The sequence below is a fragment of the Triturus cristatus genome, chromosome 9, assembly GCF_964204655.1.
Source record: "Triturus cristatus chromosome 9, aTriCri1.1, whole genome shotgun sequence".
NCBI classification, from domain to species: Eukaryota; Metazoa; Chordata; class Amphibia; order Caudata; family Salamandridae; genus Triturus; species Triturus cristatus.
This window is the reverse complement of record NC_140592.1, coordinates 226,447,462-227,600,894: the sequence shown is the minus strand read 5'-3', so window position 1 is coordinate 227,600,894 and position 1,153,433 is coordinate 226,447,462. Positions and strand designations below refer to the sequence as shown.

The 1,153,433-nt window shown below is 44.5% G+C and overlaps 1 protein-coding gene across 1 annotated transcript; it reads left to right on the top strand.

Annotated features, from left to right (window-relative positions):
- The first annotated feature begins 239,421 nt into the window (after window positions 1-239,421).
- TAFA4 (TAFA chemokine like family member 4) lies at window positions 239,422-1,054,790 on the top strand. The gene is made up of 6 exons (XM_085627579.1): window positions 239,422-240,090; window positions 482,181-482,316; window positions 490,637-490,752; window positions 868,817-868,972; window positions 947,756-947,880; window positions 1,052,666-1,054,790. The coding sequence occupies exons 2-6, from the start codon at window positions 482,237-482,239 to the stop codon at window positions 1,052,675-1,052,677; spliced, it is 489 nt and encodes a 162-aa protein (XP_085483705.1). The 5' UTR covers window positions 239,422-240,090; window positions 482,181-482,236; the 3' UTR covers window positions 1,052,678-1,054,790.
- The last annotated feature ends 98,643 nt before the right edge of the window (window positions 1,054,791-1,153,433 follow it).

Sequence of the window (1,153,433 nt, the reverse complement as noted above, 5' to 3'; positions counted from 1 at the left end):
CCTTTTGAAGTCCTACAGATGGATTATATCCAGATGGAACGATGTCGAGGATTCAAATATGTTCTCGTAGTTGTCTGCGCTTTGTCCCGTTGGACAGAGGCGTACCCGGTTTCAGATTACACTGCCCCGACTACTGCCAAACAGTTGGTTCGAGAATTCTTCCCACGATACGGTTTACCACGTGTTGTCTACTCAGATAACGGCCAGCCGTTCTCATCCGAATTAATGAAACACGTTTCACTCCTGCTAGGATATCAGTGGAAATTCCACTGTGTCCGACATCCCGAGGCAGCAGGTCTCGTAGAAAGACATAATCAGACACTGAAAATCAGACTGTCCAAAATATGCAGAGAGAAAGGGGTCGACTGGATAGTAGCATTACCAGTTGCACCTTTTTACATGAGAATGGTAGCACACTCTAGAACAGGGCTATCCCCGTATGAGGTGATCTTCGGCAGACCACCGAATATGTGGGGGACGCCTATACCACGCAAAATAACTGATATTGACTGTAATATACTGACAGATTACTTGGCTTCCTTGATGTCTGCACTACAATCTTCTCGTTCACAGGTAGCTGCAGCCTTTCCCGACAACAATGAGGTGAAACCCCATGACGTGGTTCCGGGGGATCTTGTCCTTGTGAGAAATTTCGACCGAAAGACTCAACTGGAGCCCAGGTGGAAAGCACCCAAGTTGGTCCTGTTGACCACAAGAACAGCCGTGAAGATCGAGGGCCGCAAGGGCTGGATTCATTCAAGCCACATCAAGAAATTTCATGGACTATCTTCGGATATAGACATTGTGCCCTGCACTCCCTCACAGACTGATACAAAGCTTCCTTTTGTTGAACCGAACAAATCTGAAAATTACAAACTAAAGCTTAGGCCCACCAAGTCGAGCAATTTGATTGTTTAAGTCCTCTCCAAGGTGAAGCGGTTGAATTGTCTCTGACATGTATCCCTTGGACCTGAGTAGAGAAAATACCCGAAAAATGTTGAAACGACAAGCGTATTGTAAATCACTGCGTAGCCACTGCATAGTGACATTATTAATTCTGTTTTTATTGAGTCTTTTAATAATTATTACAAGTATGTTGTTGCACATATATTACCCTATTTCTAGACATGTTTATAATGTTGCTGCTGAACATTCTTTTAGTGACTTACCTCCGCATGAATTGTCTTATAGACTTGCGCTGCGCAATAACACTTTCATTAGTATGTTACATCATTCCCATCAGACTAGTAACGCCACCAATTGTTGGGTGTGTGGCCGACTCCCTCCCTACCAGAATTATGAAGGAGTCCTGCCTTTCTTCCCACATCCATTTACACATAATGGCTCCTGTGGAGCATGGTTTAGTTTAATCAATTCCATAGACTCAGACACAGCAGTTTACCAAGACCATTGGATATGGGGAAACCTGAACCTAGTTTTACTCAAAGTCTGCTACCCTGACAAGGAGGGTCGCCCCAAAAGAACAGGAACTGATCTAGAAAATGAAGTGTATGGATTAGGTAATTTTACACCTAATCTCATGATTCTAAATGTCGTATCCGAAGTTGAGCTAGTCTTACCCACCATGTCAGTATTCCCAGCAAAAGGTGAATTATGTGTAAGAAAGGTTGGTTCCATACATATGGGCCACAGTCAATGCACTACTACCGTAGAATTCAGTGACCAAGGCAAAGCTTCATTCAGAGCTTCTCGCCACTCCTACTTTATATGTGGTCAGACTGCATATATGCGTCTACCCCTAGATTGGGATGGTACCTGCTACATTGCATTCCTTTTGCCACCTGTTTTCCTAGCTCCTCCTGATTATTACAGAAATATTCATTTAGTACACAACAGAAAACGGAGAGATCTCCCCATTGTCGATTACACTGAGACGGCATGGGACAAGTATGTAGATTTTAATAAAGGCATCTTTCCCTATATAGGTACTGTTACTAATAGTAAGCTGATACGTAGATTAACTAGAACCCTTGAAGCAGTAGTGAATGAGACTATTTCCGCCTTAGGCAATTTAACGGAAGAGCAGTCTGCTATGCGGATTGTTGTGCTTCAAAATCGTCTTGTCCTTGACGTCATCCTGGCTGATAGGGGCGGAGCTTGTAGGGTCATCGGATCAAGCTGTTGCGTATTCATACCAGAAAATTCGCCATCTGTATATAAAGCCATCACTCGCCTCCATAAGATTGTAAGCCAGATACACCAGAACCCAGGCACTTGGACTTGGTCCAGTTGGTTTTGGAATGCGGTATCAGCCTGGGGATGGAGAGTTCTATCCTTCCTAGGTATTGGCCTTCTCATACTATTCAGTTGCTGTCTATGTCTACAATGTGGACCAGCGATTTGTGGTCTGTGTGCCACATCGTGTATCCCACATCAAGATTTTCATTCAAGATCCCGGAAGAAGAAAGAAGAACAAATGATGCTATATGAACAGATCAATGGATTGATGAAGATTGATATCTCTTGAAGGGCAAGTAGGGGACAAGGAGGGAATGTGGAAATATGGATTTTCCTGGTCAGTTATGTCCCCTATCTTGGACCCCAACGGTTCTATGTGCATGTCGCAAGTACATGTATGTTCCCTCCAGTTCCAGTATTGATGACGCAAACACATGCGTGTCCACCGTCAACATGTCCTCTGTCAGATCCGCCATGAACAGGCCGGATATTCCATTCCTAAATATGAAAGGCCACCGGCTTTATATGGTTCACTTATGCCACTTTTCAGTCCAGGCAAGTAGGCCCTGATTCTGCCATCGAAACTCCTCTTGCCTTCTGCCTCTGAAAGCTCCAGCTCGAGCCTGCATCTGTGACCATGAACTTTGTCTCATTCTCTGCGCTGCTCACGAAGCCTGACATCAGCTTACTCTCTGCCAAGAACTGTATTTCACCTTCGAATTATCTGCTTCCCCCTCAGCCGATGCATTCCTGCCTAGTAGTTTAAGTAAACATTCTTCCAGTTACCAAGCAAAAGGCCCGGCTTCTCTGTCTTCATGCAAGTAATTCATAGCCCCGTTACCATGGAATATTCCTACCCCCTCGCATTCAGTGTAGACACTTAGACGCTTGTACACGCACAGTCAGTATAGAATAGATTCTGTCCGAGAGTCCTCCTTTTTGGATAACATAGTTCTTTAAACATAGGATGTTAGATATGATTTGGGATTAGGTTGACTTGACCTCCCAGACTTCTCGTCTCCACATATAGAACTAAATGTCAAGTCCCCGTCACCCCCTAGTTACACGTCAAACTACACGTCATACTGCTGCGCGCGCATCCATGCCAAGTATTATCTTATAGATCCACCTATACATGACATCACAACCAATCATGTTCCTTTTTTACTCATTATTACACCCATTTTCGGTTACGCAAGCCAAACGTCAATGTCCTTATCAATTGTTACGCCTACTGTATTCACTTCATTACAATGTATGTATTATAAAGGTTACTGCTTGTCAATAAAGTATGTACTTCACTTCCTGAACCCCCGTGGTGATGGAACTTGAGGCATCCGATTATAATCGCTTATTGGAATAAAGCCCATTCCGAAACTCTAATATCACGGATTCTGCCTCTCATTTTACTGAGCTATTTTATAATGTTTCTGTACCAAATTCAGTCCCGGTAAAGGAGAAATATTTACCACAACACACATGCTATGTACTGTAGGGGGGGTCCCGGGGGGGGGGGATGCCTGATGTCTCCCAGCCAGTGCATGCTGTGGTGCATGTCTGCCGTCCTCACTTGCATTGTGTTTACTGTGACAATCACTGCATGGTGCATGCCACATTCTGCCTGTCTTGTCCTCCTGGGAATGTAGCCTCTACAGTCCTCATTTTATTATGTGGTCAGCCCAGTGTGACAGGTGACTGTACCCACAGATGTGTGTTAGTTCTGTGTACCTGTGCTGAGAGTGTCCACATGATGTGTTCGTACCCTGGACATCGGTGTGTGTGTAAGTCCCCTGTCATGTGGGTGGGTGCATATGTGGAGTGTGGCACCCGGGCTGCATGAGGGATGGATATACCCTGCCCATGTGATGTGAGCAGGGAGCAGTGCTGTGTGTCTGACGTGCAGAGCCAGCCCCAGACCTGTGAGCCCCCCCCCGTCTAGTGGCACATGTGCAGAGTGAGGTTTGTCGCTGCATTTGGCAATGGCAGGTGAATGTCCTGTGCCTGTGTGTGTCTGTGTACTCTGCTGCAGTAGCGTCAGTGGCCTGTGGCATGTGACTGCTTAGAGGTGCTGCACATTATCCTGGTGTGCCTTCTGATGCACAGTGTGAGCCTGGATCATTGCCCTCATTCCACCTGTGTACTTTCAATGGCACGTACTGCTTTTGCCCTTCCCCAGAGGATCATGTCCCTATGACAAAGGTGCAATGCGTTGGATGCATACTATGCCTTGTTGTAAACAGCAAATTTGTTCTAATATGTGTCTCTGTGACATGTGCCAGGTGTATTGATGTAGTGTCACTTGTTCATCCTCACAGGTAGGCGCCTCTGCCAAGAAGCAGATATGGATGAACGCCGTCAGTGCCGTGAGGAGGACGGAGGGTCGCAAGCGGCGCCTGGCCCAGGTGAGGAAACGCTGGCAGGATATCCAGTGCTGGACGCGGAGGATCGCACGGGTCCTGCTGGGGGACTCACCTGAGACCCATAAGAACCGCGGGTGCCGCCGTCTGACCCACATCCACAAGCGCGTGCTGGTGGTGGTATTTCCAGACTTGGACAGGCGCTTAAAGGAGAAGCAGCAGCAGGAAGGGGGTAGGTACATGTGTGTTTGTTGTGTGTCACCAGCATATGTAAGTGCACAGTTGGATACACTGCCAGGGTTTAAAGGTGCTGTGCAGATTCAGTTACCCACATTATAGCGGTGCTCTCCTGCCTCCCTTCCCCTCCTTGCAATGTGTTCCCTGGTCTGTTTGTAGTCACTCCTTCACAAGGTTATCTAGGCTGGCACTTTCTCCACGTGAACTATGCCTGTAGCATCATGTGTGGGGGTGGTGTGCAACAGGTTTTGGGACCTTGCCTGTGCCCTGTCCAGTTCAGTACTTGTGGGTTCCATGTCAGTTGGCACTGATGCTGAGTCCAGACATGGGAGTTAGTCTCTCAAGTGTCATGAATTACAGCACGCATGTCCTATGTTGTGGCCTGTGACATGATGTGCATGAGTGTGCGATACACATAGTGCAGGGATGGTGGCGTGTGTTGCAGTCATTCCCATTCAGGACCATGGAGTTGTGTGGCCACTACTGTCCCCTGGGGCATATTTTCCTAGGTGTCATGTGTGTCATCACAAAATGTGGACACTCTCAGTGTCTACAGCATAGGTTGTGCTCTGTGCCATTGTCCCCTGGCACCATGTATATTGACGTAAAATGTAGTACAAGTGTCCACTGTACAGCCTGACCTGATTTTCCTTGTTCATACTCACGGTGGCCAGTGCCTGTGTGTCTTGTTACAATCATCTGATGATGCCCATTTGTACATGATTATTTGGACAGGCGCACCTTGGGTATTTGGTGTCCAATCTTGCATTCATCCAGCCCATGTGTATTTCACCCAGACTAAGAGATGTAAGTGCTTCCTGTGTCTCAACAAATTGTCTCATGTAGGGGGTGGTTGGTGCGGGCAAAGCCTACATGTCAAAACCTGATATCTCCTTGCTAGGTCTGGCCAGTGTGTGATGTTTGTCTGCACATGCACTCAAGGTGCAGTGAGCCAGTCATGGTGGGCATGTTTTCAGTATTACCTATGTAGCATGTGCCTCAAGTTCATGGATATGGTCCCTGCTCATCCCTATTTTTGGCAACGCTGTGTGGTGCAGATGCAGTGCTGGATTGTCCCCAGGGCCTGGCTCCTCTGTCAAACTCCATTTCATGTCATTTGCTATTGTGTCATGCTCTCAATAGTTTTTCAGTGGCATGGTGGGTCAACCAACTGTGTGTTGCTTGCCCTATATCTGTACCTTGTTTTGTAGATGTTACTGATCTTTCTTTTCAGGCTATGCACTGTAACCTATGTAGATTGGACTCATGTGACATATGTATACAGGTGTATGATTAATTGCTGTCTCTTCACCTTGCCCACAGCATCGTCGGGGGACACGGAGGGAGACATGAGCACAGACGGAGCGGAGGGACCGAGCACCAGTGCCAGCGGTGACATCGTGCCTGGCACCTCGAGTGGAACTGAGGCGGAGGAGAGTGAGGACCTGTCCACTGGCACGACAGCATATGAAGCTGACGGGTCCGAGGATGATCTCTCCGAGTGGGCGGAGGCTGCACCAGCAGCTGACAGCAGCACAACATCTCTCCCCGCCCCCTCCATTGCCATCAGTCGCCTCCCACTTGCTCGTGTCCCTTCCCAGCGTGCCCAGTCACCACATGTCTCCTTCCTGCCAGGCACCGCACCCCCTGCCCCTGTCTCCACTGCTGCCGCCAATGCCGAGTCTGTGGACATCCAGCGGCAGTTGCAGGTTGGTCAGGCTGCGATGCTTAATGTCCTCCATGGCCACAGCCAAGTGCTGCACGACATGGAGGCATACTTGGAGGGCATTTTCTCATCGCAGGCTGACCAACGCAACTTGCTGTGGTCCATTGACTCGACACTGACTGAAGCAGTGGGTCTCCTGCAGCGCTACGTCCAACCCCCTACCCCTGACCCATCCACACTTCCCACTCCCATGCCTGTCCCACGTACACCCAGACGTCAGCATGCACCCACCACAACAGACACAGGCACCACACCAGCAGGGAAGGTCAAACGCACACCTCCTGGCACACACACACAGGGTGAAGTAGGCACACCCACTGGGTCGGGGGGCAAACGTAAGACACGCAGCCAGAGTGGGAGTCCGCATTCCACCCAATCCACTCCCTCCAAATCCCCTCCCCTCAGCTCTCCTGGCCACATATCCGGCAAAGACTCCTTCATGGCCGCTCTGTCCCTGAGCCCCACAGTGACACCACCCCGCAAGCGGTCAAGGGAGTCCCCGGTCAGGGTGGTTGAGTCCCCCCCCCTGTCCACACCCTCCCCCAGTGGCGCTGCGACCCATCCCTCCGCCCCCCCCCCCTCCTTGGGGCCTGTGGTTCCTTCGGGTGCAGGGGAGTCGCTGGAGGACCTTGCTAAGGTGTGCAGCGCCATCCTGGCCTCCGCCTTTGGCCCTGACCCACCTCCTGTGGTGGAGTCCTCAATCCCTGCACCCACGACGCCTACCCTTCGCCTTCATGTCCCTGCGGTGCCTGGTCCTTCCCCCCCACATGATGCCCTCCCCGCTCTGGAAGACGAAGGAGTCTGATGTGAACTTTGGATTGCCCTATGGGCATTGTACATTTTGAACTTTCAAGGGACAAACACATTTTTTTGATGCTGAATAAAGCAATTTATTTTTCCTTAGTACACTACTGTCTGTCTGGTATTGCCTTTGGTGGACCTACCCCATTATTTTGGGTGGTGATAATGTGTTGGGTGAGTGGGAATTGTAGTCTTGTGCTGGTCATAGGGTGGATCCTGGTATCTGTGTGCCAGCACAAGCTGTTGACTACATAACTTTGTTCATGTACGCAGTTACTGCATGGTGTCATCGTCCCAAGGTGTGTTCCTTCCTCTGTGTAACCTGACATCTTCCCTGCAGGGTCTTTACAATATGTGGTGCTGAGCTGTGTCTACATTGGCTGGGTGTGTGACGGACTCGTTAGACTTGGGCCATGCATGCTGAGCGATGTCTCCACCTGCATCATTCGTGGCGTCCTTGGTGGTCACTGTACTTGTGTATGTAGACTGTTGCCATGACTTCATGTGTACATGTTTTCTTTTTGGCGCTATGCATGTGTATACTCCCAGCCTCGCGCACATGTGGTACATGTACTGCAGGATCTTTGTGCACCTGACTGACATTTGTGGGCATTGGATCTGTGGGTACGCCACCCTTTTCTTTGCAGGGGCACTGCTGTGAGTGTTAGGCACCCACCCCTCCTGTGTCTGGGCACTGCTGGGAGGACTCTGCACACACCCCTCTTGTGACTGGGCACTGCTGGGAGGACTCTGCACCCACCCCTCCTGTGTCTGGGCACTGCTGGGAGTGATAGGCACCCACCCCTCCTATGTCTGGGCACTGCTGGGAGGACTCTGAACCCACCCCTCCTGTGACTGGGCATTGCTGGGAGGACTCTGCACCTACCCCTCCTGTGTCTGGGCACTGCTGGGAGTGATAGGCACCCACCCCTCCTATGTCTGGGCACTGCTGGGAGGACTCTGCTCCCACCCCTCCTGTGACTGGGCACTGCTGGGAGGACTCTGCACCCACCCCTCCTATGTCTGGGCACTGCTGGGAGGACTCTGCACCCACCCCTCCTGTGACTGGGCACTGCTGGGAGGACTCTGCACTCACCCCTCCTGTGTCTGGGCACTGCTGGGAGTGATAGGCACCCACCCCTCCTATGTCTGGGCACTGCTGGGAGGACTCTGCACACACCCCTCCTGTGACTGGGCACTGCTGGGAGTGATAGGCACCCACCCCTCCTATGTCTGGGCACTGCTGGGAGGACTCTGCACCCACCCCTCCTATGTCTGGGCACTGCTGGGAGGACTCTGCACCCACCCCTCCTGTGACTGGGCACTGCTGGGAGGACTCTGCACCCACCCCTCCAGTGTCTGGGCACTGCTGGGAGTGATAGGCACCCACCCCTCCTATGTCTGGGCACTGCTGGGAGGACTCTGCACCCACCCCTCCTGTGTCTGGGCACTGCTGGGAGTGATAGGCACCCACCCCTCCTATGTCTGGGCACTGCTGGGAGGACTCTGCACCCACCCCTCCTATGTCTGGGCACTGCTGGGAAGACTCTGCACCCACCCCTCCTGTGACTGGGCACTGCTGGGAGGACTCTGCACCCACCCTCCTGTGTCTGGGCACTGCTGGGAGTGATAGGCACCCACCCCTCCTATGTCTGGGCACTGCTGGGAGGACTCTGCACCCACCCCTCCTGTGACTGGGCACTGCTGGGAGGACTCTGCACCCACCCCTCCTATGTCTGGGCACTGCTGGGAGGACTCTGCACCCACCCCTCCTGTGACTGGGCACTGCTGGGAGGACTCTGCACCCACCCCTCCTGTGTCTGGGCACTGCTGGGAGTGATAGGCACCCACCCCTCCTATGTCTGGGTACTGTTGGGAGGACTCTGCACCCACCCCTCCTGTGACTGGGCACTGCTGGGAGGACTCTCCACCCACCCCTCCTGTGTCTGGGCACTGCTGGGAGTGATAGGCACCCACCCCTCCTATTTCAGGATATGTGCGCTTAGAACATACACAGGTGTGGGTTCGCTCCATGCATACGAGGTGGGGGTACGGGTCGTACTTACACTGATGGGGTGGGGGTACGCTCCATGCATACGCGGGTGAGGGTACGGGTCGTACTTACACTGTTGGGGTGGGGGGTATGCTCCATACGTACGCGGGTGAGGGTACGGGCCGTACATACACGGTTGGGGTGGGGGTACGCTCCATGCATACGCGGGTGAGGGTACGGGTCGTACATACACGGTTGGGGTGGGGGTACGCTCCATACGTACGCGGGTGAGGGTACGGGTCGTACTTACACTGTTGGGGTGGGACGTATACGTACGCGGGTGAGGGTACGGGTCGTACTTACACTGTTGGGGTGGGGGTACGCTCCATGCATACGCGGGTGAGGGTATGGGTCGTACTTACACTGTTGGGGTGGGACGTATACGTACGCGGGTGAGGGTGCGGGTCGTACTTACACTGTTGGGGTGGGGGTACGCTCCATACATACGCGGGTGAGGGTACGGGTCGTACATACACGGTTGGGGTGGGGGTACGCTCCATACGTACGCAGGTGAGGGTACGGGTCGTACTTACACTGTTGGGGTGGGACGTATACGTATGCGGGTGAGGGTACGGGTTGTACTTACACTGTTGGGGTGGGGGTATGCTCCATACGTACGCGGGTGAGGGTACGGGTCGTACTTACACTGTTGAGGTGGGGGGTACGCTCCATGCATACGCGGGTGAGGGTACGGGTCGTACTTACACTGTTGGGGTGGGGGTACGCTCCATACGTACGCGGGTGAGGGTACAGGTCGTACTTACACTGTTGGGGTGGGACGTATACGTACGCGGGTGAGGGTACGGGTCGTACTTACACTGTTGGGGTGGGGGGTACGCTCCATAAGTACGCGGGTGAGGGTACGGGTCGTACATACACGGTTGGGGTGGGGGTACGCTCCATGCATACGCGGGTGAGAGTACGGGTCGTACTTACACTGTTGGGGTGGGGGGTACGCTCCATACGTACGCGGGTGAGGGTACGGGTCGTACTTACACTGTTGGGGTGGGACGTATACGTACGCGGGTGAGGGTGCGGTCGTACTTACACTGTTGGGGTGGGGGTACGCTCCATACGTACGCGGGTGAGGGTACGGGTCGTACATACACGGTTGGGGTGGGGGTATGCTCCATACGTACGCGGGTGAGGGTACGGGTCGTACTTACACTGTTGGGGTGGGATGTATACGTATGCGGGTGAGGGTACGGGTCGTACTTACACTGTTGGGGTGGGGGTATGCTCCATACGTACGCGGGTGAGGGTACGGGTCGTACTTACACTGTTGAGGTGGGGGTACGCTCCATGCATACGTGGGTGAGGGTACGGGTCGTACTTACACTGTTGGGGTGGGGGTACGCTCCATACGTACGCGGGTGAGGGTACGGGTCGTACTTACACTGTTGGGGTGGGACGTATACGTACGCGGGTGAGGGTACGGGTCGTACTTACACTGTTAGGGTGGGGGGTACGCTCCATACGTACGCGGGTGAGGGTACGGGTCGTACTTACACTGTTGGGGTGGGGGTACGCTCCATGCATACGCGGGTGAGGGTACGGGTCGTACTTACACTGTTGGGGTGGGGGGTACGCTCCATACGTACGCGGGTGAGGGTACGGGTCGTACATATCCGTACCCACGCTATGGAATGCTTGTGCGGGCCGTACCCAGGCCTTTGCCACGTGGGTACAGCCGTCCCGCCATTGTTGGGGTGACGTAGGTGTGGGCGTGGTACGACTCGTACCCACGCTCTTAAGGCGTGGGTACGGGACGTACCTGTATTTTTTTTTTTTGTAAAAACCTTTATTGACATTTCAACCAAAGACAAGTATGGGCCTACAACCCCCGGGGCCGGCCGCTAAGCAGTTGGATTAACAGAAAACAAATTTTAACCACAGGAAGCACCTCGGGGAGCAAAATCTCCATGCTAGTATACTCTTGGCCACTTAGCAGCCCAAGTAGGAAACCAGGATATAAAAGGTTTTCATTTTATAATAGAGAATGGAAGGATCAGGTGCCAAACAATTTCCCAGTAGCGAAAAATGGCGGGCAGAATAGTAAACGTCAACAGTAAACAGCAATCTATCAAGTCAATGGCGCTGAAACAGGAGGTTCAGGATGTGGAAGAATATCACGAGCCATTTGCGCCTGCAGTCCCCTACCCTAAGACCCAGAAAACACCCCGGAAATTGAGGCACAAATGAAAAAGCAGTGATTGACAGCGAAGGAAACCTACCGTACTGACCCCAGAAAAGAGAGACAAAGAAAGATAAGAGAAGAGAAAAGAGGCCATAGAAACAAAGTAAAAAACTAAAAAATCTCTTTCCCCAGCCCCCCACCCTGCACCTCTGCAGATGACTACGGCCCCCCCCCCCAGCAGTGTGCCTGTCGCCCCAGAACCAGACCCGAAATATAGAAGAAACAGAGAAAAAGGAGAAAGAAAAGAAACCCCACCTAACGGGGGAGTGGAGAGAGTATTAATATACTGGAGGAGGGCCTTCATATATGCCCCCGGCTTCTCCCTCCCGCACAATGTGTTCCTCCCCAAAGCAAACAGTAATCAACAGAAATGTTCCCATGTCAAAGAAAAATGGGGAGCGATATGCACCTATTACACTATTAGTTATGCCATGAGAGCACGCAACCCCTGTGCCCGCCCGCCTATTAGATGACAACCTCTGAAGGATCAGTCTTATCCTTGGCCTCTCTTTGCGAATCCACCGATGCATACCCATCGACCCAGTGCCATGTCCAATGTTACAAGGAAAGGGAGCGTCCAAAAAGGAACCGGAAGCGACACACACATGTAGGGTGGACGTCTCTGAATACCAACACAGTCATCATTATGGAGGATCATCTTTCCCATTACTGCCCCAGGACATGCCCTGCACACAAGGTCCAGGATGTGGGAATCAGCCAGAGCAGGCGACCATTGCTTGATTATTGCCTGGGTCGCCGGAGGCTGTACGTGGGACAAGGCCCTCACCCTCTGCTCAAATCTAAGACCTCCGGAACAGACCCGACCTACAGCCAGCCGACCACACGTTGGCACGTTGTCAGGAATTTCCAGCTTTCCCCTATTCACAGGGGCGGCCACGACACTGTCCTCCTGTGTGAAGTAAAACAAGTCCCTGGTTACCTGGGGACAGGCAGATCGCAACTGTTCCGACGCTGACGCAACACCATCAAGCTTTCGCCCCAGTACCCAGGCGCCGTGAACCAGGGTGCAACGAAGGGCACCGAGAGCTTCGAGAAGGTCACCGTACCCCAGCACAGCACCTCGCGCCCGCTGTGCTACGCTCCTCTTAGCCACACACTCCCGATCTTGCTGCGACCCAGTGTACAGGATGATAGAATCCATCCTATCAAGATGGCCGCAGGGTAGTTCCACCCCAGATTGGGACCGGGACTCAGGCACAAGCGCATCAAGTTCCATGGTACTGCAAACAGGGTTTCGGGGGCAGGCAAAATATGTATCCGGTGTATGGTCACAGGTAACAGTTGTCCTCACCCTGGACGAGCGCCCACAAAAATCCGGGAGCAGCCCGCGAAAATCGGGACGAGTTACAGGCAACGTCCGAGCAGCACACTGGCGAGGGCTGAGGCAATTACCAAAGAATCTTGGAATTGCCACCTCGGGCATGCACTCGTTCCGCTACGCCCAGTGGTAGGAATGACCACGGCGAGATTCAGGCCAATATCAGCACCGCTCCGGTATTCCGACTCCACCCAGTCACCAATGGCCGCTGTTGTTGAACTGCCGCCCGGCCATGTCGTCCACTCGAGGTCCCGGTTCCAGGGTTGTACAGGCCGCAAACTTCAGGTGAACATTTCTCCGGCGGTACCGCCGCCAGAAACTTCAGAATCACGCGATCGGTTGCCGCTCTCAATCACCAACACGGGCATGTAGTGCGGGCTAAGGATCTCATGCAGGATATCTGTGCGGGATGCGGAGGTTCACGGAGCCGGGAGCCTACGCTGCCGTCCCGATCGCCATCTTGGCTCCTCCCCGGACGTACCTGTATTGTTGTGTTGCCGGTTCGCGTCGTCAAGCACTTCCGTTGTGGCGGACGCTGGCTTTGCTGGACACGCCCCCACCCCCTCGTAGTGACCAGGGCCTGGGGGTCAGGTATGTCCACGGCATGTGTGCTGTGTGACTTTGGTGGGGGTTTTGTGGCCTGCCCCTGCTCCTGCCCCCCCCCCCCCTTTCCCCCCTCCCTTTGTTGTTCTGACCTTCTGCGGCGTCTGCGTCGTAACCTGTAGAGGAGGTCGACTGCTATGAGGGCCGGGATGACACGTAGGTTCGGGTCCATGTCTGTCCGTCGCTTACAGGTACTCCTTGTTCGCGTCGTCCTGATTTCCCGGCAGTTTTTGGCTGCCGGAAAATATTGTCCGTGCGGGATGACGTCGGTGCGAATCGTACTTCCTGGTTCGTGAATGGCAGGCTGCGTGCGTCCCGACGTCACATCGGTGCTTTCCCGGATCACATTTGTATGATTATTTTCGTCGGTCGGGGTTTTGTACGATTCGTACGGAAATTGTATTGCCGTGCGAATCGTACTTCCATGTTTGTATATTGTTACGACCGGGTACGCGTTGGACGGAGAATATGCTCCGTCCGACGGTTCGGAACCCGGTTTTTACAGGATCGTGATCGGCACCAGTGTGTCTGCTTTGTGTGCATGGACATCGTTGTTCCACTGTAGTCTGTGTCAGGCGAGTTCTGTTGTGGGAGGTAAAAGGTAAAAGGAAAGAGGTGTGCGGTACCGTGTTTCTTTGTGCTGTCGTGTGTGTAAGGACAAAGATGTGCGATATTCGGGTTTGGGGTTCACTGCGGTCGCCAGGACATGGGTGGTTCAGTGACGTGAACCAGTGTTTTCATTTCGGTAAGGCCTAAAAACACCAATTTGCCTCTTGATAATAGTGCCTAGTCATCTTATGTTTTGTATTTTAAAGCGCCATATGAATGTATTGATGAAATGAGTGAGCGATAATATTGTGAGCTTTGTGCTCTACAACGTGGTGTGGGTGAATGTTATCTGTGCTTTGTAGTTGCTTTGTCGTTGCTGGCAGTTGGAGCTGTGCCCGGAGAGAGAGAAAGAGAGTGAGAGAGAAAGGATCTGAGCTCCTGGTGGGCATCACTAGTGATAATGTATTTGTAACTTAGAACTAGAATAAAAACAAAAACATATTTTTAAATCAACTCATTCCATTGGTCACATTAGCTTCTGAAAAAATGCGTGAGGGGAGAGGAGGTGGTTATATGGGCGGTGACCTGGAGGGAGCCAGTGTTTGGAAGTTGTCAGGAGACAGGAAGGAAAGATGTTAGTGAGTGGCCGCTTTTATATTAGAGGATAAAGGTTACAAATAACAGATGAAAATAATATCTGAGGTTTTAGAGTTGTGTGTATAGAATTGCACTGCCTGGAATATCAATCTCTCCTTTCAGCCATACATGGAAAGGAGAGAAACACCGGCCAGACAGCGTTCCTACATCCCAATAGATAAGCTGGCCCGTATCATCTTATATTTTTATAAAAATCAATCTTTGATCGCGCGAGTAACCATTTGCTTCCCCAATAGCCCCTGTAAGAGTTTCTGTATTAGTGAGCCAGGGCCTGCTTCCTACTTTCAAAGAGTTACCAGAATTCCATATCTTGCAACACAAAAGCACAATTAAAAAAGCTGTCACTTTTTGATGGTCAGCGCAAATTGCTTCCGAACTGAAATTAGCTCTAATGCTAGTTTCACTTTTTCATTTTCAAAAGCAAAGAGCCGATGCCGTTCAAAACGCTTCCTGTGGCTCCTCGAATCATACACAGGTTTTAAAATTCATAGCTTCCTAAATTGTAGTATTAAGGGGAATCAATACGAAATAAAAAAAACAATAAAGCACACATGTAAGAGCTTCTGAGGGTGTTTGTCGCTCGAGAAGTAGCGATCAACGCATCCGGAAGCCTTCCCTGTGCCCCCAGCTCAGTGGACGGGAGTGCAAACCACAAGGAGGGGGCATAACTGGACACAGAGCCGCTGACACGTCATCACACCTCACCCCCCACCCACTGCCATTACTGCTCGTCTTCCTCTGTCCACCTCTGCTCATACCTTCTTCCTTTTCAACCACTGGCAATCATTGCTGCGAAGCAAAGTGGAAATAATTCCACAGGAATATTATGTCAAAATACTGTCTCGAACAGTACTTGTAAAATGTACTCAAGTGAAACACAGACTCTGAACATCTTTCAACAAAGTTTCTGCCACTGTGTTTTTCTACAACTGATGACATGTAAGCAGATGGGGACTGCATCCACATAACACTACTCTTAAAAAAAACACTCTATATATCAGAACTGTAGTTCTTAACCAATTTACATCTCTGGACCACCAATGAATCACACCTGGAAGCCGATGTAATTTCTACAATGTAAATACCAAACAATGCAGAAAGGTACAAAGCATAAATCAAACAAATACCCAAAGTATTAAATATTATATTTAATTAGAATTTCCCCCCAAAAAAATCTAAATTTAAATTAAATGCATGGATTGGTGCCTTTGACAATGTATATTTATGTCTAAACGATGGGTGGGATATGCTAGACTCTTGCATATCACTTTGTCTTTTTTGCTTCTAACACATTCTCGCTTTTTATCGGTATACACCAATGGTTCAATTGAGGCCACCAATCATCCATACTAGATTCCATTTGCTGAACTAGGCTGCAACCAACTTCGGGCTCATTTACAAGCCCCTTGTGCTGCTGGTGCATCACTTTTAATATGGGAAAATGTGACGCACCGTCGGCGCAAAGAGCTTGTAAATAGGCCCCCTTCATTTTTAGCCTTTAATTTCAACTTTCTTCGCAGTTACATAGCATTTTTAAAAATTGCTTTTACATGACTTTATACTTTATTAATCGGCTAGTATTATTTAATTTTCTAAACAGTCTCCTACCCCCCGGAGTAGGAGTTATGTACCCCAAGGGTCTGTGTACCCCAGGTTAGGAACTGACGTATTAGACTTGTTGCAAGTGTTCATTGCTTTTACAGAGTACTCAACAGCTCCCAATAGTCCTTATTAGATGTATTAGGTGAGTGTTTTATTATGTACAGCACTGTTTCCCAAACTGTGTGTCTCAGAGCCGAGTTTAGGTGGGTTGCGAAAATCCAAGCAGTAAATAAAGATGCATTTAAATTCTGTATTTATCTTGATAAGTTTGTTGGCTTCGAGATAGAGGTCAAATGTCAGGCTATATCTTCTGACAAATTGCTGCTTATTTTTTTTAACATGGGGATTGGTGTTTACAAACTCCTCTCACTTTGCAGAGGAAAAAGAAAAGCAAAGTGAAAAAAGTGATAATCGTGAAGGGGTACTAAAAGTGTGAAAGGAAAGGTTATAGGATGTCATTTTTTGTAACTCACAACAAATTGTAAATCCCTGTAAATTAAATATGCACATGCAGCAGTTAAGAAATCAAAAAGGAATCATATTTTTTTGTAATTCTGAAGTGTATTGGAAGCAACAATTTTAATTGGATCAAAACAAATCAAGACACTTTACTTGGTGTTGCACAAATGATACTTATTAACAGAAACACAATGTCCACACACACATTATCATTTGTGTGCAGAATAGGTATATCAGTAAAACTGTATGTCTGTGCAAATTTAGTGGCCATTTCAATTGAAAATTCGCTGTGTGTAAATGACAGTGTGCTACCACACAATGCTTTAGTTACATTAAAAAAAATCACCTGCCCATGTCCATTAGAGTTAGGTGGGTCACGAAAGTTTGTCATTCTAAAAATTGGGTTGCGGTTCTAAAAGGTTTGGGAAGCACTGATATACAGTATTGTAGATCTGCCTTGCCCTTTTTCATTCACTCATTCTTTCTTCCCACTTCATTTTGTGTTTTCCTCTCTCACCTTTATCCATGTCTCTACACCTCTCTTCATCATGCTATTGTGTCACCTACTTTCTCCACTCTTCTCCCTTTTGTTACAAATTGGGTTGTTGGTTGACTGGGGTGTGACCCCTGGTCAAGCAACTGTGGAAATGTTCCCAAAAGTGAGCACACTGGTGCAGGGTCACCCTCTCGTCCACGGGTTCAAAGAGTAACAAAAAGAGCTCGGCACTGGAGTTGAAATAAAACAAGTTTATTAATCACTCATGAGTGGGACCACGTCCACACAACACTCTCAAGTGTTGCAGGAGGAGGTACACTGAACTCACAAACCATCGTCCTTATATACAACTTTGTTGCAATGTAAGCATATGGACAGAAATGGAAAGAACAAGTTTAGAAATAGCTATCAGCAAAAAAGGGCAGATAGATGACTATGTGGTCAGCAAATTGGGAGGGGGAGCAGGAATGCTTGTGACAGCAGTAAACAGTCAACAGATAACATCTAAGACCAGGTGCACTGGCAGCTACAAACCCCCAGCACGTACATTGCTTAGCCTTGTCAGGAGGTCAACTAAAATAGATGGCGCAAGCAGAGTGAAAAGGCTAACAGCAGAAGACGAAAGAATTACGAAGGAAACTAAATGGACACCACAGCCAAAATGGCTGTTGCTTATGCTAATGAAAATATGACATGTTTCCAGACAACAGCCACAATCCCTTGCAGGGTGAACCACAAAAAGTCACTAAACTAACTAGTGCTTAACCCTTGGTATTCTGGCACAAAAGAAGTCAGGCTTAACTTAGACGCACTGTGTAAATTATTTTTGCAGCTCAAAAACAGTAATAAAGTGAAAACACAACACAAGAAAAATCCCAATTCAATTTTGAAAAAATAGAGTAAATTATGATGAATGTTTTGACACCAAAATGATCAAAATCCAAATCGCAGAACCAGAGTTATCGATATTTAAAGCTTTTTGTAAAAACTAGCGAATAAAAAAGATCAAAGCACCAACTGCAGACAGCAAGTCGCGTGAGACCGAGTCAAAATCGAAAAATATAGCTGACTGTGATATAGTACGGTTTGGAGATAAGAAGTGGATTGGGCACGGTAAGCGCTTACTTTCAGACTTAGAAGAAATTCTGACCAAAGAATCTGAGAAGGTAATGTTCAGTGGGGCAAGGCTGCTGGAAGTGTCCGAGGAGGGAGCTTCGTTGTTGGATGGCCTTGGGTTGATGCCGCAGTGAAGATTTCTACGTTTGGATTTAGTCACCGAAATGAAAGTAAAAAATCTCCAGCTGGACGAGGCAGAGGCATGTAGCCGAATAAAGTTCTAGAAGGTTGGATTCCCTTTTGGCAAAGGACTGCTGAAAAGGGTTCGCTGCTGAGGAGGAGAACATAGCTGAATAAGCCGCAAATTCAATCTAACTGTAATGGACCTCTGGCAGATAGGTGAACAGGTTGGTCCCGGTCTTCTCCTTGTTCTCAGAGCACTTTCGGGCCAACGTTTGTTTAAGTCCTCAGCTTTGTTTTTTGGCCACCTGGGCACCTTTAGCACCATAACCAAAGATCCAGGACTCACTCAGGCTGGGTCCAGGTGCAGGTTTAAAATGGTGGCAGTGTTTTGTGTCCCTGCGGCTCTGAACAGGAGGCCAGAAAACCAGCCCTTGGGGTCGCTTCTGGTAGTCTTGGATGCAGGTGAAGTTGCAGGGCTCAACAGCAGGGCTGGCCTCTGAGGGTTCAAGGCAGGCTCCAGACAGCAAAGCAGTCCTTCCAGATAGCTCAGAAGTCTGGCACAGAGCACAGTAACAGCAGTCACCGGGTCTGAAGGTCCTATTTTTATACCATGGTGCCGTACTTCCGGAATGTGGGAGAAGCTTCTGGAAAGGATCTTTGAAGTGCATGTAGTTCCCTAACTCCCATTCCCTAGCTCCAAGCTGGCTGCAGTGACAATGCAGGGCTGTTAGGCCCTTTGTGTGAAGGCATAGGACAGACTATTCAGGTGTAAGTGGGGCTGTGCTCAGCTCCGCCCCACTCCTGACAGCACATGGCCTATGGAGGCACACCTACTACCTCTATTGCATGACTGTCTGAGTAGGAATTCACAAAGTCTAACTGTCAGCTACACTCAGTCATGTGACCAAAGACAGACTGCAGGCACAAAGGGCAGGAAAACGGCAATTTTCTCAAAGTTACCGCAAACAAATGATGGATGGAATGCTAAACAAATCAAACATTCACCCCCAGTCACAGATCTGGATTAAATGTATCGTTTTTTTGCTCGCCATACCATCCCCTTTTTAGACCCAGCCATATGCCAATCAGTCTTGAACCTGCTCCCTGTGGGAACACTCCAGCTCGAAGTGCCAGGTCTGTGCCACTGGATTCAAGTTAGCTTGGCTGATGAGGGGTGACACCCCGAAGCCAGTCCCAGGATGCTTGTTTCTGGTCCAGGGATGACCTGACTTGGCAGGTTGATAAGGACTGTTCCAATGAGGAGGAGAGTCAAGACTGGTTTGCATATGGCTGACTCCAAACTGGGGTGGCATGGTGAGGAAAAGAGCAATGGATTTAACCCAGATTTCTTGACTGGGGTAAATGTTTGATTGGTTCAGCATTCTGTCCATCATTTGTTTGTGCAGCAACTTTCTAAAAGTGGCCTTTTCAAAATTGCAGTGAAAAATCTGACTTTACCATTAAAAAGGGTTTATCATTATTATGTTATGGGCACCAAACATGAGATATCTACCTACTCCCAATTAGGAATTACAGTTTGTTAAATGAAATAAGGAATCACCAATGCTATTTATTGGGATAGGTAGGCCTCCAGTGGTGAAACACAAAATTAGGAGTATTTGACTACCAAGACATGTAAAACATAAAAGTACATGCCCAACCTTTTAATTACATAGCACTCTGCCCTATGAGTTACACAGGGCCTACCTTAGGGATGACTTATATATAATAAAAGGGGAGTTTAAGGCTTGGCAAGTGGGTTTAAATGTCAAGTCAATATGGCAGTTTAAAACTGCACGAAGGCTGCAATGGCAGATCTGGTATATGTTTAGGGTGCTACTTAAGTGGGTGGCACAATAAGTGCTGCAGACGTTTAAATGTCAGGTGCTGGGTATAGGGTATAAAACTCTAAAAGGGAACTATAAGTACAATAAATATGCCAATTAGGTATATGCTAATCAAACCATGTTTAGGGGAGTGAGTACTCTAGCACTTGTTAGCAGTGTTAAAGTGCACAATAAAAACGAATGTCAACAAAAATTGGAGGTGAGTAAGCAAAATGTTTGGTGTAAGAACACCCTAAGGCTGACAGGCCTATCACCCTTCCTCGAAACAATTTTCACACTCATCCTCATCTTCTAATGGCCTCTGGTTTCACCACTTGACTCTTTTAACACCATCTCCTAAACCACTGAATTCATCACAGTTTAAAAAGTGGTGATGTGATACAGAATGAAGTGTGGTTTACAATCACTCCATTGACTTACACTGACGGAATGCATTTTCATTGTTAGACGAGTACCATTACTAATTCGTAATTATGGCTCCATAATCCAATTTTTCACATTTTTGTGTCACTTTGCTAATTGATTTATTTTTCCCCTTTCTAAATTGGTTTAGCAATGTGATTGTGTCGTTTCCTGACTTGAGTGTTGTCGGGATATCATGAACAAAACACCACAAATTTATTGGGGCAGGCCCAGCACTGCATGTGGCACAATAGAAGACATTGTACAGTGCAACGAGCAGTGCTAAGCGGAATTTTGCACTTCTTTTTGATCTTCATAATTTAAGGCAACGGTCACATAATTTGAGCGAAAAAGAAAAAGCTGCCTTTTTTGCGTAATCTCTGTGTTGAATGAGAATAACCCAACATCTCACAATTTTGCAGAAACTATGGGGCATGTTTACAAGCCCCTAATGCCACTGGAGCATAACTTTTTCAGACGCTCCAGTGGCCTTGAACCATTTTACATGTTTAGAAGATGTCGCTAAGTCACTTAACGTGGTTTAACACCTCCTTGTAAATATGTCCCTTTCCGCTGCAGTCCGCTGTGGCAAAGAGGCCGTAAATGGGTGTTGCTGTGGGTATTCCACCACAACACCCATTGGTTTTTGACGCTGCCCCAGATTTACAAGGCTGGGGCAGCTCCAAAAACTAAGTCCAGGTAATACCTGGTCTTAGGATGGCGATATGAGACAAAATTATACATTTCTCCTAGTTCTTTTCTCTTTCTATGTATGCTGCATTGTGCAGCACACTTAGAAAGAGCAAATGGCCATTATTGATTGTTTATGTGCAGGAAGGTGTCCCTTTCTGCACATAAACAATCGCTCCTGCAGCACAGGCACCCTTGCAACATGGCACAAGGGTGCCTGCATTGGCGCTAGGCAGTTTTTTTAGCACAAGTGTTAGGGGAAACACAGGGGTGCGCTGTATTTTTGTAAATATGGCGCAACCCTGTGTTAAAAAATTTCGGAGCACGGCATTGCCAAATTTGCCGTAACACCGCGCTCTGGCATGTTTTTGTAAATATGCCCCTATGGTTGAAACAGACAGAGTAAAAGACGTGACATTATATTTAAACACTGTACCATTTGCTTTAGAAGTTACATATTGTTGAAAGGAATGCTGCAATATTTATTGAACTGCAAAGGTGGATTCTGTCTAGTAAGGTCTTTATAATTACAGCACACAGGGACTTTGAATATTGGGGCAGATTTATGACGGACTTGCGGCACTTTTACGCCACCGTTGCGTCACTTTTGTGACGCAGTGGCGGCGTAAACCCTGCGCCATGTTGCGCCCCATTTACAATGTGACGCATCTAGGGAGATGCGTCACGTTGTAAAGCTTGCGCCACATGTGGGCGTACCTGCACAGGGGGGGGCATTCCGGCGCGGGAACGCCTCCGAAAAGTGGCTGAGTGAAATCTACAAGATTTCACTCAGTCACTTTTCCGGCCATGCTGCGTCAAAACCCTGCGCCTGCTTGAAGCAGGCGTAAGGATTGACGCAGCATTGTCACGATAGGGCACCCCCGAGCCTTGCTGGAGCTGCGTCGCGCTTGCGACGCAACTCCAGCAATGCGCCAACCTTCCGCCATCAGATGCGTCACGCATCTGTTTATCCTTGCGCCACGATGCGCTGCATTGTAAATGCGGCGCATCTATTGTGGCGCAAGGGTAAACTTTCGGGACGCATCTTCCCTGGCGCATCTACTCTGATTTGCAGGGATGCGCCAGGGAACATAAATCTGCCCCATTGTATTTGCAACTAGCGTCGTATCTGTCTTGCTACTATATGAAATGGTGTGGAAATTACTTGCATGTCAGTAAACAAATCAATTGCAAGCTTGGATCTTAAATTAATGACCTATATTAATTTTCCACGAAAAGAAAAGCACAAAACAAACTTGAGGAAGGTAAGGAGTTGGGTCACATTCACGAATCATCGTCTCATGGGATCCATTTGTTGATGTATCTCTTTGGGCGCGAGTCTAATGAAGTTCAAGATCCTGCAGTAATTAAACTGTTTTGTCTACACGCAGCTACAAAGTACAGGTATTATTATATATATCCCCTGCTTTGCAATGAATCTCTCTTTCTTGTAGGCTAATTGTCAAACTTTTCATGAGTGTCCCAGTCTTCTTTGGACTTTATTTGAACTTGTTCTCTGTTGCTCTGATTTCCATTCCTTTTCTTTTAACACAAAGTCACATTTGACATTGTTCTTGTTGTCAGGGCTCTTGTCTGCATTCAAAAGAACGGTCTTGGCATGCCTACTCTCATTGAAATGCACAAGAGGAAGAGACACCTCCATATAAATTCAGGCCATGACCTGGATGTTGTGTGATATCATTGCGTTTGGGGCAACAATGGCATTCCTTTACTATGGTTCATTGTAACTCGCCGCCATATTTGTTGGCTAGAATTTCTACTGTGTTGGCAGATGGGGGTGTGTGTTTCGACAGTCTGCTTTAGTAAGATTTCTTTGAGGTCCCCATTCCCATTGATTCAACTTTCCTAAGGGTTATGGTTGGCAGATTTGCCTGTGTGGTGGGGTTGGGGGGTGCACTACTGGGCGCAGAAGGTCACCAGAGGACAAGTGCAGTGGGCACTGCATATGGCTGAAGGCCATGTGCATCAAGTTTGGGTCATGAGAACCAACCAATGGTCACTGAGTAGGGCCAAATGCAGTGTTCACTTGGTTCAGGGCACAAGAACTGTCACATCTGAGCGTGTGAGTATCGAAATCGTTTATCTCAAGGTATACTAGATAGGAGAAAATGATCAATTCTTAGTAACTGACCAGCAATGACGGGGTTACCTTGGGTTTTAGTTTAGGGCGAAACATATGTATAAATAAATAGAGCACCAAATGCATTTCTGATGAATGTATACATCCAGTATTTGTACAAAGAAATGGAAGAGAACAACAGAGGAAGACACACAGAGCCGCATGTAGTTTACACACTGAAGAGGCTGATGTGTTGTCATGTGTTCTTTTCCATTATTTTAGATAAAAGGAATATTTTTTCTAAATGACTCTGTCTTTCATAGTGATGACTGTATGATTCCTTTGCATTTAAAATACTCTAACCTGACATTTCCAGTACTCAAAATAAATAGAAGTTTCTACCGTTCCTGCAATATGAAGAAAGCCACTTCACGCGTTTCCATTTGTCATCGGTCCCCTGGTGCTCCATGAAATAAGATGAAACCCAAGGATGTGGTCCTGGAGTCAAGGGGAATGGGGTTGGTTATTAACCTTTATGATATCTCATTCATAACCCAGGGCAGGCTTTACTCACTATGGTTATTGCCTGGAAACTGTTATGATGCTGGCTGGTGCTACAAAAGGAGGGCCAACCTGTTCAGGCTGAACGAGAAACATTCAAAACATGCATTTTTTAATAAGTATCGATTTAAAAAAATGATCACCAATTTGCACACTATGAAAATTACAAATTATGAATGAGGGGGGCTTCATCAGTTCCATATTTATGTCGGGGGGGGGAGAGATGGATTCAGGCAACAATTAATTGTAGGCATTTCAAGTATTCTTTTCAATTAATATATGATTTTTTTAAAGCTCTATTTTGGGACGGGGATGAGCACAAGCTGTTTCAACAGGCAAAACAACAAGCAGTGCCAGGAGAGAATTTCTGCTATATAAAGCCTTGCCAGGAACACTTAAAGAAATTCAGAGGATCAAATCCTTATTCCCACGTGCCCCGCCCAGTTGACTATATGGCAACTCATGTTGGCCCTCTAATGTAGGTGGGTTGTTTGGTACACTTGCCTTACTTTTCGTACATCTTATACTTCTTGAGACAACCCTCAACAGATGTGCCCTCTTAAGGGTAATACAGCTGTGCTGAGCATGAAACTCCATCCGGCAGGGTAAGGAGGTGGGCTCATCAAAGACCTGCGGTGACTAAGATCATTCTCACCTAACCTGGTCAGGGGTCGCAGAAATAAATCAATCTTTAAGCCTGGGGTATTCTTTGTTACCCTACTTTTAGGGATTTATAGCTCGGCCGAGCATAAAAGCTACAATTTAAACAACAACACAGCCAATAGTTTCAAATGTGATGGGCTAAGTCAGATTTTAATAAAATACATTACAACTAAACCACAAATATAGAAAGTATGAATTAAAAGATTCCAAAAAAGAAGCATTTCCGTGTGACGCAATGGAAACAATTGTTTATATAGAAGTCAATGGAAGAAGGCACGGGTTGCAGAAAAATTACATAAGGCTTCATTTAGGGGTTTGGCAAATATGGGACATTTGCAAAACCTAGAGGATGCTCCACCTGCCTTGGTTACCCTGCTTCATTTAGAGGTGGGGAACCACTAGACTCTCTAAGGTGAGTCCCAGCTTAGTCTAGGAATTCTTTGCCAGCAGCCCATCTACCACAGTGCACCTGGCTTAAGACCTGCGATATTTAGGGAGGATCTTCCAATGCTCTTTTTCCCTGTTTACAATAAGGGTGGGCGTAGTTCACGAAGTAGCACTTCGCGAAGCTACGCAAAGTGAAGATCGCACTACGCGAGCTACGCGTAGCACTTCGCGAACTGCGTAGTAACATGTTCGCACTGTGCAAGATTTTGTTTTCAACGATTGCACAGTGCGGACAAGCAACCGGCACTGTGCAATCATTGAAAATGGCATCTTGCACAGTGCGAGCTGTAGTTTTCTGCTGCTCGAGTAGATTTTTACTCGAGCGGCAGCTTTCTCAACGCTAACTGGTAGTTTCTCATCGCGAGCGGTCGCGAGCATACGCGACCCCTCGCAATGAGAAACCTGACCTCCTCGCGTTGGGAATCTCGCCGGAAGGTTTATTTTCCATGCTCGCGATCGCCAACTTGATGTTGCTGATCGCGAACAAGGAAAAAGTCTCGCCGGGATGTCATTTTGCTTGCTCACGGTCGCCAACTTGATGTTGAGGATTGCGAGCAAGCAAAAAATGACCGCAGCACTACGCAACACTACGCTACGCGTGTTCGCACTGTGCTACGTGCAGTTCGCGTAGTGCGAAGTAGCGCGAACTTCGCAAACTACGCGAGCGTAGCGTAGTGCTTCGCCCAGGCTTAGTTTACAACCACCATATAAACCATGGTGTTCATAAACGGGGACAAAAGCAATGAGCTATATGTGCTGCGAGAAAATTCTGAGCATATCATGATAAATACTGACTTAATTTTCAAAAACCAACCGCCACATTGGGGTTTTAATTATTTGGTGGTTTGAGTCGGAAGTTTAAAAAAATCATTGCAATCATTGCAATCATGACATGGCTAGGAGTATCCTGAAATTTCCATGACACATAGTGACATAACATGATCATTTTCAAAATGACATTACTTTTACAGTATGCTTTTATTAGCCTAGTGTGAAAGCATGTGATCAAACAAAAAAATCAATAACACAGGCTTGAGACACACCAATAAGTTCAGGGAGCTGGGAATAGCAATGTAAAGGTAAGTTTCCAAGTGTGCTAAAGATGGACATCCCAGATATACATGTACTGTCCCCAAAGCTTCCCTAAAAGTCTTTTTTTTAACATGAGCAAGTGTTGTCAGCTTTTAGGTAAAGAACGCACATTTAAAGTCACTGTTTCATTTTCATCCTAATGAGAAACAAAAGGTGAAACGTCCAGTTGCGGCTCCTCGAGGAAGTGCTGCCGGGCGGTGGGGCGGGGGAGTGGCAGGGTAGTAAACTCTGGCCTGCGCCCGTATGGAATTAAATAAATAAATAAAACAAATTACATTGCGTGTGCTACAACGCCAAATGGCGATGCAGTGTGCGCAATGTAATTTGTTTTATTTATTTATTTAATTCCATACGGGCGCAGGCCAGAGTTTACTACCCCCACCCTGCCACTCCCACGCCCCGCCCACCACCCGGCAGCACTTCCTCAAGGAGCCGCCACTGGAAACGTCAGCTTAAAAGTTTGCTCTTGAGCTCAAACATTAATAAAGAGAAAATGTATTGTAACTGTAATCATCAGAGTATTCTCTTGTGAGGTTACCAGCCCTCCTTAAGGCTCTTCCCAAAATCTACCATCATGTTTGAAAAACCAACACTTTTAATAACTGAAGCATTTACTGCTCTGACTACAAATACTTGTAGGATGTAATAATACGTGGAAAAGACGTTTGACACTTAGGGCCTTATTTACCACATTTTCACACAGTGCAACGCAGCAAGACACCTTGCTGTGCTGCACAGCATGAAAGAGGCAGTGCAGGAATGCACCATATCTATAAAGATATGGCACTTATCCGTCCTCTGCCTTAGCTGGTGAAAAAGAAGCCTCTAGCGCCAAAGCAGGAACCCTTGAATCATTGTGCAAGGGTGCCTATGTCCCTTCCTGCACAAAACAGTCCTCTGAGGCATTTTCCTCTTTCTATGTGTGTTGCAGAATGCCTCACACATAGAAAGAAGAAACAATGAGGAGAAATACAGATATTTCTCTTTGTTACTCCTTACCTGAGGAAGCTTGGCATTTTGAAGCATTCCCAGGTCCAGCAATGGTAACTCCGGGAATGCTCCAAAATCCATAGGTGGATGCGTAGGAGTATCCATGCTCCACCCATGGAATGCCTTCCCAGGACAGAGTAATGCAATGCAGCAATTTGCACCGCATTGTGTTACTCTAGCTTTATCAAGCCACACAGGGCCATGCAAGGTGGCTTTGCATGGCATGATAAATCTTACTTAGTAGTTGCATTGACCTTGCTTCCCCATTGCATGACGCAGGTGCGACTCAACTCTTGATAAATTTGTCCCTGAATATCCTATACTTAGCATTGAACAAACCCTATACTGTGTTTTTGCTATGTTTTTTTACTTTGCCAAATGCCATTCATGTATCTAGGACTGCGTTGATTACTACTCACCTTCTGCTTTTTATGCATAGGCTATAGGAAGACAATCAATTAACTTCAATTTATAAATGTACTTTAGCTACTACCAAAAACATTTGTTTACCTTTTGAAAGCAAAAATAAAACAATTTGGGGGCGTGCATATACTGGAGTTCTACTATTCTCCCATTTTGGCACTCTTTCTTTTAATATACAAACATTTATGTACAGATATGTATCAATTGCTACCAAATGTTATCTTTAAAAAGTTTCCAACTCCCTTAAAATATTAGCGGAATACTGTAATTATTCTGACTTCTGCGCAAATACTTCACTTACCCATCATTCTTATGGTACTTAATGTTGCTTAAAGGGCCAGAATTGCCTCCTCTTTGATTAATGGTTTATCAAAAAACTTTGCACATGATATCACCTACTTGCGATACATTGATTGGTGGACTAGTAGTTATGAATGGTTTCACCATTTCTCTAGAACACCTCTGTGCGGAAACAAGATGGCGGTCCCGCTTTAGCTCCGCTCGATCGCGGAGCGTTCTTTCATCAAAGCGCCTCTTTTCGGACTCAAAACGGTCCTATGTTTTCTGTCCCGCCGGAATGAAGTGGCGGTGATTGTGGAACGCTGTTTTGCAAACTCATATCATCTTCCTGGAACCCTGGAGCCGCGGCGGTCATTCTCTTCACATCAAATCGTGAACGGCTGCCATTTTGTTTTCGCAGCGTTCGCAATCTGTTTTTTTCTTCGTGGTCGCGCTCCTGTTGAGGTTTCCAGCTACAATGTAAGGAATTCTGCATAATTACTTCACAAAATACTTGTTGGAGTTCTATAACAAGCCCCATGTGTGTTATTAGCAAATTGAACATTTTTTATGGACTTCCATGCTTATATTCCTGAAATTCTCTTAGGCACTATCTTTTATAATACCAACCACTCCCTTGTTAATGCTTTTTGCCACAGTATTCCTGTCATGCTCATATTTTAAATGAGAGATCTTGGTAAATATGATGCTGACAACTTACTATAGTGGTTGGTTCCCAGAACTCCGCTGAAATGTTTGTCTCAATGACTGCTTCTATTTCATGGTATATTGCACAGTGCCTGGATTTGTGATCTTCCTCATATAGGCTGGCTGAAATAATATACTCCTAGTGGTATTGCTCTACTCTTCATTGGGATATATATATATATATATATATATATATATATATATATATATATATATATATGCTACTTTCTAGTGATTTTTACGCGTCCTCCGTCTGGTAATCACATTAAGGAACATCTCTTGCTCCTGCAATCCTTCTAGTGGATGGGCCGACTTCGCCCTGCCCTATTTACGACGCATCGACTTATCCAACAACCTAAAATGGCCACTGACCATCCTAAAGCAGCCTCAACAGGTGCAAAACCAAATAGACACAAAAATGACCCACCTTCTCCTATTCTATCCTCACAAAACCCAGTTCTAGACACTATTCTAGATGAGGTTCGTGGTCTACAACCTTTCATGTCCACTACAAATGAAACATTAAAACAAATAGAGGACCGATGGATTATTATGGAGGGAAAGGTGTTAGAACTTGAGCAACGTGTGGGAGATCTTCAGGATATCTCTGTTAAAATTCCTGTATTAGAGCAAGAAATCTACAAGTTGAAACTCCACACAGAAGATCTCGAAAATCGTAATCGAAGGAACAACCTACGTCTTTATGGTCTTCCGGAAAATATTGAAGGGCCAGACATGGTATCTTTTTTGCAGAAATTCCTTCCAAAACTTTTAGGTGTTCAATCTTCTTCACCTCTAAATATACAATGTGCGCATCGTCTGGGTCGCATTCATCCTAATTCCAACGATCCACGTGGTATTATAATGCTCTTCCTGGAATTTACTGAACTCATGCATGTTTTGAAGGCTTTAAAACTTAAACGTCGTCTTACTTGGTCGGGCCATAATATCTTTATCTCCCAAGATGTCTCCAATGCAACAAACACTCGCCGTAAAGAATTCCTGGCTCTACGTCCACAGATTAGACACATAAACATCCAATATGGCATTCTCCACCCTTGCCTATGCAAAATTACGCATGAAGGAAGCTCACGCTCATTCGACGATCCTGAGAATCTCAGACTTTTTCTAAATAACGTTTCTTCTCGTAACATGAATACTAATTTTTAACTTTTCTCTTCCGTAACAAATTGATATCTATTGTTCTAAAGGTTTATATATTCTATTAGTCTGCTATTCTGTCTATCTTTTTTACCTTTCTAATTTCCCTTCACCCTTTATTCTATTTAATACTTTGATTTTCTACATTATTCTGTTCTTTTTACTATTTTTCTCCACTTTTATTCTCTTTTCTTCGTTATTTATTTTTTCTTTAGGAGGCCCTTTCTTACCTAATCTCTCCGTCTGTTGTTTCTTGTTGTTAGCATCACCATGCTCCTCTCTTGCCGATTGCTGTTCTCTCTTCAGATCTGGATTCTTTTCCTTGATCTGTTTACTCTTTCTGTATATCTATCTCTTCCTTCATCTCTCTTACTCTTTCTCTTTCCTCTATGTTTGTCTTTTCCCACATTTTCTTCTTTTTACATCTTTTTTACTTCTATGAGTGTGTTGTTGAAATTATATGATAATTATTGTTTCTTTGTCTTTAATATTTATCTTGCAGCTTATCGTTCCCGTTCCCTCATGTTCCTCCCTACCCACCATCATGTTTAATATTGTCTTGTGGAATGTGCGTGGATTGGGTCATCCTGTCAAGCGTCAAAAGGTATTGTCTCACCTATCCAAACTTAATACCCATGTTGCCTTTCTACAAGAAACTCACTGTAATGATTTGGAATCTCTTAAACTTAAACGCCAATGGGTTAATCAAGCTGTTTTCTCTCCTGCCATTGATCGCCATGGTGGTGTTGCTATTTTATTTCATAAATCGATTAATGCACAAATTGTATTGACAGAATGTGACGCAAATGGACGATGGGTTATGGTGGATGCTATAACTGATAAAACGCAACTTACTTTTAAAAATATTTATGGTCCAGTTAAACCTGACCCACAATTTTGGAACAATATCAAATTGGAAATTTCCTCCATTTCTAATCCCAATATAATTATTGGTGGTAACTTTAATAATTGGCTTGATCCCTTCTCTGATAGGAAAACTAAATGTAAATTAAAACCTGACAAAACTCATAAAGCGTTTCAATCTGCCACCACGTCTCGTCCTTTTTATGATGTTTGGAAAACTCGTACTCCCGACACTGCTAAGTTTACCTTCTTTTCCCATGTTCACCATACTATGTCCCATATTGATTACATTCTGGTTTCGAAATCACTACTTCCCTGCATTCATACATCCGAAATTGGTTCTATTTTTATTTCCGACCACGCCCCTATTTTGACCTCTTTTGATCTATTACTTACTCCCTGCAAACAAGGTCGGTGGTGTTTTAATAATCACCTACTCTCAGATCCAATTTTTATGTCAGAAGCAACCAAATTTATTAATGAATTTTTTCAATTTAACAATCCTTCAGACACCTCATTTCATAATAATTGGGATTCCTTTAAAGCATCATTAAGAGCATTTACCATTGCTTATTCTGCAAAGAAAAGAAAATCACTCAAATCCAAATATAAGGAAGCTCCTTTAAATATTAAAACCCTGGAACAGAGTTTTTTTTTATTTTTTATTTATTTACTTGAGTTTTATATAGCGCTGGCTAGACCCGGAGGTATCAGAGCGCTTTACATGAGGAGAGTTACATAGGTTACAAATTACACATTGTTACAAAAGGTAAACAGTTACAAGTTACATTCTTAGGTTAATGGCGTGTGGAGGGGTAAGGGGTAATGTAAAAGGGTGAGGGGAGGGAGAATTAAACGGAGCATAGGCATAAGGATAGACAAAGCAGGCAGGTGGAGAGGGATTCAGGGAAGAGAGGAAGGGAAAAGGGGAGGTAGCCAAAGAATGAAGGAGGGAAGCGGCGGTGGAGGGGGTAGGGGACACAGAGTGGAGACGGGGAATTAATGGTGTCTGACATCCGGCTAGGTGGGACAGGGATCATTCTCAGTCCTCAGTTATGTGTGATTCCCATTTTCACGGTGGACTCTCTCAGCGGGGTCGCTGAGACTCCAGGGCATAAGATGCTGGATCCTTCCCCAACAAGTGGAGAGGAGTGCTTTGGTCACAGGCACACTCTGAGGAATGATGGAGAGAAGAGGTGGGAGAGGGGGTAGGAAACCCAGCAGGAACACAGTGTCCGACGTCCGTCAGGGTAGGAGACTGCTCCCAGTGGTAAGGGGATCAGTCCCAGTCCTCCACTATGTGTGACACTCTTGTCACTGTGGACTCTCTCAGAGGGGTCTCTGAGACTCAAGGGCAAAGATGCTGGATCTATCCCCAACAAGGGGAGTCGGAGTGATTTGGACAAGGGCATAGTTATGGGGGCTATTTAAGGGAGTCTAGCTGGTAGAGAAAGGCAATCCCTGTAAAAGGAAGCAATCTGCACAAGATGGCGGACCAGGGCACCACCGCACAGACCACCGCAGTGTCGCATCCGGCTTCTACAAATCAGCAGCGGCCGGAGAACAATGCGAAGAGCACGCACACCCCAGGGAAGAGCCATCAACGACATAGCCCCTGTCCGTCTGGCAGTGGGGGGAAGCAGCTCGCTCATTTCAGTGGGTGCAAACCTGGCAGGGAGAAGAGCAACAGACGTGCAAACGGAAAACACGCTCACCCCAGAAACAAGTACAGTTCGGCAGTGGAGCAGCGAGTCCGATGGTGAGCCACCGATGGAGTAGTGACACAGCGGCGGTCTGTTTGGAGGTGGAGGAGTTGGAGCTCGTCCCCTTAGGCGGGCTTGGTCCTGGTGATTAGCGGAGAAGCAAGCGACGAGTTCCTGGAGTCCCTGAAGAACATCCCCTCAGGTAAGTGGGAGATCTGGTGGAACATGTAGGCTAGGTGGTTACAAACCGGGTGGAGGGTGGAAGGCCGGGCAAACAGGGGGATAGCTACAGGTTTGGTAATCCCCAGCCCGGGAGCTCTGGCGTAATGCTCCTACTCAGCGGCCATCTTGTTGATGGCCCCCGGGGCCCCTAGGGTTTTACCGCTGCATTCTTCAGGTGTCCACGCATGGAGTCTCCGTACTCGGCGGAGAGTTTGGATCAAGCAGTCATCTCCCACTTCGCCACCAGAGACCTACCAGGCGGGGGGAAGAGTCGAAGCGACCGTGGATCTCACCTTGCGGCTGACCCATACTGCTGTCAAATTTGCTGCTTATGTCTGGTGCGGCAGTGGTGCTGCCACCGGGATGCTCCTCGCCTTGCATGGGGGCAATCATCGGTGTTGTCAGCAGCTACAAGATCCAAGTTGCTGCATTTTGGCTGCTATCCTAACATCAGGCACACCTGACTGCCGTGTGCACGCCACTTTCCTCAGCGCAGACTAGCCGGGCCCCCCCGCCATGCACCGTCGCTCCAGTGAGGGCCGCAAGCGTAGTGGGGCAGCTGCACGCCCGCCGTGGCAGGAAGTGTCCCTGTGTCCGCTAGTCTCCCACAAGGGGGGGGGGAGGGGTCCGTGCTGTTTACGGGCTTCAACGGCGATTACCGTGGGGCTAATCTCCTATGCTCACTCCTCATCGGTCTTCCCTCAGCCGCGGACCAATCTACCCATGAGGGGGTGTCCGTCGCAGGACCAGAGATTCGATTAATGGATTTGCCGGGCGAGCTTCAGACCCGAGGTCCGGTGGCCGCCATGTTGGTTACCGGGCCGTCGCGGCTCCGGGTCAGTTTTCTCGGCTTTTCACGATGTTTGATCGGCTCAGAGCCTGGCAACGATCTCCTGCTCTGTTCAGACCAGTGCTGAGTTGTTTTTTACGCTGTTAGGCACGGCGTAGCAGGCGAGATTCGCGCCCGCTGGCGGAGTCTCAACCTAAACACGCCCGCCATGCTGGTGCAGGCGCAAACATTTCCTCTAACTCCCCCTCCGTTCTACAAGAGCTAATTAAAGCCAAATCTACACTAAATAAAATTTCTACTATTGATGCCTGTAATATCCTTCTTAAGATTAAATTTCATAGAGGCCAAAATAAAGCAGGAAAAATGTTAACAAACTACTTAAAAACTAAGGCTGAACGCTAAAATATTGGCCCTATATACTCGGAAAAATCCAACAAACTTCTTTATTCTAATGCTGACATTGTTGATACCTTCCAATCCTACTATGAACTCCTATATACAGACGATACTAATCCTTGAATTTTTTTTCCAAGATATCCCCAAACCTCATACCCCTTCTGATATTCTTCTATTCCTTGAAAATGATCTTTTCCTTCAAGACATAACCAATGCTCTTAAATCTTTAAAAAAGATCAAAGTTCCGGGGCCAGATGGTTTTTCAATTGAGTTATTCCTAGAGTTCTCCTCAACTTTTGCTCCAATATTATTACATCTTTTTAACTCAAAGTCAAAGTCAAAACAAGCTTTATTCGGTATATAAAAAATATCCATAAAAGCATTCTACATAATAAAACATTTCTTCATATTACGATCCCCTTTTTCCCCCTCATAAAAAGATTTATTAAAAAGGATACATATTTCTTTTTTGATGTATAAACACAATATTAGTCAGTAACATTTCGTGGGGTACATAGAATTACGATGATCTTAAAAAGGTACTTGAAATAAAATCCAAACATTTGATCAACCAATCAGTCTCATAGACAAGTGATTCCAAATATGAAAGCATTTTCCTTCGCTTAATTGCTAATTGAGTGAAGGAAATTACCGCATTACACATCGTAACATGATCCAATTTACATATAAAATAAAAAGCGGTTTTATAGGAGTACAACTTATTGGAAAAACAAAGTGGGGGCAGTATTGATTTCCTAAGATCCCTGTAAAAGTTGCAAAACAGTTTAAAGTGCAATGTGCTTTGGGCAGATTTACCATCGCAGGGGCACATTGGAAGGTTTGCACTCCAGTTGCCCATCTTAGGAAATGCTATCTGAAAATGCAATGTTCGTAGCCTTAGTCTAGTCAGATAAAATCTGTGTTGGGTATTCCTAATAAATATAAGATAGGATTGGGTGCCTAATGAAAAGGGCCCTTCACAGTATGATCTGACATTTGATTTAGTACATAGCCCTGCTTCACTTTTTATCTTCCTAGACCCGAGGAGTCTCTTTTTAAGCTCACCCTTACTAAAGTTCTCAATAATCAATGGGTCTTTAAAAACAGGATTCACGTCACACTCAATCAGTAGATCATGGACTTATTATAACCATGGTATCTTCTTCGAATGATCAAGACTAAGACAATCATATATTATTTCCTTGGTAAAATGGGTTTCTTCCTTCGTCCAAATTCGATGCCATAAATTAATGGTGGATACGCTAATCAAATCGCTTAAAAAGGGAACATCTGTTTCTCTATGGACAATATAAGTAGCAGTGGAATTAGGGACTGATAACACTCTACGCTAACATTTATTTTCCATTCTTTGCAATATAGAGGTATCTGCCATTCCCCAGAGGGCACCACCATAGCATACCCCAGATACACATTTACTCTCATAAAGTTTTAAAATCTCTCTCACAGGCTTATTACCTATTTTCTGTGAGAATCTAAAAATAGCCTCACTTGTCCTTAAAAATTTAAATTTGCTTAGATTAATTTGTGCATTCCAAGTACCATTACAATTAAAAAGTAATCCTAAATAAGAAAAGGTTGAAGTCCTCTCAATGGGTGCACCTTTTATGAAGTGGGTACTACTTTTAGTTTTACATTTCCCGCAGGTCATGACAAGGGTTTTAGATAGATTAATTGCTAGGTCTTTATCAGTCATAAACTCGGTAAAGTTATCAATCAAAAGCTGAAGACCATTTGCAGTCCTGGAAATCAGGACTGCATCATCTGCATATAATAAAATAGGCATTACGCATTTACCTACAATAGGGGCATCAGCTTTAAGACCCTGCAGCAAAAAATCAACTCCATTAATATATAATGAAAATAAAAGTGGTGCGAGAACGCAACCTTGTCTAATCCCTCGGGTAACTTTAAAGTGCGTTGTGCATTCCCCTGTTGGTCCGTATCGTATCTTTGATGTTAAATGGACATAAATTTGAGACAAGAGACTAATGATATTAGTTGGAGCACCCATCCCTTCCAGCGTTTGCCATAACATAGTATGGTTTACTAAGTCGAACGCGCTGGAAAGATCAACGAAGCAAAGGTGGAGAGAACCCTCCTTTGCACGTGTGTATTTTCGTATGAGTAGCTCCAAGTTTATACATTGTTCAACCGTTCTGATTCCCTTTCTGAAACCATATTGTGTTTCAGTTACTATGTTACCCTCCTTCACCCAACACTCCAACCTAGCAAGTAAAATTCTGCCCATGAGTTTGAATGTGGAATCAAGGAGGGAAATCGGTCGATAACATTTAGCACTAGCTCTATTGCCCTTTTTAAAAATTGGGATGATCACACTTTCAACTCATGTTGCAGGCAACGCCCCATTAGTAACAGCATTTAAAAAATTTAATAAAATGAGGTACCAGAAATCAATGTTATATTTAAAAATGTCTATCGGGACCCCGTCGGGGCCTGCCGCCTTCCCACTTGCACTATCGTGTAGGGCGGTTCTAATCTCATCTTTAGTAATTATATCAATCTTGCCAAAAGTTAGTAAGATTACGTTACCGTCCTTGTCCTTATTATTGCAACATTATGTGGGGTGAAAAATTCCCTCAAAGTACAACAGCCAGTCCTCTGGAGACACTACAGTATCAATCCCTGCCGAATAATCATCTTTAAAAAGGGGTTGATCGATGGTTTTCCAGAAGAGAGTAGAATTTTTAGTTTCAAACTCATTTTTATCAAACTCCAAAGCTTGTGGTTCTTTTTTAGAGGCCCTTATTATTGTCATTCCAAAACCAGCCAAGGATTCCTCCTTTTGTAAAAACGTCCGACCCATTTCCCTCATTAATTACGATTGTAAAATGTTTGCAAAAATTCTAGCTTTACGATTAGAAAACATCATCCCAGTTCTTATTAAACCAGACCAGTCTGGCTTTGTTAAAGGCAGACTTGCTTCTGACAATGCTAGAATGTTCTCAAACATTGTAGCTCTTGGTAGGAAGTACTCTTCTCCTTTAGCTGCCTTATCACTTGATGCTGAAAAGGCTTTTGACCGAATCAATTGGCAATTTATGCTTTATACTCTTAAATGGTTTGGCTTTGGTCCTAGAATTATTTCCTATATTAAATTGTTGTATACTGATCCCTGTGCCTGTGTTTTTGTTAATGTTTTTTTCTCCCCTTAGTTTCACTTGCAACGAGGTACCCGATGGAATGTCCTCTCTCCCCATTGCTGTTTCTCCTTTGTTTGGAACCCTTTCTTGAACGTATTAGAAATAATCCTAATATTACTGGTTTCACTCTCAAGTCACATCAAATAAAATTATCTGGCTATGCAGATGATATTCTTATTTATATGTCTAACCCATGCGAATCTCTTCCACCGGTTTTACAAGAGATTGCTTCATTTTCTAATGTTTCTGGATACAAACTTAATTTTACCTTTAAACCCAACATGTTATCAATATATTTTTTGATATTTTTGATACTAACAATTTTACTTGGTGTCCTCAAAAGATTAAATATTTAGGAACATGGTTTTCCTCAAATATTTCGGATACTCTAACCCATAATTTTTCAGCATTAAATCTCATGATTACTAATTTGCTTTCTTCCTGGTCCCCATTATTTTTATCCTGGTGGGGTCGTCTTGATACGATTAAAATGATGATTGTTCCCCAAAAACTTTTTCTACTCTCAATGTTACTTTTTAAAATTCCTAAATATTATTTTTCTCAAATCAATTCTATTTGCACCAAATTCCTATGGAATAATAAGCGAGCCCGTATTGGTCTGTCTAGATTAATTTGCCCTAAAACAGAGAGTGGTGTTGGATTTCCTGATTTTAAATTATATCACACTGCTTTTTTAATTCGTCAATTTTGTGCTATGTCCAAAGATTATCTAGCGTTACCGATTCCAAATTGGGTTACTGTTGAACGCTCCCTGTTACAGGACTTTTCCTTTCAAGATATTATGTTTATGTCAAATTGTACTTTTATTTCCAAGTATCCTATTTTAAAATACTCTCACCACCTAATACATACACTATTTTTTCAAAATGTTGACCCTTATCACTCTTTTCTTTCATCGTCCATATGGTTTAATAAGCACATTAAATTTCGCCACAAATCTTTTTACTACAAACATTGGAAAGAAAAGGGCATTTTTTACATACACCAATTGCTAAATAATAATTCGATAATGCCTTTCCTCCAACTCCAAGAGAAATGCAATCTTCCTGACTCTTGTATTCAACAATACAATAAATGATCTTCTATTATTCAAACTTGTTTACAAGGTTTCACCTCCACCCTTCTCCCTATTTCGTTTACTTCCAATACACCATTGTTCCATGTTCCTCATGACCCAATTCCCAATGCTTCCTTTATATATAAAACCCTGTCCTCACACACCAATACTTGCAGTAAATCCCATATTGAATTATCTTGGGAACTAGACTTATCTCAACAATTCTCTACTCTTCAATGGGATCGTTTTTGGCAAAAGATTTTCAAGACTTCGAAAGCTGCCAACATTACACAATCATTATATTTTATTTTTAATAGAGTTGTAATTACTCCTCTTTTTCTCCATAAAATTGACCATTCTATTTCACAGTTTTGTTGGTCATGTCTTTCCTTTGAAGGTTCACTGATACATTTGCTTTATTAATGTCCTAAGGTATTTAACTTTTGGAAAGTTATTTGGTCAAAATGTTGTTTGATTTTATCATGTGATGTTCCTTTTGCTATTCATAATGTCTTTTTAGGTACTATGTCTTCCGATTTTGACCAATGTTCGTCTAAAATTATCTTATTTGACCTCTTTATTGCAGTTGCTTTTAAAGTTATATTAACAAATTGGAAAGACAACTCCAAAATATCGCACATGCTTTGGTGGAATCTAATATGTGATGAACATAGAATTGCATCAGTTTCCCATTGTTCTATTCTCCAAAAGATTAAGCTAGATTTATTATGGTTACCCTTTACAACATTCCTGTCCTCACACTTTTCTTTCTTATAATGCTCATTCTGCTTCCTTTTTAGGTTTTACCCCATCTAATTCTCTCTTCTTCACGCCTTTCTTCTTCTTTCCTCTTCTTTTTCTTTTCTTTTTTTCTTTTCTTTCTCCCTCTATATCACAAAATTACACTGACGATATAACTTTTTATTTTCTAGAACACACATTTTAGTAAGATATTATAAATATTATACTACTCTTCTTCTTCACTTCATGTAATTATAATATTTTCTTATAATAGTTGTAAATGTGAATGTGCAGTTCTATTCATTTTAAATGGACTTAACCAATGTGTGCTTATTCCTGTTTCGATTTTTCGTCATGCTTATGTAATGTTTTACCTGTTGTGTTCATTCTTTCAAATAAACAGTATTTAACTAAAAAAAAAAGAACACCTCTGTACACCTTTCTTTTACCTGCAAGTGTGGGAGTGATGTGTTATATTTAGCGCAATTACTCAGAGGGAAATAAACTTGAAAAAAACAGAAACATTTGAAAAAAAACAGAATACCTCAAGGTAAGGATTCAGGTCTAAAGGTAAGGGTAAACATTAGTGAACCCAGGATTATTATTAAAGTCATTAATGAGCCCAAAAATAACCCTATTGGAGACTGGTGCACAGATTCGTGCCTCTTCTCTTCTTTGAAACTGAGCTCCTTGAGAAAAAATGCCTCCATACCCAATTGCTTCCCCACCGAATTGTTTCACATCACAGACTGGCTGTGCCTTTCGAGTAACACCCAAGAGTTAATATCAGGTCAGGTCTTGTGTCTTGTCCCCTGGTGTAACAATCATCATTGCGTACCCCAAACAAGCAAATAAGATGACTACTTTCTAAATCAGCCCTAACATTAATCCATTACATGAAGTGAATCTATGCACAGGAGGTGTATCTCACTCCCTACACGGATCCTAGGCAGCCCAACTTACAAATACGTCTCATAGTATCAGTGCGACATTTGGACAATATGTGGATTGGCATCTGATAGGTCGTCACTGGTGATGTGGACGAGAAGTTAAGGGGCAATTTTATAAAAATATTCCCAATGAGATCTCTAACCCCGCTAAGGTTGAAAAATGGTTTGATCAAGCATGTAAAGTAGCGAAGTTATCTCTGAGGAAGGCTTTAATAGAAGGTGATTGTGCTAATATTAACGGAGCAAGAATTACATACAAGACAACCTTGACCAAAGCAAAAAAGAAGTGGGATAACAACTTATGGCAAGACATCTTGGATGCCAGTTAAATTAATCATACGAGGTTGGTTTGGCGTCTTGTGGCCCAAACAAAGCCGGAAAAGTCTAAAGCACATCATTACAATATCCCCCCGACAAATGGGTGGTACATTTCTCTGCTTTTTATGCTCCAGGACCTTAAATGTAGTGACCATTTTAATGAACCGATAGCTTTGCATCTCACTTCTCCTGTTGTGTTTAGCTTGGAAGAAACTATTAGAGCGATTGATTTGCTGAAATCGGCCAAAGCCCCGGGCCTGGACAAAATTCTAGGAGACCTGTACAAATCTGAACCCTTGATCTGGTCCATATATATAAATGTATTGTCAAATGCCATAGCAGCTTGTGGTAAGGTACCAGACTCCTGCCTCAGGCCAAAATTATAGCAATTTATAAAAAGGTGATGCAGGTGACCCATCGAATTATAGACCCATTAGCCTCATTGATAACGCCCAAAAAATCTCTGCCAAGAAAATTTTAGAAAGACTTCTCGATTGGGCAAGAACCAATGAAATTTTGTCTCTTCCCTCCAAGCTGGTTTTAGAGAAAAGATTAGCACTACAGATCAGATTTTTAGATTTGTCGTTATATATTGGAAATATGTTTCATTACAGAATCTAAAACTTTATGTGGCTTTTACTGGTCTTAGAGCAGCGTTTGATCTTATACCACGTTCTACTCTATGGCAAGCCCTGGCAAACATGAGGGTCCCAAGGAATTTGGTACATTTAATTAACAAATTGCATGCAAACAACTTTGCCCAAGTTCGTTGGGGTCCCAATGGCAAATTAACAGATTATATGCCCATTGAGAGAGGAGTTCACCAGGGCTGGGTCCTAGCACCTACTTTATTTTCCTGGTACATTAATGACGTTGTGTAAGTCCTAGAGCACTATAGAAATGATTCCCCAGTTCTGAACAATAGAAAGATTCCAATTTTGTTTTTTGCAGACGACTCCCTTCTTATATCTAAAAAACCTATGTTTCTCGAAATTTTAATGGATGCATTTTTAAACTTCTGTATATCTAGAGGCCTAGAATTAAATATAAGTAAAACTAAGTATATGGTGTTTGAGAAGATGAAAAAGAAAAGTTGTACTATCTATATAGGTAGCGAGGCTCTTGATAGAGTGCATAATTTTGATTACCTAGGTGTTAGACTCATGGACAACCTGAGATGGACAAGTCCATTAGAAAAATGTACATTAACAATTGAACATAGATCTAATGCCATTTTGTGGTTTTAAAACCAAACTACGTCGCGTGCAATCTCTCCTGCCCTAGAAACTTATCATGCTATTGCACAGGGAGCGGCAGTCTATGGGGCAGAGTTTTGGGGCTGTGCCAACCCACATTTGCTGAAAATAATTTCATTAGGAAACTATTTGGTTTACCATCCAGCTCACCTCTCACCCCTATGTTTCTTGATGCTGGGATGAAAAGAGTAGCTAACCTGGCTGCATTAAAAACCTAAACATATTGGATCCGACTATGGACTATACCTGAACTTGGAGTTTTTAAAGATTCTTTGATAGAACTATTAAAACTCCCAGGAGCTAGGAATACCCCATGGGTTAGATCTGTTTAAAGCTGGCTCTGTAAACTTGCAATGCAGAACTTATGGGATGATCCTACTACCATTACTAAAAACGACCATAAATTGATAAAAGATCATTAATGGGCCCACATAAATGACCGCTATGTAATGAACAGCTCAAGTGGGACTGCAATCCCTACGTTTTTTAATTTTAAGCAATTTCCAAAGGTTGAAGAGTTCCTAGATTTAGTGTTCCCATCACAAACTAGGAATATGCATATACGATTTTGTTATGGAATTCTTCCGTTAAGGTTCTTTACATGTAAATAGTGCACAAATCGAGATCTTATAATCTGTCCTGCATGTGGCCTGAGTAATGAAGATGAGAAACATATGTTTTTTTGTACAGAGTATTGTATTTTACATCGCAAATGGTTAGCTCCTATTTGCCGCGGAATGGGCACTCTTTGCCATTTAGAAGCCTTCAGGATTTTAAAACGTGACACATCGTTAAAAATAGTATTTGCTGTTAGCACATTTTTACAAGCAAGTGGTTCAAGAGAACAACAATTTTAAACACTATTGGCTAATGTTTTTGCTAACAAAATATGTCCCTCCCATTGAAATGCTATGTGCACATTTGTCTATATGCACTATGCACGGTCACTTTATGATTCCATTGCACTGCCTCTAATGTCTATATGAGGATATTAACTAGTAAAATTGCACAGGCTATCTGTAGTCTGCAGTTGATAAGTTTCTACGCAAGAGGTTAAGCGAACCATAAGACCCATAGTTAATTGTTTTTATTGTTGGTTTTTTAACAAAACATATATCTTAAACTTTTTGCACATTAGTACTTGTTGCTCTTTGCACAGCCACTTTATGAATATATTTTACCGCCTGGAGAAATGTCTAATTACGTGAGGTGATCAAAATAGTTATTTAAAGATACGCTGATGAACTGTAATTTTAAATAGGAAGTTGTGATGATATGTTTCTTTTTGTGTACACAAATCTTTTAATCAATGAGTTTAATATGTATTATTATTTTATGTATTAAGTGTTAGTGTTTATGTTATTATATTTGGTCATGTATACTTTGATGATTATTCATAATCGAATAAAGTTTATTTCTGCTTAGGGGCACCTACTTTCTCGATGCTCTTGCTCAGGAATGGTAACTCAGCTCTTCAGCTGTGCATTTCTATGTTGCTGGGGTCAAGGTTAGACCTATTGAGAATGGAACACATTTGGTCAACTTTGAGTGACGATAGAAATATGCCATCATCTCGCGAGGATGTTATGATTTTGAGAAGTAGAAGAGCGATCTCCTCTTTTTATATTTTGATGAGCATGTCTAGAAACTGATCTTTGACATAATATAACGGTTTGGTTGAAGATATGATTTGTGCGACACATTGTATGTAAAGTTGTTTGAGTAAAGATATTTCTTTAATCTGACATATTGTAGGGCATGTCAGGAGAGATGACAATTTGTTGATGTGATATTGGTTCTGCAAATATTTAATGCTTTGAAAAAGAGACCTTGGTCAGTTGATGGTTTCTTTGATCTTACTCTTGAAGTAGCTTGATTTTGTTTGTTAGGGTGTGGTCTTTATGTACAATATTTTGAGCCTTTAGGGCTATGGGTCCGGTTTTTGCTTTCCTCCAGGTTTTTCTCTATTTTCTGTCTCTGATGGATTTATGGATGAGAGGAGTACATTTGTTTGTGATGTCTTAGGTGGGTTCACTGTAGAAATCAGAATCTCAAGCACAAGGTTTTATATTTTAGTTTGATTGATAATAAGGATTGTTCAAATGAGGGGTGTGGGTGTATTAATAGTGAAGCAGTCCAAGCAGGTTTATGTAGGGTTGAAGAAACCCCTCCATTATGTTTCTCTCTGTCTATGTGAAGGATTCATCAGACGTAAGAATGTTAATGTGTAAGAATGTCAAAGGAGGTAAGCGTGAACCAGGTGTTTGTTATGAAAATCATATCTAGATCGTGATGTGAGTAGTGCTATACTTTCAAAGGCTTGTGCTTGAACTGATGTTGGGTAGATTAGAAAACATTTTAAGTTGGGTATATCATGGGGTGATCTAGAGTTGACTCTAGAGGTACTGATTTGCATCAAGTATTCAAGGTGTGCACCATGCTAGGTTTCTTTGAAGAAGTTTTTAGTGTGCATTTGAGAATGCTTCTGAGTGCTGCAAAGATTTGGATAGGTATATTTTAAGACACATTATGAGCTAGAATCAACTGACATTATTCTGCGAAAAGGCAGGTATTTCCTGTCCTCAAAAATGAAATTGTATCTAAGTATTAAGCTATCCATTAAGCTGTTCTGTTTTACTCTTTTCTTTTGCTGTTTTGCAGCAGCCAAAATCAATGTTCTTTTATTTTTCAATGACAAAAGATAAATACAGACATTGATTTTAGCTACTGCAAAACATAACTGACAACTGCAGAGAGAAATGGATTAAGCACACACTAACCATATGGAAGACTGCACTATGTATCACCTCAATATAAACTGTCCCACCTCGGGTGGCAGAGAAGGTTGAGCAAATGTATTGAAGGCTGGGGTCTCTTTCTGCGCTTACTCACTAAAAAATATAGAATTATAGATGGTAGCCTTGAATTATGGGAATGATTTTCACAGTAGGGCTCTGAGTGACCTCAAATAGACAATGAGAGCAAAGCTGGAGTTGTCTATGACGTTACTCGGAACCCCAAGGTGAAAAATATCCTTGTAATTCACGTTTTACCTATGTATAATTTTATGTATGGCCCTTAAAATCATCTGCTTTCAACTGCTTCACAGGGTCAGAGGAATAACGAGGGAGCTGCACATAAAATGGCCTCTCCTCTCTTTAGCACATTAATGACTACAAAGAAATGACTACATATTTAGAAATCAACATATTTGAGCACATTAGAAATGCAATTTAGAACATGTTTAAATACAAATGAAATGCACGTTATAGAAATGACTTACAATATGTGTGAATACCTTTTAGTAGAACAAATAAATAAAACCAAAATATATTGTAAAGTGACAAATGTAGATGTGAAAGGTGTTATTAGAAATGCTTCATTTATAATTGCATGTATTTTATAAAAGAATTTGCACCAGGCTAGTATACTTTAGCCTGTGAAGGGTCTAGACCTGAGGCTTTCTGTTCGACCTTTGCTCATAGTAAAGTACTCTGTGCAACAGCTTAGCACTGATATCATCCTAGAGATGTGCTGGCTTTAATATTATGTTCATTTAGTTTCTGTTGCCCCAAGTTAGATAATTTCCACTAGGAATAATAGACTTATCGAAACTGTAAAGAACAAATGGATGATGTGGACTTATGATTGTTGCTTCAAATTATCTTGATATATGTTTGCATATTTGCTATCCTTTGTTTCTGTGCGGAAACTCATAGTGCGTCTTTAGCGTAGGTAAGAGGGTTCTCATGGGAACCTTCCCTCATGTAACAATTATAATAGAAGACTGTATCAGTCCAGATGATGAGAGTACAGACTGTGGGAATCGGAAGAAGATGCATCGTATGACTAACAACAGCACCGTACGAGCTGTTCTTATTGGACATCAAGTTATTGTGTCTTTGAAGAATTGATACATGCATTGAAAGGTTATAATAATGAGTGTCCCTAGCTAGTTAGTAGCAACACCTCTACTTTCCCTTACCCTTCTGGTAGTCTTGCTGCTGGATTTTTCCTCTGTTCAAGACTCTTCTTCATGGAGAGTTGATTCCTTTAGATCTCTTGATGTGATTCCTTTCTAATTTTTGATCGATGCCACTGCACAGATCGCCACTCTAAACAGTTGTTACTGCAATTGTGGCTGAGTCTTCCAGAGCTAATCTTCATAAGATGTTAGCCCTTTATTTTCAGTTCTTTTGCAATGGAAATCTTTATGGGTTTTTATGTAGAATAGGTCCCTTAGCTATCTTATTGGGTTTCTCTATGAAACATATCTTGATTTCTGATTTTTAATCTCTTTTATTATTTCTGTAAATTACTAAACTGAATAAAGATATTTGAGATTCTAACCTCATAGATAAAAATAAAGCATTTAAAACTATTCTAACCTCTCGTCATTGACTCATCCTAAATTCTAAAAGACCAAGATGTTTTGATGACTTTATTCTACAGGGAGTTCTAATTCTGAGCCCGGTGGAAAAGGTCAAGCGACCTCATTGGAGCCTGGAGGATTTCCCATAGTGCCATTTGTAAGTGGGTGTATGTAAAGGTTTGAACTATCGAGGAGAGTCCTTTTGAGCTCCAGCAGTTTGTGGTAGCAGATTTATGGTTTTACACCCAGAATAGAGCTTTAAAATTAACACCAAACGTATATGTTTTAATAGTCCCAATTCCTGTTTCCAGTGCCCGAATCAGGATGGAGTGATGAGCGGTTATGGTCTTGGCGATTGTGGTATTTGGAGTTGTGAGTATCAATAGGGAGAATCATTTTGTGATTGTGGTTGTGAGAGTAGAGGGAATGTGTAATATTTGGACGAATTCATATTTACAGGAACAGTATTAAAAGATGTTGTTTTGAAGAAGTTGATTTCAGGCTCTAAGAGTCAAAAGATCCTGGGAAGAATGCCCACTAAACGTGAGCAAATGCCATTCTGGATGGCAACAGGAATTTGAAAAACCTGTTGTTCAAATGCCACACCTGCCTAGAAATGCCATAGGCCTTTGAATCTCTCCTGCTTCAACTACCCTTCAGACTGCTCTGATACTGGATCATCTCTCTTCCTCCGGTAAAAGATCCTTAGAATTAAGATCTTGGCACCTTCTAATATAAAATCATGGACTTTGATTTCAGGCTGCAGAATCAATACTCCACCATATATTTACCTCATTTCCAACTCCGAACGAATTTGTGGATTTATACTACGGACATTTAAAGCCCTACTATTATGTACTTCATCTGTTGTTGCTAATTTCCCATTCCTGCAAAATTCTATGTAAAGCACTGTCACCCTTGGGGTCTTTTCTGCACTATACAACTGTTAAAATAAATCAATAGACTAACACTCCCAATAGCAGTGATATGGAAGTTTAAAGCTCAGAGCTGAAAATAGTGCCTTTGATAATATAGTGTGAGATCCCCATCCTAGATTTGGGGTAGGGCTATAATTAAGTTGAGGGTTAAGGTTACTGTTACAATTATGGTTAGGGTTAAGAGACCTAGGGCCAGATGTACGACCTGCAAAATAGCGCATCGCAAATTGGGAGGCGCTATTTTGCATGTACAACAGTGTGTTTAACACTGTTTGCGATTCCCAATGGTGTCGCAAATTGCGAGACTCATGAATATTAATGAGCCTCTCGCAATTTGCGAGCCCATTGGGAATGACAGGCCCTCCCAGGAATGGTGGCCTGCTGGGTTCAGCAGACCACCATGTCTGGGACTGCTTTTGTTAATAAAGCAGTTTTTTTTTTTTTAATGCAGCCCGTTTTCCTTAAAGGAAAACAGGATGCATTTAAAAAAGAAAAATGAAACTTTTCAGTTTCATTTTTTTAAGGGCAGGCAGTGGTCTCTGGGACCACTGCCTGCTTTAAAAATATTTTCCAACATACTCTGGGGACCCCTTCCCCTTTGCGAGTGGTTTACCACCTACTTAAAGTAGGTGGTAAACTGCGAGTGTTTTGCGGCTGCAAATGATGGTCGCAAAACACTAGTACATAGCATGTTGACTCGCTATTAGGAAGTGCCGCCCCTTCCTAATAGCGAGAGTCGCAATTGCTATTTTGCGAGTCAGTGACTCGCAAAATAGCATTTGTACATGCTATTACCCTTTTTTGCGGCCGCAAACGGGAGGTTTTCCCGTTTGCGGCCGCAAAAAAGGGTCGTACATCTGTCTCTAAGTGAGGTACAAAAAATGAAAACACAAAAATATAGCCTCTCCTAACATTACAAGACAAAAGCTCAACAGTAACAACACATAACAGCAAAACACAACAGAACATACCGCATGTAAATAACCATAACAGAAAATAATTCAACTATTACACAAAGCCAAATACTCTATAATAATACTACAAAAACATTATAGCAATATTGCATCACAATGCACTACAAAAATACTACACCACAATACAACACAGCAACACAAAAACACATTACACTAACAACAAAACACAATAACAGACAGCATACACACAGTGGCTGAGAATAATTCAAGCATTGCTTGCATCACTTAGTTATTCTTGGTGCCCTAAGGGTGATAGGTCTGCCCAGATCTGGGTGGGTCACATGCTCATTATGCTACAGGACTCAAGCTATACCTTACTGAAGAAGCCTAAGGAGGCCGAAACCAGTCTGAGGTAGGTTGTGTACCTGTCTAAAAGTGATGTGTGTAAATTAAAAGAAAACAAAAACTGAGAATCCACATTGGGGGAAACCAATCCATGGAAAACCAATCTTTAGGAAAGACAATTTTCAAGAAATACAAAAAAATCAAAAATTAAAGGAAACATTTTAAAGGAAAGATAATTTCAAGGAAAAATCAAAAATTACATGAAACTTAGGTGAAGTTTAAGACTACTGTAGGGGTCTTTGGGTTCAAGGATGGGTAATGTTTAGGGTGGTGAGGGATTCTTAGGGGTCAGGAATAACTTGAGTTTGAGCATAGAAAGGGGTATTTAGGGTTCAGGTATGGGTGGAGTGTGAGGATGGGGAGGGCTTTTTACAGTTCATGGATGAGTGGTGTTTAGGTGTGTGAGGTGTTTTTAATTTCCACGGATATTTGGAGGGTTTTACGCTTCATGGATGGGAAGAGTTTAGGGCTGATGAGGATTTTTAAGGTTCAAGTATGGGTAGCGGCTGGGGTGGTGAAGACTGTTTAGGGTTCAGGATGTGATGGAGTTTATGGTGGTGAGGGGTTTTAGGGATTGAGGGGGTCAATGGAATTTAGATGTAAAAAGGGATTTGTATAGTTCAAGGATGAGCAGTTTAGGGTAATGAGGAGTTCTTATGGGTCAGGGATGGCTAGGGTTTAAGGGCGGTAAGGGTTTTTTAGGGTTCAGGTGGGGTTTTGGTGTTCTGAGGTGCTTTAAGGGGTATGGGATGGGCAGCGTTTAGGCATAGAAAAGGGGTTTTAGGATTCAGGAATGGGTGGACTTAGGGGTAGTGAGCGATTTTATGGTTCGAGGATGGTGGATTTCTGGGGTAGAAAGAGCTTTTAGGGTTCAGGAATGAGTTTAGTTTAGGTGTGGTGTTTTAGGGGTCCGGGAATGATGATGTTATGGGGTTGTGAGGGTCAGTGATGGATGATGTTTACGGGTGTTGATAGGAAAGGGAATTAAAAGCATCCGAAGTAATTGTCTGACAATGTAAAAGATGGAAATGTGAAATAATGTCCCCTGAAGCAAAGCATTGAAATAAATATCTCATACAAAGCTGTTACTGAAAGTAAGACATGCAACTATTGCATTTACACTTAAAAAATAAGCATTAAAAAGCCAATTTAGACCAAAAAGACTTTCTATGAATTGGTTTCCACGAAAAGGTAAATGCCATTCATTCTGAAAATTTCCATGAAGCAGTTTAAATGAAATGGTTTCTCATTAATGGCATTCCATGACATAATAATATTTCTATGAAATCATGTACAACCGTCTGAAAGAGATCTAGCCTGGCAGTTCAGGCTGTACTGTTTCTATTGAAGTAGGGCCAAGATTGCTTTGCATATGGTTGATCTCTACCTAGAATGGCATAAGGGTCAAAATATGATGGTTTGGAATGTGGACTGAGTGAATGCTAGTGGCTAAAATTAATTCAAGCACTCTTTCGATCACTTTGTTGCTAAAAATGCAATTACAACACAATAACAACATAAAATAACTTAGCACAGGAAAACAAAAGAAAACAAAATCTCAACCCAACCCAACGAAACAACAGAATGAAAAACAAAGCACAATTGCATTTTTGCAATGTTACAGGGTTATCTGTTGAAGAATTTTTGTGTGATGCTGCTGTTGAGACATGTTTTTGCATTGTTGTTATATTTTGTTGTTGTGCTATGTTGGCCTACATTTGTAGTGTTATGAATTTGTTGTGTTTTGTTATGGATGTCTTTCTGTTGGTTTGCTCTGTTGCATTAATGTTTTTTGTTTGGTTTTTTACAAATCATTGTGTTCTTTTTTATAAAATTTTATTGAGTTTTCCGCAAAAATCAGAATACAAAATAATTAAATAACAGTGGGCAATCTAAGAATGTCATCAGAGAGGAAGTGCAATGACAATTAGCAAGATGGTGTGTAAGTTATTTCATATCCATGGCATGCAGAAAGCAATACTCAGCTGGGGCAGTTTGGTGATATAGGAAAAGCTGTGGAACAGTGATATGTGTTGGAGCTCCAAAACTAATGACACCTATCCCCTCAGACCCTTCAGGTTCCAGCAAATACTGAGAGATACTTTGAACCCATATTTTGTTTACATTTCCTAGGTGTGGGAAAATACACCTTTTTGCATGATCACTCCCATTTTATGTAATGAGGCTACTGTTTTTTTGACTCTAGAACTCAGCTAACCAGACTCCAGTGCATGTGTTCTGACCCATAAAGCATGTGATAATTGGCTATTCCCCGAATTGGCATTTTTAACTTACCTATATGTTCACAATTTGTAGTACAAAGTATACCCAGTGTCTGTAAGTTAAACATCACTAGTGGACTGCCAACCCCTTTTGACAGGCCTAAACCTTCCTTTCAAATATTAATAAGTCAACCCTGAGTAGGCCTTAAAGTCCAATAAGGCAGTGTGCATGATACATAAAACTAAGACATGTAAACGTTTAGTATAAAATACGCCCTTACAGTGATAAGGCCCGAAAAGATATTTTCACTTTAGCAGGGTTTGCTGTTTCATAGGAAAGAATCGACATAATATTAAAAGTAAATAATGTTATCTCCAATCCAGAAAGAGCTACTAACTTAATTTGTGGACTTTTTGAAATAGTTATCACAAGTCCAATTCATTGGTAAAGTCAGATTTGTAAATTATTTTGCAAAAGGTATTTTTTTAAAGCCACCTTTTACCTGCCTAAAGCCTTCAGAAACCCACTTGCATGAACTTACAGCTGTCACCCAGGAGCTTATCAGCCTGTGTGATGAAGCAGGGACTTTCTTCAATAGCTGAGACAAAGGCCATGGGTGTGGGGAAGTGTTCTATTCCTCTGACAGGATGACCACCTGGGCATTGCCCAGGAACTTACTTAACTTCAAATAGACCTTCCCTGCCACAGAACAGGCACTTCCTGTCCCCTCCTTTGTCCCTCTAGCCAGCCCAATACCAATCCCAATGGGATACAAGCTGTCCCAGAACTACCTTTGAGTGAACAGAGTGGAGTGGTGGCCCATTGTCTTGGCTAGTCCTCCGGAGTGTGCACAGGAGCTCTGTGCAGGGGGGGAAAGGTTATGCCTTGTTGGATTAAGGTATAGAAGAGCACTGTGGCATTGTTTGCAGTAGGACACACAGGAACTGGTGCAAGAGTGGGTAGGGTTACTGCTGGGAACTTTTTTCCTGTTGGTTGGGGAGAGGGCAGGAGTCACCCCATCCACAGGACAGCAAAAGGAATAAATGTGGCACCCCTTGGAACCCTCTTCGGAACACTATTCTACCTGTGGAAGACAAAATAAAGATTGCACCTGCTGCTGAGACCTGTGAAGAGACCTGAAAGGCTGGATCTGCTCCCACTTGTACCCAAGAAGTGGTCTCCATGGGTCAGTTGGCTAGAAACTTGTTAAGCTACTGGGACTTAACAAGCTTCTAGAAGTCCCATTTACTGGAAAGCCTAGCTGACCAGTTCTGACTAGACCTGCTGTGGACCCTACTGGTGGCTTCTGCTGGAATACGTCTTGACCCCAAATGCTGTCCCTAAGGTCCTGGTAACTTTGGCTGTGTCAAAGTGTACTCCTTCTAACATCCAGAAAAACCTGAGACTTAGAAACTTGTTGGCTCCACAGTCCTCCAAAGGACTGGGCAAACCTGTCAAGTCAATCCGATGAAGTTGTGTTGCCGCTTGGTCAAAGATTAAGGTTGCTCTATCTCAGAGCTTTTCTGCAGCAGCAAATCCATTTCAACGCAATGTCAAGAAGAAGGTATCTGGACTAGTGGAACCCTCTTCAGCTACAGCTTTCAGCCTTGCTCCACTGGAGGAATCTGAGCTCCAAAAAAGTGAATTATGGGCTAATTTAGAATTTGGCAGCCTGGATTTTATTTAGTCAGGGGAATGGAGTAAAGTACTCCGTCACCCTGACAGACTGCTCGCCTGCCAAATTTAGAGATGCCTGCCGGCCTAGTGGACATCTCTAGCACTGGGTGCATTGTACATTTGGCAGATGGCTCTGTTAACATGATGGAGCTGCATGGTAAGCTTACAATGTTTTTTTGATTTTTCAAAACAAAAACCCAATGTGGGATTTTGTTTTCTTTAAAAAAAAAAAAAAACTGCCCACTTCACCATGTGAGTTTTCTCACATCACGTGGGAGGCATTTTACAGTTTTCACTGCCTCTTACCTCCAGGGTTTACCTGGGGTGAAGGACAGTGTAAACTGACCATGTGTTTGCCCACTCTAAATTAGGGGGGCGGACACATGGGAAAACCCTCAGACAGCCCTAACTCCATCGAGCCGTCAAAGGTTTATGTCAGTGGTGGAGACGAGTTGTCTCTGACGTAGACATAATCAAGGTCCGCCCAACTCTAAATAAGACACCAGACCTTCAGTTTGGTGGAGAGGGTATTTCTTCACAGTTGTGATGGGCTACCCTCTCTGCCAAAGTCTAAATTGGCCTGTAAATCTGAAGGTAGAACTCATCACTGGGTAACAACAGCAAAAGTGTCAGGCCGGCAAGGGCGCAAATTTAGAATTCCTCCCAACAAAAGTCAATAGCTTTATGGGGAGCTTGTCCGATGATTATCCAGTCTCATAGAGCCCTTCTCAGTCACAGCCTGCTGCCTTGCCTATTGAGGATTTTTGACTTCTGTTTCAGAGACTAAGGGCCTTATTCCGATGTCGGTGGCCGATAGTGGCGGGACAACTGCCATCCGCAGAAGCAATCTGACTGCCGGATTATGATCCGGCGGTTGGAGCCATCAGCCAAAGGGACCGACTGCTGCTTTTCCAACGGGCTCAAGGAGCAGCGGTGGGACCGTAATCCCCACAGTAGGGGCAGTGCCTGCTCAGGCACCGCTGTAGGGATTACGATGTCTGTTTCCCTCAGCCTGTACATGGTGGTACGACCGCCATGTATAGGTAGATGGAAAGGGACATTGGGGGCCGGTTGGAAGGTAAAACTTCCTACCGGGATAAACTTGTTTTCTGCATTCGACCTGTGCTTCTTTGCAATTGAACTTAAATCGTGGCTATGTACCAGTCAAGCACAACCAGAGGGCGCGGTTGGCTTTTAACAACTTTTGGCGCTATGTATATTTTAAACTTTAAAAATGTATATCTCCAGTTCTCCTTATTAGATTTGTGCTTTTGGTGTCGTTTTGTTCAGTAAACTATTATCTATTTTTATAGAATAGAGTGGGATTTGTATTGTGTTGTATGTTGGCCTTTTGAACCCTTTGGATACCTCTAAATGCTTTACAAATTTTCCTAAGTTATGCCTGTCTGTTATGTGCCATAGCTGCCAAAGTCTGAGCTCAAGTGTAAATTACTGAATCTTTGCTGGACCTAACAAGAATAGAAACATTATTATTTGTGGTGGACAAACATTCTCTCCAACTAATAATACACCTTCTAACACTAGGTCAGCCCCTATTAGTGTATATCAATATTTCCATGACAAGCACCAGTCCTTATTAGAGTGGCAGGAATGCACTTTTGGTATGTCCCTGGTTCCCAAAACCCTGGCAATGTCTCTTCGGGTCACCAAAAATCCCAGGTTGCACCAGAATCTGACCTATTTTCGGTGGGTGATGCTCCCCATATGCCCAGCTGTCTGAGTGCGCCTCCAGTGGAACATATGACCCAGTGGCCTTAATCCGCTGGGAATAATACCCTTGAACCAGTATCGGAGATTCTGGAGACTATTCGTAATTTGGGCACAGCAATCATTTAATAGAAGGTTGACCTATTGAGTAAGAAGAGAGGAAGTCTTCACCAGTGTTTTATTTCCTACAGTAATTTTCTAAGCAGGTGCTGTTGATTTTTTTCTATGAGGCTGACACTATGCTGTTTAAGTATACTTGTTGGTGTTTAAATCTCTACAGTTAAATAAAGGGCCTTTATCCAGCAGGCCCAGTCCAAACCGGTTATTGAGAACAGGACAGGTTTTTCCTAGTTTATGCGAAGGCCAGATTATGACTTGTGTATCCTAATGATGCCCGGTAATCTATTAGAAAAAAGTTTCAGTTTCAGCTACGTACAATAGTATGTTATCAGCAAACAGAGCTATTAGGTTGCCCCAATCACTGAACCATCAGTGCCTCTCACCTAGGAATGTCTACTGATCCAGCAAAAAATAATGTAGTTAGGGGACACCATTATTGTGTGCCTCAATGGAATGGCAAGGTTTGGGACAAGACACATTTTATTTTAACTCATGACACTGGGTTCTTTTCTTATACAATACTTGTAATCATGATCGAATGTTTAGTCCCATACCCATATTGGTCAGTATGGCCATTAAAAGGGCCATGCCACATATTCATTGTGCATAGACAGCACTACCAAAGGCTCGCCAGCCCCAATGGCCCATTCAAATTCAGTATGGAGTCTTCTAAGAGGCAGTCTGCTGGATCTTTGCTGGTCAGACCACGTTTGGTCAGGGTGAATCAATTTATTTATTATCCTATATAATCTATTGACCAGTACTTTAGCTAGAAGCTTGGGCTCAATATTTAAAAATCCTTAACTAGTTTATGTATCGCTATTATTGTGGGTGTTGTAAGGCCTAGAGCAAGTGTCTCCTCCAGTTTAGCAGCCGAGAACTTGTGAAAGATGTGGCCTGACACTCTTAATGATAAACTTTAGTAGAATTCAGCTGCAAATCTATTGGGCTGTAGCCATTGACCGCATTACAACTGTGCTGTGTTGTTTATTTCTTCTGTGATGTTGCGGTCTAGATGGATCAATGGTTTGTTACCGACTCAAGGACAGGACTCTAGGCTCTGGCACAAAGCCTTGGAGGATTTAATTGTGCTTACATAAACTGGATTTATATAAAGACCTATAGCTCAAAGGGAAATTCCTCTGCTATGTTATTGCTAGAAGTTGATATTTGTCCTGCAGAATTCCATATGCACTGCACTCTCTTGACCTCCCGATCCTTCCTACTCAGTCTAGTTATCAGTTTTCCCACTATACTCCTGTTTCGTACAGCCTTAGGTGTACACTCCAGTACTGTATATTTGTCGCATTAGCACCCATGCTTGTAAGTTCATTCTGAGACACCTTTATGCATCTGCCCAGCTCCAGTTCACCTTCATGTAGCTTTTATTCTCTAAGTCTGGTAGGCATACCTCCATTTCCTTCATCATTTTATTAGTTTCCCTATCCTTGCCACTGGCGTTAGAAATCACGATTCTTTTAGCACAGTCTAGTATCTTCCCACTGAAGTACCCTTGGATCAACAGTGCCTTTATGTTCCTGGAAGTACCAGTCTGTTGCCTCTGTCAGTCATGTGACTTGTCTTTTAGCTCCCAATTGTTGGGTTTCCATCCCCTGTTCTAGCAATATTTGGGGAAAGCAAAGTGGTCTCTTCGGGAGAGTGGTCAGAGATACTCTTGGCTTGTATAGGTCATCTTTAAACCAGTTTCTGATGTTGGGGTGCAATACTTTTGTTTTTATGTAGAATGGCTGCGCTATATTTTGCAGATGTTTCATTAGTTTGTTGTGTTGTCCATTTGTTGCATTGTTCTATTTGTTGTTACAATGTTGGGCTGGCATGCTTTGTGGTATTTTGTTTGTTGATATATATTGCGTTCTTGTGTACCTCACCTGCAGCTTATTTTTGTGTGTATGCACAGTAATGTCATATTTTACCACCACCACAAACCAACTTTAACGCTAGAATTGTAAAAGGTGTTTCTGCCAGGTTATTTACCACAAAGCACACGTCAAAGCTGTACCCAAATTCTTTAGTACCCCACATGATGCGCTCCACTGGTGTACTCTAATCTAACTATAAAGATGTTAATTGCAAATAGGACTAACAGATATATCGTTATTTCATTTGAAGCAGAATGCACGTAAATTCAATTATTTTGTGAAGCCTACAAGAAAAGGTAAACTAATAACGCCGTTGACATTTGCACCAACACTAGTTGTAAAATATTTTTTGGTAATAATGGCCTTTCGGCTTCTTTTTTTATTGATTGTGTCTTTCTTTTTTTCTCAAAACAACGTTTTTGAATTTGTGTGACTTTTCAATGGAAAGAGATCAGTTCTCATCTGTTTTACTCATAGCGGAATATATTCACTTTCACCGAGCAAGACTATAAACCCATGGCTACTCAAACTGTTACGTTCTCTTTCAGGTAAAGTAGATTGATTTTCATACGCGCCTTAGTGGCCAGTAGTCAATACGAGATTTGGAAGATTCATTTTCATATTCATATACTGCAGATATTCTAAAACGTCATCCAGGAACTTCTTAAGGATTTTGGGGGCCCTGGGCCAAATTTATTTTTGGGGCCCCTGTTTGGAACAGTGTTAAGATCCAGACAAAATCCACTGTAGACTTGTAGGTTAAAATGATCTTCTTTTCAATCAGATCCAAGAATACAGAGACCCCATCGACAGCATCCACTAGCCAACCAACCCATGTACAATTCTATCCCCACATTCCAGAGATGATATGTTGATTACAGATAACACATCATCATATGGTTACAAAACACAAGGATGTTCTTGGTAACCGTGTACTCAGTTACAGAATACCACATCAGTTCCCCCACTTTATCTAATGAAAGTTTTCCCTCTCAAATAGGGCCTCCATTTCAATGGCGAAATAATTGATTTCAGAACCTCTCAAAGCACGTGAAATAAATAAAACAGTTCTATACACCCCCCCAGACCTTTGCAATAGAACAGCACCAAACCTTCGGAGCTGGCATCAGTCATGAGAACAGTCTCATCCTTCGTTTCGATACTACCTAGATCTGCAGCATTTTCTAAACTGCATTTGATATCATCAAATTCTTTCTGACATGTCCCACACCATACAAACTCCTTGCCCTTCTTCAGCAGTAGTCTCATACATTCAGTCCATTCCTTTCAGCAAATTTTGGAACAAATTTACAGTAAAATTCAGCCATCCTGTGGAATTTTACCAACTCCTCTTTACCTTCTGGTGATGATAAGTTCTTAATTGCTTCAAGCAAACTACATTTGTGCCGAATACCAATGCCAGTTATCAAATGCCCCAAATATTCTATTTCTCGGACATTAAACTTGGATTTTTCACACTTTAATGTCAAACTGGCTTTCTGCAATCTCCCTAATATATCACGCAACCTTCCGTTGTGTTCACCTATATTAGATCCAAACACCAGCACATCGTCCTGATACACCTTCACCCCTTCTACTCCCTCTAACACTCTTTCCATAGCTCTCTGAAACACAGAGGCTGCAGATAAGAGTCCAAATGGCATCCTTAAATATTTATACGTAGCAAAGAGAGTATAAACGTTGTTAAATCTTGTGAGGCTTGATCAAGCTTAATTTGATGGTGCGCCAAACTCAAATCCAAAGATGAAAAATGTTTAGCACCGTTGAGAGAACTCAACATTCAATTGATGTTGGGCAGTGGGTAGTGGTCCACCAACACTGCCTTGTTGAGTTCCCTCAAGTCAGCACACAACCTGGCCTCCCCATTGGGCACAAGCCATTCATAAGCTTCCACCTCTTGTATAATGCCATTGTCTATCAACTTCTTTCGTTCCTTCCTCATGCTCTCTTTGACCGACAAAGGTACATTTCTTACTTTGGCAATTTTTGGTTGAGCACCTTCTTTAAGCTTAATTGCATGCACATAATTCTTGGGACAACCCAAGTCCCCTTTAAACACATCATGAAATTCATTCAGTAATTCATCACAGCCATCGGAGATAATCCTTACCACAGGCATATCTCTCACTCTGACCCCTGGGCTATGATTAGGATCAAGATAGACATGAAGATCCCTTTTGTGAAACCAGCTTTTATGGGAATCACCTTTGATTGATACATAGATTTTCCCTGGAACTCAATGGTGCGCCAAAAGTAACCTAACAATTTTAATGGCTCACCTCTATATCCTTTGGGTTTGATATCTGGCTTCAACACCTTCATTTTCCTTTGCAGTTTTTGATCATAGAAAGTTTTGGGTATCAAAATAACCTTGGCCACAGAGTCTAACAGAATTCTTACAGATTCACCATTGACCTGCACAATTTCAGTGGGGGGGCCTCAGATGTATGCTCGTTAGTTTGCATGACTACTACTTCGACTACATCGCCCTCTTCATCTACGTTTATCTTGCTGACTTTCTTCATGCTGCGGGATGACATACAGCATTTAGAAAAATTACCCTTCTTGTCACAGTTCATACACACTGTTTCCAGCCTGGGAACTCCTTATAATTTGACATCTGACCCAAATTGCCACATCAAAAACACCTACTGGAAAACAAGTTAGCGGGCTTGCTGTGTACCGTCTCTACCGTTAAATACCTTCCCGGTCCATGTTTTGTCTTGCTCTGTCTTGCCAGCATTTGACATATCTTGTACCAGTTAAACTTCTACCTCTTCACTTCTGGTCACCCGTGATAAGTTGTTGCGAATGATTTCTACAGACGCACTGGAATGCTCATGGGTCTTTGCCATAGTCAATACTTCTTGCAAATAAGGCTTATCTTTTGAACACATAGATTCTTTGGCTTTCTCTGGTATACAATCTAACATAAACTGATCCCTAAGGCGTTCTTCACTGGTTCCGCCAAATCCAAAGGTTGAAGCTAACCTGCGTAATTCAGTTATGTATTTCTCAAACGTTTCTCCTTGACATTGCATCCTCTTCTCAAAGTGATAACGTTCAAAACTGTGCTCATTTTAGGGAAATATTTCAAGTCAAGTCTCTTCAGGCATATTTCATACTCATTAAGTTTTGCTGCATCAGCCTCTGACAAGTCTGGTAGATGTTCAAAAACATCTTGAACCTCAGAACCAAGACAGTGAAGCAACAACAACATTTTCCATTCAGCACTAAGTTATGTGCCACACACTTTCGCATTATGCATGAAAACTTTTTTCCATTTAATCCATAGTATGGGCGGATCACCAGGTGATACCAGAAAGAATGTAGGAGCAGTGACATTCTGCATGACTAAGAGCTCTTTTGTTCTCTACTTATGTATTACTTGTACTTGGAAGAAAATTCTACTGATGAGGCCCGTCAAATAAGGATACAAAGAATAGCCAGTTAGTCAGTATGAAAACAGACCCTGTAAACACAACACATGTATAAACGTTACTCTACACAAATTGCCACATATTCCTAAAACCTCGCCGTTCTACAGTATTTGGCAGTCAAATAGTGTGCATGCCACAGCATAATGTGACTATAAGGATTTGCAAGTTTACATTTCAAAGACCGCAAATGATTCCTTTGCAGTCTGAGACATAGCTGCTTGTCACCAATGTTATGATCCAGATAAAATCCACTATTGACTTGTGAGTTAAAATGATCTTCTTTTTAATAAGATCTACGAATACAGAGACCCCATCCACAGCATCTGCTCAGGGTTGAATCCACTAGCCAACTGACCTGTATACAATTCCATTCCTCACATTCCAGTGATAATGTGTTGGTTACAGATACCACATCATCACATGGTTACAGAACACAAGGATGCTCTTGGTAACCCTGTACTCAGTTGCAGAATACCACTAACAACTTTGAATTTATGATGCAATTTCAATTCTTTCATGCAATCTTTGGCCAGTCATTGACCATACACGGGGACGCTCGTCCAAATTCTAAATGTGTTTACATCTAATATTCAGGGATAGTGACGTGTGTTTTCAATATTTTGACACAGCAGCAGCTCACTAATATTACTTCAAATAGTATTTGTGACACCCTCCCATTTCTCATATGCGAAGTCCTGTTTTGATCTAAAAGAAACTGTTTTTGGATGTTACATGAAACATAAACACACATTTCTCTGCAAAATGTCTGTTATAAACTCTCACACATCACCCACATTAAAAATACATTAAAGGGGGCGTGGCTTGCAGCCGAGTGTGATGGCCGCAGCTTAGAGAAGCTCCGGGGCTGGCGCGAGTTCCCCCATCAATCCGCCACATAATCCGTGAAGAAATCCGGCCTCATAGACACACAGGTATCGGAGTATACGGGGCACCTTCCGACCCCGCTTCTGGCCAGAAAACTGCGCTCTACACGAAACCTGGGCCGAAGTACCAGAAGTGGCCTGCTTGCGTGCTTGACGCTGGAGCCTCGATTAGTGTGGAGACCCGGCGTGAGCGCACGCAGATCGGTGAGAACGCATCTTCAAGGGCGAGCGCTACAGACATCGCAGAGCACACAAGATCAAGGACGACTGCCCGGCTGGACCACCCTGCCATTGTTGGAGGAAAGAACAGCAGTGCAAGGTCCCAACGAGGGACGGGGACAACGGACTGCACTCCGCGAGCAGCTCGCTGGGCCAGTCCAAGCCGGAGGGCACCCGTGACTGCTGCCTGCTGATCAGTTCTCCAAGACACCACAGGTGAGTGAGGGGAGGCGATACCCTTTCCCCGCGGGCCTGATCTCCGGCACGTTCATCGGCAGGCACAGTGGGAACACCCTATTGTACGCAGGGAAGCGGGCGGCCCAGAGACTCACAGACAAAGGCCTTGGGAGCCGGATACAGTCCCGGTGGCAGGCATAAACAGTAACAACCCCAGTCTCGCCCCGCATCAGACCTGTTTGTCCTGGACGCTGCCTTCCTCCAGGTGCGACACATACTGAGATGCCGGATTACCATCGCCGTGCCAACCCCAAACTTATTGCGTGGGGGGAAAACCGACAGGCCGCGCGTGGCATGTTGACACGCGGCAGGCAGCAGCGAGTACCGTCCATTGCTTAGATCGGGCACGAGGGTGCCCCAACAACCAGCCACAGATGGGGGGTAGGGGGCAACGCTCGGCCCCACAGCTTAAGCTGGAGAAATACGCATACTCCAAGGACTTTCCGGCTTTGCCTGAATGGAGGGCCTCCATAGAAAAGGCCCCAACACCTGAGGGACCTTCCAAGGTCACACTGGAGGATATCATGTCTGCCCTCAACAACGTACAAACAACGGTAGGATCGATCTCGTCCAATGTCTCCTTCCTGAGGGCAGACTTTCAGAAGATGGCCACCAGAGTCACGGAAGTGGAGAAGGTGACGATGACCCACATTAAAGACACCACTGCCCTGCAACGGAAGGTCAGTTAGTTGGAAGCCGAAAACAAGCTTATGGCGGCCAAGCTGGACGATCAGGAAGGGCGCTCCCGGCGCAACAATGTCAGAATTACGGGTGTTCCAGAGAGCGAAGGGGCCCAGCAATGGATCTCTATGTAGAAGACCTCATAAAAACCCGGCTTCAACCCAGGGGGCTCTCCAGTTTTTTCTCAGTGGAAAGGGCACACAGAGTACCAGGGGGCAGGCCCAAGCCAGGGGCTCCCCCCAGACCCATTCTGGCTTTATCTTTAATTTCCGAGACCGGGACGCCATATTGCAGACAGCACGGTTGGCTCCACCACTGCGTATAGAGAACTCTGTGGTCTCGTTCTTAATGGATTACACTGCGGCAGTCACAAAGCGAAGAAGGAGTTTTCTCGAAGTAAAAAAGGAACTCATAAGTAGAGAGCTGGCCTACTCAATGCTATTCCCTGCCAAACTTCGGGTGGTGGCAAACGGGAAAACCTGGTTCTTTGATACACCCGAGGAGGCCCACGACTGGCTTGAGGGCTGGCGGCAGGTGGGAGGACACCGATGGACAGGGAGACACCAACAGCGACTCCAGGAGGGAGACGACCCCCATGTTCACAGGGACGAGGATGGTGAGGTGGACTCCTCACTGACAGAGGCCGGGGTGTGACGGCAGGCAACATCCCATGGTCAGGCCCCACCATATTCCGGGGCCCCGCCCGTCACCGGCAACGAACCATGTCTGAACAATTAACTGACATTGAGTGGCGGGACCGGACTGGTAATTTCCGACAGCGAGCTGGGACAACACACTGGGACTACGATGATGCATTTAATGCTACGACCTAAAGCTGAATAAATGTCTTTGAGCAGGGGGATGCCCAAGGCGCCTCTTGGACTTCCTCCCCCTGCACGCAAGTACTGTTTAATGGGATTGAAGCACTCTGCACTGTTGGGGTGGCGGGTAGTTGGGAATCCGTATGGCAGGGGAGCACGGAAGGGGAGATGGGGGGGGGTTGTTCTTTGTTTTTGTTGTTTTTTTCACATTACACATACAAGCTTATGCACAGTTGATAGAGTTAGCCACACAAACGTTGCTAGACAGACTTAGTATACCACTGGATAGGACCCACTATCGAATTGTCGCCAACACACTCTAAGGACTATGGCATCTGCTACTCCACGCACGCAGCTAGATAACACACATACCCTGGACCCTGACCGTGATATCCTGGAATGTGAACGGGCTAGGCAACAAGATAAAGAGGGGACTAGTGTTGCAGTACCTCAAGAGACAGGCCCCATCAGTCACCCTCATACAAGAAACTCACCTGGTTGGCACTGCCATCAAAGCACTGGACAGATGGGGTTTTAAAATGGTAGTCCACTCTGAATTTACATCTGGTTCTAGGGGGGTCGGGATCTTGATCCAGAAGAGCTGCCCTCTGGTGGTGACTGGGACATGGTCGGACGATCAGGGGCGCTTTGCAGCTACCTCCTGTCGCTGGGAGGGGCGCATATATAACTTTGTCTCAGTATGCATCCCTCCGGCGCTACACATGCTCGCCTTCCCGGCCCTGGGTAGGTTCCTGCTCGCTCTGCCCCCGGGGAACTCTTCATTGGAGGTGACTTTAACACCATACTGAATGCTGCATGGGATAGACAATCCCCGAGGGTTCAGGGAGCGGGTTCATCGCCCTTGCAGGACTTCATCGGCGCACTTGGGTTAGTGGACGTTTGGCGCATGCGCTACCCCACAGAACGTCAGTACATGCATCACTCTGGCGCCCACAACAGTCTTTCCCGAATAGATTATCTTCTTGCCTCACCAACGGGTTTTGAAAAAATACTGGAGATCAAACACCTCTTTAGAGGCATCTCTGATCATTCTCCATTATTATTAACATATACATCACACCCCACGGGACGGAGACGTATTTTCCCCATTCACCCTGGGTACCTTAAAGTACCACACATAGGGAAAGCCATGCATAGGACCTCGGAACAATATTTTCAAGAAAACACGCATTCAGTGGCCTCTCCACTCGTTCTCTGGGAGGCCTACAAAACGGTCCTCCGAGGTCAAGCCATCTCTGTGATCTCTGCCCACAAACTAGACATAGCACAACAGGTATTGGAGCTGGAACGGGTGGTTGGCCAGGCGGAGGGCCAGCACGCAACAGACCCCAATGATGCAAATACCCATGCACTTAACCTTGCTAAACAGGCATACAGGGACCATGTATGGGAGGCTGCCAGGGCACGAATCGCGAAAATGCAGCACACGATTTATGAAGTGGGGGACAAGGCTGGCAAACTGCTGGTGTGGTTAGATAAAAAGGAAAGGGCCAGCCGATGGGTAGCACAACTCAGATTGCCTAATGGGGAGACAATAGCGGACCCCGACGATATCGTCATGGCATTCGCACGCCACTACGAAACTGTATACGCTCCCATCGCAACGTCAACAGTTGAGGAAAACTTAGCATTCCTAAGAGACATACTCCTTCCAAGACTGACACCACAAGACGTACAACCACTGGAGGCAGACCTCACGATAAACAAAGTCACTGCAGCCATTAAGGGATTCCAGCCAGGGGGGGGCGTGGCTTGGCTGCCGACTGGCATGGACGTGTGAGCAGAGAGCTCCGCATCCAGCCCAGCCAAAAATCCTGTACAACCTGCAGCCCCGGTGTTCCAAGACACCTGGAGGGCAGCCTCGAGTGCTCCGGTCCCTGTCCACGGAGCGGCGGAGCGGAGCGCGGCGCTGAGGACTGGCACCGCGGTGAGAGTAGCGGCGGACGCGAGCCGCCGCCGGCCATCTTGGGCGGCCTGAGAACAGCGTAACAGCCGGGGCCCACAGTTTCGTGAGGACCGCCCGGAAGTGCAGCGCGACCGGCCGAGGACGCCGGAAGTGGCGGCTCCAGCGAGGCGGCGGCCGGACCGGGTCGGAACCCACCCAAGGGGAGAGGCCTGCTGCTGCTAGCCCTTGCACAGCCGGACCCGGGCGCGTCAGCTGTCTGGAGGAGGAGGTGTGATCCGAGGAGCTGAGTGTGGCCTGAGGTGGGGCGGCGAACCTGGTGACGGTGAGGCTCTGGAACCCCCGGAGGAGCTGATAGCGGGCCAGGAGAGGGACGGCCGGCGCTACGCGGGCCATAGTGGAGGTGGTCTGCCGGGACCTGGACTGCAGACCGGGCCGAACGGTTGGACGGACTTTGCCTCGGGGGTGCAGTGAGGAGGTAGGACGGCGAACGACGGGGGTGCCTGCGGCTGTTACACCGCACTGCAGGGACGACAGGCTTCGTGGAGTGGAGCGGGTCCTCCTCGCTGGGGCCCCTCAGGGAGCACGTCATTGACGGTCAGAGGCAGGAGTGAGCGGCGCCTCGTAGCCGGAGAAGAGACCTGCCGTGACCACTGTACTGAGGCCTTGCTCTAGTTGGATAGCCTCGCGGCCTCCTGGTGGGCTCCCTGACCTGGGAGCATGGGCAAACCAAGGTCCAAGCCGGGAGCGAATCCGGCGGACTCTGTGGGCGACTCGGCCGGTGGCCGGGATGCCGGGACTCACGTGGACTCTGCGGTGGGGCTCCAGCAGCGTCAGATGGAACAAATCCTGCAGGCCATAGCGGATACCCGAACGGCGCTGCAGACGGACATTGCGCAGGTGTCATCCGATCTGGGATTGCTACGCACGGACCACAGGAAGCTGGTGGACAGGGTCAAGCAAACGGAGGACGCGTTGGACTTGGCAGCTCCGGCGCAGAAGGCATTGGAGGCCCAGTCGGCGGACCTTCTAAGGAGGGTGGCGGTCCTAGAGAAGAGGGCAGAGGATGCGGAGGGACGTAATCGCCGCAACAACATCCGTGTGGTGGGCCTGCCCGAAAAGATTGAAGGGGGAGACATGCTGGCTTACCTGGAGACCTGGCTGAAGGAGGTGGTGGCGCCGGGAGGACTGACGCAGTTTTACACCCTGGAGAGGGCGCACAGGGTCCCGGCCCGGCCTCCGGATCCGGGCCGTCCTCCCAGGCCGGTGGTGGCTCGGCTGCTGCACTACAGGGACCGCGATATCATTCTCCAGAAGGCAAGATCCATGGGCCCCTATCAAGTGGAGAATGTCCCGGTATCAATCTATCCGGATTATCCCATGGAGGTCCAGCGCAGGCGCTCCTCCTTTCAGGCGGTGAAAAAGGCGCTACGGGACGAGGGCCTGCAGTACTCCTTACTGTTCCCGGCTCGCCTCAGAGTGGTATTGGACGGAAAGACATCCTTCTTTACGGACCCCGCGGCGGCCTGGAGCTGGTTCGAATCGGCCCGCACGGGAGCAGCAGCACATGTGGACGAGGAGGGGCCGTCGGGGACCCGAACGAGGGCCCGCCGCAGCAGGCGCAACAGGACACGGACAACAGGGGTCCGATCACCGGGAGCATCCCAGACGGTGCTGGAGCGGCGGGCTGAGTTGCGGGTGGTCTCTGTGATATCGGGGGCCGCGGCCTCCCAGCCCAGTGAAGACTCGGGCTCCAAGAGGGGCTCGGAGGCCTCCCTGTCGGATGGCCCTGGAGAGGATGCGGAGCTGCTACCGGACGTGACCCTAGGGACGGCGGATGAACTGCTGGACGCTTGAAGGAACTGGGACTCCCCAGGGTGCAGTAAGAGGCGCAGAGCGGGAGTTGTATGTATGTGGGGAGGAGGGCCCTGACCTGGCTTTGCGGGGTTGGGAGTGTGATCGGTAACTGATGACGCCTTGCGGACCGGGGATTGTTGCTGGGGGGCCCTGGAGTGGAGAGCGGGAGATTTGAAGGGGCAAGGAACACCGGGGGGGGGATTTGCAGAGACTGGGCGCGGATGCACAGCAGGGGACAGTCGACCGGCCCGTCTGGTGCGGAGCCACCACCTCACCCTCACGGACATTGTGAGACGCTGGTGGCTACCAGAGTGTTAGATATTGTTTGGGGTGGTATTTGGATGGGTAACTGCAGTTTAGCACCTGTTCTGGGGAGGGGAGGGCGTGTGGGGAGTTGGGGAGTTGTGGGGCTTCAGGGGAATGTCAGTGTGCCTCGGAGGGCTGGGAAAGTGTGGCTGGTAAGGCGATGGGATGGGGACCCCACCTGAACTGCGAGTCCTGACCTGGAATGTGAGGGGGCTCACCTCTATGGGGAAGAGATATAAAGTGCATGCCTACCTGGTGCGGAGAGGGATCCAGGTAGCCTTCCTCCAAGAAACCCACTTAGATCGCGAGGAGGGGAAGGCGTTGCAGCGGCGCTGGCGAGGCCAATTATTCTATACTACCTTCTCGAAGTTTGCCCGAGGGGCCCTGATATGGGTTAGGGCGGGAGTTCCTTTCCAGCCGCTGGCGACACTGGTGGACCCGGAGGGCAGGTTTGTAGCAGTGCAGGGGCGACTAGATGGGAGGGACATGGCCTTCTGTAGTGTGTATGCCCCTAATGTAGACCAGGCCGCCTTCTTCTCCAGACTTTCGGGGCAGCTCGCGGCCTATTTGACGGGGACGGTGGTGTTGGGAGGGGATTTTAATTCAGTGGCTGATGTTGAGCTGGATAGGTCCCACCCGCCCCTTGCACAATCGGTGGTCCGTAGGGTGGCCAATAGTAGGCGCGCTTGGCAGGACACCTTGGGGTTGGTAGACACGTGGCGGACGCATCACCCGATGGATAGGGATTACTCCTTCTACTCAGTCCCCCACGAGTTGTATGTCCGTTTGGACAGTATATTGTGTTCCCCGGATGCCCAGACTCTGATGCGGCATAGTGAGTATTTGGCTAAAACCATCTCGGACCATAACCCTTGCATGGGGGTGCTGCAGTGGTCTAGACAGCGGCAGGCGATACCCACATGGCGCTTAAACCCCTTGTTGCTGGAGGACCCGGTTTTCCGGGCGGAGGTTAGCGGCTGCATAGAGCAGTACTTTAGGACTAACTCGGATACGGCATCGACCCGGGCGACGGAATGGGATGCGTTCAAGGCGGTGGTTCGGGGAGTTTGTATATCGTCCACCGCTGGCGTGCGGAAGACTTTGCTGAAGGAGGTAGCGGGGGCGGAGGCCCGACTGCGGACGGCTGAGCGCGCGCATCAGGCGGGGGAGGGCGAGCTGCCTGCGGTCGTGGAGGTGCGTGAGGGCGTGGCGGTGTGTGTAGAGAAGCTTCGCTGCTTTGATCATAAGGATTACCTTACCCGGGCGCATGCGGAACGGGATAAGGTGGGGTCTCTTCTGGCATGGTTGGTGTCCCCGACGGCCCGCGGTACCCCTATATTATCTCTGGTCGAGGCAGGGGGGGTCCCGGTCTATTCTCAGACGGGGATCAATAAGCAGTTTGCCAGTTATGCAGGGCTCTATGACAGCACCATGCAGGGGGAACCTGAAGGCTTGGCCGAGTTTCTGGTGGCGGCTCGCCTACCCCGGCTGGACCCGGAGAGGGAGAAGGACCTCAGGGGTGCTATATCCCTGGGCGAGATTCGTGCAGCGATTAAGCATATGGCCAGGCGAAAGACCCCGGGAGTGGACGGTTTGCCCATTGAGTTCTATGCGGCTTGCCCGGATCTGCTAGCGCCACAGCTGCAAGTCCTTTACGGCGAGGCTTGGCGACTTGGGCGCTTACCGGCCTCCGCTCGAGAGGCAATTGTGGTGCCCCTGTTGAAGCCGGGAGGGGAGGCTGGCGCACGCACGGCATACCGCCCGCTCTCCATGTTGACGGTGGACTACAAAATCCTGAGTAAAATCTTGGCGTCGCGCCTGTTGACTCATATGACCGCCTTGATCCACCCGGATCAGGCGGGCTTTATCCCTCGGCGTAACACGGCCACGTCGGTGCGACGTTTGTTGCGGGTGATGGAGCTGGACCGGGACATATATCCGGAAGCCTGCACACTGTCGGTTGATATCAAAAAGGCCTTCGATAGTGTAGAGTGGCCCTATTTATACCGAGTGTTGCGGGCTTTTGGCCTGGGGGACGGCTTTGTGCGCTGGACCACCTTGCTCTATAACGAGGCCACGGCCTGGGTGAAGACGGGGGCCACCATTTCGGCCTCCTACCCGGTGCGGAGGGGGACGAGGCAGGGTTGCTCGCTCTCCCCCTTGTTGTTCGCCCTGGCTATTGAACCACTGGTGGCGCATGCCCGACTGGGGCGTTCTTATGCAGGCGTTCACTTGAGGGGGAGGCCCACTATATCTCTCTGTATGCTGATGATCTGCTGATGTATTTGGCGGATGCCGAGGGTGCACTGCGTGGGGCGACTGCCTTGTTGGAGGCCTTTGGACGCCTATCTGGGCTCAAGGTCAACTGGGGCAAGACATGCCTGTTCCCGCTGGGGCCGGGCGGCCGGGCCCCCCAGTCACTGGGACTGGTCCGATGGGAGGGGGGCTGCCTGCGATATTTGGGGGTTAATATCTACCACACCCAGCCGGACTTGCTGGAGGGGAATATTGGCAGAGCCATTCGCGGCTTGCGGGGTAGCATGAGTTTCTGGAGTACGCTCCCACTTTCGTGCGCCGGGAGGGTGGCGCTGTTGAAGATGGTGGCGTTGCCACGACTCCTCTATTTCTTTCGCACCCTACCTATATGGGTACCTGCGTCGTACTTCCAACGGCTCAGGGCAATGTCCACGGGCTTCATTTGGGGCTCAGGGAGAAGGCGGGTGGCTTTGACCACCCTGCGGTGGCCGAGAGCAGAAGGGGGACTGGCAGTCCCGGACTTCGAGTGGTACTATCTGGCGGCCCAACTCCAGTGGCTTACGCAGGCGGTTGCCAGGGAATACAGGGGCCCGGAGGGCCCACAGGGCAGGTTGATTCCGCGGCATGTGCTAGCCTTCATAGTCTTGCAGCAGAGGCTGGACCTTGCCCTGCTTACGATGGAGGAGCGTACACTCCGGCTGTGTTGGAACCGGTGCCAGAGGAGGGCGGAGATAACTCGCCCCTATGCCCCGGAGATTCCTTTGGGAATGTGTACGGCGTTCCCGCATGGAGGCGACTGGTCTGGGCTGGCTGTTTGGGAGGAGTTGGGCGTGCAGATGGTGGGCGACTTATTCCGGGAGGGGGTGCTGCTGCCTTTCCAGGAGTTGCAGGACTCCTATGGGCTCCCACGTGGGGACTTTTTACTTCACGCGGCCCTGGTAGCGAGCCTTCAGCGGCACTGGAATGATGGGCTCTCGGAGCCACCGGTCGCTGCAGGTTGCCAATATGTAGTGATGGCGGCGGGGACGTCCAAGGCCATTACTTGTCTCTACCGCAGACTGTCGTCGGAAGGCCTACCGCCCCTTGCCGCCTTGAGGGGCAAGTGGGAATTGGACCTTGAGAAACCGATCCCCGAGACTACCTGGATCACGCTGGTGCGGCGGGCCTGGAAGGGAACGCGCAATGCCCGGTTCCAGTTGGTTCAATTTTTTACGTTGCACAGGGCATATTTGACGCCGGTTAAAATATTGCAATATTTTGGGGGTGCGCACTCGCAATGCCCGCGGTGCGGAAGAGAGGGTGCTGATTTTCGTCACATGTTTTGGTCCTGCGTTCAGTTGGGTGATTATTGGGCAGAGGTTATGGATTGCCTAAATCAGGTGACGGACCGTGTTATTGACCCGGACCTGGGGGCCTGTTTACTGCTTTGGTTCCCACACACCCGCCGGACGAAGGTCACTAGCAAGTTTTATGACTTAGGATTGATAATGGCCAAGAGGGAACTGACTATGCACTGGAAGTCCAGGACGGGGCCTAGCTTCTTGCGGTGGAGGGCGGCCTTTGCGCGTTGGGCGGGGGCTGAGGGTGCGCTCCGGTTGCAATTAGCTCTTCGGAGGGATGACGAAAAGGCGCTGGCGACGGCCCGTGCATGGGAGGCGCTGGTGGTGGAACTTCAGGGGCTGATGTCTAACAACGGGACAGAGGGGGACACATCTGGCGGGCAGGAGAAGGCGGTGAACGGGGAGTAGAAGGGGAGGAGTAGCGAGCGCTGGAAACAAGGGTGTGGCTAGGCGCGAGGGAAAGCCATGGTTCTCTAGTGGAGGTTGGGCACCCATGTCTGATTTATGGCAGGGAGGGGGCACATCAGGAGCGAGGAGAAAGACAGGAGGCACACTGACATGGGGTGGGGAGGGAGGGGGGAGGGCCCGTATGGGCTGGAAGCTTATTCTCCCGGATATTGGCTGGTAACTCTGTATGTGCAATACATTCTTTGACCGGGGAGGAAGCGGGGTTTGTACTGAGTTGTTGCTATGAAAACAATAAAAAATGTTTCAACAAAAAAAAAAGGGATTCCAGCCAGGGAAGGCAGTGGGCCCTAACGGTGTCCCAGTGGAACTGTTAAAAAAGGAGGCAGACACGCTTGTGCCACACCTGCTGAGAATGTATCAAGCCAGCCTGAAGTCCGGAACACTCCCCCGGGATCAAAGGGTGGCGACACTCATAGCGATACTCAAACCCGGTAAACCCCTCAGGAGTGTACCTCCTACCGACCGATCTCGCTCCTAAATGCGGAAGCAAAAATACTGGCGAAAGCACTGGCGGCCAGGCTGCAGCCCCATCTCCCGACACTCGTACACCCAGACCAATCCGGCTTTATGCCGGGCAGAAACACGGCAATGAACCTTCGAAGACTGCATGGTGTACTGGCTCGAGGGCGCTTTATCCAGGAAGAGGCGGTCATCCTCTCGATGGATGTCAGTATGGCCTTTGACTGAGTGGAGTGGCCATTTCTCTTTGCGGTGCTGCGACATTTTTGTTTCGGACCCAGATTCTGTGCCTGGATACAGCTGCTATACACACAGCCGCTGGCACAGTTGGTGGTCAATGGGCAATTGTCGGAGGACTTTCTTCTGGGGCGAGGGACTAGACAGGGCTGCCCCCTCTCCCCACTACTGTTTGCCTTGGTACTAGAGGCATTAGCGGTGTGGATACGGAGAGACTCAGTGATACAGGGACTGAGGTGAGCAGACGGTTGGGAGGACCGTATCTCTCTTTATGCAGACGACATATTACTATACATGTCGCACCCTGGACGGTCCATTAATTGTCTGCTCGACATTTGTGAATCTTATGGTAGGGTCTCCGGCTACTCAATCAATTGGGCCAAATCGGTGCTATATATACTTAAAGCTCCTCCCCCACGCCTGCCCCGGGATGCTGCGATACAGATCGCAGAGGACGGTTCTAAATATCCCGGTATAAACATTACGACCCACCCTATGCAATTCCTTGAACGTAATTTACTCCCGCCTTTGAGGAGGCTACAGAGTGGCGTTAAAAGCTGGCACTCCCTGCCATTAACTCTGCTGGGGAGGGCAGCGTTGTTTAAAATGATGGCTCTCCCTTGGTTTCTGTACGCACTCCAAAACACACCCATGCCAGTTCCCCACTCCTATTTTAAATCCATCAAGGCGGAGGTAGGCTACCTCCTTTGGGAAGGAAAGCTTTCCCGTATTGCTATGTGTAAATTAATACGGAGCTGGTATGATGGCGGAATTGCCCTGCCTGATGTTTAATTCTACTATTGGGCCTCCAGCTCATTGTGATTAATCAATGGCTCCATGCCCCACAGGACGAACCAGCTCTACGTATGGACAGACACATTCTTGGCACGAATGGGATCCTGGGCGCCTTATATGACAAATCAAAGAAAAACCCACTGATCGGCCCCATGGCCCACACCATGCATGTGTGGTTCACGGCACAGCGTGCGCTAGGCTGGGATGGGGAAATAACTCAACATATGCCACTTTGGGACTCTCCCAGGTTTGGCAAGCTGCGCACAAGCAAGGTTTCACAAAATGGGATCTCATAGGCATCTCCAGGGTTGGAGACCTGTAGAAAAAGGGCAGGGTGGTTCCCTTTGCTCAACTGCAGGCAACGTATCAGACTGCAGGGACGGAACAATACCGGTACATGCAAATACAGCATGCACTGACGAAGGCCATACTTCCGGACACTGGTCTCCCTGAGTCCTCACCACTCGAGGATCGTTTGCTGACGGACTTCCTCACTAAAAAAGCAATCTCATTAACATATCGTAAGTTGGTCAACAACCAGAAGGATCCCACACATAACCTTAGGGAGAGATGGCAGGGGGTGGTGGGAGAGATGGATGAACAGGACTGGCAGGAGGCGCTGGCGTCCCCGCGGGAGGTGGCGATTCCCTCCAGATTAAAACTCGTGCAACTTAAAATACTGCACAGAACTTACTACAATAGAACTACACTACATAAAATAGGGAGGGCTGATACACCACTCTGCCTCCGGGGTTGTGGGCTCAAGGGTACTTTTTACCACACAATATTGGACTGTCCCCATGTCACACAATATTGGAGGGCAGTTTTGGCCACGGTCACTCAGGTACGTGGCTTCGCTGTCCCCCCCCCCCGAACCACGGAGATACCAGCAGTGGTGTTGGGACCTAGACAGCGCCATGGTTGCGGAAAAGGCAGTCTTTATTAATAGGGGATGCCCCCGCAAATGGATGCGAGTATGGGGGAAGTGGAAAACATTTCGGGGAAACATATGCACCCCTCCACCCGAAGACTTAGATCCCGATTTGAGTGACTGATACACTGACAGAATGCTCTCCTGGGGTAGTCCTCCATGTAGGGTGGTGGAGGATCCTCTGATGGGGTGGGGGGCACAAATGTACTTATACTTCTACTTCTTTGGTATTGTGGTGTTGCTTTATTTGTCATGTCAACGAATAACTGTAACAGTAAGTGATAGTGACCGGCTGTACACGATGTATATATCAATAATAAAATGTTCCCAAAAAAACAAAAAACATTAAAGTAAAATGGTATTTTTGAACAATCTATTTAAGAATTATTAAACGTCATCAGGGCAAGACTGCAGAACAGAGCTGGCTCTATTAGGGGGACCCCTAAATGGCAGGGACCCTGGGCCAGAGCCCACTGTGCCCATGCCTTAAAACGTCTCTGGCTTCATCAGGTAATGGTTACTGCTTTTTTTTAATAGTGGAAGACAGCTTTTCAAAAGGATCACCAGGCACCTGCATGGCATGAATTTGGGTCCACATTTATTACAGTTTACAGGAGAGCTTGCGCGAAGCAAAACAATTTAGCAATTTTTGACATCATGTTGCATTGCGTGAGCACTAGCACAAACATTTGGGCCAAAAAATGCTAAATAACATTTAATAACGAAACATCAGTTTCAAGGAAGCGCCATTACATTAAGTCCAGTTGAAAGTTCATCCTACTAATTAATTTAAAATTATTGTAACAGTCTTTTGAGCATAATTTGTACAAACATTCAGCATTCATGAATGTTAAATTCACGTTTTATACAAAATTATGTTGAATGCTTTGATAAAAATACACATAATCTGAGGATTATTAATACTGCTTGCAAAATAGTCCAGAACTTTGTTTAAAACAGTGCACAGAACATATTTAAACACACAAATATGTGTATAAAAAGTTTTAAAGAACATTTCAAAAAGTGAACTCTAAGGAACAGATTCACATAAAAAGTTTTGGATGCCGATGTATGCTGACACATTACAGAAATGTATGACCTTCTATTCATACAGATCCCAGACCTCCACCAGAAAAAGCTATGATGTGGGTACATACTTATTTGTGAGTCTGTTTTCCATATCCCTACTTCTTTTGATTGTCTACAGAATGAACAATCCACTGGTGGATAGACAATCTTTACTTGTGGGTTAGGAAATATGTCCATTTATTTGTTTCTATTATTTTTTCATATTTTTCCCATCTGAATAAATACCTTGCACTTAGTAAAGGGATGGGGTGATAGCAATACATTCTCACACTTAAGGAAACACTACCACCTACTTTTATTTGGAGTAAGTTTAGAAGTGGAGGAGGCATGGGCATGTCATCACACATGTGTTTTTAAGATAGAGATTACAAAAACTACAAAACCGAACAAAGAAGAGTATACGGAGCATATCTTACGCTGCACAAGTATTACATGTTACTTGGTAGGTGTTTTGAAAGAATAGCAATAAAAGCAAAGAACAGTAAGGAATATAATGATATACAAACATATCTTTATTGGCATTTAAAACATTGCAACATGTTTGCACTACAATGATAGTCTCAGTATCCAAGCCCACACATCTTTGCAAATATCAACAGTATGTAGGAACCGATTGCGCTAAATTTTGTCCAAGATCGCCTACTTCCATTTAACCCATGTACTTCTGGTTCTAGCAGCTATGTTATTAAATGAAGCTGGTCGCTAATTTGAGTGTGTGTTTCTCTTTGGTCCATGTCAATTCAGGCTTTTGTGGTATGCTATGTGGTTTCTAAGCCGGGAGCGTATGTCCTAGGTTTAAGAGACTCTGAGTTAGCGCCAAGGGTAGGAGGGATTCGGGGAAAGAAAATTAATGACTAACAAACACGTGTAAACAAACATAACAAACAAAACGTTTTCAGGAGCTGGACCCTGGGTGCCTCAACGTAGTACGCCAAGAGGGAGAGCAATCGACAGACACTGGCCTCTGAAAATCCCCGTCCAGCCTAGGTGTTTGTGCGTCAGAGCTATGTGAGGGAGCAATAGTACATCCAATACCACAATCTATGTCACGTCCAGGGACAGTTTACAGTTTATAACTTTCTATGTAAGGCAGGAGCAACCCGTGCAGCTAAGAGCAGCTGGGTGGGGGAAGTCTACAGAAAACGAAGAGGGAAAATAAAATTTCAAGAAAAGAAAATCGCTTACCTTGCGCTCACCACATCGCTGACTCGGCAATGCAGCGAGTGCAAAGTAAGTGGTTTTCTTTTTTTTCTATCTTATTTTTCCTCGTCGTCATCTTTCGACTCCCCCTCCACCCCACCCCACCGTTCTTACCTGCATGGGCCGCTCCTGATGTAAGTTAGGAGTACTCATCCCCTCGAGTAGTTAGCCGCAGTCCTGTGGGGTGCTGTTCCTGAGTCCACCCAACCCCACATCGCTCCCTTCACCTTCCAAGTCCTCGTCCTTTTAATTATTATTCTCAGAGACCATGTGCTCATCTTGGTTTTCCCAGCTCCCAAGTATCTCCACCCACAGTCCTGCTATAAGACATCTCAGGATGCCCCGAGCCTCCTCTCGCCGGAGTGTGCTTTCCTCAACCCTAGCCAAAGTGGTAAAATTCTTTGCCCATACTTCCAACACTGGTCCTATCTTTGATTTCCACGTAAGCACAATTCTGTGCCTGGCTAATGCAAGGACCAAATCTAAAAATGTTGTGCTTACTTTGTGTGCTTTGGGTTGAGAAATCTCCTCAAGACGCATGTTTCTATTGTGCTGGGCAAGGCATGCCCGACAGCAGTTGGAGGTAAACAGAACCGCCTTCCAATAAATCTGAAGGGATGGGCATCCCGATGTCATGTGGTGAAAATCGGTGGCAGGTGATTGGCACCTCGGGCACTCCTGGACTTTCCCACCGTAGATAACCCTCAGCCTGTGTGGAGTAATATAAGTCATGTGTAGGAGATTGAATTGTATGTATTTCAATCTACTGTTGCAAGAATTTTTCTTGGGGTATACTAAGATTCTGTCCCATTATCTATAAGTAATTCATGACCCAGGATGCCTACCCATCGGTCCCTAAGAACCACCAGTAGTCTCTGTCCCATGCAATTCAGTGCTCTGTATTACCATGTCCCCTGAGGCTGCTTCGAGCCAAGGAAGAGTAGTAGCTGAAGTACAGAGTGTTGCAGGGACTCCTCCTTTACCAAATCCAATAAGCCTGTGTAAGACCACACCAGTGCCTCATGCATGAGAAATTGACCACTGGGCAGTGCATGTTGCTCAAAAAACTCCTGCAACTGAATAAGAGCACCCATCTCACTGCAATGCCCTACTGTTGTCACGCCGGCTGAAGTCCAGGACGGAAGATGGGCCATGGTGAAGCAACAGACCAGGGTCCCATGGGACAGCTCCACCAGCGGTATTGCCGGTGCATACAATGGTGCCCTGTGGGTTCTTACAGTGCCACAGCATCAGCTATGTAAGGCTACCTTCAACAAACTTCTTGGCTGAGATATCAGCACATCAGGGCGTATTAATTTAGCTAGTTATAGCCACTGATGCGGCGTCGGTCCTAGAAGGTCCAAGGCGGCCTGGTGAATGCCATCAAGCCATTTGGCCACCCATTGCAGCTGTACTGCTCTATAGTACAGTTTGAAGTCCGGAACCCCAAGCCCACCGTGTGTAGGCGGACGCCTCAACACTTCAAGTTACACCCTATGGCGGCCCCTGTTCAACACCAGCTGTCAGAGCAGGACGTCCAGCCGTCGGAACCACACCCAGAAATCTTAACTGGGAGATTAGCAAAAAAATACACAACCGTGGGAGCATCATCATCTTGGAGATTGAAACACGAGCCATAAGTGGTAAGCACAGAGATTTCCAGAAAGTGACACAGGGCCGTAGGTATCGCAATGCTCTGACAGGGTTGCCTTCACTCATATCATCTAGATGATGATACACCTGGACACCCAGGTATTTGAATGTCACTGGAGACCAAGTAAGCCCTGCTGGGAGACCCATCAGTGCAGGAGTTTCTTGATTACAGGGTAACAGGCATGTTTTGGGTCAATTGACCTTCAGCCTCGCTATTACCCCAAAGTCGTTCAGGTGCCTGATTGCCTCTCTGGCTCCCATGGAGCCTCTGGACAGGTAAAGGAGGCAGTCATCCGCATATATAGAAATAACGTGTTCATGGCCATCTGCCAGGTTACTACTACTCTTCCCTCCCTCTGAAAAATATCTGCCAATGGCTCAATGGCCTGGGCAAAGAGTCGGGCGACAGTGGACAGCCTTGTCTTGTGCCTAGGGAGACAGCATCGTAAGTGGAAATGATATGTTAGTCTTAACCCATGCAGTCAGTCCCAAAAATGGCAGGGAGATCCACTTGATCCGGTCCTCACCCATACCCAACTTGTGCATAAGCTCCTTCAAGTGATCCCATCTCACTGAGTCGAAGGCCTTTTAGAGGTCTACCGACATAAGCATTGCCTCTGGTAGGGTTTGGACCTCAGGGTGGTAGAGGATGTGGTAGAGGCTCCTGAGATTAAGGGATGTGCTACGGAGCGGGATGAAGCTATTCTGGTCCCCATTTACCAGGACCAGCATATAGGGGAGCAATCTAGTGGGTAGGGTCTTACTCAGGATTTTGAAGTCCATGTTGAGCATGGACAGCAGCCAAAAGCAGAGACTTGACACCCAGGGATTTCAGTTTGGGGGAGCGGGGTGACAGCCTCATTTTGTGTAGTATCTTGTAGGTAGCCCTCCATCAAGGACTCAGCATATAGCACCTCCAACCTAGAGGCCAGCAGGCCCACGTAAGTCACATATAACTCCACTGGTAATCTGTAGGGGCCAGGGGTCTTGCCTGTGGCTATTACCTTAATGGCCTGTCTAATCTCATGGGCAGTCACTGGGCCCCCTATGCTTTTTCTCTTCTCAGGCATCAATGTTGGAAGAGGGAGTTGATCAAAAAACACAGCTTACAAATTGTCTGGGAGGGCTTCAGGGCTGCAATACAAGGTCTCACAATATTGTCTGAACTCACCATTTATACCCATGGGGAATAAATATGTGTCCCCATGGCTGAGGTCAGGTGTGTGATGGGTGCACCTTGCAATTCGGGGTGAATCAGCCACACTAAAAGACTCCCTGATTTGCCTTCCTCATTATGGGCCTTATGTAGGTGGGCTTGCATTTACCACTTCATAAATACCGAATCATACCGATTTGGTATTTATGAAGTGGTAAATGCTATGTAGGTAATTGGTCGGTAAATATTACTGAATCAGAATAATTCGGTAATTACCGAATCGGTATTTACCGAATCGGTAATGAGGCATACCTTCCCATTGATGGGAAGGTATGCCTCATTACCGAATCGGTAAATACCGATTCGGTAATGGGGGAGCACATGCAAGGGTGGCAGGGTGTCACATTGACACCCTGTTGCACCCCTGATTCGGCCATGTGTGCACATGTGGCACACATACATGCCCTGAGGGCATGTGTGTCTGCCACATTGCACACATCTACGGGCAAAATAATGCATTTACACACATATTCGTCATTTACCACCAACTATTAGTTGGTGGTAAATAACGAATCCCCACACACACCACACAGTCCCCCTACATCTGATTTCTGTATTCGGAATTTACCGAAGCGGTAAAATTACCGAATCGGTAATTTTACCGAATCGGTAATTTTACCGAATCGGTATATTCCGAATACAGAAATACTCCCCCTACATACCAAAAGCCAAAATACCGGTCGGTAACGGTATAATTACCGAAAATCGGCCGTTACCGACCGGTATTTGGCTACCTACATGAGTCCCTATGTGTTTTCTCTACATAGGTTTTGCAGTCATGGCATCGCAATCTTTCTAAAATGGTGTGATAGCGTTCCTTTGTGTTAAGTAAAAGCTGGTGATTGATGGGGTCTGGCCCCAAGGTGTTGCCAAATGTGTGGAGTGTAGTGTCCAGTGTGCATAGTTCTGAATTAAGTTATTTGCTGACACCTACATATTGCCCCATGCAATGGCCTCGGTCTACAACTTTAAAGGCTTCTCAATCCAAGAGGGTTGATGATGCCGTAACCTGGATTTTTTCAAAATACTTTACAATGTTTGTTTGTAATGTTTCCCCCATAGCATGGGTCTTCTAGTGCCATCGGTTGAAGGCGCCATGCCGGGATAGCTGGCCTATCACCTAACAGCATGAGCCCCAGGAGTAAGGGGCCGTGGTCAGATAGGGTGCGCCCTAGGTACTCTGTGAAGATGGTGTCGGGACACAATCTCCTAGAGCATAGCAACTGGTCCAGTCATGTATATAGGGAATATATGTGGGACTAGAAAGAGTAATCTCGCTACCAACCATGTTGTGAATGCCAGACATCTGTCAACTCCCGATGCTGGAGCCACTCCCAGAAGTCAGTCATTATCTTATGGGCAGCTGTTCCTGGCACAGGGGGCATGGAGCGGTCTAGGAGCACGTCGGTAGCACAGTTATAATCCCCACCTGCCAGCAGGTCTCCATCCACCGGTTGTCCCAGTTGCAAGGGATCATGGCTAGGTGTGCATATGCTTCCCAGTGTCACTTCGTTCCCCAGTAACCTGTCCTTCGCCAGCACATATTGCCCCTTCACGTCCACCAGCATTTGCAGGGGTTCAAAGCGGGTCCTAGCTCTCAACCATATCAGTTCACCCTGGGCATATGCAGAATAAGAGGTGGCGTATGGCTGTCTGTGCCATCTACGGCGGCCATAAGGTGTGTCTCCTGCAGCTTGGCTATATGTACACCTCTGTGTCTCAGATATCTATGGCTGTTGTGTCACTTGGCTGCAGATCCCATTCCCCTCACTTTCCAGAGCATACACCACAGCTGTGTGTTCTTCTTGCCCCATGGGCATGTGTGTCGTCGGTAGTCATGAACAAAGCGCAGTGTAAACCATAAACAGCGTCCCCACTTTGCACTCCTTAGGGTTGACAACCCTTCCTGTAAAGTTACAAAATAATTCAATCCTTCCAATAAAAGATATTCGTTGTCAGTAAATCTTTTTTTATTGATCACAATGTTGCATTTCAAGTGTGAACTTGTATAATGGTGCAATTGGCTTCAAAACAATTCTCCTTATGAAACTTTCTCCATTCGTTTAATGAGCAATAGTCCCATAATCCCGATGCATTTCGGGTAGAAAGCCTTCTTCCAGGGAATCGTTTTCTAAACATTAACAAGAAGAATCAATGTTTCGAGGCATAGAAACAACCTCCAACATAATCGCCTCACTATCGATGAGGTGACCATATTTATGAAGCGAAGAAAATGTCATGCTTCTAAAATAACTAAACCTAAGAAAGAAGTGAACAGGAAGAGTAAAGCTGATCAAACGATGAGTGAATCCCTCATGCCCGACGTAAACCCACGGAGTGAAACGAAAAATGTGAAAAGCCAGATGTCCAAAGTAAGAGGTGAACAGGGAGAGTATAACTGATCAAAAGTGGGTGAATCCCTCATGCCCGACGTAAACGCACGGAGTGAACAGAACAAAGTGAAAGAGCAGATGTCACAGAATAGAAAAAAGTGAAACGGTTGATTCCGACACGATTCGATATTACATTCCCAGCACAATAATCCAGCGTGTGTAGTCAACCAGAAGGTGAAACTAAGATTTTAACACGGTTATCCAGCTAATGTAGTCAACCAAATGGTGCTGTGAAACAGACCTAAAACATGCCGCCATGTGAATGACGTAGAGTATCTGACGCTACAAACCGCGTCTTAGTCAAATATGGAATCTGTGAAAAAATGTAAACTATCAGAGCCCCGAGCCGGCACGACAATAAATCAGCGAAAATCCGCTGCCAGTAAATTTATGAAGGCTTAACTCCAGCCATTACATGTGGTCAATCGAGCATCCTTAATGCATCCGAGCGTTCGAGTGCTTCTAGGGTCATATTCTTGTCCAGGACCCACTGCTCATTGATCTAGCACTATTCGCAATGGTGGGGAGGCATTTCATCATCGAGCAGACACCAGGATTAAACAGGGATGTATTCATTGGGGGTGGGATAGGAAGAAAGTCTGCTTTAGTGGGCTAGGTTTCAGGTGGAGTATTCTCATCCAGGAATGGATGTCAGCTACAGCATGGGCTGATATTTCAGTGTTTCTAGGAGAGGCAATTTTAAAATAGACCTCACTAGCATCCACCTTAAAATAGCATGCAATGTTTTAGTATTTGAGGGATGGTGCAGGTGGGTACATATACAGATTAAAGAGAGTCTGAGACAGAATGGACCCTTCTGAGACACCTCTTCGGACTGCTAGAGTACTCAGGTAATGGAGTGTTTCACAATTTTTGTGTTGAGGTATAAAAAGAACCATCCGATGGCTGCTTTCCTCAATCCCTTTCCAGCATTAACAATTATAGGAAAAGTGGAGTGATCTACGCTGTAAAAACCTCCTGGCAGAACCAGAGGGGTGAGAAACCAGAGGTCACCCTTATTTAGAATGCTGAGTGCATCACCTGCTATTTTAACATTGCTGTTTTTGTTCTGGATTCTGATTTGCAGACAGATTTAAATTCTTCAAGCAAGTTCTTCTAGCTTTGAGTTTGAGTTCTACGTATCTCTCAAGGCCTCTTCAAAGGACTGGTGGACTGGAAACTGGGCAGAAATTGTTTAAATACTCACAGTCTGGTCCTGGTCTAAGGGGCAGACCTAGCATATTTTTAGGCAATCTGGGACTGATTCTTGTGACAATAGGTTCTTGCTTAAGTTGGTTTAATATGATGAGACTGCAATGCAATCCCATTGAGAAACATATAGGGTATGTGTTCCCAAAAATCAGAAGATGCTTTTTTCTTGGCTATTGTGGATACAATTTTTGATTGGAGCAGGATATTACTCTGAATGATGATCACTTTACCTTGGATTTCGGGGTGATATCAATTAACTATTTGTCTTCTGAAGGGGGTGTTAGGGAGGGTTATACTTTTTCATCCTTCCTTATGGAAGGTATTTTAACACAGTATTTGGTGAGGCTCTCATGGGGATATTGTGTATTTGTTTTTTTACTATCACAAAAGTCTTTCTAGTTTTGCTATTGTTGGAGGGAGACCAGGGGAATTACATTGCCATATGTGTTTTGTTGCTCCAGCAACCATTCTTTCTTTGTTCAATTCCCTTGTGTATCATTGTGCCAATGCTTTAGACTTTCTATTTTTAGTTTTTAAGGATTGCTGTGTCCATGATCTCTTTCATGATATATGAGAATTGATTTTCGGGCCTATTGCCTTCTTGGGGGCATATCATCAACGATGCGATAAAAAATGTATCGCTGCTTTTGCGTCCGTTTTCGGATGAAAAGCGGCGATAATTTTAACGCCCTATTAGCAAGGACACGCTAACGCATGAATCCATGCTTCTTCGCCCTTTCCCTTAATGCCCAGCTTTGCATCTCTAATGAGATGCAAAGTGGGCATTCCTCCTCTAAATAACGGGAGAAATGTCGCTAAGCGACATTTCTCCTATTATCAAGCCTCACGCTAAGAAGCATAGCGACAAGAAAAGTAGCGATAACCTCTGTTATCGCTACTTTCCTTACGCCTGCTTTGAAACTGACTTAGCCATGATATCCTATGTAAGGTGGATATCACGGCTAAGTATGCCTTGCCCTATCAGCAAGCTATCACCAAACCCTGTGCGATTATCGCTGTATTTCCAGCGATAATCGCACAGTTGGCAGCTTGCGTTCTGAATTGTATCGCTTTGGAGATAAGCGTTGCTGATAGCAGGCTATCTCCGCGATAAAATTCAGAGTTGGCCAGTGATAATTATGCTCGCGCTAAGAGCGCTGAGCGATAATTATCGCCTGGCCTTGATAATATGCCCCTTGGTTTGGTAGGATGAACCCCAGGGATGGGGCTATATCAATGTTTTGGGTCGCCAACTCAATGTTAGACTGTGATCCCCTGTTTTGGTCCGAAGTTAGGATGTTTGAGAAAGGGGATAATGAACTGATCTGCACAATCAACAAAGATAAGTTCATTCTTAATTTTCCCTTCTGTAGCAATCAGGCGGTCTAGATTCGAAACACTTGGGGGCTGATTCACAAAAGCATTTATGAGTAGGGAAAGCACTACAACAGCAGAAGTACTCTTTTAGTTAATCTTACATGCCTTTGTGAATCAACCGCCAATATCCAACTACCTATTGGAAAAAGGGCATAGAGGCCACTGTCCTTTCTATTTGTTCTCATTTTAAAATAATTTTCCCTAAATATTCTCATTTTACTCCTAAAACCCTTGCATCTATTCAGCTCCCTGCAATCATCGGAGGAATGTGGGGAGCTGAATAGGTGTAAGGGAGGAAAATGTCCCTTGGTATAACTGTGACAGCAGGGATCGCCCCACCACCACTACCTAATGCAGCCTGAATTTTTAGGAGTCATGGACCATTAGAGGGAAAATGTCCTATATGGTCTGTAAGACTGCATGCTCCATGTTTAGCGTACTGTGTAAACCAGCATTAGGAGTTGGTATTTTACACAATCTGTAGAAAATCTATAGATTTAGTTTCTCCTGAAGAAAACCTGCTGACACTGAGTGGCACTTGTAACAGGCTGAAACATGTTGACCTTACTGAGCTGAAGATGTTAGGGGTCATTGCACTCATAGAACATCACACTGTTTCTATCCTGGCTACAGGACCATATTAATAAACAAGAATTAGAATCGTGAAGGGTTTTTTAACTTGCACTTAGGTTTTAGCAAGCGTTCGTTTACAAACCATGTTGAGCCCACCCACTCGCAGTGGGTGAGGATCCGATGATGAAACATGCCACTGGTGGTACTAGCGGGTGAGGATCCTACTAATTTATCCATGTCATGCAAGGGTCCCGCCGATACACCTGGGTGACAATCCCTTTCCACTTTGATATATATTGACACCAGTTAATTTGACCTCTTAAAATGTTAGGAGTTCATCAGTTATGAAGATTTCCATCTTTTGTATACTGGTTAAGCTGTGGAAGCTATTTTTTTGTGGGAATGCAGTCACTCATTTTGTTCTCAACTAAAATACTTTTATTTTCCAATCAATTTATCATTTTTATATTCTTGCATTTAATATGTTCTTTGGGGGAATTGTAAACCACTCCATGGTTGATGGATGATGTGGTACTCTGGTGGAATGAGTAGATTTAGCTTTGATAAGATAATTTATGTGGTTGTATGGCACATCAACAACAAAAATATTGTGATACAAAAATATTGTTTCATACACACAGACTACAAAAATGTGTATTTTTTAAGCACATTAAATTGCATTAATATTAACAACAAATATATTTACATACACAATATTTTTCAAAATACAGAAAAATTTAATTTACAAATATCAAGAAAAGTTAAAATAAATGAAAATAGCCAAAGTTTCGATGACACACATATTACTAAGAAAATATAGATAAATGTTAGAAAAAACTAAAACACACAACTAAGCACACAATATCCCTCCAGAAAAGAGTCATACAAGCAAGCTATTTCTCTTAAATTTACAACATTCACCGATCCTGTAATATCTAACTAAGCAACCTATGCAACATCCCAAACCTCATTAAAGTATGTGGAATATACCTACTCAAAGTAATGCACAACAAATGTGTACAGCTATGCTAAATGTATAAAACATTACTCAAATGGTTGCTGTTGTCATGCCACGAAAATAAACAACAATGTGATACATATAATAGACCACAACCACCCGGCCTTCAGTGATTGAAACTGAAATTACAAACATAGCATAAGACATAAAGGAGGCATCCACAAGTTCTGCAGTACCTACTGGGACAATAATGAAAGATTACGCCCCAAATGTGCCATTACAAGTTGTAAAACAGATGCCTTCAATCCCAAAATTATAGAAGCAATAAGAAGGACATTGGAGCTGAGAGGCAAGTTGTGCATCACATAGAACATTTTTAGATATAGATATTCCCCCTCACCTTTGCGAAACATAGTTAAAAGATGAATTTAATTGTTATGAAAGTCTTAATCATGCCAGAAGAATAATTGTATTCTGAACAACTAACAATTTATTAACCATGACACAATGTACCATTTGGCTAATGGGAGGTACATTTAAATCATGCCCATCACCCTTCAGCCAAATATATACATTCTATGGCCAGTACAAAAAAATAATGATATCCATTTATTGTTTGCTCTCTCATTTAGTAAGCACACTAGCACTTATCACAAATTTATATGTATAGTGCATCAAAACCTCATAATGGACTTTTAACTGTCAATGTTACTTACTATTTTAAAAATGTACCCAGAAACACAGTTTTGTTTTAATCAGACAGGATGGAGACATCTACAAAAATCTACTCTAATCATAGATCATGCAACAAATAGCTAATAAGAGTTGAGAATTAAAAAAAATATATATTCCTAGTCTTCATACCGCCTAATGGGCTAACTAGACACCAGGACCGACTATTTGACTGCTAATTCTACAAAATTAATAAAGAAAACATAAGCTCTTTCTAGACTAGTTCAAAGACACCTGGGTTGGATGCAATGCGCTAGCCAGGGCACAGGTGCCAACCCAGTTTCCACATAAGATAGTGGAATGTCACACTGAAGCAAGAGGCAAAACAAATAATGCAATGGAAGGGTAACATAACTCCTTCTAAGGTACATGTGAAAAGCACTAACATACTGGTACTAATTAAAAGAGATTCTTAAAGGAACACAGCTACCACTATTTATGTAAAAACAATCTATTGCCCATAAATTACATCCTAAATATTGTAAGCAAATGAAACAAATGCAAGAAATCCTATCAAACAAAGTTAACCTATTCACAAACATCCACATTTGGATTATTTGAAATCGATTTCACACAGATTAATCTAATTTACACTACAAATCACATGTCCCCACTTCCACCCTCCCTCCATATAGTTACCTGCATATTTACTTTTGTAACTCCATTTCCATAAATATAATTGCATATATTGTGTGGGGGTAAGATTTACTATTGTGACATCAGTCCCACAAACATTATGATAATTAGATATATTCGGTGGGGTCTAAATGAATTAACATAGTGAATTAAATAGCTTGAACATACTAATAGAATTATACCAAAATTAATGAAGAAAAGGTCATTAATATATAATAAGGTACATTACACTACCCACCCAATCTCACAATAATAGAAAAATAGAAATATTAATTATTTACTGAGTTATATACCAAAATTATTTAAAGGAATACACCAACGACACAATCATTCAATAAATCCAACAACAATCCCATGACCGAAAATTACTTATTTTTAAAAAACTTAACACTTACCTATAAACACATGTATACACATTTTCTATGCATCAAAAATATTTTATAGAATTTTTTGAATTCTTAACATAGATATCACTGTCAAACATGGCAAAAACTGACCTTCAACATTATTAACCACAATATGTTGACAGTACAGGTAGTTTGACCATACCAATTCACTTTGTGAGGAAATGGATGGCTAAGACAATGTAGATGATGAGAGCCCTGATGATAATCTTGTGCTTTACGGTTGATCGACAACTAAAATAGTCAGTTAAGGCAACATTTTATAGTCTTGATCACAGTTGTTTTTGCTGCTTTCATGTCTTCTATGTTATTGTGGTTGACACATTTTCTGGTATAGGATGTAGTTCTTTTACTCTTAATGAGTGGAATGAAGTCTACCCTTTCAGATTTCATGAAGGGTATTTCTTTGTCACAGGGCTTGATTTCGATATCGGCAGTCTGTCCGCCTGACCGTGATGCCGCATTCGGGAGAACACTGCAAAGCCTGCAGTGTTAAGACTGCCGTATTACGAGTGGACCAACAGGTCGGCGGTCCCATGGCGACAGCATGGCTCAGCCATTGAGAAGGACATGCTGCTGTGGTGTAGCACCTTCTGCACATCTGTGCACTGTGTCATGCACTGTCGTGCATAGCACACAGTGCATGCACGACAGTGCATGGAGAGGGGGGCACGACATGTGCCCCAATGCACTACTCCCACTGGCCAAATCGCCCGGGGGTCTTATTTGGGGACCCTCCCTTCCCTTTCTCCCATCCTTTACATGGTGGGTTTCCCACCATGAAACATCTGTGGGAAAAGGAAGGAAGTCGTAATCCCGACGGTGGTACCTGCCTCGGCACCGCCGCCATTTACTTCTGCCTTCACCTTTGCTGCACAATTGGCTCCAAGATCCTGGCAGTGTCTGCGGTGTTTGCGCCGGTCGGACCCCCAACGTAGGTACGCACTCATAATAAGGCCCATGGTCTTGAACTAGGTCCTCAGCAGGTCATTAGGATGGTGGAAGGACCGCCACCGCAGGCCCGGCGGTGGCGGTCCTTCGGCCATCACACAGGATATTCCCACTGCCGAATTGGGATGGCGGTGGGAATCCTAATCTGTCCCCGGCGGACGGAAAGTCCATCTGCCACGGTTCCGCAAGGCGGTCCTTTTCCGCCCGCTTTGCGGAACTAAAACACAGGCCAGCATTGCGGTGGTGGCACCGCCTTAGGGATTAGGATATCCCTTTCTGCCTGTCTTTTTGCAGCAGCCATCCCACCGTGAAAACACAGGCAGAGGCTGGATTCGGGGGCCCGTTGCGGGCCCACCCTGTGTTGGCAGGGGGGGTGCACTAGGGGGGTACCCATGGTACCCCCTTGCATTTCCCTGCACTGTAAAATTGCGGACGGTGCTGCAGCCAGCAGCACCGTCCGCAATGTTAAATGCCCTGGATGTGCCCGCCGTTATGGTGGGCGCATACTAATTGCAGTGGTGGGACCGCCGCACGTCTGGCGGGTGGTCCCAGCACCGCAACGATGGCGGGCGGACTGATGTCCGCCCACAATCATAATGAGCCCCTCAGTGTCTTTTTTTAGTGAGAGTGGTTGTGGTTTTGCAAGCGCAATGTTCTATGTTACTCAGAGATCTAGAAGTCTTTGCATAGGATGAATAAATAACTGTTCCCTGTGTCCCTGAGAGATGCTACTGTGGAACAAGTGTTTTTGTAGCACAGGTGAGTGATCTTACTTCTCGGAGGAGGGCCTCCAGTTTGGCTGTCAGGATGCTGACTGCAGGGGGCAGTTCTGTGTTGCCTATGTCTGGGACTAACTAGGTTATTGCATCTTGTATTGAAGGAAGATCTGTTTGAGTTGCACACTTCCACGGTACTCCTATAGGTCAACCCATTTCCCCACCCTCCTTCACAAATACTTATGTTTACAAATATGGATATCCAGAACAATTTCTGCACCAGTAAATGCAATTGCTACAAGGAAATATCCCCGGATCCTGATTTTTGAACCAGGGTCTGGGATTTACAAGCAGATTCAACTTTTGCACACATAAGTTAAACTTACAAGGAAATTTGTGAACCGAGCCCACAATTTGCACAAGAGGATGTGCTGTTGTTTCCTGGATATCCACTTATGTTAAAAAGATTGGACCCCATCCATAAAACAAAGTTGTACACCTACAGCCTCACCTTTATTAGATTGCACAGGTGTTGATGTATGAGTTTTGGGAATTTACAATTATTTCCAGTAGGGAAAGCTCTGTCAGTTGCAGCTGTGCTAGCTACTGGGACTTCTTTAGCTGTTAGTATTCCTACAATGCGGAATTACATGCGCAGTACAAATGCACACTGGGGTAAGCGAAAGCCTAAGGTCAGTGGCACATTTTTTTCTCCACAAGACAATATGCTGCCTTTGAAAACAAACTGTTTCACTGCAACCTATGAAGTTTGGGGGGGGGGGATCTTCCATTTTACTCCAGCCATTTGTATAGGCAAATTACTGTCAGGTTCCATGATAGAAAACGGTCACCGAGCTGTTTGAGAATGATTATAAACTGATGCCATTGTAGACATTCACAACCTCAAAATGATAACCACCTAATGTCACATCCACCGCTCACATTTTGTGATGGAGTTACTTCAGCATAAATGTGTACAGTTATGGCATGGAATTTTACAGGAGGAAATTGATTTACACCAGATGAATACCCTTTTATGAATACCACTCACAGTACAATTGCACACTCTGGGCAGTTGATTTGTATTTATTTTTTTCTCCATTAGGAAAATATTTTCCCAGTGAAGCAACCTGTTTCATTACAGCCCCATGGAGTTGTGGGTGTTCCATTTTACTCTAGTCCTTAAAAGCTAATCACTGACCAATTCCATGGTAGGAAAGGTTTACAGAGCAGTTTGGGAATGTTAGAAACTATTGTGAATGCAGACATTCACAAACTCACAATATGTTATGTTAATAAAATGTGTTAAGCGCACAAATACCCAGAGGTGTCAAGATGCTAGCTCTGGAAGTAAAAGCAAAGGTCAACATAAAGATTAGACAAAGAGCCATGTTTTGAGTGCCCTTTCTAAAAGCTAATAAGTTAGGCATGGCTCTGATATTTAGGGGCAGTTTGTTTCACAGTTTGGCTGTTCCCAATAAAAAACTTCTGCCTCCCCAATTGCCTCTATATATCCTAGGGATAACCAGATGAGCGCAGGTATCTAGCTGACTCATATTTCTTTAAAAATTCTTTCAGGCAGGCTGGTCCTTCCCTCAGAGCCTTATAGGCAATTCACAAGGCTTATACATTTACTGTGCTGTCTAATGGGGAACCAGTGTAGATTGCGCAGAGCTTGTCTGGCTGTGTGAAATTTAGGGATTTTGGTATGCAGGCTGGCTGTGGCGTTCTGAAGAACTTGCAATTTATTCAATTATTGGTTCTGCATGTTAAGATAAAGACCATTCCAGTAGTCCTTTTTAGATAGCATAAGAGCAGAGACTACTGTCTTCTTAGAGTCTCCTTGAATAAATGAGAGGACTTTCTTACTTGTCTTCAAAATGTGAAATGCTGATGAAGTCACTGCACTGACTTGTTCTTTAAAGGTAAGCTCATTGCCCACCACGACTCCCAAATCTTTTGCTTTCCTAACCAGAACTGGGAGCATACCCGGCTCTTCTGGCCACCATGACAGGGCACAAAACATGGGGTGGTTCCCGAACAGGATGACATCCATCTTATCAGAATTAAGTCACAAGCAATCATTATTTATCTAGTTGCTGATTGTTAGCATGCAGCTTTGATATCTTTCACCCATGTTGGAATCCTTTGCTGGCACCGGGTTGGGCTGATGGACGAGCCCTGTGGAACCCCACATGGGAGAGAAAAGGTGTCAGAGACATAGAGATCTGGGGCCAATGTCTGAGTTCTCACTAATAGAAAGGATTTTATTAGCAAGAGTGCTTAACCTTATATCCCTATCGCTAGGAGATCAGCAAATTATGGTTGACTGTGTCAAATGCGTCCAATAAGTCAAAAAGCACAAGGGTTGCCTATCCTCCATTATCAATGGTCATCCTGATTTCTTCTATTAATTTGATTAAAGCAGTCTCGGTGCTATGGCCTGATCTAAAGCCAGATTGAGAATCATCAAATAGCTGATTATTATGGATGAATAATAACATCTCTTATAACATCCACTTCCCATCTATTCAGAGGGTGTTACTACAGCATCGTTTTACACCGCAACAGCATACAATTACACAGAAAAAGGGATTTACACCGGTCGGGTACCCTTTTATGAATATTAAGCAAGCTTTAATCAAAACACATTTGGGTTAAAAGAACATTGTTTTTTTGCGAAACGGTCCCATTGACTTTGACAGGTGGAAAATATGGTTTGTGTGGTTTATGTGAAAACATTGAATTAAAAAAACACACATACTGAAAAACACAAAATGCCATAATAGCACCCTTGCGTAAGCATCTCCATAAAAATATTTTGATTTGTTTTTGAGTCCTAATTCAAGCCTAATGTACTTAACATCTGTTATAAGCCAGGGTTAATTTATTATTCTAAATTCAGCTCTAACAGATATTGGATAAGTGCTTATAGAGCGTTTTTGGTAAACATTAAGCTTAGACAGAGTCTGAAATTGAACTGTAATGACTGTGGGCCCTTTTGTTTATAATTTCAATTTCATTTAGGTATTATAACAATTTTGCGTACAAGCTGTAGTATGGGATATCGTAGTGTGTGTATAAATCCTTTAGTACATGCATTCTCTTTTAACAGTAAACAGAAAAGGAAAGTCAAAGTCTGCATTTGTTGTAGATTCATATCATAAGCCTTTTGCACAAGCACCAACCCCTACAGTCAGCCTGCGAAGTCGAAATGCAGGAAAGGAAATCTGAGACATCAATGATTGATGAAAGATAAGATCTACAATTGCAACAGTAGTATAGTATAGATTTGTAACTTGACCATGGCCAGTGCAAAACATGAAGAATAATGACTATAGAATTTGACATTTGTAAAATTAAGTACCCAGTTAGTTCTGCATTATACTACAGGAAAACAACAATGCAAATCATTCTTTTATTTGCACGATGCGTGTTTTAACCGATATAGAAATTGCTTTGAAAATAGACACTGCATGTTTAAAACCATCTCTGCTCTCTGAAACAAAACAGAAAGAAAGGTTTTTAAATGGCAAGCATCTTTTAATTCATTGTATTGGATTTAAATGCATAGAATGGAAGCCTAAAATCCAGGTATAAAAAAAAACCTGTCTCTAATTCCTTTATTGTAGTCCAATTGTGACGTCTCTGAACACTGGTAAAAGAGCTGTTCAGATGTAACAGCTTACTAACACTGAGTGAAATCAGAATACCTTCTGCAATAATGAGCAGCCAACGTTGAAAAGCAAGTCAGGATTAAAATGAGAACTTACTTTTCATTCTTGTGTTCTGCTTTTGTAAAATGAACAATGAACAGCAGAAAGGAGAGATTTATGGCAACATGTTTATTTTTTTTAACAGATCATTACAGGAAAGAAAATATTTGTGTTACTACTCATTTTAAGCTACAGCACTTTTTAACATCTCATTCATTATAGACTCATTCTAATATGTGTTGAAAGAAATTAGTGCTTACTTTTATGCTACAGTCTGCAGCCATGCCTTTCAGTATTCCACCAAAATCTTGTGGAAAAAATATTAAAATATAGGAATCTTGTGTTAAAAATATTGTCAAAACAAAAAGGAAATAATTTAGAAGGTAAGAATATAATTTTTGAATTATATAATACTGTCATTTAAATATTGTATATAATATGATTTTCTTTAATATAGTTGTCTAAATATTGTTTTTGATTAATTTAATATATTAGGTGTTACATTAATAAAAGGTACTAGTGTAATAATAATTGTATTTTTAGTACAGTTGTGTTATAAATATGCCATTGTGAGTTTCAGTGATGAGCTTGTGCTTAGGTTCTTGGGTGGAATGTTGAGGGATGGTGTTTGGAGGTTCCAGACACTAGGGAGAGGAAAACGGAATCAAGTCTCAGAGGACGTTTTCTACCTTCCTCTTTTTCTATGATTGCTTCCTTCCACATAAACTTGAGCTTTCTACCAAATAAACTTCAGGTTGGACTCCAACCTGTGTCTGCGTACTTGCTTCGTTATCACAAGTTTGTAACTTTTAATGTAAAATATTTATTATTTTAAATGTATTTAGGAATGTTTAATTTAGTTGCAAATTATCGGAATTGTAGGGATTAGGTGGGGAAGTTATTTCAAATATAAATGATTGTTTTTATGCTTTAATAATTATATTTGTATTAACTTATTTGAAAATAATGTGAATTAGTTAATTGGTTAATTTCCATTTAAATTATTTGTTGTTTTTGATTAGTTGTTGATCTGCTTATTCATTTACAAATTTTTAAAATGAATTTTATATTCATTAATTACTTTATTGTAATTGTTCTATTCAATAATTAATTCTATATTAATGATGTTTCATATTTATATATTTTTTAATTAATTTCAATGGTTTGTTTTTTGGCGTGGAAGGGAGAGGAACGTATTAAAATAATTTTAGTTTTCTATATTTGTTTTATTTTTAATATGACATTTGCATTTTTTCAATTTAATTTCTCTTTAATGAATATATGTTTTTATTTTAAATATGTTTAAATACTTTATTTTGTTATATTTCAATGTTTTTTTTTTAAAGTTCAAAACATTTGCTACTGTTGGTTATGATGTAGTGGGAATAGTAAATATGACTCCTCCAAAGTCCCACATGTTCCCTACTGTTGCACAGTTTGGAATGGGAATACTATAGCTATCCCCTTGAAAGTCCCAAACTTTCCCTACTGTTGCTCAGATTGGAGTAGCAATAGTACATTTAACCCCCTCAAAGTCCAACACTTTCCCTAATGTTGCTTAGAAGGGAGTGAGAGTAGTAAATCTAACCCCTCCAAAGTGCAAAGCTTTGCCTGCTTTTGCATACTTTATAGTGGGAAGAGTAAATCTGACCATGCCAAAAACTAACACTTTGCTATTGTTACTCACATTGGAATCGGAATAGTAAATCTAACCCCTCCAAAGTCTAACACTTTCCCTACTATTATTTAGTTTGGATTGTTAATAATTATTTATTTTATATAAGAAATACTTTAAAAAATGTATCTGTAATTTTATTTTTCAATTTGATTAATATTGGTTTTGTATTCAATATAGATTGCTATTTAAATTTGATATTGTAAGCAAAGCTTTGCAAAAAGCTGAAATGCGTTGGGTTTGGTTAGAGTGCTGGCCATTCTTTCTGGAGGGAGGTAAGAGAACAGGGAATGTAGTAACTAGGATGGTGAACCTCATCCATAGCCAAGCATTACTGTCTGTTGGGCGCTTCATGGCAGTCCACCATCAATAGGAGAAGCAAAATATAGATAGATGGATAGATAGTTAGCTAGATAAATAGATAGAAGGATAGATCATATTTTTCCCCCAATATTTTGTAATACAACCTCTCTTTCATATGAAGGAGCAAAACCCCAAGGATTTAAGAGGTTTATGGGAAGATTGATGGTGTGACCTTGATGGTGTGACTATGTATGATGAGGATTGAAATACTCTCTGTGCTACAAATCACGGATATTGCGATCAGCTCGGAGTTTCATGACTTTATAAAGTAGCTCGGCCTTTAACCTCATTCTTCTACATGGTCATGGAGCTCTACAGTGACTTGCAATATATTTATAATGTATGACAAGCTGTAATTTATCCCATATGTAAAGCATTTTTGCCAACGAGCTGAACAATATAATACAGCACAAAAACAATTGTATAGTAGTTTACCACCAACTAAGGGCGCAATGTTGGAGCAAAATGATTCTCCTTCATTTAGAAGGCAGTGATAGAAATTTAAACTTTGTGTAGAACAGACAGAGTGGGAAAGCGGTCTAATGCCTTGGGTTCGGTGTGAGAAAGAGGTACTGGTTTTAAGGACTGTAAGGAAAAACAGGGTGGAGTTGGGCAGCAGTGGAAAAACAGACAAGACTGAAACGAAGGACCCTGAAGAATAGCGAGTGATGAAAATTGAGTGTCAATAAGCAAAGAGAAGAGGAATGGCTGAATTAATGATAGCCTTCAGATAAATTAGAGAGGTTATAGGAAGTCCAGCAAATAGAGAAGAGCAGCAGCCTAAATGAGAGATATGTAGATATAAGGAGATGGATCATAAAACATATTTTATTGGCTTTAACATATGTCGTTGGTACAGAGTGCAGCGATTGATGCAAGCACTTTTTACACCTGTATCATGAAAGCCAATTTGTTGTGGTACTAATGTGTGTCAAGAAGGATTTGGTATATTTAAGCGGTATGGGAGCTGAAATATAACTACCCCAAATCCCACAGAAGCAGCAAAACAACACAAGCAGCAACAAAACAATGCAACAAAAAAGGCAGGACAAATCACAGATCAGCAAGCAATAGAAATCAAACATTCACGACAGACAAACCAATGTGGTAATAACACAGATGCATACCAGCACAACAGTGCAACAAAATAATACAACGAAAGCAAAATAACAGAGCATAACACAAAACAAAACAACAAAACAAAAAATGGCATTGCGTTGTGTTAGGCTATACTTTCTAGTGTTTCATTTGCTTTTGTTTGCACAGGTTGTTGTTTTATGTTGTTACTGTGCTGTGTTTGTCTTGTACCTCTTCTGCTTTGTTGTATTGATATGCTGTTTTGAAGTTGTGATGTGTTAAAATCTTGAGCTGTGATTGTTTTTAGTTGTACTGTGTTCTTGTTTTGTTTTCTCATTAAGCTTTTGTGGTTACTGTGTTGCTGTTATGTTGTTTTGCATTTGGTTGTTTTTGTGTTGTTACTGTGTTCTGTTTTTTTCTCTATACTCCTATACAATGATTAGGGGTTAGACAATTGCCTTTAATTGGGCTTTCGCAATGGGGATCTGATTTATTTTTTTCAGTTTTTGGCAGGCTCGCTTATTGCCCTGAATTCTTTCGAACAACTCCCTAATTCTGAAGGTGTTGATGCGTTTCGAACCCAACGACTAAGGGTTCTCCTCAGGACCCTGGACTGGTTGACATTAATTTTCAACGTGCACTTGCATTGCCATTTTACTTTTTGGGATTTTGAATGATTCGATAGTTGAAGAGAAGCTCTTGTCATTTACTTTTCATTTGGAATAGTTCGACTGCATTTCCTGAGTGATGGTTTAACCTTCTCTTATCGAATTTCTGTTTTGTAGACTCTAAAAAACGCTGCTAGGGTTCCAAATGAAGGCAGCACATTCCATTCATCGAGAAGTGAAAATTAACCATTTACAACTGTCACGGGTGATAACTTAGCACCTTACCAGCTCTTCAACTACTTAGAAACTAATCGGCCCCAAACTCTGGCACAGACCACACATTGAATTGTCACTTCTCAGCTTGACAATCTTTGAGGGGCGGGAAGTCAGGAATGGGCAAATCCTGCAGATTCTGCAGTACTAAAATGATCGGATATGAGTGATGACAGTAATCTGAGATTATAAGGATGCTGAGGAGTAAAATATCACCCTTAAAGCTAATAGAGTGACACTGATGTGCATGCTCAAGCTTCTTGCACTTCTTACCACTTTTGAATTATTCCCATTTAGATATTATTTGCTGAGAATGGCCAACCTCCATTGATTGGCATGTCACAGCAAGTTGACCTTCTGTTTAATATTTCCTCTTTTGTAAAATGAAAAATGTGCAGCCAATGGCTACCAAGATCCTATGTGGACCTCTTGATGGCTAAACAAAAAAGCATGTTCACAAAATTTGCCATTTTGTATTTTTGAACTTTTTGATGCATTTCATGACCTACATAAGAGTATAACAAGATTGCTGTTTATGGGATGAAGGTTGATTATAGAGAAGATCCCAGTATTCACATTTTCACACAACATTGCCATATACACAAAAAATGATTTGTGTGCTGTTGGAGTAGAAATTGAAAATCATGTAACACTGCATGATGCAAAACGTATAGAGCTCTCCAAGGCTTGCATGGTTTAGTTTTGACCTTTGTCAGCCTTGCACCTTCTCCACTTTTACTACACCTGGTCAGACCAGGCACTAGTGAACAATGGACCTGGTTGAGTGACTCTAGACAAACATTGTCAGACAGTTAAGTTCCCCAAGACCACGATAGGGGAAAAATGACTCAGGCCATTACTGAGAGCACAGGGAGTGCAATCAATTTCCCCAATTTGTATGGTGCTCCCCCTCAATATGGAAAGGCCCCTTCTTTGGTACTACCAAGGAGTAATGCCCTAGATTCTAAAATCCAAGAAGATGAGAACCCTTCCAGCATTCACATGATAGTTAGCCACATTACTTTGTTTTTAGGCAGTCATAGTCATGCAGGGGTCTACTCGCAGAACTAAGCATGGCAGTATCTTTACTGCCATGCTAATGCATGCCAACACACTGCAATAGCATGTTCCTTCCTAACATATGAGGTTGCACCACTGTGGGCTATTAAAATTAGTGACTTTCCATCTGCATCGGCCAATAAATGAATGCACGTGAAGAAGTTTAATACTATGATTAAGTGATCCTAAGGCAAGCCTGCTTGAGTCTGTCCGGGTCATTGAAGGGGTTTTCAGGCCACAATTCTGGTTTTGGCCAATATGACATCATATCTGTGTTCTTATATGCCAATTAATAATGCTGCTGTACCCCTTTCTAATTTCTATTCCTAATACTACCTGCACTCTCACTGTGACCAGGAAAGCAAAGGAGAACCAAGGAACAAATGAGGGATAGTACGTGACCGTGGCTACTCATAAATAATGTCCATGCTTTGTGGTCTGCAGATCTTTGATCTACAGATCTTTGGGAACATCACAAAAAATGTTTGAACCTGATTAGTCTGACTATTTTTCTGCAGACCTCTCTGTTGTAAATAAAATGTAAGAGCTGTAGTGATGAAGCAGGGTGTTAATTCAGGAAACAACCCTGTGATGTCCTCGGCAGACAGTCAGCAGATCTGACAATTTTAACATTCCCACACATACAGTGCACACACCATGAAATGCATAAACATCCCAAGCTTCCTTAAAGCCACAACACATCCTTTCCCTTCAACAAATTATTTAAATGCACATTAATGAAGAAAATACAGCCAAGGCATGTGTAGCCCCTCACAGCCTCAAAATTCTAAGCAATGGCTTGTGATCAGTTTTCAAAAGAATTTTGACTCCCCGCAGACATACGTATGAAGTTACTCTTTGCCCCACACCACCGCTATAGCCTCCCTTTCAAGGACAGAATACTTCCCCTCTGAATTGTAGAAGGAACAAGAGGTAAATGCTACTGTCTTCTCCTTGCCCCCTGACTCTGTAAAAGCTCTGTACCTAACCAATGGCACTTGCATCAACAATGACAGTTGTTTTTGTCCTTATGGCAATGAGGTCAAAATCAGAGCTTTATTATGCTGTCAAAAGATTTTACTTGAGGCTCCTTGCACACAATGCTTTACCTTTTCTCAACAGTGCATGTAAATCTTCTGTTCTGTCTTCAAAGTCATGAAAAAACAATATAATATTGTTCAACTAAGCTCGTAAACGAGTGAAGCTGATCTTTGTCACTAGGCACTGCATCTTTAAGAATGGCATTCACTAGGTATACCTTTGACTTAACCCCTTCACCCGAAACGATGTATCCCAGATACCCCAACTGTTGATCCAGGAATACATTTCCTTCTTTATAGTTATTCTGACTGCTGGTAACCTGTCCAAAACTTGCTTCAGCATCACATTATGCTTCTCAATAGTGTTGCCAAAGACCAAATTGTTATCTTGCAAAATGATATGCTTGCCCAGAATGTCTGCCATTATTCTCTGGAACACACTAGGGACTGAAAACAAGCACAAAGGCAGGCAATGAACTGAAGCAATGAATACTCTTAGTGTCTTTGAATCTTTTAGAAAATTAATCAGATGATAAGCACTCCTCAAATCTAACTTTCAGAATTAATTACCATTGTTGAGCAAAAATCCTATTTCTTTAAACTTCAAGGGGGGCGGGGGGGTAGTCCATGAGAATATTTTGGTTCAAGCACTGGAGGACCTTACTAAACCTGATGCTCCCATCTGACTTCTTTGTGGAGACAATACTGGTTATCAGCTCAAAATTGATGGTTGCTCATATCTATGTAGACATTCCCTTTGACCATCCTATCACCGAACTTAATGTCATCCCACATGTTGCTCTCAACATCAATGCTGTTTTCTTGATACTGGTTGGGGGTTATATCTTTTGTACCTCGTTTTTCCTCAGGCCACGTGGACTTGGGTTTCGATTGTATACAATGACCTAGAGGCCACCATGAGAGCTGCCTCACAACCTCTCATATTGAATACAACCTTAGGTCTGATCCATCTTCCAAAGTCCTCTACAGAGTCTTTCACTCTCAGAAGTTTTGGAATTGTCTCCCCTCCTGCATCCTCTATTGCTGCAATCCTGCTCTTATTATTATCCATATATATGCAAGCAAAATTACAAAGGGGGCTGTGTTTCATCTCTTGCTGTTTTAATTTTGGGGCCAAGACTTAGCCTGCCAACACTGTGGTGATCCATGCTGCCCTGCCGCTTCAAAGCCGCTCAGAGGGCAGCCGCTGCAGTCTATGTCGCTGGGGACTCAGAATCGCACAACTACCTCTGGCTCTCTCCTGTGCTTCATCTCACTAGTGTAAAAGACACGCTTTACTTTTCCAGCCCCTGACACGCACAGTCTATGCCTGGGTGAAGCCGAGGCCAAGGGCGGGCGTGTCTGCGCCCATTTGCGGCCATATGAGGCTGTGCTGAACCCCCCCAACCTTTTCTATTTGGAGTAAGACTATGCAGACTGGTACCTTTGTCCTAGGGAAGGTGTTTTGTTTTCCTGTAATTTGTGTATGTGTTTTTTTATACTGGGGCTTTGTGCATATAAGTATTCCGAGCCTCTTGTAGCCTACAAGATAATATGGGGTAAAGAAGGATAATGGGGGTTACACATGCTCAGGGCCCTGTGGTCTAAAATACTGCGATTGATCGAATGTTAGAGAGGATGAATGCAGAGATAAATTTGAATGAAAAAAGGCTTACACCAGGCCTTGGTATGGCTCGTTTGGTTGCTCACCCAGAGGAACAAAATTCACCAAGAGATCTAGCCCCTACTCACTAAATGTTGGAGGCCATGAGATCTCAGGAGCTTGATTCAGATGTAAGTCCACCTAAGAGTAAAAAAGCCAGGAGTACTAATAAAGCTAAAATTAAGGCTAAGCCCAACTGACCTCAGAAAGCCATCTGGCAGTCTTAAGACACAGTAGCGGACGGAAGCAGGGAGTCATCTACTCCCGCAGTACACCAATTCAATGCTATTACTGAGGGACTATATGGCTTTACAAAATAAATTGGTGCACTGGCTGAAACTAAACTCTGGATGGATAGTGGATTTGTCCCGAGAGGTGGTACATATAATGAGAATGCCATGGGTGGGAATTCACCCTAAAGGAAATTCAGGAGACAGTATCATTATGAATTTTCACAGACCATATATTGTTGGAAAATTATTACAGTGCCTGGCACAAAGGACCCTTTGTACAAGTATAATTGAAGCCCTCCCTCTAGTCTACTTTTTTAGACCTTTTAGATACAGTAGACCCAACTCACTTGTTATAGAATCCCGTAGCTTTTATCGGAGGATTGAATACTTGGCAGAAAGACATCAGGACAATCAACAGGTCTTTAAATAGTGTATCTCCTCTTCCTATTGCCACAACAAATAGACATGACCCTAAACCCCATTTAGATGTTCAGGATTGACATGATCCGACCATGGAGTTTGCTAGTGGGGACAAAGGCATAGAGACACAGACCCTAAAAGTGCAAGAGAACTGTAGCCAGTAGAAAGGCCTCAACGTGGGTAATTTGAATGATTCATTGAAAATTGAGAGCTGTAATGTAGGGGTGGTAAAATCAAAACCAAACACCCCGGATTGGCTAAGTATCAGTAAATCTGGCCTTATTATATGTCTACAGGAAACTTGGGCTATGGATGATTTCCATATCAATGGTTATTTTTCTATTTAAACTCTAGCTATACTCTCTGTAAATGGGCGAGCCAAAGGGGGTTTGGCAATGCTCATTCCAAATTTACTTCCCATTAATGTTAAGAAAACCATGACTAAATACCCTCATTATCAATTGGTGCATTTCTTAACTGACCAAAAATATGAGGTGATTTTAATACATTTTTACAATAAATTTTTTTACAATACACGCAGTAGGGTTATTTCTGAATTAGGAAAGGACATAGACATAATTTTAAACAGGATAGGTTCAAATCATATACACGTTTGGGCAGGAGATTTTAACATAAAACAAATGTCAGAACAAAAGTAGTGCAGTTTGCGGTTATTTAGATTGTTTTGGGTTAGACCAACCCCACCTTCCACACAACCTTTATGGAGAATCATTAAATGAATTGTTATATAACTACAACATAGAAATAACTGATCAGTAACTAGAGGAAAAGGGTTCTGTAATACCTACATTTTTTGGTAATAGACATTTTTCCATTATTGATCACAATGATTTCAGTCAAAGATACAAAGTGAATTAAAAGGCTAAAAATATAAATTACCATGCTCAGCGATCATGATGTGCTTGCCCTGACCTTAACCGTCCCCTATAATAGAGGCCCTAGAAATAGTAAAATGGGGTTCCAGTTAATTGGGCTGGTGTAAATGAACCCAAATTACTCACATTTATTATGCTGGAGGAATGGGACACCTTTTTTTACTTATACAGAATGAGGGGAGGATCATAATAAATTGGTGGAAGCTTTTTGTAACATAACAACAAGTATTTCCAATAAACTTCATAGACTGGCCAAAAATACTGGGAAGAGATCAATTAATCCAGGGTGGGTTAACTCCTACTGTACAAGAGCAAACCAGACATTAAGAAAGGCCCTCCAAGAAACCCCAAGAAATAGGGAAAAAACTTAGGTTATTAAGAGCAAAATATAGGATAGCGTTAGACGCAAGCAAGAAGGAACCCCAGGAACAGGCATGGACAGATCTGGATCGGGAGGGGGGGGGAATGGTGATAATATTCTATTCTGAAAAATTGTAAAGTCATCATCATGTCTAAAAGAGAGTTCCTCACCAACCCTTGAGGTCTCCGGTCTGGAATACTCATTTTGGAACCATTTTCATCCCGGACACTGTTGCTATTAAAGCACCACTGGATGCTTTTAGTAAAATTAACTTTGAGCCCTTAAAGTTAATCACTATGGAGGAAGTTAGTGCAGCTTTAAAAAATAGCTCTCAAGGAAAAGCCCTGGAGCCCGATGGAGACCTTGTGGATGCCTTTTGACTGGGTGTGAGTGTTTGATTGGTTCTAATGCTCCGTCCATCACCACCCCTTTTGTACCTCTTTGTTCGCCATAAGTTGGCAGGGTATGCTCAGACGTGAGTCCCTTGCTCACTTTGCCACTGGATTCAAGCAAGCCTGGCTGAAGACGGCTGAAATGCCAGAAACCGGTCCTAGGAAGCTTGTTTCCGGTCCAGGGAAGGCATGGCTTGACAGTTCGGGCTGGACTGTTCCCATGAGGCACAGGGTCAGACTGATTTGCATATGGCCATGTCTGAACTGGGATGGCAGAGTGGGCTAAAGAACGGTGATGGATCAAACCCAGATCTGTTGACTGGGTGTGAGTGTTTGATTGGTTCTAATGCTCCGTCCATCACCACCCCTTTTGTACCTCTTTGTTCGCCATAAGTTGGCAGGGTATGCTCAGACGTGAGTCCCTTGCTCACTTTGCCACTGGATTCAAGCAAGCCTGGCTGAAGACGGCTGAAATGCCAGAAACCGGTCCTAGGAAGCTTGTTTCCGGTCCAGGGAAGGCATGGCTTGACAGTTCGGGCTGGACTGTTCCCATGAGGCACAGGGTCAGACTGATTTGCATATGGCCATGTCTGAACTGGGATGGCAGAGTGGGCTAAAGAACGGTGATGGATCAAACCCAGATCTGTTGACTGGGTGTGAGTGTTTGATTGGTTCTAATGCTCCGTCCATCACCACCCCTTTTGTACCTCTTTGTTCGCCATAAGTTGGCAGGGTATGCTCAGACGTGAGTCCCTTGCTCACTTTGCCACTGGATTCAAGCAAGCCTGGCTGAAGACGGCTGAAATGCCAGAAACCGGTCCTAGGAAGCTTGTTTCCGGTCCAGGGAAGGCATGGCTTGACAGTTCGGGCTGGACTGTTCCCATGAGGCACAGGGTCAGACTGATTTGCATATGGCCATGTCTGAACTGGGATGGCAGAGTGGGCTAAAGAACGGTGATGGATCAAACCCAGATCTGTTGACTGGGTGTGAGTGTTTGATTGGTTCTAATGCTCCGTCCATCACCACCCCTTTTGTACCTCTTTGTTCGCCATAAGTTGGCAGGGTATGCTCAGACGTGAGTCCCTTGCTCACTTTGCCACTGGATTCAAGCAAGCCTGGCTGAAGACGGCTGAAATGCCAGAAACCGGTCCTAGGAAGCTTGTTTCCGGTCCAGGGAAGGCATGGCTTGACAGTTCGGGCTGGACTGTTCCCATGAGGCACAGGGTCAGACTGATTTGCATATGGCCATGTCTGAACTGGGATGGCAGAGTGGGCTAAAGAACGGTGATGGATCAAACCCAGATCTGTTGACTGGGTGTGAGTGTTTGATTGGTTCTAATGCTCCGTCCATCACCACCCCTTTTGTACCTCTTTGTTCGCCATAAGTTGGCAGGGTATGCTCAGACGTGAGTTCCTTGCTCACTTTGCCACTGGATTCAAGCAAGCCTGGCTGAAGACGGCTGAAATGCCAGAAACCGGTCCTAGGAAGCTTGTTTCCGGTCCAGGGAAGGCATGGCTTGACAGTTCGGGCTGGACTGTTCCCATGAGGCACAGGGTCAGACTGATTTGCATATGGCCATGTCTGAACTGGGATGGCAGAGTGGGCTAAAGAACGGTGATGGATCAAACCCAGATCTGTTGACTGGGTGTGAGTGTTTGATTGGTTCTAATGCTCCGTCCATCACCACCCCTTTTGTACTTCTTGTGGATGCCTTTAAGCAGTAGTTCCCAAACTATGCGCCGTGGCTCCCTGGGGATATAACAAGGAACAGATGCCTCCTGTACCATAGATTCTTTCAATTGTGATCAACTACAGAATACTTCCTTTATCTGTAGGAGAAATTCCTTCACTTATTTCATTTTATGCATTTGATTTAGCAGTACCACTATTTTGAGCCCATCTCTTTACAAACACCAGAACTCACAATATGCATTTGACCATGTCATTGATATACTACTCACTTTCCGTTGTTTTCAAAGGAAACAAAGTTGCACAGTCTCAATGGCAATTTTTCTTAGAACACAACACAAATCGATATGTGCAATACATTTATATACAGTGTTGCGGGAGCAAAACATATAAAGCATGAACTTTTATCATCTCATTCACAATCTTTTGAGCAGTCCTACTAAAATCGTGTGGTATGGGGTCTCTGGGATGGCTAAGACCTCCATACAAACTCATTTAAGGTCCAAGGTGAAGAGGTCAGGGAAGGCCTGTGAAAAATCTATACAATATAGGCTGTCGCAATCCAGCCCATGTGTCTGTCCTTTTGATGTCTTTGATTCTTCAGTATAGGGGTTCCCTTGGCCTCTGTGTGGGGGGTGCCGACGCGTTTCGACCTTCATGTGTGGGACCATGAGGATTTTCAGAAGGTCTTCCTCAGGGCTGGGTGTTTAGGGTGCAGGACTCTGTGATGAAGTGTGTCATCAATTTTCTAGAACCTGGTTCTCGGTCCTGGATGTGTAGAACGTCTCGGTGAAGCGGCGAGCTTCTCTTCTTTGTTTAAGTTTGAGTTTCCTTGCAGCATGCAAGACCGGCAGTGTGTCCTCGGTCCTGTGCTACTCCTCCGCTTCCTCGCATTCTACTTTCTCTTCGAAAGCAGAGTTTGTGACCTGCTGGAGCTGTCAAACCTAGCCAGGGGAGCTGAGCACCATGCACTTTAATGAATTTAATGTAGAAGGGTCTGTTGGCTTCAGTTAAACTAATTAGACTTAAACGCATGATGCTGAAGATTTGTAGGTGACATGCCTAAAGCTGTAAATGTAGTGCTTAATTGATGGCATGTCGATGGAGATGACCTCCATATTTCACTGGATCTCCATGTTCCAACACTCCCAACGTAAGCAGGAGATGCCTGATTTATTTTGTTAGACTCGTAAATAATTTCGTTTTTTCCCAAATGCATTTTACACCAATGCAAGTTATCAGAAAAGTACATTTGTCCTGTCTATTAAACACACTAAGTATTATTAAGTATTGACATTTGTACGTGAACCATAGGTACTTCCAATACACATTTCTTTCAGTACACGCACATTTCAAGACAGGCCTGCTCTCTCCTTGAGCACAGGGTAGTAAAACACCATAGACAACATAATGCCAACATTTGGAAGCAAGAGAGAGGGACGTTTAAAAAAACAAATCAGAGGAATTTATTTGGCTTGCATTGATTTGGAGGCAATTTTAGGGAGAAGACAGCAAAAATAAAGCTGAATGTGGTTTAAAAAATTGTGAGTCACCCTGCTGAGACAGGTGTGTTCGCACGTACGACATGGGTAGAAATGGAAGTGCATGCAAATATTCTTCAAGCGCAGAAACATTTTGGCAATGGGGCCTACATGCATAGGGGTGCTATCTAGCACTGTAAGTGGGATACAAAAGTTTGAGAGGTACTCTAAAAAAGGCATGGGCAAAGAAGTGTAACTATGAATATTTTATTAGAGACGCCGCCTTAGTAATACTAAACACCCTGCGTATATAATTATAATACCTTCGTCAGCTTCATCCCAACCATTTTCTGGGAGAAAAATGCAAATACTCCAGAGGCCGTGCTTACATCCTCCCACCCTCCAATAAAAGTAACAGTGGGGAGCCACGGACAATGGCCAGTGGGTCAAGGGAGCCACGGGTTGAAAAAGTTTGGGAACCACTGCCTTTAAATCCTATCCTTCCCTCTCGGCTCCAATCTTAACCCACATTTTGAATGCAGTGGCAAATGGCCATTTCCCAAAAACCTGGGCTGAAAGCACGATAGTGCCCATTTTTTTCAGAAGGGGACAGAGGCGATGCTAGGTGTTATCGGTCTATATCGCTTTTTAGACTCTTTGGTGAAAACTATGGGTAGAGTGATCCTTGCAAGACTGGAAAACTGGGCCCAGGAAAAGGATAGCCTGATGGAGTCACAAGTCTGGTTCAGGAAGGAAAAGGACACAGTGGCACAGGGAATTAATCTGCATCTTATTTTTCGTAAATATACCCTAGCAAGGGACAGGCATATACATCTGTGTTTTGCAGACCTGTCCAGGCCTTCAATCTTGTGAATTTTGCCAAATTATGGCAGGTTCTAACAGACATGGGCACCCCAAACTATTTTGTTTGTCACCTCTCCCAGCTGTACGCCTCTTTAACTTCATCCCTGCGTTTTGGCAAAAATAGGGAATGAATGAAGACATTTTGAGTGACCCGCAGAATTCGGCAGGGATGGGTGCTTGCACTACTATTATTTTCATTATATATAAATGGGTTGGAGCAATTTGTGCAGAACTTGAAAGCTGGTGCCCCTAGGGTGGGTTCTCGCTTTACCCCAATTTTATTTTAATTTTGATAGATAATTTTGTTAATTTTCTGAAGAGTAGGGATTCTAAATTGAATTTAACTAAGACATATATGATGGTATGCAGGAAAAAGCTCAGACCAGGGAACAGCCATTATGCTCAGGACCAAAATATTTAAGAATTAAAATATTCAATTATTTGGGCATTGCCTTCTCACAAAAAGGTGATTGGCTATCTCCCCTGGAAATCACTAAACTAAAATTCATAAGGGATATTGCTGGTGTTTTTAGGTTTGATTAAAAATAGGAAGCAAGCCAATAAGAGAAATCACTAAACTGTATGGAAAGAAAATGCCGCCTCGTCGCTTTGTATGGTTATCCGTTTTGGGGTAGGAAAAAGCGTAACTAACTTCAGGTCCAAGAAAATATTTTCCTACGTAGACTTTTGGCAGTGCCAAGTTCGACTCCTGCTTTTATAGTACACAAAGAACTTGGCATTGAGTACCTAGGGGATACTATCCACCTCAATACTCTGATAAAGTGGCATACTATCTGGTCAAAGCAAGGTAGCAAGTTTACCATGGAGATTAGAAGGGACTGTCTGGGCATGGACAATTTTGATAAAATACCCTGGTTCCAGTATGTAAATACCCTATTACATAAACTAGGGGAAGATCTTAATCCTTTAGAACCTCACAGCATCCTGTAATTTAGTAAAAAGGAAATTAAATCTATCCTGGCGGGAAAAAGAGATCTGCGTAGAGAACACCAGCAAATAATAAAACCTATGATTAATGGGTACTGTATGGGACAATCTGAACAGGGGATACAAGGCTACTTGGTAGATGTGAAAAATGCTTATGACAGATTTTTGTTTACTAGGTTATGCCTAGAGGTGATTCACCATCTAGTGGTCATACCAAAAACCGATCTGTGGCCCCGGAATCTGCCGAGATGCCTGTGTGATGGACAAGCAATACAGTTGACCACTCATGTTATGTTATTTAGTACGTTTTATAGCGATATTCGATCTTTATCTTATTTTACGACCCGTTTTTCTGTCACAGGTCGCTATTTATCACCAGCAGGCACTTAATTTTTATAAACAAAACTGTCAAATATGCATAGGTGTTGTACGATCCTTGGCTAAATTAAAATGGTTCTTTGTAGGCATAAATCATTAATTCACTTAGACGGTTTACGCTAAAAAACAAATGAAATGGGTGCTGAGATATGTTAATTTTTAGGAAGTTAAACATAAGGATGGCTGAGGTATATTTTATTTTTGCTCCTTGCATAGTGCTAAAATCTCCCTGGAATTTAATAGGAAAAATTCATCCGTTAATGTATATAAATAACTTTTTGCAAGCACTTAAACTTTGGTAATTGTATTTTGCACTATTCCCTGATCAGTTTAGAACTTTTATTGTAAATATTTTACTTTTTAAAATATTGATTGGTATATTTGGTTTTATCTGAAAGTATGTGGATTATATATGCCAAATCTTTTATTATTGATCTTTGACTCTTTTGTGGATTTGAATATAAATCCGAATAAATATTGATTTAATTTGATTTGCCATAACAAATTTGCATAAGTGTGTTTGTAGAAATAAAAAAAAATAAAGAAATAAAAATTTGATTTGACCACACTTTCTGCATTTCTTTCCTAAGGCAAAGCAATTTTATGAGTTTGCACTATGATAATGGCTACCACATCTATGCCACTGTCTTACATCGCCTTTAACAGAAACTCTAGTGGTACGTATTCCATTCTTGGTCTCCTTGGTCATAATCCTGCTGTTCAAACCATTATTTTTAGTTTTTGCATTCACATTACTGTTAAATTCCTCTGCAGCAGCTACTTCAGTCTTCTTACCCTCCATCCTTTGCACTTCCATCAGGCAGATCTCTGATTATTCAGCCACCTTCGTAATTGCAATGGCCTCCTTCAAGGACAGGTTACGTAGGTCCCATAAATGCACCAGTATTTTTTGCTGACACACTGAACAATCTACAACAGGCTCTGAATTAACTTGTCTGTAATGGGCCCAAACTGGCATTTAGTTGCAAGCTTTCGTAATCATGCCACAAACTCATCTGCTGTCTCTCCAAGACTTTGCAGTTGAGTGTAAAACGTAAGCCTAGACATGACTACATTTACTGATTTCAACAATCCCAGCTCTAACCATATCTTTGCTTCGTTGTACACATCTGGAATTATAACTTCTTGTTCGCTTATTGCTATTGGCACATATATGAGCACATGCTGCCCTTTCTTCCCTGAAGCGGTCAACAAAAAAAGTATTTTTTCTGCGTCAGGAAAATGTTTGTTCACCTAATGCGTTCATGTGATTGTATAATAACTCAATCCAATCTTCCCACTCATGGGATGGTGGGCCAGGTTGAAGGAGGAAACATGGCGGTGTACACAACTGCTCGAGAAACATCCATTTTAGCAGTATGAAAAGTTTGAAAATCAGTGGAATTTCAACTGGTAAGGAATGTGGCAAGGAGAAATCTATAATGAGTTTGGCTTGTGAAATGTAGTAGTTGTGATTGTGCACAGATCCCTGAGAGATTAAATAGGCATACGTTTTCATGAGGAATCCCTGTAATGGACTGCAGGAGGTGGCCAATTTTGCCCAAAAAAATCCTATCTTTTCTGTTAGATCTGGCATCCTTGGTGTGGTTCCCCTATCTGTTTGCCTTTACCTCGTGTATTTTTGACTGTGTGCTGAACTTCGTTTTTACTGGTTTAGGTACTCTGGGCACTTTACCACTGCTGATCAGTGCTAAACTGCAAGTGCTCCTTGTGTACATTGCATTTCTGATTGGTTCTCCATGATTGGCACATTTGATTTACCTGCAAGCCCCTAGTAAAGTGTACTATGCGTGCCTAGGGCCTGTAAATCAAATGCTACTAGTAGGCCTGCCGCACTGGTTGTGCCACCCACACGAGTAGCCCTGTAAACTTGTCTCAGGCCTCCAGTTACAGTATCTGTGAGTGCAGTTTTAAACTGCCATGTCGACCTGGCAAGTGCTCCCACTTGCCAGGCCCTCACCTTCCCTTCTACTATATGTAAGACACATAAGGTGTGCTCAAGCTACCCCCATGGGCAGGGGGCAGTGTATGTGAAAGGTAGGGCATGTACTGGTGTGTTTTACATTTCCTGACAGTGAAATACTGCCAGTTTCGTTTTTCACCATTGCAAGGATTAGCTCTCCTATAGGTTATCATTAGAGCTGGCTTGTAACATTTTACAAGTGTAACTTTCAATTGGGAACAGCTAGAGATTTGGAGTTTGGGCTCTCTGAGCTTAGGATTTAATAACACACCTTTAGTGAAGGTGGTTTTTAAATTGTGTGTTTGAAAATGCCACTTTTAAAAAGTGTGGAACACAAAGGGGGCCTGGTACTCTTCAATTTTTTATGCCATCTATTTTTGGCAAGGATCAAAAGAGCAAAACTCCATCTGATCTGGTTATTTATTAAACATTTTTTTTTACTTTTTTAGAACACTTTTCATGTATTTATGTACATTCATAAACATGTGAATAGGGACATCTCCTATTCATTCCAGAATAACATACAAAAATCAAACTTGCCGAAAATAGATGGCATACAAAATTGAAGAGTACCAGGTCCCCTTTGTGTTCCACGTATATTACGGCCCTTCCTGGTATTTGTCCTGTTGGGCCTAACCCCCCTTTGATAGCATACTTTTAGAAAGTGGGCATTTTCTTGTTTATTCATCCTGTGCCTCTGCGTGCCTGTGGAATCAACATCTGGTTTAGACTGACAGGGGCCTGTTTGTGCATTCACTCCAGACAGTCACACAAAGAGAGTTGAGGTGTGCCCTTCATATCCTGATGGCCCATCACCAGGCTGATGGGCCTTCCTGCGCTAGAGTGGTGGGAGGAGCTGTTACCTGCACCCTTAAAAGAGCTGTCCCTGAACTCTCTCAATGCGGCCTCCACGTCTCCTCCACCCCCTCCCCGGAGTGTGTCTGGAGCCAAGATCAGACAGGACAAGGAGCTTGTGCACTACAAAGACAATGTTTTGAAGAATGCCTACTTCAAAGGCCAAAAGGGGTATAAGTACTGGACCTGAAACCCCAAACTTTTAGAACACTTCTGGAACTGAACAAGGAGAAGAGCTGAAGAGCTGTCAGGAGGAGTACTACCTCTTTGCTGTGATGTTTTGCTGTGTTGCTTTTCTGGGTTGGCCTGCAGTTGCTGCTCCTGTTTGTGGGCAGTGAAAGGACTGGACTTTGCTTTGTGTCCTGCTTTTCCAAGTTTCTCCATGGGCTTGTGTGTGCTTACCTCTTGTTGGAGGTCTCAGGGCCATCAAAGACGTAATCTGCTGCATCTCTATGCACCAAGTTTTTCTCTGATGCATCACTCGAATACCAGAACCGTCTTGGATTTCTACACATCATTTCTCCCTAAAGTCCAGATTCGACCTAACACTTCTTCTGAGTACAGCAGAACTGACATATCTCCTTCCTGTGGACTCAGGAACAAACACATCCTTGTGCTTCTGATGCTTCCCTCCTCTGTGGCTGTTTTGCCTTGTGGATTTTGACGCATCTGAGGTACTTTGTGTAAAATCACCGCATCCATAAAGTTCTATGGACAGAATTGCTTGAAACCATCAAAAAGTCATATTTTGAGTTCTGTATGTTGGATTTTGTCGTTTTGGTCTTGTTTGGTTCAGATAAAGATACTTTCTTTTGCTAAACTGGTGTGGTGTCCCTTTGGAGTGCTTTCACTGTGTGTGTTTTATGCAAATACTTTACACATTGCCTCTGAGATAAGCCTGACTGCTCGTGCCAAGCTACCAAGGGGGTGAGCAGGGGTTATCTGGGTGTGTATCCTGACTAGAAGGAAGCACCCCTACTTGGACAGGGTGCAAGCCACTGCCAACTAGAGATACCAATTTCTAACATTGTACTTGTCAACAGAGGGCATATCAGTTTCCATGTGTGCATGTTCGCATGCCATGCACCTTGAAAAGGACAGTAGTGTGACTGATATGTCAGGTGGACAGCAATGGCGGGTCCCTGACTTTGCTGCTTCTGGTATTGTGCCGTCCTGTTGCGGTGAGAATTGGTGGAGAACTCAGTATAGGTTTAATGGAGTGTGTGCTTACAGGGACATACCCAGAATTCTTCCTCAGCGAGAGCGCAATGCCTTTCTTAGCATCCATTGTGAAGGTGACACGTGATACATTAAACAGGGTCTCTCAAACATGGATTTTGTAGTGTGCACAGAAAGGGCAATACTTAAATCATTTCAGCTGTACCCACCTCATTTGGTCCTTAATAAGGTGTTGATGAGGGCAAAGGTGAAATAGGGAGTCTCATATTGTCGTGCCATCATGGGTTCATATCACCACCATCAGGTTGTATCCCACCGAGTTGCAGGCTGAATCAATCATTGCCAAGTTGTTGTAAATGAAAGTCTAAGAGCTGCAGGGATGAAGCAGGAGTTTTATTCAGGAGACAACCCTGTGGTGTTTTCCATCAGCCAGCAGAGCTCCAACCTTCCCGAAGAGACAGTGCACACAGCTTGAAATGCATGAACATGCCTAGCTGTTTTAAAGCTACAACACTCTCAATCACTCATCTCTAGTCCTGCCAACTTGAGAACCGACTGGCACCCATTGTTTTCAGCAATTAAAGACCGAGGGTAATATTATGTCTTTAAGTTAAAAACACGGATCTCAGAATCCTTGTAGGGCTTGTACTCCTGTTACTGACCTCCTCAGATAGTCAGTGAAACCCAAAATGGATGCCCATATATTACAAAGTGCTACAAGTCAGGGTATGAATGACCAAGTAGCACTGAAGTAACAATGTGAATGAGCAGGCCAAATTATGGTCATTGCCTATTGTTGAGCTCTCTGCAGTGAAAACTGTCTTCACTCTTACAACCAATTCCATCCACAATGCAAAATTTCAAGTGGACCAATAAAATAAGGAGAATTGAATAAGAAGACATATATCGTGGTCATAGCAAGACCAGCCATACATCTTAAAATAGTATTTACACTTGATTAACGACTCTCAAAATGCAAAAAAAGAAACAGTAGTTTAAAGCAACCCTGGAAATGTACATTTTGCTTATACTAACCTGAAAAGAATAGGTTAGCATCTGGAACATCTGCAATATACATGTGATCCTGCATGATAGTGCATATACCATGGCAATAATATCAATTAAACTACTAACCAGTCATCTGATTATTTTTTCCCCCAGGAATTGACAATACTGTGACCTTTAAAATTCCTTTATCTGCTGCACAAAAATATTGTACACATCTATTGCAGTTTTTCTTCCTCTAACTCCACCGGTTGTGAACAAAGAAGTGAAATTAGACAAACTCTCCGATATGCAATATAATTGTTTCTCAGAGTCATGTATGCAGTTCTTCCCAAACCATGTTCATGACATCACTCATTTCTTGAACGTACCTATACTATAAGGAACATTTCCAGCTTCAAGACCCATACAATTTTCACCCACTACTAAAGAAACTCATTATTTATTTCAAAGATTAGTGTCTTTTAGGAAACCATGGGCAATCTACACAAATTACCCTTTGCTGAATTCAGGATTTCTTCTAATTTTCAGAAATGTATATCTTTCTGGTATCACCAATGGATATTACACCTGTTTCCAGCATAAACCTCAAGAACGCTGGAGCCGCCAGCAATAGGAAAAATGAACTACCAGTTAGAAAAATACTAAAGCTATTGTAAAATATTGTTTTCTTTTACAGCCCGAGCTTGTTCATGAAAGCTGAGAAGATATTAGTTCAGCCTTTTGCTGATGCCATTTTTATGAATAAATACTCCTTCTTTCACAGCACTTGTTTGCCATTTTTTCCACACAAAAAAAAACTTTTGCTATATTTTGGATACGTTCTCCTTTCTCTCAAACTCTTGGGGAATCCACATAACCGTGATTACCTTTAGTATCCACTAGATGTGGGCAACAAATTACACACATTTAGCCAGGACCCCTTTTGTAGGAAAAAAGTTAGAAAGGATTAGGCACAAACTTCCCCAAAAACAAATGATCTTAGTGGTGGTGGGGGGGGGGGAGGACTGGAGAAGACCTAGCAGTCTAGTGGCTTAAAGACAAGGCAGAACTGCAGTCTGCGTCTATGGCAGGTTTCACTTTGAAGAATCTACATACTGATCGCTTAGTTAACCAAATCCGGTATTTTGACTGTATCATAGACATAAATAAAGTTGGTACTCACGCAGTGCTAAATTAGACTGTTTCCTTGACATTGTATAATATCATTCCTGCTCATAAACTAACTGCTCGATGTTTCTATCCATAAAAACCCTAAGTAAAGCTAATAAAATATAGACCAACCAGGCCCTCCCTGCAGGGTCAGCCCCAAACCTTTTGCCTTTTTCCCTCCACTTTTTTCTGAATTTGTTTTTGTTGGACTTAGGACTCTGTGCACTTTACAACTGCTAACCAGTACTAATGTGTTTGTGCTTACTCCCCTAGAAATTGTTAAATTGGCTTATACCCAATTGGCAAATTTTATTTTTTATAAGTCTCTTGTAGAGTAGTGTACCATATACCCAGGGCCTGTAAATTAAACTCTCTCAGTGGGCCTGCAGCACTTAATGTTCCACCCACTTCAGTAGCACCTTAAAACATGACCCAGGCCTGCTACTGCAGCCTGAATGCAGTTTTAAACAAAAAAGAAAAACCCCTTGCCAAGCCTTAAACTACCTCTATTCCAGGATGATATATCAAATTAGTCCTTCTATAGATACTGGATGAGACATGGCATATAGCTGTTGAAGCACAGATTCTTTTAGAACCTGTCGATTGCTTTTGACACCACTAATCATATTGCCATTTTGTTCTGTTGGTGCCAGACAGATATACAAGGGAATGTTTTATATTGGATAAAGTCAATCCTTATGGTCAGGCATTGCCATGATTATGGGAAAAATATAACTCATAACATGCATCATTCCCATGAATTCTGCAGTGTTTCGTCCCTTCTGTTAAGGTTTATTTTAACCCCTGACTAGACTATTTATGCCGAACTTCCTTAGCTGGTCTGATAGGTAATTATTTGGTTGAATCACAATTCAGTAGATAACTCTGCATTTCCATTTGTTATAGTAATGCACTTTGGGGGTGAATAAACCCACTTGAAATGTAATCCATTGAATATAGCTCTGAGCAAAATAGGAGCTCATATGTGTTGGAAGCTTGTTCTCCAGTTCTAAACCATCCAAACTGGTTACATGTCTTTGGGCCTTAGTATTTGGGAGATGCAGAACATCCTCCACATGTCCAGCTCCACCACATTCTAAAAAAGCTCTTATAGTCTTCTTTCATTCTACATTTTTATGAGCATCGAGAACTCAAGTTGCATTACGCCTGGCATTCACCATTTAAAAGGCATGAGAGGAATAGTTGTGTGCCTGGCCTAGCCACAAGTTCATTGTGGTATTGGGCCAATCAAGTCTAGACTGCTCAGGTGGTCTATTTTTAGGACTACCAAGATGGAAGAGGACTCGAGCATCTTCAAAGAGCTGTTGCACGAGCACTAAGCAGGACTTCTCGATTCAACCACATCTTTCTTGGACGCCTGCGATGGCTATCAGTACTTAAGAATACAATTCAAGCTCCGATTGGCCCAAAACATCTCTGTAGGACCACTGACCATCAGTATGCAATGCATTGTGTAATAATATGCTCACACTTTACCAACTGGCTGGACCTCTCCTGCCGACCAATGGGTTGGTTTTGAAAGTTCTGTGCTTTTCACTATAGAGAAAGGGTGTGCAAATGTTTTTGGGATCATGACTCCAAATTGTGAGATAACTCACCTTGTAGCCTGACTAATCTTTCTAAAGCCACCGGACCTAGCTGCTCTAGTGCATTTTTTTTGTGGCTTGTCAGGACAATATTTATGCTAACCAGCTGTTTACCTGAGCCCTCCTGAGTGCGATTGTGCTTTACAAGCATAGATTGACATTGGGATGTTTTATTAAGAAGGTTCATGGCAGCACGTTGAGTTCTCAAGATGTGTGGGCTACGAACTGAATGGTTTATTGAGGACATTCTTTCCAACCCTACAATTTGCAAACATGAATACATTCATTTTAAACCATCTATGTATTCTTGCCAGTTGCTATAAATGTATTTGACCATATCTTAGTTGGGTATTTCACTTCTAACTATGCGGCTTTTCAGTCGTGTTACCATGCCTTTTTGTTCCTGTTAACATAATTTGTCTCCTGTTTTGGGACACAGTCAACATTTTAAAGTTATGTACTGTGGGCACAGTCCAGTGCTTGCCAACACACTTAAGGCACTCAGAGGTGAGACAACACATATTTTAAGCAATGCACCCATTCTAAAGCCATATTTAGAATATTACACACAATATAGGGATGCTTTTGCATTGTAACATTTTCTAAGTGTTTACCAAGATGTTTTTTTCTTTGATAGAAACCATCAGAATAAAAAACACAGCACGTCTGATCAACTCTGAAAAATAACCACGAATAACAGATGGTCCAAACCTCCTTCCCATGCCCTTGTTTTCAATATTGCCTTTGATATTATATTTTCAGTATTTTTAACATTTCAACTCCCAGGCATTTTTGGAACACTAAACCATTAAAATCAGCATTCAAAGAAAACATTTGTTAAGGTTGTGTAATCAATCAATAATTGCCTACTTTATAAACTTATTGCTTTCCTTTCAAGTCAGACATTCATGGAAAAAAGTATAGATCATTTTTTAAATTGACTGCATTTTGGTCATTTGATGCACATTGTGTCTTATTGATTAGACTTGAAACAGTGTTTGATATTAGTTGCATGAAAATACATCAGTTCAGAATAATATTCTCTCTTTGGGAACAATAATAGAAAATAGTAAATCCCACCGGTCCCTGAAGCTGAGAAGCAACTAATGCTGGCATTTGAGCCTGGCTCAGATTCCACTGACTAAGCAACCGGCCAGACAACATGTCTTTGCTTTGGAGTTTTCTAAAATGCAAACATTAGATAGTGATTTAACAAGAGTTTTGTGGTTTGGCCTTTTTGATATGAACTATACGTATGCGTTCCGTCCTTTTTCGATGTAACATATTTATTGCTCAGTTAAACTGTGACTAAAGAAATACAATTTGCACGTTGTAAGCGTCTTATGAATACAAGTCGCGGCTCTGTGTGTATGCACAGATAAACGTAATCTCTTGGATGCACAGTGGAAGGCAGGGGGCTGCAATTGGTGAAAGCAACCCAAGCACAAAGGAATGCGCATAATGCGAGAATAAGATTTCAATGTGTTATGCAGGAAACGATTTCATCCCAGGTCACTGAGGGCCTGCCTGTCAGATCACATTCACTTGCAGGCACTAAGATGTCACTACAATTGACAACCCGATTGATCGGTTACAGAGACCTCATGTGAGTTAAGGAATGATGCAAAATCGTTTACTTTATATAATGGCCTTCTGCGAAAGCCATATGCAAAATACACTATTGGACACTGCCTGCTGTCACTCAGGGGATGCATTTCTGCTGTGGTTCTATGTGACATTTCAGATAACCGCAGAGATGCTGTTTAGATGCCAGTGTTGAAACTGATGTGAAAAGCATTCCCCTTGTTGAAAGTTAATCATCATTCATTTTAGGACATGTACTCCTAACCTAGGAACATAGGGCCTGTCCTGATTCCATCGACCAGCTTTGATGAAGGACTCAAGCAAAATATGGTCATTTCTCACTTCGGACAATCTCCTTACCTCTTGCCACACTGGGTGCATGTCTGGCATCCTGTCACTTCCCTCAGTGCCCCCTTCCCTAGCTCATATGCTTGAAAATTATTTTGACTGAAATACCTGGTGTCTTACTGCTCTCTATCATATGTCTTTGGCATTCTCATTACCCTTCACATATAGGCTTCCTGAAAACCTTGACCTCCTTCATTTGGGTTTCCCTCTCCCTCCCTCCTTGAATTCTACAGCAGGTTTCTACTGCCCCTGTTAAGGCTCAGAAGAAGCCTGAAAGACAGCAGAAGGTGATGCAAAAAGTGGCATTCCATTCCACACATGAGTCTTTTGAATACTAGGAGTGGCTGTGCAAAATGAGACAGATGGTGGATCATCCCAGGGATGGCAGTGCAACATGAAAGAGATTGTGGATCATCCCAGGGATGGCAGTGCAAAATGAAAGAGATGGTGGATCATCCCAGGGATGGCAGTGCAAAATGAGAGAGATTGTGGATCACCCCCGGGATGGCAGTACAAAATGAAAGAGATGGTGGATTACCCCAGAGATGGCTGTGCAAAATGCGAGAGATCGTGGATAACCCCAGGGATGGCAGTGAAAAATGAGAGAGGGTGGATCACCCCAGGGATGGCAGTGCAAAATGAGAGAGATGGTGGATCATCCCATGGATGACAGTGCAAACTGAGAGAGATGGTGGATCATTCCAGGGATGACAGGGCAAAATGAGAGAGATGGTGAATCACCCCAGGGATGGATGTGCAAAATGAGAGAGAAAGTGGATAATCATTTGCTATTCCACTACTTTTCTCAGATAGTTCTCCAAAATCCTAGTGGCGGCAGAGTAAAATAAGTGAGATAGTGGGCCACTTTTGTGATCTCAGGAGACACATGAGGGGGTAGTGGAACAGCTTCTCACCTCCTACTGCTTCCTTGGGATCTGGATTGTTTGGGGAGGTAGTGGAAGCAGCTGCTTCTCAGTGCTATGACAAAAGAGAAGAGTACATTATTTTAATTGTTCATTGTTATGCCACAGCAGTGAAAATGTTCCTTTTGGTTCTTGTGGTGTGTCACACTGACAGTGTCATCTCACAGAGAGTGGCATTTCTTGGAGGGGCTAGAGTCTCTTCATCTGGGCTCTTCTGGTACTACTCTATCCCTCCTCAGGGAAAAAGTCACCAAACCCGGGCTTGGCACCTCAAGCAACCATCAAATATTTTGATATAGAGGTGGCCAGAGGCATAGATTAAAACTCTTGTTACTCTGTATTCTGTTGCTATTCTCTGGGAAGGTTCTAACAGCATCTTCCTTGAAGAACACAAATAACTTTCTCTGTATTAAACTTTTGGCTTAGCAGGTTATTGCAGTAAAGTTACAAGTTCATATCAGTTCAACTCCCTTTTTATTCCCAGTAAAGCCTTTTCCCCTGCTAATCAATATGGATTCAGGTTTGTAAATAAGAGGATCATATGTGCATTGAACCTTACATTCTTCTGGTGCTGTCATCTCCTACCACCCCAAAGTTAACAATAGTTGTGCCTCTTCCGGTCGAGCCTCCTGTTGGAATATCTCCAATCACTCCGACTGCTCATTATGACCCTGCAGTCCCTCGTGACCACTGATGATGTTCCCAACCGCTGATTGCTAAGTATCATCCATCGCTGAAGTAGGGGCCCTAGTTGTGATCTATTTTTAAATTCAAATGTATCATGCCTACACCACACAGCCCAGAAATGTATTGCAATGTTGCAGAGAAGAGCCCACTGAACCCTTGTGGTGCTCCAGGACCCTGACCCTTATCTCCAGAATTGTTTGGGCCTCCAACATCCCAGCCACTCTTGCAGAAACCCCCTGCAGCATATTTTCACTGATCTTGATAGCTCCCTGCAATTTGATGTCTTCTTTGACCATGTGTCCTGGTCAATAGCATTCAGTGACTGCAAAAGCACTCTTTCCCTATTTGTATATTTGTCCGAGTTTCTCACAAAAGCACACTTGTCTTTTGTGGACTCATGCTTTGAATGAGTTGAGGGATTACATTTTTTTACCTAACCCCTTGAATCTTCCCTTTTCAGTGGCTGGTAGTGTCAGGAGTGTGAGGGATATTCAGTTGCAGGGAATCTCAAATTATATAAAATTGTATAAAATTATATCCACAAAGGTATGCACATCATTCACAGATCACGTGCCTTACTGCCACGGTCAAGGATGCTCACCCCACCAGATGTCCGATAGAGTCCCTGGTACTGGTGTGGACTAAGTTAATTTCCTTGCTAGTTTCCCACCTAATCAACTGCACCAAAGACGGCTCAATTCATGCACTTGAAGCCAATGGTGTGTCCCCCAGGGATCTGATGGATCCTTTTCAGTATAGAAGCCCAGAAAAATTCCAACAGCCCAATTTCAACTAAATTCAAAGCTTCTCTCGGTAAGCACCACCATAGCCTCAACTTGAAGTATAGTCAAGGGTCACATGCACAGCGATCTAAAACATCAACTTTTTTCAATTAACAATCTCAACAGTTCGGTATAGGAATGAAAGATTGTGGGTACGAAAGTTGAGGAGTTACCGCCGGTCTTAAAAAATCTGTGGATTTTATACATGGGTGGCAAACCATCTTACTGTAAAGTGATCTTGTGGTCAACTGTGTTGCGGGCACCTAACAGGTTGTATCAGACCAGAAGGCAGATGTTATCTAGTTTAGAATGTATCAATGTTACTAGCGGTTTTGGAGCAGTGGATATGGAGAAGATGTCGAGGGGTTGATGCAGTGCTTTATGTTGGTGAAAAGTGATCTCAAATGGTGGCCTGCATCCTATATTTGTGTTACAAAGTAGATGGTTTCATGCCCAGTGCAAGACTTTTGTGAGTTTCCCTCTCCGTTTTAGAGTGAACACATTTTCTGGGTTCTTTGGATTGCACCATTTTTACAGATTGCTTAGAATTCTTTTGTTGATAATAACCCCCCCCCCACACACACACACACCTCTCAAGAATTCAGTTCTTTCAGCAATTAAAGACCGAGGGTAATATTATGTCTTTAAGTTAAAAACACAGATTTTAGCATCCTTGTAGGGCTTGCACTCCTGTTACCGACCTCCTCAGATAGTCAGTGAAACCCAAAATGGATGCCCATATATTACAAAGTGCTACAAGTCAGGGTATGAATGACCAAGTAGCACTGAAGTAACAATGTGAATGAGCAGGCCAAATTATGGTCATTGCCTATTGTTGAGCTCTCTGCAGTGAAAACTGTCTTCACTCTTACAACCAATTCCATCCACAATGCAAAATTTCAAGTGGACCAATAAAATAAGGAGAATTGAATAAGAAGACCTATATCGTGGTCATAGCAAGACCAGCCATACATCTTAAAATAATATTAACACTTGATTAACGACTCTCAAAATGCAAAAAAAGAAACAGTAGTTTAAAGCAACCCTGGAAATATACATTTTGCTTATACTAACCTGAAAAGAATAGGTTAGCATCTGAAACATCTGCAAAATACATGTGATCCTGCATGATAGTGCATATACAATGGCAATAATATCAATTAAACTACTAACCAGTCATCTGATTATTATTTTTTTCCAGGAATTGACAATACTGTGACCTTTAAAATTCCCTTATCTTCTGCACAAAAATATTGTACACATCTATTCCAGTTTTTCTTCCTCTAACTCCACCGGTTGTGAACAAAGAAGTGAAATTAGACAAACTCTCCGATATGCAAGATAATTGTTTCTCAGAGTCATGTATGCAGTTCTTCCCAAACCATGTTCATGACATCACTCATTTCTTGAACGTACCTATACTAAAAGGAACATTTCCAGCTTCAGGACCCATACAATTTTCTCCCACTACTAAAGAAACTCATTCCATACCCCCAAAGAGACCGCAAACTACTGGTACATTTCTAGCCTGCTGTAGTCCAGGAAAGGGAAGTTCCAGACAATTTTAGAACTATAAAATAAAATTGAAAGTTTTACAAACCATGCATAGGGCATCTGGTGCAATGGGCCCAGGTACTTGAAGAGCTACATTTTCCCACTGCCAAAATTCTCAGATTGAGCAACACTTTGGCAGGTTCCACAATGTACAGTTCCCCGAGTTTGAGAAGGCATTCCGTTCATGTTCTTCAGATATCACCTGAAAAATAATTTGCCCAAACAGGCTTTCTATTGTTAACTGAAGTCGCAAGATGCATTAATCTGGTAACTGTGGAGAAAATAATTCTTCTGGGTGCCATAATGTATACACTTTTTTCGGTTACCTTAGTAACTATACAATTTCTTATTGTTTTTTTGGACCCGTCTTGGTTTTAACCTATAATAGCTATTCTGCCCACCTACTCCTACTTACATCAGGCCCAATCCACAATTAATTTTGCATACCAATCTGCAACTTATGTACATAATTTATTTTGGGAAAAAGGCAGAACCTTTCATAGAAACAAGAACGATGGAATTTTGCCCTTGCAGATGGGATTTTATCTGGTGCTATTGTGGAAGGATTTCTATGTAAGTAAATCTTCCATGAAATGTAGATTTGTGGGCATTCATGTGTCCTCCAACACCTGATAAAGTTGGTGAACTCCTGCAAACCTATATGTTTGTGGGGATTTATCAACAATTTGATGTCGTTTCCTACCATGAAACTCCAAAATTTAGTTGTAGCACTGGTGGGAGTAAATTTGTGTTGAAAGTGGAAACAAAGAGGGGACACCCCTGTGGTTGGAAAAGGGCATGGCATAAGATAAGGATTTGCCGCTATTCATAAAGAGATGAGAGAGAAGATGGGAAGTCACAGGCACAAACTGAACTCCAACAACAGAGAGGTCTTCATAGTGGAAGGAAGTACTGATCTGTGGCTGCCATCCTACTGACCTCATACTGTGGGAGCATATCCCTGGTAACAGCAGTGAGAATAATTGGCTTCTGGTTAGTTACAGCCTAATACTGATGCTTGCATAGCTACCGCACGGTCTTAATTGGCCACGGCAGCGTGGATCCCAAAATATGTTTTCAAAGAATTTGCCTCTTTCAAAGCACTGCAATATGTGGTGATGGAACGAGGGGTCCTGATGGTGCCGCACCGCGCCTGAAAACCTTGAAAGACTTCAGACGCAGAACAACAAATAAAGAGGCACATACAATGCTTTTCTTCTGGAAGCATTACCTTGTTTGCAAAGAGAAAATATGAAATATTAGACAACTTCTTTTGTCAACCCCCGTTAACTATGTGGATTCCTATCTTTTATGTTTTTTTTGCTCCAACTGCAAATTGATGAAATTGTGTACTTGAAAATGGTGCCTCTGTCCTTGAGGTACTGGGTGTATGGATGGAGGTTATAGTAGGACAGATTTTTTAAGACTGATGGTAACTAAAACATTTGTTACACAACTAAACATTACAGGTATTTTCAGATATCCTGGTAGCATGGTAAACATATGACTCATGATCATGAAGCGAGATGGGAAAACGATGGAAGTAGGTCACCTTCAATACAAGGCTAAACTTGCTCTGATTGATTATTTCTAAATGGTAAGCGTCTCCTGCTTTATCTCTGCATTATACGCATCTGCATTGTGTGAAGGCACTGAATATGTGCTCATATTAATGATTGCACAAGCCAGGCAGGAGTTTAATTGTAAAATCACTTGAGCGATGTCCATTTACTGCATCAATGACAAGGAAATACTTCATCGCCCAATATGACTTGCAAATGCTTTAGGCAAATGTTGAGATAAAAATGTGCGCATTGGCAACCCCAGGCAAGGAACATGAGGTAGCTTAGGTCGCTGGAGCCAGCCTTTGACACAACATCTGTTTTGCAGAGACCTTGTCCAAAATTCCCGGAAGTACACATGCGTGGTGCAGTGTTGAGAGGTGTCGTCCTCTTACAGAGCAGGCAGGGCCGTTTCTAGGTGTTTTACCACCCTAGGCGAGAATTGAAAATGCCGCCCCCACCCTTTTACTTCTTCTATTTCATTTTTACTTTTCATTTTCTCCAATTTTCGCTCTTTGATTTCATTAAAAAAAAAAAAATCCCCCTTTTGCCGCCCTAGGCGGCCGCCTAGTCTTGCCTAATGGTAGATACGGCCCTAAGAGCAGGCACAATTGGATGTTATGTTTATTGCGTGCACTGTACTTCTGATGGAAGCATTTGTCTGGCACAATAGGCCTTCTTGATTTATTTTTACCTAGGCAAACACATTTTTTGATTGCCATTACTTCTACTGACAACGTATTTCTGTTGTTTCTTGATGTTTCAGAATGAGACAATTTATGTAGTTACCAAATTAGGCACAACGTATTGCTAAAAGAAATGTAAATGTTTGTGGAATTGTGGAGGAGAGCAACATCTAGGATATTGTTTGGAAATCCAAAGTAGTGAAGACTTTCCTGAGGTCACTATTAGATTGCGCTATTTTTGTCAGTTTTGTGTGTTTTGTATTCATACTAGAAAGTGGACAGACATTGAAGACTGAGAATTATCACTAATTCTCCAACAAAATGATGTTGATCTTTTCCCACAATTCCTGTGGAAAAAGCAAGTGGCATGATTTCCCCATATTGCTTTTGCTTCATACACTGAAAAAACCTTTTGAAATCCATAGCGAGAGGGAGAGAGAGAGAGAGAGAGACAGAGAGAAAGAGAGTAATGGTGAGACACGCTGGGAAAGAGAGAGAGGGACAGAGAATGACAGAGAAAGATAGGAAACTCTTATGTCAATTGCAGTATTCATAGAGTGAGCTCCCTTAGCAAGATCAAGGTGACAGATTGGACAAAAGCACCAAACTGTGTGTGGCATTTTGTTTGGACGTATGCTACGCAATCAGTGGTTCTTCATCCTGTCACATGATATTTTTCACAAATGGGGCTCCACAACAGGCACAGAGGAACAGGGTAAACATTAATACGTCTGCTATTGAGTTCAAAAGAGGACATGAAGGAAAATTAAAACAAGACCTCATATATAGAACTCCTTCATTGATTTTTACTGTGCTAAAAGAACTTTTTTTTTTTTTAAATCAAACGTAAAAACAGCACTTTTAAATCTGCATATGTTCTGTGTTTAATAAACTTTCCTAAAAATACCCTTTTCTAAGCCCAGGTTCTGATGCAATTGCACTTGCAAAGTTCAGTGCAGGTTCCATGTGCAACCAGAAGGAGCTTTGCAGCCAGACTTGACAATTACGCCACATGCCTTAAATGCCACTGGTAGTTCTGTCCACAATGGGCTCACGCACTGACTGTCTCTGTTCATTTTCAACCCCATCTCTCCGGAGTGGGTAGCTCCTGCTGAGGTACGTCACATGTGGACCAGATGCCTGCTTGGTAAACAGCACCCATTGTATGCTCAAGAAGAGCAGACTGTGTTGGTGGGATGGCTTCCATTGTCTTTTTTTGCTAACAAAACATTTCTCTATGGGCATTATTCACTGACTCCAGTTGGCTTATTCTCTTGTACAAGATTACGCTGAAGCATTCAAGAATTCGGGAAGCTATCACTCTGAATGTCCACTGCTATGAAAGGATTCTTGGCAATGTTGGTGAAGGCTGCTGTAACTTCCGGATAGGATTTCCAGGCCATCTGTCCTGATTTCTTCCCTTTTCCAAGTAATGCCGAGAAAGTGTCACATCCAGTGAAGCTGTGAAACACCAGCAAGGCAGTGGAATTCTCCTTTCCCAAGGTCTGAGCAATGACAGAGTGGATATAGATAAAGTTCCTCCCTATGCTGAATGCTACCCAGATATTGGCCTTGGGACACAAGTCTTGTAGCTGGTGAAACTTTCCTGCTAGAATCACTATGACATTGGTGCCCACAATGCGGACCAAACAAGGCACATAGCCTTGTTGCGTGGCATGTTGTTCATGTAAGACCAGTCTTGTATCTGCCTCTTCGTGGTTATAGGCTGGCATGGATAGGTTACTGCCTCTGACTAGAATGTCGTCTTCATATGTTGTCACTACTTCCTTGCCAGGGGGGACTTCGCTGCTCTTGATCTTCTCAGCCAGGAACGTGAACAACTCCTGTTTGTTGTCTGCATCACGAAGAAGTTTTGCCACTGTCCTGGAATCTTATTTTGACATGCAACCTTCTCGCTTTCCTTTTCCTCATGAGTGTTTGATTCTGCCTTCGGCATACCTGTCCCAGACAATGTACATCCTTCTTGAGCTATCAAGCTGCTGAACTGTGTAAGGTATGAAAATAGCATAGTCTTCAAAAGTCCTGATACCTACAGTTGATGAGAGAAGGTGCACCACAGCAGCACCATCAAACACCTTTACATCAAAGGAAGTTGCCACATCTGTCCCAGCTTTTTCTTCCAAAGACACCAGTTCAGGAACAAGATCCCAAATGTTCACCTCTGTTGATGGCTCTTTGTCAGAGTAAGGGGAATACACTTCTAAAATAACCCCTGCTCAGCCCCTTGGTAGTTTGACACGAGCAGACAGGCTTATCTCAGAGGCAGTGTGTAAAGCATGTGTGAACACATACAGTAATACAGTGAAAACACTACAAATGGACACCACACCAGTTTAGAAAAATAAGTAACCTTTATCTAAACCAAACAAGACCAAAATGACAAAAATCCACAATACCTTCATAAAAATATGACTTTCACATGGTAGAAATAGTTCAGTTCAAAGCAAGTTACAGATGCAACACTTTTCACACAAAGTACCTTGGATGCGTCCCGCATACATACAAAAAGGGTCGCAGAGAAGATGTTGTGTCGGTTCCTTACACTCAGGGTTGGTGTTGCATTGGTTCCTTGCTCCCGGGCAGGTGATGTGTTGGTTCCTTACTGCTGCGCAGAGGAGGTGATGCGCTGGTTCCTTACAGGAGAGGAGGTGATGTGTCGGTTTCTTACTGTGTGGGGAGGTGATGCATCGGTTTCTTACTGTGTCCCCCAACAATGCGACAGACCTGTAGCCTCGATGCAATGCGACGATCCGGGATGATGTGTGGGTTCTTGCAGCTGCACAGCGGGGCTTGCGTTGGAATCGGTGCGGTGATCTTGGACTTTTGAGATCGTTGCACCCGATGTGTCGTGTGGCGATTTCTCGACCCGCGGAAGGTGCTGCGACGATTTCTTTGGCAATGCATCGTAAACAGGTGTGGATGTGTCGCGCTTCTTGAAGTTGCGTTACTTTTCCAGCTCCCAGCGGCAAAGAGCATCCAGAGGTTAAAAACAACAGCAGGCACCTCTTAGCAGGCCGGAACTCCCAGCAAGGAAGGTCAGGGGAGCTGGTGGTGAAGTCTTTGTGTCCCTGAGACTTCAGAACAGGAGGCAAGCTCAGTTTCAAGGCCATGGAGCTCTTCCTCAAGCAGGGGACATGGCAAGCAGCAACGTCCTTTTCCTTTTCCTTGGCAGAAAGTAGCCACAGCTCTTCTTTTTGGCAAAGGTTCCTCTTGATTCCCAGAAGTGATCTAAAGTTGTGGGGTCTGGATACCAATATTTATACAGAAACTCGTGGTCGTCTCTCGAAATCCCCTCCAGCTGGCCCCACCGACTCACCGCTCTTACCTGCAGCGGCCGCGGGTACATTCAACAACATTGAAATAAGCATTTTCAATGTTGTTAGTACTAAGTTATTTTGCCAGTTTGGTGGGAAGGTGGCATCGAAGTGAAATCCATCAGATCCAAAGATGTATTCTTGAATGATATTGGCAGCTTTTGCCAATACGGCTTCATTTTTTTCATAATCTGTAAAAACATGTTTCAGCATTTCCTTCATGCCTTGGTCAAAAATAAGCATAACATGCTTTCCTTCATACTGCACTTGGCCCTGTGGAAAGTAGCCAAGAACCTTGTCCGTGAAGCGAACTTTATTGACCTCCTTCTGAACTCCAAATGCCACAAGACAATCTGCATGCTTGTGATGCAACTCAGACAGCTTGAAGCAGAAAACATCTTCTTCTATTGCATGTTCTAAGAAGTTGGTAAGTTAACTGAAAGTCTGCACCTATCTTCTTTTTTCCATCTGACCTCCATCAGCGTTTTTTCTTTTTCTCATGAGTGATCGATGACGATTCTGGAATACAGTAAGGAAATTCAGATAGTACAGGCCATCTATTGATACAACATCTCTAGCAGCTATTCTTGCCACAACAACAGTATCCTGTAGGTCAGTGGCCATGTGTCTGATATTCATATCAGCATCAAGTGTCATGAACTCATAAAGGTCACCCTCACCTGCTGTGCAGAAGATGCAGAACTTCTTTGTCTATGACAGACAATCCCTTCGTAGCTTTAGTTCTACACCTTCGTTGGATGGTCCTGCTTCTTCCAAGTCTCTTTTTTCTGAGCTCTTACCAACTTTACTGCTTGAATTTTCTGGGGCAGGATTTCTGCCAACTAGCTTGATGCTTGATTAAATCTTCAACAGATGTGGCTTCTTCAGAATAGAGTCACAGAAAGTCTGTTCAGTTTGCACAATTCACTGACTGTGTTTAGAAGGTTCTTATATGGCTGAGATTTATCTCCAGGCCCTACTGCATTCAAGAGACACTTCAGCCCTTCAGTAGTTTTGTGCTGGCAAATAAGGAAGGCTTGCCAGTCCATGTCTTCATCTATAAAAGGTCAGACCTGAAACATACAGAATGTAAAGGTAATGTCAGTTTTCTAGCAAACAACTGAAATTAAATATGAAGCAGAAGCAACAGTGACACATATATGTATATGACCAATTGATCCCATATTATGTACTTTACTTACATAACACACAAATGACACTTAAATAACATAAGAGTAGTGTTTGATCTGACACGCTTGAGGTAGTGTTTCCCAAAACTTTTTGCTTTTTTCTCATGGGTTTTGCTGATTCTCTTTTAGTGGCCTTAGGGCTCTGGGCACTTTCCCACTGTAAATGCAGTATGAAAGTGTGCACACCCACTACCACTAGGCACCTGTGGAGTACGTCTTACAGGGTGAAGGAAGTGGTAGGTGAAAGGCAGGAAAGGTACACATGTGTCCCTACCCAGTTAGTGAAGAATACCCATGAGTATTTTCATACGGGGTCCAAAAGATACCCAATGGCCCACTATATTTCAAGTATGCCTTCTGGTAACTATGAAATCAAGGGGTACATGTAAATAGGCTGTCTTAATAACAAGAATTGATCTAGGCTCCTTGACACAATCCTACATCTGCCATTTTATTTTTACACAATGTCCCCCCTACCCATGGTTCCTGCCCTGAGGAAGACATTCACTTAAAACACACAGACCCCACATGAAGGTTGCAAAATGTTAGCGCCCACTAGGCAGTTGTCAGGAGTTAACCACTTAAAATTAAAATAAAGAAAGTAAGACTTACCTAAAGGCAATTAGAGGCATGAAGCCTCTATGACCTACCGAGTATTCTCCGACCACCAAATAAGGCCATTGGGTATCTTTTGAACCCCACATTGCTTTTGAGGGCCAGAACATGTCCCCAGCTAAAAGAAATAAATAACTTTAAATGCTTAAAAACTCCGGACACTCTTTTACAAGATTGTAATCAGGTGTTTCATTAATGTAACGTTATCATGATGGAATGTGTATGTTGTGTCTACATTACGTTTATTGTGATATGTATGTAAATAATCGATTCTTTGTATGGTGTATATGTGTATTGCACATAACCAAAGATTTTGCAGATGTTAATTTGAAGTAAAATCACTGAAATCATCTTCTTTCTCTATACGTGATGCTTCGTTACCCATGTAAAATAATGGTACAGAGGCACAGATGAGTAAGGGTTGAGTGGAAACCAAGGGGCTCATTATGATGGCGGATGGGCTTCCATCTGTCTGCCATCGTGTCGGATTTGGGACCGGCCGCCCATGAGGCGGACTCCCCACAACCCAAATTACGATGCAACCTCCACCATGGTGCTCGCATCACCTATACTTTGCAATGTGGTGGGGATGCGTTCGGCAGCCCCCGCCGCAATGCAAAATGAAAGGCACTTGCATTCCCCCTGCACTACGAGGCAGGCACCATGCGGTGCAGGGATATGTAGGTTAGCACCGTAGGTGCCCCCCAGTGCCCTTGACCCAGTCCCAGGGATCAAGGGCCGCTGAATCCGTTTCCGCCTGTCTTTTCGCTGTGGGATGACTGCCGTTAAAAGACAGGTGGAAAGGTATATCGTAATCCCTTAAACGGTGCCTGCAATGTTGGCCCACAGTTCAGTTCTGTAAGGTGGGCGGTAAAGGACTGCCTTGCGGAACCGTGGCGGACAGTCTTTGCGTCCGCCACGCTTGCCTGTGGATTCCCCCCCGCCATCATAATCTGGCGGGGGGAAAATTGCTGCCAGATGGCGGAGGGCCCGCCAACGCACGGCTGTCGGTGGCGGTCCCTCCGCCATCGTAACGAGCCCCCTAGTTGTCAAATATGAGTAAAAATTGTTTTAAAAGAAATACTTGCAGCCTTAATTGACATTCATGGATACGATTAATTGATGTTTCTTGTTAAGAATCACATTGAGATCTATGGTATGGGGATTACATTCTCTTTCAGTATAGAATTACCAAACCCATCTCTCTACCATCTCAATAGAATCACACCCCGCCATGACAGACTTCTAGAAAATGGGCATTTCTCTGCTCTAAAATTCTTTGTGTGCCTTTTAGCTTGACTCCAGTCCACACTGGAGACTTGGGGAGCACATCTGTGCATTCCCCAGCGACAGCTATAAACATTGTGATATAATGGGGTAACTCACAAGAGTCCACGGACCTGGGAAGCAATCGATATGGAGTACAATGGTCCTAGACCTATTTTAAGCCACAGTTTAGTTGTGAGAACATTCATTTTGCAAAAAACACATCAGACATGTATATGTTTAGCATATGGTCATTAATGCACAATAATTTATCAAATATGCAAGTCTGTACATCTTCAAATGATACAATGGCACCAAATATATCTCCAATGGTGACTTTTTATTATATCTCAATTACTTTTATAACAGATCACCATATTAAATGCTTCAACAGAAAGGTTGCTCCAAAGGGAGTGTGAAAGGGAGAACATGCTCGTGAGTAGAACAGATATGGAAGAGGGGAATCAAATCAGAATAGAATTCACCAAACAGTCAAATTACACTTTGATATCCTAAGCAAACTTGCTCTGGTTTATACTGGCACCAGTTCACAACTAGACCTGCCCCTCATAGATTGTTCCATAATGTGGTTTTTCGATTTTCTGGAGCTGCACAGAGAGTTTATCTTCTGTGGAATGGACAGGGCTGGGGTGATATCAGGTACAGGCCCACAGGGGGAGTGTCAAAAGTGGGCCTGTACCTGATATCACCCCAGCCCTGCCCATTCCACAGAACAAGGCCGGGGTACCGACGGATAGAACGGGGCCTCACTTCCTGAGCAGTGGCCAGGTGAGGTGAGGTTCTTTACCCGCATGCTACGGGTTTAACTACACCACACTCCTTGAACTGAAACAAGTGGTGTGATAGGTTGTATTTGTTTCCTTTTTTCAGTTACATCCACGTTTGTATTTTTGTTGTCACGTATAACGCAGTAGCTTACACTTTTTAGTCCTGAGGAAGGCTAGACACTCTGTAGGGTACAATAGCTGAAACATGTAGACCAACCCTCTAAGCTACACAGTTGCAGTTTATTTTTTCCCAAAACTGCCTTAGCACTGTTTTTAACCCTGACACCAAGGGATAATAATACATCTTTTTTCTCCTGGTAGCCAGTTGTAATTCACTTTTTGTTACTCTTTTCATAGCACTGCGCCCATCACCTAGTAGTACACCTCAGCTCATCACCTTTTGGATTTTAGTATATCCTAGGAGATCCTTAAAACATCTCTGTGCTTCTCCCTCACAGTGAGGGGGTTGTAGCCCTCGGCTGTACTAGGGATTACAGCGGGGAGGAGTTCACAGATGATGAAGCATGTCAACTTGGTGAGTGATGGGACTCCGTCCCCTTATTAGGGATTCCCTTGTGAGGGCTTCACTTAGGCGCGATTAGATACAGTTGATTGGTGTAGGATGCCGTTGGGCCCCAAGTAACACCTCAGACCTACAGACAATTAAGTTTGTTTCAAAAGCAAGTTAATAAACCATAGAAAATACAAATAAACTCTAGATGAACTGTATCCCTCCCCACCACCCCCATGAAAGCGCACCCCAACAACCCCCACCCTGACCCTGCTTCACCCCCTCCCTCCCCCAATCCCCCTTCCTCCGACCCTAGTCCATCCCTTTATAGATCACCGTTACAGTCTATTATTGTTCCACCTGCGTAGGACTGGTGAGTTGTAGTATTCGTAAATATTTGGGGTATGTGTGTCCCTTGAATTCAGTTGAGAGCATCTCTATAAACTGCTTCCACAGATCAGAAAAAGATGTCCCCTTCTTAGCCAATGAATAATAAATCTGCTCCATGCCCAGAAGATTCCAAATGCACTGCAGCCAGCCCACGTGAGTTGGAAGCCCATCCGTCCCCCACATCACCAGAAAATTCTGTAGGGCCGTGCCTAAAGCAAGGCTTATCTGTCTGCCCTTCCTTGATTTAAGTAGAAACCTAAGATCATTAGGTAGACCCAGCACAACACAACTCGGGAAGCGGGGTAATTGTATGTCAAAGCACTTGTCTACATCATCTAGGACCTGCGTCCAATATTCAAAGAATTTCGAGCATTCCCACAGGATATGTGTCAGGGTACCCTGATCTCCACACCTCCTTCAACATAAGGGGTCCGGTGCAGGGTTTCCGCAATGTAATCTGACTGTGTGAGGTACCAGTAAGTGGGAATTTTTGTGGCAGTTGCTATACCAGCTACATTTCTAGCTGTGTCCCTAGCTCTGTAGTAAATATTTTCCCACTCGTGCAGTATAAGTTCTCTTCCCAGTTTGGTTTCCCATCGCCTCTGGCCAGGGGATTTAGTATTTGGGGGAGGGGGCCTTAATTGATTCTATAGTTCAGTGATAAGGCGAGAGTCAGATGACTTGGAAAAGAGACACTTTTCAAATGATGTCAGATAGCATTGTGCTTGAGGGCGAATCTTTGGTTGCATCACCCAATGCCTTATTTGGTGGTACCTAAACCTCTCAGATTCAGGCATATCTACACGCTGACGAAAGTCCTCGAATGTCAGTGGACCAGATTTTTCAAAGAAGTGCCCAATGGAGCGACTGCCCTCTCGAGTCCACCAATGGAAGGTTCTAGTATCCAATCCAGGGGTAAACTTTAAATTGTCTGCTATGGGTGTCAAAGGAGATGGGAACGTCGTTAACCTATTTTTCTCTGCCACTTTATCCCAAGCCCCAATGCTGTCTGTGTGACTTGTGAAAGATAGAGGTTTCTAGGGCAGTTCTGTTTCGAGAGGAAAGGAATCTTCCATAGGGATGTTTTGGCCAGGACCCTATCCATGAACAGCCAATGTTTTTCTGATTCAGACTGGGACCATTCCACCAAGGGTCTGATCTGCACTGCCGAATAGTAATTCTGCAAGTTAGGGTTTCCAAGACCTCCGTCCCCTGTAGGCCTATAACTAAGCTCTTGGGGCATGTGGGGTTTCTAATCTGCCCAAATAAAATGCTCCAATTCTCTTTGCAAGGTAGATATGGTGCCAGGGTGTGGGACGGGGGTGTGTGGTTCCAGCGGCAAAGTCTGAAAAAGAAATAGTATTTGGGGTAGGATTGTCATTTTGATCGCCGCCATGCGGCCCAGCAAAGACAGGGACTAAGATTACCAGTGGCTAAGGGAGGAGCGTATTTTCGTAAGCAGAGCTTTGTAATTTAGTGAGAGCTTTTGTTGCGGGATGCGGCCAGTTGTATCCCTAAATAGGGAATTGCATCAGGTGCCCAGTGCCCTGATGTCATTTTAACATGGTCGGGCCTAGTACTGCTAGTGATATTTCCAAATGTGATTTATGCCCAGAAATACATGATGGTCATGTTGTGTTTATTATGTGTGTGTTGAATACAAACTTTATTTACATACACAACGTGTTTTTGACACTCATTGTATTTATTGTGTGAGAGTGCTGTGCCAATGCTTTACACATTGACTCTGTGATTAGCCTGACTGCTCAGTGCCAAGCTACCCAAGGGTTATCGTAGGTTATACAATGAGTGTATTCACCCACACCTGATGGGAGTGGTAGGGTCTGCCTGGCTAGGGCACTGCCTCAGCCAACCTGAAAGTGCCAGTTCAAACAATCATTCTGTGGTGATCCAGGTACTGTTATTTGTGATACGGCTCTGACAGTTGTACGCTCTGTCAGCTGACACATTCACACGGACAGTAACTCATAATTCGTGAATCATGGTCTTATCGCATGGATCCTACCAAAAATGTAAGTGTTAGCAATACAGACCAAATGAAAACAATATGGTGCTTTTGTTTGACCTGTCCCAATCCTATTAAATTATTGGTCTAACAGACTGTACTAATAACCTCTCCTCAGTCAGTTAATTTTCTGTATGCTCCAATCAATTTTTGTGATGGAGTTCATCAGTAGCCAAACAGGCAAACAGGCAAAGCACACCAAACAGAAGTGGGCTTCGACCATCTGAATTATTTCACATATTTAAATGAACCATTCACCAGTGGACGATGAGGTAGAAACTGTTCTCTTGAAGATGGAAGGTGCAAAGCAAAGTGCCCATTAATGCTGGAACAACACAATTTCCCAGGTTGTCTTTTAAACAGACATGATTGCAGGTTGGGAAAGTGATTAAGGCCTAACACTTCATTAGTTGAAACAGAGTTGCAAGGCCGGTGGGTATTTCTGCTGATTTAATTGCACAAAAGTCATTATAAAGGAGCACTGTGTATCTATGAATAAACACTGTTCTGCCACACCATGATTAGCTGTGTATTTGGGAAAATGTGATCTAGAATGCACCACTTGACCCTTCAGTTTCCTCACACTCGTTCTTTAGAAGCAGTTAGATATTTCACAACCCAATTGCCTTTACTGAGATGGCATTGATAGCCAGCATCCCTGCTCTGGACTGGACATTATTCCAGACTGACTGCACTGCTCCGAAAACAAAGTGAAATTCGTTCACTGACGAAAGATTCTCTCATTCATAAGTTAATAAATGTAATCATTCATTTTGTATGCATTATGTCCATCTCACATTGTTTCTCTTATTGAGTGATTGTTTTAACCCCTTCAGTGCCACGCCCTTTCCCCCTCTTGCGCCGGGCGTTGCATTAGTGGGTGGGGTTCATGACGAGATAGTCTCATCATGGGCACAGCGCAACCGTGCTCCATGACGAGACTATCTCGTCATGGGCACTGAAGAGGTTAACTGACAGTGCCCCTTGCCTCCCCTCTTATAGTTAGTCCCAGAACAAGATTTGGGTTTGTTTCAGAAGACTGCTCTGGGCTGCACCTTCTCTTTCTTGACCATTATGTTTTGCTGCTACCCTCAACTGTTCTGTTCTTAGGACATTTATTTTTCAAAGTAAAGGTTAGGCTTTATGGCGTTGGCTAAGTTGCAAGCCACATTCAAAGGGGCTGGAGGAATTTCCATGACTTCTGGTCAACTGGAGGGATTTCATTTATCAGTCTAAGTTTTCGAATAAGTTGCTCGGGTTTTGACAGATTCGTTTTAAAACAGTTTGTGGCCATTCAGTGGCAACCCGTGGTAAGGACACAGAATACAGGATTCTGGATGAGCCTGGGCTGTGCTGGACTGAATACATGATGGACAGCCTCAAAATCAGCTGTCTGTCCTCTGCAGGCGCAGATGACAGTGACAGAGAAGAGTGAACGCAGAGAAAGACCAGGGAAGAGGGTGCATCTATATGAATTAGTTGTGGCCTTGCCCCTAGGATCTACTCTTGTCTGGCTCACCAATTCCCAGCCCTGCACAAACTGCTTGTCAAACACTCAGAGAACTGGTGCTGTCAGAAGGACCAAGTGTTGAAATCTTCCCTGGGTGTTAGGACAAAATGTACAACAACAAAGTTTACTTTCGGGATACAACAGACTCCACAGATTTCCCAGAACGTCCAATATTAAACCAAGCCCATTATAGAGAAAGGCAAGACTAGGAGGCTTCATTGGAAAACTCCAGCAGGGGGCGCCAGATGGCCCACGCATGCAGAACCTGCTGCCCCATGCCAGTTGTAGAGAGTGTCATCACTTTGCCCTCGGTGGGAAATGCCATTTGAATCGGATCCACAGAGAAATGTAGCACCTCTTGAGGAAAATATATAACATGAATCAGGCTTGCCACTGGCAATGTATACTGTAGGGATTATTTACTAATGTTTTGTGTGGGTATTCGTGTGATGCAAAGCTTTGCAAAGCACAGTGTCATTTTATGTACCACTAAAAGGTTTGATGGACGTGGTGCAAAATTTTGGCGCACATGCAACCATACTGCCCTTAGTAAATCTAGGCCTGTGTGTTGTAACAGAGAAGAACAAGCATGGGCAAATCCCAAAGGTCTAGCCTATGCAAGAGCTATTGGCTTTGTCAAAGTCTTTTAGCCATGTAGTACAGCAGTGGGGCTGTGCTGCTGGCTAAAAGAAGAGTTAATCAAAAAGCGCTGTGACGTGGCCAGCGCTATGACATGGCCAGCGCTGGCGCTGCACCATACGGCTTTTCTCCCTGTGGGATAGGGATCGGTTGGACGGCAACAAGGATGGGGGTAAGGGCAAGCGACGAGAATGTTAAAGGGTGGCAGGATGGGGCAGGAACATGAAGAAAGCAGGGGCGTAACACAGGCCCCCGCGGTGCGGGGGGCCCAGGCTCCAAGGGGCCCCCTCGGCACTGCACTCTGGCTGGAGAGCTCCTGATTGACCCGGAGGGGGCCCCTCTACGTACCGCGCAGGGAGGCTCCCTCACTTTTCGTTACGCCAGTGGAAGAAGGGATGGAAGGGAGAAGAAGAATCAATACAAAGAATGGGTGGGTGGGAGGGGTAAAAGCAACACAGAAAATAGGTGGGTGGGGTGGGAAGAAGCGATACGAAGGAGGAGTGGGTGGGAGGGGAAGAAGAAAGAATACCTCAATCACAGCGTAAGTAGCAAATGGTCACTAATCATGATGAAGCAATCTGTGCTTGGTCCATGCTCCACAAAAAGAAAATAAAATAAACTGACTCTGGCCAATTAGGATGCACCAAAGATGAGGGACAATACAGCCAATAACGGGTAAGCAATGGGTGAGCTTCAAGTCCTTTATTGTAAACAATAGCCTTCGCAGCGACTGCTCATGCGCTGTCGGCAGGCGAGAATGACTCATCTTGCAGAAGCGAAAAGAGCAGCCATACAAAGCTGGATGTAACAGTCATTTATAATTGCAGCCTTCTTATGCAAATCAGAGCGTGAAACTTATACACAGAAACGTAAACAAATACATGTATCAGTCCAGAATCTCCCATTTCCTCACACTCCGCTTTGCCCAGCAGAGGGTTAGATGATGCTTTTAGGGATCACAGATGTTGCCTGAAATATGGACGCTCTTCCGGCCTGCTTTATATTCCTCCGCCCGGCACCTGTCACAGCATGCTAATATCCCCTAAGCATCGGACAATGCACCATGTCTGATCTGCCTACTCCAGAAAAATAGAAAAGGTGTAAATAACCTCTCGAAATCACTCCAATAGGAAACCGGTGTGCCTGGCTGGCAATACATCCTTATCAAAAAACCGCACCGTATTATACTGTAAATCAGAGCGGTTTATCTGGACCTCTCGGTGTCAGGGCCATCATCTTTCAATCAAAAACGGAATTGATGCGCCTCTCGAACAAGCCTTTTGTAATAGGCAACAATGTTTGTCTTGCCTTGTCATTTGCCACGTGACCGATTTCTATCAAGTGCAGCATTTCATGCTCTCAGGGAAAGAAGTAATGGGAGATTCAGACCTCTGGCAGCCGGGCGCATCCCTCTGCATGGCAATGAAACACTGCGATGTATACAGCGGTTTGGGGAAATAAAGATGAGGCCGCGGCAATAAGGCTCGCTGGTATACAGGAGCTCTGGGAAATAACATCAGTGGACAGGGGCACATCTTTTAACCCATTCCAGCCCCCCCACCCTCCCAATCTGCGACTCAGCAAACGTAGAACGTTGTCTCCTCACCTTCTGTCGCCGCCTCCAACATGGAGCGCACATAGAGCTGCACACTGGAGAGCAGGACGTCACTAGGCCGGGGAAAAAATGTATTTACGCCAGAATAATTCCTGACATTTTTCAATACGTGAAATTCCAAGTTTACCACATTAAGCCATACCATATAATTTCATATCTGTTCGGGTGCAAACCCTATCATAGGAACACTATGAGGGACCAGAACACGAGCTTGTGTTTTTCAAAGCAACTTGGGTCTTTTGCGCTATTTTTATGTAAATGATGCCTTTCCTTTAAAAAACTTTATTTCGGCCACAAGGGCCATAAAAGCAGCAATACATTTCATCAATAATCATGTCAAAAAGCAGAACACATTTAAACCACCAAAACAGTATAAAATGATCGAATTGGGTTTAAAATAATCAAATGATTAACAATTGGTGGAAAATTTCCTACGCTGCAACCATACAGCATTTAAAAAACGTGAAACTGCGAAGACAATGGGGGGATGGGTGTCATATTTTAAAACTCGCAGGGCAGAAACACAGTCTCTAAAACCAAGATTCCTGCATATTGATTTCACCCAACGCTTCCTACGGTGTAGGTGTTAGCTGTAGACCGTTCACCGCCAGCAGCCAAAGCCACTAGAGCTGTTCCTACTGTTATGTAAATATACTGGCCACCACAGAAACAGGGCGGTCAGGTGTTCAATGACCCAATTCACTTCAAAGGTGTTTGTCTACTCCAAAATGCGATATACCAAACCAACTCTACATGCTCTTGGAATGTCTTAATGTGTCCAACATATTAGCGTGGTGCACTTCATCCGAGGACGTCCCGGCGAGAATTAGTGTACACAACTGTCATTTGTTGCCCTGGAGGGGGGATGGTTGATGGGAACAAAAGGAAATGAAGGTCTCCGGCCATACCATTCACTGGGCACTGTGCATGAGTCCTGGCAATCTTGACAGTAGAACAGGAGGGGAAAGGCTAGCTGGAGACCTAGTGACTCCACAGCCTGCACTTTTATGCAGGAGGGACAGAAAGCTCCACAAAATCACTCGCAGGACCACCATCTAGATACCCATGCTTAGCACAAGAAGCCTGCTCTGGGTCACAAACAGGATCTTCTATGGCTCAGCTCTCAAACTGTTATATCCCCCATCAAATTCTGCATGGAGTTTTTTTGCCAAAGACTTCAAACGACTATGTATGGATTATTAAAGTTCCCTTGAAATGCCATCTGAAGGACATTGTTTTCCTTTGATGACTGGGTCAGTTGCTACAAGTCTATAGAGGGAGGGCATCTACAGTTCATGAAGCCATAATGGAACTGCAGTGCCGTGCCATCAAGGTCAAACCTTAAAAGTGTGTGTTTGCTACTGCCAGGTGGGAAACACAAGAAGCACAAGTACGGACAAGATCAGTCGCGGTTTCCAAAATATTCCTTGACCCATTCAGCAGTAAATGTACTGAGACACACATAAAATAGGAGAGACTGATGGGATGTGCAAAATATCCTAAAATGACACCACAGTTGTCCGTGATGTTGGCACATGGCACACAGCACCAAAGAGGGCAGCCATGTTCACACAAGCAATGATATTCATCTCAAAAGCCATGAAGTGACTGACCAAAAGCCAAATGTGCGCTGGCAAAATGGCTGACTACACCAACATTGAAAGCTTATGCTTTCAAATGAGCTGTAGCCATATCCACATCTGCTATGCTGGTCTGTTTATTCCCCATAAGAAGAGGTGGCACTACACAGCAGCTGAAGGCGCATCTGTTCCGAAGCACACCACACTGCTGTACAGTGGCACAGCTCAAGATCAAATATTGCTCGATGTGATTGCCAGTCAAGTGGTGGCTAGTTTAGATGAGCTAAGAGAAGCTTGACCTGGACAGCCTCAAAACATTCAGCAAAACGCGAAAGGAAGGAATCCTGACAAAGCGAAAAATCAGAACAGTTACCAGGCAGATAAATAAGAACATGGTATGCACAAGAGACCAAAATGCCTAAAACCTTCACCGTACGTCTAGGAGAGTTCAACCTGATCCTACATGTATGGTTGCAATGTCACCTCCACCTTGCTTAAAGTGTATGTGACATTGTCAACTCTTGCATGCAACAAGGAAAAGCAAAGCCATTAAGGGATCACTGTAGAAGGAGGAACATCATGTAGTGTGGAATTGTGTCATGGTGTAAACCTTTTGTGCATTGGTTCATAGAAGGGATGTTTTAGCATTCCCACAAACTTGTACCTAGAACTGGTAATCCCTGGGGTTTTGAGGCCACGTGCATGAACCAATGATAATCAAATATATACGTGAATAGAAAATTAGTATGGCCAAAGTTCTCACATGCTTTGTGGGGTCATTGAGTGACATAGGAAATGTGTACCATTTGAACACGAGGGAACATGAGAGAAACGTGGTATATCAGTCACCTCAGCTGGAGATCAAAAAACAAATAGTGCCATAGAGGTGGCCATTTCTCACTCTGTACCAAAGGGAGACCAAAAACCCATAAAAATCACAAGACACAGCGGAGCATCAAAGAGTATGAGGACACAACACCAAGTGGCGGATCCTAGGGAACATAATGCCAGGATTAATTAAGAGGATAGCAATACCAGATGGATGATTCAGAAAATGATGAAAGCTGAGCACACCAGCAGAGAGAAGTCGATATGGCGAGGCATAGTTCAATCACACTTTTTCATAAAGAGAGATGCCTGAATACAGTCGGACACAGGAAATGTGTCCTACACAAGTGAACAGAGTTAAAGGGGGGGGAGGGAGGAAGCCTTAGGAGGAGTTTGCAGCACTGCACCATGAAGGGAAACTCACCTAGGTGTACAGTGCATGGGTAAAGGACATGGTGTTGGAACTCAACCGCAGTAACTAGCAATGTTATAGGCATTGTGGGGGCATCAGCAGCCTTTTGATGAGAAATCATTAGGAGTGCAATCAACTGTGGTTGCGTCTCTTCATTAGTAGACTCATCTCCTGGAAGGATGACTTGTTCCGGGGGGAGGGTGTCTGGTGGCTGATTGACACGACTTGCTCACCTCCGTCACCCCCAAAAACAGTTCCAAAAAGACTTGCCTTCCACTCCTCAGATATGCCACTGGACCTTGGCTTCACGTTTCTTGCCTAGAATCTGTAGAATGAAGATCCAGAATGGGATTATTAATAATCTCCTTAAGGGGAAGTTCATAACAGCACATCAGTATAGAGACATCTGCAAAACCTGCCGCAGGCTTTCAGATTGCTTCTGAGAACCCACCAACAATCCCACTGCTATGTTTAAAACTCTTTATTTAAACTAACCTTGCCATTAAAACATGTCGAATTATTCTAATAAAAATAAAATCTACCATAGCCTAGCAATGAATAGAACAATCAATTAAAATACCTTTTAAAATTAGAGCCTATATCTAAAACTCCTGTTAGATGTAGGCACATAGACGTCCAAATCTTTAACTGTGTCTCCTTAGTTCAGCTGATGCACCCTCAGATCAGTCACAGTCCAACAGTCTGAGTGCAGGGAGCACTAAAAGGGTGTTGCAGTTTTCCCTGGATATCAAATTGCTATTCTTTTTCAGCAGCTAAAATTAGAACTATGGAACACTGTTAAATGTTGCAATTACATTCCTTCTGGGGATCAGCCCACAGAAAGGAACGTATAATCTATGACAGCGTAACTGAGAAATTTGTCCACTGTGAGTGAACATGATGAAGTGCAAAAGCAGACTTCCAGTTATTGTTAAAAAGCAAAAAAATACACTAATGAGGTTAAACTTTGTTTTTTTCATTAAATATTGCTGCATAGCAAAACATCCGTGAGAATATGTGAGTTAAGCATATACCTTTATTGTCCACATTTCTACATTTCAATACAATATTCATAAAACCATCCGATCAAATGTAATATTTTTTTTATCACATCAGCATTTCCCATTGAGATCAGCTAAAACAAATTCATAGTCTGACCCACTCAGTCTCTTGGGTGTAGAAATTATAAAATATCCACATTATTTATTGAACGTGTTAAATGATGATGTAAATATATATTTGCCTGTTGCTTTTCTGCTGGCGAAATACATTAATATTCGGTTAAGAGTAAAAAGAGAGCGTGATAGTGGTGGATACACAGTCGCACCTCAAAGCCTCACAGAGAAATGGGCTGGTATGTACAAATCTATCTTTATAGCACAGTGTACATTTGGTGCCCCTTAGGGTCAAATACCCCACTACCCAAGGTATCAGTAATACAAGAAACAGAAGTGACTTGTATGGCGTAAATAACAAAAGAAAGACCCAGGCACTCCTACAGTTTCACGTAAACTCCAATATGGTACATTTGTTTTACACCACCAAAAACTAGGATGACGAGAGATTCTTCCTAATTCTGGAAACCATGGACGGTATTTCATAAGTGATTCATGTATACATTTATTTGTGGTAACATAGGAGCAAAAAACAAACAAGGAACTGGCGTATGTATATTGCACAATACAGTCATAAAACACATTTTTTGCGTGAAATGTATAGCAGTTCAGTCCTTGTAGTGAAGAAAACCGATCACAGCTAACGCGCGTTTCGTCACCACCGTGACTTTCTCAAGGCTGTTGGAATAATCATGAATAAAACATATAAATACATACAACAATTTAATGCCTCATAAATAGCTTCTTATATGCACATCTTACGCCCACTATCAAGGGATAGCGCACTCTGACAAGGGAAACCCGAACCCTGAGCAAAAGAACGTGTTTACACCCGGTGAATTAAACACAAAATAGAAATAGAAACAAGACATAAGAGACATAAAATGTAGAAAAATGTTGAAAACAGGAAAAAGTGATGGTAACGTCCAATTCTTAAGCTTCAGTTTGAAGAGGCCTTAGGATTAGAAAATGAAACCTCATGTGCCCAAAAGGTCAAGAATAAGTGCACTGTTATAAAAAACCATAACGAAATTATATATGCCCACTGTCCAGTTCTGTGAGCCCTTAAAAGAAGGGGAAACCGAGCATAATAGAAGAAAAGGAAGAAAGATTGTATAGACCCAAATCCTTTAGTTAAGATAAGTAAGACAGAATTCGATTATTGACCTTCTTGGTTAGTCAGATAGATACTGGAAATGTCAGCAGCTGGGTAGTCACAAAGATGAATCTTCAAAATACGAATAATGTTTTGACTACGCGAAAAAGGAATCTTTTGAATAATAATGTAAGTGTCGTATCGCACTAATTGTATATTGACGTCCAAAGGCAGCATCTGGACTGAGTGATTACAATGTTGTCTGTTTTTTGCTCCTATGTTACCACAAATAAATGTATACATGAATAACTTATGAAGTAACGTCCATGGTTTCCAGAATTAGGAAGAATCTCTCGCCATCCTAGTTTTTGGTGGTGTAAAACAAATGTACCATATTGGAGTTTACGTGAAACTTTAGGAGTGGCGGGGTCTTTCTTTTGTTAATCGGTTAAGAATATTTAAAAAGTTAATCGATGGACTCTGCAGTTGCAAAATCTTATGATTTGTCTTTCATACGATTTGTCCAAAAACTTGTCAATTTCCAAAGAAACGTGTCAGTTTGTGCCGCTAAACATACTGAAATGACCTCTTTTACTTTTCGGAGTGACAACTCCCTGAAAGCTGGTAGTAAATGTCTCCTGTAAATCATTCAAGCCTTGGCAGAGGTTTATGACGAGTCCTATAGTGTCTTTGGGATAGTTGCACGCTCTGCAGAGAGAAGAGAAGGAACTAAAGTCCCATGACCCTTCAAACTCTTCCAGGAGAATATATAGTAAGCAAAATCTTAAAACTTTGTTTTAACCTCTAAATTGGAGACAATATATTGCTAATTGTATTGGAAATACAATTCTACCAGGTGCCCAGTGTGTTTGTTGTCTGTTACTTTCAGTGGATTTCTTATTGGGTAGGACTCAGGTAGTTCTTTTCTAATGACATGTTTGTGGGTAAACTTTGGCATAGCCAGGTGATCCGTTATTGATGGTACATTATGGTCTTTGACTAAGGCGGTAATTGGAGTCTGGGAAAGGGGAAAATTGATCCAGGATTCTACAACAGCTATCAAAAGATCAAGCCTCTCAAGGTTTCTGCACTTCTGGAAGAGCAGTCACATTAAAAAAAAAGATTTTTTAAGTCACATAAACCGTCTGCATTGATGGAAGATTTAATTCAAGTCAGAACATTGCATTGTGAGTCGAACCTCGTAAGTTGAATAGAAGATGAACATTTTGGACAAAAATAGCATTTAATGTATCCAACTTCTTCTCATTTAATGTTGTTGATGCTTAGGACTAGTGGAATCAGTTTTGACTTTGCAATAGTTAAAATGGGTCTAATTGGTCATACTCCGCAGATCCGTGCAAACCTTTTTAAGGATTTTGTTGTTGTCATTACTTTTGCTTTTTATTTGCTTATGTGTTGTACCATGGAACGTTGCTTGTCCAGATAAAGTCACAGGTAAAAGTAGGAGTCTACTGGCTCCATTGTTTGATGGCCCAGTTCCCACTTAAATTTCTATACATTCTTACAAAAGGATATCATTTTCCTTTTGTTAATATTAGCGGATAGTCAGTTAATCCAATTGTATTCATTTAGTGCTGTAAATTGATGCTGTAAACCCACTGGAGTCTAATAGCAGATTACAAAATCGTTTAAATACACGGGATAACTAAGGGGAAAATTCTGAGTTTTGTTGCCATAAATTCTGCTTTTTGAATGAAATTGTCTAAATTGGAAATATATTTAGTGGGAAAAGCATTGCGACTAACTTACAGTCTTGTTTCAGGCCATTTTCAATGTAAATTGTTACGGGGACAGCCTGCTATTCTGATAACTTGACTGGCTTCCAAGAATTAGAGTTTACAGCAATGATCAAATGTAGCAAGGATTCGTCATTGCCATTCGTAATTTCAAACCGTGCGTAAAATTCTTCCGTTCATTCCTAAAAAGACCAGAAAAACAGTTTTAACTACCCTGGTTTTATCAAAGTTGGACTACTGTAATGCCTTATATATTAATTTACAGTCCAATCAACTCAGAAGATTACAATCGGTACAGAATGCCACCGCCAGATGTCCCTAAACACCAGTCCATTAGGGCTGAGATTCAAGAGATACATTGGCTGCCAGTCGGCCAGCGCATGAAATTCAAGGCACTTTGTATCGCACACAAGGCACTTTACAGAGAAGGTCCACAATTTCTTTGGTACGCTTTTAGCTGGTACTCTCCTAGCAGATCACTATGTTCGGCCAATGCTTTCCTAATGCCCACCTCCAGAGTCAAAAGGATGAACTGGGGGGGGGGAGGGGAGGAGTTTCAGACATAGTACTATCAGGATATGGAACTCTCTTCCGCTTTTTCTCAGGAAAATCACATCCCTGTTTGAAATTAGGAAGCACCTTAAGACTTAGCTTTTTAAAAATGAGTTTCCCTCTCGCAGTATGCGGACCATAAGCGCCTAGACACCGAAGGGTATTAGTGCGCTATATAAATTGTTATAACATAACAATCGTCCTGTGCTGAATGGCATGTTTTATTGGTTTCATCAGCTTTATGTTTTTTGACAGATTTCCTATCTAGTGCCTTTAATATCTTAATGACTTTAGAGTGATCAATGTTTTGTGGTGTAATGAATAATTGTCACAAAGATCTCCTAAATTTCCTCTTTAAACTTGATGTTCTACTGGATGAATTGTGGGAGAACTGATTGCCATAAGGGAGACCAATAGGTCTGCAGATTGGTGATGATAAATGATAAGTGATGGGCTTTGTTATTGTTGCCCAGATTTCCATCCACAAGTCATCCTTTTGATTGATTTTCCAGGCTTGGGTCAGCTATTCTCTGAGCTCAGGTTTATTAAACAGTGTGCTGGTCTCTCTGGGAGATTCAAGTGCCAAACTATCCTTTTATTACTGATAGCCTCTATGGCAGTGGGCATAGAAGCAAGAACTGGAATCAGGAAACCGCGTAGTTTAGAGAGATCACCTGACAACTGTGATCATTTTCTCCTCTAGGTAAGACTTCGTAATTTACACACATGAAAATTTGAGAAATGGATCATAGTGAAGTCTACTGTGGAACTTTAATTGGTAGTAAGAATCTTTTTTGACAGGTTGGTCATTTGAAAAACAGCCATTAAGACAAGGAAGATCGTATTTTTCTATGAAGTGTTTCAAGAGTTTATGGGCCAGATGTATCAACATTACATTTTGTGAGTCTATAATAGCGAATTTTACCGATTCGCTATTATAGACTCGCAAAATGCAATGTATGTAGGAAGCAGCTAATATTTTGCGATTCCTACGCATTCTTTATTTGCGACTCGCAAATTGCGAGTCGCAAATAAGGATTGGCTTCCCATTTATCTCTATGGGCCAAGAGGCCCATAGGAATGAATGTGAATTTGCAATTTGAGATTGTCCACTAGGTACTCGCAAATTGCGCATGCAATTTCAAGGATGCAAAGGTTCCAAAAGGACACCCTGTTGCACCCTTGAAATGTGCATGTGTGCACATGTGGCGCACATACATGCCCTAAGGGCATGTATGTGAGCCATGTGGCACTTTGAAAAATGCAAAAAAGTGCATTTTTCTAGGAAATCGCAAATTACCACCAACTTGAAGTTGGTGGTAATTTGCGATTCCTTAAAGCAATATCGCAATTTGCAATGGCTACTAGAAAATCATTTAGGGAATCGCAAATTGCGATCCTCTAAATGCGTGTGCAAAATAGGGAATCACAAATTTTGCGATTTTCTTATTTTGCAAGTGGGTTTTTTCTTCCCTACATTGCACACTACGATTTTGAGATAGCAAACGGTGAAATTCTGCAAATTTCACAGTATGCGATCGCAATTTTGCTTGATACATCTGGCCCTATATTTTTTAGTGCAAATTCTCACGTTTTTTCTTTGGAACTCGGGTGGAGGAATTAAGAAAGCTGCATCAGGCCATCTCCACAGTAGTGCAATTCCAAAAATACACCATAAAGGTCCTCATTAAAGTCACCAGTAAAGCTATAGGGGAGATCCTTGTATCGCTTGCTAAGAATTTCCAGCTTGTCCAATGTTCCAGATCAATCCATGAGGATGGTAGGTGAATATTTATGATAGGTAACTGTTCTTTAGCTAGATTACTCATGTTTAGGACCTAGATGTGGTTGAAAAAAGTTGCATTCTCTTTACAGGTACATAATAGAGTTTAACTGTATTTGTATGCAAACAGTATAGAGTAATAGTTAAATGATCAAGCATCCTAATACTTTTAATACTATTACAATAATTCACTTTGCATCTCAGAAGGCAAAGCCTACAGGTCAATAAACAAAAAACAATAGTGACAGTATAAATATATGAATGTTTATTTATGACTCCTCTCTATCCCACACTGTGTCTCCCAGTATGGCTTGTCAGACTATTGCCTCTATTGATGTCTCGTCAACTCGATGCTGACAATTTCCTAGTACTTTTCTTCCAAATCCTTTGTGCAGACCCTATTACCGGCTAGCAGTAGCTGTTTCCTTATGCCAGAAAGGGGCGTTTGCTGCTGATATGAGCAATTCTTCCTTAAATCGACATATTTATAGCACCACACACATCCCTGCTGTGACTGTATGGGTGCTAGTGGATCTAGTAATGTGACAATAGAGTTAAAGAACCCTCAGAATTTGCACAGCATGCTTTTGGTAACGGTTGCCAGAGAACCTCTGGCTTATTTCTTCCCTGTGCTCCTGTAACCAATGTTAAGTTCTTGTGTATGCCTTACATGCCTATATCTCAGTGACATCCTCAAACTTCTAATGCCCTTTTAAAGTGCTTGTACTTTCACAACAATGGTGGTGTTGCAGCTGCATGGAAGTTCCTTTACTAAGTGTGTGTGACGATCTCAACTCAGGTTGTTCAAGTTCATCCCAGATTGGCAGTAATTTTCTCCTCTCCATGTTGTGCTGTATAAGGAGAACATGCAGTGGGCTGTATGCCCTCAGGGGCTAAAATTGATGCCAACATATCCCATATCCCTTGATGTAGACAGAGGAAGCATTTTTGAGTACCCAGTTGTTCCCATGCTAGTATATCAGTGTAAGAAAATAGGCTATTAGTTAGGGAGGATGTGAGTCCCACCCACGTAAAAAGTCTTAAAATCCTGTCAGGTCAAACACGCAGATTCAATAGTTTAAACCTGAGCTTAACCCTTGGTATCTGTTTCACAGAGCATGTAGGCTTAACTTAGGAAAATGTGTAAAGTATATAGCAACACTAAATCAGTACAAAGGCAAAACATAAATTCCACAACCAATTTCTAAACATTGAGAAAAAAGAACACCAAAGACAACTAACATCCAGTTAGTAGTCCCGCCAAGATCTAAATCAGGCCCTTAGTGTCTCATTTAGAGCTCAAAATCTTCCAGCAGGGCAGGCCGGTAACTTTATCTGACAAAGTTCTCTTGAAATTAAACAACTTTGCCCCGAGGATCTGCTGAAGTTCCGAAGGTCTTGGAAGTCCCAAAATGTGAGGTTCCATTTGCCGGACTTTTTGGTGCAGTCCTCACTTCTAAGGCTCCCAATACTTCAGGTACAGCACTTACAAGCCAGGACACACTCTAGTAGAGGCCACCAGCAAGGTCCAGTCCAGTCCAATTGTAACTAGTCAGCTGGTCTCTCCAGGAAAAAAGCCTTTGGTAAATTTTGAGGTTCCTGAAGCCACACAGGAGATCGTCCAACTAACACATGGAATCCACTCCTTAGTTCTGGTTACAAATAGGAGCAGGTTCAGTCCTTCAGGTCTCCACACAGGTTGCAGAGAGCAAGTCTAGTCCTCTTTTCTTCTGACGTAGGTCCAAAAGCATTCTGAGGAGCTGTGGGTGAGGCGTTACTTCTGTTCAATTCACTAACCAGTGGGTGGTGGTGACTTCTGGACACTCCGTGATCAATTGGCAAAAGGTTCCCAGGGGCAAACCTTACCACTTTTGCAACACATCTTGTTGGCCTCATTGAAAATGATCCCACAGTGCACCGTTCCCAGTAATATCTAACATGACAAAATCTTTATGCCCCTGGATAGAGCTTCGGCCATACCTATGGGTCTTTCCAAGGCAATGAGTAGTCCCTTTTCACTCCACCAATCTAAACCGGTTCTGGGGCTAGCTCCGTCCTCCACTGAGACTAAACCCAAGAGGAAAAAGTGTATTTTGGGATCAAAATTCCCCTCTTTTACTGGCTTTTCTTATCACTAAACTCTAAAAGTACAGGTCTCTCCTAGCTCCCTTTTAAGTTAGGGAAGTTCCTGGACAGCGCTGCATGGGTTAACTGGGTCATATTCCTCCCCCATTCCATACTGCCAAGCCCAAGTCATTGAGAACATTGCATACAAATGTGGCTAACACTGTTGAAAGTTACGTTTACAACTTTGCACTAATTAATAGTGTTGGTTGTTGCAGTGGATTATATGGGTATTTTATGGAGAGGTATGATTTGTTGTTTTCACAATTAGTTTGTGGAAATATTTGAGTCTTTATTTTCATTTTCTCTTTAGGTATTGGGATGTCACTATACAAATGAGATGTGATCACACTAAAGGAGGACACGTATGTTTGAAAACTTCCCATTATATTTTGTGAGTACTATCTATGCTATGTTTGGATGTTGTTGAATGATATGAAAAATAATAGCAGACAATGGTATAGGATTATGTGCATTGCAGTAAAATTAATTTTATTATTCCAACTGATGGAGAAATGGGCATGTACACATTATAAATATACATTTTTATTGAATGATAATGTTCATGTTGATTATGGTCCTTCCACAAACTTTTGAATGTTCATAGTATATATGAAAGTATATGGATGATATACAGATATGAATATAAAATGGAGTTGTTGGGTAAGCATGCATATAATTCTATTGTTTATAATTAATGGGGGACACAGATGCCTTTTTCTAATATTGTATATATGTTCTTTACAGCCCTGATGAAGTCTCATGGTAAGACAAATCGCGTTGGCTGGGCTGCAGAAGGTTTGTTTTTAATGGAGCTGTAATGAGGAATAATGTTCAGAAAAGACTTTCAATTTGCGGCATCTTGGTATCCTTATTGGACATTAGTAGTGTGGACATGCTATCTTCTTGAAATAATTATTTGAACTCCATTCAAACTCATTTGAAAATGGATTTTGAATTGTATGAGTGCTTCCCTTATGAGGAATCATTTTTTCATGTGCACAGTATTCATACAGAACACAAACAGTAATAAAGTGAAAACAGAACACAAAAAAATCCCTAACCGATTTACAAAAATAGAGTACATTTTATTAAATAAAATATCAGAAAGACAAAAATACATTCAGTTGAACTGTAAATATTCAATTTTTAAATTTTGATTAAAAATAGTACCTAATTACATAAAGAACCACACTGGGCCAGGGGAAAGTCACAAGTTCAGGCCGACTGTGATGGAGACTGGTCAGAGACAGTGACCACATTAGTACCGCTGAAAAGTTACCTTCTATGGCTGGTGCAAAAGAGTTCCGTTTGCGTTAGAGAAGGCCGTGAGGGGGAGGATGAATTTTATGAATGGTAGTCGGATCATGACGATCAGGTCAAACATCGTGGACAGTTGTCGTTGTAGCACGAAGAGCCAGTCGAGCACTGTAAATGGTCATTGCTAGAGCTTCGCATTGGGGGTGTCACAGCTGTCCGTGCTATAGCGCGGAGTGCAGCTCTCACGTTGCTGGTTGTCCCTGGTACTCAATATCGGCGTGAAGAGCAGGTATCCCTGGAGCTTCGCATTGGTGGTTGTCATGGGTGACAGGATCTTTGTGTGAACATGCCAGTTCGCAGTCATGAAGCGACCAAACTTCAGGGTTTCCACCTTTACTTTAGGAGCTTGCCTCCTGTTGCTGAAGTCTCGGGGATATCAAAGACTTCACTTTCATCTTCAACCTAGTTCCTTGACTTTACTTTCTGTAAGTCTAGCTCTACCATGTGGTGCCAATATAGTCCAGGGCCCTTGAAAGTGAGTTTAAAGTGCTGCATCTGAAAGAACCTGGGCATCGACGCTGCTGCACCGATCAGAACTGACGCATTGCCTGCTATAAGATTGGGATCGATGCAATACTGCTGCCGCAGGGATTGGGACCCACGCATTGCACTTAGAACTGCTGCTTAGCCTCTGGAATCACCGATTCAGAACCAATGCATCACTGTCAGTGCATGGAGAAGTTCGATGCTTCTCCCCTCCAGCGTGGATTGCACCAGCGCATTGCATTTGAAGCTGCCACACTCCAGAATTGGCTCTTCATCCATGGAACTGACACATTGCCACTACTGCGCGGACAAAACTGGTTCAAACTCTTAACTGTGTGGGGAGCATTGACGCATCACACCCTGCATTGTGTGCTGCGACAAGGATTAAAGTACTTTGCTCACCCTGTGTAGGTCCTGTAACTGGGCAGTACTCCATTGCAGGCAGCCTGAACTCTTGACTTTGTCCCAGTCCAGCACAACCATTTTAAACTCTTAGGCGCTATTTGCTTCCAAGCGCTATTTGGACACTTATTCTTTAAAAATTCATATCTTCACTTCAACTTATTGGATTTTGGTCTTGGTTTGTTCAGAATCTAGAAATCCATTGTTCTAAATTGGTGTGGATTATTTTTGTGGTGCTTTCACCATGTTACTGTGTGTGTTGTGCACAAATACTTTACACATTGCATTTTTAGATTAGCCTAACTGCTCTGTGCCAAGCTACCAGAGAGTGCTCATAGGTAATCATTTAGTGTGTATCGGAGGAGTGTGATCCCTATTTGGACAGGGTGCATACTTCTGCCAACTAGAGACACAACTTCTAAAAGTAGCCCAGTATTAGACAAGCCTTACAACGTTCACTGACAGGACATGTAAAACTTAAGCACACATGTACTACTTTTAAATACAATGCACCCTGCCCTATGAGTCTTTAAGGCCTACTCTAGGGGTGTCTTTAAAGTATTAAACAGGAAGGTTTAGGCAAAAAGGTGTTTAATTGCCATGTCAAAATGGCAGTTTAAAACTGCACTGCAGGCTACAGTGGCTGGCCTGAGACATGTTTCAAAAAGGCTACTTTAGTGGGTGACACAATGACTGCTGCTTCCCACTAGTAGCATTTCATTTATAGGCTCTGGGTACATGTAATATAATTTACTATGGATTTACAATTAAATGTACCAATCAGGCATATGCCAATAGTACCATGTTTAAGGAAAAGCACACAAGCACTTTATCACTGGTTAGTGGGGAAAAAGTGCATAGAGTGACCCTGCAAAAAGGGCCAGGTCCAACTCCCATTGGTATATGGCGCTGTTTTGTTAAGCCTGATTACAAGTCGGGCGGGAATAGGGTTGAGAAATTACCACACGTGGTAAATACCCTTACCCAAGAGGCCATAATTCAGAGTTTGTCGCACTAGAGAAATAACAATATCCTGGGTATGTTATTTATTGATGCGATAAGTAGCATCAGTAACTAGTTTCAAGGTAATAAGATGCAGATTTTGATGGTTACTGCACCAAAATCTGCATGGTACAGAAAATACCGTACACTTTTTCTCCTTCTAAATTACGGCAGGTTTGACTTGCAGCAATTTAACAAAAGGAGAGATTTTTAACACACCTGATAATTAATGTATGTGGTAAATGCCACTCAACTCTTAATTCTGACCTCTCTACAAACAGGGGTTTACATAGGGGTCAGAAAGCGCCGAGCCACTGGTAATCAGGGTGAGGTATTTCCCACATGTGTTAAATACCTCCAGTTCCAGGTTTTCCACTTGAAAATAAGGCATAACATACAGATTAGTTTACATCAAATTCTACACATTTTTACTTTTTCAGGCCTTTTCCCCTGAAATATTCCGGCAGGTCAGAGAAAACGCCAAGAGTGTGATATTTATTACACAACTGGTAATTCCGGTCCCAGTTGTTATCACAGGGATGGTCATGTATCCCTTCACTTGTCATGAGGGCATAAATGGTAAATGAATAATATAAGCTACTAATTTAGCAGCCGTAATACAGGTCTGAGATTTTCCCTTATAGTTTAAAAAAATGCATCTATGTTATCTTAAGTCATTTTCGACGAGTATAACGGGTCATTATTGCCATATAGAGCACATCTTTCAAGCCATCCATGTAGCTATATTATCAAGGTAAGCTGACATTATCTCCCTGTTCAGTGCGACATTTTGTGCCACTCGTGAAATTTCAATAAAGAATTTTAAATTAAAATTGTATCTTGGAAATAAATTGACTCCTTTTCTTCTGTTAAAAAGACGTGAGTGAAGAGGTACGTTTTAAACCATAAGAAGGCGGTATTTGCTCATAGGAACACATTAGGTTATGCTGTTTAGGTCTCAGGCCTAGCGTTGCAGTGCGCAGCACTGCTCGCGCAGCTCAAGACCTCATGTAGGGTTTTCAGAAAGCTGAGCACACGCTTGTGCGTGTGCTTTTGCCGGCTGCAATTGGCTTTTACGTGCGTTTTTAAAAAAAAGCCAGCACGTAATTGGGCAAAGGGGGGCGCATGTCCCGCCTTTGCTCCGCCCATTTCCAATCGGGTCTGTTACGCGCAGCAGCGCGCGTTCGCCTCGCTGCCGCGCTCCCTTGCCCCTGCTCCTCTGTGGCTTTATTTCTCCTCTGCGGCAGCAGTGTATAGCCCACGACTTGGTAACTGAAGTTGTTTTAACAGTTATTTATATAGTAGGCAGTTGTTGTTGGTAGTTCTCGGTCAGTGCTGTCCTGTCCGGAAATCTCACTTCATGGGATATTGACTCCCTCTGACAGCTCCTCTTGTCCCATTCTCTTCACTGGATTATACTGTGACTAAGGTGATTTTATATTTAAACCTCATGACAACCTTATTTATTCAAGCTACATTGGGTTGGCCTTCTGTTTTGGCAACCCAGTCAGTAGTTGCTTGTGACTGCAATCTACTTTTGTTGGTCACAAGCAACTAATCTAGCCACATAATTTGTGCACAGTTGTTTATTTTTTTATTTTTTGCTTAAATAGGACGTAAGATAATTTACAGTGCTATACAACACTTTTTGTGCTGAGTTTTCCCCCTTAAAAACAGTTTGCGCAGCATGCAGATAGTATACCTGAATTGCATAAGAATGACAGAACTGAAGGACTATTTAGGCTAGGTCTGACTGAGTTTGTCTAGTGTGCATTTATATTGTGCAGGTAGTGCACCTTTTTGTAAGTTGCCCTGTCTTTAGCTGCCATGCGAGTATTGGGAGTTATTGCATCGTTCTATGCTATGAGAAGTGCTGTGCTCTTACTTGGCACTGTGCTCATCCTCATGTTCTCTTTTTTAAAAAAAGACTGATGTGTACACTTGATCTGGAAGGGCAAACAGTTGATATGACTCGGCAAAATGCCCAAGAGTCTGGGAGAAGCACAGACGTCTAGCTGCAGCCAGTCACAGATCTCTACAACACATTGTTGGTTGGCATGTGACTTGGCTTATAGTGTGTATGTTCATGTCCCTTTGCATTTTGATGTATAATTCAACTCCATTTTTCCACATGCACCAAAACCCTTTGGGGTGCGGCGTTTAGTCAACTTCAACAGTTCTTGTTTGCTGTGTACACTTTGCAATGCAGGTCAACAAAACAGGATAAGACCAGCTTCTCACCCTCTTTTTCCACGTTCATGATGCCTGCTCTAAACTAAAGTTTCATTTTTTTTAAAGGCTACATTTTAAAAAAAAAAGATGGCTTTATTTAACAGAATTCTAAATCAACCTTCCAAAATTACGTTTCAATTTGTTTCTCAAACACACCCACTGGTATATCTCTATACTAACCACAAGAAAAGCATTTACACTAGGAGTTAGTGTCACGTCCACTCTTTATGCACCTCCCTAAATTAATTCAATGAATGATGCGGCGGGGGCTGTCATCAGTTTCTTCTCACCCTATCTCTCCATCCGCCGCTGGGGGGTGCTCTTTTCTCACCATAACCTGCACTCAATAATGTCCTGTCTCTCTTTATTGTACTCTCTTGCAGGCAGTCCCTCCACTCATACCCTGTCTCTTCCACCCGGCAGACTTTCTCTATCTCGCTCGATACCCTATCAACCATGAACTCTAGGTGTCACGTCATTCTAATCATGTCATCCTGCCAAAACAGAGCCTCAGTCTCTCCTCCTCCCCCGACTCTTCATCCAACGCAACCTCCCTGTGCCCACACTCACCACATGCCCCTGCCGGTCCTCTCCTCCTGTACCTCCATCACGTTTCTACTCCTTCTCACTCTGTTGTGCGTTTTTGGTAGGCTGTCATTCTGTCCTCGCTGCCCCTTCAGTTTTCATCCTCTTTCACCATCTCCCTTTACTCTGTACATTCATTCTGTTGGTCTTTCACTGACCCTCCATTCACCAAAGGCACTCTCTGCCTTCCCTCGTCCTGTCCGCCCATTCCTTGCAAGCTCTCTTCTTCTCCTTACCCTAAGCTCCCTTAATTCACCACAAGACTTCTTTGCTTCCCTTCCCCCACCCCATCCCTCCTTTTATCTTACGTTTTCATTCTCCCCATCTTGCACTCTCCCAACTGCTCATCACAGATTGGCTGTCTTTTCGTCATTCTGTCCTTCGTTTCACCCAAGGCTCTTTGCTTCTCAAGTGCGTGCGCCATGATTCATTTGCAATGCAATAGGTCTCCCATTACTAAAAGCTTGAGCTATTGGCATTGCATTATTATTGGCAACGCCAATAGCTCAAACTTTCAGTAATGCGAGACCTATTGCATTGCAAATGCTTGTTTTAATATAGTGGAGTACATGGGCTCATGAAACGTGTCTCTCTCTCAAGCCCTGCTTTCGGCGAGCGTCATAATGTGTCTTAGTGCTGCAGGACAAGATGGCATATACAAATGCGGCAATGTGAGCATCTTCAATTAAATACTGTCTGAAATAAAAGTTGTTTATCTATGAATGGGCGATCAAGGATGTAGGGATAATTTAATAATGTGTTAATTATGTCTGCCCTATAAACGCCATAGGCATTGTTTTTGTTAAGGAAAAAGAGCTTTATGGTTGAAGGTAAAGTAAATGTACTGCAGCAATGTACAGAACGGATACATGAGTGACTGGGGGATGTGGGGTGAAAATGTGATTAAATTAAAATGACTTCCTCAAATCCTATTAACGCCTAACAGTAATAGCAGTTGTGCAAATGTGTTTTCAAAATGAGAATTGTTCCGTGTTTCCAGCCAATTAATCCTTTAAGCAATGGTCTTTCCTATTAAGGATGCAACTTCCAACACATGTCCATATCAGTGGTGTAAACGCCTGTAAGGGCCCCGGTAGATTGACATACAATATAATAATAAACCTCGTATACCATTCACACACAGAAAGGTTATTTCATGTATCTAAAGAGCAAATCACAAGTGAGGAGGTATAGACGTTCTAGGACTTCGTGAAGTTGTTGTTTTTGTGTTAGTTTTCATTAATTGGGCCAGGTGGTGCAGATCTAGTTTGCCCCCTTTTTATTTGACCATTTCCATTTATGTTCTCAATACCCTCAACATGCAGAATCCTTCCTCAAACCAGGACACAGCAAACATTGCATCTGCAGTTAGAGCTACATTCTGTCTCCTGGAAGAGCATGACCAAAATGATCTGAAAACCTTCTAGGAAATTGGGGGGCATATTTTCAAAGAATTTGTGCAACACAGATCAGCAAGTGAAGTTGATGTGTTATGTTGCGTGGAGGGGAGACAGCAGAACTGCTCCATATCTTCAAAGAACTAGCACAGTTCTGCTCTCTTCATACACTGGAGCGCGTGTGGCTGCCTAGCACCAACGCAGGCCACCTGGCGCCATAATGCAAGGGTGTCTGTGTTAAAGTTAGAATCGTTTTATATAAGAATGTGTACCTTCCCACACAAAAACTCTCATTTGAGACTTTTTTTCACTTTGTATGTGTGCTGAAGAATGCAGCACACGTGCAAAGAAGAAATAAAGAGGATAAATATTTTTCAGCCTCAGGCAGGCGCACCATTTTGGCGCAAACCCATGCCTGCAAGTCTTTGTAAATATGGACTTGTGTCAAAATCCATGCGTGTATGCATGGGAATGTCCATGCATCACTCAAGAAACAACTAAATGAAGCAAAGTAACACAAGGCAGCATAGTGCCCTCTATTACATTACTTTTTTTTTTTAAAGCACCACAAATTACTGTTTGCACTGCTTTGGAATGCCTAAAATGATATCCGATTTGTGTAAAAAAAGTGACGCTAAATCTTTGGAAATCGTGCCCTTTGTGTGAGTGGGGTTTGTTAACCATGGAGACTGAAATGGGCCCCTTATCCAGGCATAGAAAAATAATCCAATGGCAGTGCTTTCTGCATTATTTATTGCCCTCAAAAAATGGGACAAGCAGCAGCTGCATGGTGAAAACTGAAGGTTAGTGGCAGTGGAATATGAACACATGCAGTGCTTAATTTGAGCCGGAGGTTGCCGTTGGGGGTCCACCCGCACTCGTTTTTGGGGGCCGTCATTTGTTTTTCTGCATCAGAAAATTACAGAGAACAAGAGCGAGGATACCATACAAAGTGGAAAGATGGAGAAAGTGAAAGACAGAAAAACCTTCCCAAAGAGAGAAAGCAGGAACCTGCAAGAGTGACTTAAAGGGTCATGGAGTGTCTGGTAGTGGGTTAAAAAGGCATGAGGTGGGTTTAAGACTAGGGAGTCTTGGTATTTGGCACACTGTCATTTGATAGCGCAGGCTGCAGACCTCTGAGCTTCTCTTTCTTTAGAAGAGATTGCTGGTTCCAGGCCAGCTTTGATTTTTTTTGGCAATGTATTTCTTGAGGGTGATGTTTGTGTACAGGGTGAATACAAGTGACCTTGCATTAGGTGAAAGTTGGGGTTCGAAGTCATAAAGGTTCATGTCATTGAGCCAGGTTTGTACTGTATCTTGTTTGTTCTTCTTTGCAAATAACAGGAATTCTGTCTTTGTTGGGTTGAGCTTCAGGTAGGCGCTGGACATCCATGTTTTAGGTGTTGGATGTCTGATGCACAGGAGGCTTTCAAGCAGAGTCATCAGCATATTGGTGAATCTAGATGCTGTTATCTGCAAGTAGAGCAGTAAGCGGCGCCATGTAAAGGGTGAAGATGACAGGAGACAGTATCGGACAGAGAGGTACTCCACAAATGATGGGAATCATTTGTGACCTAGAGGTGACCAGTGAACAAACTGGTGCAAGTTGGAAAGGTAGAAGAAGAACCAGTAAAGGATATTGCTGGTGAATCCCTTTCAAGACTCCAGTGTGTGTACGAAGGCGGCATTGTTGACCTTGTTGAAGGCAGCTGAGAGGTTCAGCAATACCAGGTGGAAGGGGTCATCTTCATCTGTGGTCATGAGGGCATCATCTATGATGTGGAAGGCAGCGTTCTCATACTGCAGCATAATCTAAAGATGGACTGGTAGACTTGCAGGAGATGGTTAGCACTGATGTGATCTTGGATTTGAACATAGACTGATTTTTCAATGATCTTGCTGATGAATGGTAGTGAATGATAGGCCGGTAGTTGTCCAGGGCATCAGAGTCCAGAGTAGATTTCTTTAGGAGTCGTAGGATCTGGCCTGTCTTGAGAGCTTCTGGTAGAATGGCTTGAGTGAGGGAGCCATTAACAATGGTAAGTAGGGGTAAGAGAGCATCCCCAGGGAGAGCTTTGATAGAGGACAATGGTAAGGCATCATCTTCATAAGAAGTAGCTTTGAGTATGTCAGCAAGAGCTGGGCGAGATAGGGCTATGAAGGCTTACTATTGTGGGGTTCTACAGAAAGGTGTGGATGCAAGAGGAAGCAGGCTTGGTGTTGTCGCTTATGCTGTCAGATCTTCAGTTTTTTTCAGCAACAAACTGGTTAAAGGCAATACACTTTTCTGTGGTGTGAGGAATAGGTGCGTCAGGAATGTGTGCTTGATTGTCTTGAAGACTGTTCTGCTTGTTGGTGACTTCACGGATGGTGTGGATATAGTACTTTGCTTTTGTTGATGTGATGAACTGTTTGCAAGCTGCATGGAGTGACTTCAGTATGAAGAGCTCCTCTGGAGTTCTCCTTTTCTTCCATTTTTTTCCTGGTCTGCGGATGAAGCTTTTATTCTAGAAAGATCTTTAGAATACCGGGTGATGAAGGCTTTAGCTTGAACATTCATGTTGCAAATGGGGGCATGGATGTTCACATAGCATCCAAACAATTGTTGAGGTTGTTTAGAAAGGTATTGGCATTGGACATGGAGCTGATAGGCTGAGAGATGAGTTCAAACAGTAGGTTGTCTATGGAGAGGTCTTTGAAGGCTCTGAAGGTTCCGTCTTCTCTTTAATGTTTGATGGTAGGATGCTTAGCAGGGAGATAGGAATGGCAAAGTGGTTGGTCCAGCCCAGGGTTTAGTGATATTGACAAGACAGGGTCAAAGATGTGAACTTTGGAGTGTTTTGGTTGTGTGACATGCTGTACCACATTGAGTATATCAGTGAGGGTGAGAGGGTCTCTTGTTTCTTTTGAGCTTGTGTTGACGGGGAGGTCACCCAAGATGGTTGTGTGGGCATGTCAAATGGAGGAGGTAGTAATGAGATTTGAGAATTCATCAATAAAGTTAGGTAATTCCAGTGGTGAATGCGGAGCAAGGAATGAGCTGGAGCACAAGCCCTAGTCTTCCTAAAAAACATAACAGTCATCCACTGGTTCCACTGTGTTTGTTGTATCAGCTGTGTGTTCTGATGAACCCCTCTGGATGGGTGAGGTCATGGTTCAGACCTCACGTGCAGGGTGCATATAATAAATAGTGGCGAGCCCCGGACCTTGTGGTCTTTTGTTAAAACTACATTGGTGTGTGCTGTCAATTTATTTGAGTGGGAGGGAACCCCCTGCTAAAGGCCTTTCAGCAGAGCCTGGTACCACACATAACATTCGCATACATCACCACCCACACTAATCACTATACAAATGCACGCAGCATAACATAATGTCACATCACATAACATGAAAGCTATCTTGAACCACTGAATGAATGTTACTGTTAGAAATGGGGGTCTTTAGGTGGCCATGGTTTGCACCGTTGTCCAAGTAGAGACCCTTCTTCCTAGTCAGGGTAAGGGGGATGCACTTCTAAAATAACCCCTGCTCAGCACCTCAGTAACTTGGCACAAGCAGACAGCCTTATCTCAGAGGCAGTGTGTAAAGCATTTGTGAACACATACAGTAATACAGTGAAAACACTACAAATGGATACTACACCGGTTTAGAAAAATAAGTAATCTTTATCTAAACCAAACAAGACCAAAACTGCAAAAAAACACAATACAGTAGTAGAAATAGGATTCTTGAAAAGGTATAACTATTTCTGTTCCAAGAAAATGTTGGATGCAACACTTTTACACAAAGTACCTTGGATGCGTCGAAAAAAGCAAGTAAAAAGGGTCGTAGGGAAGGTGATGCATCAGATCCTTACACTCAGGGATGGTGATGAGTCGCTTCCTTGCTCCGGGGGAGGTTATGCTTTGGTTCCTTACTGCTATCCAGGGGAGGTGATGTGTTGGTTCTTTACCGAAGAGGAGGTAATGCGTCGGTTTCTTACTGCGTGGGGCGGTGATGCATCGGCTTCTTACTGTGTCCCCCAATGATGAGACAGACTTGGTGTTTCAATATGATGCGTGACAATCCGGTACAATGCAATGCGTGAAGACTTGGGATGCTCTGCAATGAGTCCAGCCGTGTCCTCTCGATGTGTCAGTTCTTTCACAGCAGGGCCTGCGTCAGAATCTGTGCAGTGATCTCGAATGTCGGAGATTGGTGCACAGGATTTGTTACACGGCAGACACTTGCGCCGCGAGCAGGCGCTACGTCGATTCTTCTGCAGTGGTGATGCATCGGAAAATTCTTCTCGCTCCGCTTTGATGCGTCGGAAACAGGTGATGCGTTGATTTTTGCACTTCTTGCAGTGTCCAGTCCTAAAACAACCTCCAGAGGTCCAGAACACTAGCAGGCACCTCTCAGTAGGTCAGGGGGGACTGGAGGTAAAGTCTTTGTGTCCCTGAGACTTCAGAACAGGAGGCAAGCTCTACTCAAACCCTTGGAGATCTTCCTCAAGCTGGGGACACAGCACACAGCAAAGTCCTTCTCCTTTCCTTGGCAGAAACAGCAACTGCAGGCCAACCCCAGAGAGCAATCAGCACAGGGGCAGTATTCCTCCCAAGTTTCTTCAGCTCTTCTCCTTGGCAAAGGTTCCTCTTGATTCCCTGTAGTGATCCAAAAGTCTGGGCCCCACTTTATATACAGTAAATCTCTTTGTTCTCTGCTGCAGAGAAGCTCTTTCCCCAGCCAAAACCAGTTATGTCCTCTCTGGTGCAGCTTCCTGGCAGGAGGTGGAGATAGCATTGTCCTTGGCAGACCAGGCCCATTCAGGTGTGAAAGAAATCTTCTCCTCCTATTCTGAATGCAGCCCAGGTCTATTCAGCCCAGCCCCGACTCACCCTGGAAAGGCAGGACACACCTCAGCCCTCCAAGAGCTGTCAGGACAGAATGCACATCACCCAGCCCCTGTCACTCCAAAGCCAGACAGTCAATACACAACCTATCAGAGGCACACTGGGTGGTTAGACAAGAAAATACCTACTTTCTGACAGTGGTATTTGCAAACTCAGAATGTAAAAATCACCCTCACTAAAAGATGCATCTTAATATTCTGAGCTCAGGCATATCAAACTTTATTTTCCAATCTTATTCCCATGGGCCGTAATGCTCATTAGATGTTATGAGCAGACTCCCCATTCTGTCCTATGGGGGCAGATAGCCTTACAATAGTGAAAAACGAAATTGGCCGTATTTCACCATCAGGACATGCCACACACATCAGGTCATGTCCCACCTTTCACATTCACTGCACCCTGCCCACAGGGATACCTTGGGCCTACCTTAGGGGAGAACTATCCCTACTGAAAAATTGAAAAACTATCAGGATGAGGAATTGTTGTTTCTCTGCAAGTGCAACGTGGAGAGCGAAAAACTTGCATGAAAGATTAGAGGAAATTGCAAACGAAATGGGAATAGATTTTGACAGAGTAAAAGCACTGCAAAAATCTTATTGAGTGGATTTCACTGAAAAGGATATAGAGAACATGAATACTACAGGAAGGATAAGTCAGATTAAGGACATAATCGGTTTATTGAGAAAATGTGGAGATGTGGACAGATGGAGAAGTAAGTGGTGTAAAAGACGCGATAATACTACAGAAAAGACAGCTTCAGCATTTCCTGTTAGAGAGAAAGAAAAGGTAACAACAGAATACCCCATGAGAGAGATTCCAGGAGGAGGGTATGTACATGTTCCATGGACAAGTCGGGACATTTTGTCTTTCACAAATGATTTCCCTCGACTACGCGAAAAGCCGGTCGAGTGGTACCGGCAGGTAGACAGATTTGTAAAATTGTCAAAGGTATTATGGATAGATTTGAATAGTCTAATTAATTGATATAATAGCACCAGCAGATTTGTGGACAGAATGCAAGCTGATGATAAATTGGCCTACTCAGGAGTATCCTAGGGACCCTAAGACAGGAGCTCCCGACCCAGAAGTAATGAAGAAATATGAGCAGGTTATGGCATTTCTGAAAAATAAGGTACCTCCTAAAGAGACCGATTGGGTAAAAATTGACAGAACCCATCAGGAAAGCAAGGAGTCAGTACATGCATATTATGAGAGGCTAATTCAGGCTTTTAAACAGTTCAGTGTAGATGAGAACCTGAGTGATAAAGATTTGAGTCATTTCGTATACAGATTTGTATATGGTTTACGCCCAGAAATTGGTGACATGATAAAGCAGCATACAGTTGATTGGCAAAATAAGAAAATAGATGAAGTTTTGAGACATGCAAAATATTTCAGCGATGAGATTGAGGCAAACCAGCGGAAACTGAAAGAAAAGGCAATGTGGGCACAAGTAAAGGTAGCAGAAAGGCAGGAAGCACAATTGGTCAAACAAGCAAATAACCCAGGAACTAAACCGAGATTTGGCTCAGGAAAAGGGAAAGGTAATATAGAAGAAGCTAAGAAGAAATTCCCATGTCACAATTGCGGCGAGTTAGGGCATTGGAAATCCGAGTGTAAAAACCCTCCAAATACTAATATTGAAAATCGATCGTTGAATCCACAGGTGCGGAAAGATGTGGGTGGTCAACTGCAGCAACAGCAGCAGGTGGTTACCTCTCAGAATCAGGTGCCAAAACCACCTTTTCCACAGAACAGAAACTCACAGAAGTATAGCAATGAATCGGGATTCTACAATGAAGAACAGGTAAATAAACCATCACGTGCTCGCACTGTTTCGCAGTATTGGCTGCAACACGATGAGAGTGATTCAGAAAGGGTTATTGACGGTGCCGAAGGGAGGAAGAAGAGTGAGTACTTGGTGCAACTCTAGAAGTAGACCAGACAGGACCATTTGTAGATGGGAAAATTAATGATGATAACATTACTTTCCTGGTGGACACTGGCGCTACTCGATCTACTGTTAGATCAGCTGATGTTAAGAATCCTCCTCTTTCAGATGAAACGATCCAAGTAGTTGGTGTATCTAACCAACAGTTAAAAACATACCTTACAGAACCTGTAACGGTTAGTATAGGGAAATTTTCTGAAATGCACCGATTTGTGGTGTGTGACACCAGTCCTGTGAACTTGCTAGGTAGGGATCTGTTGTGCAAGATGAATTGCACTATATTTTGTACTCCAGATGGAATAGCTTTTGAAACACCAGATGAGGATGCATTGTATAAAATGACCATAGCTAACAGGGAATGTGAGAATATTGGAACATATGCAGTATTTAATCCAGATGAACTGCCTAAAGAATTGAAACTGTCTGTAAAAGCAGAGGTTTGGGATTTCACCGGAGAAGATGTAGGGCTAATGAGAAATATAGACCCAGTAAAAATTACTGTGAAAGATGGAGTAAGTTATCCGAACATTCCTCAGTATAGATTGACTCCTGAGATAATTGAAGGAGTATCTCCAATAATTGAGAAAATGATTAAGCAAGGAATTCTGAGAGAAATAATGAGCAGTTTATGTAACTCACCCATAATGGGCCTGAAAAAGCCAAATGGGAAGTTCAGAATAGTGCAAGACCTGAGAAAGGTAAACAAAATCGTTGTACCATGCTGTCCCATTGTACCAAATCCATCAGTGATTTTGTATCACATTCCCCATGATGCAGAATGGTATACAGTAATTGATTTATGCCATGCGTTCTTTTCTATCCCATTGCATCACGACAGTCAGCAGATTTTTGCATTTCGGTTTGGAGACCGTATTTTGGCATGGTGCCGAATCCCACAGGGGTATACGGAAAGCCCATCAATATTTAATCAATTATTGAAAAAGTCATTGGAAAGTCTGCAAATGCCCGAGAGTTCAGTACTAGTGCAGTACATCGACGACCTCCTTGTGGCGTCGAAAACTCGTGAAGCTTGTGAAGTAGACACTATAGCCTTACTAATTCACCTGGCAGATGGAGGACTAAAAGTGTCCCCAGCCAAACTGCAGTATTGTAAGAAAGAAGTACAGTATTTGGGACATAACATTGAAAAAGGATTGAGGAAAATAACAATAGACAGAATCAGAATCATAAAAGGAATGAGAGCCCCCATGATTCAAAGAGAAGTGAGAATGTTTCTGGGAATGGTAGGTTACTGCCGCCAGTGGATCAGCAACTTTTCGCTGATTGCAAAACCTCTGGTACAGCTAACAAGGAGTGATGTAAAAGATCCCCTTGAATTGAACAAAGAAGAATTAGCAGCATTCAAACGATTGAAAGATGGATTGTGTGAAGCCCCAGCATTGGGTATGCCTGATTATGAAAAAGAATTTGAGTTATATTGCAGTGAAAGAAATGGATGTGCACTCTGTGTTAATTCAGAAGCATGGAAGATTGAGGAGACCAATTGCATATTATTCATCGATGCTTGATCCAGTAGCTGTAGGCTTACTTGGTTGTCTGAAAGCAGTAGCTGCAACATGTCGAAGTTTGGAGCAGAGTGAAGGAATCGTGATGGGATATCCTTTGAAAGTGTTTGTACCTCATGATGTGGCGATTCTTTTAAAAAGGAGTCGTACTCAGTATATGACACATAGTCGGCTGACTAAGTATGAGAAAGTCATATTAGGTGCAACGAATGTGAGCCTTGCGAGATGTGTGAATGTGAATCCAGCAACGTTGTTACCAGATGCGGAGAATGTGGAAGTGAGAGATGAAGCAGATCATGATTGTTTGGATGTGCTTGAGTATTGTACGAAACCATGACCAGACATAAAAGATGTACCTTTGGCAGAAAATGATTATGTAATGTTTGTTGATGGGTCATGTTTGAGAACAGAAGAAGGGGTGTTGAGTGCAACATATGTAGTGTTCATGGTTGCAGCAGTGATGGAAGCATCCTATCTAAAAGGAGTAAAATCTGTTTAAGTAGCAGAATTAGTGGCTCTGACTCGAGCATGCAATATTGGGAAAGGTGTGAGAGTGACTGTGATAACCGACAGCCAGTATGGCTTCGGAGTTGTTCACGATTTTGGCCAATTGTGGCTACAAAGAGGTTTCCTAACCTCAAGTGGAACTCCTATAAAGAATGCTGAAGTGGTTGGAAAGTTGATTGAGGCGATACAGCTGCCTAAACAATTGGCTGTGGTGAAATGTGCTGCTCATAACCAAGGTGAGGATTACGTTACAGTCGGCAACAGATATGCCAATGACATGGCACAGTACTGTGCCAGAAATCAGTATTCAGTCAATCGGGCGAAGGAGAAAGAAATGACTTCCTATTCCTTAATGTTTACTAACGTTGTAGGGACATGGGAAGAAGTGAGACAATTGCAGGAGGAAGCAGGAGAAGAGGAAACAAGGCAGTGGGTAAAAGCAGGATGTGCACCAAGAGAAAAGGATCATGTGTGGGTCTATCGAGATGGAAGACCAGTCATGCCTGATAGCATGTTGTCTACCATGGCACAGATGTATTATGGCCAGGGACACATAGGGAGAGATGCTATGATCAGGTTGTTTAAACAGACCTGGTACAACCCAAAATTCAGAATTATATCAGAGAGTCTATGTCAGAGATGTCTTATTTGTCAGCAATACAATCCTGGAAGAAAGACAGTGGTGAGCCTAGGAACTATAGGCCGAGAAGGAGCGCCTTTTACCAGAATGCAGATAGATTTCATTGAGATGCCAACATGTAAGAGATTGAGGTATGTTCTGGTCATAGTCTGCCTATTCTCCAGGTGGGTAGAAGCATACCCGACAAGGAGAAATGATGGATTGACAGTAGCAAAGCTGCTTTTGAGAGAATTCATCCCCAGGTTCGGGTTCCCAGTGACCCTTGAATCAGACAGAGGAGGGCATTTCTATAATGAGATTGTAAAATTGGTCAGTGAAGCATTGAATGTACAACAGAAACTGCACTGTGCCTACCGACCAGAAGCTTCTGGTGTGGTTGAGCAAATGAATGGTACAATCAAAATCAGAATTGGGAAAATGTGTTTAGCCACAGGAATGAAATGGCCTGATGTCTTGCCTCTAGTATTAATGACCATACGTGCAACCCCAGATAGAACTACAGGGTTAAGTCCTCATGAAATAATCATTGGACGTGCCATGAGGCATGCTTACATACCAGTCAACAAACTGATGACGATTTCTGATGACATGGTGTTGGAGTACTGTAAAGGCCTGGCTGACGCAGTTCATTCTGTGTTTCATCAGGTTGGAGCAGATGCCACCACCCTTGAAAAGAAGCCAGCCCATGATCTGAGCCCAGGAGATTGGGTGAGGATAAAGGCCCACAGAAGAAGAAACTGTTTGGTTCCCAGGTGGGGAAAACCAAGACAAGTCATTCTGACCACGACAACAGCTGTGAAGTGTGCTGGACTGAAAAACTGGATCCATGCCAGCCATACCTTGAGAATACCAAATCCAGTGTATTGCAAGGAGAAAGAGTACTATGACGAATCAGAATCAAGTACTGAATTAGACAACAAAGAACCAAAAACACAAGAAAATCCTGAAAGGGGGGAAAACAAACCAAAACAGATTCTAGTTCCCAGAAGTGTCTCTCTGAGAAGAAGATTGCAGATTTCTGACCGCTCAGACTCTGAAGACGAGCAAAGGAAGAAAGGTCCTAGAAAAGAACCTAAAAAGAAGGAAGGAAAAGACAAAGAAGAAGCAGTAAAAGAAAACAAATTCCAGATGAAAAATTGAGAGAAATTCCACCTGAAATAAAAGATTTGAATGAAGAAGGGACAGATACAGAGAGAGAGGGACAGATTGCGGAAGACCCCCGAGGAGGTGTAGGGAACTGCAACATCCAGCTAGGTGAAGGGACAAGTAGTCAGCAGGAAGATTGCGTGTCGGAGACACGAGGAGGGAAATAAGTAGGGAAACCAGAACAAGTGGTGGATAAAGAGACTGGTGAAAAGGAAAAGCAAGTTGGGACAGAGTCAGAAGAGAGTGAGAACGAAATACCTGAGGGTCGAGTTCTGAGAAAGAGAGCTTGGAGAGAAGAAAAGAATGTCAAAGGAAGTAAATTGAAAAGTACTGTAAAACAAGAAGTTTGGCTGAACAAAATAAAGAGACTAAGATATCGATTGTCTCAAGTGAAATCACCAAGAGCTGAACAGGTGAATGACGCCACGAGTCAGGAAAAATCAAAGGAGGAAGAAACAGTTGTAACCAAAGAGTCCGGAAGAACAAGTAAACCTAACCAGAAGTATAAGTTGCCGGAATGGACGTATGTGGCCCTGCCTAAAGAACCCTGAGAGGCAGACAGTCAAGGAAATCCAGAGGAGGCTTTACTGAAAGTGGTTAAGGAGAAGAAGAATCAGAATTCCTGAGAGTTCTCTTGTCCGACATTGGAGAAGAAGAAGCGGAGATTCAGGAAATTCTGTATCCTGATTGGGAGAAGGAGGCAAAGGACGATGAGATGCCAAACTGAATAAACAAAGAAGCTGTTGATGTGGAAAACAATAATAAAAAAGAAGAAGTAGAAAACTAGTGGAACCAAGTAGAAGCTTAGAAGCTTTGAGTAAGAAACTGGTCATAAAGTAGAAGAGGCTAAGTCAAAAGACACGGTCTATTTTAGTAAAGATGGCTAACATAGATGGTAGTAAAAGTAGATGTACATTCATGAAAAGATGCTGTAAAACATGTTGCTGTTGTACAGGATTATTAATGCTTTTATGGAGCATCCTAGCTCTTGTAATATCATTTAAAGTCACAATAGATACAATAGAAGGACATGGTCAAAACAAAACTAACATAGGTACATTTTCAAAGGTAGTACAGACTTTAGAAACAAACATTCATTTGCATAAAGATAGGTCTATTAACGATTTCTCTAATAATGTATTTTCAAAATTATTGTATGAATATGTAAAGACTATGGATGTAAGGGACTGCTACGTCTGTATGCAGTTACCTGCTTCTGTGGCAGAGGGAGTGACTTATCATTACCTTCCAGCTACTTATGGAATAACATGTAGTGTAATAGCTAGCTTATTTTATCAGATAGGGAAATTAGAGTATTATTTTTCAGATGTAGATAACATTTTTGCATTAGTGCCTGCTAATAATAAGCTAAATAAGGTAAGACCTGCTAAAGTTTTAGGTGAATTTTTCCTAGAGACTAGTGAACTAACATTAGAAGCTGTGTTTAAATATAATTTGACATGCAGTTTTCAGAAAGAAGAAAAGACATTTTTGAATATGGTTGAGGAAAGAAGGCATAAGATGCACAAAAAGGCATCAGAAGGAAAAGTTGAGAAAACGGCTTGGGATATAGAAATGGAAAAACATCTGACAAAAGGAGAGTCTACACCAACAATAGCTTTGGATAGGCCTCAGAAAGGAAAATTTTGTATAAGAAGGAATCAAACTGCATATGATAATCTTTTTGTAGGTAATAGTGAGTACCATGATACATATCGAATCATGGGTGGATGGGGATTTAAAGGTGAAAGAGATCCAGTATTCCCTGGAATATATTTTATCTGTGGGAACAGGGCATATTATCGCTTGCCAGACCATTGGTATGGCACATGTTATGTAGGCCTGGTATTTCCAAAAATCTTTCACATGGACAGAGAAGAAAGTGTAAATAGTTTAAATAGTCATTTAGTGGGTAGAAAGAGAGAATCTTGGGCAGAAATTGTAGGTGACATCTTTTGTGCATTGATACCAGCAGTGGGAATTACTCTGAATGCAAATAAAATTAGAAGATTATCTACAGTAGTGGATCGCTTGTCAACAAGCACTGCTAATGGATTCTTATTCGTTAATACGGAAATGGTTGCCATGCGTGCTATGGTAATGCAAAATCGACTTGCCCTTGACATTCTATTGGTAAAAGAGGGTGGAGTCTGTGGAATGCTGAAAGTTCAACATTGTTGCACTTACATTCCAGACGAGAGTAAAGATCTAAAGGTTTACATTAAAAATATTACTGAATTGCATGATGAACTTGTACCACTGGAGGTTGAAGATGTATGGACAAGAATGGGAAAGAAAATAGCTGCTATCAAAAATTTCTTAGCTAAAATAGGTAGCACTGTTATAGGTAAAATTTGGTTTCCATTAACATGTGTGATAGTTGCATTATTAGTGATAAGATTAGGGTGTATGTGTTGTAGAAATAAGAAAAACAAATAATAAAATAAAAAGAGATAAACTTAAGAGAAAAGGATTTTGAAGAGATAGCCTTAGATGAGTGGAAAGAAAGTATGTATAAAAAAGCAAAAAGAGATGAATATGGAGAAACTGAATTATGACCTATGAGTAAGAAGTCATTTCAAACTTCCGTAAAAGGGTGGTAAATTTTGGGTGTTTTGTGGTGATAACATCACCAAAGGGGGGATTGCTGGAGTGAGGTTTTCCTTAAAAATTCGTATACCTCTTCCATTTTATCGTGTTAAAACTAAAACGAATAACTGATTAATATTGATAGTATTAATGGTTTGCTGTGTTTGAATAATCAACATTACTCATTAGAAAATACACGTGGGAATCGCATTTGCATGGCCTGATTGATACGTAAATTAATTTTGTACGCATACTAATGTGAGATATTTAGAATTAGCATGTTATATGTTGCTTTTGTGATGTGATTTGTGAATTGTGCTTTAAAACGTGAGTGGAAAACGCAATGCGTGTTGCTTTTGGCTAGATAAATACACACACATAAAGGGTTTAGTGAGGGAAAAACATTTAATAGTCATTTCCATGTATTAATTATGTTTTGTGTTTCTTTGCTTAAGTTGACTGTTCTGGAGTGGCCACAAAATGGCTGCCATCCCTATTTTGACGGACAGACGATATAAAGAAGTCACTGGGTGAAGTGCGCCTGCACTAAAAAAGATGAGCAACAATAACCTCGTCCTGACCCCAGGCAGACTGTACCCATGTAGGTCGTACCGGGATGGGTGCCAATCTTCAGACAATGGACTTCCTTAAACTAAGAACTGTTATAATTGATGACACCATGGACACAAACCCGTGTGAGAACCAAAATGCCCTGAGCGGACAAGTAACTGTTGCAAATTATTAATAAAATAAGAATTACATCTAAAGAAACATCGAGCGCATGGGAATTAGGAAGAATGATCCTGGTTCCACCAATCAAATTTGTTTAAAACATGCATTGTAACATTTTGTTGTTAATTTTATAAAAGTAGTAGACTAGAGAGGGTCAATGTCTATCGCGCTTTACCAGATTTCCTGATGTTATGCTGACGGAGAGGACGGTGACACTGATGGACAGCTGCTTGCCAGAGACTCTGACGGACTGATCAGATGCCCAATTAATTTACGAACTGATTAATCGATTTATGGGCATAGAGACGAAAGATCTGAATTTGACATAGAGGACGCCATTTAGCCAGATTAGGTAAATATGCGAATCAAATATTGAATGCGTTATGATTTTCTTATGCTTTATTTTAGATATGTCGGGTTATTATTTAGAAGTGTATTGATGTATATTCTATAGAAGAATTAAGTGTCGCTCTACCCAGCAACTCAGCTGATCCATGGCCTATCCATGGGAGGAACTACTAGGTTAGAAGCTTTAAGACCCTGGTGAAGTAGGGAGGAATAGGTGAACTTGTTACTCATCAGGGATTTGGTGTAAAAATGTCCTCCTATTTCCAGCGCATGGAATAAAAGGATCCCCTCTCGAGTACCATAGATTTAAAAAGAAGAATGAATGATGTTATGGGCCCCACCAGTGAATGAATGAATGAAATGTGGTCGTAGAAGATCTGTGGTCTGTGACGTAGAGAGGGATTTGGGTATTCAGCGCTGGAGCACCGCCACGGGGTCAGGACAGTAACTGTTTAACTCCTGAAAAATTGTGAGCCCTCCGTTGGCTTATACTTGGCAGCATTGCAAAGGAGAGAGACGGAGGCAAAGCTCTAAGCAGAGTCACAGGTAAGAAACATGGAGTGGATGGAGTGAGAGAGAGCGGGTGGCAGTGTGCATGTCTGCTGGAGCTGTGCTGCTCCGTGCACCCTCATACGGCATGCACAACCCTGAGCACCTTCCATAGCCCTGCCTGCACCTTGCATAGCTTTGCCGACAGTCCCATGCACTTTCATATCCTGTTGCACAACTCTGTACAAATAATTTGCAGCAACTCTTCTTGTACATATTTGTTACTTTTGCTTCACCTTTTCCCCAAGCTCAGACACCCAGAAACTGGCTCATTTGTGGCTTAGGAACGGAAAGGCATGGATATGAATGCTAGGTGCAGAGTTTTTCTCACTTGTAGTGAGACTGGGGCTGCAGGAAGTTCACATGTTGTTTCACATTCTTGTTTATGCCATGTAGAGACTGGTCAGCCTGTAATTGCATTATTTTTTTGACCCAGAAATAAGTTTTCTGTCAGTCAATGCATTTAGCGATTTGTGAATTTTTTTCAACTTGCAGTATAAGTCTGTTTTAACTTGCAGCTGCCATTGTTGTATTCAGTTTGACCAATTGTCATTAGTCAGTTAGTGTTTGGTATTGCAAATTAGCAAAGTTCCTCCCAGATTCCCAGGCTTTCCAATTTCTAGTTGTTTTGCTTTCACGCTGTGGCGCTTTCAGTAACTGTTAGACCTGTCAACGTTAGGGTGGTCGACCCCAAATTTTTTGCCTTTAACCCTCCTATTTTTCTGAATTTGTTTTTGTTGGCCTTAGTACTCTGTGAACTTTACTAGTACTAAAGTGCTAGTGCTCACTCCCTAAAACAGGGTAATATTGGCTTACACCTGATTGGCATATTTAATTGACTTATAAATGCTGAAAGTGGGACTGTAGCACTTATTGTGCCACCCACTTAAGAAGACTCTTACAACATATCTCAGGCCTGCCATTGAAGCCTGTTGGCAGCCTTAAAGTGCCAATTCGACTTGGCAAAATAATCCCTTGCCAAGCCTTAAACTCCCTTTTTCATTACATACAAGTCACCCCTAAAGTAGGTCCTAGACAGCCCACATGGGAAGGTGCATTGCAATTAAAAGGTTGGACAGGTGTAGGAAAGTGGGTTATTAGTAGGTGGAGGTATTCACTCTCACCTAATAATAATACCACAATCACTAATAGATCCAGTCAAGTCTCAGTAAATTAATCCTCGCTCAACCCTCAGTAGCTTAGAAAATAAGCAGTCAGGCTTAACTTTGGTGACAGGTGTGTGTAAAGCATTTAATACCACCAAAACATTAAATAAGTAAAAGACACAACACAATAAAAATCTAACACCAATTTATAAAAATAGAGAACATTTTTATATTTAAAATTCCACCAAAAAAGACAACACTCCAATGTAGGGAACCGGAGATATGAATTCATAAAGATTGGTTCAAAAATTGTGCATTTTGGCACCAAAAAGCTTAGCACGCCACTCGCTGATATTTGGTCATGCTGGAATGGAACAAAGTCAAAGTTTTAGGCTGACTGTGATGGAGTGCGAGATGGATACGCTGAGTGCTAGGTCCTGGTTCGAAGTTTACCTTCGGACATATTTTTGTTTTTTAGCTTTTCTCTCGTTTACGGGCTTATCAGCAGGTCCTCCGGTTTCTCAGATCGGAAGTTCGATTCGACAACAGCAGCCTGCTGCTGGGGAAGTCTCTGTCCTCGACAGCAAGAAGCTCTGGAGCTTTTGGGGGGGCAAACCAGTGCAGTCAGGTCGATTCATGTGTTGGCATCGGTTGCTTGACTCTTGAAGTCGAGTTGGCCTTCTCTTGGAGTTTTTCTGCAAAACTTTGCAGAAAGTTTATTTCTTTGAAGATCTTGTAGTTTCTTGGTTCCTTTGGGGAAAATGTGTGTTCATTAGCTCAGTCCAAGGGGTCAGAGACTCTGAATTGCCTCTTGGGCCTCGGACTCAATTTCCCACAATGCACCTGCACAGTCCAAGAATTATCCAGTTGCAACTGGTCAGCTGGGGTGATTCTCTCTTTCAGGGCCGGCTTTAGCGCTGGTGGCGCCCAGTGCGACAGTGGTTGTTGGCGCCCCCCCAGTGACCACCTCTGCCATGCATTCCCTCACTACCATCCTTTAACAGTGCCCCTCAAGTCTCCATAACCACTCCATCGCTCAGATGCATTAAATTAGTTGTATAGTGCCACTTATACCAGTGTAGGGTGTCAGACCACTTTACATCACACGCACAAAATACAGAGACAATCAATCATAGGTGTGCAAATCAGTGTATAGGAAATGTTACATAAGACAGAGGACTATAAGGTGTAGGAGTCACATGTCATCCACACTGGTAGACAGTATAGTTTAATAGTGCTTGGTCTGGAGAAGCACCAACTCAGAATTTAAAACGTAACATCATAGTTGGGGGTTCTTTTTAATAATCAGAATTGATTTATATCCAAATGTATCCTTTTTCCAACATTAGAATAATGAAAGACGGGGGAAAATCATAACGCTCTCATCTATACCTTGCAGGTTGCATGCAGCTCTTTGATGACAGTTAATGGCTCACTGTTCTATGCTAGGATGTTAACTTACTAACTGCAAGTAATAAAAGGATCTCTCAGACAAAAGCAATGACCTACTGATCTATTTAAATTATATGCACTTTGTGGTCTGCTGTTACAAGTTCTTTGCAGTAGGCATATTAGGAAGAAAATTAATCACAGAGTTATCTTGACATTTTTATTGACGGTTGAAAACTGCTGGAGGCCAGAACGCTGGCAGAAGGTGCTTTTAAATCTATTATTAACTTGCAAACACGACGCCCCCACCTAAAGTCAGTGCCCGGTGCGGTCGCAACGGTCGCACCACCCTAAAGCCGGCCCTGCTCTCTTTGGGCTTGCAGGGGACTTCTTCCAGATCTGTTGTACCCGTTTCGGATCATAGAGTCCATTCTTTTCCTTTGAGTCAGGCACAGTCCTTTCTTCTGTGGAGCCTTGAGAGTGCAGCAGGTGAAATCCTTTTGAGTGCAATCCTACAGTTTTGCAGTCCAATGTTCCAGCAGGTCAGTGCTTCTTTTGTTCCAGGCAATGTTCTGAGGAGCTCCTGCAGCTCTCCCAAATGTATCCTCCATTCTGTGCTGGCAATAGGGGAGACACCCAAACCAATAGGTTAAAGCTATGACCACTCCCTGTGAAGTTGTTTGACCCAGAATGCACTGTTCTCACAAAAATCAAAATGTAGAAAATCTCACATTGGTGTGTTTGTCTGTGTAACCCAACCTAAAGGTGTGGCTAACAACTTATACACTTCCTTCCAGCCCCCCTCCAAATCTAATTAGGGGGCTCCAATCTGGCTGGGATCAAGAAAGTGGGGGCTTGCATGGGTCGCTCATAGCTTCGATCTCAGGCATTTAGCTGGCTCTGGATGTTCCTCCACCCAAGCACATGCTGAGCTGCTTCTCTAAGACAGTCCTTCCTCCTGCAGGGAGACTCCTTCCCTCTCTCACCAGGCAGGCAGGTGTATAGGCACTAGGCAGATCCTCGGCTTCTATAGCAGATGATACATACATCAGGTGATCCCCCCTCACCGCTGGTAGACTAGCTGTCATGCAGACCCCAGCACTGGCCACACAGCAGTCCCTCGAGTACTCTATGGAGCACACCGTTCCTTCGTCATGAATGACAAAATAAGCTGGTTTGACCCCTATATTTATGCCGTTTTTCTTGATTGAGGTATCTCTGTCTCATTCTTCAAAAAAGGTTTGGGATGGTTCTCTTTCAAGTGTCCTTCTCAAGCTGCCTCCAGACCCAGCATTTGTATAAAAGTGATGTCTTTCAAAGCAGGTAGCACTGGGGCTGTTTCCACAGTGAAGCACCCACAACATGGGCCCAATGAAGTGTGAGATTAATGCACTTGGCTCTCATTAGGAAGAGACAGGAGAGCATGCCTTACCTAAAAACTAGAAACTTCCTCATCTTGCAGAACAGAAGCTGCAGTCCCACTCCCACCCCTAACAACAACCAAATGGCAGTGCTCATGAAGAACTAATCGGCCCACCAGCCACAGAATGCAGGCAATACATTTCTACTATCTGGGAAAGCTGCCATCATCCTTGATCTAGTGCCATGCTGAATCCGGGATATCCAGAATGGATCCCACTGGGTTCAGTACTTCGACTCACCCCCACACAGAGCCCTACTACTGCACATTTTCTACACACACTACACATGCACATAGCATAAACAGGATATCTGCACAATGTTCTGACCATTCACATAACTTTGGAACTTTACACAAAAATAGCTTAGATGCCACACTGGCAGTAACACAAATATAAAGGTCAGGTAGCATTATCAATCTCAAAACATGAGATGCTCACACCATTGCTTTATCGGTTATACTTAGGACAGCTACAGTAGTCTTTTGACCATCGTGAGGGCAGGCTTGGTGTGCCTCTTCAGATCAAAGAGCAGGTCTGTGCCCTGCTGAGCCAGGTACAGTACTAGGCCTCTGCACTCACATTTAGTGTGACACTAGGGCCAAAATAAAAGTCTGGATGCCAGAAACACATGCAGTTGGGTTCTCAGTGTAGGAGGACGTGCCTTATACCATGCAGGGGACATCCCCCATTCCAGCAAACCTATTAAGTAATCAACCTGGTTTTAATTGATTTGATTGCCTTTATGTGTAGATTCCACATTCACTCTGGAGAGATCTTGATGGTATGAAAACATAAGATTTATTTAAAAAGAAAGAAATTGAATAAATTATAGTGAAAGACACAAATGCCTTAAAATCGCCAAAACCGCAAAAGGCTTGAGAGTTTTTTTATATCAGAGTTGTGACCTAAATACCATAATGATCAGGTGTAATCGAGATATGGAAATCTTCTAAAACGATCTTCTAAAAGGATAGAGTAATGGCCTGATGATCCTACATCATTAAAAACATTCCCTAAAGCGGCATTATCAAACCAATAGTAAACCTAATGTATAAGACGGATGGTCTTAAAATGTATCCTCTGCTTAACACGAGTGCACTGAAGTGCTTTCTGTACTGTAGAGCTATGGTAAAACATCTTTACATTTGCAACTTTCCTGATCACAACATTTTAATCCTCTGCCCTAAAGTGGGGAGTCAGGAAGTTTTAAGTAAAGACTATTCAATTCAGGAGATCACAAAGAGTACAACAACTTTATAATGGAGTTCATGATGCATGAAGTGCAGAATTATTCCTAGCAGGTAGAGCATGTGTATCTTGCTGAGAGAGAATGTATATGTCCTTTAAATTAAAATTATTGGGGGCATGGAGGGCTTAAGGGCAAACTTCCAGCAATGCTTTTTGTTTCCAGTTATAACATTTACATGTTATTAATTTATTCTAAAAGAGTCGAAGGGCTGAGTTATAAATAGATGATCTTCGGAAAATAGCTCCAAAAAAGCACCAGGAGGCAAAAGATACAACAGGATGATAATCTTTCTGAGCTCTGCTGCTTTGAATTATGGGATCACCCTTTTTATGTCGAGCCTGGGCAGCGCATGCGCTGCTCTGCGAGGCATGCTGTATTCAGGTATGGCCTTGAAGCTCTGCCCACTCTCCAACCGTCTTGTAAATTGGCTCCTGCTACTATCCTTTCTAAATGATTGAGTCTGAGTCGTTAATAGGCTTGATAGTCCTGCCTTAGTAACGCCTTGTCTGCATTTGTAACCTTCCATGAGGACTGGGCTTTTTACTTGTGTTGTTGCACAGTCTGTTTTAGCTACAGTCTGTAATCACTATTTCCTTTAATGTCTTTAATCTAGCTGCTTTAACAGTGACAACAGACTCTCCCCTAACCCACCCCGTTTTCATGAGAGCACGGCGCCCGATCATGGACGCTGAGCTTTATCTTTCAAAAATGCTCCCTGCACTATGTTGCACTTCTGTACACGCTATGCTGCTTAACCAATACTTTTTATTTTTAAAAGTGCCCCATAAGGCGCTTTTACTTTAATGGCGGCTGCACCTTTCTTTAGATGAGCCGCGTCTTAAAGAAAGGAGTGTAAATGACATTAAGCGACCCTTGACCCTGCTTCCAGGCAGGTCGCGCCCCACGCCGCGCAGCTCCACCTGACTGCGCCCATGTACTCAGCCCAGCTGCTGCCGTGTACAAGGCCCGCTGTAGGTCCTGCTCGCTTTTGCATTATTGTACTTGCACTGTGGTTGTCATTGTAATTGTGCTGTGCTTGCTTGTTTTCTGTGGTTGACTGGTTCTTATCGCTATTTTCCCCCCTGTACTTTGTTGTACCCCTCTTTGCCTTCTATTTTCCCTCGCTGTTTTTTTCTTTTCCATTCTCGTTTCCCGCTGCTGCATCCCCTGCCGCCCGCCCCCTCATCATCCATTCGCCTCCCCTGCTCCCGCCTCCCAGCTGCTCCTCCCTCCCACCTCCCCTTATATGGCGGTCGCTGCGCGGTAGTGTGAGCGACCCTTGACCCTGCTTCCAGGCAGGTCGCTCCCCACGCCGCGCAGCTCCACTTGACTGCGCTTGTGTACTCAGCCCAGCTGCTGCCGTGTCCAAGGCCCGCCGTAGGTCCTGCTCGCTTTTGCATTATTGTACTTGCACTGTGGTTGTCATTGTAATTGTGCTATGCTTGCTTGTTTTCTGTGGTTGACTGGTTCTTATCGCTTTTTTACCCCCCTGTACTTTGTTGTACCCCTCTTTGCCTTCTGTTTCCCCTTGCCGTTTTTTTCTTTTCCATTCCCGTTTTCCGCAGCTGCTTCCCCTGCGGCCCCGCCCCCTCATCATCCATTCGCCTCCCCGCTACCGCCTCTCAACTGCTCCTCCCTCCCACCTCCCCGTATATGCCTAAGGCAAGCCCGTCTGCGCCGGTCCACGTCTGGACCGCGCCCAGCGCCAGGCCCCCTGGCCCCCACAAGCACCATGACGTCTGCATCCGCTATGACTCCAGCACCCTCAATGCACTCAACACCGGACGACCACACACCTGCTGCCTAGCCGCCCCGAAACGCACCCATGGACCCTTCTCCTGCCGGAACTGCAGCTTCACCAGCATCCAGCCCGCCAAACCACCTACCAAAGAACCCAACTACCTCAGATGCATCCTCCTCAACACCTGCTCCGCATGCAAACACGCCGTGGAACTCTGGGACCTACTGGACTCCAACACCCCAGACATCACCTTCCTGATGGAGACCTGGCTGAACCCCCGACATCGCCATAGCCATCCCAGAAGGCTATAAGATCACCCGCAAGGACCGCACCAATGGAGTAGGAGGAGGAATCGCCATCGTCCACAGGAACACTCTCAAAGTCTCAACCAACACCGACGACACACTCAGCACCACCGACTGCACTTCCAGATTCACACCGATCCCAACACCACCCTCAAGGGAACCCTCGTCTACAGACCCCCTGGACCCCGAGCACAGTTCAGCGACTCCATCACCGACCTCGTCAGCACACACGCCCTCGCCTCCACGAACTACATCCTCCTCGGGGACCTGAACTTCCACCTCGAGAACAACGACGACACCAACTCCACCACCCTGATCGACAACCTCGCCAACCTCGCCCTCAGACAACTCGTCACTACACCCACCCACTCCGCTGGCCACACGCTTGACCCATCTTCTCCACAAGCTCCCACGTCTCCTTCAACCACACCACCTAGCTCCACAGGACCAATCACCGCTGCATCCACTTCACCTTCCAGAAACCCACCATGCACCACCGCACCCAACAGATGCCGCGCCGCTGCTGGAGCAAAGTCACCGAAGACCAGCTTTCCACCACCCTCGCCCGGAGCCCACCCGCAGACCCGACAGACCCCGACACCGCCGCTCGCAACCTCAGACAGTGGATCAACGACTGCGCCAACACCCTCGCCCCGCTCAAGAAGCCCACCAACGCCCACCCTAGCAAGAAAGCCAGCTGGTTCACCGAAGACCTCCAGGCCTCCAAGCGAACCTGACGAAAACTAAAAAAAAACTGGACCCGTGAATGGCCCACAAGAGCGCCACCCGCAGACACCACCACCTCATCAGATCCGCCAAAAGGACCTCCTTCAAGGACCGCCTAGACAACAACGCACACAACAGCAAAGAGCTCTTCAACATCGTGAAGGAACTCTCCAACCCCAGCTCCAACACCAACGACATCCCACCTTCACAAGACCTGTGCGACTCGCTGGCCACCTTCTTCCATCGCATGATCGCAGACATCCACGACAGCTTCAACCCCGCCACCACCCCGGCAACCACTGAGACCCCTGCTCCCACGACCACCACCTGCACCAACCGCCTGCTCGCCTGGGCCAACATCAACGACGATAACACCATCAAGATCATGAACACCATCCACTCCAGGTCCCCGGAAGACCCATGCCCACACCACATCTTCAACAAAGCCAGCAGCACCATCGCACCCCATATCCGGAAAATCATCAACATCCCCTTCGAGACAGCGACCTTCCCAGAGAGCTGGAAGCATGCAGAGATCAACGTCTTATTCAAGAAACCCAAGTTGGACCCCAAGAACCTCAAGAACTTCCGACCCATCTCCCTGCTCCCGTTACCGGCAAAGGTCATCGAAAAGACCGTCAACAAACAACTGACAGCATCCTGGACCCGTCCCAGTCTGGGTTCCGCAGCAACCACAGCACCGAAACTGCCCTCATCGCAGCCACCGATGACATCAGGACCCTGCTAGACAACGGAGAAACCGCGGACCTCATCCTCCTGGACCTGTCAGCCGCCTTCGACACGGTCTGCCACCACACATTACGAACACGCCTCCACGACGCCGGAATCCAAGAGAAGGCCCTGGACTGGACCTCTTCCTTCCTCTCCGGTAGAACACAGAGCGTCTGCCTCCCCCCCTTCCGCTCAAAAGCCACGGAGATCATCTGCGGCGAACCCCAAGGCTCATCCCTCAGCCCAACGTTGTTCAACATCTACATGGCACCACTCGCCCACGTCGCACGACGGCACGACCTCAACATCATCTCCTACGCTGACGGCACCCATCTGATCCTCTCCCTCACCAAGGACCCCCACACCACCAAAACCAACCTCCACGAAGGAATGAAGTCCGTCGCCGACTGGATGAGAAACACCCGAATGAAGCAAGACGAAGGTCCTCATCCTCGGATCCACCCCCTCGGCCTGGGGTGACTCCTGGTGGCTGACTGCACTAGGAACACCCCCAACACCCACCAACCACGCACGCAACCTAGGGCTCATCCTCGACTCTACCCTCTCCATGACGAAGCAGGTCAAGGCCGTCTCCTGCTTCAACACCCTCCACATGCTTCGCATGATCTTCAAGTGGATCCCCACCGAAACAAGGAGGATGGTCACCGAGGCCCTCGTCAGCAGTAGACTGGACTACAGAAACGCCCTCTATGCAGGAGCCTCGGCCAAACTCCTGAAATGGATCCAACGCATCCAGAACGCCTCCGTACACCTGATCCTCGACATCCCTCGCCGCAGCCACATCACACCCCACCTGAGAGACCTGCACTGGCTCCCTGTCAACAAGAGGATAACCTTCAAACTCCTCACCCACGCACACAAGGCACTCCACAACACCGAACCAGCGTACCTCAACGGCCGACTCAGCCTCTACACCCCCACCCACCAGCTCCGCTACACAGACCGCGCCTTCGCCACAGTCCCCCGCATCTGAAGAGTGACCGCCAGCAGCAGATCATTCTCCCACCCCGCCGCCAAGACATGTAACACCCTCCCCATCCACCTACGGCAGACCGAAGACCTTCTGACCTTCAGAAGACTCCTCAAGACCTGGCTCTTCGAACAGTAGCAGCCTCCCCCCCTAGCGCCTTGAGACCCTCAAGGGTATGTAGTGCACTTTACAAATGCTATGATTGATTGATTGAAGTGAAAGCATGGCATGAGGAGCTTCAGACCAGGACAAAGTCACAAGTTCAGGCAGACCGTGATGGATTGTGGTCCTTTTTTTTTTTTTTAAGTGCCCCATACTGTGCTTTTACTTTAATAGAGGCGCGCACCTTACTTTAGACACAGGTGGTCTAAAGAAAGGGTTGTGGCCATCATCAAAGTGAAAGAGCAGCATAGTGTGCTTTTACAAACAAGCATTTGGAATGCAATAGGTCTCACATTTGAGAGAGTTTAAGCTATTAGCATTGTAAATGACAATGCCTTTTATTTATGGTTTAAAAAACCAAAACATAAATTAAAGGCATTGTCATTTACAATGCCAATAGCTCAAACTTGCGTAAATGCAAGACCCATTGCATTGCAAATGCTTGTTTACTGGGCCAGCAATGACAGCACTTCAAGGGCACAATGGACGACGGACATCAGGAGTAGCTCAGACTATAGCAAAATAGCAGGACATAGTAGACTAGGAACAATGACTATTTAAAACTGTACTTACTTTTTCCTTAAACATCATAAGCAAGCTGGTGAACAGAAAAGTGTGTTCCCACTAGGTATTTATAGGGGACATTATTTCCCAGGTCCTTATGCTTTTTTAAGGCCCTGTGCTTGTAAACTGCCTGCAGCTGCCCTTCCCAACAGCGCTTTCCTCTTGATGAGATGTGAAAATTGCTCTGAGAGCAGAGACAATGGCTAGGGCCCTTTGGCAGGAAGAGTAGGTGTGAGATATGTGAATCATCTTTTCTCAGAAAGGAATGTTGGGGAGGGTTGAGGCACTTTACTCACTTGAAAGGACAAGGTTGAAGCTTGACCATTCATAGTCAAGGTGATCATAAGAGCCCTGGGGAAGAGTGACCTTTTGATCCCAGGTCAAACTGTGGCCATCCTGGTTCCATCTCCGTGGGAGGGGGAAATGGTCCCAAAATAAGTTTGGTGTGGCTGTGAAGCAGGAGACTGCTCATTTCATGAAACACATCCATGGATTGGCCACCAATCCCCTCCTGGGCCTGCCATCTTAATTGTTCCATTTTCCTTGAGAATGGATCACTGTGGGATAGTTTGCAGTAATAAAAGAAGGGTGTACTGGAAAAAGGGAGATGGTTTTCCCGCAGTAACCTTTTGTCCATTGGTTAGGGAGTCTCCAAGAGTTACCCTGCCCACTGGCTAGTGAATTGATCAAAAGTCATTCCTTACTCCCAGCTCCTCTGAACACATCTGGACCTATGGATAATCAGAAAAAGACGGGACCTGCTGCCTGTGACCCACGTGGAGACTTGAAAGTAAAGTATGGACCTGATCTTACTTGTACCCAGGACTAAGTGAACTCCAAATGTCAGTGGGCTGATGTTGGACCTGACATCCTTATCGTAAGTTTTTTTCAACCTTTTGTCTTCAATCCTCCTGTTTTAGCGGACTTCTTTTTTGCTGGACTTAGGACTCTGTGCACTTTACCACTGCTAAGCACTGCTAAAGTGCCTGTCCAATTGGGAGCAGAAAGGAAGGTCGAGTTTGGTGTCTAAAGAATTGTAATTTGATGTTCTCGTTAAGGAAAAAGTAAACTTTTAAGTCACAATTCAGAAAATGTCACTTTTATAAGTTGGCATTTTCTTGTCCCAGCTATTTGGTGCCTACCACACTTGCAAATCATAAACACTGACAAAGGATTTCACGCAAGTCTTTTGTGCCCCCAAACAAGCTGGGGCCAGGGCAGGGATGAAGGAAATTTCATACACCTCTTTAGAGGGAGTGCTCTAAAAACTTTTCCCACTTCAAAGTGGGCACCAGGTATAAATATTGAACACTCATACCCTTCTCTTCAGTACACATCTGGACCTGTGGAAGACTCAGAAGAAGGACTACTGTGCTGCTCTGCTGCAAGAAGGGCAGCTACTCTGCTGCCCTGCTGCTCTACTGCCCTGCTGCATGAGTGAGAAGGACTGGACGTGCTTCTTGAACCCAGGACCGCCAAGTGACTCCAAGGGCTAGGTGGCTGGCCTCTTGATCAGAGCTTCAGTGAGAGAAAAGGCTCCAACCACCTTGAACCCTGTGCATGATTTTGCATCGCAGCCCCGCAACTCATTGAAACTGCTGCTGCCAATTGGATATGGACCTGGACTTGACCTCTTCTGGAGTAAGTCCAGACCCCCCAGTGCTGTTCCTGAGGTCCTGTGGCCTTAGAAGTGAACAAGAGGAGCTACTCAAAAAGTTGGAAAAAGTGGTATTTAGAAAGTCTTTCGACTTCCAAGATATCTGGAGTTTCAGAGGGACTTCCCAGCAAAGGTACCTTACTTTGATGCAACTTCCCCAGAAGCATCCTGCAACCTTGTCTCACTGCAGGAAGGCAGAAATATTTAATGGACAGATATGTGAAAAGTATCTGATGAGAGAATATCATCTGGTGCAAAACAAGAATTTTCCTGTTCAGAGCTTTTCCTGTCAAAACCACGAGCTTCAGAGGGACCTTATCCCAGGGCTATCTGATCTCAAGAAGACTTTGCAAGAATACAGTCTTTAACATTGCCTCAATAGAGGACTGGATTTGAACATCCATAAAAAAGACTAAGGGTCTGGTTTAGAGTTTGGCAGGCTGAGCTTACTCTGTCGGGATGGTGGAGGATAATACCTCCGCCATCCCTAGGGACCTCCACTGGCTAAATTTAGAGTTGCCTGGCAGCCCTCTCTATGACTACATTTGTCTACATTGATTAATGTTACCGCGAGCCATCAAAGTTTTCAAATGTTTTTTTGTTTTTCAAAAATAAAAGCTCGCAATTCAGGATCTTGTTTTCTCCGAGGTTGTGAGTTGTTTTTTTCCTGGCTCTTACTGCCAGGTTTTTCCTGCTGGTGATGGACGGAAAAAAAAAGACTTTACTCCTAAAGCCAACGGTGGCTTTTTTTTTTTTTTTTATAAAACCTTTATTTCTTCAAGAATCTGGACACAGCTATTCAGCCGACAACCCGGAGGTTCGGCAGCTTCATTAGGAGAGTATAAAGAATCGTCCACAGTACATTGAAGGAGCAGTGAGAAGGTTCCATTTTTAATAATTACAACACACAACAAACCCCAGCAAGGCAACAACTCTGAATGCCCACAATGGTAGCCCCCCCAGGGGGAGCCGGACCCCAACCATCTAACGGTCCCAGTACTATGATAAGAGGAAAAAGGGGGAAAAGCAGAGGCCCAAGAGGTCAATTAACCATCACATCTACATACGGAGCTGGAAAGAAGGTCAAGAAGAAAGCTGTTCCTCGGGGGGATCCAGATCAGGGGCAAGACATATCCCCCCCTGTATTGGTTCCACCGCCCCCAGATGGCATGCCACCTCCGAGGGCGGCCTCTGGCGCAATATACTGTCTTCTCCCTGAGCATACTCCAGTCCATATTTTCTTTCCACGCAGTTAACGTGGGGGGCCCCCCGGAACCCCACAAGCGCGCGATGTCCCTCTTAGCAACCATGTTACCCAGGGTCACCCACTGGGTCTGTGCCTCATCATGGTCAGTGGGCCCCCAGACATTCAGGAGACAACACCGCACCTCCGGCTGCATGGCAATGCCCGTCACCTCCCCCATCACCGCATGAACTCGCCTCCAAAATTCCGTGATGACACCACATTCCCAGATGATATGTAGGAAAGTACCCACCATACCGCATCCCCTCCTACATAGGCCTTCCTCAGAGAATCCCATATGAACCAGTCGCGGCCCCGTCACATACACTCGATGCAGGATCTTAAGCTGCACCAGCCTCAGACGCGACGGGATCGCAACCTCCTTAGGAGAGGAAAGAGCAGACTGCCGGTCCTCATCGTCCAACTCGAGTCCGTCCCTAGTCCACTGGTCCCGCAGCCCCAGTAGCACATCAGCCCGAACATTTATCAGTTTCTTGTAGATGAGCGAGATCGTGCTCTCCGGCTCAGACGCCCCCAACTCATACTCCTTCTGCAACTCTTCAAAGGACTTCACCCTACCCTTAATCAGCATATCTCCAACCCTGGAAATGCCGATCAAATCCCATTTATCAAACCCTTTCGTATGCCAAAGCCTACCCAACCTTTCAGATTCAAACAACGGGGCAGCTAAGGTGAGCCGATCCTTCCAGCCCAGAGAGTCAGTCGCCATCTTCCATACACACACCGCCACCCCAGTGGGCCCCGTGAGGGATGAGTCGAGGGACCGCGAGTACAACGCCCTAAGATAGTTCCCACCGCGCAACAACCATCTGTCCATGGCATAACCAGGGCTGAGGGCCGGGCCATAGAAACCGTGGTTAATCGCGGACAACTGGGTGGCCCAGTAATAGCGTCGGATGTCTGGAAGCGCGATACCCCCGTCATACCATGGAAGCGTCAATTTAGCAATCGCTATCCGCGGCCTCCCATCCCACAACAGCGTCCGTTGGAGGCTTTCGACCTCCCGAAAGTACTTGGCCGGCACCCAATCTAGAGTGTTTTGCAATGCGTAGAGGAACCGAGGAAGGGACATCATTTTGAACAAGGCAGCGCGCCCGACGAGGGAGAGCGGCAGCCTCCGCCAGCCCTCAACATCCCGCCGCAGGCGCGCCAGGGGGGGGAGCAGGTTTCTCTCATACCGCAAAGCGGGGTCCATGGAGATAAAGATCCCCAGATACTCGAAGCCCTGCTGAGCAATCTGGATCGAGCAAGTTCGCGGGACCGGCGGAACCTCACCACTCAGGACGTATAAATACGATTTACTCCAGTTGATGACGAGGCCCGAATTCCTACCGAAGGATGTAAGAACGTCACAGACCACTATGAGTGAGTTCTTGGGCGAGGCAAGATACAACAAGATGTCATCAGCGTATAGCGAAATGCGGTCCTCGTGTTCGGGCGACCACCGAAGGCCACGTATATCCGGGTGCCAGCGTATCCACGCCGCCAGAGGTTCAAGAGCAAGGGCGAACAACAGAGGCGACAGGGGGCAGCCCTGCCGAGTCCCCCTCCCAAGCCGGAACGGAATCGATGCCCGGCCATTTACCACCACGCTCGCAAGGGGTCCCTCGTACAGCAACCTCACCCAGCTCACAAAACCAGGGCCAAAGCCGAACTTAGCTAGCACAGCCCACAAATACTCCCATTCCACCGTATCGAAGGCCATCGTGGCATCAAGAGACGCCACAATAGCCGGTTCTCGTAGCGTGCCAGCCCTGGCGATCACCCCATGAAGGCGCCGAAGGTTCAACGCGGTGTTGCGATGCGGAATAAAACCGGATTGATCCGGGTGAATCAAGTCTCCAAGGACCCTGACCAATCTGCCCGCCAGGATTTTAGCCAGGATCTTCGGCTCGGCGTTGAGGAGTGATATGGGCCTATATGAGGCACACTTATCTCGGGGTTTACCATCTTTGTGTATCACAACAATTGCCGCCAGCCTCTGGTCCAACGGGAGGGTCCCACTCCCCCGCGCCTCCACAAACATGGCACGCAGGTGAGGGGCTACCCTATCCGGGAACAATTTATACAGGTCAATCGGCAAGCCATTCGGGCCCGAGGCCTTGCCAGAGTTCAGCGCGCGAATAGCTCCCGCCACCTCATCGACCGTTAAGTCTCCATCAAGATCATCTCTATCTACATCAGAAAGACAGGGCAGAGCGATATCCCGCAAGAGGTCACGCGAGTCCCCGGGCGGCCTATCCGACACTGAGGCATAAACCTTACGGAAATAGTCCGAGAAACACTGGACAATCCCCTCAGGTTCCACAATCACCTCTCCCCCCTCACCCGTCAGCTCCGGCACTACTCTATTAACCCGTTCTTTTTTATCCAGCCGAGCTAGGAGCTTCCCGGCCTTGTCACCAACATCATACAGGCGGCCCTGCTGCTCCCTACTGAGGGTCTTAGCGGCATTTGTCACAAGGTCCTTATACTCGGCTTGCTTCAAGCTCAGCTCATGCAGTGAGGCCGCTGTTACCTCCTCCTCTAGCGCTCCTTCCAAAGCCATGATCTCCTCCTCCACCTGCATAACCTCGCCATCTCTCCGCCGCTTGGCCGCCACTACAAGTGAGAGGGCCTCCCCTTGCAGAACGGTCTTAAATGCTTCCCAGAGCGACACTGCCGAGTCCACGGACCCCTGATTATCCTTGAAAAAATTATCAACTGTCTTCACCAGTGCGCTGCGCATCTTGGAATCTCGAAAGTACCAGGGGTTAATAGGAGCCACCCTTCCCCCTCCCTCTCGGCCGACATCCAACCTGACCCACACTGGCGAATGGTCCGATATGCCACGCGCCATGTGCCTGGCCTCAGAAACCAAAGGGGCGTGCACAGCCAAAGTGAGCAGATAGTCAATCCTAGAAAGGCTACCATGCGCCCCAGAGTGAAAGGTGTATTGACGCTGTGTGGGGTGTCGGAGCCTCCAGCAGTCTATCAGGCCGAGTGTGTCTAGGAAGTCTGGAAGCCACTTCTGAGCCCCCCCTGTGTCTCTGGGCGGGTGCCTATCCAGCAGCCCAGAGCCGACAGCATTGAAGTCCCCCCCTACCACTAACATACCCCCCGGGAGATCCAGCAAGGCCCTACCCAAACGGTGGCTTTTTTGATAGAATACTTATGTTCTGCATGGCTCTAAATGACTAAATGAGACAGGCAGACGGAGAGTTTGGTATACAGGGTACTCAGTCACGTTTGTGATGGACTGCTGTGTGCACCCAACTCTAAATAAGGCTCAGGCCCTAATTCAGAAGGTAAACATTTTGACTGAGATGAAGTGCTTGGTGTATCCAACATTCATTCCATAGCAGTTGGCCTGAAATCATGCTTAGGCCCTGGTCAACCGTGAACAGTGACTTTTGATTAGCGTTTAGTCTTTCCTTACACGTTTTGCCCTTGCAATGTAAAAAATCATGTCTCTAGTTCTCCTGATTTGATTTTAATAATTTTTGGGCTATTTTTCTCAATAAATGTTTCTTGACTTTTAGAACTTGGTTGTGGGGTTTTTATTGTGTTGTGTTTTGACTTTTTAGATGTTTTGGTACTGCTAAATACTCAACACATCTCCTTTAAGTTAAGCTTGTCTGCTCTGTGCCATAGCTACCGGGGATTGTTGTTAATGTTATTTATCAGTTTTATAGTATACAATCTTCTATTAGCATATCACTACTGCTCCTTTCGGTAGGCTGTAATCTGGCTTCCAAAAAGTTTCCTTCACAGAGCCAATCCTCATTCGGTTTGATGCAGGTGTGTGGTCAGTGGGTGAGTATGTTAGTTTTAATAACCTATGAGTTTTTTTGGTGGGTGGGGCCACTGGGCTGCATGAAATTTGCATGAAATTTCTTGTGTCCTAAGTGGGTACAGTGATCATTGCAGGCAAATGTTCTATATATGTGTGTTAAGTGGCTGATGCTAGAAAGTGATGCTAGGAGCCAGTGAATTATAAGTCTGTACTGTTGTGTGTTTTTTGAGGATAGGTTATGAATTCGTGTTGATTAGTGGCCCAGTGGCGGTGGGACAATTGAAAGTTGAGTGTGGAAGAACTGCCTAATCGACTAACCAGTATTACACACCAGTGCGCACACCACCTAGCCCTCACCGCCTATTGAATTGAATGAGTAGTTCTCAATGTGTGCTGTTGTAAGGCGGTGCGTGGTATGGTATTGTGGTCAATACTGTTGTGAACACATTGACAACTGTTTGACATATAAGTGCAGTTCTGACTATTATGATCTATGGAAGGCTCTTGTTTTTTAGTACCATTGCAGCCACATGTCAGCCTCTCAGGGGCATTTGTAAATGATACAAAAGACAAGGAAACTCAGCATACAGGAGTGGTAGTCCAGTGGTGCTAGACATCTGGATGACTGTGTGTCATGGGTGGATGGCACATGGTGGCATGCCTCTCGGGTGACCAGGTGCATCTCCTTCCATTTTCCCATCAAACTCCTCTTGTAGTGGAACCCGTGCTTTCCACATGGATTGGCTAAGGCCTAATCAGAGAAACACACGATAGATGGACATTGTGACTGAATGCATCAAAATAGAAAGTAGGAAGTAGGGCATACGTATGCCTCAGATGACCAGATTTCTATGGAGAACTGCAGGTACTGTTCAATTAAAAGTGTTAAAACACTTTTCCTGTAAGAGCCTATATGGATTAGTGGCTCCTGTAGTCTACATTGCAAGACACACCAACATTACTTCCTTGCAATTTACAGCCAATGAATGAAAAAAACATTCACCTAAAATATCCCAGATCTATTTGCTCTGCCAATGCTTGGTACCCTGTTGTTAGGGCCACGAAGACAGAGGAAGGAACAGAAACTAAATTAGTGTCCAAGAGGCAATTTAACTTTTCATAGTCTCCATCGACTCTTTGCCATTCCCTGAGCCCCTTGGCAGTAAATAGGGGGTTATTTAAGGGCTGAGGGTGGGACAATAGGTCAGCCTTATGATGTGATCAGGGGTTAAAAGATATGTGATGTTGCCCCACTACCCCAGTCATTTTGGTGTCCATGTTCAAAGTCTTAACCAATGTTGCATACATGCTTGGGGGCTATTAGTAATAAAAGTGTTTGAGTTTGAATTAATAAATAGAATAATACATCTACTCATTTAAACCCACTCTGGTTTCATATTTTCTAATGGGTTAAACTACACGCATCCATTCAAGACATTTGTTAAACCATCACAATTCAATTGTGTCTGTGTTAAACAGTTTCATATTTAGAATCAACAAAGTGGACTGGCGGCTCCTGAAACGGAAATGAAGACTGCTCGAGATGTTTAAAAGTACAAAAAAAGCAATCTTTTATTAATCCTTGATCTTCTGTTTGTCCTCAGATTGTGAGTGTAAACTTTGTACACTCTGCAGTCTATAACAGACTGACATCTGCATCTAAAGGTTATTTTGTAAAAATAAATCTATGCCTTAAGAGGTTGTAAAACACTTGGCATGAATTTCTTGGTGAATCTAATAAATATTTTAGAGGCATAAAGTCTAACCAGACAGCACAGAAAGGATATAATGCTGTAAATAAATCTCTTTGTGGGATTTAATGTGCAAAAATGGACAGCAATCGCTTTAGAACCGTTCCATGAATGCCCGGATCCATACAGCAACACACTTTGCACGCCATATCAATATCCAGTGGTACTTTATTGTTTCTTTGAGTTTTTTGAAGAGTTACTGTACTTGCAAAAATGATATTACACCCTGAAATATAGTTTTACGAAAACTGAAGGTTGTTTGACAGATGTTCTGGGAAAGAGTTGGTTATGTACATAGAATAATACATTTGCAGTGTAACTAAAGTATTGATAATGGTTTCTAAGAGCATGCAATGACATAATTTCCAAGCAAATAACAATAAAATCATCATTTTTTCAGAAACACATAGCCACACTTCAGTTTAATGCCATTTCAAATATTTTGTAAGTATTTTAGCTGATCAGGCAAATATAAAAGGTTCCATAAGGACGCTATGTGTGCAAAGTTGTGCGCATAAAAAAGGTGCACAATTTTCACACCTACAACAATCGTCTATTTACAAAGGGTAAAAATTTCAAGATGCACTTGTGAAACTCAGTTCTCCTTTGAGTTACTTGGGCATGGGGTTGAAGCACCAGCCGCAAAATGGTGGGCAAAGACAAAAATACGAGATAATGCAATCACATGCTTGGCGCGTGTTGGAAACAACTGATACTCTGTATACAAATTAAGGATAATTCACATCACTAAGTAGTAAGCACATTTAAAATGCACTGGCATAATGCAAAAGTGAAAATGAATATTCACAAATCTGTAGGATAAAGTATTGGGCAGCATTCATCATTAGCATCCATGGGCCTCAATCACAAAATTGCCTTTGTCTGTAAACCTAATCTTACGGATGGAAATACAAAGGGTTTCTGGCAGGCGTAGATGCATTAACTACTACAGATTTCTCTGCCACAAGCGCGGAGATATCTAGATTAGTAAAGCCTAAGGAAAGGGTCAAACGTTAAAAAGCGTGGTTTGCTTTGTAAGTTTGTGAAAGACCACAAAATAATTTTTATGAACATTCACAAACGAGTCTTGATGTTGTAGGAAAGTTTCTCCAACCCAGGTTTGGAAGAACTTTCCTTCCAGGATGCGAAGGGGAACGGATCACTCTGTGGAGAGGAAAAGGGTAGGTTTGCAGATTCGGCTGCCCTTCCCTCAGGGTAGAAGTGTACACTGTGTACAAGTACACGCATGGGAATAGGCAGCCTTAAGAAAGTGCCATCACATCCTAATAGTCTGCCTAGAAACCTGCACTTGGCATGCCTTTCCACGTGTAGCATTACACCTGCTTTGTGAATCTGAAGAGGGTGCAAAGGTGCATTCAGGCTGAGCAGTGGAGCGGCAACCAAAATGTTTTAACTGTTTTTGGTGAATTAGGTCCAACACTTTCTTATGTTACATGACTATACTGACATGTGTGCAGCGTTGTGTGCTATTCTGTTGCAAAGGATGTCCGGTCAACAAAAAACACAGATGTCTGTTAAAGCAAGGACAAAAACAGTTTATTTGCAGCCACCTTGAGAAAGGCAGATTAATCGACCAATGACGTGGTGCCAAAAGGGTGGAGACTCAGTGGACTGTGGACATAGTAGAGCAGTAAACAGGAAGAGACAAAGGAAAAATGGACAGGAACCCGTTGAAAGAAAAAAGAGCAATGGTATAAAGAGTGGGATGAGGATTAAGGGATGACGGAGACCGCAATTGGATAAAATTGAATGTTGGCTACAACCATCCTAAAAATCTCATTGGTGAATATTAATGGTCTTCCTGCTTGCAAGCAGATTGTTATGCTAATATATCTGGACCAAAATAAGTCAGATATTATCCTTTTTCAGAAGAAGCACTTAACATACCAAACAAGCCAATGCTAAACAAATATGGATGGTTTTAACGGGCTTCACTTTCTATTCATACCCAATCATGACCTGGTTACTTACTGGTAATCTTCATTACTCTGAGTGTAGTCTTCCTCGCCACATGAGTACCCACCGATCCCTTCCCTGTTTGGCTATCGGCTTCATGTTGTGTGTACTCAGGCTTGGTAGGTGAACAGGAAGTGGGGTGGTGTCATTCCTCCTCTTGTACTGGGTCAGGGGTGAAGGAGGTCGGCCATGTTATGGAGGGATGGGAGGACTAGAGCGCTAATTTGCTTAGAGGGTTCTGTTGAGGAGCTGAAGCTCACTTCGCTAATCATGTTGCGAGGAAGACTTATGAGGAGGTCATTATAATCACCATTATATCCAGATTTTACATAATACTTAAAACCCAAGAGAGCATCCAAGCACCCGCTCGTGAAAGAGATGCCACAAATATACCATCGTAAAAGTTGGGTTTGCAGCATGTCTCCAACTGCAAATGTTTCAGTTGCCTGATGTGCCCTTCTGGGAAGTCATTCCAAATTGTGACCACTAGTGCCATAAGGCTTGATCTTTTCTATTGGCCACTGCCAGCTTTAGCTGTCTGTTGCAATCATTATCTGTCCGACAGAACTCAATGTGTCCAGCTAGACTCCTTTGTGTCACAGACCACTCGGGCGGATAAGGGAGTCCCGCAGGGATCCATCTTAAGTCACACCTTGTTTAACATATATTTGGCCCCCTTGGCCTCAATTATCAGAAGGTGTGGGTTTGAGACTTTATCGTATGCAGACAACACGCAGGTGATAGTCCCTATAGAGGCGGACCCTGCAGCTACCAAAATAAAGTTCAAAAACTGTATGTCGAACATAGCTATATGGATGAGGAAGAACTTTCTTCAGCTCAATTCCATCGAAACAGAGATACAGCTGTTTGGTAAAGCTGAGGAACTGTGAACCCCCCATTGGTGGCCACCAGAACTAGGAGAGGCACCCTCCCCAAAAGATTTGGCTACGAACTTAGGCATCAGAATCGATAATAAACTGTCTATGGAGGAACAGGTGAAGACATTGTCAGGCACCTGCTTCGGCACAATGCGGATGCTTAGAAAGATCTTCCCTTGGATCCTTTTACTGGCAAGAAAACCTCTCATTCAGCCGCTCTTGGTTAGTCGACTGGACTATGGCAACTCTCTGCTGGTTGGAATAAGGGAAGACCTATTATCAAAACTACTGGTGGTTCAAAATACAGCAGCCCGCCTTGCCCTCAACAAACCGGCACGCACCCCATCCTTACCTCTCCTACGCCAACTACACTGGCTTCCTTTAAGAAAACGAGCCATTTTTAAGCTTTTATGTACTGTCTTTAAGTCTCTCCAGGGGACTGGCCCTTCTTATCTTAGGAAGAAACTTGAACGGTATCTACCCGTGCGTCAGCTGAGATCGAGCAATCGCATATTGCTCTGTACGCGGAGAATCAGAAAGGCCTAAATGGGCGGGCGGGCCTTTTCTCATCTAGCCCCCAGCCATTGGAACAGTCTCCCTGAGGAGATCTGTGCCTGTTCCAACCTGTCCCGATTTAGGAAATTGCTTAAGACCTGGCTGTTTTAAGATCCCTCTGCTCATTAGGTGTTATCTTCTCAGGCGCCGAGAGATCCCCCTGGGGATGATTCGCAGCGCCTTACAAATGAGTACAATAAACGTCATCAGTACAGGGACACAACATATCATAGAGGGTTATCCACTTTGCAAGTAGTTCCTGCACTAATTTTCTATTTCACATACATGCAATAATGGTACCTGTGTTCATGCAAACATTACAATGCAAGGCATGTGTGTTGGCATTGCTACGGCTTATATAACATAACACAACATTTAACTGCCCACTCATGCAGACGTGTGCTGCATAACTTCTCTTATGTAGCAGCCTTTCTGTGGCACCAGTCAACAGATTATTACAGTAGTCAAATTTTACACACACAATGGGAGGGCTCTGATGAAATGACAATAATGCGTCTAAGCCTGGATAAAGTCAGGATGTGGGGTATCAAGAATATTAAAAAAGGGGTATAAGTTATGACCATAGCTACTTTTGCAAACCCATCTCAGTTGATCCTTGAGCAATTAAAGGTCCTATTGGTGGAGACTAAAATATTATCTCTAAAAATGTTAACAGCAAATAACATCCAGAAAGAGCATGGTTCTGCGTCACATCTGGCAGAAACTGCCATCTGATGATTTTTACCTATGCGTATATAGGTTTGTGATTTCATAGTCAGGCAATGGTAGGGGTTTTTATATCCGATTCTTTTAACCGCTCTACCACTGAGATGTTACCTGCAGTAGTTTTCGATTGTTCATTTAGCAGCTTAGTGTGTGAACTTCTGCTGGTAGATTAATGATTAATTCTAACTGAAGTAGGATCCTGGGATGAATGTCAGAAGCAGATATTGGGTGACTTCCATGAATTTAATGAAGGGTCCGTCTTTGTTGGGCTTGTCTTGAAAACCGTTGAGGCTGCTTTTGGTGTTGGGTAATTGGGTACAGGGGATCATAGGCATAGGGAAGAGCTAGATACACAACACAAACTAAAGAACCATATTTAGCCAAATAGAGAGACTGGTAAATTGCAGGATTAGATCATCTCCAGTTGTTTATGGCAGGGTGCTGTCATGGGTAATTAGGCATCAGTCAAACTATGTTCCAAACCTTTTGAAGAATTGAACAAGATAATATTTTGGCATGGTGACGCTAAAAGAAGCGAGGGCACAGAATAATGTATACAACACCATCAGTATGGAAGCTCTGTCAGGATTTGACAGAACATCTCTAGTACATCTTTAGACCTTTGGCAGAAATGATACACTGGGAAGTTGCTATGTGCCCAATATCAATATCTGACTTTTTGACCGTCACAAAAAATAATGGAGGCAAAGAGAGATCATGAACTTTTATTGACAGCGTCCAGTGAGCTGACGTCAGGGAGGTTATGGCACTCTCTCTTAACAAAAGATGGTCTTGCAGTGAGGTAAATAATGTGCTAAATATATTGACTTGTACGATCATTCATTTATTTAATAGGCTCTGGACCTGGCAACCACCATCTGCACCCTTTTTGAAAGGCCCCCTGGTTAAAAAAGGGTAAGGATAAGGGAAGCACATAGGTCTTAAATGCCCAATCTGCTTCTTAATACTGACTAGAAAATTCAATGAATATGTTGTCAGACTGTTTGGTATCAAATGTAGTTCTGAAATGTGCCTAACCAGCCAATGGGTGATTATTTTTTGCAAACAGTGACTTCTTTTTGTAAACTCTATGCAAAACAGAGGTCAATAGACCGCCTGGCTGTCGTATACAGAAAGAAGCACTGAACCTGGTTACTGGGAATCTTGATTTCAGGTAATGTATAGCATGGATTTTCCCTCCCATGTTATCTGATTGATGCTGTGGGTTTATTGAGGGCCACCTGCTGAGCTGTCATTAAATGGAAAACCAGTCATACCTAGAAGGATTGAGATGTGGATGCTTCTGGCCTTCCCCTATCTGTCTCAGTTTACTCTTTTTACTGAACCATTAGCCTGTATGATAGTTCTATACCTGGGAAGAGTGGGAAGTCACAAACAGGTGCAAATAGGTGACAAAATCAGATTACATGCAGATGGACCTGAAAGTCTGTAGTTCTTGTGCCTGCTGTTTTTTCTTTGCAGTATGGTGGGTAGTCCCAAAGGTGCATTTCAGGATTACCAAGTTGCAATAGGTGAAGGCCATAATTCAGATACCAAATCTTTATTTCTGCAGAATCCATGTTCGGCATTACTTTGGGATAAATGGTCTCCTAGACCATGGCCTGGAATAGAGTTTCCCAACTAATGGTGGAGTGAAACTACTTCTTGTTTTGCTTCCACTTGCTGGTCCAGTTTAGAGAGTGTCCAACAAATAAAAGAGGGGTGGTAGAACTGTTTGGTGCAGTGAAACATAATTCGTAAAGATCTGTTCCTCACTCCTATAATTTATCCAGCTTCCATTGTTATTGAACTGTATGTCAGAATTTTTCTGCACTTCCATTTTTTTTCTCTAATGTACTTACTTTGTCTTGAGTCTGCTTCTTTCCACTCCTTGTAACATGAATCTCTGCATCAAGAAACAACCTTCGGCATCACCAAGAAACCGAGCTCTTGACAGGGTTGCTCTGTTGCTTCTGTTGTGGGGCCAACCTTGATTGCATACTCTTGGTCAGTGTCTTGATCAATTCTATTCCATCATTTTTTGATCATCATGTGAAACCCAGTTTGATTGCCAGTGGCAGAGTTTAATTCAGTGAATCTAGCCATCAGTTTATGGGTCACCCAGTGCCCAGAAAGAGTCCCATAACACTCTGTGCCATGTGACACTTGCTGAAACATTTCTCGAGCTGCTTGTGGTGCTCGCTATGTAGAGGGGACCTGGCTAACAGTTCAGACAGAACTTTAAATTTTGGGGCGGGGACATAACTCATTTGTATAGGATTAGTTCCTTAATACAGTGGCACAGTAAGCAAAGATAATTATGGACTGGCATGCAGAACAAAGTAATCAATCATTGGGGCTGAAATTAATTCCAGCAGTGTAATCATGCCTTTTTGTTTTTCTCTGTTGTTGTACTTTCCTGCAGAGTTTTAATGGTACAGTTTTGTCAATTCATAATGCAATGAACATACTTAATCAGCAGTTTTAACAGCAGTCTGGGAATTGTTGCATCTCCTGAGAGAATCGCTGTCTAAATGCTTTATATAGTCCTAGAGGTGAAAAGTTGCCTCAGGGTTTACTACGAAGGCTGAGATTGATGTACCAAAAATAAAGCGGAGGCTTGTTCATTGGAGTTTACATCTTCTTCCATCATGGAGCGCGTGAGAGAAAGCAAAATAATTCGAATATTATTCTAGAGTTCCTTCGAGATGCCCGATGGAGACAGTGGAATTAGAGCCCATGATTTGAAACCGTCTAAGGTTGAAAGAATATATGGTTGATTTATATGTAGGCTCAGCCTAATTAAAATGATATATGCCACTTCACCCCTAGATAGGTTTGATTGGGTGTTAACCCAGCATTGCCTACGGTGATCAGCCATTCTATAAACTTATTTTTTAGATCACTCGCAGATCAATTTTGCGAGGAAACCACAATTATTTAATTTATTATTTGTATTTTGAAATAGAAGTCACACAACCAAAGGAAAGGATAAAATAGATACACCTAAAGGCAGAGGGCAGGATTGGCAACATCACCCAGCCTGTATACATGCATGAAGTCGCATGTATGAAACCGAGAGAAGTTAGCCTAGTTCAATTCGGATATGAGTAACTCCTATAGTAAAATTATGAAATGTGCAATAACTGCGAACTGGTGCTCACGAATTGTAGTCGGTATGTGGTGTATTTATTAACTGTTTCAGTATTATGGTATCTTTAACCCGTTCCATTTTCTATACAGTAGGTAATGACAATGTAATGTTTGATTTTCTTTTTCTGACACATGAAACGTCATTTCTTTCTCCATGCTGGAAAAAAGAGCCCAATCTTTTCTTAATATATAGCCCAGTATTTGGTGGTAATTAGTAACACACTAACTATACAGAACCGAATGGTCTTGTATACTTGAAGGGCCAAGAGGAAGTACACCCTCCTGATTAGAAATCAATTACAATTTATAGTACTCCACTGTTTATTCTTATCATGATATTAGAGACAAATATTGGTCGTAATTAGCCATCCTCTCACTACTGCAATTTATTGGTGTTATAATTTCACAGATTAAGAAAGTCATCTCTCCTGGCTATAACACGTGCACTGGACCCTTCAGATTGTAGGATGTTTTCGGTTGAATCCAGGACTAAAGGGGAGGAAATAATTTCACCACGTTATTGTGCCAAATATTGCGGTTTAATAGTCACTAACAAGCAAAATATAAGCAAAAAGGTTTAAATCAGTGGTGTAAAATAAAATCTCATTACACAACTATACTGTTAGGCCGATTGGAATGGACCTGGAGCTCTTCAGTGGGAATGGGCAGCTCATCTGCACAAATTTTGATAGACTGTGTATTCTTTTTATCTTTAAGACGTTGTGTTTTTAAAACCGGTCTTTGAGAAATGTGGAATTCGGTAACAAGTTGATGCATTAAGACTTGTTTCTAAAACTGATTTGTTTTGGATGTAACTTGTGCAGTGGGTAGGTTTTTATTAGCACTAAAGAAGGATGTACGATTTGAATACCTTTGTCTTTGAATGTTATGCTAAAGTTTAACAAACTGTTGGTTTAAATCACTTATTCGCTACTACTACTACAACTCAGCAGACAGGTTTGACTTGATGTTTGTGAACGGCCATTACCTTCTCATTACTTCCTCGGTCCAGTAGTTATGTCATGAGATGTGTTCACACCCTAGAGACACATCACACCGACTAAATAAAAGGATACAAATGTAGCCTCCTCCTACTCCCTGTGTGCTTACAAAGGACCACCTCTACACAGAAATCTCCTGCATTCTTTTGGATGTAGTCACACTCTGCTTCCTGTCTCTAGATTGGAGTTGCCTCTTTCCCTTTTGGCCACGTTTGTGTTTTTTCTGCTTGCCATGGATTGTGTTCATAACTTTTGCTGGCTTATTGGGCCCCTGGTGGACTTTTGGCCTGGTTTCTTCTGGCATTTGGTGTATCCATGCCTGATTGCTAGGCTGGTTTGGGGCTGCATGGCGCTAGTTCCTGTGTTTGGAACGCTGGGCTTTGGGCTGGCATTGTGGTTGCTTAACTGGGTGGTGTGGTCAACCTCAATGTATGTGAATTTCCTTTCCACCCAGGAAAGCTGGGCTGGGTGAGGGCCTTTCTCTGTGTGCACCCATTGCTGAGCTTGGGGCTGGAGTTAACTTATTTGCTGGAGGACAGGCGAGGTCCTCTCTTTTTCTTCCTGGATTATGGGCTTCCAACTATGCTCACTGCTGGATCTGTGGCTTGTTGGATATTGCTCTTTTTCCTGTGTTATCTCTAGCTTGGCTATAGTGTGTCCTGGCCTTCCTGATGGGTTTGTTGGGGCTGAATTGTATTGGTCATGTGTTTAGCTTGCCCTTTCCTGTGCTCCCTGGAGTTGCTGTGAGCCATCTTCATTGAATGTGGTCTACCCACACTAGTGGAGCTGGGTATGGGGATCCTTTGCGTGAACTCCCTTCTGGGCTTATGTGCTACAGTCCTCATTGCAGATGGACAGGGAAGTGCCTCCCCAAATTATTTCCTCAGATAGTGCGAGCTAGGCTTAGACTTGACCTTCCCCCTTTTTCTCCCTGCTGGCTTGGGGCTAGTATGCGGTTTCCTATTTTATGGCCGCTTGTTGTTTATTTTGTAGCCAAGCACGCATACTTGGCTTATTGGGGACTGTGTGATGTCTTCTAATGATCTCTGGCTTACTCTTCACTGCTCCAAAATGCGCTTGGGGACGGGTGCTGGCTTTGCTCTGTATTGCTACACTGTAGACTTCTTTGATGGCTATGGATTCCATGTCTTTCTTAGTATTGAAAGCTGGGTGTGGTCTCTCTCGCGTGCTCCCTTCTAAGATTGGGGTATGGGGTGTTCTTATGCTTTATGTTGCTCTAGGGCACTTTCACTGGTGGGCCGGTGAATGCCCGCGTTTGTCCTGTGGTATGGGCTGCTCTTGGACATCCCCAGTTTCCCCTTCCAGGCTAGGGCTTGTGGGATGTGTGCCCTGAACCCCAGACTCATGGCTGTGTGTATCCCTGGTATACTTGTTGGGGGGTGTAGTACTGGCTCTGATGTATGGCCTGCCATTCACTGGCTTCCAAGTTGCACTTGGCTTTGGATGTCCTTATTCATGGTGTGGTGCTGGTGTTCCTTCTCTAGTAGTTTACAAATGTGTGCACCCCATTTTGTTGCTGCAGTATGTGCTTGCCTCATGTTTAGTCTTTTGCTCCCTACTGGGCGAGGGGCTTGTAAAATGTTTGCTTTTTTATCCCTGGTTCATGTCTGTATTGTGTTCCCTTGTCTCCTTGTTAGGGAGCTTTGTGTTGCTGGTTCTGATGCATGACCTGCTATTCCACGTTTCCCTTATGGGCTTGGATTTGGAGTAGAGTCCTGGACTGGGAAGGAATCTAGGCTTGGTCTTTTACCTGTGCACTTGCTGCAATTAGAGTTTGTGGGAGGTGTGCCCTGGCCCAGTCCCCTGAGCCCCGTTTTCTGATTCCATCCCTCTTTTTCATGTTCATAGGGTGTGGTGTTTGTCATGGAGCAGCCCTTTGTGCCATTCAAAGCCTGTCCTTTTCTGCTCTGTGGGAGTTGCTGGTTGGCCTAGTGATACTGAAATGGAGCTTTACCTCTCTGCTCCACCTATATGCCCACCTATCTACTCTCTTTCTTTTGGAGTGGGGTTGCTTTTGGGCGGACACAGGAGCCCTATTTTGTGTTTGGATGGCGTTAAGCATCTACCACCAGTGCTGGGCCTCTGACCTTTTGGCTCTTTTGATTTCCAGGGCAATGTTTGTGATTAGTGGTCCCTTCACTGTGTGGGGTTGTGCCTCCCAATTGGGATGTTCAGCCCCCCCACCACCTGTTTCCTCCATAGTGGTGGCTGGCTAAAGGTGAGAAGTGACCTGGAGTAATCCGCTTACATTTTATCGAATGGTTGAGCTGAATAGGTTCAAACTTTATTTAACAATTCTGTATTAGGAAAGTTAGTATAAAACCACTCTTTGCATGCAACAAAAAAAGCAGTTGTGAATATTATTTCTACTGTTAAGTTGTCCTGTGTTCCAGGGTGGTATAGCCTTTCAAATGTTGTACCATTGATGGAGCAAGGATTCGAGGAAAAGAAACTTGCTCGGATCAACCTCTCGTTAACAGGTACTAACAAATAGAAATAGTAGGTAAAAGAAAATTAACACACACACGACATTCAACCATGGGGAAAGGCTTTATGCTTGCTTAAATAACAAAGAATAATTTGTTACGTAACTGAAATCCCGCTTGAAACCGAAAATAGTCTTGCTCATGTGCGAAACAGTACCGTGCAAATAACCATGTGATTAACCCGTGTGAGAGGGAAACTCTCACACATGCACAAGGAGTTACTAACTGTAGGTCTCAAGGCACCGCGTGCCTGGCATATGCTTGCCTGGATTTAAAAGGAGCTGTCGCTGCTAATGCTTTTGCTTAACAAAGACGAAAATAACCTGGGATAGAGTAGAAGTGGTTGGAACAGTGATAACATATTTGAGAAATTAACATCTGTTTATGATTCCTTTATCAATAGTGTACGTTTGGGCTTGATGTGCTAAGCCAAGGGACAAGATGGCGGTTGAAACTTAACACAAGTTGAGTCTGCGCACTGACGTTTTGAAGTGACCTGCTGACCGGATCATTGACAGGCTGCCAAGAACAGAGGACTGACTGGGAGTGCTCTTCAACAGTAGAATTATATAAAATGTGTATCTAATCTGTTTTGTGAAAGGAAATGTTTCTGAAAACTGAATAAATTAAATGGGAAGGGTTTACTAAACAAAGAATTAGTTAAGAAATCAAGAATGACAGCATGAGGTGATGACAACTCCCCTGCCCAATCACAGTCCATGATTCACGAATACTTGCAACTTTTGAGGGTGGGACATGCAGAATTAAAGAGTATAACTTGAGTGACTTAAAAAGTTAAGGAGTGACACGTCGATGCTGAGTGAGGAGTGGGCGAGAGCTGCTGCTGGAGAACAGACTGGGAAGATTCAATACTGAAAGACAGCCTGATTATATTGAAGATTTGCAGAAGAATATCGAGGAGGGAAAGAGTGTAAGAGAGGGATGCGCTCCGGTGCGTCTGGTTCTAGGGAAGTGTAGTAAGTATAATCCTATCCTGCACCTGTCCTATAGTCTTTGTCTCCTGACTCTTTATCAGGTGACCTCCACCAATCCTTTTTGCCAGAGGGTTGGGTTTCCCCATTTCACCATTCGTTATATATATTTCTGTCTTGAATTTGCATATCTTTTGCAAAGTTTGAGTTACTGTGTCTATTGTCTCTTCATCTATCACTCCTAATGCATTAAGGTTGTTGAATGCGTCTGTATATTTGAATGTAATTTGATAAATGAATTTTTCTCTCCCATGAAAGTTGGAGTTTGCACTGTGAATCTGTACAAACTGAGCGTTCCTTTTGAATGGGTTATTAGATGAAATGTATTGAATCTTACTTGGAGCCTGTGATTATTTTATTGAAAGTTATAAGATGGATTAATGAATTCATTAATATCACCATTGACTAATGGTTCATTGACCAAAAGAAGAGTGATGATCTGTGAAGGTTAGTTAGACATTGACTAACTCAGATCAAAGTGAAATAAAACTTGACTCCCAGCGAAACAGTCAGGAAACTTGAATGTGTATATGGGCCCATTTTGAGTAATTTGTTGATTGTGAAATGTTCATCCTGGCCTTTCGCTGGATCCATTTTTTCTGGTAGCAGAGTGATGGTTATCGATTAGTTTGGTGACTATTGATCATTGACTATTGTTCTGACTAATTGACGATATATTTTAACACCAAGAGTTAGTGTCGCGTTTTATGTTGTCTGGAGGCACAGGTACAGAGATAACTGGGAATCCCGGGAATGGAATTTAGAAGAGTGTGGTAAATGGAAATCACACTGCAGGAGATTACTCGTCTTTTGTCATAATACTGAGAAGCTACGCAGGGCTGGCAGTATTATATTAGGGACTATATCATATAAGAGTAGAGTGTGAATGACAGCAGAAGGCTGGCCTGTGAAACTTTGGCCTTACCTAAAGGAGGAGTATCCCTAGAGGAGTAGCAGGCCCTCCCCGAGCTTAAGTGAAGGGTAAACAGTGTTTTTTACTCGCAGTGACAGGAAGGAATGTTTTCTCTTTGTAGTGCATGGAGAAACTATCTTTGGTTTCATGGAGCAGACAGAGTAGCGCTGTTTTTACGTGGTTACTAACAAGAATTTTATAACGAAAGACGGAAAATACATTGTTGTATTATCTTATGAAGGGAGGGTCAGTAGCAGGAGCCGTAGAGATGTCACAGAGAGCTGCGCTGGTATTGGTTGAAGCAGAGGGCGTGAGAAACTGCAGATTGAAAAGGGAGGGGCAGTAGAAGGAGTAATGCTGACTTCACTAGAGCCGCGCTGGCATTGGTCAGACAAGTGGGTGTTGAAGAGCATTCTCTTCTCCACTCAACACAATCTGGATTCAGAGCTGGCCACTCCACGGAATCAGCGGTACTCTTCTCTACTGAATGTCTGAGACAACTAGTTGATGAGGGGCAGACGGCAGCATTAGTTCTATTAGATCTCAGTGCTGCCTTTGATACTGTACTGCACTCAACACTGCTGTCTCGCCTCTCAGATATGGGAGTGACGGGATCCGCACTGGAATGGATTAAATCCTTTCTAGTAAATAGGAGTTTCCAGGTGCACTGCCCCCCTTACAAATCCTCCCTCAGGAAGCTCAGACATGGAGTCCCTCAAGGCTCCAGCCTGAGCCCTACGTTGTTCAACCTTTATATGGAGCCCCTTGCCCATATTGTGGAAGCTTTTGGAGTGGATATCGTCACATATGCTGACGACACTCAATTAATAATCAAACTCACCAACAATAAGTCTGATGCTGCTACTAATTTTTCGAACTGCATGCTCTCCGTGGCTAGATGGATGAACAATAACTGTCTGCGCCTCAATGGTGATAAAACAGAACTCTTAGTGGTTGGTAAATCCCCCTCCGCTTGGTCACAGGACTGGTGGCCCACGGAACTAGGGACCACTCCTCAGCCAGTGGAGTCTGTCAAAAACCTAGGGATCATGCTGGACACTAAGTTTTCCTTTCAGCATCAGATCAACAACATCACGGGCAAATGCTTTGGAATACTTAAAACTCTCCGCAATATCCTCGATCTACTTCCCATTAGTGCCAGAAAAACTCTCATTCATGCCCTGGTAACGCCCCACTTGGACTATGGCAATGCACTCCTTCTGGGCCTTAGCAAACATGGCACTCACCGACTTCAGTGTGTCCAAAATGCGGCTGCACGTATGGTGCTTAACCTCCCACGCAGAGCATCAGGAAAAAAGGCACTTTATGAACTCCATTGGCTTCCCATCGAGGAGCGAATTAGGTTCAAGGCTCTTTGTTTTGCTCACCGTATTGCCCAGGGTAAAGGCCCGGGCTACTTGCGCAACCTTCTCACTCCCCATCGCCCCATCCGTAATCTTAGATCTGCTGGAGCTATGCTGTTCCTACCTCCCCGCGTCCACAAGTCCAAGATTGGAGGTGCTTCCTTTAGGTTCCTAGCCAGTAAACATTGGAACAGGCTCCCTCTTGATCTTCGGATGGAGCCTTCTGAAGCTAGATTCCGCTTAAAACTGAAAACTCACCTATTTCCACGCACATACTAACCTCCTGGCATGCCTCGGTTTTGGTCTTTTTGGGGAGAGACGGCACTTGTCAGCGCGGGGACACACTATGCTAGTGTAACCAGGCGCTTTAGAAATGGTTTATTATTATTATTATTATTGTTGAAAGGTCCGGTTGGTCAATAGACTGGTAGCGTGCTAGTATTGGGTGGAGAAGGAAATACGTAGTAAGCTCTGATTGGTTTGTTGGTGTGAGTCGTGCAAGCATTGGACGAGTGTTGAATAATAGGTGTGACTGAAACCCCAAAGAGAATTTCACCCATGATTGCGAGAAGAAAAGTACCAGCTGTCACTCCAGTGGCAGGAGGTTCTGCTGGATTTTCTCCTGAAGATCTGGAGGAATGGGCAAAAGGATTAGAAAATAAGAAACCCAAAACTATAAATGTAAGCAAGTTAAGGGTGGAGTTAGAAGAAATGATCAGTGGTACAATAAGTCTTGATAGACTAGGTTCATATGAAGATGAAGAATTGTTTCTGTGCAAAAGTATAACCTGGAGGACAAAGAATTTGCATGAGAAAATAGCAGAAGTAGCATTAGAATTTGGAATAGATATAGATAAGTCAAAAGTGCTACAAAAACACTATTGAGCAGAATTTACTGAAAAGGACTTAGAAAGCTTGAATGCGTCAGGAAGGAGATTGCAAAAAAAGGAATTGATACACCTTTTGAAGAAATGGGGAGATGTAGATCGACGGAGAAGAAGATGGACAAAGAAAAGAGAGGAGGCAGTTGCCAAAGAGTTATCTACATTTCCGTTGAGAGAAGTAGAGAAGGTTGAAAAGATGTGTCTGATGAGAGAAGTTCCAGGTGGTGGATATTTTCATGTTCCAACAGGATATTTTGTCTTTTACAAATGATTTCCCTAGGTTGAGAGAGAAACCCATTTAATGGTACAAGCAGGTGGAGAGATTTGTCAAGGTCTCAAAGGTTTTGTTGAAGGATTTGGATGGTCTGTTTGATGTAGTGGTACCAACAGATTTGTGGACAGAATGTAAGATTACAGTGGTTTGGCCCACCGAAGAATCTCCTAGAGATGCAAGAACAGGTGCACCTTCAGAGGAAGTAATAAAGAAATATAATCAGGTGATTACTTTTCTGAAAGGGAAAATTCCCGCAAAAAGAAACAGATTGGGTTAAAATAGACAGACCAACTCAAGAACCTAAGGAGTCAGTGCATGCATATTATGAAAGGTTACTACAGGTGTTTAAACAGAATAGTGGATTTGAAAACATTGGAGATAAAGATATGGGACATTTTGTATATAGATTTGCCAATGGACTAAGATCAGAAATTAGCCAGATGATTCAGCAGCACATGCTTTGTTGGCAAAGCAAGCCGATCGCTGATATTCTGAAGTATGCAAAATACTGCAGTGATGACATTGATGCAAAGCATAAAAAGTTAAAAGAGAAAATGATGTCGGCACAAGTGAAGATAGCAGAACGCCAAGAAGCAAATTCAGATTCTCAAATTGATAATCAGATGAATGGACAGAATCAGAATAGTCAAGTTTTGAATGAAAGCAAATGAAAAGGAAGAATGAGTTGAGAAGAAGCGAGAAAGAAATATCCTTGTCATGGGTGTGGAAAGTTTGTACATTGGAAGAACGAGTGTAGAAACATTCAACAGAATAATGGTTTAAATCAAATTTTAAATCCACAGAAGCAGAATGGGGTGGTTGTGAATCAACAGCAACAGCAGCAGCTAGTTACTCCTCAGTTACAGGTACTCAAACCCCTTTGCACAACAATGTGTATGCTCAGGTGCAGAGATATAATGTGAACACCGGATTCCGAGGAGAAAGTGGTAAGAATACATAGACTGTTCAACAATATTGGATGCAGAGTGATGCGGATGAATCAGGGATGGCACAATGACGGAGCCTGGGGGGGGGGGGGGAGGGGCGGCGTGCGTACTTGGTGCATCCTTGGTGGTAGATCAGTCAGGTCCATTTATTGATGGGAAGGTTGAAGGCAATGATATTACTTTCCTAGTGGATACTGGCGCTACCCATTCTACTGTAAGAACAGCTGAAATCCCAAACCTACCCCTCTCAAGAGAAACTGTCTAAGTTGTAGGAGTCTCAAATATGCAGATAAGGACCCCGATCACAAAACCAATAGAAGTGAATATTGGAAATTTCAGAGACACTCATCGATTTGTGGTATGCGACTCGAGTCTAGTAAACCTATTAAGTAGGGACTTGTTGTGCAAGATGAATTGCACCATCTTTTGTATGCCCGATGGCGTGGCTTTCCAAACACCGGATGAAGATGTAACTTTCAAAATGATGCTAGCTAAACAGGGAACAGAAGTGGATGAGATGTTTTCACGTCTTACTGAAAGTGATTTACCTGATGAATTAAGAGATGCAGTGAGGTCAGATGTGTGGGATTTTACAGGAAAAGAAATTGGTCTAATGGCAAAGGTAGACCCCATCAACGTTATGGTAAAGGGAGGTGCAATATGCCCAAATGCACCACAATACAGAATGAGCCCTGAAGTAAAAGCAGGAGTTGCCCTAGTAATTGACCAAATGATTGAACAGGGAATTTTAAAAGAAATTTTGGGCAGTCCTTGTAATTCACCAATTATGGGACTTAAGAAGCCTAGTTGAAAATATAGTAGTACCCTGTTGTCCTGTAGTACCAAGCCCTGCAGTGATTCTTTATCAGATACCATTGGATGCTCATTGGTATACTGCGATTGATTTGTGCCAAGCATTATTTTCAATTCCACTACATCCAGATAGCCAATATATGTTTGCTTTCCGGTTTGGAGATCGTGTTTTGGCATGGTGCAGAGTTCCTTACGGGTACATAGAAAGTCAGTCGATATTCAATCAGATTTTGAAAAATGTTTCGAGACATTAGTAATGCCAGGAAACTCAGTCTTGGTTCAGTACATTGATGACATATTGGTGGCATCAAAGACAAGAGAAGCTTGTGTCACTGACACAATAGCTTTAATGAACCATTTGGCAGAAGGAGGACACAAGGTGTCCCCAGAGAAATTACAATTTTGTAAACAAGAAGATCAATATCTTGGACATAATATAGAGAAAGGAGTCAGAAAGGTGACACCAGAAAGAATGAAAGTGACTCGACAAATGAGTAAGCCTAAAACTAAAAAGAAGTGCAAATGTTTTTGGGAGTGGTTGGATATTGTCGTCAATGGATAAGTGGATTTTCACTGCTGGCAAAATCTTTAATAAGGTTGACACAAAAAGAAATGGCAGATTGAGTGGAATGATGAAAGTGAGGAAGCATTCATAAAACAGAAAAGTTATTTGTGTGTCAGGCCCCAGCCGTAGGAATGCCAGACTATACGAAATAATTTGCATTGTTCTGTTGTGTATGATGTGCACTTTCAGTGTTAACTCAGAGACATGGATTGTCTTGACGTCCCGTAGCATACTTTTGTGCTGCTATTGATCCAGTGGCTGCAGCATTACCTGGCAGTTTAAAAGCAGTAGCTGCTACTTGTGAGAGTCTGGAGCAGAGTGAATCGATTGTGATGGGACATCCTGTCAAAGTGTATGTGCCACATTCAGTTGTGATCCTTTTAACAAGAACTCGTACTGAACATTTGACAACTAGTCATCTGACTAATTATGAAAGAGTAATCTTGGGTGCTGAGAATGTAAGTGTGACAAGATGTACCATGGTGAATCCAGCAACCTTGTTGCCCGATTTCTATTGTCAGGAAGTGAAAGAGGAAGTTGATCATGATTGTTTGGATGTGACAGAAATGTGTACAAAGCCAAGGCTTGGCTTCCTTGACGTTCCACTGGAAGAGTCAGATTTTGTACTGTTCGTTGATGGGTCATGTTTGAGAAGGGAGAATGGAGAACTCATGTCTGGCTATGCTGTATGTACTGTGTCAGATATCATAGAAGCTTTTTGTCTAAGAGTAGTCAAGTCTGCCCAAATAGCTGAATTGTTTGCATTGACGAGGGCTTGTAAATTTGGGAGAAAATTGAGGGTAACCATTTTTACGGACAGTCAATATGGTATCAGGGTTGTGCATCATTTTGGCCAATTGTAGCTACAGAGAGGATTTCTGACTTCTTCAGGATCTCCCATAAGAAATGGCAAAGGTGTTAAAGAACTATTGGAAGTATTACAATTGCCAAGAGAGATTTCAGTGGTCAAATGTGCTGCACACAAGTCAGGCAATGATTATGTGGCATTGGGTAATCGGTACGCAGACCACGTGGCACAATTTTGTGCAAGAAATACGTCTTTGAACAGAGGGATGGAAAAACAAGTTACTAATTGCCAACAAATGTTTTTCTCTGCTTTTGAAACATGGGGTGAAGTTAGGCAGTTGCAGGGTGAGGCAGACATGAAAGAAAAGGAACGCTGGATCAAAACAGGTTGCACAAGAAGGGCTGACGATGAAGTGTGGGTGTGTCCAGATGGTAGACCGATAATGCCAGGTAGCTGGTTGTCACAAATGCCTAGGGTATATCACGGAATTGCACACATCGGGCGGAATGCCATGATCAGACAGATGTGGTTGAATACCAAGTTCAGGATTGTTGCAGAGAGCCTCTGCCAAAGATGTTTGACCTGCCAACTGCAAAACCCAGGAAGGAAAACAGTGGTTAGTTGGGGAAAAATTGTAAAAGCAGAGGGACCATTCACAAGATTGCAACTAGATTTCATTGAGTTGCCACCGAGAAACGGTTTGAAGTATGTCCACGTCATTGTTTGTCTGTTTGTCTGTTTTCTCGATGGGTAGAAGCCTATCCCACAAGAAGGAATGACAGCCTCACAGTTGCTAAACTACTGTTAAGAGAGCTTATCCCGAGATTTGGATTTCCTATCACTTTGGAATCAGATAGAGGACCTCATTTTAATAATGAGATAATTAAACCAATTTGTGAAGCTTTCAAAATTGAACAGAAGTTACATTGTGCCTACCGACCAGAAGCCTCTGGAGTGGTTGAGCAGCTCAATGGCACAATAAAATCCAGTTTAGGAAAAGTGTGTGCTTCCACTTCACTGAAATGGCCTAAGGCTTTGCCTATTGTATTGATTAGCCTTAGAAGCATTTGTGATCGAAGAACAGGAGTAAGTCCACATGAAATCCTCATGGGAAGAGCAATGAGACAAGCTTTTAAACCTGGAAACAAATTGATGTATACAACGGATGATTTAATATTGGACTATTGCAAAGGGCTGGCTGATCTGGTACGTTCTGTGTCTCAACAGGTTGAAGAAGATCCAAACATAGCACAGCCAAATCAAGCTCATGATTTGTGTCCTGGAGACTGGGTCATAAGGAAGCATACGAGGAAGTCGTGCTTGGAACCCTGGTGGAAAGGACCTCATCAAGTCATATTGGTCACAACAACAGCAGTGAAGTGTGCTGGGGTTCCAAATTGGATCCACGCCAGTCATACTCAAAGAGTCCCAAGTCCACCTGATTGACCAGAGCAGCAACTGGTAGAACAAAGAAAAGAACCAGAAGCTGAGAGTTGTGAAGTTGAAGAAATCAGAGAACAAGACTCTGAAGAACGCATTGACGATGAACAACCAAGTACAAGTCAAGTAGAGTGGGCACCATTTACTGGGAATGAAGAGACTGCTATGAAGACCAGAGGAGAGCTTGATCTTGAAAGACCAGAACGAAGTAGGCAAAATCCAGAAGAATCCATTTCAGAAATCCCAGATTCAGCCCAGTCAGAAATAGAAGAAGAACTCATTGCAGAAAACTCAGATCAAATTCAGTTACAAGAAGAAGAGGAAGGGAAGTCGATTGCCAAAAGTTCAAATCCAGTTCAGTTACGAAAAGGGAAAGAATTAGCTGAAGAAAATTTAGATCAGAGGCATTCAGAAGAAGAAAAGAGAAGAGTGGAAAGTCAGGAACAAAAACAAACAACAGAAGAAGAAAAAGTAGGGTATTCAGAACAAAACTAACAAAAGGAAAGGGAAAATAAAAGAACACTTGAAATAGGTGAAGAAGGTGAAAGGGCAGTACAGACAAAAAGAGTTAGAAAGGAAGATCACTGGCCAAGTGGAGTGAAAAGACTGAGATACATTCTAAGAAGAAAAACAGGGAAAGAACTAGAGCAAGTAGATGAGGTATCAAGTCAGGCTGAACAAGAACAAACAAGAAGAAGATCATTAAGGTCGTCAAAAAGAGTGAAGGTTTCAAGTAGATAGAATAAGGCTCCAGAGTGGACATACATCATCCTTGAGGATTTTGAAAATCTTGATCTAAATGAAGAATCAAAAAGTGACACTTTTGAAGGGTCTGATGAAAGGGAATTGAAGCCACCTTAAAGAAAGACTTTTCCTTTTTGCATAAAAGGTAAATTCTATTGTCAAGATATTGAAACAAGGACTCTAAAAGAAAGGCTAACTAAAGCGGAAAAGCTTTTGAAGTGTGGGATCACACAAAGATTTTACGTATTTTATTTTTAGAAAGAAACTAAATTTAGAATTAATTTTAGAAACTAAAAATGGTAGAAAAGTGACTGAACATCCAAAATCTAACTTAAAACGACGATGTGTTAAATGTTGTCTATGTAGTACTACAATATTCATATTGATGTGGTCGTTATTAACACTTGTGATACCTGTTCTAATGATAACTAATTATCAGAATAACACAAATGTAAGTGAAAGAGTGAGTGTGGTTACAAAGAGAACTACTACTACAAAATTAACACAAGTGGATAAAAGCATGTATTATTATCATGATAAACCAAATAGTGATTCGTCAATATATGTATTCACAAGACTCATTTATCATTATGTGGAGACAATGGATGTGAGTGACTTATGTTTGCATGAAATTACCTACTTCTGGCTCTGAGGGTGTAACATATCACCACCTTCCATTAACTTATGGTGTGTCTTGTAGTGTTGTAACTAGTTTGTTTAATGTTACTGGTAAGTTGCAATATTATTATAGCAACATGGATTTAGTATTTTTAGAAATTCCTATTAGAAGAAATATGAATCCAGTACTTAGTGCTAGAAATGCAGAATTCATGGGAGAATTCTTTCGAGCAACAAATCCTATAGACATAACACATGCACATTGAAATAATCTAACATGCCTTTTGCGTGATGAAGAAAAAGATTTTTTAAATTTAGTATAAGAAAGAAGGCAGGATTTTTAAAAGAAAGCGGTTTAACAAAAGACCCATATACCTCGATGGGCTGCTTTAGAAGGGGAGTATAAGAAAGTCGAGACTCATGCTGCAATGTCCCTGGACTTGTCAAAATTGGGGAAATTCTGACTTTATAGATTAAAAACTGAATAGAATAGTATATTCATTGGTCCTAGCAAATGTGAACATACCGTCCTAATAATGGGGGGGATGGGGACTAAAAGGAGGAACTGATCCTGTATTTCTGGGAATTTATTATGTGTGCGGTAAAAATGCCTATTATAGGTTACCTGCACGATGGTATGGCAGTTGTTACATTGCCATTGAATTTCTGAAGGTATATCACATTACTAAGAACAATGAAATGAATGACATAAGCAATGGACTAATAAGAAATAGAAGAGCAAGTTTTACAGGAATAGTGGGTGATATATTTGGTGCACTGATACCTTCAGTTGGAGTCACATTAAATTCTCATAAGATACGTCTATTGTCCACTGTAGTTGACCGTTTATCAACAGATACTGCTGGAGGATTCTTAATGATCAATACTGAAATGGTTGTGATCAGATTTATGGTTTTACAAAATAGACTTGCCCTTGATATTCTTTTGGCAAAAGAGGGTGGAGTCTGTAGCATGTTGAAAGTTCAACGCTGCTGTACATATATCCAGGATAAAAGTAAAGGTATTGAGGGATATATCAAGAATATTATGAAGATTCATAATGATTTGACCCAACTGGAGGTTGACAGTGCATGGGAAAAATTTAGTAAAAGTCTTTTTAAAATAAGTAACTGGTTTTCCACTTTTGGAAGTAGTTTATTAGGAAAAATATGAATCCCTATGATTTCAATAGCATTAGTGATATTAATGATAGTAAAGACCTATAAATGTTATAAGGGAAAAATGAGAACAAGGTCAATGATTGAAATGAAGAACAAAAGAATGGGGAAAAAGAGAAAATGGGAGGAGTTAGAGGAAATGAGAGACACTCTGTATGGTAAAATGAAAGAAATGATCATAGAGAAAAATAAAGAATGTGTAAAAACCAACGTAGACACTAAGATGTAATGATAAAGTTGGCAATTTGTAATGATGGGTGTTTTATGATGGCTCTAAAATGCCATCAGAGGGGGGATTGATGGAGCAAGGATTCGAGGAAAAGAAACTTTCTCGGATCAACCTCTTGTTAACAGGTACTAACAAATAGAAATAGTAGATAAAAGAAAATTAACATACACATGAAATTCATATATGGGGAAAAGGCTTTATGTTTGCTTAAATAACAAAGAATAATTTGCTACGTAACTGAAATTCCGCTTGAAACCGAAAATCGTCTTGCACAGGTGTGAACCAGTACCACGCAAATAACCATGTGATTAACCCATGTGAGAGGGGAACTCTCACGCATGCGCAAGGAGTTACTAACTGTAGGTCTCAAGCCACCGAGCCGGGCATATGCTTGCCTGGATTTAAAAGGAGCTGTCGATGCAAGCAAAGAAGAACATAACATGGGATAGAGTAGAAGTGGTTGGTGAACAGTGATAATAACATATTTGCGAAATTAACATCTGTTTATGATTCCTTTATCAATAATGTACGTTTGGGCTTGATTATGCTAAGCCAAGGGAAAAGATGGCGGTTGAAATGTAACACAAGTTGAGTCTGCGCACTGAAGTTTTGAAGTGACCTGCTGATCATTGACAGGCTGCCAAGAACCAAGGACAGAGGCCTGGAACGCTCTTCGACGATAGAATTATATAAAAATGTTATCTAATCTGTTTTGTGAATGTGTGTGAAAGGAAATATTTCTGAAAAATTAATACATTAAATGGGAAGGGTTTACTAAACAAAGAATTAGTTAATAGATCAAGAATGACAGCATGAGGTGATGACAACGCCCCTGCCCAATCACAGTCCATGATTCATAAATACTTGCAACTTTTGAGGGTGGTACATGCAGAATTAAAGCGTATAACTTGAGTGACTTAAAAGTTAAGGAGAGAGACGTCGATGCGGAGTGAGGAGTGGGTGAGTGATGCTGCTGGACAAGAACAGACTGGGAAGATTCAATACTGAAAGACAGCCTGATTAGATTGAAGATTTATGGAAGAATATCGTGGAGGGAGAGAGTGTAAGAGAGAGGTGCGCTCTGGTGCGTCAGGTTCTAGAGAAGTGTAGTAAGTATAATCCTATCCTGCACCTGTCCTATAGTCTTTGTCTCCTGACTCTTTATCAGGTGACCTCACCAATCCTTTTGGCCAGGGGTTGGGTTTCCCCATTTCACCATTCGGTAAATATATTTCTGTCTTAAATTTGCAGATCTTTTGCAAAGTATGAGTTACTGTGTCTATTGTCTCTTCATCTATCACTCCTAATGCATTAAGGTTGTTGAATGCGTCTGTATATTGGAATGTAATTTGATAAATGAATTTCTCTCTCCCATGAAAGTTGATGGAGTTTGCACTGTGAATCTGTACAAATGAGCGTTCATTTTGAACGAGTTATTAGATAAAATGTATTGAATTTTACTTGGAGTCTGTGATTATTTTATTGAAAGTTATAAGATGGATGAACGAATTTGTTAATATCACCATCAACTACTCGACTAATGGTTCATTGACCAAAGGAAGAGTGTTGATCTGCGAAGGTTAGTTAGACATTGACTAACTCAGATCAAAGTGAAATAAAACTTGACCCCCAGCGAAACAGTCATAAAACTTGAATGTGTATATGGGCCCATTTTGAGTAATTTTGAGTAATTTGTTGAATGTGAAATGTTCATTCTGGCCTTTTGCTGGATCACTATCATTCCTGTGTTTTGTGATGTAACTCAGATTCCTTTCCTGACTAATCCCTGCTTCTTGGAAGGGTGCGAATCTAGTTTCAGAGGGTGTTTGAACACCTACGGTAAGGCAGACCTAAGGATTACCATGGTGTCTTTGGTGTGGAGGTAGAAGATGATGTCTCCTCCATGCAACACAGGAACTCACTGTGAATTCCCTAAGCCATGTGAAGTGGGATGGAGGGAGCTATCACCAAGTCAAAGATAGCAGGCCCCTGGCACTTAACCTGCTGCAAGGTTTACACGGTGCTTAATCATCTTGAAATGCATCCTTTCATCTTGGAGGTCTCTCATGTGACTGTCTCTTAGTAAGCAGTCTATGCAACTGTGATGAAATCCCTGCTGGTGGTGCAGAGGGCCTTAGGTATCATTAGGTCTCATTACTCGTGTGTTTGCTGCAACTTCTCCCCTTGACCTCTAAAGACTGGGAATGGTCCTGGTGACCTGTGTTGGTGCTGTTAACAATTAATATGTGACACCCTAAGGTACTTTTAAATGAAAACTGTTTATGATGAATTATCATTCTTATGTTTCAACCAAAATGAATTGATGAAGAGATAGTGAGGGGATGGTACTCCATTGTTTTTCTAGTGAAGTAATCACCAGGCCAATCCAGACTGGTTATTGATTTAAAATATTTGAATATGTTCTCAGAACATTTCCTTTAGAAACGAACAATTTGCAACAAGTAATTCCACTGGTGTCTAAGGAAACTATTGAATATCAATAGACGGGCAAGCTTCATACCTACATATGCCAATCTGGAAAGATTTTCAAAAGTACCTAAGGTTCCAGCTGGAGAACAGCATTGGCAATTTAAAGTTCTCCCTTCTGGCCTCAAAGCCTCCCAAAGCGGTTTCACCAAGGTGCTGGCTCCAGTTCTGGCAATTATTTATGTACAAGTGATTCAGGTTTACCCTTATTTAGAAGACCTCCGGGTAGTATCTCAGGACTGTTTATTTCTTGAAACGCTTGGATTTGTGATCAGTACCAAAAAGCCCCACCTGGATTCAGCACAGAAACTGGAATATACAGATCCATGGTTCCAGTTACATGAAGGAGCAGTTTAGCTCCTTTTGATAAGAAGTCCGAAGCCGAGGGAGAGTTTCCAACATATGTTGCAGAAACATCAAGCCCCAGTCATAGTATCGCTTCAAAGTCAAGGGGATATGGTATTCATATCTTATTTATTAAATCTTTGTGTCAAACATGTTTTACATTTTAGGAACCTTATTGTAGGGTCTTGCAAATTTACAATGATGGAACCCTTTTGGCTGCTGATGAGCTCCGTAGAGCTACAACGAAATGAATAGAGTGTATTGTAGAGACGGCTGCTTTAGAAAGTCGAGTTCTCAGTTACACTCACACGAATAAAGACATGTATTACTAGGCTCCGTGTGTGGCATAGTCATTGGCAAGTACTGAAAAGACAATACAAATGGCGATGAGATGGGGATAATTAACCCAAAGATTGACAGTACTCTTTCAGAGAGTTTGCCGAGGTCCAGGCAAACTGCTCATGCGTGCCAGGTGTATCGTCATTGAAGTACGGAATCGAAGCTGAATGCATGTGGCGTCAAAGCGCAGATCCAGCCATTGTGCAACAGTTGAAAACGAAAGCATTTACATAGAATCTACATGTCATTGATTAAGTACATGTTGGTCAGGCCATACCTAAAGGTACTGCGCTACTACACAACATTGAGCCATACATAGTATAGAGGGATAACCCTGCGACTACGAGTAAAAAAACAGGTGTGCCGGGCACAAACATGGAAAGTGTGGCCTATTACATTGAATGCACTGCCACCAGCTGCGAAGTCGTGCTACCCTGGGGGCAGAGACTTCAAGTGAAAAATGGAGCAGCTTTGTAGGAGCAGCTCCGTGTTTTCACTGTGCAGGAGGCAACCCGTCTGCACTTTGAAAAGGAGTGAGAGATCCTTTTAAAAGGATAGTGCAGAGAGTGACTGCATGTGCCTGCAAGGGGATGTGTAGGGGGTCAATAGGACCCAATCTCCCCCTCCAGAGGGCTGTCATCAGGTGGTGCACTGACAGTGCCCTACCCTTTAGATGGTGCACTGTCAGTGCGCATCCTGATAGCTTCTTTGCCTCTGTGCCCGCATCTACAATACAGCACAGGCTCAAAGGAAACGGGATTCCCTCATTTCCACACCCCCAAGCAAATGAGGGAACACCCTCAGGTTATAGCGCTGGTGAACATATAGTGCCAGCGCTATCTATCATACAGAAAGGGCCACACAACTGTCTGCGGCCCTTTCTGTAATACCAAAGTGCCCTTGCCGGTGAGCATTGTGAGTGCACAAGCCTGTTGCGCCCCTGGGGCACTTTTCATAATACGACCCCAGGTGTCCAGAAAAGTACAAAGCAACAGACAAGTGCAAGATAACATTACAATTTTAAAGTGGTGAAGACAAAGGGCACGCATAGAGATGTCAAAGAATACGACAGTTATTCACTCACCAGAACCTGAGTAAAGTGAGCCGGTACGACCTCAGCGCCAGGTGCCGCGACGTAGGTAAAGCACAGGGATTGTGCTTATGATGCTGGTGGGTCCTGTTAGGCCCACTGAAGGGCCATGAAGGCGGTCGGAACAGGAACATAGTAGTGGGTGAAAATCAGAATGGTTGCAGATATCTATCAAATACTTAAAGGCTGCTTTTTTAATGGAGGCAAAGACTGAGGCATTCTATTTCATTTGGAATTTGCCTCAAGATTGTGAGACACATGCTGTGGCTCCTTGAAAAAAGAAATTTGTTTTCCTCTGAAGAGGCTTATCGATTGAATACCTCTGCCCCTATCTGACTACTGGAGATATCTTTTTTCGAAATCCCAGCTACCTTCCGACTTTTTGACCAAGGGGTCAAGAAATTACATAAAACTACGTTTGTCCTGAAGATGGTCTCATTGATGTGAAGCAATGGAGACTGAAAGGTCGATGCTTAATCCATTCTTCTTTCGAATGATTGTTAATTGATTTATCTCTGAGTGTAGAATCCTATGTATAGGGCAGACTCACTGTATGTTTTACTGAAGATGGAGAATTACGCATTGATAACCAGGATATTGGTATATGTTTGATTAATATGATTTCTGTTGTCAATGTTTGTTAACTTTTGTGTTTGTATTATTTCTCTACCCTTATTTCTCTTTCCTATGATATTTCAAATATATTTTTCTACTTTGGTCCACCCTTTCCTTGTAATTAATGTACTTATTTTTTTGTTCAACAGAGTTTGAGTTATTCCATTGAGTGTACTTTGATGCCACTCCAAATACACACATTCAACTATTTAAAATGTCTTTTGTGAATAAATCCCTGTAGGCATTCTTACCTTTATAGCTTTTCCAATGGAAGCAAATACTGAGATCATCCTTTCAAAATACTCAAAGAAGATCCAGACACCAGCACATCTCAAAGCCTCAGAGAAGGCTTACACAAACTGATTCAAGATGAACCACTGAGGGAGCCGAAGAGAGCTCCACCCTCAATATCAAACACTCCCAGATATGGTTACAACACTGTTGCTTTGTTGAAACCACCATCATCATTCGAGACCGCAAAAAGCTAAATATTTGTGACTGATGGACTACGTGGATAGAGACATTTGAAAAGTTAATTGATCCACTTGAAGAGACAGATGACAAAAAAACGATCAAATTCATCAAAAATCTTGCTGATGACGGCGTAAAGGAAGTCATAAAGAAAATTCCATGAACGGACGAAGAAATCACAAACCGTTAGATTTAAGTAACCATGAATCTCAAGTTCAATCCAATGCCAAATGTTGACTATAAAAGATATATTTTCAGTCAAGGACAACAGAAAGTTTGACACACCATCGATGAATTTATAGCGAGCGTGACACGCTAGTCAAACATTGCAAATTCAATTAATTTAATGATGAAGAGGTCTTATGTCTATGGATCATTGAAAGATGCATGTCTGATTCATTCAGATGGCGAATAATGAGAGAAACTTTGAGTCTAGAATGTGTATTGATGGCTGCTAGAGCTGAAGTACGTGCAGATCGACAGATTGCTGACATGGAGGCTGGAGGTGCCCAGAATGAATCAGTCATGAGTGTGAAAAGCAAGTCAAAGCAAAAGACTGGAGGACACAAGGTGATGTCTACCCGTAAAAAGAAGTTATGTTTTAGATTTGGATTTTCATTTCCACACAAAGACAAATATCCCACCATTGGACAGACATGTTAGGGCTCTGGGAAAGAGAACTATTTCATGATGGTGTGCAAAGCAAACGGAAAAACAAGTGCGTCATGGCGTGAAGATGAAATGGCCACCAGAATGTTCCAGAAGCAATGTTTGACACACACCCACAAGGCCCAGAGAAGGCATCAGGTACCACAAATTAACATTGAACGAAGTCTATTGTCCTCTAAATCAGTGTCAAACAGTTCATACATTATAGTATCAAGTGAAAGTGAAGAATATAGTTGTTAACACACAAAAAGTCTCCACTGGATCTGTGGAGGAGGGAACTAGAGGCACAGGGGTTCTAGGAGCTGGCAGCCTCCACTATAACTGTTGACCACAAGAAGCCGCTCCTAGTGTGATAACCCAAACGAGTTACAGGAACGTCGTAAGTGTGGGCATCTCACAAAAAGTTGCGGACTGGTCTCACACACCACCTGGTGTCATGCTTCATCATTGACCAGTCCTCGCCCTCTAAAACCTTCGTTTGATAGAGGGCGGGCATACACTTGACGACAAGGATGCACTTTCTAAATGGTTAAGTGGGGGCCCGTGAGATTGTGAGTGGGGTTAAAAATCATTATAGTGGTCAAGAGTGATTTTTAATGTGATTGACAACTATATGATATTAAAAATTATGTGTGACGGTGTATGGGGTATTTAGTGTCCCCTAACCGTCCTATGTGTGGTCAACATGTTTCTGCCATAATGGCCCTGTTGGGTCCGCGGCATTCATCAGGACCAAAGTATGAATGAGGGCTCCGTTCTTACCAGGTGTTGGTAAGATACTACCACTGCGTGAGTGTAGCATAGGCCACACTTCACTTCCTATGGTGCTTCCAATGGTGAAGCCTATGAAACAAAGTGAGAAAACAGGATTCATTTAAAACTTGTTGATTCGAACGTACCTGTAAACGAAAAGAGAAAAGGAATACAATGCATGCATTGAACTCTAAGAGTGAATAAAGTGTTTGTGACACTCTATTTGTGTACACTTTTGTGAGCAATTTCAGCCTGGGAGCAGTGGATACTGCTACCAAACTTACCCTAATTGGTTGGACAACTTGTCCCAAGGGGGGGAAGAGGGACGGGGGAAATCCACCGTTATGTTACTTCAGTAGAAAGAAAAGCACATAGCCTAGTTCTTAATCCAAACTTCAGGAAAAAATGACACACAGACAGAGAGGTGGTCTATCATTAGAGCGAATCCCCAACAGAATTGAAGGGAACATTGAAAGTAACTTGCTTATATAGTGAAAGTTAATCATTACTACACACGCATACTTCTTAGTCATTCGCATCGTCCACACTCTTACTGTAACACGGAGCAGAATATGCCTGTGTCCTATGCGTCCGCTCTAACCTCCCGAGTGCGAGGACTGGAGGGAGCGGGCGCCGTCTTAAATACGCGGTGTAATTGTATTAATTAGACCGGGAGCAGAAAACAGGTGCGGGGTTCCCGGTGTCAGTAGAGCACCGAGCCTGTAGTCAAGATGGCGGAGGTCGCGTGGAAGAGAGAAGGAGGCTCATTGGTGAAGAGCCTGGGGGTGTGAGTATGTCGTCCTATGAGGAACGAAGGATCGGAAAAGGACGCCGTTCATAGGGCGCGCTAAAGCCTGTCTGGCGAGGTACATGAGATAGAGGCGATTTCATTGGAGATGAGGCTGGCTCGGCGAGGGGTGTCGTAACCTTGTGTTTATTAAAACGAAAATACTCGAGGTATATGAAAACGCGTCATATATTGACATCGCGACGCCATTAATGCTTAAGTGATCTTAATTACTTGGTTGCCCTTATATTGAATACAGGTTAATAACAAATAGTAAAAGAGTGTATTCAGTAGTGCCCCGATTTTCAAGAAAAGGTGGTGGCACAAACGGGTAAATAAAAAAGGTGTATGTTATAAACCGGGCTCAAGCACTGGAGAGTTAAAAGTTTTTGAGACACGTTTTTCTTGCTACCTCAGCGTGCAATAGAGCTATGCATAGTGTCTGTTGATTACTTGATTGCTCGTGTATTGAATCTGGGTAGATAATAGATTATTTAAAGAGTGCATACGATAGTGTCCTGATTTTTTAAAAAGGACAGTTGGTGGCACATACAGGTTGATACAGAGGTGTATGTTATTAAAAGGGGCTCTAGCACTGAGGAGATCAAAAGTTTTATCTTTTTGAGACATGTCTTGCTTTCTACTTCAACGTGTAATAAAACTGTGTACAGTGTCTGTTAATGTAGCGGCAGCGTTGCTACATATGGCTATCTCCAGCCGCTTTTGAACCTATGTATGGTGATGTATCGTGATACTACAAGGCTATAGTGTCGTGATGAACTTATATATCCAAAAGGGCAGTTAGTATTTTATATTAAAACCGGATCAAGAAAGGAAATGGAGAAAGGGAACCATTGTGTATGGTTGTTCTACTGTCCGAATTATATCTCCTTTCATCAATTGGTTAACTGCAGCCATGGAATGTCATCGTTGAGACCTTTTTCATGAGAGCGTAGGCGATACACCCAACGTTGTTCCCTCACATGGAGAGCCTTTGTGAGATCAAATTTCTTTTTCTTCATGACCTCCAGGATAGTCCACTGTAGGTCTGAGTCTGTGTGGTTTTTCTCAGTGAAGTGTCGTGTTAACTTGGTGTTCGTTTTTTTGCACCTAATTGTGCTACGGTGCTCATTGATACGAATTCTTACTTTCCTTGTAGTCATCCCCACGTATTGAAGTTGGCAAGGGCATGTTAGTAAATATATCACATTATCCGTGTTACAGTTGCTGAACGATTTGAGTTGCCACGGTCTGTTGGTTCCAATGTCCACTGACTTAGTGTTCTTTGTAAGATTACATGATTGGCATCCGCCGCAGGAGAAATGGCCAACCACGGGTGGTTGATCCCAGAGTCTAAGTTGTTCTGTGTTCTCATTTGTGGTCATCTGGGCATGGACTAGTTCATCTCTGAGATTTTTATTCCGTTTGTACGCGAACAGTGGCGGTTCCCAATGTTTTCCAGCGCTGTTGAGTATGTGCCATCTTTTTTGAATGATTTTCTGAACTGAGTTTGAAATTGGGGTGAAAGTGGTGGCGCAGACTGGTCTGTTGGTTTTGTCTTTTTCCACGTTTTCCAAAAGTGCCTCCCTTGGGTTGTTTCTGGCTCTTTTGTTAGCCTTCTTCACCCGTTTTCTTGGATAATGGCGTTCAATCAGTTTCTTCTCGAGTTGTTCTGCCTGCTCTGTGTAAGTCTCTTTCTCGGAACAGTTTCTCCTGATACGGAGGAACTGACCAACTGATAAGTTCTGTTTGAGGGCTTTTGGATGATAACTCTCATACAAGAGTAGGCTATTTTTGTCGGTGGGTTTGTTATGAACCTTAGTTGTTATCCCCTCACTTGTGAGTGTTATATCCAGGTCCAGAAAGATTGCGTGGTTTTTATTGATGGTGTGAGTAAATTTAAGATGGCTATCTTGTAGGTTGACCCAATGGACGAAGGCTGTAGCGTTCTCTTCTGTTCCATTCCATACAATCAAGACGTCATCTATGTAACGTTTCCAAATCTTTATGTGGTTTTGAAATGGGTTCACTGCATTATTGATGAAATCATCTTCAAATTGCTGGACGTATAGACAGGCCAGGCTGGGAGCAAATGTGCTCCCCATCGAAGTGCCTGTTATTTGGTGGTAAATGACCTGTTCGAATTCAAAGAAGTTTTCTGTAAGGGCCAGTTCAGCGCATTCCATGATAAAGTGTTGGGGGGTAACAAAATCCCACTCCCTGCGCAAGATGATGTTTTCTACAACCTCCAAAGTTCGTCGTTGCGGAATACTGGTGTACAGGGCTTCAATGTCCATCGTTATAAGCCAGTCATTTGTGGTATCTACCTCCAGATCTCTTAGGAGGCATAGGACGTCTTTTGTGTCCTTAAGGTATGATTGTGTTTCCTTGACAATGGGCCGTAGGAACCAATCGCAAAATTGGGACAAAGGTTCTAGCACCGATCCGATGCCTGAGACGATTGGTCTGCCTGGCGGTGGCATGCGTCCCTTGTGGATCTTGGGTAGGATGTAGAAGCGCGGCATCCTAGGTTCCTCGTTAATTAAGAACTCCGCTTCTTGCTTCGTTATCCAGTTGTTACCTAGGGCTTCTTCCACCATGTTCTTGATTTTGATCTTAATTGGGCCCGTGGGGTCCCTTTGGTGTATTGCATAGCTGTTCGTATCTGCTAGCAGTCTCATACACTCATCTCGGTACGTCGTGAGGTCCATCAGGACAGTCGCGCCCCCCTTATCTGCTGGTTTGATAACGATATCCTGGTTGTTTTTAAGTGCCAGTAGAGCCATCCGTTCCTTCCCTGAGAGGATTATTAAACCCTTTGGTGTTAAGGTAGTCAATATTTTCTATGTCACTGAGCACTGCCTGTTCGAATGTCAGTATTTGGCATGAAATGTTCTGGTTTGGGGGTTGGAAGGTAGACTTTTTGCGCAACCCGGTAGATTTCCTCTTATCTTCATCAGTTTCTGTCGTGTCTCCGAAGAAGTCTCGAAGCTTAAGTTTTCGAAAAAACTGGGCCAATTCCATATTAAGAGTGAAGGGGTCATTTTTAGGAGTGGGGACGAAACCTAAATCTTTGTTAAGAATGGTTTCTTCATCAGGAGTTAGGATGTGTGTGCTGATGTTAACGATATTGGTTAATCCCTGCTTGTTGAGGGCATCTCCGTTCTCCCTCTGCTCCTGGTTGTTACTCCTTGCGGTGGTTGTTGGTCTTCCCACTGGACCCTTGTGTTTCTTCTTTTTTGTCTGCTCTGCCTCTGCCCTGGAATAAAAAAGGCGGTGGGCCTGGATGATAACCAAAGCCCGGTGGAAAATAAGGCTGTTGCCAAAAGCCAAAGGGGGGAGGTTGGGGTGGTTGTTGTTGAGGTACCTGCATCAGGGGTTGGTACCCGGACGGTTTTCCATAATGTGGTCCCGAGCCTTCATCACTGCTGGTGTCACTTCTATCTTCTCCAGAGCTGAATGTCCAGTTCTGGGGCGTCGGTCGGAAGCGTTGTTTTCAACGATGACATTCCATGGCTGCAGTTAACCAATTGATGAAAGGAGATATAATTCGGACAGTAGAACAACCATACACAATGGTTCCCTTTCTCCATTTCCTTTCTTGACCCGGTTTTAATATAAAATACTAACTGCCCTTTTGGATATATAAGTTCATCACGACACTATAGCCTTGTAGTATCACGATACATCACCATACATAGGTTCAAAAGCGGCTGGAGATAGCCATATGTAGCAACGCTGCCGCTACATTAACAGACACTGTACACAGTTTTTTTACACGTTGAAGTAGAAAGCAAGACATGTCTCAAAAAGATAAAACTTTTGATCTCCTCAGTGCTAGAGCCCCTTTTAATAACATACACCTCTGTATCAACCTGTATGTGCCACCAACTGTCCTTTTTAAAAAATCAGGACACTATCGTATGCACTCTTTAAATAATCTATTATCTACCCAGATTCAATACACGAGCAATCAAGTAATCAACAGACACTATGCATAGCTCTATTGCACGCTGAGGTAGCAAGAAAAACGTGTCTCAAAAACTTTTAACTCTCCAGTGCTTGAGCCCGGTTTATAACATACACCTTTTTTATTTACCCGTTTGTGCCACCACCTTTTCTTGAAAATCGGGGCACTACTGAATACACTCTTTTACTATTTGTTATTAACCTGTATTCAATATAAGGGCAACCAAGTAATTAAGATCACTTAAGCATTAATGGCGTCGCGATGTCAATATATGACGCGTTTTCATATACCTCGAGTATTTTCGTTTTAATAAACACAAGGTTACGACACCCCTCGCCGAGCCAGCCTCATCTCCAATGAAATCGCCTCTATCTCATGTACCTCGCCAGACAGGCTTTAGCGCGCCCTATGAACGGCGTCCTTTTCCGATCCTTCGTTCCTCATAGGACGACATACTCACACCCCCAGGCTCTTCACCAATGAGCCTCCTTCTCTCTTCCACGCGACCTCCGCCATCTTGACTACAGGCTCGGTGCTCTACTGACACCGGGAACCCCGCACCTGTTTTCTGCTCCCGGTCTAATTAATACAATTACACCGCGTATTTAAGACGGCGCCCGCTCCCTCCAGTCCTCGCACTCGGGAGGTTCGAGCGGACGCATAGGACACAGGCATATTCTGCTCCGTGTTACAGTAAGAGTGTGGATGATGCGAATGACTAAGAAGTATGCGTGTGTAGTAATGATTAACTTTCACTATATAAGCAAGTTACTTTCAATGTTCCCTTCAATTCTGTTGGGGATTCGCTCTAATGATAGACCGTCTCTCTGTCTGTGTGTCATTTTTTCCTGAAGTTTGGATTAAGAACTAGGCTATGTGCTTTTCTTTCTACAGAAGTAACATAACGGTGGATTTCCCCCGTCCCTCTTCCCCCCTTGGGACTAGTTGGCCAACCAATTAGGGTAAGTTTGGTAGCAGTATCCACTGCTCCCAGGCTGAAATTGCTCACAAAAGTGTACACAAATAGAGTGTCACAAAGTCACAAACACTTTATTCACTCTTAGAGTTCAATGCATGCATTGTATTCCTTTTCTCTTTTCGTTTACAGGTACGTTCGAATCAACAAGTTTTAAATGAATCCTGTTTTCTCACTTTGTTTCATAGGCTTCACCATTGGAAGCACCATAGGAAGTGAAGTGTGGCCTATGCTACACTCACGCAGTGGTAGTATCTTACCAACACCTGGTAAGAACGGAGCCCTCATTCATACTTTGGTCCTGATGAATGCCGCGGACCCAACAGGGCCATTATGGCAGAAACATGTTGACCACACATAGGACGGTTAGGGGACACTAAATACCCCATACACCGTCACACATAATTTTTAATATCATATAGTTGTCAATCACATTAAAAATCACTCTTGACCACTATAATGATTTTTAACCCCACTCACAATCTCACGGGCCCCCACTTAACCATTTAGAAAGTGCATCCTTGTCGTCAAGTGTATGCCCGCCCTCTATCAAACGAAGGTTTTAGAGGGCGAGGACTGGTCAATGATGAAGCATGACACCAGGTGGTGTGTGAGACCAGTCCGCAACTTTTTGTGAGATGCCCACACTTACGACGTTCCTGTAACTCGTTTGGGTTATCACACTAGGAGCGGCTTCTTGTGGTAAAAAGAATATAGTTGTGCCATGTCCATGTTTACTTCAGAAAAGTATGCACGTCAGACTGGCCGCATTTGAAGAAAAATGTCATTCAAAGAACAGTCGGCATGCCAAAGGACCAAAATCATTCAAATATTGTCCGAAAATTACACTGAAATTAAATGGTTGTTATACCTTTCATCATCGACAGTGGTGCATTAATAAACATTATGTCTGAGGAGAAATATAATGAATTGCATCCCTTACCACAACTTATGCCGTTGAAAATCAATGTGTATACAAGGGCTGCATAAAGTCAAGGTTCATTTGTAGTGATGAGCAAACACAAGAAAACAAAGGTGCAAGCACGCAATCATGTGCTTCAAGGGGCAGTGTCAAGTGCCTGTCTACTCAGTTTCACCACAGCTGCTGATACAGGACTGATTTTGATGAACTACATCATGAATGCTCACCATGAAATACTAAGTCTGTTCCTTTCGTGGTTTCGGAAAATTTAAGACTATGAAAGTAAAGTTGCATATTATTGAGTGCGTCCATCCTGTTGCTCAGAGACATAGGTGAGTTGCTTTTCATTTACAAAATGCTGTTAAAAAAAACTTGAATTGTTATTTAAGAAGATCCTTGAGTGTTCTACTAGTCCATCGCCATGGGTTTCTCTCATTGTGGTAGTGCCCAAAGGGCAGTGAAGGAGCAGTACCCATATGTGCTGACATGCATCAGGCAAATAAGACAATTGCATGAATACGAAATCCATGTACACGGATTGCTGACATGATAATGCAACAAAATGGTGCAAAGGTTATCATGAGTTGGAACTCAAAGAAGATTGCAGGTACATTACAACCTTTTCTACTTGTTGGTCTATTTTGATACAAAAGACTAAGGGCCTGATTACGAGTTTGGCGCAGTTGCGCCGGCTCTCCTCCAGCATAGCTGAGCCAAGCCTGCGCAAGGACCACCCACCGTACTACGAGTTGAACTCGGAATACTGGAACTTTGGGGGTATACATACAGGGGGGCACATGTGCCCTCTGAATGTCTCCCCATGGCGGGGGGCATGGGGGCCCTGTAGGGCCCCCTTTATTCCTCCACCGCCAGCCTTTTCATTGCGGGGTTCCCACCATGAAATGGCTGGCGGTGACAGAACTTGTAATATGCTCAGCGGGACTGCGCCAGTCCTGCTGAGCATGCTACATTGTGGTGCACCTCCGCCACCACCAGAGAGCAACTGTTCACTGGCGCAGCTGCTGGTTATCCGCCGCAACGACTTTGCAAGTCGTAATGTGACGGGCGGACCACCACCACTGCGAGTCTGGTGGTCGCAAGACTGCCAGACTGGAAATCGGGTCCTACGTTTTGGTGTGTCATACGCTGCAGAACTGTTTCAAGAGGTCATTCAACATATCATACATCCTGTCATGAAGGCGTTCAGTTACAGCAATGACATATTGGTTTTCGGAGCTACACAAAAAGAACATGATAAAGCTCTTACAGAGTATGTCGTTTACTTGCCAGAGTAGATTTGACTTTGAATGCAGACTGTGAGTTCCATAAGACAAGCTACATTTCTTTGGCCATATATTTTCTGATGAGGGCATGAAGCCAGATCCAGCTAAAGTACAAACGCTGTCAAATGCTGATCCCCTACAAGATATTTCCATGGTGCATTCATTTCTTGGCATTGGGAAGCTACTGGTCTAGATATACGCGAGACCTTGCCACTGTAATTGCTCCATTGAGAGAGTTGATGAAAAAGAATGTTTCATTTCAGTGGTCACACAAATGTGAGAACAGTTTTAAGAAAATCAAAAAGTCCATTGAAAATGCCACTGAAAAGGCTTATTTCAATCCAAAACTTCATACAAAAGTCGTCGTTGATGCTAGCGCAGTTGGGTTAAGTGCTATCCTTGCACAGCACAGTGGACACCTGAATGCTTGAAGGCATATTGTGGCGTATGCATGTAGGAGTTTGACCCAACCAAAACGTGCTTATTCACAATCTGTGAAAGAAAGACTAGCCATTGTGTGGGTGTTTGAACACTTCCATGTATTCCTGTACAGAAAGCTTTTACGCTGGTGACGGGTCATCAAGCTTTACTAACAATATTTGGTAATCCAAAGGCCAAGTGCCTCCTCGCATCGAACGCTGGGGATTACGGCTACAAGTGTATAATAATAACATCATACATCATCCAGAAAAGAATCAGAATCCTGCTGACTACTTTTCCAGAGTGCGCATTCAAGGTCATGAGAGTCCCTCCAAGTCAGTTGAAACTTATACCAATTTCATTGTAAATTCAAACACACCCGCTGTCATTTTGTTAGCCCAGATTATCACTGCTGTGAGCCACGAAAGTGACATGCTGAAGTTGAAAGATATAATTACACATCAGTCGTGGCACCAGCACACTTGACTTCTCACCAGTGAGAGTTAATATCAAAAATACAGAAATGTCAAAGATGAACTGTCCATAACTCAAGAGGGAGTTATATTGCGAGGGTCGATAATCTTGATTCCGGAGAGTCTGCAGTAGAACGTGACTGAAGTGGCTCACGAAGGACATTGGGGAATCATTGCCACAAAAGGAGCCCTCCGAGACAGAGTCTGGTTTTCACATCTCAATGAGCAAGTTGAGAAGGAATTAAAAGCCGGTCATCTATGCAACTGCCTATCTACAAAAGTTACTCAACACACTATAAACATGTCAGATCTCCCAAAGCATGCCTGGGAGGGAATAGCTATTAGCCTTTTTATTCCACTCGATAACAGACATCACCTAATGGTGATTGTGGACGAAAACTCATGATTTCTATTAATTGAGGCCTTCTCATACACCACTCAAGAACGAGTCATTGAAAGACTGAATGGCAGCTTTGCGACATTGGATGTTCCAGCTACACTAAAATCTGACAATTGCCCACCTTTAAATAGTCAGGAGTTCAAAGACTTCTTAGAGCATCCGAGTATAAAGCATCAAAAGAGCACTTCTTTGTGCCCGCAAGCCAATTGACTGGTTGAGAGATTTAGGAGTATGCTAAAGAAAGATGTAGAAATTTTATTTTAACATGTCCTTACAGTGACACACTCAAAAGTCGTTTTACACTATGGCAGGCCTACCTGTCCTTTGTAGAACACCAGAGTATAGATGAAAACTATGGCAGGTCTACTTGTCCTTTGTAGAACACCAGAGTATAGATGAAAAATCCTAATACTGTATCTCAGAAATGAGACTAGCTAGAAAAATATTTTGCAGCTATTTTAAATACTTATTAAAATTCAATTCAATGATGAAGTCTGAATTTTAATAAATATTATGGAAGCTCCACTTTTGGAAAGTTTCCTTTTCCCTGCCCGAAGTTTCTAGTGACTAATTTTCATTTGCTCTCAAACTTTTCCTAGCCACTGATTAGCATTTGAATAGGTGTGAAAAGGGTGTGAAATGCCAACAATAGGCTGTCTTGTATAGCCAGAGATTATTCTTTTGTACCTTTCAGAATATGAATGGCAAGGGCTGTGAGCATCCTTTTTGACATTATAGAATCAAATCCTGCTTGGCAGTTCTGCTGGGTATATTTATAAAATTTTGCCCCTGCCCCTACCCCTCTGAAAAGAAGGGAAACAGGTTGCCAAAACAATTCTCATGTATCTACTGTCTGGTTGTAGGAAAACCCTACATATGTTTCACCAGATGTCTATCTCAGGGTTTATTGTGGAACCAGTGAATGCCTCAAACAGGATTTTAGTTTTAGATCTGGGCGCACTAAAATTACCATAATTCACCCACCCACAAACACCCATACTTCAGAGCCTATGTTTAATGTGACAGAAGTCTTTCACCATCTTAAAAATGCCCAAAGCGGGTAAGGTTGGCCCTGGGATCCTTTGCCACATTGATTAGGGAAAGCTCAGGAGCCATTTACACCCACTAACCTGTGCAGAGCATAAATGTGGCACCTTCAGACACCCACTTCTGAACACTCCTGAATCTGAGGAAAATCAGAAGAAAACTGATCCTGCTGTCTATGACCGGAGAAGAGCCCTGAAGGACAGAATGCTTCCTGGCGCTATTCTACCTAAAACTTTAAAAAGTCATATCTCCAGTATTCTTTATTGTATTTGTGTCATTTTGTTTATTAGATCTTACTCACTTTCCAAGTTCAGTTTTTTTATTTTTTTATTTTGAATTTCGACTTTATAACTGTTTTGGTACTGCATAAATACTTTACATATTGCCCTAAATGAAGCATGTTGGCTCTGTGCCGCAGCTACCATGACACTGAGCTTAGGTTAATTTAGTGACTTTGAGAGTTCACCCTGAGAAGGGTTGTGATTAATCCTTGAGGTAGGTTGTCACCTACTCCAAATAATAATGCAATTTGTTACATTGACTTTTTGTTTTTTAAGTTCCTAACCCATGAAAAAGACCTAGGGTGGGAAGGTTGGAAAGTAAGTACTGGGATAAGGATTGAGGAATCACAATAAAGAAGATTACTTGTAAGTGATCTAAACTTTACCTGCTCGACCAGCATCCCTCGTCCCATTCCTTACTAATTACAGGTATGCAGGAGCTGGAGTGTCTTCTTCATAAAAATATTCAAAGGAAATGCACTCAGTAATATATCCCAAACAAACATTTTTAATTACTTGACATGTTCTGACTAACCCCATCAAACTTGTCTAGGTTTTCTTTTTTCTTTTGCAAGTTCGATTACTTACACTCAAAACCTTTGTATGAAACTGCATATCCACCCATAAGGCATATGCTACCAGTAATGGTTAAGAAATGTTGATGGATTTGGCCAGGTAGCTGCAGCACAAATATCCATACTAGATTCACGAGCCCACTCCTCCTACGTTGCCCCCAATCATCTTGTTGAACAGGCTTGCATTGAACCTGGTGGACAAATTACCAGATTTGTCATATGATTTATCCAATGAGTTACTTTATCCATTTACTCAGAGTGGATAAAGAATACTTACATTCTATTTTTGTTGTTCCAAAATTCACAAATATTCACAATTTCTGAACTGAGCTGTTCTGTGCAAATACATTTCCAAAGCTTTGACCTTACCCACCTTACTCAATTGAACATCCTGATCTGAAACAGCTTCAGGACACTGTACCAGTAGGACCATTTCCTGCCCCAAAATAAATGTATTCACTTTTGGACCAAACACATGATCCAGCGGTGAACCAGCAACAGATACTCCAATATCATATACTCACCTGGGCACATAAACACACGCACAGGCCAGTAAATCCGCTGGAGTCAAGGTTTGAGTTGTTTCCTACCCCAAGATTAGTTACCTGTCAATAAATCAATCAGAGTACTTGTAAAGCGCGCTACTTACCCGTGAGGGACTCAAGGCGCTGAGGGGAGTGGGGGGGGGGGGGAGTGCCGCTACTGCTTGAAGAGCCAGGTCTTGAGGAGTCTTCTGAAGACGAGTAGGTCTTGGGTCTGCTGTAGGTGGGTAGGGAGGGTGTTCCAGGTCTTAGCGGCGAGGTAGGAGAAGGATCTGCCACCAGAGGTCATTCGTTGGATGTGGGGGACAGCGGCGAGGGTGAGGCTGGCGGTGCGGAGCTGGTGGGTGGGGGTGTAGAAGCTGAGTCTGCTGTTCAGGTAGGCTGGTCCGGCATTGTGGAGTGCTTTGTGTGCATGGGTGAGGAGCTTGAAGGTGATCCTCTTGTCGACGGGGAGCCAGTGTAGGTCTCTCAGGTGGAGGGTGATGTGGCTGCGACGGGGGACGTTGACGATCAGTCGGGCGGAGGCGTTTTGGATGCGTTGTAGTCGTCGTAGATGTTTGGCTGGGATTCCTGCATAGAGTGCGTTGCCGTAGTCCAGTCTGCTGCTGACGAGGGCCTGTGTCACCGTTCTTGTTTCGGTCTGGATCCACTTGTAGATCCCGTGGGGAGGGTGTTGTAGCAGGAGGAGGAGACGGCGTTGACCTGTTTAGACATGGAGAGGGAGGAGTCGAGGATGAATCCTAGGTTGCGTGCACGGTCGGTGGGTGTCGGTGCTGTTCCCAGTGTGGTCGGCCACCAGGAGTCGTCCCAGGCTGAGGGGATGGGTCCGAGGATGAGGACCTCCGTCTTGTCCGAGTTCAGCTTCAGACGGCTGCTCCCCATCCAGTCAGCGACGGCCTTCATTCCCTCGTGGAGGTTGGTTTTGGCGGTGTGCGGGTCCTTGGTGAGGGAGAGGATGAGCTGGGTGTCGTCAGCGTAGGAGATGATGTTGAGGTCGTGATGGCGGGCCACTTGTGCGAGGGGGGCCATGTAGACATTGAACAGCATCGGGATGAGCCCTGGGGGACGCCGCAGATGATGTCAATGGCTTCAGATCGGAAGGGTGGGAGGCGAACGCTCTGGGTTCTGCCGGAGAGGAAGGACGTGGTCCAGTCAAGGGCCTGCTCTTGGATTCCGGCTTCTAGGAGGCGTGTCTTTAGAGTGCGATGGCAGACCGTGTTGAAGGCAGCTGACAGGTCCAGGAGGATGAGGGCTGATGTTTCGCCGTTGTCTAGTTGGCGCCTGATGTCGTCTGTGGCGGGGATGAGGGCTGTCTCGGTGCTGTGGTTTCGGCTGAATCCGGACTGGGATGGGTCCAAAATGTTGTTGTCTTCCAGGTGGCAGGCCAATTGCATGTTGACGATTTTCTTCATGACCTTCGCCGGGAACGGGAGCAGGGAGATGGGCCGGAAGTTCTTGAGGTCCTTGGGGTCCGCCTTGGGCTTCTTGAGGAGGGCGTCGATTTTGGCGTGCTTCCAGCTTTCCGGGAATGTTGCTGTTTCGAAGGAGATGTTGATGACCTTCCGTAGTTGGGGTGCGATGGCTACGTCTGCTTTGTTGAATACGTGGTGTGGGCACGGGTCTGACGGAGATCCTGAGTGGATGGAGTTCATGACCTTGCGTGTCTTGTCGTCGTTGACGTTGGACCAGGAGGTCAGGCGGTTGGCGCTGGTGGTGTTCGCAGGGAAGGTGGAGTCTGGCGTAGTCGGGGCGGTCGTGGTGTTGAAGCTGTCGTGGATGTCATCGATCTTGCGGTGGAAGAAGATGGCTAGTGAGTCGCACAGTTCTTGTGAGGGTGGCATGTCATTGGCGCTGGGGTTGGAGAGTTCCTTTACGATGCTGAAGAGCTCTTTGCTGTCGTGTGCGTTGTTATCCAGGCAGTCTTTGAAGGAGGATCTCTTGGCTAATCTGATGAGGTGGTGATGTCTGCGGGTGGCGTCCTTGTGGGCTGCGTGGTTGTCCGTGTGCATTCATGGAGCCACATCTTCTCGAGTTTCCGGCATGCGTGTTTGGAGGTCTGGAGCTCATCGGTGAACTAGGTGGCTCTCTTGCTGGCGTGGCTGTTGGAGGGTTTCTTGAGCGGGCGAGGGTGTTGGTGCAGTCGTCGATCCACTGTCTGAGGTTGCGGGCTGCGGCGTCTGGGTTGGTGGGGTCGGTGGATGGGTTCTGGGCGAGGGTGGTGATCAGCTGGTCTTCGGTGACTTTGCTCCAGCAATTACGGGCAAGCTGTTGGGTGCGGTTGGCGTGGTTGGTTTCTTGAAGGTGAAATGGATGCAGCGGTGGTCGGTCCAGTGGAGTTCGGTGGTGTGGTTGAAGGTGACGTAGGTGCGTGTGGAGAAGACGGGGTCCAGCTTGTGGCCGGCGGCGTGGGTGGGTGTGGTGACGAGTTGTCTGAGGCAGAGGTTGGTGAGGTTGTCGATCAGGGTGGCGGAGTTGGCGTCGTTGTTGTTCTCGTGGTGGAAGTTCAGGTCCCCGAGGAGGATGTAGTCTGTGGAGGCGAGTGCTGGCGAGGTCGGCTATGGAGTCGCTGAACTGAGCCTGGGGTCCGGGGGGTCTGTAGATGAGTGTTCCTTTGAGGGTGGTGTTGGGGTCGGTGTGAATCTGGAAGTGCAGGTGTTCGGCGGTGTTGAGAGTGTCATGCGCGTGGGTGGAGACCTTGAGGGTGGACTTGTGGACGATGGCTATTCCTCCTCCGATTCAGTTAGCGCGATCCCTGCGGGTGATCTTGTATCCGTCCGGGATGGCTATGGCGATGTCGGGTGCCGAGGAGTCGTTCCACCAGGTTTCGGTCAGGAAGGCTACATCTGGGGCGGAGGTGTCGAGCAGATCCCAGAGCTCGACGGCGTGTTTGCGTGCGGAGCGGGTGTTTAGGAGTATGCAGAGGAGGTGGTTGGGTCCGGTCCTAGGAGGTTTGTTGGCTCTGTGGCAGGTGAAACTGCAGGTGTGGCAGGAGAAGGGTACGTGGGTGCGTTTCGGGGCAGATTGGATGCAGGTGTGGTCTCGTCCGGAGTTGAGTGCGAGGAGAGTGCTGGCGTCATACTGGAGTCTGGTGTTCACGGGGTCCAGGGGTTCTGGCACTGGGCGCGGTCCCAGCTCGGACGGGCGCAGACGGGCTTGCCTCTGGCACGCATCCGGCGCGGCTGCGCAGCGGCAGCCATTTAAGACGGGGAGGGAGGGAGGATCAGCTGGGAGACAGGAGCGGGGCGGCGAGGGGGCGGGGCCACAGGGGAGCAGCGGCGGGAAACGGGCAAGGGAAACAGAAGGCAAAAAAGGGAGGGGAGGGTGGGGAAACGATGCAAAACAACGAGGACAGCAGAAAACAAAAACAGTACAATAAAATACAGAATCACAGCTTACAGGTACAAAAACTGAGACACTATACCACTGGGGCAGCAGCAGGAACGAACTCACGGGCAGGGAGACAGCGGCAGCGTGGGGGGCACTGTCGCACAGGTGGAGCTGTGTGGCAGCAGGGGAGCGACCTGGCCTGCAAGCAGGGTCAGGGGTCGCTTCAACTGCGCAGCGGCCGCCATTTAAGGGGGGGAGGGAGGGAGGATCCGCTGGGAGGCGGGAGTGGGGCTGCGAGCGGGCGGGGCCGCAGGGGAGCAGCGTCGGAAACAGGCAAGGGGAACAGAAGGCAAAAAAGGGGGGAGGGGGGGGGGAAACTATGCAAAACAACGAGGACAGCAGAAAACAAAAACAGTACAATAAAATACAGAATCACAGCTTACAGGTGCAAAAACGGAGACACTATACCACTGGGGCAGCGGCAGGAACAAACTCACGGACAGGCAGGCAGCAGCAGCGAGGGGGGCACTGGCGCACAGGTGGCGCTGTGTGGCAGCAGGGGTGCGACCTGGCCTGCAAGCAAGGTCAGGGGTCACCTGTCATTCCCAACTAATCTTTCACTGATCAAAAAGTTTTCTCCTCTGGTCAATGGATCATTAGTCGAACAAGTTGATGGTGAAATGACATGAATTATTTCTCTATATATAGTGGAATGACCACAGACTCGGGGAAAATTCAAAAAGCTTTATCTAAATTAATTTCATGTGAACCATTCAAAGTACAGCACAGTCTCCGTCACTCTCAAGAGGGAAGATTTAATTAATCAATCAATCAATCAAATATTATACACAACAATGATATTGCTCAGAAAGGAGAGGATGGAGAGAATAGCACATCTGCACGTTCATGAAAGTATAGTTACCTAGAATGGTGTTAAAACCAACCCCCTGGCCAAGGAGCTGGGAAGGGTCCTTCGAAAAAGATCAGGCGACAAAGGCTTCAGGACAGGAATCAGGACAGGATAGATGACCTCTCGTCATGACCGTCGAGATTCTTCCACGATCTTCTTCTAAGTTATTTAATTTTAGGTAGATGGTTCTGTAAACGATTCTTCATTAGCATTTGCTCGTCACTCCGACAGCATCCCGACCTCTGCAGCATTCAGCAAACCTCCGTCCGACGAACTAAGACTATCTCAATTATACCTGACAATATTCATGTACCACCCATTAATCTTGCAATGTCGTAAAATTTATAACTCTGATTGGACAGGCAAGGGGGGGTGATCATCACACCATGCTTATTTTCCAATTCATTCTTTCAGTCCATTTTTCAAAGATCCCACCCATTAATTTATATTCATAACTTTTTATTCCCACCCGTATTCACATCTTATTAGACACAAAAGTATCAACTTCATATGTTCCCATTCGTTTTCAGAGGACTTTAGTACTGCTTCCCAGGGTATGTATCATTTTCGTCCTTGGACTGTGTTCAAGAGTCACATCACTTCTTCCGGCTCACTTACACCATGCATGGGCAGGGATCAGGTGGGTTACAGACTCTGTATTCTTACAAGAGGCCCAAATGTATACTAATAGAAAAGTCAAAAACAAATATTAATTTCAAAATAAAATGGTTTCACTGTATACCACCTATCTTTACTCTAACCCGATTTACTTATAATTGCTTTCCTCGCATTAGCATTAGTAAAACAGCTTGGTTTAGTTTCAGTAGAGCAGATGCTTAGCATGTGAGCTTTCAAGCAGCCTTTTTAAAAGCGTCTGTGCAGGCGCAAGAAATTTCCACCAACCAACAGCTTGTCATACTGCGTAGATGCAGTTGACGCATGTGCAATACAGTTTCCCCCGTTAGCGGCCATTTTAGATTTTCACTCAAGTTACTTGTTAGTAAGACACGTAGGCAAGCTTCTCTGTCTTTTATGTCAAGTGTGATGCGTATTAATGTACACAATACATAGTTAATACAAGGTTATGAGTTAAATAGGAGGATTGCTTCCGAGCAAGTCTCTTTTCTACGACTCCTTGCTCCATCACACGGACCCAACTTAAGTATTATCCCATCATCAAAAATATTTAAATACGAAGGAATAAACATCAATGCACTCAACTCGCTACAAGAAGCAACAGTATGTCCCTTATTTGCTTCTCTTCAAAAGGGGAAGCTGCTGTCTTCTTGGCCAGCTTGGACAGACCAATATAATCTGTCCTTTCTCCCTTTAAATCTTGGATATTAGGCTATTAATCAGAGAAATGGGGAGAAAGGCGTATATTAGACTCTTTGGCCGCCAAATTGATTAGGCGTATCTCCTCATTGCTAAAGGATCTTGGAACCTGGAAAATTATTAGGGCAGCAGGGTTTTGTTATGCTTCGTTAATAGATCCATTTTTGGTAGCCCAAACTTGCATATCTCTAGAAATGTTTTCTTTGAGAGTGAGAGTTTCTGTGAGGAGGAAAAAATCCTGCTCAGAGAATTCACCACTACATTGAGCCTCCCCTTGATGTGAACTGTTTAAAGGGATTGTAAATTCTTCTCTGTCAAAGCCAAAAACCTTCGAACTAAAGAGTCTAGAACTGACAGTTCAGGTATGACATAGCTATGGAATTCTAGGTTCTGATGATCAATGCGGGGTTCTTTATGTCCTTTGAGAATGTCTGTGGTGCGTGCCTTAGATCATTCCATTTGAAAGAATGACCCTGCTGTTGGGTTGACCACTGACCTTGAACTGTTTTGGAACCAAGTACAGCCCAAATCCAACTTTGATTGCATCCATAGTTAGAGTCTTTGCTAGTAGAGGGTTCAATGACCCTCCTATTTCTAGACTCAATGGATTCAACCACCACTGAAGCCGGTTCCTCACCACTTGTGTCACACGAATCATAGCTTTGAAATCCTGTGACATCAGTGTCCAGTGAGGAAGTATGTGTTGTACTAGAGGACCAAGATAGAGTCTCACCCATGGAGACACAAAGAAACATGCCACCTACTAGGGATAACATGAGACTGACATAATAATGTAGCATCTTCCCAACCGGGGTAATCGCCAATGACTACACCACACACAGAGCTTAGTAATACACATCTTTATTTGTCTGCGTGGAACTGCAAATTCAACATTCTTAAGCAGCCTTCACTGCAATACACTCTCTTCATTACGTCATAGCTCTATGGAGTTAATCAGGAGCCAAAAGGGCTCCGTCATTGTTAATGCGCAAGACACTACAACTCCCCTCTGTTAAAAGAACTTGCCACTTTTACAAAAAGTTACACACATATATGTGCATTTAAATCGCTTCAATCAATCTATTTAGCACTGTGTTGGTTGAACCGGACATGATTGTGTGAAGTTGAAACCAACCACCATGATGATCCAAGATCTACTGGGATGGTGAAAAGGCAGAAGCAGTCACTGTTTCAAAATCAGTCTCTCCTTTAACATGGACATCTGCAGGGGCGGCTCCTCAGCTATGGGGGAGGAGCATCGCCCGCCCCTGCCAGCACCCTCCAAATCATGAAAAATAAAAACGATAATAAAACGGGTTTAAAACCCGTTTTATCATTGTTTTATTTTCCTTTGCCGAGTCTTGGGGGCGGTGCCACCATGATGACAGGCACTGAGGGGAGTGGTATGTGCACTCCTTTCAGGCCAGCCAAACCATCATGCGCAGTGAAAGTTCTCTCTAACCCAGCTACGCTGCTGGGTTGGAGAGAACAGGTACAGACTCACAGTCTGTCCTGGAGCGCAAATTGATGGTGCTCAGTCTCAGACCAATTCTGAAGCTACTCTCATGCGAATGCAGCTTCAGGATTGGCCGCAGGGCTGGCTGGGAGCCTGTGCCTTGGGAAGAAGAGAGGAGAAGTCAAGCGTGACGCTATGGAGTGCAGCAAGTACGTTTCTTTTTAATATTGATCTCCCTCGTCCCCCTTTCCAGCCCCCCGCACTCCCTGCACACACCCGCCCGCCTCTTTCCCGGAACACGAGCCTCGCCTGGATATCAGGTGAGCTATGAATCAAAAGCCGAAAGTGAGAAGAGTTTCAGGTAATAGACTTCCCAGGGCAGTCACCATGTGTCCTTTGGTCGACACACTCTGAAAAGTAGTGCATCAAAGGGAGCATCAAATTGTGTTCTCTGCATCTGCTGTGCAAGCACTCTGTCTCCTCTCTGGAAGATGATGTTTGTCAGCATATGTTTTCATCTTGTGTTTCTGCACCAAGTCCCTCGTACAAATGGCATCCTCATCTCTTTCTCTCTGATTGGTCCACTGGGATATCTTGGTTGTCATTGCTCTACCAAACATCAATGTTGCTGGACTTTCACCGGTGGTCGAGTGAGGTGTTGAGCAGTAAGCTTGCAATGTAGAGTTTAACACAGTTTGTAAAGTGAATTTTTCAAGTGTAGCACACTGCACTGCTTTCCTACTTGTATATATGATGCACCCTGCCTAGTGAGTGCAAGGCAGGGGTGACATTAATATTTAAAAGGGAGATTTTGACTTGCCAAAATGATTGACAGTTCGAACTGCAGTTTTTACACTACTACAGTCAGGCTACACTGGAAGGTCTGAATCCATGTTTTAGACTATCACTGTGGTGAATTGCACAATAGGTGCTGCAGTCCACTAGTGACATAATTTACAGGCTCCGGGTACATTTTGTACCGTATATTATGGACTTACAGGTAATTAGAAATATGCAGCTGTGATCATGTTTAAAGTGAAATCACAGGTACCTAACTACTGGTTAGCAGGGGGAAATGTACTTAGTTATTAAGTCAGCAAAATTATAGGGTGCGACAAAAGGTGAAAAATATGGTTTTACCACGCAGAAAGGGGGATCTCCTACAGTCAGGAAGTGTAAATGATTATTGTAAGTACGTAATCTGAACGTTACCCAATGGTCTTGCCCATAGCCGATGGCAGTGCATCCACTCCCACCTGTGTAATCCTAGTTCCCCACTTAAATAATTTCCATTTTATACAATACTCATAAATAACTCTTGTGTACGTGGGCTCTTCTAGGTACTCTAAATAATCGCAAGGTTTGCAATGATACACGGAAGTAACTCAGGCTGTGCCAGTTAATTAAAAAGTGCTCAACATCTAGACTTCTGTACATTTGTTTTAGGAGTCCTCATTTTACCAGTGATTTCACTGAAATGTGTAAGTGCATTTAGCAGTGCTTGATTTGTGCCGGTGGTAGAAGGTCAGGACCACGTAGATATACCAGTGGAGATAGAGAGAGGAGCTACTAGGTCATGTCCTCCCTAATCAAATATCAACACACGTATGGATAGCCAGGTGAAAATTGCTATTTGGTTGTCCTGTGGAAAAATCAAAAATATTTTGGAGTAATCGCCTCACCAACAACTTGTCGTGGCATGCGTTATCATTGTCGATTATCCACACCATAGTAGGTAAATACCACTATGGCGGACTCAACCGTTTCTGAGAGTGCTTAGAGGTGGGGACCAGAACTTATTTTCACCATCAGACTTTGACCTAGAGCAAGAGAGAGAAAAGCAGCAAAAACCGGGGTTGGGGGAAGGAAGAAGAGAAAGACGATAACAGTAGAAAGGGGGGGGGGGGGGGGTCAGGGGTGTAATGGAATCTACCGGCATGCGATGAAATATTGACTATGCGGCCTGGCATTCTGCAGACACATTTGACAGCCCATTTGTCGGCTTCTTAGAAACATTATTTTACAAATGAAGTACTGTTTATAAACAAGAAACAAACAACGCCAAAACTTCAACGAGATATGCGTGTCTAGCCTAGGGCCGTCGCACGCATTGTAGGACGTAGCTGCTATCCAGGTGCCCTGGTGCTGATCACGGTGACTTTGTAGTGTAAAACAAGACTCGTTCACTCGGGGGGCCGGTCACACAGGCGCCCGGAGAGGCTCTTCGTTGGTCAGTCAGATGACCTTTCAGCGGGGGAGGGAGGAGGCAGCAGATGCTCCTGGCACCTCCTCCGGGCGGACGCGCCTCGCGCCGGGGGTGGGAGGGCACAGCATCCCTCCCTCGTCCAATGGGCAGCTGAAGCCGAGTAGCATCGCCGGCGCCGCTCGCCCTCCCGAGCAGAGACTGTCAGGGCTGAGCCTGGTCTTATCGCGGACGGTGCGGGAACTGAGTGGACAGGTGCGGCAGGTGTCCGGGCGCGGATCTTAGGGGCGCCGGACGTGGCACTTGAGCAGCTAGCAAATCTGTTTATATAGGTCCCAGAAGCTGATCTCAGGGACCCTAATAGTGCGGGTACCGAGGTTCTCATGCTTACTGATTACGGTGGCAGGTGCACCGGCCGCGGGCCTCCTGGAGGTGTACCTTAAGCGCTTCTTGCCTTTGAGGCTGCAGGATCCGTGGGGGCAAAGCGCCTGGAACTAACCGTAGGGGCTCAATGAACTTCTAAGACACCGGAATTGTGGCGCAGGTGCTTGGAAACATATCACTGAGACTCCGAGACGTGAAGAGGGAGCATTTCTGTGTCCTTGCCCGGCTGCGCAACCTGTGCACTCCTTCTGACCCTCTGCACCCGGATAGCGCAAGAGCTTTGCAACTTTTCTGCACCCGTCGACCACTTTCTGCGGAGACAGGCGGAGTCTCCCACTTCGGCTGCTGGGTTTTCTTGTGATCTGTGTTGCGGTCTCACTGGTGCAAGCAGAGTCGAACCCGCAGCGCCGACTCGCGGGGCTCTTCGTGCCCTCAGCCCCCTGCTGGTCCCCGGATTGAGTGCGGGAGGCTCCTCGTTCAGATTCCTTGAGCCCTGGATGAAAAGTAATGTCCCGAGAGGGACACGCAGCTCCTCGCCCCTAGTGCCAGGTAAGGAACCCCCGCGCCTCCCAAAGTGTAGACTGTCACCGAGACCCCTGCTGCGGCGCAGTGTGTTTCTTCTAGTGAGAAGGGGCCCTTGCGATGTTGCTAGGTGGGGGCTGCACACAAATGACGCACCTGGGTGACACTTACTACTTAACTTCTTATCAGGGCGCCCCTAGAAGGGACAGAACATAACAGTCACGGGTTTAGGGACTCTCTAGCTTGGCATCAATAACAGTGTTTTCCAAAAGCGCCTCATTCTAATATTCTCCGGTTTCTAAACGCTGTGAAAACAGGTTTTATTATTAACTAGTTTAATGTTACTTAATTTCCCGGTAGCATGGGTGGGGGGGGGGGGGGGGTTGAGATGACCTTGTCAGCATTCAAATTCTGTCCAGCGGGACCACGGCATGTGTGGTGAGCGAGCGTTTAACAGTGCCTAATTTGTTAAGGACGACATTCACGGGTACACTATTTAGTACCTCGCCGCCGGCAGTAATACTAAGGTTTTGATTTCACCTCACGCCTATTTCTTCCTGCATCCTACACATTTTGACTCTTTATCTCAGTCTGACAAGTTCTTTTACACTCCCGATTTCTTCCGTTCTCGTGGTTTACTCATCTTTCCCTTCCTCTTACGTTCTCCCCCTGTGCCTCCCTCTCTTCCTTTGGGTCAAGGTATGATGATGTAAAATGCCTGGTCTGCACACACGGTGGCGGCTGCGGTGTGTTGGGGTTGTGACTGAACAGCCGTAGTCATGGTGTTGGTGATGCTAGCGTGGGGGCTCACGGGAGCTTCGGGCTGGGAAACTACTCCAGGGCCGGTGGCAGTGCTGTATTTATAGCCACGGTGCTGAAGGGGCGCCGGGGGTCCACAGTCTCTCTGCTAGGGCGACTATCGCAGGGCAGCTGCCAAGTCCAGATTTCCACCAGGGTGGCGAGCTCAGCCGCTAAGTTTCCAGGTCCACGCGTAAGTGACTGGCTGCTCGAGTCTACGTTTTTTATTTGCATTCAGGGACTATTAGTCCTGCTTTTATGACGAGATAAACAAGACTACAGGTCCCAGAATGCAAAGAAAACATGGACCGTCACAGGTATCTGGACACCTGGTAGAGATGTATTGGTTTTCTTTGTGGTTTGACTTGGCCCCTTTCGTTTTCACATCCCGGGAGACCCTGCCGGGTGATGGTGCGCTCTACAAATCTGTAGAAGACTAGTTATTCCGCTGCACGACTGGTTTAAAGCGGAACACTTTCCAAGCACCCGATCTCAGTTTCCTAAATGTGTGTCGGTTCAGTGGTAGATTCTGAGCACAGCTTCTCTGCGTGCAAGGTTGGTTCAAAACTGAGCCCAATTTTCCTGCATGGGTGGTCGGTTCAGGGGTGTCTTATAAACCTGGTGTTCCTGCGTGTGTGGTTTGTTCCGGGGTGTCTTCTAAGCCCAGTGTTCCTGCGTGTGTGACTGGTTCATGGTTCTGTTCTACCCAGTGTTTCTGCGTGTGACTGGTTCAGGGGTATGTTCTGAATTCAGTTTTCCTGGAAGTGTGGATGATTGAAGGGTAGCCGTCAGTAGTACCTTTGAAGCCACTTTTCTTGTGTGTCTGTGGTAGGCTAAGGGCTGTGTCTTCTAAACCCAGTGTTCCTGCGTGTGTGCCTCGTTCAGGGTTGTATTCTAAAGCCAGTGTTCCTGCGTGTGTGTCTGGTTCAGGGGTGCCTTCTAAACCCAGTGTTCCTGCGTGTGTGCCTGGTTCAGGGGGGCCTTCTAAACCCAGTGTTCCTGCGTGTGTGCCTGGTTCAGGGGTGCCTTCTAAGCCCAGTGTTCCTGCGTGTGTGTCTGGTTCAGGGGTGTCTTCTAAGCCCAGTGTTCCTGCATGTGTGCCTGGTTCAGGGGTGTCTTCTAAGCCCAGTGTTCCTGCATGTGTGACTGGTTCAGGGGTGTCTTCTAAGCCCAGTGTTCCTGCATGTGTGAGTTTGTGGTACCGGACAACGGCGGACACAGAGACCGCACTACCCTATGTAGTTCCCTTGATATTACCTAATAATTAGAAACAGTGAGCGTGCACAAAAACAAACTCCAGCACTTGCCGTTGAGGAGTGCCAACAGCTAAGCAGGAAACTGAAGAAACAGGTTGGTGGAGTGGTGCACCGCATATTGAAACGTCAATGACAGTCGAAGAATCAAATAAGACTTAGTAGGTGATAAGTCCCTTTTATTTTCCAAGACAAAGATTAGCCAGCCAACGCGTTTCGTTCATGTAATGAACTTCTTCAGTGCAAGTGTAGGCGCTCGTCAATTTCCAATCAAAAAAAACTAATTATAGGTAGACACAGTACAGCGCGTGGGCCACCTCGATAAGGGCCTAGGTGCGCAGTGTGCTGTGAGCCGGGATCCGAAGGACTCGTTCCTTCACGGAAAAAAGGCTGTGTCTTCTAAACCCAGTGTTCCTGCGTGTGTGCCTCGTTCAGGGTTGTATTCTAAAGCCAGTGTTCCTGCGTGTGTTCCTGGTTCAGGGTTGTATTCTAAAGCCAGTGTTCCTGCGTGTGTGCCTGGTTCAGGGGTGCCTTCTAAACCCAGTGTTCCTGCGTGTGTGCCTTGTTCAGGGGTGCCTTCTAAGCCCAGTGTTCCTGCGTGTGTGCCTGGTTCAGGGGTGTCTTCTAAGCCCAGTGTTCCTGCGTGTGTGCCTGGTTCAGGGGCGTCTTCTAAGCCCAGTGTTCCTGCGTGTGTGCCTCGTTCAGGGGTGTCTTCTAAGCCCAGTGTTCCTGCGTGTGTGCCTGGTTCAGGGGTGTCTTCTAAGCCCAGTGTTCCTGCGTGTGTGCCTGGTTCAGGGGCATCTGCTAAACCCAGTGTTCCTGCGTGCATGCCTGGTTCAGGGGCATCTTCTAAACCGAGTGTTCCTGCGTGCGTGCCTGGTTCAGGGGTGCCTTCTAAACCCAGTGGTCCTGCGTGCATGCCTGGTTTAGGGGTGCCTTCTAAACCCAGTGTTCCTGCATGCGTGCCTGGTTCAGGGGTGCCTTCTAAACCCACTGTTCCTGTCAGGGGTGTGTTCTAAACACAGTGTTCCTGTGTGTGTGCCTGGTTCAGGAGTGTCTTCTAAACCCAGTGTTCCTGGTTCAGGGGTGCCTTCTAAACCCAGTGTTCCTGAGTGCGTGCCTGGTTCAGGGGTCGTCTTCTAAACCCAGTGTTCCTGCGTGCATGACTGGTTCAGGGGCGTCTTCTAAACCCAGTGTTCCTGCGTTTGTGGCTGGTTCAGGGGTGTCTTCTAAACCCAGTGTTCCTGCGTTTGTGGCTGGTTCTAGGGTGTCTTCTAAACCCAGTGTTCCTGCGTGCATGCGTGGTTCAGGGGTGTCTTCTAAACCGAGTGTTCCTGCGTTTGTGGCTGGTTCAGGGGTGTCTTCTGAACCCAGTGTTCCTGCGTTTGTGGCTGGTTCAGGGGTGTCTTCTAAACCCAGTGTTCGTGCGTGCCTGGTTCAGGGGTGTCTTCTAAACCCAGTGTTCTTGCGTGCGTAGTTCGGGGTGCATTCTAAACCCAGTGTTCCTGCATGCGTGCCTGGTTCAGGGGTGTCTTCTGAACCCAGTGTTCCTGCGGCGTGCCTGGTTCAGGGGTGTCTTCTGAACCCAGTGTTCCTGCGTGCCTGGTTCAGAGGTGTCTTCTGAACCCAGTGTTCCTGCGTGCGTGCCTGGTTCAGGGGTGTCTTCTAAACCCAGTGTTCCTGCGTTTGTGGCTGGTTAAGGGGTGTCTTCTAAACCCAGAGTTCCTGCGTGCGTGCCTGGTTCAGGGGTATCTTTTAAACCCAGTGTTCTTGCGTGCGTGGTTCAGGGGTGCATTCTAAACCCAGTGTTCCTCCGTGCCTGGTTCAGGGGTGTCTTCTGAACCCAGTGTTCCTGCGTGCCTGTTTCAGGGGGGTCTTCTAAACCCAGTGTTCCTGCGTTTGTGGCTGGTTCAGGGGTGTCTTCTAAACCCAGTGTTCCTGCGTTTGTGGCTGGTTCAGGGGTGTCTTCTAAACCCAGTGTTCCTGCCAGGGGTGTGTTCTAAACCCAGTGTTCCTGCGTGTGTGCCTGGTTCAGGGGTATGCTCTGAATCCAGTTTTCCTGGAAGTGTGGTTGATTGATGGCTTGCAGTCAGTACCGTTTCAACCCCCTTTCCTTGCGAGTGTGGTTGCTTCAGCGCTACCTTCTCACCCTGGTTTAGCTTCACATGTGACTGGTATAGTAGAATAGTTGCTGATCCCAGTTTACCTCACGGTACTGGTTCAGAGGGTACCTTGCCGAGACCCTGTACCTGGTTCAGAGGAGACATTCAGTGCTGTTTTTCCTCAGGTGGTGCTAATTGGAGAGGGTTTTTTTTAATCACGTTTCCCTACACGCATGCTCAGTGGCGCTCTAAGGGGCATATCAACAACAACCGGCGATAATTATCGCTCAGCGCTCTTAGCGTGAGGATAATTATCGCCGGCTAGCGTGAATTTTTATCGCTGAGATAGCGTGCTATTAGCAACGCTTATCTCAATAGCGATAAAAATCTACACGCTAACAGGCTAACGTGAGATTATCGCTGGAAACCCAGCGATAATCACACGTTACCTTGTTGATAGGGACAGGCAAACTTAACCATGATATCCTCCTTCCATAGGATATCATGGCTAAGTCTGAAAATTAGCAGACGTAAAAAAGCAGCGTTAACCGCGGTTAGCGCTGCTTTTTTTGTCTCTAACAGGGTTAGCGACATTCTTGATAATAGGAGAAATGTCGCTTAGCGACATTTCTCCTATTATTTTACTCTGGAACGCCCCCTTTGCATCTCATTAGAGATGCAAGGGGAAGCGTAGAGTAAAAGGCTGCTAACATGCAAATTTGCGTGTTAGCACCCTGTTGTTGATAGGGCGCTAGTTTTATCTCTGCTTTTTTTGGCTTTTAAAGCCAAAAAAGCAGAGATAAAGCCCTTGTTGATATGCCCCTAAGCACCTGTGGTGAAAGTCCTCGTCCCATTCCCGAAAGGCCCCGAGTCCGAACATTTCCGTGAGGATTTCATTGGGCAAGGGGTTGAAATGTTATACGTATTTGCCAAAAATGAATGTGTATTCTTTCCCTAAAAGTTGTTTGCCAGACTCTATCGCAGACAGCACCCCAGTTTACCGGAGGTTTCCCTAGTGTCACGTGTGCCCAGTCCAGCCCCGTGCATGCTGGCATTATAGGAAGTTGGGAAAACAGTGTTCGTGTGTGTCAATGTGGCCAGTCCAGCCTGGAGCCCCTATGGCCGGTTTCACTGCTCGCGTGGGTGAGTCAGAGGGGGCTGCTGAACGCGTTTTCCGCCGGCTTGGAGAATTGCTGAGCCGTTTTCTTTTATTAAATGCTGCTTTGGTTATTTCAGCAACGAGACGCTGAGTCAAATTTTCGTGGCTAATTCAGAGATGCACTTGTGCGTCCATTACCCGCTCATTTGGCCAGTCCAGCCAGCACGCGCCACTCCCCATGTACCCTCGTGCGTCGTTAGACAGGAGGGGGCTCGTCCAGCTGGTTTAGTCCTTACTGTTGGAATTCGGGCAGGATCGGATGAGCCCGGAATTGATGCTGAGTTCAGTTTTCCTCCTCACGCTGTGGCTAGTTCTGCTGAGAGCTGCTTGGACCGGACGCTGTTGTGGCAAATCAGTTGTGCAGGGAGGGGCAATAGAAACCAAGCTTCCCAGGTCATGCGTGATGTGAAACTCCAGGCCAGGTTTTTAAAAATGTGAATTCTGGGACCTGTTGTCCTGTTTTATGATTGAATAAACAACACTACACGTCCCATAATTTAAAGGGAACACCTTAACTGGATCAGCATATCACGCGGGGGGGGGGCAATTGTGCAGCTAGTGCTGACACGGTAATTCAGTCAAAACCAGGGGCGCTTTCAACTGGGGGGGGGGGGGGGCTTTCAGTTCAAGGCAAATGAGTGTAAGTGAGATAGTCTCACGGGGGCGTCATTTTGTGTTATGCCGCCGGTCAGGAACAGCGCAGTCATATTTTCCTGCTTGTGTGTTTTTCTGGTTAGTTCAGAGGTTGGCTGATAAACCCAGTTTTCCTCTGGTGTAAGTTTATACGGGACTGCTGAACACATCACGGCCCGAGAAGTGAGAGCCAACAAATTAGCGGAGAGAGCCGAGCCAGAGATCGGCCAAAGGTCTGGCTTGGCTCAAAGAGCCTGTGCTCGAGCCGAGCCAGGGGGAATCCTTCCCAGCAGCTGCTTCTCTTTGCTTCAGTTCTTCCTGGCAGTGCAAAGGGTGTGTGTTTGACCAGCCAAATCTGAGAGCGGGAAAATGCACGCGTAAGTCCCTCAACGCGTCCTAGCTTTTTAATCAACAGCACTGTGATCGCAGGAGTTAACGAGATGCAGTGTTGAAAGCAAAACTACATGTCCCATAATGCAATATTATGTCGGCTAAACCGATTGATGGCGGCATCACGTATCACATGGAGGTCCCTGGGAGCTGTGATCACTTCTAGTGGACGTCTCAAGCTCAGACTTTCCACGGAAAGCTTTTTTCTCTGCCCGTGTTTAATCATCCTCAAGGGATCAGAGAGAATTTGAAATCATATCTAGGGATAAATCCCTTTCCTCTGGCCTCTCACCACCTAGGGAGGCCGGAGTGACCAAAATGGATAATACCTTATGGCACCACAGGGGGCAGTGTCTAAGGAGAAGGGACCAAAAGCTGTGTTCCAGAGTGTCTGATGGGGAGATGCCTTTTACACTTTTTTTTTATTTTAAGAGTTTTATATAGCGCGAACAAGACCGAAGATATCAGGTATCAGAGTGCTTTACATGAGCACCAGTTTCGTTATCGTTACACAAGGACACATTCATTTTTTGTTAGTCACTTGCGAGTTACATCATCACTGGACTTCATTTGGACAGAAAAGGATGTTTTTACCCAGTAATTTAATCTACAAGGATGACCAATGGATACATGTGATTCTGCGGTCACTGTTTTCCGCAACATTATGGATTTGGCACATAATACATCATCTGTCGCATAATTTGCAAGTTTTCACAAAAGGAAATTTTGTTTCTAGCTCAAAGTGAACAAAAGTTACTAAACAATTTAGTACATCCTACTGAATTATTTGATCCTCCATTTCCTCATAATTTTACTGCCACTGACTGTAGGGGAACAGTGGGGACGACAATGTCGCTCTTTTGATGAGTGACCCAGCGCAGGGAGTGATCCTCACAGTGGGGCTTATCACGTAAGCAGAAACTTACGTGTAGTAGTACTCTGGGCAACCTTTTACGTACTATTACCTGCCTTTATGAATCACCCACAAAACACCCAACTCCTTTTATATAAAAGGGCAAAGGGGCGTGTCCTTTCGGTTTGTATAAACACATATACAAATTGTGTTGCCATTTTATGTTTTTGGGGGTTAATTCACAGAGGCATGTAAGCGTACATAAAATAGTACTATCTAGTACCACTTTAGTACTGCTAAATACCTTTGTGACCAGGCCCCAGAGTGTGAGGAGGAGCAGAGGCGATCTGCAGTTCAGAATGTGAGTGCAACCAACCTTTATCAAAGAGCAGAGACGTTATATTTTTTTCCTCCCATCTAATGGCCAATTTACCTCCTCAGTGGACGTTCAACCGAGATAAATCGCCTGCCCACCTTGGAGGAAGTCTCTAAGGATATCTCTGCCCCCACGTCATGGGTTCTGCTTTCAAGCGTGACCCCTTTGACCTTAACATGAGTATTAATATCCCGGTTAGCATCGCCGACTAAACAAGGGCGGCCTAATTCTGTTTGTCAGACAAGCAGCTCCATCGTTTGTCATGCGATGTAATCAGTGCCTGTAGCGAGAGATGGATATATATTTCCGATAGCAAGGTCTCTAGGTCGCCTGTCCTTATGACCCCTGGTGTCACTGTGCGTCCAAACATACATAAATAACGCAGCAGAGGAGAAGCTCAACAAGATGGCCGCCTCCTGCGGATTGTGGAGAGTGGCCCCTGAGCCCCCCATATCTCACAGACATTCAATGGCCTCGGGTTGAATGGAGGCCTCTCGAGGGTTTGGGGACCCCCCCCCCCCCCGCCCCGCAGGGGCCTGCCTCACGCACCCGAGGCACAGGGATGTTTGCCAAAGGTTGCCATGTTCACTTTAATGCACAAACTTCTCCCTTTTATGTGCACAGTGATGTATCCCTTTAGCACGCGATTACAGTTTAATTGGAAACACAAAGCAGGATTCCATATTCAAGATTAAAAACAGTAGGGACACGTTTTAAAAGAGTTGTGATATTTGCAATGTGTCACAAGTTAATTTGCTTATGGGCATTTTGTTTTCACAGCAATATTAATTTTCTTATCCAGTAAAAGAGGCTTTGTGTGTGTAGTACATTTTTATATGTTTTAAAGATTCACTTGAATCACCAAGAATAACTTTGATAATTCGGAAACCAATTGCGTAGCTCATCCTTAAATTTGGAGTAGATTTACGACTTTTGTAAAATTGACGAATAATCTTTGGACTCCCTCTGGATGTATCCATCAGTTGTAAATGCGTAAGAGTAATTAAACTAGGCAAAATGTATTCACATGGAACTTCCACAGTGTAGAAAATTCTTCCTGAGCAAATGACGCAGCAATGCACAAGTGCACACACCTGTTTTTCTTTCTCAAATGGGAATTTAATTTTTTAGTTTTTTTTGCTTTGGAGAAAACCCTTCCTTGCAGTGACACAAAACTTGAGATAGGGCCCAAGATCAGTCTCAGCCTTTTGTGTGCTTGTTTAGGTCTGGCTGTGCGACATCTTCAGATGTTTCAAGAGCCTCATATAATAAAAAAACATATGAAATGCAAACCTATCTACATACAAAGAGGTGCTTCGTTCATGCATCTTCATCAATTGGTCTGTTAGGCTGTCATTCATGTTTCCACCCACAAGACCATTCAGAATGGGTCAGTGCGTCAGCTCACTTCCGCCATTGGCTCTCTTGAACTATGAATGACTGCATTTTTCCTGTTCACATGTACAAATCTGCACTTGAGTGCTGGGGCAAATACTTTACTTTGCCAATACTTTTTTCTTTACATTCTTTTTATTATTTTAGTCATCCTTGTGTGTTTAAACTGTGTTTTTATGGTGCAACATTTGAAAGCCAATTTTAACCTTTCTGTGCACCAATAACAATCATATTTTCCCGTGATGTGAATTAAAACCAAAAATGATTTCTATTTCATTGTTAGGTATACCTACTATGTAGGAAGCATATATAATGTTCCATTAAATTAATATCTGATCATTTTTATTTTATTTTACTTTTTTATTGCACGCACATACCATCATATTTAGCTGCCATCGTGGTAGTTTAAAAAAAAATATTCTTCCCTTGCATATGCTTGCAATAAAAAATAACCATCACACCAGCTTACGAAGGCCAGACCTATTGGCTTTGCTAATGCTTGCTTATAATTTTATGTAAACCCGTTCACCATTTAAATTAAATATCCTCCAAAGAAAAAAGCAAGAAATGTATGGATATCTAACAGGTTGGCTGGAAAGAAAGATTTAAATCTAGCAATCTGATTGGTCTGTAAGACCACATAAAACATGACATCATGAGTCATTAAAGGTTACTTGCAACTTGTGCACCCAAACCAGAAACTGGTACTTTTAACTTAGGATGACCAAAATTGCATTTTCACGTACAAGTCTGCTATTCTATTTCGCAATTCTGAAAATTAAATAGAGCAGCTAGGACTGCCACAACCTGGTCCTTATACTTGCTGGTCATGAATGTGTGGCAGTCACGGCCGGACTGGTAACCGAAACCGGCCCTGGCAAACAGTTCGTCCGGCACCGGGTGGAGAGTGGGGGGGCGGGAGGGTGGTAGTGGAAAGCACCACTTCCGTCTCACCGCTGCTACTTTTGTTACCAGTAGCCGATATTGCGCTCCCCAGTAACAAAACTGGCCACCCAGGGGTCCAAAACCGGCTGCCACTGTGGCAGCCCACAAGGGAAACACCTGGCACTCGCTACAGCCAGTCCGGCCCTGTTGGCAGTGGTCTAGAAGGGACTCTGCACTTAGTGCAGCCTTTAGCTCTCTTCTCCACCAAGAATCCAATGCCCAGTGCATTGACCTCTGGAGCTAAGGAAATCGCTCTTCGGGTACTTTCAGCATTCTTAGGTACTTTCATAATTCAAAGCGCACTTGGCGTGGGCTTCTTTCATGGCTTCCTGCTCTGGTGGTGGATAGACCGGGAACAGGATGGAACCAAAGGCCAACCCACCTCCTTCCAGTCAACCTGCAAGGCCAAAACCTGTGTTCTGAGGGCTCTGGGGTCCTGGAGACTAGGATGCAGGTCAGGCCAAAGTTTGTGTCCTCCATCTAGGGTGGTGATTTGGATCAGGGCAAGGTATATCATACCAAAAATACAATAATGTTCGATGAAAGGTTGTTCAAAATCAGTTATGACAGTTCATTCGAGTCATTAAATCATTTGCTAAAAGCAACAGAACCATGCTTTCAGCTGACGGTATGATATGGTTATAACCAAATACCTAAAACTCCATGAGATTCAGCATTATGATTAGCTAACAATCCCACTGTGGCCCATGCAATGCCCAAAATCCAATATATGGTATCAGTAACAGTAACATAACAATTAAATATTCATTGTTATAATGCACAGGATCCTGGAATTCTACTATGAAACCCTGTCTCAAATTTCATTATTATCTGCGAATTGTGATGCACCCAGTTGCCGATTATAAGGAATTTATGTCACAACTCCACTATTATAACTTATTCAAGTTGAGTTCTGACCACCGCAATGCCTGTTGACAGAGTCAACAGTGGAGGATGTGGCCTAACAGCTGGAGGGTTGACCTCGAAGCTGGGAACCGAGTTCGAGTCTCTGCATGGGCGCTCAACATCCTGTGATTCTCGGCAAATCAATTAATCTTCCCTTCCTAATAAAATGAATGTATTCGTCTGTAACGCAACTGGTGCTCATGTAAAGCGCTCTGATACCTTTGGGTTGAGTTTGCACTATAATAAAATTAAGGGTGGTTAGGAGCACAGAGTTCGGCAAAAAACTCTGATTCCGCAGGGTGGCGGAGTTTGACTCCGTCGCCCACCCCACGACCGTACCTGGATCTCGGCAATGAGAAGCCGTGGCGGTCATCAGCAGTGTTTCTTCACCTTCAACTAATGAAACCTCTTTCTTACAGAACTCACGAGGACTGCGCGCGCACGTGCTTGGAGAGTGGAGTCTGAATTAAGGTCTCCACTCTCCATGCACGCGCATCTTCAGTCCTCGCGAGTTCTGCAAGGAAGGGATTTCATAGTTACAGGTCAGCCTGTACAAGAAGCACCGCAGATCACTGCCATGGCGGCAGGAGGAGTGCCCGGTGCAAAAGAGAAGCACCTAGACCGGCTGAGAGGTAAGCCGGTGAAGGCTGCAGGCAGTCTGCTGTTGTGGACCCAGAGGGCAAACAACGACAGGGAGGTGGAGGGAGGCGGGAGAGGGAGGGAGAGAGAGGGGGCGAGGAGGAGGGAGGTTTGGAACACACAATCCAACTACCTCAGTAGGATTTCAGAGTCAAAGGCCACAGGAGCTGAGCCAGAACCCCGGAGCGGCGGTGTGGAGGGCATTCAAATCCGCCAATTCCGCCCACCCCTGATAAAAAGAAAAAAGAGAAAAAAGATGAGGAAGTCAAGTCACCTGCGTAATTTAAAGCAGCTATTTAAAGCACTAACAGCCTCATGCATCAAGCCAAAATCCAGTCGGTAAAATACCAAATCGCTAATAGCTCCCGGTATTGAGTTAAAAAAACCCAATCCCAATGCATCAACCCAAAAGCAAAAATCGCTATTTAAGGAATCCTTAAATAGCGATTCCTTAAATAGGGATTCCTTAAATAGCGATTCCTTAAATAGGGATTCCTTAAATAGCGATTCCTTAAATAGCGATTGCATTTAAGGAATCCCAAAGTGAGATTCCTTAAATGCAATGCATCAAAGTTAAAAAATTAGCGATTTCGCTAATAGGGGGAGCAAATTACCATGAAGATGAACTGCATGGTAATTTGCTAAAACTTTGAAAAATGCACTTTTGTGCATTTTTCAAAGTTTCATGTTGCGCACACACATGCCCTTAGAGCATGTGTGTGTGCAACATATGTGCACATATCAATTTCAGGGGTGCAATAGGGTGTCATTTTGACACCCTTGCACCCTTGAAATTGCATGAGCAATTTGCGAGAACCTACTGGTACTCGCTATTTGCTCATGCAATCTCCGATTCATTCCTATGGGCCTGGAGGCCCATAGGAATGATTGGGATGGCATTCCTTAATTGCTACTCGCAATTTGCTAGTAGCAATTAAGGAAAGTTAAGGAATCGCTATTTGAATAGCGATTCCTACATGCATAGCCTTTTGCTATTCCTTATTAGCGAATCCTTATTTTTCGCTAATAAGGAATCGCAAATGCCAATGTTGATGCATATGCCCCAATGTGGCTTTTCTTTCTTCTCAATTTTTCTGTGTAATGACAAGCAGAAAGGAGATATTTATGGCAACATGTTTATTTTTTGCAATCTTGAAGTAATTATAGAAAAGTTATAATCTTTCTGCATGTTTCTACATATTCCAAATTACTGCACCTTTTAAAAAAAGAAAAAACTGACATTTTAAACTGATATCATTTGTAGCAAATGTATAAAAGCTATTTAAGTGTCTAAATTTGCACTAGAGATTCGATTCTTATTTGTAATGTTTGCAAACATGCTGTCTCTTCCATATGAAAGAGCTATGTACCAAGGATTTAAGTGGTTTGTGGTAAAGGTGATGGTATGACCTTGTATTATAAAGAATAAAGTAACCCCCGCATACATAATACGGCTATTGCAAGTCACCTTGGAGTTCTAGAACCTTATAAAGGAACTCATAAGGTCATGGAACTCCTCAGTGACTTGCAATATCCTTATAATGTATGGCAGGGGGTCCTTTATCCCATATATCACTATTTACATTACACATCATCACTAATGGCAATTTCTAGAACATCACTTGCATTTTTTTCAAATATAGCAAAGACAACAGGAGCACAAAGACAGTTTAAATGTTCACTTTTCAAGAAAAATATTCACTAGTATGAATATATATATATGGAAAAAAAAACGCAAGCGCATTTGGAAGGGATACGTGAGGGATTTCTCCTTCTACGTTCGTGTATGACAATGAGGTTGTTTCAGGCACTACGAACAATTAACAGCAACATCGCCTGGCCACTCTGATTTAAATTACCACAGTGTCATTGCCAAGTAAGAACTCTCAACCTTCAGTACGGTGAATAATAACGAGATTCTTCATGACATTTACGCATATTGAATTACAATGCACTGTGGGATATGTATTTCGAGTATTTAGTCATGTGATGAACATTTTAAATAGCACGCACTGACGCACTTGCAAATTAATTGATGGTACTTCCAGCTGTGATCAAGGCAACCGCCGAAACGTTAGCGAATGGAAGTATGCTGTGCTGCTGAAGTGTCGGAATAAAGCCTTGATTCCTGCATTGGGCCTCACTTCTTGTGTCATGATGTTTTCCATGGGTTACTCCGAGCCCATTCCCGTGAGGCCGCACTGTAGGGTCGGGGACTCCAGAATCGGGGAAATGCTTCTGTTTATCCTATTGAGGAGTTTGACCCACTCATGCGCCTAGCCTACTGAGGACAGCTATTACAGCAAAAAACGCAAGCGCATTTGGAAGGGATACGTGAGGGATTTCTCCTTCTACGTTCGTGTATGACAATGAGGTTGTTTCAGGCACTACGAACAATTAACAGCAACATCGCCTGGCCACTCTGATTTAAATTACCACAGTGTCATTGCCAAGTAAGAACTCTCAACCTTCAGTACGGTGAATAATAACGAGATTCTTCATGACATTTACGCATATTGAATTACAATGCACTGTGGGATATGTATTTTGAGTATTTAGTCACGTGATGAACATTTTAAATAGCACGCACTGACGCACTTGCAAATTAATTGATGGTACTTCCAGCTGTGATCAAGGCAACTGCCGAAACGTTAGCGAATGGAAGTATGCTGTGCTGCTGAAGTGTCGGAATAAAGCCTTGTTTCCTGCATTGGGCCTCACTTCTTGTGTCATGATGTTTTCCATGGGTTACTCCGAGCCCATTCCCGTGAGGCCGCCCTGGAGGGTCGGGGACTCCAGAATCGGGGAAATGCTTCTGTTTATCCTATTGAGGAGTTTGACCCACTCATGCGCCTAGCCTACTGAGGACAGCTATTACAGCAAAAAACGCAAGCGCATTTGGAAGGGATACGTGAGGGATTTCTCATTCTACGTTCGTGTATGACAATGAGGTTGTTTCAGGCACTACGAACAATTAACAGCAACATCGCCTGGCCACTCTGATTTAAATTACCACAGTGTCATTGCCAAGTAAGAACTCTCAACCTTCAGTACGGTGAATAATAACGAGATTCTTCATGACATTTATGCATATTGAATTACAATGCACTTTGGGATATGTATTTCGAGTATTTAGTCACGTGATGAACATTTTAAATAGCACGCACTGACGCACTTGCAAATTAATTGATGGTACTTCCAGCTGTGATCAAGGCAACCGCCGAAACGTTAGCGAATGGAAGTATGCTGTGCTGCTGAAGTGTCGGAATAAAGCCTTGTTTCCTGCATTGGGCCTCACTTCTTGTGTCATGATGTTTTCCATGGGTTACTCCGAGCCCATTCCCGTGAGGCTGATGAATACAAGCCCCAGCTAGGCCCGCAAGAGACAAGGGTTCGCTCTTCTGTAACGAAATCTATAAGGAAGTTGGCACGGAAACTGCAAAGTACAAAAACAACGTTTATTAACCCTTAAGGGTGGTCCTACAATCCACACAACACTCTTCAGTATTGCAAGGAGTAGCACACAGAACCTGCGTACATTGTCCCCTTTTATACACAACAGAGGGGCTCATAAGTGGGTGGATACCACAGAGTTGAAGAACATTACCATTTAGGGTCATTCTCGATACCAAATCAATACATGGGCGGAGCTAACACACTCCTTGGGCCCGCGAAAACACATGGTCAGGCAAAGCTAATTATAACAGATGTGGTCAAGTCTGGGCATGCGCCAGACGGACAAGAGAGAGCTATTTATAAACTGTTGCTAGGCAGATTGCAAGAGCAACTAACACAGAGGTCGGACTCTCCTCGTGGTGAACACGTGGCAGCATGTCAATACAAAATGGAGTCCGGACTTCGGCCAACATAATGAGGAAAACACGATAAAAGGGAAACACTAATGTTTTCAGTAAATGCTTAATCACATTCTGCCTTAATTTACAACAGACGACCCTTTCAGCATTTACTGAAGACATCTGGCTTCCAAGAATAATCATCGTATATGTCAATTATCATCATTCCTTTAACCTCTTTAGCTAGACCCTTCTGGCGGGCAACATCGGCAATAGCTTTCTTATCTGGAATGCAGAATGAAATGCATACAGAACAGCACAATGGTCCACATTGAATACACATACAGAGAAAGAACAGAATTGCTATAATAATGCAGAGACCAGTTAAGACCTTCCATCCCCAGGCAGTAACCAACGCCCAAAACCATCCAGAAAAGGACCAAGTGCCGTTTTCTGTGTGGACTTCAGCTGCTATTTTGTGCAGTTTATTAATAGCATTATAAACAGATGGCGTATGATCAGGAATGAACACACAGCAGCTACTTCCAATAATTTTACAGGCTCCTCCTCGATCAGCTAGCATTACATCCAATACCATACGATTTTGTAATGCAACAATCCTGGTAATCTGTAATTCTTCCGTAAGATTCCCAAGAGCAGCAGCAGTCTGATTAGTCACAGCTTCTACCACTCTTGTTAATCTTCGGATCTTCCTACTATTCAGAGCGGCTCCAACAAAGAAAAACAGTCCTAAATTAAAATCAATATACTGTTGCAGGCTGGTATCTGTTTGATCCACCTCATCAATAGATAGAGTACGTTTATATCTATTTACCGTCACATTATTCAGCAATTTCAAATCCTTATGATATGACGCAGGTGCTAAGAATACAGGAGGTAATAGGAATGATACATAGCATACCCCAGACCACCCAGCCGGCAAACGGTAATAACCTTTATTTCCACATACAAAATAGGTATTATGGGATGCTAGGAAGGTGCTGTTATTTAACCCATCAATGTTTAGTACGGTTATACAATCACTGACACCCACAGGAATAAAACCCACACTCTGGACACACAGGTCCGCTTGGGCTTGTGCTACTTGGATTACAAATTTGTCCTTCCCCTCAGTGTCTCTGGTGTTTGTGAAGATATAGGGGATGGATTCATTGTCCGGTCGGTACTCTTCCCATTCCCAAATTGTCCCATTCGCTTGTGGATATCCATTCTTGTCCTGATGGCATTCTTTATTAAGTCTGAAAAGCAATCGTCCCACTGTCGGTTTCCGAGTGGCAAACAACAAAGTGTACCATGCTCTACAAGAGCCATTGTGAGAGAAAGGAAGTGGTATGAATGGCGTACCTCCTTTCTTCTGATGGGCTGGCATCATCCCACATATCCAACAGTTCGTAGCGTTCGTAGCAACGTGGGTGTGATGCAGCATCTGAATGAAAGTGTTATTCAAATAGGATTGTCGATGCTTCAACTCTTGATATGGCAATGTATAAAAGTAGTGCTCCGCAGGCACTGGAGTCGTCAACACAAGTGTCTTTCGAGCAGGAGTTGCCTCCTCCACAAACCATGTGGTTATACCAATGATAGCTACCGTTAGCATGAACCCCAACGCACAAAGAATTTTCTTCTTCTCCATGTCAAAGGAAACAATACCCTGGTATCTTCCTGAAACTAAAAAGTCTGTCAGAACTCTTCCCCTTGGGCAGCGGTTGATTTCTTCACCAGCGGGCCAAGACGGGTGTCGCTACACTAATGCAGGGCTGATCCCCCCCCCTTGCCTCATTGGCTCTCCGTTTCACTAACCCAAGGGCCGTTCTGACAGTATGTCCCGGTACTGGAAATCTCACTTCCTTGGTCGCAGATGATATCGCCTTCCTCCAGAAGTCGTGTGGTCCGAAAAGAGCTCCTCAGTGTCGTTTGGCTCTGCAGCACGGCCTGTCTCTGCTGCTAGGATGTCTTGTTGATCGGTCAGCACGGCAGACTCCACCAATCCGGGCGGTACCTTTCGACAGTGCAAGGAATGGATCCAATTCTTCCTGTTCGAGACTCGCACAGCCGTCCTCGTTGCAAGAAGGACTTGCTCAGGTCCGACCCATCTCGGCTCCAAACTGTTCGATCTGTCGAAAACCTTTATCATTACATGATCTCCAGGCCGGAGACCATGTCCTTCGCCAGTAGACCGATCAGGGAGCGCCTCTCGGACCTGTTGATGAATAGAAACCAAGTTATCCGTTAACTGTGCCAGATAATCACTCATCATCACACAAGGTACATCATACACAGCCTTAGGCCTTGGTGGACCCCAAATGTTCATTGGGCGTCCAAATACAATCTCATAGGGTGTAAGGCCGGTTCGAGAGTGTGGCACCGACCTAATTGACAATAACGCCAGTGGCAAAGCGTCTGGCCAAGTCAAAGACGTTGAAGCTTGAATTTTGGCGATCTTAAGCTTCAGTGTACCATTATATTTCTCGACTAGTCCTGCAGACTGAGGGTGGAACACGGCGTGGAACTTCTGGGTGATGCCTAGGCCCTTCAAGACATACTTTATAACATCCGCTACAAAGTGAGGGCCATTATCACTCCACAGAAGTCTACAGACGCCGTATCGGGGGAAAAACTCTTTCAGCAATAGCTTCGCTGTAGTCATTGCAGTATTGTCTTTCGCAGGGTACGCCTCAACCCATTTACTGAAGGCGCAAACCACTACTAGAACATACTTCAAATTGTTACAGCGCTCAAGCTGGATGTAATCCATCTGCAGAACCTCAAAGGGTGCAGTGGGCGTCGCAAATCCTCCTGCTGGAGTTCGCGTGCCTTTCCCTGGGTTATACTTCAGACAGATCATACAAGTCTGCACCACCCTCTTTGCTGTGCTAGCAATCTCTGGATGCTCCCAGACTTGGGTAAGCAATTTCACAATTGCGGAAGCTCCAACATGTGCTAGCCCATGTGCCATCTGGACCATAGGTTGTACAAAAGCCGTGGGTAATTTCCATCTATCCATCTGCTTATTTCTCCAGCAACCCTCGTCATCCAGTTCTCCTTCGCTAGCCCATTGTTCCCGCTCTTTGTCAGAAGCGGTCTTTTGTATTTCTCGCACTTCCTCCTTCGCATCATGCCATCTCTCCACCTGTGACTTCACTACATACATGGCAGTAGTACCGGGCTGCATCGCAGTCTCCCGTGCTACTCGATCCGCTAACGCATTCCCTTCTCCAACCTTATCAACTACTTTCCTATGGGCACTACACTTAACAATGGCAATTTTCTTTGGGTATGTCAATGCAGTTAAAAGATTGTGGACTAACTCCCCATGCATTATCTGCACCCCATGTGACGTTAGAAACCCTCTCTCCTTCCAGAGTAGGCCGAAATCGTGCGCTACTCCGAAGGCATAGCGGCTGTCTGTGTAAACATTCACACACAATCCTGTACTAAGCTCACACGCTCGTGTTAACGCTATCAGTTCCGCTGCTTGGGCTGATTTCTGTGGTATGCGTGCTGTCTCCACTATCGTCTGTAACGTGGTAATTGCATATGCTGCTGAAGTCGTACCATCTGGTAGCTTCAGGCATGATCCATCCACCCACAACTCTCCATCTACATCTGAAAAGGGCGTATCCTGGAGATCAATACGACCCTTTGTTTGTTCCTCAGTCACAAGAATACAATCATGCGCTTTCTGTGCCTCAGGCTGTGTCTCGGGGTATGGCAACAATGTGGCCGGGTTTAATGTCACGCACCTTTTTAACGTAATGTGAGGAGCTAAAAGCGTCAACTCATATCCCGTTAAACGGGCACTGGTCAAATGCTGCGTCTTTGTTTGATTAAGCAGGGCATCAACAGCGTGGGGAACTAACACCAACAGTTTATGGGACAATACAATTCCTTCACTCTGCCGTATTGACACAGCTGTCGCCGCAACCGAGCGAAAACACCCTGGCAATGCTCGGGCGACAGGATCAAGTACAGCCGAAAAGTATGCACAAGGGCGCTGCTTATCGCCGTGCATCTGCACTAAGACTGATAATGCACATCCATCTTTCTCATGCACATACAACGAAAAGGGTTTTGCATAATCAGGGGTCCCTAACACTGGTGCTGAACAAAGGGCCTGTCTCAATTGCTGAAAAGCAGCGTCACACTCATCTGACCAGGGGATCGGGATGGGCGTGTCTTTTGTCAAGAGCGCTAGTAATGGCTTAGCTATGTGCGAAAACCCCAATATCCACTGTCTACAAAAAGAAACAAGACCCAAAAATGCACGCACATCCTTCTGCGTGGATGGCCTTGGTGTGTCCAAAATTACTTGGATACGATCTGGTGTGAGTGCACGCCCCTCCTTAGACAAAAGGTGACCCAAATAAGTCACCTTTGGTCTACAGAATTGCAATTTCTTCCTAGAGACCTTGTGATTGTGGGATGCTAAAAAGGAAAGTAAGGCTATCGTACTTTTCTCGCACAACTCCAGGGTGTCAGCCGCCAACAGGATGTCATCGACATATTGAATGAGGGCGACCCCCTCAAGTAAAACAAAGGAATCCAACTGTCGCTTCAAAGCCTGACTATAAATACTAGGGCTTTCTGTATAGCCTTGGGGAATTCTACAAAAACGATAAGATCTATTGTTTAATGTAAACCCAAAAAGAAATCGGCTATCAGGGTGAATGGAGATAGAAAAGAAGGCATTTTTCAAATCAATCACTGAGAACATGGTCGCCGTAGGCGGGACCAAGGTAAGCAACGTCGTGATATCGGAAACCACCGGGTACTGAGGTATCACGATCTTGTTTACCTCCCTCAAATCAATTATGAACCGATAGACCTTTGCATCCGTGTCCTTTTTCAGAATAGGGAGAATCGGACTGTTACAGATATTATAGGGAACTTCTTCCACTACTCCTACTGCGATCAGGTCTTGCACAATCTGTATGAGAGCCTCCTCGCCCTCCTGGGAAATACGATACTGTGGGAGGCGTGGTAGTACCGCCCCCTCCTGGACACTAATGTGGACCGGAGGAATCACCATTTGTCCCACATCTGTGTCCGAAGTCGCCCATAAAGCTCGGGGGAGGGTAGCCAACAACGCATCCTCAGATATCGTACACATCCGCCCAGATCGGGGGTAGTTGTCATTTAAAATCACCCTCACACCCTCAGGGGAACAGCGGATTGTAGCCCTAAAGTACTTTAACATATCAAGGCCCATAATGTTATCCGGTGTGTACGGGGCAAGCAGAAACGGGCAAGGCGCAGAAAAACAATCAACTTTAAATGCAAGGGGCTGTGAAAGAGGGCTTCGGGAGAGTGTACCGTCAAACCCTACCGATGTAACTATTGAGCCGGATGGGGGAGCCCCCGGAACCAAGTACCTAGACAATGCACTACGTGTCGCTCCTGTATCCACTAGGAACTGATCAGTAGAACCTAAAACCTCAGCCGATACATAAGGACCCGTCTGATCGACCGGCACCTCAACTGATTCGGACCCCCATCCTACGCATTCCTATGCATGCTGAGAATCATGATATCCCGACCGATCGATGTCCGATACATGATACTGGTGCTGGCGATCGAAAACATTTGAGCTATCTCGGTGCTGTCCAGCAGTATCGAAACGGGCATTATCGTTGGAATTTCCTCTAAAGTTCGAGAAGCCCCCTCTACCTCTCGGGCCACCCGGAGTGTGCCCCTGACGCGAAGCACGCAACGCTGGGCAATCCCTGGCCCAATGGCCCAACCGCTTGCAATACGCACACTGGTTCCTATTCAAATCCGATCGGCCCGAAGGGGGACCATAAGATCCACCCCTTCCCCTACTATTATTACCCCGGCGGGGCGGGCCATATACTTGTGCTAACATCACTTTGGTTTTAAGATCTTTCGATTTCTTCTCCTCCTGGCCCTTCGCCTCGTGCTCCTGACGCTCATAATACTGAGCAATGGTCAGAAGGGCCGTCGGTGTCGCGGAGGACCAAGAACTCTCACTCGCTTTTAACCGGGCCGCAACTGCCGGCAGCAGATTAGCCACATATTTGTCCGCGAAAAGGTGGCGGCCCGTGTCGTCAGTAAGCGACTGGCCACTAAAATCATGAAACGTCTCCTCAAAGCGCGTAAAGAAGTCCGCGACTGACTCGTCAACTTTCTGTTTACATGCAGCTAACATGTTCCAGTCAATCTTTTTAGGGGGGATAATCGTCTTCAACTTAGCCACAATAGCCGCAGGGAGATCTAAAATATTCTGGGGTGGTTTCTGTGCGGGCTTCCGTTCCCTATCCTCATCCTCAAGGTCAGACCACCGGGCCTTGAAGGCAACCGCATCATCTACCTTTCGGACAGAGCGCCACGTATCCGGCGGTAGGATAAGGCCAAAGAATAGGTCTATATCCGCTAAGGTCATAATGCAAGAATTCAAGGCCCCCTCGACTTCTTCATAGAAGGCCGCTGGATTCTTGCGGGGGTCGGGCAGCGCATTCTTTAATGCCATAACATCGGCCCTATGCCATGGAGTATAAACCCAATTATATACAAAATATCCCCTTGCATCGGCGGAGTTAACATCCGAGCTAGTCCCTGCTCCCTTAGGAGGAACATACAAAGGCGCCGCCTCTCGCATTGGTTTAGCATGCACTATGTCATCCTTATCTGACTGGGAGGCGGATGGGTGGCCCCCTGCTGCAGACTAATCCGACTGCTTCTCCTCCTCCGTTTGTTGACGTGCTTTCTCTCTAAGGGCCAGCACTTCGTCCCGTAAAGCGAACAGCCGCCGAGCCGCCTCAGGAGCCTTAGGGGGAGAAAAAACACCATTACGTAATGCTCCGGCATCCGAAGACACTTCGTCAGGCTCAAGGACACTAGAATATTTTCGGAAAGCAGCAATTACTTCATCCGCGAAATGAGACAGAAAATACACCCTCTCTCTATCTTGCCACGACCCCCAAGTATGGAACAACTCATCCTTAGATATCTTGCCCTTAAGTGCACGGAGGGAAAGTTTCCGAAGATCAGCCATATGCTCGGTCGATAATATGGACCGTGTGTCGACCTTACCCGAAGCCGGGCCAGAATCTTGCGGCCGCGGAGCAGATGCGCCAACATAAGGGGGCGGAGAGCGATCTAGTAAATAAAAATCGTCATCAGGATTATTAAGGACAGGATAAAGTGGCTGACGAACAACATATTGACCCGAAACTTGTAGCCTACGCTCTTTCTCTTGTCTGTCCGTTTGCTCTTTGTCCTCCCGATGCTTCGCTTCCTGCGCTCGCATATGATCATTCTTTCGTTGCTCCTTATCAAACAGCGCTTTTTCACGTTTCTCTCGCTCACGCACTTCCTTCACCCATAATCGCACACACTCAAACATATCCTGACGAGCACGTCGCTTACACATACACTGTTCCACATACTCAATCTTACGTATATCAAACGATCCATACAAAGGCCATCGCAACTCAGGATCCTTCCTAGTATATTTCCTCCATAACGTGCTGTACATTATGGAAGAAAGACCATGCTTCACGTACATATCCCTATTAGGAGTCCCCTCTGGGGGAGCTGGAGCAGATTCCTCGAGGTTCAACCGGTTCCCAAGACAGCAGCACCACTTACGAAGTGCGCTAAAAGCAGGCATGCTAGGAATAATGCAAAATATGCAGTATTATCAAGAAAAATGGCACTTAATCGTTGCGCCGTTCAAAGTTTACACAGCTCCGGAGAAATTTCTCCACATTACCTGCCTATATGTGTTGCAACGCATATATTTTCACAAAGACAAATTCAAAATATGACTAGTCACCATCAATCAAACTCAAATAGCCAGACCAGGCTTCAAAACTCGGAGCAAGTACCGTACAACGGTTCTTACCAATCAAGAGTCCAGGTTCCAACTGCCAAGCTCCACAATCGCCCAAACGGCTCTCACGGCAGGACCGACAGAAGAGGTCTCAGTCGATGACCGGCGCCACCCAGACGGTCAGCTCGGAAGGGAAGGGAGAAAAACCTCGGGATGCCAGGGCTAAGACGCCGCTGGCAGTGATCACGTCCCCGGCCAAACTCCTCACCTTCGTCGCGACCAGTCCTTCGGGCATCCGAGTCGCCGATGAGCCCCACGTGACGGGCGCCAATTGATGAATACAAGCCCCAGCTAGGCCCGCAAGAGACAAGGGTTCGCTCTTCTGTAACGAAATCTATAAGGAAGTTGGCACGGAAACTGCAAAGTACAAAAACAACGTTTATTAACCCTTAAGGGTGGTCCTACAATCCACACAACACTCTTCAGTATTGCAAGGAGTAGCACACAGAACCTGCGTACATTGTCCCCTTTTATACACAACAGAGGGGCTCATAAGTGGGTGGATACCACAGAGTTGAAGAACATTACCATTTAGGGTCATTCTCGATACCAAATCAATACATGGGCGGAGCTAACACACTCCTTGGGCCCGCGAAAACACATGGTCAGGCAAAGCTAATTATAACAGATGTGGTCAAGTCTGGGCATGCGCCAGACGGGCAAGAGAGAGCTATTTATAAACTGTTGCTAGGCAGATTGCAAGAGCAACTAACACAGAGGTCGGACTCTCCTCGTGGTGAACACGTGGCAGCATGTCAATACAAAATGGAGTCCGGACTTCGGCCAACATAATGAGGAAAACACGATAAAAGGGAAACACTAATGTTTTCAGTAAATGCTTAATCACATTCTGCCTTAATTTACAACAAGGCCGCCCTGTAGGGTCGGGGACTCCAGAATCTGGGAAATGCTTCTGTTTATATATATTCCAGCTCCCAGTACACCAGCCTGCTGCACTCATAAACAGGTGCATGTCGGGCGGGGGGGCTCCCGCCTCTATATGACGCTACCAACTCCACCGGGTAATCGTACCCTCCCAAGGATGACAGCACTCACGGGGTCAAGTTCCAAAGATTTATTCACCAAATGAACTCGGGGCGCACAGACGCGTTTCGGCAATCCGCCTTTGTCGACAAAGGCAGATTGCCGAAACGCGTCTGTGCGCCCTGTGTTCATTTGGTGAATAAATCTTTGGAACTCACCCCGTGAGTGCTGTCATCCTTGAAGGGTACGATTACCCGGTGCAGTTGGTAGCGTGTTATATATGTTCCTGTCACACCGTTTACCACAACTTCCTATCCTCAGGAACAAACGGAGACGAACCCAAACTTCGTGCAAGTATTTTCGTTTATTCGTCCTTCACCACAACCGCCATGACTCGTTTCGGCCTCACTCGGCCTTGATCACATGACGCACTCAAGGAGTTACATCATTTCTTTTAAAGTGCTAAGTGCCTCACTCGTGCATAGAAAAATAGGATAAACATAGAGAAAATACTTTCATATGTATCCTACATAGGATCTGTGAAAATTCAGCAAATAATGATATTATGTTAAGAAACATTATAAGGGATTGCATCTTGTAATGATGTTCATGCTAAAACCAATATATATAAATATAAAATACATAAAAAGGTATAGTGTAGATAATTTCAACAATAATAAAAGACATATTAAACATTTTAAATCCTGTAAAAAAGCCAATAATTATACTAGTAAAATACGTAGCTCATATCAAAAATATAATATTTATTTCTTAGAAAAGCCGTATCCCTTTTGCTGATTATGACGATTAATATTCTGGTCTAATTCATTTACCTTTGGGCAGTTAATATTTCCTCAAAGTTTATTCTGAAAAGTGCTTGAGTGCTTAACTAAAATTAATGTATTTTACCAGGAACAGCCCCTGTCCCAAGGTTTATTATTAACCAACTGTGTTAAAATCAACATATACCAAGTTTTTAATATAACTCCAGTTTTCCTTCAATTTATAGCATACATGCTGATAGGCAGATGGATAAATGTTTATAATGATAATTCGAATCAGGGTGGTTTATAAAGAGTTCAAATATAAAGGAGAGAGAGCATGTACAGGTGAACAAACATAGGGAGCCTCAGATACATTGGCTATATTATAGGTATCTAATTTAATATAGCCAGGTATGGAAATCCTCATTCGAGTTGTGTCCATTAGGAGTCTTGGTATCCAGTTCTAAAATATACTGGGTTTCCAAGCGTCTTAATTTGGCTTCCCTATTTCCACCTCTTCTTAACACTGGGATCAAGTCAATCAAGAAGTATGATATATGTTCCAAATTGCTGGCATGTTTCTCTTTAAAATGCCATGCAATGGGGTATGTGTGGTTATTGTTAGTGATTCATCTCATGTGCTGCAGTATGCGTTTATGGGCCCTTTAATTTTGTACTGCCCACATGCTGCAGCCCACAAGAGCCAGCCAACACACACCACATATTCTGTACGGCAAGTCAAGAACTTTGTAATTTTCTTAGGGACATTCGAAAATGGAGTTGTGTACATTGTTTTGTCCTGTAAATATATATATGTATGTGTGTGAGTGTGTGTGTGTGTGTGTGTGTGTGTGTGTGTGTGTGTATATATATATATATATATATATATATATATATATATATATATATTCTTTCAGTTGTTTTTACTGATTATTTGGTTAGCCCTTTCAGATTGAGAGGAATAAAGCAGCTGCTAACCCTTGTTTCGTCCTTAGGATCTCATCAAAGGCTGTTATACGGTGGTAATGCTTTGTGTCCATGAGAATATACCATAAAATGGCAGAGTTTATGTCAGTTGAGAATAGTGATGCAAGTGCATTAAGTATTAAGTTTAGTGGAGAGCGAGTATCAGTATTTAAACGTATGTTGGTTCGAATGAGATTTGGTATGAATGACTAGGAAATCGATCATGAGGGCATTATCTTGGACTTAGATTATTTGAGATATTTACATAAACAGTCTAAAATAAAATAAGTGTTAATCTGCAGATGTTCTGGGGGATTAATTTAAACACAGACTAGTCTAGCTATTTGCATAAAGTAAATAAAATAGGTGCTAATCTACACATGTTTTTTGATGCAGCAATAAATTATCCAAAGGGTCTTTTGGACACTAGTCAAAATGGCTAGTTAGAATCTGGGCAATGCTGGAGATGTTAAGAAACCCAGGCGAACTACTTTCACAAGTTCTTAAAGTGTCCAATATTATCGGACTAGTAGAAAGAAGATAACATCAGGGTACATTTTATGATGGTCATCATAGATCTGACATTGTCAAACATCTAAGTTTGATGACACAGAAGAGTAGGCACAACTAGCAAAGGAAAAACAACCATGGCTAAAATGAGGTCTTATGGTGGGATAAAGTACCCTGAGAAATTGCAAGTCCACTTACAAGCCACACATTGACACCTGAATTCAGGCCATGGTTAATTTTGTGCGAGTAGAAAAAGTTTGATTCATGATCAGAAATGAATTGGAATAACTTAATCTAATAGGGCAAGAGTTCTTGCAGGGCTGGCTCAAAGACTCGATGGAGTTACTTTTAAATTATTTGTGTAAAATCAGTTTGCAACTCGTATTCACTAGCACATAACTGATTTATTTACTTTTGGTATGTTGCCAAATTTATGCCGCACTCTTGTCCACACTGTTAGGGATGCCTCTTTTTTTAATTTTTTTTATTAAATGTTGCTTCTTTAACACATCAATCGGTCAGTTATCCCTTAAACCAGCTCACAGGAACATGAAAACTTGACGGATATGTTGCTTTGTTGTCCTTCTTTCATTTTAGCTGGTTTATTTAATGTATTAGTGAGAGTTAAAGGTACTAAGAAAAAAGACTGCGTGAGGTTATGTCAGTCTGATATTGACTGAGAGATGAGATTGGGAGAGGCTGGAGAGGCGAGTGAGAGCATGTGTCTGAGCTTAACAGTCAGGAGAGAGTCTGAATAAACGTTCAAGAGTTTTGATCTGGCGCTTTATTGCTGCACTAATAGCAGTCTGTGCGCTATATAAGTACTTCTGAAATAACATATTGTGGCATACCATGCTTATTTTATAACGGCATCCTTCACGCTGTGATGAATCAAGGATGCAGTGAGTTGAATTAGGACAAGGAAGTAATAGTGGCAAGGACCCCATGAGATGAATTTAGGAACTGAAGTGTTAAGGATGAAGACTGCTTTGTTCTTGGCCTGCTTAGAGGAAACATCTGTATAAGAGGGCATATCAAGATTCATCATAGATCATTTATTAAGTCACAGAACAGAATAACAACACAATACAGAATAAAGATAACAAGAAATAGAGTAGCCCAATAAATCTACTACTATAGAATGCAACGTAGCCAAATAAAAAACAATTACAATACAATCGTTGTATACACAATACAACAAAATAATAATGCAACACAAAAGCGGCAACATATTTAAAAACGCTACACACAACAATCGCCAAAAATGTAACCCATCCACAACACATTATGAACGTAATAAAAATGCATCAGAAAACACAACCTGACAACACAGAAACGTACGCAAAGAATCAGCACAAACAAAATACGTAATACAAGCAACACAAACCTAATTCAGTAGAACTCAACACAAAAATATAACCAGAACACAAAACATAACTAAGACTCTTATAATACAACAGTACAATAACAGAACCAAAAAATCGAATATCACCATACAACAACGCAGCAACACAGTCGCAATTTTAACAAAACGCAGACACAAAATAATACAAAATAACATTACACTTACACAACCACACAACTTTACAACAAAAACGTAACTGCACCAGTACACAACACACATTCATTGTTGTGTCGTTATATTGTTGATTTGAGTTACTGTGTTTTTATTCTGTTTTGCTAATGTGTTGAGGCCTGGCTGTAGCCAAGACCTTTTGAGTTTACTAAATTTATATGAATAATATACAACCATTCAAATGTATTAATGAATAGTTAATTAAAACCTTTACATAAATAGCATCATAAAAAAATAATCATTAAACATTGATCTGTGATATATTTAAAATTGGTTTAGGTTTGTGAGTAACAATGCAATGTGTTGTTTCATTTATTTCTGTCACATTAAGTCTTTATCTTTAAAAATATAGTGTGAAATTTCTTATGAACTTGATGGGTTTGATTTTATTTTCTTCTCAGCAAGGTTGGAAAATCTGCCAGTTTGTTCAATGAGTCTTACGTTATACAATGTAACAATGGGGATGATGGTGCGGTGGCAGTTTCGTACTTAAGTATTAAAGTGTTGGCCTAGTAGGAGGCGTCGTTCAGGAAGAAGTGACGAACATATGCAGTGATATGCACCATGGTTTGTTGAGCTTGATGACACCATCTGCAGATTCTGTTGTGCTCTCCAACTATTCATTTTGGGCAGAGGTCTAAGGTTGGAAGGCCACCTAAACGTTGACTCATAAATGACAATTCCTCAGTGTTGGTGTAGCAAGGGCTATATTATGACTGTTGCCCAAGAGCTTTGCAAGAGTTAATGACATTCATGCTAAGACATTTGTATCTTCAAGTAAAGACATCTTGAACGTGGTGCCATTAATGTGCTTCTTAAAGAATGTGAACAATATCGACTGGGCCTGCGGTTGGTTGACTTGTAAGTTACTTATGTACCTCGGTAAATAATCACTGTGTTGAATTCCTGGAACCGTTTGCCATTTCGAGCCAAAGTAAGTGGTCGAGCGAACCCCACCTTGCAGCTCTTAACTTGAAACAACATTTTAAATAAAGCCATGTCTTGATGGATTCCTTGACTCGACTAAATTCCAGCTCGACTTGAGCCGGGGAAGTGTTGTGTGAATGTGTAAGAGCTGCCTTTAGGATTTGAGTTTCTAGTAACTTTGTATCTTGACTGCAGAGGGGTTTGCACCCACACCAAACTGGAAGGATCTTTGCACCAATGACCTTCAGTAGAGGCAACCAGGTTGGGACCGTCGGGGCCTTTTGGAGTGAAACGAAGGCTACAATATACTTATATAGTATAGTTATAGAGGCTTTCAACCAATCTTGTTCATCCATTGATCTGTTATTTGGTCATTCAGATTTATTTCCTTCCACTATGTCCTATAGCATGGGGCAATGAGTCAGCCCACTTCAGACATTGGCTAACTTCAATGTGAGTGATGGCTTTCTGTACATCCACACACACAGTAGTTCAGAGAACCACTATGGTAATGTATGCTTTTTGACGCCTAAAAGGTTTTGCATTTAGCCAATATATATATTTTTTAGATTGACGAGGGTTCAGCAGCTTCACCAACATTTTGCAGGACTCATGAAAAAACATAACAGGCATTGACAAAGCTAAAAGGCCGGCAGATAACACCAGACCTATTGGTTTTGACAGTGTCATTTTATTTTGTTGGTGTTTTGTGGTTTGGTTACTGCGTTTTTGTGCTGAGGTAATATGATGTGTTGTTCACTGCATTACCATTGAGTTATCGGAACACATTAGGCCTGCCACAATGCCACGTTCATGATATTGGAAAGGGTGATGGTGCCAATCACTATGCTATTGTTACTAAGGACATATATTAGTGCTAATCAAAATATTTCATGATCTGGCCCCATTTAGAGTGCTGGGGTAACTACAATGAAGTGTGTTAGCTGTATCATTGTAAAAACTGTAATTACTATAGATTTAGATTCACGTTCCAATTCCGACTTGCAGATGCAATAATTCTGCGTCAGAGAATGGCAAATTATGACAGGTTACCAACAGAACCAAACAGGTCTTAACTCTGTGCATAATTGCACTGAAACTTGTGATAACATTACTTCTCAATATTAACTATTGGTGGCCCAACCGGCCACATCCAGGAATGGTATGCACCAAGAGGAGTCTGTTAAAAGAAGAGGGAATGCCTGTAGAAGGGAAGTGGGGACTAGAGAAGGGAAGTAAATACATTGGGAAGTATAGTGGTGGTAGCATGTGGGAAAGTGAAAGCCTGATTGGGGTTAGTGAGAACACATAGAAGGAAAGTGAGAGACAGTAAAAGAAGACCGACTCTGGAGAAGGAAAGCAAGAGGCTGGAAAAAGAGAGTAGGAGTCTAAACAAAAGGGCTCAGCACATTGCAGAGGACAACGAACGTATGGAGATGAATAGTGATAGTCATGAAAAGAATATGAGAATCTAGAGAAGGAGAGTGAGAGTCTGTAGAAGCAATTTGAACACACTGTGAAGGAGAAAGCATTCCTGGAGCAGGAATACTGGAAGTCTGGTCAAGGAAAGTGAGTGTGTTATTTATAGGTGATTAAGAGTATTTGAAGGAAATTGATACTGTGAGATCATGGAAAGAGAATTTGCAGAAGAGTGAGAGTTTGGAGAATTGATATTAGCTGAGAACTGATATTAGGCGATTTGAAGTGTCGATATTGGGCAAGTGAAAGTTTGGAGACTAAAACTGGGGAATTAGAATGTGAACGTGAAATAAAAATGAAAACTTGAGGAGTGAGTGTTTGACTTTGAAGAAGGAAACTTCAACTGCGATAAATGTGAGTGGGGGCCTGGAGAAAGATATAAGTCTGAAGAAGTAGCTTAAGAGTGCGGAAGTAAAATAGTTTCTTGGAGAAGAGTAGGAGTCTCTAGGGGGAAATTGACAATCTATTTAAAGAGAAGGAATATGAAGTACAGCGACAGCTTACAGAAGGAGGGTCAGGGCGTCGGTTATAAATACCTGGAGAAGAAGAGCTTTGAAGTAGAGTAAGAACCAATAGAAGAGATGGAGGAAAGGTGAGATGGAGCCTGAGGAAGAGAAGGGCAGGTCAAGCCTACAGAAGCAGAAACGGAGCATGGAGAAGGGAGTTGAGAGCCCTGCAAAGAAGAGTTAGCACTTTAGGAGAAAATAAAAGTTTGGAAAAAGAGAGAAAGAAACTAGAAAAAGTGTATAACCGCATGGAAGGAGAGCTTTGGAAGGAGAGTAATGGTCTAGATGAGGGAAGGAGGGGGAGGTTCTGGAGCAGATAGTGAAAGGAAAAAGCTGGAATCACAGCACAATCCTATTGAAGAGAAGCTGAGTGGGGTTGTGCAAAAAGGACACATTTGCATTTCTTGCTTTGAGTTGTGCCCTCAGGACAACAGTGGGAGTAGCAGACACTGGGAGTTCAAATTTACGTTTCCAACTCCAATTGCAGAATATTTAGGGAAACTGCAGATCTCCCACCAAGGAGAGAAAGAGAGTAAGAGCTGATAGAATGGGTGTGACATTCCAGTGAAGGGAAAGAGATTACGCTTGCAAAAAAGGGTAATGCATGTAGGGGGAGAATGAAATCCTTCACAAGTGGGGTAAGGGTCTCGAAGAGAATATCAAGAACCTGGAGGTGAGTGAGCGGCAGCAGATGGCGGTGCAGAGTCTTGGCAGGAAGACAAACGTAATATTCTGAAGAAGAATTGCAAGAGGTAGGAGAGTTAGACCGAGAGATTGGAGAATGATTATGAGGGCTTTAAGAAATAGAATTTGATGATGGATAAGAAAAGCGAAAGTCCAGAGAAGAAGGATGGCGAGACCGTAGGCCAAGATACTGAGCCACAGCTATTTTGAGATTACCATTCCGTGGGGAAATAAAATAACACTGGGGAGGAGAATTTGAATCCGAAGTGGTGGGAAAATGTGGAAAAGGATGTAGGAGGACAGCGAAATAAATAATGCTGAATGACTATCAGAAACAAATGTGTTAATATTATATTAGTCTAGGTTTTCAAAGAGCATTTTGAGAAAAAACTATTTTATGGGTGGCAGAGTGAAGTCTCTGAGAGAGGGCTTTGAGGAAGAAAGGGGTTGGGATGTTGTGGGGTAACAATAATAAAAAAACAATAAATTATATAATTAGTGGCCTTGTTCCTGAGGATCAAACCAGCCAAACTTCAACTAGATGACTAGTGAACCTAGGGACTGCAATGCCAAGCTCTTGACTTGGAATAGAAATGGTCTAAATGATAGCTCTAAATGGTGGGAGGATATGGAAAGGCTAGCTCAACTGAAACCTGACATTGCTTGGTGGACATCTATACATTGGTACAGCATTATTCAGATCTGCGGCAATTAGGTGATCAGGTTCTCACAACTACTGCAAACGTCCTTTCCTTAAAAGCTGTTGCCATACCTTTTACGACAGACACTTTGAAATGTCTGTGTATTAAGACAGATGGTAAAGGTCGCTGGGATGTGGTTAGGATGCCGCAGGATAAAAGGTAACCAAAAAGTTCATTGTAAAGTCCAAATGCAAATGATCTATTTGTGCTTATACAATTGATTTTGGAATGGAATGGCCCATTTATTATCTGCAGTGATAACAACATTCCATAAAATCCCATGATCGACAACTTTAGTAATTGGGTCATCCTCCGATGTGTAAAGTACAGGCTGGTGTTAAGCTCAATATTGAGTCTTTAGGATTGAGTGAATGTTAGTCTATAATTGGCAGTTGTGAACCAGGATATACTAGTTTTCTACAAAAACACTACTCCTGATTAATGTTTTCTGTTGCACTAAAAGTTTAATACTAGATTTAGCACAAATCCAGTTTCACCCACAGATATTATCCAATAACGATCCTGTTCTATTGGTACAGTCTTTTTTTCACAGACATATACGCAGCTCAAGAGGCGGACGCGTGATTGATCATCAGCGTTTAAAAAAAGTAAGCATGGATCACTTGTTTGTCTTGACCTGACTTCTGAAGAGGCGGCAGGGACCTATAAGCAATTGATGGCTGAGAAATTAGGTGCCTTAAAGTCCTACCTGGGTTTGCGCTGGTGACTCTTCTCTCTTCCCGCTGTGCCTGGTCCCGTGCTCGTCCGGTCTCCCGCCGCCGCCCTGACATCCTGAGCGGCCACGGAGCGGAGACCGGACCACATCCCCCAGTGACCCCTGCGGCCGGAAGCCGCCGTTGACGCCGTGCAGCGCGCCAGGAGGCGCATAAGAACTCGGGCAGTCTCCAGTGGAGCGGTGCCTTAAAGTCCTACCTGGGTTTGCGCTGGTGACTCTTCTCTCTTCCCGCTGTGCCTGGTCCCGTGCTCGTCCGGTCTCCCGCCGCCGCCCTGACATCCTGAGCGGCCACGGAGCGGAGACCGGACCACATCCCCCAGTGACCCCTGCGGCCGGAAGCCGCCGTTGACGCCGTGCAGCGCGCCAGGAGGCGCATAAGAACTCGGGCAGTCTCCAGTGGAGCGGTGCCTTAAAGTCCTACCTGGGTTTGCGCTGGTGACTCTTCTCTCTTCCCGCTGTGCCTGGTCCCGTGCTCGTCCGGTCTCCCGCCGCCGCCCTGACATCCTGAGCGGCCACGGAGCGGAGACCAGACCACATCCCCCAGTGACCCCTGCGGCCGGAAGCCGCCGTTGACGCCGTGCAGCGCGCCAGGAGGCGCATAAGAACTCGGGCATTCTCCAGTGGAGCGGTGCCTTAAAGTCCTACCTGGGTTTGCGCTGGTGACTCTTCTCTCTTCCCGCTGTGCCTGGTCCCGTGCTCGTCCGGTCTCCCGCCGCCGCCCTGACATCCTGAGCGGCCACGGAGCGGAGACCGGACCACATCCCCCAGTGACCCCTGCGGCCGGAAGCCGCCGTTGACGCCGTGCAGCGCGCCAGGAGGCGCATAAGAACTCGGGCAGTCTCCAGTGGAGCGGTGCCTTAAAGTCCTACCTGGGTTTGCGCTGGTGACTCTTCTCTCTTCCCGCTGTGCCTGGTCCCATGCTCGTCCGGTCTCCCGCCGCCGCCCTGACATCCTGAGCGACCACGGAGCGGAGACCGGACCACATCCCCCAGTGACCCCTGCGGCCGGAAGCCGCCGTTGACGCCGTGCAGCGCGCCAGGAGGCGCATAAAAACTCGGGCAGACTCCCGCGTCGCGGGACGCGCGCGGGCGGCGCCGGGAGAAGCCCGGGACAAGGGCGGGACCGTCTGTGGCCGTCCGGGGCCGAAGGAGGCCGGGCTGGGCCATATCTTGTGGTTGCGGACACTGTGCTAGTTTGGACTTCTAATCCATACAGGTTATTATATTCTTGTTTTTATATGTAGTTCTCAGCCATAAGCTGTGCATAGTGTCCTATCTTTTAACAAACACTGTTCGTTCTTAGTTAATTGTTGCATAGGGGTTTCTACCTGCACTACACTAGTCTGTTAGTCTGCACCTGAACTATGGGGAAAAATTCTAAACCTTCATCGAGTCGCCCTATGACTAGACAACATGCCAATTCAAATCCCCCGCTCCCAAGTCTTACAGCTATAGATAAAATGCTGCAGAAAACAATTGGGGTGGTCGCTACAGCCATTGAAAACATGGAAAGACGGCTGTCCATTACCCCTGCATTTACTATGGCACCCCCTTCAGATGGTTTGGCTGATTTGTCTTCATATCAGGTGGACCTGGAAGCTATGTCATCTATGTTGCCCTCCTTTACCCAGCTACCTTGTGCACAGGCGATAATAGACGAGTCTGAGCAAGCGGAAGTTGGCCCACTATCATCATCCTTTGTTTCTATAGTGGCCCCCAAGAAGCAGGTAAAGCCAAGGAAAAAAAAAACGAAAACAAAAAAAGGAGCCTACATCCCGCCCCCCCTGTAGCTGGGTCTGCCCTTCCAGTTCTGGCCCAACACCCTTCCTTTTTTAACCCACCAGTTTGGGCTTCTAATTTAGTAATAGATCTTCAGTCGTATATAGACCACTCCCTAAACCTTCTTCTAAAAACCCTGTCATCCAAAATTGACAGGTTGGTATCCTTAATCAATACCAAAGGTATTGGGAAAAAGCAGCCAAATCATGATCTTCTGCATAATTCCGGTAGTATGGAGGGTGCTGGTACCCAAGCCACGATTAACAATGCTACTTTACAAGGTCAGTCTACTTTCCCCTCGCACCCTACCCCTTCTGATTCAGCGCAGCCACCCTCGGCGCTGTTAACTGCCCCTCCGCTCGCTGCTGGTCCCCCCCACGCCCCGATCATTCCCCGAGCTCCCACTGTTTCATCTGCAGGTGTTCACTCCCACAGTAATAAGGATTATATTCCTTGGAGCCCTGGTGGGGGTAGGCCTCTTCCTAATACGGGTGGGAATTCAGCTCCTCGGAACCTGGCCGACTCCTCTCCCCTTGTTCAGCTCCCTCCCGAGGCAGCCCCCTATGTGATCGTGCTCACAGGTGTTCCTCCTCTATCAAATGCTAAGGGGGAATCATACCATGAACTAAAAAATAAAGTCATCCACTGGTTGTCTAAAAATAGACCTTTGAATGGAGTTGGGAGAGGGGAGATCCTCTTTGTTCGCAGGGTTACCTGGCTAGGGACTCGACCAAAGGATATTGGTGGGGATTGTGTTCTGATTAATTTTAGGGATCCCAGAGTAGTCGGACATATATTGGATCTGGGTGGGAAGTTTAAACTAGGATCTATTGACACTTCTCATTTGGGGTATTTCTATCCCCATTCCAAAGATCCGAACTATGTGGAACTTCCCTACCCCTACCAAGCCTCTTATAATTCCTACTTCAACATCCCGGTTGTCAACCGCTTTGATGTGCTGTGGTCTGTGGATTGACCATCATCCCCGAGGCATAGCAAGGGAAGGCATAGGCACACGGGGGGGAGTTCGGGTAGGGATGGCTATGGTGTGGAGATGGATCTCTCCTTGGCTGTACCTGGTACCGGGAGAGGACTCACTTCCACTTCTTCTTTGCTTCTGCATAACAGCTTTACGGAAGGGTGCCCTGAGTTGGCCCCCCGTGAGCACATTGCTCCGCATGGTTCCCTCACCTCTCTTCCCCTGGCGGCTAGTTCCCTCCGCACACCTACACGTAGACCTTTAGTAGGGTCTTGGAATGTGGCTGGATTGGAGTCCAAACTCTCCGACCCTGAGTGGGGAGAGTTAATGGACAATTATGATATTTGTCTATTCCAAGAAACATGGCTACGGCACATTCCAATGAGGGCGGGCTACGCATCTTTTTTTGTTCCTGCGGTCCAAGGTCCAAGGGGCAGACCCTCGGGGGGGTTAGTTGTTTGGGTTGCAACCCACCTAGGTTGCTCTGTAAAACCCATAGATTCAAAGTCCCCTGATATCTTGTGTCTGTTACTCACCTTCCCTACCGGTTATTCGCTGGCAGTACTAAATGTCTACCTGCGTCCCTATCCGGTACAGCTGGGTCTGTCGATTCTGGGTGCCCTAGATGATGTATTACATTCCCTTCCCCCTGCGTGTCATAAACTAATAGGTGCGGATTTTAACTGTCACTTTGAACCCCTCCCTGGGATCCCCTCTCCTACTTGTGATGAGGACGAAGACTATAAAATCCCAGATCCCACTATCTATCCTGCCAAACGTCTTCTCCCACTAGCCCTTGAGATCAACAAGCTTGCCATTGCGCATTCCTTGAGGGCTTGCAATGGTAGACTTTGTCCTGATGTACCGGGTTCCTTCACCTTTAATAGACCTGGGAGTTGTTCGACTATCGACTACATTCTGGTGAACGTGGAATTTTGGGGCTATTTAGTAGCTTTTTCTGTTATTCCACGGGTCGATAGTGATCATAACCTACTGTCATTAGAACTGGTAAATAATATTGGTGGCAGTGGAGTCCCACGGGGCCTAACACCATCAAATAGTGAGAACCTGGTGCTAGTTGCAGGAGGTAGACGGATTAGGTGGGCAAGGGTTGTGACTGACGAGATAAAGCTTGCAGCATTATATAGTAGTGTCACTCGTTCCCTGGAGGCGGTTTCCCACCTTTTGAGCCCCAATGGGGATATCCGGCAGAACCATCTCCCAGATTTTCAGAATATTCACAAGGAACTCCTCGGCGGCCTGGTTGGCTTTTTCTACAGCTCTACTGTCCCAAGGCCAAGGGCTTCAAGGCCTGAGCATTGGTATAATGGTTCTTGTAGGCTGGCCAAGGCTGCCCTGATTAAAGAGGTAAAAAAGGGCACACAGTCTAGTATCCAGGCTGCGAGGGCCTTTTACAAAAATCTGATTAAGGAGGCAAAATCTGAGTGGGAGGACTTAAGGTGGCAAAATATGAAGCAAGCATTAGCAGTTCGTGATTCGAGGGCTTTTTGGATCCTCGTTCGAACTGGTACGGCAGCATGCACCCCCGCTATTATTCTCAATCTCAGCGAGGAGGTTTGGCTTGCCCATTTTAAACCCCTTTACTCTTTTAGTAATTCTAGGGGAGGTTTTGACCTGGTAACCCCGCCTAATGATACTGTAATGAATCAAATGGACCAGGAAGATTCAGTGAGTCGATCCCTCTCCCTTCCAGAAATAGAGTTGGCCCTTAGTACCCTATCAGCAGGGAAAGCCCCGGGGCTCGATAGGATCCCTGGTGATCTGTATAGAAGCGAATTAAAAATTTGGGCCCCTTACATTCGGGTATACTTTAATGCCATTCTGCAGGGCCTTGAGATCCCGGATACCTGGTTGGGAGCAGAAATTATACCCATCCATAAAAAATCTTCCCCTTTGGATCCAGCCAACTATCGCCCTATAAGTTTGATTGATGTCCTACAGAAGCTGTTTGCCCGAGTCCTTTTAACAAGACTGCAGACCTGGATGGAGGACCATCAAATCCTAACCTCCCTCCAGGCGGGGTTTCGAGCAAAGGTTTCCACTACTGATCAATTGTTTAGAGTACAGTTGATTTATTGGAAGACAGTCAGTATGGGTGCTGGCAATCTTTACTTGATTTTTGTGGACCTTCGGTCCGCATTTGATATGGTCCAAAGGGAAAAACTATGGGTCCTATTACTAGAGATGGGTGCTCCCCCCTACCTTTGCCATTTATTCAAACGTCTGCATGAAGGCACTTATACAAGGGTGAGATTTGGGAGATGCGGGGAAATTTCAGGGCCATTTCCGGTTGAAAAGGGTGTGAGGCAGGGCTGTGTCCTGGCCCCCACTCTCTTCTCCCTCTTTATTAATGGGTTGATTGAGCATCTCTTGTGCGCCGCCAATCTGGATTCCCCTATCCTAGCGGGGCGTAAGATACCGGCCCTAATGTTCGCGGATGACACGCTCCTGTTGTCTAAATCCTACATGGGCATCCAGCGCACATTAGAGGCCTTTTGCTCTTTCTGTAAAATAAGGGATCTGGAACTGAACCTATCTAAAACAAAATTTATGGTTTTCAGCTCTAATTCAACCAACTGTCCCCACCCTAAGATGGGAGATGTTGAGCTGGACAGGGTCTCTACTTTTGATTATTTGGGGGTGACCCTAAATGACAAAATGACATGGGGGTCTCACATGGCGAAGGCAAATTTGAAGCTAGCACAATCAGTGGGGGGTATCCTGAAGGTTTTTAATAACACCTCTTCTAAACCTCTGGGCCCCCCTATGGAAATTTACAAATCCCAAGCAAGAGGGGGTGCGCTTTACGGCGCTGAACTCTGGGGACATTGTACTTGCGCTACCTTATCGTCAATTGAGAATTCCTTTATTAGGCGATTGCTAAAACTACCTGCAAGTACCCCTTTAATTCCCTTGAGATGGGATCTAGGTTTAGTTCCTATAGAAGAGATTGCCCTGAATCGCCCTCTCCTGTTCTGGAGACGACTCTGGTCAACACCCGAGCTTGCAAGCTATAGGCATGATCTCGGTGATTTACTGTCAAGGGGAAAACTGGAAAAAATTCCTTGGTTTACATATGTAAAGAACCTCTGTTATTCCATAGGGATGGGGGACCTATGGTCCGCACCGGAAGCGACTAGTCGCTCCCCATCTAAGAAATCACTTCGGGAGGCTCTCCAATCGTATCGGATGGAAATTTTACTGCATTCCTCTCTGGGTAGGCTTACTGACACCTTTCTGGACATTAAGATTAGTCCCCAGTTCGAAGTTTTCTTGGATGTTATCCAACCCCCTCTGGCAAAGAAACTTTACATTCAGTTTAGACACGGTTCGTTACCACTGAGGGCCTTTACTTACAGATGGTCTAATGCATCTGATCCCTTAAGCACGTGTCCTGTATGTATTGATATCTGTGAAACAGAGCTCCATGCTGTTCTTTTCTGCCCCCTATATAATAAGGCAAGGAAGAAGTGGATTATCCAGCTCTGCAAGTCTAGGGGTTTTAGGGACTATCAGGAGGTGTTTAGAATCCTGAAGTATGACACTACCCCATTGATAGTGTTTGCGATGGCCAAATATCTTCTCTCTATGTGGTTCACCCGGTCCAAAAAACTGCAATCTGCCACATAACTCCCTCGATCCTAGTATTGCTATTACTACAGAAGCTGTGGTGTAGCGAGAACACCTTGGGCCTTGGATACAGTTTTAACAATTTGTTTTTATGCTGAAAAATTTTGTTCTCATTTGTTCGTGTAATCTTTTTATCACAAAATTTTTTAATGTTCTGATGGATTATACTCTATGCAATGTCTATTTAATCATGTTTTATTGTACATAATTATTTATGTCTTTTTATGGTATTTTACCGAAATAAAAGCTTTGACTTAAATTAGGGCTAAGGTTGCTAAAATAAGTCATCAAGATCGTTAAAGATCTTTGAACATATTGAGTCTATGGGCTAGATGTTGGCTCCTAATTTAAAAGAGCAGTAATCAATGTTGGTAATATCTGCAGATCTGAACAGACAAGGGGATGATGTATGGGAACCTTCCTCTATCTTGGATCTTTTTTGTCAATAATATCCTGAATTGTCATGCATGTGAACTTAATTTATGTTTCATTCCATTATATACCTGGATTTTGGAGTTTATCAATTCTCTTTTTGTACCTCCTTTAATCACAAAAAGAAAAAAAAATCAATTTGAGTTGTAGTGGACCCTCCGAGTAGCTAACCATACCACCCGGTGTGATTCCCACTGGGTAGGTGCGAAGGCCAATGGTGTTTAACAGGTATGGGGAATGGAACTGCTGGAGATCTCATGCAAAGCAGACATCCTTCGCAAGTCAATTTCCATAGAAATTCTTTTCTCTGCTGGCTGCATGATTGCTTGTTGACTCATGCGCACGTGGCCGGGCCCTTGACTGTAGGTTATGGTGGCGCAGTTCACCCAAACCCTGAAAGAATGAGGCTATATTGAAGATGAAATGTGTGTTTATTCTAACATATGTTGCCCTAAATACAAAAGCGAAGGTGCACTCCATAATCGTTCTCCTGGTGTGCCAGAAATAGACAATTCTTGTTTTCAGGTTTGTTTCGCTTGGTGAATAGGGTTCACGTTTTAATGAAACCAATGTGTCACACGAGCAATATGAAAGGAATATTTAAGAACCCCTTGTGAGTTAAGGTCACGTGCCTCCTAAGATTGCCTTTTCAGCCACCAAGTAGCGCCTGTCAGCTGGGACCACCTGCAAGCCGCTGATTAAGACTGCCAGCAGGAAAACAATGCCGGAAGTATTTAATGTCACTGCTGCTTGCTTGCCAATCAAGGCCACGGTGCAAGGGGCGCTCTTTGCGTCTTATTTGGGACAGCAATGAATTCAGCCATTAGTCACTAAAATGCTACGCAAATTTATTCTGCATAAAAGATGCGTGGGCAGTGTCTTGCCTGCAGTAAACAAAGCCAGCAATTCAGCCTGCAATATAAACGACACTTTATTATGGTAATGCCAATGTATACCTGCTACTTCCATTTCAGCAAACCTGCGTGGGTGTGTCAGGGAAGGGAGGCCTACCTAAGTAGGTGAACACCTACAAACCTTGGAGCTTGTGATTTTTCACCAAGTTTTGACTGGCTCATTCACACCCTGGATGCATCCCGGGGGCGTAACACAAACCCCTGCAGCCCCTGGGGCGCGGAAGGGGGTGAGGGGGGGGGGCACTCCTTCAGGGGGCATGCTGTTGGGTTTTTATTACTGTCAAAAAGAGGGGTAACCTCTAGACAGGGAGAGGCCGAACACGGAACACTACAACACCGGTGAGGCTGTATTATATTTTACCCATTTTGGTAAAAAAGGTTTCAAAGTGCAAATTCACTTGTGTAGGTACTGTCAGGCCTACACAGATGTACTCTTACCGTATTTAAGCATGCATACATGGCTAAACATGGGGTATTATGAAATTCACAAAGAAATACAAACATTTCCGGGATATCTGCAACTGCGATTTGGGAACCAAGTCCCAAGTAGTAGTTGTAGCCAATTTTACCAGCCAGAATAAACGTTCTTCTCATCCCTGAGCATGGAATGTGTGCATCATCTACATGCACGTCTGTGTCACACAAATTACATTGCAAAAGAAGCTTTTAAGATGCACTGACAGAAACTTGCAACATTTGTCAAAACATACTCTGGTTCTTTTTTCTAACCAACAACACCATGTCTTGCTTTTTATAGTTTAAATTCCCACACTTTAAGGAGCATCTATTCGTAGTGCCACATTGAGAGGTAATGGGAGCATTACATTCATATTAGAGTATCCCATAAAAACACACATAAGTCTTCAGAAATTTCTAAAACAGCTGAACTCCACGCCAGAGCTTAATTTGTAAAAGAGTATGTGCTGGTGCCCAAAGATTTGGTCAGAAGCAGTGGCTAATTTGTAAAATTGAAGTGCTAGGACCCTTCTTGGAAGACCACTGCAGCCTGCACCACCTATGGCAGTACCAACATAACACCTAACCATCGCACTCCTACAAGTGTGACAATTCAGACTATTTCAGGGCACACATAGCTATAATAATGGCATGAGAGGTTTGTATTATTCATTTTCACTGTATATTGACAATAATCACGGTGGTTGTCTCATTTTAAAATTAAAAAGACAGCACCACCATGTGGTGGATTGCCAGTAGAGCTGATGCTGACCAGAAGTGCCAGTGCTGAGCCCCGGAAACCGCTGGCACAAATTAAGCACTGGTGAGATGCCTGCAATCCCGTGACTATCTCAATCAAATGTCAGGGGTGCTGAATTGAGAAGGCGGAAAAGTCTAGATTGCACCTCATGCCTATTTCGTCCACCACCACCACACTCACTGCCCTTTTGTCTCACAATTTCTGGCACTTTTTCATGCTTGGTTTTTTTCTTTGTCACAGTTTTTCAACCTTCCTCCTTTTGAATTTCTCTCTCTCCCTGGGTCAAAGTCTGATGAGGAAAAATTAATGCTGGTCCACAAAAATGAATGCTGTGGGCCCACCTACAACCACCAGCTCAAATTAAGCACTGCTCTGTGGAACTGAAGGCTGTGATTGTGCAATATCTGAAACCGGCACTTGCCCTATCCAATTGAGCTCATACTTCCTTGGTTGCTCTCATCTAACTGTACCCTCATAAATAAATTATGGAGATCATTGCAAAGTTTCTTTCTGCATCCAGTTCACAATATTAATACTTGTGTTGTTCCTGAATGTGTAAATGCACATGGGCATCTGAGACTGCTCTCTTCTTGGCAGTATTCTCAGCTTCAGTGCTTTAAGTGTGATGAGAAAGCTGGGATGGGGGGGCTCTAAAAGGGGCAGGGCCAAAGAAGCATAGCTAGGAATCCTTTCCAAGAAGCGTGTCCTGTGTAATTAGGTGTGTGGTTTCAAACATGTAAACCAAAATCCTGTGTTTCACAGAGCATGCCACTTGACCAGTATTAGGGTGCCTTTCTATGAGTCTTCTTTTATTGCATCCAAACATACCACATATACCTAACACAAGCCAGGCATATTAAGTTTGTCTATTGTTAGCAGTGGCAGGTGATGATGATGATCAAGATATATAAAGCTTGCAGCTACTCTGAGGAGTGTTCTGGAGCTCCTGTTACTAGGAATGCGCTTAAGCCTGAGTAAAGAGCCAAATCTGCTCCCGGCTTGTGAAACGAAGGCCCAGAAGAAGTTAGTTCCACTCCGAGGTACCAAGAAAAGAGAAGGAACGCATACCTGCCCTTGCCCGGTAATTTGATGGGACGGAAGCTTGGGCCTTCTTGGAAGACTGGAGCTTCAATCCAAATGTGAATTCTGATGGCCAGATATCCTGGGCTGATCTGATGGCCGGCTCTGTAGATCAGAACTAGCACCTTGAACACAAATTGTAGCCTCACAGGAAGCCAGTGCAGTGCATGAAGGTGAGTCCAGTGCAGTGCATGAAGGTGAGTCCAGTGCAGTGCATGAAGGTGAGTCCAGTGCAGTGCATGAAGGTGAGTAGAAACCCTTGTTGTCAAAGTCATATTGAGACGTAGCCGTGCCGCAGCATTCTGGACCACCTGGAGTCTCTAGGTAGCATAATCCAGGTAAATAGATAAAGGAAAATCAATAAATATTATGTTGTGAATAATTAAAATTGAAAATGTTTTAATTCTGAAATGATAAGACTGTGAATTAAACATTTATAAGTTCTGTGTAAGGGTTGAGGCCTTTGGTGTATCACAGTCCTTCCTGTTCTCTCCCTCGCACACCTGCCGTCCTTGACACTGTTAGACACTTGGCCCTTTTCTCCCCATATTTTTCTGAAAACCTCCATCTGCACATTTCACCCACATTTTCTTTCCTCATCAGCACCATTTTGTTGTCTGGCTTCATAGCACTGCTGTCAGCAAACAATTATGTAATCATTACTAGAGAGGGGCTTTGGCTCCATCCACATGTTGGGAGCCAGGAGTCCATGTTTTGATTGAGCAGAAGTTGTGGTCTTCCACAACAAGTACTTCCCTCCATGCAGCTGTGATCATTATGTTTATTTATCTAGCTACATAGGTTTAACGTTTCTGGGGCACATACATGACATTGGAATTCTTTTAAAATGTCTTGGATAATTAGATAATTTATGTTTTTCTTTGGTGGCAATGCAGCTCTTTCCTTTAAAGCATTGCCAATGCTTGTTTACGCTGTACTTCTGCATGTACTTGTGTTCTTCTCCTCCACTTCTTCATCCCCTTACTCAACCCATAAATCACACCCACCCACTCACCTTCAAGCACTGCTTTTTCTTTTTTTGTTGGTGTTTTCCATATTTTGACAGTTGTGCACCTTCTTCACACACTTCCTCCAAGAATTAGAAGTGGCAATCATGTGACTATCATTCTGTTTGCCCTGTGAAGAGGCTATGCATTGGATGAGCGGTAGACTGCACACATTTATGACCCACTTATAGGCATTGGGAGGAACTTGCACCATCTTCAGCCTCAATGTAAGCGTTCTCAATTGAGCACTTTTGAAAAACCCACAAACAATTTTGGGAAATTGAAACGACCATTAAGTCCCATTTTTAAAGTTGTTTTTGAATTACTGATGGATATGAGACCAAGCAGGGCCAGCTCCACTGAAAGCCCGGCTCAGCTTATAGGATTAGCAAAACTACCCATGCATCAATAACCGGTTCACTGTCTCCTGATTTCATTTCTTTAGGTTTAGCTGAGGAGTGTATATAGATCTTGAAGAGGCTGAATCTCAAGGTATGGGGTCGTGGAAGACTCTGTGCTGTGAAATTAGCGCCAAAGAAATAATTTATGCGAACTAGGACCCAAAATTGAGACAAAAACATTTTCATTGGATTTTCAGTGCACCATGTTGGTTCAAAGTTGGGTCTGTGCATCCCTTTACCAGGAAGAGTGCAAGGATAGTAAGCATCACAATCCTCAGCTCCAAGGATGCAAGTCCTAAGACACGCACATCAATGACAGCGGGGTGCGGCACAGGTCAACGCGGGGGCGGAGGTGGGGCGGGGTGGGAAGTGGGGGAAGTCGACAGACGACGGAATAAGTATAATTAAATAAATAATATCTATTCCGTCATCTGTCGACTTCTCCCTCGCTGCGTCCTGCCCCGCCCCACTGCGCTTAGCTGTGCCGGCAAGCCGCTGATCCCTGACCTGATGCATATTTACTTCTGGCTAGGGTGCGGAAGGTAGGCATTTATGGAACTTTAGTTGTGCAACTAGGATAGAACTGTGGTATTAATGCTGCTTGCCTCTCCTTAGGTCTATCAGAAACCTTTTATTGAGTATTTAATCTGAAAAATTCAAAGTTTTGGGAGCTCTTTCTACTACTGTCTCTGGTCCGCAGCAGAAGTTAAACAGCCTATCTGGAGACTACACGACACTGTGGCATGTTTCCCTTCTCTGGATTACAGAAAGAGCAGGAGTGCAGAGTGATAAGCTTCAATTTGATGGCCCTCCCTTGGACCCTACATTTTTATGTTCCACACCAGAATGAGCTGGAGATACTGGCGAGGCTGGAGTCTGTGCAGGGAGATCACCCCATGTTGGCTTTCACTCTGAGCTGGTGGCAAGAGAACAAGTGTGCTGGGAGATTGGGAAGTTTTCTAGATTTTCCAGGAACACAGAGGTCCGTTTTTCTAGACCCCATAGCATCAAGGACTTAGTCAATGTGCCAGTCAAATTAGAAAACCAGTTGTACTGCAACAATTTCACAACCCACTGGAAAATATCTGAGCAAGAGGTGTTTCAGGTAAGGTTTATAGCAATCCTACCCTCATTCTGCCACCTCTAAGCCCTAATCAAATCCTAGCACAGCAGAAAATAAAACCTATTTAGAGTTTCAGAGATGGTACACATTCGAATACTTGTTTTTACAATAGGTCTTATGTTTAGCACAGTCACGAGGTCTGATTTTCTCATCTCATGAAGCCAGCTGCACTGATAGGTCAGTGAGCGAAGGCTTAAATGCACCCAGTCCTGGCAGCCTTTCTTTGAGACTGGAGGTATGATTGTATGCGACCTGTCCAAGTGCCGCCTGGCATGAAGATTCATCTCAGCCCTTCTGTCTCCATCCTCAGCCTTTGTAACATAATCTTATTGCTGGAAACTCTCAGCAAAAACAATTAACCAAATGTGGCCTGATGCCCCTTCAATTAATTTCATTACATGATATTGTATTTTTTTTATAAATAACAACAGTAAACAAGACACACAGTTGTCCAACTTTCTAGAAACGTATAGAAACCAATAACATGCCAATGTAAAATTAAGCAATCGTTGAAAGTAAAAAACTGCAACTATATACATGTAAGCTTGATTATCACATTGCAGAACATAAAAATATAAATTAAATGTGTGTCATAGGAATTGAGCTTTTTACTGATCCTACGTATTCACTTTTTGATTCTTTGACTGCCACATGTAACTCAAGCTGGGGGATACCTGGAATAGAAAATACTTATTATTATTTTTAATACGATAGTTGGTATTTCAAGATCCTTTGCTTGAAATCCCAGTCACCTGCCCGAGTGCAGCAGGTGGTACTCACCAAAGTAGTGGCCTGCATGGAAAGTGAGAGGTCCTTCCTGGCATATGAACCTCCCTGCCACACCTATTCCAGGCCACAGGACAGGAGGTTGGTGAAGCACAAGAGGGGATCTGAAAGAGCCTGAGGCTGTGAATAGGATCCTGGACCTATCGCACAATGGCAGCACTAAGGCATGGAAGGCTCTACCTGGACCTGTGTAACTGCACTTGGACATTCAGGCTGTACCTGTTTAACTAACAGCAGTAGCTGGGTGTGAGTAATTCCATCAGTCCTCCTGTAAGTCTCCACACTTTTTGCCTTTTCTGCACCCTGAAATATTGACTTTACAGAGCACTGGAGCCTGTAGACATCCTTCAACCCTCAGTTTCATCTATTTGAGTATTCATATGCCCAGAGGACTGTTAGTAGACTACGAGGCACATTCTGAGCTGGGTGGAGCTGCGTGACTCAGTGGGATACCTTATTATACCTGTCTCGGTGTTTCTGCATTTCATTTACAGGATCTAGAATCACTGGGCCTAATATTGTCAGCCAGAAAAGAAAGGCAGTAATATCGAATGTAGCTCAGGTTGCACACACCACCCAGCCTGAGCTCCCACCCGACCCTCTACCACAGCATGCATAGGAGGGGCACAGAACACCCCTGCCTCACAAAGGCCTCTCCTGCCATCTGACATACCTCCACCCCTGCACAGGCTCTAAGCAGGTGACAAATGGGAGATTTCATCTTCATGAAAAAGGGAATCCCGTGTAGAATTTAACCCAGGACAATCTGGCCTACATGGTTATTTCCCATTGCTTGGGGGGTTAACTTGCATTTGCAAAGTAATGGAAGGGTGTTACTGCACTGTACCGGCGTTAAAGATGTGGAGTTTGCACCCCTCCAATTTCGTGCAACTCTAATTGGGATCTAGGTGAAAATCTATTTCTTTATTAAATGCCCACATGATTATTATGATCGGTTGAATTAAATGTCCAATGGTAATAGTGATTAGTTTACAAATTACAAAGGCTATGTAATTAGAAGTGAAATAATTATTTTGATCATGTTTTAACTTTATGCTTGTAACTCATAATTTTATATGACAAATCACACAAACCATTCTTTTGTTAATAGTACATCAGCATCTATCTATGCTGTTTCGACCATTAACTGAGCCAAGTATGTTTCACTTTAGGAAAATGCTCCTTTTTAAGGGTTCCATCCACATTTTGTACTAGATTTTTCTGCTAGTTTTTGGATTCTGCACACCTAGACACCTCTGAGCAGTGAATGTGCCCTGACCCCTAAGACATGTTGAAATTGGCTGCACTACTATATGGTACAAAAATGTGCACAGGTCCTGTAAAGTAAATGTCACTAGTGAACTGCAGCACATATCGTGTCACCACTAAAGTGAAAATGCAAAGAATGTCTTCAGGCCAACCACTGTAGCCTGTGTATGCAGTTTTAAAATTGGCAATGAAACCTGGCAAAATAAACCTTTAGGCAGGCCTATACGTTCCTTTTTAATGCTTATAAGTAATCTCTAAAGTAGGTCCTAAAAGCCTATAAGGCAGGGTGCATGTTATTGAAAAAGAAGGGAATGTGCACTTATCTCTTACATGTACTGCTAGTGAAAAACTTCCCAAGTCATTTATCATTGTGGGAAGGTTAACTCTCCCTTAGAAGAGCACTGGGTTACATTATAACACCTTACCAAGCATACTTTCAGATTTGGAATAGCTAGATAAAAATGATTTAAGGTCTCATTTTAATAGTGATTTAAAATCCAATTGCTCAAGTCAGATTTTCTATTACAATTTTGAAAATCACACTTATAGAAAGTTGTAATTTTCCCGCCTAAGCCAAATGTACCTCTCTGCCAGTGTTCAGTGTCACCTGACCGTTAATGGCTCTCTTGTACTGAGATCAGTATTGCTCCCTGACAGTGGACACAGGGATTGGGTGTAGGGAGATGTTTTCACCCTGACTGGATGGCTATCTGGGCTGTGCTCAGGAACTTAATTAGCCTCAGATGGTGCATTTACTGTCACAGGCAGATGTAGCTCACACCTGGGCCTGCCTCTGTATTGTCCTGCTAGCCAGACAGGCACCAATTCTAGAACCAGTTTTTTGTGACCACAAGGTAGTGTTTGGCCATTATCATATCCACACTTGTGGGTGTGCACAGGAGCCCTGCTCGGGGGATGAAATGTTCAGCCGTGTTAGATTTAGACAGAAAGAGACACTGTGGGCTAATTTATAGTAAAACCCCCTATTAGTTTATACAAAAGTGGTTAGGGTCACCTCTGGGAATTTCTACTTCAATGATTAGAAAGTGGGTGGGAGTTTTCCCCACCCACATGCTGGCACCCCACTGCCCTCTTTAGAAAACCTCTGGGCATGTGGAAGACAGAAGAAATACTGCACCTGCTGTTGTCTTTTGTGAGGGGACCCCTAAGGGGTAGAACTGCTCCAGAGAAGTGGACTCCAAGGGTCAGTTGGTTGATATTCTGTTAAGTTACAGGGACATAAAAGCTAACAGAAGCCCACTTAAAGGCAAGTTCCAATTGGACCATGCTGGTGGCTTCCTCTGGAGTAAGCCTGCTGAGGATTCTTTTTACTTCCATTTGAGAGAAGGTAAATCATCTGACCATAACAAACTGTTCTCTGTGTCGAACCCACACTCCACTGTAGTCAGCTTTAAATCTTTCCCTTGTCCCAGTCTAGATCAACCATTTGCCCGCGGAGGCGATTTGTGGTGCTATTTATATCTAAAAATCAAAAAAATTATATCTCCAGTTCTTCCTATTGGATTTTTGATGGTTCGGGTCATGTAGTTCATTAAAATATTGCCCATTCTTATAATTTGGAGTAGGATTTGTATTGTTGTGTTTTTTGACTTTTTATCTGTTTTGGTTCTTCTAAATGCTTTACACATTCACTTAAATTAAGCCCTTCTGCTCTCTGACACAGATATTATTTTTATCTCTAGTTTAAATTAATGTAACCTTTACTAGACCTAACAAGAATTGTGACATTGTTTCCTGTGGTGGGCTACCATCCTTACCAACCAATAATCCACTTTCTCACATTGGTATACAGCGGTGGGATCCAGAACTTATATTTAGTAGTATCACTCCGCTATTAAGTTGGAAATTAAAACTCCCTAAATTGATCAGAAAAAAATATATATATATTTTTAATTGGCGTCAGGTCTTTGATGGGGCCATTTAAAAATTTCTAAATAATTTGTGACTCCATTTTTCACCTTTTAACAATCTAAGAAAGCATGGAGGTGGATCTTTCTAACCTGGAAACTATCACAGAGGTGGAATTTAACCCGTTAGCAGAGACAAGAAATTGAAGTTGGGCCAGAAACTCATGCAAAGGGACTATGTGAAGGCCCTCACGGCCTGAGAGGTGTTCCAAAAGTTACAGGTCACCTCAGATTGGAATGATGAAAAGGCTGATGAATCCCCAGGAGGGGTAGAAGCCAAGGATGTTCTGTCGTAAAGAAGATTCTCATGTGCACTTTCTAGTTCGGAAAATGAAGGCCTGAATGCTCTTACAGGGGACAAGAAGCGCTCTACAAATCTACCGATTGATCGATTGACCGTACCAACAGGGTAAAGTGCTCGCAACTGGCAGCTTGCCAATTTGAGGTTCAGGAAAACCAGGCAGAGAGGCACCTTCAAGCCCAGTTGGTTGCCCTAGCCCAGGAGAAGAAGATGATTATGATGGAGGAGAAGAAACGTCCTTAGAAGAGAAGATGACCATACTGGGCCTGATGTCCTATGAAGATGGTGGCAACAATGATGAAGTGTCTACGGTGCAGGTGGAGCACAAACCACTCACTTGCTCAAAATATTGTGCCTAGCTTTGTGGTAAGGGATGACATTGATAAATGATATGCCTCCCATGAATGGGCATTGAAAATGTGCATGGTGGGTCAACAGCATTGGAGAGACTTACTGGGGCAGTAAGTACCAACACTGGGGAGGATACACTCCCGACTCTAGAAGAGGGGGCAGTTGACTCGTACACCTACATGAAAGATGCACTAGTGCACATATTTGGTCTCCCACCCAGCTCATATTTTTGCTCTGAGATGACACCATCACCATCCAGACAAACTTCAAATAATGCATGACCAGCGTGGCTAACTAGATTAAAAAAAAAACGGCCTCAAGTTCAATACCGACAAAATTAAAGTGCTGATCTTCAGGAATAAGAGCTGACTTTGGTGGCCCGCTGAGCCTGGACCCACACCCACCCCAACTGACCAAGCTAGAACCCTAGACCTCAACCTGGTTACCAACATCATTATGAAGTCCCACCTCTTCATGCATCCACACCCCCGCATGTTACATAAGATCTTCAAGTGGTTCCCACTGGACACCAGACATACTATCGCACAGCCCTTAATCGCAAGCAGGTAGGACTACGGCAACACACTCTACGCCGCCATCCCAATTCATCTTGCTCACAGACTTTAAACCATCCAAAATGCCACTGCCAAACTCATCCTCGACCTCCCGCGCCAAACCCACACTTCTCCTCCAAGAGTGCCACAGGCTCCCCAACCAGATGCACTGCCAGTTCAAACTTCTCACACATGCATTCAAGTCACTACACCACATGGAACCCGCATAACTCAATCACTGGCTTAACTTCCACAAACCCATCAGACAACTTTGCTCAGCATCACTCTCACTTGCACACACACACACACCGCATGTACAGAAGCAGAACAGGAGGTCAATCATTCATCTACCAAGTCGCTAAATCCTGCACGATCGCCCCCAACACATCTCGGCCTCCTCCTTCTTGAATTCTGCAAGAAGCTGAAGACCTGGCGTTTCAATTAGGCTTCTTTGCGGACCATCGAGACTGCCTGTACTCCGGCACAGTCTCACCACATGCCTCCTTACATAGCAACTGGATACCCTCACAGATGACAAGCAGTGCTCTACAATCCACCTTACATTACATTACATTTGAAGAGTATAGGAAACAATTCTGGGATACACACAAAGAGTCACAACAAACTTAGGCATTTTTTGTGGACATTGCCATAAAAGCACTGAAGGGCTGGGTGAAAGGCAACACAGTTGAGACATGATGGGCTGTGTAATTTGATTATATCCGAGCACAACTTGAGTAATTGCTCTGCAGAGTTACACCAGCATCTAGTGGACTCCAAGGTGACTGACCCCAGAAAACGTAGAAGGGCAGCTGTTGAGTGGGTATTCATAAGTGTTATCAAAAGATCCCAGGGGTGATCCCAACAAGGGTGGGGCAGCCCACATATGCTAAAGGAGGGGAGCAACAAGCCTCAAAAAGAAAACTCTTTAGGACCCTAAACATCTGACAAAGGGAAAGAGTCCCAAGCCACTCTCAAGCAGCATGAATGTGGGAACACCTAGAGAGAGAAACCCTTAGAGAAGGGTAAGTGCCTTGACTGTCAGCAGCCAGGAAACAAAATGGGAGATGCCTCATGCCTAGCCCAGATTTAAAGCTAACACGGATGGGCACTCCTCAAGACCGACTAGTATAGCTTTGGGGAGGATTGCCCAGAGGAGGTCTTATTATCCTTTATGTGGGATGTGGACCAGAGGCTGGTGATCTCTGAGGATGGTGGTAATTATTTCCACAGGATCACAGTGAATGGGGTCCCTTTCACTGCCCTGATGGATACAGGTGATAGTAAGACCATGGTGTTGGACAGGCTGGTTTCCTCAGATCAGTATAGACCTGGGGAGGTTTGCAGGATGAGGAACACCCATGGTTGGGAATCTGCCAGTTCTGTGGCCCAGGTATGCTTAGAATGGCAAGGGTTATTAGACTAGAGGAGGGTAGTTTTTAGTCTTGACCTACCCCTAGACTGCACCCTTGGCAATGAGCTCCCAGAGGTGACAGAGGAGCTAGAAAGAGGACAGGCACACAGGGTTTCTCAAAAATCTAGATTTTTAAGGGTGCTGTCCCTAAGTGAAGGGTACAGAGGCCATGGAGAAGAAGAATGGAGAAGAACAGGAGGCCACCCATATGGGAGGACTGGAGAGACAGGAGTTACCTGCTCTGGGATTAGAGGACCACGGGACTGACACTGGTGAGGCACATACTGACCTAGAGGTGCTGCCTGAACTGTTCCAGCAACTGAGATCATAAGAACCAGGTCAGGTAGACTCCATGAAGACACTTCCAGACTGTGTCACCCTTGAGGGGGACTGTGTGTCCACCACGGAAGTCCAGGATTTCCAGGCATCTTCTCATTCTCAGGGTACAGACCCTAAGAAGACAGATGTGAGCATGAAAGGAGGGTGTCTTCAATGTAAGCCTGTAGTCCCCCCACTCTGAAAGACCTAAGAAGTGAAAGGGATCTCACAAGCAAACGGGTGACTTCTTGCCAGCACCAAGGCTAGAAGTGAGGTCTACCCCCAGCACCAGATTTAAGCTTCCACTTGTCAGTGGAGGGCTAGGAGCCTGGTTCCTGATAGCTGTCAGTGGGCTTCAAAGGTTACTTGCCTTAGGGACAGCTCTAGCCCTCACTTGGGGGATGAAAGCCTGACTTGGAGGCAGGATGGACCACATCTCCTTGTTGGCCATGTTGGTGCTATTTAGCTGTTGAGTTGCCTCTGTGGGTAGGCAAGGGATAGCTCTATCCCAAATTGAGTCAGAAGATAAGTGTTCCCCAAGTGGCAGGGTTGCAGTACTGTTGAAGGGAGACTTTGGGGGGTATGCCAAAAACTGTTGATGAGGTCCAATGTGCCATGGGGAGTGGACCTGACAAGAGGAGGTGAGGATGGAACTAACCCTACCATACAGAGAGCTTTCCCACATCCTCTCTGCTGAAAATCAAGAACTTCCAAGGGAATGGCTGTTGCCTTTTTTAGCTCAGATGCCTGTGTAGGTAAAAGCCCCCTTTTGCATGGTCATCTCCATTTTTTGCTAGATTTTTCTGGTGTGTGCACTGGGATACTGCAGCACAGAGCCAATTTCATGATCTCCAACCCTTAAAACATGTTGAAATTGGCTACACTCCTAATTTGGCATGTTTAACATACCTATAAGTCCCTAGTATATGGTACAAAAGGGTTCCCAGGGCAGGTAAGTTAAATCTCATTAGTGGACTGCAGCACATATTGTGCCATGGCTAAAGTGACAATGGAATGCATGTCTACAGGTCTGCCCCTGCAGCCTAGCCATACAGTTTTAAAAAACCCTTTGTCTTCTGTAACAACACATTCTAAGGAAATCAGTAGGCCAGAGGTCTCACAATCTACCAGGCACCAGAAAACCTTTACAGCCTCGGCTTCAGCCATCTCCCACATTTTTGCCCAGTTAATTTGAAAATATATATATATTTATTTTCCTTCCGAAAAGATTTGTATTGCCTTTTTAGATCTTTGTATCATGTATTATAAGCAGATCACGACTGATTCCCCACAACCATTCTACTTTCTGCCATTTTTACTGCATAGTGAAACACATCAAACCAGCTCTGCCTCAGCTAATCAGCTGATGTAAGCTGTGTTGATTATAAGGACTCTCTGCATTACTACTAAACAAGATACCGTTACAGAAATCAACCGTCAAGCCAATCAAACATCTCCAGAGGAGAACCAAAGTCTAGACCTGAAGTCACATTAAATTGATATTTTTTAATTTTCATCAAACCTGGTATGAAGTTGTTGGTAATTTTCTACTGGGATCACTACAACTTTATCCTATTCAGTAGGCTGAAACCCAATAATAATTAGATGCAAAGGCCAATGGCCTCTACCTTCTGTTGCTTTTATTTTAAAATCAGGGCAATAGAAGAAATGGGATGCAAATGCAAAATATAATCAGTAGGAGAAACCTGAGATCTATATTTAAAAGTACATTCATTAGAACATTCGTCCTTGAATACATCAAACCAGCTCTGCCTCAGCTTATTCAGGTGATGTAAGATGTTTTGATTATAAGGACGCTCTGCATTTTGTAGATCTTGCAAACTTAGGGTCACAGCTTAACTTACTCACCTGCTCCTGCAGTCCCACAATGCTTCCAACGGTGCTCATGTCCTCCTGGGGCCATCACCGGCACAATTCTATATGTAGAAGAGGTCCCGCAGGGAATTATGGGGTGCTCCCGGTCCGGGAGAGAAGAAGAATATTAATGAGCGGCTCTCCAGCTGCAGTGGGGAGAGCTGCTTTTTCCTTTTTTGGCAAGAGGCCTGACACCACTTTTCTCCTTTTGTTTTTATCTGCTTTTGGTATGTGGCCGTACCCACCCATCATCAGATTCATTGGTGCCACGTGGGGCGCCCACTCGCACATGGCCTGGCCTGCTCACCACATGACTGGCTCTGTCCTTCCTGGCACAGGAGTTGTCCTTCTTAATAACCCTGCCCGCTCCATGCTGGCCGGGTGCCTAGATTGCAATGGCTGTCCTTCCCTCCAGACACAGGCACGAAGGGTGGGAGATGGGGGTCACAGGCCCCTTCTCCTTGCTGGAGGTGGCCACTGCGCCTTCCTGCATCAGCCGCTGGGGAGATGGGGCTGTGAAGATGCCGGGAGGGGGGCCCATGCACACCCCCTCCACTGAACAAATAAATCATTCTTGTGCTGTCTCCTGGGGATTGTGCCATTCCAGGGGGAAATTTTAAAGATGTGGCAGAGCCTGACACGCTTTGCTTCTTGAAGAGTGTCAAAGAGCTTCAAAAGGTCGTAACTCAGGCCCGTTGGGCCAATTTGGACGATCTTGGGCTAATTTTTCTCCAGGTGGCTCTGGTGCACCTCTCTTCCTCCTGTGGCACAGAAACACTGATCTCCCCCAACTGGTCCTCTGGATGTAAGGGGCCAGCCTCATTGGCCCTTGGTGTTACCCACTGGTCCTGGGGTCAACTGGGGGTGGAATCCTTAGTCCTTTAGGGCATCAGGGGATTTGGCCTTTGTGTTTTGGCTGCTGGCACAGTCGCAGCCCCAGTGTCCAGAGTTCTAAAGCAAAATGCACTCTCTCCCCGTTGTGCAAAAGTTGTAAATGGTGTAGAAGGTTCTAGCAGGCAGTCATCCCTGGCCAATCCTAGGGTGCCACATCACCTCTTCAACCTGTCCCACCCTCCTGCACAGCATGCTGGGACAATTTTAGATGGTGCCATCCTGAAGTTACTGATCACATTTCCTCTGGGAGCCTCCGCACCACCCCTTACTGACATTACTGCCAGAGCCTTTCCTACCAAAACTTCAAAAAGGAGCCTCCTCCTCTGTTGGCTCCAGTTGTTTGGGCATCGCCCTTTGATCAGTGAGCCTGGGCTGTCCCAGTCCTGGTACAGTGTAACAGATAATTAATAGATGAAGATTTTCTTCAGCGCTCCTTCCTTTCTCAGGAGCTTAGAAAAGCACTGTTAATTACTCCTTTTGTGTGAGGAGGTCTTTGTTCCTTCTGTTGTGGAGCAATCTAATCAACTTGGCCCAGCAGGGTGACAAAAGACCTAGGCTATGATCACGGGCCAGAGAAATCTGAAAATTACGGGTGGACCCATAAGATGTACATATCTCTCCTATGGTACTTGCATAATCATTCTTGGTGCACACTTGTCACTCCAGTTTGATATCTTGCTGGACTTTGTAAGCCAAAGGAGAGAAACTGCACTCTAAAGCAGATTTCCCCCTATGTATACAATAAAGAATCACTGCAGACAAAACAGTAAACCATACTGACTTTATCTATGAGTTCCTGCTAAAATTATAAGGCCTACCTCAGGCCAATAGCTAACCCTGCAGAGTCCCCTTTGTGCTAGGCTACCTGTGCACAGTTACCAGGCTGCGCACAATGGTACTCTCACACGTGCAGCCCACATACATATGCACACGTGTTCACGTGTAACAAGCCAGGTGCCCCTTACTCTTGCTGCATCGAAGTGTCCTTATCTTAAAAGGCGGACATTGGCAGTAAACATGCGCAGTCCATTTATCAATTGATTGTCAAATGTGAGACACACCCAGAGTAATACGTTTAAAACGCCTTGATCAAAAAGCAAAAAAATCTGGGCATACTAAATGGGTGGAATCAATTTAGCAACAATTAATAATTATTAAAAGTGATGTATAAATAAAGAGTAACTTATTTATATTTTAATTCAAAATTCATTAAAGGTACATACATTTTCAAATAAAATAAGTTCTTCAAATATGTTCTAATTAAATAATAAATGTACTATTTATTTTAAGCATTAAATGATATTTAGTTATATTTTTAACTATCTTAAATAATGTAATTTAATTAAATATTATTTACTATGAGGTATTATTTTAAGCCCCTACTTCCATTATTTTCTAAGGGAAAGTGCTGCAGTATCAGTGGTTGGCCATGTGTGGTTCTGGTCTTATTACTGTTTCGTTTTGGCAGCAGTAACTTACACTCGTAAATTTGGCTCCACTCCTTTTTCGGGTCCAGACTTTAAACACAGAATCGATTTATAGCCAAAAAGTAGCAAAACTACTCAAAATAGTGAGAGTAAATTACACCTGTAAATTACTCACAAGTGTAATTTATCTTTGTGGATAGCTCAGATTAAGCTCAACCTGAACATAACATCAGCAATTATCAAGAAAGAGCTCAAACCGAGTGATGAAGAAAACTGGGCTTCTGGTAGCAAATATGAGGTTAATAAGCCTTGCAAACTCGAATCATAAACCAAAGGGTAAATCTGAAATGAGTTCTCCTGCCACCATAAATAGCAGTTTAGGGTAAGTAAGAGTTAAACCTAACACATCTAGTAAGTAAGTAAGTAACAAAACTATTTCCAACTGTTGTGCTTGCTCAGAGGCCAAAGCAACACTTTTGGAGGGATGTAGATTTTAAAATGAAGCATCTGTATGGAATGAATACACTTTTTGCTAGAATCTGTGTTCAGTAAAAAGGCCAAACACTGGCTTCCTACTAAATGATTGAAGTATCAGACTTTTAGCCTGGTTTAGAGTTTAGCGGACAGGGTACTCCATCACAAATGTGATGAAGTACCCAGTCTGCCAAACCAGCCAAGCCGTCTGCTCAGTATATTAATCAGGTGGGCTGTCGGTTTTCCAATGGTGGTGCCACTGGCACTGCTGTCAGAAAACGTACTCCAACAGCCAGTGGAATAGGAGCTATTGGAACCACCTCGCCTTTTAAAAGCGGATGGTCATCTTCTTTTTGTGTACATCAACACCAGCTAAACCCAGCAGTCACAGAGAGGAAAATAAACAATGACCTCCCCACTCCTGGAATAAAACTCCTATGGTTTGGGGGCCATTTTTTGTTTTTTGTTTTTCATGAACAAACTCCTGCTTTGGGAAGACAAAAGTTTGGTGCATGACACCTAAAAGACAGGAGGCGCACACCAAACTTTGAGTGTTTTTACCAGCGGTGGCTCCTTTGTTAAGGCAGAGGAGCATCGCCCCACTGCTCTCTCAGCACTGCAAAAAGGAAAAATAAAATGATAATAGCACAATGTTATTTTCATTTTATTTTTCAGAAGAGCCAGTCTAGGGCAGAGCGGGCTGGGCTAACTGACAGAGCAGGGAGGAGGAGTGGTGGGCACCAGAAGTGCGCATGTCGGCTTGGCCAGCCGCCTTAGAAGGGCCAAACTGACATGCACTTTGCATTTCTCCTCCTGGCTGTGTTGCACAGCTGGGTGGAGAACAGTCCCAGCCTCCCAGGCACTGTCTGAGCGGCAAACCAGGCCCCTCAAACCAATCACGATGCTGATCTCATGCTGGTATTACGGATGTATGACGTAACAACGCGAGTCATTACAACGCGTGCAGTTACATCGCGGTCGTTACAACGGACGCATGTAACCACACGATGCCATTACAACGCAAGTCTTTACATCGACTTGCGCTAGATGGCGTGCTAACATTAGAAAAGCGTAATTTACTATTTCAACTCCAGTCCACTTAACAGTAGGGAAGGTGTTGGGATAGTAAACTACACTATTTGTAATGTTAGCACGCCATCTAGCGCAAGTCGATGTAAAGACTTGCGTTGTAATGGCATCGCGTGGTTACATGCGTTCGTTGTAACGACCACGATGTAACAGCATCGCGTTGTACTGAATGCGATGTAAACGATGTTTCCCTGGTATTACTATTACCTGCATGCCAGCAGCATTGGGATTTGATTAGGGGTGTCTGGGAGCCTGTGTGCTGCCAGGAGTTAGGAACAGAAGAAGACAGAAGAGAGACAGTGGCCGGCAGGGAAGTCATAGTTTCTTTTTTTCCTCCATCCCTCTCTCCCTCCACCCCACTAATTCTGTCCTAAGCAGCCACCAATGTTCTTCACAGAAGCTGCCATGGCAGTTCCTGCAAATGCACAGAAATGACTGCTGGGCTCGTGGTGGTCTGTAAATATGGTGGCCCTCTGTCCATTGGGTTAGTTGACATAGTGTCATCCACCACCCTGACAGACAGAGGTATAAGTGCCTCACTTTAAATCAGGCCCTTAGTTCTTTTTGCTGAAACAAGTGTTAGTAGACCACAAAATGGAGGGTTACATCCATTACAACGCATGCGTTAGGTCGCATGCGTTTACGTCACAAGCGTTACAATGCATGCGACGTTAGGACGCAGACAATTACGCCGCGCACTAGTACATCGCAAGCGCATTTACCACGCATACGCTTTTAGATCATATGTGGTGTAATAGACGCGCGGCGGGCGGCACGGATAAGCACCGGGGAAGAGGCGGAGGAGCACTGGACCGACGCGAGGAGAAAGAGGTAAGGGGGCTTAAAGTTTAGGGTTTAGGGCAGTGTGTGGAGATTAGGGTTTAGGGCAGTGTATGGAGATTAGCAGTGTCTGGAGATTAGGGTTTAGGGCAGTGTCTGGAGATTAGGGTTTAGGGCAGTGTCTGGAGATTGTGTGGACAGTGTAGTGTTTAGGGTTTAGGGCAGTGGCTGGGGATTGTGATGACAGTGTAGTGTTTAGGGTTTAGGGCAGTGTCTGGAGATTAGTGTTTAGGGTTTAGGGCAGTGGCAAGGGATTGTGCTGACAGTGTAGTGATTAGGGTTTAGGGCAGTGTGTTTAGCGTAGTGTATTAGGGGTTAGGGCTTAGGGTTTAGGGAAGTGTAGGGTACTTTTTTAGGCTTTAGGCAAGTGTGTGTTATGTAGGGGGTATTTCGGAAAAAATTGGGATGTTAAACCATGCGGGGTGTTTGTGTGCATTGTAAATGTGTTTTGCATGTGTTTGAATGCGTAAGCTAAGTAATGGTTTGCGTGGTGAAAGATTGCGTTGTACATGTGCATGCGATGTGAAGATGCGATGTAAAGGGATGCGATGTAAACGTTTGCGATGTCGCATCATACATCCAAAATGGAAAGCCTTGGGACTTATGTATTGCAAGCTTGTCGGCCAAGACAAAACCCAAAATAGAGGGGCATTCCCTTGGCCATGCCTCCTTCAACAACAGACTATCATAATGTTGAAAAACTCCATCTAAATGAGTATAATTGATACAATGAGCTTCATGAACATTTCGAGATAGAATATCAGGGTTGTAAGAGAGCCCAGAATGTTCAGAAACATCAGTTAAACCACTGTATTCATCACTCCCAAATGGAATGAGGGCATTTAATATATTATTGCTCAAACACCTTTCACTACTATTATAATGTTAGTGATTTCTCCCTTTGGAATCTGTGTTCAAAATGATCACTCAAAGGTGTCATTTTGGTAGAGGCACCACCTACATCACCCCCTTATTATTGATATAGTTACTCAACTCAAGCAAAGTCACCTACATTTGCACCGATCCCCCATGGTTAGTGAAACAAATTGGAGTCACTTGGCAAAATATTCATGATACAATTCTCTGTGATCAAGGTAAGCCGTTCTAACTTTAATTCAGAGTCATCTTCTACACAGACTTAATCAGGAAGGGAAAAACTTTGGTGAAGTCACCTCAAACCCATACTCTCTATCAACAATTCCCACAGGATCCAAGTCTGAAGATTATATAGAAGTTAGTTCTGGAATATTATCAATAATAGATCATTCATTTGACCAATTGATAGGGTGAATTATTTGCTTTCTTACCAACTAAATTACCATCAATATAAATTGATAAGCTAGGATTAGCTGTCCGTGCTGGAGCTGCATGGAAAACGGGGCCCAATCGAGTGGTTATTCAACAACTCGCTGCAGAATCAGTGCTCTCAACTTCAATACTGCCTTGCTTATATTTACCGACAGTGTTAATATTTTGTTGTTTTCTCCTATTTGTTCAATACTGCTGTACTGAGGATTTGTTGGGGTATTAAGCAATGATATTTTAGAGGCAATCATGGATGAACTTTTCCTTGGTTCTACTTATGAAGAAACTCAGTTCAAATTTTCTCTTGTCCAATATGCGCAGACAATGTTACCATGTTGATATCTGCGAAAGCTAGCAAAAAAGAATGGTTCCCTCATGGAGACAGATGTTTCAATTAGCATGCTGGACTTTTATTTCTCAAGTGGATGAGAAAGATATTTGAGACTTTATAGAAACTGACTTCTTATTTTATGTTTTTGGAATACTAACAAGTATTTCAATGACAAAATTAAGCCCCTCATTTTGGTAGTTTTCTGCAGTATCTTTCATTGGTAATGCTTTCAACTCAGCAGCATCTGTTTCAGCAGCATTGTGTTCAGGCATGGGTCATATTTTTCATGAATGTGGAATGTTAGCACTCTAGCTCTTCATTAGTTCCTTATCACAAGGTTTCAGTAAACATATTCAACTGACAGGCTGCTGCATCTGTTGGAAGTGTGTTCTACTCACCATATGGAACCTTTTTCTAACATGGGTGAGCAATGTACCTGTGAATTCATAGACAATGAGCCTAATTCACAAAGGGCCTCTGTACTCGTGGTGGAGGCCCCACAGTAGTGTGGGAGTCTCCGCTCTCAGACGGAATCTCCACAATGAAAATTTCATCACAGAGATTATGCCCCGAATGTGGAGACTCCCCCACGACTGCTGGCCCCCCACCACGAGAGCGCAGCCAACACTTTTTTTCCCTTCTTATGGTAGGTGGGGAGGACAAAAAGCATAATGGGAAGGAGGATGGGAGGGAACTGCGATGTTTAGAAGCAACGTGTTGGCCATCTTGCAGCAATACAAACAAAGATACACTGTGAAGAATACTATTCTATGATGGCCGCTGAGTTAACTACACTCTGGAGAGTCATCTTTCAATGCTAAAGTATATAATGTATCACAGTTGTACTGCTGCATGGTGGCTAAACTACTGCTTCTAAAAATTATAGCAATCTTGAAACAGTAAAAACTATGATGCACTACTTACTATACCATCCCAAGACGACCACCAAGTTTAGTAATAGTAACAGCACCATGAAAAAAGGCAGCACACTGCAGATGAAATAAATGGCAAGTGTGCATACCATCTGAGGAGCATTACAAAATAATGTGTGGGACCATAAAAGTAAAACATGGAAATTCATAGAACTGGTCAACAGTCCAGGCACTGAAGCACACTTATTTTCAGACACATATACACATGTGACCAGGCTAAATGCCATTACTCACAAGGCAATATAGCAAATGGCAGGAATGGTTCATTCATTGCCCGATGCAGTAGACCAATGGTTCCCAACCGATGGTACAGGGACCCCATGGAGTCCGCAACGCCTATGCAGGGTTTCTGCGGCACCGTAGAACATGAAATAATATTGTCAGACTGCTACAGTGTACATAAATAGAGAAGTAAAATGTAAAATTGAAACATTTTAAATGTTCTATAAATGTGATAAGAATTTGAGACTGGAGGCTAAAAAAAAAGTTGATATTCCCAGATGATTTGTGGGAGTAAGGCTAGTGTACTGAACAGAATGTAGTATGAATGATGGATGATTTTTGTGCATTGTTTTGCCTTTCAAGTCATCAAAATTGCCTACGTTGTGGTCTCGGGATTCCAATAATGACTCAGTGGTGTCCCTGAATTCCAATAATGATTCAGTGGGGGTTCCCAGACTACAGTAATGATTCAATGTAGATCCACAGAAGTCAAAAGTTTAAGAACTAGTGCAGTAGTCTGTTAGGGGGCGAAGCCGAATGTGACTGACGTACAACCAGACTGATGATGGCAGACCCCAAAACTCTCTATGAAGGTCTATGCATGGTGATGTTATTATGCTTGTGTGTATGTTTTCAATATAAGAACCATGCAGACAACAACCCTGTCAGGCCTTCTTAATAGGCTATAGGAAGGAGGATTACAGTGCAAATCTTCTACCCTTGGGGTTTGTCAAAGGAAGTAAGTAACACCAAGCTATGTGACTACTTCACTAATCTGTGATTCTCAATGTAACTAAATGCCTGCTTACATGCCCTGCAATAACAATCCACCTTTAAAGGCCTATTGACTTTCACATATGCTTTTCACAATAAATAAGTCAGGCCTTCTGACTTTGTTGTCATTTTCAATAATAAACAGATTATGCCTATTATACCGCATTTAGTTTCTAACTAACTATTTGGACATCGTGATTAAGATTCATATGTCAATTGCGCCCTGAGGAAGGAGCTCATTGCAAATATTTTTGGGATCTCCGAAACGCGCGTCGGCGCTTTTTTGTTTGATCTATTGTGTTTTATGTATGCTATATTGTATTGTGCCTTGTTGTTTATTATGGTCTTTACATGTATGAATTTGATATATGTATTGTATTTTATAGTATTTTGTGTTGGGCATATGATTGTGTTCTCCAAATCACTTATTATGTCATGATTGAATCTACAATGTTTGGTTTTATATGTATTTAATTAGTAGTGATTCTTCTATTATGTATAGTATCATTTTAGATAAATAAATGAAAATGAAAGAAAAATAATCTAACTATTTCTCTCGGTCTGTGGGCATATTTATATTTATGGATTTATTGCCTATTTAGATTATATTAGTGGGGGGAATGTGCTTCTGTTTTTTGTATTTATTATACCGATGACATCTGATATAACTGTCCCTAATGAACCAATCAAACCTTTTGACGTTCTCATTAGCTTATTACCATAACCAACTCAGTTTACCATATTGAACATAAGGTTTCCTATTTTAGAGTTGGTGAAACAATAATAAGCTGTACCACGAGTTAACCATCAAGCATAAAGTAATATAATTGCAAGTATTTACAGAAACATAGTAGTTAAAAAAAGAAATACAACCTCTCCTAAAGAGGCCTAACCTGGATTATCCCAGTACAATTCTTCTACCGCCAGGATTTGTAAAAGAGGGTAAGCAACATCAAATCCTTGACTATTACAGTAATCTACAAGATTCCTTGTAACAAATGACTTACCTACAGGTTTTTACACAGTTTAATAACAATCCCCTCTTGAAGGCCTTTTGGATTTAACATATGCTTTTCACAATAAACATGCCAAGCATACAGCTTTTGTCATAGATGTTCCAAATATACAGATCAGAACTATGGCATTCAACATAGCATTTCACAATAAGCCTATCAGGCATATACCATTCATCACTGGCCTGTCACCTCAATAATCTCAGGCCTCCTGCTTTCAGCAAAAGCTTTGCCAAAAAGCAACAGTTAGTATACAGTCATAAAATTACAAATATGTACAAAATTACAGTTAGGAAAAATAATGTACAGCCCCTCTTAAAACAGCAAAACAAGGATCCTCAAAGTACAAAACTTCTACTCCTAGAGTTTGTCACAAGGGATAAGCAAAACCCTTTCCTACTATGGTACTCTGTAAGATTTCATTAAATAAAATACCGGTCTACAAGTTTCAACATAGTAATAACAATCAACCCTTTAAGGGCTATTGGCTTTAACATTTACTTTTCACACAAAAAAAGTCAGACCTAACGCCTTTTTTGTAACTTTTCATAATAAAAAAAACTCAGGCCTAAAGCCTTGGTCAATGGTTTGTCACCATACCCATTGCTACTGTGATAAGCATAAATACAATACAATCACTATTTTTCAGCAGAAGCACACAACTTCTGCCCAATCAAAATCAGGGCCCAGGGGCTCAAAACCGACCCCCACCCGTGCGGCGCACCGGGGTATTGCCCGGTGCCCGCTACGGCCAGTCCGGCCCTGATCAAAATCTGTACTAAGGTAATCAACATTTAATCAACATTTGGGTGGAGCCAAAGCCCTTCTCCAGCAGTGATTCTCAAAGCTCACATTCTGATGATCACAGAAGTTCTGCTGACAATTGCACTCTCAAGCTAAACGTAAAAACTGGAAGAGTGTAATACTCATGTATGCTGAGACAAGTTTTGATTGACAGTATCTTGAGCCAATGGCTGAAGGTCCCGGAGAAAAAGAAGCCAATGACTAAAGGAGACTGACACAAAGTCCCTTAAGGTATATACTGAATTCAATATATTTACTATCAATGGCGCAAGTGCCATACATGTGAAACCTAGAAATATATTGCCATTACCTCCTGTCTTGTGAAAAAAGTTTAGTATTTTCAGCATCTCTTTTCCTTGGTAAACCATACTTATATTAAATTATACTGGTCACCATGTCTCTTGTCCAGTCATAAAAATCTATTGATATAAATATATATCACGTGTAATTCCAGATAACCCTGAATTAAAGGACTTCTTCTCCTTAACTTTCCCTCACCTCTCCAGGAACATCACCTGTCCCTACTCTTTCCATTTGCCTCTTTACTTCTGATGCTAATGGCTAGAGCAGTCGACCTCAAAGCCGGGGAACCGGGTCCGAGTCTCGGCAATGACGCTCAACATCCTGTGATGCTGGGCAAATCACTTAGGGCCTCATGTAGGTAGCTAAATACCGGTCGGTAACGGCCGAAATTTGGTAAATATCCCGTTACCGACCGGTATTTAGCTATTTGAGATGTAGGAGGCATATTTCAGGATTCTGTAAATTACCGAATCGGTAATATACCGATTCGGTAAATACCGAATCCTGAATGTAGGGAGCACTCTCAAGAGTGAAAAATAGTTTTAAGAATTCGTTATTCACCACCAAATACAGGTTGGTGATAAATAACGAATACCTTGCAAAAAGCAATATTTTGCAGATTTAAGAGTGCCATGTGGCAGACATACATGCCCTTAGGGCATATATGTGCGCCACATGTGCACATATGCAAGATTCAGGGGTGCAACAGGGTGTCAATGTGACACCCTGCCACCCTTGAATATGCTCCCCCCATTACCGAATCGGTATTTACCGTTTCGGTAATGAGGCATACCTTCCCATTGATTCCTATGGGCCTCCAGGCCCATAGGAATCAATGGGAAGGTATGCCTCATTACCGAATCGGTAAATACTGATTCATAATTACCGAATTTTTCCGATTCGGTAAAAATTACCGAATTATTACCTACATCACATTTACCGATTCATAAATACCGAATCGGTAAAATTCGGTATTTATGAGTCGGTAAATGTGATGCTACCTACATATGGCCCTTAATCTCCCCGTGCCTAAAAAAAAATGAATGTGCCCTCATGTAACGTAACTGGTGCTATGTAAAGCACCCTGAGTCAAGTTCGCGCTATATAAAACTCCACCCAAAAAATACAAAAAATACTCCCAGCCTCACAATTTAATTTACCCCCATTTCTATTGAACATCGCTCCCTTGCTAAATAGTTCGCTTTGCGCTATATAAATCAACATACACATATAATTAGAATGCTTTATACATCTAACTTCTAGTGCTAGCCATGCACTACCCATAAATGCCACCAGAATACATTTTGAGTAACTGCTTTCAAGCAGACACGTAATAACATGTTGATAGCTGCTAGATACCAATCATGTAATGTGTTGATGGATTTGTAGCTGCTCCCCTTCTGAAGGCCCTGAATATTGAGTGCCTGAGAGATTCATTTATAAAACGCCCATTGTGAGACTCACATCTCAGCTGCAGAATTAGTGGACAACCTGCATTGCTTTTATTTAATTACTGAATACACTTTAGCATTCACTGGGAATCTACATATTCACGCACTCGTGGGGATTAAAACGAAGTTACAGTTTTTAAAAGTCCATTTTCTGAAAGCGCACTGCATGGCTGCAAAGCTATAAGCGCGCACACGTCCTCCTGGCTGACAAAGAATACACAAGAGGTTCCCCCGCTGCACATGCCTTGTCAGCACTACTAATTGTAAATTGAATTTCTGTTTGCACATAACCCTCTTTTTCTCCTGGTTTTGCATGCCTAAGGTGCCGCTGAAATTAATGGAAACCAGAAATGACATTGCATGACACTGGCCTGTCATGTGCTGTCTGATTACAATGGTGATTCTTCGCGACACCGCCGTCCGCCAAGGAGGCAGAGAAAATGTGAATGAGTTCAGCAAATAGAGCAATGGTAAACTCTACGCCGGGGTGTACACAGAGACACGTCTTGTGCGATTTTGTGGGCGCATGGTTCGGAAGCAAAACATCGTAAAACCAGGCAAAGCGGTATTCTAGGGGTGGGCTTAATTTGCGTAATTTGCAGTAGCATAATTACACGAAATTACAGAAAAATTATGCAAATACACGAGGTCATTAACTGAGCCTTTATCGATATTTTCTTTGTGCAAGATACACTTTCGCTTTCAAAATGGACCCGAAGATTAATTTTGTTGTAAGAAAATAGAGCTTCGCGCAAGAACCACACTCCACGCTGTTACTTGAAGCGTAAAAGGCCATTTTATTAGGACATGGTTGCAATCATTTAGACTTTATTCGACAGTACATAAATGCAATAAATATACTTTCCCCAACCCATACCGACTCATTCTCCTTTCATCCATTCTCAAAACCATCTCACCTGTTAGACTCTTCCCCCATTCACTCGGTGACCTCCTTCCTCTCCCCATCACTTGCCCTCCAAGCATCCTCAGTGTAATTTCCTTCATTGGTCATTGCTTCCCGCGCCCGCTATCAGTCACCTGTGTACCGTTCTCCCCTCCCGAGGGGTGGATCCGCCCGTATGTGACTACCCACCCCTCCAAAGTACCGTGACGCCTCTACTCTGCAACCCTGCCCTAAACTGGCACGCTCAGCCCAAAATCTATCCCAACCCTTCGCTTAATGTCTGTAGGGTGGGTGGGCGGACAAACTTTTTTCTCCCCCCGGTGGTGCTCAGGTGTCAGGAAGAGGCCGGATACTCCTCTCCTGACACCTATATACCCTCCCAACTCCCGCCCCTCTCTTTCCTATGATCCCACCCCCACCATGTCCTTCCGGTCGTTGCGCGAATTCCCCGGGGGAAGACTGGTCTGCGACCTTCACTTCCCCCGGGGCCCGCAAAATACAACAGAACACGAACAGCAGCTGCCAGCAGCTACTCGTCTTTTTGTCTAAAATGACTCTGAATTATGCGAGTTGGTGTAATCGCATAATTTTCAGTAATATTGCGTCACAAAATTAAGCAAAATTACTAAAATTAATCTGATTACTCCGGCGTAATGACAATTTGACCCAGGCCGAGTTCTGAATGTGTCACATTAAACAAAATATTTCAGAATAAATTGAAACATCTCTTAGGTCCATGATGATGGCTGAAGTGATTCATTGGGAACTATCCAGAGCTCTGTGAGGCCTAAATACCATAAATTAAATGCGTTTATTTGAAGGACGTCTCTGAACCTCACACATCTCACCCTACAACTCCGTAGTGATCAAACTACAAACCCCAACCTTGCCACAATGGCCTCCAAAAGGGCACTAGGAACTTGATGCGAGTCAGAGCGCTTCGTGATTTTGTCAAGGAGATGAAGCACTTTATAAAATTCTGCAATACATACATGAAGCCTTTCCACCAGAAATGTTGTACATAGTGACGGGCAGCAGACTCGAACAGGGGGAACGGAATGGTTCAATAGATCAATAAGAGAGCTAATTGTAATATATGGAACTATTAAATCACATTGCATTATGCCTAATTTATATTACAAACATTTACATATTTATTTTTTATGTTACGGTACACATATTTACTGTGCGAGACAGGGGTGGCTCCTCAACGTGGCAGATGAAAATCGCCGCACTGCTTTCTCACAGTGCGAGAAGCAGAAACATAAAATGGTATGAATACCATTTTATGCTTCTGCTTCTCGCACTGTGAGAAAGCAGAAAAAGGGTTTGGTTGGGGGCGGGCGGGTGGGCGGGTCGGGGAAAAGTGGCTAGCCCAAAGTTGTGGGCGAAGACTGTTTACCAGTCATGCACACTCTCCCATTTTCTCAATGTACGGCTGCATGCAGCCTGCATGGAGAAAACGGCCTCCCCATAGATGCCTGTGTGGTCGGTGACCCAGCCAATCACAACACTGCCATTGCAGCATTGTGATTGGCTTAGAAAAATAGGGGGAGGCTGGCTGCTTCAGCTTCCTGTGAGCTGAGAGAGGAGGCGTGATGTAGGACTGGCGGCGAAGGTAAGTTTAATTTAAAAAAATATAAATTTAATTACCCCCTTCCCCCCCCGGCGCGACCCCCCGCCCTCCCACCCGCGAGTCATGCCGGCCGCGACTGGTGCCAGATTCAGAGAAATGAAGCGATTTGCCAAGTACCAAAGCCAGGATCAGAAACTAGAGGTCTGACATACAGAGTTATGTCGCAAATAGTTATAAATTGCACACCGGATATTTGATTTTGCCATGTGAACTATGTACTTGCATATTACATCACAAAATCTGAAGTTGAACGGGGACATAGAATGATTTACTCAATGAATATTAATTAGTAGATTGCTCCTTGTGACCGCCCCCGCAGGTACCTAGAAATACAGGGATAATGGCCTGTAAGGATCCGCAGCTCACCACCACTATGTGTGCATTCACCGTGAGAGACCTTTTTTCTAGCGTAGCCCATGTTCCTTAAAGGAACCAGTGCTTCTTTTGAAAAAAAATTAAGTCGTTTTCTGTTTAGCAAAACATAAGGAGCAGCGCACAGGTGCCCAGACCTCTTTCTATTCCCCCCAGATGCCAGTGACACGATTAACCAAAAGGAGGATTTTCCCGACACCTTCCCCTTGTGAATAAGCTACCACCTCAACTTGGAGGTCAGTAACTCATCAGTGGTCTATGACAGAATCAGAAATAAGGGGGGGGGGCATTCAAGCCCACTCCTATTTGCAATTTGGAAATGACAACATCTGTTGATTAATAATGCTATATCAATTAAAAATGACTATCACCGAGGGGCGTGGTCTCGCTGCACATGAGGTGAGACACACATCGCGGGGGCTCCGGTGGATCGCTACCTTTCCGAGCCATCATCGGCGGAGCTGGGGCCCATTTGCTGCCGTTTTCTGGGGTACACAGGTGGCAGACGGTCCACAGCATCTCCTGCCAAGCGGAGGACGCTGGGGCTGCGGTGGGTGCGGTGACACGGCCGTGTTACTCCGGCCTTCCATTCCGGACGCCGGCGGCCGCCATCTTGTGGCTCACGGGCCGGGGATACACTGCGGGACCGGCGGGACCTGCATTGACCCTCATCGAGCCGCATTGGTGCCGCACCCATCCTGGAAGCAGCGGCGCGGCCTCTGCGGCGGAACGTGGTGAGCTGCTGGTGGCTGGGCGGCATGGTGGTGAGTGGCGCTCCTGCTTGACGGGCGGTGGATGAGATGGGCGTGTGGAGGACTTTGGCTGCGGTGGGCCCGGCACGACTCTGCTCCCAGTGTCCTGCATTTGTGGCGCGAAGGGGCCCTAAGCCTGGGGTTGACCCGGGACTAGGCTGCTGCCCGTCTGATAAAGGCCACCAATGTGCCCGTGTGTCCTGCCCGTCTGTGTGATCGTTGTGTTCCAGTGGCTTGAGGATTCCCTTGTAGGGGAGCCCCTCAGAGGCACTCTTGACTGTCACCTGTCACTCATTGGATCGCCCTCGTGATCCGCCTGCCTCTATTGCCGCCCACCCTGCCTGATTGCCCAGCCTGCCCTTCCCATTGGCCTGAAGCTGCCCCTGCGCTGCCCCTGAGAGGACACTCTCTTGCATCGCCAGTGGGGGAAGGGCCTGCTGCTGCGCTTGTGCATCGCCCCTAGCTGTGGCCGCTTACCTTGTCGGACTGCTCATCTGCACTGGTCTGGGGACCCTCCTACGTGGGGGATCACCTTTGACATTCCGCCCTCTGTTGACAGTGATGGGACGCGACATACCGCACTGCACGTGACTGGGTCTGAGGGGAGACTGGCCTGATCCCGGTACGCTTGCTTCTACTCTTTGGAGGCGACCATTGGATATATACCTGCTGTAGGAACGGTGGAGTGGCTGAGAGACCCGGCTGGGGCATTGTGTTGTGTCTTGAGGTCCCGGCCACATACTCCTGCGGGGCTGCCGTGAGATTTGCAGGAACGCTGTGGGATCAACGGGGGATGCTGGACTCGCATGTGGCTGTGTGCTGCGGAACTGCGGCGACAGCCTGAGTGTTGGGACTTACTATTCTGAACTGCCTGGTTTGCCTGGGTCTGCGGTGGGGCCGGACACCTCTGGGGGGTCCTGTGGCAGGGGACGGTGCTCCCCCTGGGACCCGTGATTTGCAGACATTGCGGATGGTCCTTTGCTACCCTCTGGGACTAGAAACCAGCTGAACAGCGGCGGCGCAAGAATGACACGTACTAACAGAGGCAAAGACGTTTCAGGGCCAACCCCCAAAGACAATTCGGTGGCGGCCATGTGGGGCAAGGTGGGCCCTCCGCCCCCACTGAAGGGCAACCGCAGGCTGGGGGGGACTCGTCACCGGTGACACAGGCTTTTATGGCCTTCTTCATGTCCGTGTTGAAGTCTGAGATTGGCTCCCTGCGTACCAAAGTGCACTCCTGTGTTCGGGAACTCCAGAAAGAAGTCACAGATCTTGGCGAGCATGTAGACGGGCTGGAAAAGACGGTTGACGCCCGTACAGAAGACCAGGAGCAGCTTTGGCAGCGCTTGGCTGTCCTGGAAGACCAACACATAGAATTGCAACTGAAGCAGGAGGACCTGGAAAATCGAAGTCGGCGGAATAATCTCCGCATCCGGGGGGTTCCTCTCGGAGCGGAAGGGAAGGACATTATGACCTACATGGCACAGCTATTACACAAGCTGTGGGGAGATGATGACGCCTCCCCGTCGGCTTTGGATCGGGCTCACCGAGTCTCCGGGCCCGCGGGCAGGCCGGGCCTCCTTCCTGACATTTTAACCAGGGTCCACTTTTTTACAGAAAAAGAAGCTATTCTTCGGGCGGCACGAGCCAAGCAAGATCTCACATACGAGGGGAACAAGATCCAGATTTTTCAGGACCTGGCCCCCACTACCCTGCGACGCCACCGTGACTTTAAACCTGTGACGGACAAGTTGCGAAGCATGAACATCTCCTATCAGTGGGGCATCCCCTTCGCCCTTATTTTTACATGGGAGTCCAAGCGTAAGGTGATTCGGTCCTACAAAGATGCGGCACAACTACTCCGACTTCCCTCCTCACGGCCCCCCAGCCCCACTCGTCCTTCGCCTTCTGCACGGGTGCCTGCCAAGCTGACCTGGTCGACCGTGCACCGGCGCAGATGCTCACCACCCTTCAACGAACAAGAGTCCTTGCAGGCTAAACAGGACATTATGGAGCACATTAGGTCCTTGGAAGGGGACAAGTCAGAGTCTGGTCCAGATTCTCCAATCCCTTGATCAACGGCTCATACACCCGTGATGGTCCTTGGAACACTCCTCTGGAAGCATAGCTCTTTCTAGTCGGACTTGATGTTTGGTATGGGGGCCTTGACGTTACCCCAGCTCCCATTTTTTTTTTGCGGTGTAGCTGGTGCCGGAGCACTCCGCCTGAATGAACTAGAGAGCAGCGGATGACGTACCCTCCTCTGTTCCTGAGAGAGTGACGTCTCTTGGCTTATCCGAACCTTAGGGTGTAGGTTAGCCTGCGTCTGGAACAGGACAATGTGGCCCGGTTGGACAAAGTTGGTTACACATCTTTCTATTCTCCGTCTTCCTACTTGTCTGTACCTTTACTCTTCCTCTTTTTTGTTTACTAGGTATGGCGGACGGACGACCCCAAAGCTACAACGCGTGCTTGTTGACAGAGTAGGCCCACTCCTGCATCCCCCTTCCATTTCCCTGACATGCTTTATGCGGTGGCATGATGGACTAATTTGGGATCCGTTTTATTTATGGCTCTTCCCGGCCCTTTAAAGGTACTAACCCTTAATGTCAAGGGGCTCAACTCTCCCAATAAGCGGCAACAGGTGTGGCGCTACCTACGTCAACATAGCCCAGACATTATCTTTCTGCAAGAGACCCACCTGCTGCACATAGATACCACCCGCATGGCGCACCCAAACTACCCCCTCCAATTCTTGGCCACAGCAACTACCAAAACGGCTGGAGTGGCTATTCTATGCAGACCTGGCATCAGGCAGGGGGACCCCAAAGTCTTTCGCAGTCCAGATGGACATTTCATCAGGGCGGGGGTGAGGATGGGGAGACGCCTACTTACACTGTGTAATGTCTACGCACCAAACCAGATGCAGTACTCCTATCTCCGAACACTTCTGCGGGAACATGTGCCATATGGCGACCCCTCCCTAATTTTGGGGGGGAGACTTTAACCTGGTGTGGGATTCTGCGATGGACAGTAGTGAAGCTTCTTCCAATGGGACGGGGGCCATGTTCTCCACACTCCGGAAACAGGTAACAGACCTTGGCCTGCTGGACATAAGGCGAAACCACTCTCCGGAGGTGCAGGATTATTCGTACTATTCCCACGTTCACAGCTCGTACTCGCGTATTGATTCTCTTTTTATTTCACACGACATCATGAGGGACACGTTGGGGGCGTCTAAGTCTGACATATCGCTATCTGACCATGCCCACGTGGAGCTCCTTCTGCAGGATCCGGCCGCTTGCCCCACCCACTTCCCGTGGTGGCGTTTGCCGCTACATGTCTTGCGAGACCCGGCTGATGTGGAGAGCATACGGACCGCCATTGACTCTTATTTTGTGAGCAATGACCTTCCCGAGACTCCCTTTCCTGTGGTGTGGGATACCTTCAAGGCTACAATCCACGGCCACATCATATCTTTATCGATCGCACGGGCGCAGGAAGCCCGCCGCCTGGAAGATAGCCTCTCCAAGAAAATTAAGGTGTTAGAAAAGCAAGATCAGGGCCATTCTTCGATCACGGGTTGGTGGCGACTTGCTAACCTCTGGGTTCAGCTCCGCGCTCTGCGCACCAATAAAGCAGAGCGGTCCCTGTTAGCCTTAAAACAAAGATATTTTGAGGGGGGAGACAAAGTGGGCAGATTGCTGGCGAAGCGCTTGAGGGCCCATGCAGCGAAGGCTCACCTAGCGAATATTCAATCGCCGGATGGGAACAGGGCCACCACGGAGCGAGCTAAATGTGAGGCCTTTAGGGCTTATAATGCTGCCCTTTATACTGCAGAAACGCCCCCCCAAGCTCATATTGATGATATCTTGACCCAGTGCCCCTGGACTCCAATCCACCCACACCATGCCAAACAATTAGAAGATCCTCTCACAGCGGAGGTACTGATGGCAGCGTTGAAAGATCTCCCTCTCGGGAAGACGCCAGGCCAAGATGGCTTCCCACTGGTCTTCTACCGTATGTTCCTACCACAACTCCAGCCACACCTTCTGCGACTATATCATTCCTTTTCGGACATGGAAGGGCCGACGCCCTCCATGGATATGGCTGAAATAGCTCTTATCCCCAAGCCGGGAAAAGATCCCACGCTGTGTGCATCATATCGTCCCATCGCTTTGCTGAAAACGGACCTCAAAATTTACACCAAAATGCTTGCCAGACACTTGGATCCCCACATGCCTGACCTTGTGGAGCCGGATCAAGTTGGCTTCCTCCGCAATAGGCAAGGGGCGGACAATGTGTGTAGAATCGCGCATCTGATGGGGAAAGCACAGCACTGGAATATAGCAGCCTGCCTTCTCTCGCTTGACGCGGAGAAGACGTTTGATCGGGTGGACTGGGGCTTTCTTCGCGCGGCGCTGCAAAAGATCGGACTGGGACGGAATATGATCTCTATGATCATGGCCCCTTATTTATCCCCGCAAGCTAGGGTTCGGGTTAATAGACAACTTACAGACCCTTTCTCTATACATAGAGGTACACGGCATGGTTGTCCCTTGTCACCTCTGTTGTTTGCCCTGGTGGTAGAGCCCTTAGCAGAGATGATCAGGCAGAATGCGGACATACATGGGATTTCTCTTGGTGGCAGGCAGAACAAGGTAGCGCTCTTCGCGGATGATCTTATTCTCACCATATCGCGTCGGCATACATCCCTTCCGGCGCTTCAAGCCCTGTTACAGTCTTTTGAGCAAGTTTCAGGCCTTAAAATTAATCATGGCAAATCTTGGGCTCTGAACCTCATTATCCTGACAGAAGAGATACCTATCTTGAAAACGCTCGCCCCTTATCAATGGGCCACGGAACATATCAGGTACTTAGGACTTCAATTGACTCCCACCTTGGACACATGGACCCAGGTAAATTGGCGAGAATGCAGGAGAACCATTCTGGAAGACTTACGGAGATGGAAAACCCTCACGCTCTCCTGGTTGGGTAGGCTTAATGCCGTGAAAATGTCGATACTCCCTAAAATCTTAGATTTGTTTCAATGTCTCCCCACCCCTATCCCGCAGCACCAAATACAGGGCCTCCAGCGAGATCTCATTTGCTTTATCTGGGACGGACGTAGGCCGCGATTCTATCACAAGACCCTCATGTCGCCGCAAGACGGAGGGGGACTAGCGTGCCCTAACCTTTTGGATTATTATTGGGCCTCGCATCTCCGCTTTGTTTTGGAGTGGATAGCCATTGAAAGCGAAAAGATATGGTTCCATATGGACAAGACGGCAACTGGACGCTCCATCTGGGACCTTGCGTGGCACCATCGTACAGTGCGCTCACACAGTGCCTATATCACAGTACCTACTAAAACGGTTCTGGATATATGGGACAAGGTTGCAGTGCGTAAGGGACTAACGACCTTCCCCTCCCCCCATACTCCCATTGCAGGTAACCCACTATTCCCTCCAGCCCTCCATCCACAAACATTCACCAACTGGCTACAGGGGGGATGCAGAGTGATCGGAGACCTGTATGAGGGGGGAACACTTAAGACATTTGCCCAGTGTAGGGAGGACTTTTGTCTCCCGCTGAGCGCGAGACTACAATATGCACAGCTGCGGCATTGGGTGTCCTCACCTGAGATGCAACAGGCCGCTGTCCGACCATTCACCCCCTTTGAACGGCTGGTCCATTCCTTTGATGAATCTAAGGGCCTTATTTCTCGGACATACCAGATCCTACAGCACCCTCCAATACTAACCCCACACTCATATCAGCACCAATGGCAATCAACGTCAACCACGGAAATCACATCAATACAATGGAATCGCCTTTGACGAGATATCCCTAGGGTCTATCGCAGCATCCCGCAGAGGGAAAATGCATATAAAATTATGATGCAATGGTATTATACGCCTACTCGACTGCACAAAATGTTCCCTGCCGTGTCCCCATTGTGCTGGAGGTGTTCGAATGCTTCTGGGGATTTCATTCACATTTGGTGGGCGTGTCCGCTCTTGACCCTGCTCTGGAAGGAAGTCCTTAGTCATATAAAGGAGGTATTGGGCTTTCCCCTGCTTGAGTCTGCAACCACGATTCTTTTGGGCCTTAAACCTACCAACCTGAAAGCACTTACCCGCAGCGATTGGACTATAGCACTTCATATGCTTGGGGCGGCTAAACAACTTATAGCGTTGTACTGGAAAAAAACGGAACCTCCCCCAATAGCTGCTTGGTACACGCGCTTGTGGCATGTGATGACCATGGAACTTTTTACAGCGCGACTGCAATCATGTGACACCCGCTTTACTGCTGTTAGGCGACCCTTAATCCACTATCTCTGTAAAATAGAGCATGCGCGTTATCTACCCTCCAAGCTTAGAGCGTTACGACTTTTTGAGGATGCCATACTCCCGTTGGATCCCAATAGGCTCCTTGCGTAACCAGATCAGCCCTGGGCAACGCCCCCTACGGCAAGCCTCAAGATATGCAATCCTAACACCATGCTCTGCTGCGCGCGTATTCCCGTCCCCCTGCCTAGCCGCTTTTGTTGCTGTATACTTCCTTTTTCTCTTCCCCTCTCCTCTTTTGGCCCTTCTCTGTCTAGTCACTACTATCCGCTTTAGATGGGCCTCTTGCCTGTGTTCTTACTGTTCTTGTTGTTACACCGAAAAGGTCCTGAGACTTCGCACAACACTCTAATACTGCTACATATGATGTTACGCGGCCGGCCCACCAAGGATTGTAGGCGACATGCTGTGTTTTAAACTGTCTATTGATGCCTTCACATATTCTTGGAGAGCCTTGGATGAAACGCGGCCGGCCCTAAATGGGTTCTAGGCTTAACGCTGTGTCAATGTGGGCCTCTGTTCTACTTTGTTTGTAGAAAATAAAAACAGATCCTTTCAATCAATCAATCAAGCATTTATATAGCGCACTACTCACCCAGAGGGTCTCAAGGCGCTGGGGTAGGGGGGGTCCGCTACTGGTCGAACAGGCAGGTCTTGAGCTGCTTCCTGAAGGCGAGGTGGTCCTGGGTCAGGCGGAGGTGGGTCGGGAGGGAGTTCCATGTCTTGGCGGCGAGGTAGGAGAAGGACCGTCCCCCTGTGGTGGCTCTTCGGATGCGGGGGACGGCGGCAAGGGCGTGGCCGGTCGATCGAAGCTGGCGATTGGGTGCGTAGAAGTTGAGGCGGCTGTTGAGGTATCCTGGGCCTTGGTTGTGTAGGGCTTTGTGTGCGTGGGTGAGGAGTCGGAAGGTGATCCTCTTGTTGACCGGGAGCCAGTGCAGGTCTCTCAGGTGTCCGGAGATGTGGCCGCGACGGGGGATGTCCAGGATGAGTCGTGCTGAGGCGTTCTGGATCCGCTGGAGTCTCTTCTGGAGTTTGGCGGTTGTTCCGGCGTAGAGGGCGTTGCCGTAGTCCAGACGGCTGGTGACGAGGGCCTGGGTGACTGTCTTCCTGGTCTCGGTGGGGATCCACCGGAAGATCTTACGTAGCATGCGCAGGATGTTGAAGCACGACGAGGAGACGGCGTTGACTTGTCTGGTCATGGAGAGGGAGGAGTCCAGGATGAATCCCAGGTTGCGTGCGTGGTCTGTTGGTTTGGGTGCACTGCCTAGGTCGGGGGGCCACCACGAGTCGTCCCAGGCGGAGGGTGAGGATCCCAGGATGAGGACTTCCGTCTTGTCCGAGTTCAGTTTCAGGCGGCTGTTCTTCATCCATTCGGCTACCTCTTTCATCCCTTCGTGAAGGTTGGCTCTGGCGGTGGCGGGGTCGTTGGTGAGGGAGAGAATCAGCTGGGTGTCGTCGGCGTAGGAGATGATGTTGAGGTTGTGCTGGCGTGCGATGTCTGCGAGAGGGCTCATGTAGATGTTGAAGAGGGTAGGACTGAGCGAGGAGCCTTGAGGAACGCCACAGATGACTTCGGTGGCTTCAGATCTGAACGGGGGGAGGCGTACTCTCTGTGTCCTTCCTGCGAGGAAGGAGGTGATCCACTCCAATGCCTTTTCCTGGATTCCGACGTTGCTGAGACGCTGCACTAGTGTACGGTGGCAGACAGTGTCGAAGGCCGCGGAGAGGTCGAGGAGGATGAGGGCTGCTGTTTCTCCGTTGTCAAGCAGTGCTCGGATGTCATCGGTGGCTGCGATCAGGGCGGTCTCGGTGCTGTGGTTGGCCCGGAAGCCAGACTGCGAGAGGTCGAGGGAACCGTTCGTCTCGAGGAAGGTGGCCAGCTGTTTGTTGACGGTCTTCTCGATGACCTTTGCAGGAAACAGGAGCAGAGAGATGGGACGGTAGTTCTTGAGGTCGGTGGGGTTGGCTGATGGCTTCTTTAGTAGAGCTGTGAGTTCGGCGTGCTTCCAGCTCTCCGGGAAGGTGGCGGTGTCGAAGGAGGAGTTGATGATGTCCCGCAGGTGGGGTGCGATGACAGCGTCGGCCTTGTTGAAGACGTGGTGGGGGCAGGGGTCGGTAGGGGATCCGGAGTGGATGGAGTTCATCGTGCGGGCGGTGTCTTCGGTGCTGATCGGGGTCCAGGCACGGAAGGTGGTGGTGGGGGGCGGTGTTTCGGTCGTGGCGTGCATCGTTTGAGTGCTGAAGCTGTTGTGTATATCAGCGATCTTGTTGTGGAAGTAGGAGGCGAGGGAGTTGCAGAGGTCTTGCGAAGGGGTGATGTCGTTGTTTCCGGCGTTGGGGTTGGAGAGCTCTTTGACGATGGTGAAGAGTTCCTTGCTGTTGTGTGCGTTGTTGTCCAGTCGTTCCTTGAATGCGGTTTTCTTGGTGGCGTGGATGAGTTGGTGGTGTTTTCGGGTGGCGAGCTTGAGGGTGGTCATGTTGTCTGGTGTCAGGTCTCTGCGCCATGTTCTCTCGAGGGCTCGGCAGTTCTTCTTGGAGCTCTTGAGTTCGTTGGTGAACCATGGGGCTTTCTTGCTAGCGGGTCTGCTAGGCGGGGTCTTCAGAGGGGCGAGGTCGTCTGCGCAGTTGCTGATCCACTTCGCGAGGTTGATGGCCGCCTGGCTTGGGTTCGTTGCGCTGGTGGGAGGGTTCATGCTCAGGGAGGTCGCGAGCTGTTCGGCTGTGATCTTGTTCCAGCTTCTGCGTGCAGCCTGTTGCTGGTGGTGGTGGACCGTGGTCCTTCTGAAGCTGAAGTGGACGCAGCTGTGGTCCGTCCAGTGGAGTCCGGTGGCGTGGCTGAAGGCGATGTCCTTGCTGGATGAGAAGACGGGGTCGAGTGTGTGTCCGGCGTAGTGGGTGGGGGTGGTGACCAGCTGCTTGAGTCCCAGGTTTGCGAGGTTGTCCAGCAGGGTGGTGGTGTTGCGGTCGTTGTTGTTCTCCAGGTGGAAGTTGAGGTCCCCGAGGAGGATGTAGTCAGTGGAGGGGAGGGCGTGCGGGCTGATGAAGTCGGCGATGTCTTCGCTGAATTGTGTACGTGGTCCCGGGGGTCTGTAGATGAGGGTGCCTCTGAGGGTGGTCTTGGGGTTGATGTGGACCTGGAAGTGCAGGTGCTCGGCGGGTGCGAGGGTGTCATCGGTGTTGGTCGTGATGCGGATGGTGTTCCTGTGGACGATGGCGATGCCTCCTCCAGTCTGGTTGACGCGGTCCCTCCGGATGATCTTGTAGCCGTCTGGGATGGCGATGGTAATGTCGGGCACTGAAGAGGCGTTCATCCAGGTTTCCGTGAGGAAGGCGACGTCTGGTGAGGTTGTGTCGAGCAGGTTCCAGAGCTCGATGGCGTGTCTGTGGATGGAGTCGGGGGTTGAGCAGGATGCATTTCAGGTGGCTGCTGCTGTTGCTCGTCTTGGTCGGTGCTGGAGTGGTGCAGGTCCGGAAGCAGGTGAATTTGCAGGAGTGGCAGCAGAAGGGTCCGTGGGTGTGTCTCGGGGTGGCTTGGAAGCATCCCGTGAATCGGCCGGCGTTGAGTGCGTTGAGGGTGGCGGTGTCGTACGTCCGGCGGGTGGGTTGGGGTCTGCGGGGGCCAGGGGTCCTGGTGCAAGGCGCGGTCCGGCCGCGGACGGGCGCAGACAGGCTTACCTTTGGCGCACCTTCGGCGCTCAATCGGCGCGCCCGCTGCGCGTCAACGCTGCGCGTGCGCACGGTCGCCATTTATGGCAAAGTGCAGGGAGGGAGGAGCAGCTGGGAGGCGGGAGCGGGGAGGAAGGGGGCGTGTCCACACTCCCGGCGGCGGGAAGCGGGAAGCGGGAAGCGGGAAGCGGGGAGCGGGGTGGGTGGGCGCAGGGGACAGCAGCACAGGGGGGGGCAACAGTACTGGCACAGGAAAACAAGTAGTACAATACAACTAAAATTACAGCACAAAAACCGAACGAAGCAACAGAAGGCAGGGATGCGGGAGCTGCGAGCGGCGACGGGGGGGCGTGGCCCGAGGGCGGGAGGGCTCAGGAACGCCCAGGAAGGCTGAGGGCAGCGGCAGGCAGGCGGGGGGGGCACACGCGACAGCTGGTGGCCGTGCGGCGCGGGGGTGTCCTAAGAATAGGTCACACTCACCTGCGCTGCACGGTCGCCATTTATGGCCAAGTGCAGGGAGGGAGGAGCAGCTGGGAGGCGGGAGCGGGGAGGAAGGGGGCGTGTCCACACTCCCGGCGGCGGGAAGCGGGAAGCGGGGAGCGGGGTGGGTGGGCGCAGGGGACAGCAGCACAGGGGGGGGCAACAGTACTGGCACAGGAAAACAAGTAGTACAATACAACTAAAATTACAGCACAAAAACCGAACGAAGCAACAGAAGGCAGGGATGACTATCACCCAAGCCATTCTTATAGCTTTGGGGGCCTGAAATAGTCTGACTTGCCAGTTGTAGGAGTGTGATGATTAGTAGTTGTGTTGTTACTATCATTGGCAGCATAGCAGGGGAAATGTGTGGTGCAAAATGCAGTGTTCTCCTGATGAGTGCCCTGGCACTTACCTTTTTTTCAAATTAAGCACCGCCTTATTCTGTTTATCTTAGTTCCCACAGGAATTTGGTACCATTTGTTGTTTGTCTTTGGAATCCATCTTTCTGGCGATATTCCCTGGTATGGGCCATTGTCTCACAGAGGCACTCTCAGTCTTCTTTCTATTGCTGTGTCACCTTATTATCCTGTGTGTAACTCTGTGGAGAGACTGGCTTTATTTGAAGTATCTCTATGAGAAGTACTGCCTGACATCAAAATCAAAATCAAAATCAAAATCGACATTCTCACCAGAATACGAATAATAACTCACCCAGGTGCTACAACAAGGGCACTGTAGCCTACAAATGTACATTCTTCTACCATACATTTTATGAGGTGGGACCAATTCCATTTTTCCGCTTTTGCATTTAGTGCAAGACAATTATGTTTCTTCAATCTGCCCTGCAAGGCTAGAGCGAAAAATCAATTCAGGTCAGATTACATAGACAATAGCCTGTGTGTTTCCACAGCACACACTTAGTGAGCTAGCCTCCTTTAAGTAAAACAATTTTTCACACTCTTCGCTCCCTGTTGAGGCTGACTGTTAAATTCAATCTATTTAACATTTATTTTTAATGCCAGCAGCATCAAGCTGTACCCACTGTGACACTGACACTAAAGCGATCATGCCTATCTCTTTCAAACGCCTTTCCCCCAGAGAACATGTTAAAATGCCCAACAAAAAAATGCTTATTGATGTGAAACGATGGGGGATGACATGAGTAATGGCCATCAAGGATGGGTCAATTAATCACAGGAGGTACATAACGATGTGGTTTGGTGTAATGTGTGAGTTCTTTCCCAGGGAGCATGCAGCCCAGCTCAGCAGTGACAAATCATGTTTATTTCTGAACTTGCAAGCACACATATAGTCGTGATCTGCTGAGCTGAACAAGGCTACAAGGAGAGGGAAATTAAAGTCTTGGGATGTGGTAAGTCAGTTCCAGGAAAGCTGCAAGGTCACTTAGAAAGGTTTGTAAATACAGCTAAAGGTATGACCGTGTGGGTGTTCACTCATTTACTGTGGCTAGAGATTGTCCCCCTCCAAAGTATGAAAGTTCTCTGCCATAACCATATACCTAGAGCTGCAGAAAATCCTCCACTTTTGCAATTCTTAGCAAGGTTGAGAAATGTAGAAACCTGTCATCTTTTTGCCCCTAAGTTAAGTCCCCTACCTCCTGCACCCTTTTTACCCAGAGGAGGTCGAGACACTAGGTTTTGAGGGTAAGCACGTTCTTTATTTTCTATTGTTTTGTTTTGGTTGGTTACAAGTACAGAATCTTCAGGGACGGCAGGTGAAAAGGGACAAAAAGCTGGTGAAATCACGGTCTCTTTCTCCAAAACTCAAATATCTGGGCTTTCTCGGGGTTCTTTCTCCGTAGGACTGGATCCCGATCTGTTCCCTCTATGGCTGGTGTCTCTGAAATGAAGGGACAGGGCAGGGACAGCAAAACAATAAAAAGAAACAAAACTGCCTTGACTCAGCTGTTTTAATACCAAGGAAAGAGGGGGGGGGGGGGTGTTTGTGCTCCACCACCGGTGCCCTAAACGTGCGGTGCCTATGTGAGGGAGATTCAGCGTGCTGTTCTCTGGGTGGCCTGTAGACCTGCCCACCACCCCCTTATAGAGAAAGGACATGTGGTCGTCACTTGCCTGGTGCCACGACCCTCCAGGGCCGTGGTGTAGGGAGAACCCGCCTCCGTGTCCCTTTCAGGAGAGCCAGTCCTGTGGGTGTTACTCGCAACCTTGCCTCCTTCTCCCGCTCGGTCTGGTTGGGGGTCGTCTTCTTCTGTACGCCTCGTTGTTCCCTCCGTCCTGCTACACTCGGTGCCGCCTTCCTCGTCTTCTTCCTTCTCGCCAGTTTTCGGCGACTTGCCGGCGTCTCGTTCCTCCATCTCTGCCTTTTGTCCTTCCTCCGGGTTCCTGCTTCTGGCGCTGAGGGGGAGAAAGACTATACCTGCACCGCTACTTCCTGTTAACGGTGCACCGGCGGCCATGTTGGAGTTCTCGGGCGGCGAGACCGAGTCGGTGTCCTTATCACAAAACCCTAATACACTTTGCTCCTCATTGCATGAAGGATGTTAACTAGGGGACTGTGGAATGCGCGTAATTCCTTTTTGTATAATTAGGTGAAATTTCAGAAAAATTAGAGGAAATTAGGATAAATGAAATCTGGGATTTAGTGCTACGTTTTAGTGCAAAATGTGTTCTCGTGTTCATTTTGAATGCAGAGATGCATTTCTGGCAAAACAAAACTAGCTCAAAAAACACCAGTGCTATGAACAACAGCCGCATGAAGTCTGGTTATTCAAGGGGTTCCCATGCTCCTGCAATAGGATTTTTTACCTGGATAGTCTCTAAATATGCGACCAGGTGTATTGGCGTAATGTTGGTAATTTCACATTACCAGCGTAAAGTAAAAAGTCGGACATGACACATTACACTGACATAATTAAAATTTCATCCGGGCCTGGTAATAATGAGTTTGGAAGTTGCACACCTTGTAAATACAGCTACCACTGGAGACAGTAATTAGCAGGTGCAGGATTCCCTACTGATAAGGTGGGAGGGGGGTTCTGACCACTTGTACTGTGGTGCACAAAAGGCCTTGTGAATCTGTCCCATTCCTTCCTAGACTTCAAAATGCTGTAGCGGCCGGGATGGATCGGGGGTACTGGGGGGGGGGGGAACAGAGGGCGGGGAAGGTAAGGCGATATTTAAAAATCAGAAAAAATCATACCTTACCGCCGTGTCTCTCTGTCGTCCCTCCTCGCATCGGGAATGAAACGGGAAGCAGGCAGCCATGCTCCCCTGACCAATCACAACACTGCAATGCAGCTTTGTCATTATAAACCACCCAGGCTCCCCTGACCAATCACAACGCTGCAAAGCAGCTTTGTGTTTGGACTGAGCGCAGTGGTTCGGCGCTCAGCCAGGGACTGGGGGACTGGGCATGTTCTCCATGCAGGCTGTAATGCAGCCTGCATGGAGAACAGGCAAAGTGTGCATGACTGTTTGTCCAGCCCAAGAGCGCCGTCCAAACAGTCATTGCGCACTTAGGAGGGTGATACCACTCCTCACCTGCTCTGCAGCCCCGCCCCTCACATAAAGCAGCTGCAGCAGGAGGACAAAAGAAAATGATAATAACATTCCGTTATTGTCATTTTCTTTTTCCTTTCTTTTACTGCTTCAAGACAGTGGGGCGATGCTCCTCCACCTTAACGGAGGAGCCGCCACAGTCAAAATATTCGTATTCATATTCTCTTCTGTCTGCGTGATCTTGGTTGCAATGTCTATGGGCATATCTTGCCTTAGTGACCTGTTGTTGAGCCAGAAGAATATGCCACGGTGTCCCCCCTCTTCGATCTGCCTTGTTGCATTCCTCAATGGCATCCATAAAAGATGTGTGGACTGGCTGGGGTTTTATCTTCTTCACTAGAGTTTTGAATTCTGCTTAGACCAAGAAAGCACTATTTGAAATGACAACAAAAACATGAATGTGGCATCAAGGGGCATACATTATAATAAATAAAACTTAGGAGCCGGCCTAAGTCTATCCACCCAGTCTGACATTTCCTGGTGAATTAGAGTGTCCCCGAGAGGTTTTGGCGTAACTACTGCTGAACATCTCCTGGGAGACCTTGATGTTCAACCATCCCCAACGTGGCTCTCGGGGCTGGACCAGAAACCTAAACGAGACCTGGTTAAATGTTCAAACCAGCCCCATACTTCAGTCCCTTTCTCTGGCCGTCTCTTTGGAGGCTATGACAACAAGCACATTTTACACACTGTGCAATGCAACTGCAGCTGGGGCTAAAATGCATCGGACTGCAATATTCCCTAGGAGTAAAACACGTTTTGTGCAATATTTGTGATCTGGTTACTCCTATAGGACCACATCCTATTAGCATTTTCCCTCCTCTCTTCTTTGGTGTCATGAAATATTGGTAAAATATACCTAGCTAAACTCAGAGGTGGCTGCACGCACAATTTATTCGAAAAGCTTTCTGTTTATAAAGGACTCATATAATAAAGTACGTATGTAAAACTGTTTTCTCAAAACTCAATAGTAGAGCCAATTTGGCACCTAAGGGATCTAGGTAAGTGGTTTGTGGTGTGACTAGAACCCTAGCTGACTTTCTGGCTTTGCGGTTATCAATTGCACATCTTAATTTCGATTTTCCTCCTATTTCACTGATAGTATTGCTTATAATTGTACACACCCACTGGTTTCAGGCTTTGCACCCTCTCACAATCCAACTTGCTTGCCTCACCTCAGTGACTGAGCACATTGGACAGTTATCCTCAAACTCCCCCACCCTTTTCAGGTGGTACCCAGAATAAATGCATGTGGGTGATGGGGTTAGGATATGTTTCTCACTCTCTGAAAATAAAATAGAGCAGCAGATTGTGTTCCATTTTTCTCTCAGACTTGAGAAGGTGTAACCAAATTTGGTAAAAGTGAATATGTTCTATTTCTTCATATAAAGTGACAAAATTGTGTCATTTATGTTTCCACCATCTCTTCCACTGGAAGCGTTTACACAGGTTTTAAACTGTTTTGTGCTTTCCCACCACCTCCATTTGATAAACAGCAATCAGGCTTTTACAGAAACACACTAATGCACCACAACCCTAGTTTGAACCAGATATCATCACTATTGAGCCACAGACAAAACACTACTCAACAACCTCAAGGCTATGCACAAGTTAAAGCAACAGCAAACCCCGGCTCTACTAATTTAATTTAATTTGTTTTGGTAATGTTGTATTTATTATCTTTTTCTGTATTTTTCAAAATTGGTGTGGGATTTTTCTGGTTTGTGTTTTCACTTTATTACTTTTTGTGTCCCACATAAATATTTTACAAATTGCTTCTTAGCCAAGCCTGACTGTTTTTGTGCCAAGCTACCAGAGGATTAAGCACAGGTTAATTTAGTGAGTTTTGTGATTCACCCTGAAAAGGTTTGTGATTGTTGCTTGAGAAGGGCTCCCACCCATCTCAACCAATAACTCCTTTTTTTTACAGTAGTCTTTCACCCCTCCACAAACTTGAAGTTGTCTTGATGATGCTGCATTACCGAAACATGAATTTATATCTCTGAGATATAAAGACACCATACAGATCTTGGGACTACTTGATGGACGCTCGATTGTAGGGTTTTCATTTTGAAAGGTACTATATGCATCCATTGGTTCACCATCTTGAGTTCGATGATCATTTTCTAATCTCCCAACACTGCAGGGACCAGAAACAAAATGTATTGTACTTCCTGCTGCTCTATTCAAACAGGAATGACCGACTTCCTCTGTAGAAAATGATTGATTTCTATCAATCTCTTTGCTTCTTGGCAATGCCATGAATAGTTTGGTCCTGATAGTCTGGGGAAGGAGAAACATTCGATTACACGCCCCTTCTGGATGTTGCTGAGGACCCAGTAATTAAGGCTTGATAGCCACCATGCTTCTGACAAGTATTTGGGGCCCTACAATGTGGACTGGTGGTTATGTGGATGTATCATCTGGTGTATTGACATATTGGGTGGGAGGTAGGCCGCTGGTTTTGGGCACCTGCTGTTGCTGAGCCCTTCTTCCTCAGCCTGTGTGAATACTGGGAAAACTGTTTCGTTGAAAGCTGCCAAAAAGAGTCGGTTATAGTAGAGGGTCTAAACAGAGGAAGAATGTTTTTCTCCTTTTGCGTTTTAGCAAAAGGGAAGGAGGGCGAGACCATGTCAGTAAGAGGATTTCCTCCATGTTTCCTCTCAGTTGCATCTGTCCTCTAAATTGATTCCAGTGCAAATTAACATCCAGCAAATATGGACCGCTCACACACGGATTGCCTACTCTGCTGCTTACCTTCATATTGGTTTTCTGGGTTAGTGCTTGATCCCAAAAGAAGACATCTATATTTGCAATTTCCGCTGGATCTTGGCACACAGTAGCATGAGCCCCTGCCTCCTGAGGAAACGCGGGGCTGTAATCAATGAGTGCGGTGTCTTACCACATTACGGGTACCCCATCATCCGTGAATTTGTCCGCATTACCGATTCCTTCCAAATGCTGTTGGTAGACTACTCAGGCATCTGTTTCGAGGGTGCATGTTCCTCCTTAGGTCATAGGTCACATGGCCGCACAGCCTTGGGAGCCATACCCTGAAGCTTTCTAGCCAATTGTAACTCTCACACTGTGCTCCCAAATCACTGTACTCAAAAAGAGGACTCTTGCGTGACCCTAAGATGCGACATAGTGGCAAGCAGTGGCTTTGCTACTGAGGAGTCCTAACGGTTGGAATACCAGCTCCAATTATGGTGTCTGGTTAGGGTGAGTGGGGCTAGTATTCCAGCTGAAAAAATGTGAGTTTCCTGTGAGACTCATGTTCTAGGTAATGACTGGAATGAGGGGCAGAGAAGTGCAGAAGTGCTTTCTGAGGACAATGAAAATTTTTTGCTTCTTAGCTCCAATGCATTAAATACTGATGAATACAAATCTTTGTAATGAATTTAGCCACATTTTATGTTTGTTCTGTGTTTAATTAAAATGTGTGCATAAATAGACTTGTAAAGCTGCTGTAAAGATTCCTTTTAATGAAAAGCTGTAGAAATGTCTGCATAAGTAAATAAAACACCATGGTTGATAAGGCAACAGTTAGATATTAACACACTCCTGAAATATGTGCTTCTTTCACAGTGCATAATTAATTCACCCCTGCTGTGGAACATTGTTGTGCTGGTCTGCCACAGAATTCCTTGGGCCTGGAATTGAACCAGAAACACAGAGGAGCCTTTATGGACATCCAGCTGCGGCCCGTGCAGTTAAGAGTGATGGGGCCGGGTGGGGGGGATTTCGACAGACGATGATGAGGGAAATTTAATAATTTATTTAATTTTCCCTCTTGGTCGTCTGTGGAATGTCCCCCCCCCAACCCGGCCCCACCACCCCACCGCTCTTACCTGCATGGGCTGTGGATGTGGACATCCTGGATAAAAGACAGTCTGGACCACCGGCAGTGAGTGATGTGACGTCCAGGTTAGTCTGTCCACTCTGTTTTGAAGGCCCCCTAACAGCAATTGAAACTGCCATGGTAATAAAATAAATATGTATCATAGTCTATAATAATAGGACCACAGAGGAGCAATGCACAGGGCATTAATTGCGTGGGGATCCTTGAATCTCAGTCTTCGAGTGTAATCAATAAATAACCCCGCCACTGGGCGTATGGAACTTTGTTGAATGATGAGATTCGCTCCAACAGCGTTCTCTATTGTTTGTTCGCTTTATAAAAAAGAACACCGCAAGCGAGGTATAACAGTGCATACACTGTTGAATATGAAGGGAGGGTCTTCACATTAAAGAGAGAGGGTCCAAATGGGTTAGATGTAGTAGATTATTTATTCATCTTAGGTCCTACTTATTGTCTCCGTTTATATCTCCGGTCATGGCTTAAACCTCATAATAACATTTCTAACCCCACGATCGACCATGATGATTCTATTTGGAATCTCTATCCTTTTGTGTTTATAAAAACATGTCCTGCTGAAAGCACCAAACTTTAAATGGCAGTGAAAACTGTCAACCCAAATGACATTCAAGGCCTGAATGATAGCCCCACTTGGTTTTCACATTATGGGTGCAGTGGCAGGAATAAAATTTATATTTGGCTGGTAGTTCCCCCTACACACAATGGTTTTCAGTAAAAATGTTTTTAACACGCACACTGTATTCTTACACCCCTTTTCCCACTGCACAACATTCCATTCAAGCCAAACAAAGTTAAAGATGCTTCCCACATGCCATAATATGATGATGAGGATTCATCATTCTTTTACAGAAATTTCTTGAAAAGTTGTCTTTACCTATATCAGGTAAGATCCTGATACCACAAGGGCTCCAGCCCAAATTTCCTGATGAATATTAATAGGGAGGACATGCATTCTACTTCTCCTCGAAGTTAAATTGAACTCACCCAACCTTCTATGGTAGACTTCATGAATTGATGCCCTTTTACGGATTGTTGATCTTTCTCGTGTGCGTTACTGAGCTCCAATATTGGTTTTCACCCGCTGTACTGATAAGTCACAATGAACATGGCTGATATTTAACTGCCTGGCTACAGCTATTCTTTGGGAGAGAGTTGTTTGCTGTACTTCTGCAGTGCAGTCACTACTCTGTGTGTGAGAGGGTTGCATGGATGGTCCTTGTGCATCACTTGTCTTATGCCCGTCAATGGAACACTTGTACTTTAGTAAATCAGGTTGTTTGTGTGCATGAGAAGCTTGCAGTGTTCCTCTGCTGCAGTAGCAGCCCGTCCCCTGCCAAAGTGGCGAGGTGGATCGGTGGAGGGAAGTGAAGAGGGGGGACGGGTTCCGATATTTTTTTTTTAAAGAAATGACCTGATCGCCTTTTCTGCCGTCTCCCGCCACATCGTGCTCTTCCATCTTCTGGGCACAGGCTCCCAGAATGCACTGCAGCCACTCCTGATGCTGCATAAAAGCAGTGTTAGGATGGACCTGAGTGCCGGCAACTTGCGCTCCCAGGCAGACTGGGACGCCTGTGCCTGCTCTCTCCAGCCCCAGTAGTGCAGCTGGGGCTGGAGAGAGCTTCACTGCGCATGAGGGTTTGGTCGGCCTAAGACAGCCGGCCAAACCCTCATGCGCATTGCAATGAGTGCCCACCACTCCCACACCAGCAGTGTCCTCACCTGCACCCGCCCCCAAGACTCGTCAGAGTCCTGGGGGCAGGTCCAGGGGATTAAAATAAAACTATAATAAAACAGGTTTATAACACGATTTATCATCTTTTTATTTGCTGGCAGTGGCATGGGGGGGTGCGGCGGTGCTCCTCTGCTCTAATGGAGTGGCCGCCCCTGCTCTGCTGTACCTGTTATGTGTTTGTGCAAACTGACGCTCCCGCCCTTCTTGACCTACTCTGTGAGTGGGGCTGTCTTGTACTGCTGATGCCAAGGCAGTGCGGATTCTGTGTATGAGGGCAGTTTGCACTGCTGCCGCACAAGCTGGACATGTTCATTATGCGAGTGTGGCCTGTGTTGTATTTCCGTCTATGCCATGCCTGGTCTTCCTGTAGGAGGAACACTCACCCGGCCTCTGGTGCTTGACTAGTTCTGTATTTTTACAGAAGTCTGTAGTGCTGTTTTCTGTGCTGCGCCTGCACTGTGAGCAACAGCTCAAAAACCACTGCATAAGCTGTACCACTCTCTTTATGTTTCAGGCCAAACAGGCGAATTCTTAGCCTGTATTGCAGTATGTGGAATATATTACATTGCTGATGAATGTGATGTACCTGTTCGGTGTGGGAGAAGTTTGCACGTGTATGAGTTAGCATTTCTCTGGTATTGTACTCGGAGGTGTTGTATTTGTTTTCTGCGATGCAAACCCACTGCTGCTTCCTTTACGCACCAGGTTGGTTGTGAAATGCATGCTCTTTCATTGAAGTCTGGCCTCCCTACTTCTATCACTGAAACACACCCCTTTTGCTTGACTTCACCTCTTCCTCTCCACCTCCCCTACCATGCTGTCCCTCTAGCCTACTTAAAGGGATTTCCTCCTGGATCGAAGGGATGACAGAGCCAAAGAAGGACAAGTTAAAGGGGCACTTATATGAGGGGAAGGTGGCCAGTACAGCTCATCTCATCAGATAATTAAGAAATGAGGTGTCTTCTCTTATAAGTCTTACACCTCCCCTATCCCTAACTCTCTTTCCCCCAACTGTTTCCTAACTCTGTTCTCTTATTCTCTCAACCTGTCCCTTTTACCACCATCCCATTTAATGACTTCCTCTCTTACTTTTTTCCTTCTTGCTGTTTTGCCAGTCTCCCCACTCTTCATTTCTCGTTTTCCAAGTCTCCTCGCACTCACACTTCAGTGCAACTATTGGCTCATTTTCACAATCGCACAAGTTATCTGTGAAGAAACACATTCACTTATGAGTTTGCCAGACCTATTTACTTTGCTAATGCTGCCTCTGCTTGTTTATTAGGGAAACAAGAAATAAACAGTCAGGGCAAATATGGCACAAGTTTTCTGTGTATGCATAATAAAGCATAAAAAAGAAAATTCTTTCCACTTTTGTCAATCTTTGACACAAAATCAAAATTTTCCCTTTTATGATATATACCCGAAAATAGTTCTATATGAGATTGCCCTATTAAAAAATAAAATTGTTCATGAACTACAGTTTCTTTATTAAAATCTTCAGCACACATAAAATGATTTTTTAGGAGTAAAGCGCGATTATATATAGTTTGTATGCATTCCGCATTACATTTTAACAAGTTTGCACGGGTATAAAATGTTTTCTTTAATAAGGACTGGGCCAAACATGTTTAATCAAATCTATGTTACAAAAGTAGCAATACTGTGGAAATGATTTGCCCCTTTTTGGAAGCTGTGTAAATATTCTGCTACATGACTCTCGGAAGGAGGGATGAGCCAGCGCAGTAAGGAATGTGTGAATTGAACATTTCCACTAAAGCAACTAAGTATATTCTACATTAAATGATCCAGATGCATAACTAAAAATGAAACCTGCACCTGGGGTCCTGTGGTCAAGCGGCTAACATATGTTTCTGACTTTGAAATCCAGTAACTTGGGGGCAGGGTAGTAAACTTTAAGGCTGGTGGTAACTTGAGTTGTGGTACATTATTTTACGTTGGTTTTGGGGAGCAAACATTAATATTCGCATTTTGCTTTTCACGTGAAAAAATATGAACTATGATGATCGCCATAAGGGTTTGGCTCTAGGTCCTACTGTGCCAAAATAAGCTGTTGCTGTCTTTGAGGAGCTATTTAGGGCTATATGACAATTTACCACAGGGTGCTACCTTGCACCTCTTCTTTTTGTGACAGTTAAGGTTGCCTTGTGGCTGCAGAAATCAATACTTATATTTTATCGATATCAGCAAAATCTGAACAGTGGATATTGCCAAAGTTGGGTATGTTCCTCACAGCGCCTACAATTTTTAGCCTTTTGAAGATATCACCTATGAGAGAGGGAGTGATATTTCTTTGAGCCTGATTTAGAGTCTGGTGGTCTTGCGACCCCCAGACATGCAGTGGCGGTGGTCTGTCTGCTGCATTACGACTTGAAATGTCGTTGCAGCGGAGGACCACTGGCCGCGCCAGGGAACAGTCATTCCCTGGTGGTGGCGGAAGTGCGCCACAATGTAACATGCTCCGCGGGACTGGCGCTGTCCCGCTGAGCATAATACGAGTTCCTGCACCGCTAGCCATTTCATAGCAGGAGAACTGCCTTAAAAAGGCTGGTGGTGCAAGAACAAAGTGGGCCCTACAGGGGAACCCATGCTCCCCCTGCCATGGGAATACATTCAGGGGGACACGCATGTCACACCACTGATCTTAATTACTTTTTGAAGTATATCTATTTTATTTTTCTGTTTGTGGGTCCTAATTGATGTCATATTCATGAAAGAGGAGTGCGTTGTAACAAGTGAACGGACAAATGCTTGTTACTTCTGTCGGTCTAATTTATCTCCAGCAGACAAAGAGAGGGTTAACGGGAGGGGAAGAGTGACTTATTCCTTACAACCAAATTACAACCCGGTAAAGATTAGGAAAAGCTTAAGAAGCAGATTGATACAAAGTAGGCCCAGATATGCTCCAGACTTTAAATCTCTTAATCCCGGATTTAGGATCAAGAGCGCGTGATTGAACCATATACTTTTCTTCGCAATTAGAAAAGGTCCCTTTCCTGAACGGAGCCGCCTTTTCTAAAATGGGGTTGATTTACAGATCATAATGAGCTCTAACCTCCGCATGGCATGGATAATTTGTGACATCTGTTAGGGGTTCAGTCTCCTGATTGAAACTGTTGCAGGGCTTCTTAAAGGGGCACGCCCATAGTTCTGTCATTTCAAACAATTTGTTGAGTCAGATCTTGGAATCAGATCTTTTTGATCACATTCGAACGTGACTTGTAAATCCTTACATCGGGTATGAGGCCCATTATTGTAATACTTAAGTGAAAATAATAATTTGGGAAAAAAAGTTTGAGGAGCTAAAAACACAAAAACACAAATTTAGAGAGACACTTCTTGCTGAAATGTGCTGTGATGGAATTGCATCACATTTTATTGCAGTCAGAAATATAAACCAGTGCGGAAGTATCTTGTGTGTGGGGGGGCATGTGGTAGTTTCATACAAAGTAAAACCCCAATATTAACAAAACTACCTAAAAAAGAGAAGCAGACGTAAAATCAATTTCTTTTACATGTTTTTTTCTACACTTGGTAATACAGATGAACCCTCTTGCAATGCTTAATTAAAGCAAGCATTGGCAAAGTCAATAATTCTGACCTTGGCAAGATTAAGATTTTTATTTTTTATTTTGGCAAGCATATGAAATAGGCATTACAATAGTAACAGCAATAGGATGTAAAATGCTACAGTCTGAAGTTGATTTGCATATGTTTAAAAAAAGAGATAAAGAATAAAGAATACATTAAAATAAACCATGAAAATAAAGCAGGAATAAAAAACGAGATTAATCCATCAGCCCATGTCAACAAACAACCTGCTTTTTAGGCTGATATGTATATGTGCACAAACACAATGCCATTTCTCACAGTAAAGAGAATTATTGGCTAATGTGGGCTGTTTTACTGCCACCTGCTGCATGCTGTGGTGGACAGAAGCAAAATGTGAATAACACTTGAACAAACCAATGGATGATGAGGGCTGACCGAAAGCACTTGTATCTATACACATACATATGTGTTTTAATTATGAATGTTTTTGAAAACATGAGCTGGTGACACAGCTAAACCAGTAATAGACACAATTGAACACGAGTATTTGCAGCACCTTCTACCTCATGTTTTTTTTCCCATTATATACTGCTGGAAAACTTTACTGTATGTTTCCTGTAGATACAAAAAGGGGATATAATCGTATAAATTCGCAGTTTAACTACCGGTTTTCCCTTCAACCATAATAAAAGCTAGAATTTCTCATACTCTACTCTTGAAAGTTTTTTTCACTTGCTAGACTCTGTCCTTGTTATTTTAGGGAAATCCAGTGCCACACTTTACTAAGAGTCGAGTCACAAAGCTATTTGAACACCTAAATTCAACTTGGGTGAATCGAGAAATGAATTTGGAAGGGCAAAATATCAATAGGGAGTCAGGCTATCAGGATTGTTTACATTTACCCTAGAAAACGTAAGATGCGAACATTCAAAGTCATCCAGTATAGTGGAATTTTTCCATTCACAAATGTAAAATTAGAGGGTGGTTTGTTGGCGTCTAGTGAGCTCTTCTCGCAAACTACATCCACACAGGTGTGTGTGTGTGTGTGCACGTGCACCTGCGTGTGTACGCGTATTCACCACTGGCAGATAGATCAGCACCCAGAAACACATATAAATATGTTCCCATCATAAGCAGAAGTGTGTTTCCAATATGGGCATCGACAGCCATATTTAACATTGATATAATTGATATGGGTTCCTCCACAGGGGGCGGGGGGATATTTTCACTGCGTTGAAACAAAAACAATAAAATATAGTAATATTTCCTATTTATGCCACATTTTGCAAAGCAGAATTTTCCATGTGGTTGAAATTCTGCATTTTATACATGTGAATACTCTTGGAATGCTACAACTATTGTGGTTTTCTAGGCATCGTCCTGAATCGTTTCAAAATTTCTTGAATGTTGACAACAAGGGGCGGCGGCTCCTCCTAAATGGCGGAGGAGGGTCGCCCTGGCTGCTGCAAGTGCAGCAGGCCAACACTAATAAACAAAATGACATAAGAATGCCATTTTTTTGCCAACAGCTCACGCTGAGTACAGCACAAGCGTGAGGTAGGGGGGCTGGGTTGAATCCTGCTATTCCAGGATTACTGCTGCCCTTTTCACTGTGCATGTCGGGTTGGCTGGCTGGCTACCTACGGCCAGCCCCACATGTGCACTGTACACCCAGCATTCCCCTGGCTATGAAACTGCCAGGTGATTGCTTGCACAGGCCCCCATCCTCAAAATGAGCGCTGGGTTAGCCTGCTCCCACCAATCCTGGAGCTGCTCTCATGCTGAGAGCAGCTCCAGGATTGGTCAAGAGTCACGTTCCATTGGGCAGGAAGGGAAGTCCTTCTCTTTCCTGCTCATGGACATCAAGTCACACCACCATTGCTGGGAAGGTTGCACGGGGCAGGTGAGTTGGGCTCATGGCACCCGCCCATATTTTGATATTGCCAGCCGCTGCCGTTGACAACAGAAGTAATCCACCAGGAACAAATGTTAATTTTCCCACATGCCATTTGCAAAATCTTTAAAGTCAAACCTGACAATTACATACGGATAATGGACCATGAGTTGAAATAGTAATCAGAGGCTTAAATATCAGAGATCGTTTCTGCCTGGTAGAGTAGTTTTCTACCGTCCATATTGTGGCATTCCTTATTGTTAGGTGGTATTTTTTTTTGTTTATTTGCCTATGGGCATTTATTGAGTGCAAACTTGCCACACTGACAAATGAATATCGTAACATTAGGTACAGTAACCCAGATGCTGACATGAACAAAACCTATGAAACTTTTTAAAGACAAGGATACTGCTTATTGCAGTATATTTATACAAAATGAGTATAATAATATTTGGTACAGGGTCCCCTTTGATGACATGATCTGAGGATATGCGACTCTGGGGTTCATATTCGTTTGGATCAGCTACCTTGGGAAATGTAATTTAATGTGCAGTTAATTAAAATTTTCCTAATTGGGGTATTAGTTATGTTTGCTCTAATGAATCAAGGTGAATGTGTTAAGACATTACACTAGTGATTAGCAGACACATCCCGCCAACCAGAATATCACGTTTTTCAAATTATCCCACAGAATTTTGACTCAATAATATGAACTACCATTATGTAGTTAATATAGGTAAGTATAGATTCACTGTTCTTAATTCCACATCTGTTCACCTTGACGAAATGTATCACCTTTTCCAGCACTGTTTTTCACACTGTACACAAAGGCAGAGACTCATTCACCACTGTATGAAAACAGCAGTCTCCAGGATAAGGTTTTTTAGGTATTAAAATGTACACAGATATTTTAGATCTCGCCTTGCAAAGCATGAGGCACACTAACTACATCAGAGTCTAGAACATGGGAGAGTGTGGTGTACAGGCACTTTTTATGGGCATTTAGGATCACCTAATAGGGTCATGCTACTTCCCCCTTTCACCTATTTGCACGTCCCATGCATACTTTAAGACCAGTGCTGATGTCAAAGAGTATGAAAGACTCCATGCCTGATGCATGGTGACCTGCAATCTAAGGAAAATTGGAAGATCTTGTTTCTTCTTCTGTCTTGAATCTCTGCTTCTAGGTCTTGATTCTAGAACTGTGGAAGATAGTTTCTTGACCTAGACCACAAGGATATTTGGGTCTGTCTTCCTTGAAAATAGTGTCTGCTGAATGAGCCAGCCTCAGGATGTCTGGGTGCTGAGAATCTTCAAAATACCTGGAACCAGAGGGAGGTGCCAAATATAAAAACACTGAAAAAAGAGTTCAGAGTTTGTTCGAAACCAGTTCTGGAGAACTTCATCACAACAGATTTCTGGGGAAACTGATAACAGTCTTTCAAATCTTTGCATCAAGAAGAACGTTCACATTGGTCTAGTTATTGATTCAAATCCCCTCCCTCTCCTGTGAACCAGCTCTAAGCAGCGGCATCAGGAAAGCTCCTTCACCGGGCTAGGCCGAACACCTCAGTTTGGCATTCTTAAGAAGAATCTCTGGAGAAAGCAATGACTTGATTCACTTCTGGCTCCAGACTTGACTTGAAGCGCATCACAGCCGCTTCTGATTCTCTTCACCAGATGCTTCAGCCTCTTTAAGCAAGAGGATTGACATCTTCAAGCCTCAATTTCAACAGCCTGCAAACATGAGTCACCATAACTTTGAAATACATTCACAGATTTATCTACACTTCAACGATATCAACTACTATCTAGACCCACTGGATTTTGAATTGCACTGAAGGCACTGCAGAAGGTACAGTCTACCCGTACTCCTTAAAAACGTACACCCACAGATTGTGCTGTCTCCGGGTGTTTTGTGACATGATCAATTGATAAAATTTGAACTTTGTTTGCCCCATGTTTTTATTAAGATTTTAAAATGTTCCCATTTGAACCATTTGATCTCTTGACCAATTAATTTCATCCTTTGCTTTTTGTTGAAGTGTCTTACTATAAGACCAACGGGCCAAAGAGCAAGGTACAATAGAGCAAAATTAATATAAGATTCAAACTCCATTGGAGGTTGTCTTTTTCTTTTTTTTTCTCTAATTAAGATAGTGTGGACCTTCAAATTATCTATTGCTTAACTTTTGTTGTTCGGTTGTGCTATTTCACATAACAATCACACATTTCTCTGAGCACTGTTTTGATGTTCAGTCCCGGCTACCAAAAGTGAGGCTAAGAACTCTTTAGGAAAAGTGTTCATCTCTGTTTACTTGACTGCTAGGGTTACCTCAAGGCCTGTTTATACACTAATTCTGTAAATGTAGATAATATGGATTTGAGATGCCTCATTCAATAATTGATTACTCTTGCTACAGTAAAATTATTTAGCAATTTACTTTCCAATACTAACAGTAAGACAATCTTGTGATAACTGTTTCAGGATAACCCTAGATGAAGGTGGATCTGACATTTATTCTTCGACTGGGCCCAGCCTGAATTATTGGACATTTACTCCTCGTATGCATACACCCATCTGCTGTCTAGATAGCGTTTTAGAGTGCATCTGATAATGGTGGAAAAGGATTAAACTGTCTGGCTATAATGTGAGGAGGAATGCATTAATGCGCAGAGTGTGGTCTAAGGATATAGAAGTGGAGGGAATATGTGTAAGTGTTGCTCTTTAATGGATAGAGATACTATCTTAATTTCACTGGGAACGTAGAGCACACCACCTCACAATGCTTTGATGAGCGTGCTATTTGTGTGTGACACCAAAACTAGATCCCCTTCTGTGCTTAAACATTGTGCATGCATTAAAAATCTTTGCTTCTTGTAGGAAAGTAGGATCTGCTTCTATGGTTACCCCCACTTTTGCCTGGTGCTAAACTGTTACTGACTAGTCTGACAGAGATCCTACTAATCAGGACCACAGTCTATCTGCTTTCTCCCTAAATTGTAGTGTTCAGAACTTAGGTACATCCCAGATTGGATACTGGGGTACCCTTATAAGTCCCTAGTATATGGTACTAAGGTATTCAGGGCATAGGTACCTCAGAGGTCTCCCAAGGGCTGGAGCATGCATTATGCCACCCATGAGAGACCTTTCAAAATGGAACTATAAGCCTGCCATTGCAGCCTGTGTAAGTTGGTGCTAGCACCACTTACTGAAGATATAGGTTTACTATATCTAGGGTCACTGTACTTAAAAGCTATAAGCCACCCCTATAGCATGCCTTTGCAATCCTGAAGGCAGGGTGCTTGGTTCTAAGTGAGAAGGTGCCCCTGCATGAGCAGGACACCCCTACAACCTATGGAGTCCATTCTCCCAGGTGTCAGTGCAGCAGGCATATACTATATAGAGCGGCACCGTGTAATTACGCGATGACCATCTCGAAACTGGCTGCAACAAATCCCATCATGTTTAGTATCACACATGTTGGAATCATACCCCCACACCATAAACCGTGTGGGAGGTATGATTCCAAGCACTGGAAGAGCCCTCTGTTGGGCTCCCCAGGTCCCCGGTACCAGTCTTCCAGACCCGGACAGCACAAAACGGTTGCTGCCGACCAGAGACACGATTGTGTCGTTCTGCTGCTGAGCAGGGGAAGTCAGAACAACAGGCATCGTGTCACAGGGAGGTGTGACCACCTCCCAGATAGGATTTAGTGTATTGGGGCAGGATGCGTGTGCACCACTCAGTCTACATGTGGGGCACAATTGGTGTCCCCATGCATAGTCCAGTTCAAACCTGTCCTGGGAGCCATTGGCTCCCGCTCTGGCACGAAACTGGACAAAGGACATGGGAGTAACCTCCCCTCTGTCCAGGCCCTCCCCTGGCAGGGTCCCCTGAATCATCCCAACCCTTTCCCTAGGGTTTTTAAGGGCTTACCTGGGTGTAGGTCCCTAGATACGTCGTGGGATAAGATTCAGATCATACACCACTTCTTATTCTACCGTCTGGGCACTGTGGACTTCGCTGGACTTTGTTTGGGCCTGACTCGTCTCCCTTCCAGTCTGCAGCATTGTCTGTGCCTGTGCACCATACAGGAACCTTCCAAGGCCTGTGGGCATCAAAGACCCCTGAAGGAATCTCCCTTGGAGTGAAGGAGTCACTCCCCTGCATTCGCAGGCACAGCAACTAAGTCAACCGGTCTGCTGATCCTGAGCTCCTCAGGACTCCGAATGGCTCTGCAACACAGGAGGTAGTTTTCCACAGCTCCCAAGGCCTGCTCTATCCTCTCACCAAGTTTGAGGCCAGCATCCCTTGTGGGGGTTGCAATAACCGGACTCCTGTGCACCGCGTCAACTTGCAGTTGCAAAGGCTTGTTGGCTTCTCTCCAAGAAGATCTTCAGGCTCCAAGTAGCCCCAACCTCGAGCATCTCCTGTAACCAGAATCTTCAGCCACACCGCATCGTGTGCATTGTGGCCTGCATCTTTTGGTGAGCTGCTTAAGGTCCTCTCGCGACTCCAGTGCCTCCGGCTTGTGGGTCCATTTGAGGGTCACCTTTGCTTCTCTTGGGCTCCCCTGATTGCTCAGGGCCTGCCCTGACTCCCCTGCTTGTGATGAGTCCCCTGGACCTTGCTGGTCCCGACGTTGCTCCTTCTTCAGCTCCAGCATTGGTTGCATTTGCCAAGGTTTGTTGGTGCCCCCGCTGGACACCGACCTCTCAGCACTCAACATCCTTCATCGGACAGCTCGTACATGGCTCCTGGTCCTCACAGCTGCAGAGTCAAGGGCCTCATCAACTCTCCTGCAACATTCGACATCTGAGGACATTTGTCTTCCAAGTCTCCTGGTCACTCCTGAGTGACATAGTCTCTGTCCCCTCTGCTTGCAGGTACTTCTCGCCTAGAATCTATCTTCAGATTCCACCGGACATTTTCTCCTCTTCCAGCAGCGGCACTTTCCTGAAGTCCTCCATTGGAAACAACGGAGGTTTCTGACACCTCTTCACACGTATGCACCCGGCTTCCCTGGTGAAGGTAACGTGGGTACTAGTGTATCCAAGGGTGGGGTGGCTCTCCAACCTTCTGTCTTCCACAGGGTTTCTTCAGGTTCCATTGGGAAGGGTCCTTAATATTTAAATATCCAACGGCAACTTATATGTAGACTTGTAATGAGCACGCGGTCATGTACTCACACTGCACACACTCTCCGTGGGGGTCCTAGATACTCACCTTGGGTGTTTCCTTGGGGCCTCAGCACTTCTACATCCTCTCGGCACTGTCTTGACTTGAGTCGTGGTTCTTATACCACTTTCTTAGTGTATGGTTTGGTCCCCCCCTTGGGCCCACTGTGTATTTCGTGCAATTTAGTGTGAATTCTTACAAAGTATTGTGTGCATTGTGTATATCTCTGGGTAGGAGATATTGATTTGTGTTAGAGAGTATTATATAATAAATGCGTATATTTTATAAATACCTTGTGTGTTTATTTCTCACTTAATCTATACTATAAGATTGCATTCTGGTAAAACAAGCTGCTTTATACTCCTTCTGGACTAAGCCCGAAGGCTGCTCTCCACAGCAACCACTTAGAGAGCTTTCTAAGGTTGTAAAAACAATTAGGATATATAATTAAATTAACCATTTAATAGATATTTGGGTTAGGGCCTTAGATAAAAACGGATCCCTATCAGGGACCATTAAAGACTATGGAGGCAATCAAATGTGCAAGAATTTTTCTTGTTTCATTATTTTTTTTCTGCTGCTCAGAGACCCAGGGCAACATGGGAACACGCTGATATATTTTGGAGGTGTGGCAGTTGCTAAATCTTCATTCACACTTTTTCTAGTGCTCAACTGATTCAAAGAGACCTCGTACAGCACCTGATAAATAATCTAGGTCATCAAATGTACTGAATGTGTGAAGATGTTTTAGACTGAAGAAAAAGCTTGATTGAGGCATTGATTCCTCTGTTGCAGGCCATTTTCAAAACCACTTTCCCTCTAGTGGGAGCTGCTCACAAACAAGCTTCAAAGGAGGCGCAATGACCTCAATATTGTAGTGAAGAAGCCAACAAAAAGAGCTTCAGAAAACATGAGGGTAAAGGCAAAAAGTTGGGGGTGACCCTGCAGAGAGGGCCACGGCCAACATGACCCCCCTCAGCCAAAAGCCAGAGTAGACTAATAAATACTTTAATGGACTTCCCTGCTTCGTCTATAGAACGTGGACAATGGGCCTCTTCTGCAGTGGCACTTGTCAGTTCAATGCTCCCCCACTGAACTCAGTTGCATCCTTCTGTCTACATTCTCCTGAGCCAATGTATTAACCCGTTGGAACCCTTCTCCTCACTTGTAGACTCCATCTGTGAAGTACCTAACCGTAACTTGCTCATAGATGCATCCCAGTAGGCAGATAGTACCATTATGGCCAATGATGTAATGTGGCTCATTCTGCTCCTTGGATCAGACTTCTGCCCCCAACCCAAGGAAAACTCTGCCCATATGGACAGCAGCCTGCAGAGGCCACTTACGTAACGAAACTTGAGGGGGCCCCCCTGCAAAATACATGGAGGGGGCCCTCCCTCCCTGACCCACCACCTATCACTTTTTCTGAGGGAGGCCGCGTAGCCCTCCGCACCGTGGGGGCTGCAAGGACTTTTGTAACTCTACTGCTGGGAACCACCGATGGTCATTAAGTATGGGTAGTTACTTCACTTTGGTCCCGTGTGAGGACAGTGAGTGCAGTGAGAGGGTTGGAGAGTCTTTCATTAAATCACACGAAGGAGCAGTGGCGGGTCCTCTGCTATGGAGGAGGAGCGTCGCCCCACTGCCAGGAGCAGCAAAGAAAGGAAAAAATAAAATGACACTAACGGAATGTTATTATCATTTTATTTTTTCCTAATGCTGCAGCAGTGCGTGAGGAGGTGGGGCGGAGCTGCAGGGGAGGAGTGGTCGAACATTCCTGTGCGAACTGACTGTTTGGTTGGCCCTGTCTGGCCACCCAAAACAGGCATGCACACTCCCCTGTTCTCCATGCAGCCTGTATTACAGCCTGCATACAGAACATGCCCACCCCTACAGCCACTGGCTGAGTGACGTGTCACGGCGCTCAGACCAATCACAATGCTGCATTGCAGCATTGTGATGCAGCATTGTGATTGGCATAGGGGTGGGAGCCTAGCTGCCTGTTTGATGTTCCGACCTGGAGCTGGACACAGGCAGGCAGGAGAGGAGACGCGGGACCCGGCGGCAAGCTAAGTTTTTCTTTTTTTTTTAAAGCAGCCTGCGGCCCTCCCCCCCCCACCCACGAGCTGTGCTGGCTGCCACTGCGAATGAGCTATGTTGGACCTCGCCAACAGACAGCCTTACGCCTCTGAAACATCCATCATTCTAGTCAAGAGTGGGAGACCTGGGGACTGAGGGGCGGTCTTTTCCGGTTGATACCAAGTGGCCACTTTAGGACTTCTGACTCACTAACTGAAGACAGAACGAGCAGAATTCTAGGAAACAATTAAACAGATCATGACTTGCTGGGTGCTGTGTGGTGGAGGTGAGTAAGCCAACAAATTACCAAGGAGAGACGAGCCAGATTCAAGCCGAGGGTCTTGCTCGACTTTAAGAGCCCATGCATGAGCCGATCCCTGAAATTGTTTGGCATGTGAACTGTGCAACAAATACAATGTAACACCGTGCATTGCAGAAGCTTTTTAATTTAGTACATCAGATCATATCACTGCATTAAAACTCTTATTAAAAATAACCATTTTTAAACATGAAATTAAAAACATTCATACCCCTCCCACCACTCGCCATGACAACAATGCCATTAGTGAATTAAAAGGCAAGTCAGTTGTCATGTGCACATTGTATGTTTCCTAGATTTTCACACGGAGCAACCTTATAGTCTATTTAAATCAGACAGAAGAAAGGTGGTTGTAAGCGTACATCACAAAATCGCATATTTTAAAGTGCACAAACGCAAAAAGGAAGCACAGTGATTGCATAAGATATTTGCCTAAGAACACAGAGTTTGGTCAAGAAGGGAACTGGGAAAAATCCTGAGCTTTCTGATTTACATTGTGACATTTAAACTCTAAATGGGTATTTTTTCCCTCTCATGTTTCACATCAAATGTTAATGATTTTTATTAATTCTTGGTGGATTAGTTTACAGCATGGGTGGCTGGCAGACGTCACATGTAAGCTTGGCTCGTCTTGGGCGTGAGGTTCCAAGAGGATCTCGAGCTTTCCCAGAGCCAGGCTCCAGCATTCAGTGGCTCTCCCACCTCTACCGTGGAGACCCATAGGCCGGTTCTGTTTGGAGAAGCTGGAACCGACTTGGAGAGTGCCCATCAGGAGCATGTCCCTTTACTAATTTCACTCTGGTTGCAGCAAGTGAGAGTTGTCTGGTATATGTACTATGAGGCCTGGGTGAATGTATGAATTTGGCAGCCATAATTAAACTATTTCCAAATTGTGTTTTGTGTAAGATTTCTCAGAAGTTGTCAGTTTACAATTTTTTGTACTTTTTTGCACACAGGAGGCTCATTTGTGCAGGTAATGCCTCATCGGTGGACACGTTCTGATTACACCAATCTCATGCCGATGTGTTTCAAGACTTTTTATGCAAAGTGCGCTCTCGTGTGAAAAAAGAAATCTGTGTGATACCTGCAAACCACTTTTTTTTTAAAGTGCAGTTTCACAAAAGTAATGATTTAATTTCATGACATTTTGCAATGAAATGGCCCATTTTTTCACATTCCTCGTTATTACTATAAGTTCCTCTTTTGTGTGTTACAATATTTCCCTGATAGCTGTAGGATTTGTATTAGTGACAGAAGTACTTCCAAATTCCTCTGGCCCCACGAAAAGACCATTAATATTAGTCACGAACTGAAGATAGATTCAGGGGCAGCCCGCAGCCAGTGGCGTAAGGAAACTTGAGGGGCCTCCTTCCTGACTTACTCGGGATCTCTTAGGCCAGGGTCCTGCACTGAGACGGCCCACTGGATCTCGGGCCCCCCTGCACTGCGGGGGCCTTTGTTATGCCCTTGCTTACAGCTGTCAGTGTCAAGAGCCAGGCCCCGGGCCATCGAAGGTTCTCTGACCTCTGAGGTGTTGCAGAGTAGGGGGCAATGGCCCCCGGTGTTAGGCACCCTACTTTCCTGCTCCCTCCCACAAGTCCAGGGATGGTATCCTCAGATTGGCGTTTCAGCACAGGGTCTGTACCCTGAGGCTGAACTGGTGCCTGGTAAGCCAGGACCTTTAGGGGGGACCGCCACCCCTCAAGTTGACACGCACTATCTGTATCATGCATGGGCCATCCTGTTGCAGGTTTCTGGCCCTTTGTCTCAGTGACAATGCAGGAGGCACATCCAGATCAGAAGTGGCATCATCAGGGTCAGTCTTGGAGTGTTCTGTTCTCAGAGCTGGCAACCCATGACGCACTGGTCCTCCGACTGTGGAGGACACCCCTGGTAGTTTCAAAGCTACTGAGACTACCCCTTCAGGCCACAGAGCTTGTCGTTCATCCTCCCTGCACAGACTTTCTGGTGCTCATGCCGAATCCACTTGAGGATAAGGCCGCAGAGGCTGAGTTAGGGCTGGGAGGCCCGCAGCATCCTCAGTACCAGTTGCGCACTTATCCGAAAGCGCCATCCAAATATAGAGACTTTGTTATATGACAAGTCTGACCATTCAGTCAAATGTGTTTGAGTGATTGTTTTGTAGTTTGGTGTTTTGGTCGTTTATTACATGTTAGAAGGAATGTTGTACGTGACCCTGGAAGGGCCATGTAGTATTTGGGCATAGGGGCGCCTGTGTGTTCCCTTTTAGTTGGTGACCAGGGATATGGTTTGACCCAGACGTCCCCGGCTAGAGAGGCAACAGGCGGATGTTAAGTAAAAAATTACTAATATCAAGCGCACACAAATTGCGTTATTTTGTGCGGCATGAGTCCGTCAAGTAGTTCCAGCAGTCACTCAGCCCAATGACATAAAACCACCTTTCCCAGAGAGACATACTGCCCATTTGTTCACATTTTTGATTCTGCAAAGGCCCGGACATGATACATAAATAGAACTTTAGAGAAAATCATCTGTATTCATTTTGAACATGCCCTCTCTGTCTTTGTTTACTTTAATTAGCAGTCTTAGATCGTTAAGGCATCTCTGCAGCACACTTTAATTTTCTTTCTTCTTATCTTTACAGTTTAAAATAAGTACTGATAAGGGAAAGAATACTAGTTTTAGATGATTTTCCTAATGTTTGTACCCACCTAGACAGTAAAATATCGGTCATGCTGGTAAAAAACAGTTCGCTGGCAATCCTATATACAGGTAGCTGCATACAACTCAATGCAATGAAATGTAATGCACAAACCTTAAATGAAAAATGAATACAAGTAAAACTAACGTGGAAATGGAAAGCTCAGTTTGATAGCTACAGACTTCAATTGTCTATGTGTGTGTAATTGGAGGGCCACTGGCTTGGATGGATCCCGGTTGGTGCAATAGGATAATACAATGTGTATTTATAGGCTGCTGGGTCCCATCCTGTGACAGTAAGCACTGTGAATATGCAAGTTAATAGTTTAAAATGGTACTACCCACAGTGTAACATTCGCTACAATTATTTTTAAATGTATAAGCTGCACAAAGTAAAAGACAGGCTACTGCAAAGTTGCCAAAAAAAGATTTGAAATAAATCATTTTGTATTAATGTTTTGAAAGGTGTATGGTTTTTTTCTGTCCCTATAATGCACCATCCCACCCAGATTCCCTGGGGATGCCCGCACATTGATGCGGCCCTCAGGTACACCCCAGATTGTGCTTTTTACCCCCATGAAAATGTGTGTGAGAGTGCATGGTCTGAATCGGTGATTTTTAGCCTTTGATCCACGGACCCCTGGGGGTCCACAATGACAATTCAGGTGGTCCGCAGTTGTCCATAAAAGTAATAATGTTAACAGATTATAATATATATATATATATATATATATATATATATATATATATTATAAAAGAAAACTGTACTAATGTTCAGTACATGTGAAGAAATTTGAAATTGTTGTCTAAAAAATAAGTTGGTATTGTCATCTTGATTGTGAGAGCAGCACAAGGACAGCAAATCTAGTTTTGGCAAGCTAGTGTGGGCTACTGCTGGCCTCAATTGAAGCAGCAGTCCTATGCGCAGACAAAAAGTGAGCATGCTTTAGAAGCAAAAACAAACAGGGATATGCTAAAGTCTAGCACAGTGGTTCTTAGTCTGTGGTCTTGGAAACCCCTGGCTCAGCGAGACTTTCTCAGGGGGCCCGAGGCTGTGTTCCAAAATTAATTAATGCTAAAATTAATACATTAAAATGAATAAAGTATATAGAAATAAAGCAGTGATATTGAAAATGTCAAAACGTTTTCTATACTTGATTGTGAATTAAACAAACTATTCCTATATTAGAGCGTTTGGTTTTGGTATACTGGGTTTGTGTTTTTGTGTATTGTTTTGACGTTCAAATCATAGAAATTGTTTAGGCTAGGTGTCTTCATGTTCCAGTATCGACTCAGTGGGGAGTTCTTGGATCCAGTAATGATTCAGTGGGTGTCCACAGAAGTCAAAAGGTTAAGAATGTCTGGGTTGGCATTACACTTTGCATTTCAGAAAGAAAACTAGATTCTGAAAAGCTCTAATTAATAGTAAAATTTCTAATTTAAATTGAAAATGAAATAATGATTATGATTTATGTGTTGGTTTGATGTATATGAGCTTTTGTGTAGTGGCTTTGAGGTTCAAATCATAGAAATGTCTTAGTTGGGAGTCCCTGGCTTCCAGCAGTGATTGATTGGGCGTCATTGGAAGTCATAAGGTTAAGGAACACTGCTCTAAAGTAACTGTCTAAATTGCATGCAGCACACCATACAAAAACATTTCACGCATGCAAACTTAACATGTGTTTGATGAAATACCCATCAGTTATGGCTGATTCACAAGTAAACTATTTATAGCATGACTTATTAAGGTTACTTTTATGTGGCTAAATTAAATTATACATGCAGTGTCCATACTACTGACTGTATTTGCTACTGTACATGTCACCACTGAAGAGTAAACTTTAAGCTGCCAGCTCTGACTCCAGAAGGTATAGTCTGAAATATACTGACAACTGGAGAGTCACTCTGTGGGTTCCATGACTGTTTTTTCTTGTATTTACTACCAGGGACTTCTACTTTATGTATTGCCCTGGTTGGGGAGGAGGGGCCAGGAAAGTGGGGAAGGATGTTAGGGGTTCTGTATTATTTAGGGTCTCACACAAAAAGATCATTCCACAATGTATCATACACAGGAACGGGTGCAATATTTGAGGGTTGAATTCTACAATGTTTTGCTAATATGACATACATTTTTCATGGATCTATCCCGCTGGGCCACAGCTAAAGCCCTGTTCTCTTTAGACCATTAAACTAAAAGACATATTCTATTCTATTCTAATTGTTTTTTGTAGAAGACATGGCTACCATGTCAAGACTTCCCAGCACTAACTCACCAACTCGGACCAAGACAGCACAAGCGACCTATCTAGAACAGATATGGTACCAATAGTTTCCTGCGCTTTACTTCTGACTGTTCAAATTTCAGGGATATAGGGAGGCCCTTCCACACTTTAGATACACAACAAGAAAAAAAACAGCCTTATGTCTTGCTCTTCTGATCACTGGGACTTTTAAATGTCCATGAGAGAGTTAACAAAGTGGTCGACTGGGAGCATAAGGCGAGATCATTTTGAGGAAATCGGGGGGCTGTTGCCATGAATTATCTTGTGGGCTATACACAGGGCTTTGAAATGAACCCTCTTTGAATGATTTAAAACAAGGAGGAACCTTTTATATGGTGATACCTTGTTATTGTTTGGTGTTTGAAAGGAATGACTTAGGATCAATATGATTGATATTTCAATAGAGATGGCAATTGCACTTTTACATGCCTTGTTACCACTTTTTGTGGAAGTGCGCCTTTAATGTGAGCAAGGCCAATGAATCATTTTTCGGGGGTACCGGCTGTAAGTAGTATGACCTAGGCACTGCTCTTGTAATGTGACTGAACTTGAATAGGGAGCACTAAGGGAGGGTTCTGGTGGATTATTTTTGCCATAATTCCACAATTTACCTTTTTCGCTTGGTACTACCCTCTATGCCCCATTTCTGCTGAACTCACCTGCTTCTTTTTCTTTTACTAATTGTATATTTGAACAAGCAACACTGTAAATACAAATACAAAAACAAAAATAACGATCAACCTCATAAAATAAATCATGGAAAACATGAATGGATTTATTGGTGGTGAGAGAAACAACAAGATAAAAGACTGTAGGTGTTTTCATGTTGTCCTTTGTGTATCTGTCAGGGTATGTTAAATTATTCAGGCATGCCGCCTCTTTCCAGAGCTGAATTTGAAGGAGGAGATTGCAGCTGTTAGATTTATATCACATGCCACATCTCCCATGGGTTTCTTCAATTTTGAATTTCGATTGCAAGTGTTTTTTTTGCGCCCAGAACTATGATTTCTATTGGTAATCACATGGTGGCATGCGAAAACACAGGCTGGAAAAATATATTTTGCAAAACAAAACAGTTTTGAATGGAGTTATTGCAAATCCTTGGTGGTAAAACGATGCTTGGTGTAAACACCTTTTACCACAGTGATATAAAAACAGATTTTTTAAGATGATAATCTGGGACAAGAATGTTTTTACATATTTGTTATGCTGCATTTTTGCTGTGGCGGTGATGTATTTTGTGGTTGTTTGTATTGTTGTGTTTCTGTCCTGCATTATTGCATTGTGTTGTTGATGTGTTGTACTATGGTATTTGCGCTTTATTAACAATTTATGTTACATATTGTGACAAAAGCAGTGCATTCTTTATATTTCCAGTGTCATACAACCATTTACTGTTGTCTAAGGTAGTACCCACAACTCCCTTGGCTCTTCAACTTTTTAAGACACCAGGGGCCGTGTTATACACCCAGCACATTGTCATTGATTGCGCTGGGTGCACCTTTCTAAAATTGCGCCTGGCGCAATCCAGGAAAATGTGCCGAATTAGGGTGACATATCGCTCTCCATAAAGTGGAGCTGAGAGTAATCTCACTGTCAAGCACTCGTTCACCTGTATGCGATTTAGAGCGCTGGAGTTTGAATGCTAAATTAACCAAGTCGTAAAGTGTGTGGGAAGTGAGTTTTGCTGGTTTTAAGAACTATACAGAAGGCTAAGATTTTGTAGTGCTATGCTTCTGTAGGTTGGGATTTTGGAGTCTACAATTCTGCAAAATATGTTTTTATTGTCTTTTGTATTCACATGTAACAGATCCCATCCTCAGATTCAGACTCTAAACGATGGCAGTGGGATTACAAGTACTAACCACCACCACCCCTTCCTATGGCATATGCAAAATACACCCACTTTTAATTGATCTGATCTGTGCATACAAGGCCACTATGTGTGGTAAATGATGTTCAGCTAATGCAAATGTTTTGTTTTCTATGTTTGGAAAGCAACGCTTTCTAAACAGACTCAGGTTTTTTATTCGTGGATGTGCACACATTCTTCAAAAAGAATGAAATCATGCACCGTAATTCAAGCAAGTTGCAAAACATAAATACTTGGTTTGATTTTCAGGACTTTTTCCCACGAGACCTTAATTTGCAAAATGTTTGTTTGTGTTTAAAACAAATCTGTGTTGAGAGAGGGCATACATTTAATGTATCTTACTACATACTACAAAGGACATTTTCCAACACGTGAACATTTGGTTAGTCTTGTCTCAAGATAACAGCAGGTGTGATTTGAACGTGATCAGTTTCAATTTTGGGTTCATGTGTCACTTCGTATCACCAACTATCTTTGATGCTGAAAGATGCACATAAATTGCCTTCCAAGCATCTTTAAGGGCTAGAGAGCAGGACGTGGCAACAGTCTAACCAGCTGGTCAAAGCAGAGTGATTTCCTCAGCAGAATATTACAAAGCAGGAATGATGTCCTTTGTCTGAATGTCCTCTGCCTGGCAGCTTCTAAATAATTTTGCAAATGGTTCTGCCTTTTGGGGGAGCTAAAGGAGCTATTACAATTACCAAATAACTTTAATACAATAATAAAACAATTACCAAATAACTTTAATACAATAATAAAACATAGATTATCAGATAATAAATCCTGACGCAAAATTCGCGGATGGTGCCTCTCTACCATAAGAGAGCAAATAGTGTTTAATGGTGAGAAATATATAAGTTCAGTTTTGGCAGGTTTCATCACACTTCCCGAGTCTGCATTTGTGTTACCGCATTTCAGGCTCATCTACTCAGAGTGACTCGAATAGCATTTTCTGTTGCAAGTGCTGAGGTATAGCTGGATATACCTCAGTGTAGCGTCTTGGCGCATTAACGACAGACGCGGTTTATCGGTGATTACTCTCTTTATTCATTCACTTCTTACGCCTTCAGTGTCCCTACTCTATCTGCCCTCTTCCTGCCGCCGCTCCACCTCTTCCTTTTCCCTCCTAGCTCCGCCCACGCCAGCTACTATACCGCTAACACACTACATCTTCCCCGTTTTAACAAAATGAAATGAAATGACTGACTTGTTTACAGTTCTTCGATAAGTCTTCTCGGCCTGTGAATGTCCTGTCTTGGTCTCAGTGACCTGGTTCCTGTCACCACCCCTTGTTCTCCTTCCAGCCCACGCTAACACACTACACTCAGGGCCCACCATGTCTTCTGTCCCGTCTTATAAAAGGCTGTCCGTTTGGGTGAGAGGCAGGAGTCGTTGGGGATGAGTTCCTTGTCAAACAGATGGCACATTCTATTGCTGCAGCTTGAGTGTTGTTTTATTTCAGCAGATTCTATGTAAATGAAAACTTAGCTGTAAAACAGTTGAGGATGAATTTTACTTCTAGAAAATGCGATAATAACTTGCCTCTGGAGAGGCCGGGAAGACAGATTCCGCAGAAAATAAACAATATGGCTTCTCGGGTAAAGAAAAAGGAATGAATAAACGTCCCAAAGGAAGAACTTTGGTAAAATGTAAATGGTAAGAAAACAAGTATTTTCAAAGCCAAAATGATTGACGTTTGTATGGCGGGCCGATTAGATGTGCTGTAGAAAGGTTAAACCTATAGGTTTTGCTGATACGTCTCTGTACCGCAGCAGTGGGGAACAAGCTCAGACAAAAGCATCTGAAAAATGGATGCCACAGAAACTGGCATTGGCAAAGGCAATCAGTCACACTTTTCCAATGGTGCATGCTTTTAGAAAGTGCCCACGCTGGCAAAGCTAATTATGGAGACTGGCAGCCTTCATGATCTATTTCTTATACTTTCAAGATGGCCACCACAGTGGGTAACCCAACGTGGTTTGATGTGATGTGGAACCATTATTAAATATATACAAAATAATGTTTTCATGCCTTCAAGATGGCCCCACGTTATGTAACACACGGGGTTGTGATGTAAAGCAGTGGCCACCTTCAAAGTATAGCAAATAATGTTTCCATGCTTTCAAGATTGCCACAATGTTGCAGGACACAACATGATGTAACGTGGTAGCAATCTTGAAAGTATAGCTATGAACGTGTTCCTGCTTTCATGACGGCTGCTTTGATGTGTCACTTCACGTTGTATTACTCAACACAGTGGCTGCCTTAAAAGTATAAAAACATTATTTTTTATACTTTCAGGAAGAATGCTAAGTCACCTGAAAGTTGTGGTCATTTTGAAAGTTTAAGAAATAAACTTCCAAGATGGCCGGTCGTTGCTATTGATTTTGCCACTGCTGGTGTATTTTAAAAGCAGTTGTCATTAGCTAAACCAATTGCAATTACAGCCAAAGTGGGGCAGTGGGAAAAGGCTATTTTGAGGAAGTGAAGTCTGATGAACGAGGGCACAAGAAGGTACAGAAAAGTGTTGTGGGACAACATCCAATGTATTAGCAAGCCTGCCATACAGAACCCTTGGACTTTGGAGGACTCAAGTGCATCTCCGGCCTCTGAAAAGAGGCATGGAAAAGTGCTGGTGTCAGCATTCAGTGTTTCAATTCGTTTGTTACCCAGGGCATGGCATGTCATAGAGAGGTCATGGGCATCTCTGGGCTTAATCGCGGCTGGACTGGGACCAGAACCCAGCCCAGGCAATTCTGCTCGACCAGCAGTGAGGGGGTGCTACTGAGAAGTGGAGGTTGGAGGTGCTAGTGTCAAGCACCGCTGCCGCTTTTGTTACAGGGGGCTGATATTGCAGTACTGCTGCAAAACTGGCCCCCAGGAACAAACCGTCCCCCACAGGTCAAAAATCGGCCCCCACCCTTCCGGCCCACCAGAAAAACGCCTGGTGCCCCTTACAGCCAGTCCGACCCTGGGCTCAGTACTTGGTAGGAAGGGGAGGGAAGGAGGGAGACACGGTGGTGTTATGAGCCCCAGTGTACCCAATATAGACCTAGGTAGATATACAACCTTTTACCTACATGTGTCCTACGTTGCTCTACATAACGGTTCTGGCACTGAGCTTTTACCTAGTTATGTGCCGAATAAATGTCATGGTGTTTTCTTAGAAAACTAGCCCCATTCATGATGCATGAGGATTCTTAGTATCACAGCAGGATTACCATCTTCTGTATAATAACTCTGTATAAGAGTCACCGCTATTGTCATTCTTGAATGACAGGCCCACAGTACCATTCAAGGTAGACCCACTGAGGGCAACTTTTGGGTATATAAACACCACATCTTTACTGGGCAAACCAGAGGAGAATCTTCCATGCTGACACGAGACGCTGAGGTCCCTGCATGCAGACACTCCAGCACACTGTGGTCTGACATCCCTCGTGGGGTGTCCAACTCGAGATCAAGATGGTTTCCTTCATTCTCTCTCATCAGGTAATGGGGTTGGCTCTTTCGTAGGGGGATTCTTGACTATACACCTACATACATACTAGGTACATTCAGTTAGGGTTTGCATCTTAGGAGTACTCATGATTACTGCCATGTATTTATTGCCTGCATATAGTCACTGTTTTAGCACCATGGTAGAATTCTACCTTTTATTTACTCTGTTGGTGCTTATAATCGTATACATCTGTTTCTGTCTAATGGTTGTCGCAGCACACGTATTTTATACTAGTGGACGCTGGTTCAATAAATGGTTATTGAAAACGTCCCCTCCGTTTATTCTGTATATCTGTCTGGGAACGAGTGAGCACGAGTGACTGAGCGAATCCCCACGATCCCTTCGGGGTCAGGGTTGTCATGTTCGATAGTTGCCAGAAACTATTCGCTCCTTGGTAAGGTTGTGGGGCTTATAGTGTCACTGTGAGCAAGCTGGTCTACAGACTAACATATTCTTTGTGGGTGTCTGGAATCAGTCTGGACACCAAACACGTAGATCCGATATAGATTTATAGAAACTATACAACAGTGGAGGAGATTCAGGAAGTTATGGAAAGAGTCCAAACATGCTTTAAGTGCATAGATAGCAGAAAGAAGAGAAGGCCATGCAATCGCACGGAGTACTGCTTACAAATGTAAATGGGAAACAAAATGAAAAATGGTTCCATTATATTAGCAGTTGAAGTATACATCTCAGCTTATCAAAAGTGAAGGTTAAGGAGTGGGACAAAAATAAGAATAGGGAGGCAACTGAGATGGGCACAAAAGCCATCCAATCATGAGCAATGCGCTGGCCAAAGACATACTAAATGGATTATTCTATGTAATGCTCTCTGTGACAGACACATGATGCTGCCTATAGTGTGATGCAAAAATTGTTGCTTTCTTTTCTGTAGCATCAATTTTTCTGATGCTTTCATCAGTGTTCATACCCTGGTTGCTTTGGGACTATGACTGTGACAGCCATTTTTAAATTATAAAACAATAACAAAGCACATAGAATACTGTTTTCTGATGGTTGCTATAGTGTCTTGTGAGTTAGCAATGACGGAACCCTTTTGGTTCCTAATGGACTCTGTAGAACTATGACGCAAGTGTTCAGGTGTAGTGAATAGAGTCTATGTTTAAACATTGAGTTTGCAGTTATACACCGAGGAACAAAGACGTGTAATACTAAGCTCCATGTGTGGCATATTTATTTTCAAGTACCCAGGCTGGGGAAGACGCTACAACTGCCGATGAGATATGGGCTGCGTAACCCCAAAATCAACAGTGCTCTCCCAGAGAGTTTGCCGTGGTCCAGCAAACTGCTTGTGCAAGCAGTATGTGCCTCAGTCAAAGTGAAGATCGACGTTTGGCGTATGTGGAGTCGAAGCACCACTCTAGCCACTGTGAAGCATTTGATGATCATGAAAGCCTCACTGAAAAGCTTTACTCATCGTTGGCCAGACATTTGCTTCTAGGGCCGCGAAAGAGGACCTGTGACACTACGCAACATTGAGCTATAATTTTATGAAACAATAACGCTAAACAACCAGATACAGAGAAGCTTTAGAAGCAGCGGCGGAGAAGGTCAAGAAAGTGCTAGCAGTGAAAATAGCCAAATAAAGAAAAGTGCTAAAGGCATTGAAAACCAGGTTGAGAAATTGTTGTGGTACTTTCCCAAAAGTTGAGTAAAGAGAGTCATCATACCACCGCTGTGGGCCAGTGACCCAAGTAGAATGCCTGGGATTGTGAATACGGAGCTGTTGATCCCTGAAGCGGACACCGATTAGATGTGCTGTAGAAATGTTCCATACAACTCTAAAGTCCTTCAAGAGTTGACAAGCTCCGATGGCAAGGCAAAAAGAAGTTCTACCCATTCTGATTACCCATAATGACCCTAGAAGAAGCATGTCGCAAGGACTTGCCAATAGTATGAATGGTGCAAGTCCAGGTGAGCAGAATAGTGTCTTAACGTACATAAGTCCCACAACTGGTTATACAGCTGCCGCCTTCCTGAAACCACCACCTCCATTTGACACTGCTAAAAAGATGAATATTGGTGAAAGATGGACTGCCTGGATAGAAACATTTGATTTAATCACTGCACTAGATGAACCAGATAACAAAAAGATTGTCAAATATCTAAAAAATATTGCCAGTCAGGAGTAAAAGAGGTAATCAAGAAATGATCACATAGTGACGAAGTCCCATACTGTCAAATCAAAGACATGTTAAATGTAAAGTTCAATCTGATGCCAAATGTTGATCACAAAACATATATTTTCAGTCAGGAATGACCGAAAACAGGTAAAGCAATGGAAAAATGTGTTGAGAGACTTGATACGCTCATCCAACACTGTATGTTCAATAAATTCAATGATGAAGAAGCTATACATATACATATTATCGACGGATGTCTGTGAGATTCATTCAGATGACAAATGCTAAGAGATACCCTTAGTCTGGAGTGAATTTTCATGGCTATCAGAGCTGAGGAACGTGCGGATCGACATGCTGATGACGGAGGTCAGAGATGCGCAGAATGAGTCCTTCATGACCATGAAACGTAACCAGAAATACAAAGCTGAAGGATACAATATCATGTCTCTTAAAAAAAAGAAACTGTGCTTCAGATGTGGATTTTCGTTTCCACACTAAGGTAAGTATCCCACCATTGGACAAGTATGCAAAGGCTGTGGCAAGGAGAACCATTTTGTAACGGTTTGCAAGGCGAAGGAAAAGCTAAGTGCGTCACAACGAGAAAACAAATGGATGCCCGGACATTCCAAAAGCGATGTTCTAAGCACACCCAGAAGACCAAGCGGCAAATCGACACTAAACAAAGTCGATCGTCATCTAAATCTTCGCCCAAGAGTTCTTCAGTTTCAGTGTCAAGCAACAGTAAGAAAGACGGATGTGTGAAGCCGATATTTACCTCAGAAAAATGTGCGCATGTCAGACTGGCTGCATTCAGAGAAGAATGCAAGTCAAAGAAAACTAGAAAAGTCAACAAGTGAAATCACAAAAGTCATTCAAATATTGTCAGAAAATCACATTAAAAGTAAACAGTTGTTCAATACGTTTTATTATTGACAGTGGTGCATTGATAAACATCATGCCTGAGGAGAAATACAATGAACTGTCTTCATTGCCCTGTCCCACACCATCGAAGACTAAAGTGTATACATGAGCTGCATCAATGCCATTAAAAAGTCAAGGTTCATTCACAGCGTACAAAAGTACAAGCACCCATTTTTATACTTCCAGGTACTGAGTCAAGTGCCTGTTTACACAGTTTTCAAAACTGCTGCTGATATGGGACCAATATCTGTGAACTACAACATGAATGCTCATCACAAAATATTAAGTCAGTTCCTGTCGTTTCATGGATTGGGAAAACTTACGACCATGAAAGTGCAACTACATATCAATGAGAACGTTCATCCTGTTGCTCAAAGACATAGACAAATTGCATTTCACCTACAAGAAGCTGTTGAGAAAGAGCTTGAAACATTACTAAATCATGATACCATTGAGTGATCTACTGATCCAGCTCTGTGGGTTTAACCCATAGTGGTAGTGCCCAAAGAGGACAGTGAAGGAGCTGTATTTATCTGTGTTGATATGCATCAAGCCAACAAGGAAATTAAAAGAGACTGACTTACTGGTCCACACATTGCAAACATGATCACATAGTTCAATGCTGTTAAAGTCTTGTCTCACCTTATTCTGAACAAAGGGTATCATTAATTGGAACTCGAAGAAAATTGTATTGGTTTGTTCAGATATAAACGATTACGTTTTAGTGTGTCATCAGCTGCCGAACTTTCTCAAGATGTCATTTGACGTATCCTACAACCTGTCATGAATTATTTCAATTACAGTGAAGACATATTAGTTTTTGAAACTACACAAAACAAACATGATAAAGCTCTTACACAGGTTTGTTGTTTGCTTGGTGATGCAGGGTTACCATTGAATGCTGAGTAATGTGAGTTCCATAAAACAAAACTCAAATTCTTTGGGCATATGTTTTCTGATGGGGGCATGACGCTAGATCCAGCTAACGTACAAGCTTTGTCAGCCACCAATCCCTCACAAGATGTTTCTATGTTATTTTCATTCCTTGGAATGATCAGTAACTGTTCCAGATAGATACGTGATTTTGCCACAGTAAGTGCTCCCTTAAGAGACTTAACAAGAAGAAATGCTTCATTTTACTGGTCACACAAATTTAAACCAAATTTAAGAAAATCAAGCATGCAATTGAGAATGCCACTAAAATGACTTACTTTTATCTGAAAGTTCATATAGAGGTTGCTGTTGACGCAAGCCCGGTCGGGTTAGGTGTGATCCTTGCCCAACACAATGGATACCCAAATGCTAGAAGGCATATGTTTGCCAGTGAATATCAGTGAGATATGGGGGACTTGTGAACCCTTATCACATGCAGCAGGAAGGGTCATCATTTTGCATTAAACCACTTCATCTCTCTATTTGATGAAGGGTGTCAGTCATTTGCTGTTTTCCCTGAATGGAGTGTTTCTTGCTGCCGCAGTTCTGGGAGTACAGTTTGTTGTTTGGCCTCACAATTTCTACCAGATCTTCTTAATATATCTACCCATGTTTTTCTCAAATGTACAAATTGGGAAGGCATTTGCACATGTAAATTATGCAGAATGTAAATTACTTGTATGCCTGTGCAAATTATCCAGCTATATGGTTAATATTTTGCTGGTGATGCTGGTGTGGAATAGCACGCTGTAATTGTGAGACATCAGGGTTTCAGCATCCTATGACAATCAGAAGTTACAGTTTCGTTTCTGGTGTCCTGAAGCCCCAATATTCCAGGCACTCAAACTAGGGACTAAGAACTCCTTTTAGCACTCAGTGAGCAGAACAGTCCAAGGTATACTCAGGTGAGGTACTTTGAGATAGAAACTTAGAACTCAGCAATGCAGCAAATAACCCTCAATAAATCAATGTCCAGTGTATTTTTCCTACGAAAAGAAAAAAGAAAAAGTACTTCAGTACTTAATATTGTGTACAGAGTTATAAATATATACCAAATGGCCTCTCAGAATGCAAGGGTTGTGTACTAAAGGAAGGTCGCTGAAGTTAACTAACACCCTACATGGAGACTAGACCCCTAGGTCTGATGCCTCTTTCATGGATTGTGAGCCACCAAACCCTAACTCTTAAGATGTCAATACCCCCATATATATGTCTAAAGCAATAATGTGAAAAACAATTATAAACTACTTTGCCTACTTGCTTTGTCCCATGATATTTACCACACGTTCAACAACAAGCAAATTATACCTTTCATAAGGAATGAAAACTTCTATTAATTGACATTTTACAATCATAAGAATATGACAGAATTTACGTCCTCCTGTAGAAAACATTGAAATGGTTTCAAACCCCCTGATGGGCTAAGTTGGAGTACTTGCAACAGTTAAAGGCGTGTTTGTATTTATTAAACAGATTTGCAGTTTCGGAAAAGTGTTTCAAAATAAGTAAATTGCTTTAGAAATAGATTTCAAATCGCTATTTGGAAGAGGTGTGTTATGGGAGTTACTTCCACTTTACGCTTTGTATTTTGATATATCAAAGGTTTGCAACTATAATTCCGGTGATGAACCATAGGTCAGTTAAAAACTCCAACGTTGGAGCAGTAAATCATTTGGAAAAGATGAAGGTTTCCTCTTCCCCTTTGTTAATGGTGAATAAAGTTTCAAGGAAAGAGGACAATGGGCCACAGGACCACTACCAAGTCTCATTGAAATGTTGTAATAAAAGTAAACTTTTTTGTAATAAATATTTTCTGTATTTCAACACAATTAGAGACATGGAAGTATACTGACCCTTTTAGGCTACCTTCCTTATGATTGTGGCCAATTATGGGAGGTTTTAAAATGCAAGCTGTCTAATAAATATTATCAGGAAGGTTTTTCTGCAGACACTTGAGACTCTGTAATTTGTGAACTGATTTGTTAGTACTTTTGTAGTACTTCTAGATGCTGTGCCACTGGCCCTTGGCACTGCTGCCTCCTCCTTCCTAGCAGCAGTGAGGAACCTGCACCTTCAATCCTGGCCAGTCCTTTGTAGTCTCCTGACCTGTGCACCTCAAAGTCCTCAAACCAGACCACTCTCCTCGCCTGCAGTCTGAACCTACCCAAGACCTTCCTCCACTTGTATGGTGCCTGACAGTCACGGCTGCTTCCAATATGCAGTGGGGTTGGAGGGGGAGGGGGGTCAGGGCAGCAGCAGCAAGGGGGGTTTAAATTGAAATAGAAAAACTTACCTGATCCTGCACTCGCCTTGCACTTCTCCTGCTGCTCCATACAGTCCCTACAACACCCTCCCCAACCAATCCAGACATTCCCCTCATACTATGAGAACAGCGCCGGGATTAGCCTGAGTGGGCTGCTTAAATGCTCCACAGAGGCACATGGAGTCTGGCACGTTTCTGCACCTGGCTGTAGAATACAGATGGGTTGGAGAAACCTAACTGTGCATGTCTGTTTGGCCGGCCTAAGACAGCCGGCCAAACAGATATGAGCACTTAGAAGTGTAAATCTCCTCCTCACTGTGACCTCATCCCCGTCCCTCCCTACACACGCTGGCTCGGCTAGCAGCTGAAAAATAAAATTATATTAAAATATTGTTTTATTTTTCTGCTGCTGGCTCTGAGCCAGTGGAGCGACACTCATCCACCATTGTGGAGGACCCGCCGCTGCTCCCACAACAAGAATTAGTCAACAGAGGTCCAAGAAGACTACCTTTCTTCATAGTCCTCAGAAAGTCCATCCTCTACTGGCTCCAAAAGGGAGGTGGGAGATAGTAACACTAGCTCTGGAGACGCAGTCCGACCAAAGTACAAAACGTACATGGTCAGAATGTGTTTCCACTAGGCCTGGGCGGCAAATTCCGTTCCGCTCGCGGAATTTGCGGAATTTGCGGAATTTCGTGTTCCGCGGAGAACGCGAAATTGCTCAAAAGTCCGCTTTCCGCGATTTCGCGAAATTTTTGCTTGTTCGCGTTCTCAAAATGCATGTTCGCGAGATATTTCTCCTCGAGCACGCAAACAGCAATTGCGAACAGGAAAAAAGCATCGCGAACAAGCAATTCCGCGTGTTTGCGTAATTTCTGCGTGTTCGCGGAGATTTTTTACCGTTTCGCGGAGATTTGCGTAACGCGATTACGCAAATTCCGCCCACCCCTAGTTTCCACACCAGACAGTGTTTCATTTATGGTATGAATCTTTTCTTTGCCTTCTGTTTCTTCTCTTCTTCCCAGTTTTTCTTATCTGAGCAATGGCTTAAAAGTGAAGGTGGAGAGTTCAAGAAGGCGGAAATCCCAAGCCTATCCACAGATGCCATGTCACGCCTCCACCGCTGCCTGGCACTTCATTGGCTGTCCATCCCCCATGTCCCCCACACACGGTACCTGGAAAAAAGCAATATGGTGGATTAAAGAGATATTGGAACAGGAGTTTAAAAAACAAAATTTTGGTGACTGGAGCAAAAGGTCTGCCTGCCCTTTTTGTGTTCCTTGTGAGAGTCTACTGCCAGTGCTTATTAAGGAGAAAGAGTTAATTACATTATGAAGCTGTCATCCAATCTCCTTGCTGTGCTAGAAGAAGGGATGTTTCTCAGAATGGGTCTGTTATTCCGAGGAAGCTTTGAACTGCAGACTTAACAGAAAAGTAGACTCAGCAGGATAACTCAAAGTATGAAGTCCATCAATCCTAGCTCAGTAAAACATGCTCAGTTTAAAAAGTAAATAAACAATTAGACATGGGATAAAAAATATTTTTATTTGTGTCTTTTTTGTGACCTAGAAATCTATAGGGAAAGCCATATGAATGACTTTCATACCTCATGCCTATCAAATCTTATGGTTTAGGCACAGATTGTACAACTTGTAAAAACACTTCAAATGTTAACCTTCAGGCACATAGAGAGGGGATTTTGTGGGTTTCCCTATTGAATTCTAATCCCACAGCAGGCCTAAACACCTGCTATGGTACTATCTGTGCGCATATGTCAGGTTTTGTCAAAATATAGTCTTCCTTACTGTACATGTGTGCACACGTGTGTACACATATTCACATGTAACCTATGTAGAGCATCGCACCATTTTTAACAGACGCTTACAGTTGGAGACTTTCATTTATAGTACAAGTCCAAAAATAAGTGGTCCAAAAGCAAAACAACATGGGGCTTCTCACAGGTTCCAATCTAGCTCCTTACAGTTATATGTACAACTATATACACGTGTGTATAATAATTGTTGGAAGCACCTAACTAAATCTCGGAAAATAACTTAACGTTAACTTGCATTAGCACACAATTTGCAGCCTACTAGGTAAAACTAATTTTCCACTCCCAGTCTGAACTTGGGCACATCATATACATATATATATATCAAACGTACGCACATATCTTCAACATATATTTCTTTATTTGACTCATGCAAAGTTTACACATGTGCACATTGACACGCCTTCATGGTGTGAGTCTACATTACACTTGGAAACTGGTTTGTGGGGGACGCCCCGGGACACAATGCCCCAAACCCCACTCAAGTCAGTTGAGTGGAGCTTGAGTTATCTTGATTTGTTCTTTTGTGTACCATTTTTTCTGCTTGCAGCTAGTTCTCTTAGGTTGGGAACACACACTGACATCTTAAAATCTTAGCATAAATCTATGCTTCATAGTAAATCTGACCAAAGTCTCACAAGAGTGACCTTCCTGCAGGAAGTCAGTACCTTTCATCTCCTCCCAGTACGTCAGAGAGGCTCGCAGGGCTGTGAGCAAGCAGGAGAGGCTTTAGAGAACGTGCTCCATGCCAGAGAGCTAGCTTCTTTGGTCTGCGACTCCCTTGCCGCTCTTGGCTGCCTGTGCCGCCTCCAGCTGACAAGAGTACATCAATATGAAAGGAAAATGGTCATGCAGTGCACAGGGAGCGTGTAGGTGTCAAACTGGGGAATCGTGTGGTCTAGGAGGAGCTTCTGCATGGGCTGGGTGCATTGAGGGTTGGGTATTCCACAGAGAAGCCAAGGCACCAGTGAAGTCTACACAACACAGGGACATCTGGGAATATTAAAGGAAAGAAACATGCCCTTTTAGAGCTTGGCCAACCAGGTGCACACAAGCGTCAAGATTGCTGGCTGGAGTACAACCTCATGTGCAAGAAAAAAATAAGTCTGGCTAATGGTTTAGAAAGTCTCTCTTGTGAGAAACTTCATGAGGGCCTGGAAAATATATGAGCTTGGAATAATAGAATAGGGTGGAAGTTGGCCATCATGGGACACACTTTGGATAGGTTGTATATGTGAAAGTGAGGGTTTTGTGTCACTGCTTGTACTTGTGAGATGAAGGACAGGTATGAGCCAAATCTAATCCATAGGTTGCATACACTTACATGCGGGAGGATGTTCCAGTCTGGATGGCTGGGTGCAAGGGATCTCTGATGTATTTGTTGAATCTCAATTTAAAGTCTCATTTTTTTGTAGCGCTAGGGTGGTTTCTGTCTTATACTTTTGCAGCTATTAAAATCAGAGACATCGATTTGAATCTTGCCAATTGTTTGTATGTCCAGGATGAATTAGGAGCCGTCTGCATACATGTGAAAGCTGAGCTGACACGTAAATTGCTACATCCATGAGGTCAACATACATGTTGAAGAGGAGAGCTGAAAGGGCTGGTCCCTGATGTCCCGTCTAAGCGTGATTTTCTTCATAAATAACAAATGGTCGAACCTGACATGTTGTTTCCTGTTGGGCGAGAAAGGTGCGAATCCAGTTGAGGTCCTTGCCACTGATACCAGGATCCTTTTTCAATTCAGGAGCATACATTTGTATACCCCTTTCATGCCTCTTTCTATGCTGCCATCACTTACAGTTGTCATAAGGCAACACTTCTTCTGATGTTATTAGGCTCAATGTGTCGCAATATCAGTAGCGCCAAAACCATAAAAAGGCCACTAACCTCAGAAGTATGCCAGCAGGGATGATGGAGAAGAGAGAAGCCCCCCTCCTCCCCTGGGCACTAACCCCCACAGAGTGTACCAACACTACTATGCGAGACAGCACCCCGGGGAAAAGGGAAGTGGAAAAAATAACAAACTCTGCTGTCTAGAAGGGAGCTTCTGGTTCTACGTCTGGTCTACTGTTCAGTACAGCTGCAGATGACGCCCCTCGTAGGACAACTGTATATCAAAGAAATGACAAGAAACCATGAGTTAACCAGATGAATGGGGGAACGTTCATGCCTCACGTCATTTACTCCCCAAAAGAAGACCACTTACACAACAACAGAAATAAGAGACCTTAGGTTCATTGTTCTCTCTTCGTGTCTCAGAACACCCACTGCTAGTACATGAAAGAAAATCCTAGGTTCCTGTAAGTTCCACGCTACAACGGGAGACAGGCAAGGGTGCGTTGAACACAACGAATGTCTCGTGATTTAGTGGGCAGAATTGCTGTTGAACAACACAGCTGAAAACTAAACAATGCCCTGATATGGGGAAGCGCTAGGAAGTAATTGTGCCCAAAATATCTGTCATGGAGAGAGCCCACAGCCGTTGTAATGGAGAGAGCCCGAAGCCGCTGTTGAATTCACAGATCGCAAGCTTTCCCCCCAGTGCAGCGTTATCCGACAAAAGGAACTAGGAACAAAGCATTAGAAAACGGAAACGGAGTCTCTGAAACAGGGGGAGCGCTCCAGCGCTTCCGACCCCTGCAACGCTCCGAAATACCTGGAAAAACTTCCTGTTGTAGGCTCTCTACAGTCTTCTCGGGTCAAGGGGAATCTCTGTCAGGACAAAAGCGGAACGAGGAAGTACAAGAGTATCGGCGTGAGTTCCAGGGGGGAAATACCTTCTGCCACTCCGATGCTGCGAAAGTCGATGTCAAGCCCCAACCCTTGGAAGGGGAGGGGCTTTATGGTGGTGAACCGGAAGACAATGGCAGATCTGGTTTCCTGTTGATAGTCCTAGGGGCTTCTGGGAGTTGTAGTTTATTGTTCGTCCTGCACCCTTCGCTGGCACCCTACGCCCCTCAGACACAGCCACACTCATACAGGTCGAGAGGGAGAAAGGAAGGGTTACCCTATGAGCCTCGCACCCCGCTTCCTGAGGCATGACGTGACACAATGGCTATGTGATGTCACTTCCAATAAAGGTCGTTGTACTTGAGGAGGTTGAGAGCAGTTCCACAACTCCTGCATTCTAGCTAATCAAAGCCCATTCCAAAGAAAAGCAAGAAGCACCCTTGTTGCAATACATGCCTCTGAATCAAAACATTGTGTTGGGAACATTATGATTTCAACAATTAAATTGATGCCCAGTGTACAGATGGGAGTTACTGCTGAACGATAGGTATGTAACATTACCCGTGAAAAGAGAAATGGGGTGCAATATTAAGGATAGCAAAACTTTTTCATATATCTGTGTGTCTGTACTAGAACAGGCATGAGTGATTGTTTACAGGTGTTGAATGATGAACAATCATGCATTTCATTTTCCAACTTCCCACTGTAATTATAGTTCATTAAGAAACTCAGTTACCAAACCTTACTGCTCTTTAGAGAGAGTGGAAGGCTAAAGTGAGGTTTAGATGCCAAAATTTCTTGCTAGGTGTGCTCTACCTTACTGTGTGCCTCCGCCAGTCTTGAAAGTCACCAGCCAGTAGAAGTGATCCCTAATAAAAGTGCCCCATATTAGTCGTCAAGGCTACCCATGGTCTATTCTAAGACAGTCCACAACCTGTTCTCTTGATATGGACTGGAGGCAGGCGTTTTTGTAAGAAAGGAATTCCCTTTGACTATGGTTATGTGAAATTAAATTCCATTTACTGGGTCTGGGACCGGTGACTTAGTGGACTAATGGATCCAATGTACCCCCCTGTGTTCGACCTCATGGTCACAGGTTGAAATCCCAGTGGGTCCACTAAGGCCTTCATTCTTCTGAGGTCGATAACATGTAAAATAAGTACTGTTGGGTAACAATAAACATCTGTTATTCAGTGCCAACATACCCATGGGAGAAGGTGAGCTTTAAAAAAACATGTTATTGCTATTTATCATTCGTTAAAGTCTCTCTTTCTGAATAACACTCTCAAGGAAGATTTAGCACTTTGTGTGAATATCATATGGTCAATGTTCACTGAGAAATGTTTGTTGATTAGTGAAATAGCCGAAAAAAGCCACAACCGAGCTCAGAAGAAGTCTCACTGCGTAAGTTTAATTAAACTATGTATCTAGTCATGCCTTTCTATATTCATAAGATAAGAGGTGTAGACAAAAACAGCGAAACAGTTTTCTTTGAAACACGTTGTCGGTCAGTTTCTTCTGCATTAAAATAAAATCTGGAAGGGATCATAATTTGGCACTTGAACAAAGCTTGTAGAATCGCTGACCACAAGATGCAGGGAGAGAGGCGGTTTCCTTCTCCTCTTGCCAGCATGATGCTGGGACTATTTTATGCAAACCTACATGCACAACCTGAACACTGTCACTAAGGTGTTCTGAAAATAGGTCGTGGTTCGTACATACTTAGGGGCTTAGAGTTCTAATGTACATAATGTAATCATTTCTGTTAGCATTTCATTGTGCAGGCTTTTAAACCTAAGGTGTTGTCGATGACAAACATCGACAGCACCTTAGGTTTAAAAGCCTGCAACTACTTCCTACACGAGAGAAATATACACTACAGTAATCACATTGAAATGCTAACAGAAACGATGACATTATGTTTAACAAAAAATATCTTCTTATTTGGTGATCATGTTTACCGCCAAAGCAACGGAACTGCAATGGGCATCTCATTCAGTCCCAGTTATGCCTGTTTGGTAATAGTAATGTGGGAGAATGAGGTAGTGTGGCACCTAATACATGATAAATCTGTGGAAATAGTGAGTTGGACACAATTTATAGATGACCTATTGATCATCTGGGATGGCAGTGTGGATGATTTTCAGGATTATTTTGAATCCTTGAATTCCAGTATAATCAACTTAAAATTCACATATAACATCAGCAATGACAGTGTAACGTTTCTGGATACGGAAATTTATGTCAAGAATAATCAAATTGAAACCACACTCCATCTGAAAATTACGGCAACCAACGCAACTTTAGAAGCAACAAGTTTCCACCAACCATCGCTAATATCAAGCATCCCATTTGGCGAGTTTTTCCGGTTGCGCAGAATCTGCAGTGAGGAGGAAGAATGGAAGAAACACAGTGCAATCACAGCAGAAGATTCAAATGCAGGAAATATAACAAAAGCATTGTGAAAAGGTGTTGGAATAAAGCAAATGAAAAGTCAAGAAAGGAATTTCTGATGCCAAAAAAACAAGGGGAACAACTGGGACCTGAACCCATACGATTAATCATGGATTTCTCTCAAGAATCCAAAGATATCGCAAACATACTAAGAAAAAATTAGAAAATCTTGCAGCTAGATGGAACAATGGGTAAAATAATGGGAAAACATCCAACCATTACATACCGCAGAGCCAAAAATCTTAAAGATCGACTAGTTCACAGTCATCTTAAAGGAAAACAGATTAGCATTTGCAATGCAATAGGTCTCGCATTTAAGTGAGTTTGAGCTATTGGCATTGTAAATGACAATGCCTCTTTTTTATGTTTTGGGTTTTAAGACATAAACAAAAGAAATTGTCATTTACAATAGTAATAGCTTAAACTCTCGCAAATGCAAGACTGATTGCATTGCAAATTCTTGTTTCATATATCCATGTTATCAATAGAGCAAATGTAGAAATTAACATCCTGGAGCACATTAATACCTTCCTGATAGCAATCCATTGGCTCCCCATGAATATGACCTACAAGATCCTTCATTTCACTCACAAATACTTATGCATGAATTGTCTCTAACATATCAACAGTATGAATGCTATTTCCCAGATGATTACTCTAACCATAAGCTAGTCCCTCAGAACATACTACACCTACAAATTCTAGTGACGCATCACAGTTTGGAGACACGAACTACACAAAGCAAAACCCATTAACTTTCAGACAAAAAATACATAATGTTCAGAAAGAAACTGAAAAAGCATTTCTACGAATTTCGCTTACCCCTCCCCACTCAAGCAGTGCCTAGAGTTGATTCTCTTCTCAGTGCTGTGTAGTACATGGTTCAATCTCGAGCTTACTAATTGAAAGAGTTTATTGGGTCTCATCTTGTTTATTCATTGAAGTGCCCTGCAAAAGTGGGGCATTTTGAGAAGTTTGCAATTTGAAACTAAATGCAGCAATGCACGCTAAATCCACCCCCGAGAAACACTTCTAATGTCATGACATGTCTAATAAATAAACTTTTAATTATTGTTTGAATGAGCTTAACATGAAGACTGCTCATTAAAAAGTCTTAAAACGAAATGTCGGTGACCAATTTGGCATGAGTCGTATTCTTTAGAATTTTGTTTACAATTATAAAAATGCATTATTCCCAAAAACGTTGGTGCTTCATAGATGAAACTATAGATTAGTAGTGGTCCTAATATCACAGAATCCACTACCTAGTTCCTATTTTTCTGGAGCTGACATGTAACGTTTTAGGACTACCCAGCCTGGGATGTTTCCTCCTACAATGCTCCTCTTCCAGAAACACCAAACTCCGAAAGACGGTATTATAAGCTACACAGTGCAATGTGACATCTAACAAAGAATATTTATCGTCCACATCATCCCCCCGACATTTCACTCTCTGGTAGAAATAGAATTATTACCTGTAGTGAGACCGCTGTATATTGTATGCTGATAGGGTGCAATTCGCATGCTCTCAAAAATCCCACAAGCTGTCTTCCAAATTGAAACAACGCACTTCTTCCAATACTGTTTAAAGTCACAGTATTGTCCCATCGGGTACTTCCGGACGATAATAACCATCTATATTGTAACGCTCCCTTCAACACACTGAGATGTGTCGAGTTAACTCCTTATTATGATTGCCATCTATATTGTCTCAGAAAGACGTGCGATATACTTTTCGGGTAGAAACGTCACGTTGACCTTGAAACTGCTTGGAAAGAGTTCCTTTCCAAGCACACACAAGCATTGGCATAGCCAATAGGTCTCGCCTTTGGGACCTTATAAGTGTTTAGCCATGCAACAGTTGCATAACTAAATACTTATAAGATCCCAAAAGCGAGACCTATTGGCTATGCAAAGCGGCCGCGAAAGTTAAAGTGATCGCGATCTGGATCACGATCAAACATCAAAGTGGCTGTGCAGCCGCGAAAGTGAAAGTAATTGCGGTAAAGCGCGGCGCGTGCGCCCGCGCACATGCACTGTAGCTCTAGGCTGGCCTGGAAGCACTTTTTGGAGCCCTCTCAATAAGTCTCGCCAGACCAGCGCATGCGTTGGGTCAGGCGAGACCTAAAAAAGGAATCCTGGTTAAAAACGAAGGGCTTTGTGAAATGCCATTGCTGTAAAGTGTGTCAGATCGCGAAGCCAATGACAGAATGTGTAATGGCCAATGGAAAAGTATGGTAGATTCGGGAACTAATAACCTGTAGAAGCCAATACACAGTATATGTAATTGAGTGCCCATGCCAACTAAAATATGTGGGCAGCACTATTTGTGAACTCAGAAAAAGAGTACTGGAACACGTACGAGCTACAGTCAATAAGGACAAGAGCAACGCAGTGGCCAAGTATATGGAGTTATATCACAATGGAGACTGAAAGACCTTGAAGTTTTATGGTATAGAGACTGTACCCATAAACGAGCGAGGAGGAAATAGGGAGAAAATACTGCGGCAGAAATAATCACGCCACATTTTGAAACTCAGAAGTATGACTCCATACGGCTTGAATCAATCAGAAGAATTGTATATACATCTTTAAAATTGAATATGATCCCAAAATCAAGCATTAAATGTTCATAAGAATAGACAAAGAAAAAGTAAAAAACAGAATAAAAATAGAAAAAGGGAAAAAAAAATTAAATACCAAGTAATGAGTGTAAATATGAATGGGCCCCAACATGAATCTGACGGAATCACCCCACTGGAGGGTAAAGAGATAAGGAAATTTGAGAACAAACCCACTGAGGAAACACCGTATGGGACAATAAAGTCTACAAGGGGGAACAAGTAACAAAACACGGACAAAATGGGATTAGTCCGATCTTTTCAAAAGATAATTCTTTAAGATTACACTCAAATCTTGGTAATGAAGCGGTTTTAATTCACTGCACTGGTGTGTAATTTAATTTCACCGAGACAAAGTTTTGCTGAAATTTGCAGTTTTTGTAGGGGGACTACATATCCCAGAAGCTTGTGGGTTTTTGTATCTAGTTAGACAGGAAATGATGTAATATGTTTTGAACTACTAAAAAAACGAATAATTTCGTGAAAAACTCCACCGTGACCAATGTATTGTGAAATACCGAAATGCGTTGGTTATTCGCCTGTGTTCCTGCGTAGTGAACTAAATGGATTTTGAGAATAAATTAACTGTGCCTAAAGATACTGCAAGAGTGAGACCCGTTGACTTTTGTAAACAAAGGATTGTGAGGATATATATATATATATATCTCTCGCAAATATCCTCTCCAGCAGAACGGGTAAGGAAGGAGCCACTCCAGTTTAGAATACTAATAATTAATTATTTATTCGGCAGAGAAACAAGACGCATTTCGACCTCATACGGGGTCTTGGTCACATGACCTTCTGTTACAGCTGTGGTCTTTTAAACCCGTCCAACAGGACGGAATGATCAAAAGACATAGAAAAAAGTGCAATTTTGTACAGGTGATAAAGTGCAGTAGTGGAAAAAGAGCGAAAATTCAATTTTTTACATCTTTAAAAGTAAAAAAGGTTCTCATGTAACTGGAATGGCCATACATTGTATATTTATAATTAGTTGTACAACATATAGCATGTAGACTTTTGGTACAGTTCTTTAGGCTGATAATTACGTGCTCAATAATTAATTACATTACAACCGATCACATAAGTACATTTCAGATGAATTTTAAAATTTGAAAAAAGGAAAAGGTGTGCAGTAGATTGAATGAGGGCAAGTTTTGGAGCATCATGTACAAGATTGGATAATCGTTTACAGGCAGTCTAGGTATAGTACCTTTAGAAAGAAAACTTTAGTATCTTGGCTTGATTTTGATGGTGAGCCTTAAACACAGATTTAACAAGATTGCATACATTGGAATCACAAATGTGTGTGTAACCGTGATAAATTAAATAAAAAATGATGCCCTAATTTTAAGGCAATTGCGGTGTACTACCAAGGATGATCGGTTACCAAACAGAGAGTCTGTTTTGATCAAGGAGTGACGATCGTTACAAGGTAAAATCTTCGTTCTCCGGTTCTCGTATTTTAAATGTGACTTAATCAAGAATAAGTCTAAGCCATTCGAAGTGGCCTGCATAAAAATAATAATGACATGAATCAGTTATTCGTTTACATAACAGTATACATTGAAGCACACCAGAAATAACAATTTTGATCAAAGGATTGAGTTACTAACAGTGACATATACAGGTAGAGAAAGATTGAGCTTTAGTGACATGAGAACATGTTTAGAAGCTGATCTATTGGGCTGGGGGGCTAGCTGTTGATTAATGCGTTTCAGTGTCCCAAATGTGAATTAAGTTCCTTATCATTATTCATCCCTTCAGGGAAGACAGAACCTGCTCTCAAAATGAAAACTGATTCCATCTTCCTGAGGGCGGACACTTGGTTGCTGCCTCTGGTATGTTTCTGTACTGTAACAGCCCAAAAATGTGGCTTTGGTCCAGTCACTCTGATGCATTTCTTGGAAGGGTTTAGCTGTACTGTATGTACGATCATTGTTGGTGATTGCCCTCCAATGTTCAACTATGCGTTTCTTTACTGGGAATGTGGTTGGACCAATGTACCACCTGCCGGAAGGACAGATGATAGCATAAACTACAAAATCAGTGTTGCAGTTAATTAGCTTAGGGATCCGCCACTTCTGGTTCGTACGTGACAGTGTTACCTCTTTGACGTTGCTACTGTGTTTGAACGCTTTGCAACGTCTGAATGTGTAGAACCCTTTGTTTTGTCCTAACCAATTAGTCTTTTTGGGCGCAAGGTGGCTTTGTACAAGCATGTCTTTTAGGGAGATATTCTTCTGAAAAGTGATGGAGGGAGCATGACCTACCACTTCTTTCGACATGGGATCTAGTTTTAAAAGATCCCATCTTTGTTTGAGAATTCTCTTTAAGTTGCCTGCTTGGCTGTTGTACTTGGTAATGAATCTAATGGAATTTTTCCCTTGCTCCTTCTTGTTAACTTTTTTCGATGGTTTATGTAGGGCATGAGCTCTACTAATCTGGGAGACTCTCTGCTCTGCCATTCGTAGTGCTTTGGCAGGGTAGTTTCTGACTTTGAGTCGCTCAGTCATACTTTTTTTGGTCTTTTCATAGGACTCACCGGAGCTGCAGTTTCTTCTGGCCCTAAGGAATTCACTGAAAGGCATACTCCACTTGAGACTGGGTGGGTGGCAGCTTGCAGCTTGCAAGATGGAATTTCCTGCAGTGGTCTTTCTGTGTAATTCTGATGTTAGAATACCCTCATGCACAATGAGTTTAAGATCAAAGAAAACTATGCTACTCTGGCTTTTTTGTATGGTAAACCTGACGTTAAGTTTGTTCTGATTCAGTTTTTCAAAAAAGTCATCCAAATCTTTTTCTTGACCATCCCCGACAAAGAAAATGTTGTCAATATACCTTAGACATATACTGACATTATTGGTCCACTTTTCGAGTTCATTGTTCCAGAGTACTTGCTTCTCCCGCCAGCCTACCAGAAGGTTGGCATGGCTGGGGACGAAGCAAGTACCCATTGAAGGTCCTTGTATCTGTCTGTAATGTTGTTGATTAAACAAAATTACATTTTCGGTAAGGCAGATCTCAATCATATGTAAGATCATTGACATAACTGTCTCTTTGCCACAGATCAATGTTACCTCCTTTATCAGAAGGTTTGATAATGACATTGTCATCTTTTTGTAAGGCATTTACTTGTTCCCATTGTTCTTTAGACAGGTTCCTGCTTTTGCATGGTTGTTGTGATAAGGTCAGTATATCTCGTGTTACCATATCATTAAAGATGTCTATGTTGTCTCTTGCTATTTGGGGAACATATTTGCAGGGCGCCCTGAACTTGGTATCTCCCGCCTCCCCTGTGTCAATTCCCAACAGGGTTGGTATCTCCATACGGATTTGGGTGTCAAAGGGGTCCCTGCCCATATTGGGTGTATCTATCTCTACTGGTTCACACATTTCGATCAACGTGTGAAAGGTGTCTATATCTGATGTGGCCAGTGGAAATCTGGATATGTTTTGGTCAGTTGACACTGCTTGTTCTGTGTGCTTCTGGTGGAGTGCATGTACCTTATGTCGTTTTTATTTACGTACGAACTTGTACAAATCAACACGTGTTTGTGCGTAATCAAGTTTGGTTTCAGGACAGAATGTTCGACCTAATTTCAATACTTGTTCTTCAATTGGGGCAATCTCCATCAGATAGATTGATTACCGTTAGCTGTTGATTTTCATTCTTCATTATTTCTGCTTGTTTATCTGGCCTCTTGTTACCACACCAGGCTTGTTGCTTCTTTCTTCGCTCTTGCCTTCTTTTGCTTTTGCCTTGGCGCCTCTTGCGCCTCTGCCCCTTCCTCTCTGTTTGCTTTGGAAAGAATGTTCGTTGTCTGTTTGTAGGAGGTGGAACTCCTCGTAAAAAGACATCTTTTCAGTATGTGGAGCTGGAACGTTATCAAGAGATTCTTGGTCTGAACTGAGATCAGTACTGGACTCCCATCTCTCTTTATCTAGTAATCCTAGGGATTTTTCTTTTCCAAGGTCATTCCACGCTTTGTAAAATTTTCTGGCAAATGTTAGGATCCTTCCCATGTTATAATCTCGTTTGTCGTGTTTAAATTTTCTTTCTTTTCGTTCAATTATGTCTTTTCATGTTTCTTCATTGTTTCATTTACTGTCTGCAATGCCTTTTGACCTCTTCTTGGTCACTTTCCTTTTTAAGTTAATCAATGATACTATCTATTTGTACCATGAGTTCTTTATGTTGCTCCCAGGCACTGCGTATCAGGATTTGCAGCATTGTTCTTGAACACGCATTGGTGTTTTCCGTCCATTCTTTTAGTACTAGCGGTTTCGGGCTTGATAAAAATCCTTAGACCGTGTGGGATGCGGTTGACTTCCAAGTAATTTTGCAGTGATGTAGCTTCCCACCACCTGCTTACTTCTTTCTTCCTCAATCTTTCCAGTGTTAGGCTTTTTTGATTGATCGTAGTTGGTACAGCACTGTTAAGTGAGGAACTGTTAGTCACATTATCTGTTGTGCTGGAAAACGTTTTTTTGAATATTAGAGTAGCCCGTGTCTCCTGGCCCTTTAAAAATTTGTCTGCCATGTTGTTTCAAGAAAAATGTTCAAGATTAGATGATCGTTTGCAGGCAGTCTAGGTATAGTACCTTTAGAAAGAAAAGGTTAGTATCTTGGTTTGATTCTGATGGTGAGCCATACACAAATTTAACAAGATTGCACACATTGGAATCACAAATGTGTGTGTAACCGTGATAAACTAAATTAATTACATCAAAAATTATGCACTCATTTTAAGGCATTATATATATAACACCACTTAATACTTAACTAATACTTAAATAAAAAATCCATATGCCTTTACTATTTATGCCTTTACCACTGAATTCGTTGTAGGGCCATGTGTGGTAAAAGGATATGCGTTGTAAAATCCTGCGTATTAAAGGTAATTCATGGTATCGTCACTCACGTTGTTATGACCCCATTGTAAAGGTAATGCGTGGTAACTCTGGCGTTGTAATGACTGTCTCCACCCCCCAGGTTAATATATGTTAACATTTTTATTTTCTTAGAAAACGATACTTCTTTATTTAGTTGCTTTCAGTCCCACCAGCCTCACATACTTTAGTGTAATGCAAAATAGTGCTGCTTGTTCTGAGAAAAGTTCTGCGTCTCAGCTGTTTCAATTCTGTTACTTGATTTGTCCCTCTGGGCTTCTGAAGTGAAGCGTTAGGTGTAGACCGCTGGGGTGGTTTGGTAACTGAAAGTAACATTTGTCCTCCTTTGAGTTTGACAAAACATGATTTTGGTGTGAGCTGTGGTTCAGGACAAACAAACCTCCCTTCCCGAGCTCTCTGAAAGCCAACAAAAACCTCGCAGTGACCATGGAAGCTAGAGTTTTTGGTCAAAGGCACGTGCACAATCTATAGGTACGGCCAATATGGTGTTCCGAATGCTACTTATGGTTCTTGAATATTTGAGGCCATACGGTTCTCGAGCACAGAATGGGGTTCATTCTGTTTCCTGCACACATTCAATACAACAACATTACACCCACAAGTTGCTCCACAGTGGGATGCAGAATTCAGAATATGTGCAATTATCAGACCGTTTCAAGTTTTAAATTTCAGAATGGGGAATAACGTACATTGCACACTATTTCCTCTTTTGTGGTGCGCAAAATCTTTTGCATGCACGGATTGTTCAAAGATTTTCTGCTACAAATACTGCTGGTAAATCTGCCTGGGGTGCGCAGGTCACCATCTTGATTTATGTCGAAATCTGAAAATGTGCCTGACTTAGAAAGGGTCCAAAATTGTGATTTTGTTCGTACCTGCAAACTTTCTTAATCTAAGTGAGTGTCCTATTTAATTTAAGTTGAAACACTAGGTTCATTCTTTCGGGGTGGCCTGCAACATTTCCACTTTATCCCTTGATCCTTTTTCTCATATTATTTTATTATTGCTCTTCACCTGCTCATTTTCTTCTGCGACCCAGAATAGGCTACAAAAATCAATGTATTTTTTCTTTCTCAGGGGTTTCATTGTCCACGCTTCCATTACTGCTGCTTTCTTTGCCTATCATTCGATCTGTTTAATAGCACAGGTCACACTGAGAAAAAACAAAGATTTAGCCACAGTCTCTAAAATAGAGCAGATTTGTAACTTGATTACATACCGGAACATTTAAAAAGAATAATATGCAGCATATTAATTTTATGAAATGGATCTGCCCATGTAACTAATTGCTCTGCTAGTGGCAAGACCGTGTCTCCCAGCTAATGAGTGTATGTGTGTTTTTAAATGTCAGGACAATTGTGGATTCAATAAAAATGAGCATAATTATTCACGATAGCCTGTAATATGAGAAAAAGATAATTGCTTTTTTTTATGGAAAAATGCAGAATAGCTCTAGGAAACAGGTTCGCTTGGGTAACCGGATGACTGTGGGCAAAAGGTGCATCGGCGACTGAAATAAATGTTGATTTGGAATTGCCAATCACCGCACGTTCCCGTTATGTTGGTAGACTTGATAATGGCCAGGCATTTTAATCTTAATTTCTTCATACAGTATGCAGAGCGAGCCAGATGCACAAAGAGTTGTGCTTGCAATCAGACCGACGTCCTAAAAACTGAGAGCAATTTGCGAATGCACACAAAATTCACAATTCACCAACAAATAGGAAAGATGCATCTGGTGGGCTTTACATGGAATGTCCATAGTTTGCAATGTAAGTGACATTTTCGCAAAAGCATTTTGGAGTACCTAAAGTAGTACTCTTTGCACCTTCTTCCATGTCTTAGGGCCAGATGTAAGACCATTCCATTTTGCGAGTCGCAATTGCGATTTTTTTTTTTGTGACTCGCAATTTGCGACTCACAAAATGGAATGTACAACAGTGTCTGAGACACTGTTTGCGATTCCCAAATGGGTCGCAAGGGACCTGCCTCATTAATATTTATGAGACAGGTCGCAATTTGCGACCAATTGGGAATGGCCTGCACTCACAGGGATGGTGGCCTGGTGGGGTCAGCAGACAACCATATCTGTGACTTCTATGTAAATAAAGCAGATTTTTTTTTATGCAGCCCGTTTTCCTTAAAGGAAAACAGGATGCATTTAAAAAAGAAAAATTAAACGTACGCCTGCTCTTAAAAAATGTTTTCGCTGCCCAACGCAAAAGGGAAGGGGTCCCTATGACCCTTTCTCATTTGCGACTGGCTTAACACCTACTTGAAGTAGGTGGTAAGTGCAATTGTTTTGCGACTGCATATGCGGTCGCAAAACAATTGTACATACCAGTGCGACTCCTTATTAGGAAGGGATGCCCTTGCCACGTCCCTTCCTAATAGCGAGTCGCAAACCTTATTTTACAAGTCAGTAATAGGTTACCAACTCGCAAAATAGGGTTTGTACATGCTATAACTATTTTAGTAGTTGCAAACAGCCCGATTTCCCATTTGCGACCGCTAAAAACGGTTGTACATCTGGCCCTTGGTGCAGTGGCTCCAAAACGTATGACGTGGATCTATTCAAGTAATCTTCATATACAGTTAGTGCAAATAAAAAGGACTGCGCCCTCTTTGTGCTTTTACTAATAGGAAGTTGGACATTTCAGGTCTGATTCACACTTCCCCTGCTCATAAATACTTTTGGTAATCAGCCCCATTGTGCATAACATACTCTTTGTGGGCAACCTACACATCCACAAATTCTATTTAGCTGCCATAAATTGGATGTACATTGGAGAAGTAAAAAACTGCAAAATGGAAGCTTCCTAAGATTGGGGATTAGTTACGTTTTGGACCGTCCACAGTCCGTGCCAGCCACAAATGGACAACTATTCCATTCTGTGGTTTCATATATCTGGATGTCCTTTTCAAAGTCTTTCACACACAAAAAATTGATTATTTTGTATTAACAAGATGGGGGGCTATCTAGTTTGAGATCAGGCATACACAGGGCTGATTTTACCTCTGAGATCCCTTTATGTGCTCCCTCATTATTAATTCAGTATATTGTTTTATAGCATTGCCATGTTGGCAGATTAATGATATGCAGTGCTTAATTTGAGCCGGTGGTTTCCGGTGCTCGGCACCGGCACTTAATTGTGAACACAGCCCTTAGGACAGTCTGCAAACATGGTGGCGCTGCTCATTGAATTTAGAGATGAGCACAGCAACGGTTGTTTATGAATACAATATACATTAAAAATCAATCAATCAATCAAACATTTGTAGAGCGCGCTACTCACCCATGAGGGTCTCAAGGAGCTGAGTGGATGGGGGGGGAAAGGAGCAGCTACTGGTCGACCAGCCAGGTCTTGAGACGTCTCCTGAAGGTCAGCAGGTCCTGGGTCTGCTGCAGGTGGATGAGGAGGGTGTTCCATGTCTTGGCGGCGGGGTGGGAGAATGATCTTCCGCCGGTGGTCGTTCGGCTGATGGGTGGGACGGTGGCAAGTGCGAGGTCGGCGGAGCGAAGCTGGCGGTTCGGGGTGTAGAAGGACAGTCGTTCTTTGAGATATGCTGGTCTGGTGTTGTGGAGCGCTTTGTGGGCGTGGGTGAGGTGCTTGAAGGTGATCCTCCTGTTGACAGGGAGCCAATGCAGATCTCTCAGGTGGGTTGTGATGTGGCAGTGGCGAGGGAGTCTGAGGATGAGGCGTGTGGAGGCGTTTTGTATGCGTTGGAGTCTCTTCTGGAGTGGGGCCGTGGTTCCTGTGTAGAGGGTGTTGCCGTAGTCCAGCCTGCTGCTGACGAGTGCTTGAGTGACCGTTCTTCTGGTTTCGGTCGGGATCTATCTGTAGATCTTGCGGAGCATGCAGAGGGTGTTGAAGCAGGAGGATGAGACCTTGTTGACTTGCTAGGTCATAGAGAGTGTAGAGTCCAGGATGTCTCCCAGGTTGCGTGCGTGGTTGGTGGGTGTCGGGGCAGCTCCCAGCATGGCCGGCCATCAGGAGTCGTCCCATGAGGAGGGGGTGGAGCCAAGGGTGAGGACCTCCTTCTTGTCCAAGTTCAGTTTCAGCCGGCTAGTCTTCATCCACTCTGCGACGGCCTGCATTCCCTCATGTAGGTTGGATTTCGTGGTGGCCGGGTCCTTGGTGAGGGAGAGGATCAGCTGGGTGTCGTCAGCGTATGAGACGATGTTGAGGTGGTGCGCTCGGACGATGTTTGCGAGAGGTGCCATGTAGATGTTAAAAAGGGTCGGGCTGAGGGAAGATCCGTGGGGTATGCCGCAGGTGATTGTGGTGGCTTTGGACCTGTCTCCCCAGCCATTCCTTTAGCTTTGGGGACCTATAATAATCTGAACTTTCGCACTTGCAGGCGAGAGAGATGGTTAGTAGTTGTTTTCGCAGCGATGACAGGGGCGGTGGGTGGTGTAAGCTGCAGTGACCTCCTGGTCAGGGCCCTGGCACTTATTATTTTACAAATTAAGCACTGCTGATTTGTCACCTTACAGAGACTTCGATTGTAGGACCCGCCATCTTGCCTCTCTGTGAGAAAGATGGCACTGAGATAATGCAACAGAGAGAGTTGCATCAGAACTTTGGGCAATGGTAATGCTATAGCGTAATTGGATAAGCTAACCAATGGTCTCTTTGCACCTTGCTAACTTCAACGCAACGTGAAACTCTTCCCCTAGAAGTTTCTTTTTCTCGAACAGAGGCCGAAATAACAAAGTTTGTTAGCATTTCATTAACAGTGAAGCAGATTTTGCCATACAGTAAAAGACAGCAGGGAGTAGATTGCAAACCATGAAGGTTTTTTTAATCAAATTTGTAGAATATCGACTCCAATCAATACGATCAGATTAAATCAATATTTCGTGGATACAGCATGCATGAATATAATCCTAGCAGTACAATAAATAATACAGAGATTCTGAACATCAAAAGTATGATGCGCAAGGTGAAGCAACACTCGTTTCCATAAAGGAAATACCCTAATTATACACTAAGGTTGTGGGTAGGTCAAGGAATTTTTAAAGCATTTGCAGGCACATGCATCAATGTAAAAACCGGTCGCAAACGGGCAGATTCTCAGACTCTGCCCCTTTGCGACCGGTATTTTTGCATTTGGGATGCATCATCCCAAATGCAAAAATTGCAATTTAAGGAATCTCTAAATTGCGATTCCGTAAATTGCGATTGCATTTAAGGAATCCCAAATTGAGATTCCTTAAATGCAATGCATGAAAGTGAAAAAATTAGCGATTTCGCTAATAGGGGGAGCAAATTACCATGAAGTTGAACTTCATGGTAAATTGCAAAAACTTTGAAAAATGCACTTTTGTGCATTTTTCAAAGTTTCATGTTGCGCACACACATGCCCTTAGAGCATGTGTGTGTGCAACATATGTGCACAGATCAATTTCAGGGGTGCAATAGGGTGTCATTTTGACACCCTTGAAATTGCATGAGCAATTTGGGAGTACCTACTGGTACTCGCAAATTGCTCATGCAATCTCCAATTCATTCCTATGGGCCTGGAGGCCCATAGGAATGAATGGGACGGCATTCCTTAATTGCGACTCGCAATTTGCGTGTCGCAATTAAGGAATTTGTAGGAATCGCTATTTTTATAGCGATTCCTACATGCATAGGCTTTTGCAATTCCTTAATTGCGATTCCTTAAAAATCGCAATTAAGGAATCGCAAAAGTCTTTGTTGATGCATGTGCCAGTTGGTATCACAAAATATAGAATCAAACTAGGAACCAGATTAAGGTTCCAATAAGAATGAGAAGAAAGGCACTTGCGAAAATCTCAGCGGGCAGGAGAATTAGGGGCATTAATCTCAGGCTATGAGAGATGCCCACCTGCGCAGATTGACAGGGGCAAGTGATCTAGCTAGCTAACATACTTAAAACACCGGGGGCAGATTTACAAGCCCCTTGCAACACTTTTGCACCACAGTTGTGTCACTTTTGTGACACAGCGGCAGTGTAAAAAATGCAGCCAATTTACAACGTAACGCATCTATGGAGATGCGTCACGTTGTAAAGCCCTGCATCACATTATACCTGCGACAGGTATAATGCATGCAGGGTGTGTGTTCTCATGCAGGAAAGCATCGTAAAGATGACACAGTGAAATCTACAAGATTTTACTGTGTCACTTCTAGGACGCCACTCCGTCAAAACCTTACGCCTGCTTGAAGCAGACGTAAGGAGTGACGCAGTGTAGTGAGAATAGGCCTCAAAATGCTTTGTTGGAGTTTTGTGATGCTTGCGACACGACTCCAGCAATGCGTGACTTTTGCCCAAACAGATGCGTCGGAATTTCTGACGCATCTATCAATCCTTGCGCTGTGGTGCACTGTATTGTAAATACGGCGCATCCATGGTGGCGCAAGGGTTTCTCAGGGTGGTGCAGGGAAAGTGACGCATCTCTACAGATGCGTCACTTTCTTGTAAATCTCCCCCCATATTTCGTCCAAAAGTTACAATCTTCGGTTTCCCACCAAGTAATGACCACTCACAATCCTGTCTTATCTTGGTGCCTGGTGTCAACCCCCTTCTCACAGAACAGTACAATACTAACTCTTTCTCAAATTGCAACTTTCATGATATCACATAAAGGAGTATTGACTCCTTAACTTTCCCGTCTGGTGCAGGTGTTAGGGTTTTGGTCCAAACCAGCTAATCTCACGACAACGACTTTCAAAATGTAAACTAGCAAAAATAACATTTTAATGAGCACATGGTGGCTTGATATTAGAAACAGAAAAATGTTATGTACAGCAAGCAGAAGTACTACGTTTAATTTAACATTGACTGGAGCACCTAGGCCCACTCATGCCAACTTTACATGCACGTTGGCTAACTAAAATTAATCAAATACTTGCATATATATGGGACAGTCTAATAACTCTAAATGTGAATAACATGCGACTAATAAATTACATAATTTGAAAACTTTCTGAATATAGCATGAGTAAATAATGTAGGCCAATGTTAATGTGGGCGTATTAATGCATTCTTTAACCGCAAATAAACAGAATAAGTTTTATTGTCATCATATGCAGGGTCTGGCATGTGATTACGGGTGGGGGGCAGGTCCATTGTTGCAGGAGGATTGCCTTAGAATTCTCTTGGAGTGTATAGTTTCCTGAATTTCTTTGGATAGTGCATTATTTTTTGCTTGCATGACAGAGGAATATTTAGCTCAAATTTCAAATGAGAGTTGATGCCATAATCATAAATGTTCAGGCAGTTTGAGCTGGACTGCTGGCATTGAAACAGAGTGGCACGTTGGTGAAGAAGATGGTCTAAATTGGATCCCAAACGATCGCCAGTGTTTGAAATTGATTCAAGCGTTCCTTCCATTACTTTGTTGTAATAGCTATTTTAAGTGCTATGGGTATGCACAGGCGGTGGTCCAGTACGCGCTGTGTCACAGGCCACAAGCAAATACTTCACTGACAAGGCTGAAACCAGTCTGTCGTTGCTTGTGTTCCCATCTGGACAGGAACTGGCCTTATAGTACAGGCTGGATGCTAGACCAACATTGATTTGCATATGGCCGATCCCTGTCTACAGTGGCATCCCGGGTGAGAAACGATGGTCTTGAATGTGACTCCTAGAATTTGCCAGTGACTGAGATTGAATGTAGCATTCCTTTTAATCACTTTGTTGTTTGATATATTGATAACATTGGCATAATACTCAACTGCTTTCCTGCTAAATCCTGTGTAGATTCACATGGAATAAATTACACAAGCTTTATCAAGTGCAAGCCAACGAGCAAATCCAGTTACACCTTTCTTGTTTGCCACTTCTCAGTAGGAAAAGGAAAAAACAAAGTTTTTTTTTATTAGCTGAAAAAAATCAAGGAAACAGATTGTGAGAAATGAGACAAACTGATAATTTATACATGGCTAAATAGAATTCCAGAGAGGAGCAATTAGGGAAAAAAATATGAAAAGACAATCCAAACAGTGTCATACTTCCCAGGTAATTTAGTCATAAAAAAATAAAAGACTGGACTTGTTATCGGGCCCAGATCCCCAACACCATCAGCAGAGACTAAAACAACATTTTATGCAGTTTGGAAATAGCCAGGTGAACTGTGATCCAGAATTGTTTGCAGAGGGCTAACAATAAAGTCGGGTGAATCTAGTGATGAGAGAACATCAGACTGGATAAGCTTGTGGTCTATGGTTCTGCCAGCAATGCTTAAAATCATGGTGAGAGAAAAAAATCAGTGAATAAGAGTTCACACTGTCAGACATCATCAAGAACCTGAATGTCTCATATGACAACAGGCATCTAATTAGGTGTGGTGTGTCAATGGTGTAATATAAGAATGCTGCTGTTTTGATTTAAAATTATTTACACTGCAGGGCCATAATGTCTACTGTTGTTTTATCTGTGTGTCATGCTTAGGGTCACTACTGATAAATACTGTATGGTGGTAGGCCACTTTTATCTGGATTGCAGATAGTGAAGTAAGAGTGGAGAAGTTGGTGATTTAACTCTGTGTTCCTTACTAGATTTAGAAGCTTGTGTTATATAGTTGATTGCTTCACATGATGGGAAAATATTATTGATCCCTCCTTGTAATTTTGCATTCGCAAGTTTTCCACCACCTCTAAGATGATCGTCCTAATCGACAGGGACAGCCTAGAACCGAGATGGGTTGTGCTGTGTTCAGCTGTTATGTTGTGTTTTTTATTTATTTCAAAAGTGCATGATAGCTGAGCTTCTTGGTGCTAAGCTACTAAACGAGAGTGAATAAAAAAACCCTGAGAGGGAGAATAATCGACATGAGAGAAAAGAATCGTACAATGAAAGACAACCAAGGCAAAGTTGCTAGTTGGCCCAATAAACAGCAGAAGAAAAGCCTATTTATTTTTAAAACACTGGTTTTCAGGCGCTTCCTGGAAGCACTAAAATGTTGGTCATTTTGCAGATTGCTCAATAGCAAATTTCAGAGTTTAGCTGTGGCTATGTAGGAAGCACAATCTTCAAATGTCAATCTTTATATTTCAGAAATTGCGGGAGGACTTAAGGAGGGAAAGGGCCCACATTGTTATGTTATTGTTCTGTTAGATTAACTTGATAAAGTGCAGCGAACCACCCCCACAGGGACATCTTGGCACTGGAGCGCAAAACCAGGTTTGGGGGTGGGGGAGGACAAGAGGAAGTGGAGGGATTAAACTAGCTAGATTTCAAGGATTTTTTTATAAAGTGGACAAATTCAGAACAGTCACAGATATGCTGCAGAAGTTAGTTCCATAGGTGAGGGCCAAGTTAGGAGTAAGATCAGCTACCGTATTTAACCGTTTTAATGTGGCGTGGGCAGAGCAAATGCTGATCTTTTGATCTCAAATTTCTTGTGGGAAGATATTGATGAAGTTTGTTATGGAGATAAACAGGGCGCTTGAACCAAACAAAGGAGTTTAAAAGTGGCACGTTTCCTAATAGGGAGCCTGTGGAGAGATCTAAGGGTAGGCTCTGAAGGAGAGCGGGGGGGGGGGGATGCTTGCAAACTAGGCATGCAACGGTGTTCTAGGCTACCTGAAGTTTTTATAGCAGTGTTTCATTGGCTCCGACCAGTATATCGTTACCAGAATCCCGGCAGTTGACCACCAGAGCATGTCTAAGGGTTTTCCTTGTATGGAGAGGAAGCCACTGAAATGCTTTCCTAAGCATTCACATGATTCCAAAACAGGTGCCGCAAGTGGAACCGACCTGATCTTTCATGGCGAGGTTGTCATCTATTAGGATGCCCACATTTGTACTACCTTTTTAGGTTGAGGGGTGGTGCCAGTTTGGATGGCCACCTGTCGTCCAACCAGTAGGTGTGGGCATGCCGAACAGCAAGATCTCAGTCTTATCTCTGCTAAGCTGCAGACAGTTTTGGGACATCCAGTTTTCCTCATGCATTCTTGTCAATTTAGATTTTGTGGATACAACATTAGGACCCATCGATATGATCAACTGTGTGTCATCTGTGTATGAGATGACCTCCATACAGCAGGATCCAACTACTGTAGCCAAAGGGGCAACATATATGTTACAGAGTGTGGGGCTCAAGGATGAGCCCTGTGGTACCTCCTTGCCTATGGACATGACACGCGATTTAAAAGGTCCTACATTTACTGTCTGGTTTAGGTCATTTAGGAAGATTTGTATTCACCCCATGCCTTGTCAGTGATACCAATCTCAGAGAGTGTGTGAACCATGATGGTATGTGAGATGATGTCAAAGGCAGCAGACAGGTCAGGTAGCACCAACATGGTAGTGGAGCCGCCATCGAGTGAGAATCAGATGTCATCTTGCACCGCAATCAATGTGGTTTCAGTGCTATTTGAGGCTCTAAAGCCAGGCTGGGAGGTGTCTAGGATGGAGTTAGTTTCAAAATAGCGGGATAGTTGTTGATTTGCTAAATTTTCTAAAATGTTGCTGAGGTGATGGCAGAAGTGATATGGGTCTATAGTTTGTGAGGTTTAGTGGATCTGTGTTAGGTTGTTACAGAATCGGCATCACTTGTGCAATTTTCCAGACCTGGGGTACGGTCTGGTTTAAAGAGAGGTTGAGCAATGCAGTGATGCCAGGGAGCAGAGTGTTGGCTGAAGTCACCATATTGGGAGGGGCGGGGGGGAGGTCAGACGGAGGTCCTGATTTGGTTTTGTTCATTTATTCTAAAGTGAGTTCCAGCATGATGGGTTTGAACAGCTCCAGAGTGAAAGAAGGGGGCATGCCGAGGATGCGGCAGAGGCGACCAGGGAATTGGTAAGTAAGGGGTGATTGGAGAGGTTCTTGTAGATGGCTGCTATTTTTTCTTCTAAATGGTCTGGGAGGCAGGGATTGATGAAATGCAGGCAGTGGGCTTCATAAACTCATTTAGAACTTTGGATAGTTCTTTGGATGAGTTGCCTGCAGTGTCAATTCTGTTGATGAAGTGCATCTTTCGAGCAGCTTTAAGCTTTTTATGGTGTTTGTGTAGGGCTGATTTGTAGGAGTTTTTCTCAGGGAAACATTTAGAGGAGCGCCACCTTATCTCCGATTTTCTGCACGCTGCTATCTCTTGTTTTCGTTCTTCCGAAAAGGAGAATGCAATTTAGTAGAGTTACAACGGTTATGTTAGAGGGGTGCAATTTTATCTAAGGCCTTAGTGAAACATTTGTGGAAGTTCTTAAGAGCACAATTGCTTCAGTGATACAGAATAAACTTCTCGCCCAGAGAGCTAGAGGAGTTCTGATATATAGCCTTGTGCACAATAACCAACGTTTTAAGAGTGACCTTATGGTGTATAGGCAGCCAATAAGAGGCCCTTTGCACAAGAAAGATATTCTGGTTGTTATATCCTAAACACATTAGTAAAGCCTGGTGTGGTAGCACACTAACATATACAGAAAGCACATTTTCCATTAAAATGGCCTCTAAATTTGCACAGACGTAAGTTACTGATAAAACTATTTTGCACACACAGGATAATGTGTGGGAATTGGGTTTTGCGAATATTTATGATTTGTGCATCATCATTTGAAGATTCTTGATTTGTTTTGATACTTTAAAATATTTGTTTCTGTCACACTTCGAGGTTACAAAACAAAGTGCTTCATTTGTGCTTTTCCAGCTGATAATATATTTTGAAATATTTGTACAGTTCTTTTTGTTGTGATAGAAGAAAATAACATCCACCTGCATTTCATTTAACTCTCACCAAGATTGTCACATAGTTCATGTTACAAAATGCTTTAATTTTGCAGTAAGGGAAAGAAAAGTGAACAACCATTTCTATGTTAAAAGGATTTGCAGCAATCTGTCAGAGGCAGAGTCTAACATTTCACTGCTCTGACAATTATTTGCTTTTATACATGATTCTTTGAATGGCACACAGTACATACAGCCTCTGAGTCTACGCAATATAGCTCAGTGGTAACAGGTGTTGTCTGTGGTAAAGGTGCTAATTGGTAATGGCAAAATGTGAAATACCTATGGAATACCAAGGTTGATTTGATCTTTGGTCATGTAAAAGGAAAGGCTGGAAGCAAGGTGGATGCTTATGTCTCTTTGAGTGGGTGGTTTAATCACCAACTGTGTACAGTCACACACAACCTTATGTGGATCAACTGTTTATGGGGGTGAAGGACCAAAATATTATTTAAACAATATCGTGGTGCAACAATATTGTGTAAAAAAAAAAAAAGCTTCAAGTAAAAAATATAGAAGGATAGAATATAGAAGGTGAGAATATTGTTTATTGTCGTGTATATAACATTGTTTTTTAAAATATTGTTGCATGCAATATTGTTTACTTGTATGTGTGTTCTAAATATTTTTTTATTTTTTATTTATATTAGTTATTATATTATTTTACATTATACATATTGTTATAATTGTTGTGTAATATTTATTAGAACATTGGAATGTTGGAAGCTCCATTGAAAACAATGGAGTGCTCCGGGCTTATAATGGCTGGTATAAGCCCGGAGCTCCAACATTCCAATGTTTCTTTGTTCACAGCTCTGGCTGTGAACAAAGGCTTCAGGGAGCCTGAGGGGATTTGAATCCCCTCGCGCTCCCTGAAGGCTTTGTTTTATTTGCTAGAACATTCTTCCCTCTAGTGACAGAATGTTCTAATAGCCTTATAGCCCTTCGTAGCAGGGCTATATCGACTATTAAAGTCCCGCTGCTTTGTTAAAGTCCCTCGCCTTCGGCTCGGGCTTTTAACGATGCAGCGGGCCTTTAATAGCCGGTATAGCCCACTACGGCGAGCTATAAGGCTATATTATAGTTTGAAAGTTTTAATGTTTTAATAGAATGTTTTTACATTTAACCTTTAACTAATAATTACAAATTTAGTAGTAGTTGTTGGGTATGTAGGAGAATAAGCCAGGAAGTTGTTTTAAATGATAAAAAGTTTTTTAATTTAAATTAACGTTTTTGAACTAAATAATTATTTAATTAGTAATGACATAAGCAAATTATTTAATTGAGGAATTGTTATTTTATGTATGTATTGTATTTAAATGATTATTTCATTGCTAAGTGGATTTAATTGCCTTTTTAAAAATGAATTCTATATATATTTATTGTTTTCATTTTAATGACTTTATTTCATTGATTTTTTAAAATGTTTTTGGTATTTATTTGGGTAGTAGGGAGGGTTTAGTATGTATTTTAAATGTATTTATTTTATTATAAGTTAAATATTTTATTAGTAAATTTTATTTTTATTACATTTAACTATGTTGATAATGCATATAATATTTTTTCAATTTAAATATGTTTGAATATATTTTTGTTGTTAAATATGTTAGTGTTTTTTTTTTTAAATGATTAGGAATTGAAATGATGTATCTAACCCTACTGTTGCTTGGGTTGGAGTGGGAATGGTAAATGTAACTCCTCCAAATTCCAACACTTTCATTACTGTTGCTTATATTGGAGTGGGATTAGTAAATCTAACCCCTTCAAAGTCCTACATTTTTCCTAACATTTTGTTAAATTGGAGGTAGGTTAGTTAGTGTAGCTTTGTATTTGGAGAATGTTGTTTGAAAAGAAATTGTTTTTTATTTACATTGTATTCCATCCTTTATATTAAATGTGTAAATTACATGTGTTATATGTTTTTGTTATTATATGTTTTTTGGTATTGACAATATTATTAATGTTTTCTTAATACTTTTTAAATATTGTTCTTACCATATATATTATATATATAGCTATAACAATCTTTAATATTGTAAATTAGATAAATTATATAAAATATATTTAATTTATAATATTAATTGAAGTTGTTTACATCGATTTAAATATTTAATCTAAATTACATATTTTTGGGCTATATATGTTTGTTATCAGTAACATTTTTTTTCAATTATTGGTTTATATTTTCTAAATGTATATGAAAACGCTTTGGCAGACGCATTTCTAGCCGGAATGGCCGTCATCAGTGCCGGTCTCACAGGCTGGTAGATTCACCTGACACCACTTCTTAACAGCAGTCTCTCGGCTCCTACTACTTAATACAGGTGGCTATCGTTACGCTGTTGGACTCCAGGTGAACTGCATGATGATGGCACTGATGACGGCCATTCTGGCTAGAAACGCGTCTGCCAAAGCGTTTCACGGACTGTAATGCTAGCGCTGGGAATATGCTCAATAAATCCCTTTGTCTGTATCCGGAGCTGTGTCCCGCTTGCTCTTTAATTAAGGTGAGCATTGGTTGTGGATATATAGCCGGTTTCGCTGATACCGGCTTTGGACACGCCCTCTCGGTCAGGAGCACCGCGTCTTTCAGCAAATATATATATGTATATAAACTGAGCAAATTTTTAAATGGTTTTAGCACTGATGAAGGTTACATACCGAAATGCATTTGCAAGAATAAACCATTTCTTAAAGATCCCCGGAGTGCTCCGCTTCTTGAAGTTGTTGTGTAACATGACGGGTCCACCTACCGTCTACGGATGCACCCGCTTTTGTGTTCGGCCGCCTGGTGGAACTGTGTTGTGGGATATTTTAGCGTGCCTGAACCGCCGCTGCCAGCGCCTGTTGTCCTGCCAGGGCACGGACTATGGAGTTTGGGATGCCTCGACCATATGCGGAACATCCACAGATGCCTGTGCAAATTGAAAATCAGCGGCTGGCGAGGGGAAGAGCTCAGTTTCCGAAATGGTAAATAGCGGCTATCCACTTGAAACAACACCGAATTGGGCTAATGTAAAGGCCATAAAAGACTTGAATAACAGAAATGAAAAAAATTGTGAATTATGGGACATTGAGGCCCCCATCACCTGTTATTCGTGCCGATGCGAAATGGGTTGTTTCTGATTGGCTCTCGCCCCACCAATGGAGTGTTTATTAGTAAGGACTTAAAACTGAGCAAAATTTTAAATGGTTTTAGCACTGATGAAGGTTACATACCGAAATGCATTTGCAAGAATAAACCATTTCTTAAAGATCCCCGGAGTGCTCCGCTTCTTGAAGTTGTTGTGTAACATGACGGGTCCACCTACCGTCTACGGATGCACCCGCTTTTGTGTTCGGCCGCCTGGTGGAACTGTGTTGTGATATGTATATATGTATGCATATATTTTATTTACATTACTTTGTTGTACATTTGTTTACTTATATTATTAATTTGTAGTCGAATATAAAACTTGATGTTCTTACCTTTTTCTTTGGATGAAATTCTGTTGGACGATATTTTTCTCACAATATTTTGTTAGTTTATTTTGGTGGTTTACATATAAAGTCTGTAAGCTTGATATTATTGTAGACAACATTTTTGACTCATATTTCATGTCTTCAATATTATTCTTCTCAATATTCTGTGACACAACCATTGCGCCAATATATTATAGGGAATAAAATGCACTTTCCTTAATATTATGAGGATACTGCAGGCTACTTCAAAGTTCTGTGACCTTATAAAGGTGCTTGGCAATGGGGTCCATTCACATATTTGGTGACATAACTCCTAAGTGACATGCAGGGCCTTTATAAAGTTCATTGCAGCAACGACCCAAAATTTTTAGAGAAATTTATCCCAATTTGCATTCTCAGTAGAAGCTTGAGATCAAATATGGCCAACAAGATCACTCAAAACAAATTTAAGTAAGATCCCCAGAGGTAGATTAGCCCATGAAATAGGTGAACACTTATGTGATTTGCTAATTCTGAATCTTGGATATCAACCACATCTCTATTTATTAGAAGAATTATGAAGACCCTCCTTTTCAAAGAAGACCGTCCTACTGCAACAGCCAGTCTCACCATAGACATGTTTATCCTTTTAATTAGTACCAGTCGCTTACTCTGGGATGAAACCTAATACTTTTTAACTGCTATTAATAGCCCTTTCAGTGCTACAGAGTGGGTTTATATCATACACCAGCATTAGTCAAAATATGTAAATAGATCTGTAAATAGAATATATCATAATGGGTACTTTATCCCATATATAATATTTTTTTGTTTCTATGAATTGACTGTAGATCCTGAAAAGAACAGTATGGTGCCCTCTAGCTAATTAAATGATCAGTGATGTTGAACATTGTTGAAAGTGCCAACACCAAACATTGGCAAAAGTAAGTATTGGTAGCACTATAAGAGTATAACATTAAAACATTCTAATACATGGAAACTACAATCCCAATTGGAGAGGGGTCAACATGTTTCTAACTTGCTTATGGCTTTACACGGAGGTCTGGGCAATCTTAAGGACCTCTAAGTTAAGAGAACAGTCACTCTGCCAAATACTGGAGCAGAAGTGTGGTGAGACAAAATAGAAAAGTATTACCGACAGTGACCCACAATAATTGTGGTAGGTGTCCATCATTATATTTACCCACAGAGGTTGGGTACCTTTGGGTAATGTGCCTCAACTCAAGCCTACTTCCACAAACCATAAATCAAGGCTGCTACTATCCGCTGTTGCTCGAATTGTGAGGTGACGTCTCCACTCACTGTGGGTAAATATGATAGTGGACATCATTCAATAATTGCGGGGTTGGACTCTGGTGTCTGTCCCATTATACCTCTTTGGACGCACTAGACAGACTACCTATAGAATTCAATGCTGTTTATGCTTCAGTCCTTGTCCCTAAGATTTTAGCCCTTTAATGACTTGCATCAACGGGGTCTCCTTCCTTCTTCTTTGTGTGAGGACACTATCGTATCGCTTTCAAGGAAAGATAAAGACATGCTCTTCCTTGATTCCTACCGCCTGCTCTCAATGCTTAACACAGACAATATCCTGAGTTAGGGGTCGGCCACCCGTTTGCTCTCCCATATGTGTTCTCAGGTTCACTTTGACCTGGGGTGACTGTGACAAGTGATTTTTTTCTCTCCGTCTCCTGGTGAGAGCAGAGTCCATGATTCTCCCTTTTAACCCCTTCGCTGCCAGGCCTTTTCCCCTCCTGTGCCACGCCCTTTTTTGGCTATTTGGGGTAGGCGCGCTGAGGCCCCTGTAACTTTTTGACCACATAAGGTATCCATGCCAAATTTGCGTCCTTTTCTTCCAACATCATGGAGATTCTGAAGGTACTCAGGGTTTGTGGATTCCCCTGGAGGGGTCACAGAAATGAGCCAAAATACAGCAAAATTTAGGTTTTTTGGGGGAAAATTGGAAAAACGGACTGCAAATGAAAGCATCTGGGTTTTTTCCTGAAAGTGTTATCTAAAAAAGGGTTTGTGGGTCTGAAATAACAATTTTCCCAGCTTTTAGGGTATACCAGACTTTTGTCAGAAACCCAACATTTTTTACACAGTTTTGGCATTTTTCTGGGACATAGCCTATTTTTGCTATTTTTTGTGCTTTCGACCTCCTTCCAGTTAATGGTAGAAATGGGTACAAAAGCAATAATGGATCCTGGAAAGCTATACATTTTAGAGACGTAGACAAAATTCTGAATTCAGCAAGGGGTCATTTGTGTAGATCCATCAAGGTTTCTTTATAGAAACTAACAGTTAAATATAGGATAAATTGAAAATTTGTTGAAAAAAAGAGCCTTTTGTGTCAACGTTTTCACCTGTAACTTCTTCTCATTTTGACAGCTCTTTGAAAGCAATATACCATTACATCCGCTGGACATTACTGGTTGTGGGGATATAGAGGACTTGTAGGTTCACCAAGAACCTGACAAACCCAGAGCCAAAAACTGAGCAGCAACTTGCAATGGTTTTTTATTATGTACTGGGTATATAGTAATTATTCTGTAAAAATGTGTACATGGAAAAATCGGTATGAAAGACACCTATGTATTTCTGAAATGGGAACAAAATATAGAGTTTAGAAACAGTAGATATTTGCACATTTCCGAAATTGGGAATACTCATACTAGCATGAGAATTATCAGTCATTTTTTAGAATGACTTCTTTTTTACACAATGTCTTTCATTTGGAAGGCAGAAATGCATCGAAATTCAATAGGTAATAACAGTTCCTTTACAAATCTGAATTACCCTAAGTCTCCCGATAAAAATGATACCTCACTTGTAGGGGTAGGCATAGTGCCCACGACAGGAAATGGCTCAAAACCCAACGTGAACACACCACATTTTCACAATGCAAAATGACCCTTTTTTAGCAAAGTGCCTAGCTGTAGTTTTTTAGCCCTAGCTCTGCCAGCACCTAGGGAAACCTAGCAAACCTATACATTTTTAAAAACTAGACACCCAGGGGAATCCAGGATGGGGTGACTTGACTGCCTCCCACCAGGTTCTGTTACCCAGAATCCCTTGCAAACCTAAAAAATTGCTAAAAAAACCACTTTTTTTGCCCACATTTCTCTGGTGGAAAGTTCTGGAATCTGCATGGATCCACAAATTTCCACCCACCCCGCATTCCCCAAAGTCTTACGAGAAAAATGGTACCTCACTTGTGTGGGTCAGCCTAGTGCCCGCGACAGGAAACGGCGCAAAACGCATCGTGGACACACCTCAATTTCGCAGTGAAAAATGAACCTTTTTTGGCAAAGTGCCTAACTGTAGCTTTTGAACCCTAGCTCTGCCGGCACCTAGTGAAACCTACCAAACCCACACATTTCTGAAAGCTAGACAACCGGGGGATTCCAGGGAGGTATGGCCTGCATGGATCCCCCAACGTTTCCTTACACAGAATGCCCTGCAAACCTCAAATTTAGCTGAAAAAATCACCTTTTTCACACATTTTTGTGTGGGAAAGTTGTGGCATCACTGGGCTGACACAAATTTCCTACCACCCAGCCTTCCCCGTGTCTACCGATAAAAACGGTGCCTCACTCGTGTGGGAGGCCCAAGTACCCACGACAGGTAAGGGCCCAAAACGTATTGAGGGGACATGAAAATTGCCTACCTCAAAACAACCTGGTTTTGCAAGGGGGGTCACCTGGGTTTTTGGCCCGGTGCTCGGTGGCCACCTAGGGGAACCTATCAAACCCACACATTTCTGAAAACTAGACACCTGGGGGATTCCAGGGAGGTATGGTTTGCGTGGATCCCCCAACGTTTCCTTACCCAGAATGCCCTGCAAACCTCAAATTTAGCTGAAAAAATCACCTTTTTCACACATTTTTGTGCGGAAAAGTTGTGGCATCACCGGACTGACACAAATTTCCTACCACCCAGCGTTCCCCCGGGTCTCCCGATAAAAACGGTGCCTCACTCGTGTGGGAGGCCCAAGTACCCGCGACAGGTAAGGGCCCAAAACGTATTGAGGCGACATGAAAATTGCCTACATCAAAACTACCTGGTTTTGCTAGGGGGGTCACCTGGGTTTTTGGCCCAGTGCTCGGCGGCCACCTAGGGGAACCTACCAAACCCACACATTTCTGAAAACTAGACACCCGGGGGACTCCAGGGAGGTATGGCTTGCGTGGATCCCCCAACGTTTCCTTACCCAGAATGCCCTGCAAACCTCAAATTTAGCTGAAAAAAAAATCACCTTTTTCACACATTTTTGTGTGGGAAAGTTGTGGCATCACTGGGCTGACACAAATTTCCTACCACCCAGCGTTCCCCCGGATCTCCCGATAAAAACGGTGCCTCACTCGTGTAAGAGGCCCAAGTACCCGCGACAGGCAAGGGCCCAAAACGTATTGAGGCGACATGAAAATTGCCTACCTCAAAACGACCTGGTTTTGCAAGGGGGGTCACCTGGGTTTTTGGCCCGGTGCTCGGCGGCCACCTAGGGGAACCTACCAAACCCACACATTTCTGAAAACTAGACACCCGGGGAATTCCAGGGAGGTATAGCTTGCGTGGGTCCCCCAACGTTTCCTTACCCAGAATGCCCTGCAAACCTCAAATTTAGCTGAAACAATCACCTTTTTCACACATTTTTGAGTGGGAAAGTTGTGGCATCATCGGGCTGACACAAATTTCCTACCACCCAGCGTTCCCCCGGGTCTCCCGATAAAAACAGTGCCTCACTCGTGTGGGAGGCCCAAGTACCCGCAACAGGCAAGGGCCCAAAACGTATTGAGGCAACATGAAAATTGCCTACCTCAAAACGACCTGGTTTTGCAAGGGGGGTCACCTGGGTTTTTGGCCCGGTGCTCGGCGGCCACCTAGGGGAACCTACCAAACCCACACATTTCTGAAAACTAGATACCTGGGGGATTCCAGGGAGGTATGGCTTGCGTGGATCCCCCAACGTTTCCCTACCCAGAATGCCCTGCAAACCTCAAATTTAGCTGAAAAAATCACATTTTTCACACATTTTTGTGTGGGAAAGTTGTGGCATCAGCGGGCTGACACAAATTTCCTACCACCCAGTGTTCCCCCGGGTCTCCTGATAAAAACGGTGCCTCACTCCTGTGGGGGGGCCTAAGGACCCGCCACAGGCAAGGGCCCAAAACGTAGTGAGGCGCACTACGTTTAGGACCCTTGCCTGTTGAGGCGCACTACGTTTTGGACCCTTGCCTGTCGCGGGTACTTGGGCCTCCCACACGAGTGAGGCACCGTTTTTATCGGGAGACACGGGGGAACGCTGGGTGGTAGGAAATTTGTGTCAGCCCAGTGATGCCACAACTTTTCCACACAAAAATGTGTGAAAAAGGTGATTTTTTCAGCTAAATTTGAGGTTTGCAGGGCATTCTGGTTAAGGAAACGTTGGGGGATCCATGCAAGCCATACCTCCCTGGAATCCCCCGGGTGTCTAGTTTTAAGAAATGTGTGGGTTTGGTAGGTTCCCCTAGGTGGCCGCCGAGCACCGGGCCAAAAACCCAGGTGACCCCCCTTGCAAAACCAGGTCGTTTTGAGGTAGGCAATTTTCATGTCGCCTCAATACGTTTTGGGCCCTTGCCTGTCACGGGTACTTGGGCCTCCCACACGAGTGAGGCACCGTTTTTATCGGGAGACCCGGGGGAACGCTGGGTGGTAGGAAATTTGTGTCAGCCCGGTGATGCCACAACTTTACCACACAAAAATGTGTGAAAAAGGTGATTTTTTCAGCTAAATTTGAGGTTTGCAGGGCATTCTGGTTAAGGAAACGTTGGGGGATCCACGCAAGCCATACCTCCCTGGAATCCCCCGGGTGTCTAGTTTTAAGAAATGTGTGGGTTTGGTAGGTTCCCCTAGGTGGCCGCCGAGCACCGGGCCAAAAACCCAGGTGACCCCCCTTGCAAAACCAGGTCGTTTCGAGGTAGGCAATTTTCATGTCGACTCAATACGTTTTGGGCCCTTGCCTGTCGCGGGTACTTGGGCCTTCCACACGAGTGAGGCACCGTTTTTATCGGGAGACCCGGGGGAACGCTGGGTGGTAGGAAATTTGTGTCAGCCCGGTGATGCCACAACTTTCCCACACAAAAATGTGCAAAAAAGGTGATTTTTTCAGCTAAATTTGAGGTTTGCAGGGCATTCTGGGTAAGGAAACGTTGGGCGATCCACGCAAGCCATACCTCCCTGGAATCCCCCGGGTATCTAGTTTTCAGAAATGTGTGGGTTTGGTAGGTTCCTCTAGGTGGCCGCCGAGCACCGGGCCAAAAACCCAGGTGACCCCCCTTGCAAAACCAGGTCGTTTTGAGGTAGGCAATTTTCATGTCGATTCAATACGTTTTGGGCCCTTGCCTGTCGCGGGTACTTGGGCCTCCCATGCGAGTGAGGCACCGTTTTTATCGGGAGACCCGGGGGAATGCTGGGTGGTAGGAAATTTGTGTCAGCCCGGTGATGCCACAACTTTCCCACACAAAAATGTGCGAAAAAGGTGATTTTTTTCAGCTAAATTTGAGGTTTGCAGGGCATTCTGGGTAAGGAAACGTTGGGGGATCCATGCAAGCCATACCTCCCTGGAATCCCCCGGGTGTCTAGTTTTCAGAAATGTGTGGGTTTGGTAGGTTCCTCTAGGTGGCCGCCGAGCACCGGGCCAAAAACCCAGGTGACCCCCCTTGCAAAACCAGGTCGTTTTGAGGTAGGCAATTTTCATGTCGCCTCAATACGTTTTGGGCCCTTGCCTGTTGCAGGTACTTAGGCCTCTCACACGAGTGAAGCACCATTTTTATCGGGAGACCCGGCGAACGCTGGGTGGTAGGAAATTTGTGTCAGCCCAGTGATGCCACATCTTTCCCACACAAAAATGTGTGAAAAAGGTGATTTTTTCAGCTAAATTTGAGGTTTGCAGGGCATTCTGGGTAAGGAAACGTTGGGGGATCCACGCAAGCCATACCTCCCTGGAATCCCCCGGGTGTCTAGTTTTCAGAAATGTGTGGGTTTGGTAGGTTTCCCTAGGTGGCCGCCAAGCCCGGGGCCAAAAGCTCAGAGGACCCCCTTTGCAAAACCAGGTTGTTACATGATAGGTAATTTTGATGTCTCCTCAATAGGGTTTGGGCCCTTGCCGTACGCGGGCACTAGGCCTACCCACGCAAGTGAGGTACCATTTTTCTCTGAAGACTTTGGGGGACGCAGGGTGGGTGGAATTTTGTGGACCCACGCAGATTCCAGAACTTTCCACCACAGAAATGTGAGGAAAATGTGTTATTTTGGACACATTTTTAGGTTTGCAATGGATTCTGGGTAACAGAACCTGGTGAGAGCCAGTGAAGTCACTCCATCCAGGATTCCTCTCGGTGTCTAGTTTTAAAGAATGTACAGGTTTGCTAGGTTTGCCTACGTGCCAACTGCGCTAGGGCCCAAAATCCACAGGTATGCACATTGCTAAAAAAAAATCGGAGCCCAGTGGGCTTTTTGCCGCCCTGGGGGGAATCGGGGAAGGGGGTTTCATCCTGATATGCCCCTAAAGGGGCAGAAAGACTGTGGCTATTTTTTGTGGGGGTGGGGGCATTGGTATGACCATTTTGGGCAGCCCCCACCCCCACGCATTAAAAAAACCTGCGTACTCGCTGGCGCCTAGTGGGCTTTCTGCCCCCCCCAGGGGGCAGATCAGGGGCCACTGCCACCATCTGCCCTCCCGGGGGGGCAGAAAGACTGGAATTTCTCTGGGGGTGGGGTGGGGTATTGTCATGCCCATTTGGGGAGCCCCTATCCCTACACTAATAAAACAAAAAAATCCATGGTTTCTAGTGGGCATTCTGCGCCCCCAGGGGGGGCCAGATTGGGGGTTACAGCTCCCATGTGCGTCCTGGGGGGCAGAAAGACTGTCATTTTTGTGGGGAGGAGGGTGGGGGCATTGGCGTGCCCGTTTCGGGCAGCCCACACCCTAAAAACAATTGCGCAAAAAAAATCCCTGGTGTTTAGTGGGCTTTCTGCCCCACCCGAAGGGGCAGATTAGGGGCCAATGCCCCATCTGCCCCCCGGGGGGGGGCAGAAAGACTGTAATAATTGGGGGGTGGTGTGGGGGCATGGGCCTGCCCGTTTTGGGCAGCCCTACCCCTATTTTTGTATTCCCTGGTGTCTATGGTGTCTAGTGGTCTTTTTGCCCCCCCCGGGGATGCAGATTGGGGGCCAATGCCCCATCTGCCCCCCAAGGGGGCAAGGGGGGCAGATTGGGGGCTACGGCCCTTTCCAACGATACCTCTCCCGTCTTTCTACGTGCTCAGGGGGCTGAGATAGCCCCCTGAGCATGTAGAAAGTGAAACTGAAATGAGCCTCTTGGATCATTTCAGTTTCACTTTCACTGTAATGACGTCGGCGCGACGTGTGCGCCGATCGTCATTACAGTGAAAGAGGGGGGGGGGGCTCGGGAGCTGGGGAAGCTCTTCCCCAGCTCCCGAGGCTAATTTGCATGAAAGGGAATCCCTCTGGTGCCCGCACTAGAGGGATTCCCCAGGGAATGCCTCATGACGAGCTGGACTCATCATGGGCACAGCGCGACTGTGCTCCATGACGAGTCCAGCTCGTCATGGGCATACAAGGGGTTAATTACCCTGAGTACGCAAATGGCCAAAAAGCATCTGCAAGCTCTGCCTGTTTGGCCAAACTCCATTTTCCTTAGTAGTATGCAAAGGTCTTCCTGCCTTGTCCAACGTTGATGGACAGCTTAACAAAAGGCTCTCAAGTGCATTTCCCGCTGATTTTGGTGATGTGTTACTGATGCAGAGGGATGCGAGAACATCTCAACCAAACAAAAAAGCACTTACATCATTTAGTTAAGGGGAACTACCCCAGTTTGGTGGAGATTCACCTCTGTGTAGTCTCGTCATCATCACTTGACAAATCTGTTATCACAGATTTGTGGATGAAGAGGCTTGAGGAACAACAACATTGCCGAAATTACATGCACACCTCATTGGCCTTCACGCAGCTGTAATATAGAATATGTACAAGACATTTTCCCAGTGAGGTAGCACTTACTAATTAACATTACGAAAGTATTCTAGTGGGGTAGACATTTTTGGCAAAACTGGGGACTCTTCTTGAAACAAATGAGGTTCGATTCTGGCCCTGGTGCTCATGTCAAAGAAATTAAACATCAACGGGAAGCACTTACAAATATAAACATAGCAGGTGCCCCAGTTGAAGCTCCACTTCGGTAAAGCACAAATGATCCTAACTTCTTGGGATGGGCTAAGGCAAAGCAAGTGTGTTTCCTCTCATATTACATGTTGAAAAATGATAAGAAATCCTTAATGGAGGTGAATTCATTGTTGATTTATTGGAGCACAATCTGATGTGTAGTGACTATGATGAATGATTTCTTTCCTATTATCTCCTGGTGAGAGCAGAGACCATGGTTCTCCCTTTTAAATACCCTATGTATGCAAATGCCCAAAATGTATAGCACCACTTCACACACCCACTCCCTGACCCACACAGGCAGTCACAGACCCACTCAGAGACCCACACAGGCACTCACACACCCACTCAGACACTCACACTGGCACTCACAGACCCACTTACAAACCTACACAGGTATTCACAGACCCACTCACAGACCCACACAGGCACTCACACACCCACTCAGACACTCACACTGGCACTCACAGACCCACTCACAAACCTACACAGGTACTCATACACCCACTCACAGACCCATATAGAAACTCACACATCCTCTCCCACAGGCACTCACAGGCCCATTCACAGACCCACACACACTCACATATGTTACAGTTAGGATTAAAAAGTTAAAAAAACATTGAAGTTTACTGAAAAAAACAACGATTACTGGGGCATTATAGTTAGGAAATAGAATGTGAAAAAAACCTTAGACATTTACTGATAAAAACAAAGGTTACAAGGACATTATAGTTGGGCTCGGATTTCACTTGTATAAAATCATTGAAATTCAGCTGTTCTCGTTACCTGAGCTAACTATAACTTATGCCACGCAATGTACTGCTTATAACATCACATATTACATCACTCATGTCATGGTCAGTGACATCACTGATTATGTCACTTTTGACACCTCAAATGACATCACTGTTGACATAATCCAGTGATTGTGAGTGTTTTCTTAACGTTTGTGAATATCAGATATAGTCACTGAAAAAACTAAGATTACAGGGGCGCTATAGTTAAGTTCAGATTTCACATGCACTTAGATACTACAAAAGATATGTAAAGGTTTGGAGTGATCCATCAGGATGGGGCTGAGAAAAAGAGGGGGGTCAAAAAGTGTGTTTCTCATGCAATTTTCCATGGGGATTTTGAACACAACCACAGCTCGACCTGCTTGACCGATTTACACCAAACCTGGCAGAGAAGTAGCTGTTGGTCCAGAAAGAAATGTAGATATCTAGAGATGTGGTACTCCACAGATCCCTCACGGTGGACCCACAAAGTCACATGCCACGAGCCATGCCATGATTGGCTAACCACAACCTGACCGGAAGGTTGCAGCCAACATTTTAAGAAATGGAGATTGGTTCTGGTGCCTCAAAATCTTTTTGCAAAGTTATTAAAGGGGTCAGGGTAGAGGTACCCTGACCCCCTGTGTGGGTTAGAGGAGTGTCCAAGACCTATGTTGTATACAAAATTGATTTACAGCCATTTTTTTCCACTTCAAGAATCCACTGATCCCTGCAAGGTTCACGCAGCCCCCCATGTAAATCCATGATAGATTTGTGAATCGTGATTCACTTAAAAAAAAAATTCAAACCTTCTCAGACACCCACACAGGTACTCTCACACCCATTTACAGACCCACCCAGATGGTCAGACACCCACTCACAGACATATACACACACCCCACTCACAGAGCCATGCAGGCACTCTCAGACCCACTCACAGACCCAGATAGGCACTCACACGTTTATGGAAGCATTGAAGAACCCACTCACAGACCCACACAGACACGCACACATCCACTCACAGACCCACTCATACACCAACTGACAGACTCAGTCAGACACTCACACACCCACTCAAATACCCATGTAGGCACTCACACATATATGCAAGCATTGACACACCCACTCACAGGCCCACACAGACACTCACACATCCACTCACAGACACACTCATACACCAACTGACAGACTCAGTCAGACACTCACACACCCACTCAAATACCCATGTAGGCACTCACACATCCATTCACATACACAGGCATACACACACCCACTGACAGACCCACACAGGCACTTACACATCTGCTCACAGAGCAACAGAATGAAGGCATGCCCACCTGCGCAAGAATGGGACCAGGGACAAAGAACTCTGCCTCTCAAACCCCCTTTTTAAGAGGTTATCCCAGGGATGTTTTGCTTAACTTAAGAGGGGCGCTTGACAATGACTGTGGCCACTCAATAGATCTTTCCAAGGAGGACAAGACAAGACATGTAAGCATTGCTCCTACAGTTTTTCTCTCGAACCTGTGCCTAGGAATCCTCCTTTTTATGAGTCTGGAAGTAATACATTTCTTGTAAATTGTAGGTTCCTCCCCTTTCATAAGCTTGATATATTTTCCTTTTTGGAAGATAAAAAAAACCCTGACAAAGTGTCCCCAGCGGCAATGTGGCTCCACATGGAATCAGAACCTGATATTGTTCAGGCCCGCCCTCCCGACTACTACATGGTATGCAGGATACAGAAAATTGAAAGGGTTGAGAGCTTGCTAATATTTTGACGTCCGCACTCACTTAAAGCACTGATTCCATCATTCTCCCCCTCGTGTGAAAGCCTTGCATTTTCAATCTCCCTGTCCCACACATCCACTTTTTCAGGAGTTTTAGTCTACTATTCCCTAGTCCCATCAGGCCAATTCATACAGATCTTTCCTGAAGCGCTTGCAAGCTTGGCCAAGAAACAAACACATTTTACAGTTCTGGGAGACCTAAATCTTCACTTTGCTGATCCTATGACACCCAAGCAACTAGTCTTTTTACTGACCTTGCTGACATTCAACTGGAGCAAATGGTCCAGGGTCCCATCCATATTATGGGACTCATGCTAGACCCAATCTTTACTGGTAATCCTCTTCTACAGGCCCTGGATCCTGCACCATTGCCTTGGACCGATCATTTCCTGATCCCAGTGATCCTTAGGATACCCAGCCCAACTTTACCCTCTAAGTGCAAGGCAATGGAAGATCAGGGCTGGTCTCAGTTGAATTGAGGAAGCTGGAGATTCATCTTGAGGTTGACCTCACCATGTTTGGACTCCAATCAGCAAGTGGCTAACAATATGGTCTCGGAATGGCTGACCCATTCCTTAGATCAAACTATTCCCAAGAAGACAATAATTCAATAATTCAATAATAAGTCTGCCCCCTGGTACCCCCCCACCTCAGAACTCTTTAAAAAACCTGCCAGATTGAAGAAAGGATTTAGAGGAAAACATAAAAATACTATATCAGAAGAAAGTGAGGTTATACTACACAGAGATTTGACTACCTCGGGCTTCCTACTTCGAAACTAGAATTAACTCTGCCATTAATTCTCCTAGGGACATGTTTAAAATTACACAATCTTGCTGGAACCTACCACCATTGCACCATCTTTCCACTAACAGGTGCAATGCTATGGCCACTTATTTTGACACTAAAATTCTGGACATCTACCAATATTTTCAGGAGGTCTATGGAAGCAATAATCCTACCTCTTGGAACAATAGCAGGAATAAGTGCTCTCCCATCCTCTACCAATTCCCTCTCCTGTCTTTGGATGAGTTTACTACTCTTTTTAACAAAATCAAATCCGGATCTCCCCCTTGACCCAGCACCCCCTAGAATCCTTGTCCTTGAGCATGAGGTTATTTTCGCCATTCTGCTTGACATTGGTTAACCTTTCCCTTGAGAAGGGAATGGTGCCTCAGCCCTGGAAACATTCGATGGTCGGAGCAATCTTAAAGAAATCCAATCTTGACCCATCATGTCATGTCATCATTTTCATCCAATCTCTCTGCTCCTGGGTCTCAGTAAGTCACAGACAAACATGTCAACAGACACCTCTCAGATTTCTTGGTGGCCAACTCCTTCCTGCACCACACGCAAACTGGCTTCTGGCCTAAGCACAGCACTAAGACCGCCCTCTTGGTGCATGTAGAGGATGCTAAAATGAGACTAGACCATGGGGCAACAGTGGCCATTGTACTCCTGGATCTCAGTACAGCCTTTGACACTGTTGACCACCCCACACTTCTATAAAGGGTTGGCAAGGCTGGAGCTACAGAAAAATCCCAGGATTGGATTGGTTCCTTTTTGAACGAGCTTACATTCCACGTTTTTGACCAAGGCTGCTCTTAGTAAATTCTGCCTGTCACTTGTGGGATCCCACATGGGTTCCTCGCTTAGTCCTACATTATTTACCATATATCTACAGCCATTGGGATCTCCATAGTGTCCAAAGTAGTGACAGCCAGCTGTTTTTTTTCACTTGCCCTAGACTCATTTCCCTCAACATCTACCCATTGGACCTTGCCTGGAGCAGGTAGCCTGCTATCTTGAGCTCAATGGAGCTAAAACTGAATTAATGATCCTTGGGAACAATTCCTCCAATAAATGTACTGTGCACTTTGATTGTGTGTTTTTTTTGTTTTCTAAGGGCATGCATGAGTGAGATCCGAAAGGTGATGATCTGTTTCCACGGTTCCCTTGGGGACTAAAGGTTTATATTCTAGGTTTGACAAAATCACCAGCTACTCTGGGAAGGTTAGGAGTTCAGGTGAAGCACTGTGAACTAGCACTGATTTGGGCTGCCAGGTACTGATGTGGGAGAGAGACACAGTTCTGTCACCCAAAGGCACAGTTCTGCTTACCATAAGAATCCCTGTGACATGGCACCACCAACGTTTGGTCAGGTACTTATTTAATGGGTCTCCTGAGTAGTACTTGTATGTGCCCATAGTACCCTTACCCTACCTTCGGAGACATCCGTGGTGTTTGGTATTTATCCTCCACAGTATTTTAGGCAGCACCTATTTTTTGCTGTTGGTTGTTCAAGCTTGAACCTTTAAAAGGACAGTCCATATTTAGTGTTTACACTTTGTTTCCATTACTGTTTTATACATGGCACAGCCACAGCCTATCCCAATTGCTGACAATTGCAGACCTGTAGTCCATGCACATTTAAATTTACATGGCCTTGGCAATGTAGGCGTGAAATAATCTTCATGGTTGAAACCCACAATGCCTACTGTTTAGAAGTCTTTTATTTTTGGGTCAACTTTCCAGTTGTGGATGCTAACAGAGGAACATTTCATGAATTCACTAATGTTGCAGCACCACAAATATACAGAGCTTATCATGTCTTAGAAATTCTACTTTCACATTGGAAACATCAAAAGTGGTTTAGGGCCGCACAAATCCATGTACTTGCTCTTGTACTGTACGTATAGGTTCCCTTGGTAATGAAGGGGCCACCTGCCCGACGTTAGCTGGTTATACACCATTCCCTAACCTACAGGGTTTCAATATTAATGTGCTACAGCAATTATACATTGGTCTAATTAGACTATACAGATGCTTAACTCAGCATGTTTCATGCACCTTGGTGGCTGTTTCAGCAAGGCAAGGCCTGGTAGGGCAACCACAGTTGCCTGCATGACCCACAAAAAGTCCTGTAATTATACATTCAATTATGGGTAAAATACCTGCAAACTGTGCGGAAATTCCTTTTTGTGCTTACCCCATAGCATAGTTCCCCAAATAGTTGACTGTAACACTGGGGGCATAGTCTTTGCTGCTGCCTTTACCATCACACATGGTATTCCGTGTACGTCAGTCTTGCCAGAGGTATTAAAACAGATACAGAATGAACACAGTGCAGCAGCTGCTGGCCTTGATTTGGGGATGAAATTAATGGGAAACTTTCCTGTGGTCTCCTCAATGATTCTGTCTAACATTAAAGGCGAAGCAGCTTCTCTGACTATATGCCAACAGCTCACGCAGGTTGCACCAGTCAACCAGGAACGTGAGCTACCTATACTTATTGCTGAAGTATATACTGCTATAGGTCGCAATAATTGGGAACCAGACCCAGTAAACCACAATTTGGCAAACCTAGCTCCCATAAAGCCACTGCCAAGCGAAATCTGGAGTTTGTTAAAAAAAGATGGGACAAATGCAAACCTAAATAAAAGGCTAGGTCTAGAGAAGGTTCTCTGCCATCAGAGCCCTCTGGCTGATGCTGCAATTTGCGTGATTGCACACAATTGAAACGTCTGATAGGTATCAGGTTTCTGATTCCCAACCAAGACCACAGACTAACCTTAGTGATAGCATTGCATGAATGTGTTGCTTCTGCACATGCTGGCGTTCACAATGTCATTACTACAGCAACGTTATTGGTGGCATTGCTTTATATAAGCAGGCCAAAAAATACGTCCTTTGTTGTGACATTTGTCAACAAATTAAAAATTCCACTGTGGCTCGCACCCCAGAGACACACCTGTTGATTTCCAATAAACCTTTCAGCTGCATTTATCTGGAATATTGTGGTTCTCTTAATTCGGATGGTGTTTTTAAATTTATCTTCCTTGCTGTTAATTCTTGCTCCAGGTTCCTCTGGGTGTGGCCACAACGTTTATCTGATGCTCGCACTGGTGTTAAAGATTTAATGTCTTTATCTGTACACATGCATGCAATATATTCCATTCGAACGTGGGCCCTGCTTTTGCCGTTAAAGCATATGGGGATACCATGGCTTCCCTGTGTGTATGGGTGCATTACTCTTTTCTATACCGGCCCAAGGGATATTCTGTGGTGGAGAGGATGAGCTGTGGCTTAAAGCAATCCTTACCAGCTATAGTATTAGGTACTGGGCATGGTTGGATCCATAACCTATATGGGGTACAGAGAGCTCTTAATAACCTCTCAAAACGATCTCTGGGTGGCTGGGCCCCATACGAGGTCCTCTTTGGCATCAAAATGTATGTTCCAGACCATGACTGTACAGACATCGATGCGTTAACGTAAATGATCGTTGTGCTATCTTACAGGATTTAAAAAACTTCTGCAAAGGTCAATCCAGCAAGCACTTGAATACATCTTCCTCTTTCGGAATCAAGGAGCTCCGGATTTGTGGCTGAGTTCCACAAATCCGGGATCTCGTTTGTGAAAAGATTGCGATAAAGAAGGAATTTGGCCCATCATACCGTGCACCAGTACCAGTCCTTGGCATTCAAAGTCCAAGAACTATGATATTGCCACCGCTGGCGGCAGCTAAAGACAATTCTTTTGTCACCATTCATCACATCAAATTACATCATGAGGCTGATTCTAAACAGTAAGCAACAAGAAGTCCTTGACAGTTTTTTTACTCCTCTTCCTACCATACAGGAGATTCCTTTATAGCTTCTGAGCAACATCGAAGGGCAGAGAATAAACTTCAGTTACTTCCAAACACTGCTAAGAATGCCAGCCAAATGACAGAAGTGAGTATTGTACTTACTACTGCGTCTCCTGCAGATGATGTTGTTTATACCGATCCACCCCTGATTGAATCTACCAGTTCTCTTACTGCACCCGTGTCTCTTGTTTTTCAACAAATTGCTAAGTGGGATAAGATGATTTTTCATCTGCCTCTTATACCTACACACTGCCTACAAAGCCTGTGTTTTCTTTTCATGGCTGAAACACACTTATCTGGTCTCTTCTAGGATATATGTTTGGATAAAACTTTCCATGGTTTTTCTATTTATTTGGATTAAATTTGTGACTGTTTTCTTCTTGCTAATCAACGGCCTTTATCTTCCAGAATGGTCTGCCACAGAACTAGTTGATGAGGTGTTGACACCTCACTCATCTTCACATAAACGGAAAAGAGACCTATCCCTTGTGAACATTTCAGCTGTCCGAGTAACTGATGGAATTGTTTGGGATAAGGTCCCCTATGTTATCTTTGGCCCTGCAGAAATACTGCAGATTCCTTATGTCTTTAAGGTCTCTATAGGTGATGTTATTGTACCTGGGTTACATTCTGATGATTGATATGTTGATATGTAAACTCCTTGCTTTCAGAGTTGGAATATTTAACTGTTTTTGAAAGTGAGGACCTGTATCTAAATTCTGCTAATTATGGTGAAATGTTCTGTTATCATCATTATGGAATATTTTTATTTACATCTAGCCAGTGTTCAATTAACAATGGGTACATTGTCCAGCTCCCACACAAGGTAGCCCAAAAACATATATACGGGTAAATTCACATATTTTTCTGGGCATGACGCATTAGACTCAAAGATTTTAAACTGGTCCTTACACCAGCAAAGAAATACATGCTGACACAAACCAAGGTAATATAAACAGATTTGTTTGTCAACAGTTATCCTTAAAAAGCTATGAGTACTGAAAGGATACCATTGACATGAAATCAATTTGGGTTACCACACATTGGCAAGGTTAGGGAACATACACTTTATTTAGAGCCTGTTTAATTCCAACACAAATGATTTTTCTAAATGACACAGTTCAACAGACTACTTGTCTAGGATTTCCTAAAATTAAATACATGAATTCTCCCAACATTCCTTCCATTGCCAGATTTGATAATTGGCAACATTTAACAATTTACACTGGACAACAGCTCAATAGTATGGTGCAGAATGGTACATTTAACCCTGCACTTTTGGGTCCAAACGGGTGGTTATTATGGCCAGTGGATACAAATGGTTGTTATGCTCGTTTTTTGAATTCCACACAGGGTTTAAGCCAAGCAGACCCGACCCTCGTAATTCTCATCCGCAACACTCTGGGATAGTAACCACCTATTCAGTAGGGAAATTATGCCAACAATGGTTGGAACATTTCACACTGGCTGCAGTAAAACAACACCTTTCCCTCCTGGCCGAAGACATGAACCTACCTGATTTTTTGTTGGGTGCTCTAAAAGATTTATTTATGCAACTTACATTAAAATTTGGAAATTGTCACAAATGGAAGCAGCTGCATGTTTAAAGCAATTTGATCAAGATAATTTAGATAAAGTACTTCCTGTTGTTGATATTTGCATTAACATGTTGTCTTCTCGCATTTACAGTATGAATAACATTGTGTCGTCTTTTATCGATATTATGCAAAATTACCTGTTTTTATTATACCATGAGTAAAGTCAGCTTAGATCTATTATGTAGTTTAGTTGGACACTTCAGGTCCTCAAATATGGCTGCATGCCATGGCTTTACCTTAATTCAATGCAGCTATTCTTGCCTTTCAATCTAACACATAAACAGTGACTCAATCGCAAAAAAGATGCCACTTACACAATGTTACATATCGAGAGTAAGAACAATTTCCCTTTACTGTAGCTGAAACACCCTCCACTGCATGGTTAATTCACAGCCTGGTATCTTGCAAGTAAACTTTCTACGCAAACTATGGTCACTCCCTCTTGACTAGTGATGTGAACTTTTTTTATTGGAATGGAATGCGACTCATCCATCGGGCACTAAATTTGTTGTAAACACGTTACTATCCGCAGAGAATGTAACCCTTCAGTAGCGGATTTGGCCTGTTTTCAAAAAGGAATACCAACCCCTTCAATTCTCCCCCTCATTACTGTCCTTTCCAATGGAACTGATTTAATGTTAAGTGATCAAGACTCTTGTGGAATGAATGCCAGGATCCATGTTTCCCAGACAGTGACCTGCTACAATAAAGTGCTCACTGATCATTGTCATTCCAACCTGCCTGGTTTACCTGCATACAACCCGTGTTTCATCACCTAAGGTATCCCTTCAAGTGGGCACTTGACATCTGCCTTGTGCTGCAATTGCCAGTTCCTACGGACATGAACCTTTTGATGAGTCCTATAACGCCCCATTTTCAGAGTTGTCCCATGAACTTGGAGCTGCTTCAAGATGCATGGTCTGAGCTGCTCCCTACTGGGGAGATGGGTGCTTTGGCACCAGGATTTCTGAAAATCGGCTCTAACAACACGGATATGGAACTTCAGACTACTTCCTCCGTGTTAGACCTGGCATCCTTGACTTGGTCTCCCCTGACTTTTTGCCTCTACCTCATGTATTTTAGACACTGTGCTGGAATTAGTATTTGCTGGTTTAGATTCTTTGGGCACTTTGCCACTGCTGATCAGTGTCAAAGTGCAATTGCTCCCTGGTTAAATTATTATTGTGATTGGTTATCCATGATTGGCATATTTGTTTTACCAGTAGGCCCCTAGTAAAGTGCACTGAGTGTGCCAGGGCTGGTGATTGAAATGCTACTAGGGGGCCTGCAGCACTGATTGTGCCACCCACATGAGTAGCCTTAAAATGGTGTCTCAGGCCTGCCACAGAAGTGCCTGTGCGCAGTTGTGAACTGCCATGTTGTCCTGGCCAGTGTACACACTTGCCAGGCCTGACCCTTCCCTTTTCTTACACATTGGACACCCCTATGGTAGGTCTAAGGTACCCCCCTGGGCAGTGTGCAGTGTAAGTGAAAGGTAGGACATGTACTAGTGTGGGTAACATGTCCTGATAGTGAAATACTGCCAATTTAGTGTTTCACTATTGAAAGGCTATCTTGCCCATTGGATAAAATGGGGAATGCTGTGTAACATGTTTACCTGCATATCTTCCCATAGCAGCAAGATAGAAAGTTGGAATCTGGTATCCCTGAACTCAGAATTTAATAACACATCTTTTAGTGAACCTTTCAGCTGCATTTATCTGGAATATTGTGGTTCTCTTAATTCGGATGGTGTTTTTAAATTTATCTTCCTTGCTGTTAATTCTTGCTCCAGGTTCCTCTGGGTGTGGCCACAACGTTTATCTGATGCTCGCACTGGTGTTAAAGATTTAATGTCTTTATCTGTACACATGCATGCAATATATTCCATTCGAACGTGGGCCCTGCTTTTGCCGTTAAAGCATATGGGGATACCATGGCTTCCCTGTGTGTATGGGTGCATTACTCTTTTCTATACCGGCCCAAGGGATATTCTGTGGTGGAGAGGATGAGCTGTGGCTTAAAGCAATCCTTACCAGCTATAGTATTAGGTACTGGGCATGGTTGGATCCATAACCTATATGGGGTACAGAGAGCTCTTAATAACCTCTCAAAACGATCTCTGGGTGGCTGGGCCCCATACGAGGTCCTCTTTGGCATCAAAATGTATGTTCCAGACCATGACTGTACAGACATCGATGCGTTAACGTAAATGATCGTTGTGCTATCTTACAGGATTTAAAAAACTTCTGCAAAGGTCAATCCAGCAAGCACTTGAATACATCTTCCTCTTTCGGAATCAAGGAGCTCCGGATTTGTGGCTGAGTTCCACAAATCCGGGATCTCGTTTGTGAAAAGATTGCGATAAAGAAGGAATTTGGCCCATCATACCGTGCACCAGTACCAGTCCTTGGCATTCAAAGTCCAAGAACTATGATATTGCCACCGCTGGCGGCAGCTAAAGACAATTCTTTTGTCACCATTCATCACATCAAATTACATCATGAGGCTGATTCTAAACAGTAAGCAACAAGAAGTCCTTGACAGTTTTTTTACTCCTCTTCCTACCATACAGGAGATTCCTTTATAGCTTCTGAGCAACATCGAAGGGCAGAGAATAAACTTCAGTTACTTCCAAACACTGCTAAGAATGCCAGCCAAATGACAGAAGTGAGTATTGTACTTACTACTGCGTCTCCTGCAGATGATGTTGTTTATACCGATCCACCCCTGATTGAATCTACCAGTTCTCTTACTGCACCCGTGTCTCTTGTTTTTCAACAAATTGCTAAGTGGGATAAGATGATTTTTCATCTGCCTCTTATACCTACACACTGCCTACAAAGCCTGTGTTTTCTTTTCATGGCTGAAACACACTTATCTGGTCTCTTCTAGGATATATGTTTGGATAAAACTTTCCATGGTTTTTCTATTTATTTGGATTAAATTTGTGACTGTTTTCTTCTTGCTAATCAACGGCCTTTATCTTCCAGAATGGTCTGCCACAGAACTAGTTGATGAGGTGTTGACACCTCACTCATCTTCACATAAACGGAAAAGAGACCTATCCCTTGTGAACATTTCAGCTGTCCGAGTAACTGATGGAATTGTTTGGGATAAGGTCCCCTATGTTATCTTTGGCCCTGCAGAAATACTGCAGATTCCTTATGTCTTTAAGGTCTCTATAGGTGATGTTATTGTACCTGGGTTACATTCTGATGATTGATATGTTGATATGTAAACTCCTTGCTTTCAGAGTTGGAATATTTAACTGTTTTTGAAAGTGAGGACCTGTATCTAAATTCTGCTAATTATGGTGAAATGTTCTGTTATCATCATTATGGAATATTTTTATTTACATCTAGCCAGTGTTCAATTAACAATGGGTACATTGTCCAGCTCCCACACAAGGTAGCCCAAAAACATATATACGGGTAAATTCACATATTTTTCTGGGCATGACGCATTAGACTCAAAGATTTTAAACTGGTCCTTACACCAGCAAAGAAATACATGCTGACACAAACCAAGGTAATATAAACAGATTTGTTTGTCAACAGTTATCCTTAAAAAGCTATGAGTACTGAAAGGATACCATTGACATGAAATCAATTTGGGTTACCACACATTGGCAAGGTTAGGGAACATACACTTTATTTAGAGCCTGTTTAATTCCAACACAAATGATTTTTCTAAATGACACAGTTCAACAGACTACTTGTCTAGGATTTCCTAAAATTAAATACATGAATTCTCCCAACATTCCTTCCATTGCCAGATTTGATAATTGGCAACATTTAACAATTTACACTGGACAACAGCTCAATAGTATGGTGCAGAATGGTACATTTAACCCTGCACTTTTGGGTCCAAACGGGTGGTTATTATGGCCAGTGGATACAAATGGTTGTTATGCTCGTTTTTTGAATTCCACACAGGGTTTAAGCCAAGCAGACCCGACCCTCGTAATTCTCATCCGCAACACTCTGGGATAGTAACCACCTATTCAGTAGGGAAATTATGCCAACAATGGTTGGAACATTTCACACTGGCTGCAGTAAAACAACACCTTTCCCTCCTGGCCGAAGACATGAACCTACCTGATTTTTTGTTGGGTGCTCTAAAAGATTTATTTATGCAACTTACATTAAAATTTGGAAATTGTCACAAATGGAAGCAGCTGCATGTTTAAAGCAATTTGATCAAGATAATTTAGATAAAGTACTTCCTGTTGTTGATATTTGCATTAACATGTTGTCTTCTCGCATTTACAGTATGAATAACATTGTGTCGTCTTTTATCGATATTATGCAAAATTACCTGTTTTTATTATACCATGAGTAAAGTCAGCTTAGATCTATTATGTAGTTTAGTTGGACACTTCAGGTCCTCAAATATGGCTGCATGCCATGGCTTTACCTTAATTCAATGCAGCTATTCTTGCCTTTCAATCTAACACATAAACAGTGACTCAATCGCAAAAAAGATGCCACTTACACAATGTTACATATCGAGAGTAAGAACAATTTCCCTTTACTGTAGCTGAAACACCCTCCACTGCATGGTTAATTCACAGCCTGGTATCTTGCAAGTGAACTTTCTACGCAAACTATGGTCACTCCCTCTTGACTAGTGATGTGAACTTTTTTTATTGGAATGGAATGCGACTCATCCATCGGGCACTAAATTTGTTGTAAACACGTTACTATCCGCAGAGAATGTAACCCTTCAGTAGCGGATTTGGCCTGTTTTCAAAAAGGAATACCAACCCCTTCAATTCTCCCCCTCATTACTGTCCTTTCCAATGGAACTGATTTAATGTTAAGTGATCAAGACTCTTGTGGAATGAATGCCAGGATCCATGTTTCCCAGACAGTGACCTGCTACAATAAAGTGCTCACTGATCATTGTCATTCCAACCTGCCTGGTTTACCTGCATACAACCCGTGTTTCATCACCTAAGGTATCCCTTCAAGTGGGCACTTGACATCTGCCTTGTGCTGCAATTGCCAGTTCCTACGGACATGAACCTTTTGATGAGTCCTATAACGCCCCATTTTCAGAGTTGTCCCATGAACTTGGAGCTGCTTCAAGATGCATGGTCTGAGCTGCTCCCTACTGGGGAGATGGGTGCTTTGGCACCAGGATTTCTGAAAATCGGCTCTAACAACACGGATATGGAACTTCAGACTACTTCCTCCGTGTTAGACCTGGCATCCTTGACTTGGTCTCCCCTGACTTTTTGCCTCTACCTCATGTATTTTAGACACTGTGCTGGAATTAGTATTTGCTGGTTTAGATTCTTTGGGCACTTTGCCACTGCTGATCAGTGTCAAAGTGCAATTGCTCCCTGGTTAAATTATTATTGTGATTGGTTATCCATGATTGGCATATTTGTTTTACCAGTAGGCCCCTAGTAAAGTGCACTGAGTGTGCCAGGGCTGGTGATTGAAATGCTACTAGGGGGCCTGCAGCACTGATTGTGCCACCCACATGAGTAGCCTTAAAATGGTGTCTCAGGCCTGCCACAGAAGTGCCTGTGCGCAGTTGTGAACTGCCATGTTGTCCTGGCCAGTGTACACACTTGCCAGGCCTGACCCTTCCCTTTTCTTACACATTGGACACCCCTATGGTAGGTCTAAGGTACCCCCCTGGGCAGTGTGCAGTGTAAGTGAAAGGTAGGACATGTACTAGTGTGGGTAACATGTCCTGATAGTGAAATACTGCCAATTTAGTGTTTCACTATTGAAAGGCTATCTTGCCCATTGGATAAAATGGGGAATGCTGTGTAACATGTTTACCTGCATATCTTCCCATAGCAGCAAGATAGAAAGTTGGAATCTGGTATCCCTGAACTCAGAATTTAATAACACATCTTTTAGTGAAGATGGTTGTTAAATTTTACGTTTGGAAATAGCACTTTTAGAAAGTGGCTATTTTCTTGTTCAACCTTTCTGTGTGCCTCAGCCTGTTTGTGGATTGACTGTCTGGTTTGTGAGCGACAGGTGCTGGGGTGGCTCCAGGAAGCTAAGTGAGTCAGCACTAGGCTGAATAGACCTATCTGCATGTAGAGTGGTGGGAGGAGTAGCACCTGGTTCTGAATAGGGCTGTGCCTGCCTTCCACAATGCTGGCTCCACCTCCTGCAGTGCGTCTGATAGCCCTGGCCCACACTCACAAAGGAAGAAGCTGTGCATTGGCAGAGTGCACTCAGAACTGGTTTTGACTAGGTCCAGGACCCCTAACACTTGAAGAGCAAAGACTTTTGGGGTATAAATATCCAGTGCCTAATTTGAGCCGGCACCTAATCCTCGGCAATGGTGCTTATAGCATCAGTTAAGGACACACTCATTTATAAGGCCCATGATTTTCCCCAGACTCACAGGATGTTGAGCCACGCCGAGACTCGAACCGGGTTCTCCAGTGTTGAAATCGGCAGCTCTACCCATCAGGCCAAGTCCTCTCCAGAATAAGTGCCGGTGCTCTAGTCAGGAGGCAGTTTGCACCAGCGCATTTCTCCTGTTAGCACTGCCTCCTGAGGAGAGCCCCGGCACCTTTTATTTTACAAATTAACCACTGTAAATATCTGAGCTGAAACCCCTAGATTTTAGAATAGGAAAAACTTTGTGATCAAGAAGGAATCCCTGCCAAAGAAGAACAGCCAGGAAGACTGAGGAAAAGTGCTGCCATTGTCTGGGAGCTGACCTGCAGTTACTGTGATTGCTGAGGAAGAGGACTAAGGGACTTTCTGCTGTGTGATGTGTCCCCCTTGCTTGAAGCAGAGCTGTGCTGTGTGCTTTGCTCCCTCTGAAGTATACCTGTCTCCAAGGGCCTGAGAAGAGCTGGCCTCCTGTTGAAATTCAGGGATATAAAAGTTTACCAAGGACTTTTACAACTCGCCCTACATCGTGCCCCGCTGTCCCTGCTGTCTCTGGGGCTGTCTGTGTGTCCCCAGGATGTCATTTGTGCCACTGCGCAGCCCGTCTTGCTGGCACACTTGTCTGCTCTCCCCAAGTACCGAGAGCGCAACGTGCATCACCGCCGCCGGCCCATGATCAAGACAAACGCCGAAGACCGGTATCTCTTCACCACCGGCTCCTGATTGCAAGAGTTGCTGTTTGTGTGTTTAATAATCACCGCCGCCCCTCGAGCTGTGTGCCTGAGTCTGGGTCCGCCGAAGAGAAGAGCCGCGAAAACATCCGTCCGATATTCACCGCCGCTGGCCCGGAGTTCGTGACACGTCATCGCCAAGCCGCCCTGGGGTTGGCCCCAGCATCAAGAGTTGCCTAGCAACCAGGGGGCTGGTCCCGACAGAGCTACGCCGAGTCCTGCGAAGAGCGCGGCGTCCCCTAGGAACCGGGGCTTCCTCACGCTCGTCATCGAGGGCGTAGCTGCGCCTGAAGCCGGGGAGCGCCGCATCGGTGAGAGCTGCTTCTCCGGAGATCAGCGCGGACTGCAAAGCCCCCCCTTCACATTCTAAGGAAACCGGCTCCGATCCGTGACCAGAGCCTGCGGAAAGGGAAATTGTATTTCAACACGCTGCCGGCGGGCCGCCTCAGGGGTGGTTAATTCTCTTGTTGCCTGGTGCTCACCCGCACATTTGAAAGGGGGTGATTTTCCAAAAGTGAAATTGAGCAAGCCAAGGTAGCACATTCCGTGCTACAAGTACAGCGGGGGCATTTAGTGATAAGGGCACCATTTTTAAAGTGACTTTCACTACGCTAGGAGCAGGAGTCCTACAGTCATAAGGACTGAACCAATTCCATTATTCTTACAAGTACGTTTTTACAAAAGAACGTTGCTAAAGTGAACTTTTTGCAAAAGAACATTGCTACAGTGAACCGTTTACCCAAGAACCATTGCTAATATAGAGTCTATTTTTATATGTTGGATTTATATCGATTTGACTCTGCCTAATCAAGATAAAGTGATTTATATTTTTATAAATAACTTGTGTAGCGTCCATTTGTGGTGTTTCACTGTGTTACTGTGAGTGTTGGTACCAATACTTTACACATTGCCTTGGGGATAAGCCTGTCTGCTCGTGCCAAGCTTCCAATGGGGTGAGCAGGGGTTATCAACAGTGTGTTTCCCCCTTACCCTGACTAGAAGTAAGGGTCCCTATTTGGACAAAGATACTTACCTCTACCAACTAGAGACACCCAGATCTATCACTCAGAATCGGCTGATAACGAAGATCATGTCCGTTCTTTGGAGCTTTTGAATGGGGCTCTTCAGGAATCGCCTACGGAGACTGAATACATTCTGGATCCACTAAACAGTGATTTTGTGGAAGAACTCTTGGGTGCCACGACCTCAATCTAATTGACCACCTTTTCGAAATTGTCGATTTCATTTTTTTATTATACTTATTTATTTGATTATTATGCCACTTAGCCTTGTATTGAATTTGCTTAGCTTGTGACATTTAGTCATTTACTAGTCACTACGTTACTTTTCCCAACAAGGAGGTGGTATTGTGATGTCCCTTCAGAGCCCACTTTGGTTCTCCTTTGGCTTAACATAATATATGTTTTAGTCTGTTTCTGCTTGCACAGTCACACATAACACTTTTGTTTTTGTGACATTATTTTAGAAATACGCTGTACATGTTTTATTATTCAGTCACTGTAGCAAGGTGGAATATTATGTGAAATGACTGGGAAGCATTACCATGCAACGTTCTCACAATACACAGAGGTGATCCTTGGATCCAACAACAATAAAACGTAGCTCAGTCCTGGTAGTGTGGCAAAGAGCTGTCAGGTATTACTGGAGGAACATGTGTAAAGCATTTTTACAGTACCATTATGGTGCATAAGTAATTGAGGCAACTCTGAAGAAAACAGACACCATTTTTTGAAAATAGAGCTTATTTATATATAAATATTGACACAAAAACAAATTTTGTATCATACATACAACTGGAGTTTATGGATTTTTAGAGCATATAAATATAGATGCACCTTAAGTTGTCAAACTGGTCCCATTGAAATGAATGGGGGAAAACAAAGGTGACACTCGGTCATTTGCAGTGTGATTTCAAATGAAACCTCTTTTGGATAAGGTCATGTGGGTCATTAGACCAAGTTGTGTTGTCGAGCTACGCCTGGCCAACGCCACGAGACCATCGGATGACATGTGGCATGAATCTTGGATGGTGTCTGTGTGTTCTGAACCGGCAAAGTATAATACTCAAGTCTGCCGTGTATCTTTTGGACGGTGTGATCGGACTGTCACGTTGGTGATCGGGGGCAGAGATCGGGCCTCAGAGTATTTGTGACATGATTACAAACAGGGTGGAATTAAGAGTTTGCTGCTCTACTGCGTGGTATGGATTTGCCTGCAACCGTTGCTGTGCGCTTCATTTAAAAAAAATAATAACCGTAACATTCTTCCCCTGAGCGCGCACATATCTTACCTTGCTTGGAGTTCCTGTAACAGTGTGATGACGTCTGCGGTGTTCGTGACGCTGGTGTATGTTTAGCTCACGCTACGTGCCGCCATTTTACGATTGGCGGATCATCGTGTATTGCCAACCACGTCAAGTTTTTTGTCAGCGCAGTTGCCTGTCAGCACTTTTCTGCCAACCTCGAATTTTGGAGATTCTGTTGAACTATCAAGGATCCTCCTGTTTTCTTGTCGTGAAATCGATCGCTCTGTTTGCTTTCCGGTGCAGAGTTGGATGTGATGAACTGGTGTGGCGGAAGTGCTATGCGACAGTGAATTCGGGTGAGTGATCGCTCACCGGCGCAAGAGACTTCCTTTTTATTACTAGATTACTGTTGGTGGGGTGGTCACTGTTCGTGGGGCGGTTGCTCAAGTTGCGGATTTACAGGGTAATTGTTGGGTGGAGTTTTGAGCCTTAGTTTGTTTCTGTCTCGGTCAACATGTTTGGGATGGATGTATAGATTTTCTTTTTAATGTGTTTGAACCCTATTCACAAAATCCTATTTTTGTACCTTGTTATGCAAAATAGGGTGAGTTTTGTGGTGTCTCAAGAGTATGCAGTACTTTATTGCCTTGCCCTGGGAGTCCGGGTGCAGAGGTGACTTGGCTGTCCTTGGTACTGGACGGGATCCACAGGAACTGTCAGACTTGCAGCACTTAACAAAACCACACTTGGATATGAAGTTCCACTGAGAGTAGAGACCTTTGGGGTCCTAGGACCCGGGTTCAAGAGCTGGATTTCTTCGACCTTGCTCAGCAGCTCTGGGTGCAGAGGTAGCTGGCAGCTGTCACACCAAAGATGCTTTACCACACTCTCGACTACCCCAACATCAGGATACAGGAACACAGCAGCGGGGTCGTTGCTGTGAGGTGCTCTCGGGCTTGATATATTGTTCATCACCAAGCCTTGGCTGCTGCAAATGTAGTCCACGGTTACTTCGGTGGCTGGAGGTCGACAGGAGTGGAGTAGTGGCTAGCTCTTGGTGAAAGCTTAGCTACCACTCCGGGCTTGCAGGGCACCGCTTCTCTTTGGGCTCATTCTCGACAGGTTTAGTGGGTTACAATTCTTGTCATGCAGCACATTGCGTCAGTTTCTGGTGTTTACTGGAGTCCCTTTTGCTAGGAGCAATGAGCTTTCACCTCAGACAACATCAAACACACGGTTCGAGGATATGGTCTCTTCAGGGTACTTAAGTGACCTGTCTTTGCATGGCAGCAGAGTCCAAAGTCCTGTTGTCGGTGACTGTGTCTTTTTTGTGCCTCTGCTCAGTTTCAAAATCAGAACTGAGGTCCTTGTATTAGGGGAGCCCCTTAAGTCTTAGTTTAGGGGGCATTAAGGGTGTGAGGGAAGTGGTCAATGTGCTACTGGTCCCTGCAGCGAACCCACTTCTGTGGAGACAACACTATGCAGGTGTCTGTCACCTTTCTAACCAAAGTCCTCTACTGTAGGTTCTTCCAACATGGTTGAATCCTTCCTTGGCTGTACAGACCTCCTAGCCCAACCTATAGGTGTGGCTAGCCTTATGGAAGTGTATGCCTCCTAAATAACTAATTGTCCCATCTGTTGGGCTGGATAGGGCTGGAAGGGCTTGGTCCTCGAATGTTGCACAAGGAACTACACATGAAGGGCGGTGAAAGCCTTTGAGGCTCACCGCCTTGATGACTGTGAACACTAGTCATCCTGGAATGGAGGAAATATGATCTCCTTCCTGCCCAGGCCTCTGTCTCCATCCTGGGGAAGTGCTAGAACATCCCACCCTGAGGGCAGACACTTGTCTTGGTGGCAAATGGATCGGGAAGCCCTTTAAGGCACTGGATCAATCACTGTATCCTGGGGGGGGGGGGACACCCACCCAGGCTGGCACCTTCTGTGCATTCCAGCTCACCCTCAACACGAGAATTGTGGTGGGGTTAAAAAGTATGGTGGTTTGAAACCAAACATGACACAATTCAGTCATTCCATAATGCAGCTGGCTATCTCGAGTTTTGTTGGTAGGCAACCCATGTTACCCTATGGACCGCCGGTCACTTACAATAAAACCTTGCTTTGCAGGGTAACTGTATGTATATATATATATGTATAAACATATATATCCACACCTTTAGTAGAATGCACTCTACCTCCTGGGCTTAGGAGGCCCACCTTAAGAGTGACGTACATGTATTAAGGTAGTGGCGTGACTCTGCGGCATATGGTGTGTGCAGTCACTCTCAAACAGACAGGCTGCTCTTATCGGGCTGCAATGGCAGACCTGCAGATACACTTTTACTTGGGTCACACAGGGTAGCTCAATACAGTGTTGCAGCCTTGGTGACCCCTTTGCCACTCTTGCCCTGGGTACCACTGGTACCATATACTAGGAACTTATGAGGGGGCGAAGTACCTTGCCAATTGGGTGTACCGATTCACATCATTTTTAGGTCAAAGTGCACAGGCCCAAGGCCTAATGATCAGGTCTCAGTTCACAATCAGAGTCAATGACCAGCATCTAGCAGTCTAAAATGGTGCAAAAAGTTGGGGGTATTGGCAAAGAAGCCCCGTTTCCAACAGTGACTCTTCTTGAGATTCAGTCTGAACATTTTGTGCAAGGTTGCATAGAATACATAACATCATGTTGTACTGTTTTCTGCTCTGTCAGCAACAGCTCCCAACATTCTAGACATAACACAGTAGCACAGCTGCGGCTTTCTAACACAGTAGTTTTATCATATAAACTGTTTTTGTCCCTTTGTGGGCAGAGAGGAGAATTCTGTCAGAGAGACTTGTCCTGGAAGAAACAAATACCAAGTATGGGGTCTGTTGTTATTCCAAAGATCGCCCATAGATCCCTTTTGCCTACACAGTAAGGATAGGCCTAGAAAAAATAAATAATTTGCCATGGGTGGGTTGTTTACTGTATACAGTCTGCTTGTAATCTTGATTACTTTGGTTGGTTCTATTTGCCAGCTAATCGCAGCACAATTGCTTCATAATAAACTACAATAATTTCAATAAATGTATTGTAAACTTTCATTGTGTCTTTCTTTTGTTTACCAAGGGCATGCATGAGTGAGATATGATGGTTCCCGTGGGGACTAGAGGTTCGTATTCTAGGTTTGCCAAAATCACTTGCTACTTTGGGAGGTTAGGAGTTCAGGTGAGGCACTGTGAGCGAGCCTGGATTTGGGCTGCCAGGTGCTGATGTGCTAGAGACACAGTCCCTACATTCTGACGTCCTGTCATCCCAAGGCACAGTTCTGCTTGCCAGCAGAATCCTTGCGACAAAAGCAGTCCTTCCAGGAGCCACAAAGCAGTCTTGTGGAGTACACAGCAGGCCACAGCAGCAAAGCAGTCCTCTGAGAGTCCTTCCACCGGTGCAGAAAGTGAACTGAAGAGTGGGTCTGAGGGTGCTATTTTTATGCCTGGTGCCTTTTTTGAAGTAGGTGATGTTTCTAGACAAATCCCTCGTGAAGTGCTTGATGTTTCCTGCATCCACTGCTCTGGCTCCAATGCAGAGGTCCTCTGTGTGAAGGTAGAGTAAAGCCTATTAAGTAGGGCTGTGCCCAGCTCCACCCCTCATCCTGCAGTTGATGGCCCATACAGGCACATCAAATCTCTCTAATGTGTAGCTGTCTGGGCGGAATACACAAAGCCCAACTCAAAGTTGCACCCAGTCATATGATCTAGGACAGGCTGCAGGCTCCAATTTGGGCAGGGAAACGTCAACTTTCTAAAAGTGTAATTTTCAAAATTATATCTTAAAATCCGACTTTAGCATTTAAGAGGATTTTCATTACAATTTCACAGATACCAAACATGAACTGTGCACCTGAAAAGCTAGCATTTATTAACTGTAATACGGCAACCCAATGTTATCCAATGGGAGAGGTAGTCCTCACAGTAGTGAAAAACTAGTTTAGGAGTTTTTCAACACCAGGATATGTTAAACTTAAAAGTACATATCTACCCTTTTAATTACAATGCACCCTTCCCTGTGGTCTTGCTAGGGCCCACCTTAGGAGTGACTTATATGCAATAAAGGAGGAGTTTAAGGCTTGGCATATGAATTGGCAGTTTAAACCTGCATTCAGGCTTCACTCACAGGCCTGGGCATTGTTTTAAGGGCTACTTAAGTGTGTTGCACAATAAATGCTGCAGGCCATCTGGTAGCATTTAACTTTCTGGCCCTGATTATATGGTATACCACTCTACAAGGGACTTCTAAGTAGAGTAAATATGCCAATCAGGTGTAAGCCAATTTTACCATGTTTAAGGGAGAGAGCACAAGCTCTTCAACACTGGTTAGCAGTGGTAAAGTACACAGAGTCCTAGAGCCAACAAAAACACATTTCAGCAAAAAGTGGAGGGCAAGGGCAAAACGTTTGGGGGAGACCAACTTAAGCTGACAGGTCTAACAGTATTCTTAACCATTTGGGGATGGGATCCTGTCCCTCTGTCAACTTTGGCAAGGTTCTTAATTTCATTGCTTGCCTGTAGAATAAACAAACCGTCTTAAAATACATATAGGGTCTGATTCCTAAAGGGCATCAGCACTGGTGGCGGAGGCCCCACCGTTGTGGGGGAATCGTTGTGCGGTTAACTTCAGCAGGCACATGTGGGCTTCAAAAGCGAGAGAAAGAGGGGGAGGGAAGTGGAGAGAAAGCAATGAGAGAAGAAGAAGATGAAGGAAGAAGGATAGTGAGAAAGAGTGGGTGGGTCGAAAGATAGAGTGTGGTGAGTGGCGCTGGTTTGAGCATTTCTGCAAGGGCTTTTGGTTGCTGAGTTCACCCCTGTCTTTGATTTTTCTTGGAGCATAAAACAGCACTTTTGCCAGTGCAAATTTGATATATATAGACTTTCCTGAGATGACAGACTATGCATAAAGTACGTGAAAAGCCATATTCATAAATTTAGGAGTGGGAATGTGGACTTTTACGAGTGGGCTACGCTGAAGAAGTTGGTAAAACAACCACAGTCTCTGACTCACATAACTCCTGCAGATAATTTCACACCCTGGAAAAGCAAATAATTTGTCTTTTTCTAAAAGCTAGAGTAAGTCTCTTTCAAGAGGCAGAGCATTGAGCAAACACACCCATAGTAAAAGGGCGTGCAATGAAAGCGATTTTCTTTTAAGTTCAAGAAAAGGTTTATTGAAAAGATTATTATGATCATAAAAACAATACTTCATATATGCAGTTATTTGTTAATACATAAATACATGAAGGTGTAATAAAGAACAATAACGATATATAATATCCATTAAAATAGTAAAAGGATAATATAGAAGATGATATGAATACAAGCAAAGGTTCACAGAAATCGTAAATAACAGTACATGTCAAAAATACACAATTAAAATAAAAAAAATATATATAGATATATATATATATTATAGAAAATGATAAATTAAACATAATTATAAATAAACAATTGGAGGTCATGAAAGCGATTTTCTAGTTGGGAAAAATATTTTCATTTAAAACAATGTTATGTGTGCAGATGTAGGTATGAACTTCATTTACACAAGCCAAACTTAACTTACTTGTTGGAAAATGCACAATCATACATTTTCTGTACTAGAGAACTTCATAACACAGTCGTGTCACTGATTTTCTGAAGCACTACTTGAATTTTTTGTGAATCCCCAAAAAGCCAGAAATCTACTTAAAACGTAAGAGCAATCCAACAGAAGCAGGTTTACTGTTTTTGTAAACTGAGCTTTTGTTAATTGTTCCCCTTTTACCAAGCCTCATTTCAAGTGTCCCTTTAATCCCAATAGGGGATAACCTGAATTACTGGCCACATCGATTATTACAAAATTTGTAGGAACACTTCAGCTCAGGAGTTTTTCAAGCGAACACTTCCCCTGTACAAAGCAGAGGAAGTGTCAGGGCGACAAAAAGGCATAGAAATCATGCACACACAAAACAAAAAATAGGAATGAGTGTTGAAATACCAATTCATGTGATATTCCCATTACTCACAACCAAGAGTAATTTCCCAGCCGTGGAATTACTTATGCCTGCAGTATCAGTAATTCGAGAGTGTGGGACTCTTGCTTTCAACCAGGCAACTAGTAATAACCCTTTTTGAGTTTTACAGAGGCAGTGAAAGCCGTTCAACACATATGCCCAAATTATGCATTGCTACTATTGCAATTAATTGAGTTGCACTCTGGAGGCCATTTTAGTTTCATAAGTACATGGACATTTCTGCTTATTTATTGCTTTTGTGAAGTGTGCACTTAATTTAGTGTAGCTGGACAACTTGCACTGGAGCTTTGAAAGTGCTTACGCTTAATATTGTAGCATAATTTGTAAGTAATATTTACTGTGATAAAGCTATTAGAGCTCCATGCATCTCTTCTGTGTTAATCTTTTAAACATTTAAACATAATCGTGTAGATGGGGAAAAAGGTGAAGAGGTAATCTACACAAAGAAACAGGAGTCTGTGATATTCAGAATCTCTTTGAATGAGATTTAACATTGATCATCTTCACAGGGACAAGTCTGGCTTTCAGAAATTCAATGTGAGTGTAAAGTGCTCACTTAGAGGAGCACAGACTTTTTTGGAGAAAGAAGTCTGGTTATTTCCTTTTCCAGATGTGGGGCCTACCATGCAGTGGTGCTGGAACAATTTTCAGAATGGGGGTGCCGCCATCAAAGTTACATCAATGAAGTCACAGGGATTTGTGAAATGTCATGCCCATTTAGCAGGAGAGTGGTAAAGGTGTATTAAGTAGCCTATGGTACACGTTGGCTGGGTGTTAGGGTTCAGGGCTCCAGGCTAGGGTTCAGGGCTCGGTTTTAGGGTTTAGTGCTCTGGAGTAGTGTTTAAGGCTCGGTATTAGGGTTTAGGGCTAGGGTGGAGGGCGCACTGTCACAAATATATCACTAAAGGATGGTGTAGTTGCATACTATAGCTTACAGACAGCACATTATTGGCCACTAGATTTGCACAGACTTGCAGTCTTCCTGACAAACTATATAGGGCACAAAGGATAGATAATGTGTCGGGTTTCTGCGAGTATTTATCATTTTTGCATTACTGAGTAAAGTGTCTTGATTTATTTTGATCATAATAAAACCTTTGTTTGCATCACACTTCAAAATTACAAAAAAATATGCTTCATTTGTGTTTAACTACGAGTGCTGCATTTTGAAATATTCGTATTTTTAATTTACAGGTATTTACATTTTGTTGAATGTTAGAACAAAACAGAAACCGAACAGCCTTTCCTTTCACACTTCTAGTGTGCTTGGCAGATTGTCACATAAATCATAATTCACTGTACAAAATCTTTCAGAATTGCTGTCAGAGAAGGAAATGGAGAAGATAATCTAAACACCAGTCTCCATGTTAAATGAATTAGCAGTAATTTGTCAGAATACATAGCCTTACATTTGGCTTTTGCCTTTGAAAGCGGAACAAATGTGACAAAATAAAAACATAATTTTAAAGCATCTTTATTGCTCTTTCACTTTCTGAACTGAGTATGCCCGTTTTTAAGGGTGCTGCAACCCCTGCACCCCTACTTCCCGCACCTGTGCTACCATGATCTACTCTTGCACCACTGCTGAATTACAGAAGCTCACGAAACCCTTGTTTTTTATTCAATCACAGTGTCTACAGCACACACGCTCTCTTGGTGAGCCTGAAATTCATCGCATGATCACTGGACATTGCAGCTCCAACTCGAACCAGCAACCATCATTCTATTTTTCTAAGCTGTGCTTTGAAGCACATGTGTTACATCACAGAATGACTGACTTAGTGCATGCTCTGACAGCTATGTAATTTTTATCAAAAAATGGATGACATTTCTCTTCTGGGCTTCTGCTTTGGCACAGTCTGGGATAATAATATGGTCCCACAAGGGGCACAGCTTGGACTTCCATTCATCAAATTACCAGAGGCAGTGAAAGTGACATCACTCACCCCTTCATCCTTGGTTACATGACTGGGTTGACCGCTTGAACCATACTTTGCACCTGAATGGCCTCCAATTGTAGCCGTGAAGCTAAAGGAACGAGTATAAATTATTGAAAGCGAGAATGGTTGTTAGAGACACCTTTACTTGCAGTTGCAGCTGCTGTGTTCCTGCTCTCTAACATCAGGGGTAGAAAGGTCAGCACAAGGGGTATCAAAGGGCAAGCCACAAGTTGAAGCTGTTACCCTAAGCTACACCTAATTGACGTCATGCTTTGATGGTTCAAACTGGTGGCCATGCTTGGTTGGTCCTAATTGATGCCCATGCTGGGATGATCCTAATTATGGCCTATGCTTGGATGGTCTGATAATTAAGGCACGGTATCATAGACCTGAACTTGAAGTTGACGAGCAGTAGTGATATTTGTTCCAGATGAGTGATTCTTAACCTGTGGGGTCCGTGAAGATCCCTTATGGGTTCCGCAACTGCTTAGAAAATTAAAATATCTTAACAAATCAGTAAAGTGTAAATCAGTAAAGAAACAAAATGTACAACTGAACATTTTAAAAGATTCTATAAATGTGAAAACATTTGATTTGAAATTGGAGGCAAACATTTAAGTTAGTATCCTCAGATTGATTCGTGGTATCAGTGGACATGCTTCAAACAGAATAGAGTATGGGTGATGAGTGGCCTCAATTCAATTTAGAAATGCTCCAACCTTACTATTCAAATTAACATTTTGATTTTTTAAATATTTGTTTGTAAATTAAATATACTGTTTCATCATTTGTGTATTTGTTTGATAGATACTTGTTTGTGTATTTTTGTGTGTTATTTTGCAATTCAAATAATTGAAAACGCTTAGGCTGGAGTCTTCAGCTTCTATTACTCACTCAGTGGGGGTCCCTGGATTCCAATGAATTAGTGGGGGTCCTCTGCTTCCAGTGAGGATTACGCTGGGGTCCTCAGAAATTATTAGGTTGAAAGCCACTGCTCTCCTGATGACAACTAATGTAGGTGTTTCATTCCTCCTAATGAATTGGGTGTATTGTGTGCCGCTGATTTTTAGCGACTGATGTATTTATTGTTTATGCTTTTATGGTTTACAGAGTAAAATCTAATAAAGTGAATCTTGACTTGACAACTAATGTGTAAAAATCAGGGCAGCATGGTACTATGAAAGACTAGAAGAGCCTTTTAAAAATCACTTAGGGCTACTCGGAATGGGGTTTTGTTTTTTTGTTAGAGTTGGTAGCTTTGTTTTCATCTGCAATGCCTTTAGATTTGAAACTGACATTCTATCTGGAATTACTTTAGCAATGGTGCCCTCTATTGCTATCAATGAGTGACTTAAATATACATACACATTGTAAGGAAGGACAAGATCTATTCCACTCCTCCCTCTCTTGCACCAAGTATCACCTCGTTAGAGTCTTTCAATTTAAACAAGGCTTTTGGGTGCAATCTGCCTCAGTTTACATTTCGATGAGATTTGGTCATTTTGCATAAGAGAATAACAGTAGTTTTTAATATACCTATATGTGTCTTGCCATCCATGTGTCTAGTGTTTCTCTCTCACGTTCTAACCGTGCGAACGTCTCTGTTGTGCGCGTTTCTTAAAATCATCTCCACTATCAGGGTTTAGAGCGCCGCATCCTTGGTATTGCAGTTAAAACCGTAAACAATGCAAAAAAAAAAATACAATTTTAGAAGAGGAAAGATTCAAACCCTTTTGTGCTGACAAATGTATCCTCTTGCACTCGAAAGGCGCACACATTCAGCAAATCAAGGCGCAGTCCACAGGATTCTAGAGCGCCATAAAACAAAGAGTCTACAGATGTCTTACGTTTATAAATGTCTGAATATTCACAAGAATAGAACTATCTGTGGCTAGTAAAGTGCACATTCTTAATTTTAGATGAGTATAACTTTCTATTACATCTACACCTATTAGATTTTTATTGTCCGAAAATTCACCAAGTTTAGAGCCAGGACAAAATATTTAAGCCCTTGTCTCACTCCTTTCAGATCATTTTCTCTCCCTTATAACTAAATTCACAATGGCAGAAAATGTTCATCCTGGTGGATTGCCCATTATGGTAAGTGCAATTTTATGTCTACAATGCAGACTAAGATTATGCATGAATCTCTTTTAATGCAGAAACATGTTCAAAGAACCGTAGGTAATACACAATGTAGACAATCTTGCAGGACACTTCAATATCAGGGTGCATACTGCACTCCTGCTCTTAAGACTGCTGCTCTTCAGACTCTACACACTATTCTGGGCCTCATTACTATGTCGGACGGACCTGTTGTGGACTGAAACTGCCGCCCATAGGTCGGCTGTTCCACCCGCAGCATTTGGATATGACTGCCTTACGGGAAAAGTCCAACAGCACAAGCTGCCATTGAAAAATGGAAGGTTGTGAACTTCTCTGCGTTGTGTGCCTGCTACAAGGTGCAGGGATGTTTATAGCGTAGGGTCAGGGGGGCACTGCTAGGGGCCCCCAAATTCACTTTCCAACAGCCTTTCCATGTCGGACAGGCCGACATGGAAAGACTGTGGGAAAGTGACATCAAAACCCCCACCGCGAAGCCAAGGCTGGCTCTGCCGTCATTATGGGATTACGTGTCAATCCGATGCTGCATCGGGAGCGCAGCAGAATCCCCCCCGCAGGTTTCCATCAGACTAACGTCATTGCAATACGATGGTTAGAGGGAAACCATTGATCTTGGACAGAAAGCCTCCGACCAGCTGTTGGATGGCTTTACGTCCAACATCGTAATCAGGCCCCCTGTGTTTCTGTGTCACCTTGCAGTTTGGTGTGTTATATATAAACGGATGGTTTGATTTCATGTAGGGAGACCACAAAGAGGTATATTTGACCTGCATATGTCAGAAATTTATAATTATCTTAACTAATGTTCACTATCAGCTGTCCAATCATAGACCGTAGATATTTACACTATGACTACCATTGACTACTATTACTAAGTGTAATATCTCAATCTGAGAGGCTTTCATTTTGCTTCAAGGGAAATCCTCTAACCGCGGTAAAGTAGCTCTAAGGTGTTTTGAACTTTTCCCAGATCCAGGTACCTGGGTCCCCATCTAGGGAAGAAGTGGAACTTCTTCCGGAAAAGGCAATGATTAATACTAAATATGGAAAAAATAAGGTAAGAGTAGTTTTCCTTACGGCTTTCCTCTATGTTTTTACGGAACTGGTTCATGCAAATCAAGCCTTCTTTAAGCTGGATGCGGGAGTATCCCAAGCCAGACAACAGGTCCACCAGCCCTCTCAGCACTCCTCAAGTTAATTGAGCTGTGCTCATGATGCCTCCAGCTTACAGTAAAACTGTTGATCAATATTTAGTACCTCTCAGTCAGGTGTCACTGATTTAGGAATTTAATACTACAGATTCAGTCTAAAATTTTGCATGCATTCATTCTGAGTGTCTGGCAATTGGGTATTTAACACAATAACAACCCAGCCTGAAGTTTACTGGCCCTGACCTCACAGTGAAAGCATTCAACATATTAGACAGCACATATAATAGCTGGCTCCTTGTCAGCAGGACTTAGAAAGCAGCAGAGAAGCAGAGGGCCATTGCCAATCAAAGTAAAAATACTGGCTAAAAACTAAAATGTTTTCTTGTTCTCAAAAAGCACACATTGTAATGGCAGTCAGCGCTTATGAGAACTACTTTCTGTGTGAGTGTGCTCCCTGTGAAAGGGCCGAATTACATCACTCACAGTGATGTTGGACAATGGCTAAAATCTGCTGACCCACTTCCCCGTGGTTTGCTGTATGCTCCAATGAGCATAGAAATATGCAAATGGCACAATAACAGACCAGTGGTTGAAGAGGGCTGGCTGAAAGCCCATATAAGTAAGTTGTAGGAAAGTAGGATCTGCTTTTATGGTTAACCCCTTTTTTTGCCTGGTGCTATGCAGTTTCTGACTAGTCTGACTGGGATCCTGCTAATCAAGACCCCAGTCTCTCTGCTTTCTCCCCTAAATTGTTATGTTAAGCAGTAGCAGCTCGTGAAGGGAGTGCCGCGGGGCAGTGGGGTGGGATGGGGGAGGGGCAGAGTGGGGGGTAGTAAACTCCGGCTCACGACCGACCGGAGTAATGTAACAAAATAAATAAATAACACGAATGTCATTGCGCGCGATGAAACGTATTTGGCGTTTCAGCGCGAGCAATGAAATTCGTTTTATTTATTTATTTTGTTAAATTACTCCGGTCGGCCGTGAGCCGGAGTTAACTAACCCCCACCCTGTCCCTCCCCCGCCCCACAGCACTCCCTCCACAAGCCGCTACTGATGGTAAGTACTTAGGTACATCCAAGATTGGACACTGGTCTACACTTATCAGTCTCTAGTATCTGGTACTAAGGTACCCAGGACATAGGTACACCAGGGGTCCCCTATGGCCTGAAGCATGTATTATGCCACCCATGGGAGACCACTCAGTTTGCAACTACAGGCATGCAATTTCATCCTGTGTAAGCTGGTGCTAGCACCACTTACGAAAGAAATAGGTTTCCCTATATCTAGGGTGACTGCACTTAAAACCTATAAGTCACCCCTACAGCAGGCCTTTCCAATCCTGAAGGTAGGGTGCTCCGTTCTAAATGTGAGGGTGCCCCTGCATGAGAAGGACACCCCTACAGCCTTCGGAGTCCATTCTCCAGGGTTGTAAGTGATATAACATATAGAGGGGCACCACGTCATTACGCGATGACCATCTTGAAACTGGGTGTAACAAGTCATGTTTGGTTTCAAACATGTTGGAATGATTCAAAGCACTGTAAAGGCCCTCCGTTAGGCCCTCAGTGCTCCCGGTACCAATCTTCTAAATCCGGACAGCACAAACATGGCTGCTGCCGACCAGAGACACGCATCTGCCCTTCTGCTGCTGAGCCAAGCTCGAGCAGGGGAAGGTAGAACAATAGATATCCTGTCACAGGGAGGTGTGACCACTTCCCAGACAGGTTTAGTGTATTTGGGCCAGGTGGGAGTTCTTGCCAGGCCCACTCAGTCTGCTTGAAGGGCACCTTTGGTGCCTTCTTTGCATAGTCCAATTCAAACCAGCTCAGGGAGCCGTTGGCTCCTGCTCAAGCGCGAAACTGGACAAAGGACAGGGGAGTATCCTCCCCACTGTCCAACCCCTCCCCTGGAGGGAACCCTGAATCGTCCCAACCCTTTCCTTATGGTACTTAAGGGCTTACCTGAGGGTGAGTCCCTAGATTTGTCGTGGGACACTATTCAATTCAGACACCACTTCAACCGCGATCGTCTTGGCATTCTGGACTCGCTGGACTTCGCTCTGGTCATCAAGGCTGCAACCGGGAACACTCCTGCAGCTCCTGATCTCCTCGCCCTGCTCGTCTGCTGCAACGTCTGTGCCTGTGCTCCATACAGGAAACCTTCCAGTGTTAAAAATATTTTATTAGGTTTTGTTGTAGGCAAGACAAACTAAAAATGAAACAGTGTTGGTATATATAATGAAATAGTGCAACCATAATAAATATTACCATAACAGTATCAATATACCAAGAGTTTACCATTGTCATAAAAACAGTAAAATTATAAGAATTTGAAAACAAGACAAACAAGGCTACTCCTCAAAACATTAGCTAGACAATACCACTAATAAAAGCAAATCATGACATTAAATATTTTATAAATAAGTATTAATATAATCCTCAATTGGCTTCCATAACTGAAATGATGACGTATTTTTCAATGGTCCCTTGAAAGATAACTGGGCACCCGATCTAATAAAAGTGATATTGCTTCAGATGATTTACAATTGGAAGTATTGGATTTAACAGTAATAGAAATAAGAAGATTAGAAAGCTTAGACTGGGACTCCAATAAGGTGGATGATAGAACGTAAGATTTACCTATAAGTATATTGTACATGAGAGCCTCAGAAATAGGAAGTATTTTAACAATGATATCGCAAACATTCTTCCAGAATTGAAATATTACATTACATTCAAAAAGCATATGCTTCAAAGAACCATCATAACATTTGCAATTCCAGCAAAGTGGGGAGTCTATAAGTTTAGTTTTGAATAACTTATAAGTAGTCCATAGACAATTGAACAAAATAAAGGCGTTGGTTTGGGAAATATTGATGGTCCATATTTGTCTCCACTCTTTTAATGAGAAATTCAAAGGGAGTTCTGCACTCCAATAGGTAGATAAGAAGTATAAGGTTAGTAGCATTTGTACAATTAAGTTGTTTATAAAATTTGGAGACAGTATGTTGAGAATCAGAAAAAATCCTTAATACAACTTACATAACCCGGAGTTTTATATTTGGAGTAGCACATTTGGAAAGGCGTTAAGCAATGTATTACAAACAATTTCAGATTTAAGAGCTTCGGAATTGGTTAACATGAATCTGGCCTGTAATTCACAGAAGGATAATAAAGCATCATCTTAATAAATATTCTGAATAAAGAAAATGCCAGCCGATATACATAGTTTCCAGAATGCAAGTGTACGCTTAAATTTTAATGTAGGATGGTGCCAAAGGGAAATCATAGTAGAATCAGAAATACGTGAGGAAAAGGATGCATCAAAATCAGTAATAATCATTTTAGTGGAAGCAATGATGGGGGAGGATTTAAACAATTTATTTGAATTAGACATAGTCAAAAGTGATGGGAGAGGAAATGGTGACACTAAGTTCCGCTCAATCATTAACCATTTAGGAGAATAACTGGTATCCGGGCATGAGAACCAAAGTAAAGCTTGTTTTAAAATAAATGCTTTTTGGTATTTGAAAAAATCAGGTAAACCAAATCCGCCATTTAGTTCAAACAGTTTAAGTTTAGTATAAGCATTACATGGGGGTTTGTGGTTCCATATCAATTTTGAAATAAGCTTATTGATTTTTTTGTATATTGAAAGAGGTAATTGCACAGGGATCATAGACAAGGTATAGAAAATAATTGGAGTTAATACAATTTTAATGGTTTCAAGTTTCCCACACCATGATAAATGATGTAGTGTGGACCATTGATGAATTTTTTCTGTATTTTTTGTAAATAAAAAGTCACAGTTGAGAGTAACAGAGTGTTTTAAGGGAAGTGAGAATAGTATACCTAAATATTTAATTTTCTCTTTTTGCCAGATAATTTCAGTATTGTCCAATACTGAAGGTGTGTGCTGAACGCTCAGGGGAGAAAATTCAGATTTATGAGTATTCAAGGTATAACCAGAAACAGTAGAATATTTATGTATAACATCTAACACTGTGGGTAGAGATGTGGCTGGGTTGCTAAGATATAATAGGACATCATCTGCACAGGCAGACGTTTTAAGGTGAACATCAGCTAACACAATTCCTTAAATATCAACAGAATTTGGAAAGTGGGAGAGAAAAGATTCAATAGCTAATAAATAAAAGAAGAGGTGACAATGGACAACCTTGTCTGGTCCCTCTATAAAGAGACAAGGGACTTGCAAATTGGCCAATATTAAAGAGTGGGGCAGAGGGGGAACCATACAGAGTTGAAAACTTTTTTATAAACTTATTACCAAAATTAAAAGAAGATAGCGTTCGAAAGAGAAATTGCCAGTGAACTTTATTGAACGCTTACTCCGTGTCCAAAGCTAGGAGGCCAGCAGGTGAGGTAAAGGGAGAAGCCTTACCAATAACATGAAAAAGGAGTCTTGTGTTATTAACAGAGAATAATTTTGACATAAAACTAGATTTATCTATATGAATAAGGGACGACAAAACTCAAGCTAATCTGGTAGCTAGAATTTTTGCAAAAATGTTACAATCCTGGTTTATGAGAGAAATAGGCTTATAATTCGAAACTTTGGTTTGGTCTTTATCTGGTTTAGGTAAAACTATAATTCATACGCCAGCGGGAAAGAGACACAGAAATATTACCAGTATGTAAGTGGAACAAAATGATTGCATGGTCCAAAACCTCAATACTACCAATAGTAGGTTGAGTTTTAGATTTCACCAAGTCTCTAGACACCAACAAATAATCCAAGCATGAGTGAGAGTTGTGGGGATTGGAGAAAAATGTGAATTCTTTTTGGGTGCAACCTCCAGCAATAAACCAATTTAGTGTTTTTAAATAACGTTCTAAGGGAGTGAAATGCTTTGGGAGGTGAGTATTTAGTTGAGGGTAGTCTATCTAAAAGAGGGTCATTAATCAAATTAAAGTCACCCCCTAAAATTAGGGAAACTTTCCCAAGTTAAAGAATTTCAGAAGTAACATGAATCCAAAAATTAGAGTCATCTGCTGTTGGCCCATAAATATTAATTAAGTGTAAAATGTATCTCCAATTTTAACTTTGGTTAAAAGAAATCTACCTTCAGAATCAGATTGTTTGTCTAAAACTTGTAGCTGAAGATTTTTGGAAAAAAGGATAGCCTCCCTATTCTTTTTACCTTGGGCAGGGGAAGAAATAATCTGACCAACCCATTTCCTTTGCACGTGTGTTAAAATGGTGTCATCAATCTGGGTTTCTTGTAATAAACAAATATCCGCTTTTTGCCTATGTAAATAATCTAAAATCTTTATTCTTTTAACTGGATGTTGTAGACCTTTGACATTCAATGAAACATTAACTGTAAGAGAACGATTCATAGATTAGGAGGTGATAGAAGAAAGAGATTAAAGAAGAGTGGAGGAAAAATACATATGTGACAGGAGTATTCTACAAGACCAAAGAAGTAGCCAAGGGACATAGAGGTCAGAACAAAATAGAAAACAAATGTATATACAAAGTAGGAGGATCATACATAAACATTGAAGAAACACACACGCGCATCCAAGAAAAGAGAAGAGAGGAAGGATTGTACACCCATGTTAAAGGACTATCATAATAATAACAGGAATATTACTGACTTAACGTCAAAAATACCTACTAATTACCACACAGGTAATAAAATAATAAATGGTAATCCTATCTAGATAGCTTGAAGAAGGAGAATCATGTGTATCCATAGAGAGAGGAGAATGATTATCCCCAAAAACTTGGAGGTCTTCTGGCCGATTAAAGGATTTGGATATGTCGTCTTTCCAAATACGCATGGTGGAAGGATCGAATAGACCATACTTGAAGCCAGAGTTTCTCAGTCGTGGTCTCAAAGCTGTAAAATCTCGTCCCCGCGCCACCGTCTCCTTGGCAAAGTTTGGTGAATGAAAATCTTCCATCCGATATCTAGAAGAGAAGGAATTTCATGAGCTGCCTTCCTGATAAGGACAAGGTGATGATGGCATAGAACCTTGAAGATGACTTGGCTGGGTTTGGTTTGGCCTGGTTTACGGTGAGATGGATTATGATGTGCTTTATCTATCTCAAATTTTTTTGAGAACCACAAATTCCGAAAATTGTGTAACACCTTTTCTAGATATCGCCTGCAATCATTCCCTTCAATAACTTCAGGCAAATTAAAAATACGTAGGTTATATTGCCTATTTCTGTTTTCTAATTCAAGTAATCTATCACTAATGAAGGGGATTTTGTAACCATTGGTAATAGCTTCTCAGTTTTGGTTATAACATCAGGTAGTTTGATCTCGTTATCTGCAACCTTCATTGAGAGACTGGCTGTGTCTTTCTGTATATTTTTAATTTCCATGGCAATACTGCCAGTATTTGACCTAACAGCCTTTACTAGTTAGAAGGGAGGGTTCCGACGAAGCTACCACTTTTGACTTCACAGGCGGGGGAGAAAGTGTCTGTTTACGCTTATTTGCGGCAGACTTTCTTTCCATTCTCAATAGAATGATTAAACACAGGCAAAAAATGTCAGTTTTACAATAAAAATAGAGATAAATATGTCAAACCAGTGCAGCAGCTAAAACCAGCATTGGGAGGAGACCAAGGCCAAAGCTGCACCCTCTCCTAGTGTAGAACTCCGCCTCTCTGACAGGAACTGTGGAGCCAAGCTGAGGGAAGTCTCGGTGGAGAAGAGCTGGGATCCAGGCGGTCCACAAATCACCAAATGTGCCAGAAAAACATGGAAAAACAGTGCTGTAGGAGCAGGTGAGCACTTCTGCTAGCAGGAAAGAGTTAATCCTGCCTTTATCGGCATAAAATACCTCATCATAAGGATGGGTGAGCCTAAGCTGTGCTAGCGAGAGACCATCTTGGTTCGGGCGCTCCCACGTCTCCTCTACAGGACACCTTCCAAGGCCTGTGGGCATCCAAGACAAATGAAGGAATCTCCCTTAAAGTGGATGATTCCCTTCCCTGCATCTGCAGGCACTGCAACTAAGCTGACCGATCTGCTGGTCCTGGGCTCCCACATACTCCAAAAGGCCCAGCAACACACGTGGTGGTTTTTCTCATTCCTTGAGGCCTGCCTGTCCTCTTGCGAAGTTTGAGGCCAGTATCTCCCGTTGACTTGCCGTTGCGAAGGCTTGTTGGCTTTCTTCGATCAAGATCTTCGGGCTCCAAGTAGCCCCAACCTCAAGCATTTCCTGTGACCAGAATCTTCGACCACACCGCATTTCTTGCACCGCGGGCCTGTTTCTTTAGGAAGCTGCTTGAGGTCCTCTTGCGACTCCAATGCCTCCGGCCTGTGGGTCCGGTTGAGGGTCACCTTTAAATTCTTTGGGTTCCCCTGATTGCTCGGGCCCTGCCCGACTCCCCGGCTTGTGGTTAGTCTCCTGGACCTTGCTGGTCCCGACATTGTACCTTCTTCAACTTCCACATTGGTTGCAGTTGCCAAGGCTTATTGGTGCTCCCGCTGGACACGGACTCCTCAACTCTTTACATCCAACATGGGACAACTCGTGTACAGCTCCTGGTCTTCCATAGCATCGCCTGGTCCACACAGCTGCAGTTTGAAGGTCATCGTCAGATCTCCTGCAGCACCCGACCTCGGTGGGCATGTGTCTTCCTGGCCTCCTGGTCACTCCTTAGTGGCATAGTCTCTGTCTCCTCTACATGTAGGTTCTTCAAATCTTGAATCCACATTTTGGTTCCAACGGACACTTTCACCTTCTCTAGAAGTGGCATATTTCTGAAGTCCTCCATTGGATTCGACTGCAGTTTCCGACTCCACTTCACATCTATGCACCCGTTTTCCCTGGTGCAGGTATCCTGGTTCCTAAAGCATCCACGGGTGGGGTGGCTCTCCAACCTCTTGTCTTCCATGGGGTTTCTTTAGGGTCCACTGGGAAGGCTCCTCTATCTTTAAAATTGCAACCGCGACTTACATGTTGATTTGTACGAAGAACGCAGTCATGGTCCTACACTGCACACTGCCTCCATGGAGCTCCTAGATACTTACCATGGGTGATTCCTTGGGTCCTCTGCAGTTCTATGTCCTCTGAGTATTGTCTTGACTCGAGTCGTGGTTCGCATACCACTATTTTAGCATATGGTTTGGTCTCCCCCTCAGGACCACTGTGTATTCTGTGAATACTTGTGTGTTTCTATTGCGAAGTACTATGTGCATTGTGTATATCTCCGGCTAGGAGATATCTGTATGTGTTAGTGAGTGTCTTATAATAAATTTATATTTTTATAAATACACTGTGTGGTTCTTTTTCACTTAATCTATAGCTATAAGATTATGACCTGGTAAAACAAGCTGCTTTACACTCCTTCTGGACTAAGCCCAAAGGCTGCTTTCCACAGTTACCACTTAGGCAGCTATCTGGGGTTGTCTAAGACCACTAAAATAAGGGTTGCCTGGATCAGTGCCAGGTGTCAACTTACATAAGTTTACATCATATACTAACCCGGCCTCTCACATAATGATATTAATCAAATAATTTTAGTAAAATCAAAAGGTCTTGGCTAACGCCAGCCCTAAAAAAAACCCACAAAAAAACTAGGAAACAGAGTGGAAACAGAGTGCATGTGCCCAGCAGAAAAATGTTAAGAACAATGAGCTAGCTTGCTTGACATTATAATCATGCGCATTCAGAGGGTATATATTTTTCAAATAAAAACATTATAGTTTTTCTTAATTTTTAACCATTATATTACAAATGTGTGTCAATGTCAGGTTCGATATTTTAAAACATCTTCAGTAGTATCATTTCACTAAAAACTAAATGTAATTCTGCTCAGCAATTAAAAACAAAACACTCAAATATTTCAAATCACTGCTTCTATATTATCACTTCTTAAACAGTATTTACATATACGTGTGCATACACCCTTAGATTTTAATTTACAGGGTCTGAGGAGAAATCCTTTGGAGTAATTTAACTATGGATGCATCAGTTCTTCTAGATATTTAATGTTATTTAAATATGTTTTACATCCTGTAATTTATTGATATAAACATTGTGCAGTCATGAGCAGTGCATTTAGAGTGGAAGCTATGGCTGGCATGATGGAGGCATGAGTAATAGGTTGCTCAGCTAATTATAACAGATCAATTTCAGTTTAATTTTCTTTTTTCTTATAACCATTCCCTCACCTTAACGGTGCTTTTCAATGGAATTTCTGATTTGTTAAAACATATTTTAATGTCTACTGAACAAAAGAAACTAAATCTTATCATGAATAAATGCTACACAGGGAATCCTCCCTAAAAAGTGCCCAACCTCCAATCTGTTCAACCTTCTGTGTGCCCATCCACAAAGCTCACAGTTTATAGCCATGCTAATCAGAGAATGGCTACGTGGCCTGGCAAATGGTGGAGCCATACACTCAAACTCTCATGCACCCAAATACAGCTGCACAAGGCCGAAGGCCAACCCCTACACCCTACTTCTTGCACAACAAACTTGGGCTGATTATACGCTTTCACTGTATGCAGCTGGGGTTGCTGCAAGAATTTGCATATATTACCTGCGTCCAACTTCCTAGACATCCAGGGGCATATGTATCAACCGATTTTGTATTCGCAAACGCTGCGAATCGCAAAACAACAGAGTTTGCGAATACAAAATCGCTAAAGGAGATGTATGAGGCATTTCAGCCTCGCAATCTTAAGGAATCGCAAAATTTGCGATTTCTTAAGTTTGCGTAAGCATTTAAGAAATCGCAAATTGCGATTTCTTAAATGCTATGTAACACGCACCCAAGTTGTGCGATTTCTCCTTAAGAAATCGCTAATTACCACCAACTTCAAGTTGGTGGTAAATTGCGATTTCTTTGAAATATGCACTTTTTTGCATATTTCAAAGTGCCATGTGGTGCACATACATGCCCTTAGGGCATGTATGTGCGCCATATGTGCACAGATGCTGATTTCAGGGGTGCATCAGGGTGTCATCATGACACTCTTGCACCTTTGAAATTATTCTCAGTTTGCGATTAGCAAATAGCGAATCGCAAATTGAGAAGGACTTCCCATTCATTGATATGGGCCTCCTGGCCCATAGGAATGAATGGGAAGGTATTCCTTAATTGCGATTTCGCAAATTGCTAATCGCAATTAAGGATTTTAAGAAATCGCAAAAGTTTTGCAATTTTTTTAATACATCCCGTTTTGCAATTCTCAAATAGCGATTCTCAAAAAATCGCTATTTGAGAATCGCAAATGGAGATGTTGATACATATGCCCCCTAGTCTCTGCCTTTGGTTGTACATAGTGGGATTGGCCATAGGGTATGGTCCGTGTGCTAAACTTTCCATGCACCCATCCCCCACAGCACATGGTCTTTGTCCCTGCATAGTATGGTGCAGCTGCAAGCCACATGCTAAGCCTCCTGCATACGCAATCACTGCTGTGCTACATAATGGACATGTAGTGTTTGACCATTTGCAGCAAGCTCTGGGTGCAGCTACTTAAGCAGTTTCTGCACCACCAAACTAACACCAGAAGACTAGATGTGCACATTCTTTGGCCATACACTGAGGGTCTGCACAAGAGTCCTGCCTATCAAATTTCCAAGCACTGAGATGACTTCCTTGGTTCACAGTGCTCACTGTGCATGGCCTACGAAAATGGCCTGGTTGCTCATCCCACCCCGAGGCATTCTTTGGGTCCATAATGCTGAACCATGATTGTTTGTTTGTTTAACATATTTTTTGGACTTTGGAAAAAAGGATATTGATGTTTTTTTAAATGTTTATCAATCTGCAAATTTGCTGATCCATAAATGTTGAAATGTAATCCGCGCATCCCATGAGAGAAATGTGGATTTTTATTTTACCTGTTTCCTGCAGTATCTGCCTGCCAAGGACCCACACAGCATTGTTCCTGGAGTAGAGGCATGCTTCCCCAAGCTCTTTCTGTCCACTTTGTTACAGTTTTCAGGACATCGGCTTCAGTGCCTGCCATCCTGTAATTGCCACCGGAACAACAACTTTCAGCAGCTGCAAGTCACCCACATCATTGAGGAGCTGTGAACTTCCACGTGGAAAGAAGGGAAAATGCTAACTCTTCCAATTCACTTCATTTATTTTACAAATGTATTATTGTTGGAGGATTCAAGGTTCTTGAGATTAAAAAAATCTCCAAATTAAAAGTGAGGATAAAAAACGTTTCTCTCTCATTATTCCTTCGAAGTCTTCCTCGCACCTTTATCTAACACAATTTTCTCAAACCATATTCAACAAATTTACAAAGAACCAAGGGCCCCATTACCCACCCGCCCGCCACCGTAACGGTAAACGGGACCAACAGCCAGAGGTGCGTAGGTCCCGCTAGGCCCATTAGGATGCGACCGCCACCCTGGCGGTTGCATCCCGCATCTAATACATTGTGGCAGGCGGTGATGTAAGCAGCACCCGCCACAATGTAAAATCTGCATGTTGTGCATTGGCATGCACAACGTGACAGGCACCGCACGGTGCCTGCCACCTTGTGCGTGGCAATAAAGGGGGGTACCATAGGTACCCCCAAGTGCAGTCACCCACCCCCCGGGGGCCCGCAACGGGCCCCCAAAGCCATTTACCTTATGCCTTTCCATGTCGGAGTCTCCGCCATGGAAAGGCATACCCACCGCAGGCATCCTAATATAGAAGGCGGTGCCTGCAAGGCACCGCCACCATATTGTTTACCTTTACCACCCGGCTGGCAATCCAAATGGCGGAAAAGCGGGGGACGGTCTTTCCATCCACCGTGGTGCCCCTCGCAATACTAATATGGCGGGGGAAGAAACAGGTACATGTGGATTTATGCCAAGTTTAACGTCATTTCATTAAGAGGGTTTGGGTGTACTTGAAAAAATTAATCATTAGGCCTGGGTGGAACTCTCCGAGTTTTGCTTCATGGAATTCTGAGGAGTGCCAAAAACACTCTGCTAGATTCTGCAGAACTTCGCGAGCGGGTGAAAGTGCCCGTCCACCCCTTTGCTCTGCTTTTTTACATGCCGGTAGCGTGATGCACACTCCAATGCTGAAAAATCTGTGTGAACTGCACTACGCGCTTCGCATGGGCATGGTCTTTTTGTTTTACATGCTTTCTGTTCTCTGCATGGTGCCGGGCCAGATTTCAATCCTCCCCCCATCCCTCTTATCCACCCCTCATTCAGGTCTTTTGATCAGTGTGTGTCTTCATGTTTGTGTATTTTATGTTTTTGTCTTTTTTTTCTAGTGTGGCGTTTGGCACTTTTTTGTTTTGCCTTTTTACTTCCTTTAGTTCTTCCTTTCTGCTTCTGTTCCTTAATTTCTAATATTTTTCCACTCCAGCACCATGTCAAAGCACCAAGGAGAAAGCGACGGCGCCATACAAAGAACACATGCAGGCCTATGGCAAAAGCACACTGGTTGGCTACAGAAAACGGTCACCAGCCACATGGTCAAACAACAGAAGCAAGTAATTAGGCATGGCCCCCACAAAGAACACATGCAGGCCTATGGCAAAAGCTCACTGGCTGGCTAAACATAATGGTCGCTGGCCACATGGTCAAACAACAACAGCAACCAAGGAGGCATGGCCTAACAAAGAACACATGTAGGCCTATGGTAAAAGCACACAGGCTTGTCAAACAAAATGGTCGTCGGCCACATGGTCAAACAACAACAGCAAACAAAGAAGCATGGCCCTACAAAGAAGATCACATGCAGGCCTATGAACACTGACTACACAAAATGGCCCATGGCGTGGAGAACAAAGACAAATGGTGGCCTTTGGCAAACACACACACACACACTAGTCGAAGGAGGCATGGTAACAATGAAGAAAACACTACTATTTATCTGCAATTCCCAAAACGTTAACTAACTGAGCTATAAAAATTTTACAAAACACACATCCTGCAAAGGCATCAAATATTACCCCACCTTTACAGAAAAAAATGGAAATACAAAAAATAACCTCATATTTTGTATTTAATCCTATGCCATCCCTGCCCTAAATGATGTTTTAAAAGAACATATACTGCAGAAACAGTTGTTTCATGCACCCGTGATTAGTACTGGGCCTAGTGGTTGGAAGGCTCGTTGGCACATCAGGCCAAAAAGTAAAATAAATTAATGTTGCAAATTTAACAAACACAGAGAAAATGTACTGAATTGTGCCATGTTTTTCCATTACAAAAGATGAAAAATTAAATGCAAAAAAATAACTAGGTCCCTACTGAAACTGCAGGCCGACCACCACAAAAAGTATTAAAAATCGAAAACAAAGTACAAATAAATACCCTCTTTTCAAACAAACAACACCCTTATACAATATTTTTTTTAATTTACTTGTAGTATCACAAAAATAAAGTCCTTATACCCAATGGTATATACGCAGCAGACTTGGAGAGTGATCCACTTCGAAATTCAAATGGAAGGTGACCAGGAGATGGAAAAAGCACTAGTAGGTGCTTGCTGGACAGGAACAGGAATTTGGAGTCTGTGGAGTACTTTCTTCTTATTAAAATAAAAAGTAAAATTTAAAAAGGCTTCACACACTAAAAAACATATTTTTGAGTCGATTTAGCTGCTTCTTGAGTAGAGAATCTGATCGAGGTGCAGCCGCTTTCGCTGGCGCTTGCTAGAGTCATGCAAATGGTGCTGAAAGCTGTGCTAGAAGGTGGCAAATCTTGCATGCACGTGAGAATGGCCATAAGTGTAGTGTGTGTCACCGTGCATCAAAACAAGTTTTGCGTGGGCCACCACAAAAAAAATCTGCCATATGACGGATAGCGGAATTTAGTGGGAACTCTGAGTTACACTCGTAGTGCGGAGTTCCCGAATTCCGCCTACTCCACGAGTGGAATTATTTTTCCGCCCAGGCCGAGTATTCACATGGCAATTAAAATTTAAAACACAAAGAGTTTGATCCCCGACATGCTAAAAGGTAGTCACTTAAGCTACTTAATTGGAAAGTATTACGCAGATTTATCAAAAGACACAAAAGTTAGAAGCAAAGTAAAAATAGTGGCATTGGAATGGAAACTAAGTGTTAATCAGAACTAAATAGTTGATGTTCTGACAATGTAAAATGCACACAATGCACACCATAACTCACACCGTCTATCATGTTCAGCTCTTGGTATTGGTATATGCTTTTATTTACCTTGTGCCTTTGGCCAACTGATATATTGAGCATAGTGGGCGGCGTTATTTATGGCTTGAGTTGTGTGCATTGCATGCCAAATTGGACGCATATCAGGTTGTTTTACTGGTTTGCAGTCCCTTAACCATAACTAGTCTTTAACTGTTTTTACTGAATTTTTATGATGCACTTCCTTCACCTACCATGTACCAATTCAGCAGGCACACTTTGGCTACAGGGCCTGACCTTCGACTACACCCTTCGCCTAACCCACAACAAGCGCCAACCCACACTGTGCACATTGTTCGCTCATTCACAAAAGAGGTTGGCTCCATGGACTGAAGATCAACCAGGCCTGCAGCACCTGCCAATGCATCTTATGCAAGCATTTTCCCAACCATGGTCTTTTTTGGGAAAAATCAAGAATGTTATGAAAATCAAGATGCTTTTTGCAAAATGGTGTCTTTTTTTAAAAAAAATGAAATGGCGGACACATGATCGGGACTTTCTGAAAGTCTACCGTAGCAGACATTTTTTGGCGGGATGGTTTCTGGCATTTTCTATGTCACAAAGTGCCCTCCAGCGCCCACCTGTAGTCCGGCACCTTCCTAATGCGCCCACTTTTCTATGCAAATTTCACAGAACATCACAATTTTGAAGATGGTGGAAAAAATATTTTGATCCTTTTCAGCTATCAAATTTGTCAAAAATGTTAAATGTGTTGGGCAAAAATCATGATTTTCAATAGAGGGAGTTTCAAAAGTTAATATACACAAAAGAATTAAGCCTTTCAAGCCCATCCTGCATCTTTTAAAACACTAATATCTCAAAAACTACTGAACATGTTTACACCAGACCAAAAAACGCACTCTTTCTGTGTAAATTTAATGGAAAGCTTCGTGAAGATTCACTCAACCATTTTGTAGTGTAGCTGCCAACAAAATAAAATGGGAAATATCTGTAAGCCTGGCCTGGCCCCCAGATGGAATTGCACAAAATATAGCTCGCAGGATCTTCTTAACGGACTTCCCTTAGCCAACTTTTTGGTGAAAATCTGTCAATGGAGGGCAAATTTATAGACCAATCAAAAAAGGTATTGTCAGTGGAAATTGAGTCTAAACCTTTACTACGCAGTGATGGCCAACCTCCACAGTGCAAGTCTGTAGGGCATGCCCATCAGCAGTTGGTTACCACCGGGCACAGCTTCCGGATGAGTTTTGTGCTTGAGCCCAGTGTTTTCCCTCCAATCAACTGTGCATCTTTGTTGTCTGTGTACATTGTTACTGCTCCCAGACCAAGACCACATGACCCCTTACACTGGGCTCAGGGTATGGCAGACTGTCACACCTTTTAGTACCACACATTTCTCAGTGCCTAATTTTTTAAGGGAATGTACGACTCCAAACCGAGATGAGGATTTCAGATGCGCTGTCATTTTAAGATGATCAGGGTCGCCTTAAAATAGCAGCAGTCCTCGACCAAGAATCACTGCTTTTGTAAGATAATCTCCTCAGAGTGGGGCAATTTACATTCTTCATGTGCTGTTTGAGTGCTGCACTATTTCCACATTTTGCGGATTGCATTGTTCTCTCTTAGTTCACGATCACCAGGGGCATTAAAAAAATATATAATATTGTGATTTTAAAAAAGTTGCTTGCACCCCTATTTGGACGTTCACGCAGCTCACAGTGTGTGTCTTTTGCGTTTTTTAGGAGCCGGGGTGTATGTGGGAATTCCATCCCATTCCCCCATATGCCTTTTTGCATTTTCTTGTTGCGCCTTGAATGGTACACTGTGGGATGCCAAGCCCTGGCAGTGGCTACATGAGCAGCATTCGCCTAGTTGCGTAGCTATCAATAATGTGGCAAGTGCAGTTCACTGGCACCCCGAAGACAAAGGGGCCCTCTGCACCCCAATTAATGGGTGTTTTTTTACTATCAAACCTGGGCACGTGGGGCCCAATTTCCTTGATTGCTTTAGGGGCCACAGAGTTCTTGCTATGCCCCTACATTCACCTACTCCGCCCTCCTTACCTGCTGATCAGAGAGGTTTTCAGCAATGGAAAAAGTGAGCAAAGGCCCAGGGCCGCCATCGCCCATGAGACCCCCCTGGTAAAGTCATCCTCCTCTCCCTTTATCCTACTATTATTGATTTTCCATCAGAACCTCCCTACCTCTCCTTCTGACTCAGTCTCTCTTCTAAGCGCCCCCAAATATATATAAATATGTGAGTGTGCATAATAATTGACACTGAAGCAGGCGTAAATTAGCAGAAAAATAGGCAATAAAATGTAAAGTTGTTCCGAACCGCGGGCCCCAAAATCTGTTTGGCTCGAGGCCCCATAAAATCTCAAGATGTCACTGCCGCTGATGGTTTTTGAGATGGAGAACTGGGGAGTTGTCCGCTGTCCTGGTCTCCAAAAGTCTCGCCCCTTTGAAAGGGACTCAGTGACGCTTGTCAGGGGTCCTGGTCCTCCGTCTCCCACATCCATATACAGGCGAAGGAGGCCTGTGTCTTGGTCATAAGTCCAGAGCGGTTTTCATTGGCTTCTCTCCTGCCTGCCCTTGGTTGTGCTGGGCATAAACGGTACCTTCTGCCCCTTGTGCCTACGCTGTGCTGGCACATAACCGCCAGTCCATTGGGAAAGCTACTAGGTTAGGGTGCATACGTGTGGACAGAGCCAGGAATCCCCTTCTGTTTATGAAGGACGGGAAAGGAGTAGGAAATGCATATTTTCAAGTCGGAAGAATTCCCAATACCGCACCCCAAGCAGGGCTGGACTGTGTGCTTTTTTGGCCAGATGTAATGCCTTGTGCCCTGGTTCCGGTTAAATATTTTTTTTTTATATCTACTACAAATGTCCTAACTGCATGGCATATGCCATGCATGTCGATCCAGGGAGTGTAATATGCTGTTTATTTCAATTGATGGGGTGGGGAGGGCACCATGTCTCAAATCGGGGCGTTGCTTTTGTAATTCATTGCTCTCCACGCAGTAAACAATGGACATAAATCGTATTTTACGCTCTGACGCGTATCTGTGAATATACTATAGTATGAATGTGTGGATTTAGGGTTCAAAGTCTGTGAAGTTAATTGTTTATTTCTAGCAATAAAAGCAGATTTAGTACCTGAAGTGACTATATTTGGATATCGTGTAAGCAAAAAGCAGGTAATCTTGTTCAGGGCTTTCTCTATACTTTGGGGAAATCTGTGGTTGAAGTCATGGCTACCAGGCGACCATTACATCACAAATCCCTGGCCACCAGCGAATGTTTGATTACAAGCCACTTGCCACTTCGCTGCGCATGTCACATTCTCTAAACACCTCCTTTACACAGTTATGAAACGTATGTGAAGTGTCGATGTTGCTGATAAGCGGAATATTTCGTTTTAGATATAAAGGCGACCCTTTTAAATTCAAGGGCAGAAAAGAGCGATAATAATGTTTGGAAAGGGTCAGCCTAGAAATCTTTGAGTGGAAGGGGATTATTAGAGGAGTGCGTGACTGGTCAAACCTCACACCCACAGCATGGGGTGGAATCATTTACTTCACATGCCTGAAAGTGTAAATGTGCTTCAGAAAAATTGTGGCGTCTTCTTCACCTAAAACTATATTGTAACTGCACCTTCACAAAAAGCCACTAGGTGGCAACATTGTCACATCCAAAGTGTTGAGCTTCGTTGTAAATATGACGTTCCCGACTTTCGCTCAGTAAAAGCGGGCTACGAATTTCCAAGACATCTTACTGCTGAATTCTTTTTCGCTCTAGCAAAAAGAATTATGTCCGTGCCAAGGTGCCCTACTTCTTCTTCCTCTACCATTTTCACAATAAACACAATGGAACGCTATCTGGAAAATAAAAAACATGGTTAGAAAAGGAAGTTAAAGATGTACATTTCCAGTGAATCCTTTTTGACGACTTAAACAATTGCAGACAAAACCTCCACGTCCAATTAAAAGACCAGTGTAATTAAGACAAACTCAGCAGTGAGGGTAATTAGGCCATTAGAGGTTTTCAGCAAATAGCCATTAGTGTTTACCATCATGCAATCTGGCCACTGGGCGATGGCTCTGGAACAGCAGGAGACCGGGCGAACGCCAGATGCAAAATAATATTGAATGTGATAAACGTTTATTCCAATCAATAATAACATTTTTATTTTTTTTTAAACATTTTTTAGCCTACCTATTTCTATATCGGCGGCACGTTTATGGATGAGGAGCCGATGCGTATTTGTGTCATCTCTTTCAAGTGCTTAAACTGCTCCGAGTGACTTTTCCTTGTATTTTTTTTTATCTCACCTCAGCAACAACATGATGTCTGTCTGCGGCAGCAGCTGCAGGCACCGGGCAAACATCAGGGTCAAATCCTTGCAGGATCAACGCAACCTTTTATCCTCTCAAGAAAGCTTGGAGATGTTGTAATTGGAAGAAAGCGCCACACTGGGAAATCTGTACAGTCCCTTAACAATGGCGAAGTGGCGACCAGGCACTTTGTTGGGCTCGCAATTTGAAGTCTACCACCGGAACAAGTAGATAGAAAAATCACTTTCAATTATACGTGATCAGGTTAGGTCAGGAACTACATTTAAACAGACACACGCCTGCAACAGCCATCTGCACAGTGTCCAAACTCACATCATTTGATCGCCACATTCTTTCCCGAAGTGCATCTATAAGGTATGCAGTTTTGAAGGGGACGAAATACGACTTGGAGGGTTGAAAGCCCCTTGTGGCGTTTGGTGTGACTTGCGTGTCACTAGTTCAGTTCCCAGAAGTGCAAGTTCAGCCTAACATGCCTGCCGTTAGCTGAGTATTGTCATAATACGCAGTGGGAACACATGGCCCCAAGTGCTTAGAAACACCAAAACTATAACTATAAGCGCTGTATACAAAAGAGATATTACCATTTTTTAATGACTAACGTTTTTCGAATCCTACATTTCTTTGTTTATATTGTTTTTTTTCCAAAATGCTCATAGCAACACCCAAAAAACACAAGATAGAACTGTTTAGAAAATCTGATGGAGCAGATTGAAAAGAAACAAGATGAATATTTACTAATTTTCCACGCAATTCAGTATAGCAATCAATCTTGTTGCGCTGTGTTGCGCAACTGGGCAAACATATCGAGAAAGGTTGATCTCCCTCTTCTGCGGTTAAACCAACAAGGCTGCCTTGTGTGACAGACAGTCCCAGTCTCACTATGATGCAGAGTGAGTGTGTCTGTCTAGCTCAGGCTTTGTACTGGGCCCAGACCCTTCCAGTAGAAATTAAAATGCCTAGACAAAGTCAGAAAGATCCCACGCAGTGGATGTCTGCTGTCCACTTCAGCACACGTACAACACGGTTTTTTGAGAAATGGAACCATTTCTACTTTTAGAGCCTTCTTCAAGGAGGTGTTCATTTTTAGGTCTCGCTTGACCCAGCGCATGCGCTGGTCTGGCGAGACTTATTGAGAGGGCTCCAAAAAGTGCTACCAGGCCAGCCTAGAGCTACAGTGCATGTGCACGGGCGCGCGTGCTGCGCTTTACCGCGATTACTTTCACTTTCGCGGCCGCACGGCAGCTTTGATGTTTGATCGCGATCACTTTCACTTTCGCGGCCGCACGGCAGCTTTGATGTTTGATCGCGATCACTTTCACTTTCGCGGCTGCACGGCCGCTTGGCATAGCCAATAGGTCTCGCTTTTGGGACCTTATAAGTATTTAGTTATGCAACTGTTGCATGGCTAAACACTTATAAGGTCCAAAAGGCGAGACCTATTGACTATGCCAATGCTTGTTGATTTTAGTAGTTGCTGATAAATGGGAGATAAGCCTGCAGGCAAGGTTGGGCTAAGAGCTAGATTGGCTATTTTTGAATCAGAGCATTTTCAGTCTGCTTTACGTACAGCAGCGCCAGGGTACCCGTGGGGTGTTTGTTGCGCTTAATAAATACTATATACATACATACTTACATACAGTTTGCAAATTATGTTAATAAAGTTGACACAAATGTGTAAAATCAAATGTATAATGGAATTGTGTGGCATATATTTTTTGATAGATTAGATTAAAAGTGACGACTATATAAATACAGAACATGATGTACACATATAGATTAGAGAATATTTTATGAGATCAATGTACAAAGATATAGAATATCCTATGAGGTCGATGTAAAGAGTGTAAGTTCTCCCATTTCGCTTGGGATAGATAGGTGGTGATTTGCTTAGTGGTAGGATTCAATAGAAACGCGTTTTTTAAACAATCTTTTTTGAGATTGCTTTTGTTATATTTGATACAAAAGTATAAATTGAATGCAGAACGAAACTGTGTGGTATATACCTTTGAAATGAGGAGTTTGACATATATTGATTGATTATTTTTGTATTTTGTGATGAATAATAGAAACATAAGAGATGGGCCTGATGAAGCGACGAGCATCACAACACACCCATTGGCCTTTGTGTGGTCATTATTTTGGAAGTAATACATTATTCTTTACTGTGGACTGTGCCCCTCACCTGTTTGTCTGATTAAAAAAGCGGCGATATACGTTTTATTGGGGATTTGGAATGAAGTACTGAACTTCCATATCACCTCACAAGATAGAACATTGACACAACGAGCCTTATTTTTACATATTATATTATGTTAAATCTATTTTTGTAAAATGCACCATAGACCGTCGGTTAAAGGAACTAAATGTATAACTTACCGAAGCTGTCAATTTGTGAGGGTTGAGCGTCTTGCAGTATACACAGTGCTTTAAATGGGAAAAATAAGTGCAGGTACTCATTAAAATGAGCTAGAGGTGTAGTGAGGGGGCGGGGCTAAGGGCAAGACCTGATGATACTTAACTTCTATATTAGTTGCAGCACATACCAAAACACATGAGAAATGTGTTTATATAAACAAAGATGATTAACTCATTACACAAAATGAACGAGAAATTGACAATATGTTAACAGTTTCTTTTTTTGTAATAGTTGCACGTTCTTAATGTCATACTGTTAATTGCTGTTTGGCACAATACTATATATTTTTTAGCACAAGAGTAGGAAGAAACTGAAAATACCCTCACGTCGAACCAAAGCTCTTATGGCACCAAGCAAATAAAGCAACTCATCATGACCCTCCCCAGAAGCTATCTCTTGTCTCTTCCATCAATCTATCCAGTCATCTTTTCATCCTACCATTTACCTGCTGATGTCCACCATTTAACCTTTACATTCTATCGTCTATTCAGTCTTTCATCAATCATTCAGTTTTTCACCATTCCATCTATCCATCCTTCATATCCAAACCTATCTATCCATCCATCTCCAAACCTATCCATTCATCCTTTTGCTCATCCATCTCTTTATCCACCCTTTCCCTCATCCATTAATCCTTTCACTCATCCATCCATCAACCCTTTCACTCCTTTATTCTATCCACCCTTTCACTCAATCCCTCCTTTCACTCATTCATCATCCACCCCTTCATCCATCTTCCCTACCTTTCATTCATCCATCTAATCATTCACTTATCCACCCATCATCCGCCCTTTTATCCAATCATCCACCCTCTTTCACCCATGCATGCTTTCACTCATCCATCCATCTATTCATCCATCCATACATCTATACATCCACCCTTGCTCACTCATCCATCCATCCATCCACTCACTCACTCACTCACTCACTCACTCACTCACTCACTCACTCACTCACTCACTCACTCACTCACTCACCACACCCACCCTCCCTTTTACGTTATTAATGAATCTTTGTCGCCAAGCAGACATGTACAAACAAAGTGTCACCCATTTTCTTTAAAATACCTCCTGAGAGTGTCTGGATTATCTCTCTCTTTCTCTCACCTTTTTTCTTACAAAACAGGCATACACACAAACATAGCAGACACACAAAAGACTAAGGTATGGTAAAAGCCATCTATTCTCTTCACCTGCCATGGCTTCTTTAATTGCCGCCAGGGCCGGACTGGCAATAGCCTGATGGCCACTGACATGATTCCTGTGCTTGCAGGAATGCACAGGATAGTGTGAACATGATTGACAGCACAGGGCCTGAATGAACCCTGCTCTGTGAAGCACAGCGTGATGGTGAGTAGCCGGACATTATTCAAATGAGCCCTGCTGAATAGCTCAGCGGGGGATCTGATCGGGGGCTGCAGAAGCGGTGCCTTGGCTGCCAGAGACACGTTCCACGCCCACTCACCAGCACAGGCAATGAGCCTACCTTTTCATGATTCCCGGGACTCTGCACGATAGTAGAGAAGTGCCGGTACTCAGAGTGATGAATCCAAGAAGTGCCGGTACTCAGTACCGGTGAGTACCCGCCCATTTAAAGCACTGCAGTATACATATACAAAATATAACATTTCAGAACCTGTAGAAAGGGTTTAAGCTGTACTGGAGGCCTCTTAAAACAACCATGTTTTTAAATGATTTATAACTGGGGCTAGTGAGAACTGTAACTGGATTGCTAGCAGCAAAGAATTCCAGTTTTTTGCAGCTGCCACAGAAAAAGCTTTTTGACTCCAGGTAGAAGTCATAACCTTGGAGACCTCAACTAAAAACGTGTCTCAGGAGCATAAAGAACGTGAAGGGAAGTAAGGAAGAAATGTATCCACTTATGGCGGTATACAATCATGTGCATGATGACCATTGGTTTGAAAAGAACTCCAGTTCCCCAGGAAGCTAGTGGAGAGAAAAGAGGATAGTGATCTTTATGAGAACAATTGGTAAGGAGGTGGTCTGTCGCATTTTGGACTACTTCCAGTCTCCTAAAGAGTTTGTTTGGAAGGGCCAGCTAACATGAATTGGCATAGTTTAGGCCAGCTTGCATAAATGTGGTGATAACTTGTTTGTGATAAAATTTGGGTATGAACAGTAAAAGCTTCTCTAAGAGTTAAGGTGCCGAAAGAGCTTGATACCACAGCTACTTGAGGTTTCAAGGACAGATTTGCATCAATGATGAACTCCATGTCTTTTTAATGAGTCCACCGGCATCGGGGGTGATCTCTTTGATACATGCCATGGCTCTTAATTACAGTAATGTAGGCATGGGCGGAGTTCGTGGAGTTTCGCTATGTGGAACTCCCCGAAGTGACAAAAAAACTCTGCCATGCTACGCAGAGTTCTGCAAGCAGCAGAGTGTGTTACGTTGTGCTGTTCAGGCTGAATTTTAGCTCTGGGTCTTTGTCGTTCGCTGTAAAATCAGCACGTATGGCACCATGCACAGCGCACAAGGGTGTTACTTCTATCTGCCACTCGAGTAGAAGTTCTACTTGAGGGACAGCTTTCTCAACGCGAATGAAAGTTTTCTCAGCGTGAGCGTTGGTGACCATCTGTGACTGCCCGCATTGAGAAATCTTGCTGGGAGGTGGTCTAGCGTTGGATTTTCCTCGCTCCCCAACTTAACGTTGGCGAGTGTGAGCAAGGAAAAAACCCTGCTCCGCTATGCAGAGAGGAGTTTTTTGGAACTCGGACTGCTCCGCGAAGTGCGGAAAACTCCGCAAATGGAGTGGAGTTACCACCCAGGCCTAGTAATGTATTCATTCCTGGACACCAGCAGATTAATCTTTGATGCATTCAGTTCCATAGACTTTGTAGGCATCCAGGAAGACACAAAGATGAAAATGTCAGTCAGAGAGCATAGGAGTATGAGAAATCCTTGTTTTTAGTTATCAGTTTGAAGAGAAGTTGGGTGACGTCTGTGTAAATATTAAATTATGCACCCTAATTTTGAAGTGAATAAGCACGGGGGTGGGCATATAGATATTGAACAAGAGAGGGGACCGAATTGACCCCTGAGGTACATCCCACTTGCCTGGTGTTGCAAGTGAACAATATTAGCCAATTTGCATGGTTTGCTGATAGTCAGAAAGAAAGGACAGGATAAGGCTAATTGCTTTGTTACTTAGGCCTACATTTTAGTCTCTTTTCAATAGTACAGGCTGGTATACAGTGTCCAATGCTGCAGCAAGGCCCAAATAAAATCAATTCAGAGACCTCATGTTAGAAATTGGGTTACTGGTTGACTGGGGTGTGAGTCATGGTTAAGCAGCAACAATAATGCTAGTCAGGGTAAGACACAAGCAAACCCCAAATTAACCTGTGCTCACCCCCCTGGTTGCTTGACTTATAGGCAATGTGTAAAGTATTTGTGCAACACTTCAAACAGTAAAACAGTGAAAACAAACACCACACAATAAGATCCCACATCAGGATACAATATAGAGCTTCATTTAAATAATAATATAAGACTAATACAACAAAAATCCAATCAGTAGAACCAGAGCTTTGATCTTTTAAAGAACAACGTGTAAAATAGCACTTAAAAGCGCCAACTGCGGCTATCTGGTCGTGCTGGACCAGGTCAAAGTCAAAAGTTTAGGCCGACCCGAATAGAGCCAGGCTTGGATGCAGTCCTAAATTAGTCCCGTAGAAGGTTTACCCTCTCAAGTTTTGTACCAAGAGTCCTGTTTGCTTTGGAGAGGGTCGCAGGGAGCAAGGAGAGCGGGCTGTGGTCAGCGTGGCTTGAGGAGCCGGCCGGGCGTTGCTGGTGGGCGGGCTGGTGCTTTGCGTTGGCGATCCTCCGTGGGCGAACAGTGCATGCTCTGCAAAGAGACGATCTGGCTGCGGCTTCTGCTGAATTTAGGTGTGAGCAGCGCAGTTCCGGGTTGAACGTACCAGTTCACAATCACAAAGAACCCAAAGGCTTGATTTAAAGAGCCGGTAAGCCTCACCAAAGGTCCAGTGGGGTCCAGAAGTTATTCGGGAGCCTTTTATCTCCCTGAGGCTCAGATCAGGTTGCCAGCAGGCTAGCCCTTTGAGTCACTCTGGGGTTCTGGGTTTAAGATGAAGTTGCAGGTTCAAATCTTCTTCACCAGGCAAGAGGACAGCAGGCAGCAGGTCAGCACAGCAGGGCAGAGTATCGACAGGCCCAAAAGTGTGCTGAAGGGTTGGTGTCTGAGGTCCTACTTTATACCCTGGTGGCCTGGTTCTGGGAGGTGGGAGAAGCTTCTAGACAGTGGCTTGAAGTGCATGGAATTCCCGCCTCCCCTGCCCTGACTGCAAGCTGGCTGAAGTGACAATGCAGGGATGTTAGGCCCTTTGTGTGAAGGCAGAGCACAGGCTATTGAGTTGTAAGTGGGGCTGTGCTCAGCTGTGTCCCTCTATCTTTCCAGCAGATGGCCCATTCAGGCACACTTTATCCCTCTATTGTGTGGCTGTCTGGGAACAATTCACAAAGTCTGTCAGTTAGACCTAGTCATGTGAACCAGGCCAGGCTATAGGCGCAAAAGGGCTAAGGGCAGAAAAATGCCAATTTTCTAAAAGCGGCAATTTTATAATTGTGATCAAAAACCCGACTTTACCATTAAATATGGCTCTGTACCACAATTCCAAAAACACCAAACATGACATAGCTACCAGCTCTCAATTGGAAATTACAGCTTATTAAATAAAATAAGGAATCCCCAAAGTTACACTATTGGAGGAGTAGGTCTCTCAGTAGTGAAATCCAAATGTAGGAGTTTTTCACTACCAGGAGATGGAAAACCTAAAAATACATGTCCAACATTTTAATTGCACAGCACCTTACCCTATGGGCTACCTAGAGCCATCCTCAGGGGTGACATATGTAATAAAAGGGGAGTTTAAAGCTTTGCAAGGAGGTTTTAATATCAAGTCGACATGGCAGTATAGCACTGTATTCAGGCTGCATTGCCAGGTCTGGGACATGTTTTAAAGGGCTACTGAATTGGGTGGCACAATAAGTGCTGCAGGCCCATTAGTAGCATTTTATTTACTGGCCCTGGGTACATGGTATACCACTCTACAAGGGAAATACAAGAATATGAAATATACCAATCAGGTGTAAGTCAGTCAAACGATGTTTTAGGGAGAGAGTACTAGCACTTAACACTGGTTAGCAGTTGTAAAGTGCACAGAGTCCTATGGCCAACAAAAACAAACTACGCAGAAAGTGCAGGGGAAAAGGCAAATTTGGGGGGTGACCCTGCAGAAAGGGCCAGGTCCAACACTCTCCCTTATCAGATATCTGACATAAATCATACAGCACTGATATCACAACCAGCTCTATGCTCCAGTCAAACCTGCAGCATGCCTTAAGCGCATTTAGGGCTTTTAATATTCAGTAATCACCTGCAGTTGTCTAAATGCCATTCTTTAAAAAATCTTACTAAAGTATGATAGAAGACAGATTGATTGGTAGCTGGAAACATCCTCAACTTCTAGGGCATATTTTTTTGTTTAAGAGAGGTTTTATAGTAGCATATTTCCAGGAATTAGGGCCTTGCATTGAGAGAAGGAAAGATTAAATAAGCAGATCAGATCAGGGATTTAAAAGGGCCAGTGAGTTTCATGATCCAGGCCAGACAGATGTCTATAGGCGAGGCTAAGGCTGTGGACATTTCGATCACAACAGACACTTCAGCAGCGTTGGCAGGTTTATCCAGAAAGAATCAGGAGGAATGAATGATACATTTTCTATGTCATCGGTAGACCTCATGGGCGGATTAGAATGTGGGCTTCGATATCAGATCTGATGCTAGCAATTTTAGCTGAGGAATGTTTGCCTAATTTGATAACTAAAGTTTAAGGATAGTCAAAGGGATGAGGAGGCAGGGACATGGTGAGGTTGTTCATAATTGCAAAAATGTTATTTTTTACAAATTAGGGGTATTCGGAATATGTAAGTAGTAATAAGAACCTTTTCGCTCCGAACTTTTGAATTTATATTTAGATAAAGCTTACAAAAAAGTATTTTAGCTGTGGTATAGTAGTATGAATGCTAATTTGAGTGAAAAGAATGACATCAAAGCAAGTTAGATTGTTTTCCAAAATATTTAGTAATTCATTGATATCCTTAATGGGTGAAGAGTGATCAATACAGGGATCTGATGTTACATGTTAGGTTTCTGCCTAGAATTGCAGCAAATTTCATTTTTTTTTTAAATTGACCATAGTTTCCAAAAGTACTCTTGGCAAGCTGCATCTGTCACAGATTTTTTTGTGAACTCCATTTTTAATGAAAGTGAATGTAATGATGGAAGGAGATAATCTAGGTGAAAAGGAAACGGTACTGGTTGTTTAAATTAAAATACATTATCTCACTGAGCTATGATCAGTATTGTGCTGCTAATATGACAAATGATAGGTTCTGTGCTGCTTCGATTTAGTGCTACTGCAAACTTTTTTTAATGGCCACATTAGCTCATGCAAACTTTTTCTCCTAACTTCTGTGTGAGGAGGAACCCTACCCTTCCTAACCACCCAACAATGTTGCTGAGTTGCTTGCTTCTTCCCACTCTGGAAACACTTTACCCCATACCCTGCACATGAGTAATTATCTTAGCATTTTCATGGTGGGAATGTGTGAAGTAAGACTGTGTGAATATCCACAAATTCACAAGTTTGTAGGTATGCACAAACTTCCTCATCTTTGGACGCCCTCTGTCTTTCCCTAGGAGCGGGTGTGCTTTCACATAATATGAAACCATACTACTGAAATATTACATGTGGGTAAATGGATTCACCAGCGTAGGTTCACATTTTGTGAATTTACACTCATAGACCAAGGCATTTGCATGAATAGGGTGAACTTGCTCTTGTGAGTCCAATCCAATTTCTCTTGAATTAATACTTGTGCTAGTCAGTGGTATATTACACAGAGTGAGAGTCTTACACACAGGCTTTTATTGCATGCCAGATATTCCTTCACTGGCAAATAGTACTTTTCTCCTTTGACATATGCAGTTCATATTCATCCATATGCAAACATATTTGGCTTTACACAGTGATAACTTAGCACATATTTGTCATCTTGATTCTCACGTATCCTTAAGTGTGGTAATATAGATAGAACTGGAGCTTCATTTCAACACTTTCAGTCTAAGATGATTAAAATGATTTTAGATCTCAAACTTCAAGAAATAGAACTTAAAACGAACACTTCCCCAGCGGATTGATTCTTAGAGCATGCTCAACTCTGTCTGCTTCTTGATCCATCCAGATGTGCATTCTAAAATTGGGCCGTGTAGGTCAGCAATGTTTGAGGGAACTCCTCCCTTGAGATATGTTTGTTCCTGCCCTCCCAGCTGTCCTGCCTACCCATGAAACCTGATGAGGGTGGGTTTTCAACTTAGATTTGTCCATCGCAACACACTTCCCATGTGCACTATTAAGAATTGCTTAGATGTTTATCTAAAAAGGTACATTTAAGAAGAGGGGCAACAATTAATTCATATGGGGAATGTTTCCTGGATTATGGAATTCTCTCACTAAAAGTGGCTGACCTGCGTCAAGTTTGAGGGTCAGTTGTAGGATAGAATGAGAAAAAATGTGGGATAGCTCCACCCAGAGGGTAGGCAAATTGGCCTGGTATACAGGCTTGTTCCGTGAAGAATGAGAAACCCTGAGGTCCAAAATATTGCAGAAGGCCATAATATCCTTGGCCTTGGGTGAGGGATATTGAAGTATGTCAAGATCAGTTGGAATCAGATGATATGGCCTGGCATTTTAAACAGACATAATTATTTATAGACACCAGAGTTCCACTAAAACTCGAGCTGAATCTCATGAAGTTGCATCGGCATCAGAAAACTGCTTGTATCCCGGTAACACTTTGAACTTAACAACCAACTCAAGTAACTTCTGAGCTCCTATTTGTGTAATGTAGAAATGTTCTAATCAATCCTGAAATTAAAAATCTTTGATAAGGAACTGCAAGAACTGTATGTGTAGTGAGAAGATGTGCAGTGGTGGTATGATGGTGTTTATAATGCTGAAGCTGGGTTTTAAGATAGGATTCTAAATTTGTACCATTGCACCAGTTATGAGTTCCTTCATTTGGGTAGTGCCAGGCAGGCCTTTACTGGCATTCGGCAATCCCCATTGGCCAGGGGCGTGGAGGCCAGTTGAGGCCTCCATGACTGCAGTGCACAGCTGCATCCTGTGGTGGGGCTGGTCAGTGACATCTGGATGACAAGCCTGCCTCATCTGGGCCACGCCATGTAATGACATGTTGCTGATTGAGGAATGACCCTCGGCCCAGGCTGATCAGTTTAGACACAGCCTATGCTTTAGCTCGTACTTATAGTTTCATGGCACCAAAATCAAGCAGTATTTACTGAAGGGCTTGGACAGTGTTTTGTTGTAAACAAAATAAGTGCCAGGGCCAATGTAATTTTTGGGAAGCCATCGTGGCTGGCTTCACCCCTTGCCCAATCAGCGCTGCCTGAATGCCAGTTTTTTTGTTACCTACCGACATCCTATTTATACCAGAGGGAGGTTTTGGATTATCATCAATCAATCAATCAATCAATCAATCAATCAATCAATCAATCAATCAATCAATCAATCAATCAATCAGGGTTCTCTTAGAACACATCAAATCACCCATTAGGGTCTCAAGGCGCTGCAGGTCACCTTATGCTGTATTAATGGAATAGGCTTGCTGATTTTTATTATTTTTCAAAAACTGTGTTAAATTGTTATGATTATATCAATTTACTCTGTTAAAAGCTAGACAAACAGTGCCACAACTTGGAAAGCTGTCATATCTAAGTGCCGGTGTTTACATATAAGGACCTGTGCCGAGCACCGGCAAACACCGGTACAAATGAGCAGATAAGACCAGGAATTAAAAAGGCCCAGTGAACTGGTCTCGCAGGACTGCATCTATCCATGCCCATTCCCCACTCCCTAGAGTTCCCTCCCTTCGGGCCGAGTCCGTACCTAGTGTTAGCAGGTGGGGTGCCGATCTGATAAGGAAGCGGTGAGAGCACCGCCCTTGCTCTGCAGACGCTGAAGGTCAACAGCCGGAGCAGTGCAGGGTGAGAGGCGGCAGTACTCGAACCACCGAGGGAGTGCGCCTGTGGCTGCTGTACAGAAAAGCGCCTAAGACTGAGGTGTGAGTGATGAAGAATATGGGGGCATAGCAGTCCAATTCTAATTAACGTTATTAGGCTTACAAATTATGTTGCCAAAGTTAGTAAATGACATAACCAATTTGGAAAAAGACAGGATCAGCATATTATTACTGTCTATTTTCATACTAAGGTTTACACATTATTGTGGGGTGCACTATTTTATATTATATTGCATGACTGATTTGATGCACCTCTGCGAAGATGCGCTTTGTGTTAATGTGCTTCCTTTTGAAGTCCTTTCTGTTTCAGACAGCTTCATAAAGCGTGTGTCTGTGATATCCGTGTAGGGGGCAGGAGGAATGACCTCTTAGTTACTCCCCTGTTGCAATCACACTTCCCACTGACATCCGCGCTCATTTAAGCAGCTTCTAGGCAGAACTGTGGCCTACAGAGTCATGGTGGGGTCATTCTGCTTTTGGTGAAGTGATGGACTGAGCATGTTGAGGTCACATTGAGCTCCCTGAGAAAGGATGAGAATAAACAACCCTTTCAAAGACAAGCTGTGTTCGGGGATACTTGCCTGGCAGCAGCGGCTTGAACTGCCGACAGCACTGCACAGGTGTGTTCCCAGGTGAAGAGGTGTGTAGTGACGTTGTGGCTGACTCGCGTGTTCAAAAACCACTTAGTCAAGCCAAGTCATTTATAACTCATAGGATATTTTTAGTAAGAAGACATGATTTTCCTGTGATCTCCACGTCAAGTGATATGACTTCCTGTGGTGTCATCAATAGGCCAAAGGTCACAGGTCACGTGATACCCTCAAAATCCAAATGAGGGGTTTGGAAATAAAAAAATATCACATCACATTTTGGTCACATAATGCTGGCAAGTATGCTGCAGCTTCTCAGAGGGGAGCGTTGACCCCCAGTCTCCGGTGCACCCTGCTCTGAGCTCCGCTCTCCGCCCCTGATGCCCACACTGAATCCCACCACCAGCAGCAATGGAAAAGACGGCTGGCTTTGAGGGAGCAGAGACTCTTGTGGCTAGCAGCACGCATAGGAGTGACTCTGACCATTGAGGGTATATGGGGCCGACAGCTGGTCCTTAAAAGCACTGTGGTGCACCAAGCTTAACCTCTGTCCTCATGAGTGGCGGCTGCCAGCTATGGGGACTTGGTGGGCGGGCAAACCGCCGAATGGAGATTGGGAGGGTTAGAAGAGAGGGCAGGAGGAAAAGAAAAATCACTTACCTGGCTTGCACCTCCTCGCTCTTAACGATCTTCTCCACTCCAGCATGGGCCCAGTCAACTCCCGTAACCAATCCTGCCTCTGCTCACATGCTATGAGAGCAGCACCAGGATTGGATGAAGCGGGCTGGCTAGACGGGCCTGTGCTTGATCTCTACCCAGCTGCCTAAGACAGCTAGGTGGAGAGCTTAAAAGTGTGCATGTCACTTTGGCCGGTGCAAGAAAGCCGGCCAAAATGACATGCGCACTTTGGAGCATCCAGCCAGCCACTGCTCGGCCGCAGAGGATAAGCCCCCATGTCTCTGGGCTCAGGCTGCTGCAGTGCGGTGACTGTGTACGTTCGAAAAATAAAATGGCAATTATATCTTTTAATCGCCATTTTATTTTTCCTGTGAAGCTCACAGCAGGCGGTGGGGGGCGGAGATTTCAATGAAAATTGAAGGATGAAATACTCTTCCATAGAGAGGAATTTGTATTCTGCAGTATAATGTAGTTTGTACAGTTTAGAAATCCGGTCAATGAGGCAGTGTGTTCTAGAAGTTTATTAAATTGAAATATAATTTTAGAGCAGCCAGACAACCCATCCAGGGACCAGGCGACTAGAAATCTAAGTTAAGGGATCATGACACTGCTTGGTGATTTATTCCCTGCATTTAAAAGGACAGGGTATTTTAGTTGTTTCCCTCAGTCCTGGCTTTAAGGCAAACCTTGCCTGGAGGTGCTTTGGGGTGGGGGTCTGATAGCCACACACTCGGTTCCTGCAGCTGTACCAGTTCTTACTTCTTCCTCAAGAGCCACCTATGGTATTCATGCAGTTGAACCAACTCTCACATCTGGCCCACAGACAAACAGAAGTTGCTGCGGATAAGCCAGCTACAACTTCATCTTCTAGAGACATGTCTGGGGGTTCCTGCAGTGGAGCCAGCTCTCTCACTGGTGCAGAGGCACAGAGGGGGTTCCGGCAGTGTAGCCAGCTATCAATGTTTGCTATAGAGGCACAGAGGGGGTTCCTGCAATGGAGTCCGCTCTCTCTCCTGGTACAAAGGCACAGAGGGGGTTCCTGCAATGGAGCCCGCTCTCTCGCCTGATGCAGAGGCGGGGTTCCCGCAGTGGAGCCAGCTCTCAATGTCTGCTATAGAGGCACAGAGGGGGTTCCTGCAGTGGAGCCAGCTCTCTCACTGGTGCAGAGGCACAGAGGGGGTTCCCGCAGTGGAGCCAGCTCTCAATGTCTGCTATAGAGGCACAGAGGGGGTTCCTGCAGTGGAGCCAGCTCTCTCACTGGTGCAGAGGCACAGAGGGGGTTCCTGCAGTGGAGCCAGCTCTCTCTCTTGCTGCAGAGGCACAAAGGGGCTTCCTGCAGTGGAGCCAGTTCTCTCACCTGCTGCAGAGGCACAGAGGGGGTTCCTGCAGTGGAGCCAGCTCTCTCACTGGTGCAGAGGCACAGAGGGGGTTCCGGCAGTGTAGCCAGCTCTCAATGTCTGCTATAGAGGCACAGCGGGGGTTCCTGCAATGGAGCCCGCTCTCTCGCCTGATGCAGAGGTGGGGTTCCGGAAGTGGAGCCAGTCTCTCGCCTGGTGCAGAGGCACAGAGGGGGTTCCGGCAGTGGAGCCAGCTCTCTCCCCAGGTGCAGCGGCACAGAGGGGGTTCCGGCAGTGGAGCCAGCTCTCTCCCCAGGTGCAGAGGCACAGAGGGGTCCCTGCAGTGTAGCCAGCTCTCTTCCTTGTTGCAGAGGCACGGGGGTTCCGGCAGTGGAGCCATCTCTCTCCCCAGGTGCAGAGGCACAGAGGGGGTTCCGGCAGTGGAGCCAGCTCTCTCCCCTGGTGCAGAGGCACAGAGGGGGTTCCCGCAGTGTAGCCAGCTCTCAATGTCTGCTATAGAGGCACAGAGGGGGTTCTTGCAATGGAGCCAGCTCTCTCCCTTGGTGCAGAGGCACAGAGGGGTTCCTGCAGTGGATCCAGCTCTCTCGCCTGATGCAGAGGCACAGAGGGGTCCCTGCAGTGGAGCCAGCTCTCTCCCCTGGTGCAGAGGCACAGAGGGAGTTCCTGCAGTGGAGCCAGCGCTCTCCCTTGGTGCAGAGGCACAGAGGGGGTTCCCGCAGTGGAGCCAGCTCTCTCGCCTGATGCAGAGGCACAGAGGGGTCCCTGCAGTGGAGCCAGCTCTCCCCCCTGGTGCAGAGGCACAGAGGGAGTTCCTACGGTGGATCCAGCGCTCTCCCTTGGTGCAGAGGCACAGAGGGGGTGCCCGCAGTGGAGCCAGCTCTCTCGCCTGATGCAGAGGCACAGAGGGGGTTCCTGCAGTGGATCCAGCTCTCTCGCCTGATGCAGAGGCACAGAGGGGGTTCCTGCAGTTGATCCAGCTCTCTCGCCTGGTGCAGAGGCACAGAGGGGGTTCCCACAGTGGAGCCAGCTCTCTCCCCTGGTGCAGAGGCACAGAGGGGGTCCCGCAGTGGAACCAGCTCTCTCCTCTGGTGCAGAGGCACAGAGGAAGGTCCTGCAGTGGAGCCAGCTCTCTCGCCTGATGCAGAGGCACAGAGGGGGTTCCTGCATTTGATCCAGCTCTCTCGCCTGGTGCAGAGGCACAGAGGGGGTCCCGCAGTGGAACCAGCTCTCTCCTCTGGTGCAGAGGCACAGAGGAAGGTCCTGCAGTGGAGCCAGCTCTCTCCCTTGTTGCGGAGGCGGAGGGGGGGGGGGGGGTTCCTGCAGTGTAGCCAGCTCTCAGTGTCTGCTATAGAGGCGCACAAGGCAGCTCTTGTCTCTGGCTCTGTATAAGGAGCAGATCCACTGTGCTCCCTTCCTGTGGCGGTCAGTACCAGCTCTCCCTTCTGGCTGTGTATGAGGCACACAGCGTGTCTTTGTAGGCGTGTCGCCTCTTCCCCTCTCCTGCAGGGAGTCGTACAGCAGGGCCGGCTGTGTTTCCTGATACACCAGTGACAGCCACTGTGTTTGGAATTGGATATTAGAGCGCTCCCTCCTACAAAGTGTAGGAAGAAAGGAGGGCACGCCTGGTGTTTGGAGATCGGCTGTGGGTAGTGGTAGATGCCTCTGATCCTGAAGGGGAGACCAGGTGAGGGGAGGAAGGGTTTATATGTTTGAGAATCATGAAGTGGAGAATCGTGGATAAAGTATGAATAAATGCATAAAGGCGCTGCACTGTCTAGCGGGATTTCCTGGCTGGGTATGAACATACGAAGTCTTGTCTAAAGAGATAAGCTGTGACATTCCACCGGTGAGTTATAACTGGCGCCGGTCATCCCTTGTAACCTTCCCTCAGTGACTGATATCTTGTCCCTGAGATACCATGCCGCCTTCACTCAGTCAGTGCATATCATCTTGTCCCTGGAGATAGCCAGTCACATTGCTTCTGACAGTGATGTCATAGCTGAGAAAATACCATGTCATGTTCCACTGGTGGGAAATGTACTGTCCCTGGAGATGACGTGGAACATTCCCAGGGCGCGAGCCGTCTTGGCTAAAGAGATACCACGTCATTCAATACCGCTGGCCGAGCCTGACACGTATTGTTTTCCTTCTCTAAATAGTTACATTAAATTGTACCGTTTTAGTATTTCATCATGGAATCAAAAGCAAAGTACAGTTTTCAAGAAACCGTAAAATGAACCATTTTCCACATTTAAAAAAAGTGAATTCATAGCACGAGAAAGAGAACCCGGTCTTTCTAGTCCTCCTAAACAAGGTATGTGATTTTAATACTATGGTCGTATTGGATAGCATATGGTCAAAGCCTGTACTGTGGAATGCTGAGTCATAACATTTAATTGCCACTGAAAAGATATGGAAATGTAATGCTGAAAATATCGGTAAAGGTCATTTTGATCATTCAGAAGGCGACAAGCACATAATATGAGTTCTGACAAATTACATTATGTCATTTGTCTGATACTGGAAGGTCATGCCATGCCTGGAGGTAGAGGAAAAAGTAGAGATAAATAAATAATAGTGAACTAGTTACACCAGCTTTCCTCTCATTTTTTGACATCAGTAGCGAATGACTTTTTTTTGTAAATTTGTAACGAATGTAAATTTATATGTTCCTGACTTTTGCCATAACAAGAGATATGCGAAAGAAACAATGTGCAGAACTTGCAAACATTTGTTTTTCTAAGTTTTAGTATGGCACAATGTAATCTTATTGGAAAATGTTATAGAATGTAGCTACAAGAATGTTTGTATAATATAGAAATTACCTGATAAGAGCAGTTTTAATTTAATTTAATTTAATAACGATTTCTAAAGCGCCTGGTGACCAAAGGGCATCCCCGCGCTGTGAATTTGCAATCCTGTTGAGGGGAAAGGGGGGGGAGAGGGGCAAGGGAACACCTAATTAGTGTTCCCTCGCGTGGTATGAGCGCTTAAACAGGTGAGCTCCTTGTTTTAAAATACAAATTAAACAGAGTGACAAGTTTTAAAATTCAATTTCGTGAACACAGTCCTCCGGCTTCCGCCTCAGAGGATAATTTACAAATACTGAAGAGCGCTTCGTTTTCAAGCGTTTTTGTAGTCCTTGGGGGTGGGCGTGGCCTCGCAGTGGGAGTGGCTTAGGCCTTGGGCGTTCCCTGTCTCAGCGCGAACCGCTGTCTCAGGGAAGAGGAAGGAGGGCTGTGTCAGCGCGTGGTATGAGCGCTTAAACAGGTGAGCTCCTTGTTTTAAAATACAAATTAAACAGAGTGACAAGTTTTAAAATTCAATTTCGTGAACACAGTCCTCCGGCTTCCGCCTCAGAGGATAATTTACAAATACTGAAGAGCGCTTCGTTTTCAAGCGTTTTTGTAGTCCTTGGGGGTGGGCGTGGCCTCGCAGTGGGAGTGGCTTAGGCCTTGGGCGTTCCCTGTCTCAGCGCGAACCGCTGTCTCAGGGAAGAGGAAGGAGGGCTGTGTCAGCGCGTGGTATGAGCGCTTAAACAGGTGAGCTCCTTGTTTTAAAATACAAATTAAACAGAGTGACAAGTTTTAAAATTCAATTTCGTGAACACAGTCCTCCGGCTTCCGCCTCAGAGGATAATTTACAAATACTGAAGAGCGCTTCGTTTTCAAGCGTTTTTGTAGTCCTTGGGGGTGGGCGTGGCCTCGCAGTGGGAGTGGCTTAGGCCTTGGGCGTTCCCTGTCTCAGCGCGAACCGCTGTCTCAGGGAAGAGGAAGGAGGGCTGTGTCAGCGCGTGGTATGAGCGCTTAAACAGGTGAGCTCCTTGTATTAAAATACAAATTAAACAGAGTGACAAGTTTTAAAATTCAATTTCGTGAACACAGTCCTCCGGCTTCCGCCTCAGAGGATAATTTACTATGTAGCTGTTTCCAGCTACATAGTGATTTCTAGGCAAATTAAATAAGGGCAAAAGTGTCTGACCTTGGTTTGAAGTATAAATTGTGCTCCTCGAAATATTTGAAACCTATGCAAGGTCACCAAAACATCATCTGCATCTAGGGCCATATGTATCAATATTGGAAATAGAAATTGCCTATTTGCGATTTTCTGTGAGTTGCAATTGGGTCATCTCTATTGCTAATGTATGAAACTCCATGAGTTTCAATTAGCAATACCGAGGGGGTCAAATCGACCTACCTCTGAATATTAACGAGTTAGGTCGTAATTTGCGACCTATTGGGAATTGCTAAAATCACAGGGTTGGTTGCCTGCTGGGGTCAGCAGACCACCATGTCCGTGATTGCTTTTAAACAAAGCAATCTTGTATTCTTTTTTAAATGCAGCCCGTTTTCCTTAAAGGAAAACAGGTGCGTTTAAAAAAGATTTTTTTTTTAGAGCAGTTTCTGCTCTGAAAACATGTTTGTACCACCATTCACAAAGGGGAAGGGGTCGGAACCCCTTCCCATTAGTGAAGGGTTACCACCAACTTGAAGTTGGTGGTAAACTGCAAATGTTTTGCGACCGCATTTCACTCGCAAAACATTCACACATACCGCTGCGATTTGGTATTAGGAAAGGACGCCCTAAACATGCCCCTTCCTAATACCGAATCGCAAACCCTATTTGCGATTCGGTAGTAGGTTACCAAATCGCAAATAGGGTTTGGTAGATCAGAAAATGCTTTTTTTCTGGTTACAAACGGCCCAATTCTGGGGACAGGGCCGTTTGCAATCAGAAAATAGTTTCTTACATCTGTCTCGAGTGATTTTTAGGTTTGACTTCAAGGATGAGGTTCTGTAATTCTCGAGTCTGACTCCATTTTGTTCTGTGCCACCATTTTGTGTTGCCCTCACGTAGGCCTGTGAAGGTAGCCTGGCGAATAAAGTGGCCTGGCCTTCTTAGTTCATGTATACATTAACTAGGTTTCTTTTAGACTCTGAAATGAACTGTAAGAAACTGACCTCTGCACCTGAAACTGACCCCGCAAAGCCAATTTCCTTGATCGAACTTTGTCTGAGATTGCCAATCAATGTTCAGGACATCGTTAACTTTTAGTTTCTTTGCACATGCCTTATCTTGTTCAGCATCTGTTACCGTTTCTTTTTTTATGTTTCTTCATTACATGGGTTATGCTTTCAATTATAGGTTTGTCCGGCTTGTGGAGATTGAATTTGGGACATTCCTAATAATTAACTTTTGGGTTGGGATACTGTAAATTGAGTTTTTGTTATGTGACACTTTGTTTGAAAATGTACCTTATTGGCTAGAATTTTGTGCAGTGGGTGTACATTTATAATGTGAATATTGGGTATAAAAGGAGACGTCTCGCCTTAGTAAAATGAGCAGTCTCCTGAGAATTTACACCGTGATGTATTTCTAGGATCACTGTTACTAGCTGCAGCTAATAAACTTGGTCTCTGATGCCATCCAGAAGTATTCCGTGTCTCTGTATACCAAGACAGGTGAACTCGAAGATCTTAGGCGTGCCCCTGACGCCGCTGGGTTAAACCCCGGTTCTTCAAGGACTTGAGCCAGCTGTGGAAAAATATTGTATGTGAGATGCAAGAAAGGAGAAGGAGGTTAGTGTCTAGCATGCTTTGCAAACGGTTGAGAGATATGCATGCATCATAGCTTAGGACTAAAGTTCAGACTAATCATGTTATTATTTTTGTAGTTTTAATTGCTAGCCCAGTGGTACTGGTAGAAATAAAAAGCTGCTTGTACAGAGAGCCATTGGAGGCATGCATTTGTTGTGTCAGGTGTGTGCCTCATAAAATGCCTAGCTGATGATAACATACTCATTTTCAATCCAAGAGATTCTTATAAAACACTCATCATTGCATCTCAGTGATTTATTGCAAGCAAGTTGTCAACAGGGAAAACAATAGATGCACTAACTAACTAATCCGAGTAAAATTGCCAAGAACAGTATACATTGGTTGAGGTGCTACCCATTGGGAAACTTTAAAAAAAAAAAAGATTTATTTAGTGTGACCTCAAAATCACAAATACCAAACATCATAAACATCAAGTGTATATTTAGCAAAGTAAAACAGTTCACCTGGATGTGTGTAGCACAGGCTTCTCCAATGAGTAAGTAGCTCATGAGCTACTGGTAGCTCTCAAGTTATTGGTAAATAGCTCCCCTGTGTGTAGACTAGCCTACTAATTAGAAGCTTATGTTGGCTGAATTTATTATGCATTCCAAAATTAAATTATGTGTATTGAAGTTTATAATTTGTGTATTTTCAGAACGCATGGAATGCTGCTTGGAGACAAATTATTGCATTTCCAAAATACATTTAAAGCTGATAGTTGAATGAGCAATAAAGTTGTGTTAGGGAGATTTATTACAAATATTATTTCTCGACGTGCGTGGACCTCATGCTGGGCCTTCTGCTACTCATCACAGTCACCCAATAACTAATTTAATTTAAGCCATGATTCATGATTATTTGCCAAGAAGTGTCCCTGCGCTGAAGGGAAGCAGCATTCTATCCAACCGCATATAAAAACAAGCATTTGCAATACAATCGGTCTCGCCTTTGGGTCCTAATAAGTATTTAGCCATGCTGCACATTATATTGGGTGCTGCAACATCTACTGTTTTTAAAATGGAATTCTTCCCAAGGTTGGGGTTTGTATAAAGCAATACATTTAAGGGGAGAATGAAGAATGAAAAAGGTATTATTTTCTTTAATCTGTTCAAAATGTAGAGGGCCGCCAGTGATGGAAGACATCCAACAGGGCTATCAGCCGCGGTCGGTAGTAGGAGTACCTGCAGGGCGGTGACGTGGGGAGGGGGAGGGGCAGGGTGGGGGGTAGGAAACTATGGATTACGGAGGTTTACAGGTAAGAAAACATATAAATTAATGAAACAAATTTCGTTTGCGTGCACTGCATCCCCAAATGCAATGCAGTGCACGCAACGAAATTCACTTTATTAATTTATATGTTAACTTACCTGTAAACTTCCGTAATCCATAGTTTCCTACCCCCCCACCCTGCCCCTCCCCACGTCACTGCCCTGCAGGCACTCCTACTACCGACCGCGGCTGAGGGCAATCTGAGAATGTGCCTGAACGAGTTTGAGCAAGAGTGTGAGTTTGTGAGGGTGAGACTGTGTGTAGGAGAAGGGAGGGGTGTCTGAAAGCATGTGCAAGAGAAATGTGTTTGTGAGAGTATAAATTGGGTGCTTGCGTTTGAGAGAACATGTGTGCATGAGAATGTGTGCGATAGACAACTTAAGAAACAGTTATTATATAAGTCTCTTTGGAAAAGTGTGGTGTGTGTGAGAAAGAGAGAAAGTGTGTGTGAGAGAGAGTGAGAGAGGTAAAAAATTTATAGTAGTGCAGCGAAAATCGAGGCAAAAGCAAGAGAGAGCTATGCAGCAACATGGGCAATCTGAAACTTTGCAGCATTGGTGGTGGATATACCTAGCCCAAATTCTGGAACATAGGAGAGAGCACTAGATGACTCTGTGTGGTGTGCGGCAGCTTAGCTCCTTTTTGGCTTTTCAGTCAATTGCACTTTTTATGTTGGTTTTTGAGCTTTTGTTTACAATATTAAAAGGAAACCTACAAATTTCAGAATGCATCACGATGGTGGCTGAAATGAAGGACTTGCTGGTGGTGTCGAACAATACGTGTGGCCATTTAGCAGCTACGTACTATCATCTATAAACTCACTACTACCATCTGCAGCACTGTTTATTAGGTGGGGGCATTGAAAATAGTGTTTTATAGTACTGGAAATAGAAAAATCAAGCGCTTTGAAAATGAAATATAAAGGCGAGTGTCATGAAAATCAAATATAAGGGCCAGTGTTATAAAAATTATATATAAATGCGATTGCCATACATTGGTGCTTGCACAGCTTCTCCATGGGCCGTTCGGTGCAGTTCTCTTCAGTTTTGAGCTCCAGCTCAACATCCCACTTCGCGGCCATCTTTCTAGTACAAGAAATAGGATGGGCCCCTATTTAAAGTGCATTGTTACAAGACTGACGCTCATCTTTTATTTTTTATTTTTGTGAATATAGGATTTAAGGAAGGACTAGTGTGCATGTAAATATTTTGTTGAAGTTTTAAACACGAGAGAAACCATACATGTGAAAAGACGCGTCTGATTAATGGCCATCTTGAATCGTGTGGAATCGTGAGTTTCGGGTGGAGTTTTAATGAAAAAACAAAGCTGAGGTTTTAACATTCAGATAAATTACAGATTTGAGAGTGTGACGAAGGTGTGGATTGGTAGTGGAAATGAAGAAAATGTACCTCTGTGTCTGTTTTTGTTGCAGCTATTTAGAATGACCACCTGCGTTCAGGTCATTATGGGCACTATTTCCAGTCCTGTATTTTCGTTCGATATCCTGATGTGTTCTGTGTAAAGTGGCGGGGGAAAAGCAACTAATAAAAATAGCAGTAAGCAATTAATGACAGGGGTTAAAGCAACTAAAAAAACAGAACACCTACTAAAAAACAGTGATGAGCTTGGCAAAGACGGCATAGGGAATGGGAGGGGGGTTGAAGAAATAGTACCGGCATTAAAGCGGACGACCACTAATTAAAGGGAATTCATCTGAGCTCCAAATGGAGGTGATGTATTGGGAGCGCTAACCAATGAGGCGCCATCAAAGAAGAGCAACGCTGGAGTCAACATATGGTAAGTAGCAGGCGGGATTACACTCAGTATAGTGATTACAGCAGGTCTTTCAGACAACGCATGCACTCTGGCTAGGCTCGACCGAACAGGAGTCAATGAGGAGGTCAAGAAAAGAAAAGAAAAGAAAAAACCTGAGCTCAAATGACTTGCATAGACGTGAAGTCAGAAACCCATGAGTTACAATTGCAGTGAAAACCGGAGTGTCGTAATTTTCTTACTGAACGAAGGCGGGTTTGATTGTGCCCTAATGGCGGTGCCAGTGCTCAGCTGGATGACAGTCACTAAGAATTTGACGTGATTGGCCAAATTAAACTTCTTCTTTTTTAAACTTTTGATAGAGCTGCCTGACCATCCCTTTCTATTGTGGGTGTCACTGCCTTCTTCCCAGGGCACCTGCAGACAATTCTGAGATTTAGAGTAGTCGGTCCAAAGCCATGTGTTCTATGTCGGATCCCCAACGACCTTGGCCCTTCCTTCCTTGGTGCTGAGCAGGTTAGCCAGTTGCCCATCCTGGATGATGTTAAGGCGGGGCATGAGGGAATGGATTTAGTAGGCTCCTCGGGTGGCTTGGTGCCCTGGGGCTCCCCAACTAAGACCATACTCCTCCTGATGCCCATAACCCACATGAGACAGGAGAAATCCCATGTTTGGTACTAATATAGCTTGTGTCTATTTTGGGCTGGCATAATAGTAGAAGCACCCGCCTCCGAGGATTTCTCGATTAAAGGTATATATGAAGTAGATTCTCCTGAGTTGAACACTCCAGCACTGTGGCTCTTCTCCGGCACATGCTGTCAATGATATTTCAAAATGTGATTTTGTCAGACGAAACTACTTGTATACAATTTAAAGTGTAGTCACTTTAACACTGTTACCTAGTGTGTAGAAAATCTCAACTTTTCTTAGAATTCATTGCTGGTTTGTCATAGCACTGAGCAGGGACGAGTACAGAGCAGATGCTTTGTATGGTTTCTGTGTGCCATGCGCTATGATGAGCCTATACCACAAGTGACTAGTGGGCGTGAGTGTTGCAACAAAGATACACCCAACAGTCATGAGGCTGTGGACAAAGGTGCTGATACTGCAGCAGCTGTTTTTATTGTGGACAAAGTGTGCCTCTCATTTGAAGGTGGGGTTCTATTAGAGGTAGATTGGGCACAGGCCAACTAGCCCACCTGCAATGGTGCATGTTTGGTGCTTACTAAAAGTTAGTTTCATGTTCTTCTTGTTGCTTCTCCAGTTTGCACATGCAGGGCCTCAGAGGTCAGCACTGGAGAGAAACTGGAAAGCAGATGCCACTGAAGTAGTTTGCAGTGCCATCATTAAGACAGCTGGCACTGAGTTACAGGTGGAGACAGAAGTAGCCTTCAGAGATCTTTGTGTGCTCAGAATTTTTCAGTGGATATTATTAATGGCACGGCAATTCTGGTGGGGTTGCTGGAGAGAGCTGTGTCTTGTCAAATCATAGTTCTGACTTATTAAGTAACACAGATGGTTAATGTGCCTGCTGGAAAGCACAATGTGTAACAATCAGATCATAGCCTTTTCATTTTATGTAGATAGTTCAGCGGGCTACAACGTTTGTGACAGAGATTCTTTTGTTACTTGCAGTTTTTAAGTTACAATCTTTGTAAAATTGCACAGTGAGTTATGAACCATCATAAAGTAGCTGCATGCAAACTGGAAGGCATTAGTTAACAGCCTTATTGTTTTTGGTCTCCATTTTTCGTTATTCTACGGTTGCTAACAAGGTTTCCTTTGGGTAAAAAAACATTCTTATTAGTGTAAACCACAACCACTGCATTGCGTTTTAAATTCTGAGTTTGTTTCTCGAGACCAAGCACTCCTAACATATAATGCCAACCTGTATAGATTACTTATGATTCCTACCCCTTGTAGCCCCCATTATATTATGTAACATTTCTTATACAGTGATTTAAACACTTGTATAATTAATTATCTCTGTTTAATATATGTGTGATGTAAAGTGTTCTGACTTCCTATATGGGGAGGAGTAGTCCTATAAAAGAAATTAAATGTGACAGAGGGGTTATAGAGAGATAAGGGGCACAGCTGGAGGGTGGTAGCGAGGAAATGAGGTCATGGGGGGTAGGGTGAGCCAACAAATTGTAGCACCGAGTGCCACCAACTCTAATCAATCGTTCAGGATTTATGGGGCGTGACTAATCACCCGATAGGGTATCCAGGCACTTGCAGATCCCTATAGCTCATTCGAACAGCCAGGTCTTGAGGGCCCTTTGGGTTTCCGGAAGTGAGGTGATAGTTGGAGTTGCATGGGTAGCCTGTTCCAGGTCTTTACTAGGATGTGGGAGAAGTAGCATCCTCTACTTCTGCTTTGGTAGATGTGACGAGTATGGTCAAGGGACAAGGAGGCAGAGTGTAGTCTTCTCGACGGTTGGTGCAAGTTCAGGTGATGGTTAATGTAGAAGTGTCCTTGGTTGTGTAGATCCTTGTGTGCATGGGTCAGCAGCTTGAATTGTCATCTCTTCTGTATGGGGAGCCAATTAAGTTGCCTGAGGTGAGGAGTGATGTGGGTTTGTTGGAGGAGGTCGAGGATGAGTCGGGCTGTGCCATTCTGAATGGTCTGAAGTTTCTGTAGCAGGAGTGCAGCGATTCTGACGTTAAGACCGTTGCTGTAGTCCAGTCGGCTGATGATGAGGGCCTCTATCACAGTGCATCTAGTGTGCAGGGGTAGCCATTTGTCCTTTTTTGTTCTGCCATTGAGGAAGGAGATGAGCCATCTGAGCACATCTCCTTGGATGCTGATGTGGTGGAGTCTTTTGATCAACTCTAACACCCACACTGGATGTTTGTGAGGCCTGCCCTGGACTCAGAAAGTGAGACAGTGCCAGTGACCCATTCACAGTTCAGTTTCTATGGTGCACAGTCCCTGGGACTGGCTCCCATTGACAGATCTGCTCTAAACTTGACTTAACGAACAGAAAGCTAATCCTGCTAAATGTCTGCCAATATTTGTGCCGATTTTTCCAACAAAGACAAATTTATGAGTAAACAAACTCTTCATTGACCCCTTTGAATCCCTCCCAGTTTGATGGACCTGCATGAAATTGAGAAAATGAAGAGCATGCTAAACCAGCTAAGTTGATGCCAAATTTCATGCAGATGCATAAAAGGTGCCAATGGGAATAGTAAATGAAAAAAGCTTTTAACTTTAAATACCTGCACTGGATGTACCTTGCTAACTGCCTGCCTCATATGATGCCGATTTATCAAACAGTGCTAAAGTCACAAGTAAATGAAAATTCTATTGCTCCATTTTACTTTACCCTCACGGCCCCTGGTGGATTGGCACACATTGTAACATACCTGCAGAAAACAAGTCCTTCCAAGCTTGTGTAAATGCTTTGCATATTTGTTACACAGTGCCAGAGTTATTTATAAAACAAAAATGTTTTGATCACCCTCTACCTTTGCCCATCCAACTGGACCTTGAATATCTCCACTGATTGTAACTGATTGTAACTTGCTAACTGCTTAGCTTATTTAATGCAGATTCTTCAAACAGCACCAAAGTTATAAGCAAATGATGACATAGCAATAGGAAACCAACCCTTCCAAGCATTTGCTAAATCTTGCACACATTTGTCATACAGTGCCAATGTCCTTCAAAAATGAGCACTCCCCTTTTTTTAACTGGCCCCTCTTAATGGAACTGCGTGAATTTGAAAATACCTGGTAGGGTAAATATCTTACGTCTCTGACAAATTTCATGCAACTCCATCAAACAATTCCACACTCATTAGTAAATAAAACATTTTTAACTCCTCCTAACTTTGCTCCCTCATTGGATCTGCACAACACCTGAAGTATATGCCCTGGGTGTTGATTGTCTGCCACATTTTATGCAGATTCTTTAAACAGCACATATTGTTATAATTAGACAGATGACCACGAGGGAAAATTAAATAAATAATTTTCCCTTGTTGTCGTCTGTTGAAATACACCCCCTCCACCCGGCCCCATCATCTCACCGCTCTTACCTGCACAGGCCACAACTGGTTACCCAGCATAGACTGATAGAACCTCTCTCTGTCAACTACACAAACTAAAGACACTATTGACCCCTTTGGTATTATCTGCTATGTGTAGTGAGAATTTACGAGAGTGCCGGGTATCAATCTACTTTCTCCTCCTTAATGCCGTTGAAAGAAAACACTGCTTTTCAACTGCAATTGGGAGGGAATGGCAATGTCTTAATTTTAATGTTGTTGGCGATTTAGTCTGAGAAGGTTCCTTTATTACCCTTAGAGAGTATAACACTTGTGATGTTAACAACCTGTTGGTTATCTTTTTATATTATTGACTGTGGGTTGCTGACAAATAAAGCTGGCAAACATTCCTGAAATGGCCTGTTGAGAAACCCATTCTTACCGAAATGGATCAGAAAACTGAAATGGGTAAAACTGTGCTTTCGTTATTTAGAAGCCATTAGAACCTATGCTTGGATGCCCTTTGTAGACAGCGCAGGTGAGGGATGGATACTGGACAAACCAATCAATGTTAAGTGCTGGAAGTATTGTTGTACTCAAGTTGAAGATGTCTCATTTACTCATGGACATAAGTATATTCATATTATATTCATATTAATTTTCTTCCTAGGCTACACATTCACCATAGTGAACACAATAAGATGATAGATGGAGTGCTGAAACTTTTAAGACACTCACCCCCAGTCACAGATCTGGGTTTAATCCATCATCATTCTTCTGCTCACTAAGCCACCCCAGTTTGGACATAGCCATATGCAAATCAGTCTTGACCCTGTGCCTCATGGGAACAGTCCAGCTCGAACTGACAAGCCAGGTCCTCCCTGGACGGGAAACAAGCATTCTGGGACCAGTTTCAGAGTTTCAATCCTCATCAGCAAGGCTAGCTTGAATCCAGTGCAAAGTGAGCAAGGGATCCACGTCTGGGCATACCCTGGCTACTTAGGGCAAATATAGCAAACACAATAAGATGATGGACAGAGTGCTGAAACTTTTCAGACACTCACCCCCAGTCACAGATCTGGGTCAAACTGGAATGGCATGGGGACCAAAAAACGATGGATTTAGACCCAGATCTCTGTACTGGGGTGAATTTATGACATGGTTCTGCATTCTGTCCATCAATTGTTCTTTATACATTTAACCATAACATAATGTCAAATGTGCTTCTGATGGCCATAATAGATGCCAAAAATGTGCTGAAGAAATTGTGTGGTTTTTGCATCCTTCATTCAACACATAGGGAGAGAGGTACTAATGACCGATCTATACGTTCATGCTCTCTAGGTATACTTCAATCCAAAATGGAAAGAAAAGGGCCATACTTTTTTTTCATCATTATGTTTTAATATGAAGGCTTATTTTTATGTATAATGCAAGGCTCTTATAAAGTGTCATGCTTCATCATATGGCTTCCCACACCCACAGCTTTATATGTGTCTAAGTGGGTTCAACCACTTAGTGTGAAAGCAAGAGTTTTTTCCCTTTTTTCTTTGCATTTGGCCAGAGAAGGAAACTTTAAAACAATCTGGGGCTATCCATAAAGTGCTTTATTACAGGATGCACTGGCTGGATTTCAAACTACAGTTTTGTCAACGGACTAGTGATGTTATCACCTGGTCATCAGTTCTAAACGCTCATCATGTTTCGGCCAACCTCTATATGTCCTTTCAGTCAACGGCCTTTATTAGTACATTAGAGGTTTCTAGTTGTCCGTGTACAGTGTCCTTAATGGATATTAACACTTACAATATGTATACATCGTTAAAACAGGCAGCATAATGATGAGTATGACAAAGACAATAAGAACATGAAAAGCATACTGCATGAGGGTTACTTGTATCTCGTATTAATGCTTGCCACTAGATATTTTCCAGGAATTGAAGTAATTAGTCTTCACTCAGGTAATCAGGGAATGGAATTCAAGGCATTGGATGTGGCATCTTCCCCTTGACTAATGTATAACTACGAAGTGATGCTCCCCTGATTCTCAGGGTTGGGACTAAATACCTCAACTCTTAGCATTAGGTTGCATCTATTAACAATGCATACATGCTGTAAGTTTTGATACTGTTTAAGGACACCATAAACAATCATTCAGATACCTCTAACGTCCTGATGATGGCCACTGACCTAAAGGGCACATAAAGTTCAGCCGAAACATGTTAAGAGTTTAGAATAGGTGACTGGGTGATAACAACACCAGTCCTTCGAAACACTGCAGTTTTTCATCTAGCCAGGGCTTCCTGTAATTGAAACACTTTATGGATAGCCCCAATTGTCCTTCTCAGTGGCATAACGAAAGTTGAAGGGACCCCCCCTGCAAGGTACACAGGGGCGCCCCCGCTCCGGATTTAATCCAGAGCTCTCCAGTGTGAGTACAGTGCTGAGGGGGCCCCCTGCAGCTCGGCCCCCCCCGCATTGTGGGGGATGCGGGGGCCTGTGTTACGCCCCTGTTCCTTCTCTGGCCTACTGCAAAGGAAAAAAGAAAAAACCCTCACTCCCTCACAAAGTGGTTGAGCCAACCTGGATACTTATAGAGCTACGGGTGTCAGAAACCCGATAATAAAGCATGTGAGGGCCTTGCATTTCCCAGAGAAATACTCTCATGTGAAAACAGAATAATATAAAGATTTCTAGACTTATTCTTTCCATTGTATGGGTTATTGCATCCTGGCTATCTCTGTACTCATGTGAGAGTGTATCTTTGCAGATCAAGATTAATTCCTATATGTATATCTCGCTGCTGGCGGCCTTGCTGAGATATACTAAGGAGATTCTGCCAGGTACACAAAAAGTCACTTCCATTAATTTACTATTAGCCAAACAACAGTGCAATGGGTGATTGCACTTCCACTAGAACAGAAAGCGACCATTTAGCTGTTTTAAAACATTGTAGTCAAATGGTTGAAAATGTCATGGCTGTATCCAATCGTGTAGCTAAACCCTGAGATTTTTTGGACGCTCTTCCTGCCTTTATGCTGGCACTGGGAGACAGATCGAAGGCCCATAAATTAAAATGGATTGCATACATGATTTGGCGCAATGTAATTGATATATTAACATCCCATGCTCAATGAGATATACATTGTGCTGTTTTCAAAATCATATAGCATAGATGGAACTGTTCTTGCTGTATGCTCAACTCTGCAGATTGCGAATTACTGTTAAGTGCTCATTGGTGATGCTGGATTTTAGTTGTAATTGATATGAAGATCAAAATAAAGTTTAAAAGCTACTTTCAAGCCCACCTTGCATCTTTTAGAAACAAAATCTCTCAAAAACTACTGAACAATGTTACACCAACCCAGACATGGAACATAGGCCATCTGATGCCAACTAGTATTAGCTGTTTTATCTTTCTACAAACTGGACAGACTTTCTTTAAAATCTGTAAATAAAAGTGGTAACAAAAGGGCAGGGCCCTTAAAAGCGTGGGGCCTGGGGAATACAACCTCATTTTCCCCTGCCTTCTGACAGCCCTGCGTCTCAAGCTCCTGCCACTGCCGTTGTTTTCTGCTTTTTTAGGAAGAATACAGGAGGATGGAGAGGGGAATTGGGACACAATTCAATCAGGAGTGGCCAAACAAATTAGGTAAACCTGCAGCTTACGTCCCGAAGGTTACCTGGATTTTATTTAAAGATAAGATGTACATTAAAGACCTTCTCCAGGAGATCTTCCATATAAAATGCTAAAACTTCTGGGGAAAAAGTCAATCAAACTTTTAGTTTGCATTGATAGTATGGGACTCAAACTAAACCAGAACACTCAAGTTGTTGAGTAACATTGGACAGCACAAAGGAGGTAGGAGGAAGCATGATAGACGCTTGGATGATTACTGCACTTTATAAAAGTTGATTCAAATCTCAAAATCGGACCCACAGCAAGCTTATGTTTTGTTAAATGCATTTACATAGCTCAATCACTCCATTTGAATGCTGGTGCGTTGCAGCTTTAAGCCATACTTCTGGGAATGTTTATGAATTGAAATTATTTTTAGAAAGTATTGTCCGTTGAAGATGCAAATCTAAGTCCATACTATTATGTTTTTCCCTTGACTCTGGATATAATGCATAGACATTAGGTTCACTATCACTTAAGGTTGTTGTTTGTTTTAAATGGACTCTCACACAGTATCACCTTCTATGAGGTCAGCTTTATTACAAGGAAATATATAAAAACTGAAACAATGAGAGCTCAGGAAGATGTGGTTAATATTTGGGAGCAATAATTTAGAGCAAATGTTATTTCTCTTCTGTGTAAAGGAACAAAACTTCCCTTAACTTAAAGGGGCAGATTTACAAGCCCCTTGCGCCACGCCGTACATCAGTTAAGAAATGTTAAAAATGACGCAAAAGTGGCGTGAGAGTCTTGTAAATAAGACACTAAGGGGCATATTAACAAGCAGCAGCAATAATTATCGCTGGCCGCCGTTAGCGTGAGGAATTTTATCGCCGGCTAGCGCAGATAATTATCGCCATTCTAGCGCTGTATTACCAACGCATGGCGCAATGGCGATAATTATTCCTGTGATAGCGATGTTTTCCATGGAACATCGCTGGTTTTCCAGCGATGTTCCATGGAAAACGGCGATATCCTTGTTGATAGGGCTGGGTGGTCTCAGCCCTATAATCCACCACCCATTGACTAACATTGTTTAGTCAAAGGAAAAGCAGGTGTAAGGAAAGTAGCGATAACCAAGGTTAGAGCTACTTTTCTTATCGCTATGCTTGTTAGCGTGCCCATTGATAATTGGAGAAATGTCGGTTAGCGACATTTCTACAGTTATTTTGGGACGGAACGCCCACTTTGCATCTCAATAGAGATGCAAAGTTGGGAGTTACGGGAAAGGGCGCTAAGGCAAGGATTCATGCGATAGCATGACCTTGCTGATAAAGCGATAAAATTATCGCCGCTTTTCGTGGCAAAAGCGGCGATAATTTTTTATCGCCGCCTTGTTGATATGTCCCTAAGTTTTGTAATGTACTTTGGTCTCTGTTTAAAGCAATGATCTGGTGTACATAGATTTTGGCTGTGTACAGATCGTCGGGCGCAGGACGTGGCCTTTGACCACACCCGTTATCCATCCTCTATACTCACATAACTCACTGTGCATGGTCCTTGGCTTTACAAAGAAGGATCTGGCTGCAGAGTAAGCCCTTTGGCCATACCCAGTATCAAATTCACATGCTGATGTATCCTGTGGTAATGTTCCGCACCCACCACCATGCTTCCACAACCTCCTGCAAACAGCCTTTGGCTTTGCACAGTGGGTTCCATGGCAGACGTTTATTGCATTACTCCCACTTGACTTGGTGGTAGATCAGCTACCAGCCCCATCAGCGTCACGAGGGACATCACTCTTCCCCACTATTTTCTTAGAGTAAAGGGGAAAAGATTACTCGACCTGGAAACATATTTTATAGATGCAAAAGAAAAAGTTAAATATGGCAATTAACTTTTTTTGTGATACATTATTCTGCAAAATTGTCAGCTAGAAGGCAATTTACATAGAAATGTATGATTTGTAGGGATTTGCATGTATTATACTGGAGAGTTTTGTGAGTTATATGACAGCTGAAGATGTATAGGATCAGATGAGTAAACCTATATTGTACCAATTTCCAGCGTTTCCAGATTTCATTTTGACTTATTCCAACAGTTTTTAAGCGACCTAATATTTTTCTACTTTTTATCCAGATTAATGGCCAAATTACACAAAATGTTTATTTATTTAATGCGATTTTATATAGAGCGAACATTACCCGAAGGTGTCAGAGCGCTTTACAAAAGAACCAGTTGCATTACATAAGGACTTTCGATTACATGAGTTGCATAAGAGATACAAACTGAAAAAAATTGCAAATGTACAAGGTGTAAAGTCACTCAAGGAAGAGATATAAACAGGAAAAAATTGCACATGTACAAGTTGTAAAGTCACTCAGGGACACACGGATAAACTCTAAAATCACATAGGAATGGTAGTAAGTACAAAGGTCTACTACATATACTAGTGGTTAGAGTTCTATATATACAAATAGTAAATTCACTCAGGATTACATTTTAACAGCGATTAGGCTTGGACAATTATATATTACATATTTACATATATAGTAGAGTGAGGGAGGGAAGAGGTAGGGGAGGGGGTGATGAGTGATGGAAACAGGGACAGGGGAGTCAAAGAAGAAAGTCACAAAATGGCGGGGAGCATAAGAGTCCAAGTCAGAAAGTCAAGGGAGCAAGTTCCAAAAACATGAAGAGCCCATTTGTGCCCTCAGCTCTAAACCAGCCGGCGCGCTCTTTTCAGCAACACCTCTAAATCATCATCCATCTCTAAGTCCCTGCCCGCCCAGCCTGGCACCTTCCTGTTCTCTTCAGGTGGAGCAGGGACTCTTTTCTGCTCCCTCTCTGCTAGCCCAGTGAAATAGACGTGGGCCGTCGGCATTCCCGTGGCTCCTTGCCTGGCATTACTTCCCGCTTTGCTGGTCCTGAGCGCTGCGAGTGCACTCTGGTGCTGCTGTGCATTTGCAGGTGCACTCTCCTTATTATGTTACACGCACCGTAATGTACACACAAAATACACGTCCAGTGTTTGAGAAAGAATCAAATATTCTGACTCAGGAAAGATTTGCCATGTTCACTTATTCATCATGCCATGGTTGGTTTACATTCAGATTATGATATACATGGAAGGCAATGGGTAATTTAAGCCGGTGGTTGATAGTGGGTCCAACTGGTGCTGATTTGTGGAGGTGGCACGTACTGGTTTTTATCAGACTTTGACACAGAGCAAGAGAGAGAAAAATTAAAATGGGTGAAAGAAGGAGAAATAGATGGAAAAACAGTGATCAAGAAAGAAAGCAGGGATACAAAAGAACCTTCAAGAGTGAGCTAAAGGGGCCAGAAGTGTCTGGTGGTGGATTAAAGAGACATAAGGTGGAATCAAGACTACACAGCCTTGTATTCAGCATCTTGACATTTTATAATGTCAGCTGGGAGGCTTGTTAGCAAATATTTGCACCCCAGCACTTATTCTTTCACAAATTAAGCCCTAATGGATAGGCAGTGGCTGCTCCTCTGCTAAGGCGGTGGAGCATTGCCCCACTGCGCAACAAGGAAAAATAGAAAGACAATAACGTATTGTTATTGTCATTTTATTTTTCCTATTGCATGCAGTCAGTTTCCTGTGTGCAGTGTGGGACGGGGTTGGCCAGATCAGGGGAGGATGGTTTGCACTCCCAAAGTGCTCATGAACCGTTTGGCCGGCCCGCTTGGGCCGACCAAACAGTTCATGCACACTTTGCATGTTCCCCACCAGGCTGTAATGTACAGCCTGGTGGGGAACATGCACAGGCTCCCTGTTCTAGTCTGAGCGTTGATCCACGGCGCTCAGACCAATCACGACGCTGCTTGTAGTGTTGTGATTGGCTCAGGGTAGCCTGTCTGCCCGGGTGCTTCCTGCTGCTGGGCGGACTGGAGAAAGGAAAAAGGAAGAGGATGCAGGGGAGGTGGCAGCCGGTTGTTCTAAGGTAAGTGTTTTTTTCATGATTAACCCGTGTCCCTCCCCCGCATACCCCCCCCCCGCCCCAGCACCCCCGTCCGGTAGCTGTAGATAGTCTCATAGTTTTTCCACATTCATTGTCATGCTGGGTCACCTCACCTTTGTATGAGTCTTGAAAGAGAAAGATTGCCGTTTCCTTGCTCAAAAGAGGGCTTTTCTTCCCAATCTGTGCCCTTGCTGGACAGAAGACTTAAAATGTGTTAGGCTAGCCATGCCAAATAAAAAAATGAATGTATCTCCTTTTAGCATCTAGGTAATATATTTTTCTATTTCTATAGGCACTTCGCAGGCCCCAATCTGTTCTTTATATTTTGCGGATTTACTTCCCGTTTTGCTGTTGTGTTACATCTTAAAATCCCTGAAGGGGTAGGTCTTTAGAAGACTTTTGGTCTCTGTTGAATCACCTTATACCTTTGCAGTCTGAGTATTACCACATTTCAATGTCTTTGACCAGTCTTCCCTCAGCCTACCAGGTGGATTTCTTATAGTGTGCATTTTTCTAATCACCAAATTAAGGGCCTCATTACGATGCCAGTTGGACCGACTTCCGCGGTCCTGTCGGAGGCAGTCCGACCACCGCGGTCTTGTCAGAAGTGGTCAGTCCGACCACCGGATTAAGATGTATCCATCGTGCACTTCAACTAACCGCTGAAAGACCTCCAATTCTGACAGCCTTTCTCTGACCGCCGAGATGGCGGTCAGAGAAAAAAAGCATCCATAGGGCAGAACAGGGACCTCCGACCGTAATCAGGATTATGATGTAGGTTTCTGACGACCCGATTGTGGCAGTCCTACCAGATGCCTCGAGTCATCTAAAATGAAGGATTTGGGGTGCATCGTCACCCAAATCCGATTCTCTCCAGCAGTCTCCACCGTGATTCCCTTCCTCCAGGTCCCCCATACACATGGATGTGCAGCTGAACCCCGATGATTCACATCCTGTGGGTGCCGGAATCCAGGTAAGTCCCTCTGAGGTATGTATCCCCATTGACTGCCATTGACTGGACTGTGCACATTCCACCACACTCCAGCAATGGGGTACATGGTGCACAAGGCATATCCCCACATGTCATGCATGTGTGTACAATTCACGTGTTTTCTGTGATTTTGTATGCATTTGCAGCAACATATTTGGGGATATGTGCTCTGCTGTAGATGCGACGGCAGCAGTAGCAGCAGCTGCATCGTAATACAGCGAAGGCAAACTTCCTGGCTCCGGTGGTCAGAAAGGGCCCACGAAGACGATAGTCGGATGGTCAGCATTGTAATGAGGCCCTTAGTCTTCATGTTAAAAAGGATCACATCTATGATTTTCCAAGAAAACCATGTTTTTCTATCTAATCTTATAGGTCCTCGCTCATAAAGCTGCGGGATTGAGCTTTTGCCTAACACTGGTTTAAATCAAATTACAAGAAATACATTCATTGTAGATTTCATGTATTTCAATGTTGGTGTGGAAAATAATGTTGTTTATATTCATGAACAGCAAACGATAGCAAATGGTGGTTTTAAAAACCAGAAGTCTGTGACTTTAATGGGTGTCTCTTCTTATATTTGTTTTTGAATAGTTTACCTTGCTTAGTATAAGGCAATAGACAGAACTGCAAAACAAAGAGCTGCAAATACAAAATCTATTGCACATCAATATTTAAAACTCTAATTGCTGTCTCTTTTGCTTTTCTTTGCAGGGCTCTGATGGGGGAGATATTTTCTGAAATGCAGAAATGGTTGTTTGTGATTGCAAATGGGAATTTGGAGTAACTGTGAGGCACATACTGCAATAATTGTGTTTGACTGGAGAAGCATTCTTCCCAAGTCCCCAAGGTGAGACATCTCTTTTATCATTGGCGTGGGCGAGGAGGAATTTTAATTCTGTGTAGGCACAATGTTCATTTTCATTTGGCTGATAAAAAGACCGCGTATTGCATTCAAGGCCCAAAGTTTTGTTTTCATTTTGACATGTCAAGCATCTTACTACCTGTAAGCAAACATTATATTTCCCCCGCTCCCTTGTATTATTAACTATTTGGTGCAAGAGCAGAATGCAGGTCTGTGCATTTGAAGTAAACCAGTATATTTATGGGTTAAAACCAACAGAATGGATTTGCAACTCGTGTATATGACAAGCAAATCTATATGCATCCCATATGTTTCTACAGTAGGATCACACACATCTGTGTGTTAGTTTCACTGGCACACTGTTTTCCAGAACAATGCAACCGTGTTATTTGTGCTTGTTTACTTAGGTCCTCATCCCAAGTTGGTTGGCGTTTGCCGACCTCTGTCCAAACCCCCGTTTGCCCAGGTGTTGGAATTCTGAGTTGGGTGGTATTTACCACACTCTACTTACTGGGTGCCTTAAAAACATCACCCTTTATTAAAAGTATGCAGGTCAAACCTCCTCGAATTCAACAGGGGTAGACCATAATATATTTTTTTACTGTAACAGGCGGATTTTGGTGCGTTAAGTACGAAAATCCAAAAGATATTCTTCAAAAACTCGGAATAGGCCCTATTTATCATGCTTTGGATTTTATTGAGTGTGAGTTGTACATCTACACCTCTGAGACACTCGGCATAAGACAATAAATTGGCACTATCACCCAGGATAAGAGCGATATGTTGGCACCTTTGTGATGCTTTTTCTGAGAAAGAAGCAAAGGTGGTTGCCTTTGGCAACTTTTCTGCCTGATGTAGTTTATTTCCAATTTATAATGTTGCTCTCTTGATGAAGGAACAATTGTGCTTCTCTGTGGCTTCACTCAGGAATATGAAGTTGTGTTCTGCACCTTTGGAACTCACACAACCCCAAATTTCGGTTGCCTAGAGTTTGTCACTGTGGCAAATAAAAGAAAAATGGAGCGACTCCTGGTTTGTAAAAGTCAAAGTTATTTGGTAAATTAAGTGATTTTCCTGTCCTTGGCCAAGTGCCAGAGCCAGGCTGGCCACTTACCTTATTGTGCATTTCCCTGTGCATGACTATTTGCGGGCGGTGTTTGCATGTCCACAGCAGCTGCTATCACTCCCTTTCCGGAGTTTATTACAACAGCACACTAGAGGGGAGAAGGACAGAGAAATTGAGACAGCTAGAGAATCAGTAGAAAACAAACACAAACACAGATGGTTTGAAAATGTTTGCTCAGGTAGCTTTTGGTTCCTAGTCTGGCCCTGTCAAGTGCTGTCTTAAGGACACAGTTGCTACCCATAGCTTATTAAAATGTCTTATTTTGGGGCGCAAACTTTATGCAGGAAAATAACAGGGAACTGAAACAATTTAGCAACAATCTCAAGGAGTTTCCATGGTCCACAAGGGATTTGATCATTTTTCTTAGCCTCATAGTCCATTCGCTAGACCTATTGTCTTAGCTGACTTCAACACAATAAACACTGCACTGCACAACTTGCTCAGAGCCCCTGCAAGATTCTGTGCATTTTGGACGCTCTGGGATGAGGGTATGGCATATCTGTGTGATTGTGGCATTTGTGGTGGGATTTTGAGACTTCAAATGCTGAAGAATGGTGGAGATACATTAGGATATGAAAAGGGGCATGGCATTGGACGCGGAAAGAGGAAACGTGTCACACTGTGATCCTGAATGAGGGTGGGAGCTACTTTAGTAGTGCATCATGAGTAGGTGGAAATCTGGTGCTGAGCAGTGCAGTGGAGCATTGGGTATTGGTGAACTGAGTAGGTGCACTGGAGGACTGAGAGGGTTGCTTCTGGAACAGCAGGCTGCTGCCTGAAAACAGTGGAGGAAACACAAAAGTGAAGTTAATAAGGGAGCATTGGGTGTTCATAACAGGCGCAGTGATATTGGGCATTAGGAGCTGAAAGACATGTTGGAGTCACTCACAGTTTAATGAAGAAAGGACAAGGGTTATTTTAGGGGTCCCAATAAATAGTTTTCAGATACACATGACCTACTTGGTTGTGTCTAATGCGCATGATCAAAAACTGTGAGGATCCTGAAATTCAGACAAGAACAGTCAGTAGTTATTGAGCTGTGAAATATTTCTGGAATGCAGCCATCTTGGATCTATAGATCCAACACCCAACAAAAGCTAAAAAAAAAATATATATATACAAGAAGCCCACAGCACGGTATTTGGCCCAAAGTGGACAGTATCTGAATACATGAAATGAGTGTCAGTGTCTCCCTCTTCCCACTGTTTAATTATGCAGAAATGATTAAAATAAAAGTAATTGCTGGAGACTTTGCCAGGCCCAGGGTGAATACGGGCTCCAGCCAACATCACGGCAGGAGCCACGCCCTCACCTTCAGCGTGCCTTGCAGTGCATACTTTTCACCAGCTCTCTCCACAGCATGGGAGTCAATGTGGGAGACTTTTCCTGGCCCAGGGTGACTATGGGCCACAGCGTACATCACTGCAGGAGCAGCCACGCATGCACCGACAGCACAAAGCAGAGCGCATAAATTGCACTGGCTCTCCCCGCAACGTGGGAATCATTGCAAGAGAGTTTGTCTGGCCCAGAGTGACTACAGACCCCAGCATAGGAGCTGCCACGCCTGCACCTTCAGCGCACCTCGTGGTGCATAAATTGAACCGCTGCCCCTGCAATGTGGGAGTCATCACGGGAGACTTTACTTGGCCCAGGGTGACTCTGGCCCCAGCCTACATCGCGGCAGGAGCCGCTCCCGTACCTTCAGCGTGCCTCGCAGTGCAGTGATTGTACCGGCTCTCCCCACAGCGCTGGAGTTATTGCGGGAGACTTTGCCTGGACCAGGGTGACTATGGGCCCCAGCCTACGTCACTGCAGGAGCCATCACACCCACATCTTCAGTGCACCTCTTGGCGCATTAATTGCACCGGCTCTCCCTGCCGCGCGAGAGTCATTGCAGGAGACTATGCCTGGCCTAGGGTGACCACGGGCCCCAGTCTACATTGTGGCATGAGCTGCCAAGCCTGCACCTTCAGGGCACCTCATGGTGCATAAATTGCACTGGCTCTTCCTGCAGCCCAGGCCAAGGGCGGGCCCGTCCTGCTCTTGCCAGTAACAGGAACAGGTGGGGAGGGCAATCTCCCTTGGCTCCTTCAGCGGGTGAAGGGTGTTTTGCCTTCCTGGGACTGACTTGCCATCCCTGTTATCCTGCAGGTGGTTCTGACCTTGATGGATGCTGCTTTTCTCCCACTTTGGACCTGGTTAGTGGCTCACAGAGCAGGTCATTATCTTTGCCCCATGTACTTGGACTCTTTTTGAGACTGTCCTATTGGGCCTTACGAGGGATCTGTCTTGGGGGCTGTTGTTATGGAGGGTGTTGGTATTTGTTGTTTGCATTTGGCCCTGAGGGCTCACTATTTTCCTGAAAGTTGGGTAGAGTACAGTGGGACGTCCAAAAGGATCAATCTAGAATACTATCAGGTGTTAAAGAACAAGGTGGTACACTGGTTTGGCTTGCATTCCCATATTGGCCAGGGGGTATCATAATAGTCCGGAGGGTCAGCGATCCAAGAGGAGGGCGGGGATTGTGTGGTGGTAAATTTTAGCAACCCCTTTACTGTGGCTCATGTTTTATCTGCTTTACCTTTGAGGGGGTTATCTGATTTATCTGGTATAGTCGCCCTTCATTTGAGTTCCTTTTACAAGCCCGAAATGGTCCATTGTCCCCTCCTGTCTCAGGCAGCACAGGGTGAGGGCTTTTCTGGCAGTAATCACTTGGATAATCGGCAGTCCCCCTTTTTGAGTACCTCAAATAGATTTACCCCATTGAGTGGTCTTGAGTCATGTGATTGACTGCCTTTCAGGGCTCTTCTTTCCCTATACACTTAAGGTCACCCCAGATCTCTTCAAGGGTTGGAACCTACTGTCTTGGAACATGGAGGGACTTTCTGCTAAGTTCACTGACCCTAATTGGTGGCAGCTTGTTAACTCCTATCAGATAATTTGCCTTCAGGAAATGTGGGAGGTAAAGAACACCTTCTTTGAGGAAGGCTATAAGACTTATTTTCTCCCCGCAGATCCCTCAGAGGCAGGGAGGGCCTACGGGGGTTTGACTATCGTTATGGCGGAAGAACTGAGTGGGTATGTCCAAAACATGCACTGGGAAGCTCAGCTGTTGTTGGAGTTTTTGACTTCAGTATCGGGCACCCTTCCAATAGCCCTAGTGAATTTTTAGAATGCCATGGTGAGCAAGGAGGGGATTTCCAGTCTCTCACTTCTTAATTCTGCCCTGAACGCCTGGTGGGTGACCAGCATGGGGAAGGAACTGATAGTTCGTGTGGGGGACTTTAATTGTCATCTATGTCATCTATGGGATTGCCCCTTGGCAGCAGATGCTCCAAAACCAAAATATACACGCTTGGTGTGCCTCCATTCCCTCCACTCCAGGGAGGGTATAGAGCTTGGTGCCAATTTGGCCTCCCAGAATCTTGTTTTTGTTTTGGACAAACTTATAAACTCACTTAACCCCCGCATTCATCCCACTTTCAAAGGGAGGGGCTGCACGTCGATCATTGATTTTATCTTTGTCTCTGCTTCTCTGTTCCTGATCATATCCAAATTCGATATCATCGTTAGCCCGTTTAGTGGACATAATTCCTTGTCCCTAGCTCTTCATGTTCTTACCATCCCTAGTGGGCAACAGGGGGGTCTGACAGGGGAATCACCTTGGTGGACCAGGGTAGAAGACTCAAATGGGCGCAGGTGGACTCCACGCTCCTAAAGGCCTCCCTCTTTACCAAGTGTGCCCAGGAGTTTGCTACCTGCTTGGACATAGACGCTGCTGGGCAGGATCTCTTGCATGCTGCCATGGAAACTGCTCATGTAGTTCTCAACCTGCTGTTAAAGTCGATCCCTTATAAGGGGTTCCAGGATCCAAAAAGGTTTGATAGGGATTGTGCGAGGTGTCTTCGGCACTTGAAGACGGTATCAAACAATCCTATAGAGATAGAGATCTTATTGCCGTTTGTAGGCAGGCCCTTGCTAACCACAAATCTACTCTGTAGGAGATGGCTGGTGAGGATTTATGTCAGGCCACTGAGAGTGGGGATAGTTCCTTTATTTGGAAGGTGGTAAACAGTCCCTACTTTGTGGAGATGTCAGGGCCGGCAATATTCCATCATATATCCGAACAACAATGGGTTGACCACCTTAAGAGTATTTTTAATCAGTGGGTGTGTGGAGAGGGTGAGGACAGTACAGTATTGGTGCCAGGGTGCTCCCCTGGGGTTTTTGCCCTGGAGGAGGTCACCCAGGGCATCTTGGCTTTATCCAGAAACAAAGCCCTGGGCTTGAATTTCCCTAGACCTATTCCATTCCGACGTGGAGATCTGTAGACCCCTTCTGACTCAGGTTTTAAACGTGGCCACATGAGAGGAGGTGCTTCTATGGGTGGTCCACACTAGAGTTTGTGCCTGTATTTAAGAAAGGGGGACGGAAAAATCCCCAATGTTATTGTCCCATATCATTAATAGACACAGTAGTGAAGGTTATGGGGATGGTTGTCCTCAATAGGCTTTTAGAATGGTCTGACGAGAACAACATTTTGAGCTACATTCAATACACCTTCAGGCCCGGTAGGGCTGCTTCTGACCATTGTTTGAACCTCCACTTTACTATAAACAAATACAAAGTTGCCCAGTCAGTATCCCTCCACTTAGCCTTCATGGACCTTACATTCACATTTGACAGGGTCAACTGTGTTTACTTTGGGCTTTGCTCTTACGGATGAGGGTGGAGCCAAACATTGTGGCCTTCTTAACTAACCTACATGCTGATAATACTGCCTCAGTGCATTTCTCACAGGGCAAATATCGCACATGGAAATTTCTCACAAGAAGAGGTTTACATCAGGGGTTAGCCACACGCCATTTTTGTTCACCCTTTATGTGAATGGGCTTGAGCTTGCCCTTCTGTCTGCTCATGCTGATTGCCCGATGGGGGAACCAGAGCCCTCCCCGTATCGTTATATGCCGATGATGCTGTACTCATTGCTTGTACAGCTAGGGGTCTGGACCTACTTCTGGACAAGTTTGTCTCTTATATGGGGAGCTTGGACTTATCTGTTAACTTTTCAAAGTCCTATGTTATGGTTGTTGGCACGCGACCTACTAGTTCCAAGACTTTTAAAGTGGTCAATCACACCCTTGGCAAAGTCTCAGGCTTCCCGTATCTAGGGATCCTATTTGACACATAGAATAATTGGAATCCCCTTATAGAGGGAAAGAGATCTGAGTTCCTTAAATCTACTGGGGCAATTTTTAGCTTTGCACAAAGGCTTGGCTTTAGGTCTCCGAGTGTCCTCCTAAAAATGTATCAAACAAAATGTATGTGACAGATACAGTATGGAAGCGAGGTCTGGGGGTTTGTAAAGACTTAAAAACTACAAGTAGCAGAAAAACTGTTTTTATGACGTTTAGTGCACGTCCCGCAAAGCACCCCTACATTTTCAGTGCACGCGTAGCTCGGGTTTAGTCACATAGCAGACACCTTGGCTCTTAGTCCACTACTGTGCTGGATTAAGATCTGGATCCAGGGAGGCGCTGAAGCTCAATCAACTGATTCTCTCAGATTGCTTGGCCCTCAACCTGGTGCATAGAATCCCCTGGTTATCGTATGTAAAGGCATCTTTTGCCTCTCTTGGGATATTGGATATTTTACTGCTTCCCATTCTTTGTCCTCCCGAGAACTGAATTGTTTCAAAAGATTGTTCCTCGGGCATGGTCAGTTAGCAAGAGAATACCTCGAGCTGTAGAAACCCTTGGTGTGAGGTCACATGCTTCTAAAGACTGTACAGGGTATAAAGCCATATGTAGTGCAGGTGCGTCACCTGCGAGATAGGTTTTTATTGTGCATGCTTAGGTTTAATCAGTTTCACAATCTTTTGGCCTCTCCAAGTGGCTGAGCCCATTCTGAGAGCAGGGTGCCCTTTGGCTGTGGCAGTAGGTCTCTGCAGGACACCCTACATTTTGTAATGTTTTGTGACTATTTTAGTAGGCCCAGAAAGCAATTTTTAGTACCCCCGTTGAAATCCCTGAATTTTTCTCAAGTACGTCCGCCCTTGTTTATTTGCAGATGCTTCATAATGTACTCATATCATTTACTGTGATTTTTTACGAGCTGCATTGACGTCCAGGAGATGAAGACTGGGCTGATTTTCCTGCTCTGCATTTTACTATCATGGGTTTTTATATGAGATGTATTTTATGTGAAAGTGCAATACTGAGATGATTCTATATTACATTTATTGTGTTCTTTTATAGTTGTTTTTGTGAAATAAAGATTTTATGATTATGATGATGATGAAAATAAGACCTTATGGACTTAGTGAAGATTAGGGAATGCTCATTTCAGGCACACATTTCACAAGTGTTCGACAAGGTTCACATTGAGATAATATACCAAACTATATGCAGAAATGTGTCATATTGACACAAAAGAAATCTGTAGTTTTGATATGTTTTCCCATCTTTGTTAAGGGTGTGTGAAATATGTGCCACTACCTAAAAATTCTGGAAAATTACATAAAGTTATGTGAAATGTAAACTCAGCATTTTGCACAATATTTTAGCCAAAAATGCGACCTTACACCCAATTTGATCTCAAGGACACATTTTGCGCTAAAGTAATAACACCAAAAACACTTGTGCGGTGAACAACAGAAGCTCACATGCTGGTCGTTCATGTTGTTCCTGTGCTCCTGTGCTATAATTTCACCGCAAATGTGGCATAATTACACAACATGGCATAATGGCATCATTTCAGGAATTTTGCATAACAAGCATAATGCAATAGTCTCAAAATTACACAAATTACGCTGGTGTAATTTCACTTGGTCCTATAAATTTACTTATGCCGTGGAATGTATGGCTTCAAGCCAGAAAGAAAAAACATTCATGCACAGTAATATACCTACAATAACTACCACGAGACATTTTATTTTCCAATATTACGAAAATTGTAAGCTGTTCGCTTTTGAAACGCACAACACATATGCTGTGCCACTGTTTCCTGTAGCTGGGATTGCCATCAGCAATTCTGAGCCAAAATCTGATTTTGTCAATTTTCCATTGCAGTCAACCACTTAAGCTGCAGTGTAGTTTCTTTCTTCTTCACAGAATCATTTCTGTATTATTCCCTGGCCATACTGCTCTTTCACTCAAGCGCCTTCTTTTCTGCCTGCAGGATGAGATTCTGTGCCAGATCAATGGACCTATCTCACTGGCTTTTTCTGGTCTATGTGTTAATGGTGTGCTGTAAATTGTTGTCCGCCTCGAGCCACCATCCCCGGGGACATACAGGTAGGAGCTTTAAAGTCATTACACACCACTGAGACCAATTAATAACACTCACAGAACGTTAGAGTCCAGTTTTTAGCCCCTGATAATTGACGAAGCTGTTGACAGTGTGTTATAATCACTGTAAAAGGGAACAGAACACGCCGAAATGAAGAAATTATCAAGATTAAAGGTGGGTTTTTCTGTAAACCTGAAGCAATTAGCAAAGACTTCCCTTCAGAGGCACAGAACAGTTTTAATATTGCTGGGCTCTCACTTTCTTTTCTTCTTCCTCTTCTGTAAATCAATTTTATTAAATACAGCACACCTGCTAATGCAATAAAAAGTTCACACGACTGTGGAAGGTACAATCAATTGAACATGAATGGCTATTTAACATTGCCTATCAATACATTGTGTGAAAAATAAGTCTTTATTAACCCTGTCTCTATGGAAAAGTTGAAATGTAATTATTGTTTGGACATAAAGTGCTTGGCTGAATTCAACATATGTTAAACGTGGCATGACGTTTTGAGATACATAATGTAAATGTAAATGTAAGTGTTCTTGTAAAGCGCACTGCTGCCCTGAGGCGTCGTGGCGCTGTAGACCGCTGGGGAACCCGTCCTGGCTATCCCTGTGAGATGGTCCCTCCTGGGTATCTCCAAGGTGAAACCAGGCATCCCCGGCGAATGTGGGGGGCCGTTGTGGAGATGAGGCAAGCTAATGCCCAGAGTTGCCGAGTGTGATCCCTGGTTAGAGTAGCACCAAGGCGAGAATTATCGAGTCCGCTGGCCCTGGTCCATGACCCTGCCGCGTCAGGAATTGAACCCTGGTCCCGGGCCGTCCTCTGCTTCTGGGTCTGCTGCCTCTAACCAGTGAGCCACACCACTCCATAGTGTACATTCTTCTGTTGGAAGGATGTGAATGGGATTCACTCATGTGCAAGAGAGCTTGACAGGCGTGATTAAAGCTCTGTCTCAATACAGTCATAAAACAAATCACAGATCCATGAACAAAGACACATCCCAGCCGCCGAAAGTGAGACTCAGTGAGACATGTTGCAGGATGTTATTGTGTGATAGATAAATTTGGATTAGAGTTCGTGGAGATACTGATGACATAAATAATCTTAACTTGGAAGATTTTGCTTAGGGCAAGTGCAGAATGCAATACTATGCCTTAAAAAGCATTCAGGATGACAATAGGCATGTCGTTTCACAATCTCAGTATTTATCTGAACATCTTTTTGCATGGTATACTTTTCGAACGTAGAAAACTGTGACTACTGGTTGCTCATAAAACGTTCGTCTTTATGAGTACTTTCCCCTGTACGTTCTTATGTATAAATTTAATGAACAACAAGTGTGTAATCTGGTTTAAACACAAGCTAGTAATTCCCATGATGGGCAGAATTTAGCTCAGATAGATATGTACCTTAGTCTTAGAAGGTGTTTCTCTACTTTTTTTACCATCTTGAAGTCTGTTATATAAAACGTACTATTTAAGGGTCAGCCGGTAGGCTGCCTCCTTTGGTGATAGGAAGGGGTGATGGGATGTTGTGGCATCATTAGGTAGAATGGCTGCTCTACCAATCATTAAAGGTCCTCCTCCCTACTCAAGCCAAAGTACAAGCTCAGAAATTTGGAAGGGGAAGAACTAGAGAAAGACTGGCATAGCTGCTGAGCCCTAGGCCTAAACCTTTGGTGCACATCAAATTCCCACTTGTATTCTGAAAATTGTTGATTCTCTTCAAGGCTGGTGAGACACCCTCCCTGACCTTCTCCTGGCCCGTTGAGAGAAGACATGCTGGGGAACATATAAGAAGGGGCTCTCGTAGACTGCTCCTCTTCTTCTTCTTGTTACGCACAGCCATGTTGCAAGTGACACAGGGCCGTGAGGGCTAGGGAATGCAGGCAAGGAGAGTCATTTACCATGAAGGACTTTGGGAGTGATACAAGGAAGACAAGGACACCAGATTAGGCAGAGGGCAAGTCCAGACCTCAGCAGCTGAGCTACCGATAAGAAGAAAAAAGCTTGCGTGCGATGCTGTCAGAAACCTGTTGGTCAATAGACCTTTGGAGGATGGCTCGGGTGGCTGCAGCTCAGCACCTGAAGCAGAATACAACCTTAACATTCCAGCTGGGTCTGAGTTAGCATCAACTGTAGAAGCTGCTCGTACATTACTTTATTGAACTTTCAGCCGATGCGCCAGGACTGGGGGCAACCACCGCTGTAGAGAAATTGTCAGTGCTTATATATATATATTGTACATCCAGGGAGTCCTCGCTTATGTGATGACAAGCTCTTAACAGTGATACTGCCAAAACATGTTGCTCTTCTGCCTAGAGTTGGGGTGATTCTCCAGGGCAGCAATAGCATCACCTGCTTCCACCTGCTGACAGTGGAGTGTAGCAGGGAGAGATTAGGAATAGTTAGCTTTCATCCTTGGTCCAAAGAAGGAGAGTGCTGATTGGTGGGGTAGCCAGCATGGCCACGCGGCTCTGTGGAGCTTACTATGTGGTCAGTGGCATAATGAAACTTTGAGAGGGCCCCCCTGCAAGGTACAAGGATGCCCCCTCTCCGGACTCCAGGAGCTCTCAGGCAAGGGTACTGTGCTGAGGGAGCCCCCTGAAACTCGGGCCCCTCCGCACCGCATGGGCTGCGGGGGCCTATGTTACACCACTGTGTGTGGTTTCCCATTGCCCCTGGGGATAAGTAGGCAAAAGATGAGTTTGCACAGGTGCCCCTTGGATGTGAACTTCCAAAAGAAAAATGAAAGGAAAGCATGTACTGTTTCTAGAGTCCTATTTGTGAAGCAACCAGAGATGCAAGGTTCAAAAAGAGTACTGGGCATCTTGCAAGGTAACCACTGCCAACAAAGCAGAAGCTGAAGAATGATCACCACTCCCTCATTAAAATGAGTGGCTCAGGCTGGACTTTAAGAGGCTCTTAGTGGACAACCTCAGACAAATTCCAGATCCATGTTTAAACCATATGCTTGGTCTGCCTATTTGTATTTGTTGTTCTGTTTCCAGAAGGGGGCTTGGGTTAACACACTTGTACTTTAGATTTGTGGAGACCATCTATACATTATGAAGCTAAAAGTGTGATTGGATAAATGTCTTATTAAAGGCTGTAGGATTGTCTGTGAAATTGTGAACACCATGACAAAACCAAAAGTCTCTATATAAAGGTTATGATGGCTTTTTGTGTTAAGGCCTTCTGGTGTGAAAATTGCCACATGGTTCCATGCAAATAACATGAATAGACGAGCCTCATGGGGTAAGTTGTCCATTTGTGCCATTTGTTGGGCTACCTGATTTGCATCATTGTTATTTTGTGGGACAATCCGGAGAGAGAAGAGGACCAGTTTGCAACTCCACCTTAATCTTGTAAATATTTGTAATTTTGTGTGTAGTATTGAGTTAGTTATGTGTGCAATAAAAGAAAAAGCATTGGTTGGACATTGAGTTACTGAGTGTTATTGTATGCATTGTTGAGGCCTGATTTTCTAACGCACTGCAACTCCCTGAGTGCGCCTTGGACTGCTCTGCTTTATAACACTAGGAGTAACTTGCTAAACGTTGTTCTGTTTCCTAGTTTCAGTGCCAATATTACGGAGTCTCCAGTACACCAGAGGTAAAAGCTCCATTCATTCGTTTGAGGCCCAGGACCTTATAATGGTCAGGGGATCTCCCAAATGGACTTCTCACACACATACTTATGCTTTATCCCTGAACCTTAAAATATGCAGCCAGTATTAACGCATTGAAAGCTGATGAATGATGAAGCAACACAAAGGTGTCAAACAACCAAAATCACCCATAGATGCTTTTTGATGGTTTATTAATCTATTGACTCAGTACTCCTTCTGTGTTTTGGGTTCTTGAGAAGAGTAGTTTCCCAGACCTCTTTGGTTACTAATGGCTACCTATGGAAATGTTACACTGCTTACTTTGTCTCAACACTGAGAAATTTCGAATCAAAAAAGGCTAAAAGAAAGCAGAACGTTATTCGATTGCTATATTTTTATAACAATATTAGCAGACCAGTGTGGGAATAGTATGGTGACTTTGTAAAATTACTCAAAATTAAGCATGCGATTGATTCATTTTCATCTTGCAGGTTGAAATATTTTATTTCAAGTCTAACATGCTAAGAACACTACCTCACTAGTCCACTGCCTGCATTTCATCAATCATAGGGCAGCGGAAGCGATATCACACGTCATTTTACACCGGAGAAAGAAATACCTGTGACATATATATTTATTCTGACATAATTGAAAGAGGAATCACAACGCCTTTGATCCCAAAGAGATCACACGAATGGGACATAAAAATCCTGAAAGAAATGTAAAACTAATAGATAATTTTAAAAGCTCATAGAATCAGGTAAAAAGTAGGTTCCGGAGTCAGAGGGAGAAGTATTGTGTCTCACTTACGATTGCCTTGATGAATGAATGACACAGCTGCTAGCAGCTACTATGCCATGAAATGTCTGTCCATGAATTCTGTGGGGCAATAGAGCTGTCTTTACTCCAGTGAGTGCTAGAAACTGAAGAGACCATGTAGCCCAGCAGCCATAATGGTTGCACTTGTGACTCCAGGTAACCTGTAATTTATATATATAAAGTATTCTGGGCTGATTCTTGTGCGTTCTGAATAGGCACTGGAGAACCATCCAGGGGCGGCTCTTCCGTAATAGCTTCCGAGGAGCATCGCCCCACTCTTCAGAGTCAGTCACAAAAAAATAAAATGATAATAAAACAATGTATTTTATTTTTCTGTGAGTGGTTTCGGCTTAGGCATGTCTTTGGCCAGCCAAACATGCGCACTTCAATTTCTCCAACCCAGCTGTGTCGCCCATCCAGGTTAGAGAAAAGCTGCAGGCTCCCAGGCACTGTCTGAGTGGTAGACCAGGCCTCTCAGATCAATACTGGCACTGCTCTCATAGCATTAGAGCAGTGTCTGGACTGGGTGGGGAGCCTGTGCTTTCCCAAAGACTGCTGGGAAAGAAGCACCGAGGCGGCCGTCGGCGTCGGGGACAGTGGGCACGAAAAGTACGTTTTTAAAATTATTTTTTTCCCCTATAGTCCCAATTCCTTCCCCCGCCCCCTGCTTTCATTTTGTGGCTGCTGCCATTGGAACCATCCTAATTTGACTTTCCGATTCCCTCTGCTACATGTGTGCAAGTCATGAAGCATTCCCCAATCGGTATCCCTGATTATCGAATGAAGGTAAGGATCAGTCCCCAACCCTGTTAGAGTCCCTCAATCTCTGATGGAAGTGTGGGATCTAAAGCACCATAAACACAACAGGCACTGGAAGAAAGGAAGAGAAGTTGGGAAAGAGGCCAGAGTAGATCACTTCCAGTCTGCGGATAGATAACAACCATGCAGGGAAAATAAACTATAGAAAATGCATTTTATCAAACGATACCTTGTAAGCTCATCTGTCTCTGACCTTTTCTGTTCTGTTTGCAGGAAAGAGATCTCACTGATTTACTGCCTAGAGATATGTGTGGTATGGAGGTCACATTAAGGTGATGGTTGCAGATAAATAGGTCTGTAAAATACAGGCCATAGGTAGACGTCAGACTGTTGCAGTATTTTCTGCCCAAAAAATGTAGGGTCCCTTTCCCAAATCATTTTGAACAGGATATTAGCTGGGGGACCTTAAAGAGTTTTATGGTATTACTTAAGACTTCAGTGTATACCCTCTAGCCCATAAGCAGCTCTTCACCTTCACTCTCGTCCTCTCTTCTGGATTTCTTTATTCCATGCTTTTTTAGACTCCTTTCACATCTCTTATTTACCTTCCCTCTCTAGTATTCATACTTTCCCAGTCTATGTACCTCAACTATTTTCCCTGCTCCTTCATATAAACATATCCACTATCTCCTGCATGTCTGACCGATCCTGTTCCGACAAATCCTCGATTCCTCTAAACTAGCCATAAATAGTAGCATGCATGGTCAGAGAAAGCTGGTGCCCTTTCTGCCCTCAGTCCCACCTATCCATCAGCTGGGTCCACACCATTAGTGCTCCTCAATGCTGAGCAGCAGCAAACTTTTCTATTGCAATATTGAAATGTACGCAAAGCTCTATCAAATCAGATGACTTCTGATCTTGCATTTGTAGATCGGGCAGCCACACATATCTCAGCCAGTGCACCCCCATCTGCAGCATCCCGATGCAAGTCTATAAATGGGGCACATACCCAACTCTGTAATTACCCTTGAAAATTGATCTTCATCACATTGGACCCCTGAATGTCTATAATTTGATCCCCACTTGGATCAGTAAGTATGCCTGAATGCTTACTTTCACCACTCCAGCTACTGTTATACTTGGACCTACACACTCAAGGAGGTACCCCAATACTGACCTGCAGCATCTCTTACTATTCCTATATTAAATCTACATAGATTTCCTTCAATGCAACTCATTTCTGACAACCAGCCCATTGTTATTGCAGACCAGTGACCTACACACTGCACTGCCAATGTATCTAACATCTTTATTTTTTATTGAGCGTGAATAGCAGACATGATAATCGTGGTACATAAAAAAAGACAAACTTTCATAATATCCAATCTCATATTAAAATAGACAATAAATAGTGCAAATTCATATTCTTTTTTACATAATATAAAACCAGCATTCTTCGTAGTAAAACAAATAACACCCCAAAATACAAGTAAAGAAAAAAGAAGGTACATGAATAAATACTGCAGACTGGCCTCAACTTAACAGTTAAGAAACAGGCAAAATATATTTTTTAAAAACCTTCACCTTTCCTTATGCACCAAATAGCCTGCTTCACATGTAATCAAAACATAGCCCTCCCAAGTCAGCCTAAATCTATTATGCGCCCCTACCCTTTTCGCATAGGCCTCTTCAAATTGGTAGGCCTGATCCAACTGAAAAAGCCACTGTCCCAATGTAGGCACCTTCTGAGATCTCCAATTTTGGAACACCAATGATCTAGCCACTGCTATGGCAGTAAAAACAAAATGCTGCCAATATTTTGGTAATTGGCTAACTGCATAAGAAAATCTAAATAGGGCCAACGAAGTTGAGGGAAGGATTATCTTGGACACACAGTTACTGATAAACCTGAAGGCTTCCTCCCAGAAGTGTTGTAATCGAGGACATGTGAAAAATATGTGTGGTTAGTCGCCTGCTTCCGCCAAATTACATGTAAAACGTTCATTTGGGATTGATGGAAACCATTTATGTAGCCTGAGGGGAGTATAATACTCCGACCACCTTGAAAGAAAGGACATCCTTTTAAAGTTGGCCGTCTTCAGAGTCCTATACCCGAGCTCACACACCCGTTGCCATTCCTGGATATTAAACCAAAAATTAGTTTCCTGAGAAATTTCAGGGATCATTGTTTCGACAAGACTCTTATTCATATCCTGTCGCAGTAGCCGATACCAATTTCCAATACCAATTAGATTCAACTCAAAGGCTGCTACTAAGATTGTTCTTACCCTCTCGTTAATTTATTTATAATTATTTGAGAGAAAGCATGTTAAATGCCTAAAACTTAACCAGAGATCATGGCTCTGGGGTTCAAATTGCGCTGCAAAAACTTACCACATTATCAAATTAGTACCGTTGTCACCTAACTTGCGAAAACCTAGCTTGTTGTATAACTGCATTCCCTTTTGTGAGAGCTCAATCAATCAATCAATCAGGGTTTTTTTTATAGCGCGCTACTCACTCGTGAGGGTCTCAAGGCGCTGGGGTTGGGGGGGGGCGGCGGCTCTGGATCAGTTGAAGAGCCAGGTCTTGAGGTCCCTCCTGAACATCTGCAGGGTGGGGGAGCGTCTGATGTCCACATTGAGCATGTTCCAGGATTTGGCTGCGATGTGGGAGAAGGCTCTCCCGCTGGTCCTGTTTCTGCGGATGCGGGGGACCTCTGCCAGGGCGAGGTCCACGGAGCGGAGGTCCTTCTTGGGTATGTGAAAGGATACTCTCTCGTTGAGGTATTTGGGTCCGATGTTTTGGAGGGATTTGTAGGCATGGGTGAGGAGTTTGAAAGTGACCCTCTTCTCGACAGGGAGCCAGGGAAGGCCTCGTAGGTGTTGGGTCATGTGCACCTGGCGTGGTGTTCCCAGGACGAGTCTGGCTGCGACGTTCTGGATGGTCTGGAGCCTGTGCATGAGAGTTTTGTTGATTCCGGCGTAGAGGGCGTTGCTGTAGTCTAGTCTGCTGGTGATGAGTGTGTGGGTGACGGTCCTTCTGCAGTCGGGGGGATCCACTTGAAGGCTCCCAAGGGTGGAGGGCCACCAGGTGTTGTCCCAGGCGGAGGTGCAGGGGCCGAGGATTAAGACCTCAGTCTTCTTTGAGTTTAGCTTCAGGCAGCTGCTGTTCATCCAGGCTGCCACGTTCATCATGCCCTCCTGGAAACAGAGTCTGGTGTCTCCGGGATTCTTTGTGAGTGAGAGGATGAGCTGGGTGTCGTCGGCGTAGGATACAATGCTGAGCCCACGATGTCTGACGATGGCGGCGAGGGGGGCCATGTAGATGTTGAAAAGCGTGGGGCTGAGTGAAGATCCCCGACTCCGCAGTTGATTTCCGTGGGCTTGGAGAGGAAGAGGGGGGGAGTCGGATCCTCTGGGTCCTGCCAGAGAGGAAGGATTGGATCCATTTGAGGGCAGTTCCTTGAATTCCTGCGTCGTGTAGTCTGGCTGTGAGGGTGCGATGTGACACGGTGTCGATGGCTGCTGAGAGGTGAAGGAGGATGAGGTCCGCGGTGTGTCCCTGGTCGAGCAGCAAGCGGATGTCGTCAGTGGCAGCGAGGAGGGAGGTCTCGGTGCTGTGGTTGCTGTGGAATCCAGACTAGGAGGAGTCCAGGATGGAGTTTTCTTCCAGGAAGGCGGTCAGCTGGGTGTTCACTAGTCTCTCGGTGACTTTGGCTGCAAAGGGGAGGAGAGAGATGGGCCGGTAGTTCTTCAGGTCCGTTGGGTCGGCCGATGGCTTCTTGAGGAGGGGTTTAACCTCTGCTCTCTTCCAGTCGTCTGGGCAGATGCCCGAGCTGAGGGAGGCGTTGATGGTGCATTCTAGTTTAGGTGCGATGACGGTGGCGGCCCTGTGGAAGATGTGTGGTGAGCAGGGGTCCGTTGAGGCTCCGGAGTGGGTCTTCTTCATGGTAGCAGTGATGAGTTCGGTGGTGGCAGGGTCCCAGGATGTGATGGTGGGTTTATCTGTGGTGATGGGTAGGGCAGTGGTGTTTGCCTCAGGTTCACTGAAGTAGTCGTAGAGGGCCTTGATCGTCAGATGAAAGTAGGAGCTGAGTTTGTCGCAGAGTTCTTGGGAGGGTGTGATGTCCGTGGCTTCGCAGGTGGGTTTCGCGAACTGCTGTATGACGTTGAACAGTTCCTTGGCGTTGGTCTGAATTTTGTCTCCTATGAAGGTCAGTTTGGTGTCTCTGATGCGCTGGTGGTATTCCTTCAGGGCGCTCTTGTGGTTGTTCCGGCTGCCGTGGTTTTCAAGTTTCGCCAGGACTTCTCCAGGCGTCTGCAGGAGCGCCTGGCTTCTTGAAGCTCTGTGGTGAACCAGGTGGCTTTCGGCGGGCGTTGTTTTGCGGGGGGTGGAGGGGTGCAAGCTTGTCGGCGCAGAGCTGACGGCCCCATAGCTCACAGTCTTGGAGGGAGGTATATGCATGGCATGTTGGGACATTGTAACATTTGTTGAACTGCTCCGTACGATTTAGAAATATATTCATGACCTTATATCTTGTCTTTTTAGGTAATTTTGAAGTGTGCAGGATTGCTGGTAGCTTAATTGCACTTTCTGTTAACATGAGACTAAATAAAAAGTTATCAAAATTCGATGAGGGGGCCGCTGGCTGAGTTAATAAACTAAGTAGAGCAGCATGGCAATATGTAGATTTATGAGGTAGTGCAAGGCCCCCGCTCTACGTCCAACTGTAAAATGAATAGCTTAATCTGAGTTTTTTTCCCCCATACGAACTCACAAATAACTTTATCCACTTCATTAAAATATGAGATTGGTATTTTTAAAGGGAGATTTAAAAACAGAAATAACAGCAAAGGAAGAATCGACATCTTCACTAAGGAGACTCGGCAGATTATAGTTAAAGGTAGAAGCGACCATATTTCTAAAAGGTTTTTAATCCTATTAAGTGTTTTTACATAGTTTAAATGAAATAGTTGAGAGAAGTCGGCTGTAACATATAGGCCCAAACATCTAATAGGTCTTGAAGGCAGAAACTTTCACCCTTGAGGAAGATCGGCTCCTAATGAATGAAATAAAAGAAGCTCCGTTTTAGACTGATTGACCCTATAATCCCCCAGTTCTGCGAATGCCTGGATTTCTCCAAGGGCCAATTGAATATTCGCCTTATCTGGATTCAAATATAAGACTAAATAATTGGCAAACAACTTAATTTTTGCAATTCCTATTAGGGGAGCCCGAATTGATGTATTGAAATTAATCTTTATCGCCAGTGGCTCAATAGAAAGAGCAAAAAGAAGGGGGGAAAGGGGAAACCCTGCCCAGTTCCCCGCCTTATCACCACTTCCCCAGCCTGATTTGCATTTATTAATATTTTTGCAATCATTCCCCTGTAGAGTCCTTCCAACATCTCAATCAGGCGGAGTGGAAAGCCAAATTTGGCTAAAATAAAAAAAAAGGGCCTGCCAATCCACCAGATCGAATGCCTTTTCTGCATCCATCATTATAATGGCTGCACAAACCTTGCTAGCTAAAAAATAGTCGATAGCTTGAATAAAAACAAGGTATTAGCTGACATCAGTCTCCAAGGGAGAAATCCTGTTTGGTTTGCATGTATCACCTGTTGTGCACAGCCCGAGATCCTATTAGCCCAAATTTTCATGAGAAGCTTGTAATCTACAATTAATAGACTTATTGGGCAGTAGGAGCTTGAGTCTTTAGGGTCCTTATCCTTCTTCAGGATAGAGATCACAACTGATTCCTTAAATCTGTCAGAGACAGGCAACCTATCCATAATCTGATTATACAGGGGTACCAAAAAGGGAGAAAGTTAATCTAAAAACAGCTTGTAGACTTCAATCCATATCCCATTGTTATCGCGTGCCTTGGCACAAGACATTTCTTTTACAATTTCCCTTAGTTCTATAGATGTAATAGGTTCATTCAGTGCCTTACAATCCTCCTTAGAAATCGTGGGTACCTGGACTGCCATAAAATAATCCTTGAGGGCCTGAGTGCTGACTAGCGGGGTTTCCGCAGAGATCTTCCTAAAACGAGACACAAAACTTTCGGCAATTCCATCTTTATTATTAACCAAACTCGCAGTACTTGGGTCTCTTATTTGTAGGACTAATTGCTTATTCTGTTGCGTTTTTGTTGACCAGGCTAAAAATGTATCCAACATCTAATTTGAATTTCACTATCTTATTCCTGTGCTGAAATAAAGACACAGCTCTGACAATGTGCCTAAATGCTGCTCTTCAGCAACCCCTGAAGTTCCAGATCAGGGCCCACTCATAAAAATTACTGATGCCCCTCAAGCCTGTTCTGTAGCACTCCCAGCTACTCCACTGCTTTGGACCACACACCACTCTGTCAATGCTTAGAGCAATTGACGCAGAAACACAACTCTACCCATGCCTCTCAAGCATTACCTGCACCACTCCTACTAAAATAATATTGGGCCATTGAAAAGCCCCACCTGCCATTCAAGTATTACAACCCAAGAACATTAGTTCTATCAAAGCACCTAGCTTCAGTCCTAGGTGCATAATCCCTATAGTTGCAATACTGGCTGCAGGCAGTTCTAGTTATACACCACAATCATAAAATGCATCTTTTTATGCACAGCCTTATCACTGAAGCTCATTTATATCCAGTGGCATCCTCTGTTCTATCAGCACACTGACCCAAACACAGTGTTACCATTTCACCTTAATCCTGACCTCATGTGGCTTCGCAAACTCCAGTCCTGAGACATTAAAAGATTTTTGATTAATGTCTGACCAGCAGTAGCCCTTGCAATTGCATTGTTGGGATACACACAGAGCCTTGTTAATGTATCACAATACTGACCTATATCACCATTAGATAGTCACATGATTGGACCTGCACAAAACTTTATCTATGTATCTCAAATCTATCCTGCAGCATAACCTCCTGTTTTATTACTGGAGGCCACATACAGTTGACCAACAATTTCAATCTTAACTTGGCGCTCCCCTGGGATTCTAGCATTGAAACCCAGAGCACAAATTCAAATGATGCAACTATGTCCTGACCTGCAGCATAACTGCTAACACACAGATCTATCAATGCATCTCAATCATGGATTGCAGCACCTGCCCAAAAGCCATTTCTGTGATGCACATATAGCCCCATTAAAGCACCTCAGTCCTGCCCTCTAGTATTCACTGATCTTGCAGTTCAGAAATCCACACTGGACTCTGTCCAATCCTCATCTGAAGCACCTCTTGCTTTTTCAGTATTGGAACAACTGGCACTCCTGCCAATGCATCATTATTGTCACTAACCATACTAGCTGGTATTTAATTACTGAGCAAACACAAGGATATGATGGACGGAGCGCTTAGACTCTTTAGGGTCTGGGTTGAATCCATCATCGTTCTTTAGCTTACTTCGCCACCCCAGTTCAGACCCAGTCATATGCAAATCAGTCTCGACTCTGTCATTCATGGGAACAATCCAGCCTGGACTGGAAACAAGCATCCTGGGACAGAGTGCTGAAACTTTTCAGACACTCACCCCCAGTCACAGATCTGTGTTGAAATCAGTCTCAGAATGCTTGTTTACGGTCCAGGGAAGACCTAGCTTGGCAGTTTGGACTGTGGACCTTGTGGGTAAGTGTAGGTGTTAATCATAGGATTTACAGTTCATATGGAACACAGCCTGTGGACAAGATCTGGTACGTTACACATCATGATGGAATGGGCATCCTTTGAGTTTGATAGAGACTTTGGACTGGAGAGTAAAGGCTGAGACATCAGCAAAAATATTTATGGGACTATAAACCTTAAGACTGTGGAACTCTCTGCATGGTGCTGTGGTTCTACCTGAAACAATGGAATTGGTGTGCATCTCTAATAACTAGCTTAGATGCAGCATGCATTTTATACAAATAACAATGAACATAAGTTATTTTAACATGTTTCCATGAGCTGGGTTTACGAACTACTTGGAGAACCCTTTTGTTCATTCTAAAAAGGGTGCTTGGTGTAGTATAATGTGTAGTGATTATATAGAGCACAGTAGATGGATAAGATATGGAATGTAATGAATCCTATTGGAATGGGCATCCTTTGTGCTTCATTGAAATGCTTTGAGGTGGGGCAGTCTACGCTCAACTGCAAGATCAAATCAGTGCTACAAATCTCCTGCATGACGGTCTATCCAGCTTCAGACCAATCTGCAAGATGAAGACTACTACCTCACTGTTCGTAGATTACACCCCTCTGCCCACAGATGATGATGACTTCTGCTTCTTTGTATTGCTGTACTTCTGATCTGCCTTCAACATATTCGACAATCCCACCCTCATCCACAAACTGGAGTTTTGAATGGGATTCACTGACTATGTCCATCACTGACTCTCCTCCTACCTTTCCAACCAACATCGGATCATTCACATGGGCACCTCCAGGTCCCAAAATAGCCCTATCAGTTGTGGAGTCCCTGAGAGTTCTAGATTGTCCTCTGTCATCTTCAGCCTCCACATGGAGCCCCTTTGTGCTTGCCTTATATAAAACAGAATCTAGGCTCACCAATATGCCAATGATAGACAGCTCTAGTTGAAAATCTCCCCTGCTCCTGATATTAAATGCCTCATACTCTTCCATAGTCAGAGTTGGATGTCGAACGTCTACCTGTAGTTCAACCCGATCAGACAGAATTCTTGGTATTTTCTAAGAACAAAAACCAAGAAATAGTACAAACCTAACTCAATGACATAAGGTTGACAGATTCAAACCCCAACTTTAAATGAATGCCAAGCCCATTGGAGTTACTCTGGATACCAACCTCACCATCAAAGAACACATAGCCGAAAATTCTCTCTAAGGAAGCAACTTCGAAACTGCTGTTTAAACCCTCATACTCTTACACTGGATGGTGTTAATGTCCTGCTCCACAGCCTCCCAGACTCTACACTGTCCTGTCTTAAGAAAATCCTACATGCCACAGCACATCTCAACAGGGCCTGGAGATATATAACCACATCAGCCCCATCCTAATGGAACTCCATTGGCTCTCCTGGCCCGTCTGCACCATCTTCAAAACCAGCTGCATCATGTACAAAGCTGAAATGACAAAAAACCCTGCTTATCTTGCAGACATGCTCACTCCAGCTGGTGGTTGTTGGCACATACTCATCTAGGACACCATTAGACTGGAAACTAAGATTGGAAAAAAGATAAATCAAAGCAGCTTGCCTTTTGCATCTATAGAAGTAGGCTCTGCAAGAACATCCCCAAGTTTAACAGGACCGTCCCAGTCCTGCTCTCATTTAGAAAAGAGGTGAAGACTCACTTCTTTAAAGAACACTGCATCACAATGCAGTAATAAAACCCAGTTACCTCTCCCATCTCTTGTTGACTAGACGCCTGCCTTTGACCTTGTACAGTGCTCCACTGCCATTTTGCTAGGTGTGTGCTATATAAATACCAGACACACACACACACACACACTTACTTACATGGGGCACTTGCAGAAATAAACCTGGATTTGATCTCCTCACCTACTGAGTTGTATTACCTTTTTCACACATCTGTTATACATTAACAATAATATTTTAAAACCTCCCCTTTAGTTAACATAAACCTTTCTTTTAATTATCATCCATCCAACCATGGCTCTTTATTTCATACTTCCCTACCTCCTTAACCCCTTTGAATCTAGGCCTCCCCCTCCCCCCCCCCATGCTAAGCCTTTTTTGGCTATTTAGGGTAGTTTGCGCTTAGGCCCCTGTAACTTTTTGACCACATAAGGTATCCACGCCAAATTTGCATCCTTTTCTTCCCACATCATGGGGATTTTAAAGGGGACCCAGAAATTAGGCAAAATACAGCTAAATGTATTTTTTGGGGGAAAAATGGGAAAAAGTGCTGCTGATGAAGGCGTCTGTTTTTTTCCCCTGCAAATGGTATCGACAAAGGGTTTGTGGTGCTGAAATCACCATCTTTCCAGCTTTCAGGGACAGACTGACTTTTGTCAGAAAACCAAAATCTTTTACACAGTTTTGGTATTTTACTAGGCATAGCCTATTTTTGCTATTTTTTGTGCTTTCAACCTCCTTCCAGTTATTGGTAGAAATGGGTATGAAAGCAATAATGAATCCTGGAAAGCTATACATTTTGAGAAAGTAGACAAAATTCTGAATTCAGCAACGGGTCATTTGTGTAGATCCTTCAAGGTTTATTTTATAGAAACTAACAGTTGAAAATAGGAAAAATTTAAAACGAGTTGAAAAATACAGCCATTTGTACCAACATTTTCACCTCTAACTTCTTCTATGTATGACAGATTTTGTTAAAGCAATATACTGTTGCATCCGCTGGACTCTTCTGGTTGTGGGGATATATAGGACTTGTAGGTTCACCAAGAACCCGCTGAACCCGGAGCCAATAACTGAGCAGCGTCTTGCAATGGTTTTTTATTGTGTACCGGGTATATAGCAAATCATTTGGGAAAATATAACTAGCATGTGGATTATAGGACATTTTTCAAAGTGATTTATTTTTTACACATTGTCTTACATTTAGAAGGCAGAAATGCATCAAAAGTCAATAGGTAATAACAGTTGCTCTACAATTCTGTGTTCCATTAAGTCTCCTGATAAAAATGGTACCTCACTTGTGTGGGTAGGCCTAGTGCCTGCAACAGGAAACGGCCCAAAACGCAACGTGGATACACCACATTTTTACAGTGAAAACTGACCCTTTCTTGGTTCTTGGCAAAGTGCCGAGCTGTAGATTTTGAACCCTAGCTCTGCAGGCACCAAGAGAAACCTAGCTAACCTATAACTTTTTGAAAGCTAGACACCTATGGGAATCCAGGATGGGGTGACTTTTGTTGGTCTCACCAGGTTCTCTTACCCAGAATTCCTTGCAAACCTCAAACTTTGTAAAAGAAGAAAAAACACATTTTCCTCACATTTCTGTGATGGAGAGTTCTGGAATCTGCATGGATCCACAGAATTACACCCAACACGCATTCCCGCAAACCTCAAATTTTGTAAAAAGAAACACATTTTGCTCACATTTCTGTGATGGATAGTTCTGGAATCTGTATGGATCCAGAGAACTCCAACCATGCATTCCCCAAAGTCTTCCAAGAAAAATGGTACCTCACTTGTGTGGGCAGCCCTAGTGCCCACAAAAGGAAATGGCCCAAAACGCAACATGGACACACCACATATTTACAGTGAAAACTGACCCTTTTTTGAAAAGTGCCTAGCAGTAGATTTTGATCCCTAGCTCTGCCGGCACCTAGGGAAAACTAGCAAGCCTATACATTTTTGAAAATTAGACACCCAGGGCAATCCAGGATGGGGTGACCTGTGTAGCTTTTACAAGGTTCTCTTACCCAGAATCCCTTGCAAACCTCAAACGTTGTCAAACAATACACATTTTCCTCACATTTCTGTGATGGAAAGTTCTGGAATCTGCGCGGATCCACGAAATTCTACCCACCCTATATTACCCAAAGTCTTCCAATAAAAATGATACCTCACTTGTGTGGGTAGGCCTAGTGCCCGCGAAAGGAAACGGCGCAAAACGCAACATGGACACACCACATTTTTACAGTGAAAACTGACCCTTTTTTTTGCAAGGTGCCTTGCTGTAGATTTTGATCCCTAGCTCTGCCGGCACCTTGGGAAACCTAGCAACCCTATACATTTTTTAAAACTAGACACCCAGGGGAATCGAGGATGGGGTGACTTGTGTGGGTCTCACCAGGTTCTCTTACTTGGAATCCCTTGCAAACCTCAAACTTTGTAAAAAATAAACAAATTTTCCTCACATTTCTGTGATGGAAAGTTATGGAATCTGCGTGGATCCTCAGAATTCCACCCACCCCGCATTCCCCAAAGTCATCCAAGAAAAATGGTACCTCACTTGTGTGGGCAGGCCTAGTGCCCACAACAGGAAATGGCCCAAAATGCAACGTGGACACACCACATGTTTTTACAGTGAGAACTGACCCTTTTTTTGCAAGGTGCCTAGCTGTAGATTTTGATACCTAGCTCTGCCGGCACAAAGGAAAACCTAGCAAACCTATACATTTTTGGAAACTAGACACCCAGGGGAATCCAGGATAGGGTGAGCTGTGCGGCTCTCACCAGGTACTCTTACCCAGAATCCCTTGCAAACCTCAAACTTTGTCAAAGAAAACACATTTTCTTCACATTTCTGTGATGGAAAGTTTTGGGATCTACGCGGATCCACAAAATTCCACCCACCCTGTATTTCACAGTGGACACACCACATTTTTACAGTGAAAACTGACCATTTTTTTGCAAAGTGCCTAGCTGTATATTTTGAACCCTAGCTCTGCCTGCACCTAGGGAAACCTAGCAAACCTATACATTTTTTAAAACTTGACACACAGGGTAATGAAGGATGGGGTGACTTGTGTGGCTCTCACCAGGTTCTCTTACCAGATTCCCTCGAAAACCTCAACCTATGCAAAGAAAAACAATTTTCCTCACATTTCTGTGATGGAAAATTCTGGAATCTGTGTGTTGCCACAAAATTCCACCCACCTGAATCCCCCAAAGTCTTCAGATAAAAAAGATACCTCACTTGTGTGGGTAGGCCTAGTGCCCACGAAAGGCAACGACCCAAAACACAATGTGGACATACCACATTTTCACTGTGAAAACATTTTTTAAAACTAGACACCCAGGGGAATCCAGGATGGGGTGACTTGTGTGGGTCTCACCAGGTTCTCTTACTTGGAATCCCTGGCAAACCTCAAACTTTGTAAAAAATAAACACATTTTCCTCACATTTCTGTGATGGAAAGTTATGGAATCTGCGTGGATCCTCAGAATTCCACCCACCCCGCATTCCCCAAAGTCATCCAAGAAAAATGGTACCTCACTTGTGTGGGCAGGCCTAGTGCCCACAACAGGAAATGGCCCAAAATGCAACGTGGACACACCACATTTTTACAGTGAAAACTGACCCTTTTTTGCCAAGTGCCTAGCTGTATATTTTGAACCCTAGCTCTGCCTGCACCTAGGGAAACCTAGCAAACCTATACATTTTTTAAACTAGACACCCAGAGGAATCCAGGATGGGGTGACTTGTGTGGCTCTCACCAGGTTCTCTAACCCAGAATCCCTTGCAAACCTCAAACTTTGTAAAAAAACATACACATTTTTCTCACATTTCTGTGATGGAAAGTTCTGGAGTTTGCTTGGATCCACAAAATTCCACCCACCCTGTATCCCCCAAAGTCTTCCGATAAAAATGATACCTCACTTTGTTGGTAGGCCTAGTGCCTGCGACAGGAAACGACCCAAAACTCAACATGGACACACCACATTTTACCGTGAAAACAGACCCTTTTTTTGGAAAGTGCCTAGCTGTAGATTATGAACCCTAGCTCTGCTGGCACCTAGGGAAACCCAGCAAACCTATACATTTTTTAAACTAGACACCCAGAGGAATCCAGAATGGGGTGCTTGTGTGGCTCTCAACAGGTTCTCTTACCCAGAATCCCTTGCAAACCTCAAATGTTGTCAAAAACACATTTCCCTCACATATCTGTGATTGAAAGTTCTGGAATCTGTGTGGATCCACAAAATTCCACCCACCCTGCATTCCCCAAAGTCTTCTGATAAAAATTATACCTCACTTGTGTGGGTGGGTCAATTCCCCGTGACAGGCACAGGCCCAAAACGCATTGTGGAGACATCAAAATCACCTCTCACAAAACGACCTGGACTTGCAGGGGGGAGGCACCTGGGTATTGGCCCCGGGCTCACGGCCATCTAGGGAAACCTACCAAACCTACACATTTCTGAAAACTAGGTACCCTGGGGAGTTCAGTGAGGTATGGCTTGCATGGATCCTCCAACGTTCCCCACGCAAACCTCAAATTCATCTGAATGTGTCCTACGCACATGAGCACTGGTGCGTCGGGCAGCCCCTGGCCATCCGACGCACTGAAGGGGTTACAATGCTATTGGCTTTAAGTAAACCCAACATCCATTCACTTGTACCTATTCACTCCACCTATTTGTCTGGGTGATGCTCAGGCAATGGGAAATACATTAGGAGTATTTTCAGCAAAGTGCCAAAAGCCTATTTTTGTATTTTAAGGGATCAAGCGCACACTACAATGCATTACAAAGACAGTTTGCACATGTTGTTACAACGCTCTAGAACATATATAAAAGTGATCAATGGAATGCTTGAATTAATCTCAACCGCTGGTCATTATTCAGGCCACAACCCAGTCCATCATTATTTTGCACGCCATGCCACTCAGTTTGAACTCAGTCATAGGCAAATCAGTCTTGACCCTGCTTCAGTACGAACAGTCCAGTCCGAACTGCCAGGCCAGGTGCTCTCTGAATCGAAACACAAGCAACATTGAGCCGCTTTCACCCTAGTTAGGGCGCATCAGCCAGGTAAAGCTTGGTCACAGTGGCACGGTGTGCAGGGAATACTTCAGTATCAATGCTCTAGGCAGGAAAGCCACCCAAACCACCTATGCCAACTCCAGCAAAACACCTTTCTCCTTCTAAGCTGAAAACACAACATGTGATAACCAGGACCTCTCTCTCTTTTTTGGAGGCATTCATCTGCTGCTAATCTGTTGCGATGTGGGACACTGTCATGAACGGGGCCAAGAGCATAGTGTAGGACTCTGTGAAATTCATGCAATTTCCCCAAACTGTCTGAATTTTTACACAAATTCTGCGAAATGCCAGCCCAACATTTTGTGCATTTTGTGTGCAAAATATTTCCTTATGTCCATTTTCATGCTTAAAATGCAGCAAAAAACCGACTATTTTCATCTTAAAATAGAAAATAGCACAGAATCACACATGCCGCAGACAACATCAGCTCAAATTCTGTACGCTTAAGTTGTTTCTTTGCTCCTCTAATATGATTTTTACTCCTAAAAAGTCTTAAATCTCAGTCATTTCATGTAACAAGTGCTCCATGAAATGACAGAAATTACACAAGATTAGACTTGTTTAGACAACATTTTGCCAGGTTCAAATTTGTGGGGGTGTGTGGAGTGTTTAAAAAAGTTTGCATCACTTTTTGAAAAGCTGTGGTACTTTAAGAATCTCGCAGTTAGCTTCTAATTCCTTTTTCCAGAAGTACCATCCTGAGTGTTAGACCTGTCAGCCTTAGGTCGGCTTTCCCCTAAACATTTTGTATCTCCGCCTCCATTTTGCTGAACTTATTTTTGTTGGCCTTAAGACTCTGTGACCTTTATCACTGCTAAAAAGTGCTAAAGTACTTGTGGTCACTCCCCTAAAACATGGTTAACTTGGCTTATACCCTATTGACATATTTAATTTACCTATGAGAACCTTGTAGAGTGATATACCATATACTCAGGCGGTGGCGGCTGCTGAGGTTTGTTAGTGGTGGGGCTGCGTTTGGTCTGGGGAGACATGTATTAGAGGTGTCAGATGCAAGTTCAACAGAGCAATACCTATTGGGCTGTCTGGAATGCTGATCAGCTAACATTGTTGTTTTATGGCCAGAGGATCTATGCATTACAGTTGCATCTTAGCAGTAGCATTAGCATATGATGAGAAATAGTAACACATTACCCAAGAAAGACATGCATCCTCCTAGCAAGACATGGACAAGCCTATTATTCCTCAAGATCAAGGGCATTTGCACCAGAAACTCTGTACTGGATCTTAATCATGTTGTATTTTGCAAGCAATAGTAACATGTTTTCAGTATTTGGAAATGTAATTTCATTCCAGGTGATTATAAAGATTCAGTTTAGAGTGTGCAGCAACCCCTCCCCAGCCTGTAGCAGAATGACAAGACCCTCTCGAGAATCGCTTGCGAACTTGTGAGAAAACATGAATGCTTCTTAGCAACACGTGAAACATAAGCAAGAGACATGCATGCCACAAAGAACAATGTGCAAGACCTGCTCACTGTCATGCTGTGCCAAAATAACAGAAGGATAAAAAACTGCCAAGCTAATCAGGGCCATGAGTTGCACGTAGCTTATCATGTCTACATTTTAGACATGAGACTCTGAGTGCAAACAAAAGGGGAAAAATAAAAAGGAGGTATTTAAATTAGCACCATCAATTGTTCCCTGCTGTTTCAGCACTGGGACCTCCGGAGAACACAGCCACTGAAATGCCCCTGCTCTGCCCTTAAATAGGGATCACGTTGGCTCTCCAGGATGCTGTCAGAGCTCACTGCGCCCTCCTCTGCACTGCTTTCGCTCTCTAGATATGGCGAGGGTTCACTCTGGCCTCTTCTGCACCTCTAGAGCTCCCTTGATGCTGTGCTGTCTCACTGTGGTTTCCGTGCTCCTCTTGCAGTCCCTCAATTTTCCGAGGGCTCTTTGCTCCTTTTTCACCCTAAGATGCTGTGAGGGATATTGCAGATGTCCCGCTCCTCTTGGACTCACTAGGTGCTGTGGGGCCTCACTGCTCCTTTCTTTGCTCCACTTTCTGCTCCCTGGATGTTGAGAGGACTCAATGTGACCTCCAAATCCACCCCTTAAGATACTGCGAGGGCACACTGCACACTCCTCCCTGCAAAGTCAGCAGCTCTGTCCTTATGTCACATCCCCTCCCCTGAATGCAATATGCAATGCTTTATTAATCTCATCAAAGAATGAATGAGCCCTCTCTGTGTTTTTGACATGGCTGGCAGCTCAGTGTGGGTCCCACTCATTTTGTCTGACTCTCAGTCTTTGAGTCCAACGAGGAAGAATCTTATGGGTGCCTCTGAAGTCCAACGTTGCCAGTAGCAGTAGCAGAGACCTGAATATCCTGAGTCAATCCAGATGCTGTTTCATTGCTTTTCATGTTATCAAATAGCATGAAACCTAGCGTTCCTCAGGAGACCGAGGGTTTGCAGCTCCAACCTCCCCCGTCTCACTAATGTTGGGCATAGGAGAACCCTCAAGTGTTCATGTTAGGTTGGACGCAGAAAGGCACCCATCCAACCCGACATGTGCACTTTACTTCAAACCATAATGCTCTGAAGCCCCACCCACGCTTGCCGCCCTGCGCTCTTTCTCATTTTGATTGACACCTGCCTTGGAATTAAAGCATTGTGGCCACCCGGCCAGAAAAAACAACCTAAACTTTACTGCTGGAGCCGAGGTGGCGAAAAATTCAGAGGGTGGCGACACTCCAGCACTCCAATGTGGCGGTAGCACCTGTACTCAGGGCCTGTAAATGAAATGCTACCAGTGGGCCTGCAGCACCTATTGTGCCACCCACTTAACTAGCACCTAAAACTTGTCCCAAGCCTGCCACTGAAGTCTGCATGCAGTTTTAAATTGCCATGTTAACTTGGTATTTAAACCTCCTTTCAAAGCCCTAAACTCTCCTTTTATTAGATATGCCACCCCTAAAGTGGATAGCCAAAAGGGCAGAGTGGTATGTAATTAAAAGGTTGGACATGTACTTTTAAGTTTTACATGTCCTGGTAGTGAAAAACTCCTAAAATCGTTTTTCACTATTGTTGGACCTACCCCTTTCACAGGCTAACATTGGAGATTCCTTATTACATTTAATAAGCTGTCATTTGCAATTGTAGCCACTATTGGGTCACCTGACTGGGTGTAACTGCCAGTTAGACTTTGTGAATTCATCCCAGACAGTCACACAATAAAGGGATTAGGTTGCCTGCATGGACCATCTACTGGCAGGATGGGGGCGGAGCTGAGCCCAGCCCCACTTGCAACTGAATAGGGAGTGCTCTGCCTTCACACGGAGGACCCATCTCTTCCACATTTTGACTGCAGTCAACTTGGAGCCAGGGTAGGAGATGCAGGAAATTACATTCACTTCAAATCTACTGTCTAGAAGCTTCTCTCACCTTCCAGAAGGAGGACAACGGGGTATACAAGCAGGGCCTCCGACACCAACTCTTCAGAATACCTCTGGACCTGTGGAAACTCTGCAAGGAAGAAGGACTGCTGTGCTGCTGAAAGGACTACCACTCTGGTGGACTGCTGATCTGCTGCTTCCTTGCTGGGGCGGCCGCCCCATTGCTGCCTTTCTGCCCTGCTGCTGTCTTGCCTGGGGAAGAAGGACTGGACTTACAACTTGAACCCAGGACCTTCAGAGTGTCTTCAAAGGGCTAGTTTGTTGGCCTCTGATTGGAGCCTCAGGGACACATCTCAAATCCACACCTGGACCCAGTCTGAGTGAGTCCTGAATCCTGAAGTGGAGTCCCACCAGTCCTTGCACCTTGGTTGTGGTGCTAAAGGTGCTCAGATGGCCAAATCACAAAACTGAGGACATTTTTTAGCAAAAACTGCTCTGAGAACCAGGAGGAGACCTGGACCAACCTGCTCGCCAATCCACCCGAGGTGCATCACTGGTTGGATTGACTTTGTGGCTTCTCCTGCTACGTTCTTCTGCGAAGCAGTCAAACCTGTTCAGCTGTCCTTCGCCAAAGGGGTGTCCAGCCTTGTGGAACTGTCTTCGGCTACAGTCCTCTGCCTCGTCCCGCTGGAGATTTTCTACTTCCATTTCAGAGACTACGTCTGAACATAGAAATCTTCACTATGGCCTCGACCCAAGTTTAACTGACGAGGGCACTACCTCCTCGGACACCTCCTGCAGCTCCGATCCCCTGTACTTTACCTTCTCAGAAGATTTTTCTCAAAATATCTTGTAAGTCCGAAGGTAAGCGCTGACCAGGCCCAATCCACTTAATGTAACTGAACCAAGCTTCATCGCTGTCATCCATATTTTTCAATTTTGACCCAGTCGCTTGTGACTAGGAGTCCGCGGTTAGTGCTTTGATTTTTCACTTTAAAATTTAAAATCTCATACCTCTGGTTCTACTGATTGGATTTTAATTGTTTTGGTGTCAAAAATGTATTTAAGTTTAGTCTATTTTTCTAAATTGATGTAGGATTTTTCTATTGTTGTGTTTTCACTTCATTACTGTTTGTGTGCTGCACGAATAATGTACACATTGCCTCTAAGGTAAGCCTGACTGCTTCCTGTCCCAAGCTTGTCCAGGGTTACACATAGGTTAATTTAGTGACTTTTTGTGGTTCACCCTGCAAGGAACTATGGATGTTTCTTGACCAGGGCTCACCCCCCAGTCAACCCGATTTCACACAATGAGGTGCAGAAATTCTCAAACAGGGAAATCATCAGGCGCGCAATGCCCATTGGGCTCAAAGGGCTTCAGACCCCCGACCCGCCGTATGTGGCAGCCCGGGCTGAGACAGCTTCCCAGGCATACACAGAGCCACACCTGAGTACTTCACAGGTCTTTAAAAGACCATTAGCTTGTTAATGAGGCTTTGTGTAGTTTTTTTCACCCCTTCTTAGAGCCCCTGCATCTCCACTCTGCCTATTGCTGGAAGAATTAGCCCCCACTAAAATAAATTCTTAGCCCCCCCCCCCCCCCCCTCCCCCGAAATTCGGCTCTAGTTGCGCCTCTGGAAATCACCTATGTGCAGCTGATGTGTCAGTCACGGTAAGCATAGCCCTGAGCAGTAGTATGTAAAACACCACGCTACCAGCCAGTATCACCAGTCAATATATTTGCATACCCTGACCTTCAGGGGTCCCATATCCACCTGCAGTGACTCAGTGGGGGGGAAGGGAATTTTCCTTGGTAAACTTTGCCTGCCATTATGGAAGGCAGCATTTCCTAACTTTACGGGCACAAAGTGCACATTTGTAACTAAATACACCACGGAAACATCCTTAAAACAGCAAGCCATTGTGACCAAACGCTGCTGATATCAGACTGCACCTGGAACAATTAGTGCCCTGACAGATTGACAAATATGACGCTGCCCATGTTCGGGCTCGAGGCATGATGGCACAGGCCTATTAGAACAGTGTCATGTCCCTTGTGATCAAAAGATTAATTTGCCTATGGTCTTCCTCCATCAAAGGCCACCTCTATTTATGTCCCTGTCCTCCCGCTGGCACATGTAGTGCAACCCTTGCTATTGTTTATATTTTTAATTTCGAGTTAGGCTCTTAAATTTGCACCCGACGTTACCGGCGGAATGTTTCATTGTTCCCTGCAGTAGGCTGCGCTGAAAGGGGCCTGTTGAGTGACGAGGCTGATTTATCGCCTCAATTTGCTCCGAAAGGATAAGATGCCATGAGCAGAATAGCTTCATTGCAAATTGATTCATCTCTCCGCGCGAACCCACCCAGTGTACCTTAAGTTCATGCGTCTTTTCCGCGTAATTGTAATAGGGCTTTACAAACACGACATGAACGGCGCCAACACCTGCTCCGCCAGCCCGAGCATATGTTGCTGTGGGCGCGTGATGAATGGGCGCGCGCACCCGCAGCTGAGTCGAAGAGTCCTTTTCACTGCCGCCTAAATTGGACCGATAAGTACTGTTCGGTGGCGGCCCGAGACTCATTTTGGAGAGTCTAACAATTCATTCCCTTACAACTCGTAAAATAGCTAAATGAGGGGAGAACAAACAGTGGCGCACCTTCCGTCACCGAGCCGAAGGCGGGAAGGTGAGACGGTGCGTCGCGCGGCAGGCTGACGAGCTGGCTGCACGGCACTTGAGGTTGTTCTGTAAAGACACGCATGTCCTGTTATTCATCTTATTTGATGAATAGACAGCGGCAAATAATTGCTGAAGATGGCGCAGAGTAATAGCTCCGGCTGCTCATGGTTGGAGAGAGGGGTGCAGCTGTTGCTACCGGCTGGTTTCCTTGTTGCTGTGCGCATGCCATGGGGACTCTTTTCGATGTGTTTCCTAACCCTCGCTGGACTGCAAAGGCCGAGTCATTGACATTTATAGACATTTTTGTTATTCCCCCTGAAGAGTTTGAATTTCTTGGCTTTGGTTGGCTATGCCTCGCACGAAGGGCTTACCACGCTGCCTTAGAAACATGGCCACTGCCACACCGTGTAATGTGATATTTTTGTCTGTATTATGTCATCTGGAAAGCAGGTAGGGATAAGGCGTTCCATGTGACCACCACCCACCATTAAGTGCATTCTCGCATTTCCCTCAAACCCCTAACCTCGAGCAGAACTTTGAAATGTTGCGAACGCCATTGAAGACAAAACAGTGGAAGGGAGACAATGCCGGCTGCTACAGGCATCCCCCTTCACCGAACCAGTTTGTCTCTCTTGTTTCTTCCTCTTTGATTAAGAATGTTCTGCCCTCAATGGGTGGAATGTTCTAATAGCATCATACCCATCCTCTCCTATTACAGGCCCTCACCTGTGGCTCAGACCTATAATTCGAAAAAGAACCCGGGCTGGGTAGGCAAAGCCGGACCCATTAGAGGCCCGGGCAAAACGCCGTCCGGGGGCGGCGCCCCTCCCCCGTCCACCCCCCTCCTGCATTTACATAAGGGCTAGGCCGACGGGGGCCAGGATTGGCCCCCGATGGCGCGAGCAAGCCCCCCCAATCAGGGGGCGAGCACAGGGGCCAGGGGGGGGGGGAATAAAAGGGGGACACAGGGACCAGTGGAATCACAAATCCCCCCCCCCCGGGCCAAGGACAAAGAAAGAAGAAGACGTGGGCTTACCTGGAGGCGACCAGCGGCGACCATCGGCGTTTGGCGCCAAAAACCAGCGCGTCGAGAACTCGGAGGCGCCAGCGACGTTCCAGCCCACGCTTGCCAAGGGACCGCATCTTCAGGAGCAACAGAGTGATCGTGGGCGGCGGAAGGCCAGGGGGAGCCCAGGCATCGACTTTCCAGCTAAGCGCCGTCTTTACAACGCCGTCCTCGCCTTTTCCGCAGCGGAGCGTCATTCCTGCCGCCAAGGGCCACCGGACGACTCGGCACCGGAAAAGCGGAGGAGTGGAGCCGCCTCCGTTCGCAAGCAGCAGGAACCGAGAGGCGCACGTGGCGACGGCGACTGCGACTGCGGGCTTCCAGGGAAGGACAAAGCGACCAGCAGTGGCACGGTAAACGAACCCTGGAGACACCGGAGGCAGCAACAGCCTCGATATACCCACTCTCCCCAGCAGCCCCACGTGTTAGGACGGCGTCCTGAGCCCTCCTGCAGACCGGTGTTTTACGCCGGCAGCTCTCCACCCTCACGCTGTGAAACTATCTTCCCCGCCTTCGGCACTTCCGCCCAGTAGAGGGAAGCGCGCTAGCAAGTGGCGCGCCCTCTTAAAGGGACAGGACTCTTGTTGGGCTAAGGGGATTTTCGGCAAGTGAGCTACCCAGCGTGCAAGAGGGCAAAAGATCGTACAAAGGATGGCAAGCAGGAAAGGGGCAACAGGAAGGAAGAAGCAGCCCCCGGCCCGCTTCAGGGAGACGCAGGAAAAGCCAGCCACAAAGAAGACAGACCCAAGGAAGCGCAAGGAGGACGATCTGGATGACGTTCTGCTGGACATGCTGGAGCAGGCAAGGGCGCTGGTGGCGCTAAAGGGCCGGAGCTGGATGGACCAGCAAATCAAGGAAGGCCCCCCCGGGAAAGGGAAACGGCTAGGCCAGGCTTCACCACCGCCACCACCACCAAAGAAAGCAAAAAAGGGGGGGGGTCTGCAGCCAAAACGGCGCCCCCCCGCAGGAGCAGAGCAAGGACAGGTAACGAGGGAACCCCTCCCCAGGCGTCCAGGAGAAAGACCCAAACGGCGGCAGAACAGGTGTGCAGCTCGGATTCGGACGATGGCAGCGAGGGCGAGGGGTCTGTGGCCAGCACGGCGGCCCCTCATGAAGGACCCAAGAAGAGCACCCTGGGTAAGCATGGACTACCACGCAGCGCACGGGGGCGAACAGGGGGGCTGGGGCCACAGAACAGTAAGGGGCCACAGGCTGATACAGGTATAGAGCACACCACGACAGTACGGGGGCCATGGCACACGCAATCCCCCTGGCAAACAGGCGCAGGCCAAGGGGGAAGGAGCTTCCAGGGGGAGGCCTGGCCAGAGGGGGCAATGCAACCCCCACCATGGTTACCCTGGTGGCAATGGCCAGGAAGCGGGGTCCCATTCCCGGGAAATGCACCTTGGGCCACAGGGGGCCCGACAAGGAGCCTTGCGGTAGACGGAGCGGCCAACATAGGGGTACAAGCAGCCAGGATGGCGGACAAGGAGCCTCCGGGGTGCAGCCAGGGCGAGGGAACAGGTGCGGAGCCAGTGCAACAGGAGCGCGCATGGGCCACGGCGGGGGAGGGCTCAGCTACACCTGGGGCAGGCGAGGGCAAGCCAGCGAGCGAGTACATGCGCCCATCCCCAAGCGACCCTCCCACAACAACAAGGTTACTGGGTCTGGCAAACCTCATCCCACTCCCAATAAAAGAGAGAATCTGGAGGAAGGAATTTATAGACATATTTTCCCTGCTCGAAGTGAGGCAGGCAGGCTTAGATCTCACCACACAAGACAGGAAGGACGAGGACAGGAGGGGCCCCAGGAAACCCAGGGTGGACAGAAATATAGAAAACTGGTTAAAAGCCTTTAGGACACTAGCGTGCGTTTTTATTGAGAAATTCCCGCAGAGTGCAGCATCACTGATCCTGTATGAGCAGAAGGTGCACGAGGCGCAGCAGCAGTTCCAAGGGGATGCATGGCTACAGTATGATGAGGGTTTCAGGGAAAAAATGCAGGTATGGCCAACAATAGGCTGGGACTGCCAGGACATGGAAGGCTATTCCAAACACATGGTTGCAGCCAGGGAAGGGGTTGGGGCAAAAGAGAATAATTTTCGTCCCGACGGGAGTAAGGGCAAGTTTGAAGGGCACGGAAAAGATCCCAAGGGGAGGGGCAAACCAGCCACAAAATCCAACAAGGCGTGCTGGAAGTTTGACAAGGACGAGTGTGAGTGGGGGGCGGCATGCAAGTTCGAGCATGCATGCGGGTCGTGTGGGGGGAACCATCCGGCGATACGATGCCGGCGAACCACAGGGCAAGCGGCAGAGAAACCAAAGGCAGGCCCAAAGAAATGAGAAGCGGGCCCCTGCAGGTGGGGTCGGGGGGAAAGGGGGCGGAGGACAGGCGCCCCCAACACCCATGAAGCAGGCAGACTATTGCACCTGTTACACAAGTACCACAAATCAGCAGACAGGAAATTATAGTAATTTGAAGTCAGTCAAAGACAACCCCGAGGTAGCAAAACAAAAGGTGGAAAAGGAAGTTGGGTTGGGCCGGGTGGCGGGTCCTTTCCCCACCCCACCGCTAGAGGGCATGGTGATATCCCCGCTGGGCTTAGTCCCCAAGAAAGAGCCAGTCAAATTCCGTTTGATTCACCACCTTTCATACCCGGAGGGGGAGTCAGTCAACGACTGGTTGGAGCGGGGAGCATGCTCGGTGGCCTATGCATCAGTTGACGATGCAGTGGACCTGGTTAGACAGGAGGGGGCGGGGGCCCTAATGGCCAAGTCAGATAGGGAGTGCTGGGAGACTTCCAGGGCTAAAGAGGGGACAATGGGCCAGGAAAGGGGAAACCCTAGAATTCATCGACTGGGCCTTCAAGGAAGGGAAGTCAAGAACCTGGGCGCAAGCGCATTTAAGTGCAGGAGCAGTATTACACAAAAAAGGCAGGGCGCGACGACCAAACAGGGGCGTTCGAATGGCGGATGGCTATGAAAGGGTGGGGTAGGTTACAGCGGGCACCAGAGGACGTGAGGCGCCCCATCCACTTCAAATTACTTCAGCATGGGCTCATAAACTTAAGATCCCCGGGGTATCACAGGGAGGACGGAGTTCAACTCACAGGGGTGGGGGCAGATATGTTTCTGCGGAATATGGTAGGGGTACTGGAGCAGAGGGGTTTCCTATGACAGCCAGGCAAGGTAGGAGTCGGTTGGGGGGGAGCTCCCTCTGATCGAGAAACCATAGGGAGCGTGGCGGAGCTAGACGGACTAAATTAACAAACGAAAGGGGAGAACCCATTAGAAGATAAATGAGAGGCTCTTGCAGTGCCTTGGGGATGCCGCACGGCAGGGGCACTGAGGGAGCCAAAAGGGCGGCACGCCGCCAGCAAACACTAGAGACAATGCTCTCCCCATGACCCTTGGGATGCCTCACGGCAGGGGCTCAGAAGGAGACAAAAGCAAAGGACCCAGTCACAAGAAACTAGAGTAGATACGCAAGAAAGGCCCTTGGGATGCCAGCCGGCAGGGGCCTCTGGGAGAAGGGAGGGCCCACGAAAGGGCACAGGGCGAGCAGGACGGCACTTGCGGCCCAGACAGGTCCAAACGGAGACCCGCCTAATCGGTAGCAAGCTGAAGCCTAGACCCGGAAGCAGGAAACACAAAAAGGGTTCCCTCCCCTCCCAGGGGATTGATAAAGCTGGGTCAAGAATAATAATGCAACATGTACATAACCAAGAGCAATGTGATACAAATGTATAAAGTGTTAGTATGCGAATAAACTGCGACCTTTTCAGGCACCCAACAAAAGTTGTCAGTGGTGATTTGAGGTAGCAGAGCATAGCTGGATGTTACGAGGGGGGGAAGCGGGGAGGGGAGATTCGCCGCCTGGATGGGGTTAGGGTATTTAACAACTTTTCTAGTCCTCGATTGTGGGCTATAAGGCTATATTAGAACATAGAAGTGCTGCAAGATCTATTTATGACAGTGAGACAAAGGACTGCTAAATTTTTGCAATGCTTGGCTTTATTTCTCAATGTTTATGTTTGAACACTGTCCCTTCAGTGGGTGGAATGTTATAATAGCATTATAGCCCTTCTGCTTTGGGCTCTATCTGTTGTTAAAGGCCCTCTCCTACTTAGTACGCCTTTGTCTACTATTTGAGCCAATAACTTGTCGAGAAAGCCTTAACAACCGGTTGAGCCCTTGGTAGTGGGCTATACTGCCATATCAAGTCTTAATCAGCTCACTCATTCATTCGAGTCTGCAGAGTGGGGCGGTCGATTAGATTCTTTAGAATGCGTTTCATAACTTATGGTAAATGTTAAGCTCTGGAATCAGTTTCACAATATAGGTGCTTTCTTTAAGTAGAGAAAGATAGTAACTGTTTTAACAAAGGGTGTAAGGAGATGAAAGAGTTATTTATCTTACTTTCAATGGTGGCCACAACATGGAGAACATGGCCATGATTATCACTGATTGCGGAAGCAGTAAGGTGGTAGGCGCAGTTGTTTGGTGGACCTATGAACAAAATTGAAAGATGATCACAAAAATGTTCCCAGTAAAAGGCAATGAACGAGAATGCAAGCAAAGGATATGGTAGCAATTCTCAGAGGTGGGGCGGTACATGCTTACGGGGGCATTCAGCAAATGGAATAGGTAGGCACACAACATAGATTTATTTACTTACGGAGACACTTATATTACCACTATGTGGCACTTGCTCAGTTTTGTAAACTGCTAATGAATTATGGGCTATCGTGTGCTTATAACATTAGGGTGCATTGAGGATGACCATATTACTACCGCCCTGTTTCTGGGGCCTCACCTCCCTCTCATTCCAGTAACAAGTGGTATGGTCCTCCTGCATGGACCACAATTCTAAATTGTTGCACCATGCCATTGACTATTTAGTCCCCCCAATATACTTGTTACGCGTCAGTCTCTCTGGATCATCTAGTCCCTTTCTCCTTCTTTTGCAGGGCTTATAAGTTTACATCAGAATGGCATGCTGCAGAAACATTCTGAATTCCAGATGTTTTCCTCCACTGCATCCTCTCACTGTCTGTAGGCCCAGTGGCAATTTTATTTACCCTGGTTTATTCTTACATAATTTCCGGCATTTACTTTATGCTTGTTACGCCAAATGCCCACGACTGCTAAAAAAGAGCACACAATGCCAGACTAGCATTTCCCATAACAGCCCATCATTTTGAGTCATTTTTTTTTGACAGTCAACGTAAATTCTTCAAAAGAAAAGTACACAAATTTCGCCCAGGCCTAACTCTCAACAAGGGCATGGCCTTAGAGCCTCTCAATTTTATCATTTGTAACTCAAACCACTTTTTGTATTGATCAGCTGGTTTATATCATCAACTGCATGACTTTGTACTGGTCAGCTGTCATTTTCAGTTGTTACAGTCTAAACAATTTCTCAGCATTTTTAACATTCTGCTCTGTGTTGTAGGCGTCATCTACAAGCAGGTGGGTGTACATTTTCCTTTCAGCTCCTAGACATTTTTACTTATCAATTGGTCAGTTCCATGCATGGAACTGATATGTGCATTATTAGATTATTAGTAGCAGGAGGCGCCAGATCCCCAGTTTTGCATATTAAATTTCAGGACTGTAGCTTCACAGCTTTATTCTTTTGAAAAAAGAAAAATGCACAGATATGTTCAGCGTCCAGAATATTGGTCATTTTTACTTTAATGATTCATTTAAAACCAGATGTGTGCAAACTTTTGTTTCCACATACTCTAGAAAGGTCTATGGAATTCACAACAAACCTCAAGAAATATATAAAGATTCCACCTTGGACTGTAAGTGTAAGGACATTGGTTTTTGCTGGAGCTTGAATAAGCATATTTACCACTAAAATGGTGCAGTCTAAAATATATTTCAAAGGAAACTGCTAAAATGTTTTCTTATTTACAACAATAGGGTGTATAAAATTCCCTTCAAAACTTTTGGAGAATAAAATTACCAGAAACTTCTGTTTGGGTTTCCCAGTGTGACGGTGTGGGCCATACGCACGCATGTTACGGAAAGAATCTGTGCTTAATTTCTAAAACAAAATAAGTGCTAGGGCCCTCTTCAGGAGACCACTGCAGCTTGCACCACCTGTTGGCCCTTCCATAGCTGCCAAAGAGATCACCAACACACTACTAATCATCACACTCTTAAAAGTGTGACAGTTCCAGGCCCCCAAAACTATAAACACCGCCTGGGTGGTAGGTATTACTCATTTATATTGTTTCTTGAACTAATAAACAGCTGTTGTGCTCATCCTTAAAGTCGACTGGCAGCGCCACTGTGTCATAAGTGCTAGTGTTGACAATTAAATGCTGCGGCCGAGCACCAGAAACCACCGCTCAAATTAAGCACTGGACAGGATGACATAAACACTTATGTTCTGTGTATAACTAGAGTGAGGGTATGTGTGCTCAGCTACATTTTATTTCCCGCTCACCTGACCTGGTGATGCTGGTGCCGGGATTGATGTGGGGTGCAGTAAGGGACAGCCCTCTAGAAGGGGACTTCACTGTGACGTGTCCTCAGGACACTGTGTTCAGATAGAGCTCATACTCAATCAATCAATCAATCAATCAAACAGTATTTGTAAAGCACAACACTGTTACCCCAAGGGGTATCTGGGTGCTGTGTCTCTGTCGAAGAGCCAGGTCTTGAGTCTCTTTCTGAAATCTGCAAGCGATGAGGTTGTACAGAGCCCGGAGGAGCTGGTCGTTCCAGGTATTTGCAGCGATGTAGGAGAAGGAGTGGTCACAGCTGTGGCTGAGGTGGATGCTAAAGCGGCTGTGAGCTGCAAGTTGCAGCTGCCCTTCCTACGAGCCCTCTGTGGGGAAATCCCATTTTGAAGGCTCTTTTGACATTATTGTGGCAACCAATACCATAATTGTAGCCGTCATATTTTTTGTGGCCAGGTCTGTCTTCACTAAAAGTGGCCATTTCTTGCATGAAGCTTAGTGTGGGAATTTCAACATATTGTGTCCCTTCACTTGGCATTATGTTGGGTATTGCATCATAATACTTATATGGTGATCACCCCCTGTTCTAAAGAGGGCCCTGGCATATGTTGGGCATTCTTTGCATCATGAATGTTACCCCAGGTATGAGTATGGTTATTCCTGTGATAAATGACATGAAGGAAGTCATGTGTAAAAATAAGCCGGATGCCAGAGTTATTGCCTCAGTTGCCTTTTATTCTTCATTCCTGTCTCTAAAGGGCATCACAAGTTTTATATGAAAGGCTTATTCCTCAAAAGGTGCACTGGATGGTTCCTTCTCGTTTCGCCCCTCTTTCTACAGGGACTTCAATCACCACTTACAAGGCAGAAAAAATGAAAAAGCAAAGCATTAGCAATTAGATATAAATGCCCAGCCACCAGATTTGATAGTCTTTTATACGCCTTAAACACTTTCATTTTACAAAGCCCCCTCTCAACTTTCTACAAGCCAACCTCATTCGTGATATCTCCATCTAGCCTTTTCAATCACCCCATGGAGTGACCACAAGGTGAACCAGGGGCAACGCAAGCCGGTAAGAGTGATTTATCATGCCACACAGAGCCACCTTGCATGGCTCTGCATACCATAGTAAATTTGGAGAAAAGCAAGGCAGTGCAAGTCACTGCCATGGGTTATTCTGACTTGGGAAGATTTTCCATGTGTGGAGTGTGAGTGCTTCCACATATCCATCCATTTTTTTTGGCGGAGTCTCAGATTTACTAACACAAGTAAACCTGGGAATGTGTCAAAATGATCTGCCTTCCCAGGGTAGGTGTAACGAGGAGAAATATGTTTATTTCTCCTCTTTTTTCCACTCTCTATGTGTGCTGCATTCTGCAGCACACGTAGAAAGAGGAAAAAGCCTCATATAATTGTTTTTGTAAAGGAAGGTGTCCACTCCTGCACAAAAACAATACTGGCTCTAGCACAGATACCCTTACACTGTGGTGCAAGGGTGCCTGCTTTGGTGCTTGGCAGCCACAAGTGTGCCAGTGCAGAGGGAGAGTAGGAATGTGCCATAAAGTTGTAGATATGGCACATACCTGCCCTCTCCTTTGGAGACTGCGTAGCAAATTGTCTTGCTGTGTTGCGCCAAATACTGGTAAATCTGCCTAGATCATTAAAGTTAATATTGGTTTTGAAGGGATCTGCTCTGGCTGTCATCTGCCTTCGCCAGGTTGTGCCAACAAACAGGCACCCGCCCCTTGTAGGACTTGGAGAAATTTGCTCCTGCTATGGCTGCTCATGAGTCATGGCATCTCACAAACAATACATTGTTCTCAAATTATGCTCAGCTTAACATCAACATAGCACATCCAAGTCAGTACCCTTTACACCCACGAAACCATGCTCCCACTGAATAGCCTACATTTCTCTGATCTGCATTCAATCACCCACTACACAGTCTTGGGGAATCTGATGCATTTGAAGCACCCAAACTGCATAGGTATCCAGCATGTAAGGAAAGAAAGTTGACCACCCTGACAATCACTTAGGGACCCAACTGTATACCATAGGTTCCCTTTCTTATGGCAGCGTTTTCCACAGTACTTATTGTGAGGGGAAAGTCAGACTGCCACACTCTGGCATGATGGGGGTCATCACTTAATGAAAGCGTTGTGATAGTCCGGCCATTCCTAGCATTATGTAAGCCATAGCAGCTATAATATTGGTGATAAGTTGCATTAATATAGCTAGTCATGCTATACAATAGGCATTCTCTGCATAACATCACCCAGCCAAAACATAGAAGTAGTTATCCTTTGCTTTATGGTAGTTCTGACATTATAGTGATTTGCAATGCCATTTGTTGGGCTTATAATGGATTCTGTTTGGAAACCCTCATAGAAGATGAGTGTTCAGTCAGGAAGGATCTCTTTACTTCTGTATTGCTGATTTAAGCAGCACCTTTGACTTGGTTGACCATTCCATCCTCTGATCATCCGTGATTACCATTGGCGCCCCGGAGATGATTATTTGCTTCCTTGCACATTTGTATGGCAATTTGTCAGCTAAGGTTGAATACTGCCCAATGGTGAATGCTCCCCCCCCATTTAGGGTAAGGAGGGGAATGAGGCAGGGCTGTGTTTTGGCTCCCCTTTTGTTCTCGCTCTTTATTACTGGGGTTGATGCTGCCCTTCAGGCTAATGCGCCTAGCGTTGCCAGACATCCTGTCCCACGCTGACGACACAGTTTTACTATCTAGGGCACCCATTGGTCTGCAAAGGCTAATGAATGCTTTTGGGGCCTTCATGGAATCCAAGAAAATGGTGATCAATAAAGCTAAAGCTCATACAATGACCTGAGGGAAAAAAGCACAAAAGTGTAGATCCATTTTTTGGGGAAATTCACTAATCAATCAATCAATCAATCAAGCATTTGTAGAGTGCACTACTCACCCGCGAGGGTCTCAAGGTGCTGGAGGGGGGGGGAGCTGCTGCTGCTCTCGAACAGCCAGGTCTTGAGAAGTCTCCTGAAGGTCAGCAGGTCCTGGGTCTGTCGCAGGTGGATGGGGAAGGTGTTCCTTGTCTTGGCGGTGAGGAGGGAGATCTGCCACCGGTGGTTGCTCAGTGTATGCGTTCGACGGTGGAGAGGGCGGGTCAGCGGAGCGAAGCTGGCGATTGGAAGTGTAGACGGTGAGTTGTTGAGGTATGTAGGTCCGGCGTCATAGAGTGCTTTGTGAGCATGGGTGAGGACCTTGAAGGTGATCCTCTTGTTGACGGGGAGCCAGTGCAGGTCTCTCAGGTGAGCAGTGATGTGGCTGTGGCAGGGGATGTCAAGGACTAGGCGTGCGGAGGCGTTCTGTATGTTCTGAAGTCTTTTCTGGAGTTTGGCTGTGGTTCCCACATAGATGGCATTGCCGTAGTCTAGCCTGCTCGTGACGAGGGCCAAGGTGACCGTCCTTCTGGTACCGGTGGGGAGCTATCTGTAGATCTTGCAAAGCATGCGGAGGGTGTTGAAGCAGGAGGAGGAGGAGGAGATGGCGTTGACTTGCTGGGTCATTGACAGTGATGAGTCCAGGATGAAACCCAGGTTACGTGCGTGGTCATTGGGTGTCGGCGCAGCTCCCAGCGAGGCTGGCCACCAGGAGTCGTCCCAGGCGGAGGGGGTGTGTTCGAGTATGAGGACCTCCGTCTTATTCGAGTTCAGTTTCAGGCGACTGTTCTTCATCCATTCGGCGACAGCCTTCATTCCTTCATGGAAGTTGGTTTTGGCGGTGGCGAGGTGCTTGGTGAGGGAGAGGATCAACTGGGTGTCATCAGCGTATGAGACAATGTTGAGGTCATGCGATCGGACGATGTTGGCGAGCGGTGTCATGTAGACGTTGAAGAGGGTCGAGCTGAGGGATAATCTTTGGGGTACGCCGCAGGTGATTTTGGTGGCTTCGGATCGGAATGGAGGGAGGCGGACTCTCTGGGTTCTGTCAGTGAGGAAGGAGGTTATCCAGTCCAGGGCTTTGTCGCGGATACCTGCGTTGTGGAGGCGTGTGCGTAGGGTGTAGAGGCAGACGGTGTCGAAGGCGGCTGAGAGGTCTAGGAGGATGAGGGCTGCGGTTTCGCCGTTGTCCAGCAGGGTCCTGATGTCGTCGGTGGCGGCGATGAGGGCGGTTTCGGTGCTGTGGTTGCTGCGGAATCTGGTTTGAAACGAGTCCAGGGTGTTGTACTCTTTGAGGAAGCGGGTCAGTTAACTGTTGACGATCTTCTCGATGACTTTCGCCGGGAACGGGAGCAGGGAGATGGGCCGGAAGTTCTAGAGGTCCTTTGGGTCTGCCTTGGGTTTCCTGAGTAGGGCATTGATCTCGGCGTGTTTCCAGCTCTCCAGGAAGGTGGCGGTCTCGAAGGAGCTGTTGAAGATCTTCCGGAGTTGGGGTGCGATGATGGAGCTCGCTTTGTTGAAGATGTGGTGAGGGCAGCGGTCTGACGGTGAGCAGGAGTGGATGGTGTTCATGGTTTTGATGGTGTCTTCGTTGTTGACGTGGTTCCAGGTGAGTAGGAGGTCAGTGTGGCTGGGGGGTGGAGGGTCTGAGGTGTCGGCGGCTGTCGGGGGGGGTCTGAGTGTTGAAGCTGTCGTGGATGTCTCTGATCTTGCGGTGGAAGAAGGTGACAAGAGAGTCGCATAGGTCCTGCGACGGCGGTATGTCGTTAGAGCTCGAGCTGGGGTTGGCGAGTTCCTTCACGAAGTTGATGAGCTCTTTGCTGTTGTGTGCGTAGTTGTGGATGTGTTCCTTGAAGGAGGTCCTTTTAGCGATTCAAATGAGTTGGTGGTGCCTGCAGCTGGCGTTCTTGAGGGCCGTGTGGTTGTCCGGTGTCTGATCGTGGCTCCACTTCTTCTCGAGTCTTCGGCGGGTCTGTTTGCATGCCTGGAGGTCGGTGGTGAACCAGATGGCCCTTCTATTGGTGTGTCTCTTAGAGGGTTTCTTGATCTGGGCGAGAGTGTTGGCGCATTTGTCGATCCATTGCCTGAGGTTACAGGCGGCTGTGTCGGTTTCGGTGTGGTCGGTCGGTGGGTCTCGGGAGAGGGTGGTGATTAGCTGGTCTTCGGTGACCTTGTTCGAGCTGTGATGGGGGATTCATTGTGGGTGGTTGTGTGCAGCGTTTTTCTTGAAGGAGAAGTGGATGCAGCGGTGGTCGGTCCAGTGGAGTTCGGTGGTGTGGCTCAAGATGACGTGGTAGCAGGCGGAAAAGATGGGGTCAAGCGTGTTTCCGGCGGAGTGGGTGGGTGTCGTGATGAGCTGTTTAAGTCCGAGGTTGGCGAGGTTGTCGAGCAGGGTGGTGGAGTTGCTGTTGTTGGCGTTCTCGAGGTGAAAGTTCAGGTCTCCGAGGAGGATGTAGTCTGTGGAGGCCAAGGCGTGCAAGCCGATGATGCCGGTGATGGAGTCACTGAATTGTGGCCGGGCTCCGGGGGTCTGCAGACGAGGGTTCCTCTGAGGGTGGTGTTGGGATCGATGTGGATCTGGAAGTGCAGGTGTTTGGCGGTGCTGAGGGTGTCTTCGGTGCTAGTCAAGATTCTGAGGGTATTCTTGTGGATGATGGCGATTCCTCCTCCCAGTCTGTTGGTGCGGACCCTACAGGTGATCCTATAGCCGTCCGGGATGGCTATGTCAATGTTGGGTGCCAATGAGGGGTTCAGACAGGAAGGTGACGTCCGGGGAGGATGAGTCAAGAAGGTCTCTGAGTTCGACGGCGTGTTTGTGGACTGAGTGTTGAGTAGTATGCATCTGAGGTGGTTGTGGCCTGCCCTGGTGGGAGGGTCAGGCCGTGCAGGTGTAAGCTGGCTGGTGAAGCTGCAGTTACGGCAGGTGAAGGGTCCGTGGGTGCACTTTGGGGTGGCCTGGAAGCAGGTAGATGAACGGCCGGCGTTGAGTGAGTGGAGGAGGTTGGCATCATAGCGGCGTCGGGTGTCGTGGTGCTCACGGGGGCCAGGGGGTCTGGCGCTGGGCGTGGTCCAGGCACGGACGGGCGCAGACAGGCTTGCCTTAAGTGCTCCAGCGGCACGCTCGCTGCGTGGCCGCACAGCAGCTGTCATTAAGAAGGGAAGGTGGGAGGGAGGAGCAGCTGGGAGGCGGGTGCGGGGCCAATGAGCGAGCGAGGGGGGCGGGGCCGCAGGGGACGCAGCGGTGGGAAAGGGGAAGAGTAGGAGAAAGGAGAAATAAGAGAAATGGGAGATATGGAGAAATAAGAGAAATACAGTGATTAGTAACTAAATGCAATGAGTGCAGAAGGAGAATACAGTGGTGGTGAGCAAAGTAAAAGAAAAACGGCCGACAGTCAGATGATGAGAAAAACGAAGGCAGAGGGCTGGCGCGAACTCGCTGCAGCAGCGAAGGCGGGAGACACGGGCACAGACCGGTGGAGCTGTGCGGCGTGGGGAGCGACCTGCCTGGAACAGGGCCAAGGGTCGCTCCCTTACTTGTTACTAATAACAAGAGTAAACTCCTTCTGCTACCTAGGGATTTTTATTTTCGACCAATGGTACCTAGTCCCAACAGGTCTTAAATGCCAGATCTTGGATGAGCAGAAATTGCCACAGGATTTTTAGATTTGCCCTTAAGTCGGGTAGCCGACCTGTTTAGGAGATGGTGGATATATATAAGGCTAGAGGGGTGTCTACTGCTTCATTTGGAATGGGACTGTGGGGTTCTTCAGGTAGAGGAGAACACTTTCTTAAAACACTTGTTGTGCCTACTTGTCTCAACTTCATCCCTGATTGTCCACAAGGAGGTTGGTTTACAATATTTGGAAGACCTGCTTTTACTGAAACTCTTGTTAAACTGGCATTCTATTTGGTAAAAAGTTTTACAAAATCAATTATTTTAGACTGTCTTGCCTTGAATCAACAGAGTTACCTGTTTGCACTTGAAGATACCTTTGTATGTTTTAACGTTGCACTTTACATAAGGAGGGCAATACACCTCAGGAAAAGTATTGTGTATTTGATGTGTATAAAGGGAGGAGGCGGGGTTGCTTTCAATACTCGTTTGTAAGTTACAGCTTTATAGCTGTTTTTAATCTGCAGAATACGTTTTGAATCAAGAATTGCATCGACTACCCCTGACTCATAGCACGTAATGGCATAATATGTCTTTGTTGGACAGTAGTACAAGTGCATATATTTTGAAAATGGCAAGATGATGTTTGGAAACTTACTAAGTAGCTGTTATTTCTGGGGAAAGAGTTGTTTATAAGCAATTATCTAGAAGATTGGTGCATGTTAGAATCCGGGTTCTCTGGTTGGCACAGGTAGGTACTTGTGACAAGCAGGGAACCTTTCCTCTAGTCATGGTAATGGGTTACACTACTAAAACAACCCCTTGCTCACCCTCCAGGTAGCTTGGCGCGAGCAGACAAGGCTTATCTCAGAGCGTTATAGGTTATAGGTTAAGCATTTGTGAACACATACAGGAACCAAGTGTACAACACCACAAATGGACGCCACACAGGTTTTTATATTAAAAATAAGGATTCTTTATATAGGATTATCACAAGACCATTAAACGATTAAAAATACACAATACGGTTGCTTAGTTGGTAGAAGATTGCTTAGTTACTCTTAAGTTCTAAAATGCGACACTTTAAGTCAATGTACCTTAGATGCGACACGCAGGGCAACAAAAGTGTTGCAGCGATGCAGATGCGTTGAAGTTCTTGGTGCAAAAGAAATAAAGACGGGATCTTCCAGGTGCGTTACGCTTCTCCGATGTTGCGAGAAGGCTCGACTCGATGCGTCAGCTACAGCGGCGTCACCTTTGGCGAGATGCGACGACAGCTGCCTTGGCAGGGGCACTCTTCTCCGACGTTGCGAGACGCTTCCGCTCGATGCGATGCTGCAGCGGCGACACCCCTTCTGCGAGATGCGATGACAGCGGCTCCGACGACGGCACGCTTCTCCGTGGATGCGAGGCGCTTTTCTGGATGCGGTGCAATGCGACAACTACGATGGCTGCGATGGCGACACGCTTCCTCCTCGATGCAAGACTCTTCTCTCGATGCGGTACAATGCGACAGCTACGATGGCGACACGCTTCTTCGGCGTTGCGAGACACTTCCGGATGATGCGAGATGCTTCCGCTCGATGCGATGCTGCAGCGGCGACACTCTCTGCGAGATGCGACGGCAACAGCTCCGACGGCGGCACACTTCTCCTCCTTGCGTCGCGCTCCCAGCTCCTTGCGGCACGCAGTCCCACAGAAGGCCCAACAACAGCAGTAGGCACTTCCAAAAGACTCTGGGGAGCTGGGACTTCGTTCAGGGGGCAAGCTCAGTTCAAGCCCTTGGAGATCTTTTTAAAGCACAAGTTGAAGCAAAGTCTCTAGTAGTCTTTCTCCTCTCCTTCAGCAGCAAGGCAACCACTGCAGGCCAATCCCCCAGGTCAGGGAAAGTACTCCTCCTACAGCTTTCCCAGTTCCTTCTCCTCTGGCAGAGGTTCTTCTTGTTTCAGCAGGATCTAATTTCTTGGGAGCAGGGTCCTAATACCTATACCCCTAATTCCTTTGTTCCTCTGGGGTAGAGGGGCCTTTGCCCAGTCCAAACCAGTTCTTGAGCACTCTGTTGACATGACTCTGCCTTTCTATTCAGGGTGCAGGGCAGAGACATCAGCCGCTCCGCAGGAGGTGGAGCCAGCATTGTGGTAGCAGAGCACAACCCTATTCAGAGCCCAGGTGTACTCCTCCCACCCATCTGGCTGCCAATCTTCCTATTCACCACCAGGCTACCTAACCCTGCCCCTCTGGGTTTCCCCAGCCCTGTCACTCACACATCCAGACAGGCAGATACACATCCTAGCAGAGGCGGGCTGAAATGGTCAGGCAAGCTAATACCAACTTTCTAAAAGTGGTATTTGCAAACACAGAATATTAAAATAAACTTTACTAAAATATGTAGTTTATTATTCTGAGTTCAGGCATACTAAACTCGAATTTCTACCATGTTCCCTGGGTCTGTTAGGATCATAGAATGTAACAATTCTAGCAGCCCATTCTGGCCTATGGAGAACAGGTAGCCTTACAATAGTGAAAAACGAAAATGGCTGTAATTCACTATTAGGGCATGCCACACACATCAGGGCTTGTCCTACCTTATGCTTACAATGCACCCTGCCCTTGGGCCTACTATAGGGGTGACTAATATGAAGTTAAGGGAAGGTTTAGGGACTGGTAAGTGTTTGCACTTACCCAGTCAGCATGACAGTACCAGACTTCACGCAGGTTCTGCAATGGCAGACCTTAGATACATTTTACCAGGGCGCTTCTGTGGGTGGCACAACCAGTGCTGCAAGCCCACCAGCAGCATTTGTATTTACAAGCCCTGGGCACTCCTGGTGCACTTTACTGGGGTCTGACAGTAAACCGAATAAGCCAATCATGGAATCCAACCAACATATACATTTTAAATAGGGAGCACTTGCACAGTGGCACTGGTTGGCAGTGGCACAGTGCTCTGAGCAGTTAACACCAGCAAAACATATGAGGCACAGCGACGAAAAGTGGAAGGGAGACTCACCCCACGGTGCCCGGTCTAACACGTGTCCCCTCCAGCTGAAAAGTGGGGAGAACTACCCTACCCCAGGGAGTTCCTCATCACTAAGGCGTAAAAATCTGGACAGACCGTCAGCATTGGCGTGATCTGTACCAGGGCGATGTTCCACTGTGAAATCCATTTTGTTGGGAAATGGACCACCTCAACAGCTTTGGATTCTCACCCCTCATATGCATCAACCATCTGAGGGGCCTGTGGTCTGTCTGAACCCGGAAGTGAGACCCAAACAGGTATGGTGTTAGCTTCTTCAGCGCCCAGACCACAGCAAATGCCTCACGCTCAATCTCTGTTCCCATGGTAGTAACCTCCTGCTAATAAAGGCTACAGGTTGACCTAGGCCCTCTTCATTAATCTGTGAAAGAACAGCCCCCACACCATGCTCTGAAGCATCTGTCTGAACGATAAACTCTTTGGAGAAGTTGGGAGCCAAAAGCACGGGCGCCGTGCACATAGCAGCTTTCAGGGCCTCAAAAGATTTCTGACAGATGTCAGTCCAGATCACCTTCCTGGGCTGCTTCCTTGAAGTCAGCGCTGTCAAGGGGGCAACAATGTTGCCATACCCCTTGACAAACCTCCTGTAGTACCCGGTGAGACCTAGGAAGGCTCTCACCTCTGTCTGGGTTTTGGGCGACTCCCAATTCTGGATGGTTTCTATCTTGGGTTGAAGGGGTGCCACCTGGCCACTCCCAACTTGGTGCCCCAAGTACACCACGGAACCCTGCCCGATCTGGCACTTACTCGCCTTGATCGTGAGGCCTGCCTTGCGCAGCGCCATCAACACTTCCCAGAGGTGGCGCAGGTGTTCCTCCCACGTGGAGCTGAACACTGCGATGTCATCCAGGTAGGCTGCGCTGAACGAATCCAGCCCTGGTTGACCAACCTCTGGAAGGTGGCAGGGGCATTCTTCATCCCAAAGGGCATAACCCGGAACTGCTAGTGCCCATCAGGGGTGGAAAATGCTGACCTCTCTTTGGCTCCATCGGTCAAGGCGATCTGCCAGTACCCAGACGTTAAATCAAACGTGCTGAGGTAATTGGCAGCCCCTAGCCGATCTATGAGCTCATCAGCTATGGGGATGGGGTGTGCGTCAGTCCTGGTGACTGAATTGAGTCCTCTGTAGTACACACAGAACCGGAGTTCGGCTGTGGCTCCCGGCGCTGCAGCCTTTGGGACCAAGACCACTGGGCTGGCCCAAGGACTGCTGGAAGACTCAATTACCCCGAGTGCAAACATCTTGGAGACCTCCTCCTTGATGCAGGCCCTCACCCAGTCAGTCACCCTGTAGGCCTTGTGCCTCACAGGTGTACTATCCCCAGTGTCCACATCATGGACACACCAATCGGTGACACCGGGGACCAGGGAAAACAGGTCAGAAAATTGTCCCAGCAGCTGGTGACAATCATTCTGTTGCTCAGGGGTCATGGCGGAAGAGAGGATGACACCATCCACTGACCCATCTTGCTCCTTGACTGACAGGAGGTCAGGAAGAGGCTCGGTCTCCTCCTCCACCCCAGCATCTGTCGCTAAGAGCATGCCCACTTGGGACCTCTCCAAGTGGGGCTTGAGGCGGTTGACATGAAGGACCTTTAAGGGGTTCCTTGGAGTCCGCAAGTCCACCAAGTAGGTAACCGGACTCTTGCGCTCCACCACCTCAAAGGGACCGGTCCACTTATCCTGGAGCGCACAGGGCTCCACGGGGGCCGAGACCCATACCTTCTGTCCAGGCTGAAGCTCTACCAGAGTGGCATTCCGGTCGTACCACCGCCTCATCTCCTCCTGGCTGGCTTCCAGGTTTGCCTCAGCAAGTTCCCTGAAACGCATAGTCTGGTTTCTGAAGGCCAGCATGTGGCTATATAGATTCTGGGGAGGTTTCCTGGGAGATTGCTCCCAGCCTTCCTTGACCAGACTTAGAGGTCCTCTCACTGGGTGTCCGTACAGAAGCTCAAAGGGAGTGAACCCTAGAGACTTCTGTGGCACCTCTCTGTAAGCAAAGAGAAGGCATGATAAGAGGACGTCCCACTTACACCTCATGGGTCCTTCCAGGCCCATTATCACGCCTTTGAGGGTTCGGTTGAATCTCTCAACCAACCCGTTTCCTTGGGGGTGGTAAGGCGCGGTGAACTTGTAGGTTACACCACACTCTTGCCACAGGGATTTCATATATTTAGATATGAAATTGGTACCTCAGTCAGACACCACCTCTAGAGGGAATCCCACTCGGGAGAAAATTCCCATCAGTGCACGTCCCACCACGGGGGCCGTCACTGTCCTCAGAGGGATTGCTTCCGGGTACCGGGTGGCATGGTCCACCAGGACCAGGATGAACCTATTGCCCATCGCTGTCCTGGGGTCCAGTGGCCCTACAATGTCAATCCCCACTCGCTCGAATAGGGTACCGACCACAGGGAATGGTTGGAGTGGAGCCTTCTGCTTCCTTCCACTCTTCCCACTTGCCTGGCAAGTTTGGCATGTTCTGCAGTGAGTATCTGAACAACTGCGTATTTGGGGCCAAAAGAAGTGGGTGACAAGCCTTTCAAAGGTCTTGTCCTGCCCCAAATGTCCTGCTAAGGGTACATCGTGAGCCAGACCCAGTAGGAAGGCTCTGAAGCGCTGGGGTACCACCAGCACACGGGCTGACCCAGGCTCAGCAACCTTAGGCTCAGAATACAGGAGGTCGTTCTCCCAGTAAATGAAATGTGTTCCGGACTGATCACCGTTGGCCTGGTCTGCAGCCTGCTGCCGCATACCCACAAGAGAAGGTCATTCTTTCTGCTCCCTGCAGAACTCTTCCCTGGAGGGTCCTCCTTCTTGCTGCCAATGGGTCAGCTCAGGCAGGTCCCCCAGTTCAGCTATCTGTTCCCCTGTAGGTTCCAGGGCATCCCCCTCAAGGTCTGCTCTCTCCTGGACCGTGGGAACTTCAGGGGCCGGTTTCCCGCGCCCCCTGCTCCTTCTCTTTAAGGCCGGTCCCTGGGCCTCCCTCTCAGGCTCCAGGACCTCTTGAGCACCTCTACTGACTGCCATGGACGTGTGGTGACACATGCCCAATCCGGCATACCCAACATCTCCAGGTGAGCACTCCGCTCCACCTTAGCCCAAGGTGAGCTTTCCAAGTCGTTCCCTAACAGACAGTCTACAGGCATGGCGGGCCTCACAGCTACCTGAAGAGTACCAGAGACCCCCCCCACTGAAAGGGAACCTGAGCCACTGGGCAGTGACTCTCGGTGTTGTCGGTGGCAACAACCGGATAGAATGCTCCTGGGACAACCTGCTCCTGAGACACCAGGTGGCGCTTGACAGCCGTCACAATGGCTCCTGTGTCTCTGAGAGCTTCAACCCTATGGCCATTTATGGTCACCCACTGCCTGTATTTTTTAGTGTTCTCAGGCAGCTGGGTTTGGGTGACCACTTCACAGTCTCCTAATGAGACTAGGGACATCTCTGTGGGACCCCACCCACCTTGGACACCCATCTTCTCCCCCAGGGCTACACTAATCACCTGCCGGGAGGGAGCACCAGTGGGTGCTGGTTTACCAAACAATGGAAACTTCACATCAGAGGCAAAATGCCCCATGTTACCACACTTGTAACATCTGATGGGCCCCTTCTGAACAGGTGTACCTGTCGGGGCCACGGTCGGTTTCTGTGGTGGGGGAGGCTGAGAACCTTTCCCTTGGTTCCCTTGGGGATTACTTTGGGGCCTCTTCTGGAACTCCCTCTGTTTACCCTTGTCCCCCCACTCTTCTGCTGGGGACCCTGCCCACCTTTGGCGGAATCTCCCACTTGACCCTTGTGGACCCTGGTACTGACCCAGCAGTCCGCCTCCTCAGCAAGCTTCCTAGGGTTAGTCAGCCTACTATCAATCAGGTGCTGGCGTAGCTCAGGAAAACAATTACTAGACAAGTGCTCCCATGCCATTAAATCAAGAAGCCCTTGAAAATCATTAAATTTACTACCCTTCACCCAACCATCCAGTGCTCTGCAAAAAAAAGTCACATACTCAACATACGTACTGTTTGGAATCTTGGTGCAACCCCTGAACCTTTGCCTATACAACTCAGGGGTCAACCCATACCTAGACATCAAAGCAGCCTTCATATGGGGATAGGAATTATAATCATCTGAAGGCAAATCCAGTGTATCCCGCCCCTCACTAAGGAACCGCTCCCACAACCCCGCTCCCCAATCTTTCTCAGGGACCCGGTGGGAAGACATGGCTACCTCATAAGCCTTAAACCACTGCCCTATGTCATCATTTGTGAAAAATTATTTTACTACATGTTTGGGTATGTATACTCTTGATTCCGCCTGCACTGACGGTGTGCTGCCACCAGAGGGAGCCTTTTCTAGACTCTGGGCTTTCAGCTCCATCTACCTCAAAACTTTTTCATGCTCATATTGCAGCTTCTTTTCTTCCAGGGCTAACTTTCTACTCTGCATTTCAAATTCTAACTGCCCACTTAACTTGAGCTTGGCCAGCTCCAATTCATGCATCCTACACTCTTCTGCCAGCTCCTCTGGAGATAGACTGTGGTTAGAAACACTGCTACCAGCAGGGGAAGGGGTTCTCCTTCCTCCTGGACCCACTGGCCCATCCAGCTGCTCCTCTGCATTATCATCATCAGTGGCATTCCTTGCTTCTACCCAGGCCCTCAGCGCCTTGTAGAACTCTGCCTTGTTTTTACATCCAGTTGTAGAAACATTAAACTTTTTGCAAAAGAATTTCAGATGTGATAACTTGTAGCTTTCCAGTTTCTCTTCTTCCCATTCCAATTCAGTATTGACAGAGACTACGGATGCTGCTTTCTCTACCATGGTTAAGTTTGGCAGTACTCAAAAATAGAAAGTCGCAAAAAGAAATCTACCAACAAGTATTGGTTGCGTTTAAGGTCTGCACTCACTAAGTAGTGTTCACCAATCACTGTACATAAGTCCCAAATGCAAGTTCAGAATCCTCACCGCTGACCACCAATGTTAGAATCCGGGTTCTCTGGTTGGCACAGGTTCCCTGGGTCTGTTAGGATCATAGAATGTAACAATTCTAGCAGCCCATTCTGGCCTATGGAGAACAGGTAGCCGTACAATAGTGAAAAACGAAAATGGCTGTAATTCACTATTAGGACATGCCACACACATTAGGGCTTGTCATACCTTATGCTTACAATGCACCCTGCCCTTGGGCCTACCATAGGGGTGACTAATATGAAGTTAAGGGAAGGTTTAGGGACTGGTAAGTGTGTGCACTTACCCAGTCAGCATGACAGTACCAGACTGCACCCAGGTTCTGCAATGGCAGACCTTAGATACATTTTACCAGGCCGCCTCTGTGGGTGGCACAACCAGTGCTGCAAGCCCACCAGCAGCATTTGTATTTACAAGCCCTGGGCACTCCTGGTGCACTTTACTGGGGTCGGACAGTAAACCAAATAAGCCAATCATGGAATCCAACCAACATATACATTTTAAATAGGGGCACTTGCACTGTGGCACTGGTTGGCAGTGGCACAGTGCTCTGAGCAGCTAACACCAGCAAAACACATGAGGCACAGCGACGAAAAGTGGAAGGGAGACTCACGCCACGGTGCCAGGTCTAACAGTGCATTTATGTGAAATGAAAAGCTTGTGAATGGGTTCAAAATTAGGGCAATTTTGGAACAGTGTATGCTGGTTTCACCCAAAATTAATTTAGTTAACAACAATGAAACCCTAGCATTTAAGGATAAAATGTGTGAATTTGAAGAAAATGACAGGCTCGTGTTTGCAGAAAAAAAGTTTGCATTCTCATAGTATATTTAAAGTTGAAATACAAGTCATAATCCATTTTGAGTGTTTGACCCATAACTCCTTCTTTTCTTCCTATAGTGTCCATGGGAACATTTATCTATGGCTGACATTTCATAACATATGTGGAATCATTATACCTTCTATACTGATATACTATTTTATAATACATGGTATTCTACAATCCCTGTTTTATAAACCGATTTCTAATTTATTTTCAATCGACTTATTCTGTAACTTATTACAGTTGAGTTCTGACATAACAATGCTTGCTGCCAGAGCTAGCAGCTGGGGGAAAAGGCGTGTCATGTCCCAGATCATAATTAAAGCAGCTGTTTAAAGAATGAAAACAAAATGTTTTTTTTATTTTGCTCTGTTTTTCTAGCTGTATATTGACAAGCAGAAAGGAGATATTTAAGGCAACATGTTTATTTCTTTGCAATCCTTAGGTCATTTTAGAAAAGTTAGAATCTTTCTTCATGTTTCTTTACATTCCGAGCTACTGCTCCTGTTTTTAAAAAAAATCTGACTTGTATGAAACCAATTCTAATATCCTTTTGCAACAAATGTCTAACAGTTTTTTTGATACGTTTGATTTTGCACTGGAGATTATATTTTTATTCCTAATTTTTACAAACATGCTCCTTTTCATCTAAAAGAGCTACACACCAAGGATGGATGTGGTTTGTGACCAGGTATTATAAGTAAAAAAAAGTACCCCAGCTGTGCAGTATAAGGATATTGCAATCATTTGGAGTTCCTTAACCTTAGTAATTTGGTTTTCAGACTCATTCCGCTATCTGGTCATTGAACTCCTTGGTGATTTGCAATATCCTTATGATGTATGGCAGGGGGTACTTTATCAATACATAATAATATAGCTTTTTATGCTATTATGTAACATCATGTATGCTGTATGATGCTGAAATCTCTAAAGCTGGTGTAACCTAAGATATATCAATGCTGTCTCAAATTGTGAGGTCTTGGTAAACTAGCATCTATACTTGTGAAATCTATATATTCTGAGGAATAGTTCTGCTGTCTAAGGCCTTAGATTATGGAATCCACCTATCCATCCATTTTCAAACCCTTCCCTTTCCAAGAAAAGTTTTAATCCTAATATGGGCCACAACTGTCCTTGTCCTAGGTGTAGCACATAAAGCTATGTTGACAGCGTATGACCTTTTTTTCTGTGTCAGTGAGAGTGCGGCATACTGGACACGCTTGTGAGTGTACCATGAGCCTTTGATGCATGCTAGGTAGTAGGAGTCTAAGTACCTGAAGCAGTGGGATCCATTTAGAATGCCCCTGGTTGAGCATGGCAAATGATGGAGCAGTGTCGTCTTAACGCATGGGCATGCTTGGCAATTTCCGGGGGGCCCCACAAGCACAGGAGCCCCATGCAGTCCAGAATTGAACACAAATTTTCTGTTAAACATTTTTATTCCTGTGAGTGGTTGTGTAGGCAGGGCCCAGTGCACTGCTTTGCCCAGTGGCCTATAATGCTGTTAAGATGGCCCTGTGATGGAAGAGTGTAAGTGTATTGCCTGCAGTCATGTGGCAGGAGGGTGATGATTCAGACACTGAAGACAGGATGATGGAGACATGGCTACTCCATTAAGGCTTTGTTAGCAAGAAGCTGCAGATTAGTTCTTCCTGAGTACTGCCATTTGATGGATGGTAGAGGTGAGGGGTGGGACTGCAGTTTCTGTTCTTCAAAGTGAAGACATTTCTAGGCCAGGCCTGCTCTTTTGTCGGTCCCTGATTATTGCTTCAGGAAGATTGATGCAGCCAAGGGTAGAAAACTCACATTTCATTTTGTCTGCATATCAGTCTGAGAAAGACGCTTGAAAGAAGAGCTAATCCAAACTATTCTGAAATTTGAGACAGTGGATTCCCATTCCCTGTTTGGAAAATGTATATAAACATCGGATGCAAACCACCCTATTTTAATCCAGCCTCAAATTCTTCTTGACTAAAAATGGGAGTGCTCTGCAGAGTATTCAAAGAGCTGCTGTGTAGCCACAGCTGGTGTCTGCCTGATAGTGTCCCACCGGTGATGTGTTATCTCTGAAGACTGATATTTCTGCTACAGGACCTGAGGGTCTGCTAGTTTGCTAGACGCCTGCTTGCCTGCTGAGAGAGGGAAGGAGTGTAACTGAGCTTGCAAGAGGATTGACTATCAAGTAGGAGAAGCCAACATATTCTTGGCATGGGGAACAAAAAACCAAAGGAGACTGAATTAGAGAAAGAATCCAGGGGCGAACTAAAACTTGAGTGGGTCTCCTGGTCTCTCTGCATGGCTCTTGCTTAGAACTGTCACTAAGACTTCAACAAATTGAGCGGGACTATGTCTGCTGACAGCAACCACATGTCGCGAACTGGTGCTGCTGCTGCCTTCGCAAGTTGGAAGACAGGTTGCCACTAAGAGGAGCCCGTTAGGACTTAGGGGCTGCAACTACACATCATTTTTGATGGAAGGCGGTCAGCCTTAGAGGCCACAACTGCCGGAGAAATTATGTCATCATTCGCAAACCTGCAGTGCTGTGATTTCACATAATATTGGCACATTTCCACTGAGTGGACTTGGATGGCGTGAGAAGCTTCAACTGCTAGAGAAGCTGTGCCGAGACACGTGGACCTGCCTGCCCTATAGCAATCATCCTTCAATGCGGGTGCTGAGGAGAGGTCTCCATGAAGATGGATCACAGCACAGGCACTGCGAGTCTTCAACTGCAACTAGAGCATAGGACTGAAACGTCCCCTGAGAAAGTTGAGTGTGAAGGCTTTAGACTTTCTGTGGTAAGAACTATTGACTTAATTTACATCTAAATAACCTTGGGGTGAACAGTGACCTACTCTGCATCTGTGCCTAATTCATGCTGTGCCACAGATTATGATTGACTGCAACTAGTAGCGTCACTCCAATAGGGAGAGAACACTGGAGCGGGATGGTATAGTACGCTGAGAATGCAACCATGGGTACAGCCCTATAGTTGCAACCTAATTGTATTCTGCAGTATTTAGCTTTGCTGTGTAAATAAAGTACTTGATTTTACAAAAAGGTAAACCCTGGGCTAAACATTGAATTATTGTGTCTGTTGGTTGATTGTTGACTACTGCGCTCCCACCCCCCACATTACCTCCCTGAGAAGCTTTGGACTGCTTGCCCTCGCTACCCAGACAATCAAGTGAGGAAGGGGTTGCACTTGGTCTAGTATGCTGAACCATAGCAATGTGGATCCCAGAACATAAGGGAAAAAGACCACAACCAATATGATTCACACACAGTCGCTCAGGTGTGCCTGGTGGCCCCCCAAACAAGGTCTGACAGCTCAGGTGGAGGATCAAGTTTTGTGGCGCTCCCTTCAAGTAATGAAATATTTTAGGAGTGACCCTTCACATCTGCCTGTAAAACCTTTTTAACTAATGCACTTGAAAAGTGTACTTTGAAATGCTCTATGTTTTCAACATGTTTTGTCTGGAACACCACCAAAGCCTCCCCTGCGGTACTGAGATTCACACGATTCACTGGCATCATTGCAGAGAGTGTTTATCCACACCCACTTTTTAGGTTTAGCATGAGCCAGCGCGCAAGCGCTGCTCTGCGAAGAGCTATGGTAGTTCAGCCCGGAGCGAAGCTCTGACCACTCCCCCGTCCTTATTTTTCATTGACTTGTGTGTTTGGCCTTTGTAAATGCTGTCTTCTGATTCATTATGAGGCTTGTTAGTCCCTCCTTAGTACAGCCATGTCATCATTTGTAAACTCCCATGGCTACTGGCCCCTTTACTTCGGTTCTTACACGGTACTGTTATTATTGGTGTTGTAAGTAGTATTTTCTTTATTGAGTTTGTCCTACTTCAGGCAGGATAACATGCTTTATTTATATTCAGTGCGTTGTGCGCGCTTTCACTTTCGAAGCTGTCGGGACAATCTCGACCGCTTGTTGTTTTCATTGCTTGTTTTCTCTGGTTGTATTAGCGTGTGTCTTTGACGGCCGTCTACGAACCATGCCACCTGTCAGGCAGTGTGTTTGCGACCGTGTGCGTACTACTTCTGATAATCTGTTTTATCAGGCTAATTCATCGTTCAGATGGAAAAAGATACTTTTTTCCCCTCCTTTTTTCACAGACGCGCCATCCCACCTCTGTCAGCGTGCCCCATGATCTGCATACAGGTCTCCTCCTCTCATGTTGAGTACACGCCGGAAGACGGTGCTCACTCGCAGCAGGCGCGGCTTTTCCTTTGCACTGTAGATGTCGCCCACACGGTAGTCGACTCCTTTTCTGCTCGATTCCCCTTGAAGCTCGAAATTTGCAGATACTTCCTGCTCAGAGCCAATGAAGGTGTGGGGGTTCTTGTGAAAATTGCGGGGGGCGGTAGGTACCATTTTATGTATCTGGGTAACCTGTGGGCTGCCAAGAGGTTTAGAAAGTCCTCGGGGGTCAGTGAGTGAAGAAGCCAGCTACAGACATTGAGAGCCAATGAACAACTGGAGGAGGAGTCCACAAGTGACCAGAGGTGCCAAGACTGACTCAAGGGTTATCTGAGGGTAACTCTACTTGGGATAGCGGGGGTCAAGAGTGAGTGATAGAGAAGCCCACACCTGCTCTAAATGTTTCAGGAGACGCAGGATTAGTGAAAACTGTGCAGAAGACAAGGGCGCATAGGTGAGCGCCACGTGTGATCTGCTACTGCAGGTGACTGGGGATTTAGCATGTGACAAGGGGAGCTTGCAGGAGGCTTAAGGAACTCTCAGATGACCGATGGAGCTCGCAGGCGAATGAGATAACATGCAGGCGACTGACGGAGCTCGTATGTGAGGTAAGGAGCGTGCATGTGAAGTCAGGAACTTGCAGATGACTGGGGAATCTCAGTGGTGACTGTGGAGCTTGCTGGTGCCCACCAGAGCTCAGACATTATTGGAGCATTTGTAGGAGAGTGCGGGCTCAATCCAAACTGGGGAGCATACAGGTGACTGAGCGAGGTCGCAGGTGCCTGTGTGTAGCACAGAGCAGATTAGGAGGTTTCAGTGGAGAGTGGAGGATCTAGGGACAGGAGTTCACGAGTGACTGCAGAAGATTACCCGGTGATGCCGAGCGATGGCCTACTCTGCCCTGAGGATGCTCTGCGGTGGTCAGAGAATTTGGTGCCACGTGCGGATCCGGTCTTTTCACTGTACACCAGCGGAAGGGGATTGCCCTTCTATACCTAGAAATAGTCCACTTGCAAACTCACAAAAATGTACAGTGATATCAATCTATCTAAAGCGCAAAAACGCTTCGCCAGGGACAGTAAGCGCTAAATAAATGCAAACAAAATACATACATTTGAGTGGCTTTTAACCACTACGATACATGACACCCTGCGGAGTTGTCTTAATAGGGATGGAATTTAGAACTTGTTGCTAGGGTGGAATGTTGCTCTTTGAAGAAAAGAGTGGTTGAGGCTGGAGTGATTAAGTGTTATCGATGTCGTGCTCCTGGTCATATTGCTGCTAGTACCACATGCATGGCCAGGAATGTAATATGTAGAGCATGTGGTAGGAGGGGGCATCTTGCCAGGGTTTGTAGAGCCAAAACTCAATTTGGCCTAGTACAAGAAGTGGATGACACATTTGAAAGTGTCCACAAATTAATGTTGAGCGTAGAAGGTTATGGTATCCCTGACGGATCTTGTAGCAACCATAGTGTGTTGAGCTGTGGTATTGTCAAAGAAAGCACAGATAAACTAGAGAAACCTCACTGTACCATATATTTGGATAAGTGTGATGTCATGATGTTGCTTGATTCAGGAAGTTTGTACACGCTATTGTCTAAAGAGATGTATTGCAAGGTGTGGGAGATAAAAGTGATGTAGAGTCTTGGGACAAGTCTGATATTAAGGCTGTTGGATACGGTGGGAAAACTATAGTGATTTTGGGGTTGAAGTGGATGGTAATCTGCTTTAATGGAAAAAAGTGTATGGTCGAGTGTACTTAGCAAGACAGGGCTCGAATTGGCGTCATCAGAAGGATCTTGGCATCTTGCTAAATCCCAATTCGACTGAGCCAGTTATATCCACGATAGTGCATGGCATTGATGCTTATGAGACAACCATAATGGAGAGATATCCTGAGGTTTTCTCTGACAAGTTCGGGAAGCTTAAGAATTTCACTCATAGAATTATTCTAAAGATGCTCGTTGTACACAAAGTAAGAAACGTACGACATTTAATCAAAGAACCCCTGCAAGAGGAACTCAAGAAGTTACTAGCAAAGGGAATTATAGAGCCCATTGAGGCCTCAGAATTGGTTGGCACCCATCGTAGTCACACCCAAGGATGGAGGCAAAGTTGTCTATGTGTTAATTTGCGCGACCTAAATAAAAATATTTGGGTTGACAGACAACCCCTGCCCAATATCACTGAGATGATGATGGCCATTGGCAGGGGAGAGACATTTAGGGTGATCGACATGTCTGCAGCATATCACCAGATTGATTTGAATGAGGAATTGGGACACCTCACTTCATTTGTTACACCGCTGGGGGCATTTTGTTACTGTAGAATGCCATTTGGCTTAGCATTAGCCTCAGCTGTGTTTCAAAGTCATGCAGCACATTTTTGTGGGAATGAGAGATGTCCTCTGTTTCAAAGATGATGTGCTGGTTGTAGGAAGGGACAGTATTCATCATGGTGAGGTGATGAACGAGGTATTGAGGCAAATGGAGAGTCCTGATTTAACAATAAAAAAACAAAAGTGCCAATTGAGAAACAATTGTGTGACACAAAATATCTAAGGCTGTAACCAAGCCTAAGAAGAACATAGTCTCTGCTGTAAAGGATGCGCCTACTCCCCTTAACAAGGAACAGTTACAATCTTTTCTTGGTCTAGCAGAATACTGTTCGAAGTTTATGAGTGGGTTCACAGAAATAGTAGAACTGTTGAGACTGTTAATGAAGAAGAGTGCTGTGATTGACTGGAAAGAGGCCTGTAATTAGGCTTTCAATAAGGTGAAGACCTGAATCCTTCATGCCCCGACTCTGGGTCACTTCGATGTCGGAGCTAAAACCTTTATTACTACCAATGCCAGTGCAGTGGGGATTGGAGCTGGCCTGCTCCAAGTGTGCAAAGGGCAAGAGAAGATTATTGGGTTTGCGTCTAGGAGACTTCGAGATGCAGAAGTGTCGTATTCAGTGATCGAAAAGGAGGCTCTGGCATGTTGGTTGGGGCATAACGCATTTCAGGTACTTTGTTTGGGGCTGGCCTTTTAAGGTCTGTACAGATCACAAGCCCCTTGTTCATTTGTTTAAGGGAGGTAGGCGTTTAGAAGGAAGTGTAGCCCCAGGATCTCCAGATGGATGTTATCGATTCTAGAGTATAATTTTGTAGTGGAGTATGTGAGTGGTTTAAAAAATGTGGTGGCTGATTATTTATCTAGAATGCCAGTGGATGAGGTTGAATTGGACGTGGATGAAGGAGCTGAAGTAATAAGGAACGGAAGTGAGGAGCTGGCCCTTGATTAAGAAGAATGGGTGACTGCTATGTCGAATGATGTCTTACAACATGTCATGAAATGTGTATCTGAAGGCTGGAAGGAGTATCTTATGGAGGATGTTCGCTTGAAGGGTTATCGTCATGTGAAGTCTGAGTTAAGTGTGTGTGATGGGAGGTTATTGAGAAGGAATCACTTGGTGCCACCGGTGTGACTTAGGAAGAGGATTGTTAACATCGCGCATGAGGGGCATCTATGTAGAAATATTACTGACTAAGAGACGGGTACAACAATCTTTTTGGTGGCCCGGCATGGATGGTGATATCGAAGAAGTTGTGAAGGAATGCTATGCATGTGCAAAGAGCGATAAAACTAAAGTGGTAAGACAACCCCCTCTAGCATGTGTGGCTTTTCCTAAGCATCCGTGGGAGAGGGTGGCGATTGATTTCTTGGGTCCAATTTCTAAACTTGCGTCACGTAGTGAATTTTTAATGGTTTTGGTGGATTACCACTCCAAGTAGTTTGTTACTGAAACCACTGATTGCATTGACACTGAGAAGGTGGTTGGGTTTATGGAAAGGATGTTCCTGAACGAAGGTATTCCAAAGACCTTAGTATCCGACAATGATGTTCAATTAGTATCGAGAAGGATGCAAGAATTCCTGTGCAAACTGGGTATCAAGCATGAAAAAGTGGTCTTGTTCAGGTCTCAAGCTAATGGGTTAGTTGAGAGAATTAACTGTTTGATAATGGCAAACATACCACTCTCACTCTCGAATGGGCAGTCATGGTTTGAGGAACTAAAGAAATTGGTATGGTCATATAGGGTGACACTGCACTCAATGACTGGAGTGTCACCGTTCGTCTATCTCAAGGGGAGATAGCCTGGTGTGAAGTAAGTCCCAGGCTGGCTAAAAACCAAAGACTGTGTATGGGTCGATCGTGCTGCAGTAGAAAGTGATGTGGCTCAGATGCGATTGATTGTGACGAAGTATTACAATGCCAGGAAAGGTGTCAATGTGCCAGATATAAAGGAGGCAGACTGGGTTGTGGTTAAAAGGGGTGGAGTTGTCACCAAGGGTGAGAGTAAGTTTTCTAAACTTATACAAGTGAAAACTCTGAAGAAGAATATGCTTATTTTAACTGATGGTTCTGCTTGGAGCACAGGAAATGTTTGTAAATGTCCAGCTCCCCAGCCAGTTCTCTGCAACTAATGTTTTTGTGACCAATGCCCATTTTGTTGTGCCTCTTTTATGTATTGTTAAGGGGCTGATTTTTGTTTTGCCTCTTTTATGTATTCTGAAGGGGCTGATTTTTGTTTCACTGTATATAGGGGGAAGATGTGTGGAGTTGTCTTAATAGGGATGGAATTTAGAACTTGTTCATAGGGTGGAATTTTGCTCCATGAAGAAAAGAGTGGTTGGGGCTGAAAAGCTGGGATGAAGAGCTGCGATTATATGTTGCTCAATAATATGTATTAATCTTCATATTCTGCGTTGGAGTGGATTTTTACACACCCATATGGGTTACTTATGTCAACCATCTTTTGCCATGCAATCGGTCTCGCAATTACGCAAGTTAAAGCTATTGGCATTCTAAACGACAATGCCATTTTTGTTTTGTTTTTCTTTTTAAAACCTAAATAAAAGGCATTATCATTTACAATGCCAATAGCTTAAACTTGTGTAAATGCGAGGCCTATTGCTTTGCAAAGGCTTGTTAAGTTCGCCAGTTACCTCAACTTTTACCGCTGTGAAAGTATATTCTGGCCCTCCTGCTGCACCTGTTCATATAAAGATACACCCCCTAACCTGGAGGAGACTTACATGTGTATTCTTGTGGTAGTGTATAGGAGAAGCTTTATTTCGATCATGAAAAGGTCATATATAGCATGCTGCTGGATTCACTCTGCCATTCAATTTCAGTCTGCCTACCTATGTATTTTAGTAGCTTGAAATACACCTGACTGCCCTTCTTGCAACTTTCCAAGTAACTCCCATGATTCTACAAGACTCTGCTACAACACCCATCTTAAAAGTGTATTTCCCTGGCACCTGTTTGCTTCATTGCCACAGTCATATGGCGTCATGTTATCCCACTCATGTAACACGGAGCAGTGTAATTTTGAACACCTTCTGCCACACTATATATATATATATATATATATATATATTATCTACTGGCGGTCGCCAGTAGATAGTTATAGTTAGGATCGTGTTTCCATAGGAAATCTGAAAATTCTATTTTGAATAACTTTGGCGCCGGTTGACGAATCGTCGCGAAATTTTCAAAACTAATGGGGCGCTCCGCTCAGCTCCTACCCTGAAAGTCTCGGGGTGATTCGTCAAGCGGGGGCCGAGAAAAAAGGGGGGTTTCAAAACGCGTTTTCCCCATGCATTTTCCCATAGGACCTTTAGTCGAAGGTACAGCCCGAACGGCTGAACAGAATTACTTGAAATTTGGCAAAGGGGTAGTCCTCAGGTCAGGGAAGTGCCTTTTGCATATCTGGAGTCAATCTGTTCAGTATGTCCTGACAAAATTGGTTGTTAGATGTCAGTCAGCATTCGAATCGGTCAAAATCAGGAAGTGTCGGCCGCCATTTTGTCTGTCGCACTGAAAAGGAAAGGTGGAAAAAAGGTGGAAAACGTGAAAAGGGGGCAGGGAAGAGAGTTCCTGACCCCCTAGCCTTTGTCAGGGGGTCACAGAAGGACCCCCAAGGGTGAAAAAAACATTTTTTTTGTTTTTTGTTTTTTTAAATCGCGGGGTGCCTGCACGGTGCGCGCAGCGCACGGTGTGCCCGACGCGCGCGTAAGGTGCGCGCACGGTGAAAAACCTTAAAAAAAATATATATATTAATACATGCATAACTTAGCATTTAAAAAACCGTACAAATTCACTTAAAAAACCATAGGTTTCACACACGTTATAGTTAGGAATTAGCATTTAAAAAACCTTGCAAATTCACTTAAAACACCATAGGTTTCACACAGGTTATAGTTAGGTGGACATTTCACTCGTAAAAAACCAATGAAATTCCCCCGTTATAGTTAGTTCAGATAACTATAACTCGCGCGACCGCCACTCTATCACAAGGATGATGTCATCAGTGATGTCATGAGTGATGCCACTGACCATGTCATGAGTGATGTAATATGTGACGTCATGAGCAGTGGATTGCGGGCGCGCGAGTTATAGTTATCTGAACTAACTATAATGGGGGAATTTCATTGGTTTTTTACGAGTGAAATGTCCACCTAACTATAACCTGTGTGAAACCTATGGTGTTTTAAGTGAATTTGCAAGGTTTTTTAAATGCTAATTCCTAACTATAACGTGTGTGAAACCTATGGTTTTACTTATATAAATCATTTTTATTGGTTTTCATAGCAACATTATCAGTGCACAGTTATAACCATACATTAACCAGTAACTGCCAGTAGATAGTTATAGTTAGGACCGTGTTTCCATAGGAAATCCGCAACATTCTATTTGGAATAACTTTGGTGCCGGTTGACGAATCCTCGTGAAATTTTCAAAATAGGTGGGGCGCTCCGCTCCGCTCCTACCCTGAAAGTCTCGGGGGGATTCGTCAAGCGGGGGCCGAAAAAAAAGGGGGGTCCCAAAACACGTTTTCCCCATGCAATTTTCCATAGGGACCTTTAGTCCAAGGTACATCCCGAACGGCTAAACAGAATTACTTGAAATTTGGCAGAGAGGTAGTCCTCAGGTCAGGGAAGTGCCTTTTGCAGGTCTGGTGTCAATCTGTTCGGTAGTTCCTGAGAAAATCAAAAGTAAAATCATATATATATGTGGGCGGAGCCTAACCACACATCTCATCCTGAGATCTGATTGGCTGTCAGCACTTCATCCAAGAAGTGTTGGCAGCCATCTTGGGACCAATATACATGATAGCACCTCATTAAAAAGCATTGCAGTTAATAGAAGGTTTTAAGACTTTAGTTACATTATAAATCATTTGTTGATGGTACCATACTCATTTTAGGAATTGTGGTATGTTCTAAGGTGATTTCACCATGTGAAAAAGCCTTCTGCTGGGATATCATGATTGAGAGAAAAATAGTTTCTCATGCCTTTCCCACAGAGGTTTGGAAGGTGATCTATAAGCTAAACTGAGAGCTTATTTTCTGTAAATTCACATTATCTTTCTCAGTCATGTGAGAATGAAGTCTGACATTCTCAGTAAAACATGTACATCCAACAAGGGCAGAGACTGTCAGTTGATTCCTTTGTGTTCTACTGCAGCTTCCCAGAGTGTTCCAAAGAACAACTAGAGCGCTAACAGTCCTACTTATGATAAACGTATGGCACACCTAAAGCCATCTTGCTTGGATTAAAGTGGTAACTCTTAAAACATTTAATTTAAAAAGGAACAAAATGAGGGGGTTCATGTTTCCATAAAAAGTATGATTAGTGCTGCAGAAAGAAAAATTAGGGCACATTTTGAGTGACTTCTCAAATCCTCTTCTATTTCATTAACAAATTCTGACATGCAGACTGAAACATGCACTTTCAATACCAGCAGCAGTTTTCCCTGGTGAACAGTAGCTTTACTACAGTGATCTAATGAGCAAAAAGAGTGCTAACATTCTGAATTTATGGCAAATGTGTGACACATCTGAATGCCTTCTTGATGGAATCAAAGTAAAAATCTGAAAGCATTTCCTACTGAGGAGACTGCAGTACATGAGGAAATTAGGAAACTTCATAACAAATAAATCTCCCAAGATGGCCACCGGAGACAAAAGAGCCCAAATGTAGCCCAAAATTACCCAGATGTAGCCCAAATATAGCCCAATGACAGAAGTGTGCAAAACACTTATTATTTTGTGTTTTTGCAGTGTTATATAGTGCAGACTTGTCAGGTATTGGAGTGCTTTACATGAGCATTGGTTACATCACACAAGAACAAATTCATTTTGGTTGTAGACATGGAGAGACTAAGTGATTTGACCAGAATCACAGAATGTCGAGCTGAAGCAGAAACTCCAACCTGGTTCCCCAGTTGCAAAGTCTGCAGTTCTGGAAGTAACACCACATCCTCTCCCCTAAGTGCAACATTTAATCAAGTGGTCAACTGGATAAAAAAACATAAAGATAACAAATAATTTAAAAGTGCTTTGTCGCTATTTGAAAACTCAGAAAATATGTCCTTATTTTAGTCTTTTAGAGCACTAACCATAATTTTGATGCCAATAAGACCCTCTCATATATGTAATTTCTAAAGGAAATGCTCTAGGTATTACAGTTTTGATTACATCAAGATGACGTCAGGCGTTCCACACTTTTGTAATAAATATAGAATGTTAGCAATCTAGTTGTTCATTAGGATACTGTTAAGAGGCAGAGGCCAGGGGCACGGACTCTGAAAATTGAAGGCAGGTAGGAGGGTGCAAAGGCAAAAATGTAACCACACTGAGCAGGCCGGAAGGGCCGTGGCAGCACAACAGACTATGGAGGGCAGTGGAAAGGGGGGCAGGGGCAACAAACCAACAATACAGGACTTGCAAGAGAGGCTATGGCAATGTAATAGACCATTGTGGGCAGAAGGAAGAGGCAATGGTAGTACAACCATACATGCCAACAGACCCGATTCAGCCAGGAAACGTCCAATGTTTTTAAGCTCAAATGGGTTTTATTTGATCTGTCTCCTGTCTACAATCTCCTCTTTTTCAATGTAACTCAAAGGGGAAAATCAATACCCCAGTTTTTTTTCAAAATCTCCCTCTTACCAAGTTCAAAATGTTCGCAAGTATGGTACATTGGATCATGGAAGGAAATGGGGTAGGGACATGGACTTGGATAACAGAGGACAGGAGGGACTTGGAGAGGTGCACCAAACTGATCCTGCAGGGCAGGCATCAGGGTTTGCAGCAGCACAATACACCACACAGGGCATGCGGGACGGGAGTGCGGCACAACAATCCATAGAAAGCAAGAGGGAGGGGACAGGACCATGCACATGGACAACAGAGAACAGAGGGGCAAGAGGCAATGGTAGCTAGCTGACCATAATGGACAGACAGGAGAGAAAGCTGCAGCATAACAGACCATAAAGGGCAGGAGGGACGGATCAGGGACATTACAATGGAACAGACAAGCCAGGAGGGAGGGAGTAGGGGTCTGCACATGTAAACAGAGGGCTGGGGGCAAGGGGGCAGGGCAGGAGCAGCAAGATAGCCATGGAGGTTAGGCAGGATGGGCACTTGAAGCAAGACACACCATGAAGAGCAACAGTGAGAATGTGATGGCATACACACAGACCATGGAGGGAAGGTGAGAGGGGGTCAGGGGCAGCTAACTGACCACACAGGGAAGGTGGGAGGGGCCATGGCAGCACAGAAGACCATGCATGGCAAGTGGGAGGGTTAGTGGCAGCACAATGGCTATGATGGGCAAGAAGGAGGGTACAGGGGCATGCACAATGGACGATGGAGGATAGAAGGGAGGGTCAGGACCTGTGCACAGACAAGAAAGTTCAGGGGAAGGGGCCTCACAACAGACCGCACGGGGCAGGCAGGAGGAGCAGTTGCAACAGACCAGGGAGGGCAGAAGGGTGTGGCAGTACAATGGACCATGTAGGACAGGAGGAAGAGGATAGGGGCATGGCATGTGACAGGCAGGGTGAAGGTGGCAGGGACAGGTTACAGTCATCTGACAATGCTAGGCAGGTGGGAGGGGAGTGGCAGCTCAACAGAACACTCAGAGTAGATAGGAGTGGCAGGTCCATGGAACATGGTGGGCAAAAAGGATGGAGCAGGGGCATGCACAAAGACATCGGAGGGCAGGGGGAAGGAGAATAGGGGCAGCAAGCTAAGCACAGAGTTTAAGCAGGAGGTCAATGATGGGACATAGAATTGGGCAATGGAGGGCAGGGGGAGTGGACTGGTACATCATACTAAATTGAGGGCAGTGGCAGCACATCAGACCATGCATGGCAGGAGGGAGGAGGCTAGTCCATGGATTGACACAACAGAGGATAGGGAGGAGGGGGATGGGGCAGCAAGCTAACTGTTCAGAGAAGGCGGGTATTAGGAACTTTATTGTTTTTAAAACGTGTGTCTGTGCGAACTACTTAAAATATGAACAAGTATGCAGCATAATCTCACTTTTATTCAGGAAGAAGAGGACGTTTGTGACTGTGACTCCGGGCTCACTTGGCAGAAACACCCCCTGACCCTCCACCCCCTATCGCAAAATGTAATGCCCATGAAAAGGGTAGGTGAACACAGTGTTATATAGAACATAGTCCTGAGAGCACGATTGAAAATGAAAACTAGATATAGTGTATGGTATAAACTATGCACCAAAAAGTGTGATATAAGATGAACCGGGCGTGAAATATAATATGCAATACATTGTGCGCAATGACAGATTCATTGGAGAGCGCGAGATAGAACAGGCACTAGTGCGTGCTATGCGATATGCGCCTTGGAATGTAATATGCACAGGGCAGTGTTGTGTAACCTAACTAGTCTCTAAAGTTGTAATATAAAATATGTGCTGGGGAGTGTAACGTTGCATATGCACTGTGACAAAGATATAGATCCCAGATTGAAATATGTATGGCATAGCACTGTGCGTTATAACATAGGCATCGAGGAAGGCACGTTAGATGGGGCAATATAACCCTAGCGAAGACAAGTGTGGCATGACATATTCACGGGGTGGTGTTACAGTGCACATGCGCTAGAGAGTGTCATAGCATATGCACTAGCTGGTGGAATACAACACAGAGGTGTGTGGCACTCAGCAGGCAATGGTGGATGTAACGCAGCATTGGGCTCGGCCAGGAGCGCGCTGTGACTCTCAAGTGATGTTCGTCCCCTTTCCAGAGAGTAAAATAAAAAGTATTACACATCCGGCAGTGAATGTGTGTTTTATTAACCGTGAGGGGGGTTTCTTGCATAGGTTTGGTCGAATTTTTGTCGAATCCCCTTTGAATGGCTTGGTGTGCATGTGTATTAAATGTGCCCGTCAATAGCTACCCATGTTTGTATAAATAAACAACAAGGGTGTCTACCGGGATTAGGCACGGTAGGGCATCAGACATGTCAGAGCTTCACTAGTGGTGTAAATACATTCCACATGGATTCATTGTATGCATAGTCGCCTTTTAATGAATATCACGCAAATCGTCATGGTGACAGGTACGTACGGTTTGTCCAGCATGTCCTAGGTGTGTCTATAAATATATATTTTTTAAAAATAATAAAAAACAGTGGCCGGCCCTGGGGATTGGGGTCAAAAAAATATAATTAGGAGACAGGCCCTGGGGGATGGGGTCATCAGGGCCAATAAATTAGAATAAGAAGGGGAACCACACAGCTCCCCTTCTTAAAAAATTAAAATAAATAAAAGACTGGCATCGTGCCGGAGGCCACGCCCCCTCCTTGCAGGACTCTGCAAACGCGCCCCCTGGCGAATTGTAGGTTGGGGAATTAATTCCTCTTCAATACTGAGGGTCCCTGAGGGCCAACTAGCCCAACAGGCATCTCCAGTATGCGCTAGGGAGCTGCGCTGCAGACAGGTGTTCTGAGGCCAAGCCGCTTTTTACACCTCTCTGCAACGCAGCTCTGTGGCGCTTACTGGAGGTACCTAGTGGTCTAGTTTGACCCTTGGGACCCTTAGGATTCAAGGGGACTTAATCTCTCAACTTAGAACAGCCACAGGGCGCGTTTACACAGTGGTGAAGGGAGGGGACGGGGCCTGAGGTGACGTGTGCAAACACGCACTATGGCACGTTTTAAATTGGGGATATAATTTCCCTTCAATACTGAGGGCCCCTGGGGGCTAACTAGCCCACCAAGTGCTTCCAGTAAGCGCCACTGAGCTGCATTGCAGAGAGGTGGTCCAGGCCGTGCCACTTTTTACAGCTCTCTGCAACGCAGCTCTGTGGCACTTACTGGAGGTACCTAGTGGGCTAGTTGGACCCTAGGGACCCTCAGGATTTAAATGAACTTAATCTCCCAACTAAAAATGGACACAGGGCGTGTTTACACAGTGGTGAAGGGAGGGGACGGGGTCTGAGTTAACGTGTGCAAAAACGCCCTGTGGCCTGTTTTAAGAGGTAGTTTTAATCCCCCTGCCCTATTATATACTAGGGGCTTACAGAGGAGGTCATGCTAATCACAGGGTGACCCCAATGCATAATGTTCCCTAGTGTATGTAGGTGTTTTCACTGTATTCTAAGTGTCTTTTAACATAGCACTGGCTCTAGGACTGGTTAGTCAGACTCAGTTACCACCAGTATCCGTCTGAAAAAGTTGAGGGTACAGGATGATTTTGCAACAAGGCTTCTTTCTGCTCTTCTTTTTGTTCTTTCTGCACGTTATCCTTCTTCCTGCACTTTTCTTCGTCTTTGAGGACTTCTGTTGCTTCTTTCTGCACTTCTTTTTTTTCTTTCTTTGCATTTTTTCTTCTTTCTTCACATGCCCTATCTCTGTAGGCATAGTTAGAAATTAGCATTTAAAAAACCTTTGAAATTCACAGAAAAAACCATAGGTTTCAGGCACGTTATAGTTAGGAATTAGAATTTAAAAAACCTCAGAAATTCACTGAAAAAACCATAGGTTTCAGGGGTGTTATAGTTAGCTGGACTTTTCACTTATACTAAACCATTGAAATTCCCCGTTATAGTTAGTTCAGCTAACTATAACTCGCGCGCCCGCAATGCACTGCTGATGACGTCACATATTACATCACTAATTACATGGTCAGTGACATCACTCATGACATCTCAAATGACATCACTGATGACATCATCCTTGTGATAGAGTGGCAGACCTCCTCTCACCCTAATATAACCTTTGATACACACATTCAAAAATAGAGACTAAAATTTTCAAAACAATGGACATACCAATACCAGTTACAAGAACCTCTTCAGTAATTCTAAGATCCACATACACATCCACTCATTCACCAACAGTCCTATACAGTCACTCATACATGTACTCACTCATCATATGTACTCATACACCTATACATCCTGTTACGCAATGCCACTCATCCATAGAGTTACTCACACACATAGTCACTCATGCTAATAAAGAATCAAACATACATTTACTTGCATATACAGTTATACACACACCACCACACTTACTTCTACGGAAACTTACACATACTTAGTCTTTTAAACAATCACTTATAGAAACACATATTATTCATACAGGAACTCTTTCAATCTCTCACTCTCACATATACTCACTTATATACACCAATAGTCACATATACTAGTTTAAAACATATGTAGTTACTCATAAAGACACTATTTAGACAGTCATTCACTCACTAACACACCCATACACACACTCATCCACCCATACAGTCCTGCAAACATGCTGTCCTCAACACATACAAACAGTGAGTCACTCATTCATGCACCTATGCACTACGTAATACCCCCCCACCGAACCATGCAGACACTCAGACTGATACTCAAAAAACCAACTAATAACCTATATAGACACCCATGTAGCTACTCACCAACCCATGCAGCCACTTATACACAAAATGAGAGACTGATACAGATATTTACATATTTAAACATTACTCACTAAGCCATGTATTCACTATGATGCACTTAATCAGTCAGTTACACAATCAATTTTTCAAAAACAAATCATCCATTTAGACACTTATATACCCATTTATTCTTCCATCGACCTTGAGATATACATATATAAAACATATTTAATTTTCAGAAAAACACACATTCACTGGATGATGTCATCAGTGATGTTATCAGTGATGTCATTTGAGATGTCATCAGTGATGTCATGAGTGATGTTACTGACCATGTCATGAGTGATGTAATATGTGACGTCATCAGCAGTGCATTGCGGGCGCGCGAGTTATAGTTAGCTGAACTAACTATAACGGGGGAATTTCAATGGTTTTGTATAAGTGAAAAGTCCAGCTAACTATAACACCCCTGAAACCTATGGTTTTTTCAGTGAATATATATATATATATATATATATTCCAATATCCACAGCTGGGCGATGGCAAATCCTTTCCTGCAATCTCCACAGCATACGAGGACACGGACCATGAATAAGTGCAAATTCTTAGTTTATTGTTCGTTAAATGCCGCCATAACGTTTCGGCTCCTCCGAGCCTTGATCCCATGACAACGTGACATTGGCAGTCCACAGTTTTTAAAGTGACAGTGCAATTTTGAAATTTGATCACATGACAGAACCAGTAGTAGACATAGTAAACACACTATGGCATCGACATGTCTTCAACTATTGTAAATGCTTAATAGATCTCCTATGCTTAGGGTACATTAAGGTCCGCTTCGATGTTTATCTAAATTAAACATATCATTAATGAATATGTGCAAATTTCGCAAATGTGTGCCAATAATGAAATTATGCCTAAAATATATCATGGTTATGCGCAGGTTCACACAATAATGTATTTTGCTCGATTTAACCGTTGACAAGACTTCTCACCGAATAACAGTACATAATTCTTGATGTCCTAAACTTTTAAGGAATCCATCAATGCAACTATATTATAAATGGCATTAATAGGCGGCATATCAAACTTATTGATACACATTAGATTGCTTTGCGATTATCAATTGAATCAAGCAGCACCATCATTTATACCTGTCTTACGCCCTCCATATATGTATATAATTGTGTTGGAAAATACCATTGTTAGGGATAAGATGTGAAGGTAATATGGCTTTTATTTTGATTTACCATCCATAAATTGTGCTGCCACCTACAGAACAATCACGTATCAGTATGATATATTTAATTATTTACGTGTTCTCAATTATTAAGGGGTAAATCCCCATATTATCACTGCTCCCAAAGTATCCCTTCTTTAATTATTCCACTCATTATGTTTATGTTTGCAAATCTCAATATACAAATGGAGGCCATCAATATTATATTAAACATTCCATGAAGAAGTCCTTACTTAATCTCGCGTATTCAAGCATCTATTGGTTCTGAAACTATCTGTGCAAAAAAGTGCTAAAAGTGCAAAGTGTCGAAAAAAATCTAAAAGATCTTTGTTTCTAACATCCGTTAGGTCATTGGTCTTTTTTACATTTCCTAATTTTTACTTGTTTTTTCTCTCTTTTGTTAATTTGTTCGTTTTATATTGTTTTTACGCCTCTATTTCATATCGTTGGTGACTCATTATTATTTTTTATTTTTTTTCTCATCTTGATCCTATTGCATGATTTATTTATTTTTTCTTCATAGACCTTGTATCGGACCCATACAATTCTAACTGTCTGGATGCTGCAGAACTAAATGCATTGATATTTGAAACATAGCTGTGGAAAAAACCCTTGTTATATACTCAGATACGATCTAAAAATACTTCATTGTAGTTCAAAGGAGGTGTCCAGATAATAAAAACAACTCAACCACAAGGGATGACTTTTTATACGGCTTATCTCTCTAATATCTTTCTGTAAAATCTTTTTCCATGTTAAATAATAATAAATAGGATAACATTGTTAAAATCCTATTAATTAATATAATAAATATTAAAAATATAAATAATTAATAAATATCTATGGATCTTGCTATTATGATTCATCTATCATGTAGAAATTACAGTCAGTTATTAGGATAAGCTTGTATGTAGGTCCTCTGTAATGTTAAGACCGCCCGGGCTCTTGGAATCCAGTTGAATGATATATCTTGTTTCTAACTTGCGAAGTTTGGATTCCCTGTCACCCCCTCTCCTGCTTGCAACAACTGTATCAATAACAAAGTACTTAAGACCAGAATTGTCACTGCGGTGTTTTTCCCTGAAATGCCTGGCCACAGGATAAGTATTATCTTGATTGGCTATGGCTCGAAGATGCTGTAAGATACGTTTATGTACAGCTAATTTAGTACTACCCACGTATTTAAGACCACATGGGCAGATCAGTACATATACAGCAAATTCGGTTTTGCAAGTAATTACTTTGTTAATCTGATGCTCTTTACTGCTAAAGGCATTATTGTATGTTTTAACATTGAGACCATGTGTGCAGGATTTACATGTTTTGCATTTATAAAAACCGCTATTGGTTTGAAGCCATGATGTTTTCTCTATGACCTCAGGACTAGTGTTCACCAAGCGGTCTTTCATAGAAGATGCTCTACTGAAAGTTAGAGATACTTTACGGGGCAATGTCGGACCTATCACCGGGTCATTTAAGACCGTGGACCAGTTTCGATTGATAATTCTGTATATGTCAGCATGTTGTCTGTTGTAGCCCGTAATAATTCTAAATGGGCTAAGTTGCGTATTGATCTGTTTTGCTTCAATTGGATTGTTCAAAGTTTGGGTCTCTTCGACCTGTCTGTATGTGCTAAGGAGTTCCTGCCTACTCAATTGCATGGATTTGGTTATGGCATTTTCTATGGCTTTGATTGTATATCCCCTCTCAAGGAACCTGTTCTTGCTCTCATGTTGTGCTATTTTGAGATCTTGGTCATTACAACACACCCTTCTGAGACGAAACATCTCCCCATATGGTATGCTCGTTATGAAATGGGCCGGGTGTGCACTACCAGCATGTAGTATTGTATTTCCCGAGGTACTCTTCCTATAAAGCCTTGTTTCAATTGTGTTGTTATTAATGTAAACCTCAGTATCCAAAAATGGTACTGATAACTGGCTCATAGTTGCTGTAAATCGTAAGTTCACCTCGTTGATATTGATGTCGGTTACGAAGGCCTCAGCTTGGTCCCTAGAGCCTCTCCACACCACAAACAGGTCGTCAATATATCGCAACCATACGACAATTTTCTCTTCCCATATTGTTTTGAAACGGGTTTTGAGGACCAGTTCCTCCCATCAGCCCATATGCAAACAGGCGTAGCTTGGGGAAAAACTGTCCCCCATCGTCACGCCTTGCAGCTGACGATATAACAGACTGTTATATATAAAGATGTTATTTTTCAAGCAATGTTCTAACATTTGCATTAGCATTTCACTATGATCTTTATACTGCTCCAATCTTCGTGATAGGTAATGCTGTGTTGCCATCAAACCGTCCTCATGTTTTGTACTTGTATAGGGCGCAGTGACATCTAATGCCATCATCCAGTAATCATTTTCCCACGTTACTTGTTGAATCTTCTGTAGAAAGTCTCCTGTATCTTGTACATATGAATCCAAGGCTTTAACATGGGATTGTAAGAAATAAGAAAAGTAAACAGAAGTTCTTTCTAACAACCCCCCTCTGGCCGATATAATCGGCCTACCTGGTGGTATATCCTTATTTTTATGTACTTTGGCAATGAAGTATAGGGAAGGTGTTACTGGATGATCATTCTTAAGGTATTGGTACTCATTTTCTGACAACATTTTTCTACTTCGCCACTTGGCCAATTTCAGATGATATTCTTTATGTGCCATTTTCATAGTTGCCAAATTAATGCGCTCATAACATTGCCTATCATTGAGTTGTAAATAGGCCTCTTTGTCATAATTGGAACGAGTGAGAAGCACAATATTTCCACCTTTGTCACTTGCCCTGATAACAATGTCCTTCTCTTTGCTCAGTTTGGACATTAGTGCCTCAAATTGTTGTGATTGTCTGTTAAATTTCCACTTTTGATTTTGAATCCTTCGTTGAAGTTGTTTTAATTGATTGGACACATTTTCATGGAAGACATCCACTGTGTCCCGAGGCATTATTGGGTTGAAGGTTGATGTTGGTTTAAATGGAATACTTGGAGCCATTTGCACAATGTCTTGCGTTCCATCTACTGTGTTCATATTTTGTCTTTGGGTTGACTCATATCCTGCCCCTTCAGTTTCCCACAGTTCAAATAGAGCTTGGGACACCGGTATTCCCAGTTCATCAAATGTCTCCCTATTGTCGTGATTTGTGTTCTTTTTCGTATTTAACATAAAGTATTTTCACAACTTGAGTTTTCTCACGGCTTTGTATATATCAAGTCTAGTTGTTGCATAATCAAAGTTTTTATGTGGTGTGAAGGATAGGCCGAGTTTTAATATTTCTTCCTCCTCAGCAGTGAGTGTAAGAGCAGTTAGATTGATGATGGTCTGATTTGAATATTGGCTTGTTACTGCTTGTTGGACGCCCAATGCCCCCTGCCTCTCTTTTTGTTCTGAAATGATGTGCCTCTTCCTCGCCCTGCGCCTCTGCCGACGCTTGTAATTTGTGTATTTTCGTTGTAATTCTTTTGTATTCTGGGGCGAAGCGTTTGCATTCTTTCGTGGCACAAAAAACAATTTCTTCTCATGGGGATGGTTTCGTCATCTGAACTGCTGCTTCTCCCCTCCTGAACTCAGACTCAGAATCACTTCCCCCAATTGAACTCAAATCAGATACTGATGTGTCGATTTGATCTTTGCTTTTATTTTTTTTTTTCAGGGTTGTTTGGACTTTGGTAGATGGTTCTCGTAGGGGGTCATACTTTCTAGCGAAAGTGAAGATTTGGCCTAGGTCGTAATCATTACGATCTCCTGAAACTTGTATGCCTTCCCCTCCATTATTTTCGCTTATATATATCCACATATATATATACATATATATGTATATATACACATATATACATATTAATGTGTGTGTGTGTGTGTGTGTGTGTGTATATATATATATTTTGTTGTTGTTGTTGCAGTTTTAATCTTTAATATAGCACAAACTCGACCTAGAGGTATTAGAGCGCTTTACATGGGCACCAGTTACAGTCCACAAGGACACATTAATGTTTTGTAGGCACAGGGATATTAAGTGTTATGCCCAGAATCACAGAAAGGCTGGCACCTGTTTCGCCAGTTCCAAAGTCGGCAGCTCTGGCCGTTACGACACATCCTAAACACATGTTATATTTTGTACTATGAAACTCTGGGGAAATTCATTATATATCATGTATGCTGTTTGAACGATTCTATCGCATGTCATAGTGTGTTTTCACGCTGCTCGCACATAACTGCGAATCACTGGTACTATAAACAAGGAGAGCGAGATTCAAACTGGGTAGCACAAATATGTGTTATGGAGATGACATATTTACCTAAGTTCTTTTAATTATCCTACATTAGGCAGGTAGGCATGTACCATCTTTCTGCCCTTGAGACACATGCAAATATTGGTGACAACATTGTACATCTGTGTAGGTAGGCAACTAGACAGCTGCTTAGGGTAGCAAGGCCTGCAAAGTTAAAGATGGTCGCCTGATAAGGAGGCTGTTAACGAGCTCCCTGGCAGGGAACAACATATGGCAATAATCCCAAGAAAATAAAGCCACCGAATTGAGCCACGGCCCACCAGGATCAGAAGGAAATGATCCCCTGACCATGGAAACACTGTGGTGAAGCCCAACCTGCGAGAAATGAATGAGAAAGGACCAACGCCAGTGCAAGTGCTACAAGGCGGCTGATCACGAAGAAGCTCCCGCGAGCCTGGGATCACCTAGAGAATAAATGCCCAGCATTCAGCAAAGCCCCTTCATCGAGCCTTTGGATCTCGTTTCCTGACTCCATGAAAGAGGAGCCTGCTCAAACTCTCGGGGAGGCCTACTAACTCCTCCACAGTGTATCCTGACCAGATCCTCGGGAAGGCTCCAGAGCTCTGGCTTCACCTGCTGCTCACCGCCCAGGAGCAGAGGGCGAACCCTTTCCAGCCACTGAGGATACGGGAGGCTGTGACGCGCAGAGCCTCAGGGGCTGCAGCAGTACCCCCCTAGAGTTCCCCCCACCCGCCCCCTCATCTCAGCCGCTGGTCTCCTCGAAGCTTCCGTCCCTGCTGGCCGAGTGCTGCCAGGGGCGGGGTGGACGAGAGGCCGTATAGCTGCTCTTGAAGTTCATCCCAGCATTGGCCCAGTGAAGAAAGGGGGCTGTAAAAACCACAAAATTGGCCCGCTGCCACCTGGACCAGTGCCCGCCTGGTTGCCACCCTGCTCACCCCAGGCTGGGGGCATGCAACCATTCTATTGCCCTTAATGCAAAGAATATCTCCTGAATGCTCCCCTGGTGCCACGGGGTGCTAAAACATGGCGCCGGATGAGGAGTCGAGGAAAGTACAGCACTAGACGCACTTTGGAGAGTGAAAAAAAAAAGAATGAAAACAGGAGGTGAGTCTTCAATTGCCCCCTACTGTCACCCCTCCCCGTGGCTCGATACCATCGATGTGCCCCCCCCCCCCCAAAGTACAGCTCTCCAGTACATTCCCTCCAGGCCCAAGATCACCGCCCATGAGTGCAACAACACCCTAAAGGCCGGGCTGAAAGCAAGAACCCCATCAATGACAAGAAGATCATGCTGTGTAAATATGTAATATATATTTGTCCAACCCTAATCGCTTCTCTTAAAATGTACCCTTGAGTGAATTTACAACTTGTATTTATGTACCTCTGACCACTAGTATATGTAGTAGACTTATGTAATTACTACCATAATTATGTGAGTTTAGAATTTATCTGTTTGTATCTTTTAAGCAATTCATGTACTCTGAAGTCCTTATGTAATGTAACTGGTTCTATTGTAAAGCGCTCTGACACCTTCGGGTACAGTTCGCGCTAAATAAAAACGCGTTAATAAATCAAGTGGAGAGCGCTACTCCCATAGCTATTTGGTGGAGAGGGAAAAGTAACACTTTAATTCTTCTGGTGGGTAGGGGGCAAAGTGCTTGTTTTAACACCTACGCCGACAGTGATAATCTGAAATGTGAAATGCCTCTTAATGTGATGAGCAGGCATGTCATAATAGCAGAGGGTCTGCACCTTACCATGTTCTATAGAGAATGTATTTGAAATGCTACATTCTTTTAAATTAACCTGTTCCACTATTCGCTACCACTAGAGGGCGCTCCAAGGCCACAAATGGTTCCTAGCAGGCAGCCCTGTCACAGCTTTTCCTAATACTCCCCTAATGACTTCAATCTGTAATACTGCATTTTACTAATTGGAATTCTAAGTCGTTCGAATTTTTATAGTTCAGACGTAGTTAGTTCACAATATGCATTCTCCTCTAATCCACTTATCTCTTTCAAATTCAGAAGCTTTAATTGTTTTATAATGCATTCTCTCATGTTCTTCCTAAATATAAGGGCGTTATCATTTAAAAAAAAAAGAAATTTAGTTCCTGTGGTACCTCAGAGAAGGGGAAAAGGATGGTTCAGTGAGGACAGTAGGAAAGCTGTTAAATGCACCATCACGGCATGGTGTCCATCTTGAAAAGGAGAGACAGGAAGCCGGATTTGGCGTGCATGTATTCTGTTTATCAGCGGTTTTCTAATTATTCATCATTAAATAGGAATATTAGAAACTCAAAACGGCTAACGATGGATTTTGACAAACGCTTAAGTTTGAATTAAGAGGTTTTCAGGCAATAGGGACTAACTCATTGTTAATTTGCCCTTTTGTAATGTGAAATATAGCCTGGGGTATGGCTTTCCAAGAACAAAACGCCAGCCTTAGCAGCGCAGAATGTGATCACGGTTTAATCGATTTCTTCTTACATTCCAGGGAGCCAGAAAATTACAGATGGGCGGATTAATGTGGAGGTTTCATATATAATTTTCACTTTCCCTCGTGTAGTTCAATGAAGAGCTGTTCTTTATGAATAAATGTAATTTACTGTAATTGCTCCATTTCAATTGGACATAAATGGCCGGTACCAATGGCTATTCCATGAGACTGAAAACTGCAATTTTGCTCAACATGAAGGTGACCTTATTCCAAAGCCATGTGCAATAGCTTTTGATAGTACCAAGTGAGTGGTTGCATTTAATTTACGATGGATTCGTTTTTTACAGGCACAATCCGGCTAAGATTACAGTGTGATTAGTGACGCAGGGAGCCTATTAATGAGGCAGTTTGCACCGCTCTTGAACTTTGCAACGTGATGCGAGAGCGACGCAAACCTTAAGACAGATTTTTGAAACCACACAATGCCACTGAGTGGCTTCACATATCTGGAGTAATGCAACACAAATCACTGCATTTCATGGGTGTGGTGTGGGTGTTTCCACGGCAAGCAACGCCAATGGATTTTGACGATTTACAAGAACTTGTAAACTTGGGAATGCGTTAAAATCTTACATCTTTCCAGGGGAGGCGAAATGAGAAGAAATATCTTTATTTCTCCTGATTACTTCCTCTTTCTATAAGTGCTGCAGAAAGAGGAATATGACTCCCAGGATTGTTTTTGTGCAGGAAGTTGTCCCTTACTGCACAAAAACAATCCTGCATTCTGCTCAGGCTCACTTGCACCATGGTGCAAGGGTGCCTGCGTTTGCTCTAGGCTTCTAATTGGGTGCCAGTGCAAGGAAAGGAGAGGAATGTGCTATATTGTCTTAAATACAGTGCATTCCTGCCCTTTCCCTGTCATGCTGTGCAACCAGCAAGGTCACTTGCTGTGCTGCACTGCGTGACAATTCCCATAAATATGCGCCCCAGTTTTGAGCGCAATCTGTTGTTTCCACCCAAAATGAGATCCCATTGTGGGCGCAAACCATAGGGTTCACTTTTGATAGTACCAAGGGACTAGGGACCAGATTTACTAAGATGTTGAGTGGGGTACTGTCACTTTTTTGACCGAACTCTGATGCACAACCTATTTTGGTATTTACTAAGCCACACAACGTCCAATGTGCATGGCTTTGTAAAGTAAGGGTCATATTTACGAGGGCCTTGCATCATGCTTACTCCGCGCAAAGTGGTACATGCACGATGCAAAGACTCAAGTCATCTTCATGAACCCAAACTTTGAAAGGCTTCACAGCTATGGAGTAATGCAATGCAGCGCAAATTGTTGTGTTGCATTACTCTGGCAAGGGAGATGTTCCATGGGTATTGCGATGGGTGTTCCCATGCAAATCCCATGGTTTTTTTCCTATTTCCAGATTTACTAAACCTGGTAAACCTGGGAATGCATCAAAAAGATACGCTTCCTCAGGTGAGGCATAACAAAGAGAAATATCTTTATTTCGCCTTGTTCTTCCTCTTTCTATGTGTGCTGCATTATGCAGCACACATAGAAAGAGGAAAACGCCTCTATGGATTGTTTTTGTGCAGAAAGGTGCCCCATCCTGCACAAAATCAATCCTGCCTACAACACAGGCACCTTTCGATTGGTGCTCTAGGCTACCGAAACGGGGCCAGCACAGGGTGGATGGACAAGATTGCACTGTATTGTATAAATATGGTGCATTCTTTCCCTTTCCCTGGGACGCAGGGCTGTGCAGCAAGGTCTCTTGCTGCGCTGCCCTGTTCCACCTTTCCCATAAAAATGCCCTTAAGAGTCATGCAAAGCATCACATATCCCTGCCTTGCATTACGTTTGTCAGGAAGGTGATACATGGGTTGGCCATGGGCGTTCCCGTTCATCCACCTATGTATTCTGGTGCAAACCCATAATTATTAAAGTTAGTAAACATGAGTTTGTGCCTTAATCATGCAAGGCTGGCATAATGGGGAGACATATCTTACATTTTTAGGTAGAGCAGTCAAGACCTCTTTTATATACTTTAGCATATACTTATTATATACTTATATGTGTATGTACTTTGTGGCCTCTGGAGATCAGCCCTAGCATTTGTCTGCTTCCATTTAGGGACTTTTCTTTCTATTCAACTGCCTCTATTTAACTATCTTGATAGAAAACAACCAGCAGAGGTCAGTAAAATACCAGAATCACTTTAGCATTCTCTAGATTCCAGTCCATTGAAATTGTCTTCCACGAGCACCCGTAGACAATAATAGTTTTTTCAAATTTTGTATTTTCTTGTATGAAATGGAGAAACGTAATAATTATTTTCCTCCGTTACGTCGTATGTCTGAGTTTACTACCCGACCAACCCTGCCCCTCCCCCACCCCGCCTCACCGCCCCGCAGTACGACCTATGCGAGCCGCCACTGCTAGTAGTGCATTGTTCCTCATTCTGATATATAAGGAATCAGGTGCAATTTGCACTTGTATTTTGTGGCTCATCATTTTCAGGTCCACATAGACAAGCTTGCTTTTCCTAAAATTGTTGCAGCTGATTGTAAGCATATACTGGCAGAGATGTGGAAGATTTTTGTGCTCTGAGGACCAGATATGCGACACATTTTACCATTTTTCTATGTACAAACCCTATTTTATGAGTCGGTTACCTATTACCGACTTGCAAAATATGGTTTGCGAGTCGCTATTAGGAAGGGGCGTGCCAAGGGCATCCCTTCCTAATAGGGAGTCACAGGGGCTGTACAATTGTTTTGCGACCAAAATTCTGTCGCAAAACAATAGCAGTTTACCACCTACTTCAAGTAGGTGGTAAGCCATTTGCAAAAGGGAAGAGGTCCCCAGGGGATCCCTTCCCCTTTGTGAATGGAACGAAAATGTTTTTTAGGAGCAGGAAGTGGTCCCACGGACCACTGCCTACCCGTACAAAATGAAACATAAACATTTAATTTTTCTTTTTGAAACGCATCCTGTTTTCCTTTCTCTAAAAAAAAAGTTGCTTTATTAAAAAACAAGCACAGACATGGTGGTCTGCTGTCCCCAGCAGGCCACCATCCCTGTGTTATTGCCCATTCCCAATGGGTTGCAAATTGCGACCTGCCTCATGAATATTGATGAGGAGGGTCTCTTGCAATCTATTGGAAATCGCTAATGTGTCTGAGGCACATTAGTACATTTTGTGTGCGAGTCGCAAAAAAATGCAATTAGAGATTCGCAAAATGAAATGTTTGTACATCTGGCCCCAAGTGCCCTGTGGTGTACCTTTGTACACAGGGAAGGACTTACCAGCGTGGACTGACTGACACAGTACTTGGCTGGGTCCTTTGAAGTTGGACTTACAACCACTGTTCCCTGTAAGGTGCGTGCGCGCACACCTATCTCATCTCGAGCGCGAAGTGTGGTGTGTGAAGCGAACACAGGTGAGTTGAGCAGCAAGTGCCTCCTGAACTTGCTGCATTTCTTTTGTTAAAAAGGCGCGGCTGCGAGACAGATTGTATGCCTTTGTGAAAGTATTCATGTCAATTGTAGCGCCCATCATGCGCTGCAATTAACATGATTACTTTAACAAAGGCATACAATCTGTCCCTTAGCAGCGCCCTTTTAACAAATGAAGGGCTGCAAGTTTAAAAACACGACAAGTGCTTTCAGGGGATTCTGAAAGCACACGTGTGCTTGTAGAGTTGCTGCATTTCTATTGGTAATAGAGCTCAGCACACAATCTGGCCCACTCTATTACCGAAAGAAATGCAGCAAGTCTACAAGCACACGTGTGCTCTCAGAATCACTGCGTGCTGCAGCTCCAAGAAACACCAGCCCACCAGTGACCCTTTCAGGACCTGCAATGAGCTCTGGTTCGGGTCTGGCCTGCTCTATTCAGGGCCAGCTCTAGGGCTGACTTCTGGGGGCGCCGTGTTTGCAAGTATGTTACTTTTTTAAAAACCCCTGCTGCCACATTTCCTGCGTCCAGCAATTTTCATACAACAATAAATACGTGTACCGTGCAGACCACAAAGTGCATATAACGTAAAGAGGTCAGTGCTTTTGTCAGAGAGATCCTTTTGTTACTTGCAGTGTATAAGTTAAAATCCTAATATAGAACAGTGAACTAACAATTGACATCAAAGAGCTGCATGCAGACTGAAAAGTAAATTATTATTATAGCGTCATGCTTCCCCCCCAGCTTTTAATTATTCTAACCTGGCAAAATAGGTTCATTACTGTAAAAAAAATAATGTTTTAAATATAAATTCTTATTATTAAATGTAACCCCCTACTATGGTGTTATGTTAAAAATTCGGAGTTTGTGTTTCTCCAGTCCAAGCACTCTTAAACTATACTGTCTACCAGTATAGATGACATGTGACTCCTACACCTTGTATTCCTCTGTCTGATGTAACACTGATTTACACACGTATGATTGATAGTCTCTGTGTAATGTGTGTGTGATGTAAGGTGCTCTGACACCCTACATTGGTATGAGCAGCACTATAAACCTAATTAAATGCATCTCAGTGAGTGAGTGGTTATGGAGACGTGAGGGGGCACTGTTAAAGGGTGGTAGTGACGGAATCCATGGCAAAGGTGGTCGTGGGGGGGTGCCAAAAAGCATTGTCGCACTGGGCGCCACCAGCGCTGAAGCTAACCCTGACTCTATTTGCCACTGCCCGCGCCTTTGGCTCCTGGTGGGATATCACATGGCTCTGGATTGGGAAGTTATTGAAAAGGCAAACTGTTCTACATCCATCCTTGAATGAAGACTCTGTTCTGTGCTTGAAAATAACTCCTACTTGACGTTGCTTGAAAAATATCACCAAATGATTGTTTCTTCATGCTGGATCTGCACTGTTTTACCTGCGCCTGTTAGCCTGCATCCTAGGCCCCAAACTTGCAACATGCACTCCAGTTTTTTTAAGACACTGAAACTGTTTTGATGCTAAACTGCAGTCAGACCCTATGTCAAAGATAGCACTAAATTTATTGAGGTTTAACAGATCAAAAGAGCTCTAACATTTAAAAAAATAAACGTCTTCCTTTAAAGAAATGTGACTTCAAAGGGTGGATCCATTTGGTATTCCAGTCTTACAGTAAGATGTGCCATGTATCTCTATATCATAATTTAGGAGTAAAACTGGCCTACATGTCAGAGAGTCCAAAATGTGCTTAGTCTCTTTTGGAATTACATAAATTATTGCACTCACATGGACTGAGATTTGTTCCCTCCATGTAGAATGCCAGAGTGTGCTTTGGCCAAAATGGAAAGACAATCTAAATGTTGAGTGAAACTCAGCTGGAAGGCCATTAACACTAGGAGTTATGTTGTCAGCCACCAGCCTAACTTCATGCATACTGCAAGGTATAGAATAGAGGCTTATAATTTTTTTCCACAGCCATTCATTATCCTAATGTTGCAAAAAGGGTTCATTTGGGAACAAAGTGATTCTTATTAAAAAGAATCCCTAACCATGGTGTTGCATTTTAAATTCCGAGTTTGCGCTTCTCCAGACAAAGCACTCTTAAACTATACTGCCTATCAGTATGAATGACGTCACTCCTACACCTTGCAGTACTCTGTTATATGTAACATTTCTTATACACTGATTTCATACCTATAATTGATTGTCTCTGTTTAATGTGTGTACAATGTAAAGTACACCCTACACTGGTATGAGTGGCGCTATAAAACAAATTAAATGCCTCTCAGAGAGTGTGGCAATGGAGACTTGGGGTGCACTAATGAAGGGTAATGGTGAGGCAATCACTGGCAGAGGTGGTCATTGGGGTCGCCAACAAACATTTTTGCACAGGCTGTCACCAGCGCTAAGGCTGTCCCTGTGCGGGGCATATTGTGTGCCTCTGTGAAAGTATTCATGTTAATTGCAGCATATGAATGGCGCTGCGATTAACATGAGTACTCACAAATTCTGCACTTGATATTTGTTGCTGCCCCCACACGCTCATCCAGATTCCTGGCGCACATAGCCTTGGCTGCAGCGCACAGAGACCTTACACTGCCGTACACAGAGGCAAAAAAATAGAGGGAACATTGCTCACAACATCTGCCTAACCAAAGACATCTCCAGCCTTTTTCTGAAGATCATGAGTGAGGGACAGGGTTCAACGTCCAATGGCAATGAAATCCAAAGAGTGGTGCCTTGGACAGAACAGCAACGTCCACCACTGGTAATAAGATTACATTTGGGACCTTTCAGCAGGGCTTTTTCTATGTATGAAAGTCCACACAGTGTAGAAGAGGGCTGACCATAGATGACAAATGGCAAGTTGATGTTGTCAGTTAGAGGTGCTAAAAGAAATCATAAAATATATGTGGCCTCACACTGAGAGCCATTGTGATGGTCTATGGGCAGAAGATGTCTCTTTTACTTGGCCCTCTGTTGCCCTTTTATCATCATTCTGTAGCAACTGGAGTTTACATGGAAGGATCTAAGGAATGCATCTGAAAGGTTGCAAACCTTAAGTCCCATATGATTGGTTAGTCTAAACAAAGTGTTATGTGAGGATCCTTTGTTGATGTTGTGGTGTAGAACTGTGCAATATACCCAACCGGGAGAGAAATTAATATCTAGATCTACATGAAATATATATACAGATGTTTTAGAAGCAATTCCATGAGATGGTTTGAAAATTAAGTAATTTATAGTCGCAGGAGCCTATGCCATATTACCTGCAGGTTTAGAGGGAATGGGTTGTGGAAAGATCACAATGTGAAGAAGTTGCATTGCATTAATAAACAGAAGCACGCAACTTAAGAAAGACAAAAAATATAAACCATTGCAATTTAAATATTGGGATAAAATGTTGCAGCTGTCTACAAGAGATGAGTGCTCCTTGTGACAATTGAATCTTAAGGGATTCTATATAGTGGAGACAAGCAAGGAGTTTAACAAGAATATGTGTGGGCTGAACATATTAATGGGCTCTGTGCATGAAAACTGGGTGCGGCTATTAATACAGGAGAAGGGAAACTTCTCAACCCGTCTATATCTTATAATGAGGCTACTGATACAATAGTAGAATGCAGTAGGACCTGATGGTTGAACAAATAGGGTTGTGATGATCTCCCTCGAGTTAAGTGGAGGGAAACATAAACATGTTTATGAAACTTGAAAAAAAGTGTAAAAATATTTTCCATTACATATTAATCGAAATAATTATTTATATTTATTTTAAATGAAGACCAACATAAAAGTTAGAACATTAATAACTTAACTAAAATATAAAATTTCGTGATTTTAAATGTATTAAATTAAATTCAAATTCTTTTTCTGAAGTTCATACTAAAAAAAGCACCTAAAGTAAAAATACGATATGTATTAATGATTATTAGAAATGATGTGTATATTAATTAAAACAAATGCAATTATACATGAATAAAAGTATATGTTACATTTATTTTAGATAAAGAAATAAAAATATGTCTTGTTTATAGATTAAAAAAAAGAAATTATATTAACTTACATTTTCAACTATTTTAAATAATTGAATTTACCATTATTTGGGGTTTTATTTTAAGTCTCTACCATACTGATTTCTGTGGGAGTGTATTGCTGTACAGTGAATAGCAATGTTTGGTGCTAGACTTACTCCAGCTCTGAGCTAGAGTAATTTACTACTATTTGGGACTTTTGGGCTGTAGCAACGCCAGAAGTGTAGTTTGTGAATAGTAATGGGCTTACTCTTTTGTGTGGCACCATCAATTGCGTGCCAAAGGAACACCAGAGGAATGCCTGTCTTTGCCAATCTGTGCCTGGACTGCACCCATTGCCTCTGAACCCTGGTCCAACTGTTCCCCAATGGTTCTCCGCAGCATTCCTCCTATCAATCAACCTGGGATGCCCATCACTCATACTGCACTGCACAACAAGAAGGAGCCTTCATTTTTGCCCACTGTCGCATCACATGCATCAGCACACCCACAACGCCAGCACCACCAACACACACCCATCCTGCACATAGGGCACTTCCCACCAGCAAACATGGATCCAAAGACAGACTATCATGCAAGCTCCTTAACACCTGCTCGTTCAACAAACACGCCACGGAAATCTTTGACATTCTGGACAATAATGCCTTGAACTCCTCTTCCTTCAAGAAATATGGCTCACCGGCAAGTTGGCAGCCAACATCAACACAGCCATCCCGGCAGAATACCGGATGGCTTGACAGGACTGCCTACACAATCCAGCAGGAGGAATTGCGATAATTTTCAATGAAACCATCAGCTGCACCACAATCACAAAGAATGCGATGCCTTCATGGAGTACCTAAAAATGAAACTGCAAATGTCTGCAATATTCCCCCTGAATGGAGCCCTCATCTACCGTCCACCTGGACCATAACCCAGTTTAACTAACAGCATCGCAGATTTTATCAACCCTCTCGCCATCAACCCCAGAGCCTACATCCTAGTAGAAGTCCTCAACTTCCACCTGGAAGACTAGAGCAACTCTATCTCAATCGCACTCTTCGAAACCCTAGAAACCCTCACACAGACACAGACACAACACATCGCTGGACACACACTTTCCACCAGACACACCCTCAACCCCGTCTTCTCCACCTTCAGCGGCATCAAAATCACTACAACCATGCCTCTCATCTAGAACAACCATAACATTGTCCATTTCCATTCAGAATCCCTCACCGAACGAAAGCCTCCATCACCGTTGCGGCAAAACGCAGCTGGAGCAGCATCTCGAAATCAAACTGGTCCCACTTCCTGTGCATGAACCAGCCAAACCCCACCGGCAACCTAAACAATTACATTAAACAGCTCAACAAGTGGATCACAGACTGCGCTGACTCCTTGGCACCCGTCAACACAGCAACCAAAAGAGAACCTGGAAGCAGTTGGTATACTGAAGAACTCCACTCGACCAAACAACTGGAAAGAAGATGAAGAACGAGTCACAGAAAAACAGACAAGGACACTTTCAAAGTGACACTGAGGAGCTATCACCAGCAGATCATAGAAACCAAGAAGAAGGCACTAACTGAGCACATAGATGTGAGCTCCAATAGCTGCAAGGAGATCTTTGCAGTTTTCAAAGACTTCACTACACTAGTTTCCACCAAAAACAGAATCACCCCTTCCAAGATCTAATCAGCAACCTACCAGAATTCTTCAGCAACAAAATCAAATTAATCTATACCAACTTCAACCTTCAACCTAACCCCAGCAGTCTTGCCTCCAGCCCACCCACAACAAACCTTGGAAACACCTTGACTACCTGGAAAATAATCACCACAGAAGAGACACCCAACATAATGGCAACTGTCGCATCTGGGGCCCCGATGGATCCCTGCCCCCACCACATCTAAAACTTGGGCGCCTTCCTAATCAGCGAAGTACTCACCAGCATCTGGAACACCTTCATCACCTCCACAAAGTTTCAAGTCCTAGAAACATACACTAATCAATGCACTTCTACAGAAACCGTCAGCAGACCCCTCCCAACTAGGAAACTACCATCTCATCTTCCTAGAACCCTTCCGAGTCAGGGTCATGGAGAAAGCCATCAACAAGCAACTCGCCAGTACCTCAACATACACCAACTCCTAGACAACACTAAATGGAGCTTCAGCCCCAATCACAGCACCAAGACTGTCCTCATTGAAGCAATAGACTATATCAGGATGATCCACAACCACGGAGAAACAGCAGCCCTCGTCCTGCTCGACGTCTCAGCAACCTTCAACATGATCTACCACTACATCCTGATCAGAATACTACATGAAACAGGCATCGAGGGACCCGAGTTCAACTTGATCTGCTCCTTCTTCACAAGGAGAACCCAAAAATTCAGCATGGCACCCTACACGTCAGAAGCCAAGAACCTCATCTGTGGGATCCCCCAAAGACCTTGTTTAACAGCTACATGACCACTCTGGCTGACCTCATCAGAGCACACAGCATCAGTATTCTTTCCTACACAGATGGCGCCCAACTGCTACTCTCCCTGACAGACAAGATTTCAGTGACAAAAACCAACTTTGCCACCAGCTTGATCACAATAGTCACCTGGATGAGATCTGACTGCCTCAAGCTCAACTTAGACAAGACTGAAGTGGTGATCTTCAGAAGGAAAACCTCTGCTAGGGATTCCACCTCGTGACCAGCAGACCTCAGCTTCACACCAACCCCCACCGCCCAAGCCAAAAACTCAGGAATCATCGTAGATGACAAGCTGGATATGACAACCCCGGTAAATGCTGTGACCTCCACCAGTTTCCACATCCTGAGAATGCTGAGAAAAATCTTCAAATGGCTATCAGAGAACAGCAGGAAAACAGTCACACCAGCCCTCATTACCAGCAGACTTTACTATGGCAACACACACTAAGCTGGAATCACCAAACAGCTGAACAGGCTCCATACCATCCAAAATGCTGCAGCAAGACTCGGTCTCAGCCTACCTCGCCCCACCCACATCACTTCACATGTCAATGAACTCTGCTGACTCCCCATACACAAATGCACTCAGTTTAAACTCCTCACTCACACACAAATACAAAACACTACACAACATGGGCGACACCTACCTCAACAGCTCCATATACTTCTGCTAACTTCCCAGACACCTCTGCTCAGCCAGACTCTCACTAGCAGACATACCCTTATACACAAATACAGAGCCAGAGGTTGCGCTTTCTTGGGTATCTCCCTTAAAGCATGGAACGACCTCCCACAGCACACGGGATCCTCCTCATCGCTTCTTGACATCCACAATGAGCTGGCGGCCTGGCATTTCCCAAAAATGTGACCTTGGGAGACCACCACCTACCCACCTGCGAAGAGTGTGATACCCTCACAGATGATTAGCACGCTATACAAATAGACATAACATTAGCACAATTATATCAGCTTTGAAATATAATCACTGTTTTTCTGCTCTTTTACATATACTTATTGCTTTGTAATAGGTGCATAAACTTTTCACGCATGAGTGGACTACCTGCGTATTTTATGAAATGTTGTACAATGCAAAACATTAGCTGCAAACAATATATTCCTTTAAATTTTCTCTACCGTGCTTGTACATTTCTTTATTTACTGCTAATGCCAAATGACTGAATACGTTTCGTCGGATCGTATTTACAAACACTATTATTATGCTAAACTAAAACCATCAGGGAAAGAAAATCTGCAAAATATTACTCAAAGGAACATTTTTTATTCGACAGTAATTTGCGAAAGGCGTTATTCTGCTTGCAAATGGAGGGAAACCATATATATACTGTTATGTTGATGGCTTTTGTTGCAGATTTGTGCCTGAGATTTGTTGTTGCCTCTGCTTAGGAACACAGCGATATTGTTTAAATATTGCTTATGTAAATGACTTACACTGGTGGCGCAAATACCTCCAGCAAGCTAGTTCCTAATATGCTAACCTTTAATAGCTGGTTAGTTGGACGATTGCATTAAAAATTCAGTACTGACAAATGACCAGCAAACCCTCTGTCTAAATTATTTCCATTATTTCTCAGGCCCCACTCCATTAGCTATCTCAGTCAAAGACCATGAAAAGGAATAACATTTTTGAAATATTGTTAGCAATTTGCAGCGAATGCTGAGTACTTTACATTTACAGACGATTAGGCCTTGCTCACTGTACTTTATTACAGAATTTGACAGAAGGCCCTAAGACTGGAGTTTTATTAAATAATACATGATTTCTGCAAGGTCGTTTCACCTCGGCCAAGGAAAAGCTGCGGACTGGTGGTACACAACAATGAATTAGCCTGCCCCTCTGGCGAAAGAAATGTGAATTGCAGAGGCGTGTTTGGGAGTTAAAGGAAGTATTCATGCCCTTAATATTCAGTTGTAGCCCTTTTGCAGGATGACCCTCTGCCGTACAATGGTGCCTGTATTGATTGAGTTGGCAAGGTGTGTTACAACTAACGTATGCAGTGCAGTGAGGTAAAACCTGGGTTCTAGTGGTATGCAAAAATGGAAGTTATTGGTAAGGGTGGGCGGAATTTGCCAAATTGACTTTCGCAAATTATCGCGAAATTGCGCAAAATCTCTGCGAGCACGCGGAACTTTCGCGAAGATGCAGAAATTGCTTTTCCCGCCCGTTCGCGATGTGTTTTTGCGTGCTCGCGGGGGGAAATATATCTCCAACTTGCCCATGCGGTCGCTAATGGGCGTGGCCATCTTGCTCGCGATGTTTATTTCCTGTTCCGGGCTGAATGACGTGTTCGCGATCGCAATGACGTGTTCGCAATCTCTCACGGGATAGCGCGACCGGCTACCAATAATCCAACATCTCGTGGCGCACGCGAACGGATAGGAAAACTCGTCGGCGAACGCAGGGACCCGGTAAGTCGCGACCGCGCGCGCGAGAACGCATTTTTAAAGTGCAAACAAGAAAAATACTTCAGTTTCGCTGCAGATTGCGAAAGTTTTGACATTTTTGCGCTTTCTGCGGAACGCAAAAATGTCAAAATATCGCAAAGTCCGCGAGCGGAACGAAATTTACCGCCCAGGCCTAGTTACTGGGCAACTAGATTCGGATGAAAGCTGGAAAGTTGGTGTGGCTTGCCCTGAAAATGTAATTCTTGCTGCTGTACTCCATAAAACATGGGCCATGTCGTAGATAGCTCTAAATGTAAAGGCCTGAGTCATATCACAACTTTAACCATGAGTGCTGGGTGCAGAGCAGGTAAGCACACACTGTCACAACGACTGCTCTGCTCCCAGTGCAGCCTCGAACTAGTGCCTGCCCTGTAAGCAAACATCAGTGAAAAGTGGAGCAGCTGTTTCAAACAACTAGTCATCCTTTCACAGTGCAGGTGGCAATCCCGCTTGTAATTCAAAGGGAGGCAAAGATGCATCAGCATGTAGGCGCAGTGAGTGACTGCACCTGTTTGGAGGTGGGGATATCTATGGGGTTCAAAGGACCCCATTTCCTCCCTTCCATGAGGCCTCCTTGGAGGGGTGCAGTGATGATGCAAGGCATCTTTGTGGTATCCACTCAGTTCCCCATCCAGCTCCATTGTTTAGGTGCCCATGTCTGTAATATGGCACAGATGCAGAGGCAAAGTGTTTCCTCATTTGCATGGGCCCATGCATCTATACAAATGAGGGAACACCACTTTTAGGCTGCATTGATGCTACGTATGGCTGTATAATCTGTATTACAGCAGGGACCACACAAGCATCTGTGGCTTCTTGGTTAATAGCAGCGTGTCCTGGAGGAGCAAAAAACAGGAGCACATGCCTGTTGCGACCAAAGGCACTTTCGATAATATGGCTCATATAGATTTCCACATGTTTCCTGAAGTGAGTGAAACGTTGTTTACAATAAAACACACAAGATGATGGATGGAATGTTGCACATTGGCAAAACATTCACCCCCAGTCACAGATCTAGGTTTAATCCATCGTTATTTTGCTCACCACGCCACCCCAGTTCAGACATGGCCATATGCAAATCAGTCTTGACCCTGTGCCTCATGGGAACAGTCCAGCCTGTACCGGAATCAAGCATCCTAGGACCGGTTTCGGGGTTTCACCCCTCTTCAGCCAGGATAGCTTGACTCCAGTGGCGTAGTGAGCACGGGACCCACGTCTGGGCATACCCTTCCCACATAGGGCGAACAGCAAAACACACAAGATGATGGACGGAATGTTGCACAATGGCAAAACATTCACCCCCAGTCACAGATCTGGGTTTAATCCATCGTTATTTTGCTCACCACGCCACCCCAGTTCAGACATGGCCATATGCAAATCAGTCTTGACCCTGTGCCTCATGGGAACAGTATAGCCCGAACTGCCAAACCATGTCTTCCCTGGACCGGAATCAAGCATCCTAGGACTGGTTTCGGGGTTTCACCCCTCTTCAGCCAGGATAGCTTGACTCCAGTGGCGTAGTGAGCACAATGCCAGAACTCCACAAGGAAATCCGGGCATACCGGGCCAAAACCATAGGTAAGCAAGGTTGGCACAACTCAACAAACCAGAGGCAATGTAGTTCATAAAAACATTCGAAATTTGCTTTGGTGTCATTGACAGTGATCTTGTAGTAGTAAATGGTCATAGCGAAGGACGTGAGTGGTGGGGGAAACATCGTTTCTGTCGCAAGCCCTGGAAACAGGCTAGTTGTCCTGACAATTGCTTTGCAAATAGTCAGCTACGCTTTCAGAGAAAGCACATGAGCTCAAAGTGATGGAGAAATTAGACAGTGAAAAAGCTTGTAAACCTAGATAGGCACTTCATGACTCTACTGAGGCGGAGATGCATGCCCTGGTCCTTATCCTGAAGGGAAGTGGGTGGTAAAATGGGAGGTGAGGTGGGCAGAGCAACAAGAGATCAAATTGGTAATCTAAATGAAAATGATCAAAATCAAAATGTATAAAACCCCAAGGCAAGAGTGTCCACGAGGTGTGTCCTGTAGGCTATGTTCATGCAGTGGCCATGTTGGGGTGTATTTGGATGGGGCAGGCTCAAAGATGGAAGGCAGTCACGACTCGGTTCCGTGGCGCTCCTGAACAATGCCAACTTTCTTGATTTGGAGTCAATGATGGGATTAAACCAGTTGCCCTTTGCTGTGGGGTGAAGTATATTTATTGTGCATAATCATTAATGCTTTGAGAGAAAGAAAATGCATCTCCTCTTGCTCACTCTGTTAAAATGAGTCAGAAAACCTGATGTAGGGTGTGTTGGGAAGGTGAGTAAAATAGAGAGGAAAAAAAACACATTTAACAATGGAAAAACTAAAAGGACGACCGAATTAGAAAAACGAGTCAGAAAAGCAGAGCAAAAAGCAAACAATAATGTCATGCAATTGTTTGTGAAGTTATCGACTCCCAAATGACACCTCCTTTTATTTTGTTGGCTGATAGAAATGCTACTATTGTTTTTGTGTTCCTTCTTTTGTGTCATTGGAAAAATGAATGCGAAAACAGAAAATAACGTGGATGAACAAAGAAAGTGAAAAAGGTAAGGGAAATAGTGAATTTATACAAAGAAAAAAGAAAAAAGCGAAAGAACCAAAGTATTGGGAAGTTGATTCAAGAAAGCAGAACCAAAAATAAACAATATTGCAATACCTTTCTTTGTGGATGCCTACATTCCCAAATAGCACCTTATTTCGTTTTTGTTTTTACTAAAGTCAGACAACTCGTATTATTGTAATCCTTCATTTTGTGTCAATAAAAATAACCCAAATATCAGATAGGTGCCTTTTTAACATTATCAATAAAGTAAGGAAATATACAAAATAATTTTTACTAGAAGTTAGGTAAAGAAAAAAAAGTATGTATTTGCACTTTTATTGGTAGTAGCAAATAGAAAAGGGGTGAAATATACGCTGCATGTTTGGTTGTAAAAGATTAGATTACAAAAGCTCTGGCAGAGATCTGCACTGTGAAGCTTGTCCCAAAAAACAACCTCTTTATGAGCATTCAGGGCTCGATGCACATATATCATGACTGTTGGGGCTGGAGAGCATGTTACCACTCGGACATACAGGGTCAGATGAATCATCCAAGAAGGTGGGCGAAAACCATCCACTAGAGTTATGTGTATTTATAGACAGTTCATAAGCCCAGCAATGAACAATTGCTGGGAGACTAGGACCAGGAAAGGTTCATCCAACAGCAGAATAGCAGACTCCTGAGACGCCAAACCAGGTGTGGTTTAGATACATTTTTCTAAGACATTATGGTTTGGAAAAAGTTGCAGATTCCAAGGAAGGCATTTCCTGCTTTTGGTGGAAGAACGGAGACATGTCAGCTTTCAGCAAGGACCATTTTTATTTTGGGACCTCCAAATAATTGTTAATGGAATTGACAGCAATGATCTCCCCAGCTAGAATGATTGAAATTCATCTTGCAAAAAAGATGGACAGGATCTGTGACCTTATGTGCAATGCACGATGTTATAAATAGAATAATGTCCGGCACCAGGACACTTGCTTGAGGGACTACAGCCTTGCTGGGCTGCAGACTCTTATTACAGTTCTTCCTGTGAAACAAAAGCACCAAGTACTAGTTTGGGCGAGAGTGCTACTAATGTTCACAAACTAAACATTCCGGGAAGGGTGCTTGCTGTGGTTTTAGGAAAATGACAGGTTCCCAAGTGAAATATAAATTTATTGAAATGCCTGTAGTCAGCTAATCAAGGCCCTCAGCTGCCTTTAAGGGAATGTATATTAAAGATTTTTCCAAAAGGAGGGGTTTCTTTTATTTGCAGAAATTCAAAACAGTAGTATGCCATCCAGAAGGACACCTCCAAAGAGGGAAACACATTAGTGGTAGATACAATCCAGATTGAAAAGTAAAGATAAGAATTTAGGCTTTCTGCTTTAATAATCAATAAACCTGTCTGTGCTTGTTGATGCAAATATACACATTAAGCAGCCATGTTAAGCATCTGAAACAATTTTGAAAGTTTTTGCTATACAAAAAAACTACTTTGAACTGAAAGTGTGTCTCTTACACATGTGTGATTGTTGGTCAGTCTCTGAGCCACTCTGTGCATCACGATAACGACTCCACTGTCTCCTTCCATATGCCCTTGCCCTCCATAAGCACCAGGAATGCTTTTTTCTGGTTTTGACTCCACAGACCCACTTGTTAAATCTACTTATAATGCGCACTTTCACATGAGGGCAAGTTAGAACACATGATCTAGATTTGAACTGCGCATCATTTGATGTAAAATAGTCTATAGCTCTTTCCTGAAGGTGAATGGAGCAAAACCGAAGCTCACTTAGGGGCATATCAACAAGGGGTGGCGATAATATTATCGCCGCTTTAGAGCCCGTTTTCGGGCGAAAAGCGGCGATAATATAATCGCATTATCAACAAGGACACGCTAGCGCGTGTTTCCTTGCAATAGCGCCCCTTGTCAGCACGCCTCCCATCGTATCGCTAATGAGATGCAAAGGCGGCGTGCCTGACAAGACTCCCTTGGGAAAATATCGCTAACCCAGCTTCGTCATATTGACAACGAGGGTTAGCGATATTTAAAATCACGTTAAGTATGCCTTAACGCAGGAATTTAACGTCTGTTAAATTCCTGACTAAAGCATACTTAACATGGGGGGTGGATTCTGTGACTAAGACCACAGGCCCTATCATCTAGGATATCTCAGTTTTCCACCATGGAAAACGGCGAGATCCACTGTTAGAATCTGGGTTCTCTGGTTGGCACAGGTAAGTACTTGTGACAAGCAGGGAACCTTTCCTCTAGTCAGGATGAGGGGTTACACTACTAAAACAACCCCTGCTCACCCTCTAGGTAGGTTGGCGCGAGCAGACAAGGCTTATCTCAGAGCGTTATAGGTTAAGCATTTGTGAACACATACAGTAACCAAGGGACAACACTATAAATGGACACCACACAGGTAGCTATATTAAAAATAAGGAATCTTTATATAGGATTATCACAAGACCATTAAACGATTAAAAATACACAATACGGTTGCTTAGTTGGTAGAAGATTGCTTAGTTTCTCTTAAGTTCTTAAATGCGACACTTTAAGTCAATGTACCTTAGATGCGACGTGCAGGGCAACGAAAGTGTTGCAGCGATGCAGTTGCGTTGAAGTTCTTGGTGCAAAAGAAATAAAGACGGGATCTTCCAGATGCGTTACGCTTCTCCGATGTTGCGAGAAGGCTCGACTCGATGCGTCAGCTACAGCGGCGTCACCCTTGACGGGATGCGACGACAGCGGCCTTGGCAGCGGCACTCTCCTCCGATGTTGCGAGATGCTTCCGCTCGATGCGATGCTGCAGCGGCGACACCCCTTCTGCGAGATGCGACGACAGCGGCTCCGACGGCGGCACGCTTCTCAATGGATGCGAGGCGCTTTTCTGGATGCAGTGCAATGCGACAACTATGATGGCTGCGATGGCGACACACTTCCTCCTCGATGCGATACTCTCCTCTCGATGCGGTGCAATACGACAGCTACGATGCCTGCGATGGCGACACGCTTCTTCGGCGTTGCGAGACACTTCCGGAATGATGCGAGATGCTTCCGCTCGATGCGATGTTGCAGCGGCGACACTCCCTGCGAGATGCGATGGCAACAGCTCCGACGGCGGCACGCTTCTCTCCCTTGCGTCGCGCTTCCAGCTCCTTGCGACACGCAGTCCCTCAGAAGGCCCAACAACAGTAGCAGGCACTTCCAAAAGACTTTGGGGAGCTGGGGATGAAGTCCACTGGTCCTGGGACTTCGTTCAGGGGGCAAGCTCAGTTCAAGCCCTTGGAGATCTTTAAGCACAAATTGAAATAAAAGTCTTTGTAGTCTTTTCTCCTCTCCTTCAGCAGCAAGGCAACCACTGCAGGCCAATCCCCCAGGTCAGGGACAGTTACTCCTCCTACAGCTTTCCCAGTTCCTTCTCTTCTGGCAGAGGTCCGTCTTGTTTCAGCAGGATCTGATCTAATTTCTTGGGAGCAGGGCTCCTTCTTTTATACAGCAATTCTTTTGTTCTTTGTCGCCAGGGGGCCTGGGCCTGGCTCAGTCCGGTTTTGGAGCACTTTGTTGTGGTGACTCTGCTCTTTCCTTTCAGCAGCAGGGCAGAGACATCAGCCGCTCCACAGGGGGCGGAGCCAGCATTGTGTGGGGAAAGCCCAGCCCTATTCAGGTCCCAGGTGTACTCCTCCCACTCATCAACATGCAGCTTTCTCCACCCACCACTGGGGCAGACCCATCCTGACTCCTGGAGCCAGGCTCACCAGCCAATCACACGTCAGACAGTCACTGCACATTTATGCCAGCGTCTAGAAGTGGCACTTCTACACTAGCTACTGTAACGCCGCACACATCATCGCGCAGCATTCACTCTCACGAGTTCGCACATACCAAACTCGACCCTGCACTCCCCACGCATCAGGAACTACCATGGGCACACAGATCCCCCATGCATTCCTATGGGAGGGCAGGTCAGTCTCACTAAATCATACACAGAGCGCACGCGCTTTCCACTGGGACACAGTGTGAAAGCGCCTAGAGGCCAAAAACCACTAGTACAACATAGGAAAAAGGCTAGGATAAATGCAAAAAGTTCTAGGGGTGAACTTGCCAGAAGGGCCAAGTCCAACATCCACATTATCTCTGGAATTTTTATCGCCTCAGCGATGCGATTTGTTGATAACGCGCTAACCGGCAGATAAATTCCAGATATAGCCGGCGATAAATATGCAAGCCCTAAGCGCGCTTTGCGATATTTATCGCCGGCCCTTGATAATATGCCCCTTGGTAACTTATTTAAAGGAATAGATGCTGGTAGTGAATAAAGAATGACGTCTAGCTCAGGCTTTGCGGAATCTAGGACTTACAATGGTAAACGCTGCTTTTGAGTTGAAATTTGGTGTTTTGTGATATAAGGCACAATGGATTATGCACAGAACTTTGAATGTGCTGCACTGTTGTTCTGGGATCCAGAGGAGGACCGTGTGAATGGCAGTGGTGGAGCTAAACTTCATGTGCTTACATACATTGACATTCTCCCTGAGCATCAGGTTGCTACACTAATGTCTGAAAGCAACAAAGTCAGGTAAGACTTTAAGAGCACGTATGTTGCTTTATTTTATTCGATGGGAAACTTCTCATTCTGTGGATGTCATTTCACAGATGCAATTAATAAGCTGCAATCTAGAACTTGCTCAGTAAAGTTGACCCTGTTTGATAAAAAGGATGCCATTGCTAGAAAGTAGACATACCGAGCTCTGTTCCTTCAAGGTTTTTCCATCCTAATTGCAACACAATTTCCCATCACAGAGTGAAAGTGCCTGATCTAAGAATGATTGCTTACAACATATATTTAAAATATCTATTGCCTAAAGGTTAAGCTGTAGGGGACTCCTAGTTTTGGTGTGTTGGCTTCAAGGTGTCATTGGCAATCCCTTCCTTTACATTACTTTTGATCACGCAAGTAGTGCCTATTAGCTTTGTTAACGAGAATATTGTTGTTGGAATATCATTTGACATAAACACTGTGTCCAACATATTGTCTACAAATATCTCCCCATTGAAGTTAATTAAAAAAAATCTACCCCCAATACGAAGAATTTTACAAACAATATTTAAGACATGATGTTAATGCCTGGCAATATTTCTGTGTGTAATTTTCTGGCATCAACCTTTTTTGACCGTAGTGATGGGCAATACATGAACAAAAGTATGGGGCATATGTATAAGGAAATGATGCAGCATGGCGCTGCGGCAAAATTTGCAGCGCTGCACTGCGTAATTTCTAAAATGCAGGTATGGGCCATATTTACAAGAATATGTCACACCCCTGTGTTTTCCCTAGCGCTGGTGCTAAAAATAGCTGCTTAGTGCCAACACAGACACCATTGCGCCATAGTGCAAAGGTGCCCGCGTTGCAGGGATGATTGTTTATGTGCAGGAAGGTATCCCTTCCTGCACATAAATAATCAATAATGGCGATTTGCTTTTAGCACACATAAAAGAAGCAAATCACCATTGTTTAATAATGGTTCTTGTGCAGGAAGGGACACCTTCCTGCACACAAACACTCATTAATGGCGTTTTCCTCTTTCAATGTGTGCGGCAGCATTCAGCACACATAAAAAAGCAAAAACGAGGAGTAATAAAAGTATTTCTCTTCGTTGCACCAATCTAACGCCTGCTATTTCATGGCATTAGCTTTTGGCACTGCCTTAGATTTAGACATCAGTGTAAATATGGGGCAGCCTCAAAAAGCCATGGGTGTTGCGGTGGAATGCCCACAGCAACACCCATTGCACGCCCTTTTTATGCAGATACCTGTGTGAAAGTGCACCATATTTACAAAGCGGCGTTAAGCCGTGCAAAGTGGCTTAACACCGCTTTGTAAATAGGGTGCAGGGCATTGCGCCACTGCAACATAAAAAAAAGTGACGTTCTAGGGGTACAATCCCTTGTACATATGCCCCTATGCCTCTACTAACAGGTGGTATATATCTACTTCCTTGACCGTGCCACTTGGTTAAGCATCCATAGCGAAGTATGGTGAAAGGGAACTGGTGAAAGGAGACCTATGACCCCACCTTTCTCTAGCTCACCTGCAGTGATGATAGAGAATGTGAGAGTGGTGTTGAAGAAAAGTTCATATACTCATAAACCATAGAATTCATTAGAATATTTTCCTTCAAACAGTTGCCCAACAGTGAGCTTAAAAACATGATCTTAAGATGACCCGGCTTTGCATTTCTCTAGCATACATTTTGGTACAGCCCTGACCTTCATGGTTCTATATTATTAGACAATTATTAATTACGCCCTTCTGCAATATACATTTCTTCCAGCTACCTTTCTAAGACGGCCTCTCTACATCCAGGAAAGAATCTAAAGGCACATCTGTCCCCTTCTTGCTGCTAATACTCATAAGATCCTCATAACAAGTAGCCTGAATCAAGGTGCAGGGTACCGGGGAGCTGAAAGTTCTGAATTCATCTGGTATCCCTGCACCAAAATCCGGCTATTCCAAATTATTCGGTCTCGAATAAGGCATAATTTGTGGACCCAGGCACAAAAGCGACACGTGGATCCCTTTCCCTGGCAGAACACTCACCTGTTTTCAAACCCTATTTGCAAACTACTCTTAACAGGTAGTATTTGGGATCAGGGGATGAAGTGCAGGGGTGGTGAGGCTGTGGGTAGGGGGGTGGGTCAGGCATTTGGGGTGAAGCTGCAGGCTCCATATCAGGGCAGAGCTGTGTAGATGCCTGTGTAGCTCCTGCCTGTGGTTTTACCAGGGGTGGATACTCAGCTGGTGAAACCCCGTCCAGTTTTCCCTTACTGAGGATTACTGGGTGCAGAAACTTTTCACCCCGTAATTACGGGTGCAGCAACACCCACCAGTTCAGCACCAACCGGATCGATATCCCCCTTGGGCGCCTCGTAATGAGGGCCTTGCAGTCTTAACCCCTTCAGTGCCCATGACGAGATGGTCTCGTCATGGGCCGCGGTTGCGCTGTGCCCATGACGAGACCATCTCGTCATGAACTCCGCCCGCTAATACAAAGCGCGGCACAGGGCGGGGAAAGGGCGGGGCATGCAAGGGGTTAAGAGATATACCCTTCTGGAGGGCGTTACCGAAAGATAACTGCCTTGTGAATGATTTCAGAGCTGAAAACGAGGGCGTACAACAACAGAAAGAGCCATTATCTCAAGCAGAACTGCCTTTCAAATATTCAATAAAAACATTAGCACATGGAAGCTGGGAGCCAGAGGGGCTCAGAATAGAAAACAACAGACATGACCCGTGGGATGCTGCTAAACTTAATTGTTATCAAATACTATATCTGGTAGTGAGATGACATAGCTCCTTGGGATAACCAGATCAGCAGATGCTGATAACAATGGCAGCCACGTTCTGAATGGCTGGCAATGCATTATTACAAACCAATATTCAGAAAGCAGGCCTTTGCTGCCAGACAGTGCATTCTTTCTCAGCGAGCTGATTGGTCATCAGTTCCAGGACATTACATTGCATGTTCGAATGGAGACTAATGATACTGGCATGATAAGAACACTTTGACCTCTACCTTCCTCACATCTCTTTGAAGGTCCTTTTAGCCGGCTTTCTTCCCACTGGGGTTCTTTAAATTCCATTTTTACTACTTTAATACATTTGCACATTGACATCTGGACTGCACCGACACTTCCTGCTGTCAATTGATTTTCTACTCCACATGGAGTTCTCATTTTGTATTATTGCCAACAGGAGGTTTTAATTAAGTAGCATTTTCACATTCTATATTGATGGAAGTAAGGTTCAAAGTGAGATATTGTTGTTATTCATAGCACTGTACAAGGCGACTTTTGTCAATGTTGTTAAATGTGTGCCATTTAGAAAGAAAAAAAAGAAATTGGATATTTTTTTTATCAGTATATGATATAGTTCGAGTCAGAGTTTCAATTAAAAATCTCATAAAACAAGATCTTAATTATTCATTGCTCTGATTTACCTGCAACACACTTTCATAGTCTGGACATTGGTTGCAGATTTCACATGCATATCTTTTGTTGAGCAATATCAATGCATTGCATCCTCGTTTAGGCAAGATGGCAAATACCACACCACATGCTTGGATGGTTGAAATCCAGACCATGCACCCACAATAATCCCACTGCCAACAGAATCAGAAGCACCAGCAGAAATTAGAAGATGTGAAATTGACAGTGGAGAGTGGTCCTGAATGGCAGGCAGGGACCAGGCTGGTTACAAATCCTTTCACTGAATAGACCTCCCAAGACTGCAGCAGGACAGGCTGAATCCATTGAGAGACTTTCCAGTGCAGAAGAAATTCCCGCCTTCATCAAACTACTGAAACCAGGCAAAGGCTTGAACCCGGAAAGGTTTGCTTCCTAATGTCATAGACAGTTTTAGGACATATTTTCTACGACTATAAACAGAGTTCTGGCTTAGGGCTTGCTTCTGGACCCCTTACCCCAGGCATTGATAGCTTTGATTCTGAAAGATGGAAATGGCCCATTGCACTATGGCAGCCACCGCCTGATATCTTGCCTGGAAACTGGTTGTCTCAAGTTATCAAAAGCACCAGCAGAGCAGGGGAAAACCTTTTTTATTAAATGCCAGCCTTCAGGAAGTAAAAACACTAAGGCGCCGATCACGATCCTGTAAAAAACGGGTACGAACCGTCGGACGGAGCAAATTCTCCGTCCGACGCGTACCCGGTCGTCAAAATCTACCAACATGGAATTACGATTCGCACGGTAACACCATTTCCGTACGAACCGTACAAAAGCCCGACCGACGAAAAAAAATTTACAAATGCGATCCGGGAACGCGCCGACCTGACGTCGGGACGCTCGCAGCCTGCCATTCACGAACCAGGAATTACGATTCGCACCGACGTCATCCCGCACGGTGAATATTATCCGGCAGCCAAAAACTGCCGGGAAATCAGGACGACACGAACAAGGAGTACCAGTACGCGACGGACAGACAGGACGACGCGAACAAGGAGTACCAGTACGCGACGGACAGACAGGACGACGCGAACAAGGAGTACCAGTACGCGACGGACAGACAGGACGACGCGAACAAGGAGTAACCGTACGCGACGGACAGACATGGACCGAACCTACGTGTCATCCCGGCCCTCATAGCAGTCGACCTCCTCTACAGGTTACGACGCAGACGCCGCAGAAGGTCAGAACAACAAAGGGAGGGGGGAAAGGGGGGGGCGTGGCAGGACCAGGGCAGGCCACAAACCCCCCACCAAAGTCACACAGCACACATGCCCTGGACATACCTGACTCCCAGGCCCTGGTCACTACGAGGGGGTGGGGGCGTGTCCAGCCAAGCCAGCGACCGCCACAACGGAAGTTCTTCACGACGCGAACCGGCAACACAACCAGACAGGTACGTCCCGTACCCACGCCTTAAGAGCGTGGGTACGAGTCGTACCACGCCCACACCTACGTCACCCCAACAATGGCGGGACGGCTCGTACCCACATGGCAAAGGCCTGGGTACGGGCCGCACAAGCATCACATAGCGTGGGGACGGACATGTACGGACCGTACCCCCACCCCGTATGCATGGAGCGTACCACCACCCCAACAGTGTAAGTACGACCCGTACCCTCACCTCGTATTCATGGAGCGTACCCCCCATGCCAACAGTGTAAGTACGACACGTACCCCCACCCGCGTATGCAAGGAGCGTACCACCAACCCCAACAGTGTAAGTACGACCCGTACCCTCACCTCGAATGCATGGAGCGTACCCCCACCCCAACAGTGTAAGTACGACCCATACCCTCACCTCGAATGCATGGAGCGTACCCCCACCCCAACAGTGTAAGCACGACCCGTACCCTCACCTCGAATGCATGGAATGTACCCCCACCCCAACAGTGTAAGTACGACCCGTACCCTCACCTCGAATGCATGGAGCGTACCCCCACCCCAACAGTGTAAGTACGACCCGTACCCTCACCTCGAATGCATGGAGCGTACCCCCACCCCAACAGTGTAAGTACGACCCGTACCCTCACCTCGAATGCATGGAGCGTACCCCCTATGCAAACATTGTACGTACGACATGTACCCCCACCCGCGTACGTATGGAGCGTACCCCCACCCCAACAGTGTAAGTACGATCCGTACCCTCACCTCGTATTCATGGAGCGTACCCCCACCCCAACAGTGTAAGTACGACCCGTACCCTCACCTCGAATGCATGGAGCGTACCCCCACCCCAACAGTGTAAGTACGACCCGTACCCTCACCTCGAATGCATGGAACGTACCCCCACCCCAACAGTGTAAGTACGACCCGTACCCTCACCTCGAATGCATGGAGCGTACCCCCTATGCAAACATTGTACGTACGACACGTACCCCCACCCGCGTACGTATGGAGCGTACCCCCACCCCAACAGTGTAAGTACGACCCGTACCCCCACCTCGAATGCATGGAGCCTACCCACATCCGTGTATGTCATGAGCGTACATATTGTGAAATAGGAGGGGTGTGTGCAGAGTCCTCCCAGCAGTGCCCTGAGACAGGAGGGGTGGGGGCCTATCACTCCCAGCAGTGCCCTGAGACAGGAGGTGTGGGGGCCTATCACTCCCAGCAGTGCCCTGAGACAGGAGGGGTGGGGGCCTATCACTCCTAGCAGTGCCCTGAGACAGGAGGGGTGTGTGCAGAGTCCTCCCAGCAGTGCCCTGAGACAGGAGGGGTGGGGGCCTATCACTCCCAGCAGTGCCCTGAGACAGGAGGGGTGGGGGCCTATCACTCCCAGCAGTGCCCTGAGACAGGAGGGGTGGGGGCCTATCACTCCCAGCAGTGCCCTGAGACAGGAGGGGTGGGGGCCTATCACTCCCAGCAGTGCCCTGAGACAGGAGGGGTGGGGGCCTATCACTCCTAGCAGTGCCCTGAGACAGGAGGGGTGGGGGCCTATCACTCCCAGCAGTGCCCTGAGACAGGAGGGGTGTGTGCAGAGTCCTCCCAGCAGTGCCCTGAGACAGGAGGGGTGGGGGCCTATCACTCCTAGCAGTGCCCTGAGACAGGAGGGGTGTGTGCAGAGTCCTCCCAGCAGTGCCCTGAGACAGGAGGGGTGGGGACCTATCACTCCCAGCAGTGCCCTGAGACAGGAGGGGTGGGGGCCTATCACTCCCAGCAGTGCCCTGAGACAGGAGGGGTGGGGGCCTATCACTCCCAGCAGTGCCCTGAGACAGGAGGGGTGTGTGCAGAGTCCTCCCAGCAGTGCCCTGAGACAGGAGGGGTGGGGCCTATCACTCCTAGCAGTGCCCTGAGACAGGAGGGGTGTGTGCAGAGTCCTCCCAGCAGTGCCCTGAGACAGGAGGGGTGGGGGCCTATCACTCCCAGCAGTGCCCTGAGACAGGAGGGGTGGGGGCCTATCACTCCCAGCAGTGCCCTGAGACAGGAGGGGTGTGTGCAGAGTCCTCCCAGCAGTGCCCTGAGACAGGAGGGGTGGGGGCCTATCACTTCTAGCAGTGCCCTGAGACAGGAGGGGTGTGTGCAGAGTCCTCCCAGCAGTGCCCTGAGACAGGAGGTGTGGGGGCCTATCACTCCCAGCAGTGCCCTGAGACAGGAGGGGTGGGGGCCTATCACTCCCAGCAGTGCCCTGAGACAGGAGGGGTGTGTGCAGAGTCCTCCCAGCAGTGCCCTGAGACAGGAGGGGTGGGGGCCTATAACTCCTAGCAGTGCCCTGAGACAGGAGGGGTGTGTGCAGAGTCCTCCCAGCAGTGCCCTGAGACAGGAGGGGTGGGGGCCTATCACTCCCAGCAGTGCCCTGAGACAGGAGGGGTGGGGGCCTATCACTCCCAGCAGTGCCCTGAGACAGGAGGGGTGGGGGCCTATCACTCCTAGCAGTGCCCTGAGACAGGAGGGGTGGGTGCCTATCACTCCCAGCAGTGCCCAGACGCAGGAGGGGTGGGTGCAGAGTCCTCCAAGCAGAGCCCAGAGACAGAAGGGGTGTGTGCAGAGTCCTCCCAGCAGAGCCCAGAGACAGGAGGGGTGTGTGCCTAACACTCACAGCAGTGCCCATGAAACGCAAAGGGTGGAGTAGCCACAGATACCATGCCCACAAATGTCAGTCAGGTGCACAAAGACCCTGCAGTACATGTACCACATGTGTGCGAGGCTGGGAGTATACGCATGCATAGGGCCAAAAAGAAAACATGTACACATGAAGTCATGTCAATAGTCCACATACACAAGTACAATGACTACCAAGGATGCCACAAATGATGCAGGTGGAGAATGGCTCAGCATGCATGTGCAAAGTTGAAGGAGTCCGTCACACACCCAGCTAATGTACACACAGCTCGGCGCTAAATATTGGGAACACCCTGCAGTGAAGTAGTCAGGGTACACAGAGGAAGGAAAACACCTTGGGACAATTGCAACATGCAGCAACTGCTTACATTAATTGAGAAAGCTAGCTAACACCGTGTGATGGCACACAGATCCCATGGTCCCCCCTATGAGCAGCACACTACTACATTTCCCACACACCCAACACATGAACACCACCCACAACCATGTAGCAGCCCCACCGACAGCAATGCCAGCAAAGCAGGAGTGTTCCAAGGGCAAAAAATAAATAGCTTTATTCAGCATGATCCAAAAACTGGTATGTAGGAAGTTCAATATTTACAAAGCCCATAGGGCAGTCCAGGAGTCACAGCTGGATGGGGGACACAGTGGGATGCGTGTCCCCTAGCTTGCCTGCACAGTTACAAGCCGTTGTCTTCCACAGGGGTGAGGGCATCAAGTGGGGGGGAATGAACAGGCACCGCAGGGACAGGAGGGCAAAGGGTAGGCGACGTGGGTGCAGGGATGGAGGACTCCACCACAGGGGGTGGGGCAGGGCCAAAGGCGGATTCTAGGAGCGCGCTGCACACCTTGGCAAGGTCCTCCAGGGACTCCCCTGCACCCGAAGGAACCACAGGCCCCAAGGAGGGGGGGGTCAGAGGGATGGGTCGCAGCGCCACTGGGGGAGGGTGTGGACAGGGGGGGGACTCAAGCACCCTGACCGGGGACTTCCTTGACCGCTTGCGGGGTGGTGTCACTGTAGGGCTCAGGGACAGAGCGGCCATGAAGGAGTCTTTGGGGGAGATGTGGCCAGGAGAGCTGAGGGGAGGGGATTTGGAGGGAGTGGATTGGGTGGAATGCGGACTCCCACTCTGGCTGCGTGTCACACGTTTGCCCCCCGACCCAGTGGGTGTGCCTACTTCACCCTGTGTGTGCGTGTCAGGAGGTGTGTGGCGGACCTTCCCTGCTGGTGTGGTGCCTGTGTCTGTTGTGGTGGGTGCATGCTTACGTCTGTGTGTATGTGGGACAGGCATGGGAGTGGGAAGTGTGGAAGGAGCAGGGGTAGGGGGTGGGACGTAGCGCTGCAGGAGACCCACTGCTGCAGTCAGTGTGGAGTCTATGGACCTCAGCAAGTTGCGTTGGTCAGCCTGCGATGAATGAATGCCCTCCAAGTATGCCTCCATGTTGTTGAGGACCTGGCTGTGGCCATGGAGGACATTAAGGATCGCAGTCTGACCAATCTGCAACTGCCGCTGAATGTCCACAGACTCAGCATTGGCGGCAGCAGTGGAGACAGGGGCAGGGGGTGCGGTGCCTGGCAGGAAGGAGACATGTGGTGACCGGGCACGTTGGGAAAGGACACGAGCAAGTGGGAGGCGGCTGATGCCAATGGAGGGGGCGGTGCGAGATGTAGGGCTGCTGTCAGATGGTGGTGCAGCCACCGCCCACTCGGAGAGATCATCCTCGGACCCGTCAGCTTCATACTCTGTTGTGCCAGTCGACAGGTCCCCGGGTTCACTCTCCTCCGCCTCTGTCCCACTCGAAGTGCCAGGCACGATGCCACCGCTGGCACTGGTGCTCGGTCCCTCCGCGCCGTCTGTGTCCATGTCTCCCTCCGTGTCCCCCGACGATGCTGTGGGCAGGGTGAAGAGACAGAAATTAATCATACACCTGTATACATATGTCACATGAGTCAAATCTACTTAGGTCACAGTGCATAGCCTGAAACAAAGGAAGAGTTACAACTACAAAACAAGGTACATATGTAGGCCCTGCAAGACACAGTTGTGTGACCCACCATGCCATGGAAAAACTATGGAGAGCATGACACACTAGCAAATGAGATGACATGGAATTTTGACTGAGGAGCAAGGCCCTGGGGACAATCCAGCACTGCATCTGCACCACACAGCGTGGCAGGCAATAGGGATGAGCAGGGACCACATCCAGGAACTAGAGGCACATGCAGCATAGGTAATACTGAGAACATGCCCACCCTGACTGGCACAAAGCACCTTGAGTGTATGTCCAGACAAACATCACACACTGGCCAGTCCTAGCAAGGAGATGACAGGTCTTGACATGTAGGCCATGCCCGCACCACCCACCCCCTACATGAGACAAATCTGTGGAGACACAGGAAGCACTTACATCTCTTAGTCAGGGTGAAATACACATGGGATGCAAAACTTCAATATTGCACACAAACTACCCAAGGTGCGGCTGTCCAAATTATCATGTACAAATGGGCATCATCAGATGATTGCAACAAGACACAAAGGCAATGGCCACCGTGAGTATGTAATAGGAAAATCAGGTCAGGCTGTACAGTGGACACTTGTAATACATCTCACGTCAATATACATGGTGCCAGGGGACAATGGCACAGAGCACAACCTATGCTGTAGACACAGAGATTGTCGACATTTTCGGATTACACACATGATACCTAGGAAAAGATGCCCCTGGGGACAGTAGTGGCCACACAACTCCATGCTCCTGAATGGGAATGACTGCAACACATGCTAACATCCCTGCACTATGCGTAACGCACAATCATGCACATCATGTCACAGGCCACCACATGGGACATGCCTGCTGGAAGGCCTCGCACTCGAGAGATTAACTCCCATGTCTGGAATCAGCATTAGTGCCAACTGACATGGAACCCACAAGTCCAGAACTGGACAGGGCACAGGCAAGGTCACTACACCTGTTACACACCACCCCCACACATGATGCTGCAGGCATTGTACACTTGGAGAAGGTGTCAGGCTACATAACTTTGTGATGGAGTGACTACACAGAGACCAGGGAACACATTGCAAGGTGGGGAAGGGAGGCAGGAGAGCCCTGCAACACTGTGGGTAACAGGATCTGCACAGCACCATAAACCATGGAAGTGTATCCATGGAACAGTGCACTTACAAATGCTGGTGAAAGACTACAAACACACACATGTACCTACCCCCTTCCGGCTGCTGCATCTCCTGTAGGCGCCTGTCCAAGTCAGGAAAGACCACCGCCAGCACACGTTTCTGGATGTGGGAGAGACGGCGGCGCCCGCGGTTCTTATGGCTCTCAGGTGAGTCCCCCAGCAGGACCCGTGCGATCCTCCGCGTCCAGCACCGGATATCCTGCCAGCGTTTCCTCACCTGGGACAGGCGCCGCTTCCGACCATCCGCACTCCTCACGGCACTGACGGCGTCCAGCCATATCTGCTCCTTGGCAGAGGCGTCTACCTGTGAGGATGGACAAGTGACACTACATCAATACACCTGGCACATGTCACAGGGAAACAGATTAGAACACATTCGCTGTTTACAACAAGGCATAGTATGCATCCAACGCATTGCACCTTTGTCATAGGGACATGATCCTCTGGGGAAGGGCAAAAGCAGTACGTGTCATTGAAAGGACACAGGTGGAATGAGGGCAACTACACAATCAATGATCCAGGCTCACACTGTGCTTCACACCCACCCCTCCTGTCTCAGGGCACTGCTGGGAGTGATAGGCCCCCACCCCTCCTGTCTCAGGGCACTGCTGGGAGGACTCTGCACACACCCCTCCTGTCTCAGGGCACTGCTGGGAGTGATAGGCCCCCACCCCTCCTGTCTCAGGGCACTGCTGGGAGTGATAGGCCCCCACCCCTCCAGTCTCAGGGCACTGCTGGGAGGACTCTGTACACACCCCTCCTTGTCTCAGGGCACTGCTGGGAGTGATAGGCCCCCACCCCTCCTGTCTCAGGGCACTGCTGGGAGGACTCTGCACACACCCCTCCTGTCTCAGGGCACTGCTGGGAGGACTCTGCACACACCCCTCCTGTCTCAGGGCACTGCTAGGAGTGATAGGCCCCCACCCCTCCTGTCTCAGGGCACTGCTGGGAGGACTCTGCACACACCCCTCCTGTCTCAGGGCACTGCTGGGAGTGATAGGCCCCCACCCCTCCTGTCTCAGGGCACTGCTGGGAGTGATAGGCCCCCACCCCTCCTGTCTCAGGGCACTGCTAGGAGTGATAGGCCCCCACCCCTCCTGTCTCAGGGCACTGCTGGGCGGACTCTGCACACACCCCTCCTGTCTCAGGGCACTGCTGGGAGACATCAGGCATTCCCCCCCCTGGGACCCCCCCTACAGTACATAGCATGTGTGTCACACCTGGACACAATGGCAGAAGTCACAGTCACTAAAAAGGGACACAGTCTGTGCCAGTGGACACTGCACTCACCTGATAACCTGGTCGCCCGTACAGCAGGGGGTACTGTGGGAGGATCACATCCACCAAAGCCATGTTCTCCTCCAGGGTGAATGGCTCTGACCTCTCCACAGCCCTTGACATGGTTCCAGGGAATCAGTAGCAGCAGCTGGGTCGTGGAATACAGAGATGTGCAGGCAAGTGCTCCCTCATGGGACCTGGCTGCCTTATATCTGCCTTGCTGGCCCATCTCATGCACAGGAGTACAGAGTGATTGGTCACTCACATTTGCATCCTATGTTTCCTCCAATCCCTTCAAACCTAGCAGTCTGTGGGTTCTCAATCTGTTTTTTTCTCCTGCATGATGTCAGCCCCACAAACACATTGCAACAAAGTAGATTTATTCCAACTGAATTCTGCCGTGCAGCTTCCTGAACAAATTCAAAATTTGAACTTGGTCTCCATGACAACCAGCATGCATGTAGGCCTTAATATTTGTCCCTCATGTGTCCCCTATGTAATTTGGAGCTTCACACACAGGTACGGTGCGTTCCAGGGCCCTAGGGCACCCCAAATGCATAGCAACGGCCCGTACACGCGTGCCTACGTTCACTATCACTCTGGGTGTCCACGCGTATGCGTACTCGTAGTGGTACGGGCCGTACGCGCGCCTGTACGCTCCCTATCACTACGTGTACGCATACGCGAGGACACCCATAGTGATATGGAGCGTACAGGCGTGTGTACGGTCCGTACCACTACGAGTACGCATACGCAAGAACACCCATAGTGGTAGGGCCGTACACACGCCTGTACGCTCCCTATCAGTATGGGTGTCCTCGCGTATGCGTACTCATAGTGGTACGGACCGTACACGCGTGCGTACGCTCACTTTCACTATGAGTACGCATACGCGAGAACACCCATAGTTATACGGACCGTACACGCCTGCGTACGCTCACCTTCACTATGGGTGTTCTCGCGTATGCGTACTCATAGTGATAGTGAGCGTACAGGCGTGTGTACGGTCCGTACCACTATGGGTGTTCTCGCGTATGCGTACCCATAGTGGTACGGACCGTACACGCGTGCGTACGCTCACTATCACTATGGGTGTTCTTGTGTATGCGTACCCATAGTGATATGGACCGTACACACGCCTGTACGCTCACTATCACCATGGGTGTTCTCGCGTATGCGTACCCATAGTGATACGGACCGTACACGTGTGCGTACGCTCACTATCACTATGGGTACACATACGGCAGCACTCCCATAGTGATAATGGAACGTACACAGGCCCTCTTAGCAGCAGTACGGCGGTTTTCACACATCACAGTGGTGACAGGCAGCACACAGGAAGGAATAGGGCTGACATACTTGTCCATGGATGGACATCAAGGCATTGTCTGTGCATTACTACATGTGTGGGGCACAGGTGTGACAGGCTGTGATGTGGAACATTACTCCTGAGTGGAGAAGGCACCAGATGTATGATGAGATGTGTACAGATGTAATGTGTGATGGTGCAATGTGTGCCAGGCATGCCCTTGACTCCTTTGACATGTGTGCATGTCGTACTGCACCCTGGGGATGAGCGTCACTGGCATGGCACGGACACCAACACACGCAAGTGTCCCCTGATGGCCGGAACAGGGGTTACCACACCTGACTTGTCACTACCCACGGTGCACGATGTGACTATGTCATGTATGTGTGGGGGGTTCCCATTAGGTTGATGTTGGAGCACCCTCAAAAGCTGCAGCTGTTGCAGCAACCAACATGTGTATGTGTGTAGATTGACATTGGACACTGTTCCGCACACCATGCCACATGTGGTATCGGATGTGAGGTGCGTATGTATGCATGGGACACGGATTAGCGTGACAAGGACATGTCTGCATCCTCTCTATGAATGTGTGGTGAGTCATTACATGTGCACCTTCATGGCAAGGTGTGTGGGCTGTCCTAGTGTAATGTCATGTGACCTGTGTCTCTAGTGTTCCGCTACCAGTCTCTGCAATCGGCATCCTACTTCTGCTGATGTGTGGGTGTATGTCACTCCTGTGTTGCGTCTGGCTGTTCTCTTGCACTGGGACACAGCTAATCCCATGGCATGGCATGTGGAGGTTCTCAATCTCCGTGTGTAGCTGGGTCTTGGTAGGAGTGTCACCTGCCAGCCATACGTGTCCAGGGCATGTGGCACATACCTGACTCCGTATGTAGCATATGTGTATAGACAGATTAACATGTGCTCAGTACAAATTATTTGTTGTTGTGGGGCACTCACTCTTCCTTGTCACTTCCACATTCCTGCAGAGCGCCGCCTCTTCCCCGAGCAATTCCGGACTTGGCTGCCATGCGGGAGAATGATCGTATCCGGTGCTACTGCTTTCCCCGACGGTTGATTCTGAAGTTGACGGCGAGACTGGCACCACACCTGGAACCGCTGCACAGGTATCCTACGGCACTGACACCCAAGCTGAAGGTAATGGCAGCCCTACATTTTCTAGCCACGGGTACCTTTCAAAATACCATAGCTCATGTTGGTGGCATGTCCCAGAGCACGTTCTGCCGTGTGCTGCATGATTTCTTAGAGGCCATGTTGATTCACCTGGATGACTTCATCAAGTTCCCAACCCCTGAAATGTTGACTGGTGTCAAGCGTGGATTCTATGCCCTGGGAGGGATGCCCCATGTCATTGGGTCCATAGATGGTACACATGTAGCTTTGGTACCACCACACGCACGGGAGGTAGCGTACCGCAATCGGAAGCACTACCACTCCATCAATGCCCTTGTGGTGTATCTGTCCAACATGGTGATTTCACATGTCTGTGCTCGTTTTCCAGGATCAGCACACGATGCCTACATCATGAGGCGTAGCAGGATGCCTGAAATGATGATGCAGCTGCGCAACGAACGAGCATGTGTTGTTGGTGGGTACAGTCTGTCTGTCCTGTATTTTGCATAGCCTACCAGCACGACCGCTTCACCAGTTCTAACAATGTCCATGTGCTTCCCATGTAGGGGACGCTGGCTATCCCAACATGCCATGGCTGCTCACACCTCTCCGCAACCCCATCACGCCGGCCCAGCTCCGCTACAACACCGCCCATGGCCGGACAAGGCGAGTGATAGAGAGGACGTTTGGCCTGCTGAAGAGCCGATTTCGGTGCCTCCACAAGACCGGCGGCGCGCTCCCATATGCCCCTGCGAAGGTCTGCAAAATCTTCATGGTCTACTGCATGCTGCACAACATGGCAGTTGAGAAAGCTGTGCCACTCATCCTGGATCAAGATGATCAGGACCATCCACCCGTGGAGGACGAAGGGCTTGGCAATGGGGCTAGTGATGTGGAGAATGTGGAGCCGCAGGAGGACATCCGGACTCGGCTCATACGCGACTTCTTTGCTTAGTGGTGAGTACCAGTGTCTGAGTGTGCACACATTGCTCCACGTGTGGCATGTGTTGTGATGTGTGTCTCCACCTGCATGTATGGCACGTGAGTCAGAGGTGTGTGTGGGTGTGTCACTGGAGTGATGGTGGCAGTGATGGTTGTATTTCCCCAGTCATAATTGTGACCTAGCATGTTGTCATCCATACATGTGTCGAGTTCATGCACATGCAAGTGGCTGTGTTTTTTGTGGCTGACTTCTTGTGTGTCTCTCTTGCCCAGGTACTTGCGCATGGCGTCTGCTGGTTGCATTGTTGTGGCACTGCTATTCCTCATGGACACGTCATGGTGTGCTGACTCAGCGTTACACGCACGGACAAGTTTGGAAGTCTCCTTAGGGTAAGGGATGCATCAGGGGTGTATTGGGTGTGGCAGGTGTTCATGATGTATGCACACTGCCCCTGTCGATGTTTGGTTCCTCTGCAGCCATGTAGCATCACCATGGGACACGACATGCAGCTGTGTACACCTGAATAGATGGTCTGACTGGTTGACAGTCATCAGTGATGGGATAGTGGATTGTGATGATGGCATCAATGTGTGTAACACTGCCCTCGGACACATACAGTTTGCATTGGCTTGACATGGTGTGGGACTTCTACATCAGCGGATCAATGGTGATGGCAGTCTCTCCGTGAGCAGCTGTGGGTGTTTAGCTGTTAGCCGACAATTGTGTGCCAGTTCCATGGCTAACACGCATTTGTGCTGCAGAAGGGGGGTGCCAGTGTTGGACCCACATGTTACTCCACAAGAAGTGTTCATGTGTAATTCAAGTTGCCTCTGCAATCCCGAAAACATGACTAATAAAGGTGTCCCTATGCCTCCAAGGTGCCTCTTCTCAGTCAATGCTGGCGTGTTGCCACGGTGCATCCAGCATGTCTGGCATGGTTTTCCCGGATAGTGGCTATGTGTCGATGTGTCGAGTAGCAAGATGCAAGCTGTGTGTGTGGGCTGAGACTGTGTATTGGGCATGATGTCCATGACTGTGTGGGTATTGTGACATGTGCCATCCCCATGCATCCAACGTTGGCCAGGCCCCCATTCTCTGCATCCACCGGACTCAAGCTTGCAGGACATGGTTCTGCCACCTGTCTACACATACCTGGGTGCCCCCCAGGACACTCCACATGATCCCTGACCTCTGCGCATGACTGTTGCTGTACTCAATGTGTCTGTCAGCACGGTTGTGCGGCCACCCCCTCAGCTGGTTGGGCCCATCACGGGTGTGTATGGTGCTCCATGTCTGTCTTGCCTAATACACTGTGACCCGTGTGTCCTGTGCCAGACTCAGGCCCCAGGGTGTGGATGGTTGAAGTCAAAAGAGAACTCAGGCATGTTTAGAATTTACAACACACATGTAAGGTAATAATGCAACCAGCAGGCATCTTCTCTTCATGGTGTGATATTTTATTTTTGTGGGGGGGGGGGGTATAACGTGAGGGGCTTTCCGGGAGTTTGGAATCCAAAGTTCAGTAGGGGAGTTGGTGTCCTTGCCATTGGAAATCCTCAGAGTCCATGCCACAGTCTTTGTCAACATTGGTCAGACAGTGACCAGCAGGGCCATGTGGCAGAGAATGTCTCTTGATGCTGTGATGCTGTTGCTCCAGTGGGCCAGGTGCCAGGCCAGGTGTCCTGGGAGATGGTGATGTTGCGCCGACCCTCACGGTCCTTTCCGTGGACGACCCGGCCTCCTGCGGGGACCCTCAGAAGCAGGCCGTGACGATGTTTGGGATGCTCCGTCGGATGTCTCCTCCTCCTCCTGATCCCTCCCTGTGGGTGGGTGGTGATGTTCTACGCCGTCTTGCACAGGGAGGGTTGCCCATGTTGTCGGCCATCCGACGGAGTGTATTGTGAATCCCCTGGAACACCGTCACTTGCTCAGCCTGTCTGTCCTCCATCCTCCGTTGGTGTTGCAGTAGACAGGCATGTTGCTCCGCATGTTGCTGGGCCTGCTGGGTCTTTATCTCATCGAGGGTCCCCTTGATCTCATTGAGGGTGGACACAACCTGGGCCATGCCCGTGGTGTCCTGCCGGTATGTGTCCAGGATGTTACGGACATGGGAATATACCGGTTCCCCAGCCAACTGGTCAGGCTCGCGCCTCCGCCGTCCTCCACTCCCACCACCCCTGCCCACTTGCACCTGGCCTGCCCTTGTGGGCACATCGGGTCTCCGGGACCCCTGAGGGGTGGCATTGGCGTTGTCGCCTGCCTCCTCCTGGGTGCCCGGGACACCGTGTCCCTCCTGGCCAGCCTGGCTGCATTGTGGTGTTGGGGCAGGGATCCTGGGTGTCTCCTGGGATGTGGTAGGAGTGGGGGTGGTGGTTGGCACAGTTGTACCTGACGCAGGTGCTGCAGGTCGTTGGACACCAGAGGGGCCAGGTCAGTCGGGGTCGGGTTTGTCCACAGAGTGGTGAGAGGCGTCGCTGCCGGTGGCTCCGTCATCCTGCAGAGCCGGGTCCTGTGAGTCTTCCCCCCCCAGTGTTGGGGGGTGATCCACGACGTTGACCTGTGTGTGAGAGAGACAATGTTAATTTTGGTCCATGCAACATCCATGTTTCATCAGTTTCAAAGTTGGCACATTTCCTCTTGGAATTAGGATCTGTCTTGCATTCCACTCACAGTGCACTTGTGCATGGGTGTGTCCCTTGGGCACCACTTTGGCCCCTTTAACTATGTGTGGCACAGTCTTACTTGCTGCGTCAAGTGTGACTGCAGTCAGCAGTGGAGCGGGCAGGTGTGGCAAGCCATGCATTGGCGCCTTCCGTGTAGCACTGTACATGTGCACATGGAGTGGATCCACACACTTATATGATGCAGGTAGCTGTCGTTGTGCTCGTGAACAGGTTGTGACATGGCCCTGTGTTTTGCCATGGAGAAGAGGGGGGGTTCTGGCACTGGCCACCCTTGGCTACATGCACGCAGTCTACCTGCTGACGAGCAGACATTCCCACACACCACACGGCTGATTTGCTCTCCCTGTGTCTCCCTCCCTCTCTGTCCCCCTCTCCCTCCCTCTGTGTGTCGGCCTCCTCCCTCTGTCCGTCTCCCTGTGTCTCCCTCCCTCTCTGTCCCCCTCTCCCTCCCTCTGTGCGTCGGCCTCCTCCCTCTGTCCATCTCCCTGTGTCTCCCTCCCTCTCTGTCCCCCTCTCCCTCCCTCTGTGCGTCGGCCTCCTCCCTCTGTCCGTCTCCCTGTGTCTCCCTCCCTCTCTGTCCCCCTCTCCCTCCCTCCCTCTCTGTCCCCCTCTCCCTCCCTCTCTGTCCCCCTCTCCCTCCCTCTGTGTGTCGGCCTCCTCCATCTGTCCGTCTCCCTGTGTCTCCCTCCCTCTCTGTCCCCCTCTCCCTCCCTCTGTGTGTCAGCCTCCTCCCTCTGTCCGTCTCCCTGTGTCTCCCTCCCTCTCTGTCCCCCTCTCCCTCCCTCCGTGTGTCAGCCTCCTCCCTCTGTCCGTGTCCCTGTGTCTCCCTTCCTCTCTGTCCCCCTCTCCCTCCCTCTCTGTCCCCCTCTCCCTCCCTCTGTGTGTCAGCCTCCTCCCTCTGTCCGTCTCCCTGTGTCTCCCTCCCTCTCTGTCCCCCTCTCCCTCCCTCTCTGTCCCCCTCTCCCTCCCTCTGTGTGTCACCCTCTGTCACCTCAGCCCAGCTTCCTGGGCACACACTGTTAGCAGATCTTTGAGTGGCCCTTGGCTTGTTGATGTGAGTTTGTTTCTGATCTCCAGGCACCCATTGGGTGTAGTGTGTGTCTCTGCGCTGCTGCTGTGGTGGTGTGTGCTGCCACTCTTTCACAATGTTGGCTGTTCATTAGCTGCTGTCATGTGCAAAACAGTGCCTTCACCCCCATGTGTTGATGCAAGGCGTCCGCCATTTGCTGGCGAGTCTTTCCTGTGTGGGGACACACTGTTTGTCTGGCTGTGACCTAGGCCATATGGGCAGAGGGCATTGTTGTCTGCTTCTGAGTTGCACTATGTGAATTTGGGGCCACCCTCCCGCCATCCGGGTTACCGTGTCATGTGTTGGTGTCTTCTGTGGCTTGTGACTTGACATTGTCCAGCTGGGTGCATGGGGCATGGTGGCGGCAGTGGCATGTGCGTGTTCATGGAGTGTGGTTGAGTCATGCGATAGCTTGGGGTGGTTGCGTGTCTGTTAGTGATTTTGGTTGTGGATGACGTTCCCCCCATGTGAGGTGCGTTGTTTGTGTACTCACCCGGGTCTCGGAGTCCTCCTAATCCTTCGACTGCCTCCACCGGCTGTATGGCCATCACCCTCTCCTCCCAGGGCTGGTAGTGTACGGGACTGCGGGAGGGCCCTCCTCCAGTGGCGTTGGCCTGGTGGTGTTCCTCCAGCATCTTGGCTCGGACCCTCCTCCGCAGATCGTACCACCTGGCTTGGCATTCCTGCCTGGTCCTTCTGGTGTCCCCAACAGCATTCACAGCATCGATGATGGTCTGCCACATGGCTGTTTTTGCTGCCATGCTGGTCTGTCTGACCAATGTTCCAAAGAGCTGTGGCTCGACTCTGAGGATTTCATCGACAAGGACCTCCAACTCTCGGTTACTGAACTTTGGATTCTTGGTAGTGGGCATGGTGAGGGGTGTGGGTGTGGATGGTGGGGGGGGGGGTGTGGATAGTTGTGGGTGTGTGGGTGTGGTTGTGCAGGTGTGTGTGTGTGTGTGAATGTGATGAGGGGGTGTTTGTGAAGGTGGTTGTGTGAAGGTGTGCAAGTGTAAGGTGTGGTGAAGCTTGTAGTATGGTGCTGTAGGTTGTCTGTGGTGTCTGGCAGCAGTGAGTCTGTTGCAAAGGCTCATGGTTTGTGTGTGTGGGCCCTTTTTATTGGTCCATTGGTGGGTGTGGCTGTGTTTGAAGTTTGGGTGGGTGTGTTATAAGGAGTGGTGGTGTATTGGGCCTCTGTTTGTTTTTGGCAGTTGCAGGTCAGTGAATGTGTTATTTTAGTGGTTGTTGGACATGTTTAGTGGCTTTGTGCCATTCGAATGGTGTATTCTTGTGTTGTTTTGGTTTGTCCTGGTTGTGTACGTGCGTTTTTAGCGTGTGTACGGTGTGTACATGGGCCATTTGGTTGTACGGTGCTGTCCTTGTGTGTGGCTTGGTACGACTCGTACATGCGGTTGTGATGTTGGGGCATGGGGTGAACTCCGAACTTAGGAGGTTGTGGTGGGGGTGCGACTCTGACGTACACGGGTGTACATACAGGGGGGTACGACACTGTTGGACTTGGCCCTTCAGGCAGGTTCACCCCTGAACTTTTTTGCTTTTTATTGGTGACTTGGTGTGGTGATTTTTGGTTTCTGCGCACTTTCCCTGTGTCCCAGGGTAAAGTGCGTGCGCGCTCTGAGTGCATGTGGTGAGATAGGCATGCCCTCCCATAGGAATGCATGGGGAATGTATGTGTCCCTAGTAGTTCCTGATGCGTGGGGTGTGCAGGCCCGAGTTTGGTATGTGCGGACTCGTGGGAGTGAATGCTGCGCGATGATGTGTGCGGCGTGCATGTACCTAGTGTGGAAGTGCCACTTCTAGAAGTGGGCACTTCTGTGTGCAGTGTGTCTGTCGCGTGATTGGCTGGTCATGTCATGTGACGGGCTAGGGATTCCCCAGAGTCAGGATGAGTCACCCAGTGGTGAATGGGGAGATCAGCAGCTAGATGGGTGGGAGGAGTACACCTGGGTCCTGAATAGGACAGGGTTTTCCACACACAATGCTGGCCCCGCCCCCTGCGGTGCGACTGACGACCCTAGCCCTGCCAATGAATAGAGTGAGGGGCTGAGCACATCAAGGGTGCTCCCCAACCAGCTGCGACTGGTTTTCCCCCTCACCCTGAACCCAGAACAAAGGGGTTTGCTGTATAAAAATGGGGCTGTGTCCCCACAGAAGCTGTTCTGCTTTTTGGATCCTGACAGGAGGGGGCTGCTGCTGCTGGAGGCTAGGAGGAACCGCCACTTGGGACTGCCTCCCTGCCCTGGAGGGCCCAGTGAGCTGGCCCCTGGCCCAGCCTTGCCCCCTTCCTAAAAACTTTGCTGGACCTTCTCTTTTTCTTTTGTAATCTCCCCTGGGCGCTGGGAACGCTTTGTTTGCTCCTCTAAGCGCCTGGAAGCGCTTTTGTTTCACTTATAGCACTGGTAGCGCTTCCTTAGTGGCCCACAGCGTGGCGCTACGATAACCTGCGAGGGAACCCCGACGTAGGGAATCCCCCGCTTTCTGCCGCATTTGAGACGGGTGCCCACCCCGCATTGTGGTGCTCGAGCGGGAGCCTACCCCGCTTTATTGGAGAATTCATATCCCTAGCGGGTGCCCACCCCGCCAGGGACTTTTCCGTTCTTGTGGTATCCCCCTCGCGGGTGCCCACCCCGCATCACCGCGATCGGAAAATCACCGCCGCGGCCCCCGCAAAACCGGAAGCCAGGCAACCGGAGTTCGGACGTGGGCGGGACATCGAGCCGGAAGCGACGGGAGCCTACCCCGCGCTTCGGCAGAGGAAGAAGGAAGCGAGGCAGCGAGACGCTGCTGCCCCGCCGGAGTGCTGCCGGCGAGAGTGAGAGAGCCCCCGAGGAGCGGGAGCCCTCCTGTGACAGGTGAGGCGCTCTGTTGAGCCCGAAGTCCCCATGTGGCTGGGAGCATTTCCTTGCGCCCCAGCCTGTGCAGTGCCCGGGAAGGCACGAGGCAGTTCTGCCTCACTGTCGTGCTGCGTGCGCCGCCCAACCCCGCTGGCATTATCTGCTTAGAGTCCCCCGAGCGGGACTCCAACGGGGGGGCGGCCTACTTGTTCAGAGCGCGTGACGCTCCAACCCCGGGGGCATTGTTGGTTTTAGAGCCTGCAAGGCTCGCGAGTTCCCCGAAGCGGGACTCCAACGTGAGGGCAGCATTACTCCAGAGCCCTGAGGCTCCAGCGGGGCCATCAGTAGTTCAGAGTCCAGAGGGACTCCAACGACGGCACATTATTATTTAGAGCCTGCGAGGCTCTAGGGGGCGTTTTCAGTGTTTCAGTGTTTCAGAGCCCTGGGAGGCTCCAACGTTGGCCCCAGCATTTCTCCAGTTGCCCAGCACTTAGTGGGCAACTGCTACGTGTAGGTTGTGCTTCGTGCACGCTGGTTTGCGCAGCCTGCGCCGGCGCGCCCTGACTCTACTGGACGCAGGGCGTCCTTGCCCCTACTAGGCCAGTTGGCCCAGGGACTGCCACAGATAGTGGCTAATGTGAGTTTTTGCGCCATTGTACCTTTCCTGCACCGCTGAATGTATTTTATGCATCATGTGTTTCCCTTGTTCTACACCTCTGCATGTGATGCATCATGTGTACCCCTACAGGTATTGTGATACTTAGGTGGTTGTTTTCTCCCTAGTACAGGTGGTGTTAGTGAGGTCCTGATTCCCTGCGCAATATTTTCCTAAGGTGGTTAGGGTTGCGTAGGTGGTACTTACCTGATGCTAGTGTGATGACGCTGAGGTCATTATTGCGCCAGTAGTTACTGGTTGGGTGCTACATGTTCTATTTTAGTGCTACAGTGATTGTAAGTGCTATGGTCTAAAGTATTATTCCTATTTCTAAAAAGTGCTAATTCCTGACAGTGGTCCATGTGGCCCTGTCCCCTGTACATATAATCCCTTGTAAATTCTGCCCGTGCCTGTTGGCACATTGTAAAGTGTGTGTTTTTATCTAATGTGTTGTGTATAATACAAAGGCTATTTTTATAGAATACCTTGTGTGGAGTTTCCTTTGTGGTGGGCCTTGGGTGTTGTTGCTGGGTGCGCGCGCAAACGCTTTACACATCGCCTCAGGGATAAGCCTGTCTGCTCGTGCCAAGCTACCAAGGGGGTGAGCAGGGGTTATCTTTGGCGTGTAACTCCCCAGCCCTGACTAGAGTGGTGGTTTCTGCCTGACTTTGGCGCAAGCCTTAGCCAACCAGAAATCCCATTTCTAACAGACACGTACAGGGGTGGGGGTAGGACTCGAACGTACAGGGGTGTAGGTACACGGGGGTACGACACGTACAGGGGTGGGGGTAGGACTCGAACGTACAGGGGTGTGGGTACACAGGGGTACGACACGTACAGGGGTGGGGGTAGGACTCGAACGTACAGGGGTGTACATACACGGTGGTACCACACGTACAGGGGTGGGGGTAGGACTCGAACGTACAGGGGTGTAGGTACACGGGGGTACGACACGTACAGGGGTGGGGGTACGACTCGAACGTACAGGGGTGTGGGTACACGGGGGTACGACACGTACAGGGGTGGGGGTACGACTCGAACGTACAGGGGTGTGGGTACACGGGGGTACGACACGTACAGGGGTGGGGGTACGACTCGAACGTACAGGGGTGTGGGTACACGGCGGTACGACATGTACAGGGGTGGGGGTACGACTCGAACGTACAGGGGTGTGGGTACACGGGGGTACGACACGTACAGGGGTGGGGGTAGGACTCGAACGTACAGGGGTGTACATACACGGTGGTACCACACGTACAGGGGTGGGGGTAGGACTCGAACGTACAGGGGTGTAGGTACACGGGGGTACGACACGTACAGGGGTGGGGGTAGGACTCGAACGTACAGGGGTGTGGGTACACGGGGGTACGACACGTACAGGGGTGGGGGTACGACTCGAACGTACAGGGGTGTACATACACGGTGGTACCACACGTACAGGGGTGGGGGTAGGACTCGAACGTACAGGGGTGTGGGTACACGGGGGTACGACACGTACAGGGGTGGGGGTACGACTCGAACGTACAGGGGAGTACATACACGGTGGTACCACACGTACAGGGGTGGGGGTAGGACTCGAACGTACAGGGATTTGGGTACACGGGGGTACGACACGTACAGGGGTGGGGGTAGGACTCGAACGTACAGGGGTGTAGGTACACGGGGGTACGACACGTACAGAGGTGGGGGTAGGACTCGAACGTACAGGGGTGTAGGTACACGGGGGTACGACACGTACAGGGGTGGGGGTAGGACTCGAACGTACAGGGGTGTAGGTACATGGGGGTACGACACGTACAGGGGTGGGGGTAGGACTCAAACGTACAGGGGTGTAGATACACGGGGGTACGACACGTACAGGGGTGGGGGTAGGACTCGAACGTACAGGGGTGTGGGTACACGGGGGTACGACACGTACAGGGGTGGGGGTACGACTCAAACGTACAGGGGTGTACATACACGGTGGTACGACACGTACAGGGGTGGGGGTACGACTCAAACGTACAGGGGTGTGGGTACACGGGTGGGGGTTCGACACGTACATGGGTGTACATACAGGGGGGGTGTACATTCACAGGGAGTACGACTCGAACGTATGGGTGCTGGGGGGAGTGTTGGGCGCGTATGCGGGCACATGTATCCATGGTTGCAATGGGAGTTCGGTGCGGACGGTGTTTTTTCCATACGGTTGTGAGATGGGACGCACGGGTAGGATCGTGATTCCTCGGTCGAACTTCACTTTTCACGTTTGTACGGTAAATCGTCCGAGGACGTGTCGGTCACATTTTCCGACCCGAGGACGTGTGGGGAATGATTCCCAATGCGGTTCGTATGGACTTTTTACCATGCGAATCGTGATTGCCAGTTTGTACGGCACTTGTACGATTCGTACGGTAAAAAGACCGGATACGAGTCGTACGGGGACATTTTTTACCGGATCGTAATCGGCACCTATATCCTTTAGGGGATATGTATGTGCATCTAGGGTGTAGAACTCAGTTTATCCAGCTACTAGGAAAACATCGTACTATGATACTTCTAAAAAGATAAAACTGAGAAGCCTGCTATTTCATGCCCAAGGCTGGTTAGGTAGTGCTCTGAACTGATCCTAACCCTAGTATCTCCTCTGCCAATAGTTGTGTAAAATAAGCAAAGGTACAAATAAATAAACAAAAAAAGAACACAAAATAAATAAATAAATACATCAATATATAAATAAATAAATAACTCTGATTTTAACTTGGGTAGGTTGTCTGAGCAGCAAAGCAAACCCTAAAGGTATTGCATATCCTTCCACTCAAATTCTAAGTTACAGCGAGAAAAATGTGATAATAAGATGTGATTTGCACGTCTTTTCCAAACAGAAATTTGCCCCGTTGAAAATATTCAAAAAATTTAATTTAATTGAAAGCCAATGATTTTGTTTTTAAATGATCAAAATATCTATGGGCCCTTCAGTGCTCTGACCAGGAACTTTGACCCTATGTTGGCCAACCTGTGAGTGCAGATGGTCGAATTCAGTTTTGTTTTTTGGCCGTGCCAAGACTTCCATAGCATATTCAGGCTACGATGATCAGGGAATGGATCCTATTTGGTCAGTTATCCATCAATAAGAAGGTACTCTTTATGATTCCCTTATCAGCCCCTTCTGCTTCTTGGGATGTGCCTATGATCCACTGACCAGTGACCTTTCCAGAATGAAGAGCCCTTTTGAAGTGCACAGGAGGGCCTGGCTCTCCCTTCCTCTACTGTGGGTCCCACCCAGTTCTTAGGAATGTCGCAATCCACAAATCTGGTTGCAGGGCTCCTCCCTCTCTACAACTTTCCAAGGCCTTGGGTTTCCAATATGGAATCCACAGGCCTCTATGTAATATACCAATAACAGGCACACATACATCCCAGCATGCACATGCAAACACACGCATGTTGCACAGCGCTAACTGTTAAAATGATGAAGATCAAGGGTGAGTTAAGCACACAGCAGCAGAACTTTACATGTGTGCGCAGGTAGGCCCCACTCTAGTGACACAGGTAAAAGAGCTTGTTTGCTTTACAGATCATAATTGCAAAAGCACCGTACACTGCCACCACCGCGCTCACGTTACTTATCTCTTTGTTAAGGGCAGCAACCCTTTACCTCTGCGAGGGTAGCACTTTGAGAGTCCCTCCCTGTCTATCACAACCGCAATCCATGACACAGACTTGGTCATGGTGCACACGCATGATCCATGTGTGCCAGTGACCAAAAACCAGTACTAGGGATCTAGATATTGTTGCAGCTGGGGCTCTAGGGCAGGGGTGGACGTCTCATCATGTGAGAGGCTTTTCTGTCCCTACAACATCTATTAAGATATTGCCCCAGTACACAAAGGTACTGCTGGGCAGTTTGAGGCACGTCCATGCCCTTGTAGGTCAAATAGGTATACATGAGCTTTGGTCAGACTCTGAGTCCATTACACAAGGACTTCCTGCTGAATTTAAACATGGTTACTGAAATTGGCTACTGCATACATGATCTTTAAATCTATGCTCACCTGTGATTAAAATGGCTCCAGCAATTGCTTAGACATATGTGTATTCAAAATGTGGGTAGTACCATACCTCTGATTAAGATGGATACGTCACAGCATGTGGCATTTGCCGTCTCTCGTCTCTTATTTACTTACTGAAAATAAAAGCAATGTTTTGTAATTGATGAAAAATAACTAAGTTGTCCTAGTCGCTGGTTATCATAATCCACCTCTTGGCTTTTATTGTATGCTTTTAAACTAGAATTTCTTTTTAACTGGATTTTATTATGTTTATACCTGTCATCAATAGATTTTAAAGTAAAATGTGTCAGAAGTTTTTAAACTATTTGTCTTACTAGGTCAAGTTTTATGGGCTTGTTTCGGAGTAAATTATTTATGGTGATTTATGATGTTATTTTGTGATCCCTGCACCAACCGCTGTTTCTGCAGAGATTGCAATTACAAGATGTGCAGAATTAATCACACCAGGTCATTGCCAGGTAATATAAAGTCTGCATGTTACTCACCATTTTTAGTGCTATTTATGGCACCCAATAAATTCTGAATTTAACAAGTGTGATAAATAACACACTATCCTTTTGGCCACTCATAATCATGGCCTATCTCTTCTCACCGTATTGTTATTTGCTATAATTCTGCCAATTACATCAACCCCTATTTTTTCAATATTTCATTTGGCTGTGTGTAATATTTTAATTTGCTTGCCCTGCATGCATTTTAGCCACAAAGTGGAACTCTGACAAACACAAAGGATTGTCAATGAACAAAATGGGTTGCTATAGATTTGTAAACCTTAAGGTTTTATTTGTACACTCAGGAAAATTTAATTGACATTGACTAAGAGGTTGTTGTAAATATTCATCCAACAAATAATGAGTAGTAGTCTTACCTATATTAAAAAAACTGCTTCTAAATTGTTTGGCTGTGATACTCTATAGGAGACCAGATGTAGGTTTAGCTTTTATTTTTTATTTTTGGATAGGTCTTTATCTACTGAAGGGTCACTCACCACTTTAAACACGTTTGAATCATATCATGTAAGCAACCCACTAATACAATTGTACTTTGATTTCCCCTTTTATTACCCTATGAAAAGCTCTCTTCCAAAAATATGACATGTGCAGTTACCCTTTTGCACTGCAGGCTGAATAGCAAATTTCAAATTGGAAACATTTTTACATTAGTAAAAAACAGTTTTGCACTTAAGTATAAATAATATTTTTTGTCCTGTTGTTGGTACTGGGATCAGGATAACCATGGCTGAAACACGTCTACTTCCCACATAGCAGATTAAGGGTAGCCTCATACCCCCATATTTTCTGAGCCATCACTATTATTGCACATATCTTGCTAGTGCATTTATGCTACTACGTCCCTGGCTCCTTTCTCAGTGTACTATTCTAAGATTATTAAAAAAACAATGTCTTCTCTGCACTGCAGTGTTTGTTCTTGTTGTACCATTATTGTTATGCTATTAACTCAATGTATTTCTTAATACACTTTTGATTAAAATGGAATGAGATATGTCCAAAGAAAAAAAAATAAATAAAAGTAGCTATACCAACCATAGACAAAAATGTTTTGGGCTTGGCCTGTGTCACTCCAAACCAATACATTCACCATTGTGCCAGCTTCTCGTTGATGGATAAGTGAATATGATCCATTCTCTATCCATGTGTAGCCTTAATATGCAATGTAAGTCCTGACTGCGGCAAAAAACTAAATCAAATCCGATCATGTGCATTCAAAGGTTGGCCAAAATAATTGGGTTAGGGGTCTTTGCCACCTTTTGTGGCATATATCAATGGGGTTGAAATGCAGGTGCGATCAATGGATAACTCACATGGCTTGTGTAGTGGGGCTATCTGGTTTGGAGTCACTCCTGCTGTGACAGACTGCTTCCTGGGCAAATGACAGGACAGAGGAGTACACACTTCAAAGGAAGTACTCCCCGGAACACAAACTTCAAAGCCTGAGACACTAAATCAAATCTGTGTCTGGAAATGTATTATGGAAAGGGAAACTTGAGTCTCCCAAATTGTCACCCATCAAGCATCAGCCATGGCCGTACCTCGATGGGAGAAGTTCAGTAAGGCTTCTGCCTTGTGTAACCAGGATTGGTTATCAAGGTCTTCTCGTCTCCCAGCTGAGTGAGGGGACACCACCCAAGAAAATCCAGACCACTTGCCCTTTAGCCTAGCACACCAGCATCTGCCTGCCTACTGAGACCAGAGGACCCTGTCAGGAAAAGGAGAAAAGGAGAGTGCCTGGAAGGACTGAGGTCCAGTGGGGGAACCTGGCAAGTGGATCCTGGTGCAAGGTGTGAGATAATTCTACTGCACCCATTGGGGACTCTGTATGCCAGAGGGGACTCCAGTGGACGTAATTGCAGGCATGCCAATATAGCCTGTGTGTGGCCCAAAGTCAATGACCCCGTATGCCAGAAGAGGGGACTGTGTAGATAGTTTCTGCTGCACTGCTCGTACCATCCGCCTATCCTGGCTGAAGAGGGGTGAAACCCCGAAACCGGTCCTAGGATGCTTGTTTCTGGTCCAGGGAAGACCTGGCTTGGCAGTTCGGGCTGGACTGTTCCCATGAGGCACAGGGTCAAGACTGATTTCCATATGGCCAGGTCTAAACTGGGGTGGCATGGTGAGCAAAAGAATGGTGGATTTAACCCAGATCTCTTGACGGGGGTGAATGTTTTGATTTGTTCTGCATTCCGTCCATCAATTGTGTGTCTTTTGGAAGAAATAGTATGCAAGGGGCTGTGTATGCTAAAATGTAGTGTCACTAAGCTGGGCTTGTTGCAAGCCAACTCAATTCCAGATCTGAAAAAGGAATATAGGGTTTTTTGAGCCATCAGCCCTTGCCCAAGTACAAGCCCTGACATGTAGCCATCACAGTTGTCAAAGGCATTATAGTTACCTGTTGCCTGTGTGGGGCTAGGAGAAGATGTGCGATACCTGGGCTTTAGTAAAAATTAGGGAGACATCCTTGTTATTGTATTTTTGCTGAGAATAAAATTAGGATTGGTATTATAGAATTAGCAGTGATAATAAGAACTGTTATGCACAAGCAGGAGGTCTCCCCCAATCCTTAAAAGCCATTTCACTGTCTGCAGTGTTTTTTTTAGGTTGAGTCTGCATGTTTAAGGAGCAGATGTGGGCAGGAGAAATGGTAATTTCTGTAGTAGTATGAATGTATGAAAGGGTGCTGGTAACATTTATGAAGGCTCCTCACCTATTTACTTTACTATGCAGACCTTCACAAATCCTCATCATCCCTTGCCATTCCCTCAGTTAATGTTGAATGCATTGCTCTTCTCACTGCACCTCACCTCTGCGTTCTCTGCCGCAACCACCACACACTGCACCAGCGGTCACCTTCTCCTGGACAAGGCAGTAAATGTTCAACCTAATCAAGTACCTGAGGCACTCACCCTGCCCCCACTGCAAAATTAGGGAGACATCCTAGTTGTTGTTGTAATTTTTGCTAAGACTAAAATTAGGATTGGATGGATTCGCAGCCATGGGGTGGGAGGAAGAGAGAGGGTGCCAGGGAGGTCGGCTTCTCTCTGCTCTCCGTCAGCTTCCGTCTGGATGTGCTTTTGAGCCAATATCCATCTTTATGTATAAAACTACTGCGGTCCAGAACAGCACTACTCAGGAGTTCTCCAGCAGATACTAAAAATGAGTATCACCATAATTGAAAATTACAAGGTACTAATAATAAAGGTGCTTGATGCTAAAATGCATCATTTGAAGGACATACTATACATACCAAAGATATGCTAACAAATGTCATTCAAAATATTTCCTTTAAAAACGATCTATACATAAGCCAGTCAGCTACTGGCTTTAGTGGCAAGTATGAACTCCAGAATGGACAATCCCTGTATCCCTTACCCCACAATTCAGGTGTGGGTTTACAGTTGTGGGCATTCAGACAGTATTAGAGAAAGAGCAATATTTTATTTTTCTATGTGGAGCCAGAACACAATGCATGGTCCAGGGTATCTAAATAGAGCATGGAGCCTAAAGACACAGCCATGCATGTGTCAGTAGACAGTGAAGGTATTCCTTTCTATCAGTGTCATCTTAAGGATTTTTGGAGGTCCTGGCAAGGCATACTTTGAGGGCCACTGTTTGTAACAAACCTGATTTGTATTACTCATTTTCTGATAATTGAAAACTGAATGATACCCACCAAACTTTCAGAAATGGGTTCACACAAAGAAAGTTGAAATATGTCTTTCCAGGGCCCAAGAATCCTTAAATTAACATGAAAAAAGTGAGAAGGGTAGAGGTAGATGGTGAGGAGAGAGTAAAAAAAAAAAAAATAGGCAGGGCAGGAAAGGCTCCTCAGCTATGGTGGAGAAGGGTCACCCCACTGCTTTAAAGCAGTGCAAAGGAAAAATAAAATGATATTAACAGAACGTTATTATCATTTTATTTTTAGTATTGAAGTTGCACTGCAGCTAGGTTGTTACGGCAGAGTGGGCCAGGCTCCCCTAATGTCGAGGCCAGAGGAGGAGTGGTGGCTCCACCTTAAATGCGCATGACGGTTTGGCCGCACTGTGATTGTTCGCCACAGGCTGAATTATACAGCCTGGGTGGAGAATATGTCAAGTCTCCCAGACTCTGAGTGCTGAACCACGGTGCTCAAACCAATTTACAACCTTGCTTTAAGGCAGCGTTGTGATTGGTCAGTGGATTCTGGGAGGCTGTGTGCTTCCTGGTTCCTGCTGGATGAGAGGCAGCGGCAGGCAACTGAGACCACCAGGTAAGTTTTCTTAATTTTTTTTTTCTACCCCCTCACCTTCCCCTGCCGCCTCACCACCGTTCCATACCAGCCGCCACTGAGACAGAGGTGAGCTAGAGAGAGAACATTTATTTTCAGATGGGGCCCCTTGGATTGTAGGAGCCCTGGGCAATTGCCCCCTTTGACTCTACTATCTACACATAAAACTTTCTATGCTCTAAGGAGAATGAGATACATAACCCTGGCCAATAATTTGGATTTTGTTTCACAAATAAATTCAATATGGAAGACATAAACATCCTTGAAAATAAACAATACTATGTCACATCATTTGCACCCTAAACCCTTGAAGAAGACAAACCCATAACTACCAAAATGGCAAGCAACCGGGAAGGAATTGTGATGATGGCAATGGAGGAATTTGAAGAGAAAGTAAACGCACCCGAATAGTAACAAACCTTACCTTAAAACTGACCATAGCCACGTGGTCAGGATTCAGAAGGAAATAGCAAAGTTAATTAAAGAAGCAGCAGAAAATGAAATCATAACCTTTAGAGAGATAAACTGCCTAAAAAGCAATCCATCATGCCACCCACTCCCTGTCTCACCATGATAAAAGATAGTATGGCCCAACACCCGGGTGAACCCGTAGTCTGAGAGATTAACCCAGCACTGAAACCCATGATAGTATTGTTGGACTTTTCCCAAAGACCTCAGAGGAAAGCCTTGAGTTTTTGAGACAAGAGGTAAGAAAGCCAAGTTCAAGTTTATTTATAATACGGAACTCCTATGGAGGCCTACATGATTTTACAGTGAGAATAAAACAAAATTTCATTTCTTACAATAAGTAAGTTTTCTTTATACAAAACCATCTCCTTAAAAATATGTTACCATGCATACCAAGCGGAATACAGAGTAGAATAAAACAGTAAAAAAGCAACAAAGTGCAATGTACAAAGTTCAAAAAGAAGACAAGAGGTAGAAAGCAGAACACATTGATACTTAACATCCGCAGAATTCATCGTGGGTTTTATAAAGGGAGCAACAGGAAGTAAGTATTTCTTAGTCAAATGTTAATATTTTTGGAACATGAAATTAGAAGCAAAACTACTTCCAAATAAGCTTGTGGTTACCACCTTTTCCATGTAGAGGCTAGGGACTGAACACCCTCACTAATTATATCCTGAAACTGAGTTTAAAAAAAGTACTAATCTACATTTTTTTCTAAAAATATGTGCAGCGTCTTGTAACTCATTCAGGTCATGATTGCACAGCAATATAGGTAGGCATATTTGTGATCAGTGCTCATTTGTACAGAAGGTCAGTACATGGTCCAATGTTTTTCTTTGGAGCCTGAAGCCGGCATTGCTGAATACCAAAGTGGCCTAGACTTGATTACTCCTCATGGGTCTACCTTTCACCAACCTCCACCTCTTATCTTCATCTCACTCTTGCTAGATTGTTTTTCACCAATGATTTTTTGCATTGTGGTGGTTATCTTTCTTTTTCTACCCACTTCATTTTCCCTTTACTGCCTTTTTCATGCTTCCTTCATCCACTATCAGATAATCCCTGCCCCTTTGTCTCACTCTTGCAGTTTCCTGCTATCTCCATTTCTGCCTTTGTGTGTTTTCCCCTCTCTTCCACCTAGTAAATATCTGATGCAGAAAAATAAGTACCAATCCCCAAAAACAAGTACTGGTGACTCCCACCGGCAACCACTGGCTCAAATTAAGCACTGCACGCTCTCCATGGCATCTCTTGGCCTCTACTAAACAACTTCCTTTCTTCCACTGTCAGCGTACAAAGCTTCGAAACATTTTTTATAATTGTAGCATTTTTTTTACTAAAGTTGTACATCGGAAACACACCAAAAAAGCCGAAAATGAAATAGTGTGCAAAGCTACAGCTGAAATTCTCAAATCAGACATACAATAATATGAATACAGCAAGAATTCACTCTTTTATACACAATAAAACATAATCAACAATTTATCCAAATTTCATTAAATACAGTGTGCACCTAGTGAGGGAGCTCTGCCAGCCACCTAGTTCCAAAGTATCAGACATACAGCATTATAACATGGATGTTGCAATTCATACATTGAAAATAAGCTGTGGCAAAAACTTTTAAAACTGCTGAACTACATTGTATTTAATTTTGGAAGTTGTCCATTCATATTAAGGAATATTATCTTTTATGTCATTTTTAGATCTCGATTAATAGAGCTTTAGATGTCTTGCTAGCCTCATTGTAAACACGTCTTTTCATTAACATTATGAACTTGCATTCAACAAGAAATAGCGAAACATGTAAAACATAAATTTGCAATGTCAAGCGTATATTTGAGACTGGCCTCTGACGCCCTATGCACCCTCGTGTAGAGGAGTCTGCGGTGTCTTGCTAGCCTCATATAATAAAACAAATCTAAAATAAACAAGCGTTCATATATACCTACATAGAATGACTTTAGGTCAGCCCCATTTGGGTCAGTTCCATTGATCAGTTCGGCTGTCATTCGAGTTTTGCTTTAAGCAATGGGTCAGCTCATTCGCTATTGGCTCCCTTGCACTCTGAGTGACTGCATTTTTTCCTGATCACATGGGCACATCCCCCTAAAAAGAAGTGCATTTCACTGCCAGGTGTGGTGAGTCAATACTTTACTTTGCTAATGGTTTTTTTCTTTCCTTTCAGAACTCTTTTTTTATGTTTTTAGTCATTTTTGTCTGTTTACACCTTTTTTGTAAACTATATTTTCTGGACAGTATCTCAAATCCAATAGTACCTCTTTTTTTAATTTTTGTAGCATATGCTTGCAATAAAATGTTTAAAAATATCATTACCCAACACTTGCCAAGGCTCGAAATGTTGACTTTGCCAATGCTGCCTATAAATGTATTCAAATGATAAAAGATAATGTATTTCAATGAAGGCTTTGAGTTGCAAACAAGAGCAACTGAGGCATAAACCGTATTTTGGAATCATTCACTGAGGGAAAAGTAGAATTCGCTTCACCGATAGTGTCGCCTTCTCTTTAAGGCTAGTGTCAGAAACAATAAATACATATCCTTTGAACTGCATTTTTGCTGCACAAAACACTGTATGAAACTACGAAAGGACACACTTTGGGGGTTAGGCAGCCGCCTGCTCTAGTTTTGCAAATCTAATGAATTAAACTTCCTGCTCCTTAAAGCTGAGATAATGTCAGGCAGACAGATGAAGCAAGAGGGACATGCCTGTCAGCAAGGAAGGAAAAAAAAGGCAAAATCCCTTCAAGCTCATCTGGGACTCATATGATGTTGTTTAGGACTTGATAAGAGGATTGAGAATCAGAAATCAGAGTGAAATTGCTGGATGAAGCAATGAGACAGAGATAAATAGGTCTGCAGGACTGATTATATCCCTCCATGACTAGACTCTTCTATTAAATGACATAATGCTCCTCTTTAAGCAACAGTACTTTTCGGGATCTAAACAAGTGCTCAGCTCAAAGGCAATTTAAAAGCAATTGCCTTCCGAGGGAAGTGTCAAGATGCAGCTTTTGCAAAGGCGGTCCTAAATGTAGTATTCTAGCATGGAAATATTTTGAAAGTGAGCCTTGTTCTGATTGCAGTGGCTTTGAGCGGTGCAGGGTCTTGGCCTATTAGAGGATTGTGGCAGTGCAAACAGAGAGATGTCCAAATGAGCCTGTTTTGCACTTTCACATATATTTGCACAAGGTGTCAATTAGCTGCAGGGGGCATTTTAGATTGCATATTTACGTGCATATTTTTGTTAATAAGGAACAGAGTACTCTCTGAATATAAGAAATGACTAATTTGTCTAGCACAAACATGTACAACCATCCTCTCCTTTTGTTTTGTTTTTGACGTGCACTATTGAAGTGAGTACAGTGTTTGAGCATACATTACTACTTGTTGGAAATCGAGTTACTGGTTGGGGGGGGGGGAGGGGGGTGGGTGAATCCCCACTCAAGCAGAACCACATTCTCTGTCAGGGTGAATCAAACGCAAACACTAAATTAACCTGTGCTTAACCCTCTTGTAGCATGGCACAAAGCAGTCAGGCTAAACTTAGACGCAATATGTGAAGTATTTATGCAGCACTTCCAACAGTGCTAAAAGTCACAACACAACACAAGAAAAATCCCATATCAATTTGGAAAAAAAGACTACAATTTGATAAATTATTTGAAACCGAAATACAATCAGTAGAAAATAGTAAAAATAGTGCCTAGAAGCACAAAGCGCCAGTTGTGGTTATCTGATTTTGCCGGACCAAGACAAAGTCAAAAGTTCAAGCTGACTGTGATGGAACATGGGCCAGATACAGGGACCTAGTTAAGCCCACCAAATGCAGTACCTTAAATCCTGGTTTGTAGAGATTTGCAAGACCAAGCCAAGGATCTATCATGCAGAGGCGGGTCCAATGAGATGCTAGGCTACGATGCAAAGTACTGCATCATCATCAAGGATGTCGCCGATGAGAGGCTTGTGATGCAAAGTTCTGCATCGTACACCAGCAGATCCGAAGAAGCTGTGATCTGGAGTCCTGCGTCATCGTCGAGGATGCCGTTGATGAAGGGCTTGCGATGCGAAGGGCTGAGTCAAGGATGCGTCATGCAGATGTAGTTCCAAGGAGGCTGCAGTGTGAAGTCCGGCATCGGGAATGAGTTGCGCTATGGCGGTTCTGATGGGGCTGCATTGATTCTGCTAACAGGACCATAACTGGACTGGCAGAGCACCTTCAGACCCACCTCCAAGTGTCCAGTACTGGGGGGGCACCACTTTGGGGGGGAGTGGGGTGGTAGAACTCAAAGCAGACAGACCGGGTGCTGGGATCAAGGTGGTTGGGACTTTTTCTGTCCCTGAGGCTCTGATCAGGAGGGCATCCGACTAGCCCTTGGAGTCGTTCTTGTAGAGTAGCACAGCAGTTCTTCTGAGTGTTTCACAGGTCCAGAGTTGTACTAAAGAGTGCTGTCTGAGGGTCCAATATTTATACCTGGGCCAGCTTTGAAGTAGAAGAAGGTTCTGGATGTTTCCACTCCCAGAGGTGTTTGGAATGTCCTGACTCACGGCCCTGGCCCCAGCTTGTCTGGTCATCCTAATGGAACGGAAGGCCTTGAAATAGTGAAAAATTAATTTAAGAGTTTTTTGCTACTAGGATTTATAAAAGTTATGAGTACATGCCCAACTTTTTGAATACACTGTACTCTGAGCTATGGGCTGTTTAGGGTCTACCCTAGGGGTGAAAATATGTATTATAAAGGAAGGTTTAGGCATGGCAAAAGGTTTATCTTACCAGGTTGAAATGGCAGTTTAGTACTCCCCACACATGTTGAAATAGCATGACTGAGGCATGTTTAAAAGGCTACCTAAGTGAGTGGCACAATAAGTGCGGCAGGCCCACCAGTAGCATTTAATTTACAGGCCCTGGGTACATATAGTATCAGTTCACTGGGACTTAGAAGTTAACTAAATGTGACAGTTGGGTGTAAGCCAATGTTACCATGTTTAAAGGAGAGAGCACAAGCACTTTAGCTCTGTTAAGCAGTGGTAAAGGGCACAGAGTCCTAAGGCCAACAAAAACAAGATCAGAAAAAAATGGAGGAGTTAGGAAAATAATTTGAGGGAAAAACCACCCCATATCTGACATGTCTAACACTGCACAATTTAGACAAAGCCTTCCAAGAATGGCCTCAAAGTGGTTGCACCCTGAAGAGGACAGAATATAAAAAAAATATTGACAGGTAAGTAAGTCTAGATTTTCTATGCCTAACTCCACGTATATGTACCTACACAGTAAGCGAATATGTGATGTTACATCGCGGACTTCACACCGCAATACCTTTACAACGCAGGCATTACAACGCAAGTCGTTGCAACGACTTGCGCTGGAGGGCGCTGGACTTAGGAATAGTATGATTTACTATTTCAACTCCAGCCTACGGTACAGTAGGGAAGTATACATGTACTATTCCTAACTCCACATTTATGTACCTCGAAGATATGCTTACTGTGGGAAACATCGGTTACATCGCGGTCTTCACACCGCAATACCTTTACAACGCGGGCGTTACAACGCAAGTCATTACAATGACTTGCGCTGGATGGCACTCGAAGCTAAGGAATAGTATGATTTACTATTCCAATCGTATAATCATAGTATAGTATAGGAATAGTAAATCATACTATTCCTTAGCTTCGAGTGCCATCCAGCGCAAGTCATTGTAATGACTTGCGTTGTAACGCCCGCGTTGTAAAGGTATTGCGGTGTGAAGACCGCGATGTAACCGATGTTTCCCACAGTAAGCATATCTTCGAGGTACATAAATGTGGAGTTAGGAATAGTACATGTATACTTCCCTATAGGCACTCACCTTTTGATATTTTGTCGCTCGATATTCTGACCTTGATAGTCAAGTCAAGTCAAATAACGCTTTATTCGATTTAAAAAAGTTAAATCATAAAAGCACAATCATTAATCAATTACAAGAAATTATACAAAATTATACAGCGTGTAAAAAAGTATTTCTATCATAAAATGATTTACAAATTATAAAATGTCATTGGCTTACATGGATTTCCTAGAGCGGATCACTCCCTTCAAGAATTTGACTATATGAGTATAAAACATAGGCTCATCAAGCAATTGTAATTTAATAAAAGCGGGTCGACATTGTCTCAGGCCCTGGTATTTTAAAATAGGCAATATCCAGCTTTTCCTTGCCAATGAATAGAATTCACAAAAAAAGATGGCATGGATTGAGGATTGCGCAGATATATCGTCACAAGGACACTGGCACAAGGTACGTGACCAATCATTCATCTTTGGGAAAGAAACCATGGTGTGGAAATTGCCTAAACGCAAACGGATCAACAACATCCTGTCGTAGTTCCCTGAGATAGTTGTTAAATACGGTTGTAGCCCCAATTGGGACAGAAGCAGTTGGTTATCTCTGACAGAGGGTTTCATGATATTATTAGACAGTCTTAACATTTCCATGTGATTTGGGCATACTAACTTTAATTCTTTCCTGGAGACGCGACAAAGACTATTGGGGTTATTAAAATACTCGGGGAAACCTATGTCAGTTGTAACATCTCTGACAAATTTAAGCCAGGGGATGTGATTAGCCCGTTGCAAATTCAAACAATTATTAATCAGGTCCCGATTAAGACCAGTCTCTGGACATACCCATACCTTATGCCAAAGTAGAAGTGGCTGGATTTTAATTAAATCCGAAAGATAAGGTTGTCCCAGTTCAATATGGCAAATATAAGTTGACGTGCTGTTTGGGACAGCTAAAAGGAATTTCAGAAACCTGTTCTCAACTTGCTGTAGAGACTCAACGTTAGTATGACCCCAGATGCCAGTGCCATAAGGTAAGCATTTGGCTTTATAAATCGTAAGCAGGTCGTTAATTGGGCGCTTCCCTAATTTCCCTGCGAAATTTGTCAAAGCCCCTATTGCTTTAGCAAACAAAAGTTTTCTAGTGTTAATGGCCTTCATCCAGGATCCCTTCCTATCAAAAACAATACCCAGATAGGAAAAGTTAGTGGTAAATTCAAGTTTGTTATCGTTTATATAAATGTCTCGACACTTGACATTGCATTTAGTACATTTCATGACAAAAGTCTTTGCAATATTAACATTCAAGTCTAACTCTGTCATGAAATTTACAAAACTTGTAACAATTTTTGCAGACCTAGCAGGGTACGTGACAGAAGGACAGCCTCATCCGCATATAACAATGCTCCAATGGGCCGTCTGCCAATGCAAGGGAGGTCCTGGCATTCCCTCGCAAGGGTGGCGCCCAAATTATTTATATAAAGGCTGAAGAGAAGGGGGGCTAGGGTGCCTCCCTGCCCTCGATATTCACTAGTACAATACCTCGAAGATTATCATTATTTGAGGCCTCTGGAACTGCTAACGCAGTGCCCTGTAGGGTTTCTGTTCACAATAAAGGCAGAATATCAGGTGTGATCGGGCAGTTCCTACCAGGATCTTGTCATTAATTTATTTTATGAGTTATCATTTTTTAAAATATTACACTGTTTGAGGAGCAGTCTGCTCCTGTGCATCTATTACATTACATGTGTGTGATTTATTTAAAAATAAAACCCTTTTGAACTGACCTGTGTTGGGCTCACGTTTATTAATGATGCCACATGTGCATTTAAACAAAGGCGAAGGAAGGGATATGTGCCTCACATACCAGCAGGGTTAAAACATGGTGCTAATGGAATAGAAACCTATTTAGTGAATACTAAGCTGTGAGGCTGAATCCTTAAGCATGTCAACATAGACAATGGCAATTTTCTATGCCTTGCATTTTGCATCATGCCGGTAATAATCCTTGAGCAAGTTAACAAATGGTGAGACAGGGGTACCCACAGGAGAGCTTGTTTGGGCCCACTGATGTTGTCAGAAATAAGCCCCAGGTATCACTGGAACCTGGGTAAAGTGCATGTCGCCTTGGCTACAAGGCTGGTGAGTTTAGTCTGTATTAAGCCAAGATCGGAGTAATGCCAGTAAATGTGCGTTACTCTTTTATGTGGGATTACAGATAATAACACAATTGCGCCTGTTCACATAATTAAGAGTACTTTGGGGGCACAAATCCAGCCACAAGAGTACATTTAGTGAGCACAAGCGGCTGCTTGCACTTGCCATCTGTCTTCTATTGCCTTTAGCTCTATTTCTTGGGGCAAAATGCGTCCGGAAGGACATTTTGAACGCAAGTGTAGATTTTGCGCTAAGAAAATAGTGCTAAATGCTGGGAGTAAATTGGGGGAAAATCCATACCCCAAGTGCACATTTAACAATTGCGAGTGGTTGCTCATGCTTGATACTGAGGTTCTCTTGCATTTAACGCTATTTCTTAGAGCAAAATGCAACCTTGCGTCCATTTTGGAAACTAATGGGGCATTTTTATACAAAAAAAATAGCAATAAATGCAGAATTACTCTTTTTGCATAATTCCACATAATCTTGTGGAATTATTGTGTAATTCCATGCCCACTCCAAGTCTGTATGGCCACTGATCTTTGAATTTCAATCACCATGATTAGAGGGAGAGTTATAAACGGACATATGAGGTGGATGAGCGGGCAATAAAAAGGAGGGAATCCCGGTTATTATTAGTTTGGTTGTGTGCTGTTATATTCTCAGAGTCTTTTGGAGAGGGTAATAATATCATGATGAAGAAGGGGTGAATGCCCCACCTAGCAAAGTATCAAGAGAGTCTGTAATGTCCTACTGTATTTGCTAAAATGATGGCTGCATTCTATGCCTCGAATGGCAGGAGCACATGTGGTCACATAGCAAATGGGGTGTGCAGCCCTGTTTTGGCAGCTGCACACCTTTTACTGGAAGTAGTGGTGCATCCATTGAAGAGCAAGGTTGTACACCTGATCGCCAAACAAAATGCACTACCTGCACAGCAGCCACTAAATCAGTGAGCCAGGGCCAGACTGGTCGTAGCGGGTGATGTAGTAGGAAAAACATTTTATTTGAATGGGTGCATTATAATCACACATGTAGAGTGCATCCGCATATAATCTTTTGATGTATTGACATGAAGTGTTAGAAATTTGAAATGTATTAACTCTAAATGTGATGTGTTTAAGCCATTTAAAACTAACATGGAGAATTAACGTAGAAAGTGAATGTAATTAGCAGAAAACATTAACGTGAAGAACTCGTATTGTGAAACTGACAGTTATTCATGTACTAAATGTGTTTATTAATTATGTCGTTTTTTAATTGAAAGTGCCTTGTTTCCTATGCAATTCGTAAAAGCTCATATGCTGGTATTCTTATGTTAGCTGAATCTCGGAGGCCAGAAATACAGTTCCCTGGAAACTCTTGCTTTAGAATTAACAAGTTGAATTACATGTGTGCTGTAAAATTTGTTTTCTCATGTTTTTTGTTGAAGGTGAAAGAAACGCTCTTGTTAGCTAGAATGTCTTTGTTTTTATTAAGTTAGGCAAGAGGAGAAGAAGTTACAATCCTGTGACTTGAGTCAATAAAGGAAGGTCATTGTGTTTCACACAGGAGAAGCTCTGGGAACCAAGGACAAATTGTTGTAAGAGAAGAACACTGTTGTCCCGTGGAAAACTACCTTTAGGACTGTGCCCAGAGCAGATGACATGGCCTGAAATGAATCTTGGGAACGTTACCTGCAATATTGTGATGTTGAGAGTAGGGAAAGTGCCCACTTCTTCTTTGCCTTCGGAGAGAGAGCATCTTAGAGCAAGCTCTGTCTTGGTAGCTTTATGATACATGATGGCGGAGAGACTTCTTAGGAAGACTACACATGCTGACACCTTTTTATTCCTTTCCTGATGATGCTTAAGTAGGGATGTGATCTTAGTCTTAGTCTAGAGATAGTTTAATACTTTTTGCTCATCAACCTTCAATACAGGGGAACTTTGACTCTTGTTTTCTGATCCTCCATATTTTATTTCTTGAGTTAATTGTTTTACTAATGCTACATCGTCTCAATTGGATACGCAGATTTGGCTTTTTGTTAATTCCGATGTACTTTTACACTCTCGTCTTGAGGTGTCTTTATGTACAGTTATTTTTGGCTTTGTAATAAATTACCTAACCTTACCTAGGTGTCTGTGCTTCCTATGTGTCCAAAAGAATCCTTGCAAATTGATGGACAGTAATAATGAATTTTCTCCTCTCTACGCTTACATGCTGCTATAAAGAACCATTGGATTGCGTCTCCAGAATAGGTCCAGAATTTAATGGCCCGACCCTTTCAGTGGCATTGGGCATTTTCCTGGGAGGCTGGAAGGTTGGGGCCAGTTTTGCAGCTGTGGGGGCTGTTTTTTTGTTACTGGGGGTTGGTTTTGCAGTGGTGCTACAATATTAGCCCCCAGTAACAAAAGCAGCAGTGCTTCAAACATGCACCCCCTAACCCCTTTCTTGGAGGGGGGGGGAAGCTGGTCCTGCAAAATTGTCTCGGCTGCTTTGGTTTCCCAGGCCAGCCCTGCTATTGATTCACCCACAGCGCTGTTTTTTAGTGCCGAAGGTCTCTCTCGTGGAGGGCCCAGAAACCCACACAAGTGTAAATGTTATCAAACACTGAACCCACCTTCCTGGGAACCTTCAGGCACCCTCCTCAGGGGTTGGAGGCAGGGTGCCACTGCTGACACACTAACAGCAACCCACCTGCTGTAAGTTCAACATTTCTGTAGGGTCAAAGACAGCCTTCCAAGGAGCTTCCAACTAAAGCGATTGATGCCTGTGACTGCACCTCCATTCGGAAGTTGAGAGGTGTTCATGTGACTCTTCTAACCCCTGTCAAATGGCCCCCAGGCCAGGGAGATCCCCATCTTTGCTTGACCCTGTGAGCGATGCACAATTAGTGCATTCATCAGGACCGCTTAATCAGTATGCCCTCATCTGTAATATTGCATAGGCACAATACATCATTATGCCACATCTGTAATGCACAATGTGTGCCGGAAGCTATGCATGCACCTTATGCAATGGTAGACGCCTTTTCTAATACGACCCTAGCTGCATCGCGAGCTTTATTCGTAAAGTGCATTTGGAATGCGAGCATTTATTTAATAAACTCCTGAAGTGACTTATAATTAAGCTGTACACGCAGGACAGCTCAGATAATAGAGCCTGAATGGCAGACACTGCAGAGAGGCAGGGATTCGAGTTGGACATTTTCCTGTCACAAATGCGACATGGCGGCATTTCTAAACTTTAAGCTGGCAGATTGTTGGAACAAGGGACATTCGGGATGACATGTCAGCCTAGGCATGCACACAGGGCAAGACATAATCTACAAACATGAAGTACCTGCTTTGAAGAATAGCAGGAGGTAAACTCACCCTCGAAACCTTGCTGACTTGTGGAAAACGCTAAAGGACTTTTATAGATTTCTCTCTCTAGCAATTCTAAGCATTCTTGCCCCCAGTGACCTAATTATGTCACCTGCAAGCTACGCAACCTTGTACTTAAGCAGGACAGCCAGGGGGCAAGTACACTTTGTTGTAAAATACCCCTTAAATTGCATTTGCGCTGGTTCCACTGCTCGCTGCTGACTTCACAGTTTGTCTGAGGTTCATAGCGGAAGCACAGGCCTTCAAATGGGGGACATGCGATGATAAAACGCCGCTGTCTCCTGCGTTTCTTTAACAAGTGCTGCCATTTAATGTTCCTTGCACCCATTATTTTAATTTATTCACAAAAGTTTCCTGCAGCAACTCCTAATGAGCTCGTTCGGAAATACCCGCAGAAATATTTCTGCAACATTTTTGCATCTTTTATAACAGATTAATCACACAATAATGTGTGTTTTACTGCACTTCTTCAAGCCAGCAAGTGGGTATTATTGTACACGATCTTAAGCTCGTGCGTGCTCGCTTATAAGTAACATAGGTAAGTGAAAACATTTTTGGGGAATTGGTGTCCACCTACCGGGATTGGTGTCTGGTTGTATAGTGGACTAACGCGTCCACTCCAGAAGCTTGCGTTGACCTCATGGCTACAGGCTCCAATCCCAGCAGGGAAACTCAGCCTTTCATCTTTCCAAGATAGACAAAATGAGTTGGATAATATAAGCATCTGTTGTTCAGTGCCAACTTGCCCCACAGGGTGTATGTGTGTTTTCCAATACATGTTTTATGTTATACTCCAGTCCAGAACAAGACCAAGTGGAAAAGGATGGCCACCATGCCTGGCTGGATTTCATTTTTAAGGTTGGCGCCATTGATGTTATGTTGAAAATCTACTGTTCAAAGGGGAATGTACGCGTGTGACTAATTGCCAATATGTGAGGTCTAGCCGAAGTGACATCATGTGCACTTTCACACCAATTATATCACTTATTTTACTTCTTGTCCCACCATTTGTGCTTTAACAACCTCTGATTTGCTTCTGCTGGACAAGGCCATGGCAAGGAGCGCAGAATACAACATTTAACAAGCACTGGAAAAGCCACTATGTCTAGCCTTTACAAGCATTGGTTGTTGTGGGTTCCATTCAAATGTTTTTTGGCTCACGTTGCAGCCATTGGTTATCCTTTCAAGCTGGGCAGTACTGGTGTATGCATTTATCTTTTCATTCATTGGTTATTTATTTTGATCAAACTTCTAATGTTATAAACACAACACAGCCCCCAAACACCACTCAATGTCCTCCATTTCACAATGGGCTAGGTGGCTCATTTAAAGTTTGGTAGACAGCGTACTCAGCCACAAATGTGGCAGAGCACTGTGTCTACCAAACCTACAGTCCGCCGACTCTATTCTAAGTTGGCAGACCTTCGTGTTTTTGCCAGCAGAGCCCCTGCTTGCACCCAGGGTGGAGACCTTACACCAACAGCCTGACGAACGTGGAGCCATCAGTGTGAATACCTACGACCCTAGGCCTATTTAGGGCCAAATGTTCTGTTTTTTTCTGTTTGGACCTCCTGGGAAAGCCTGATGGCACTGAACAGAAGAAAATAAAAATGACCCACTCACCCTGGGGGAAGATTTCCAGGGTATCAATATCTTTAGTATTTTATTATTCCCCAAAGTCCACTGCCACTTTGAGAGTTTGTGTTTAAAAAATTCAAAATGTTTGCCGAGTGGCTGCAACAACCATTGTGAACACTCAGTAACTTTCAGTGCCTTCAGAGGAGTCACTTTGGCAGCTACTCGTCTGAAGGCACAGATTCTCCACACGGCAGGATAGACCTGTATACGGCAAGCTGTATTCTGCCGGAATGATGTAGGATGTGACCTCCAACCCTATGTTAGTAGGCAAAACCCAAAATAAATCTCTTAGTCTACTCTTCAGGATGCTGCTCATGAATCCTCAAGCCACCCTTTCCAGGTATTGAAACCCAGGTAGGCCCTTCCACAAAGTGCTCTGGCAGACTCTTGCCACATGGTGAAAAACACAATGTGTGCCTCTCTCCAGAGTCACAAGTATCAACTGTTTGTGACACTGATAATGTAGGGGTTTACTGGCCAGATCCTTCCTCTTTCTGTGATTGGGACAAAGTCACTCAGGCAAAGGGAGAGTGCATAAACTTTATGCACTAGTTTTGAATTGCGGAAAAAAGGATTGGCCCAATTCACAATAGTAAATTGAGATGTTAGCCTAACTTTACGACTTTTGTTATTCACAAAGGGCATTTATGAGTTGTAAAGTTAGACTTTTTTGTCTTCAGTTTAACTGAGACCAAAAGTGTGTGGACTTTCAGTATTCAATAAAGGGCATTTTGGCACGGTAGAGAGCTGCATTTTTTTTTGTCTCAGTCATACTTAAGTTTTGGTCTTAAGTTTAACTGAGACCAAAGGTCTAAGGACTTTTGGTCTCAGTTAAACTTAAGACCAAATCTTAAGTTTAACAGAGACAAAAGTCTAACTTTACTCTTCGTAAATGCCCTGTGTGTATACCCAAAGTCGTAAAGTTAGACTTTCGTCTCAGTTTGCGTCTGTGAATTGGGCCTGACGTTATAAACTACAGCACAAACCATGCAGCTCTCTTCCATGCCAGGTTCCTATGGGATCACACTTGGAAACCCAGACTCTTTCAGAGCAGTTGACGTCATGTGTTTTTTTGTGAAAAATAATAATCAACCAGTCGCTTTTTTTCTCCTTTATTGTCTCAGTCAAACTTAAGTTTTGGTCTTAAGTTTAACTGAGACCAAAGGTCTAAGGACTTTTGGTCTCAGTTAAACTTAAGACCAAATCTTAAGTTTAACAGAGACAAAAGTCTAACTTTACTCTTCGTAAATGCCCTGTGTGTATACCCAAAGTCGCAAAGTTAGACTTTCGTCTCAGTTTACGTCTGTGAATTGGGCCTGACGTTATAAACTACAGCACAAACCACGCAGCTCTCTTCCATGCCAGGTTCCTATGGGATCACACTTGGAAACCCAGACTCTTTCAGAGCAGTTGACGTCATGTGTTTTTTTTTGTGAAAAATAATAATCAACCAGTCGCTTGTTTTCTCCTTTATTGGAACAAAATACAAATCTATATTGCTGTGTATCATACACAGTTTGCCGCCAGCCACGTGCCAGGAGAGGGATCGTTTATTGATAGGTTTTTGCATCTGGCATGATTATATTTTAAACTTTGTTTAAAAGGAATGCCATAAATTATGTTGAGGTCTAGAGAGCAGGCTAGTCCAAAGTTACCAGTTGACACTTTGTTACTAAGTTCACCAGTGTGTTGCCTCGATTGGATCATCTGAAGGACACCCGGATAACTCTTGTGAAGTTAAATCCCAGTCGTGGAACACTGAGACCTTGGTGACATGACGTCATCCTGCATCCTACAGGTGAACAAAAATAAATCTTAGGATGAGTGATTTCCCCACCCCACCTCCCTGGGGTTCATCACTGGGCTACAGTAGTGCTGTAGGATTATTCTGAAAACGAAGGGGACATTGAAAAAGAAGAAGAGAAAGAGACACTGAAAAAGAAGAGGAGAATGAAAGGATGGTGAACTCTGTAATGTATATTGACATTCATTGACATACATAAAAACACATAAAGTGGTAAATTCATTTCATGTGTGTATGACCCTACGAAAAATCCTACACAGTAGGTCTTAAAATGAACACTCACTCGAAAGTAAAACGTAGTGTGAAAAACTTGTATTGCAATGTATATGGACATCCATATAAATAAATAAAGAACGTAAAGTGGTAGATTTTTTTCTTGTGTGCATGAGCATACAAAAGACCCTACATAGAAGGTCTTGAATAGAAAGGAAAACTTTATTGCGAAAAAATTTCAAGTTGGACATTGCCAGCCTTTGAAACCTTTACGTTCGAGGATCTGGCGTGAAAAATAGAAAGTTAATATCTTCGGTCACCGGGTGCATTTGATTCAGCTACATGGATACCTTTGAGCTTTTCATGATTGTTAATATTTTTGTGTACAAGTCGTGAAAAAAGAATTAAACTAGCAGAGACGTTTTTAATCTTCTTTAGTGTTAATGGCTGAACACCCCTGAAGTGACCTTTCTGGTGCCATTTTGTTTTGACTTTAAGGCCAGAGTCTCCATGTGTGTCTGTTGGCACTCTTGTATTGATCATGCGTCATTTAATGATATCATGATGAACAAACACCCAATTTACAAAAATATCCCAAATCGTCCCCTAAGTAGGAGGTGCTCTTTAAGTGCAATATGACGCCGATACCAAAATATTCATAGGATTATTTTTGGTTCCAAGTCTGGACCTGGTTATTAAAACCCAACAACATGATAGGTAACATTTTCCCCGCATAAAATGCGTGATCACCATGCCACTGATGAGGTAGAGACCTTCTCAAATATTTTCAAACAAGTATTTGAGACTTTCACGGTGTGGTAAAGGGCACAAACTAAGAAATCTTCAGGGACGGTCTGAAAAGGGGACAGAAGGAGAGATGCATCCCAGTGGGGACAGGTGGAGGGGTATATGCAGCCCTGTGGGCCGGGGACAGAAGGAGAGATGCAGCCCTGTGGGGACAGGTGGAGGGGTATATGCAGCCCTGTGGGCCGGGGACAGAAGGAGAGATGCAGCCCTGTGGGGACAGGTGGAGGGGTATATGCAGCCCTGTGGGCCGGGGACAGAAGGAGAGATGCAGCCCAGTGGGGACAGGTGGAGGGGTATATGCAGCCCTGTGGGCCGGGGACAGAAGGAGAGATGCAGCCCTGTGGGGACAGGTGGAGGGGTATATGCAGCCCTGTGGGCCGGGGACAGAAGGAGAGATGCATCCCAGTGGGGACAGGTGGAGGGGTATATGCAGCCCTGTGGGCCGGGGACAGAAGGAGAGATGCATCCCAGTGGGGACTGGTGGAGGGGTATATGCAGCCCTGTGGGCCGGGGACAGAAGGAGAGATGCATCCCAGTGGGGACAGGTGGAGGGGTATATGCAGCCCTGTGGGCCGGGGACAGAAGGAGAGATGCAGCCCAGTGGGGACAGGTGGAGGGGTATATGCAGCCCTGTGGGCCGGGGACAGAAGGAGAGATGCAGCCCTGTGGGGACAGGTGGGGGGGTATATGCAGCCCTGTGGGCCGTGGACAGAAAGAGAGATGCATCCCAGTGGGGACAGGTGGAGGGGTATATGCAGCCCTGTGGGCCGGGGACAGAAGGAGAGATGCAGCCCAGTGGGGACAGGTGGAGGGGTATATGCAGCCCTGTGGGCCGGGGACAGAAGGAGAGATGCAGCCCAGTGGGGACAGGTGGAGGGGTATATGCAGCCCTGTGGGCCGGGGACAGAAGGAGAGATGCAGCCCTGTGGGGACAGGTGGGGGGGTATATGCAGCCCTGTGGGCCGTGGACAGAAAGAGAGATGCATCCCAGTGGGGACAGGTGGAGGGGTATATGCAGCCCTGTGGGCCGTGGACAGAAGGAGAGATGCATCCCAGTGGGTACAGGTGGAGGGGTATATGCAGCCCTGTGGGCCGGGGACAGAAGGAGAGATGCAGCCCTGTGGGGACAGGTGGGGGGGGGGGTATATGCAGCCCTGTGGGCCGTGGACAGAAAGAGAGATGCATCCCAGTGGGGACAGGTGGAGGGGTATATGCAGCCCTGTGGGCCGTGGACAGAAGGAGAGATGCAGCCCTGTGGGGACAGGTGGAGGGGTATATGCAGCCCTGTGGGCCGTGGACAGAAGGAGAGATGCAGCCCAGTGGGGACAGGTAGAGGGGTATATGCAGCCCTGTGGGCCGGGGACAGAAGGAGAGATGCATCCCAGTGGGTACAGGTGGAGGGGTATATGCAGCCCTGTGGGCCGGGGACAGAAGGAGAGATGCAGCCCTGTGGGGACAGGTGGGGGGGGTATATGCAGCCCTGTGGGCCGTGGACAGAAAGAGAGATGCATCCCAGTGGGGACAGGTGGAGGGGTATATGCAGCCCTGTGGGCCGTGGACAGAAGGAGAGATGCAGCCCTGTGGGGACAGGTGGAGGGGTATATGCAGCCCTGTGGGCCGTGGACAGAAGGAGAGATGCAGCCCAGTGGGGACAGGTGGAGGGGTATATGCAGCCCTGTGGGCCGGGGACAGAAGGAGAGATGCAGCCCTGTGGGGACAGGTGGGGGGGTATATGCAGCCCTGTGGGCCGGGGACAGAAGGAGAGATGCAACCCTGTGGGGACAGAAGAGATGCAGCCCTGTGGGGACAGGAGAGATGCAACCCTGTCAGTAAGTGGTGGCTGAGCTGGGACTCTGAGTCTTTGCTGTCACAGCACCGCCTCCTTCAAAATATTGCACTCACATACCTCGCCTTTTTCTGCTTACACAGAAGTACAAAGATCTGCGGATCTTGTAGGGAGAACCAGCTGGAGGTAACATCCCTTCTGCAACCCAGCACGGTGTGCTCATGTGCCTGTAAAAAAAGCATCTTTGCCTCTTACACGAGTACCTTTGTCGCATCCACAGATGCAATTATAAATTAGTAAATCTAGCCAGACAAAATGCACTGTGGAACAAACTCACTCATGGGATTACCTGAGCCACCTTAAAATAGATTTAATTGTCTTACTTGTTGAATAAGGAAGGCATAACTGTGGGGACTTCTGCATTTCTCACTGGTCCCGACACAGACATTTTGGAGTTCAGCAAAAAGCAAGATGCACATATCTTTCAGGGCCAGCTTTAGTCAAGGGCGAGCTCTGCCTAGGCCCAAGGTGCATAGTGCCACTGAGGCGCACTGAGCTGAACTAGAACACTGCTTTTAATCATGTATTTTTATTCCAAGCCACAGGTGCCTGTTTGATCTTTCCACGCGCTGCATAAATTATATTGTTCCCTTTCCTTACTCCACCTCCATTTCACTTCCACTCTTTTCCTCTCCCTCATATGAATGTCAAGTACTGTTTTGATTTTTAAGTGCTTGAATGATGAAAGAAATAGAGATTCAAGCACTGGCTGAGCAGGGACTTAATCAAAAATGGATATTACACTTCTAATAAAGCAATGGCCGTATATGTATTATTCTTTTTGCATTATAGTCAAAACTAAGACAGCTACAGCTGTCGCTAGATCACTACTTAAAAAGGGCTCCTACAAACCTGTTTACTTTCTATTTCTTTTTTTTCTTTTTTATTGTTTTTTTATTGAGAAAAGATGAGAACAATTACAGTGGTACATTAGCATCATACAGTGTACACAATCAGGAGCTGGTTACAGGGTAATAGTTGAGTTGACATACAGCCATCTATGCCTTACCTTCAACCAGCAAAACCTTGGGAATCAATCATTCCAAAACATGCAGTGGTCAACCAGCCAAGTGTCAGCCCAAACTGCGGTGCGAGACATCAGCGAAATGCAAAAGGTCAGGCGGGATCATTACCTTCAGCTTCTCCCATTTCCTTCCCAACCAGGCAACGCTGATAGAGACCCCAAAAGCTTTTGGGGCGGTTTTGGGGAGGTAATAGATAGTTATACAGTTCCGATTGTGTATTGTAATACACCATATCTTCTGACCAATCTACAACAGATGGTGCCGTTCCACGAGCCCAGCGCATCGCAATCCTATGCTTAGCAAGCAGCAATCCAATATATATTATTTGGCGTGTGTCTTTCTGCAATTACTCAGTGTAACACAGTAAGGCCAACAGCGGGTCCAGTGGTAGAGGAAGGCCCGTGATTTCACTCAATGTTTGAAAAATGTGCTCCCTGTACTTCACAATCACTGGGCACAACCAGGCAATATGCAAGAACCCAGCCGAGCTAACTCTGCAGCGCTCGCAGTCCACTGTATCCCATAGGCCATAGCGATGCAACCTCTCCCGCGTATAATAAACTCTATTAAGGAATTTTAAATGGATGAGACGGTGCCTCCCGTTGCGTGAACTCACAACTGTACTGCCAAGTGGTGTCATTGAGAGTCACCCCAAGATCATTCTGCCATTCCAATCTAGCCTAGGTGAAATGATTCCTTCTGTAGTCTTGTGACGTGTCATAAATAATGGAAACAATCTTTTTGGGGGAAGCAGAGCGCAGTAGGAAAGAAAAGGAAGCCAACTCAGGTGGCTCCAGCATATCCTCTCCGAATATCTCGTGAAGAGCATGCCTCACTCTGTGGAAATTAAATTGAGCAAGTGGTGTATAGGCGTGCCCCTCAACCGCGATCTCAGCCCACCCGCGGGCTCTACCCTTGGAGAATAGATCGCCAATCTTAGTGATGTTAAGTGTCGCAAGAGCATGGACCAGTTCCCGTTCCCTACAGAACGGCAACCAGTGGCACCATTCTACCGGAGTCAAGGGGGAATGCAGGACAATGCCCGCCTGTCTCTTTAATAGATTCTGCCATGCATGTGTTGTGGAGTTCACAGACTCCAGAATACTGGACCGCCTAGAAGGGGCATGAAACAAACAGCAACGACAAACAGCAACGGGAGAGGATAGGGCGCCACCGCCACCGCCACCTTTTCAATCTGCAAATGTGGGAGGCCTAACTGTTCATGAATCCAGTGGTATGCATGTGAGCTTTGCGCCACTCGATAATATAATTCTAAATCCGGAGCCCCGAAACCCCCCATGGAATAGGGCAATGTGAGAATATCCCATTTAACACGCGGATGTTTCCCGGCCCAGACCTGCCTCAGTAATATAGACAGAATATCCTTGAAAGAGTGCGCAGGGAGCACATTCGGAATGTTTAAAAACAAGAATAAAAATCTGGGAAGCACCACCATTTTCATAAGGGATATGCCCCCCAATAATGACAAAGGCAGGCGAATCCATCGATCCACATCTTCCTCTAACTTAGTACTCGTTTTACCATAGTTCTCACTGAGGACCAGCTCCGAATCCATATGGGCTTGCACGCCCAGGTAGCCCACCGGGTCAGATGTCCACAGTAGGGGGTACTCTAATTCAATAGGCACCATGGTCGGAGACAAAGGAAAGATAGTTGACTTAGCCCAATTGATTTTGAGGCTAGCAAGCTCCCCATATCTCAACACCTCATCAAGTACCGGGGAAAGATTAGACTCTGGATCTCTGACATATAGGAGCATCTGCATAAGACGACACAATGAGATTTTATTTAGGGAAGGAAATCCCCCTGTGCCCATGATATTCCCTTAAGGCGCATGCCAGGGGCTCAGCCACTAAGGCGTATAGCAGCTGTGATGATGGGCAACCTTGACGGGTACCCCTGGAGATCTTAATAGGGCCATGGCAATGTCACCAACTCTTACCAGAGCTACAGGGGAATTGTATAGGACAGCCACCAGTTTGAGGAAGATCTCTCCCACCCCCATCCGTTTCAGCACAGCATTCATGAAGACCCACTCAACAGAGTCAAAGGCGTTTTCTGCATCAAGAAAGACCTCAGCAGCTTTGATCTCAGGCTTGGCATGCTGTATCGTCCCAAACACAGTCCTAAGTTTAAATGACAGATTGCGCTCTGGCACAAACCCCAAATGTTCCGGCCCTACCAAGAGCTGCACTAGCGGGGCAAACCGGTTAGCTAAGAATTTTGCAAAAAGCTTAGTATCCACATTAAGAAGTGACAAAGGCCTGGAGGACAAACATTCATTAGGGGGTTTACCTGGTTTCAATAATGTCACTATTAAGGCTTCTCCCATTGAGGCAGGCATCTTCCCATGCTCCTACATCTCCTTGAAAAGAGAGATCAGGCGTGAATGAGCAGTTCCTTGAACTCTTTATATAAAGCGACGGTGAGCCCATCCTGCTCAGGAGCACTCCCAACGCGCATTGGGTTAAGTGCAACAAGTACCTCACTAAGCTCTAACGGCTTCATTAGGTGCTTCCTGTGCTCCTTGGTCAGCCACGGCATCTGAATATGTTCTAAATACTATTGGATTGCTGCCACATCAGCCACCGCTCTAGAACGATACAAATCAGAGTAGTACTGGCTGAACCTGTCCGCTAGTCCAGCTGGGTCACTCAGTAGTTCCCCTCCCGCAGCCGGCAACTTGGTCACACTGCTCGACTCCCACCTATCTTACAGCAGAGCAGCCAGGACTACACTCAGACTCTCTCCCTCCACATATGTTTTAGCGACTGCGTATTTCCCCATGTGTTTCACCTTGCTGTCTGCGGTCTCCTGATACTCCTACAATGTATTTTTCAAATCCTCCGCGGCCCGGGTATCTCCGCCAGCCAGGACAGCTCGCTCCAGATCGGCCAATCGATCCTCAAGAGTTATCAATCACCTCCTGAGAGATCGAAGGACCCCAGAGTTTTTAGACATGGCTATCTCCCTAATAAAAACTTTAAAAGTCTACCATATTGTGGAGAGGTGCTGAACAGAGCCATTATTAATTTAAAATAACTCTCTAAGGCCTTAGCCAGCTCAGACTTGAAGACACAGTGTATCAGGGAGTATAGTGGGAACCCCTATTTGAAAGGAGCAGGCTTCTTCCGCGTACTCTCAATATCCAACATTATTGGGGAATGGTCGGAAAAAGAGCAAGGGAAAATCGAGCAAGGGCGCACCTGAGGGAACAGGGATCTAGAGATAACTAATAATCGATTCTAGTATGAAGATCATGCAGGGCTGAGTAATGGGTAAAACCCCCCACTCCCAAAGAGCGCGTCCGCTAGACATCCAGCAGATCTAATTGAGTAGCAGCGTCACATACAACTCTGGCCGCAGCCAAGGGGTGCCGTGCAGGGCCTCCAGAACAGTCCAATGCCGGCTCCCGAACACAATTAAGATCCCCTCCCCATAGTTGCGGCAGGGTGTTCACCCACTCATACGCCCAAGCAGATCATGATCAAATTGTGAATTGTCATAGATAGACCCGTAAATGTTTACTATATGCAAATCTACACCCGCTCCTGACACTTCGATATAACATACCTGCCCCCGGGGTCAGTCTCGAGTGCCTCTAGTGTAATCTCTGATCTCAGGTTGACACAGGTAAGTACCCCCCTGGCATGTGTAGTGAACCCTGCCGCATGGAAGAGTCCATGCAGATGCCTACGCATGAGCATATTGGTGTCCATGGGCAAATGGGTCTCCTGGAGCAGACCGATATCAATCTTGTGTCGTATAAGGTAACCAACCACTTTGCGCAATTTTCTAAAATCATTAAGGCCCCTAATGTTCCAAGTTAGAAAGTGAACCCTGTTACCACGGCCCTGCGCCATCCTGAGCTACAACTGCTAGATCTGCACTATCTATATCAGCCATGTGTCTGCGACACTCCCTCAGGAAGAGCTGCATTGTTCGAGAATCATGTAAGCACCATATACACACTGTATTAACCAAAATGACAATATGTCCCCCCCCACCCATGCTATGCAATCCCCAACTTGGCATAGTCAATGATTCACCCACTCCCCCATACCCAGATGTGCTCTAACAGAAACTACAGCATCAAAAAAACTATTCCGGCATATGCCGTACAGTGAGTAACACGCAGGGGCCGATGTTACCTGCATAGCACATAGATTCCCACAAACTCAGAAATAAGTCGTAGCCATCTGTTTACAATGTATACATCCAGAGAAAAGCAGACAACTGAACCCAAAAAGAATTGGATTAGTCACTGATTTACCGTCCCTAGAGGCTCCTAGCAGGGTCGAAGCAATCCAGCAGAGATTAATGGCGTGCGTAATGTCACAGACACTGCTGGCATCAACACTGAACAAACACCATTGAAGCAACCCCGCAGGCTCCAGGCACCAGGTAGCTCCAGACCACCTCATGAGCACCACAGTCAACAAACCATATTCAACATACCTATAGGAACAAGCGAGAGAGGTCCAAATCACAAGGATATTAGTCTTGCTCCTCCAAGTCGCCACCAGATGCTCCAGTCAGCTCCTCCAAAGCCTATTCCCGCCCATCTGCCTTGGTGTATTCTTTTAGGGCCTTCTGTAGGGACTTAGGGTCTGTATATATCCTTGATTTACCGTTCATGATGACCCTAAGTCTGGACAGGTACAGCATTGCATACTCCAGACTATGCTCCCGCAGTCGACGTTTCAAAGGTGCAAACTGCCACCTCGCCTCCTGCACCTTCATAGTAAAGTCAGGAAAGAGCAAGAGCAAGTTTCAGTGCAGCATCCCTGTCCCTATAGTTTAACAGTTCCGTAATCACAGGACAAGTGGGAGCACCAGGAGGAGGCCTGGGGCTCAGGAAGCGATGGGCACGCTCCACGACGAACATGGCAGACAAAGTGTCTTGACCCAGAAGTGTCACCAAGAGCTGTTCGACAAATACCTCCATATTGCCCATGGCTGTAGATTCATGAAGGCCCGTGATGCTGATATTACAGCGCCTCGATCTGGCCTCCAAATCCACCGCCTTGTCCTGCAGAGCTATTAAGAGTTTCCCACTCTGCTTTTGGGCGTTGTCCGTTTCCATATGGGCATCTTTCACTTCGGACACCCGTCTCTCTGCAATGTCCAGGCGCTCGGCATGCTTATCAATACACTCAGACTTGCGGTCCATCCGATAAGCCAGGGAGTCGATTTTCCCATCAATTGTGGACAAGCTTTTCTGCATGGCTGTCAGTATTTGGTGAATGACCCCTTCAGACTCCTCAGCAGTGTCCTTCTGACCAGCAGGGGCCATGTCAGTGCCTCCCTCCTTATGCCTTGATTTACGCTGATCGAACTGCAGCTTAGACTGGGATTCTTCCACCTTGCCCATGTTCCAGACCACACAGCAGAGACCACATACTCCCCCGCTAAGCGATGGTCAGCTCCCCCAGTTGAGTGACCCAAATCAGGACGCCTCACTCACTAACTCATGTCTCAGATCGAAGCAGTGACCCACCGTGAGATCAGAGTCAGCAGGTGGCGCAGCAAAAGAGCAAAGGGGGGGGCCGACCGCCAAGCCGCAAGGTGAGCACTGAAATTTATTGTAGGCCTGTTGAGAGGTAGGGGCACCCCACAGGCATCTCCCAGAGCTGGGGAACTAGCAAGTTGCCCCTCTCTATAGCGAAGTCAGCATGTGCCTCCTGACTGCTCACCAGTGTGTGTTGTCCGCCCTCACTGGTCCCTGGCCGCCGCAAAGGGTCTCAATGCGCAGCCCACATCCGAGTTGAGGGCGCCGGCCTTCCAGCTACCTCGCCAGTGTCTTCCTGTGAGGGATAGATGAGCCTGCTGGGCCCACGCAAATAGTGCCCCACAGCAATCTCCTTGAGGGTGCGCGATCGCACTCACGGCCGGGACCAGGCCACATCACTCCCCAGGTCCATCTTCCCAGACTGCATCTGGTTGCCGGGGAATTAGGCACAGCTCTCTCCTTCGCATTCCAACAGGGCCGGGTGCACACCTCCTGCTCCGGCAGGGGCTTCGGGGCTCAGAGCCACTGCAGGAAGCACTGCTACACTGCCGTTAATTGCAGGCCACACCGCGGACCTCAGCTAGGCCTCTCGCGATCGTGCTACAGTACAGTCCACCAGCAGCCCAGCAAGCAGCGATAGACGTACCGCCGGGTAGCGTCTCTGAGTACTCTGTAGGGCGGCAGGTCCCGTACAGTTTTATACTCGGATGTTGAAGGATTCTTGATGGATAGTGTAGATGGCTTACGGAGCTCGCTTAGGAAGCGGCCATCCTGAAGCCAGGCGAGCTCCGCCCCCCCCTACTTTCTGTTTCTAACTCTGCTGTCAAGATCAATGAGAGCGCAGGGAGTAAGAGGGAGTAAGTGCACCTAAATAACATCCATGCAAAGGTGCAAGCCTTATTGCACATCATCTCTCAAATATCTATTCTGGACTATCCAGTTCACCAGTTGAAATGCTTTCTTTTTGATCTATTTGCAGTGTATAGATTTTTAAGCCTTGGATTACACATGTTGGAAAGAAAACCAAGGGGATATTTGCTATGCAACTATAAATGCGAATTGAAACCAATACACAGAAAGAGTTACTCTAATATAGGCTCATTCGGAGTGGTATCCATTATCGTTGATTAGTCTGGATTTCCATTGGCCTTGTCGACTAGAATTTTCTTTGTGTTATTTATTTTGAAAATCCCGAAAATATTCTGTTGTGGGGAGCACTTGAATTCCACACCATGTAAAAGAAAGAAAATCCTCGGTATTCATAGAACCTCTTCAAAGCAGTCACAAACTGGCCTAACTATGAAACACTCTCCAACATTCGTCCTGAACGTAAAACATTAGCTTGCAGAATCAAGCATTGGCAAAACCAAATAGGTCTCACCTATTGTTAGCACTGGTAAAAAGAAAATCAAGATATTTGCTTATGGTGAAGATTGACAAAACAAGCAAAGTGATTTGTGCATTTGATATCATACATCTGCACATATGAGCCATGATGCTAATTTGGCTCTACTGTCACCATGCATATATGTGCATGCATCACCACATATGCACAAACACCCATCACCACACATGTTTGTGCATGCATCATGATGCAGCAGCCAATTTGTTTTTATTTTAATTTACCTCTTGGAGTGGTAAATTAAACAAATATAAAAAGTGTACTAAAGCACATTTTATAGAAAGGAGTGTCCAGGCAGTAAGTTGCAGCTGTTGCCCCCTCCTCCTCCCCATTAGACCAAGCATCCTTGGAGTGGTTTCCCTTAAATGTTTTGCCTTCAAACCTTCTGTTTTTGCCGACTGCTGGCCCTAGGACTCTACACACTTTACCACTGCTAACCAGTCCTAAAACATTTGTGCTCTCCCCTTAAAATGTGGTAGAATTGGCTATACCCAATTGCCATATTTAATTTATTTGTAAGTCCCTAGTAAAGAGGCACTACCTGTACCAAGGGCCTGTAAACTAAATGCTACTAGTGGACCTGCAGCACTGATTGTGCCACCCACTTAAGTAGCCCAAAAACGGTGATGGATTAAAACCATGATCTCTTGACTTGGTAAGAGTATTCTGCATCATTCAGAAACTCTGTCCATCACCACCCCCTTTTTCCCAAATCGATTTTATCCACACTCAGTGTGGGAGGGTATGCTCAGACGTGAGTCCCTTGCTCATTGCACCATCAGGATTCAGGCAAGCCGGGCCGACGAAGGCTGTGATGCCAGAAACCGGTCCCCGGAAGCTTGTTTCCTTCCCAGTATAATAATTGGCTTGGTAGTTTGGTTTGCCCTGTTCCCATCATGCACTGGGACAGGTACAGACTAATTTGCATGTAGCCAGGTTCTGAGCTGGGATGGTGCAGTGAGCTAAAAAACGGTGATGGATTAAAACCATGATCTCTTGACTTGGTAAGAGTATTCTGCATCATTCAGAAACTCTGTCCATCACCACCCCCTTTTTCCCAAATTGATTTTATCCACACTCAGTGTGGGAGGGTATGCTCAGACGTGAGTCCCTTGCTCATTGCACCATCAGGATTCAGGCAAGCCGGGCCGACGAAGGCTGTGATGCCAGAAACCGGTCCCCGGAAGCTTGTTTCCTTCCCAGTATAAGAATTGGCTTGGTAGTTTGGTTTGCCCTGTTCCCATCATGCACTGGGACAGGTACAGACTAATTTGCATGTAGCCAGGTTCTGAGCTGGGATGGTGCAGTGAGCTAAAAAACGGTGATGGATTAAAACCATGATCTCTTGACTTGGTAAGAGTATTCTGCATCATTCAGAAACTCTGTCCATCACCACCCCCTTTTTCCCAAATCGATTTTATCCACACTCAGTGTGGGAGGGTATGCTCAGACGTGAGTCCCTTGCTCATTGCACCATCAGGATTCAGGCAAGCCGGGCCGACGAAGGCTGTGATGCCAGAAACCGGTCCCCGGAAGCTTGTTTCCTTCCCAGTATAAGAATTGGCTTGGTAGTTTGGTTTGCCCTGTTCCCATCATGCACTGGGACAGGTACAGACTAATTTGCATGTAGCCAGGTTCTGAGCTGGGATGGTGCAGTGAGCTAAAAAACGGTGATGGATTAAAACCATGATCTCTTGACTTGGTAAGAGTATTCTGCATCATTCAGAAACTCTGTCCATCACCACCCCCTTTTTCCCAAATCGATTTTATCCACACTCAGTGTGGGAGGGTATGCTCAGACGTGAGTCCCTTGCTCATTGCACCATCAGGATTCAGGCAAGCCGGGCCGACGAAGGCTGTGATGCCAGAAACCGGTCCCCGGAAGCTTGTTTCCTTCCCAGTATAAGAATTGGCTTGGTAGTTTGGTTTGCCCTGTTCCCATCATGCACTGGGACAGGTACAGACTAATTTGCATGTAGCCAGGTTCTGAGCTGGGATGGTGCAGTGAGCTAAAAAACGGTGATGGATTAAAACCATGATCTCTTGACTTGGTAAGAGTATTCTGCATCATTCAGAAACTCTGTCCATCACCACCCCCTTTTTCCCAAATCGCCCTTTAAACATGTTCCAGGCCTGCCATTGAAGCATTTGTGTGCAGTTGTAAACTGCCATTTTGACCTGGAAAAAGAAACTTTTTGCCAGGCCAAAACCTTTCTTTTTTAATACATTAAGTCACCCCTAGTGTAAGCCCTAGACAATCCAGAGGGCATGGTGCAATGTATTTAAAATGTAGGACATGTACTTTTAAGTTTTACATGTCCTGTTAGTGAGAAATTCTTACATTAATTGTTCACTACTGCAAGGCCTACCTCTCCCATAGGATAACATTGGAGTTATCTTATTGCATGTTCTAAGTGTCATTTCCAAGTGGTAACAGGTGACCAGTTTATATATGGTGTCTCTGGAATTGGAATTTAAAATCCTAAATTGTGATGAGGTTGGATTTTATTTTTTTATTTATTTATTTATTTTTGTTGAAAAACCTTTATTGACATTTCAATCATTAACAAGTATGGGCCTACAACCCCCCGGGGCCGGCCGCTAAGCAATCAGAGCAATAAGAGCAAATGTAAACACAGGCGGCACCTCGGAGAGCAGAATCTTCATTCCAATACAGTCCGGCCAGTGAGCCGCGCAGGTAGGACACCAGGAGAAAAAGGGTTTTTCATTTTATAATGAAACAAGACAGTAGGATCAGGTGCCAAACAATTTCCCAACAGCGATAAGGGGCAAGAATAATAGACGTAAGCAATAAGCAGCAATCTATTGGATCTATGGCGCAGACACGGGAAATTCCGGATGGGGAAGAATATCAAAAACAGTTGCGCCTGCAGGCCCCCGTACCTAACGCCCAGAGAACACCCCGGAAACTGTGGCACACATGAAGAGGCGACGATTCACAACAAAGGAGGTGTACCGCGCTGATCCCAGAAAAGAAAAAACAAGAAGAAGCGGAGAAGAAAAAGGAGGCCATGGAAAAAGAGATAAAGACTAAAGAGTCCCCTCCCCCAACCCCCCACCCTGCACCTCTGCAAATGAGTATGCCCCCCCCCCCCCAGCAGTGTGCCTGTCGCCCTGGAACTAGACCCGAAATATAGAAGAAACAGGGAAAAAGGAATAAGAAAGAACCCCACCAGACGGGGGGGTGGAGAAAGTATGATAAACTGGAGGAGGGCCTTCAAAACATACCCCCGGCTTCTCCCTCCCGCACGGTGAAGTCTCCCCACAGCAAACAATAAGCAGCACCAAATCGACCATATCAGAAAAGGGGGATGGGGAGCATTATGCACCAACTATGCTAATAACCATGAGAGTACGCAACCATGAGTCCGCCCGTCTACTAGATGACCACCCCCGAAGGATCAGCCTCATCCTTGACCACTCTTTGCAATTCTGCCCATGCCTACCCCTCGACCCAGCACCATGTCCGATGTTACAAGGTAAAGGAGTGTCCAAAAACAACCGGGAAGCGACGCACACAGGTGGGGTGGAAGTCTCTGAGTACCAACACAGTCCGCATCATGGAGGGACATCTTTCCCAGTGCTGCCCCAGGATCTGCACTGCACACAAGGTCCAGGAAGGCTGAATCAGCCAAAGTAGACAAACGTTGCTGGAATTGTCCCTGGGTCGCCGGAGGCCGTGCACGGGACAAGGCCACCACCTTCCACTCAGGTCCAATACCTCCGGAACAGATCAAACCCTCAGTTAGCCGATCACACGGTAGCATACTGTCCGGAGTGTCCGGCTGTGCACTAATCGCAGGGGTGGCCGCGACATTATCCTCCTGTGCGCAGTGTGGGAAGCCCCTGTGCACCTGTGGACCAGCATGCCGCCACTGTCCCAACGCTGATGCCACACCATCGAGCTTACTCCCCAGGACCCCGGCGCCACGAGCCAAGGAGAAATGAAGGGCACCAAGGGCCTCTAGGAGGTCGCCGTACCCCAGCACAGCTCTCTGCGATCGCTCCGCCACACTCCCAAGAGTCACACACTCCCAATCCTGCCGCGACCCAGTGGACAGGATGGTAGGCTGCATCGCAACAAGATGGCCGCCGGGAAGGCCCGACTCGTATTGGGGCCGGGACCCAGGGACAAGCGCCTCGAGGTCCACGTCGCTGGAGACAGGGGTCCGGGGGCAGGCACAAATTCAGCCGTTGCGTGGTCACGGGAAACAGTCGTCCCCGCCACGGACCAGCTCCCGCGAAAGTCCGGGAGCAGCCCGCAAGGATCAGGGCGAGCTTGGGGCGGCGTCCGGGCAGCTCACCGTCAAAGGCAGGGGCAAGCACCGAAAAATCGGAGAATTGCACCCCCGGGCATGTCCTCGGTCCGCTACGCTCAGCAGTGGGAGCGACTACGGCGAAATGCAGGCCAAGGGCAGCACCGCTCCGGTGGACCGACTCCACCCAGTCACCACAGGCCGCTGTTATTAAACTGCCACCCGGCCAAGGCGTCCACTCGAGGTCCCGGTTCCGGGGCTGCACGGGCCGCAAAGTTCAACTGCAGATTTCTCCGGCGGTACGGCAGCCAGAAACCTCGGAGTCACACGATCGGTTGCCACTCTCATTCACAAACACGATCTCATAGCGCAGACTGAGGATCTCGTGCAGGATATCCGTGCGGGATGCGGAGGTTCACGGAGCCGGGAATCTACGCTGCCGTCCCGGTCGCCATCTTGGCTCCTCCTCTCGAGGTTGGATTTTAAATGACAATTTTGAAAATGCCACTTTTTGAAAGTTATGATATAACTTAATTACAATACATACATTAAATAGCGACAAACTAGTCCCAGGAACTCGATTGAATGCAGTTATATCATCAGCAAAGACATGCAGATTGGATCTCTCAAATCAAAATGCAACATCAACCATGCTTTTGAAGCTGTGCACCAAGTTAAAAGGTGAACACTTGGTGCTTGTGAAGACATATTAGATGGGTCAAGTGAAACAGGTGGAAAAAAGAGAATGCTGCAGTGTATTCGACCAGAATTCAAAACTAAGCTCTGCATGAATCATTTATAGAGAAGTTAAAAAAATCAGGTCAAAATTCTGAGTCCTAATTTAGCTTGTGCAAGCCACACTTCCAAGATTGATTACTGCAAAGCCTAATATCTTAACATGCAGCAGCAACACCTGAACAAGCTTCAAGTTCTGCAATATGCAGCTGCTAGAATGCTAACTGTGATCCCTAAATATCAATGGGTGGCTCAAATCATCAAGCATTTCCAATGTCTGCCAGTCAGGCAGTGCATTACATTTAAAGCCATCTGCCTTGCCCACAAAGCCCTGCATTGAGCTGGCCTGGAGTTTTTAAACATTCATTCCAATGGTATGTTTCAGGAAGATGCTTAAGATCTATGGGCACCAGAAATAGGTACAAACTAACCAATTGGTAAGGAAGAGGTTTTGTGAACTCCACTGCCAAGGAATGGAATGCACTTCCCCTTTCCATTAGGTCCATTACACACCTCTTTCTGATCAGAAGGTAGCTAAAAACCTGATTTTTTCCTAAGTAACTCATTATACATATGTCCTCTCTCCCTTAGGGTTAGCGCCTTGAACATTCAGGTATTTGTTCGCGCTCAATAAATTATCATAACATAACATAACAGAACAGAACAGAACAGAACAGAGCATAACAGAACAGAACAGAACATATATGGCTCCCAACATCCTGCACCAACCCCTGGACCCAGCTGCTGTGAGTTCCTGACCCCAAGTGGTGCCCCTAAGTTCCTGGATCCTTGGTGTTGCTCAATGAGTTGAGATCAAGCTTTTGGGCTCTTTGCCACAGTGAATGGGCCCGTTTGCACCGAGACCTCAACTTCCGCACTGCAATCCAGCACACAGCTCCGTCAGCCCGACCCCTCATGCCACAGCATCAACTGCTTGTGGAGAATGCCTGCATGAAGCTCTGGCAACACCCACCCGCGATGCCGGCCGGCTCTTTGTGCTATGCCGTCAGCCTCCTGCGACACACTCCCTGCTCCTTGCGGCTCTCTCCAATGTAAAAGGGACTCTTGGCACAGACTTTAGAAGGTGAACTTTGAAGGGCCTAAACTGGTAACTGTATCTGGCCTGCTCCCCATTGCAGTCGGCCTGAAAGTGTCACTTTGACTCGGTCCAGCGCAAACAGCTATCCAGAGTTGGTACTTTGTGATTTGGGGTGTTATTTTCACTGCAATCCTTAAAAATCCATAACTCTGGTTCTACTCATAGTATGTTTGTTGTTTTGCTTTTGTTTTATTCATTAAAAGTTGTTCTAACTGTCTAACTTGGTGTGGGATCCTTTTTGTGTTGGGTTATTCACTTTATTTCAGTTTGAGGTTTTGCACAAATGCATTACACATTACCTCTAAGTTAGGCCTGACTGCTCTGTGCCAAGCTACCAGGAGGTTGAACACATGTTAAATTGGGGCTTACTTGTGCCTTACCCCGATAAGGATTGTGGTTGTTCCTTGACCAGGGCTCATACTCCAGTAAACCAATAATTCAAATCCTCACACCCTAAAATTTCTCTGGCAGCACTTAACACTCGCTCCAGCCTAAGTGCCTGATTTAGAACTTGGGGGACGTGTTACTCCGTCACAACAGTGATGGATATCCTGTCCACCAAAATATAAATCCCATGGGATATAATGGGATTTAGATTTCAGCAGATGGGATATCCATCACCGTTGTGATGGAGTAACCCGTCCGCCGAGTTCTAAATCTGGTACTTAGAGCATCTGTCTTTTGAATGAATCTGACAGGCATCCGCCAATAACTCTCAGATGCATAGCATCCTCATCATGAAATTGATTGAACTTACAATATCTGATGAGTGTGTCGAGTCTCTCTACAAATTCATCAATGGTTTCGCCAACTTTCTGATGTTCCTGGTTGAAGATGGATCGTTTGTAATCAACATTTGGCATTGGATATTTGTTAGATCTGGGGGTCTCTAGTTGGCAGGGTAGGTACCACTGTCCAAGTAGGGACCCTTGCTTCTAGTCAGGGAAAGGGGGATACACTGTTAAGATAACCCCTGCTCACCCTCTAGGTAGCTTGGCCTGAGCAGTCTAGGCTATCAAAGGCAATGTGTAAAGTATTTGTACCAACACTCACAGTAACACAGTGAAAACACCACAGATTTACTCCACACCAGTTTTAGAAAAATAAGGTATCTTTACTAAAAACTTCACAAGACCAAATATTACAGACAAACCAACATATACTTCAAAAGGTTACTTTAAAGATAGTTCAAGAGTTTGCAGAAAGTACTCCAGGATGTCAAAATCAGTGTCCTGCACAGTGCGACTCTCAATGCACAAAATGCGACACTCTCGTGCCCAACAGTACCTGTAGTTGCGATAAGGTTCCCAAAAGCTATAACAAGGAAGATGGCAAAGGCGATGCGATGCTCCTGAGATCCTGGGGAGGCTTTGCAGCAGCCCTGCTTCACGCAGCAGAGGTGGATGCGCCGGCTCCGATCTGTAGGGGGAGGATGCGATACCTTTGGCTTTCGTTGCGTAGGTTTCTTAGGGGGAAGCTTCACGCACAGGTTCGATGCGACACTCTTCGATGTGGTGCGATGCGTGGCGCAGCGTTGACTTCCGGCACCGCAACTCTCGATGCGCCACGGAACGGGACTCTGCGTCGACGCACGCAGCGATTGGAGACTTTTCACGCACCGGCAGTGGTGCGGCCCGCAAACTGGTTCTGCGACAACCCTCGCAATGGCAGGAAGCTTCACGCTTCGGGACGATGCTCGACGCACCCGGCGATGCGGAGACCCTACGTGTTGCGATGGTGCCGCGATGAAATTTTCCACGCACTCTCGTCTTGCGACACGCAATCGGATGATGCGTTGGGTACCAGTCACTCTTGTTCACGCTTCTGCTTCCCAGCTCCCAAACACAGCAAAACGACCTCCTGAGGCCCCAAGACTGGGCAAGCACTCCAAGGCAGGTCAGAACTCCTTCAGCAGAGTTCCAGGGGAGCTGGTGGTGAAGTCCTTTTGTTCCTGGGACTTCTTAACAGGGAGCCAGCTCTTCTCAGGCCCTTGGAGATCAGAATCAAAAGAAGGGGACACAGCAAAGTCCTTCCCCTCTCCTTGGCAGCAAAGCAAAACAGCAAGCAGGCAGTCTTCTCCTCTTCAGTTTCTTCCAGCTTTCTCCTTGGCAGAGGTTTCTTCTTAGTTCCAAAGTGATCTAAAGTTTTAGGTGTCTGGGGTCCTCTTCTTATACCCCTCCAAGTCTTTGTCTCTTGTGTTTCAGTGGGGGGATTCCCCTGCTCAAACCGGTTCCTGGGTGTGCTCTGCTCTGGAGCACCTGGTTCCTTTCAGAGTGAGGGGCAGGGTCGTTAGACGCTCAGCAGGAGGTGGAGCCTTCTTTGTGCCAGCAGAGGCAGAGTCCTCAGCCTGGCCAGCAGGGGGTGGAGCCAGCTTTGTGTTTGTCAGGGGCAGCCCTATTCAGACCCAGGGACTACTCCTCCCACCCATCTAAAGCAGATCTCCCTATTCACCCTGCTGCTGACTCATCCAGGCTCCTGGAGCCACCTAGCACATCACCTGACACCAGTCAGCCAACCAGCACACAGGCACACAGGAAGGTTAAACAGGAGAATAGCTACTTTCTAAAAAGTGCTATTCCCACACAGTGAATTTAAAAACCATCTTGCTAAAAAGATGTATAATTAAATTCTGAACACAGAGATACCAAACTTGGATTTTCTATCTTTCCTTTATGGGAAGATAGGCATGTAAACAGCCTTCCCCATTCTATCCTATGGGCAAGATAGCCTCTCAGCAGTGAAAAACGAAAATGGCTGTAATTCACTACCAGGGCATGTTACACACCTCAGTACATGCCCTACCTTTCAGATACACTGCACCCAGCCCAGGGGGGTACCTAGGGCCACCATAGGGATGCCTGACATGTACAGAAAGGGAAGGATAAGGCCTGGTCAGTGGGTGCACTGGCCAGGTCGACATGGCAGTCCTGGACTGCACATAGGCACTGCAAGCAGGCCTAAGACATCATTTTAGCGCTACTCCTGTGGGTGGCACAATCAGTGCTGCAGCCCACTCGTAGCATTTGAATCACCAGCCCTGGCACACGCAGTGCACTTTACTAGGGGCTAACAGGTGAAACAAATATACCAATCATGGATAACCAATCAATATAACAATTTATACAGAGAGCATATGCACTTTAGCACTGATCAGCAGTGGTAAAGTGCCCAGAGTCCTATTGCCAACAACCACGGGTCAGAAAAAATAAAGGAGGAAGAAGCAAAAAGTTTGGGGATAACCCTGCAAAAAGGGCCGTTTCCAACACAACCCCCTTCCAGCCTAAAGCCAGGGTAGACCAAGCGATACCTCGATGGGATTCCCTGCTTAGGGCGATAGAACACGGAAACTGGCCCAAACAGCAGGGCACTATTCCTGTTCTACGCCTTCCTGAACCCGGTTGGATCTCTCCATCCATACTCTCAGGGTCTACCACGCCAACCCATGTGGAACCCTTCTCCTCACCTGTGGACACCACCTGTGCAGCACCTAGCCTTAACTTGCTCACAGATGTGTCCCAACAGACAGACAGCAAGCCACAGTGACCACTGACAGTGGTCAGGGATGAGACCCAGGACTTATTCCTCTCAGGGCCCTCAAACCCCTGTGGCGTCAGAGGGTGGGGGGCGGTAGCCCCAGGTGCTTGGCACCCTTTGTCCACTCCCTTCCCTGTCAGGTCGGGTCTGACAACCTGGCACTGACCGACCAGCTCCGGGCCTGTATCCGGTGGCTGGACAGGAGGCTGGGGTAGGCTTTTCCATACCCAGTCCTCCTCTTCCTTGGGGCTTTGTACCCTCCCACCTGGAGCGGTACCCCCTTCTAGAATAGTCAGGGCACCTGTGGCAGGTGTCCTGCACCATTCACCCACCAGTTCAGGGGTTCTATCCTGCAACTGGGATCCCAGGTCAGGGGGGACACCCCGGACCTGGCCCTCCAACCTAGGGTCTACACCCTTCAGGTGAACCGGGGTCAGAGGCGAGGACTCCCTCCCTCTGCACCCCCTTCCAGAGTTCTGCACCCTCCTACTCGGAGCGGTACACCTCAAAGACCAACTGGTAGAGACACTGCTTACAGATGTCCCTGCCTCCAGTTCAGGACCTCTCTCCAGCAACTGGTCTCCCAACCTAGGGTCTAAACCCTCAGGTTGCACCGGGGTCAGAGGCGAGGACTCTCTCCCTCTGCACCCCCTTCCAGAGAGCTGCACCCTCCCCACTGGAGGGGTACCCCTGGAAGCCAAACCGGTCAGGACACAGCTTACAGATGTCCTTCCCCCCAGGTCAGGCAGATCCTGAACCTGGCCTCCCATCCCAGGGACTAAACCCTGCGGTTGCACACCTGCCTGGCATGCCAGGACTTCTGGGGACTCACACAGTATCTCCCCGAGGGTGACACATGACTCATGTGTCTCGTGACAGTCTGCCTGGCGCAGATCTCCCGGCCCCTGTCCACCTGACAGTGCGCGAAGATCCCCCAGGACAGAAGTGGTGTCACCATGGTCACTCCTAGGGGACTCAGCCCTTCTGGCTGGTCCCTGACCCACTGGTTCTCCCACTGGGGAACACATCCCCCTCTCACCCCTCAGTCTGGACTTCTGCACCCTCCCAACTGGAGCGGTACCGCCAGACACCAGAACCACTGGAGCTCTGTTTACAGAAGCTCCAGGTTCTCCTGACACTAGGAGATCCTCCTCAAATGGCCTACTAGCACTGTCTAGGCCCCCAACCTGGCGTTCTCTTAAGGAACCCTCCAGGCCCTGAGACAGGGTTTCGGGCACCTTGGGACCCACAGTCCCACACTCACCCCTTCTCCACTGAGACAGGACGTGAGCCCCTACACCCCTCCCACTACACTGGGACCTAACTGGGCTACACTGAACCTCTTCCACCTCACAGGTCTGGAAGATATCCGGGCCACTCCTTTTGGGATCACTCCCCAATGCCTCTCCAGACCTTTTGACATCCAACCAAAGGTCTGCCTCCAACGCAAGCTCTCTGGAACCAGAGAACTCACACTCCACCGGGTGTTGGCATAGCTCTGGAAAACAGGGACTTAAAATATGCTCTCCAACAAATGAATCACACAGCCCCCCACAGTTGTTAACCAAGCTACCGTTTGCCTCACCCTCCAGTGCCTCACACAAGTACCCCACACCACTCTCCTGAGATTGGCAAGACAGTACCTGACTGTCTCTGTCACACAACTCACACTCTTCTGGGCGGTCTTCACACTCACACACCAAGGTTTCTACCATGGGGGAACCCCTCTCCCTGTACCTCTCATCTAGGGTCAGTAGAGTGTCCCTCCCACCACTAGGAATATGGTCCCCTGTGCCAGTTCCCCAATCCACTTCAGGGATACTGCACTCCACTGGAACTACATCATAAACCTGAACTCCCTGGTGTATGTCAACCCCCTCCCTCAAGTTAGGCGCCACATCTCTGGGTGTTTGTACCTTTCTCTCAGCACTAGAAACTACAATCTTGCTGCCACCATCTGAGCTGGACTCCACCTCCAACTCAGCAAAGCTCACTTCCTGAGCTAACCTTTCTTCTTCAGCTGAGACACTCATGGCCTCAAGCCTCTCGAGCTCCATATCAAGCTCCCTCATTCTTAATTCATGTGCCAAGGTCAATTTCAATTCTTCCAAGGCATACATCTTCTTGCTCCCTTCTATTTTGTTTTGGGTTTCCATTTCCATCAGCTTCAACTCAAGCCTCATGACTTCTAACTCATGATCTCTAGCCCTTTGATTCTCCTCCAACTCCTCTGGAGTGAGACTCCTACTGGAATGGGAGCTGCCAGCCCTTGAGACTGGTCCGACCACGGGCAGAGCTTGGGAAACAAAACCATCCTCTTCATCTGCATCATCCTCTTCTTGGGCCTCCCACCAGGCCTTCAAGACTCTTTGTAGCACATCCCTTCTAGATCCGCTTTTCACAGGGCAACCAAGGTCTTTGCAGAATTGCTTGAGCTCCTCAACCTTGTACGAATACAGATCCTCCATGGAAAACTCCAATTCTGCCCTCTCACTTGTTGCCACCTGAGACATGATGCTCTTGAAGAGTTACTCCAAAATAGAATCAAACATACAGCATGTGGTTGTCTATTGGTCTGCACTTAAACTAGTGATGTACACCAATTACTGTGGGTCAAGTACAAATACAAGTTCAATCCTCACCGCTGACCACCAATGTTAGATCTGGGGGTCTCTAGTTGGCAGGGTAGGTACCACTGTCCAAGTAGGGACCCTTGCTTCTAGTCAGGGAAAGGGGGATACACTGTTAAGATAACCCCTGCTCACCCTCTAGGTAGCTTGGCCTGAGCAGTCTAGGCTATCAAAGGCAATGTGTAAAGTATTTGTACCAACACTCACAGGAACACAGTGAAAACACCACAGATTTACTCCACACCAGTTTTAGAAAAATAAGGTATCTTTACTAAAAACTTCACAAGACCAAATATTACAGACAAACCAACATATACTTCAAAAGGTTACTTTAAAGATAGTTCAAGAGTTTGCAGAAAGTACTCCAGGATGTCAAAATCAGTGTCCTGCACAGTGCGACTCTCAATGCACAAAATGCGACACTCTCGTGCCCAACAGTACCTGTAGTTGCGATAAGGTTCCCAAAAGCTATAACAAGGAAGATGGCAAAGGCGATGCGATGCTCCTGAGATCCTGGGGAGGCTTTGCAGCAGCCCTGCTTCACGCAGCAGAGGTGGATGCGCCGGCTCCGATCTGTAGGGGGAGGATGCGATACCTTTGGCTTTCGTTGCGTAGGTTTCTTAGGGGGAAGCTTCACGCACAGGTTCGATGCGACACTCTTCGATGTGGTGCGATGCGTGGCGCAGCGTTGACTTCCGGCGCTGCAACTCTCGATGCGCCACGGAACGGGACTCTGCGTCGACGCACGCAGCGATTGGAGACTTTTCACGCACCGGCAGTGGTGCGGCCCGCAAACTGGTTCTGCGACAACCCTCGCAATGGCAGGAAGCTTCACGCTTCGGGACGATGCTCGACGCACCCGGCGATGCGGAGACCCTGCGTGTTGCGATGGTGCCGCGATGAAATTTTCCACGCACTCTCCTCTTGCGACACGCAATCGGATGATGCGTTGGGTACCAGTCACTCTTGTTCACGCTTCTGCTTCCCAGCTCCCAAACACAGCAAAACGACCTCCTGAGGCCCCAAGACTGGGCAAGCACTCCAAGGCAGGTCAGAACTCCTTCAGCAGAGTTCCAGGGGAGCTGGTGGTGAAGTCCTTTTGTTCCTGGGACTTCTTAACAGGGAGCCAGCTCTTCTCAGGCCCTTGGAGATCAGAATCAAAAGAAGGGGACACAGCAAAGTCCTTCCCCTCTCCTTGGCAGCAAAGCAAAACAGCAAGCAGGCAGTCTTCTCCTCTTCAGTTTCTTCCAGCTTTCTCCTTGGCAGAGGTTTCTTCTTAGTTCCAAAGTGATCTAAAGTTTTAGGTGTCTGGGGTCCTCTTCTTATACCCCTCCAAGTCTTTGTCTCTTGTGTTTCAGTGGGGGGATTCCCCTGCTCAAACCGGTTCCTGGGTGTGCTCTGCTCTGGAGCACCTGGTTCCTTTCAGAGTGAGGGGCAGGGTCGTTAGACGCTCAGCAGGAGGTGGAGCCTTCTTTGTGCCAGCAGAGGCAGAGTCCTCAGCCTGGCCGGCAGGGGGTGGAGCCAGCTTTGTGTTTGTCAGGGGCAGCCCTATTCAGACCCAGGGACTACTCCTCCCACCCATCTAAAGCAGATCTCCCTATTCACCCTGCTGCTGACTCATCCAGGCTCCTGGAGCCACCTAGCACATCACCTGACACCAGTCAGCCAACCAGCACACAGGCACACAGGAAGGTTAAACAGGAGAATAGCTACTTTCTAAAAAGTGCTATTCCCACACAGTGAATTTAAAAACCATCTTGCTAAAAAGATGTATAATTAAATTCTGAACACAGAGATACCAAACTTGGATTTTCTATCTTTCCTTTATGGGAAGATAGGCATGTAAACAGCCTTCCCCATTCTATCCTATGGGCAAGATAGCCTCTCAGCAGTGAAAAACGAAAATGGCTGTAATTCACTACCAGGGCATGTTACACACCTCAGTACATGCCCTACCTTTCAGATACACTGCACCCAGCCCAGGGGGGTACCTAGGGCCACCATAGGGATGCCTGACATGTACAGAAAGGGAAGGATAAGGCCTGGTCAGTGGGTGCACTGGCCAGGTCGACATGGCAGTCCTGGACTGCACATAGGCACTGCAAGCAGGCCTAAGACATCATTTTAGCGCTACTCCTGTGGGTGGCACAATCAGTGTTGCAGCCCACTAGTAGCATTTGAATCACCAGCCCTGGCACACGCAGTGCACTTTACTAGGGGCTAACAGGTGAAACAAATATACCAATCATGGATAACCAATCAATATAACAATTTATACAGAGAGCATATGCACTTTAGCACTGATCAGCAGTGGTAAAGTGCCCAGAGTCCTATTGCCAACAACCACGGGTCAGAAAAAATAAAGGAGGAAGAAGCAAAAAGTTTGGGGATAACCCTGCAAAAAGGGCCGTTTCCAACAATATTAAACCTAAGATTCAACACTTCTTTAATCTGACTATATTTGACTTCTTCATCAGTTCGAGACATTTTCTTTCTGACCTCTTTTACACCATCCCAAGCAAGATCTTTGAGATACTTGATAAGTCTCTTTAAGTGCATCAATGAAATTATCAAATGTCTCTATCCAAGCAGTCCATCTTTTGCCAATAGTTTGCTTTTTGGTTGTATCGAACCGTGGTGGTGATTTCAGGAAAGCTGCAGCATTGTAGCCGTTTATGGAAGTAGCTGATGTTAAGGGTGGAGCTTTCTACGGCTACCTCAGCTGTTCATTTTGAACCTGTTCATGTGAGCCATCACTGAGGCCCTGAATCATGCTGGCCTCTGGATCATAATTGATGACTTTTGGAAACACAGCCCCGGTCTTTGTCTCCATTGGAAAAGCAGCATTTCACTATTCAAGCACAAGCCTTATGCTTGTTCTGGGTTGTGGCACCTGGAACTAAAGTCGTACCTGCTCACTTTACTCAGGTTCTGGTGAGTAAATAACTGTTTTCTCCTTTGGTGTTTCTTTGCATGCTCTTTGTCTTCACCACTTTCTAATTGTCACGTTATCTTGCAATTTGTGATTATCAATAGCTGCTCTTCGAAAGCCTTGTTATATCTGCCTTCAGCGTTAACTGACTTTTTAGATGCTCAATTGTGTATTCTTTACCATTAGACATCTTTTGGTGCCTCCATTTGTAATTATTCACTTACTCCTCTTAATAGTTGAAATTCATTTGGGAATAAGTTTCGGGGTTATTGTGATCCTCTTTTCTAAATGATTTGCATCTCAAACAATCATGCGAATACTTCAAAATGTTGCTTGTCCTTATGTTGTTCTAGGGCAGTGGTTCTAAACTTTTTGACTAGTGTGAACCCCAACTTAATCATTACTGGAATCTGGAAACCCCCACTGAATCATTATTGGAATCCAGAGACCTCCATGAGTCACTAATGGAAGCTGGAGACCACAGCAAAAGCAATTTTGATGATTTGAACCTCAAAACAATACCCAAACACAGAAACATACATTCATCTAATAAATAAACAAATTATGAAATATTTTATTTATTACACAAACAAATAGAAACAATGAAGAAATGTAATTTTAATAGGACAGTTGGGGCTTTTCCAAAGTCAACTGATGCCACCCATCTTCCATAATATATTTTGTTTGCTGCATTGGCAATGATACCACAAATCAAACTGAGGACACCAACTTAATTTTTAGCTCCAATTTCACATTTAGGGAAGGTTTTAAAATGTTTAGTTTTACAGGTTGTTCCTTATTTATATACACTTCATTAATCTGTCAATATTAATTTCCTAAGCAGTCTGGTCCCTCACTACCCCCCCCCCCCGAGTGATTCTCGCAGACCCCTTGCAAGAGGTCAAGAATCACTGGACTAGAGATGAAATGCTACCATGAGTAATTAGACCAGTTGAATTTTTTGACTTATTTTTCAGCATCACACACAGAGCTTATCATGAAAAAAATATAATGCCATAATGGAGGCAGAGTCATGGGGTGCCATAATCATGAATAGCAGTTTTCATATATGAGTCCACCTGCCCTGTGTAAAGACTGTGCCTCTTACAAAGACAACCAACTTGTGGGGTTCTGAGAAGCAGGGGCTCAAGTACTGATTTATTTCAGGTTCCTCAGACCATTCTCTGGACAGCAATACTCGATCTCTGGGTGCACTGAGGTAATGGAATGAAGCATCTCTGGAATTACTTGATTTAGGGATGGGACTTGTAAAACACAGTCTCAGTTAATTGTTTCTTCTGCTTGACTGCTCTTGGCTCATTTAATAGTCTGGAATGTGGGATTAGCAACATAATAAAAAGAAACAAAGGCACGCAATTGACTGTGTGATAAATGTAAAAAGTCCCTCATGCATTGCAATGGGACAGCTTCCTAATTGATTAAAAGAAGCAAGTAGCATGAGATAAGAGTTAACTGCCCATCTAGACTGATCCAAGCTTTTGACTGAAGGACCAAACCAAAACAAGTCAATAAGTGAAGTGGAGTGACCCAAAGCCCAAACTGTATACATTGGAAAGAATAGGACTTGCAGACAGCTGTGATATGAAACAAGGGTGAAAGAGTATCCCATATCCAAGGTATGTGCTAAACACTCTTGACACAAAATGGAAATGCTAAATGTGTCAGTGTGCAAAGAATACAAATACCCTTCCAGCATAAAATGGTCCATGCTGTACCCAGTTATCCATGAATAAATGCTGGTAATTCGTGAAACAACATTCCCAACCCTAGATGAAGACATTAAACTTCAATCATAGACATAAATAGATGATCAAGCAATAGTGTTTTGAATAGTTCTATCTTGATGAATGGGTGCTAGCTCTCTTAATTATAGTTATATGTGTATATATTATATATATATAGCACATGTGAGCATTGTCTATGAATGTAGCCAGACATGTACTTTAGTGTAGTCATTTAGACCTCAGACTTGAGAGGAAAATATATTCATTAACCTAATAGATGAGTTTTGTTAAGTTTATTTTTATGTTTTACAACAATAAGGAAACCCAATTAATGGCCATGGACCTTGGGTATCAATTATTTTCAAAGAACAATGGTCCCTTACACTTAAAACATTATTATCACTGTAATTTACTTGGATAATACACTGATATCTATGTTTTTGACTGTCCAACTGGACATAATCATTTTAATGTAAACAATTAAGTAGCACAACATGTACGTGGGACATTTAACAAGAAAAAGAAAAAGACTCAGGCATTGAAGTAGTGAGGCCTATAGCATAATTCAGTAGTTAGACCAACAAACATACACTATGGCACCTTAGCACAATTGATAAAGAGTAAGGTTGTGTCAAGGTGTAAGGAGTCAACAATGTTTCGATCCCTTTGTCAGAATTCTGGGATCATATTCAGGTCAACAAAAATAATGCCTGAGAGGGATGCCTTTCAGAATAGTAGTCTCGATGGAATGGCCAAACTGTAGAGCGGTAGATTGAACCAGGGATAACACTTCTGAGTGATTTCTGAGGCGCGGTGGTGTGAGATTCCTGAACCGCGGAGTTTCATGAGTGAGCCGATGCTCAAGGATTGGCAGGAGGCCTGCCTGATCCCGGTCGTCAGATGGCAGAACGTAGGAGCGAACCAATATTGAACACTCAGTAAGTTCACAAGGAGATGTTTACAGCAACCAATGTGGTTGTTGATAGTAGATGAAGCGTGGTAAGGCCAAGAGTGAGCGGATGTTCATGGGCCCGTAACGTGGTTGTAGACTGGCCTTTAACAACTGTACTAGTGGAAAAGGGGCATGGTTTTGTGGCTAAACCACTGGTTTAAATTTCCCCTATGCCAGCGCACTTTCCTGAGCATGTGCTAAGTTTGTTTCGCCCATTTAGGAAAGATTTTAAGCCTGGCGTACAAAGCCCTTTTGTGCTCACAAACCATGTATTTTGCAATATCAAATTGCTCGTGACCGAAAAAGGGTGTTTTCTTTCCTACTCATACAAGGGTTTTTTGCAATCCTTTTCAAATCATGAATAGGAGAGGGCTTGAAAGGGGGATGTCCCTTATTTGTTTTTTGGAAAGGAATACATCAGTGGTTTGCTTCTGCAACTTCAGTCAAAAAACAATTCTGAGTTAATGAGTGCCAAATTGGGGTGGTAACTGGTTTGCAAAGGGCCAAGTACGCCCTTGGCACACCTTTGCCTTTTGCAAACAATTTCAGCGGCCTTTGAGAATCAGGCAGAGGCTTGTGCGAACCACTGCCTGCTCCTCTGATGTCTTCTTAAATGGGAAATATTTCCTTTTAAAAGCAGCATTTGTGCCTTTAATTGACACAGGTTGCGCTTTTTTTTAAAAACAGTGTTTCCGAAACTAAATGCAAGGCGGAAGGTCTGCTGTTCATTGCAGGCCTCTATTCCTGCATTGGCAGCCATTCACTGGGGGGTCACAAATTTTGACCTGACTAATTAATATTCATTAGGACGGTGTAAGAAATTTGGTTACTGGTTGAGGGCGATGTAAAACCAAACTCAAACAGCAACCACTATCCTTGTCAGTGTGAAGTCACAAGCAAACATCAAATTAACCTGTTTTTAACCCCTTCACTTCCAGGCATTTTCACTCTGTGCCATGCCTTTTTTTGTTGCTATTTGGGGTAGTTCCCACTTAGGCCCCCTTAACATTTTGTCCACATAAGGTATCCCACATCAAATGTACATGCATGTTTTTCCAACATACTGAGGATTCTAAAGGTACTCAGGGTTTGTGGATTTCCCTGGAGGGGACTGAGAAATTAGCCAAAATACAGCTACATTTTGTTTGTTTTTTGGGAAAAATGGGAAAAAGTACTGCAGAAGAAAGCATCTGTTTTTTTCCCTTCAAATGGTATCAATGAAGGATTTCTGGTGCTAAAATCACCATCTTTTCAGTTTTCAGGATCAGAAAACCAAAATTGTCTACACAGTTTTGGCATTTTACTGGGACATATCCTATGTTTCCTGTTTTTTGTGCTTTCAACCTCCTTCCAGTTAGTGGTAGAAATGGGTATGAAACCAATAATGGAGCCCAGAAAGCTATACATTTCTGAAAAGAAGACAACATTCTGAATTAAGCAAGGGGTCATTTGTGTATATCCTTTAAAGTTTTCCTATAGAAAGTAACAGTTGAAACAAACAAATGTTGAAATTGAGTTAAGAAAACAGCCATTTGTGCCTACATTTTGACCTGGAACTTCTTCTAACTATGTTAGATTTTTTAAAGCAATATACCGTTAGGTCCGCAGGAACCTTCTAATTGCGGGGATATATAAGGCTTGTAGGGTCACTAAGAACCTGAGGTCCCAAGAGGCAATAAAGTTGCACCTTGCAATGGTTTTTCATATTGTATCGGGCATACAGCAATTTATTTGGTAAAATATAAAGAATAAAAATAGATATCAAAGAAACTTATGTATTTCTGAAATGAGAACAAGATATAAAGTTTAGAAGCAGTGGTTATTTGTGCATCTCTGAATTTGTGCTTACCCATATTAGCATGTGCATGTGCATTAGAGGGTATTTTTCAAAATGACTTATTTTTTCATATTTTTTACACACTTGTTCTACTATTCTGTGTTCCCCTAAGTCTCCCGATAAAAATGGTACTCACTTGTGTGGGTAGGCCTAGTGCACGCAACAGGAAATTGCCCAAAACAAAACTTGGACACATCAGATTTTTCCACTGAAAACTGACCATTTTTTTTGCAATGTACCTAGCTGTGGATTGTGGGCGCTAGCTCAGCCAGCACCTATGGAAACCTAACAAACCTGTATGTTTTCCTCACATTCATGTGATGGAACGTTTTGGATTCTGTGGGCAGCCACAAACTTCCACCCACCCAGAATTTTCTCAAGTCTTAAAATAAAAATTGTACCTCACTTGTGTGGATAGGCTTAGTGCCCGCGACAGGAAACAGCCCAAAACTTAACATGGACACAACACATTTTTCCACTGAAAACTGACCTTTTTTTCAAATGTGCCTAGCTGGGGATTTTGGGCTGTAGCTCAGCAGGCACCTAGGGAAACCTAAAAACCTGTAATATTTTTTTAAACTAGACACTGAATGGGGAATCCAGGACGGGGTGACTTGTGTGGCTCTCACCAGGTTCTGTTACCCAGAATCCCTTGCAAGCCTCAAACTTTGTAAAAAGACACATTTTCCTCACATTTCTGTGATGGGAAGTTCTGGAATCTGCTGGGGCCACAAACCTCCACCCACCCATCATTACCCTAAGTCTCCTGATTAAAATGTTGCCTCATTTGTGTGGGTAGGGCTAGTGCCTGCAACAGGAAATGGCCCAAAACCTATTATGGAGACATCAAAATTATCTATCACAAAACAACCTGATTTTGCATGGGAGTCACTGCATTTTTGGTCCTGGGCTCGACGGCCATCTAGGGAAACCTACCAATTCCAGATATTAATGAAAACTAGATACCCAGGGGAGTCCAGGGAAGTATTGCTCCCCAATGTTTTCTTACCCAGAATTCCCTGCAAACCTCAAATATAGCTAAAAAAAAATCATTTTCCTCACATTTATGTTTGGGAAAGTTGTGGGATCACCAGGCCGACAGAAATTTTCTACCACCCACCATTTTCCCAGTTATCCCGATAATAATGCTACCTCACTTGTTTGGGTCGGCCAAGTACGCGCGACAGGGATGGGCCCAAAATGTATTGAGGAGACATCCAAATGATCTATCACAAAACGACCTGGTATTGCAAGGGGCACACCTGCGTTTTTGGTCCAGGGCTAGGCGGCCATCCAAGGAAACCTACCAAACCCAGACATATCTGAAAACTAGACACCCGGGGGAGTTCAGGGAGGTGTGGCTTGCCCCCAACATTTTCCTACCCAGAATCCCCTGCATGCAAACCTCAGATTTAGCTATAAAAATCAAATTTTACTTACATTTCTCTCAAGGATCATAGTGCCGGCACACATTTCCTACCACTTAGCGTTCCCCTTGGTCTTCCGATGAAAATGATACCTCACTTGTGTGGGTGCTCATAGCATAGTCAAACTAAAAACCTGTGAATCAAAAACAGCCCTTTTGGAACCACTTTGGTTCTCCTTCAGTTTTTCATTTTATATATTTTTAGGTTCTCTGCTTTGGGCACCCACATAAGAGAGGTATCATTTTTATCAGGAGACTGAGTGGAACGCTGGGTGGTGGGAAATTTGTGCTGGCGTATTGATTCCACAACCTTTCCACACAGAAATGTGAGGACAGTGTGACTTTTTAGATACATTTGAAGTTTGAAGGGAATTCTGGGTAATAAAACACTGGAGGATCCACGCAAGCCACACCGCCAACCACGCACCATCCATGCACATCACCAACCATGCGCCATTCAAACACATCGCCAGCCAAGCGACAGTCCACACACACCACCAGCCAGGCAACAGTCCACACATATTGCCAGACATGTGCCATCCAAACAGACCACTAGTCAAACAACAGTCCACGCACACTACCAGCCAAGTGCTAGTCAACACACACTGCCAGCTAAGCACAAGTCCACACAGACTGCCAGCACAATGCAGGTTCACACACAGCCGAACTCCAGTTTACACACAAACACAGAAACTTTTGCTAGTGTCTAGTGGTTTTCTACCCCCTGGGGGGAAGATGAGTCTAAAAATATTGCTGATCTGCCCCCAAGGGGAGAGAACCAGTCAAAATGTGTCCACAAAAAATCAGAGCAATCCATTCCTATGGGGTCTCTTCCTGACATGCAGATAAACATATCCCTGGTGTCTAGTGGGCTTTCTGTCCCCAAGGGGGCAGATAGGGGGCTATTGCCCTCATGTAGAAAGCCTGTTGCTATTTTGGGGGGGCATTGGCATCCCCATTCTAGGCAGCCCCCACCCCTGAACTACTTAAAACAAAATAGTCCCTGGCTTCCTAGTGGGCTTTCTGCCCCTGGGGGACAGATCTGGGGCTATTACCTCCCATCTGCCACCCAGGGGGGCAGAAAGACTGTTCCTTATGTTTTTAAAGGGTGCGGGCATTGACGTGCCCATTTTGAGCAGCCCTAACCCCTACATATTCAAATAAAAATAATTCCTGGTGTCTAGTGTGCTTTCTGCCCCAGATTGGGGGCTATTGCAGAAAGACTGAAAGTGGCAAAAATAGTTGGGGGGCAGCAAAGACCCTTGCCCAAGGGGCAGCTCCCCCCCTTCCTGGTGTCTAGTGGTGGATCCCTGCTTGGGGATCGCCCTCCAGCGGCGATCCCCAAATAGGGTTCTGCAAGAGATTCTCCCCTTTCGAACAATGCCTCTCCCATGTGTTTCGGTGCTCGGGGATGAGATACCCCCACGAGCACCAAAGCAGTGAAACTGAAATGAGCCTATTTGCTCATTTCAGTTTCACTTTCAATGTAATAACGACGATGCGTGCAATCGTCATTATACTGGAAAAAAATTAAATGCCTCAGGAGGTGGTAGAATCTCTTCCCCACCTCCCACTGCTAAAACAATGAAAATGAAACCCCTCTGCTGTTTACAGCAGAGGGATTTCTTGCTGGTGTGCAGAGGATGTAACCGTTACGTCCTCGGCACACCAGCGCCACAGCTAATGACATAACAAAAGCAGCCAGGTTTAACTTAGAGGCAATGTGTAAAGTATTCATGCAGCACTTCCAGCAGTAATACAGTGAAACACAAAGCAAGAAAAATCCCCAAACAATTTAGAAAAATCGAGCAAAATGTAATAAATAATTGAAAACCAAAACAACAAACGTCAAGTCAGTAGAACCGGAGTAATACATTAAGTAAAAATTGTGCCAAAAAGCACAAATCATCAACTGTGGTTATCTGGTCGTGCTGGCTATGGATAAAGTCACAAATTCAGGCTGACCTTGATGGAGCGAAAGCTGGTTACATGAACCCAGTTAGGCCTGCTGAAAAGACAAGTTAAATTCTGGTAATGGAGTATTGTGAGGTCCTGTGTCGAGGTCGCATCCCGCAGCCGAGGCAATGCGAGGAACTGGTTGGAGATGTGACCATTAAACAGGGCTATATATTAAAATTCTTTAGACACCAAACTTAAACTGTCTACCTGCACCCAATCGAAAGTTATCACTAATTTTATGTAATAAGGTAACCCAATGTTATCCTATGGGAGAGGTACGCCTTACAGCAGTGAAAAACAAATTTAGGAATTTTTCACCACCAGGACATGTAAAACCTTAAAGTACATGTCCAACTTTTTAAATACACTGCACCCTGCTGTTTGGACTGTTCAAGGCCTATTCTACAGAGATTTATATATATTAAAAAGGAATGTTTGAGCCTGGTAAAAGGTTTATCATGTCATGTTGAAATGGCAGTTTAAAAAATACACAGTGTGCAAAGGCAGCCTGAGATATGTTTAAAAGGCTACTTAAGTGGGTGGCGCAATCACTGCAGCAAGCCTACTAGTAGCATTTCATTTTCAGGCTCTGGCTACATGTAGTATACCAGTGAACTAGGTGCTTACAAGTAAATTAAATGGGTCAATTTGGTGCAAGCCAGTCAGTCAAAATAAGTTTATTACGGCTATCAGGGCCATAAAAGTGCAAATGCAGATAAAATACATAATAAATAGATAAAACAGTACATTTACGGCATAACAAATTCCTGATTCTTGAGGTTTGAAGCCAAAGAAAGTACAATAAAGGATAACATATCAATAGCCTATGCAAAAGAGGGAAACTTTGGTACAGGTGTGGCCAATGACATCACAATTGTACAGAATAAAACAAACTGGTTAACGTACTGTAACAGGAGGGGGTATCCACATAGCGCTCAAAAATGTGGCTACTGGAATAGCAACACAAGGCTGCAGTCCAAACGTAGGATACAAAGTGCAGCAGAGTGGCTGTGGCCTAGGGGTGGGGGGAATTTGCGAAATTCACTTTCGCAAATTATCGCGAAAATGTTAAAAATCTCAGCAAACACGCGGAAATATCGCGAAGATGTGGAAGTTTTTTTCCCGCCCGTTCGCGGTTTTTTCTGCGTGGTTGCAGCTCGCCAACTTACCCATGCGGTTGCTCGCGGGCGCGGCCATCTTGTTTTCACTTGTCTCGCGGTGCATGATCGCGAGAAGAAAGACGTGATCGCGCGACGCATGACGTTACTGCGGGCGCGAACTGTCGTGAGACAGCGCAAATGGCTACCAACAATCCAACATCTCGTGGAGAACGCGACCGGATCGGGAAAACTTGTCGGCGAACGCGGGGATTCAGGTAAGGCGATCGCGCGCACGCGAGAATGTATTATTTTACAGCGCGAGCAAGAAACAAATTATCGCTAAGCTGCGGAATGAGGAAATTTTGACATTTTCGTGCTTTCCGCGGAACGCGAAAATGCCAAATTATCGCAATTTCCGCGAACGGAACGGAATTTTGGCCCAGGCCTACTGTGGACATCTAGACGTCTACCTATAGGAGCTAGCCAGGATTTGTGTGAGCGGGCATAAGCTGGGCAGACAAAAAATACATGCGCTACACTCTCCATTGTGGAAGTGCAGGCAGGGCATACATCAGGGTCCCAATGGACCACTATGTTGTAAATGCTTTAAGTGGAAGCGTCCACTCTATACTGCAAATATAACTTCCTGTCTGTAGAGACAGTTATCTTGTCCCAGTATATCTCTTACACACTTGAAGATTTAAAATCAAGGAAATCGTTGACCAGCTTGGAAGACACAACTTTTCTAGAGTCATTAGCTGCTATGGCTGCCCAATAGGACATCTTTAGTACGTTTTATGGATGGAAAGCTGGCAGTAGCAGGATGTTCCCAAAGATCTGTCAACCCAAGGAGCTGAAATGACTCTTTAATGTTCACAAGCCAGGGAACTTTCGAGAATTGGCCAGTGACTATTACATCTTGAAGTGCTGTTGCAAAGTGAGCAAGTTCTGGAGTTGTCATTATCTCATGTCCTGGAAAAGTGGATACAGGAGGGTATTTGGGGAAGAAAAGACTGTCAGTTTCATCATGTTTAAAGAAGAGAGCCCAAACACTTTGACACCGGTTATCAGTGGTAAAATGTGCCAAAGCCAGCTAAAACGAACTCAGCAAAAGAGGAGGCTGGAAGGCAAAACTTGGGGGGAGAACCAGGCCAATGCTGTCCGGTCAAACAACGGTCATTTTGGGTCCTTTGTGAATAGACTATTTGCAAATCAACCTAAAAGCCCATGACATATTTCATTCCCTTTCTCAGGGCAGTCGGTGTGCAAATTACACATTTGCGAATGGGAATGATACTTCAGGCCTGTAGTTCTTTGTTTTTCAGTAACAAACTCCCAAAGACTAAATTTGTTATTGAAAAACAAATAATAAATGGCCCTAGCATTCTTGGAGGTCCTCAGCTGGGAAATCCAGTGAAATAGGACAGGGTGACATTCACTATGACCTAAAAGCCCTATAATGAACAGTCACCAGGTTAAGGGTTTCTGACAGTGAAGCTAGCTGTGGTTCCCCTGTAGGAAAGTTAGTAGTTACCCCATCTCTGAATGGGGCAAGGGGACTATGAGTTTGGTGTGATGCGTGAGCTATAATTCTGCCAAACGTTAAGTGAGATGCTTAGCCATTAATAACATTGAAAACCTAGGGCCTTCTTTATAGTTTGCCAGACAGGGTACACTGTCAAACATGATCTTACATGTTTAGAATATCATTGACCATAGTTAGTTTGCAATAGGCTGGATGTGACATCAGCCATGATGGAGTACCCTTTCCGCTAAACTCTAAATATGGCACTTAGTTTTCATAATTCCAGCCTTCGTTTTAATGCAGGATTATTCTGCTTCAGGCGTGTTGACCTGATCTGTTAGGGGTACTGAATATTACCTAACTTCAGATACACATTCCTACTTCTGTTGACTACTAAAACGCATTTATATTTCATTCTCATTTATTGTGTGGTTACATTTCACCAACTAAATACACGGAATGAGCTTCAAGAAGTAAAAGAGTTCTAGTATGAGAGTAAGCTAGAAATGAATCCATCTTCTGTCATTTCATATTTTTACTGTGTACAAGAAAGAAGCAGCACCTTAGTTTTTTTGTATTAACTATTTCTATTAAATTGGTTGTTACTATGTGTTTAATCCTGTAATGGGAATAATTTTGTTTTCATCTTGTTTGATCAAAAAGAAGGGGTTTGTTGATCAGATAATTCCAGATGCCTTTCATCTCATCCTATTATCAAAGGGTCGTTTTGAAAGGGTCTCCTTAAGGTGATCTCAGTTGCTGAGTAATTGTACAGCCTTCTCTCATGCCATGTGATGGATAATGCTCAAGGACCATCAAGCAAGTCACTTGTTGCTCTCTCCAGAGAAGGAGGCTTGGCCGCCACTAAAGCCTGCCCGCTCCTAGTTTTATTAATACATGTGTTTATTGATGTTAATAGCGTCAACCATGTCATGATGAGGGAACAGCAAATCACAAGTGCAGTGCAAACAAAATTGGGGACTGTTGGTTTTCATTATTATTTTAATTGCTTCACCTTCAATTTAGGTCTTTCAGAGCTCTCCTGTTACAGTGTTCTGTTTTTTTGTTCCCAAAGAATAAGGAGGCTTCTTACATGTAATGGGGGGGGGAGGGGTTGGATGATTCCAGACCATGCTTAAGAACGCTTACTGGCAGGGGTCGCATGTACTGCTTACTAATGGACAAAACCTGTGATGCCTATGTTTGGCCTCTCCATTTAATGAGTCTAGAGTATTGATAAGAGCAAAGCTAATGGCACTTTGTGGGCCACCTCCTTCCTGCAGGAATCAGCAAGAAACTTATGATCCATCACCATTGGAACCACACCCTTTAATGGGTTAACCCAGGTTGAAATGAGGACCCCTGTGTTCAACTTATGATACTGATGCCTGATGTTTATGCTCCTCTGTTAGACCTCTCAACCTTAGTGTGGTCTTCCCCCCATATTTGTGCCTACTTACCTCCATTTTTAAGTCTCGCCTACGCAGCGCGCATGCGCTGCTTAGGAAGGAGACCTTTAGCAATTGATTCGGCTTTTCAGCCAAAAACGTGCACACGTTGCATTGCCTTCAATGGCAACGCGTGCACGTTTAACAATTCCCTTGTGGGAGTGAGCTTTGACAAATGGTTCCTGCTCGCTCCCGCAAGGGAAACCGGCGCAGGCTCCCTCCTCTTTTCCTGCTGCCGCGAGAGGCGCGCACACGCAAACTTGTTTATTTATTTGAACAAAAAGAAACTGGTAGGACTGGAGGCAAATCGTTGGGAGGAGTACATAACCTGGCTTGCTTATTATGTAACATTTTGTGTATATAAGCAGATACTGCAATCCATGTCCTTTTCTGACGATTTCTCAAACCTTATTGGTATTAAATACTAGAAATGTATTTCATTATTCTTAAATATGTTTTCAATGAAAGCCAACTCACCTTTGCTCACGATTTTGTAAAACAAATTAAAAAGTGAGACCCCCAAAACACTGACTTCCTTTGCATATCTGCCCAGATATCTGTTTTCAAACCCTTGGTAAAGAGCACGTTTTATTTGAGGAGACATTATTTTCTTATAAACAGGTGTTGTCAGAGCACTTAGTGTTGGAAGGTGGGAGCCTTGCAGAGCACCGAGGAACACGCTGTCCCTGTCCCCTTGGAGTGACAGGCACCCGGTTATAGGCAGTGCCATCAATTTGTGGATTGTGAACTGTCTAATGAGTGCCCGAGAAATGTCTAATTTGATATATGGAGCGCACATTTAAATAATCATTTGTGCATGGAGGTGGTTTGCTTTCCACAGCAGATTTGTATTTACGTAGAATTTTTAAGGTATTATTCTTGTGTTAATCTATATAATTGTGTTGGTGATGTAAGGACAGAGAAGTGGGTTGTGATTTCTTTCCCTCCTTATGATTGCATCCCCAGGCTGCATAATCTATGGCTACGTACCCAGTTGTCAGTGTCACTTCGAAGACTATCAGTACAGTCACACTCGTCCTCTGAATTCTTCGTAGCATCAAGCAATGCGAGACGGAAGCCCACAGCTGGCCGGAACCAATGTTTTCTGACAGACTAGTCATTAACGTGTTTGTCAATATTGTCGGCAAGCAAGTGAGGTCAGACGCCTACATCTGGTCCATTGCAGCTCATTCAAACCTATGCCATGAAAGCAATTTACAATAGCAGGCACACTAGCATGTATGCAGCAAGACCCTCTTTTTTTTGTCATGTATGTATGTATGTCAGAGAACATGGGGACTCTGCCTCTTTCCATGCTATGGTTTTCAGGTCAGCAGTAGGATTGTTCATGTAGAACATGTTGATTCTCTAAATGCCTCAACATATGAGTATTACCCATCATGACTAATAGGGAGCATTATTGATTACTGGTTAAGCTTGAGGTACTTATGAGCACACAATTTCCCCTGTTTTTATTCTATTGGTATTTTATGGACTGATTTTGCTGGGCCTCTGTTAGTGCCTACGGTTCTAAGATTCTGGGTCTACCAGTTATCAAGATTAATACCCGCCATCTTCTTGTGGTTAGCATGTATTTGCACCATGGCTTCCTATTATATAGTCCCTGCCAAGATCATATTCTGTAGACACCTTCTTAAAAAGGGATCAGCATATTCAAGGGGGAAATAAGTTCTTTTGCTGCACTGGTGATCAAGAGAGTGCCAGAAAAATAAAATACCCTGAATACTTCTGAGTGAGTGGGTGTGGTAAATGAACCCCTCATTCATTCGGGAGATTGTGTCCACTGAGGGAAGGGAAATCTGAAATTGCACTCCTTCCTTTTCTCCATCCTTCTTTCGGCCTTTTGTCCTTCCTTTTAACCTCCTCCTTTCTGTCTTTTTATAACTCGTTTCCTTCCTTTTTTAGGTCATTTTGGTACCTTTTCCATCCACCCATCCGTCCATGCATCTATTCAGCCATCCATCCATTGTACTTTCCTTCTTTCTTTCATCCTGCCACTCTATTTTCTCCTCCAGCCATCCATTCATTCTTCTCTCCGGTCATCCTTTTATACACCCACTATCCATCCTTAATGTTATCCATTCCTCCATCCTGCTCTCCAGTCATCCAACTCTGCATCCATCTCGCTATCTGTCGATGTTCTCTACATCCTTACTCCCAATCAGCTCTACAGTCATCCATCCGCCCTATCTCAATCTTTCTGGACATACCTCCTTCTCTCCACCCTCCCGCCTCCACCTCCCTGCTTTCCTTCCACTGCCAAAGGTCATACAACAAGAGCTATTTAGAAACCAAATCTCCATTCAGTCAACGGAGCCATAAACAATGTAAGCCTTTCACTTTACAGAGGGATTGCCCAGTGACACCGCCCCTCCACCCCCTCAATCCAGAGGCTGCAGTGGGGGGTAATGAAGCCCCAGATGATGTACAATTGTTTGCAGCATCGTAAATTGCTGTCAGCACACTATTATGTACAAGCAGGAAGAAGGACATTGCAGGGCTGGTGATAATGCGCGGTCTCTCATCCTCCCAGTGCCTGGGTTAAATGTCTCATTTTACAATTACCAGCATTGACACCCTAGTCTCTGTGCGGTAAACGACTTGACATTTGTAAGAAATTCAGTAAGAAATTCAAGCACACTCGTGGCGCACCAACCTACAAGACCAATAGTATTGGCTTAATGAAAATGACGAGGGTCACCTACAATTCCTACTACTACCGGTGTAACTGTCCACTACCAGCAGGGCGTGGGGACCCACCCCCATTTCACATCCAGCAGAGCAAAGAACAAGCATTGGCAAAGCCACTAGGTCTTGACTATGTTAACATGTTTTGGCTTTGCTAATGATTTTTAGTTATGTTGCAAATGGCTGAAAGCAATGTAAACAAGCATTGGCATAGCCAATAGGTCGCGCCTTTTGGACCTTATAAGTGTTTAGCCATGCAACGGTTGATGTTGTTGCACCAAGGATATTGTGCTGCATAGCTAAATACTTATAAGGTCCCAAAAGCGAGACCTATTGGCTATGCCGATGCTTGTTGTTGCTGAAATTAGTTTTTGTTGGCCTTAGTACTCTGTGCACTTTACCACTGCCAACCAGTGTTGAAGTGCTTGGGCTCACTCCCCTAGACATGGTTTAGTTGGTTTACACCTGATTGACATATTTAATTTACTCATAAGTCCCTGTTGTTTGACCAGGGTTCACACCCTAGTCAACCAAAAAACCAATTTCTCGCAGCCTCTGTTTAACTATGAAGATATGTATTATTTTTACATTTGTTGTGTGGTTTTTCCCTAAGGCCGAATGAGGTGTACCTTTCACTATGCTCAGTAGACACTGGCTGCATGGCCTGGCCTGCACTCTACAACACTTTCCCCACACTCTTTGGCACAGATACCTTGACTAGGTCTTGTGGATTCCGGCTGCATCTTTTTCCCATCATTCAGTGGAATTGACCTTTCACTATCTTATGTCACCCATGACATCACGAGTGAATGAGCAATGAGCAATGCATGGCGAAGGTGGGAGTTTACGGTTGCACAGCTAACATAACTGGTGAGTTTCAAGAGTGTTTACTGTTTTTCTCTAGTATTGTTCTCTGATTAAATTAATCTTAATTATCTTGTTATCTTAATTACATTTTAAAATCAGATGCTGACTTGGAATATCTCAACAGCCCAGTAAATAGCAGAGATTGCTGAACAATACCCATTGATGTTCTGCAAGAATGTGTCTCCTGAAATAGACTAAAAATGAAATCATGAATGTAGTTCAGAGATATTGAAAGGGATCCAGATGAGTGTAATCGCACTAGTCACCCCATCTGGACCAGGCTGAATATAATATGTTTCCAGATCCAGGGACGCACTCTAATGAAGGTTGCAAACTACGATGAAATGCTGGGGAGCTGCACGTTCCACTTATATTCATCATGTTACTAACAATAATGAGTATCGCCAAGAATCTTGCCTTGTGATTTAATTGAAGATATTACATCGATCCTACTATGACAGAGACAGGTTACATAGAATGGGGAGGGCAGAGTCTTGACTTTGCTTGGCCTGCGCCGCGGCCACGGGCTGTTTCTTACACGCGATTTTGGCATGTCCTGGACTCCAGACTTACTGAGGACAAGTGCTGGGACCACTAGGCACTGTCTTGGGGGTGACGCTACCAGTGGAACCCAGGTACGCGATACTTGGGATACCGAACAAGGTTGACATTACCAGAGCGCAACTGACTTTTCCTTCCTTGGGGTTGGTGGTTGCGAAGAGATTGCCAGGGAATGAGGGGTGGCAGATATGCCGACTATTCAGGAATGGACAAAGGGCATGGACATGTATATGATAGCCGAACAGACTACTTGCCGAAGCAGAGGATACTCCAAGAAATTCCACAAAATTTGGGACCCCTATAGACAACACTTTGGGCTTGACATAGGGGGAGACACGCAACAGTCAGCGGCATTTACTATGCAAGGGTCCCCAACACAGAGGCCTGACGATACGTTGCCCTCGTAATCACTGGCAAGGCCCGGACACTACTTTTCCCAGACCCCAGGTGTATATGCGGGATCATGGTGTAATGATATGTGTTGAGAATACTGGTTTACGAGAATCCTGGGGAGGGAGGGAGAGATTATCTGGTGTTGGCGAGAAAATATATTGTGACTATGCTTGTGTGGAGATCTTGTGCAAACCTGTACTGCACTGTTTGTTTTGTTTTCAAAATAAAAATATATTGAAAAAAAAAAGAATCTTGCCTTGTGTCATTTACCAGACAGTGAAAACTGAAGAAACTGGCCCTTTTATCTATATTGTTGATGTACACATGTTCCTCTTTATGCAATACTTGGTCGCTGGTAAAGTCTACTCCCAAAAGGTTGCCCCACTACCCTAAAAGATTCATATCTGATTTGTTAACCATTTTATGATTCAAATGACAAACTGTATGCTCACTCCAGATATCTATCTGTTGAACCCTCAAATGATGTAAAAGACCTGTTCTGTCAGAGTAGCTACCATGCAGGTCTCTCTGTGTATGCTTCATGCAGTGCACTGGGAATGATTTGAACTTACTAAGGTTGAACCTTAAGGACTCTGGAAGAAAGAATGTCTGATCAACACCCACCCGTCAAACAGTCCATCTACAGGAATGTTATCAGTGTTTCATTCACACAAACACTAAGCCTCAGACCCCTCCATTGTGAGCCTTGGCTTGGTGGACATCAACATTGTGAATGACCAGTGTGTAAGCAGAACACCCATATGGTTCCTCTCCTACGCCAATATCACCAGGTTATCATATTTGAGGAGGACATCTCAGAAGAGGAAGAGACCTGCCATTTTTAAATAATTGCAAATTATTGAGACAGTGGGATTTCTGAGGTTCAAAACTGTTCACTGAACTTTGGACCTGATTTATAGTTTGTGATATGGGATGCTCCGAAGGGGACGGCCATCTCATCCGATGTATTACAAGTGCATTATATCCTATGGCACTTGTAATATGATGGAAGGGATGTCTGTCACACTTGGGATGGATAATCCTGTCCGCCAAACTCTAAATCAGGCCTTATGTCTGAAGAGTGTGTTGATTAAACCTTGACCTGGCACGAAAGAAATCTTCTGCATTGCCCATTCCGTGACAAAGCGGACACATGTTCGCAAATAGCCAGTCTTTGCATTCCTTAATTCCAGTTCTTGCTAACAAATTATTTGAGCTAACCCCAAAATATATTTGTTTAACTGGAGGGAAGTCAGTTTAAAAACTGCTGGAGAGCATTGACTAAGACAGAAGTGATTCTCCCAAATAGCAGTTCTTGGAAAAATTTCCAGAGGGAACAAATATATTTAGTGTTTCCATTTCTTTGTTCCAGTTTCCAAGGTGCTATGAGCATTTTCTTATTAATTCCTATAACTTCTGAAAGGGGCATTGTAAAACATTTGAGGCTGAGTACGTGAACCACCTGTAAAAAACAAGGATCTCCTGTGCTCAGTGCCAGCTGTGTCCACAAAATGAATAATCCCCACCAAGGAAACCTACTGCTCAAGTGATGACAAGGGGGTGGAAGGCCTCTCCTTTTCTCTAAATCTGCCTCTCGATTAATGGCCCTCACCCCACTGTATTTTCTTTTCCTTGCTGGTCTGGTCTGGGAATGAGAAAAAGGGGAACACAGTGGTTGCTGAGTATTCATCCATTTAATCAAGAATTGGGACAATCTTATAATCCAGTTGGGTATTACGCCATTGAGACACCTATTTATTAAGCAATAAGACTCTTTTTTAGAAAGTCTGGTTGTTCATTGAGTATTTTTACAGGACAAGCAAGTGCAGGGCCTCAGAAGTCCTGGACAGTTCTACTGATAGAGAACGACCTTCCTTGAGAGGGGTGTGTTGACACAACATTTGGGGCCTAGGCATGGGAAGCTAATTCACCCACAATGCATGCTGGGATCTTATTCTTGCTCTCAAAGGAGAGGAGTACTACAGCAATCCCTGTATTGCGGCGGCTCTGACGCAATGGAAGTGGACACATGGAGTACAGTGGAGAAAATGGAGGACAGCCATAGAGAGAAGGCGGCCTCTGATTTGCCCTTCCTCTGAGGAAGATGTCTGAATAATCAAGGCCTCTTGCAGACAGTTGCCTGCAAAATGACAATGTCCAACACGGCCCTTGTGGTCTCCTTCCTTTTCTATCTACGTTCATGAGTGCATATAGAAGTAAGCCAAATATTTGGATGAAACATAAAATGATCAACAGTTGATAGCTAAAGCGTTAAAGGTGTGGAGCATAACCACGGGGCTGTAGTTCTAGTTAAGGTATTCTGACTTTGCTGCTAATGGCCAGCAGTGACATAGAAAGAGTGAATATTATCTAAGTCTCCGTGGAGTGCCTTAAATGGGAGGGACAGAGGATTCCAGACATTGTTTTCTAAACTATGGGGCAGATTTACAAGAAACTGACGCATCTTTAGAGATTCGTCAGTTTCCCTGCGCCTGCCTGCAATACCCTTGTGCCACCATGGATGCGCCGTATTTACAGTACGGTGCACCATGGCGCACGGATTAACAGATGCGTCAGAAATTCTGACACATCTGTTGGCCCAAAAGTCACGCATTGCTGGAGTCGTGTCGCAAGCACGACGCAACTCCAGCAATTCATCGGGAGGCCTATACTCATTGTACTGCGTCACTCCTTACGCCTGCTTCAAGCAGGCTTAAGGTTTTGACGCAGTGGCATCCTAGAAATGGCACAGTGAAATCTTTCACTGCGTCACTTCTATGAAGCTTTCCTGCGTGGGAACGCCCACCCTGCATACATTATACCTGACGCAGGGCTTTACAAGGTGACGCATCTCCCTAGATGCTTCATGTTGAAAATTGGCCGCATTGTTTTTGCCGCCGCTGCGTCACAAAAGTGACTCAACGGCGTGCAAAAGTGTTGCAAGGGCCTTGTAAATCGGCCCCCGTGTTTCTTTACCAAGCATGTGATCCTGCACATTCTAAAGTGAGTTAAGTAAGGACGCTACTGTACCTGTCTATGTGATAACAGATGTATCGTAGACTCTACAAGGTTTCGCTTTTAATGTGAACTCTGTTGCCGAGGAATCAGAGAAAGCGTTCACCTTACACCGAAAGTTTGAGAGCTTCGTCTGAGCATGCACACATCTAGTACCCAGACTCGAAGCCGCCGCCGTGGTTCGAGGTGAACATCGCAGCCTTTTGTAGTCTTAACGCAAGTAACTGCCTACATATTTATGACTGCCCGAGGCCCTCAGCAGATTTCAAACCGATCTCAGATGGAAGGGGAAATTTGAATTGTGAACAGTTTTGCTTATTACAGACCTGAAGTCCCAAACAGTAAGCACAGCATGTTTCTTGTCTGTTTGCATTTACATAAAATAATAAGATAGTGTTTGTGGCAGGATGTAAAGTCATTGACAACACTCCAGCAGTGTAAAAAGGCTGCCGTGGTCCCAAATGCAGGCAAGCAACACCCTCCCACCCCCCAAACTGCTGGTTTCAAGGTGATACCTACAATTGTACAATTGGGGTGCAGCACTCCCCTCTCACCGCTGAGGATTGGTTCCACTGCACCTGCTGCAATATGGATAGCCCTTCTCTGCACTCGAGATAGCATTGATATTATGCACATCTGTGCGCAGTTATACAGCCGCCACTGCGACAGTTTATTGACACGTTTCAGTTCTCACGAGCCCTCTTCCTGGTTTCAACTAAGGTGCAAATTTGCTAAATGCAGAGGCGTACCTATGAGCAGTGCCTCGGGTGCAGAAGCACAGTGCCCGGTACGAACGGCCCGCTATACTCCAGTTAGTAGCTATTTCTTCTACTAAAACTGGAGGATGGGTCGCCAATGTCATTTCTTGCATTAGCGCCCACGGCACCATTACCTCGCCTTTGGCTGAACGTCTAAGCTTGCATGTAGCCATGATAGAGAAAGTCTGCTATCGAGATGTGTTAATGAAGACGGGTTACCGAGCAATGATGCTTAATGTATTATTTATTTATTTCACTGCTACCCTCTTCCACCGCTGGCGCTGACCTCTTGTGCCATGTGCTAACACCACTCCTGCCCACAAGTGTCCAATCTGTCCCCTGCCACCCTATTTAACTGACATGATGAATCCTTGCCCTCTACGCTGACACTTCATGAAATGTTGATAAAATCACGTTTTGCTATTTTTTGGGGGGACTAGAACTGAAACCTCCAACCAGACTCGAGCCTTAAGTCTGGCTCTGGCTCAGCTCGAGGTCCTAATGGAACCTCGAGCCGAGCTTTAACGTGGCTCCGCCTTTCTCTTTCCCTGCTATGGCGGGAGCTGCCGACTTTGAAACTGGGGAACTAGGTTCAATTTTCGGTGTCGGCTCAACATCCTGTGATTCTGCTGCGCAAATCACTTTAATATCCCCATGGCTGTAAACATTAAATAGGACCTTGTGTTAATGTTACTGGTGCTAATATAAAGTGCTCCATGTTCGCGCTATTTAAAAACTGCAGCAAAATGTACAGAGGAAAAAAGAATGCCTTAACATAAGGAAAGTCATATTATAGATTACCATTTACTGTCGCATTTGTACAAATTTAAATCAGCAATCCGGGAAAAATCGTAGCTCCTCCGCTTAAATTTGATTTCACAATTTTTTTCTTCATTATTGCGTATGAAAGCACTTTCAAATAAGTAGGTTCAGAAGGCCAGTTGTACAAAAACCTATTGTGCTTGATTTAATAGAACTTTTGATGCTGCGCTATAAAAATCTGGGCCAGGTACAGGGTTTACATGACAATGGTCTTGTCTCTTGGTCAGTTAATGGTTCATGTTTCAAAACGATAAATTTCTCAGTGCAGTGCTATAATGTGACGTATTGATGTTAACGCTTCAACATGTTAACAAATGAACTTCTGTTGAATTTTTAACACACTTTATGTGATTTTTTGGATGATTTACACAACAAACATTTTCAGGGCTCGGCTCGTGCATAAGCCCTAAGATCCGAGTCAGACCCGTGGCTCAGCACAGTGCCGGCTTTTAGGTCAGTGCGACCTGTGCGGCCACATTGGGCGCTGACCTGTAGAGGGGGCGCTGACCTGTAGAGGGGGCGCTACTTTCGTACCAACGAACAGTATGATGCCTCCAGAGATTGTAGCCTTCGAAAAGTGAGTCTTGGAAGACATCCTGAAGCTGAAAGAACAAAAAACATTCACGCCATACAACATTACCAAACTTGAACGTGAAGCACTCATTACTCTGAAAAATAATCAAAACATTATCCTAAAACCAGCAGATAAGGGTGGAGGGATCGTCATACAAGGAAGAACCAAGTATGAAGCTGAAATAATGAGACAAGTAAATAACACCCAACACTACAAGAAATTACCTCGTGACCCCCTGGTAGGCATCCAGAAGTTGATAGAGGTAACCACAAAAAGTGGCCTTGATGAAGGATTCCTAACCAAACATGAATTTGACTACCTAAATAAAGGACACCCGAGGACGCCTGTCCTATATACCTTACCTAAGGTACACAAAGATACCACCAATCCACCAGGTAGACCCATCCTGTCTGGGTGTGGGTCAATATTGGAACCCCTGGGGCACTACCTCGACAGTTTTATCAAAACATATGTCCTTCTCTTACCTACCTACGTCAGAGATAGCACATACATGATTAATCTGATTGAGGGTATGGAATACAGTCCAATGGAAGAGATATTAGTGAGTATGGATATAGATTCACTATGTACGAATATCCCACAAATGGACAGTATAAAGGTCATCCAAACCATCTTGGACTGTCGTCCAGCCCCATTCCGAGTTTCCACTGAGTTCATAACTAAGCCATTAGAAATAGCGCTCACAAAAAACTATTTCAGATTTAATACCAGCTATTACCAACAATGTTCAGAAACTTCGATGGGAGCTATTTTTGCACCAAATCTAGTGAATCTCTATGTAGGTGACCTTGAAGAGAAATTTATCAACAACATAACCAATCCATTCTTTACCGGCATCAGATGCTGGAAACGCTACATCGACGACATCTTTTTCATCTGGACGGGCACTGAAGAAAATCTAGAACAGTTCATCATATATCTACATGAATGTCAGTCAGCACTGACCTTTACAGACCACAAAGACAAAAAAATAGTCCCATTCTTAGACCTAACAATTAGATGCTGTGACAACCATCTGAATGTAACACTATATCGCAAACCGACAGACAAACACGCTGCTACAGTACAATAGCTTCCACCCTAGGGCACTGAAGGACGGTCTACCATATGGCCAATTTTAAAGGTTGAGACGCAATTGTACAGAGAAAGAAGACTTCTTCAGCGAATCTAATATACTAAATAACAGACTACGTGAAAGGGGTTATCCCAAGAGATTAGTCAAGACTTCAATGAAGAGGGCATGGTTTAGCCCACGTGAGGCACTACTCACAAAAACTAAAAAAGACTGTACTAAACAGAGTGTGTGCGTCACCTCCTTTTGCCCTTTGAGTACCCAGGTACAGAAAACCATCAAAAAACACTGGCCTACATTGACTACATTGAGCTCATGTAAAGAATTACCGATATTTTCTTACAAAAAAGGCAAGAACATTAAAGATCATTTAGTACATTCAGACACTAGTTGCATCCAGGCCAAAAGTACCATTCACAAGCTTTGGTCTCTTCCCCCATTGACAGGACACCACAAATGTGGGAATTGTGTAGCCTGCAGTTTTGCACAAAAAACTACATTTATCAGTCATGGCAACACTAAAATCACACTCCGTGATCTAACAAACTGTTCAACACCTAATGTGATCTATTGTATATGGTGTCCATGTGACCTCATATACATAGGCCAGACCACACAACTAGTGAAAGCACGCATTGGCCAACATCGAAGCCGAATCCGGTGGCAGGTAGAGAATGCCCCCCTGGTAGAACACTACAAAGAGAAAACACATTCTGCAGATGACTTGAAATGGCAAGTGATAGAAAAAGCTACAGTGCCATCTAGAGGTGGAGACATTTTACTCATCTTACAAACACTGGAGTGTAAATGGATTGATAAATGTGGGTCTATTCGGAGAGGATTAAACAGTCTTGAAGAATGGCACAGATGTATCAGCTTACACTAAGACACTGCACAGATCCCATATCAGCCCTGTGTGGACAGACCAGGGCTCTGCCCACACTCATTTATGAACACTGTATAAATATAAATATAATATATGAAAAACGACTCGCTATAGTATTCTAACATGTCATCAAATGGCCGCTGTCTAGTCTCATTGTACATATATATCCACTGTATATATTTGTCACTTCGTATCAAATTTTTTAATTGTTTTATATGTAATTTTTATTTCAAGTGTTGGGATCACTGTGTAAAATATCTCTCTAAAGGTAAAAAATCTCTCCTAATGTGAATTGATTACAAGTGTACATATATCATTTATCATATATACATGCGCTCACCAGCAAGGTCCTGAAACTGTCTATGTAGACAGAACAGAAGATACCTATCTACTGAGAAGTGAGAGGCAGCTGATTGTGCCAAATTCAATATGGCCAGATCAGTAAAATACTGTAGTTGGATAACACGATGACTGTGATTCATTTTGCTGTCTGTTATTTAAACATATTTGTTAATTCAACATAACAGTTAAGATAGATTAATTCACCTCTGTCATTGATATACCATGCGTAACAATGATCTATAGACCAACTTGCAAACAGTGATATTTGCCTTCAAAACGATCCCTAAAAATATGGTCAAGTTAATATGCCACAATATAGCCGCTGTCCCACATAATTCTTCACTGCTATCAACTATGACTTGAGTTTATTTAATGTTTAATTTAGGTGAACATTAGACGGACTGTACATATCTTAATTCCATCCGATTAGTAAAAAACGGGGCTTACTGGCCCACCAGTAATAGACAGGCAATAGATCGTGCCTATTCAAAGATGGCCGAATTAGTCACAAGTAGCTTCACCCGAATATCACGTGATTACGTGATGCCGTTTTGGTCTCTCACCACAGTTATTGTGCCACAACAGCGATGATCTATAGACCGATCACACCTAATTATGCTACGAAATGGTCACCACACTTGTAGAGAGTGATATTTGCCATAAATGTGGTCAAGTAAATATGCCACAATATGGCCGCTGCCGTATAAAATTCTTCATTGCAATCAACTATGAGATTACTTAATGTTTAATTTAGGTGCACATTAGACAGCTCGTACATATTTTAATTCCATCCGATTAGTGAAAACGGAGCCGACTGGCCCACCGACAATAGACAGGCAATAGATCGTGCTTATTCAAAGATGGCCGAATTAGTCATAAGTAGCTTCAATCTGAATATCGCTTGATCACGTGACGCTGTTCCGGTCTCACATCTTAGTTATTATGCCACAACAGCAGTTCCGCGTATAGGGAACACCGCTCCAGTTAGAGGTCCACGTGGGGACGCTTAAGTAAGTTAATACAGGCTACAGAAAATCCCACTGCGATATCAATGTGCATTACACATATGGTATAACTGTGGCTCTCATATTGTTTTTCTTTGCAATTCGTCCCGGTACTGCAATAAATAAGCAGAGTAACATCAGGCTCCATCCGAGGGGTTCATCGTTCAACCCACAAATGCCTATGCGATCCACAGAACCTTGAAATAGTGAGTTCCGCTTTCATAATTTACATCTTGGCAGGTTTATGTTAGTATTTGGGACTATATTGAATCATTCCTTTATGTTACAGGTTCAGCTATTATGCTGATATGATCCTCGGTTCCCTTCCATCTACATGCAATCATCTGCACTGCTAGGAATCTACATGAAATAGATGCCCTGTGATGTACTGGTAAGCCTTAGTACACACATTCATTTAGCCCTAATCACTACCACCATGCATTCCACTTCCATAATGTAATCTTTCCCCCTCATTCAGTCCCCAGAAACGCTGTCCTGAAGAGACCCCGTATCAAGAGAGGGTCGAAACGCCGTCGACAAAAAATAGAAGAGAGAGCCTAAAATAAATCATTTTCTATTGTATACAGCTCTCCTTCTGATGTTTTTCCAATAACCAATTCCCCACTCTTCACTTGTTTTCACTTATGATTCACTAAGTTAGGTGATGGTCACTCCACTGGGACTCACAAATTACTCACAATGTATCTATATGCGTAATTTTCAAATGCTTTATATATAATGAAATGCATCTGTGGTACAACTTGTAAAAGTTAAATAAATGTCACTTACTTCGGCTGAAGTAAGTAAAAGTTGACTAACTGCTGTGATGGGCTTTTTTAGACATAATTTAAGGTAAAGTGTACCGTGATCAAATCTAGAGTGCTTATTTGATATCATTAGTGTGACAAAGATTAAATCCGAGCAAATAATTTTATTTTGCATATTTAAAAATGTTTGAACGAGTTCCTTGTGAACATTTGTCGCTTTGGCATTAGTGCTTACCCAGTTCACAAGGACATATGGGTCGCTCTTGTTCTTTGAAATATAGGGAGAGATGAGGGGCACTTTTGCCTGGGTGGTAGTGAGGAAATACAAGGAGGAGGTCTTATGGGGGGGAGGGGGTGTGCAAAAAAGATTGTTGTACAGGGTGCCATCAGCAATAAAGACGGCCCTGACTCTGAATTGTCTCTCTCTGTTAATTTGTTTGCTCACACACCTCTATTGGGGACATAGGTCTCAGATGCGCCACAGTGTCTCTGCTTGACTTGAGCTCCTCGGTCTGTGCACTTAAGAAAGAAGAAGGACTGTCCCAATGTCATTGGCTTTCATCTTCGGCGTGTTTTACTATTTGTACTGGCTTTCACAAGAAGAAAATAAACTACTCCGGCTGGGCTCTTAAAAATATTGTACTAATCACGAGGGCCCTTTTTTAGAGACCAGCACAGAGATCTTAGTCTGACCATAAATCCAAGGACAGCATATTTAACTCTAAATCTATATCTAACCAGTGCATGGATACCCTTTTGGATAATAGTATGCTCTAAAATCTTCACAAGATTCCATAACTGACATCTTAAAAAAAAATTGTGCTTATGAATGAGGCACATAGACGGTTTTCTATTTGTTCTTTCACTAAGTAAATGGACACAAATCTGGGCTGGGGCAAAAGTAATGTTACTTTCAACGATGGTGGCAATCACTAGCAGAATAAGCTATTACTGTAGCAAATCAAGTGTGCATCCCATAGTTGACTGCATGACAGGTGGCTGCATGGACAGTGTCAATTCAGATGCCATGGGAGAGTTTGCTCAGATTTTATCAGCATGGAAAATCATTAACAGTACAAAGCCAAGGATTGGACATTAGCCCTCTAGCAGTAGAGGGCTTGGCAAGATCCTCAACACCCGCTCACTCACCAAACAAGCGACAGAGATCTTGAATATGCTTCGCGACAATACCACTGACCTATTTTTCCTCATGGCAAACTGGCTGAAGCCTGCATTGGCACCTGAAACCACCACATCCATCCCTGCCACACCCCCTCCCCGGCTACAATAATTCTAGGTAAGCCAGGCTTCACAAGCCAGAGACAAAATTCCCATCATCCACAAGAACACCATAAGCTTCACCATATCATGTCATCCTCCAACATGGAACTAATGTCAGTCAAACTCCATGTCGCATTCAACTTCAATCTAAGTGGCACTGTCATCTACAGACCACCAGGGCCATGCACCAACTACACTGACACCATCCCAGACTTTATCACACCACTTGCCCTTCATGCTAGCAGATGCATCCTATTTGGAGACCTGAGCTTCCACCTGGAAGATCATGCCAACCCCAGCTCAAGAGCACTAGCACTCATTAAAGATCTTGGAAACCTTGGCTTCACCCAATGAGTAATGGGACCTACCCACATTGCCGGGCATCTCCTGAACCCTATTTTCACCAACTTCATCAACAGCTGTGCTGATGAGCCTACACCAGTGTCCTGGACTGATCATGCCCATGTCATGTTCAGCATCCCCATCCCAGTCCAATGCACACACACCACCACTGTCAGACCAGGCTGCAGAAACTGGAACTGCATCACTGACGAGGACTGGAACATTGCTCACAATACTCACCGACTCAAACAGAGCAACAGCCCCCCCAAAGCCATCCATAATTTAAACAATTGGATCACTTTTGCACCAACTCCCTTGCCCTCCTCAAACATAGCAATGCAAAATTGTCCAGACCCCAGACTTGTTGGTACACAGAGAAACTCAGACTTATGAAATGCTACTGCAAGCAACTGCAGCGCAAATGGAAAATGAGCTAGGACAATGCAGACAGGGGCATGTTCAAATCCACCCTATGACGCTAGCACCACATGATCCAAACCACCAAACACAGCACTCTGGCAGACCACATAGTTGCAGCACCAACACAAGCAAAGAAATCTTCAATATTGCGAAAGACTACACTTCACCGTCAGCAGCCTCCAACTCAATCACCACCTCACAGAACCTCTGGCACAATCTCTCTCAATTCTACAGCAACATAATCACAGCAATTTAAAGCAACTTCATCTTGCACCTAAACCCCACAGACCTCACCAAACACCTTCCAATCTTATTCAAAGATATTCCTGCACCCTCCATGCATTCCTCAGCAGCATGCTCACACCCATTGTGAATGCCCCCACTTCTTTTGTGACCTTTCCAGATGTTTGGAAACACACAACTATCTTCCCATTGCTGAAGAAACTGTCCGCAGACGCTTCAACACTCGCCAACTACAGACCGACCACCCTGCTACCATTCCAGGCCAAGATCTTAGAGAAAATCATCAAAAGACACCTCACCGAAATACCTCAACAACCACCAACTACTCGACACCACTCAGTCTGGTTTCAGACCCAACCACAGCACAGAAACTGCCCTCACTTTGCCAATGGATTCAAGCTATATGGCCATGTCTGAACTGGGGTGACTGAGTGAGCTAAAGAATGATGATGGATTAAACCCAGATCATTTGACTGGGGGTGAGTGCTTGCAATGTTCAACACTCCATCCATCATCCCCTTTGGTTTTGCTTTGTTCACCCTAAGTTGGCAGGGTATGCCCAGACGTGGGTCCCTTACTCACTTTGCCACTGGATTCAAGCTAGACTGGCTGATGACGGCTGATTAGCCAGAAACCGGTCCCAGGATGCTTGTTTCCGGTCCAGGGAAGACATGGCTTGGCAGTTCTGGCTCGACTGTTCCCATGAGGCACAGGGTCAGACTGATTTGCATATGGCCATGTCTGAACTGGGGTGGCAGAGTAAGCTAAAGAATGATGATGGATTAAACCCAGATCAGTTGACTGGGGGTAAGTGCTTGCAATGTTCAACACTCCGTCCATCATCCACTTTGGTTTTGCTTTGTTCGCCCTAAGTTGGCAGGGTATGCCCAGACATCCCTTGCTCACTTTGCCACTGGATTCAAGCTAGTCTGGCTGATGACGGCTGATTAGGGATCCCAGGATGCTTGTTGCCGGTCCAGGGAACGCATGGCTTGGCAGTTTGGGCTGGACTGCTCCCATGAGGCACAGGGTCAGACTGATTTGCATATGGCCATGTCGGAACTGGGCTGGCGGAGTGAGCTAAAGAATGATGAGGGATTAAACCCAGATCAGTTGACTAGGGGTGAGTGCTTGCAATGTTCAACACTCCGTCCATCATCCCCTTTGGTTTTGCTTTAGACAGTAAAAACACGGCAGCACTTATCCTCCTGGATCTCTCCGCAGCATTCAATACAGTCTCCTATCCTCACCCAACGCATACACAATATCGGAATACGACGACACGCACTCCAATAGATCTTCTCATTCGTGACTGGAAGTACCCTGTTAGTCAGCCTGGCACCGTACACCCCAGATGCCTGTGAACTCATTTACAGGGTTCCATGGGGATCATTCCTGAGCCCCACCCTCTTTAACACATATATGATCCCTCTATCCAGCATCAACCGCACTCACAACAGCAACGTCCTCTCAAATGCCAATAACAGGCAACATATTCACTCCCTCACGTACAAGACCAGTACCTGGATCAAGTTCAATGGCTGCTTGACTGAAATCGCCCACTGGATGAAGTTCAGCTGCCTTAAGCTGCACACCCACAGGACCGAAATCATGAATTCGGGAAGAGCACATCACTGTGGGACTATACCTGCTGGCCAACAGAGCTAGGGCCGTCACCCACCCCCTCCACCCCCGGCAAGAACCGCAGGATCCTCATCAACAGCAAACTCAACATAACCACCCAAGTCAATGGGTCATTGCCTCATGCTGCCATACCCTGAAGATGCTGAAGAAGATTTTGAAATGGCTCCCAATCAGCACATGGAAGACCGTCACGCATGCCCTAGTCACAAGCAAGTTGGACTAAGGGAGCTCCCTCTATGTATGGATGAAAACAAATTCACCAGAAGGCTGCAGAATATTCAGAACTCTGCAGCCAGAATCACTCTGAACCTCCCATGCCACACTCACACCACACCTGAAGAAGCTTCACTGGCTCCCCATGCACAAACAAGCACAATTATGAATCCTCACCCACTCTTTCAAGCTACTACATAACACTGGCCCAGCATACCTTAATGATCACATCTATTTCACAAAACTTCCAGACACCTCCGCTCATCTGGACCCCTATTTACACAAATCCAATGCATACGAAAAAACAGATCTGGTGGTTGAGCCTTCTCCTAAATCACACCTAAAGCATGGGAAAACCTGCCACTACACATAAGAGTCTCCTGTCCACTTCTTGAATTCCACAAGAAGCTGAAGACCTCACTTTCCAAACAGTCCCACTAAGCCCTAGGTGTGTCAAGACTCACACCTGCTCAGCACCAGGATACTCTCACTGGTGATAGTGTGCGCTACAAATCTAGATAACGTTACATCTACATCTGCATTGGGGCAGTATTTTTTCCTTACATAAGTGATGCTATACAATGTTACTACATCTATTTGTATATTTATGTGTGCAGCGTAATTGCATTTTTCGTGTCTGCATATTTCTCTCAAAGTGCACCCTAGTGTTTATATTCATCTTTTTTGCAATAATTTACTGCTTCGCAGTGCTGTAAATCCAGTATGTTTTGATTTTATTTAGTTCAAACATACATATACAACATAAAGCTCCATATGCACAAAGAGAGCTTGTATACATGCCAATATATAAAAAGAGAACATAAACCAGGCACACAACCACATGCTTCTATGACATAATATTAACTACAAAAATATTGCGATATAGAAATATGGTGAGAGGCAAAAATATTATGGCCAAAAATACTGCATCTCCATACTAATAATGGAGACTACTAAAATATCAACTACATAATATTGTGATAAGAAATATGACTTGACATAGATAAGTATATATAATCATTTTTAATATTATAGAAACTTTACAAGTAGCTATAAATAAAACTATTTAAAACACAATAAAATAATTACTTTTAGTATAATAAATACAAATATAAACATAGTGACCAAGAAATGAATAGCAAAATATGGAAATTCAAAATAAATCTGAACAAAAAAGTAAAACAGTTCTAAAAGTATTATGTAACAAATTAAAAAATAAATACAAAAGTATAAATAGTAAATACAATCAGATTGTCAGAAATTTATAATACTTTGAAACACAATATGCAGCATTTTTATAATAAGATGTAAAAATGATTATATACTTACACCATTATAAATTAGTATGAAAATGAATATGTATAACTAATATCAATATTTAAAACAGACACAAACAAAACCTACAAATGTTTAAACAAAAGGCAAAAACATCTATAAATATATACTTTAAGATGAAAATAAATCAAATCATATTTTTAAGAAATATAAAAATGCAATAATAGAAACCTTGAAATAGATATATATTTACTCCTAATGTAATAAACATTAAAAATGAATTTTAAAATCTAACATACAATATGTCTCCATTTTCAAAAAAATAAAGAACTACACAGAAACACAATAAATTACATTTACAATTCACAATCCAAACTAAGCAATATCAGGGAAAGTACTGAACTACTTTGGAGGAGTCCGAATCACTATTCCCACTCCAGCTTGAGCAACAGTAGGGAAAGTGTTGCACATTGGAGTGGATAGATTCACTATTCCCACGCTAACCAAACTAGCAGGCAGGGAAGTGTTAGCCTTTGGAGTGGTCGGATTTACTCTTTCCACAGTAAATTGACAAACAGTAGGGATAGTGTTGGGGTTTGGAAGGGGCAGATTTACTATTTCCATTCCAAGCTGAGCAACAGTTGGAAAATATTGGACTCGGCCCTTTCTGTGGGGTCATCCCCAGACTTTTTCCCTTCCTCCTATTTTTGCTGAATTTGTTTTTGTTGGCTTTAGGACTCTTTGCACTTTACCACTGCTAATCAGTGCTAAAGTGCTTGCGATCTCTCATCTAAACATGGTAGAATTGGTTACACCCAATTGGCATATTTAATTTACATGTAAGACCCTAGTAAAGTGGTTCTTTCTGTACCCATGTTTTGTAAATTAAATGCTACTAGTGAATCTGCAGTACATATTGTTCCACCCACTTGTGTAGCCATTGCAGCCTGTGTGTGCTGCTTTAAACTGCCATTGCAACCTGCCAAAATAAACCATTTGCCAGGCTCAAACCTTCCTTTTTAATACATATGTCACCCCTGGGGTGGGCCCTGGCCAACCTAGAGGGCAGGTTGTAGCATATGTAAAAAGTTGGATATGTACTTTTTAGTTTTACATGTCCTGTTAGTGACAAACTCCTAAATTCTTTTTTCCTTACTGCAAGGCCTACCACTCTGAGAGGATTACATTGGAGTTACCCTATTACAATTAAAAAAGCTGTAACTTCCAAACAGGTAAAAAGATCATTGTTGTCCTTGGAATTGTTATGAAAAATCCTTTCTATCGTAAAATGGGATATTAGATTACAATTTTCAATATGGCACTTTTAAAAATTTGGCATTTTCCTGCCTTAGCCATTACGTTTATGCAGTCTGTCTTTGGGTCATGTGACTAGGTGTACCTGACAACTGGTCTTTGTGTATCCCTCCAAGACAGCCACACACAATAGAGAGCTTAGGTGTGCCTGGATGGACCATCAATGGCAGGATGGGAGGACAGAGCTGAGCACAGCCCTACTTACACTTGAATAGACTGTGTACTGCCTCCACACAAAGAGCTGCATACCCCCTACTAAGTACTGTGGAGCCAGGGCAGGGAAGGCAGGACACCTGTGCACTTCAATGGGTAACCTCTAGAAGCTCCTCCCACTTCAAAGGAGGCACCTGGTATAAATATTGGACCTTAGACATCAACTCTTCAGTATACTTCTAGACCTGTGGCAGACTCTGCCAGAAAAAAGGACTGCTGTGTTGCTGATAAGACTGCAACTCTGCTTAAATGCTGCCCTCAAGGACTGCTGCCTGCTGTGCTGACCTGCTGCCTCTTACCTGGGTGAGAAGGACTAAACCTGTGACCTGTACCCAGGACCACCAAGGGCTAGTCTCTTGTAACCAGCACCTGGACTCTGGAACTGTGAGTTTTACCCTGCCAAGTGGTGCCACCCCAGTCCTGGATCCTTGGAAGCGGGCCTGAAGGTGCTCTAGCAGCCCATCTGTGGATCCACCAGAACTGATGTATCTCCTCTGCTGTGCAGCGCCACCCCGAGCCTCTGCTGCAAGAAATCCTCCAGCACACGGACTCTGCTTTAACCTCGCAACCCGCATCAGAAGCCTCTGTGGCACAAAACATTCCCAACGCATGACCTCGCATCCCAAATCTCTCGCAGACACCAGCCTCGACGACAGCGCAGGTTCCTGCACTGCAGCCTCACAGCTCCTAGGAACTGATGCATCACCTCGGCCGCACAATTCATCCTCAGTGCCGGACTTTTCATCAAAAACCCTCATCAACGAGATCCTCGACAATGATACAGGACGTCACATTGCAGCTGCTCGGCACCAACTCAGCTGCCCAACACATTCTTGACGCGGGACCTCGCAAACCTCCACAACCAGTATTTAAGGTACTCTGGTTTGGCAGGCTTAACTGGGTCTCTGTAGTTGCCCCATGTTCTATGTAGCTGGTCTGAACTTCTGACTTTGTCCTCGTCCGGTGTGACCAGATATCCACAGTTTGCTCTTTGTGCTTGTAGGGGCTATTTTTACTGAAAACGTAAAAAAATTGCAAATAACTGGTTCTACTGATTGGAATTTTGTCATTTTGGTCTTGTATTATTAATTAAAATGTACTCTATTTTTCTCTATATGGTGTGGGATCCTTTTGTGGTGTGTTTTCACTGTGTTACTGTTTGAAGTGTTACATCAATACTGTACACATTGCCTCTAAGTGAAGCCTTACTATTCTGTGCCACTCTAAAAGAGGGTTGAGCCAGGTTAATTTGGGGTTTGTTTGCGATTTTACTTTGACAAGGATTGTGGTCCCTGCTTGAGGAGGGGTTCACCTCACACAACAGTACCCACATTTCTTACAGGAAAGTGTTGGACTGTGGAGGGGTCAAATTCACCATTCCCACTCCAACACGAACAGTATGGACTGTGTTGGACCTTTGGAGGGGTTACATGTTCGATTACCACTCCAAACTGAGCAACAGTAGGGAAAATGTTGAACTCTGGATGGGTCAGGTGCACTTTAACTACTCCAAAGTGAACAACGGTAGTTAAAGTGTTGGACTTTGGATGGGTTAAAATTACTATTCATTCTCCAACCTAAGCATCACTAGGGAAAGTGACTTTGGAGGGGTCATATTTACTTCTCTCACTCCAACTTAAGCAACAATAGGGAACATGTTAGACTTTGGAGGCAATAGATTTGCTATTCTCTCTACAACCAGCCAACAGTATGAGTTGGACTTTGGAAGGGTCAGATTTACTGTTCTCACTCAAACATGAGCAACAGTAGGGAAAGTGTTGGATTTTAGAAGGGTTATTATTTACTAGTTGCACTCCAATCTTAGCAACAGTAGTGAATGGGTTAGAATCTAGAGCGGTCTGATTTACCTCTCCCACTCCAATTTCAGCAATAGTATTGAACATGTCAAACCTTGGAGAGGTCAGATTTACTATTCCCACTACAGCTCAGCCAAAAGCAGGGAGGGGTCAGATTTACAACTCCCAGTCCAACATAAACAACAGTAGGGAATGTGTTGGACTTTGGAGGGGTCACGTTTCCTGTTCTCACTCAAACATGAGCAACAGTGTGTAAAATGTTGGACTTTGGAGTAATCAAATGTACTATTCCTGCTCAAACCTAAGCAACAGCAGAGAAAGTGTTGGACTTTAGAGAAGCAATATTTACAATTCCCATTTCTCTGTGTGCAATAATATGGAATATGTTAGACTTTGATGGGGCCATTGTAAAAAAGTTGATTATTAACGGGGGTTGATGTAAATCCATCACAAGGAATAAGGCCACACACTTGTCAAGGTAAAACACAGTTTCAATATTTGAAACCTAGACTTAACCCCCTGCTAGCTAAGGCACACAGCAGACAAACTTAACTTAAGAAAATGTGTAAAGTATTTAGCATCAACATAAGAGTTAAGAAGGCAAAACACAACATAATAAAAATCCCACAACTAATTAACTGAGTAAAATTACACCAAAACAACATAAATCCAGTAGGAAGAACCCAAAATGTGATTTTTTAAAAAGATTTAAAGCAAGAAACTCTAAGAAAAAATAAAGCACCAATCAGATGTCTGTGTTCCCAAGTTGAATGGAACTTAGGTGCAATTTCAAGCTGACTGCGATAAAGCGCAGGTCAGATTCCCCAAGCAGGTTTGTCCAGGTCAAAGATTTTACTTTCTGATCTAGCCTTTGAAATGGAAGTCAAAATCCTCCAGTGTAGTGATAGCGTGGGAATTTTCAAACAGTTTAACCCTTTAAACTATGACACAGATCTCCAACTCCGCACCAACTCTGTCTCCCGATTGACAGATCTTTGCCTCAGTGTTAGAATGGAGCACAAATCAAAATTCAGCAACTTACAGCAATTAGAGTTGAGTCAATTATGAGAGGTATGGTAAAGTTATATTTCTCATTAAGAGATTAATAATATTTTTTGTCTTTTCTTCAGATTAATCAAATATATAAAGTTAAAGAAATATCAAGAAAAATGTGGTTAGTGGCAGCATGAAAAAATAATGGTGTGTTTCATAAAGGATATAGTCCCTATCTTAATCTAAAAGACCTAGCCTAGCATCAAACCCATAAAGAGTTCCTTTTGGAAAAGAGCAAGGATTCGGAGCATCAAGCGGATAACCGCAAGAGAGACAACTCCTCAGTTGGGGCCAGATGCACAACCATTTTTAGTGCTGACAAACAGGGAAATTGGCCCGTTTGCAACAGCTAAATAGGTCTGTGAAATGTATAAACCCTATTTGCAACTCTGTAACCTCTTTATTAGGAAGGAGCGTGCCAAGGGCATCCCTTCCTAATAACGGTTCGTACTTCTATGTACGATTGTTTTGCAACCGCAATTGCGGTAGCAAAACACTCGCAGTTTACCACCTACTTCAATTAGGTGGTAAGCCACTCGCACACTGGAAGGGGTCACCAGGGGACCCCTTCTCCTTTGTGACTGGTAGTTAACATATTTTTTAAGAGCAGGTAGTGGTGCCATGGACCACTGGCTGCTCTTAAAAAATGAAACAGAACCGTTTCATTTTTCTTTTTAAAATGCATCCTATTTTCCTTTAAGGGAAACGGGCTCATTTAAAAAAAAAAAAAATGCTTTATTAAAAAGCAATCGATATAGAAAAACAATGGTCCCAGACTTATTATTTGTTACAGCCTAGCTAAGAAAATATTCATTATTCAAAACAACACATCAGATATGTATATGATTAGCATAGGATCATTGGTACACACCTAGCTCTCCAATATGTAAATCTGTACATCCTCAAATGACACAACGGCATCCAGTATAGCTACAATGGTGATTGTTTATTATTTTTCAGCAGCAGGCCACCATCTCTGTGAGTGCTGGCCATTCCCAATGGGGTCGCAAATTGCGACCTGCTTCATGAATATTAATGAGGCAAGTTGTTTGCGACCCCTTTGGGAATTGCAAACAGTGTCTGAGACACTGTTGTACATTCCATTTTGCGAGTCACAAATTTGCGAGCTGCAAAATATCACAATTAGCGATTCGAAAAATGGAATAGTCATACATCTGGCCCGTGGAGCAGTTCTGGAAACTCAGCCGAGTTCCCTGACAGTTGAAGTAACAACCGTCAATCCAAGTTAAAAGGAAATTAATCACAGCAGTAGCTATGAGTTAGCATATAGATAAAAAGGCTCCTCACGAAAGGTAAGGAAACAAGAGAATATCTGTTAGCAGTAGCTCACAGTAATTAGGGCAGCAAAGTACTAAGGGGCATGGCAGGGTAGATGTGCAGAGAATGAATGCCCTAACTCTCTAGCTAGGAACACATACTATATAGAAAGACACAATACGTATGTTGCAAAAACAGGTGCTTAAGTTATTTTCAACCAAAGAAGAAGGATCTTCTGATGGTCCCTCTCCCCTCCTTTCGGTTGCCAGGGTAAACATCCATGTCAACATGATGTTATTTGAATGCGGCTACTGTGTATTACAAAAAGATACATCTAGGAAGGTTCTCATGAGAACCTTTGCAAACCTACTCTGTTAGCTGTTCAGTGTCCCATTATGCAACAATGGACTGCTCTATGAAATGAAACATTAAAATCTAGCATGTCCTGGTTAGATCCCGAGAAGCATTTCCTTCAACAATCTTTAATTCTACTAGACAATTTATTTATTATAACACCTAGCAGGTGACTTGATCTAATACGATGAAATCATATGGTGTGAGGAATGAAAGAAATACATTTTCTTGAACAGCACACTGTCTGACAATGACACATATTACAGTTAAATATTAGAATAAATCAACATTTTTTTTAAAGGGAAAGAAAAGGGAGAGAGAAAAAAAATATGAGGCCTAGTCATGTAAGCATGATAAAAATGGGAGCTTTTTGCCGACTAATAAGCTGCATGTTTGTTTTTACACATTCAAGAAATGCACATTTTCCTATGGTTTGTTTTTATAAGGCATTCTCTACGTTAATATCAAGGTACATTTTAGCATTCGTGTAAGGTTAATATTGTCCAAAACGTTCTGCTCTGTAAGGCACAAGGCTGTTGGCTGTATGCAGTGAAGTCTCTCAAAGTGAGATAGCTGCTGGACAAACTCCATCTGAATCTGTTCGTACTTTTCCAAGTCAAGATATCAACCTTCGTACGTAGTCCTTTTAATGGAGCTCAAAATCCTCCAGTGTGGCAAGCCTGAAGCTGTAGCAAAAGAACCCCTCTCAAAATCGGCCCCTGTTGCTGAGAGGTTTCAGTGAAGGTCCAAAGGTCTTGGAAGTCCAAAAATATTTTAAGTACCAACCTTTAAGAGTTTGTAGAGCAGGTCTTCTTGGTCACTTCTAAGGCTCCCAGAAACTCTCGGAGGGTACATAGGGACCAGAACACACTCTAGCAGACACTGCCAGCAAGGCACAGTCCAGGTCAACTTGCAGCTGGTCAGTTGGGTACTTTAGGAAAAAGGCCTTAAGCAGTTTGCTGTATCCCCGTAGCCATATAGGAGGTTAGCTAACTGACCCTTGGAGTCCGCTTCTAAATCTTTATTACAAGTGGGGGCAGGCCCCAATCCTTTGGGTCTTCACACAGGCCACAGAAACCAGGTCTAGTTTTCTTTTTTTAATTATTTTTTATTATTGAGCCATTCCATGAAAAAAGAAAAAAAACAATAAATACATGAGTTATTGAGAGCAAGCCAAACATAAATTAACCATGAAGAACAGAATAAAATAGGGGTAAAAAGAGATCTACATGGAGAGATAAATACAAAGCATAATAACTTCGAATATCTGGCTATGAAAAAAAATAACAATATTTCATTAGCTGCTATAAAGATTTAGCGATAACGTACAGAAACACAATGAGAAGAAGCATATCAATAAAACGACTGGCAAGTTCATAACGACAGCCACATTTCCTACCGATTTACGCGTTCAGCCAGTTTCCCCCAGATTTTTTTTCCCTAGTTGTTGCTTCCTATATTTCTTCCAGGCATAAAGACTAAACTCCAAATTATAGATTGCCAAAAATCTGGCTCTCCACATTTCAACAGACGGGGGCTCTCTATTGACCCAATTAAATGCAATACATAGTTGGGCCACAGCAGCTGCTGTGAATAGCAGATACCCTACCTCCCATAACGATTGATTAGACAACATCTCATCTACTATACCAAGCAACATCAATGAGGGTGTAAAAATAACAGATGTACCGATAGTGTCAGTCAGATACTGCTCTATCCCCTCGATTAACGGTCCGAGTTTCGGGCACAGAAAAATACATGAAGAATCTCCACCTGTTCACACCCACAGAGTTTACATTTACCATCTACTTGCCCTCCCCCTTTAGATATCATTCCTGGTTGTAATACAGGTTAAAGATAGTTTTATAATGCTGTGCCCGAAAATTCGATGAGAGCAAGATCTTATCTGCCATATCAATTGAATCCTGGAGTAGTATTCCCTCGACATTAAGTCTTAAATTCCATTTTTGGTTCTGGATCTCCAAATCATCTATTTGGACCTACAAAAGCCTGTTAAACAATACCCCGATTTTGTTTTTCATGCAAAGTGCTTTGATTAGGGGAGTTGTATCATCATGCCCAGAAAGTTTTTCTTTCTGATCAAAAAGACCTGCACTTGTAGAAACTTAAAATAATCATATCGTGAGAGCCTGAAATTATTTTGCAACTCTGAGAAAGAGCTAATTTGGGAGTCAGTGAAAAAGTCACCTAATCTACTTATCCCCTTAGACCTCCATCTTCTCATCACTGTATCCCAAAAGATGGAGAGCAAAACTAAAGAGGATGATGTTGGTGTATGATAACAAATTAGCCCCAGTTGTAGAGATCATCTGACTTGCTTCCGTACTTTGTGGGCAGCTATCAGGACCTTAAATCTAGTTTATTTGTAGTAACTAGGCTCCACATTCTTCAACATGCATCCTTTTGCTGCTGTCCCCAGCAACATTTGATATATGGATGGGGCCTCAGCTTCATGTATAGTATCCTCACCTGTTATCAAAATGCCCATAGTCTGTAAAAGAGAAGCCCAGTAGTGGAGTGTAAAATTGGGAATTTCCCATCCACCTCGATTTTATGGGAGGGTCATGTACTTCATGGCTCTTCGAGGTTTTTTCCGACTCCAAATAAAGTTTGAGCAGATCACCTGTAGTCTTTGTAGCTGGTTTCTATTAATTTCTAGAGGGACAACTCAGAAGAAATATAAGACTATGGCAGAATACTCATTTTTAGGAAATTACATCTACCGACCAGTGATAGGTGCAGGCATTCAACTCTATCGAGCAACCTTGAGATCTTACCAAGAAGAGGTGACCAATTTACCTCTACCAATTTATCAAGCCACAATCTAATTTGAATCCCTAAGCCTCATCAACCACCCTTGGATCCTCCATATAAGCTTGTTCAGTACAAACAATCTGTGTTTTAGTTGCATTTAGCTTATGGCCTGATACTGATCCAAACTGCTTGGATAACCTCTCAATTTCATCTAGTGCCATAACTGTTTCTGGAGTGACAAAAGCTATATCATCAACATGTGCAAATGCCCGAAACTCTTCTTGCCTATGAAAAATAGACTTGATAGTCGTGTTGTGTTCCAATAACCTTAAGAAAGGGTCAATGTATAAAGCAAATAGGAGGTGGGAGCAGGGAAACCCTTGTCTTGTGCCTCTAGAAATAGAGAATTAATCTGATTGAAGTCGCATTACACAGATTTTGGCAGTGGGCATTCTCTACATAGCCCTAATCGCCGTTATAAACCCATCGCCAAACACTAGCCAGTGCATCACTGCCCAGAGGAAGTCCCAGGAGACACGGTCAAACGCCTTCTCGGCGTCCAGTGGGATCAGACCCATTGGAGCCTCCTGTGCCTCAGTGATATCCTGATTGTTTTGTAATCCCTTAATAAGCCTAAATTCGGCCCGAGCTAGATCATCCAATAGTTCCTGAATAGCTCTCTTTTTCTGTTCGGCAGAGAAAGCCCAAAGCTGAGAACCTCCCCCCTTATTCCAACTTTTAAAGCATCCCAGACAATTGGGCTGGTGGCTGTATTGCGATTAAATTGTAAGAACTGCGTTAACCACTCTCTAAAGTGGCTGACAAAGATTGTCTTGAGTAACAATTTTCTATCAAAACTAAAAGAGCCTCGAGGTCTGATAAACACCGCCAGCACAATTTCAAGTATCAGAGAATTATGGTCTAAAAAGTCTCTCGGAAAGGAGTTTATTTAAGCCCCAGCCACATGGGTAGAAGACATAAAAAAGTAATCCAATCTATACAATTTATTATGTGGAAAAGAATGAAAAGTGAACCCAGGATCGGGATGCCTGTGTTTTGCTCAGACATCTATTAGGCCATGGTCTATTACTAGGCACCGTAGTGCCCTGTAAACTTTACGTTTCCTACCAGTGTAGCTTCCAGCTATCATTTGAGTATGTGACACTAGATGAATATTCAAGTCGCCACATAAGATCAGAGGGGCTGGCCAGGACGCAATCTCCAAGTTAAGAAAATCGAAAACTTGCGCCTTATCGACATTTGAGCCACATACTGAGCAGAGTGTGAATTTAGTTATGCCGATACAACATTCTACAATCAACCACCGGCCATAGCTGTCTGAAAGACCCCTGCCAGCAGTGCAAATTGAATGTCTATTGAAAATGACCACACCTCGGGTCGAAATACTCTGGGATGTGCAGGCTAGACGGGTGTATCCCACTTCAGACAGAGCCCTACATGTCGCCCATGGAAAGTGGGTTTCTTGTATGCAGACGATATCTGATGGAATTGTACCTAATTCTAGAGCTACTCTGTCTTTTTGCTCTATCGTTGAGCCCACACATACTGATAGAGCAAATGCCGGTTCTATCAACAGACATCAATTAAAACATCAAGAAAACAAAGTCCCGTTCCTCCCTCCTCCCTCCCTTAGAGTAACATAAACACACGAAGAGAGAGAATGCGACACCAGGAAAATTTTCAAAATTACATAACTCAACAGTTCATCATTCTCTGGCTTGCTACATATCATGAAATGGCTTCTTTTAACCCCACCCAAAACACTCTGTACCAACCCTCCAACTCCCCAACCCACACCGTCCCTTCCGTCTGCCCAGGCCCCCCTAAGACTCCATCCTTCCTCCCCCACTCTATGGAGCCACCCACTCCATACCCAACCATGGATGTGATGGAAGTCACTCCTCCCCCAACTAGTCACAAAATGTAATTGATTATTTCCCAAGATCAACCTAAAGAAAGAGAAGACAAAAAAATTGAAATAGATATAAACATTGTTCCGTTCAGATCCCCGTTTAGGATACTCCAACCAAGCATATTGCCTAGGACTCAAGGGTCTTCAAAAATTCTTTGGCTCTGATTTTCAGAGAGAAAAAATGGGTTTTATTGTTAAAGACAACCTTAAGCTTAGCAGGAGTTAATAGAAACACCTGGGCCCCTTTATTCTGAAATGCTGAGATTAACCTTCTAAGTTGCCACTGTTTCTCTACAGTAACTTGACAATAGTCAGGTTACACAAAGAACTCGTGACCCTTCCCAGACCTTTTCTTGTCTGTCCTTGTAAGGTCGTACAAAGTCTGACGCTCCAAAAAGTTATCCAAAGAAATTAATAGCGGCCTAGGTTTTACATCATCTTAACCAGGTCGAGCATGGATTTTGAATGGGAAAAGATGACCCCCTCTGCACTTCACGATCCCAGACCCATTGAGATAGTTCCCGAAAGGCCTCCAAAAAAAGTTCTACCACAAACTTCTGGACATCTGGGCCTTTGACGCCCTCCGAAATCCCGAGTATTCTGAGATTATTTCATCGCTGATGGTTCTCCAGCTCAGCGAGCTTCCACTAGGTGTCATCCTTCTGGAATTTAAGTGAATCGGTCGGTGTTCTTTGGGATGTCAGCTCATCTTCTAGTGTGGAAATACGGGTTTCTGCCTCCCCAATCCGTTCAGCAAACTCAGAGCAAGATTTTGCGACGTGGCGGATGGCGTTCTGCATTTTGCGACAGGCAGATTGGGTTCTCTGACTTTCTGATCTTGTCTCTTCACGGTGTTCCATAATACTTTGATATATAGCATTCAGTGAAACTTCCTCCACCCTTGCTTGAGCAGCTAAGTTAGACCTCGGGAGGCACTCTCCAGAAGCATCAAGCGCCGGGGAGAATGAGTAATCTCATGATAGCGCACCTTCCTGAAGCTCCTTTGCATTTGATTGAGGTTTCTTGCAGATTGTGTGAAAAGCAGAGCCCACTGTCTGGGTCTGTACCTCCTCCAGATATAAGCTGCTTGAATCGCTCCAACCACTCACAGACTAATACCTCCCTAAACTTGGCTTGTGAGTGTGTGATTCTTCGTCGCCAGATGAATTGGAAGGGTCAGATAATGAGAAAAATGTATCACCTGAATCGACCTCATTCCCCCCTGTAGTGTCCCCCAGTCCAGTCTGGGCTTGTTGACTTTGCCCTTGGTAGGTCGGTGCAGCCTTAGATCTTTCCTTATGGTTTGAGGTCCCTGTACCTTGAGGGTCAGCCATACTCCTATCAATTCAGCTGCTGTGTCAGGTAAGGTGAGTTCCAGGAGTAGGAGAAGTGACCGTCCTTCAGCTGCCCTGGTGTGAGAACCGCTCTCAAGCCCAATGGACCCATTGCCCTGGTCAATAGTGTCTCCTCGTGAGGCGCTCACCTCTGTATGTGACTCTGATGGTGTGCCAACAACTTCCACCGCTGGCAGTAAGGATACTACAGGATTAGTTTCCAGTAGAGTTTTTCTTTTGCTGATGGGTTAGAGTCCAAATATAGGTGCTGGATTCTGTTTCTTGGTACCCCCAGCAGAGAGCTTCTCAGAACTGTCTGCTGTTGGCTTGGCAGTATGTACTGCCGGATGCTGGAGGCTGCTCTCTGTTTGCGGCGCAGCTGTGGAGTTTCCCGGGATCACCAAGCTGACAAAGCCGTGCGTCCAAATCACTCTTGTGGCTTTCGGAGGCATTGCGGCTTCTCATCCTGGAGTCAGCGGCAAAGAGCAGGGGACCCGCCAGACGGATCGCTCCAGAGACAAACACCGAGACCGCCGTATAAACCGGGTAAGTAACAGGCTGTAGGCAGCCCAAATCATCTCGCTCCAACCTGAGGCAGCTTCGCTAACACCCTGAACAGGAAGTGATAGTTAGACTGGTCGGGGGGAGAAGCTGTATCGGTCGACTACAAAGCCGCCATCTTGCCTCCCTACCAAAAGCGCAGCAAACCAGATCTAGTTTTCTTCTTTTCGTTTTCATGTAAAGATGTGTTCTGATGAGCTGGGGGTGAGGTGCCACTTTTATAGGATTCACTAGCCAGTGAAGGTGGGGGACACTCCTGCTCACTCTCTAACTAGTAGGAAAACGTTTCATAGGACAAAACATCCGATTTCTGGGGCTCATACTGCTTGCTTTTCTGCAAACTATCCTGCAGTGCACTTTTCTAATTAATTCCAAGATAGAACAACCTTTCCACCCTTGGATGGGTCTGGTGTGCCAGCCAGGACTGTGATTAGGGAAATGAGCAGCCCTATCCTCCTTAACTGCACAAAACTGGTTCTGAGACCAGCTCCTCTTCCCACTGAATGGGTGCCAAGCTCGCTACAGAGAGCCCAGGAAAAAAAGGCTTCTTTTCCCAAGGTCTCCCTTTACATTAAGCTATGAATGAGCAGGCTTCATTTTGGTCCCCTTCAAGTTAATGAAGTTCCCGAACCCTCCCCAGCTGCCTTGCTATTCCTAAGCAGATAGGAGTTACATACCTCACACTTAGGTCTTTCTGCCAAAAGGCCTAAGCCATTGTTTCTGCTCTGGAAGCAATTTCCATAACTCATTAAGGTGAAGCACTGACATGGGCCAGCTGCTGGCAGGCAGATGTTAATTAGCCAAATGGAGATTCAGGCAAACAAAGTCTAACTTTTTTTTTTTTTTTTTTATATTTTTTTTTTATTTTCAGTGGCAGAGGCATACAAAATACAAGGATGAGAAAAACATTTTAAACAATGACAATCATTCGCATAATTGCTGATACATTATTAACAAAACCAAGTAAGAAATAAATGAAAAAGAAGAGAAAATAAACCGGTGAAACATAGAAAACATAAGATATCTCTTTTTACAGATGTGGTCGTCATTAGATTAAATCCAGTTATCAATAGGAGACCATAGTTTCCTAGCAAATATCTTCTTTCTGTGTCCTTTCAATTTGTACACTGCTTTATCCATTCTATAAACATTTAACAACTTTCCCAACCATTGCTCAAATGATGGTGGATCAGCATCTAACCATCTTGAGGTAATACAAAAACGGTAAATGGACATTCCAATAAAAAGAAAATGTTCTTGATCAGCAGATAAGCTCTCAGATGGAACATATAAGCAAAAAATAATCACAGATGGACATAGCTTGATATTAGTATTAAGCAAATTAGTCAAAAACTTTTCTATCCTATTTATATATACAGTTAGTTCAGAACAGCTAAAAAACATATGACATGAGTCTGCTGCTAAAGTTCCGCAACGACTACAATTGATACCTTTCGTAGCTTTCCATTTGGCCAGTTTTGCCGGTGTATAGTAAAGATCTAGAGATGCCATGTAATGTTGACTTTTAAGAGAACTGTTGATTAATGTTTTATTGCTAATCTCAAACGCCCTTGCCAGATCTATCCCTTCTATACACAGTTTCCTTTCCCATTTCTGGGCTTGTTGGTCGAGATCATCATGCAGCCTGTTGACCATTAGTTGATAGATTGTACCAATGCGACTATCCCTCCTGCCACTCTCCATAACAACATTGGTCTCCATTGCGTCACTATATAAGAGGTTTTTTTTTTCCAGAAAACTACGAATTTGTAAGTATTTAAAAAATTCGTTTCTGGAGAGACCCAATATATCTTGAAGTTTGGAAAAGGACATTAGAGCCCCATTTTGGTACAGTTGCCCAATTGAATGAATCTGTCCCAGACGAAATCGATTCGTGGGGATATCTTGAGAAATACCAGATAATGAAATATTGCAACAGATGGGTGTATAAAAATTATATTTTGAGATTATCCGTAAAGCTTTATTAATTTGTCTCCAAACCAAAAAAGCAGAGAGAAGAACCTTAAATTTTGTTTTTTTGTAATAACTCGGCTCCGTAAATATCAATAAACATTGGCGCACATGAGCACCCATAAGCATTTCAAAAATGGATGGCGACATAAAGGTTTCGTTGACATGATCATAAAATAATAAAACCTTAATTGTTTTAAGAGTTATAGCCCAATAGTACATTCTAAAGTTCGGAAGTCCCAACCCACCACGCCCTTGCGGTAAGGTGCACCATTTTAAAGATCTTCTTGAGCGGCGATACCCCCATAAAAATCTGGACAGCATCGTATCTATTTTATTAAAAAGGGACATAGAGAAAAATAGGGGAATGGTGCGAAAAAAATAAAGAAATTTTGGAAAAATCAACATCTTAATGACATTAGTCCGTCCAAATAAAGATAAATTTAGATTATTTATCCTTTCTAAGGTTCTGTTAGTGGATATGAGTAAAGGATCCAGATTTAGTCCAACAATGTCATCTATTTTAGATGATATAGTTACACCAAGGTATGTAGCAGTATCATTTAGTAGAATATCAGTGGGTGTACCAGTTTTAGAATGTACAATTTGGGTTTTTGAGATATTTAATTTGTATCCAGAGAATTTACCAAATTCACTAGCAATTTCTATTATTTTAGGTAAGGCGGAAGAGGAATCAGAGGTTACAATGGCCACATCGTCTGCGTATGCTAAAACTTTGTGGTCTATCTCATGGAGTCGGACAGGTGGAATACCGGGTTCTATAATTAATCTATTCAAATAGGGTTCTAGATAAAGTGCAAATAAAAGTGGAGAGCAGGGGCACCCTTGCCTGGTCCCCCTGGTAATTGAAAATGGACTAGAGATATCCGTGCCTAATCTTATTACACCCTTTGCATTAGAATAAAGTGACTGTATAGCTTTAATAAATTGTGGTGGAAAACCCTTCCATTTTAGTACAGACCAAAGGAACCCCCAGTCTACTCTATCAAACGCTTTTTCAGCATCGAGTAGGATAACTCCGACTGGGGATTCCTTTGCTTGAGCCCAATCCAACAGTCCAATAACACGTTTAACGTGATCTGTAGTGTCCCTGTGTTTAATAAACCCGTGTTGAATATTAGAAACCAAACCCGGCATAACATCGTTTAGTCTATTTGCAAGAATTTTAGAATAAATCTTACTATCAGCTGTAATCAGGGAGATGGGACGATACGAGCCTAATTCCTTTGGATCCTTGTTCTTTTTGACAAAAACAACTATAGTAGCTGTGGACCAGGAGTCAGGAGCTTTGTCTTGAAATGCTACATTAAAAATTTTAAGCAACTCTGGTTTCAGCAAGAGTCTAAATGTCCGATAAAATTCAAGAGGGATCTGATCGGGCCCCATAGCTTTACCAGCTGCAAGACTCGTAATAGCCCTTTCAATCTCTTCCCAACTTATTGACCTAGAAAATAAATCTATATCATCTGTGCACAAAGAAAGTTGGTTAATGTTTTGTAAATAATCTGTGGGATTAAGAGTCTTGTCAGTTTCATTGTTAAAGTCGTTATACAGCATCTTGTAGAAGCCCTGAAATGCCTCTAATATTCCTTCCCTACTTTCGTGAAGGACCCCATTTGTATCTTTAACACATTGTATTTCGTTAAAAGAAGATTTTTGTCGTAAGCGCTGTGCTAGAATTTTTCCCGTACGTTCGCTAAATTCGTAACGTTCCATTTTATATTGTTTAAATTTTGCAGCTACTTCTTCAGCAATATGTGTACGAAGACCTGAGCGTTCAATGGTTAATCGTGTTTGTACATCCTCTATATTAGCATTGTTTTTACATGCGGTAGATAATTCCAGCTCGACCTGCCTTATCTTGTTTAACCTGTCCCTGAGATCTGTTTGGTTTTTTTTCCTCTTATAATTTGCAAAACTGATTGTCTCGCCCCGTACAATAGATTTGAAAGAGTCCCAGACTACTTGTGGAGAGGCAGTATCGTTATTTATTAGAAAATAATCTTTAATAATATTAACCATAAATTGAAGGTATTCTTCATCTAATAATAAATTTCTTTGAAATGACCAGGATCTAGTGGAGTTTTGGCAATCAGTAGAAAATTGCATCTCAGCAATTATAGGATTATGATCTGAAATGACTTGTGGTAATATCTCAATACGAATATTCTCCAAAAAAACTGAGGATACAAAAAAATAGTCTAAACGGACAAATTTTTGATAAGGAGTAGAAAAAAAAGTATATCCGGGGTCATTATAATGAAATTTATTCCAGACATCAGTTAACCCATTACTTAGTACCAGGTCTCTAAGTGCTTTATAAATTTTAACCTTTCGACCCGTATATCTCTTCTCTGATTTAATATTCCAGTCGGCTGACATATGTATATTTAAGTCTCCACAGACTATAATCGGTTGTGTCCAAGTGGATAGCTCTGTATTCATAGTGTTAAACAATTCGGCATCGTCCAGATTGGGACCATAAATACAACATAAGGTAAATTTGCAGCTTCCAATTTTTAGCTCAGCCAGTCCCCATCTGCCCCATTTATCAGAGAGTGTTTTTAAACATTTCCCTATTCCCTTTCGCATACAAATTGCAACGCCTCTTTTGATACCCATTTGCTTAGATGTAATCAAAACTTCCAATCCCAAATTATTCAAAAGAAAACGTTTATCCCATGAAATGTGAGTTTCCTGTATACATAGCAGATCAATATTCAGCACTTGGAGCATTGTTCGGAACATAGCAATCTTCTTTGAATCATTAAGACCATTGATATTAATAGTACATATTTTCACCTTTTTATACATATCAAAAGTGATAGAAAAAAATTGTCGACCATCATCACAAGTATTTGCTCTTCAATATTATCATTTAAATGCCTTATATTCATCCCTGTGTTGAACACCTCTGCCTTACACCCCCACCACCAACCCTTGCCCTTGCCCACCCCCACCCTTGTTCCCAGAACCCCTCCCCCCACCCTCCCCACTATATGAGGCACAGGAACTATCAGTTCCTGGAGCGTATGGATGCCGTGTCCCTAACCCGTGGCGTCCTTACTAGAGAAAAAAAAGAAAAGAAAAAAAAGAAGAAGAAAAGCGAGAGAAGGAGAAAGTTCAGAAAAGAAGAAAGGAGAGTATAGAGATAGAGAAACATAATGGTCCTGCATTCAAATAATTATTAAACAGTATAATTATTACGCTCAAGTTCTAGATTTATCATACTATACATCGAAGATCTTCTTGTTTATTCAAAGAGATTCCAAGTACTCCTTAGCTTTGATTATAGAAATAAAGTATTTTGTTTGACCCTTGTATATAGTCTTTAGTTTTGCAGGACCTTGAAGAAATACTGCTACTTCTTTCTTCTGAAAATCAGGAATTAGTTGCTTCAATTGCCATCGTTGAGCCACAGTAGCTTGGCAGTAGTCTGGTCGCACAAAGAACTGACAACCTAGACCATCCGCTTTCTTATCTGGTCTGGCGTTTACAAATATCACTTCGCGGGCAAGGAAATTATTGAATGACACCAGAATGGCCCTAGGATAGTTTTCTTGACCTTGTCGTGGTTTCCTTGTTGTGAAAGGGAATCTATGTGCTCGTTGTATTTCCCGAGCCCAATCCCAATCAGTAATTTCAGGAAAAGCATCGTTTAGTAAATTAATGATAAACTTCCTCGGGTCCCCTCCTTCTTTATTTTCAGGGATCCCCAAAAAACGCAAGTTGCTTCTACGGGCCTGATTTTCCAAACTAGCTAGTTTGTCAGATAGGTCATCCTTTTGTACTTTAAAATCTCCCACTTCTTGTCTTTGAGCCATACATTCTTCTTCTAGTACAGATATCCTGGCCTCTGCTTCAGTGACCCTATCAGCAGTCTCTGAGCATAATTTGATTGCACGTCGTACTGCGTTTTTGACTTTGGCACATGTCATTTGCGTGCGTTGATTCTCGGCCTTACTCTCTGCTCTATGACACATCATGGTATCAAATATTGTTTTCAGTGTAATCTCTACGTTGTTCTCTTGCTGTAGACTAGGATCAGGTATAGCATTATGGCTAGACCCCGGAATATCATTGGCAACAGAAGCGGTGGATATTAAATTAGAAGATAGGGGATTCATATTGTTTGGTGAATTAGAAGCAGCCTCTTGGCTCATTGTGCGAGAAGATCTCTTCTTCCTCCGCTTCTTTTTTATAATAGTTGCCGCATTAGTATTATCAGGACTCATACTGATCTCACCCTCAGAAGATAGGCTCTCACCACTAAAGTCTGCCCAGTCTTTATTAAGACCCGTCGCTTCATCGGATGAGAGTTCTGATAATGAATAAAAATTTTCAGGGAGCTCTTGATTATGTTGATACCCAGTAGTTTCTTTTACACTTCGTGATTCGCTTGGTGCTTCATTTGATAGTAATACCAGCGATGGAAGAGAGCATGCTCTATTGGTGGTAGCTCCACCCGGAGCTGGAACTGCAAATCCCATAATACCCTTCCTCGAAGAGTCGGTCGGTATCAGAATGGGTATCAAAATAGAGGGATTATTAGAATTATTCTGATTATCACCGCTTGTAGATGATTGATTAGCAGACTGTGCTGCGGTTATATCAGTGCTTTGATTATCATTATCAGTTATTTTCTTTTTTGCAGCATGCTTTTTCAAATAGATCTGGTAAAGTTTGTAACGCAGAGCTTTTTATGCCGGGTATTTCATTAGATTTAACAGCAGCCCCCTTATTAGAGTTCTTACCCTGTTTGGTGATGGTTTTACCAGGGATCAGTGGTGTTGCCTCTGCCATCTCGGTCTCCTCGTTCTCTTGCTCCACGTTGTTCAAATCAGACCCAGGGCCGGTTTTTCTGTTGCTGCGTGTGGCAATAGAAAATGGAAGTGGCGTCCTCTTTTTCTTCCGTGAGCCACCTCTGCCGGGAAAAACGCTGCTCTGTGCCCAGCACAAGCAAAGTGTAGCACGCCACAGCGGAGACCGCCGATTGAACTCAAAGAAGTTTAGCAACATTCGTAAGCTCTGCCTGACGCAAGGATAGTTTGTAGCAAATTGTTATTACTATATGCTGGAATAACGCGATGTGATTATTTCTTCTCCGTTTTTGATACGTTTTGTCTCCGTGGCTCTGTGGCTTTGTCTGACCTGCACGAGCCAAACTCCGGTGAGATCAAAATCAATTATTGGACACTTTCCCCGCTGCTAGAATCTACTCGGAAATGGTCGACGCCTCTCTGCCTCTCTGCCAGCGCGGAGCTTCGGATCCAACCCTCCGGTCAGGAAATGGAAAAAACACCTTTCAGGTTCCGCGCTGCTCCGTTTTCCGTCTCTCCGTCTCTCCGAGTAGCCCAGCCCAGCCCGGGCGGCTTCCACAACAGCGATAGTAGCAGCAGCTGGCCGATACTGACCAACGTGTTCCACGGTCACCGTCACCAGGTGAGATGAGCCCAGGTGAAATGAGCCCGTTTAGCTGTAATTATCCATAACATCGACACGAGAACCCCGTAGCCGGTTTTCGCACATTTAGACTCGTAGAATAGCTAGATTTCTCCTTCTCTGACGATGGAACGATAGAACGCCAGGAGCGAGGGAGCTAGCTGCCTACACAGCCTTCCCCACGGCAGCCATATGTCTAACTTTTTAAAGGTAATTCTTCCTAAAAATCTAACCTCACTACTGAATTGGATTTTTTTTTTTTCTTTCAATTTTATAAACAGCACAGCAATTAACAATTCATTACTATTATATATGAGGAAACATAAAAACAAAATAATGTTTGATTCGGAATATTAAGCAAATAAATTACACAAAAACAGACATAAATCTAGACAATATATAGACACCGCTCTCATACAGGAACCTTGAGGTCTATTTTGAGACCAGAGATTCCCTCCAATTATATAAGGGTGCCCATATGCGTCTACCAAGAGATTTCCCTTTCTTGCCTTTTCTTTCATAAATTCCCTTCTCAAGATTAAATGTTGAGAGGAGCTGTGCTAACCATAAGTTAAATGTGGGGGCAGTTTGGTCTAACCAAGCTGAGCAACACAAATTCGATAAACTGCCATTGGATTGGATTTTTAATCAACATTAAAAAAAATATTCTGGCATATTTTTCCAAACCAAAGATAGCAGAGTTATGATGGTATTCTAAAGTTTACACTTTCTCATGGAACAGCTAAATTGTGACAAAAAGGGTTGTTTTGACAGGTTTGCTGGCAGATTTAAAAAGCTGAGTTAGTCAGACAACATAGGTACGCCTGAAGACTTGTGTTCTGTGTCACTCTAGTAAACTGCGCAATAGGTAAAACAGTCCACAGGTTACATTTAACTTTACATTCTATTGGTGCATTTTCCTTCAACATACACTATGGCCTTACTGTAAATATAAAGGAGTCATTGGGGATTATCCAATTTACCATGTATTAGGGGTCAGAGCTTATTCTCTGGGCCCTGGGCAGCAGTACCCCAATGTGCAGAGTTTAAGCACCAGCAGTAACAATCATCAAATAAAATGGGAGTGACCACTCACAAAGAGGCATTTTCTCACAGCAATAACTAGTGTTACTCCAAACTCAACAACAGCAGGGAAAGTGTTAAACTTTGGACAGCTCATATTTACTATTCCCAAGCCAATATAACCAGCAGTATGGAACATGTAGGACTTTGTAGGGTTTATATTTACTATTCCCCATTCTATTCCCAATTGTGAGTCCTACAATATAACAGACTTTTTTGTCTTTAGACATTCTTGCCTAGTTCACAATGTTCTACAGTTTTTATAGAAACAACGCAGAAGAACTAGGAAATGAAGTCGCAAATTCAGGATAAACTGGGCTTTTCTTTTTCTGTATTCTATACAAAACTGCATTAATCCCCCTTTGGGTAAATTCCTCACTTCCAATATTGTTTACAATGATCACAGAAATTGCTGTTCATTTAGGACAAACACAATAAATGTGACAGGGCCTGGGAGCCAATAGGTTGTTGAGCACTGTGTAAAGAATATCTTCAGTTCCGAGAGAGAAGCTCCTCGTTCTCTTAGGCCCTACTAACTCATCACAAAGGTATTTACAGAAAATGCCTGATCCTATTATTGACACTGTAAGCACTGTTTTTTTCACACAAGACATCAATATATTTAACAAACCATATACTAATTAAGCAATAGTTAAATTTCACCTCTCATGCATTACATCTGCATTCTTTTTGAAACAGCAGCCACCAAACCCACAGTATTATTCTCTGGGCCCAAGTCCCTTCTTTTTTCGCAATACATTTATTTTTCTCTTATGTCACATGTGGTGTTATGCCTACTTTAAAAATGTGTTTAACTATCTCACTCATAGTCTAACCCTGGAAAGCAGTTCCAGGGATTAAGTAATTCTGAGTGATAGTGAAGTAGTCACTCAAGGAGATCCGTGAAGGAACTATCTTCTGCAGCAAATATAATTGTCACCTTTCCCATTTATCACATTTGGATTCCAAGCGCTTCGTGTTTGGCCCAGAAAAGGACATTTCTATAATCTTTTTTTGTTCATTTTGTAGTTTTGCATGCACCCTCCCTCTCTACTCCACATGATGTGTTTTGACAGTTCTTGGTAGGATGGTGTTAGCGCCCACAATTTTGGAGGGCAATTTGATGATCGGTGCAGACCCAAGCACTTACAACAATAGTCTCCTATCTTTGACGCTCCATCTTCTTCAAGCTGACGGATCTTGGCCATCGCTGTAGAATGGAGCTGTAACAAATTTCCTTTCAAATTTCCATCAACTTTCAGTAACTGAATGCTCAGTCAGTGATGAGAAATTTGGAATAGTTTTTAAAGTTTTTTTCTTATTAAGAGATTAGTAATGTTTTTGTTGTTATTATTCAGATTAGTAAATTTACAGAAAGATCAAGAAAATATTTTGTTAGATTTAGCATAATATAGACAGCATGTTCCATAAAGGAAATAGTCCCTATCTTAATCTAAGACTCTGAACCTAAACAAGAACCCATAATGTGTTCTCTTGGAAAAGAGCAAGATTTCAGAGAATTCATTTAGCTAAAGAATGACCTCCCCATAAAGGGTAGTTCAGGAAACTAAGTTGAGTTCCCTTACGAGTGTCAGTAGCAACTGTTCAAAAAATCTAGGAAAGTAATCACAGCAGTAGCTATGATCGGCTGTAAGAGAATGTCTTCCCACCAAAACATCAGGGTAATAAGAAATCGCTGTTAGCAGTAGCACACAGCACTCAGGGCAAAAGTCGAGGGTCAGGTGGCATGGAAAAGGAAGGAATGGCATTAATACCCTCCAAAGCATTAATCCTGTCTAACTAGGAACATGTATATATGAAAACATAAAACATTTGCAACATTCTGCATGGTTCATATAATGGAAACGGGTCTTCCTATTGTATGTCGTCTCTCCTCCCATTACACATGGTAAACATTCATGCCGGTGAGCAGTTATCTATACATTTCTAATGTCTTGCACTAGAAACATGAGGGAAGGTTCTCAAGAGAACCCTTACAGGCCTATTCTGTTAGATGCTGTTAGTATCCTATTGCATGGACAAAGGGCTAATCTAAGAAAACAAAAATTGTATCAGTATGTCTTGAACAGAGCAAGCAAACCAATATCTTCAGAAAGTTCAACATTGCTAATACTCTTCATTAGAAAACATAGCAGAATACAATGTTTAGCGAACGGAGGAAATACATCATATGGTGCAAGGAAGCAAAGGAAATACATTTCTCTTAGAACAGCACATTTTAAAGTGATTTTACAGTTAGAGGATCAGGTCAGCAATTGCTGACAGGCATCTTCTTCTAATTTGAAGCACAAGTCAACAAAATAGTTATCTGGCCTAGTTGTACAAGCACATTAGGTATGAGAGCCTACTACGTATTTAAGCAACATGTTCATTTTTTACACATCTTCTTCCATTGTTAAAGCTACATTATTTATTTATCACATTTTGAGGAATCACTTTTCTATGTTTTTCATTTTCTCTTCTACAGGTAAGATAAAGTTAAACACAGTTTTTAATGTCAGGCACATTTTCTTCATTGTTAAACAAGGCAAATTTTATAAAATATTTAGTCTTTAACAATGGTATAAAAAAATATATATGTGTTCATATGGTTCTTTTATTGTCTTTTTAAGTAATGTAGTCAGTTTTTAATGCATTGCACCTACCTTCCTCCCTGCCTACTACTACCACACTCTCATAACTCCTTGCACAGCCTTAATCCGGCAAGGATCGTACATCAGATTCTTCAAGCGAGCTGCTCTGGGGCGCTTGTGATGGTGAGATGATGGTGAGTAGCACCGATTTTGCCCCAGTGGTTAAGGCCTAATACCCTAAGTTGTTTAGGAGATGGATACGAGGCTTTCCACTTTATATTGTTTTGGAGAATGTGAGGAAGGTGATTGGCAGGCCTCATTGATGCTAGAGTTCAGGACCTGCAGGTCAGTGCTTATAGGGCAGACACAGCAGTTTAAACATCTCTGTGTCTGTACTTCCTACTGCATTTACATCGCAGTCAGTGGCCTAACGTACATTGATGTCCCCTTCCCGTACAACATGAACAGGGGCCCCAGAGTCTGCCATATCTAACAGATATGAATTGACATTGGGTGGAATGGGGCCCTTTGATGGGTTCAGGGGCCCCTAAAGGGTTCATCTGCATCGCAGGGGCTGCAGGAGCCTTTGTTACGCCCCTGCTCATAGCTACATTAATATTGATCTAATCACTGCAAGCCCAATAAGTGAACAAAATACAGCGACAAGCATCAATCCCCTGAGTTGTACTCTACTCTATGTAGTGGCGGCTTTCAGAACACAGTGCATGAATCTGGGGTTTTGCTCTGTCATGTACAAGTTGTGAATCTCAGAAAGGAGGACTTTTAGAACACTGTGATACACCTTTTCATTGCAGAATTCTTTAAAGTTTACTTTTATATCAGTGTTGGAGCATAAGAACTTTTAAAAGAAATTTGAAATAGGAGTTTGAAGCAGTGTTGGTTGAGGGTTCGATTGTGTGGCTGTATGAGTGGGTAAATCTGAGCAACCCTGGCAGGGTTCAATAGCTTGTGTCTCCACTGTTTTTCTTATTATCTTAACATTCATCTATAAAGTTCAAAATGGTATTCATGCAGCACTACTACTACCTATTTAACTCACTCTCCGCTGCTACTCCACACCTTAACTTGAACTTATTTCAGCTCCTTATTTGTTGCTTCTTTTCACCTTGATGTTGCCCGCTCCATCCATGCTACCCAAGTATAGGCTGTTCACTTTAACAGTCATCATCAAAGCTTAAACTTGTGCTGAGAAGGCTCTTGGGGTATGCAAAGTGTTTTGCCACTACGGCATCTGAGTGTCCACTGGCTGTGAAGCAGCCATTCACACCACAGGAAACAGCTTAGTGCTAAAAAAATGAAAAGACAGCATTGGCGATACAGCTGGAAAACCAACAGTTTTAAAGAGGGTTGACAAACACACCATGATATGACCTAATACAGACACTTGGATGGTAGCAATGATCAAAAGGCCTGCTTTCGACAATTTTCTAGATCTTACCCACGTGCAGGATCCTACAATCAGGACATAGACCATTCCAAAATAAGTGTCTGCTGACCTACATCTAGCCGTAAGAATCAGACACGTAGAAGAAAAGTCAATTAAAACAAAGGACCAAAAGACTTCTCATATAACCATTCCGTAACTCATGACCAAACCTATTGTTAGACGTTGCCACCATGTCTATACTGATTGGCAGATTTACTAATATTTGATGCAAATCAACGCAGCAAGACAACTTGCTGAACTGCATCAAATGGAGAGGGCATGAATGTGCCATATCTACCGAGATATGGTGCATTCCTGCTCTCACTTTGCGTTGGCGCACTTGTGGCTGCAAGAGCCAATACAGGCACCCTTGCACCATAGTTCAAAGATGTCTGCATTGCAGCAAGGATTGTTTTTGTAGGGGAAGGGAAACCTTCCTGCACAAAAACAATCCTCTGAGGCTTTTTCCTCTTTCTATGTGTGGTGCAGAATGCAGCACACATAAAAAAAAAACGAATGAGGAGAAATAAGCATATTTCTCCTCATTACGCCTCCCCTGGGAAGACATAACATTTTAATGCATTCCCAGATTTTACTTTTGTGAGGAAATTTGGGAAAGCACCAAAAACTATGGGTGTATGCTTGGGAACACCAACTCTCAACACATGGAATGCCGTCCCAGGGAACAGTAACGCATGGCAGCGACTTGCGCTGCCTTGCTTTACTCCAGATGTACTGCAAGGCTATGCAATGTGACTCTGCGAGGCATAGTAAATCTCACTTAAGGTCTTGTGTTTCCCCTGCATGACGCTAGGGCAGCGCAAGCACTTGATAAATCTGGCCCCAAATATAGTAGGCAACAATACAACTTCTGCTGAAAATGGATGCGTCAACATTATTTCTTCTGTTTAGTTAGACATACTAATAATGATAACTCTAAGTTCAAAATGATAGTCACAGAATGTAATCCAGTTGAATCAACTGGGGGGTCATTGACCCTAACTGCACTGCCCGATCTGCACCGGTGCTTTATAAGGTAATGCCTAACAATTCAGTGGAAGTGGTTAAGCCCATATTATCACTTGCACAAGGTGATTTAGAACTGTTGTTTGATGACTGTTGGTGTGGAAAATGGTGGTCTGTAAATGAGAACTTGATGAACGTTTGTCCCGAAATATTGGTCTCCATAGTAGTGTTTTGATTGATTTTGTTTCAAAGATGATAACACTAAAATTGACCTTCATACCTTTTTTGAAGCCTTGAACTTGATTAATCCATCGTTAGATGGCTGTATGACCATGTGTATTCCTTCACCATTATTTTAGACTCAGTATTTGCCCAAATTAATGAGATAGAGACTACCTTTTTGGAAACTAAACCATCCCTTGGGGATTTACCATCTGACCAAGTGCGTAATGTATCTATACAGAAAGACACCTCATTTCCTACAACCCTATTCAATATATTTACTCTACTTATATAGCTAAAACCAGTCTGCCCCATTTAGAGTGGACTACCTGGTTTACTAATTTCTCTTTTTGGAGCAGCCAGGGAATCAAAAAAAGAAAAATGACCCCCACACCCTTGGGGAAAACTCATTAGGTCATTAGTCTTTTGTTTTACAAAAGCAAAGGTCTGACTCAGGCAGGTGGTTAAAACATTTTCTAAGGGTCTGCATGAAACACGGTGGCTACTCAGCAAACTTTTAGTGCCTTTAGAGGAGCTGCTGTGGCAGTGGCTCCTCTAAAGGCACAGAGATTGCTGCCAAGCTGGCAGTGATCTCTAAATGTGGAGGGCGGTAGTCTGTCCAGGGAATGGAGGTTATTAGCTCTGCTCCTGTGCTCCCATGTTGGAACGCAGGCAGCCCGCCAAACTCTAAACCAGGCTCTACATTAGCATACCTGTGGCACCAACAGTTGTACATCTGTAGCTCCAAAATCTTGTGTTCCACATTAATTTACCATTAAAATCACAGTATTTAACAAGGTAAAATATTATTTTCGGGCTGATAGTGTCCCTATTTTATCATTTTTACGTTAACATCTTTCTATGTTCAATGCTCCGTTGCTCTTCCATTCTGAACTACTGTTGGTCTTCCATTCTGAACTACAGGCAAATCACTATATTTAACAATAATCACTCAATCATTCTTATTCACAACACCATAACCTCTTAAACTCTTTATACAACTTGGACATAAAAACACAGAAATACTCACTTCTGTGCAAACTATTCCTATTGGGGGGAAAAACTCTCAATAGGTTGTATTTATCGCAACCTTGTAAATTTCAAACCCTGGAGCGCCATATTTTATTGGGTGTTAAAAATACATAAACACTCATGGGCATTCAAACTCGGTTCCTCTGTAGTAGTTATATGAAATGATCCCACAGAAAATAAAATGCTACAGGGGTGATTTACTTTTTAACCTAACAGGAATGTATTATAATTTTTTCTATTTTAGCTCTTTTACTCCACAATAGCATTTCATTTGCTCTTGACCCCAAGAATTGAAACTTGGAAGATGAAAGAGGCAGTAATGATAGTAATCTTTATTACTTTAAGTCCTAGCCAGTCTCTTTCATCACAGCCCTTGTGCTAACTCCTCAAATTTCCCCTTTGGTTTTCAAATGTCATCTTTTATTACTTGTAATAAACAACAGGAATGTGGTGGGAGGAATACAAACTAAACCATGCCCGAAAGTGGGGGATTTAGTAAAAAAAATTGCATCTCCATGTGGATGGTATTTTGTTTTTTGAGCATGTTCAAGAAAAACCCTTGCACTATGGGGCATATTCACGCCGCCTTGTGACTAAGGCACCCTTTCTCACTATACTTAGCGTGAAAGGGGTGGGCAATGGGGGTTGCGGTGGGCGTTCTGCCGCAACACCCATTAATTTTGACTGTGCCCCATGTTTGCAAGGGTGGTGTAAATATGGGGCAGCGCCAAAATTAAGACCAGGGAAAACCCAGTTTTAATCAGGCGAAACAAAGAGAAATGCTTTATTGCATTAAGCAGCACACATAGAAACAGCAAAACGCCATGTGTGATTGTTTATATGCAGGAAGGTGTCCCTTACTGCACATTAACAATCATTGTAAAAATGACAAGTTGCAACTTCTATGTGTGCTGCACAAACAACACACATAGCAGTTACAAATCAACATTTATGATTGTTTATGTGCAGGAAGGGACACCTTCCTGCACATAAACAATAATTTCTCACAACGCAGACACCCTTGAACCGTGGTGCAAGAGTGCGTACGTTGGCACTAGGGAGGTAAATTTAGCACCAGCGCAGGGAGAAACGCACGGCTGCACCATATTTTTGTAAATACAGTGCAGCCCTGTGTTTCCAAAGTGACGGAGTGGGGTGTTAGCCTTCTTAGGTGAACACCACGCTCCACCACTTTAGTTGTAAATATGCCCCTCTGTGTGTAGATCGTGAAGCAGTAGTGGCTCGTATAGGGCGTGCTGCGGGCGGTAGCAAACACGGACATACGACGGAATGGAGGAACGTAATAATTACTTTCCTCCGTTCTGTTCTATGTCCGTGTTTGCTACCCCCCCTGACCGCCCCGCCACACCGCACACCCTATACAAGCCGCTACTGCGGTGAAGTCTGCCTGTTTCTGGGTTCACTATTTTAGCAATGACTGTAATACAAATTAGCCAGTAAGTAATTCCTGCCTTCGATTTGGTTGTTTAAAACCCATCCACAGCACTGATAAACCACAAAAATAGATTCTCTAATTATATCTATGCCCATAATTAATAGAAGGATGTATTAACTCGCACACACCCAATGTTTGAACTTGATACTTGAATTCCCAGATGACCGTGGTATGTTTTCGATTTATGATGAAAGCCTGGTGCTTCCCATCACTCTGATCTGATTTGGTTGCCATAAGGAGGGATTAAGGAGTAGTCAGTGTTGCTACTCTGTATCAACATTTTACATGCCACTGTATTTATTTATGAAAATAGAGCATTTGTTTCTCAGGGAGGATTTGTTTCTCAGGGTCTAAATCTGGTAAATGAAACTAATTCTTTGAGTAACATTAAAAAACCTTGGGGCATATCAGCAAGGGCCGGCGATAATTATCGCTAAGCGCACTTAGCGCTAGGATAATTATCGCCGGCTATCGTGGAATTTTATCGCTGAGATAGCGTGCTATCAGCAACGCTTATCTCAAAAGCGATAAAATTCCTCGCGCTAACAGCCAAAAGTGAGATTATCGCTGGAAATCTAGCGATAATCTCACACATTTTGGCGGTAGCTTGCTGATAAGGCAGGGCATACTTAGCCATTGTATCCACCTTACATTGTACATAATGGCTAAGTCAGGGTGAAAGCAGGCGTAAGGAAAGTAGCGTTAACTGTGGATAGCGCTACTTTTCTTATCGCTATGCCTGTTAGCGATTCCCTTGATAATTAGAGAAATGGCGGTTAGCGACATTTCTGCAGTTATTTTGGGACGGAACGCCCACTTTGCATCTCATTAGAGATGCAAAGGTGGGCGTTATGGGAAAGGGAGCTAAAGCAAGGAATCACGCGTTAGCGTGACCTTGCTGATTAAGCGATAAAATTATCGCCGCGTTTCGTCCGAAAACTGACGCTAAAGCGGCGATAATTTTTCATCGTCAGCTTGCTGATATGCCCCCTAGGGAGTAGGAAGAGGAGGAGGGCTTCCTTGGAATATAACTGACCACTTTCAATGCCATCAGAAGACTAGCAAGATTTAGGGGCCAAAGAGAGGACAAGACACACCTTTAATGCCGGGCATGCTCTTGCTTCCATGGTAATTTGTTTAGTAAACTTCTGTTTTCTCGTTGTGCTGAAATCAAATATAGACATCCTTACTTCAGTCTACTTTTGTCGATTAATTGCAGAAGCCAATTATCCCTGACGTTGCCCCCAATTTGAGTGCATTAATGGTACATTAGCGCCAGGAAACACATAAACAAGAACAAAGAATCACGGTGTAAAGCAGGACTTCTAAGGGTTTCTTTTCTCAGTGGGGCTGCGGTGGTCAATACCGCAGGCAGCTCTCGTTAGAGCTCTCATTAGTAGTCATGCGCCTCCGAGTTGTTGGCGTATTCTTTTGTTGGTAATTGGCTGACAGCAACATGTGCATTCCGAAACCAGTTAGTGCCTGGTAATGGGCCTTTTAAATAAGGACGCTGTTTACTGTAACTACATGGTAGGTGCCCATACCGTGCAGAGTTCAATGCCGGGGGCTTGTTGACTTTTGTACTTTAAGCAAAGTGATTTCAAGAAAGTTATAGGATAATGATTGCATTTTCTGGAGCTTGAGATAAATCTTGCTCTTCTTTAGAATTAAATTCCTAGCATAATAAAAAAAGAATTGAATCCTGGCAGATGATTTTTGTTGATAAATGTGTATTACGGGCAACAAAATCAACAGTGCATTTCTATTCTAGAATGTCATGTAATTTTAGGGAGGTTTTGTATAATGTCAGGAGCAACGGAGGATTCTAAGTGCTTTTTGCATTCCTCTAGATGGCAAAGGGAAAATGGACTCAGTGACTGAATTCGAACCCCAGAAAGGCCAGCAAAGCAAAAAGGCTAGAACATGCTGGACGTAGGGATCCGAGTTGTACTCGCCTTAGGATTTGTTTTGCACAAATTCATTGTGGCTGTGATTCGATACGGCCTTTTCAAACACATGGATTGGGGAGACGTGTGTTTTCCATACCGCAAGGCTGATAGGTGGGCGGCTAGGGTGGTCGGCCTCGAATCTGGGGAACTGAGTTTGAGTCTCGGCAATGACGCTGAACGTCCTGTGATTCTTGCCAAATCACTTAATCTCCCCGTGCCTAACAAAAATGAATGTATCCTCATGTAATGCAACTGGTGCTATGCAAAGCGCTCTGATACTCGGTCAAGTTTGCGCTATATAAAACTCTGTAAAAAAAAACAAAAAAACTTTGAGACTTTGTTGCAGGTTATATGAGTTTGTTTGGTTACTACACCGGACGGGGATTGTATTCCGGGGGAGAGAACTAGTGGATAATAAACAGTTCTGACGAAGTCGTGGGGCGAGACGCTCAATATGACGAAACATGTGTTGGCTAAAAATAATATTGATTGCAACACAAAAAGATGATGAACAGAATGCTGGACATTGTGAAACATTTACCCCTAGTAAAAGATCTGGGTTAACTCCATTGTTTTTTTGTTCACCATGCCACCTCAGTTTGGACCCAGCCATATGCAAATCAGTCTTGACCCTGCTCCCCATGGGAACAGTCCAGCCAACTGACAAAGCCAGGTCCTCCCTAGACCCGAAACAAGCATTCTGGGACTAGTTTTGGGGTATCACCCCTCATCAGCCAAGCTAGCTTGAAACCAGTGGCATAGTGAGCACAGGGCCCCCATCTGGGTGAACCCTTACTACTTGGAGTGAAATTGCAACACATAAAGATGATGGACGGAATGCTGAACATTGTCAAACAATCCCCCCGTCACAGATCTGTGTTAAATGCATAGTTTTTATGCTCACCACGCCACCCCAGTTTGGACCCAGCCTTATGCAAATCAGTCTTGACCCTGCTCCCCATGGGAACAGTCCAGCCCGAACTGCCAAGCCAAGCCAAGTCTTCCCTGGACCAGAAATAGGCATCCTGGGGCCAGTTTCGGGGTATCGCTCCTCAACAGCCAGGCTAGCTTGAAACCAGTGGCGCGGTGAGCATGGGACCCACATCTGGGTATAGACTTCCCCCTTAGGGCGAAATTGCAACACATAGGGCCACATATATGAAACTATTTTGCATTCGCAAACGGTGGGAATCGCAAAATTCTGCCGTTTGCAAATGCAAAATGGCCTTTCCTTATGTATTAAAGGCTTTGGCATTCACAATTTAGGTAATTGCAATTTTTAGGGCTTAACTAAATTGCGAATACAAATAGGAAATCGCAATTAGTGAATCCCTAATGCTCATGTAAGAAGCCTATCCTAATTGCGAACTGTGTATTAAGGAAACAATATTACCATGAAGTTCAAGTTGATGGTAACCATGTGCAAACTTTGGAAAATACACAAAACGGCATTTATCAAAGTGCCATGTAGCGCACATATGCCCCTAGGGCATGTGTGTGTCTTATATGTACACCTTTTTTTTAAGGGACGCTTTGGGGGGGCCATAGACCCCGGGCACCCTTGCCTTTGCATTACCAAATAAGCGATTACCAATTAGCTAATCGCAATATAGGTAATGCAAGACCATTGTCACCTATAGGCCTTGAGGCCCATAGGAACAAATAGAATAGCACTGTTGCAGGAATTCTGCACAAACACAGAACTATGCGTAGGATTATGGGACCTTGGTGTATAGGGACTATGTCATCCTACCACCTTAGTACCCATTAAGCCATGGACCGACTAGCTGAAGTGTCTCACTTACCCTCCTACTCACTCACAGAGGAACAAGTGATTAGACACCCCAGAACACAACACTCCGGACTCTCTCAGAAACCATGGTTGCAAGACACACCCTCTTGCTCACACTCTTGTACTTGTCCACAATAAGATCTGACAGAAACATGAAAAAATTTAAAATATTAATTTTAACTAACATGCTTTAATATGCGGTATACTTGCCACATTAAACAGAAAAATGTATAACACAAATACGGTCAGCATAGCAAGTAGTCCGTAAATCATAACAGGAGCTGTCATTGTAAAAGACAGCATAGCCTAACCTCCCTACCCTTGTATAGAAGCAGGATGATTATATATTAGAAGATCTCTGGGCGTTATCTGCAGACCATGTACCTCAGTCTATAGATGGTAGATCTACATCATTGGTGCTGTCATGCTCTTCTCCCTGGAAAGGTCCCTCTCCAAGTGTGTGCTACCTATCTGTGTATTCCAATAAGACCAAAGTATGTATTCCCAAACAACAGCTGCATCTGTATGCTTTGTCTAGGTGCTAGGGCCTGACCAGAACAGAATAATAAGGGGCATTGTTGTTCGACCTTGTTCGCAATGTTCAAACAAAATCCCAGGAACCTGCAGAGCGTGATAACAGTGATAGATTATTATGTGAAAATTTCAAAAGAGTCATCTGCAAAATAAACTCGTGTAGTAATGTGCACAAAGCAGCGGACAATCTGAAGCATGCTCATGCTAACTTAAAGAAGACGACAATGTCTCCATGGGCCATGTGGAATAGCGATTCCCTAATTGCATTTGCGATTTTTAAGAAATCGCATTTGGGGAATCGCTATTTCCTGTCTGTTTTGTTACATCGCATGTTTCGATTCCCAAAAAGCTATTTCTTAAAAATCGCTATTTGGTAATCGCAAAATGATATTTTCATACATGTGGCCCAAAAAGATGATGGACGGAATGCTGAACATTGTCAAACATTTACCCCGTCACAGATCTGGGTTAAATCCATTTTTTCCTCACCGTGCCACCCCAGGCGAGCTTGAATCTAAGAAATTGGGGTGGCATGGTGAGCCAAAAAATAATGGAATCAACCCAGATGTGTTAACGGGGGTGAGTACATGAGAGCGTTCAGCATGCTGTCATCATCTTTTTGTGTTGCTATAGTTGCCTTAAGTGGGAAGGGTATGCCCAGATGTGGGTCCGGTGCTCCCTATGCCACTGGATTAAAGCTAGCCTGGCTGATGAGTGGTGATTCCCCGAAACCAGTCCCAGAATGTATGTTTTTCGGGCCAGGGAGGACCTGGCCTGGCAATTCGGTCTGGCATGTTCCCATGGGGAGCAGGGTCAAGACTGATTTGCATATGGCTGGATGCAAACTGGGGTGCCATGGTGAGCAAAAAAATAATGATATAACCCAGATCTGTGATGGGGGTTTAGTGTTTGACAATGTTCAGCATTCCGTCCATCATCTTGTTGTGTTGCTATAAGAATAATAGGGATCCAATACTTATCAGGAATGAACTTGAGCAACTGAAGATTAATTGCAGAATCGTGTATATAATTTTGTGTGTTTGTTTGCAGCTGTGTAACTAAATGCTAGAAAGCTAATAGGTTTGACTTGACTACTCAAGCACTGACATAGGTGACACATAAATACAAATAGTCACTCAGAGAAACGTACCTGCAAAGAGCTACAGCCGGTCATGCACACAGACCAGCATACAAAAAGGCACCTATGAGCACAAACCCTCAGGAACGTATCAGCAGGCCCATCCAACATGCAGACAATCCAACATGTAGACATGCATACACATAGCTCAAGAGACACATGTTGTGGTATTTCAGTTGTGTATATAACAATATATGCTACTCTAAGGTAATCTTAAAGTGCCATGTGCGATATGGATAATGGAAAGGAATTAATAAGCGAAAGGGAATGGGAAACAAGCTCTGTGATTGGAATAATCTTTCTGAAAATAAAGCAAAGGGAGGAGGAGTGTAAAATAAGATGCAGGAGAAGGAGCAGGAGAGTGTAGTAAGTGCTGCAATAAAACGGGGCAAACTGTGTGTGAAAAAAGGACCCAACAGAATTATAAGAGAAATGGCGGTGAACCAGGGGATACAGGTACCCATGTCCATGACATTGAGACAACAAACATACACATATACATACAGTCTCACACACTGACAGTCAACACACAGGTACAGTCAGACAGCATTCAAGCAGGCACACAAGGTGGGACAGTGGAAAAAAACTGAAAACAGATAAAGAGGGATTGATGGATGCATGGATACAGGTTTCATGACCACTTAATCCATAAACCCATTGCTGATCAACTCAGACTTGTGGTAGGTAAAAGATTAGTTTCTATGCCTAATCAATCCCTGATCTTCTCTTCGTTAAATGCCTTACTTTGTGGGATAAAATCCTTCAATTTTTAATCTCATTTAATTATTACTTTTTTGGAATGATCAACCAAACAAATCAATGATGTACTCTATGCCTGCCCATTTAAATGCCTGGATTTTTACAATAATATTTTTGTAGCACTATAATTTGTTTCCCTCTTTACTTTTATTCTAACATTTGGCAAACATAGGTTTGCCAAATGGCTTCATGTATAAGCAAACATTGCATCCACAAATTATGGCCCTATATCAATGCCTGTGATCTGATGCCTTCCATGTCAGCAGCAACCCTCCAATAGAGCTTTGGTACTCATCTTATTATGTGGTAGAGTTAGGTCTGAATCTGAGTCTTGAATAATCAGGAGGGACTGGAGAGCCTGCCGTGGCTACTTAGAGTTTCAGTGCACTGCTAACTTCAAAGCTCTGTAGATATCTTACCTCCCATGGGCTAGACACCCATTGTGGTTGGAGTGGGAACAGGGGCTAAATGCACATGTGCCTAGCATTTTGCAGGACAGTGTTTCCTGTCTTCTGTAGGAACTCTATGACTGAAGGAGACGCTAACCTCTGGTTTCAAGTCAGAAAAGAAGCTGAGTGCCACGAAGCCCGGCAAAGCCTCAGTGCACAGCTGCTAGCCTCATCAGAATTGCTGCACCGCTGGCAGCTTCATCAGAACTGATGCAGCAAAATTTAACTCGACACAGGACCTAGCATCACCTCTCCTGCAGCTCCTCGAAACCAACAACGCAAAGCCTCGCAAAGCAATGCCCGCCCGCACACCAGGGACATAAGGTGCAGGGCAAACTTGGCTCTGTGCCCCGCCTGCACTCCATCCTGGTCAGCCTGCACTTGTGAGCTTGTACCAGTCCAGCACGACCAGATACCATCAGGTAGCACTTTTCTCCTTTTGGCACTACTTTTGACTAAACATTTACAATTGTATATCTTCATATATATATATAGATTAAAATTGGATTTTATGTTTTTTTGTCATTTTGATGTCAAAGAATTTATTAAATTTTACTCTATTTTACTTGATTGGTGTGGGATTTTCCTTGTGTTGTGTTTTCACTTCAGTGTTACATAAATACCTTACACATTCCCTATAAGTTAAGCCTGACTGATTTGTGCCAAACAAACAGAGCGTTATGCACAGGTTTATTTAGTGACTTTAGTGGTTCACTATGATGGGGTTTGTGACTGTTGCTCACACCCTCCTCAACCAACAGCCTAATTTCTCACAGTGAGCATTTTGGTGTATTAACAAAGCATCCAGGAATGCATGAAAACATCAAGATAGAGTACACTGTGACACCCTACCAACTTCAGCCACTACACCTTGGTTACTACCAGAGGCAAAGAGGTGCAACGAATATAATATAAAACCTGCACATGGGTGGGGATAGAATTACCATGCAGAGCTCAAAAGTTATGGTTTTTAAACCAGCTATAAGCTCCAAAATTACAGCGCTACTTAGCCTGTACTTTTCATAGAGTTCTTTCTCAGTTTGTTGAAATAGAGTTATTCTGTGTCTAAAAACCTTTTCCTGTCTCCTCCTTCTTCTCTGCAAACCAGCCAGTATACGCATTCTTCTTGCTATACCATTGTTTAAGCCATTGATGCATTCTGGGGCTGTTTTTATTTGCATATGGTTACCACCTGATCTTAGTTGGTGGTGAATTGCATGTGCTAAATGATGATTTTGAGATGAATCACATTAATGCCAATGACAAATGAATTGATGTTTCCTAATACAAATTACCTATTTGCGACTCGCTATTATGAGTCAGTAAAATTATCGAATCAGACTTTTATAGATACAAAATGCATTTTTGTGCTCGATAAGCAGTTGGCGACTGATTACCGATTGCGAACGCTTCATACATCTGCCCTTTAGTACTTTCTCCATGTCACTGCATAGGCTATGTGGCATTCTTGACTTGCTCCAAGGCTGGTCTGGAGTATATGTGAGCCTATTTTGACACATTTAGGGCCGTAGTAAGTTTAGAAGTGTAGTTGTTGAATACAAAGGGGATACCCTTTTGTGGGTGTATGCTCATATTAGCATGTCCCTCTCTAAACCCCTCTGTAAATTTCCCTGAACGCCTTCCCATATAGTAGTACATAATTCCCCTTGGTCCCACTTACAGTTACTACTATGGAGTAAACCTATTTGTGCAGAGATCTCCCCACAGAAAAAGTGGGAGAGGCAGAGATGAGATCTCCACCCATAGGTTTGTGAATTGCATTTTGTAGTAAGTGGTGCTACTGCAGTACTATTTTATGTACTACAAAATGCAGTTTGTGAATTAGGTCTTCTGTTTTAGATGCAAGTTCCACACTACATATTAGAATTACAATGTCACATATAACAATACATAAATTATAGGAATGGGTCTACAATTGCATAATGAAGCATACTGATAGAGTAGAGATTTCCCTGAACTAATTTGTGAAAAACAAGAAAGATACAATGTGTGATAATATCTATTATAAATGATGACAAATGTGCATTAGGCTTCACGTTTCTGGAAAATGACAAATTGTAACTTTGATTCAGATACTGCATCGTAAAAGCATGCAGAATGCTAGAATAAGCTTATGATATACTATATGTTTTCTCTAATATATGTGAATTTTTAACACTTTTAATGACATTGATCTTATGATTTGATAATGTGATATTAATAATAACAAAGAAATTCCTATGCAATAAATTTCATGCGTTAGAAGTAAATAAATATTTCATGTTGTAATCTGTACACTGAAACGTAGGTGCTACACAGGTTTTAGTTAAAGTTGGTTTCGTGAATCTTTCCTCAAAATGTACCTAGTATGCCATAATAATATATATGCAAAGATGATTTATATGTACTTTTCCTATGTATGTGTAATGTTGACATTTGAAAAATTATATGAGTACCCTATACTTAGGTGAAAAAATTATTACTTGATTGAATTGTTTATTAATGCATTTATTTGTGAGATTAATATTATTTGCTACTTTCAGTATAATTTATCGTGAATGAGCTGTATTTCATGTAGGCCTTAAATCGTGCTTCCTTTTTTCAAATGTGAACTCATGAACTGCACTGTCTGTAGTCTGTGGGATCCTTCAGCAAAGTTGCCACTTGCATTCTAACTCTCAATTGTTTCTTTTGACATCCTCAGCACAACTTAACTGCATTTGCAACAAATTCTGTCACATACTAGAACAAATGCTTGAGAAATGACTATCGACAGTTCATAAGCATTTTTTCACTTACTCTCTAAAATATCTCATTGCTCATATGACTAAGTTTACAATGGCTAAGGAAACTACGTAACTTGAATTATTTAATTCTTCCGGATTGTATACTTTGACCTACTACATCATCTTCATCCTATCGAAGACGACCAATGGGATCTGATATTTCTGATGATGTCAAGGGGTGTCACCCCAGAAACCTTTGGAGTATAATTGTTCGGACCTTGGAACTGGAGGTGTGCGGCCAGCTTTGCAGCGGTGAGACTGACTGCTTAGACATCTGAGGACTAACGCAAACTGTGACCTAATACTGTGATCTACTGCCGACTGGTTTGCTAGCGCAGTGGAACCTTTTTGACTGAAAGGTTCGCATCATGGACTGAGACAGATTACTGTCTTTAACGAACTGGAACTGTTCACTTGGAACTTACTGAACATTCCTAAGGGTTTGTATGAGGCTCAACTGATTTCCCTATTGATCCATATGCTATAAACATCCAAAATCTCCCTCGGCTGAGGACAATTTTTCCCCTGACATCCTTGGATCTCAGAGAATTTCAAATTGGTTATTTATCCCAGTATTAGTTTAATTTTAGGCCTTTATGCTGTTTATTTTAATGTTCTTTACTTCTGAATGAATAACTAAACTTTGAGACAAACTAAAATTCGGATGATTCTGACTCATTATTTTCCTTGTGGGTAAATCATTTGATTGATATCCTTTTAGTTGGTACTTTGATTAATGAAATAACATTTGAATATAGCAAGTATCTTATTCCTGGTCCTCATTTGATAATTGCTCGTCCTCCAAATATCCAGTCCCTTTCAGCACAGAACAAGATCCATCGGAGGACCAATCGAATATGTTGGGTAGCTAGAGGTTAGAGGAAAGTAATTAAATTATACATTAAGTTTGGGTCTAGTACAAATGTTACAACAATACATATAGCATAATTCAATCATGCTCCAAGTAGGAGGTCAGAAAGAGAAATTTGAGTCTCTCTTGATTGGGAGGAAAAAGTTGGGGTTGTGTTTTCTCAGGGTAGGTGGTCTCCTGTTTGGGTATATACTCACTTTTTAGTTTGCAGGTACCGACACATTGTGTTTTTTGGAAATATTTTCTGCGCCTTTTCTTACCTTGCTGCTAAAAACTAAAATGGCCTCCCCCCTACACATCAGAGCTGCCACATCGAGCTTAGCATTTTGCAAGAAACTGAAAACCTGGCTCTTCCAATAGGTTCCAGTAAGGGAAACTCTCCCTTCTTATTGCACTAGGATTTCCTTCCAGATGGCACATGATCCTTACAAATAAATACACATACGATAACATACCATATATGAGTGCAAGTTGGTAGTGACTTAGCTTGTTGAGTTCTCTATGAAGGTTCTGACAGGCAAATAATTAATCAACCTCTAGGAGGTATTGTTGAAAGAGATGTTGAAGAGCACAATATTCTGCTCAATTGGCCCATGTCTCTCTTAAGGGCATCTAGCAACAGCTTCAATCCCTGCTTCTAGTGATGCGTGTCATAAAGAGCAAATCTCCAAGTGACTATTTATTCTCAAAAAGACAGTTGAACATTTTTGGTGCTCTAGTTTTAGTTAAAAAACAATTTTATGTGTGCTTGTTAGGAAATGAAATATTGATGTTAACAAGAGCCTGCCTCTGAGAGACTTTAGGTTTTATCAAGACCACAGGTTTTGATGATCTGAAGCTAAGAAATATTAACACCCCTTGCTTCTGTGTAAACAATGGCTGATCCCTGTGAGATGCCAGGGGTAACAAGAGCAGTGCTCTAAATTAATGTAGATATTTGAAAGAACATAGCTCAAAGTGAATGAATGTGGGTAGCATTATGTTATCAGGGGCAATGTCTGAGTGAGCTCTGAGTGTGCCTTGGTATTGTTAAGTTGAGAGTGGGTAGTGATTCTGAGTGTTTTCAAAACAAAGGTATTTGACCAATCTTAGCAAAAAAGAATAATAGCACATCACATGCTCGCCATGCACAAATGTTCTTTAGGCCTACATTGATACAATTAACATTCAGCATGTAATGCAAGTTTATTGAACAAATTCACAGAAAACCTTAAGTGATCACTCTTCAGAACTTCAGGGAACAAGATTAACCTTTATTGAGTTATATTCTCAAGAATTCAAAGTAATTGTAAAATATGTCTTCATTTAATTGATAAATGTGATAGAATTATACGACACTATTGTCTAAGGCCAAACTGTGTGACAAAGTAACCTATGAGCATGATTTGAGCCTAGTGTATTGAGGAACAATGCTACACAACAGATTATTCAGAAAAGCAGGTTGCACTTCCTATTACTGCTTTTTGGAATTATAGCTACTTGTAGCAAAGTATTTTTATGCTATTCATGTTGGGATTTAAGCACAAAGTACAGTGTTCCTGATTTTTTATTGAAAACAAGGCATGACACATGAGTAATCAAGCTACATGCAGATTGGCAATATGTGTTACATTGCAAGTGGTACAGTAAATCGTAATTGTATCGACATAGAAGTGACAGTTTCCAGTTGTACTTAGTTAGGTCCCACTGATAATACCCTCTCTCAATCTTGCAGGTTCACATATCTCACTCTTGTGGACATTCCATTGCCCCCATATTCATGTCCATTTATTCGGGCACCCCCATGCTTCGTATATGGACTTTTCCGTGATCATACACCAGTCCATATCTTTGCCCCATTCTGTTGTATTCGGTGGGTTCCGAGCCCTCCACACTCTTGCAATGTTTCTTTTTGCCACCATAAGCCCCAAGGTAACCCATGTTCGCTCCCCGGAGTTTAAGTCAGTAGGGCCCCATATATTCAGGAGGGCCATTTTAATATTGCAATTAATCTGCTGCCCCAACGCTTCCTCCATCAGGAGCACCGCTGCCTCCCAGTATCTCTGGATCAATGCGCACTCCCAGAGTGTATGAATAAAAGTTCCCTCCTGCCCACATTTTCGCACACAGCCTCCATCTGAACTATAGCCCATGCTAACCATCAGGGGCCCAGACAGGTAGGATCTATGGAGAAGCTTTAACTGCACCAGGCGGAGCCGGGAGGAGATGGCCACCTCCCGTGGGGAGGCCACCGCCGACAGCCATTCCTCGTCATCCAATCCCGACACCTCATGGTCCCATCTAGCCCTCAACCGGGTCAGGGGATCTGCCATATTGTTGATCAGCTTTTTGTAGATAAGGGAAATGACCTTCTCCGGTAGGTCGCCTTACAATATTCTGTCTTCGAGCGGGGAGGACTCGGGGAGTGCACTACCCTTTGGAAGAACCGCAAGCAAGGCGTGTCTAATTCGGAGATATCTGAAGTATTCAGACTGGGCCAGCTCGTATTCTTGCTGCAGCCGGGAAAAGGGGACCACCTCACCCGACTTCCACAAATCCCCTACCTTGGATATACCTATGAGGTCCCAACAATCGAAGTCCCTCGAGCGAATCAATCTGCCCAATTGTTCACTGTGCCAGAGTGGTGTGGCCTGTGTAATTTCCCCTACCATCCCAAGCTTTTAGTAGCCACTTTCCATACATGTGCCACATACCCAGTCAGAGCAGGCTTCAACGACCGCACATATAGAGCTCCCTCAAAGCTGCTACCCGGGAGGAGCCATCTGTGGATCTGGGCCGGGTTGCCCTGCGGCCGGTACATACATTGGTTGATTGCTGCAAGTTGGGATGCCCAGTAGTACTTCCGTATATCCGGAAGTCCAATGCCCCCGTCAAACCACCCTAATGTGAGTTTGTGTGTTGCAATATGAGGTGGCTTACCCTCCCACAGCAAGTCCTGCACAGTACAGTCGAGTTCCTTAAAGTAAGAGTAGCCGACAGGGAGCGAAGTATCTTGTAGCGCATACAAGAATCTGGGAAGGGACATCATTTTAAATAGGGCCGCGTGCCCTAAGAGGTACAGTGGAAGTGATTTCCAGTGTAGGACATCTGATTTAAGATGCACTAGAGGCAGCGGAATATTACGGTCATAGAATCTGGATAGATTTTTAGAGACCCATATCCCCAGGTATTTGAAGCCATCAATGGCTTCCGTCAATTGATAGCCCCGAGGGAGTGAAGGCCGCTTGCCATAGAGGACATAAAGCACTGATTTAGACCAATTTATGAAATAACCAGCAAACCTACCAAACACCTGAAATGTGTCCAGGACCACATTGAGGGGTGCAGCCAGGGAGGCCAGATAGAGCAAGATATCATCCACATACAACGAGATGCGGTCCTCCCATCCGGACGTCCATTTAAGGCCCCTTATGACGGGGTTCTGATGGACCCATGTTGCCAGAGGCTCAAGTGCCAAGGCAAAGAGAAGTGGAGACAAGGGGCAGCCTTGCCTGGTGCCCCTACCGAGAGTGAAAACGGGATACTTCCTGTTGTTAAATACTACTTGGGTGAGCGGTTGTTGGTATAGAAGCCGAACCCAACTGATAAATTCGGGGCCAAAACCGAGTTTATGAAAGACTGCAAACATGTAGGGCCATTCGATGGTGTTGAATGCTGAAGCAGCATCAAGGGATACCACGACGGCAACTTCCCTGATTGTGTCAACACGGCACAGCACTCTGTGGAGCCTGCGCAAGTTGAGGGAAGTATTTCTAGCAGGCATAAATCCCGATTGGTCTGGATGGACCACGCAGGTAAGGACCCTAAGCAGTCCGGAGCAAGAACCTTCGCAAGGATTTTTACTTCACAGTTAAGCAACGAGATGGGTCTGTAGGATGAACACTTGTTGGCCGGTTTGCCCACTTTATGAATGACAACAATATAGGCAAGTCTCTGGTCCTTGGGCAGGATACCCCTCTTCTTCCTTTGCGAAACATTTCGGCGAGGTAGGGTGCTGTCTTGGGCAAGCCATTAGGGCCCGATGCCTTCCCCCCGCGTAAATCGTGGATGGCCTTTTCGACCTCCGCAACTGTGATATCTAGGTCGAGATCAGAACGCTCCTCTTCAGTGAGTGATGGCATTGAAATATCACGTAGAAGCGAGGAAGCCTCTTCCTCCGTATGCAGTGTGTGGGATGTATAAAGTGTCTGATAGTATTCGCCGAAGGTATCTGCTATATTCTGGGGTGCTGTAAGGTGGGATTGGGAGTCAGTTTCTATCTCAGCCACGACACGGTGAGCCTGATCCCTGCGATCTAGCCAAGCCAGCAATTTGCCGGACTTATCGACAATGTCGAAGATTCTGCTGAGCGTGGCCCTGTAGTGCGCTTTAGCGGCCTCTGTAGACTGGTCGGTGAATTCCTTGACTTTAATTTGCAGTTTCTGTCGCACCTCCGCCAAGTCATGTGTTCGAAGTGCGTTCTCTAAGTCTAAGATTTCCCCCTCTAAGCGAGCCATGTCTGCACCCTTCTCTCTGTGCTGTCCCATGATCTGGGCCAGAGCGACCAACGTAGAACAACCTTGTAGGCCTCCCAAAGCGTTATCATCGAGTCTACCAACCCTTCGTTCTCCTGAAAATAAAGGTCTGACTCACTCAAGACCTTGTCCCTGATTTGGGGAGTCATGAGGTACCAGGAGTTTATCGGGGCAGTATGGCCGACCGTGGGCTCTCCCACTTCCAGGCGACACAGGAGGGGTGAATGATCGGAGATTCTCCTGGCCAGATGCTATATTTCTTTGTAGATGTTAAGTTGATGTGCTGGCGTCAGCACATAGTCTATACGGGACATACTGCGATGTGAGCCCGAGTAGTAGGTGTATTGCTGCTCAGCTGGGTGCAGTCCCTTCCAGACATCCACCAGGCCCATCGCACCCAGAAAGCTATGGATCCGCGTGCGAGAGGGCGGCAAGGCCCTCTGTGGCCAGCGGGCAAGGGAGTCAGAGACAATAGAGTTGAAATCGCCCCCAATCAATACTCTGCCATCCGGCGAAGTCTAAACGGAGATCCCCAAGGTCTGTGAAGGCCTGGTTGTGCAGTCCTGGTGGTATGTAGACAGAAAGGAGCTTGAGTATGTGCCCCTCCCAGGTCCCGGAGGCAGCAGCGAATCTGCCTAGGACATCAGTGCGGACCGAGTCAATTGCCATGGGGAATGACTTCTGAATCAGTATTCCCACTCTCCGGGAGCCAGAACCAAAGGTCGAGTGCGCCACTAGCTGGAAACCCCACCGCGACAAGGCCTTGCATGCATTCCCAAGCAAATGGGTCTCTTGTAGCAGGACTACATCTGGGGAGTATCTTTTAAAAGATTGGAGCACTATGCCCCGCTTGATCTTATCTCCCAGCCCATTGACATTCTATGACAGCAGCTTGAACCCATATCTTGTCGTCTTGTCCATCATGCCTTATTATGTGTTCACTCAGTCGTCAGGGGAGCCACCTGCAAGTGCCCCTAAGAGGAGACACACCAGTAGACCATTTACCCTTCATTAATAGGGATACCAAAAGCATGTAACTGCCCTATCGCTGAGCCAATCAAATATGTCATACCCACAAAACAAAAAATCAACAATATCAATAAAAGCTACCCCCCAGCCCTCGTAGAAACCCCAAAAACATTCAATTGAAACCCCGTCCCTGCCTCCCTGCATGGCGGTGTCAGAACCTCCCACGCCCCCGAACTTGCAAAGTCCCTATCACCCACCCCTTAAACTTATGGGTGCGTGTAACCAACTGGGCACCCGTCCCAGAGACTTGAGCAACTGGTAAACATACAATTTAGTCAGAGATAAAACATAGACCACCGTTCAGTATCCAAAGCACAGTGTGTCCACAGAGCTGTAGCTGTTCAGTGCCGGAAGGGCCCAGATCGCAACTCAGTCCAGCGGCTAGTAAACAGAGTCTCAACTCACAAATAGAACAGCATACAGACCAGTTATTCAGACCCTCCCGTCGCCGCTTCCTGTTCGCCAGGCAGGGTGCCTCCATCGGATTCGTCAGTGCCCCTCTCGCCCCTCGTTCACGGGGCACGGTTGCCCTTCCGGCCCACTGTGCACCATCCGTCCAACCTCCCAGGCCTCCTCGGGGGTGATGAAGAACCAATCCTTCTCGTTCGATTCCACCCTCAGCTTGGCTGGGAAAAGCATGGCGTATTTCAGATCCTTCTCGCGAAGCGCTTTTTTTACACCAAGGAAGCTACGGCGCTGTCGCTGTACTTTAAGGGTGAAATCCGGAAAAAAGGTAATTTGACTTTTTTGAAAGTTCAGTTGGGGCGCAGATCCAGCTGTTTGAAGGATGATGTCCCTGTCTCTGAAATAAAAAATCCTAGCCAATAAGGGCCGTGGAGAGGCTCCTGGCTTTGGCCTGCCGCCCGGCACCCGGTCCGCTCTTTCCACGGAGAAGAAGTTGGAGAGTCCGCTTGGTTTGAGGTATGTGGTGACCAGTTCCTCCACGAACAAGCCCGCTGCCGGCCCTTTCCGCTCTCTCTGGAACCCCCAGTATGCGCACATTGTTACGCCTGGAGCTCCATTCATAATCATCTAGCTGCGCTTCTAGCTTATTCGTGTGGGCCTGAAGGTCATCCATCCTGCGCTGCAGCTCCGAGGTGTTTTCGACCAAGGAGCTTGCTTTGACTTCCACTTCCTTAAGTCGCATGTTCAGGGAGCGCATATCTGCCCAAATAAGGAATACTTCAGTGGACACAGAGTCGATTTGTGACTCTAGCGATGTATGGACAGTCGTGATGGCCGTGAGAATGTCTTGCAGCGTAGGTTCTCTTGCCTCCTCTCCGGACTGCTGCTTCTCCATTACCGCCGCTCCTGCTTTTGGGCTTGCCCCAGGGGCCTTGTCCCATGCACATTTTTTCAGCTTGGCCTGGACCGCTGTTTTCATGCCACGACCCCCAGCCATGACTATGACTTTATGATCAGTGTGCGCTCTGAGGAAAAGGGGAGCAAACCAGTTCTGCACAGCAGGTGAGCCACACCAATTTCCAATGGAGCTTTTCCTGTGGGGCCGCATGTGGTGACATGAGCCGAGGGCCGTCGGAGAACAGGCAAGATTAATAAGCAATTGCGCCATAGCCCATGGACAAAGTACCAAATCCTCCTCCAGTCTGCAGGCTAATGCTTCTGCTGTTCATGAGGCACCGAGCACAACGAGTGTGTAAAAATAGTGATTGCGGCTGCATCTCACCTTACATCGATTCTGTCTCAGCTACCTCCACCTGCTCAGGGTCCAGCCTAACTCGCCGCCTCAGAGGGGGTGAACTCGGCGTTCGTGCAGCCTCCAGTAGCGGCCGCCTCCGCGTCCCGTGGTAGTCCCGGACCTGATCTGCGATCAGCCAGGAAAGCAGTCTGTGGGGTTTAGGTGCAGAGGGATGACCGGGGTCTCATACTTTTCTCCGTCTCCCGCCTCAAATGACGGCCGGAACAAGCCAATTCGGGACAGCCATTATTCTTCCCTGCCTTATGGTCCAACAGTTGGTCTCAGGACCATACCCCCGGGACAGCGGGGCAGCAGGCCTCTGCGTTCCCTCGATACAGTTGAGCGCCCAGTAATTCAGACATTTGCAGCACCTGGCGTCTGAGCGGGTGTCGTATCAAGTCCGCAGCAAGTGTGCTGCGCAGCACAAGCCCGGGGGCCTGCACAATGTCTGATGAAGCATCGATGTGCCACTTTCAGCAGCCGGCCACCGCTCGTCACCTCTATCGCCCTGATGACACCGCCCAGCCTCCAGTCACTCCCCGCTGTCTTTTCCAGGGAGGCAGAGACGCAGCCGCACCCGGCGAAACGGAGCCTCAATCGGTGGTTTGGGTTACTCCCTCCCACACGCAGTCCCCACAGCAACTCCATCAGGCCGATGCGTGCGTCGTCAGGCCAAGAGCCGGAGCCGCTAGCTGGAATTGGCGGTCTCTCGGCACAATCGGTCCTTGATGTGTTCCGGTGCCTTACGGTATCGTTTGTGACCAGTTTAAGAATGGATTATTGGGTGGATTTTTGCTGGAACGGGTGTGCTCGGCTGGAGCCGCCTTAGAAAGCGGCCATGTCTCTCGACGGTTGGCCACGCCCAGAGTGTTCCTGATAGTGAATATTACTCTTGGCCTTGTATTTGTGATTAGTGTTACTTGAGTTGGTCCTCAGTATTTCAGAGTGACATGGTATGACTGCTACTCGAACACATTTCCACTGCGCTGTCATGGTTCTAACTTCATGTAGACTATCAGTATATCTGGATGCCTTTAGAGCAGCTTACAACTGCAACATTCAAACACTGTTGAAAATTTCGAAATATTAGTTTAGGAATTTGCAACACCACACCATCATAAGTTGTGAAGAGCTATGACGACTCTCAGGCAGGCAGCCAGTGGTTGCTTCTGGTGATTTGTTAGTAGACAAAGCACCCTTCTAAAAGGGAATGAGCTCATGGTAGATGACCAAGCACAATACCATATTTAACAGTATATTTAGGACTGTGTTTGTTAAGCTGCACCACAGACATCTAGTTTGAGTCCCTCCCACAATCCAGCTGAAGGGGTTGCACTCACTTATTGGGGTTCCATGTACAGTAGGACAGGAATTTCCATTCAAACTATCAGCCTGATTATGAGTGGGTCGGTTAATTCCAACTCTTGCGTAAACGAGTTAAAAGGTATTTAACATACCAGATTAAAAAGGGGAAATATGTACATTATTTGACATAGCATGTAGACTTTGGTGCTTTAAACAGCAAAACCTGCATGTTATTCCTCACTAACTCATAATAGGTGCCATTTATCGCACTCGATAAATTAAGTACCCGGTGTTATTGTTATTTATCGGGTGCCCTAAATAGCACTCGTAATCCGGTCCCAAGAGTTTAGTGAGCGAAAGCAAGTGTCCTGCCCCAAGGGTCATAGCTTCCATTGGCGCAGCAGGTGCAGAGGCCTGATGGGCTCACTGAGCTCTAATTCTTGCATTATTTAATAATTCAGACAGCAGACCAATTACCTGCCATGACCAATGGCTTTGCTACTGCCAGCCCGCCCACCACTATAAAAACTATTCCAGCACCGCTTAAAGTGAGGCAGTATGTGCCACTACATTTGAATGTTTACTAAAACTTCTGTCTGTCTATACATCACTTTCAATTCATATATTTTAGGAATTGGATAGCGGTGTGGACAATAGCATGTGAGTAAGGAATACATGTTGGCCTAATTTTTGCCTCTTGGGCTGAATCACTTGTTTGCCCAATGGCTAGAAAACAAGAATCTCCTTTCCTGAAATATTCAGCTTTTTGATTGTCTTTAACAGTAATGATATTTGGCTAAAGCTCGGTTCTTCAAAGTCTGTCTTAATGACACATAGAGCCCTGTAGACTGCCAACCGTACTCTACAATACAAAGTGTCCATCACTGCACGCCGAGTGCTGGGGCCGGCCCGAGGCTATGAATAAATGGGCAGTTGGTCGCTCGTGGCCTTTTGCTGATAACTGCACTTACTGTGTGCATGTTTCTTCATTCTGGTGCTAGGGGTGCAAGACCTAACCATGCAGACAGGTCCAGGCTGGCCCACTACACTGGCGACGATGCCAGTGCAACCCTGCATGAACTCCACATCTGCCTCATGCACACCGACACTGCTACATGCAGGCCGTCCACTCCCGTACATCGAGCTGGTGCCAGTGTACCTCAGAGTTCACTGCAGTTTGGACCCTCCACCCATATTGCGCCGCTCCATGAGGTGCCTCTGCCAGCAACGTCTCACACAGCCGGCAACAAGCGCTGATTTGTCTTGTTGCTACGCTGACCCCGCCCTTGTGGGTCCCTGCTGCGCTGTGCCGGTGGCCTCCAATGCTCCAGCTGCTCTCCTGCTTGTGGCCCCACCTGCCGCCATCTGTTTTCTTGGCCTGTCACGGCCTGGTGTGTCAGCTTGGGCTGACGGCCCTGTTCTTCGGTGGGCAGAGCCTAATTGCGGCCTGTGCCGGGAGGTTCCTGGCAGCCTCTCTGAGGCGGACATTGTCCCCTCCCCCCCCGAGGTGGGTGAGGCCTGCAGCCTGATTGGCCATCCTCATATGCTCCTGAGACTAGTCTGTTGGGCGATATCGCGGGAGAGCTGTGTCCTGTGTATGTATCCCTCACTCTTGGCCATGCTGCTTTCTATCTGCATCGTGGATCTGTCCTTGGCAGGGGTATGGACATCGTCCCTCTAGCCACCAAGCTTCCTGAAAGTGCCCTAGAAGGGGAGAACATCCCTGCTGGTGAAGGACACTGCTTGGCACACACCAACAGGGGAAGTTGGGAGAATTGAGACTGGGGCCTCTGACTGCGAGTACTTCCCTGTATGGTGGTTTCTGCTGGCAGCAAGCACCCCTGTTGATCTCCTGCTCCACCATAATTCACCCGCCAAAAGCCCACTCCCTTTCACAGCCAACTCAAGGGTTACCACAGTTCTTCTCATCCTGCACCTAGGATCCTGGAGCCACCTCAAAATGCTAACCCTCTGGCTGTGGCACAACCAGACCCAGCCCCGTATGCCCACACCTCTGTGATGCCGTTGCCGCCAATCAGTGAACTGTCTGATCCCGCCATGGCGCCGCCAAGACGGCGTTGCAGGATTCGGCGCCTACAGCATTATTTTCACGGGACGCGGGAAACAGACGGGGCCGTGAAGCGATCTCTACTTTTACATTTTGGATGGTGCAGAATGATACGACCTCTTTCAGACATATGAATAAACAAGTGAGTTTGAATGCAAACTGCTATTCGTGCCCGAATCAGGATTACAACTCAGGCACAACAAATTGCGCAAATTAAATTTCCAGCAGAGAAAACCTTGTGCATCTGTTTCGAGCCAATAGCACTCATTTTGCGTTTGTGGTCATTGAAACGACAGTACAAGTGCAAATTAGTGCATTTTCCCCGATTTGGAGGTCAAAAACACTGACAGTTGTGCTAATTTTTGCACTTCGTGGTATTGCAATTTGTGGACACGCAATTATTCTTCCATATTTGCTCTCGAATTAGAAAGAGGCACATACGGGGTACAGAGTCTATTTGAAGTACAGATTTAAAAAGCAACATTTTAAAAATGTTTATAGAAAACAGGCAGGTGATTACTTACATATTATTTCAGCCTGATCGACAACTGCTAGCTGCCGCTGTGAAGAGTCACCTTGCCCTGGAATTGCAAGGGTGCTTATCTTCACAATTTGTGAGTGCTGACACTTTTTTGATTACAGTACTAAACAGTAAAATGCCACGTTATGAGTTATAATGTGTCCCTTTGAGAACATGTGGTAATATTTTTATTCTTCTCCCATCAAATTCTGAATATATTTTATGCGGCTGCCCGTGATTCATGATTGCAGATAGCCGCGAGCTAGCATGCAAAAATGCATTTTTTTTTTACCCTATAATTCAAAATATAGTACTAAAAGGTGAGTTTTTTCACGCTTCAGAGATAAACCCGGCCCTTGTATTATAACAATAATTCCTTGCAATCTTAGTGCGAGGTGCAACTGACAGTAAAACTGGAATGTAACCAGTGCTTTAATCCCGAGCCGCTGCTTCCCAAAGACGCAATCCATTCTGGTAATTGAGGCGCGGGGAGGTCACATTGATAAGCTGGGAGTACACGGAGCCCATCGTGTTGCCCGTAAGTACTTTAGATCTGGAGGTAAGCTTGTACCAGAGGACGTTCCTCCCATTTCCCCCTGGCTTGTTGGTGGCTTTCTTCGATGCCTCTCTGAGCAGCCTCCTGCTTCGCCTTTGCAGCAGCTATTTCTGTCACAGCAGCTGTGATTTATTGGCCATTCCGTTTTCAGGCTCAGCTCCTCTGTGAAATCTAAGTGCTCCTGTCTGATCTTAGGTCACCTGCACTACTTATTCTCAGGGACTTAAATCTCCATAAGGATGTGACCTCTGGCACCCCATCCAAGGACTGTGCTGTGTGGCATTACTCACAGTGGCTGCGCTAGCATCCTGGTGACAGGTCACAGCTGATAGTTCAGATGCCTGAATAAATTAGCTCCTGTGGTCTGGTACCCTTCTATGTAGCCTGCATAAATAAGCCATGGGCAAAGGCACGCGTGCAGCACTTACTAAGGGCTCCACTAATGCTTTTACCTTCACAAATTTAATTTATTCTATGCTTGTTTTTAGGTTTCTTTTTAGGTTGAGCCTGGGCAGCGCAGGCGCTGCTCTGCAACATGCTGTATTAGAGTATGGAATAGAAGCCCCACCCACTCTCCACCCATATTTGTCATTGGCTTGTGTCATTGCCGTTCGTAAATGCTGGCTTCTGATTCGTTAATAGGCTTGTTAGTATCTCCTTAGTACCGCCTTGTCTTCATTTGTAACCTCCCATTAGGACTGCCCTTTTTACTTTTGTTGTCACATAGCATGTCTTATTCAGTCTGTAAGCACTATTTTCTTTAATGAGTTTCTCCTACTGCAGGCACAACATGCTTTCCTGCAACATTCAGCACGCCATGCGTTCTTTCACTTTCCGAGCAGCCCGGAACAAAGGCGGACGTTTCTTAGAATAGGTCTTGAATTTACAAGAGTTTGAGCTACTGGCATTGTAAATGACAATGCCTTTTATTTGTTGCAAATGCGAGACCTATTGCATTGCAAATGCTTGTTAATAACTGGAGTGAAGTCTTTCTTATTTGTGCTAGTGCATAATAGTGATCATGTCGGCTATGGGCTGTGAAGCAAGAAGTCGAATTGCTGGCATTCTGATTGGTTGAGATGCCTGCGTCATGCTGCAGCACGGTTTTAATTTAACAGCATGCGCTGTTTTCCATGGCTTGAAGCGAGTGGAAACCTGGTTTTCACAGAACTCACTCCAGTCAAGCATGTACTTGGCAACACTGTTCATCCAGCAAGCCTGAGTTATTTTTCACATGCCCAACCCAAATATTGATTGCACTGGACCCTTTACTTTTTGAGGGAAAATGTTTCAGAGGTGCATGGTAAGAAAAAAGGCTTGAATATTGCACTTAACTCACACAACTTTGTTCAGACTATGGGGCACCGAAAAAAACGGACAAAACTTTAAAGCAGCCAGAAATACATATAAACTTAGCATAAAAAGTAAATGCATATTTTCAATAAAACAAAAACATCAAATAGCGGTAAAGAGAAATGTATGTTTTCAACAAAACTTAGACTTGGCGAATTGTCATAAAGCACAACTTTGTTCTATTTTCCATCCATATGTGGATAGCCAACAACTGGCCCCTGGGTGTGCCACATTCAAGCAATTCTGTTTTTTTGCAGATATAACTTGACTTTCTTGGACTCGCAGTTTTGCTTTCACTATTGTAACTGTATATTTCGACATCTCTGCATGGAAAATGCTGCTAGCCAAACATCCCAGGACTTAATGAAGATGTCACACGTCAAGGGGCTCATCAGCATCTTTCCCCATAAGGTATTACAATTTGCACAAATTGCAGAACACCCAATGACTCATCCTGACTCTAAAACGTACATACTGGAAGCGTTGAAATTGCCAGTGCTTGTGCTCGCTTCATGCCCACTGCTCCCCTTTTGCACATCACCCAGTGCTCCTCTGAGGCACAGCACCCAGTGCTTCCCTAAAGGGGCAATTCTCACTGTTCCCCTGGTGCACAAGAACCAGTTCTAACTTCAGTGTAAGAAATTGGGTTGAAGCAACCACAGTTCTTCTCAGGGTGAAGTCACAAGCAACCCTAAATCAACCTGTGCTCAACCCTCCAGTAGCTTGGCACAGATCAGTCAAGCTTAACTCAGAGGCAATGTGTAAAGTATTTGTGCACCACCTCAAACGGATGTATGACAGTACAACGCGTGTCATTACAACGCGTGCAGTTACATCACATGCGTTACAACGCATGCGATGTTACAACGCTATGCCATTAACAACGCAAGTCTTTACATCGACTTGCGCTAGATGGCGTGCTAACATTAGAAATGTGTAATTTACTATTCCAACTCCAGTCCACTTAACAGTAGGGAAGGTGTTGGGATAGTAAACTACACTATTTGTAATGTTAGCACGCCATCTAGCGCAAGTCGATTTAAAGACTTGCGTTGTAATGGCATTGCGTTGTAACATCGCATGCGTTGTAACGCATGCGATGTAAAAGCTGCGCGTGGTAAAAACCGCGTTGTAATGGCTGTTCCCCCCTCAAACAGTAACACAGTGAGACACACCACAAAAGGAGCCCACAAAAGGGTTAGAAAAAGAAAGTAATTTTTATTAAAATTAGACGAGCATGACAACAATTCCAATTAGTAGAACCAACGATGTTGAATTTTGAAGTTTTTAGTGTAAATAGCTCCAAAAGGCATAAAGTGTCAACTGTGGATATCTGGCCATGCCTGCCCAGGACAAAGTCACAATTTCAGGCCAGCCGTGATGGAGCACGGGTTGGGTCCAGGGATACAGTTAGGGCCACTGAGCAGAGTACCTTCAATCTTGATTTTCAGAGCATGGATTCACGTCGAAGCTGCGTCGCGCAGCTGAAGCAATGTATCAGTTCAGAGATGTGGGGAGGCTGCGGTGCGGGGGCCTGCATTGTCGGTGGGTGAGGATCTTGTTGATAGGGCTTGTGATCCGATCTACGGTGTTGAGGATGTGGTGCGCAGTCAGGGCAATGCATCGGTTCCAAAGAGCTGCGATGCGAGGTGGGTTTTGCGATGGGTCCAAGCAACGCAGTTGAGGAGATGTTTCAGTTCTCTTCAGGTTTGCGCTGCACAGCAGAGGAGATGCGTCAGTTCTGCAGGATCCATAGAGGCTGGCAAAACACCTTAAGCACCACTTTCAAAGGTCCAGGACTGAGGTGGCACCACTTGGCAGGGGAGACTCACAGTTGCAGTGTCCAGGTGCAGGTGCAAGGTTGTTGGAAGCCTGTTATGTCCATAAGGTGGCAGATCAAGAGGCCAGCCAACTAGCATTTGGACTCACTCAGGGTTCTGGGTTCAAGAGATGCAGGTCCAGTCCTTCTCTCCAAGGCAAGAGGGCAGCACTCAGCACAGCAGGGTAGCAGTTCCTTCAGGGCAGCAGTACAGCAGAGTGCATGTCCTTGTAGCAGCACAGCAGGCCTTCTTCCTGGCACAGTATCCACAGGTCCAGAAGTGTACTGAAGTGGTGGTTTCTGAAGTCTGTATTTATACCCAGTATTGCCTTTGAAATGGGGAAGAAGCTTCTAGAGGTTTCCCTTTGAAGTCCCCAGGTATCCTACCTTCCCTGCCCTGGCTCCTGACTCACTACAGGGGATATGCAGCCCTTTGTGTGGAGGGAGGACACAGCCTATTCAGGTATAAGTGGGGCTGTTCCCAGCGTTTCCCTCCCATCCAGCCAGTGATGTCCTATCCAGACACACCTAAACTCCCTATTGTGTTTGGCTGTCTAGGAGAAATACACATAGCCCACTGTCAGCTACAACCAGTCATGTGACAAGAGACAAGCTACAGACACTAAATGGACAGGGCAAGAAACCTCCAACTTTTCAAAAGTTGTACTTTAAAATCCGATTTCACCCTAAGTTAGGATTTAAATTGTGATTCCACGGACACCAAACAGGAACTGGTCAGCTGCTCCCAATTGGAAATTACACTTATAAAATGTAATAAGGCAACTCCAGTGTTTTTCTAATGGAGAGAGAAACTTTGCTTTAGTGAAAAGCTAAATGACCTTAAGAGTTTTTCACTACCAGGGCATGTAAAACTTAAAATTAAATCTCCTACCTTTTAAAAACATTGCACCCTGCCCTCTGGACTGTCCAGGGCCCACCATAGGGGTGGCTTATGTATATTAATAATGAAGGTTTGGTCATTGCTAAAGGTTTATTTTGCAAGGCCAAAATAGTAATTTAAAACTGCACACATAGGCTCTGCAATGGCCTCCCTGTGACATGTTTTAAAGGGCTCCTTAAGAGGGAAGCACAATCAGTTCTGCAGGCCCACTAGTAGCATATAATTTTTTTAAAAAACCTTTATTTCGTCAAGAGTCTGGACACAGCTATTCAGCCGACAACCCGAAGGTTCGGCAGCTTCGACAGAGAAGGACAAAGAAGCGTCCATATTGCATTAAAGGAGCAGTGAAAAGATTCCATTTTTAAATAAACACAAACACACAACAAACCCCAGCAAGGCAAAAACACTAAGTGCCCATGGTGAAAGCCCCCCAGGGGAGGTCAGACCCCAATCATCTAACAGTCACAGTTCTATGATAAGAGAAAGAAGGGGGACAGCAGAGGCCCAAGCAGTCAATTAATCATCACATCTTATATACTGAGCTGGAAAGAATATCAAGAAGAAAGTTGTTCCTCGGGGGGATCCAAATCAGGGGCAAGACATATTCCCCCCCTATATTGATTCCACCTCCCCCAGATGGCGTGCCACTTCCGAGGGCGGCCTCTAGCGCAATACACTGTCTTCTCCCTGAGCATACTCCAATCCATATTTTCTTTCCACGCGGTCAATGTGGGGGGCCCCACGGATCCCCACAATCGCGCTATATCTCTCTTAGCGACCATGTTACCCAGAGTCACCCATTGGGCCTGCGCCGCATTGTGATCAGTGGGCCCCCAGACATTCAGGAGACAACACCGCGCTTCCGGCTGCATAGCAATGCCCGTCAACTCCACCATCACTGCATGGACTCTCCTCCAGAATTCCGCGATGACACCACATTCCCAGATGATATGCAGGAAGGTACCCACCATACCGCATCCCCTCCTACATAGGCCTTCCTCAGAGAAACCCATGTGAACCAGTCTTGGCCCCGTCACATACACTCGATGCAGTATTTTGAGCTGCACCAACCTCAGACGCGACGGGATCGCGACCTCCTTGGGAGAGGAAACAGCAGACTGCCAATCCTCATCATCCAACTCGAGTCCATCCCTAGTCCACTGGTCCCGCAGCCCCAGAAGCGCATCCGCCCGGACGTTTATCAATTTCTTGTAGATGAGCGAGATCGTGCTCTCAGGCATATGGCCATCAAGGATCCGGTCCTCCAAAGGAGAAAACTCAGGCACCTTCTCACCCTCCACGAGGACTGACCGAAGGGCATGACGCACCTGAACATAGCGGAAAAACTCGGAAGCCCCCAGCTCATACTCCTTCTGCAACTCTTCAAAGGACTTCACCCTCCCCTTAATCAGCACATCTCCAACCCTGGAGATGCCGATCAGGTCCCATTTGTCAAAACCTTTCGTATGCCAAAGCCTGCCCAATCTTTCAGATTCAAACAACGGGGTAGCGAGGGTGAGCCTATCCTTCCAGCCCAGCGAGTCAGTTGCCATCCTCCACACACGCACCGCCACCCCAGTAGGCCCCGTGAGGGACGAGTCCAGAGACCGCGAGTACAACGCCCTGTGATAGTTACCACCACGCAGCAACCACCTATGCATGGCATAACCAGGGCTGAGGGCAGGACCATAGAGACCATGATTAATCGCGCTCAGCTGGGTGGCCCAATAGTAGCGTCGGATGTCTGGAAGCGCAATACCCCCATCATACCATGGTAGCGTCAACTTAGCAATTGCTATTCGAGGCCGCCCGTCCCACAACAACGTTCGTTGGAGGCTTTCAATCTCCCGAAAGTATTTGGCCGGTACCCAATCTAAAGTATTCTGCAATGCGTAGAGGAACCGGGGAAGAGACATCATTTTGAACAAGGCAGCGGGCCCAACGAGGGAGAGCGGCAGCCTCCGCCAGCCCTCTACATCCCGCCGCAGTCGCGCCAAGGGAGGGAGCAGGTTCCTCTCATACCGCAAAGCGGAGTCCGTGGAGATAAAGATCCCCAAATACACGAAGCCCTGCTGAGCGATCTGGATTGAACAAGTTCGCGGGATCGGTGGAACCTTGCCACTCAGAACATATAAATACGATTTACTCCAGTTGATGACGAGACCCGAATTCCTACCGAAAGATGTAAGAACGTCACAGACCACTATCAGTGATTTCTTGGGCGAGGCAAGATACAACAGGATGTCATCAGCATATAGCGAAATGCGGTCCTCGTGTTCGGGCGACCATCTAAGTCCCCGTATATCCGGGTTCCAGCGTATCCACGCCGCTAATGGCTCAAGGGCGAGGGCGAACAACAATGGCGACAGGGGGCAACCTTACCGAGTGCCCCTCCCAAGCTGAAACGGAGTCGACGCCCGGCCATTTACCACCACACTCGCCAGGGGTCCCTCATACAGCAACCTCACCCAGCTCACAAAGCCATGGCCAAAGCCGAACTTGGCCAGCACTGCCCACAAATATGCCCATTCCACCGTATCAAAGGCCATCGTGGCATCGAGAGACGCCACAACGGCTGGTTCACGCAGCGTGCCCGCCCTGGCGATCACGCCATGAAGGCGCCGAAGGTTTAACGCGGTGTTACGATGCGGAATAAAACCGGATTGATCAGGGTGGACCAAGTCTCCAATCACCCTGACCAATCGGGCCGCCAGGACTTTAGCCAGAATCTTCGGCTCGGCGTTAAGAAGGGAGATAGGCCTATATGAGGCACACTTATCTCGGGGTTTACCATCTTTGTGTATATCAACAATCGTCGCCAGTCGCTGATCCAACGGGAGTGTCCCACTCCCCCGCGCCTCCACGAACATGGCGCGCAGGTGAGGGGCAACCATATCCGGAAACAGCTTATACAGGTCAATTGGCAAGCCGTTCGGGCCCGAGGCCTTGCCCGAGTTCAGCGCGCGGATAGCTCCCGCCACCTCATCGACCGTTATGTCTCCGTCCAAATCGTCCCTTTCTACATCGGAAAGACAGGGCATAGCAATATCACGCAAGAGGTCACGCGAGTCCTCGGGCGGCCTATCCGACACTGAGGTATAAACCATACGGAAATAGTCCATGAAGCACTGCACAATCCTCTCAGGTTCCACAATCACCTCTCCCCCCTCTCCCGTCAACTCCGGCACTACTCTATTAACCCGTTCTTTTTTGTCCAGCCAAGCTAGGAGTTTCCCGGCCTTGTCACCAACATCATACAAACGGCCCTGCTGTTCCCTACTGAGGGTCTTAGCGACATTCGTCACCAGGTCCTTATACTCGGCTTGCTTCAAGCTCAGCTCATGCAGTGAGGCCTCTGTAACCTCCTCCTCTAGCTCTCCCTCCAAAGCCACAATCTCCTCCTCAACCTGCATGACCTCGCCATCTCTCCGCCGCTTGGCCGCCACTACAAGGGAGAGAGCCTCCCCGCGCAGCACGGTCTTGAACGCTTCCCACAGCGACACTGCCGAGTCCACGGATCCCTGATTATCCTTGAAATTTTTTTTAACTGTCTTCACCAGTGCGCTGCGCATCTTGGGGTCTCGGAAGTACCAAGGGTTAATAGGAGCCACTCTGCCCCCTCCCTCACGGCCAACATCCAGCCTGACCCACACTGGCGAATGGTCCGATATACCACGCGCCATGTGCCTGGCCTGGGACACCAGAGTGAGCAGGTAATCAATCCTAGAGAGGCTACCATGCGCTCCGGAGTGGAAGGTGTATTGGCTCTGTGTGGGGTGCAGGAGCCTCCAGCAGTCTATCAGGCCAAGTGTGTCAAGAAAGTCTGGAAGCCACTTCTGAGCCCCCCCCGTGTCTCTGGGCGGGTATCTATCCAGCAGCCCAGAGCCGACAGCATTGAAGTCACCCCCCACCACAAGCATACCCCCCGGGAGATCCAGCAAAGCCCTACCCAGATCTGTAAACGTGGAGGCCTGCAGGGCCGGCGGGACATAAACCGAAACTAAAACCAAAGTTCTTCCTTCCCACCGCCCCGCCACCGCCACAAACCTCCCCCTATCGTCAACAATGGTGGAGTCCACCTCAAATGGTAGCGAGGCTCTGACTAGGATGCCCACACCCCTGGACCCAGAGGAAAATCCCGAATGTGCTACGAATTTATAACCCTTCCTATTAAGAGCATAGCACATGTTACCTATAAGGTGCGTCTCCTGCAGTAGGGCGACATCCGGTAATGACCGTTTCAAGAATTGCAAAACAATCCCGCGCTTAATGCGATCCCCCAAACCATTAACATTCCAGCTAATAACACTTAAACCCCAACCCCCCATCCCCAAACGTAAGGAGGCCCACTCCACACCCGAAGAGCCACCATGGAACAGCCCTGAAAATAGTCAATACGCCTTGCATAAACAAACCCCCCAACAACGAACCCAAAATCCCAACTATCCCCCCCACCCTGCACCCCTGCTGCAGCTTACAAAGCCCCCCCAACTTGCAGTGTGCCTGTCGCCCTACCGAACCCAAAATCTACAAAAAGTACCCTAAGGGAGGAAAGAGCTCCCCTCGTCCTCCCACAACCCTCCGTATTTACTGCATTCTGTTCAAGTCATTAACTGGAGTCAAAACGAGTCAGTCCGGTTCCGAAGACATCAACCTTGTTCATCCCGGCCACTGTCCCCATCTGCGGCAGTGTCCTCTCCCGTCCGTTGTCGGGGCAGAGCGTCCAGCCATTCCTCGGCCATGACAGGCGACTCAAAAAAGAATGTTCGGTCTTCGTACACCACACGTAGTCTCGCAGGGAAGAGCATGGCATATTTCAGTTCCCTCTCCCGAAGCCGCCTCTTCACCCCCAGGAAGCCCTGCCTCTGCCTCTGCACCTGCTGGGTGAAGTCAGGATAGAAATTCACCGAAGCGTTCTGGAAGGGGACCGGGCCCGTCACCCTCGATGCTTGCAGGATAGCGTACCGATCTCGAAAGTGAAAGAGCCGGGCGACAATCGGCCTCGGTGGGGCTCCCACCTTGGGCCTACCACCCGGCACCCTATGTGCCCTCTCAACTGCGAAAAACTTTCCAAGACCCTTAGGCTGCAGATGATTAAGCACCAAGTCCTCCACTAGCAGGTCTACAGAAGTCTCGTCCGAGGACTCCGGGACCCCTATAACGCGCACGTTGTTGCGCCTGGCCCGGCTCTCAAAGTCCTCCAGCCGACGGGCGGCGAGATCACTCTCGGTCCGCAACTTACGGACCTCGGTCTGTAGTTCCGAGACATCAGCGGCGAGGCCCGTGGTCTTGAGGTCCAGGGTTTTAACTCGTTCATTCGTTTTGCCCAAATCCGCACGGATCAGATTAACGTCCACCAAGATGGCATCCACTTTGTGCGCCAGGGCATCAAACTGTCTCCCAATCGAAGTCTGCAGTCCGTCGAGCGCTCCCATGACATCCTGGAGCGAGAGCTCCGGGGCCAAGGGTGAGGCAGCCTTCTGTGCATCCGGCGACTGGCTCGGTCCACCCGGTGACCCCTTCTGCTGGGCGTAGCGGTCCATATTGTTGGCCTGAGTATAGGCTCCCCGCCTGGTGGCCTTAGGCTTCGGCCGATCCACCTCTGCCTTGCCCGACATGGTTGGCTCAAGCAGGTCGGTTCAATCAGGACGACCCTCTCTCAGCGAAAGGAGGCAGGAGTGCGCAGTCCTGCGACGGGCCCCCAGAGTAGCGTGCAGAGCGTCCAAATAATAATAAGGCAGCCGAGAGCACTCCCTGGGCAGGGCCAACAAAGGACGAGAAAGTGAAAGTGAAAGGATGTAGACCTCCGTCCGGTAGTTCACACCTCGCCTGGCCGCTGTTGTTCAATTAGGGGCCGGGCATCCTGCCAACTCCAGCCCCTGGCATCCTTCGGAGATAGGCCTCAATCTTCCGCCATGCATAACTCCGATTCCCGGTGGGCGATCCGACCGCGGGTAGCATCAATCGCCTCCCTGACTAGTCATCTGCACGATGCCATGCATGCAAACAGGATTAGAGACAGGATAATCGACGGAGGGCACGAGGGTCTCGGGAGCTCAAAGCTCACGCGGCCATCTTGGTCAAGCGCTAGGCTCCTCCCCAGTAGCATATAATTTATAGGTCCTGGGCACATTTAGTGCCACTTTGCTAGGGACTTATAAGTAAATTTAATAAGCCAATTGGGTATAAACTAATGTAACCCTGTTCAGAGGAGAGAGAACAAGCACTTGAGCACTGGTTAGCAGTGGTAAAATGCAGAGAGTCCTAAGGCCAGCAACAGTGAAATCAGAAAAGATGGAGGAAAAAGGAAAACAGTTTGTTGGAAGGCCACCCTAAGGCTGACAGGTCTAACACTCATGCACACCATCCAGTGCTGTTCTCAGGCTGATCACTCACTGCTCCCCTTGTCCCACATCTCAGAGCTCCTCTGAGGTGCCTCACACAATTCTGCCCCAGATGCAGGACTAGTGCTGCTCTGATGCACATCACTACGTGCCAATTGCTGCACACCATTCTGTGCTCCGCTGATGTCCGACCATCGTTCTCCTTGAAGGGGGTTGTAATAGCACAGGTGTGAGTGCTTGAAATGTGCACTATACCAATGTAGGCGGAGCATATACAGATGCACAGGTCCAGTGCCTATCGCCCATATGTCCCTCTATCACTGTAAATCTGCCCAGGCTGTCGTGGAGTGCTGTCGAGACTTGCAGTATGAATTGCTTGTGAAGGAGAATGGCTCTCCCCCTAGAGGTGGTTATGTAGTGGTGTGGTATATTCTGATGTAGCCACCTCGGCTTAGAAAGGGGCACCAGTTTCCTAGCAGGTGAGTCTCCTGCATGAGTACTACTGGTAGTAAGTGCAGTTTGAGGTACTGAAAAATAGAGAACTGTTTGATTTTACTATTCAAGCTGTTGACATTCCACGAAAGAATTAGAAATGAGTCATGTGTGACTGTCATGGGGATTACAGAGAGGTGGGAGAGGTTCTGTATGCCCAGGATTAGGGTGTGAACTAGGAGTGGGCAGAATTGCCGGCGTTTCATTCTGGCAAGGGGCAGGGTGGGCACCACAATGTGCAGTGCATACCCCTCATTGCCCTTACAAAAGCATGTAAGGGCATCAAGGGGTATCCACTCCAGTGCATACCCCTCCTTGCCCTTACATACTGATGTAAGGGCATGGAGGGGTATGAACTGCATTGCACTGCACTGCACTACAGTGGTTTAAACAAGGCTGGAAGAGGGAGCAGTCCCTCTATGTTTAAATCACTGCTGATTAAAACGACTGCTCCCTCATCCAGCCCTGTTTAAAAACCAACTACAGTGCCGATTAATTTTGCCAGTGGTGCAGAGGTGTTTAATAGTAATTCCATGTTACATGAGTAATGCTGAATAACTGAATTCCTCCAATTTCTCCGGCATAATTAAAAAATCCAACCGACCCTAGTGTGAAAGTGAACGTGTGCTAACTGAACAGTTTCCCAATCCCCCCCTACACTTCTAAACTTGAAGTGTCTGTCACCTTTCCTCAACTTGTACGTTAATGTCCTGCGGTGTGTCTGGTATTTACGAAGTTGTGCGCCCAGTGGTTGTATAATTAGAATGCACTGCACAGCCGACCAAGCTGTTCCAAAGTATAGTATAGTACAGGTTGATTGTAGTGAGGTGTTCGTCTCCCCCCAATTATGTTGATCCCTGCCACCCCCTCTGACACATCAGATCAATGTCTTAGAAAGAAGGATATGTAGGAGTCAGTAGGTGGTGTGGTGTGGTTCGCATCTACTGAGGGAGGACAATTTAAAAAATAAAATAAAATCCTGCTTATGGGAAACTTCAAATGCACTGACAAGAACCGCCATGATGGCGGATCCTGCCAATGTTTAAATTGTCTGCTGGGTGAGCGGACATTGCAAAATCTAGCAGATGGCACTTCCGTTGGGGCAACAGATTTATTTACTTCTTTGCCCTGGTGGAGTAGGGGACATCCACCAAATAATAAATCAGGCCTTAAATTATTTGCCCAGCATCTTAGGATGTTGAGCTAATGCCTGGACTCTAACCTGGTTTCTAAAGATCAAAAGTCAGCTGATCTGGCTGTTGGGCCACATCCATATTTCTCAATTTATGTTAAAACCATACTCAAGTGGTAAGGTTGTGTATAATCACACACAGTGAGGACATTCTCTGTTGAAAGGGCTTTGTGAAGTAACAAAATAGCAGCAACAAATATTGAAAGGTGCACCTGGAGTCTTGCTTGGGAATACTTGCAATGTTTTTTTTAAAAATATGGACTTAAAAACATTGTTCAGCACATTTGCACTGGTACCAAATAGGGCAAATCATTTTAAATATTACTTACTTATAGACCATGATGTCCGGAAAGCAAACTAAAATTTCCTTGTGATCCAAAGTTTGGGAAACATTGCACTACACTATAATGCTGGTCTGCAGCCCAAGGACATTAACACCCAACACTGCTCTGACCTATAGGGACAATTATCCACCACATTGTATCCTAGTGATGCATCGTCTCCTACGCAAACAACACCCCGCTGATCCTCTCCCTCACCAATGAACCCACAGCCACCAGAATAGACTTTCACAGCGGGATAAATGCAGTTGCCACCTGGATGAAAGACAGCTGCCTCAAGCTCAACTCGGACAAGACCGAAGTACTCATCCTGGGACCCGTCCCCTCAGCCAGGGATGACTCCTGGTGGCTCGCTGCAATGAGAACCCCTCCCACCCCTACGGACCATGCATGTAACCTCGGCATCATACTAGACTCCTCGCTCACAATGAACCGCAAGGTCAATGCCATATACTCATCCTGCTTCCACACGTTCTGCCTGCTATGAAATCCATTAAGATGGATCCCTACAGAATCCATAAAGATAGTCACCCACACACTCACCACCAACAGAGTCGAATACGGCAATGCACTCTACACCGGCGTCACCCAGGAACAGCTCAGGGAACTACAGAACGTTCAAAACGCAGCGGCCCAGACTAGTCCTTGACATCCTCCACCACAGCCACATCACAGAACACCTTTGATAACTCCACTGGCTGTCAGTCAAGCTTCTCACACATACCTACAAAGCTCTCCACAATGTAGGAACAGCATGCCAGAACCACTGCCTCTCATTCCACATCCCACGGATTCACAAGACCAGAACCGGAGAAAGATCCTTCTCCTACCTCACCGCCAAGACCAAGAACACCCTACCCCTCCACCTCAGGCAATGCCCGTCGCTGACCCTATTCAGGAAGGAGCTCAAGACCTTGCTACTGAACCTCCACGCCCAGATGGATCAGCAACCCCCCCCCCCCCCCATTCCCAGCACCTTGAGACCCTCAAGGGTGAGTAGCCATGCTATACAAACTCCTGATTGATTGATTGATTGATTGAGTGAGACAAATGAGCCATACTTCCCTGCAGCCAAGAACAAAAACCCACCTTTCTGCACACAATGTGAATACACTAACACACTTGCCTGAAGTAAAGAGGCACTAATCCACTACACTGCATTACATTACATTGGCACTAACACTCCATGTAGTATGAATTGCACTTTGTGGAAAATATCACACCACACTGAACTGTATCCTAGGAAAGCAATCTCACTACACTTCAGTGCATCCTAGAAGGTACTAACCCACCACACTAACCTACTGTCCTTGTTTGTAGGATTTAAAACTATTTTTTTTTACATTAAAGGAGTAGGAGCTTACCAGAATTTGATATATGGTAGGGGGGTTTAAGCAGCAGCATGCAGTGAGGCTGCATTCAGGATGAATGATTCAGTCTCATGGGAGGTTGAAGTCATAATTTGCAATGCCCAGATCTGCATTACAATAATCAGATTTTTGAAGGTTTTTGTGGGGAAATAAGGAATAATTTGTTTTTCAGAGTATTAAGCAGAAGGTGATTGAGAGTTAACCAGTGTTTAGTTCTCACAAGTGCAGAGTTAAGAGTTTTGATGTCATCCGGTATAGACATTTTCATGTACAATTAAGGTTCATCTGCGTACATGTGGTAGTGCATGTTCAAGAGGTTCAAAATTTCGGTTAGAGGTTCCATGAACAACTTGAAGAGCGTGGGTGATAGCGCTGCTCCTTGAGGCACTTCAATTGAGATTGTGGTACTGTTAGAAAGGGAGTGGTGGACTTTCAGGACTGCGCCTGAGAAGCCCATCCTTTTGGTGCATTCCCTTATCACTCACAATTATATCAATACCACCCATGTTGGATTTCATAAAGCTTTCAGTTTAGAAAAAGGCCAAAACAGCAGCCAAGTAGGTTAATGTCACAGATCATTCAATAAAATTTTACAAGGCGTACTTTGTTGCAGTGGAAAGCCCCATGCCTCATAAAGAAGAGCAATGCTAGATATTTTTCACCAGAGGAGATATTCTGGGAAATTTATTGAGATCTCAGTTTCTTATTGTGTAATGTTTTTTCTACTCATCCGTGGCACTCCAAGTCATATTTTCAAACCTTTTAGAACCCGACAACCAATAATAATTTCTGAACCAGTACCATCACAGGGTCCAGCACTTGCACCGCTCTGATCAAGGATAGATTAATCATTGCTTATGTTGTCAATAAGCATATCCTTGACATTGACAACTCATTTATAAAGTGTGTGTCCAGTGGCCAAGATTTACCATAACCTAGTTTAGAGACAATCAGAAGTGATTTAATCACTGTCTCTAGTGGGCAGCTTCACCCATATACTCAATAATTCACAAAAACTTGCAAGCCGGGTGGGGGGTGAGTTGGATGTTAAGGAAAGATAATATGCAAGTTATTCGAAAGTGTCCATCCTAACTTTAAAACATCTTTGAAAACATAATTTGTGACATCATCAATTTTCTACATGCCAGGCTATGATAGCCCATTCTGTTAGGAGGTTCTTGATGCAACATTGCATTTGAATATTGTAGTTCAGAAAATGTTCAGTAAGAGGATGTTAGAGTTTTGGTTGAACATCCCCATGCATTATGTACCACAGTGGTATTCTAGATGGCACACACAATAATAAATCTTGATAATGAAATGCTTATAGAGATTAGATTAGATTATTCATTTGTTGCACAATTACTTAAAATCATTGCAATCATTACATACGTAGAAATTTCGTTATTACAGAAAATAAATAGAAATGTGCCAGTAGGATATTAAAGTATGCAATATTACTGATAAGTACTTCATCAATAAAATCGTTAAAATCAAGTAATGGCTCAGATTTCTCAGTCTGTGTCTCTTATTGATGACCAGTCTCCAACAGTGCTGCTACGGCTTTCATAAATTTCTTAAAGCGAGCCGCTATTTGTACAGAGTCCCTCTCTAGCATGCATCTACTGCTCCTTGGCAGGTCCGAATGTTTGAAATGCGCCAGATTGGTTGAAGCCAGAATTTTTTACCTGGTTTAGTATCCTACAAATGCAAAGCACATGGGTCAACGATTCCTACCAATTGGTGCAAAGGAGACATTACCTGTCCTTCTCCTCGAGGTTCCTCCGCCCGTACCAATATGCCTTCAGCGGGACTAAGCCAGAGCACAAGCCCATTAACAGACACTTCATTATCAAGTTAAAGGGCGAGGAGAGATATGATGGAAGAGACTTAGAATCAAAGAGTGTTATAGCTCAACTTCTGTGGCCCAATTTTTTCACTGATTGTGCATCACAATCTGCTGATATTACCTTTGCTTGTTTTATCAGTATCTTAGCCACCATAGAGGTAGGCAACCCGCTTGCCCATACTGATTGTGCTCCGAGGGCCTACACAGCATACATTAAAAACTTGTGCCAATTTGTTGCTGGATTATTTATTAATGACCAGATATAGCTTTTTAGTGTGCGCTTGTGAGCCTGCTTAGCTTTCAAGCAGTATGCTATGAACCTAGCTTTAAATAACCATTGCTGTGATGTTAACCTGAATTCCAGGTGGATTTCAGCATGTGAGGTACAATTCAGTAACAGGAATACAATAGGGTAACAAGATGATTGCATTCCGTCCAGCCAGGTTGCCATTCTGTCTCTAATTGCCATCGCCTCATAGGCCACTGTGGCGAGAAATTTGCAATATTTAACCTTGGGGAGGGGGGATAAGTCTGGTGTACTCGTTGATTTTTTTCACCTTACTAAAAGCCCCTTCTAGGGAATTTGCTACCCACTGCTGGGCAGTGATGTGTGCGGCTAAGCGTCCCCTATGATCAAGCCAGATACCAAGGCATTTGTATGTGGTCACCACTTCTATGGCTTTTCCCTCAATAAACCAAGACCCTTTCCTTGCTCATTGCTGGGAGAATATCATCACCTTTTATTTCCAATGTTTACTTTCAAAAGGTTTGCCCTGCATTAAGCAGTCAGCGTCGAAAAGAGCCTTGGCAGTCCCCCCGGTATTTGGTCTAACAGTACCTTGTCGTCTGCATACTGTAGTGATTGAATTTTGACTCCTGCAAATTTTGGGGGAAAAGCTCTCTCACATGCTAGATGCTCTGGGAGATCTGCCAAGTACAAGTTGAATAAAGGTGCCAAATACACCCTTGTTTCAATCCTTTTTCTGTTTCAATTTTACTGGTAGTGGCCCATCTGGAGCTGACTCTTATTTTCACCTAGGTGTCCGAGTAGAGGATGATGATTGCTGATTAATAAAGTTTGGGGATTCCCCAGTTATTTAGTTTTTCAAGAGTCTTGGGCATGATACACTATCATATGCAGTTTGAAAATCAATGTATCCTAGGTACAGGGCCCTTTTTAGGTCTCGTCTAGCGATGCAGCACGAATGTGCTGCCATCGCTTTGCGAGGCATGCAGTATACACTGTAGTGTGGAAGCTTTGTAGAAGCTCCGCCCACTCTCTGCTCATTGGCTTTTGTCTTAAATGCTGCCTTCCGATTGGTTTGAGACTTGTTAGTCCCTCCTCAGTCATCATTTGTATCCTTACGCAGCATTCGTGTCTTTTTGTGTCTTCAATGCAATAGGAATCGTGTAAATCACGACGTGCTTTGTTTACGTTTAGTGCATCGTGCCACTGGTCCGACTCCCTGTCGCTGTCTCAAGCTGTGGGGGAGGCTGGCCAGTTATTGTCGATAAAGAAGGAGCCGGGAGGGCAGCCCATTGTTTAGCACCTTTGCCACTGCGTCCCGCCATTGCAGTCAAAGGACGACCCTGCTGAGAGACCGGAGGCAAAAGAGTCGACCTCCGAACAATCAGCCAGTGCTGCTGGTCCGCTGAGGCAGCCGTGACCTAAAACGCCTGGTTTGAAAATCCTCACATGTGTAGTATCTTGAGGACTGGCTGCGGGAGAGGTTAGAGCGGTGGATTCACTTGGACGCAATCTTGCCCCGCATATTATGCCTCAGAGTAAATTTGATTGATTGATTGAAACATAGACTAGGAATATGATGGAATTGAGAAATATGAAAGATAAAATACCAGTAACAACATCCATTGGTGTGCTGCAAATTGACTTTTCAATAGCACATTGGAAACATTTTTGTTCACTGTTATCTTTGATATGCTTATGATGCTATGTCTGTGCCCTGGGATCTCTCCATATCACCAATCATTTTTACTTCTGAAACCCCAATTTTGTGAATCAACAACATCTGAAATGTTTTTTCATACGCAGTGATGTCTCCCTGCCTACAGAACACATTGGCCCTTACAGCCCATTGGGGGGAGGGGTGGAGGCTAAGATTTTGTTACCCCACTGACGCATTGTTGTAACTTGGAACAGCATGCATGCTGTGTTCATCGCACATTATTCCTCTGTGGTGTCACCCAACACAGAATTGACGGCAGAAGATGTACGCACATATTTGAGTTAGCACTTATTCTAAGATGTAATAACACACTCAGCAAAGACCTCCACGTGTGATATTTAGCGGTATAAGCTCGCAATTACCGCGTCACTCATAACAAGCTGCTTAGATTTCAGAATGCTTTGGGTGCTGTACTGTACAGAGCTACCAGTGCAAGTTTTAATTCTGAAGTTTGTAGAGTGGGTTCCATGACCCCACTGTGCAAAATGTAAGAGCGTTTACAGGTTAGAACATTATTTAAACTGTGCAATTTCTCGTATGGCTTGGAGTTCAAGCCGCTCATGCATATAGATGACTTAAATCCATACAAACAGAAAACTCTGGTGGTATTAAAGCCAGACCTAATGTTGTTGCCAGTGCTTGTTCAACCTTGACATTTCTGGAAGGTTAGCCCGATCTCAAACCATAACAAGTTTTGCAGATCATATTTGTTTCGCAGATCATATTTCAAGTTCGGATCGTGTCTTTCTCGAGTACAGAACATGCTTCAGTTTCATACCACACTGTTCTTTACCTCCACATTCCTCTGCCTCTCCACGTCCCTGACAAAGTAACACAAGCATTTGCAAAGCTAGCTGGTCCGACTGATGCTGCCAGCCTTTTAACTTTGTCAATGCATTAGCTTTGTCAATGCATATTGTTTTTTGTAAAACTTTATTGTTTGGGACTAACAGTTACCTTAACCCCTTTCCATGGCGCCCCACTGAGAACAAATGCTCTTTTCATCCGGTTATAGCAGTTGTGTAAGGCTAAATAAGAAGAGTTAATATAACACCCAGGATAATGTGCTGCATGGCTAAATACTTTTAAGATCCTAAAGGCGAGACCGTTGCATTGCAAATGCTTGTTTTCTATGCTAATCTATCATCAATCAGATGGGTGATGCAGATAAGATTATCTTCGATATTACAGCCCTTTTAAAAGCCAGTTTGAGATGGGAGGATCAACACTTTTTCTTCCACCCAGCCCAATAACACTTGATGTAATATTCTAGCGTAACACTTCCCTTCCACATGTAACAATGCAATCAAAGGAAATTTCCTGGACAGGTTCGGGAACCTTTTTTATGGATTGGGACCAGGAGGGAGCCTCTCCATACCTCCAAAATAGTGCCCCCTAATCGATATTCCTGGAACAAAGGCGCCATCACTGCTGCCCATCTCTGTGGTGCACACTTAGACACTGCTGCCGGGATACCATTTGGTGCGGGTGCACCACCTGCTAGTGCTGGTTTGATAATTTGTGCACCTAGGGCTGGTGGTATTTTGGGTGTTACTTCATCGTTTGAAGTGACTTGCTTATTGTCTACATCTTGATCCATGTGTTCCTTTGGTTGATTTTTTCTTATCCATTTGGATCTAAGTTGACAATCATTCATCATAGGTTCCACATAGAGAGCCTGAATATGAGCTTTCCAGTCACTGGGGGCAATGTTTGTGATGGTTGTTTGGTGGTTTGGTTTCAAACATTTATTCACCCAGATCCAGCATTTTCTCTGATCCTTCGACTTTAACTCTTCATGGGCGTTCTTCCACCTCCCTTCTTTCTCTTTCCTCTTAAGGGCAAACTGGGCTTTCCTATATTCCTGGCAGATTGTGGTGACCTGTAGGAGTAATTGTGCGTTTTCACTCTTGTCCTTACTAATCCTTCGCATTGCATTGTTTAAGCCACATTTCAAGTTTGCGATTTGCTGCTTGATAAAATTTTAGTGGTGCTTTATCTATTCCTGTCTTCATCGCACTATTTAAATTTTCCCTCAGGTAGTCAACTGCTGGCTCCCAGATGTTTGCTGTAATTGGAGCATTACCAGGAACAGACCCACCCTGGCACTGAGCTTAATTTGGTTTATCGTAGACCGCATAATTTTCTTTACAGACTTGATTTGTTCCTCAGAGTCAATGGGTCTTATTTTGGGGCGAGCGTGTTGTAAATCTGCAACTTCACAGGTGAGCATTGATTGTTCACTAGCCATGGCAGAAATCATGGCAACATTTTAGATTATCTGAAAATGGGCAATTGACACCCAAATATAGTCCAAAGTAGCCGTACTGAAGCAAGAGGCATGCGTGTAGGCCAGTGGTGAGTCAGTTTGAAATCTTCCATTTAGTAGTCATAGATCCAACTGGTTTAAAAAAGATGCCACCATATATCCGTTCTTATCTGGTCTTTGATATTGACTCCTTATCGCAAGTATGGCCCAAATTTGATCATCCAGAGTCACAAATGGGGTATTTAGGTCTATAGTTATAATCGCCCATCACTATCCACATGTCACCCGAGTAGAGTGCTGTGAGTTTCTTCATGGCTGGAAATAATGTGCCTATCGTTGCCTCTCTTTTTTAGCTGACTGGGTGCAAATAGATACAGCCTAGGAGGATCCATGCAAACTCAGATCTTGCTTTAACGTCTTTTTTCAATGATAGTTTAATAAAGATGTAATCGTCATACCCTTTACAAAGCATTTTAAGATTGGTCGCCAGATCGTTTTTCACATAGATTGTCACCACACCCAAGGCGTGGCTCCCTGTCCGGGAGGCAGTTGCGATTGCTTCATAAGCAGTGGAGTCGGGCCAAGGAGATGAATGCAAAGCCCAAGTTTCTTGCAGAGCAATGAGTTTAAAACTCATTAATTTGCTAATGGCTGACATTTTAGCCTCACTGTCGTTTAACCCACGTATACTCTATGAGCATAGTTTTAAATTCGGGGTTATCACTTCTTTTATGTTGATCCATGCCTGCTGCTAGGAGCATGCGCTGAGCGCAGTTGAGAGCCATGCCCGGTCTGATGAGCTCTGTGTTAGCATGGTGCATTGACAAATGCCCCCTCCTTCGCTTATTTTGATTTGCAAGATTCCCTCTTTAATTGGGATCATTCTCGGCCCCTCTCTGGTGGCCCTTAGGATGGAACCGGTCGCTAACTTCACCTTGTTGTTGCTACTCTTTGGTTGATGCTTATTTTCACGTGAGCCATTGGGCTTAGCTGGGTATTTTGAAGGGACTTCTTCTCTATTCTAAATTCCCCAGGTTTCTAGTATATAGAGAATTCACAGAGCAGTATGCTACTTGATAAAACAGAGAGGAAAATGGAGCACTACACCCACTGCATCGTGAACTAGCCAACAATTCAGGAGGTGGAAGCCAAGCAGATGCCTCAATATTCACCCAAGATTTCCACAAAAACGTCCTCACTGATAGTCATAATGCCTCCATAGCCATCCGAAAATTCATAACAGTAGAAGAAATTAGACTAATTTGCAGCAACTTGATTCAAATTGTCTGTTCACAGCATTAGCACACAAATTCAAGCACATTATTAGATTATCACTCTTTAAGACATCACAGAATGGAACCAGGCACTCCCAACCTCTCAGCAGCTTAGGACACAAGAGACCAAGATTAAAGGCTGAAGAAAGCAGTGTAATCAGGGGACTGGCATGGAATGGGCCCTGATATTGCTCACAGTTTGTGAAAGAAAATCGAAATCATGTGAACATATTTTCCTACATGGCATATGCCAAGTGCCGCTCCTGTTCCCTATTCTGTTCAGCTAATCATTTAATGGATTCAAATATATATGGATGATACGCACATGTTTACACCTTTGATAGCATCCACCAGAGTATAAATCACAGAGAGCATGCATGCCTAACAAAATAAACGTAGCCCGCATTTCCACCACCCCGTGCTGAGGGTTCATTAATCTTTCCTGTCTAGCAATAGTCTCCCTAGACAAATCTTTGCATAATGTTGTTCGCTCTCCATTCTGCATGCTATTGGTGTTACAATAGATGCTATGCAATTCTCTCTTTCCTAAAATTAGAAGAGTTTATGAGAAGCCACAGTGTAAAGAACCCCTCATTTCTTTTGTTTTGGACCTCTACTGTGAGTAAGTTCCCCATTGAAGTTTCACTTGCTGTAAACGTTATTTTTAATGGACTTCAACAGCACCTATCAGAGTCTACCTTTTAACATAAGGTCAGCTATTGTGTACTGCTGGGATAAAGAGGAGGGGTGGGTGTAATTTCCGTAATTCCATGTACTATAATTAGGCTTGGGCTAAAATTCCGTTCCGCTCGCGGAAATTGCGATAATTTGACATTTTCGCGTTCCGCGGAGAGCGCGAAAATGTAACAATTTCTGCAATCCGCATTTTACCGGAAATGTTATGCTTGCTCGCGCTGTAAAATAATACATTCTCGCGTGCGCGCGATCGCCTTACCTGAATCCCCGCGTTCGCCGACAAGTTTTCCCGATCCGGTCGCGTTCTCCACGAGATATTGGATTGTTGGTAGCCATTTGCGCTGTCTCGCGACAGTTCGCGTCCGCAGTAACGTCATTCGTCGCGCGCTCACGTCTTTCTTCTCGCGATCATGCACCGCGAGACAAGTGAAAACAAGACGGCCGCGCCTGGGAGCAACCGCATGGGTAAGTTGGCGAGCCGCGACCACGCAGAAAATACCGCGAAGGGGCGGGAAAAAAACTTCCGCATCTTCGCGATATTTCCACGTGTTTGTGGAGATTTTTAACATTTTCGCGATAATTTGCGAAAGTGAATTTCGCAAATTCCGCCCACCCCTAACTATAATCACCCAGAATTTTCCCAAAATTCTGTGAGATTATGCAGAATTGTGTGAGAAGAGTCATTCTGCATTTAGTGCTATTTTTTAGTGCAGAAATGCCCCCTGCCATCCAAAAGGGACACTAAGAAATAGCACTAAATGTAGCAGAACATAAACAGCAGCACTAGTAGCAGTTCATTAAATGTGCTCTTACAGTGGGAGTTTTTCCCCAAATGACGCTTAATTACACGAGCAAGCACAATCGAGTTATTATTGGTAATTCCGCATCAAACAGCAATGCGAAAGTACCAAAATTGCTACAATTACTCTGGTATAATTGAAATTCCGCCCAGATGTAGTAAAGAGTGCTGAGCAGGTTGTGCGCACCACAGGTTCACATGCTTGTGCACATGGGTACAAGCTAAAGGAGGTACTTCTTGCCTAAATAGCCTGGACTCAGATTTACTCACACTTTGATCAGATTTGCATTACTTTTATAATGCAATTCTGACACAAAGTGTTAAATATGAATTTGCTTTGTATAGTATCCCAAAGTAGCACAAAGTTGTGCAGTGTGTTGCCTTGCTTTACTTTGCATCAAGTAGGCGTTCCATGAGTGGTGCATGGGTGTTTCCATGCCAGTCCTTATGTATAATGAATCGGAGACAGGGATTTACACCAAGATTCTATGCCTTGAGGCAATCGCACTGAGGCAACATTTTTAATTTCTTCTTATTTTTCTACTTTGAATGTATGCTGCAATGTGCAATTGCAAAGTGAGAAAAGGCTTAAAACTTACAGTTCAAATCCTATGTTTTAAAGAATGCAGACATCCTTACACTATAGAGTAAGTGTGTTTGCATTGGCACGTGGCTGCCTAAAGTGCCCCAACACAGGGAAAGAGGAGAACAGTGCTACATCTTAGTTGATATGGTGCTATTCTGCTCTTTCCCTTTTTAGGCATCACAGTGCAGCACAACAGCTTTAGTTGCTGCACTGCATTGCATGGCTTATAGGTAAACCTGGTCCATGATATATTTGTACAGGTAGCATTTTCATAACTCGAACCATGATTAAATTGATAATGACTTGCTATGTCCATATATTCAATTGGGACACAGAACAAATTCCCTCTGTCTTCTTGGTATAAGGGTTACATCTGTACTATTTAAAATGTTTTACACTTAGGGTAAAAGCTGCCTAAAAAGACAATTTTAGATTGACACAAAGTAGGAAAGCCATTGATTTGACTTTTCATATATTTTCCTTAGCCCCAAATGCATATTTAGGGACGTTTTTGTCCGATGTACATTTGTTCTTTAATTTTAAAATGCATTCTGATTGTCAGCTACTCTGCTGGGCCAAGTTGATTACTTTTCTGGCCAGCTGGCAGTTTAAAGCCTCCCCTGGAACGATAGGCTCTTTTGGAGCGATTAGCCTTCTACTGGCAGATAAATCTCCATAAGGTGATTGGCTGTCTTCTCGGTTATGCACAGGCAGGAGGATCTCACAGTACCAATCACCTCAGAGGTTACAATTGAAGTCTTGAAGTGAGGTGTAGAGTTAAATGCTCTGTAGGAGTTTGGGTGGACCAAAGCTTGAGTGCGCCATCTTGCAAATGCCCAATGGCTTAAGGGTGCAGAAATGATGTGACGTGTTTGAATTGGGTGGAGAGGCGGTCCTTCTAGAACTGTGCACCTCCACTTTTAATCCCCTGTGCAAGTGAGGACATCTGAGAAGCACAAGAACCTGCAGAAGATTAGGAAACAAGGACCATGCATGGGTGCACACTTGTCTGGAATGAAGGGACATTTTGGACTTGTACTGGAATGGGCCCCGATAGATCTGTGTCTCCAAGGTTATTGGCACTGACCTCCCCACTCCTTCTAGAGGACAATAATGGGTGAGCTGGCTGGAGAGCCTGAAGAAGAGGGTTTAGCTGGAACGTCTGTGGATCAGTTCTGGCTGAATGTAACATAGAAGGAGTTCCAAGACTCTTACAAGACCAACAGCTGCTCTGCATGGGGCCAGGATGCCATGGAACCTGGGGCTTACAGACAGGCAGGTTGGTCTACCTTGAGCGCCACAAGGTGCTGCTGGGAGACCCTTGGTCTAGGAGACTGCGGAAAAGCTAAAGAAGCAAGAGTACATGTCCCTGAGATTGCCCTTATTGGAAGGAAAAGCTGTGTGAAACCAGATTCATTCAACAAGTAATAATTTAGAAGGCAGGAGGACTGAAACGTCCCGCCATCAAAAAGGGCTCAGTGGGCCTAACATATAATCTGTTGATATGCGACTTGCATGCAGCACTGCAAGGGCCGCTGTGAAAATCTGCATGGCTTATCAGTTATCTCATTGGCAGGGCCAGAGCCCCATGCAATCAATCCATAAATAGCCGTGGGGCACTCTCCAGTCATAGTCCTTCTAACCACGGGGAAGGATGGTGCTCCTGCATTTTGTCCGGCGAGTGGGGTGAGCTCCTCTCTTTTATCATTTTATACTCCCAGAGAGGGCCAATGCCCCAAGCACAAGAACCAGTATTGAGTTCCACCACACTCTAATCTCAAAGGCTCCTGGGAGCTTCACTATTACCTTATCAGAAGAGGAGTAGGGAGCAGACTGCACCGTCCCACTTCCAGATTGGGTCGGAAGAACTGCTCAAGCTGTGAAAAAGAACGAGACAAGCTCTTCCGCCGAAAGCAAGAGAAGTGCTGGACAGGGAGTGGCACCAGCCGTTCTGTCTTGGCATCCTTGGAACCCTGTGTGGATCTTAAAAAATGGAGTACAGGTGCTTCACACGTGGGGCGGGGCAACTGATAGAAAATAAAAATCTCAGTGACACAGAGTGCATTTGCTTAAAAAAGTAAAGACAGAATCCCACAGCATGCAACAGCCTACAAGGTGCAAAACAGAAAGCACTGGCCCCACCTGTAAACATTTGCATACAGAGGAAAGTTGTGGCCCCTGGAAGGACAGAGGCACCACCAGAACATCTACCATCCCTGGAAGCTACTAGTGGAGTAGCAGAAACCCAAAATGGTCCCACAAGTCCTTACACCTCATGGTTTATGAATGTCACCAGAATCCCTCGATGGCAAAATAGGCCAACATTACACAGTTGCCAGTGTAATATGGCCAATACTGGACAGTTTGTGCACAGTATTTAGTAGTGTGTGAAATAAAGTACGTTTGTTTTTTAAAAGAACTAATAGTGATTTATTAAATGTTGATTGGTGAGTTGATGGGTGGGGAGTTTCTGGTCCAGAGCAACTCACCAATTAAACATTGGACTTTTATACCTCTCTACCCTGAGAGTCAAATGCTAAACAAAGATATTTGGGTTCTAGTTGAGGGTTCCGGTTCAGTGTGGAGGACTGAGAACACCAATGGTGAAAGATTCAACTTGTTACAATTGGGGCCCAGAACCACTGTCTACTTTGGGAACCTCAGATCTGATTTTCTTACGATGATATTAAGGACCACTTAGATTGTTTGAGTCCGTGTATGAATGTGAGGAGTTTAGAAGAGGATTAGAGTCACACCAAGGTGGCAAGCATGAGAAACTGGTAGGGCACATAGATTAATAGAGGACCTGATTTGGGCACTTGAGCATGGCACTGAGAAACCTATGGCGCCACTGCAGCCTTGGTACAAAGAACTGTGAATCTATTATCTGTCCTTTTTCTCACGGTTCGGCTCTGTCCTCCAAGCCTATAGATATATTTGTCATACACGGATACAGGCTTATCCATAACTTTTTTTTCATCTTTTATCTCAACACTCCCAAGTATTCAATGATACTTCATTCACAATGTATCCATCTTGCATTCACTTGGGCTTCCATATATCCATTTGACATCACGTGGCACTGTAGAACAGTCTTGACTTACGTAATCAACAACTACAAATGTATATGGGGACCAATTCACAAAGATTTTTAGGAGCACGTACATTATTACACCTGAGTCCTGTTGCCGGACTTCACATTATCTTAAATGACTTTGTGAATTTCATCCCAAAACATCTAAAATGAGAATAAAATGGGAATATTTGTGGAATATTTGCACATAATTAATACGAATGGAAAGGACTGTGTTCTCTTTGCACTTTTACTAACAGAGACTTAGGGGCATATCAGCAAGGGCCGGCGATAATTATCGCTAAGCGCACTTAGCGCTAGGATAATTATCGCAGGCTATCGCTGCTTTCTATCGCGGAGATAGCGTGCTATCAGCAACGCTTATCTCCAAAGCGATAGAAATGCAAGCGATAGCTGGAAAACAGTGTGATTATCGCTGGAAATCCAGCGATATTCGCACTGCGACCAGCGATACCTTGCTGATAGGGCAGGGTGGTCTTAGCCATGTAATCCATCTCCCATTGGATTACATGGCAAAGTCAGAATTAAAGCAGGCGTAAGGATAGTAGCGATAACCGTAGTTAGCACTACTTTTCTTATTGCTATGCTTGTTACCGAATCCCTTGATTATTGGAGAAATTTCTCCAGTTATTTCGGGGAAGGAACGCCCACTTTGCATCTCATTAGAGATGCAAAGCTGGGCGTTCAGTAAACAGGCGCCAAGGCATGGATTCAGTGTCCATGCTGATAGGGCGATATAATTATCGCCGCTTTTCGTCCAAAAACGGACGCTAAAGCGGCGATAATTTTATCGCCTCGCCTTGCTGATATGCCCTTGGGCATTTTGAGTTAGCGATGTAGTGCTCCGGAATTACTATTTCACAAACACATGAATCCGTCCCATGATACATCAATAACCCTAAAGGTTTACCCTGCATTGAATCTAGGTACAAAAACGGTAAACGCCCTTCAAACTATGGGGCATATTATCAAGGGCTGTATCGCCGCTTTAGCGGCACTTTTTGCCGCTAAAGCGCCGAGATTTTTATCGCCTTATTAGCAAGCTGTTGCTAACAGCTGTTAGCGACAGTTTACTGGCAATAGCACTCGTTTTTTCGCCGCTTTGCATGTCAGCGATATTTATCGCTAAAGACATGCAAAGTAGGCGTTCCTCACTAAAAGTAAAGGGAAACAGTCGCAAACCAAACATCGCACTATTTACAATCCTGCCCCAGACACACGAAGCTATATGAAAAGCCGCGCTAACCGCGGTTATCGCAGGAATCTACCACCTGTTTGAAAGGTGACTTAACCACCTTTTGAATGGGAGGTGGATTGTCTGGTTAGGTTCACACTTGCATATTAGCAAGCATTTAATTAGCGCTGAGAAATCATCGCATGATTTCTCACGCTATTGCTGCTTATCGCTGTGTATCGCTGGTTTCGACATCGCCTCTGAGCAAGGCGTTGCTAATACGCCGCTAAGACGGCGATGTTAACCAGCGATAGACGGCGATACAGGAAAACGCGCTAAGCGCGATTTGCGATTATTATCGCATTCCATTGCTAATATGCCCCTATGTTCTCTATCAAGTACATAGTAGAATAACACGTCACCAATCAAATAGCAATATAGTTTGACTAAAATAAAGGCAGAACAAAACGACCCCAAGATACTCTGTTCAAACGGATTCATACACGCCAGGATAACTCTAAGTTTGGATCTTATTGAAGAAAGCTGTCTCTATTTATGAGTTCTTTCGTGCTGTGCTTCACACTTGTTCAATGGTAGGCCTGGCTTCTGCATATCGAACCAACATGCTGTGTTCAGCTCCTAAACTCCTGAATTTTTTAAAACTGGTTTAGAAGTTCTTTATTCTTCATTACCTCCGTTGATTTACATGACCAAGTGTTTTCTGTCCCTAAAAACACAAATATTCTGCTCTCCAGAGCGCCACTCCGAAAGCCGTAGACAGGCATTAAAAATAAACTGATTTTCTGACTAGACAGAATGTTCTGCATACAGATTTGGGAGCAAAAACCAGGCACTTTTCCAAGTGCATGTGAAATGTTGGTGTAATCATAAAAAATGAATTCAGCCCGTCCCCGTGCGATGCCTTCCAATATCTGTGGGAGTTTCTGAGGTGAACTCTTTGAAGTTGTATGAAGGTGCTCCAATGTTTAATTGGCTCTTACCGGGATCCGTATTTTGACACTTAATTGGAAACATATTTCAAAGTAAGCTATTTAAACTCTCAATTACTGCAGTTTGTAAACAATTTTAGTTCCGTGTGTGCTGAGCACACCTGAACATTCTGCTGGCTAAGTCAATATTTCATGAGCCATACATTTTTAAAATGAAGACGGGATTTCCCCCTGTGATCTTTCTCGTTTTCTGTTTGGTAAATTTCTCTGGTTTTCAGATAGTTCACCGAGAAACACTGGGTTATAGATGCTGACTTGTAGTATGGTGAACAGCAGTGTCACCCCGTAGTTACAGAAATTGAATTTTGAAATGTTATTCTAAATGTGCAATAGTTTCACTTGTCAGTTAACCTCCGAAAATAATCTATATTAGTAGCTTTCACATCCATGTAGGAAGACAGAAAAGATACATAAGCTTACAATTGATTTCATCACCGTAAAGCGTTTAAAAGCCTCGTCAGTGGTAGCAAGCGCTATATAAGTACCCTATACAATTACAGTCGAGTTTCCACACAATAAAGCAAAGCCATAACAAGGCAATGAAGTTTGACTTCAAAAACTGCCAAAACCAACTCTCTCACAAATTCGCTTATAAATCATTTCAGAAATGAGTTTTCCAACATCAGAACCGGCTTCCTTTATTTAGATATCACGGCGGAAACGCTTTTGCTATTGTTTGGACCAGTATTATCACAGTATCATTTGATCTTTGAGAAACCGATATGACAACAATGGGGAAGAGCTTTAATTTTCAAGGTTATGTTCTAAGGGCATACATATATAAAATAATGAGAATTTATATCACATTCCACACTTTGAGACTGTCAAAGAGTTTTATAGTAAATGATGCAATGTTTGGGTTAGAGAGACCATCTGTGCTGATTTTATCTACCCCAGGAAGATGAAAGGCTAGGCCGATGTTGCCAGGAAAAGAAAGAGCAACACAAGTTTCAAAAGCGAAGTGCCCTAATCAGCTGATTTTTAGACCATGAAGTAAACAATCATACGTTGTTCTATGCACTGTCTTTTCGCTTTCTGTCTTCTTGGGCTATTTTATGAAGCATTACCACATACCGCGTCTGCCAGTGTTTGTAACAGTTCCTAACGTGACATTTACTCGGCGCAAAGACTGTGAGACTTCAATCAACACCTGCTGCATTGTAAGCAGTGACAGCCACTGTGTAAAATGTGAAAGAACTTTGGGGCATATGTATCAACATCTCCATTTGCGATTCTCAAATAGCGATTTTTTGAGAATCGCTATTTGAGAATTGCAAAACGGGATGTATTTAAAATATCGCACAAATTTTGCGATTTCTTAAAATTCCTTAATTGCGATTAGCAAATTGCGAAATCGTAATTAAGGAATACCTTCCCATTCATTCCTATGGGACAGGAGGCCCATAGCAATGAATGGGAAGTCCTTCTCAATTTGCGAATCGCTATTTGCTAATCGCAAATTGAGAATATTTTCAAAGGTGCAAGGGTGTCATGATGACACCCTCATGCACCCCTGAAATCAGCATGTGTGCACATATGGCGCACATACATGCCCTAAGGGCATGTATGTGCACCACATGGCACTTTGAAATATGCAAATAAGTGCATATTTCAAAGAAATCGCAATTTACCACCAACTTGAAGTTGGTGGTAATCTGCGAGTTCTTAAGGAGAAATCGCACTACTTGGGTGCGTGTTACATTGCATTTAAGAAATCGCAATTTGCGATTTCTTAAATGCTTACGCAAACTTAAGAAATCGCAAATTTAGCGATTCCTTAAGATTGCGAGGCTGAAATGCCTCATACATCTCCTTTTGCGCTGTTTTTTTGCGATTCGCAGCGTTTGCGAATACAAAATCGTTTGATACATATGCCCCTTTGTAACTTATTTATTTCAATCCAAAGGTTGGACATAGTACTTGCATCATCTGTTGGATTCTATTTTTTACACTTAAATAATCTGCAATTCAATTATAAAATGTCGCTTTTAGTGCATGTTGTGGTTATAATATATTCAGGTAAAATATTTTTGTCAACAATGAATAACTTTCCAATGTAAGAAAAGTGCAGTTACGACAATATACACAAAAGTGCCCTGTGCATTTTAAGAGACCAGAGGGAGTGGCATTATCAGAGTAGCATTGAAATCAACTTCACGAATTTGCAGGAGCCCAGAAGACTGCTGCATATTCATATCAAAATTAGAAGGAACCAAAAACGCATGACAGCTTCACAAGGGTAGAACACACCCAGCCAGAAAGAAGGAAACTGAGGACTCAGGGTAAATTATGGAACATAGTCTTGGTTACTCAAATATCACAGAAAGGGTTTTCTAAAATACGACCTGGCTGAAGAAAAAAGGGAATTCATTGGAGGGAAAACCTTATCATAGTCTTTAACCAGGGCTGAATTTAATGCTCCAAGGCAGTTGTTATAATTTCAATAAAAGTCACATTTATACTCTATTAGAACATTGGAATGTTGGGAGCTCCATTGAAAACAATGGAGTGCTCCGGGCTTATAATGGCTGGTATAAGCCCGGAGCACCAACATTCCAATGTGTCTTTGTTCACAGCTCTGGCTGTGAACAAAGACTTCAGGGAGCCTGAGGGGATTTGAATCCCCTCGCGCTCCCTGAAGGCTTTGTTTTGTTAGAACATTCTGCCCTCTAGTGGCAGAATGTTCTAATAGCCTTATAGCCCTTCGTAGCAGGGCTATACCGGCTTTTAAAGTCCCTCTGCTTTGTTAAAGTCCCTCGCCTTCGGCTCGGGCCTTTAACGATGCAGCGGGCCTTTATCAGCCGGTATAGCCCGCTACGGCGGGCTATAAGGCTATAATGATGTGCTCAACCATCTGGTAACTTGTCACTGAGCAGTCAGGCTCAATTTAAAAGTAATGTGTAAAGTATTTGTGCAACAGTAGCAAAGTGAAACAAGCATTGGCAATGCCAATAGGTCTCGCTTTTGGGATCTTCTAAGTATTTAGTTATGCAGCACAATATCCTTGGTGCAACCACATCAACTGTTATGTGGCTAAACACTTATAAGGTCCCAAAGGCGAGACCTATTGGCTATGCCACTGCTTGGTTCAGTTGTGTGTGTGTGGTTGTGTGTGTGTGTGGTTGTGTTTGTGGGTGTGGGTGAGGGTGCGGTTGTGGGTGTGTGTGTGTGGATGTGTGGTTGTGTGTGTGGTTGCGGTTGTGTGTGGTTGGGTGTGGGTGCAGTTGTGGGTGCAGTTGTGGGTGTGTGTGGTTGGGAGTGGGTGTGTGTGCTTGTGTGTGTGGTTGTGTGTGTGGTTATGAGTGTGTGTGGTTGTGTGTGTGTGTGTGGTTGTGTGTGTGTATGTGTGGTTGTGTGTGGTGTGTGTGTGTGGTTGTGTGTGTGTGGTTGTGTGTGTGGTTGTGTGTGTGGTTGTATGTGTGGTTGTGGTTCTGTGTGGTTGTGTGTGTGGTTGTGGTTGTGTGGTTGTGTGTGGTTGTGGTTGTGTGTGTGGTTGTGGTTGTGTGTGTGCGGTTGGGTGTGGTTGTGTGTGTGTGGTTGTGAGTGGTTGTGTGTGTGTGTGGTTGTGGCCGTGTGTGTGGTTGTGTGTGTGGGTGTGGTTGTGGTTGCGTGTGGGTGTGGTTGTGGGTGTGGATGTGTGGTTGTGTGTGGTTGTGTGTGTGGTTGTGGTTGTGTGGTTGTGTGGTTGTGAGTGTGATTGTGTGTGGTTGTGTGTGTGGCTGTGGTTGTGTGTGTGTGGTTGTGTGTGGTTGTGTGTGTGTGGTTGTATGCATGTGTGTGTGTGGTTGTGTGTGTGGTTGTGTGTGTGGTTGTGTGGTTGTGTGTGTGGTTGTGGTTGTGTGTTGTGTGTGTGGTTGGGTGTGGTTGTGTGTGTGGTTGTGGGTGTGGTTGTGTGGGTGGTGTGTGTGGTTGTGTGTGTGGTTAGGTGTGGTTGTGTGTGTGGTTGTGTGTGGTTGTGTGTGGTGTTGTGGTTTTGTGTGTGGTTGTGTGTGTGTGGTTTTGTGTGTGGGTGTGGTTGTGTGTGTGTGTGGTTGTGTGTGTGGTTGTGGTTGTGTGTGTGGTTGTGTAGTTGTGTGTGTGGTTGTGCGTGTGGTTGTGGTTGTGTGTGTGGTTGTGTGTGTGACAGTAATACTAAAAGCATCTAAAAATAAAGGAACACAAACATCGAGTTTGTGGAAAGAGAAAGCATGTTGTAAGTCAAACGGGCGCAGCAAAGCATTAACACTACAACAAAACAAACAAGATCACTTAGCGATGACCGAGTGCTGACAATGGATACACACAGCCCATCATCTTAAGAGTTCAATTGCAGCCAATGTGCACTCAAACCTGCCCCCTCCTTGTGAGTTGCACCCCATATTTCATGAGTTGTAACTGCTGCACCCACCATAGCGCTTTGAGATCTAAAGCGCTACATAGGTCTAATCGATTAACCAGTCGCCAACATGCTGTGCTTTTAAAGAGAATGTGCCAAAAGTTTCCAGCTTCCTCATCATGGCCTCATGAAAGTGCCAACGAAAGGACTCCCTGAATGGTGTAACGGACATGAAGCAGCCGCTGCGATCAGAAATATACACTGTGAACGTTGTCCAGTTTCACAGTAACATTTCCTTAGTGTTCTTTAAGTCACAAAACAGTAATACTAAAAGCATCTCAAAATAAAGGAACACAAACATCGAGTTTGTGGAAAGAGAAAGCACATTGTAAGTCAAACGGGCGCAGCAAAGCATTAACACATTGAACAAGAACATCAAAGGGGCGCCGCGAAAGTGATCACGGGCGAAAGTGATTGCGGGCGCTTAATGAGCATGACGAGGTTTGCCAGCCTCTGCTCCTAAGCGTGCGCCCGCGCACATGCACTGTAGCTGTAGGTTGGCCATGGTAGTATTTTTTGAGTCCTCACTAAAAGTCTCGCCAGACCAGTGCATGCGCTGGGTCAGGCGAGACCTAAAAAAAGAGACCACCTTCTACTGTGCAACTCGACATCTAAACCACTCCACCGGATGTGGAGCAGCCCACTGCATCAAAGTGCCCAAATCCCTGCGGTTTAGACATGGTGACATTGTCTCCTTTGGAAACTGAGAATGGTGGACAGCATGAGGGAGTGTGTGGTTTAAAACAATGGAAGAAAGGTGTGCGGACCGTGAAGGAGACAGAAAGAGGGCAGAAAATTAATTGGAGAGGCGTCAGAAAGAGAGAAGGGGAATTTATTAGTAAATAATACATGGGGTGGTAGTCTACCGGGGGAAAAAAGGCACCCTAAAGCATGACAGGAACCGACAACTGTGGAAAAGGAACACATAGTTGGGTTAAAAACCAACAAATGCCACAAAGGTGGATGAAATTAAAGTTTATATGGTGTGTAAAAGGGATGATTGTACCTGCAATGCAAGGAAACACAGAAAAGACCACTCAATCACCAAGCCCCACCTCGACCCCGCAGTGCTGTCCACCAGGCCTAGGTTCCGGCGGAAGTGCGATCAACTGCTGCAGGTGAGAACTCTTTCCTGCTGGAAGGTGGCATAACGCCAGTAGCATCGCCTGGCTAAAGGAGCTGCTCTTCATATTGGGAAGAGTACTCTGCACAGAGGAATGCACCCCGGCCCAAACAGGCAGACAGAGGACACAGAGACATCAACACACCACAACCAAAGGATCATATATCATAGGTGCTTTGTTATGTTAACAGGGATTTATATAATGCTGTGTGTCATTATTATGGCCTCACATCGCTGCCATGTTTGGGTCCCTTTACATGGGAAAACTGCCACGTGTACACCAACACACTACAACTAAGAAACAGAGATACACCTACATGTTACATCTCAAACATACAGACACACATGACAGCACTGATAGACCGACACAGGGAGAGACAAACTCACACACAGCTGCACAAAAACACTCACCAATAAACACACGTTTAGGAGTTTACCACAATCCAAACATAGAGATTAGGTAAACTGACACACACAAAAAGTAAAACAATATGACCAAAAAAGTGACATGGGGGATGCACCCAAAAAGACAGTCATGTGGATGTACACACAAACTTGCGAACCCTAACTCACAGAAAAACGTGATGTGCATACCGACACATTTGCAGCAACACACCACACGCCACCGACTAAAAGTGGAATACAACTCGAACATGCCACCAACACACAACTCAGACAAATAGACACTACAATAGACACATTGAAGTACACTTGCATATTCACACAATAACGTACAAAGGCTAAGACCAGGGCCACTGGAATTATACGGCAGAGCTAAGTAAATTATGTGGCAAGAGAAGGCAAAATTTCATTCAACTCACCACAGCTCAAACAGACTAGGTATGTCGATAGGTTGATAAGCACAAGAACTCAAACACACATACAGTCACATATCACAGTCTAAACAAAAACATGAACAACACACAAACATCCACGGAGGTCAACTGACCAAAACACAGATACCTGAAAACAAACACTCTAGAAGATAGGCAATTATACATAAACGGAATCAAAAAGTTAGACAGAGAGACATACTTATGGGCATATAGTTGGACACAGACGTATGTATGCACAGGGAGAGGCACCCACATGGGTGCCACAACAGAGACAGTTGGGCACACAGTTATCCTATTATAATTGCTTTTATTCCGACGTTAAAAACACGCACATGTGCCACCAGAGATTTAGACAGGCTAGTCACGTTGCCAACAGCTGTACAGAGATGTAAACACACTGTTCCACACACACACACACGCCCACCGTCTACCATCGCTCTCTGTACCCTGTGGTGTAGTAGGCGACCCCCACCACTCACACACGCACCCCCGCCCGTTGACCACTAGATTGATAAGACAATTTGCTTTTCCAAACTGCTTAGGGTTGGGCGGGGGGGGGGGCAGCTGATGCAACATGGTGCATTATAGCACCTCTCTGAAGGAAGATTATATCAAAGGTGATTACTGACTCAGGATAGTTTAACCCTGGGATTACCAGCCAGAGACAGGTGGGTGGCAGGAGGGGTAGGGAGGGGCAGTGAGATAAGGAGAGGTGTTTGTGTGTGTCGAAAGAAGAAAAAGGCAATACAGCAAGGTGGGGCTAACAGAGCCGATAAAACGAAGAAAAAAAATCAAGAGATGGGCAGCGGTGACAAGCGAAATATCTCAGGCCAGTCGAAGGGGGCCAGGGGACTGCAGTCAGTGTTCACGCTCCTCGGAGGGGCGCCAAGCTTTTCCCAATCTATAATGTGTTCACCTCAAAGGGGCGATATTTACTATAACCTCTGGAGAGCGGCTTCGCCCCCTCCTACCTCAGTGTGATCTACCACACACAAACTGCTTTTTGTGGGTTGTGTTCCCATATGAATACCAGTTAAAGGCAAGAGAACAGAAGGGAAATATGATAGGAGAAAGGAGCAAGGGCAGAAAGAGGGCGAGGAGATACGGACGAGGAGAGAGGGAGGGACCTATTGGAAAGATGAGGAGAGAGACAGGGACGAAGTATGGGTGGTGAGGCGTAGGAGGGAGGATGAGAGAATGCATAAAGGGGCGGAGTATGTCTGGGGATAGAGAAAAGAGGGGAATACGAAATAATGTCTGGATGGAATAGGGGCAGGGGGAGGGATGGGGCAGTGCGAAGGAGAGAATATAGAAGGGGACAAGAGATTGGGGGTGAGAGCAAAATGTGGCAATACGAATATTAACTTTATCCATCCAGCGCGTCAAACCGCAGTGTTGTTCCCTTTAAGTAAATCAGATAAGCATTGGCCACGAAAGTCATCGCGATCACGATCGCTGTGAAAGCGAAAGTGCTCGCGATGACGCAGAAAGGCGTTAATGAGTGCTGCTGGTTGGCCTAGCGCATGGCGGCTGCGCGCGTGCACGCTCACATGCACGCAAACGCTAGGCCAGCCAGCAGCACTTAAAAAACGCACATACAAAATGTCTCTCTGAGCCAGCGCATGCGCTGGGCTCAGCGAGACCTAAAAAACGGCTACAGAGGCCCACTTTGGCCCACTGAACAAGGGTACCTTAAATCCTGGTTGAGGAGCATTGTGTGGCTCTGCACCAAGGATGTGGAGCGCAGCTGAGGTGATGCATGGTCCGGGTCGGAGATGCGTCATGTTGCATCAGTTCCGGGGAGCTGTGAGGTCCTGCATCATCGACGAGGAGGCCATCAAAGAGGGAGACTGCGATTAGGGGTGGGTGATAAATTCCGCTCTTCTGGTGTAGTTTGCAGAGTTTTGCCCACTCTGTGTTCCACCTGGACCATGGAGTTCTGGCAAAACTCTGCCAACCACCGTGTTAATTTGGAGAGCGCAAGTGAGAATTTGTGTCCCCCTGCACACTTTTTAGGTGCTAGAATGCCTCCAGGTGAGATTTCTCAATGGGGGGGTCGCTGCAGGTCGCAACTCTTCACGTTTAGAAAGCTGCTGAAGAGTCCAATACACTCCCCCCCAGTTAAACAGAGCAAGAATCATCCTGTACAACCACCATGCAGTCATTACATAGTGGATAAGATGGGTAAATCTGGCACGTACACCAGTTGATACTGAGTAATCGGGCAGTCGCGCCAGTCCTCCTCGTCGAAATCCCCTAGGTCTTCCTCCCAGTGTTGCCGCAAGCACAGCATAGGGTCCGGGCGATTGTTTGACAGCTTTTTATATGTGAGGGATATGGCTTTTTTTAGGCATAGGGTTTAGTATCAACCTGTCCTCCAGTGGAGAGGACTCGGGTAGAGGGACATCTTTGGGTAAAGCAGCTGTGATTGCATGGCTAATCTGCAAGTACCTAAATGTTTCAGTACGTGCTAATTTATATTTGGTCTGCAGGTCGGCAAAAGTGGCCATTTTTCCCTTCACCCATATGACCCCCACTGTCGAGATGCCTATCATGTCCCACCTGTCAAACCCAGGGCATTTACTAAGCTGACCCAGTATGTCTGGTTCAAAGAGCGGAGTGGCTTCCGTAAGTTTATTATGCCAGCCGTATTTCTTATTTATGGCATGCCAAGTCTCCACTGTGCGAGCCGTGGGTCCCATGAGGCGGCGCTTACGGGGTTTGCGTAGAGTGCTCTATTGTAACCCCCCCTCCCTAATAGCCAACGATCAGTATGAAAATTGGGGTCGTCGTATTCCCCATGTACCCATTTGTTAATGGCAACCAATTGGGACGCCTGATAATATAGGCTCATGCCGGGTAGTGCGATGCCCCCATCATACCATCCCATAGTCAGTTTTCCCATGGCTATGCGTGGGGCCCGACCATCCCGCAGCAGTCCCCTCACCACACTATCAATACTGGCAAAATAGGTGTCGGGAATCTCATTGGGGGTGTTCTGCAATACATTAGGGGTGGGCGGAATTTGCGAAATTCACTTTCGCAAATTATCGCGAAAATGTTAAAAATCTCCGCAAACACGTGGAAATATCGCGAAGATGCAGAAGTTTTTTTCCTGCCCGTTCGCGGTATTTTCTGCATGGTCGCGGCTCGCCAACTTACCCATGTGGTTGCTCGCGGGCGCGGCCATCTTGTTTTCAGTTGTCTCACGGTGCATGATCGCGAGAAGAAAGACGTGATCGCGCGACAAATGATGTCACTGCGGGCACGAACTGTCGCGAGACAGCGCAAATGGCTACCAACAATCCAACATCTCATGGAGAACGCGACCGGATCGGGAAAACTTGTCGGCGAACGCGGGGATTCAGGTAAGGCGATCGCGCGCACGCGAGAATGTATTATTTTACAGCGCGAGCAAGAAACAAATTATCGCTAAGCTGCAGAATGCGGAAATGTTGACATTTTCGCGCTTTCCGCAGAACGCGAAAATGTCAAATTATCGCAATTTCCGCGACCGGAACGGAATTTTAGCCCAGGCCTACAATACATAGAGGAAATGCGGCAGCGCCAACATCTTAAACAGCGCTGCACGACCCAGGAGAGTAAGGGGGAGGGAGTGCCAATGCTTGACATCGGACCGGAGTCGAGTCAGGGGTCCTAGCAAGTTCGATTCATAAAATACGGTCGGGTTTGGTGTAACATATATACCAAGGTATTGAAAGCCCTGGGAAGCCACGGGAATATTATATCCCCTAGGGTTGTATGGAGGTGCTCGCCACAGCACATAGAGTGGAGACTTAGCCAATTAATCGCATGCCCCGAGTGGGTACCAAAAATATGAAATATATGGAGGACCCTTCGGAGGGACTGTAAGGGCGAGGCCACATATAGGAGAATGTCGTCTGCATATAACGAGATACGGTCTTCATGATCCTCCGTCCATCTCAGCCCTCTAATCTCCGGGTCCACCCTGACCCAAACAGCTAGGGGTTCCAGCACCAGGTCAAAAAGCAGGGGCAACAGGTGACACCCCTGTCTAGTGCCCCTCTGCAACGGGAATTGCCTAGAGATGTGGTTATTTACTGTCACATTAGCGGTCGGCTGGGCGTAGAGCTTTTAGATCCAGTTGATAAAGTTGGGCCCAAATCCCATCCTTACCAGCACAGTAAAAAGATAGTCCCACTCAATGGTATTGAACGCCATAGATGCGTCCAATGACAGCAGCGCCGCATCCTCCCTGATCGCGTCTCACCTACCTAGGACCCCATGCAGTTGCCTTGAAATCAAGGCTGTGTTCCTCCCTGGCATAAACTTGGATTGATCTGGGTGCGCGAGTTCGGTGACGTAGGGAATGAGCCTGTTGGCCAATAGTTTAACCAATATTTTAGCCTCAGCAGTGATAAGTGAAATGGGACGATAGGCCCCACAGTCATCTGATGGTTTGCCCGGTTTGTGAATGACCACTATGGAGGCTGTCCTAACATCAGCCTTGAATTCAAGGCTGTGTTCCTACCTGGCATAAAATCGGATTGATCCGGGTGCACAAGTTCGGTGATGTAGGGGATGAGACTGTTGGCCAATAGTTTAGCCAAGATTTTAGCCTCAGCAGTGATAAGTGAAATGGGATGATAGGCCCCACAGTCATCTGATGGTTTGCCCGGTTTGTGAATGACCACTATGGAGGCCGTCCTAACATCAGCCTTGAATTCAAGGCTGTGTTCCTCCCTGGCATAAACTCGGATTGATCCGGGTGCACGAGTTTGGTGACGTAGGGAATGAGCCTGTTGGCCAATAGTTTAGCCAAGATGTTAGCCTCAGCAGTGATAAGTGAAATGGGATGATAGGCCCCACAGTCATCTGATGGTTTGCTTGGTTTGTGAATGACCACTATGGAGGCCGTCCTAACATCAGTCGGTAGGACCCCTACTTCAAAACCTTCGGTATACATTTGCAAAAGGTGGGGTGAGAGTTTGGAAGCCATTGGTTGTAAAGAACTCTATTGGAAGCCCGTTGGGACCCATGGCTTTACTGGACCGCACATCTTGAATTGCATTCTGGATTTCGGCCTCTGTGATATCGCTCTCCAGGGAGTCTCTGTCTTGTGTAGACAGACAGGCTACGTTAATGGTTGCGAGAAGGTCCGCCGCCATGGAAGATGCTGCGAAGGATGTGTATACCAAATAGAAGTGAAAAGCGAAAGTTTCGGTGATTTGCTGGGGATCAGTGATCGTGTCGCCGTTAGTCCCACGTAGGGAGGGAACCAACCTAAATAGCTGTTTTCTCCAGCCAGGCCAAAAACATGCCCGTCCATTCACCATGTTCATATATCTTATGGCGTGTGGCGTTGTATCTCGCTTTGGCCGCTTCTGTCAGAAGTTGGCGATAGTCAAGGCGCACCATCTCTAGCAAGTGCTGCACGTCAGGATCAGGGGTGCAGGCGAGGGCCTTTTGCTGGGCCAGGATCTCCTCATCTCCTCCTCAAGCTCCATTATGCACTTGGTGAGTTCCCTTTTATGCCCGACCATCAACTCCAGAGCTTTGCCTTTCATCACGGCTCCAAACGCCCCCCACAACATACAGGCTGAGGTAACCGACCCAACAATTTCCTTAAAATAATAGTCAGCTTCTGTAAGCAATGTTTCCCTAATATGGGGTACTTTAAGTGCCCAGGGATTAATTGTGAGAGTAGTGCGACGTTTGGGCAGTCCCATTGTGAGCGACGCTAAGACGGAGGAGTGGTCAGAGACTCCATGCACAAGGCATCTAGAGTCGGTGAAAACCTGTATATCCTGGGCATGCGTGAACAGATGGTCAATGAGCGATTGACTGTTGTGAGCCCCAGAATGAAACGCAAACTGTGCGGTAGTGGGATTAAGCCATCTGCAGATATCCACCAAGCCCTCAGCTGTCAGGAATTCAGACAACTGAGACCCACGAGGGGGGTCGCTGCGAGGCGGGAGGCGATCCCTGGAGCCGTCTACAGTCAGGTTGAAGTCCCCTCCCAGCACCAATAGCCCCAGGGGCAAATCAAGCAAAAACGCTACAAGGTCTCGTAGCGTGGGATGCTGCAGCCCAGGGGGGACATAAACAGATATAACGTTGAGAGTCTGCCCCTCCCAGGTGCCAGAGAGTGCCATATATCCCGCCCTGCTCATCCGACCAAGTCTGGTGGATTATGTATGGACAACCCCTACGCAGGAGCACACCAGCTCCACGTGAACCCGAGGTAAACCCTGAGTGAGCCACTAGCTGATATCCCCATCTATTCAATGCCCGACATGAGTTGCCAACCAAGTGCGTTTCCTGGAGGAGAACAATATCCGGCGCCTTGCGCTTCATGTACTCCAGAACTACGCCCCATTTAATTTTATCTTCCAAACCATTAACGTTCCAAGTGAGGAATTTAAGTGCTCCGTGAGGCCCCAGGTGTGCATCGCCGAAGGCGCGCCTAAGGCAAGCCCGTCTGCACCCATCCGCGCCTGGACCATGTCCAGCGCCAGAACCCATGGCCCCCGCGAACGCCACGACGCCCATCTCCGCTACGATGCCAGCACCCTCCACGCACTCAACACCACACGATCACACATCTGCTTCCTGGCCGCCCGAAGGGCACCCAAGGACCCTTCTCCTGCCGGAGCTGCAGCTTCACCAGCCTCCGAGCCACCAAACCACCCACGAGAAAGGACACAACCACCTCAGATGCTTTCTACTCAACACCCGCTCTGCCAGGAAACACTCCATCAAACTCTGGGACCTACTCGACTCCACCTCCCCAGACGTCGCCTTCCTGATGGAGACCTGGTTCAACCCCTCCTCAGCATCTGACATCACAATAGCCATCCCTGACGGCTACAAGATCACCCACAGGGACCACACCAACAGAACAGGAGGAGAAATCGCCATCGTCCACAGGAAGACCCTCAGAGTCTCGACCAGCACCGACGACACCCTCAGCACCGCCAAACACCTCCACTTCCAGATCCACACTGATCCCAACACCACCCTCAGAGGAACCCTCATCTACAGACCTCCCGGACCATGGCCACAGTTCAGCGACACCATCGCCGACTTCGTCAGCACGCACGCCCTCGCCTCCACAGACTACATCCTCCTCGGGGACCTGAACTTCCACCTAGAGAACAACAACGACACCAACTCCACCACCTTGATTGACAAACTCGCCAACCTCGGACTCAGACAGCTCGTCACAACACCCACCCACTCAGCCGGCCACACGCTTGACCCCATCTTCTCTGCAAGCTCCCACGTCTCCTTCAGCCACACCACCGAACTCCACTGGATCGACCATCGCTGCATCCACTTCGCCTTCAGGACACCCAAAATGCACCACCACACTCAACAGATTCCTCGCCGATGCTGGAGCAAAGTCACCGAAGACCAGCTAAACACCACCCTCACCCGAAGCCCACCCATCGACCACACCGACCCCGACACCGCCGCCCGCAACCTTGGACAGTGGATAGATGACTGCGCCAACACCCTCGCCCTGCTCAAGAAACCCTCCAACAGACACACCAACAAAAAAAGCCAGTTGGTTCACCACGGACCTCCAGGCATCCAAGCAAACCTGCCGAAAACTAGAGAAGAAATGGCACCGCAAACAGACGCCGGACAGCTACGCAGCCCTCAAGAACGCCACCCGCAGACACTATCACCTCATCAGATCCGCCAAACGGACCTCCTTCAAAGACCGCCTAGACAACAACGCACCCAACAGCAAAGAGCTCTTCAAAATCGTGAAGGAGCTCTCCAACCCCAGCTCCAACACCAACGACATCCCACCTTCAGAAGACCTATGCGACTCCCCCGCCAGCTTCTTCAATCGCAAGATCGCAGACATCCACGGCAGCTTCAACACCCTGACCACCCCAACAATCACGAGACCTCCGACCTCACAGCCACCCCCCCCACCGATCCCCTGCTCACCTGGACCGACATAAACCACGCCAACACCATCAAAATAATGAACACCATCCACTCCGGCTCTCCGTCAGACCCATGCCCACACAACATCTTCAACAAAGCCAGCTCCACCATTGCACCCAATCTCCGCAAGGCCATAAACATCTCCTTCAAGACCGCGACCTTCCCAGAAAGCTGGAAGCACGCCGAGATCAACGCCTTACTCAAAAAACCCAAGGCGGATCCCAAGGACCTCAAGAACTTCTGAACCATCTCCCTGCTCCCGTTCCCAGCGAAGGTCATCGAGAAGACCGTCAACAGACAACAGCCCCCTACCTTGAGGAGAACAGCATCCTGGATCCGTCCCAGTCCGGGTTCCGCAGCAACCACAGCACCGAAACTGGACAACGGCGAAACTGCGGCCCTCATCCTCCTGGATCTGTCAGCTGCCTTCGACACTGTCTGCCACCACACCCTACGTACACGCCTCCACAACGCTGGGATCTGTGACAAAGCACTGGACTGGACCACCTCCTTCCTCTCCGGCAGAACCCAGAGTGTCCGCCTCCCCCCCTTCCGATCCGAAACCACAGAGATCATCTGCGGCGTACCCTAAGGATCATCCCTCAGCCAGACATTGTTCAACATCTACATGGCACCACTCGCTCACGTCACCAGACTGCACAACCTCAACATCATCTCTTATGCCGACGACACCCAGCTGATCCTCTCCCTCACCAAGGACCCCCTCACTGCCAAAACCAACCTTCACGAAGGAATGAAAGCCGTCGCCGAGTGGATGAAGATCAGCTGCCAAGATGGAAGTCCTCATCCTCGGCTCCACTCCCTCAGCATGGGATGACTCCTGGTGGCCGACCACACTGGGAGCAGCACCTACACCCACCGACCATGCACGCAACTTAGGGTTCATCCTTGACTCAACACTCTCCATGACCAAGCAAGTCAACACTGTCTCGTCCTCCTGCTTCAACACCCTCCTCATGCTCCGCAAGATCTACAGGTGGATCCCCACCGAAACAAGAACGGTCACACAGGCCCTCATCAGCAGCAGGCTAGACTACAGCAACGCCCTCTACGCAGGAGCCTCGGCCAAACTCCTGAAATGACTACAATGCATACAGAACGCCTCCGCACACTTGATCCTCAACATCCCTTGCCGCAGTCACATCACAACCCACCTAAAAGACCTGCACTGGCTTCCCATCAACAAGAGGATCACCTTCAAGCTCCTCACCCACGCACACAAGGCACTCCACCATACCGGACTGACATACCTCAACAGACGACTCACCGTCTACACCCCGAACTGCCAGCTCCGCTCCGCCGACCTCGCCCTTGCCACCGTCCCCCGCATCCGAAGAGCGAACACCGGTGGCAGATAGTTCTCCCACCTTGCCGCCAAAACCTGGAACACCAGCCCCATCCTCCTACGGCAGACCCAGGACCTACTCACCTTCAGAGGGCTACTTAAGACCTGGCTATTCGAGCAGTAGCAGCACCCCCCCCCCTCAGCGCCTTGAGACCCTCACAGGTGAGTAGTGCGCTTTACAAATGTTATGATTGATTGATTGATAGGTAGGTGAAGAATGCTGAGACAATAGACAAGGTGTAGGGGATGTGCACAGGCCCGCAGTGCATCAGGAAATCAGACCGCGTGGCCATAGAGTATACAAATGGACCCTAGGACTGTCTCAAAAGTACTTTGTGCGCTGCCCATGGTGGTGCAGTGGAACCCTGAGTATTGGCTAACCCTTTCATAGAGGAGGTGCAGCGCTGGACAGTATGACGTGACCCATCAATGAAAAAGACATAAAAATAAGAATAAAAAACTGAACCCAAACCCCCCCCACACCCAACTCTCACCTCCCGCCCTGCCTCCCTGCATAACGGGTTCAAAACCACCCGCCATCCCCAACTTGCAGAGTGCCTATCGCCCACCCTCAACATTTTCGAGAACGTGATCCAACCCCACTCCCTGGGGCAACGTTTTGTGAAAACCTCAGCATCCCCGGCAATCAACCCGCATTTTCAAGTCAGATTCATTAAGTAATATCCATCTATAGGCAAAAGAATACAGTGGCATAGCTACAGGTAACCAACAACCGCACAAAAACCCAGACTTATAGGCACTTTAGCACGCTAGAGGCCATGCTATATATGGTGAATACTAAAACAGTATGCCCCCCTCAAATTGGCACTAAGGAAGTCATTGAAGTCAACAGGCAGACTCTCAAAGTTGCGACCACCAACTTCTATCCATTAGGGCTTTGCGTCATCGAGTCACCGCCTGGCGGGGACCCCAGCTGCTGATGGTGTCTGCCAGCCTTACCAATGGCACCCATAGGCTAATGGAGACGTTTACCAACAGTCCGCCAGCCCTCGAGCCAGTCCCATGCGTCATCGGGTCTAGTGAAAAACCATAGTTTCCCTTCCGACTCAACCCGCAGCTTAGCAGGGAACAGCATAGCGTATTTGATGTCTTGGTCTCCCATCGCACGTTTCACATCCAGGAAGCTGCGACGCTGTTTCTGGACTGAAAGGGTGAAGTCTGGGAAGAAGGTGACTTTGCTGTTGTCAATCACCAGTGGTGGGGCCGCCCTCGCAGTCTGGAGTATGACGTCCCTGTCTAGAAAATTAAACACCCTAGTCAGGAGAGGCTGGGGATGCGCACCAGGCTTGGGCATCCCCCTGGGACTCGGTGCACTCGTTCGATAGAGAAACATTTGGGGAGGCCCCTCGGTTGGAGTTTTTGGAGTATCAGTTCCTCAACAGAGAGGTCAGCCGCATGTCCCTTGGCCCATTCCGGCATCCCAAAATACGTACGTTGTTACGCCTCATGCGGCTTCACAGTTGTCGGGTTGAAGGACCATGGCCTCTTGCATGACTTGGAGGTCAGCCACATGGCGTTTTAGCAGGTCCGTATCGTTCGACAGTTCTTTGGCAGTGCTTTCAACGGCACCGATTCGGTCCGACATTTTCCTCAGGTCTGCCCTAATCAGGGAGACCTCTGTGGCAACCGGGCTTCCAATGAGGTGCACACCGTAGTTATGGCGGTTAAGATGTCCTGCAACGTGGGGTCTGATGGATTCCGACTTGATTTAGGGTTAGCTTGTGTCTCATCCTGGCTCTTCTGCCAAGCAAATATTTCCAATTTCGTTTGCGTTGCACTTTGGCCGCTGCGGCCACTCGCCATCACGTTGCCGGTGGGTACAATAGAGCAGATAGAGGGCCGAGCCATGCCAGCAACTCACCGCTGCCTGCAGTGAATACGAGCCCATACCTGCCTGTCGGTTTCCGACAGGATGGGCCAAGGCCAGAAAGTAGCACAGTCACAAGGGAGACCCACACTGGTGAGAGAAAAAGGGGGGGGAAGAAACACCCCCAAGGAGCCAGAAGGAGTGAATAGCATCTGGCCTGTGGGCAGCACTTCGGGGACCCCCAAATGCAAAACACAAGGGGGGAACCCGAGTGGGGCGTGTGCTGGTATTCAAATCTCCCCCCCTTGCAGAGGGAGTATCTGGCCATAGTGATCTTACTCCCAGGTTAACATCCCACGTCGGGCTGTCAAATGGGCGTGGATATAGGGCCACACTACGCCCTTGCAGCGTGTCCCTCTGGCACTCCAACCATCCACAATCCTGGTGTGGTGGTATGTGCGTGGCGGCACAGCCGGATGTCTAACTCCCACGGCGCGCTGTCCGTCATCAACATGGCCCAGGGCAGGGAAGAGGACGATGCAAAGCAAATAATCCTCCTATGGCTCCCGGGGACCCCCAAGGTGAGGCGCTGTTCAGAGTGGCTTCTGACTGTGTGCTGTTCAAGACGGGCCCCGCTCAAGCCCACCAGCTGCCGAGACGGAGCACATGGGCCTCCGACGTCTCACGGGACTCTCCAGCACCCGGGGCACCCAAGAAGGTAGCTTGGTCGAAATAAAGTCCACTGCAGGAGCGGCACACTCACCACCATTATAGCCGCTGCAACAATCACCGCTCAGCGTCCTCAATCCAGGCGGCGGCCCTCACACCTTGCTGCGACCGCTGCATAAATTACCATGCACAGCTGAGAAGAGACGGGCACGCCCAGATCCGCCGGAGCTGCCGCACCTCGCAGGCCAACGTTGCCTCATGCAGACGCCTCCGAACAAGGTAATATCTTGCACAGATGATGAGCGCGATGCCGGGCCAGGTAGGCACAGTCCCATGCAAGTTTGGTTGAGGCAGGATGCTGCAAATGCGGATTGATCGGGAGTGGCGCATCAGAGCTAGGCTACCGTGCAGCCATTTCCCTCTGCAGTTGGCCACGCCCCCCACATGCTGCCATTCATGCTGATTTTCCAGCATCGACCAAGCTCCCAGCGCTAAAAATAAGCACAACCAACATGATGTGCCGAATTCAGCTGGCTCGCAGACCTCTGCGAAATGTCACTACGTTTTTATGTAACTCTGTGGAATTCCTCAATGTGAAAGTCTGCAAGTTCCACCCACTCCTATTTGCAATGCAACGTCCTGCGTCGAGGATGTGCTATGCACTGGCTGGTTCTGAAGAAGTTGTGGGTTTGCGATGTGAATTTCTGCATCATCGTCGAGGCTGCCATCGACAAGGGGCTTGTGATGTGAGGGTCTGCATCAAGGATGAGTCATCACAGCAGCAGTTCTGATGAGGCTGCAATGCTAAGTCCTGGCACCGAGAAAGGCCATGCAGCAGATCCAATGTGTTGGTTGTGCTCAGGGTTTCACTACAAAGCAGAGGAGATGCATCAGTTCTGCTGGATCCACAGATGGACTGCCAAAGAACCCTCAGGCCCTCTTCCAAGGGTCCAGGACTCAAGTAGAACCACTTGGCAGGGTGGGACTCACAGTTGCAGAGTCCAGGTTCTGGTAACATGAGACTAGCCCAGGAGTCACTCTGGTGGTCCTGGGTACTGATGTATGTGAATTAATGGGAAAACAAAACTGAGAAGGCACATTGGAGGAAACCAAATCATGGAAAACCATTTTTAAGGACAGACAAGTTTAAGGAAATACAAACACATCAACATATGAAGGAAATATTTTAAAGGAAAGATAATTTTAAAGAAAAATTCAAAAATTCATTAAACTTGGTTGGACACTAGGACCAGAGATGGGTTTTTTGGTTCAGGAATGGGTAAGGTTTAGGGATGATGAGTGATTTTAAGGGTTAGGAATGGATGACGTTCAGTCATAGAAAGGGGGTGTTGGGGTTCAGCAATGGGTGGCATTTAGGGGTTGTATCAGGAATGAGTGGAGTTTAGGGGTGGTGAGGGTTTTTTAGATTACGTATAAGTGGAGTTTAGGGGTGTCTGTTGTTCAGAATGAGAGTTGTTAAGGGTTTTTGAGGTTGTTATGGTTAGGGGTTGTGAAGAGTTTTTAGGGTTCAGTATTGGGTGGTGTGTAAGGTGGTGAAAGCTTGTAAGGATTCAGGGGTGGGTCGAGTTTAGATGTAGAAAGGGGTATTTATGGTTCATGGGTGGTCTTTAAGAGCAGTGAGGACATTTTAAGGTTCAGGGATGGGTGGAGTTTGCGTGTGGGGAGGGGTTTTAAGGGGTCAGGGATGGGTGGGGTTTAGGCATGGAAAGGGGCTTTTAGGTTTCATGAATGGGTGGAGTTTAGGAGTAGTGAGACGTTTTTAAGTTCAGCGTAAGGTGTAGGGGTGGAAAAGGCTTTTAGTTTTCAAGGATTGGTGTCACTAAGTTGGGGGTACATGAAAAAACTTTCTGAAAGTAAGATCTGCGACCATTGCAATTATACATTAAAAATAAGCAAGTAAATGACAATTTCAACCAAAAAGACATTCTATGAATTGGTTTCTGTGAAATGGTAAATGCCATTCACTCAGAAAATTTGCATTGAACAGTTTAGATGAAATGGTTTCTCAGAAATTGTATTCTATGAAATTGCTTTTCTATGAAATCGCACACAGCCCCTGGGTACAGGTTGCAGATCCAGTCGTTTACACCCAGGCAAGATGACAGCAGTTCAGGATAGCAAGCAGTAAACCTTCAATGCAGCAGTCCAGCAGAGTGGCAGTCATTTCAGCAGCATAGCAGTCCATCTTTCAGGGACAGCATTCCACAGGTCCAGAAGCATACTAAAGAGTTGATGTTTGAGTTCCCCTATTTATACCTGGTGCCATCTTTGAAGTGGAGGAAACCTCTAGAGAGTTACATTTGAACTGCTCATATTTCCTTTCTCCCATGCCCTGGCTCCAGACTAACTACAGAGGGTATAAAATCCTTTGTGTGAAGGCAGGACACAGCCTATTAAGGTGTAAGTAGGGCTGTGCCCAGCTCCGCCCACCCATCCTGCCAGTGCTGGCCTATCCAGGCACACCTAAGTTCTCTATACTGTTTGTGGCTGTCTAAGAGGAATACACATACCAACTGCCTAATATACCAAGTCATGCGACCCAGAGAAACGCTGCAAGCACTAACTGACTAAGGCAGGAAAATGCCAACTTTCTATAAAGTGGCATTTTCAAAACTGTAATTTAGAATCTGACTTTACCATCATTGAGGATTTATTTTTCATTACAATTACAAAGGCACCAAACATGACTGTGTATCTGCTCCCGTTTGAAAGATAACCTTATTAAATGTAATAAGGTAACTACAATGTTATCCTATTGGAGAGGCAGACTTTGCAATAGTGAAAAACACATTTAGGAGTTTTCCACTATCAGGACATGTAATACTTAAAAATACATGTCCATCATTTTAAATGCACTGCACCTTGCCCACTTGGCTGTTCAGGGCACACCCTAGGAGTGACATTTGTATTAAAAAGGAAGGTGTGGGCCTGGCAAAATGTTTATTTTGCTAGGTCGAAATTTTATTTTAAACTGAACCCACAGGCTGCAATGGCAGGCCTGAGATATGATTGAAGGGATACTTAAGTGGGTGGTACAATCAGTAGTGCAGGCCCACTAGTAGCATTTAATTTGCAGGACCTGGGAACATAGAGTACCACTTTACTAGGGATTTACAAGTTAATTAAATATGTCAACTGGGGATGAGCCAATCTTACCATTGAGGAGTGAGCACATACACTTTAGCATTGGTTAGCAGTGCTAAAGTGCATAGAGTCCGAACGTCAACAGAGTAAGGCAAAATGTTTAGGGGAAAATATAGGTAAAAAAGGATATATGTTATTAATTAAGGTTTATATATTTGAATACAGAAGTAGAGAAAAAAGTACCAAACAGGAGACGTCAACACATCTGTTTGCAAAACTAGCAGCCTGAAGCTTATGGTACCACCATATAAACATAGACAAATTTAGTTGGGGAGGGTCATAGTCCATACGTCAGTATACGTCTTTTTAGTTTGTGCTTTTTCTGAGTGGTCACCCCAGATTTGGCACCTTTTTTGGGCCAGTGGAAAAAGAAATAAGACGGTTGTGCAAGAAGGATGTCAATAGACTGGGAATCTATATTTGCACCAGATTCACACAGCACATGAAGTTGGTTTATAAAACGTTAGAAGTTTTTTCAATTCAAACAAAAAATTGGGGTACATTCATTTACGGGAAAAATAAAAGTATACTACATCCTCACACATAACTTTCTTCTTGTACATCATTATTCTCTTTTTACAACAATTACACTACACGCTGGTTACTGAACAACATTCAGGGACAATGGAAGGTGAAGCATTGTATGCACAAGTCTGTTAGGTTATTCCAATATGGCACCCACTGGTTGATGCAAATCCATCAGTTCTATTTCTATTTTATCTGAGTGGCAGTTATGCACATTGCAATCCGAGAAGGTCACAGACCATAAAATTCTGCTCCACTCGTGTAGTTTTTAGAGTTTTTCCCACAACACGCTCCTCATAGCGAGTGGAGGTCCAAAAAACTCAGCAGAGCAGAGTTTTTTTCTTGCTCGTGCTCACCAGCGATAAGTTGGTTACAGGGCCGGACTGGGAACCAAAACCGGCCCTGGCAAAGTGCTCGGCCGCCCCCCACCCTCCCTTTGGGGATGCGGCCGAGCTCTTTGCCAGGGCCGGTTTTCGGCCGATTTTGTAACAGAGCCGATTTTGCAGCTATGCTGCGAAAACGGCCCTGTAACAAAAGCGGCCCCCAGGAGCCCAAAACCGGCCCCCACCCTTGCGGCTCACCGGGAGATTGCCCGGTGCCCGCTACGGCCAGTCCGGCCCTGGTTGGTTAGCGCGAGTGTGGAAAATCTTACTCCAGTCCACCTCCCAGTGAGATTACTCAATGCAGGCAGTCACAGATGGTTGCTACTGCTTGCGTAGAGAAACCTTCCATTGTTTGCATTGAGGAAACTGCCGCTCCAGTAGAGCATCTACTTGAGCAGCAGAAAGAAGCAGCACCTTCTTGCACTGCGCGTGGTGCCGTTTCCGCTGATTTAATATCGCACGACAAACATTCGGTGCTAAAAATCAGCACGAACAGCGCAACTTAATGCACTCTGCTGCTTGTGGAACTCTTCGCAGCGTGGCAAAGTTTTTGGGTCACTTTGCGGAGTTCCACGTAGCGGAACTCTGCAAACTCCAGCGAGGCCTTTCTCAATTGCATTGTGGGCATGGGCAACAAATTTCCTGACTCTTGACTCCGGCTGAAAAAAGAGGACTCTCTCAAGGACTTGTGATGCCTGAATCCTGCTGGCACCCAGTTTATTCAAAGGCTTGATATAGTACTTGTGACATTTGCTGGGTGACTTTTTTTTCTAGAACAATCTGTTTAAGGAGACATGCTTTTTGCAGGTTTCCCCCCACATTTCTACCCCATCTCATGAGTGATGCAGTGTGTGCTGTCTTAAGCAGTGCATTGCGGGGGCATAAGTTATAGTTAGCTCAGGTAACTATAACTGCTGAATTTCACTGCTTTGTACGAGTGAAATCTGAGCTTATCTATAACGTCCCTGTAACCCTTTGGTGTTTCGAGTGAATTTCTAAGATTTTTCAAATTCCATTTTCGAAGTATTATGTCCCTCAGATGTTTAGTTTTTTAGTTAATTTGTGGGGCTTATTTTTAATTCTAAGTGTATTACGTTATGTTATGTTAAAATCACTTATACAGAGCACATACACCAAGCTGTTTCATGGCGCTAAGAGCAAGGGGGGAGCTGCATCAACGGAACAGTTGGCTTACTGATATGCCTGGGAAAACAGATTAGTTTTAAGCATTTTCCTAAACTGTGCATAAGGGGTTGTCAACCTCGCTTCCGCAGGGAGCGAGTTCCAGAGCTGCGGAGCCAAGACCGCGAATCTGACCCCTCCGTGCTTTTTGCGTTTAAACGAGGGGGTGATTAACAGATTTAGGTTGGAAGAGAGTAGTTCTCGCGAGGGAGTATAGCGCTGGATTCTTGAGGAGATAAAGGCCGGGCCATTCCCAGCTAGCACTTTGAAGATGGTGCATCTCAGCTAGGCCTGGGCAGTAAATTCCGTTCCGCTCGCGGAATTTGCAGAATTTGGGTAATTTTGCGTTCCGCAGAGAACGCGGAATTGCCAAAAATTCCGCGAACCGCAGAATTTTTTACTTTATCGCGCTTTCAAAATGCGTGTTCATGAGATATTTCCCCCTGAGCACGCGAACCTAATCCCAGCTTGAAGGCACAGCGTTTAGACACTGGAAGCCAATGTAGGCTCTTCGTCAGAGGTTTAACATGATGTCGTCTAGGCTGGCGGGCAATTAATCTGGCCGCATGATTTTGCACCAACTGCAAATGAAGTAGTTGATATGCTGGAATGCCAGCATATAGTGAGTTGGCGTAATTAATATGCGAAATTACCAAGGCTAGGACAATCAAGGTTAAGGCCTCAGTGGTTCAAAATCTGCTGATCTTCTGGATTCTGCGTAGGTGGAAAAAACATGCGGAAACCACTGAGCCTATCTGGGCCTTCATGGATAGATCGTTGCTAAGCACGATCCCTAAACTCTTGACAGAGCTTGCTGGTAGTGGGGGGCTACCCAGCATTGGAGGCCTAAAAATTAGAGTTCCACGAATTTGCTAGTCCACCTGTGAGAATGAGCTCAGTTTTGTCTGGGTTTAGTTTAAGTTGATTATCGTTCATCCAGTTACCGATTAACCTCAAGGTAGACTGAAAGTTGAGCACTGAGGGAGTGGAAGAATTGATGTCGAACACCAGCTGAAGATTGTCAGCATAGTTAAAAGTTTCGACCTTTCTCTCACATAGAGACCTGACCAAGGGTAGTAGGTACAAGTTGAACAAAAGGGACAAAAGGGAAGATCCCTGCGGAACCCCACATGTTAGTTTCATTTTTTGAGAGGAGAAATTAGCAAGGCGAACAGCTTGGAATCTATTATAATTTATTTTAATTTTTAACCTAGGTTTTTTTGTACTGTAGACATTCTTTTTCTTTATAAATATACTTTTATATGTTTAAAAACATAAAAATCACATATAAACTTATTGTAAAGTATATGAAGTTTTTTAAATGTAATTAAACGTTATTTTTAAAATTATTTTTAAGGTACCGCTTTACCTTCATTTGCCCGTAAGCATTGACGGACTACCACTCTATGGTTTTTAATCACGATCACATGATCGGAATGGATCTGCTAGTCTTTATCCATGGATTAGTCGAACAGTTTATAAATTACTCCAAATTTGTACACCCCTCCATTGTCATTAATGGCATCAGTGTGAATATATTTACAAGTATATATAAACCACCTTATATCTGTTTTTTCAACAAAGTTATCCATTTTTGAGGTTTATCAAATCTGCAAATTTAGAGACTGGATACGCAAATTCACTCAAACACACCCAAACCTTGTTTTCTGATTGGATGTATTAAGACCCCACCCATGCACATAGAAAACCACACCCAAAAGCAGTTACTTCTCCAGTGAAGTCTCTAGAAGGAGGAGTGAAAAATGCTGGTGCCCTGCTTTTACACAATGGCTGATGCTTCATCGTCCGTCCAAGATGAGCATCCACAACCCATTGAGGGTGAAGAGGAAGACACACCACCTCGCAGAAATGAAAGTGATGTGTGGAAGCCCTTTCTATTCCTTCTTGGGAAAAGATGGTAACAGAAAAATATGTGCAGTGCAATATTTGCGGGGAGCAGTTATCCAGAGGCACTGCAAAGAAGTATTCGCATGGGAAAAGTCCCATGTGGAGGCACCTGAACACAATTCATGAAAGGGTCTACAACCGGATGATGAGGGAGAAAGCAGGTGCAGCAGGACAATCGTTCTCTACAGCAGTCTTGGGCAAACTATCATCAGCTGCAGTCATTATAATGCCAGCTGCCTATGAAGAATTGAATGACATAGTTATTCACTGCACGAGATGCCTCATGCTTGTCACTGTAAAAATATCTTCTGGGGGCCCATTCTTGGATTGAGTGAAGAACCATCGCTGTTAGTTTTTTTTTAGGTTCCAGTGACCACATAATGGTTTTTGAAGACTGAATCCAGCCACTTCTTTGCATTTCCCCATTCTTACCCTTTTTACTACCCTGTTCACTTTTTGTTAAAAAATTTAAAAAGAAGAAAAAAATGTAACAAAATGGTTAAAAAAAACCCTTCTGGAAAAAAGGTTCTTGTTAGAACCACCTCGTCAAACAAAGAGCCAACTCTGTGTTTTTATTGTTTCAGTGACTGTATCATTCTGTGAGAGTGGGTGTGCCTGTGTATGTTAGTAGATGCATACGTGTTTGCTGGGTGTGTCAGTGTCTGCTTTGGTGTATGCCTGGGTGTGTCAGTGTCTGTATCAGTGTATGCATTGGTGTGTCAGTGTATGTATCAGTGTGTGCCCAAGTGTGTTATTGGATGCATTATTTTTTGGCTGGGTGTGTCAGTGTCTGCATTGCTGTAGACCTGGGTGTATCAGTCTATGCATCAGTGTATGCCTGGGTGTGTCAGTATGTGCATTGGTTTGTGCCTAGCTAAGTTAATGTATGCATTAGTGGTTGACTAGGTGTATCAGTGTCTGTATTGCTGGAGGCCTGGATGTGTTAGTGTCAGGACTGGTGTGTCCCCGGATGTGTCAGTCAGTGTATGCGCCAATGTGTACCTGAGTGTGTCAGTGTATGCATGAGTGTGTGCCTGGGTGTGTTAGTATATTCATTAGTGTGTGCTTGACTTTGTCAGTGCATGCATCAGGGTCTGCTTGGGTGTGTGAAGATATGAATTAGTGTGTGAATGAGTGTGTTAGGGTATGGATGAGTGTCTGCTTGGCTGTCTCAGTGTATGCATTAGTGTGTGCCTGGGTGTATTATTGGATGCATTAATATTTGGCTGGGTGGGTCACTGTCTGCTTTGCTGTATGCTTGGCTGTGTCAGTGCCTGCATTGGTGCATTCCTGGGTGAGTCAGTGTATGCATCAGTGTGTCCCTATTTGCATTACAGGTGCATTACTGTCTACCTGGCTGTGTTAGTGTCTGTATTAGTGTGTAGTTGGGTGTGTAACTGGCTGTATGAATATGTATATGGGTGTCTGAGACGCTAACAGTGTTTGGTTGATTGTCTAAGTGGCTGTATAAACATGTGACTGGGAGTGTCAGCTTCGGTATAAGAGTGTGGCTGGGTGTATCAGTAGTTGTATCAGCGTGTGTCTGGGTATGTCAGTGGCTGTATCAGTGTGTCCCTAGGTGTGTCAGAGATTGTATCAGTGTGAACCTGGGTATGTAAGTTACGGTATAAGTGAGTGCCTGGGTGTGTCAGTGGCTGGATTGGTCTATGCATGAATGTGTCAGTCTCTGTGTAGTTTTATCAGTATATGACTAGGTATGAGAGTAACTGTATTGCTGTATGTGTCTGGGTGTGAGACTGTGTGTATCAGTGTGTAACTGGGTGTATGAGTCACTGTATCAGTCTGTGCCTTGGTGTGGGTGTTACTGTATGAGTATGTGGGTCAGTGTATGAATGGCTGTATGGGCGTATGAGTCTGAGTAGCAGTTTCCATATTTAGATGGGTATGTGACTGACTGTATGGGATTTTGAGTGGCTGGATGAGTGTATGTGTGGGTATGTCCATACCTGTGTAAATGGCTCTATAGGTGTGCCAGTCCATGTATGAGTACCTGTGTGGGCGTATTTGTGACCTGTAGCTAAAATTACTAACATACATTTTTATAACTTTACAAATACAATTTATTAACACATTACAAAACAATTTAAAGCAAACAATTAACAAATGTACATAACATAACTTATTTAACTAATATTTACAAATACATTTTTGTGCACAAGTACATCAGTAATCACAAAACAAAGTGATGTTTTGAAGCATCTTACAATACCATTAAGGGAAAAAAAGATATAGATAAATGTCTGTACTGCAATACTTGCTGCAAGCAGTTATCCAGAGGCACTACAAATCATTATTTACATGGGACAACTTCCATTGAAAGCACTTAAAAACAATCCAGAAAGGGGCAATGATTAAATCTTACAGAACAAAGTAGGTGCAGCAGGAAAGTCTACCTGTACAGTATCCTTGGGAGAACCACCACCAGCTGCAGTTATTATAATAGCACCTGCCTTCAAACATTTAAGTGAAATGCTTACCCACTGTGCAAAATGCCGCATGCTTCTCACTGTACAAATATCTTCTGTGGGTGCATTTTTCTTTTTTGACTGATCTCAGGTCCTATACTCATACACCAAGAGTGATGCACTGTTGAAAGAATCATCAATTTTGCTAATTTCTTTAATGATAAAATCACCGATTGAGCGCTCCCTCACTAATCACTACCAGTCATCCAATGAAAGCCTGCCCTCTAGTAATGAAGGAAACAACTCCCCCACACACCCCTTGGACTACCAAGAATGGATCTTCCGACTGGAATCACAAACATCTGTCTTTCTACCGGACATAACCAAAGGCAAGCAACTCCAAGGGCCCCTGATAATGCCAAGGAGCTGGAAGACGTTCAACCCCTCTCGCAAGCAGACATCTCTGAAACGATTAATATGTCCAAGCCCTTCTCTCATGTGGCTGACCCCATTCCAGCCCGTCTGTCAAAAGAGCTGAATCATGCCCTAAACTCTCTTTGGACCAAGATTGTAAAAAGCTCCTTGAGGACCGGAGTTATGCCATACTGCTTTAAACTAAGCCAAGTCACGTCATTACATAAAAAACAGGTACAAATCCAAATGACTTAAATAACTTCAGGGCTGTTTCCAACCTCCCCTTATTAGTCAAAATCCTCGAAAGATGTGTTCTCCTACAACTGAACCAACACATTGGCAGCAACAACTTGCTAGACCCTCACCAATCGGGCTTTAAAAAAGGGTTCAGCATGGAGACAGTGATCCTGAATGTTATAGAGGATGTATACAAATCCCTTGATGTAGACCGATGCTGCCTACTCATACTCCTTGATCTATCAGCAGCCTTTGATACTTAACCAAAATCTTCTCCTAAATTCCCTCCAAGAAAGGATCGGAGCGGACGGGGTGGTCCTACAATGGTTCACATCCTTCCTACAAATCCGCTCACAACAAATAAAAATAAACAATTCAACTTCTGACATATTTCCTATAACCTGGGGTGTCCCACAATGCTCAGTTCTCTCCCACCACTGTTCAACATCAACGTGGAGCCCCTCACCATCATACTCAAAAAAGCCAACTTTGCCGGCCACCTCTATGCGTACGATACCCAGCTCTACCTGGAAACGTCCTCAGTAGATGACATACATAGACTGAATGCCACTCTCAGAGTAGTCCAGCACTGGCTATCGCGCAACCAACTAAAACTCAACCAAGATAAGACAGAAATCCTCCTCATATCCAACAATGAACAGACCCCCAAATTAAAGAATGGCTAAAATCCATTGATGCTCTAAACTGCTATCTTGCCCTGGCTGACTTTGCAACATCCCTGGGAATCACTGCGGGCCCACGATTGAACATGAACAAACATATAAAGAACACTGCAAAGAGCACCTTCTACAACCTGAAACTCCTCAACAAAATCAAACCCTTCCTTTCTCCTAATGATCATAAATATGCCAATCTGGTTCTGTCCAAATTGGACTATGGGAATGCAACTCTCACAGGCACGGCAAAATAACACATAGCCCCCTCAGAAGCACTCTAAATGCAGCTGCCAAGAAATACAACCACATTTCACCCTCTCTGAAAGAACTAAAGTCGCTCCCGTTTGAAGAGCGTTCTAACTTAAGAACCGCATGTCTCACCCACAAAGTCCTTCACACTGGCAAACCATCTTACCTTGCATCCAAACTCAAAAAGGGAGGCCGGACAAGAAATTTTAGGAGCACAGCCACCCTACTTCTCATTCCGTCCAAAACTCGCAAACAAAAAACCTTGGCATGCTCCTCCTGGGGAAATGCCCCAGAAATCTGGAACTTCCTCCCAGTCCATATCAGGACTAACCCCTCCTTCATAAACTTCCAAAGACAGCTCAAGGATATCTTCCCCAAACCGACACCTCAACTGGAAAGCAACCACCCATCATGACAGAGTGCCTCTGGTACAGGAATCTCATCCAGATGATAAACAATTGCCCAACGTAAGAGGGTTCCTACACCCCCTGTCTTTTGCTCCACCATCTACACTCCCCTCAGGGCATTAACACTAACACAACACTGCGGTTTGCTGAACTAATGTTTGTCTGTTATCATCATGATAATTGTTGTAAAGTGCTCCGTTACCTTCAGGTCTGGCCAGCGTTATATAAAACACTTAAATAAATAATAATAAATAAATCAATAAACAATGGGGAAATAACAATAATAAAGGTTGTACAAATAAAACCCAAACTTGTTTTCTAACTCTGAGCTGTGCAAAATATATATGTGATAACTTACATACATTTTTCACACAAACAAACTATAACATTAAAGACATCAAATTCAAAACAGCAGGAGAACTTTGCTCTTTGGATTCGGCAAATGTGTGCAGATGTTTTAAGCACAGATTTGAAATTATGCTGTCCTTCATCCGCAACAAAAAAAAATCCACTTGTAGAAATTACTGATTTCTTTATGCAAAAAGAGTACCAAGCAAGAGGTGCTCCTCATATTCATATGCTAACGTGGGTAAAAGATGCACCTACATTTGGAACAGACACAGATAAGTCTGTACTTTCTTTCTTAGAACAGTATATTACATGTACCATTCTAAAAGACACTGGGGAAAAAACATAACGCAGGAAGTACTGCATTTCCATTCACATTCATGTCCAAAGTACTGTCAGCAGAAATGTTTAATTGTTTTCTTACTTCCCCGTTGGACCTTCATGTTTTTCACAGTCTGAATCCAGTTCTTTCTTCCCTGTTCTTTTTGAAAACAAAGAAAAAGTATTAAACTGTTAGAAAAAGCTTAAAAGAGAACAGTACTTTTTAAAAACATTTCAAAAAGTACCGTACAAAATACTCCCAGGACAGGTGACACACTTTCTGACTGCTCCAGTATTTCAACCTGCACTCCTCTGGGGTGAATTCATACTTACTGACAAGGGCCTCCTTCATAATGGGATTCCTCAAACTCTTCCTCTTCTCTAGGGCCACTAACGCGTCCCTTCCATCACTAGGATTATGACTCTAAAGACCAGCTCCCCAATCCTCCTTAAAGATCCTCTGTACCTCTAGAGCTATTTCATATGCCTGAAACAACCTGTCTATATCAGCCCCTCCTTACAATCAGGCACCAAGTCGCTGAGTATATGGACTCTTTGTTCTGCACTGACACAGTAGTTTTGCTCTCACCATTTTTGCTAGATTCTAACAGCTATTTGGCCTTCAAGTCTACATCCTTGACAGTCACTTCATGAGCCAACAAGTCCCTTCTCTCATCCAAGGCTCTCTCAGCCTCAGCTTTTCTCTCTTCTGCAGTCACATGGACCAGCTGCAGCCTCGGGTCCCTCTCAGCCTGTCTGTCAGTGAGCTCCACCGGGGACTGGGTTTGGGAGGAGACACTACTTCCTGCATCAAATCCAGTAGGGACCTCTCTCTCTGGGGGATCCCCTCTCTACTCTGGAACATTTGACCAGTCATTTGTTTACTCTTTTCCCTCCTCCTCAGAGCCAGTACCCTTAGGGGCCTTGATTCTAAGGTCAACTACAATCAGGCTTCTCCCTTCTCAAGAGTGCTTAAGTAGTTTACTTAAAACTCTTCCTGTGGTGCAGATTATATTCTATGGTTGTTCTCCCAAACTCTAAGGGCACACGAGTACTCAAACTTGGACATACAAGTGAATAAATGGGTTTGTGAATGGTCTTATGGGTGTCTGAGTGAGTGCGGCAGTCACTGTTTGGCTAGATGTGTGATAGGTACATGAGTGCTTTTGTAGGAGTGTAAGCGGGCCTGTAAGTGCCTGCCTGACTGTATGAGCATATGGAAATTACATACTAGTAAATTATATACTATAAGCAAGCACCCATATCTAATTTCAAACACATTCATTTATACTGGAAGGGGTGGGAGCACACTGCTGACCTCCCAGCACAGATCGCCCCTTAGCATTATTGTAAATGCAGTTTGTAGTGCACGCTTACTTGGTATTCATTTATACTGGCACAATAAAATGAATATTTATTCAGTATACCAACTCCTCTTTCTCCTTTCCTGCTCACTGTATTTTTAGTTAATGTTCTAATCTAAGCACCCTACTAATTTCCCTTCTAGTATAGTGTCTAGAAGCTACACATTTTATTTCAGCTTACAGACACTCTGTATTCTTTTTCTAAATTTACTTTTATATTCTACCTCCTAATTAACATACCTGTGAAAGCTCTTTGCTGTATTCTCAGTTTTATTTCAATGTCTGGTAACATCTGTTTTCATGTGAAATTTCCACCCGGAACTCCTGTAAACCACCTCCTCTGTCAGTAGAATAGTAGGTAAAATGGTTACTCCTCACCATGTGCTCTTACTTATGGTGCTCTGGTTAACAAATCACAGTCTTCCTTTCATTTTTCTTTTTTGTTATACTACTTCTAAATGGCCAGTATTTCTTTAGCCCTTTCCACATTTACTGTGACTTTGCGGTGGATTGGCGAATCTATGCAGGAGCCTGTTAACCCCTTTAACATTATACTACTATAAATTTGCACCTACATTTAACTTTATAAGATTGTACTGATTTAGAAAATAACTCCTCCATAATAAAGAATGTGTCTAAACCACTCTACTTTTACATTTGAAAGTACAGTCTCTTCAGAAACCTTCCCCCCACACTACCTTAGCTCAGTATCCATAGCAATTACCTTTTGAACACTCTCTTAAATCAGTAGCTCAAAAGTTCACAACACTTTCTGTGAGCAGCATACTAGCCTCAGATTCAACTATGGCAGGAGTGGCTGACTGTTTGGAAATATAAGCATATCCCAAATAGCATAACATTTTTAATTTTTTTCCAGAGTCAATCACAGATCTATTTATTTTTCTCTCAAAATCACTACCTAATTTTAGCTACCTGCACATTTACACTATCCAATCATTTTTTTTAATTAACTGCCTTTCATTTTGAAAACTGTTGCATTCAGTCACAGCCTTCTCCTGTGTGCTACTCCCCCTTGTCTTCAAAATGGTTAGCATGTGGATTGTTGATCAGAGCTTTGTGTTTTGGGCTAGAGAGTGTGCTAGAAAGTGCTGCATTGACAAGGACTTGGGTTTGCCTAATGTGGACATTACTTGGGTTGGCTAGAGAGTGTGAAAGTGGCATCAATTGGTGCCTATGCTTGTAAGCATTGCAAATTGCCAACATCCAGACCCCATGATTGTGCACTGTGGTGGCAACGACCTAAGCACACTTACTGGGGTTGGACTGCAAATCCTAATGAAGGATATCTTTGCTCAATTATTGTCACTTTTCCCTCATACTATCTTCGTGTTTTCTAACATTTGTCAAAGGCAGAAATGGAAGTGGTCAAATTAATTCTGTCCACAGATAGACAAAGCCAGGAACCATGTCAACAAAGCTGTTTCTATATTCCTCTCAACATGGAGGAATGGGCATGGGCTCCATCTCCATCAACAATTTATGCTTTGACATGAAGGGTATATGTAGAAATGATGGCATTCACATGACAGAGAAAGTCAACAGAGTGTTCCTCAAGAACTTCAAAGACTGCAACCTGTACTATGTGTTATTATCACCTACACATCATAAACACAAAGGCTCTTTCAGAGCCAATCCTTTCACTAAAGAGTTTTTTTTATTTTCAACTGCAATCCCTTAAATCTCATGCGGATCTGAGGATCCGTTGTGGATTCACATACCAATAGCACTCACCCAATACACACCAGTAACGCTACAGAAGGTATTATTAGATATGTGAGTGGTTTATCACTCTAACAGTTGGTGTGTAAGTCATTACATTAGTGGTGTATAAGTGTGTGTCTGGATCTGTGAGTGGGTGTGTGAGAATCTGAATGGGTCTGAGAATGAATGTCTGACTGTCTCTCAGTCTATGAGTCAGTGTCTGTGTATGAGTGGGTGTGAGAGAGTTTGTATGGATGTCTGAGTGGTTGTGAGAGTGTCTGTTTGTGTGAGTGGGTGTGAGAGTGTCTGTATGGGTGTGAGAGTGGGTGTAAAAGTGTCTGTGTGTGTCACTGGGTGTGAGAGTGTTTGTATGGGCATCAAAGTGGGTGTGAGAGTGTCTGGGTGTGGCAGTGTCAGTATGGATGTCAGAGGGGATGTGGAAGTGTCTGCCTGGGTGTCACAGTAGGTGTGAGAGCATCTGTCGGGGTGTGTGACTGGGTGTGAGAGTGTCTGGTTGGGTGTCCCAGTGGGAGTGTCTTTATGGGTGGCATAGTGGGTGTGGGAGCAATTATCTATCTATCTATCTATCTATCTATCTATCTATCTATCTATCTATCTATCTATCTATCTATCTATCTATCTATCTATCTATCTATCTATCTATCTATCTATCTATCTATCTATCTATCTATCTATCTATCTATCTATCTATCTATCTATCTATCTAAATATTGATTTGTGGCAACATTTGTGAATCCATTGCAGTTTTACACAGGGGAGCCATGCTTAGCCCTGCAAAGGCTCTGCGGATCTCGCATGTGGCAAAAAAAAATGCTGGTATTTTCTTGCCCATTGCACATGCTTTCCCCACATCTATAACACACACATGAGGTCAGGAAAATTCTAAACTGACTCTTTCATAAAGCTTACATGCTAATTTATAGCTCCAGGGACCATTTCCTGATATATAAAATGGTGGCTGCAACTTTTCTGTCAAGGTGTGGCAAGCCAATCAGGACCTTGCTTTGGCATGTGGAACCGCGGATTCACCGCGGGTGGGTCCGTGGAGTGTCCGCGTCCCCTGATTTACAAATTTGTTGTTCTTTTAATAAATCGAAAACTGCTGAACAGATTTACACCAAATTATAAAAAGCACGTGCAGTCTTGTTCAAAATCCCTATAGGAAATTGCATTGGGAAAACGCATTTTAGGACCCCCTTTTTCTCTGCCCCTGATTGACAGATCACCCTGAAACTTTTAGGACATCAGCTGAACGAATTAGAATTTTGAAAATGTCAAAAACGGTATTCCTATGGAAACTGGGTCCTAACTATAACTATCTACTGGTGACAGCCAGTAGGAAATAAATGTATATGAGTGAACTTACCTGAAAAGCCCACCGGAGGGCAATAAATTGAATGAAAAAAACAAGGAGCGACGCAGCTCCGAAACGCGTTAGGCATCATTTTATCTGGGTACAAAATGCTGGTTTGCCAAAATAAAATTCAGTTGAATGAACAGCTGCCGAGTGCGTCTTCATGCGTGGACAACAATTTGATGAATTTTACTGGCTGGTTCGAGCCAGGAAGATTGCACCACTCCCAAAGCAGAGGAGATCGCAGAGGCTCAGGACTTTCCGCTGCCTTTGAATGCGGGGTAACTGTTCCCTCTAAAAGACCGGCACAAGTAATCTGGAAGCCCACTGATGGGTTATTAAATCATGGCATGCAGCAGAACCCACTGGAGGGTAATAATTGAAAAAAGGAAACTACAGGGACCAGCCTGCATCATGAGTAAACTTACCTGAAAAGCCCACCGGTGGGCAATAAATTGAATGAAAAAAACGAGTTTCCTTTTCCTGCAACGTGCTCAGCCTGTGAACAAGGAGCGAGGCAGCTCCGAAACCCGTTAGGCATCATTTTACCTGGGTACGAAATGCCGGGTTGCCAAAATAAAATTCAGTTGAATGAACAGCTGCCGAGTGCGTCTTCATGCGTGGACAACAATTTGATGAATTTTACCGGCAGGTCCGAGCTGGGAAGATTACACCACTCCCAAAGCAGAGGAGACCACAGAGGCTCAGGACTTTCCGCTGCCTTTGAATGTGGGGTAACTGTTCCCTCTAAGAGACCGGCACAAGTAATCTGGAAGCCCACTAATGGGTTATTAAAGAGAACAATCACAGCATGCGGCAGAACCCACTGGAAGGTAATAATTGAAAAAAGGAAACTACAGGGACCAGCCTGCATCATGAGTAAACTCACCTGAAAAGCCCACCGGAGGGCAAAAAATTGAATGAAAAAAACGTGTTTCCTTTTCCTGCAACGTGCACGCTCAGCCTGTGAACAAGGAGCGAGGCAGCTCCGAAGCGCGTTAGGCATCATTTTATCTGGGTACGAAATGCCGGTTTGCCAAAATAAAATTCAGTTGAATGAACAGCTGCCGAGTGCGTCTTCAAGGGTGGACAACAATGTGATGAATATATATATATATATATATATTCACTTAAAAAACCATAGGTTTCACACATGTTATAGTTAGCTGGACATTTCACTCGTAAAAAAACAATGAAATTCCCCCGTTATAGTTACTGCAGGCAACTATAACTCACGCGACCGCAATCCTCTGCTGATGACGTCAGATATTACATCACTGTATTTAGACACTTATTTACCCATGTCTTCTTCCATTAATCTTTAGCTATACATATATTACAAATATTTATTTTTCATAAAGACAGATATGTCATCAGTGATGTAATATCTGACGTCATCAGCAGAGGATTGCGGTCGCGTGAGTTATAGTTGCCTGCAGTAACTATAACGGGGGAATTTCATTGGTTTTTTACGAGTGAAATGTCCAGCTAACTATAACATGTGTGAAACCTATGGTTTTTTAAGTGAATTTTCAAGGTTTTTTATATGCTAATTCGTAACTATAACGTGTGTGAAACCTATGGTTTTTTCAGTGAATTTGTACGTTTTTTTAAATGCTAAGTTATGTATTTATTAATTATTTTTTTTTTCAGGTTTTTCACCGTGCGCGCACCGTGAAATATTTTTTTTTTCTAAATCGCGAGGTGCGCGCACCGTGCGTGCGCAGTGGGCGCTCGGTGCGTTTCGCGGACAGAGCACCCACGGTTTACAGTCCGTGCCGTGCGCGCAGGGTGCGCGCACCTTGCGATTTTAAAAAAATAAAAAAAATTGTTTTTTCCTCCCTTGGGGGTCCTTCTGTGACCCCCTGACCAAGGCTAGGGGGTCAGGAACTGTCCACTCTGCCCCCTTTTCACGTTCTCCACCTTTTTTTTTCACCCCCTCAGACTGCGAGAGACAAAATGGCGTCCGACACTTCCTGGTTTCGACCGATTCGAACGTTTACCGACATCTAACAACCAATCAGAATTGCGCTCGCGCACGGCAGGGTGCGCGCACTGTGCGCGCACGGTGCGCGCGTATAGATATTGATATGCTTTTAAATGCTATTTTCTCAGGAAATACTGAACAGATTTACACCAGACCTGCAAAAGGCACTTCCTTGACCTTATGGCTACCTCTCTGCCAAATTTCACGTAATTCTGTTCAGCCGTTCGGACTGTAGCTGTGTCTAAAGGTCCTATGGAAAATAACATGGGGAAAACGCGTTTTGGGACCCCCCTTTTATCTCGGCCCCCGCTTGACGAATCACCCCGAGACTTTCAGGGTAGGAGCTGAGTGGAGCGCCCCATTAGTTTTGAAAATTTCGCGAGAATTCGTCAACCGGCGCCAAAGTTATTCAAAATAGAATTTTGAGATTTCTTATGGAAACTAGGTTGTAACTATAACTATCTACTGGCGACCGCCAGTAGATAATATATATATGACGTAGATTCCGCTGGAGGCTTCACTCTTCCAAACTAACGGACACGGACCCAGATTGGTGCTGAAGGTGTTTCTTTATTCAACCGTCGCCATTACGCGTTTCAGCTCCGTAGAGCCTTAATCACATGACATGGTTGCTTAGTTTTGTGTCTTATTTAAAGTGAAACATACACATATTCAGGGAATCACATGTTCATAAATATAGAAAACAGACTTCATTGTACATTTATAAATATATCATACATAGTAAATTTATAAATATTGTATTTAAAATGTACAATTCAATTTTGCAAGATTAAAACTTTGAAATAAATATACTATATGTTTCCTATTTCAATTATTTGAAATACGAACATCTCAATACAACTGGGTTAAATCCCTGTATTAGTATATTTCTATTCCTGCATATTAACCAGCCTATATATCCCAAGTATGTTATGCAATTATTAAAAGTGCTGTAAGTGAAAAGTGCAATGTGCTAAAATTATATAAATTAAGTCATTTTCGGATTATGTTAATATTTTTTAATAATTCTTTTACTTTTATAATGGGAATTGTGTTATTATTTTTCTCCTTCCGGTGTGCTCCCTGATCTTTTTTCCTTTTCTATTAATACCCTTGATTAGAGAACTGGGTTTGAATGTAATAATAGATATCAATATTATGTATCAACTAGATGCCTTCTATTTCATGTTTGCACACATGGTAACACTGTATCCTTATATCAGTTTTGGCGACAATGAAGGATATCTTGCTATTAGGCTTTCCTCATATTGATCGTCAGGGTTTAAGTCTTTATTTTACAAATGGCCAATATATAAAATATTAATATATAAATATATAAATATATAATTTATATAAATAAATACATAAATGCATAAATATATATAAAAAATTCTAAAAGAAACTCTTCAAGTATACTACTTCCAACTGGTACAGACCTATTTATCAATATTATTGTTGGCTTAAACTCATGCCATGATATTCGTTTCCTTCTGATTGTTATTCCTCCTTATTCTGTGATAGTTTTCAAATCTTCAGCTTAGGCACGTATGTAAATCCTCTGTCGCATTCAGCCCTGATGGTGCCTTTGAGTCTAACTGTATGATATACCTTGTTTCCAGTTTCCTCAGCTTTGTGACTCTGCCCCCCCCCGTCTACTGGGAGGCACTGAATCAATTACATAGTACTTAAGGGCTGTATTGTCCGAATTGTGCTTTTCTTTAAAATGGCGCGCCACTGGATATGTGTTGTCTTGATTTGTTATGGCCCGCAAATGCTGAAGAATACGTTTGTGCACCTGCAACACAGTGCTGCCTATGTACTGCAGGCCACATGTGCACTGCAATACATATACAGCATACTCCGTCTTGCATGTTAATAGTTTATCAATTTTGAATTCTCTATCACTGAATGGAGTGCTGTAAGTGTTTTTGTTTATGCCATGTGTGCAAGCTTTGCATGTTTTGCATCTAAAAAATCCTCTTCTCATCTGTAACCAACTGCTTTTGTCAATTACCTCCGAGTTTGTCTTGACAATTTTGTCTCTTGTTGATGGTGCTCGACTATATGTGATAGATACTTTTTGAGGGACTAGAGAACCTATTACTGGGTCACAAAGTACCATGGCCCAATTCTTTTGTATGATTTTCTGAATTTCTTTGTGCTGATTGCTGTATTTCATAATCATACAGTACTTCTCTGCTCCCTGTTTTCTTGTGTCACCCTCTTTCTTTTTAAGAGCATTATTTCTGCTTTGCTCAGTCGATCTCTGAATGGCTCTATCAATTGTTTTTTCTTGATATCCTCTCTGTAAAAATCTTACTTTGCTCTCTCTTTGGGCTTTTAATAAGTCGCTATTATTACTGCAAATTCTCCGCAATCGCAACATCTCTACATACGATATGCTGTTTACAAGATGTTTAGGATGCATACTGCTCGCTTGGAGAGTTGAATTGCCGGCTGTTTTCTTCTTAAATAGCCTAGTTTCAATTTTGTGATTTGCAACATATATCTGGGTATCTAGAAATTCAATAGAACTAGGACTGATAGTAGCCGTAAATTTGAGATTAATATCATTAATGTTGAGACACTGAACAAACTCATCGGCTTCACTTTCTGTTCCTTGCCATATCACAAAAAGATCCTCAATGTAACGTCGCCACATTTTCACATTTTTCATCATATATTGCTTATGTTCACCCATGAGAGCCAGTTCCCCCCATCTGCCCATGTGTAGCCATGCATAACTAGGTGAAAAGCTGGCTCCCATGGCAACTCCTCTGACTTGTTGGTACAACTGGCTGTTGAACATAAAGATATTGTTATACAGGCAGAACTTTATCATATCAATATATATATTCCAGCTCCCCACAAACGTAGAACGGACCAGCCCTCACGTTAGTTCAATCCAATTTTAGATTTATTGTCGAAAATATTACACTTACCAAACGACTTTCAGCAATCCTGTCTTTATCAATGTCGGTGGCCGCCTTTGCCATGTCAGTATTTAAACACGTGATATATCAACGTTTGAAAAACGGACAAACAGTGAAATTGTTACTGCGGGGGACATTTTGGAAAGTGTTAAAATGTTCACACAATTCATTAATACAAGAGCAATTTGCATGTATTGCGATAAATGATATGTAATAGCTCTGATAAATTAAGTGCACTTCATGATACCAACATCATATATACATATTTGCAGCATCCACACACACCACTACTGTCGTAAACAGTGGCTTATTATTACTTGTGTCATAAACCACCATGGTGTCCATATAAAGGGGAAATCCCCTTAATACAGTTCTGACATAAATGGTACGTTTATGGATATTGCGCCCTGGATGGGCCAAACAGGCTATAAATGTGCCCATAAAGACTGAACCTAATGATATCAACCTTTTACCATTATACATCATTTATGGTTAACCGTTCATAATGGTGCTGTGTTTGTCTGCAGAATCACGCCCTGATTGGGCAATTACCCTTGACGTAAGATGTGCGTCTGTGCATATTCTAAACATCCCCAATCTGTGCCCTTTGTTTACCTACAATCTTAACGGGATCCTAAGTGAACGGCGAGTTCCTCCCTGCTATTCAGTCCCCCCAGAGACTTACACTGGAGATCTATGATGAATCTTGATTCGAGCCTCCTCAGTTTCCTCTCCCTGTCACCTCCTCTAACATCCCTCCAGGCAGAAGAATTGTAACAGTGTTCTATCACTATTGTGATAGGTTGCAAAATGTCTAGCAACAGGATAATTTGAGTAGTTGCTGGCAATGGCTCTTTGGTGTTGTAGAATTCTCATCCTCACCTGATTTATTGTGCTTCCTACGTAGCGTAGGTTGCATGGACAGGTAAGACAATACACCACAAATGGGGTACTGCACGTCATGAATTTCATTATTCTCTTAGCTGTTTATATCCAGGGATCTCATATGTAGTAGTACTCTTGCTAGTAGCACATACCCTGCATTTCCCGCAAGGGAATGAGCCTTGCAAGTCTGTCAAACCATATTGTGTTTTTACCATGGTCAGATGACTCTTAACCAGGTGATCCTTTATGGATATGGATCTCCTTAAAGTTATTCCCGGGTGTTCTGGTAGATCGCTCCCAATAACTGCGTTAGACTTCACAAAATGCCAATTTCTACGCATAATCTCTCTCACTTTCCTAGCTGAAAAGCGTGTGATCATCCTAAAGTCATTGGAGCTCTCTTTCTTCTTTATTTGTCCCCCACTTTGAATGAGATCAGTTCTTGGCCTTTGCTCAGCTTTGAGCTTAGCTGTCCTCAGTGTCTTGCCAGGGTAGCCCCTTACTTTAAAACGGCTCAAACTCTGGTTTGCCACTTTCAAATAGTCTTCATGTCTCAAACTATTTTTTTTGATTCTCAAGAGTTCCCCATAGGGGATACTCTGGATCAAATTTGGTAGGTGGCTACTGGTCCCATGTAAAACATAATTACCTGCTGTTTTTTACCTGTACAAGGCGGTTTGAGGTTTGTTATCACTCACAAAAACAGTTAGATCTAAAAAGTTGACTTCTGTGGTGCTCAGCTCACTTGTAAATTTCAGGTTGAGGTTATTTTCATTTATACAAGATATATATTGCTTTGCGGACTCCATTGACCCTCTCCAAATTATGAAGAGGTTGTCAATGTACCTTCTCCAACATACAATTCTGTCCACTCACTCATCCATGGTATTGGCCCAGGCCACCTGCTCCTCCCACCAGCCGATGAACAGGTTTGCATAACTGGTGGTGAAGCAGGTGCCCATCGCCGTTACCTGTATTTGCCTATACCTCTGGTCTTGGAAAATAAAAATGTTGTTATTTAAACAAAAGGAGATACATTCTTCCACCATGATGTTATGCTCCAGGAATCTTAGAGGCCGTTCCCTTAGAAAGAATCTCACTGCCTTCAACCCCTCAGTGTGTCGAATACTCGTATACAGGCTCGACACATCGAGAGTTATCATCTAGAAATCAGGTTCCCACTCTATTCCTTGAATTTGCATAAGGAAATCCTTAGTGTCTACGATGACAATTGCAGGACAAATGGGAACAAAAAGTGGTCTATATATCTTGATAGATTCTCCGTTAAGCCTCCAATAGAAGAGACTATTGGACGTCCTGGTGGGCTGGTGGCGTTTTTGTGGACTTGGTGTAGGTGGTAGAATGTCGGAATTCTTGGATGCTAGTTCTGTAGGAAGCGGTATTCCTCCATTGTTAAGATGCCCTTGCAAAGCCACTTGTCTATCATTTGCTCAAATGATTTTATACTGAGTGTATAGTCATTTTCCGCCACGGTGACATAGTTGTTCCAGTCTTCTAGTTGTCTGAGGGCCTCTCTGCAATAATCTTCTCTAGTCTGTAGAACTATATTGCCCCCTTTATCCAAAGGTTTCACTATGATTGTCTCATATATGTACATACACACTCACCAGTAGGTAGTTATAGTTACAACCTAGTTTCCATGGGAAAAGTTTTTTGGGGCTTAGCTATATCTTTGGTGCCGTATGACAAATCTTCACAAATGTTTCCAAAGAAAGTGTGCTGATAATTCCTGTTGTCCATGGAAAGTTGTGGGGTCATAAAACATGTGTTTCCCATATTAATTCTAATAGGACATTTAGGCACGGCTAAGGACCGAACTGCTGAATGGAATACACCAAATTTGGCAGGAAATTAGTTATTGTTCCAGGGAAGTGCCTTTTTGTGATTTGGTGTAAATCCATTAAATCTCTACATTAGCCCACTTGCAGAACTAGTAGAAAAACATAATGTAACAATTGTATCATATGCGGATGATAGGCAAGTGATCTTTACTTTATCTCAGGACTCGGCAAAGGCCGCATCTCAGTTCTCTCTATGCCTAGAGGAACTAGCCTAATGGCTATCTAATACTGCTTAAAACTGAATGGAAATTAAACCGAACTAATGGTAGTCAGGAAAGCACGCTCTATATGGTCATCTGCCTGGTGGCCTGAGGCAAACCCCTGTTCTGAAAGCAGAAATCAAAAATCTGGGCATCTGGATGGACTCCAAACTCATGTTTGAGAGCCAAATCAGAAAGGTTGTAGGAAAATGTTTTGGGACTCTTAAAGTCCTAAGGAAACTCCTGGATCGATTACCAATGAATGCCAGGAAAACTATTGTTCATGCTTTGGTCATGTCCCAGATTGATTATGGCAACATCCTATATCTGGGAACGACTAAAAAAGGTCTAACTAACGTTCAAATGATTCAAAATGCAGCAGGATGCTTAGTTCTGAACCTCCCAAGAAGAGCATCTATTAAGAAGGCTTTGATGACTCTCCATTGGCTTCTGGTGGAGAAGAGGAGTCGTTTTAAGGTCATGTGCTACTGCCACAGAATTCTGTGGAATAATGGTCCGAACTATCTTTGTTAGATGATAACTCCCTATACACCTACACACAATTTAAGATCTACTGGAGCTCATGTGGTTAAGGTGTCAAGATTTCAAAAAGTCAGGATGGAAGCATGATCCTTTCGATGTCCTGCAGCCAAAAGATGGAACACCTTGCAAGTGACTTTGAGAGCCAAACCTCGTGAAAGTATCTTTTGCAAGGGATTAAAAACATGGCTGTTTTCATCTTCATATTAGACATCTAGCTCTAGCTCTAGGCTCTGAATCTCTTAGCCCAGGCACAGACTCTCTTTTGTTCTTCTTGTGAGTTCTAAAACCTAGGGCGGGGACACACCAGCGGTGTGACCAAGTGCTTTACAAATGGAAATTATTACTGTAGTCTGGAGTTACTAACCGAAATCCAAATTTGTATATATAGGGAGATGGATTCTCAGAGGATCCAACAGTCCCCATGTTCAACGCCAATTGGCTGCCAAGACTTCAAACCAGGAAGTGTTGGCAGCCATCTTTGGATTCGGCTTGGGCCGAGTCCCAGAAAAAATATTTAAAAAAAGGAAAAGGGGCAAGGTAGAAATACCCTGCAGCCATGCCCGTGGAGGCTGCACCTCCCCAAAAGTATTTAAAAGATTTTTAAAAGGCCGGGCCCCAGGGGATGGCGTGTACAGGGCCAGAATTAGCCTAGGGAGGGAGGCCACAAGGTCTCCTCCCCAAAATAAAAATACTAAAATATAAAAAAGGCCAGGACCCAAGGGGATGGGGACCCGGGGCTGAAATTGGCCCAGGGAGGGAGGCCACATGTCACCCCTTCCTTAATAAAAAATAAAAAATGAAAAAATTGGCCAACACAGGAAGTTGCTGGAGGCCTGCCCCCTTACTCCACTACTCTGCAAATGCGCCTCCTGGTGCACTACTTGTTGGGGGATGAAATCCCCTTTGATGCTGAAGGTCCTTGGGGGCCAGCAACCCCTCCTGTTACCTCCATTAAGTGCCACCCAATGGGATTGCCGAGAGATCATCGAAGTCCATGCCCCCATTCTCCACTGCTCTGCAAACATGCCTCCTGGAACACAACTGGTTGGGGGATGGGGCCCAACAACTCCTCCTTTACCTCCAGTATGTCCTATCCAGCGGAGACGTTGCAGAAGGCCACACTTTCTTTCTCCACCACTGTGCAAATGTGCCTCCTGGTGCACTATTGAAATAGCCTCAGTTGGACATTCCATTGGCTATGTTACTGCCATTGTCTGTGGCAATAAATCCTTTCTTGAGACCTCTGGGTTGCAGTTATTCATAAACCTTACTGTTAAATTTGTTCTAGATGTTTACAGCTGCCTGTGATTTCTCCATGGCAAACATGTCCACTGTTGCATGCCGCCAAACACTCTTAAAACTTACTTCAGGGGCAAGACCTGCATATATCTTTTGCTTTACCCCTGCAAAAGATTCAGTGTGTAGTGATGCACATGTAATCAGTTGCCTGATAACTGGTCCACATGTCTGTCGTCAGGTGGATAGTGTGAACAACACGTTGCTGTAAAGCTTTTCCAACCAAATGCAGCACATCCCGATGTAGCGCTGGAACAGCAACTCTGGCAAAATAGGTACAACTTGGTACCCTCCATTTCAGGCAGATGGCTGCAACAAAGTCGAAGAATCACAATCCTTCCACAAAAGAAAAAGAGAGGAGGTCCAGTGCTAACATATTTGCCACCTTTGATTGTACAAATGTGCGGATGGGTAGTTCTGCTCGTAGGGCCCCTCCTGCCTAAACATGCTTTTCTGGCGCCATTGACACAGGTGTCTTTCGAGAAGTAGATGGTGGTGGTAGACTCAATGTGCATCGTGGTGGGGCAGTCACTGTATGCCATTGTGTCTCCATCTCACTCTGAGTCTTGTGCAATTGTGAAGTCACAGAGGTGGGTGATTCTGCTGGCACACTGCTGGGGACAGCGCCACTTTGCGTGAAGATGTCACCCTCTTCTTCTTCATCATCACCTCCCACCATGATTGGACTTGTAGCTGATGTTCCCCAGCTCTCCTCACCACCACAACCATGTTCAGCATATTTTTTAAAAGTGCTCCACCCACTTGATTGTGTGGTGTTTTTTCATATGGGTCGTTTGGCCTTCAGTACCATGTGTACTAGGCGTACCTCGACAAACAGCTGTGTTGCAAATGCTGCATACTGAAATGTGCTCCCCCTCTTTGCTAACCGTAAAAAAGTAGACCCGTAGCCAGAAGTATTGTTTAGGAGGGCATGGCCCTCAGCTAAGACCAAGCATTAAAGCTGTCCCCTATAGGTTCATTCTTTCGCAAATACTGGTTGTACTATTAAATAACAACCCCTAGAATATCGTGAAACAAGAATATCAAGGACGGAATATTGAAAGGTACGTGTATATATGGAAGTATAGATTAACTATTCCTAACTCCACATCTACATACCTTAAAGATGTATACATTGCATAGGTGCATATATGTGGCGCAAGGTATAGAAAAACCATACTTACCTGCCGATATTTTGGACTTGATATTCTGTGCTAGATATTCAGTCCCGGCAATATTATGGTTTCGATATTCGGAGTGCCCACAGTGTGATTCTTTGTCAAGGGATATGTGGATTTGTTAAGGTACATAATAAAGCACACTCAATCGACTTTCCACAATCTAACTTTAAACCCTATCAATTAGATGGGATTTACAGTAGAAGGATTTAAAGTTGTAAAGTAGGTGGACTCACAACTTTTTGTATTTTCTAATGTGGTCAAGCGTTGTGCCATGCAAACCATATCAAGCTCTTTTTTTTTCTTTTTAAATATGCTAGTCCCAGCTCAGAGCCCTCCCTCCCACAACTTTAGCCTGAGATGGTGGTTGTACAGTCTCCATACTCAAAAATGTTTTGCTGGGTGATGTCCTATCTCAGACATTCTGCATCAGGAAATCATCACATCTGGAAGGCTCGAAAGGATAATCCTCACCTCAAGTAAAGTTAGGAAACTTTGTCTGCTTCATAAAGTAGGGAGTTTCCTAATTTCAAACAACTTTATAAGATACGTTTTAATTTTATTTACCGCAAATTTGAAATAACTTCACAGAGAGCTTGGAACATACCCATCAAGAACATGTTGGTAAATTAGTGACAAAGAGTTTGTGTTAAACATTTTAGGGATTCAACAAAGGCAAAAACTTATGAGAATTTAAATGTCATTTTAGAGGGGACGATGCAAAGGTCCTACAAAGAATTTTACTGTAAGGTTGTGACATAAGATGCATAGTTCAATTACATTTCATATGTAGCACCAATTAAAACTTTACAGAATTGAAGCAAGCTCCGACATTGGCATACACACCTCATAGTTACAGGCAGGTTGTAGGAAAGGTGTTATACATAAAGAGACCTTTGTTAGACACCAACCATCAGAGCAGGTAGGCATGGTAAAGTATAGGTGATTTAGTGCACCTGGGATGGGTCCATTTGAGTGAAAAATAAATTCCTAGGCAATAATGGAACATCATTCTTCATGTTAATTATACTAGAAATAGAAACAATGAAACGACCAACCTATTAAAAAATGCAAAATTTAATAATGAATATTCAAAATTGCAATCATATCATTACATAAATCAATTAAAAACATAGGTTTATTAATACAATCATAATTGGTCTAAGCCTATATTATACACATCTTCTCACTCGGTTAAAAAATACAATGTAAAAACACAATACTGTGGCAGATAAACAATGAGTCTTCGCGCGTTTCGGCGTGAAACACGCCTTCGTCAGGAAGTGCCACACAAAGCTATGTGTATAAGGGAATCAATGAATAAAAGTTCTCGAAAAGAGGATGGATAGTATTAAACTGATTTCTTATTCTTCATGCAAGTCTATGGCAAGGAAACACTAGCTGGATGCACAAAATGGCTGTCAACCAGCCACATGGTCAACAACAACACTGAGCAAGAAGGCATGGGGAACAAAGAACACATGCAAGTCTATGGCAAACACACACTGGCTGCCTACAAAAAATGGTCACCAGCCACATGGTCACAACAACCAGCAAGGATGCATGGCCACAACAAATAAGACATGCAGGCCTATGGCAAAAGCCCACTGGTTGCCTACACAAAATGGTCGCCAGCCACATGGTCACAACAACAAGCAGCAGGCCTAGAAATCTATGAACACATGCAGGACCTATGACAAAAGCACACTGGCTGCCTACACAAAATGGCCACCATCTACATGGTCACAACAACAACCAGCAAAGAGACATGGCCAAAACAAAGAAGGCATGCAGGCCTATGGCAAAAGCATACTGGCTGCCTACACAAAATGTCCACCAGCCACATGGTCAAACAACAACAAGCTGGAGGTATGGAAAACAAATAACACATACAGGCCTACGGACACTGACTATACAAAAATATGGCCCCTGACCATATGGCATGGGGAACAAAGACAAATTGTGGCCTATGGTAAACACACTCTCACACACTGGCCAGACAAAGAAAGGAGGCATGGTAATTGGTAACATAGGAGAAAACAGAATTAATTCAGCAATGCCAAAAACAAAATGTAACTAGGCTAAACAATTTTATAACAACAAACATCTTCCAAAGGCATCAAATATATTACCTTGCTTATACCCAGTTTGCGGAAAAGAAACATGAACTACCCCCAAAAACACATTTTGTAATTTAATCCAATTCCATCCATGGCTTAAACGATGTTTCAATTCAACAGACACCACAGAAAAGGTTATTTCATGCACACATAACTAGTATGGGGCCTACTGCCTGGAAGGCCCATTGGCATAGTATGCCACATACTAAATTAAATAAAGATTGAAAATGTATTAAAAAACATGGAGAAAATATACTAAAATGTGCAACATTTGTTCTTTACAAAAGAAGAAAAATGACATGCAAAATATTAACTAGGACCTTCCTGAAACCACAGGCCACCCACCACAATAAATTTTAAAAGTCGAATAAACGTATAAATAAATCCTAGTGAATTTCCTTCCAATCAATCAACATCTTCATACAACAGTTTTTGAACTTGCTTGTGAAATCTCAAATGCAAAGTCCTTAAACTTAATGATATATCTGCAGCAGACAAGGTGAGTGATCCTTACAGCTCCAAATTCCAATGAAAAGTGGCCAGGAGATGGACAAAGCACTGGGAGGAGCCTGCTGGACAGGAAGAGGAAGTTGGAGTCTCAGAGGCACTTCCTTTCTATTGCCGTAAAAAAGGCTTTTTGCACAAAAAAAACCTCCAACGGCTGTTGGAGAAGAAAATCTACTCGAAAATCCTCTCAGCTGCTTCTCGAGCACAAATGCTGCTCGAGAGGTGCTTTCGAGATCAACACTACATTGGTGTTGTCGCTGCTGGAAGCCGTACAAGTGAGCACGAAGTACTGCACGAGCTCGCTAGTGGCCAGAGATTATTGTGGATAAAACAAATCTCGAGTGCGCAAACAGAAAAAAACTATGCTTCGTGCCCGGGAAGGCAGAATTCACGAACTAAGTGCTCCTCTGTGGAGTGTGGAGTGCCTGGATTCCACAAACTCTGCGAGCGGAGCGGAGTTTCCACCCTGGCCTAGAAAAAGCCAAAGGTTACAGAAATGTTGTAGTTACGCTCAGATTTCACAGAAATCATAGAAATTCAGCAGTTATGGTTACCTGAGCTAACTATAACGTATGTCCTTGCAATGCTCTGCTTATGACATTACATATTACATCTCTCATGAGATGGTCGGTGACATCACTGATGACAACTCAAATGACATCATTGATGATATCATCTCACACACCCACTCTCACCCCCTTACAACCTCTCAAAATACCACTTCCAACCAGTCACATTCCCATTCACAGACCCATACAAGTACTCATATATCCACTCACTCATCCATAGAGACACTCACTCACACAACTACTCACTCACCCATACAGCTACTCATACAACTAGTCACCCATTCAGCTACTACACACCCACTTAGTCACCTCTACAGCCTCTCACACACACACCCACTCACTCACCCATACAACCAATCTCACACTTACTCACACACCCACACAACCACTTACATACCCATTCACACATCCATACAAGTACTCACATATCCACTCACTCATCCATACAGCCATTTACACATATTCTACAATACAGCCACTCACACACCCACTCACTTAACCAAACGCCCACTCAGAGAGCCACTCACTCACCTATACAGAACACTTACACACCCAGTCACTCACTCATACAGCCATTCAACACCTACCCAGTCACCCATACAGTCACTCACACACCCACTCACCCACCTATACAGCCACTCACTCACCCATATAGCGACTCAGACACCCACTCACACATGGATACACACAGCCACTCACATATCATAAACTAACAGTAGTATCACTCATTAGTAGTACACCTTGTAGTAATTAAACTTTTGTAGTAGTTTAGTAAATATGCTCAACACTCATAAACTCTTTGAAAAAACTTACACTCAATGGATGATATCATCAATGATGTAATTTGAGATGTCATGAGTGATGTAATATGTGAGATCATAAGCAGTGCATTGTGGGGACTTAAGTTATAGTTAGCTCAGGTAACTATAATACCGAATTTCTTTGGTTTTACAGGAGTGAAATCTGAGTGTAACTTTAAAGTTTCTGTAACCTTTGCTCAAAGTTGCATCTAAGTCCGCTGACCTGGTAGATTTGTTGGAGGCAACATCAACGCCCAGAAACCAAGATATCGCCAAGGGAAGGATTTGGCTTGGCAATGACAATGAGAGGACTTCGAAAGATATCGACCTTGTGACTAGGACTGCCTCACCCCCTTCATAGGCTGTTGAGTAGCCGCAGGAAGACTCCATCGACCGCAGCGCATCTACAGCATCCTTGAGCATCTATCTTCAGCATCCCTTATCCCTTGCATCAGGACCACTTCAATAGAAATACATAGCAAAGGGGATAAAGTGCCTGGACCTGCCTGAAGACTGCCCCATCTGTAAAGGAAACTAATTCTGAGGGCCTTGCTGGTCCCCCGGACTGACTCCCAACTGGAGCTCACCCCTAAAGTGACTCTAACTTTTTGGTGAACAACTTTCTAAGTGCCAAGTTCGTAGAATTCGGCAGTGCTTGCTCGCGGTTGAGTGACATTCTTTGATTTACTATACTTTATAAATTCTTTATATTTGGAGCCCTCCATTGGATCTTTTTTGTCGTGGTGTCTAAAAATACATACAAATGCAGTCTATATTTATAAATAAGGGTCAGATTTTTTTGGTGTCTTGTCCATTTCTTCTTCAATAGCTTTTGTGATGTTTAAATACTTCACACCTGTTCCTTTGTGTAAATCTTGCTGCTCATACCCCAAGCTACCCAGGGTTGAACTGAAGGTTTGAAAAAAGAAACCTAAGGGTCCTAAAGGTGTTGATAAGTGTATTACATGGGGAGATCACACAACCACACCACATAATACACCTGATTTCCTCACAATCTGCAAATCAGTAATAAGATGTCTCACGTTCTTTGTTAACAAGGTGAATCTGTCTATATAGTACAAAATGCACAGTTATGACAAAAATCACAAAAGGGCATTGCATATTGTGAGAGACCACTGGAGCATCACGTGTTGCTTTGAAAGCTGCTTCGTGAATATGTGAGAGCTGGGAAGACTAATGCATATCATATCAGAAATAGAAGGAACCAGAAGACACTAACTGCTTCTGAAGGGTAGATCACATTCAACGAAGGAAAAGTAGGACACAAGAAAAATTATGGAACAGAACAAGGTCCTGGGTTATGACTGCTGCATTGAAAGATTTAGATAATGAGGCTCAAACTACACAGAAAGATTCTGGAAAGGCAAACTGCTCTAAAATATAACCTACGAGATGGAAAAAGGAGTTCCATTGAAAAGAAAATCTTATCACACTCTTTAAATGGGCCGATTTTAATGCTACAAGGTGGGTTATATGATTGTAATAACTATCACACAACCACCTTAATCATTCAGCGGATTAGTTGGCATGGAGCCTATCCAGAGATTCTTTCACCAGACCGGTGCACTTAAAATGCATTTATTCTGTAAATAGATCAGTTACATTTAGAATACATTTAATGATGTGCAGATATATGCACAGTGTGACAAAGAATGATAATACCAAATTACCAGGACAATTAGATTTAAGGTTAATCGATGATCAGGCATCATAGAGCTATAATGCTTTAAATTGAGTTTTTCAACTGTGCAACATTCCAGGAACTGGAAATATTTTTATATTTATAAATAGATGTACTTTTATGTTATTTGTTTCAATAATCCAATAAAGGTTAATTGATTATTTAGGGGTGCACGTTTCAGTACAGAAGAAATGGAACGAGGGTTTAATATATATAAACGCTCAACATATCAGCTCACCAGCCTACTAGCCTAAATAAACTACTTTTTTGAGGTAAGTGGTTGCCTCTATATAATGAAAGCCCCTTTTAAGTGTGACTGTCTTCCGAAGCAATACAAGCAACAAAGCTGTGTGAATCTTATTAGTTAGCATGGAGATCAAACCCCAGACTGAAGAAACCAGAGTCACTTTGGTTTAAAGTCATAAATAGTGTTCGTCAGCATGGCTACAGACCTGAGAATTTGAGCAAGATTTGCTCGACCAGAAAACACATTTCTCCCCTTGAGTAAAAGTGTCATTTAGCCACGATGTGGTCTCATATAGGCAACATTGGTACCCAACAGGGGAGCTATGGTTGGTAGCTCCTATGATAAATGTCCCATGACCAAAATAAGCAAATAACATTTGGTCTAAATCATATGCAGTGCTAGTATATCAAAGTATGATCTGCAGGTGCCACATGGTGTATTCTGTGGGGTTACAGGGCGCCCCTTTTCTTACAATGAAATGCCACACCACCACCTCTTAAAAAGACTATACCAGCTCCAAAAGCAACCCCACTACCTAATGTAGGATAAAAAAACAAAGCTTTATAAAGTTTTAAAGCGTTGTCCCACATTTCCAGTCCCAAAAGATAGTGTTGAACCAACTCCCGGCAAGAAAGTTGTGTGAAGAAGAAGGGGTTAAAAAGAGAGAGTTGCTACATGAAACAAGTTACATTTATTGATGAATATATTAATGGGATTGAGTTTTAAAGATTTTTAAAGCCTCAACATCATTGAGATAATGGGATATTTTAGAGTTGACTTTGTCAAGAGATGGTTATTGGAGTTTCCAGTCATTTTGTTTTCCTAATTGTCAAGATGAAAGAGGTATGGCACTGATTTGCATGCTATAGCAGGAAGAAAATACTTCGACCAAATATAGAATATAGGAAAATGAGAGCAAGATATTAGGACATGAGAGGAGCTGCTTCAAAGTATTACCTTGTGCATTTGAGCCTCATTCATTCGCCTGAATGTGTTACACCAAGAAAGTAACATTTACTTTCTGGACTTCATGGCAAGAAGCTGTTTAATGTTGCTTTACTGTGCTGCTTGCTGGCTGGCAGAGCCAGGCGCACGTGATTTTGGGTTCAGGCACACCTTACTGAGAAAGCATGCCTCAAGCTGGAGACCAAGTAGGGGCAGCAGTGACGGGAGTAGGCAATGTAGAAAGTGAGTGGGGTCTTTATGGATCATCAGCTTTATGCAAAATATAAATCACCGCCCATGAAGTCTGCTGCTTTTCCTGCCATCTGTTTAATGGAAGATGCAGCCTGCTCTCGAACGTCACTCTTGTGTACTCTGTAAATGGCCCCCTACATCTGCCTTATGACTTTAGGAATTCGTTATCTATTTTTGTCTTGCATGTTTCATGAGTTAAACTTTCAAAGAAAATATATTTTCTGTTATCCGACTCCTTAAATAACACTTCTGTTGAGATGCGTCTAATGTTTGTATCATGATTACTCCTTTTAGACACGTGAGTAAAGGGGATAGATAGATTTTTCTCTGGCCCTGCTTGACGGAACACCCCAAAACTTTCCAGGAAGGAAATAAGGACGTTTTGTGAAGATTCCCCAAATAACCCTTTACAAAAATATCAATTTCCAGAGGTAATTTAGTCCTAAATAGAACTACACAGTGGCGACTGCAACTCTGTAGATAGACAGACAGACAGACAGGCAAACAGGCAGACAGACAGACAGACAGACAGATGGACGGACGTACGGACGTACGGACGGACGGACGGTAGGAAAGAGAGAGATATTGGAAAATGGTGTTTCGGATATTGGGAAGGAGAAAAAGCGACAGAATGACAAATGAGTGAGATGGAGAAAAAAATACCAAATGGGAGCAAGGAGAAGTTTAAAAGGAAAAATACAGTAAAAGACAGGGACAAGGAAAGAAATAGGCAAGAGGAAGTTAACATACAACAAGAAAAGCAAGGACAGCCATAGTACAGAAACAAAATGAAAGGAAATCAGCAGAGTTGAAGAAAGGATACTAATAATATGGTAGGAAGATGCCAGATGAAAGAAAAAAAAGCTTGTAGGTGAGAAAAAGGGGATGGGGTAATCAGTACAGGGCCGGCTTTAGCACTGTTGGCGCCCTGTGCGACAATGATTTTTGGCGCCCCTCCCCAATGACCACCTCGCAATGGATTCCCGCACTACCACTCTTTAACTGTCTCCATAACCACTCTCTCTCAGATGCATTTAATTAGTTTTATAGCGTCCCTCATACAAGTGAAGGGTGTCAGAGCACTTTACATTGCACACACATTACAGAGACAATCAATCATATATGTGTAAATCAATGTATAGGAAACGTTACATAAGATGGAGGACTACAAGGGGTAGCATTTAAATGTCATCCATACTGGTAGGGAGTATAGTTTAGGGGGGCTTGGTCTGGAGAAGCACAAACTCAGAATTTGCAACGTAATACCAGGGTTGGGGGTTCTCTTTAATAATCAGAAATTATTTCCACTCAAATGAACCCTTTGTGAAACATTAGGATAATGAAAGTCTGGGGAAAAAATCAATACGCTTTAATCTGTACTTGAAGTCTGCATTTCAGTTCTTTTATGACAGTTAGTGGCTCACTGTCTTACATGAGGAGTTTAACTTGTAAACTGCAAGTATCAAAAGGAAGTGTCTGACTAAAGCAGTAACTAAGCCTGGGCAAAGCAATACGCTACGCTCGCGTAGTTTGCGAAGTTTGCGCTACTTCGCACTACGCGAATTGCACGTAGCACAGTGCAAACATGCGTAGCGTAGCGTTGCGTAGTGCAGCGGTCATTTTTCGCTTGCTCGCGGTCCTCAACATCAAGTTGGCGACCGCGAGCAAGCAAAATGACATCCCGGCGAGACTTTTTCCATGTTCGCGATCAGCAACATCAAGTTACCGATCGCGAGCGTGGAAAATAAACATCCCGGCGAGATTCTCAACGCGAGGAGGTCAGGTTTCTCATTGTGAGCGGTCGCGTATGCTCGCGACCACTCGCGATGAGAAACTACCAGTCCGCGTTCAGAAAGCTGCCGCTCGAGTAAAAATCTATTCGAGCGGTGGAAAACTACAGCTTGCACTGTGCAAGATGCCGTTTTCAATTATTGCACAGTGCCGGATGCTTGTCCGCACTGTGCAATCATTGAAAATGGCATCTTGCACAGTGCGAACAGGGTACTACGCAGTTCGCGAAGTGCTACGCGTAGCTCGCGTAGTGCGAAGTGCACTTTGCATAGCTTCGCGTAGTGCTACTTCGCGAACTATGCCCAGGGTTAGCAGTAACCCACTGGCCTCTTTATGTATATTCACTTTGTGATTTGCATGGTACACATTGTCTGCAGCAGGCATATTAACCCTCTGCACTACCTTATGATGAATCAAAACTTCCAGCAGTTCTAACTTCCAGAAAAAGTAGAGAACAAAGAGGAGCAAGAAGTGGAGACCAACAAGAGATGACGTGTACAGAGGCAGAGTAGAAAGGGATAGGGAGAGAGTGAAAGGAAGGAAGGAGATGAGAGGAGTGAGTGATAGAGAGTGCTGGGAAGGAAAGGAGAAAGACACATTTTGAAATCAGAGACATGTCAATTGGGGTGTAGCTATAATGAGTGCAACAAATGGATAATATGGTGCCCAGAGGTACGAGGAGTCCTCTCAATTTGAATCCAATCTGACTACACCTTCCTCAGTGCATCAACACAATCAGTAGCCATAAAGTAATAGGCACCATAGTAATATAACTTCTGTCAGAACGACTTTCAGAGAGCCCTGGGGCACCGGGGGCTACTGTGCCCAACCAGGGTGGTTGAGGCCTTTTACACCTGATGTTCTGGCCCCTGATCTACTATGGCTCCTGCTCAACTGTGCCAAGTACTCCTTCTGCACTTCACTCTCAATGGTAGCTGTGGTCGAGCAATCAAGGCTCCCTCGGGGGGATGTAGATATAGTTCAGTGAACACTACTCATAACTCAAAATGCAAACAGTACGAACAATAAATCAATGCCCAGCCAAATACTTGGTTTTATAAGAAAAAGTAGTATTTTATTTCTAACTCTACACATGCCAAGGAAGGGCTCTAGTAGTTGTCGGACAAATCTTTGTCCCACCCTCCTTTTTGTGACATGTTCAGAGGTCTTTCTCATTCACTGGTGGCCACATCATGGAATGCAAACTATTAGGCCATACTCACTTCTGCCCTTTTAGGAACTTAGTCAAAAGTGTCAATGGTGCCACAGCACTGTTAGCAGCATGTACCTCCAGGGCTCATTTGTCCCCATTCATGTCTTACCCACTCTGACAGCACAGAAGAGTTCAGCAATGCAGAAGACGCCTTCACACGAGTACCCATGAATATTGCTCAGTTTGGAGAGGTTGGGCTGTTCACGCCCTTTGACGGAGAACCTGGCAGTGCAGGCTCTCTCTCCGGAGCGATGCTGACGGAGGTCTCTCAGATGTCAGAGCGATATGTTCATTCTCCTTGTTCCCATGCTCAGAAAGTTCTGCCTATACGGACTTGAAATCATGCGGAGTGGCATAACAGCTTAATTTCAGGGATTGCACATTACAAGCATATTGCATAATGCTGGAAATTATGCGAAATTGCGCTGGTGTAAGGAAAATTGTGCCCTAGCTTACACTGGACCTCACATCTGCATTCCCGGAGAAACAACCCAGTGCTCTTTCTCGAACTAATTCTCCACCCTCCCCTACAATATTCCCACCCACCTGTTTTGGGTGGTCACCCCCACACTTCAAAGGAAATGAGCTGTCCCTTGTATAATCTGCACAGGAGGACAGCAGTCATAACATTGACAAGAGACATACATAAGGTGGGCACTTTTCATTTCCTAACATGGTGCAGTGTTTTACATTTTATGAGTGGGGGGACAGAATATTGGTGCACCTTATACTTAATAAGTTATGCAACAGGAGTTTCAATAGTTTGTGTGAGATAATAGGAGTATGCAGCTGGTACTGCATAGCCAAACAGTCATGCTAACGACAACAGGGTTAACACTGCTGTTTAATGGACAGCTGGGAGTGCTTTAATATCTTTTCAGATTTGCTAAAGTAGACAGGCCTACTCCATGTAACAATGTTTTTGAAAATAAGTTATTATTTTTCATCAGAGTTGGTGTGTAACCTGTTCCACTACAGACCTGACACTCCCAGAGGCAATGTGAACAGTACTGTACTAATGATGCCATGGGTCCTGGTGCAAGCAAGGAAAATTGCCCCTTTGACTTCTGCTGTAGTAGTAAAATATAGCAATTATCAAGGCTCAATTGGACCCTCAGTGCTCTGGGCCCTGATGTAAAGGCACCTGCTTTACCAATGGCAGTTAAGCCCCTGAATGGGTTTTCAGAAATCTAGAAGTCGAAGAGCCACTGGAAGCTTGAGCCAGGCTCGAGCCTGAAGCCTGGCTCTGGCTCAGCTCGAGGTCCTGCTGGAACCTCGAGCCCATAAGGAGCCGGGCATTCATGTGGGTTCTGCCTGTCTCCCTCCCTCTACCCACGATGTGGCGTTAGGACAAATTGCTGAATCTCCCCATTCCTGTAAGCAATGAATGTGACCTTGTGTAATGTAACTGATGTTTATATAAAGCACTCCAATTTCGCCATTGGGTCGGTTTCGAGCTATATGTAAACTGCGAAAAAATGCACAAAGAGGTCAAAACAAATCCTTGACATAAGGAAGACAAACAATAGTTATTTCCTGGCTGATTTGTACAGTGAAAAAAGAAAATCTGGATACATTGCGGCCTCACCCCTTAAATTGTGTGATCTTGGGCAAATATGTGAATTCAGAATACCAGTTGTACAAAAACCTTTGTGTGCATGAATTAATAGACTATAATGTTGCTCTAAAATAATCTGGGCCACATACAGGATTTACCTGACAATTGTCTTGCTGATTAGTGCACCTATCATTTATGTTTAAAAACTATTCGTTTTTGTAAATACTTCTGAGTGCAGTGCTATAATGTGATGAATTAGTATCAAAGCTGCACAAGTTATAGATTTTTTTGTTTTCAATTTTGAAGGACTTTATCGTATTTTATGTGACGTTTGTTGTGTGATTTGCATAGCAAACATTTTCAGGGCTCGGCTCGTGCACGGACTCTAAGATGGGAGCCAGGCCTATGTCTTGGCTCTCCCTACAAATGTATTGGCTCGAGCACCTCTACTGAAATCAGCTTGGGCAATGCCGGACGGAAGCACAAAGTGATCGCCGAGGCTGGGAGCCATGTCTCAGCATTACAAGAATTCCAATATATTTTTAGTTTGGTGTTTTGACTTTTTGTTTGATAAATGTAAGAATTGCTCATTAAACCGAACTGGATCGCGGAGACATCCTGGAGACATCCTTTCATCTCAACAATCCAAAAAAAAACCCCATAAATAATGAAAACGGAGTCGTTTTTCGTGTGAGCGCTACTGTTAATGGCCAACAAGCCCGTCCGTCTTGACTGGTCATGAATCAGCCCTCCTGCAGGCTACGCTGCCCCGTGAACACATCCCTCAAGAAAACCATCGGAGAATTCAGCTGCTGCAGGAACCTTAATGCCCGGCTAAGTTATCTACGACATTAAAATGAGTAGTGTTTGACCCCCGCTTTATGTTGGCTGTCTGTCCTGGGGGAAAGCATTAAATGTTCACAGTGCAGTAGAAGTTTCAAATAAAATGGATTCTTAGGAAGTTTTACCATGTCTAAATGTAATAGAGCATGCTTAAAAGTTAATATAGGTATGACTCTGTGAAAAACCTTCATAGCACATCTTTCAGCAGCAAAGGAGGAGCCTAGCCGTACACATTTTTTTTTGGTGTTGGTGTTTTTGTAAAGTGCTACTAATCACCAAGCGGTAGGTTTTCGGCGCTTTGGGGCACATTGATGGTTCGGACAGTCAATTTGCAATGAATACAATCAACAAGACCAAGTGGCCAGTATGCTGATAACCAGGGCTTTAAGTGGGATGAAAAAACTGGGTATGGGCGTGGCCAATGAAGCAAAGGGCGTGGCTTAAAAATACAAAAGCTAAAAATCTGTGCTTAGCATAGTGTGCCACCCACGTGATTTGTTGCTGTTTCTGTCACGGCGTCCAGATATATGATACCATGAGTAACAATATACCCACAACAATCCAGGACTTTTGACTTTGTCAATGGTTGTTAGTTGCATAAAATAAATAAGTTGCAACCTTAGAAAAGTTAATAAAGTCGGAGGCTAAGAGCGGAACCCTGTGAGCACGCTGCGCTTTAGCAGCTCACCAGCAGGCCCGAGCAAGAGTCAACGGGGCAGGCACCTAGTACTCAACGAACCATAGGTCTGCCTGAAGAGGTGGGATTCTAGCCACCTTCTGAATCCAAGAAAATCAATTTCCAGTCTTAGAGGCACTGGGAGGGTGTTGCACAGAGATGATCCTTGTGGATGAAGTGTCCTCCATTTTTCATGCAGCTGAAGCCCCAACAGATAGGTAGTTATGGGTTACTGTTCTTAAACTTCTAGGTGGATGTTAAGAGATGACTTTGCCAAGTAAACCAATGGTGCTCCAAGCAGTGCTGTATGGATGAGACAAAGGAGTTCGAAGTTTGTTCTTTCGTTCAGTGGAACCCCATGGGGGACTTCAGAGCCCTGCCAGCATGATGATGGACCTGGAATGATTTTAGACCAATTAAAGAGGAGCAACATGGGTTTAGGCACTTTAGGGGGTGTGGGTTGGTTTGTAGTTTGTAAAGACTACGGTGGTAGTCAAGGAGGGGAGGTCTGCGCTGTAATGATGATAGAAATTTGCTGAGAGAGCTGAAGGAGTAGAAGACGTAAGGGGTGTAAAGCAGGTATTAAAGACAGCTTATACTTCCGGGGTATGAATGGCAGCTCTTTATGAATCATTACACCTAGGTTTCAGGCTTTTACCATTATTTGTGCCAGGATGTCTCTATTTTTATGCAGACAACACAGCCTCAGCATCAGTTAATGTTATCTCGCTACAGCCGTAGAGCACGTCTTAAAACAACTGAATCAGTTTATTCCTCATTGGCAATTTGCATACCCACAGTTTCTATACTTTTAGTGTGAATCATTTGTTTTTACTAATTTGTGTCAAGGAAACAAGATGATGCTTATACATACAAGTCTTCTCACAACCGCAGGGTATAATACAGCTAAAAGAATGTGAGCAAATCCCCTTCTATGACAGGTAATAATTTTATCAATAGAATACGCTGATCTTTTCACACCATATCAAAAGCCTAATGTTCCTTACCAGAGTCACAGCCAAGAAAATGTGTTTGTTTTTATTCAAGGGCAAAAACAACAGTTGATGGACAGAATGCAGAACAATGTCATACATTCACCCCAGTACAGAGATCTGGGGCTAAGTCCATAGTTTTTTTGCTCACCATGCCTTTCCAGTTTGAACCCTGCCATATGCAAATCAGTCTTGACCTTGTGCCTCATGGGAACAGTCCAGCCCGAACTGCCAAGCCAGGTCCTCCCTGGACTGGAAACAAGCATCCTAGGACTGGCTTCGGGGTTTCACCCCTCTTCAGCCAGGATAGCTTGATTCCAGTGGCATGGAGAGCACAGGACCCACGTCTGGGCAAACCCTTCCCACTCGGGGTGACAAATGCAAAAACAACTGTTGATGGGGTGGCGGAGTGAGCTAAAGAATGATGATGGATTAAACCCAGATCAGTTGACTGGGGTTGAGTGCTTGCAATGTTCAAACACTCCGTCCATCATCCCCTTTGGTTTTGCTTTGTTCGCCCTAAGTTGGCAGGGTATGCCCAGACGTGGGTCCCTTGCTCACTTTGCCACTGGATTCAAGCTAGCCTGGCTGATGACGGCTAATTAGCCAGAAACCGGTCCCAGAATGCTTGTTTTCGATCCAGGGAAGACATGGCTTGGCAGTTCGGGCTGGACTGTTCCCATGAGGCACAGAGTCAGACTGATTTGCATATGGCCATGTCTGAACTGGGGTGGCAGAGTGAGCAAAAGAATGATGATGGATTAAACCCAGATCAGTTGACTGAGGGCGAGTGCTTGCAATGTTCAAACACTCCGTCCATCATCCCCTTTGGTTTTGCTTTTTTTAAATTCAACCTCAGTGCTTAATTTGTTTAAGTGTTTCCGGGGACACAGGCGCGACATTTATTTCATAACACCAGCGCATATTTATATTCCACCAGATCATGCCGCCGTCTCTCTATTTCTAAACACAGCACGTCAGCATGTGTTTAATAATTCAATATATATATTAATCAAATAATATCAGCTCTCCAAGGCCATTCTTACAGCTTTGAGTGACCTGAAGTAGTAAAAACTGTCATATTTGTAGGAGTGTGATGGTTAACATATAGAGTCAGTACTAGAGTTTGGTAGTGCCAACATGGACAATGGGTGTTGCAAGCTGCAGTGGCCACCTCTGAAATATCTTAGGCCCTGAGACACTTTTTTGTTTGTACACTGTATGCACTGTTCATTACACATGTGTACATGTGTACACTCCGCTTCACAACTTGAGAGCATGTAGAATGTTTAAGGGGTACACATAGTTACCAGAGATGAGCATCAATAGAGGTTGTGATGTTACAGTCTTGCATACCCTGAGCCTGTTTAATTCAACATTCCTATTTTACATAGAAGTTGGAACTAAGTAGAAAAGATGAAGGGACAATTAAAGTGTAAACAATACCGTAGACCAATCTTTGGTGGCTGAGGTTGTTTACTGTAGATCAGAGTCAGTGAAAGCTTAGGTTCGAGGCCTGTGTCAGACAATTCCTGAATGTCAGGAGGTATGCCACAGCAGAACGTGTGTGTGTGGGGGGTGGAGGAAGTGAGAGAAAGAGGTCAGGGGTGGAGTCAGCAAATCCAAAGTGTTAATCTCCAAAATGGGTGAGATTAAGATTAGGTTAGATAGAAAAGCAATATCCGGAAATCTGAAGTTATCAAATTCCAGTTACACTACATTTATTAGAGACCAAGGAATGAATCATAACAAAGAAAAAATGTACATGTGTTCCTATGTCCTGCACTGCAGAATACCTGGGCAGAGGCTAGATTGTATAGGTAAAGCATTTGTTGGTGTTGCACCTGGGTGAATATTCCCAGCAGGCTTGCAGGGCAGCACATATGAGCGGATTGTTAATTACTCCAATGATATTACATCAGGTGTGTCTGATATGTTCAATGTTTATGTGTAGGAAACTTACTCCAGTACGTTAGATTACACTGGAAACAGTGCTCTCAGATATATAAATTCTGCTCCCTCCCCCTCATATGAGAAGTAGCAGCCACAAAACATGTAGATGAGAGTGGTATGAATGGGCAAAAGCAACAACATTACCATTAAATGATAGAGCAAATGCGAGACATCAGATCTACTTAGAGGGGTCTGATCACCAATTAAAAGGATGACAAATTCATAGTGAGCATTGCTTACAACCTCCAGACACCAACATTCAGCATGGCCTGAGACGTGAAAGCATGTAATTGACTGACCCTTTCCTAATGCATGTTTTCTTGAAAAATTACCTTTGCCATTACAGAGTAAATTAGCAAAATAGAGCAATCTTCCTATGCTCCTGACAGCTCTTAGGTCCTTTTTTTAGTATACACTTACCTCAAAAAGTCTTCGATCAATGCCTCTTTGAAGCATGAACATGTTTTGCTTTCAGTTGAAAGGTTTGCTGATGAATATTATGCTCATGTGAGAGATTTTCTATGAAACACAACTTCAAACCATCCTGGTACCGCACTGAAACATAACAGTTCTAAAGCTTTTGCATGGAGGATATGACAGGCATGAAGCAGCTCAGGAGAAATTGTTACCTCTGTGACAATATCAAGTCAAGATCTTACCACAGGTTGCAAGCGTTCAAGAAACGCTCCTATTCTTGGGATGTTGAGTGCTTGCACTGCCCAGAAACCATTTTGGCGACCCTACGCTTGCCGACATCCGGAGAGTTGTTCTGTCAGACACGCAGAGTGCCAGGCATGAGAGGCAGAGTTGTGGTCCTGGAATCCAACATGGAGTAGAGGATGTCAATTTTGGGCGTCTGTGATCTTCAAACAAATGCCAGGGCTTCCTAAAAAGTTACATGGGTGAGCCTTATAACCAGCTGTTCTATGATGGAGGATTTACCATAGATCATTTTTCAAAATTCTCAATCTAAGATCGAGTTTTTTTGTGTGTGATGTCAGTTCCTGGTGAACATATAGATATATATATAGATGTTGAGTCGCAACTCTTTCGTTTTTGTTCCAGCAGGTTGATTGCACCTTTTCTCCTGATGTCAGGAGGAGTTTGTATCTTTCTGATTTTTTTCAATTCGAATCTTTCTCTTCAATTAAAAAGCTATAATATTGTCAATGCATTTTTTTTTGCTTGTCATGGTATTTCCTCTGCTCAAGCACCCGCTTATAGAGACACTTGAAACATCTCACCTATACTGTTCTGCTTATGGAAGCACCACAGCTATAGGGAGGAATCAACTTTCCTCAGCAATCAAGACATGAGCCCAACATACGTCACCAGCCATTGACACAAACTGATTTACATTTTTCTTTCAAAGACATGTAATATGGAGGAGAATGTGGTTAAAAAACACTTTTGGGCAACACCTACAAATCCACCTCTTCTATCTCTCTTATATGTTCACTCCTACATCAGTTACTGTACCAATCTTCTCTAAGTTCTGTTAGTTACAGAGAGTGTCCTGCGCCAAGACACTTTTGCTGTGCCGGGACACTTTTCAGTATCTGTGCGCGATATAAATTAAATTAACATAACATAACATAACAATGTGTCCTAAGCGACTTGATAAACGTCTACTGTGTTTATTGCAATCTTCTTTTTTGTTCTGCTGTTTATTGTGATGTGTTCAATGTAAGATCTTTTTAATGCACTCTAATATTTCTACAATGTAGGCATGCTACATAAAACTGATAAATAAATGGGCAAAAAAATGACTAAATACATATCAAGCACTACAGCATCAGCCCACTGTGTACTTGATGTAGTCATTGAACACTGTCAGATCTTCATCAATGCGAGAGTTAAGAATTTCGATGAGCTAGCGATTTGACATCAATTTTGCAAGTATATAAATAATTCCAAAGAGTTATGATTTAGACAACATATGGAGATATTTTGCTGATTCTTTCGCATAAGGATTTCGTGTTATTTGAAAATGTATATTTGATTTCTAGAGAGTACAGAAGTTATTCCACAATCGAATTATATATGTACATTAACATAGAACTATTACAACCAAAACAAAATCGTTATGATGTGTTTTAATGTGTTTTTCTAGTTTAGACTAAACTAGGCTTCAATTAGGCCTCAATTTCATGTTGTAAAATAGGGCTGCCATTTCATTATCTTCATCATGTATTTATATTTCTTGTTTGACACCACGCAGCAAAATGTGCTCTGTTTATTTGCAATGATTTGCTGGTCTCAGAGAAGCCACAGAGGAAGCATGGAGAAACCACAGAAGAAGCCTTTTTATTACTTTCCAGGGCTCTTACTATTACTACATTTTATTGAATTAATTCATGTTTTTTTTCAGTTGTTTACACAACTAATTTTGTTCAGACACCTCTGGATTACATTGGGTCAGAAGGGGCAAACCAATATTCATGTAGTGGGTTAGTGTTAAGATAGTAGAGTTATATGACATTTTAGATTTTTGCAATGTGATTTGATGAAATCATGATACTTTTGTTCACACCATGATGACTTTGCAGTATCCATCATAGTCTATGGTTAATTTGGCTATATAAACCCTCAAATTTGGAATTGAACTATGAGACTTTTATTTTTCCACTAGGGATGCTGTCCGATTCTCTATTGCTTTGCTATATTTTTGAAACTCAGTCTATTTTCTCATTCCTGTAACTAATAGTCTTCATGGCAATTGATTTCTATGTACTTAAATAGATTCAAAGAAACTTCTGCTGCATTTTATTTTCAATATTTTCAGTATTGCGCTTGCATTTTAATTATGTTTTTTTTAATTCTTGACCACAAATTTCTTTTTGGAGTCAGTCCTTATTGACTTTATTTTGAAATACTACATTGAATTTTGTCTCAAGGGACATATTACCTCATAGTTCTTGAGGTCAACAACGTCCCCGCAATTTGGGTGCCACTTTCATACAGATTATCTAAGAGATAGAGCTCCCACAAGTGCTAAATGAGTGAAAGTTAGGACATTAATTTTAATGTACCCACTACTGTTTCTACTTTATATTACTGTACATTATTCTTCTAGCTGAGATCTGTTGGAAATCAATGTAGCTAACAACAGATGATGATAATGTGTTGTAGTACTTCAGCCACATGTTATGTTCTTAATTGAACACTCGTTCTGAAAAGTTCTCTCTTGAGAGTTTTCCAGAAAAGCATACAACTGTTGTGAGTATAAGTCTTACAAATTGATTTTGCACTTGTAGTCGGTAAAATAGCTTTTGATAGCATAGGTTGGATTACAGAAGTCCAAATCTGACATCATCAAGGCTCTGCTCAGCTTCAGTGAGTGGTTAATTTGCAGCTGTGCCAGAGGTTTGTGGAGGAGAAACAGTTTAAAGTTTTCTCCTTTAGCCATAGTGTGTCTTTAAGATGTTTCGGATAGAGAATGGTCAGACATTATCTCTAGATATTTTTTTTTTCTGTGCTTGACTGTAGCAATCCCAAAAGAGCATCATAATTGAAACAGTTTTCTGACAACCCATTTAATATAAATCCCAATTGCAGAAACAACAAACTATTAGGAATATAGTTTGTCTGAAAATAATGTTAAAAACACTAATAGTTCAAAATATTATTATTAATATTATTTATTTAGTAAAACAGTTACTTTAAAAAATAGAATGTAGATCACACAGTGATACCTGGTTTTGGAAAATGATTTAAATTTTAAAGCAGAAAAGGGGTGTGGAAATTACGGCTGAGTGTGGTAGAGTAGGGTAAGCATTAAGAGGAAGAATGAAGGTATGGAAGGAGGCCCTCATTAAAAAAGTGGAGAAAATAACATGAAAGAGGGACAATAAACGAATTTAAAACAGAGTGAAGGATAGGGATTGGTGGGTATTGGACTCAGTAAAAAAAATACAACGTGGAAGAAATAAAAGAGGATGAGGTAAACAATATCTATATAAACCTTGTAGAAAATCCCAAACCAAGTACATAATCCATAGTCAAAAGGAATGTAATGTATATCCTTAAATAAGCATCCAAAAGGCAATTTTGAAAACAATTCTACGAATGTACTTCTAACAGAGGCGTTGTGAACCCCCTACCGTGGAAGCTACAGCGATGGTGCAGTTCTTGATAGGCCTCTTCTGTGTGCAACTCGGCAGACAAAGGCTCATAATTAACATGAAAAGGTGGGTGCATGGATGGACGGACGGGGAAAGGGTGGATGGATGGTGAAAGCAATGGATGGATGAGTGAAAGATAGATAACATAACAGGTGTATTTGTAAAGCGCACGATTACCCAAAGGTGTTCTGGCGCTGAATAACAGATGTTTATTGTTACCCAACTCAATGGTACTCATTTTATCGACCTCAAATGGATGAAAGGCTGAGTGGACCCACCAGGATTTGAACCTGTGACCATGAGGTCGAACACAGGCCCCTGCAGTGGTTGCTTTAGTCCACTGAGCCACCAGATCCGGCTCGATGGATGGTTGGACGAACAGATGGATGAATGATTGTATGAGTGAAAAGATGGATGGATGTGTAAAAGGGTGGGTGGATAGATGAGAGAAAGGATGGATGGATGAATGAAGGGGTAAATAGATGGATGAGTGGATGGATGGAAGGGTGAAAGGATGGATTAATGAAATGAGTAAAGGCTCAGCGAAAGGGTGGATGGATGGATGGAAAGGGTGGATGGATGCAGTGAAAGGGTGGATGAATGGACAGTGTGAAAGGGTAAAAGGATGGATGTGTCAAAAGTGAGGGTGGATAGATGAATGAAAGTGGAAAGATAGATGTATCAGTAGAAGGGTGAATAAATGGACAGATGGCTGAAAGGATGGGTGGATGAGTGCGTGAGTAAAAGGAAAGAAGGACGAGGGAAAGGGTAAATGGACGTATGGATGAATAGATGGATGGATAGGTGAAAGGGTGGATAGATGAGTGAAAGGATATATGGCTGAGTGAAAGGCTGGATGAATAGATGAGTGAAAAGGAGGATGGATAGATGGATGGATGGATTGAAACGGTGGATGGATCAATGGAGTTAAAAGGCGCATTGAGGGATGAGTTGAAAGGATAGATGAGTGAAAATGAGGGTGTATGTATGGATGGATGGATGAAAGTGTGAAAAAATGGTGTATGAGTGTAAGGGTGATGGATGTACACATGCCTGAAAGGGTGAATGGATGGATGAGTGAGTGAGTGAAAGAAAAGATGAATGAGTGAAAGGGTAAATGGATGTATGGATGAGTAGATGAAGGGGTGGTTGGGTAGTAGGATGGGTGGATGGATGACTAAAAGGATGGATGGATTCATGCATGAATGGATGGATGGATTTGTAGGATAGGTTTGCAGAGGAAAGAGCAGGTTTGGATATGGATGGATGTATGGATGGACGGCCAGACTGATGGAATGATGAAAGATTGAATCGTGGATAAAAGAATAAATGGATGGCAGAATGTAAAGATGAAATGGTGGATATCAGCAGGTGACTGGAAGGATGAAAGGATGAATGAATAGATGTTTGGAGGTAAGAAACAAGAACGCTCCTCTGTGGAGGGTCATAATTACTTGATTTGCTTGCTTGGTGCAATAAAAGCTTTGGTTCAAAGTGAGGGGGGTATTTTAATTTTATGGCTACTCCGTTCGTTTCTAACAGATGGTTACTGCCATTCGTCTTGGAAATTTTGATTAAATTGTTTAGGTGAAATTATTTCTCAGAATTGATATTCTATGAATTAGAGTTTCTGCCAAATCACATGCAAATGGGGGGACTGGTACTTGGGTGAGGGCTACTGAAGTGTTATCTTTCTAGTCTTTATGCCTCTTAGCACCAGAATCTCCAGTTTGTTGCCAATCAGACTTGTAAGCTCTTCCTCATTCACTTTTAGATGTAATTGAGGCACTTGATGTTTACATGGCTGTAATCTAGATGGAAAAGGTTTGGGTGTTGGCCACACATGCATGTGCATGTGGGTATTTGTTCATAAATGATAATGATAAGAATGGAACTTGAATGAGTCAACACATCTGATCCTGCCCAATTTGCTGTTGAGACAGAATAAATATTGCATTCACTCTCAACACATGCATGACATTTCCGAGACAAAGATGATATTGGAAAAATCCTGTGGTACCGCATGTTGTGTAAAGCGGAGAGGCCGAGAAGTACCAAAGTGCTTGTGGTACCTATACTGGAGCTTTGTGAAAGTCTAATACATTGTTAGATAAAGAGAGGAGGAGGTAAACAATATCTATATAAACCTTGTAGAAAACCCCAAACCAAGGAAGATAACCCATTGTCAAAAGGAATGAAATGTATATCCTTAAATAAGCATCCAAAAGGCAATTTTGAAAACAATTCTACGAATGTGCTTCTAACAGAACCTACAGCGATGGTGCAGGTCTTGATAGGCCTCTTTTGTGTGCAACTCGGCAGCCCCTCACATTAGATGGAAGCCTGAATGACAGTCTTGAAATATGTGACTGAAGTCAACTTGGTCCTGCAGTTGTCTTGTTATTTTCCTTTCAAGGATTTTACTAGGGTACAGATTTTTCTATTGGCTAAAAGTGCATGTGATCAGATAGTTGGAGTGATGACTACTTACTTCAAACAGTCCTGGATAATCTGCTTGATAGCTGACACAGTGATGAGGACTATAATGCCCAGGTCAAACAGTTATAAATATTCTGCAATGCATGAAGCTGGTCAAGGACTTGTTGATAAATTGGCAGCTCTCAAATGACTTGCTGATCATGAATCAACTGGTCAGAATTGAAACGGCCGGTCATTCCGGCTGGCTTCCGACAGGCTCAAGGAGCCCGTCAGCCAGTTGGAGGGTGGCCCGTAACCCCAAAGGGTGGTCTTTCCGCCCTTGGGATTGCGATGCACGGTTTCTGGCAGGGTTGCCATGCCGGCCTTTCTGACCTGTCAAAAAGCATGTTCAGGGACCCTAGAAGGGCCCCCTTGTGTTCACGACCTCTGGTTGGGGGGGCGAGGAGGCACCTATGGTGCCCTCCCTATTGATCCCTGCACCCAATGGCAGCACCTTGAGGTGCCTGCCACGGGGTGCAGGGATTAACACCACCTCCCATTTCCCTATGGCAGCATGTACTACGGCCCATTTACGGCTGTAACACATGCTCCCATAGGGAAATGTCGGAATGCAACCGAGCAGTGTTCGGTCGGATCCAAATCAGGCAGTCGGGACCTCCGACCTGAGGTCGGTCGGTCCCGTCTACGAAATGGTGTCGGGCGGATGCAATTCCGCCTGACATCTTAATCGGCCCCATAACATACAAGTTTGGATGATATGTGATTTGTACGATTTATGACTCTCGGTGTCTAATGTAACATTTCTGGGTACACTGATTCAGACATTTGTATGATTTATTGTGCCTGTGTGGGTGATGTAAAGCGCTCTGACACTCTACAGTGGGATGAATAGGACTAAAAGAAAAGGATTAAATAAAAAAAGTCGTAAGTGCCATTTAAATCAATATTTGTGTAATTACTCATAAAGATAAATCTTGCATTCTTAGAGTGCAAGTACATCTCTTACATAGGAAGTTGAAAAAGGTAAAAACCTGCTTCCAATAGTTTCTCTTAAGTACCTGTGAAGTGGTGACAAGCTGTGTGCTTTTGTTTCCTTCCATTGCATTGGCGTCTAGGTGTTAGGCTCCAGATGGCTCCCAGCCAGGATGATTTTTGAACTACAGGAGAGTCGGTGGCCCTTTATATTATGCCTTTGTAATGCTCCCTGCTAGATGTTAAAGTAAGAAAGCCCCCTCATTGCCTCGCTGAACTGAATGCACACAACGTGCAGGTGCTGCTGAATTATGTTCTGCTGTCAGAGTATGACACCAGGACAAATTCAGCATGTTTCTCTGGGAAAAAGCTCTGGGAACCGGGACCCGGTGGGTTCCCCCTACATTCCAGCACAGCACACCTCGCTTAAAAAAGTATTGTGACAGTTGTTCGCAGAGAAACTGTCTTGTCAAGAGATTTTCTGCTTGAACCAGTCTCCTTCCTGCATTTCTAAAAGCTTTTTTCGCACAAGGTAGGGAACACATAAAAAAGGCACATGGAGTACCAAAATCTACATTTCTCTCTTAAAGAATAGTTTTACAAATTTTTCAGGTCATGACATTTTACAAAAAATGCAATTTCACCCACTCTTTTTTGTTATTTTGATTTGAAGAATGCTGTAGGTTTCTCAGTGGGATAGGATCACAAAGAGGTTGTTTATTGAAGCATCTCGTTGAGTGTATTAGTGAAGTACCTTAAATAATTTATGGTACTGTTAAGTTTCTTTTTTATGTTAGATCACCTCAGATAGCATATCATGTATTGCCCCTTCCTCATCAGATCTGAAGGCTCTTTAATGTATCAACATGGTATGTTTTGGTCCATATTTTGTTTTCATCTTTTTTAAGTGTCCAACTATGTCCAGTCTTCTGGATATTTGAGATGATTAGTTTATTCATTTTGGCCAATATTATATGTTGGTGTTGAGTCTATTGTGTTGTAGATCCTCCGTCTGTCAGATCTATTAATTTTTCAATGATTACGTTTTGTAGTTTTGTGTTCATTGCGCTGGGTCCTTTTCAGTGACTTATAAAACAACAAAGCAATTATTTGAAGTCTTTCGAAGGAAGTCCAAAATCTTACAAATAATAGACGTGGAAACATTGGCGAAATACATTCCAGAGTCTGCTCCATTATAGCCTTATTGCCTGTTTTGGTGGATTCTACTAGTCGTTAAAGGCTCGCTCCAATGTTAAAGGTCCGAGTCGAAGGCGAGTGCCCTTAACAAGGGATTGAGCCTGTAATGGCCTGTATAGACCGCTATGGAGAGCTCTAAGGCTATTTGAACTTTCCGCCCCTAGGGGGCAGAATTTTCTAATTTGTAAAACAAAGACCTCACAGGGCCCGATCGTGGTGATATCCCCTCGGACTCTGGCAGGCCTTTGTTAAACATTGAAATGTTGATGGTTCGGACTTCTACCGGCCATTAGAAGCCCAGAGCACTCCATTGTTTCAATGGAGCTCCCAACATTCCAATATTCTATTATAATTTGTGCCATCTGAAAACTTGGTCATTGCTGTAAAGTTTGTCTTATCACATCCGTTTTCCAACTGAATGTCTTAATGGGCAGTCCTTTAGCATACCTACAACTCCTGCTTTGCAAAGTCAATCACGTCTTAGGGAAATCTGTTAAAGTTACTGTTTTGTGCACCAGGATAGAAACATGACCTTTACCACCCATCAAAATAAACTTTGCAAAGCCTCCCAGGAAAGAGCAAGAGCACCCATGATTCTGTGGCCAGGAATTTATATTTGATCTGAGTCATCCCCTAAAGGCTTTGTGGATGAACATTCTCAGGTAAAGTCATTTGGAAAGAAATCTCCATGTGCTCTGTTAAAGCCAATGAGTACGCACGTTATGAGAACCCAAAATGCTTACAGAACAACTGCATTATTGGGCATTCATGGCGTGTTTGCATGTGACATTCAAAACCCTACAATGCGCCAGAGTACTGGGAGAAGAAAAACGACATACTAATGAAGATTCAAGTAATAGGCATCAGAAGACGACTTCTAAGAGCAAAAAAGTGGTACACAGAACAAAACTGAAGCTCTCGAGCCAAGGAGCCCTTAAAAGCATAAGCGTCAAAGGGATACTGTTGCTAAATAGAACAAGCATTTGCAATGCAACAGGTCTCGCATTTACGCGAGTTTGAGCTATTGACATTGCAAATAATAATGCTTTTATTTTTGTTTTAAAAACATAAATAAAATACATTGTTATTTACAATGTCAATAGCTGAAACTGTCGTAACTGCGCGACCTATTGCATTGCAAATGCTTGGTGGCTTCACTAAGCAGCGAAAGAAACAGTGCATGCCAAGAATCAGGATATATGTTGAGCCGACTAGGTTCTTTCTGGTTTTGGTTTCACCTAGCACCTATTGATTTAATTGACCTTGTAAAAGACTTGAAGACAAGAGAACACCATCTATCAGGGTAGATGGCACTTAAAAGTCAATCATCTAAGGGGGGACGCGCCGACACTTGAAAATCTCGCCAGCACACCCACCTGTCTGCCCATTGCCGTGAGGGAAACGGCCAACAAGAGACCCAGCAGCTTTCCTTCCGCGCTCTGCATCCCGCCGTGAGGGGAACGGCCAGCGTGGACTACATCTCCCAGCGGCCCAGTGCTCACCCCAGGCGCGTGCCATTGATGTCAGCAGGCAGCGCCGGGGGAGCATAAAGCCGCTACTGGTGCCCCGCAGCGCGGGACGCGCTGACACTTGAAAATCTCGCCAGCACACCCATCTGTCTGCCCATTGCCGTGAGGGAAACGGCCAACAAGAGACCCAGCAGGTTTCCTTCCGCGCTCTGCATCCCGCCATGAGGGGAACGGCCAGCGTGGACTACATCTCCCAGCGGCCCAGTGCTCACCCCAGGCGCGTGCCATTGATGTCAGCAGGCAGCGCCGGGGGAGCATAAAGCCGCTACTGGTGCCCCGCAGCACGGGACGCGCGCGGGCGTTGCCCGGGCGAAGCCTAAGCCCGTCCTTGCCCGTCACTGCCAGGAGGTGCCAGGCCAGGGCTTCCCCTCTAATATTTTGCTCACCAACAGCATCAGGAAAACCCAATCGAGTCCAGCAGCAAAGAGATCTGATTCAGCTCAAAGGTACTTTTTTGTCACAATCTTGGAAAGTTTCTTGACTTGCTGCACTACCTCCTAGGTGGTATAATTATGGGCAAAAGAAAAACAATGGAGGGGCTAAGGGGGGGCTCAGGAATGAATGCAACGCAGGGCCCTAGGAAAGCCAAAAAAGTCAAGAAAAGCTATAAGAAGGTGTCCAAAAGCGATACGATGGACCGCATTGAAGCTTTAGCTGAAGACTGTGAAAATATCTTGCTGGGGATCCCAGTAGTAGACCAGGAAGCAAATATACTAGAGAAGGGGAAATTGTGTAAATCGTATAAAACAGATTCCATACACATACCAGAGATGTTTCCCAAGCTATCCGGCCCAAGAGGCGCACAGAGTATCCCTCCTCGGAAATCATCTCACTTTCCCAGTCACAGACCCAGTCTCTCTCACAGCACAGGCCAAGCCACTTAGAGCCCACTGTAATAGTGTGCACCAATAGGTTTGCGGCCCTAGCAAATTAACCAGCCCCTTACGAAAATCCGATAGCTTATAGCTCTGTAGAAACCGCTTCTGGGGCCCAAGTAGAGGGTGGCTTGGACATAGATAGCGACACCCGAGACCTGAAATCGACTATTAACTTACTAACAGCAGACGTAAAGGATTTAAAAGCCTTAGTCAAAGATCAGAAAGCTCCCTTAGAATTGCTAATATCGCACCACACCTCGCTAAATTCAGCTGCCTCACAGTGTGTAAAACAAACGTCAAATATGACGCCAATCAATCATAAAAAAACCGATAGGGCACGCTCTCAGTCTACTCAACCAGAGCTTCCCAATTTAAACCATAAGGTAGGGCCGCATAGCGAGTCTGTGGCAACGACGCAGTGCAGAAGGATATTTGGTGCTTTGCCGGCCCCAACCCCTCTAAGATCTCAGGCAACCACGCATGATAGAGGTGCATTAGGTGCTCCATTTAGCGGCCATTTCCCCTCTTTTACATCCTTAAAGCGGTCAGTCCTTATGGTTAACGTTCCTAAGGGGGTGGGTAAGGAACACGAGGACTCGCTGATCAACAAGGCCACACATTGGATTAGGCATGTTAGAGGCTGCTACTCAGTAGTAAGAGAGGATATAGTGAAGGCTACTAGGCACTCACATCCAGCCCAGCGATCAGATACTATTGAGCTCATCTTGACATCCCCGCACCTAGCAGAGGGACTTTTGACTTTGGACTATAGAGCTTGCCCCCCTGCTACTTCGGATATCCAATTTAGACATCCTTCAATGATAGGCATTACAGCTTTGGGGGATAAAGCCACGAAGCCTCCTAAGGGGTCACCTCTTGGAAATGATTGACTGATGGAAACTTTAAAACCGTCAATCTCCTCCATATGTGACCCTGACTTACTATTCTTTCAAGATGCTTCTACCACCATTTCTATCCCACAATGCCTAAATACCCAGGTTTCTGACTCAGGGCTCGTAGTAATGAGCCCCAACACTATAATTCCCCTCTTACAATCCGACTGTGCCTATACTCAATCATCTGGCGAAAAGGGGCCTGCAGAAATGGACAGCGCAGGCTTGAAGATCCTCTCTTGGAACATAGCTGGCCTTTCTAGAAAGCTTCCTCTTCCAGATTGGAATAGGCTTATTGAAGGCTATAATATATGCATGTTCCAAGAGACGTGGTGCAAGACTGAGCACCATAAAGTAGGATTTGTGTCTCATTTTGTCCCAGCAGTATCGGCACAAACAGGAAAGGGACGGCCATCGGGTGGGCTATTGGTATGGATAAGTATATCCCTGAATTGGTCAACCAAACAGGTCCAATGTATTTCTCCAGACCTTTTAAAATCGACCATCCGGGAGAACCCAAGGAGGAAGAACCCTTGTAATTTTTAATGTATATGTTCGGGGAACCAAGGGAGGTATTGAGTCACCAATAATTGCATCCTTGGAAGCTGAGCTTTCTAAATGCCCCATCGATTCACACATCCTAATAGCAGGCGACTTCAACTGTACTTTTGAGCCTCTTGCTATTGAGGATGTGTTAGGTACTGAGGAGGATGATGCAAAGCGAGGTATTCCCCTACTAAGCATCCCGCCGATAAAAAGATGGACTAAGCTTGCTGTCCAATTGAATTCCTTGGCCATTGAATATGGGCTAAGAGCAACAAATGGTAGGTCTCTGTCTGATGCAAAAGGGGCACATACCTACAATAGGCTGGGCTGCTCGTCGCGAATTGATTACATTTTTTTGAAACTTTAAATTGTGGCAGCATCTAATAGATATGGAGATAATACTGACAGTTGATAGTGACCATAATCTACTCTCTCTAACCTTAAAATCTGTGTGGTTACCCAAATCTGGTGGCTTGTTTCTAGAAGATCCAATGCCAACAAGGGAAGTAATTCCCTCTAACTGCAACAGGTACTTGAAATGGGACAGGGTCCTCCTAGATGAAGGGAAGCTATGCGCCATTAAAAGAGCTGTTGCAGAGGCACTGGAAGAATTGGGAGTCGATTTTTTGGATCATGATGCTGTTGTCAAAATTCCTGAAATTTATGACAAAACAATTAGTATTCTCCAGAATCTTTTTTGCTCAACGTCCAGAGCAGGTTATCGGCCTGCGCCCAAAAAGCCAAACAGTGGCAGCCCATAGTATACGAAAATCTGTAGGCAAATTAAAACGGCCCTGGTTGCTGCAGTTAGAAGTAGATCGCACCCTACGATTAAGCAAGCAAGGAAGGATTACAAGAAGGCAGTAGATAGTGCTAAAAAAGAATGGGAAGAGCAGCACTGGCAGGATCTAAAAACGGCTAGCCTAGAGAAGGATGCCTGTCGGTTTTGGAACATTATTAGGACAAGACGCGGCCCGTCAGTGACATAATTACTTGCAATATCTCAAGTTCCATTTGGTATGACCACTTTCTGAAACTCTACCCTGCCCCTGATGATCTTCCAATAAAGGACTCATCAACAGAACTAAGAATAGTCATAGGGGAATTAAATAGCCATCCCTTTTCCGAAGTGGAAGTGGAAACTGCCATTCGGCGCATAGTTCCAGCCAAGGCAAGCGGTCCAGACGGCATACCTGGAGATCTTTTCCGTACGGACCCCGCAAAATGGGCCAAATTCATTTCCATCCTCATTAATGCTATTGATACTGGTTCTGGAAAGGAGTAGAGGTCGTTCCTATATATAAAAAGGGCAAAAGGGACGAGCCAGCTAATTATCGCCCAATAAGCTTAATTGACTCTATGCAAAAGATCATTGGGAGGGTGGTGTTGGAGAGAATCCTGGAATGGGCAGCTGAAAAGAAGATTCTCTCTGACTACCAAGCAGGCTTTAGGGCAGGCACGGGGACAATTGAGCAGGTGTTCAGACTACTTCTCCTGTACTGGAAGGTGGTCAAGATCGGCAAAGGCAGTCTTTATCTTGCATTTATAGACTTAAAGACTGCCTTTGACCCGGTTCCTCGAGGGTGTCTATGGAAGGTTTTATCCGATCAGGGGCTTCCGACGTACATCTTAAACCTCTTTGTACGTCTTCATGAGGGAAATTATGCCCAGGTCAGATGGGGCCCGAAGGGACAGAGAACGGATAGAATATCGGTGAACAGGGGCGTCCGCCAGGGCTGTGTTTTAGCTCCCACCCTATTTTCTTTGTATATAAATGGGGTGGTGGAGCACTTGCAGCAAATACCATCTGATGCACCGGCCCTGGCGGGCGAAAAAATTCCTACTCTCCTGTTCGCCGACGACACCCTCCTTATCTCTAAGACCCCAAGGGGCCTACAGCGCTTGCTTGATGGCTTCCAATCCTTTTGTACCACCAGAGGATTGGTCATCAACACAGAAAAAACTAAGTATCTGGTGCTGAACTCTCCTGCTAACCTTAGACTCTCACCTGTCTTAAACCGTGTCCCGCTTGAGAGGGTCACTGTATTTGACTATCTAGGCATCCGCATTTCAGACACCATGTGCTGGAGCTCACATATTCAAAAATTGCTTCTGAATCACAAATGAGTTGCGGGAGCTATATTTAAAGAACATCGTACCTCAGTCAGCAGGCCCATAGCTCCAGCAATCCGTATATACAAGGCTAGAGGAGTAAGTTCGGCCCTCTATGGAGCCGAATTGTGTGGCTTCTCCAATTTAGATCAAATTGTGAAGTCAGAAACCAAATTCTTAAAAGACCTTATAATGTTACCCCCAAGGACTCCTACCAGGCCTCTGCTACAAGATCTAGGGTGCCACTCATTTAGAGACTTGGCTAGACTCCGCCCTCTTTTATTATGGGCTCGCTTGTGGCGAACCCCAGAGCTAGCCAAGTACGCTGCAGGCCTAAAAGAAGTCATGAACATGGATAGCTGGTATAAAATCAATTGGCTTACCGCCCTGAAATCATTATTCTATGATCTTGGCCTTAAAGAGATGTGGATAACTAGATCTTCTCCACCAAAGGCAGAACTTAAGAAAGCTTACTGGTCCTGGGTCCATAACAAGGTTTTTTCGGACCATAAACTAAGTAGGCTTACTTAGGAATTTATGCAACACAAATTTACCATCTACTATGAACCATACCTAGACGTTATCCAAAAACCTTACGATAGAGCCTTGTACTTTCAGTTTAGGGTTGGCTCACTTCTTACCCGTGTAATGACTGCCCAATTGAAGGTTCCCCATAAAACACTAGCCTCTTGTCCATATTGCACGGCAGATCATGAGACAATAGCCCATATCATGTTTGTGTGCCCAGCCTACAAAATGCCAAGGAAATGCTGGCTTAAACCACTTTGTAGGAAGCTGAGCACTCATAGCCATTCTGCGGCATTGCGCATCTTAAGATCTAATACGAGAGCCTTTTATGCATGTAGTGTGGCAAAATTCTTGAGCTGGGCATGGAAGATTAGATCGAGAAACCTGAAAGCCGACCCTTGAATATTTCTACTGCTAAGAGTTAATTTGTGCCCCGTCAACGATTTCATGATGTTTTATGTTATTAATCTAATAGGTGTATTTTTAAATGCCTTTTTAACTTTTGATTAAATGTTTTGTATTCTGTAAAATGTAGATTTTAAGATATGTTTTATCGAAATAAAGCTAATATGACTGACTGACTAAGGAGTCCATGTCCAAACGACCACTTCTTTAGTTATTAACTCAGCACAATTACTGAAAGATGACGGTACGCTTTACAAGGATAAACAAGCCAAAATACAAACAAGACTTGGAAGACATTTCCACTAGCTTAATCATCCGGGGCATTTCACCAATTTTGGACTTAAAAGGTTGGGCGATGGGAAGAGCAAAGTTATCTGCAATCACACTCCCCCAAAAATTTTTCGGCACTGTGGTATTCTTAAGTGATCAGTGAATGATGGCAAATCCTGCTTGTGTGAATAATTTGGGAAGTCCTGTAACTGTGCTGCACAGAAAGTTGTTTGGAACTTTTGTATGACTTCATAACAGTGTCACTGTCATGTACGTAGTTAACCTGAAAAATGTCAATCACAGCCAATCCCAGATATGTATTAATCTCAATAAAAATTAGTGTTCATAATTTGATTCAGAAGCCATCTCTGTAACCCAACGGTAAACCTGGTCGATATACTGTTTAAGTGTGCTTCTTTGTAGCAAGAAGTGTGTGAATTCTGTACCCATGGAATGTACATTACACATGAGTGAGAGACCGTGCGGGCCATCACGCCTAACAAAAGAGCAGCCGCGGTCGGTAGTAGGAGTAACTGCAGGGCGGTGACGTGGGGAGGGGGAGGGGGTGGGGCAGGGTGGGGGGTAGTAAACTATGGATTACAGAGGTTTACAGGTAAGTTAACATATACATCAATAAAACGAATTTCGCGGAGTGCACTGCATCCCCAAATGCGATGCAGTGCACGCAACGAAATTCGTTTTATTAATTTATAAGTTAATTTACCTGTAAACCTCTGTAATCCATAGTTTACTACCCCCCACCCTGCCCCTCCCCCTCCCCACGTCACCGCCCGGCAGTTATTCCTACTACCTACCGCGGCTGCAAAAGAGGCATTAGCGTGGCTTTTTCATTAGCAAGAACGAGGCGAGGAAGGAGGCTAGAGACTGGCAAAGGCCTAGCAGTGTAATCTCTTCCATTTCATTCCCGTGAAAAATGTATTGTACGACCAGAAAATCCAATGGGATGTGGACATGTTCACTGTAAGCTAGTAAGTGTTTCCGAGGTGCAACTTTCTGAATATCATATAATTGGTAATGGAGCAAGGGTATAGTTGTACCTCAATAAGTTATATTTAGTTTTGATTTGTTTTCCCTTATTTTTGGCAGCTTACGTATTTGTTGAATAAAATGAGTTGTACTGCCTGGAAGGACAACTGCTAAAGACCTACTACTTTTAGCTGACAAAAAGACCATACCAGGTTTATGACAATCATGTTCTATGTTTTAAAAGTAGTGTAAAACAGCTTTCCAGAAAGTCAAAACTATGACAAAAAGATGCAAAGGTACTTTGTCCAGACAACATTAGATGCTCATGCAGGCAATTGTAATATACGGTCATGTGAAGGTAGCTGTATTATCCCCAATTGGTTGATCATCAAAAGCCTTACCCAGGCTCTGGTGATCACTACCCGAAAAACTATTCCTTTCTCATGAATAAGCAAAATACATTTTTGTTCCTATTGGCATAAATCAACACAAATGTGATAAATAAGAATTTGGAAAGTGGCAAATAGTGCACAGGCAGTAGGCTGTTCATTAAAGGCATTATACACATGTCAGATTGCCAACATTATGGTGCTTTTTTTTAATCTAAAAAAATACACTCAATTCATAACTTGACGAGGTACAGACATTTACATTCTAGTGCAGATCCTAGGCTCCTTATGCACTAGACTATTATTCAACAACAAGTACTCTTTCACAACCTGCAATACTTATGCTATTGCTGTAGACATCTCTGAAGGTAGAAAGATCAAATAGAACTCTGTAGTGTGCTTTAATTTTCATCAGAATTCACCTATCTTTGGTCCAAGTAGAGAGAAACTACACATACAATTAGTAGCGGTGCTTAAAACTAACAGACAGGTATGCCTTCACCCTGTGTGAACTGGTAGTGTGAATATTATTGTAATTTCTAGATTATTGTAATTAACCAGTCTGGCTGGGCGGTCGGGAAGAGGCTGCCAGATGCATTGCTCGAGTGGAGACGTATAGTAGCGCAGCACACGCTCGATACACTTCCTTACACTGCGATGATGCTGTTAACCCTTCCCGACATCTTTAACTCCATTGAAATAAATTACAGTGTTATTTTCCAGGCGTCAAATGAGCTGTCCCTCAGTCCTAAATAAACATCCATTGCGGAAGGAAAAAAGAGCCCAGTTATTCTGAATAGAAACGGCGAGTAAAGTACATCATGTGTGTGTAAAAATTGCACACACACCAATGTATGTTCATGTTCGCTCATCTAAAGCAGTTGAACAACCTCACACCGTCACATGGAAGGTTAGTCCATGAAAGAAGGAAGCCAGATCATTTAAATGTCTTAACACCCAATCTGTCCCTCTCTAACCTTCAACAAGCATCGCTGCACCGACGCTTTACTTTTAATGTTAAAAGTAAAGCGCGGGTGCCGTGATTATACCACAAGTAAAGTAATTTTAAAAAAAATCTATTTCTTTACTTTTGGTATAATCGCGGCACCCGCGCTTTACTTATAACATTAAAAGTAAAGCGCGGGTGCCGCGATTATAGCAAAAGTAAAGTAATAGATGTTTTTTTCTATTTCTTTACTTTTGGAATAATCGCGGCACCCACGCTTTACTTATAATATCAAAAGTAAAGCACGGGTGCCGCAATTATACCAAAAGTAAAGAAAACAAGTGGCACTGAAAGCGATCTCAATCGCTATTGTCAACAACTAGTGGTGCGCGCGCACCACAGAGGAGCGGGGGGAGGGAGCGCGGCAGCGACAGCAAGGCGAACGCGCGCTGCTGCGCGTGCTGGCCACCGTCGGGAATGGGCGTTTCAAAGGCGAGACATTGTCCCACCTTTGCCCAATCGCGTTTTAAAAAAAATAAACACGCGCAAGCCAATGCCAGACGGGGAAAGCAAAACCACATGCACGAGCGTGTGGGTAGCTTTCTAAACCCCGTACAAGAGGTCTCGCGCTGCGCGAGCAGGGCTACACACTGCAACGCTATGCGCGAGACCTAAAAACTATTCAGCATTCATACAAATGGTAAGAAATAACTTCGTGTTGAAATATCGGGCATATCTCGTAACTCGAATGAGCACCTAAAATCATTGATTTTGGCTAATACTAATGAAATTGCCATGTATACTCTTGTTGGTAACACATCTAGCAGTATAAATAATGAATATATTTTTATGCAAATGAACACCAGAAGGTTTATCTTTTCAATACTAGGCGTTCAACTATCACATACTTGTGTTATGCAAAGAATGCACAATTTACTCCTTGCCAGGCTTGATTAAATAATTTGTTAGAAAATGTGTAGTACTATATGATCTTCCACAACAGTATGCAGAACATTCCTTTTGTGTTTATCACATCCCTTCTTACCAAATTAATACATTAATACATTTTACATTGTGTTGATATTCGAGTAATTTAAAAAAAAGACTTTAACTCTAAATGCAGATACTTCCTTTGTTCTGACATCTAGAGGGCATTTCATTTGTTTTAATTGCAAACTTCCTTCTCATTGCATCAATTCTCATGTGAAAGACTCATGCCACAGGGTCTCAGAAATGTAAGCCCCCTTGCTAAGCTGACAAAGATTATTATGAATCCATCACTTTAGCGATGAAAAGTGATGTCCTGATTTTTTTTCTCCTTTTATTTGCTTTGGTTGTCATATTTCTCCCAGGGTGGGCAAAATTAATTAGAGTGAAAGAAAATTCAAAAGCAATTAATTTAGTAAATTGAATAGTAATGCATTCTTCCATTGCTAAAGCTGTAATCAAGAGAGGAGATGCATTGTTCATGGGTTTGTGGTTGAGAAAAAGTCCCGGAGCACAGAAGAATTAAAAGGAGAGCTTCTGCAAATATTGCATATTATTTATTAAGTAAGTAAGTGCCACAATAAGAGACGTTGGAGTACAGACTGTACTTCGAAGTGTTTACCATGTAGTGTCCCAATATAACACCCTTCAAACTTACTTCAGAAAAATATTGTCATAGATTGGCAGAGTGAAGACACGAAAATACATCTCAACCAGTTCTGAGGCTTTCAGGTTTTCTTTGTACTATGAAATAAATCTGGCTAAGGAATCCCATTTTTCAGGGCCCGACTGGGAACAGCAACCAGCCCTGGCAGATGGCTGTTCTACCGGCCTTGGGGGGGGGGGGGAGGTGCTAGTTGAAAATACTGCTCCCGCTTTTGTTACAGGGGGCTGCAACACTGGCCCCCAGTGACCAAACCGGCCCCAACAGCCAGAAAACCGGCCCCCACCCTTCCGGCCCACCGGGGAGATGCCCTGTGCCCGCTACAGCCAGTCCGGCCCTGCCAGTTATGAGATGTCCCAAACGCTTGCAATTAGAACGTCGGATGGAAGTTGTTAATATGTCAGAAGTCATTAAGCAAAGAAGCGTAGCCTATTGGTTCTGTTTTTTAACTAACTTAAAGAGCATTGTAGACCATGGGTCACGTATCCTTCCCCACTCTGCACCTCCCTATAGGGCCGACTGGGAACCCAAAGCAGCCCAGGCACTTTTGACGGACCAGCCTCCCTGCCGCTTTTTTTACTGGGGGTCGAGATAGCAGCACTGCTGCAAAACCGGCCCCCACTAACAAAATCGCCCCCACCCTTCCAGCCTCCTGTGGGATCGTCGGATGCCCGTTACGGCCCTGCCTCCTTACCGCCTCACTCAGATGGCTTGGCAGTCACTCCATCGCTCAAGTGTACATTACCACTCCCACTCCCACCTCCCACAGAAGACCTTACACATTACTATGTGAAAATGTTGCTGCTTGTGAGTGTCGTGCGTAACCTCAGACAGAAAAGCAGAGTTAATTCAGCAAGTGTGGAAGTATAGTGGTGATATGCAAATTCTGCATTGCTTTTTAACTGTCCTCTTCAACCAGTGCATTGTCTAAAGTTCAAGGATCATAAGGTTGACAATGGCAGTTTTCATTTGACCAGTTGTTCATTCTCAGCTGCTGAATATCTAAAACATTCCACTTTGTGGTGGACTCCTGGTCACCCGATGTGAATATATCTGTGGCTATACCTGGTGACCATAATTGACCTAAGTGCAACATTGGCATGAATGTGTAGCTTATGACTTGATTACTGACCTATAAATTAGAGCCTCCATTGTGGACAAAGGTTTAACTGAAGTGCTATTGGTATTCAACAGTAGAATCTCTGAGTATGCATCTTCCTCCTCTGTTCTTCATATCCAACTTTTAAGCATTGGTCTGAATTATTTGCTTGTACTGGGACCTTGGAGTGAGCATATGGTCAGTACAATGCAATAAATATTCCCCGGTCCATGTCATATGAACGTGTATGAAAAGCTTAACATTCATTTGCAGTAAGCAAACTTTTCTCTTTGGAAATGTGGGTGGAAATCCCAGACTGCACCCAGGGCGAAGAAAAATGGCATTCAACTGAATTTCCCTGGTGCTACCAAACAGTTTTAGACTTCCAACTGCAGGTGCGTAACGAGCAAAGAGGAGTTTTTGCTTGCTACCACTTGGATTTGCCCTGAGTTCCGTCTGGCAGGAGGTAAACAGTGCAATAGCCATCACTAAACAGCCATGAACCACCCAGTGATGGTGGCCAGCTAGAACCTCTGGGTGGTAGCAAGGGTACTGTGCACGGCCCATTTTGTATCTTCCATTTCTAACATACCCTCCCTAGCGGCATGGAAATTATGCAACGTTATGATGCATTTCACTTTGTAGCTTCAAACCCCCCTAGTCACTTGCATATCAGATCTCCCCAAGTGTGTGGAGAATAACATTGTGTTTGTTATTGCTGATATTCCTTGTCTATGTATTGTGTACAAATGGCACATACAAACAATCTGGGCTTCAATATGAAGCAGAAGAATTGACATGATGTGTCCAATGTTAGGGAATTAAAATGTATCTCACATGTATGGCTATAGTGGAATGATGTAAATGAACATTAACATGTAGAACAACCTGCGTGTAATCTGCCAGAGCAATCTGATAATCGACCTGCCAAACACACTGTTAGAATTGGCAGAGTTGTAACCTAGTTAACAACATTTGTGAATATGGAAATTCTGCTAGTGTGGTGGATTTTTTGCATTTTTTAAATTATCGTCACAGGCAGATATAATTGCATTCCAGGGATGTTCTACCTGCAAAAATAGGTGAACACCCTCAAGCCCTCAGGTTTCTGTGTATTCACATACCCCTTGAAGGTATGTCAAGGAGTGATGGAAGTTTGTGACAAGTGTGAATTAGGTAATGTGCATTTTCCTACAGAGCGCCCATGAGCTAAGGAGGGAAGGACAACAGCAATTCCCCTGGCAGTTCTTCTTAATTTTCTACAGAGAGAATGTGGAAACACCCTCTGCCTTTGAGGGTCAGCACCAGCCTCACATCTTCCCATGTAGTTCACTCCCTGGTGGCTGTTGGACCACCCCACACTATTAGGCCTACCTCAGATTCAGCCTTTGACAGTACTGCTATTCTGCCAAGCTCAGCCGCAGCCACTAATCTGATCAATGGGGAACCCTTCTCACCTGCAAATACCACCTGGGATAAAGCTAGCCCTAGCCTACCCATAGAGGCAACGCAGCAAATGAATAGCACAACCATGGCGAACTAGGTCATGTGGCCTATATTACCTCCCAGGTCAGTCTTCTGTCCAGACCTGAGGGCCAGTGCTGCTCCATAAGCCAGTAACCAGCAGAGACAACTGACAGCCTTGAGTGTCAGGTACTAGGTACCTAGCCATCAACTGGCAAGTGGCCGTTCCAATCTTGTGCCTGGAGTAGGCCTTGCCACCAGCTGTGGGTCTGGCAAGGAGTCACCCCCTTGCTCCTGAGATCCCTTTGGCCTGTTAAGATTTGCAGAGTGGGGGCTACAGCCTTAGGTTTCAGACTCCTGCCTTCCGCTCTCACTTCTGCCCTCTCATGTCTGTACCCCTAGAGATATTGGTTTTTGGAGTGCCATGGCCAGCAGCCACACCTAGCTCTTTTTTAGCCTGTGGGAGCTCATTGCCAAGAATGCAGTCTAGGGATAGGTCAGGATTGACACCTACCCTCTTTTGGGCAAGTACCCCATGTCATTCTAGGGACACCAAGGTCACAGGGCGGACAGATTCCTACCCATGGGCATTCCTTATCGTACAAACCTCACCTGGCAGATACTGATCTGGGAAAAACAGACTTTCCAACACCATGGTCTGGCTTTCACCTGTATCCCTCAGAGTAGTGACAAGGACCCCATTCGTGATCCTGTGAAAGTAATTCCTATCACCCTCAGGGATCACCAGCTTACCTTCTGGATCCACTTCCCAATTAAAGGCTATTAAGCCCCCTCGAAATATCCCCACAAAGCTATACTCGTCACCCCTGTAGAGTGCCCCGCAGTGTTCACCTTTTTCCTGGGGCATGAGGCACCCCCCTTCTGTGCCCTGGCTGCTGGCTCTCAACACACTTACCCTTCTCAAGGGCCTTCTTTACCACTGGGTTCCCACTTTCCAGCTGGCCAGGAGTGGGGTGTGACTCGTTCCCCTGGTCATAAGTTTGGGGACCTGAGGAATTTCTTTTTTTAGGCTTGTTGCTCCCCTCCTTTCTCTTGAGTAGGCTTGGCTCCTTCTTCTTGGTATCACCTGTTTGGGACCTTTTGGGAGGCCGCCACTGCGTAGTTATAGTTATTTCAGACTTTTCACAGGATGAGCGTTTTTTTTTTGCTGAAAACTTTAGTGTCATTTGACAAATCTTCACAAACATGTTCATCCACCTCAACTCCTTCCTGGAAAGGTTTTGGGTGATCTGTCAAGCAGTGGCTAAGAAAAAGGAGGATGGATCCCAGGACGTGGAGAGAGAAAATATAACAGGAGGATCAAAGTAATGGGGCAAATGGTGAAACCCTACTGACACCAAGGACACCAAGAGGCTAGAGAATTGAACTGAAATGCACTGATTGGAAGGCTGTGTTGCTGCCTATAAGAACTTTGACTGGTGAGCAGAGGGGTGGCAAAGCAATGGGTCTCCCTGGTGGTACTTCTGGTTGGTCCATACTCCTATCCTACCCCACTAGCACACTTGATTCAGCATATTGGTCAAGTAATTTCCAAGCTGATGCACATCGATCAGTCCGGCTGAACTGAAATGCGTCAGGGAAGATGAGAGACAAATGTCAACAGTGCCTGGCCTGTTCGGTCATGTGTTGCTTGACTCCTGCTTACACCCCAGGATTAAATCCAAAAGCAGCAAGGCAAGTACATGATGCCCTGCTTGCTGCAGCAGAATGCACGAGGGATTGCTGCATAGATAAATCAAAATCTAAACTTGCTTCAGAGGTGGTACACGCGTGAGACAAGGCTGCAACCACCATCACTGGTAAGCAAAAATGCCACAATATATGCATTTTACACTCACCGGCATTTTCAGCAAAAACAAATGTAAATCACGATCGGTGCCCTATACGTATACGCAATGAGCACAGGTGCATATAGCGCACCAAAGGAAGATAACTTTCAAAAAAGGCAACTAATGTTAAGCTTTGTGGAACTTCCTGAATCAGGCCCCACTTTTCTAACAAATACCAAGAAAATGATAGATTCACAGTAGTACCTCATATCCCCATGAGGTACTACTGTGAATCTAATATGGTGTTAGTGCGGACATAGGGCATGGGTTGGCACCTGCACCTCCCTGGGACCCCTTAAATGATGTCCCTACCATCAGTTACTATACCACAGAATCAGGCGATCCAATGCCCATTGGGCTGAAAGGGCTTTATCTCCCTCCCCAGACATGTTCCGTAATCTGGGCTGGAGCTGCATGGGTGTCTGTCCCAAGGAAAGCCTGGGCGAGGGATGGATGGAGAAGAGAGTGCCAGAATAAACATTTCTTTTCTCCACTTCTCAGCTTATTTTGCTACTGCAGTGTCCTCATGAGGGTCAAAAGTGATTCAAAGCAATTAGGACAAAAACCCCACAGTTGGGGCTGTAATTGTGCAAGGGAGTGTGCTTTACCGATCACCATTATTTTAAAGGGAGACAATGCTGGCCAATTAACACTGGTATGTGAGACTGCATCTGTACTTCAAAGGCAATCTCTGCCATCTTCCATTGCTTCCAAGCAAACAAGGCAGAAATCACAAATTGTCTTGTTTTGCAATTGCATTTATATGGTACTTACTACTCATGCGAGGGGTAATACGCGCTAAATAAATGCCAAAAAAGGGAAGAAAGAGTTTGCTTTTTTTAAATGTAATGACCATCTGCAGTCAAGACTTTTCTGCCAATAGCATATTCCATGGTTTGGGTTGCGGGGTAGTGGGAGGGTGTTGTTGTTTTGGTTCTAAAGAGGCCAAGTACTAGCTAAAACATAGGAACATGCAAAATGATGTCGGCAAAATAGGGATGGAGTGGGTGGATAGTAAAGATGGTAAGTGGGAAGCAGTCTCAATCCTCTGGGTAAAATGTTCCTGGCTGCCTTTCATTTTTTATTTGTGCAGTTTTATATAGATCAAACCAGGCCAAAAGGCATCAGAGTGCTTTACATGAACACCAGATTAAATTACACAAAATCAGTTTTTTGTAGGCACAAGAGGATTAGGTGTTTTGCCCAGGATCACAGGATGTTCAGTTGATGATGGAATTCAAATATTGTTGCCCAATTCCAAAGTCGGCAGCTCAGACTGTTAAGCCACATCTCATCAGTTATTATTGGAGTCAGTGGTGGCTGGTGATCTTTGAAAGTGGCGAGGTGTAGTAACACCAAGGGTTGACCCAATTATTTTCAAAATTTGCCTCATGCATGCTCACTTCCATGACAAAAGTGACGCAAACCTGTGCAAATAGTTTTTTTATTTACATTTCAGCACAAACCCTGTTTTGCACTGGAAAGGTGCTTGTAAGTAGTTGCATTTTTTAATGTGAAGGAAACACAAAGCAGTGCAAAGCGTTGTTTTGTGATACTCTGCATCAAGGGGGCATTCCATGCGAGGTATATTGGTGTTGAGATTGCAAGGACCCATGGTTTTTGACTCAAAGCCGTATCTAACAACAATAGTAGACATTGATTTGTGCCAAAAAATACACGCCACTTGAAAGCAGGCCTTAAAAAGGGTAAATGCTTATATTTCTCCTAACTTTTCCCATTTTTCCCGTATGCAGCACTGTACAGCACACATCTGAACCAGGAAAAGTTTTAAAGTTAGTCATAGCATAGTATTTTATACTGCAAGGGCCCCCTTTCAGTACATAACCTATCCGAGACTCATGGAGACACAATTGCACTATGGTGCAAAGGTGTGTGCATGGTGCTCTGCAGCCTGATTGTGCACCAGCGCTAGAGAGAGAGCAGAATAGTGCCATATCTTTGAAGATATGACCCTCTCACATGACGCTGCGCTGCCTTGTGTGAAAGTTTTGATAATCTGGGCCTTAGTCTCTTTCCCCTCACTTACTCTAACTCACAGTCTCTCACATGCTCATTGCCACTCATACTCTCTCACACTCACTGCTACACACAAACATACTCATACTCACTGGTTCTCATTCTCACTTACTACTACAATTACACACACTCACTAACTCTGGGCAGTGTTGCAACTGCACCTGCTGCACAATTGATAGCTACACACACGACTCACTTCTACTCCCTCTCACAGCCTCCAATCAATCACTTATTCTAACACTCTCCTACTTCAGAAACTCCCTCCCTCATACTCACTTTCACCTTTTCAAACACACTCCCAAACTCCGACTCGCACATTCATTGACATTCTCAAACACACACGTACAGACACAGACACACTTTCAATCAATTCCATTCATGTTAAATCACTCACAAACACACTCACATACACATACACACGTGCATAGAGAAATAACAATTTTGTTTTGCTTACCTTGCTCACTTAGTTGGCAACTCGAATGCTCCATGGCAGCAGGAAAGCAGGAATCTGGAGCCTGGCATTGGAAGCAGCAAGCCATGATTCCCAACGAGGAGCCAGACGGAGCAACAAGGGCAGAACTGAAACCGGGAAGACCCACCTCAATACCTCTCCCAGCTTTTTGATAGGATTGGATGCACAGGCCTAAAATAAGCTGGGATAGTGCTGGGGATCCTGCCTCTGCTGCACTGTGTGGCTTTCCATTGGCTTCTGAAATGCAGTGATGTTTACCCCCATTTTAGCAGAGATACTGTGCTGCCTGAGTCATCCACAATAGTCTGCAAAATACAGTGGATTGTACCTGTGTAAGGGGATCCCAGCTGAAATACGGCCCTCATTTGCGCAATCCAGACATTGATGTACAGAATGTTTTATTCTGAAACAACACTCTGTAGCTGGATCATTGCTCAGACCCCGCAGGCCCTAAACCACTGTGCAGTGGTTTTACATTTCCCAGGCTTTTAGTATTATACACCTTGGTGGTCCAAGGTTATCTTTATAATATGCGGCAAAAAATGCTAAGTGCTGGCACTTTGGCAGCATTATTTTCTTCCGTTTACCTAGAAACAACAATTCTGGTGAAATCTGCATATTTTGGATCATTATGTGGCAAATTCAGTAAATCCATAACTATGCTGTACAGTCTTCAGCCACAGATTCACATAAATCCACTGATCTCAGCATTGCTTATTGTTTTATCAAGAATGTATTTGTGACAGATAAACAAACCCTCAACATTTTAATTCCAGTCATTGTTAGATGACTTTGAATAAAACAGCTTGTAATATAAGAAATACATCTTGGGCACCTTGTCACTGCCATCTCGGGCTTCTGATGACATGTATAAACTACAGAGCCAGAACCCCATGACATCAAGACCAAAGTGCAATAAGACTCACTCAGCAATGTTGTAACAGCAATATGTGGTATATATTTGAAAAATCCCAAACTCCTCCCTCCCCGCTCACTGCTTATAGATCAGTACAAAGTCATCACTAACACATATAATTCTCTTATTTAGCCAGTTGTCAGTGTAGTCACATACTTTAGCTGCCGTACTCTGCTGAACCTTAACCGTCAGCCCCTGGTTCCTCTCCCGCAGGCATCCTATTCCAGAAGAAGGCACGTAGCTGGGCTATCAATTCCCAGATTACTCATCACACACAAGTAGGGTTGCATCAACCTAGCAACCAGCTAGCCAGGAAGTATGGTGGTAGAATATTGTACTGCAGCGCCAGGATGCCCGTAGGGTTACAGCACGCTTTATAAGTCTGAAATACATACATACATACATACATACATACATCATAACCTGCTAGTCCTCCGAGTGAGTGGGCAAACCCACAGCAACCCACAGATCCATCAACATCTGTGCCCATGCCAGTAAATCATCTCCTAGGCGCTCATCCCGTCTCACATGCTGCATTCTTACTTCTTCTGCCACCTCCCATTCGGACATATCTCGTAAACAGTCTATGTAACTGGGGGGCTATGACCCCAACCACTTAATTGCAATACGTTGCTTTGCCAGTTAGAAACCCAATATTAAGAACTTCTGACTAAGCTTCTTTGTTGATGGAGCAATCCCAGTAACATCTCCCGCCGGGTGTGCGGTACTTCCCACCCTATTGCACCATTCAAACTATGTATCACGTCACTCCAGTAAGGCACCAATAAATGGCAGCTCCACACCATATGCGCAAAGTCCACGGCAAGGGTTCCACACCTATTACACTGGTAAAGGCAATGTGGGGTAAATATTGCGTAGGATCTTAGGCACGAGTTACGTTTGATGCACGTAATTGTATTGTATACATTTGAAACGTGCATTGGAGCTCACAGTGCGCACACCCATATACACCATTTCCCATTCTTTTGTAGCGAGGGTGTAGCCTAATATCCCTTCTCATTTCCCCTGTGTCCCGGCCACTATCCTTGGTAGGTCTTCCCTCAGTGCACGATGTAAGTGAGATATTAATCATCGACTTCCGGATAATGCAAGCAGTCCTGTCAGTGTCTGTGAGGGTATTGGTTCTGCTGAAAAACAGGGCAATATCGTTCATGCCATTGCCTATATTTTGGCATATTGTAGGTATTGTTCTGTGCCCAACTTGAATGAAGCTATCATGTCACCACAAGTTATACATTGGCCACCCAAATATAGATCCCCCAAGACGTCCCAGCCCCCTTCCTGCCATTTCTGCACAAACATTGCATCCGCTATGTTCGCAAATGGCTTCAACGCCCAGAGTGACATATCTTTTACATATGGCGCAGAACCCTTGTGACGGTCTGTTCCCACACCCATCCCATATCAGCGACAGCATCTCCATCTGTATCCAAGCCCAACACATGAGCAGCTCTGGGAGTGTACGCTTCCCATGGGAACCCCACAGAAGCCTAATCTCCCAATTTTCCCCTTCATCTAGCCAATAGGCCGCATGCTGTAGGTGATCCAAAAGATACCAGAGCTGAATATTAGGGAGTTCAAACCCTCCCTGGCCCCATGTCTGTTTTAACATGGATAGCCCTATCCGTTTTCCTCTTATTGGACCAGAGCAGGTCTAAAATCAGTTTATCTAGTGCAAGGCTCCCAGCAGGGTATATAGTCATCCCTGCAAACCCCCATCCTAACTAGGGAGGGTCTACCCATCAGTGACTTGGGGCAAGATGTTTCAAATGTTTTACTGTTCGCAAATGGGCCAATTCCCAGAATTTGCTCGTTTGCGAATGGTAAAAAGCCTTTTGGGATGTATCATCCCAAAAGGCATTCACAAAATAGGGAATCGTAATTTTTGTGATTACCTATTTTGCAAATGCATTTAGGGAATCGCAATTTGTGATTCCTTAAATGCAATGCAGGAAGCAAGAAAAAATTGCGACCGGGCTTTAAGGAATCGCAAATTACCACCAACTTCAAGTTGGTGGTAATTTGCAAATTCCTAGAAAAAATCACATTTTGCCCTTAGGGCATGTATGTGCGCCACATGTGCATACTTACCTTTTTTGGGGTGCATCAGGATGGCCTTTTGGTCCCCACACACCCTTGAAATTGCATGCGCAATTTGTGAGTACCTATTTGGTACTCGCAAATTGTGAATGCAATCCTATTCATTCCTATGGGCCTAATGGGAAGGGAATTGCAATTTGCGATTCGCTATTAAGGAATATGTAGGAATCACACATTTTTTTTTAAAATCCTATATACATTGCAGTTTGCGATTCTTAAATAGTGAATCAGTAAAATTTGCTATTTGAGAATCGCAAAAGCAATTCTTGATACATCTGGCCCAAAGGGAGGTCTTTCCAGAATCGTATTAACATTTTCAGGCCCTCCAGCACCCTTTCTATATTTAGTTCCAAGAATGTTGGTTCTGTGTAGGGAACCCTAGTGCCTAGATAACGTATTGTAGTGTAGTGCCAATAGTACCCTGTCATGCAGGACCTACGCTGTTTACAGATAATATATACTGTGGGTCTGGTGGCAGACTGACTCCGTGCACCCCGCCACATATGTTAGCCTATGGTTTGCATTAGCTAGCTCGTAGTGCCACTAGAATCTCCAGTTTTCAGAGAGATTAGTTTTTGGCAACCTGGGAACACAATAACCTCAGACTTGTGGAAACAATATACTACTTTTCACCCAGTCACTCGTGCATGCTTGATTTGCTCTCAGACAGATACAGAGAAGAAACAGTCGAGCATTTTTACAATAAGACTTTATTGTACTGTAGTTTTTCTCATGTAAGATAAGTGCTCTGTTACAATTGTAACACAGTAGTACAGTGAATAGAAAGGAATAGTACTGTTCTACCATTTTGCAATAGTCATGAACATATACATGAATATGAAATGCATTTATAAAATAAAGTGCCTACTCCTTAGATGCCTGACTAGATGCACCTAAGTGTACCTAGCATGTGAGTAGGTGCTACAGAGCCTAAGAGCCTACGAGCCAAGAATCCCGCTAGGATTTAGTCGATTCTCCATACCTGAATAGTGAGAGTGTGGGACTTCGTCCTGGACTTGAGCTGGACACCCCGCAAGGGATCGTCAGACCACTGTCAGCTGGAGCGATGGCATGCTGGAGCTGCTGTGTCTCTGGTCAGTGTGTCGGTATTGAAGTCTCGGTTCCCTCCTGATCTCTGGTAGCAAGAGGTGCTGTATTTATACAGTCTATGTACATGAGTTACCCATTACTCAGTATGAGGATGACGGGGATTAAACCTTGTGCGTCGATGGGAGAGGTGAAGGATACCTCCTGGAGAGTGTACTCATCAATTATTCATGTATGCTAAAGATTATCTCTTAGCAATATCAATTGGGAAAAACCCACCCTCTGCATGAAACTAGGTGAAAGGTTTAATCCATAAAAGGCTGCAGTCCTTATAGGGCGTGATGTCCCTATAAGGCATTCTGCCCTTATTTGGAGTTATGTCCTTATAAGGCTCGTTCATATGAAATAACGGGGAGATGATATAGGGAAAGTGTACGGTGTTCCCTGGACCTATATCAGGGTATCGATATGAAATAGAACAGTATCCCCTCCATTCCCCCCAGGAGTCCCACCGTTCGAAGTACTTCAGGGTGCAGCATGATCAGGCCACCTAACAGCAATAGGCAAGATTTATGAACTTTCACAAAGAGTCCTGATACCTCCCCGAAGTTCCCCAGAACTCACAACAATACTGGGACAGTTGTCTCTGAATCCTGTAAATAGGCCAGCGCGTCATCGGGGTACAAAGATTTAATGTGTGTTGTCTCTCCCACTTGGAACTCCCAGTGTATGTCACAGCAGTGCTGCCGCTGGCTCCATAGCCAGAGCAAAAAGCAGGTGCGACAGCGGGCATCCCTGTCCTGTGCATCGGGTGTAGCGGAAAAGACTGTGACACCACACCACCTGTCTTGGCACTTGGGTAAGTGTATAACAGTTTTATTCAGGTTATAAACCTGGGGCCAACCCACCTTCTCCAGGACTCGCCGAGGTATTCCCATGCAACCGAATCAAACGCTTGTACAATATCTAGGAACAGCAGTGCGAAAGGATCTTTATTCAGGTGTAGCACATAAACTATAAGGGACAGTTTGCGGATATTGTACATGGTGCTTCTGTGCTGGATAAAGCCGTGCTGGTCGTCGTGTATAAATGTCACTAAGTAGGGAAGTTGGCATGCTGCCAGGAGGCAACTCAAGATCCTAATGTGAGTGAGATTGGTCTATATGACAAGGCTTCCAGCGGGTCTTTGCTCAGTTTGGTACCAGCAGTATGAAGGCCTTGTGCATGGTGGCAGGCAGGCATCCCTTCTGAAGTGCCTCATGATTAAGGCTCCCGGTTTTCCATTTTTATGGATTTTTACAGATAATTACAGACAAAAAACAAAGTGTTTTCTGTATTTATTTTTAAAAGTGGAAAAATGCAGAAAAGTGTGCTTCTCGTGGGTGAATCTCCATGCTGTTTTTCGTGATTTCTAGGACAACAGCTGAGCAGATAGGCAGCATGGAAAGTTAAAAATAGGTTATTATTTCCCTAAATGCAGGTATATGGTAACATATATTTGTATTGTATTGCTCATATTTACCTGAAGGTGTAGTGTTTTGCTATATTTGGCTGTTTAATTTGCTAAAATTCGACAGGAATTAAAGTATGAGTTCACGTTTATAAGTTAAACAAATGTGGAAATATACCATTTTATGACTTCATATATTCGCAAAACACAAAAGAAATATGGATAAATACCAATTAGATGAGCAAAATATAAATATGGCTAAATACAGACCGAAATGTAAAAAAAAAAAGAAATACCATAAAACCGGAAGCCCTACTCATTATATACCTCGAGTAGTCTATCAGTGACTACATCAGTATATGTGCGGTAAAACTCAGCCGGGAGTCCATCGCCTCCCGGGGTCTTACCAGGTTTTAGCTGTCGCATCGCTGCCAAAGCTTCCTCTTTTGTAAGAGGCATCTGGTACTGCAGCACATTTTGCATATGCTCTACATAGGTGGACTCGCAAGTCTTCATTAATCGCAAGCTGATTGTTAAATAATGCTCCGTTCACATTGTGCAGCATCAGAATTGGATCTCAAGATTTTTGCTGCCTCAACAGACGTGCCAACATGGTGCCAGTTTTGTCCCTCTCTGCATGTAAGCTCTGACGATATGCTTTGTAAGTATATTTTTCCAGTTTTCACCAGTCACCTAAAAGGCTCCCATGGGCTCGCTGTCAGTCTTAGTTTTTGCAGATCGGATGGTAGCTCCCTCTCTAACTCAAGTATTTGGGACTCCCCATGGGCTAGGTAATGTTCTAACTGCTGATAGACCCCGTACATGGTCTTAAGACAGACACCCCCCATCACAACTTTCATCGCTTCCCAGTCGTCGGCCCTGCTACTAAAGCTACCCCAGTTCGCAGTGAAGTAATAGGATGGTTCCTCATTGATCGCGGCCGCAAATTTTGGGTCTGTTAAAGCCTCTGATTGCAAGCGCTACAATGATACCACAGGTCAAGTACATCCTCTCCCATTGACACCAATGGTGGGGAATGGTCAGATAGATAGCGCGCCAAATAGGAAACCTCCCTCACATGTTGTGCTATTCCAGTAGAGACAAAACAGTATTCCAAAGAACTATGAATCAGAGTGGCAGGGTTGTAGCAGGAAAACACTTTTGAGGTCGTGTTTCTTTCCCTCCAAATATCTAGTAGGTTAAACCCCTGCATCAGGTCTATGAGTTAGTCAGTCATGTGTGGCTTTGTGTTCCTGTGTGGTGGCTCACGATCAAGTGATCTATTAAGTATACAATCACAGTCACCCACTATCACGACCCCAGCCATCAGATAGGGCAGCAGCTACTACCACACCGGTAAAGAAATTCTCACAGTCATTATTGGGAGCATAGACATTCAGCGGGCACAGTTCGTGATCATCTAATTCCCCCCAAAGGATTACAAAACAGCCTCCTGAGGTCTATGACATGTTCTCTATAGCGGCAATGCACTCCAGGGGCTACCCATATCATGGCTCCAGGAGCATATCTAGAATATGAGGTCGCATACAGGTGTCCCCTCCATCTCTTGCAGAGACTCAGGACACAGTCTCCCCATATATGAGTCTCCTGTAGGAAGGCAATGGAGACACAATATCTTTTGAAGTATGCATGAACTCTGCATCTTTTTTCTAAGTTTACTAGTCCACTAACATTCTCCGTCAAGAATTTGAATACTTCATTCGCCATATTTGTCACTCAATAATGTCATCACAAGGTCCGAGCAATCAGGCATGGCCAGCCATAGCAGGTTAGCAGCCATCATCCGTCCCACACAACACAGCTTCCATTCACATAGGCAGCTATCATTTCCCCTAATCAATATTAATAACCAAACCACACTATCCTGTAATTCCCCCTTGCCCATGGACAGACACACAAAAACTCACCCAGTCTAGTGTTAAGCAATGCGTGAACCGGTGTGTCCCGCCCCATTCCTGATGTTATGTATACTCATCAACTAAAGAATACAAACATCAAACACCTAAACACTTTGCTAGAGAACAGTACACTATGAGGGCCACGAGGTATTATCTCAAGTCAGCCTACACAGCGCCTGCACCCTTTTCCCTACTGCTCCTGCCAGCCTAAAGTATTACAGATCAACCTTTCAATGGGAGGCCTCCCATCACTTCCCATAGTAGAGTCAATATTCAAGAGAAAAACACACAGTAACAGACATCAAGCATCGGGGAATAAATTATATAAAGTGTAGTTTCTACCCAGAATAGCACCCCCACAATACAGTTCTATAATGAGTAGAAGCAGGTGTCAAGTTAACAGCATCACAGTGACAGGAAGCCTCCCATCTCAAATGTTATCACATCCTAACTCACTGTGCGATGTTCAAGTTTTAGGGCGGACCTCCACCCATACTATGTATGCCTGACCCAGGGTTACTGCGCCATGTCTGGAAGAACTCTCACAAGTCAGGAACTACCTATGTCTCTCTAAGGGCACCATCCGAGCATGCCACTATGCAGCCAGGCACCTCCTCAACCTCCAATCATTTGCCCCCTCCTAGACTTTCTCTGCAGGCAAGTGGAGTGTCTCTGCACAGTCGAGGAAGACATTCCTGATTTCACCTATCCCAGGGTCGAAGCACCTGGTAGTGTATCCACCCAGTCTCTGGCCTCTCCCACTGTGAAGAACTATAATTTCCCTTCATGCATTACACGAAGCTTCGCCGGAAACATCAAATTGTAGTGTAGGTTGAGGTCCCATAGATAGTTTTTCATGTCAATGAAGGTTTTGTGCTGATTTTGGACTTTCTGGGTACAGTCTGGGAAGAACGCTATGGGCCGTCAATCAAAGTTCGGATGGCAAGGCCCCTAAAATTAAATAAACAAGCAATGAGGGCATGTGGCGGCGTGCCTGGGCTAATGCACGATGAGCTCTTTCGATATTGAAGAATTTCGACAGTTTCTGCAGATGCATAATTTCTGTAAGCCAGTCTTCAAGAAATAGTTCTGCAGACTCTCCCTCCGCCTTCTTGGGAAACCCAATAAAGTGCAGGTTATTCCTTCTGGACCTTCCCTAAGAGTCCCTAATGTGTTCTTCTCATCTAACTGTGAGCTTTTGCAAAGAGGAAACAGTACCTCGCAGTGCAATGACCTCCCGCTGAAATTCTTCCTTTTGACCCTCAGTTATTCTTACGCATTCTGCCACTCTGCGGAGGTCTGTCCTGAGAAAATTAACATCCATGGCCACTGAGTCTATCTTTGTGACCATTTCCGCCCGGGATCTCTTGATTGCTTCCATTAAATCAGAAAGCGAGGGGTCTCGAGCAGTCTGGGCATCTGATCCAGTCTCCGTGCCCCCTACTGGATCCTCTCCCATCTTTTCCATCAACGGAAGGGTGTGGGTATAGTTTACTATTTTATTAGACTTGACTGCTCTCATTATTTTGTCCATCACCATGGCGACCTTTATACGCGTACTTTGTCCAGCGCCTCACCACTATTACACCAGGCAATCCAAGGCGTATTTCACATTCAACCCCCTCCTCAGATGGGTCCCTTGTTAACCTCAAGCGGAGGACCAGAGCCGCTCCCCCGTTCACTGTTCCAGGGTCAAGTAGTCACTGGCCAAATCTGCAAAGGACGATAGGGGGTTCATAAGGTGCCACTGTTGCTACCTCCCCTATGTTCCTCGGGTCAGCTGTTTCCTGGAGGTCCAGTCCAACACTATTTATTTTTTGGCATACAGAGTCAAGCACAGCCAGTGAGTCTCCAGAGTGTTCAGTGGTGCAAACGGTGGCAGGACACCTCACTCCAGTTCCACAGAGCCAAACTTGTCGGCAGGGCCTCAGCACAATTAGGCCCACATGGAAGTAAACACTCAGCACTCATTGGGGTCCATGGGCATCAGGGAGAGAGGTGATCACTACATCTCAACTCTATTGTAAGTGGACGCAGCTATCACTATCAGGCACCACATGGCATTGGTGACTGAAAACACACGTCAGTGCTGGAGTACCCATCGGGCTGCAGTCTTTCCCTGGGTAGTGTACCTCAAAGGCAGCGCAGTCGTGTGAGTCCCATGAAGCCCCCCGGCACACCGCACCCTGCACCATACCAATGCGAACTCGGGGAAGGCAGGGTTACTCAGCAGGCCGACTGCAGGTAGCACGTTAGTGCAGAGTCATGGGGGTTACCACTTCTTATGCCTGGGCCCTCGACACTGACCACCAAGAGGAGCCCTCTCTGCCGCTCCCAGGCCTGAGCTCAGGTTTCAGTTTCTCAGCAGCCTGTAAGCTCTGCCCATTCACAGCGGGCCGCACTGTTCAGCCCCCCGCAGTGTCCACTTGTCCACATCTGGTGACATCGAGAGGGGGAGCCTGACCCACAGGCCTCTCTGACCCCCGATTCAGCAGCCAATCAGAGAGCCAGGGCACCTCCGAATGCGAGCGCACACTAGCCCAGCCCCCGTCACTTACTCACTCATTCGGGGTGGGCCAACACAGCGCTCCAGTCATTCTCATGGCTGCAGCAGCCACTGTATAGACTTTGTTCATTGGCTCATAGGGTTTGTTCTAGGGGTGCTGCTCCAGTCCCACCAGGTTTGCCCCCAGTCACCTGGCACATCAGGAAGGGCTGATCCACCGCAGGCCGCAGTGCAGCCCATAGGCCACATCATGCGGGTCGCCGCAGGTCACAGTGACAGCGTCAGTCCCACTCACAATTTATGGCATTTCGGGGGATAACCCTCATCATGCGATGTCTCCCAGCAAGTTGGGAGGTTTGGAAAGCGCTAGATGGGGCCAATCATAAAGGATTTATTTAGCTCCGGTAGGAGCAACTAGTCGGCCATCTTGCTTGGTCATGCCCCTTCACAGTTAACCTTTATGCATGCTCTGTGTGTGCTTAACTTTAAACCATTGTGCATATGCAAATAGGTGAACCTCAATCTTAAACAAGAGACACATCAATTAGGTGCTACCCATTAATAACACATAAATACCAAAATAATTTGCATTTGGTCTACTCACTAGACAGCATGAGGAATGCTTCCTAATGGCTGAGTTGAAACAACAACAGAACATGAGTGTTCACAAAGAGTGGTGAAAATGAATGTCTGAAGCTTTTTTAAAAATACTATTACATCAACCAAGGAAGGCGATGTGGTCTACTAACTAAGCTGTCCATCTGAGAACCTTGGTTTGACTCCAGCTTGGCATTTTGGGAAATCATGTAACCACAAAGTGCCTAAGATTTGAATGCGTGAGTTACTAGCGTGTGTGTAACAAAAAGATTTAAGCCACCACTTGATAAAAACAATCTTGCATAATATTCCATCACCTCCCATAATATGCAATGCTCTGTTCCTCTCGGCTTAGGTCCAGGATATAGACATGACAACATGTGCTTGCTTGTACATTGTGAACAGGTAACCAGCCTATAATTTTCTGTGGATACCCCTTCCTTTTGACCTGCTGGTGAGCCCCCCCCCCTCATGTTTTCACAGTCAGATAGAAGCCCTCCACAAATTTCTTCATCGCACTTTATTCTGCACATCTCAAGTCTACTTCTCAATGTCTGTGGGCGATATTCTTGGGCATATTGGGAGATTCGCCCCACACCCAACTTCTTGCTCCCTGGAATGATTTCATCATTATGCACTGCATGCTACTTTTAATCAGAAAATGCGCTTTTCCAGTAAGTCTTCAGTGCTTTCTTTTCTGTGCATCAGACTTGCACAGGACTCGCTTGGTACCAAACATCTTGCAGAGATCCAAAGCTTGCAGGTCTGGTGAACATTCACTGAGCTCCGGCAGTGCTCGGTGTTTCACAGGAATGCATTGGAGAAGACAAAAGATGTGGCTTTAATGTGCGAAAGCAGGAAAGAACTGTCAGGTACAGATGCTTTTTCCATGCATTAGCACATTAAACCAGGCCTATTGGCCTTCCAATGTGTATTCTAAGACTGTCTCTGCCCCAGTGTGTGAAATGGTACCCCCCTCCCCCCCCCCTCCCGCCACTGCTTAGTACTAGCCACCGCCCCCTGCGGGTCTGGTTGCGCCCGTGCAGAGAATGCATGGTCAACAAATACGTTCCTTCCTTATTTTTTTTCATGAGGGATAGCGGAAAAGAACAGGTGCGTCGGACAGAAACACGTGCATCCCCCATTCGTGTGCAACGTTATAGCGTCATTCATGTAATGCACCCGAGCTAAAACATGCTGCTGTTTTTGCTAAAACAAATGCGTTGAGATGCTGTGAATTCTTCCTGATGGTGTTATGTATTTCACACATGTGATTATATTTTCAATTCATATTGTGTTTCTTTTTGTATTATAATTGCATATTTATCTCTATAAAATTCTATTTTCAAACTTATAAGATGCTGTGAATGTGGTCTCAGGATGCCAAGGCCCTCATATTCATGGATATGTTCTTTGTGATTTTAGGCCACTACCAGGTGAAGCAAGGCACGTGCGAAGTTGTCGCAGTCCACCGGTGTTGCAATAAAAACCGGATCGAGGAGCGGTCGCAAACTGTGAAGTGTTCCTGTTTCCCTGGACAGGTTGCTGGGACAACAAGGGCTCGTCCCTCGTGCGTGGAAGGTGAGAAACTGAGATTCATTTCTGAGGTAATCTGATGTTTCTCCGAATACTTCCGCCTTTCCCGCCTGCTCCTCTGACACTCAGCCCCTCCAGGATTTGTTAGCACGGTGGCATTTAGACTTTATCATTCTTTTATCATTTTATCTTTGAAAAAAAATCATCCCCGTCCCTGGAGGATAATGATTAAAGTGCACAGATCTTATACGTTTTTAATCTCTTTATTATATGTGCTTGCCTGTGCCTTTCCAGTGATAAAAATGATTTGGAATTAAAAATTCTCTAACCACTTGAGCTATTATCAAGTGACAAATATGCAGCGGCATGAATATTCCTATTGCTTGACATTTCTGTGTTAAGAAAAGACAGATTTCTTATCTTATTTGTCAATACAAAGGGTCTTAAGTGACATGCTTTTCTCATTTCCATTTATATTGGAACACAGAACAAACATATTACACAGGCTTACAGATTATTAATGGTGCATTAAAAACTGATAATGCATTCCTTGATATTCTTGAGTTAATCCACAAAAAGAAAAACACTTGTGTTGTGTTCCCCTCTTTGCTTTAAAGCGCGTCATTTGAATATATTTAACACTTTGAACACAGAAACAAAAATAAAACACATTGGTAAGGGACCTATTTAGTAAAAAGGTTTACAGGCTAGTTCACATAAAGTATATATGTTTACACCTGAGGGGCAGAAATGTTGACATGTGCATCAAGCATTTAATAAGCATTGGCAAAGCCAAGAGGTCTCGCCCATGTGCGACGAATTGGCTTTGCCAATTGCATGGGGGGAGGGGGAGTGGCCAGCAAGAGGGGAGGGGTGAAGAACGGGAGGACAGGTATTAGTTAATAGGATGGTTAAATAGTGGGTGGCACAAAATAATCAAACGGGAAAAAAATAATCTGTTTTTTTCTGCAGTTTTGGCTCAAAATGCTCTGTAACAATACAGTCAACTCATACCCCCTGTCAACCCTGTACACTGCTACACACTAGTATGACAGTTACTTTAAACTGATACAACCTCCACAGCTGTAAAAAAACACATTTATCAACTTGCTACATAAGCGCGAGCTGTCATCTACACATGCAACTCTATTCAAGTCTCCAACACAACACTAAGGGGCAGATTTACAAGCCCCTTGCGCCACTTTTGCGTCACTTTTAACATGGGAAAAGTGGCGCAAGGGGCTTGTAAATCTGCCCCTAAATATTTATCTTTCCTGCATTATGACTCAAAAAAAGATGCAATTTGAGTTTCAATAAATAAGGCTTTTAGGTATCAGTTGCTGAGCGCGATACACGCAGTATAAACTAATATGTAATTAAATGTGCATTGTGTTGACAAGCCACACATCTTAGGACTGACCCTCTCTACTCATTAAAGCTGCTTGCTCCACCAGCTAAACACACTGAAAGATTGTGTTAATGGTGTCTTAAAAAGGCTCCAGTGTGATGGCTGGGAGCAACCCTGCATCTCACTTGCACAGCCTCTTGGAACTTATAGCTGCATTGGGGTAAACTCTGCCATAACAAGAAAAAAGACGCCCTTGTGACATGTCCAGTGCTGACCGTGTCATAGTGCTTTTTTTAAGCCGAGAGCACCAAACAGGGCCCGGGGACTTGGTAGGGGAAAGAAGAAATAATACCGGATTCACAGTGCGAGCAGTAGATGAACAGTCGAAGGAAACTATAAAGGAAAATTATTCTCTGCTTGGTTCATATGCCACAGAAAGAAAAGGAAGAGATGCACGGCAAGTGCTGTCCAATAAGAAGGCAGCAAAGAAGAGTGACAACAATGCAAACAAATGTTAAGCAATGGGCAGGTTCCAAGTCTATTTTAAAAAATATATATTTTTATTGATTTTCTTTCGGTAACAACACAACAATTGCACAAGTCATAGACATTTGTCCATTCTGGTTCTTAGTTCATTCCCTGTACATGCACATTCTTCAGTATTTCTTACAATCGCGTGCTTCTCTTCCCACCCTCTGGCTACGTTGGTCCCCTCCATATCTCTCTCTACCCACCCATTGAGGCTACGTCTCATTTCTGTATACGGCTTGTGTAGGTTTGTTCATATAGTCCAATCCATAGTGCCACATCCAGTTTCCCCATATCTTTCGGAACTTACCTGGGCACCCACTACTTTTATACATCACCCTTTCCGCTGCCATACACTGATCCATCCCTATTTTCCACTCCTTTAGCATTGGTGCATCCTGTGCTCCCTAATGTCGAGCTATGCCTCTCTTCGCCACCACTAATCCCAAGGTGCTAAACAGTAATTGTGGTCTTGGTATGTCCACTTCACTGTTTATTTCTTTTATTAGGAATTTTGGCTTCTCATTGAGTTCTCTAATAATCTTGTCCCAGTATATCTGTATCTTGGGGCATGCCCACAGTGTATGATAGAAATCTCCCTTCTCTCCCTGGCACCTCAAGCAGTTTGGGTTTCCGGCTCATCCTATTTTATGGAGCTTGGCCCTGTCGTAGTAGATCCTGTGTAATGTCTTATATTGAATAAGTCGCAGTCGTGCCCTGATCACCACCTCTCTGGGGTGCATAAGAGCAGCTTCCCTGTCCAGTTTCTCCCATTCTCCCATCTAACTCTGAGTTTACCTAGATTCTCCGGTATGTTATTGTTTATTGTTTTGCATGTAAGAGCTATTGCTTTGTGGGTAATGGACTCTTGCAATAGGCGACCTTCTAGTGGCACATATTCTGGGAGGTGTTCTACATTCAGGGATTCCGCTATCCATGCATGTCTTTTTTGTGCATATTTGAATGGTTGGGTTGTCTGAAGTTGGTATTCAGTGCAGAGTGTGGGAAAAGATTTTAGCGCCCCTTTATCCATGATATCTCAAACTGTTGATGTTAAAACTAGGTCCCATTGTCTAAAGCCTTTCAGTTTCCCTATTTCTCTCAGCCAGTTCCCTTTCCAGAGTGGCATTCCCCTAGTCACCTTATGGTCCCATCCTGAGGTCTTGGTAGCTCTTTCCCACACTTCCAATGTAATTTGTGTGGCCGGGAGGAAGTTGTATTTCACTACTCCTCCATATAGGTAGTGGGTGAACGTGCGTTGTGACAGTGTTTCATTTTCTAGCCTATATGTGGGATGATCCCCGTCTGTATGTATCCAGTCATTTATGGGTACTAGATGTTCGGCCCAGTAGTATGCTTCTATGTCAGGTACTGCGAGGCCCCCATTGTAAGGGTTTCTTTGTAGTGTTTGTAGCGTTATTCGTGGGTGTTTCCCCAGCTAAAGCAATGAACGCAGCTCAGCCTCTATATCTCGGAAGACTGTCCACGGGAGGGGATGGTATGTGTTCTGTAGTGCATAGAGGAACTGGGGCAATGAGATCATTTTGAACATTGTGGCTATTCCCATTATTGTGAATGAGAGGGTTTTCCATTTTTCAGCATCTTCTTTAAATTTGTGTGTTATACGCGAGACGTATTCGTAACAGAGGTTCATATCTGTTGTGAGAAAAATCCCCAGGTATTTAAAACCTTCCTCTATTGTCTTCAGGTACTCTGGTAAGGGAGGCCAGTGTTCCAAGGATCTGGGACTGAATGCCAGTGACTTATGCCAATTTACCTTGTAACCAGAGTGTCTACCATATTCTTCGATGGTTTGGAAGACTGTGTGGATCGAGCTTTCGGGCTTGGTTATTTATAGCAAAATGTCATCTGCATATAGAGATATTTTTTCTTCTCTAGTGTCCTCTGCTGTAATCCTAAAGCCCTGGATTTGAGAGTGCTGTCTAATTCGACACGCCAGTGTCTCTACCATTAGTGCAAACAGTAGAGGAGACAGAGGGCATCCCTGCCCAGTCCCCGTACCAGTTGGGAATTCCTGCGATGTCCTACGGTTCACCCTCACAGTCACTCTGGGAGAGTTATATAGCAGAGATTTTGGTCCAAGGCCAAGTTTGACCAGAGTGGCCTCCAGGAAGGGACAGAGCACTGCATCAAACACTTTCTCAGCGTCTAGTGATAGGAATATGTGCAGGGTGTACCGCTTGCTAGTCACCATTATTATGTGTTCTTCTGAGATTCCACATGGGCGCCCTTTTGGGCATGAAGCCCGATTGGTCCCAGTGTACCAATAATGAAATAACATTTCTCAGTCTCGTGGCCAGGATGGTCGCTAGAACCTTCACTTCCACATTTAGAAGGGAGATTGGACGATATGACTTACATCTGTTCCTCTCCTTACCATCTTTATGTATGGTCACAATTGTGGCCAGTCAGAAGTCTGGGGGGAGTATCCCGTTCTGGCAGGCATCTTTAAAGAGGGGAGCAGGTGGGTAGATCGCTTGTCGATCACATAATATTGGAAATTCTTGGAAATGTGTACAGCTTCCATGGGATGATGTCACATTGTCCCTAAATAACCCAAAACCTTGAAATTAGCAGACCACACAAAAGGTGGTGTTTCCTGGAAACTTGTTGGCATCAACGGGAGGATATCTATTGCCCATTCTAGTAAAAAAGGTGTCTGGCGCAATGGTTTAAATTCTTGGCAGCTTTTGAGTATCTATGAGATGAGGGCTACTGCCACCTTGACTAAATACTGACCCTGTAATAATGGTGGTAATTCTTGGCATCTTGTGGCTTTTTATAACATTTTCCTAGGCAGGAAGTTAAGAGATGGGTGCATAGTTGTCAGGGTTTAACAGACCAAGATTTGCTTTTTTTAGAAGTGGGAACACCAGCACCTTTTTGCATTCTATGGGAACAGAGCCAGAATCCAAAGACAGATTAAACAAGGAGTTAATCAGAATAATTAAAGAGGCCACAGCCCGCAACAAAATGTGTGGAGGACAACCATCCAGATCTAACTTTTTGAAAAATCCCTTCTAAGTTAGTTAAATATATCTTCTAAAAAGATAGCTAACAAAGGGTCTTTACAATGAGGATTTGGTGCTTGTGGTGTCTTGAAGGCTTCTGTATTCTTTTTTTTTTTTTTTTTTTTTGAAACCGTTTATTACAGAATCCAAAAGATATACAAAGATGGGCCTACAACCTTCAGGCCGGCCGCTAGCAGACAGAAAGAGCATATAATACAAACAGTAGAACACACGCTGCGGCAGAAGAGAGAGCACAGGAGGTGAAAGAAGCGTTGGCAGCCACACCATCCGGACCCCACACAACGGTTTCATTTTTATATAAAGAACGAAGAAACAAGTCCACAAGGCAACCCACAATCGGAAACAATAGCATGTGCTCCCCTGGGGGGGACCCTACCGATCCACAGGAATATCAAGGGGGGGGGATAGGTCGGGACGGAGACAAAGTGAACTCAATGCCCAGAACCAGGAAGACAAGCAGGCTAAGGAGACGGGGCCGGTGACGGATCAGGCATCAGCGGCGGGGTACAGATTCCCCCACGGTAGGCGTTCCAGGGGCCCCACACTTTCACCCATTTCCCAGGCTTACCTCTCGCAACATACACCACCTTTTCCCGAAACATACACCAATCCATGTTGTCCTTCCACGCCGAGACAGTCGGTGACCTCTGGGAACCCCACAATTGCGCAATATCACGCTTGGCCACCATATATCCCAGAGTCACCCACCACGTCTGCGGCACTGAGTAGTCGGTTGGCTCCCACACATTCAGGAGACATCTCCTCGCCTCGGGCAGCAGCGGCACATGCGTAACTGCCTGCAAAACCTCGTGCACACCACGCCAGAATCGCGCCACCTCCGGGCATTCCCACAATATATGGAGAAAGGTCCCCAAAGAACCACACCCACGCTTACACAACCCGTCCACAGCATAGCCCATACGCATCAGACTCGGCCCCGTAACATAGACCCTATGGAGTATCTTGAGCTGGACGAAGCGAAGGCGAGCCGGTATGGCCACCTCTTTCGGGGAGGCCACCGCAGACACCCAGTCCTCGTCATCCAGCTCCAATCCATCAGCCCCCCACGCCTCACGAAGGCCAGTCAGCAGTCCCGAGCGATCATTGATGAGTTTTTTGTAAATTAATGAAATCGTGGCATCCGGTACATGCCCATCTAGCACTCTATCCTCCAGAGGGGAGTACTCCGGGATGGAGGCAACGTCCGGGAATACGGAGCACAACGCATGACGGATCTGCATATATCGAAAGTACTCCCTGTCCTGCAACTGGAATTCCGTCTGCAGCACATCGAACGTTTTGAATCCCCCCCTCGTCCGAAGATCGCCCACCCTGCTGATGCCTATCATGTCCCACTTCTCAAAGCCCTTCGAGGTCCACAGGGAGCCCAGCCGCTCAGATGCGTATAGTGGCGTCGCCCGGGTCAAACGATCCTTCCACCCCATCGCCAAGTTAGCCGCGTGCCACACTCGCACCATGACCCGCGTGGGGCCCGTCAGACGTGCGTCGAGCGAGCTAGAATAAAGCGCCCGATTATAGTCGCCGCCCGGCAGTAACATTTTATCCATCTCAAAGGCCGGGTTTAGAGCGGGCCCGTAAAGGCCGTGATTTATCGCAGCCAGCTGGGAGGCCCAGTAATATCGCTTGATGTCTGGGAGGGCAACCCCCCCGTCGTACCACGGGAGCGTCAGCTTCGCCAGGGCGATACGCGGTCTACCCTCCCAGAACAGGCGGCGCTGCAAACTCTCCACCTCGCGAAAGTAGCGCGCCGGGACAACGTCCATTGTGTTCTGTAAGGCGTACAGGAAACGTGGCAGCGACATCATCTTAAACAATGCCGCCCGGCCGAGCGGCGAGAGTGGCAAGCGCCTCCAACGCGCTACATCATCCTTCAGGCGCTGGAGGGGGGGAAGCAAGTTCTGTTTATACCGGGCCTCCGCGTCCAGGGTAATGAAGATACCCAGGTACCTAAATCCCCGCTGGGCAATCTGGATAGGACAACCCCGCGGAAGGATAGGAGCCTCCCCAGAGAGGACATACACACAAGATTTAGCCCAATTGATGACTAGGCCGGAGTTGAGGCCAAATGAGTGCAATACATCAACCAGCACTATCAGCGATTTACGCGGGGAAGCCAGGTACAAAAGAATATCATCAGCGTAAAGAGATACGCGGTCCTCATACTCGGGGGTCCATCGGAGACCACGGATAGAAGGATGCCACCGCAGCCACTCCGCCAGGGGCTCCAAGGCAAGCGCGAAGAGGAGCGGCGATAACGGGCAGCCCTGCCGCGTGCCCCTGCCCAGCTCAAACGGAGCCGACACTCTACCGTTTACAGCCACCTGCGCCAGCGGTCCGGAATACAACAATTTCACCCAACCGATGAATCCCGGGCCAAACCCAAACTTCGCCAGCGTCGCCCAAATATATGGCCACTCAAGTGTGTCAAACGCCATAGTGGCGTCCAGGGACGCCAAAATGGCCGGCTCCCGTATGAACGGGACACGCGCGAGCACCCCATGCAAGCGCCACAGGTTGAGCGCAGTGTTGCGATGAGGGATAAAACCGGACTGATCCTGGTGAATCAGATCGCACACCACGCCAACCAGCCGATTGGCCAACACCTTGGCGAGAATTTTGGGTTCCGCATTCAGCAGCGAAATGGGCCTGTAGGACGTGACCCGGTCCCGCGGCCTCCCCTCCTTGTGAATAACCACGATAGTAGCCAGACGCTGGTCTAGCGGGAGGGAACCCGCCGAACGGGCCGCGAGGAGCATAGCACGGAGATGCGGCGCCAGCGTATCCGGTCGCAGCTTGTACAATTCGATAGGAAGACCATTAGGACCCATGGCCTTGCGGAAAGCGACCGAACGTATGGCGAGGGCAATTTCCTCAGATGTTGGGGCGGCGTCCAACGACACTCTGTCCTCCTCCGAAAGGGAAGGCAGCGCGATATCCCTGAGCAGGGCATGGGAATCCTCTTCCGAGCGGGAGGACACCGGGGAATACACTCCACGGAAATATTCAGCGAAGCAATCAACAATTTCTCCCGGTTCAGTGACACACACACCATCCAGTTTCTCAATCGACGGGACAACTCGACTCGCTCTCTCCTTTTTATCCAGCCACGCAATCAATTTCCCAGCCTTATCACCCACATCATACAGTCTCCCCTGTTGCTCTCTACTGAGGCCCCTGGCCGCCTCCGTGACGAGGGCCTTATAGGCCGCCTGCTTGAGTCGGAGAACATGCAACTTGTCATCCGTCACCCCCCATTCTAGGTCACCCTCCAACTCGGTTATCTCAGTTTCAACACGGGTCACCTCCTCCCACTCGCGCTTCCGGGAATGGGAAATAAGGGACAGGGCCTCCCCCCGGAGTACCGTCTTGAACGCCTCCCACAGAGAGACCGCCGATGACACAGACCCCACATTATCGTCAAAATATCGCGTAAGGGATTTAACCAACTCTGCGCGAATGGTGGGGTCACGCAGGTACCAGGGATTAATCGGGACCACCCTACCCTCCCCCCTCGGGAGAATGTCGAAGTGCAACAGGAGCGGGGAGTGGTCCGAAATACCCCACGCCAAATGGCGCACCTCCCCGATCCTCCCCGCATGCGCCGCCAGCACCAGGACATAATCTAGCCTTGAGAGACTGCCATGGGCCCCGGAATGAAAGGTGTACTGTTTCAAACGCCAACAATCCACCAGCCCCAAGGTATCCAAGAGGCCAGACAACCACGCTTGGGCACGGGGGAGATCCCTAGGGGGGTGACGGTCCTCAATTCCGGAAACCACAGCGTTAAAATCCCCCCCAACCACTAGAATCCCCTCCGGAAGGCCAAGGAGGAGGCGCCCCAGATCCGCAAAAGTAGTCGTTTGCAGCCCTGGCGGGACATAGACAGAAACAAAAACAATCACTCTGCCCTCCATTCTACCCACCAGAACCGTGTAACGTCCCCTGTCATCATGGAGCACCTCATCAACTTCCAACGGGAGCGAGGTTTTAGCCATAATGCCCACACCCCTTGAACCAGACGTGAAGCCCGAATGGGCCAGAAGGCGGTAGCCCCGTCGATTCATAGCACGAAAGGAGTTGCCAATGAGGTGTGTCTCCTGCAGAAAAACTATATCGGGTGAAATTCGTTTCAGGAACTGCAGGACCACACCCCGTTTTATCCTGTCCCCCAGTCCATTAACATTCCAGGACAATAGACTCAGTCCCCTACCCCCCATCATAGCCGAAAGCGATCAATCGTCCCCCCGAGAGCACTTTAGGAATAGCACAACAATACTTTTGCCTTGTGGTACAAATGAACAAAACCCCACCCCAACCCAACCGCCCCAACAAAACTCCCCCCTCCCTGCACCCCTGCATGAGCCCAGACAGCCCCCCCAACTTGCAGTGTGCCTGTCGCCCCTATATAATTGGAACTAGTTAGACCCCCTAGAGGAAGAAAGAGTACCCCCTCAAGACCCCGCACCGCCTCCAAGGGAGGGAAGACGAGTACAACAAACAAAAGACCCTAAGCTTGGCCGAAAGTGGCAGCATCATCCGGAGTGAGCCCCGGCATCAGTACCTCAGACCTGGTCCGGTGGGCCGTCTCCTCCCGCAGCCCCCCCCCCCGCCCTCCCGATCATGACCCCCAGACAAAGTGTCCAGCCAGTCCCCGGCCGTTTCAGGACGGTCAAAAAAGTGAGTGCGACCATCCACCTCCACCCGCAGCCTGGCCGGGAAGAGCATGGCGTATTTTAAGTTCATGCCTCGAAGCCGCCGCTTGACGCCCAGGAAACTCAGTCTCTGCTTCTGGACCGCTTGGGTGAAGTCAGGATAAAAGTTCACCTCCATGTTCTCCAGCTTAATCGGCCCTTGCAGTCTGGAAGCTTGCAGAATCGCATCCCTGTCCCGAAAGTTAAAGATACGGGCAATAAGAGGCCGCGGAGGGGCTCCAACCTTCGGTCTGCCCCCGGGAACTCTATGGGCCCTCTCCACGGCAAAGAATTTACTCAGTCCTCGAGGCTGGAGATGGGTAGTGATCAGGTCCTCCACAAAGAGATCCGCCGCCGACTCCTCCTGTCCCTCGGGCACTCCGATGATGCGGATATTATTCCTCCGGGCCCGGCTCTCGGAGTCCTCCAGGCGCCGATCCATGAGCGCACTCGCCTGACGGAGCCGGTGCACCTCCGTTTGAAGGGCCGCCACCTCAGTCGTGAGGCCCGACGCGGTGTGGGCCAAAGAATCGACCCGGTCGTTAGTCTTGGAGAGATCAGCTCTCACAAGGTTGACATCAATGAGGACCGCGTCGATTTTGTGCGCTAAAGTGTCGAACTGCTGGCCCAACGAGGCCTTCATTTCAGCAATGGCGCTCATGACGTCTTGCAGAGACAGATCCGTGGGCAAATCCGGGGCATCCGGGGGGCACTCAGAGGACTTGTGCGATCCGCCGGGAGACCCCTTCGGGAGGGTGTAGCGGTCCATGATGTTGGCCTGATGTGCGGCGCCACGCCGGGTTGACTTGGCCTTTAACCGATCCCCATCCTGCTTTGTGGCCATCGTCGCGGGTCTCACTCCCGCACCAGCCACGCAGTGGAGAGCAAGCAATCAAGGCCACGAGCTCCGGGGGGCCACCCCAGGACGGCAGAGTGGGCCGCAGCAGGCAGGCAGGCAGGGTCTCCCAGCGAGGCCACCCCAACACAAAGAGCGCCGTGATCCCACTTGCGAAAACGGCAAGGGGACGCGAAAGTGAAAGTGAAAGTGTGGGGTACGCGACTCGCCAGGCCCAGCCCGCCGTTGTTGTTCACTTTGCCACTGGGTCGCCCCCAAACGCGAATCCGGGGTCAGGAGAGAAGTAGGCCGCAAACTTCAATCGGTGCTCACTCCGGCACCCGAGGTCCGATTCGAAAACGGGAAACGGGTACCACCTCGGCTCAGGCTCACCGACACAGTCCCCTCAACCGATGCAGGATGAAGACAGGATAAACGTAGGAGGTTGCGGAGGTCCTCGGGAGCCTCGCACCTACGCGGCCATCTTGGTTGCACGCTAGGCTCCTCCCGGCTTCTGTATTCTTAACGTTTTTAAACCTAGAGTGAATATTTTCCACTTTTTCATGGAAGGAGGTTGGCACATTGTCAACAAACTGCTGAGATGACTACATTTGTTTGCCTGCGCCAGAATTACAAAAATTGATTACTATTTTAAAAATAGTTCTAGGCACATTATTTGCTTCTGCAGTTTGTTTATAAAACATATAAGCTTTCGCTGTCTTGATATTTTATCTAAACTGTTTGACGGTGGCTTTATATGTCAATTTATCCTCAGGGACATATTTAAGTAGCCTTTTTTTCTCTAGCTCTTTACAGTGAAGTTTTCTGCTTGCAAAATGGGGAAAAATACCTAGCCTGAGCCGGACGTTCATTTCCGACTAGCCTTTTTCAGAGGTGCTACTTTATCAAAGCCCGCCTTCAAATCTAAGGGAGTGTCTATGATGGCCTGGGGCATGAGGGCAGGGAGAGTGCTGGGAGAGAGTGCAATCAGGAGCACCTAAGGAAAGGGAAAGTGTGCAACTGAATGCGCCTAGGGAGGAGTTGGAAGGGAGCAAGTGGCAATGCTTTAGATGGGAGTAGATAGGCACATTTAGAAACACTTGCATGGTGGATGAATGGTAGAGACAATGGAGAACCGAACCATCAGATGTGTTTGTGTTCCCAGGAGGTTCAGCTATAATTTTTCTAGTCAGAGGGAAAAGCTCTGGTGGTGTTTCCTCCTAAATTGCAGGTATTCCTTTTTATGGGATGGCGATCTCCCTGGCTAGAAAGGCTAGCAGGGGGAATATTTATTTTCCTTTTCCTATGCAGGTGGAAGTTTTCATGTGTGAGGAGGTATTTTGGGAAAACAAACTCAGTAGATTGGCATCATGGTGCCTATAAGCAGCAGCCAGTGAAGCCTAAAAATGTGAAGTTTAACATGAACTTTCTCTTCAACAAAGGAAATTAATGCAAAATGTGACCTCTTATTCATAATACAAAATCCGATTCTGCGTTTGTTTCAGATTTATTTTTGTGGTGGAGCTCATATTATATAATTATGCTCCTTGATTTCTAACAACTTGCTCAATGGCTAATTCATTGTTTGACAGTGTGCTTAAACTGATATTGCTCAATAGTTGTATGACATTGGGTTGTTGGTTGAGGGGGGTGGAAGCCCACTCAGGCAACAAACACAATCCTTGCCAGGGTGAACCACAAAAGCCACTAAATTAACCTGTGCCTTTGGTAGCACAAAGCAGTCAAGCCTAACTCAGAGCATGGGTTGGATACAGGGACCATATTAGTCCTTCTCAAAGTCTGGCACGAAGTGCTGCATTCACGGTGGAGACTGCTGTGAGGAGCAAGGAGAGTGTCGAATATGGAAATCACTGTAGGCTGAAGAGCAGACCAGGTGACACATGCTATCGTCCTTGTAGCGCGAACAGCCAGTTGGGCATTGTGGACGGTTGTTTCAGAGCTTCAGGTTGGCGGTCACTGTGGGCTGTCGTTGCTGTAGCACGGAATGTGAATCTCATGTTGCTGGTCATAGCTGGCAGTCACTGTAGTGCGAAGAGCAGGTCTTCACCGGAGCTTGGCGTTGGCGAATGTTGCAGTCAACAGAGTCTCAGAGTCTCAGCATGAAGGGACCCATACGCACTCATGAAGAGCCAGATGTTCGGGATTTCACCTTATCGTCTTGGGAGAAACTTTGACTGATGCCCACCAAGGGTCCAGGACCAGGGGGCACCTCTCGAGTGTCAGGAAGGCACTCCAGCAGAGGCCAGCAGGGCTCTGGCCGGTCCAATTGTAGTTCCAGGCAGGCCCAGTTGCAGCAAGCCAGATGGGTGGTTGCAGGGAGGCCTCTGGAGCTTGCTATGGGTCTGTAGCTCAAACAGAAGGTCAACCAGCTAACCTTTAAAGTCACTCAGGTTGACCTGTAAGCAGGCCCAGTCTTCCTTTCCGATAGCAAGGCAGTCCTCAAGCAGCAGGGTGATCCTTCTTCTGTAATGCCCAGGAGTGTTCTGATGAGTGGCTCTGAAGGTCCAATATTTATACCTGGTGCCAGCTTTTGTGTGTGGGAGAACACCCTGTCTTACCCTTATATTTGCTTTTGGAACATTCTTCCCATATGCTGTCAAGGCTCCAAGTAGTCTGGGGTGACAAAAGAAAAAGCAGGCCTGGTGTCACATTCCTCTGTATGTGCAAAAGCCAAAGCCCTTTGAAATGTGAGTGGGGCTGGGTGCAGTCCCTCCCAGTCATCCTGCCAGAATGACCAATCTTGTCCACATCTACGTCCTTTTTGTGTTACTGTCTGAAGCAAAACACAAACACCAACAGGAGAGCAATTTACCAACAGGAGAGCAATTCATAGTTATGTGACCCAGGATACTGGTAGAAGGCAAAAATAATTAGGACAAGAAAATGGTAGCTTTCTAAAATTGTTTTTTTCAGAATTGTGACTTAAAATCCAACTTTATCATTAAAGAGGGTTTTAAACTTAAATTGCAATTCGTTTGAGTATAAACAGCATTCCTCTATCTGCGCACAATCCACATTTATCACTTAATAAATGTTATAAGGTAATCCAGTGTTATCAATGGGAGAGTTAGGCCTTCCAACAGTGGAAATCGACTTCAGGGTTTTTTCCACTGCCAGGGCATAAGTACAGTTGTAAATACTCTGTACTATGAGCTTTAGGGCCCTACCTAAGAGGTGACTTATATGTTTTATAAAGGAATGTTTATGTTTGGCTAAATGTTTTTTTTGCCCGGTTGATATGGCAGTTTAAAATTTGCACTACAGTCTGCAGTGGCAGCCAGGCCTGAGGCATGTTTTAAAAAGCTACTGTAGTTGGCAGCACAATTAGTGCTGCAGGACCGCAAATAGCATTTAATTTACAGGCCCTGGATACATGTAGTACCAGTTAAAAGAGTCTTACAAATAAATTAAATGTGCTAATCAGGTGTAGGCTAATGTGTTTTAGGGCGAGAGCACAAGCACTTTAGCACTGATTAGCGGTGTAAAGTGCACGGAGTCCTAATGGCGACAAAAACAGATTTAGAAAAAAGAAGGGATAAATGCAAAAAGTTTGGGGAAATACCACACCAAGGATATCAGGTCTAACATTAGTGTCAAATTAAAGCTCTACAAAAAAAATAGAACAAAGCAAAAAAGTAAAAAAAAAACAAATATGTATTTATTGATTTAGGACTCAAACTCAATGCACTATGAAATGATACCACACTGACAATGAGGTAGGTGAACGTGCCGCAACTCGTCTGTCCGATGTTTTAATGTGTTGGCAATAAAGAAATAGAAATTGGATGCTCCTGGTGTGCACTACATCTGTTTGTGGTGGTGACGGAACCACTGATGAGAAATAAGTATGTGTTTTCATATATATACATATATATATTTATATTCTGCTCCAAAGTTGTCCACCTGTAAGTAGCACTCGACCAGCAGCTTGATTTATGTGTAGGTAGGGACGGGGATCCGCTTGTAGGAGCCGCTCCGTAGTGGAATTGCCTGCCGCGTTTCGAAGCTCCATATGCTTCTCTTCAGAGGCTTTAACGGAAACGGTGTGCACAACCGCTAACCCACTTCACCATTTAACATATGACACACCCACCAATGGGAGGCTCAAATGAGACTGTGCATCATGGGAAGTGTAGTGCGGAAAGCACATAATCAAGTCCTGTATGGACCCTGCAAGTGGGCCCGTCCTCGATCCTATGTACGGCTGCTGTTCCACTTTCGTGGCCCCCAAGACTTCCGGGGTGGTGCATACTCCGCGGCTGGACGGCCGCGTGTTATATTCTGCTCCAAAGTTGTCCACCTGTAAGTAGCACTCGACCAGCAGCTTGATTTATGTGTAGGTAGGGACGGGGATCCGCTTGTAGGAGCCGCTCCGTAGTGGAATTGCCTGACGCGTTTCGAAGCTACCTACACATAAATCAAGCTGCTGGTCGAGTGCTACTTACAGGTGGACAACTTTGGAGCAGAATATATATTTATATATATATATATATATATATATATATATATATATATCACCAACACCACTCCCACCTCAAACTCCGAACACAGGGCGGGTGCTTACTCCTTATGGTGAGGGTGGGACCTCACGTTTGCTGCACAGCAACTTGAACACGCATTGGAGCACTCGCAGGATCATTTCTGGCTTTATTTATTAACAGCAGACGCGTTTCGGCGTTCATCGCCTTCTCAATGCTGTGAAGCTTGTCCATGGTACACAGTGCGTGATTGAACAGTTATACTGTGTCCACTTCTGCCATTGGTTGATACCGGGCCAATGGGGTGGCTCTGATGTTCCGTTAGACTCATGTCCAATTCATTGTATCGCCACTCCAATGGCCCCATGTCCTTCGCCACAGCCGCCGGATTTTGCATGATGTTTTCCCAGTAGGTGTCAGATAGATAACTGGCTACCCCAAGTTTGAATAACTTGCGACTTTTTCGTCGGCCGGAAAGAACTCATCGGCGGCGGTTCGGGAGTTCGACTAATATCACCAACACCACTCCCACCTCAAACTCCGAACACAGGGCGGGTGCTTACTCCTTATGGTGAGGGTGGGACCTCACGTTTGCTGCACAGCAACTTGAACACGCATTGGAGCACTCGCAGGATCATTTCTGGCTTTATTTATTAACAGCAGACGCGTTTCGGCGTTCATGGCCTTCTCAATGCTGTGAAGCTTGTCCATGGTACACAGTGCGTGATTGAACAGTTATACTGTGTCCACTTCTGCCATTGGTTGATACCGGGCCAATGGGGTGGCTCTGATGTTCTGTTAGACTCATGTCCAATTCATTGTATCGCCACTCCAATGGCCCCATGTCCTTCGCCACAGCCGCCGGATTTTGCATGATGTTTTCCCAGTAGGTGTCAGATAGATAACTGGCTACCCCAAGTTTGAATAACTTGCGACTTTTTCGTCGGCCGGAAAGAACTCATCGGCGGCGGTTCGGGAGTTCGACTAATATCACCAACACCACTCCCACCTCAAACTCCGAACACAGGGCGGGTGCTTACTCCTTATGGTGAGGGTGGGACCTCACGTTTGCTGCACAGCAACTTGAACACGCATTGGAGCACTCGCAGGATCATTTCTGGCTTTATTTATTAACAGCAGACGCGTTTCGGCGTTCATCGCCTTCTCAATGCTGTGAAGCTTGTCCATGGTACACAGTGCGTGATTGAACAGTTATACTGTGTCCACTTCTGCCATTGGTTGATACCGGGCCAATGGGGTGGCTCTGATGTTCCGTTAGACTCATGTCCAATTCATTGTATCGCCACTCCAATGGCCCCATGTCCTTCGCCACAGCCGCCGGATTTTGCATGATGTTTTCCCAGTAGGTGTCAGATAGATAACTGGCTACCCCAAGTTTGAATAACTTGCGACTTTTTCGTCGGCCGGAAAGAACTCATCGGCGGCGGTTTGGGAGTTCGACTAATATCACCAACACCACTCCCACCTCAAACTCCGAACACAGGGCGGGTGCTTACTCCTTATGGTGAGGGTGGGACCTCACGTTTGCTGCACAGCAACTTGAACACGCATTGGAGCACTCGCAGGATCATTTCTGGCTTTATTTATTAACAGCAGACGCGTTTCGGCGTTCATCGCCTTCTCAATGCTGTGAAGCTTGTCCATGGTACACAGTGCGTGATTGAACAGTTATACTGTGTCCACTTCTGCCATTGGTTGATACCGGGCCAATGGGGTGGCTCTGATGTTCCGTTAGACTCATGTCCAATTCATTGTATCGCCACTCCAATGGCCCCATGTCCTTCGCCACAGCCGCCGGATTTTGCATGATGTTTTCCCAGTAGGTGTCAGATAGATAACTGGCTACCCCAAGTTTGAATAACTTGCGACTTTTTCGTCGGCCGGAAAGAACTCATCGGCGGCGGTTCGGGAGTTCGACTAATATCACCAACACCACTCCCACCTCAAACTCCGAATACAGGGCGGGTGCTTACTCCTTATGGTGAGGGTGGGACCTCACGTTTGCTGCACAGCAACTTGAACACGCATTGGAGCACTCGCAGGATCATTTCTGGCTTTATTTATTAACAGCAGACGCGTTTCGGCGTTCATCGCCTTCTCAATGCTGTGAAGCTTGTCCATGGTACACAGTGCGTGATTGAACAGTTATACTGTGTCCACTTCTGCCATTGGTTGATACCGGGCCAATGGGGTGGCTCTGATGTTCCGTTAGACTCATGTCCAATTCATTGTATCGCCACTCCAATGGCCCCATGTCCTTCGCCACAGCCGCCGGATTTTGCATGATGTTTTCCCAGTAGGTGTCAGATAGATAACTGGCTACCCCAAGTTTGAATAACTTGCGACTTTTTCGTCGGCCGGAAAGAACTCATCGGCGGCGGTTCGGGAGTTCGACTAATATCACCAACACCACTCCCACCTCAAACTCCGAACACAGGGCGGGTGCTTACTCCTTATGGTGAGGGTGGGACCTCACGTTTGCTGCACAGCAACTTGAACACGCATTGGAGCACTCGCAGGATCATTTCTGGCTTTATTTATTAACAGCAGACGCGTTTCGGCGTTCATGGCCTTCTCAATGCTGTGAAGCTTGTCCATGGTACACAGTGCGTGATTGAACAGTTATACTGTGTCCACTTCTGCCATTGGTTGATACCGGGCCAATGGGGTGGCTCTGATGTTCTGTTAGACTCATGTCCAATTCATTGTATCGCCACTCCAATGGCCCCATGTCCTTCGCCACAGCCGCCGGATTTTGCATGATGTTTTCCCAGTAGGTGTCAGATAGATAACTGGCTACCCCAAGTTTGAATAACTTGCGACTTTTTCGTCGGCCGGAAAGAACTCATCGGCGGCGGTTCGGGAGTTCGACTAATATCACCAACACCACTCCCACCTCAAACTCCGAACACAGGGCGGGTGCTTACTCCTTATGGTGAGGGTGGGACCTCACGTTTGCTGCACAGCAACTTGAACACGCATTGGAGCACTCGCAGGATCATTTCTGGCTTTATTTATTAACAGCAGACGCGTTTCGGCGTTCATCGCCTTCTCAATGCTGTGAAGCTTGTCCATGGTACACAGTGCGTGATTGAACAGTTATACTGTGTCCACTTCTGCCATTGGTTGATACCGGGCCAATGGGGTGGCTCTGATGTTCCGTTAGACTCATGTCCAATTCATTGTATCGCCACTCCAATGGCCCCATGTCCTTCGCCACAGCCGCCGGATTTTGCATGATGTTTTCCCAGTAGGTGTCAGATAGATAACTGGCTACCCCAAGTTTGAATAACTTGCGACTTTTTCGTCGGCCGGAAAGAACTCATCGGCGGCGGTTTGGGAGTTCGACTAATATCACCAACACCACTCCCACCTCAAACTCCGAACACAGGGCGGGTGCTTACTCCTTATGGTGAGGGTGGGACCTCACGTTTGCTGCACAGCAACTTGAACACGCATTGGAGCACTCGCAGGATCATTTCTGGCTTTATTTATTAACAGCAGACGCGTTTCGGCGTTCATCGCCTTCTCAATGCTGTGAAGCTTGTCCATGGTACACAGTGCGTGATTGAACAGTTATACTGTGTCCACTTCTGCCATTGGTTGATACCGGGCCAATGGGGTGGCTCTGATGTTCCGTTAGACTCATGTCCAATTCATTGTATCGCCACTCCAATGGCCCCATGTCCTTCGCCACAGCCGCCGGATTTTGCATGATGTTTTCCCAGTAGGTGTCAGATAGATAACTGGCTACCCCAAGTTTGAATAACTTGCGACTTTTTCGTCGGCCGGAAAGAACTCATCGGCGGCGGTTCGGGAGTTCGACTAATATCACCAACACCACTCCCACCTCAAACTCCGAATACAGGGCGGGTGCTTACTCCTTATGGTGAGGGTGGGACCTCACGTTTGCTGCACAGCAACTTGAACACGCATTGGAGCACTCGCAGGATCATTTCTGGCTTTATTTATTAACAGCAGACGCGTTTCGGCGTTCATCGCCTTCTCAATGCTGTGAAGCTTGTCCATGGTACACAGTGCGTGATTGAACAGTTATACTGTGTCCACTTCTGCCATTGGTTGATACCGGGCCAATGGGGTGGCTCTGATGTTCCGTTAGACTCATGTCCAATTCATTGTATCGCCACTCCAATGGCCCCATGTCCTTCGCCACAGCCGCCGGATTTTGCATGATGTTTTCCCAGTAGGTGTCAGATAGATAACTGGCTACCCCAAGTTTGAATAACTTGCGACTTTTTCGTCGGCCGGAAAGAACTCATCGGCGGCGGTTCGGGAGTTCGACTAATATCACCAACACCACTCCCACCTCAAACTCCGAACACAGGGCGGGTGCTTACTCCTTATGGTGAGGGTGGGACCTCACGTTTGCTGCACAGCAACTTGAACACGCATTGGAGCATTCGCAGGATCATTTCTGGCTTTATTTATTAACAGCAGACGCGTTTCGGCGTTCATCGCCTTCTCAATGCTGTGAAGCTTGTCCATGGTACACAGTGCGTGATTGAACAGTTATACTGTGTCCACTTCTGCCATTGGTTGATACCGGGCCAATGGGGTGGCTCTGATGTTCCGTTAGACTCATGTCCAATTCATTGTATCGCCACTCCAATGGCCCCATGTCCTTCGCCACAGCCGCCGGATTTTGCATGATGTTTTCCCAGTAGGTGTCAGATAGATAACTGGCTACCCCAAGTTTGAATAACTTGCGACTTTTTCGTCGGCCGGAAAGAACTCATCGGCGGCGGTTCGGGAGTTCGACTAATATCACCAAAACCACTCCCACCTCAAACTCCGAACACAGGGCGGGTGCTTACTCCTTATGGTGAGGGTGGGACCTCACGTTTGCTGCACAGCATCTTGAACACGCATTGGAGCACTCGCAGGATCATTTCTGGCTTTATTTATTAACAGCAGACGCGTTTCGGCGTTCATCGCGTTCTCAATGCTGTGAAGCTTGTCCATGGTACACAGTGCGTGATTGAACAGTTATACTGTGTCCACTTCTGCCATTGGTTGATACCGGGCCAATGGGGTGGCTCTGATGTTCCGTTAGACTCATGTCCAATTCATTGTATCGCCACTCCAATGGCCCCATGTCCTTCGCCACAGCCTCCGGATTTTGCATGATGTTTTCCCAGTAGGTGTCAGATAGATAACTGGCTACCCCAAGTTTGAATAACAAACAACAAATAACAAAGCAAAAAAGTAAAAAAAAAACAAATATGTATTTATTGATTTAGGACTCAAACTCAATGCACTATGAAATGATACCACACTGACAATGAGGTAGGTGAACGTGCCGCAACTCGTCTGTCCGATGTTTTAATGTGTTGGCAATAAAGAAATAGAAATTGGATGCTCCTGGTGTGCACTACATCTGTTTGTGGTGGTGACGGAACCACTGATGAGAAATAAGTATGTGTTTTCATATATATACATATATATATTTATATATATTTATATATAAATCTCACAACCATGTGCAGCCCAACTTTGGAAGCCGGCGCTGCTTGCTGAAGGGCGGTGCGTACTCCTCCGGCAGGCCCACGCCAGTAACATTGCATACAATTTTGCAGAGGCAAGAAAGGATCGCACTCACTCAGGAATCCGATTTCAGGTGATTTATTAACGCGGAAAGGCTATTGCCATGCCCAACGTGTTTTGGTCCGGTTACTCGGACCTTGATCACGGGATGTTGTTACAATTGTATCAGGCATCATTTATTTCCATTATGGACAAGTACTTCCGGTGTCCTTTCATGGTGCATTATGGTTACAGTAGTCCACCGTACTTGTAAAAGCGCTTTGTGCTTATAATACAATCAAATTAAGTACAGAAAAAGTGTACTTTTGGCCAGCTCCGGTCCGCTCCTATCCTGAAAGTTTCACGGTGATTCGACAAGCGGGGGCTGTGAAAAAAAAAAAATATATATATATACACATACATAGACAAATAATAAACAAATAAACAAATTAACAAATAATATTATTAAATATATTCAAACAATATTAAAAAAGTATTAAAGTCTGGGAATAGTTGATATACTATTCCCACCCCAGTCGATGCAACAGTAGCGAATGTGTTGTATTCCAGAAGGGCAACATTTACTATTCCAACTCCAGTGTATGCAACAGTAGAGAAAGCATTGGACTTCGGAGGGGTTGAATATACTTTTCTCACTCCCAGTCTGTGCAACAGTAGGAAAAGTGTTCAACTTCGGAGGGCCTACATCTATTATTCCCACTCCAATCTATACAACAGTAGAGAAAGCGTTGTACTCCGGAGGGGTAACATTTACTATTCCCACACCAGTCTTTGCAACAGTAGGGAAAATGTTTGACTTCAGAGAGGGGTAACATTTACTATTCCAACCACAGTCTGTGCAACTGTAGGGAAAGCATTGGACTCCTTAGGGGTAACATTTACTATTCCCAGTCCAGACTGTTTAACAGTAGGGAAAGCTTTGGACTTTGGAAGGGTAGAGTTGGACTCCAGAGGGGTAAGATTCACTATTCCCTCTGCAGTCTGTGCAACAGTAGGGAAAGTGTTGGCCCTCGGAGAGGTAAAATGTACTAGTCCCACTTTAATCTGTGCAACAGTAGGGAAGGCATTGGACTTTGCAGGGGTTACAATTACTGTTCCCAATCTAGTCTGTGCAACAGTAGAGAGAGTACTTTACTTCAAACACATAACATATATGAAACATAACCCTATTAATTTATAAGAAATATAAACTCTTTATATGAACCTTATTAATTAAAACACCCCAAAAAAGAAAAATATATATTCCATCATACTTGAGGGACTTGACAGACTTTCTCAGGAAAATACATGATATCAAATGGGAGCAGAATATGGTACTTGTGACGCTGGATATATCTACTCTCTATTCAAGTATTAGACATAAAGATGGACTGAAAGCAACAGAATTTTTTTTGAGAATGAAACCTATGAGATTTGCAACCCATAATCAAATGATACTGAAATGATGAAATGGTGCCTGACCAGAAAAATCTTTTGTTTTTTAGAATGAAATGTTCCAGCAAGAACAAGGGAAGGCGATAGGCCTCTGCTTCGCCCCCAGCTAATTTACATCTTGGCTGGTGGGAGGAGCAGGTGCTCGGGGGTCCGACATTAGAGCATTGGTCTGAAAAGATTTTGATGTGGTCAAGCTTAATTGACGACTTCTTTATGCTGTGGCAGGGCACGGAGACAGAAGTAGATCAATTTATTTGTGAATTGAACAATAATGATCTGAATTTAAATTTTGTTGGGCATAGATGTAAGCTGACAATAGAACTTTTAGACATCAAAGTTTGTGTGGAGGGGAACACATTGGAAAGTACAGTATTCAGAAAACCAGCAACTGGGAACACTATTTTACATGCAGGAAGTTCTGATCCAACTCCCCTTATAAAGAGTATCCCCTTTGGGGAATTTTATAGAGCAAAATAGGCCTGTAGAACCCTGCAGAAATATGATAACGTTGAGGAAGAAATGAAATCTCGCTTTATCCAAAGGGGTTATCCTATCTCGATCCTCGAAACAGCTTACGAGAAAGCTGGGAATTTGAATTGAGAGGAAGTACTATTTCAACCCCCAAAAACAACATTGAAGAAGAGAGGCAAAGAAAAAAACAGCACACACGGATTTATAACAACATACAACATCAATCATAAAAAGATAAGACAGATATAAAAAAAAGCACTGGCACTTTATTGTAGGAGATCCAATAGTGGGACAGGAAATGAAAAAGAACCTTGAGATAACATATAGAAAATCTAAGTCACTAAGAGATTACCTAGTCAAAAATGAGTATTTGCGAGAGGTCCCTCAACAAACATGGCTTAGACAAAAAGAAGGTTTCCAAAAATGTTCCAAGTGTAAGGCGGGCCAGCATGGGGAAAACATGTAATTTCTTAAAACAACTTTCAGTAAGACTGTTAAGATACGAGGAGTTTTATCGTGTAAAATGAGCTTTGTGGTGTATATTCTAAAATGGCCATGTATGAAAAAAAATATGGGAAGCACCACAATCCCAGTCCATTAAAGAATATTGCAGCACAGAAGGGCCATCATCAATAAAGACCGAAGCTACCGGGTAGCAAGGCACTTTGAAAAGGAACATCAAAGTGACCCATCGTTAATGACATATTGTTTGCCTAGTGCAAGTGCTAAAAAAGAGAAGAGGAGGAGATAGAGAAAGGGAACTGAGGAAGTTGGAAACATACTACATCTTAGAAATAGATAGTAAGAAACCCAATGGTTTTAATGTGGTTGAGGAATTGTTTACATGCCTATATTGAACACATATAATATCTTAATCTGCATACTCACCAGTAGGAGCAAAACAATGAAAATACGATTGATAAATTGTTTTGTGGGTTGTTAGAGGACATTAAGTAAGAGTGAGAGCACTGGCACTTTAGATTTAGATTTTTAACACGTAAGCACTTTGATATGACAGTTTTAAAACTATTTAGTTAAAACATATGAGGATATACAAAGACCCCTAGAGTAAGGGAGATTATGTTTTACTTAGAATGTGAACAGTGAAAACAGTCATGCACTTTATAGGTTAGCAAAAAGCACTTTATTAGTACTTTTGAGCACTAGCACTTTAAAAAATGAAAAAATGAAAATTAAAATTTGTTATATTAAAATCTCAGTAAGAAAAGATCTATGAAAAGAAACTTGGCAGCTATGGATCGAAGTATGCACTTTTTGCACTTTAGAATAATTATTGAGCAATGGAACTTTCCATGAAGAAAGAGAAATATTGTATAATGTGGTGTTGCAAAGAGAAAACAAAATTATTCTCATGTGAAAGGAACTGTCCTTTTTTAAAAGCATTTATGAACTTTGAACACATTGAAAAGTATCATATACCAAATCCACTATACATTACAGAATGGCCGCCATGGTTTTACCCTTTGTTGATACTATCTGAACTGTGATGAAACATTGTCCTCTTTATATGACCATGTTCTCAATTGATAAATGTATGTATTTAAAACAAAACTTTATGTTTGGCCCAACATCGTGAACAAGCCCGTGAGGAAACGGCCAAAACGCGTGGGTGTTATTACACTCACAATAAAGAAAAGCCAGATTAATTTACCTAAGGAGTGCCGGTTTCGCTTCTTTTGAAGAAATTGAGGCTTTTGCAGGAATATATATATCTTCTCTCTCTGAGCCCAGCTGCGAGAGAGGCCCAACGCGAGAGAAGCGGGCTTGGGACGGAGCGAGTTCAGCTCCATCTGTACACCGGGAGTTACGTTTGAGGGAGGAGCTTGTTGAATAGAGCAACGGAGTAAGCAGCTGGTTTATCGACCCACTTCGGATTTCATTATTTTAAGACTGCACACTGCAACGCGCTCACAGTAGTTTGAACATTCTTGCACCACCAGGACCAGTAAGCCGAGTATTTGGCCCCGCCCACTGGGGCAGTCTTGTGAAGAGAAATGTGCAAAGAATCGGCGCTGCAATGAGAGCGGGACTTTGAGCTATTGAGAAAGGGAACTGACGTTCCCGAAACGCGTCTGGCAAGGTCAAATACTTTTGAATGGAATTTACTGCCCTGTGTTTGCTCAAGCTGTCTTTCAATAAAGATCGACAATTCTACGTACCTGTTGGCTTCTCTCTTTGGGGCAAACCTTTTGTTGGATGAATACGGCTGAGCCCAGCCGCGAGAGAGGCCCACCGCGAGAGAAGCGGGCTCGGGATGGAGCGAGTTCAGCTCCATCTGTACACCGGGAGTTACGTTCGAGGGAGCAGCTTGTTAATTAGAGCAACGGAGTAAGCAGCTGGTTTATCGACCCACTTGGAATTTCATTATTTTAAGACTGCACACTGCAACGCGCTCACAGTAGCTGTCTCCAATAAAGATCGACAATTCTACGTACCTGTTGGCTTCTCTCTTTGGGCAAACCTTTTGTTGTATATATATATATATATATATATATATATATATATATATATATATATATATATATATATATATATCCAACTTGGAAATGCAAAATAGATGAAGCACGCTCTCAGGAAATATCGGACTCAGTACTCGTAAGTGTTCACCCTCATTTATTCACAACGCGTTTCACTTCCGTTGAAGCTTGATCACATGAACCAATGCGGCAAAAATATTTAGGCAAAACATCAATGGCATAGAAATAGGACTTGTACAGGCTGGTGGGCAGGTCTATTGTAGATTGTAACGGGAGAGAAATAACTTGGACAACTCAAAATGTAATTATGGAAAGAGAGCCACAAGACATATACGGTGCTGTTATACTTGGATTGCAAAAACCATTATTTGGACTCGATTTGATTACTGCGATAAAGTATCAAATGCATTGTTGTTGCAGAGTGTCAGATAGTAACAGAACATCTAAATTGTCAGTCCTGATTGACACAAAATGCAATGAAAGTACAATGATGTGATGAGTCTGCCAAAATACACGCTGCGATCCGCTGCACTGAGCACAGGCGTGTGTTGTTAGCTGCGTGTTTGTCAATAAAGTTCTGTCAAGTCAACTGTTGCCCTGGTAACGAAACAGGAATCCTAGTTCCGCTACAGTGTAAGGATTGGAAATCACTGTCATGCATTTGGTTAAAAATAAAACTCACAATGCCAGAGAGTACAAACGTAATAAGCAAGTGCAATTGGTAAATGTGATAGTCAACGCGTATTAAATGACCGTTGACGGTACAATGTCATGATTTGATGTCATGGTGACAAAATGAGATATGCCGAAATGCACAGAAATACCATAACGTGACAAAGAAAATAGGAAATGTCCAGATCGTGATAGGCGCCGTAGTGGCGCAGGACCAAAAACTGTTTCAGGAAGTTCGCCCATGCAAATCACAGTCGATCGATTGTGCATGGAACAAATGCAACACGCATCAACCATGAAAATGAGGAAAATGCAAAAAAAATACACAAAGTATGGTCCATAATGCATATGTAACACAATACTGCAATTCAAAATGCCGAATATTAACAAAATTGTCACTGGCAAATGCCTGCAAAATGTCCAGCTGATCATCAAGTCCAATTATCAACTAAAAAATGAAATGCCTAAACCACGTTACCAACATGCAGTGATGTGACGATGTGCTCTTGTAATCATACGGAAGAAAAAGGGTTGGTGGCCCGTGCTGGTGAATACTGGTGGTGGGCCCCTTCCTTTCTTCCTGTGAAACAAGAGAAAAAATGATAAAGTTAAAAAACAGGATCCTTTGACCCTGGAACAATTTTCATGTACCTTTACGATAGAGAAGGATCAACAATGATCTCTTAATGAAAATGAATAATGAGTCACAAAGTAGGAAGAAGAAAATGAAAAAAGGCGAGCATAACTCCAGCTGATCGGATAGATTAGAAACCAAAGAGCCGAAAGCCGAAAACCCACAGACACAAGGCACACGGAAAACCAGAAATAGAAAACAGAGAAACAGCATGTAGTGTCGAAACCAGGGCTAGAGACAATAAATGCATGAGACAGTATTACTCCTTAAGGTGTACAGATAACTCTTCATCCTGATTAAGACCTCCTGGGGTCTTAGTTTGGAAATCCATGATGTACCTTGATTCTTTTTGTCGTAAAGTAAGAGCTCTATTGCCGCCCCTGGGATGTCTATCAATATGTTCTAGGATAAAATAACTCATTTCTTTGGTGTTAGAGAAATGCTTGTCCCTGAAGTGTCTGGCTACAGGGTACTCAGGATCAAAATTGGTAATGGCCCTGCTGTGTTCTAAAAAGCTCTTTTTGGCCATACATGTCGTGCTGCCAATGTACCACAACCTACACGGGCACTCAATGACATATATTACGTAGGTGGTACTGCATGTCAGGAATTGTGTCAGATCTTTTTTGACGCCATTATAAGTAACCTGTTTGTGAGAAATACTGTTATTACAAGCTTTACAGTGGCCGCAAGGGTAAAAACCCTTGAGGCCATGCTGGTTCTTCTGCGTATAGATGGTAATATCGCTGTGTACTAACATGTCTCTGATGTTACTACATCTTCTATATGTAATGCTAGGACGATTGGGGATGCTGTTGCCTATGATGTTATCACTCTTAAGAATATCCCAATTTTTGGTGAGAATTCTTTTGATTTTCTCGGCATCAGAACTGTAGGTCATGATCATTCTTGCTTGACTTTCTGTATTCTCGATGTCATGTTCTGGTTTATCTGCGATGGTAGTTGCCCTGTCTACCAGACTAGCTCTCTCGGTAGCCTTTTTCAGTACCCATTTGGGGTACCCACGCTCAGTAAAGCACTCAACAATGATGGTACTTTCATGTGAATATGCTGCTTCAGTATTACAGTTCCTCTTTGCCCTCAGCAGCTCCCCATAAGGAATACTCCACTTCAGGGTACCGGGGTGACTGCTTAGGGCATGTAGGATGCTGTTGCCTGCAGTAGATTTTCTAAACAGGGATGTGCAAACACTGTTGTTAACAATCTCAATTTTTACATCCAAGAACTCTGCCTCCGTGTTGCTGATCTTACCACTCAACATGATGTTATAATCATTTATGTTGAGTTTTTGAATGAAGTTCAGAGCCTCAGCTTCAGAACCTCTTCCGACAATGAACAAATCGTCGATGTAACGAAGCAACATCCGTACGTGTGTCCAGTCAGAATGAAAATCAGATTGGGCTCTGATGTCTTCCTCCCAGCGACCCATAAACAAATTGGCGAAGCTGGGAGCAAAGCACAATCCCATCGCCGCACCGGTCACCTGTCTAAACAAATTGCCATTAAACATAAAGATGTTGTTGGTAAGGCAATATTCAGTCATTTCCAGCAACATACATGTGTGGTCACGAAATCTAATGGATCTGGCGTTAAGATAGTGTCTACATGCCTCGAGCCCTTGTTGATGATTAATAATGGTATAAAGGTTATGGACATCCAGTGTGATGAGCAATAAATCGTCATCCCACGTGTCATATTCACGTGATCAAGCTTCTACAGAAGTGAAACACGTTGTGAATAAACGAGGGTGAACACTTACGAGTACTGAGTCCTATATTTCCTGAGAGTGTGCTTCATCTATTTTGCATTTCCAAATTGGATTTCCACAGACGGTTTGCTTCGCCGGAGTGCACGCCACTCTCCTTGGGTTCGCAGCAGTCCAGAAGGAGCGCTGATTGTAAGGTGGATATATATATATATATAAAAACAGTTAACATAAACAAATCGATAACTATCAACTAGAAAAAATGCCATTTAATTATTACTCAATTAACTTACCACACTATACCACCACAAACCTACCAGCCCGCACTTAAACTATAACTAAAATAAATAAATGTAACACAATTATCAAATACATATTAACTAATAATTAATTAATAATTATTAATTAATTAACAATTACCTTTTAACTTAATATCCCTACAATCCCAGCAGCCCATACCTAATATATACCTGAAAAAATACAATAATTACACAATTTGCATAATTATTAATCAATTCAGTAATGAATAATACAGTGTTAATTAGTATTTAATTAATTTCCCACCCTAGCTCCGTACAAAACCAGAAACTGCACCTACTATATAACTTAAAGAATAAAAATATTACACAATTAACATAATTAATAATCAACTAAACAATTAATCATGAAGTGTCAATTATTAATTCATTATTATTTAATCGGCTTCCCTCGCTATATCTTTTCAAACCCAGCAGCCTGCCCCTAATATATAACTTAAAATGGAATTATTTCAAAATTTACATATTTATTAATCAATTAAAAATTTAAAATAAACATTAATTAATTATAGTAAATTAACTTCCCACTGTTCACCCCTACAAACCTAACAACCCGCTAGAACAGTATTAATTACTATTAGCAATTAAATTAAAAATGTAGAAGTCAGTTAAAATTACAAACTATATTTTAGAATAGTATTAACAATTATGCGATCAATAATAACACATAAAATAAATATATGAGCTAACACAAATAAAGATAATTCTAAATGAAAAGGTGCCCAAATCCAAAACGTAGGACCTTATGGCTAAAAACTACTCAGAGAACCAAGGAAGTCCACGTCCAACCTACTTGTCTATCCTCCCCAGGTCAGCCTGACTTCGCCACAGCTCCCAATACATTCTTCTCCAGAGCAGCAAAACCTGTACAGCGGTCCTTTGCCAAAGGAGTATCTGTCCTTGTGGAATGCTTGTCAGCTACAGCCTCCTGCCTCCCCCTGCAGAAGATGTTTGCCTTCCAACTAAGGGCCTGATTATGATCTTGGCAGACAGGGTTACTCCGTCACAAACATAACGGGTGTCCCATCCACCAAATTGCAATTCCATTACATGCTATGGAGCTTGTAATACGGCAGACAGGACATCTGTCACATTTGTGATGGACTATCCCATCTGCCAGGATCATAATCAAGTCTGAATGTAGAAATCTTCACCACAACTTCATCGACTCCTCGATTACAATGCTCCCTCCTCAGACACCGCCTGCAGCCTTGCCCCTCTGAACATTACCTTCTCAGAACATTTTAAACTACATTTCTTCTAAGTCTGAAAGTAAGCACTGACCAGGCCAAATCCTCTCATTTTGTATCCAACCTGTGCTCCATCCCAGTCAGACATATTTTTTAACTTTGACCCAGTCTCCTATGACTGGATGTCCGCGGTTGGCGCTTTGATATTTTAGGCGCTAGTTTTTATCTTAAACTTTAAAAATCCATAACTCAGGTTCTACTGATTGTAGTTTTTTTGTTTTGGTGTCAAATAATTTATTTAAATGTGTTCTTTTTTTCTAAATTAGGGTGGGATTTTTCTTCTGTTATGTATTCACTTATTACTGTTTGTTTACTGCATACATACTTTAGACATTGCCTCTAAGTTAAGTCTGAATGCTTTGTACCAAGCTACAAGAGGGTTAAACACAGATTAATTTAGTGACTTTTGTGGTTCAGCATGATAAGGATTGTGGTAGTAGCTTGACCAGGGCTAACACCCCAGGGCCAATATTGTAATACCTAAAAATCAGTAGGTCAACTCTTTATTTTTTGGGGACAATATGTATTCATCAGTGTCAGCTGGTGAACCTTTAAAGAGAGCAGTGATTGCTGCAACAAACCTCTTGTTCATGAAAGTTCCCACCGCATTCTCTCACTGGACAGCCTTGTGAAGTGTCACTTAATGAGGGAAGGCCATTCCCAACTTGTCACAGGATGGGGTGGGGCCAGTGAGACTTGCTGATCTCAACACATACTGTGAGCCCTCCTTGATACACAGCCAATCCCGTGTCCATCAGTGCTGTAACCTAAAGCAACCAGGGCTATCTTTATACCTGATGTTCATTAAGATTCATTAGGGAAGGGGCCACCACAGGGCTTTGCTGGGTTGATGATTTCACAGCAGTCAGGGCTGTGAGATCTATAGTACGGGAAACCTTGGCTATGTGGCACATGCTTATGAAAAGTGACTGGCTGCCTTCCTGTTCCTAACATGATGTATGTCTGCCAGGCTGACCCTCATTTAGCTTTACAAGCAATCAACATGCAAAGGAAAAATAGGGAGGGGACTGCAGAACCCTGCCACTCAAGGTGAAGAGCCACCACTGCGATACATACAGGAATGAACTCCCTCTAGCACCTAACTATATGAGTGAGTTCAAGTGATATGGAATTAGCAAATATTGACTGGACGTTGATGTCTTGTGACTTGCAATACAATGATTAGAAATATTGAACTTTCACACTATGGTATGTCGTTTCACATTCTTTTTGTAAAATATGTTGAATGCAAAAAAATCTAAAATTCACTTCTTTTTCAAATCATTCTCTTGAAAATAATTATATTACTTTTGTTTTTTAGTGTTTGGGTTTGAGTAATACATTACACTAGACAGGAAATGTTTTTTTTTTTTTTTTAAATCAGTTGAAATGACATATGAATTGTTTCCACTTGGAGTCTTTTTCTGGTGTATTTCGAATATCATTGCACATCAGTGTACATTAAAATTCATGACCAATAAATGTCAGTTCTGTAAGCCAGTTAAACCTTGGTACTGTTTATTTTGTGTCATACAAACATACTAATTACTATTTGAATAGATTATACATGGCATAGAAGAGCAGAAAATATAAACACTGGCCCAATTCACAACCATTTTGTTCTTTATAGGTATGACCTCCTATTGTGGTAATCATGTCTTATGCCTGGATTTCAGTAGTCAACCACAAGCACTCCTGCCTTATTCATCGAATTCAGGAGTAAGCCAGGAGTAGTAGAAGACTACAAGTGCTATAAAAACATGCCACAGCTAAATCTTTGCTCAATACAATTTGAAGTATATAAGTATGTTTTCATAACAACAGAGGGCCTAATTCACAAACATTGTTTTATGAGTAGGTGAGACCAGTATTCTGCCACATCATGGAAAAAACTTTTGCAACTCCAGCCCTCATTACTCGAAAGGATAATGTCCTGCAAAGTCTATACAGAGTACCTTCAAGTGGTTATTCTCCAAGTAAAATACCTCTATGGCATTAAGCAAAACATGACATTGGTGCCACTCATCTTGGACAAACGAGCATTGGGAATACTGATGGGCTTAGGAACTGAATATGTCATCATACACATACTCTTGCACTCATCTTAGCACTAACGCATCTATTCATCCACCCTTGACTTATTCTTGCTATCACTCTTTGACACAATTACAGTAAAACGCATACAAAATCAACAACATATGCACAATAAATTAAAAGAGTAGACAAATGAAATTCTGCTGCTGGCTACATGCAGCGGCATGTGCTTGCAATAATGAAACTAAACATAGCAGTGGGTGTCTGTCTTGTAGAGGTATTGTAATAGACTGTCATTGTTTGATAGTTCCAGCATGACCGCTACATTTGGAACTAAAGTGGTGGCCATCTTGGAATGGTAAAACAATGATACAATATGGACAACAGCATTGAATCATGGTTCCTTGTTTAGAAAAAGTGACGAAGTGGGATGTTGTGTACTGTAGATGAGATAGCAGCAAGCAAGGGGCCCATAAGCACTACCTGGAGAGCAATAGTATTATCTTAAGAAATAATAAATTAAAAGGAGGAGAAAGAAATGAAAAGGGGAAATATAATAGGCAAAAATTGAAAACTAAAAGCCTGGCCAACCAGCCCGGACACTGGAGTACACTCATTTTTAGGTGGGTGTATACTTGTGATCAGAAATTGCTTTCTTTCACAGTGCAAGAGAGTCAGTGACCTGATGTGGACAGACCCTGTTCCCACCTGTTCTACTGCTAGAAAATGATGAACACCATAAATTATCTAGTTATCTAAGACACATTTACAGCATTGCAATGCAGTTTGTGCCTGTGAAAGTTCAAGCTCAGGCAGCTGGGGAAATAAACAAAAGGATCACAGCTTCATGGAGGGCAAATCACCTTTTTGTGGAAGCACACAACTTGGGCACAATCAAAACATGTGCTTCTGGCTCCTAACATGAGGGTGGAGCAAAAGCCCTCTCTAGTGATGCCCACATAATTGTCTGCCCAGTCAGCCCATAAAAATGGTGAACAGCACCAACCCTATTTCAGTGGTGGACATACTGCATTTGCAATGTTTAAAAAAATAATATATTTTATAAACAAAAGCTTGGCAGTACAGCCACTGATACAATATTTACATTCATTTTCCATGAGGTGCTTTTGCAATGTTGCACAGCTTTCACAAATAAAAATATCTCAGTTGCAGTGTTAGCTCAAAGTTAACTTACTTATCATCCTGCCCTACCGTTAGGTGAAAAGGGACACATTCATCAATGTTTTGTGCAGCACTTGCACCACGCAAGGCGACACACGGCGATGCAAAACCTAGAATGGGATTTACCAAGCCATGTGTGGTGGCCCTGCATGGCTTTAAAAATCTGGAGTAACTCAAGACAACACAAGTTGCTGCCTTGTGCTACTGTGCCCTGGGAAGATGTTCCATGGGTGGAGAGTTAGTGTTCCTACGCATACAACTATGGATTTTGCTGCAATCTTGCTGCATTGCTTTGCATGAAAGTAAGGTAAATCTGGCACAAAGTGTATAAACTTCACGAGAAAAACAACCTTTTATAAAAACCGAACTGAAAAGTTGAAAAAAATGGTGCATGGTTACTTTCAAAACATAACGTTAATTTCGCATTTGACTCAGATTAAGGTTCATTCCCTTGCTTTGATGTATTTTTTTTTTACTAAAAACTTTATTTTCCCTTGATAGTTTAGTTTTGATATTCGATTACAAATATTTATTGATCATATTATTCCCAAGTGTATTTCAAGAGACCAAAGCATTTTCGTTACCAAGGCGCGCTATATTGCCTTTCTTTTATTATTGGAATTAAAGTATTGTGAAATGCTGTCTACTATAGTACAAAGCAATGCACATCTGTAACCAGTAGAGGGAGCTTTTAGCATTTGTAGCAACGCATCTGCCCTTGTCTGCGACATAACACAAAGCATGCTTACATTCGTAAGATTAAAAAGCATTCAAAATAAACATGCATTTCAATAAACTTTCACTTTGACATAGAATTCTAGAAGTGAATGAAATTAGCAATCTATGCAATCCCTACAGGCAAATGAAACTGTTCGACTTCCATTTCAAAAAGAGTAGAGAGAGATACGAATGCATATATAATTAGGGACTGGATTATATTTCACCTAAAGTGGGTATCTCATTATTTTTACATGACTGCAGTTTTCGTACAGATTTTGGGAATTAAGGACTTTACTTATTATGAATTAATTCATTTCCCCACAAATTAACCCAGTTAATCTGTAATTGCAAATCTTTGTTGACTATGGAAACATTTTGATGCAGATAATACATAGAAGCCATAACACGGTGTCTAAATTCTTAGTGTAATAGACACTGAGCAGCAATACATTTAATTTGTCAGCTGCTGCCAATAGAGAGGATCATCGCATATGCATACTTCAATCAGAATTCATTAGTTGCTATGATGTGATGTAAATGTACCATGTTATGCATCTTTCAGCTAGTCCATGCAGCCTACCCAGATAACACCACCTTTACCACAGTGTTCCGCAATTCCATTGCCATCATTTTCTTAAAGCTAACCATTCTTTGTTTAATTTCACAATATGGATCAACAAGCCTGCCCTCACCTAAAAAAAACATAGGGCCTCATTTATGAAAAGTGACGCATCACTGCGTGAAAACAGTGATGCGCCACTTTTCACTGCGCCCTCCCTGCGACTCCAGTGATGCGTCATATTTACAGTATGACGCATCATGTCGCAAGGAGTCACAGATACGTCAGTATTTCTGACGTATCTGTAGGCGCAAAAGTGACGCATCGCTGGAGTGTGTCACAAAAGTGACGCAACTCCAGCAATGTGTCCTTTCACATGGGGCAAGCCCCATGTGAAAGGGCCTGCGTCAGTCTTACGCCTGCTGTGAGGCAGGCGCAAGAAATTGACGCATTTGCACCCTAGAAGTGGCGCAGTGAAATCTCGTAGATTTCACTGCGTCACTTTTACGACCCTTTGTTGCGTCAAAACGCCCCCCTTGCATACATTATACCTGGCACAGGTATAATGTGGCGCAGGGGTTTACAAAGTGACGCATCTACCTAGATGCGTCACTTTGTAAATATGGCGCAACATGGCGCATGTTTTATGCCACTGGTGCGTCACAAAAAGTGACGCACCGGCGGCGCAAAAGTGACGCAGGGGCTCATAAATGAGCCCCATACTGCTTTCCAACTTGGAAGAAATGCAGCGAAACCAGCTTGTGAGTTGGACCTTCCCCTTCTACCAGCCAAACCCTTCATTCCATCTTCTGCTTGCATCATCGCCAACCTTGGCATTGGAGATGTCTTTAAGTCATACCCACTTCTTTTGAGTGAGCACCATGCAATTGCATTCACCATCACAGATCAGTCCCAGCCTAAATCAATAGGAAATGCCACTGAGATGTACTCTTATGCTTTCAAGAAGATATCGATTCCTTCTTTGGGTTAGACCCTTAGACCCACTACTTCAGCACTAGACAAGCCCAGCTGCCTGACAATCGCCATCTCAATCCTGGGCCAAAGCTTGCCAACGTTTTCAAAACCTCAGCTCCAACCTTAACTAGACTCCTGTCTTAACTGCATTTCAGGAATCTTACATCTTGGAGAAGATCTACCAAATATCTTGTCACACTAAAAGCTGCAGTTGTAGAAAGGAGAAATAGACATACGATTATGCAAATTCTAGCTGACACTCTACCCGGCAACAGCACAAAAATAATTCCTTTTATGTCACTAATGTCTCATGAACACCCATGGAACTCTTTAGCATCATTTTATTTATTTATTTGACGAGTTTTATATAGCGCTGGCTAGACCCGGAGGTATCAGAGTGCTTTACATGAGGATCAGTGTGTTACAGGTTACATAAGTTACATCAGTTACAATTACAAGTATAGGCATAGAAGAAAGACATGAGACTACATAACAAAAACGTTATTAGCGCGTTGTATAGCCAAGACTAACGTCTTAAGGGGAATGGAAGGAAGAGGTGGAGAGGAAAAAGGGGGGGCAAGGAAAGTAGATAGAGAAAAGCATAGAAGAAAGACATGAGACTACATAACAAAAAAGTTATTAGTGCGTTGCATAGCCAAGACTAACGTCTTAAGGGGAATGAAATAGAGCACAAGATAAAATACTTCAGTTTCTAGAGCAACAGAAAAGATGGAAAACAAGACCTAGGAGTAAAGCTAGAGAAGGGGCAAAGAAAAGGGCAAGGATACGTATCAAACCAGGAATATCGGACATGGAGAAGAGATTCTTAAGTGGATGCCAAAACTAAGAGTAAGCAAGTCAGACAAAACAGGAGAGGGTCCAGGTATTGGTAACAATCTAATCCATTCTACAGAGTTGGGACGGTTAAAGGTAGGGGTGGAAAGGGGTGGCTAACCAAGTCCAACCAGAAGAGAGAAGTGTAGCAGGCTCCGATGGGTCGATGAAGGACGCAGGTCGCTCCGCTGGCAACGGGCATCGTGGGGGCAGTCGAAACCGCAAGATGGAGGAACCAGTGACAAGGGTCCAGATAGATAGGCAAACAAGATGGCAAGCATTAAGGGTAAACAAAAAATCTGATCAAGAAAATCGGATAAAGAATCAACCAACCCCAAAGGTAAAGCTGCATGGGGAAAGTAGCAGATGGGTCTGAAAGTAGGTAAGGTTGAAGATCGCCGATCTCTCACAGGAAATCCAAGGCAGGGGAGACAGCGCGGTCACTCAGGAGGCAGATTCAGGAGGACGAGCAACTCTGCAAAAAAGGAAAGCAAGCTCGAAACCCTAAACAAGGCGGCACAGGCTGGGGCTGGCTGGACACTGGAGAACCGCGCTCGTGTCTTATTCCTTCTCCTCACCTGTGTCGTTACGGGGGTGGCACTCTCTTGTCTTAGAATTTGGCAGGACGCCGTAGCGGACGAAGGAGGGGCCTCCCACTGGCCTAGGCGCCGCAGGTTGCGCAGTGTAGTGCGCCCGCTAATCGTTACCGCATCAGTCAATGTTATGGTGCAGGGGCCCCTTATGCTCTCCTATCTGCGGTTTCATTCCCCGCCCTACACCTTCCACTATTCGGTTCCAGTGTTGTGGCCCGCCTTTACTGCTCTTACTGGTCTGCTCGTTCTGTTCTGCCGCTGTTTATGACTGGGTATGGAATTCGCCAGTTCAGTGGCCTCGTCATTGACCAGGCACCCTGCTTCTGTTGCTGGATTGCACTCGAGCCCCCGTGTGTCTCTCTGGCCTTCGTGTTCTGTGGTTGGGCTGGCAGCCTCCCTCAATCTACTCCAGTCCAGAGTGTTCAGTCGCTCTGCAACGCTCAACAGACTCCTTCCTGCTTGATTGCCAACCTCGATCCCATGCACTACTTCCCTGGGGCCCCCCTGATTGACCTGCAGTCCAGTTCCAGACTCACTGCCCGTGGTCTCTCCACTCCCACCGCTCTTTATTTCCTGGTGGCTCCAGGTCTCCCAGCTTCCCCTGCTGATGGATTGCACTTGGCCACTGCCCGGGGGCCTTAGGGGCTCCGTTCCGCGCTCATCTGTCCGGCGCTAGTGCCATCTTGTCTCCCCTCGCAATGTCTCTGTTGGGAGATCTATACCTGCCGCTTTGCAGGCTTCCGGGGCTTTTCTGATGCTCTGGCTATCGCCACCCCTGTCCCCAGCACTCCTCACCTTGACACACTGCAGGCATTTTCCCCCTGAGCTGTCCTCCTCTAGCCTGTGCACTGCTTCCCGGGGCTCCACTGACCGGCCCGCGATCCGGTTCCGTCCCCGCTCATCTCATTGTTCAGGAAACCAGCAACATCTCTGCCAATATACTCCTCTTGGCACACCATCCTGCACATTGACCACATTCACACCTTCTGAATTTCAGCATCTTCACTCTCATCATCATGCTGATAGTCTGAATCAGTGGCAGGCCCTTTCCCAAATGCCTTGTTTAAGGAAATCCTGAGATCCACAACCACTGCGGCACTGACATAAACGTTCAATGCAATGGGAATCTTCTTAAGTAACTCGAAATGAACCACATCAAAACTTTTTTGATAACAACCTCATTGCAGAGAGATGCTTTAAATCACAGCCAAATGAATGAGATGCCTACCTCCAGCTTATAGGGCTCATCAGAAATAAAAACGGACATGCTAACACCCAAGTCACCTGTTTTTGTGTTGCTGGTTGGAAAGTACTGTCATTGTACTTGAGATGACCTTTCTGCTTTAAGATAGAACAGCAGAACTACCACACTCATTCTCATGGCTCACTATTGTGGACATAGAGAATAGGGTCTTGGACTTGAGGTTCTCATTCCTCTAATTGCAGCTAAAAATCATCTGTATTCTACCTTACCATTCCTCACCTCACCCTGCTTCTTCTAGGATCTTGCAGGCCTCCGCCAAAGCTTCTTTCCTTTTCATTCTGTGCTTTAGCTCTTTTCTCCACCTGATTCACTTTAATGACAGCACCTACTTACATCTACATATACATTGTGATGCTTGCATTCTGCACCTTGACACCTGGAAGCCAATGACTGGACAACCCAGAACTGTATATAACTGTGTACCAGAAATACAGAAATGTTGACCTGTGTCAACTGACCCCACCATCAGCAAACCTTTCATTGAACAACAGAACCAGGTTCCTGACCTCCAAAACCAATGCTTTGAGAAACGTAAGAGTCATTCTGCACGTGGTCTGTATCCTGCATCTTAAGTCAACTAAATTGTTTAAGTCGTCTTTCCAACTGCTCTGATTTCTAAAGTGAATTGCTCACTGCCTCCTGGGATTCCTTCACTAGGTGCATGCCACAATAGCTCATCCTTCTCATGTTCGTGAAACACCATTGTGGTCTACCTCAATGTACCAAAATGTTTTATAAACTCCAATGCAAGACGTACAAGACTCATTTCGAAACTCAACACAATGGAGCACATCTGTTCACTTTTACAAGAAATACTCAAGTTGTCATACTTCAGCAAATCTCATTCAAGGCCATCTTCATTGCACACAATGGTCTAAAAATATAGCCCATCGTTTATACAACAGAAATTAGAAAGTTAACAGCTAAAGCAAACCTTTTGCTGAAATATATAGCTAAGGATTTATTTCTACATTCTAATCATCTCATCTGGAAAGTACCAGCTTATTAGAAAATACTTCAAATCTCTAGAGTTCCATTTATATGTTCATTCTTTCCTTATTTTAAAGACCTCTAAACAATCGACTGATTGCCTACACTAGCAATTAAGATACTTAATCCAAATTTAGTTTGCTTCGAAAAATCCCAGAGCCATCTCTTCTCCAGAGTAGGTCTTGAGCTATGTTTGGTCATCGTATCCAGAACCAGTTCTAAGCATTAAGTTAACCACTGAGTGCAGCCCTTCTATCTCAAATATGGGTTTGAGGAGTCCTCAGCAGCATAAGTATGAAATGTATGCAGCCTGAAATAATAGATAGCTTCTTGGCACACCTTCTTAGTGATAAGTCTGCCGTGGTACAATTGGAGAACATCTCTAACCCTTGCACACCAATCAGATCTCTTCTCACATAGATAACAATCCAAGCATATTTTTTTACATTCATTCATGGGGAGAGGATGGGGGGTTACTGCCGGAGCTGCCGAATTTGGGACTGGTGAAGCGGGTTTGAGCCTCTGCTTCGGCACAGCATCCTGTGGTTATGGGCAAATCACTTAATCTCCCTGTGCCTGAAAATGAATGTCGCCTTGAGTAATGTAACTGGTGCTCATATAAAGCGCTCTAATACCTTCTGGGGGTGTTCACTCTGTATAAAACTCCCCCCCTCCCCAAAGAATAAAATATGCCCTTACTGTATGTACTCAGTGGCTTCCAATGAAAAATGTCTTGAGAACTTCTGCACAGATTTGTGGGCCACACAACTGTGTTGAAAGTGTCAGTTGACCTTTGTGTATTCCTCACAGAAAGTGAGGAAAAGTGAGACTAGGTGTTGGCAGGAGAGGCCATTCTGCTAGGATAGGAGGGGCACACTACTCCCTACTCCACTTACATTTCAAGGGAACTCCTTCAACAGACTCACAAAGAACTGCACACCAGTCTTCCAGACCTCTTGGAGCCTGGGCAGGGAGAAAGACATTTTAAAAACAATGATTAAGGAAAACTCTAAAAGTGTCTTCCACTTCAAAGTTGGCACCAGATTTAAAAATAGGACCCTCAGACCTGCTCTTCCATTCACTACTGGACCTGTAGAGGACACTCAGAAGGCCTGCTCTGTACTTCAGAAGACTGCCCTGTCGCTTGAGGCCTGCTTTGTGCTCCAAAAGACTGCCCTCCTGTGCCCAGAGGATTGCTCTGCTTCTTGAAGCATGCTTTGAACCCTTAGAGTACTGCCCTGCTGCTTGAGGTGTGCCTTGCTGCTTGAATCCAGGACTACTAGAGTGACTCAAAGGGGCAGTTGGCTTTGCTCCTGTTCTGAGCTACAACAGCTAGAACCCTGCACCTGGCCCCTGTCTGAAGTGAGTCCTACCCTCCAAGTGATGCCCATCTAGCTGTGTGGTGTGGTGTTAAAGGTGCACAACAGCCAAAAACTCAAACTTAGGACTTAGAAACTTTTCATCCAAAAAGTGCTCTGAGAGCCGACAGGAGTCCGGGACCTACCAGCTCGCTGATCCGCCCAAGGTGTATCGTTGATCAGCCTGACTTTCCGGTTATTCCCTCCACAGCAGCAAATTCTGTTTAGCAGTTCCTCGCATAAGGGGTATCCAGCCAGATTTTTGACTCTAAAAAAGTGACAAAGTCGGAACCTAGGAATCTTCACCGCCACTTAGTCCAGCAGTTCCCCGACGATGATAATTCGTCCTCAAACATGGCTGGCTGCCTTGCCCCACTGAACTTCCCCTTCTAAGACATTAGTCCTCAAAAAGGTCTGAAGGTAAACTGAGAGCATGTTCAATCCACCTCTTGTATCTGAACCCCGCTGCTTTGTGGTTGGCCATAACTGTCGACTGTGACCTGGTCTTGCGTGATTAGATGTACGTGGTTGGTGCTTTGATCTTTTAGGCACTAGTTTTTATTAAAAACGTTACTAAAAATCATAACTTTGGTCCTACTGTTTGTATTTTTGTCATTTTGGTCTCAAATAATTTAATTTATTACATTGTGTTTTCTAAATTGGCGTGGGATTTGTCTTGTGTTGTGTTTTCACTTTTTGTTTACTGTTTGAGTGCTCCGTAAATACTTAATACAGTGCCCTAAGTTGAGCCTTACTGCTTTTGTGCCAAGCTACAAGAAGGTTAAGCACAGGTTAACTTAATGACTTTTTGCGGTTTACCCCGACAAGGATTGTGGTTGTTGCTTGGTAGGGCTTCCTCCCCTCTCAATCAATACCTCAATTTCTTATAGACTTACTGCTTGTTTCTTTTCTTGATGTGTCCATTGATATTCCTTCATGCTTTCTTCCAATTTCATTCTGAATTACTGTTATGACATTCTCTCAAGTCTGATCCATGTACTGCAAATAACAAATGATGAGGATATTCCTCCTAGCACTGTCTAACCTATGGAGCAATGTATTTGGTGTACTCTCCCACCCATGAAAGGCATCTACTTTTTTTTTACTGTAATAGGCCTGGCTGTCTCCTCAAATAGTTGTGATGCACCTGCTCACTAAAGGACCATAAATGAAATGGGTGGGTGCCATCTCTGGCATCAGGCTTGACACCCCACCCTTCAAGGCATCTACAGTCTTTCCATTTCCCATTTGGCAGATTGGGTGTTCTTACCCAAAGCCCACTAACACTAGGGAATGTTAAGATTTTTTTTAACAAGATGGGGCAGCCCACCATGGCATCAAGCCATGCCTCCACCAAATAACACCCACACCTGGGGGACAGATTCAGGGGATTACTCAAATAAGTCCTCCCAAGGGGCAGAAAGTTTACAGGAGGAAGGGAATGTTTATATTTTGCAACAAATTGAGTGCACACATCACCTGGCACCAGGCCATGCCCCCATCCTATAATGGTCCCAACAGTCTTTCTACTCCACCTGGGGGCATATTGAATGGAATTACACCCGATATGCCCCACCCAAGGGGAAAAGAAAGTCCACCAGAAACAAAGATTATTCAAATAAAAATGGAATGGGCAGCCCGCTCTGCATTTAGGCCTTACCCCTACGCCTAAAGGCATCAACAGTCTTTCTGTCCACCCACAGGGCGAGATTGAAGGTTTTACCCCCACTGGTTTCTAAAGATAGATTTTCTTTGCTTTGTAAAAAGAATGGGTGGGGGCAGTCTGTCCTGGCATCAGGCTGCACCCTAAACCCTAAAGCTTCAAAAGTCTTTCTGCCCCTCAGTGCCTAGAGCAACCACATCTCCATGTCAAGCTACAGGATACTTTTGGGCATAGGTTTGATATATGGGCTGAGAGAACAGGGGGTAAATTCCAATTTCCTCTCTCTTGCATTGGTGGATGGCTGCACAACTGGGACTCTTGTTCAGCCGGCAACCAGGAAACCTTACAAATACTGGGTCAATCTGAAACCTAGAAACCCATTGGAATTCACAGCGTTATGGCTTGTGCTGAAATATCAATGCCATATCTTAGGTTGCACTTTGATTGCTTCACAATGGAAATCTTATTAAAATCCTAAAGATTTTTACTCAACATATAACTGTGGGGAATGATCTTGGATGCACCAGTGACTATATGTTTTTTTATAATCAGTTGTAAATAGACACATCACAGTGAGCACTGCACCATTGACCCCATAATTTATCACGTTTGTAATGCTATGATGGATAAATAGTATTAGCAGTTTTACAAAAAGAGAGGCCTATTTGTGTATATTCATCTTTTTGCGAATTGTTGATGGTCGGTTAACATGTAGAGAAAATCTTTGAGGTGAAACAGAAGGCACACAGAGAATCATTGATTAACGCATACCAGCACAACATATATGAAGTTAGCTAGATAGAAATGAGTCCCGTGGGACATTTATCGTATAATTTCTAATACGTGTCTACAGTTCCAGGTCGGCATAAGAGTTTGCCCTTGTTTACAAATACCAAATACTACTTGGGTAGAGGATCCCAGCACATATTTCCAGCAAGAATGCCTTGCGAACATCAAAGTATAGGTCACAAATAATTTTCCCCTCATATTTATGTGACAAGGAACTTGGGCATTAACACCAATAGTCATAACCTTTCCAACCTGTGCTCCCGCACTTCTTCCAATTTAAGTGCTACTCCCTATGTATGGGTGGATTACTAACAGACCAAACCTGTAGCCATATAAAAACCGTAATTGATACCACATAGCCTAACAGGCTTCATGTTTTGAGTGGTTTTGTGGGTGGTCCTATTGCTCACAACAACAAGTGGGTTACCAATTCTATCAGGAGAAGTGTGGAATACTGGTGAGAATTGTGTGGATCTTACATATTCTGGAAATTTTCCTCACAGGAAATTGCATGATTTTACCCAAAGTTTAAAGTTTACAGGCTACTATCAGTAAGATAACATTGGGATGTATACTCTGACTTCACCACCCTGGACTCCCCAGGGTGTCTAGTTTTCATAAATGTCTGGGTTTATTATGTTTCCCTGAGTAGCATCCGAATGCAGTCCCAATATGGCATCTACATACATCAAAACAGGTCAATTTTCAATGCGCAAACCTGAGGTGTCCATGTTGATTTTTGGGGAATTTCCTGTCATGGACCCTAGGAGGAGCCACACAAAGGTGCTGTTTAATCACCAGATATGTGGGAATACTGGGTGGTAGGAATCCTGGGCACCCCACAGAATCGGGAACTTTCCATCAGAAATGTGAGGAAATGTGTATTTTAGCACAATTATGAAGTTAATAGAGCATTCTGGGTCAGAAGTCACACCACCATTGACTCATCTAGGTGTCTAGTTTTCAGAAAGACGTTGATTTAGGAGGGTTTTCTGGGTCGCAAAAGGGCCTAGCTCAAATACTGCAGATACCCACATCGCCAATGTGTCAATTTTCTGGGTGAAAACTTGATTGTCCAGATTTCATGTTCTGTGCTTTAGAACCATCAACACAAGTGAAGTGCCATTTTTATTGAGAGAAATTAGGAAACGTAGAATAGTAGTACATTTGGTATTATCAATTACATTTCTCTCGATTTTTGTAGTATAGGTTTACTCAAAGTTGTACAAATAACTACTATTCCTAACATTGGTGGAAACATATCAAAATGCATACCAATTTTTCATTTATTAGAGTTTACCATTTGAACTGATTTATTTATTTTATTTATTTATTTGAGAGGTTCTATATAGCACTGGCTGGACCCGTGGGTATCAGAGCGCTTTACAAGAGTGTTGCTTGTTCCAGAGAAGACAGTTGTTCAGTAGAATAAAAACATAGACTTCAGGATATAGGCCATAGGGTGGACGCTCTCAGAGACACCGGAGCGAGTGTGACAGCTGTCAAGTGTCACTTGGTGTCCAGAGAGCAGGTGGTCCCTCATGCATTCTACCCCGTTGTAGCTGCTGACAACTCACAGAGTCAGTGTGAGGTAGCTCAAGTTCCTTTTGAGTGGGGGGGGGTCTCAGGTACTCTTCAGGTTGCTGTGAGGCCCGCCATGCCTGTTGATTGTCTCCTGGGCAATGATTTGGAGGACTCCCCTTGGGCTAAGGTGGAGAGTAAATCACATCTGGAAATGTTGGGTCTGCCTGAGTGGGTGTGTGCGACCACCCGGTCCATGTCAGTTAGTAAGGGTGTTGATGGGGCCCTGGAGCCTGAAAGTATGGCCCAGGTCCCAACCGTGAAGAGAAGAGGCAGGGGGCGCGGGAAACCGTCCCCCATCGTTCCCGCGGTCCAGGAGGGAGCAGACCTTTAGGGGGATGCCCTGGAACCGACAGGAGAACAAGTGGCCGAACTGGGAGACCTGGCCGAGCTGACCCATTGGCAGCAGGATGGTGGTCCCTCCAGGGAGGAATTTTGTGCTGAGCAGAAAGTGTGCCCTTCTCTTGTGGGTATGAGGCAGCAGGCCTCAGCCCAAACGACAGGTGATCAGTCAGGATCACATTGGATCTACTGGGAGAACGACCTCCTGTATAGCGAGCCTAAGGCTGCTGAGCCTGGGTCAGCCCGTGTGCTGGTGGTACCCCAGCGCTTCAGAGCCTTCCTCCTGGGGTTGGCTCATGACGTTCCGTTAGCTGGACATCTGGGGCAGGACAAGACCTATGACAGGCTTGTCACCCATTTTTATTGGCCCCAGATGAGAAGGGATTCAGATATCCATTGTAGGACCTGTCAAACTTGCCAGGCAAGTGGGAAAAGTGGGCGGAAGCAGAAGGCTCCCCTCCAACCTTTTCCCGTCGTCAGTACCCCCTTTGAGCGAGTGGGGATTGACATTGTGGGGCCACTGGACCCCAAGACAGCCATGGGCAACAGGTTTATCCTGGTCTTGGTGGACCATGCCACCCGGTACCCGGAAGCCATCCCTCGCCGCACAGTGACGGCCCCCGTGGTGGGACGGGCACTGATGGGTGTTTTCTCCCGCATGGGGTTCCCCAGAGAGGTGGTGTCAGACCGGGGCACCAACTTCATTTTGAATTATATGAAGTCTCTGTGGAAGGAGTGTGGGGTAACCTACAAGTTTACCACTCCTTACCGCCCTCAAGGTAATGGGCTGGTTGAGAGATTCAACCGGACCCTAAAAGGCATGATCATGGGTCTTGAAGAACCAATGAGGCGTAAATGGGACGTCCTCTTGCCATGCCTGCTGTTTGCTTACCGTGAGGTGCCACAGAAGTCTCTAGGGTTCAGCCCCTTTGAGCTTTTGTATGGTCACCCGGTAAGAGGACCTTTGAGTCTGGTCAAACAAGGCTGGGAGCAATCTCCCAGGAAACCTCCCCAGGATGTATATAGTTACATGCTGGCCTTCAGGAACCAGACTCGGCGCTTCAGAGATCTTGCTCAGGCAAATCTGGAGGCCAGCCAGGAAGAGATGAAGCGGTGGTACGATCAGAATGCCACTCTGGTTGAGCTTCAACCTGGTCAGAAAGTTTGGGTCATGGCCCCTGTGGAACCTTGTGCGCTCAAGGACAGGTGGACTGGACCATTTGAGGTTGTGGAGAAAAAGAGCGATGTCACCTACTTGGTGGACTTGAAGTCTCCCAGGAACCCCTTAAGGGTCCTGCATGTCAACCGGTTAAAGCCCCACTTAGAAAGGTCCGAAGTGGGCATGCTCCTTGCCACAGATGCTGGGATGGAGGAGGAGAGTGAGCCTCTTCCTGACCTCCTGTGTGCAAAAGAAAAAGATGGGTCAGTGGATGGTGTTGTCCTCTCTGACACACTGACCCCTGAGCAGCAGCAAGATTGTCGCCATCTGTTGGTACAATTCCCTGATCTGTTCTCCTTAATCCCTGGTGTCACTCAGTGGTGTGTCCATGATGTGGACACTGGGGACAGCACTCCTGTGAGGCACAAGGCCTACAGGGTGACTGACAAGGTCAGAGCATACATCAAGGAGGAGGTCTCCAAGATGTTTGCCTTAGGGGTGGTTGAGTCCTCTAGCAGTCCTTGGGCCAGCCCAGTGGTCTTGGTCCCAAAGGCTGCAGCGCCTGGTGCTTCACCAGAACTTCGGTTCTGTGTGGATTACCGAGGACTCAATTCAGTCACCAAGACTGACGCGCACCCCATCCCCAGAGCTGCTGAGCTCATCGATCGGTTGGGGGCTGCCCGGTACCTTAGTACGTTTGATCTAACGTCTGGGTACTGGCAGATCGCCTTGACTGATGGGGCAAAAGAGAGGTCTGCATTCTCCACACCAGATGGGCACTACCAGTTCCGTGTGATGCCCTTTGGGATGAAGAAGGCCCCTGCCACATTCCAGAGGTTGGTTAACCAGGTATTGGCCGGGCTGGAAGATTTCAGCGCCGCCTACCTGGATGATATAGCAGTGTTCAGCGCCAGCTGGGAGGAACACTTGCGCCACCTCCAGGAAGTGTTGTTGGCCCTGCGCAGAGCAGGCCTCACAATCAAGGCTAGTAAGTGCCAGATTGGGCAGGGTTCAGTGGTGTACTTGGGGCACCAAGTAGGGAGCGGCAAGGTGGCCCCCCTGCAACCCAAGATAGATACCATCCTGGCTTGGGAACCGCCCAAAACCCAGACTCAGGTGAGAGCCTTCTTGGGTCTCACGGGTTACTACAGGAGGTTTGTCAAGGGGTATGGCAACATTGTGCACCCCTTGACCTCGCTGACTTCCAGGAAGCAGCCGAGACTTGTGATCTGGACTGACGCCTGTCAGAACGCCTTTGACACCCTGAAAACTGCAATGTGTACAGCACCGGTCCTCCAGGCACCCGACTTTTCAAAAGAATTCATTGTCCAGACAGACGCTTCAGAGCATGGTGTGGGGGCTGTTCTAGCACAGATGAATGAGGAGGGCCGAGACTTACCTGTAGCCTTCATCAGCCGGAGGTTACTTCCCAGGGAACAAAGGTGGAGTGCGATAGAGCGTGAGGCATTTGCTGTGGTCTGGGCGCTGAAGAAGCTAAGACCCTACCTGTTTGGGACTCACTTCCGGGTTCAGACAGACCACAGGCCCCTCAGATGGTTAATGCAGATGAGGGGTGAGAACCCAAAGCTGTTGAGGTGGTCCATTTCCCTACAGGGGATGGACTTTACGGTGGAACACTGCCCTGGTACAGATCACGCCAATGCTGATGGTCTGTCCAGATTTTTCCGCCGTAGTGATGAGGACTCCCTGGGTGAAGGGTAGTTCTCCCCACATTTCAGCTGGAGGGGACACGTGTTAGACCTGGCATCATTGGCATGAGTCTCTCCTCCATTTTTTTCTGTTTGCCTCCTCTGTTTACGATGTTTTTGCTGGATTATTGCTTTGGGCACTGTGCCACTGCTGATCAGTGCCACAGTGCAAGTGCTCCCTATGTTAAATTGTTACATTGATTGGTGTTACCATGATTGGCTTGGTTGACTTACTGTTCAGACCCTAGTCTAGTGCACTGCGTGTGCCAAGGGCATGTAAGTTGACTGCTGCTGGTGGGCTTGCAGCACTGGTTGTGCCACCCACAGAAGCAGCTTGTAAAATGTGTCTCAGGCCTGCCACCACAGCGCCTGCGTGCAGTCCCAGACTGCCATGCCGACTTGGCAAGGAAACCTACTTGCCAGTCTCTAAACCTTCACTTTGCCACATTTCAGACACCTCTATGGTAGGCCCTAGGGCAGGGTGCATTGCCGGTAAAAGGTAGGTCATGCCCTGATGTGTGTGGCATGACCTAATAGTGAATTACAGCCATTTTCGTTTTTCACTATTGAAGGGCTACCTGCCTCCAATAGGCCAGACTGGGCAGACTGATTATTAACTCCATTATAATCTATCTGACTCAGGGAGCATGGTAGCAAGTCGAGTTTAGTATCCCTGAACTCAGAATTTAATAACACACCCTTTAGGATGGATGGTTTTTAAATTCTATGTTTGAAAATAGCCCTTTTAGAAAGTGGCTATTTTCTTGTCCAACTATCCACCGGTCTCTGCTGGTTTGGTGTGTGTGTCAGGGGCTGGGTGGCTCCAGAGGTCTGAATGAGTCAGTGTGGGGTGAATGAGGCATTTACACATAGAGTGAGGGAAGAGTAGCCTGCCCTGCCTGACACAATGCTGGCTCCACCTCCTGCTGGGCGACTGATAGCCCTGCTCCTGCCAGTGACAATACTGGCTCCGCCTCCTGCTGGGCGGCTGAGGACTCTGCCCTGCTCAGTGAATAGGCCAGGTGCCTCTGCCTGGCAACACCCACAACGAACCTGAGATGGGGGGAATTTCCCTGCTTGGACAAAGGGAACAAAGGAGAAAAGGGGTATAAGAGAAGGACCCCTGAACCAAGAACTCAGATCACTTCTGACAAGGAAACCTGTACCAAGGACAAGAAGCCTGCTGATCTAAGGACTTGCCTCCCCTTTCTGCCAGAGTGCTGTTTTGCTGTGGAGGAACCTGAAAGCTGCTTCTTTATTTTCGCCAAGGAACAAGGAGAGAGGAACTTGGTGTGTACTCTCTGAACACTTGCTAGGAAATCTCCAAGGACTGGAAGAGTGCCAGTCTCCTGTTGAAGTCACAGGGCCAAAGGACTTCACCATCTACTGAATTGCTGAATTGCTGGAAAGTGTTGTTTCCAGTACACAAGGGAAAATCTGCAGTCTCGACGCTGCCGACGCCGCCGAATCCAGCTCGACATCGTGAGTAACGGCTCCAGTGTCCCGAGCCTTCGACGCCGGCCGCCGGGCCCGATCGACGCCAGCAGCAACGCCAGTGAGCAGTGGGTATCGGCCCCGGCTCCAAGTGACCCCGTCTCGACGCCGGTATCCACGCCAGTGAGGAGTGAGTATCGGCTCCACCTCCAAGCGACCCCGTCCCGACGCCGCTGCTGATCGCATCGACTCGACGCCCTTCTCGACGCCGTGAGCGCTGCTCCGGCCCGACATCCCTCGACGCCGCTGCAGATCGACCCGACTCCGAGGCACGATCGACGCCGACCTCAACGCCGACATCTCGACGCCGTGGATCATCATTTTCTTCATTTCTCAAGGTACTGTACTTGTGGGGTCTGTTGCAACTCCAGGCTCGACGTAGCGCTCCTCGCGGTCGACGCCAAACCTTGGGAATCCTGTAGACTCGACGTCGTGTGACTCCTGTGGGGGTTACATTGTTGCCAAAGAACTGTGTTTCAGAAGAACACTTTATTTTGTTGCTAAAGAACTATTTGCCAAGAAGAAACCTTACTTGAACTATTATTTTTCCTTCCAAAGAGTATTTATTAAGACTGTGGTATATTTTTGTCGTTATTTGGTCTTGTGCTAAGCCTTATATAAAAATACTATTTTTATAATAACTTCTGTGTCGTGTCCATCTGTAGTGTATTCACTTTATTACTGTATGTGGTCATAAATGCTTAACACACTGCCTCTGGGATAAGCCTGTCTGCTCTGCCAAGCTACCAAGGGGGTAGCAGGGGTTATCTGAGTGTGTAATCCCCTTGCCCTGACTAGAGTTGGTAGGTCCCTATTTGTCAGAAGTGTATACCTCTGCCAACTAGAGACCGCCGGTTCTAACACACCCCATTTTCCTTTAAGGAAAACGGCTGCATTTAAAAAAGAAAAAAGGGCTTTATTTAAAAAGCAGTCACAGACATGGTGGTCTGCTGTCCCCAGCAGGCCACCATCCCTGGGAGTGCTAGCCATTCCCAATGGGGTCGCAAATTGCACCGGCCTCATGAATATTAATGAGGCAGGCAATTTGCAACCCCATTAAGAAACACAAACAGTGTCTGAGACACTGTTGTGAATTCCAAGTTGCGAGTTGCAAAACGACATAATTTGCAACTCGCAAATTGGAAGGGTCGTACATCTGGACCCAAGTACTTTGTGCTCCGTGTGGACAAGTATCCACAAAACCTTAGCTGGGCTTCAGGACTGTGGATTGCAACGGACAATCTCATGTATTTGGGGCTGTTCATATCCCCCCACATGTCATCAACCTGGGCGCATAATCTTGATCCTACTCTGGCATGCCTCAAAAGGGATATACGCGTATGGTCAGTTCTGCTCCTCTCCCTCATGGGTAGGTCTGCCATTTTCAAAATGTTATCACTGCCCAGGCTGCAATAAAAACTGCAGAATTTTCTATATACATTCCCTTGACAGTGGTTCCGATCAGTAAATTCTGTTCTTATCAGCTGCCTTTGGGGTGGCAACATCCCTCGCATTGCCCTAGAGAATTGTATCCAATCTTCATATTGTGGGGACATTGTTGTAATTTACATCCCCCTCTGTTGGTACCTTCCCCCCCCACCCCTCCTCTTCTGAATAACTTACAATGTTCCTACTGTTGGTTCTGATGCTTGCCATAGAATGTTGAGAAGGTTCCTGTGAGGCAAGCAGGCTGTGACGGATGTGGAGCAGTGTAGACGATCAACAAAGCTTATCGATAACCTACCTTGAAGTTTTTTCTTCTACCACCAGCAGAACCCACTTCACAACAGACACATCTTCTAGTCATCAATGACTGGTGGTACATGGGACAGGAGGACCCTGCGGATGCATCCGAGTGATGGGCAATGAAGGGCACTCCCATGGCCGATGGTGAGCGTGATGGTCTTCCACCAGCAACAGGTGTTGTTATCACACAATGGCGGGAGTCCCTTCCATAGATGGGGTGGTGGAAAAGACTGACACAATGGACACTGCTGTGGCAGGGCAGCTGGCTGTCACAGGTGGCCAGACTCGATGGCTTTCTAAAGTGGAATCTGATAGGCATCTCTACTTTTAGCGACATCTTGAGTGGGACGGTCCTCAAATCTTTTCAGACCCTTCAATCAGATTACCAACTCCACCGAAGCCAGTTCTATCGATATCTGCAACTCCACCATGCACTGACCCCATACATCTCAGATCTCCAGGAACTCCCAGAATGTAATCCTTTGGAAGCCAAACTCCTTATGACCGCAAGATTACACGAATCTGCCAGACACTTGTCTCCAACTGCCCAGATGCTTTTGCAGCTCTTTGACTGGCATGGGAGGGCAATGTGGGAATTTTGGAGAATGAGGGTTGGGCGGAGGCCTTGGGTACACCTAGGAATGCAGCCATCACAGCACGGCTCCGCTTAATACATCTAAAGTATTTACACAGGGTTTACAATACGTGTCATTCATTGTAGAGGATGGGGGGGTGTTAGCGGATCAGAACGGATAGACACGTCTCTTCATGGGCTTAAGTAAGGTTTTATTTTCCTTTGTATAGTTCTCTTTCTTGATGCCAGATTGTACTTTTTTGGAATAAAGAAAAGACAAAAAAAAGAAAATAAAGGACATAGGAGTTGGATGGATTCTCAGACTCTCCTCTTCTGGCGGCGTCTTCTAAATTTCCCGGTCTTCTTCTCTCCTTTCTACCTTACTCCACGTAGTGGTAATGGCTCGGGTGAAGGAAAAGAGAGAAGCAGTTCAGTGCCGGCTTGTTGTATGTACTCTGGGAAGGGGGAAGTGAGGGAGCACCTTCCAGCGAGTGACGTGTATTAAAGATGGGATAGTGCAAGTGAAGGGGAGGGAGTCGTGCAACATATAGGGCCCAGTTCTATAAATGTGCCCTAGGCGTCCGGCCTCTTCCACCTCTTTACCCAGCCCAGGAACCTATTGCATACCTGGAGTAGCCACGCTCCTCCGGGAGTGTGGCAGGATGAAGCGTGTTCCGGAACTTCCCTGGGCTCTCCCGACGTCTTCAAATTCCTGGCGTTTTCTTCGCTGGTTGGTGTCCATGTTCCTCTTTCTTCAGTTTGCGACCCGCTTTCTTTTTCTCTGTGTTCTTCTCTCTCCTCTCGCGCGTCGTTGAATAGACACACCTCCTTCCAGGGCTCGTCCTCTCTTCTAGGTGCAGTGGCTGTTACATCATGCCAGGGGGTGGGGCCAGCTTCTGTTGTCTTCCAGTTAAAGGTGCAGTATCCAGATCCCACGGGGCTCTCGTCTTCTTCGTAGGCTGTTCGCCACTCGTCCTGCTGATTAGGAAAGCAAGACGAAGAGTCACATCGAGCCTAGCACCAGTCTATTGTCTTCTGTGATGCCTCCCCTAGACCCTCGGTCCTGTGACAGGGGGATTGCCTCCCTGGCTTGTCTACTGTGTGAGGCAGATGAGGGCACATTCCTACATATGGTATGGTGCTGTCCTGTGCTACTCCACTTCTGTGAAAGTGTAACATCATGTTTGGGCTGGGTTCTAGCCTAGTCTACCCCAATGCACCCAAAATTAATTCTGCTTCATATCTCTGACATGCTAGGGAGCAATAGATACAAACTGTTTCAGCGCTTTCCCGGCTTGACTCTGGCGATACACAGCTTGGGGATGTCCACAGAAACACACAAAGGCGTGACAGGTGTGGGCGGACTACGGGGGAATCAATCTGGAGCCTGTCTGTTGTCCCACACGACAAGATATAAATGATGAAATATGCCAGTTTGAGGGGTAGGGTTGAAAATGGCAGGCCTGACATGGAGGGACTAATCTGGAGGCTTTTCTAGGTTGTATTTCATACTGTGATCTTGAGTAGCGTGGGGGGAGTTGGGTCATGCTGTACAGGTGCATGCGGATACACAGTTTTCTTTTTACATACATCTGTTGTTTCACGGATTGTTGGCTGACTGGCCATGCTTCATTTGAAAAAACATTAGTGAAATCTGTTAAAAAAAAAACAATGAAATAATCTTGCTAAAAGCAAAACTTTAAACTGCTTGACAATGTAACACTTTGCATATACTTATCATTCATTTTGCAAAGACAATTGCTGCACAGAATTTCATACGACTGATTCCAGACACACCGTGCACAGTAACTTTGTTATATCCTACTTAATTGTTTAACATGTAGTCCAGCCCTGCTGCCACTAGCTGCTCAGCCAGAGCGTGAGATGGTCATAGAATGTTGGTGTGCCTGTGATGCATGGAATGCCTGGGTGTCTGAGTGGATGAGTGTTGGCAGTTGAAGATGGGCTGAGCAGCTAGGGAGGCTGCTCCTGGTGGGGCTGGTACCACACTAGGCTGGCTGGAGTAGAGACAGATGTAACCTGAACTGGAGACTGAATAAAGATGGCTTAAGAATACCTCCTGGCTCCAGGTGTCTTTCTACAGAGATTATAACATTTATTTTGGCGACGAGCGGACTTTGAACCCTAGAGACTCTTGGTGAACCACAGAAACAAAGGAACTACAAAGAAACTTAAGGAGAAACCAAGAGATCCTACAAGCTACTACATCTGTAAAGAATGAATTCCCATGAAAGCCAGCGCCAGCCCCACCAGTGTCCTCTCCAATGGACAGCCCACAGAGAAGTGTCATCAATAAAGACACTACAGCCTGGGAATACTACTTACATCTAAAGGACTACAGTGAGTTGGAGGAGTAGCTAAGCTACAGCCGCATCAGGTGTTCCAGCCACAATGTTAGCCACAAAAGGATCACAGTGAGTTGGAGGAGTAGTTCAACTACAACCGCACATGGTGTTCCAGCCACTGAAAGAAGAAAAAGTCAATTAAAAAGATGTATAAACGGAAGGTGTGCAGAGGTTGCACACATGGAGAATATCGTGTTCAAAAGGGTCATTAATTGACAGTTGCAGTGATGTAAGGGGCCTCCAAAACCACACATCATACCTAAAGGATTACAGTGACATCAAGGGAAAAAGGCATATATGGTGCTACATTCAGTTTCTGAGAGAAGCGGTCACATCATCATGCATCTAGTTGCTCTGCATCCAGTTGCTGCGCAGATGGAAAACAAGTATTTGTTCAAAATGGTATCCTACGTTTGTGTTTTCCTGCTACATCGTGAGTGGAGAGGAGTTCTACAATTAGTGCGTTTGCTCTGGATTGTCTTGGTTTGGGCATTTAGAGGAAGTTGTCTTGATTACTATCTGCACGGGAGCAGAAAACCTCGCTCCGGGTCTTGTTCTGGAGCTGATTAACACGTGTTCAGCGGTGTTCATTTTTGGATGATGCACATAACGTGTGCGGGCTTGTGTTTAAGCCGTTTGGGGAAGAGACGTTCCCGGGCCATCGCTTTTACGTATGTAGGTGTGGGGGTAAGTTGACATTTATCTGTTTTGGTGGTGCTACCTCCTGACTTTGGCAAGTTCAACCGCTGTCCTCAAGTTCGAATTTTAAAATGTAATGCTCGTGCTACTCACTTTGTTAGGCATTGCGCGAGGCCCCAGTGGAGTTTCTGTGACGTTTTCGCCATCCCGCTGCTGTTTCGTCCCTGGACGCTTTCCAGCCTGAACGTGCCGTGAGCCATCCGGCGGGACGTGCAAATACGTACAGCCATTTTGTGTTTGGTGGCTGCTGTCTATGCCTTTACAAGCATTGCAGTTATCCACGGACGCGCTTTGCCAACCACGTAATATTTTGCCAGCCATGGTGATATTAATAAAGTTTTGTGAAGATCGACTGGACGGCCGGCGACAACGCTATGTTTGTTAACAGTATACTTGCTGAAGGGTCGTCTAACTGTTTGGAATTCGGCAGGAATAGTTGAGGAACACACCGTGAGGAATGGTGAAGGACCAGTTTTTTTGCACACAGTTTGTTTTTGCTGACTATGCTTCAGGTACAAAGGTGTCCCGTGACTCTCACAGGTTATGTATTTGTTCTCTTATGGAGGAGAAGTTTTGTACAAGCAGAACTCGGGTGTGTGGGCACTCACCAGCATGTTTTACGTGGGCATATTGCTTTCTTTAGGTGCATATGTATAGTGTGTAGTTTATTAAGCCACAATGTTCTCATTTATCAGAGGTTAAGATAGTGAGATTTGCACATCTTTGGTCGTGATGCCACAGATTTTCGTTTTTGGTTGGGGCGTCTAAGGTCCTGTGGGTGGTCATCACATGGTTCCCATACACGAGGGAAGGTTATGGGTAACAGCTCTATGTTTAGTTGTGTTTGTAACTCCCATATGGGGTACGTAACCTCCACAAGGGGGTCAAGAGTTTTTTTTTCGTATTAATGTTTGGTTACTCCTTCATGGGGGTATGTAACCTCTACAAGGGGTTTGGAGTACCTAGGTTAACCCTCACACAGGGTTGGGTTGTGGCTTAGTCCATAAATTGTTGCGCGCGGTACTAGTATACATCTCTTCTTGGTTAACCCTCACACTGGGTTGGGTTAAGGTTTAGTCCATAAATAGTTTGTACCTAGGTTAACCCTCACACTGGGTTGGGTTATGGTTTAGTCCATAAGTAGTTGTGCACAGTACTAATGTACATCCCTTCACGGGAGTTATGGGTGACGATCCTTATACTTGTTTGTTTCCCTTTCTTTTGGGATTGTAGTAGTAGGGTATGCTATCTTTAGTGCTACTCTAGGTTGTGACTTTGGGCATTAGTTGTGTGGGGTCTTGTACCCTTTCCGTTGTAGTGCATTACGTCACAGTGTTTAATGCAAAATGCTTCAAATGTATTTCGGGTAATGTTATTCTTGCTTTAAAATGTTTTTTTAATTCTTTAAGGGAGGGATGGGAGATATTGTTTATCAAATGTATTTATCTTATCCTTTCTTTGTATAATGGTTCTTTCTCCTGCGATGTTTTAATTTTTATGTTTGCATCCGTGGGACTTGTACCATTATTCATTTTTCTTGTGGATAGTTCTTCCTTGATGTTTTTTTTCACTTGCATGTTTGTTTTCGTTGAAGAAAAAGGGATAATGTTATATCCTACTTAATTGTTTAACATGTAGTCCAGCCCTGCTGCCACTAGCTGCTCAGCCAGAGCGTGAGATGGTCATAGAATGTTGGTGTGCCTGTGATGCATGGAATGCCTGGGTGTCTGAGTGGATGAGTGTTGGCAGTTGAAGATGGGCTGAGCAGCTAGGGAGGCTGCTCCTGGTGGGGCTGGTACCACACTAGGCTGGCTGGAGTAGAGACAGATGTAACCTGAACTGGAGACTGAATAAAGATGGCTTAAGAATACCTCCTGGCTCCAGGTGTCTTTCTACAGAGATCACAACAAACTTCCTCTCCAACTTTATCACAGCAATGAACAAAAACAAGGTCACTGCTAGAGAGGCATTTTCACACTCTTGCTACTTAATCAAATACTAGATTCCTGGATACAGATAAAATATTATCACTGAACATAATTTCTTAACTGTTTAGTGAGATAATCCTAGATTAAACTTACACTCCCAACCAGTCCAATAGCTAACCCACAATGTGTATGTGCTGCGACTTGAGCAAACCCATTATTTGGGTGACACTCAACAAAATGATGAGAAAAAAAGGCTGATGCAAAGCTCCTTTGTACATAAACTATTACTATGGTGCATTATTTCATTTGCATTACGTTATCCTGGAAAGACAGTTAATGCTTTCTCTAGGCCAGTCCCTAACAGACTATGTTGGTGCTTGTGTTCTTCAATTTTGAACAGCTATGTTTAGATCCATTGATGATTGCTTGCCAAAATCAGGTTCAAATGTTACAAAAGGTAGTAAGAGACCAATACTTTTTGAAATGTAAACTTGAAGGTCCAACTGAAAAGATTACATTTTAAATAGATAGTCTAACCTAAATAGCTACTCTAAGATCCTATTCAACTTGATATCCTTCATAATTGTAGACCATGTTTACAAAATCCTTATCACAAATTATCATTTTATTGCAACGATTCTTAAGAGTGGTGTACATTTGCTAAGCCATTTATATATGTTTGAGAATAGCTGATATTATATTTTTATTGCTTAAGTGATTTTTTTAACATACCTTAAAGTTGCAGCTTATCAGATTGCATCCTATTTAAACACAGAGTAGCTCCCCCATTCCCTAATGATGTTACTTTGCTAGTATCAGTCAATAAACTACATTATTATTTATTTACTACCGGGAAAAACGGACAAACCTTTGTGCATTATATTTTAAGAGTAATCTAAACAAAGGGGAAAAAACCACACAATTACATTATTGCACCATCATATTTTGTCTTCCCTTATAGTGGGTTTTTGTAGGGAACATTCGAATCTGTAACAAGGAAACAAATAACTCAAACCTATATATTTCACCCCAGGGAAATAAGTGATTTGCTTCTCAGCAGAATATAATGTGCCTGCACTGCAGAGGCTGTTTGTTCATAATTCTCCAACTACTGCAGAGCATAATCAGCAAATAAACCACCAACAAAAAGAGCAGACGAAAATACTACCTTCATGAAGCAGTGCATCACTAGAACTAATTTAATAAAATAAAGAAATTAGTTTGAATATAACAACAAATATCATTGCGGTCATGTAAGAAGATGTATTTTTTACCAAAGGTTACTAGGGCGGTATAGTTAAGCTGTCATTTCACTCGCACAAAACCAGAGAAATTCAGCAGTTGATAGTTAACTCAGCAAACTGTAACTTACGTCTCCACAATGCACGGCTTATGACCTCACATATTACATCACTCACTCATGACATGGTCAGTGTCATCACTCATGACATAACTGATGACATCTGAAATGACATCACTGATGACATCTCAAATGACTTCACTGAAGACATCAGTGATGACCTCATCCAGTGACTGTGAGTGTTTTCTAAAAGTTACTGAGGGTTAAACATGCATACTAAAGTAAGTGGCTGTGGGAGTGCTTGTATGGGTGAGTGAATGGGACTTATTGGAGGTAACAGGAGGCATTCCTTGACCCCAAGGACCCTCAACATCCAAGGGGACTTCATCCTCCAACCGTGAGTGTACCAGGAGGTGCCTCTGCAGAGTGGTGAAGAAAGGAGGCATGGCCTCTGAAGACCTCTCAGCAATCCCACTGTGTGGGACATACCTCGAGGTAAGAGGAGGGTTTACTGGGCCCCAAGGACTCTCAGGAGCCAAGGGGACTTCATTCTCCAACTAGTAGTGTACCATGAAGATCTTTTTCAGAGTGGTGGTGAAAGGGGCAGGGCCTCCACCAACCTCTCAGCAGACCAACTATGTGGGACTTACTGGAGGTAACAGGAGGGGTTCCTGGCCCCCAAGGACCATCAGGAGCCAAGATGACTTTATCCCCCAACCAGTAGTGCACCATGAGGTGCATTTACAGAGTGGTGCTGAAAGGGGGTGGGCCTTCGAGGACTTTCCAGCTGGCCATTTTTATTTTTAATTTTTTTTAGGAAAAAGGGCGCTGCATGGTCTGTCCTTCCCTGGGCCGATTTGTAATGGTGGAGGGGGGTTGTGCGGCCTCCTTTCCGGGCCGATTTTGGCCCCAGGGATCTCATCCCCTGGGGCCCGGCCATTTTTTAAATGATTTTTGTCATATAGGGGAGGGGGTCTGCATGGTCCCCCTACCTGTGCCGATTTCAGCCCCTGGCCTACTTGTAATATAGGAGAGGGGTGCATGGCTTCCCTGTGCCGATTTCAGCCCTTGGGACCCCATCCCCTGGGGTCCGGCCTTTTTTTTAATGTTATTAATCATTCTGGGGGATGGGGGTCAGCGTGGACCACCTCCCTGGGGCAATTTCAGCTCTGGTGACACCATCCCCTGGGGCCTAGTGTCTTTATTCTGGGGGCCCTGGTCGTATGTATGTATGTGAGAGATACGATGTATATGATCAACCTGGTTGAAGGAATGTCATATGATATTGACTCTGACTGGCTAGCGACTCTTGATATCTCCTCACTCTATACTAACATACCCCTGGAGGAAAGCATTATGGTAATAGAGATGTAACTAGAGACAAGACCTAGGCTCATCAAGGTATCAACCTCCTTCATCATATCATTGCTTCGCATTGCACTACAAACAAATTACTTTGTATCTGGTGGTAGCTACTACCAACAATGCTCCGGTACTAGCATGGGAGCAGTTTTTGCGCCCAATGTGGCTATTATATACATGGACTATGTTGAACAAACGTTTGCATTAAATGTCACCAATCTGTACCGTGCCAACATTAAATGTTGGACACGGTACATTGATGACATTTTCCTGATTTGGACAGGTAGTGAATTAGATTTTAACAACTTTGTTATGTACCTCAACAGTATCAAAACACACTTAACATTCACGTCTACTGTGGATAGATCACCCATTTCCTTCCTTGATCTGAACATCAATCATGCAAATGGGATGTTATACACCTCCTTACATAGGAAACTGGTGGAGAGAAATACTCTGCTATCCTATAGAAGCTACCACCCACGTGACCTACGAGATGGGCTACCCTTTGGTCAATTTTTGCGTTTACGCAGAAATTGTACCCTTAAAGACTACATGCGTGAAGCATAAATATTGAAAGCCAAGCTTGTCACCAGAGGCTATCCGAACAGATTAGTGAGAAAATCATTGAAACATGCCTGGTTCTACCCCAGGGAAGAACTCTTAAAAACCAAAGAAAAACCATCAGTAGACAGACGTATCTGTGTCACCACATTTGGCACTCACACAAGTAAAGTCCGTAACCTGATAACCAAAAAGATATTATTAGAAGTATTGACTCAAGTTTTATGAAATTAAATGACTCAAGCATTGACATACCCATGTTTGCTTACAAACGTGGGAAAACCATAAAAGACCACTTGGTCAGATCATCTACTGAGACAAACATGAGCAGACCCAACACACTACACTCAGCATGGGGCTTACCAGAAATTAAAGGGCACCATAAATGTGGGAACTGTGTCTCATGTCCTTCCACATCCAACACCAAAATATTTGAACATTCAGATGTCAAACACACATTGTAATTTTTTTCCAATTGCAACACACGCAACATCATATATTGCATATGGTGCCCATGTGGCCTTCCATATATTTGACAAACCCTACAACCAGTGAAAGCCAGGACTGGACAACACAGGAGCCGGATACGCAGATCAGTTTTCAATGCTCCCCTGGTCTCCAATTTTGATGAGAAAAATCACACAGCAGATGACATCAAGCGGCAAGTAATTGACATTGCCAACATTCCAGAAAGAGGTGGAGACATTTCTCAAATCTTACAACGACTTGAATGTCTCTGGATAGATAGGATTAACTCCATAGAGGAGGGGCTCAACTCTGTTGAAGAATGGCGAGGTTTTGTGACCACATTGAGAAATTAGGATGCACCCATTCATACAGAGATATCCACACACAGGCAACCCCCAATGACTCCCCAGTTGTTTTTCGATACTTGTAAATATGTAAATCAAAGAGCAGTTTGTTCCAGCAGACCCTGTGGCCTAAATATAGCTATGTGGTTACCATTGCCTGATCAGTATTTGTCATGGGATACTGATTGCTTGTAAATAGCAAACTATGTGCCAATACTTATATTACAGACCATTCGATTGTTTGTAAAATAGCACACCATGTGTCTATACTTGTGGATATATACATGAGTGGCTCCTGGACACATCAAGTATGTTATGTACTGTTATTTATTACTATACGTAATGTCCTCAATGTAGGATAGTGAACATGCTGAAATCATAAGCACAATTATAGGTGATCATCCCTCTGGCGCTCCAACTACTATTAATTTGAAAATGGATATGGTAGACGGAATATTAACAATTGGCCTGTCACACAAGATGATCATGCAGACACTGAAGTGGAACCGTGCAGCGCATAGCCGCGATTGATGTACCCGTGTAAGTCATGCCATAGTAACCAATCAATTAATCAATCAATAATTTGTAAATCGCACTACATACCCGTGAGGGTTTCAAGGCGCTGGGGGGGGGGGAGCTGCTGCTATTGGTCGAAGAGCCAGGTCTTGAGTTGTCTCCTGAAGGTCAGCAGGTCTTCGGTTTGTCGCAGGTAGAGGGGGAGGGAGTTCCAGGTCTTGGTGGCACGGTGGGAGAAGGATCTGCCTCCGGAGGTATTTCTCCGGATGCGTGGGACCGTGGCCAGGGTGTGGTCAGCGGAGCGGAGTTTCCTGTTGTGTACGTAGAAGGAGAGTCGACTGTTGAGATAGGCTAGGCTGGTTTTATGGAGTGCCTTGTGTGCGTGGATCAGGAGCTTGAAGGAGATTCTTTTGTCGACTGGGAGCCAGTGCAGGTTCCTCAGGTTGGGGGTGATGTGGTCGCGGTGCAGGACGTCGAGGATCAGGCGTGCAGAGGCGTTCTGGATTCTTTGTAGTCTGTTGATGAGCTTGGACGAGGCTCCGGCGTAGAGAATTAATATGACCTCTATGACCAACCGTATTAAGGTGAAAATGTGATTTTCTATTTAAAAAGTTATATGTCTCACGTCTCCGTAAACCGTGATCGCAATCTTTACTATCGCTTGCACCTGTTGTACTTCCACATAATTAACACATGCCCTGCCACAAATACATAATCATCATATGGTACATTCCTTAATAGAGCATAAACAATTGCCGTGCCGGCAATATATATCCTGAACTCGTAAGTCCATTGTGTGCCAAACCTCTCTCTCTTTCACAAATTCTATCTATTCTTTTCTTCTTTTTTTCATCCTAACCTTAGGTCTTTCTTCACTTTTTACTTTCGGTTGCCGAAAACCGTATGGTACCACCATGCGGCAATCAACAATGATGCCTGTAGTCCATTCCGGTTTCGGCGGGATCTCACTCTATTTAGAGGCCTGCCAACAGGCACTCGCTGTCATTTGATCCAGAGCAGAGCTGACTGACGTGGCTCTGAGAAACGAAGCGGTGGACCGTTCCGCGGCTTGGGAGAATTCTCCCTTAACTAAGGTAAATGTTCTCTGCCTAATCCGCTCTCACGCATACAATAATAAAACCGGTCTCTGATAAATACAGGACCCGTTTCGGCGTTAAGTGGTATTTTTGAATGCAACCGGTAATTAATCATTGTTCCTGTTCCCCGCAGGGCCTGCCTTGTCACCCTAATAATAGTGATGACCGCACCTATAGGGCATGGCAATAAACAAGTATAATTTTGTATATTGAATGGAACAGGAGCTCTTAGGCCTGTACACATTGCCAGCAGGTAATGATTTCCTCACTACCTAAAATGACTAGTCTGTTTCTGAAAGCCCAATGCTAATTTTCACCCTTGTTTTAGAGAGTTCCCACGTTACACTATTAGCCATCCCTTGCTATAGTGTATTACTCTTCAACTGAAACGCTGTGCTATCCTTGACAAGCAGCTCCTCCCTTCCTCTCACAATTGGGGTAAGAGCTGCTACATGCAATTCAAATAAGTAAATAACTATAGGCTTCAAACTTTTAGCTTTTAATTATAAACTTTTTCTTACAATTAGTACCCGGCTGGGTCCCATTGTGAGTATCTTTTCCTATTTCTTTCACACACGGTTGGCACACACTTCTCACGAGGCTGCGCGAAACTACCAGGTATTCATACTACATTCTTTATCCCTTCAGTCGCATTTGTGCCATTAATTGGGCCGTATGCTGATACAACTACCCCTTTTTCTCCGTAGATGTCCCTACAACCCTAGGTCCTGATGAGACCCTACACTGCACAGAGGGTCGAAACGTCGTCGACATAAAGCAAAAGCGAACCATTAATAAGCGCATATCATTGTATATAGCTGCTACACATTTTGTATATACTTGATGGTCGACTGTTAAAGAATTGTGAAAACCTTGTAAAAATACTGTCACAATTTAGCACTGTTACTTGAGGTTCCTGTTTTCACTGGGACACTATGCACTATTGCTTACTTAATGTCGTCTCATTTGTTCTGATATTGTATATACTGATTCCTCCATTCTATACTATAAAATTTGATGTGATAAATTCAATTGTTAGTTTTGGTGGTTCTTTACCTTCTGACAGCACATTAACCCTTTACATTGCTATGACGCACAATATTATCATAACAGATGATACCAGTCTACAGGAACCATTGTTTATGAAAATACTGGTCCTACCCAGGGCACCCACTTACCCCCGTTAGGGACTGTGGTGGGAGCCTAAAGGCCCCCCTGGTACCTGCCAGTTCCCCCACCTCCAGCGGGAGCTGCCATTGCTTCGACACAGAGGCAGGTGCTAAACATGCACCTCCCTGTGTGTCAAAGCAATTGTCCTCTGTTTCCCTGCCCTTATCTCTGCTGGCAGGGACACAGACGAGACCTCAGCTGTCAGCAAGCAGGACAATTTTACAGTTCCTGCTTGCTGCCAGCAGAGTGTGTGCTCTGACTTGGTGGGAGCTGTCAATAGTAAATGCATTTCGGTTCAATTACACCTCTTCACCTCCAGGAGATGCCCTTCTCCAGACATCCTCAACTCAGCCCTTCACTCCATGATGCACTTCTCATTACACCCTCAGCTGTAGAACAAAAGTTCCAGCCTAAAAGGTGTTAAATGCTGGCTGAGCCCTCATGGAGATATTAGGGGGGTTTCATTGCATGCTGCATATATTAATCCCCCAGTCTCTAGACGAATCCCAGATTTGACAATACTGTCTGATCCAGTATCTGAATCGCTATCTCCCTATCAGCCTTGTCTACTTGCTATCACGACCCCGGGAAGTCAAGTGTTAAAAAAAAGGAAGTAACTTCATTATTTAATTGGAATGAAATAGAATTGCACAATGTGAACGCAAAAACCTACGAACAATCCTGGCTTTCTCACTTGACCAAAGTGTGCGATCCTACCAATTCTTTTATTTCACTTTGCATCCCTTTTCTTCCATTCACACGGAAGACCATTTTAAATATATGTGTTCAGGATATGCACTTTTGTATTTGATTTAATAAACTATAATGTTTCCCATGTATGATAACAAACCAGGCCATCCAGAGGGTTCAGCGTGACAACTGACTCGCCTCTTAGTTCCATATTGTCTGGTGGGAGGAGGCATGAAAGTTTCTACATTCTTTTTTGAAAACAATCACTTTTAAAATATACTTTGCAATGTACTGATATCATTGGATGTACAAAAGGTGAAACACTTCTGCATGTTAATGAATAGACATTTTGAAATTTGAAGAGACTTTGACATTTGTATACATGTTTGTTGCAAGATGTCTTAAAAATGAATATGTTCCTAAAGTCAAGTGGTGCTGGATACTTTTTTTGCTTCTTTTATTTTACTTCAGTTGTCTTGTAAATAAACTATTTCCTGTTTATATTTAACATCTTTTTGAAAGTTAGTGTACTCTTAAGTAAACAGCAACCCAGTGCGGTCGTTCAGCAGTGGGCCGCATGCGAAGGTCAGGAGGGCCGCAAGCGGCCCCTGAGCCGTACTTTGAGTATCACTGACGTAGAGGTTCTTCTGGAGCACAGCATATTCAACAGTGTCTTTCCCTCCACCCCTTTCCAACCAGCAGGGCCGGACTGGCCTACAGGGAAATCAGGTAGTGCCTGACAAGCTGCTCTGACAGGTCAGTATGGGTGTCAGTTTTATTGTTGATTTCCTTGATATTAAAACAAACATTGCTTGCAGCAAGCTCAGATCCATGCTATCTTCCATACCTTGCAAAACATTTATACAGCATGTCTTTACAAGTTCTGAACTGCCCCATTTTGCAAACCTGGCCAGTTTTTAACTATCTAATTCACTAATTGGGGCCACTTTTATTTTGGTGTTGGGGCCTAACTTCTGTCAACGTCGTACCTGCCAACCAGACCTAAAGCTTAGCATACCAAATAGACAAAAGCCAAGTGTAGTGAGCTTCATTTCTGTTTCAAAGGCATTGGAAAACCTAAGTTCTCCTTGCTTTGTTTGCATTCATAAGAAGTTTTTCTTATACACGCGTATTTTAAATTCAACACCAGCTCACAGTCCTCATTAAAAGAAATAAGTTTGGCTTGTTTCATTATAACATTGCAACTTGTGCTGGAGGCCACTGTGCATACAAAATCATGTCAAGCTGTAAATTACAGACTGCTTGAACCAAATATTCTTCCAGGAATTGGCAAGCGGCTTGATAGGATGAAACAATTTCTGCAAAGTTAACTTTTTTAAGTTGCCTGGAGGATCACTTCTACACTTCAAGCAGGCGTTGACAAATATTGCCTTGTGTATTAGATCCTGCCTGTGCAAATTACATTCTAAATGAATTTGGGCCTGAACTGTGCTATCGGATAGCCCAAACCAAAATGAACACTGGCGACATTTCGAAACAAGCTAATTTGCCCTTAAAAGCAACTGAACCATGATTTAAAGGTGGCACAAAGTTAACTGACATTATGTAAAGAATTCAGCTGAGTTGTGGGCCAGATAGCTTTTTGCTCAATCTTATAATGGAGGAGTTTAACGCTAAACACCCTCCCACCTCCCCTCTATTCCTTTTGTATCCCCGAAAACGAAAAAAAATACATTTGAATAAAAAAATCCTAATTGCTTAGAGCGTGGGGTGTCACGATGCAACTTTGCCCCCTTCCTCGAACCAAAGACCGATGTACTTATATGCAGTGTCACTGCAGCTTGTTGTTATCCAGACACCACCTAAACCGTTTTACTATTTTCCTTCCAAAGGCTACACTTGTTATCCTCTCTTTATTAGTCATTCAGTGGTTGGCGGATTCCACGGATTCCCTCAGTACCACCCTCCAACAGTGCCCCTAATCCCTCCATAGCCCCTCTTTCACACCCACTTCATTTGTTTTTTAGTACTCTTCATCGTAGGGTGTCACAACCCTTAACATCACACACACATTACAGAGACTCATACGTGTATAATCAGTCTATAGGAAATGTTACATAAAACCATTAGGATTAGAAGGTGTAGGAATCACATATCACCCAAACTAGTAGGGAGTGTTTAGTCTGAAGAAGCACAAACCCAGGATTTCAAATGTCCCGCAGTGGTTAGGGTTGACTTTACTTTATAAGAATGCATTTCACACCCAAATGAACCCTTTAGAGCAACATCAGGATAATGAAAAACTGGGAAGGAAAACAAAATGTTGGCTATACCATGCAATTTGCATGCACCTCTTTGATGGCGGTTCATAGCCCTTTGTGTTATGTTATGATTGTATCTTATGAACTGCAAGTAACCTTGATCTCTGGAACAAAAGCAGTAACCCACTGAGCTACCTACATAAAATACAGTTATGTGTACATGTTCTTTGCAGCAGGCATATTAAACCTCTGCGCGACTTTGTGATCAGTCAAACTGCCACTAGACAAAACACCATGTCTCCAGCAGGAGCAGTAATCACCAGAGTTATCTTCATATTTTTATTGTTTCCTAAAAACTGCTGGACACAAGGAACTTTGCAGCAAGTGCTTTAAAACCCATACGTTATTTTTAAACACAACGCCTCCTGAGCTCAGCGCCGGGTGCGGCTGCACCGGTCGCCCCACCCTATAGCTGTGCTTGGACTGAAAAATAGATCCTTAAGACAGCAAGAGTGCTTTAAAGGTCTATCAATGTCCAATCTAAAGTAATAGTGCTATTTTCATGGTGTAGCTTTGTCAATGAGCCTCACCAAATTTAGAAGGAAACGTGCTTGCTTTGCTAATTGCCTATACTTACGTCAGCTACATTCAGAGAAAATAGCAATGGTACCAACGCTCTGCATTTGTCCTTTGTAGGTATCAACCCGTGTTTCTCTTTCTCAAACAACCCTAGATGTTCTGTCTTTGTGTTTCACTCCTGTAGATTATTGGTCATCCCTATTTTATTCCTTTGTCACAGTTTTCCTCTCTTTGTCTCCTCATTGTTTCTCCCTTTTCTGTCTTTCTCTCTTGGTCTGTGTCAATGTCTGATGATGACAAATACGTCACGGCAGTCACAAAACGAGTGCCAGTTCCCACTGCTTGCACTGCCTGCACAGATTAAGCATTGATTACCGTTAAGATTTAATATTTTGTCAAATTCTCATCCATGTTTAGTACCATTTACTGCATCACAGTTTTTTATGTGCCTTGTGAAATGAATATTTCTCTTTGCTGATGGCAGACCAACTTCTGCAATACCTGTCCCCGACAGCACGCCTTTCACAGCTTCTTGTTTTAACTTTAAAAAGTCTCTGACTATATTATTTCTTATAATATCCTGACCTATGTACAGGGTAATGCATTTCATGTCATGCAACCACCCTGTCATCCTTTATTCAATTTTCATCTTACACAGCAACACTCTTATTTCTAAGTCTCCAGCTTCCAATGGAGTGAACATTCTCAGACACCTCATCAACTTCCACTAGGTGGGTTCTAGTCTATTGAAACAACTTTTGTGCTCATAGACAACAAACAACAGAGCTCCATCAGCTATAGGGGAAATATTTATTGCTTGTAAACTGTCCAAAGAGGCAATAACGACAACCCCAAGTCTTTTAAAATTATGGGGCATATTATCAAGCACGGCGTTAAAATTATCGCCGCCTTAGCGGCAGAAAACTGCTGCTAAGGCGGCGATAATGGGCTTGATAATATGCCGCAGAGAATTCCAATAGAAGCCCATGTTGACACCAGGACATGGGCTTCTATGGGAATTCCCAAGGGCATATTATCAAGCCCATTATCTCGCTTTAGCTGCAGTTTTCTGCCGCTAAAGCGGCGATAATTTTAACGCCGTGTCTTGATAATATGCCCCTTTGTAATCTGTTCTTCTAGTCAAGCCTGACTTTCAACAATATCTAAAAAAAACAACGTCCTCTTAGTTAATGCCCTTTTAAGTAACAAGGGGGCATATTATCAAGAGCTGTATCGCAGCTTTAGCGGCACTTTTTGCCGCTAAAGCGCCGAGATTTTTATCGCCTTATTAGCAAGCTGTCGCTAACAGCTGTTAGCGACAGTTTACTGGCAATAGCGCCCGTTTTTTCGCCGCTTTGCATGTCAGCGATATTTATCGCTAATGACATGCAAAGTAGGCGTTCCTCACTAAAAGTAAAGGGAAACAATCGCAAACCAAACATCGCACTATTTACAATCCTGCCCCAGACACACGAAGCTATATGAAAAGCCGCGCTAACCGCGGTTATCGCAGGAATCTAACACCTGTTTGAAAGGTGACTTAACCACCTTTGCATGGGAGGTGGATTGTCTGGTCAGGTTCACACTTGCATATTAGCAAGCATTTCATTAGCGCTGAGAAATCATCGCATGATTTCTCACGCTATTGCTGCTTATCGCCGTGTATCGCTGGTTTTGACATCGCCTCTGAGCAAGGCGTTGCTAATACGCCGCTAAGACGGCGATGTTAACCAGCGATAGACGGCGATACAGGAAAACGCGCTAAGCGTGATTTGAGATTATTATCGCATTCCATTGCTAATATGCCCCTATCACATTTCCAAATACACCAACATTATTACATTAATAAAGCAAAAAATGTTTCACTGGTAAAAATCACCTTTGACTTCAAACGTGCAATAATAAACACTATTGATAAATTCTATTACTAAAAGCTATGAGCTCTGCGATGTGCATTTGAAGCAATGTGCAACAACCTACTGTAATGGTGAAATACTCCATTAGCAGCAAGTTTGCATCTGAAATAAAAATGTATTACCTCCTGCTTTTGCTTCTGGTTTTGTTGCCAACACTGAAGTAGTAAAGACTATCCACTCCTCGTGGATCCACCCTACATTACGGCTAACATAGTAAAATTGCCCCACTGTTAGGTAGTCAGCAAAATTAAAATTATGCTCTTATAATTCAAATTATTTCGTGAAATTTCACATCCTGCTTGTTACACAAAATCCCCGAAATCATGTCATTATGCCGTATTGCATAATAATGCATACGCACCAGTGATGGTAAAAATGTACTGGAAAGTTCTCATTACTTTAATTTTTGTGAGGACCCTGCACCCAAGATCTGGACAATTCTTTTTTTTAAAAACGTTGATGCACTTAAGCACCCATCTTTAAGAGGCAGAATCACTGTTCTGTTTAATTTCACTTATAAAGATTGCCCTTTGATGTACCTCATTCAAAGTTCATTTTGATTCCTAGATTTTGTTCTTTTTAAATTGATGAGTGACGTTGACTTATTTCTTCACTGTAATGTTGTCGTATGCTTGCTGTTAATGTCACACCTGCAATTCTATCTGAGGATCAAATGGTGGCTCTATAGCCAAGGGTGAGCTCTGGATTGCTCATGGAAACCCGTTCACTTATTAGAAGTTAGGGGGCATATCAGCAAGGGCCTGCGATAATTATCGCTCAGCGCTCTTAGCGCGAGGATAATTATTGCAGGCTAATGCTGGATTCTATCGCGGAGATAGCGTGCTGTCAGCAACGCTTATCTCCCAAGCGATAGCAATCCATGCGTTAGCCACAAAACAGTGTGATTATCGCTGGAAATCCAGCGATAATAGCACTGTGACCGGCAATACCTTGCTGATAGGGCAGGGTGGATTTAGCCATGTAATCCACCTCCCATTGGATTACATGGCTAAATCAGAATAAAAGCAGGCGTAAGGAAAGTAGCGATGACCGCGGTTAGTGCTACTTTTCTTATCACTCTGCATGTTAGCGTACACCTTGATAATTGGAGAAATGTCAGTTAGCGACATTTCTCCTGTTATTTTGGGGAGGAACGGCCACTTTGCATCTCATTAGAGATGCAAAGCTGGGCGTTCAGGAAACAGGCTCTAAGGCATGGATTCACACGTTAGCGCGTCCATGCTGATAGGGCGATAAAATTATCGCCGCTTTTCGTCCGAAAACGGACGCTAAAATGGCGATAATTTTATCGCATCGCCATGTTGATATGCCCCAAGGTGGGTTAAACTTTGTGAGATCTCACTCTCAGCTCGCATCAAAACTGAGGCCTCTCTCGCTTATGGTTTAACAATTTGGTTCCTACAGTGAACAAAATGTGTCAGTCTAAGTAATTAATGACAACCAGTGCATGCCTGATAAAAAAGTGCAAAAAATGGGCAGAATACCACCCTTGCTAAATTTTGTCACAGATACTACAAATAGTAATTGGTTAAAGGAAAATGTTTCTGTGGACATACATTATAAGTGAATACATTCGAACTCAAATAACTATTAAAAAAAATTGAAATGTGTTTAGTCAGACAGGCTGCTTTGATACTCCAGCTTTGCTGAATCTCCGAAAAGAAGACATATCATTAAGGATTTGAAATCAAGGTCACGAAGTCCGTTATTGAAGAAGTTTCCTTTTTTTTTATTGTACTGGGCTTGCCTTACACTCTTTCACTTCAACTTGCAGTTGAATTGTTTTGTTATTTACTGTACACTAAGGAGTAAACAATAAATCGACGACATTTAGCTTGTTTCAGTTTTTAGATACAAAGGATTGATAATTTTGAAAGCAGGTGATTTTTGTTCAATGCTTCATTTGTAAAATAATAAATACCAGGGGCCTGACCAGGAGGGCACTGCAGCTTGCACCACCCCTCTTAGGGTGAAAAGTGCCGCTCAAACAAATGATGGATGGAATGCTGAATAAATCATACATTCACCCCCAGTCAAGAGATCTGGGTTAAATCCATCGTTCTTTTACTCACCATGCCACCCAAGTTTAGACCAAGCCATATGCAAATCAGTCTTGACCCTGTGCCTCAGGGGAACAGTCACGACCGAACTACCAAGCCAGGTCCTCCCTGGACTGGAAACAAGCATCCTGGGACCGGTTTCTGGGTATTACCCTTCATCCGCCAGGCTTGCTTGAATCCAGTGGCACAGTGAGCAAGGGACCCACGTCTGAGCATACCCATCCCACTTAGGGTGAAAAGTGCTACGCAAACAAATGATGGACGGAATGTTGAATAAATCATACATTCACCCCCAGTCCAGAGATCTGGGTTAAATCCATCGTTCTTTTACTCACCATGCCACACCAGTTTAGACCCAGCCATATGCAAATCAGTCTTGACCCTGTGCCTCATGGGAACAGTCCAGATCGAACTGCCAAGCCAGATGGATTTAGGCCCAGATCTCTGTACTGGGGTGAATGTATGACATTGTTCTGCATTCTGTCCATCAATTGTTCTTTTTGCATTTACACCACCCCTGGCATCGCTGCCAATGGTGGTACCAAAACAACTACTAACCATCTCTCTCGCCTGCAACTGCGACAGTTAAGATTATACCAGGTCTCCAAAGCTAAAAAAATGGCTGGGGAGGCAGGTATTAGTCATTTGTTATCTATATTGTATTCATAAACAACCATTGTTCTGCTCCTCTCTGGCAACACCAGAAACATATATGACTGAATCATGGAGACGGGGGAGTATTTTGAGGACCCCCCTCATTCTATGACCTGAAGTAACAGAAACAAGACCCATTGTCATGTTTAGCTGGAGTGTTCTCCCTCCACCATTAAAGGATCCCAAAGCTGTTTTTTTCCTGTGGCATAAAAAAGACTCTGTGGGCCCTTGTTTAAGCAAGAACAATGCGCCCCCCTACATACTGGCTTGGTTATAAAAAACAACAACATTGGAGGGCAGGGGACCCCTCTCACGCCTGGTTCCTTGTGCAGCTGCACTTGCTGCACTAGTGAATGCAACACACCTGTTTTTCCCCAACAGCATAGCACCTAGTGCTTGCACCTTCTGTGACTTAATAAGCCTCAGTCTTTTTTTCCACTGCCTGATTTTCAAATACCTGGCTTGTTCAAGGAAATTATAATGGCATGTTGATTGTCTAGGGAAAGGCGCTGGTCTCAGCATCTTCCCACAACCTAATCTGATAAATGTAGAAGAGGCAGGAGTAAATCATAACAGAACATTTTGGTATTGTGCAATTGTCTGATATATGATTCAATTTTCTTTATAGTGTGTAAAATGCCCTCATACACTCTAGAAATATGACACAGTATTATTATTATGTCTGCAAAATGATTATCACTTTTTAAAGCGTAGTTCTCTTACTTCATGTTTAATCTGGAAATGCATCGTTCCACCTTATGATAGGTACTTTCCCATCTTCATCTCACCCCATTTCGCATTATCCGTGACCAAGATCGTGCCATCCTAGCTTGATGCTCTCATATATCTTATTCGCAATTTCCACGGCTCATTGTATTCCTCCATGCACCCTTGCAGTCATGCTTTCCTTCATCTATCTTCTCTCTCCAATTGGTTTCTCCTCTTCTTCGTGTTACTTGGTCACATTATTCCAATTTATTTCCCTCCTCTTCTGCAGTGGCTTTGAACACATTACAGTTTGTCATCATATATCTGGATTTCTGCTCTGTCCTTTCTTGTTCATGTCTCATCATATCTTTCTTTGCATTCATCGGTGATGTGCCCAGCTCATTTCTCACAAGTTCTCAATCGCTTTGTGTGCCAGTCGGTCTTTATTTACTAGACTCTAATTAAGTTGTGTTAATTACCATGTACAGATTCTTCCTCTCCTTCTCAGGGTAATGATGCATTGCACCAGATGATAAACATTCTGTCTATTACATAGAAACAATGGAGTCTACGTGGTGACTTTAATGCCCTCTTTGTAGTGTCACCAACTTTTGTTTTAAGTGAAAACAGATATTCAGGCTCCTTGATGGAGTCAGGTGGCCATCTGTAAAGCTTTGGTGCAAAAATAGGGCTGATAGTTTTTGCTCCCTTCTTAAGAGTTTGCCTATTGCAGAATGGAGCAAATAGGATTTACTCAAAATAACTATTTTGAATCGGGGCAAACAAGGAGCAGAATTGTTTTACATTATTTGTTTTGCTGTCTTTACATAATAAGAATAGATTTTTTTTTCTGCTTTTCAAACGTGAAAGGTAGTCCTAATCAGACTGCATTTGAGGAAAAACAAATGTGTTTGATTTCTTAATAAGCATGTGGAAACATAAAAAAAAAGTAGCTTACATAATTTTTCTTTTTAGGAAAGATCATCTACACTTTTACACTAGTGAAATTATTTAAAAGCATCAAACGTCATATACTTTTGCAATATTTTTTATCAGCCCCTTCGTCAATTTCAGCCATGTCATGAATCTCTTTATATAATATGGACTGAAGCACAGCCTTCTCAATTTTATATGCAGGGAGCAAAAAGGTTGTCACATTGATATGCTTTGTTCTTTTTTTGCACTGGTGCACAGATTTAATAATATAACCCATACATGATAACATCCATCTACTTTAACTCAAAAACACTGGGACTATTAATAATTAAATAATGCCAGCGAACCCTTACTTTGGGTTTTCCAAAAGCACAGGTAACACAGATACTGGGTCCTTATTCACTATAGAGGCTCTCTGAATAGGATGAACCACAACGCTATGGGCCGCAACTGTGTACAATTACACAGTGGTTTAAACCCCACACGAGAAGTGGAAAGTGTTCAGATCGAGAGGGGCTCTGCCTTGAGAGTTTGTGAACATCAGGAGTTCTGTGACTTTGTGGACCTTCATACACTCCTCTCCAAGCATTTCTTAGCAAAGGGACACATTAAATCACGTCAGAGCCCTCCAGGGGGTGAGCGGCACAGGACAGACAACTGTGAGAATCAGGAAATTTGCCACGCCTCTCCTGGTGTTGGTCCTACTATGGCTCTGCAACGTGGGCCTAGTACAACCCTAGCCACACTTTTCTCTCGGGATAGAGAAAGCGAGCAGTCCAAGGCTTCTCAAGTAGGTAGTGTGGAAGACAAGCGCTCCGAACTCAACATTCAACCAACAGATACAGTAAGTGTATTGTCCAGTTCAGTGCTTACCTTTTATGTAAAAAAAGTACTTTGGTCTCCCAGTAGAGCTAAATAATACACAGTTCCATGAAAACATAATTCAAGGTTGTAATCTAAGTTGCGTTTAACAGTATGGCCCCACACCCCTCTTGAACGTCCTCTCTTCCCACTAGAGTCAGGATAATATATCTACAATTAACTACACTAAGACCTGGGCATCAATGAGGCATGGGTGTAAATTGCATCAACTACTCTGACTGGTGAACGTGCACCTCCGTTCAATATCTTGCACCTGTCGGCAAAAGCCGAAAGTGCGCACTCATCAGTGGCAGCTGCGGCCGTGCAGGTCAGAGTGGTGAGGCCATGTTGAGGGGGATTCAACAGACGGCCATGAGGGAAAATTAAATAAATAATTATGTTTCCCTCCTCTGTCCAAATCCCCCCCCCCCCAACCCCCCTGGCCCCACCGCTCTTACCTGCATGGGCCGCAGCTGACCAGTGGCCAGCCTCTTGTCTCAGGTGCAGGCTTAGCCAGTGCTTACCTGCCAGTTACCGGTGTAGCTGTAGCATTGTGACAAGTGCTGTTTATGCACTCCAGGCATCCCCCCAAACACATGCTCAAACCATTGTTGGTGCCCTGCCTTTCTTGCAGCACTTAATTGAGGCCAATATGTACATTCTTCTCTCCTTGTGGGGGATTATGGGACAATCCTTCAGGAAGCAGTGATTTGTTTTTGACTGGATTGCTCACTCTCAGTTCTTTGTTTTGCGGCCTCAGGCTGCTTTCTTTTCTTCGGTTTCGGGTTTCCCAGTTCCACCAGGGGCACTCACAACCTTTTCATTACAAGAGTCCTTGGAGACAACACTGCAACGCCGAGACATTTTTCAAAAATGTTTTGTCATACCCTGGTGTCTGGGTGGTGACTGTTGTGGCAAATCACTACACACCAGCACTGAATCTTGCTGCTACAAATTCAAAGTATTTTATATTGTTACTTTGATTTTGAACTGTGAGTTACATATGGTGCGGTAGGTCATATCACATCATTAAAGCAATATTAGAATATACAAGCAGACCCATTGGGAATCAATCAGCCATTGTCAATATAACCAGTTCATTACACAATGGTACATTGAGCCCACTTGCGGAATGTTAACATATGAGATCACCAAGGGCTTATTCCTAGCAGCATTAATCTTAAACATAAATGTGTGTCCAATCACACTACTAATTCAACACTACCTCTTACTATATGTGTGAATATAATACAGATTCCTCTACGTGGAAGAGCTGAGAACCTGACTAAATGACAAGCTTTTTGTACAACATATTCTACTAGAAGTGTAAACACTTCTCATTTCAATGGAATTCAAAATGAAATTATATTATTAGAAGGAAGGCATAACAGCGGGAGATCTATCTACTGACTTTCAGCTCTTCAAACAACATCAGCTCAAAATGTAGGTAATATAGGAGATTTTTTTTTACTCTGATCATTCATTAATTTCTCAGATAGATATTGCTCCTAATGGGCTGATCATACACCTATCACTGTCCCGAAGAGTACATTTACTTCTTCAAACAGAAGACAGGCAGAAGCTTACCATCCCAACAATGATGGCAAACTGGGACTGTTGCAATGTGACCTACATATACCTATTTCAGAAGCTTATTGACGGATAACAGTGGGAATAAAACAGCACTTAATTTGTGAAAATAGAAGTGCCAGGGTTGAAAATCTGGTTTTAGCAGACAAGGGTACCCCGATATGCGAACCTGGGGTGATAGTAAATAATTAAGGACAATGGTTCAGGTATGGCCTAAAAGGTCCTAAAGAAAAGGTGACCCAAGAAGGGGCACTGTTTTTTTAAGAAGTGAAGTCAAATCCGTAGGGAGCAAAAGACAAAGTACGTAAAGGGTCATGTAGGTCAAAAAGATGACAGGTATTTATTTAAACAAATAAAAAACATTTGAGTGCTCACATAATAAAAAGCATGTTGTGAAATAGTGATAGTGGTTAAAAAAACATCGCATTGACAACAATATAGTTGAATTCCATAATTGATTTTTACAAGTTATAAGGAATTCATGTTGTGGGGTGGTCGACAGCGTTTCGAACCCAATTATTGGGGTTCATCTTCAGGACAATGACGAGCAAGTTGGTTTGAAAGTTAAACTACTTGTAGAGTTATGGTGTAGTTCCTAGATGCTCCAAAAATGGGAGGCATGTGCTTCAGAAGGCTATATCGAATAAAAGCCAAATGAAAGAGTTTGAACCAAGTAATTGTTGGTTAGAGCAGCTGGGCAGTACTTAAATTCGCCTGTAAAGTTTAATTTTCCTTTGAGGGGCGGCAGGGCAGTGAATGGGAGCCTGAGGCCGAACAGACAGAGACGTCTTGCTGTTGCTGGGGCTGGCTGTTGAATGCAGCTGCAATTCAATTATGAAATTCAACTAAATTGTTGTCAATGCGATGTCTTTTTAACCACTATCACTATTTCACACCACGCTTTTTATTATGTGAGCACTCAAAAAAATTGAATTTGTTTAAATAAATACCCGTTATCTTTTTGACCTACATGACCCTTTACGTAATTTGTCTTTTGCTCCCTATGGAATTGACTTAACTTCTTAAAAAACAAGTGCCTCTTCTTGGGTCACCTTTTCTTTAGGACCTTTTAGGCCACACCTGAACCCTTGTCCTTAATTATTTAGGGTTGAAAATCTGACACCACCCACTGCGCCTGCCACTACTGCTGAATGCCAAAGCCAGTATTACCTACTACCAATCACACATACATGAGTGTGCCGTTTTAGACTATTCCAGTCCAGCCCGGGCTGTAGGGATGGTCTGGAAATGCTAATTTATCATTTTCTTTTCATTATATTGAATTGCAATACAAGCTACTACAGTGCTCAGCTCAAACGTAAACAGGAGTGCCACCATGTGATATATAATCTCATAAATAAATACTGGTTTAGCTCCCGAGCACCCTCAAACACTGGCAGAAATTAAGCCGTGCTGCAAAATCAAGAAACGAGGTTGGTGCTCAGCAGAAAAAATGGAGCCACATCACACCTGCCTTTAAAACCATTTACTGACAGCTCCCGGTAGAAGACTGAATGAAATTCAGTTTTTTTGCACTGACAGGCAAGGTTATAAATTGCAATTAGGAAGGGGTTGTACAAACAGTTTAAAGCTTCTCAGTTAAAGCTCTGATCATTTGGCGGCCAAAGTTAAAACATCTGAGTGTGGAACCCTTTTCACCAACCTTGATGACACAGCTGAAGAAAGTACTTAAGAAACTACAGAAAAATACTATGAAGTCTTTTTTCTTAGCTGCAACTCCCCACAGACCATAAAGGAGGAACACAACTTGTCAGTGACGGCCCGTGTAGGGCGTTTTACCGGGGCGGTGACGTGGCGCAGAGGAAGGGCAGGGTGGGGGGTTGCAAAATGCGGCATACGGCCGAGTTCAGGTAAGTTATGAAAAAAATTAATAAAACGAATTTTGTTGCGCGCTGCATCGCATTTGGCGATGCAGCGCGCGCAACGAAATTCGTTTTGTTAATTTTTTTCGTAACTTACCTGAACTCGGCCGTATGCCGCATTTTGCAACCCCCCACCCTGCCCCTCCTCTGCGCCACGTCACCGCCCTGGAAAAACGCCCTACACGGGCCGTCACTGTGACTTGTTCAGCTGTACAAAAAGAAGTCTCAATAAACTATACTCACACAATGTACAACATCTTGTTTACCACGTGAGTAACAACTCATGACTTACATCTATCAGACTCGAATAACCACTGGCCAAGTACCGTCATTACAATCAATCAAGATTCTGACAACCTGTTGCCTGAGTGCAAAATATCCCACACTTTGGAGCATATTTACAAGCCCCTATCGACACCAAAACGTCACTTTTAGTGACGTTGTGATGGCGATAGGATTTTCGCCTTATTTACAAGGCAGTGTTAAGCCACTTAACGTGGCTTAACGCTGCCTTGTAAATAAGGCCTCCTTTCACACTACACTTAGCCTGAAAGGGGCGGGCAATGGGTGTTGTGGTGGGCGTTCCACCGCAACACCCATTGATATCGACGCTGTCCCATATTTACAAGAGCAGCGTAAATAGGAGGCAGCGCCAAAATTAGGACCAGGAAAACCTGATCTTAAACAGGCGAAATGAAGAGAAATGCTTTATTTCACCTTGTTTTTGCTGTTTCCATGTGTGCTGCCTTGGACAGCACAAATAGAAACAGCAAAACGCCAACGATTGCTTATGTGCAGGTAGGTCCTCCTTCTTGAACATAAACAATCATTTAAAAAAATGCCGTTTTGCAACTTCTATGTTTGCTGCATTAAGCAGCACAAATAGAAATTACAAAACGTCATTTCAAGATTGTTTATGTGCAGGAAGGGGGACCTTCCTGCACATAAACAATCTTCCCCTCAACACAGGCACCCTTGCACCATGGTGCAAGGGTGACTGCGTTGGCGCTAGGCAGCCGAACTCAGCACCAGCGCAGGGCGAAACGCAGGGCTGCACCATATTCTAGTACATATGGTGCAGCCCTGTGTGTCTAAAGTGACGACGCAGTCGTTAGCATTCTTGGATTACCAACACGCTTCGCCACTTTCTTGTAAATATGGCCCTTTGTTTTTTTGTTGTAACCTGGAATATAAAACCGAAATTCTCTTAAGATTCAGAATATTCTAGTAATGTACACTTGAGGTACATTATTTCGTATAAGAGTCCCATCATATACCATGGCAACATGTTAAAACGTAGCATGCTAAAGGAAGAATTTGTTATGTAACTGTTAAATAGGAAAGTAATTAAAATCTGCAAAATGGTTAGTTTCTGTTTGAATTAACAATTAAAATGCAAATTATAAAGATGTTTTTCCCGCTTAAAGGAATACATTCACAGAATAGCCATTTTTCTGTAATATAAATACTTTCATGGGTGACAGACAGGGTGAATTAAATATGTAGAAATGTTAGTAAACCATGCATGCTGTACTGATATTAAGATCTGCTGTGTGGCTACTTTTGGCTTATACACTTAGAAATAACACATATCGCTTATAAAAGCAACGAACCAGTTGCTGAAATAAAAAAAACATAGGTACTTGTTCAGTAAATACCTTAATATACTACACCATTTCAGCAGTACAAGTGTGTTTTTATTCACTAATACCCGAAGGTATCACTACAAAAGGAGCAATTATTTAGTTGTGTTTCTTCTTTTCAGCCTCCATTGTTGTGCAGAAGTGGTGGTGTCAAATGAATCCTTGTATGGAAGGTGAGGAGTGCAAAGTGCTACCAGATCATTCAGGATGGTCATGCAGCAGTGGTAATAAGGTCAAGACCACCAAGGCAAGTACAAAAGAGCACATCTCAGAGTTCATTTAATTCATTTAGTGTCTGAAATGTAGCAACTGTACCACCAAGACAGCCATGAGTTAGAACGACACAAAGGCACTGTGATATATGTGTTATTCAGAATAAGCTGTGGGGTAAAAATAAAATAAAATATGGAATGTATTTATTATTTTGTTTTTATAGTGATCATGCTCGCTCCAACTATATTATAGAATTTTCGTGCAAAAACTGAATATATAACTGACTGTACGCCATGAGAGAATGGCTATCAACACAGGAAGATCTTCCATACTAAAGTTGGGTGCTTCTGCCCTCCTGAACTGAACTCCAATGCCACTGACAACAATGTTCTCAGAACAGCATATCAAGAATATTAAAGCAGAGTCAGCTTCTATGTCCCCCCACAGTCTTCAGACGTCGTTACTGGAGCAGAAACCAACCATAATTCCGGAGGCTGACACCGCCTTCCAAATAGTGGGTGGCGATTTTAACATCATTATGGCCCACGGTTTAGACCAATCAGGAGTTGTGCTGATGCCCTCAAAAACCATCCCCTGGCATGCTTTGTGGACTCGCTGGATCTCTACGACCTTTGGCGGAGTAATAATCTGAGAGCCAGGGATTACTCTTATTTCTCCGGGATGCATAGGGTCTTTTCCAGAATTGACTACATCTTTGCTCCAGTGGGTGAGATGACTGGGATGGACAGAGCTGAATTCCTTACACGGGGCCTGTCGGATCATTCTCCCTCGGGATCAAGGTCGGTGGGAGTTGCCTCACTCGGATGTGGGCTGGAAACATATTGAGTGGGAACTCAGAGATGCGGAGGTGGCCCGGGAACTGCAGCTTGACTCAGAGCATTATTTTGCAGAAAACAAGGGGACTGTAAACTCTGCAACATTGCTCTGGGAGACCTATAAGGCAATATCAAAAAATCCAAAGAGAGGAAGGGAACCACAGAGTCATTTATGGTCCAGTGTCCATGCTCCTTTTTTTGTTGGTTTGGTAAGGCAATCATGAGGGACAAAGTGCATAATATCTTGGCGTTGAAGAAGCATTGGGAAACAGAGGAGATATAGGGACTTGAGTGTCAGCTCAAAGGTCTTGAGGAATCTCCCGGAGCATGGACAGATCCACAGACCCCTCACGCTTTGGAGGTGCTCTGGAGCGAGTATTGGCACCTGGCGGAATCGGAGGTTATGAACCAGCAATTAGCCATACAACATCACTTTTATGATAAAGAGGACAAGGAAAGAAATTTGCTTGCCTGGCTCAGCAGACGAAAGGCGGCGGCGAGCTAGGTGTAGTGTATCGCTGATGAAACCGGGACAGGGACTCTGTACTTGATGGATACGGCCAATGCTGAGGCTTTTGCACAGTCCTATGCCTCGTTCTAGAGGGCTGTACACTGGCAGACAATCAGTGAATAACAGACTATTTAGATACAATTGATACTCACATGGTTCCAGTGGAGGATCCGCTGACGTTGGAAGAGGATCTTATGCTCCAGGAGGTTCCAGCAGCAATTGCAGGACTTAAATCGGGGAAGGTGCCGGGATCAAATTGGCCTTCAGGCGCTACTCAGGACTGCTTGGCCCCTATATGCTTGACCTCTTTCGAGAGGCCCAAGATAGGGGTGAGCTCCAGTTGGAACTGCAGCATGCAACCATTGCTGTAATTCATAAACAGGGCAAGCTGGAGTCCAGATGTGCCCCCTATTGCCCTATCTCATTATTAAACATCAAAATGAAGGTGTTGGCCATGATTCTGGCCAACAGGATTCTAAAGGTGATAGTCCCATTCAGTCACAAGGATCAGTTTGCTTCATGCCCAGCATTTGTACAGGACGTAACCTCCGCTGTTTACATAACTGGACAGCAGAAGTTCGCCTTAGGACGCACCCACATGTATTTTTATTGTTGGATGCCGAAAAGACATTCAACGTTATGCAATGGCCTTCCTCCACCAGACTCTGTGGAAATTCAGCTTTGACCGTAAGCATAGACAGTGAATTTTACTGCTTTACCAGGCCCCCAATGCGATGGTGAAGGTAAATTGTGTCCTATCAAATGCTTTCCTGGTTGGGCCGGGCACCCAACAGGAATGCCCCATGTTTCCTTTGCTATTTGCTGTTACCATAGAACCCTTGGCTGCTATAGTCCGTACCAATCCTGACATTCATGGGTTCTATATTTCTGACACTGTCGGGGATGCGGAGAAAGTCTTGTTATACTCAGATGACACACTCCTTTATGACACCAAGCTATTCTGCAGCTGTTTGAGACCTACAGGGCTTACTCTGGCTACCATATCAACTGGGGGAAATTGGTTCTCTATCACCCCTATGGCCCATTTGATCTGACTATGCTTCCCTGGACTCTCCAGATGACAAACGATGGCTTCCAATACCGGGGCATTTATGTCACTCCCCAGAATGCGACGTGTCTGGCTAAAAATCCAGGTCCGATGATAGGGACTTCAAGGCCTATGCTAGGAAGTGGCACCTACTGCCTCTTACCCTGATGGAAAGGGTGGCTCTTTTTAAAATAATTACACTCCTCAAGCTACTTTACATCCTGCAGAATACTTACTACCCAATCCTGTAGGCTCTGTTTGTCAAGTTGGAGGGGAACTTGAGGACCATGCTGTGGAGCAGTGTACACCCTAGGATAGCACTTGCAACCCTCCAGCGCAACCGTTACAATGGTGAGATCGCTCCCCAGACATATGGGCCTATAATTGAGTGTCCCATATGGTGGCTATAAATGATTGGCTATTTGCACCTCAAGATTAGTCTACCTACAGACTGGAGCGAGCACAATTTGCCGGCCAGTCGTGCCTGAACTACCTTTGTGGCGGAATGGGAGTTTGACGACTGATGCATGTGATGCAGGTGGCATTGGATGCCTGGCAGAAAGCCATGCCTGGCAGAAAGCCACTAGGTGCATTAGTTCGGAAGGAAAGATACCTCGGGTGATGCCAGTCTGGGAGGGTGCATGGATGCGCAAGATGGGAAAACTGAGAGACTTTGAGGCCGTGGAACTGTTGGGAATTTCCCAAATAGAAGATGTCCTTGAGGAGGGCATTTTGATACCATTTTCGTTCCTACAAAGAGACTACTCCTTGCATCAGAACCAGTATCTCAAGTATGCGCAATTGTGACATACCTGGTATTTGGAGAAACTGAAAAACTTGGACCTACCTGAATATGCCCCATTGAAGGGCAGATTGTTACTTGAGGAGCTAGAACAGAAGGCTATCTCTCTTACCTTTAAGATGCTGTACAAACATATGCCGGACACATTGGCTCAGCTGAGGGCCAGATGGGAAGCAGACATGGGTGAACTGGAGAACATCAACTCGGATGAGGCCCATACGCACCCGAGGGAAGTAGCCATAAAGTTACCACTGCGCCTTATCCAACTTAAGATACTCCATTGAGTCTAGTAAGAGACATACCTCCTCCACCACATGGGGAGGGCAGTTTTCCCAGCTTGCCTGAGCTGTGGAGACGCTAGAGATACATTCATACACACGTTATGGGGCAATCCAGCCATTCAGACATATTTGCCACAGGTGGTTTGGGGGATCAGCCGAGTGTTGGAAGCAGTCATTCTTCTTGATCCTAAATACATTATACTAGGTATCCCATGTGACGCTTATGGCCTCAGATTGCAACTTTATTTCTTTAGCCTGTGGCTGGTGGTGGCTAAACGAGACATGGTGCATGACTAGGGTGCACCCAAGGTCCATGCCATGACCGAATGGAAGACAGGGTAATTCTTTATATGGATGCTGAGAAAGTTCTGTAAAAAAATTGAGGGTGCCCTCTTAAATTCATCAAGGTCTGGAGAGGTTGTCTTAGGCACTACGGTCTCTACGCCTTCGGAAGAACAGACACATCCCTAACTATGATCCTGACTCTTTATGTGTACTGTTAAGTCATCCCAATTCATAATGTATTTTATTATTTTATTTGTCTTAATTCTTCCCCTTGTTGCCATATGCCTGTCTTCTGTGAAAAGTTACATGCCTATGTTGTCCTACTTTGTTGTGTTAATTTATTTTGGATGCAAGCTCGTGCCCTAAACTGCAGTTTATTTATATAGAAAACTTCAATAAAGACAGTTATTTAAAAAAAGAATATTAAAGCTGGATTAGGTGTTGAAATCCTATCTGTGATCAGAAACAGTTGGATAGCATGCCTAAGGCTCAACAATCATGGGCTTGTAGTTAGGATATATTACAGGATACCATCCAAATCCTTTAGCTTGCCAGTGGGAATAACATTGGCTCACAACATTAACTCTTTAACATGCAGACCCCTTTGCTAAGCAACCTTCTTTTTTGTGCTAGAGCTAACTATTGGCTGAATTTATTAGTGGTCAGCTTTCATCACCGGACTGCATATACTGAGGATCTGTGATGGAGTCTGACTATTTCCTTGCATTGAACCAGATGCGTCAGTTTGCGGCTGTGCAAAGAGCCTATCACACGATCTAACCAAAGTGTAAACATTGATATCCGCAAGGAGCAGTAGACTTCGGTCTCTTTCTTCACATTTAACCAGGGATAGATTGTCTAAAAAGTGTAAGAATGCTAGGGGATCATCGGGTTGATTATGCAGTGATCCATGGGACCACAGTCTGCTCCCGTGAATTTCCACGGCTGTCATTCACAAAGAGGAAGCTCCCCGTCATAGACCGCTTCCACTGTGCAAATGCCGACTGATTGAAGAAGACCGTCTCTAAGACGTCCATGCTTTTGAACCACAAGAGCAGTCGCAAAACATTAATACTTTTCCTTGCGAATTGCAAGGAAGGCTGGACTGTCCTTTATTTCACCCTTTGTCTCAGCAGGGGATCAGAGGGTGCTCCTAGACCAGTTCTGCAAATATTTCAAACCGGTTATCGCCATCAGCTGACTCCATTATCTGAACCTCCCCTATCATGGCTACTTTTATCAGGAACAGAAATGCCTAAAATGGTCAATTGTGCCCTGCATTTCCAGGCAACTCTAAAGCAAATACTTCCCATGTGCAAAATTTAGAACAAAGACTGTGCAGAAAACAGCTTGTAAATTTGAAAGCCCCTCTAGATGTAATAAAAGGAGAGATTGTGTCTGTGACTCTCAGAATGAATATGTGAACAGTAGCCCAAAGGAGGTCTTTAGATCTATTAAAATATTGCATTCCCAACCTCAATAAACACAACTAGCCCCGCCCCTGCCAAATGTAAAACTATATGTAAGTATTGATTATAGTGTGCACCCAATTCAAAACACGTAATAATTCACCAACATCTAACTTGCACTTGATAATATAAAATACAATGCACCATTGAACATAAATAAACAGAGGGGAGCTCTAAATCCTTGTAGGAAGCCGGATTGTTTAACTGTGAGGGAAATGCGTTTTCTGTTGCTATTAGCTATGCCTGAGCTCCTATTTATTTAAAAGTAAATTAAAACCAAAATTAAACACTTGTTTCCATGTGGAGTCTTGAACTTGCCTTTGGTATATTTAGCACAAACAGAAAGGGCTTCCTCAGAGAAAATTAAAGTGATGTTTAAACAGAAACACAAAAATAAAATGTAATGAATAAACAGGATTCACTTTCTAAAAAGGAAGCATGTCTATTGTAGGGATCAGGAAATATTTTAAAAATGAATATGGATAATTTAGCACTCAAAGCTGTTGAATTTGGGAATGTTAATTCACATGTAGTTTGTACGTTTTTTTCAAACAAAAAAAACAACATAGTGATGCAAGGCAATTGCTCCAGGCCACATTCGATTCCATTGTTTTTCACCCAATATGCCATTCCAGACAAAGACCAGGTATGTGCAAATAATGTTTTGCCTTGCTCCGATAGGAACAGTCATGCCAGAACTACGAGGCCAGGTCCTCCATTAGACAGGAACACAAGCAAACCCAGACCGGGTTGGGCCTAATTGCACTTCATCTTTTAGGTGCCACTTTAGTCCAAGGACACAGTGAGGACGGAGCCGATGTCTGTGTATGCTACTGCACTTGGGCCATCTAATGCAACAAAGTGACAGAATGAATACTTGGCGATTCTTACCTATTGGTGACCACTGTGGCCCACACCTAACCCTGTTATTTTAAACTCATTGTGAAACTTTAGACAGACTGAAATTCCACGCCGAGCAATCATCAGTGGTTGAGATTAGTTGAAGCATTCCTTCTCTTACTTTGTTGTTTTTAGAAATTGATGTCAAAAGTGGCTGCTGGTGCTCAGCAGAGATTTTGTTTAAAACCCTTGAATCAAAGCAATTCCCCCCCCCCCCCCCCCACAATTTAAAAGTGGAAATGCTGCTTTTTTAAAACACAATGAGCAAACATTTGCAGTTAGATAACAACTTATGGCAACAAATGCTAAAACATTTAGAACTATCAATAAAACGTCCCTAACTTCCCTTCTGGTGCTCCAAATGCCCTGAATATCACCCAATGCAGCTCCTTTGACAACAAACAACAAGTGCAAGACAGACAAAGGCTTTTCCTGGCACCAAAGAGCAATACAACTGAATGTTCAGTGAGCACTGGCTTAGCTGCTGTTCCTTGCATTCTCGCCTCTTCTCAGTTCGAGGAAGCACAGACCATAGCAAACAGTCAATCATGGATCTCCATTCTCTTTGTGGGTCAAAAAGTGACGTGGATCAACAAGTAAACAGCTTCCCTGCTCCTCAGAATAGCTGTTAGAGTAAATATTCTAGGGGAATCCAGAAGATGTCTTTAGTGCTTTCCCAGGCAGACAGAATGCCTTCCAACAACTTTCTTCATCTTCTTGTCTTCAAATATTCCAGCAGCATCAAAAAACGCTTATTCTGTTTTCTATAATGCAGCCCCTTATTAAAAGCCATTCTAATGAAATATAAAATAATAATCCAAATAAACAAATGATTGTTTTCGACACTTAGCTTTATGTCGCAAGAATTGAGTTTCTTGTTGCATTTAAGGCAAAGTTAGAAAAAGCAGGCTTTTGGACACTGTATCAGTTTACAAACTTGTAAGCTGCTACATCCTCACTGGTGCTATGATCTTAAGGTTCATGCCTAACATCATATTTACCCTTTATAATAAAATTCACCATTAAATTTTGAAGCTTTATCTACTGTGTGTCAGGGCTGTTGTTCAGTTCATATGCGAAGTTTGGGGCACCATACATATGTGGGTGGTAAAAGCCTACCTGCAGCCTACATAGGCTATTTGTTTTTTAACACAACTTGTGAAGTTTGTACACAATAGAATAGAAGAAGACTTAGACTTAGAGTGAGTTTAGCTCCCTCCTTGCCAGTAAAGGGCCATCTGGGTAGCACCATATCAGGGTGCTTAGCTGGAACATAGCTGGAGTGAAGGCCAAGATGGGACCTCAGGCCTGGATGGACTTGATTCAACAATTTGATGTAATTTTGTTGCAAGAGAAAATGTTATGTGTGGTAATTGTTTTTAGCTTTGCCTATCATGCTGTTCAGTCTTCCTTGGGGCGGGCAAGTGCTGGTTTACTGGCTTGGCGTAAGGTGTCCCAGGGCTGCACAATAACATGTATTGATTCCTGCACCAGACTCATACAGGCCTTTTACTTAAAATGGCCTTTCAAAGACAGGATACTTGAAATTAATTTTTATAATGACAAGTTCTCTGCCAAAGGGAATAGGAATTTCACTGCTTTATCTGCTTGTATTGTTTACCTGATCTTAGCCCTCATTGCTCTGGGAGGTACATTGGCCTGTTGGTAGTGGGCAATTTTAACACCAAGCTGGAGACACAACAGCACGTATTGAGTCCCAGCCCTCTGAATTTTCCCACCAGTCCTTCTGTTAGAACTGTGCCAGGGGCATTCTTCTCTGTCCTATTTTAGTCAGTCACAATCTGTGCACTGCTTTTGACTTTCTTAACTATGATGTATCTGATTAAGTCACATTTACTGGGAGAGGACACTGCTCAATTATTGTTTATGCTTTTGTTTGTAGTGGTATGTCTATAAAGTACTCGAGAGCTGCGTTATCCCCAATATCCGAAGATATCATAACACCCTCTATGTTTCTATCGATCACCCTGTGTTGGTCCAAGAAGGATCTTTTGTGTGTAATTCTGCTATTAAAGTGAAGGATAACCTCTGCTGGCTTCTATGGAGCCATGCCGATACTGACCTAGTGTTCACTAAACTAGTGGCTGGCAACCAGACCTACGTTTTTAACTGTCTCTCTTTGCAGATTGACAGCCGCCTCGCTGTTGACTCCTTTGTGGCCCTGGGGGATGCCATTATAGCTATTCTCACCAAGAAGGTTAAGGCAAGGGGCCACCATCTGGCTTCCTGGTTCAACAGAACTTGTAGGATGTTTTGCAGAAAATTACACACCACCTTAGGAAAATCTCCTAAGAACAGGGAGGAAATATCACAGTGTAGGAAAGAATATTCACAGGTCTTGAAGATCATGAAAGCTGAAGTAAGAAACTTGCACTGGGACAAATTAGTGGAAGCATGTTCCATGAAGGTTGATAGGAACTTCTTGAATATAGTAAATAATAATTCCCAGCTGATGCACCTAAGCTAGCCCTGGACTGCAACATCGTCCTGGAGGACTTTGTGGGGCACTTCCAGTGCCTTTATGCTCTGAGGGGTGAGACTCAAGCTGAGAGACTACCTGTTCAATCAAATTTCCCTATAGAAATCTCCTTCTCCATGGAAGAGGTGGCAGCTGCTATAGAGCCCAACCCAGCAAATAAAGCCCCCCAACTAGATGGTGTCCAATGGACCTGTACACGGACAATACCAACTGATGGGCTCCACTGCTCACCAGCTCTTTTAATGCTGCCTGCCAGAGTGGGGTTTTCTGGATCGTGGGGAACTGCCACCATTGTCCCAGTTTCACAGAAAGTTAATAGACAAGATCCATCATGTTACTGACTTATATCTTTTCTAGATTCCCCTGTAAAAATCATGGGCCGCATTAGATTAGACAGGCTGGAACTCTGGTTACCAGAGAGCAACGCCCTATCTGAGGATCAGTTTGGATTTCACCCTGCCCTGGGGACCATTAGACAATGTGTCAATCTCCATCTCATAGTTTGTAAATATAAGCTGTTAATGTGCAGCAGTATCCATCTTGCTTTTATGAACCTATCTAGCACTTTTGATATTGTTAACAGATCAAACCTATGGGACATTTTGACCCAAATGGGTGTGGATAAGGACTTGTGCAGTTCCTGAGGGAGCTATACTCGAATCTTCAGGCCATGGTGAGGTACGGGAACAATGGTGAATTCACTGAGCCTACATAGAGGGGTTCAACAGGGGTGTGTGCTGGCACCCATTCTTTTTTTCCTATATATTTCCAAAATAGAAAATGCCCTAATAGGATTAGGTGCAGACGTTCCAACAATCAGGAGTAGGATTGTGCCGGCATTATTTTATGCCGAGGATTCCTTCCTCCTCGCCAGAACCCTCAAATTGGTTGAAGACCCTCATTGATGGCATTGTGGCTTTCATGGAGGAACTTGACCTTGAAACTAAATGGTCTAAAACATTTGTAATGGTTTGCGGCCCAAGGAATGTCAAGACTAATGCTATTCACATCAAGGCCCTCCAAGTCGAACATGCACGTTCTTTTCCCTACTTAGGTATCACCTTTGAAGAAAATGTAAACCGGTCTGTGTGCCGAGCTAATAGGTGCTCTGGCTTCACGCATGCCTCCTGGTCGATTTTCAAGTTTCAGCAAGCATAAGAAATAAGCCCATCCATCTTCTCACTGAAATGTATAAGTGCAGATGTGTCCCTGTTTTAACTTATGGTGCTGGGAATTGGGGTTATTCGAATTTGAGTAATTTGCAGTCAGAAGAAAATAGGGTGCTGCCCAGGCTTTTAGGGGTCCCTCCCACAAGTAGTAACATCAAGGTGCATGAGGAGGTTGGCCTGGATCATGTTGAAGATCATATTAGGTTAGCTCCACTATTACTATGGTGTTCAATCTGGTCCAATGTCCAGGCTTGTTTGTGTAGAGCAGTAATCAGGGACTGTCTAGAGTGTGCCCGTGGACCCTCGCCGGCATGGATTCAATATATAGAAAATAACTTTTCTATTCTTAGAAGTCTCAGCCTTTTTGCTGACCATACAACTATTACCGAGGAGGAAACAGATGGGTCAAGGAAAGTTTCTTGTTGGAATGGTACAGGGCTACGGATCGGGCTCTATCCTCCTGAGATTCCTATAGACAGTACGTGCTGATCAAAACATGTCCTGGACCCAAGTCTTACCCAGAATGGGTTAATAACCATTGGCAACGTTCACTGCTTATGAGGTTTTACCTGGGTTCTGTGAGATGAAAACTATGCTTCCCTCTTGGCCAACATGATGCCTCCAAATTTCCCCTGCGACAAAACCTCAGACAAACCCTATTTCATTTTCTCTTTTTCTGCAGGTTCTTTAGGAAATTGACTATGGGTTTACCTATCCCTGTCCTCAGAAAATGTAGACCTGTGTTTTATTATCTTCAGTCTCTGTCTTCACAGAACATTTGTTTTAGAATGGATTTATTTTTAAAATCTGTAGTCACAATTTGTAAATCCATAATGTATTAACTGATGGTTTAAATACCCTTTTCTCTCATTTGCTATATATAAGCTGCTATGAATTTTGTTTTATTTAGCCATGTGTTTTTTAACTCTGTCTTTTAAGGTATTTTGTTTATTGTCTATATGTGCTTTTATGGTCAAAGCTCTTGGCCGAAATAAAGATTTATTAATTGATTGATAGACTTACATAGCTGCCAAATGACCACACGGCTAACTAGTTACCATAATTTAGGGGAAGGCACACTCATTAAGAAATTGCCAGCAACCTAGACCCACAAAAGCAGGAAATGGCGAGTGGCAAGCGAAAAAGACGGATTTCCCTACAGTCCTCAATAAGGATCATGCCTTTATACAATAAGTTTCAGTGCATGTATAAAGAATTGGTGCATACTAGTGGAGATTATTTATTTGAATATAAATAGTTGTATTTTAGTAGGTCAACCAAGCTTCAAAGCAACTCTCACCTCACAAGGTTCAGCATAAGGAGAAGAGAGTCAATTCTTAGTGTAACTGACTGATCATGTACCTTTTCAAAGCAACTTGGAAAATATCACAGTGCAGCACAATCACTCTATACAGTTCCTTTACCTTCAAATGAGAACCCTGACCTAGTGACTTAAATAACTGCTAGCTCCAATGCAATTTATATCAATACTGCTTCTTACCGAAACCATATTACATGCATTGCCGCAATACATGGTACTGATTTTGTAAGAGATGGCTAAAAGTCACTAAAAAGCTACAGGTATATGTGTGTGCCACAACTGGCAATGCATGATAACAAGAGGAGTTAGGCCCAAGAGGCCAGGTTCTGGCAGGGCCGTATATATATATATATATATGAAAGGAAAGGGCCTGAACCCTTTTTTATTTCAAAAAAGCGTCTTTTAATTCACGCTCGGGCAAACTGTTAATTTTCGCTTGCACCGGTACCTTATTTATACCTTTTCTTTGAGTTTCTTTGGTTTTTTAATGTCTACTCAGGCACCAAAAAGGGACAAAATAGTCTACATACAAAGAGTACATGTGTAGTGTTAAGTCACAAAACATTAAACAACAACAATGTATATTAAATACACAGTGTGAAGAAAACATAAATGAAGAAAAAACATTACTAAACAAGTGAACATCCAATATACTGATGATTTTTTACTACTTTTAACGGCAAAAGTCTAAGTAGCAGTAGTTGATTTCAGAAGTATAGAAAGCATGTATACCCGAACTTGTAAATTTGGGATAACTGGAGGAGAACTGATAGAGTAATCTTAATCCCAAATAATGTATTGTTTTTTTATTAAACCAAGTCAAGAAACACCAAGATTAAACTAATTTATAGAAGTATGTTCCTAGAGTATGCATAACTCTACACAAAATGCTTAGATTTAGCCTACATAATAATGATCTTTGCCCCAGTTGTGCCACCAGATAAGCATATATCTTGGTAGTGCAAGATAATGCAAAGAAAATGGATGAAATATTGTAAGGGGATGAAAACAATTGACAGATTAGAATTACGTACCTACGCCAATAATGTGTTTGCTTGACATGATACCCAGCAGAAAGAGGGAAGAATAACAAGTTTTAAAGTTTTGAGTGAGACCCTGACCAGAACGTAAATAGCCACATGCTGACGGAAGACATCATGTCTGTCACTGAATGTGTGGTTATCAGCTATGATAACATGGATGCTAGCTGAATGTGCAATGGTAAATTACGGAGGCACAACCTAAATAAATGAAAAAGCTGGGCGAGAATTATGGGATACTGATTTTAAAACTTTGATGTATCCTTAAAGGATGAATCTTCATAATCATCAGGGGAGCTAGCTGTATTTGGTAAATGGATTATTGTATAAGGTCTGTACCGCATGACGTTTTATACTCCATGGATTGACAATATGAAAAATGCTTGCCCTTCACACATTGTAGAAGAATGGCAATACAGGAGATTAATTATGATGTTGTGTGTGATTGTCATTCAAGCTCCGATGTCATAGAATGCGCCTTTAGTTTTTTTTCTGGTAAAGTTGCTCCAGGTAAGTTCTACAGTCCCCAGCTCATCGGGTTAGGCTTCTAGGCACCTGCTCTCTCTCTAGCCAGGTCTCATGCATGGTTCTGCCATCAGTGGCTAGTAGGTCCTTCCTAGGATCAGGATTCATTCTGCTTTTTTGTGTCCCTGAAAAATGACAACAGGAAGTCAAGCACTTGATCCTTGGAGACAATTTACTGTCCTTGAGTGGCCAGAGGAGTTGGTTGTTGTGTGAGCCCTCTTCTTACAGCAGGAGTCTTCTTCTAGCACAACCATCTCCTCCAGGTGGAGTTTTCCCAGGAATGTTCTGCAGAGGTGGAGGTGCCAGATTTATCCTGTGTACTAGGATCAGAGAAATTCTACCACCCAATACTATTTTCTTGCAGTCTTCCTACCTCTGTCTGCAGCACTTCCTCTTTATGATACTTTACCTTACTGTAAAACTATCTAAATTTCTAGATAGCAAAACTCAGACAGGCTTGTCTTCAGCTTTTAAGCCACTGCCCTATTTAGATGGTTTTTCCTCCCAATAGACAGGGGCAAAACTGGTTGTTCCTCCTACCGTCACTGGAACTTGGCTATCTGGGAAGGTCCTGGGAATGAATACATTAAACCTTTTTTGGCATCTTCTAGTCAAACAAAGTAGTGTAAAGCCGGACTTTGTTATGCACGGTTTCAACTTTCACCTCTCTCTCAGCCTGGCATTACATAGTGACAAGAGGCAAAGGGATACGTGGATTTTTAAAATCCAGATAAGATTTGAACACTTATTAGCCAATTAGAGCCTGCAAAGGTGGGGCTTATCACAGTAAGAAGAAAAACCTTTGTTGGTCACTGGTAATTAGCTAGGTCTGAATTAGAGACTTTATTTGTACATTTTTTAAAGACAGCAATCTGCACGTAAATTGGAACTCCTGCAGTGCAGCTCAATGGGCTGCCTGAAAACAGCAGTCTACTGCCTAAATGGGTATGATTGGCAAGTATGTTTTATGTGCAATTTGATCAATGTACCAGGAAGAATCCCTCTCTCCATTATCTCTATTCAGCGTCTTGTACAGCAATTTAGAAAACGCTAAAAAGAATTCAAATTATTGTTTTAAACTTTGAAATCATAAACCCTGATCTTTGGATCTTTATTGTTTCCTTAGGCTAACTTTTAACTGTACCTATTTAACAAAGGGATTACACTTGGGTGCTAAATCGCTTTTTCCTATTTACGGTACATCAAATGGAAGAAATTGTATCTCAACGGGTTACACCAAGTTGTGCTGTATTTTTTCTTTTTACTTATTACAGTGCTTTAAATTGTGCCAACATGTCAACTTTCTGTGTTTGTGTGGCATCATGCAACAGATAAATGACATGGTCCTTGATTTAATTTGGGAGATAAAAACTGTGTGTGATGATTAGTAGAACCTTGGTCATATTTTGTTAATAGCAAGAAGTCATATGTAAATTCAGTGGGAGTGGGCAAAATAAATCCCTCTACTTTTTGAGTTTACTCTGTTTGCTTTAATTTGTAACACATATGTTTTTTTACTTCTGCTGTAAACTGAGGTCTTGAAAACAGTTCCCACGCCGATGAAATGTAGAAACTGTATGTTATATTCTTTCCACCACAGCCCTTGCTTTTGGCCCATCTTGACACAGAGAAGGTATCAAGGCCCAGGTGCACTATTTATTGTTTGCAAAATGCTGATCTCAAATTGTTACCATTGTTTTTGCAGCTAGTAAATAAGTTTCCGAACCAATGTATGTACAAATAGTTTCAGAAAAATCATATTCTGAGTGGGTCGCAATATGACCTACCTCATTCATTTTTATGAGGTAGGTTGCAAATTGCAACTCACTCCAATTGGAGGCCATCAAAAGGATGGTGCCCTATTGAAGTCAGCAGACCACTGTGTCTGTAATTAACTTTAAACAGGTAAAGTTTTTTTTTATACAGCCTGTTTTCCTTAAAGGAACCAGGGATGCTTTGTGGTTTGTTTGAGAGTTGGAAGTGGTTCTTTGGACCACTGTTTTTTCCCAACAAACATGTATCCTTTTCCTTAAAGGGTTACCACCTAAACTGAGGGTTTGTCAAATTTCAATGTTTTGCAACCAGATTTCGGTCACAAAACATTTATGCATAAGATACCGATTCACTATTTGGAAGGACACCTACAACATCCCCTTCCTAGATACTCAATTGGTGTCAATTCGGACTCCTAAAATGGGATTAGTAGATACCTAAAAGCATTTTTTTTTCCATTTCCTAATCATTATATTTGCAACCATTAAAATACTTCGCACATCTGGCCCCAAGTTTTCACTGAGCCCTGTCAAAAAATGCTAGCTATAATTGTACCTCAGAAGTATTAATTTAGGGAAACCCAAACAGCTGAAAATGGGGCAGTAGTAAAAGCTGAGAGACAGGATATATAACCACATATTCTCCCTTATCTGCAATGGTAGCCTTCGGATGCAGACCCACCCATATCCCTTTTGATAAAATATGTATTTCATTATAAATGAGTGCCTCTACTTTGCAAAATTCCCTCAGCAATGAACTTATGTCTCACATGTAAGATGTGTGAGACAGAATATATTGGGACCAAGATTTCATAATACTTTGTTCCTGGTTTGCATCACAAAGGTGATGTAAACCGTTATGAAGTGTAATATAAGGATTTACTTGTTTTGCACTAGAAAGTAGCACTAAAGTAATGCAAAGTAGCACGTTGCACTACTTTGTGTCAAGGGCGAGTACAATGTGTAGTACAAGGGCATTTCCATCCAACCACTTATTGATCTTAAAGCAAATCTCAATCATCTCAAAAATGTAGACAGGGCTATTAGGCATAAATGTACGCCTTCTTGAGAAATCATAACATGGAGAAAAGACTTAATTTATCCACACTTTTCCACCTTTGCAAGTATGCTGTACCGTACAGTACACATACAAACAGAAAAACTGTTTAAAGTACGTTTAGTAGTATTTTGTAGCCAGACCTATTCTAGACATCATGCACACACTGTTGCACTATGATGCAAGGGTCTGTGCATGGCACAAGGCTGCCTAAACTGCACCAAAGCAGAGGTCGAGAGAGAAACAGCATCATGTCTTAGAAGAAATGGTACTGTTCTGCTCTACGCTTTTCACACACAATGCAACAACTTCGATTCTTGCTGTGCACTGTGTCAAATGTCAGTATATCTGGCCACTAGTCTATTTATAGCAGGGCTATGCGATCACCTTCCTGCCCACCAAAAGTTTCATTTGAATCAGTCTTACTGTTGACAGGACCATAATACTGGAAAGCCTTTATTGCAGGTGTATTACATTCCATGGCTATTTCCACTTTGTTATCCATCTACATATTCCCAACCAGTATTTCAGAAGTACGCAGATAAAACATTTGAATGTTCTGGAACTGCAGTGAAAATGTTGACAGCATTCTGGAACATTATACAGTCTGTCCGTAGAATAAAGGCAAAATGTTTTGTAGGCTTTTTCATAAAATTTGGCTATGAAAACAGCCATGTTTCTTTCCCAGAGAGCTTTTGAAACACTAACTATGGCTTTCGTAATTTCAAAACTTGATTATGCCAAATTCCTTATACACATTTCTTTCCAAAAAACTGATTTACAGACTACAATGTGTTCAGAATCAAGCAGCAAGTCGGATCCATAGGTTACCCCTTTTCTCAGAGAACCCCATTGGCTTCCCCTAGAACAAAGGATTATATTTAAAGTCTATTGTCTTACCTTTAAAGGAATCCTAGGGGAGGGTCCCTCTTTTAGGCGAAAGATTTAAGAAGTATTGTCCAGTTCGAGAGCTTTCTTCTTCTGCCTCCTCTCACCTGGTTGTCCCTTGAGTTCAGAAGATTGTATTAGAACATTGGAACGTTGGCAGCTCCATTGAAGACAATGGAGCGCTCCGGGCTAATACTGGCCGGTATAAGCCCGGAGCACCAACATTCCAATGTGTCTTTGTTCACAGCTCTGGCTGTGAACAAAGACTTCAGGGAGCCTGAGGGGATTTCAATCCCCTCGCGCTCCCTGAAGGGCTTTGTTTTGGTAGAACATTCTGCCCTCTAGTGGCAGAATGTTCTAATAGCCTTATAGCCCTTCGTAGCAGGGCTATACCGCTGTTAATGGCCCGCTGCTGTTGTTAAAGTCCCTCGCCTTCGGCTCGGGCCTTTAACGCTGCAGCGGGCCATTAACAGCCGGTATAGCCCGCTACGGCGGGCTATAAGGCTATAATAAGAAGCAGTCAGTGGATTCTCCTTTCTGCCCCCCTCCTCCCTGGAACTCTCTCCCTGTAACCCTACGTTCTTCACAAAGTACTTCAGCTATGGGATATAACTCAAAACTTGGCTCTTTAAGTAGGGATACCCTTCTTACTAACAGCATATACTCTGCCTAGTAATTCCCCTACAGCGCCATGATACCAAAGGTGAACGAGCAATTAATAAAGTTAGAGTAACATAACATAAAAGATTCCATGTAATGGCTAAGACAGATACTGAAGAACTTCTTTTTGCCAAGGAACAAAATAAATGTAGTTAAATGTGTAAGGACGTTCCTGTGCAAAATTCTGTAAAATATTTTTAGATTCAGGAGCAAATTGTGGAGAATGGGGAATTATTACCAGGAAGTGTTCAGTATTTCGACTTAACCTCCCATGACATTGTAATTTAAAATTATGAGACCGCATGTTTGTTCTCCAATTAAAAGAAAAATGACATTAGTGCTTTACTAAATCTGTGAAATGGTAAAATACAGAAGATAGTCAGAAAAAAAATATGTATACTATCATTTCGAGTCTAAGTGTATCAGTGCCAGGCGGGAGACATCATTTACAACGCATGCGATACATCGCATTCCATTACAACGTGGTCATTGCAACGACATGTTGTTACTTCGCAAACTCTTACAACACAAGTCGTTACAATGACTTACTGTAGGTAGGCAGAAGGTGTTGGATCGAAAATCCAACACCTTCCCTACTGTTGCACAGACTGGAGTTGGAATAGTAAATTATACTATTCCAAAATCCAGCATACCTCTTACAGCAACTCGTTGTAACGACTTGCGTTGTAATAGTATGTGACGTAACAACGCAGTTGTTGTAATGACCGCGTGGTAAAGGCATGCGATGTATCGCATGCGTTGTAACATGGCCTATTCATGCCAGGCTAGACCAGGAGGTTTGGAAAGAAGTGACCTTGCATGTAGGTGTGATAGAGAACAAAATATAACTTGCGTTGCACTTGGGATCTGTGGATTAAGTTACAATGTTTGTTTCATGGTGACAACAAACAAACAGATTTTGTGTGCCCTGTACGGGAAAGCCAATTGTGATTTTGGTTTCTTCCCATTGCATGGTGGTAGGAGCATGAAGCATTCAGAATGTGTTCAACGTTGGGCACAGATAGGCAACTAGCAAAGGGACCCAAACTGAGAATGGACAGAGTCATCACTTCCCAGATTTAGAAAGATGATCCAGTACCCAGGCACCTAGTTCCATAACCATCATACTGCAATATGTGTGGTACCAATGTGCAGCTTCTATTATGTTCTTTGCACAGTGCTTTTATGTAACCACTCTCTGAGTAAATTAACTTTTCTGCTTTCTGTAAGCACTGGCTGCTTAAATGAACTCATTCAAAATTAAGGTATTAGTTGAGGGCGGGTTGGTACCCATCTCAAACAATAACCATAATCCTTGTCAGGATGAACCATTAAAGTTATTATACTAGCCTGAGTTCAACTCCCTGGTAGCTATGGCAGAAAGCAGACAGGCTTAACTTATAGGCAATGTGTATAATGTATTTATGCTCTACTCAAACAGTAATAAAGCAAAACTCTACACAAGAAAATCCCAAACCAATTGTTAGAAATGGGGTTTCTGGTTGGCTAGGGTATGCACCTAAGCCAGGCAGAACTCTAGTCAGGATAAGGAAGTTACACACCGAAGATAACCCCTGCTCACCCTGTTGGTAGCTTGGCAGAGCAGTTAGGCTTATCCCAAAGGCAATATAAAAAGCATTTGCGCAACACACTCACACAACAATGACACACTAGGCACATCACAAAAAGTGATTGCACACAAGGTTATATGAAAATATCCTTTGTATTATTCATAAAAACACATTAGACCACAATCACATAAATCACTGTGCCACTAGGCCCTTTGTCATGAAATCACATAAAGTCATACACCACTTTTGCCCATCGGGCAATCGTCATAAATAGCCCCAGTGGGTGCACTCTAGTAAATACTTATAAGTGAACACCACACTAAAAACATTACGCCCTTACATCACAGTTAGTGTAACCACTAACTACTGGTAGGATTGCACATGTTATAACACCTCATCAAGACAGTAAAAATATCTGCATATTGCACATATAGGCCATTGAATAGCAGCAGGCCTTACAATGCTGATCGTAGTGAGTAGAGCTACATGACCTCACACTACTGGCCTTGATTAGGCCGCAGGGAGGCCTGTGTGCCTATTACCAGCACTACGGTACCACTGAGCGGAGCGGTACCTCCATGGAGGATTCCCCTTCCGCTCCGACTCAGCCAGAAGGCACGTAATGAGGCAGCTGCCCCCATTCCCACGGTACAGCTGCAAGTGGCACTACGGAACACGCTGGAGACCTCTCCCAGTTTTGGGTGGTGTGTTCGAATCCAGGAGACAAGAGAGGAGGGGGAGACCTCACCCAGTCCTCTCCCCACATTCCCGGAATCCAAGCCGCTGCCCGTGTTTGGGCTTTAGGGCTGAATATTCAGTCCCCAGGTAAGGGCAAAACAAGGAGGGGAGGTGCCTGCACTGGCCACATGGGCATAGAGACCTCTCCTCGCAAGCAGGCAAACTGCCTGCGACCGCCACAGGATCTCATTTCGTCGCCGCTCTCTGGGGTTTTTCGTCCTGTGGCCTGGCATCCAGCTCTTCCGGCTTTGCACAGGGCGGCCAGCGATTCTCCTCTGGACACTTCTTAGCACTCACATGCCACCACAGTGAGGGGACAGGGAGAGCACTTTTTCCTCAGCCAGCTCTCGCCTCCCACTGCCCACACACAGGGAGCCCTGCAGGCCTCAGCACGTGCTGGAAGCAGGCCATTTCAGAGCTCCCAGGTCAGAGTGCTCTTTGCACCAGGAGCTCTCGCTCCACCTCTGTGCCTCTAACACCACACTTCACACGCACTGATCAGGGAGCAGAGCAAACAAATGCTCCTCCCGTCTGGAAAAGTAAACTGCCCAACACACGTTTTGCTCTAAAGTAAAAGTAGGTGAACGGCACAGCGCTCACCATCTGCTATATTTTCCCATCGATAGGGCAGGGCACAAAAGCCCTGGGAGATCACTGGGGCAGAGAACAGGGCACAGGCAGGCCAGCACATAGGGCCACTTTGCAGAGTGGCAGTCCCTTCAACCACCCAGCAGGCAGCAGGTTATTCTCACAAGCAGGAAGTCCCTAATGGCGGTTCATCCTGGCACACAGCAGTCCTCTGGTCACAGTCCACGCAGTGTCTTTTTTCATGGGGTCACAGCCCCTGTATTTAAGGTGCAAAAGTCTTTGTTGTTGGGGCACTTCAAACACATTTTGAAGTGCACAACATCCCCATTCACATTGTAAGCCCTGGCCCCAGACACACCACAGGGGGGCTGAGACAGCTTTATAGAAGGCAGGCACAGCCCTATCCAGGTGCAGGTGCAAATCCTCCCACCACTCCAAATGCAGACCAGGCCTATTCAGGTGCAAGGGAAACTCCTCTTGCTTCTCTAAATTCAGCCAAGGTATATTCAGCCTAACGCTGAGAAATCCTGGAAAGGCAGGACACACCTCAACCCCCCTCTAGAGTGAATGCACATACCCTCTCTCCTGTCAGTCAAAACCAGATGGTCAATACACATCCAGGCAGGGCACAAAGACTCCTAAGCACACAGAAATGCCCACTTCTAAAAGTGGCATTTCTAAAATAGTAATAATAAATCTGCTTTCACCAATAAGCAGGATTTGTCACTACCATTCCAAACATACCAAACATGGTCACGCTACCCCTCTCAGATCAGACATTACCACTGAAGCACATATCAGGGAATTCCCAATGCAACGTTATGAGAGAAAATGAAAATAAATGAAATACCAGCATTTGTAAAGCGCACAGCTACGTCCAGAGAGGTGTTCTGGCGCTGGGGACATCGGGAAGATTAAGCGAGCTATTGCCCAGAGTCACATGGTGCTAGACCAAACTGCCGCCGGCACTGGGGACCGAACTGTGAACCCTGTGGTCTGGAGTCAGGCACCCTGGCCGCTGTGCCACACCTCTTCCACAGCAGTGAGAAACCAGGGTAAATTATATGTAGCAAAAGGGGAGTTTGAACGTGGCACCCACTTGCCATGTCACGTCAGTGCGGTAGGATACTGCGCTCGCAGACCCTGCAGTGGCAGAGGCCTGAGACAGGTTTGAAAGGCTACTTCAGTGGGTGTTGCAAGCAGCGCTGCAAGCCCGCTAGTAGCATTTAATTTACAGGCCCTGGGTATATGGGATACCACTGTACCAGGGACTTACAGGTAAATTAAATATGATAAACAGGTGTACATCAATCTTACCAAGTTTAACAAGAGAGAGCACATTCACTTTAGCACTGAACAACAGTGGTAAAGTGCCCAGAGTCATTCAACCACAAACAAGTCAGAAAAAAATACAAGAGGAAGGCAAAAGTTCTGGGATAACCCTGCAAAAAGGGCCAAATCCAACAAATTTAGAAAAATTGAGCACATTTTTAATATATAAAATGACACAAAATGACAAAAAACACGTAAGGGAAACCAGGGTTATGATTATTTAAAGTTTATGGTTCAAAATAGCACCGAAACATCGTTAAGTGTCAACCATGGTCATCTAGTTGCGCTTGACTGGTACCTAGGTGCAAGTGAAGGATGACCGAGATGGTCCGCTGGTTGGATACAAAAGCCAGGGTCGACCGAGTCTGAAGTTTTACCTTTGGATTTAGTCTATGAAATGAAATTCCAAAAATCCAATGAGGGGCATGGCAGTCAGCTGTGGTGGAAGAGGTCTCCATGTCATCAGAAAGCTGTGGGACGAGATCTTGGTAAAGGTGTGGACTTTTGGAGGGAAAGATCAGAGTGGGAAAAATTAGAATTTTCCCCCCAGAGAAGTTCCCTTGACAGGTGGGTATTTTTGGTGCTTTTGCCCATAGAAGATTTGTGCCTTCGGACATATTCATTTTTTTGGAGCTTGGATTTTTCCAGCGGGGCAAAGCTGTAGGCTGTAGCTAAGACGGGCTGTACAAGAGAGGACCTTATCCACAAGGTCCCGCTGAATCACATTTGTGGCTGCGGAGAAGCTATGAGTGGGAGAAAACTAGGGGGCTTATTTACAAGCCCCTTGCGCCACTGGTGCATCACTTTTTGTGACGCACTACTGGCACAGCCTCCTGTCCCATATTTACAAGGACATGTAAAGCCACCCCTTGTGGATTTTACAGTCCTTTTAAATATAGCACCTTCTTACGCAACACTTTGTTGTGCGTGAAAGGGGTATGACATGGATGTTGCTGTGAGTGTTCCCATGCAACACCCATGTAGTCTGCCGCATTTCCAGATTTTACGAGAATTTGTAAACCTGGAGATGCATCACAATGCTACGCCATGCCTGGGGTGGCATGGCAAGGCCAGAGGAAAACACCTCTTTTTATTTTTTTGTTATTTTTTGTGTAGGAAGGTACCCCTTCCTGAACAGAAACAATCTCCCTGCAACGCAGGCACCCTTGCATCATGGCTGCCGATTGTGCACTAGCGCAGGGGAATGCACAGGGATGCATCATATTGTTGTAATTATGATGCATCCCTGTGCTTTGAAAGTGCTGCAGCGTGGCACAGCCAAAGGGCTTATGGTGCAGCACTGCAGAACTTTCTTGAAAATAAGGCCCCAAATATTTAGTCCAGCAGGAACCCACCTTCGTTGGATGAGCTTGGCAGGTTTGTCCCAGTTCTCCCAAGGTCTTGGAAGCCAAAATATTTCAAAATCCCAGGTTTCAGCATAGGTTAGGAGGTTAGGATCCAGGATCCTGGTAAGGATCCAGGACCTCGGGATCAGCCCTTGGCGTTCAAGACTCACTCCAATATAGGCCAGCAGCAGGGTCTAAGGAAGGTCCAGTTGGAACTGATCAGCTAGGCAGTTACAGAAAAGGCCTCTTGTATCTTTTTGCATCCATGTAACTTGAACAGGAGGTCAGCCTTATGACCCTTGGTGTCCATGTCTTTGTCCTGGGTACAAGAAGGAGAGCATGTCGAGTTTTCAGGGTATTTACCAGGTCACTCACTGATCCAGTCCTCTTCTGTTCTTCCACAGTTCCAGAAAGCATTCTGAAGTTAGTATTATGAGTGTCACATTTATGCCTTGCACCAGCCTGTGGATGGGGGCAACTCCTAGGCACTCCCTAAGCAATGGGGTAGAACTTCCCAGGGTAACTCTAAGCACGTTTGCAGCATTTCCTGTGCGCCCTACTACAAACTATCCTACAGCGCCACTCTCCAGCTAAAATCAAGATGACATGATGATCCTTTCCTTGTGCAGTGCTCCTGCGCCCACCATAGAGGTGTGGCCAGGTAATAGAGCAATCCCACCTTTGTGGTCACTCAAACAGGTTATGGGGGACAGCTCCTCTCCCATTGGGATTGATGCCTGGCTGACTAGAGGGACAAAGGTAGGGGCATGTCCAGGTGTTAGTTACATCTGCCTGTGAGAGGGTAGGCTGTTTGAATTTAATTAGGTTCCTGGGTACTGTTGGGATGGTCATCCTGCGAGAGGAATAGAACACCTCACCACAGAGAGGCCCTTATCTAAGCTCTGGGAGCAAGTTTGCATTTTATCCTGGGTGACAATTGCAACTCATGGAAATAAGCCTTTAGAGGCTTTAGGCAGGGAAAAGATAACATTTAGAAATGTACTCTTTCTGAAATATTTATCACAAATCCAACTTCATCAGTGAACTGGACTTTTAATAATTATTTCAAAAAGTCCAAACCTGGACTTTGTAGCTGTCTCCTAGTCAGACATAGCTATATTACATTTAATATTGTATCCAAATGCTTTCCCATAGTACAGTCACCCATGCTACAGCGAAAATAGTTTTTTGGGCCTTTTTTAATATAAGGATCTTTTTAACATTAAACTTCTACATGTCATACTTTTAAATACCATGCCCCCTGCCATATGGGAAGTAAGTTATTAATATTTAAAAAAAGATTTAGGCTTGTCATAAGTGGGTATTTTGACAAGTTGAATTTGCAGGTCAGACCTGCACAGCCAGGCTACACATGGAAGGCCTGCATTCATGTTTGCATTGTCACTGCAATGTGTGACTCAATGTGTGCTGCAACCCAATGGTGTCATTTGACTTACAGACCCTGGACACACTTTGAGCACCATATAATAAGCACGCCTGGGCAGAATTTCGAATTCCGCCGGCAGAATCGGAGGAATTTTGGTAATTCTACATTACTCCTGTAACACGGATCTACTGATAAATTAAAATTCCACCGCTACACCAACAAAATTAGCAATTATGCGGTGTTTTCTAAAGTTATAAACCCTTGCATACTCTAGAGTGTCTAGTCGTATTTGGCTGCGCTATTTATTTATCTTAGCGCAAAATGCATTCTCACAACCAATTTTGGATGCAAGGGTACATTTTGCAATACCAAAAGAGCAATAAATGCCCACTCAGCCCCGTCGTGGAATTCTGCAGAATCTGGAGGATTTTTAATGTAATTCTGCAGGATTCTACAGAATCAAACTCGCTAATTCCATCCACCCCTATTAGTAGGGACTTATAGATAAGTTAAATATGCCAATTAGAGGTATGCCTTTTCATCATACTGAAAGGGGGATCACATGCACTTTGCCACTGGTTGGCAGGAGTAAAATAAACAGAATTCTAAAGCCAGCAAAAACAGTCAAGGCGCAAATATCACGGAACACCATTCACAAGATGTTTATTTCCAACAGAACCTTTCTCTCTTATGGTTTCCTTAACGAAAGCTCTCATGTGTGTTGACTATTTTTTCTTATTTATTTCAACTGGTGGAAATGAAAACCCCACCTACAAGCCACTGTCTATGGGCTTCTAGTGACTTGGGCTTAAACAATGGGATTTCTCCAGCATCTGTATCAATAGGAAGTTACATCCCTTAATTTCCCAGCATCCATCTGTAAAGGAAATTACATCATTCATTTCCCTCCACAACCGTCCTTCAAAGAAGAAGCCCGGCAAGCAGGTTTCATTTTCCTGAATCCATCTCAACATATCTAATCGAAAAGTGATATCACTGCATTATCCCATCCTATGCATCATTCAAAGACCTGCCCGAAGCATCTGCCCAAGCTAAGGGCAGATATGACAAGGGCATCACTGTTGGGCCTGTTCAAACCTGAGGGACCTATGACAAGAACCTCTCCTCTACCAAGATAAGCCACCCACCATTGAAAAATGGTAGAAGTTAATTATAGGCAAATATATGAAAAGTGTATTATCCATGATGCACGGGCTGACTTCTTTTTTCCAAATAAAGTAACTTTAATGTGAAGTTAAACTCTATGATCATTATATGCCCATGTGTGGCAGTTGGAACTAGAATAATTTGTTTACGTACCCCCAAAGAGAAACATTTCATGTCAGAAAAGCAGAATGTAACACAGCTGACATTTTTTGTTTAACAAGCACCCAGAGATAGAATAATATTTAGTTTTTATAGGTTATTTCTACGACGAGAGGGAATTAACGGCTCTATGGGTAGAATCTCAGTGGTGATGGCATTTTATTTATAATATCAGCAATATCTAATTATATAATAAAATTCCCCAACTTATCATGATAACACCTGTCAAGCATTTTTATTTTAATCAATGGTAAAAGTCTGTGAGATCTAAAACGTGCTCTTATTTTTCCAGCTAGAGAACACTCATATATTTAATATTTTAAGTATATATGTTCTTTTGGAATTCTTTTTACCTAAGAAAGTTTTCATTGATTCGAATATATAAGAACGCAAAATTTTTGTATACGACTATTCATCTAAATGACTTCCACAATGCTTACTTTCGATAGAGTGATCCAGATATTAGATGCTTGCTGCAAAGAACAGCCGAAGAGGGAAAAACTAGGTGGACACAAGTATATTAAATTCCCAGTCACCCCCTCTGGAAACTGAACTTACGGAGGGGGGGCTTACTTCCCTGTTGGTGGACGTCTTTATTTCTTATCATACGATCACACACTGCACTCTCATTACGTCGTTAATGTTAATAAGAGGATGTATCCTAACGCTAGTGTGGTCGATCTCAAATCTGGGGAACTGGGTTCGAGTCTCAGCAATGACGCTCAACATCCTGTGATTCTGGGCAAATCACTTAATATCCCCGTGCCTAGCTAAAATGAATGTGTCCTTGTGTAAGCACTCATGTAAAGCGCTCTGATACCCGATACCTTTGGGTCAAGTTTGCACTATATAAACCACCGGAAGAAAACCAAATAATAACCTCACCTTAACACTTCCTAGCAAGCTACGTTAGTCCTCTGTTGAGTCCGCCCAGAAGCACACGAGTCCTAGTGCACATAGTCTCATGATATTACGTCTCCCCTTTGTTAAATAAAACGTAAAAACATTCACATCATAGTTCTTCAATAAGTCAAAGCACTTGCACCAGTCAGCCAGATCGAGTGGTATGAGGTAGTTGAGATGCACTCCGATTGTGTACCAATGGCACAGGTTCTTACGCTTGATCTGGACGATTAGGAGGGGTTGCCTTGTTCATAAGTGCAGGAGCTGATGAACGTCGAGGTAGGTGCTGAAAGTGTGATGTGACTTGCTGGGACAATGCACCATTGCCATGTGGCCTTTGCATGCCACAACTCTCAGAAGATCGTCAGCAAATGGAGTGTCTCTTTTCTGCTTTAGTTTCTGCTTGACCAGGACCGAATCACCTTCATCGAAGACTGTTTCCTGAGCTCGTCGACGCCGATCAGCATATGTTTTCATGTTGTACTTTCGAGAAGTGTCTGTAACATGAACTTTATCAGCATTCAAGGATTGGCTCGCTGTCCACTATTGTAACCAACAAGGTATGCAGTTCCTAATGAGTGTAGCAGGTGGAGGTATGTGATCTCGCTAGTGAACCCTGTTGTCTGGGCATTCACAAGGGCAGGAGAGGTGATTCCTCCATTAATTTGGAAAAAGACGCTCACACACCCAACAAGCAGGTGTCTTGCTTCATCATCGGGTCTGCTCCTACTCGGGTTGGAGCTGCAATACCCAATCAGGTGCCCTTGATGGGGCCTACTTGGCGGAGATCTTTATTCCTCAAGCTGTTGGGTGCAGTGTGTGTGAGGGCCCTGGTGTGAGATAGGGATGTAGGTGATGATACTGTGTGTGTGTGTGAATTAAAACAGGGAATAGTGGTCCACTCAGAACAATTTTAATGAGTTGTGGTCACTACCCTGGTTAAAACTAGAACAAACTGCACACTCCCACTCTAAGGTATGTGGGTATATGTGCTGGTGTAATAGGTTAACATGTTTCTTGCCTGTTATCGATTTATGGCAATTCCTCAGGACCAAAAATGGATCTACCTACACTTTTTGGTGGTGGTCAGGGCTTCGTTGAAGTACATGTGTGACCACCCTTACAGCACCCTAAAAAGTGGTACTGGCAGATCTATACCCCAACCTGCAAAAGAAACATAACACAACAGTAATTAGATATTATCTCTGCCATGGTAACTGTATGTACGTGCACCCTCCAACATATGTGGTGTAAAGCACACGTGCAGAACACAGGTGAGCTGTGGCATGCATCATCTGTGATCTGTGTATTGTCTAGTAACATTGACAACATTAAAAACTGTTTAAAAAGCAGCAGAATAAATAGCAACATCTATAAACAAGGAGTCGCACCAGTGGACATCTTCTGGTTAACTCACCCTAATCGAGTCATGGCTATACAACATCCTGTGCTGGTAGTGGCAGACACTAAAATATAGTGTCCTAGTAGATAAAAGCAATGTTAGAACAGGACTGAGAAGCCAAAAAGTAACAAGATGGTACTCAGTAGTAGCTGTCAGCTACACGGCACCCAACATAGTTGCTCAAAATCTCCCGCAGCCCAGGTGAGGTGGGGGCATAGGGGTACATGGCATACCTCTATCAGTCAAAACACTACATGGCCAGAAGTTGGAAAATACGGGAAGCCAAAAGCTCAAGTGTGGCCAATCGCATCCCTACATCCTCCGGTGTGCGGTAAGGAAGAACTGCCGGCACACCTTGGGCGGAGTTTACCTCGTATCAACAAGTGACTCAATGCCGTGATAATAACCAATAACCAAGACCAATACCACAATAAGACAACCGCTCCCTTTCCCCTTGAGGGGATGCTTAAGTACACATGGAAGGCTCAGGGATGCAAATAAAGAAATGGAAAAGTAGACATAGCTGGCCAGCCAGTGACCAGCGCTCCTCGTGCACTGGGTCCGGTTGCCGAAGTGTGCGGTGGTCTCGTGGAACCAGAACCTAAACCTAACCCACCACCTTCCACGCTCAGGGAGTCCTAAATGGGGCTGGTCACGCTATCAAATACTTACAGTTTTAGGCGTGAAGGACCTTCCGTATCCCTACCCCTGCGCTGCTACCAGACCGGGTCGCTATGCTTGCTTTCAATAGCTCTCTCAAATAACAAGGTGGCAGCACTGTCAACAATTGTGGAATGAGTAGTTGAACGATAAGCACAGAGGGCTTGATTCAGGGCCTGGTTCAACTCGATTGCCTCCATCGAAGCTCGTTGAATTTCCATTTTGAGGGTACCGATAATTGTTCCACAACACCATTGGCTTGGGGCCACAGAGTAATACTCTTTTGATGCTTAACATTGAGCGTGACTAGAAACTCCTTGAATTCTTTTCTGTTGAACGGCGTACCATTGTCAGATTTGAGAATGTCAGGAATATCCAGCGCTGCAAAAATTTCATCCACCCGCTCGATGACCTTGTTGATGATAAGTTCTCTACTCATCAATGACTACCATGAGATGACGTCCATTTCCTAAGGGCCCAAAGAAATCAACTCCAGCTCTTTCCCAGGCATGTACAGGAAAGTCAGACATTGTCAATAGATGTTACTGCACTTTGGGGGAAAGGCAGTAGCAAAGATGGTGCTCTTTTAGTTTCTTCTCAACTCGCTCATCTAGGCGCGAGAACCGCACTCGATCTCGTAGGGCTCCTTTGGTGGCTACAATGCCACAATGTCTTTTTCCCACTTTAGATTCAGGCCATCTGGCAGCAAAGTTCTATTCGATCGTCACACCAGTTATTTCACTGCAACCTAACAGGGGTGAGTGTACACACTTTGTCACTCATTACGCTATCCTCGCAGCATATGGATCACCATTTTATTCTTCCCTCTTTTTGCGTTTCACTTGCAGCATTTCCCTCATTGTGACCACGTTTCTTCATGGAGCACAACCAATTTTTGATTACGAGGTAAGTCCAGGTCTACCACACAGACTAGGTTGCCACGTTCTTCTGATTTTCTACACCTCGTTTTTCATCTCTTTCATTGCCTTCCACACAGATTGCTATAGATATTAGTCTGACCACTTTTGCGACTTGAGGTATGACCTCCAGGAACTGATTGCGCTTTTTTGCCACTTTTTTTTCCATTTTCTTTACTTCACTGGGGTAGCACTCTCTAACAGAATTACATTCTCCTTGTCCACAGACAATAACAGATTTTCTTATTTCTTTAAGTTTTTTCACATTATTAATTCCACAAGGGTGGAGCAATAAACATATCACCACATAAGTAACGCCCAGACGAGTTGGGATTTCTCATGATTTATTGTATTGGCACCCTCATGTTGTCTTTGAGAATCATAAATGATGTCCTTGTAATATTAATGTTTCTGTTCACAGGTTTCCCCTGATGAAGGGACGTGCCAGTCCCGAAATGCATCAGGCTCTCTTCTAAACATTCTGTATATATATGTTTTTTCATGTGTCGATCATGATGTAATGACCACATGTTATGTACCTTAATGCAATATGATGCATATTTGTGAAAGAATTATGTTCACCTAATTTGATTCATGCAAATTAATGTGTATCACGATTTAAACAATACAATGCTTAAGATTTATCACTGGTTTTAATGTGCTTATTATTTTTTGAACACTTAAAGAAAACTTGTAGGGTTCTCTAGTAACCCAGTGCACAGTGCACGGTGTATCCAACCCCGCCGGTTTGTAACTCTTTACTCTATTTAATAAGACGCTTGACCTGACAGCAGGCGTAACACTGTCGCACCCTTGAGAATTAGGAGATTATACAGTTTACAGGTTCAAATAGGTGTGCGCCTCCTCCCCCATATTTCTATTGAAACGTGGGCATATGAGAAGGCTAGCCTGTGATGAACGAAGGTGACGTCCTGACTCATAGGGCTTCAAGCATCTTTAATGTATTTGGGTGCTTCACCGTATTGGGATTTATGTGCAATGCACAGACCCTTAAAGCTTACCCTTTACGAATAATCAGCAGGGTTCTGATCTTTACCATTCTTGCAGTCGCAAGTTCCACCTCTCAATGCAACAGGGCAGCTTGGATTTTGGAGTTCCGAAAATAGTGAGAAGCAGTTGGTTTTCTGTGATAACAGTGAACCGTTTTCCGTACTGAAGCACATTAAAATGCTCGCAGGCCCACAATACAGCCAGACTCTTCATTTGGCACATATAAACACAAATATGCACTGTACCTTCAATGTCCTTTTTTGTCACCACCACAGTGGGTGAGACCCTGGGCATAGGTCCAATGGAGAGCTCAATGATGTCATGCTTCAACAACGTTTCCAGTTCTCCCCCCCCTTTCCTTTATAATATTTTCCCAATTCAATTCTGTTAGGGAATATTTGTGTTCAAGTATTGAAAGTTGGAGCTGAGGGGGAGAACTGATGCTATGTGCTGCATTCTGCTGTGACTGGAGTTTCACCCTTAAAATAAACTCAACTTAATTGCATCAAAGTGTACCTGTCATTTGTGAACTCTAGTACATGGAAGAACTTCACATTGTTGACAATCTGGGTTGAACCCCGAGAAGAAACTGCAACACTTTATTAAGCAAAAGAATCTCCTACAGGTCTGAGAAGACTTTTCTTTACAGTCATTCTCTAAGGTACTTTATTTCTTTTGTCTGTCTACTTTAATGGAAAATGTGGGAGTTATTTACAATGTTATCTAATTGGGCACCGGGCCATGCAAGGAGTGTCCTGCTGGCGTACTCAAGCCTGCTGTACTGGGTCTCATGCTCCAACTGCTGTGCCCTCTTCCACGAGCCAAGACTCTACTTAACCTTGCATTGCTGTGATCCTGTTGTGAGTCGCAAGCCAAGACTCAATACGAGACGCTTTCAGCGGGCCCCCAACTCACGCTGCATCTCACAGAACGTGCTTGCCCGTCACTCGGCTGCCAAGCTGAACCTTAACTGCTCACCTGACTCTTCCTCTTCTTCGCGCTGAGTCTTGCCTCCCTCCTTTAATTTCTGCCTTGACCATGTCAAGTCACAAGCAGAGAAATAGTTAATTAAAAAAAACGGAGAACTTCTCTACCTCTTCTCCCAGAACAAACTCCTGACGATCTTTGCAGCCTTCATACTCTTCTCTACATGGAGAAGATAACAGGACATAATTTCTTTCCAGTTAAACATTAGTAAACTAAACATTGTGATAGAATTATAGAAACATGACAAGCTTGACATAGAAATAAGTCATCCAGTTATGCAGTTTTTAACATTCTTAATGATGTTTAAATCTCTTTAGGTGGACTTTGGGTACTTCTTCGTGTGCCAGTGTGTGGAAAAGAAAACAATAATATAAAAAAACTTTCAGAAGTTATTAATTGTTTTATCTTTAGCAATTATTTAAATCATCTCTTACTATGCAACATTACCTTGTATCACCTATTCCTCCTGGAGTAGTCATCATTAACCCTAGCTTTGGGGGTGTGTGTAGTACTGTGTTATTATTAGTTGGTATATTCCCCCTCTTTTTCCTATGTATTCATTTACCCATTCCATTCTGTTATGGAATGTTTGTGTTCGAGTATTGGGAGTTGGAGCTGAGAGGAAGATCTGTGGGCTGCTTTCTGCTGTGGCTGGAGTTTCTTCCTTAAAGTAAACCCAACTTATTTGGATCAAGGTGAACCTGTCATTTGTGACATTTACTACATGGAAGAACTTCACAGTTTGTCTTTGTCCTTTGTTTTTCTCTGCAAGCAGCCAAACCTACATGTATGTGCATATCGTTCTTTGGTTGATACCATCATTGCACATCCATCTTCATCACTTGCACGTGATAATGACGTTGAAGAGTCTTTGTAAGATGAACGTGATGGCAATCAACTTTGTTTGATTTCTACTCATTGTAACTGATGCTTTTCAACTTCGTGGACGTGGCGAGAATGTTTCTGGAACCTTCTTGCATCCATTTTCTCTTCCTGCTGTGATGCATTTGGTTTCTCTTTCACCTTGTAAATTGTAATGAAGTGTTTTTCTTTCCCATAACCTTTCCACGTCTGTCCTATGGCTGGACATGTACTTTCAAGGGGAACCAAAAACTCACCTCGGAAACACAACTTTTCTTCTTTGGGGACATCAACTTGCACGCATCTACTTTGTACTTGTGCTTGCTTTTCATGACCAACGCTGATGAACTTTTCACTGTTCCAGCTTCGATATCAACAGCTTGTCGATCCTCTCTTTAATTGGCCCTTGCCGTCATTAGTACCTTCTCCAAACTGAGTGCCCCTCTCAACAAGTGTCTTCTGAATGAGTCTGAAAGACAGCATCGATGACTCTGAAGTGCTTGGTTTCTTCTTAATTAAACTCATTAAAATCACAGTGTTCGATAAGCACATCAAGTCTCTCAACAAACACATCCATCTTTTCACCAGCTTGCTGTCTCGCTTGATTATAAATGTACCTTTCATAGTCGACATTCCGCATCAGTTTGAACTTGGTTCCCTATGCTTCTTTGATGTGACGCTACGATATTGCAACCGTCCGTGAGATTTTCCTCAGCACTTTTTTTACTCTGTCATCAGCAAGGTTCTTTAAGTACTTAATGATTTTAATATCATGTACTTTTTCTAGGGCAGCAAAAAGTCATCGAACATCTCGATCCATACAGTCCACCTGGCACCAATATTCTGCTTCTTGGCAGTGTCAAATGGTGGTGATGGCTTTAGGAACGCGGCTGCATTGTACCTCGTGCCCCCTTTTGCAGCCAATGAAAACTTTCACTATTTGATGGCTTTTGTTGCATCCACAAGAGCCTGCCGCTTCTGCAACCACAGCCCAGTAGTTGAGCTCAAGTTGTCTCATCCGATTTTGAAGTAGTGTCTCACTTTCCTTGCTCTTGCTAGTAAGTATGTTTGTGCTTTCGTACCTGGTTATCGCTGCCTCTAGCATTGGCTTTGCATGGATGATGGCTCTGTGTTATGGCTCAGATCAGTATCTCTTCTTTCAGTCTTACCAGTGGCTTCTGGTGGGTTTTTGGACAGTGCTCCTCCTTAAGGCCTTCACCTTCTTCGGGGGCTGTGTCTTGGCTAGAGCAGAGTTTTGACTCCACGCAAGCCCACTTCAAACTGCTTCTCCTCGATTTGGGCACACGTGGCATGCACAAGCAGTTGGCTGTACTGTTGCAAACTCTCATGGAGAGCAGTCTTATTTCTTCAGGGCACGTATCCCATCCTCTTTGCCAGTTTTAGCTTCCTCCCCAGCCTGGGACATTCAAGTAAATATGTCAGACACAAGGCTCTGTAACATGTCTCTAATGCTCAGCATACGATCACACACTCTCATTACACTATAACCATTAATAACCACACCTTAACACCTCCAGCAAGTTATGCAATTCCTCTGTTGAGTCTACTCAGAACCACAAGGATCCTATGGCACAGAGTCTCAGGACACTTCAGTGTGGACCAACAAGGCAATGATGTGGAAGGCTATAGGACTGCTATATTCTTTTGCATAACTCTGCTTTGTCTAGTTGAATTCCTAGATGCATGCTTTAGATAGAAAGCAGTAGATACAAGATGCACGCTGTGTACTTTTTAAAATGAACTTTCCAAAAGCCAATATAGAGTGTTTGGTGAGTTCGCAGTGGAATGATGAAATATTTTTTCAATCGCATCAATTAAGGCCTGGGGTATTTGTCTCTGATTGATTTTTTTAACTTACACTGATCATTTTGTTTTGACTAGGAACTGTGTTGTTCCAATAGGAATGTTTTTCTAAATGATAATGTGGTGGAAACCGTTGCGTTAGGAAAAGTGAACTGGAGATATATCTGGGCTGAGGCGGTTTTGCTTTAAAATCTGGCTGCCTCTTTTATGTGTGGCAGAAATATTGAACGGTGGCTATGCAAGTCATCTTTGTTATTTTCTGTTGCCACTGGGAACAGTCACTATTTTAGTCTGAAACAAAGCATGAATCCCTCAGGCTTTCACAATAGCACCAATCATTATGTGTTTACAGTCTTAATCACAAAGCTTTTTTGCTTTCCTGTGCTTTGTCACAAAGAAGTATAAAATACCTAATCAATTTGCAGAATGCACTCACATGTGCATGGCTTATGCTTAATATAAATAAGTGGGCCTTGTGAAGTAGCACTGAGTCTTTTCGCTTCAGCTGACAACCCACAATGCATCCCTTGTGGTATCAAGCGGAGGCAAGGCAATCAAAAATGATTTTAATATAATTACTGCAATTTTGTTGTACATAAGGAAGGATGAATTAGAAACCACAGAGATGTCATCAGGCCCCACAGACTTTAATGACTGACTTAGAAGATTCAAATGAGCATTGAGTGACATTGTTGTAGGAACATATTTTATTATTATTTTTTCCCAAGAGACGTGGTCCGTTTTAGTGATATTCGTGACAGGTTTACCTAAGGGCTTGAAACGTTTGCTAATATTTGTATATTTCCCTCCCTTTAAAATACCAAGTAGCAGAGACAAACAAGGCAGCTTTGGCATTTTGTCTCTAGTCTTCATCAGCAGTCCTTGTGAGGGCTAAAAAAGTGCAGGAGGAGAACAGCTTGTTACTATGCCTGCCTGGACTATGTAATATCCAGGCAATTGTACTGGAATCCTGTGTCCCCTCTCACATGCTTACTCACTGAAATCACCTCTGGAGAAATGAGTGGCATTGTTTTGAGAGTGAGCAGTTCAGTGAGGAGAAGGAAAGGAGATTGCATTAGTCCAGCATGGCTACTTCTGAAGTTATTAAGAATCTTGAAACTAGCTAGTAATAAGTATGCAGCAGTAGATGATTGAGGCAAACCACAACTGTACTTAATCTTGGTTAAAATAACTTTGGCAGCAGAATTTTGTCATGTGAGGGATAATACCAACTCACATCAAAGGAAAAGCGGCAGCTGGATGGAGAAAGATGCAAAATGTATTTGAAAAGTTTGCATGTTTGCTGCACACTGCCAGTCCGCTGGATCTGCTGAGAGCAACATTGATGCGTTTGAGTGACATTAGATCTGGATGTGGGGTTTGATGGGCAGAGAACCCCCTCTGATTTGTGAAGGAAATGTTAAATATTAAATTGGAGGGTTCTCTGCTTCTGGTGAAATTACATGTGTCACAGGAATACACTAGCAAGGTAGTACAAATGGAGGATTTACCACTTCCTCCACAATGTTGAAATTTGAGTATATCGCCATTATCACTCTGGACTAAATCCAGTGCTGTGAGCTTCATTTAGAGTTGAGGTGGTAATGGGAAATCAGACTTCAGGAAGAAGTAGCACTAAATTCAAAGTAAAATCCCCTGTTAATGTTTTCTTTGGCGATTTAGAACGTTCTTTTTGAACCTGGAGAAATTCCTAATACCTTCAGCAGGAAATCTGCCTTTTCTTCAAGGTCATTCCTGATTTTTAAACTTTTTTCCAGGACCTAGTTTTGCTGGCATCAGGACTCTTGACACTGTTCTCTATGGTCATATTATGCATGTTCTGGGCTTAAAAGTGTACTTGCAAAAATTGGTTTCACTCAACTGATCTATTTAAATTTCCTATAAGGCCTCGGTAGATGGTGCAGAAAATACACCAACGACATGGAAGCTAAATGTCATATCAGGGCATCAGTATGTACTTACATGATCCGAATATATGACAAAAACATATGCCTACCAGGAGCACTACTTTGCTGCCGTTGGAATGCAGTTTAAAGGCACTGCAGGAACAGATTGAAAGGAATCGTGTTTTTGCAATGTAAGAACATTTATTTTGATATATTAAGTCACTCCTAAAGTATGCTTCCGAAGCTCACATGGATGTGAGTGCAATACATAGAAAAGGTTGCACACTACATATTGTATACAATGTGTCCTCAAATGACTGAAGGTCCGTAAGCTGTGTTTGCTGTGTAGGGTAAGCTAGATTCTCAACAATAGGGCTAGGTATAATTAAATTAGTATTTTCACCTGGAACAGAGACTTCGTCCAATTAGGTGAGTGGTTTATGGCGCGCCAGAGACTCTTATAGTGGAAGAAGGTATTAGCAGTTTTGGATTTAATGCTTCTTGCAAAGAGGAAGTGATGGAAGGAGGACATGTGCCTTGAAAGTTAGCATATGCCTCGAAAGATGACAGGATTGGTTATGAAAAATGATCCAGTTACTGGGTAGTGCACAGGTTATTACTGGCACCTTATCACTGCCTCCTCAGATCATTCTTTGATCTATCTGGTAAGACCTTACCCGAATAAGAAGGCCCTGCAGGAAGAAAGACAACTCAATGACTCCAGACTCCTCTTGGCACCCAGGGTCTAGAACTGCCTGACAAGTATCAGGTGTCTGACCTCTTGTTTGCCGGCTCCAGTGACTAACAAATCAGAACTGCTGACTCCAGAAAGTCCTAGCTAACCACAAAGGACTGGAACCCTGCAGGAGACCTGGCTGTAGAGTGACTCGGCACTCCGAAGTCTGACCTGAGGACCCAAGGGCTGCAGAAGTAACAAGGGGGAGTCCCAGCAATTGGAGAAAAGCAAGACAGTTGCTTTTTCTACTTTAAGAGGACCAGGAAAAGCTGCTGAGGCTTACCTAAAGAGGGTTTGGCCAAGCGGGCAAGAAACCAGATTCTTCCAATAGTGGCTTTATTCTGCACCAGCAGTGGGTTCAGTAGGATTTCACTGAAATGATTTCCAGCCTTTTGGGACCCTGCTCAGCATATATGATGACTAAGACCAAAGGTAAAATCTTGTACTGGGATAAGGCAGCAGGTCAATCTCTGCAGCGAACATAGAGACCTATGTGGAAATGAAATCAAACCTTTTTCAGCTCTGAACTTTTGGCACCAAAAAACAGCTTCAGTGGGAGGTTCATGATGAGATATATAACTTAAAGGGATCCTCATCAGTTTAATATTTTGACCTGATCACCAGGATGATTCTAGCTCCTAAAAAGCCCAAAAATTAAAACTTTAACCGCAGTGAGTTGCTTGGTGTTTCAGACCACCACTCCATTGCGGTCAGCCCAATATTGTACCCATATCGTAGTCAACTACAAACTGATAGTTCTCATTGCCTGTTTTGCTTTTCCTGGGAATGTTTTACCTTAAAAATACAACAAATTCAAATCTTCAGTTCCCTAAATCTGATTTTTGTCATTTTAGTAATTTCTCTTTCTTTTTCTAATTTAAAGTTGCAATTTTATGGTGGTGTTTTCTTGTTTTTTAAAATATTTGTACTTCTTGAACTTAAGATACATATCCCTCTATTGTGGCTTCTGCTTGTGCTAGCTAGCAGGAGATGAAGAGAAATAACATTAGATGAGTGGTCTATGGAGAGCAAGAGACCCATATAGTGGAAGAGGTTATTAACTGTTATGGATTTACTGGCACATGCGTAAAAAATGACATTTGCGATTCCTTATTAGCGAAAAATAAGGATTCGCTAATAAGGAATTGCAAAAGCCTATGCATGGAGGAATCGCGATTCCTACAAATTCCTTAATTGCAACTCGCAAATTGCGAGTCGCAATTAAGGAATGGCTTTCCATTCATTCCTATGGGCCTACAGGCCCATAGGAATGAATGGGAATTACCTGCGCAATTTGCGACTACCCATTAGGTACTCGCACATTGCGCATGCAATTTCAAGGGTGCAAGGGTGTCAAAAGGACACCTTGTTGCACCCCTGAAATTGAAATGTGCACATATGTTGCACACACACATGCCCCAAGGGCATGTGTGTGTGTAACATGTAACTTTGAAAAATGCACTTTAGTGCATTTTTCAAAGTTTTTGCTAATTACCAACCTGTTTTATTTTTTGGTAATTTGCGACCTCTAATAGCGAAAACGTTATTTTAAATTGCTTCTAGCATTGCATTTAAGGAATCGCAATTTGCGATTCCTTAAATGCAATCGCAATTTTTGATTTTTGCATTTGGGATGATGCATCCCAAATGCAAAAATACCGGTCGCAAAGGAGCAGATTCTGAGAATCTGCCCGTTTTACGACCGGTTTTTAGTTTGATGCATGGGCCCTTTAGTGCTTTTGGGGTTCTTTTACAGTAAAGCAAAGAGAAAGTGGTGCCACAGAATGAGGGCATATGCCATGAACGTTGGCAGGTTTGGTTATGAAAAAAAAATCCAATTACTAGTCCCACTGAAGAAGTAACCTTCTCAAAGTCTGATGCGAAGAGTTTAATTTGCAGTTGAGGAGGCCGTGAGAAGCAGGGAAAGCTTTGCAGTGGATCGTCGCTGTAGCGTGAAGGCAGACCAGGAGGCACAGGCTGTCATTGCTGTGGTGCGGAGAGCTAGTCAAGTCTTTGCATAAGCTTCGCAATGGTGGCGACCGCGGGCTTTCATTGCTGTAGCATACAGTGCAGATCTTGTGTAGCTGGTCATTGCTGGCGGTTGTTACTGTGCAAAGATTCAGGTTAAATGGAGCTTCTCGTTGGCCATTGTCAGAATTGGCAGAGCCTCGGCATGAAGGCCCATTCACAAAGAGCCCTAACTGCAGGATTTCACCTTGTTTCTTTTGAGGAGCTCAAACTATTGACAGCCAAGAGTCTAGGACCTCGAATGCACATTTTGGGGATCAGGAGCCCAGCAGAGGTCTGCAGAGCTCAGGCAGGTCAAGTGCAGCAGGTGAGCTGGGCAGTTGCTGGGGAAGCCTCTGGAGCATGTTGTGTCCCTGTAGCTGAGACAGGAGGCCAGCCAACTGACCCTTGGAGTCACTCAGATTTGCCTGTGATGAAGGTCAGCAAGTACAGTCTTCCTTCTCAGACAGAAAGGCAGTCCTTAGAGGCAGGGAAGTGTTCTGGCAGCAGGGCAGTCCTTATTCTGTAATGTCAGCAGGCCCAGGAGTGCACTTGAAAGTGGTTCTGAGGGTTCAGTACTTATACCTGGTGCCACTCTTTGAAGTGGGGGAACATCCTGTCCTACCCCACAACTACTTTTATTATGCAGCTTTTATTTCAGTTTCTAGTTTTAACGTAGCCTAATTATTCATTGGTGGTTTGCTCATTTTTCTATTACTGCGAGAATAGCTCTTGCACACATTTGTTCCTGATAGGCATTGTCAATCTGGAGTCTGGACACATAGTTTCAGGGTTGCACAAATTCAGAACATGTCGTATTGTTTTTTTTCTGCGCTTTTCAGGAGACAACTCTTCTGCTTTAGTCAAATTAAAATGATTAGCTTTCCATTTTGTTATTTAAACCTCATCCATGCTGAAGTCGGTGAGAGATGCACTTCCACCTAAGTCATCAGAGAATACTGCTGTAATGCTGTCTCTCTGTTCCAACCTTAATCCTTAAAATGAAGATAGCTATACACTCGGAGGTGCATCCGTGGATGCACTGAGCCTGGCTTCCTTACATAACAGCAGCAAGGTATGCGGTTACATCATTCCAACAGACTTGGCAGGATACTCCCGATATGCTCTTTCTAGCATAGAGGCTAGTAATAGATAGGAGTAACTGTAGCAACATTATGAACAATTACGATGATTGCACTTTTTGTGTTCTTCACTAGTCTAGTAATGCTTATTACAATAATATGCCTCATTTTTCTTACAATCACAGTTCATGTTCTACTTACAAAGATTAGTGTTTTTCAATGAAGTTTTGAAAATGCAATATTGTATCTTTTCTTTGTGAACACGTTGTATATGCAAAATTGGCAAAATGAAAGGGCAGATGTGTTACCACGATTTCCTTCGGAATCTGAGAGTCATGTTCTAGGTTACTGACAAGATTTATATCTCTGTAGGTTTAGGAGTTTAGATGCAGTACTGCTAGCTACCCAAACAGACCAACATTTACTGATCATATAAGAAGATGTAGTCTCTGTATTATGAAGTTTTGTTGTTCTAAAATACAGAGTCCTACTAGATCCATAGGAACCTCATAACAGTTCTGGAAAGTTCTTCCCTTCCCCTAACAAGAAAATGCTAAATTTCCAAAAGTGGTGTTTTCAGAATTGTGACTACAAATGAAATGTTATTGTTAAAGAAGATTTTAAGTGGAAAATCAATTGAATCTAAACAGAATTTTCCTAATTGCTCATTTTCCTATCTGCTCCCAATCGAAAGTTATCGCTTATTAAATGTAATAAGGCAACCCAGTGTCTGATAATGGGATAGATAGGACTTACTGTAGGAAGAAACAACTTTAGGAGTTTTTACTACCAAGACATGTATAACTTTTCACATACCCAGTCACCCTGCCCGATGGGCTATTAGGGCCTACCCCATGAGTGGCTTATAACTATTAAAAAGGAAGGTTTAGGCCTAACAACGTTTTAGTTTGCCAGGTCGCAATGGCAGTATAAACTGCAGTGCAGGCTTCAAAGACAGGCCTGAAATATGTTTTAAAGTGCTACTTGAGTGGGTGGGAATATGAGTGCTATAGGCCTACAAGTAGCATTTAATGTACAGGCCCTGTGTACATGTAGTACCATATACCAGGGACTTACAAGTAAATGAAATGTGTCAATCAGGTGCAGGCCAATTTGACCATGTTTTAGGGAGCGAACACAAGCATTTTAGCACTGGTGAGTAGTGGTAAAGTGCTCATGGTCCTACTGCCAAAAGGAACAAATTCAGAAAAGCAGGAGGGGTGAAGGCAAAATATTTGAGTGAATACCACACCAAGGATGGCAGGTCTAACGGAGTATAGTGGAAAGGGGTTTATTAGGCACCTGTATTCCTTTGTTTCACTGACCTGAGAAATTCCTTGCTCTTGGTCTACAGGGGGAGTTCTTCCAGTCCTACTTCTGGTAAGGAGGCCACTATCTTGTCCATTGTCTAGCAAAGTCTGTTTTTCTTTGTCCCCTTTTTGCCTCTCCATGAAGAAGGAACCCCTCTGCTTCGATCCATTTTTTCAATTTTCTGTGCCAAATGTTCTGGGTATAGTGTTCTTCCAAATCCTTGCGAACTGCCACTTTGCCAACACTAAAGCCAGGCCCAAGAATCTATTTGTCACTTTTTTGGTCTTTGGCATGATATAGAGGCCCAACAACCATACATCTAGGAATCTGGGTATATTTCTCTCTTTTTAAAGGTTAATCAATGTTAACACCTCCTTCCAATATCCTGTTTGGTCAGGTTATTCCCAAATCATGTGGTAGAACACTGAATCTGATTTTGTAAATCTAGGGCATTTAGCCTGAGCTTCAGGGTGAACTGTATTGATTTGCTTAGGCATTAAGCATGCCCAATAAACATAGTGGTGGTGAATTAATTGGAATCAATAATGTATTGATATTTTAGGGATATTCCTCAGTACACTGCCACATTCTTATTCTTTGAAAGGCCAGTTAATATATTTGGGTAGGTTTCCTCAGTGCATCTACGAAACATTTGATGTGTTTCAGTAATGCTTAATACTTTAATGTTACTGCTTCGGTTTTCTGACTAGTGGTATGTATTACCTTCACCCCTGATGGCCATTTTTTGTTTTGCATTCCCTTAGGTGGTTTTCCTCCATTCCCAGTTTCCATAACTTCTTTATTGTCACTCTGATTTCCTCAAATATCAGAAAATGCTCCTTGAATTCCCATAATCACTCCTCAGGTACTCAAATGCTAGCATAAATCCCTCCTCTTAGGAGTCACTGCGCTTAAGCTGCTGGGACTTTATCCTCTCAAGTGGAAGTTCTTCAGTGTATGGCATCTGGGTGTATGTTTGCCAATGCTTTTGTCCAACAGTGGCATAATACCTTAATTACATTATCCTCATCTTTATTTCCCCCGTTAGGTTTAAATTATATTTCTAGTAACATTATGAATTTTGGCATTTTTTGTATATCATTCCCTCTGGCTTGTAGACTGTTATATATCTATCTAGTGACCAGGAGCTTAGGTTGAAGCAGCTGCACACTTTACAAATGCCTTTTGATTGATTGATTGACCCTAGTGCTAGGCCTGACGTTCTTCGTGGGGTCCTCACCCTTCCTGTTTTTTAATTTGTTTTTGTTGGCATTAGGACTGCTAACCAGTGCTAAAGTTCTCTGAAACATGATAGAATTGACCTACACCTGAGTGGCAGATCTAATTTATTTTTAAGCCCCTAGTCTATGGTACTACATTTACCCAGGGCCTGTAAATTAAAAGTAAATTAAATTAAATGCTACTATTGGGCTTGCAGCACTCCTTCTGCAGCATACTACAGTAGCATTTTTAAACATTTCTCGGTCCTGCCATTGCAGCCTGTAGTGCAGCATTAAACTGCCTATTTGACCTGGCAAAATATGCCTTTTTCTAGCTCCTAAGAAATCCTTAGGGCAGGATGCATTGCGTTTCAAAAGAAGGACATGTGGGATTAGCTTTTATATGTCCTTGTACTGAAAAACTCCTAAAAATGTTTTCACTATTGAGGCCTAGCTCTCCCGTTGGATAACACTGGGTTAACTTAATGCATTTAACCCCTTCGCTGCTAGGTCTTTCCCCCCTCCCCCGTGCTAAGCCTTTTTCGGGCTATTTGGGGTAGTTCGTGCTTAGGCCCCTGTTACTTTTTGACCACATAAGGTATCCACACCAAATTTGCGTCCTTTTCTTCCAACATCATGGGGATTCTAAAGGTACCCAGGGTTTGTGGATTCCCATGGAGGGGACCCAGAAATTAGCCAAAATACAGCTACATTTTGTTTTTTGGGGGAAAAATGGGGAAAAAGTGCTGCAAATGAAAGTGTCTGGATTTTTCCCTGCAAATGGTATCAAACAAGGGTTTGTGGGGCTGAAATCAGCATTTTCCCAGCTTTTAGGGAATCACAGACTTTTGTCAGAAAACCAAAATTCTTTATACAATTTTTGCATTTTTCTGGGACATAGCCTATTTTTGCAATTTTTTGTGCTTTTAACCTCCTTCCAGTTAATGGTAGAAATGGGTATGAAAGAAATAATGGATCCTGAAAAGCTATACATTTTTGAAAAAGTAGACAAAATTCTTAATTCAGCAAGCAGTAATTTGTGTGGATCCTTCAAGGTTTCTTTATAGAAACTAGCAGTTAAAGATAGTAAAAATTGAAAATTAGTTGAAAAAAACAACCTTTTGTGTCAACGTTTTCACCTGTAACTTCTTCTAATTATGACAGCTCTTTAAAAGCAATATACCGTTACATCCATGGGACCTTATTGTTTCTGGGGATATATAGGACTTGTAGGTTCAGCAAGAACCCGACGAACTCAGAGCCAAAAACTGAGGAGCGACTTGCAATGGTTTTTTATTATGTAGCGGGTATATAGCAATTAATCTGGGAAAATGTATACATGGAAAAATTGGTATGAAAGACACCTATGTATTTCTGAAATGGGAACAAAATATAAAGTTCAGAAACAGTAGATACTTGCACATTTCCCAAATTGGGAACAGTCATACTAGCATGAGAACTATCAGTCATTTTTCAAAATGACTTCTTTTTTACACATTGTCTTTCATTTGGAAGGCAGAAATGCATTGAAAGTCAATAGGTAATAACAGTTGCTTTACAAATCTGAATTACCCTAAGTTTCCCGATAAAAATGGTACCTCACTTGTGTGGGTAGGCATAGTGCCCATGACAGGAAGTTGCTCAAAACACAACATGAACACACCACATTTTCACAATGAAAAAGTACCCTTTTTTCGCATAGTGCCTAGCTGTAGTTTTCGAAGCCTAGGGAAACCTAGCAAACCTATACATTTTTGAAAACTAGACACCGAAGGGAACACAGGACGGGGTGACACCCACCCCGCGTTCCCCAAAGTCTTCCGAGAAAAATGATACCTCACTTGCGTGGGTAGGCCTAGTTCCCGTGAGATGAATTAGCGCAAAACGTAATGTGGATACACCACAATTTCACAGTGAAAAATGACCCTTTTTGGCAAAGTGCCTAGCTGTAGTTTTTGAACCCTAGCTCTGCTGACACCTAGGGAAACCTAGCAAACCTATACATTTTTTAAAACTACACACCCAGGGGAATCCAGGATGGGGTGAATTGACTGCCTCCCTCCAGGTTCCGTTACCCAGAATCCCTTGCAAACCTAAACAATTGTCCAAAAAAACACATTTTCCTCACATTTCTGTGGTGGAAAGTTCTGAATCTGCGTGGATCCACAAATTTCCACTCACCCCGCGTTCCCCAAAGTCTTCCGAGAAAAATGGTACCTCACTTGCATGGGTAGGCCTAGTTCCCGCGACATGAAACGGCACAAAATGCAACATGGACACCACAATTTCACAGTGAAAAATGACCCTTTTTTGGCAAAGTGCCTAGCTGTAGTTTTTGAACCCTAGCTCTGCTGGCACCTAGGGAAACCTACTAAACCTATACATTTTTGAAAAATAGACACCCAGGGGAATCCAGGATGGGGTGACTCGACTACCTCCCTCCAGGTTCTGTTACCCAGAATCCCTTGCAAATCTAAAAAATGGACAAAAAAACAAATTTTCCTCTCATTTCTTTGGTGGAAAGTTCTGGAATCTGCGTGGATCCACAAATTAACACTCGCACCACGTTCCCCAAAGTCTTCCGAGACAAATGGTACCTCACTTGCGTGGGTAGGCCTAGTGCCCGCGACATGAAACGGTGCAAAATGCAACGTGGACACACCACAATTTCACAGTGAAAAATGACCCTTTTTTGGCAAAGTGCCTAGCTGTAGTTTTTGAACCCTAGCTCTTCTGGCACCTAGGGAAACCTAGCAAACCTATACATTTTTTAAAAATAGACATCCAGGGAAATCCAGGATGGGGTGACTTGACTGTCTTCCACCAGGTTCTGTTACCCAGAATCCCTTGCAAACCTAAAAAATTGTCCAAAAAAACACATTTTCCTCATATTTCTGTGGTGGACTGTTCTGGAATCTGTGTGAATCCACAAATTTCCACTCACCCCACATTCCCCAAAGTCTTCCAAGAAAAATTGTACCTCTTTTGCGTGGGTAGGCTGTGGTGATCTGGCATACATTCCAATGACATGGTGCTATGTCATTGGAATGTAGAATGTACTGTGTGAGGCTGCAGTGGAAAGATTCCATGTTTCACAGTTACTCTGGGACTGCAGCAGCTGTGGCTAATAAACCTTTTGCTTGAAGTATTCAACTCTCCTACTCTTTATAGCAGGCGGAATGTTATCAAACCTTTAAGATATCGTGATTAATGTTCTTTTGGATTAATTATCAGATGTTCATGTATATATTGTTGTATTTACGCTGTGTTATTCTATGTAATATGTTTCTGTTTATTTATTGTAAAGAAGGGAGATATTGTGGTGATCTGGCATTCATTCCAATGACATGGTGCTATGTCATTGGAATGCAGAATGTACTGTGTGAGGCTGCAGTGGAAAGATTTCATGTTTCACAGTTACTCTGGGACTGCAGCAGCTGTGGCTAATAAACCTTTTGCTTGAAGTATTCAACTCTCCTACTCTTTACTTCACTATACTTCACCACATAGGCCTAGTGCCCGAGACATGAAATGGCGTAAAATGCAATGTGGACACACCACAATTTCACAGTGAAAAATGACCCTTTTTTGGCAAAGTTCTTAGCTGTAGTTTTTGAACCCTAGCTCTGCTGGCACCTAGGGAAACCTATCAAGACACCCAGGGGAATCCAGGATGGGGTGACTTGACTGCCTCCCACCAGGTTCTGTTACCCAGAATCCCTTGCAAACCTAAAAAATTGTCCCCAAAAAATATTTTCCTCACATTTCTGTGGTGGAAAGTTCTGGAATCTGCGTGGATCCACTACGGTTTGGGCCCTTGCCTGTCACGAGTACTTGAGCCTCCCAGATGAGGGAGGCACCATTTTTATCGGGAGACCTGGGTAAGGAAACGTTGGGGATCCACGCAAGCCATACCTTCCTAGAATCCCCCAGGTGTCAAGTTTTCAGAAATGTGTGGATTTGGTAGGTTTCCCTAGTTGGCCGCCATGCACCGGGCCAAAAACCCAGGTGAACCCCCTTGCAAAACCAGGTCGTTTTGAGATAATTTGTTGTTTATTTCTGCAGCGTGAAAATTTTGGCACAATATTGCAAGGAAAATGTGACAGACATTTTGAGGTTTGCAAGACATTGTGGATAAGATAACTTGTTGGGATCCACAAGAGAGACATTTGAGGTTTGCAGGACATTGTGGATAAGATAACTTGTTGGGATCCACAAGAGAGACATCACCATGTACTCCCATGGGTGTTTAGTTTACGGCAATATCTACAGTTGGTAGGTTATTCTTAGATGGAATGTACACCTTGGCAGAGAGACTAAAAAGACAAAGATTACTGCACAGCCATCTATTCCTCAAGCACACACACATACTGGTAGGATTTGGCATGAGGGCGAGTGATCGTTCAGTATATACAATTTCATTAACAAGAGATTTCACAAAAATGAAATGCACTATCAATAAATGAAAGGACAAAAAAACTGAACCAGTGACTCGCAGCTTGTGAGCTGTAAACCCACCTCAAGGCCCCAACCGCTTTACATGCCATTCACACACCTTTCATACGTGATACACACAAGACCATTCACACCACCAGGCACGAAACCAACACATTACAACATTCACAAACAGGGACAAGGTACACCCTGCTTGAGAAAGACAAAAAAGACAAATATTACTGCACAGCCATCTAATCCTCAAGCACACACACATACTGGTTGGATTTGGCATGAGGGTGAGTGATGGTTCAGTATATACAATTGTATTAACAAGTGATTTCACAAAAATGAAATGCACTGTTAATAATTGAAAGGACGAGAAACTGAACCCTTAACTCACAGCTCGTGAGCTGTAAAGCCACGACAAGGCACCAACCTCTGTGCAGGCCATTCATACACCTTTCACACGTGTGACACATAGAAAATCATTCACACCGCCAGGCGCGGGCCCATCACATTACAACACTCACACCAGCAGACAGCGCCATTCAAGGGTCCATCACTTTCACATGCCCACATTCCTGACACAGCAACCACACAAGCTGATGGATTGTGTGGAGTGGCACTTGGCTAGCAGTGTGTGTAGTGACCAGTAGCAAGTCACTACTCACACACCGCCAGCCAAGCACCAGTCCATGCACACCGCCAGCCAAGCGCCAGTCCACGCACACCGCCAGCCAAGCGTCAGTCCATGCACACCGCCAGCCAAGCGCCAGTCCACGCACACTGCCAGCCAAGCGTCAGTCCATGCACACCGCAAGCCAAGCACCAGTACAAGCACACCGCCAGCCAAGCACCAGTACACGCACACTGCCAGCCAAGCGCCAGTCCACGCACACCGCCAGCCAAGTGTCAGTCCATGCACACCGCCAGCCAAGCACCAATCCACGCACACCGCCAGCCAAGCGCCAGTCCACGCCCACCGCCAGCCAAGCACAAGTCCACACACACCACTAACCAAACGCCAGTCCACGCACACCACCAGTCAAGCGGCAGCCCACACACACCGCCATCACATTAAGGATTTTTTTATACAAAAAAGAAAACACAAACAAATTGCAAATAGATACAAATCTACTAACACAAGGTACAAATGGTGGCCTCTGTTAAAAAGTCCTCTAGCAAGATCCCACACAATTCTCTCTGAAACTCCAAAAGTGAACGGACAACCAGGGGGGTCAATAGTGCAATCCCTACCACTGTACACACGGAAATTAAAAACATATCCTCTCCTACTCTCATACAACATATACAGCTTAATTCCATAGCGTGCCCTCTTGCTAGGAATGTACTGCCTAAAAACCAAATGGCCCTTGAACAGGACCAAAGACTCATCAATAGATATTTCTTTCCCTGGAGTATAGATCTCTGAAAATCGATATACAAAGTGGTCAAGAACAGGCCAGATCTTAAAAAGACGGTGACAGTCAGGGTGATCTCGTGTCAACGCCAAAGAATTATCAACAAAATGCAGCATCCGAAGCAAAAGCAAATACCGATCACGAGTCATAACTGAAGGAAATATGGCCGTTGCCATCAAGGGACTGGTAGACCAATATGAAGCCATGGACGACTTCCTTATCAAACCCATCAATAAAGTAAAACCCAAAAACTTCCTCATCTCTTCCAGATTTGTGGGAGTCCACCGGGTAGCTCTAGAGTGGGGCCTAAGTTTGTCACTGTTGTCCCTCAAAAACTGTTCAGCATACAAATTAGTCTGCTCAACAATCTCACCCAAAAATACATCATCCATAAACAACTGAAAAAACTGTATAGGCAAAAAAAATTCACAATCCACTCTACACCCTGCATCACCACTAAAGGCAGGCAACGCCGGCTGCACCATGTTTGGATCAACCCAGAGTCCATCACTTCCAGTAGGAAGTCTAGCAGCCTCAGGCTGCAATCCAAATGCCTCTTGCTATATCGGCACAGCAGTATCCTCCTCTAAAACAGGCACTTCATCCGCACTGAGAGTAGCTTCATCCACACCGAGAGTAGCTTCATCCGCACTAAGAGTACTTTCATCATCCGATGATTCCATGTGGAGAGAAAACTCACTGCCTGAATCTTCCCCTCCCTCCTCTCCCTCAGACGCACTGTCAGTCTCATAATCCTGCTCAGAGGAAGATTCAAGAAGCATACCAACCATCTGCTGAGCAGTCATTCTACGGCTAGGCATAATGCTTACTGATAAAGGTTACTTGTCAAACAAGTGAACAACAACAAACCCTTTGTAAAAAAAGAAATAAACAAAATGTAGCTTTATCACAAAGACCTATATACTCCAACACTATACCACTCACTTGACAGAAGCAGCTAGACTCACCACCACCTACTCTGCACAGACACAGTAAGGATCAACAATATCCAATTAAAAAATAAAAAAAAAAAAAAAAATTACACATAAGACAATGCAAAACACATCGCAAAGAATTTCATGCTCTGAACACTAACAAATATGCTGCCATTATGACACCACTTACAACATGTTTTAATCGTGCATGACAATAATACTCATTTGGAGGAAACACAACAAAAATGTTTTTCTTACCAAATAAATGCAATTACGCAAAACTGCAGAACAACCACTGCCAAAACCACAAACAGGAATCAAAAGCTTTACACTAGAATAAAAAGGAGAAAATAAACCATTACAATCACATATTCAAATAATGCACCAGTCCACACACAATCCACCAGCTAAGCTAAGGGGTAGGTGGGCCTAAGAGTATAAATAAAATATTCACCCCTGTAAAAGCGGAGCAACCATTGCCCTTGAGGCCACTCCCCAATTCAAAAATTTAAAAAACCCTGTTGTCTAGTGGCTTCTGCCCCTCTTGGGGCAGATGGGCCTAAAAAACATACTGCTGATCTGCCACCCAAAGAGGACAGAAATGGCCACAATCATCCTCCCATAAAGGGGAGCGACCCTTGCCCAAGGGGTCACTCTCCCCCCAAAAATCCCTGGTGGCCTAGTGGGCCCTAGATAAAAAAAGGCGAGATCTGCCCCCCCCCCCCAATGGGGGCAGACAGCCAAAAACATAGCCCCCAAAGGGGAGTGATCCTTGCCCAAGGGGCCATTTCCCACAAAGTATTCACTGTGGTCCAGTGGGCCACATTAAAACAAAAATGGCAAAATCTGCCCCACAGAGGGGCAGACAAAGCCAAAAAACATTGCCCCATAAGGAGAGTGACCCTAGCCCAAGGGGCCACTCCCCACAAACAAATCCCTGGTGGTCTAGAGGGCCAAATATGTGGAGAGACAGCCACCAAGGGAAAGCAATCATTGCCCAAGGGGTCACGCTCCATAAAAAAAAAACCTGGTGACCCAGTGGGCCCTAGATAACATACAAACACAAGATCCGCCCCCCCCCCATTTGGGGCAGACAGCCATAAACATACCCCCAAAGGGGCCACTCCTCACACAAAACGGACTCTTTTTTTAATTATGTAAAAATCTGCCCCCACTGGGGGCCAGACAAAGTTATTTATTATGCCCCCAATAAGGGGCGCGACCCTGCCTAAGGGGCCGCTCCCTGAACACAGTATTGCCCTTTAAATTTAAAAAAAATCCCTGGTGCTAGTGGGCATTCCTGCTGGACGATCGCACGATGGTGCAGCAGGAATGCACAAAAGAGACATCGGGGGAAAGGAAAACCCTTTCCTTTCCCCCGATGGCTCTTTTGGAGAAATCCCCCCCTCCCCAGCGACAAAACTTACCTGTTTGTTCCCCGACGCGCTGGAAGCAAATATGTTTCTGCGCGTCAGGGAACAAAGGGAAACCTCCAATGACGCCTCACGCGCTGACGTCATTGATGACGCGGAGGGGGGGGTTTGGTGGGAGGCAGGGGATGGTCTTCCCCTGCCTTCCCCGGTAGAAACCCAACGATCGGCGTCCCACGGGGGGAGCGCCATGACAGCCTGGAGCCGTCATGAGCACACACCCACTGTGCATCATGACAGCTCCAGGCCGTCATGAGCACCGAACGGGCTTATAAGTGCTACATTTTGATTGGGAGCAGATATGGATATCAAGTTTGGACTCAAATGAATTATAATTAAAATCCTTTTAAATGGTAAAGCCGGATTTTACGTCACTATTAAAAAACATGCCACTTTTAGAAAGTTGACATTTTCTTGTATGAACTATTCTGCCAGTGTGCTGGGTCGCATAACTGAAATCCTCTGCTTTTGGGCTTTGTGGTTTCCTGCCAGTTCCCTCCCAACCTGTGAGACAAAAGGGGACAAGATGTTACCTGCTCCGCTTACACTTCAATGGGCTGCCTCTAGCACACACCTATAGATACCTGACACTAGCCTTTTATCACCTCAGACTTCTTGGAGCCTTGGCAGGGGAAGGGAAGAACTTTCTAGAACCAGATGTCAGAGTAGTATAGGAAACCCCTGCTTCAAAGTCTGGCACCGGGTATAATTATTGGACGCTCAGAACATCTCTTCAGTGCACTCCTGGATCTGTAGATATTACAGAAGAAGCACAGCCTTGTTCCTCAGAAAACTGCCCTTCTTCTTGAGGCCTGCCTTGTACCCCAGATGACTGCCCAGTGGCTTTGAGAGGGCTGCTTTGCCACTTGAGGCCTGCCTAGTTCACAAGAGGACTGTGCTTCTGCCTGAGGCCTGCCGTGCTGTCTGATAAGGAAGACTGTCTCTTTTCCCTTCAAATCAGGCCACCTGAGTGACTACAAAGCTCCTCCTTTGAACAAAAGGCGAAATCCTGATGTTTTGGGCTGTTCGCATTACAGAGACTTCCAGAGACGAATGGCAATGAGAGATCTGCAGTTAGCGTTCCAGCAAAAACAACCTGCACCACCCACCAGTTTGAAGCTCTAGCAGTGACAGTCTGCAATGTTTGACTGGCTCTTCACACTGAAAATGACAACAGCCCACACCAACCGGCATGCTCTATGCTCTACAGCAACGATCATCTGCAACACTCTACCTGCTCCTCGTGTCCTTCTTCATCGTGAACTGGACTCTTCATGCTAGACTTTGAGAAGCTAATATTTTTAGCAGGATTAACCAGGTTCCTGTATCTAGCACGTGCTCCATTGTGGTTGGCCTGAACTTGTGACTTTACCTGGTCTAGGACGAGCAGAGGACAGCGAGTGGGCCTTTGTGCTTTTAGGCACTATACTTGCCCAAAACTTTAAAACTGCATCTCCCTAGTTGTAATGATTGGATTTTTGCAAATCTAGTGTCATTTTATAGATTACAATGTACTCTAATTTATTAAATTGGTGTGGTATTTTTCTTCTGTTGTGTTTTCACTTCATTACCATTTAAGTACTACATAGATATTTTACACATTACTTCTAAGTTAAGCCTGAATGCTTTTGTGCCAAGCTACTAGAGGATTAAGCACAAGTTAACTTAGCGACTTGTGCGTTCACCCTGACACGGATTGGTGGTTGTTGCCTGGGTGGGGCTTCCACCACCCTCAACCAATAACCCATGTTACACCTAGGATCATAGGAACCCTTTTCCCCAGGCCTCACTTATCTCTAACCTATAAAGCTGCAGGCATCCCCCTGCAGCCTTTCAAATTAATGTTGTTCTTGACCGTTCTGAACTCCCCATCTTGGGTTAAGCTGTGTCACATACCTGCCCCAGTTCATTCTATCATGACCAACTCAAGGGTAGTATTTCACACCTCACCAAAGAGATATACTGACAGGGGCAGATGCAAGCTGGCTAATTGTAATTACCCCACTTCCAAAAAGTAACTGTTTCTGTATATTTATCGATGATTCAACTTCACCATTGAATTGGATTTATAACAAATATTAAATGTAGTTGCTGCATGAACATTGTAGCTGGTGTAAAGTCAAAGATACACAAAAATGTATTTACATTGTACCTTAACTTTTCTTATGGAACAAGCACAGCCATATATATTGAGAATAGCTTTTGAGGACTAGTTAGTGGATGAATATGCAAACCCTAATTATGAACATTCTACTTTTGAACCCTGGGCACCCTTCCTCATGGGCTTCAATCCCTACTTAGGTTGACTTACTTAATGTTTAAAAGTAAGATTTTCTTCCATTAAAAACTGATAATTTGACAGCACTGTTTGAAGGTTTAAAAGCTTCAGCAGTCATTCAAACAAGTAGGCCTCAAGCCAGGTCTTGCTTGCCAGCCTAGTGGATTGCACAATATGTGCTGCACTCCACAGGTGACATTTACCTTCCAGGCCATTGGTGTATTTTCTACACCATATTTTATGGCCATACTGGAAAGTAAAATATGTCAATTTGGGATTGGCCAATTTAATTATTAGATATTAGGGGCTTATAGCACATGCACAGGGGGACTGGCCAGCAGCGCTCCAGAGTTCCCAGCTCAAAATCAGCAACATCAATCCACAAACATGGGATGACCTCACAAAGAAGCATTTTTACAGTTTGATATATCCAAAGTAAAGACAGAACATAACACAATAACTACACTAAGCAACATACAGCATTATTAAAACATACTAAGGCACTAAACAATTATACAGCCAAGATAGAGTGCAACCACATTAAACACAACACATTCACATTGCAATAATGCTGCCCAAAAACACAGAGGCACAAAAGACTACAGAGCACATCACCACAACAACATAAATGGCACACAACAAATAAGTACAAAGATCAGTACCACACATTACTACCTCAAGAAACCTGCTTTAATAAGACAGTGGTAAAAGGTGTTTGCACCATGCATGACTTAAAAACACCACTGATGAAAAGAAATAATGCCAGCTAAAAATGTTTTGGGATCCGTCTCTGGGTGTTTCTGTGCCCTTAAAGAACAACCGAAACCTCTTAAAACTTTGCCAAGAATAACAAACAGTTCAGTGGAGTTCTGGGTTAGTTAGGTTGCAAATTGTGGTAAGCTTTAAATCTTTTTTTTTTATTAGAGGTGAGTGTTTTATGTTCTAAACAAATAAAATGAGATATGCAAGCAGAAAATAATCAAAATAAACATTTAATATGAATAATGATGATGTACGTGAACTGGTGTATATGACATTTTATATAATTCCGTAGCACCTTGGATGGGTTGGGTAAAATACTGGATGCTGGCGTTTTTGAAAGCCTTAAAATTATGTCAAGCTATAGTAGTTTGATTTGTTTTTGAAAGAATTTAGAAAGCTAGTACTGGGCCTGGAGGTTCTATATTTAGGGTATCGGTCAAAAGGTCTGTTCACATCTTTTGTGCATATACATGGCATTCACAATAGAGGACGAAGGTTTGATTCTAGTCTTCAAAGGCTTTGCTAGAAAGAGTGTTCTCAGCTTCAATGTCTAACACGAATGACAAGCGTTTTCATAGAAAGATATCAGAATCCAAATGGTTAGGGTTTCTCAGAAAGGGTACGAAGGTCTTCAATATATAGAAACGAAATCCACTGTCAAAAAGAATGGTCCCATTCCGTTATGCAGAACAGCAAATTGTAAACCAAACTTCAAACTTAGGGCCTCATGTAGGTAAATAAATTTTACCGGTTCTTAAATACCGAGCCGTACCGAATCGGTAAATTAGAACCGGTAAGTTATATGTAGGTAAAAATTCGGTAACAGTTACCGATTCGGTAACAGTCGGTAAATACGAATCGGAATTCACCGAATCGGTAAATACCGAGGTGGTATCCACCGAATCGGTAAATACCGAGGTGGTATCTACCGAATCGGAAAATACTGAGGTGGTATCTACCGAATCGGAAAATACCGAATCGGTACGTACGGATTCGGTAAATAACATCACATGACTTGACGAAACAGCTAATCCTGTGCAACGACAGCCCACCCAACCAGGAACTGCCCACACCCAGGCAGGTGTACACAATTAGCCGAAGTGGCCACACCCAGGCAGGTGTACATAATTAGCCGACCCTGGAGAGGCTTGGAGTGCAGAGGAGAGGCAGGGAGCAGTTGCATGTGCGAGCGGGAAACGAACAGCATGTCCAGCCAGAGAACACAGAAAGACGGAGGGGAAAGGAGGAGGAAGCTCAAATTCAGCCCCAAGGAACTCCAGGTGCTGGTGGAGGAGGTGGTGAAGCAGCACCAGAAGCTGTTTGGGAGGCAATCCCTGCAAGTGCCTGAGGCCGAAAAGCGCAACATATGGCTGGCCATCCAGGCGCAGGTCAATGCTGTGGGAGTGACCCACAGGGACATTGAGGTCCTCAAAAAGCGCTGGTATGACCTGAGGATTGTGACCAAGAGGAAGATGGGCGACATCCAGAAGGAGGCCAGCCAGACCGGAGGTGGAACCAACAGGGCACCTGCCCTCACCGAACTGGAGGAGCTGGTGGCGGCCACACTCGAGCAAGAGAGCGTCGTGGGTCTTGGGGACGCCGACAGCTCTGCCAGAGCCGCAACACACCAAGGTAAGACGAAAGCACAGCAATGTAGCCTCCCCTACCCCTATCCCACATCCCCCATCGTGAAACGAGAATCACACTGCAGTCCACACGTGTCAGTGCAGACAGGCAATGCATTCCGGGAGATGTAGTCAGGGCAACACTAACCATGACGTAAATGTTACAGGGCAACAAGGCATGTCACGCACTCGAGGCACAAGGAGACAGAGGACAGATTTGAATGTGAAATGATTTATTGTGACGCTTGCAATGCAGCCCTTCGGGGACACTGAGCCAATGTTGTTTTTCTGTCCACAGATGTGACATCATGCAGTACAGGGCATGCTGCAGGGGAGACGGCACACCGGCCACAAAAATCACCTCTAGCCAGCACGAGTTCTGACCAGGGAGCAGGCCCACTTGCAGCCGCACCACCTACGCAGCCAGCCTCGCCGCACACAGAGCCAGCATCACCTCACCGAGAGCCAGCATCACCACCACCAGAGCCAGCATCGCCACTCATGTTCGATTCACCGGCCACATCTCCGCTTGCAGGTGTGAGAATGAGGAGGCGTCCAGCAGCCAGGCTACGAGCCTTAGACACCTCGTCAGACGACAGCATGGGCCCAGAAGACCGCACCGGGCCCCAGGAAGGGAGCCATCCCACTGTGCCCCACACCTCACAGGCAGCACAGACGGGAGCAAGAGGGCGCCGCAGGTCGCGTGTCCAGAGTCCACCAGCACCCACTGACGGCCATGGTGTCTTCTTGGGGCTCGAGGGCCAAATGTTGAAGCAACAGCGCCTGCAATCAAAGGCAGTTATGTCAGTCCAGAGGCACATGCGGGTGATGAAGACAAGCTTAGTCAACATGGACACAAACATTGGCGGCATGGCTGCGGGCATTCGGGACATGTCCCAGTCAATCCAGCAGTTGTGCAGCAAATTAGATGCTGACATCGAAGCACGGCGCCGGGAACGCCAGAGAAGGGACACTACCAGCAGGGCACTCAACCGTCTGGCAACTGCGACTTCCCTACTTTGCCGGCGCTCTGTGACGATGCAGGAGGGCCTAACACAGTGCTGCAGCGACCTGTCTCGGGGGATGGTGCAGGTGACAAGTGCACTAGGGGTGCTATTGACTAGTCAGGCGTCGACAACTGCTGCAGGGGATGCTGCGGAGAGCATCGACACCAGCAGCAGCATCACACCCCCCGTCCCCGAAGCACGCAGGAGCAGCAGGCGGCTTGGGGTTGGCTCTAGTGAGGATGCACAGGCCGTGCAATCCACCACTGCAGCGCGTATGCGCAAACATTGATGTGGCCCTGTTTATCCACTTGCCATTGGGTGACGTAACCCTGGACATACTCATTGTATAGATGGCATATTGCCAGATTGGCCTGTTCATGTGTTCATGGCGTGGTGCCACATTAAACTACGTCATGACTTCTCACAACTCGCTGTGTCCCCTCACTTACTCAGAAATAGTTGCATGTGATCTCTGCCCGTCTCTCTCTCCCATCGATTGCAGTTGGCACTCTAGCTGCGCTGCCCTCTGGCTGGCCTGACTCATCCTCGTTGTCCTCAAAATATGTTAGTTCCACATCTGTACCTTTTTTCGTGGCAAGGTTGTGCAGCATTGCACAAGTGGCAATTATCTTGCAGCAGGTGATGGGTTTGTACTGGCGTGCGCCTCCGCTCTTGTGGAGGCAGCGGAACCTGCTCTTCAGTAGTCCAAACGTGCGCTCCACCACATTGCGTGTTGTTTTGTGGGCCACGTTGTATCGTCTCTCACTCTGGGTTGCTGGGTGTAGGTAGGGAGTGAGGATGAATGAACGGCATGCATATGCACTGTCGCCTGGATGAGTAAAAGGGAACCATCAGGTACATGCCTCTATACACTCTGATTTGCAGGTTTCAAGGGGCGTCACTTTTACTTACCCAGCAGGTATCCCTCTCGGAATTCTCCGGCACTCAGTCGTGTGTAGATCCCACTATTCTGGAAGATGTAAGAGTCGTGGGTGCTCCCCGGAAACTTTGCAACAATATCTGTGATGATGTTCCCTGCATCACAGATCACCTGCACATTGATGGAGTGGGTGGACTTCCTGTTCCTGTAGATGTGCTCTGTATCAGCTGGTGGACAGATTGGGATGTGTGTACCATCAATACAGCCGATGACATGGGGGAACTGTGCCATGTGATAAAAGTCTGTTTTTGTTTTCTGCAGTGCAGCCTGTGTGTTTGGGAAGCTTATGTAGTGGTGCATTCTCTGCATCATGGCATCCAGGAACTTCCTGAAGAAACGGGACAGGCAACTCTGGGATACACCACCCACCGCAGCTGTCACCACCTGATAACTGCCGGATGCCAGTAGGTGTAGGCTGCAGAGCACCTGCACATGTGGTGGTATGGCGTGCGCCCTTCTTGTTGGCTGGTCCAGGAGTGGGTGCAGGTCCCTTATCAGGTCCATGATGGTTTCGGGGTGTAGCCTGTACCTCTCATGTATCTCTGCATCAGTCAGCTGGAATAGTGTGATGCGCTGTCTGTAGATTTGTTCCTCCCGTCGCCACACCCTCAGTCCTGCTGCCTGTAGACGTAGGCGCCTTGCAATGACGTACATGGCGGCCATGTTGTCCACGCTGTTGCATTTTGGGATTGCTTATGTGCATTGTTGATGGTTACCACCTGCTTTCCATCCGTGTTAATTACCGACTCTTATTTACCGATTTTCCTGGATTTCTTAATTACCGACTGCTCCTACATGTCATTTTAAATTTTTACCACTTCATATTTACCACTTCATATTTACCGATTCGTTAAATGTGTCTTCGGTAAATATGAATCGGTATTTTAGAATTCGGTAACTATGAATCGGTATTTACCGCCTCATATTTACCGAAAAGTGGTTTTTGGACTCCTACATCTCACTTGTCTGAATACCGGTCGGTAACGGCATATTTACCGAAAATCGGCCGTTACCGACCGGTATTTCGCTACCTACATGAGGCCCTTAATCTTATTTAGACAGTTTTGGTAGTGATTTGTAAAATTACATCTTTTTAAAAATGTTTGTGTTATATATTTTCCAATTTAGAGGTCTTTTAAAAAAAATTAACATTTAAAACACGGTGTCCTTCTATCCTGCGTTCTGAAAGTGATAAGTATTTGGTAAAACCATATTTAGACTATGAACCTGTCTGCCCCTTTCACATGATATTGAGTTAGTGGGCGTGGATACAGTTACTTCACTGTTTTCCCTTTATGAATAGGTTCCTACAGATTAGGTACTTTCCATTAGTCAGTGTTAGACCTGGCTTTCTCAGCGGGTTTATCCCCAGACATTTTGCTTTTTGGCCCCCTATTTTTGACCCTGTTTTTGTTGGTTTTAGGACTCTGGGCACTTTACCCCTGCTATTCACTGTGAAAGTACATATGCTCTCCATGTAACTTAGGTTTATGGATTTGTGTTTCCATGATTGGCTTATTTGACTTACTACCACGTCCCTCGTACAGTGTACTGTAAAACAAATGCTGGTAGTGGGCCTGCAGCACTGATTGTGCCACCCACACAAGCAGCATTTCAAAGGGTTCTCAGACCTGCCACTCCAGTGTCTGTGCGCACTCTCTATTGCATGTCGACCTGTCAAGTGCACCCATTGCCAGGCACTAAACTTCCCTTTTATTTATTAAATGTGAGTCACCCCTGTGGGCAGGGTGTAGCATATGTAAAAGGTAGGACATGTACTGGTATGTGTGACATGTCCTCATAGTGAAATACAGTGTATTTCGTTTTTCACTATGGAAAGGCTATTTGTCCCATAGGATAGAATGGGCGTATATTTATGCCATCTTATAAGTATAACGTCCATTTGGGACAAAAAAGAAAGATGGAGTTTAGTATGCCTGAACTCAGAATATAAAAAAGCCTCTCTTAGTAAAGATTACTTTTATATTGTGTGTTTCAAAGTACCACTTTTTAGAAGGTGGCTATTTTCTTGCTTTGCCATCCTGTGTGCCTCTGCTGGTTTGTGGATTGACAGTCTGGCTTTGGAGTGACAGGGGCTGGGAATGTGCTTTCTCTTCAGACAGCCACTGGGAGGGTTGAGGTGTATCTTGCCTTACTTGGATGAGTCAGGGCTGGGCTGAATAGACCTGGGCTGCATTCAGAGTAGTGGAAGGAGATTTCCCTGCACCTGAATAGGCCTGGTCTGCCTTGGACAATGCTGTCTCCACCTCCTGCCAGGAAGCTGGGCCAGAGAGGAGAGAACTGGTTTGGTCTGAGCTAATAGTCTCTCTTCCAAAAGAGAATAAAGGAAAATGTGGTATAAATATTGGGACCCAGACCCCAGAACTTTAGATTACTTCTGGACTCAAGAGGAACCTATGCCAAGGAGAAGAGCTGGGAAAACGGAAGGAGAAGTACTCCCCCTTTGCTGTTTGCTGTGTGAGGTTGGCCTGCAGTGGCTGTTTCTGCCAAGGGGAGGACCAAGACTTTGCTGTGTGCTGTGTATCCTGCTTGAAGAAGATCTCCAAGGACTTGGTGTAGAGCTTGCCTCCTGTTCTGAAGTTTCAGGGACACAAAGACGTAATTTCCTCTGTCCTCCTGCACCTGGAACTGCTGTTTCAACTGCCACAGAGGTAAATAGCAACACTGGTGCAGGTGAGCAATGCTGTGACCTGCAACAAAGCCATGGGCACTGCTCATGAAGTTCACACCGCGGAGCCAATCCCTAACCTAAGGTAACGGCACAGCGACATCACCTACCCGGCAACAGTAAGGAACCGACGCCTCACCTCCCGTGCATCGCTGTAAGGATCCAACGCCTCACCTCCCCTGTGGTCGTAAGGAACCGATGCCGCCAGCCTCCAACAAAGCATCACCTCCCGACGCCATGTACTGTTGTTGTTTTTATCGTTTAACAAGGTACTGTTCTTTGGGGTCCATTTGACTCCGGACGTGATGCTGCGCACCTCGCGGTTAAAGCGATAGCAAAGGGGATGATGGATGGAGCGTTTGAGCAAATCAATCACTCACCCCAGTCAACTGATCTGGGTTTAATCCATCATCATTCATTAGCTCACTCCACCACCTCAGTTCAGACATGGCCATATGCAACTCAGTCTGACCCTGTGACTCATGGGAACAGTCCAGCCCGAACTGCCAAGCCAAACCTCGCGGTTGGCGCCGTATTTTGGGATTTTCATCTGTCGCGACGTCATAATAGCCCCAGGTGGAGCTATTTGTTGCTACATGTTTATGTTTGTGAATAACCTATTTTTGGTGATATCTCCATATGTTTATGGTGGATTTTTGTCTTAGATAAAGATGTCCTATTTTTCTAAACTGATGTGGAGTTCATTTGTAGTGTTTTCTTTGTATTAATGTACAAATGCACAAATGCTTTACACACTGCCTCTGAGATAAACCTGTCTGCTTGTGCCAAGCTACCTAAAGGGTGAGCAGGGTGTGTCTAAGGGCGTTACTCCCTTACCCTGACTTGAAGCAAGCGTCCCTACTTTGACAAAGGTGCAAACCATTGCCAACTAGAAACCCCCATTTCGAACACTCAGCATGGTAGTATAGTCTGGTTCACTGTACTCGTACACTTGGATGAGAGTGCTTGAACAAAGAGCAGTATACACAAAAAGGTTATATGGTTCACACAAGACCATCCTCCCATTGGACAGGACAAAGTTAGTGTACAAGACACATGGTAAATGAGACGTTAAAGAGGTTAAGAAGGTGCAGCACACAAGTGGGGACAGTGGTCTCTAATCAATGGTAAAATTGCACTCCTCTCGGTGGATAGTAGATGTAAGAAATTGGGTTGTTGGTTGAGTGAGGTGGAAACTCCACGGAGGCAACAACTGACAATCCTTGTCAGGGGAACCACGCAAGTTACTAAATTAACTTATGCTTAACCCTCTGGTAGCTTGATGCTTTACTTAGAGGCAATGTGTATAGTATATATGCAGCTTCCAAACAGTAATAAAGTGACAACACAGCACAAGAAATACTAGAATAAACACAATGACTCTTCTTGGCAATGCAAAAACAGCATTTACTAACTGTCGCAACAGGGAGAAAAACACAAAGAACTGCCCCTCAGTCCAGCTCATGCAATCTCTGTGGGTTTTTTCTCAAAGGCCTGTTCGCAGACAGGACTTGTAAAACAAATCAAAACAATACTTTATTGCATATATTAAATAATAGTTGACTTGCCAGTTACAGATTTAAGATGGAAAACACTCAAAGACATGCAACCTCATAACCCTGAATTGCTGAACTAAACCATAGCATATTCTTCATTATACTTCTGCCAATGCTTAATGACAGAGCATTCTTTGGACTATGAATGTGTGTGTTTCATGGTAGATGCAATTTACTTGAAGTGTGTGCTGGCGGCATTTTGTACCCGAGACCTTTGTGTGCTCAGAGCTTAGTTTCTTCCCTGCACCTATTGTTTAATCGAGCACCTGTGTGCTCTAGGCTAATTTGATTATGAACCCATTGTCTAATCAGGCCACAATCCGAGTTTCTTCTCTTCACCCATTGTTTAATCAAGCGCCGGGCAAATTCGATTATGAATCCATTGTCTAATCAGGACGCACCTGTTTGAAGGCATGGTGTGTGCTGGGGGGGGGGGGAACTTGTGTGCTGATGTCATAAATGTTTTCAAGTATGTTAGAAATGATTTGGCCTTTAACTGACAACCCTTTCAAGTTTCCTACTTTACTACATTCTTGAGCAAACTTTTCATCTTGTTTTAAGTCAGTGTAGGAGTTGGGCCTAAACTGGTTTTTAACCATAAACAGCTGTGTGGTTTCTGCTTGGGCATGATGTTGTGCAATTTGTTTATGTTTCATATTTTTTACAATGTGGTCATTTTTTACATTTCCTAAAAGAAGTAGAACCAGAGTTATGAATGTTTAAAGTTTAAGGTAAAAACTAGCACCTAAAAGATCAAAGCACCAACCGTGGAAATCTAGTCCTGTAAGACTGGGACAAAGTCGAAAGTTATGGGTAAACACAATGGAGCATAGGTCAGATACAAGAAGCGGGTTTGACCCAGTATGAAGAAATTTCATAGAAAAATGTATGAGAACCTAAAGTTCAGCGGGGCAAGTCTCAGGCAGTGTCTGTGGAGGGGAGCCGCTGGAAGAAGTCACAATAAAGATTTCTATGTTCACAATTAGTCTCTTTTTGAAGTCAAAGATCTCCAGCGGGACAAAGCTGCCGGCTGTAGCTGACGAGGGCTCCATGAGGTCAGATACACCTGCTGAACAGGATTTGCTGTTGAAGAGAAGGCTGTAGCGGGAGCTGGCAAGAAGTCAGGCCGACCGACGAAGCACCTTGGGCAGATCAACGAGAGGATAGGCCCTGGTCTCCTCTCTGATCTCAGAGCACATTAGCCCCACATTTTCCAAGTCTCAAGTTTTGGACTTTGGCTATCTGGACACTGTTAGCACCACTTCCAAGGTTCCAGGACTGGAGAGAGACTACTCGGACAGTAAGGACTTGCTCAGGCTGGATCCAGGTGCGAGTTCAAGATGGTGGGAACCTTTTCTGTCCCTGAGGGTCAAATCAGAAGGTCAGACGACTAGCCCTTGGTACCATTCTGGTAGTTCTGGGTTCAAGCAACGAAACATGGCTCAAGGAGCAGGACTGGCCTCCGAGGGCTTCAGGTAGCAGACCAGTCCTTCCAGCTGCAGCAAAACAGTTTTCTGACATAGCAGACCACAGCGGCAGGAAATCCTCTGAGAGTTCTTCCACAGGTCCAGAAAGTGAACTGATGAGTGGGTCTGGGGATCCAATTTCTATACCTGGGGCCAGTTTTAAAGTAGGAGATGTTTCTGGAGATGAAGTGCTTGATATTTCCTGCCTTCCTACCTTCGCTCCAGTCTGGCTGCAGGCACCATGGAATAGTGTGAAGTTCTTTGTGTTAAGGCAGAACCCAGCCTATTGATTTGCTAGTGGGACTGTGCTCAGTTCTGCTACTATCCTGTGCCAGTGATAGCCCATCCAGGCACACCTAATCCCTCTATTATGTGGCTGTCTGGAAGGAACATACAAAGGTCATCGTGCCAACTACAGCCAGTCATGTGACCCATGAACAGGCTGCAGACACTTAATAGTTTGGGCCGGGAAATGACAACATTCTAAGTGGGCGGCATAATAAGTGCAGCAGGCCTGTTAGTAGCACTTAATGTACAAGCCCTGAGTATATGTTATACCTCTCTACTAGGGCCTTATAAGTAAATTAAATATGCCAATCAGGTGTCAGCCAATGTTACCATGTTTCAAGGAGTGAGCGCCAGCACTTTAGCACTGGCTAGTAGCGCCCATTACGTTTTCCTACTATAGTCATTAGCACATCACAATGACATATTTTGCACACAAATTTTGTGACCTCTGCATCTGACATGCTTCCCATGAAATGGAGATGCTGAGTTCAGTGTAGCTATTGCCTTGCGTGATGTTTTGAATTAACTTGGGTAAATTGAATCCATCAATTTCTTAATAAAATATCTTGTTAGGTCAAAACACAGTTCACTAAGAAATGTTTGCTCAAGCCCTGGCCGCTGCGGCACCAAACAATAGATTTTCCCAAGATAAGTGCAGGTTAGGACAAAGCAATACCAAACAACATTTAAATAAAAAAACTCACAATACCAAATTAGAAACGTAGGAAATAATAATAATAATGATTCAATACTGTCAAAATTGTAATATGGGGACTTTTAAGCTTTAAAAGACACCAAAAAACACAAAACACCAATTAAAGTCAATGGTTGTAGCTGACCAGGATCAGTGTGTGATTTCCAGCCAATTGCAGAGCAGTCTGGCCAGGTAAGCCTATCAAGTCACGCTAATCACACATTTTTATCTTGGCACTTAGTTTTTTTTTTTAAAGTCAGACTCCTCTAAAGGGGCAGGAGGCTGTTGCTGGTGAGGTTCACTCATAGTTGGATATGTCAAGTCTGGGCTTCTGGCAAACTCCTTAGTTTCTGCTGCAATATCTCTGTATGGAAAAAAGCTTGATTATATGACCATTGCGGTTGCTTTGGTACAACGATGACTGATGCTTTGATCTTGTCCCAAATTTTACCTAGGACCTTAGTCAAGTTTTTGGTGCTTAAAAAATCCTCAAATGGAGAAAGGCAGCATGCTGTATCTGATGAGATTTATGCAAAGTCAGATACTCCTTGGAGAGTATCTCATGGTAGCTTTAATCTCTACTTGAAAAAGCTATGAGTGGGACAAACCAGCAATTTGCAGGTGCCAATATAGTGTCTTCTTTTAGAAGCCTTAGCAGCTTATTACAGCTTTCTAGAGGTCCAAAAACCCCTATCTCATTTTCTGTGAGTGCTTGAAAACCTATTCCTCAGAGAAAGTTCTAAAGTTCCAAATCTCTTTAGCCAGGGCTCAAGTAGGGTCCTGTGCAGCCCACCCATAATTGGGCAGCTGATTGTCCCACACAGGAGGGACTCATTCTTCAACTGCTGATGTCCTTTTGCCTAACCGGAGCCTAGCCAAGTGACTATAGAGAACTTAGCTAGTCGTTGGTAAAAGTGGAGAGCAAGTCGCAAGCCTGTTTCTTTACAAGCAGGTCCTAAAACAGAACTTCATTGTAAATTAAATAAAACCTACAGAATCGCAAAGGAAGCTAAAAATCCCATTGAATTACAAAAAGCACAATTAATCCCTTTAATCCCGGAACCTTAATGTACCTCCATAAAAAAATTGTTGGCCAAAGATTTTCATTTTTTGTTTGCGTTTTTGGTCATTAGAGAAGTAATTTATCTTGGGTAGACATTGCTGATCCAGGCCTAATTTTTCTGGATGACATTTTTAAAAATGGCAGATGTGTTGCAGTGATGATGTAATTGTTCAGAGACCATGAGACCTATATACTTCATTTTGGTGTCAAAACATAGGTTTGGGGGGTCAAGTAGTCTTATAGAGACAGAAAATAACTCCTCAGAGCAACCCTTCTGCCTTTTTCCTCGGGGGGGCAGATTCGGGGCTACAGCTCCCATCTGCCTCCCGGGGGGCAGAAAGAATGTAATTTTTGTGGGGGTGGGGTGGAGGGCATTGGCATGCTCATTTTGGGCAGCCCCCACCCTAATTCAAATTGGCCAAAGAAAAATCCCTGGCATCTAGTGGGCTTTTTGTCCCCCAGGGGGGCAGATTGGGGGCTACGGTCCCATCTGCCACCCGGGGGGCAAAAAGGATGTAATTGTGGCGGGGTGGGGGCATTGGCATGCCTGTTTCGGGCAGCCCCAAACCTAGAAAGAAATGCGCAAAAAATAATCCCGGGCGTCTGCGGGTGGGCAGAAAGACTGAATTATGCCATCCTAGTTCCTGCTGCGTACTATGTCATTATAACTTGTTTCTACACCAGTCCTATTCATTGAAGTGATTAGGTCTCTACTTTTGCACTTTCCATAGATTGCGTGGGCGGTCATCATGTGTAAGAGAGTTTTCTTTTTGGTGTGATGTTATTCATAAAATATGATTTGGAAAAGACAGTACATTTGCACAGCATAAGCCTGCCAGTTCATGGGATTGTCTTCACCTTCTTCGCTTATATCTTCAAAGCCATCATCAATGCTGTTGGCTTCTGTTCCGAACTCAAGAACTTTAGTTTGTAACAGTTTTGCCCTGCTGATATTAAACAATAATGTAAAAAATGTTAAGAAAACATCAGGTATTCTTGTTGACTCCCATGGTTTGCAGAACACTGGAGCATCACAAAATTTGTCATTAAGTCCTAAATCAAAATCTTTCAGGACGTTTCTTAAAATGGTTCCTGCTGATTTAAAAACATCCTGTGATCTTACTTTGACAGCAAGAACTTCAGGAGTTGAATGAACTAAGAACCCCATAAGTGGCTCATTATTTTTGTTAGACTGACAGAAAAAGAATTCTGGCATTGTACATTCTCACCAGAAACACATCCGCCATTTTAAAAAATGTTGTCCAGAAAAATTTGATTAACAATGTTTACCCAGGCTAAATTACTTCTCTAATGATACAAAAACACAAATAAAAAATGATGGTGAATGAATGAAATAGTTTTATAGAGCGCACATAACATGAGGGTGTCTTAGTGCTGAGCAGATCAAAAGCCGAAAGAGGTGCAGCATGCTGAGGGTATAGCCTAGGTGACTCCGTTATTTCAAGTGGAAACAGCCAGGTCTTTAACTGCTTTCTGAATAGCTGCAGGGTAGGTTGTGAATGGTATGCAAGAGGAAGGGAGTTCTATAACTTTTCCCCCAGGTAAGCAAGCGTTCTACCGACCCAGTTTACTCTTTTAATTCTTGGGACCATGACCATGTGCGCAAAGCTAGATCTAAGGTTTCTGCTAGGTGTGTACCAAGTGAACCGTTGTTGGAAATAAGACTGGCCAGTCCTGTGAAGAGCTTTATGCATTAGGCACAGAGCCTTAAAGGACATCCTCTTCTCCACCGGCGACCAGTGAAGGCCATGCAATAGGTGAGAAACTGGTTTGAACTTGGAAATCTTTAGAAGTGTTCTTGCAACAGCATTCTGTAAGGACTGCAATTTTTTTATCAGGTATTTGGAGGTGCCTAGATAAAGAGCATTGCAGTAGTCCATTTTGAAAGCGATGAGAGCCAACATTACAGTCTTCTGTAAGTCAAACAGAATGAACAGGAGGATTTTTTTGAGACCCAGCAGTCTAAAAAAGCCACCTGAGGTCACCGCATTTATTTGAGCAGAGAAACACAATTTGGTGTCAAAGATGACTCCTAGGTTTCTTGCCTTCTGCACTGGCTTGGGAAAGTTGCCCAGCTCCGACGGCCACCAGGATGCATTCTAAAAGGTCTCTGGAAGTTTCTTTTTTTACAGAAGTACATCAAGGGGCCAGGGCTACTTTCTTTCTGTTATGCCTGCCTGATCTTCTCTCTTGCTGTACCTCCATCACTCTCTCTCTCCCTCTACTATCTCTCTCTAATTTCTCTTTCACTCTTCCTCAAAAACCTTTCCTCTGAGGATCAGCTCTCTGACAAACAAAAATGCAAAACAAGGGAGAAAAGAGGCAACACTTTGTAGAAAAGCTCACATTATTTCCAGCATGTCAATCTCCCAAGTAGTTTTGAGTTTCTAACAGGCTTATTAAATCACTGCTAAAGATTCAAAATTGTTAACAATATTAGCAATAAAATTGGTCTGTGAGCGTCAATATCCATATAAGGTGGGAATATTGAATCTCGAATATAAATGAGACAAAATACAGTTAAGGTAATATCAAGGGACAAAATGTGGAATATATATATATGTCTACATCCCTTGTTTATGTGTGTATATATATATATATATATATCCAGAGCACTCCTACGCCACCGCTTTGGAAAGCGCCCGCAAGTTCACAGAAAGGAGCACGGACCACAGTTTGATGCTCGTGATGATAGTTTATTTCATTCGAGGTAAGCCAGCCATGACGCGTTTCGACTCCGTGGAGCCTTGATCACATGACACGCCATGAAGTCACCTGATCATTTAAATACAAGTTTTCACCACTTTTTTTCTCTTACAGCTTCCGTTTAAAGTTAAAGTGACAGTGCTAATAGTGCAATTTTAACCATTTACGTTCTGGGCTTGTTGGAACACATCTCGGTAAAATACCGTGATCTCAAAGAAACCATACATATACAGCCGTACATGTGTGCAAAAATAGCAATAAATAACATTAATAAAAACCACATATTAGTAAATGCATATAGTACATAAATACATAAATAGATAAATATGTATAAATAGCATGAATCACACATAACACTTTTAAAAGACCAAATATAGGTTTTGTTTAAAATGTTAGAGATATTTTTGAAAAGAGGATAAAAAGTGGATAAAACTGTGTATATGTTAATCTCAACTTCTGTTTGGAAATCCTTGTGTTCTTGCAGCACAATTACGGTTTAAATACCATATCTGTGTTCTATTATCTCTATATGTGTGAGTTTGACAATATTAGATGGTATTTATGTGTTTTAATTCAATGAGATCAGTAGTTAGCCCCTAGGTTTAAAAACGCTTTTGTGAATGAGTGAAAAATAAGAAAAAAAAGGGAAGAAGAATATGGTGTGAAAAATAAGTGCAGGGGTGGGTGTAGTTTATCTTATTTAATGCAGAAAGGCCTTTCTGCCAAAAAGGTCAATAAAATACACCCAAATATAACCGAAAAATAAATGTCTTTTAAAAGCTGGATAAGTATTTTGGATATCCTGCATTTTATTGGGACTTCTTACGATGGTGAGGCCGCTAGTGTTGTCGTGTCCTGAATTGGGTATATCATCTGTGCCAGGACCAAGAGCGACTAGGTTGAGGTACAACAGGAAGTGCCTGATGTCAACCACTGATAAGTTGTGTTACAGAGATATGTCAAAGGAGATTAAGTCAAATGGTTTGAGGGTACTGCAGTTTATTTACCATGTATGTTAATCAATGTTATAGATAGGTGTACATATCTTCATTTGCATTCAGGCCATTGGGGCTCTTGGAGTCTAGTTCTAAAATATAACGAGTCTCCAATTGTCTAAGTTTCTTTTCTTTATTACCGCCCCGTTTGTTTAATGGCACACTGTCAATTATAAAATATTTGAGAAGTTTGGGATTGGAGTGATGGTGTTCAGCAAAATGGCGAGCCACCGGGTATGTGGGGTCTTTGTTGGTTATTGCTCGAATGTGTTGTAATATCCTTTTGTGTCCCTGCAGCTTGGTGCTTCCCACGTACCTCAGCTTACAGGGGCACTCAAGGACGTAAACAACACATTCAGTTTTACAGAAGAGGGCTTTGTTAATAGTGTGTTCATAATCACTAAATGCAGTTTTGTATGTTAGTGTGTTGACCCCACATTGGCAGGCTTTACAACTGCTGCATTTAAAGAAGCCCTTTCGCTGGTTGAGCCAGCTTACTTTGGATTTGGTCGTAGGGTTGTTCTGTACCAATTGGTCGCGCATGTTTGGTGCCCTTCTGTTCGTAATGGACAGTTTAGCAGGAACAGTGGGACCTAAAATGGGGTCATTTCTGATCAAAGGCCAACTGCTCTGTACAATTTTATTAATTTCAGAGTTTTGTCTACTGTATCTCAGAATCATCCGAAATTCATCATTTTTGGAGCCAAGTGTAAGGTTAGGAGTGGAGATAGGTGGTTCATTACCGTTAATTTTGAGAAGAGCTGTTCTGTCAATCTTTGCACATTTGGCAATGGCTGCATCTATGCATTTTTTAGAGTAGCCTCGTTCGAGGAACCTTAGGCGGCTATTATATTGTGCTTTTAGTAGTTCCTCTTTTGTGCTACAGATTCTCTTTAACCGAATCATTTCGCCATAGGGAATGCTATGAACCAAATGTTTGGGATGTTGGCTGTTGGCGTGGAGGACTGAGTTTACCGCCGTGGGTTTGCGATGGATTTTTGTTTCAATATTACAGTTTTGTATATAAATTTCAACATCTAGAAAAGTTACTTTCGAAGCACTGATGTCATAAGTGAAATTTAGATTAATACTGTTTGTGTTGAGCTTTTCAACAAAAGATTTTGCTTCCAACTCAGTTCCATCCCATATTAAAAACAAATCGTCAATATAACGCCACCAACATTTTACATTGTTGTTAAGAATGTCCGAAAAGTTTCTGTGTAGAATATGCTCTTCCCACCACCCCATGTGGAGGCAGGCGTAGCTAGGTGAAAAGCTCGCGCCCATCGCCACTCCTCGTAATTGCTGGTAGACACTGTTCTGAAATAAAAATAAATTGTTGTGTAAACAAAAGTCAATCATGTCTATAAGCATCTTGCTGTGGGCTTTATAGATGAGTGCTCTCTTATCAAGATAATACTGGACTGCTTTCAAACCATCCAAGTGATTGATGCTTGTATATAGCGCTGTGATATCCATTGTGATTAGAAGGTATCCTTCTTTCCACTTGAAATTGTAGATCTTGGTTAGAAAATCCGTAGTGTCTCTAAGGTATGAAGGAAGTGCCTGTACGTATTCTTGCAAAAAATAGTCAATGTATTGAGACTTGTTTTCTGTTAGGCTATTCTTTGCTGAGATAATAGGGCGCCCTGGAGGTTTATTTGAGTTTTTGTGTAATTTGGGTATGAAGTAAATTTCAGGGGTGGTAGGAGTATTGTTTCGTAGAAAACCATATTCATCTTTATTGATGAGCCCCATGCTTCTCCACGCCATCAATTTGCTGTAGTAGCTCTCATTGTTCGCCTTGAGTTTTAAGGGATCGCTTCTGCGATAACATGTAGTGTCTGAGAGTTGACTGAGCGCTTCAGTGTTGTAATCTTCCTTGGACCAGATTACTAAATTTCCGCCCTTGTCGGCATTCCTTATCACAATGTCTTGATTGTTAGACAGCTTTTTCATGAGTTGATTATATTTGATGTTGTGTTTACGCTTTTTGGTGTTGAGAGTCTCATGATTTGTTTTGTTAATCTTAACATTCAGATTTTTTAAACCCAAGATTACTTGCTCGTGGTATACATCTATGGCATCCCTTGGCATGATGGGTACATAGACTGAGCGTGGTTTGAACTTAGATGAACTTCTTGATTTCTCAGCTTCTACAGGGTTTGTAGTAGTTGCTTCTTCTTGGGTGCCAGTGCTTGAGGCCAATGATTGCATATCTTTGAGTAGTGGCATGTCCTCATTTGTTAGACCATAGATTTGGGAGAATTCACTACGGCAAGGCGATGTTGATGTAGTAGTTATTGGGTTAGTTCCTTTCAACAGATGGTATTTTCTAAGTTTTAATTTGCGAATGGTTTTATATACATCAATTCGGGTCGCCGCATAATTGAAAGAGCTTTCTGGGCAATATGAGAGCCCCAGTGATAGTAATTGTAGTTCGGCAGTATTGAGGGCCAATGATGTAAGGTTTGTCACAGTGATATTCTGCGTGTGAACTGGAACATTATCTATTTCCGATTCCACTTGCGAGTTTGGTACCGCCTGGACGTGTTTCCTTTGCTTTGCCCTTCTCCTTTCTCTGCGTTTGATTGTTTGTTTGTTGTTGTTTGCTGCGACTGTTTTTTTGGTCGGAGTGTTTGTTTTCTCTCTTCGACTAAAAAATCGAGCTCCTCCGCAAGAGATATGGCTACTGGGACTCCTTTATCACGAATATCTGCCTCTGTTTCACTCTCTACTGCGGAACTTAGGTCTGATGTTGATGAAGCAACTTGCTGTGTTCCCTTGTAGTTCGTGGATCTTGTTTGCGAAACCATATTAAATTTAGAAATTTTCATATTTTCGTATTTTTTTGCGAAAGTGAAGATGCGACCGCATTCATAATCGGCTTTGTCGCGGTGGTATTTGTAGGTTTTACGTTCTCTGATCTTGTCTTCTTCTTTCTTTAAACGTAAACGCATTTCCTCTCTTAATTTTTCAGATTCCGTTTTCTGATCCATGTCCGCAATTTCGCCATTCAAAGTGTCAATTTGTGTCTGTAGCTTAAGACGGTCTGACTCGGCGTATTTTACTAGCAGCATCACTAGTTTTTTGGAAGATTCCAAATTAGTTTCTGCCCACTCCTTAAGCATCTGGGGATCAGGTGTTTCATAACTTGGGGCGATTAGTATACGAAGCCCTCGTGGGATTCTGCCAACATCCAGATATCGCTGTAAGGAGCGGCCCTCCCACCACTTGCTTTGTTCTCCTTTCATAAGTTTCTCTAAGCTCCGATATTTGTCACGGAGACTTGTATTAGTTGTTGTTGCTGGTGCATTATGGGCTACATAGTTTGAATTTGGCGTGTTGTCGTCATCAAACATAGCTGTAGCGGCGGCCTCACGATCTTTTAGCGTGTCGGCTGACATTACCTCGAATTTCAAATGAATTGTTTATTTGTAGACTTGTGAAAATGTGTAACTAAAGATAAATGCTGTGTAGTCACACTATTCAAGTCAAGTCTGTAGCATACCCCTCTACCCAGCATTCGTTCGTTGTGGAATACAACTCCTACCTCACGGCTGCTGTCGGCACTCCTCGGGTCCTTCGGCTCGAGTTGGTGTCGTCCTGCTACGCCTGGTTTGGTAGGTTCGTGTTATCCTCTGGTACTTCGTTGCTGGGGGGCTGAACTGACGATAATCCTCCCGGATTGTAACTGGATGTCCGTTGCCGGACGGCGTCTTCTTTGAGTGTTGTCAGCCCGATGCGAGGGGGGGTCCGTGTAAAACCGGAGAAGGCAGAACCGGTTTAAAATATCCAGAGCACTCCTACGCCACCGCTTTGGAAAGCGCCCGCAAGTTCACAGAAAGGAGCACGGACCACAGTTTGATGCTCGTGATGATAGTTTATTTCATTCGAGGTAAGCCAGCCATGACGCGTTTCGACTCCGTGGAGCCTTGATCACATGACACGCCATGAAGTCACCTGATCATTTAAATACAAGTTTTCACCACTTTTTTTCTCTTACAGCTTCCGTTTAAAGTTAAAGTGACAGTGCTAATAGTGCAATTTTAACCATTTACGTTCTGGGCTTGTTGGAACACATCTCGGTAAAATACCGTGATCTCAAAGAAACCATACATATACAGCCGTACATGTGTGCAAAAATAGCAATAAATAACATTAATAAAAACCACATATTAGTAAATGCATATAGTACATAAATACATAAATAGATAAATATGTATACATAGCATCAATCACACATAACACTTTTAAAAGACCAAATATAGGTTTTGTTTAAAATGTTAGAGATATTTTTGAAAAGAGGATAAAAAGTGGATAAAACTGTGTATATGTTAATCTCAACTTCTGTTTGGAAATCCTTGTGTTCTTGCAGCACAATTACGGTTTAAATACCATATCTGTGTTCTATTATCTCTATATGTGTGAGTTTGACAATATTAGATGGTATTTATGTGTTTTAATTCAATGAGATCAGTAGTTAGCCCCTAGGTTTAAAAACGCTTTTGTGAATGAGTGAAAAATAAGAAAAAAAAGGGAAGAAGAATATGGTGTGAAAAATAAGTGCAGGGGTGGGTGTAGTTTATCTTATTTAATGCAGAAAGGCCTTTCTGCCAAAAAGGTCAATAAAATACACCCAAATATAACCGAAAAATAAATGTATTTTAAAAGCTGGATAAGTATTTTGGATATCCTGCATTTTATTGGGACTTCTTACGATGGTGAGGCCGCTAGTGTTGTCGTGTCCTGAATTGGGTATATCATCTGTGCCAGGACCAAGAGCGACTAGGTTGAGGTACAACAGGAAGTGTCTGATGTCAACCACTGATAAGTTGTGTTACAGAGATATGTCAAAGGAGATTAAGTCAAATGGTTTGAGGGTACTGCAGTTTATTTACCATGTATGTTAATCAATGTTATAGATAGGTGTACATATCTCCTCCTTGCCAACACTGGTCCAACACATGTTAAAGGGCACCTTCTTGACCCAGTCTTTTCGAACATCCCCTCCCTCCAATTTATTAACTCCCAACCACTTCCATGGACGGACCATTTTTTGATCACTTTCCACATTCCTGGGGCCACCAAGAAACCCCATAAAGCCCCCATCTTTACTAAAGATAGATCGTGGGCCAAACTCTCTGATGTGGACTGGTCCATAGCTCTGGACTCTTCTACCCCGAGCCTTGCGGCTGACCCGTCCGAGGCTGGCACCCAAGTAAGAGGCTGGCTCTCCTCCTCCCTCGATAGCCTTATTCCCATAAAAAGTTGGGAGATCAAAGATAGGACAATAGGCCATGCCCTGTGGTACACCCCAGAACTCCGAGACCTCCGCAAGGAATGCAAAAGAGCGGAAAGACTGTGGAGGAAAAACTGGCTACATAGTAATAAAGATACCTACAACATAGCGGTAAGACGCTACAAATCGGCCATTAAACTAGCCAAGACCACCTTCTACGACAACAGAATTAAAAATGCGACCAATTCGGCCAAAGAATCCTTCCTGATAGTTAAGGAACTGCTCAACATCCCCTCATCTCCCGCTGCCTCTCCTCCCCCACCGGACAGATGCAAGGACTTAGCCTCATACTTCGATTCCAAAATCACGCGGATCTTGGAGTCCCTTCCCCCAATCAGCCCCCCCATCCCGGTTGATGCAGACGCCTGCTCCACCAGCCCACGGCTGTCCTCCTTTAGAGGAGTCTCCCTCGATGAGGTCACCACCACGCTGGCCAAAATGAGAAGTGGATCCCCCCTGGACCCGGCACCCGTCAGATTCTTAAAAACCGTTTCTCCCAGTACTTCACCTACCATTAGGGATCTGATTAACACATCTCTTGCCCAAGGCACAGTGCCCTCCTCTTGGAAGAGCGCAGTTGTCAAGGCCTTGCTGAAAAAGCCCAATCTGAACCCGGACGATATGGCAAATTATAGACCCATTTCGCTCCTCCCCTGCATCAGCAAGGTGGCTCAGAAATTAGTCAACGTGCAACTCTCCCAATTCCTCGAAACGAATAAAATTCTACGTCAGTAACAAACCGGATTCCGGCCGGGCCACGGCACAGACACCGCACTCCTCTCCGTCATCGAGGAGGCTAGGTGTATCCTGGATTCAGGAGGATCAGTGGCAGTGATCCTCCTGGACCTCAGTGCCGCATTCGACACGGTGGACCACCGTGTCCTCCTCCATCGCCTGGCCAAGGCAGGAATTGTGGGAACGGCACATGCTTGGATCAAATCCTTCCTCTCGGGTCGCTCATTTCAGGTGTGGGACGGCAACTCCCGCTCAGACCCCCTTCCGCTCACATGTGGTGTGCCCCAGGGGTCCTCACTTAGTCCCACCTTGTTTAATGTGTACATGGCCCCGTTAGAGGATGTGGTTACCCCCTATGGGATAAAAATAGTCAATTATGCCGACGACACCCAACTCGTCGTCTCTCTTTCCCAGCTGAACAATAACCCTAAAATCCTACTTAACTGCCTACAAGACATACACACCTGGATGTGCGAATCCTCGCTGAAGTTGAACGGGACAAAAACAGAAATCATGCTTCTGGGCAACAAATGGTCCTCCGTCCCTCCTTCAGTCTGGCCGGATTCCTTCGGTGACATCCCCACGCCTAAGACAGAAATTAAAACACTGGGCTTCTGGTTGGAGCAGGACCTCTCCTTGAAGACCCAGGCAGTCAAGACCGCGGGGACCTGCTTTGGCCTTCTCCGTTCAATTCGTAAGATCCTCCCCCTCCTGCCCCCCCTGTCCAGGAAACTTCTAGTTCAAGGGCTCATTCTAGCACGTCTGGACTACGGCAACGCCGCATACCTCGGCGCTCCTGAATCCACCCTGGCCAAACTCCAGCGTGCACAAAACGCCGCGGCGAGACTCATTCTCAACCTTCCTCCCAGAGTCCCGACCACACCGGCCCTTAAATCTCTGCACTGGCTTCCGGTCCGCCAGCGAGTAGAGTTTAAGGCCATGTGCATCACGCACAAACTCATCAATGGGGCTGGACCTGCCGCCCTCAAAGATATGATCACACCTTATAAAGCCCACAGAAACCTTCGCTCGGACAACGAACATCTGGCCACAGTCCCAAGATTCAAGAAGTCGCGCACCGGTGGCCGCCGCTTCTCGGTTAAGGCCGCCTCTAACTGGAACGCTCTCCCTCGCCTGCTGCGCCTGGAACCTAGCCACGCACTTTTCCGCAAAAAACTCAAAACCCTCCTCTTCCCCAAATAGTTCCTGGTTTCCGCCTGTCCTGGATTTTACATTCTTATAGCGCGGGGATGCCCTCGGGTCACCAGGCGCTCTATAAATCTCAAAATAATAATAATAATAATCTTCATTTGCATTCAGGCCATTGGGGCTCTTGGAGTCTAGTTCTAAAATATAACGAGTCTCCAATTGTCTAAGTTTCTTTTCTCTATTACCGCCCCGTTTGTTTAATGGCACACTGTCAATTATAAAATATTTGAGAAGTTTGGGATTGGATTGATGGTGTTCAGCAAAATGGCGAGCCACCGGGTATGTGGGGTCTTTGTTGGTTATTGCTCGAATGTGTTGTAATATCCTTTTGTGTCCCTGCAGCTTGGTGCTTCCCACGTACCTCAGCTTACAGGGGCACTCAAGGACGTAAACAACACATTCAGTTTTACAGAAGAGGGCTTTGTTAATAGTGTGTTCATAATCACTAAATGCAGTTTTGTATGTTAGTGTGTTGACCCCACATTGGCAGGCTTTACAACTGCTGCATTTAAAGAAGCCCTTTCGCTGGTTGAGCCAGCTTACTTTGGATTTGGTCGTAGGGTTGTTCTGTACCAATTGGTCGCGCATGTTTGGTGCCCTTCTGTTCGTAATGGACAGTTTAGCAGGAACAGTGGGACCTAAAATGGGGTCATTTCTGATCAAAGGCCAACTGCTCTGTACAATTTTATTAATTTCAGAGTTTTGTCTACTGTATCTCAGAATCATCCGAAATTCATCATTTTTGGAGCCAAGTGTAAGGTTAGGAGTGGAGATAGGTGGTTCATTACCGTTAATTTTGAGAAGAGCTGTTCTGTCAATCTTTGCACATTTGGTAATGGCTGCATCTATGCATTTTTTAGAGTAGCCTCGTTCGAGGAACCTTAGGCGGCTATTATATTGTGCTTTTAGTAGTTCCTCTTTTGTGCTACAGATTCTCTTTAACCGAATCATTTCGCCATAGGGAATGCTATGAACCAAATGTTTGGGATGTTGGCTGTTGGCGTGGGGGACTGAGTTTACCGCCGTGGGTTTGCGATGGATTTTTGTTTCAATATTACAGTTTTGTATATAAATTTCAACATCTAGAAAAGTTACTTTCGAAGCACTGATGTCATAAGTGAAATTTAGATTAATACTGTTTGTGTTGAGCTTTTCAACAAAAGATTTTGCTTCCAACTCAGTTCCATCCCATATTAAAAACAAATCGTCAATATAACGCCACCAACATTATATAAATTCACAGAAAAAACCATAGGTTTCAGGCACGTCATAGTTAGGAATTAGCATTTAAAAAACCTCAGAAATTCACTGAAAAAACCATAGGTTTCAGGGGTGTTATAGTTAGCTGGACTTTTCACTTGTACAAAACCATTGAAATTCCCCCGTTATAGTTAGTTCAGCTAACTATAACTCGCGCGCCCGCAATGCACTGCTGATGACGTCACATATTACATCACTCATGACATGGTCAGTGACATCATTCATGACATCACTGATGACATCTCAAATGACATCACTGATGACATCACTGATGTAATAGTTAGTTATAGTTAGCTGAAAAAAATTCGACCAAAACTATGCAAGAAACCCCCCTCACGATTAATAAAACACACATCCACTGCTGGATTTGTAATACTTTTTATTTTACTCTCTGGATAAGGGACGAACATCACTTGAGAGTCACAGCGCGCTCCTGGCAGAGCCCAATGCTGTGTTACACCCACCATTGCCTGCTGAGTGCCACACACCTCTGTGTTGTATTCCACTAGCTAGTGCATATGCTATGACACTCTCTAGCCCATGTGCACTGTAACACCACCCCGTGAATATGTCATGCCACACTTGTCTTCGCACGGGTTATATTGCCCCATCTAACGTGCCTTCCTCGATGCCTATGTTATAACGCACAGGGCTATGCCATACATATTACAATCTGGGATCCATATCTTTGTCACAGTGCATATGCAACGTTACACTCCCCAGCACATATTTTATATTACAACTTTAGAGACTAGTTAGGTTACACAACACTGCCCTGTGCATATTACACTCCAAGGCGCATATCGCATAGCACGCGCTAGTGCCTGTGCTATCTCGCACTCTCCAATGAATCTGTCATTGCGCACAATGTATTGCATATTATATTTCACGCCCGGTTCATCTTATATCACACTTTTTGGTGCATAGTTTATACCATACACTATATCTAGTTTTCATTTTCAATCGTGCTCTCAGGACTATGTTCTATATAACACTGTGTTCACCTACCCTTTTCACGGGCATTACATTTTGCGATAGGGGGTGGAGGGTCAGGGGGTGTTTCTGCCAAGTGAGCCCGGAGTCACAAACGTCCTCTTCTTCCTGAATAAAAGTGAGATTATGCTGCATACTTGTTCATATTTTAAGTAGTTCGCACAGACACACGTTTTAAAAACAATAAAGTTCCTAATACCCGCCTTCTCTGAACAGTTAGCCAGCTGCCCCATCCCCCTCCTCCCTATCCTCTGTTGTGTGAATCCGTGGACTAGCCTCCTCCCTCCTGCCATGCATGGTCTGATGTGCTGCCACTGCCCTCAATTTAGTATGATGTACCAGTCCACTCCTCCTGCCCTCCATTGCCCAATTCTATGTCCCATCATTGACCTCCTGCTTAAACTCTGTGCTTAGCTTGCTGCCCCTATTCTCCTTCCCCCTGCCCTCCGATGTCTTTGTGCATGCCCCTGCTCCATCCTTTTTGCCCACCATGTTCCATGGACCTGCCACTCCTATCTACTCTGAGTGTTCTGTTGAGCTGCCACTCCCCTCCCACCTGCCTAGCATTGTCAGATGACTGTAACCTGTCCCTGCCACCTCCACCCTGCCTGTCCACATGCCATGCCCCTATCCTCTTCCTCCTGTCCACATGGTCCATTGTACTGCCTCACCCCTCTGCCCTCCCTGGTCTGTTGTGCTGCAACTGCTCCTCCTGCCTGCCCCGTGCGGTCTGTTGTGAGGCCCCTTCCCCTGAACTTTCTTGTCTGTGCACAGGTCCTGACCCTCCCTTCTATCCTCCATCGTCCTTTGTGCATGCCCCTGCACCCTCCTTCTTGCCCATCATAGCCATTGTGCTGCCACTAACCCTCCCACTTGCCATGCATGGTCTTCTGTGCTGCCATGGCCCCTCCCACCTTCCCTGTGTGGTCAGTTAGCTGCCCCTGACCCCCTCCCACCTTCCCTCCATGGTCTGTGTGTATGCCATCACAGTCTCACTGTTGCTCTTCATGGTGTGTCTTGCTTCTAGTGCCCATCCTGCCTGACCTCCATGGCTATCTTGCTGCTCCTGCCCTGCCCCCTTGCCCACAGCCCTCTGTTTACATGTGCAGACCCCTACTCCCTCCCTCCTGGCTTGTCTGTTCCATTGTAATGCCCCTGATCCATCCCTCCTGCCCTTTATGGTCTGTTATGCTGCAGCTTTCTCTCCTGTCTGTCCATTATGGTCAGCTAGTTACCATTGCCTCTTGCCCCTCTGTTCTCTGTTGTCCATGTGCATGGTCCTGCCCCCTCCCTCTTGCTTTCTATGGATTGTTGTGCTGCACTCCCGTCCCGCATGCCCTGTGTGGTGTATTGTGCTGCTGCAAACCCTGATGCCTGCCCTGCAGGGTCAGTTTGGTGCACCTCTCCATGTCCCTCCTGTCCTCTGTTATCCAAGTCCATGTCCCTACCCCATTTCCTTCCATGATCCAATGTACCATACTTGCGAAAATTTTGAACTTGGTAGGAGGGAGATTTTGAAAAAAACTGGGGTATTGATTTTCCCCTTTGAGATACATTGAAAAAGAGGAGATTGTAGACAGGAGACAGATCAAATAAAGCCCATTTGAGCTTAAAAACATTGGACGTTTCCTGGCTGAATCGGGTTTGTTGGCATGTATGGTTGTACTACCATTGCCTCTTCCTTCTGCCCACAATGGTCTATTACATTGCCACAGCCTCTCTTGCAAGTCCTGTATTGTAGGTTTGTTGCCCCTGCCCCCCTTTCCACTGCCCTCCATAGTCTGTTGTGCTGCCACGGCCCTTCCTGCCTGCTCAGTGTGGTTAAATTGTTGCCTTTGCACCCTCCTACCTGCCATCAATTTTCAGAGTCCGTGCCCCTGGCCTCTGCCTCTCAACAGTATCCTAATGAACAACTAGATTGCTAGCATTCTATATTTATTACAAAAGTGTGGAACGCCTGACGTCATCTTGATGTAATCAAAACTGTAATACCTAGAGCATTTCCTTTAGAAATTACATATATGAAAGGGTCTTATTGGCATCAAAATTATGGTTAGTGCTCTAAAAGACTAAAATAAGGACATATTTTCTGAGTTTTCAAATAGCGACAAAGCACTTTTAAATTATTTGTTATCTTTATGTTTTTTTATCCAGTTGACCACTTGATTAAATGTTGCACTTAGGGGAGAGGATGTGGTGTTACTTCCAGAACTGCAGACTTTGCAACTGGGGACCAGGTTGGAGTTTCTGCTTCAGCTCGACATTCTGTGATTCTGGTCAAATCACTTAGTCTCCCCATGTCTACAACCAAAATGAATTTGTTCTTGTGTGATGTAACCAATGCTCATGTAAAGCACTCCAATACCTGACAAGTCTGCACTATATAACACTGCAAAAACACAAAATAATAAGTGTTTTGCACACTTCTGTCATTGGGCTATATTTGGGCTATATTTGGGCTACATCTGGGTGAATTTGGGCTACATTTGGGCTCTTTTGTCTCCAGTGGCCATTTTGGGAGATTTATTTGTTATGAAGTTTCCTAATTTCCTCATGTACTGCAGTCTCCTCAGTAGGAAATGCTTTCAGTTTTTTACTTTGATTCCATCATGAAGGTATTCAGATATGTCACACATTTGCCATAAATTCTGAATGTTAGCACTCTAGTTGCTCATTAGATCACTGTAGTAAAACTACTGTTAACCATGGAAGTCTGCTCCTGGTATTAAAAGTGCATGTTTCAGTCTGCATGTCAGAATTTTTTAATGAAATAGAAGAGGATTTGAGAAGTCACTCAAAATGTGCCCTCATTTTCTTTCTTCATCATTAATCATAATTTCTATGGCACAATGAACCCCTCATTGTGTTCCTTTTTAAATTAAATGTTTTAAGTGTTACCAGTTTATTCCAATCAAGATGGCTTCAGGTGTGCCATACTTTTGTCATAATGAAGACAGTAAGCGCTCTAGTTGTTTTTAAGAACACTCTGGAACATTCTGTCATTGGGCTATACTTGGGCTACATCTGGGTGATATGTGGGCTACATTTGGGCTCTTTTGTCTCTGATGGCCATCTTGGGAGACTTATTTGTTATGAAGTTTCCTAATTTCCTCATTTACTGCAGTCTCCTCAGTAGGAAATACTTTCAGTTTTTTACTTTGATTCCATCAAGAAGGCATTCAGATGTGTCACACATTTGCCATAAATTCAGAATGTTAGCACTCTTTTTGCTCATTAGATCACTGTAGTAAAGCTACTGCTCACCAGGGAAAGCTGCTGCTGGTAGTGAAAGTGCATGTTTCAGTCTGCATGTCAGAATTTTTTAATGAAATAAAAGAGGATTTGAGAAGTCACTCAAAATGTGCCCTAATTTTTCTTTCTGCAGCACTAATCATACTTTTTATGGAAAAATAAACCCCCTCATTTTGTTCCTTTTTAAATTAAATGTTTTAAGAGTTACCACTTTAATCCAAGCAAGATGGCTTCAGGTGTGCCATACGTTTATCATAAGTAGGACTGTTAGCGCTCTAGTTGTTCTTTGGAACACTCTGGGAAGCTGCAGTAGAACACAAAGGAATCAACTGACAGTCTCTGCCCTTGTTGGATGTACATGTTTTACTGAGAATGTCAGACTTCATTCTCACATGACTGAGAAAAATAATGTGAATTTACAGAAAATATGCTCTCAGTTTAGCTTATAGATCACCTTCCAAACCTCTGTGGGAAAAGCATGAGAAAAATATTTTTCTCTCAATCATGATATCCCAGCAGAAGGCTTTTTCACATGGTGAAATCACCTTAGAACATACCACAATTCCTAAAATGAGTATGGTATCATCAACAAATGATTTATAATGTAACTAAAGTCTTAAAACCTTCTATTAACTGCAATGCTTTTTAATGAGGTGCTATCATGTATATTGGTCCCAAGATGGCTGCCAACACTTCTTGGATGAAGTGCTGACAGCCAATCAGATCTCAGGATGAGATGTGTGGTTAGGCTCCGCCCACATATATATATGATTTTACTTTTGATTTTCTCAGGAACTACTGAACAGATTGACACCAGACCTGCAAAAGGCACTTCCCTGACCTGAGGACTACCTCTCTGCTAAATTTCAAGTAATTCTGTTCAGCCATTCGGGCTGTACCTTGGACTAAAGGTCCCTATGGAAAAATGCATGGGGGAAACGTGTTTTGGGACCCCCCTTTTTTCTCGGCCCCCGCTTGGCGAATCACCCCGAGACTTTCAGGGTAGGAGCGGAGCAGAGCGCCCCACCTATTTTGAAAATTTCGCGAGGATTCGTCAACCGGCGCCAAAGTTATTCCAAATAGAATGTTGCGGATTTCCTATGGAAACACGGTCCTAACTATAACTATCTACTGGCGACCGCCAGTAGATAATATATATATATATATATATATATATATATATATATATATATATATATATATATATATATATATATATATATATATATATATATATATTACCTACTGGCGGTCGCCGGTAGGTAGTTATAGTTAGGACCTATTTTCCATAGGAAATCCGCAACATTCTATTCCCAATAAGTCTGGCGCCAGAAGACCAATCTTCGCAAAATTTTCCAAACTTTTGGCCAGCTCCGGTCCGCTCCTATCCTGAAAGTTTCGTGGTGATTCGTCAAGCGGGGGCTGAGAAAAAAGGGGGGTCCCAAAACGCTTTTTCCCCATACAATTTCCCTTAGGACCTGTTGACGCAGCTACAGCCCGAACTGCTGAACGGAATTACACCAAATTTGGCAGAAAGGTAGACCTTGGTTCAGAGTTGTGCCTTTTGCTTAAATGGTGTAAATCCGTTCAGTAGTTCCTGAGAAAATCAAAAGTAAAATCACATATATATCTGGGCGGAGCCTAACCACACATCTCATCGTGAGATCTGATTCATCCAAGAAGTGTTGGCAGCCATCTTGGGACCAATATACATGAGAGAACCTCATTAAAAAGCATTGCAGCTAATAGAAGGTTTTAAGACTTTAGTTACATTATAAATCATTTGTTGATGGTACCATACTCATTTTAGGAATTGTAGTATGTTCTAAGGCAGGGGCCTTCAAAGTGTGGGGCGCGACCCCCAGGGGGGCCGTGAAGTGATGGAAAGGGAGTCGCGCATTCCCGGTCACACGTCTGCCCAGGGCCATCGGACAACAAGGGATTCAGCCCCCCTCCTCCCCCGTAGTGTGTCTCAGTTCGAGCTGCTGTGGGCTCCGCTGGGCTGTGTCTGCTGTCTTATCTCCAGCACAGCCCGGCAGGCCTGAGTTTTTCACAGGTCGTTAAAGACCATTTGCATGTTTACATACCTTTTGTAAACTAGTTACTGAGGCTTGTTTTTTTTTTTGTAGTTCCAGTACCCCCTGGGCCCCAACTCTGCCTTTTTCTTACATTTGTATATTACATTTACTGCAGCAGTGTGTTAGAATGCATTTCATGAAAAGAAATATAAAGTAGGGTTGCAAGAAGGAAAATACCAGCCATTTTATGTTTAAAGAGCCTGCAAAGGCCTCCTCTTCACACTAAATGGGATTGTAAATAAAATCATATGCATTCATTCGTAATGTGACTTTTCTTCTATCTTTGTTCCCTTTAATTATCACTATTTATATTTGCTGTTCCAAGTACGCACAGATGAGTGCTGAAATATACAGCTTTAGGTGACTTCTTATTTTTGTACCGTCTGGGATATCAAAATAATGATTACAATGGATGGTATCAGTTCCTTTGGGTAAAGGGGAACACAGCCACTAATTATGTGGTGTTATAGAGAAGAGGGGTAGTCTCCTGGGATAGGTGAGTGTGTAAAGGAAGAGGAAGGTACTCCTTGGTTTATTTATTTATTTATTTATTTATTTAAAACATTTATAGAGCGCGCTATCACCATGGCAGGCATCCTGGCGCTGACTGAAACTAATGGGGTAGGGATGAGATGCCAGAAGCAGCCGGAGACACAAGATTAAAGGACAGAGGCCTTGGGGAAAAGCCAGGTTTTAATTCTTTTCCTAAAAGGGAGAAATTCAGAAATATGTCTAATATCAATAGGGAGCGAGTTCCACAGCTTGGCAGCTGCCACATTGAAGGATCTGCCTCCGGATCTGATTTTTTTAAATTTTGGAACCAAAACCAGCTTGGCTTCAGAGGAACGAAGCTGCCTAGCTGGGGTATACCAGACAAATTTAGATTGGAGGGAGGCAGGGCCTACTGCATGTAGTGCTCTGAACACTATGCAGAGGGCTTTGAATTGAACCCTCTGCCTAACCGGAAGCCAGTGGAGTTTGCTCAACGAGGAGGCTCCATTAGTTCTTCTAGGAAGCCCCAGAGCCACTTTTGCCGCTGCTGATTGGACTCTTTGGAGTCTGTCTAGCAAGAAGCTAGGGGATTCCAGCAGTAAAGCATTACAATAGTCAAGGCGACTGAGGATAGTACAGCGTACAACTTCGGCGCGTGCATGAGTAGGGAGGAGAGGCAGTATCTTCCTTAAGGAGCGGAGGATAGCAAAACAGCAAGCAGAGGTTTTTTGGATATGAGTCTCCATACTGAGTTCCTGATTCAGCATGACCCCGAGGTTGCGGATAGTGGCTACTGGACGCACTGTGGTCCCGGATTCAGGAGGCCAGAAGTTGTTTGGGAAGGGCCGAGGAATCTTAGTGCAAGTGTTGAGAAGAACCTCCGTTTTCCCTACGTTGAATTGGAGGGAGTTGGTTCTTAGCCAGTGAGAGGTGTCACGAAGACATTTGTGAAAGGTTTCAATGGAGATGGAGTCTTCTCCCTCCAAGGAGAATATCAACTGCGTATCGTCAGCGTAGTTAATAATCTTGATGTTGTAGGTTTTGATAAGCGAAATCAAAGGTCTTAAGTATAGGTTAAAAAGAATGGGGCTAATAGCAGAGCCCTGGGGGACCCCATGTGGGACCAGAGTGAACGCCGACTGAAAAGGAGGGATGGATACCGCTTGCTGTCTATCCTTGAGGAAGGAGTGAAACCATTGTGCTGCTGAGCCTCTTATTCCTGCCTCAAACAGACGTGTCAGCAGAATATCGTGATTCACGGTATCAAAGGCGGCAGACATGTCAAGCAGGATAAGGAACGCTGCCTGCCTTCTGTCTGCACGCCTCTGAAGCTCGTCCATCGCGGTTATCAAGGCAGACTCAGTTCCGTGGGTGGGTCTAAAACCAAATTGATCCGAGTCCAAAAGATGGTGGCATTCCAGATGGGAAGAGAGGGCATTGCTAACCCAACTTTCTACGATTTTGGCTGGAAAGGGCAGCAGAGATATAGGGCGGTAGTTCTTGGAACAGTCAGGGTCAAGAGAGGGCTTTTTTAGCAGGGGGGAGACTAATGCCCGTTTCCACTGAGCAGGAACTATTCCGGTTGAGAGAGATTGGTTACAAATGACGTGGAGAGAGGGAAGAAGATCAAGCTCAAATTGTTTCCAGACTTTTTGAGGGACAGGGTCTAGAGGAGACCCAGAAGAAATTTTGCTGGCTAGCTTAACGAAGGCCTCATACGGTATAGAAGGGAGCTCAAGTAGAAGGTCATTTGAGGCCAATGGTGGCAATGCAATCTGATTTGTGGGGAGTCTCATGTTAAAATCAGGGTGAGAGTTGGTGTCAGGGGAGGCATCTAGGTCCTTAATGATAAGCTCAATTTTATTTTTAAAGAAAGCAGCAAGGTTGTCACAGAGATCTTGAGATGGTATAATAGTGTTTTTGACACATTCCGGGTCAGTAATACTGTTCAATATGTTGAAGATATTTCTGGAGCTGTTGGAAGACTTACAAATCATGGAGGAATAGTAGTCGGATTTAGATTTTTTAATTAAGTCCTTATATTCCCGTATTTTGTTTTTCCAGAGTTCCTTGGTGTTTTCGGTATAATTTCGTCTCCACGTTCTCTCAGCCTGTTTACAACTATGCTTCAGATCTTTTAGGCTGTCATTGAACCAGGGCGCAGAGTTGGTGCTCCTGCTTTTGCGAGTTTTGAGAGGGGCATGGGCGTCAAGGGTAGCGGTAATCCTATCACAGAACAAGGAGTAGTTATCATCAACTTGTTTATTCTCGTGGAAAAGTTGGCTTAAATGAAACACTTTTCCTAGGGGGTGCAGACGAGTAAGGGCTTTCCAATCTCTACACTTGGTTTTAGAGGGCGGGCCAGGGACTTTGGGATAGTCACTCTTAAGGTCTAAAAAGAACTTAATGAGAGAATGGTCTGTCCAGTCCATGGGGAGAGTTTCTCCCATTGTTACTAGCTGGGGGCCTGCGAACAATAGGTCAAGAAGGTGTCCACCCCTATGGGTGGGACCAGTGACCAACTGGGAGAGTCCAAGGCTCTTGCAGGAGTTCAGAAGGTTACTTAGACCGGAGTCAAGGACGCCGTTCTGCCACAGATTGAAGTCACCCAAAATAAACAGTTTGTGATGCGAAAGTGCAATATTGGTTAGGGTGGTCAAGAGTGCCTGTTGATGTTGGAGGCTAAATGCACCCGGTGGACGGTAGCAGACAGTCCCGGTAACGATGTTTCCGGCCTGAGTCTGAATAGATAGTCCTAGAAGTTCAGTTCCTTCAATCGAGTCTAAAGCAAGGGACTTAAAGTTACAGGCTGCAGTAAAGATCACACCAACCCCTCCTCCTCTACCATTAGATCTGGGGATGTGAAGGAATTTAAACCCAGGAGGACAAGTGAAACCCGGATCGACCATGCAGTCAGGGCGCGTCCAAGTTTCAGTCATAAAGAGGACATCAAGTTCATGAGATTCAATAAGAAGTTGGATTTCAGTACTGTGCTTGGGCAAGGATCTTACATTCAAAAGTCCGCATTTCAACATAGTGCCCTCACACACCCTTTCGAGTGTATAGCATCATCATCGGGCAGTGTTGCTCCTCGTGGGGGTGGCGCTGCAGTCCCTCACGGGCCCCAAGGGGCTCTCTAGCGGAGATCTTTTAGGAGTTTGCCACAGTGGTGAGTGCGGGTATGTGGGAAGAAAGTGTCAGTGAATGTGAATTAAAATGGAGCAGGAGGCCCTGTCTATTTTATTCGTAGGACCCCTGCTTCAGAGTAAAATTCAACGGGGATGGAGATGCACGTATGTGCCGTTGTGAGAGGGGAAATTAAAACAAATAAATTCCCACTTCTCTCAACCCGAGTGTCAGTGTGATAAGGTGTGGTTTAAAAAAAGGGGGTCGACATGTTTCGCGCTACAGATTGGTCCCTAGGGGATCCTTAGCGCTTCATCAGGACCAGTTAAAGAAAGAACCCAGGGATCAGGAGAAGACACACTGTATCCCTAGAGAGGCCTGATTATGGTAATGATTGGAAGGACCCGTTCTTGTACTAAAGTCCTACTTCTCAACCTAAAAAGGAGACAAAAAAGGGGGGGGGGGGGGGGGGGGGAAGAAAACAGAGAGAAAAAACACAAAAAGTTCAGAGCCCAGTTACATATTAGTTATATATGTTCCTTTGAAAAGAGAGCTCGAAGTCGCAAGTGCACTGGTAGAGCCCAAGTGTCAGATGCATGGGGATAGCAAAATGAACAAAAATGTGAAGTAGGTTCTACCTGGGTAACGGTGGTTGGCAGTACCAACAAGGTACTGCTGGGACGGAGGTGCATAGAAAAACTATGCTGCATAATAGACTAGTATAGTAACATAGTGCGTTGTTGGTATAATCTGTGGGTAGTACAACTCTACCACCCAGTGCCATATATGTTGATAATAGGTGGCCACAGGTTTGGTGATACACAAGGTGGGAAGAAGTGGTGGCACTGGTTACAATCACGACCCTGTGTGAGTGCACTAGAGACGAGACATGCCTAGAGAACATGGAACTAGATCCCGTGCAACTGAAGGTGCTCGTGTGGGGTCTGGAGCTTAACTAAACCAGACCTGGAGTGAGATTCTCAAAATAATGAGCAGGCAACCCTAACAATAGGACTGGAAGTGTGAAGCAGGATCAGCATATTATTTATTTCCTCCACCCTCGATCCCTGATTAATGTCATAATAGCAGTAGTTTAACTTATATCTTTAAACCCTACGCTGGCGTCAATTATATGCTGAGTTACTTCAAGTGTCTGGGAATGCACCCTGTATTCAGAGAACTCACTTCTCATTCTCACACTTCACTTTCACGCTCTCCCTCCACTCACACGCTCACCCTCCACTCACAGCAATCACAATGCACTCACACTGATCACCATGCACTCACATCATTCACCGTCTCACCCTGCACTCACAGTGATCACTCTCCAATCACAATTCACTTGCGTTGTTCACCCTGTACCTCAGCCTGCAGTCACACTACTCATCTGCACTTATGTGACACCTCATTCACATGCCCCCTCACTGCTCAATTTGCAACTTGCTCAAACAAGCCCATAATTAACCATGCATTCATTTGTCCCACTCTGCACTTACATCCGCACCCAAATTCAAATTCATGGTCACCTCACTCATCCTGCAGTCACTTCTCTTTCCCTACTCTCACACTGTTGCATCGCTCACCGTGCACTTACATGGGCACTCTTCTCATCCACAGAGTGCAGAGGGTTAATGTGCCTGCTACAAAGATCATTTACTATGCAGATCACAGAACTTAGTGTGAGTAAACTATGAGTAGCACTATAAAAAAAAATGTTTGGCAGAAAGGTGCTACAGAGAGATGAGGTGTTTTGTTGGTGAGTGGTAGTGAGGGAATTTATGGAGAAGGAGGAAACGGGGGATGGGGCACCAAAAGAGACTGTTGCGCCGTGTGTGACCAGTGCTATGGCCAGCCCTGCCTGGGAGTGTAGGCCACCCGTGAAGGTTGGGTCTAGTGGCTCCCATGCTTCTGCCTATTACTAATATTATTTACATTTGTAGTGCGCTACTGTTACCAAAAGGTGTGCTGGGGCTAATAGCCATCTGCTGCCTGACTGCAAATGAGAAACATACAGAAGGGGAAGGAGAACCAGCCAAATGGGGTGACCTACAGAGTATAGAGGCAGGTTTTTATATCTTCCTAAAGGATAATAGATTCTTGGTGGAGCGAAGCAAAGGAAGGTGCACGTTCCATAACTGTGTGGCCTGCACCAAAACAGCAAGACAGACAATTCATGCCTTCCTGAATTAGAGAACAATAAGCAGAGTGGCACAGGCCAAGAGGAGCATACGGGTCCAACCCGTGTGCTCGGTGTGGAGAGATGAGAGGATGAGAAAGGACAGCAAGGGAGTGAGAGAATTTGATTGAAGAGGTCAGGGATGAGGAGAAATGTGAAGTGCTGAAGGGAAGTGCGGACATGCAAGAAGTGAGTGTGAGGGAAAGTTGAGGGCACAGAGGAGGGCTGCTGCCAGACTGTGAGAGAAGATAGCAGAGAGATGATCTGTGACCTAAAAAGTAATTAGAAAAGACAGGGGTGATGGACAGCAGCGATAGGAGAAGAGAGGGAGTACTGGGGTGGGTGCTGAGCAGTGATTAATTTGTAAAAAAACATTTGCCAGGGACCTCACCAGTAGGCCACTGCAACTTTAACCACCCACCCATTGCCTTGCGTGTGTGGCCAATGACAATACCTATGCAACTACCAACCATAACACTGTACAAGTGTGACTATTTCAAGCCCCCAAAGCTATAAGAATGGCATGGATGTCAGGAGTTTATCGTTTTTAATGTATATTGAATTCATAAACAGCTGTTCTGCTCATCTCTAAATTACACAGACAGAGCCACCATGTGGCAGACGGTCATAGTGCCAGTGTGCACAATCAGATGCCAGTGCGGAGCACCGAAAACCACCTGCTCAAATTAAGCACTGGTGCTGAGGTAACAGGGGAGAGGGACATTGGTTCAAGAAGGCGTTTAAAAACAAAGGAGAGATGTGAAAGATGAATTGGGGGACTGGAGAGGTGTAAGATACAAATAGACAACAATTTGAATGGAGAGACTTGAGGTGAATGAGAAGTGCAGATGGGCACGGGAAGTGACGGGGCCAGAGAGGCCATGAGATAAATGCAAGAAGCTGTTAGAGATGAGGGCAGTTAAAAGACAGAATGGCAAGAGGTGATTAAGGGTAAAGTGAGAAGTTGAATGGGGAGAGTTCAGAAGTTGTAAAAAGGGGTGAAAGAAAATGGCCTGCAAAGTGAGAGAGGGATCCGGGATTGGGAGAGGAGAGAGGGATGGAATGGAGGGGTGAGAGGAAAGTGGCATGTGTATATTGCTTAACTCTGCACAAGACTGCCAGGGTTTTAAGGGACCCCTGCTGCTCCCGGCCAGGGACAGGTGAGCTTCTAACGTGGCAGCACGTATTCCTGCGGAGTGGAAGGCCCATTACAAAGGTTGACTAGACATCTTTCTGATGTTAATTGCTGTATTTTGGTTATAAACTGGTACTGATGGGGTGAAATCTTTCCTCAGTGTTACTGTGTGCAAAAAATGTCAAAATAATGAAGCAATTCTATCCCAAAATAACGTGACATCACATAACATTATTTACATTTTCTTCCCACACAATTTAGTCAAGCCTGTCGTGTAATTTGGTCCTCACCTGCATCGTAATTCCAGAAGCCCTGCCTACAGGTTTAGAAATGTTTGTCAGGAGGGGGTCCTTACGACTGAAAATGTTGACAGGGGGGTCTTGGCACCCAAAAGTTTGAAGACCTCTGTTCTAAGGTGATTTTACGATGTGAAAAAGCCTTCTGCTGGGATATCATGAATCATGTTTGAGAGAAAACTATTTTCACATGCTTTTCCCACAGAGGTTTGGAAGGTGATCTATAAGCTAAACTGAGAGCATCTTTTCTGTAAATTCACATTATCTTTCTTAGTCAGGTGAGAATGAAGTCTGACATTCTCAGTAAAACGTGTACATCCAACAAGGGCAGAGACTGTCAGTTGATTCCTTTGTGTTCTACTGCAGCTTCCCAGAGTGTTCCAAAGAACAACTAGAGCGCTAACACTCCTACGTATGATAAACGTATGGCACACCTGAAGCCATCTTGATTGGAATAAAGTGGTAACTCTTAAAACATTTAATTTAAAAAGGAACAAAATGAGGGGGTTCATTTTGCATTAGAAAGTATGATTAGTGCTGCAGAAAGAAAAATTAGGGCACATTTTGAGAGACTTCTCAAATGCTCTTCTATTTCATTAAAGAATTCTGACATGCAGACTGAAACATGCACTTTCAATACCAGCAGCAGACTTCCCTGGTGAGCAGTAGCTTTACTACAGTGATCTAATGAGCAACTAGAGTGCTAACATTCTGAATTTATGGCAAATGTGTGACACATCTGAATGCCTTCTTGATGGAATGTGTATATGTATGCATGCATTTATATTTGTATTTATATAGATATGCAGATTATATATATGTTTATATATGTATGTATATATATATATCACCCGGAGCAGGAGAGGGGCGAGACGGTAACATCAGAGTCTCTTACAGTGGTAAATTTAACACCAAGAATACTAACGGAGGCGGAATTAAAAGTTTTACAATATGGATTAAGTTTCTGCCCCTCAAGGAGATCTGAATACACGCAAAACAAAATTGATCTGTTCCGATTTGCGCGAAAAATGAAACTTGCAAAATATTTTCAGGGCAAAAAATCTGCAAAACAGAAAGAAATAACACCTATCAGTGAAATTGAAAATCTTACAGCCGGTGATCTAGAAACGTTGGCAGTCATGGAAGATTTGCAACATGAGGGCGACCCTAGACAACTTATTGCAAAGAAAGGTGTGGATCAATCTGAGATTATTCAAATAAATCCAGGCAGCCCATTCAAACCAACGTCTAAATTTGTGCCGATGATGCCGGCTGACTCCATAGATATATTCACTGAGGCAGTGACTCAGGATTTGATTAAACTAAGAGGAAGCAACATGAACAACAGAAGGAGGGGCAATATCACTGCAGAACAAAAACAGGCAATTAAGAACTTACAGAATGACAAATCAATTATCTGCAAACCGTCCGACAAAGGGGGGAATGTTGTCTTGATGACCTTTGACTATTACCAGAAAGAAGCGCTGAATCAACTGAACGATACATCTAGTTATATGAAGATAACACGTAAAGAATTTGAAAGCAGCGCAACATCTTACAGGAATCTTCTGAATAGTTGGTACCATAAGGGGATGTTATCCAAAGAAGAATATGGTTTTTTGGAGTGTAGATATCCTAAAATTCCAACATTTTACCACTTACCAAAGTTACATAAAGACCCTACAAACCCCCCCGGACGCCCAATTGTTTCCTCCCTGGGAAGTTTAACTGAGCATATGTCCCAATATGTAGATTTCTTTTTGTCTGAACCAGTCACCAAACTCACCTCATACATCAAGGATACCAAGGATTTTTTAAAACGAGTAGAAAACATCCACTGGGAGAATGACTATGTAATGATGACTCTAGACATATCCAGTCTATACACGAGTATCAATCATGATCAAGGGATGCAGGCGATTCAACACTTCTTGAATGATCGGCCAATTAATTTGGCAGAGCATAATGAAATGATAACTGAGTTTGTGACATTTTGCCTGCACAATAACATTTTTTTATTTCAGGATGTCTTGTTTAAACAGATACGCGGTACCGCGATGGGGACCTGCTTCGCCCCCAGCTACGCGAACCTGTTCGTGGGCTGGTGGGAGGAGCAGGTGGCCTGGGCGGAGACCAATGTAAGTTGGATTCATAGAGTCATTTGTTGGACAAGATATATTGATGATTTGTTCATTGTTTTTAATGGAACTGAACAAATGGCAAACGATTACATTGAAGTACTGAACAACAATGACCTTAACCTTAGGTTCACAGGGGATATCAGTGACAAATGTGTGAACTACTTGGACTTAGAGGTGTTCCCTGTGGAAGGTAGACTGTGCACTCGCTTGCATAGAAAGCCGACCGCAGGGAATTCCGTACTGCATGCCCGGAGTTGCCATTTTGAGAAGACCATAAGTAGCATACCCTATGGTGAACTTCTTAGAATTAAGCGGAACTGCTCCCTAGATAGTGACTATCAAGTAGCAGCGAGAGAAAGCATGAATAGGTTCAAGCTAAGAGGTTATCATCAGGACATCCTCAATAAAGCTATCAGGAAAGCAGAAACAAAGTCTAGACTTGATTTGATTGAAAGCGAGGATCACATTACCAGACCAGCAAGTAAGATTGACAATAAATTCAGGATAATCATTGATTATTCTGAGGATGCTCAGGTCATCAGAAATATACTGAGAAAGAATTGGTACATCCTAAAAACGGATTCAGTTTTAGGAAAAGATATACCAAAGGCACCACTATTAACATTCAGAAGAGCTAGAACGTTACGTGATGACCTAGTTCAGAGCCACTGCAATAAAGAGAGGATAACACCACCCTTTGGGAGAATAACTGGTTTTTATCCGTGCTTGAAGTGCAGGGCTTGTAGAAATAGCAAGAAAACAACACACTATAAAGTCCCAGGTCTGAAGTCTCCCAAAAAGATCAATAAACTGATGAATTGCAATACCAGTTTCACAGTTTACTGCCTGGTTTGCCCCTGTGGTTTATATTACATAGGGAGCACCATTCACCCAACTAAGGTACGCATTTTGGAACATATGAGGGCGATCCAGAATAAAGATGTGTCATATCCGGTGGCGAGGCACTTTGAATCCCTTCACCAGAGCAATAGGGATCTATTGAGTTTTTTCTGCCTGGATCATGTTCCATTAAATGTTAGAGGGGGTGACAGACAGTTGCAACTAAGGAAACTCGAATCCAGGTATATCATTGACGTACAGACCAAAATGCCACTTGGTCTGAACAGTGGGGAGGAGTTGGCTGTCCACCTGTAGTTTAAAAGTATCTATATATTGACTCTGATTAGGCTGTATAAAATTTTAATTATTTTGAATTGTTTTTTCAACATATGACAGAACAAAAACCCATCCAGGGTGTGATTTTTTGAAAGGCCCATTCAGGGCAGAATTGTATTACAAAAGAGAACTATATCTGTATGTTCAGTAATGGCTGCCAATGTGGACTGAAGCCCATCTAGGGCGTGATCTTTTGAAAGGCCCATTCAGGGCTGAACTGTATTGCAATAAAAAACTGTATTTACATGCTTAGTAATGGCCGCCAATGTGGACTGAAGTAAGTCCTATGTTGTTGTCTATGTAAAGGGAGTATTTATGTCCACTGAAAAGTTGTTGCCTCTAGCAATTGACGAAGGCGATAGCTGAAACGCGTTTTGCTGTGAGCTGTTCCAATAAAGAATAATTGGATAACTGTTCCCGTGAGTGCTGGTGCTTGTGTACCCGGAGCGTTGACTGAGTGCGGTGTCCGTCGCCGCAGAGAAAGCACCCGACCGCGAGTGAAGGGGCGTGACGGAAAAGTGAGCCGGATATATATAAACACATACATATATATAAATGCATATGCATATATGTGCATATGTGTGCGTGTAGAGAGAGGTAGAGAGAGGTAGAGAGGTAGAGGTGTAGAGGTAGAGACGTAGAGGTAGACAGGTAGAGATAGAGAGGTAGAGAGTAGTAGAGAGAGAGGTAGAGAGAGGTAGAGAGGTAGAGAGTAGAGGATGAGTAATAGAGAGTAAAGAGTGAGTAGTAGAGTGAGTAGTAGAGAGTAGTAGAGAGTGAGTAGTAGAGAGTAGTAGAGTGTGAGTATTAGAGAGTGAGTAGTAGAGAGTAGTAGAGAGTGAGTAGTGGAGACTGAGTAGCAGAGAGAGAGTAGTAGAGAATGAGTAGTAGAGTGAGTAGTAGACAGTAGTAGAGAGAGAGTAGTCGAGAGTGAGTAGTAGAGAGTAGTAGAGAGTAGTAGAGAGAGTAGTAGAGAGTGAGTAGTAGCGAGTAGTAGAGAGTGAGTAGTAGAGAGTGAGTAGTAGAGAGAGAGTAGTAGAGAGTGAGTAGTAGAGAGTAGTAGAGAGTGAGTAGTAGAGAGTAGCACAGAGTGAGTAGTAGAGAGTGATTAGTAGAGAGTAGTGGAATAGTAGAGAGTGAGTAGTAGAGAGTAGTAGAGAGTGAGTAGTAGAGTTAGTAGTAGGAGAGAGTGAGTAGTAGAGTCAGTAGTAGAGTGAGTAGTAGAGAGCAAGTAATAGAGAGTGTGTAGTAGAGAGAGAGTAGTAGAGAGTGAGTAGTAGAGAGTGAGTATTATAGAGAGTAGTAGAGAGTAGTAAAGTAGTAGAGAGTGAGTAGTAGAGAGTGAGTAGTAGAGAGTAGTAGAGAGTGAGTAGCAGAGAGAGTAGTAGAGTAGTAGAGAGTGAGTAGTAGAGTGAGTAGTAGAGAGTAGTAGAGAGTGAGTAGTAGAGAGAGAGTAGTAGAGAGTAGTAGAGTGAGTAGTAGAGAGTGAGTAGTAGAGAGAGAGTAGTAGAGATTGAGTAGTAGAGTAGTAGAGAGTGAGTGGTAGAGAGTAGTAGAGAGTAGTAGAGAGTGAGTAGTTGAGAGTGAGTAGTAGAAAGTGAGTAGTAGAGAGTGAGTAGTAGAGAGTGAGTAGTAGAGAGTGAGTAGTAGAGAGTAGTAGAGTGAGTACTAGAGAGGGAGTAGTAGAGAGAGAGTAGTAGAGAGTAGTAGAGAGTGAGTAGTAGAGTAGTAGAGAGTGAGTGGTAGAGAGTAGTAGCGAGTGAGTAGTAGAGAGTGAGTAGTTTAATTTAAAAGGAACACAATGATGAGGTTCATTTTGCCATAGAAATTATGATTAGTGCGGAAAAAAGAAAATTAGGGCACATTTTGAGTGACTTCTCAAAACTTCTTCTATTTCATTAAAAAATTCTGACATGCAGACTAAAACATGCACTTTCAATACCAGCAGCAGACTTCCCTGGTGAGTAGTAGCTTTACTAAAGTGATCTAATAAGCAACTAGAGTGCTAACATTCCGAATTTATGGCAAATGTGTGACACATCTGAATGCCTTCTTGATGGAATGAAAGTAAAAAACCTGAAAGTATTTCCAATTGAGGAGACTGTTGTAAGTGAGGAAATTAGGAAACTTCAAAACAAATACGTCTCCCAAGATGGCCACCAGAGACAAAATAGCCCAAATATAGCACAAATATCACCGTGATGTAGCCCAATTATAGCCCAATGACAGAATGTCCCAGAGTGTTTTAAAGAACAACTAGAGCGCTAACAGTCTTACTTATGACAAAAGTATGGCACACCTGTTGCCATCTTGATTGGAATAAAGTGGTAACACTTAAAACATTTAATTTGCAAAGGAACAAAATGAGTGGGTTCATTTTGCCATAGAAATTATGATTAGTGCTGCAGAAAGAAAGATTAGGGCACATTTTGACTTCTCAAATCCTCTTCCATTTCATTAAAAAAATTCTGACATGCAGACTGAAACATGCACTTTAAATACCAGCAGCAGACTTCCCTGGTGAGCAGTAGCTTTACTACAGTGATCTAATGAGCAACTAGAGTGCTACCATTCAGAATTTATGGAAAATATGTGACACATCTGAATGCCGTCTTGATGGAATTAAAGTAAACAAGCATTGAAAATGCAATAGGTCTCGCCCTCGTTTAAGTTAAAGCAATTCTGTTTGCAATTAGGTGGCTTTTTAGCTTTGCTTGTATTAGAGTTTTTCAAACTTTCATGTACATACCATGCATATGTATGCATATATGTATATGTATATGTTTGCACGCATTTATATTTATATAGATATGCAGATATTTATATGTTTATATATGTATTCACTGAAAAAACCATAGGTTTCACACATGTTATAGTTAGCTGTACATTTCACTCGTAAAAAACCAATGAAATTCCACGTTATAGTTAGTGCAGGCAACTATAACTCACGCGACCGCAATCCTCTGCTGATGATGTCAGATATTACATCACTGATGACATATGTGTCTTTATGAAAAATAAATATTTGTAATATATGTATAGCTAAAGATACAGTATTAGCATCAACAGAGGATTGCGGTCGCGTGAGTTATAGTTGCCTGCACTAACTATAACGTGGAATTTCATTGTTTTTTTACGAGTGAAATGTACAGCTAACTATAACATGTGTGAAACCTATGTTTTTTTCAGTGAATTTGCAAGGTTTTTTAAATGCTAATTCCTAACTATAACGTGTGTGAAACCTATGGTTTTTTCAGTGAATTTGTACGGCTTTTTAAATGCTAAGTTATGTATTTATTTTTAATTTTTGCGCGCACGGTGCGCTTCGCGCACCGAGCACCCACATTGCGCATTTCGTACCGTGCACGCCTCGCAATTTTTTTCAAAATATGAATTGTTTTTTTCTCCCTTGGGGGTCCTTAGATTTATATATTAAATGTGATTGTTAATTTTTTTTATTTTTTTTTTATTTTTTTTTACCGTACGCGTACGGTAAGCTTACCGTACGCGCACCCCGCGATTTTTTTTTTAAATTATTAAATTTATTTTTCATAATTTTTGGTCCTTCGTGAACCCCCTGACGAACGCTAGGGGGTCTGCAACTCTCTTCGTTGCGCCCTTTTCATGTTATCAACCTTTTTTTTTCAGTGCGACAGACAGAAAATGGCGGCCGATACTTCCTGGTTTCGACCGATTCGAATGTTTACTTTGATCTAACAACCAATCAGAATCACGCTCGTGCACGGCACCGTACGCGTACGGTAAGCTTACCGTAAGCACACGGTAAGCGCACCGAGCGCTGCCACAGATATATATATTGATTTAAATGCTATTTTCTCAGGAACCACTGAACAGATTTACACCAGACCTACAAAAGGCACTTCCTTGACCTGAGGACTACCTCTCTGCCAAATTACAAGTAATTCTGTTCAGCCGTTCGGGCTGTAGCTGTGTCTAAAGGTCCTATGGAAAAATGCATGGGAAAAACGCGTTTTGGGACCCCCCTTTTATCTCAGCCCCCGCTTGACGAATCCCCCCGAGACTTTCAGGGTAGGAGCGGAGCGTAGCGCCCCACCTATTTTGAAAAATTTGCGAGGATTCGTCAACCGGCGCCAAAGTTATTCAAAATAGAATGTTGAGGATTTCCTATGGAAACGTGGTCCTAACTATAACTACCTACTGGCGACCGCCAGTAGGTAATATATATATATATATATATATACACATACATATATATAAATGCATATGCATAGATATGCATATATATATGTGCATATTTGTGCATGTACAGAGAGGTAGAGAGGTAGAGGTGTATAGGTAGAGGTGTAGAGGTAGAGAGGTAGAGGTAGAGAGGTAGAGAGTAGTAGAGAGAGAGGCAGAGAGAGGTAGAGAGGTAGAGAGTAGAGAGCGAATATTAGAGAGTAGAGAGTGAGTAGTAGAGAGTAGTAGAGAGTAGTAGAGAAAGTATCAGATAGTGAGTAGTAGAGAGTAGTAGAGTGAGTAGTAGAGAGTGAGTAGTAGAGAGTGAGTAGTAGAGAGTGTGTAGTAGAGTGAGTAGTAGAGAGTAGTAGAGTAGTAGAGAGTGAGTAGTAGAGAGTAGTAGAGAGTGAGTAGTAGAGAGTGAGTAGTAGAGAGTAGTAGAGAGTGAGTAGCAGAGAGAGAGTAGTAGACAGTACTAGAGAGTGAGTAGCAGAGTGAGTCATAGAGAGTAGTAGAGAGAGTAGTAGAGAGTGAGTAGTAGAGAGTAGTAGAGAGAGAGTAGTAGAGAGTGAGTAGTAGAGAGTAGTAGAGAGTGAGTAGTAGAGAGTAGTAGAGAGAGAGTAGTAGAGACAGAGTAGTAGAGAGTAGTAGAGTAGTAGAGAGTGAGTAGTAGAGAGTAGTGGAGTAGTAGAGAGTGAGTAGTAGAGAGTAGTAGAGAGTGAGTAGTAGAGTGAGTACTAGAGAGTAGTAGAGGGCGAGTAGCAGAGAGCAAGTAGTAGAGAGTGTGTAGTAGAGTGAGTAGTAGAGAGTAGTAGAGAGTGAGTAGTAGAGAGAGTAGCAGAGAGTGAGAAGTAGAGAGAGTATTAGAGTAGTAGAGAGTGAGTAGTAGAGTGAGTAGTAGAGAGTAGTTGAGAGCAAGTAGCAGAGAATGAGTAGTGGAGAGTGAGCAGTAGAGAGTAGTAGAGAGTGAGTAGTACAGAGTGAGTAGTACAGAGTGAGTAGTAGAGAGTAGTAGAGAGTGAGTAGTAGAGAGTAGTAGAGTGAGTAGTAGAGAGTGAGTAGTAGAGAGAGAGTAGTAGAGAGTGAGTAGTAGAGTAGTAGAGAGTGAGTGGTAGAGAGTAGGAGAGAGTAGTAGAGTGAGTAGTAGAGAATAGTAGAGAGTGAGTAGTAGAGAGTAGTAGAGTAGTAGAGAGTGAGTAGTAGAGAGTGAGTAGCAGAGAGAGTAGTAGAGAGTGAGTAGTAGAGTGAGTAGTAGAGAGTAGTAGAGAGCGAGTAGTAGAGAGTGAGTAGTGGAGAGTGAGTAGTAGAGAGCGAGTAGTAGAGAGTGAGTAGTAGAGAGTGAATAGTAGAGAGTGAGTAGTAGAGAGAGAGTAGTAGAGAGTGAGTAGTAGAGAGTAGTATAGTGTGTAGTAGAGAGTGAGTAGTAGAGAGAGAGCAGTAGAGAGTGAGTAGTAGAGAGAGAGTAGTAGAGTAGTAGAGAGTGAGTGGTAGAGAGCAGCAGAGAGTAGAAGAGTGAGTAGTAGAGAGTAGTAGAGCGTGAGTAGTAGAGAGTAGTAGTAGAGAGTAGTAGAGAGAGAGAGAGAGAGTAGTAGAGAGTGTAGTAGAGAGTGAGTAGTAGAGAGTAGTAGCTAGTGAGTAGTAGAGAGTAGTAGAGAGTGAGTAGTAGAGTAGTAGAGAGGGAGTGGTAAAGAGTAGTAGAAAGTAGTAGAGTGAGTAGTAGAGAGCGAGCAGTAGAGAGTGAATAGTAGAGAGTAGTAGAGAGTGAGTAGTAGAGAGTAGTAGAGCATGAATAGTAGAGAGTGAGTAGTAGAGAGTGAGTAGTAAAGAGTAGTAGCGAATGAGTAGTAGAGAGTGAGGCGTAGATTAGTAGAGAGTGAGTAGTAGAGAGTGAGTAGTAGAGAGTGAGTAGTAGAGAGTAGTAGAGTAGTAGAGAGTGAGTAGTAGAGAGTAGTAGAGAGTGAGTAGTAGAGAGAGAGAGTAGTAGAGAGTCAGTAGTAGAGTAGTAGAGAGTAGTCAGTCAGTGTCAGTCAGTGTCAGTCAGTGTCAGTCAGTCAGTGGCAGTCAATCAGTGTCAGTCAGTGTCAGTCAATCAGTGTCAGTCAGTCAGTGTCAGTCAATCAGTGTCAGTCAGTGTCAATCAGTATCAGTCAGTGTCAGTCAGTCAGTCAGTGTCAGTCAATCAGTGTCAGTCAGTGTCAGTGTCAGTCAATCTGTGTCAGTCAGTGTCAATCAGTCAGTCAGTCAGTGTCAGTCAGTCAGTGTCAGCTAGAGCAGCTCTGCTGACCTGGTTCTCTGGCTCTAAAGCAGCTCTGCTGACCTGGTTCTCTCTCTCTAAAGCAGCTCTGCTGACCTGGTTTCTCTGGCTCTACAGCAGGTCTGCTGACCTGGTTCTCTGGCTCTAGAGCAGCTCTGCTGACCTAGGGGCAGATTTATGTTCCCTGGCGCATCCCTGCAAATCAGCATGGATGCGCCAGGGAAGATGCGTCACGCAAGTTTGCCCTTGTGCCACCGCAGATGCGCCGCATTTACAATGCGGCCCATCGTGGCGCAAGGACAAGCAGATACGTGACGCATCTGCCGGCGTAAGGTTGGCGCAGTGCTGAAGTTGCGTCGCAAGCGTGACGCAACTCCAGCACTGTTCCAACCTACCGTATCCCTAACATGGTGCGTCAAGCCTTACGCCTGCTTCAAGCAGGCACAGGGTTTTGACGCATCAGCGTTGGGAAAGTGACTCAGTGAAATCTTATAGATTTCACTGAGTCACTTTTCAGGGGCGTTCCTGCGACGGAACGCCCCCCCCTCAGTAGCAACGCCCACATGAAACCTGACACAGGTTTCATGTGGCGCAGGGCTTTACACCGTGACGCATCTCCATAGATGCGTCACGATGTAAATGGGGCGCAACATGGCGCAGGATTTACGCCGCCGCTGCGTCACAAAAGTGACGCAATGGCGGCGTAAAAGGGGCGCAAGTCCCTCATAAATCTGCCCCCTAGTTCTTATGCTACAGAGCAGCTCTGCTGATCTAGTTCTCTGGCTCTACAACAGCTCTGCTGACCTGGTTCTCTGGCTCTAAAGCAGCTCCGCTGACCCAGTTCTATGGCTCTGAAGCAGTTCTGCTGACATGGTTCTCTGGCTCCAGAGCAGCTCTGCTGACCTGGTTCTCTCCCTCTAAAGCAGCTCTACTGACCTGGTTTCTCTGGCTCTGCCGCAGCTCTGCAGACCTGGTTCTCTGGCTCTAGAGCAGCTCTGTTGACCTGGTTCTTAGGCTCTAGAGCAGCTCTACTGACCTGGTTCTCTGCCTCTAAAGCAGCTCTCCTGACCTGGTTCTATGGCTCTAAAGCAGCTCTGCTGATTTGGTTATTTGGCTCTAGAGTAGCTCTGCTGACCTGATTCTCTGGCTCTAAAGCAGCTCTGCTAGCCTGGTTCTCTGGCTCTAAAGCTGCTCTGCTGGCCTGGTTCTCGGGCTCTAAAGCAGCTCTGCTGACCTGGTTCTCTCCCTCTAAAGCAGCTCTGCTGACCTGGTTTCTCTGGCTGTACAGCAGCTCTGCTGACCTGGTTCTTTGGCTCTAGAGCAGCTCTGCTGACCTAGTTCTTAGGCTCTAGAGCAGCTCTGCTGACCTGGTTCTCTGGCTCTACAGCAGTTCTGCTGACCTGTTTTTCTGCACTCACGATACACGTAGGCACCCGACTTCGTGAAAATATATTTAAAAATAATATACGTTTATTATAAGTACAAATATATTATTTTGATGAATATCTTACATAATCTCTTGCCTTAATATGTAAGATACATACATTTCATTTTGGAACATACATTTCTTTTGCGGGAGTCGCGCACCCAGCGTGCCCCAGCACGTATATGATGTCACGCGGGACCCGCAACCGCGCAAACATGAGAGACTGGTAGCATACCAATCGCGCATATCACGTGATATTAAATGTAGATGATGTAACTGAAAAACACGCAGCCGTCGCACACCATACGCGGATCCTTCTTGACTTTTCTAAAATGGTGGGTAGAATGCGCGCACCCACAGTGATGTGTACACTTTGAGTGCGTGACTCCGAAAAAAATTTGATTTTTTTTTAAAGAAAATAATATAAATATATTAAAATAAAAAATTAAAACAAGAAAATTAATCAATATTTCAGTTTTAATTAAAAACATTTTTTTTTTGCAATTTAAAGAAAAATATATAATGTTATTTAATGAATAAAGTATTTATAAACAGTTAAAAAACTGTAGAAAATCAGTACAAAAAAATAGATATAACTACTATCACACTTAAAAGTTAGCATTTAAAAAACCTTTGAAATTCACTGAAAAAAACATAGGTTTCAGAGACGTTATAGTTAGAAATTAGCATTTAAAAAACCTTAGAAATTCATATAAAAAACCATAGGTTTCAGGGGTGTTATAGTTAGCTGCCCATTTCACTTATACAAAACCATAGAAATTCCTCCGTTATAGTTAGTTATGCTAACTATAACTCACGCGCCCGCAATGCACTGCTGATGATGTCACATATTGCATCATTCATGACATGGTCAGTGACATCACTGATGACATCACTGATGACATCTCAAATGACATCACTGATGACATCATCCACTTGACAATCTGATACACCTCATCATACACTAGTATAACCTTTCATCACTCACTGTAAAATACAGAGTACCATATTTGAAACCATTGACACACCAATACCAGTTACTACATACCCACTCACTGATTCCTAAGTCTACACACACAACTACCCATTCAACAACAGAATCATCTATACATGCAGTCATTAATTAAGAGAAACTATCAAATGCACTTATACACATATATAGACATTGACACATCACCAGTCATCTTAGTCGGTTATGCAGTCATCCTACTCACTCATGAAAAAAATGTATCGCACATACATTTACTCACTTACACAATTATCCAACAACACCTCATTTATTCAAACACATAGTAACTCATCGTTAATATGTTAAAAAAGCACCATTACAATTATACACTCATTCATATAGTTACTCTCACAATCACTGACTCTTACACATACTTATTTATATACACCAACTCTCACATAAAATGCCTTTTATTTTTTTACTTTGTTGAAGATGTACAACTAAAACATATATTCACTCACCAACACACAAATAAATACACTCAGTCACCCAAACAACTGTTTCCACATGCACTCTTAAACCCATATACCTAGTCAATCAACCATTCACACATCAATGAATAGAGTTACACACACCCCATCCAACCACACACAAACTCAGTGTCCCATAGAAATACTCACCCAACAAATCAATAACTAATATACACACTCATGTAGTTAGTGACCAACTGATGCAGCATGTTATACAACAACAGAGACAGTGCTGCACACATTCACATAGTTTAGTTACTAATCCATGTATTAAGTGAGACACTTTTAATTACTCACTTAAAAAGACAGTCAGACAGCTACTAAATCCTCCATCTAGACAGTTATATATCCACTCAATCTTCAATACAGATTGGTATATATATAATACATATTTAAATTTCAAACTAAACCACATTCAGTGGTTGATGTCAGTGATGTCATCAGTGATGTCATTTGATATGTCATCAGTGATGTCACTGACCATGTCATGAATGATGCAATATGTGACATCATCAGCAGTGCATTGCGGGCGCATGAGTTATAGTTAGCATAGCTAACTATAACGAAGGAATTTCTATGGTTTTGTATAAGTGAAATGGGCAGCTAACTATAACACCCCTGAAACCTATGTTTTTTTCTGTGAATATATATATATATATATCACTCGGGGGATGTAGCTGTGGGGTTAAGAATAGTAAATCGTTACCTTCCTCTGTGCACTTACCTTTTCATATTTTGTCCCTCGATAATGTTAGAACAATATTCTGTCCTGTTGATATTCGGGATTTGATGTTCCCAGCCACAATCACCAGTATCACTCAAATATGCAGTGGAAATCCAGGCAATATCATTGGCTTGCAAAATGGTCTCATTGTTTTACAATCTTGAAGAAAAACACCCAGATTAGTTTGAGAAACACTGTAAAATCTCACGCAGAGATTTTCAAGTGACTGCATGTGGCTGAGTCAGATGTTCAACCATCAGCGGGGGCCAAAACTGATCGGAGGTGGTGGGGCAGGGGGTAGAGGGGGCGGGGAGGGTATTTAAGGGGGTTAAAAATGGAAAAATAAACTTACCTGATCACCGCGTCTGTCCTCGTTGTCCCTCCGCTCCTGCTGGAAGAAGGAAACACCCAGGCTCACTTGAGCCAATCAAAACACTGCAATGCAGCATTGTGATTGGCCTGAGGGCTGTGGCTCAGCGCTCAGCTAGGGAATGGAAGTCAGATGTTCAACCATGCCTATTCATAAACACTTTCACCCACCAAAATACAGTTAGCGATTTTCATTGCTCTTTGTATGCATTAGATAGAGAAATTATCTCCTATGACTTATGTAGTAATCATTAAAGAGCATTAGACATATGCTCACCCGCCACGGTACGCGTGAAAGCACACCCTGGAACCTTTCTCACCTTCTGCTCATTGCTCACAACCATGCTGTCTAAAAGAAAAATGAATTCAGAAATTATACAGATAACGATATTGTATTTAATGAACACATCTGCTAAAAATATTTCAATGTCAAATTTCATTTTTTTGTATTATCTCTTTCCCGGAGTTGCCACTTTATATAGAATGTCTTTTTCTTTTTGTAGGTAACACGGTAGCAGAGAAAAAGGAAGGCTTTGTACTACAGAGAGGCGGATGTGCAGGTCTCTCTCCCCAGATGCTGCTCGCAGACCCAGTTCCACAATGCTTCGAAACGAGAGACTCCGGGACTTTGTTCTTTTTTTAAATCATGGTCCAAGCAGAGACGAAAAATCACCTTCTTGCGACTTTAGCAGTTCGTGATGTGGAATGTGTCCTTCTGAGGAATCGAGGAATTTCACACGAAAAATATTATTGGCTCTGCTACACCGTGGCCATAACATACACCCTGCATTTGCAAAAAGTGTATTCCTTTGAGCCATTCAAAGAAATACTCGGACAGGTTTCCGGACTGTGCCGGGAGAGGAGATAATGATGTTTTTGATTTATGGTATAAAAAGCTTTGGGACTGGCTAAAGACATCTTTGGGGCTTTTCGAAGACTAAGAAGCCATGGCTGTGGCCAAGTGAAGGACAAAGAACAAACCAACCACATTATTCTTTTTTGATATACTGTACTCGTTCCTTGCAATATTCGCAATAATGAAGCCCAAAGCTGACCCACAAGTCGAATCAGCCTAGAGAATACCATTAATAAACTGTCTCAGCGCTGCACTGTATATTCACAGATGTGGTTTAGTAAAGATTATTATTCTAGTGTAATGATGGTCGTTGCAAAACGTGTTCTTCGTCCTTTGCTTTGTTTTTTTATGTATATTTGTATGTTTTGTATAAGGAGGTGCCCACATGTTTTCGGTTTTAGGAAAGAGGTATTCACTAATGTTTACAGGACGCTAAGGAGGCAGAGTTCATAAGGCGCTGATGAGCTCTGAATGAGCCTTGCCCAGGCTAAAGATGGAATCCTCGAGTGCTTAGCAAAGGCCAAGCACGATGACATCATCTTCCCTCAACCCAGAATTCACTTCCAGGCCTGAACCACAGATTCATCACAATGATTTCCCATCGCCTTCTGCTAGCGGCAGAACAGTAACCATACAGCCATGTTAGTTTCCAGAGTTGTGAATTTATGTTATCATGTAACAACGCCATCAATAGATGTGTAAGAATTCTTAACATGTTAAGACAATGTTATTCTATGTTTAGAGACGTTTATACAGGGTGAAGGTATCTCACAGTCTAAAGGACTGGTATTTCTCAGCATAGCTGCCAAGGCTTCAGATTGCTTATGCGTGACATTTTCATAATTTCAGTGTAGTTATGAGTGACATTCAATAACTATGAGTGAAAATTTCTTGCAAGCAAAATCAAGCAACGGATACAAGGGGAAACATATAAAATCAGAAATAACACCCATTTGAGCAACGAGAAACCCAATGAAGATCTTAAAACTACTGCAAAGCACCAGAAAAGGAGATGCACTTGAGTGCCTGCTCTGTCGGGCCATGAGATGCTGCAGGACAAAGTGCGGGAAAGAGTTCCGCCGGAAAATACCAACAGCAAGGTGCCACCATCAGGCTCCACAAGAGGTCACTGGCTCTGCCAGGGCCACGGGTCCAGATAAATGTTTATATTTATAAAGTCCTTCACTGAGAGAAACAAAGAGGGCATGTGATTCGCTGACTTTTAGTCGGACGGGGGGACTCTGGTTCTTTGAGCAACTAAAACATTTGCAGTATAATATATTCCCAAATGTTTGCAGACCATTAGCGATGAGTCGGGTTGCACTACACTGCAGAAGCTGCTAAAATGAATTATCTTTATAACGGATGGCCACTGCACACAACAGCAGGCGCACAGAGCTGAGCACAGCTGAGCAGGGTAGTGTGTCTGTGACATACACACTAGGGGTGGCGGTCAAGTCTGTCAGGGCAGAGGCACGGGTCGGGTGGGAGGAGGGAGCAGCAGTGCCAAGGGAACTACTAAGGCTTTAAGCCTCTCTCCTGCACAGCAAGATGATCTTGACCGGACTGCCAATGAGAGACTGTCCATTCTAACACCAATAATGCCCATCAGCAGTAGCATGACCCAACCCAGTACTTTCTAACTATATTAACTGCACCAGAAGCAGCCAGCCCTAGAGATTGTTTTAGAACCCTGTACACAACGAATATAGCATGTCACAATGCATGCTAATACATCGCGTACTCTTACAACTGCGTTGTTAGTATGCAATACCTTTACATTGTAAGTCATTACAACGACTTGCTGTAGGGGGCGCGCTGGACTTAGGAATAGTATTATTTACCATTCCTACTCCAGTTTGCTCAACAGCAGGGAAAGTGTTGGATTTTATATCCAATACATTTTCGCCCCCTACAGCAAGTAATTGTATTGACTTGCAACATAAAGATATTGCGAAGTAACAATGCGGTTGTTGTAAGGACCGCGTTGTAATAGCATCACATTGTTTTAACAGCTTTGTAAACGCTGTTTCCCGTTCACATCCAGCAGTTCTACCCCTGCTTAATGCGCTATAACCCTGTTTACATCCAGCCCAGCCATTTCAAAACCATTTTAGCCCCATTTACATCCACCATCATCAGTGTGGCCCTGCTCAGTCCATTCTAGCCCCATTAACACCCATCATGACCAGTGTGGCCCTGTCAAGTCCATTCTGGCCCCATGAACACCCATCAGAGCCTGCCTGGCCCTGACCAGTCCTCTCTAGTGGCAACAATGTATCAACCTGCTAGACTTCAAGAAGTGCCGTGGTCAACATAGCAATGGGTTAGCCGAAGCCGGCAGTCTATGATTACAATTGCCTGGGGCAGCAGGCAGAGCAGCAATGCACAGTAAGTTTGGGCCCGAGCTTCTTTTATTTAAGCTCTCATGATTGTCGTATATGTGTGAATAATGCATTTTGGTGCCGTGAAGCTGACACCAGCACTAAAATACATTAGTCTAACGCCTGAAGCATGGTCCTTGGCACAGGGCTGTTTCTCTCAGGCTCTCATTTACAGTGACTTCTGATTTCTTCCAAAACCGAAATTATGAGACCGCATAGGCTAATAATGCATGTGGCATTGGGAAAAATCCACAAATTTACACTTAATTGATCATGTCCCTGGGAAAAGTACTAGTCTGGAACAAGGGAATTGTATACAGAAATTGCTGTGGCACCATTCAGTTGTTCCAAATGGTAATCCCAATTCAACCTGTGAAGTTTATAATGGCCAATGAAAGGTATGGTGACACTGCCCACTATTGCTAATATTGGGAGCAATATTACTGCACCAATTTATCTGACTAGTCTTAATGAGAATGTACAAAGGAACAATCATACTATTGGTTGATGTCAACTCTTTGTGGAGATCCTTTGTCATCCGGAGGTTTTTTCTCAGTTGAGCTGTTCCTCCTGCTTGACAATAGAAGAGACTATAATCTTTGAACATATGTGAAGTAAAACATAATTCAATTTAAAGGGCTGGTTTACTAAGAACGTTATTTCCCAGACTGTTCTTTCAAGGACCAAGCGACAATAATAGTTCATTTGAGAATATTATCTCAGTGGAAAAATATCTACAAGGTATTGTTATAAACGTGCTGCAAATTTTGGAAGCAATATTTTTGAGGGAACCAACACCAGCTTGGCTGTATATTGTAAAAAACACCAGTGTAGATATTGATGTAGCTAATCCAATAACTAGTAGTAATTGGTTTTGCGCTACGTATATGGCACATTATTTACACAGTCAGGTACTGGCAGTATGGACAGAGGGATCCAACTGGGTCAGAAACAGAAGGCCAAAAAGCAAAAAGTCTAGGGATAAACCTGCTGAAAAAGCCAGGTCTAACACTGGCAAATAAATATTTGTGAAAGCTGTACATTCCACACTCAGAGACATTAATGCGCTTTTTGTTTTTGCAGTCCCAAAAGTTGTGTTGGCAAAATTGCCGGATGTGCAATGACAAAAATCCAACTCACAATTAGTAGAGGTGCATTCCAATCTGCAAAAGGAAATGTGACTTACAATGTACTAATTGGCAACTCCTTGTGATTCACAAGCAGCATCATGAAAGGGGTATTGCCTCTTCCTTTTATTCGCACGGATACGTACCAACAGTCTGCATCTGTAATTACAGTTGGACCATAGAATGGATACCATTTCAAAAAACAATTGGTCCTTCAAAAACATTCAATGTATGAACAATAAATATAGACCAGAATCGGCACTATATTGCTTTGAAATGTCCAGCCGGACATACGAATTTAATAATATACGTAATGAATAGAATAAGAAACAGAATAGGGTGGGACACAGTCCTGTGTCCTTCAACAAACAAAAACACTTAAGGACAATCACAAATTTGTAGACATTTTTCAGGCTAAACAAAACAAGCTTATCGCCGATAAAGAATAGAGGGGCAAGCTTTTAAGACAATAAACAGACGGTTTTGCTCATCCTGCGGTACCATCGGAACCATCATTACCCGCTGATCCTCCGTATCTTCCGCTTCCAAATTGGTCGCGCCGAGCTCCCTGGAACACGTGTGTTGTTTCAGCCACATGCACTTGGCAGTGCGCCCTCAGGCTTGTTATTAAATTGTCCTGATGATGATCTATATATTCCTTAAAATAGATTGAAACGTCGTCGACCTGCTAAACGGAATGCACGTTAAACATATGTGTTAAAAATTGTGCATGTCTGTTTATTGTCTTAAAAGCTTGCCCCTCTATTCTTTATCGGCGATAAGCTTGTTTTGTTTAGCCTGAAAAATGTCTACAAATTTGTGATTATCCTTAAGTGTTTTTGTTTGTTGAAGGACACAGGACTGTGTCCCACTCTATTCTGTTTCTTATTCTATTCATTACGTATATTATTAAATTCGTATGTTCGGCTGGACATTTCAAAGCAATATAGTGCCGATTCTGGTCTATATTTATTGTTCATAGATTGAATGTTTTTGAAGGACCAATTGTTTTTTGAAATAGTAAGTACCCTAGGTCCTTCTCACCTAACGGGTTCTCCCTTGTTTATGATCAACATAGAATGGATACCAACACCTCAAAGCTGTAGGATCCATTTGCAGAGCGGAAGCTGTTCATGATGGACAGCTTCCACTTAGCGAATGTCACATGCCCGCATTGGAGGGAGTAGACAGCAGTTCCGGGGACCACTGCATGCTCTCCCAATGACAATGAAATACTGCAAAGCCCATCCCTAAAATGCGGAGAATGCCATGCTGCCATTCTGCACGTGGAAATGCTGAAATGGAGGCCTGTTGTCGCTAGATTGCGTTAGTTACATCACAGATGGAACACAAACATTAGGTATCTGATGTGACTCCAGAATACTTAATTGGGCCCAGAAACTTAAGAAGGACATTACAATATTGCAGTTACCCTTACATTTAACAGTGAAAAAACAATATTGAATAAAAAGCTCAATATATTTGGTATTCTTTCTTCCTAAAACGAACATCGAGGTAGTCCTTCACTCAGATGTTAAGCTTTATTTTATTGGCCATTTTATGGAAGTTACTAAGGAGTACATGCTATTTCGTTATATCTAGCAAAAATCTATCATCAATACCTAAATAAAATCAGTACTGAAACATATTGCAGTGTCATTAACATATTTCCCAGTTAAGTATACTTATTGCACCTTGAACATTACTGTGTATACATTCTAATTGCTGTTGACAATATAATTGGATTTGAAAATGCCTATTCAATGAGTTTCAGTATCCTGGGGCAAGTGTTAAATATTGAAAGTCTCACCTGTTTGATATGTGTGGTTTTTCAGAGAATACTGAATTTTTAAATATGCCTCGAGACAGCCTTAGCTGCCTTACCAGCTTCAAGTATTCAAACACATACATACATTAAAAGAAAATACCTATATACATACATAGAGAGGATTTAAGGTAGCCCTCTTCATCCAGTGGTCTGTTCAATTATCATTCACATTTTACTTTGCCAACCACGGCAATTGACATGGGCAATGGCTCAGCTCATCTCTGTACTAAGGAGATTTTTCCTAATTTCATGTGCACATCCAGCTAAAAATAAGTGCACACAATTGCCAGTGCTGGTGGGCCATTGCTTACATTTTCCAATTATATCTTTTTTTTATTTTTATAGTCAGCTTGATGTATTTTAAACACATATTCAGTTTATAACGATTAAAAGTTAATACCATTTTTTGGGCCAGGTGCATCATATTTTTAGTGATGTGCATTAAAACTAAATAGGTTGTTGATATGTATTCTAAAATATTATTGCAAACATATGGTTGGCAAGTTTGGATTTCCTTTTTTGTGGTACCGGCTTGCAATATATTTTTTAAAGACGTAACAATCGTACTAACTTGCCAAAGCGATACCTACATGCTTTGCCACTCTTTGTTCAAGTGTGGAATGAAAAATATTAAACACTCTTATAAGCAAGACAAAATTGAAGTACTAGGGCCCATCATCGCAAGCTTAAGAAAAAAAGTGTTTAGCTTATCTATGAAAACACCTTTTATCGCCTGTAAGTCATCTCTGAGAACCACTGTCTGGTTTAATTGCCTTCCAGCATTGCAGCCGTGATTAGCAAAAAACTGTTGTAGAGTGCATGAACGATAACATGTAAAACAGGAAGCCGCTGGCCACGCAGCAGTAATTTTACAAGGGACAAACACAGAGATAAGTCAGTGGTGAATCCAGTTGAAGAAAAAAAGAGCTGAGTTTTATTTGCACAGAAGATATGAGTTTAATGAGCAGGGCTGTCTTAGCAGCATCATAGGCTCTCGTGAAAAGGAGAGCACTGGGCCCTGCTTACACTACCATTGACAGGAATTAAAATGTTCAATGGAAAATTAGTGTTAAATTCTGGTCTGCATTGGGCCCCAATGCTCATGGCCCCCCAGCATCTGCCCAGCGTGCCCATGCATTAAGACAGCACTGGTTATGAGATGCAGTGGTATCATGTAAAATGAAGGAGTCGCCCTGCAAGTTGTGGTGAAAGGCCACTGGGACTTCTGTATATCATAGATATTCGTAGGACATTGGCTGATTTTGTAACTTTGATGGACCGGGGCCCCTCTGCTCTACAGAGGGTAATAGAGGTTTGTGTTATACCCCTGTTGAGATGTTAGAAACATTCCAGATTTCAATGAGTCTATAAAAGTCAACAAGATGAAAGCCAACACGATAAGCATAGATGGGGCATGATTCTAAAGTAAATCGAGAAGCACGTCACTGTCATCACCAAATCTGCAGCTGCCAGTAAAACTCTAGTATTGACAGAAATACCTTTCACATATTGTGCCACTGGCTCTAGACAAATACAGCCAATGCAAATTCCAGAATCTGTATTTTTTAAAACATTTCAATAACATTTTAACAAGTTTTGGTTACATCTATAGTATGTGGTGATATGCGTTACATTTTAGATACTTGTTGCGTAAGGTGTCTCTAAAACCGTACCAGTACAACATAGAGCCTTGTGTCTTTTCAAGGATTATTACATGAGTATATGTATGTGAGTGTTTTACCCTTCTAGGTGCAGTGAGGATCATTCAGTGTCGCTTTCTGTAGCCTCAGAAGTTAAGTTTGTTTTTGTGTGGAAAAGCCATGAGGAGCTGGGAACACACATATCACTCCTTTTTTGCACCCGTTTACCATTTTAAGACAATTAACAGTGCAGAGGGTTCAAAAGTCAGGTTATCATTGTCATCTCCAACTATAAGCACTATATTTGACCTAATCTCCATTCTTAAGCAATTACTAGAGGTCCACATTTGGTTCTCAAACTCCACAGGCTACAAATCTTTGCCATAGCTGCAAATCATCATTCAATTTACATATCACTGTTAAACATCAATCATTGGGAGTCAATGATGAGATTTTGGCATGAGATTAAAGGGTTTTATTAATTTTTTTTAGTAGATATTTCTTTATTAGTCATCAATAAAAAATCGATTCATCAGTCATATAATACAGAACAGTCCCATATAAGTACAGTCCCTATTCTAAACATTAAGACGAGAAAGGTATCTTGAATCCATACAGAGTTGAAATCGAGAGGTGAAACCATAACATTTTAAGCAGTTCAACTAGTACTTCTCATAAGGAGAAGTTAAGAAATTCGATGAGGTCTCAAAAATATAGCATAATTCTGGGAAGGGAATTAAATTATGGTCTGCTCAGAGAACATGGCTGCAGAGCACAGAGTCTTTGAAAAGTTCTCCAGAGTGTGGAGAAAGGGAAATCTGCATCTTCCATCAAAGCTCTCCCCGAGTCGAGGAACATGCACTAATATAACATTTTGATATCAAGGCAAGAATTACTTTATTCGGTCTACATGAGACCATAAAAGTACATAAAACATAGGCACATAAATCAAATAATAAAAAAAAAACATTGCATCTAGATCCAGAGACTGAATTACCTAACAGGAGCCTGAAATACATCAAAACAAATGTGTTATCAGTTAGTCATCATTGTGGCCTAGAACAAATCCTCCATTCACAGCCCTGCAATCTAATTATGCAGCCTGGTATATGTGGTATTAGGTAAGCATATTTCACATAATTTCTTGACCAATAAATAAACGTATAAAAACTTTAAAAATATGATAATAATCCAAAAACAATCAAACAAAATAAAGTGAACTGTATATGAGATCTACTTTCCCTTGAGGGAGCAAATAACACTCAAATGAAATCATCCACCATATCAAGCGTATTTCTCAGCCTCAATGATGAGGCATGAAAACAAACAAATGCATAAATTGAATGTACATCCGAAAGTAAATGTAAAATCATGAAATCAGGCTTAATACGAACAAAATGCAAGGATTTCAACAACGGCAGTAAAACAATCTTGCATTTCACTACAGAAATAAAACTTGCATTTAACTACACAAAAAAAACAAAATGCAAAAGATCCTGTGGAGAAAAATTGTCACATGTGCAGGGACATAGCTTTATGCTCCAAGTGCCAGGTTTAGGGAATTCCAACAACATGTGATACTGATTGAACCTAAATCTGGTAAGGAGGAAATAATGGTGGACATTGAAAGTGCTAAGCAGATAAGGTTCGATTACGGGACCTGTTACAATTAATGCATGTCCTCAGACCAGGGATTTCTCCAACTAGATTGACTCCCTCTTAATTTTCCTCCATAATAAGAAGTAATCCTGGGTCCATGCAATATTAGGTTTTGTTATAGAAGAGGGCAACTCAAACAAAGCAGGCGTACCTAGTTTGGTAAAGTTAACCCTGATATACGTCAGCCATTTAACTTACCTCCACCTATCGAGCTCCAGGCAATCCTTAACTATCTCTGTACCTAGGTGATTTTCTGATTGCGCGCAGATAGTAAGCCACCTAATTAAGTGGTGAAGGGGGGTACGATCGGACAAATATGGCAACCCTTACTCCTCATGAACCATAAAAGCTGAGGTAGAAGCATGGGCCACTAATAAACGCCTACAGAATCCATTTTCAACAACTTGGAGCTCTCTTAAATTGACATAAGCCCAAAATGTCACTACCATTGGTGGCTAATGTAACAGATTTGGCCTAGTAAAACTTAGTAAGGGCTTCCAGAGGCTTACTGCTAATTCTGGTGGAGAAAGAAAAAAGAGCTCCTATGGTTCTAGATAGAGCTAGTCTCTTAGAATTTATCAGGAGGCCCCATGTAGTCCAGTCATCAAAAACAACCCCCAGAAAGGTATACATCTGAATCCTAAACAGCCTGTTGCCCTGGGCATGAAACAATCACAGCTTGGTCTTTTTGGGCCCTAGTACCATCACCTGTGATTTACTGTAATTGGTGGAGAGATCTAAATTATCCATGTATTGCACAAACCCATCAAATAATGTCTTGAGGCCCAGGGCTGTTCCTGCCACAGGGATCTGACAGGAGCCTAATTGTGTACAGTACACTGGCTTATCAAGTAACCAAGCCCCAAGTCATTCACATACAACATGAACAAAAAAGAGGCCATTATGCACTCCTATCTAACTCCACTCCTCAATCTAAAGGAGCTGGTACAGAACCCATCCGTATTATATCGAACAACCACTCTCATGTCTCTGTGTAACTCACTGAAAAAAACAATGATGGCTGAATCCAAGCCCATATCCTACAAGATCCGCCACAGTTCAAATCTATTCGTCTTATCAAAGGCAGAGGATAAATCCATAAATGCAATGAAAAAAGATCCTGAATTTGTCAAAGTATACTTATTGAACAACATGGAAAAATGTAAACACTGGTCACAGGTACCCAAACCTGGTCAGAAGCCATATTGCAAATTAGATCAAACGATCCGTTCCTCAGCCCATGACGTGGCCCCTTCTAGGATCACCCTGCCCATTACCTTGATGACTAAGTCTATCAAAGAAATGAGCCGGCAGCAAGAGGAAAGATTCCTTGAGCCCTTTTTATAAACGGTAATAATAATAGACTGGGACAATGAGTGCGGTAACAGTATACGTATGACCAGATTGAATGATCAAGTTAAAATACAGGCCCACAAGCTCAGTAACATCTTAAACAGGTGTGCCGGGATCCCATCAGGGCCAGGGGCCTTATGACTTGTCACTCGTTCGATTGCTCATTCAACCTACTTCACATCAAATGTTAAATTACACTGTTCTGGCACTGGAACTGTAGCTGGGGGCTCATGCACACACAAAATCCTCAGTACCATAAATGCCCTTGAAATGCTCAATCCATTTCTCATGGGAACTATGAAAAGAAGTAACATTACCATTAAATAGGGGGTGATTTACAATCTCCCAGAACTGGCCCCTGTCCGCCTTGGTTGAAGCCTCCATCAGGTCAGACCCGGCATCCTTTCTAATGTCCATCTTCCTCCTCTCTATCGCCTTATTATATGCCGTATGTCTACAAGATATTATGCATTGATCTTTAGGCTGGGCTTTAAGCCCTGACAATAATAACAGTTATGGGTGTCAGAGCAGTCTTTATTAAACCATCTTGGTTTATTGTTAATGACCGTTTTGAGGGAAAGAGATAATCTGGTTCTAACATTCACGTGGATCTTGTGATACACACTAAGAAAAGCAGCCTCATCAGACGAGTCTCCCAAGCACAGGTCAAATTCCCTACTCTTAGCAACTACTAAGCTCTTTAAACAATCTTCAGGGATCATTTTAGACCATTTTATTCTTCCCTGGTCTGTTACTTTAACTTTCAGCTGGGATATGCTACTTTGTACAGGGATTTGACCAAGCAGGCTACTAATACAGATGAAAATACAATAGTGATTGTTAAAATTGTAATAGTTACATCAAAGGGGCCTAACCAGTTCCAAAATGGTGCAGGTACAAAAATATTATTTAGTGAGGAATTGGATCTACACCCAACAAAAGTAGGGAACAAACTACCCTACAAGTTTCAAAATGATCAGTCATGACGCATTCCAAAATGACCTCCACAAGGAAATTATTCAAGCAGCTCCCGTGAGACTATGATCAAGATGTAAGGTGTCTTCCATATGGTCACATAATGCATAAGAATGTGGACATGGATGTATGCTAAAATCCCCAGCTAAAATAAAATCAGTTCTTACATCATCCTTAAACTTGATATTTAATAACTGGGCCCAAAGTGTGGAAAGCGAGTCAGAAAGAGTGGAGCCTTTAGTTGCATTATAAACATTCTGCAACATAAAACCACCTACCAGTCAAGGAGAATGAAAAGAATTGGAAGTTATGGGAAGTTGTGGCTAGATGCTTCATCTTACAACTAATGAGAGAAAGACCAAGGTTAACAGTCCGCCTTTTGGACGTTACCCTCAAAAAGAGCACAGTGGGGTTAAAAAAGGACTCATCTCCTTCCAGAAAAAAGATCACACTCTCTCTTATGTCTCCTGAAGACAGATTATGGCAAACATTTTGAGGTGTGCAAGCCAGCCGGGGTGAAATATCTTACCATTTACTCCAGCCACATTCCAAGATGCCAATCTGGGAGCACTAGAAACAGTACTAATGTTCAGTGGTGTAAAGCTCCTAGTAATGGTAGTGGGAAAAATAGCCTTGTTACCACCAGTGACATCGAACCCAACAAAACTATCATGGGGAATAATATTGGAAACAGATTCGAGAGCACGATACAACTCAGATAACAAAACCCCAGAATGTGACAGCTCAGATAACGCACTATTGGACCCGACAACTAACCATGCCATACTTGGGTTGATCACATCTGTGGGGCAAGAAAGTCAATCCAATGCATCCGCACCCAGGGCCTCAAACCTATGTGATGTTTTTATAGTTAAAGTATTAGCCTCAGACTGCCTTATATTCCTGTTATAATGATGTTTGGAACTCACACTAGACCATGATTGGATCGGGACTAAAGGAGGCGGATAAAAATAGCCCAGGGGTAAGGCCTATATGGTAGATACACTGGCCATCAAGCTGCCTAGGTTCAAAACTTTGGGGACAGCACCCTGACAGTCAAAATTGATAACAACACAATCACCAACACAAGTTTTAGGACAGGGCCCCACCTTGACAACCCTCCGAGCCATAATGAGCCTATTAGCCAGATTGTGACCTTCTGTGTCCGAAAGGGACAGCCAATGACTCACTTTGTTCCTGAGGGTGTAATAATCTTAGGATGTGGTGATCACTGAAGTGATCACCACATCCTAAGGAGCCGAGGCAGGTGGAAAATGTAAGAAAACACACGAGGAAAGTGGGCCATTGTTACTGTTCACTATGCCTGCCCCTCCCGAGGAGGGCCTGTCAGCATTCCTAACTCTAGAGTGCCGATATGTCAGAGTGCCTGTGAGTACCAAAGCTCATATTTTAATTAACCCAGGAATCTTTATTGCCTGACAAGTTAGCAGAAGGCATTATGGAGTCGCCTTTGGATGAACAGTGGGTGCCTCTAGTGCATAGTGCCGGCTCCTTCACAATTATTGAGCCCTCCGGCCCTACCCTTCTGGGACAGATCTTGCAGTATTCATATTATGCCCCACTGTCGAGAAATTGGTTTTGCAAAACTGTATGAAATTGTTTAAACTAGCCTTAATTGATGAAAGTTTACCCAAACATCTATCTAAACATTTACCAACTGCAGGCTCAATGATAGTCTCCAGCATGGGAGCAAACTCACTAACATTATCGTTATTAATGTGGTTTCTGGCTGTTACCCACCACATGGGCCTCCTGAATGAATCTGTTCTCTGTTTTAGTCCCAGACCATTCAATTCCTGTGTCTGCCACTTTGCTTTTTTGCGTTTTGGTGCTGGGGGCCACAGTCCAGAGGAAAGTTCTTGGACTAGGCCATTGCCATTGGCTGATGAACATCTGCAGTAACGATCATAGTAGCTGTTGATTCTAATGTGTAGATCCTCCTAATACATCTTGGCTCATAGTGTTATGGCCCAACATAGGAACATCAGCAGGAATAGCTAAAGGGGATGCTGTAAGGTCAGTGGGAGCAGGTCAAATACCAAGCCTCTCCTCACAGGCTTTAATTGAATTGTTAATTGCCCCGCCACGGTAGTTAGGAAGGAAAGTATTGATGATTTAGAAAGTCAATTTATGGCAGTATCCTTGAAACTTCCCCTGACTGTAAATTCTGTGCATCTGTGGAGATAGTTTTATGTTTGCCCATCCTGCTACAAAGATGAAAAGCGAGATCCAGAGAAAATAACTAGGATTGGGGTCCCCACCAACTCTTCATGTGGCAAGTGCACACCAACAAAGGCACCTCAGTCAAAGCAAATGCTAAACAAAAAATCACCCAGATGGATTAGAAGCTCTTACCAAAACAAAGTACTGAGTCCATCCATACGACCAAGAGAGGTGGCCCGGCCCTGCCTAGCCCAGCCTCTGCCCGCCGCTGACGGTGCAGATGGGCCTGCCCTTAGCCCGGGCTTTGCCCAGGTGCAACCGCGCACGTCCCATGCTGCGAAACTCAAGATGCACTTTTGTAGCTCTTAAGTTAAGGGATTGTCGTCTCAGGGCTCCTCCTCCTGCCCTGATTCTGCCTTGGACAGGTAGACCCCAGGAACTAATACAATTGTTGCAGAGGTCTGATTTCTTTGTCCAGTGGGATTGAAATGTCTTCATGGGAATAGCAATATTTCACCTTTTACACTGTCTTGAAGAAAAGGCTCTCAAATATTAAGTTTACATGTATATTACACATTGTGGTTTGGTTCCCACTCGCCTTTCTTCTAAAAAACAAAACAGTTCACAGTTAGGTCTGTCATCCACAAACAAAATAATCTCTTCCTCACATATTTTACCGTACAATTCTTATTCATGAAAAAACATTTAACTAAGATTTAACTACATTCCATTGTATTTTATGGGTCATGTTTCTATGGGAAGGTCAAAACTAACTTTTCTAGTAGATTATTTAATTTTACCACATTTTATTATTGATCTCTTCACTCATTCACATTATGAAGAATGTTCACCTAAGGTCAGTATATAAAATTAAAAGTAAAACTGCATCCGAAAGCATTTCTAACTTGATATGATTGACTATGGAAGCCTAGTGCTCCCATTTGCACATTTAAAATGTGGCTCCTCTTTTAGGTCTGCACATTATTTCTACACATTAATTTCACAAATTTGCATTTATTTACAATGCCCTATCAACCTTTTGCCATTTGATGGCCTACAACCATAGCAACATTAACAGATTCATTTAATAATTTGCTCTCGCTTTCCGTTACTCTTCTTTTTTGCTTTACGTTTTCTCTTTCTTTTAGTTTGTTATATCTTTGTTAATGTTTTCACTTAGTTCTAAATCCTGTCTTATTTGCCTATTTGTTTCTCTATTTCTCCTTTGTAGCAAATTTTTAACCCCTTCCATGCTGCGCAGATTCCGCCGCTGTGCTGACGGAATCTTGCGCGGGCGTGGTCATGACGGAACGGTTCCGTCATGAGCACAGCTCAACCGTGGCTCATGACGGAACCGTTCCGTCATGAGCACCGAAGGGGTTAATAGCCTTATTTACTCCTAGCGAAGTCAGAAAACAAATAACTACTATTAATATAGGAACTAATATCGCTTTGGGGATTCCTCCTCCTACAGTTTCAATCCAATTGCCTATTGCATAAACTTCCTGTGTAAAGCATCTTACTATACTATTGGTTTTTTAAAGGTTATAGGTCAAATTTGATGTCTGGAATATTATTTGCATAGTCTAACTTTCACACTCTTGTCAGGTATTTAGCTGCAAAAATGTTCTGATTTCAGAATCTTACAGACTTTGCCTCTCTCACAATGTCTAACACATATCTATTCTGCAAAGCCATGGATTTAACCGCTATTAGTTCAGTGTTTGTAACTAATAAAGCCCCAGATTTACTGGTTGTAAGCCTCTCTACTACTGTTGAAAGTTTTCGAATTTACTCATCATTCAATATCATTCCCACAGTTGAGATAATGTCTCCCACCAATTGTGTTCCCTCATCTGTACTTCTAGTGTATCTGTGTGCAGGTGTCATTGTTAAGGCTTTAAGCTATTTTGATGAAGAATCTTCGAAAACAATAAGCCTAAATAGCAAATACCATCCCAGTTAGTTGGTAATTTAAAATATGTGTCATATCCACAGATAAAATAAAATCCTGATATTGCTGGTTCGTCACCTTGTAACATTTGCCATATCCCTCCTGATAATTAGAATGTAGGTTTACAATTACATTTCCTCAATAAGTCCCTTTTGAGTCTGAAATCTTTTGCTAAAGACACATACTGTCCCCTTTTGTATTTCATTCAATCTTAACCTCAAGTATGTCATATTGTTTCTAAAATAATCTTTTTCCTTCTTCCATGCATCCTTTAAAACATCTTCATTCGGATTCTTACTACGGGCTATGTGTGCTCTTCTCTCTGACATCATGATGAATGTCTTCTCTAAAAGGTCTCATTAAACATGCAACATTATTTTCATAAACCTTCACATTGAAAATAGGAAGGTAATGCCTATATTAACGCTAAGCAATTAAATTTTTTTTCGCTTGTGGATGTAAGTTTGTGCTCTTCTGTAAAGGCACTTTTGAGAGATTCATGTTAAAATTTGAATAATAATATTCACATTGTTGCTGTCTATGAACTAAACTGAGCAATGCTGCATGAAATTGCATAAGACGAAGGGATATAATGGTATGCCACCTCCTCTTTAGCCGAGGAAGGTAAGTGTGCACACAAATAACACTCCTTCGCATTCATCGCATGAGTATATTCTTGAACTAATCTAGAATAAACATTAGTTGAATAATCTTCTTTCAGATAATATACAAATTAGGTTTTCAACTCATCCTCATCTATCTCATGTGACAGTGGCATGTTAGTGGATGAGATTACAGATTTCTCCTTGTAAGGTATAACATATATTACCAATAATAATGCTATATGTGCCAATGCCATTACTAAAAATGTAATTCCTGCAATAATCTTGCACCTAGTCCAGGTTAGAATACACATTATTTATCTAAACTCAGAGCTTTTTAAACTATAGGTATAGCAGCAAGTTAGTGTGTTTGTTTTATTTCACAATTTTTTTTATTCTTCTCCCTTTTCTTCGCAATTCAAATAGGTTCTTGTAACTTTATTTAATACAGTCTTTGTATAGTCTTCCTTAACCCTACTTCGTGTTCTTTTGAAAATGTTATCCCTACTCTTCTATAGCAGCCTCAGGCCTAGGTAATCTTTTTAATTCTTCTTAGCCACTTTATCAATCTTTTAAATGCAACAAATTTGCACAGTTTGTTTAATAAGTCTGTCAACAATTTTTTTTTCCAATCTTTAAATTCAACAGGGTCAAGGGGAGTCAGGCAACTCTTTGTTCCAATTAAGCAAATCTGAAATTGAAACATTCAGCACTTGCCTCATATAATAAGGTGTAGAATATTTTCGACTATCTAGTTTGTTTTCAGATTTCCTTGGCACTTGATAACTTTCAGAATCACATATACCTCTTGACTCTGTTTCTTCAGTTATTGTGGGTGGTATTGATCCAATTGACACACTTGATCTTAGCTTCTTTCTTTAATATATTTTTGGCCAGTCAGCATTGAGAGTTCTGTTTGGTCTCAATAGAGGGCTGGTGCCGTCACCTGGATTGTCCTATCGCTCTCGAAGTATCTCAATAGTCACCTTTGCTGCATTATTTACTTCTCATTCCGCCTGAGCTCCAGTGCCACCCAATGAGGTATTAGGAAACTTATTTTCTTCAACTGTCCGCAGTTCTTCACCCCTTCTTCCTTGCTGGGGGTTCCCAATGTAATCTTGCATTCACTAGTATTCTAGTTTCTGTTTCATAGAACACTATTTACTTGTACGGTTCTCTTGACTGCTGGGTATGTGAGGCATGCAACTCATTTGGCACTCTGGTCCTCTTGTAAGCAATATTTGTGATTAAAAGGGGCCTATCCACCTTTGGCTCTCGACTGGACTTTCTCACATGCTTCTTTATGAGTACCCAGTCTCCTGCGTTCAAATTGTGGCACTGCTCTTGATGCAGATGTGCTGTGATGGCTTCAACCTGTCGGGAAACAGAACACACCACATCAGCCATTCCTTTGTATTAGGCAAGTACCATGCCATCTGTTATGTTCACAAGTGCATTTGCAGGTGCAGCAGGCAGTCTCATTGCTCTTCCCATCAAAACTTCATGTGGTGATAAACCAGTCTTCCTGTCAGGTGTACTTTGAAGACTCATCAACAGCAGGGTAACACATCGGCCCATTTCAGTGAAGTGGATGCACAGACTTTTGCCAATCAAGACTTTATGGTCCCATTCAACTGCTCTACTATTGCAGAATCCTGCGATCGATAACTGCTGTTTGACTTGTAATGCTGCATACTGCATCTTGATGATCTCATTGTTAAAGTGAGTTCGTCGATCTGAAACAAGAGAAATTCTGGACCTTAGGACCAATTCTCTCAACAGCAATTTAGCTACAGTTAGACTGTCAGTCCTCCAGGGTGGGTAGGCTTCCACCCATCGGGGGAACATGCACACTATGACCAGGATATATGTCAGCCCATTACAAACATGCACCTTGATAAAATCTATTTGCATCCCGTTGATAGGACCGCCTAATCTCTCTATGTGACTCAGAGTAGCTGGTGTTCGTTTCCCTACATTGATCTGCTGGAAGATTACAGATCCTTTGCAAGCATTCTAAATCTGGGGATAAACCAGTTCAGCCTAAATGTCCTGACCATTGTCCCTGCCTAAATGAATAGGACCATGAAAGTGACGTGTCAGGTGTGGTAACAAACTGTCTGGTAACACTGGTCTCCCATCTGGTGAAATTCAAATATCATTTGCATTTTTCCCATATCCTGCTCTAATCGAACCCTGCTGTTCTGTCTCAGTTACATTTTCCTGAAAACTGTTGATTTCTCCTAATGTGTCAGCTACAGACATCAACATTGAAAGGCAGAGTCTTCTTGAGGTTTACCTGTGAATGTTCCATTAAATGTGCAGGCCACTATGGGACAACAACATGCTACTTTGTCAGCGTATCAATTGCCGACCATGGCATAGTCATTATCACTTCGGTGAGCTGAATCTTTAACTAGAGAAATTTCAGTGGGGAGTTGTAATTCATTCAACAACATTTTTACATGGTTATCATTATGTATTGTGGAAGCAGATGATGTCATGAATTCTCTTTATGACCATAACTGTCCAAAATCATGGACAACACCAAAGCTAAATTGACTAGCTATAGTCACTTTCATTTGGGCTGTTAAATGGCTTGCTCTCTATTTCTCTATTGTGCACAATCATTCCTCTATCATCAATGTCCTAAAATTGGGGCTTAAATTGTGGAGCGTTTTCCTCCTTCGATAGCTTCACGTCAGACGAGCATTGTGAGTCCTTTTTCGGTTTCACACTCTTTCTGTCTGTGCTCAGAACGCCTTCTTCTCTCGTATTGCTTTTCAGATGAGTCTTGAAAGGAACAACAAGGATGAGTATCAGAAAACTGATACCTATCAGGTGCTTTCAATTGTGTTTCGATCATGCAAATTATAGCATCTATCAGAGAGCTCTGGTGGCAGAGAACCTCCCGGAGATCTACATTTGTCTTTAGGTTGGGGGTTGTCCCATCAATTTTTTAACAGACTATGGGTTCGGTTTGGCAGTGTCCTTGTCAGGACTGTTCCCAAGACACTAAGGGGTCTATTAGGATGGCGGGCGGTGGCACCACCGCGGTGCCTGCAGTGGCGGAAAATGCCTTTTTCCACACGCCAGCACCAGGCCCCACACCCGCCATATTAGTATGGCCAAACACAGCCCATTTCCTGTCCGCCGTGGTGCGATGCGCACCGCCATCAAAAAGTGCACCCGCCATCGCGGTGGTGGGAGCCAATGGAGACTCACCGCCGTGCGGAATGACATCGCATCCGCTGTACAAATCAGGATGCCTCAAAAAGCCAGTCACACCACAGCGGAGAAACCGCCCAACTAGAGACGGCGGAAGCTCGACAGCGGAGCGTGAAACCTGCTTCCCGGTCCCGCCCGCAATGGATCCAGCTCTTTACGTCTTTCCGGTGCTGTACCTGATACATCACCAGCAACTCATGGACCGTCGCAGACGCCGCCTCAGGTACTCAACAACACAATTCCGCACACAACCACAACACACAACTCATGGGCTGATACAGGGTCCATGGCCACACCAGATACCCTGGTGGGAACAGGAACACATCTACAAGTGTACCCACACATGTCCTACCTGCCACCAAGTCACCCCTCCGCACCCAGGTCACATATCACCGCGATCTCCAAGTAATGTCCCAGTCACGTCACCGCAGCAGTGAAGACAAGGGAAAACATGCGCACAATGCAGAAGGCAGGGCCAGTGCCAGGCATGGTCAGGGCATAAAGTACACAGGGCCACACCTCCATACTCCACACACTGCCCACCCAACATGAATGGACATGCCATGTGCACCCCCTGTGCACCCCCATGCCCAACACCAAGCTAGGTGAATCAACACCCTGCACCACACAACAAACAACTAGAGAGACAAGCCACAGCAGGAGTGGCTGCAGAGGAACACACAGCACAGAAGCACAGTCTCAGGGCAACCCACACACCCCAACAACACCACATGCATGGCAAGAAAGCTGAGTACAAGCACAAAATGAACACATACACATACAATGAACAAACATCCTACTGGCCACACAGCCTGCCAAGTCACACAGACATACCCCACACTGACACACAGCCACATACACAGACAACATACCACCAGCAATGGAGCACAACATATAGGAAAGCCAACGTGAGGTGCACACAAATGGAAGACCAAGGAGACAACCAACAAGCATATGTACATCACATGCAAGACAAGGAACAGAGAACAACACCCTCACCCCATCAAAGCACACATGGCTGGCACAGTGAGTGAACTCAAACCACAGTCACCTCAATGCAACAACTCAGGGAGACAGCAAAGCAACCCATGTATAGGCACAGGGATGAAAGGAAGGCCCTGAGGTCAAACTGTGAACAGCCACACATATGTACACAACAACTTCACAGGAGTATGCCAGCAGCACAACACACTGGGCACATTGACTCACTCCATGACTGTCAAATACAAGTAGGATTCTTCACACATACCCCCCTCACACCTGCAGCACACAACCCCAGTGTCAGACACACAGAAGGGTGTCAATAATGTCTAGTCAATACACAGACAAACCTCACACTCCCTGGGGGTATCCACAAACATCACACACACACACACAGGGATGCCAGAACCAATGTCTGCACAAAAACAACAGCCAAACACATAACTCAACAGAAACACACACAGAACCACAACAAGACCACACATGACCTGTGCAGCCAAACTGTGGGAATGCAATGAGAGCACAGTCAGAACAGGAGTGCACAACCTCATCAGCCAGGAACAATGCATACCACAACACAGACAAGAAGTACACCATCACAGAACAATACAGCCACATCAAACACACAACAGATGCACATGACAATAAATCACATAGCAAACACAGCAGGACATCAGGGGATGCACACCCGGCCAGGACAAGGCAACATACACCCACAGCACTGCATGCACAACAAGCAGTGTGTGCACACAAAACATAACATTCCCTCACAGCCATGAGTGACACACCATGAACACCCACAACAACAATCAAAACAGCACACTGACAACATCACACTCAGGAAGTCAAGCAGTACCCCAGCATACACATCATACACCTAACACAACACCCACAGATGCACAAGTCTGGGACACAAAAGTGGAAACAACTTGACCAGAGGACTGGTCAAGTTGCACATTAGCAACTATGACTGCTGAACAGTACTAGTACAACACAGATAACTAAATGGGGACATGTCATGAGTGGCACAATGCTCCTGGCCAAAGATATGCACCACAAAGCACAGTGTCACAAATGAAGTGATGGGGAGGCACACACACGCAACACAAGGGGACAGCTGACATCAAAGTGAAGTGGTGTGCACTTCAGTAGTGGACATGGCAGGAGTGTACGATACACAAATAGAGGGAGTGCTGACTGACAAAGTCAAGGCATCTGAAGCACAGATAGGGGATGGTATGACACCACACACCACATGCCACACTGGAGGCAGGAAAGCACCATGTGACAGCAATGCATGAGAACATCACACCCACAATGTCAGTGTGATTGAGCAGGTATGCACAGCGAGTACAAACAGTATCAAGACACATGGTTGTTCAACAAACCAAAACCCTGACTTGCCAGTCACACACTCTGCATACTCACACTTGGCAAAAGCAACAAGTAGGAGTCAGCCAGAACTGCAAGGACACACTAACACACTGCACAGTGCACAACATACAACTCACACATGTGCACATAATCATAATCACAGGCCTGAACAATCACACAAACAGGCACTCTACTCCTGGGTGACACGTGTGTAGTTGACATTGCATGGGCACACACACATCAACACTCATGACAAACTCACCCCTTTCACACTGCTAACTTCTTGACCACCCAAGTGCACACATTGAAAGTAACCCATGTGACTAGGCTGACAGCCCATCACAACATGACCATACACCTACACTGCTGGGCACACAGAAAGTAAGAACACACATACATGATGACCCTGGCCAGCCTGCCTGCAATCCTGTGGAAAGAATCCCACACTGTGCTGGCAGTGCCCCCAAACCTGACGTGTACAATATAGCCAACATGAACAAAGAATGAAAATGACAACGGCGTACCATCTAAAAACAACATCATTGCACCCACAAGTATCACAGTCAGGAAGAACTGAAGTCCCTGTCACCCCAGTACAAAATTGAACAAGTCAGACAAGCCATTGGCAATGTTGAAGCGGCACACAGGGCATGCGGCACAGTAAGCCATATACACACAGGAAAAACTTTACTCAGTAAGGACACTGATAAAACAGACAACAGGAGCAACTGTCTTTATTCACAAATTGCACAGATAGGCCCCATTAGAGAAGAACAAGGCACAACATGCAGAGCTTGTCCATGAGAAGCTGCACAAGCAGGGGGCAAACAGCAAGGCCACTGGCCAGTCCAAGGTGCAGATGAGGTACATGAGAAGCTGCACAGGGAACAGTTCAACACAGCAAGGAGCAACAAGGCCAGTGGTCAAAACGAAGTGCAGAGCTTGTCCATGAGAAGCTGCAAGGCAGGGGGCAAACAGCAAGGCCAGTGGCCAGTCCAAGGTGCAGCTGAGGTACATGAGAAGCTGCACAGGCAAGGGGCAAACAGGAAGGTCAGTGGCCAGTCCAAGGTGCAGATGAGGTGCATGAGAAGCTGCACAGGCAAGGGTCAAACAGCAAGGCCAGTGGCCAGTCCAAGGTGCAGGTGAGGTACATGAGAAGCTGCACAGGCAAGGGGCAAACAGCAATGCCAGTGGCCAGTCCAAGGTGCAGATGAGGTACATGAGAAGCTGCACAGGGAATAGTTCAACACAACAAGGAGCAACAAGGCCAGTGGTCAAAACGAAGTGCAGAGCTTGTCCATGAGAAGCTGCACAGGCAGGAGGTACACAGCAGTGAATGACAAGGCCAGTGGGCAGGACTAAGTGCAGAGTGATTCCATGAGAAGCTGCACAGGCAGGGGGCACACAGCAGTGAACAACAAGGCCAGTGGGCAGGACTAAGTGCAGAGTGAGTCCATGAGAAGCTGCACAGGCAGGGGGCACACAGCAGTGAACATCAAGTCCAGTGGACAGGACTAAGTGCAGAGTGAGTCCATGAGAAGCTGCACAGGGAATGTGTGTCACTGTACCCTGCCATGGTCAGCAACACAGTCTGGGGTGTCACGATGGGCAGCACAAGCACCGCTGTGGGAGAGACAGGTGTGTGAGGTTGACCAACATTCAGACTTGGCTGTCAGTCAGACTGGGAACTGGCTGTGTGTCAGGCACAGTTGGAGCACTTGACTGGGGAGAGAGAGGCCCCGCTGAGGTAGAGCTATCAGTAGCTTGGCAAGCCGGAGGGCTACTTGGACCAGGTTGTGTAGTGGCACGTGGAGGTGGAGTTATGCAGATGTGAGACACAGTGTGGGTGGGAGATTGTGGAGGGGTGCCTTTCCACTTCTTGGGGATTCTAAATGGCTTGCCTGATTTTGGATCAATGGGAAGTGGTGTGGACACAACAGGCACACTCAACACCAAGGCTGCATCAGGTGCAGACACTGGCCCACCCTCTGGGGATGTGCTGGATCCAGCGGTACACTTCGCATGGCCTTGCCTTTGCCCCTCCATCGCCTGTCTATAAGGTGTTCCCCGTACAGTGCCCTCCTTTCCCTGCTTCACTAGGTATGGAATGGGAGTCGAGGTAGTGGGTGAATCTGCCTGGGAGCCCTTCTTATGTGTACCCTTGGCAGGTACCACCTTCTCAGATGGCACGGAAATTGTCTGCTTGTCTTTGTGAGACGCTGTTGGGACAGGAGAGTCCTTGGCTGGGGATGGCTCTGAGCCATGTGACCCTGAAGTCTGCTTCTTTGCTTTTTGGCCCCTGGTGTCGCCTGGCAGGCTTTTGTCTTTCCGCTCTGGGGTGGCTTTGGTTTTCTGTGGGAATGGTGTCTGCGGCCTGGAACGCTTGGGCTGCTGCTGCTGCTGTGTGCCACGTGTGCTGTATCGTGACCTTGAGGTCTGTGGAGCGTGGCCACTATCGTCAGACGTGGCCACTGGCATGAAGGTGGACAAAGGGACTGGAGCTGGACTCCGAGATTGTGCCAGTTAAAGAGCTGCCATCACTGCGGAGGACAAAGACTGGACAGTTGGGTGCAGCCCACCCACGTCTGAATGTATGCCCTCCATGAAAGCAACCACCTGAGCCAATTTTTTGTCGTGGTCTATGAATGCATTGAGGAGAGTTGTCTGGCCTACACACAGCTGGTGCAAATGGTCCACAGACTCAGCACTAATGGCAGCACGGGGGATGGGGCAGGGGCTGCGGTGCCTGGGGTGAAGGACACTCTTCCCCTCATACTGGTGCGAACACGGGCAGCACCAGAGGAAGTGGCTAGGAGGGTGGGCACTGTACGTTGGGTGGTGGAAGATGATGCAGAGTCTCCGTTCCCTGTGCCCACCAACATGGATGCGTCACCGCTGGCATCAGATGACGTTGAACTTTGCATCTCGGGCTGTGATTCCTCCAGCAGACTCCTGTCCCCCTCTGATGCGCTGATCACATCTGTGTCACTGGGCTCCTGGGCAGCTGTTGTGTTTGTTTCCCCAGCACTGGTGTCTGTCCCCTGTCCCTCCGTGACCACGGGAGATGCTGCATGAGAGAGAGAGATGTAGGGTCAGTTCTGTGGCAGCAACAGAACAAACATATGCAAGCAAAGCAACCATGAAGATGACTAAATCTACATGTTGCACACCACCCTCTGCAATAACATTTTGCAAACACACTTTTGTTACTCAAACAGTGCGTGTAAACAAGAAAACCAGGCATAAGTGAGCCATGTGATGACCACACAGCACAACATCCTGCATGTGGCTCCGTTCAAACAGTAACACAAATAGCTCATACCTAAAGCCCACCACCCAGAATGCTATTGAAATGCCCAGTACTTGAATTCCCGTAGGAAGTACAGGTAGGACAAATGCATGACAGCTGCATCCAGCACAGAGGCCACTTACAAGGCACTGCATCACACTACCAATATCACATAGTCCAGCGCTGGCACAGGCTGTGTACACATGCAGCCTCACACAGCCAAAGTCACCCTTCCCAGAATACTCACCCCTAATTTGCTGCTGATGCTCCTTCAAGCGTGCATCCAGCTCAGGGTGTGTCACGGCCAAGATGCGGCACATTAGTGGTGTCATGCTACGCTGTGCCAGCCTGCCAGTGTGAGGGAGCAGCCCCAGTGTCATCCCCGCAACATTCCTTGCCAGTCGTGAGATGTCGTCCCACCTCTTCTGGCAGTGGGTGCGCCATCGGTTTGAGAAACCTAGAGCCCGCACCTTGCTCGCAATGGCCCTCCACACGACCTTACGCTGGTGTACTTTGAGCTGCAGGCATGGGAGACAAGAGGGGGCAAACATCAGTGACACAGTGTCATGTAACAAAATCACTCAGGACAGTAGCATGAAACTGATTCATCCCAAATCCACAGATATGTCTTGCAAAGACAGGAATGCATCTCACATGGTACACCTGCATTTGAGAAGAACACGTAAATGCATGCAGGTGTGAGGGGGGACACAGTACCTGCACATCTCATATACAAGCAGGATGCCAGCACAGAAAGCCATGTGTACTCTGCCCACATCTACTGTCCATTTCTAGGTAGAGCAAGACATACATCACATATCGACATGTGTCTGGGGGGAGACTCACTGTGTCCAACACTGCGCAGGCCTCAATGACTTTGCCCTGTGAATAGCTCACTGTGTCCTGTATGTCACATTGAGGGACATGATCTCACAAACCCACAACCTTCTCACAGGGCCAGTCGTGTGCAATCTACAGGACTCAGATGGCTCATTGATGGAGAGTCCTGCAAAAAACACACATGTACATTCAGTGATGTGTCCTTGTCAGATTGGGCGGTGACTGTGCAGGCCAGGTGAGCTCACACTGAGATGGACAACAGGAACCCACACAGCCATTCACACCAGCAATCACTGTCCTGACTCCTGCATTACCAACTTGCTGCGTCACTGTATGGCTGACAAGACAACACATGTCCCTCCAATCTTGATGTGCATGCAGGGAAACGTGTGGAGTAGGGTACACCTCCCTTCACCCTAGGAAACAGCATGTTAGGCAGTGCATGACACAACCCCACACGCTCAGGCACATACTGCATCAGACTGACTACATTAGGCCCCCCTGCACTCTCATCCCCACTGTTGAAGACTTACCATGACATTTGGGCACCATATAGCCTTGAGTACTGTGTGAGCACCTAATCCACCAGGACCTCCAGCTCCTCGCTTGACTGGCACGGATCTTCTCAGTCCTTGCCATCACTGTGGACATGAGACAGCAGTGGCAGCAGTGGGTGGTAAGGGGTCACAGGCAGCAGTCCCTGGAGCCAGCATCAGGTGAGGGGCCTCAGGCAGCAGTCCCTGGAGGCAGCAGCAGGTGAGGGGTCTTAGGCAGCAGTCCCTGGAGGCAGCAGCAGGTGGGGGTCTCAGGCAGCAGTCCCTGGAGGCAGCAGGAGGTGAGGGGTCTCAGGCAGCAGGCTCTGTGAGCAGTGGACATGTGGGGCTCTCTCCCACACATATATAGCCCCCTGGTGTTGTTTCAGTGGTTCTAAGCTGCTGCAATTGGTGTTCCAGGTCAGCCTTTTTCAAATGCATCCAATAACTGGCTCCGCAGTGGCGGAGCACGCCTACCACGATTTTCAAAATTGCATCAGGCCACCGCGATAGCGGATCCCATTGGCTGTAAGGGCATGGTCCATGGCGGTGACACACCGCAGGGGCCAGGCGGGCGCTACTGCGGTGGTGCATTTTTCAATTGCATCCAATGACCGGCTCTGCGGTGGCGGAGCACACCTACCGCGATTTTCAAAATTGCATCAGGCCACCGCGATTGCAGTTCCCATTGGCTGTGAGGGCATGATTCAAGCGAGTTGGGTGCCATACAGTGACATAAGTGACCAGGATTTGGGTGGCGCAGCAATCCAACTGCCATTTCACCATGTGCATATGCCTATTACTACTGCGATTGTGTCCCGGGAATTGGTGGTGACACACCGCACGGGCCAGGCGGTAGCTACCGCAAGTTGGGTGCGATACAGTGACATGGGTGACTGGGATTTGGGTGGTGGAGCATGGCAACCACCATTTCACCATGTGCATATGCCTATCACTACCGTGATTGTGTCCCGGGCATTGGCGGTGACACACCGCAGGGGCCAGGCGGTAGCTACCGTGAGTTGGGTGCCATACAGTGACATGGGTGACTGGGATTTGGGTGGCAGAGCATGGCAACCGCCATTTTACCATGTGCATATGCCTATCACTACAACGATTGTGTCCCGGGCATTGGCGGTGACACACTGCAGGGACCAGGTGGTAGCTACCGTGAGTTGGGTGCCATACAATGACATGGATGACCGGGATTTGGGTGACAGAGCATGCCAACCGCCATTTCACCATGTGCATATGCCTATCACTACCGTGATTGTGTCCCGGGCATTGGTAGTGACACACCGCAGGGGCCAGGTGGTGGCTACCGTGAGTTGGGTGCCATACAGTGACATGTGTGACCAGGATTTGGGTGGCGGGTGACAGTGATAGCACCAATGGACACATCGTGCTGTGTCAATGGCCATCTGGCAGTCATCCACAGTGCACAGTGGCCACATGGTTGATGGCACGTCATAGTCCACACACTGCCAATGTGCCATGTACCCCACTGCTGACTACACATGCCATGTTTGTGTATGTGATTTCTTTGATTGGCATTTACTCCCTCACATGTCATTTGTGATATTGATGGGCCTGTACACAGGACAGTGTTGTTATGGACTCCCCAATGTGTACACATGTCAAGGTGTAAAAGTGCAGGAAAATCACTGCAATGTTTTTCAAGATGAAGATTGTCCATATGTGCCTGTTTGCTTATGTTTGAACATGCACACACTCGTCATGTACGCTCAGCCTGTGGTCATTGTGTTGTTGATGTGTGCCAGGTTCGACTAACGCCTGAAGGTGTGTCAGGTGCAGCAGCTAGGTGTGAGACAGTGGTGTTGCATTTTTACACTAATGCTGGATGATATACTCCCAGGCGTGCCCATGGTGAACGTGGCAATATCCATATGTGCATTCTCATATGGCGATGAGGATTTGGAGGTACTTGCTGTGTGTCATTTGACAGGTGTACGATCAGTGTAGCTGAAGGAGTCCCTACATGTCAGCTGGTCTGTAACACAATTTTGATGACAGTCATTGTTGGTGTTGTGTCCGCTAAAACGTGAGATGCTGTGCCCATCTCATGATGTATTGCATTGACATGTGTCCACTTTCATCTCAACTAGGAGGAGACCAAATCTGCATCATCCCTTCACAGTGCTGGGAGACATGGAGAATGAGGAGATCCTCCGGAAATTCTGTCTAGATAGAGCCACCCTACAGACACTTTGTGCTCAGTTGGAACCCCACCTGCAGCCTCGCCGAACATATCTAACAGCTTTCACCCCCACGTCTCAGGTGATGGCAGCCCAGCATTTTTTTGAGACTGGATCATTTCAGCACACGGTGTCCAGCGCAGGTGGGATATCACAACCTATGTTCAGCATGGTGCTGCGTGATGTTCTGTCCGCTATGATGATCTACAAGGACACATATATCCATTTCCCCAGGGGGCAGGAATTGGCTGCTGTGAAGGGAGATTTGTATCCCCTTGGACACATCCCACATGTGGTTGGTGCCATTGATTGCCCCCATGTTGGGCTTGTACCACCACAGGCACGTGATCACATCTACAGGAATAAGAAACATTTCCACTCCATAAATGTGCAGGTGGTGTGCTAGGCAGATATGATCATCTCGCACGTGTCCAAAAAGTCAATGCAGTGGTGAAGAGGGTTGCCATCATGGCTGGCTCCGTAAATGGTGTTTGGCAGGTGCTTTGCCTCCAGTTACTCCCAGGGTTTTCTTCAGACAGCCCCTTCATCGCTTGGCAGGGGGGGCCCTGCTGTAGGGCCAGTGGGGTCTGAAGACTCACCCCTCTCTGTGGCCGCAGGGGAGGATGGTGAACTGTCATCCTGCAGCCCACCAGAGGGAGGTGGAGGTGTTGGTTGTGGCGCAGGCCTGTCCCTCTGTACCACCACTTGCTGGCCCAAGAGGTCCACAATTTGTCCCATGCGGGTGTCGATGGACCTCATCAGCAGGATGAGCTCATGGAACACTTCTTCCGACCAGTTTGTTCGTCCCTGGGCACGTTCATATGCCCCAAGGACTCTGTTAATGTGGTCCAGGGATTGGGTCCCAGCTTCTTGGTGTCTGTGAGTGACCCTGCTGCTCCCACCTTCCCTGCTGCTACGGACCTGTTGCCTCACCACTGTAGGCACCAGCATCCTCTCCCTGCCCTCCTCAGTTGGTGGAGTGGGGTGGTCATCCTCTGGGACAGGGGAAGTGTTGCAAGCAGCACTGGTGGTGGTGATGTTGGTGGTGGTGGAGGACGCACAGGCCATGACAGCAGGGGTCTGCAGAGATGTTGTTATTGCAGCAGATGTGGTGGGGGGACGATGGGGTCCTGGGACCTGTTGCGCCCTGGCACACCAGCTGGGCCGGCTTCGAGCTCATCGTCCAGAGAATCCCAGGAGTCAACATCCGAGAGTACATGTACCGGAGGGGGATGGGGGGGGAGACTGGCTCTGCAGGTTGCTGGTGTTGTCCTCTGCAGTGAGTTCCTGGTCACCTGTGGGTTAGATGAGAGATGTTCATTGTAGTGCACCCCAAAAGCTTTGTGTTAGCTGTATATCATTCACTGTTTGTACACCACACAGTCGACTAATCATCACATTTGTTTCTATGTGCACTACTGTGCCTCCTGACATGATGCTGTGGTACATGCATTACTTGTCCATGGTGTGAGTTGTCAATACCTACCTTGCGCAACATGCATAATTTGTGAGTACAGGGACATGTTGCCATCAAGGGACTAGCGCAACTAAAAATTTTGGTGATTACTATTTTTGGCTTACTCTGCCCTGTCAGACTTTACATCTGGGCATGAACTGGCCATTGTCATCTCCTGCATACCTTGGTCTTGTCATGTGCATATCTGGATTTGTACCAACAACCATGCTTTCTTGTTTCTCATTTGGTCCTTGCTGCTTTGGCCCCATGGAACTTACACATGGAATTCAACGCTGTGCATGGTTGTGCCCAGACTTTCTTCTACATTTGCATTGGTGTGTCACACTTTGGTTGCTGTGACAGTTTCATTTGCTTAGCTGTGTGCACACTGTGAGTGGCAATATGATCTGTGTGTATGTGTTTGCAATGAGAGGGCTGGTGTTGTCATGTGGCACAATGCTTTTTGAGGAGTATGGCTGTGTCCACATACTGGCTACTTACCTGTTATGTTTTCCCATTTGGCTTTGACTTGACACATCTGTGTGTGTGTGTGGTGGAGGCTTGCATCCTGCTCAGGGGTGTGACAAGCAAGCATGATATGTCTACCTACCTGTTAGTTTGTTTGTAGTGATACAATGGCTGACACATGCATCTGGGTGGGAGGGTAGGCTCCATCGTAATGGTCTGAGGGACGAGTCGGCTTGGGGTGAGTTGTTGTTCAGGCATCCCACCCCCAAACAGACCTCCCAGGGAAGATGTCTGCCTACCTGTTAGTTTGTTTGTAGCGAGCCAATGGCTTGGAACTGCTTCTGGGTGTGGAGTGCTCCATCCTGCTTGTGTTGGGACAAGGCTGCCCGGTGGCAGTTGTAGTGCAGCACCCCCCCCCAAGACCTCCCTGTGAATATGGCTACCTACCTGTTAGATGACGGTCAACAATGCAATGGCTGCGACATGCTTTTGGGTGGGGGTGGTGCTCCATCATGCTCAGGTGTGGGACAGGGTGCATGGTGGGAGTTGTAGTACAGTCTTCACACCCACAAACACCCCTCACTGTTAAGATGGCTACCTACCTGTTAGTTTGTTTGTGGTGAGCCAATGGATTCCAACTGCTTCTGGGTGTGGAGTGCTCCATCTTGCTGAGCTGTGGGACAAGGGGGCCTGGTGGAAGTTGTTGTGCTGACTGCCTGTGCACATGCCCCCATGGTGATGTTGCTAGCTATGTTTGGGGTGGATGTGAGTGAGTGAATGTTGGATCTGTTAGACATGTGTTGGGGAGTGTGTGGTGCATATGAATGTACTGGGCCTAGGAGGTGTAGCTTTGTAGTTGTGCAAGACAGTACATAGCAGTGTGGTGGTAGTCATTTGTTTATACTTACCAGCCTCCACACCCTACTCCTGTGAGACTCTCTGGATGCAGTATGGCAAGCACCTTCTCCTCCCATGCATTGAATGGTTTTGGTGGGATGGGAGGGCCACTGCTAGTCCTCTGAGCCAGCTCACGGTTCTTGCTCCTCTTCTGTTTGACAACCCTCTTCATTTCATGCCACCGTTTCATGATATCATTTTTTGAGCGTTGGGTGGTCCCTACTTCATTGACCATATCAACTATCGTTGCCAACATTTGAGCTCTTGTAGCTAATGGTGTCTGTTGGACCAGGCTACCAAACAGTTTTGGTTCCACTCTGACCATCTCATCTACAATAGCCTTCAACTCACTCTCTGTGAATTTTGGCATTTTATGTGTTGCCATGGTGTGTGATGTGCAAAGGGGTTATGGGTGCAGGGGTGTGAGTGGTGGGGGAGGGGGGTGATGTGTATGGTGTGTGATGTGCAGGGGGTCAGTGGTGCAGGTGTGGAAGTGGTGGTGGTGCTGTGTGTGGTGTGAGTAGTGCTGATGTGTTGCTTTGCCTATCCTTTGTTATCATGGTTAGTGTCCTTCAGTCCTGGAATGTTGCAAAGGATTGTAGTCAGGGAAGGGGCTGGTTTTATACTCAGGTATGTGGGTGTGGCTAAATGGGGTATGCTGTCAGGTGTGTTGTGTGGGTTTTCCTGGGATTTGTATTTTTGTATTTGCCATGTGGTTGTGTCTTTGGGGTGTGTTCTGTGTTTTTGGGTGCATGGCTAGTTAGCTGTGTGCACTTTGTGGCCTTGTTGTGGGTTTTTTCTTTCGTCCACCATATTTGTCATGGAGCGTCCGCAGCGGTGGCTGTGCTACAGGTCTTCTGCCGGCTCTCCCATTCATCACTGTTTGTGACCGCAGTCGAAAACTGCGTAACGTACCGCGGGGGCCTCAGGGTTATACTAATTTGATGTGTGGTGTCTTCGCTGTCCTGGCGGCGGTTTGATTGTTTACCACCGCGAATGTGACCACCTCGGACAGGTTTTGGCCATCTCCGCCCGCTACGGGCATTTTTTCTTGGCCTTGTTCTGCCGCGGTCGGTGTTTTTTGGCGGTTGTTCCTAATTTGGACGCCGGTTTTTCCACGGTGCCATCCTAATAGGCCCCTAAGACTCAGGGCTAAAAAAGTGAATGCAACTCTTTTTCAAAGAATTCCTTACTCTACAAAAGGGGTTAAATCAAATTACTGGAGAATGAAGTGGAGTAAGAGTAGTTCCAACATGGCTGCCAAAATGCACATTAAAGAACCCCGGTCTAGGGTTTCTAGGGTTTCACTTTGAAGCTCAGAGTGGAATGTTCATGATGCAAGAATTCCACTCTGTGCACCTCACTGAGGCAATTTACCTGGTAGGAAGTATTCTTTTAAGCTCTATCTTGTTAGTTAGTTTAGTAAGAGTAGAAACGTCGTGTGTGGCCACTGTTTTAGTTTCCTTCGTGTCCTGAGATTATTTATGTTGTGCTACAGGAGACTTTCAGGGAGTCTCTTTGTTTGGTTGTGGGCAGTTCCTAGTTTCCCATTTATTCTCTGTGGTGTTCCTTGAAGTAACTGGGCAGTGTACGAGTTGAGATTAGTGTCTCAACTCAACAGCTGCCAAACTATAGTAGCTCTCCCTCATCAGAGAAATGTTGAGTTGAAAGTAAAAGAAACTGCTTGGCAATCTTGATTTAAGTTTCTCTTTCTAAAAGGCTGCTGTCTATGTTTAAAAATTATTTTTACAGTGGTTTAGTTGCCAGTTTACCAAAGTGTTTAGTTGAATACATTTCCGAAGTAGCTTGAACGGAGATTAGTGTCTCCACTTTGCAGCTGTCAAAAAAGAAGAGATCAGGTACTCCTGAATGGAGATTAGTGTCTCCACTTCGCAGCTGTCAATGAGAGAAGGTGTTCCAGCGCATCCTGAGCTCTTAGTGAAACCAAAAAGAGCAGTGTTTCCATTCGCCTTCAAAACTCCTTACTGCTGCATCGTTTCTACAGTGTCTTACTACAAGCTAGGTGTCTCTTTAGCATTTTAAGTAGAAAATACAGTACAAACTGTTTGAGTAATTTTAAAGAATAAAATAGCAATACGAAGTGACTTAGTTTGTTCTTTTCCTTAATTTTTGAAATTGAAGAGAAAAATAAGATTTATCTACTAAGCTTACACAGATCTAAGAAATACATATACTATCACAGAAGAGGTGCGCTTTCCTGATCCACTCTGGGAATGTAACCATACACATATGCTAAAGCAAGAGTAAAGTTATTAATAGCTAGCAGAAAACGCTGAATATATATGTGTGTTACGTTCCCTTATAGTCTATTGACCTCAACAACCAAATAGACCATTCAGACAGAATAGCCAGTCAGAAGAGTGGGAGCAACAACCAGAAGGAAGGAGATCAGGGTGGACCAGGCAGTCTCTTCTTATCCTCATCCCCTTTCCCCCCTTGGTGCCCTCCTGCCAACTGGCATTATTGATTGGCGGATTGGAAGGAATGTTGGGAAATATTGTCATTCTGCTCCCATGAAGGTTTTCGGGCTCCTGACAGTCCTTGTCGGAAACAGGTTTGCCACGTTGTGGTTTATTGGGTCTGGTTCCCAAATTATTACGACCTACAGAAGTATATACTTCAGGAATAATTATAGGTAGCTCAGATTCCTGGTTAGCTGGTGCAACCTGCATGACCTGCTGGTGTATAGCCAGAGAAGCTGCTTGCCTTTAATGTTTGACAGAATCATTGAGGACACCATGGGAAAGTTTCACATTAATTTCATCCCCCAAACCAGGGCAGCAGCTGGCTGTGTTCATTCTGTATTTGTTTTTACACCTCTGGCAAGACTGACAGAGACGGAGTACCTGGTGTGATTGTGTAAACTGCAGCAAAGACTGTGCCCCAAGTGATACACTCACCTATTTGGGGAACCATCCCATGGGGTAAGCACATAGTCAATATTCTGTGCTTTTCTTGTGGTCCTGTAAAGAGAAACACAGCTCCAATTTGATACATTTTTGGGACTATCCAAAAACTGATTTCCTCATGATTTGTGGAAATTTCACCCGTAATTGAATGAATAATCACTGGATTTATTGTAGGTACTGAAGGCAACTGCATTTACCCTGCCAAAGCTGCCCTTGTTGGGACAGCCATCAAGGTACGCAAAATATACTGAGCTAAGCGTCTATATAGTCTAGCTATACCACTGTATAATTGCACAAGCTTATTAGCATTGAGATTTTGTAAATTAGGGAATAGTATATAACTAGCTAACGCTGGCCAGGGGGCACCTTCATTGCATGTCGGACCCGGGCATACATGACTAGGTACATGTATTAGGGCACCTCAGAACCAATGTTGATGTTTCTAATGTAAAAATGGAATTTATAAGAGCAGATACACTCTGTATTGTTGTGGTGGTGCAAAGTTAGTGCAGTCATGAAATGTTCCTTTATTAGCATCCACAGATGGAAATTGACCCAAGAATAAAAAACTTCCTAATGATAGGCATTGTGGGCTTCAACAACAAAGACATATGTTTCCCCCTGCATTGACAAGGTTATGTAATTTTGTATGCATATGGGCAGCATGTCTGCAATTTTCAGCAATTAGTATAGGCTGAGGCTACTCCATTAATAAAACAGTAATGGAAACAAAGTGCAAACACAAATATGGGTAATCCTTTCGAAGGATCAAGCTTGAAAAACTAACAGAAACAAATAGGTGCTGCCTAAAATGTTTTGGATGATTAATCCCCAACACCATGGACGTCTTCGGAGAAGGTGAAAGGGTATTATGGGCACGCACAAGTAGTACTCAGGAGACCTGTTAAATAAGTACCTGACCAATCATTGGTAGCAACATGTCACAGGGGTTCTACTGGTAATCAAAAATGTGCCTTGGCATGACAGGACTTCAGAATGTAGGAACTGAGTCTCTCTACAACATCAGTATCTATCAGCCCAACTCCTGGCTTGCTCACAGTACCTTGCCTTAACTCCTAACCTTCCCAGCATAGCTGGTAATTTTGGCAAACCTAGAACATAACCCTCTAGCCCCCAAGGGAACCTTGAAAACAGGTCATCACCTTTTGTCTCTCACTCGTAAACAAAAGAAAGACACAAAGAAAGTTTACAATACATTTATTGAAACTATCATAGTCTATTATGAAGCAAATGTGCTACGATTACTAGGCAGAAAAAACTAAACAAACTAATTAACATTACCATCAGACTGCATAAAGTAAAAATCTCAACCATGGCAAACTATCTAACTGACTATGCCCATCCCTACTGTGTCAGCAAAGGGATACAATAGTGATCTTTGGGATTGCCAATGGACCCAATACCTGGTGTGGTTGTTAGGTGATCAACATCATGAGTATAAACTCAGTTTATGCAAGGCTGTATGTCAGGCTCTGCGTGCCTTTGTTCCAGGACAGGTCTCGCTGCCTGAATTCTCCTCTCTGCCACCAAGGAAACAAGACACAGTTTATATGATAAAATTTCTGTGTTGTAAAGCTACAGCTGGGCTACCATGTTATGTCTAAAATGTTAGAAGCTGTTGCTGACTGGGCAACAGAAAACTGTACCCTATGTTGCTAAGTATTCCAAGCAACCGTGTACAAAATGTGCAGACTGAATCCTGAGAGGAATCACTGCATAACAAACAACATGTACAGAGTATTCCTAAAAGAATGTCATGAAAACAAGTATGTTATGTATTGTTTTGCAAAGCAAAGGCAGCCTAAAGCATCTAATATGCTAAACTAAGGCAGAGCCAAAGTGTGCCCAAAAGGGACATCAATACATCTTGTGGTAAGCAGTCTCACCCTCAGGAGGTGCCTCTTCATTTTCACGAACAGCAATAGTCACATCATCTCTTTTTTATACCTTTAATCGCTTTGAAGAATTTCATGATTTCAAATTTAATTCAACAATGGAAACAAAATGTAAATATAGACCTTCAATGTTTTGATTCTGTTCCGTATACATTAGATTCATTAAGCCCTTTCTTCCAATCTCAGTTCTACTCTGTAAACCAACCAACCAATAGCAATGCATCTCTCCACACTGCTTAACCAATCTCAGAATGGCGTTTCACAGTAACAGGCTAATGCCAGCACTGCACAATGTGTCCTCACAACCTGCTCCATGCAGAGCTTCACCCTCCTTTACAATTTATTCATACACACACAAAGCTTCAATGCTGCAATTCTATTCATTATAAAATAACAGTCTTTGTCTGCTTCTTCTAAAGAAAATTAATATAGAACAATTCATCAACAGGATTTTTTAGGTTTCTACACCCTCCAACTTTTCTCAAGCAAAAATGAAGTTCGACGTACTCCAATGAAATCTCAACCGGCAGGAAATCTCCTAATCAATTCAGTGTCACCTTTGCGCATAAGGTTTAACTTACACTGATGAATTTTAGTAGTCACAATAATTTGTTACAGTCCCTATCTCAATTGTGCAGATGATGACGTCCTACAACCTACACTTCAAATCTTTGTTAAATTCTCTATCCTGGGATCTTAAACTACTTCTTAGTCTGATATCCCTCTTTATCTTTTTTGACAAAGGCTAATGAATAGTAACAAACCACAAGCTCATTAATTCAATTCAACACATCAATACTTCTTCGAATTACAAATCACAATTACCTACACAAATTGTAATGCATGACCCAATTAATTCTCAAACCTCCAACTCCGCACCTGCAGCCTTCTACAAAAAAACCCACACTCTGTCAATCTTGAAATCTTGGATTTGGGCATATGGGCATTGGGCTTTTATCTGCCATGGGCAGTTTTAAAAATTGTTAACTTCTCTTTCTCACTACATAAACTGTCCTCTGCTACCACCTTTGGTGGAGAATAGTACCTTAAGAAGTATCTGGTTTATGATTCAGAATTTGTATCTCAGCATGCCTGGAAATAAAGTCCCTGCTCTTACTGGGTCCTTAGGCTATGGATCTTTACCATAGGTAAATAATGAATCAGAAGCGGCAAATCAACATTGGATTTACATATCACAGTTAAACATCAATCAGTGTTAGTCAATGATGAGATTGTGGCATGAATTTAAAGGGTTTTATTTGTCTCTTTTAGTAGATTTTTCTTTATTAGTTATCAATAAGTAATCTATTTATCAGTATTACAATAGAGAACAAATGCATAAGCGTTTTTCATATAAGTAGAGTCCCTATACTAAATATTAAGTCAAGAAAGGTATCTTGAACCCATAAAGAGTTCAAAATCAAGAGGTGAAAGCATAACTTTTTCAATTAGTACTTCACATGAAGAGAAGTTCAGAAATTTGACGAGGTCTCAGATAATATAGCAGAAATTTGGCAAGGGAAATGAATAAGGGTCTGCTCAGAGCACAGGGCCTCAGAGCACAAATTGACTGAAAAGTTCTCCGGAGTGTGGAGAAAGGGAAATCTGCATCAGCCAAAGAAGCTCTCCACTCATCTAGGAACACACCTAAAATAAAAATGTTATATCTAAATTAATACAATTGTGTTATGTGTATATTACTCACAGCATTGTAAAAATCGTGGTGTGGTTCCCACTTGCCTCTCTTTAAAAAACAAAACATTTCACGGATAGGTCTGTCATTCCACAATCAAAATCATCTCTTTCTCACATATTCAAACATACAAATCTTATTCATGATGAAACATTTAACTAAGATTTAACTACATTTCTATTGTACTTTATGGGTCATGTTTCTATGGGAAGGTCGAAACTATCTTTTCTACAAGATTATTCAGTTTCTACACATTTTATCATTGAACTCTTCACTTGTTCACATTACCAAGAATACTGACCTATGATCAGTAAAAAAAAAGGCAAAGTTAAATTGCATCCTAAAGCATCTCTAATTTGATTTCCTGGCTATGGAGGCAGTGTTAACTAGGTTTCAAACATATATTCTTCATTAATTAGATCATTCTCCAGCTTGTATCCCTTCAGATCAGCTTTAGGATCTTGTGTCTGCATGCTTTAATTACTAGCCAATTAATTTGTGCAGGACCCTCTGGATAGATCTATTTGATAGCTTTACTGTGTTTTTCCATCGGTAGTGCGAAGATTGCTACTCTTTTTGACATTGTGTGCTTCATGGAAAATGAGGAGACGTTCAGCAACCATTCTTTAGGGGCCATCTGAATAGGAAGATCAGCATAATGCAAGTACCTGTCTGATACTTGTATCAACTAGGCCTGGGCTAAATTTCCGTTCCAGTCGCGGAAATTGCGATAATTTGACATGTTTGCGTTCCGCGGAGAGCGTCAAAATTTCCGCATTCCGCAGCTTAGCGATAATTTATCGCTGTAAAATAATACATTCTCGTGCGCGCGCGATCGCCTTCCCTGAATCCCCGCGTTCGCCGACAAGTTTTCCCGATCCGGTCGCGTTCCCCATGAGATGTTGGCTTGTTGGTAGCCATTTGCGCTGTCTCGCGACAGTTCGCGCCCGCAGTAATGTCCTTGGTCGCGCGATCACGTCTTTCTTCTCGCGATCATGCACCCCGAGAAGAGTGAAAACAAGATGGCCGCGCCCGCGAGCAACCGCATGGGTAAGTTGGCGAGCCGCGACCGCGCAGAAAATACCGCGAACGGGCGGGAAAAAAACTTCCGCATCTTCGCGATATTTCCGCGTGTTTGCGGAGATTTTTAACATTTTCGCGATAATTTGCGAAAGTCACTTTCGCAAATACCGCCCACCCCTAGTATCAACAATAAGCCCATATTTAGGTAGGCCCACAAGAAGAGCAGTAGGGAAAGTCACTGCTTTTGTTTAGCTTAATCGTATTAAAAGCTATGGCGATAATAAAGGCCTTTTTGCCTCTAAATGTAAATTTACAGAAGAAATTGCCTTTGTGAATTTTCCCCCTGCTTGCTATTCGTGTTCTGTTGCATATCGCTTATTCTTAGGGCAAAATGCATCCTAGCATCTATTTTGGACACAATGGGACAATTTTGCTGTAAGAAGTAGTGCTAAATGCAGAATTACTCGTCTCACATAAAATAAACATAATCTCATAGAAGTTTTAGGTAATTCTGCGTGATTACACTACACTGAATTACGTGAGTTCCGCCCACCCCTATCGAACATGGGACTTCACAACAGTATCTCATCGAAACATATCCCTGAACAATTATACGGTTCTAGAGTGACCAGAGGGGTATTATTTAGCAATCAAAAACGTGATTTACTAAAGAGAAGAAGCTGGCTTTTATCATATTTTATCCTCACCAGATTTTGTTCGGCCTATAGGGCTAGTGCAGCATAAGCTTATTACTTGCCCACAGCTGTGCAGGCAAAAACTTACAAATCCCATGAATAATAAAGGAGCTGCATTTGCTACCTAATATCGGTTAATACAATTAAATGAGAAAGAAATGGTAACCAGGTATGAAGCCAGAAAAAGGGTGCACTGCACTCTTATTTAGGGGAAAGTATATAGCGTTTGCACATTATACGTGGTGCTCCTAGGAAAGGATTGGCTAGCATCCACAATCCTACACTGCCCTCCCAAAGAAGAGCAAAAATTAGTCAATTTAGAAATTTGAGCACAAATACTCATTTATACAATAGTGTGTAGTTTATAGTCCACTTTAATCCACGTTCAGGCCCAAAAAGTTTAGTCCAAATCTTCACATTGATTTTGTGATGGATGTCATAAAGTGGACTATAAACTACACACTATTGTAAAAATGATTATTTGAGTGCTCGGATTTGTAGTTTGGATAATACAATTACACTGCAAAAAAATGTATTTCCAAATCACTCCAAACCATACAAGTGCACACCTTTGGAAACCGACCACATTAAACAAGTTTTTATCATGATGACCATAATGTTCCTCAAAGCAAACACAAAGAGATGATAGAAGGAGGACAAAACTTTTCAGACACTCACCGCCGGTCACAGATCTGGGTTGAACCCATCATCATTCTTTAGCTCACTTTGACATCCCAGTTCAGACCCAGCCATATGCAAATCAGTCTTGACCCTACGGGAATAGTCCAGCCTGAACCGCCAAGCCAGGTCTTCCATGGACCAGAAACAATCATCCTGGTACAGGTTTCTGGGTAATACCCCTCGTCAGCCAGGCTAGCTTGAATCTAGTGGCCAAGTGAGCAAGGGACCCATGATTGGTACTGACTTGAGCTAGGCCTTTTAACATTAGTGGGCATTCATAGTGTAGGTCTGTAGTGCTTACTGAAAATCGGTGGTGCTTAACTGAGTTACACATTATAGGAGAAATCTGCACTAAAAGTATAGTTTTGTGCAACTTACGCCTATAGAGTCCTGTGAAGTAGCACTCTAGGGGGGTACATGCACTGGAGTTTACATCCATAGTCCCTTCCATCATCTTTACACTTCTTATGGCACTTTTTTTTATATTTCTCTGGCTCATGTCATATCCAGATTCCAGGACTGCATGCTAAAAAAACCTGAAAACACCGCCGTGGATTGTCAAGCCCCCGTCAGTGCAATGGTTGTTTCGTTAAGTAATTACCTTCCTCCAAGCATTCCTTGTACCATCTGGTGTTCCCATCTTCCTAGGGACCAGTGCATAGGACAGGCAACCATGTTGATTAAACCAAATCACACTGAACATAAATAATACCAGCATCTGACGTCATTCATATATCTTTGTGTGACATGAATAGATTGAATTGTCACACTTTTAGGACAGACAACCATGTTGATTAAACCAAATCACACTGAACATAAATAATACCAGCATCTGACATCATTAATATAGTTTTGTATGACATGAAAAGACTGAATTGTCACACTTTTAGGAGTGTGATTGTTATGTGTTATGTTGGTACTATCATTGGTAGCGCTGGAAGGGGCATAGGACAGACATCCATGTTGATTAAACCAAATCACACTGCACATAAATAATACCAGCATCTGACGTCATTAATATAGTTTTGTGTGACATGAAAATGAAAAGTCTGAATTGTCACACTTTTAGGAGTGTGATTGTTAAGTGTTATGTTGGTACTGTCATTGGTAGCGCTGGAAAGGGCAATATGTGATGCAGGCTGCAAAGGACTTCCGAGGTGGTCTCTGGCACCTAAGTTTTACAAATTAGGCACTGCATCATGCATTCCCTGTCCTGACTCCAGACTCACTACATGGGGTATGCAGCCCTTTCTGTGAAGGCAGGACACATCATATTCAAGTGTAAGTAGGGCTGTGCTCAGCTCCTCCCTCCCATCCTGCCTGTAATGGTCCATCCAGGCATACCTAAATCCGTATTTGTAAAGCGCGAACTACTCACCCTTACGGGTCTCAAGGCGCTGGGGGCCGTTGTGGAAATTAAGTGAGCTATTGCCCAGAGTCACATGATGCTGAGCTGAACTGCTGCTGGAGCCGGGGATCGAACCGTGAGCCCTGTGCTCCGAAGTCAGCTGCCCTGGCCGCTCCACCACACCTCAATTGGTTCAACTTTCAGATACACCCAGTCATGTGACCAGGGCTGGGATTATGGCAGTACGATTGGTGCGGCCATAGCATGCTGAGAGGCACCACCTGATCCGTGCACAGTGCATAGTGCCAGTGCCAAAACACGGAGGATTTTAAATGGTCTTGGATCTACACTGGAGGTAGGGCCGCAAGCACGGCAAACCCGTGATCCCCGGGCTCACTCTCAATGTATCGCGGACCCCTCTAATTTGCACCAAGATTAAGCGCACACACAATCTCTTGTCAAGCGGCGCTCCCACCCTGTTTTATGCAATTAAAACCATTAATGAACTTGGTGAAGCTTACTGGAGGACTACCGGCTCGGATGTCTGAACACAAACTTGCAGCCACATAGCATTGCGCGCCCGTGTCTCTCTCAACTCGGCTTACCAGGAATAAGTGCACATACACTCTCCTGATAAGCGCGACTCCCGACCCTGACTCAAGCAATAAATACATTGTGTATTTTTGGACTTATTTATAGTTGACGATTGTAGTTCTTTGATAATCATAGCTTTGTGTATGGTTCAGTAAGTCCAGATGTCATTTTGGCAGTAATTGTAAAATATGCCCACGAGCTGACTAGCAGCGAGAGACACGTACAACACCGCCTCTTGAAAACTAGGGACGCCCCTTTCAGCCAGAACTCGCCTTGCACTTTGCACTTTGCCACCACCGCCGTCAGGAGTCATTTTGCTGCTATTTCCCGGTCCTGAGGGGGAGGCCAGGTGCACACTACAACCCCCAGCAGCCCCAGCGGCGCGCACGCCGCCAACGAGATAGGTAAGCATCAGGAGGCACTTAAGAGCACGTGAGGGCTCACTCAGCGTGGGAATCGCGCGCGGGCGTGCCCGTCTGCGCCCATCAGAGGCCAAAGGAGTCGGGGCTGGGCCACATTATTGTCATTTTTTGGGCAAGAGGATATTTATTCATGTAAATATCGATTAGGTATAAGGGAATAATATGTCACTTATATTTTGGGTATTGTATAAAGGGGCCTTATATTATGAGTAAATTTAAATCTTTCACTGGGCAGGGGGTAGCAGGGACAATAGATGCCTTTCTTATTAGTGCTGAGTCAGGTTTGATACAAGAAATTCAGCTTACTGAACGCAGGCTTTCATTGGAGCCCCAACTCCTCCACACTCGCTCTGTATCGACTACCCCTGTAGCAAATAGTACCCAGGTTCCCAATTTATCTGTAACAGACTCTCTGCAGCCCTTGGCAATTGATTTGGATGATAATGACGCCCCCAAGGTCACGAAGCCTACCAATAAATTGCACAGAGCCACTCTGACCACCAGAGGACAGAAAGCTAAATCTAACAAAGGCAGTAGTCCTGCTCCCCTATCCAGGAGAAGGAAGGGGCAGGGTCTTATTAAAAGTCATACTTTAAAAGGCCAGGGCGGTAAACCCAAAATAGTGGAGAGAGAAATTACACAGGAGAATAATACAATTGTGAAGGATACCGGGCATATAAATTCAATCCCAGTTCACGGGCAGGAGGCTTTTTGGGAAAAGTTAGAATCTACTGTTTTAGCCATTTTCGATCCAATAAAGCAAATACTCACTCAAATAGCAGGGAGACTACTCAATTTAGAAAAATATGTAAATTCTGTGCCTTTGATTCTGCATGCTCCATGTGAATGTAGATTACAAACTGCACATCCAAGCATAAGTAGGGTCCCATTACCTAATCAACCTGATGATAACTGTGCGAGTGTTAGCGCACCGCAGTATCATGCACCACCAAATTTGGAAAGTTTTAACAACTCGCCTAGGACTGGGCCATCGGGAGTAAGTGCATCTCAACCCTCCCTAATCCAAATAGAGCAACTACGCCACAAACAGGGCACATTTGTTGGGAAAGAGCAGTTGGTGAATGTCCCAAAGCGTGTCTCCTTAGGAAGTGAAGCCCTTATCATGAGCAATAGGGGTAAGAGTTCAAATATCAAGGGCACCTAGACATTGCCCGGGGAAATATGTCAGACATGAGGAACTTGCATCCTCCTCTGGAAGCCACCCCATATACAATTGTTTTGGCTAATGTTCCCTCCTTACCATTGGGCGAAGCTGAGCATTGGTCAACTCTAAGAAACAAGTCCTTCCACTTTTTTATTTTTATTTTTATTTTATTTTCTCGCCTGTAGCCTAGGGGGTGCATAGACCGACACCACCGTCATCTTCCGGCGTCTCCACGTCCCTGCCACTCCGACATATGTACCTTGGGGATCCGACCATGTGTCTGTCACTACGAAAGGGGGGGAATTCCGCACAAGGATGGCCACGCCTCTGGAACCTGACGTAAACCCCGCATGCGCTAGCACCTTGTACGCTCATCTAGCCAAGAACCCACATCGTGTCCCCCGCAGGTGTGTCTCCTGTAACAGTACTATGTCCGGCGCCTGCCGCTTAACTAGTGCCATGACCAATCCCCTCTTTATCTTTGTACCTAAACCGTTGACATTCCATGTGAGGATTTTAATCGACCTACCATCACTGACCCCTCCCTCGGGTCCCTCCCTCCGTTCAGAAGACATCATACTGAGTCACCTCATGGCCGGGGAAGTCTCTTGTGTAGTGTCCATAGGTAGCAGTGTTCCTTCCATGTGCGACATGCCTAACAACATAAAACCAAACCTCGAACCCCCCCACCCTACCACCCTCCGGTTTCCCCCAAACTTCCCGGTCCCCACAACCAGTGGACCCCAAAGAACCCCCCCCACCCCACCGCCACCTCCCGTCCAGCCCCATCGCCGTCCACGTGACAGAGATACCGCTGTGCAGGGGAAGGAGGTCTGTCGCCCACCCACTAGGTACCTCGTCACACGCTCACCCACTTCATCGCTCCACAGGAGTTTCGTGCCAGTGCCCATAAACCCTACCCGCCAACCGAACCAACAATACCCCAATAGAAACCTCTCCCACCACCGTTAAAGAAATCGTGTGGCGTACAAACCAGGAGGGAAGAGAAACACAACTATACAAAAAAGAAAAAAGGGGGGGGGGGTAGACAACAACTCGCGTGCTCTCAGCGACCGTGTTCTCGACTGGCTGGCCTGTGCATCTCCGCCTCAAGAGTTAGAGTCCTGCAGCTCCCCCCTCGAGTTCTCCGTGTCCTGCGTTTGTCCCTGCTCCAAGTCTTGTATGGCGGCCGCCAAGGGGTGCATCGATCTGTCCTCCAGTTCCTCCCCCTCTGAGGCCGTACCTCCCGGTTCTTCATCCCCCTCCGAACGCGCCTTCTCCGCCAGGCAGCGGTAGCGTGAGCCCGCCGTCCGGCTCGATGCCAGGGAGGATGTACTTTTCCGCCTCCTCCTCCAAGGCCCCATGGTCCCGTACGGGGCCGCCGCCATGCCTCTGCCGCTCCGGCCACGTCGTACACCCTGGAGCCTCTGTGTTCCGCCGGCGCCACCCCCTGGCTGGTCTCTCTCCGGGGGTCCCGGGGCCCCCGTCAGCTGCCGGCCCACCGGCGGACGCTCTTCCAGCCACTGCCAGGCCTCTTCCGGGGAGAGAAAAAACAAGGACTTTTCTCCGTAGATCACCTTCAGTTTGGCCGGGAATAACAGCATGTACTGTATGTGAAGTGCTCTCAACTTGGCCTTAACTGCGTCAAAGGAGCGTCGCTGCTTTTGCACCTCCTGACTATAGTCCGGAAAGATCATGATGTGGGCATTTTCATGGCGGATGACCCCCAGTTTCCGAGCATCGCGCAGAATCATGTCGCGGTCCAGGAAATTCAGAAAGCGTGCAATGACGGGCCTCGGTCGCGTCCCCACCGGCGGTTTCGCCATCAGTGCTCTGTGCGCCCGTTCAATGACGAAGCAAGATGAGAATTTATCCTTCGGGAATGTGCGGAGTAGCCACGAGTGGAGGAACTCCGCCATGTTCGAGCCTTCAAGTCCTTCTCTAAAGCCTACAAAGCGGAGGTTGTTGCGTCGCGCCCTATTTTCGGCATCGTCCACTTTCCACAGGAGTTGCTTATGCGAGGCCTTGAGTTCTCCCAAATCATTCTGCAGGACCTGCACCATGTCCTCGGCGTTCCCGATCCTGCTCTCAGTAGTCGTGACCCTTTCGGCTAAATTTCGAAAGTCCTGCCGCAGGAGCGTCACCTCCGACCCGACCTCCCCAATCTTGTGTTCAAGGGCCTCCCGGGACACCTGTATAGCGTTCATTAATAGGGCCGTATCTGCTGTCGCCCCGCTCTGTGCTGGCTCTCCCATCGAGGGGCCCACTGCGTATCTGTCCAATGTTCCCTGTTTGGGGTGCTTAGGGTCCAGGTTTTTCTTGCCCATTTTGGCCGGCACCGCCGCCATCCAGGTCACCGTCACCGGCGTGCCAGCAGTGGAGAGCGCCGTCTCCGTTCCCGCCTAACCACTTCGCCTCTCGCGACGGCCCTCGCGCTGGGTCCTGCTCCCTGAGCGAGACTCTGTCCCCCCCCCACGTTACTGTTCTCCGGACCCAGGCCCCCGGTACAGTGCCCTCGGCGGGGGGAGGGGGGCGGGGCCAAGGCACTAAGAACAGGGGCCCCCCGAAGACAGAGCACCCAGGCTCACCGCTCACCAGCCAGGCTGCCCCTCCTTGTGTGTTCCGCTTCCTCCGGCACCGCCGCAGCCACCGGCCAGATCACCCTCTGCGTGCCGTCCGGACCTCCGGCCCGCCTTCAGACGGACTTCCCCGCAGCTACTTGTCGCGGCCCCAGCCTCTCGCGGCTCCCGGGACCCACCTCGCTGCCCCCTCCGGGCTCTCCAGCGTCTCTCGTCGGCCCTCACTCCAGCGCCGTCCCGGTGTCCATGGTGCGATCACACTGCTCCGTCCGGGTCCCACAGGGGCCGCAGTCCGCCCCCACCGCCCGCCTCGGATACCGCCACCGATCACGCCGTCACTCGTCTCACGGCTTCCGAAGGAAGCCCGCCAGGGCCACTGCTGGAGCGTCGCACTCAGGAGCGATATGCCGGCGCCATCTTGGGTCGCGCGCCCGCTCCCAGTCACCGCCGGTTCCTGCCACCGGATCGGGTCGTGAGTGCCTCGATCGGGCACCGGAGCCTCACCGGGGGAATGCCAATCTTGCCTCGCACAACTTCGCGTCGCTTCCGAGGATGCAGGTCGCCGTTATGATAGTCGGATCATTGTCGGTGGCCGGAGCCGAAGGAGCTCACGTCTCACTCGGCCATGCTGCTAGCCACGCTCCCTCTAAAAAACGTCCTTCCACTTTTTAAGTGCGAAGACAGGCATAACTGACAAATTGTTTACGGAGTTTAAGATGGCCAGGCGTATTGGCTGGGTTGGGAGCTCTAATAAGTAATTGCAGGGAGATTGCATAATATTAACCTTTAGGTCACCCGGCTTGGTTCAAATTATACTACAAAGGGCCGGAACTTGGCCCGTCAGCTATAAGGGGATAAACATTCTACCTCCGGGTTTCTTTGACCACCCACACAAGCTCAGACAATATCCCTTAGAGGGAGAGAATTTCCTTGGGGCAGGACAGCAAAGGTATGCAGTACCGACCAGCAATAAATTCAATGTCTTCAATACTCTAGAAGATATTGATTGACTGGTCTTATCGGCTCAGCACTTAAATTAGGCTGATGGGCTGGTCAAGAGTAGCGGACGCGGAATTTTGGAACAGGAGTGAAGTTTAGAACTAACGGACTCAGAGATAGGAGTAAGCACACATCACCGGGAAGGAGAGGCACAAGTGCGGCTTCTTTGTCTGCGCCATCAATGTCAACTTGCATAGATAATTTTAATAGTTTTAGGTCTGTTTTATCTAGCCCCACGTATAAATATGGCGGACTTCCTTGCCATGTTATTTTCTGGGACATCGCAGGATTGCGTACAAAGATAGATAAGCCAGTATGGTCTGAATTTAACCTGAGTTGTGATATATTATGTTTGCAGGAAACCTGGTCCAGAGAACCAATTCATATTAATGGTTTTAAAACCCTTGATGCCCAAGCAGTTAAGAGATTAGGGGGTAGACCAAAGGGTGGTCTCTGTACTTATATTTCCAATAATTTGCCATTAAATAAAATAAAGTCACACTTGGGGAACAGATATTACCAGATAGTTAAACTGACCCTAAATGCCAATCATTGTGTGGTTTTAGCCAATTTTTATAATAATATCGCACCAAACAAACTTTCCCAGGTATTAAAAAACTTAGCTGGCGATCTGAATTCCATCAGTAATGTTAGCCCAAAAGATGTTATGACAATCCTGGTAGGAGATTTTAACTGTGCAATGTGCCCCTCTGAGGATAATAGAATATGCGGCATTTTGAATGAAGAAGGTCTGAGTTACACTCATTTTTGTCATTCAAAGACAGGGGAGTTGTTTAATGAGAGGCTTGTCAGCACTGAATTGGGCTTTGCAAATGAATTATTGTTAACACCTGTTACGATGCCTCATACTTTTAACGGAAGGGGTTTAGTCTCTACAATAGATTACATTTTAGTTTCATGTAATAAGGCTTCTAGATTGCTCTCTTTTAAAGTTGGAGATAACTCCCTGAGTGATCATTTCGCTTTATGCCTTTCGGTTAACATTCCATTTTATAGACCGAAAAGGATTAATAATGCTATACAGGATATAGGTGAAATAAATCTCAACAAAATGACGGGTATTTCTTAAAATGGTCAAACTGGATCCTGTGGCAGTGACCAAACGATTAGTGTCAAACTGTAAATCTGCCATAGATACCTGCCTGTGTGAATCAGCCTCCCACAACAGTATTTTAGTGTCTTTTAATGAAATATCTGACGAGGTTAGGAAATTATTGACTGCCCAACACTGTAACAAATTTAAAGATCTGGGATGGTTTAATGCAAGGTGTACACGTGCTTACTATAACTTGAAGCTTGAATTACACAGGCAACCGAGAATCACGAACAATGTCAGGTTGGCAAGAATGGAGTATAGGCAGGCTATTAAAGAGAGAAAGAATGCCTTGAGAGACGAAGCCTGGGAATCCCTTCACTTAGCAGCACAAATGAAAGATAGCACAGCATTCTGGAGAGCAGTGAAAGCCCCGTTTTTTAATTGCTGGTGATGGTCCTTCGATAGACATTGCTATCTCCAAAGAGTACTTCTCAAAGGTGTATAATGGCCCAGGTAACTCCAACCCGCTAGACAGTAACAGTGTAAAGAGAAATTATGAAAATGCAGACTTGAAATTACCTTTAGAGGAAGTGCATTAAGCTAGGCTTGTAAGGCCCCTGGGCCAGACGGTGTCCCTGTGGACCTGTTTAAGTCTAACATCACTCTCTGGGGTCCGATTATCACCCAGGTCATAAACGCTAGCTGCCAAGCTCAAATACCTAAGACCTGGGTGGAGTCAATTATTGTCCCTATTTTCAAAAAAGGGGACCACCAAAATCCTGGTTGCTACAGGCAAATTTCTTTACTCGATTCAATGGTAAAAGTGGTCGGGCATGTGATCTTGGAGCGTTTGCAAGATTGGGCAGAAGACCTGCAATATGGTTTCTGCGAGGGGCTGGGTACAACGGAGCAAAGTTTAAATCTGGCCATACTAGTAGGAAAATACACTAGGGCTAAAAAGGGCAGATTGTTCCTGGTTTTCGTGGACCTCACCACGGCATTTGATTCAGTTAGGCACAATAGACTATGGGAGGTCCCCGAGGCTTTTAGGGTTGACCCATATATTATAGTTTTTCTTAGGCGACTTTATAGTGGTGCGTCAGCTAGCGTGCGTTTTGGTATGGGGGGAGTGCACTGCGGCATTTCCTGTTAGAAGGGGGGGTCAGGCAAGGTTGTGTACTGGGCCCCTTTCTTTTTAACCTTTATATTAACAGATTGGGTGAAGCATTACTTAGGAGCGGACAAGATTTCCCACAAATTGGAGGTCGACCCATACCGGCTCTCCTTTATGCGGATGATGCAGTTTTAATGGCAAGAACGCAAATTGGCCTTCAGAGGGTTCTTGATAATTTCTCTGCCTTCATGAAGGACCTTGGCCTTAGCATTAATATATCAAAAACCTTTATACTGAGATGCGGCCAAGGGAGCCAGAGATCAAAAGATATATTTGTGGATGGTCAGAAGCTAGTTTCAACCAAGAGCTTTTCAGATCTTGGGATATTATTCAACCACAATGATACATGGGCCCAAACAATATCTGCAAAAAAACTGGCGTTCATTCGGTCATCTACTGCCCTTGCATCTTTTACAAAGAAATTAGGCAGGAAACCACCGGGGGAGCTCCTACAAATCTATAAAGCCAAATGCATTACCTCTGTGATGTATGGGGCCGGGGTGTGGGGTTTTGTGAATACTTTGTCGTTGCAACAAGTTGAAAACTCCTTTTTAAGATATATTTGATCCGTTTCACCCAGTACTTCTTCCTATGTTTGTCATGAGGAGCTGGGTCACCCCTTCATTTCTGACCTTATTAAAATGGAACCGATACTATTGTGGCATAGTATCTGGGTAAAGGAGCAGACCCAGCTAAATTGGGATATTCTGCATGACTGTCTTAAATTGGATGGGGTTTTAAAAATTCCCTGGGTCAGGTTTGTTCGTGACTTTATGAAAGATCTAGGACACCTAGAATATTTTACCGACCCTAGGTCCATGCAGCTAACCTCAAGAAAGGCACTAAAAAAGGAGAGTCTTCGGTTACTGGACACAGTAAGAACAACAGGGGAACTTTCTAAGTCTAGTGTTAACCAACATCAGTTAATACTAACTACTTTAGGAATGGAACCATACTTGAAGTTTGTACCTGGTGTTTTTGATAGAATGTTATTGACCAGGTTTAGGCTTAATACTGTCCATAGACTCGTGACCTTTCCTAAAATGAATGACTGGTCTCGCTGGCTACAATTATGTCCTTGCGACAATCATTCTCCCCAATCCACTATTCATTTTGGTTTTTTTGTAAATTTTATTCAGATCCAAGGAAAGTGTGGTTAATTCCACTTTTAAAAACACAGGGGTTGAGGCAATGCCGCCCCGCATTAATTAAACTTTGGTTTTTGGCGAATGACCACATAGCATGGAGGCTAGCTATGTTTTTGAAACGAGTTCTCCATCTAAGAAAAAGTTTTATTACTGATGAACTTTAATTGTATGTGAACCCTTTTTTCTTTTTCGATGGTTTTTAAATCTGAAATGTATGTGTATATTATATGTCAGATTTGTCATTGTTTATACTCTTTGTTTTTATCTTATGTAATTCAATGTAGAAATTATCTATTTTTATGTGCTTTTATGTTTGTTAAAAAACAGTCGAATAAAGCTTTCCTTGACATGGAACTAGTTATTTGTTCCCCTTTGGAAATTCTACTTACAAAATGTATAAGGTAACTCCAATGTCATTCTATGGAAGAGGTAGGCCTTGCAGTAGTGAAAAACAAATATAAGAGTTTTTCCCTACAAGGAAATGTAAAGCTTGAAAGTACACGTCAACTTTTTAAGTGTCAAATTTTTAAGTACACTGAGCCAGGGCCAATCCTATGGGTAACTTATATGTATTAAAAAGGGAGTTTTGGGCCTGTCAAAAGGTTTATTTTGCTAGGTCGAAATGTCAGTTAAAACTATACAGCTGTATAGTAACCCTGCTGAAGGATTTTTTCTATTCATCAATAGGAACAAGAGAGATTTTATTTGTAATTTGAACTTCAATATTGATTGACTCAGAAGAAAAATTCGAAATAGGGAAACTCATTTAAAAACGCCAGAACAAAACCATGTGGACTTTTGTCAGGGCAAAATTGGTCAGAACAGGGTTAACATTTAGGTAGACAACTCATGTCAATGGGTGACATGACTCTCAGTAGAGGTGGAGTGGATTGGACGGCTTGGTGCACCTTCAAGCAATTTAAGAACAGATGTTGATCTTTGAAGACTAAAACGAGTGTAATGTATGTTTTTCAAAGTCGTTCTCAGCTGGGATGTGAAAGAGTTTTTTGTTTCAACCTAAAACGAGCCTAGTGTCAGCTGTCCCATTCTTGAAGAGTAGAGTTCAGAAGAATGTCTGTTTTCCTGGGGTGCCTTTGAATGTGTGCATTGCTATAGACTGTGTTGTAGGCTAGAGGGCGTCCATAACTCAAGCAATCGAAGGTTCGAAAAGTGGGTGAAGTTTTGCTACAAGATGTAGGGTCTTATTGCAAGTCTTGTGGTGACCATCTGAACTGAGATTACAACATGTCGGTAACAACATGTATGTGGATGGCATGCAAACTCTCAAGGGGGAAATAGTGGGCAAAAAATACGCAGGAATATTTCTGGGGCATCGACCTCTCATAATCAGGAATATTTCTGCCACCTTGGAGTTACTGATGCCCCCCCAGTATTATTAGCTCCTGTGTTGGAGAATACTGTGCAGAAAAACATCTGACTTGGAATGGGCCCCAGTGTAGTAGATTTTGTTCTGATTGATTTGTGAAACAATATAAGGACTTATTACAAGAAGCCCTGAAAATGGCCTGATATTTCAACCCTCCCACCCCGTGGAGAAAAAAATGGCATATAACTGGGAGTGGCGGGATTTTCAACCGAGAAGTCACCTGCTTCAAAAACTCGAAGGGGCATATGTATCAAGTTCCGTTTTTGCAATTCTCAAATAGCGATTTTTAGGGAATCGCTATTTGAGAATTGCAAAACGGGATGTAATAAAAAATTCGCAAATGTTTTGCGATTCCTTGCCATTCCTTAATTGCGATTAGCAAATTACTAATCACAATTAAGGAAAACCTTCCCATTCATTCCTATGGGCTAGGAGGCCCGTAGGAATGAATGGGAAGACATTCTCATTTTGCGATTCGCAATTTGAGAATCGCAAAATGAGAATGCAATTTCAAGGGTGCTAGGGTGTCAAAAGGACACCCTGTTGCACCCCTGAAATATGTATGTATGCACATGTGACACACATACATGCCCTAAGGGCATGTCTGTGTGTCACATGGCACTTTGAAAAATGCCAAAAAGTGCATTTTCAATGAAATCGCAAATTAACAACAACTTGAAGTTCGTGGTAATTTGCGATTTCTTACAGCCAAATTGCAATTTTTCTAGGCTTCATACATTGCATTTAAGGAATCGCAATTTGCGATTCCTTAAATGCAATCGCAAAATAGAGAATCGCAAATTTTGTGATTCTCTAATTTGCGAGGTCCTTTAGGGATGATACATCCCAAAAGGCTTTTTCCCGTTCGCAAACGGGCCGATTCTGAGAATCGGCCCGTTTGCGAACGGGAAAAGGGTTTGATACATATGCCCCGAAGAGTCTGGGCGAAAAACAACTGAGCCACAGTTTTGTAAATAATATTTATTTGTTTGCTTACAGTTGTATTGTAGTCATTTGTCTTCTTAATACAGCCAGCGAGCTAGATCTGCTTGGCCTAAGACCTACTCAGATTTAATTAAGTATTCGCCTTCCATATTTTTTTTAAGCTGGCCCCCTAATTTTATCCACTTTTTTTGAAACCATGGCACGAGGGCAGTTGTCAAGAGAGGCTTTAAGATATGGTATGCACATGGCTGAATCGATCATTGGAGCATCGAATCATTATTTCGAGGCCTTCTATGACAATCCTTTTTGTAGGGTTTGGCATCTGGTGTCTTCAAGGAGGGAGAGGTTTGATGAATGGGAGGCTGCGCTGCTACCCCTGAAGGTGGAGGATTTGTGGCAAACAGTCAGAGTGATCGTTCAAGCGTTGACAATCATTATTGACATTTTTTTTTCTGATGTAATCAGAAAATCCAATATTCTTTGAGATTTGAAAACCGAGCCCCCTTATTGTGGTTAATGCTAAGGCCTGGCAGCTCATATAGCAGTGCTCTGGGAGCCAGACGCTTCCTTAACTGAAGGTAAAATACTGGAGTGCATCTATCGATTCTGCTGAAAGTGTAGTGCTTGAATAAGACGGAGCATTATTGATTAAAGCACACGGATCAGATGTATGGCCGGAAAGAGTTGTGTGTAGAACAGTGTGACTGACAGCTGGCATCGGAAAACAGAATTTCAGAATCAGGAAGTAGCCGGGATCTGAAGCTGAACCTGAATGCTTTTTCAGCCCTGTAAAGTTCCTCTTCTAAAAACCTGATCATATGTTTGGGTACAAGGAAATGCAATACTAAGAATTTCAGGACGGGAAACTTTTATAATTAGCAGCATTATTAGATGCGATGAGAAGGTACGCATTCATCGAGTGCACAATGAACAAACGTAGACCCAGATTGACAAACACTTTGTGTTGTGTTTGTGTTACTTTTTAGGTATGGCATTAGCCAAGGCCATTTGTTTTTGAGTGATAAAAAAATATACTCATATATACACACATAGTGGCTTTCAGTAAACCCGCTTCATCCATTGGTCTGTGGGAGCGTCACTCATTCAAATTTCCCCCCCCCCCACAGAATGGGGCAATGGGTCAGCCCTCTTCAGCCATTTGCCCTCTTCTGTGATAGTTGGTAAAGCACAATGTCGTCATCCACAAACAAAAAAGTTCACTTCAGTGGCAGGATTCATGTGGCATTCTTTTTTTTTTTTCTTCTTATTATTTTGTTTGATGAGGACCCAGCAGCATCCCACTTGCTGCTACCAGTCTGTTTGCGATTCTTGATATATGCATTTATATTTCATTGTTGAATATTGCCAAAAACCATTTAAAAAAATGGCCGCCCAGAGCATGTATGCATCTACATGGGTTGGCAGCCGTGTTTGAATCGATTGTGTTGTGCATCTTTGCTATTGTTATGTAGGAAATACTACAATGAATCGCAGCTGCCCCTACGTGGGGGATAAGTGCATAAATAAGAAACATGAAATGCCCAGGTCCCATCTAGGTTATTTGCCCGAATCCCATCTAAAGCAATCGGGCGGGACGGGGCATCCAAGAGCAACTCGCTGCTTTATAGTGTGCAAAAGGCTGCTTTAATGAGACAGGTGCACAAAGGATCAAAATCCTTGTCTCTAAAGCCTCCCATACTACAAACTCTGTCCTCACTATGGGGCAGATTTACAAGCCCCGTACGCCACTTTTGCGCCGCCGTTGCGTCACTTTTGTGATGCAGTGGCGGCGCAAAGCCAGCGCCAAGCTGCAGGGTATTTACAACGTGACGATTCTAGGGAGATGCGTCACATTGTAAAGCCCTGCGCCACATGAAACCTCCGTCAGGTTTCATGTGGGCGCCGGAACGCCCCCCCCCCCGCGCCGGAACGCCTCGGAAAAGTGGCTGAGTGAAATCTACAAGATTTCACTCAGTCACTTTTCCGACCCCGCTGCGTCAAAACCTTGCGCCTACTTGTAGCAGGCGTAAGGAGTGACGCAGCACAGCTAGTATAGGGCGCGCCCGAGCAGTGCTGGAGTTGCGTCGCGCTTGCGACACAACTCCAGCACTGCGTCACGTTTAGGACATCAGATGCGTCACGCATCTGTATATTCGTGCGCCATGGTGCGCCGCATTATAAATGCGGTGCATCCATGGTGGCGCAAGAGGAATCTGCCGTGATGCAAAATAACTGCCGCATCCCTGCTGATATGCAGGGATGCGCCAGTTATTGTAAATCTGCCCCTATATATTTTGTAACCATCCATACACCATAGCTCCCCCTCCCCTACTACACAACTGCCCTTCAGAACCACACCAGCCAAAATCAATCACAAACGCCCCTCATTCAACTCTCCACATCTCAACCTCATACCTACCCTGCTGTTGTCTACCTCCATTCTTGCAACTCGCCCCCGAAATTTGTACTGGGTCTGAACCTGACCAACGTTTTATTGCCATAACTTCCACAACTTATCTGAAATCCCACCAATGCACCTGCTTATAACAGCGACAGTAAATAGAATCAAACAACACTCCTCACGCACCTGCCTCCTCAATACATGAAAAATAGGGAGGGATGGTGGGGAAACATTCTCCTAATCTGTTCCGTAAATCTAAATTGGCACCTGGCGACCGTGAATCCTTTCCTAACTACATGACAAGACATTGCCCCTGCACCCCTCAATCAATCAGGGCTGACCCTGGCTTCGTAGCCCCCCACCAAGGTCTCCTAGGCATGAATTCATTGAAAACCACTGTGGTGCCTGACCAAAACGCTTTGACCTCAAGCAAATCTTGTTTTACATTTTTTATCAAAGCCAAACTGCCCTCCCAATCTGGTCATGGGGGTGCCATTGCACTCAGAAAATTCTTCCAAAGCCTCAAATGCTCCTTCACTCCTGTCTTGAGCCGAACTCAATGGTGAGGGAGTCTCCTCCCTGCCAGACCCCAACCCAACCTCCTATAAAACGTCCTATCCATTTGCACCGCCCTACACGCAAAATTCAAATGGCCTAGCAACGCTTGAATGTCCTTCACTTGTACCTTTGCCTTCTCAAAAATCCTGTCCAAAAGCTTCAAGCGCCTAAACTTCTTGTCCTTTGGTAACCTGATTTCCATCTGGAGGGAGTCCAACTCCACACTCAAAAAGTAAAGTGATCACCTGCACTGGGCCCACCATCTTTTCCAGGGTCAATCTCTTCCATCAAAAGTTAAAACCTCAACAAGCTTTCCTGACAATCCTGTAAATCTGGCACACCCATAAAAAAAAAGTCATCTAAATAGTGTGTCATTATGTCTTTCCCTGTTTCGGGTGAAAACTATTTGTGCAAAAAAAGAACTGAACACCTCAAACAAAGAACATGAAACTGAACAGCCCATAGGAAAAGCTTTGTCAGCAAAAATCTGCCCTCCGAATTAAATGGCCAACAATTCAAAATCCCAAGGATGAACAGGCAGGAGTCGAAACACTGATTTTACATCACATTTTGGTATCAAAGTGCCTCAGCCCCAACATTCACCAACTGAACTGCTGTGTCAACAGACATGTAATGCACCCTGCTGCATGCCTCAGAAATAAAATCGTTCACTGACAAACCCTTCAGCCATGAAAGGTGGTATATCATACAGATCTCCCTATGCTCCTTTTTGGGGACCACCCCACTTGGAGATAATCACAAGTTCTTAAGTGGTCAGTCGTCAAATGGCCCCCCATCCTCCCTTCACCCACTTCTTTCATCAGCTTGCTCCATATCGATTCGTTCTGACCTCTCACCGACTTCAAATTGCCTGCCCACTGGCACACCCTGGGACCCTCATAACACAAACGAAAACCAAACTGAAACCCAGTTAACAACAAATTCCATTCCACTGGTGATCCCAGCAACTCAAGCCAATGACGCAACTTCTCTACTTTAACTGGCATACATGCACTTGCCCATGGGATTCTGCCCTCCCCAACCTCTGCCCCGCTCACTGGGACCTGATTATTAACTTCTCTGCTGACTAAACCCTCCACACTGAGGATCACACTGTGTGAGCATGTGCTTACTTCCACACTTCAAACACTCGTGTCTGTATTTAGAAAACTACCGAGACCACATACCTCTGTTGTAGGACTAGTAAGCCCAACCTGTCCCCATCTGTCCTCTACCCACCACACGCTACCCAGCCAGGGTGGGACAGCCTCAAAAGGGCTTTTAGATAACTGGTAAGCTACTCACCGTATAAGTCGATGGTGCTGGCAGTTAAGGCGTCATAGTTTGGATGAGCAGCTCGCAAACCCACTCCTCCCAGCCCCCGTTTGGCATCCTCCGCAAGGAGCGCCTGAAACTCCTCATCCTAACATACCCAAGCCAACCCTCCAAATGTAGCCTGGGCCTTCCTCACTACATCCAGGTATTTAAAAAAGGCCACACACCCCTCTGGATACTTCTCACAATACACACGCACGTATATGAGAAATGGAGCCGTCCGGTTCTCAATATTAACTGGTATACTTCCAAACAGAAATGGGCAACTGACTTTTACAGTAGCACCTCACTCCTTCACTGCTGTCTTATCAAGGTTATTGTTCGTGCACAAAACTCCAACACCTGTCACCCTTTGGTGCTGCTTACAGATTCACATTTCAATTTCAACAATAAGTAGTGCACCAAACAGAATACTTTTCAGTCCTTTTGTATTTTCTTTAATTTAATCCTTTATTATAGCATCCATATAAGATCTTAAAAGCAGCCAACGTGTTTCGTTCTTTAAAGGCACAAGCCTTGAGAACTTCTTCAGGGCTCAACAGTCAGAGATAGAATATCTTCTTTATCAAGAGCACAGTCAGTGAACATGTCATGATATGTGGCCACTTTGATGTTTTCAATTCGCTCACCAAATTGTGGGGATAACAAGACAAAGAAGAGACTGTCTTGCATGAAACAAAATTCGATGAGAGGACACTCCTAGCAAATACAAGGAGCTCCAAGTAGCCTTTTGGATGACAACTGGGACTTCGGAAGAATGCTTATCATGGCGGACCAGCTCTTGCTACTTGGAGCTCCTTTGTCACCCCCGGATAAAATAATCAAACTGTTATATTTGCTTGTAGTGAGCAAGCAATAAAAACTTCCTGCGTTCTGTTTTTTTTTTTTTATTTAATTTTTGATTCCTAGTAACTGCTTCCACTGTATCGGCATTCTGAGTTATGCCAGAAGTGGCTTCTTTGAGTCACGTCTGAACCCTCACTTGAAGGTCATGGCAGCCATGGTAAACCTTCTATTCATGGCTTTTCTGACTGTTCCTTTCTGAAAGCTCTGGTTGCCCTCTTCACTGCAAAAGCTGGGTCGAATTTGCAAGAAATGTTGCTAGATTTTATCCACCTCACATTTCATTCTGAATCGCGTTCTCTTTGCTCTCCTGATATTTTTCTATAGTTACCTGCCCAGACCCCTGCCTTCCATTTCTGAGGGTTTTGTGTCACGAACATATGATGCACACATCCACTCATTCCATCGCAAAATAATGTGGCCATTCCATCACCAAACTTTCACTTAAGCCCTTTTATCACCACCCCCTATCAAAACCATAGTACTCAAGCCTGCCTTAACTTGTCATCAACAAGCGAGGATGCACTAACCTTTGCTCCTTGCTGTGGCCTGCAAATGCTTCCCCAGGCGTCTATATATAACACGCAATGTGTTCCCCTATGCACCGGCGATACCACTGGAGGGAACTCCCACTGGGCAAACGGTACTGACAACACTTACACTCAGGAAGTGGCAGGAAAAGGGCATCTACACTCATGAAGGGGCGCTTAAGCCACATGCAACAGTTGTGGACGAAGAGGGATTACCACCTGGACAGTTTCTCGCTCACGGCAAAATGAAAGGACGTTGCTACAGAGCCGCGGACACACCTCACTATGCAATATTTACACATCATGGGGCAGGGTGGACATCTGACACTCTGGTTTGTAGCCTCACTCAGGGCCCACGCAGCGATCAGCCTTGATACACTATGCCGCAAATGGGAGCAAGACCTAGATTGCCCGTTAACTGATAAAGAATGGGTCCAGGTACTCGAGAGCCTGACACGCATCCCCAGGAACATGCGCTTCCGGCAGATACAGTTGTTTATCATACATAGGGCATATCTTACACCTGCGAAAATTAACCAATACTTTAATCGTGGACACGATGTATGTCCAAGGTGCGAGGAACTGGGGGCTGACTTACTTCACATTTGCTGGAGCTGCCATAGAGTGGGCGCATATTGGAGGGAAGTGGGCACTTTGCTACACGCTTTCACTGGTCAGGAGTTGCCGTTCGAATGGCCTGCATATCTATTACATAAGTTCCGCAGGACACCCAGCACGAAAGTCACATCCAGATTTCTCGATCTGGGATTGATAGTGGCCAAGAGGCTGATTAGTAAAAAGTGGAAACCATCTGACACCCATCACATACGCACTTGGCGTAATTCCATGCTCGCATGGGCCAAAGCGGAACGTTTTGCAATTAAACTCGAGGAAACCCTGGGGCTACGCAAGATCCCTATCACCACGTACTGGGATACCATATATACTGAGCTGCAATATAACACAGACACACTGCCTGTAGATCCAGCCAACGCCCTGGTTGTAGATCACTCGTGCATGTACTGATGGACGCAGCGTATACACCACGCCATTCGGTTTATGGCAAGCGCATATTGGCTGACACAACACATGTATACACATCTTGGAAATGGGGAGTCAGGTGGTACCTGGGCACTCTATGGACCACATGCAACACTGTCCATATCACTGCGGAGGAGTTATGGTCTATATGTTTTACATATTTTGTTGCATGTGTTTTCTTTTTGCATAGTTATCTGTGAATCTTTTGCTGACACCTAACTGTACACAAGCGCTACTACAACCAAGGACTCTGCATGATCACGCGTGCGCACGCATGCGGAGGCAGACATGCACCAATTTCCGAGCTTCAATGGACACTCAAGATTGTGAGATATGGCTGGACTAATATGCCCTTATGTCACCTCTCCCCTTCCCTTTCTCCGTCCCTTACCTGAAAACTGGAGTTGTACTAGAAATGTGCATATTGTCTTTGTCCTCCCAGGTTTCTTATATCGCTCTGTGACATGTACTGATATTGTATAATCACCTGTATATGGCGCGATCCGTAACAAATGAAACGCCCAACAGTGCATATCTATGTAATTATCATGACGTGCTTATTTGAAAACTCAATAAAAACAGATAAAAAAAAAAAAACAAGCGAGGATGCACCAATCATCAGCTATATATGCTTTGGACCATGAAACTCGTGCTGACACCGATCAAGGAAACAGAATCCTGAGATCATCACTCATAGGAGAATGGAAGACACCTCATGTTCATTAGCATCTCCTTTATCTACAGCAGTGAAATCAGACAGATGTGCCATTGTGCCAAAGAATTCCGAGAAAAACTTGTGGTTTTCCCATTTTATGCCAAGTGAGGTGCTTCTAAAGAAGCATGTGTCCATTCAATTTTGCAGTACATTATATTTTCTGCAAAATTAGAACAACTTTTTTCCATTCGTTAATGCTTACATATGGCAATATCCATTTTTGAATATTCATATGAGAAAACAATGATTTTATGCCGGCTTATTGTATTTACTATTTTGAATGATGTTTTCCCCTCACTCTTAATTTTATGCACAACAGACACTTCCAAAACCTAGCTCTTTCCCATGTGGTCCTTTGATTCCTCAGTTTACTTTTCTTTGCACTTCTACAGTTGCCTGCACTGCTGAGCCCCTCTCATTTATATGTCTCTATTCTTTTAGCGTTATAGCCAACATCACTCCCCAGCCCTTGTAGTGCCTTTCTAAAAATTAGGATTTTTTCCTCTGATCTAGTCATTTCAGTAACTAAGGGGCATATTATCAAGAACGGCATTAGAATTATCGCCGCTTTAGCAGCAGAAAACTGACGCTAAAGCGGCGATAAAGGGCTCGATAATATGCCGCAGAGAATTCCAATAGAAGCCCATGTTGACACCAGAACATGGGCTTCTTTGGGAATTCTCAAGGGCATATTATCAAGCCCATTATCGCCGCTTTAACGGCAGTTTTCTGCCGCTAAAGCGGCGATAATTTTAACCCCGTTTCTTGATAATATGCCGCATTGTCCATAAAACAAAGTCCCAATGAGCCTTGAAAATTGTGAACATCACAAAGCTTCTGCTGATAGCAAATAGTTCCTGACCCTGTACTATACAGATGAATTTCAAATCAGCCACACACCTTAGAGGCATGGACTGTTTTCTCATAGTAAAAAAGGTTTAAACTACAATGATCAATACTTGTAAACAAATTCTGTGATAAAGATATGGCCAGTATATAAATGACAATATCTAGTGACTCAGTCTTATCTAAAGAAAGAGACAATATTCTGGAATAATGTCAGCCCAATCAATAATATAAAAAGTCAGGGGTGGAGTGAAATACCAATCGACACAGGCACATCACCACATGCATGAGCCAGAGCATTGCATGGAAGCAAGTCGATTCCAAGAAATATAATGTAATTGTAGCCTACTTATTCATTTCAGATTACCCAGCTTTTCATTTTATTAAAAATATTTTTATTGGCTTTTACAACTTGAGCAACAATTGCATATGATAGTGGACAGCAAACAGGAATGCTGTTGAACATAAAATATAAACTCTGCACACATGAAATGCAACACCAGTATGTAAAAGAGCAAAGGTTAGAAAAGTCCACACCATACATTTGAAATGAGAAGCAGCACACTCCTTGCATATTGCAAACTAGCAACAGAACTAGCAACTGGGGTGAAAAGTAGGCAGGCAAGCTTGATGGCAGTGGCAGAGTGTGGCAGAAAAAGAAAGATGGGCAGGCATATGGGGTTGTGCTTACTGTGTGAAGTAGGGTGGAAATAGCGGACAAGCACTAGCGTTGGGGCCCTAGCAGGTGTAGCGCATGTGGTATGTTTGGAAAATACAAGCTGTGATCATGGAAGAAGACCATCATTACCCACCTCCTGTAGGAAATGCAGGAGGAGGGCTGGCCATTGGGGAGAAATGGGTAACTTGCGCAATTGATGTTCCTCCTCATAACGAAGGATGTCCTATTCGGTTGCACTCTATTTGCATACTGGTCCATGCCATGCAGCTATCCGCGGGGTTGTGGGTGAATGCCAGTGGAGTGTGAGCACGCATTTGGCAAGAAGTGCTAGGGTCGCAAAGCGAGTGTGTATTTTTATGTTGTTTAAAATGCCTAGGAAGCATGCCTCCCATGTGTGAATATCTGGAAATTCTGTGATTTCATGCAGGGTGGTGTGGATTGATTGCCAATAACTCCGCAAGGCAGTACATGACCACAGCATGTGCATGAGATCCAGGTCTGGGTTTTGACAATGTGGACAACCGTAACTAACAAACATTCTGTCCAAACTTTCAGGTCTTTGGAGGAAGAAAAACCTAGGAAATAGGGGAGACTAACCCAGGGCAATGTTGGGGCATACATTGGGGTGCCCCAGTAGAGGCAATGTGTCCGGACCATACATGTTCAAGCCACCGCTATTTGCCATGGCTAGGGAGAGGGGAGTAAGCCTTGGGAAGGAGGAAGCCTGCATCGTGGACACCGACAGAAGCCCCTGCTTGTGCCTCTCCCATAAAGCACCCAGCGGACCAGCAGGTTAACTGTTGGAGTTGCACTGCTAAAAAGTATACCTCAAAGGAGGTATACTTCCCTCCCTGGTCCACGGGAAATTGTAACTTTGCATGGGCAACTCAAAAGTGCTAGGTGCCCCAAACCAGTGTGCATATGAGAGTGTCAAGCTCCTTAAAAAAAGGAACACTGTGGGATGATGGGAAGGTTCATGGAGTAATAAAAAGGCGAAGTAAAGTGACCATCTTCGCCAAGGTGAGCTTTTTCTTTTTTAATCCTCATATGACCTCCGTAGCTTAAGCAACCTCTCGATCTGATCTGCCCCTGCTGCTCGTTGCTCGGGGGTACAGTCTCAGCTGATGTTTTTGCGAGAACCACCCGCACAACACACCATGAGCTGACCAAGAGGTATAATCATTGGACACTATATAGCAATCTAATCAGAATCTAAAGAGTCTAACAGATTCCAAAATAACCCAAGTTCAGTTCTTTGTCTATAAACAATAACCTTCTGGTCTAGGTCCCTAAATTATCGCACAGAGTTCCACCAGGCTCTCCAAGTGGGGGGCGTTGCCTGATGCCATAACTTGCAGATCTCCCTTCTTGCCAGAAGAATTAAATAAAACACCAATTTATTCTGTATCCCCGAGAGGCCTGGCACCCCATCGGGCCTTTGTATGATACCAAACATAATAACAGAAGGGCTTACCTCCATCTCAATGCCAAGGGCGTCCGACAGAGTCTTACCTACACTGCACCCAGAACTCCAGGATCAAATGGCAGGAAGTGAACACATGGATATCATCCGCCTTCTGGGCACCACATCTCATACATTTTGCTTCTCCATTGCCCTTAATTTTGGAGAGTTTGAATGGGGACCAGTATAACCTGTGGAGCGTAACAAAGTGATTTCTCCTTAATGCAGCAGATTTAATCAGTTGGTAAAATATGTCTAAGGATACTTGCCATAGATTTTTCAGCCCCTCACTCGGCAAGCATTTCTCCCAGACCAGATATGGATGTTTCAGCTTCCTATCGGCTGCAGCAAGGAGATGATTATACCACTGTGCTACTTCCTTCTTTTTCTGGCTCAGATCTTGTAGCTCGTCTTCCATGGAGTTGTCCTCGAGGGAAGCCAATGTTGACTCTTACACCATGACGAAATTTGATAGTACTTAAACCTAGAGAGTGCACCGCTAGTAAGATTCCTCCAATAATCCCAGGAGAAACATTTTTTGCCATCCACAATGTCCTTCCAGTGTGCAACACCAACGTCTTTCAGAGGATGAACTAAAGCGTCCAATAAGCACACTGGTGTTCCTGGAGAGTCCCACACTGGTGCCCATTCACTGTAATAGGACAATCCCAGACAGACCCGGCAATCCCACCACAACTTAGCCGCCGCATAGAGAATCTTAAACTGGACCTATTTAAAACATTTAGGAGCCCCACACTTATAAATAAAGCCTTCCTCAGTCAGGTCTAGCAGCATAGCTTAAAACATACTGCTAATAAGCGAGCTATCTGGCCTAAGAAGTAGCATCCTACAATTCTTTAATTGATACGCCCAACAGTACAGCTGGAGATCTGGTAAGCTGATACCACCATGCGAAAGTTTTCGCCTTCGTTTCTTCCAGGATAACCTGATCCCTTTGCCTGCCAAGATAAAAGAAGAAATCTCGCCCTGTATTTTAAGTAATCCACCCTTATTGAATTCCAAAAGGATGTTATTAAAGAGGCAGGCATACTTAGGTAAAACACACATTTTGATCAGGTTGACCCGCCCGAAATGGGATAGCGGGATGTTTTGCCACCTTTTCAATAATACATCCACTTCCTTTGAGGCTCTCTCTAAATTTCTTTTGGTGATGTCTCTAAGATCCTGAGTTAATATTACTCCAAGGTATCTTAACTCCTTGGAGAACCTCACCCCTGGAGCTGCAATGTTCCAGGCCATGATTTCTGTCTTGTCATTGTTAACCTCATAGCCTGACAAATTACCAAAAGCCTGAACTTCTGTGATGAGCTCGGATAAAGTGCTGTTAACGTTGGATGACAACAAAATCAATTTGTCTGCATACAGGGCTAACTTCCTCATGAACCTATTTGCAACAAAAGGGGAGATCTTATCATTCTGCCTTAAACTCTGGGCCAAAGGCTCAATATACAAGTCAAACAGGACAGGAGACAACGGGCACCCCTACCTTGTACCCCGCTCTATTGTGACCGCCGCGGACAGGATACCATTGACCAGAATCTGGGCCAGGGGAGCTCTATATATTTTTTTGTTGAGGACCTCCCTAAAAATATCTCCAAAGCCAAAACCTTCAAAGCCCTGTTCAGGTAGTGCCAGTTGACTCGGCCAAAGGCTTTTGCTGCATCAATAGTTATAATTGAGAGAGGGACACTGTGCTTTTGCGAGATCTATCGAGCCAATTAAGGTATAAACCATATCCAACATCAGCCTACCCGGGAGGAACCCCTTTTGATCTTCATAAATTATCGGCCCCACCATCATGCAAAGCCGGGCATTCAGTATCCCTACAAAGGTCTTATTCAATAATGATATTGACCGGTAAGACTGGCACTGAATTGTATCCTTCCCAGGTTTCAGAATCAGGGGGTGACAGCGTCCCTCCACGAATCGGGTAAAGGGGAGGTTCCCCTTAGAATTTCGTTAAATAATTTCACCCAGATCGGAATAATTTCATTGGTTAGTAGAGTATAAACCTCAATTGGATTCGCATCCGGTCCTGCTGCTTTCCCTTTCTTGGCTTTACTGAAGACAGAAAGTATTTCATTGCCTGTTATGTCTTCGATAAGTGTTCTCTGACAATCCAAATTCAACTTTGGGAGATTTTTCTCAGCAAGCCAATGGTCTATAACGTCTTCCTTCATCACTAACTCCTCCCGATATAAATCTTGGAAGAATTTGATAAAAGCCTGCTCGATGTCCCCTTTATCTTCCACAACTTGGCTTCCCTTTTTGATCTTACTGATGTAATTGCTCGATCTAATAACTCTACTCTTCATGGCAAGGAGTTTGCCACAATTCTCTCCCTTGTCAAAGTCCCTCATTCTGCTTACTTCCCACTTCTGAAGCATGATCTCTTCTATGTTAAGTCTAAACCTCAGTTGGAGATCTTCAACCTTTTCTAGTAGGCTAACTTTCTCAGGGCCAGATGCCCTCCCAGCCTTTAAGGCTGCCTCAGCCACTACTATCTGCTAATCCAGGTCCGCGATCTCCCTTTTTTCAGATCTAGCCCAACCCGCAGCGGCACTCTTCAAGATCCCTCTCAACCAACCCTTAAAAGCATCCCAAACTATGTGCAGGGGGGCCGAATCAAAATTATGCTGGAAGAAGACAGCTGTTTCCCTCCTTATCATATCTGGGATGGATGGTTGTATAAGAAGTCTCCTATTCAGAGTCCATCTCCTCAGAGTACACTCTTGGGGGAGTTCTATGTTCAGGGCTATTGACCCATGATCAGAGCGATGGATAGGTAAATATTCTATTACTCCTACTTTTCCTAGCTCCGGAAGCTCTATAAAGATGTAGTTGATCCTTGAGTAATGATCGTTTTTCTTACTATAAAAGGAATATTCCCTGGCATCTCCCTTTTTCTTTCGCCAAACATCACAGAGGTTAAGATTTTTTAACATTGTGGTAAGATGGGCTTTAACCCGTGGTGCCGCAATCTGACTTCTGGGGGAGGATCAGTCTAGTTTATTATTTAGAAGGACATTGAAGTCTCCACCAAGTATCAAAGGAGCTTCAAACTCTGCCTGAGAAAGACAAAGATTATTTAGGGGGTTGGTGTCATCTTCATTAGGGCCATAGTAAATAACCAACGTGTAGGAGGCACCCAGCATCCTCACCTCAGCTATTACCCATCGTCCTCTCTCGTATACCTTCGTCTTTATTAGCTCTATCCTTGAATTTATTAAAAAAATTATGACCACCCCCTTCGAGCAGCATTGTTGATCGGAGGCTACAATCTTATTGACCCATCTTTGTTTGTCAAACAGTGCCTTACATTCTGAACTCAATAAGTGGGTCTCTTGGAGCATAAGTATCCTGGCTGGGCTATCCATAAGACATTGCAAGACTAGGCGCTGTCTTCTTTTAACTCTCAGGCCATTCACATTCCAACATAAAATTTCTAGACTACCACCCCCCTGAGATCAGTTCTACCCCCGTCATCTTCTTGTTTCCACCCCAGGGTACCTCTACAGGCAGTTGTTAAGTTACATGAGGTCCATATTATGGATTTTTTCTTTATTTTCTCCCAATGCTCCCCACCCGCACATGTGCTGTGCCCCTCTCATCTCCCTCCCCACCCATGGGAACCCTCCCTCACTGCTTATGGCAATTGACAATTGCCACTTCGAGCCGCTACCCACTAACCCCCAAACAAAAGAAAAAGAAAAGAAGACCAAAATTGTCTTCACCAAGAAAACTGAACTCCCTCCAAAACCTTAACTACAACCTCATTTAGCTGATTGTTTATTATTTACCAAAAAACTGTCCACTTCCTCAGGAAATCGAAAATTGTACATCTTATTAGCCCACATCACTTTAAAAAAAGACGGAAATCTTAACTGCACCTGAGTGCCTAGTTCTCTCAGACTGTCCATCCGCTTTCCCAGTTCCCACCTTCTGTCCTCCGTTACATGAGAGATATCTGACCGTATTCTAAAGGTTGCCTCTTGTACCTGAATGTTCTTAAGTTTGAGAGCTGCCCCCAGTAATTGTTCCTTAAGGAGAAATGATTGAATGTAAATGTAAATTGATACTTGTATAGCGGTCTACTCACCCGCAAGGGTCTCAAGGCGCTTGTACGAATACCGCCGTGGAACCCATCCTGGCTTTCCCTGTGAGGCGTCCACTCCTGGGCACCCCCAAGGTGGAGGCCAGGCATCCTTAGCGTTGTGGGGGCCGTTGTGGAGATTAAGCAAGCTATTGCCCAGAGTTGCAGAGTGGGACTCCATGATTGGAATGGCACCGAGGCGAGAATGATCAGGTCCGTGGAATTTTGAGCCCAAGACCCGCCGAGGCAGGGAATTGAACCCTGGTCCCGGGCTAGACCTCTGCATCAGGGTCTGCCGCTCTAATCATTGAGCCACACTTCTCCACTGTATACCAGTATTTTCCTGGGTCTCTTCTGTCCGGGGTTCAGTTTAAATGGGTCTCTATGTACCCGTTGAATCTCAGCTTCCCATACAGATGCAGAGGCAACGTGTGGGAAAGCTTTTGTCAGAATCTCTATAACAAAGGTTTATCTCCTTCCAATCCTTCTTTCAAGTCGAGGATCCGGAGGTTGTTTCTTCTGGAGTTGTTCTCAAGTTTTTCTAGCCTTTCTGACAAATCCCTTTCCATTTCCTTCAACCTGGCCACTTCCTGTGTGTTGTCCTTCCCGTCTGACCTCAGTTCCCCCATTTTACTCTCCAGTTCCTCCATGCGATGCGCTAGCACTGACAAACTTTCCTCTAGGCAAGTGCATGTGTCTTGAATCTTCTTTTGATTAAATTCTGAAGTTGAGAAGTGTTCCTTAATCTCCAAGGACAACTGGTTCAACTGGTTCAACATCCCTTGTACTGGGTCCAAGCCCTGAGCAACAACAGGGGCTACCTCTAGAGACGCATTCCCTGTCAGATCACCTTCCCTTTGTCGTCCTCCCTCAGACCCCGGAGCTAAATCACTTAAAGCTGAGAATCTATTTGATGTGGGGACAGTGGAATTTAATGTCAAAGGGTCCCCTGACACCAAAGGACCTTGCTTTATTGTTTCCATGGCACCCTGTGAATTAAGTTTGAAAAAAGATCTGAGCGAGGGGGTCACCCTAGCAGGTACTGGGGGAGTTTTCTTTCTCCCCTTTAGGGGGTAGCTTTCCCTGTCTTAGCTGGCAGCTTCCTCAGTTTGTTTTTACCAATGAGACCCCTGACAGTTAAGTGGGCTGACTGTCACCCGGGGGGGGGAGGTTCTCTCCCAGGGAAGGTACTGGATCTTAATTTATATATTTTCCCTAGTGTTATTTCATTATCATATCAGGGTTAAGACTAGGGTTAAGACTAGTGAGGAGAGAAGATGGCGTTTCATATTGTTTTAGGCAATTACTCTTGGCAATCTGCTTTTTTGCCCACAATGCTGCAAATCTACCTCCATAGACCTGGAAACCATGTCATACTCTATATTATCCCCCTTGACCTGATTCAAAACCTTAACGGAACAATTTTTTAATGAGCAGCCCTCTAGAACCCCCAATGGTGAGATACACAGTTCAGCTAAAGCACTGCCAGTGCCCTGGGCTCTAACAGGGGAGCAGCGCATACAGTCAGTACTGGCTCTACCTGAATCGACCCAGTGACAAGGGGTTAGCACCAAAGAATGAGTCAGGGCTCGACGGGACTCACCTAGCGCTCCAGCAGCCCTGAGGAGCGTGAAAGTGGGATCACCATACATCCAGATAGAAGGAAGCAAAGACAAAAGCCACAAGAAAAGTCCAGGCTCCCAAGCGCCTAATTACCAGATCAGCTGGATGCCTCCCAAGACCTCCCAAGTCCGAGCCGGCTCTCCGTCCACCACAATGGCGGCTCTGCCTCGAGTTGCTCCGTGTCTCGCAGCTTCCCCACCCGTGCAGAGCCTGGGCCCGTGGGGGTGGGGAGCGCACACAATGCTCTCCGGCTCGCGCTGCTGCCTCGCTACCCAGCAGCCACGCTGGGAACACGGAAAAGAAGCAGGCAGTTTAAAAATCACACGCCTCTCAGCTCCAGGTCCACCGAAAACCCGCACACGGAGGACAAGAGGAATGCGGAGGCACGTAATGCGGCAGGGAGCCCCAGCCCTTAACCAGTACGAGGAGGCACAAATGGGCTAAAGAAAAATGGCAGTGATAACTGCAGTCCCTCAGCTTCAGCGGGAGTCCATAACCGCGAGGTTGGTGGAACGCGACTCGCGACCGGACCCTAGCTGGCCGCCAAGTTCCCCCTCAACAAGGTGAGCTTACCTATCGGGGCCACGGGTAGGAACTGCCAAAAATGTACTTGGGATCTGACACCCACTAGGCTTTGTGGAGGTTCTCCTCGTATAAGTCTCGGGGATGTGATAAAAATGGATCCCTAGATAGCAGAATGCTTGACCATACCAGCGAAGGTGAGAGTCGCCCAGATGTACTACTTGTGGCGGTTGGTCAGGACAGAGTGGGTAGATGACTGATTTTGCCCAATTAACTTGAAGCCCTGCAGAAGTGTAGTCCACGAGAATATTTTGGAGCAGAGAAAGGTCGGTTGTTACATCTGACAAATATAGAAGCATGTAATTTGCATATAATGAAATGGCATGCATTCTGTCCATGAGCGGGATACCCCATTCCCGGCCCTCCCAGTGCAATCATATTGCTTGGGGCTCCATTGTGAATGTGAAGAATAGTGGGGAAAGTGGACACCCATGTATCGTTCAGTGGCCCACTGGGAAGGAGGGTTGAGACGAGGTGACACAGGTGGATCCGGGAAGTTGGTTTGGTGTAAAGTAGCTGGGTGTAAGCGAGGAGCCCGGGCCTGATCCCCATGCGTGTGAGGACCATAAAAATATAATGCCATGTCAGAGTGTCGAACGCCTTCTCCAGATCTAAAATAAAATAGGTCACTCGGGGGAACGGTCCCCTGACTCGATCCTATATATGAAAGAGACGACGGACGTTCTGGGAGGTACTATGGCCAGGAACAAAGCCATTTTGATCAGTATAAACAAGCTCCATTTGGATTCCGGGCAAATCTATCAACAAAGGTCTTTGCCAGGATTTCATTGTCCACCCCAGAATGGCAATGGGTCTATAAGACTTCAGTTGTATGGAGTCTCTGTCCGGTTTAGGGAGGGAGACCAAAAGGGACTCCCGAAGTGAATATCGGAGTTAGCCAGTACTCAATGCCGAATTGTACATTTCTGCAAGGGGGGTGCCAGGAGTTAAGAAAAGGCACTGTAATATTGGAGAGGTAGACCATCCAACCCTTCTGTTTTGTTACGGGCAAGGGCCAGGGATTTACTGCGCTACGTCATTAGATGTGATTTTGGTATCTAGGGAAAGTCTAGTGAAAGCAGGAATGTGCAGGAGAGTAATATCTGCTAAGAATGCATTGGAGTGACCCTCTGAGGCGTCCAGCAGCACCGGGTAGATCGAGGAATAGTTTTCGTGAAAGGCCTGCAGAATGTCCCATTGTGTACAGGCGGTAGCGTCTGAGAGCGTGACTACGTCAGTAATGGTGTGGCCTGAGGACTTCTGTCTGATCAGCCGGGCCAGAGGTCTGCCAGATTTGTCATCCTCCCTGTGTACTTTGGCCGCATGAACTGTGAAATTTTAGCATCACAGGAGGTTCCAGATGGGCTGTATAGGGAAATTTCACATCCGCAAGTTGAGACGAGATCGCGGGATTGCTGTCTGCTGCTACACCCAATCCAGCAAGGTGTTTCTTGGTGTCCTCTATGTCCCTATATAAGGTTCAACGGAATCCTACTATCTTTTGAATGCAGATGCCTCTCATCGCCACCTTGAAGGCATCTTACTCCAGCGTCCTGGTGGAAGCTGTGTTATGGTTTTGGAAGAAGTATTGTCAAATGTTGTCCCCTTGCTTATCTCAAAAGACTGGGTCCTCCAGGCAATCCTGTGGGAGCTTCCACATGGGCATCGGTAGATGTGGAGGTGCCCACCTGAGCATCACTTGTGCATCATGCTTGGAGACAATGCACCCCAGGTAATGTGAATGCTTGACATGAGATACCAGGGAAGCAGAACAAAGGAAACGGTCAAGGTGCATCCAAAAATTGAGGGGTACTGAGTGAAGGGAATAGAGCCGGTTCTCAGGGTTTTGAGACCGCTATGCATACATGAGCCACAAATGATATACCTAGTTCTGGAATCAATATATCTGCATGTATGGATGGAGTTGGGAAAAGGAGAGTGGGATCTGTTCAAGGTTGAGCACGCAGTGTAATACCCTCCTAGCACCCACAGCGGTGGAGAGGGTGCCCCAAAAGGCTCCTTGGTCCTTATTAGGGGCATAAATGCTCATGATGTGCATTGGCCAGCCATCTAGGTGACCCTTAAGGAGCACATACTGACACTCCTTATCTACAGTTGTACCTATTTCCTGAAATGTGACTCCAGGTTGGACCCAGACAATGGAGCCTCGCGCATATGTGGAGTAAGCGTGGCACAAATAGGGCCCCTCCAATGCCTCCGTAAGCATTTCAGCTCTTCCCTTGTGGTGTGAGTCTCCTGTAGGAGGATTATATGTGTATGCTGGCGTTTGATATGTGAATAGACCTCATAGCGCTTTCTGGGAGTGTGCAGCCCCTGGACATTCAAGGTGAGAAAACAGATCTCAGTTATGCAGGCCATGGTGCTGAGAGGATGCAACCAGCAGCTCATAAGGAGGGAGTCACCCAGGATAAATTTAAACCCATCCTGCCACCCAGCCTGTGCCACGTGGAACATAGAAGCCCGTTCCCCAAAGCCAAGCATGTGTGAAAGGGGTAGAGAACCTGGGAAACTGTGACAAGAAAAATCCAATACTGAGAACCTATCACAACCGGCAGTACGCCCAAATAGGGCATATTCAGGTATAATGTGGGTGGTTGGCTCGGTTGCCAGCTGTAGTGTAGTGGCCATAGTGCCCCGAAGTACAAGGGCTGTGTCATGCCGGGCCCACAGAGACCCCCGGCGGACCAGGGACCTATCAAATGAGCTATAAGTCAAGAGGTGCACAGAAATGGAAATCAGTGGGAGGGGAGGGTAGCCTGAAGAGGCCAAGCAGGGATGGTAGTCAGTGACGGCCTTCGCAGCTGCAGCAATGTTCACATTACCACCTCACAGTTGAATACAAACTAAATATGTGTAACAGACAGCTGCATGAACACAGGAGGACCACCGTTCAAGTAAGATTGTCCACTGAGGCGTTACTAGTGGGGGAATCTGAGAGTCCCATTGAGAGTCATCGGACAGGAGTGTGTCATCATCTGATGTGAAGATATTTGGGCCTTTCTCGTCTGTGGCTGTGGCATTGATAGCTCCGGCCTACAGGGCCTGCCTGTGGTCTTCATGATCTGTTCCAAATTGGGGCATTGTATCGGAGATGCCCGAGATGCAGCCCCTGAGCATGAACTGTTCTGTCTCCTGTGATGCGACCTGGGGGGGTCCAATGTGGGTTCGGTGCGAGTCAAAGCTGACTTCTGTAGTGTTGGTTAGTCCAATTCTAGGCATTATTAGGGTCCATGAAGAAGATGGTGGCACTGTCAGACATTATCTTTAGGCGAGCTGAAAACAGCAACAAGTATTGCACTCCCACTTGGCAGAGATGCCAGGAAGGAGTGCTGGCGCTGGACTGCTCAGGTGTAATCTGGGAATAGCATGATCATTTTTCCCTCCACCTGAAGTGGGCCTGCCTGTCTGGCAGCGCGGAGGATAGCATCATGGTTCCTAAAAGTGTAAGAGTTTAGCCAGCATGGGGCAGGTAGGGGCCCCCGGTGGTGAGCACCAAGCTAGGGCACGATGAGCCCTCCAGAGAGAAAAGAAAGGGGTGAGATGTAATGGTGAGGTGAATGATTTGAAGCAGAATTCCAAATATGGAAGAGGGTCATGACCTTAAATCTCCACTGGTAGCCCCAGGATGCAAATGTTACTCCTATGAGAGTGACTCTCCAGATCCTCCGCCCTGTCCTCGAGTTGTTGCTTACAGTCCTGCAAATCCTGGATTGTGGACCAGGTATCCGCAACCAGTGGTTGTGAGGTCGCAAGTGTTCTCTCCTGAGGTTCTGTAGCGATCCGAACCCGTAAATTCGGTATCGTAGTACTGACACGATTTTGGTACCAATGAACCGCAAATGATCCATTATATACATGACGGTGTTTTCGCTACGCCACTAGCATGAATTCACTGAGAAATAGGGCATTCTGTTGTAAAGTCATAGCATCCATTTTAGTTACGGCATCCATTTTGTTTCTTGCCCTCACATAGTCAATGAACGGACGATGACCCCGGCAGAGTCACCTTGTTAAGGACACGTAGCTCAAGCCCCGAGAAAGGCTGACGCTGCATGACTAGGCAGAATCAAGCTGCCTCCCTTGCCTGAGGCCAGTCCTGCTATACTGGTTCTCGTGTCCGTTGTCCTTACTGAAAGGCCGAAGACGGTAGCCATGCCCGTTTATGATCTATAAACATCTCTTATCCTACTTTTCAATCCTTTGCACCTGGCACTGCTCCTCTCCTTCTGGGCTTTTACAATGGGGAGGTTACGATTTTTATGATGGGGAGGATCGGGTAAAGAATGGAAAACTGACAAGGGGATCTGATTGAATACCGAAAACCCACGACAAATTATTGTTTGATGTCTATTTTACTGTTTGTTTGGGATACCGGGTTGGGCATGAGAAATATTCGTGTAATGTTGCCTAAAGACATTTTGCGTGTATTTAAAGAATAACCCACTTAATGCAAATCGAACAGTCTCGTAGATTCTGCCTCTGTGTGGTTCCTATGACTTCTGTGTTCCTGCAGTAAATAAACCTTGGTCTTTGACGCCACCATCGAGAAGCCCGTGTCTCTGTTTATTTGTGCACCGAGACAGGAGGAACTCAGGGGTCTTTGGGTGTTGTTTCCCTGACACCTCTGGACTCTTAAAAGTCCAGAACCTCAAATTGGCGCCCAACGTGGGGCGACGTCATTCGGTACCGGTCCAAAGCCTGAAAAGTTCGAGAAGTTTTGTGTGAATATTCCGGAGGGAGGTACCCCGCTTCATCGATCCCTGCATGTCGTAAAAGTGGCCCGACGATCTCTTCCACGAGGGTTCCCGTTCCCAGACGGCTACAGAGGACCGCTGCCTTGACTGTCGCCCTGTCTTGGACCCAAGGTGCAGACCTTAGTACGGCGAGACGCAGACGGGTTCTCCTTGGTGACGTCTTCCATATTTCAGTTAAGTATTAAGTGGGTTATGCTCAGTTTGGTTGTTCTTTGTTGCTCTGGTTTGATTCGTAGATTATCATTGGTTGCTCTTGTTTAGATAATCTTTGTTTTGGTAATAGTTCATTTTGGTAGGCCTAAGTTCTTTGCGCATTTTGGTTGGAATTTGTCTTTGTTTGTCATGACTGCCAGTAATAATTGTTTCCTATCCTGGTTACGTTGCAACGGGGATTTCCGGTTGGAGGATTCGTGTTCGGTTCCTCCGATTGGAACTCCTACATATGAGCTCTATTGTAAACATGGTGTGGGTCCTATTACGTATAATGAAGTATGGGTCCGTTATACCAGAAAAGATGGTGTCCTTAGTTGGCCACCGCATGGTAGCTTTGAAACCGAAATTCTAGACAATCTAGAAATGAAGTTGTTTAAGAGAAAAGCCCGGCCGGCAATGTTTGATTCTTTCCGCATCTGGCGCAAAGAAGCCAAACAGAGAGAAATTAGGAAGACGAAGAAAGAACAGAAAGAGAAAGGGTTGACTTTAATGGAGTCTGCTAGGCAGCTGCATGTCAACGAGACTGAGAAAGCAATGGAGATGGCGAATAGAAAATATAATTTGGCAATTGACAAATGTTACCCTGTATTGCCATCTTGTCCTACTAAGCCGAGAGAGGATCATGAAAAGGATCCTCTGTTGTCTTACCTGTTGAATTCACCTCCACCGTATGCACATGGTATTACAGTACCACAGTTACTACCTGTTGTACAGCCAGCTGCTGGTCAGCCTGGAATAGTTGCTCCACTTCCCTTGATTCCAGCACCTGTCACTCCCGTAGTTAATGTTCCTTCGGCACCCCCTCTTCCTGGGACTCCTGCTCCGCCTTTACCTGTCGTTTCGCAAACTGCTTTACCTGCTACTCCCACCCTTACTATTTCATCTGCTCCAGCTGCCCTGTTCCCGAACCCTGTGAATATTCTGACTCCGCTTTCCGTTCGGCGGAAAATAACCGACTCTGTAACTAATATCTTAACTCCTCTCTATAGGTCTTTAATTGGGACCCCCGTTTCTGACTCTATACAGAGACGTAGCCAGCTTCCTGGTCCTCAGGAACGAGAAATGTTAGATTCGACAGCTCTTAGGTGGATGTCGAAAGCTGTGAAGTATGATGCACAAAGAGTGTTAGATACCTTTATGCAATGGAATGAACCAACTCAACGTTATGTCTTTGACGTGATGTGTTCTCTTGTGCGTGAAGAATGGGAAGATGATGACTTAGATTCCGTCCCCTCTGATTTGATAAATATTCAACAGAAGTTCGCCGCAGGAATGGTGATAGGTTCAGAAGTAAGAAGAGCGATAGAACTGATTTTAGCTTATAGGGATGATTCCTCTCTTCGAGCGACAGGGGACCCTGATGGTTCACCGATTACTACTAGGAATAAACGAGGTCAATATCCGATGAGGGAAGTTCCACCGATATGGCGTGATGCAGTTCAAGCTTATGCGGTTAATGGTATTGCAGCTGCTCCGGCACAATTCCAGAGAGTGTGGATACACATCCCTTGGAAGCGGGCCGAAGTATTAGCAGTAAAACAAGCGTTGCCGGACCCGCGTAAAAATCCTGCTGGTTATTACAAAGAGTTAACGCAAACAGTTCAAGCGTGTGTCATGAATTTGGCAGACATTGAAATGTTATTTGGTAATGTAGTGCCACATCCTATATGGGCCAAGATTCGGCAAGAGAACCACCCAGTCGCCTTAGGAGGTGATTGGCCAGCTATTGTAGCAGCAGATGCGCAACAAGTTGGTGGTGCTAAACCTGAACCTCTGATTGCTGCTTTACCTGGCAGAATAATTAATCTGATGAAAACGCTGATGCCAGCGTTACGGGTCAACTGGGATAAACTATCGGCATGCAAGCAGAAGAAGGACGAAAGCGTCTCTGACTTTTTCACTAGATTTGAAGAGACCTTCGTAGACCACAGTGGGCAAGATATGAGTACTGAAGGAGGCCAGAGATTGTTTGTCGACAAGTTCGTGTTTAATTTACTACCTGAACTTAGTAACAAGTTAAAGGATTCTGAGAGTGCATGGGCAGTGTCGACAACAGCACAGATACTTGCAACTGCTCAGTATTACGAGAATAGAGAGAAAGAAGAGAAGGAAAAGTCAGAAAAGAAAACGAAAGATTTAAAGACTAAAGTTCTTTTGCAACAGGCGTATCCGCCGCGTTCGAATCAGTCAGATTCACAGCAGCGACCCCAGTTTCAGCAACAGCCACAATTCCAGCAAGGGGCGTCCCAAAGATTTAATTATGGTTTCTCCCGACAACAGTTAGCATGGAATCAGTGTGCCTATTGTAAAAAGGAGGGTCATTATAAGAATGAGTGTCCGGTATTGCATGCACAGACTAGTGGTGTCCCAGCTCAGAGAGGTAATGCTGGGTTTATGCAAGCTCCTAGAGGTAGAGGACGTGGTACAATGACACCACAGACAGATCGCCAATCGAATTATTTCGATCAGCGAAATGCACAATCTGCGCAAGCAGGTAGATCTCCACAGTATCATGTTGAAGATTATCATGATCATATTGAAGAGATTCAGAGAAGCGAGCACTAGGACAGCCACAGGCAAAGAGAGGGAGTAGTATCAGTTCCAGTTGATCAGAGTGGACCTTATGTCGCAGTAGTTACATCAGGCGTGGTCGAACCGTTTCTGTTGGATACTGGTGCGGCAAAAAGTTCAATTATACATGCGAAACTCCCTGGCGCACCTTTGATTGGCTTAACGAACACTTCAGTAGGTTTCTCAGGCGCCCCTGTTCACAACCCTGTTTCTAGTCCTTTGTCAATTTCTGTTGGGCCATGCGAACTAGAAGCACCCCTCATTCTAACAACCGGTTGTAATGAGAATCTGCTTGGTTTAGATCTGTTGAAACACCTACATGCGACACTGTACTGCTCTCCTTCGGGAGTACAGCTCACATTAGGCAAAAGAGTCATCTCTCCAATGTACATGTCGATGGATAAGCTCCCACTGGAGCTGCGTTCTCTCCCTGATACTCTTTGGGCAACTGGTCCTAACGATGTAGGCCTCTTGGAAATTCCCCCTTATGTGGTAAGTCTGAAAGCGAATGTTAAATTCCCACGAATCCCACAGTATCGGATTTCGAATGAAGGTGAACGCGCACTCTTGCTGATTGTGAAAGACTTAATACTGAAAGATGTGATTGAGGAAACTAGAGGAAATGTCTGCAATAGTCCTGTTCTACCGATTTTGAAACGTACTGACCCTTCAAAACCTCCAATCTACAGATTTGTGATTGACCTCAGAGAAGTTAACAAAATAGTGATTCCGCAGTTTCCTGTGGTACCAGATATCACTGCATTATTGACGTTGATTCCAGCCTCAGCCTCATGGTTTACAGTTATCGACTTGAAAAATGCCTTTTTCAGCATTCCCATAGCCGAGAAAAGTAGAGACATTTTTGGTTTCTCCTTAGGAGGTCGCAGTTTCAGATTCAAACGCGCTCCACAAGGTTATTGTGAAAGCCCTTCAATTTATAGCCAAGCATTAAAAAGTCAATTAGATGCTCTTGTACTTCCTCCTGGTGTTGCTCTGATCCAATACGTAGACGATCTTTTACTGGCAGCTGATGACAAGGAAACTTGCAAAACAGCTACAATTTCTCTATTACGTCATTTGTCAGACTTACATCACAAGGTATCACCTTCTAAACTGCAATATTGTTGCCAAGAAGTGACCTACTTAGGTCATCTCTTGTCAAAGGAGGGAAGAAGGTTGACCCCAGAGAGAATCAAAGCAATTTCGCAGATGACTGTACCAAGCACACAGAGAGAAGTGCGTGCATTTTTGGGTATTACATCATACTGCAGGCAATGGATCCCAAATTTTTCTCTCATGGCAAAACCATTGGTAGCCCTGACTGGAAAAGGTGTTCCGAGCCCTTTGCCATGGTCTGACGAATGTCAACAGAGTTTCTCCGACTTACGTGATGCGCTATGTTCAGCTCCTGTGTTGGGTACTCCTGACTACAGTAAGCCGTTTACTTTATATGTTCATGAGAGAGAAGGTTGTGCGTTGAGTGTTTTAACGCAACAATTTGGCGACAAACAGCGACCTTGTGCATATTTCTCATCCACACTAGATCCGGTAGCCAGAGCATTGCCAAGTTGTTTGAGAGCTACAGCAGCAGCTGCAGTGTCTATTCGACAGTCTGCTGGATTGGTCATGAACAACATGTTAGTAGTCATGGTTCCACATGCTGTGGATACACTCATGAATCGAACGAAAACTCAGCACCTCACCAGTGCTAGACTATCAGGCTATGAGCTGACGCTTTTGGCAAGTCACATTCAGATCAAGCGATGTAACATACTGAATCCAGCAACGCTGTTGCCGACTACTCAAGAGTCGAGTGATTCAGAGCCCCATGACTGTTGTTTCAAAACTAAGGAAGAGACAAAAGGTAGGATTGATTTGAAAGATACCCCGTTACTAGACCCAGACGGCACTTTATATGTTGATGGGTCATGTTTTAAATTACAGAATGGTGATGTGACGGCCGCGTATGCAGTTACGACTTTGAGTATGATTGTTGAGACCGCAAGAGTGAGTCAGAATTCTGCCCAAGCTGCAGAATTAATTGCATTAACAAGAGCGTGTGTTTTAGCTGAGGGAAAGAGAGTGAATGTGTTTACTGATAGCCAATACGCCTTCGGCGTAGCACATAGCTTTGGACGTCTCTGGAAAGAAAGAGGTTTTCTCACGTCCCATGGGACTAAGATCCAACATGGACAGTTAGTCAGTGATCTATTGGAATCCCTGACCCTACCGAATGAAGTTGCGATTGTGAAGTGCAGTGCACATCGGAAGATTACGGATGATGTTGGCCGTGGGAATGCGTTTGCTGATGAGGTCGCCAAAGAAACGGCCAAGAACATGACGAGCCGAATGTATGTTGCAACGTCTGCAAGATGGATTGCTGAATCAGGAATGTGTGAGAATACGATTGAAAGTGTGAAGGCAATCCAGAATGAAGCAACTGAAAATGAGAAGAATGAATGGAAAGAGAAAACGGGTAAAAAAGATTTGAGTGGATGTTGGGTTGATTTGTCTGAACAACAGCGTTGGATGTTACCTGATGCGTATGTGCTTGCGGTAGTAACGATGGCACATGGAGCGGCGCACATCAGCTCGAAAGGGATATGTAAAATGTTAGCTCCAGTATGGAAGAACGATGGAATTACTAAGTGTGCGGAAAGAGTGGTGAAAAATTGCATGATATGCCTGATGCATAATCCTGGCAAGGGAACCCCAACCCCAACTGGTCATTTTGCTCCCCCTTCTTGTCCCTTTGAAGTGATTCAGTTGGATTTTATCCACATGGATAGGTGTAACAATCTTAAATACGTCCTAGTGGTAGTCTGTGCCTTTTCAAGATGGATTGAGGCATATCCGTTAAAGGATAACACTGCTATGTCCACTGCCAAAATCGTCCTCAAAGAATACTTCCCCAGGTATGGTATGCCACGGATTGTTTGGTCGGACAATGGAAGTGAGTTTGTAGGGAAAGTTATGAAGAGTGTGTGTACGGGTCTGGGTATTACCCAGAAATTTCACAGTGCGAATCACCCACAGTCAGCGGGTTTGGTTGAAGGGTACAATGGCACCCTGAAGCTGAAACTTGCTAAAATTCAAGCTTCCACTGGTCTCTCTTGGCCAGACGCACTGCCTTTAGCTCTACTGTCCACCAGAGCGACTGTACACTCTCGAGTAGGGCTTAGCCCATATGAGATTGTGTTCGGTCGTCCTGCTAATGTTTGGGGAGTCCCTAGGCCAAAGGAATTCAAACAGATTGAATACCCAATGTTAATTGATTATCTTTATGATCTGACTGCTAAATTACGTCTTATTCATCAACAGGTATTCGAATCCTTGCCTAAACTGCCAGAGAGTCCAGGCCACACGTTGAAACCAGGCGACCAAGTTGTAGTTCGGAACTTCGAACAAACTCAAAACCTCCAGCCAAGATTTGTGGGTCCGTTTCAAGTACTCCTAACAACGAGAACTGCTGTACGCCTGGCTGGAAGGAAGAATTGGGTGCACGCTAGCCATACGAAGCGTGTCCCTCTCCCACTCCCCTATGACAATTGGGTTAGACAGGGATTTGGTGTATCCGAGACAGAACCTGTTCCTAGGCACATCCCTTTCAGTGATGCAGAGTATATAACAGACCACCCACGAACTGAAACACAGAGCTTTGACACCTCAGCAGGAACCGCTCCTTTGAATCCTGGACCGAGTATTGTACAAAGTGAACATTTGTCACCTGAGGAGTCGAACATTTCCGCACCTGTAGACCAGCTATTTCAAGATCAGACAAGACCCGGAAAGTACAGATATAATCTACGTTCTCATGTTATGAACTAATGACATTGTATAATTACCTTTCTGTTTGAAAACTGTATTGATCTTACTGCATTCCATTCAGTCAGGAAGTTTGCTCAGAATTTTTATCCTTTTTGTTTTTTATTGTTTCTCTCACCTTGCCATCTGGGTTACCGTAGGGTCGTAACGTGTGCCTTGTTTTAATTTGCAGGGAATCAGACATAAGGTCGGTTTCTTCTGTCTATCTTGGGAACTCCCAGGGTAAACAGAGGCAAGTTTTTAACAGATACAAACCATCCGTTGCGAACGGTTGTAGAAGATGGAGCTTCCTGAACTGCGACGGGTTAATGTCATAAATGTGCACAAGACAAAGCTATATGACATATTACATAGTAAATGTTTTCTAATGCAATGTACTCTGACACTTCTAATTGTTTTGATAACTTTGGTAGGCGGAATTATTTTTGGTATTCAGTTGATCTTTTCACCTGTTACATCTACAGTATCTCCTCATGTTCCTGTTTCTCCGACTGTTGTTTCTCTCCATTCTTTCCACCCTTTTCCTGCCCACGAGCAAGCTCGACGCTCTGAGTTTATAAATAACACTTTCATTCAGCTCTTGCACCAACATCAACTAGTGGTTAACACAACAAACTGCTGGGTGTGTGGCTTGATACCACATACCATGGACAAGGGCATCCCTTATCTGGTTCTGCCTTTTAGTTATAATGGATCAATCTGGGCATTTCAGACCATGTTCGCCTATGCCCTAGAGACCTATCCTCCACGACCTCCGCGTTCCACTCGGTATAACTCTGCTAATAGAGCCTTGGTAACAGGAATCACTGACATGGTTAGAGATGTCAATAATACTCCGTTCATTCCCAAGGATGAATTGCGAGTTTACATGGGTTGGAATGTTACGGAATATGGCATTACTCTGGGTGAGAACAAACGTAAAAGCTCGACTCCGATCTGGGTTGTACCCCACCAAGGTCAGGTCTGTTTGCAAGGAAATGGGAGGAATCCGAAAGCTCGACTAGGGAAGAGTGACTGTATCGAAACATATGTTTTCCCGTCACAGTCTTCCCCTGCATTCTTAGCTGCTAAGGGTACCTATTTTGTTTGTCAAGACAGAGCATACACATGGCTGCCTGCTGACTTCTCAGGCTCATGTTATATCGCTCAACTGCTACCTCCGACATACACTGCTGCACCGGACTATCACAAAACTAGAGTTGTGAGAGGTGTTTTCAGTAAAGAGGATACTGCTGGCCAAGAGGCAGGAGACTTCTTCAAAGGTTTCCTTCCGTTCTGGGGGCCTATGGCCAACAGTAGAAACTTACGTCAACTAACACGGGTAGTTGAATCCATCATCACCGAAACTGCGGGTGCCCTTAGTAACCTGACAGCTGAGCTTCAAGCGGATCGCCTCATGACGTTACAGAACCGTATGGTTCTTGATGTGTTACTTGCAGATCGAGGTGGAGTATGTAAGATGATCCAATCGAGTTGTTGTGTTTTTATCCCAGATAACGCGCCAACGGTATACAAGGCCATCTCTAAGTTGCATAAAATCTCTGACTCTATACATGTAGAGGAAGATAACTGGTCATTAATGGGATGGTTCTGGAGCATATTATCTGCGTGGGGATGGAAGGTTCTGATAGTCATTGGTGCTACGTTGGTATTATTATTTTCGTGCTGTCTCATTGTTCAGTGTGGTCCTGCCTTATGTAACCTCTGCATTTCAACATGCGTAAGAAGACCACCTGTTTTTAGAGATACGCCACGGGATAGAGTAATGCTCCAACAACATATCAGTGACCTGATGAACATAGAAATGGACTCTGACATAGAGTAAGTTATTGCCTATGTAAGGGCAAAAGGACGGTCTGAGGTTCTGTAGCGATCCGAACCCGTAAATTCGGTATCGTAGTACTGACACGATTTTGGTACCAATGAACCGCAAATGATCCATTATATACATGACGGTGTTTTCGCTACGCCACTAGCATGAATTCACTGAGAAATAGGGCATTCTGTTGTAAAGTCATAGCATCCATTTTAGTTACGGCATCCATTTTGTTTCTTGCCCTCACATAGTCAATGAACGGACGATGACCCCGGCAGAGTCACCTTGTTAAGGACACGTAGCTCAAGCCCCGAGAAAGGCTGACGCTGCATGACTAGGCAGAATCAAGCTGCCTCCCTTGCCTGAGGCCAGTCCTGCTATACTGGTTCTCGTGTCCGTTGTCCTTACTGAAAGGCCGAAGACGGTAGCCATGCCCGTTTATGATCTATAAACATCTCTTATCCTACTTTTCAATCCTTTGCACCTGGCACTGCTCCTCTCCTTCTGGGCTTTTACAATGGGGAGGTTACGATTTTTATGATGGGGAGGATCGGGTAAAGAATGGAAAACTGACAAGGGGATCTGATTGAATACCGAAAACCCACGACAAATTATTGTTTGATGTCTATTTTACTGTTTGTTTGGGATACCGGGTTGGGCATGAGAAATATTCGTGTAATGTTGCCTAAAGACATTTTGCGTGTATTTAAAGAATAACCCACTTAATGCAAATCAAACAGTCTCGTAGATTCTGCCTCTGTGTGGTTCCTATGACTTCTGTGTCCCTGCAGTAAATAAACCTTGGTCTTTGACGCCACCATCGAGAAGCCCGTGTCTCTGTTTATTTGTGCACCGAGACAGGAGGAACTCAGGGGTCTTTGGGTGTTGTTTCCCTGACACCTCTGGACTCTTAAAAGTCCAGAACCTCACTCCCTGTCCGAGACTTTGTCCGAAAACTTACGGTGGTCATCACTCAGGAAGGTTAATTCCACAGCTAAGGATCCAAGTCTGGTTTCCATGGAGACCTGGGCGTATTGATGACTACTAGCACACAGTGCAGCTTATCTGAGGCAGTGAGAGATGGAGTGCTTTCCAGCAGCGGAGTGTTGGGACAAAGGAGGTCAGGTTTGCTGAAGCCAGCGGCGAGACAGGAGCGGCGAAACACAGTCTGCCTATGGTCAATGTCATTGTACGGCTGGGGCTATTGGTACAAGGTGAGGTTCAGGGTGGTGGTAAGTGAAGGGCAGGAGGACCAATGAGCATTGAGAGGAGGAGGAGTAGTAGAAGAAATGCTCACACTGGTTCTGCTGGTAGAACAGAGTAGCCAGCTCACCTTACTGAGTGCACCCTGAAAGCAGGTGGAGGAGGGAGAAGACAATCACTGGAATAGCCCAATGGAGGAGTTACAGAACTACAGAAATGTCACGCAGTGGCCCAAGTGAAGTGTTAGAGCTGTCCATAGGCTCATACCAGTCCCTTGTCCCCCCAAAAAAGCGTAGAATGGAAGAGGGGCCCAAGGGCAAAGGGCCTAGGTGCTCTCAACTGGATTGGTATGATGCATGGTGCTGGAGGTGAGAGTTCCACCACAGGCTCGAGGGATGGTGAAAACCAGAGCTCGTCATGGTCCCCAAAGGAAACGAGAACAGGGTCCTGCGGATACGCCCAGAGGGCCAACTAGACGTCAGTAAGAGTGTATAGCAAGAGTCAAATTACCGCGGTCCTTCATGCGGTGTAGGTGCCCTTCACATGGCTCGGTTATGGTGCTGAATCTGGGGTTTGGAGTGAGAGGGAGGAAGCCACTAAATACTCCCATGTGGTTCAGGGAGAGTGCCCCCAGGGAAAGAAAATGTAAGGAAGAAGAGAAGGTGGTCCAAGGGGTACCAACTCCAGAGGTGCCTGCCAGGGCACTGCTTGCTGCAAAGGCGCTCACCTATGGTATGAGGGGGGGGTGGGCATAGGGGATGGCTGGTATGGAGGTCCACAGGCTGTCAGGGGAGGAGCGAAGCCTTCCTGTCTGAGGCGGCAGCTGTGCTACAGCCGTAACGGGGAGCTGCAGTGTGCAGGGCCCCTTCATGGAGTAGCACAGAGTGGAGCTCCTCCCACGTGCCTTGAATATGATGCCAAACTGGGAGGGCTGCGTATGGGTCAAGTTGGAGAGAACAGGCGCCCCACGTCTCCTCCCTGATTGACTCTCGGTCTCAGCTTTCCAAGAAGGCAATCACTGTGACAGTGTGGACCCTCCCCAGACTGCCCGGAGGGTCCGCTGTAATGGGAAGTGCATCAGGCATCACCACCTTCACCCCGGCAAGGGCAGACTCGTTCAATGTCCAGAGAGGGCGCTGGGGAGCGACTGAAACCTCACAGTTACAGGCGCGATGAGCTGTAGGCCGAGGCGAAAGATGCGGTTCTCCACTGCGGGGCTGTGCACCGAGAGGCACGAAGGCGTGGCCCAATCAGGTGGTTGAGTGGCAAGTCCGGGACCCCAATAGGAAGACAGTGGGGTCTAGGGGGCCATCTGTGCCTACCCCTGGCAATTCCGGAAGGCTACCACCCCGGATAGTGACCAATTAGCGGTCCGATGGACGGAGCTCTAGTAGGTCGCATTGCCCATCTTGGCTGGCCTGGCCACATCTCTTATTACCCAGCATTTCATGATAGCAGGAAGGCTTAGTGCATTTAAATTTCAGGACTGAGAAATGCTACGATTTGAAGATCATAAGTTCAAATACCGTAAGGTCAGACTCAGGCACCCATCCTTCTGAATTTGGTGTAGTGGCATTAAATTTGATAATGGTAATAACTCATATTTACAGTACTTAGAAACAGTATGGTTGGTAGCACTGTTCAAAAAACTACTTATTACTAGCCGACAATATTCATGTCGCTGAGAAACTATGCCCAGTTCGATGTCATAAGGGAAGAGCAAGATGTTAAAAGTATATTCCATTACAAAAACACACTTCATGGAATAAAGTTATAATAGAATAGTTTTATTTGTAGTCAGTTCTGCTCTCTGGTCTTTCAGCTACCAATCAGTTATAAAATGGATTTCAATTCCTGCCTGTTCCCGTTTTATACCTTAACAAGCATTGTCATAGTTAATAGGTCTGGCAAGGCAAGCCTGCGCAATGGTTATTTATTTATTTATTATTGAATACATAAGTCACAAAATTAAAGAGAATAGAGTGTCTTTTAGGTAAAATTAGGAAATTAATTAGGAAACTAGGAACATAAGGTTCCTTTGGTAGTAATTGCTTTTGAATTACTGTAACCTGAAGATGTACTTTAAACAGGAAAGGATGGCTAAAAATAATCAGTGGGGTAACATAGGCCACCGGACCCTCTGCGGTGCAGGGGGCCCCAAGCTCCAGTGGCCCCCTCAGCACAGTACGTTGACCTGAGAACTACTGATTAAGACCGGAGGGGGGCCCTCCGTGTACTTTGCATGGGGGCCCCCCTCAAGTTTCGTTACCCCACTGAAGATAATAAAGGACAACAAATTGAAAGATAAAAGCACTGGCAAAGCAAATAGTGATCCACCTGCCTTGCCACTAAAGTTCACTTCTCCTTCGGAGGATGTGCGCATGAGATCAAGATCGCAGTGCCAGAGAGCCAATGGCTTGAGTGGGCTGACCCAGTTCTCCCTGGTGTATCTCTTGGACGGTGGAGCAAGAAGTTTTTTTCCACAGAAATCCTTAAAAATACATACATACATACATAGAAAAGAATTAGAAGCAGCCGGGTCAAAGGAGACTGCACCACCAGAATCAGTCACTAGCAATATGCAATATTGTCCACCTCAAACGTTCTGCTGCTTGTAGAACGTGAATATATACTTGAAAATTAGTTGGATGAGAGGCAATATGATGACACAGGTAATCAAAGTAAACAATAGTGTTTCAACATAAAACATATCACATATGAATGTTTTGTATCTTCCGTCTTTTTATTTTCCTTGGTGCACTTCATAAAAACAGCTGGCTGGCGTTCTGTGCTGGTTTACATGAAAGGGAGAGAGCCAAATAGAGTCATATCTGCTAAGATATGCCACTGTTGTCCCTCTCCCTGCACTGGCGAGCTTTAGGTTGCCATGCGTCAACACACACACCCTTGTGCCATAGTGAAGGAGTGTGTGCGTTCTATAAAGGAATCATTTTTGTGCTGAAAGGGGACCCAGCTAGTAAACAAAACTATTTTTAAAAACTTTTCCTGCATTTTATATGTGCTGCACACATGCAAAGTAGGAAAAATAAGCAGAAATTAAAACATTTCATCTCTTTATGCCTGGCTTGAGGAGGCATACGATTTTGGTGCAAATCCCTGGCTATGAATGTTTGTAGACAGGTATTTGTGCCGAAAAGCAAGGGTGGTTCCTTTGGAATGCCTACTTGCCACATGTGGAACACCCCCTTGACGCAATTGAACACAAAGCAGTACATAACACAACTTTGTAATACTTTGGGAAGCTATTCAAAGCAAATTGTGATCCACATCAGATAGTAAATCCCAGCATACCAGTTTGTGCCAGGTTTGCTTTACGAAAGTAATGCAAACCAGGTGCAAAGTATTAGTAAATCCAAGCCCGAATTTGGATACTGGGCAGCATTGCTTGACCTCTAAGTAACTGGACCCCAGAGTAAATTTTAGTGCTATCCCCTGAGAGCCCATTTTTACACCACATTTTCCTGTTTCAATTACTGTAAGAGAATTAAACTCTACATAATTCAAACAAGTCTTTTCCTTTTTGTCTATGTAGGTGAACTGCAGATCTCTTCTGTTTCAGGGTTAATTTCATAACTTCTTATTGAATAAAAGAGCTATGTGCTCCCGGATCAGCCATTTATAATCCAAGGATTCAAAGTGCAGCATTGGTATAAGCCTGTTTCTAGTTAGCTTAACATTTACAGCAACGTGGTTTGTCCAATTAAATGTTGTGTTTCCGGCATTCCTCAAATCTATGTTGGACTCTAATAACCAGTCAAGAATATGGTCTTTTCCATGCACCTAGTTTTCATGACAGCTGCTAAACGACTAGGGTTTGGCATAGGACAGCGCAGCAAGTCACCTACATCAAAGTGAAAAGGCAGGAATTCACCATATTTATCTAATACAACGCATTCCTGTCCTTTCCCGCTGCGCTGGTGCCATTTCTGCAGCTTTGCACCAATGCAGGCACCATTGCACCATGGTGCAAAGGTGCCTGTGTTAGACAATCCTGGGAGGCTGTTTCCTCTTCCCATGTGTCCTGCAGAATGCAGCACACATAGAGGAAAAAACAAGGACAAATAAAAGGTTTGGATGCATCCACAAGTTTACATGGTTTTGCAAATCGGGGGACGCATCAAAATCCATGGGCGTTGCGATTTGCACTGCCTTGCTGTACACCATATGTATGAGGCCATTCAAAGCCATGCAAAGTGACTTTGTGTGACCTCATAAATATGATTTTGTGAATTGCACCGACAGAGCATCGCAAAATCTGAAGCTACGGCAGCGCAAGAGGCTCATAAATATGTCCCTAACTTTTACAAGGCCACGTCCAAATTACAATTCAAATTATCAAACCAAAGACAGAAACCAGCCCTGACACTACACTTGCTAACTGTGTCCAAGAGGAAGAAGTGGATAAAAAATGTCTGATTCAAAGGATTTAAAGCCGTTTGGAGTACAATATAATACAAATAGGACAATGGTGTCTGTGGTACTAAAACCAAGCTTAAAGGTCAAAATGTTCAAATGAGGTGAATGCTATTACAAGGGCATTTTAAACCTGTAAAGAGGCCCTATGGATCACTGCCACCCAAAGAACTATTAAAGTTGTGACATATTCTAAAAAGGGGGAGGTAAACTATACCTTTTTAATAGGGCTGTACTAAATTTGCATAATTTACTTTTGATTAAGCATGCAGGAGTTCAGAAAATGATGCAAAATTATGCATAATTACACAAAAAGCAAACCTGTTATTTGGTGCTATATTTTAGTGTAAAATGAGTCACTGCATCCATCACGTGTTGATGCACGGATTCATTTTCCGGTAAATAAATAGTGTGAAAAACACAATTGCAGTAAACAACAGCTGCTCGCATTCCGGTTGTGTGCGATGCTCCTTCACTCCTGCACTATAATTTCATGGTGAGCTACGGCATAATTACACAAGGTTGTATAATTGCATAGTTACAGAAATTTTGCTTTACAAACATAATGAGAAATGGCCAACATCACACGAATTACGCTGTTTTAATTTAAATTTCTCCCAGGCCTCCTTTTTAGTACAATGTTTTCAGTACATTTAAAATTACCTGAATATACGCTGCGAAATGGCTGCCACATATGCCCCCTTTCCTCACTTCATTATTGTATACCCTTTTATTTCCCTAAGCTGCTTCTCCTAAGTAGATTTCCAGTCACACAATGTGAATGAATTTATTTGGAAGGGTCAATTTAGAAAATAAAAGTTGCAGAGATCTCATAATCAAATGCACTAAAAAGTACAACTTATGCTGAAGACAGAAAGTCTTAGAGGCTCAGACAATACATCAGGGACATACAAGATGAAGCACGGTTCACGTTTCGTTTGTTGCACTAATCATGAAAGCTTGTGCTCAAGTGTGAAACAACTGTATTGACAATGATATAATGAAATGCTGTCACTATGGAGAAAAAAATGTCTACATGTGAATCAAGGAATTACAACCAAAGCAGCCTGTGCAAGCGGACACAACAAAATTGCTATCGGCAACATGTATCCTCAACTCGCATAAATTAACACTGAGAAAACCGAATTGACTATACTTTTTCAGTTTCAGAAATCACACATATTTTTGCCTTCGTGAATCCCAGAGGGCCCCTCCCCTTGCACTTCAAAAATAACTTCAAGCAATAAATCAATAAGAATTGCCAGTGCATAAATAATAGACCTCGCCTGGCATCAATATGATGATTGCACCCTGGTATGCACCCAGCTAGCCCTACATCAACACCTTCGGCAGGAATATTTGTCAGACATACTCAAAACACAAAGTGCCACCTGTAGTGCCATTTCATGAACACTAGCAGAGACGATACCCTGTGAATTCCAAAACAGAGCTGAATATGGTACATTTGTCAAATGAGTTAAGGGCCGTGTCTGGTGGATCACTGGAATCATTTCTCCACTGCAAGGTTCTGTGTTCGACCTCATGGTTACAGGTTCAAATCCCAGCTGCTCCACTCAGCCTTTTATTCATCTGAGGTTGATAAAATGAGTGCCATTGAGTTGGGTAAAAATAAACATCTGTTATTCAGTGCCAAGATGCCTACAGGTGAATGTATGCTTTACAAATAGTTATGTTATGTACCTTTTTTAGGTGACTTGAAGACCAAATAGATCCTTGTTCTCCAGACAAAAAGCAGGCCTGGCCACTGATGGCCTCACTAGGGTGCGTGAAATTCATGCGCTTTGCTTTAAATTAATACTGTGAGATTTTGGCAAAATTACGTACAATTACACATTATATAAAATGCTGTTCCATCATTTAGTGCTATGTTTTAGCGTGAAATGTGTCCTCAAATCAATATTTGAATAAGAATGTATTTAAAAAAAATGAGTGCAAATATAAAGCACCATGGACAGCGGCAGCTCCTGTTCTGTTCCAAACTTTTTTTTAAAACACTGTTGCCAGTCAGCACCATGAATATATTAAGAACAATGTCTATAAAGCATGGAAACAGTAGCTTCCTGATCTTCATAAACGATGCCTCCTACTTTCCGGTCCTTCTTCAGTCTTTCACAATTTTTAACACTAATAACTGCTGTACCTTTCTCCTCAACACTATTACATTTAGGATGGGTTTTAACTATTTCATCCTGCAATGGTTTGCGTCATACTGTGGTAAATAAAATCTTCTTTACCGGACTGAATTTCATACGGAATCTTAAAATAAAGTAAAATAGCTCAAAATAACAAGAGGCAGAATCCGTGGTATAAGAGGTTTTCTAAATGGGCTTTATTCCACTCAAAATGGCCGACTCGAGTCGCGGCCTTCAGGTTCCGTCACCACGAGGGTTCAGGAAGTGAAGTACAATACTTTATTGACAGACATGCATTTTTATAATAAGTACATTACAATGAAACGAATGTAGAAGGCGTAACATTTGATAAGAAAAGTGACATAACAGGTACGTAATCGAAACTAGGCGTAATAAGGAATAAAAGAAACATGATTGGTTAGGATTATCAGACATAGGTGGATCTATAAGATAATACTTGGCATAGATGCGCGCGCAGCAGCATGACGTGTGAGTGACGTGCAACTAGGGGGTGAAGGGACTTGACATTTAGCTCTACATGTGGAGACGAGAAGTCTGGGGGGTCAAGTCAACCTAATCCCAAATCATATCTAACATCCTATGTTTAAAGAACTATGTTATCCACAAGGAAGGACTCTCGGACAGAATCTAGTCTATACTGACTGTGTGCGTGCACAAACGCCTAAGTGTCTATATGAGATGCGAGAGGCAGAAAACTTTCCATGGCAGCAGGGCTATGAATCACTTGCAGGAGGACGGAAAGGCTGAGTCCTTTGCTTGTGAGCTAAAGGAAATGTTTACCTAAATCACTAGACAGGAATGCATCGGCTGAAGAGCAAGATAGATAATTCGAAGGTGAAATACAGCTTCTTGGCAGGCAGGCGAAAACTGGCCGAGGCAGGCACCGTTAGCTGCACAGGGAGTAGGACAAAGTTCATGGATACAGATGCGAGCTCAAGCTGAAGCTGTCAGAGACAGAGAGCAGGGAAAAGCTTTGAGGACAGAATCGGGCCTACTTGCCTGAACTGTAAAAATGGAGTAACTTAGCCATATAAAGTCGGTGGCCTTTCATACTTAGGAATCGAATATCCAGCCCATTGATGGCGGATCTGACAGAGAACATGTCGACGGTAGACACACATATATTTGCGTTCTTAGAAACTGGAACTGGAGGGAACATACATGTATTTGTAACATGCATATAGAACCGTTGGGGTCCAAGATAGGGGACATAACTGATCAGGAAAATCCACATTTCCACATTCCCTCCTTGTCCCCTACTTGCCCTTTAAGAGATATCAATCTTCATCATTCCATCGATTTGCTCATGGAGCATCATTTCTTCTTCCTTCTTCTTCCGGTGTTTTGAACGAGAACTGTGATATGGAATGCATGATGTGGCACACAGACCACAAATCGCTGGTCCACATTGCAGGCATAAACAACAACTGAAAAGCATAAGAAGGCCAATACCTAGGAAGGATAGAACTCTCCATCCCCAGGCTGATATCACACTCCAAAACCACCCGGACCACGTCCAAGTGCCTGGATTCTCGTGTATCTGGCTCACAATCTTATGAAGGCGTGTTATAGCTTTATATACAGATGGCGAATTTTCTGGTATAAATATGCAGCAGCTGGATCCGATGACCCTGCAAGCTCCGCCCCTATCGGCCAGGATGACGTCAAGGACAAGACGATTCTGGAGAACAACAATTCTCATCACTGATTGTTCTTCCGTCAGATTGCTTAGGGCGGCTATAGTCTCGTTTACTACAGCTTCAAGAGTCTTGGTTAGTCTGCGTATCAGCTTACTATTTGATATTGTACCTATATAGGGAAAGATACCTTTATTGAAATCTACATACTTGTCCCATGCCGTCTCAGTATAATCGACAACTGGGAGATCTCTTCGCTCTCTATTGTGTACTAAATGAACATTTCGATAATAATCAGGGGGAGCTAGAAAAACAGGTGGCAAAAGGAATGCTATGTAACAGGTACCATCCCAATCTAGAGGCAGACGCATATATGCAGTCTGACCACATATAAAGTAAGAATGGCGAGAAGCTCTAAATGAAGATTTACCTTGATCACTATATTCTACTGTAGTAACGCATTGGCTATGGCCCATGTGTATGGAACCAACTTTTCTTACACATAATTCACCCTTAACTGGAAATACTGACATAGTGGGCAGAATTAGTTCAACTTCGGTTTTGACATTCAAAATCATAAGATTAGGCGTAAAATTACCTAATTTATACACTTCATTTTCTAAATCAGTTCCTGTTCTACTGGGGTGACCCTCCTTATTAGGGTGACAGACTTTGAATAAAACTAGATTCAGATTTCCCCATATCCAATGTTGTTGATAAACTGCTGTGTCTGGGTCTATGGAATTTAATAAACTAAACCATGCTCCACAGGAGCCATTGTGTGTGAACGGATGTGGAAAGAAAGGCAGAACTCCTTTGTTATTCTGATAGGGAGGGAGTCGGCCACACACCCAACAATTGGTGGCATTACTAGTCTGATGGGAATGATGTAACATACTAATGAAGGTGTTATTGCGCAGCGCAAGTCTATAGGACAACTCATGTGGGGGTAGGTCACTAAAAAAATGTTCATCAGTTATATTGAAAGCACGTTTAGAAACAGGATAATACATATGCAACAATATACTTGCAGTAACTATTAAAAAACTCAAGAAAAACAAAATTAATAAAGTCACAATACAGTGGCTACGCAGTAATTTACAATAAGCATGTCGTTTCATTATGATTCTGGACTCTACATCATTCAGACCTAAGGGATACATGTCGGGACAGATTCAACCGCTTCACCTTGGAGAGGACTTAAACAATCAAATCGTCCGACAGTTTGGATCTGGACCTGAGTTTCTGCTTATAGAGTTCGGTGCTACTGGCCTCAGCCAAAGGTAGCTTTGAGTCAATGGGGGAAGACACACGGGGAGTACTGTTTGTGTCAGGAGGAAGTCCATGAAATTTCTTGATATGGCTGGAATGCACCCAGCCTTTTCTCCCTTCGATCTTCACAGCTGTTCTGGTCGTCAGCAGGACCAACTTAGGAAGCCTCCACCTTGGCTCCAGTTGGGTTTTCCGATCGAAATTCCTGACGAGAACATAATCGCCGGGAATTACGTCATGAGGTTTCACCTCGGTGTTGTCGGGAAAAGCTGCGACTACCTGTGAACGACAAGATTGTAGTGCAGACATCAAGGAAGCCAGGTAATCTGTCAGCATATTACAGTCAACATCAGTTATTTTACGGGGTATAGGCGTCCCCCACATATTCGGTGGTCTACCAAAGATCACCTCATAAGGGGATAGCCCTGTTCGAGAGTGTGCTACCATCCTCATGTAAAATAGCGCAACTGGTAAGGCTACTATCCAGTCCACACCTTTTTCCTGACATATTTTAGACAATCTGATTTTTAAAAGTTGATTATGTCGTTCCACGAGACCTGCTGCCTCGGGGTGTCGGACACAGTGGAATTTCCACTGATATCCCAACAAAAATGAGACATGTTTCATTAATTCGGATGAGAAAGGCTGGCCGTTATCTGAATATACAACACGTGGTAAACCGTACCGTGGGAAGAATTCTCGAACTAGCTGCTTGGCAGTAGTCGGGGCAGTGTAATCTGATACGGGATACGCCTCTGTCCAACGGGAGAGAGCGCAGACAACTACGAGAACATATTTGAATCCTCGACAACGTTCCATCTGAATATAATCCATCTGGAGGACTTCAAAAGGATGGTCAGGAGGCTGAAATCCACCCTGCTCTACGGGAACACTCTTTCCTGGATTAAACTGACAACATATCATACAGGTACGAACTTTTTGTTTAGCTGCTGCTCGTAAATGTTTGTTGAACCAAGTGTGCTGAATGCTGTCTAGCATAGCCTTCTCTCCTAAATGTGCTGGACTGTGAACTGTAGCTATAATGGCTTGAACCATGGAATCAGGGAGAAACCATACAGATTTCTCCTTCGTCATCCATCCTTGATCTGTCTGGATCCCTCCTAGTTCAGTCCACTTCTTTATTTCTTCTGCTGTGGCATGTGTCTGTATGTCAATTACGTCAAGTGCGGGATCCTTAATTGTCATACACTGTGTTGGTGTCTGAACCATTTGCTTTGTCATGTCTAATGTGCGGTTCTGAGCAGTCTGTTTAGCTGTTCTGTCAGCTAAATCATTGCCTTGAGAAATGATATCAGTAACCTTCGTGTGTGCTTTACATTTCATAATTGATATAGCAGTGGGTAGATGTATTGCATCTAACAGGGCATGAATGAGGGGTCCGTGCTGAATGTGGGCACCATGGGAAGTTAAATAACCTCTCTCTCGCCACAGCACGCCGAAGTCGTGTACAACTCCGAATGCATAACGTGAGTCAGTGTATACATTAACTTTCTTATTTGTGGCTTGAATACAGGCTTGTGTTAGAGCAATAAGTTCTGCTGCTTGGGCTGACAAAGTATCTATACAATTTGTCTCAATAACTTCAGTGTCTGTTGTGACTGCATACGCGGCCACTAAATCTCCTGTACTTGTTCTCATGCACGATCCGTCTACATACAACGTCAGGTCTGGATCTAACAATGGAACGTCTGTCAAGTCTTGTCTAGGTTTCGTCTTTATTTCAATGATTTCAACACAATCATGAGCTAGTGGGTCTGTTCCAATTACAGGTAATAGTGTAGCAGGATTCAATGTATTACACCGTCGGATCTCTATGTGTGGTTGAAACAATGTCAGTTCATAACCGGTAAGTCTTGCTATGGTCAAGTGTTGTGTTTGTGTTCGGTTCACAAGAACCTCTACTGCATGTGGTACTTGTACTGTCAATGGGTGTCCTAATACTATGGCATCGCTTTGTCTGATTGCTAAAGCTGTCGCTGCCACTGATTTCAGGCATGCAGGCAAAGCCTGAGCTACGGGATCTAATGTACTGGAAAAATAAGCACATGGTTTGCGTGATCCTGCTTGATCCTGAGTGAGTACTGACAAGGCAGTACCTTCGCGTTCTGTAACGAAGAGTGTAAAATGTTTGCTATAACATGGTGTTGCTAAAACAGGTGCTTGACATAAAGCTTCCTTTAGGCTTTCAAAAGCTTGTGTATGTTCCTGAGTCCAAGGGAGGACAGTCGATGTGGCTGCCTCCTGTGTGGTTAACTGAATGAGTGGTTTTGCTAGAAATGCGTACTGAGGGATCCACTGCCTACAATATGAAGTGAGGCCTATGAAAGCTCGCACCTCCTTTTGTGTCTGGGGTATTGACATGTTAGCAATTAACTGGATGCGATCTGGTGTAAGCTGCCTTCCCTCCTTGGACAGCGAGTGACCAAGATAAATAACTCGCTGGACACAGAATTGCAGCTTAGAAGGAGACACCTTGTGCCCCTTGTCGGCTAGAAAATGTAAAACTGTCAGAGAAGCCTTTTCACATTCTGGCTCGCTTCTTGCGGTGATCAGCAGATCATCGACATATTGAAGCAGTGCAGTATTGACTGGCATGTGGATACTGTCAAGTTCTCGTTTCAGTGCTTGGCTGTAGATGCTGGGGCTTTCTGTGAATCCTTGGGGAGCGCGTGAGAATTTAAAGCTGCGCCCATTTAAACTGAATCCGAACAAATATTGGCTTTCCGGATCTATTGGGACGCTGAAAAAGGCATTCTTGAGATCAATTACAGAAAAGAATGTTGCTTCGGAATCAATTGCTGTCAACAATGATGATATATCAGGGACCACAGGGAATTGTGGTACAATGCACTTGTTTAGTTCACGCAAATCAATAACCAATCGGTACACTGGTGGGGCAGTAGGATCAGTTCGTTTAAGAATCGGAATTATCGGTGAATTACATACATTGGAGTCTGTTTCTACAACTACTCCCTGGGCAATCAGCTCATCAATGATTTTCAGCAAAGCCACTACAGCATCATGCGGTAACTTGTATTGTCGCATTCGTGGTAGTACCACTCCTGCTTTCAGTGTGACTCGATAGGGTGTAATGTTCATGCAGCCAACATCCGTAGGGCCTTGTGCCCATAGATGTACTGGTAAAGTCTGTAGTCGGGGATCCATGTCTCTAGACACATAGTGACCTTTAAAATCACGTAAAAACAACCTTACTCCTTCCGGAGAACAACATATTATGGCTCCTAGTGCTTTCAGAGTTTTAATTCCTAACAGATTTTCTGGGCATGATTTAGTAAGCAATAAATCTGTAGTTCGTGTCAAAGGTCCTATCGTAAGTGGTAGAGGCTGTGATACTTCATTAACAATAGGTTTTCCTGAAAAACCAAGGGAAACATTTTGAGAGCCTGAGAGGGGTGCCCCTGGAACTTCACTACGTTTTATGGTTGTTCGACTTGCCCCTGTATCGAGTAAGAATTTTCTATCTTGACCTAATAATTCACTATGTACATAAGGTCCTTCTTGATCTACAGGAATCTCGATAAGCGGTAAGTCAACTTCCCTCTCTAGGCTGGTTCATGCGTAACGCTGATACTCAGGGTATTCATACTGTGCAGTCTGATACATTTGTCGTGTTGTGGTTTGTGTGGCAGTAGCAGGCAACGGTGGTGCAGCTGGCACAAACTGTATGGGTTGCTGTGAGGCTGGCATGGACTGTTGCTGAACTGGCATGGACTGTCCATGCTGCATAGTTCCTTGTTCATTCTGATCGTGTCTAACTAATCGTGGTCTCTCTTTTGCAATACCTGTAGCTATATTACGTTTCAGGACTGGACAATCGTGTACATAATGGCCTAGTTGTTTACAGTAATTGCAGGTTCCTTTTACAGGAACTGCAGAATCACCAGAATGTGTCACACCCTTTTTGTGACCATCTGCTGGTACTGTCTGAGAAACTAGCATTTTCATTTTTGTATCCTTCATGCGTCTATGCTCGTGTTCTTGTTCATCCCTAATTCTATTGTGATGATACTGTAACATTTGTAGCATTTGTGACGGAGTGTTACTTTGCCAGGTACTCTCGAATTTCAATATTCTATTCTTCACTGGAGGCAATGCATTTTCCACTAATTTTGTCACAAATAAATGTGGATATGAGTCACTACTTGCTTTTATACCACTATTTATACCAAAACATTTTTCAAATCGAGCATAATAATCGCTTGTGTCTTCATCTTGCTTTTGTTTGCAGGCTGTGATTGCACCCCAATCTTCCTTTTTTGTAGTTAATAAACGTGGCAGTACCTGTACTAGTAAACCTGGTAACAGTTTAACTTTATCCCCGAGCCCTGAACCTGCAGTTCGGCCCCTTTCTTCCTCTGCTAATGCTGTCCAGTCTATCTTTTGGTCACCCACTTCCCACTCTTTTTCTTTCAGTTTTTCATAAATGCCAGCAGGCAAAAGCACCTTTAATATCGTCATAATATCAGGAAAGGTGTACTCTCCCATCAGTAACATGTCTTTAATTTCTCGGTGGAAACCCGCTGGGTCTTTGTCATGACTAGGTACTACTTTTTTCATTTCTAATAATTCCATTTTTGATATGGGTGTGTAAACAAATACACGGTGAAACTCATTGTCTTCGCCTTTTATTGGGTGCACTTCTCGTAGGGGATTTTGTCTATCCATATAGTACGGCGCTCTCTCTCTGCGGGGCAGCGAGAGAGAATCCGGACTTACAAAAAGGACATACTGCTTACGTGACACTAATATCTCTTTAATTAGCTTGTTACTAGAACCTCTCCATCTGTTCGTGAGTAGTTCCGTTAATATATCAGGTAAAGGACCAGGGTCAGCATGTTGGCTCTTATATAATATGAGGAGTTGCTGAATCATATAGATTCCAGCTAAACGTTGTTCATCTGTACTGAGATTAAAAAACGTGTGTGCTACGGTCTCATCACCGTATTTTTCAGGACTGTCAATCCAGTGAACGGCTGATCTGGCTAATTCTTGCTCATCCATGGAATCGAGGAGGTGGTAACCCCTTCGTTCTCGTAGTATTTTATCTGCGGCTTGAAACGAATGTTCAGGAGACTTCAGATTTATTATAGGCGTCGGATACGTTCTGCTATTATTTGGGCATACTGAGTGTATGGGATCAGAAAAACATCTAGCATTATCACAGGATCCTCCTCTGCCTACATAGGCTATGGTCTCTGACTGTCTTGCGGAATTCCCTGATTCGGACACTTCATCTTGCTCAAACTCGTCTGTTCCCAATCTTTCTTCATGAATACGCTCTATTTCTTTACGGATTTTTCGGCACATGGCTATTATACAATTTTGCTTATCGTGTCTCCCTTCTGATATATTCTGACTCCATCTTGTAAGAATAAGCATTGCATTCGGGTCTACCCCATGGCGGTCTTGATTTCTGATCACACAGTTTATGAGGAAACGTAACAGTTCCCCCTGTATTTCTACTTTCTGGAATTCCATAGCTCTGTTAATACATCCTGGATCTCGTCCTGTTTGAACAAAATGATATATGTTATCTAGATGCGTAGTCATTCCTGGTAACCTTGCTAAATACTCTGCGGCTCGCCTGATACGTAATGATGCCAGGACCATTTCGTCCTCTTTACCAACCACCGGGTCATATCTACAATTTACAAGGAGTTCCTTAAGCGTACGTTCACTTACGAATTTAGGTGTACGTGAATGTGCTGACTCTTGAAAGACAAGTTTATTTATTCTAGGTGGTGTAAAGGTAATGCTAGCACCTCCCGTGGCCCCATCTGGGGCGTCGGGTGTGAATGGGTTCGTTGAACGTGACACAGCAACTATGGGTGTCGATACCTCTGTAGAGTCGACTGCGGAGACAGATGCGGAAACAGATGTGCTTGCCGAAGCTTGTGTCGGGACTTGCTGTTGCACGGGGACAGATACCTGATCCTGACGTTGAACCCCTACACCAGACGGTCTATGTGGTGCGGCGTTAGCATACTCGGGAGCTGCGTCGTCTAGATATGAGGAAAGAAAAACATCTTCTGCGGTTCTGGGATGCCCTTTTGGATGTACCTTAATTGGAAATAATGGGGGTGGCAAGTCTTTTGGCATCTCTGGAGCAGCCTTAGGTAGTCCTTCGGCTAGAAGGGGATACATACCATTCATAAGAGCATTTCTTTGTCTATTTACTTGTTCTGATTTCACTCGGATACCTTCCTTAATTAATAGATTTTCTTGAACTTTATTTGAACTTTCTTTACTCCTCTCTTCTTGTCTACGTGCTTTTTCTGTTCGTCTATGAGATTCTTTACGCCATAACTCAACAGCGTCTTTCTGTGATTGTCTGACCTTTCTTTTCCATAACTCTTCCTCCACTTTCATGATGCATTCTGCATCCCAGGTTCCCGCTACGGGCCACCTTTGACTTTCCGGCAATCCCTTGGTATAATCTACCCATAGATCAAGAAACAATATGGCATCTAAGCCATGCTTATGGTACATAAAATGCCCTGGAGTGTCCCTAGGAGGAATAGGAACTGCTTCTTCAAGCACCCCTTTTCTGGTAGTAATCTGTCTTAACTTCGAGAAGAGCGGCATATTGACAACTGATCTGATACTTACTCTTGAACTTACTTAATACGAAAAAACCCCAATAATGAACAGTGTACAATGAACAATCATTCATACCACAATATGCAAGACATTTCTGAAAACATTAAACATTAAACATTTAACAATGACCGACAATGATGACAGTCTGCCTAACTAATCACCACGCTGAATTCTTGACAATAACTGCATACTTCGGAATACTTGATATACTGCTAAACAGTACATATACACTGCTAAACAGTGCAGACCGGATTTGTGTACCCAAATCCGTCTTGACCGGCACAACCTATGTGCGCGTCAACACGCCTCCCCGGCGATGGTACTCACCGAGTAGCTCCTTGAAACGGAAGGCCTCAGAGAATGGACAGGACTCGATGACT

What these genes read in the sequence shown, in the direction of transcription:
- TAFA4 (XM_085627579.1), top strand. Translation starts at nt 482,237, where the DNA reads ATGGGAATTTGGAGTAACTGTGAGGCACATACTGCAATAATTGTGTTT. An exon ending in CCATCCCCGGGGACATACAG is followed by an intron (nt 490,753 to 868,816) that starts GTAGGAGCTTTA and finishes TTGTGATTTTAG; the next exon opens with GCCACTACCAGGTGAAGCAA. An exon ending in TCGTCCCTCGTGCGTGGAAG is followed by an intron (nt 868,973 to 947,755) that starts GTGAGAAACTGA and finishes TCTTCTTTTCAG; the next exon opens with CCTCCATTGTTGTGCAGAAG.